This window comes from Cavia porcellus, unplaced genomic scaffold (assembly GCF_034190915.1).
Source record: "Cavia porcellus strain 051 isolate PalLab524CR breed Dunkin Hartley unplaced genomic scaffold, mCavPor4.1 scaffold_11, whole genome shotgun sequence".
NCBI lineage: Eukaryota > Metazoa > Chordata > Mammalia > Rodentia > Caviidae > Cavia > Cavia porcellus.
In genome coordinates, this window is record NW_026947494.1 from 55,132,260 (window position 1) to 56,285,692 (window position 1,153,433).

The window sequence follows — 1,153,433 nt, forward strand, 5'->3', positions numbered from 1 at the left end:
TATCAAATGGGGGGGGGAGGGAAGGGGGGAGGTAATTACTTCCACACTAGTTCATTTCACATGAAGTCACTGACGGAGATCAGAAGGTAATAACTTTTCACTGCTCCATAGCTAAGCAGCTGACGAAGAATTTATCCCCCTCTCTTTTTTTTTTTTTTTTTTTTTTTTTTTTGCTCTCTGTCTTTCTTGTTTTTCTTTCTTCTTGCTTTTCTTTCTCTCTTTAAATGTACATCATTGACACCTTTGCTAAAGGTTCTCTTGGGAATTATTTCAAAAGCATCCAAAATTTTCTCTTGAACTAATTTTGTAACTGAAATTCTTTAGTACATTCAGAGTTTCTTGCTCTTAAAATTGACCTCTAAATTGAACAGTACTTTTTCTAGGAACAAAATATTCTGTTAAAATATTTTTCTCTTAAATTTTAGAAGATGTTCCCTAGTGTTTGTGAGAACATAGTGTCTCTGAGTCATACCATGCTAACTTGATTCTTATTCTTTTTTAAGTAATCTCTTTCTCTCCCCACCCCATTCTCTTTATTCCTTGTGTCTAAAATTTCTTTAATATAAATGTCTATTCTAACCTGCTTAGCATTTTGTTGGTACTTCCAATCAGAAAGCATGCACCATTGTTTAGCTCTGATAATTTTTCTTATATTATTTCTGTGAGTTTTCCCTGCCACTTGTAGTATTCCACAATGCTAGAGTTCTCTTAAGCCATTTTCTGTCTCTGAATTTTTTCAACAGGATTTGAGCTATCATTGTTTTATGCCAGTGTGATCACATCAGCTTAGTTCCTTCAGGGTGTGTTATAAATTTCTAATTTTTTAGTAACAAGGTACTTGTTCTTTTTACAAGTAGATATGAAGGATCTTATTGAGAAAAGCTGGTAGTTAGAAAATAGGATAAGCTGCCACTCTGACCCAACTTTCTAAGAGGTCATTTCTATAAGGCTGGAGCCTGCCTGGGCCATACAACATTATTTTCTGTTTCAGATTTCTTAAGGCCTCTGTCAGACAAACTTTTGGAATAGCTATGATCTGGAGACAGAATATAAAACATTCCTTCACTTGTCTGGTTTCCGATGGACATTCTTCATTTTAATTTCTTCAATTCCTTTCAGAGTTCTATTTTCTGTTAATATTTGTGGATTTTCAAAATATGCGATGCCCATATTCTATTATTTCACAGTTACAATATAAATGTAGGTATCATAAGCAGGATTGGGTCCACATTTTCATTTCAAGTTTTGAAGATTTTGAAAAAATTTATTTGGTTCAGAATTGGAGTTAGGGGGCTGTTCAAACATGCTATTAGGGCTTCTCAGTGTTAACTTCATTTTGGTAACACCTTTGTACACTTTAAACATTTTAAGAGAAAGAGGGATCGCGAAAGAAAGTGGTCATGCTTCTTGACTCTGCAGTCCTGGGAACCAGTCAAAGGAATAATAGTGCTCCAGCCAGAGTAATCAGAGCAGATATGGCTAATAGATTTGAACTTGAGTTGAAATAAATGATTGATAGGGGCTGCCTGGAACAGCTGTGTTGGAAAAGATTTTGAGGCCACATCTGGGTTCACAGGACAAAGTGTGATTAATGATGTCTGCCACGGTTGTGAGAAGAGGTAGTGGTGGTAGCCATGCCGTGTATTTTTACACCCTGAATAAGAATTTTCTGATGAATGGAACTATTCATCCATGAGGTGGCCAGATTGCAGCAGAAAGATTGCGGCATAGTCCAGCAGCATGGAGATAAGATGCTAATGCTATTTGGACTGATTTTATTCAACTTGTAGCCAGAATGATTTTCTGACTTGCCAGAGCCAGATAGTTGGAAAATAAAGTATGTCATATCTGTACTCCCACTGCTTGGTTTAAACTTAAACACAGGACTGTAATACATCCCAAATTAGATATCACACAGAAAATGGAATGTTTGGCTGTTCAAATTTTAATTCTAATAAAAATCTTCTTGTGTCCTAGAAGATAGGGATTTATTTTATGGCTTTATTTTATGCTTTTTAGAGTCAACATGGAAAGCAATAAAGAAGAAATAATACCTCTGTCAGGGTTAAATGCTGCTGATGTTTTGGGATAGACTCTTGTGGAATATTTTCAACGTATTGTCTAAACTTAACGAGATAATATTATAACATCATATATCCTGTTTTTAGCCAAAATGTTTCATTTAACAAAATTTAGCCTTTTTCCTAAGTAAATAAGTATGATCACATTGTAGTATTCTATGAGCCAACAGTATTCTAGTATGTATATGCAGAAGTATTGCCATTTATTTAATCAAGCTTTGAATATTTTGGTATTACAAACAACATTTGGATGAATACCTTTGTATATGCATACTCATGGACTTATTTCGTGGAAATGACTTTCTAAAAAAGCATTAGCTGGGTCATTTTCAATGTTTTGGTATTGCGTTTCAGGAAAATATTAACAGTAGACTTAATAACTCTTGAAGAGTGTGATACAGAAGGTGGATTCCTTCAGTGAAGATTCTGAACCACTTACCATCCCATCCACACAGCCATATCAGCTCTTCCCCTTCATGATATTTTAGATCCAGATCACGGAGAGCATTATCATTCTGTAGAGCAACAGCTAACTAGAAAGAGGCACCACACAGGGAGCCTTATAGAGTGAAACTAAAGATGAGCACAGGGGTTGCTTGATTCTACAGAGTAAGTACTGTTCCAAGCACTTTGTTCAGTGGTTCCTAGGACATGCTGGGATCTTGTCAGCAGATTGTGTGAGGCCCGGCTTACCCTTCTGATGAATCCTTGAGGTTGTTAGGAGCCCTGCAAAGGCAGACTGAAGCATGGGAGGCTGCAGAATTCTCTAAAAACACTAGGCTGCCATGGTGTCTTTGGCTGGGTAAAGGGAAGGCAGAGCACTGCCCCTTTGAGTGAACACTGGAAGGAGCCAGTGGCCACCTTCAGGGACAAGTCAAAGAGCCCATGGCGCAGGATATTGTGATTTTACCTACATGCCTTTTCTCTATCCCCCCCCAGAGATATAGCTCTCTTTACCTCATCTGAGCATTTGCTTTTGGCTTGACTTTTAACCTTCAAAAAGTCCCTTTGTCATTTGTGATACCAGTGTTCAGTGTTGTGTATAAACAGCAAAACAAATGATTTGTAAGTCACAGTGTAGGTTTAAGAAGTAGGAAATTAAACCTCACAGAATGTGTATTTACACGTTTAAAAGGAAATGTTTTTGATTCATTTTCAAATCATAGTGTAATTATTTAATAATTCAACTTCCAAAGATTTCATTCTTTCAATGCATTGTTCTGTTGCTGTCTTATTAAAACAAAACCACAGCAACTGTGGCAACTGGCTCTCCACGGTGGAGTGAAGCAGGAAGGTGGGAAGAGGACTTGTTGGCTCGCAGGATTTGCAGGGGGAGTTTCCAAGCCTACCCAGCGCAAGTCGGGGAAAGGACCAGTCGCTATTGGTGAAAACCATTCAGTGCCATACGTCCAAAATCCTGTCTATACACACACAGACACACACACACACACACATTATAACACCTATACATCTGCCTTGGGAGACTTGAAAAAATGCAGTCTTTTCAAAGACCATTTTTTAGTTTGTTTTTGTTTTTGTTTGTTTTTACAAACACATTAATAGTAGAATTTAAAAGTAGGAGAAAACTCAAATTAGAAAGACACTGGAATTTATTCCTGTAACCCTTTCACCTGCAGCTTTGTATGTGTATGGGTATGGACAGGTGATCTTAGGGATGGCTTGTTCTCCACATGTACCACATTACCTGGATCATTTGTATTTTGTCACCATACCTGGCCATGGACGAGAACAGAAAGCTATTTAATGACACCGTGTGCAGACAGTGCTGCTACAACAGTCAGCAGTCTGGCTAGTCACACTTTAGGCTCTGCTGCTCCTTGCTGGATTAAGGCAGGGAGGCATTCAAGGTAAAGGTAACCCTCGATTTACTGTACACTCCTTTCTTTACTGGTAGCCTGAAAAAGGACTTGACCTCTTGAGAGAACCTCTCATTTATGAATGAATAAATTGTGTGTTAAGCCCCTCAGCTTGGTCTGTGGGTTTCTTCTGTCAGTCCTGGGGACAAAGGCAGGGAATTTGCCTCATCTGGGAGGAACAATTGTGGAGTACATAAAGGAACTGAATATTTAGAGTAGGTTATTAAAATTTTATAAGTCAAGAAGCTTTGGCCTACTACTAAGAGCTCACCCAGGAATATAAAGTGTCATATGGGAATTCTTTTTTTTTTCAAGAGAAAATAAAATAAAAATAACAATAAAACAGTTTCAAAACAGGGTAGTAGGAGAGTAACAATAATTAATACATCGCATGTTGTTATCTTCACAGTAGCTACTCAGAGTACAAGATGTAAGTATGAAATATTGTCCAAAAAATATTAGCTCAAGCCTTTGTTATCAGTGAAGTAAAACAAACTAGTTGTGTAATTATCTTATCTTGTATATATGATATTAAGATCCCCCATCACAGCTTCTCTTTTTGAACAGTTTCTTTCCAATTTATATCTATTTTATATTTTGAATCTTATTTACTCATCAGTTTCTCAAACTAGGGAGACAATACAATGTTTACACGTGAGTTTAATTTACTTCACTCATGTGTATGCTCACGAGTTGCATACATTTGCCTGTAGAAGGCGCAAGTTTATCATTCTTTATGGCCAAGTAGTACTCCATTGCATGAAAAAAAAACCCTCATCTTTTTTGTTCATTGCTTGGTCGATGGGACTTTGAACTGTTTCCAAGATTTATCTATTACAAATTGTGCTGCTTTAAAGATGGATGCACATATTTCACTGTGCTATGATGTTTAATTCTTCTAGGAAGAGGAATAGCTGGGTCAAATGGGTCTCTAATCCTAGTTTTTTAAACAGAATCTCCACACTGATTTCCATAGTGGTTGAAGCAGTCTACAGTCTCACCAACCGTAGAGAAGGGTTCCATTTTCTCCATAGCCGGGCTGGGGATTTAGCTCAGCAGCATAAGCGCCTGCCTTGCAATCAGGCAGTCGTGAGTTCAATCCCCAGTACCGATAAAAAGGAAAAAGATTAAAAAAAAAAAAAAGAACCCATTTTCTCCATAGCCTCTCCAACATTTGTTGTTAGTTCATTTTTTTTTATGTTAGCCACTTTTTCTGGAGTGAGATGGAAACTTAGTATTGTTTTAATTTGCATCTCTTGAATGACCCATGATGCTGAATATTTTTTCATATATTTATTTTTCATTTGTATTTCTTCATCTGAGAAATGTATTTTCACCTCAGATGCCCCTTTTTGGGTTGGGTCTTTGAATTTGGGGGTCTGATTTTTTTCAGTTCTTTACATGTACTAAATATATATATGTCCTTTGTCTGAGGGACAACTGGCTAGAATTTTTTTCTACTCTGTGGGTTGTCTTTTCACTGTGTTGGTGATTTTTTTTGTTGTGCAAAAGCTTTTTAATAAGATCCCATTTGTTGATTCTTTGTAGTATTTTCCAAGTGGTCTGGGTTTGATTCGTGAAATCTCTGCCTACACCTATGTGTTCAAGATTTTGCATATTTTCTTTTCCAGTAAATTTAGTATTTCTGTTTTAATATTTAGATCTTTGGTCCATTTTGACTTTAGTTTAGTGCATGGTGATAGACATGGGTCTAGTTTCAGTCTTTGGCATGTGGAAAGCCCCTATTGGGATTTCTGTATCTGTCATAACTCCCAAGCAGGATTTTGCTATAAAACCTTGTTGGAGAGCCTAATTTGATTGGCCTTCTGTCATTCAGTAAAGAATTTAGAAATTAGTGGGAGTGTTGTAAGTTTGCGTGTGTTACTAACCTGAAGAGAGCTATGGAGTTTGGAATTGCTATATAGTGCCTATACATCATTTGATAAAAATCTTTGTTTGATTAAATATTTTCCAAAAGTGCAGCTTTTAAGGCTCGGTAATGTCCCTTTAATTAAATACATTGCATTAATTGGATCAATTTTAAGCTATTTTATTATAATAAACATTGGTGTTTATTATATACATAAATATTTTCTATAAATTTCTGATTTGGGGGGGAATTAGAATAGGACTAGCCTGGAAAATTTTATTCCAAACATTTATATTTTAATTGATTTTTTAAAAAATCAACATTATATTTTACATATGGTTTGTCAACTGGATTTTTCACTTAGCAAATTGTGAGTATTATATCATGTCATTAAACATTCATTGAAAATACAACAGATTTTTTTTTAGTGACTACATGATAAATTACTTTTTGTCTGTGCTGCCATTATTTATCCTTTTTTAAGCCTTTCTCATCTAGCATTGAATATGTCACTTGTTTCTTTACTTTTTTGGTGTTATAAATATTGTTATTGTGAACCTCACCATATACGTGTTTCACTTAGTTAAGAAAACAAAGTACAGTATGAACGCCCATCTCCATCACAGCTTCCGTGATAATCAGTATGTGGTCAACCTTGTTTTGTGTGTAACCTCCAAATCTCCACTCCCAGTGGGCTGTGATGCAGAAAACAGCCAAGGATGTTTTTGTTTCAGAAGGTACAATTGGAAAGTGATCTGCTTGCAGCAGGTAACATTACAGCCTGGCTTTGTTGGATGGATCTGATGTTTCTAACCCAGTCATTTATTAGAAAGGTTTAGAGGGCTCACAAGAAGCAGCTAACATTGTTGAGACATGTCTTTTGCAAGTAAATAAACACACTATCCTTAACTTCATGTTGGTAAATTTTAGGTTCTAATTATCTCCTGATAAAGAAGTTGTCACTGGGTGCCTGGATAGAATATCTGAAATGGGGAAGTAGGCGCTGCCCATCCTAGATAAGGCAAGGTCAACTTCTGAACCTCCATCCAGAGTAAAAAGCGAAAGTGTCAAAGTTAACTAGAAGACATATTCACTTCGTACATGGCGTAACATTTTCCATGACTTCATTTTTTGCTTTTTGTGTTGGCAGTACAGAGTGATAGGATGGTTTGCACAGGAAATTGTTCAACACGAGCCCCCAGATGTGATGACTGGCTTTTTAGACTGTGATGTGCCTTGTACCCACCCCGTCTGAGCCCTGTGAGGGTGTCAACAACTGTAAACACATCCCAAAGGTGTTTAAGTACGTCATGGATCGTGTATAAGTATAGACACTCCCTTCCACATAATCCAAATTACCTCTGCTCAGAAAATCGTGAGCTCCTCGCACGCAGTCCAGCTTGCTCACAGAAGCTGCAGCCTAGCCTTGGGTTTTTTGCCAGCACTGGGGACTGAGCCCAGGCATCAGGCATGCTAGGCAAGTGCTCTGCCACCAGACTATATCCTCCGCCTTACTTCTGATTTTGAATCCCGTCCTCTGCAGCTGCTTCTCTTATCTCGTTAAGCCCTTTGGCCTCTCTTGGGAGCAATGTGATTCAATCGTCTTTTCTTCTTGTGTTTCATTTTATTTTCCCTGCTATTCTTTTGCTTTCCACAATGATTTTACTGACTTGGCTGTTGTCTTCAGATCGGCACCGACAGTTTGATTGGCTTATTTAACCTTTTTTTTTTCTTATAAAAAGAAAAAGAAAAATACCTTTGTCAGTGCTGTATATTCACCCCTAAAAGGATGCCCTTGTTTTTCTGTTAGTGGAAATCAGCTCAACTAACATGAAATCATATCTCTTGTTTTAAAAACCGGAAACTCTAGCTAGGGAAGGAAGGTAGTTTACAATAAGCTTTGCTTTTTTCACCCCAGCCCACTTGAAGGCAATCTTATGTTTGAGATCACGGTTCAGAATTGACTGCAGAAGACAGAGGAGAATGTTTTCCTCAAAAAAGGAAGGAAGATGGCAAGATAGTGAAAGGGAGAACTCCTCACTAAATGGGAAGAGAGCTTGCTCCAGGGCACATAGGTTGTAATCCAAGAGGCAATGCATGTCTTTGTTTTTCTCATGCTTCCCACTAAGATTTCTGAGGGGGTAAAAAAGGGAATACAGATGAGCTCTAGTAAGAAAAAGGCGATAACTTGTGGAGAGCTGTTTTAGCAGAAGACTGGGAAAATAAGCATGTATAGTCATTTCTCTTAAGGAGAAATAGCCAAAGATATGTCAGGGAAAGAATAGTCTAGAAATTTGAGATTTGATTTCTAGGAAGATAAAGCATAAATTCATTCTGTTTAAATTCAAGATAAACCAAGGATTAAATTAAATAGTGCTTAACAAGATTATGGGAAGCTGGGTATGGTAGCGCATGCCTATAATCCTAGCACTTGAGAAGCTGAGACAGGAGGATTACTGCAAATTTAAGGCCAGCCTGGGCTACAAAGTGAGCTTAGGGGTCAGCCTGAATTGAAAAATAAAACCTGGTCTCAAAAAGGAAAAAAAGTACAAAACAAAACAAACACCTCCCCCCCCAAGATTATGAGAAAGGAGGACATAAATGTATTAAGTCCTCAATGTTTCCATTAGTCATAGCTAATTTATGTCTATTTAAACAGAACAGTTAGAAACATTAATAAATATTTGTGCTTATCTTTGTGTGTGAGGAGCAGTAGGGAATAAACACAAAGAATTCACAGTGAGTTTTAACCCCAGCCTTTTTCTTTTAAATTTTGAAACAGGAACTTTCTAAGTCACTGAGTTTCCCAGGATAAACTCAAACTTTCAGTCCTCTGCCTCAGCTTCCCAAAGTGCTGATATGACAAGCCTATACCAACACACCCAGCTATGTATAATTTTAATGAAGTTTTACTTCCAGGTAAAGAGGCATAATTATAGACAAAACTTTTTTAAAATTTTCTCATTTAATGTCTGTGGGACAATATTTCTGGGTACAGCAAAAGTATAACTACCAATAACAGCAGGACAGTTAATACATCTATAATTTAAATATTTAAGTACTAGTAATGAAACAGAGTTCTTTGGAGGTTAATCTTGGAAACCCAAATTTATAAAGTACTAGCAAATCTCAGGTCAACTAAGATATATCTTAAGTTATCTTTCACCTAACAAGGAATCATCAACAAATATTATAGGTGATATAATGTAATATTTACAATGGGCATAGCACATGTAAGTATATAGATGATTTTTTTCTTTTTTTAAATTTTATTTTAAAGAGGGTAAAATTAAACAGAACAAAACACATCATAAGATAACAATGTAAGAGACACAGATTTCAAAGCAAGACAACCGGAGATCTTTGCTATCATATTGTCTCTTGTTTTCTTCCAAATAGTTCTCCATATCATCACACACAATGAATTCATACAAAACAAAATAGTATAAAACTGATCAGAACAGGATGATGAAGGTATTTTAGGTCTTCACGACCAGACAATAGGGAAGTCAACAATGACTGCCATAATGTCTCTCATTCTCTCCAAAATAGCTGTCCATATCTTCATGTATGTTGAAATTAAACAAAACAAAACAGACTAAAATCACTCTGAACAAAGAATAATAGTATTTCTAGATTTCACAACATGATGCTACAGAATCAGCACTGGGTACCTCAGTGTCTCTTTTTCTTCAAAGTAGCTGTTCATTTCATCATACATTATATAATCAGTTCTCATAAACTGTTTAGAAGTTCTATGCATGCATGAGTCTCTACATGTATACCTATCCTTTCTGTATTAGAAGGGAAAACAAATAAAATGAGACAAAACAAAACAAATTTCTAGAAAAGCACGAAATGAAAAAGACATATAAACAACAATAGCAAAGATCCCAGAACACTGACAATAGAGGCCTTCAAAACAAGGTGGTATGAGCATAATTAGGGTTATTATTTTACATAGTGATCTTCAAGAGTTCCTGGGATCACCATACAATAATATGCACAATTGTTCTTATCCTATGAATGTTAACTATTTTGTCCCAAGAACTTATAGAATTTGCAGCACAACCATCTTAGCTATCCTAAGTATTTGCATAATTTTGGATATTTTTTCTTTTCCCTTCCTTTTTCTTTTTCCTCATTTTCCCTGAGATATTATTTTTCCCCTTTAAGCAGATTCTTATCCTTTCACTTTGTTTATTGAGTTTTTTGTATCTTATGTACTCTTACCAATACTTACAACTAGGGAGACTACATGTATTTACACATGTGAGTTTAATTTATTTCACTTATGAGTATAATCTCGAGTCGTTTCCATTTACTTCTAAATATCTCAATGTGATCATTCTTTATAGCAGAGTAGTACTCCATTGTATAAAAATAACTACATCTTTTTTATGTATTCTTCAGTTGATGGGCATTTAGGTTGTTTCCAAGATCTGGCTATTACGAATTGTGCTGTTATAAACCTGGGTGCACATATACTATGGCATGATGTCTTCAGTTCTTTTGGGAATATGCCTAGAAGTGGAATAGCTGGGTCAAATGGGAACTCCAGTCCCAGCTTTGTGAGGAACCTCCAGACTGATCTCCACAGTGGTTGCACCAGTCTACACTCTCACCAACAGTGCAAGAGAGTTCCTTTTCCCCCGCAGCCTCTCCGGCATTTGTTGTTGGTAGTTTTCTTTATCCTGGTCATTCTCTCTGGAGTGATATGGAACCTCAGTGTTGTTTTAACTTGCATTTCTCCACTGACCAATGATGCTGAACATTTTTTCACGTATTTATTTGCCATTTGTATTTCTTCATCTGAGAACCATGTGTTTGAATTTTTGGGAACTGATTTTTTAAAAATTCTCTGTATGTTTTGGACAGAAGTCCTTTGTCTGAGGGACCATTCACTAAATTTTTCCCAATTTGTGGGTTGTCTTTTCACTATGCAGGAGATTTCCTTTGACATGCAAAAACTCTTTAGTAGGATGTGATCCCAGTTGTTGATTTTGTGAAGTATTTGGCATGAAGTTTGATTCTTCTTCATGAATTCTCTACCTACTCCTATGTGTTCAAGGTTTCTACCTACTTTATCTTCCAACAAATTTAGTGTTTCTGTTTTAATATTTAAATCTTTGATCCATTTAGATTTTAGTTTAATACATGGTGATAGGCATGGGTCTAGTTTTAGTTTTTGGCATATGGAGAGTCAATTTTTCCAGCATCATTGATTACAGAGACTATCATTCTTCCAGTGAACATGTTTGGGCCCCTTAATCAAAAACAACGTGGCTGAGTGTGTTTGTAGTTGTATCTTCTAATCTATTCTATTGATCTTCAGGTCTGTTTTTATTCCAGTACCATGATGATTTTATTATAGTAGCTTTGTAGTATACAACTTCAAGTGCAGGGACTGTGATGCCTCTTGCCTTGCCTTTGTTGCTTAGAATTGCCTTTGCTATTTTAGGTCTTTTCTGGTTCCACATGAATTTTAGGAGTGATTTCTCTAGATCTGTGAAGTATGCTAGTGGCATTTTGATTGGGGTTGCATTAAATCTTTGGAGAATGACCCTTTTCACAATGTTTGTTCTTCATATCCATGAACAAGGGATGTCTTCCCATTTTCTGAGGTCCTCTGTGATTTCTTTTATCAGAGTATTATAATTTTCTCTGAATAGATCTTTTACTTCTTTTGTTAGATTAATTCCTAAGTATTTCATTTTGTTGGATGCTATTGTGAGGGGGGGGACTTCTTCTCTTATTTTTCTCTCAGTGTTTTTGTGGTTAGTGTATAAGAATGCTCATAAATGATATTTTGAAGTATTATCTAATGTATTTTTTTGTTCTTAGAAGTTTTTTGTTGCCCTGTTTCTTTACATTATATCAATGACATTTATTGATCAAGAAATGATGAATACAATCTAGAATAAAGCAATTTTCACATTTAGGCATGTTTTCAAAGCCAGAGTGGATTAAACTATCTGAAAGCCAAAACATTTAATTTTTAAGCACCACGGTCTGGGTCTTGGTAGAGTTCCTGACAACTTCATTTCATGTTTCAAGTTCTGTCTCCTGAATTGATATAAATATAGAGTATTTATACCTCGAAGTCTAAGGAAGGTACTTGTCTGATACAGCTCTGGATGGTAGAGCAGCATGGCTAAGGGAAATGTGAAGCATACCCAAGCTGCAAGGTGGTCAAGCATAAGGCAAGCAACTAAGAGAGATGAACATCACAGAGGACGACAACCAGCAAACACGAAACAAACAAAACCAGAGGAGATTTAGCCTGTATGCGTCAACAACTTGGCCACAGTGGGACCATGGATATTAGCAATGAGTACAGTGCAAACAAAGGCTGACACTCTAGAGAGAGAATTTACATCTCAGAGACCAGTGAGAGCACTGGATCCCGTGGGAAATGTTCCATGCCAGGACTGTATTACAGAGCCCTCAGGGACCCAGGGTGTAGCTACAGAAGGGGAGACAGCAATAAACCTGGGTGAGAACTCATTTCCCAAAACAATGTGTATGATAAATCTTTCTCAAATGGAAGGGGGGGGGGTGTGTCAAGAGATAGAGGAAGTGGGTGGGGAGGGAAAAAAATGGAAAAAGAAATTAGGATGTGTTATGTACGTGCACCAACTCACACAAGGAATGTAAACATTAACCGCAAACATGTACTAAAAAATTAATAAAAAGAATTCAGTTTACCTAAGATAAAGTTGTGGAATTTAATTATATACAAGATCTGTTCTGTTACAGAAATAAGGGCCCGATAATTAACTTCAATTAACAATAGTTTTAGCTTTATACATCTGAGTATTGTAATTATGAGAAATTCAAATTTGCAACATAAACAGTCCCTCGACACAAAGAACTTATAACGTTAGAGAAACTTAAAAACCCAACCCTGAGATAAAATTATGTCAGAAACATGTCTAAATGAAAGTTAAGTCCTTTAGACCTGACCTTATTTGGCCTCCATAGCATCTAGCTTATTCCTCTCTGGTCCGTCCTTGAAACACTGATTTCCTCTGATTCTGGTGACTCAGAGAGTGTAGTTTCATTCCTTTCATCTGAAGGATATTCTTCTTTTACCTTGCATGTTTGTGTGCCTTGGGCTTCTCCGTTAGACCCTGCCTCTTCCACTCGAGTCCCTGGTGAATGTCATGTGTGCTCGCGGCTTTCACTAACATCTATATGCTATTGACTTGAAGTCTAAATCTCTAGCTTATTTCTCTTCAGGAACTCTGGCTCACACACTCAACTGTCTTTAGGATAATTTGATACTCCACAAACTATAAAAAAACCAACATTTTCAAACTCATTTCTCTGTGTCACAGTGCCCAGTGCAAAATAGTTGCTCAGATACATGTTGTAGATGTAATAATGCACTGTAATCACCCATTTTCTTAACAGTCTCCAACAGAGATTTACAAGCAGGCTGCTATGGTTTCAATATAGCTTGCTCCCAGCAGAATTCAGATGGAGGCTCTTGCCCAAGGTGACAGTGTTGGGGGGTGTTTGAAGTGTGGGCTCAGCGTCCTCATGAATGATTAATGTTTTTCTGGTGGAATGAGTTAGCTATTTCAGGCCTTCAGCTTCATTTTCTCTCTTCCACAAGGGCCTGCTTGCCCTTTCTTTCTTTCTTTCTTTCTTTCTTTTTTTTTTTTTAGTACTGGGGATGGAACTCATGACCTCGCACCAAAAGTAAGCACTTACTGTGTTGAGCTAAGTCCCTAGCCCCAGGCCCCTTCACTTTTTTTTTACCATGAGTTGACACAGTGTGTGTCCCTCACCACATGTGGCTACCCAGCTCTGGGCTCTCAAAATTCTAAAACTTTGAACTCAAATGAACCTCTTTTCTTTATAAATTACTCTATTTCAGGTATTGTGTTATAGCAGCAGAAATGGACTAAGACACAGGGTTAATGTGCTTCTCAAAAGCTGTATCTTTCCCAGCATCCTGCACAGAATATGTTTAGGTTTAGGTTTTTTCCCTTTTTCTTTTCTTTTCTTTTCTTTTCTTTTTTTTTTTTTTTTGAATTAATAACTGGAAGAATGAGTGTAGAGAATAATTGCTATGAAATTTAGAAGAATGAGAGATAAGCTTGGATTGGCTGGTCAAGGAGAGAATTTATAGAGTGCCCTAATTACCATCATTGCATAACAGATTACCCCACATTTAATAACTTAAAACAGCCATTTATTATTTTCCTTGTGATTTGGAGTCAGGAATGTGAGGCCGGGTTGACATGGTGGTTCTGGGTGCTGACTGGGGCTGTAGTAATTTAAAGGCTTAACTGGCCTGTGTATCTCTCTTTCTATTCCTCCCCTTCTCTTTCTTCGTTTTCTCCCTGCTTCTGGGTATTAAATCCAGGGTGTTTAAACTGAACTACATCCCAGGAACTTTTTTTAAATTTTGGGATAGGGTTTCACTAAATTGCCCAGATTGGGCTTTAACTTGCAATCCTCAGCCTCCCAGAGTGCTGGAATTACAGGTATGTGCCACTATGCTGGGCTCAGTTTCCATTATGAGGTGCTCAGCTGGACTGTCCACCAGACTGTCTATATGTGTGAGTCTCTCCAGCATGGCAGCTTCCGGGTACTTGGACTTCTATGATGCTTCGCCTCACTAAAGCAATCCTTCCAAGAAAAGCAGATGGAAGCAACAAGGCCACTTCTGGCCAAACCTTGGAACTTACGCAGCAGCCCTTCTGTTGCATTTGTATTGATTAAAAGCAAATCCCAAAGGTCCACCCAGACTATAAGAGGGGATCTGGGGGAAAACAGTGTCACAAAATTACAGGACCTGCTTTAAAACTGCTCTAGGGGAACTGAATTTTGGTTAGGCTCTGTCAGATAGATATACATTGTTTGAATAGATACTGAACTTTAATGGGTAGAAAGATAGATTGGATTCTAGGTACATAAACACTTATGGGGAAAAGGGCTGGGATAGAGTCTGAGTCACAAACAGTGAACAATCCAGTTTGGGAAAAGCGTAAATTTTGTGGAGGTAGGTGTTGGAAGTGATCCTGAAAAGATAGTGCCTTATATGCAATAGTAAGAATTATAGGCCTTTTTTATTGCATTGAGTAGCCCTTGACATGAAAGAGAGTAGCATGTTCAAAGCAATACTTCTGGAAGATTGATCAGGCCCTGAGATTCATAAGAAACTGGAAGGGCTAGACTATAAGCAAAAAGCTATTACAGTAACTTTAGAGGTGACTGGGCCCTGCCTGAGTCAAAAAAGTGAAACTTAACATGGAAAACAGGGTATGAATAGGTAATTATGTGAAGAAAAAAGCAAGACTTGAGGACCAGTAGGTATGAAAGAAATCTTCGGGGCTGAGGGCTTCTGCTTTCTATGGAGGAAATACCATGTAATTCCGGTTTCCTGGGCTGGCGGCAATCTGAAGAATTCTTCAACTCCTAGGGAGGGAACTTGTGTTCCTATGTTAAGTATCTAACTGTATAAATACAATTAATCTTCATTCACACAATATGATTTGAAATGAAGAATCACAGTGGTTGGAAGAAGACAACAAAGAGAAGCCGTTCTCAGAATTTCTCCTCAACTCCCTTTCTGGCCACCTGCTTAAGTAACTATCATATATTGATTCTATATGTTGAGTGCCACTACACTGATAAATTTTTTTATAAAAATCATACAAGAAAACAAAACATAATCATAATGTCAAGAACAATGACTAATAATGGACTTCATACTCTGTGGCATTTTAACACATTCAAGGCACACTTTTGGCTTCCCCTTCTGATAATCTATATTTCCCATGGCGTGAACAGACTGAATGATGGAAATTACTCACTGTTTTTATTTAAGATCCATTTTACAGCTTTAAAATTAAGTTGACATCTGGTGTTAGTAGATATTCATTACCTTTCTAAAATGTCATTTAGAAAATGGATTGCTTAGGGGCTAGCTGGAAAGAAGGGGCAATTTCACACTCAGGGTTCACCCTGCCCATAACATGCTAGTCTTAGAAGTTCTCCTTTTAGGCGTTTATGGTGTGTACTACTAACTTCTACCAGTGGGCTTAGTGGACTCTCCTGGGCTTCTTTGCATCTTTGTATTTGAAAATATTCTGTATCTTGTTTCTATAGTAAAGCTTTTTGTGTTCTGTAAAATATTATGCATGTTGACAGCAAGATATAAATAATGAGCCATCTAAAGCATTCCAGCTAGCTAACACAATTTGAAAGGCATATTTATATTAGGATTTTAAAAAACACAACAAATGAAAAGAAAGGAAGAAAAAACCCGCTAGAAACACACAAAAAATAAGAAATAAGTCTTTCTTCGTAAAGAAATTCATCTCATGTATGGATGCCTGTGAGGCTCAGAAATCACTCTGTCCTAGAAGTTGTGAGCCAAGTCTTTACAGAGGTGCTTTTCTTTTCCCCAAAGAAGTCATAACAGGAATATATATATAGATCTGTAATGCCTTTCTGTTGGGGAAATGAAAGTACTTTCAAAACAATCTCATAACATTGTGATGGAAGGAATGATGGCAGGTTTTATATTTCCCTCATCATACAGGTGATGGAGACCCTGATAGATGGAGCCGGTAACAAACTCACAAATAGGTGCTAGACCTTCTGATGTACAGCTAGGACTTGGGTAGTTAAATGAAAAATATGTTCCTACTTTTCTAGTCTCTTTGTGTCTTTCAGAGAGAACCATTCTCATCAGACTACCCTTGCTCATTCCTGTACTTGTACCTCCCTCTTGCACAAAGTGATAGGGCACCTGGTTCAGATTTTAAATCTGAATTGTGAATTGAAAAATGATACCACAACAAAAAGATAAAAAATTTAGTTGGATAGTCAAACTAATAAAAATAGAAGGTAGAATGTTCATTGCCAGAGGCTTAGGGAAGGAGGAATGGGGAGTTGCTGTTCAGTGTGAATAAAATTTTAGTTATATGAAATGAGAAAGTTCTAGAGAGCAACTATATAGCTTTGTGTTTATAACAATAAGGTGTTGCACACTTAAAATTTGGTAAGATGGTTGATCTCATGTGGGTTTTTTTAAAAAACAGTGAAAACATTTTAGTACCCTAACAACACCTTTGTGCACCCCAACAACAGCTTTATGATCATGTACCGATCTATGACAATTCTGGGGAGTGCCACTATTCATTACTATTTGAAGGGGAGGGGAATATGCCCCTCCTGAAATCTGATAAGAGCTGCTCCTCCCAGAAGTGCACGCCTTCACATTTCCATGGCTCTTGAAGTCAGTACCATATTTAAAGGATCCGTTAGCCCCTGATTAATAACCCAATATTGCAGGAAACACCTGAGTTTGAGACAGATCTTATTAAATTCTAGACCTGGATTAAATTCTAGTCCTACTTTGCAATGTGACTTTGAGAAGGCTACTTAATTCCTCAGCACTGATTTTCTTATCTGTACAATGAAAGTTATACCCTTGAGTTGGGGTTCTTGAGGAGATTAAATGTACAATGCACACACAGCATTTGGCTCAGGGTCTGGTGTATGGAGAGTATTCAGGACATAGTCATTCTATTCTTTTATGAGATTTAGTAGAGTAGCCATCTTGAGGCCAGGGACCAAGCAACATCTACCTTATGGCTGAGGAGTTAATGCCAGGGGCACACTGGCATAATTCGCAGAGGGCTGGAGACTTTTAAAGTCTAAATCATGCTGTTTTTCCCTGTTAGCCAAGTCTTTTGACATTCCTTCTGTATTATGATGGTTCCCCATGGTGTGAATCCCATCTTCCCAAGATAGAATGAGAACTCCCACATTTCTCAGTTTCTTTTGCCTCCAGAGTGCAACCACATGACTTGGTCCCGCTAATCAGATGCACATACAGAGATATAGATACAGAAGTGATTTATGTGAGGAAGCAGGATGGTGCACAGGGCATCCATTTTGCAAGCACAGATGGTGGGAGAGGCAGCAGTGTTCTGGAATCATCAAGAGCAGCAATTTCCTTTCCTGCCAGTTTTGCATGGAAGTTCTCAGAGTGGTCCTTGAAAACTCAATCCAGAGCCTGTTCCTTCAGTGCTTCCAACCACTCAGTGAGTGTTCTAATCCTTTTAATAAATCACTTCCTATTTAAACCAGGTAGAATAGTTTCCATGGTTTGGCAAGGACCCTGACTATTGTAATGCCATAATGTGACACCATTTCACTTCATCTTCCTGTGAGCTACAGCAATGCTCTTGAATTAATTTTGGTACATGGCTAAGTGTAACAAAGGGTCCTAACATTGTTACATATGGGTGTTTACTCAAGAATGGGGCCTTCTATAAATATGGAGCACAGACTATTCCCATCCTGACTAGAGTCTGGTGTGTTATCTTTGGGCTGCTGCCAGGAGGCTCTTGTAGCCTTAAGTCTCAAGAGTCCCTGGAGGGTTCCTTCTACTGTATGTACATCACATATAAGCAGTCCTCACTAGTTTGCCTGTTTAAGGAAGGAAAATAATAGGAAGAAACTTCTGGAGCATAACAAAATAATAGAGATTTGAACTGGAAGTTTCAATGAGATTATTATTTTTGTTAAAAGGAGAGACTCCGGGAATGAGAGTACCTTATACATAAGCAGTTTTTTCTCCTTCTGAAATATTTTCGGTTATTTTTGTCAACGTGTGCATGTCTTAGGATGTTTTAACTTTCTTTAATAGACTTTCCACAAAGCTTATTAGAAGTCACACTGTGGCAATAGGATCATAAATTCATTTGATAAGTATCATTATGCTACTGGTACACATGAGCACAGATTAGATACTAAGTAAATAGGATACAGTATGTTTTCACTTTCAAGATTTTATAACCTAGAAGGAAGACAGATAATGATAACATAGTACAATGTTAGGATCTCTTTCTGCCAGGACTGGAAAATATCTTTTTTCTGTTAGCATACTGTTTTTCTTAAGTATTTCAGCCTCCAGTAAGATGTAGACTATCTCATGCCAGCAAATAATGATTTACTCATGATTTGATGGAACCAAAACTCTTACTAAGATCAGGAACACATCTTTAAGTGTAGTATCACTAATAGCATTTGGATTGCATTAAGGTATCTTATTCCTACCTGGATGTGTGACCAGTGGACTCAGGTCAGCACACCTATATTTCTTAGGATTTCAGGAGTTTCATTAACTGCAAAAAAAAAAAAAGTTGGAGAAAAAGCCTTGAAGCTATAACCACGGAAATTCCAAATGTAGCTGATTGGACCTAACTGATAGTCTTGTTTCGATAATGCTGTTCTTATGTCATACTCAAGATTCAAATTCTAAGATTACTCCACTCCTGGATTAATAAGGCCATGACTATTCGAGACAAAATAGGTGATTTCTTGAGAGTAAATTGGAATGCTCTACCAAAATTAGGTAAAGATGTTATAGGATAGCTCCATTCCAAAGATGTCTACTGTTACCTTGATGCTCCAAGTGTGTGGGCTCCTGGCACTCACCAGTGACATTTTCCTGGATGGATGCAGGATGGGAACATTGATTTTGCTACATAAAGTATTATTCTTGCCCCAAGTTAGGCTATTTGGTGAGGACAAAAGAGGAACACATTATTCTCCCTGAGTGAGGCAAAAGGGAAGAGAAGAGAAGAGAAGAGAAGAGAAGAGAAGAGAAGAGAAGAGAAGAGAAGAGAAGAGGAGAGGAGAGGAGAGGAGAGGAGAGGAGAGGAGAGAGGAGAGGAGAAGAGTGAGCCAGCGAGAACGAGGGAGGTGGTTTTCAACATTTGACTACCATTAGAATGACTCAGAGCTTTTTCTTTTAATTGTATATTTTGAACTAATTTTAGACTTACATAAAAGTTGTAAAAAATAGTTTGCCAATATTCCTCCTCTGGCTTCCCCTAATAATAACATAATGTTAATTGTGATCATTAAGAACATACAATTAATATTAGTACAATATTATTGACTACAAAACTAAAGATTTGACTCAAAGTCTACTAATTTTTTCACTAATCTCCTTCATTCATTTCTTTTTCTTTCCTCTTTTTTTGTTCCAGGATTCTATCCAGTGTCCCACATAGAATTTTATTGTTACTTTTTGGTTTCTGAAATGTTTTCTCACACTTTATTTCCCATGACCTTGATACTTTTGAGGGGTACAGTAATTCTGTATACTTTCCCTCAGTCTGGTTTGACACGATTAAGGAGAGTTTATGCATTTTTATCACAAACACCAGAAAATGATGTTCTCCATCTAGTAAGAGATCCAGGTTATTGCTATATCTTACTAATGATTATGGTGAAGTTCCTCCATTGTAAGGTTACTGCTCTTTGCTGTGTTTTTGTATCTTGGAGAAACACCTTTAGTCTGTGCAGATCCTTTTCTCCTTAAACTTTTGCTTGATCATTGTAGGCATCTTTTTGGATCTTTTCAACCTGAAACAGTCATTGCTATGCTGTTTTGCTAATAATTATTCACTTGTTAATCTTCGTTTTTACTACCTTTATTAGGTGGAATTGTTCCAGCTTTCTCCACTGAGGGGTTCTTTATGTGGACACTTGCATTCTTCTGACAAAGGTCTCCTCTTTCTTTGAGCATTCCTTTAACTTGGGGCCCTTGGAGTTGCTCCAGGCTCATCTTGTATTCTCCCTGCCTAAACCTTAAAACCAACCACTTCCCACATAGGAAATTTGTTAATCTTGGGGTCACATTTCAACATAAACCAAACAAATCAAAAGACATTGGGATGGGGTACAGGAATCAGCTGCCCAGGAGATTCTGATGTATCTCTGAGTTGAGAACATGAGGAGTAGGGCAGTGTTTTTTAACGACCTTGTACCTACAAAGCTCCTGGGAATCTGAAGATTCTGACTTATGAGGTCTGAGGCAAGGGTTCTGTCTTTCTAACAAGCTCCCATGTCAACTTATTGGCAGACCACACGCCCTGAGGGGCAGAAGGCACTATTTCCTGAAGCACAAAAAACCTTGCACATTACCTAGGGTTGCAAAATGACTTGGGACTGGGGAAAGAGTTGTTGTGCTGGGTCACTGTTCAGCATAATTTTATTGTCTAATTAGTTGGGGTTAATGGTGAAAGGAACTACTTGCCATGCAATATAGACAAACTCAAGAAGATTGCTTTAAGAATTGATAATGGAAAATGGAAGTGTTCAATCCTGAAAGCAAAGCTCTACAATGAATAAAAACGAGTCAGTGCATTCACTTGTCTTCTGTTTCTTCAACAGGCAAACAGTACTGGATAAATCTTTTTGAAAAATGGAGAGTGAACATTTCATGTTGAAAGCATGACAAAGAATAACAGGTGTGAGTATCCATCTTGGAAAGACAAATGCAAAGGATTGGAGTCTTCTGTGGAAAGTAGGTCACCATTTTGAACTTTGTTTGAATAGAGTCTGCAGAGGAACATTGTTCTCAGTAATTTTGCATGTATTAACTTAGTTTCCCCAGGTGTTTTTAGAGCACGCACATTCCTGTCCAGCTGCTTACTGTCTTTGTTTCCTCCAAGGTACTTGGTCTCCAGGTGTGTAGGAACTGACCCCAGAAGAATTCAACTGCAGCCAATTCATTCTAGCACTTTTTATATAACCATATATATTTGCCCATTAATGACATAAAGTATGTACATTATATACACAGGCATTTGAGAGCTTGACTGCTTTGAGTTGGCATTACACTGGGATGCTTAAGAAAGAGTATCTTTGAATCATACTGATGGGTTCAAATGACAGCTTTACCATTCACTTGGCAAGTTATTTGACTTTGCAGGTTCTTGATTTCTTCATTTGTAAAGTGGAACTAAAGTGAAATATCTTATAACATTACCAGGATTAAGTGAGACCATTCATAGAAGATACTTAGGGTCCCACAACAAAAAAAAACTATTATCATTCTTTCTGTTATCAATTCAGACCATGTTCTTGCTGTAACCTTCCCCATGTCCTGAAAGGCAATCTCACCTCTTTTTTTTTATGTGAATGGCTGCTTAAATTGTCACTTCAGTTCACTGTGGTGAATCAACCACATAGGGGCTCAGATAAAGACTGCTACTCCTGATGAGGAAAGTCACTGTGAGGCTCTGGGTGGATTCAGAATGTACCATTGTGCTGGCTTCAGCCTCCCTCTCATGACTTAGCTAAGTCACTCAAATTGTCCTTTTGCCTCAGCAGGGCTTCACCTCCCTGTGGATTGTTCTGAAGTGTCACAATACAGGTTTGATAGCCAGAGTCCATTCTTCAGTGCAGCTGTCTATAGTAAGAGGGTCACATCATACTGCTTTTCCCATCATGGGGTGGGGTGGGGTAGAAAACTGATCAGAACAAAGCTTGATGTCTGACGTGATGAAGTGCTTTGTCTGATGTATCACTTGTAAATACTGGGATAGCAAAAAAGGTTTAATTAGCTGAAAGGGCTTTTAACTTGAGTCCTTCATTTCTTAAGGACCTCTGGCAAAGCAGTTCTGACAAACAGAAATCTAAGGTTCTGGAGGACTGGTGAGTTTGAGGATCTGCTAGTTTTTCTGTAATTCTCCCCTGGCACATTGCGTCCTGTAGCACTTATCGCAGCTTGTAAAAATGAGTAATTGAGCCATACTATGCAGTATAAATCTCTGGCTTGACCGTAAGCTCCTCAAGGGCAGGAGATCTGCTTTATTCATCTTTGTATGCCCTGCAAACACCTGGCACACATCTCAGTCAATGGAAAACGTCCATGAGCCCCCAAAATGGTTGCATTTATTCCTCAGGTCACTGAGCTGAAGAGAAGTGAGGAATCATTTTTCTCACTGCTGAACTGAGTGCTATTTGCAAGGAGATTCAGAGTCCCCCCCAAGGCTCTATTCTCTGGCCTCAGGGTGGCTTTGATGAAAGTTGTTTCTTCTAGTTCTCACAGGTATGGAGAATAAACTACCTGATCCTGCATCTTGCTGTTTGGAGTCCAGAGCTAAGACAGAACAAATTGGAAATGTGAGCTCTTTGCATTCTCATTTAGCTGATGAAGGCAGGCAATGGGCAAGGCCCGATTAAATAGTTGGTCATAATGCGTTATTTTCCTCTCTTTCCAAAGGTGCAAGTTTTCGGCTTAACTTTTTAGTTTGTAAACAGAAATCATGACACAAAATAGATTTTGGGAGGCTCCATGTGTCCAAGTCCAGCACTCTGCTGACTGAGCACTGGCTCTAATCCTGCCCATAGCCAGATGAGACTGGTATTAATATCTCCATTTAATGTGGAGGAAACTGAGGCCCAAGGAGTTTAAGTAGAAAACGAGGGTTGGAGATCAGCCACAGTATCTGAGATACACTCACTATACCACCAACTCCCCCGTTTCCCTCAGCAAGGTGGCTGCTGTGTGTGTGAGTGACTTCTCCCTTTCCAGCTCTAAAGCCCTTCTTTCCCTTCTGGTCAGTTTTCTTGATTTCACTTTTTCAAGACAAAGTCCACTTGGTCATCGAGGCCTCGTTAGCTGCTCAGCGAGCTCTTTCTGACAGCCCGGAGGACAGCCAGCCACCCCTCGCGAAGTTTCGGATCCCAGGCGAGGGCTCCAGGCCACCCTCCGGGGCCAGCGTAGCCTCAGAGTACCAGAGCGGGGTGCGCTCGGGCTGGACCCGAAGGCCCTTGTCCCGGCCCCGCCTCCTCTACCTGACAACCGCTCTGCCAAGAGGCGCTGCAGCCTCCGCCCACCGGCGCGCCCGCCCTGCCATTGGCTCCCCGGGCTGCCCGTCTCCTCCCCCGTCCCCGAGGCAGGTTTTGCAGGAGAAGCCGCAGTCCCGGCAGCGGCGGGGCGCAGCCTCGGAGCGGCAGAGCGCGGAGCGCGGCTCGGAGAGGGCATGGCCCCGCGCGCGCGAGTCCCCGGCGGCCGCCGCGCGCGGGCGGCTGTGAACTTGGCGGCGGGCTCTTCCTGCCTCGCCGCAGCCATGTAGTCCTCGGCTGGGCTCCCTGCAGCTCGGGAGCGGAGCAGCTCGCGGCTTCTCCAGGAGGCGCTGAGTGCGCCCCGCCGCCCCCAGCAGCGCTTCGGCCCGGAGAGGCGATGGGCGAGAAAGTTTCAGAGGCGCCGGAGCCGGTGCCCCGCGGCTGCAGTGGCCTCGGCGCCCGGACTCTCGCTGCTGCGGCGCCCCCCGCGTCCTCGCTAGGCGCTTCCTCGGCCGAGTCCTCCTCGGGCTCGGAAACTCTGTCGGAGGAAGGGGAATCTGGTGGTTTCTCCCGCGAGTCGCAGCCGCCGCAGCCGCCGGGCGGCGCCCTGGGTACCCGGCCACCCGCCGCGTGGGCTCCCGCGCGCGTTTTGCTGGAGCTCGGAATCCCCGCGCTGCCGCTGCCGCTGCCGCCCCCGGGAGGAGCCGCGCCGCCCGCGCCCCGGGGCAGCAGCGTGTCCCAGGAGGAGCAGGATGAGGAGGTGCGCCCGCCGTTCCCCAGCTCGCCATCCTGCGCGCGCGGTGGGCAGGGTCGCGCCCCGGCGTGGAGAGGGAGGGAGCCCAGGCGCTGTCCCTGAACCTTCGCCGGTGTCACAGTTAGGGGTCTCCCTGGGGGTCAGGAATTCTCCCTGGCTGTTAGTTCCCGCTGTGTGCGTGCGTGTGTGTTCGCGCGCGCGGTCTAAATGTACTTTTAAAATGTCAAAGCAGCGAAGTCCTTAATGTCTGTTTGCATGGGTCGGTGGTTGAATGGATGCGATCCAGACGACTGGCTTGACCCCCCAACTAAGATCTGATTGTCTCAAGTGGGTTTTGGTCACAACCAAAGCGCTTGAGTAGAGAGAAGAGATGGTGCTTTTCGCTGGTCGTGGGGCGCAGTTGGGAGCAATAGCCGCCGAGTTGCGGGATCTCGGTGGCACCGGCTCTTTGGGATCACCTACGGATGGTCTTGCTAGGTTGCAGCCCATTGGGGTCCTTCGGGAGGAAGGGACTCTTTCCGCACTCAGTGTGCCTGCTGCTCTCTTTTGGCTCTTTTTCTGGAAATTCAAATGAGTGCTATCACCAAAGCAAGTAGGGCTTGTTCTGAGGACTTTGTTACTTACAGTTTCCTGGAAGGATGTTCATCCAGAACTTGTGGGTCGCTTCCTGACACATTGATCTCCTGATTGTTCTGTTTTTCTCTGACACACACTCTCTCTCTCTCTCTCTCTTCTCTCTCTCTCTCTCTCTCTCTCTCTCTCTCTCTCTCTCTCTCTCTCTCAGTTTCTCTGTCTCTGTATCTTTTTCTCTTTCTCTTCCTCCCTTTCCCTTGGGGACAGTGAAGGAAGCCTAAGATTCTTTCTGTCTTCCTGTCTTTTAGCTTGTTTGCTTTGGATGTTTCTTGTGGGGAAGTCATCTTGATCAGACAGGGCCATAAATAAAACATTACCCTAGCAGATCCTGGTTGTAAAATTAACTCCTCCATGCCAGAGTGATATTTTTTTCACCTCTTTGTCACCAGAAGAAGCAAGCTGAGCCCAGTGTCCAGCTGGTAGTCCCTGAGATCTCCAACCTGGAAGCAGACTGGAATCTGGCACAGAGTGATTGGAGTTGAGTTCTAGCCCGGCAGAGAGATGGCCTTAGCTGAGAGTTGGCCAGGCTTCTGGCAGCAACCATGACCGGTTACCCAGTGCCATTCCTTCACTCCCTCAAGGGCTTGCAAGGATCCCAGACAGGTGTCAGGAGCCCTGCTTTCTGGAGCCCTGCCTCTGCTCTTGAGTTGTAAACCTTAGACATGTTTTTTTTCCTCTGAGGTTAGAAGAACCTCAAAGTAAATTTCATTTCCACATTAAAACCCCAGTTTCTGACCAGGAATTTTGGGTGGATCGAAGTGCCAGACTGATACTGCTGGCAGAATGCAAGGAGTCTACTGAGTGCCACACCTACCACAGAGCTATGTCCCTACAGAGAGGACCAGATCTTGTCCTGTGGCAGCGTTCTTCACAGCTTACCTCTCCCTTTGAAGACACCAGGTGTGTGCCATGTGTTCACCCTGTGACTTCCATCTAAACCTCAGGAGATGAGCACCTTGTCGCTGGGAAGCTAGAAGTATGCCCTAATTTAATGATTTACTGTCAGATTATAATTTAGTTCTGCATTGGGTAGAGAAGATCGTAGAGTTAGTTGCGCTGTGTTTTCTGTGGCTAGGAAGGTGTGCCAAGGCCAATGACAGGGCCTGAGATGTGGGGGAGGAGAGCCAGGCACTTCTTTCTTTGGTCCCTGTTGGTAACTGATGTATTGCCTAACCTCAGGGTGACAGTGTTTTACTTTGTCACAAGTGGATCTGATGATAGCTTATTTCCCAGGCAATGCAGCAAGGACTGCTTGATTGAAAACCATTTTGGAAAGGAGAATGACTGAATAACATTAGTCCCTATTTGTGAAATCTCAGAATTGGGTGTAAGCAGAGAGAGTATTGCAATTTATTGTGTAACTTAATCCAAGGTAGGGGATACTGAAAATTGTCTAGGAGTGAAATCTTGACTTGCCCTGAGAACTTTAAAACAAAACCAAAGCTGTGTAGTTGTTCTTTCCCTCTTTAAGCACTAGAAAAGTGACAGTCTTGGTAAGGGGAGTGACAGTCCAGTTCATATTTTCTCTTTTTGCACCAGTGATGATGTGATGCAGTGGGTCCTAAGCTTTTGTGGAATTGGGGCCTCTGAGAATTTAAAGAAAAACTCACTTGCCCTGTCTGTAGAAAGTGCATTCAATTACAGTTGCCATTGTAGAGGATTCAGAAATGCCAGGTTATTAACACTCATTTTTAGTGGAAATACCAGGGTTTGATTTCTAGCTCTTCCACCTTGCCGAAGTATGGCATCCTGGGCCATTTAACTTTTGAAAGCCTTGATTTTCTCACCTCTTAATTGGGAATAAAATCCATGGAAGGGTTAGGCATTTTACACATGCTATTTAATTCTAGTCTAGTCCCTAGCATACTACACTGAAAGGCAAATGAAAGTTTTGAGTTCAATTATAATAAAATGTGAAATTGTGTGAAACTGGAGTACAAGGTTGAGCTGGCCTGTTTTTGTTTTTTGTTTTTTAACATGTAACTTATATGCTATCTTGCAGAGACTCTGAGGCTGTGTCTATTCAGCTGATTACCCTTTTATTAGTATAAACTGGGAAGCAGTTTTTATTTGCCTCAGGTTGCATAGTGGGGAAGCCACTGAGTGGAATATTAGTTAAACTGTGGCAAGGCTCTGAGTGTAAAGTTTTAAAAGGCTTAAGTGCAACTCATAAAATAGAAAGAAGCTCATTTTGATTTTAAAATTGTTATATCTAGCTTAGAAGGTTCATTATTTTCCAAAGTAATTTTTTACAGCAATTTATTGCATCAAGTTTTAAAAAGCAGCACAATTCAAGTTCCCAGTGTATTTTTGCAGTGCCAACTTTTTGACAATCTTATTAAAGCTCTTTTGAATATATCCAGTAATACCATAATATTTGTTCTATTTCGTATTTATCTTATGTCAATATTTGTATAAACTTACAAAGTTTCATATACTTTTGTTAGTCCCATAAGCTTTTGGCATTTTAAAAATGATAGCTTAACGTTGCAGTGATGGTAGCTTTTTATATTTTTATTTTATTGGTGGTGGTAGGACTCGTAACTTAGAACCTCTACCTGGAAAGCACTGCATCACTAAGCTACGTACCCAAGCCCTTTTGGACTCAGTATTAATAGTAAATGCATGAGAGTTAGAGACGTCTGGTGACTTGTTTCTTTTGCCCCTTGCCCTGTGTTACATGGGCTCTGTGTTTGTTTAGTGGCAGTACAGTACATTTCTTATAGTTAAAACTATCTAATTGGATAGTTTCCATTTCCAAGATTTGCATTTAGGCATTTTTTGCCTTGTTCCTTTCCCAAAGCACCTGTGATGACTTACGTAAAGTACTCAGGTGCGGATTGGTAACTGCAGATCAATAACTGAGTGAAAGCAATAATTTTGTCCTTATATTCCTACCACTGTACATGTTAGCTGCTCAATAAAAAGTGATGTCTCTGGATCAGCTGAATGTGCTGATAGGTGACTGTGTGTTCATTTATTTTGTCAAATGTGAATCATGGTGCTCAAACCTCTGGACCTGTCATCAAGAAAAACCAGGCAGCTCACAGCAGAAAATGTCAGGGACATTTTTTTCCTAATTAAATTTTAATAAAGTCAAATCACTGAAGATCTCTCTGGTGTGTTTTGAAGGGACTGCTGTATTAACTGTTATGAAGTCTGCTTTTTATGGTACATGGTAGATGTAAAACTTGCAGCAATTAGTAAAAAGTTGAAAGAGGGCTGAGTAGTTAAGAGGATTTCCAGGTTGGTGTATACAGCCCATTTGTGCCCTACTGGGCTCAGGGATTCTTTTATTGGCATAAGTTGGGAAACAACTCATTGAAAATAAGTCTAGTGATGGGATGTCTTTTAAGTTGTCATATGAAAGGTATGTGAGTAGGGGGATTGCTTTTAATATCATGCTGGATGTTCCTCTTTGGGGTTCCTCACACAGTTGCAGCAGAGTTGATGGGCTTCTGGTTCTTATGAGTTAAGAGAACAGCAAAAAGCCACCATAAATTCAGCCAAGCTTTTCATGGGATTTAAATTTTATTAATCACAGCAGCTACACAATTTAAGGAGAGAAGTGCACAAATCTTAGCATATTTATTATTTAGACTGCTTTTTGATGCACTGCTTCAGCGAGAGCTGTGAGACCTCATAATCAGTGTGTCAGTGTAGACTGAATGTATCTCTGAGGCGTTGTCCTGGACACCAAGATGGACAGGGCTGTATGGAGCTGCCTGTCTTGAGGAGGAGCTTGTCATGAAGCACGAGATTACTGATTAATCAGTTTTGGAGGTGGTTTCCAGGGGAGTGGGCTGAGGGAGTGTGTGACCATCTTGCATTGCTCCATGCGTACTGAAGCTGGAGACGGCCAGCTTCACTGCCGAGTGATGTCTAAGCTGTGACAATGATGAGTGGAGTGAGGTCAGAGGAGGGTGAGGGAGGAGACCCCAAAGCTCAGGAGTGCATGTTGGGTCTGTGGTTCGAGGAGGAATCCAGCTTCTTGGGCATAGAAGAGAGGAGAGCAGGCTTCAGGTGATGTTGGAGAGAGAAACACAGTTGGGTCTCACAACACCCTTTCAGTTTTATTCTGAGAGCGTTGGGAGCCACTGAAGGGCTTGAAGTTAGGAACGACGAGATGACACAGTCAGACTTGAATTTCGGGAGGGCAGGCAGTGTGAAGCCCACCTGCCTTCTCATTGTAAACCACTGGTACAACCTGTTTATATGCTGTAGAGTTGGAACTGATAACCTTAAAAGATTCTATCTTCTTAAACAGCAGGGAGGTGAGACAGGAGATGGGGCATGTCTGCTAGATCTGGTGTTCCAGGTAAATATGTATGATGTATAATAGGAAAAGAATTTAAATCTATCCCTGGAAACATCTTCATGGGAATATTAACACTGCTTTTCATTGTGACATAGTAAGCCTAGAATTTTCTAAAAGGAAAACTATTGACAGGAAAAAGAACAAGGCCTTGCAAATGCTCTGTTATGGATTAAAAACTTAACATCAGCTGAATTAAATCAGCATGGTGCTGCATATAGATGGCCCACCTGACTAAAGTTGCCAGTATAAATAGAGATGTGGAGAGGAAGAGTGAGGTATTGTGGGCTCTCCTAAGTAGTGGGCTCAGTAGTATTGTTTGAGCTGTTGGTTCTCCTGGAGGAGCTCGTCATGGCTAGCTTCCCCAATATGACTTTGGTCAATATCATCAGAGGAGCTCAGGAACTTGTCTCTGAGAGTGGTTGTCTTTCACTTTGGGGGAGCTCTGGTCCTTACTTTGAGCATCTCTTCCTGGCTCCAGAGGGGAAGATGTGTGCTGTTCAGTCTCTAGGAGAAGCTTGTCACACTGGCTTTCTGGCATGTGCTCGATTGTTGTTATCGTTAGAGGAGCTCAGGACATTTGTGTCACTGAGGATGGCTGTGGTAATATTCAGGGCAGCCCTGGTTCTTACTTTGAGTGTGAATTCTCAGCTCCAGCCTAGAACCCTTCACCAGCTCTTTCACCTGCTCCTTCATCCCGCTGGTATAGACTTTTTAGCTTCCACCGCTGACCTTTGGGCCTTCCCAGCACAGATCCATAAAACAGACTGGTGTGATTCCTTCTCATGGACTCTAGACCTCCAGTTGGACTTGTGGGAGGTGTTGTCGTGGGCTCTCAATCTTCATCTGGACTCATTCAGGACATTGCTATAGCATCTAGGCCCTTGGCTGAATATTCTCAGTCTTTGGTATTGTGGATAGATTTTCTGCACTTTCTAGTGTTTAACTCTGGGTGACCATCATAAAATAATATAAATTCTGTGTCCTTATTATAATTGTTCTCCTCACAACCCTGTATGCTTACCTTTGGTGTGAGCAAGGGGATGTGGTCTGAGATGGTGCCTCTGGTTCCACATGTTTGTGTACTGATACACACTACCAGAGACTGGCTGCTTTGCTAGAATTTACCTAGAGAGGGAAGGCTCAGCTTTTATTCTTTCCATCTCTGGCCTGTGTATTCCAGGAAATGCCAAATATTTCTACTTCACCTATGTTTTAGTGCAGGTGACAAAGGTTATCCATCTTTTCAGACTCAGTGGATGCAATGTATCCTTTTTATTTCTCAGTTTGGAGCCTGAAGGGCCTACTTATGAGGCTTAGAGAGGTTAAACTGGAGAAGGATCCCTACAGAGAGTGTCTTCCCAGCAAGAAGCATCCATAACCAGGTGGCCTGGCCTTAGAGAAAGCTGGGTGGAGGTATACACACATTTGCAGGTGAGTCTTAGAGATGATTGCTTTAGATAATGGCACCCTCTGACATTTCCAATCACATTTTTATATTCCACAGTGTTGGTGGGAAAAGGCCGGGTTCCTTTCCTTTGTCCCTTCGGAGCCAGCTGCCACAGCTCCTCTGCTTTGGGGTCAGGGTCTGTAGTGTCTAAGGGTGGTGGAGTTCTGGTTCTGGATCAGCCAATTATAGGCAGGATGACTTGGCTAAATTACTAATACTGAAATGATTTTCTCGTCTGTGAAATGGACATTCTGGTATTTGTTGCAGAGGGTCATTGTGAGAAATGAGAATGGGTGTTTTATGTAGAGTCCCAGCATGATGCCTGGTATATAGTGAGCATTCTTTATGGTGTTTGCTGTTATTACTGTTATTAGAGCTTGTAGAGAAGCTGGTTTCTGCAGAATGTTAGTATCCTCACTAGCATAGCCAGGAATAAGTGGAGGCCCAGAAGTCCCTTCCTAGAGGGACTGTGCTCCCAGCACTCTTTACAGAAAGTCCTGGCCCTTTTGTTGTTGAGTTGGGGTAGATTCATATGGTAGTTATCACTTCTACATTTATAAGCAGAATTTTTTGTGAGGTACCAAAAGCAAAGTTTTATCTTACATGGTTCATTAGTCCTTTGATAAAGATATCATCTCTCTTTTGCTCATAGAATCTGCTCTTAGTGATGATTTATGGATTAATACCCTGAAAGACTATGAACGGTAAATTATTAGAGATTTGATTAGAAGACCCTGTATCAGCCACTTGGTAAGGCAGATGAAGTGACTGTACTTCATTTAAGCTTCCTAGGTAAAGATTTGGGGAGTAAGAAGGAAATCAGGTGATTATCTAGAAGTTAGCTTTGAGTCCAGTGAGCTTTAGGTTAGTCAGGTGAGGCATGTGGTCTAGGAGCCATCCCAGTTTCTCAAAGGGAAATCTGTAGACAGTCAGTGGAACTTTGAGAAAATCAAGAGCTAATATATAGAATTACTCCACACAATTTTTGTCTGTCCCGTTGGGACAGTATAAACATTTCAGTTTTTAATTCTCTCAGAACTCTTTTGATGTAACTCAAATACTGGAGCAGCAACTGCAATTTCGTTCTTCTCGAAATAACTGGGGTTCTGTTCTTGCACTCATTCAGATCAACATATCCACAACATTGCATCATTTTGTTCAAAGGTTCTTGTCTCTTTTATGTGCCCTGTATTTTGTCTGTTTCTTGTTATCTGCTCTTGTTTAGGCTAAAGCATAACATAAAATACAAATAGAAGACTTCTACTTGATCCAGCAACTCTGGGTGCTCATCGATTTGCTTTTCTCGGCTCTCTATCTCACCTGGTTCAGAATTCCTGGAAAGATGCGACCAGTAGCCACCTGTGCTTCCAGGGTTAAGAGAGAGAACCATGCCCTAAAGGCAAAATGCAGGTTTAGTATTGTGCTCTGCAAGATGTTTACATATAGTGAAGTTATAGCTAATCCTATAAACTTGTGTGAAATTTCTGGTGGCTTCTCCAACTTCCCTGCTTATTTAATGATCTGAATTCATAACTAGACACTTGTCTGCAAGAGAGCTTATAAATTTGTATCCTAGCCCTGTTCTCCCTTGCTAGGCCATCAATTCTCCTCTCAGACACAGTCGATATAATTTTGATTAGGGTACTTACTTCCACTGAACCTTCCAGCCCCAATGCTTTGGAATGATATTGGAGGTGGGGAGGCGGTAGGGAAGTGGACTGGAGAAGGAAATACTGACAAATTTGGCTTCTTTTCTTAACTAATTTCATAGACTGTCAGGTGGAAAATGAAATTTTAATTTTCTGAACTTTGTAATTTCTCAGTGTTTTGGATGGAACACAAGTTCCCCTGTACACCCAATGTTTTCTGGGGAGATGAATGGCTATTAAAGTTCTACCAAATGTTGCTTTTGCCTTATGATTTGACCAGCTACTATTCTAATCATTTATGTCACTTCTTCCTGAGCCTTTCTGTTTCTCTAAAAACACCATTGTATTTCAAACTTCCTGCCTTGTACCTTGTCTCTATTAAAGCATTTCTTTATACACAGATAGGTACACTTCCTCTTACACTGAAAAGTGCCCTGTATCTCTTTATTGATGGGGAAAGAAAGGTGCATTGGGTTAGAATTGGGGTTTAAAATCTTGCGTTGTACAGTGTCACTGAAATTCATGTTCACAAAAGGCACAACTTTAAAATTGTATCTCATGGCAATCCTAGCTACTTAAAAATGCACATTAAGGCAGCAATCCTAGTCAGCTGGGCAACACTGAGGTACTGAAATGGAATGCAGTTTTGATGAAATCCTTTCCATGTATAAAGGGTAAATGGTGCATTTTACGACTAGATTCTTTATGAATAAATTGGCCCATAGAAACATGTCTCACCCCTGCACATAAAACAGACTCACAAAATCAGATTTTTCGCTCATGTAGTTTTTTTAGCTGGAATGTCTTCATTGAAATAATCTGAGCCCTTACCCAGGTTTCTTGTGTTAAGAGAACAGCTCTGAGGATAGTCAGAGGTAGTCAAGAAGAGGAAGAAAAAATTGCTCCAGATACAACATCAGCCTCAGGTGCTGGATTCTATATATATATATATATATATATATATATATATATATATATATGCTTTTTTTGTCTTTTTTTTTTTTTTTTTTTTTATCGGTACCAGGGATCAAACTCACGACCACACACCTGTAAGGCAGGCACTTATGCTGTGAGCTATAAACCCCCAGCCCTAGGTGCTGGATTCTTAAGTACAGTACTGAGAGATTTTAATTGTAGGAGAACATAACACACCTCAAATGAGTTGATTCCATAGGAGAACCCAAGGAGAGGCTGACCTTTCTGTCATTGGGCTCTTCTAGACTAGTCAGTTGGATCCCTGTGTTAGGTCAGAGTGAGCTCAGTTTAAGAACTTTGTGAATGAGCCTGAGCAGAATGAGAATGAGAGGAAAATTATTTGTCAGTTAAGAAAAGACTGTTTTCTCTTTGCCCTACACTATGGTCCTTTGAGTTATTTATTGACTTTGAAAAATTATGTTAGTTAACTTTATTTAATGCACCATTTTATATCCTTGGAAATTCCTTATTTGCTCAGTGGTCATTGGCAAATTACCTTAATAAGAGATCTGTTTGTTGATTAGGGAGGAGGACAATCCCAAAAGTTGCCTTTCCGTAGCACCTAAATATGCCCAACCTTATCTTTGAGACCTTTTAGAACTAACTTGGGTGGGTCCTGGCCATGATGATGAAACTTTCTGTATTTAAAGGAGAAGAGATAAAATGGAATTACAGTTTTGAACATCCATGATCTTCATATAAATGTCTGTATCATTTTGTTTTTTTTTAAGATTTCCACTTTTGAAATGTAAAACATTTCTATCGGAAGAGACTTAGTTCACATGTCTGAGGAGCCTGAAGCCAAGTGTTTTAAGAAATTATGAATTTAAGACTAGTTGGAAAGAGTTATACCAGTGGAATGGCAACATGACAACCTTGTAGCCTGCTAAAAATCATACTGTTGTATATTCCTTTAAAATTATTTCTGAATCATTGCTTTCTATGTATTAGATTACCTGTCACTCCTAGTTATAATTCCACCTTATTTGTTTTCTCCACTTTCCTATTTATAGCGTGGTCATCAGAATTTTAAAATAAACACGACTAAAAAATGAAAAGCCACTTTGCTAAAAGATTGTAAACCTTTGTGAAGCAGAATATTTGGGAAAAAAGCCTTTTTTGTTTACTGAGTATTATGATTCATTAAAGATGAACTTGACAGCTCTCTTTGTTCTCCCCTTATTGCCTCCCCATAATGTTATGGTATATTTTCCTTATTCTGTGCTGAATGGACCAATTATTATTGGCCCATTATTGGATGAACATGTGTAATGGTTTAGAACATTCAACCTGCACCTGCACATTAGTCATTTTTGAGAACTATTGAGTATAAACACTGTAGGTGCCATTAATAAAAGCATACATCATGATATGTTAACTTTAAAAGTTGAGAGTAGCAGCATCAGTTCTATTTTCTGACAGTTGTGCTGTCTTATCTTTGTCCTCATGTTATGCCAGGTCTTGTGTTTATTGTTCTTTGTAGAGACCTTACAGTTTGCACAATCCTTTCTCATATTATTTCAATTGTTCCTCCTCTTTATCTTACATACATTTCTTTTTGTAGCACAGGCAAAGGTTTATCTGTTCCCCCTTAAACTGAGAGAATGAGAATAATACCATGTCGGCTCAGACCTCTTTCACCAGGGCGAGTGCATGGTGTGTAATGGATAATGATGACACCTTGTGTGTAATTGTAGTTGAGGCACAGTACGTGTCAAGATACCATTTGAATAGTATACATTCATTTACTCATTTAATTTCCCCAAAGGTCTTCATGCAGTTTAATTGGGAATTAAATTGGTTCACAGCTAAGTGACCTGCTGATTGTTGTACAAGTACAGAGGAGGGAACAAGAGGAAAGAGACTGGGAGAAGAACCATGTGGGGAGATGGCCGAAGAGCCTTGGAGCGCCTAGCGCAGAGCCTTGGCCCGTGTGACACACAGTAAGCCAGTGCTGAGTGAAGGAATGGTTGTTGGGGATGAGGGCTTGCGCGAATGTGACACTGCTTAGCTGTGGGTCCCTGTGCCCTTAGTGGGAGAGTTTAGATTGAATGCTGTCTGAAGAACTTTTGCAAAGGTTGATGCTAAGACTTAACACTGTGTTCTTGGGTTTTAGTCAACTGTTAGTTGGCTTAGTAGGTTTTTGTAGATGAAGGAGTTCAGCTATGAACCAATTCCTATTTTCTTGTTGACTTAAGGAAACTATTCTTTGATAATTTTTGGTAACTCATAAAAGTTGCATTTATGACAGGCATTTTTGGCCACATGTGTAAAGGAATAATTTGAATTTCTAGTAAAATACTGACCATTGGTTTTAAAGTGTGACCAGTAGTCCTGGTCAGTGCTCATTGATTCATAGGATAATACTGAAAGTAGGCAGAAGTGGATTGGCAGTGGACAGGTGTGGCCTGAAATAGAGGGTCTGATCACTTGTTACTAAGCAGGCAGTCAGCCTCTGTGATCTTCATCTATACTGACGTCAGTTTCTTTGAGCTCTAGTTTCAGTGTTTTGCTTATTTCTTAATATAACAATATTAATTTAAAGTTTTCGTCAGGGAATAATTTACTACAGAATTGCTCAGTGATCTTTTTCTTTGGACAGACCTTATCCTAATGGTGTTTTCTGATTTTCAGATAGGCACATATTCTTTCCCCCAGCTTCATTAAGATATAAAATTGACAAAAAGTTGTATATATTGACAGTATAAACAGGATGTTGAACATATGACCTTGCCATATGAGTCAGTCAAATTAATTCAACGTCCATCACCTCACTTATTTTTTTGTGGGAGACAATCAAGATCTATGCACATGTTCTCAGCAGGTTTTCTTGTAAGGACCTTAACTCATAGGTTTTTCATTTCAGGTTATGCTAACTTAAACATACAGAAAAAGTATGGTTTGCTTATATGTTTGATTTGTATTCGCCCTTTAAAATGATTTGGCCTATTTCTGTGGGTCATCCCTAAAATATGAGAGGGTTCCACCTCTCACCTCCCAGGCCCTGCAGAGGGGTTGACTGGAGAGCAAGCTTAGTTCCGTGCTTCTCTCCATGCTGAGGCTCCCTGTTGTTGTGTTGTCACCCATTCATCCATTCAAGTCCTCAGGCTGCTGTGTGCTTTTTGAAACAGTGAGAGTCTTCAAATCATCCCTTTGAGCCTGAAGCTTCAGTTTTTGAATAAGTCTTGTAATAGAGATAGTTTGGCTAGCGGGATGGAGGTGGGGTGGATGGGAAACATGAGCCCCTTTTCAATGCAAGATAACTGTAAGGCCTACCTGTAGGATTTTAACATCTCAGTGAGGACTGTCCTCTAGACAATGCTGTGGCGTGGCTGTAGAGTCATTTTTAAAATTCACTAGAAGATATTGTTCAGGGGGAATTTCAAGGAATAGTTTTTGACAATAGTTCCTAGAGGCTCTGATGGCAAAATTGGATCTTTCTCCCTCAGGATCCTTAGATCAGTGGCAGAATCTGCAAGCTCCAAGCAGAAATACCTCTGCATGGAGTTTGCTTACTGCCTGGAATTCTCTATGGACTGCATGTCACAAGCCACTGACAATTTCTAATTAGTAAAAGTCATTCTTTTATTTAAAAGATTTGTGTGATCTCTACTCTCCCAGGCAGCCAGGGCCCTCCCACTGTTCTGGACCTTAGCTACCCAGCTTTTGAAGTGGACTGAAGTTTGTTTGCAAAGTTAAATCAGAATCTGTCAGATGTTGCTTTTTACCAATGTGCTGACATTTTTTTTTTTAAAAATCAGAGGTTGGCTGGTCTGGCCTAAGCTATCTGTCAGTTGTTTGGATCTTGGAGAGTACACTCTCACTGGAAAATACTTGAAAGAGTGATCCAATTTCCAGCTCAGTCTACAAAGCCCAGTTAACCCCCAGAACAGGATGATAAAAATCCTAGAGATTGGATAGTGGTGCTAGACATAGTAAAGATAGTAGAATTCTGAATCTGCAGTATCAGAGGCTGGTTATATCTGGTTTTCCTCTGAGAGGTCAAGTGAATGACTGGGCCAGTGCAGGGACCTGTTTGGCACGCTTTGCCTTTCATGGTCACATGTTGGCTGCTCTCTAGTGTTGGAGGTCATGCAACAGTGTCTGGAGTTGTGATGATGGCACAGGTAGTTCGCACATCTGTACACCTGGATGAGTGGGCCTTTTCCTTCCCACGTGTTCTGAGTTGGGAAACAGGTGTGGGAGCCCACACATTCAGCCTCTGCACCAACCAGTGGTGGCTCTCAGGAGCCTCCTGGAGACCTGGCCATGACCCTTCCCTGTCATCTCAGCACCCTCATGGATGCCTAGGACTTAGCCCCACATATGGTGGTAAATAATTTCAAACCAAAGCCAAATGTCTCCTGCCTCTTGTCAGATCACTTTTAATTAGCAGAAGGCTAGTGAAGGCTCTGAATTGAAGACAGACGGTGGTCACTTCAGAAAATCGATCGGGAGTGCCTTTTTAAACCAAATACTATTACTAGCAATGATTAAAACTAAAGGTCTTATGTCTCAACATTTTTTCTTTGTGTAATGCACAAAGAAATATACCACATGTGCTTTAATCTGCATGGTCTCCCCGAACCAGCAGACTTGAAGTTTTCCTATGGTATTCCTTTTAGATGAACTCAGATAATGTGATAGCTCCTGTAGATGAGACTTTAAGTAATATCCGTAGGTCTCATTCCAGGCAAGACCTTATCCTAAAAAATGTTTGTTTTTTTGGAAGAGAGGAGGCTCTTTTTGTTTGAAATCCAGAACACAGAGCTTGTGAAGGGTGGCTGTGTTCCTCCAGCCTGAGGGTGTCTATATTTATTCTGCTTTGATCTGTTGTCATTCCTCTGTCCCCCATCTCTATCCTCCTTTTGTTTGAAAGTGAACTGTGGAATTGGTGCAGTTTGTACATTTAAAGTGATGGCAAAGTCGCCATCCGAGTAGTCTGGTAATGGGGGCGTTGGGGGGGGCAGATTCCAGCAGAGCCTTTCTTAGGTCTTTTTAGAGTGTCTCTGTGGTAATTAAGAGGAGAGTGAAGCTTAGATTTTCTTAAATGATAAATACAGGTTTACCAATTGGCTTTGTAATAAGAGATGTAAACCTTGCCGAGAGATGGGAGGGGGTGAGCTCCTTGTGTATTCCTGAAAAAGTTGTACCTCAGATGGGCACCTTGGTGAGTGGCTAAAATGCTATTAACTATTATAACCTTCAGAAATTCGACACTTCGTGTATATTTATTACTACTTCCTTTTTTGTAGTCTTGTATGAAAAGTAGTGAATTTTGTAACAATTGTCACTGAGGTGTTTGTTTCACCCAGTGGTGCTCAGAATTTTCCTTTTAAACTTGTAATATGGGTTAATGATCTTAAAGCATCCCTATGTATCTTGAGTCACTAGGATAATTTGGATTTTAAACTGTTAGCTTTAAGTTTGGTGTAGTTTAAAATGGCTGCTTTTTTTTTTAAGGTTATGCTAATAATGAGGGCTTGGTTCAAGTGATATTTTGCCATGTTTGGTTCTTTTTAATTCACTTACAGGTGGAAGCTATAGCTTTGGTGTTAAGTACTGGGGTGGTCAGTGGCCTGGGGCCAGTTAACTTCTGGGATTCATGGTTCTCTTTTGTAGGGCTCCTTTTTTTTTTTTTTTGCTTCCTGTGGGCTTATATGTTTGTATGGCAGAAAGAAAGGAAATGCTAGAATGTTAGATAGGTTAATAGAGTAAGTACGAAATCACACTTTAACAGATGTCCATAAAGAACTCCTTATGGAGGTGGGATACAGAGCTCCCCCTGGCACCCTAGCAGCAGTGAAGCATTCTTGCTAGGGGAGTAGAGCTGTTGTGAAAACTCAGGTAGTTTTTCTGTGTCAACTCAGGAGGTATTGAAACTTGCTTTTTGTGTTTTTGCAAAGATCTGTCAGAGCTTGTGAGTGGAAAAAAAAAGGAAAATCCAAAGAAATTATAAGATGCCCCCAGTGCCCAGAGGAAGGTCAGGAAACGATGCAGAATAACTTGATCTGAATGTCACACGTACTGTGCTATCAGCATTGAAGTGTGATTTGAGCTGGAGGAGGGCAGGCGAGGACAATCACTGAATGAAGAGCTTGGTGGAGTTTTACGTCTGTGCCGTGTGGTTGTCCATGCTTGAAGATTTTAAGCATTGGAAAGAGGAGGTGATTTAATTTGGCATATTAGGTAATTTATTTGACATATTAGATATGTCTGATAGATTATAAGTGTTAGGAAATTTCTTCTGTTTTTCTCTATAAAAGTAATATTTAGAAATAGTAGCAATTGATAGGTTGGTTTTTCCATATATTTATAGGTAACTCTTCATGACTAATTTAAAAGTATTGCTGCAAAATATACTACGAGGACTAGAATAGTTTCTCTAATACTGTCTTATTTATGGCTTCATAACTTTCTAATCAAGAGTATTACATTGTACATTACCTTAAGATTTATATTTCCCTAGGTAATTAAGCAATGCTTATAACTAATACTTTTTAGTCATCATCCTAAGGATGTTTCTGGTTTTGTTTGTTTTGGGGCCAGAGTTCAGGGAGGAATTATGTTGGTAAAAACTTAGCAAGGAACTCATTTTTTTAAAAAATCTCTCTTTGGAATTGTGTTTTCTCTTTTGCTTTATAAAGATGTTACAGTTATTTAATACTTGGAATTTACCCAGCTTAGAGCAGTGATGCTTTTGACCTAGTTGGAGTTTCAGATACCATCTTAATGATTTTTTTTTTGTTTTGTTTTGTTTCTCCCCCTGCTCCTTAAACTGGAAAAACTTCTAGGAGAAAGTCTCATCTTGTAGGTCATTGGCAGAAGGCACAGCCCTCTTCAGGGTAGAGTCCCCTACATGTGTGAGGTCTTGATGTCCCTGTGACTGTGGCAGCCTGTGACCCTGGAGCCTTCTAGACCTCTGACAATGGGATCTCGGTTGAAATTCCCAGGGGAACAGACTTCCTGTGATTCTATAGGAGTGCTCCTCCAGGCTGCAGACCTGTCAGGTTACCATTTCTCTGTGTGTGTGGTGTGGAGGTAAGTGACCCTTCAGAGGATAAACCTTACAAACTCTCTTGACTTCATTTGTCCCCTTCAGTATTCTACAAGCTTATGAAAAATTCTCTCCTCAAAGAGTGAACAATTACAGTTATGTACTGGCACATGTGACATGGTAGCTGCTTCCCAAAGGCACACAAAGTTAAAGAGCAAGGGGACCAAGGGGCCTTGTGAGGATGAGACTGTAATGTGAAAGGGGACCTGGAGGGGACAGTGCTCTTTGATGTGTGGAAGTCCACATGGGACAATTTGGGTGGTCCTGCTTTTAGAAGACAGCTTAATGTTTGCATTGTCTGTTCTTCCCTGGCTTGCTGCATCTTATCCTAGGGCTTTTTCTCTGGAAAAATCCCCAGAAAGTGAGACTGTGAGGGGTAGGCCAATTCTACTTCTTCACTACTTGAATAGTGTTGAAAGTTGCCATTGTGGTAGAAAAGAAGACCACTGCCCCTCAATTCAGGGGAGCCCCCATTTCCCCATTATTTAGAGATAAGTTCCCTCCTGTCTGACCTGGCAGAGTTGTTCTGTGAGGAATAAGTCAGGGGTGAGTTTGGGGGAACAAGGACTTCATGATACACACCAGGACCCCCTCATGTTATATAAGGGTGGTGAGGTGCCTCTCCTGGAACTAGATTTTGTCTGCATCCTTTCTGATGCTTTGTTTGGGGGACACATATGAGTGGAAGAATGTTTTCAGTACTGTTAAATCTGTGATTTTTTTCCCTTGCTATTTTTCCTCTCTGGTATTTCAAGCAGGAAATGGGACCGTTGTAGTTATTTGCTGTGGGGATGTTTGCCTGGCTGAAAACTGAAGCAGTTTGAAGTTGACGCTCTTCTCAGACTCTTTGCTGAACACCTAAAGTGATAGAGGGGGGGGGGTGCAGGGTGGTCTCTTCTAGAGATCAGGGAGAGACTGAAAGCAGATTTCTCTGATCCAAAGTGGGTGTTGGGATATCAAAGTTGGGGCCCCATGAACTTCTAAGAAGAGAGAGGACACTGGCCACTGGGTGGGCCTGGGAGATTGGACTTTAGACACCTGGATTTTCTGCTGTAGCACATTCTGGTGGCCACATGTGGGCTGTGGAAGCTCTGAGACATGCTGGATTGCAGGGCCTTGTTTGACTGAGGATGTCCACGTAAGCACAATCCCAGCTGGGGTCCTTCCCTGTGTGTGCTGTCACAGGAGCAACTTTGAGAGATCAGTTTTCTGTCATTGGCAGTGGAATCAGAATTTAGTAGAGTGATATTTTGGTACACCTGACTTTGTGACTTGAAGTTTTACCTATAATCAAAAACGGGTTCTTGAGAATGCCCAAGTATGACGCTATAGCCCCATAGACTTTTTAGTCTTATTCCTTGTAATTTTACTAAAAATTTAAGTATTAGAATCCAGATGAACTGAAAAAGACACAGAGAGCTAGCTTGGCTTCTCTGATCTACATGGTCCAGTGTGTATCAGTCCATCCTGCCCCTTTGCCTGCCCTTGGCAAGGTAGTGACTCTTGCACTGCGTGTTACCCACCTACCTACTGAAGCTCTTCCCTTCGGTCAGGCTGTGAGATCTCCTCCCCTTGACAGATTCCGAGTCACACAAGAGCAGAGGCCTTGTCTTTTTCATCTTCATAGGCACAGCAGTTGTCTCTCAGTATGCAATGAATCTTTGTTGAATAAATAAAAGCGCGGGGAAACTTTGCTCTGCAGCCCAGAGGAAGTGGCAGCTCTGAAATGAGTTAGGAGGTCTGAAGTGAGAAGAAGGCCAGGTTGGAGGTCGGCTCACTGTGTGTCATGGACTGTGGGCAGGTACAGTCCACGTTTGCTGTCAAGGTGAGTAATCAGAGCATGATTGAAAGGAGAGTTTTTTTTTTTTTTTTTTTTTTTTTTTTTTTAAATTTTAAGCATTATATGTGAGTTTCTAGAGGTCTGGCCTTTTGGCTGACCAACAGGGTCACGTGGTACAAAGGTGCTTGGAATAAAACCAGTTCAGGTTGGTGGCACATGTGGGACAGACAGGCATCCGCCCATTGTCATCTCGTGTTGCTTTTCAGCAGCCAGCCGGGAGTGCTCTGGACAGTGGAGCCCAGGCACGGCATCTTTGGGAAGAAGGGTTTCTTTCCTAAATTCTGTGAGGACCCTGAAGTTTAGGGTTTCTTTTCTCAGGCTTCCCTCTGTGTAGCTGGCGGGGCTTCTGCATGGAGGGGTAGCTTGGGTGGGAGTGGGCACGGGTGCTGAGTACTCCATCCTCGATATGGACACGTGTTTAAAAATGTTTGCAAAAGCGAAATCTGGACAAGACTAAGATTTCTAGTTGGTAAAATAGTTGGTAAATGTTGCCCTTTTCTTTTCTTCTGCTAATTAATTTCCTTGACAGCATTGCTTGTTGGCAGCTCCTCTCTACAACTCGTTGCTGAATTGTAGTGCTCAGTTAGCTGTGTAATAACACACTATAAAAACATAAAGCCAGGGAAAAAAATGGATCTAACCAAAGTGGCTGAAATTTGAAAATACACACCTCGCACATTCACATCTGGACCGCAAGGGGAACATGAAGTCAGTCATTGATGATTTCATTGACTGTATTTCTTCCCTAAAAGGTAAAAGAAGACATTAAAATTAAACATGAGACATAACTTCAGATGGAAGTAGGAGTATCTGATGAAAATATTGGAATTTCTGATGTTTTTAAATGTAACTCATTCTTTGTGGCTATTTGGCTTTCACACAGTGTTACCATCTTAACACAGGCCTTATTAAAGTTCAACTGTGTGCTGGACACTGAACACATGCTTTTTTGTATACTCTGGCATTTGTGTGTGTACTTGAACTTGAGAGGAAAATGGGGGAATACTGCCACTTTCCAGTTCGGGAAAGCAAAGCTTACAGATGAGACAACTTTCATAGTTTTTATGATTTCTTTACCAGTGCCCATTTCTATGGTGGACCAATAACAGCAGAGCAGGGCTTCTTTTGTTTTCTTTTTTTAAAAAGTTGCTCATGAGCAGATTTACCAATTTATTGATGACTATTTTAACAATAAGGTAAGAAACTATGCGGAGCATAGGTGCTGAGTCTTACCTGGCTCACAGAATTGTGAGGGAGAGGAAGCAGTGACTGCTGTAAGCCTGTGGGGCATCTGACCAGGCCTCAGAGAAGCACCTCAGTGGCTGGGGCTCTGTGAGTCCCTTGCCAGTGCGCTCAACACTGTAGCAGTGCCTACAGGGAGCTCACCTATAGCTCACGTGTGAGACAGCAATGTCTCATTACAGAACTAAAAATTTTCCGTGTCACCTGACACCCATAGAGGTTTAAAAGACCTCAGAATAATGAGATGCAACTTTTCCTGATGTTTACTCTTTAAATTTCGTGTGGCCCCTCAAAGAACAAGGCAGTCCTTAGAAAGTGTCATTCCCATGAGGAATATTGTACTTTTCATTTCTTTTAGTAGTCTGTGAATTGCTAACACACATTTTATAAAAAGAGAGAGATTACCAACCTTGACTTAATTTTGCTGAACTGATGGCTTTTGGGGGATGAGAAGAGAAAGGAAACAGAAAAAGAAGCTCACTTTCCTTCCTTTTAGAATGTCAGTGCCTTGCTATGTTTTTTAAAGATGTTTTCCAATAAAAGTATCATTTATAAATACATTATCTGTTTCATGGCAGTGCTCTAAATGCTAGTGTGTCACCCCCAAGTGAGAGCTGTAACCCTTGTGGAGAATGATAGGGCTAGCAAAAGCCATGGCAGGAAATGAGCAGGTGAAAAGGAGAATAACACTTGTCTAATACATGTTGGTCATCCTGTGTTACTTAAGAGTGACTTTTGCAGGAGTATCTTCAGCAGTTGGTTTTGCATCTGGAGCCTAATGGAGTTCCTATTTCCAAAACACAACAGGGGCTTTCTGGGTGCTGACTTGTGCCTATAGCACCCTCGAAGTGGAGACTTGGTGAGTGGGAGCCCAGGGTGCAGGTATTCCACTTCCCTGAAGCTGTCGGGTCTTATCAGCCTTTGCTTTGGCATGTTTTCTCTTCCTGAAAACTTATAAAAATTCATTTTGCAATATCAGTGCCTGCAGGATCCTGTAGAATTTTGTTGAGCTGCTTATACCCCTTCCTCCTAATAGATAGATCGTTCTCCTCATATACATGGAAACAGGCGTGTGCTTGTGCGTCTATACAGGATGCTCATGTATATGCCAGAGGAGGTTTGCCGAGGGCAATGATGTAAAGTAATTTTCCCCCCAGTGGTTCAGTGAAACTAAGATATTTCTATGCATAGTCTCAGAAGACTCCATTCTGGGGAATATTTTGAATTTCATTAATCTTGTATATGTTTCACTAGATATCTGTTCAGAAAACCTGCTTTTTTTTTTTTAACCACAATGTTTTGCTTACTTGTGTATGTAGAAAGAAAAAAATTCAGTGTATCTAATTTTACATATGTTTAGCAAAGTAACCTTTTGTGTTGCTAGGAACAACAGATTTTTAAATTTTTCACCCACACTTAAAAAAAAGCATGAAGTTAGCCTCTAATGTTATACCAGAATTTTAATGCTTACAATACAGGTCTTAAATTGAGTGAAAGATATAGATTTTTTTTCTTGCTTCTGATAGAGTGACTGTAGTGCAATATTATAAGAATAATGTTATCTTCTAATTATAGTACCATTATAGGGTGGTACAGGTGTAATCCAGCCCCCAGTGAGCGCCCCTGTACTGTTTTGGGCTGCAAGTATCGGGAACAGGAACCCCAGAGTATGGTACAGGGCAAATCATGTTTCATTATGCTTAATTATATAAGACCAAGCTGTAACATGTGCAGAAGGTAGATGCCTGTCCTTTCTAGCATTTTCACAAAAGAAAGCTATTACTGGGTGTATATGTGAATGGAGAAAATACGTGCAGCTTTGTAGTGTATTTTGTCCACAGTAATGCCATATGGAGTTACACTTGTGAGTTCATACATCGTGTTGAATTATGGACAAAGTGACGTGGCACTTTGTTTTTATTAGCACAAATAGAGAAGTTATCATTGTGTGAAATTAGTGCGGGCAGATCATCTGTAACACTTGCTGTTATGGCAATCAAGCCTAGCTGATGGCCTTTTAAAAAACAACACAGCGTGACCTTTAGTAAAACAAACCAGTGTTTAGCACTTCTAATAGTAGAGGAGAATTTACTTCTGTGAGCACTTGTCTCCTGGGTGGGGTGATAATTATCTGTGAATTATGACTTAACCTTTTTGTAAATTTTTTTCAGAAACTATTTGCTTTTTCTTTGTTTCTTACATCAATTATTACTGACCTTTGTCTCTTCTTTTTCTTTTCTCATATATGGGTAGTTCTAGTCTCAGGGGCCCTGTTTTTTTTCCCCCTCTTACATTTCACCAGAAGTGGTAACTCATTTTGTTAGAATGGTAGTGATCTCAGAAGTGGAGGATTATGACTTCAGTTGGGGCTTAATCAGCCTGAGCAGGTGCATTCGGAGTAAGAGAGATACTGTTTTAATACAAATGTCTCCCCTCATTCAGAAGAAGAGAGACATATATAGGAAATGACACAGCAGTTAAGTCAGAATTGTTTCTAAATAGATTGTTTTTCCCCCTCCTTGAATTCTCTGGGCACCTGAGCAATGTCTTGTTAATAAATTGAAAAGAGATATAAAGAAGGAAGAGTTGAGGCAGGCTGGCTGTCTTAATTTTTTACTGTGAAGTTCAGAAATGCATAAGAAAAATGAAGCCAGCGGTTTACAGGGAACCTCTGTACTACCATGTTTATGGGGAATTTGATCCCGGGAACTCCAAATAAGAGCGGATGGTGATGTTAATATGCCCAAGGCTCTCCTTCTCGATACCTAAGTGCCATGTGCCTCAACAAGATGGCTTTCTAGTGAGGGTCCAGAATTGTTCCTGTTTTCCTTTTGTCTTAAGGTATGTTACTGTGTGAGACTGGAGGAACTGACCGCGTGATATGTCTAAGAACCAGGGCACACAGAGGAAGCAGGATTCGTCAGCAGGGTAAAATTTTCCTGCCAGCTGTGCTTCTCCTTGTACTTAAGATAGCTAAAATTTAGAAATGTACAATATGTTGACCAAAAAGGCGTTCCCTATAGTCTACCTATTTAGTTGGATGGTAGTTACTGAGTATTTCTTCTGTAATCACTTGTTTGTACTTCTAATGTTTTAAGCATTTTCTTCTAAATTTTACAGTGCAAATGGTTTAAAAAGTCACTAGTATGTCCTAGTCCTCCTAGTTCAACCATACCAATACATCATTCATTCATTCTTCATCTACCCAACAGATACTTACTAGCACCTACTATGCACCAGGCAGTGGAATACAGTTGTGAACAAAACAAGTGAAAGTCTCAGATCTTGTGGGACTTACATTATCTGGGAAGCAGAAGGTTTCTGTGTTAGACAGAGGGTTTGAGCAGGAGTTGGAAAATTTGTTCCTGAAAGGGCCAGATGGTAAATACTCTAGGCCAGTGATGGCGAACCTTTTAGAGCTTTTGGGGATAATGAATAGCTGGCTGTGGCATGCGTGCTACAGGTTCCCCACTACTGCTATGCTTTCTGGGATAGAAGGTCTCTGATGCAGGTTTCCACTCTGCCTCTGTGGTGTGAAAGGCTCTGCCCAGTACATACAAGAATGGGTTTCACTGTGTTACAACAATTCTCTATTGACAGGATCAGGTGGTGGGTTAGATGTGCAAAGCAGTCTGTATTTTGCAGAGTAAAGAAAATGAAAAGGAATATGCAGTGTTGGGGCTGGGGGGTGAGGGATTTTGAAGTTTTAAGGTGACTTATGCCATATAATTAAAAAATGAACTGTATGAAAGGGAAATTAAAATCCCATTTATGTTGGCAATAAAAAGAATGAATACTTAGGAGTTAATCAAAGAAGTGAAAGAGCCATACAATAAACATAATGAGGGAAATTTAAAATACTCAGATACAAAGGTATCTCTTATTCATGGATTGAGGGAATTTTATATTAAGATACCATGCTACCCAAAGCAATCAACGCATTTAGTGCAGTTCCTATCAAAGTCTTAATGGCATTGTTTACAGAACTAGGAAAAATCCTAAAATTTATGTGCAACCATGAGAGACCGCAAATAGTCAAAGTAGTCTTAAATAAGAACAAAGCTGGAGTTGGACATGGTAGTGCATGCCTGTAATGCCAGCAATCATGAAGCTGAGGTAGGAGGATCTCTGAGTTTGAGACCACCCTGGGCTGCAAAGTACAAGGCCAGCCCAGACTCCATAGAGGAAACCCTGTCTCAGACAAAAGAAAGACAAATAAACAAAGGTATGGTCCTGGCATTAAAAATAAAAACTTACATAGACCAATGGATCAGAATAGAGAAACAAGAAATAAGTTCATTATGGTCAGTCACAGGGGTGCCAACAGCACAACAGGGGAAAGGATGGTCTCTTCAGCAGTGTTAGTCAAATTGCATATCCACATGCAAGAGAACAAAATTGTACTCCTGCCTCGCACCATACACAAGACTTCAGACTTATCAAAGACTTAAACGTAAGACATGAAACTATAAAACTAGTAGAAGAAAATATGTGCAAACATTCTCAACTTTTGTCTACGCACAATTTTTTGGATATCACACCAACAGCACAGTCAGCAAAAGCAGAAATGGACCATGGGATTATGTCAAACTAAAACGTTTCTGTACAGTAAACAGTGAAGAAAATGTGAAAAGAGTTATTAGGAGCTTATTGTGCAGTGGAGACCTACTGAGAACGTGAAGGGCATTAAATAAATCTTCGTATTTTCTTTTCTGTCTCCTAGAGCTCACTGTGCCCTTTGGTCCTGTTGTGACTCCTCTCCTACAAATGTGCATCTGTGCCTTGCCTCCTTAGCAATGTCACATGTTGTAATATGAAATTTAGATAGAAACAAATGAGAAGCCAGCCACATCTCAGAATTGGAAGAAAACCCCATAAGTGTTCTTTATAAAAATGATACTCTTTTCATGGTAACACCCTAAATGCTGTCTGTTACCCAAAGCAGGGCTATAACGTTTGTGGAAGATAATACAGATAGTGAGAATGTTTGCAAGCTGTATATCCACTGAGAGATTCGCATCCAGGGCTGGAGGTGTGCTCGGTGATGGAGTGCTTACCTAGCATAGATTACCCTCTGGGTTCTAGCCTGCTGCCTTTGGGATTAACATTTGAAATATATAAAGCACAGATACACTCGACAACAAATATGTTGATCTCATTGAAAATAAAGAAAAGGAAAAAAAGGACAAATGACCTAAATAGAGACTTCCAAGAGAAGTTCAGGTGGCTAGAAGGTATATGAAGAGGTGGTCAGCATCTTGGTTCACAGGGAGAGTGGAATCACATTGTCAAAAGATAACAAGTGTTGACAAAGATGTGTAGACAGGAATACTTGTACACTGTTGGTGGATATAGGTTAATATGGCCATTATGGAAAATAGTTTGGCTATCAAAAAATAGATCTACCCATATAGGTGAGCAGTCCTGTGTGTGTGTGCATGCATGTGCATGGATGCATGAGCATGCACACACATACATGTATCTCCATAGGGAAACTGAATCAGACTCCAGATATCTGTACTCTCATGCTCACTGGAGCATTATTCTTAAAAGCCAGGATATGGAAACAATGTAAATGCCTTTTAATACATCCATACATGGATATAGAAAGTGTGGTTACATGGCCAGTGAAATAGTGTGTATTCAGGCTTAAAGAAAAAAATCCTGGTCCAGGGATATAGCAGCACAGTGCCTGTCTGGCAAATGCAAGATCGTGAGCTGGATTTATGGTACCCCTCCCCCAACAAAAATCCTGCATGAGTCAACATAGATGGAGCTAGAGGACCTTGCCCTCCCCTCTTTCCCTTCGATCTCTCTTTTTCTTACCCTCCTTTTCCCTTCCTCCCTCCTTTTTCCCTCCTTCCCTCCCCTTCCCTTTCCTTCTTCATCCATTTGTCTGTCCTTCCTTTCTCCTCCTCCTTTCTTTCCTTTTTGTCTCCCTCACCCACTCTCTGAGCAGGTTCGCACTGTATAGTTTAGACTGGCCTTACACTCACCATGTAGCCTCGCCTGGGCTCAAACTTGTGGCAGTCCTACTGCCTCAGCCTCCCAAGTCCTAGGATTACAGGTGTGCATTACCACACCCGACTTTTTTCCTTCCTATTTTTTTTTTCCAAAAGTGGCTTCAGAGCTGTGAAAGGAAGAGGTTTCTTTTTAATAGATCATTGGTAGAGAAAGAAATTTTTGGCCGTTAATTTAGACAAAATCACAGATTGAAATATGTGCAATTCTTTCATCTAAAATGGTCAGATTGAATTTTATTGCCCAGATCCTACAGCAAATTTCTGCTTGCACTAAGAGGATAAAACTAATAGATGTGAGCAGGAAGAAAATTAAAGGCAGAGGAGAAAAATCATGGTGAGGTTAGCACACTGGAGTGCTTGGGAGCAGTTCCTTTCTAATTGCTAGAAGAAGGCCAAAGCTTGATTCCAAATGTCAGAGCCTTCTAGCAGGCTGAGTAAATAAGAAAATCTGATTTTTAGGTGATCTACTTTTCTGAAGGCAGAAGCAAACCAGTTACTCAGGAGAAGCAGAACTGTTTTGTTACCAAGGGCTAAGAAAGTTTCCCACGTTGTGGAGGTGCTGAGCAACGAATACAGAGTACCTCTAACTACAGATGCTCCAGAGCTGCCGCAAAGCACACCTTGCATTGAGGGCTCAGCTCATAGTGCAGCTGTATCAGGGATGCTAACAGTGCTCTCATTTTTGGGGAGAAAACCTGTGCATGCAAGCAGATACTTGACATAGTCTATGTGAGATCATCTCCATGTGTTTTGACAGTTGAGCAAGAGCACATAGAATGAGGCCTCCTTTTGAAAATTAAGCCTTTTGGAGCTGCATGGAGATCATCAACACCACAGAACAGAAGCAAGGAGGGCTGGATCTCTTTATTACCTGAATCCTTTTAGATAAAGGAAGCCATACTTGATAAAAATATATTTTCCCTACTCACAGATTCCTGGTGCAGTCCTGTTATAAACTTGACACTGATGGCTCTACCAAAAACTAAAAGAGGTAAAGTTGGAGTGGACCCATTTCCTGCCTGATCCTGCCTGTCGGCTCTGTACTGACCTGGAAGAGGTCCGACTCGCCTACTAACTTGTGGCCAAGCCTCACCTTTTATAAGCCTTTTTTTGCCGGTGCCAGCTGTCTGTTCTTGTTTTAGCAAATTACTTAGAACATTTCATATGTAACATTGAACCTGTATTTCCATGAAAGAATGTAAAATAAATGTTTTGTGTGGTCTATAGTATGTACAGCAGCTGCTATCTGCCTGTCTTCCATTTCTTTTGGTATAACTTAATATTTAGTGGAATGCTAGGAGGTAGTTTCAGACCACAGAGAACTGTCTGTTCATTGCCTGTGGCTGCTGGAAACTGGTCTGAGAATCACCGGGAAAGTGTAGCCTAATCATACTAAAACACCTTGTTAAAACGTTAGTGCCAGGTGTGGTGGCACACTCCTGTAATCGCAACTCTTGGGAGCCTGAGGTAGGAAGATCCTTGCCAGTTTGAGGCTTGTTTGGACCATATAGTGAATTCAAGGCCACCCTGAACCACACAGCGAGACCCTTTCTCAAGAACAAAACAAAACTGTTAGTGTTTAGTAATTTTAATCAAATCCACAAATTTATATTTGATGAGTAGTTAATTGCATGTTTGAATAGGAATATATCTTTATTTTGAAACTTTGAAATATTTAAGTTAATCATTTGGAAGTAATAAGGATAGAGTGGTGGGTTTTCTGAGTGGGGAAGAAGGTTTAACATCCATCTTTTAAAAATAAAGCAACTTTATTAAACTTAAAATTTGCATGCCACAGAACTTATAAACTTAAATGTAAAGTTTGGTAGGTTTTAGCACACTGACAGAATTGTATAACTGTAACCACAATCAAAGTTCAGTCGTTTTTGTTATCTCCAGTCAGAACACTCTGCTTGCTGTCATCTCCCAGCCCTTCCCCCTAAATCTAGATAATCACTAAGCTACTCTCTACCTTCATGGACTTTCCTATGCTGGGAATTATTTTTTCAAAATAGACAATACTCATAGCAACAGTAAAGACCATAAACAACATTTCCCCCCCTACCAAGAAAAGGTGTAATCTGCAAAGTGAGTTATCATAGAATATTAGAATAAAACCAGAGACCAATAACAGAAACATAGCTAAAATACATTTACTTTTTTCTTTCTCTTTTCTCTCTCCTTTTCTGTTAAATTTTTCATGTAAAGAAAACTATATGATGTATACAAGTTTGTGTATCTGATTCACTTCACTTACCCTTATAGTCTCAAGGTACATCCTTTTTCCTACAAATGCCTAAGTTTATCTTACTTCACTGCAAAGTAGCACTGGACATTTTAAACTTAAGTCTGATCTTAATAACAAAGGATCCTATTAGTCATTCTCAACTCTGGCTGTATATGAAAGTCATTTAGGAATTTTGGTGATAGGGACCCATGTGTTTGCTGTGGATTGGCTAAATCTGTTTTCTGAGGATGGGGGCTGGCTGTTCCCTTGGTTCTATCACGTGGGACTGAGACCCACTCCTCACAGAGGCTGCTGCAGACACAGGCTGGCAGAATACAGCGATACCAACCCGTAACTCTCTGGCTGTGAGGAGCTGATAAAGCTCTACAACTCTGGTCGCTTTTGTTTTCCAGCACTGTCATGCTAAATCTGCATTCTGCCTTCATCACGTATGTGCTTGTGTTGAGGGTAAGGACTTAGAAATGCAGAGGGAATAATGGTGATGTGGGTATTATTAGACGCTGGCTTGAGTACTATTGTGTCTAGACTGAAGTGTGTATAGTTCTAGTTTTGCAGTCACTATTCTCCTGAGCAGTGTGAACAAAATTGTAAGGGGAGTTTAATATAAATGATACATTTACAAGCACTTTAGAGTGCATATTGAAAATTTGTGTGTTAATAATATGTCATTTTCTTCAAAGATTTTGTTGGAGTCTACCTGGAAAACTTCATTAACTAATATTAATTACTTTTGTATAGTTAAACTTGGGCTATCAGAAGCTACTTGAGAAAGTTATGCCAGTAGCTCAGTTTTCTCATATAACTTAGTTTATCCCAGTGGAGATCATCAAGATTAAAAAAAAACCAAAACAACAGATTCCATATAGCAATGTCTTTGAGTTCGTGCTGTGTTATAGATTTCTAGGTAATTAAAGTTTTATACAGGTGTGGGCTGGTATTACAGGTGCAGGCAGCTGGCTATCAAAGTGTTGCATTCAGGAGCAATTGGGAAGGCTGCTGTCTGTCTTTTAGCTGAGGGCTCGTGGGCTGCTGTGCTTTGGAGTCTATATTAATATTTTTATATTTTTTCCTAGTTTTTTCTTTTTGTTGCTTCTGATCGGCCGTTAACCTACACACTAAGTAATCATAGTTAGAATTATGGCTCAAATCAGAATAAATAGGTTGTCAGTGAGGGTCTAAGGACCTTGCTAGGAAAAATTCCTATGAATTGCTATAAATAGTCTATTGTTTGTTTACTTTTGGCTCTTATACTATGTTCTAGAAAGATGAGCTTGATAGTAGTTCTTGAATAGGCAAGATATTGCTTTGTAGAAAGCCATGAGACAGGGTCTTAACTGAAAAACATTCTAGAATTTGGTTCCCATCTTTTATATACACTTTGATATCCAAATCTGCATCTCTGCTAATGTTGAGTCTTGCTGGGGAGATGAGACACATTACCACAGAAGGCAGGAGCCAGCATATGGTGGCTAGGCTTCCATGGTGAGTTATTGGGAAGTGAAGCCAGAGATTTATTTCATGCCCTTTGTGTGCCGGCTGAGTGTCGTAGGCCCTTTTTGTGTACAATAAGCTCCCTAAGAACATACCCCCAGACCGTGTAAGTTTGGAGATAAAGCTTTTGGTGATTTGGGGGCATTGTGGAATCAGGCTAATGGCAAAAGTTTGCCCTGTATATTACTTCAAAACAAGAAGGTTTTTTTTTTTTTTTACATGATTTAAGTTTTGAACCCTTCATTTTGATGTGATGAGATTTTATTGTATTCATTTAATCCTTGAAAAGAACCCTTTGAGGTAGGGATTATTACCTCACTAATTTATAGGTGAGGAAACGGAATCAAAGACAGAGTAAGACATTCCTGGAGAGTCAGGGTTTAAACTGAACCTAGGCAGTCTGATTTACCATCCCAGATTCTTAAGCTGTTGCTGCTGTCTTGGGTAATACTTGAGAATATCCTTTCTGTCACTTGATTCTGAGTTGTCATTGTAGTCAATGATCTACTAAACCTTTCTGTACATGTAGTTTTTTTTTTCTGAAAAAAATTCTTGATATTTTCCTGAAAAAAAAATGAGTGGAAACTAGGCATCATGATTTGGATTGTAATCACCCCAAATCCATATTTTGAAGTTCTGAGCCCCAATATCTCAGAATGTAACCTTATTTGGAGATAGGGCCATTGCTGTCATCATTGTTAAAATGAGGGTATAGCAATGTCAGGTGGAATCAAACATGGTATGACTGGTGTCCTTAAAAAACGGGGGAATTTGCACCCAGGCATGCACATGGCACCAACACGGTGTGAAGATGGGAGCTGTCGCCACCAGCCAAAGAATTACCTGAAGTGATAACAGACCCTGGAACAAGTCTTTCCCTAGTGCCCACAGAGGGAAGGTGGGCCCACCAAGTTCTCTGACTTCCGGCTTCCAGAACTGTGAGGCAGTTCTGTTAAGCTACAGTTTTCGGGACCTTAGTTGTTTCAGCTCATGGGGACTGCTAGCTTTATGGAAAAAAATTCTCTTAGCCAGAAAATTGTTATCTCAGAGCAGTCCTAAACTTACTTCAGTCCATTATCAATCAGAAGCCCTTACTGAGGGACTGCAGCAGAGATGTCTATCATTTTCTCCTTGCAGTCCCTCTCCCCCAGGTAATCAATCCTAATGATCTTGCAAGGGCTTTAGCAGGTGACCTTAACCCACTAGAGGGTGGCCTCAGGAAGCACAGTTTAATCTGCTGTTCAGAATATAGGTGCTTCTCAGCCAAGTGAGAGGGTGCATGCCTGGAATTCCAGATGTAGGGAGGCTGAGGCAGGAGGATTGCCACAATTTTGAGGCCAGCTTTGAATGTAGTGAGTTCACAGCCAGCTTGAACTATATAGCAAGACCCTGTCTCAAAAACAAAAAATATAGCACATTTTTCCATATGTTGAAAATAAAGTAAATTGAAAATGCATTTACTATACCCAGCCTATGAGATATCATGGTTTAGCAACATAGAATATCATAAATAATGGTTGTTTTCCTTAAAATCACATGGTTGGCTGGTTGCTGTGATTCTTGTTACTGGTCAGCATCCGTACATCACTAGCTCAGGAAAAGGTCTACATTCAAAATTTGAAGTCTAGTTTCTATACTTATAAATGTAAAAAATCTTAAAACATCATTTAATTGAGAACTGTCTATATTTGGGGATGAGATACTGTCAGAATTATAGAGGTAAGTTGAGAGGACCTTAGATACAATTACTTGGGGACAGCCTCAGAGAGTCCCTGATAAACAGGTGAATGAGCAGACAAGCTGGAGTTGACAGCAGAGGAAGAACAAACAGAAGTGGGGGAAGACAGAGTGTGCAAGAGACATTTAGAGCTGATGTCTTGATTCTTGATGATTTACAATTGTGGTTTGAGTCTTTCTTAGCACCTAGTTTTTTCTTACTGCATTTGGACGTAGGAAGATACCTCTATTTACTTTTGTTAAATTCCTCCCAAGGAAGCTTACACAAGTCTAAATTTTATAACCAAATGAACCCTGATTACAACAGGGAAATGGTATGTAGAAGCTTGTTCACAGGACAAGTGGCACATGTGTCATCTCATAATCTCTTCAAAGTCTGTATCTGATTTAAGCCCAGCCTCCAGAATACTATATATCTAGATATTCTAGTTGCTGTTCTCTTGTTGCTGAGACAAAATACCTAACACCCAGCATTAAGGATGGAAGGTTTATTTAGCTCATAGTTGGCAGAGATTTCAATTCATAATCAGCTGGTACCAGAGCAGGGAGGCATGGCAGGTAGGCAGCAGTTCATGATGGCAGAAGACAGCAAAAGCATCAAGAGCAAAAAGGGAAGAAACAAGTCTCTTTCCCTTCCTTGTTATCGTGTGCAGCCTACCCACCCTAGGATGGGTATAGCACTCACACTGCCAATCCCAGCACTAGACAATGAACTAGTCACAAACTAGATTCAAATCATCTCCGAAAAGCTCACACCGCCCACCCCCAGCCATGACAGTGTGAGGGTTTGGGGAACATCCAGATGCAAACTGTAACACAGGATCACATAATATTGGTTTGCTAGAACTGTTTCAGTTAACTTCATTTCTTTGGGATCCCTCAGCATTGTGGAATGGTTCTTACTATCTTGCCCCACTGATTTTCTAAAAAGTATGTGTGGATCCATCCTACAGAGCCTTAGCACAACTGTTTCACTGCATCTTGCTGGCAATATATAATGAAAATTTTAAAATTTGTTGATAGTTTCTAATTCATATTAATTTTCTTCATAGCCCACTAACGATTTATCTTATAATTGCTTGGCACTTATTTTTACAGAATTAAGCAATTGACTTAGATCCACAGAATCCTTTAACTCAAAGTAATAATTATCATTTTTTATCCAGAGAACATACATAATTTTTGGTTGTCTTACATGAAAATTTGCATATTTTAAGAGTCTTTGTGCTGAGGTTATAGCTCAGCAGTGCAGCACCTGCCTGGCAAATGCTTGGTCATGAGTTTGGTTTCCAGTACCAAAACAAAACAAAACAAACAAAAAACCCCCTATGGCTTCTCCTGCCATACACATGGAGCTAGAGGTGGACCAGGCCAAAGCTTGCCACAAGTCACGAAGAGAAGAGGAAGGCATGTAGACATTGCTTGGGGTATTCACAAAGGCCTGGCCATGGGAGCAACATGGTAGCTATGACTATCCCAGTGGGAGGATCATTTTTGAATAAGTAATGTGCACCTAGAGAACATTTTCAAAATAAACACTCAGCAGCTGTCTGTGCCCACTCATCCTGCAAAATCAGACTCTGTGGAGAGGGGGGTGGTGGATGGATATTTTTAATTCTTGTCCTACATCCCTTATTCAGATTCAGAGTAGTCAACATGATAGCAGGTGCACCAACTTCCTTCACCCAGGCTGACTTACCTTTCTGTTCCCTACCAGTGAGAATTTTCATACCTTGCCTCTGGATGTGTGCGACAGCTGCCTTTTAAGTCATAAATTTGGACTAGGCTGGCTTGTGGCATTGTTTTGCTCTCAATAATTTTACTTATTAACACCTTCTGAAGAAAGTAAAGTAGAATCATTTCCTTTGTGTGTTCATTTTTTTGTTTGGTTTTGTGAAGTAGCTGTATTGGGGTGGTAGAGATCAAGGGAGTATTTTCAAAATACCAGTCCTAATTTTGAATTAATATTATTAACACAAATACTGGTAATATTACTGCAGGACAGCATAGTGCCTGAGCAGGGGCTTTGCATTATGTATTCTCCTTGGGGTACTGGTACCTTGGTTTGAGAAGCCCAATTCTGTGGCCTTGGTTGTCTGCTTTTCATAACAAAGAAAGACATTTGTTATTTTTTTGAAGAACATTGGGCCATGCCTGAATTTCTGTAGCTGACTTTTCCAAAAGAGATGCCTTCTTTTCAGGAATTATTTCCTCAGAACTGTTAGCAAGCACCAACCTAGGAGTTCATCACCTTTCAATTATCTAACACTGGATTTGGAGCTTAAGAAATATATAGTCCAAGGGTTTTTTTTAAAAATTAGAAATACTTGATTATCATCAGGCCTTATTGCATCACTTGATCCAATTTCTCATATTTGTATTGCAATCTGAGAGTATTCCAAAAATTCCTGTGGCATCCTATTAGATTCTGTTGCTGGGAATGGTAGATTTTTGTTCATTAAAAACTCCTTAACTATAGTTTCATAAAATTTAACAATTTTCCTAAACTATTCACGGGAGCCTCAGTGGGTTGGTTTGTTTTTCAGACAGATTGCTTGACTTTATTTTTAAATTTTTAAAAATGGATATGTATCCTCTTAATTCTTTTAGATATTCTAAATTTAATCGCTGGCTGGCGTTAGTCCGTGAGACTTGGTTTGTCTGGATAGTGCTCGGGCCAGACAGAAACTAGCAGCTCAGTCCAGAGAAAACCCCCTCATTTACCTGAGGATCATGCTACTGGGAGTTATGAGGACGCTGGAGAGCACTCTCACCTCCCGCTGAGTTCTGAGGATCTTGTTGTTCTAGAGTTACCTGTTGTTTCCTAGAAACCTCCTTTTTCATGTCACCAAGCTTGTTTTACACCTGCTGTTCACTGCCCCACTGAAAAAGCCTCATTTGTGGTCTGGTTATGTTGCCTGGAACCTCACATATTGTGGGTTTTTTTTTGGTTTTGATTTTTTAAAAATTAAACTCACTCTTGGCCTCATTGTTTTTTAAAATTTAAAAAGAATTCTTATTCTTTTTCCTAATTTTTTTCCTTGTAATACAAGCCAGAAGATAATGCCCACGTCTTGTGAATTGCCCTTTGCTATATCCAGGATGGAAAAATAATCCTCATTGCCACTCTACACCTGTTGAAGCAGGTGCAGTGTATTCTGAGTCTTAATAACAGGCAGAGGGAGTTGCTATCCCTTTGTTGTGGGGTCCCGAGAGATGAGTCCCTCCAGAGGGCCTTCCCCCAGGGGTCTTGTGCAGCCTGACAGGCCCACAACTGTGAAATCCAGTGTGAATCTCTCTACTTCCTCATCCTAGGATGGTGGTCTTTGAGAGCAAACCCCGGTGTTCCTGCTCAGTTCTCTGCCTGATGTGGCCAGACACACAGAAATTCTGGCCGGCCTCTAGGATGCGATCTTTGTCCCTCTACTGTAAATTGAGCATCCCTAACCCCAGATTCAGAATCCTAAATGCTCCAACATGTGAAGCTTGGAGTGCTGAATGTGAAATTCAAAATCTTTTTCATGTTAAGATATTCATTCCAGATTTTGAATTAGTGATGCTCAACTGGTAAAGTATGCAAATATTCCAAAATTCAACACAAAACTCTGAAATCTGAAACTCTTCTGATTCCAATAATTTCTAATAAGCGGTACTTAACCTGAAATGTCTTTGAAAAGCTACGGATCTGCATTAAGTGGTTGTAGGCTGTAGCTTTTCGTTTCTGTACATCAGATACATTGGTTCAGGAAGGCTGATTAGTCACAAACTCCACTAAGTGCTTGTGGTTAAAGCAGCATTATGGTGCCTGTTGGTCACAGGCTAAGAAAGGAACCAGACTCCCCTCTGTGCCCCCATATGCAACCAGACCAGGGATACAGAAAGCTTTTGGTGTGTTTCCATCAGCAGTTAAATGTGCTGGGCTTGAAAATGACACTTTTGTCTGCTACTCACTTGCTAGAATTTATTGCTTATTCTAGGAAGTTCTGTTGTATGCTTAGAAAGATAGAACCAGTTAGTCAAACCAATAACTTGTCATATTAGGTTTTAGAATTAATACCATATTTTATTATTTATACTTGCCTTTCTACCTTTGTTGCCAAAATTTTCCTTTTTCCAGGGTATGTAAACTTCAATAAAAGAACAAATTAAAAGTTTATGGTGGCAGATGTTAGTACAGGAATGTGTATGGAAACCGGATATGTAAGTATTGCAATATACATATCAAAAGGAACTGTGTATTGCTTGAAAGCAAGCATTAAACTGGAAGCCAACTTTCTAGCAGCTCATGTGAAAAGGAAACATAGGAAGAGGATACTGGACTCATAAGATGGAGAATCTTTAACTGGAGACAGAAGTGATATATCTGAACTAGTATGTGCATATAGAAAGAAGAGAAATACCTTTTGTCAGCTTTTCGGGGAGTTCATGTTTACACACCTACTCAAAGTTTAATATATATATGTGTGTGTGTATATATGTATATATAAATATATATAATTTTTAATTGGAAGAGGTGTCACAGGCTTTTGATGCTAACCTTAAGAAGGAATTCCTTCCAGGTGTAATTTTGAACTAGGTTGAGATGGCAACCTAGTTCTGACACACAGTAGACATAATAATGTGCTTCCTAGGTGCATTTCTTACAGTGTACATGATGTAGTCTGATGGGATTCATGGAAAGGAATTTGATAAAAATGATTCAAGGGGGTCAGCAGTATTTGGGTAGTGGTAGCGGGACAATAACACATGAAACCAGAACTGTTTCTTGCAGATCTAGCCTAATGAAGGAGCAGAATTGAAAAAAAAAAAAAAAAAAAAAAGGTGAATTGGATTTCATGTCCTGCAGGCCATGAACCCAAAGCTCAGCCTTTGATAAATCTTCGGTGGTAATAACATTGGGATTGCTGTTACTAGCACTACCTGAGGTATAGCTTTCCTGTGTGTGTTCCGTATTTAGTGCGGCACAAGTGGTCAGGGTGCACACTAAAGAGAAAGTCATGCCTTCTCTACTTGGAGATGAGCTGAAGGAGGGGCAGGCTTGGGGTTAAGTGCTGAGATTGTTATGAGAAATCATCTTGCTTAAGAGGATAGTCTTTTTCTGTGCCCTAGAAGTGTTCCCTTCCCTTCCCCCTCCTCTGTCCTCCCCCCCCCCCCTCCCTGTCTCTCTTATGCTGTGGATCAAGCCCAGGGACTTATGTGTTCTGGCCTATATCCTGGCCTTGTTCTGGAACATTTTAAATGGAAATTATTTTTCCCAAAAGATAAATGCTTCTTATTATAAGTTAAGATCCTTATTAGTATTCTAAAAAATTTTTAAAATCAGAATCATTTGTATCTATGACCTAGAGGTAACACTACTGTTGACATGTTGGTAGCTTTGTAGGTTTTATGTATATACTTGTACTTTTTATAAAACCAAGATGTGATTCATAAAAGTCATATGATTTAGTAATCTAGTTCCCCAAACACATCATGTATTTTAGCTATTTTTTCTATGTGAGAAAAACTAGACTTTTAAAGAATGATTTCATATTATATGGACATACCAAATTTAATTTCTTACTGGATATAGGTTTATGTCCATTCATTTTTTTCAGGTTGTAGTTGTAAATCATGCTTTCTTTGTACTTCCACACAGTTTTTGTACTTTTACTTAGTTGTTCTTTGAGGATAAATTCCTAGAAGCTGAATTTCTAGGACCAAGTGTCCAGGCAATTTTTACAATGTTGGATATATATTGCCATATTGCTCTTTATAAAAGTAATGTAAGTATATGTTAGTTATTTTCTGATAATTTTGTTTGTATTAACCTGATAGATGACTAAATGATATGAATGAAAGTGTATAATCATTACAGTTAGTATTGAAATATTTCTATTGTTTCAGTTTGCAATTATTTGAGTATTAAAGAAACTGAAAAGTCATTGTTTGTGGGCTGTTCATTTTCTCTAATTTGCTAGTGTCCTTGCACATTTTTGTGATCGACAGTCAGTCTTTCTCATTGATTTGTACGCTCCCATATATTTTGAGTATTGATCCCTTCAAAGTCATAGGGGAAATTTTACATTTTATTGCAGCCTTTTGTTTTTTTTCTTATTTTAAAACGTTTATTTTTGATACAGTATGTTAGGTTAAAATTAATTCCTTTGTTTTATTGATTTAAGTTTTTATGCATTTTGTTTCTGTATCAAAACATTTCCAGTAAAAATTAGCTGCCCGATCACTGTTAGAAATCCTCAAATGCTCTGTGCTCTCCCACTCTGTAGAAGATCCTACTTGGGTTCTGTGTGTCTCATGATCTCTTTTGATATCTGGGACATCTGCCACATTTATAGGAAGGAGTAGGCAAAATGGAGATGCATGGCTGGGAGAGAAGAGAAGGCCAGTGTTGAAACTGACAGCAATAGCACTTGTGGTTGTGCATGTCTGTAATCCCAGGACTTGGGAGGCTGATGCAGGAATATTTCAATTTCAAGTCCTGCCTGGACATTTTAGTGGGACATTATATCAAAATAAGAAAGGGCTGAAGATGCAGCTCAGCAGTAGAGTGCCCCGGTGTTCAATCCCTGGTACCACAAAAAACCCCTGCAACTACCCGAGAATGTCACCATGTACTGACAGTTCTAAACAAGGCCTGATAGAATATATCTCCCTACCATAGACAACTTCTGCCTCTCAAACCCCCACCACCACTTTTTTGTCTTTTTGAGACTATCACTATGCAGTTCAGGATGGCCTTGAACCCACTTTGTAGCCCAGGCTCGCCTCAACTCACGGGAATCCTCTTGCCTCAACCCCCCAAACTCCCAGTGCTGGGTACAGGCATGTACCACTATGCCCAGCCTTCACCCCCTTGTTTTACCACTAGTACACCAACCCAGGCAAAATTGAGAAATACAGAAAAATGGAACCTAAGAATTATAAAAGAAAGCAGTGGTACTGAAACACAATTACACAATTACCTCCATAAAAATGGTGGCCTTGCTGCTGAAAAATTAATAAAGAGAAAATGCTTCCAAACTTACTCTGTGAAGTACAGTTATCAAAATATTGTAAGTTTGTGATACAGAAAATGATTAGCTTCTTTATTAAAGCATTGTCTGACAAGACCTAGCAGCAGGTCTAGTAATTACTGTGATTTCTGAGTAGTAAGGAGGATAAACGATACTTTGAGACACCTAAATTATAATGTGATACAACACATTATAATATTTTTGTTGCCAGCGAAGTCACAGTATTGCCCTTAGAGCCTTTCCTCATAATGAGTGAAAGTACTGTTTGAGGGATTGGTGAGAACAAAGATATAGTTGTTCTCTTGTACCAGGTCAAGGCTTCCTGAATTCTGTCTTTGGATTGCTTGGGAATCCATGTACTACACGGCCCTTTTCAAAATGGAGTAGTCATTTTTAAGTACTTCTTGGCAAATCAAATCAAATCAAATTGGGTTGGGCTGAATGTTTCTAGTTTTTCTATAAGTAGTAGAAGGACTCACAGTGATCAATTATCAAGCAAACCAGTAATCACTAGTGAATATAGTACCCTGGGAGGCTGGAATTAGTTCGTGGATTGTCCATTCATTGAGTTCTTCACTGTGTGCACTGTATTTTACTACTCATTGTAGGAACTAGGACACAAAGTTTCTGTTCAAGAGAAGTGAGTAAGGTGGATGATATGTAATTATTTATAAGTCCAAGTAGTAGAGATGGTTTTCAAAGAGAGGGAACTTCTAGAAGAGATGATGTTAAAGCCAAGGTACACCAGGTGAAGAGCAATATGAAAAGATGAGAGATGAATGTAGTGCAGAGTTGAGAGGGTAAGGGAACTGTGAGTTTGAGGTGGTAGGGAGAGGAAGAGCTTGGCCTCCTGAGGATCAAGGCACTCCCTGTTACTCAGTGGAGAAAAGAGGGAATGTGGAGAATCTAAGGAAAGAGCCAGAGAGGGAAGTGGGCAAATCACTGTGTAAGAGAATTTGGAATTTATTTGGTGTACAAAGGAAAGACACCAGTAGAATTTTAGCTTAGGGTGGTAAGTTCCAATTAGTACTTACCAGGACTGTGGTGGATGCTGGCTGGGAATTGCTTGCCGGGAGGCTGGTGAGCTACCCTAGGGCTTAGGAGGGTCACTAAAGGTGGCATTTAGGGATCTGGAAAGTAGAAGATAAAGGCCTACTGACAACAGAATTGGGTGCAGAGTATCAAGCAGGACTAGAAACCCACAATAATGCTTGGGTTTTGGGGTTGAGTAATTGGGTATCATTTACTGAATTGTAGGAGACAAAGAGTGACACTTTGGGGACAGTAATGTGTTAGGGTTATTTTTGCCCATATTAAGTTGAGATGCTTATTAGATCTCCAAGAACCAAAATTTCTGGATCATTCAGTACCTGAGTCTAGAGTGCATAGTAGCTTTGAGCTGGAGGTATGACTTTGCAGTCACTTGCATATAGGTATTTAGTGATTTAGGAGTAGGTGACTTCCTTAGGGAGACACAGAGAAGAAGCTCCCTAGTTTGAACCCTAGGAGCTCTGATTGGAAGGACTTTGGGAGAAGGAAACAATTAGAAGAGTAGAAGATACAGGCAGAGAGTTTAGGAAAGCTTAGAGGCCATACTATCCTGAGGTCCAAGAGAGGGGAATATTTCAAAGAGGGCAAAGTTAAGTGACAGTTGCTCTGGAAAGGCAGTTTATGTAAAAAATGAAAATACGGTGTTTATACATGTGAGTTTGATTTATTTCACTTATGAGTATGGTCTAAAGTCACGTCCATTTACTTATAAAAGTCTCGATGCAATCTTTCTTTGTAGTTAATTAGTACTCCATTGTATAAAAATACTGTATAAAGTCTAAGAAACTGAAAAAGTAATGTGATCCAAAATCTATAATAAATACTGGATATGGGTAAGAAACTGCTCAAAGAGGAAAAGCAATTGGGATGGGGAAAGGAGGAAAGAAGGAAGCAAAAAGGAAAAGACATAAATTTGTGTGTGTGTGTATGTGTGTGTGTGTGTGTGTGTGTGTTGTATGATAGCCAAAATGGCTATACTAATTGTATTAGCTATTGAAGAACAGTTAATATTCATATGATTAGATCCCTTTTACATGTCTATATCTGTTATTCTAAGCAACCCTTTTGAAGATAACAATATGTAATATTGCAACCATTGTCAAATTCCTATCATCTTGTTTTGTAAGCCTGTATTGTTATTGTGTTGAGTTTGTAGTTTGTCTCTTTTGCTTTTCGTTTTTCTTTTTTGTGTCTTTTTGTCTTAAATAAAAAACAAAACATCCCCCCCCCCAAAAAAAGAAAGAAAATATAGAAACCTGAAAAAGATCAATTGGAGAAGGGAAGGCAGAGAAGACATACACCTTGTTTTATAGACTTGATTTTAGGACTTTTATGTAATTATGAAGGAAAATTAAGATATAAAATTCTTCAAAATTAAGATATCAGGAGTCTTCAAAATTAAAAACAGAGTGAAACAAATGCACAAAACAATCCATGAAATGGCATAACCATATTGATTAGAACTGTACCAAATGACTTTAAGCACATTATTTTCATAATAAATCCCTAAAGACAAAAAATAAATTCCCCAAAACTTTCAAGTGCTGTTGTTAATCATGTTCTTGGTGATAGTGTTGGTTTCCTTATCCTGAGACTATGTGTATATGGGATACAGCAAATGAGGACCTATTTTGGTGCCATTAAAAACCGGGACTTCTGGCATGCTGATAAATGGAGATAAAGATATAAGATTAATGAAAAGCAAGTAAGAATTTTGTCATCTTGCATTTAAATCTGTGTTATCATGAAGACATGATTTTAAAAACATATTGCATATATTTGAGGTGTGCAGCTCCAAACAGATTTCCAGTATGCGCTGTTATTAGTTATAGTCCCTATGCTTTGTTTGCTGTCTACATTTATTCAAACTCTGTAACTGCTACTTTGTATCCTTTGACCAACATCTCTCTATCCTTCCCACTTCTACTCTCTTTTTTCTTGGTAATTCTTTTTGTACAATGGATGGTACATAATCATTTATAAGTCCACATATAAGAGAAATGTATTTTTCATTCTGTGTCTGGCTTATTTTACGCTGTCCTCCTGGCTTTATCCATACTGTCACAAATAACAGGACCTCTAGATAATATTCCACTGCCTCTGTTGAGATGAATATATCACATAGTAGGCATGTATCTATAATCTCCACAATTTATTCAATCATTAATTGGCACGCAAGTTGTTTCCCTATCTTGCCTATTGTGCATAATGCTGCAGGAAAAGTGGGAATGTAAATATCTCTGTGAAGTATTGATTTCATTTCCTTAGATATATACCTAATAGTAACATTACTACTAGTGCTACTATGGTAGCTCTACACCTAGCTTTTGTTTTTCTTTTGATACCACGACTCAAAACCAGGACCTTGCACTTGCCAGGTGGGTACCGTGCCACTGAGCTATATCTCTCGCCCTGGACCTTATTCCTAGTTTTTTGGAGAACTTCTGTGTTGTTTTCCATCATGATGGTACTAATTCACATTACTACCAGGAGTGTACTGGGATCCCCTTTCTCCACACCCAACCACCATGTAGATCTTGTTGTTTGACAGTGGCCATCCTGAGAGGTGTGCGGGGGAAACCTCATTGCGGTTCTGGTTTGCATTTCCCTAATGACTAGAGGTGTTGAGCACTTTTTCTTGTACCTGTTTGCTCTTACTTTCTTCTTTGAGAAGTGTCCTCTTTGCCCATTTTTAAATTATTATTCATTTTTTATTGAGTTATATTTTACTCGTATTTTAGATATAAACATCAGAGATACCATTTCCATATGATCTACTCTTAAGCTTTGTTTGCTTTCCCACTACAGTGTCTGGGAATCATGATAAACATAGTAGTAATGAAGATCCCTCGTGACAAAATTGTAGTTTCCGAATACTGCTTCTCACTGGGAGAAACTAGTCTTCCTGGGAGACACGGCTGATTCCAAGCCTGAGATGGAAATAAAAAGCATGAATGAGAAATAGCTTGTCATACCAGGATCCAGGGAGGCCTTCAGAGACTGGGTGAGGTTGTAATAAAGGTCTCAGGAATCTCACTGTTACAGATGTGACAGTTTGAGGGTCAATAAGAATAACATCCATAGTGATTTAAAATATATTGAATATATTTAAACCTATGCTCTCAAAATTTACAAAAAGCAACTTTGTTAGTAACCTCTGAAAGATAACAAGAAATCACCTTGTGGCTTTGAAAATGATATGCAGGAAAAAAGGAATAATTTATCCTGCCTTTATAATTGGAATGGCACTGCAGTATGATAAAATAATTGAAGGTTTTCTTCATAAGAATGTTCTAACAGATGAAGAATTGATAGATTTAGAATATTATCATTTTATAAAATGAATTCAGACAACAATCATTAATAGCTACTAATACCAAGGAGATAGCTAGACATAATGTATTTCTTGATAAAGAGGTAGACAACACCAATTAGGATTTCTCTAGTTAAACAAAAACAAAAAAATCACCAGACTCTGTTCAGATCTCTAACTGCTATTGTGGGGATTCTGTCAGCAAGATCTGACTGTAGAAAATTGTATAGAGGAAAAGCTTCAGTTTCTTCAGTAAATACATTACAAAGAATGAGAACATATACCTAAAAATGTACAAATCAAAGTTTAAAAAACTTTAAAATGTATCAATCAATTGCAATACATGGACATTATTTTTAATATTGACTCAGATTAAATATATTTTGAAACAACTGCAGAAGTTAAATAGTGACTGGGTATTTGGTATAAAACAATTACTATCCATATTTGCATTGGACAGTGATACTGCTGTTATGTTTAAAAGCAGCAGGTATCTTGTAGATGCATACAGAAACTTACCAATATCATAATTTTTGATAATGTATTCAGGGAGATAAGAATGGTGACAAACTGATAAAGTAGATCACTGTCTTTTCTGCACTGTGTAGATGGGAAATTTTCATTTGTTTTAAAAATGACTTATTGCTCCTATCAAGAATCACTATATGTAATTCTGATGTTATTACCCACTATTACACATCTCTAGAATTCCCAATTCTGGGAATGTTCAAACAAAATCAGTGACTGTGCATTTTGTCAAAAGTACTTCTGAATTGTACTATAGCTGTCCTGTGCTGGGCATTTAAGATGGGCATGGTTTTCATAGCACTTTGGAGTGTTTTTTGTTTATTATGCTTTCTGTGTTGTTATTGCTCATGTAGATGGAAAACTGGGAAGCAGCACCTGCCCCTACTCTAAGCTGACCTCAGAGTTTTTTATAAGACATAAATCATGTAAATGAGAATTTCAGAACATGTACCATTTAACTTATCTTTCAGTGGAATGATTGTTTAAAAATATTCTGTATATGGCTGACATATGTTCAGATCTGTATGCTAGGGTAGAAATGGTTTTTGGTTTAGTCAGTATCTGACATTATAGAATTAAATATACATGGTAGTTGCAGAATAGAAAATATCCCCTTGATATGTCTTTGTTGTTATGTTATATTTTCTCTTAAGAATGGACTGTTGTGGGGGCTGGGGATTTAGCTCAGCGGCATAACCCCCTCCTAGCAAGTTCAAGGTCGTGAGTTTGATCCCCCGGAACCAAATTAAAAAGGAAGAAGAATGGACGGTTGGGACTTCCAGGAATACTACTTTAGCAATCAGTGTGGGACTTCCTTTATTATTGAGGGATTAGCCATTGAAGCTGTTACTGTGTACTTATGGTCTGTGATTGTGCATTAGATAATACCCACAAAGATCTTTTGTTTATTTTTTAAAAAATTGTTTTTTTACTATTATAGTCATGTGTGAAGTTCATAGTAGCAAAAGGAATTTAAAGAAGTGAGAATCTAAAACTGAAACTACAGAAAATACAGGGTGTTTTGATGAGAGGTGGCTTTCAGTAACTCATTTATTATGGCACAGAGTACATTATACCCTGTGTTCTGTCACCTTCACGCCAGGCCTTAGGCAGTACTTTTAAAATTCTCTTTGGCTTCAGCTGCTTGTTCAACGCCAGGTTTTCCTTTTGGCATGACTCTTGGTTTGTTATTCAAAATTAGTTTGTTTTTTTTCTTAAAAAACATAATTCCTCTGGGTTCAAGCTACCTCTGAAAAATTAAGCTGTGTTCCTTCTGCTTAAGTTATGATTAAGTTTAAATGCAAATGGGAAATGTATTTGCATTTCTAAATTATTGCTGATATTTCTGATTCTAAGGGATTAATTTGGAAGGAAAGAAAAGCACAGCTTAATTTTTATCATATTCAAGTGACCCAAATAGCTTTCAGGAGTAAAAAAATGAATTTTTATCAAGAGTTATAATATTGATTGTTGGCACTGAGTTACTGTGTCCTGTGTTCTGGAATCCTTCCTATAAATAAGTGCTCATTTATAAGCATTTTTTAAAAACCATGTCCTTTTATTTCCTTAGTACCTATGGTATTTTAGTATTTGAGGACAAGTTCAGTTTGACTAGTCTTCCTTTTTTTCAGATTTAAAAGGACAGTCTATTGGATAGATACATGAACAATATCAGTCGCTTGTCAAATCATAGATCTTGTAATAGCAAACAGCCTTATGTAATAGTGATTACTGAGCAGATTCTCATTTCTCTAAAGATTATATTTGAAGAAAAGGAGATTATTGGCTTTTTGGCCAGTTTGCATTTAGACAGAGCCAAGAATAAAAATTGTTACAAACTTACTGTGGCAATCAAAGCCTGCATTCTAGGGCAGCTTCAGTCATATATTCCCACTGTTTTATTCTAGCTCATTTGTTTCTTAATTCAAATTATGTTTAACTCACTTTATGGATTGAAACTCCCTGATAGAAGTATCCAAACCTTGTAGAATTATAACCACTCTAGAATCAAGACGTTCCATGTGATGGATCTGATTTTCAAGGACCGTAGTAGGTCTGGTCAAGTCTAAGGAAGTTGGGATCCAGACCTACACCAAACCATTTCCCATAGAATCATCTGGAAAGGGTGACCTCAAGGCACAGTTCTAGAAAGTTATAATTCTTTGTGTCAGAGGGGACATTCAAAGCAGTTCATTTTTTATAAGTTGAAATTGGATGAGAGGTCATGTTTAGAACATTGCTTAGCTCTCTAAAATATACTTATTAATTGTCATAGCCAGGCTCTGTCCAGGGTGGGTACAGGCCCATCCTTTTGTTTTCTGGGGTAATTTGTCAAGAGATAGTATGCTGATGACAGTGTCAGGATATTAGAATTAGGAGGGACCTCCTGTAGAAGTTTTCCGTTACTGAATAGGAAGTGGGGTTGATGAATGAGCTTCAGACAGCTTTGGATGGGCGGTGTGGTGTCTGAATCCCCAGGGTCACACGGAAAGCCTTGTTTTCTGTTTGGCCTGTTTTTGACAGGCTTTGTCAGGGGAGGAGGTAAGTTCTCCATGCAAGTGTCACAGCCCAGGAAAGACTGAAACCGTTATAAATCCAGTGTTTCATTTTATAGATGATGAAATTAAGGCCTAGGGAGATGAAGAACTGTACTTCAAGTCATTTTTCTCTGTTCTTTGCACATAATTTTAATAGATGCTCTGATTTTATGGATACTTATCTAAAATACAGCATCCAAAATGTAATTGTTTCAGAATGTGACATGGAGAAAAAGTTATTCCAGTCAGTTTCTTAAAATGATGAGTAAAAGCCATGTCCAGGCCAATGTTGTTTTAATACTATTATTCAGAACATCTGAGGTCTTGAGGAGGCAGTGGTGGTGCTGACAGTTCAATTATATTTATTTCAGTTGTATTTGCAAGGACATATGTTGACCATTCCTAAGTTGTGGAGCATGAATTGGACAAACTGTTTTTATACCTTAATTAATTTAGCAAATGTCTACATGAAAAGAGAAACTTTAATAGGATTTCTTTTCCTTTCCCAACTAGTTAAATATCTTGAAAATATAGTATTTACTTAGGGATCCTTTTTATCATTAAAAAATCAAGGTAAATGCAGTATAAGGTTATAGGCTTTTATAAAACCATTTTGAATTGCTTTGAATTATGTTGGAACCTTCATTTTTACTTTGAATTTTCACTTTTATTTTATCCTCCAAATTCTACTCCATTTCCTCTCTCTTCTTTCCTCCTCCTCTGGTAGGAAGGTTCTTCTAGATTCAAACAAAGCATTTCCATCTTTGGTCTGAAAACATTTTAGAGAGAAATATATTCTGTATTCTAGAATACTTGAGATGATATTTTTGTTCCATATTGCTAATTTTCTGATTTTTATTTTAATAGCTTAAAATGTTCTGGAACTGAAATTGATAGTATAGGAAATTATAGGGCATTTGCTGACAGTTGAGACAATGTTTCATTGTCATTCTCTATATCCTGTACTGGATAAATGCTGTAAATTCCTTTTGTCATTCAGTCAAAAGATGAAAACCTTTTGACCATTAGTCATTATTAATTGATGTACTGTGAAAATATTTTGTGATAAATTATTTTGATTGGTTTTAGAGAAGAAATGCACACATCAGAAATTGGGACACACATCAGAAATTGAATTGTGACATGCACATATATTTTAAATGCCAACAATAGACTTACTTTAATGCTTTACCTTTTGCTGAAGCCTTGGCTTCTCTAAGTGCTAAAAATTCTTTTGAGTTGCTGGTTTTAAAATGTGGCATTCTGTGGCTACTTGTCATTTTAGCTTCTATAGGAATAATAACAACAAGGTGATATATTATAAATCTAATTTTCCCAGAAAGCTAGTATCATTGTTATAAGGAAACATACAGTACTTATTATCTAAATTCATAGATACCATTTTTTATTAATCTGTTTTAATACCAATCTTAGAAAATCACTGTAACTTTTATTTTCCACTTAACTCTGATTCACGTTTCCCTTATTCCTCAGAGTCAGTGGATGACATGAGATGTGTCTAAGCTCTTTATGAAATCATTTTTCATGATTGTAAGTGTAGGCCTAATAACTCAAGAATGCTAGAGGCCCAAGCAGTTACCCTAGCTGGTAGTTACTTATAGTAATCACAACACATGTCTGGCTTTAGATTGGCATCCTATTTCTTCGTATTGCCTAGGTTTAAAGACTAACTTTTAAAACCTCATTGTTATCGATGTGATTGAATGATCAAATGACTTTTCAACGAGCCTTTAAATAAGCTGTGCTACTTAGCTCTTTGTCTAAGTCATTCCCCTTGACTTCAGATGTGGAGGCTGGTTTTCTACTTTAAAGTGTAATGTAACATTAATTGGATTTCCAAGTGTACTTACCTACCCTAAGACAGCAAGATTCTGTATGTCAGTGTTCTGCATGTCAGTGTTTGGTAAACGAAGTTCTAAGTTACCGCTGCATACTGAAAAGCTGGCTGCCTAAGTTGCGTTTTCATTACCAGTGTCCTGCTCTCTTCTGGAAAACATTGGGATGTTTTACGAAAGTTTGGCTCCATGATCACTGTTTGGGACATCACTTAACTATTTTAAACTTCATAGCAAATCTTCACAAGTTTAAAGAAATGGTAAGTTAGAAGAGCCCTTTCCAAGTAGTTATCCCAGCCGCTGATTCACCTCTCCTCCCATTCCCAAGTGGCTGCCTTGTGTCCCTGAACAAAAAAATCAAAGTAATTGTTTTTAACTTCAAAATATCTAAGAAGTTGCTTTTACCAAATGACACTGTATAGTGACTAAAAAATTAGAGTAAAATCTATGTACTTATTATATGCTAGAGATCAGAATTACATCTGATGTTTTAAAAGTAATTCTTAAAAAATTTTAGCCAGAAACATATTCACTTAAAATAAGGAAAACAAAAATGAGAACTTACAATGTTCTCAGTGCTGTAGCCGTAACAGTGACCCATGTGACTTGCAGTTAGATTGAAGACTTCACATCTGTATAACCAGCCAAAGTCCCTGTGGCGTGGGAGTGGTGGGTTCCAAGCTTCCTGAACGCAGCACAGGAAGCAAAGGCCCAATTACATGTTCCCGTCACCTGGTCAGTGCCTGCCTCCTGTGCCACTCGTGGGCTAGGATTGCTTCTTGAGAATTCACTGCACCATTTCGTTTACCTTTGTTGTCTTCAACATAGAGAACAGCCTGGGTTTTGTAGTTGAACTTAGAAACGTGGAGGGCAAGGTGGGGAATTAGAACTAACTCTAATAATAATCTACACTTTAATTACATCCAATAAGTCATTTACATTATTGATGTTCTACTTACTTGAGGGAAATTACTAACTTCATTTGAGTGGTTAATGTAGTATTGTGTGTGTGTGCGCGTGCGTGCATGTGCGTGCGTGCGTGTGTGTGTGTGTGTGTGTGTGTGTGTGTGTGTGTGTTCGAATTCAGTATTTGTGTGCTATTCTGTGGTTTGCGGGCAATGTGGTAACTTTGGCCATAATATTAAAAAACAGCTTCATTCTGAATCTGCTGCTTTGCCATAGCTACCAGTCATTTTAGGGAGACTTTACTTGGTTATTTTTGCCGGAGTTTGCTGTGCTATGATTAGAACGAGAAGATCTGGGAAAGTTTAACTTGGCATGTCAGGAAAGCAGCTGAGGAGAAAAATATTTGATTAAAAAAATCAAATATAAGGATTCTAGGACTGAAGTGCAGTAGAAACAGGAAAATAAAGCAGGGCACCTGTGTTTTGCTCGTTCATAGCTTATATTTTGGGTTTTATCTTGGAAGTACCTTAAGTGTGTACTTAATGCCAGGAGAGAAAGGCAATAATGACTTGGTAATTTAAATTACTTTTTTTCCCTCTTAAATCAAACTATTCTGTCTTGTCAGTGGCATCTCTACTGCATTTTTTACCCAAGTCTCCAAAGAAAACGGCCTTATTAATTTTAATATTTCATTGCAGGCTAACAATCTCAGAAAAATAGATTGGTGCTTGATTAAACTGTATCCTGAGATGTTTCTAAATGAAAGCCTTGTCAAATATTCTATTTTCCTTCTGTGTTTCAATATTTGAGTTGTCATCCAGTAGAATGGCTTTAGTATGCTTGATTTACCAGTGTGGCTAAAATGAAGGGTTTTTTTCTCTCCATTATTGTATTTGCAGGGTAGTATACTTTTAGAATTCTTGAATCAAAATGTTACTGTAAGACTTACTATTTTGTGACTAGGACACCACCCAGTATGAATTGGAGCTGTTTAAAATTTTAAAGAAATTAAACCTTAGAGTTTCATTTTTTTCTATTTAGAATTACTTGGTTTCGTAGATATACCATTGTAAGTGTAAATAATAGATGTGTGCTTTGGGTTTTAAAAAATATGCTTGAAAAAAATGTGCTGTTCTCCATGTGTCTCCTTCTTCTCCCACAGTTGGGGGCACAGGGCACTTCAGTTTTTGTAATGTAGTGTTTCTGGGAAGCTGTGACCTAAATGCTGAATTAGTTGGCCTGTATATCTTACTACTTACAGACAATACTTACATATGCTGAATAAATCTGCATACTTCAGTTTTGTTGCTAGTACATGTTCTGGGTTGTCAGGCAGGTAAATGGATAAAGTGTCACTAAAGGGAAGACAGTTGCTTTGTTGGGCCAGGTTGTCTCTGAGGTTAGATAGATGAATGTGACTCCTTCTATGCCAGCCTCTACTTCATGCAGGCAGAGTAGAAATGGGCCACCTCTTACCTTGGTAGTAGTCCAAGGCTGTCTGTGATGCATTTGATCTAATCCTGTGTCAAACCCTACCTATCTCCCCTGGACGGTCTCTTTTTCTTTTCATTCCTGCGTCTTTCTTGGTTTTGCTTTGTTTTGTTTTTAGTCTTTACTGATTTCTAATGGGTCTACTGGAGTATTGTTAGTGTAGATCATTTCTACTGGGACGCCTTCCCTAATCCCATGAGCTGGGCTCGATCCTCTCCTGTGGCTTTCTGCCTTTGTGTTTTCATCTACTTATCTGTTTCTTCATTGTATGTTAACGCCTTCACTGTGCCTGTCTCTTTCACAATGAATTCTCAGTGTCTGGTATTTTGCCCTGTGCATGGTAGGGCTAAACCAATTCTTGTTGAATTTCCTTCATAAGTCATCCTGTAGCCTGTCAACTTGTCCTCACTGTTTTCTGATGATTCCTCAATCTGTCCATTTTTAATTGTATCTAAAGCACTGTGCTGGGGCAGGGGAGATAGCTCAGTGGTGCAGTGCTTGCCCATCATACACAGGCCCTGGGCTCCCGCTTCAGCACTGCAAAAAGACACATTTTTAAAAAAGCACTATGCTATTTGGAGCATGGGATTTTTATGACTCTCTCAGTGGTCAGCTGTTTTCCTCTGACTTTCAGGGCCTAAACACACTCACATTTTTTTCTTAAATGACAGTCTGATACCTTTTCAGGTAGACTAGCTCACTAAGCATTAGCTTACTGTGGGTTTTAGTCAGCTAGTTCCACAGCGATGTTTAATGACAAACTCTCATAACTCAATCTATGCAGTCTATGTATTTTTAGATTGTTTTTGTGGTTGGCTTTGGATTGGCTGGCAGAGGCTGTACTTGGTTCTTAGTTCTGCTTCCTTCTATGGTCTGGCTGGGCTTGTCTTCCCACTGTGGGTGGAATTCAAATTTCCTTCACTTGTGGCCCTTCTGGGTTTCTAGACCAAAAGGCAGAGATGTCTAGGAAGAATTTCTCATGCTGATAGAAACCTAACTGGCGTTATAGAAGAAAGCCTTAATTTATAGTATTTGCCCATTTCTGTGGTATAAACACTCCTTCCAGAGTTGATTTGAAGTTACCAATAAGGCTGGTAACAACTGGAAGAACTTCCCAGTAGCACATACTGTGTAGTATTTTTTATCATCCAGATGAATAGACAACCTCAAAGACAATAGTAAAATGTAGTAAAAGTAGTAGCAAGTTAATATTTTTTATTACCTTTGGTTGTACTGTTGTTTACATAATTTAAGTTTTGCTATTAGACATGTTTGACAGCTGCTCCTATAAGTTTTGAGAATTTAACAGTAAGCTTTCATGAAGTGATATAATCTGGCTCCTGTACTTCTTTGGGTTAACTCAAACATATATACTGTGTAATAAAGCCCGGGCTCAGAACATCAGAACCTGCACATTGTTACTTCTGTTGGTCTCATATGGGTTGAAACAAGGTTTCTGGGGTGGAACGCAAGCCCAGCCTGCCTCTGGGGGAATGTCTTCTGGCAGACATTAATTCTGATTCGAAGTAGCTAACTTTGGAGGGGTTTATTAAACAGTGACAGATAATTAATGTAATAATATAAATTGTTTTTTAAAATATATTAGGTTTTAAAAACTATTTGCAACAGTAATGCATAGGGTTTTTAAAAGCAGTTGTTTTAAGTCCTTTCTTGTCTTGACTAAAAGTAATGTTTGCATCCATGTAACAATCACTAGAACTAGAATCAATCATCAAGAAAAGAATTTTGACAAGTTATATGAAGGAATCAGTGGTACCATACAACATAGAGACACAGTGGGAGAGAAGGACTGAGAATTGATATCAGACAAAAGTCTCTAAAGGGAAAAAATTAAGCACAAAAGAGGATTCCAAAGCAATCTACTATAAAATAACAATCTTTCATTTGTACCACATAAAATTGCCTGTCAACATATAGAGCAAAAATTCTGCCTTCCTATTTTACCCCTAAACCTTACTGGATAACATCTATCACACTATGTGACATATACCTTAAAACTTTTTTCTCAATCAAGTATACTAACACACATTCAGAGGTACCCTATGAGGAGTATAATGTACACATTTCTGAGATGGGCCTAGGTTCAGTTAATATAACACAGACACTGGTCCAAAATGTGACTCAGCAAGTGCATACAGGTGTGACAGGCCCAGCCACTGGCCCCTGTTCTTCACCTCCCATGCAGCCAGGTCTGCAGCCTCATCTGAGATCCTCTGGAGGTGAACTCAGTTTCTTGCTCCTATAGAAAGCATTATACTGGGGGTCTCAGGTGTCCCTGGCTGCCAGCTTAAGCCCTTGCTCATTTCCTTGTCACACAGTGCTGTCTTAGGGTGAGAAAAAGGAAAATCACAATTTCTTCATAACCTAATCTGGGAATGGATTGAAGCAAGAGGCTCCCCCTGACCTGTACTTAGAGGGAGGAAGTTCGTGAGGATGTGATACAACAAGAAGGCCATGACGGGCTGTTGTCGTGGTTACCTCCCACAGTTACATTGCTGGGTTCTGGTGTCCTGTAAAGTTAAGCTTTCGCAGATTACAGAATGAAGGAGGAAAGAGATTAAATTGTTTATTTCAAGGCCAGAGTGCTGGCATACAGTATAACCAGTTCTCCAATTTGGAGCCTCTTCCATCCCAGAAGACAATTTAAAGTACTGAGGTCAAAACAAATGCCAGGATGAAGGAGGTGTTCATTGTAATCACATCACTCCGTGTGGCGCTAAGGGTACATGAGGACTGTCATCCCTTCGTAGCTGCAGGTTCACATCAGCAGATTCTAGCAATTGAGAATGGAAAATATTAAAAAGGAAAATTGTGCCAAGCATATGCAGACTTTTTTCCCTGTCATGATTTCCTGAGCAATACAGTGTGACAGCTATTTATGTAGCACTTATACTTTATTAGGTATTATAATTAATCTAGAGATGATTTAAAGTACACAGGAGAATGTATGTAGGTTATATGCAAATATTTTATATTAAGGACTTGAACATCTGTGGAGTTTGGTATCTGAGAGAAATCCTGGAACCAGTCCCCTGCAGATCTATCCCACAGGGATGACTGCATTACATAAAGACTTATCCTGAATGAATGATTGAATTGTTAAATAAACGATAAATGGTAGTATGATTTTCTTGGTTGTTCCTGTATTTTTTAGTTTTCTTTGTGTTTATTTCCTTGACAACAAAGATACACTACAATGTAACAAATAATTTAAATACTAGTCAAGCTTGAAAAAAAGTCTGTCAGCTTGGATAATATTATTCCAACCTGTTTAAAAATGGTTATTCCGCATTGCCTGAATCACAAGTCTAAGGTAATTTTGCTGTGTTGTTCTTATCTCCCAGGGTGTAGTAGTATACATTGATCTAAAGCAAAGAATGCATATTTGAAATCTTTTTCTCTGCCTCTCTGTCTGTGCTTCACTCTCCTCCCAACTGCCCCTCCCTCTTCTTCCTCCCAAATCCCTTGTCCTCTCTTCTTCACTGCCCCCCTCCTTCCCCGTTTCTCTCTCTTATTTTTAAACCAAGAGGTGGAAGTTGTGGGAACTGCAGGCTTTAGCTCTTGTTACTTCTCTGTTCTCACTGTGGTTCCCTTAGTGACCACCATGTCTTCTGCACCAGTTGATCCTGTAAATGTAGGCCCGTTCTCTTCCAGTGCCAATGTGATACTCTCCACTGAACCTGTGGGTAATTTCTTTTGCTTGTGGTGTCAGGTGTAAATTTTTTAGCCTCACTCTCAAGGCTCTTCCTAATCTGAGCCTGCATAATCTGTTTCCAGACTGTCTGGCCAGCTCTGTGGAGCAGCCTGAATCTTGCACACGTCATTTCTGTATGTGCTGGGGTTTGTTACATCTCCAGCCATGACACAGCCTCTGTGAGGTTCCTCTCATTGAAAAAGGCCCTCTGGGCTCTTCGCCAGCCCTAATTTGGTTCCTATATCTCCTTTCTTCCACATATCCTTCATAGATAACTGTAGTTATTCTTTCATGTCTTTTTCTTGGATTTTTGTAAGGTATAGTGTACCTTTTGACACTTGTGCGCTTTTCTATGGTCAGTAAAATTTTTTGTCTGGTAAAATTGTGAATTCCTTAAAGGAAAGACATGTCTATTGCTTTTATTTCCCCCAGTACCAGGTACAGTGTGGAATCAGAGGAACAGCCCAGATTTCATTGGTTTATTCAACAGATAAACACGGAACATCTGCTTATGTTTTTGAAACACTGAGCTTTCTACTGTTGACTAAATGCAAACCTTGACTTCATAGGTTTTACAAACTGATTTAGAATGCAAACACATTAGCCAGGCGTGGTGGTACATGCCTGTAATCCCAGCTGTTTTATAGGAAGCCGAAGCAGAGAGAGCACAGGTTTGAGGCCTCCTCATCTGGGCAACTTAGCAAGACTCTGTTTCAAAAAAGAGAAGAAAAGGGAAAGAAAAGAAGTAGAGATGTAGCTCAGTATTCCTTGGGTTCAATCTTCAGTGACCCTCCCTCCCTACCCCCCTACACAACAGCAGACAAATATTGATTAAATATACCCTGTGGTGAATGTTGTAAAGGAAAATGGTAGGGTGAAAAAAAAGGCTTTAGATATGATGATTGGGAAACCCCTTTGAAAGGTGATGTTTAATAAAATCCTGATGCCAAACTGTTCGTGTCTGAAAGTAGAAGTATTAGAGATGATTGTCCACTAGGAATCGAGAAGGAAGTGGTATCCATCAGACATCTCATATGCTGATCTTTCCTTCAGGCCTAGTAGAGGTGTTTTGGTTCTGAAAGATCTGGGGTGGCCTTGGAGCAGCAGCTTCAGAAAAGGATGGGCCCCCAGATGGTGATGGGATGGTCAGAGACCAGAATGGGAGGGGCCTAGAGACAGGAACAGATTCAGAGGAGAGAAGAGGAGATACAGGGTAAAGGATCTGGTACACACAGCAGATAGGAGAAAATGGAAGTTGTGTTACTGAAATGTTTTGAATTCAAATTAAGGAGCAGAGGTGGAAAGAAAGTTCAGAGGAAAAGATAACCACCACACTGATAAAACCATTTTAGTATGACAAATGTACATTTTCTTTACCTTATTGCTAGGTGGCTTTATTTAGAATTATATTCAGATTACTTTTAAACAAAAAATAAGTTTCAGTTTCATATTTACACAAAATTAAATATGGAAAATTTGGGTTCCTGCAATATACTGTCTATGATTATGTGTTTGGTTAGTGGCCAAAAATTGAATGCAAAGCCAGGCATGGGAGCACGGGCCTGTAATCCCAGCATGTAGGGATACTGATGCAGGAGGACCACAAATTCTAGGCCAGGCTGGGCAGTTTAGTAACTTAGTGAGATCTTGTCTCAAAGAATAGAAAAAGAAATAGGATTGTAGCTAAGTGAAAAGATCCTAGGTGTAACCCTCAGTCCCTCCTCCCAAAATATCATCATGATTTTTTAAAATATATTTTTTTTGTTTTTAGTTGACATATAGTAAATGTATATATTTATAAGGTACAATATGATATTTCAATATTTCTCTATTATGTGTACCAATCAGATCTGGGTAATTGGTATATCCCTTGCCTTATACAATCATCTTTCCTTTGTGTTAGCTGTATTTAAAATTGTCTCTACTGGCTGTAAGGGAATTTCTAAATAGATTCAGTTATGTCAACTTACAGGGAAATTGTGAGTTTTTATGAAAATCTATAAAACAGTTTCTAATTATATTTGTTTTGACATTAATAAGAATAGCTAGTATTTATTGAGTGCCTTGCTAAATGTCAGACATTGAGCTAATGCTGTTCATTACTTGATTAACCCTTCACCACAAGCAGCAGTTACAAGGTAACAACTGATTTTATCCCATTTAATCCGTGTGGGCCTGTTACAGCTTGATTGGAGTCCTAGAATGCTGGTGTTGAATGAATCATCATTGTTTTAGGGTTAAGGTTTTGATACTTTCCTGTTAGAATGTTGCCACGCATTTAAAAAAATTAAAGTTTACAGAGTTGGATAAGCATTTTGTAGCTGAAGGAGCTGAAGGACAGAGAGGTGAGGTGGATTTTCTAAAGTTAGGTAGGTGATGGAGGAGGTGGACCCAGAAGCCAGATACTCAGTTTCCAATCAGCAATCAGAGAAGGGGAGGGCCAACTTGAGAAAGTGGGAATTACTGCTAGAAAGAGCAGTCCTGTAGACGCTAAGAGATTTCAGTTCTGGGAGTGAGTGAATTGTTGAAAGTCCAGTGATCTTGATTCCAGACATTCTTTTGTTTGAAATTTCTTCTGCTAAAACCCAGCCCCTGGGTGGGGCCAGCCTGCTTTGCAGCATATATTGTACTCAAATCTAACAGGCTCTGAAGAGAGGATACAAAGACTGCAGTCTTCCACTCGGCAGGCAGGCTCAGCACAGTTTGTCTCTCAAGGAGTCTACAGTCTCATTTGGGAAACAAGATGCATCACTCCATAATTATTCTACCCTTACTCATGCATTGTAATGCAGTGTGAAGTGCATGTGTGCTAACATTCAGACTGTGCAAATTGGCTCATTAATAAACAGGCCAACTCAGCTCAAGTGTGCTAGGCAGTGCCTATTCTGAGTGTAGAAAGTGGCCTGGTGCAGAGCTTAAGCTGCCAAATGGAAGGGCGGGGGGAGATATATGTATGTATGTATGTATGTATGTATGTATGTATGTATATATGTATGTATGTATATATGTATATATATATATATATATCCACACATCATTAGCAACCAGCCTTCCCTTGATTTTTCTTTTTCTTTTCTATTTTCTTTTAACTTAGGAAATGTGTATTGAAAATTTAAGTCCTTAGAAATTTAATGGCTTTGGAAACTCAACACTGGTGTCTAAAAGTTAAGAATGAGATTTTTGAAGATGAACTGTGAACTCTAATGAAGAGAGTGGAGCGTGTGACTTTGCAGGAGGGAAAGAATTGCATGTGGGTAGAAGACAGTCAGGTAGAGATTCTCCAGGGGGCCATGGAAGAGCTAAGAAAGATCTTTGTTTTATCCTTGTCTTAAAGTGGGCAGACCTCTGCATAGGAAATACTGCTCCAGGTTGGTTTTTTTTTTTTTTTAAATAACAAATAATGTGAGTGCTGTCTCTGGGTAAGTTTTGTTTTTTCTACCATATTTTCTTCAGAAACTGCCTATGTGCAAATGAGATTGGGAATGTTAGATCCTTTCTGGTTAAATTCCACATTGAACCTTTTTCCATTTATTCGGTAGTTGAAATAGCTTCCCTATGTATGTTAGCTCTGCTTAACAGTGGAAAATAAGCTTGTGTGTGTGTTGTCTATCAGTCACAGAGTTATCTGGTCTTTTGTAATTGGGGAAGAGGAAGCATTGAGAATATTGATCAGAAGACAATGTGGGTGGGACTTTAGATTCGATTAAAGAAACTCTGATAACCTCACTTGATTAGGTTCACTGAGTTTTCCATGCAATTGAGAGACAATTCTAAGGTGGCTGGCTTTATTGGCTGAACAATGCTTTTTGCATGGCAAGTGCACTTTCTTTCTGATGTGACTTGACTTTCAAGAAAAGAGTATCTCCCCTTTTTAAACTATTCTAAAGTGTTAAGCCTACATATATTTTATAAATTACTAAATGAAATATTTTCCTTTTCTAGTGTCCTGGAAAGGAAAATGCCTTTGTTTATAACTGTGAGACATAATTCTTGGGTATATAATGCATGTAAGTTCAAATATTGAGTATATTGGTTTCATTTTTCCCAAACAAAATTGTGTTTTGGGAGCCCATATGTCTTACTTTGCCCAGTAGTATCAAATTTCTCTCTCTTTCATCCATTTATTTATTTTTGCTGTTGTAGAGCAGTATTCCTGAGAAGATTTAAGGGAAGTAAGAAAAAAACTTTATGTAAAAACTGTTTATTCCAAATATTTTATAAATTATTTCTACTAAATGGGCTGATTACTGATCAACTAAATATAGGATCTGTCCTTGCCTTCTATTAGGGATAGAATCTATGTATTGTTCATTGTTGTTTGGCTGTTTGAATGTTCAGCCTAAATCAATAACCCATCTAGTTACTGGGTTACAAGTATAGATAAAAATTATCATTGTCTTAACAGAAGACACTGTTTTAGCACCAAGGAGAATATCTTCAGTCTTTAATGTTCAGCAGTATGCCCACAATTGGACAATGCCCAGAGACCCGTTAGCATTCTAATTATATCTTCGTAGAATAAACATAATGCTACCCTAATACTGCTTGGAGAAGAAATTGCATATTCTGTATTAATGTGCTGATGTTTCATTTCCTTCCAAATTGGTAGCAGTATTTTTCTTTAGCATTTTACAACTGAAAGTGGAATCAGTATTTGTAGTATAATTCCATGTATACTTTTCCAGTTAATCGAACTTTGCTTTTGTAAATGTATGGTCCTGAAAGAAAGATGCATGTGCGAGTACCACCAGTAAGGGAAGTTTAATTTCCATTTGGCTTGAATTTTACTTATTTTTCTATGCTGTCCCCTGTCTCTTTACTACCTGCCATTTCCCTTAACTGTGAGGATGACTGGAAAATGAGCTTTGGTTACTGATGGTTGTGTGGATTCTCTAGTTTTAATTCAGTGTGGTGATACATAGAAATGGTTTTAAAAATGGAATCTACTTGCATAGGATTAGAGGTGATAATGCAGTAAAGGTGCTTTTCTAGGAGAGAATATGTTTATGTCAAACTACAAAAAATAATTGTCTGCCAACTCAGTGTCTGTATTTATTCATTTATTTGGTAGATACTAGTGAGCTTTGGATGGTCAGTTTATATTACTTATTTTTCAGTGCTTTGTAGTTTGGCGATGCCACCTGGGTATGAGCAAATGACCTCTGAAGAGAACACTAGCTAGAATGTGCATGCTATAGCTATAGAAGGAGCTGAGGAGCAGGGATAGATGGATACAGATTGCTTATCCCACAGCTTGAAATTTTCACCATAGAACTATATAGCTGACATGTTACATGTGTTTTAGGCCCAATCATGAATATACCCTTGATTCACCAGCTAAAGCGTTTAGATTTGCCTGTCTAGACTATAAAAGAATGCAGTTTCATTGTGAAGAAACAAAAGGTCATAAAGACTGACCTATTGCCAACCAAATTTTATGTAAGCTGAACTGCTAATTGTAGAACTGCTATGAATTTTTTTCTTTCCTTTCCTTTTAAATCAATATCAAATTAAAGTGAAGCAAGTGGAATTGTCAAGGCAACAACTGGCATATAGTCTTTCAGGGAAAACATTGTGCTGAGAAAAGAATAAGTAACCAGTATTGTTAAACTGAATTCATAGAAAAGCAGTACTTTGTAAGATAAGCATTATGAGCTTTCAGGGTGTGGTGGGAAAGCCCTGGTCTTTGAGCCTGAACCCTGGCTTTTCAGCGATTCATTCATTCAGTGACATTTAAATGAACCCCAGGTGCCAGATGCTGTGCTGTGGTTCAGGGATGCAGCAACACAGAAGAAACTCAGCTCTTACAAAGGACTACATGGTATGTGGAAAAACAGTTACTGCTTTCTAGCTGGGCACTATATGGGACTTGAACTGGGACTGAGACCTGAACTTGTGCCATCAAATTTCTAATACTGCATTGCCAAATGGTATGCACCTCATCAGGATGTTGTATCTAACAAGATAGTATGTATCTAAACAAATACTAAAATTTTTTTCTTATGTAAGGTGACCTTGATGTCCAAGATTTCTATATTTCTAGGCTAAAATGCAAGCTAAATGACTTATTTTCCTTTAACTCTTCATTTTCCTTTAAAGATTTTGTTTAGACAAGCCATAATTTAAATTCTGGTACATTTTTTTCCTATGATATTGTCAGTAAGAGAATGTTGTCATATGTTCATTAACAGTTTAATCATTTGGGAAACTTTGATTGATATTTTCCTTCATAGAATCTAGAGATGCAAAGATGAAGAAAGCACAGTCTTCATCAGGAATGTTTGTCCCAAAAAAGAGAGAACTGTATAAACAGATAATTACGATGCTACACAGCACATGCTCCAAAAGGTGTAAGGTGCAGATTGGAAAATCTTTGCAGAGAGGGTAGCAGTTGTTCTGAGTCTTCTGGAAATCATAGAAGTTACCTGACAGATAAGTAATGGAGGGACTTTCTTGGCATGTGATTCACCATAGTGCATAAGTTGTGGTCGGAGATCACTGAGAGACAAGATGCCTTAGATCAGTGGCCTCTGTAACCTCCAAGAGCAGGGAATATATGATTGCAGTTGAAGCCACACGGCATCTTCAGCCTGACCCTGACTAGGATTTAAAGAACATCTGTGAATATGTAGAAAAAGTTCACGACATTGTCTGCTGTCTCTTGAATTTGTGATAAATACAATAAGGCTGCAGTGAATTTCCTAACCATCATCTTAAGAAACATTGTCCTCTTTTATGCAATTCAACGATATTTCAAGCTTTGGGATGGATACTAGTTTTTGAGACCAAATTGTATTTTGGATGATAGCAAACATGTTAGAAATACTATTTTTTATGCAAACGATTATCTTGCTAATTACCAAAGTAAAAGTAATACAATTAAATTCTATAATTCAGACTTTTCATTAATGGTGATTAGATTTCCTAACCCCTGTATGAATTCTTTAGTTAATTTTATTTAATTAAATAATGTGTCTTTTTTAAAGCTTAATTTCTCTTAGCATCAGACAACTACAATTAGACTTTGCTAAAGTGTAAAAAAGCCTACATTTATATGCAATGTATTTTATTTTTATAAATATGTTTAATTAATAAGTTTCAGGAGAACACTACCAAAAGCTATTATTGTGTCTGGTCTTTTAGCCATTACTAAAATCTGTGTTGGGGAGTATCTGATTGGGTAGCAACTTGAACTTCGTGAGGTTCTGCTTTTCCTCACTAAAGGAGGAGGAGTCAGGCAGTTCCTAGGTGATGTGACGCTCTAGTGCTCCTTTTAAGAATCCTAACCTTTAGCTGTGTTTGGCGTGTTTGTCTCTTCTCATGGTCTTCAGCTGGCTGTTGTACTTCTAATATTGCATCTGCATTCCAGGTAGGATTAAAGGTGAAAGGAAGACATACTTCTGCTATTTGCTTGAACTGAAGCTCATTTCTGTGCCTGTTTGAATAGCCAGGGCTATTTTTGTGGTTACTCTGAGAGTACAGAGGAGTCCAGTGACTGTGAGATTTTTGTTCTTTGATTGGATACACTGTTGTTCTGAAACACATCTGGATTCAGCTAATGAGATAAGAGGACAGTGGTATTTGGTGATCAGCTATGGTGTCTGCTAATATACCCAATCTAAGGATTTTCAGAACACCTATGCCAAAACTGGATCTTTCATGCATTTGTAGTGTCATTGTTAGAGATGAAATTAATATTCTATTGAGCATGGAGATGACCAAAACCAGAAAGTTGTAATAAAGTCAAAGTAGATTCAACAAATTGAGAACTAAAGTAGGATACCCCAAAATTTTTCTCAACATTTTTAACTAAAAGGTATATACTCAAATACTTAGAAATAATAGAATTCCAGGATTTGTGGTCAGTTTTAGGTCTATCTTTTATTTTGGAAGAAATAGCAGGATGTAATAATATTGTATTATAATCTTGATACTTTTTTTGTTTTTTTCTTTAAATACTCCTTTTAGTTATGAATCAAACCAAAAAGGAGTCACATATTGTAGGGGTTATTTTTCAGTGGCGATGATAGTCCAAACATTTAGATGTTCTATATTATGCCCAGTATTTAGTGTGCTAGCTAACACTTCTCATTTGTTTGCAAGCCCCTACTATGGATCAGACAATGTTTAGGGTCTGGGTATAAAGCAAGAAAGAAAACAGAAAATTGAGCCCTCATAGAATGTGCAATCTAGAATGTCAACTAAATTCTTCATAATCTGATCATTGGGATTATTTATATAGAAACACACTTTACATTGTTTTTATTGCCCTTCAATTTGCTTTCCTATTTTTGAGAGTTTTGTTGACTGCCTATGAGACATAATGGTTAATTAATTAAGCTCTATCTGTAAATTCAGAGACAAACCATAGGCCATCAAATGTTGTGAGTGGAAAGTCTTCTTTGTCCTTAGTCTGTCAAATCATTTAATTTTAAGCTCTTCATTTCACATTTCCATCATGTAAAGTACCTTAATTACAGAACCTCTTTCTTTTCCTAATTAAATATTATAATACAGCATATTAAGAAAATACTTCTTAATATGCTCAGGAACACTTAATATTTTGAACTTTGGGCATTTGAACACTTTATTTTTCAGTTAAAGGGTTAGTGGTATTTTAAAAGAGCTATAATCTAGTAATTAGAATGCTGAGTATGCTGGATGCCTTTTATTGCTTCCATTTGTTTAAGAACAATGAAAAAATATGGAAACAGATCTTCTAGGAGACTGTAGGTTGTGCTACAGAAAATGCCTTTTATTTTTTTAAAAAAAGTGAATTATTCTTTAGAGGTACAGTTGTGCATCTTTGATAATTTTGGTTTGCCATTGGTGAATCTTTATTATGCACTTGTGCTTTGTTGTATGCTCACACACAAGTACAGATTAATCAGTTAACCTCCCTTTCTTTCTGTCCTTCTATGATTATTTTAGTATCTTCACTCTGACTTCTCAGCCATTAACATAACAAAATCCCTGCCTTCATAGAACTTGATCTAGAAGGGGAAATGTTAATAAAACACCTGATGAATGTTAGCAGAGAATGATAAAGCAGGTTAAGGGATACAGGAAGTGATGGGAAGAGTGGCTGTTATTAGCAGTTATGGAAAGTCTCCTTGAATAAAGACCCAAAGGAAGTGAGGGATGAGTCACAGGGCCTTCATGGAAAGTGTGGTTGAGACAGAAGGAAGAGAAAATTCAAGACCTGAAATGAGAGCATCCCTGCCTTCTGACTTGTTCCAGGAGCACCAAGAAGGCCACCATGGGCAAGAAAGCAGCAAACAAACTCAGACAGACGATGAGGCCAGTTTAAGAACTTTACTTGGTAAATGGACTGAGAAGAAAGGACAGTAGAAGACTAAGTGAAGGAGTAGACTGTGTTTTCTTCTTCTTAAGTCTTAAAACCGAGATTGCTCTGCTGAGGATAGGTTGTAAGAAGTTGTGGGGAAGTGTTGGGTTGTGTGAAAGCACATAGCCACAGGAAAGTGCTTGCAGAAGGAGGGGGACGTGGGGATGCAGAAGTGGTGAAGAGTGGTCATAGTCTGCCTACAGTTTGAAGGTGACTCCAAAGAGGGATAAGACAACTCTAGATGCCATTTACCAAGATGTGGAAGGCTGGTGGAGGAAGGTGATGAAAGTCAGGTCTTTGGTTTGCACATAATTAACTTTGATAATATACTTATGAGGCAGCGAACTCTTGCTATCTGGTAAGCAGTAGGATTTAAGAAGCTGAGGAAAGAAGTGGCTGGAAATATCAGCTTGGGAGGCATCTGCATTGAGGACATAGTTAAATCCACAAGGCCGATGAGATCATGAAGAAAGTGAATGTAAATAGGGGAGAGAAGAATAAGAAGATGAACTTTCCCAAAAACCAAGAGAGGAAAAAAGAAAGAAAAAACTGAGGCTAGCAACTGACTCTGACATCTTAAAGATAATCATCCGTATGTTCAAAAAATTAAAAGATGAGACTGAAAATTGCCAGAACTGGAAACTAAAACAAATGAAAATACTAGGACCAGAATGTAAAATAATAAACATAAAGTACATGATGGATGGGTTCAATGGAAGATTAGATTGACTTGAAAAGAAAGTTAACTGGAAAGTAAGTCATAATGGAAATCTGACAGACATACATGATATGGAACATGAAATGGTACACATACACGATATGGTGTAATATGCAATAAAGAACTAGAGGAGGAGATATATTTGAACCAAGTGAGATTTTTGACAACTCATAAAAGAATTTGATCTATTATATATAGTATTGATAATTCTTTATGAGGACTTTTGTATAAAAAGGAATTGAGAAATGGGATAATAGCTAATAGAACCTGGGTTAAGAAAGCTTTTTTTTTTTTTTTTTTTTTTTTTTTGGAGAGTAGGGGCTGGGGATATAGCTCAGCAGTGTAAATACCTTCCTGGCAAGCACAATGTCCTGAATTTGATTCCCAGTACCAAAAAAAAAGAGGTTTTTTCTTTTTTTAAAAAAAATGTTAGGCAGGCATGATAGTACACGCCTGTAATCCTAGCACTTGGGAAGCTGAGGCAGGAGGATTGTTGCGAGTTCAAGACCAGCATGGGCTACAAAGTGAGCTTATGGTCAGCCTGAACTGCATAGAGAGACCTTGTCTCAAAAGAAAAAAAAAAAGAAAGAAAGAAAAAAATATTGGAGCATGTTTAAATGCTGTTAGAAACGATCCAGGAGAGACTATTGTATAGGAGAGAGAGTGGGGATAGCTGTGTGCAATAGTATGGTAGCTCTTTCTCCTTAACTTCAAATCCTTAGATGTCACTGCATACTAGATATCTAGGGCTCGCTGTCTCATAAGCATATTATCAAAGTTAACGTGTCCTTTAGTAGATAACATTGGCTAGCATCTATTGGCAAGAATCATGCTAACACTTCTGCATAACTCCTCCCAAATGTCTATTTAGCTTAAAATTATATAATTAACAGAAAATTAAACCTGCTATTAAAAATATTATTTCTTGGCAGAAAAGTATTTTAAATTGTATAATTCTCACTGACTTAGATTCACTGTAGCATTAGTAGTATATTTAAGCCGCATTTCTCTTATCCCCTCTCTTTGTGAGCCTCCTAACTCCCAACCCCAGAGACCAATTAGATCTGCAGATAGCTACTTGGTACCTCTGGAGAGGTGTTTAATGACAGTACTTGAACTATAGAGTTAAGAGAGCCAACTTGGGAGGCAGATTGCTGAAATTTGAGTCATGTTTTCTTCACTTACTAGATGTAGGATTTTGGGCCATTTAATCCCTCTGAACCAGTTATTGTTAAAACAGGTTGGGATGTATATTAGTACCTATTTTTATTGGAAACATTTAATGAGCTAACACACATGTGTTCCTAAGACAGTACCTAGCATACAGAAAATAATAAACGTTTCTTTCTACTGTGGCTGGTTCTGGGAAAACCAATTGGAAGGAGAAGAGTGATTCTCACATTGGTTATTCATGAGAGTCCCATTGGGGCTTTAAAAAAATATTAATATCTGCTTTTGGTATTTCCCCTTGAAATTCTCATTTGATTGTTCTAGAATCAGGTTCCTAGACAATTAGTCCTTTAGGGAAAACAAAAACAGACCAGGTATGCTAGTTCGTAATCAAGGTCACGGTGGTCTAAGTTCACTAAGTCTGTGTTTATAAATAAATTTTTATTTGAGCCTTAAAGACTTGGTTGCACTTTTATTCTGGTTGGTTTTGAAATGTACATAATGGTAAGTAACAGCGTTTATCTGTAGAGACCCCAACCAGCTGGAAAAGGTATGTCATTCTTTTTTCCAGTGTCATATCTGATCATCTCTACTTTGCTATGTGAGTCTTTCTTCTGGAATCTTTAGTCTGGGCAATATTGCACAAATCACACCAAATGAATTGTGTAGTATGCCAAAAATGAAATAGAATATTCATTCCTGCACATTTGCTTTTTATGTGACTTAAAATGTATAGCCTTTGGGACAGTTATCACATTGTCTGTACTATGGGAAGGAAAGCTAATTTAGTAGAGAAATTGGCTGGAGTGTCTCATCTAATAGAAATAAACACAAAACCATTTTACTGTCTCTTCTTTTCAAGGACTGCTATTTTTCCATAAAATTTACAAGCCCACAGATTGATACAGAACCCCGATAATTCATATGGCTGTGACTTTGTAATTTTAAATTATATTTATCCATAAATTCATAGCAGTGAGAAATGTGAGTCCATTTTAAAATCACAGCATGCAAATGAAATCTTGGAGTTAACTTTTGGCACAGCTAGTGAAAGGGTACACAGACAGTTATAATGAAGTGCAGTAAAAGGTAGGGCAAGACTCGGCGTTGGCTCATGTGAAAGCATGCAACAAGGCAGCTCGCTACAGCCAGTGGCAGAATCAGCTAGGTGAGAGCGGCAGGGTGAGTGGATGTGTCCAGATGTCCAGATGTGAGTGTGTGGGCGTGTAGAAGAGAGCCCCTTGTTGGGACTTAGAGGAGGAGCATGCACTGAGGGTCATGAAACACTGAGGTCCTGGGAATTCTGACCATGACTGTTTATGCCTATCTTGTGTGAATACTAACAGCACTCCTTTTATTCAAAAGTGAGCTGATTGGGACAATACATTGTGCATCTAGTTCTCTTACTCACGGTTTGGATATCAAGCAAGGAGTGACACAAAGTTAATGAGTGATAGAAGAAGATGTATAGGCCTCTGGCTCATTCCTTTCTTTCAGATCACTTTTCCTTCCTACCTGACTGATTACTTCGTGCAGAAACAGTCAGCCCTCCATAGCTTTGTCTTGGACATGCTTGAATTCAACCCACTACAGATAAAAAATGTTTGGAAAAGTATTATACTGAACATGACCAGACTTGTTCCATATCATTCCCTAAACAATGTGGCGTTACAACTATTTACACAGCATTTACATCGCACTGGGTATTACAGGCAATCTAGAGATGATTTACAGGATACAGAAGGATATGCATAGGGTACACAGCAAGGTGATAGCATTTTATGTTAGGGACTTGAGCATCCTTGGATTTTTGTTTTGTATGGAGGATCTTGGAACCAAACCACCCTGGATAAGTATGGCTTACTATAGTGGTTTATGTTAAATATAATTCTATAAAATAGCGGCTAAAGTCTTATTCTTCTGGAGGAAGCATTCCCTGTCTTATTTTGTTTTTAATTCCTCTTTCATGAACTCCAATCTCTTATTAGAATATATCATGATCTTTGCTTCTTACCACTGTTTGCTGACTCTTACCTTCCTTTTTCTCATCTTCGTTTGTGACCTGGGCTAAATCCCCAAACACTGCCAGCAGCATTACTTAGGAAGGTGACCTCCAGCTAGCAGCCACAGAGCTGTGATTTCTCTCCAGTTGTTTCCTAGTTATTTTGTGTCTTGTTGATGGTGTCTTCCTGCTCTACCACTCACTGCTCATGGCCAGTGCCTTTCACTGTGTTCTTCATTTTACTGCAGACAAACTGAAAGACTGGGAACGCTGAAATATTTAAGTCTGTGGAATGAACCCACTGCTGCAACAAATAATTGGCCCTTTGTTCTCCAGAAAATGGCATTTGGTATTTACATTGTCAAAATATAACTCATTTTTACCTATTTATCACACATTTAAGTTTTAGAGCCACCATGTATCAAGAGTGAGATTAGTTTTTAATAGAATAGCGTTATGGAATTTGCTTTGAAAATTGGTGGCTTGTTTTTATGAATTCAACTTTAGATTTTTAATTTACCAAATCATTTCCTGTTCATGACATGTTACAGTGTATCTTCCACTTGAATCCTGAGGAGGAAGTGATTCCGTGGGATCAGTGAGTTGACCCAAGAGTTCAATGAGAGTTGTGCTAACTTTGAACAATTACATCTTGTAATGATAACAAATTAAAATGCAAACAAAGAGTTAGTGTTATAATGGCATAATAGTCTGTAATTAGGCTAAAATGCCCATGGTAAGGAAGTTTAATGTAGTTAATTCTAATCTTTAGTGGATTTTATACAGAATTTTTTACCCTGAGAAGTTTTATTTGTAACTTTTAATGTTAATATCTCCTTAATTACTTAGACATTTTAGTGTCCTTACTGGAAAAAAAGTATGTGAGAATCTTGGAACCATGTCTCTGAACTTATCCCTGCTTATTTAGAAAAGGTTTGTACTTCTTCATCTAAGAAATGTGTATTCATTTCAGATGTCCTGCTTTAGAATGGGTCTTTAAATTTGAGGGGTATGATTTTTTTTGAGTTCTTTATATATTCTAGGTATTAGTACTTTGTCTGAGGAACAGCTGTCAAAATTTTTTTCCCATTCTGTGGATTGTCTCTTCACTGATAAATAAATGAAAAAAATGTTCAACATCACTGATCATTCAAGAGATGCAAATGAAAACAACACTGAGATTCTATCTCACTCCAGAAAGAGTGGCTGTTGTCAAGCAATCAACCAATAACAAATGCTAGTGAGACTGTGGGGAAAAGGGAACCCTTCTCCATTTTTGGCTGAAGTGTACAGGCTGGTGCAACCACTGTGGAAATTAGGGTTGGAATTCCTCAAAAAGCTATGATTAGAGGTCTGATTTGACCCAGGTATTCCCTTTCTTGGTATCTTCCCCAAAGAATTAAAAGCTATGTGTGCACACTTATGTTTATAACAGCAGTCTGTAGTAGCTAAGTCTTGGAAACTGCCCAAATGCTCATCAGCTGATGAATGGAGAAAGAAGATGTGGAGTTTTATTTTTAATACAATGGCCACAGAAAAAGATACACTTAAGACATTTCCAGGTAAATGGATACACCTTGAGACCATACTCTTAAGAGACATAAATCGGACACACATGTATAAATATCACATTGTTTCTCCGGTGTGAGAAACTGAAAGTGTAAGTAAAGACCAAAATGTGTAATAAATACTGTAAAATAAGGCAAAAATGTTCAGGTAGGAAGGGGAAATGGGGAGAGAGGAAGGAAGCACCCCCCCCCAAAAAAAAGAAAGAAAAAGGAAGAAAAAAGTGAACAAAAAGCTTTTGTGAGTAAGGAGAGGTAGAGGGGTTAAAGGGAGGGAAGGAGAATGGGGAAACATCAAGATGTATCATGTTCAGGTACAAATTTCCTATGATGAATATGGTCATTATGTATATCTAAAATGTACCAACCGACTTAATTAAAAAATGGCTTTGATGCCATTGTAAGAAAAGACTTCTAGGGAAATTATTGTACCAGGAGTGTTTTAGAGAAGCCTAAGAGCTTGGCTCCTATAGCAGTTAGATTCCTCTGCAAAAGGATGGTGCCCTCTGTAGAACAGGGAACACTAACAGTACCAGCCCCTAAGTGGTGTGAGGTCTAAATAGTAATCCATAGAAATGCTTACAACAATGCCTGACACAGCAAAAGCTGAGCTATTACTGATTTGTTGTGATTTTGTCAATAGAATCCTTAGAGTATCAAACTTACTATTTCAGGAAGACTTACTGTGCTTGTAATGATTTGCTTAAAATTCAGAGGAAGTAGAAGAAAGCCTGAGGAGGGAGGAAACCTAGCCTCTTCTGAATCTGATGGGCACCCGCTGGTTGCTCAGAGACCAGGGCAGTGGAACTTCGCAGAGTTGTAGCACTGAGGAATCCAGCATGAGAGGAATCGGAATGCTCCCTTAGGCTTGCTAAAGGAAAACAGATCTCAGGAAGTATTCGGAGCTCTAAGGAGAAGAGGCTTAGTGGATATAATGAGAATGCAGCACTCAAGGGCATGCTACCTTTTCTAAATCTCAGTCTAGTGCTTGTATTAGAATTCAGTTAGGAAACTGTTGGACAAGCCCAAGAGAATCTCCACTCATCTTAGCATCTACTGTGTTTCATCTCAGACTTACTTGCCTGGGAAGCTAATCTTAATGAGATAAAAAGATGGTCTCAGATAATGTCTACCTTGTGCGCCCACGCTGGACTACTGCCCCAAACCTCCCAATCTAGAAATGTTCAGTGATTTCCCCAGAGTGGGTTCCACTGGTGATGACAGGAAGCTATATCAATTTGTGTCAATTTAAAATGAGATCACTTTATGCATGAAAAGTACCAGCTTTCACACAGATGCTTTCCTCTGTAAGGCTTTGCTGTGGTTTGGGTCTTGACTTTCTAAAGCCTATGTGTTAGACTTGGTCCCCAGCATTGTGCTACTGGAACATGATAGAATTTTGAGAGGTAGGTTTTTAGGTCACTGAGCACATGCTCCTGAAAGGGATTGTGAACCCCCCTAGCCTTTTACACTTGCTTTTCTCTTGCTTCCTTCCAGTCCTGGGGTGAGCATGGCTTTGCTCTGCCACATGTTCTCACCATGTAAGCCTAAAGCATCAGAGTCAACAGATCATGGATTATGTGGTAATTAAGCTTAATGGATCAACTCAGTTGGCCTGGGAACTGCCTAGAGCATTAGTAAAGTATCCATCTAGGTGTGTCTGGGTGGGTTATGAAGGCCTAATTTTGGATACTATATGTGACCACTTGCCCCCTAGTGTCTGCCACTGATTCCCACCTCTGCTTCCCAGTCATTATGAGGTAAACATCTTTGCTCTGTCCACCCTCTGCCATGATGTTTCAGCATCAAGGCCAGCTGGACATGGATTTAATACTCTGAAACTATGTGCCACATTAAACTTAAGTTGTGGATGTCAGGTGTTGGTTCTCACTGAGTGGACTAATGTGCACTGAAACTACCAAAGCTGACAAACTGAACCTTTTCTTTTATAAGCTGATTTTCTCAAGGACTTTGGTATAGTACGTCTGGGGCAGTTTGGGGTGAAGCCAGCGCTGGGGATGATGGCTACTATCCACGGTACAGGCAGAGTGGTGGAGTATGGCAGTGTACAGATTCTTTTCCTGGGACTTGGCATAAGACAATGGTAGGAAGCAAAACCTCGGCAAATAGGACAGAGTCCAGGTTGGCTGGTACTGGGTTGGGAAGGTTGAGTATATAGGGTTGAAGTACCTGGCTGGAAAGGGTGGTCAAAGTGCAGATCCCATAACGGAGGAAAGGCAATGATTGGGGTCCTGGAGAGCTCGCCAAGGAGAACTGACTTTGGGCAAAGGGCTACAGAGGAAGAAATTGTGCCTTTGGTCTGGGTCACTGGATGTTGATATTTGAAATGTGATGTTTGATTTGTGCCTTGATTGAGGAACACAGTGTGCCAGGAGAAGAGGGGGCAGAGGCCAAGTCTGAGGGCACATCTCATCTGCTGTGTGAGCATGAATGTGCGTCTAGCATTCAGGGAATAGGAAAAGGTGAGGAGAGATGAACTGAGAAGCCAGGTTGCTGAGGGGACGTGCAGGGATTCCTAATGTCTTGCTCAAGATTTGGTGGCTTACACTGTAGAATTGGGGTGAATCCCAGGGAAGGTGTCACAATTAACCTTCTGCACTATATGATTATAATTTTTGTGAGCCTATTATGGAGAATGACAGTTCTGTGTCCTCATCTTAGTTTAAAGGAAGTTTAAGAACAAATGTTCTAAAGTCTGGGAGTGGCTGTATTTTGGATTAGTCATAGCTCTTGTGGACTTTTCTCCAGTAGTATAAGTAACTACTACTTGATTGGTGTTTTTAAAATATATAATTAAAATACATTAATTTTCATTACAATAATGATAATTTGTAAAAATTGATCAACCTTTGGTTTTGACTTGCTTTCCTCTCGGGTTTATCATTTCCTTCCAGAGTTTGTAATAAATCAGGATTTTAGATGTCATTTAATTATATTACTTGGTGAACATAAACTATTATTATATTTTGAACAAAAAAATGCTAGTTAACAAGGAAGTTTTAGCTGGAGAATCTCTCAAAGCTATTTTTAATTGAAGGCATAGAGATAAATATTGAGCAAGAGATTTTCTTCTCATTGAGGATTCCAGCAGCATCTCACTTAGAATTTTGCATTAACTTCCCTAAAAGGACAAGCCAAGAGTATGTTCCAAAAGAAAGTGAAGGGCTGTGATTAGATGGTCAGCCACAGAAAGTAATCATGAATTTCTGCTCTTTTATAATTGAAAAGGTGAGATAAAGATATTACTTGGAAATTTTTGAACAAACTAAAGGCATTACATATTGGAGCTGGCCTGGAATAGTCTCTTTTCATACCAATCTCAACATAATTATTAACAGCATCCTTCTTTTATTCTAAAGTGACCCAACTTGGAAAGATAAATGTTTTGTCACTTTACCCATACACAGGGCTATATCTGGGTTGATGCACCTGTTTTTACTCTTTTTACTGCTATTTCAACTTTGACTTATTGCATTGGGTATTTTTTCTTTTTTCTTACATAGTATGATGCTATATGTGCCATTTCACTTTTTTTCACTTATTAAGCTTTTTTACATTGCTGTACAGTTTTTTTTTAGTTGCTATTGTACCAGTTAGGAACATGTTTAGCTAAAGCCCAGCTAATCATGACCTCAACAATAAGAAGTTTGTCTATCTCACTTAACAGGAAATCTGGAAATAAATGGCCTAGGACAGGTGTGCCTGCTCTGGGATGTTATCCAGGGGAGAGGGCTTGTCTTCCTATTCCATCATCCTTGAGTAGCTTTGTTTTTTAATCCTTTCCTCCATTTTTAGGTGGTGCTGTGGGAAAATGGAGGAGGGACAGAAGGCCAAAGGGACCCTTGTCACCTAAGTCTGTCCTTTCATAGAAATTTTCCCATCAGACCCATCTAGAAACATCCCTGTTTTATTGGCTAGAACTGGGTCTTGTGTTTATTTCTCACTGTCAGAGTGTCTGGGAAACTTTTATACTGTTTGTTAGAAGATGATAAAGAAATGGAGACGTTGAGTGGCCTTTTAGTAACCAGTCCACAAAATGTGCTACAGCTATAAAATACTGTTTTGTTGATATAGGAATGTGGCTCTTGGCATCAGAAATTTTTTTCAAGGCTTAACCGCTGCCAGATTACTACAAAACTTTGTGACCTCCATGACTGAGCAAAGATTATAAGGGGTTAAATACAGCCCCTTGTAACCATACATAGGTTCTTATATAGTGTCCAAGTCAATTTACCCCCTAAATTATTCTGAAAAAAAGCAACTGATTCACTGTTTCAAGCCTAGATTGTGTGTTTCATTAGCCTAGATTGTGTCAAGCATGACCAATTCTACAAGATATTTAATGTCATTAAAAATTTGGGGAAAAGTCTATTTAATCCTTAAAAGCATCTTGTAATGTCAAAAATCTTACATAGGCAAACCAACTTTAATTCCTTCCACTTTTAGCTGAGATATGAGCTCACCAAAGATGTGCATGAATATTCTAATTCTTTCAAATCATTCTAAGTGCCTTAATTTTGTTTAATTTAAACACATAGTGTATTTTATGTAATGCATGGTACTGCTATGAATCTAAATCATATTCAGTTTTACTTTACTTGAATATATTTTTTTCTTGTTTATATTACTGCATGGCTTTTCAACCTTCATGTTTCATTAGCATGATAAAGAGGTCATCTATGTGAAATTATCCTTTGATTTTTTACAAGTAAACATTTATGCTTTATATAGCATAAAACTCCCAAGATTATAACGTGTGAAAAAGTTATGAGATGGTAGTGTCTTTATTTAATATTTTTCTTCCATAAAAGAACTTAGATATGCAGTGTGAAAGATAAAGCTTGCCAAAGATCATGGCTCTTCATTGAGTCAGAATCTGATATTCCCTAAAAAATAAGAATAAATAGAGTACATGGGAATTTTGTGAATCTAAACTTTTAAAGGATGAATTCTTAGATACTTGTTTATCTGCTGGAGCAAAGCATAATGACTAGGTTTAGGGGTGAGCCAGGAGGGAGTGGGTCTTGAGAGTAACTATATTCCTTTTTTACATGCTCAGTTGGCTGAGAGAGAGTTTCTGGACCCTTGCGGGCAAAGACCACTTAGCTGATTAAAGCAAAGCAAAACAACAAAATACAGACACACCAACTACTGCTTTGAGTACTTGGATGGTTGTAGAGAAGGTAAAACACTACATTTCTGGCTTACTCTTTTACTTTCTTGTTCAAGAGAATGAGAATATGGGCAGAAAGGTAAGAACTTAGGAAAGAGGAATTAGAAACTTAAGAGTTAAAGACATCATATTTCAGTGATACTTACGTACCCATGTTTTTAGCAGCACAAATTAAAATAGCTAAATCGTGGAAGTGGCTCATATATCAATCAACAGATGAATGAATAAAGAAAATGTGGCATTTATACACAATAGAAAACTACTCTGGCATAAAGAAGGATAAATGTAAATCCTTTGTAGGAAAATGGATGTACCTTGAGACCATAATATTAACTGAAATAAAATCACACACACTAGCTTAAATATCTCACAGTTTTTCTTATATGAGGAACCCCAAGTATAAAGAGCAAAATGAAGGATGGATAATAGAGAATAGGGAGATAGATCTGCAAAAGGGAAGGAAACTAAGATATGTAGGGAAGGGGAAGGAGAGGAAAGGAATAGGACAAAAAGAATTAAGATGTGTTATATACATGTACAAACACCCTAAAGTGAATTCAGTCATTATGTACTGGAAACACGTACTAATAAAAAAAAGGAAGGGGGGGGGACAGAAATCTAAGATGAGTGAAAAGATGAAAAAGTACCTTTTGGTCTAAATGGCTCAGGTTATTTTGGATGAATTGTGTTCCGGTGTCCTGAGAAAACCTGTGGATAGAATTGCTCAATTTACAGATAATTTCTGCCTTGGAACACCAGGGGAATGAGGCACATGTGTCTCATGTGTAGTTTTCAAGAGGGTTAAGAGATGAATTCTGCCGTTGATACGGACTCTGGGCAGAATTCTAAACTGAAGAATCAATAAATTATGGGGCTGTAATCAGTTGGAGTTCTTGGTTGCAAACAATAGGAACTGCCTCTGAATAAGTTAAATGGCAGCTGTGTGTTACTAGGATGATGGATATTTTTATGGGAAGACCAGAAAGCCCATTTTTGTAAATAGCAGGTACCTGGGAGAGGCAAGAATGCACAGAACAAGGCAACCTGTGCTGAGGCAAAATGAAATTTTAGGTACTATCCCAGCCTCTAATACTGTGTTGGACATTCACTGCTGTTTATTGCTGTTTTGACTGTATCTCCTGAATGCCTGCGGAGCCGCCCTGACTCATCTGTGCCATTCACTCCAAATCCAGCATCTTAACATGCACAGCTGTTTGCTGGGTGGCTGCATGAGTCACCTGATTTTGTCTGGGAGGCTTGTCATGGTTTGGATTGAGAATGCCCTGCAAAAAGTCCTCATGTACTCATAGCTGGGCCTTTGGAAGGCAGTTGGATCGTAGGGGTGCTACAGCTCACTTGCTGTTAGGAGGCAGAGTCTGGTTGCAAGAGAGAGGTCCCTGGGGCTGTCACCTGGAAGGGTGACACAGTATTAGAGGCTGGGATAGTACCTAAAATTTCATTTTGCCTCAGCACAGGCTGCCTTTCCTGGCTCCTCCCTTCTTGCTCAGTTTCCTGGCTGATGTGGCAAGCAGGTTTCCTCTGCCCAGAGTCTTCCACCATGCTGCCTCGGCCTTGAAACTAGCCAATCATGGACTGAAAAGAGACCATATAAATATTGAGCTTCCTTTGGACCTTCCTTAGTAGAAGGTAAAGATCTCCCCTTGCCACTAATAGGATACTCTGATAGAGGAAGGGTGTTCAGAATCCATACAGCCAAAAAGAGCAGCAGATCTTCACTGCAGAACTCAGGAAGCAGTTGAAGTTTCCACTGGGAGTTAGTGTGGTTTACTGAGCTGTTTATGTCACATAAAACCCATCCTTTTTGATGGGATTCCTCAGTTAGTAAATGCTGCAAAAAGGACTATTGAATTTTAGGAAGGCCTTTGTGCCTCTTCATCTCAGTGTTATGTACAAGTCGTAACTGGTTGACTATCAGAACCCAAGGAGTATTGGGTAATGTTCCTGATACCTTAAGATGTCTCAGGAGGGAGCCTGGCAGCTTAAGGAGTTTGCTAAGAACATCAGGGGGAAGCTCAGCAGTTCTGCTTTAGAAGTTAGTCTAGAAGAGATAGGAAGTGCACTGATGAAGAGAAGTAGGATACAGAAAGATTCTTGAGAGCTGGAAAAAAGAGCTGAATTTAACAGGAAGAAATTTAATAGGGAATATTACGCTTGTTGCAATGTTCAGAAAACCAGCTGCCTACATGTGATGAATAAAGAAGTTATTACTTGATAGCAACACAGGAAAAACACCTTTTACATTTTATTTGATTGGAAGTACTTTTAAGAGTCAACAGTTTGGTATCTTAAAAATAAATTCCTGAGGTGATCATGTGCTGTGTTAGTGTCCCTCACAAGGTAGAAATTTGCTCTATTCAGTTCTGTATGGCTCCAATGAATTATGAAATATTCATTGATTTTGGGTACATGGATGCTTCTTTAAGCAGAATTACCAAAATTCAAGTGAATACAAAAGCCTCAGTTGTGAGGGCAGTTAAATGAATTGTTGCTCTTGAGAAGTGGGAGGCTGTAGCTATCTACAAATCCAGGCAGCTGTTTGGAAGTGGGAGTAGCTGGTGTGGCTGTGGAGTGAGGAGCTGGAAGCAGTGGGTATCAGTTGCAGGGTAGGAAGTTTCCAGTACCAAGAGCGAGCTGCACCTTGAAGGCTGGCAGGAAGCTGCACATCACTTGTGGCTACTGGTTGGGATCAATTAGACCATTTGGGAAAGGGAAGCATTTCATGAGTGTATTTCCCCATATTAATTTCACAGGTCTTCAGCCTCCCTGAATGATGATGTTCCCCAAGGCTTCTTTCCTCACCAGGCTATTGAAAGTTTTACTGCCTGCATAAGGCTAGTGAAAGACTCAGAATGCTTTCAGACCTGGGAATATTAATTCATCATAAAACTGTAAGCGACGGTCTTAATAAAGAGCAACATGAGATGATAAATATTTGATTTGAAGAGATGGGATCATAAACCAATCAGCAAAATACTTGCTGTGAAGGGTTTTTTTTTTTTTTTTTTTTGGTCCTAATTGGCACCAGGCTGCCATAATACAAGTGGTCATGCTCTAGGGGCTTGTCGTTTTCACAGTAAAGGCATTTTATTTTAAATGTATTTTTCTCCTTAAGATGTTAGAATTGGCTGGCTGATCAAGTAAATTATGAAGGTAATTGTTATGGGAGTTTGACTTGCTAGAGACCTAGAGAAGTTTCTTTCATATTTTAAAAAATATAAACAAGTTGTGTGGTAATGGATCTGTAGAGAAAATTACATATTGATTCATCATTCAGTACTGGGAATTGGGATGCATGGTTTGTTCATAAAACATCTCCTTTTTGAAGGCCATTTAGTGGAGGGGCTGGGGTTTTAGGTTTTAAGGTTTTGCAATCTGTGTGGATCACCATCCTCCTCAGTGGACATGTATAGAGTGCTCCTGCAACTGTTATCACAGAGGAGGAGGGTTCTAACATAAATGACCATGGTGGAAATTAAAAGTTTAAAAAATGGTGTTTTCAAGGTTTTGCGCCTTTGTGAGACAAACACGTATATGTGTCTTCTCTAGCAATACTTATTGAGAGATTAACATAAAAGTAGTCAGCTTGAGCATGATGGGGAAATTACAGCCTTGTAAAGATTCCCCAAGTTATAACAGCTGGAAACATGCAGTCACTAGAAACTGCATTTTAAAAGTCCGTACTGGTCTCCGGACTAATTTCAATCCTTTGGCATTTCTCCTCCTCGCTTTCTAGCTAACCTCTCTTTGAGTTTATTGTTCTGGGATAATGAAAGATTGTCTGAGGGATAACACAGCCGACCAGCCATTTTGGATTTGCTCAGAGTTTATGTATTTGTTCATTCATTCAGAATTTTCTCAGCAACATTTACCGAGTGTTTTCTGTGTATAAGGGTAGCAGTGATCACTAAAATATATATATATATAGAGAGAATATGTCACTCTTAAGGTCCTGGGACTGGTAGAAAAGACAGAAAAGGAAATCTGCTTGTCCTACCTGCTATGCAGAGGGAGCTTGGATGCTCAGAGCAAAGGTGCATGTCTGGGGAGATAGTCCCAAGGCGCTGTTTGAGTGCAGTCTGGACAATGAGTAGAAAGTAGCCAGGCATACATGTGGCCAGGGCCTGCAGGGAGATCAGAATAGCAGCTGCAGGGATTTGGCAGAGGAGCAGTAGGCCTGCAGGTAGGGCAAGCCTGCACTCTGAACTTCAGGCAGGATTCTTGTAGTGAAAATCCGCAAGAATCACCTAAAGAACTTGTTGAAAATGCAAAATCCTGGAACCAGTTCCTTGACCTTCTCTCAGAGATGCGTTTCTGGTGCTATTAGTTACCTTCAATTAAAATCACAAGTATACTAAAGACAAGGTATTTTACAAAGGAAAAAGGGTTATTTTGGCTTATGATTCTGAAGGTTTAAGGCACAAACAGCATGTTACTAGTACACTGAGAGCCTCTAGACTGTATTGCATCATGGCAACTGCGAGTGTGCCTTTCTGTGCCTTAGTGGTCCTCTCTTCTTATAAAGCCACTAAGGTTCTGTCTGTGGGATCCAGTGGCCCCTCCTCTAAACATCATAGTGAGATTAAGGTTCTACCTTCTTAATATCATTAATGTAAAACTTTAGGGATTAAGTGCCTGTATGAGTTTGGGAAGACAAACCCTGTTCAGACTAGTGAGGTGCGACTTGATCTATCAGATGGTGAAGTCTAGCAGAGTTTGAGAAACCCTGTCCATGGGAATTGGAAGCATTACAGAATCTAAAGCTAATGTGTATAGTGACCAGATATGACTTTCAAAGGCTGTGCTGATCTGATCTATGACAACATGGAGGACATTATGCTAAGTGAAGTAAGCCAAGCACAGAAAGACAAATACTGTATGATCTCACTTATAAGTGGGATTTAGAAAAGCTTACAGAAGTAAAGAGTAGAATGGTGGTTGCTAGGGGATAGAGCTGGGGAGATGATGATCAAAGACTACAAAAATAGGCTGAGTAAGTTCTCAGGGTCTATTGTACAGCATAGTAACTATAGTTAATAATAGTGTGTGTGTGTGTGTGTGTGTGTGTGTGTATGAAAGTTGCTGAGAAGATTCTAAAATGTTCTCTACACAAAAAAACTGACAAGTATATATGGTGATGGATATGCTCATTAGTTTGATTTAATCATTTTGCATTGTGATGATTGGTCAAAATATCTTCCTTTATATTATAAACATATACAGCTTTCATTTTTCAATTATACCTCAATGAAGTTTGGAGGAGAAAAGAGAGATTATATAAAATGATGTGTGACTGGGGCATATTGTCATAGTTGCGGGGGGGGGGGAGATAATGGCAGGATTGAAAACTGCAGTGGGGGTTGATGAGGAATGGATGTATCTCAAACATGTTTGTTGACCAGCTATGGTGAACAACTGGATATGGCCAAGAGAGGATGCCTCTTTGGTTTCCAGTAGAAATCAAGGGCACATTGTATTTGAAAAGATGCTTCAACAGCACTCTCATGCACAACTGCCCTGATGGCAGGCATGGGCTCGGAGTGGCTTCTGCCTGAGTGTTTTGCCTTCTGTGGTCTCCTGTGCAAGGAGAGAAGAGAGCATGCACAGCCTGGCCCAAATAGAGACCCCAAGGAGGACCAATCAGGTGAGGTTTCTCTGCCTGAACTGCTGTTAACTCCTTACCCCACTTCCAGCACCACTACTTAAAATCAGCACTTTTGGTAACCCTAAAGTGACTGTATGGAAAATGGCTTTGATTGCCCCATTCTTGATCTTTTAAAAGGGTAGAAACTGGGCTGCTTCATGGGATGCAGGCTTTCCAGTGTTAGTGAGGGAATTAGCTCTGTGCTTCTGAGCCTGCACAATTCCCACGTACAGGATCGTCGTCTGTGTCTAACAGTGACAGTGCCGCTGGGCCGATGGAATGCATCATCTTCCGTAGCCCATGTTCAAGTCACTAAGCTCAGTGTAGACTATTTTCTGTGTGTTACAGTTAATATTATTTTAACATTATTTTTCTATTATACATCCATTTACAAACTCTCTGGCCATAAACTGGCTCCTTACATCTCCTTCGAGTACAGACTAATGGATTGTTTGTACCTCAAGGACAGAAAGAGAAACCATATATTCTTAACAGAGAACCCAATTTTAATTGTTTCCATCATGCCTCTGGCGTAAATCTGAAATAGTGCACCCCAACTGGAAGGTAAGCTGTAGCCAGGCTACGAATACTGTTGCTCTGAACCTGGGTGCCTTTCAGCTTATTAGTTCCTGGCTTCTCTCCTGCTTTGAAGAATACACCAACTGAGACAGAATTCTGTTGACTTTTTTTAAAAATAGGATTCAGTGGCCTGTAATCTAATTTATTTGGTTGTCTTAGAAGAAAATAAGAGAAGAGCCGAGTAGCAGTTGCTAAACCTGCACTGTGCTGTCATTCATTGTCTTTCTGCATCTTCCTTTGTCCTCCAGAGTGTCTCCTACCTCATCGGCAGTCCCCTCCACACCTGCTTCCAGTGCCCCCCTCCCCTCGTAATTAAAGAGTGAACGAGAATGTCAATTCAGCTTCTCACTGAGAGTTGGTGCTAACCACAGATCTTATTTTAGGGCAAGGCCTTTTCCCTCTAGCATTTTTTAAATCCCCTATTAATTCAGTTACTTTATTTACTGAACAAACAAGTCTTGATTTCACAGAGAACAGCACTGTACTTGGGGGAGGAGGAGGCAAAAGCTCTTTGTCCTGTTCTCTTGGTGCTAAAGCCTGAAAAATGTTTCCTCCACTCTTGTGGTATCACCTTCCACCCCCAAAAATCAAGCTTGCAGTAGAGAAGAGAACATCCTTTCTGTTCTCACCAATGTCCACTAATGATTTGATGATTTTGATAGAAATTTTTTTACATGAAAGACCTGCCAGGAGCCTTCCATGGAGAGGTCACCTTGGCTGGGAACTGCTGAATCTATGGAGCCCAAGGGTACCTGGGCCTTTCACCATCTGGGTCAGGTGCCCTTCTGGGCAGCAACCAGCATGTCTGACCTCCTGGTAGTGGTGGCACATTCTTTTGGCAGGAGAGAGACCAGGGCAGAGGATGTGTTTGATTCTGTGAGTTATTAACACTGTGGTGTTACTCCTAAATCCAGCTTTATCTCATCTCTCATCCTGAAGCCCATGCCTGTGCATACCAAACCTACTCAATTGGTGAGATTTTGAAGCAAAAGTTTATCACACTGTGAGATTTACTATAAAAGCACTTTTCCACAGTACCAGTATTTCAGAGCTAGGAGGGACCAACTCTTCATGATCATTTCTACTTTCCCTGCTTAATTGAAAGATGAAATGACTTTCTCCAGGCCCTGAAACTTCTAAGCAACTAAGTCTTAATTTGAATCCAGATCTTTCCATGAATAGTGAATCCAGAATTGCTTCCTTGCTTCCTCAGCGGTTTTGACCCAGTATGGCCTGGGGCCATCTGCTTTAGGTACTCTCCAGAATGACCACATTAGCATTCTGAGGGGTTGGTGGGGGATCAGTGCCCTGCACTTGAAGCAAACTTCCCAGGTGACTGTCACTGCTGCTATTTGAAAACTGCTGACGGAAATCCCCAGGATTAACTTGTGTTGTGCCCTTGTTCAGCCACAGGCTTCATCCTGTATGAGCTTCCTTGGCTCTAATTGCTTTGTGTTTGTGCTTCTCATACTAAAAGGTTCAACGTGGCTGACAAGAAGTGCTGGGAAGGTCTGGGTGTTGCGAAACTGAACTGTGATGGTAACAGTGCAGTGGAGTGGTGCTGACCCATCTGCACCTTGGTTATCCTGTGTTGTCCCAAACAGCCTCCTGGTGAAAAGACAGCAACAAACTTATTTTCCATTGTCCCTGCTTCCCAGGTGACTTCCCTCTGGTTGGCATCCCATCTCTCCAAATTGCTTTACCATCCCAAGGTCAGTTTGGAGTTGTTAGGGGAGTTGGGTGGGGTCAGCTGGAGCTGGTAGCTCAGGAGTGGGCAGGAGGCCTGGACAGGTATGTTTGTTCCCCAGCAACACAAGCCTGTCATCCTTCCTTGTGTTGACTCTTCCTCTGGACTAAGGTTATCAGACTGCCTCTTAGTGTATCAAGATGCCTACTGTGATGGATTAATAACTGGTAGTCAACCTGTGGTGTCCATCTGAACTAAATTAGTGTGGTGCTGAGTATAGATGGCCCACCTGAAGGACTGTTGTCAGCATAAAAAGTGACCTGGAGAGGAAGAGGAGTGGTGGTACTGTGTGGTGCTGTTGGTTTTCCTGTCTATGGGTTCTCCTAGAGAAACTTGGTGAGCTTCTTCCTTGATATGAACTTGGCTGTTCTCATCATCAGAGGAGCTCCGGACCTTGCTGTTTCTGAGAATGTGGTTGACTTTGGGGGAACTCTGGTCCTTATTTTGAGCACCGCTTCCTAACTCCAGAGGGGAAGTCTCAGTCTCCAGGAGAAGCTTGTCACACTGGCTTCCTGATATAAACTGTGTTGTTCTTACAGTTGGAGGAGCTTGGGACCTAGTCATTGCTGAGGATGACTGTGTTACTTTTCAAGGTAGCCTTGGTCCTTATTTTGAGATCTCTTCTTGGCTTTTCTTGGTAGAACCCTCAGCCTGCTGGCACACATCATTCACTGGCATAGACTTTCCAGCTTCCACTGCTGATGTTTGGGCCTTTATAGAGCAGATCTGTGAAACAAATTTGCGTGAATCATTGTCATGGTCTCTAGGCCTCCAGTTGAACTCTTGGGAGGCAATGTCATGGGCTGTAGGACTTGACGTGGGAATCCAAGTCCTCAGCTGGATTCTCTAGGTCTTTAGTGTGTGGACAATTTCCTGCACTTTCTTTGTATTTGACTCCTTGGGTGACCATTATAAATAATACTATAAATTTTGTGTCTTGTATGGTCTTGTTCTCCTTGTAACCCTGACTATAACACTTGGCCTTGAACACTTGGGGCCTCAGATGTGGGGGTACTGAGGTTGATTTTTTCAATGTGCTCATGAATTTTAGGTACAGTTTAAGTTTCTTGCCTCTGCATGTGCATGCTTAAAGGACAATGTGAAGAATCATGTAGACATTAAATGTTTTTGTACATGAAAGATGTGAGGAAGCAGAAAGGAAAGAGGACAAATAATTGCATAACTAAGCTTAACCTCAAAGCTCAACCTTTGAAGATTTTGCTCACTATATCCTAGATTTTTCTTTAGCTGCTATCTTGGCTGGTGGAGCAGAGAGGCCTGAATGGAATGGAGGGAAAGGGAGGGGATTGTAGGGCCTTGGAGCAAAGAAAAACCTGCAGAGGAGACCCTGATATCCAGAGCTTACCCTGATCAAGAAACAAGACCCTGAGATTTTTGTGATGGTATTCATTTCCTTCTGACTTATGACTCAGTGGCTCTAAACACAATCTGCTCTTTTACTATGGCCTTATCACAGTCATTTTAGTTTTTATGTAAAAACTAAATCCCTGCTTTTACCCAACTTTTGATATGCAGGTTAGCCCATTGATATTGCTTAAACTGAAGCAAAAACATCAGTATGAACTGACATCTTCAAGCCTCTTTACAGAGATCATTTTTCCACTGGCTTTTGTTGTGAACCTTTGGACTATTAGAGACTTTCAGCTGGCTAATGACCTCTTATTTAAAAGTATATGTAGTGGGTTTTCCCAGATTAACGTGCCATCTATTACCTGAATGGATGCAGGAAACATCTGTCTCCATACTATTGTTTTTACATGTACTGCTCTGAATTGTCCTGGTTGACCAGCCTTCCAGTCTTTTAGCTAGAAAGAAAGCTAATGGTTCAAAATGAAAGAGGAGCATCCCAAAGGTAACTTAGTTGGCATACTGACACCCCTGGGAAAGATTTCTGTGAGCACTGTGCATACATAAAAACCATGTTTCAGAGAGGCATAGTTGGTCTGTTTTATAGTCATTGAAGGTTGTATGTCCCAGATAATTGCCTGCGATTGAAGTTTGGTTTTCTCCAGGGTAAGGAGATGTTGAGAGCACTTCCTACAGCTTCCTTTTCTTGCTCTGAGATAACCAGTACACCAAGACTAAATGTCAGCGTTCCCCTTGACACCAAGGGGTGGGCTGAGATAAGCTGCAGGATGAGATCTTTCATGGACCTGACACCCATGCAGGATGTTTCTGATGAAAGAACTGAAGTCAAGGTAAGAGATTGTGCTGGGACGGCAGGGATTGCACCTCAGGGTATCAGTACCTGGCTCTCACAGGGTTTTCACACTGTTCTCTTGGATGTTTGTTTTCAGTTCATTTTCTATTGCTGTAACAATACTTGAGACTTGGGTAATTTAGGAGTAGAAGTTTATCTGGCTCATGGTTCTGGAGGCTGAAAAGTCCAAGAGTGTGGTGTCAGCACCTGCTTAGTATATAGTAAGTGCCTTCTGTTGATGTCATAACATGGTAGGGTATGTCTCGTTGTGGGAAAAAGCAGGTGGGCTAGTTTGGATCTTTCTTACTGCTTATATAAAGTCACTAATGTGGAGCTGGGATACAACTCAGCTGTAGAGTAGTTTCCTGGAATATTTTAGACCCGAGGTTTGTTTCCTGGCACTGTAAAACAAAAATAAAACAAAATCAAAATCACTGTTATCATGGGGGCTCTACGCTCTTGGTCTTACAGAATCCCAGTTCCCTCCAAACACCATATGAGTTTGAGGATTAGACTTCCAACACATGAGATTTTGAGGGACATATTCAAATTGTATCTGGTTGGAGAAAGTGTCTTTTATACCCTTTAGTACTAATGGGGTAGCTTGTTTTAACATATATAGTAGGAGGAGGGCCTGTTTAAGGAAGGTCGGTGGGTTCTGCACATGCTTCTAACCAAAGCTGGGGCGGTCATTGCTCCGCAGTCTGTATTCACCTCTCTTCACCCAAGGAGGCCTATATCTAAGTGGTCCTCCTTCTCATATGCCCATCCAGGCCAACCAGCCCATAACACATAAAGACTGACAGGGACACAGAAGGGGAAAGGAAAGGTGTCTAGTGTACCGCATCCATGGGGGTAGGGGCATGTATTCACTTGTTATCTCACAGCTATACTAGCAGCTTTCTTCTTTTTTATGTTTTATTCTCAAAGACTCTAGTTAATAATTCATACACAGTTACCAATTAAGTAGAGATTTCACTTGAAGTGACAGTAGATTCAATTAAGTGTGTTTAAAAATCAGGTATATAAGTTGCTCTGGAAGGAATTTGAATATTTATACATGTACTTGTATACACATATTGTGAATGCAATTGTGTATATATATATATATATATATATATATATGTATAATACATATACATTTGCCTAAAAATCAGGGTCAAATAATTGCTTAAAAGAGCTAGTTGCCAGTCACATGCCTAATTCATCATGCATATAAAATGTACCAGTTGCTTTGTCAATTATAAGCAGATGGATTTTCATTTTCATTCCACTGTCCCTGAAGAGTAAGGCTAGTACTATTGGAGAGGTTATAGTGGAAAAGTTGAGCAAAGAGTTAAAAGGACAGGTCACTTTCTTGGTTTAGCAGTGCTACAGTTCAGTGAGCTGAACGTGCACTGGGAGTCCCAGAACTCAGGAAGCTAAAGTGGGAACATTGCTTGAGCTCAGGAGTTCAAGGCCAGGTTGGGCAACATAGCAAGACCTCATCTCAAGACCTAAAACAGTGTTGCAGAGAGCATGCCATGGATGGGGCTTAGTCAAACAGCTAATCTATGCTCTTCCCAGAGATTAAAAGGATATGATGCTGACCTTGAGGGTTCTTTTAGAATAAAAGCAAGAACAATTGGGTGTGGGTTGAGCATTGGTATTTACTGAAAGAATAACTACACAAAGGGTCAGAAGCGTTCTACAAAGATAATCTGGCATATTCTAAAGGATCAGGGAATATGAAACAGACTTGGACAAAGGTCACAGGTTTAAGAAACAAAACATTGGGCCAGTGATTTAGCTCATGGTGTAACCATCTGCCTGGCAAGTGCAAGGTTGAGAGTTTGATCCATTGTACAAAAAAAAAAAAGAAAGAAAGAAAACATTTGCACCATTGTTTTCCAGTGGACAAACCCAGCTCATCAGTTTTTTCTTTCTTTGTAGAGAATTCTCTAAAGATGACTTGATAATAGAAGTGACCAGACAAAGAAAAAAAAATTCCCACAGAATAGTTAGTGGTTGGGTAGATGTTTCATAGAAACAATTAGATTCACCATAATTTTGTCCTTTGATTCATCTCGGGAGCCATACTCAGAAGTATCACTGCGGTCACTGTTGCAGAGAAAGGTGTACTACTTTCTTTCTTTTTTTAATTTTTGGTACCAAGAATTGAGCTCAGGACCTTGCACTTGCCAGGCAGGTACTGTGCCACTGAGCTATATTCCTGACCCATACTTTCTGCCAAAGTTTGCTTCAGAGGAAAGAGTAATGCTTGGTTTCCTTACGTAGCATAGAGGTTAAAACTGTGGGCTCTGGGATCAGAGCATCTAGGTTAAAATCAATTAGTTGTTTGGTTTTATAACTTTCATATTCATAGAAGCTATTGTTTTAAAGGCCAAAGTAGATTTTTTAAAAAGACATTGATCTGAGTTCAACTGATGTTTTATCTGATATGGTGGCTTTCCAGATACATATGTGTGATATTTGCATAAGTATATAAGCAGTGAAAGTTTCCTTATGTCAAAATCTTACAACCATAAGAATTGTGAAAAATGGTCTGTGTGTATAAACCTTTGGCTTGGTTTGGACATGAATGTGGCATGACCCATCAAACATTTACGGTCATGTTGGCTGTTAGATTCTACTTTTTAGCATGCTTTCTAGTGAGTTCAATTGGCTCTACTTTGGAGTAGGTCTATGCCAAGTTGATTGAAGGGAATAATATTCTTCTCAAGCTTGCTCTGCAACATTGGTGATACTGGTGGATCTGATTTGCCCTTTCAGATAGTTATGAAACTTAGGAAGGTTTAGCAGTCATATCACTTGGAGTTCTATTTGGTTTCAATTCTGTTTATAGATTTGGACCAAGTTGGGAAAAGCCAAACCTTACTGGGTAGGCTGATTCCTATACTTGACATTTTGAGGGCTGAATTTTGCCAGGATCGAATCCGTTGAAGTATCTGGGACTTGAGGTGAAAAGAAGGGTTGCCGTCTCTAAAATGATGTGTTATGTTTTATTGGCCAAGAAAAGAACTAGTTTTCCCAGTGACTCACTTAGATGGTTGCCGAGCAGAGTGCTCTCTCTTGGACATACTCCTGGAATAAGAGAGGGAAATATGACTGTTATATTGTATGAGATTAACATATAGAAAAGTGATTTCCATATTCAGTTCAGTGTTTTCAGGAGCTTAGAACTGTGGTGACATCTGACTTTTCTTTGGGAGAGTAAAGAAGGACTTTGTTGAACCAGGACTGGTCACTAAGGCCAAGAGTAGATGTCCAGTGGGAACCTTTCCATGGTGGCCATTACAGTGTGTTGGGACCAGGAAAGTAGTTAACTGAAGAACACTTTGTAATGTTTATTTGGAAATTTCTACATTTAAATTTAAATCCTGAACTTTAGAACCACAAGAGGACTTTTCCCTGCCATTCCAATGTTTATCCTATCCATGTAAAAATGTTTTAAAAGGATCTGAGGGTCTGTTAGTTACTGTCTTTAGTGACGCCTTCTTGTTTACACAGTTCTTTTTCTGTGCAGTCTAAGTTTTAGTGAGAATTAAAACACTTGTTTACTTTGATCTATATAAAAATCCTTCATATCATGAAGCTATTAATTGCTACTAAGCACACTTCCCTTGAGGCTCTTTGATCTTCTTTGCTTTATCATGTGAATTTAAGTCTCCCTTGAAACAGCTGTGAGCTCTTAGAAGAGGTGCTGAGGCCAGGCTCATCCATCCTGGACCCTAGCTAGGATGTCTTCAATTCTAAGAAGAAAGAGGCAGATTGGTCCTTAGAGTCCTCACTTGCACTGAATGTCCCCTGGACAACTTGGTTTCCATCTACTCTTGTGGTTCCAGTGTACTGACTTTTTATCCTTTTCAGGTAAGCTTTCCCCTTTGTGGATACTTAACTTTCTTTTGTTTTGCTTTCCTCCCTAAACCTATCTCTGCTATATCTACTCTGTTACATATCAGCCTGGTGCCTTGTTTATTTGACCTACCTTGATCTTCAAATTGCAGTGATTTTAAAGTCATGTGACATTCTAAGCCTGCCCTTGACCAGGGTATGCTGGTTACCTTCAGGTTTGGTCTGTCCCTGAAGTTGATGAATAACATCTACAGGGACAATATAACCTTAGCTTTGTTTTTTAAAAATTAATTTCCTTTTATCTTAATTGTCATTAAAATGTACAGGGCCTGACAGGGTAGTCTATTTTATGGCAGCATCCAAATGGAAATAAGTGTTGTAAGAGGGTAATAGGTTCTCAAATTATACTTTGTAAAGCTTACTGAGTAGTAACATGGATTTTTCATGCTTTTGTTTTTCATGTGATTTGAGTGTACCTAGAATTGGCCTCCACAACTAGAAAGTTTTAGGTGTATTATAGACATGTGATGTGGAAACTTTAGAGCACAGGGAATCATTTCCATTGCATTAATCAACCTAAGCAGTAATTAATCAGTGGGAGTTGATGGGAAGGCCCTGACTGATAGAGACTCTGATGCTACTCCATGGTCCTCTTGCAGGGCATGTGACCTTGAACCAGTCATTTTCCTTGTGTGTCTACTTACTTGTATTCCTCTCAGTATTACTAATTTGGGAGTCACATAATGACTACAGGAAAATTTGGATACTTAGAAATTTTAGTACTGCTACTTAGGTATTTTTATGTCTCTGCATGTTTATTAATAACGTACAATGAATAATATGCAATTTTATTTTGACTCACCCCAATGGTAGAAATATATATATATATGTGTGTGTGTGTGTGTGTGTGTGTGTGTGTGTGTATGTATGTATATCTTCTAAAATCCAAAGACATATATAGAATACATCTAGTGAAAGTTTTATTTCTTCAATACCTTTATATATATAATGCACCATTAGGTATATGAGAAGCAGTAGTTTTTGATGTTTCTCTTATTGTAGAAAACATATATCCCTTACTGAGGAATTGTATAATGCCATTGTCTAGGACTTGAAACTATTTGCAATATTTGTCTTCTCCTTACATCTTCTCAGCCTTGAGCTACAATTTAATATGCATTAGCTATCAATTTTCAGAAGATTTTCAAGTTGTTTTCTAAACTATTTGGGCGTTCTGCTTTCTCTTCCCTTGCTTATAATTGCTTCATCCAAGAATATCCTTTGTGGTTTTTCTTCATGTGTTTGTTTTGTAATCTTAGAGAAGGAAACAGTTATTTAAAGACCTTCTTATATAGCACTTTGGGAAGGTGACTTTTAAGAGAGACAGAGTGATAGAATCAGAGAACAGAAGTGAAGGTATTGCCTTTAACCACCGTGTTCCTGGGGCTCCGGAGTATGAATGCCTATGCTCGTGGCTCTGGGATGATACTGTTATGTGCATAGCTCTCCTGCTTCACAAGTATGAGGCCTGTAAATCATCTTGAAGTGTAGTATGTATTATAGCTTTTAAATTTTAGACTGGAAAAATTGGGCATTTTTATTGCAATGACTTATGTAACATTGCTCCAATAAACTTTCATTTATCCTCCCAATAACTTCTTTAGATTGGTAGTAGCTTAGAAAATAATTTAGGCTAGCAAATTGCCCTGGATTCCAAAATCAGGAAAATGGTGAACTAAATTGTTAGCATCCTCATTAACACTAGTTAGGTTTCTTCTTATTGCGAATTTTATATGCTAAAAAGTTTGGAATACATGTGAGAAACTTTCTTGGGAAAGAGAATTTCAGATCTCTTTAGAAGTGATTTATAGAGAATTCAATACCTTTTTGTATTATTGATTATGATAACATAATTTTAAATTATTGCTTTTTCAAGTGTTTTAACTCCCTTAAGATTCTTGATAACTCCAAAGAAATATCTCTTGTGATATTAGGGACATTTTAAATATGCAAAGCCTAACAAGTAAAACAAACAAACTTTGGAGCAGATTGGTTACAATAAATATATAAAGAAAAGGGTATGTAAAAATGAGCTTGGTGTCTTAGTATGGTGAGGTTTCTGTAACACCATACCCACAGACTGGGTTAACAGAAATTTCTCTCTATTTTAGATGCTGGGAAATGCAAAACCAATGTGCCAGCAGATGTGATGTCTGGGGAAGGCCCACTTCTTACTGTACCCTCACTTAGCAGAAAAAGAGAGAATATTCTCTGGGTCTTTTTAATAAGGGCATTGTATTTTTCAACCTTCTGTCACTATTACAAGATATCTGCACTAATTAACCTCTAAAGAAAAATGGGTACTTTGCCTCATACTTTGGAGCCTGTGATGAAACAGTTTATCATAGTAGTATGGCAGAGCAAAGGTGCCCTTGGCTAGGCGGAAGCAGAAAAGAGGAAGAGATAGGCACCAGGGTCTCACTATTTCCTTGAAGGTCTTCCCCCACCTAAAGATCTCCCACTAAGGCCTGCTACATCCCAATAGCACCATTCTTGGCACCAAGTCTTTCGGGGACATTCGTGCTCCAAACTAGAAGGCTCTAATCTCATTCATCAGAGCTCTACCCTCCTGACTAATCACTCAGCATAGTTCCTGCCTCTTAGGACAGTCAATCACATGTGGTTATTTTTCATCATATGGATTTTGGAGGATCACAAACATTCAGTCTATTACATATGATAGTGACTGTCTCTTTATTACAGTAATGATTATGAATGTCCCAGACTGCATGTTTATTAATAACGTACAATGAATAATATGCAATTTTATTTTGACTCACCCCAATGGTAGAAATATATATATATGTGTGTGTGTGTGTGTGTGTGTGTGTGTATATGTATGTATATCTTCTAAAATCCAAAGACATATATAGAATACATCTAGTGAAAGTTTTATTTCTTCAATACCTTTATATATATAATGCACCATTAGGTATATTATGGAAAGATGGTTCTTGTCTGTCTCTATCTCTCTGTCTGACTCTGAATGTATCAGGTATATGTCAGTTAAGAGCTCAGTTCCATGATAAGAGAAACAACCAAGAATTATGTGAACATTTAACCTTCACTCTAATTGGAGCTTGACTTGGGCACATGTATTTCTTTCTTTGTTATTTATATGTTTCCTGTCCCCCTATATAAATTCTTCAGTGCTTACAGTTCATTCTTTTTCAAACCCACCCGTTTTTGATGGGTCTATTTTTTGGCTTCCTTTTAGAGCCTTTCTGAGTAAAATGAATAAATCTGTCTTGCAGAATAATTTTGTTTGGCATCTGTTTCTGGTAGGTGTCTCATTGTACAAGGGGTGGTCTAAATATATGGTAAATGTTTAAGTTAAAAAAATTATTACAGTGAAAGGTATATTGTCATTAATGCCCCTCAGAATACTCCTCAGCTTTGCACATATTTATCCCATTGTTCTTTCCAGTTTGTGAATCAGTTTATTATATTTTTTGATCACTCCTCATATTAGAGGGAGTATAATTACTACTAGCAGAATACCTAGGCAGTGGACTCATTAAATCATCTGCTAAGGGTTCAAATATGTAAAATAATTAACTTGCTTGCATTTCACTCATCACCTTTTCTTTCCCCACCATTCTGTAGTATTTCAGTCTCCTTTGAAGTAGGTTGGTGGCAGCTGTCATTCAGCTAGGAAAGAAGAGTAGGGGTGTGGTTAGACAGTTTGTCTATAAACTGAATAATGAAAATCTGCCACCCACATGAATGCAAAAATTTGTATTTGTTTTTGCTTTAAGAAGCTCTCAGATGAACATAGAATTTTTTTCTAGACACTTGCAGGTCTCTTGCTTCACTTAATATACTCTTGGTATTGAAAGAACAAAGATATCTTTTCGAAATATAATAGCTACTTTCACCATCTCCTGCTTGGATTTCCTTACTAATGTTTTCTGGCCTATGTTTTCACCATATGATTAAAAAAGTAGGTTGTGATCATAGGAGTCAGTTTTACAAATGTTGACTGTATATAATTTTACAGTTTTTTAAAATTTTACAGTTTTAAGACATCTAAAAAACATGCAAGAGTAAAATATTTTAAAAGTGTGAAATTTTTGTATATAATGAAAGTTACAAAATACTTTATTTTTTTCAGATTCATCTCATAAATTAAGCCCTTTCAGGAAAGTGCCGATTTAGAAGTGAAATTGTTGAACAAACAAATGTTTCTTATTTTCGTTCCACCACAAGAAAAAGAATGAAATGTGTCTGCTAACAAGAAGGGCAATTTGTGATTCTTGGAAAAATTAGTATAAAGCACAGTATAGTATAAAACAGTCAGTATAAAACACAGCTAGATCGCTTTTTAAGATATGGCTCCAGTTCTCCAGGAGCTTTCAATCCAGATGGGATCACAGACATTTAGAGAAAGCACAGAAATGTTTAGGTGTGCAGCAATGATTAGCACAATAGATTAGCAAGTCCTTCAGATGGAAGGAAGTCTTCATCCATGGTTATTGTAACCACCGAAAAGAAGCTTATCCAAAAGAAGGAATTTGCCCCATCTCTGCTATGTTAGGAGAGTTATGTGTGTACATACCTGAAGGGAGGCTCAAGGCGTATTTAAATTGGCTGGTACGGAATCTACAGAGATGAGACTAAGTTCAAACTGACAATGGCTGGGGGTTTGGCATTTCTGCCACCAGCCAGTGGTTTTCCACACGAACAACAGAGTTATCAGGAAGTGTGAGAGAATGTAGTATTTTGATTTTAAATTTCTTGGAGTGGAATCCTTAGGTTGGATGGTCTCAAAAGCTCCCCAGGTGATTCTAGGGAGTGGATCTGCCCGAGAAACATACCAATACTTGAGGAGCCAGTGAAGTTGTGCTGGTGGCCTTACTCCACCAGCCTCTGGCTCAGGGAACAATCCCTCTCTCCTAATTCAGGTCAGTCAGAACCTGGAAGGTTCTTCCTGCTGTTGTTGCCATTTCCACACTATCAAAGTTTTCTTCCTTCCCCTTTAGAGACAAAAACAAAACAAAACACAAAACACCGGCAGGTCTTTGCAGTCTGGGCTGTAGCACCCCCTACAGCATCAGAGCAACTTCTGAACCACATGCACTCATTCACAACGTTATCATCTCTTGCTTACTTTCCCTTTCTCCTGATAATCCCTGTCCTCCTCAGTCATTTGAGCATCGGTGCGATGATCAGGTTAACACTGTGGCCTCTCATGTTGTTTGCTTCTTTGATTCACCTGTGTTCTCTTTCCATGATCTCAGCCATACCCATATATTGACAGCCATGTCTTAGGCTGGTGGTTGGTTCTCAGTATGGTCTGTGGACCCCTTGAGTCTACAAGTCCTTTCAAGAGTCTGCAAGGTCATAGTTATTTTCATAATAATACAAAAACATTATTTACCCTTTTTCTTGTGTTGATATGTGTGCTTGTGGCAAATACACGGTGGTTTAAAACTGCTAGTAATCCAGTGCCAAACGGCATTGGCAACTGTTTATATTCTTCACTGTCCCTCACTTGTAGTCAGTAGAGCCACTTTCACTTAAGAATGTCCTGGATGAAGGAGAAAAAAAGTATTCGTTTTATTATATCTCAGCCTATGAGTGCACTTCTTTTTAATACTCCGTGGTGAAATGAGAAGTGTATGTATTTCTGCATAGTGACAAATGGTGGCTGTTTCAAGGAAAAGTGCTCTGTGAGTGTGTGAACTGTGAGCTGAACTAGCCATTTTAAATTCATGGAACACTGTTTTTATTTGAAGGAATGACTGGCAGACCAATGATGATTATCAGACTTACACATTTGGCAAACATTTCTTCAGTGTAGTCGGCTTCTCACTTCAAGGAGATCAACTGATTATGTTGGTTGCCAATGGTAAATTTGAGCCTTCAAGTGAAAAATTAAAATTTTAGAAAACTTACATCCACCATTCTGAACTTGAAAGCTTTCTTGCACAGGAAGATTTTTATGATGTGCTAGTTTTTGGAAGATCTATATAATTCAGGGACTGATATTTTCCAAATGACCAGTGTATGATGTTATAGAGTCATGCATGGTAGACTAACGAACTTAGTTGTGCAAAGTACAAAAAAATTTCATAGGATTTCAAATTCCACCTTCAAGTATGCTTTAGGAAACTAGTACTCGTTGAGCTTAGTGTAGTATTTAAAAAGTCTATCTGCAAGTATCTGAAAGGCTGTTGCAATACCTCTACTTTTTCAACTACATATACTTGTGTGATAAGAAATGTTTTTGTAAACTTCAACCAAACAATATATTGCAACAGATTAAATCATAAGCATAGATGAAAATGTAGCTGCTTTCTTTTAAGCCAGATATCAAAGAAATTTGCAAGGAGATAAAGCAATGCCTTTCACTTTTTAAAATGTGGTTTTTGTTCATGAGGATATTATGTTCACATGTCATAGATTTACTGTTTTTAAATAACTAGTGTTTTTAAATGTTTGCTTTAATTCTAGTGTGATAAATATCAACAGGTATAGCCACAACATTTGTGATAAATATGATACTCAAGAAGCTGAAAGAATGTGAAGAGAGTCTGAGACCAAAATGTTTCGGAACTGCTCTTCTAGGCCAAGCTAACACCAATAACTGTATCACCTCCAAAATCTCAATTCCAAACATCCCAGTATCTAAGCACCACTTCCTGTCTTTCTACTCAGTGTGCTCCTCCATTTCTTATTGGGAACCTTCAATCCACTGGGTGTTCCTCTATTTTACTACTCACCATCATCTCATGGCCTGGCTCCCCCTCCTCCCCAACCCAGCTCTGAGTAGGTAGTCTGAACTCCCGCACATCTCTTCTGTTTTTTTGTTGCTCTATCTGCCTATCTCTGTCTCTTTCTTTCTGTCTCTCTCTCTGTCTCTCTTTCTCTCTGTCTCTCAGGGATTGGGCTTTACAGCTTTCTAAATATGAGCATCCACCTCTCAGTACCAGAAACTGAGTAGCCTTGAGATACTAGCACAACTAAACTCACTGCACAAACTTCAGCTCTGCATATCCTCTCATCCCTCGATGATGATGTCTCATCACCCCACTCTGTCATCTCCAGCTACTTTCCACTACCTTGCACACTCCTCATCTACCCTCTTTTTAGGCTACTGTGACCTTGTATGCTCCTGGCTTTTCTTCTTCATGGGCTGTTCTGACTACTTCATAGGAATCCTTCTTCTGCCTCTTCACTTGGATATGTAGTAGGCATCTTATTAACCACAATAGAGTTTTTACTTAGCCATCTCGTATCCTCACTATGTACTCTCAGCTATGAATCTCCATGACCTCCAGCCATGAATCACTCTTCATTTTCCTTGTGCTTGTCACGTCTCCTGGAATCTGGAAGATTCTGTGTCTTGCCTAGAACCCCTCCTTTCTCATTGGAACTCTTGCACTCACTGGTCTTTCCATTTCCACTTTGGCCTCCTCCACATCTGTTCTCCATCCATCAGCTTACATCTGAAACACTTAAACTGTTGAAAGACAGAACTAGATCTAGAACATAGATGAAGGCAAAGACTATGAATAAAACCCCAACTGCACAGGAAATATTACAAAGGAGTGGTATCTCATCTTATTAAAAAGCTTTCACACAGCAAAAGAAACAACCAACAAAGTGAAGAGACAACCACGACAATTTCACATGTCAGTGTTTTGGTGTGGTAAGATAAAAACAGAACAGGATGTGGGCTGGGTGTGTAGCTCAGGGGTAGAGCACTGACCAAGCATGCACAAGGCCACCAACATGACCACCTACTCCCCCAAAAACAATGTAGAGCTGTGGAGAGACATTGTGTGTACATGCAAAGGGGTGGTATTTCAGATAAAGTTGGCCAGACACAGCTTGCAGGTAGATGGACATTTGAGTAGAGACAAAAATGAGGTAAGACAGCCAACTTCTGGGGTGCCCATGGCAGGAGCCCTTAAAAGAAAGGACCTATAGTTACAGACACTGAGGTGGGAAATGCATTGGCAGAGAAAGAAGTTATTGTGGCAGGAGTACAGTGAGCAAGAAAGGAGGGGCGTATTGATAGAGGACATCAAAGTCTCATGGAGAAAACCTTTTGTATTGAGTATGTGAAGTCACTGGAGGGTGTTGGTCAGAAGAGTGATGTAATTTGACACCCCCACCCCATACTAGGGGATTGAGCTCAGGGCCTTCACCTAACTCTTTTATTTTGAGACAATAACTTGCTAAATTGCCCATGTGGGCTCAAACTTGTGATTCATCTTTCTTTGCCTCCCAGATGCCTGGGATTATTGACCTTCCTTGCTACACTGTGGTGTACATTTTGGGGTTCTTATTCTGGCATCCATCTTGAGTGTGGATTACCAGAAAATTCAGAGGAAGCAGAAGATCAGTGAAGAGGCTGTTGCAGAGGTGTAGAGGGAGATGACTGTGGCTTTGACCAGGAAGTGGTGAGATGTTACCAGAATCTGGATATGTGTGAAGGGCAGAACTACCAGGATTCATTACAGGTTGTGTGCGCATCCATGATTCCTTTCTCCCTGGCAAGATGGCTGATGTAACATTTATGAGCTCTTTCTCCTGTCCTTCAGCAGGATCTTCCTCAGAGGCGGAAAGGATGGTAGTGAGGTGGTTCTCAGGCTCTCAAGAATTCTTTTGGTGCTTTGAGGAAGGCTTGGTTCCCAGCAGACAGATTCAGAAAGGCAATAATGTGGACGAGAAAAGAGTTCTGAAGAGTTAAGTTCACTCTGCACACAGCACTCATCATGAAGAATAACCTCTTTAATCAGTCATGGTAATGGTAGATGAGGAGGTATCAGATTCATGACTTCTGAAAGAAGTACAGTGAACCTCACAGAAATCACCCAATGTTTCCAGAAGTAGATGGATGTGGGAACTGGCTCAGTGGTAGGAGTGGGAGTGTGGAGGTGGGGAATGGGAGCAGCAATACCAAGCTTTTTTTCGCCAGTGAGTAGCCCCTCTATTGCTAGTGAACGCTCCAGGTATATAGCTGTGGAGTGTTGTTGGTTTTTTTTTTTTTTAACAGTTTCATTGGGATATAATTTAAATGTCAGAAAGCTTACTCATCCTAAGTGTACAGTTGAATGGTTTTGAGTAAATGTACAGAGTTGTCATCCATGTGCCCCTTTACAACCACTCCCTGTTCCATCCAGCAGAATGATTTCGCTGTTTTTAGAACTGTCCAAGGTTCAGAAATAGCCATGAAGCTTATGTATATACACGAGATCAAACTATGAGGGAACACTATGTTTATCTATGTTCCAATTTGAGCTCTTCAGGCAATGAGAAAATATGAGCTGTTTGGAAACTCACAGATCATAACATTTTGAGTCACAAGCTTTTATAGGAACCAGAAACATTCACATGTGTAGATATCATCAGCTTGTCCATGTCTTATATAAACTGCAGGAATACTGCAGGTAAATGAGGTTGGTCAGTGTGTTTTTAGTGATTACCAGGTTAGAGGAAGGGCAGAGAGATCAACTTTCATTACAATTTTGTTCCCTTGTAATCATTTATATCTCATTTCTTATTGTCTTATTTGGAGAGCCAAATTCATTCTTTAAAAAGAATGATTGGATTGGCTAGTTTGTTTATCAGAAAGAATAATAATATTTAGTACTAAGTACCAACTAAGTACCAAAATTTGTACTGTTTCCTCAGTTCCTCATTTGTGAAATGGGGTTCCTAGTAACTGCTTTATGGGCTGCCTGTGAAACGGTTGTAGTGGTAAATAAATAACTGTTCAGTAGTAGGCGGTCATTATGTATTTAATAACCATTGCTCCTGTCCACAATATTGTGCCGCCGGTTTGAACTCTAGCCTACACCTGGCTAGCCATAGACCTGCTGCCCCGTCCTTCATCTCTCTTGAATTTTCTTCTCTTCTGCATCATCTCTGGTTCTTCAAAACCCTGCCACTGATAAATATGTTTTTACTTCTCCACTTTCTCCTTTTTTCTCTTTTATGTTGTCTTCTCCTACAGAAAAATCTCAAGCTCACTGTCTTGCAGGGAAATAGAGAGAGATTCTGTGTTTTCCAGGATGCTGAGTACCCTGGAGGGAGAGGGAGAATTTGGAATGCTCTGACCTGGGACAAACTGAATGTTTGGTGCCCATCAAACCACAATAGTACTTTGTAGTCAGTCATCCATGGTTCCTTTGGTGGTCAATTTCTTGGATGGGAATTTGTTCCAGAAATGTTCTAGAAACCATCTATGGAGAGTGGAAATTGGAAGGGCAAGTTGTCTGCTTTTTATTTGCATGCAGTAATTTGGAATTCAGCTTGCACAAATTCATTTGAGATCATCTGAAGATTAAACTTACTGTGTACTGCCTGCATTTCCCAGTAGCTTTCCTTTTTTCTGTTTTTAATGGGTGTAGCATGAGCATGTTCAGAATGATAACACCAGAAACCTCACCATAATTAAATACATGTGCTGCTTCAGTTCTATAAAGTCCCAGGTGTGTGTCTAATCTGTGCTTTACTAGTACATTGAGGTTTTTTTTAAAGATAAAAACAAAGGATATAAATGATTAAAAAAACCCATCTGAGCCAAATACATAATTATACAGGCAAGTGCTGTGATGCTATATTGGACAGCAAAGTCAAATCCTGTTTCATATGAATAGTTCCTAGTTTCCTGGAGTCTGCTGTGACACCTCCATTTATGATGCAGTGAAATGAAAATCTCGTTGACTGCAGAACTGTATTTTCAGAGTGTGTTCTTAGCTATTTGCCATTAAATATTAGTTAAAAACAGGGTGCACAAAGTCTGATCATTTATCCACCAGAAGATAAGTTTTGCTGATTTCCTGAGTATTCATTTTGCTATAATAAAGGGGCAAAATTAAGAAAACCAATTTTTTTAGATCATAATAATAGCTAACATTTTTTTAATACTTGCTGTTTCCATGTTTTGCTGAAAATAAACCTGACTATGAAACACTCAACTTGGAAGACTAGAGTTCAAAAAGGCCAACCTCAGTCAGCCTCAGACACTTTTGTCGTTAGCTTGTATTTTGGGGGAAGCAGTGTTGTTAGGTGTTGTACTGAATGCTTTACACAGATTATATTGTCATCTTTCAGTACCAGGTGCTGAAAGAGGTGCTATTATCATCCCTAATTTATAGGTAGGCAATCAAAGCTTATTAAGGTGAAATGATATTTCCCATGGTCACATGTGCAATAAATAGTGTCACATTCCAGAGTTCAAAGCCCTTAGCAGATGTACTCTGCTGTTTTGGGTCTGAAACTGGTTAAATTGATGTAGGGGTTTATCACTGAGAGATACTGTTATGCTGGTCCCAGAATCTTTTTCATCCTCAACAGTACAAAAGATGTTAGGGCAGCAGAGATATGAGATGAGCTAATGTATGCATCTGGTGGTGACTAATCCATGTTTGGGCCACAGAGAGCTCAGTAAGTCTTGCAAGGTGAGTTGAAAGATAGAGCCAAGCTCCAAACGCATCGCATATTCTTAATGCCGTGTAAAATGGGAAGGCAACTCATAATTTGATATATAAACTTGTGAGTAAAATAAGCAGCATTTAAGCTTAATAAAACATACTATATATTCTTATAAAGGACATAATTACTTGTTACAAAGAATGTTGTATATAACTACTTTTTGTTGAATGATATTCCAGGAAAATGTGTGTTCTATGTAAGTGAGGAAGAGAAAAATAGTAATTTTACTATTCTTTAAAAGTGGTCAGACAAAACCCTTAAGCTAATGATTCATAAATACTCTTCATCTTGAACTGGCCAATTTCATTGACAGTATTGAATCATTGTCATTATGCACAGAGAGTTAGCTGAGTTGGCTTAGATTTATAATACAACCATACAAAAATTGCTCACTGTTTATTTGTCCTTAGGCCTTGTATGAATATTTACTGATAATAGTGGTAATCATCATATTTCTTCATGCTCTAATGGAAGTCAGGAGACTAGAAATGCAATGGTGGTCCTGCAAAGTTAGTAGTTCTGCTGTAGTCACTTTGAATGCTTTGTTGTTTCCTTGGACATTTGATGAGAGTCATCTTCTGTGCTTCAACTTGTTTCTCCTGGGCTCCTTCTAGCAAGAGGCCAGAAGTGCTCCTGCTCCCGAATTCCAGATCCTCCTCCAGGAATCCCTTAAACTCACCATGACTGTTCACAGGGCTGGGGACAGTTGGTCCTTCATTGCACTGGGAATACAGGAACAACTGGTACACAAGGAACTTAACTTGCCAGTCATTTGTAGGTGACTCTTAGCCCAGTCAGGTTTCCAGAACCATGTATGGTGACACTGTTTTATACTGTTGTGTAGAAACACTGTGACATTCTTTAATTTTCCCTTTTTCTGTTATGTTGATGAAACTTTCCACATTACCAGAAAAGCACCACAAACATCAAAGACACCACCCATATGTCACTGCTGTTGATATTCTGTATTGTTTCAGATTAAAAAGCAATTCTCAGTTTTCTGAAGCTTAAAATTTTTAGTAGCATCAGAGAAAGTGTATTTTGAGCTTACACTATACTCAGACATTACATTTGGGGGACATGGAAGCATCAGAATGAATTTTTAAGGGCCACTTAACAGTCTTATGACTTAGCTTTTTAAGTCTCTTTACCATAAAGCTTATTTTATATTCAATTATGGAATTTAATTAAATTCAGTAACATATAATATTCATTTTGCACCTGCATTTTGTGTCTGAGCACACTGTGAAGCCGAGGCCTGAAGGTATCTACTGAGACTGATGCTACTGCATCAGAGGCCAAATGTTGAAATCAGCTTTCCCAAACAGTTTGAATCCTCACATTGTGATTCCTTACCTCTCTTGAGTTTGTGGGTTATGCAGGAAGGAAGTTTTAAGCTTTAGAAAATGAAGTGTTTCACCAAAAGTTAAATGCCATTCAAGTGTGTAGATGGCACACAGTTTTAATGATAGCATTTTCTAGTCACCCACCCTGTCGTGTAGTACCCTTGACTCTCGTGATAGCCAGAAGCAGCATTGCTGTCTCCACTTTCCTCAAATCAAGACTTGCCCTCTCTGGGGTTAGTGGGTCCCACCCTGCTTGGACTCTTGCTACTGGTGCATCAAACTGAGTTTCCTCCAGCTCTCTCTAGACTTTGTAATATTTAATTATGGCAGTAGTGACTGCACAGATTCATTCTTATGTGATTTCCAGAGGGAGAAACAGTGGGATTTTTAGAGGGACAATTATTGTATGTTTACTTTATATATGTAATATTTTATACACAGATGTGCATCATGTAAGGTCAAGGTATTGAGACTCTTATTCTCTTACTTGACAAGAAGACTAGAGAGAAAGACCCAGTAACAGCACCTTAACCCTCTCAGATAGGTAAGAGTTTTTCTTACTGAACATTTTCATCCCTTTCATTTTTCTTTCTTTTGAATCCACAGACATATGTCATATTTCTTAACCGAGTCCAGTCACTGGAACTTCTTTACTAAATTTTTACTCTATTTTTGTTGGCATAAAATAATAAGTTGAAGCTTTGGAACATGTGAATTCTAGGTTGCAGTCTTTTTTCTTTGCAGAGCATTATCTTCCTTCTGTTAGAAGCATGAGTTTGTTTTTGTTTGCCAGAGACCTAATTCTGCTTTCTTTTGGCTGTTTCGTAGCCAGTGGTCTTCTAATCTGTGTTTCCTTCTCTTACTGTGTGAGAATAGCCAGACTTGGGAGTGTTCCCAGGCGTTACTTTCCCAAGAGGTACTATGAGTCACTTGGAGCTAATGATTAAAAAAGGAAAACTAACATGTGGCTTTTTTTAGAAAACACATTTTATTGAAGATATATATATATATATATATATATATATATTTATATATTTATACACATATATATGAATATATGTTTATACACATGTGAATATATATTATATATTGAATATATACTTATTTATGTACACATTCCATATGCTTGAGTTGCTGAATTTTCTTGGAATGAATATATTCAGGAACCACCAGTGTTAGATATTCCAGAGGCCCTCTCACCACCTTCAAGTCAGTGAGTTTTCCCAGAGATTATTTCTGTCCCAACCTCCAACACTATGCTGGTGAACTTTATGTGAATGCTGTCATATAGAACGATTATGTCTTGCTTTCTTAGCCAACCATAAATCAATGTGCATTTATTGTGTGGAGGATTTGCTATGTGGAGCAATACCTTATTTTTTCATATATCCCATTGTATTATTAGTTTCCTATTTCCATTGTAATGAATTATCCACAATTTAGTGGCTTAAAATAATGCACATGCATTCTTTTATAATTCTGGAGGTCAAAGGTCCAAAATCAGTTGTCTCAAACATGTAGGGGTTCATAGGACTCCTTTGTAGGCTTTTAGAGGATAATCTATTTCCTGGTCTCATGTCTACCTGTGTTCCTTAGCTTGTGGCCTTTTTCTCTGTCCTTGAGCCATATCACTCTAGTATCTTTTCAGTTTCATATCACCTTCTTTTCATTGGTCACATCTGCAAATTCCTTTTTGTCATGTAAATTAGTATTCACAAATTCAGGAAGTTAGGATATGGATTTTTGTGGTTGGTGGGAACATTTTTAGCCTACTATGGTGGCAATATTGCCATTTATCCTTTCTATTGATGGACTTTTTGTGGTGTTTGCAGTTTGGAGCCGTTATAAATCAGGCTGCCATAGTTATTCTTGTGCATATTTTTGTGATGTGTACACACGTTCTTACATAGGTATTCAGTCATGCACACGCTCCTCTTGAGTGTACAGATGTTTCTCAGTTTGTGATAGAACTATGTCCTATAGACCCACCATAGGTTGAAAATATCGTAAGTAGAAAATGCATTAAGTCACCTACCAAGCATCATAGTTCAGCAACATGGTACATGGCAGAGGATGAGTTGTTTTCTCTTATGATCCCATAGCTGGTTTGGAGCTGTGGTTTGAAGCCACTGCCCAGCGTTGAGACAAGGTCAGAGTGCATACTGTTGGCTCAAGAAAATAACCACATACAAAATACAGTTTCTACTGAATGTGAATCACCTCTGAACTGTCATAAATTCAAAAACCTAAAGTTAAATCATGTTAAGTCAGGACTGTCTGTGCACATAGGAATCAGTTCATGGTTCATGTAAGTTTAACTTTAGAATATAGTATAAAATAATTTTCCAAAATAGTTCTGTCACTTATACCTCCCTCCTGGCAACATATGGAAGGCCAGACAGATGTCATTTATAAGGAAGAGAACATATTTTGTTTCAGAATTAAACATACTGATAGCTCATACTTAAAACCCTTTTTACATGACTGAAGGTTTTCCAAAGTGCATCTGTGTGAACAGAGCCCTGTGAAATACTGTGGGAGAAAAGGCTTCTTTTCTCAAATGAGTTAGGGCAATACTAGACCCGCTGGGAAACTCAGACTGCAAATGGACTCAGGAAAGGTCTGAACCCTGTTTAGCTTTGTTTTTGTTTGCCTTACATCTGCCAAATGGATTTAACTCTGACTCGTGTTCGCCCTTTGACAAGAAATAGAGTTCCAAAGAATGCCTTTTGAAAATTCTGGAATAAACTATAATTCGCAATGGTCTTTGCAAAAGAAGTAACAAAAAATTGTCACTTAAGAAGGAAAAGCAGTAAGTCTTTGAGTGTTTTCTCCCTGATCTTAAGTCCTAATCTGTGGAGAAATAGAAACCATCTCAAAATGGGTTGAATTTGCTTCAATTCAGTTTTCCTTTAATGCGGCCTGTAGTTTGGGAAAAATTGATTTGCATTCCTGTGACCTTAAATTTTGCACCAAAGAGGCCGATATAAAAAATAACTTCCACTAACTAGAAACCATGTTGAACTTGTCCAAAAAAGTTCACCCCAATGAAATTTTTTCTCCTTTTTGGTCTCTTGCACATTACCTCACTCATACCAACCTCACTTCTCTTACCCAGCACTGGCAAAGGGGGCATTCTGCTTGTTTTCTCTTTCTCTGTCCTTGTTTTTTCTTTCTCTTGATCTATTTTTTTAAAACAGTCTGATCTTGTTTTTATCACCAGTGCTGCTGCTTGTACCATCATATCACAAAGGCCAGGATTCCCTCTCTGAGACAAGCAGCATCTCCCAATAAGCGCACACTGCCATGCCCCCAAGGCTCCCAGCTTCCTGCCCCAAAGAGCCCTGTACTCATTCTGGTTACTAATCTGCTGTTGTTGGGATCCACGGCCATGGGATATGGGTTGGAGAAACACCGATAGTAACTAAAATTTAATTTGGACATTAAAATAACCAGTATATGTATACCCTTGAGTATTCTATACATAATTACTTCATCTTCCTGCCTTGATATTGAGTATTAATCTAGACATGATGCAGAATACATTACTCAAATGATATTTTCACAGTGAGGTTTGGGGTTAATTGCTTACCCCTTTCCATTTCTTTTGCATTTATTCTTCAATTAAATCAAGATAGTCCCTAGAACTTAAAATTTTTTTGCAGCTTTTATATTTCTCATTGCAAACTTTCCATAATCCTAGAAAAATGATTTTTTAGGGATATGTTATCATATTTTTATTTATAGGGTCATTGCTAGTATTTATATCTCCCCACAATGGCCAGGGAGGCTAATAGAGAACTACATTGGAGGTTCTGATCTTAGTTTGGTAATCTCAGTTTTAGCAGTTTTAGACCTGAGGATTTAGAATTGGAACTTGGATCAGACAGCTCCTTTAGCTCACTTCTTCCTTGATGGTGTAGTTCTCTTTCAGGGATGATGATAATCATGGAACCTGTGTCTAGTACTTTCCTATGCTTTGCTAGTATTTTCCTGTGCCTGGTACTCTCCTGCATTTAATCCTTAGGATACTCCTGTGAGGAAGGTACTCTTGTATCCCCATTCTAGGACAGAGAAGAGTCCAGATGCAGAGCTTTGTTTGAGATTACCCAGCTGGTAAGTGGAGGAGCCAGCATTCACCCTCAGGTAGTCTGACCCAGAACCATGTTCTTAATTCTAAACTTTGTCTCTGGCTCCACAACAAATTTTTCCAAATTGTTCTTCAACTGTGTTCTCTTTTTCAAAAACTTCTTGTACAAGGGGGAGACCTGGTAACTCAATAATGTGCAAGTCAGGCCCGTGGCAGATGAGTAGATCCCTGGTGGCCTGGAAACACCACAAGCTTATTGGTGGTGCACCCTTTGGGTAGATGATTGAAATTGCGTACCAGGTTTTGGTGTTTTTCACTTAGGAAACAGAACAGTGGAGTTCTCTGGTTTTACGTGTCTGGGAATTTAGGACTATTTTGTAAGAAGATAGCATTAAGCACCTGTCTCTTGGTGTGCTTGACTCAGGTCTGGGTTAATTCTGCAGTGCAGTGATTACAATCATTGTTTTCCTTGACTGTGTCTTGCCTTGCTCTTGTACTTGTCCTTGGAAAATTTGGCATCCATTTCCTTCTGCTGGCAAATGCTATTTCCACACTAATAGTGAATCGTGTGCATTTTCTTAAACCCCACATCTAAAGATAATATCCTAAACTTTCTGCCATTGTTCTCTTTGCCTCATTTTTGTCACCTTTTAGAAGGTATATTCTTGCTTTGTTACACACCGAGCTGGAGCCCTTGTTCATGTCTAGTCTCCAGAAAGTCTGGCTACTGTGCTTTGTGGTTGGGGTATATCTGCATATCTGCTGGGCTTGTATCCCTCTCTGCTGGTAAGTAAATCTGCTTCCACCAGGGACAGGCCTCTGGCACACTGGTCCTTGAAGTCAACAAACCCAGGTGTGTGTTACCCTCCTGTGGTCCATGATGACTTTCTCAGAGAACCTGGGCCCTTAGGAAGTTGGAGGGAAATAACTTCATATCTGCGGCTTTCTATGCATTAGTGCACTAGTACTAATGAGTTGTTTGGCGTTCCTGCTTTCAGATCTTATGGTGCCTGCCATATAGGCACAGGTAGTAACCCTCTTCCCCCGCAGGCTGCCAGCAAAGGGCCAGTCAGAATATCGGCATGGTGTTGGAAAAGGAAAGAATCTAATGATCTGGAAAATAATCCTTTACACATCAAGTGATTATTTAAGTTGAACATGACCCTAAATGGTTATGAAGATATAGTGATTATACATATGATGATGTTTAATCACCTATGATTTGGGGGCCATCAGTCCTAGCAATTGAGAGAATCAAGGAACTCTGCTGTGACAGTACTTCCACTATTCCTGTCAACTTAATGACAGAAACAAACATTTTTAGTTTGTGTTTCCAATATCAAAAAGAAAAAAGTAGAATAGAATTGCTATTGAAACATTTCTTTTAGCAACAAAAATTTTCATTCATGGAACGGTGAACAAATTGGAAAAAATAAACCATCCCTATTTATTTTATTGAGTAATGTAGTTCCAAGAAGTTTTTGCTTTTATGCTGCCATTTTAAATTGTGACAAAATTTGTTTTGTTAAATTACATTCTATTGATGACATTGTAAACAATTAGAACCATTGATCACAAAGTAAAAGATATATTTTCATAACTTTGTTGCAGAAACACGATAATGTGATCAATAGAAACTTACAGCATAAAATTATTATTTTAGCGTAAAATTCTGTGGTGGAAATGGAATGAAAATACAAAAGGAACTTTGAAAATCTAAAAGGAAAGGTCATCCATGTATTTCTATATGGATCATAAGTATTAAATCACTGTATTTAAATAACAATGGATACAGGTAAAGGCTTGAATAAAGGCAGTTTTATTTTAAAATGTCAATATTTGCCAAATGTCAGAAACTGCATTTCACGCTACAATTTAAACCTAGGATCAACAATTTTAAACTTTAAATTTTGCTACAGCATGTGTAATGTTTCATAATTCTCTGGATGAGTTTGAGGCAAAAATGTTTGCAGACCTGGATGAATAGGGTTGATGACACCCCTTGCTCTGGTTTTCTGTCATCCTGTTGACTCTCAAGCAGTACAGTAGAGTCCCATGTCCTGAACTGTTGTCATTCTCATTGGCCCTTGCTTTGCCTTCTCTTTTCACTCAGTTCTAACACATCAACATTTTTTTCAACACACACATGGATCTTGGTACACTAAGCGTGGGTCTCACAGATGAAGAGGACACATTCCCTCTTGGGAAGGTCAGCCTGGGGGACATTGGCCATTCTGGAAGCAAAGAGTTCAGTGACACATGGAACCTGGAAGAGGGATGTTTCCTAAAAGAGCTTGGACTCTGCTGGGTTGAATCCTGGAGGATGGTGACTGGGGCTGGGATTGGACAATTTAGCCAGGTGAGAAAAAAGACCACTCTTGCTCTGGATTTTGAGAATGGAACAGAAGGAATCAGTTCTGTTAAAAATGCTGCCCCACAGATAGAGAGATAATAAAAATTCCTCTACGTTGAGGGTGAGGGATATCTAGTTCTGTGGGGTTTTTTTGAAAACTGTTTCTTTAAATAATTTTGTCATATAGGCTAAAGACAAAGTGGCTATGTTAATGTTATAAAGTAAGAGCTATGTTCATATCCATAAAGAAAGACTCCTTTGGTACTTGGAGTTTTGACTATTTTCTAGCAAATTGTGGGTGAATAGCACATCCAGTGTATTACTTTTGACATATGGTTACACCCACTACAGCCTCAGCCAAGCAGTCTCTTGGGATTACAAAGGCGTAGAGTTAAATTTTCCAAGTTGGAAAGAGGCTTCCAGAAATGAATTTCTCTCTCCACTCTGAGTGACTTTGCTACTATTTCCCTGGGGAGGTTGCTAGGCATTTAATAGATCTCTATGCTAGGAAAATAAATTGTTCCTAGCATTCAGTCTAAGGTGTTTTCTTCTACTTGGTCTCAGTTTTATATAGTGCAGGTGGAATCTGATCTCCTCTGTGTTCATATTAGTACATTTTTAAAAATGATGACCATTTTCCCTTATCATTTGCTAGTCCTACATATTTGTTGTGGTCATTCCTAGTTAGGCATAGTACTGCTAACGACTGAGGAAAGGAAGGAGGTCATGTGACTGGACCCAGGCCTGGTTTCCACCATGTCCCCACAGCAGTGGGCCTTCGTCTGTGCAGGAGCTCACCCTGTGACCTAAGAGATTGCGTTTCAGCTGTGACAATGTTTTGTTGCTCTTGGGAATTGGCACACTGGCTCACATTCTGTGTGCTTTTAAAAAAGATCTCCTCTTAGAAACTCCTCAGTGTCTGGGTTTATGTGGTGTGAAACACACAGACTAACATATGTAACATAATATACATATATAAACTCATCCATGTCATTTTTAAGTCACTGTTTGATTGGCTAGGCAAATAAAAGTCATATTTGAAGGCATCATGTTATTTTGGAAACAGCCTTTATAGCTTGCCTTTGTGTTCAAGTCATGAAGTTATAAGGGCTTCTTGCTCACTGAATTAAACACATGCCCCCTCTGTGTTCGTCATTTTGTTAGTTTTGTAGGACACTGTGCAGGAAGGCTTTTTTGGTATCTGCCGAGCCTGAGAGCCCCATCATGGCCTGAGCCTGTTCAGGTTTCCAGTGGGTGCTGATGAGAGAGCATGAGATTGGATTAATGTAATGGTGCAGGTACCTTGGGGCCACTCACTCTGATCATCTCATGTGGTCCATACGTGGTGCCCCTCCTCCTACAAGACGCTGCTGCATGTTTGAAAGTGGTAACACTGAACCATTTCAAGAAATATCACTGGATTTTTCACTGATTGGACATTTCTGCATGTTTGTGTGATGTGCTCTTTGTTGTGCTGTCACTATAACGCTCTGTTGCCTTTCTTAGGCTTCCTCCTCACTGGTATCCTGCACTTGATGTCTTGGGCCCTCTGGGTTGCTCTCTGTGCTGCTCAGTGACTTGTCTGTGCCTCTTGTTTACCTTCCATTCCCACTGATAGATGCAGCTTTGCATTTTGCAAGAGAGACTTCACATCATTCTTAGTAATGTTATTGCACATTCATGTGCAAAACTGTTCAGATGTCACTCCCCTCTTCTTTTGGTCTGTACCACAGTGGAGTTACATTGTAGCAGAGGAATGTCCAATGTAACTGAGGAATATCCAATGTTACAATGTAACTGAGGAATATCCAGTTTCCTGAATGCTCTAGAGGAGAAGCCACAGACCTTGCAGGATACTTGGGGTGAGTTACAAAAGTGAGCTATGAATCAGAGTGGGTAGCACGAGCTGCCATACGTGGGGACTGAATGCCACCAGGAAGGCACAATCCTCTACGCTGTCCTTGGCTTGGCAACTCTAAAAGCTTTTTGCAAACCTGAATAGTTGTTAGAAAGGGTGTAAAGAATTGTTTGTGGAAGATCAACTCATCTGATTCCTAATGAGCCTTCTTTCCAGTGGGAAAACACTAGAAAATGAAACTAAAAGGAAAAACAAGAGTTTTTAAAGTCTTCATTTCTTCCTTAAACTGAAGAACGTCCAGTTGGTAAACTATCAGCTGAATAAACGTTAAGATAAAATGTTCAGTGACTTACACGTTATCTTAAATTGTTTACAAAATACGATGAAATAAAATATTCTTTCCTCATTGATCTTTTTATAGATTTACTTTACTTAATTCATTGAAATTTGGGCAAACATCAAGATTACTACATTGTTTATATCTACATAATGCAATTTTCAACAGATTTTCCCCCTTGAGATATTTGTGTTTTGTGTTATGTTTTGGAAAAATCTGTAGCCAACTTGCCTGAATTTACAACCAAGAATTTTTCAAGCAGTTGTCATTATCACTGGGCCATTGCCTCCTTTGAGAACAGATAAGAGTTACTTTTATAGCGTAGGTTTTTTTTGTTGTAAAATATGATCTGCTGTTTAGTGGTGGATGTTGTTTAATTTTAGTTTATCAAATTTTGGATTGATAATAGTTTAATTTTTTTGTCAAAAACTATTTTGGCATCTGATATGGTTCCATTAGGTCTGTAGATGATTTGATAGTTGTTTTATGATTTTTCTTTTATAAATATTTTAAAGGAAAATGAATTTATATCTCTTATACTCTGAAGTTCTGCTATCAAATTTATTCTGATTTAGGAAATGAAATGAAAATCTCTTCTGAATTTTTTAATACCTCATAACATTCTAAATAGCATAAAAATTCTGTATTTCTTAAAGGCTTAGTTGTACTCTCCTGTAAAATCATTGTTAACATTATATCTTTCCATGTGGTTACTTACTTATTTACAATGAACTTCTTGAGTCAGTTTTGATAATTTGTATTTTGTGGGAATTGTCTCCATCATTCAGTGTTTCAATAAAAAGTGGTACATATTCCTCCTTTATTTGTTTAACTATCTATGTTCTTCTGGTGTTCTGAAATTGTAATTTTTCTCTGTTCCTTGGTGAGTTAGAAGAATTTCATATATTTTATTGATATTTTCAAGCAGTAGCTGATCTATGGTTTCTATTCTAATCCATTAATTTCTGTTTTTATCTTTTTAATGATATTTTCTTTTGCTTCCCTTCGGTTTATTTGGTAGTGGTTGTTTGTCAGTTTGTTGAATGGAATAGATTATTTTCTTACTTAATTTTCAAGGTGACTTTTAAAGCCTATTTTGTTTTTATTAAGGTAACTTTGTCACATCTCCTTTCTCCTCAGAACTGGAAACATCTCTCCTTCCATCTCCTCTCCTAGCTGATGACCTTGATTCCTATGTGGGTGAGAAAGTTGAAGTAGTCAGAAGACAGCCTTAGACTTCCCCGTCTCATCTGCCCGCTCCCACATTATCTTTCCTGTTCTTCCTCTCCCCATTTGTTGTGAAAGGTGAAATTCACGCTCCTACCTGGAGCGGGACTCTCTGTGTGTGCCCCATCCCGCCTCTGCCTGGACAGTGGAAACCATCTCAGCAGTTCTGTCCCCTTTATGCATGCAGTGCCCAAGCGTGCTCTGATGATTCCATCTTCCATTAACTGTTCCATGCCCCCACCTCCCTACCTCATGGCCAAAGTCTCATTCCTCCACTATGTAATCAGATTCCTCTGAAGAGTTATTTCTGCTCAAGTCCATCTCCCCCTATTTTCCCTCAAACTCTTAAACTCTCATTTAACTCTCAGTTCACAGGGTGCTCATCCCTCACTTCACAGACTCTATTCTTGTCAAGGTTATCAGAGACCTACTTCCATGGTCACTGAACTACAAAGGTCACTGCGTATGAGACATAGTTGGAACTTATTTTTTGTCATACAGTATGTGGTCCTATCTTGACTCTGAGGATACCTCAACCTCTTGGTTGTCTTTCTAACTTACTTCTTGTTCCTTCTTATTCTTTGTTGGTTTCTTCTTTTTTCTCTGACCTCTTAATGTTGAAAAGTCCCACAATATTGTCTTAGGCCTCCTTTATTATACATTTTTATCCAATTCTTTGTCATCTCACCTTGTATGATAGCTACCATCTATGTACTCATGGTCTACAAGTCTGCATCTCTAGGCCGGACCTCCCTCCCAGGCTCTAGACAAGTGTGCCCACTCTCTACTCACTGTGTCTATCTGGATGCCTAAGAGGCGTCTTAGCTTTGTGTATCCTGAATCAGATTCTTTGCCTCCCAGTCCTTTTCTACTAGTCTCTTCCATTCCTGTAAGTGGCTGTTCATCTTTCCCATTACTAGGGCTATAGTGAAATTATCCTTGATTTTTTATTCTATTCTACTGTCCATGCCATGGGAGAATTCTCTTTACACTTAACTATGCCTATTATCTGGTGACTAATATTCTTATCCAAAATACTTTAGACCAGATGCATTGGCTTTTGGGCTTTTTCACATTTTGGAATATTTATGCATACATAATGAGACATGTTGGAGCCAGGACCCAATCTAAACACAAACTTCATTTAACTTTCATATACACTTTGTGCAGAAAGCCTGTAGGTAAATCTGTGTTTAATGTACCTGTGTATTTGTTGTGACCCATCTATCTCAGGTCAAGTGTAGTGTTATATATCTGCTCAAAAGTTAAGGACTTTGGACCATTTGGGATCTTCAGATTAGGGATGCTCAGGCTATACCACCGGAGCCTACTGGGCAGTCTCCCACCTTCATCACTTCTGCACAGTCTGTGCTGAACAGAGTGGCCACAGACATCTTTCCACAACATTAGATGCATTGCTCTTCTGCTCTGAGCTCTACAGGTGCTCTCTCTTGCCCTGGAGATTCAAGCTGAAGTCTCCTTGCACCTGCTTTGGTCCCTGGTACTGCCTGAGCCTTGCCCAACTCCTGCCTCCCTACCCCAACTCTATTCCATACTGTACTTTCCTTGTTCTTCTTTGGATATACTAACAGACTGGTGCCTCATGCTTGTGTCAAACTTCAGTCCAGCAATTCTGTGTGTCCAGGGGACTAATCCCCTCAGCCCTCTGTCTCCTCCACGTGCCATCTTCTCTATGGGCTCACACAGACCACCCATGACACTGCAGCCCTCTTTCAATTCCCAGCCCTATTTTCCTAGGTCCCTGGGGGTTTCTTTACTTTTTTTTTTTTCTCTCTATGAAATCACATTATTCATTATATTTGTTTATTGTCTGCTTTTGTTATTAGAGTGTAAATCTCAGGAGGGCAGAGATTTTTATCTCGGTGTTTTTACTAGTATGGTTCATCATGTCAAACAGTGCCTGACATGTGGAGAGAGCTCAATGAATATTTGTTAAATAAAAGAATGAATTAAGACTATGATTTTGCCATGAGGAATATTGGCTGCAGTTCATAAAACTTGATGTTCGGCATCATCTCTGTACTTAGTTTCTAAGTGGTTTTCTGAGATTAGTGATCTCTTTCTGAGTAGGGAGTGATGGCTGTCAAGGGAAACAATCAGAGCTGCTCTGTGCAGAAGAGATATTGGGGTGTGACCTCCCCACCCTGGGCTTCCTAAAATGGGACCCCTGAGAAATATGTAGTTGAAAAAGCATACAGTATACCTGGGTCAGGGAAGCAGCGGAGTTATTAAGAAATCCCTTAGCACTTTAAAGAACATGGGTTAATGAAGTGAGGCTCTGCCCTTTTGTCACAATGGTACTTTCTAGATTCTGGCCATAATTTATGTTTTCAACAGCCTTGATTTTTGGAGGTAAGATAGATGCACTGTGACTTCTTTCTGTATCCCCTGTGGCATTTTAGTGAGAAATTGGGAAGAGCAGCAGCAGAAATTTAGGCAGGCACCATTTTAAAAATCAGAAATCTGTTCTTCCAACATGTGAGTAGAATGTTAGTTGACTATTTGGAAACCTAAAAGGTTCTTTGTTCTATTGGCCATTCAAATGATCTTTCTTACACACAGTGAAACTGACTTTAGGTTCTTGAGTCTAGCTAGGAGTATCGGGCCCTATCTATTAAGTGTCTTGAGGGACAGCCTAGAATCAAGTTTATTTTGCTGCTGTAGAAATGGCAGTGCTACAAACTAGAATTGCTAAAAGATTTCGCTGTGATTTGTCGAGTTTGTTTTTTCAAAGGGCTTTTTTCTAGAATTCTCATAATGACATGAAACCTTACTGTCTAGGGAAAAAATGCTAATCTTTATTTTTAATATTACATAAAACTGTAAAAACTTTTATATACTAAGCAAAAGCACTTGTTACCCTTCTTAAAACTGAGCTTTCAAGGGCACGCTGTGAGTCTGGGGAAGCAGGAAGCTTTGGAGATGCTCTTACTGAGCTTTTTCTCCCAGAATAATCTCAAGTTGATTGTTTTCTTGTTAGTTCTTATTCAGAGATTATTTCATATTTTTCTCCACAATACAGGTCATTTAAGAATGAACAAATTACTTACAACTAAACCATATTTTTATTAAAACATTATGCTTCTTGAAGCTGACTAGTCTGTCACTTTTTTCTTTTAACATTCTTTTTCCCTTTTTATTTTAAATACTTGAAAAGGAACATTTGGTGAAATTTGCAATCTCTAGAAAACCTCCCTGTACCCCTACCCCTCTTTGCCAAATATATGGCTGGGATATTTCTAGGCATAGTGGGCTGAAGGGAAATAAGAAAGACATTTTGAACATTTGACTCGAAGATTTAAAATATAAAATTGTCACACTTGGTGGAATGATTATTTTATTTCCGAGCAGATGTAGTGATTACACATTGGCCCATCTTACTAAGCAAAGTAAGTTACTTAACTTCCTTCCTGGCAAAGGAAAGAGCTCTGTTCACTGTTATTTCCTTTTATAATAGCTTTGACAATATTTGATTCTTAATATTTCAGTTATAAGTTGTAGATTTTAGGTATAAGATGTGCAGCACAGAAAAGTCTAGGGTAGGTTTTGTGTATCGACCTTTCAAGTCTGATTACCAAGATGTCAGAGCACGTTTTAAATCTAGAATACACAGTGGATTATCCAGGTGGGCTTCTGGCTACTTGTGATGATTTATGGATCTGATGTGGGTTAATCCTATCTTAACTTGGTAACAGGAGAGTATATTTATGTATTATGAAATGTAGAACTCTTTCAAACAGTGTTTAATTTGTTCTGGAATGTGGGGTCATTTATACCAGTGTTTTTTTCTTTGGTGGTGGTAATGGGACCATTTGCTAAGAGAATTTTCTAAGTTGATGTCTGTAGAATTTAGACTCCTGCTGTAGGTAATCTCTATCCATTTATTTATCTTTAAATATTTCATACTTTTCCTTCTGAGAACACTCAAAACTTGTTTGCCCATTTTTTCAGCTCTGTATAGAATATATCATTTAAAGAAATATCAATACAGTACTTTTCTGATCATATAATTTCTTTTAGATTTGTATTTTAAGTTTCTGCCAGTTTTGTGCATGTTAAGGATGAAATAATATGCTTTTTGAAACTAGACCATCTTTATTTTACTTTATCAGAAAAAAACATTAAATATGACTTTGCATTTCTTTCCTAGTTTCAAATATTTTTCACAAATTTGTGTTTAACAGAAGTTACTTAAATGCATGTTTTAATCCTAAAGAACATATGCATGTTTTATCATTTTCCTGAGATTCTTAATTTGATTTTTAAAATGCTTATACATATTGGATTTACTCATGACCTATTGTCAAGTCAAAGCTTCCTTCTTGCTGAGAATGAGAGGCTTGTTTATTTGTTTCAACTGCTTTAGAGTTGTAGGACTTCTGCTATCAAAAGAGATGAGTGCTGCAAATAGGGATATTAAAAGCTTGTGACATTTATACTCTCATGCTGAATAGAAGTTGTCTTTTTAAAATATTATTTACTCCAAAAGATGTCAGATGTGTAAAAATTTCTTAAATGGACTGCCTCATTGTTAGTAGTGTGATATGCTAAGATTTCTGCTTTCCTTTTAGCCTGCTCACTGATATGTCTAGCCTTATATATTTCTGTACTGTGCTTACTGAATGGAGGAGAGTATGAGGCAGAAGGATGGAATGTGTTGTGGTGAGTTTCTGTTTTCACTCCTTAAGATCCAAACATTTATTGCATAGTGACTACTCAGTAGGCACTGTGATTTGTGCTGGAAACACAAAGTTGAATTAGTAGGAATCTCTGTTCTATCTTAATGGTATTTGCTCATTTATTATTATTATTATTATTATTATTATTATTATTATTATTGGTCTTTTTCCTTTTTATCGGTACTGGGGATCGAACTCACAACTGCCTGCTTGCAAGGCAGGCACTTATGCCGCTGAGCTAAATCCCCAGCCCCCATATTTGCTCATTTATTAACTGGTCTCAGTTTTTTAGTTCACCTTATATGCTAGGGACTGGAGTACAACCATAATGAAGCTAGCAAAAATTTAGCTGGCATTCTGGCTATAGAGATATACAATAAGCAATTTTATTATATATATATATATATATATATATATATATACATTGTCTTTATATATTAACATTTATCTTTATATATATAAAGCATTCTGTGAATATACACACTTGTCAGTTAAAAGGTGGCAAATGATAAAGAAAATAAATGAGTGGCAGGAGCTAGAGAAGAGGTAGTAATAGTTTGCAAATGAAGATCAAGTGGTCAGGGAAGGCTAGAAAAGTTTCATTAAGGTGACATTTAAGTAAAGAATGTGAGAATATAGATAAACATTTTCTGGCCTGGTGTAAGAGACAGACATACAGGTAGTCTTGTTTTCATGGGGTAATGATCTGGCAAGGATGGATATAGCGTGTGCTGGGAATCCAAGTAGGTTCAGTTAGCAGCATTCCAGGTGTTTAGGAAGGCTCTTTGGAGGAAGAGGTTCCTGATGAAGAAGGCAGAGGAAGAGAATGAGCAGAGGCGTACAGATAACAAGATAGCTGCCCCGGTGCTAAAGTGAAAGTTCTTCTCAGTGTGTGCTGAAAATTTTAACAGCACAGTATAGACATTAGTGTTGAGCAAGGACTGAGGCTGGAGCTGTAGGAGGCAGGTTTGGTTTGTGGAGCACCTGGCTACCCCAGTGCTAACACAGCTTTGATTGGATGACGTGGGTACTGAAGGATTTTGAAGTTGGGGAGTGACAGGCTCTAATTTGCATTTAGAATCATTCTGGAAAAGGAGTAGAGGCTTTGAAGGAGGACATGTAGTGCTTATTATGGAGACTAATTTGGAGGCTCTTCTGATGATTCTGGTGAGAGATACTGACCTTACCTGGGAAGCAGATGCCCACAGAGTGGAAAAAGAGATCAGGATCTGGGATGCAAACTCAATAGCACTGGTTACATGAGAGATTTGAAGAAGTTACTTTCTAAATGTGCGGTAAGACATGTATTTTATATCAAACCTGGTACACATCCTACCAGTATACATAACTAATGATACAAATATGTTGCTGAAGCAGAATTTCATAAAACAATATTTCACCTTACTTTGTGTTGCACATGCTGATATTTTAAATTTAATTGTATTTCAATTTCTTTAAAATGCTAACATTGACTCACTAAATTGATTTCTCTAAGGAGTCATGGCCCGCAGTGTGGGAATCACCTGATAGGCTTTCTCAGGCTACTTTCTAATTGATAGGGTATTTCTTTGTGGTCCCGTGACATGAGACACTTTTCACTCAGTGGAGAGGAGGGGTTGGGAGGACATTATGCAGCATTGTTCCCAAATTCAGTGCACAGTAGAAACATTTATTGGAGGAAATATGGTCCTGATCACTTGGTGAGTAGTACAGTTAGTGATCTGTACACAAGCTAATCACAGGTTGCCTAGATAACATGTCTGCCCAAAGGGTACTTAGATGTGTGTAACATGTTTATGTGAGATTTTGGTAGGGTGCAGGAACAGGGACATCATCTTTTTCTTACTCTTCCACTTCTAAAATACTAGCCTCAATGGAATACAGAATAGCAAAGTTTTGAGTGCTCTAAGGGTCCCTTATCTAAAATGAGCAACTCTTTGGTGTTTCTTGAGAGGTCATGGACCAGTGTTAAATTCTTGCTGCTCACTTTCACGGCTGTTGACAGAGCTGTCCATGAGATGGTCCCTGTAAAACACTGCCTGTAGCTTTAAAGTTTGCCTGTGGCGCCCTGGCTTGGGACCATGTTTCACTGGTGTTTTTGTCCCAACCAAGTGACTAAAGATTTTCAGCTGTAAGGTGAGATAATCACATCTACTCAGTCTAGTTGTTTCTTGAAGATCAAATGATACAGTATGTCGAAAGTACAGTGTCTAAAGCATAGAAAATATTTATAATAAGTGTCTGCTGTTATTTTCTCTATGTAACTAAATCATGGCTGACTTTGGGCTGCTTTATTCATTTTGTTCAGCAGTTAGAAGGGTTGTGGAAAATTTCCAAGTCTCACATATGGAATGAGCTAAAATTAAAGTTCATTTAAATACTGCATTGTTTCTCTGTGTGAAAAACTGAAAGTGTAAATAAGAACAGAAAGGTATAACACATATTGGAAATGGGAAGAGAATGTTCAAATGAGAAGGGAACAAGGGAGAGAGGTGGGGAAAGGAATGAAAGGAAAATAAAGAGAAAAATGAAAACAAGATTTTTGTAAATAATGAAGGAAAGGGATTGAAGGGAGGGGAGGGGAATAGGAGAAAAGCTGCGAGATACATCCATGTATAGGCACAAATTCTCTATGATGAATGTTATTATGTATTTCTAAAATGTACCAATGAAAAATAAAATTGAGGCTAAAGCAGACAGACCAGCATGAATTCAAGGACATCCTGGGCTACATAGTGAGACCCTATCTAAAAATAATTAATTAATTAATTAATTAATTAAAAGTTCCTCTCTTGGTGTTGCTAAAAATTTTTAAGAGATTACAGAAATTTCCATGAGAAATATAGTAGCATTTGAATTGAAGAAAAAAAAGACAAGTATAGTGCATACAAGTCAAGAGAGTTCTGTAGGTGGCTTCTAAAGGATGGTGGTTCTTCAGAATAACACACCCTGAAACTGCTTAGTGTAAACAAAGCTGGTGTTATGCCTCCTAAATGACATACATATATTTGTTATATGATTAGAATTTTTATATAAAATTTTGAATATTATAACTTATCTTTATGATAGGTTTCCAGTACATTTCAGAATAATCTAACTTTAGATTTTTTTTTTTAATTGGTACCAGGGATCGAACTCACAACCGCATGCTTGCAGGTAATTTTAGCTTTTTAAGCATGAGATTTCTTCAAAAAAATGGAAAAGTTATGACTGTCAGAGGTTAGTTTTTTTCGAATAGTGGAAGTTACAGTTCAGCTCAAGGAAGTCTGGAGGAAGTTTATGGAAATAGGTGACAAAGGCTACCTCTTTCAGAAGAATCTCACTGGGACTAGCATGCACATTCCCTTTGAGTAAAATGTGGAAAACTGGATGAAGGATATTATGGTCTCTGAGGAGTGCTTGGCCAGTGCTCCTTAATACAATCCTGGTGGCTTTCTTTACACTAGTAGGTGGTAAATAGCACTTTCTAGAGAAATAACTCCCAAAGTTGTGTCCCTTCTGTTTGGATCCAGTGGAAGGGATGATGGGTGAAACCAAGACTCAAGGAGGGGAAGATTGTAGGATACTCCTGGATTCCTGAGTTCCTTGGCTACTACTATCAGCTTCTTTGGTAGTGGTTTGTAAGCATGACACTTTTGTACAAGGAAGTTGATTGAAACAAAATTACATAATGTTTAGCTCTTAAAAATGCTATTGGAAAAGGGTAAGAAATAAAACAGTTCTTAATGGACCCATTTAAAAGGAAGGATAATGTGTACTTTATTCCAGTGAGTTCAGCAGTTATGCAGTTTAGGGTGTTTACATATGGAATTTGTGCTGTGGTCTTAGGAAGAATATTTGATTTTTATTGATGCTGTCCTTTGAAGTGGAAGATTCTATTAAACGATAGAGTACATTAGAACTCAGGTGTTGTAGGGGTCTGGGAATATGTTAATGTGGACATTTAAATTACAGAGGAAATATCTGAAGAGGCTTTGTTTAAACGAAATTGAAGAAATAATGGTGCTGATCAGTTCTATTCCTTGAAATTCTATACATTTAAAAAGTTTGGCAAATGTTTTGCTTCTTTTATGCTACATGCCCAGACACTTGGTCTGACTGCAGCGTTCTTTTTCTCATAATGAAATGTACACTAACTATGCAGCCCTTTCATAGAGCAGTGTTTTAATCATTCTGTATTGATTTATACATCACTTCAGTGCTGCATACTGAAGGCCTCTTACTGCTTTACTCACATTCTCGTTTTGTCTACCTGACTTGCATAATGTGCCAGGATTCTCTTAATTTTTCTTCTTTTTTCTAGTGGAAAGCATTCACGATTAGGAATCCACAAAAGGTCAAATATATTGTTGCTGTCTCTCTGCTTTCTGAGGTGCATAAAAAACATTATGGGCTTAGAGAAACAATGTCATTATCCATAACTGATAATGGGTATCAAAATTTAGTTAAAGTTAATGAATGCTGAGTTTCAAGCTTTGGCATGAACTTAAATGATTTATTGCAAGGCAGGGGTGCCAGAAAATATTGTGCATTTACCAAACGATTGGGTAATGATGAGAGGACTGACAGTTGGTGCCTGAATTTTCTTCAAGGGAACATTCCAGGCAGAGCTAGGAGCAGCCGCATGTGCAGTGGTGGTTCTTTGAACCTAGGGTCTTTGCTACAAGCTGGCCGATACGTTTGGGAATATTTCAATTTTTCCTTTGGTCTTAATGTTAATTTGAGAAGAATTGCAGATCTGGTTTATGTGGGTGAAGAAGGCCTACATAGTCCTGAATAAATAAATCCAATCTTTTCCCTTCCTGCTGCAATTTAGAATCTCATTTGAATTGAAAGACTAGAGCTAGATTTTACATATGAAGACAATTCTGCTTACTTCATTATTATTCATGGTCAAATTCCTGAATATCCTCCCTGAAGAGATGTATTCTTCCCAGCAAATTAAAGCCTTTTTTTTTAGAAGCCAAATGATGATGCTGTCAACTATTGATGAAGATAAATACACATTTCTTTCTCAATTTACACATTCCTTCTCCACCCCCACCTCCAGTCACTGTTTGGGGTAAGGTTTGCTCATTTAAACCAAGATCCAATATTTCATTTACCTTCTTCTCTGTAGGTTGTGAGAGTTGTGTAAATCTGCTGGTTAGGTAATGGAGGAAAATGTTTGAAAATGTGATAGCTCATTATAAGGACATTTGACATAAGCATATTTGCTGATGACAGATTGCCGATCAGTGGTAATTTAAAGGATTCTGAGCAGTAGTTAAGGTAGAACATTTTCCTCACATTAATCACATGAGATCAGGATAGCCTACATAACAAATATATTCCACAGTCTGTATGTGAAATGTAGATTTGAGAAGCTAGTCCTTATGTGGATATATATTATACTTTATCCTTACACACTGTATATTTTCTGTTTTTATGCTTTATAAAAAGACATGAACTGACATGTCATTTTATTTATGGACCTGCATATATTCATCAAAAAGGAGAAACAATATTTTTAAATAAAAGGTAGAAAATGAAAAAAAAATTGAGACTACAAGATAATTGTTGGTTTTCAATGTTTTTATGATATTAGTAATAGAAAAATGCATTAAATGCTAATCCAAATAGATGCTGGAACTTTAATCCATGGCAATATTTTGTTAATAATTTGGCCTAATTACACATTTATTATTTAAAGTAAACACTAGCTTTTCATTTATGCAAAACGTCATGGATGGTGTATAGATAAGTAATTGTTTGGAGGCATTTCAGAGCTCCCAAAGAACTGCAAGATTGAATACTAACCTTTCAGCTTCATCATGAAGTGCTTTATGATAAAGTAGCATTGGGTGCAGCTTAGCAATATCTAAAGATCAGAACAGCTGTTATCTGCAGAGTCACCAGGGTATATCTGTCAGATATTTGCATAGAGAACAAGGTGTTTCAGTTAATGTGTCATGATAGTTTAATCACATCACCTTCCCTGGGAGTTTGCATGAGTCCTGGTTGAAGAGCCTGCAATGCAATGGCGCCTATCAGTTTTCTTTCTTTGAGCATTAACTTAGTTGTTGTTTGGTTAGGTTGTATTTGTTTATATCTAAAACATTGTAGAAGAAGAAAAAGAAATGTGTTCCTCATTCTCCTTAGCTTCGCTTTGGCATCTAACCTGGCTCTTTAAAATCACACTGTTTTCGCTTGTAACTTTCCTTTTGAAGCAAGTCAATCTTCCTTTCTGACTTAGAATGTAACTGGTCCCATCTCCAAAAATGAGTGTCCCGTTCTTTGTCTCTTCTCTCATTTCATCTCCCATTCTGTGTTTCTCCTTCCCAAAGACACACTGATTGCTTTCTCTGCTACTCCTTACCTGTTGACCTGGTAAATCTGGTGAGTATTATAGTGGAAACCTCAGTTCTATTCCTTCAAGAACAACTTCCTTAATTGTTCTCCCCCAGCCCAAGTTACCCCTTTTCCCCCACATAAGAATCTCAGGGATCTCTTCTCTGTTCTTCTGTTCATTCAGGCACAGACGTGGCTTTCAGGCACAGACAGTGCCTGCCAGGGGCTCTTCTGCCTTCCTGCGTCTTCTGCCCCAAGCAAGCCTTCTGTTCCCTCGCCATCCTCCAGGTCCTTCCTGGCTTTTCCCTGCTCTCCAGACTTCCTAGACCGCTGCTCTTGTGGGCGGTCTAAGAAATGTGACTAACTTGCTTGTGTTTTCTCTAAAATTGGTGCCTATCTGTGTCTTTTCTTAAAAATGTCTGGTTGCCTAAGGTCTGTAAGAAACAGCTTGTCCTTTGGAGCATTGCGTAGGAGACCCTTTGTAACTAATTCTCCTCGGTCTCCCTTGCTCTTTTGTGGACCCTTTCTCTCTTACCCAAGCCACATTTCCTGTTCTCATTATATCCTCTTCCTTTACTCTATGTGCTTTCAGGCTTCTCTGCTCTGCACATGCTGTGACCTCCTATAGCAAAGCTTCATTATATGGCTTCTTCTTTTCAGAAGCCTTTGCTGACCCAGCAGAGCTCTTCACAGCATCTGAGATCCTGCCACACACTGTACACTTACCTGTCCTAGTAGTCTTGACTGTATACTGTTGGTATTTACTCAGGAGGCTGGCCTTTGCCTGAGGATTTTTAAGGACAGAGTCACAGTTTTCTGGGCTTTATATGCCCACTGAATAATACATGTAGGGAGCCAACATTTGATTTATTGAATGCAAAACCAAGTGGAGGTAAACTTGATCTGCAGATGGGTGTATTGGGGCCTGGGTACCGAGAGTGACCCTTTCCCCAGCCACATTCTATTCTAGCTCTTTAGAGAAAGAGCTAGGTAGCTGGGGCCAGTCTGGTTTGTGGAGTGCCCCATCAGCCTCCGTCCCTTGCCTAGCTATGTTATTTTTTTGGTTGTGCAATGTACTAGCATTTGGTTAATAAACTCCTCTTGGCTTTGAAGATGTGAGAATCCCTTTTTCTGTTCCCATTGGAAAGTCCTACTCTTTCCCACTGTCCCTGCTTGTTCTTTCCTTATAGTCAGGTCCTCAGGTGACTGTGTGTGTGCTGTTCATTCTGCAGCAGCTGTGGACTCACAGGTCCATGTTGGCAGTACTGCCAATCTCCTGCCACGGCCACCTGCTACAGTGTTCCCTCTCAATCTGCCCCTACTATTTTTTTGAAGTGGGTCTTTATTGGCAGGTAAATGTAAAAGTTTATATCTAAGAATTTTCAGTAATACCTTTTCATTAAACACCTCACTCTAGCTGTCCGTCCTGTCTGACTTCTTGCCCTCCTCACCCACTCCATATGTCCATGCACAATATGGTTTTCTGTTTTTATAATTATAGTTTCATAATTTCAGGTAGACCACTTACCACCTCCTACCATGAAAGTACTTAGCCTTATGGCAGTTTTTTTTTCATCCTGTTGGTTAGAATTCATGAATGAGTCATATAATTAGTTTAATGGGTCACTACTTGTATTATTTAAAAAGATGAAATTGCAATGAGAGATAGGAGAAAAAGTACTTTATAAGAAAGCTAAATCCTTCGTGAGATTTTTGCTTCAGTGGTACACCCACTGAATAATTATCTAAAATGTCTAACTTACTTTGGTTTTTAGTTAAGTAAGTTTAAAAGTTATGGAATATAATAAAAAAATCAGTTTCTTTAATTTTCTGCTAAAACTTACCTCTTTCATGAGCCTTTTTGTGACAGTGTAAGATAAACAACCATATTATCCACACACTGCTATCACCTTCCTTTTTACCAGTTTAAAAAAATATGGCTCAAACTTTGATAGACTCATTTTTGTTCCATGGTACCTTTGAATTTTTAAAAAATTGTGTTGGTTCCCTGATGTTTAGACACATATACTTCGTAATTTTCTGTAGTTTCTCTTGAGTCATTTTCAACTCCCCATCTAGACTACAGTCTTTTTCAGCTTTTAAAACACTCTGAACACTGATTTGAACCAGAGACCTCAGAGAAACAAAATGAGAGTAAACTTAGAGGATTCGTCCAATTTCTTAGTTTTATTGGTGAAAAAATGTGAGACTTTTCAGAAAGGTCATATTTTCAAGTAGATCTATTCTTTGGTGATGAATCAAAAGGAATTAGGAAGCATGTAATGAAATGAGTCTGCAAAAAGGTAGTACTTGAATGAAATTAAAATTATATCTTATGGTATTACTGTTAGGCATCTCCCTCAGGCACTTGAGACTAAATGCATCCTGATTCTGATATCTGATTACAGAAAATACATGGCATAAAAACAAGTCATATTTGTATTTCCTTCTTTTCTCTCTTTCTTCCCAACTTCCTTTTTCTTTCCTGACTGAATTCCTGAAAGCTAAAACATGCCTTATTTTAGAACTCTTTCCCTGAAGGGTCATATAAATACTAGGAACTCAGTAAGTATTGTTGGCTGGTGAGGGAGAATAAGCCACAGAGCTTGTGCTGGCTTGGTAGCTTCTGAGCTGCTTGATTTCTTAACAGGGCCCGGGATGTCATGGGCTACACTGTGTAATATGGATCATGTGTCCATTGTACTCAGAATTCTTAATCTGGACTGAGTCCCATCTCCTTTGTCAGTCTGTCTTCATAACTAAAACTTAGCTGAAAAGAATTCATCTTAGAATCTGTAGACTTTCTGTTGAAGACTAAGTACATTCTCAGTGTTTTCTGGATTCTCACTTTCTACAGTAATGCTACAGGCATACCTTTCTGAGATTATTCTGTATCCTGTGCTATCCCATAGGGCAGCTATTAGCCACATATGGCTTTTGAATTGTTAAAATGAGGTTTGTGCAACTGAGAACTGAGTTTTTAATTTAAATTAAATGGCTACTATGTAGGAGAGACAGTCTTAGCAGCTCGAAAACGCATCAGTTCTTGTTTCTTGCATTCCTGTTTTCTGTATGTGTCCGGATTCTCCTCATTTCTTTCTGTGTCATTTCCTTTTGTATTTTTCTGGTTATTCTTCAACCCTTCACTTGACACCTGTTAACAGGCCATGTTCCATCCTTAAGAAAATTCTCTGCACTGTATCTTAGAGCCTGCCACCAAAAGCTGTTGCAGAGCTAAAAGAGAGGGTTTTAAAAAACCCCTAGTACCTATTTCATGTGTCACTCACGTTTTCTTTTTGACAGCATAAATACAGTTTATGTAGAAAAACTGAGCTGTTTTAAAAATGAGAAATTCAAGTGAATTTTTTAACTGATATTATAGCCAAAAATTATTTAAATCACTGAAACTACTAAGAAGTGTTCAGTTAGCTGCCTTGAAAGTACAGAAAATATTTTATATTCATGGTTAAAGTACACCCAAATATAAGGATGAGATGAAAATGCAGGTTTCACAGATTTAGTTTTCATACAAATTTCATTTCAGTTACTTGTTACTTGTAAATATTGATGTCAGAAATATTAGGAAATTAATTTAGGAAAAGTAAAACACATTACTTTCACATGAATGTATGTATTTTGTCTTCTGTAATTTTTGGTATTTGATAAAATTCAAGATGCAGTTTTTAGCTGCCTGGTAGAAAGGCTAGATAAAAATTTAACATCACATATTATATCATACGTTTATTAAATAAAATTCTCCATATTTTTTCCTTATTCTACATTAAGACATACTTACCCTAGGATTCCTGAACCTTGATAATTTGTGGATAACCTGAAAGTGTTAGCAAACTACATTTATCTGTATATATATATATCTGTACATATATCTATATATATACATTTATCTGTATATAGATAGATAGATAGATAGATAGATATATACATTTGGGGAGTAGAGCTACAATTGGTGTCAAATTTACAGTGGACTCAGACTCTCAGATACTTACTAGGTGGAGATACAGCTGATTGCAGGACCTATGTTTACAGTAAGTTTCTGACTTAGAACATTTGAATTGTGAGCTTTCCCAGATAAAAAGAAACCTAACATTAGGAACATTCATCAAATCGCACAAGTAGCTCATGTGCCTGCCGGCCCCGTCACAGCGGTGCTGCTGTGAGCTCACGGTACAGTGCGAGAGAGGACAGCGATGCAGTGCTCAGTCAGAGCCCAGGGTGTCCGGGAGCGAGAGGAGAAGCAGTGGTCATGGGGAGGGCCCTGCAAAGCAAAAACCATGGAAATGAAAGTGAAAATAATTGAGAGATTAGACTGAGATGAAAAGATGAAAGACGTCACACATTCTTATGGCATGAATTGTTCAACCATAGGTAAAATTGTAAAGAACAAGGACAAGCTCATGGAACATGTAACGTTTTTTTATGCATTACATTGTATATTTGTGTCAAAGGTGTATAAGACTTTGTTGGACTTATGAACAAGCCTGATTTGTTAAGCTGGTGGCTTACTGTACTTCCCACTCTATCCTAGCTCCTCATACAGTTTCTTAACTCAGGAAGCAATTTAGGAATGGAGTTGGGAACCATTTATTTCATAGGCAATACACAGTGCTCTTTTTTTCTCTTCTAGACAAAAGAAATCTATGATGAACTTTATTTTTAAATCTTCTGACGTTGGATTTCTGTTATTGTTTTGAGATAGAGTGATAGGGGAACATTTAATTGTACAGCAAGTATCTATGAGATTTGAGAAATCTATAGAAGTTTATTTTCATTCTCTTTGTTTTCAGAAGTCTTGTTTTCTGTTAAAGCTGAGTATAGACCTCAGCACCGTCTTGTTTTAACTCTATGTTATGGCTTGTGCCTAGATGTCCCCCCACAATCTCATACAGTCATACTGGGGGCTTTTTCAGAGGAGGCTGAATGTACAGTGTGTGTTACTGGGATCGATTGAGGGTGTATGAGGACTAAATCAGTACACTGACTGGTTTGGCATAGTTCTGGATAGGATTATGGATATGAGTGCTACAGCCACCCTAGGACGGGCAGCTTCTGTAAAATATAAGACACAGAAACGGGGCTTATTCTCACATGCCTGCTTGCTGTGGACTGTTTCTCCTGGGAAATTTCCCTCTGCCATGCCACACCTTCCTTGGAGCCAGCCAGCTATGGACCAAACCTCTGCAAACTGTGAGCCAAATAAACCTTACCTCCTTTAACTTTGGGTGCTGGGTATTGTGTCTCAGCCTAGAAACGTAAGGCACTGTACTTCCCTTCATGTCATTATGCCTTCGTTGCTGTCTGTATAGGATGGGTTAGTGACTGTTATAGAAGTTAAAGCGTGAACTAATAAATGATCATCTTCCTCCTGTTTTGTACATCCCAATTAGGAAAGAAGCAGAGGCTGCACAGTGCCAGGAGTTGTGTACACTTTGGCAACTATGTACTGTGTATTTGTTGTTTTCATGTACACCTTGCTTTACATGTGCTTCTCAGCCCACTGACACACATTTAGAAATGCAGTTTATGCTGGGTCACTGAATTGTTGTGAAATAAAATAGTAAATTATCCAGAGCCTCAAATGCAGGATTTAAGGAAGGGTGGAAAGCTAGTATTGACCACTTAGGGGGAGAAGAAGAAGAAGGGTCTGCGTGGGAGAAGGTGATTGGCACTACGATTTCTATTAAGTTCTTTGTCTTTTTTTTTATTAGGAAAAAGGTAGAGCATGAAAAATAAAGATAAAACTAGTCAGTCCTTTATTCAGATACTAATAATACTGGCCTGCTCCTTGTTTTGCCAGTGTTTGGTTCTTCAAGAGTTTTTCAAGTCACAGTGAAGTGAAGGGTCCCTCACAGATGGTTTGATAGATATAAAGAAATAAAACTGATTTGGAAGGCTGTTTTCAAAAGATTGAGGTAAAAGGAATAACTGTTACACTTGAACATGATGGATAGGAAATCTGAGAATTAGGAATGAGGCAGTGCTGTACTTGGCTGAACATATTTGCATCCTCCAGTTATATCCAAGACATCTGGTCAGCATGTGGTCTGACCTATGAAGTCACTGCGAGTCACCATGGATACATCACTCATGTGGCATCATGTACACATGGACACATCCGGGTCAGAGGACACTTGATATAAAAGAAACCTTCTGGTTTATAGAAAGTTATCCCTCAAATTAGAAGCTAAACCGACCTAAACCAAGTTATTATCCCAACGTTTTTCAAATTTTGTAACTGAGGAGTGGTTTAGCTTGGCGCCTCTGGCTGTGCATCCCTCATAAGGTTACACCCAGGGCTCCCACCATGTGATCCTTGACTGCGGCTGGAGGATCCTTTTCCAAGATGGCTTCCTCCTCGTGCTGGATGTAGGTGCTGGCATTTGTCAAGAATCTTTGGCTCCTCCCTATATAGCCTCCACAGGCCTGCCAGGTATCCTGATGACATAGTAGTGACTTTTCCAGATAAAATGTGAGGTGGGAGGAGGAGGGGAGGGAGAATACACACATACACATACACATACACATACACGTGCACACACTTGGCATATGTGATGGTATGAGCAAGGAGGGTGCACAGATCCTTTTGCATGGGCCTCAGAAGTTAGTCAGTCTTCATTGTTATGTTGTGCTCTATTCCTCAAAAGTAAGTTACTAAGGAATAGCTTCAAGAAGAAGGTTGTGGATATGTACTCTAAAGTGAAAAGTAATTCAGAATTTGTTGATACATTACAAAGTCAGCACTCATGGGCAGCTGAGCATCTCTTTTCAACCTAATATCCCTTCCTGCACCTCGATCCCTTGATTTTTTACTTCTGGACTCTTTCTTTGTCTAGGGTCCATCCTGCGGTCCTGGGCATTGCTGAAAGGAATCTTAAGCACTTTAGGGACTTCTGAATGAACTATCTTCAAGACCAACTTTTGTTCTTATTGATCACTTCTTGCAGCATGACTTCTAATTTACTCTCTTAACTTTGATCAGTCAGAGAACTCTTCAGGAAATCTTGGGGCCAGAAAGAAGGGAGTGAGCTGGATAAAAACCCTGTCGTGCATACACCCTGTCCTACCACATGCATTCTTTAAGAGCATAGTTTTGGACTTAGTACCAGGAGGGAACGGAGAATAAGCAGTTCCTCGTGGAACTTGCTACAGCATAGGCATCTGTGAGGGAAGCAGACACATTCAGCCATGAATTTCCATTGAGTGCCCACCCTTGATCCTTAGTGCCTCAGTACACTTGTTGTTCAGTTACTTCTTGCTCATGCTTATTGTCTTCTGGTGCTTGGCTAGGGCCCTTCTTGGTGCTGTTCTTATCTGGGACAGACTGAAGGGACAGCCCCTGTGTGGAGCAAGCAGTCCCCAAAGCAGAGATGGAGGAGTGCCCCGCAAGGTCTCTCACTAGAGTTAAGCACTTTAGCCTGGGAAAGAACACATCACTGTTGCTCAAATTCACTGGTCAGACCTTGTCTTCTGGTAATAAGAGGGCTATCATGAGCTCAGGAGGTGGAGCACCCTAAATACTATAGTCATTTTCACTCCACAGGATACTGACTGTATCTCTCTGTGCGAGGTACTCTTCTAGCCTTTGGGGACTTTCACGAAACAACACTGACTCAAGTGTCTACCTTTGTTAAGTTTATATTTGAATGGGGGAGGGAGACAATAAGCAAAAAAGTAAAATTCATGGTGTTTTAGATGTTAGGATCCACGGAGGGGAATAAATCAGGAGGGAGTAAAGCATGGGCTCACATGTGCATGCATGCACGTGTGAGTGTTAATGTGTGTGTGCGCGTGTGTGTGGTGGAGATATACCCTGCTATAGAAGTACTATCTAGGAGCTAGAGTAGGAGCTCGTGGTGTCCTCTTTGGTTTTGAAAATGCCATGTACTTGGGTTTGCCTTTTGACTATTTGTGGCAAATACTTATGCTGGTCCTAGGTTCTGTGCGTCTAACTTATTTGACCTTTTACTTCTAACTTGACTGCCACATTTGCTGATTAGATTCTGGCTCTGAGACATGGTAACTACCTAAGATTTTGAAACATAAGAATCCTTAAAGGTTTTAGGTAGATTACATCTGTCTTTGAAAGCAGTTATTGAACTCTTGAATTATTGATAATGTTCATTGTCACCTTCCTGTAGTTATTTGTCTCTCTTTTTGCTTCAGTTAGCTACAGTGATGAAGAGGGCCTGGTTATCAAATAGAATATGCTGTCACTTAATTGCATTTGTGTGATTAGTGTAATAGTCATTTCTAATTCTCAAGGGTGACTTTCCTGTTTTTTCCGATATTTTTAGAACGGGGGAAATGGCACATATTTACGTATGGTATATTCATTTCACATTCTAGTGAAATATCATTTATGTAACCCAAAATGTAAAATTATCTTGTACTTCCCAAGAGATATTCCTGACTTTCCCACCTCCTTCCTCAGAAGACACCCAGCTGTTCAGCCTCATCTTTTTTCAGCCCTGGGAATAGCATTTTGCTTAGTTTCCTTGACCTCTGGGGTAGGAATTTTTGGGGGAAGAAGAAGAGATGAGCAACACTGGTTTGTCTCAGTCGCAAAAGAATGCCATCAAAAGAATGCTGGTCCCCTTCCTAACCCTTTGCCAAGGAGTTGTTCTGTGTGGTCATCATCCCTCATTCCTGGGGGATGGACAGAGGTACTGTGTTTTGACGTGTGGGTTTTTTTTTTTTTTAAGAGAAAAAAGCAAAACAGAAAAAAGGGTAGAAATAATATAGAACTTCAAAAAAACTAAAAATGACTAGTCAAAAAAAACAGTAAGAAATCACTAGTTGATAAATTATGTATTATATTAGAAATAGTTGTTCAAGTTGCAAAATCAAAGCATAAAAAATAGACAATCAAACAATGACAGTAGAAACTATTCTATCTGATGAACTAACAAAAACTTAGTAGTATGGTTATCAATCTTGCACACTTAAACATACATACAGTTATATCCTTTAGAGCACTTTCTGTCAATATCTATTACAATATCTATTTTACATGTGTGTTTGGTTTTAAATCACTTTCTCATGGCTGGGACAAATACCTGACCTTTGTAACTTAAAGTAGGAGATGCTTATTTTATTTGCTAATTAACTGGTTCCAAGGAAGAATTGGCATAGTGAAAGGGTGTGTGCCCCCTTGAGCTGCCTGTAGCCAGACCCCACCTCCTAATAGCAAGTCAGCTATGACCATGGATGGCCTAATCTACAGTCAAGGATAACACACTGTGATCCAATCACCTTCTAAAAGCCCAACTCTTAAACATGAGGCTTTCGAGGGACATTCTAGATCTCAATCAATTTTACCTCAGTAATGTATTTCTTAACTCCTTAGGGAAATTATAATCTTTTAAATATCTCCAATATAAATATATAAATAGATGTTTATAATAATATATAATAAATAATAAGTATATAAATAGATGTTTATTATATATTCTTAGTATATACTAAGTACAGACTGCATCAACCTTTCTGCTGAGCCTTGGCGGTCACAGATAAGCAAGTAAACTTCAGAGGGGTCAGCAACATATTAACCAAGAATGGGATTATAGTTTTCCTTGGCAAATACTAAAAGAGGAATTAATGCAGCATTTTGCACATTCTTTTCTACTGGGAATCGTATGTTATTTTCCATCACTCTTGCCACTTTCTGTATCCCATTAGTGAAGATGAGATTTAAGAAGTTTTGCTTCTTGCTCTCTGACATATGTTTCTATGGAACTTTATTGTGAATGGTTTTTAGCTTTCTTACTGTTACGATATGGAGGGCTCTGTCGGGAATTAATTCACATGCCTGTCTGGGGAATGTCTGAAGAAATCGTGAAAAGCCACCAACACTCTTCACTGGCTGAAGGTTGCCAGAGCTCTGGGAAGAACTAATGTGTAGGTGGTTGGCTGGTTGCTTCGGGTCTAATTGCTCAGGCCCTGGACGCTTCTGACTGGTTGTGAGGAAGCATTAGAGGCTGTGCAGACTTTTAAAGGAACTGTCTGGAGGGGAGGAGGGTGGAAGGCATCTGAGAGCACATTCTGAGGTAGGTACCATTAGGAAGTTGCTGTGACTTTTGGCTCAGAGAATTGCATGATAAAATTGATCTTGAGAAACATAGTGTATTAGTTGGCACTGTTTCCCAAATTTAACTAGTGCCTGACTCCTCAAGCAGTTCCTGCGTTATGGATGTAGAAATCCAAATGGAAGATGCTGTGTGTTTCCACCTTGATGTCCTCATTCTGTGCCATCTGCTAAAAAATGAAGTTTGCAGTGTGCTTACGTCAGTCAGTGTGTGGCTCATAGGAGGCGTGCCACAAGCATGAGTTCTCATTCCTCTCGCAGGCCATTCATTTCTTTGCATCAGGGATCTTCTGAATCTGCATCATGGTAGGAGACTTAGGAAGCCTATACAATGTTAGGGTGGAGGTGGCAGAAAAGTTCAGAAAAAATTTGGTCAAAAAAATAAAGTGGAAAATGCAGCCTGCCCAGTGGAGCTGCTGCCAGCTGTGGCCCACACCAACTGGGATGGGGACAACAGTGACTTAAAATCGCTGGTGTGTGGCTGGGTGACAACACTGGTCCTGCCTGCATGAACAGAGACTAGAAACAGTACAGAAAGAGCCTGAGTCTTATCGCTAGCTCCGCGTCTCTGTTTATATTGGTAATAGCTGTGGTGCCTTGGCCAAATCACTTTGGCCTTTGAAGCCTCAGTTTTCATTTTCCTGAACTGTGAAATGGGCATGACACGAATGCCACGTTACAGAGTCATTTTAAAGATAAGATGTGACAGGCAATGTACTTAGAATGGTGCCTGGCCTGGTCAGGGGGCAGGTGACAGCTGGAGCTTTGAGACCATGAAGAAAGAGATTTGTAAGCACCTTTACTTGCTTTTACTCAGACATTCTGAACTCACTTCAGGGCTATAAAACTTGTTCCTTTGGGCTGGAAGTCTCTTTCTCCTGTGTAGCTCATTCTTTCCTTCCTTAGGACTATTCAAATGTCCTCCTTTCTGAAAAGCCTTTTCTCATCACTAGTACTGAAGAGCAGCCTTCATTTTCTGTTCTTCCACACTCTCCTTCTAGTTCAGTCTTTTATTACCACCTGAAAAAAAGATTTTGTTTTTGTCACTGTTGTCTCCACAATAGCCAGACTACAGTTGGTGCGTGATAGGTGCTCAGCCAATTTACTGAGTAAATCAGGCACCTGCAAACTCGTTCTGTAGAGGACCAGGTAGTAAATATTTTAGGCTTTGTGGGCTCTCTGATCTCTGTGGCAGATGCTACACTCTGCTGTTAGTCGATATGTGTCCCCAGTATATAAAGGAATGAGTGTGCTTGTGATCCGTGAAGTTGTATTTGGTGCACAGGCTGCAGCTGGCCAATGTCTGGGGTATTAGTGCACAGTTAACATCAGGAATAGACACGAGTGGCTGTTGTGGCTCGAGAGTGGTGGGAGTAGAGCTTCTGGGCAGTGGGTAGGGTAATTGTCATTTAGGGAGAAAAAATATAGAATTGGAGGCCAGAGGAGTCCACAGCCCTGATGAGGGCAGCTGCTGTGCCGGCCCTGACAATATAGGTAGGTGGGGAGCTGTGGACTTCCTAGCCAGACCAGTTGCATGGGCAGGACCTGCTCAGTCAGAGATGTTTCTTCCATGTTGTGAACTGATTTTGCTAATCATAAATACGTGGTTGAGGAAGTAATTGCTTCAAATCTCTGAACAAGAAGAGTAAACCTAATTGATCCAAGTTCTGATTTAAAAAATATGCTTTAAAATTTTTAGTTGATACACAATAATTGTAAATATTTATGGAGCACAGTGTGGGCTTTAATACATGTGTACAGAATATAATGATGAGACCAGGGAAAACTGGTATATCCATCATCTCAGACATTTACCATTTCTTTGACATTGAAAATCCTCTCTACTGTCTACTATATTTTGAAATACACAATTAACCGTCCAGTGTCGGTAATTGTGGTGCCATAGAACACTGGAAGTTATTCCTCCTACCAGTGGCACCTTTGTATGCATTAGCCATCCCCTCTCCATCCTCCCTCCCTCCTCTGTACCTCGCTCAACCTTCTATGTTGAGGATTTTCTGTACCAGAGCCCAGCATTTATGGAGAGGAAGCCCATACTTCCATAGGGCAGTACTCTGCTCTCAGGGAGATTCAGGACTCAAATCTGAACCTTTCCCCTTCGTGTGTTGATTGACTCCAACCTTTAGATCTGCATGTGTCCAGCAGAGTCCTCCAACAGTGTGGTGCAGGCAGAATAGGCAGTACAGACCTGGGGCCCGGAAATGGAGCTGGATCAGAGGCTCACTGCAGTGCAACTTTCTTGGTTCACCTGCCCTATCTATTTTCAGACTCTGCTAGAAGTCATTATATTCATGCTTCCTGAGGTAGGACCTGTTGGTGCTGTGGCCTGTCAGATTATTCCTTATGGTTTGTGTGCATTGGTGGCTATTTGCATTTGTCCTGTAGGGGACAGGAATTAAATCTTTACTCTCATTGGCTAAGACCAGCTGTCATTTTAATAATAGGTCTAGAATTATTGTTTATACATGGTTAAAAAAACAAAGAAAAGGAATCTGATAAAATTCTCAAAGCTCTCCAGGGCTGTTCTGCTGCATTGGTCTTGGTTGTGTAAGACTTGCCAGTCCTTGGAAGCTGCTCTGAGGGGTCCAGGGACTCTTGCCGGTGAATCGCTTTTTCTCTGTTTTCACCACACGTTGCTTCTGGTGAATATTTCTTTTAGCAGAGTTATAAGCTTGTGCCCAGAGGCAAAAACCTTTTCCTGTCCGGATTGCAGGTGGATGTCAGGAACATTTTGATTTACCCCATACTCTTGGAACTTAGAACAGGATTTTCTCCTGGCAGGTGGAGGGATGAGTCCCATTTGGAGCCTGATCTTTTCATGATGAATAAATGTATGTGAGGAAGTTTGCACAATGGTTGGTCAGTGAATCAGGATTTCAGAAGATGTCATTGTTGTCTTCATCTTCAGCCTGATGAAGACATCATCATTCTTGTACACTTGTTTTTTAATATGCTTATAACTTGTGAAGAGGCAGAGATGAAAATAAGTTGAGATGGATTGTTTAGCTATTGATTGTCCTCTTTTCTGCTTTATTCTTTCCTTCGCTTAACTTCTCCCCTCCTCCCTTTTTCTTATACACCTTTCTGTCATATTCTCCTTGTCCCCCAGTTCTCCAGTGCATCTTCCCCTGGGACTTGGCAGTCTAGGCTTAGCCTTGACTCTTGGGACCCGGAAGTCCAGGTGGTGAGGGGTAATGTGATCCAGCTCTGGGATGGTATAAACTGTGCAGAGGAAAGCTGGTTATCAGTGCCATTAACCAAAGATGTAAAAGGAGCTCTAGTTGAGGTGCCCTAGCAGGGACAGGAGGACACCTAGGAGCACATTGGGCAGGGGCTGGAGGCATGAAGGCCAGACACTGTAGTGGAGTCCAGTCCCCAGCAGGCTTGTGTTTCAGGGGCAAATATCAGTGTGGGTGCAAGGCAGCCCCAGGCATTGAGCACAGGAACGGTGGTAGAGGAATTGGGAAGCAAGGGTCTGGCCCAGGGAAGCAAGGTGGAGAGCCGGGTGGGAACTTGGCTGGACAGAAACCAGGACAGATCTGATGCTACACCAGGGAGCGACTCACGCACGACCTGTGACTTTTAAAATTTATGATTGTGGAATATAATTACAGATTTCATAGTAAATGTTATCTATCAATTAAGTCGATATTTTTTCCAAGGGAGAAGTTTGATCTTTGGTTCTCCAATGGCCACAGTAAGAGCCAAAGAGGTGAGAAGGTGACCTTGGGAGACACTGGAGCCTGGGAACAAGCAAGACATTATATTTTACAAACAATTCTTTTTTTCCCCCCAAGTTTTCATGTCAGGACCAAATTTACTTTTTAATATAATTAAGTTTATTGGTAGAATTTAGGTATATGCAGTGATCACATTCTTCATAAGGAATTTGCACCTGTACATGACTTACCTTAATTTGTCTTTTTTTCCCTCCAATCCCCTTCCCCTCTCTTCAACCCTTCTTCCCTTCCTTATTTACAAAGTTTTGTTTCCATTTTGTCCTCCTTTTCTCACCCCCCATTCTCTCTTTTTTTTTGAAAAATTTCTTCTCATTTCACAATATCTACTGTATAATTTAGTTCTTACTGATACTTTCAGTTCCTTACACCAGAGAGACAATGCCTTATCTACACATTTATTCAATTTATTTCACTCGAGAGCATGGTCTCAAGGTCCATTCATTTAGCAGTGTCTCAAGTTGATGGCTGAATGGTACTCCATTATATTAACAACAACAACAAACCACATCATTTTTATCCATTCACTGATTGATGGGCTTTTGGTTTATATATCACTGTAGTATGATGCTTTTAATTCTTTTAGAAAGATACCAAGAAAGGGAATAGCTGGGTTGAATGGGACCTGTAGTCTTAGTTTTTTGAGGAATCTCCACACTGATTTCCACAGTGGTTGTACCAGTCTACACTCCCCCCAACAACGGAGAAGGGTTCCTTTTCCCATACAGTACCTCCAGCATTTGTGATCAGTTGATTTATTGATGATAGCCATTCTTTCTGGAGTGAGATGAAATCTAAGTGTTGTTTTAATTTACATTTCATGAATGACCAGTGATGTTGAAGCAGTCCTTTCTTATGGAGCATTTTCTGCTCTTTTTCTGTTTCGGTCCCTCAGTTCTTTGCTTCTCTTTCTTCTCCATTCCTTTCATGTTTTCTGTTTACCTTCCTCTCCTCAGTTTTTTCCCCCTCCTCACTTTATGGAGAAATAAAGCTGGTAAAAGTGGTTCTGAGGGAATAGCACACCCCATCCCAGCACCATTTCACCATCTGACTAATTTGCCACTTTCTCTGTAGTTGTCTTTCTGTCTTTCCCGCTTGGCTCTATTTTTATCAGGTAAGGCCTCTAAGCCAGGAGAATTTGTGACTCTTGATTGGTGAAAGCATTAGTTTGTGTCTTGGGTCAGAGTTCAGTCTGCAACTGCTGTCCACACCAACTTGCTTTCCCTTCATGTGAAATCATGAAATGAATGTGAATTTATGGTCTCAAGCCAGATACAGCACTTGAACATTATTTTACTTTGGATTTTTTTTCAGACTGTTGTATAAAGTTTATCTTTAGCTCTGATAGAAGTTGCAATAATTGATTTTTTTGTTGTCGTTATATGGTTCTGACGATATGAACAAGGCTAAGAAAGGGTTGGGAGGATGGAAGAGAATAAGCAGTTGAGTGCCTTCTAGGTACCAGATATTATGCTAGGTGCTTTATAGCGACTGTAAATATTCTGTGAGGAGGATATAGTTATTTGGATTTTACAGATGAAATACAGGTTGAATACAGTCCTGGTTGAAAGTGTGCCTCAGACCACAGTGTTTCTGCAGGATACAGGATGCAATGTGCTGCTGGCTCTTTGAGCACATGTCGTGGGTGCAGCTGGTGGCTGCAGAAAGACAGATGTTTGGGACCTTAGAGGCCTTGTGATGTGTGATGCTGATGGGGTGGAAGGGACACTGTCATATCTCTCCTTCCCTGAGAACATGGGAAATGGGATTGAAAAGCCACAAGTCAGAAGCAGGATTAGCTATGTTCATACCCTATTTTCTGTTCCCTGTTCTGGACTGCCTTCTAGATTGTGAAGGGGATCATATTCTCTGTGAGTCAAGGCATTAGTAATACTCGTATTGTTTATGACAGTAAAAAAAAAAAAAAAACAAATTAGCCAGGTGCTGGAATAGGGCTGCTCGAAGCCCCATCATCCTTTGACCCTAATTATAGTCCAGTATCTGGCTGTTCACAAAATCTGATCTTGAATAAAAGTGTCTACAGATCAGTGTCTACAGTGTATCTTTCCTTAGCACACTGTATACTCTGTAAGAGACATATGTTTGGAAAAGTATTTTAGAGCACCTCTAGATTGATAAAGTGTCTATGAATAGAAAACCATTGGGAGTCATCCAAGGTGAAACAGAGTGATTACTATTTGGGGCTGGCAGGAAGCAAAGTGGGTATGTGAACACAGACCAATAGTCAGTGGATAATAGATCCAGAAGTTTGAATTCTTGTCTGGATTTGTCCACCAGTATCATTGCAAACTTGAATAGTTGACTTGTTTGGGTCTAAGATTCCAGTGAAACCAGGAAACTAGACTACAGATGATTTTTAAGTCCTTTCTGGTGCTAATGCTTTGTGATTCTGTATTTCTGACTGAAAGAAATTTAGGTAGGCCACTGATTAGGATTACGTTGGACCATTTGGCTTGGTTGATACCATAATGTAAAAACTCAATCGTCTGCCAGGCATGGTGGTGCATGCCTATAACCTTAGTACTTAAAAAGCTAAAGTAAGAGGATTGCTATGAGTTCAAGGCCAACCTGGGCTACATAGTGAGTTCAGTACCAGCCTGACTTACGTATGGGGACTCAACCTTAAAAATCAAAAAACAACAACAAAAATACCTCAGTCACCTCTTGGAATCTTCCCAGACTTGAGTGGTAAGGGGAAGCTAAGTTTAGCTTTCTGGGCTGCATGTGCTACACTAACTACTGTGAGCTCTTATCTGGGGATGATTTGGAAAATGAAAGGAACACAGACTCTGGAGTTAGTAATCTTGAACTTCATTCTTGAGGTACTGCCTACTGAGCTGAAAGTTTTGAATGATTAACTTTTCTTCATTTGTTTCTTTAAGGTAGAATGGGAATAATACCACTTTCTAGCTGGAAATTTATTCTTTCAGAAGGGCAAGTGGGCACATAATGTCATGATTTTGTGGTAGCATATGGGAATTTTCCACTGTGGCTTTAAACAGAAGGAAGATAACTGCAGAGGAGTGCTTGCTTTTCCTGCTTACTAACTATGGTCAGAATCTTTAGTTATGTTGCCGATGGGGATGGGATGGTATCAGGGGAATTTAATGACTTCAGATAAGTAAACAACTTCAGGCATAGATTAGATCCTTAAATAAAGGTCAGAGAAACATCTAGAATATTAAAGTGACAGGAAAGCAGGTGATAAATATGCAAAGTCAAATTAGTATATTTCCTGTGTTTTCTCTAGTGTCATGGTTCCTAAATCAAACTTTGAGAAATGATTCTTATGAAAACTATACATACAAATACCCTGTTCTTTTAACTATAAAATAATATTAGCTCTGTTTTTTACGACTTTCAGCAATTGAACTTCTTCTTTAATGTACATATTATAGTCAGTTGTAATTAAGTGCCTGCTGCATTTAATTGCTGTGTGATAAGATTATATTTCTGGTAGACTGTGTGTGTGCAAATGTGTGTGTGTGCGCACTTGTATATGTGTGTGTTTTCAGAGCAAAGGAATTGACTTTCTTGAAGCTGACAGACAAAAGTTAGACAGTGATAGCAAAGTTCTAATTTACATATTTCTCTCAGAAGGAAAGAAAGAAAATCAATTCTGGTGATACAGCTCTATTTAGGTGAATGCCATTGTAGTTTAGTTTAATAACATATTTTGGGGATGTGTATGAAACACATTTAATATTGCTAATTGAAGTTTATGATTCCAAGAATTAATTACAGAACCAAAGGTAGAAAATAATATTGGAATCTAGGACAGTTTCAATATATTCTATTAATACATTATTTTTCAAAACATGGTCATTATTGAGAAAGCAAATTATAATAAACAGTTAACATCTTTAGATAAATTAGTGTTGCTCAGGAAAGTGTTGGTTTGCCACCTCTTGTTGACAGGAACAATTTTTGCTAAAATTCGATCCATACTGTTGCTCCATCCACTTTCTTATTCTCAAAAGGTGTTAAGATAACCTGCAAGAGCACATACCTCAGCAAGGGGTATAATTTAAAAATAGGTGGAGACAGAAGGGCAGTTAAGTATAGAGCAAGGCTTCTGTCACTGTTGGTGCTGTTGACGTTTGGGGCTGGGTACTTCCTTTTGTGAGGGGATGCCCTGCACATGGTAGGGCATTTCACAGCATCCCTGGCCTCTAGTGAGTAGATAACAGTATACTTCCTCCAAGGTGTGACCCAAAAATGGCTCCATTGCCAACATCCCTCTGGTTTAGAGGGATGCCACTGGTTTAGAGGATGCAATGAGAGCTAGACTAAAACAGAATAGCAAAGGGGAAATTGAAGTCTGATTGAGATGAGTCATGCCATACTTCCTGGAGAAGGGCTACCTGCTTTGGGGTTCATGGATTTCTAGGGTCTGAGAGAAGTATGACTAGGTATGTGGTCCACAGGCTCCCAGGATCACAAAGCACAGCCCAGCAGTGACACCATTAGTTCTAGTGAAGAGAACTGAAAAGTTCTTCCGCAGGTGCCTCTCTTTCTACTTTGAATGAAGTTCCTGGCAGGAAGGGAATCTTGTCTGTTTATTGCTGTTTTGCCCACTGCTGTGCTCAGAGTAATACCTGGCACAGCTGCCTAATAAATATTCATAAAAGAGATGGGACTTGACAAGTTAGATACAGTGTGTTACAGGCCCTTCCTCACATGTTTATAGAAAAAAGTATCTGGATTTATAGGGCCATTTATTACAGTATAATTAAATGGAAACACACATTCTGGGTGGCATAATCCAAAATGAATGTCAGTGAAATCCATAAATGGGCTCCACATCAGTGTGGTCCAGGATTGTCATTCTTGATGATCTGACTCAAGTCTATAGTTAGATTTTAAGATGCTGGGAAAGGGGCACTACACATTCTTCAGGCAGGGCAGAGAATAACCACTGTTTCTTGTTTTTCTAGAGCACAGAAATGAGTGCCTGAGAGGCACTACTTGGAGGGGCTGATGCATAGACAGGACATCCTTTGCCAGGCAGCAGATTTTAAAAAGGGCAACTCCAGCAAGTCAGGAGGATGGATGGGGATGGTGATCAGCAGTGCTTTGGGTTGTCCAGTCCTTACTATGCCAGCCCTCTCAATGTACCCTCTGATAGGTTCTGCTAGCTTGGGGTTTAGCTACATCCTCCCAACTTGGTACCAGATGCAGAGAAACAACTTACCTCGCCAAGAGTAACTTCTGCTTCCTCCTCCTAGTTCCAGAGATAAACCTTCCGCTCCCTTTTTGCGCATGCGCAGAGCCCTCTCCAATCCCAAGACTCCACAACCACCCAAGCCTCCTCTCCCAGCTCCCAGTAAATCTTTCTGTCTCCTGATTTACACAGGCAGTTGCTTCTTCAAAACAGTGGTTAATATATCACTACCCACCTCCCAAACTCTTTCCCCAGCCAAAACTGATAAAATTAGTGCCACTTCTTTGTTCTGTTTGAGAGCCTTTGTACCCAGCTGCCCCGTGAGCTCTCCCATGCCCGCATTAAAGGCCTCCTCCTCTGTCTTCTTACTGCTCTCATTTTCTCTGCACGGCTTCAGATTGAGTGCCCCAAAATACTCAGTCACCCTCTCGCTCATCCTTACTGCCTCTGAGGGTTGTACTTCAGGCAGAAATATCTTGCCAAAGGCCTGGCATTGGGATTCTGTCCCTGACCATTCGTAGATGGAGTAGGCTTCTCACCACTTATGTTCTGCTTTATGCCAAAATGTGGCTGAGGACACACATGAAGTTGGCTATTCTTCCTTAGGAAGTTTCTGCTCCAGAATGTATTCATTTGGACTGATGTAATTATGTAGCAGGGTTTTTTTTTTCTTTTTTCTTTTTTGCCCTGTTTTGTTTTGTCTTTCTGAGACAGGGTCTCAATATGCAGTTCAGTCTGGCCTTGAACCCATTTTGTAGCCCAAGCTGGCTTCCAGCTCACAGTCCTCCTGCCTTGGCTTCCTGAGTGCTGCGATTACAGGTATACATCGTCATGCCTGGATTATATAGCAGTTTTAAACAAATTCCCACAATAACTATAAAAACAGAAATCAAAGGCGGACATGGTGACATACACCCCTATAATCCCAGCACTCTGGAAGCTGAGACAGGAGGATTGTTGTGAGTTTGAGACCAGTTTGGGCTACAAAGTGAGCTCATAACCAGCCTGAAATTCATAGTGGGGCCCTGTCTGAAAAAGAAAAAGACAAAAACCAAAATAAAACAACAAAACCAGAAACCCAAAACATCAATAAAATTGCAGTCAGTTTCTGTGAGACCACAATATTGTGACGAACACAAAGAGATATGTGCTTGGAAAATGAAAGGCATGACTTTGTACATGGAAATGTTAGTACTGACACAGTGCACTTACCATGTGCCCAGTGCTTTTAGAAGTGTTTTACACATTTGAATGCTATCAGTCCTCACAGTCACCTCAGGAGAGGGATGCTATTGTTAATAACATTTTGGAGATGAGCAAATAGGCACAGGAAGAGTTAAATATCCACCACCATGGAATTAGTATGAATTGGATGACTATCTTAACTACAGAATTCTGTTCTATCAAAATTTAAAATATTGATTGTAGGCTTTGTATTAAAAATAAAGTCCAATCTGAAATACAATAAAGTCACTTCAAGTTGCCAGATTGATTATTGGGTGGCAGAAATGGGAGAAAGCACACACGCTTAATTAAGATGACATATATGGTCATGCAGTTTTATAATTCATATATTTTCATATTTTTGGTTGTTTGGAATATTTAATATCATGACACAGAATAACTGAACAATGTCCTTCCTCATAACCTGTGTTCCTAGTCTCTCTCTCTCTTTAAAGTGTAAAAACATTACCAGCAAGCCCTATTATGTATGCCAGTGACAGTGGTGATCCCTTTGAACTGATGAACTTTGCCCTTAGGGCACGTGCATTCTGGATGGGTCTTTAAAATGCATGTGTCACATCTTGAGAATGAATGCACAATTACAGAAAAGAGGAATGGGGCTAGGGAAGGTTGTATTGATGAACGCAAGTGAATATGCTAGTAGGGATGCAGTTAAAAGATCGGATAATTCATTATTTAGGAATCACCTTCAGGGTAGCCCTGTTCAAAAATTAGCATATTAGTTTAGAATTAAAAAAAGACTCTTTGAAAATATGCCATTGGCCATAACCTAAGGGTCTTTTCCATACATGAGGTGTTGAATTTTGTCACAGTACCAGAGATTCATTTTAGCATTCACCTTGAGTACCATTTAATATAATTTCTAATTTTCAACAGTAAAAGCTGTTTATGGCATGAGTTTTCCTTTTTTTCCAGTTGCCACATTTTAACTAAACACTAGAGATTTGCAATTCATTTGTCCTTTCTACAAATATTACAGGCTGTGTTTTATGTAGTGAGTACTGTTCTAGGATGGAACTTTGGACAAAACAGACTGGTGCATAATTTTTGTAACATATATTTTAGTAAAGGAAGACTAGCAAGAAAAAATACAAAAGGTCCTGTATGTAATATGGCAATAGAGGTCATAAAGAAAAACGAGAGAATAAAGTTACACATTTTATATAGGTAATTGCTGAGAGCTTCCTGCACAGAGTACATTTGGATAGCCTTGGAAGACAGACAGGTATGAGAGCCAGTACCTACAATGTCTTTTGGGAGAGAAAGGAATAAAGGTAAGGACCTGTGTGGAAAGTTGCTTGTACATTTGAGGTCTTGCAAGAGATCAAGGTAAATCAAATAGAATGGTGTATGCTGGGGTCAGAAAATTTGGAATAGAGGTAGACTACTTTTTCTTTTTCTGGGCAGAAAAGCCATGGGAAGACCAGCACAGGAGTTAGAACATCTGGTTTGCATTTTGGAAGGGTCACTAGCTGCTGTCCTGATACCAGCATAAAAACAGTGAGACCTATTGAGAAGCCATAGAGAGATCACAAAGACAGAAACAAGGTGATAACAGTAGTAATGGTGACATTATAGGCTACTTAAATGCACTTTGAAAGGTGAGCTGTGGAATGAGAAAGAGAAGTTAAAAACTATAAGGATAAAAAGGATGTGGTATTTTTATACAACAGAATATTATTCAGCTATACCAAAAGATGATCTTGAGGCTTTTATAGATGAATGAAGGCAACTTGAGACTATCCTCATAAGTGAAATAAGACTCATATTTGTAAATATCACATTGTCTCTCTAGTGTAAAAAATAATAAAAACTGAAGGAGTATTAAGATCCAAAGTGTATAATAGATATTATAAATATGAAAGGGAAGGAACGTGCTCTAAAGGTTATAACTGTATGTATGTTTAAGTGTGTAAGTTAGATGACCATATTACTAAGTTTTTGTTGGATCATTGAACAGAATGGTTTGCACTCTCATTGTTTGATTGTCCACTTTTTAAGCTTTGATTTTGTAACTTGAACAACTATTCCTAAGATGACAATATATAATTTATTAATTATTGATTTCTTAGTGTTAATTTTTTTGATATTCTGTATTCTATCCTTTTTTCTGTTTTGCTTTTTTTCTTTAAATAAAAAAGAATAACTGTAAGATTTTGAACCAGGAGACTTCTATTCATATGATCATTGTTAATGTTTAGAAACTAGGAATTAGAGAAATGCACTTGAGCATGACAGTCTGGAAATTAGTGCCTGAGAAATTAGTTAAGGCTGAAAGTTTGATGTTCAGATGGTGTGGGTGTAGTGTGTGATGGTGCGCCTTTTAGTGGTGGATAAATGGGATTATTTGGGAATGTGTCCATAGAAAAAGAAATGCAACTGGACATAGTGGTGGATGCCTAGACAACTTGATGAGACCCTGTCTCAAAATAAAAAGGGGTGCAAATGTAGCTTGGTACATGGCCCTATAATTCAATCTCTAGTACAAGGAAAGAAATGAAGGAAGGGAAAGAGAGAAAGAGAGACAGATAGGGAGACAGAGTGACTTGTGGTCCATGGAGACAGTGATGATGAAGGTGATGGCAGAGACATCAAAAGATCCAACCTCATCAAAGATTTGCCTTCACTTTGAGTTCATCTTTCTTGATGGCCGCAGTTGTATGTAAGCATGGTGATTTTTTCTGTCTTCCGCACTTGGTAATTTATAACACAAGCAAACAATAGGTAGGAGTGACAAATACAGAAAACATTCTGTTATATGAATTACACAAAATTAGCAGTTCTGGAGAATTTATAATTTAGGAAAGTTTTCTCTAAATCTGCATCAGATTTACCTTTGTTACGCACTTCCTGTCTGGAATGCTCTTGTTACCCGTGATAGGCTGCTAGCACGAGCAGTGCCTGACGCTCACACGTCATGGTGTGCTCACCCCTATTTGCTTCACCCCTATTTGTTACGACAATGGGCAAATGCTCTTTTTCAAAGTGTTCTTGGGCTCAATTTGGAACTAAAGGATTTTTCAAAAATTAATATGAGTTTTCACACAAACCCAGTGGCTAGGAATCAATATTTGCTGTTGATGAATTACACAAGGACATTTTTATGGAGAATCCTTAGTGGCCGGCAGCATGCTAGGGCACAAGAGAATGAGCCCACTGTCACTTTCAGCAGGGATGTTCCAAGTGTTTGAATCAAGTGGAACAAACCCAAGCGTGGATGCCCTAGGCACCAGTGAAAGTTTCAAGGCACCTCTATCTTTAAGCTCTTTGTAGTATGAAGATTGGGTTTAGGGAAGTTAGAAAATATTAAGCTGAAATCACTTAGAGGATAATGACCACCATGACACATTTGATATGTACTGTAAGCTGTTGGGTGTGATGGAGTGTTTTTAAAGGGATCATGAGTGTTGAAATCAGGATAAAAAATGGAAAATAGATTTCAGGGCTGTGATGAACTATTTTGAAAAGCTGTGATGAATTATAAAAAGAATACTAAAGCACTGACAGCACTGCAAATGTGGACAAATGATACATTTAGAGAGAGCCCTATTGGGAGCGTGAATTGATAAGAAGAAGGAAATGGGGTCTTACAGCATGGTACTGTGCTGATAGATTTTTCTACTCATACTGTGTTTGAAACATTTGCTACTCTCGCAGTTTTCTGCCTGAATTTTCCTAGATTTAAAATAATACTTCCCTTTTGAAGTTATGTTTCTGATTAAAAGTCTTGGCTTAGGGATTGATAGTTTGTGGATGGGCATATGTACATATATATATATATATATATATATATATATATATATATGATAGAAAAGTTCTCTCTTATTTTTCCTATTCTTTGTTTTTTAGTTTGTTTCATGTCTTTTATGCTTTGTTGAAATATGTGAGGAAATCACACACTTCTTACTTAGGGGTTATCTCCTTTCTTCTACTTATTTTTTTCCACCGTCTGTTAATTTGTGATATAACACTCTTCCCCAGAGTAATTAATTATAATTCTGCAAGCTGAATGAAAAATAAGTAGCAGAAGCCAGTGAACCTGAAACAATAAATATTTGTATTTTATGCAGCTGCCACTAGTAATTAAGAGAGTACAACTAAGTAGAAGAGACATTAACTTGCTTTATCGCTTGGACGGGAGGTCATCCATCTATTCATGGTGCATTTACTAGAACTAGGAGCTCTTATGGGAGCACTTGGTTGAATGTCTATGGCACATTGCCACCTTGTGGCTGCAACTTTTCTGTGTAATGGAAAAGAGCAACTTACAAAGTCTACATTAATTTTTCCTAGTTTTTGTACTTGACCTTGATCATGACAAATTTGAGACACCTTATACAAATGCTTAGAATACAAGATAGGTGAATTTAAGAGAAAATGCATGTTCTTAGAAGAGGTATACTAATGTGTTTATACTAATGTGTTAAGAATCTATGTCGTCTATAAGTTGTACTCATAATGTGTGTGCTTGTGCATTTGTGTGTGGAGAGAAGGAGAGAAAGCAAAAGCAATGGGGCTAAAAGTTCACAGTTTGTCATTGGAAAACAGAATAGAGGAGCTTGTTGTACAACTTATATCACTTTTCCTCAGTTCTGACTTTTCTTCTGAAAAACTTCAAAGAAAAATAAGTGGCAAGCAAAAATTGGCAGTAAGGACACAAAACAGAGCCAAGGAAGACGAAAGAGAGCATAACCTCTACACTGTGTGGTGGTCTGACTGCAGTTGGACCACGGTTTGGGTTTTGTGTCTTCTGGTAGCTAATGTGGAACTGTTCAGGTTTCCCTGGCTGCAGTTCACTGTCTGTAAGATTTAAGGGCACAATGTATGAGGAGGGACAGAATCCCTCCTTGGAGGCCCAGGAGATGCTGATATAAGCCTCTCCATAGATACCTCCTGGTGAGGTACATCTCCTCATTGGTTCTTCTGATGATCTGGCTTGGATCCTGGAGTGGACAAAAAGCTAGTTTTTCAAGGGCTTCTCACTAAAGCACCAACTGCCACTGAAACACAGCAGAGTCCTGAGTTCCAGGGTTTTGAAATGGCACTTTCTAAAAAAAAGCTTAAAAAAAAATGGGGCTGGGGATTTAGCTCAGTGGTATAAGCGCCTGCCTTGCAAGCGCACAGTCGTGAGTTCAATCCCTGGTACCAATAAAAAAAAAAAAAAAAAAAAGAAATGGCACTTTCTGAGAAGTGCTTGAAATGCAGCTGTTGAGTGTCGCTAATGAATACCAGTGGCTTTAAAGGAAAGCTGACATTTTGAAGCAGCAGAGCTAATGAGGGCTGTTCTATCTCAGTTAACTTGGAAGAGGTTAAAGGCAGGGTCAGATTTCTTTTAAAGCAACAATTTTAACAGTGCTGCAGCTCACAGAGAAATGATGATGACGTACTCCTTGAATTTCTTCTTCCCATAAATATATTTGGTAAGGACTGGGGTCATAGCGCAGTGGCATAGCACCTGCCTAGCAAGTGTGAGGTTCTGAGTTCAATTCTCCATGCCAAAAAAAAAATTATATACATATGTATAACTATATATATAATTATACATATATACATATATTTATATATAATGTAGCTAATATGTTTTAATGTATATTTAATATATATTTTAGTATATATAAATGTTAAATATATATATATATATATATATATATATATATTTGATAGTGTTAATCTGAAAAAAAATTCAGAAGCCAAAATTCAAATAGCCATTTCTTTTCCTGTGACAACAACAAATATCAAATGTCTCCTAAAATGCCAGGCTTTGGGCATTGCTACCTATTTTTGAATTTCTACAAAATTGGTCCTTTTCTGGGACAGCTAAAATTTCCATAAATATCTCTTTATTTGTCCTTAATGATCTGAGCAAATGTATATGCGCGTGAATTTTTTTTGTCCTTAATAATTATCTAGACACGTACATATGTATATATACTTCCTTGGAGGCAAACATTTAGATGGTATGGACCCCTGTAAGAGTGAAAAGGTTTCTAAAAAAAAAAGATTGAATCAATGCTTTCTTATAAAAGCAGAGCAGATCTTGAGATAAGTGTTGTGATACAAGAGATTCTTGTGTAGAAATCTCTCTCTTGAAATGACTTTAGTTTTTCAGATTCTTGTGACAGGTTTTCTTTTTAAAAACCATAAGGTGATGTAGGGATGTATTGATTTGCGTTAAGGACAGTGGTGCCTAGAAGTTTTTCTCTTGCACATATATTGAGAGCAATAAGTGAATTTTAAAAGAAAAGTAAAGAAGTGGTTTCTTGCTTCTCTCTAGAATATATTTTTCCATGGAGGCAGGGAACCATGGTCCACAAAAAGATATTTCATATAGTGACCAGTGACACTTGCATATGTAACTGAGTCAAAACTTTCATGAAACAATACTTTTTATTTCTTCATTGGACCTCAATGATTTCTATTTTCTTGCATTAGAAGATGCAATATCACAACCTGCTAAAATTGATTGCATGACCTGGTGTTGGATTGTAACCTGCATTCAAAATCTTTTTATTGAGATTTTTCAGTAAGCAAGATTGTTGGAAGATTGGAAGATACTGCTGTGAAATCCTAAAATTTTCAAGCTAGCCAAGTTTCAAGCAGGGTTGGGAGAAAGGGATTAGAGAAGGAAAAGGCAGGCTGAGAGCTGAGTGACTGGTGTTTTTTCTGGGTTGCCGTGGGCATCTCAGCAAATGACCACACTATTCTTTTCTCTGCAGCTTGACCACATACTGTCTCCTCCACCTATGCCATTTCGGAAATGCAGCAACCCAGATGTGGCTTCTGGGTCTGGAAAGTCACTGAAGTATAAAAGGCCGCTGAGCGAGGATGGGAAGCAGCTGCGGAGGGGGAGCCTGGGAGGAGCCCTGACAGGTGAGCTGTGGGTATCCCGGGTCTGAGGAAGACTCATGTTTCTCCGACAGGTATATGGATTCTGAAGAGCCTTGGTGTTAACATCGTCCCACAGACCCTTTGCTAAAGTTTCATATTACAAAAAGCAGTTACATTGAAGGTTTTCTTGGTAACCTTTAGTGAAATATAATTTACATACATTACACGGTCCCCATTTTGCATATACATATGTATGAGTGTGAGCATCATGAACAGAATATGAGGAAATGAACTTGTATAGAGAAAAGGTTTGTTTTGGCTCATTACTTTAGAGATTTCAGCCCACGGCCACTTGGCCCTGTTGGTCTGGGCCTCTAATGAGGCAGCACCTCGTGATGTAGGGAGTGGAGGAGCTGAGGTACCACTGTCTCCTTCAAGAGCACTTGCCCAGTGATGAGAAGACCTCCCACTGTGTCCCATCTCTTAAGGGATTCACTGCATCTGATAACACCACAGCGGGTACTAAGCCTTTTAGCCCATGAACCTTTGGTCAACAATTAACATCCAAACTGTGGCAACTAGGTAATGTAGAACATCTTTTCATGTGCTTATTGGACATCAGTATACCTACTTTTGTGATGTATCTGTTCAAATCTTTTTAAAGTTTTCAATTTAGGCACAGAAAGACAAATACTACATGTTATTTATTATGATAAAAACTTGTATGTGTGAAAGCTAATAAAAAAAATGGGTCTTATAAAAGCAGAACATAAAGTAATAGTTACCAGAGCCTGAAAGGGGGTGACAAGAAAATGGTTGATGGGTACCAGGGAACAGTTGGCTAGGAAGAATAACTCCTTATGTCTTACAGCATAGTGGAATAGCTGTAGTTGACAGCTATTAAGTGAATATTTCAAAATAGCTGTCAGAGAAGATTGTGAATTCTCCCAACAAAAAGGAATGATCAATGTCTCAGGTGATGGATGTGCCAGTTGCCCTGATCCAGTCAATGCACATTGTATACCTACATTGAAATTTCATACCGAAGCTCATAAATATTTACAATTATTATCTGTCAATTAAAAACACACATATTTCTCTCTCTCTTTTCTTTCTTTCTTTCTTTCTTTCTTTCGTTCGTTCGTTCGTTCGTTCATTCGTTTTTTGAGGCAGGGTTTTGCTATTTAGTTCAGATTGGCCTGGATTCACTATATAGCCCAGACTGGTTATCTGGCAAAATGGCAGTACTTCACTGAGTGTAAGAACCATCTGTACTTTGCTGAGTATAGGGCACATGTTTTCACTGGGGTCTTGCTGATGTTGCTCAAATGCTAGGACATTGCTTTGCATTCCTTTTGTGGAAGCAGACTGATTGCTTTTTAAATTGAGAGAGGCTTACAAGTAGTCCAGCCATATTTAATTGATAAGGAAATGAAATCTTAAAGGTAAAGGTCCTTTGTTTATTCATTTTCCTTAGTAAATGTACTTTGTTTAAACTTTTTTCACAAACAGTAGGGGCAGTAATTGTTCTCCTCATTTTTGCTAGTGTAGTTTATTGAAAAGTTTAAGGATACAAGAGTATAGCTCTTGATATATGATCTAAAACATAAAATTTGGCCTTTAGCTTTATTTTTAAAATAAGTAGCTAGTCCTGATTCCCGTTTCTTAATTACAGAAGTTTCAGAAGTTCTATCATTATAGGGTTAGATTACTGTCAGTTATTTGTGGTAATTAAGTCTCCAGTCAGATACTTTTCTGAATGTTTAACAGTCCTTAAAAGAGCATTTTAAAAACTCCAATAAATACCAGTTTGTTTTGAAAACAGTTCTTGAGAATTGTATAGGAAAGTGAAAAAACAATTCTAATCAGCTCTCTAGATACTTAAGGTTTAAATGAAGAAGCATATACAAAGCAGTTAGCTCATCAATAGGCAAATGTTAATATTATGTGCACAGGTAATTGTATTTGAGTGATTTGATACTGATGGAGTGGTAGGCTCATGAAAGTCAGGGTGGTGCCCTTATTGAATCTATGTGTTTGTGTCACATAGGGACAAGTATTGGAGCACAGAGAAGAGAGAGCCTCATCCCTGATCTTAAAAAATTAGTTTTCACTAGTTTTAGGTAACTGTCATAAACACATGTGTGCTCACCTTGGAACATTACCTGTTGCTGAATCTAAATTAAGTCAAACTGCCTTTGCTATCGGAGCCTGTGGCTGACTTAATTGTTAAAGACCAACCATTTCTCCAAGCTTAACTGTGCTTAACTTATCATTGGCAGTGGTCTACCTTGCTTTAAACCCAGGTTTAATTCATAGTTTGAAAATTTGGCCATCCAATTATCCTTGATAAGATTCACTAAACTTTGAGAAAGATCTGTGATCTATTTATTTATCCTATTAATAATGCCCACAAGTATTAAAAGCTTATTATGTGGCAGGCACTACTTTTAGGGAATTGTATGTGTATTGAGTTATTTAATTCTTGGTGCCTGGGAGGGAATCACACATTCCCATCTTACACATGAGGCCCCTGAGATATAGCCAGGCTGACCAACCTAAACAAGGCCATGGAGCTTATAAACAACAGAGCCAGGACTGATCCTGAACTGTGACTCAAAGGCCATGCCTACAACTATGATACTCTTAGTGTAGTAGGTACCCAGTAGGTTTTAAATAAACTCTAATTTCAATCAGGTTTAATTAGAATGAATCCTAGGTGGGAAACTCTTTGCTCAGTTGGAATCTAGGGCTGACTATATTTGTAGGGCTCCCAGTCCCTGAATTGTAAAAGTAAATTAAAATGAAGCAATTAATATATGGTAAAAACCTTACAATTTGCACGTTCTTTAAACCAGCAATTCTGCTTCTGAGGATTTATCATAAGGAAATAGTCACAAATATGTGTAGGGCATTATCTCCAGTAATATTTAACACAGTACCATTTATAATAATTAAAATCGCCTACTTAAACATCTGGCAAAAGAATATCAATTAAACATTGAGGAATGCACAGAAAATAGAAAACAATTGTAAACATCAAAATCACAGTAAGGGCCTATATAAGTATTTTTCAATATCAAAAGTGACTCAATATTTATCATGCAATTTCTTTTTCTCTTTCTTTCTTTTTTTCTTTCTTTCTTTCTTTCTTTCTTTTGGGTGGGTACTGGGGATCAAACTCATGACCTTGCACTTGCCAAATTTCATTGTTGGATGGTCTTATAGCTTTGTAAGACTCTCTGTAATTGTAATTAAATAATTGTATATTTGACAAAGAGTAGGAAAACATCTGCTGTCTACTAAAGAATTTTCCCAACCTGGCATGATGGTCGCATAGGTTCCTTTAACATACAGCTATGTGAAGGATGCTATGGCCTTTTACATATCCTACAAGTCATTCCATACGGCAAGTTTTGATGATATTCTCTCTTATATTCTCTTTCTTTATCTCTCTTGCATTTCATGATAGACCAGCCAGTGACAACAATGATATATATCCTCAAAACTGTCAGTGATGGACAGACAGCCTTATCCTTGTTCACCTTGCTAAAGGTCACGTGGGGAATGAGCTCGTCTTGACTCCACTGAGCTTGATCCCATGATGCACTTGGGTCCTGATCTGTGCTGTGTGCCCCTTCCCTGTCTTCCTTCCTTTTCACCCCCAACCCGCTATCCTGGTTGTGGAGATTGAATCCAGAGCCTCATGCATGCTAAGCTAGTGGTCTAGACTGAGTTACATCTCTTTCTTAGACCAGCAGCTAACCAAGGTATCATGTTCTCGTAAGAGGCAGAAGATCACAGGCAAATCCATCTACACAGACACACTTCAGGCCTCTTTAGGTATTATGTCAGCCAGCTCTCTACTGGTGAAAGCAAACCACGTAATCAAGTCCAGATTCTGTGGGTGGGAGCACACTCCATCTCCTGTGACACATTAGCTATGATGCAGCAATATAAGCTACTGGAATGAAGAAAAGAAATGAGATCAATACTTCAGTCAATAATAGTTAGCTTTCCTGTCTTTTAAAAAAGTAATCTTTCACAATAAAAATACTTTTACCTATTTTTAATTATTAAACTATGTGACCAATATAGACACTTTAGAAAATACAGAGCATTATAAAGGAAAAAAGCCAAAATCCATACTTTTACCCAAATTGGAATTGATGATATCTGTGATTGACATTTTCCTAGTTTTAAATCATGAAGAGTATTAGGCTAAGTGGGGAGGGATAGCCCTCTGTTTTGTTTTGTGTTGTTTTTTGCAGGGCTAAACAATAGCGCCAGAGCTTAGTATGCCCATCACTTACTGGAAAAGAAAAAAATTTTTTTGAGGCTAATGGTGTTTTCTGTCTCTATAGCCTGCTGCTTGCTAAATAGGCACCTAGAAGCATCATGTAAACACTGGCTGAGCTTTGGAGCCCCCTGATGAGGAAGAGAAATTGTGGTCTAATCATTATATAGGCCCTTAAGTCTGGGCAGACATATGCAGGAATGTGTCTGAGAGTTCACAGTGAGGAAGCTGCAGGGTGAGGAACACAACCTCAGGATCTTTGAATCCTGGCTTCCTGACATACAAATCCTGCTTTCTAGGCCTGTGGTGAAAGTGATGTATGTCGCAGCCTTAATAGTCGGAGCGAAGGCTTTTTTCCTCCTAAAGAAAGTTCTGTTTTTCCAAAGGACATTCAGTTATTTGAAAAAGAAAAGAAACAGACATCTGTGTATTTCTGTCAATTATATAGGAAGGTAATGTGTTCATAGTACTAATTAATCAAATTTTGTATGAGTATAAATTGGAATTTCTATCATAGGGGAAAACCGAGGGTTTTTCTTTCCTGGATGGTGGAGATCAGTTCAGAACAATGCCTGAATATTTTGAACAAGGCGCTTTTGAGTGATTCTTACTTGAGGGAGAGGAGAAACAATGCATCTTGGAAAACATTATTTTCTTTAAAACGTACCCAGATGCTTTTGCATGTGAGTTCTGCCACATTAGTTAGGGTTTTCTCTACAGGACTAGAATCAATAGAAAATCATTATGGCTGGGAGTTTACTAGGGAGGCTTCCAGGATCCAAGGCAGGAACGTCCACAGTGGCCGTCTGCGTGCTGGGGAGCTGGAAGGTCCAGCCTTTGCTCAACCAGAACAAGAGGGACCCAGCATGGAGCAAGGTGGAAGGCCTGGGCTCACGGGAGGGCTGCTGGGCTGAGTGTGCACTGGAAGGTGAAGAAACTGAAGATGTGGACACTGATGTCCGAAGGCAATTGCAACAAAGGCTGGACACACTCAGGAAGACAAGAGCTCTTCAAAATGAGGCGCTTCCTTCCTCCTCTTTTAATCCTTACAGGTTACAAGCCCAGTGGTCTGTGCCACCCACATCCCAGGTGGGGGCAGGGGAGTTTCCCCCACTCACTTTGCTGACCTACACATTAATCATCCACAGACATGCCCAGAACTGCTTTCCTAATAAGCTAGGGCTTAACCCAGGGAAGTTGCCACCTCCTGATTAACTGTCACAGCTGGGTAGCACGTTATTGGTTTTTCAGATTCTCCTCCTTGACCTAATGGGCAAGTTTGAAAATACTCAGATTAAAGCACATTTACATAAAATATCACTACTTTATGGTTAGCTGTGATACTTCATAAATGTTGTATCTAAATACTACTTGTACTCTCCTGTATTCTACTCTTTCATTTTTGACAAGCAAACCCAAAGTGTCCATGGCTTATTAACCCAGGTAAGTCTGAAGAAGACCCATAGGCCACAGGTATGTAGCCCTGGGAAGCTGGTAATGTGGCTCTAAACTTAATGCATTATGACGTGACTTTCCATGGTATTTTATGACAGCTATGATGTGCGCCAGCACAGACTGTAGGAACAAAGGGATGCTGCATGGGAGAGGAGATGGCGCAGTGTTAACTCTGCCTCCAGTGCCTGTCACTTGCGATCACATCAAAATTCTGGGCGTGTCTGTGGGTGATTGATCTGTAGGCCAGCAAACTGAGGCGGGGACCCCCCACCTGGAATGTGGGTGGCACAGATCAATGGGCTCGTAACCTGTAAGGAATAAAAAGAGGAGGAAGGAAATACTCTGGTTTTAAAGAGCTCCTGCATGAATCATGTGTTGAATGTGCCGTGTGGCTCTGTGACAGTACTGTTTCAACAAACCTACACATGCATGCCTCTGAAGACAGGCTTTTATTATTATTAAGCAGACAAGGAAGCTTTCTTATTTAATTATTAAATTCAAGTATATTTTTTGGTAAAAATTAGTAAGTTAAACTATAGATTAAAGGAAACTTTGTTATATATATAGTACCTTAACTAATTATATATTTATAAAATTTTATTTTATTAGTACATATGTGTAGTACAGAATGTTTACATTCCTATTCCTTGTGTGGGGTTGCTCCATGGCTATAACACCTTAATTCCTTTTTCATCCCCTTTCCTATCCCTCTCCCTTCCCTCCATCTCTGGATTCTCTCCTCTTTGAGAAAATCCTATCTCCGTATTTTCGATGATGTATCTTTTATTTTGCTTTTTATTTACAATTTAAGTAGTATTTAAGCTTGTGTGTTTGATTTACTTCATGTAACCTTATGGCCTTAAGGTGCCTTTGTTTTCCCACGAAGGTCTCAAGTTCATCTTTATGGCAGAGTAAGACACCATTGTGTGTAAACATCACATTCACTTTTTCCAGTTATTGATTGATGAACAGATAGGCTGCTTACAAGATTTCGCTATTATGAATTGTGCTGCTCTAAACATGTTTATGCATGTGTCACTGTAATTTGATGTCTTTAATACTGCTGGAAAGATACCTAAAAGGGGAAGAGCTGAGTCAAATGGAATTTCTAATTTCAGATTTTTGAGGAAGTTGCACAGTAATTTCTGTAGTGGCTGTGTTAATTTACATTCCCATCAACAGTGTAGAAGAGTTTCTTTTTCCCTCATATCCTTCCTAGCACTTATTATTTGATTTCTTCATTGTGACTATTCTTCCTGGGGTGAAACAGAAGCTGTTTTAATTTGAATTTCTCTTGGCTAGTGATACTGAATACTTCTTCATGTATCGACCATTTGTACTTCTTTTATGAAGTATGTATTCATTTCCTTTGCCCATTCTTTGATTGGGTAATTGATTTTTGGGGGAGCCTCATTTTTAAAAAATTTTGTATATATTCTGGATATGAATCACCTGTCTAGGATTTGCTGGCAATTTTTTCCCCATTCTATAGTTTGTTTTTGTACTCTGTTGGTTGTTTCTTTTAATTCAGTATGATTGTTGATTCTTAAACTATTTCCTGAGCAACTGGGGTTATATTATACATCTCTTGTGCAGCCCCAAATGATTACTCTTTACTCAGTTTGAGCAATTCAACCCAAAAGGTTGGACAGCCATGCTTACCACAATATTGTATTTTTTACTCATGTAATAATTCAAGGTAAATATTTTGGGTTGTGCAACTTTCTTTATACTCCTGCTATGTTCTTGGTTGACTATGGCTCTGAGTTACTCTTTTTGCAGCTGGCAGGAGTGGAAAAAGAGAGAAGAAACTTTCTAACTCCTTCAAACTGGAGCCTGGGGGAGGCACACAAATTTTCATTCATATTGGGGATCTAGTCTCTAGGTTGTAGCTGGTGTGGGGGCTGTAAGGAAATCTAACGTGAATTCTGTTTGACATGCATATGAGAAATGCTAAGTACATAAGCCAAATAGGATTGTAAAGTCATAGGAGCAGAACTGTCCTTTGGAGGAGAACAGAGTGGCAAACTATGGCTGCGTTTGAGAGAGTAGGGTGAGGATGGGAGGTGTCATTGGACTGGGCAGTGTTACCACCTTGGGGAGAGTAATGCAGTGTAGGTGGAAGCTGTAGTAGAATGGGTCAAGAGAAAATGGTAACTAAAGAATCAGAGATGGCTTTTGTGTGACAGAGAGCAGACATAGAGAGCTCTTTTGAGAAACTGTGCTGTGATACAGACTAGAAATGAGGTGAGAGTTGGAAAGATCTGAGTGTCTGAGAGCTATCTTAGTGTGTTGTAAGCATGGAGATTTGGAGGATGGGGCAGGTGTCTGGAGCACATGAGAAGGATCTACCTTTTACTGGAGTGATACTTGCGCCATTGTAACAGGAGGAAGGAGGAGAAAAGGGTGAATGCAAAAGCAGTTAGGTACGTCTGTGTGGCATATTGACCAACAATAAATGGAACAAACTATTGATACACGTATCAGCCTGGGTAGATCTCCAGAGATTTATGGCAACTAGGAAAAGAAGTAAATTCCAAGATGTTAGAGACTATATAAATCATTTATATACAACATTCCTGAAGTGAGGCAATTATAGAAATGGAGAACTGATGCATATTGGCCGTAGTGCAAGCAGATGAGGGAGGCAGGACATGGATGTGGTTTTTAAAGGGAAGTGGCCAGAAAAGAAAGTGATGCAAGGAGTGCTTGGGGTGATGGAAATATTCACTCCCTTGACCGTACCAAAGTCAGTACCCTCGTTGTGATATTGTACCTTGAATTTTCAAGATGATACAATGGGAGAGAATGAGTAAAAAGGAGTTCCTGGGATCTCTCTGTAGTATTTCTTAAAACAATGTAAGTTTACAGTTATCTCAAAATATGAGGTTTATTTTTTAAATGTTCCTTTCCATTATCCCTGATGTGAATACATTGCCTTCTCCCTTTATTAAACCTTACAAATTTAAGGAACACCCCATCCAATATCTGATTATTAAACATTTATTATCACATCATTAGATACATTCAAGACTTAGAATTATTGAATCAAAGACTATGTATTTTTAAAAAGTATTGATCTATATGTCAAATATACTTTTCAGAATAGCTGAAACTTTCTTGTTTATTAATGTATAGTTATGTGTAACTATATATAAATCTTTATATGGTTCTTTTCAAGCGTTCAACTCACTGTAAGAAAAAGACACATATTCTAAGATACTGATCTTTCCATGAGGTGATGTTGCTGTTTATTCCATTGTGCTGAAAAGCAGAAATTTCTGAGTGTATCCAAAATATTTAACAAGCACTTTTAGACTAGCATATTCATATGTAAGTCTTTTATAGCAGAAAAAAAGAAATCTTTAAAAAGAAAGATGATATAATCAACCAAGGAGAGAAGAGGAAAAAAGAAATGTGAGACACTCGATTCTTATTTTTTTACTTTTGAGACAGGGTCTTGCTGTGCAGTTTAGGCTGGTCTTCAAGTCAGCCTTCTGAGTTCTGGGATTATATGTGTGCACCACCAAGCCTGGCTGAGAAATTAAATTCTTGTTTCTTTCTTTGGTGCATCTGTTTTAAAGTCATTGTTAATAACCTGTATTTTCACTACTCATAACTCAATCAGTGTGTACCATTTCTGCTTTTCTCATTTAATATGATTTCATGTCCTGTTTCCATAAATGGATGTAATCTTCATTATTTTCATTTTAACTATTTTATAAAGTATTATCTTCTGCCTATTGTTGAATGTTTGAGTTGATTCCAGTTCTCCAGTGTTATAAATAGAATGTCTTCCTGCTAATTCTGTTTTTTTTCCCCTTGTAATTTATCATTTCCTTGGGTTAACTTCCTTTGGGTGCTCTGGTTCCCTGTCCATTACTTGTTAACTTTGATCCCTACACAAACTTCTTTGTAATTTCTCCCTCCCCTACCATGTGCTTGCCAGGATTATATGTTCCTGCTGGGCCTGGTCCCTGTACCCTGTACCCTGCATCTCCCGTTACAACTTGTTGTGCTGTGCTTTTCCTGATAGACTGGCATCCATGAGGGAGGAGCAATACTGATGTTTTTCTCATTGGGTTCCCTTTGCTAACACTCCAAGTGCTCAGTGTGTATTTATTGATATCTATTACCTGTTCCTGTCTTTCTCAGTTCTCACTTGCCATTAATCACCTCTGAAATTAATACATGAACAACCCTTTGTGTCCCCTTCCCAACTTGCTGGCCTCACTGTACTTTGATAATTACTATCCCCAAAGCCTTTGGTTTATTCTCCTATTTATTTATTTATTGGTACTGGGGATCAAACTCACTACCTTGCACTTGCTGCTGAACTAACTCCCCCATCTATTTTCCTTTTTAAAAACATTTTATTAGTACATGTTTCCAGTACATAATGATTACATTCATTGTAGGGAATTGGCACATAAGCATAACATTTTTCCCCCTTTCTTCCACCCTCTTTTGTTTTGCTAGCATCAGATTCAATGATTTGTAAATTCTTATGAAATGATTGTCATACATATAGATTAATAACCAAGACTAATTGGCCAAAAACACATAACAGACATAATATGATTATATGAAGTCCAGGTACATTTTTAGATACATTGTTCATGCTGGATTAGAATAACTTTTTTCCTCTCTTTTTTCCTTTTGTCTGTTTTTGGTTCTTACTCTCTTTATATATTACATTTCTCCTATAAGAGAAATCATGCGATATTTAAGCTTGTGTGTCTGATTCACTTCCCGTCACTTTATGGTCTCAAGGTGCACCCATTTTATTTTTTAAATGCTTCTTTCTGTTTTCCTTGATGTTGATACAATGGCTTCATGTCATGCTAGTTGAACAGATTTTCAGGCTTTTCTTTCCTCAGTGCCCAGGAGAGATGCTGGTGGAGGTTTGAAGGGACCCCTGGGTGTTGAGGAGGGAGGGAGTGTGAAATAGTGGTGAGGAGTGGAAGGAGCTCTGAACGGAGTAGGAGTTGTAAGGTCTGAGGTCTTGAACTGAAAGTGAAGCCTGTCTACTGTTTGAGGAAAAGGTTAGGGCTCCAGGGAAGTGTGTGTACCGGGAATATCAGTTCCATAGAACATCTGTAGAGAGCCCTGGTCAAGGGTTATTCAAGAGAATGGTGGAAGGGTGGGGTGGAACTGAGCTTTTGCAGGAACAGTGTTTGGTGTTTGCTAATCCAGAGGAAGCTTGGGAACTGGTCTGGAAGCTGGAGTTTGGGTATACAGTGGCATTGGAGAGTGAGCAAGGAGGGGATGACTTTCCCTTAGCCAGCCCCTGAAGGAAGCCTGAAACACTAATACTTTGAAATGTGGCACATTTTGAAACTGTTCCAGGACAAAGATCTTCACAATTCTTAGAGGTGGTTCTCTTGTGACAAGCTTGATTTGGATTCTTTGCTAGCAGTGAGTGGAAATAAAAAAACAGCCAGCTCTACAAATAATTCACATTGAAAGTTTTCTTGACTTTAAAAAAAAAAATCTTGCTTGTATTTGTTTTAATGTTTCTTGATGCTTATAAAATCTGACCACTGAAAGCAGAGAATAAAGGGCATAGAAGTTGGTGCCACATTCTGTTAGAAAATGTATGAAATTGTATAGTTCATGAAAAGAGTTCATGAAGCTAGCCATTTTTGTCAGTCACCTGGGAATTCCATTACTGTCATCTTCCTAGTGAAAGGCCTTGGTTTTAAGAAGCCACTGAAACCACTGAGTGTTCACAGCTCTGGTGTCAGTTTATGCACTGGGCATTTTGTTTGTAATCCAGGTATTCTCTATTAGAGCAAATAGTTTGGTGTGTCTGCAGTTTCTCCTTGTCAGAGTATGAAGATCTCTGGAGACCCAGACCTAATGGGACACACAGCTGTCAGCCAGTCCCTTTGGCAGATGCCACCGGAATGGGTCCCTATGAAGGAGCCTTCTGTCATAGCCTGTGTCCCCTGCAGATGGTCTGCCCATGAGTCATTGCCCCTCTAACGTGCTCACACCCTAGTTCCCAGGACCTGGGTCACCTGCTCTGGTGGAACTGCCAAGTGGCCATGTCTTTTTTCACAGTTGAGTTGTAGAATCTTTACAGAAACTAGGGTCTCTCCTGTAAGTCTTTTGTGCCAGCGAAGGCTTCCAAGAGTTGAAGAGTCAAGCATCAATTGGAGAATGAGTTAGGGAAAGAACTTAAATGAAGACTGGAAGAATGCATGACTCCTTACATTAAGAGTCAGATGAGAGATCAGGGTGTGCTTTGTGTATAACTCAGAGACTAGTTCAAAAATGTGCTTCATCAAAAGTCTATTTTATGTTCTGTACTGACAAAGTTTTTAGGGTTTAGAGCTTAATTCTACTGAGTGCTAATTCAGACAATGTTTTGCAAAGAAGTCATGGTTTCTCTGAAGAAGTGGCCTTTTGGAGAGCAATTGGTAGACTGGGCCTTAAATCACTGATGATAGAGACTTTCAAGACTGCCAAGGCACAGACGAACTATTTTCACCTGAAAAAAGAAGTTGGCCTTCTTGACCTTTGGCTGGGTATATTGTATGTGACTAACCAAATCTAGTAACTGATATTCTTCAAAGTATATAAAAGAAGAGACTGTGTAGTGGTCACTTTGGAGTTTTGGGCATGTTGGCAAGACCCTACCTAAATTTTACAAAAAGCAAAGCAAAGAAAAGAACCACCAAAAAAGGTTAAGGACAGAGAGCCAACTGTAGACTTCCCTGGGTTTGATCTTGCAAAAAGAAAAAAATTTAAAAATGATGTACATGTCTATGTTTCTGCAAGGGAGCTGTTTAAACCAGGTAAGCCAATGAAACAACTTAATGAACAACCAAAAGGACACAGAATGCTAAATTCATAAAGCACAAAGCTACGCCCATTTCATTTCCTCGCTCTTTCTTGTGTTCTAATGTGATTCTATAAGTAATGGACTTTAGTCCTTCCTGAGGAATGAAATGAATTTATTGAATCCATACATCAAAAATTCTAGTTGTTTGTTCTTAAAATTCCCTTTATGGTAAGAAACTTATTTTATTACTTTATAGCATTTTATCAAGGCATTGAATTTTTTTGAAGAAGCATAATTTGGTACCTTTTTGTTCTCTCTCTCTGTCTCTTTCTGTCTGTCTGCCTGTCTCTCTCTGTTATTTTGTTTTTTGCCTCCCTGAATCTGTTTTGCTCTGATACAATGGCATAAGCCTGGACACACATGGCCTGGTTTTCCATGTGTATTGTGTACATTTAGGGCCTAGAAAGTCTACTGCTACCCTGAGATGTGTAGCCTATATGAGATGAAGTGGTTTCAGCCCTTTTTTTAGTCTTTACTACAAAATGAGGAAACCATAACAGTTGAATTGTTTAAATTACAATTAAGAGTGTTGAACTCTTAATCAAAATAACACATATTAAAAGTAACTATTAAATCTCACACTCAGTAGTCCTTGCATAATGGCATCTCAGTTTTTGAACTTTTATTTATGACATTTTGGTTTTGCAAACAAAAGTATTTGACATAATTCTGTTTGTAAACTCTACATCAGGTGAAAAACACAGCTCTGGCCATCTTTCCCACACAAACTCAAACAGGGTAATCTAACCCAGGATTGTGGAACAAATAAGTTCATGAACTGAAGTACCATGTGTATTGTGTATTGTGTACCATGTGTATTGTGTATTGTGAATTAGGGGCCAGAAGATAAGTGTGAGGAGGGAGGAATCTTGCAGGTGATGACATTGCCTGCCACACAGAAACCCAAGGACATGGAGAGGACAATGTCTGGCTCCTCTGGTGGCTTTTTCTTTATGCCATCAGACGTCAGTGCCACTGTGCAGTGATCCTACATGCAGGGTGCTAGCTGCTTCTATAATGGAGTCGTTAGGTCAGACCAGATGTAAATCTTCTGAATAAGAGGCATGGTAGTTGGGCATAACATATGGTAACTAGGGAACCAGGTGATCAGAGAGAGATCTAGATGCCTGCATTAGATGGAATGGAGTTTAAAGATTGGAAATAAGGGACATGACTGTCTCCTTGGTTTCTGGTGGGGGCCTTGTGCTGCCACATAACATAACATAAACAAATGTGCAGAAAGGATTAACTCTGTAACAAGTCCTTATCCAGAGAAATTGAGACCCAACTCTCTTGATAGTCGCTGAGATTTAATCAACTCTTAAAGGCTCCACTACTATTTAATACTGTTTCATTGGGATTCAAGGCTCAACAGGGGTTTTGGTGGAGACAAATCTAGCACACCTTCGAGTTTGAACAGTAGATAATTGTAGCCATCAAGGTAAGACAGCAGGAAAGTCTTGCAAAAAATAGTTTTTCTTCATTTCTCTCATTTTCCATACCTATTCCCTGAGCATCCCTTTCATACACACACCTGCTCTATTGCTGTTTGGAGGAGCCACTTTCTCCAGCAGACCTTGCCAGTGTGTGTCCTGTCCCCGTGTCCTCAGTAAAACTGAGCACAGCAGGCCATCCATCTCTTGATTAATGGTCATTTTTAGTGGCCAAAGAACTGAGGATGTGAAAGTTTTTTTTAACTTCCTAGATGGAAACTGAAAATGGTGCTGGCTTCCTGTCAGCTCCACAGGAAAAAGACTACACACACACACACACACACACACACACACACACACACACACTGTAAATGCTGCCAACCAGGAAGTGTAAAGATTTATAAAAATTAGTGTTTCTGATATATTAATGACTCTGGTGGTGATGGCTTGCATTTGTCATTGTCATGTTCCATTGTCATTCAGGTACTTAATCAGGGCATACTGTCAGGGCCAAATTTGTTTTGCTCTGTCTGCCTCGCCAGGTAATTTCTCTGTTCTTTGATGGGGCTGTCTGTGGCACTTGCCTGAAACCTGACTGGAGGATGGGTGGCAGTTAAGTCCCCTCCCTGGTTTTACTCTGTGCTAGCTTGCTAACTTGGGAAAAACTTGCAAAATAGAGAATAATATCATTTAAATGTCTATGTCTTTCTTTCTAAACAAGAACTCAAGTGGCATCATGCCCTGTAAAATCAAGGGTAGCCAGTGTGGTGGCAGCAGGGTGGGGCCTTGAAGAGAAAAGGGGACCACCATGAGGCCCTTTCCCTTATTGGTGGGATTAGGCCTTTTGAAAGGAAGCTTCCCAAGGTGCTGCTGGCTGGCAGTTCTGTCTGATGAGGCAGCAGACCCAGTGCTGGCTCCTTGATCTGTCATTTCCATGCCTCCAAAATTTTAAGAAATAAATATTTTTGGTCTCAGGTACAAACTAATAACTCAAAACTACCATACCAAATTAGGTACTGCAGCCCCCAGCTTCCCAGTCCGTGTGAATGAAAGGGATGTGCACAGGTTCAGTTATATGGATATTTATGCATTTGCACATATGTGTGCACTCATTACGTTTACTCTTGGATTGTATTTATTGTCCTATGGTGTCAGAAGCATCTTTGTTTTTGCCCTAAATTAATCTGAGAGATTGTAATTTTTTTAACATTGCCCTTATATTACAGTCTTAGAAACAATTATCTTTCAGTTTGGGACAAGAAGAAAAGGTTTAGATTGGTCTTATACATTTGAAGTCTTGCATCTGTTAAATAATGAGAGTTGGGTGATGCACTGTATTTCTCTTTTTGTCTTGGTTGCCAGGAATCTCAGTGCAAAGAATTTTGTTTTATTTTTGGTAGCTTTTGGCTGCAGATGGTAGACAGACAGATAGACAGACAGACAGACAGACAGATAGATAGATAGATAGATAGATAGATAGATAGATACACACACAGGGAGGGGATGAGGAGGAGGTAGAGAGTGAGAGAATGAGAGAGAGCGAGAGAGAGAGAATATACATGTAGGATGATGTGCCGTCCAGTTATGTGCCATCTCTGAGGTATATAAAGAGATGTGGTCTTCCTTTTCCTACATTTGCACTCTATCCCAAATAGCTTCACATTGCTTTTGTTGACCCTTCCAGTTCATTCATTCATTCTCTGTCTCTCTCTTCCTCCTCTCTACCCCATACATTCATGTCTTTCTATTGCTCTTTCTTAAGGAAAGATCACCTATACTTTCTGTTCTTTATAACCTGTCATGTCTTTGGCTAGTTTGTACATTCCTTGATGACCTTTTCCATGCAGCCTCAAAGCAGAGCCCCACACATTGCAAAGTGTAAGCCCCCAGTCAATAGAATTATCAGATGACATAGAAGATATCTACTTTAATTTTAATTTGGATAAAGAAACAATATTTTGAGTGTATGCATATCCCAAGTGTTATGGATTAAGAACTGGTAGTCAGCTTAACACCAGCTGGATTACATCAGCATGGCATTGAGCGAAGATGCTCCACCAGAGGAAAGTTACCAGGATAAATAGATGGAGAAGAAGGGAGGTGTTGAGGGTTGAGGTGTTAAGGAGGCTTTGTGGGTTCTCCTACGAGTTGCTGTCTGAGCCATTGGTTCTCCTGGAGAAGCTTTGGTCCTCACATCGAGCATTGCTTCCTGACTCCGGAGGGGAAGATGTGTGCTGCTTGGTCTCCAGGATGAACTTGTCATGCTTCTTCCTGGCATGTACTTGTCATCGGAGGAGCTCAGGGCCTCTGTGTCGCTGAGGACGGCTGTGGTGCCTTTCAGGATAGCCTTGGTCTTTGTTGTGAGTGTGGCTTCTCAGCTCCAGTGTAGAACCCTCATCCCACTAGCACAGCTCCTTCATCCTGCTGGCATAGACTTTCTGGCTTCTACCGCTGACCCTCGGGTCTTCCCGGCATGGATCCGTAAAAGAGATTGGCATGAGTCCTTGTGGGCTCTGGGCCTCCAGTTGGACTCATGGGAGGCATTGTCCTGAGCTCTGGGTTTTTATCTGGACTCATGTGGGGCATGTGTTTTGGGGTTTAGGCTCTTGAGTAAATAATCTATGGTGTTGTGGATAGATTTCCTGCATTTTCCTGTGTTAACTCCCGGTGACCATTATAAAAATATTATAAACTCCATGTTTGAACCTAATTGTTCTCTGTGTACAACCCCTGACTACAACACCAAGCACTACTTGGAGCATATATATTCAAATGTATTTGAATTCAAATTCATCTGGGCATACTCTATGTCTGTTTACTATACAGGACCATCCTATCAGTGCATATGAAATGGTTCTATACTTAGACATTATCAGACATACGCTCTCCTAGGTTTTGGCATGTCATGAACAGCAAGCATGACACATAGACATTAGTACTGTAGCCTTTTGTGTTTGATTTTTCCTTCTGGCTACTTGTTACACTGGAGCAAAGATGACCGCAAGCAGATCCAATATATGACACACTATTTAAATGTGTGAAAGTATATGCATATGGCCTGTTACAATGCCTTCAATAGTGCTAGTGCTTTCTGTGGACTCCAGTAATGGAGATTAAATGCTAAAGGAATGACTAGAATAGAATGATCAGGATTTCAAGCTTGAGAGATCACCATTTGGAGAGTGACTAGAATGGCCAAATGGTTATCTTCCCCCACCTCAGTCCCCTAATTTCCCTCTAAGCATGGCTGAATTCGCTAAACAGGAATGTTAAGGAGCCTGGAGAAACTGTTCTTATAAAATATGAAGCACTGAGCTTTCAGAAGTAGTCAGTGTCTAAGTAATAGATTGCAAGTAGAAAGGCTGAATTCCAGCCCTGTACCAGACATTCATTTCCAGGCAGTGCCGAGGTAACTGATCGTGATCTTGGTTTTGATCTTTTACTCCTTAAAAACAAAGACATTGGTATGTTTTATAAATATTTGGTAGGGTTTAATTTAGGATGTGGAATTACAACGTAGATACAATGTTTCTAGATTTTTCTGCATTTAAACCATATAAGGAGGGCATTAATTGCCTTTCAGAGTAGAGGAAGTGGCTGAGTTGGTTATACAGACTTGAACAACCCCAGAAACAGCGCCAGTGAAATACTCGGCCTGAGGAGATGCGGGAGGAGATTTCCTAGGTTGTATTTCTAAAGGAGTATCTTATGGCTGTATTCTAAATTTCTTGCTTTTTCATTGATTAAAAAGCATTTCTCAAGAAAAAAAAATTACCTTCTTTAGGGATCATACATAGATATTGTTATTGAAGAGACAAAGTTTGAAATATTTTTGGAATAATCCAGCATGGAACTGGAAACTCTTCCAAAGAAATATGCATGGAAACACAGTTATGTGAATTATATAGTCTATAGAAGTTTTCATGTAGAAATAGCAAACCTGTAGGAAATATGGAGTTCTCTGGACATTTCTGCTTAGGTGGTGATGGCGAGATTATTTTATCTACTCTAAGGCTGCTTTTGTTCTTTTTGTTGCTCTTGTAAAGCTCCTGATCTCCAATTCCTCCTTGGCCTCTGCCATGACTGTTCAGATGTAGGGCAGCTGTCAGAACTGCTCAGCATCACAGGGCTGCCAGTGACATTTGGGTGCATCAATCAAAGCATCAGAGTGTGTAAAAGAGTGTTACTGAGTAGGTTTCATAACTTCTCTAAAAAGTAAGTACAGATTGTTCCCTAGTACATGGAGAGTTAATCACCTTACCGTGAAAACATCCATTATGTTGTAGAGGAGGTAGACTGCATTGGAAGTGGTTTTTAGAAGAGAATATCAGTGCCAGAGTGACATGATTTCCTCTGTATCGAATTTAAGGCCTCTAAGTCTTTTTCATTATTGTTATTGTTATGAAACAACCAAAGAAAATTTGAATATTCTTCTGCACAGAGCGGAGCAAACAACAGTGGAAAAATATGATTCCTGATAGAAACAAAAGTGAGAGGCAGAATGGAGACATAAGTATGTGATTCCGTGAAAGTCCACTGGGTTCCAGGTGTAGATAGTATAGGCGGTGTGACATGGAGCTACACACACTGAGGAGATACAGTGCCAGTGGATGCAGAATTTGCAAGGTAGCAGGACATATTTGCCCAAAAATAAGTGGCACTGTACACATGTTCTCAGAGGTAGAAACAGATGGTGTGATGGGAGAAGGCCAGGCTGGTCGCAGCCCCTGGTTGTGACTTTGATGCCAATGGTACCAAAATGGGGGGGGCTTCCTGGAGGGGAACCTCATGGAGCACACAGCACAGATTATGTGTTCAGTGCTGAGCTGAGTACTTCATATGGGTTACCTACTATCATCATCTTCATCGCTAGAAATGAGGAAATGGAAGCGCATCAGAGAGGCCAAGTGATTTATCCAGGGCTGCCTACCTAATGAATGGTGTAGAATGCAACCTCATGATCGGGGCCAAGACTGCATCTGACTGCTTGCCCAGTCTGTGCTCCTGAGTCCATCTGGGGAGTGGAATGTGAATCAGTTTTCCACAAAGTTCCTGATGAGGTGGAGAATTTGATCCACCCTGGGAATGATTACAAGGAGGAGCACCCTTTAACAATAGAAAGTAGAGGGGACAGTAAATTTCTTTCTTTTTAGGTGGCCTTCTCTTTGCTGCAGGCTCTTAATTTACATTCCAAGTTAGTTCTCTGGATCACTCAGTGAGTCTGCCCCCAATTTATAGAATGTTTATGAGAAACTGGGGTTTATGAGATTAAGAAGCCTGACCAAAGTCAAAACTACTGTCTGTTATAGATTGGAAGTTAGGATTTAAACCTTGTGACGGGGGCCAAATGGTGCTGGACTCAGAATCAGCAGTTTGATTTCATGAGTTTAGAAGCTCTTCTGGGATGTGGAGGGGCAGTGAGCCGTCTAGAGCAATGGAATCCTGGAGAGGATGGCATTCACTGGGGTGAGAAATCTGTGTGATAGGGAGGAGGAAGAGATGACTGTCACTCATTGAGGAGGATTTTGAAGAGGGGTAGGTGCTGGTCCATGGGGAGGCCTTACAGAGCTGTGAAGGAAGCAGATATAGAGAGGGAGGAGGAAGAGGAAGAAGGTGGGTGGCTGTCAAGTACTTTAACAGCTGCTCCACATAGCCACAAAATGACTCTGAGAAAAAATGGTTCTATTTATTTGCCTTTTCCTTCCATATATCTTGCCAGCAGCATTCATCAATATCTGTCATTTCCCAGGGGGCTTAGCCATGTCTAGCAATTCATTCTACTGAATTATATTTCAATACACGAATGGAGGGAGGCCATACTGCAGATGTTAACTCTGACCTCTGCCTGGCATCGTTTAGACGCTGCCACCACCCCCCAGCTCCTCAGGTGCCCTCCTTATGGCAGACACTCATTCCAGGCAACCCTGTTCCTGTTACAGATTCCTGTTACCATGTTCTCTCGTTAGAGTAGACTCTGTTATACTTCTTTAAAAATCAATTTTAAGTTGTCACATTCACCTTTGGTCTGTGCAGTTGGAGCTTAGGATCAAGCCATTATTTATTTTTTAAATAAGAATTTTAAATTCAGACAAGCACCACCCGAAGGGAGACTGCCTTGGTGGTCTAGGTGCAGCGGGGAGGGTGGGACCGGGGCTGGATGTCCCTGCAGAATGGGGGAATTGGCTGCATGTTGGTGACCAGAACGCAGTGCTAGAGTTGTAATAACAGTAACACTAGAGCTGATCAAATTCTGTCATATCCATTAACTCATCTGATCCTAATTTCTGCCCATATTACAACCTGACTGAGAAATAATCTAGGTGGGTGAACAGAAATGGTGCTTTATGAACAAGTGGGAGAGCTGCGTGTGGTGGCACATGCCTGTAATCCCAGCTCTTGGGAGGCTGAGGCAGGAAGATCATTGCAAGTTTGAGAGCAGCCTGAGCTACAAAGTGAGTGCAAGGCCAGCCTGAACTGCATAGTGAGATCATATTTCAAAGAGTCCAAAACAAAACAAAACAAAACAAAAACAGATGGGAAAGCAAAAAAAGGAAAAGCCAAATATATTTCTTTGTATGACTTCGAATTGTTTCCTTTTAAAAATATAACCTGTGTTGATATTTTCGCCCTTTTATCATAAAATGGCAAGAGTAACAGGATGGCTGTCAAGGCTGAGGGTAAAAAATAAACCACTAGTTTTGATTCACCTTGCTAAAAGGCGACACTAAAAGTTATTTGTTGATTTAAAACTGCAGTTCTGATTGACAGTAGCAAGGCAGCTTGAGATTCCTCGTATTTTGTCCAAAGGCCTTGAATTCTGTGCTCTAGACATGTGTGTTCTGATATTTGTCAACAGTTCCTAGATCTCTTAAGGCATGGACTTGGGCTTTAGTGGCTTTTAAAGACACTTCTCATATTCCAATCTAACTGGGCTTGCCACAAAGGAGCTGTTCATTTCTGATGCCTGGTTCCCTTGCTACAAGCTCCTCTTAGACCATTCTTCTAACTTTGTCAGCAGGCTTTGTGGTTAGGAATGCCTCCTTGCAACTCTGTGTTAAACATATAATGTTGGTGGTAATATTTTAAAATGTGATATGAGGCATCTCTAGTAGGTGTGAGTCCTTAGCAAAGTAGGAAATTAATTCAATGACGACCTTGAGGTCCCTTGGGCATCACCCTGCTCTGATATCAACCTCCTCCAACGTGAGTGCTTTCTTACTCAGTTTCCAGTTCCTTTGTCACTTAGAGATCACTGGCTAGTAGGCAGCATGGTCAGCACTCATAGTCAAGGCTCTGCTTTGGACTCTTTTGTAATCACACTGCACTTTTTAAAAAGGCTAGAACACTTGCTCAATATAGGAGCCAGTGAACTTCAGCCCTTTCTGGTCACAGGTCTGCTGGTTTCTCAGATTATATTTATTTATGCCATTAAAAAGAATGATTGAATAGCATTGTTGATGCTATGTGGGGACGGTAATTCTTCTGCACTGGGGACAAGAAATTGGAAGGCAGTCACCCGTGTGAGTGGGAATGAAGGGAACCATGTCCCTCTGCTGGAGTAGCACTGCTGAAGAGGAATAAAAGGAGGCAGTAATTGCCTGTGAAGACAGAGTCATGACGACAAGGGAACACATGTTTAGGAGCAGGCAATGGGGCATGGAAGAAAGATCTCTAGGTGCTGATGGCGTACGCTTTGGGGCACTGGCTGCTGAGTCATGAATTCTGCCCACCTTCCATGTCCAGCCAATGACTTATCATGATCTTTCCCCTTCATTTCTAAAGTGTGGAGTATTCTAAAAAAAATTCAATCCTCATAATCAACCTATTGCTAACGGTTCTGCGAAGAACATACACATGGTGTGTTTGAGGTCCTGCTTTCAGTTTTCTGTCTGTAGACCCAGAAGTGAGAGTAAGCAAGGGTGCATTTACTAGTAAGTATGTAAGGTGAAATGGTGCTGGCTACCACCTTTCTAGGAGCTTCTCTGAGAGTTTGAGTAGATGATAAGGTGGACAGCAGACTAATAGCACAAACCTATGAACTTAGATATCCATGAAGACATAGGCTGGAAGAGCAAGGTCTCCCAACACGGTATGTGGCCCCACTTGGACATTCATGGCATCAGTAACGTGTCAGCTCCCCATTAGTTCTCTTTGTTTCTAGCTCCTCAGTCTCTGTAATACTATATCTAGCCTCCCTAAGCCCCTTCTATGGTTCTCTTAACTCCGCCAAACCCTTAAGAGGCATATATTGGCAACCTTAGCTTCCTTCTGATCCTAGCTGGAATCTTAAAGGATAAACAAACTTATTTAGGGCTCTTATATGTAATTGATTACAAAAAGCCATAGCAAAACAGGGTTTTCATATATGGTTATCCAGTTTAATTTTCCTTTAATGTCTTGCTTATAGTCCTAGAGAAATAACCTCAAATATAAGGCTGAAAAATAATTACTAAATCTATGCTGCACTTCAGGTGACACAGAATGTTTTCTAATGGAAATTTAAATCTGGTCAGGTACCATTATTCCCCAGTAGTAAGGCAGACCTGCAGTGGCCACTCTGCTGAAGTTACTACTGGCTTGGTATTTTCCTGTTTTCAAGGATTAGTTCTAACCTTAAGGTGTTTTAAACACACATATCTCACAACTGAAAGCAAAGCCAGTATTTTAAAAAGTACCTGCTCCTAGTTTACTGGAATTCATGATAGAAACAAAGGAAAACACATTCCAAGAAAGATCATATGGAGCATATACAGAACCAACAGACAATTTGTGTGTCTATACTTACTAGTCTATTTCCTTCAATTTATAAGCATACAGATCTGTAGGACTTGTCATTCTCACTCTGTAGTGTCCCTGAGGCCCAAAATAGTCACAACACCAGGGTAAAAGGCCCTATCATCTCATACTTCTATGTTTGGAACCTGACAGTTTCTTGTATCGGTCCAATCCATTAATTCCAGCTTCTGAACAGATCTCTATTTATTGCCTGTAAATTTCTAGTTATGTCAGTAGAAAATATTTAATAAATGTTAATGAGCATTGTGGGATTTTAGAATCATGTTTCCAAAGAGCACAATGCTGATTGAAGTTACAGTTGTAACAACAAGCTCAATTTGGTATTAAAATAGAGCAACCAGATTGCTAGGCAAGCTCACCTCTCATACAACAAATTGGAAATGGTATTATCCATTAATTTCCACCCTGTGCAGCTGAATAATGCCGTTGACAGATGCTAATTTTCTTAAATTGTAGGCAGCAAATGATGCATGAACATAACAGCAACACACTTTTTAGGGGCTCTTGGTAGTCATCAGAAAGTGAATTTATATAAAGTTTGATGTAATCAGTACCAACTATCGCCCTATATTAGTGCCTTCTAATGACTGTCTTAAATCCATCTGTTGTCCTCTTTTCCCTATTAACACTAATGGGGGTCTAGGCAGGAATAAAATATCCCATGTGTTGTGTTAGCAGACCTTCCAGTTTGTAACTTTCACTAGATTTCCTTGGGACAAGACCTATGCAAAAATTTAAAAGCTGACCCATCATAGGATTATAACGTTTCATTTTACATGAGTATGAATGCTTGCTAATTTATTTTTTTCCAGTGACTTTACAAAATTTTATTTCTTGCTTGCTTTCTGATTTGTGATGTGTAGCACTTTGTGTTTCATGTGTTTTTAAAAGCGTACTTAATTGAGGGCTAATTCTATAGTATAGTTTCTATTTTAGATTTTACAACAAACCGTGTTTGTTTGGTCCTGTTTTCCATCTAAGGCAGCTGAGGCTTGAAGAAGTTCATGGCATAGTTGAGGGTTGATTTTCTGGAGTCCAGAACTCCAAACTCACAACTAGAGCAATTAATTTTCACAGTACTAGAGGTCCTTTCTGTCTTCTGGGATTTGAAGAGAGTATAAGCCCAGTATACAGGCTGAGGCAACGAGTTATTGTCTAATGAATAATTCTTTTGAATTAGGCTCTGGTAAGGTAATAAAGAAATTGAAAGTATCCCTTTGGTCTTGTTAACAAGATCAACTTACACATGGAATAGCAGCAATTAATAAAGGGCACATGGTAGTGTTAAAGTGATTTCAGGGAGGTTAAGAAGACATACCAGTGGCTTTACTTATTATAAAGGGTTCTGTCAGATTTAACAAGGTGGACCATTTAGAGTGTGTGATAGAATGTATGAGGGAAAGGACCTCGCTTTGGTTCCCTGCTTTGTGCTCCCTGTGCTGGCTCTAGATTGTGCCCAGAGTCCATCTCACCTGAGCCATGCCTGGTCTTGGAAGTTCAGGACCCCAGTAGATGAATGCCTGTGCTGGGCATTATGCTTGAGCTCTTGCTGACGAAGAGGAGGGTCTTTGTGGTTCTTCTGTGTTCCTGTCCTCCAGTGACTTCTTCCCTGGTTCCTTGCTTTCCCACCTCAGACCCATAGATTCTTCATTACCAGTGGGACCTCAGGAGCTACCATTTTGAGATGTGGAAGGAATGTACACCTGGCCAGTTTGCTACGTGAGAATACAGAACCCACGTTTTATTAGAATCATTAAAAGCAATATAAAAATTATGCACAAATGGCCCCAAAACAAGGCTGGCAGTTTTCTGAAGCTATTGTTTTCAAGCAGGAGCCTAAAGTAGTATCTTTCTATGGTCTGTTAGCCATTTCAGAACTTTAGAAATGGGATTCTGCCACATTGAGAGAAACACTGATGAGCAGCGGCCTTGCACCTCTCCACCATTCCAGGAACCTCCAGTGGAAGGAACCCAGATGCCCAGCCAATCCCCTGCACTGTGGGATGGGCAGTCAGTGCAGGAAGCACCTGGGGCTTAGCAACCAGCTAATCAGAAGAGCACAGGAAAATGTCAAGATGAAGGAGCACCGTGCAATCTCAGCCCTCCAGACCACGGAGAAGTCCAGGAGATACAGACAAAAAAGAAATTAGAAGTCACACACTTGAAATATCTGAAGTGATACCAACTGAAGTAAAGAGACAACTTTGTGCTTATATTGCTTAATGTGCGGTTTGATTGACTTTGCATGCCTGTGTCTAGTGGTCTGAGCATCTATTTAGAGGCTAACAATGTGTATTACAATAACTATGGTTAATTCTCTACTGTCTTGTTTTTGAAATCCAATATCATTACCATTGTTTTATGTAAAATAAAATTTAAAAATACACAGAAATTAATAGAGAATAGTTAAATAAAAAATCACATACCTACAGCTAGTTTTATCAAAGCTTAATATATATATTTTTTCAGGTACATTTTAAAAAATATAGTATTCCCTTGAAGCAACAAATCAAAAACTCAACTCTTCAAAAAAAAACTTTGGGGCTGGGGATTTAGCTCAGAGGCATAAGCACCTGCCTTGCAAGCAGACGGTTGTGAGTTCCATCCCTGGTACTGGTAAAAAAAAAAAAAAAAAAAAAAAAAAAAAAAAAAAAAAACCTTTTAAGTTGAACTAGACCTTATATTCCTTAAAGATAATTTTATATTAACAAATAATGTTATAGGATTGGAGATATAGCTTATTGGTATAGTGCTTACCTAGACGTGTGAAGCCCTAGCACCACAAAATTAAAAGATTAATTGATTAATCAATTAAAAACTTCAAGGGTCATCATATTTCTGTTTGTTCCCATTCTCTTTGTTCTGTCAGAGATTATATTTCTAATATTATTTTCTACTTACGTGAAATGCTATTTATTTTAATATTATTTAATGTTATTCCTTATTTCTTCTGAGACCTTGTCTAGAAACCTATCTACTATACTTTGTTTTTGCTAACAGAAATGGTGAAGAACGCAGCTCTTATGCTATGGATGGTGATCATATGTTGACTGCTTGCCATGTGCTAGATTGAGTAATTGAAGTACAGTACTTTCTTTAATCTTATCTGCTTCATTATACTATTATTTCCATTTTAGGGATGAGAAGACTGAGGCTTAGAAATTAAAGTATGCAGCAACTTGACTATTACAACTAGTAACAATGAGGGTTTAGATGTTTGTCTGAGTTCAAGACTATGGTTTGATTCATTCTTCATTCTATTTGCATCTTTTTAGATGTTTTGTTCTCCAAGTATAATACATATTTATAAATACATAACAATCCTATCTTAGTTTATGATTCACTTTTCACTGAAGAATATGTGGTGGCTATTTTTCCGTGATACAATTTAGCCTTGGAATCAGACTCTTAACCTTGCCAGCGCACTCAGCTAAGAGCCCTTGGCTCATCATGGAACCTCTCTTGCTATAAAGTGGAGTTGATATCTACCCCATGGGGCTGGGAGAGCACTGTAGTGCCTGCCATATACAAAGACCTCAACAGATTTTAGCTGTTATACTATACTTACAAATAAAAATTAGAAAAATAATCTGTTCACTTATTCTTTCTGTGTAGAATTGATCAAGTATTGTTCAAATAGTACAGTTTAGCTGCATTTTAGTTAACATTCGTTGAATACTTACTAAGGTTCGGGCACTAGCTGACAGGTTCCTACTCTGCTAGGAACTTGGGATACAGAAATAAACAAACCTGTTTCTCTTCACATGAAGAAACAGGTATTATGTATTATGAAAACAATCTAATGATTTTTTCTTTAAAGAAAAGAATACTAACCTGTAGAATTTTTCAGTGAATTAAAATGTTTGCCTTTAAAACTTTTCATGATTATTTTACTCCTCAGATGTTTTTCTCTCTACCCCTGCTTTCTTTGAAATGGAGCCCCTGGGGCAGAATGGCGGGCCATAGGGAATGCTCTGCGTCACAAACCCTGACATCTTACAGCTTCTGTGCTGCTCATTTTCCCTCTCAAACATGAACAAAAGAATATATGATATAGGAAAAGACCCAGGAAAGACTTTCCAAAAACCTGTATATTCAGATACTGATGAGATTGCTATATTTTAAACATGTAATGTCTTGCAAATAGTGAGTTCTGTCAAAATACCTACTTATTCACATCATGTTAATGCTACTTTCCTAAATGCAGTCTGTAGTTTTCTTGCTCTTCATTATGTCCTGTCTAAAATGAGCAAGTTTCTCCAGATCCTCTCAATTCAGCTTTTAATTCACATTTCAAAATAAGGCAAGGAAAAAAAAATTCTGGACTTTAAATGTAATATCCCCTCCATAAGAGTATGCCTGGATGTTTCTGAGGCAGTGATTGGAACCACTGAGGGTAATTAATTATATTTGAGACTTTGATGACAGTGTCCAAGTTCCAGTTAATTGACAGTTGCTGTGTTTATCTGCATGGAAAAGGTCATTCATAATCTGTTATGTGGGGTTGGTGGGTAACAGATGATGCAAATCAATGCAATCACATTGTCTCAAGAAATTGTAAGCTGTACAAAGAAAATCTGAAAGATTACAAAAATGTTCAGAATAATTTTCTCTACCATGATCATAGGTCATATATATATATAAGTATATATGGATTTTCTACTTTCGAATGAAAATAAGCCATACTCCCTCTAAAACACACACACACACACACACACACACACACACACATTTCACTTTTTCTACAGTTATGGTTAGATAGCTAACAGATTGAGTACTTTACTCACAAACTTTTCTCAACAACTCTACAAAGAAGATTTTTTTTTTTTAACCTGGGATCAAACTCACAGCCTTACTCTTCCAGGCAGGTGCTTATGCCACTGAACTAAATCCCTGGCTACAAAGAAGATTCTTATATCCATTTTAGAGATAGAAAATATTGAGTCCAAAAGAGGCTGACCTTTCCCTCAGTGTTTTTCAGCCACTGGGCAAGATCTCAAGGTTTTTCTCCAGTCTGTTCTTTTCTGTATAATAAGAGAATGAAAGATAATTTTTCACAAACTAAGAAGCCATTTTTCTCATTAATTTCCAGAAAGTCCTTGGATTAAATAAAGCATTAGATCTCACACCTGGACAGTGTATAGGATATGCCTTCTTCCTCTGCTTTGGTAGTGCTGGTAGTTAGTATGTTCAGTGACAGTAAACTAGTAGATGCAATGGTTATTAATCAGTAGGATGTGTATGTTTAAGGTGCACTTGCAGGAAGGACAAACAGGTTACCTCAGCTGCTGTGCCTTCAGCTATCCATGCTGCAGTCCCCCATGATTCTATAGAGGAACAGAGCTGGAGTTCCCATACACTCGGCCCTCAATGTCTATTTTCTTATTCTCCCTGTTTCCTGGGCAGGAAATGCCTACTCAGCCTCACCTCATTTAATCAGTGTGCCAGTGGTATTGTAGCAAAGCAGATAAAAATCAGATCTGGTCTCTTGTTACTGATTGTCATTATTATGTGAATATTCATGGCCATCCTAACTTTCCCGCTTATCAGAAAACTCATTTCTTGTATGTTGATACTAGCTGAGTGCCTGTACCAAGGAAATCACAGTATGAATTGATTCAGCTGTTTGACTTTTAAGAGCATACGCATATATATTAGAGTTCAAGGTTGATGGAAATTGCTCAGTGAACCTAGACTGACATTGATGTCCTGATTTATGCAAATGGGGGCCATTATGTATGCCTTGGACACGGTTGGCCGCCACATGCGATTCAGGGAGCGAGGCTGGGGAAAGGGGTGCCAGTCCTATTTCACCTTGAGAGAATTCCCCCATTTCCTTTAGTTGGTCACAATCTCCACTTTATAGTTTTTTTCTTGGTTGATTCCTGGATCACTTTGCATTTTAAAGTGTTTTTTTTTCTTTTATTAGTTGTGTATTTAAACTGTTTTTACATGTTCCAACCATATTAGGTGTTCTCCCCCCACCCAGTACATTCATAAATGCCCGTGTTTATTTCTATAATGCTGAGCATGTTTGTTTACATATGTCTTCAACACGTTCCAGGAGACAAGGGAGATAGGAACACCCACTTCATCCTCCCCTGATGAAGCAAGCTCCACCTACAGGAGATGAGAAGGGTTTCCAAGGTCAGAACCCACCAGTGGAGCTCCTGGCTTGAAATAAAAACAGTCCAAAAATAATCTTATGTTTGCCATTCACCAACGTAATTACCGAGTATGGTAGAACTAATAGAGACCAAAGACTGGGAAAAGACCCACTGTTGTTGCAGAACCACTGATGTCCAGCTGCCACTGACACCGTCTTCTCTTCAACCCCAACAGGGAGATACCTCCTTCCAAACCCAGTGGCGGGGCAGGCGTGGTCAGCCTCTGCAGAGACATCCAACCTCGTGCGCATGCGCAGCCAGACCCTGGGGCAGTCAGCGCCCTCCCTCACCGCCAGCCTGGTGAGTGACATCCGCTCGGGGTAGCATAGCATCCCGATGCTGGGAGCTTGCCCCCTCCCTGGGGACTATTTAGGTATACTGTGTTTAACTAGATTGAAACTTAACCACATGTGGCATTGAGCACAGATTGGGCAGTCTGAAATCTCTTGCTTTCCCTTAATTTCTACCTTTGGTCCCCAAACTTGGAATATTTCAGTATTTGATCTGTGTCCACCTTTTCCTCTGATGAAATGAACATGTTGTAGGCTTTTTTTGTTTTTTACACTTTTTATTTAATTTCAGTCTTACTGAACAGGTACCAGTTTATTCAGTATTTTCGACTCAGTTAAGTAGCATCTTGCCTAAGGTGGCTCATAATTTGTATTTTGTGTGCGTGTGGATGGATGGCTGTGCATTCACACATACATGCACATAATGTTTTGATTTATCTGAGTGTACGTTGCGTATATTCCATAGCCTTTTGTCACTACAGTTTACCTGGGTGAATCTGCAGCTGATGCAATCTTATTCCTTACTCTGATCTGTGTTTCATCGTCATCACTGATTCAGGCATGTCTTTTGTAGTGTTTTCTTTCTTCAGTACAGGATTCAACTTGTAGTCATATATTTTCTTTAACTCCCCATTTCTTTGGTCTACGTTAATGTGAAATGTTTCTTTTTTTTTTTTTCTGACATGAGCATTTTTGAAGAAGGTTTTTTTAATGGATTATTTTTAATAGAATATGTCTCATACTATGTTTGTCTGCATGAAATTCAGGGTTTTGTATCCCAGACCAGAATCAGGCCTTGGTGATGTAGCCTCAGGACGTGATGACTTCAGACTCATGGTGTCCACCAGTCCCTCATTATGATGTTAATTCTGATTTTCCACTCAAGATGTTGCACAATTTTTCCACCATAGTTATTTCTCCAGCAATCAGTAAATAGTCGTTGAAGTGCTACTTTCAGGCCATGTAAATATGGTTCTCATGAAAAATTTTGCGTGCATTTAGCATCTGTTGGTGGTTCATACTGGGGCCATTTTTTTTCCAGAATGATTAAAAATGATGGGAATTAGCATTATACATCAGTGGTAAAATGCTTGTCTATCATGCTGCAAGCCAGGTATTTGATCCTGAGCACCAAAAAGAAAAATGGTGACTTTTCGAACACAATCTACTCTCCACATTCATCTGCTGGTACACCACTTAAATATTCAGCTGGTACACCACATAAATATTAGTGTATTTGTTAGCAGCAAGAACTTGTACATCACTGTCCCCCATCATGAAGAAATTTATTTTTAACCATGATGCTTACTAGAATTTTTTAAAAGTGACTAACCTTACTTCTCTACTCTATCCTTTGATTTGGCTTAAAAGTCTGTATGTTACTTTTGCATTGGTGTTGGGGTTGTATGATATGGAAATATATTTTAAGCATCTTTTATAGATGAAGGTATAAGTAATATATAAATCAGTGTATTATGGTATTTCATAATTTTATTCATTGGTAATACATTATGTGGGCTATTTGGGAATCACACAATAATGCAGAGATTTGATTTAGGTCCAGGCTCTAGTTCTGCTTTTATCATTAAGTAGCTGTATATATTTAGAAAAGTCACGTACTTTCTCAGGCTCTGCCATGTCATCTGCAACTATAAGATGAAAAGACATATTAAACAGTCCATCAAGTTCCTTTCAATTCTGGAATTCCCTGATTCTGTTTTCAGAATAATTTGAGGTTTTGAATATATGGAGTAGTTATCTCCAGAGCAGTTTTCTTTAGGGTAGTTTGTACCTTTAAAATTGACTATTATCCTTTAACCAGAATTTATTGTTTTCCACATTAAAATAGAGTTAAAATAATGCTAGATAACATTTTCTTCTACTCCAACCCTCAGTCCAAAGTAACTTTTCCTCCTTGAGGAATTTTGTTAAAAGCTTCTTTTGCTGTAAGCATATGTTTTTTAAAAGGAAAATACCTCACAATTCATGATTTTTTTGACAGAAATGTTTTTCTGCCACTGCTGAATACTATTCTTCACATTTAAATTGTAATCTTGTATATTTACTGTCAAGTAAATCATTGGATTAAAACAATACTGTCACAAAGTTCTGTGTCCTGATCACATTCCCATCACTGGAACAAAATACCTGACACTCATACTTTAAAAGGAAGAGAGGTTTGGCTCCCAGTTTCATTCAGTGGTCAGCTGGCCCAAGGCAGAAATAGTATGGCAGAAGGACAAGGTAGAGAAGTACTGTCCAACCCAGGACAGCCAGGGAGCAGAGACAGAAAGAAGGAGCTGGGGATGAGAATATACACCTTTAGCTCAAGCCTTCAGTGACCACCTCCAACCAGACTCCACCTGCTAAGGGCACATGCAGCTGCTTGACTCACTGGTTAGGGGCTCCACTGATGAGCTTAGTGTCCTTATGATCCACGCACATAAGAATTTGGGGGGACAGTTTAGATCTACACCATAACATACTGTATCTTATTGCCTAACGATACACATTATTAGTCACATACTCAAATACAGAAATTCACCAAAGGTCATAGGAATAGGACACAACAGTAAGGAGAGCTATTAATAGAAAACATGGAAGAACACCTCCAAAAATCTGCCAAATGGCATTCTTATCAAAGAATCTTTTAAATTATTAGGCGATCTTTCAGCAAGATTTATGTTTATAGTGTTTGCTTAAGACCAACTGGAGAATATAGTAAAATACTTTGTGGAGCAAACTGGAAATAATCATGTAGCATTTTAATGTCTCAAATGCTAGCAATAATAGTATGTCTGTCCTTATCATATTTCTAAATTCTTTTTTTAAATTAAGTTGATTGGTACAGTTGAGATATACATAATGATCATTTGTCCCCCGGCTTCTGTGTCACTGAGGGCAGTAGCAGTCACACAAGAACTTCCATGCAGCCTGTCCCCTTGATTTCTTCTGTAGTGATGTGTCTGGATTGCTCTGCCATCATTTCAGTGTGTCCCTCAGGTACATATTTGTGCCTTGTCTTGCTATTAGTACCTTTCATAGAACTGCACAGCCAAAGGGACATTAAAGTTTAATGTTTGGCATTTCTACCATGTTTAGATTGGATTACATTATTTCTATCAATTATAACATTTGATAGAAAATGATGCTAAAGTGGCAGAAACTGACACCTATTAGAACTGTTTCATTTCCTCTTCCTTAGTTTCCTTTGTCTTTTTCTTGCCTTCCAAGAAAGCTGATGCCTACGGGGGTTCATTGTTCAAAAGAACATACCTCTCTGACTGCGCTGTTCTCCTGGCCACCGTCCCAAGCCAGTGATCTCCCTGAGCCATAAGTTATCCTTCGCTGGTTCCCTTTGCAATAATCATGCTGTATGTTTGCTTGTGCCCTTTGTATTTTTGCCTCGTAACACCCTGCTAGATTGCAAGCACCTCAAAAGTAGAATTCTTACCTGGTTTGATTTCCTACTCCCTACTGCTCCTAGTGCAATGCCTTGCAAGTAGCAGGCATTTGAAAAATACCATTGTAGGAACAAATAATTATTTATAACAAATGACAGATTCTTTTGACCTCAAGGTAACAGTGGTAATATGACCCTGTATGCTGTCATGGGTGCCCTATTAAGACCATCCACCTGAAACCTCTCTGGTTTCATTGTTTAGTGTGTATCTTACAATTGCAATTAACCATAAAGTCTGTGTGATAAGCCAAATCCCATCTAATTCTACATCAGCCACTCAAAAATTGTGGCAGCAAAATGATAAAGAGATTGTAGTTGTTCACATTCAAGGAATTCCCTTTTATCTGTTTTTAAGGAGTCATATTGTTGCATTTATTTAAATACATTGTGGATTCGCTGAGCAACTAAACTGAAGTGATATGTGTACCAAAGTGTGGAAGAATTAAAACATTAAGGAATCATAATGGTTATGTCCAAATGTTAGCATCGCTTCCAGTATAACAGAATTCCATGCTAATCCCTACAGCATATGTTTCAAAAAAGTGTGCAGTCTCTGCCTGATAGGTATTAATATGTTAGTAAGATATAAATGAAGGTTTGGTAGGTATGAATTTTAGTAAATGCATGACCTATAGTGATTTAAATGTCATAGGCATTTACTTGAAGGTAATGCTAACTACCTTCTCAAGGAGGAGATTAATTCCTAGCCTGAAGTATCTAGTTTTCCTTGGCGATGCTAAATGTAGTTGTGCTCCCTCTCCCAGACACATTGGGCATTTCAGATAAATGGCCTGTTGCCAATTCATCCTAAGTAGCCTAGTAGCTGGCAGAATACATGCTCAGCCAGTGTTTGCCTGCTGGGACACCAGCCAGGAGTGCTGATGAAGTGTCAGATGTATACTTCATATACATTAATCTGAAGAGGGGAAAACTCATTTTCCCATTTGCTTCCTCCATCTTTCTGTCCCTCCCTGCACACATGGGTAGTTTATCAAGGAAGTCATAGTGGTCAGAAGCAGGGGATTTATACAGATGCTGCTTTCTGGAAAGAACGATGGAAATTTCAGGAAGCAAAAGCAGGACCAGTGGTAACTTACATCTTGGTAGGAAATACAGTTGTAAGCCTTGATAACTGAAGTTTGGAAATATTTCGTGTGAGCATCACAAGAAATAGTCACCATTTTTGTACTTTGGAATAATAGATGGAGGGCGGAAGTACTGTGGAAATTAGTTGCCAGTTTTTTCTCCAATTTTGTTTGATTTGAAAGAGATGCCTCTTCAATTTTATTCTTGCGATGGTCGCATTTGTGTCCCTTCTTGCTTGACTGTGTGTGTGAAGTGGCCCCTTCCTGCTTGCTTCCACTTTCTTCCTTTTTCTCCAAGGCTTCATCTCCCTTGACTGTGCCATATCGTTTGCTTATTTACACTCCTTCTTCAGTGTGCGTGGGCGAGGAGTTTCAGGAACCCCTTGGGTTCCAAATTCTACAGATGCTCCGGTCCCCTGTGTAAAATGGCGTAGGTTACATACATGTAACCTATGTACACTGCCTGTATACTTAAACCACCTCTAGATTCCTTATATCCAATACAGCACAAGTGCTATAGAGACAGTGTTTACAACTGTGTAGCTTGGAAAATAATGACAAGAAAGAAATAATGACAGTAAGGTTATATATGCAGTATGGGATTTTTTTCAAGTATTTTTTATCTGTTAATGGCTCAATCCATGAGGCAGGAGCTATGGATAAGAGAACCAGCTATCGGTCTCTTAATCCCCCAAGGTAAATTTAATCAAGGTTTAGAGTAGTATATGGTAGATAATTGCTGCTCACTGATTTGTTAAATGCATAAACAAATATATTTCCTTTTTGTACATTTTCAGTGCCCCAGAACTGGCTATGATATATTAATTTAGTTTCTAGTCTGCGAAAAAAATTTTTTTAGTTTATATTACATGGGCTAACCAAGAACCTACTCTTCAAGCTACAGTGACACTAACTATGAGAACTGTATTCAGGAATTAAGCTGTAATTGTTCAGCTCTAAAAATGGTAACAAAAGGGGAAACAATTACTGAGGTCATAGCAGCCTCGTATCAGCTCCAGAGGCTTCCATTTGAACCTCAGTTTCTCCCCCTGTACATGGCACTGAGTGTTGTACTAACCATATAAAGTTGTTAGAGTTGAGTAGATTCTTGGGTACTACTCTGTTTCATGTGTGACTCAAGAGACAGAGTTCTGTGTGTTCCTTAGATTAGTAGGAAGAATATTTCTTGGAGGGTGCATGCTAGGCTTAGCTGGGGTGGCATTATCAGAAGGGGGAAAGCATTTGTCCCTCAGGGGGATTGATCTGAGGTGTTGGCTCGACTTTCTGTCCTTCGCTTACATGATGGTAGACTAGTTTGTTTCTTAGATCCTCATCTTTATTTAACATTTACCAACTGAAACAATTGGAAGATATCTTGCTGGAATACTTTACTTTTTAAACAAAGAGCTAAAAATACTGTTTTAACTTTTAAATATTAGGTTAAGCAATAAGTAATTTTCCGATTCTTCAGTAGCTGTCATTTGACATCTATCTATTTCTTATAATGGAAAAATTATATTTCATGATGCACTATAAATATTAAAACCAAACTACTTAAACTGTAATATATTCAAAGAGCCTTGATGAATATTCATCTTTTCCATTTGCAAAAATGCATTATGAGGAATCAGGGAAAATTCGCTAAACATATGCAAAAGTGTATTTTTTCTTTTTTAATTCATTCAGAATGTAGACACATAATGTCAGCATTTATTTAGGGTGCAGATTTTATTTGCAGTCATTTAATATTATATCAATACTTCATTAGCTTTATAGCTCAAAAACAAAAACCTGATCCAAAGTTCAATTAGTTAACTCCAAGAGAGTGTCTGTTAAATATTGATGTAGGAACAATTTGAATGCCCTTGGATAAATTGCTCAACAAAAGTTGCGGAATATATTTATGAATTAGCATTTCTCAATAGCCAGTATGACTCAATTTAAAGACTATCTACTAGTCAATTGCTGGATTTATCACAATTTATTATAATATTTTCCTCTTTATTTCTGAGTTTTTCCTATTGCAAATAATGATGATGGGTACACTTGGTAAGTCTTTGTCCACCTCTGAGTTTTTATTAGGGTGAATTCTATCAGTGAGATTATTAGAAACAAAAATATAGGCATTGCTGTAGTTCTTCATAGATTTTGCTACATTGTTTCTAGGAACACTTGCAATGTATGCCTCTGAATATGAGATCCTTTGTCTTATTCACTCCAGCAACAGTTAACACTGTCTTTCTTTCAGAAAGAAAAAAATTACTTTTCTGGTTTGTTTGGTAAAACTCTTAAATCTGGGCTCCAAGTTGGTATAGTTACTGTTCACATTAAACTCTTAATATTATAGTCAGCAGATAAAGCAAATCTGAAATTAGGGTTGCTTACACTTCTATACCTTCTCTCTCCCATTTCCTAAATCAGCTTACCATTCCAAGTTGGTAACCTGTATTGCTCTTGGGATACTGAACTGCTGACTGTGATTACAGTATGTGTAGCTGAAGGCATTATTCCACAGTTCAGAGTTTTTTTTCATCTGGAAAGTAGTAATCTCAATTGTGAAATAGTGCCTTCAGCTGTGGACATTATAATCAGAGTCTCAGGAGTGCTCGTATTCCAGGAGTAATACATCTCATAGTTATTACCCTCTGAGCTGGGGTTCTGTTTATAGTGAAGGGATGAATTTTCATAACTCAGTGCTGAAATAGCAGTAGGGAGCTGTGAGCAGATTATTATAGGTCAGGCCTAATCCACAAAGATAAATCTCATTATAGGCTCACCTGGGCCCATCCACAGAGTAGCTGGTTTAACATGAGTCTGTAAATCAAAGATTAGCTTAAAAGTGAACTATAAAATCCTCAGTATGATCCAGCTACTGTCTCTAAGAAGAGATTCTCTAAACACACATTCTTGCACTAACTGGCTTCAATGTCTGGAGGATAATTAGCAGATAACATTGGGAGAGGGGGTGTGATGTAGTCTGTGAATGAATGAATGAATGAAGAACTAAACATTTTGGAGAAAAGTACTTTTAAATAAAATTCCATTCAAAATAGTTATTTAAAATTTCCTATCTCTTCATTTTTGCGAAGAGTAAAAAGTACTCAGTACTTTGTGTGCTGAGTATGTTGTCCTTGCTGGGAAGTACTGTGTACTTTTTACTCTTTGCTGCGTGCGTGTGCCTGGACAGACCAGCCTGGTGTGGGCTTCCTGTTACCAAGGGCATGCAAGAAAGTCAGTGGGGATGAATAGTGTCCATGTGTATTCTGCAGGGTTTAATAGAAATGCATTGCATAGTATCACAAAGGAGAGAAAAATTCAATTCAATTGCTTATTGTCACAAAGGGGAGCAAAACAGATTTATGACAGCAATAGTGTATAGTGGTACATCTCTGTCTCTCTGTCTGTGTGTCTGTGTGTGTTAAAACTGTTTCATTGTTACCTCTTTACCCAACTGTGTCCCTCTCTAGGTGCTGACCAACTGGCCTGCCATTCATAAAACGATGACTGATGGGTGGTAAATCACTTGTTTTTCAGCTGTCTTCTCCCTCACTGTATCTTTATCACAATGATTACTGCCCTCTGTGTAGTAGTACTTAGGAAATGATTGTTGATTAGTGAACACTGAGGAAGTCATAATCCTGAATTTTGGTTTTCTGAGGCTCTTACTACGCTGTTTCCCATAAACTTATCTATTTGAGAGCTCTGCCTGTGCAGGATTTTGCTGGGTTCTGTGTGTCAGGAGATGACTGAGAGGAGGCGACAGAGCAGAGAAAGCTGCAGTCATGGAGGAACCTGCTGGTGCAGTGGCAGATGTGTGCTACTCGAAGGTCCTCCTGGGGTGGCACAGCTCGTCCTTTCTGGTGTCCGTTAGCTCACATGGTAATAGATCAGCATCTTTTTGTATGCTCTCTTATTGTCCAAAGGATTCTGCTGTTCAGAAGAAATTAAGAAACCCAGGTAATTAGAGTGGCGTGTGGGAGGAAAGAGATGTAACATTTTTTGTCTTTGGAAAAATGAAAAAAAGTTATTTTACTTCATAGACTTCTCGGGAAGTTCCTGGTTATTATAGCATTTGGAAAGCAACCTTCTCTAATATTTTTCTAGATACACTTTTTTGGCTACTGTAATGTGAAGTATTGGTAATTACATATATTCCTTTTTTGTTGGCTCCTGAAACATCAATCTGGTGTTGGATTCTGAATCAGTGCTCATTTTTCAGTTGACTATGAACAGAGTCCCTATTATACAATTACTATTAAACCCTTTATAGCAAGGATGTAACACATGGTATTGCTTTTGAGGCTCTTATAAACCTGACTGAGAGCATTTCTGAGAAATCAGACCAGGTAGAAGATAACAACATAGTGGGCAGCATACAACTTTGCAGCTGTGAGAATTTATAGAAGCAGAACGATGAATGCAGGTTTCTGAAAAAGCCTTGCACCTTGAACTGAGTTCTAAAAACTGAGTAGATTTGTGATAGGCAAGCTTCAGAGTATAGAGGGCCTGTTCATATAGTAGAATGGGGCAGAGGGGATGGGACAAAAAGGTTAAAGCCACAGGGAAATATTGCTTTGTAAGGAATATTTCTAGAGTGGTGAGGAAGACAAAAGGCTACATGGAAACTCAGAAGGCCCTAGATTGTCAGTGGCAGAATGATTTCAGGCTTAGATTTCTAGGGCACCAATGCCATCTAGGTAAGAAGGATGCCTGTGTGAGGCAGAAGGGAACCTTTGACACTCGAATCAAGCAATTTCTTTTTATTTGGGAAATCTTCATGATGCAGTACTTCTGGTATTTTACTCAAAAGAGAGTGAGTCTCTATTTTTGTTAGATGCAGTCACTAGATGTTAGTGATGGCCTCCTGAATTGAAAGATCTTTTCTTTTGACATTATATTGTGTTAATTTGCTTTTTCACAAAGAATGGAGTGGGGCAGTAGAGGCTGACATAGCTATTTGTGATACACGAAATACACATTTATTAATCACAACACATCAGCTTCCTTTTTGTAAAATTTTAAAACATGAGTGATAAGTAATGAAGGTCAATTTTATAAATACAATGTAAAAGTATCAAACTTGGGCTCCAATTTTGATAATTCTGACCTCATACTAAGAATGATCCTCCTGCCAGTTTTATTCCTCAAAGCCCTGACTTCTTTTCCTTCTGTTTTTCTCTTACCTATTTTTCTTTGTCCCTGTATGGTGCTTTCTAGCCAGGGTGATTTACCGTTAAAACTTTGAGTTTTTGGTTTCTTTCTTTTTGTTTTTTCCTGGCTGGTATACATCTGAAAATGTCCAAGAATCAAAGGTAGTATATTATATTACTGTTTCCATTATAAAATTAGGCATTAATTAAATAATATTTGATGTCATGAATTTTATCTGTATACCCAAGAAAATGAGTATATATTTATCATTCTTTTTGTAAGAATTAGGGCCTCTTCTACAATTAACTATGAAAATCTATTCATTGCATGAAACCAACTTGCTTTTCCTTGATAACAGATCCCATAGCTTTTCCTATATGAATGATTATATGTGTGCATTTTCATTTCTTTGTTGGTTTGTATAAGACATTTTTTTTGCTTCAGAGACACATGCAATAATAAGTATTAGTCCTGATACATATTTGGAAGCAGCAATATTATTACAAATTTCTAGTTTAAAATGATTAAACGATGAAACTTTGGGATTTCCCCCTTTATTTCTGAAAAGCATTCATTCTCTTGATGGATTCAATTGATGGAAGGTCATCTTTAAAAATACCTAAAGTCTGGCACAGTAACTTTGGCCATACTGAACCACTTAAAATTTCCCAAAGGGAATCAGACTCCTCTGCCTCTCCCTTCCTTAATGCTGAAAAGAAAGTAATTCTCTACACAATTTTCTCTTGTGTGGTGGACTAATCCCTGTCTGCACTGTAGCCCACAGAGTGCCTCTTACCTGCCTCCTTCCCTACGCTCACTCCAACATGGGTACACGAATCTCCTTTGAATTGTGTGTACCCAAGTTTTTTTCTAGTGCAGCTACTGAACAGGGCATGCTAAGCAAGAGTTCTGCTATTGAATTATATTGTTACCCCAAAATTTTGCATATCTGACCCCAAGCATTTATTACATGGTTATATTGGACTCCAAAGGTCTCTGCTTGTCTTCCCCTCCTTTCCTGGTTGTTTCTTGATGGCCTGATTGTCCAAAGAGCCAGAAAAATGAGCATAGCTAATCTAGGTGTGGCTCTGAGTTATTCCATGGGGAAGCTCTTAGCTATGACACTACCTGAAATAGCATGGCCTTTTTGGTTGTGCTCACAGCACTTCTCTACATTTTAATTGTGTTTTGAGAGCCTTACTTTTGAAAACGAATCCAGGAACTGGAAAATTTTATAGGTGGAGTAGGTCTTGGGTCAACTTTTCCCCTTGCACAGAGAGACCATGCTTGTGGTGGCTCTTATCTAAATTGTGATTTGTTGTAGAAGCACTTGATTTAGAATTTAATTGCTGTATGCTTTTTAGTGTTCAAGGATATGGTCTTTAGCACTTGGCTTCGTGGCTTGGAATCTTGATTTTACCATGTACTAAATATGTGACTTTAGCCATGGAGTGTAACTGCTCTCAACAGGAATATTATCACTGCCTGTCCTGTATTGTTGCTGGAATCAAGTGAAGCTTTACTTATAAGGATGTCCACTTTGAAGGCAAAAAGAGGGAGCACAATAAATGTTAACTCTTGTCTTGGACAAGATGATCTGATGTATTAATTTATTACATGAGGGATTTAAAAGTTTTATTTAAAAAAAACACATTATCTGAAATTCATGGTTTAAACAATGGCAGAAGCTGGCCTTGTAAAGATTGCCATCTCTATGATTATTTCCAGAAGACTGCAAGTCTATCATGTTTTTTTTTCAGGATTGTTTGTAAGGTATACAGCTTGCTTGAAATCAGAAATTATGGGGAAGGGATAATGTGACATTTTCATAAAGTAAACTTTAAGGGACAAATCTATTAAAATATAAAATGTGACCAAAAAAGAAGAGCCCCAGCTTCATTCTTTGCATTCCTTTCAGTGGATGACACAAAGGGCTTGTGAAGATCCTGGCCTTTATGGATCTTTTTTTACATTAAAAATATGCTTCATAAAGAAGTGCTGCTTTCTTTTGAATTGACACTTAGGTAGGATACCACAGTACCTGTATATTTGAATTTTTAAATTATTAACATTTCCCTTTTTACTAAAAATATTTTTAACATTTCTAGCTGGTTTTGCCCTTGCCAAATTTTGCTATCATTTGCCCAGGTGTAACACACGGGATGCCTCTTAGGCTTCAGACATTTTTGCAGGCTCATCCTTTCAACAAAACATTTTCGAGTATGTACCCCTGATACATGGATGTGTCTAAACATGCTGGTCATGTACTTAGAGGAGGGGTTGAAAGCCTTACACACCTGTAACTCTCCACTAGAAAATCACTGGAGAACACACTTGCTGCAGGATATCACAGGGCCCTGGAGGCAAGCACTCTACTAGGTGGTAACCATTTGGTGGCCACATCATGGAGTCTTGGAGCGGGCAGCGTGGCTGCTTCCCAGTCTCTAAGGATGCTGTGTATTTTAGTCATCAGCTGTAGTGCCTGTTGTCTGAGTTTCAGCTTGAATATCAACTTGGGAAGCCAACAACAAAAGGAGATTGAAAATTGGAGATTTAAAAATGGAAATTAAAGTTCCTTTTTTTCTCTAAACTTCAATTGAGTATATTGTGATTCTTGTACTCCAGTTTGTAGGCCACTGGAATGCACTGTGTGTTTTGTCTTCTAAACTCTCTAGAGAACAGCTTTATTGATTACAAAGAGTTTTGAATATTTGTTGAAGCTGCCTGTCTTTTCTTTTTGGAAAAGTTTCATTTTGTTTTATTATTCAATGGAAAGAACAGAAGATCTTTGTTACACATGCCATTAACTATCAGTAAAGTGACACAAGTGTAGACAGTTATTGTGAGAACCATTGCAAAGCTAATTATGTTAATTAGAATGTAACATGTCCACTAATTGCATGTATTCAAACATCATACCATCACTTTTTGTGTTTTCTTTTCCAGATGTAAGACATTCATTTGTTGCTTGGAAAGCTGCAGAATTATAGCTAAGATAACAAATAATTGCCAGCAAATAAAATTGGTTCTTTAGAAATATATCCTAATTGGTTAGCCATGTACAAGAAAATAATAAATGTTAGCATGTTAAGCATATAAATTAGGACCGTTGCTTATGAAATCCTTAGTTTGTGGGCTTTTCATTTAAATAAGCTTTCTTATTGCAATTAATATTGGTGTTTGGTTTATGACCCTTAAAAATATATTCCCTTTCAGCATTTCTTGGAGTTCTAATTTAGCTGTCTTATACGTTAGACAATTTGCAATTTAGATTTTAATTCGATTTCCATTCTTTAAAATGCCATTTTTCTTGTATTTCATTTTTCTTTAAAGCATGATTCTCTCTGTATTCATGGGAGCTAGGAATAAACAAACTACTAGAAAAATCAAGCTATTAAGTGAACTGAGAACATAAAACATTTTAATAGGAATTCCACATAACTAAACTAAATATTCAAGAGTCCAGCCAGAGAATTATGGCTCTTTGGAAACAAACTTTATGGTACATGGTGTTTCTAATTTACCCTCTGGTGTAGTTCTTTTTTAAAAAATAGCATTTCTGTCATTGACTTTAAATCTTCACAACATCTTGCACATATGAGGTGTTAAATCTGGCTCTGATAATTTGGGGGACATATCTGTAATGAAGATAAGAGTTTCGGTCTTTATAATCTTTTAGAGTTTTACATACTTTTTTTTCTATTGAGAGTGTCAGTGCGTGTTCATCTTGTACTTTGAGTTAGGTGATAGTTTTATTTTATTTGCATTGCGATCTGCCTAAATCAGTTCAACACAGCACCATGAGTTTAATTCTCTAGGACATGCTGTATACCTTTCTCATTTAAGTGGACTCATGGTCAGGCTCGAGAGTGATGCTCAATAGATCAGAGTATTTCTTCTTGACTATTTTATGGTAGTCACTGTATAATTGTACTTGTATATGCTATGTTTTGCCTAGTTTTTTCACTAAGATTTTTTAATTCACTTTTGAGGCTATTAATATTCTTAGTAAGCGGGTCTTTTATCTTGCTTTATTTACTAATCATTCTTGAAAAATACAGGAAATGTTGAAAAATATTGGCATTTTTGATGTTGGAAAATATAGGACTAAATTCTGGTAATGATGAGTCTTGGCTCTGTGATTTGAGACCATTGTCACTTAACCTCATTGGAACCCTGGTATCTCCATTAGTAAATGGGGATGGTTAATCCTGACAATATCTTTGTAACAATTACAGAGCATAATTCATATCAGAGCACAATGCCTGGTGTTCTTTGTGTATTTCTGTTTCAGGGAGGTCTGTTTTGTAATTGGTCTATCTGTCTGTCCCTGATCCCCTATCACACTTTCTTAATTACTATAATTTCATTACAGTGTCGTTGTAGCTCTTTGTTGGCTTTTTTATTTTTTGGCATGTTTATCCTCCCTCTGAATTTGCTCATGAAATTCTGCAAGCTAACTGAGATTTTGATTAAAATTACATCAAATCTGTAGATAAATTTGTGGAAATTGACATTTTTATGATGCTGAGTTTTACTATTCTAGAACATAGTATATTGCTCTATTAACTTAGGATTTCTCTAATGTTTCTCAGTAAGGTTCTATTTTTTACAGAAAGAATCTGTACAGCATTTATTAGATTCACTCTTAGTAACTTCCAATAATATCTTTTAAAAGTAAACAGTTCCAATTGTTTGCTAAATAGGAGGAATTCAGTTGGCTTTTTGAATACTTTAAATTGATCAACCTTGTAGTTTTTTATTTTATCTATCGATTTGAAAGGGGCTTGCCATGATCTGCAAAAATGACAGTTTGCTTCTTTACTTTTTCAATCGTATTCTCTTCCTTCCCTTCCTCCACTCCTCCCTTTTCCTCTCTCCTCCTTTCCTGCCTTTCCCTTCCTTCTTTCCTTCTCTTTCATTCATCTTCACTAATTAGAGCTCCAGGACTAAACTGAATAGGAGAGGTCATATTGTCACATACCTTTGTTTTATTCTTCATTATAAAAAGAATACATTCAACATTTCATAATGTTTTATAAATTCTTGAATTTCCCTTTTTTTTAAGCTTTGCATCCTATGAAAAATGTCTCTTTTCTTAGTCATCTAGTTTTTTTTTTATTATTTTGTTTTTTTGAGACAGGGTCTCACTATGTTGTTCAAGCTGGCCTTGAACTCTCTTTGTAGCCCAGGGTGCCCTTGAACTCCTGGGGATCCTCCTGCCTCAACCTCCCAAGTGTAGGATTACAGGCATATGCCACCATGCAGGACTGTCACCTAGAATTTTTTTTTATCAAATTTTTTATACCTGAATTGATGACCATTAATCTTACATTCTTGAGAAAACACAACATTGTCATAACAAGTTACTTTTTAATTTACCTCTCTGCACTCAAATTTATTAATATTTTTGGAACTTTTCTATCTGTGTTTAAAAGTGGTATTAGCTTCTGATTTTCTTATCTTGTGTGGTCTTGATCTGGTTTTAATATTAAGATATGTTAGCTCAACAATATAAATTAGTAATCTATATCCACAACTAATTATAGCAATGACGTTCCATAGTAAATCACAGTTTCTAAGCAACGCACCTCACCAACAGCTTTTCACTTTGGTTATGTGTACAGCTGGCTTGGGCAGCTGTTTGGGCTGTGGACCCCCGACTGCAGGGGTGCTTCAGTCTGTTCTCTGTTGCACTCAAGGAGCTGGGCTGCAGGGCAACACTTTTCAGGTGTGTTCTTCCGTGCTGGAGGGCATGTTCCCGGAGTGGAGAGTGGAGATGCTGAGCTCTACTCAAAGACTACACATGGAATCCTTCCAGGGTCACTTCTGCCCATAGACCAAAACCAGCTCTGTGATTAGTCCCTGGCAACAGAGAGAGGAAGTCCCTCCCTGCTGTGCAGGGAGAATGGGAGATGAATTTGCTAGACAATAGTTTTATCTCCCATAGGCACAGTTTTTCCGATTCTAATGTCCGGAAGTTGTGTAATAATGCATTAATCTCTCCCTCCACTCTTCTGAATGTTGCCCCTAGAGCAATCCAGACCTGCTGCTTTCTGTGTGGGGGAAACTTTGACCAACCTAAATTTTTAATAATAGGACTATTAATATTTTAAAATTTTTTTCTTGAGTCAGTTGAATATTTGTTGGTTTTGTGGGGACTTAATTATTAATTTTCAAAACTATTCTATGTGATATCTTCCATTTTGAGTTCTCTTTTATTCTCAGCATTGTTTAGTGCTATCTTTTTTATTTCAACTTTTCCCCACTGGAATAGTTTTGCCAGAGGTTTGACTTATTTTATTAATTTTGAATGACTTCTGGATTCTAATACATGCTATGCATAGGAAGTTGGTTTTTCTTCTTAGATTCTAACAGTAACATCTTACTTTTCTAATGTCTTTGTGGGTTAGTTCTTAATATTTAAATCTCTAGGATTTATTTTTGTTAAGAAATAAAAGAGGATTTCTGCTTTTTATTCTTTCTTTAAATAGCTTGCCAGTTATTCCCACACAGACACTGTTTTTTTCCTCCCACTTTATAGTGTTATAACACTTCTTTTCTCCCTACTTTATAACACTACTTTTAGCATGTACTAAATTCCCAGGTGTGTTAAAGGTCTATCTCTGACTCCATTCTGTTCTTTTGATTTGATTGTCTTTCTGTATTTATATCACATAATTTGATTCCTGTAGTTTCTGGTTATATTTACCATGCAGTAGAGCTGGTGGGGAGTCTCATAACTCTTATAGTTAAATGTATTTTCTGTTATATTTAAAAGACTTTTTGTTTTAACATGTTTTTCTATCTCTTAAGTATCATTGTTATTTTCTTTGTAAGCCAGTACGGGGGAAAAAACTTACTGCCTGTGAAATATCAGACAGCAGCTATGTCTGTAAAGCCAGCATCTTTTGGGCCTGTTGGGGTGGAAAGAAACCACTGTTCCTCTTGAGTTTCTGTGTCCCCTCCTGTGTTGCCTGCTGTGCAGCGTCCGGTCCTTGTGTGACTGGTCCCCATGGGGTTTCACAACATACAGCCCAAACCTTGGTCCCTGGAGCAGGCTTCCCTGACACCTACTGCCGCTAGCCTGAGAAACCAAAATGGGAGCAGGTCCCCAACGGGCATGTTTTCAGAGATGGGAACAGGGAGAGTAAGGCTGAGCTGCCCTCTGCATGATGTGGAGATTCACTTCTTTTGTCAATCTCAGGGGCTCCTGCTTTAATTTGATGAATGAATGACAAGAACAGGTTTCCTTGTAGTTTGTGGTTGTAAACTCCTAAATTCTACCAACTACCATGCTGGCCCTAGAGATGGTCTCTGCTATGCACACTTTTGCTGTCAGTGTCATAAAAGCCACAAAAGGGGCAATGAGTGTACCACTTTTAATAACTGTACTACTTTTCAGGGATGAGCTATTTTCCCACAAGGCCTGCATCCTGAGTGATCAGAATGTCCCCTGCCTCCTGTGCTGATTCGAACGATTTGCTGGGTAGAGGTGGGGGCGCGGACGGTACACCAGGAGTAATTTCCCTCATCCATCATGCTGACAACCCTTGGACTCCTCACCCTGTCAGGGCAGGGAGAGACTAGGGCAGGACTGAATGGTCCCCACTTGTGTGGCATTTTAAACAAATTTTCATTCAGTAGGAAATTAACTAGATACGGCTGAAGTTGCTTGTGGCAAGAGTTGTCACTAAAGTGGGAAGCTTATAACCTGTCCCACAGGGCTGACAGATGTCACAGACTTGCATCTGAATTATGACCATCAGTGTTGAAAGCTTATCATGAAGAGGGAAAGACTGGGAATCCATTATCAGAACAAATAAAATCATATCTTTGATCAGGCAGAACTTAATTTAGCTTCCTAGCTCAGGAACTTAGATTCAGTTATCAGTTGGGGGATTCGGGATTAGATAGATTCTGCATCATTTTATATTTTTCAAAAATAAATCCTAATAATTTTATATAATAGGATTATAAAATTCACTTGAAAGTTTTGATAATTTCTTCAACCATAAGGATGGAAATCATGTATAATGTCTAACTATTCTTTACATGTTTTCTCTAAACATAGATTTTCTTTATTTTTTTAGGCACCCTGGTAACTTGTGATTGCAAATATGCCCTTTTTTATTACCTGCATCTCTTGTTTTCCCCAAGATGCCAGTCTTTGACTGAGTTTCATATCTTCCTGATTTTCTTGCCTATCTGATTGAAATTCCTGCCTTTGGCTTTCTAATTTCATTTTCTTTCTCTGTAGTTCATAACTCCAGAGTTCCAGGGCTTTCCAGAGGTGCTAACCCTTTGTCCCTGGTGATGCCTTTCCTTGTGGATACCCATCTTCTTGTCTTTATTTAAAAAGCTGTTTTATTTATTTGATCCTTTTACTTTTACTTTTTAAATTCCTCATTCCTCACTTTCCCCTTACAGGGGACTTTGCAGTCTTAAATGTGAGGAAACTGCAGTACCCTGTGTCTGGGACCTGGCTCCGGGAAAGAATGTGCCCGTCGGGCAGCTGTTTCCCTGAAGTCCTGAAGTCTCCCGCATCTGCCCTGTCATGTTGGCTGCACTAATATCACAGCCGAGAACTCTAGACATCTCTAGATGGCAGCATCTGCCTCTCTCTGCCTGGAGGCTACACTAGAGAGAACAGATAGTTGACTGTCGCCTCAAGGATGATGTGTAGTGTGTCGCTGAGTCTTTACCGCGTCTCCCTTGCCCTTTCTTCTCTTTCCAAGTGAGGTTTAAATCTGGCAGACAGTCACAACGTGGAATACCCAGTGCGCCTTTTCCCTGGCTTCCTGTCACTGTCTTTAATTTGCTAAGTCAGAAATGGGAATCTCATTATTCAGTTGTGTTCAGTCCTATTAATTTTGTTGTAGAGAATGTTACTTTCAAGTACAGTCTTTGGGTCAGTAATCTCCTCAGAAATTATGGGCAGTGCTGCTAGAAGAGCACAGGAGCTGAGATATAAAATGCTAAGACTTGATCGTGTATCCTTATGCCTAAGGCCAGCTGGACAGGCCCTCTGGTATGAGAAGCTCCATTTTGGTTTTTGAGTGAATCCACAGAACACTGATATCCAATATACCACCCCAAGCCAAATATATTATATTGTGTTCTTGTTAAGAAGACTTTAAGCTGAAGAAAACACATAGTTGAGATTTAGTACGAAAGAGTATTTAACTTTTAAACAGATACAGATTATGGTGCAGTGTTTGTCATTATTTTTTTTAACTATCTGTTCATCCAGGAAACTTCAGATTCCTTGAAGCCTGGCAGGGTCATGAGTTGGTGTCTTATGCTGCTGGAAGTGTGGGCTGTGTATTGGAAAGGTTCTTGGGAACCTGTTGCACAGCATCGTCTTTGTCCTACATTTGGTTGTGCTTGATAGCATAGCACAAATGTTTATCTCAGAATATTTAAACACATACTGTCTGGGCCTTAATTTCCGTGTTCTGGCGGAATTGTGTTCAGTTGATTTAAACAAAATCCAGAACAACTATGCGAGTGCCTGCATTATACTGGCTGTGCCTTCCTGTTGGGTCAGCCTTTTCTCCTCTGCTCTGGAATTGAAACCCAAGCAAAAAGAGATGAGCCAGATGCTGAATTCTAAGAAACGTTTTTAGTATGTTATTGGAAACTGCACACTTTGAAGAAGTATTTTGAAAAGGAGATCTAGAATTTCTTTCAGGATTAGGAGATTATTTTTCCCCTAACTGTAGACCCACTGAACTGTACTTCTGTGCCAGCAAATCAGTGTCCCTTTCACCCTCTGAGTTCTGTTCATGGTGCCTTTCTTCGATTTAGAACCCAAGGTTGTTATCCTGTGTGGGCTCCTTTCCCCCCACAGACTCTGAGTGAAAAGTGTGGAATTAATCTGGAAGAGAATTTACGTGGCTCTTAAGGCTTTGGTTTATAGGGATCACTGATCAGAAATGCTCTTGCCAGGGTTACTTTTTCAAAAAGCTATAGAGAGGCTTGGGTTACCTGTGACACCAGTGTGAACACAAACCCGGATAGTTATGATGACCTCACAGTGTCCTCATCTTCACGATAAACTTACCAGGAGAGGACGGAAGCTCAGCCACTTGGTGGACATTATTCTTCCTGAAATGCTGCTGATTTATAGTAATAATTTTTAAAATACAGGGATGTATGAAAAAGACATAATGTTGCTACAGCTGTTGACATTTTTACAAAAAAGTAACATAAATGGAATACTGGAGAGTTTCAACAATACAAAATGGTGTGAAATAAAAGGTGATTTACTTCTCCCCTTCCCTTTCTACAAAGGTAATCATTGCTATTTGTTTCATGTTAGTTGTTCCAGAAAAAAAAAAAAAACCACTACAGATAATTAAAATGCCTACCACTAAAATTTTTTTTATGCACTGTTTGAGCCTTGCTTTGTAACTTAACTTGAAGATCTGCCACAAGAGCACCACCACTCTACTGTGTCCTTTTACATAGTGCCACAGTGTTACCACATGGAATCACCTTCATGTAGATTACCTGATCAGCTCCCAATTTATCATATACATTTCCTGACCAGACCCCTGGTGCCTGCCTGGATTCTCAGACAATACCTGTGACTATGACCTATGTAAAGTCTGGTATGGAAATACATGGGCACTGTAATTTCGTTCTTGGAGAGTGATTTGTAGTTATTGGTGAGATAAGTCTTCTGATAGGGTTTAATAGGGAGATTCAGCATGCATTGTATTCTGTTAAAGAAATGTGGACTGTTGTAACAAGTACTCTCAGAGTTCTCACTGGCCTGACACAATAGAGTTAATTTCTCCCTTACCCACAGGGGTTTTTGGTGGGCTGCGTTCTGTTCCACATCATCTTCATTGGTGACAGGTGATACAGACTCAGGCTGACAGAAGTTCTGCCATCTTTATGTTACTTCATAGTCCCCTGGGTATTGACACCTAAGTGATACAGGGGAAGTGGGAAAGGGTGAGGATCGCACAGGAAGTGTGACTTAGCCAGGTCATCAGAAGTGACTCCTACCTACACATATTCCATGAGCTGGACTCTGTCTTGTGACAGCACCCAGCAGCAGGCAAGTATGGGAAGTACCTTCTAGCTGTGAGCCAGAAGTACCAAGAATTTAGTTTGACAAGGAAATAGCCCATTAATATCACCAAAAACCTGCATCGGAGTGCCACCAAAGAATCATTTGTCACCACAACAGTGCGGTGGGCTGCCTGTCTCCCTCCTCCTTTACTGTTGGCCCCCTGGCTGCTAATTCCAAAAGGGATGCTCCTCCCTCTGTTCTCCAGTTCTTTCTCCTTTTCCTTCTCCATGTGTGTGATTCTTTAATGGCTGCAATAGGTCCTCTGCTATATGCAGAGATCTTATTTCAAATGTGCAGCTAAACTTGAGAAGAAAAGAGAAGGTGGCTAACAGGGGTAGCACAGTTTGCACTGAGCCCCTCGAAGGCACCCCTGTGTGAGCAGAAGTTATGTTAGGGCTGCTTTCCTTGCAGAAGGACCGTGTGTCCCTTTCCTCTGTTCTTCTGTGTGTGACTCTGGGAAAACTCACTCCAGGCTTTCCAAGTGCTGGCTTGTTGGGACAGAGGAGGGCCAGGAGCACACAGGGGTTGGGCAGAGGCCTGGGGTATCTGCCAGGCAGCAGTGCTCCTGTTGGCCTCTCTGTGCTGCCACCTGGGTTTCCTCACAGTTGGTCTCTAAGTGCTGGAGAGAGACATCAGTAATGCTCTACTGCCCTGGCTCTGCTGCAGAGGAATCGCAGCCTGGCTCTGGCAAGAGATAAACAGTGTTCGGCCACATGCAGCTTGGTCGTTTGAGAATTAGTGAAGATTATTTATCATCCTGTATCACCACTCCATGTTTTTAGATGACACGATTTGAGGGAGTGAAAAGCAGCTATATTCTTGGTGCATGACTATGCTTTTAACACAAACACGGAAGAGACAGACTGATGAAATGATCCAGGAAATGTTGCAAAGTGGGTTCTTTGTCCCTCCCTCTCCCTTTTCCCTTTCCCACTTGGCTGTGTGTTTATTCAAGTAAATTGGATGTGTTTCATTGCTTGGGAAAGCCTCAGAGTATTTGTGATGTCTTGATAAAACACATAATACATCCAGGGTAGGTTAACATCTGTTATCTTCAGCATTTTAGTCGTTGGTCATGTCATGAAAGAATAATCTAGTGAACATCTTGATTTACCCATCTGTTGGGTCCTAATGTATTCATATGCAAAGGGGCAAAGGGACACAGGAGAAGAAATTTAAAAGACCTGTGATTTTCAAATGATGAAAGTGTTGTGTACTCTTTAAATAATGGTGCCTGTCAGATTTTTAGACACTCTTCTTAGAAAGGAAGAAAAGATATGAAAAAGATAGCTACAAATGCAACAGGAATGGATGGAGAATCTGGTGACTTTAGAAATCAGTACTGGAATTTTGTACCTTGGCTGTAATTTATCAAAACATCTCAAAGTGTTGTGCAGAGGTGTTCAGGCATGCCTTAATTTTACAAACCAAGCAGTTGATGGCTGGCTGTAAACTGCTTCCTTTGTTTACAGTGGAGAGCTGTGTGTAGGTCAGGAAGCTGAGGCTTGGATAATGCGTGATCTTATACATTCAAACTCCATCAATCAGTATCACTGCAGTGGAGCCGTGGGTACAGAGCTGGCCACTGAGCCAAGCGAGACTAGGAAATATGCCAGGAAAACAATTGATAGGAGATACTTACTGAAAATTAGTCAGTGCTGAATTATCTTACTGATTTAGGGATATTGAGAATGGCCTTAGATAGTTTTGTAAAAAAAAAAAAAAAAAACCTTTGTGTTTCGTGAGCAGGACTGACCTAACAGGAAATCCTGTCTTTTAACACAAAACCTTGGGATACGGCTGGAGAAATATGCAGCCCTTACTGGGTACCCTCAGGAGAGCTCTGCTTGTGTTTTCTTAGGAAGGTGGTTATCTTGCAAAGACACATGCAGTAAAGTCTCATTTGTTGTGGCTGAATATTTGCTGTGATAGAGCCTTGTTGTTCCAAGTGGTCAGATGGAACATTAACAGCATAACCTCTAAAGAGGGAAAACAGAATTGCCCGCAGTGTAGGAAGCGAAGCAGAGCTTCGAATCAGAAGGATGGAAGACAGGAGGTGGAGAAGGGGAATTCTGAGAGCTGGACGTGGAAGACTGTGGTGTGTTCCGAAGGGCAGCTCTGCCTCGGTGTCCTTGGGCTGTGCTGCAGGGAAATGTCAGCAGGTTTGGGGAGCTGCTGCCCTTGTCCATGCTTGGCTGCCACCAACTCCTCCCTCCAGTGCCTGACTTCACTGTTCTCCACTTTTCCTTGGACGTGTCCCCTCCTCTATCCTCTGTGTGTGGAAGTGGGTTATTTATAGTGGATGAAGCATGAGTGCTGGTGAGCCCCACATCACAGGGACCCAGAGTCTGAGATGAAGGTTGGAAGTGCCTTCTGTCCAGCTCTAGGCACCAGCTAAGACCAAATGACTTAGCAAGGTATTCCCCAGTGGATGAACACGAGCTTTGTTACATGCCTAGAGTTTTTAAAAGAATCTCAGTCCTGAGAAAATATTCTTGGGATGATGTCCTTGCTTTATGCTTAGTATATATTTATTGACCTTTTATCACCTTTTTTATTTTTGGTACCAGGAGTTGAAGTCAGGACTTTATGTTTACCAGGCAGGTACCACGCCACCGGACTATATCCCTGACTATGTCCTTCTTCTTATGAGGAGCATTTCTTCTCCAGGATTTTTTTATTACATTAAAAGCATTATTTTTGTCTAGAATATAGTTTCACAAACATGGATAAAAGAAATATTGTAGAGCAGTGTTTATAGTTGATGAGTATCTAGGTGAAAAAGCTTAACAACCTTTCAGTGTATTTGAAAATTTTGAAATTAAAATATTGCAGGTAAAAAAGGCAGATGTAGCTGGGCATGTGGTACATAGCTGTAATTTTAGCAAGAGGCTGAGGCAAGAGGATCACAAGTTTGAGCATAGCCTGCATGACTTAGTGAGACCCTGTGTCAAAAAAAGAAAAGAAAAGAAAAGAAAAAGAAAGAAAGAAGAGAAAAGAAAAGAAAAGGCTGGCAATGTAGCTCAGTGTGAGGGCCTAGGGTTCAGTCCCTAGTACTGAAAAGAAAAAGGCAAATGTATTTTCCCCTTAGGAACATAAGACAAATTAAAGGAAGCAGTTTACTAAACGACTTTCCCGAGGGCATTCACAAGCTAAGTATAAGAACTAGGAATAGATTGCAATTGCTTGGCTACCTTCTTGTCTCTTTCAGGCCATGTCTCCTCCCTAAAACAAAGATAGATACTTCTGAACAAGATGTCTCCAAGCTTGCAGCGTTGCTGTGTATCTCTGCTTATGAATTATCCAAACGGGGGGCTGGGGATTTAGCTCAGCGGCATAAGCACCTGCCTTGCAAGCAGGCGGTCGTGAGTTCCATCCCTGGAAAAAGACAAAAAACAAACAAACAAACAAATGGGAGGTTATTGGTACCTAAGTGTCAGTTTTATAAAACTGCTAACTGGGGCTGAGGGTGTATCTCCATGGAAAAGAGCTTGCCCACTTTAGTTCATTCCCTAACATCTCAAAAACAAAATCCTGCTTAATCAAACAGCAATAGGTAGGTATTTCACCCTCTGAGAAGAAATATTTGGTTCTAGTTCTAAACAGAGAGCTTTCATTTCTGATGGCTAGAAATAGAACTAGCAGAGTCCATGGTAAGCAATCTTTAGTAGTGAAATAAGGAATATTAGATGAGTTCTGATGGCCAATGGAGAGGCAAACAGCCTTGAACGCCATACTTTGGCATTGCTGATCCAGAACTTTAAAAAGGAGCAAAGAAGCCAGGAAGTATACTGATGTAAGTGGTTGTTTTATCCACTAGGTGGCACATCAGGAAACTGCCTTTACAATGGAGAAAGTAAAAATGTTGATTTTTAGGAATAAAACATATGCCCTTTGTACAAGGTGATTCACTAAGTAATGCTGGGAAAAACAATTGGAGAGTTGGGGCTTTAGCTCAGCGGCATAAGCACTTGCCTGGCAAGTGTGAGATAGTGAGTTTGATCCCCAGTATAAAAAAAAAAAAAAAAAAGGCTTTATTTCAGTGTTGTAGATACATAATATCAGAGTGATTTTGGGCCAGGGATTTAGCTCAACAGCACAAATGCTGCCTGGCAAGTGGGAGGCCACAAGTTTGATCCCTGGTACCAAAACCTCAACAACAACAAAACAATTGGAATACATAAAACTAATTTTCTTGTAATAAAACTATTAAAAGAATTTTAAAAAAACCTAATTAGTGATTGGAATTAAAATGCTTTGTAGGTCCTGTAGAGATGTTTTTCTGCAGATCACTGCTACAAGAGAATACTGTTAATCTTGATGGCATTTTGAGTTATAGGGAATAAAATATGTGAAATGTTTTGGTATTTACGTTTATATATTTTGAGTTATGTTCAGAATGATGCACACTTAGGCTGGAGAAATTCCTCCCAGTAATTTAAAAAAATTAATGGAACATTTTGGGTATAACTTCTTTTTGAAGAAATAGGCTTCGTTGTTGCTGGAGTGCATTTTCAATAACTCATTACATGTGCAATTAAACACCACAGCAAAATGAATAACTCTGTGCTAAGAGGATATTAGTTGTAGTTTTTATATAAAGATTGCCAAAGATGCTTCTTTAGAAGCACACACAGGAAGCAGTGTTTTCATTTCTTGAGCAAGGATCTTCTCTGAAAAGTGAGTGGCAAAATTAGCAGCACACTTTTAACCATGCTTTTCAGAAGACAAGGGATCAAAAACTTCCTTTCTAATGAACAGTTAGAATTTTATTTCTCATTACAGACACACAGACATGTTTTTCCTCCAAAGACGTATGTATTTTTCCTGTGTATTGCTTCACAAAGTGGAATCAGATTTAATCTATTAGTTTTGTCTATAGGTAAAATAATCAAGATACATATATTCAGTTGTGTTCAGTTTTCTTTAGAGGACAAAGAATAAAATTAGCAGGCTTCTTGCAGATACCCTTACCTGCTGTCTTGGAGGAGAGCTGTGACAGGTTTTCAAGGTTGTCAGGTGAGGTATGAAATCATCACTGGAGAGCGGGTGGCACTGGAAAAATCCAAAGAAGGAAATGATGAAGAATCCTGTTTGCTTTTAATAATTGAGCCATGTGCTATGTTCAGTAAGGCCAAGACAAGACCAATCCAGTTCATTAAACCCCACTCTTAGCAGACAATTGTGCAAAGAGTGTCTTGTCTTTGTGGGAAAATGCTAGTCTTTGGTAAAAAGAGATTGGAGTCATGTTCTTTTCCTTTCTCCTTCCCTTCACCTCTGTCTTCCTTGCTGAAGGTTTTTTGTTTTGCTTTGCTTTTTTGCACATATTGGAAATATTATATTATAAGCATATTATAAAAATATCATTTCATATGTGTTTTAGATGCTTAAACTAAATATTTGAGTGTAACAGTTAAAGGAAATTGCACTCTGTGATTTGAAAAGTGGCATAATTTGTGAGGTCTGGACTAGTATAGGCATCAGATCCAAGGTGGTATGTGGTGTTTGGTTGGAGAAATGGTATTTTTGGGACCCAGACCAACTGTGCCCTGGCCGCTGTCACACATTAACACTCTCAGTCCATTCTCTGTATTTGCCTTTGTATTGTATGAGTTGCTCACTCTCCCCGAGCTGCTTCCCCACTTCCCTGCCCTTCAATCCACTGAGAATTCCTCCTTCTCCAGACCTTGGCTCCAACTTCTCTGCCTTCTAGAGTCAGAGGTCCCCTGTCCCTGTGTTTTTGGGACTACCCTGGAGATTGCCATGCAGTTGGCCTGGCTGCAGGTTTAGATTTTGGAATTTGTAAAGGGTCCTCCAGTTATTCCAGTGTATAGATGAACGGGAACTGCTGATTTGTTCATCTCCCTTTCCAAATCCTCCTTTACTCTTTGCGCTTCCTGAGTTACACCCTTCCCCTACCTCAGCAGCTCTAGCACCTGGCTTTTACTGTCCTGGGTTGCCACTTCTTTCCTTTATTTATTCATGTGCCTGGGGACTGTGGGACTAAGTCTTTTCCCTCTTCCTATTCTCAGCATCAATCATTGTGTCTGATTCATAGTGGATGTTTAGTGATTGGTTTAAGATTCAAGGGGATAAAAATAAAGTAGTAATATAATGATTTAAACAAATCGATTCATGCACTTCTAACTCAGGACTTTTCATCACCTGGCTAGATATTTCTCCTTTACGTGAAGAGCATAGATCCTCTAACCGCCTGTCTTTTCTTAAAGTAGTGATAAGTATATAAAATTAAAGAGGAATATGTTCTGTTGGGTGGTATTAGCTTTCGTTGCAAAAGCCGGCTTTAGATAAGGAGACCAAGGAGGCACTAAGCTTGAAGTCAATAAAGCTCAAGGAAGTGAGTGGAAAATGTTGTCGATCTTTAACAGAGTAATTCCCCATCGCCTTACTTAGAGAATATTAATTTATCTAATTGGTGATAATCTGGCCAATTTATTGTAGCATTAAAAATGCAAATCAGTCACCGTAGCAAAATATTCACTGGTGTGCTTGAAACTTTTTATATTTTATTTTATTTTATTAGGTGCTAATGGGAGGCATAATTGTTAATGTTTGATTCTGACAAAATACAATTAGTTTCTGTGAAACACATTGTGCATTAATGATATCATTAAGATGAATGAATATAAATGAATGAGCTGGGAATTTCAAACAGAACATAGTGACTTTGTATCAGTGTGAAAAACTTGAAATAGATTTCCTTGATTTTTAGAGATAATATGCTAGAAATCCTACTGAATTCTTATGTACATAAGAGAGAAAATAAATCTAGGAGAATTAATCAGTTACCAGAAGGATCAAAAACATTTTTTTTAGTACTCACTGTCATTTTGGGAGAAGACTTTTGTAAACTGCTTTTGGCTAAAGAAAGACATCCTTGAGTTTTTTAAGAAAAAATTTAAAGACATCCTTTAATAGGACTTTCCAGGGACTCTATGTGTACATTTTGATATGTTTTTTAAAAGATCATAAATCATTGCTTATTAAAATTAGATGTGACTACATGGTGTTCTTGTATTCCAGATGTTCTACAACAGACACATATTACATTAATCATTTTTAAATGTTGTTAAGAAAAGTGTTAAGACAAGTGTTTATTTTTCTTTTGCTAAGGGAGGGAGAAAGGCAAAAAATGGAGAGAGATGCTGTTCATTGAAGTCTCAGGGTGAACTGTACAGAATGACCCCAGAATCATGAGGTATATTTTGATTGTTGATGTATAACTATGTGTTTTGATAATGCAGTGAGAAACTTGGCCACTAACAGTGGTTCAAAAGCCAGCAAAGATGTATTGTGGTCTATCCATTTGTAACTTAAGCGTTGTGTTTTTTTCCTACTCTTGCTTACCTAGTAAGTACCATGTCTTTATGTGGTACTGATATCAATAGGAGAACGAAATTCCCAGCCTTCTAGATGTCCGGTACGAGTTTGTGTTCTCTAAAGTCGAAAAATGAATTTGAGAATCACAGAGGTTAAGAGCAGTATGTATGTATTGATAGAAAGAAAGTTTCTGTCTGAGAGAGAGAGACAGAAGGGGTACAAGTGGGTTGGCAAGGACTCTGTCTTTTCTCAGGAGTTTTATAGAGCAAAACCACAAAGTGAGGCAAGTGGAAGGTGGGAGAAACATGGAAACTCATGAGGTGCGCATAAGGTGGGATGGAACTATGGCCAACCAATAAGATTATAAATTTGATTAAACTGGGGACAAATTGGGAAGCAAGTCAAGTAGCAAGCAGGCATGCTTAAAGAGCAGTGCCTTTTCCTATAAGGGGTTGTGATGGTGACTCCTGGCTTCCTCAGGGGGACAGAGGCCTATTCAGAGTATCAGTTCCTGATGCTTATCCTTAAGAAGTATATAACTGTATTTGATTTATCTTGTGTCTTGAGGTCTTGCCCACAGCAGAGGTGTCTGTCTCCCCCACATAGTTGCAAGGTGTCTCATCTTCTGCACCGGCTCCTTTGAGGGCTCAGCCCGGTCTGACGGCCTATAATATTTCTGTCTAACTCAGCTGCCCGTAATAGTGCTTATTGTTGACTTCTTCCTAGGTACACTGCTCTGGTCCGATCTGTAGGTGCTAGTTTTCCCCTTTGTGTGCATACTTACATGTGGCTATGCAGATGCGTGGTTTTCCTTTTTGCCTGTCTGAAATTTCTGCAGGGCAGCACTTGCCCTTGAGTTGCTGCTGGTGCCCTGGATGGATGAGAACAACGGAAGAGACACCGAGGCTCAGTGGCTGGCTGGCTCCAGGGCCCTGGTGGAGAAACCTGACTTTTCTTGTTAGCTCTGCCTTTTCACTGTTCCATGACCTTGGGCTCTTCTTTTAACCTTATTGTCTCACTTTCCTCATTGGTAAATTGAACCAGTCTCTTCCTTTTCTACTTCACAAGAAACTGATGAGGATTAATGAGGTAAAATCTGGAGCCCATTTTGTGTTCTTGGAAGAGTGCATTTAAGTGATGCTAGAAGACAGAGTTAGTATCAGAAAGCAGTGTGGTGCACACTGCTCGCCATGCTCTTTGAGAGAGTCCCCAGGACTACTTACGTCTCCTTCAGTTGTAACCTGGCTGGCAGGTGGCAGCCCCATTTTCACTCGTGTCTGAAATGGGTGGCATATTAGGGTGGGGTAATAAAGTTAGAGCAAGTAGGGTGGGTCTGATGGGATGACAAACAGGATTTAGGGCTAACTCCTGAACATCTGCAGTTTTGCCTGGGGGAAACCTTGTGATTTTTTTAGAATTATGTGTATTTATATAGAGAGATACATACCTACCTCCTGGATCAATTTGATTACTCAGTATTTATAGAATAGCCACCAAAGTACTTGGCCCTGTGTACATTAATACAAACAATATCAGAATGAGGTTCCTAGTCAGAACTACAGAATTAATTGGATTTCATGTCTCTAAATGGACCTAGCTATCCTGGGTTAAACTTAGGATTTAGAACGCTCAGGTTGCATAAGGCTATTCAAATCTTTGTTGTAGTATATATCAATTATAAAAACACAAGTGTAGAAAAAGAATACATGATTAATTTGTGTGTGGAATCCCATCCTAATTTTATTTAGCCTGTTTATCTTTAGTCAGGTTTTAAAGTTCCAAGGTAACAAGCTTGGTTTTTCTCCTTAAAATATTTTTTCCCATTTTGTGTTTAGTCTTTCAAAAGGTTTAGTTAGATAGCACTACTACATTTAACCATAAACTCAGCATTTTGTTCTCGTAGGATTTAAAAAGTTTAATATGTGTATAACTTGAAAGTGCTTTTATAATTTAATTCAGCTATACTTGAAATATAGGGGATATAGTTCAAAACGGTAAAAAATCATCCCTTAGATCTTATCCGTTATATTTTGCATCTTGTCACTTTGGTAATAATTTTGGGAATTCAGAAGCTCATAAAATAGTTGAGTCCAATAGTATTATTACCAAAATGGGTACATATCAACATACAGATTTCTAAAACTTGTGCAACTGATAGGCATCTTGTAGTAGTAATACACCAATATCACTTCACTCTTTACATATTAATGTGAAATGCAGACTTTTGGTAAACATTAGTTCATGGGCCCAGTGTTAGCTGTGTGTCATTTAGAGATAAAGGAACATAATTGAAAACAACAAATTGGTGCTATTTTCACTTGTCAGATCTTCATAAAATCCTCTCTTATGAAAAAAAATGAAGTTGTATTACTCAGTTTTATTAGAAATGCTATATTTTGTTGAATTCGTGTGTTCACAAAGTACAAAATATTCTCCTGCTGTGATTGATGTTAGGGCATTTATGAGGATAGTCTGCTATATTTCATATGTATATGAGGGTGTCATTGTTAAAATGTTCAAAAGAAAATTATGTATGTGATTTATATTTTATTATTTCCTCCTAGGATGTAATTTTTTCAATACCATGATTCCTGTCATATTGTCAGCAGTGATTTGATGGCTAATATGCCAGAAATAATTAGATTAAAAAAAGGTGATGCGAACGTCAAGACAATAGCTTTCTTGTGAGAAGCCTTAAGCAAAATCATGCATGTTACATAGAGGAAATGGCCAATTGCATACGTCTAAGAAGTCTTCAGCTTGCAGGCGGGATGGGAGTGGAGCTAAATGCAGGAAGTGTGGGTTGTAGCATATTTCCTAGGCATATGCTTGCTTCTGACCCCACCTGTAATTTTTGCGAAATGAGACACATTTTAGAAAATGCTGCTGTCTGGATAAATTCAGACTTTGGTGTGTTGTCAGGGGGAAGATGTTAGGTCTTTTCTTTCCTTTGGAGGGAGAAAGCTTCCATTCCATCCTGGAAGGCAGCCTGCCCTTTCTTTGTTTTACTCTCCTTTCTGACAGGTTTAAAGTCTTTTTCTTTGGGAAGAAAAGAATTATTATTATTATTATTTTTACCTTTGTTAACCTTAGAAGTGAGAATTTCAAAATTTCTACCCACTGTTGTAAAATATAGAAAAAGATAATTCATGGTTTCCTTTTTTATTCCTGAGAATATTCCAGCATTCCTGTGTTTTAGATAGACTGGTCTCCATTTCCAGGTAACTTAACTTTCATGCATTGATGACACTGGTGAATAACAACCAGCTCACTTGTATGTTCCTGTAAGAAGCAGTAAATATTTCTGAATATTTGACAGTAATAACATTAGGTAATAGTATGGTAATATCATGGTATTAATGTTAAGTGCTAATGACAACCATAACCAAGCACTACTTCCCCTGTTCCTGTCTCCAAGTTAACACAAGAGTGTGTTTTAGGTGCACAGGCTTCAGCTCCTCATGGTTTCTCAAGCCATGCTATCCGGCTGAGGAGGGCAGTGCTGGGAAGGAAGGGCTGGCAGGACCCACAGCCTCCTGGTCTGCATGGCCTGTTCCCCAGGACAGAGGATCCTGGAATCCCAGAAGGAGGCTGAGGGTGCAGGAAACACACTCAGGGTCTGGAGGAGGGAGAGTTGGGAGTCATGGCTGTGGGCCAGTGAAGAGTTACTAGGCTTCCACAGCCAGGGCCTTGGGCTGCTCTTGCCTGGAAGGCAGTGGTGCCAAGTCCTCTTTCTCCATGTGTTGCCTACAGCCTCTGCTCTTCCCCCTCTCCCAGTCTCCCAATCCTAAATCCATAATGGTGACTTGATTAACAGGTGAGAAACCACCTTCCTCTGGGAAAAGTAAGGGACTTGCCCCAGTCTCCTGGGCTGCTCACTGGCAAAGCCTGACTGAGCTGGACTGGCTGTGCAGAAGCCTCGGAGGCACAGCTTCCAGAAAATGAAGGGCGAAGTCAAGGCTGGAATTTTCCCCTTTGTTCTTCCCAGCTCTGCTCAGAATAGGGTGAGCAGCCCTGCCCTGAATCATTTCACCTAAATGGAAACAGTGACTTAAGCAGCTGCTCTAGGTGGTAAATTCCAGAAAAGTATTCAGGATAGAAAGTGAAGAGCTGTCCCCAGCCCCCAGGGGCACAGGGATGTGTGTTATGCCTGGCTCTGTGGGATTCAGTTGATTATAAGTAAATACAGGTTGTATTTGGAACTGTGTAATTCAGAAAGAGGTCAGGAGCCTAAAACATGGTTCAAACTCAGGGACAGAGGCCCAGAAACAGTTGAGGAGCAAGCAGAGCCACACTCTCTAGCTTGAAACCCCCTGTCTCCATCCCCTCCTGTCTTGGGGAGCTCTATAGTTCCCCCACCCCCAATGTAGCTGGATCCCTGCTCCTTTCCTTTATTTAGGAGTGCTGGGCCAAGATTTGGGGATTTCAAATGTTTGTTTTTTGGTGTGTTCTGACCACAGACAACTTATGATATAGTGATCCTTCCTTAGTAGCAAAAGAATCAGGTGACTTTTGTGTTTTTGTTTCACTTTGAAGGCATATGTCCTGGCTTCTTTAAACAGGAAGGTGCTAGCTCGTGGTGATGAGGGATGCAAACTCTAGAGCTTGGTGGGCAGGTATCCCAGATCCACCTCTCCTTCCTTCTAGTTACTAAACCTCACTAGGTGTCCATTTCCTCAACTGTAAGTGGGGAAATAATGATACCTAAATTGTAGAGCAGTCATGAGGATTAAATAAGATGACTCAAAATGGTTAGACAGTGGTTGGCACGTAGTGTGTGAATGTGGTTATTGTTACTAATATTTAGAAGTGAGCCATAAGAAAAGTGAAGCACACAAATCAAGAAGGAATTTAAATTTAAACACTGAAACATATGCTGGAACACAGCTCCCAGCTGCATTGGTTATTGCTACCCAAGTTTATCTGTTCACCAATGGAATCGACACAGGAATATGATGGTAATCACAATAATGTATACTTGTGTGCATTCTTAACAATGGTCTGTTTCTCCTCTGTACCTTTTTGCAATCTCACATAAAACTACCCTCCCTCTCTTAAAAAAAAAAAAAAAACACACACACACAACACATTCACTGACCATTGATTGTGTAGTTGATACAGGGAAATGAAAATCCCAAGCTACTATATGTCTGGTATGAGTTCTTGTTCTCTAAAATTGAATAATGAATTTTAGAAACAATGGAAGTCAGGAGTAGAATATATTGATTGAGAGAAAGAAGGCTTCCATCTGAGAGAGGGAGAGAGACAGAAGAGGTCTTGGGTGGGTTGTCAAAGTCCCTGTCTTTTCTAGGGACTTTATAGAGCAAAACCATGAGGTGAGGTGGCTCCAAAATGGGAACTCTCAAGGTGGACATAAGGTGGGCCAGAACTATGGTCAATCAATAAGATTAATTGCTCAGCCCCTCTATCACTCTTGTCCCAGGCTCAAGAAGGACAGTGGAGGAAGAAACTGCCCTGTCTACCAGAAAAGAATCCTCTCCACTCCACTAGAGTTTCAGCCTTGGCTTCTGGATTCAGAGGCAAGGGCTGAGGAGTACTGAAAAGGTGGCCTGTCTGGTGGAGTGGGGGTGCAAAAGTTGTGTCTAGAAATCTCATGAATCTTCCTGCTGTAACAACATGCCTGATCATGCTCCTCACAATGGCTGCCTGGCATTCAGTTCCTGAAGAGTGGGTAAAATTGCAAGGTATCATGACTTAGGGCAACTAACACAGAACTAGGGAAGAGAGGCAACTTGTTTCTATGTGTGTAAAAGAAATCAGAGCATGTAAATAGACAGTCATGTGCTAATACCAGACATTACCACTGTGTCTACTAATCTCCAAAGCCCCAGACATCCCTTTGTAAAAATACATGCAAACAAATGCTGGTTTTCTCCTTGGTTGTTATGTTGGGATTTAGGATTTCTTTTGTTCCTGAGTCATTTAATTAAATAATTATTAAAATCAAAATTTATAATAGGGACCGTGGGTCTTGATTATTCCATTAAGTGAGTTATGCTTATAAGCTGGGCATGGTGGTGCATGCATATAATCACAGTCTAGAGAGGCTGAGGCAGAAGGATTGCCATGAGTTTAAAGCCACCCTAGACTACATAGTGAATTCAAGGCCAGCCTGAACTACACAGTGAAGGCCTGTTTCAAAAAATAAAATTATGCTTGTAATAGATGTGCAAGTGATATAGCCATCCAAATAGTTTTTAAAAGTCAAATATTACAAAGTCCCTGGCTTTAGATTACAATTAATGACAAAGCCCATCCGATTTTATTGTTTGAACATATGTGTAAGCACAATACACACTGAGCTTGGTACTTTGTGAAGTGACTCACAATTTTGTGAATTTATTCTATGCAAGTATGAAATCTAAAGGAAAAATGAGTTTATTAATGGCAATTAGTCTAGATCCCAATTATTACCTGTGAATAGTGTCATCATTTAAAGTTTTTATTGCATTTTAACACATGGCTTATCTTGATGAGAAAATACATAGCTAAGGGTAAATGTAGCAATTTTCCTTTTACTATTCCCTCTGCTAAGCCATTATTGCTTGATGTTATTTTTCAGCAGCCTTTCATTTTTGTCCCAAATGTTTTTGCCTCTGGCTGGTTTTATTTCTTTAAAATGTTTGTGTATCACTTCTCAAAGTGATACATTTTGACAGATAATCGATATTTTTTCATACTACATTTGATGGTGCCATGGTCATAATCCTCATCTTAGACTTAGTTAATGGTAGAATACTAACCCAGATTTTATCTCTGTCTGTTCCTTTGTGAAGAGATATACTTTTCATCCTCGGCCAAATTTGTTTTTTGTCTCTCTTGTGCACCAGGCAGTTCCACATGTGTATGGAGCCTACCCACCTGGGTGCACATCTGCTGACTTTCTGACAGTTTGTCCTTGAAACGTCTTCTGAGAGTACTTCCAACTGGTTTACCCAATTGGTCACAGAAAAGACACTTCTGGGTTCTGTTTTACTTCTTCTTTTTTTCCTCCAGCAACCTGTGATCTTTACTATTTCAAGGGGGGAAAGTGTTTGCTCTTCTCCGTCCAGTGAGGACATGGTGCCCTCTACCAGACATCTTCTGCTTTTTCTAGAATGGGCAGCACAATGAAGATCAGAGCAGAGCTGTATGTAAGAGTTCTTTTAAGGGTTGAGCTTTTGGGGTCAAGATTGTTTTTCAAAAGAGAGGCTTTCCGTCCACCTCTGTGGACAGTGGCCTGCTGCCGTGGCTTTCTTTAAAAAGACTTTGCATTTAGAGAACTTTTATGTGTTTCTCTCTGAGATGGCAATGTGAAGGAGAAGGGGCAACACTTGCCATTTCCTGTTTCATTGTAGAGAAAGGTCTTTCCTTTGCAGAAAAGGATTAAAGTGCAGGGGGTCTAGGGAACGATGGGGATCTATTTGGTTTGCAGATTGCCGAAAGATAGTGAGCTTCTTTGTTCTCTCTCTTAAGCTTTTTATTTCTTTATCTTTTATCTTTCTATGTAAGCAAAATTTATAGTTTAAAAATTGTCTCTTAAAAAGGTTTATGCTAGAATTTATTGGTATGTTTGATTTGGGTGAGAACTTACTTTGTGCTTTTTTTTCTATCATTCTTTTAGATATAGTATTCCTCTTCTACATAGAAATGGGAGCTAAAAACTCTCCAGGCTTTGTGCCTTAAGTGGTATCAAATCAACACACCTAAGTGGAATAGCGCTGTGACGTGCTTCTCTGCTCAAGATGTCATTTCCTGACAAGGTTGCTCTCTGTGTAGCTGGAGATGTATGCAAAGACTGTTGGAAACAAAAGATACAATCAATTTTCCTCAGTGGTTAGATTCATAAATCTCCAAGCTGTTTTTAATGACATAATCTGACCAATTGATAGGAAACCTAATCATGTGTTAACAGTCAAGGGGACAGAAAGCTCCTGGAATAGCAGGTGAATGGATAAGGACCCACTACACATCTCCTGCCTCTTCTTCACAGTTAGAAATCTCTAGATCTCTGGATTAGGTAAAGATTCAGGAACTACTGATTAAAAAACAACGACAAAAGACACTTTATGTCTGCCTTTCTATCTTTCAGGAAAACAGATTTATCTAAGAGACAGAGCAAAGGAAGAAGTTATTCTCAGACACACAGCAGATAGTCTTTGTATATCAATCTCTCATGACCAGATAGTTCTCTCAATTTAAATATCTTTAGAATAGACACCAGGGGAAATAATCTATTATATATTGGTAATATTGCATATTGTTATTTCTGTGCCATGCCAGTAATGAAAACTTAATATTTATCTCTTGTTTGCTTTGAACTGAAATAAAATGAGGATGAGTGGAATAAACAAGATGAAACAGATTGTGAAATTGCACATGATGGGATTTTTTTTCTGCTTATAGATTATCAGTAGGTTAATATGCTAACTAATAAGGGCTCTTAGAATTTCTTTCCCTTCTTACATTTTAGTTAGGTATCAATAGAACCCAGTTATCGTCATGAGGGAAATTAAAATCTAAACCAGTTCTGTTTGGGGGCTAGGGATGGCCAGGCACGGTTTTTATGTAAATGATCGGGCTTCACACAGAGAGGTGTGAGCAGCGTTCCTGGGAGGCAGAGGCGGGCTGGGCAGCAGCAGCCTTGAGCCCTGGGCTTTCAGGGTTTCCGGCAGCCTGTGAGGTCTGCTACGTTTTGTTTTCTTTGATGCCTTCGGAGCAGATGAGCAGGAGGCACAGTGGTGCTGCTTGGCTGGCCAGCTGTGCCCTAGTTTTTCACCATCCCAGTCAGCAGCTGCCTTTTACAGAGGTGTCTGTCACAGCTGATTTACTTAGCCACTTTGACCTGATAGTTGCTTCAGAAGGTGCTTGACCCGAAGCCACTGCCACGAGCCATTTACTGGCTGCCTGGAATGCCACAGCAGATAGCATTTCCAAGAAGAACAAAACGCGGATCTTACAATTTCCCATCTAATAGCAAGAGCCACCTCCGCCTGCCTGGTTAAATGCATTAGGTATCGGAGCCCACTTGCTGCTCTCTCCTTCCCAACTGCAAGCATCCGTGATCTCTGAAGTTGCTGGAGTGAATAACTAAGTGGACCAGCTGACTCCGGGCTCCAATCAGCTAGAGCGTGATGTAAGTGTTTAGCAGCTGCGGGGCTCTGAATTAGCGTGCCCAAGTGGAGATAGTACAGCATGGCTAGACTGTGGTGAGAGGCTCAGAGAAAGCAGAGGGGGAGATGGATGAGTCCAGCATTCTAAGACGGAGAGGGCTGCAGGTAGGAGATCATTCCCTTCTTGACATGTAGCGTTGTCAGTGGCCAGCCATTGAAGATTTCAAAGTTCCCTTGTCATTCCTTTACTGGGCATGCATATGCACTCAGTTATTAGCTTTTACTTAGCAACAAGAGCCACTGGGTCTCTGGGTACAGATAGGACACATCTCAGGGTTCACTGTGGGAGACTCCTTTGTCAGTGACAATAGATAAGAGTTAGTTGGACACTTTGGTGGTGGTTTGTTTTTCTGCTGGTTGTTCAAGAATAGTGAGATTGTGGCTGGCAGTGACAGCTGGTGCACCAATTTGGCATTCTGTCAAGGGAGTCAGGGAAGTCTGTTGAGGGTAACAACTCCGTCCAGTCCTGGGACCACAGGACTCAGTTTTACGTGGGGGTCAGCCTCCACCCTTGGCATTTGTGTGATCTCCTGGCAGTTGTGTGCAACTGCTGGGAGTCCCCCATCAGTAAAATGAAAGTTTCTGCCTGTAGCAGAAATCAAAGTTCACTAAAATTTATTTATGTTGAAATGAGGAAAGAAGTATATCTCACTGCCTGGCTTTTTTTGTGCCCAAGTTTTTCTACTTTAATTATTCTGACTTTAGTGTACAAATGTATTCCAAGCTAAAACTTGGCAAATGAGAAAACTTGAAAAACACATCTGCTTGGCAGTTGGTGAGTTGAAGGAAGCCAAAACATAAGGATGTTCAAAATTAGTATTTTGAAACTCTTGATAACTCTTTTTTCCTATGCACAAGGAATTTTTTTTTCTTTAGGAAAAAAATCCAATCCTTAGTCACTGTTAACTCATTTTTGAAATTAAGAATATATGCATGCCTGAGAATGTGAAATATATGGCATATTTGCAAATGCATCCTTAGTGATTTTTTTCTTAGTGATCTTTTGAATCATGGTTGGTCTAGCTGTCTGCTTTTTGTGCTATCAGTTACTAATACTAATACTAATATTATTTATATCACTGTAATATTACATATTGTAGGCAAATTGCAAAATTCATTGTAGCTTAACAAATGAAGGATTAAAGAAGTTGGGGTTAAATGTCATCTATTGTTCCAAGCCTAAGTAAACAGACTACCTCTTTAATGAATGGTAGGGTGGTCATTGTTTTGAATGTACAGTGTAGTTAGTCAGTGCTGTGGATTTCCTTTTCTTTGTTTTCATCACCTCTGTAAAGTTGTGGTAATGCACAGCTGTTTGTGTGTGTTCCTGTCTTCTCTGGAGTCACTGGTTAAATATGGAAAGGCTCTTTGTTTAAAGGATGTTAAAGTCTATTAAACTCACAATAGTTTATATTGTTCATTAATTGATAACAATTCTGCTGAGTTAACTCTTTCTTTTAATCCATGTTAGATGATTTTAAATGTATTTTTGAAAATCAATTCTTTGTGTAATTTTTCATTTCTGTAATTTATATATTAATAAAACTTTGTAGAAGATGATTGAAAGCTATGGTGCTTTGGAAGGTTATAGATTTCATGGACTTTTCATTGTAGAAATAAATGAATCATTATTTTGGTTACTTAAAATAATGAAGCTATTAGCTATCTAAAAGATTTACAGCAAAGCAAATACTATTTGTTAATATAATATCAGAGTGCTAGATGTTTACTGTTCTTGACATAGTTTTCCCATATCTGCCATCGTCTACTGTATAATGGCTGAAGAGTTTCTGTTTTCTATTATGAATGAGGAATAAGTCTCACTGTGAGAAATAACAACATAAAAGTGCTTAAAAGTTCTGCCACTTCATAGTTCCCACTGTAGTCTGGTTTAAATGAAGTCTGTTTTGCTCTTATTCCCGTGATATCTAACATTTTGTAAGAGACATCACATGTACAAAGCAGCTATTTTAAGAAACTCCAATATAAGAGAACTACAAAGTAAAAAACTTAAATATATGTATTACAACAGATGTCACTGTAGAGCTTTTAAGAGTAACGCCACCTAGTGAATTAAAGAATTCAGCTAATTTACAGCTACGGCTCTGTGGAGCTTTGCAACATGCCAGTGAGGTCTGCTAATAGAGGTAAAGCTGGGCAGAGGACATGGGGGTGTTTCTGGCTCTGACCCTCGTTGCTAGGTAATCTGGGACAAGCCACATCCCCAGCAGGCTCTGTTTAGTCTGTGAAATGCACAGTCTAACATATGACTTTTGAGTTTATTAAATAAAGACATAGGTATAATTGAGTTTTTAAAGTAAGGCCATGTAATAAACACATTAGTTTGTAGTAGGTTCTCAGTAAATATTATATTAAGAAGCAAGGAATGATTTCTATTCTTTATAGCATTCTATATATCATTGCAGATGAAATAAAATTGTATTTTTATTCTATTTATTATCTGGGTATGTCTTTATGCTAGAACAATTATAAGTCATGCTAGTAAACATCTTACAGGGATCATTATGACAGGTGAGTATGTAGGATTTTATATAATAATAGGAATCAAAGTATATGCACTGAATAGATGCATTCTATGTAGAACTAACCAGCTCTTTAAATAACTTAAAGCATAGTGTCAGAAATCTGAAAGACATGGTATTCTGATGCTCTAAAATCTCATTTTATAATAATGCAATATCTGCTTAGTGTATCCTGTAGTGTATATTTAGAGCCTATTTTTAAAATCTCAGTACCCCTACCTCTTCAAAACAGACATCCCGGTGGTATCTTTAAAATTTGCACTTTGAAAAATTGTTTTAGTCAGAACATATAATTTCTCAGTGGGTGACTTACTCACCGAATGGCAGCACAACTAAGTTATTCACCTGATGCAGCTGCACATTTCTGTCCTTCCTGAGAACTATGCTAATGTCTCCAGTCCTAGTGATAACACTTCAGTTACTGCCTTTGCAACCAGAGGCAGAGGAAGAGGCCCCAGTTAGAATCCAGGAAACTTCTCAAATTGCATATCCGAACACTGGAAAATCTGATGGATGGATGGGCTTGGGTAGACTTTGGACTTGGGGCAATTTGACTTTCAAGACAGGTCTAATTCATCAAAGGGTAACTGGCTGCTTTTGGACCAGATATTTCTTATTCATGGATCATACTTTTAAATGTCAGAGAAATTAATTGTTGTGGTGATTTCCATTATGATTCCCTTTCATTTGTTTGTATGAATGTGTCCTTATCCCTAATGTGGTAGATTCGAAGCAGGAGAACAATGAACAACAGGCATCACCATGGCAGGCAGAAGTCCCTAGAAAAGAGAGGAATGCCCCAGAGACACCTCCTTGGATTCCTTATCTTTTCATGCTGGGCTCCCTCCAGATCATCTTCTCCTGATGACTTTCCTCCCCCCAGTAAATATTGCCATTTCAGTCCACTTCCAGATTGTCACATACACCTACAGTGGGGAATTTTTTCCCTGTAAATTTATTTGATAGTGCAATTAAACAGCAACAACAAAATAGCTAAATGCTTATAATTTAATGTTTCTTTAGATTTTGTTTCTCTTTCCTCTATACAGGACTTCACATTCCCATTTAAAGTTTATTTAAAACAATAAGAAACAGTGAGATAGATGTTTGGCATGTGGGAAGAGAATGAAGGGCCTGAATAGGGAGGGGGCGAAGGGGAGTGAGATTTAAAAAGGGCATTATGATGTGTTGTGTACATGTAGCAAGTCCCTACGAGGAGTGTGAGCATTACGTACTGCAAACATGCTTGAAAATAAGCAGATAGGAAAAGAAATCCCAAAAATGGAATGAGGATAAAGGGAGAAGAAAAGAATTGATAAATGCGGTATACCAATTCCTCATGATAAATGTAAGCATTATATACTATAAATATGTATTAATAAAATAAACTAAAAGCAACAAAAACCAGCCAACATTCTTACCCAGGCTCAGCCTCAAATGTTCCACTGGCCTCTGTCTAGACTTCCAGTGTGGAAAGCAAAGATACAGGTGGATCTTTCATGTTCTGCCTGGGTATCAAACTACCCTATTTTATGTTTGAATGGGCACCACCAAATTCGAAACATCTTGATGTCTCCTCTGTGTCACCTTTGATGTAATTATGGGTGGGTTTACAGTTTACCTAAAATTCCATAGCAGGGTTACTATGTGGGAGTAGTGTTCCATTCCTACTAATGTGAAGGCTGAATGGTTGGAGGGAGAAGGCTAGCTGGAGGATTTAATGGACATATTTATGATAATATTAATTCCTTTGGGGGATAAGGTATGTTTGTTCTTCAGTAGCTCCAGAAGAACAGAAGATTCTGTGAGACAGAAGGAATCAAGATATTAGGTGAACTTTTGGTAGATGCAGCAACCTACTTTGTTAGACAAATAGGAGGTATATCTGAGTGGTATTTCTTATCCACTAGAGGAGTGCAGTTTCTAGGTTGGAGGCAGATGTCATCCTGTAGTTTAGCTTTTTGATCTGTGGGGGATGAGGATGGTATGCCCTCAAATATACATTCTGAAAAATTTCATTTCGTTTTCTAAGAATTATTTATCTTAATGGTGTAAAAGAAATAACTTGAGTTCCAACTCCTCTTTTGCCCCTATCTCCTACATAGTGTCTAGGAATCCAGAATACTGACAACTTTGGATTGTGAAACAGTGAAGTGATGGCCCTCCATCCATTCTGACTCCCACGCTTCATTTGTCTGTCTCTTACCCCTGTCACTGAGCATGATCAGCTCTACCTTAAGCATACATCTAGAGTCTAGACTTGCCTGCCCGCTTTCATGCCTGGGACACAGAGCTAATTGGTGTCCTCTGAGCCCAGGTCACTCTCCTCCAATCCATCTGCTTCTCATCTCAACTCCCATTACTGTCCCTGGCTTTAAAATCCCTGTCAGATTTTCCATCATCTACCCCAGGACAGAGTAAAAACTTTGCACACTGCGCCTTCTCATTTACCCATAGTCTACCTTTCTCATCTTTAATATTCTGCCTCGCACACCCCTGTTCTATCTTCCTCTCCCAGTACACCTTGGGACCTCCAAACTTCATATATCCTCTTTTCCTGTAACTACCTTTCTTTATCTCACCTGAAGTTTTTCCTGCTTGTTAGGGAACAAAGTAAACTCTAAATTTTCCATGCATTTTACCCTAAATATTGCATCCCATTCTGAAATTTATAATAATCCATTGTTTGTTTTACGCAAACCTAACCTTACAGCATGATGGATTTTAAAATTACTATTTTATTATTAGTATGAAATTGTTTAGAATTATTTCATTTTTAGTGTTCTAACCTGAAGCTATAAACTCATTGAAGCGTAGTGGTGTTAGAGTCAGATATGTGTTGAATGACATTGAATAGCTCTGGCATATTTTAACCACTCTGAATCTCCATGTCTGTGCATATAAAATGGAGATAACAAATGAAGTATTTAAAGACTGAAAGAGTCTGGAAATCGTTTAGCGCAGTGTGGGCCATGTAGTACTTACTCATTTAATTTTAGTTCCTTCCCTCTGTTGCCATGAAGTGCCAAACAGAGTAATTATAAGTAATTAATTAAATACTGTGTGGGTTTCAGAGGGGGTCGAGGCAATAAAAAAAATGGCATCACTAATTAGATGATTTGAGTACTGTTGCATAAAGGGATAGTTTAAAAGATGTAGGCAGGTGCCAGGAAAGTGTAGGGGTTGGTGCAGTGGCAGAGACTAAAGATCACAAGGGGGCATTAGCATCTCTGTGTGTGAAACCAGTGGGGCTGAGGAGACAGAAGTAAGCAGAACCCAAACATAGAGCAGCCCTTAGACAGCAGCAGCCACCTTAGGGACAGGGACATAGTCAGCCACGGGCTTGTCAGGGATATGTGGGGTATTTACTTCCACTTGTCATTCAGTACTCTTGCAGTCCACCCTTGAAAAAGCCGAGGCAAGGGGTCCTGTGGACTGGGTGGGAGGGGGCAGCAGAGGGTGGAGGTCAGGCTGGGTGGGGAAGCAGAGTGCAGCCAGCATGGTGTATATCAGCACAGGTAGAACTGCCTGGGGCTCTTATTTTGTAAGCCTAAGTCCAAGTTCAGGTTTCATAGTGCGCCTCACTGGGACTTAAATTGTGTTCAAGCTTGTGAACAGATTCAGAGCTGCTTTTTGTGCTCTGTTGTGTCTCCAGTCAGGCCCTTAGTCTTCCTGGATTAGTCGCTTCCTTTCCATATCAGTGCCTGAAGCACCTGGCTTTCCTTGAGTCAGGGCAGGACACCTGGGCTGTGGTCCCGCCGGCAATGTCTTGGGTCGCTCTGCTGTGCAGATGCCAGGCAGCTTGGTGGGAAGTGATGTGTGAGAGGAGTAGTCCAAGAGACCTCTTACCATTCATCCCCCAAATTCCCTGAGGTCTGTACTACAGCAGGTTCACGCACCAGCAGGTGACACACCTACACAGTCCATCTCCACTCCCCTAGAAACCTCTTTGCAGAATTACAACTTCATGTTACGTCCTTGGCTTTTATTGAGAGTCCATAAAAGAAACGACTGAGAAAACATCTTTGTACTCTTTGTAAAACTCCTCCTGAAGCCCCATCCATTATGCTGCGCATGCTCTCTTATATTAGACCTACACAATAGATTAGCTTTAAGTTTAGCGGTATAAAGCTTCTCCCGCTTTAGAGGAGTGAGTTTTTGTCTTGCAGTGCAGTGATAAAAATGTGAGTTCACTGTGTCTTTTTACCTGTGCCTTGGCTGTTAAGGGCTAAGTTTCATACTCAGTAGCAACAGCTTTCTGGGTAAAATTAGGCACCACTTCATTGTTTAGCTCTTGTTCCTTCTTTTAAGAGCTGACTGGTTTTATTTATAATACCTTTTTAAAATCTTCAATTGCCCCCCAAAAAGCTTTGAAGTAGGTGATATATAAAAATTTAGATAAAATTGCATTTAAAACAAATTACTGAAAAGATGACAAAAGACAAAAGATCAACAGATCAGCTAGTCAGTAAACTAGATAAACAAGAAAAATTGAGAATTATGTGAAAGATCAATATGCATGTAGTGATCAATCATTTTATTGTTGGCACCAGGGTCTAATTAAATTAAACAGGGTGTTTCAATTTACTAAAAATTTTTATTTCAAGGAAGTTGTGAAAACACAGCCTTTTAGAAGTATCTTAGAAATGACACATTTTTCTTTGAAGCAACCAAGTGCATAGAGATTAACAGATGACTTAGGAGGCACCTATGCTAAAGGATAACATTTGCATTTGACAGATATTTAATGATATGAGAGAAAGCTGACAAAAATAATGTCAAGTGAAAAGAAAAAGCACAGGTAACTAACCATATATATATGGTTAAATATATGTAACATATATATATGTATATATATGTTTAAATGTATAACATGCATATGTACTTGTGCAAGGCAGAGGTGTGTGTGCGCATGTGTGCCTGTGTGGGCATGTGTAGGCGTGTGTGTGTGTGTGTGCGTGTGTGTGAGTATGCATGCCAATGTGTGTACTCCAGCCTAGTGGGATGAAGGAATGAGCCCACCTGGACTTTGGAGTGTTCAAGACCATCTGTATCACTTATTAGCTGTGTGCTGTTGGCTGCACTGTTTAATTCCTCAACGCTATAGCACTGGCATTTACAGAATTGCTGAGGCTGAATTAAAATGAGGTACAAAAAGTCTTTAAAAACCCCATTCTTGCTAACATTTATTGAGAATCTATTTTCTTTCATCATTGTCATTTAAAATAGTAGTAAAATACTCTAAAATGTTAACTTAACTGTATTTTTGTGGGCTCATAAATTTTTTTTCTTTCAGTTGTTCTACAGTGTTTGCTATATTATAATCAGTCATACAAATGGATTTAGGGAGCTTTTTTTTGCCTTATTATCTAAGAAAAACTTTTAGAAGACGTGTTGCCATCCATGAAAGATTCCTAAAATCATTTTTTGTGTGTGTATGCAAAGTTTTGAACTTGAGAAAAGTAAATCATGCCTAGTGTCATGCATGTCTCCAGACCTTAGGATAGTGCTTTGGCCACAGCTGGCTGCTCTGGAGGGCCTCTGAGGGGCTCTGACCTGGGAAGGATCCATGCCAATTCAGTTAGCAGTTTACAATGGTGTGCAGCCAGGGTTCTGATCCCTGGCTCCTAGGCAGTTGCGTTTCCAAGTAACTCCCAAGCATGGACCTTACAACTTCTGTACCTGCAGAGGTAAGATTGGACAGCCTTTAAAAAGCATATCAGAGCTTGGGCTCCTTTCTTCCAGTGAGACCTCAGATTGTTGCCTTAATGGAGATGTGAGTGGAGGTTGCACATTCCCACTGTCTTTATTTCTTGAGTTCCCAAATGACAGCAAGGACAGTCACATGAGAGCTCACCCTCAAGGTGCAATTATTGTAGTGAGGTGGCTGGAGGCAGCCCTAGCTCATTACCCCACAAAGGACACATGTGTGGTATCCAGGTGTAATTTTACATTTTTAAAATTGCTGCTCTATGCTCCAGGGTTTACATCAGAAAATTCCCTCAAAGGCATGGTAAAACATTATTTTTCCTCTTGAAGCATCCTCTTAATGTTACAGATAACAAGAAATGCTTGTGATTTGTAATGGAACCCTTCTCATAGATACTCTTGAGGAGGATATATGTTTGAATTCTCACAATACTGGTTATTTTACTCGGATTATGAATGTGAGTGCTCTTGACTTAGGTGGTCAAGCTCAGGTCAAGCAAATGTATAATGGTGGCGATGGTGATGACAGTGGCATATATTAAACAGATCTGTATCAAGACTATATATCATGTCTTCAATATACATTTTCATGCCTTTCTCCAAGGCTCTAGTAAGAAAATGAATGGAATACAGACCTGTGAGGTTTTAGAGTGGTCGTGAGAGAGAGAGAGAGAGAGAGAGAGAACAGTTTTCAGAGCAGCACATGCTGCACACATGTCAGTCATGATGCAGGAGTCCCAGGGATAGTGACTGACAGAGGTGTTAGCATGGTGACCTGTGGCTGGTCTGGAAAGGAAAGGTGGAAGAAACTGAAGATGCCCCTACAGTAGTGAAAACAAGAAATAAAAATGATCTGGATGGTGAGAAGATGTTAGCTGGTTCTGTGAATCTTGTCTCTGAGGCGTCTGTGGAAGCTGTCACTAGATGATGCTCAGGAAGCAGTTGGGTATATACTTTCAGGCTCCCAAAGAAAGGTTGAACCTGGGTAGAGAGTCTGAAGCCATCCACAATAATAATTAATGGATCTAGCCTATGAGTAAGGAGCAAACACAATTTCTCACAGAATGATGATTTCTTTTATAATAGTTTTCAAGAATTATACTTTAATGTGTATTTTAACATTTTGCAGGAATGGTTAAAATTATATAGTGAACAAAATAGTTTTATGGTTTAGTGCAAGGCCTTGAAAATAATGTATCCCATTTTGAATATATATATATATATATATATATATATACATATATATATATATATATATATGTATATATAAAATTGCTTGTAACTTTGACAACCTGCCTGCAAGTCTCATTCCATTTCAGTACAATTTTGAAAAAGCAAAATAAAATGTCTCAAAATTAGAGGCTGTAATGGAAAAAGCAATTCATTCTTAAATGAAGATGATAAGGTTTGTACTATATTGCCTGAAACAGAGCGAATTTAAAACCTGAGTGAGATTGCATCAAATTCAGCCAAGATTTTTTTCCCCTTTGAATAGAATATCTGTAACTGAAGATAAGGGGTTCAACTAAGAAAATCACATGAAGAGTGCAATTTTGTGTTTTCTGACACTCTGTTCCCAGTTTCTTTTTACACATATGTGTATGCAGTCATTAAATTATGTTGATAATAACTTTTTTGGGTGGGAACCAATATATAAGAACTAATATAATTTTATTAGCAATGTGTTCTTCCTGAGTTCCTGCCTAGTAGTTTAACATGTCAATAAAATTAAAATCCAGAGCAATGTGGTGAGAGTGTCATGGATGGAATCTACCACAATGAACTCATGATGGTGGTAGAAAATACTGAATATTTTCTAGCAGTTTTTTTTGCTGCCCAAAATTAAAAGCCAGTTTGGATGTATACCATTTATTATGATTTTTATTATATCATGGTTTTCATCAAACTCTTAATGAAGACTCTCACAAAGATGGCGGATCAGTAAGCGGCAGCATACAGAGGCTCCCTGAGAGAGACAACTCAGATGCCAGAATAAAACATCTTGGACAGGTCCAGACAGAGGGAGATGGATCCTCTAGACCCAGGAAGAAACTCAAGGGAAAGAGCTGGTCAAACATGCAATCTCAGGGCTACCATTGGCACAGCTAAGATTAGTGGCCATGGCCCTCTCACTGGAGCCGCCCAAACTCATGCCGCTGCAACTTGCAGGAGCTGCCCAGACTTGTACCACTGTGACTCACCGGATCCACAGTTACACTAAATTTGGGGATCAGTGAGCCCAACAGAGAATGGAGCCAATGAGGGACCTGCATTAACCTGTGGTGAGTGCAGGAAATAGGAACCTCTCACAGGAAATGGGCAACCAACTGGATGACATGTTGGAATTGGACAGGACAGGCAGGAACAAGGAATGGCAGTGACTTCAGTCAGTTGTTCCCTTCCCAGAGCAGATTGGTGGGATCTGCTGGGCCTGGGTCATACCCCTGGCCAGGACCCAATAAATCATTCCAAACCAATTTCTTATGGGTAGCATACACTAACATGGTGAAGGTCTCCGAAGGTTGACTGTCCTGGAAGGGAGCGGTCACCCGTGCTTGCACCTCAATGACCAACAGCAAACTGCAGAGGGTAAAAATCCTTAGCCAGCATGCTTGAGAAGAACCATAACCAACAAGGAAAGGGGCTGGAACCTCCATTATATACACCTGTATTGAAGAAACCAAAAACATGACAAGAGAAAGAAATAAGAAAAAGCTCCTAGCCCCCAACCCTGACAATTTTGATCCAGGAGAGGTAAATACAAAAGAGACTGAGGACAGCAAACATGCAGTATCAGACATGGCATCAGTGGACATAAAGAGATATCTTCGGGACCTTATAGATGAGGTCAAAAGTGAAATATTTAATCAAGTAAAGCAATATATAAGTAGATTAATAAAAAAATGCTAAGCACCTCTCAAGACACAGATGGAAGAATGGAGGAACACAAAACAATGAGAGAAATGTTCGATGAAGAATATAAAGAAAACCTAGAATACATGAAGCAGGTTTAAAGAGAAAACCAGGAAATTAAAAACTCTATGGGAAGCTGGCAAAACTGCTTGAAAGAAATTAAGCATAGACTATCAAAACTTGAAGACAGGTTTGCAATCTGTGATCATGGAAGGAAAGATCTCTGAATAACAAGGAAACAGGCAGTAACAATACAAAGGCTAGAAGATGACAAGAGGACCTATAACTTAAGAATAAAAAATGTGACAGAAGAAGCAGAGGTAAAAACAAAGAAAATACAAAGGCTATTCACAGAAATAATTAAGGAAAACTTCCCAAGCATAGGAAAATGAAATGATATTCAGATGTATGAGGCATACAGAACTGCAGTCACCTACAACCAAACATATAATAATCACCTACACCCAGACATATAATAATCAATATCCCAGAAATTCAATATAAGGACAGAATACTGAAAGCTGTCAGAGTAAAGAAACAGATTTATAAAGGAAAACCCATCAAAATCACAGCAGACTTCTCAACACAGACCATCAAATAAAGAAGAGCTTGGAGCAAATTATTCCAAGCCCTGAAAGAACATAATCTCCAGTCCAGATTTATGTACCCTGCAAAACTGTCTCTAGAAATTAATGGAGAAACAAGATGCTTCCATGACAAAGAGGAACTGGGGGAGTTCATGACCACCAATCCAACCCTACAGAGAATGCTGAAGGACATTCTAGAGAAAGAGAGGAAAAAAATACCAGGATATCAGAAACAGTAGCAGAGAAGCCTCAATGAATAGATCAGACAGTGGAATGAAGGAGAAAAGTAGACAACCAATGGCAGAAAAATAGCATTGCAGAAATGAGGCAGAGAAGTTTGGCTATAATATTTAACATAGATGGTCTTGATACACTAAAAAAAGAAGAAGGAGGAGAAGGAGAAGAAGAAGAAGAAGAAGAAGAAGAAGAAGAAGAAGAAGAAGAAGAAGAAGAAGAAGAAGAAGAAGAAGAAGAAGAAGAAGAAGAAGAAGAAGAAAACAACACAGGGTCCACCGAGATGCTCTGTATAAGAAATATAATTAACCTAAAAAAGGGTTTATGGACCAAAAATCAAATATGAGAAAAACAATGCTCTATGTAACAGGGAACCAGAGAGAAATAGGAGCAACTCGACCAGCATCTGCAGATAGGTTGGAAAGACAGGATACTTATGTTACAAGAGAGAACTACTTAGCTATAACAAAGGAAAACCTTGAGGCTTTCCTAGGTAAAAGAATGCAACTTGAGATCAAGTCCAGGAGTGAGAAGAAGGTTCAGAACCACTCAGGTAAATAGCAGGTTGCCCCCCCCTCCCAATCTAAAAACTGAGCGAGTTGGTGGGACCCAAAATGCGCAGTGTACCCTGTGGGAGTGAAAGGGGAGCAATAGTCTAAAAAAAGAAGGCAGAGGATATTGTTAATCGTGTATCAGGACTTAAAGCCCACATTACTACACTGCTCTGTTTAGATGGATTATATTCTGTTCCAGTTTGTCTACTTGTACTAGATTTGAGGGCACAGACAGCTATCCTGAAAATAGCAGGATATATTATAGTAATCATCCTTAATTTCCTATTAACTTAATCTGAAGCCTCGTATAACTTACACTGTTTTATCATGACTGATCTTAGTTGAATCTGGTTTGTTAGATTGCTGTTTTGGATTGACAGATTTTATTCAAATCTCTTATGATTGATAGTATCAACACTGAGAGTATAGGCAACTACACTGAAGATGACATGATTCACTAGGATACCTGCTCTGGTTTGATTATTACCTGCTTTTGAAGTTTTACACTGTCTACAATGTTTTGTTTTTATTAATATTGCTATGTACTGCTATATTCAATTATACTGTGCCTGATGATATAAACAATTCTATTGAAGATAACAAGAGACAACACAGTAACCATTGTAGATTACTTTGTACTGTAGTTTTATATGACTTTTTGCTTCATGTTTTTATAGGAATTTGTTTTGTTTCATTTTGCTTTGCATTGTTTTCCCCTCTAATACAGAAAGGATAAAAATACATGTAGAGACTCATGCATGCATAGAATCTATAAACAGTTTATGAGAACTGATCATATAACACATGATAAAATGAACAACTACTTTAAAGAAAAAGAGACACTACAGTACCCAGTGCTGATCCTGTAGCATCATGATGTAAAATCCAGCAATACTATTATGCTTTGTTCAGAGTGATTTTAGCCCATTTGGTTTTGTTTAATTTCAACATACATGAAAGTATGGGCAATTATTTTAAAGAGAATGAAAGATACTATAACAGCCATTGTTGACTTTTTATTGTCTGGTTTTGAAGACCTAAAACACCTTCCTCATCTTGTTCAGATCAGTTCTATACTATGTTGTTTCCTGTGAATTCTCTGTATGTGAAGATATGAACAGCTATTTGGAAGAAAATGAGAGACAATATGATAGATAGTGAAGATCTCTGATTGTCTTGCTTTGAAATTTATGTCTCTTACATTGCCTCCATATGTTCTGTTTTGTTGTGTTTCATTTTACCTGCTTTAAAATAAAAAAATCTTGGGGCTGGGGATTTAGCTCAGCGGCATAAGCGCCTGCCTTGCAAGCAGGAAGTCGTGAGTTCGATCCCCAATACTGATAAAAAAAAGGAAAAAGATTTTTAAAAAATCTTCATGAAGAGATAATAGCTTCATATTTCCTAATGATCTGCCTCAACTTTTGCATTATGAAAATAAAGATTGAATAGTACTATTGATTTGATTATTTATACTCTTTTGTTAAAATTTTATTCCAAATATGATTTGTGAAGTTTATAGATTCATTTTCTATGATTTACTTAGCAATCCAGCTGAAAGGCCTTATGGTAAATGAGTCAAGTTTGATGTGATAGATTTAGTTATTGTCTAAATTATCTTCTCCCTGTTAGTAGAAATATGTTCACTCTCTTATCATGGCCTCATGGTGAGCACAGTAAGTTCTCCTCACTTGACTTTGGGCTCAGTCATGGTTCCCAAGTGATTGGGGAATGCGTCATAGAGTCTTTAAATGTGTTTGTGCAGTTTCACAATATCTGATTTTTCATAATCTATCCTGAGAAAAATATATCCCAAGCAGCACAGATAGCCTGGATCCCAGCACAAATTTCTATGGGGCTGATCTTTATAAACTTGATACCGGGGGTCAAGACCAATGGACCCCAATTCTACCTGCAGATGTGAGAACAGTTGCTTGTTGGTGTCAGTCACTGTTTTGTGGGCGGTTACCTGGCATATAATCACAGAAATGACTTGTGATAATGGGGACAATGTTATATTTAAATAAGAGCAGTGGTACTATTTATATATTCTTTCACTCATTTCTTTAAACTCAGTTCTTCCTTAGATCTGTTTGGAATGCCTATGATGATCCAAGCATAGCACCTTGCCCTTTTGGTTTCTGTTTCTAACAATCCCTGTTTTTATTAAGACTATGGTAGGCAGCAAAGGGAGAAACAAAAGTGCTGCAATTGGAAAGGTATGATATATTTATTGATAAGGTTATTCAAATATGTAGTGCTTGTGTGCTAACTGTATTTTGCTCCTGTGGGCATTTAAATGGAAAAGAGAAACTTGAAAAGGGCAAGATGTGGCTAATGTGGAGCCAGTAGGGCTTTTGATCACAGGATTGCAAGGTGCTAATTAGAAACCACTCAGCCTCAAAGTGCCTAGTGTTTGAGATTGAGTGTGAAGTTGTAGGAGGCTCCTATGTACAGCAGATCTGTACGTATTAATCAATGCAATGGGGTTGGCATCTAAAATGTCTTTGTTTTAAATGGACAAAAATTGCCACAATAGGGTGACCTGCCGGAAAAGTGTGTTGATGTACTCTCAGTCTTTTGATTTTTAACTATTCTTCTTCTTTTTATTTTCAAGCACTGTTAGGTCACGTCTGCATGTGAGTTGGGTGACCACATTAGCTGTCTCACTACCGAGTACTTCCTATTCTGAATTTGTTACATAGAAAACCTGCATCCTAAACATACTTGCTTTGAATTTATTTTGATGTGTATCAGCTGGAATAGGTTTTGAGCTCCTGGATATTAACTTTTGTGTGTCACTTTCTCTAGAAGCTAATTGACTGATTTGGGGTAGAGATGAGATGAGACTCTATACATTTGGCCAATTTCACAGAGCTTACCTTGCAAGCTATTGAAATGCAAATCCAGGTTATGCTTTAGAGACTCCAAGAATTCACACACTCATTGCTTTGTTTTCTTCTGAAAACTATGCATTCAAAATTCATGCACATTCTATTATTCATATGCTTTATATTTAGGTTCTGCTTGTATGTCTAGATAAATCTTATCACCATTATTTAAAATTTCATGAATGAAACTTCACATCTCTAATGCCATACTAGCCTAGACAACTTTAACCAACCTAATTTGAAATGTAGTACTTAAATGTGTCTTATCATTTACATAACACCTATGTCATTGTCTTATCAATGCTGTGCATATTTAGATGTTTTCTATTTATAGTGGGTAAAAATTCATAACAACCTTATGTTGTTTTGCTCCAGAAAAACTTTGCTCTTTACTATGTGGTGCTTAAAAGGATTCTGCGAAGTACAGGATGGATGTCAAAGTAGTTTTTCTGTCTAGTAGTTATCATGTTAGTGGTCCTGGAAGAGAATACTCCTTCCTTTGCTATCCATTCACAAAAGTATCCTGATACTTTCAAACCATCTACCACTTTCAGAAAGAATTCTGTGTCTCGGCAAGACACTTCCTTTGCTATTTGACCTGATCTACAAATTAACCATCCTAGAAGAAGAAATGCTTTGAGGATCCTTTTTTCAAAGTTATGGTCACCTCCCTCCAAAGAAAGGAGTGACTTCCTTTGTCAGATCCAGGACTCCCCACTCCAGGGGCCTGCCTAATGCCCATCATTGGTACTCATTTTCTGAGTCAGTCTTCAGCACAAGACAAAGCCTACTCTCCCACATTACAGGTGGAGAAGGACACAGACTTAGGTGAAATTGTTAAGTTTTCTGTCTTCATGGAGGAATAGTTGTGGAGGCTTGAGTTAAAGATTATGCCACTTTCTGGGAGACTTAACAGAAAAGACTGTATCAGTTCTGCAATCTGGAAGTTCTGTGATTTCTGGAAAGGGTGAAAATTGGAGTTGCTCTGAGAAAACAGATATCCATGGGAATTTTGATAGATGGGCCAAAGTGGATTGGTGCCCATGCTTCTGGCACAAAGGTTTTGCACAGGTTATTGTGGGATCACCTTGCATATTCTCATGAGTTATCTCAGGTTTAAGCCCCTCTTTTGGATTTGGTGGTGTTGATATGCTGGGTGGACAGTGGCCCCATCGTTTCCTGCCTCCTCACAGTGGGAGGGTGTCTCTCTTAATAGTCCTTCCTGTCATTGTTAGTGCTTTCCTAAACAGAAACTGGTGTGAAGCCTGGCATTCATCGCTAATAGCTGCACCTGGCCAGTCCTGGCAACGTGAACATGGGTGCATGCATGTTGGAGAGGGCCAGGTGATGGACTTTTACAGAGCCCCTCCCACCTTGAGTACTTTCAGTTAGAGACTCATGTTACCCTTTAAGCTTTCAGACAAAGTCACACATAATATTCTTTTCTATTCATATTGAAAACAGCAATTACAGTATATCATATAATAATTTGATTTAAGGATTTTGTATCTCTTTGCCAGAAAAATTATCAGTTCTGTTCCTCTGAGCACCCCATTTCTTCCATCTCTTCTTGCTATTCTCTTGTGATCTATGGCAATCTTTTTAGTACTATGGGACCATTATTGGACCAGTCTCATGGGAATGTTCATTCACTCAACCAACAGGTGTTTGTTGTGCACTTTTACTTTGTGTTAAGCTGGGGATATGTGAACAAAAAAGATTCAGTTCCTGTTGACCACTAGGAGCCTATGGCCAAAAGTGGGGAAGAAAGATAAGTAACTGGACAACTATATTCAGTTACAATTTAAAGTATCATTTTGTGAAGGACCAAATCCATAAATAAAAAAAGAGACATCTATTTATGAGACAATATATATTCTCTAATGGAATTTCAAAGGTGCTCTTAAATCCTGTGTATAGTCAAACATAACAGTTTATTAGTATCCAATAATGCCAGGCACCATTCTAAGTATTTTATACATATTTCATTTCTGTAGCAATCCCTTGGGGGGATTGCTGTCATCTTTTTTCAAAGGAGAAAATTGGAGCGTTACCTAAACTTTTACTAATTCATAAGCCTAGTAAGTGATACTGATCGTCTGCAAAGTTGGACTCATGTCCATGTGGCTTGGCCACCTTCTGAATGACCTTATTCTTTTTTGCCTCTAAGGTAGGAGAGTCGGATGGCTGTGCTGATAATTATCCTGCCCTGTGAGAAGCTCAAATGAAGCGGTATCTAGGATAATGTGTACTGCCCTTTGGGTGTGGTTTGTCCCCCAGAGGCCCTTGTGTAGGTGCTTGGTCTCTGGGAGCTGATTGGACTTTGAGAGATGGGGGCTGGTGACCTGACCTCAGCATGTCTGTCATGCTCTCCCTCCTTATTGTGTGCTCCTTTCTCCCCCACATGCCATTGTTTGCCATGACATCCTCACCATGATGCTCCTTGACTCTTCAGAACTGTGAGCTAAATAAACCCCTTTTCTTTGTAAGTAGCCTACCTCAGGACATTCAGTATAGTGATGCAAAGGTGACTAATGGAGAAGGGAAGTCCAGAGATGTATATGGAAGGGTATCTATGTGCAGGTGGTAAGCAAGATAGAAAACTGGTGGTAAGTTGCCCTCCCCCAAACTTCCTTAATAGGCTTGAAGATCAATAGCTGTGTCATACTTTTCCATCTCGAGGGGAATATCAATTTCATCCATAAGGAGGATTCAATGATGTCCATTGTATTAAGCCACAATCATAATCATGCAATTGTATTAGAAATTTATAGCCTGGAACGACTTGAGAAACTGGTTGTTATGTGGGCAGTTGTGCTGGTAAATATGGAGAAGTAAATAAGGCAGTAGAGGGAGGATACAAAATTTTAGTTGCTACTTAAATTAATTTTAGTTCTTGAAAGATAGGATCAAGAGACATGTAAGGAACTTATGGAGGTAGAATTCCACCCAGGAACACTCAAATTTCATTAGGGAAAATAACTTGTTAGAGTCATAACTTTGCATGACTTAACCACATTGAACTTTTGAGTTAGAAGATGTGGTCTCCTTGTACTGGATACCTCCTGGTCACCCAATCCCCTTTCCTGGTTTTCACTTAGGAATGGTACCCTTTCTGGTTAGGCATTAATTAGGCACAGTAGCTTGATACAACATAGGGTATACGGAAAGAGCTTGCTTTAGAAAGTTGGCAGTGCTGGGAAAAGTAGGACCAGAAGAGGAAAGAAACTGGGCCCTCACAGATTTCTTAGAGCTGCTTAACTCATGGCTAAAGTAAGCAGGTTTTTGGTTATACCAGTGGGTAAATCTTTTGTAGCATTTAAATCCTTGTGAAGTGAGTATTTTGTTATTTAGAACAAAAACGACTATATTATTTTGAAGCTCTAGTTTAGTTACTGTTTGCTTAAAGTTGAGATTTTTTTCCTTTAAATATTTGGAATTTTCATTTTATTGTCATATATATTGTGTCCAAACCTTCCATCACTGTACTCATTTTTCTTCTACTGAGATTTCTTGTATTTGTTACTTTACAATGCCAATATGTTTTATACATGAATTATTTGTTTCTGAATAGGTTAAAAGAGATGCAAAAAAGACTGAAATCCTTATGGAATGCAAATTTATTTCACAGACATTTGTCATAAAAATAAGACATTATTTTCTTTTTTAAAGAGATTAGTATGTTTGTGCTCTTACTCTGAATCTTTTAAAAGCTGGCAGATTTTTGTTTGTTTAGTAAGAATCACTAGGCTTGACTTCCTCAATGATCTGCTAGCCCAAGTTGTTATAATTTTTAAACTAAATGATTTGACAGTGATAAATAGCTGAAGTGGCAAGTCAGCACAAAGCTTGATTTCATTATTGCCTTTTACCACTTCTCTAACTAATCGTTCTCATCTGGCAGCTATTAGATGCATTTGTGTGAGGATTAGGACGTGTGGAACAGGAAATCCTGCCTGGTATTTTATTTTTTATTCTCCATTTGTTTTCCATCTTTTTTTCCCAGTTTCCCGCTTCTCTCCAGTACATTTATTTTATGTTCTTAGAGTTATGGTTAGAGAAATGTTCTTAGAGTTATGGTTCAGTGATTCACGATTTAAGATCTAATTCTATAGACGCCTTTGCCAAACCACAGGTGTGTTAGCAGTTGGGCATTATATACACACATTTCAGGCACCTGGGATAGCTACTGTGCTCCTTTAAGAAAACTGCCTCAAATATGTAGGGTGAGCCAGGCGTGGTGGCACATGCCTGTAATCCCAGCTATTTGAGAGGCTACGGCAGGAGGATTTCAAGTTTGGGGCCAGCCTAGGAAATTCAGTGAGGTGCTATCTTAAAATAAACGGGGCTGAGCACATAGCTTAGTGGTAGAGTGATTGCCTAGCATGCATGACATCCTACATTCAATCCCATGCACTGAACTATGGAAAAAGGAAAGGTTGAGGGGATTGCCATTCTTGCTGTCCATCCCAGCTTCATCCTCTTGCTGTAGTTGATGCATGTGGTCTCTTGTCAAGGGCCAAAGCCTCTGCAAAACAGGCAACCTGTTGGATTCAGTGAGGTAATCACTTGCACTGTCCTAAAAAGGATCACGGGAAGTGTGCTTATTTTATGTTCTTTGGGACATCTTTTAATTGGGATGAAGGTGTTATCCGTCAAACCGGGATTCCATGGGCTGGAGATGGATGCTGAAGTATTTTTGCAGTTGACTGGGATTTGAGGTTTCTGTGTACTTTTGCCTCTGTGCTTTGCTGGGCTTCACAGCCCAGTGTGCATCTGGGAGCAACCGCAGCCTCCGCTGGGTCTTTGCCCTTCTCCCTGGCCAGCTGCCTGTCCCTCCTGCAGCCTCCCCCAACCTGGCTGCACTCCCTCTGCCTTCTCCTTTCCTTCTTTCTTTTCCGTTCCCTCTCTTGTCACCTGCCCTGCCTCGCTTTTCTATGCTCCTCTCCTTTTCCAGTGCTCTGCTTCCTCCTTTTCCTGAAGTTCCTTTGAGCTCTTTTTCCCCCTTAGAAAAGCAGTTGTCTGCTCCAAACTGCAAGCCAGAGGGAGGCCTTCTTCTGCAGGTCCTGTCTCCTTGCTCCATTCTTGTCAGACCCCATCATAGCCCCTCTTTGGCCCTCTTTCTGTTAGTGTCTAGAGATCCAGAAACTTGGCTTGTCCCCTGTATATGGTCAAAATGATCAGGCAATATTTGCTGTTTGCAAGGGGCAGGGTATGGTTGAAGTTAATTCTCTTTGTGTTTTTAAGCTATTTTATTTTGAATCTGTTTTGTAAATTATTTTTATAATTAGCATTAAAGTTTAAAAAGAAATATAATTTGATAAAAGCTATGCATGGAATAAAGGAGACTCTCCTTAAGGTCTGCTTAGATGTTAATGGGATCCTTGGAAAAAGTACATTACCTCACAGTCATGAGGCAATTATTTATAGTGGTTACATCAGCCAGAATAAAGATGATAAATTCTGGATTCTTGTTGCTATATATCTTGGTTCTCTGAAGAATTCCAGGTGAAGAATTTGCCTTGTCTTTTATTGCTTCTGTTACTCTATTCCCTAACAAAATCACTGCAGACCAAACAAAATGTAACAGAGAGGTTTTTTTCTTTAACGGCAACCATCATACTTTAGACCTACAGAATCATAATGTTTAGGTTCAGGAGTAAAACCTTAATCTAGATTAATTACCTCATCTTTCAGCTAAGAATCCTGGATTTTAGAGAAATAATGTGACAGAGCTAAATGAATGAATTATCAGACTCAAGGTGTTTTCACTTATAATTGTCAGACATTGTTCCATCAGGTAACTGTGTTTCTACACATAGCTGATCTTATTCTCTTTTGTATGGCCACACTTTTGTATTAAGAGATTGCTTCCTGCTGACCAGGATTTATGCCACTTCAAAAAGTTTATCAACATCCTTAAATGTGTCTTCTGATTTAAATTGTAAATTATAAAAGCTTTCCCTGAGTTGTTGCAATGACTCCTTTGTTAGACTTTGCATTTATATATAGTTCCTGTTTAGTTTAGTAGTTTTGGAGAGTGAAAGCAAACCAAAGTGTCCTTAAGACTGGACACATAAGTTACATATGGAAAGCCACTGTGGGGCGGTTGGGAGTGGCAGGGCTGTGGCCAAAGTAGAAAGCATATACGCTGCCTAAAAGCAGTCATTTGGGAAAACGAAGCCCAACAAAACAAATTAAATTTACAGTCTATAACCAAACTTTGAGCCTCACACTTGTGTCTCTTTCAAATCTAGACCCTCAAAAGCATTTTTAAAAACAAACCATTTTAAGTCTTTTTTTTTTTTTTCCCTTAAAGAAAGATTGTATCCATGTGGGAAGTATACTGTTCTGGAATAAAGAGACAGTTTTCCTCCCACTAGATGCTACATAGGCAGTGTTTATACTCTGCCTGCCGAATAGCGTTTCCCCATAGGGGTCATTTTGGACTTTGTAATTTAAAATGACTTCACATCATTCTAAAAACAAGCAGAACTTGAGCACAAGATTCCATCTCGGTTCAGATGGGGTGTGTGTGTGTGTGTGTGTGTGTGTGTGTGTGTGTGTGTGTGTAAGAACCATCATCTAATCCTACTTATCCACCCATTTGGCTGTCTGATACTTATATCCATCTATGCAAAGACCCAGGAAAAGGCCGGCAGGAGAGACAGATTGAGTGCAGCAGCTCTTAACTCAGCTTAATAGCAGGGTGGGCAGAAGCAGCGCGGTCTAATTGATTAGGCTGCCCAGCAATTTGAGTCAACCCGTTAGTTACCTATTTTTGTTACGGGAAATTTAACACTCGCAGCCAGAGCTACGAGAATGTAGCAAGTAGCCACGTAGCCACTGATGCATTCTTTCTGTGCCGGCCGTTGCTCTTAAAGGACAGTTTAATTCGTGTGAGATACTGTTCCAGCTTGCTGTCTCTTTCATTGCTTGGGAAATGACTCTTTGGAGTCACCATTTCCTTAATGTTTTAAAAACCTGTGCTACATATCTTACACCCTTTTTATTTTTATTAGTGCCACATATCAGTGGATAATTATAGTATGTGCACCGCTGCTCTCGGTTGAGTATTTGTATCAGTGCTTCCTCGGTACAGAGTTCCTTCTTTTGTCTTGTGAGAAAAGTTTCTATCTGTACTTTTCTTTAACTGTGTTCAGCTGTGTTCAGTACGCCATTTCATTGTAGTGTTTCAGAGCTAGACAGGTTTTGGAGGTTCCCTTAGTTTGATCTCTCTATTATATAAAAAAAATGTGTTCAATACTAGCTAAAAAACAGTACTTTTTTTTTTTGGTACTGAGGACTGAACTCACGACGTCATGCTTGCCAGGCATGCGCTTATGCCACTGAGCTAAACCCTCCAGCCCTAAAACCAGTACTTTTAATGAATGTAATTTCAATTAAGAGTTCTACTTGTGTTGGGTTCAATGTGATAAAATAGTGAAATATTATATATTGAAAATATGTACATAAGACTTTTCTATATTACCTTGGATATTTGCTAGATACTGGACACTTTGGTATACTATCTGTAATCCTTAAAATGACCCGATTAGGCATTATTATTTTTTTTCAGACCTTAGGTAAGAGTTTATATATTTAATGCAGGAGAGTGTTCAAACAACATCATCAATATGGATTTTTATCTTCTCTTCCTTTAGGATAAAAATTCTTTTCAAGTCTAAGTTAGTGCTTCTTGCTTTAAAATTATATATTATGTGTTAGTTTGTCTCATGTTAGATATTTTTTCTGGTTAGGTATTATTAAGTCCACTTAATAATGGAGTTATTATTAGAAGAGGAAACCAAGGTTCAGAAATACTCAACAAATTGCTTTGATGCGTGTCTGTGTGGATTGGAACCTGTATCTTGATGGCTTTACAACTGATGCTGATTCCTTAAGCTAAGCTCTGCCCCTTTCTTAATCCAAAGTGATTTGGGGAGAGAGGTTGAGCTGAGTGACAGTGATCCAGTTAGATTATAATTTGAACTACAGATCTCCAAAATTAAAAACAAAGTTGAATATTTTCTATAGAAAACATCATTGCAATTCAAATTTGGAAAACTCAAATGTGTGTAATGGGTTTGCAAAATTATAGAGATACATGTCATTAATCTTCAAAAGATGCCCTAATATAGCATCAAGTATCCTCCCTCCCTAAGTAGAATTCCCACTATATTTCTTTTAGAAGTGAGGAAAAGATAAGCAGAAACATGAGGTGCATTACAAGAGTGTACTGTCATCCAGTCTGAGAATGGAAGACCAATACAGATCACAGACTCTTCTCTAAAGTAAAGTGATGGTCAGGACTCCTTGGATGAAGCTCAGAGTGAGACTAAGAGGAAGATGGTTAATCAGTCTAAGCCAAGCCAGATATGCTAGTACACACCTATAATCCCAGCACTCTAGGAGTCTGAGGCAGGGGGATCACAAGTCCGAGCGCAGCCTGGGCAGTTTTACTGATTTAGAACCCATATGAAAAGAGAAAAAATAAAAAGGGCTGGAGATGTAGCTCAGTGAAAAGTCTTAGGGTTCAACAGATAGAACCATATCAATGATGAATGAATCGCCAGGTGTGGTGGATTATTTGTAGTCCTAGCTGCTTTAGAAGGCTGAGGCAGGAGGATTGTTTGATGTCAGCCTGGGCAACAAAGCAAGACTCCATCTCATACATATATACATGAGTCTGAAAGTGTTTTGTGAATCTCACCCTGTATTCTGGTGTCCTTATTCCTTAGTTTGTGGTCCTGTGTTATGACTGAGTCAAGGTGTTGCTTCTAGTTAATATAAACTTCTGCTCCAGTCCTGTTGGTTAGAGTGCATTACTATCAAGAAAATAAAAGCATACTCAAAAAGCTCACACACCCAGTCTGACAGTGGTAGAGTTATTCTGAAAGGTCTGCCTGGGATAAGTTTAACTATTGTAATCATGTGGATTTCATAGGCGTGCATGTGTTTAAATTCGTCACTGAAAAACCATTTCCTCCTTTCCGTCTGTTTTTGTAGTCACTTTTCCTTAACTTGTTCCAGAGCTGCTCGTGATACTTTAGGAAAGCTGATGGTACGTTTTTCAATAAATCATTGGGACCAAAGAAGCATTTTATGAATAAGTGAGAAGAAACTCCTGTTTCAGTGGTTTGTTGTTGCTAGTCAGGATCCTGGGAAAGGGCAGAGTCCCGTCACAAAAGATGAAAGTCCCACATAAGTAGTGTTGTTTAGTAACATGTAAGTGTTTATCCTGAGTTTGGACAGTAGTTACCATGTCTCCTCAGAAAGAGGCAAGTGTAGACTTTCAAGTACTTGATTTGGAAAACATTACAGAATGTTTGGACATAACATTTTTCAAGTCCATGCTCATAGTTTTTCTGCCTGTGGGAACAGTTTGTTGAATGAATGGAAGGAAGAGGCCTGATTCCTGTAAGAATTATTTTGTGGGGAAAAAAAAACCCAGAATTCTTTTCTAAATATGTAACTTACATCTTGAGCAGGTAGAATAAACCTTAAAGTATTCTGCCTTGAACATAAGTATATTAACACAGCAAAAATGTTTTAATTATATTTTTAATAAATCACTTAAAAGGTCAGCAGAAATGAGAAATTTATAACGTCATAATTTAAAATAATATTGTGAAGTCATATACATATGTTTACCTCAGATTTTGCAAATTTGCCTCTGCCAAAAAGGGAGGAGTGGTGTCACCTTTGGAAGTTAACTCTGGTACCTGTGCTGGTTAGCACATTCCACCAGCACGTAACAGGTGCTTTTCAGATGAGCATAGGAAAGCATCAGAATTGACTCAGGCATGCTCGGTCTAGATGATAGTATATGTACTGTATATGGTTGGTGATTTTTGATCATGGTTAAGATGTGTTTAGGTTCCTGTGGCTGTCTAACAAATTATCCCCAAATGTAGCTGCTTTAGACAGCAAACAGTTATTGTGACAGCTTCTGGGGGACAGGAATTCAGGTGCGACTTAGCTTGGTGGTCTGGCTGTAGGACTCTCAAAAGGCTAACGTCCTGGTGTTGGCTGGGGTCACCCTCTCAAGTCTCATGGAGGAGCACCTGCTTCCCAGCACCCCCAAGTGGTTTTTGAACAGACTCCGGCAATTGCTGGAAAAAGGAATTCAGTCGTGCCTGGGTATTGTCTGGCAGCTGCACTGGACTTCCTGTTGTCTGGGTTTCTCCGGAGGGCGGCTCTCAGCTCCTATCAGGGTGAACCAGGGAGAGGAAGCAGAGTGCAGGTCATTTGCTTTTGTAACCTGTTCTCAGTGTGATACCTTGTTACTTCTGTCATTTTCTAGCTATTCGAAGTGAATCACTAAATCCACAGGCAAGGGAAGGAGATTACAACTTGGCGGCAGCACCAGGAGGCAGGGAGGACTGGGAATGGTTGTGCGTGCTGCACATGGTTCCACAGCAGCAGCTTGTGTCCTGGGGCATTTCCACAGGCAGAAGCCATCACCTCTCCCACTCCACATGTCCTGATGTTAATTGGTGTGTGTGTGTGTGTGTGTGTGTGTGTGTGTGTGTGTGTGTGTGTCTGTCTGTGAATCCTCCCTTCCTAGATGGTAAGGTCCTTGACTACCAGGACTTTAAATATTCAGAAAGTCATAGAATCTGTAAGATAAGAGGTATTTAGAGTTAACCTTGGTGGCATTTGTTCTTCTAGAGTTCTCCTCAAAGAGTTGGGAATAAGAATTTTCAAGCCAGGAGTTGGAGAGGGATTCTCAAGAAACAGAATAAAGGAAGGAAGGGAGAGAAAGAAATGAAAGGATGAGAGGGTGAGTGGGAGATGGGAAGGCAGGAAGGAGGAAAGGCAGCTGCTGGGACCTCCTGAGTCACATTGAAAGAAATTCCTTGTCCTGGATCACCCACTCCTAGTCACTCCCCCAACTGCAACAGGCTGACAGTTGTCCTAGGGGAATGAACTCCTTTGCCCTCTGGACCTGGCAGGCTCTAGTGGTTTTGGAGAACGCTGGGGGAAGAAGTGCAGAAATGCATGGTGTGTAATTTTGAGGCGCGATCCCAAGCATCAGGTTAGTCTGAACTAGCACAGAATCTTCCTCACTGCGGCAGAAGCTGACCTTGCAGGGTACCAGGAGGACCCAGAGGGATGGAATGTGGGTCACTCATGGTGTTTGCAGCATGTAGGAGACCAGTGGCCCATCACAAGGAGGAGCTTCTACCTTGATGGGAAAGAGACGAATGTCAAAGACCTGGCTGGCCTTCACTGGAGCTTAACTGGCTAAGTGTAATCATCCAGGATTTACTGGAAGTTGCATGTTATTTTACTCTTTCAACTTGTTTGAAAAGCAAAGTGAGATATTGATCTCAGCTTTGAAGAGTTATTAATTGCCCTCACATGTACTTGTCAATGTCAGTGTTGTCTGGAGGAGGAGATTAGAAATTCCTGCTGCTGTCTTTGAGCAGGAAGACGCGCTGACCAAATGCCTTCCTGATTGCAAATCTGATTTAGTTTTTATCTGATTTTGAGTCAAGCTCTGCACATTTGTGCAAGGACAGGCCTGCACCTGTGTTGTGGTAGGATGATCTTTGTGTTTTTTATTCAATTGCAGTGTCCTCCTGGTTTATTTTTAATTCTCTTTAATTTCTTTTATTTATTTTTGAGACAGGGTCTCACTGTGTAGCTCAGGCTAGCTTTGCACCCACTATGTAGTCCAGGGTGGCCTTGAACTTGGAGTCCATCCTCCTGCATCAGCCTCCCAAGTGCTGTGATCATAGGTGTGTGGCACCATGCCTGGTCTTCCTGATTTAAATGTTGACCTGGACTAGAGTTGTGGTTACATAGTAACATGACCAGCATTAAAATGTGATTCTGTAAAAAATTTGACAAGTTTATGAAATGCTAAACAGTATGAAGCATAATGTAATGAACACCTCTGTAGCTAACAGCCAAATTTAAGAAATGTTTTAATTAATTTATTAGTGAAAGTAATTAGACATTACAAAAGTAAAAAAGAAAACTTAAACAGAATGTAACGTGACTAAAAACTTCCCTTTTTTGGGTTTTGGGCCTTTCTCCAATCTCCTTTTTCAGGAGAAACTGGAATCACATATTCAGTGTGTGAGTTTGTGTTCAGATTCTCTAGTACGCATTTTGCAACTTTTGTCTCCACTTAGAATTGATTGGTCTGTGTCCGTGAACACAGATTTAGTTCATTAACACATTCCCACGGGCTTGAACCACCCTGATACTTGAAAAACTATCCCATTAGGCAGCTTGTACCAAGCAGGGGAATTGTCCCATGCCACCCGAAGGGACAGTTGTGCCCGTGCCTCTGATGGGTCAGAGCCACTCAGCAGCAGGACATACAAATTATGGCCCTGTTGTGACCATGTTAATTTTAAATGCTGACAAATTATGAACATATCACTATTTCTTTTATCCTTGCTCCTAATAATAATATAATTAGCTATTTATAATTTTTTTCTAGTTTGTGTATTTTTATTAGTATGCTTGCAGTACATTATGATTGCATTTATTTATTTGCGGAGTGCTGGTACATGTGCATAACATATGTCTTAATTCTTTCCTATCCCTTACCCCCAATCTATTGGTCTCCTTCCCTTTTAGAAAAAATTTATCTTCATTTTTCCTATTATCTTTTATTTGCTCTTCATTTATATTTTGAGTTTCTCATATAAGAGAAACCATTTGATATTTAAACTTGCCAGATTGATTTATTTAACATTATGATCGCAAAGTACATGCATTTTTCTACAAATGACTCAAATTTATCCTTCTTTATGGCAGATTAGTACACCTTTGTGTATCAATACCACTTTTTGTTTTACTGTTACAAGCAGTGCTTTGGTGGACATGCATGTATGGATTTCTTGCTGTCTGTAGGTAAAGAGTACCCTAGGGCAGTGGTGGTAAAGCTATTGGCACACATGTAACAGCAAACCGAATGTGTCATTGAAAGTTATAGAAGGTTTACCATCACTGTTCTAGTGTTATGTGCCAAGAAGCAGAATTTTTGGGTTCTGTAGTATATGCATTGTTAACCTTAATCAATATTGCAAACTAACTTGTTGGGGTTCTCAAACCAATGTATCCTTCTTTACCAGCAGATTAGTTTTCTCTCATACTCGTTGGTGCCTGGTATTTTGATATTTTTTGATTTTTGTTCTTTTGGGTGTGCAGTGATAATTTGGTTATTTTACTTTGAATTAATCTACAGAAATTCTATATTTTTTATGTATAAAAGTTATTAGGTTATCTTCTTGTTTTTAGTATTGCTTCCTTTTTTAAATATTAGAAATATAAGAAATATTTTTAAATATTAGAAATACTTAAATATTTTGCTCTTTAAAATTTATCCTTCATAACACAGAAGCTTAAATTTTAATATATTTCAATTTATTGGTCCTGTTTCTGGAGTTTTGTGCTCTGTACCTATTTAAGAAGTATTTTCCCATTCATTGGTTATAAAGTATCTCATATTTCATTTTTCCTCCTAGAATTTTTTTTCTTATTTTAGTGTGGTGAATTGATTTGAGCCTCATATGCTAAGCATGTGTTTCACTGCTGAGGTTTATCCTCTGTCTGAAGTTTGACATTAGATCTTTCAGGCATCTGATTTTTTGGAAGGGGATATGATGGGAGTTATAAATCAAGTGAATTTATGTTTCAGGTAGAAAGGGACTTTTTTGCCTAATCATTTACTGGCTAAATATGTCTTTTCTTTATATCACAACTCTACAAAGTGTAAAGGGCTGGTTTGGGGTTTTCTAGTTATCTCAGTCTATTTTTTCTTCTGTGTATACCACCACTGAACTACTGAGGTTTTATAATAAATTTTGCCTTCATAGGGCGTCTCCTATTTTTAGAATTGATTTGGATATTTTTAACCACTTAATCTTCTAAGTGAATTTTTAAAATAATCTGTTAATTCCATCCATACGTTTTTGGAATTTTGGTTGAAATTGCAGTGGTTTTTCACAATAATGTAAGAAGTATTTAATTCTCCCTATCTATACACTGTAGAGGGCATATATTGTATTTATATTCATTAATTTTGATACTCATTTATGCCTGTTAAATGATTCTATAATTTTTGCTACATAGATCTTACTCTTTCTTTGATAAATAAATCTTATTATTTTGGTTGTTATTGTGAGTTGTATCTTTTGTCCTTTAATGTTTTCTAATTGGCTCTTGCTGGTATATAGATATACTGTTTATTTTTATATGTTGATCTTATATCTAATGATCTCTTTTGTGTTCCTTTAACAATTTCAAAAGCATAGCCTGTAAAATCTCATAATATTTTAGTACAGATGTGCTACCGGCTGCAAGTAGGCTAACTTTCCAATTATTTGCTTACTTTTTCTTTTATTATTGCATCAAGGATTACCTTATTAAATCATAGGAATACTGTGATATTCATTTTATTGCCATGCAGCACGAGCTCTAAATATAACCATTTCTTCAGAGTCTTTAATCTTTTTCTATAAGCCCCATTAAACATCTTGTAAATTTTTTATCTTGTCCTACATATTGGTAATTACTCCTAAGTATTTTTGGTATTTTGGCGCTTTATACTGTAGTGTATTAAGTGCCAAATTTCTTGCTACAATACCTTTGTTTAAGAAACAGATGAGTGGTTTCACACACCCTTGGGTCTGTCTCTTCTTCTTTGCCTCCCCATTTCCTCCAATCCAGAACAATCACCATAAATTTCCCTTGTTCCTCCACCAACAGGAGGAGATTGGAGAACAATTTCTTAGCGAAGTCTTCTATTTATTTAGACAGCATAACACTTTTTAAGAGGCACCTTTATCTTGCCACCTATTCTTATCCCACTGAAAGACATTTGGAAAACAAGACACTGAGGAATGAGTTAAATGTAGCCTCTGGTTTGGAGACAGCTGGGTGCAAAATCACATGGAACAAATGCTTTAAATACAAGGAGGAGAATAAATTATTGGTGGCAACATGGCTTCTGAGCATTGTGCAGCCTCCAAAAATGTGACAGTGTTGGCCTCAGTGGAAAGAGAATTTTACAGGCTAAGACTCATCAGCCTAGAAGTCAAGCAGTGGCTGATATTGTACTCACATTGTTTATATCTTAGAATTAATCTTTAAATACAGCAATATGTTTTGGCTTAAGTAGGTATTTATACATCCTTAAAATCACCCTGGTGTTCCCGAGGTCATTAAACTTAAATCAGACTGGCAAACCAGTGCCACTTTGAGTGGTCAGATGTATATTATTGCTCATCAGTTATGTCCAATGAAAGGATTAGGGTAGTGGTTATGAGCACAGACCCTAGATAATCTGCATTTGAATCTTATCTCCCCTTCTCACCAGCTCTATGAATTCAGGCATGTTTTCAATTCTCTACGTACCTTTATTTTCCTCATCTGTAAAGTGACCATAGTCTTCATTTCACTGGGCTGTTAGAAAAGTTAGAGTAGTTGATGTTTTTGTACAACAGAAAAAAAATTGTCAACTATTTAAAAAGTCATGCATCCAATAAAAATATTTATTCTCCTTTAAGGAGAATGCTGTGTGGTTTAGGCAATAAAATATGGTATCCTGATCTTTTATTGTCACAGTAAGAATGAGGTCGCCTTAAGGAAGCAATGCTCAGAGCAGTGAGTCATGGACTAGCCTTTTTCTTTTGGCAATGCTTGGGATTAAGTGTTCCTCCAGGATTATGAATTAAGGAGTTAAAGACAAAAGTCTTACAATGTTTCTTTAAATAGCACTTTCAGCTGCATAAGATTAGCACATTTTCTTGGCAAAGAACACCTTTCAGCAGGAATAGTTTTCGTCAGTAGCCTTTCTTATTTTTCTTCTCAAACACTTCCTGTGCTTCTTTCTGTCATCTGCCTCATTCTACTCCCAATGCGGCAGCACTTCCCTCCCACTGCTTCCCATCCTCTAACTTAACATTAAAAAAAAAAAAAAAAAAAAAAAACCTACAGCACAGCTCCGCTCTCTGATTGTGGTCCTGTTTCCTTCCTGTTTGGCAGGCCGCTGGATGTGTAGGACAATCAGGGTGGAAGTGTGCTGGTATCATGGGAAAGTCACTGTGCAAGGCAGCAGTGGTGCTTTTAGGGTGTTGTCAGGATGCCTGTGGCTGGAGGGAAACAAAAAGCAGTGCCTGCATCTGGTGCTCTAAAGCCTGGTCCTGGTCTTGAGTCACTGCTTAGTTCTTTTCAAAGCATTTAGTCCGACTTTGTCCTAATGGGCAGCTAGAGATACCTGTGGTATCTTGCCGTTCTGTGATTTCTTTAGGTGAAGACAGGATTTTGGGACACTGATACTTCCCACAAAGCCTGGAACTTGAGGGCAGAGGGCTGAAACCCCCAGTCTTGGCTCTGTTGCTGTTTATTGAAAGACATAGAAAAAGATAAAGGCTCAAATTTGTATTTCTGACAATATCCCCGATTAACCAGGCGAGGCTCTTAGCATTTGAGTTAAGACTTGGTGGAAGTGTAGAGCGTAAGGGGTGGCTCAGTGGCACAGTGTACCTGCGGTGTACACAACACCTTGGGCTCGATTTCCTGAACTGAAAGAGAACAAGAAGATTTAAAGAGTAGTACTAGTCCACATATCAGTCCACTAGTCAGACTTCAGCAGTGATTTAAGAAACACTATTAGCAAAAGTGAAGACATCTTTGTAATTATAATTATTATGTAATGCAACCTCATATCAATAAATCACCTTGTTTTTAAAAAATGAAAAATATGTAAAACCTTTATGAAATCAAATATGTGGTATTTATGACTGGAAATGAGTCAGTGAGTGATAAAAATAATTGCAGTGTAATCATTGATACACCATGTCAACTTGAGATGTCTAGGAGCTTAATTAAGTAAGGCAGCAATTCCACAACTTGGGGTGTAGAGGACATGCCCTTATCTCTAGGATGTTGTTCATTGTGTCAACTAGAGAAGTTTAAGTGACTCAGCAGGGCCTGGGCCCTCACTTTGAAAACATCCTGAATCTGCAAGAGGAGGGCAGGAGATGGTATGAGTGCTACACCCACCCAAGGTAGATGGTCTGCATACATTATAAGGGAAGAAAAAGAGACTTGCTCCCTGCTTCTGCTCCTGTTCCTTTTGCTGTCTTCCACACCATGAACTGTTGCCCCTCTGCCACACCATCCTGTATAAAGATGTCTTTAGCTGATGATGGGCTGAAACCTCCACAAACTGTGAGCTAAATAAATCTTTTCGTACTTAATTTTGGGTGTCAGGTGTTTGTCCCAAACAAGAGAAAGGTAACTAACCAATACAGTTATTCTCAGCCGTCTCCATGCCCCTAAGAGTCAGTGTTTGTCAAGAGTTTACTCATTCCAGGCATATGCCAAGTATACTGTGTGTTTATTTCATGGAGGTAGTTCCTACATCTTCATGTTACAGAGGGAAACTGAGGCTTTGCTAGGCATGCAGGGCCAGCATGCAACCATTTGTGGGTATCTCAGACATTTTCTACTATGACAGAGTCCCCTCTACCCATGCTATGTTGCCCTGACAGATGTCCTGAAGTGGAACTTTTTTTTTTTTTTCATTCTGAACATGAAAGTATGAATTTTGTAGTATGAAAGTATGAATTTTATTCTCTATTCAGTAGCTACTGAATAGAGAATAAAATGATAACACTGCGACTTAAATATGAGGGTGATTTATTTATACAGATTTTACGTCAAAGTTCAGATCGTCTGAGCATCAAGTCCTTTGCTTATGAGCAAAAGAGAGTGACAAGATGATCTTGTGTGTACTTACCCACCGAAAAGCTTATGGTGATGGAGCTGCTGGCAGAACATGTGTGTCCTCTGTATCACAGTTGTGGTGTGGTTGGTTACTTTTCTCTCATTGCTGGGACAAAATGCTTGACAACCAAAATGAAGGAAGGAAAGGTTTCTTTAACTCACAGTTTGTAGAGGTTTTGGTCTGTAATCAACTGGCTCCAAGGCAGGGTTGCATGGCACAGGGGTGACACTTCTAGATGGCAAAAGACAGCAAAAAACAACCAGAGCAAAAGGGGGAAGAGCAAGTCCCTTTTTCTCCCTTATCCTGTAAGCAGGTTATACCCCCTCAGGTGGTTGTAGCACTCACATCATCGGTGTTACCTCCTCTTGCACAGGTTCAGGATGTTTACAAAGTGAGGACCCTGGCCCCCTGCTGAGTCACTTAGTTAAACTTCTGACCTTCTCAAATTGACACAGTGAACAACATCCTAGAGCCATAGAGACTCTCCTCTACACCCTAGGATGTAGATAGAGCTACTGAATTGCTTAGTTAACTAATTCTTAGTTAAGACTTCTGAAGTTGACACAATGTTTCTACCATAAAGACATGTAATCTGTTTCACACATTAATATGTGTGGCAAGCACTTGCCAATTGACAAGTGAGGTCAGTTAGGTGGTGTCCTGTCTTGTACTGTGGTGCTGGGTTGCTTCTCCTTTCCTGGGATCCTGACTATTCCTGTTATACTAGGACAGCTGAAACTCATCAAATTCATCAAAGCTGAGAGGAGTCTGTGCCTCCCCTGTTTAATTTAAACCCCAATCAGGTCTAATTATCAGAGCCATATTACTTGCTGGCAATAATTTGCTTTGGGTACAACTCAGTGATGTTGAAAATTTTATTTTGCAATCAGAAAATTGGTTTACCTTTATATATACACCCCCACGTCCAGATTTCCCTGTGGAAGATTGGTTCTCTTAATTTAGGCATCTTGTAACTTTTCTCATTAAAAATGTGTGGCATGTGATATCATTAGTTTTTTTTCTAAATCGAAGTGACTTAAATGGGTTGACATATGTACTACAGTGTAATTGTGCTGTGTTTTTGGAGCTCAAGTCAGTAATTACATCCATAAACTTATTGTCTCTGGTAAAATATGTTAACTGATCTTTGACATAAAATTCATTAATTTGAATCAATATATAATGTTCTGAAATGCTCCAACAAAGGATCATTGACTGATGGATATAATATAGTCTAAAATGCAAGCATTTCTCTATGAATAGCAGTAAACGTAAACATTTTCTAAATAGCTTGTCAATACCACAGGTCCCAAAACACACATATTTTGAAGCCTACAAGAAATTTGAGCTATGACGAGCCGAATAATTGAATTTACTTGTTTAAAAAGTGAGTGTATTCTGAGATTTTTGATCTTTACAATATTGAGCTAGCTTACAGACAGGGTCTTAGAATTTCAGACCTTTAAATCCTCATGCCTTGAATTGGCACCTGCCACCCTGCCCATGTGCCACACCATCCTGAGGTTTTCTCTGATTGTACCTTAGACAATGCCAGGACTCCCTTCTTCCTGATACCTGAGAAATTTCTGGGGAGTCTGGGTTTTCTGCTTTCCTAATATTGACTAACTTTGCAAAGCAAATTGAAATGTAGACCAGAGATGGGAAGTGGATTTAAATTCACCAGTAAGAATTTCATCAGGAATCCAATCCCAGGATTTTCTTTTGACACAAGGCTGCAGACCTTCAAAAATGACATGAATGCAAAGTTTTGACAAAAGAGAAATCTCCATGATTAGATGAATGGATTTCACACTGAATGTCTAGTCTGTCTCCTCAGCAGTTTAAGGAAGTAAGAGTCAAAGAAGAAATGGACTGTGTGAGTTTCCTACGCAAATCGCTCACCTTTCCTCTCATCAGACATGTCCACATCTTTCAAAGCAGAACAGCTTTAAAGGTGTCCACATCACTTTTCTTGTTGCTGAGATATTGTACTCAATACAATTTAGGGGAGGGGAAGTTTATTTTGGCTCAGGTTTACAGTCCATGGTAGCCCTGGCTCAAAGGCAGGACAGCAGCAGGTAGGGGCACAGCAGACAAGAAGGAAAGAGTCAGGGAGGAGAGGAACGGGAAATAGAACCTTCCTGCATCCTTCTCACAATGACCCACTTCCTCAAACTGAGCCCTACCTCGACCACAAGTGGGCCATAACGCCCCTATAATCTATCAGCTTCCTGGCGGTCTCGCCTATGACCACAGGAGGCTTTAGGTAAACCCGACAGGAGGTGAAGCCACTGCCCCTGCTTAGGTCACTGGTGAGGAAGAGAGCTGCTCATGGCCGCTGCTGATTTTGCTCTGCAGTCTCACTCATGCCTTGTGTCTTTTGACCTCCAGGACCCTGTGCCTGTCCCGAGATATCTTCCTCCCTCTTCACCATTTCTTTCTCTTCCCAGCACTTCCTCCCGCTCCATCTTTTCCTCTTTCCTCTTCCCCTCCACGCTTCCTGTACTCTCCGCTTGCAGACCCACTGCAGCGGCTTCCCTGCCCTCTGGTTCCTGAATGAGTTTGGCCAAGTGTGGAGATAGCAGCAGGAGACAGAAGGAAACACGAATAGAGAATATGATAGAACTCATTGCGCCCTGGCTCTTTCCTTGACTGAATGTTGTTAACGTAAGGGTTCCTGTCTGGTGACTCTCCCCACCAGCTCCCTAGTTCAGTTCTGGAAGCAGCTGTTTCCCTTTTCCTCTTCAGGCCCTGGGGGAGTGAGGTCTCTCTACTCCTGCGTGAGTAAGCTATCAAGTTCGACGGGAGCCACCTGTTCTGAGAGGGCCCAACTTCCCGAAAGAGCTTGCACTGAAGCACTGGCTATGGTTGAGCTATGCATTGTGTGGATATAAAGTTACTTAATTTGTTTAATAAGTATTACATATCAATAAATAAGTACCTGAAAGAGAACAACTTAGACAAAGTTCCTGCCCTTGTGGTGTTCACAGGAAGATAGGCAAACACAGACAAGTACTGTGTAATGCTAGGTAGTCATAAGTCATGAAGAAGGATGTTGGGGAAAGAGGGTGACAGGTGGGCTTTGGAGGAGAGGACACATAATCCTTCCCTAATGAAGTGAGCAGCATGCTTCTCAGAGCACTTAAAGGGAGAATATTCTAGTGAAGGGAACCTCAGGGACTCAAGTTGGCAAAATGGCTGGACAGTTCTGAGAACAGCAGATATTAGTGTGGCCAGAGTGAAGAAAGCAGGGCTGGGGCAGGTGGTAAAAGGGATCCAGACAGGTGTCCAGGGAGGGATTTGGGGTGAGTGGAAGTGGAAGGTTCTGGATTCCTGGAGGGAAATAGCGCAATTTATGTTTTATTTGGGTGGCTTTGTCTGCCTTTGGTAGGATGGGCTATGGAGAGCAGAGGCAGTGGAGGAGGTCTAAGACTATCGCTGAAGTCTGGTGACACAAATGGCCTTTCAGGCCGAATTTTGTTCTCCATCCCAGCCCTGAAGAAAGTATGTTGAAGGCTTAACCCCTTAAGTTGACAGTGGGACCTCATTTGGGGAAGAGTTTCTACAGAGACCATCAAGTTAAAAGAAAGTCTGTAGTGTGGGCTGTAATTCAGCCTGGCTGGTTCCTTTATCAAAAGAGGAAAGTCAGATAAAGACAGCAAACTCAAGGAGAATGACAAACTTAAGGGCAAAGTGATGTGAGGAGGTAGAGGAGAACACAGCCATCTACAGGGCAAGGACAAAGCCTGAAATAGATCTTTCCCCAAGGCCTTCAGAGGAAACAACCCGGCTAGCACCTTGATGGTGGACTTCCGCCCTTCACAACTGTGAGACAATGGATTTTCTGTTTAAGCTCCTCAGTCTGTTGTGCTGTTACTGTAGCTCTAGTCCCTGTTGCAGGTGGCTTAGATGAGACTAATAGCAGCAGGAGTAGGAAAGGATTGGATATGAAATAGATCCTGAAGTTGAAACCAGTACCATTTTCTGAGAGCTGAAATAGGGATGAGATGATGTGCTAGCCAGCCTTGCTGACTCTGGGTCACTCACCGACCAGAGCAGGCAGTTGGAGGAGGCAGAGATCTGTCCGGATAGGGGGAACACATGCCCCAACCCCTACTCCCCAAAAACGGCACGTTTCAGGCTGCTCACTTCAGTTGTCCATGCTTTAGGACAGGCTCTGCTGAGTGTATGCAGGATGCCCCCAGTCAGTACACAGATAATTTTAATTTGGTAATTAATATATTTTTTCTTAATATAAACTAGGAAACAAATGAACTAGCACAACAAAGTCATAATTTCAAGATGTCATCACATAGGCCACTGTTAAAATTGAAATATTTAATTTTTTAAAAGAAGGGGTAATTTTTAAATAAAACTTCAAACGTACTAATGAACAATAAAATTGAAACAAAGTAGCCCATAATTTAAAAAATAAAGCTGTGACGAAAATAGTGCATGAAATAGTACATCATTATGTGTACTAGTACACATAATTGTTACATGAATATGGGAAAATGCATAAGTGACTGATATTTGAGACACAACAAAAAGCATTCTTAGTGAGTTTCCTAGGTGATTTCTATACAATCACAGTTGTAAAGCTACTTATTTCCTTAGGGCTCCCTGATATGGGATCATGCTAAGCAAAGGCTATGCCACTGAGCTACATCTCCAGCCCCTTTGCTGTGGATTTTAACTACTGGTCACATCATCAATTTAGTATATATAGACCAGAGTTTGTTTTCAAAGGAACTAAAGCAGATCGTGGAATACAGTGCTGGTATTACTGTAAAACTATTTCAGAATGTAAGATATGAGCATTTCAGTGAAAAAAGCTAGCATGCCTCATTCTAAGGGTCCGATCTCCAAAGCAGAGGTGACCCCTTCCCTCTTCCAGTCTGATGACTTACTGCTTGAGCTATTTTGTAAAGCTCAACTTTGAAAGAAGATGACTAAATTGATCTTCTCTTCTTGTCACAAAGTTATTAATTATGGAGGCTTTCATGAATTATTGTGTGATTGGTTCCATGAGTTTTAGACATGTATGATGTCATAATGGAAAATTATTCTGTCTTCTCAATGGCATGTTTCTTCGGTGTTCATTTTGGTTTCTGATCCCTATATCGATATGCCTGATAATTGTTAAATCCCCCTAGCTTATGCATTCTGTCAGTTCATTTTCATAGAGTGTTTTGACTTTGCAAAGTCCTAGATTTCTTTATCAGTATTTAAGGCCCTCTTTAATAATTCCTATTTATTATGCCTGTGTTGTATTTAAATATAGTGTTCAGTAATTTACCAGGATCCAAGAAAGTCCCCCCTAAGGCTGAAATGGAGACTTCAGCTCACTCGGACAAGTTCAGAGTACACTCTGGAAGAGAGAAAGTTCAGTTCTTGAGAGCTGACATGTGCTATGGTCTGGGACTGAGGGTGTTTATGTGATCTTGAGGTTGCCTTAAGACAGATGATCTGGGATATTCCTCTTTCTAGTTATTTATCATTTATCTAATGTCCAGTAGGTCACCATTAGTGTGCTAAGGCAAAAACTGACTTTGTAAGCTGGGTTAAAGTGCAAACTGTTCACGTATGTTTGAAGTTTATCAATATGGTGCTGTGTCCAGTTACTAGAGACATTTCCTTGAGAGTAAAATTCTATTGAATTTATTGATTTGTAACAGAAGAAAAATGCAGCCCCAATTGATGGACTTGTCACATCTTTCAAACTTTTAGAAATTTTGGACTGAGAAATCTGGAGGTAAGACAAGCCAAAGGGTTAAAAGGCATTGTAACCTTTGGGAAATCTGATTATGTTTAGTAGATTTTTCCATCTTTCTCAAAATTACAACTTCATTGTCTCCTTTATTTTCCCTGTCCTACCGTAGTAACAGCTTTGAGGATGAAATACGTTTATCAGAGACAAAAACTATATCTGACTTGGGATGAAAAGTTTATTTTTTTTCTAAGCATGTGTATGATTCTTTTCTGAATTAAAACTATTTTTAATGGAATTTTGAGAAGTGGCTGAGGAACTCTTGAAACACTTCTTTGAGCCATTGTGTGATTTGTTTTCAATGTTAAGGTCTTTTGTTTAGAAATCTCTAATGATAGATTTTTAAAAAATGAAACCCATGCCAAAATTATATACACTTAGTTTTCAATTTTCCTTTTGGCTCATTTTAAGATAGAGTAACTCATACCTGATTTAAGGAGTTAGGCTTTTATAAATAGTCTGCAGTAAGCAAATAAATTCATTGGGCTCTCATTATTTTATGCCTGATATATTGTTTTCCACAGAGCATTCTTGTAAATGTTTGCACAATGCAAATTAGGCTGAAGTACTAAGCTATCAGATCAGTAATGTTAAGGGAACAATAATTTCTTTAAAAAGTATGATCTGCTGTGGTGAGGGATGTTCGTAATTTCTAAAAGGGCTTACTTAACAGGTGAAGGCTTGGTGAAAGCATTTAGTATAGAGATGAAATATGTCTCATTAAGTTTCTACGTTATGCACATGTCAACTCTTGTCATTCTCTAATAGTTTATTTACATGGCTGAAGACTGCTATTTTATTACTGGAGGTTACAATAGCAAAATGATTTTTGTTGAGCTTACCTAAGGAACAGAAAGAACTTCTGTTTCCACAAAATTAATGGTGAGAATTTCAACTCCGTACTTCGCCTGTCCGCTGTTCTGTACCGTAGAGAGGTCCTACTTGCATATGTAAATAAGCTATTCAGTTCACAGCCACGTGGAGCCCACCAAGGTCCAGTCTGTTATTTTGCTGATGTTGATGTCATTAACGAGGAGGTAAGTGGTACCAGGAGACATCACTCAACCTGGGATGACATACAGCAGCACCTGGAGGCAGTCATTCAGAAGATACAGATTCTTGGAACTTAGAATTTGGTTAATGAAAATTAAGTAACAAATTTTGTTTTCAATTTAATGTGAGTGATAAAATTTAGTATTTTTCTTGAACACAGAAAACTAAGTGGACCCAAAAAAAAAAAACCATATATAGTAATTTATAAATCAGGAAGTTTATTTGGCTAATGGTCAGGGAGCTGAGAAATCTTAAGAGCGTGATCTCTGTGTCTGCTTGGTCTCTGGTGCAGTCCTCCTTGCTGTATCATAATATGGCAGATGTGAAACAGAGCAAGTGTGAGCAAGTGTGCTGAGTTGAATCTCTCTCCCTCTGCTTATGAAGTCACTAATGCTATTATGGGAATCCCATTCCCATGACCTCTCCTATACCTATCAACTCCCAGAAGACTCACTTCCAAATACCACCGACATAGCAATTTTAGAGGATTAAGATTCTAACATAAAATTTCTGAGGACGCATTCAAGCCATAGCATGTAGTGTTGATTTCCTGAGGAACCCTGCAGGGATCCCTGTTTGCTTAAAAAAAAATGTACAGTGTACTGAGCTGTACGAAATTGACTAACCTCAAAACTGTTATTTGCCCCTGGATATATCAGGTGATCTGATGAATTGTAAGACTTGATAAGGAGAGGCAAAAACTGTTCACATGGGGTTGTCTTGAAAGTGTAGCAGCAGGCATGTCTAGCTCTTAATGAATAAGGTTCTTCTCAAAGGTTTCCATGTGATTCTAACTATGCGAATCTGTCCCCAAACTCTCAGTTTGACAAAACTCTGAAATATATTTGAGGCAGTTAATCACCATGAATTGTTTGTAGTAGAATACAACAATTTTATGTTTTATTGAAAATTAATGTTAGTTTAAAATATGAATCATGTGTATGAAAACTTGCCATGAGCTGTTCACAATTCCTTTATTTTCATTCTCTCTATGTAATTCATTAAAATGACATTAATCCCCCAGGCTGTTTCTTAGTTTCTATTAAGATATGCGATGGGAATCTCTGTATAACTCCATTGATTATTTCATAACCTGTTTGTTCATTACAAGCAGACTGTTGTAACAACAACCATTGTGCTATGATAAATGAAAGAAAAGGAGAACAGGTTCCAAATACCTCTCAAGAGTATTACGTGCTTTCTTTTTTTATGCCAGCTTTCTGCCAACCAGGAGTTTAAGATTCAGATCTCAGGTTTAATATCAACATCTGCCTCCTGCCGAGTTCATGGTACAATTAGCTAATTAAAAAAAGATAACATTTTCACCTTGGAGTCAGAAGAAGAGCAATAAACCTCAAGCCCGAATTTAGTTAATTTGAACATTGACTATAATTGTGTATTTAAGGCTGAGATTAATTTTTTCCCTTCATGAGTGGGAGCCTGGAACTATGCATTAGAACTCTTAAATCAGTTATAATCATTCCATAGGGAGGTTAATAAGGGCAGAGAGTCCTCCAGATCTGTTAATAAGGATAAGTACTTATTTACATATGATAACTTCTATTAGAGAGGGAAAAAAGCATTAAGGCCCCCTCCTGATAAACCATTGAGTTTAAAGGATAATTTTCAGACAAACTAAATAAATAGTCTATTTTTTTCCAAAAACTATTTCTGAAATAAAAAAACATTGATTCTATTGAAGTAGGAAGCCATGCTCAGTTTTTTCTTTTCGTTTTGCCAAGTAGTCAGGGTATTAATGAATGCTAGTTCTTCTATTTAAAGCGTTAGTCTATTTTTCTAGGTCAGCTGGATTTCAAGACTATGTCCATGCATTTTGTAAAAGGAAATGGAGAAACAATACATATTGGCAAGAAAGATTGGGGGTGGGGGTGAAAGAAAGAAAAAATATATATTCCTGACTTGCAGTCTGCTGCTTATGACCTTATTTTTTCAAAAAGTACTATATTGTGGACACCCAAGCACTTATTGGCAATTCAAGTGGATGTGATCCACAGATGTCTTAAAAACAATAGAGCTGTTGTTCCTAAAAGAAAGGACAAATTCTGAGTTTTATAATGTAGACACTGCATTTTTACCTAAGTGGGGGTGGCTGGGGGGCCTTCATCCTTCCCTGTTAACAGAATGCTCCAGTGCCATCCTTTACCTGAGGGTCCCTTTGCTGTCTCTGTTGTCTCTGCCTTGTAGCAGGGTGCATAAGCCCAGGGATTTTGTGGGACTATCTCTCTATTGCTTCCATCTTGCCATTTCTGGAAATGATACTCACAGAAGGGCAGCCTTTGCTTCTTAAATTCTGGTTTATTACTAGGCCACTTTGAGAGATGGAGAAATGGAGCTCTACAATTTATGGAGGTTCCTATGCCCCTGCTTCTCCCTTCAAAATATAATCCCTTAGATTGTGTGTTTGTATGTTTGGCATGGAGGAGTCATGGGGAAGAGTTAAGTCTGTCCGTGTGATCCATTTCCTCAATATGTGTAAGCATTAGCAGAGCTGATCTAAGGAGAGACCACTTGCACACAGGCTTAAATAACGAAGATGTTAAATCTATATTTGTGTCAATTAAATATATAGTTAGGGAAAAGGGTTTTTTCTGGATGTCAAAAAATAAAAAATAAAAACAAAGAATTCTACCAAGATGATGGAGGAAGAAGCCTTATATGGTAGACTTGACGTGATTTTGATAAGATTATGATTCTCATGGCATTTTGGTTTTAGCCAACAAGACTAACCCCCAGGATGCTCCATAATGCACCCTGATATTTTAGGAAGATAGACTTGTTCTTTTTTTTTTTTTTTTTTTTTTTCTTTTTCGTTTTTATCGGTACCAGGGATTGAACTCATGACTGCCTGCTTGCAAGGCAGGCGCTTATGCCGCTGAGCTAAATCCCCAGCCCCTGGGAAGATAGACTTGTTCTTTAGGGAAATAATTTTTCTATGGTCCCTTGGATCTCTGAAATATAGAGGAAATGATCAAATAACACAATGAAAATTTGATGGGAAATACTTTAATCCTGGGCTGTATGACTTTCTTATACATGTGCACATTAAAGGCTGCTTTTAAAGAAATGACCAATACATAGCATGTGCTTTTGTGGGGGAATACTTGTCAAATGTTTTCATTATTAGATTTTTAGCTAAAACATATACGGTGCCGTTAAACACTGTCCCTCTCCCTTTTCTGACCATTTCGTCACCATCCCATACTGTCCCACCATGTGCTTCCCACCTCTTGTTCATCCCCCATCTTCCATTCACTGTCAGGAAGGGCAGCCTCCGAAGAGCCATTTCAACTCAGCCCGACATCGCCAGAGACTAGTGGACCCAGCCGCTTCAAAAGTGAGTGTATTTTGTTGCCGTGGGTGGTGGGTATGCATGGCATTGTGATTCCTCTCAAGTACATGGGTTGTGGGGTTTTGTTCATGCAAATGTATTAGGAGGCTTCAGAATGTGGATGCAGGGAAGGGGCAAGTCTTCTCGATTAATTTAAGGATGTACACACCAATGATGTTCTTGTAAACATCTAACCAGCCTTGAAATAAATCAAAACCTTGATTTGTAGCATTTGCTGGATTCCATGGTTTATGAATTCTCACCATGGCCAATTTCAACTATCTGTATGACGTCATTGAATTTAGAGATCTGAAGAGTGCCCTTAAGAAAATTAAGTTATGTTATATTACATATAGACCCTCTACCATTAGGCATAATTGGTGTAAAGCTCTACTATTATGTAGCAGAAGAATTAGATAGTGAAAGTTTTGAGTATCTGTTATCCTTGTCTTTAATATCTGTACACTTTTAAATTTCAATATTTTAAATTGATTTACAGTGATTATTTTTTTGCCATTGGTTTGTAAAATTCCTGAAAGTTTACCGACTCGATGGGGTAAGGCTCTTGTGCACTGGTTTATTACATGTGTGTTGAGAATATGTCAAAGTCCATTTGGTCATGCTGAACTCATTAACAGAGAGTAGTAGCCATAGGAAAGTTATCTACGTATTTGGGCAAGGATCTGCTAAACCCAAACAGCTCAAGTAGTGTCAGACTAATTTTGCTTCATTTGGGGGTTTTGTTAAACACACATTAGTCAGCAGAAGCAACAAGCTTCAGAACAAATTCATGAATTCATGAGCCTTGTGCTAAACTCAGTGAAGTTCCAGTTCTCCGATGTTTTTAAGCACGCCAGCCAAAGTTTTATTTCTACTTCAGGTCAGTGTGATAACTTTGCAGAGGCAGGGCAGTGAGCATCGAGCAATAGAAATCCTCTGGCAGACTCATTAGACATAAAGCAACTGTACCTCAGGTGCCAGGCCTAGGGAACAAGATAGAGAGCCCCCTGGATTCCATGTCCTGTTCATGGAAGAATGTCCCTAAAATGATTTTGTCCATTCTCTTATCTTAAATATCACTAGTTTCAAAGATGGAAACCTGTTTTTAACATGTGCCATGGGACTAACAAGCTACCAGTTGACTTCATCATCATACAAGTGGAATATGTCAATGAACAAAAATCTCTGATGTTGACTAAGATGCAGATACGTCTAATGTAATGCTAGTCACCATCTTGGATGATTTTGGGGGGTGAGTAATTCCTGGTTAGAGTTTGTGACTGTGAAATAAAATACAGTTTTAGGCCATCAATAATTCTACATGACCTATGTTCAAATATTTAAAAATAAACTACAAATGTCATAGCCCTTTGTCGTATTATCAAGTGCCTCAGGTGTCTGTTCCCCTCAAGTCTGAGACACCTTGAGAGCCTTGGGATGAAGTCATGTAAGATATGTTGCTGTGTAAAGGAAGAAAATAAACTGGATTTGAGTAAGTCTGGTGGTTTTCTCCTGTAAGAAGTGATTTTTGGTAAAGTAAAACATAGGTCAGAGGGCTTTCTTGGACCCACCTATGAATTTTAACTAATGAAGCCCCAAACTAATGTATGAATTACACACATCTGCTGTTAGGCACTATGCACCCCTTGGTCCAGTGTGTTTTAAGATGCAACTCAGCATGTGCTTTTGTTTGTTTCCTCCTTGCTTTTGTCCTCTGTTGATTTTATTCTATCTTGGCATTTCAAAAATACTGTACCTCCACATGCAATGTATTATATAAATTAAAGACTATAAATTAGCTAATTTTCTTCTCTTGGTGGTGAGAGAATTTTTTGGCTGTTCCATTTTGTTTTGAGCAACAATCATGTCTGCTTTCTCTGCACAAATTTACAAAGGAGCTCGTTAATCTGCTGAGGGGAAGACATCTGGTGCTTGCGTGAATTGGTACAGCTATGTTACCAAATAGTCTTAAAAGGTCAGATCCTTTCCTTTCCAAAGTACTACAGAAGTAGAAATTTGAGGAGCAGCTGAAAACCTTTTCTAATATTAAGGGTAATGGAAGAAGCCACCCTTTGCTGTGCAGATGCATCACTTGGACAATAAATGGCAAATGGAAATGTGCATCTGTGAAGCCAGTGACCTTTCATTAGAAGCACAGTTGGCATGGAATCTGCACTATATCATTTTCAACTCAATAACCTGAGTTGTAGTAAAGAATTCCTACAAATGAAAGGTTTCCATGTTCTGGGAGTCAGTAATAATTTGTAGTAAGTGAGCTGCCACATCTTTTGAGAACCTCGACTTTATTGTGAGTGCATTGTACACTCGGGGAGAAAGTGTGTGTGGTCAGGTAGAAACATTCAGCTTATGTGTAACAGGCTGTGGTGCAGTCTATTGAATTGGGTATGCATGAGCTTGCCCTGCACCACTCTGTAGCTGTGTGCGCGTAGTCAGCACTGATCCTTCCTTGTTCTAGCTTTTGTCATCGACAAAATACACTCATATAAAAAATGATACATACTCATATAAAAATGTTCTCTTAAGCAAATTTTGGAATCCTTTTACTTTTCCAAGGCTATTTATTTAAAACTAGACACATTACCATTTAATCTAAGACTTCTGAGTGGCATTTCTCAATCCTAAAATCCCTCTACAAATGGCATCATTCTTCATTACCTGCAAAGCCTTGTTTGGTAGTCTTCTACCAGTGTCTTCAGTGCAAGTTAATTTTTAAAAGGGAAACTATAAAGCAATGGAGGGAAATATAGACCAGATATAAGGGGTTCATTTTCTTCTTAAAGAGTTGGCTATTTTTTAGTCGCAATTTTCACTTTGTCTTAAAAAAAACCTTTTCTTAAGTAAACCTGCCTTTCAGTATTGGCAAACAGGCCTTAAAATATTTTATTTGAATAAGAGGGAAAGGTGAGGGGGGCATCAAAGACAACTAATGTGCCTCTGATTGGCTAAGCTTGTCCCCTGGGAATGTCTAAAGTATCTTTCACTTTGAGAATATGCTCACCTGTCTGTCCCCTGTAGGAATGCTGTTAACACAGCAAATGAACAAAGAATGAAGCAAAACGGGCAGTAGAAATAATAGTTCAAAGACCACAGAGCTGTTATTTGTGGAGCTGCTAAAGGCCTCTGTTAAATAAAAATCAATTTAATATGAGCGCATCAGGGACATGATCTGGACATCAGGACAAAACACAAGAGTGCACAGAGGATTAGTTTTCAAATCTCCTGGCGTTTCTGCACAAAAGGATGATGAAGATTTATTCTCCGTGAGCTGTCATTTTATACCGGAAGCTTTGCTGATCCAGAATAAATAGGTTCATAAAAATTGTATTGAAATTTTGAGCATGTGAGAGCAAATAGTGGTAGGCATAGCATCTAATAAATTTTGAAACCAGGAAGTGTTGTAACAGTTTATCCTTCTTTGAAAAAAAAAAAACCCAATACATAGATAATTCAACTATCAAAATGTGCATGTTGTAAGATGCAGTGTTTCAATCTGCTGTAGGACTTCAAAAATCTTTTATTCTTATTTCTGAGCAATTTCCCTTTCTCTAATGAGAATGAGGTGTATAAAACTTGGGCTTCCCTGGTGGGAAAACCAGCACAAAGCTATCTCGGAGCAGATGGTCTTCTGTTCTCACTACTATAAACCTTTTAGGATTGATTTTTTTTTTTTTTTCATTTTTATCTATCTGAAGAGTAAATGTCTTTGAGACCTTAGAAACTTACTGTGCAGAGGGAACAAGAAGCTCCCTGGACAGAGTTTATAGTTGCATAGATGGTATAAAATAAAGGCAATGGAAAACTTATGAAATCATGTTTCTGGCATATTGAAAGAAAATAGATTGATTTTTTTAAAAAGCACTGAAGGAGTAAGCTTTACATTATCTACATTTTTGAGCTTGATTATGCATGGAGTTTCTGGATGGTAATTAACACCTTTTTAGTCCCAGGAATTTCAAGAATGATTTCTTCTTTTTTGGAGGATGCAATACTTGTTACTATATTTAAGGATGTAGAAAGATGGAGAAGGATTGAAAAACTGGTTGCCACAATTATTCTGGAAGTATTTTAGTCACATAAAATGTTGTACTATGTAAACTTACATATATATATATATATATATATATATATATCTTCAGGTATTATAATTTCTAAGAGAAATCCTCAAGGTAGGTTATATTTTTGTTTTGAGATCAACCATGTATAAATTATCATTGGCTGCAACTAAAATGAGCATGAATTTCATTTCGGCAATTTATTAGTTATGCCCTTTAGCCAATTTCTTAGGGTCTTTGATAAAATCTTATTTTCCTTATCTGAAAAATGGAGTCCAAAATATCAATCAAAGTAGGCTGAAAATTCAATGAGATAGCACATGGCAAATTTTTGCTACATTGTCAGTTACTTAAAGAGTACCAAATTAGGGGCAGGGGGTTTATCTTAGTAGCAAAAAGTGCTTGCCTGGAAAGCATGAGGTTATGAGTTCGATCTCAAAATATCAAATTGTAAAACAGACAAAACATTTAAATTATGGTTACTATCATAGTTATTAGGTAGCTATTTATTTGATTTAGCTGAGACTTGCTCCCTGTTTTGTAAAATAAGGAGTTAGGACCAGAAGGTATATTAGGTTTAATGTCTGGTTAAAAGTCTATAGGGAAGAAGAGAAAGGGCAGGGGATTAAAAAAGAGGAGAAGCAAGATGCATTATGCACATAATTGTTGTACAACAACAATTGTAATCATTATGAATTGCAAATATACACTAATAAAAGAGTATGGAAAAAGTCTATAGTTGTACTTATGTTTGAATGCCTGCTCTATACTCACTAGTATGTTAAACATAAAGAATATAAGTTGCAGGATTTTATTCCTTACTATCAACAATGTGATTTAGTTGGCAAAAAAGGCACAGACAGTAATAAATTGAATGGTAAATAGTATCAATATGGTGCTATTTTGAGTAGAAGACAATCTATGAGTAGCAGTCAGAAGAGGATTCCTGGTAGTGATGGTTTTTCATCTGGGCCTCGAAGGAAAATTAAGACTTTTAAACAACATGATGGTGGGCATGAGTATTACACAATGGATGCAGTTATTGGCCAGGTATTGCCATGTAGTAATTATTAGCCAGGCCAGAATGGAGCAGGTGTGAAACAGGTCAAGGTGGAAGATAGACTCTTGTCCTGGTCCTTCAAAGTGGGTTACACACCAGCTCTGAGATCACACAGAGCTAAGTAGTATTTTCAGATTATATGTATTACCTATGAAGTCAAAAGAAGGTCTCTCTTTTCCATTGGTGTAATGGAGAAATAGTATACTGTCTTCATTAGGAGTGTTGTTATAAGTCGATGGTCTGATGTTGCCATTTCACAGAATGATTAGATGATTTGAAGTAGTAAAAAGTCCACATAGTTTGCCTTTGACCCAGATAGTCTAGTTCTAAAGAAGAGGTCTGTGTGTTAGTCAGCTTTCTGTCACTGTGACGAAATACCAGAGTGTAATCAACTTGAAGAAAGGAGGATTTATTGTGGCTCCTGGTTATAAAAGTTTCTGTCCATAGTTACTTGGCTGCATTTTTTCTGTGCCTGTGGTAAGGTAAGAGGGTCTTGGTGGAGAAGGTGTGATGGAGCAAAGTTTATGGGGGTAGGAAGCAGAGATGGTAGTCAGAGTCCAAAGATAATGCTTCAAAGGAAGGCATGCCTCCAGTGACCTAATCTCTCAGGCCTCACCACCTTCCAGTAACATCACCAGCTCAGGAACAAGCCTTCAACACATGAGCCTCTGGGGGATATTCTAGCTCCAAATTGCTGTATGACACTGTATCCCTGAGCCCTGGTCCATCTCACAATGCAAAATGCATTCAGTCTGTCACCAAGAGTCTGTAATCTTAAAAGAGTTCCAGTATTGCTCAAAAGTTCAAGTTCTGAAGTCTTCTCTCAGACTCAGCACAAGCTTAGCTGTGAGCCACTGTGAAAATCAAAACAAATTACATAGTTGCCATATACCACAGTTCAGGGTGAACATTCTCATTCTAAAAGGGAGGAGTAGGAAAATACCAAGGAAGGAAGGATTAACTAAAGCAAGACAGAAAGCCAGTAGGATAAATGTTAAATCCTATATAGTAAACATTAAATCCATTCTGGGATTTGGGGCACGTGGGTACTATGAGAGAAACTCCGAATAACTAGAGCAGCCCCTCCCTGTGACCTTCCTGGCCATTGGCCAGATGGCCACTCTTTTTTTTTTTTTTTTTTTTTTTGTCTTTTTCGTTTTTATCGGTACCAGGGATTGAACTCATGACCGCCTACTTACAAAGCAGGTGCTTATGCCGCTGAGCTAAATCCCCAGCCCCAGATGGCCACTCTTGAGCTGGCCCTTCTACTTGTCTATAGCTCTCTTCAGCAGTATTACATGTTTCTGGCATGCTAAGTTCCTGGAGTCTCCATTGCAACTAGAGCTTCTGTGTCACACATCACTTCCCTGGGGCCACTTGCACAGACTTTAATGCATGATCACCTTGTCCTGATCACCAAGACCTTCATTTGATATTTGAATGGAAGCATTCATGATCCCAAAATACTTACATTTTGAATGCCAGAAAAATCTGCATTATGTGGATGAGGCCAACGTCAGCTTCTAGCTCTAGCAGTAGCCTGTCTGCAGAGGCCTCTGAGTTCCTGGACAGCTAAGCATGGTGACATAAATCCTAGGGAGTTGATTTTGTATGCACTCTTGTGTGAGGAGGTATTCCAAAAGCTTTCTTCTCAAAGAGGTTTACAGTTTTACAGTTCTGAGTCTTTGAGGTGGGATTGCTGATTCCTGAGATGCCCTCATGGCATGTTTTCTGTTGTCCAGGTGCAAAGTGCTTCATTTCTCCTTACTGGCACTAATCTCTTCAGTAACCATACCCTCTTGGGCTGAAACTTTACATATGCTTCTTTTCTGGCCTAATTGCAAGTTTTTCATATCTTTCCACTCTGTTTTTTGCTTCTGATTCTCACTATAAACCTGGCTAAAAGCAGCCAGCAATATTCATGGCACTGCCTAAATGTTGTGTTGGCCCCAAATTTCCTGTCAGAATAATTAGTCCATCACCTTTAAACTCAGCCTCGCACCAACCTTCAGGGTACAGTGTAGATAAAATGCCGACAGAGTTCCTTACCAAAATGACACGTCTGACCTCTAGCCCATTTACCAACAGTCTACTTTCACATCTAAAATTTAATTGGTATGGTCTTTCCTGTCTGTGTGTCTGTCAGCATTTTAGTCTTCTAATCTCCCAACAGAATCACCTTTTAAGCTTCAGTTAAAGAGTTATAAGATTTTTCTAGCCTGAATCTCCAAACTTTGCCAAATTCCTTCTGTAAAGCAGTTTCAAGGCCTGTTGACCCACATAGTGGACAGCCGTGACCCCACTTCTTAGTACTAATTTTTGGTGCTAGTAATATGTTTATTTCTATGAAAGATACCCAAGAGAAATTAGCTTCGAGAAAGGAAGGTTTATTTTGGCTCACAGTTTCAGTTCATGGTCACTTGGTTCCATTTCTTCTAGGTTTACGGTAAGGCAGAGCATTATGTTGGAGAGGCTAATGAGCAAAACTGCTCGTTTCGTGGTGACCAGAAAGCAGAGAGAGGACTGGGGGTTAGGGGCCATGTATATCCTCCAAGGAAATGACCCCTATCGACCTGCTTTCTCTGACCAGGCTGCACTTCCCAAAGTTTCCACCACCTCTCACTAAAGTCATCAATGGACAACTAAGCCTTGAGAACATGATCTTTGAGGAACATTTCAGATCCCAACTATAGCACTTTGTATGAGGATATGCATACAAAGCTGACTTTTGCAGCTTTGTTTTACCAAAAATTTAGGAGTATTGTGATTGTAGACTCCTGAAAGTTGAGAAAATTGGACGCAATGGAATAACAGCAATTAGAAGCAACAGTATTATGGTTTATTTCCCAAACATCTAGACACATGTAGTCATAGGGCTAGGATTAAGGGTGTGAGAGCTATACCCACCCTAAGGTGGACAGCCTGCATACAGTCTAAGGAACAGAAAGAGTCATCTTGTGCCCTTGTTGCTTTTGTTATCTTGTGAGCAACATGAACCATTCTTCTCTGTGACGGCCCTCTGCCAAACCACCCTGCTTTGGAGCAAACTGATTATGGACTGCAACCTCAACAAAGTGTAATCCAGATAAACTTTCCCTCCTTTAATTTTGGGTGTCAGATATTTTGTCTCAGCAGTGAAAAAAGTAACTAAGACAAGCCTGAAGGGCAGGGATGCACAACAATGCAGATACTGCCTACAATGAATTCATCTGTGAAGTGTGTTTAAAAGGCAGTTCTGTAGTATATTACTTTTAATATCAGTTTAAAACACAGATGTACCATTTCACTGTTTCACTGGAGTGCATAAAAGGAATCAAATATGCATGAGACACATTAGAAAATTTACTTGAGGACAGGAGATGAGGCATGAGATGGAATAGTACGCACATATGACAAGAACTGATGGGTCAGTGTTTATCCATTCTCTCCTCTAAGCCTCGATCTCCCCAAAAGAAAATAAGTCTGCACATGACAGAAGGGAAGTCTGTATGCTGCAGTCATTGAAGGGGTCTCCCATGAAAAAAAGTCCTGCTCCTAGGATAGCCTACACTAAAGCAGTGCTGCCCTGTGCCCAGTGTGGCTTCAAGGGCTTTACTCACACGAGCCCCTTTCATTCTGATGTTGGCTTTACAGTGCTTGATAGGCACTGCCATCTTGCAGGTGAGGAAACAGAGATACAGTGAAACTGAATAATCTACAGATGAATGCACAGCTGGTAAATGAGCGCCAGGACCCAAACCCAGGCTGTCTGCCTCTTTAACAGTCGTAGCCATCTTGGGGCTGGGGATTTAGCTCAGTGGCATAAGCACCTGCCTTGCAAGCAGGTGGTCATGAGTTCGATCGCCGGCACCAATAAAAATGAAAAAGACAAAAAAAAAAAAAAAAAAAAAAAGAGTCATAGCCATCTCATCTTGCCACCTCCTGATGGAACCAGCTAATGTGAGGAGGAGAGCTGCTGATGCTTTACACAGATGGCACCACTGGTACACACCTGGCAGTTACAACTGTTTCCTTTCTGTGCAGGCTGACAGGTTCTTTTCTCATAGTGTGTTGTGTGCGTAAAACTCTGTGTTGGAAGATGACATAGTTTCATGAGGACACAGCTAAATGACTTTCCACAAACTGCACAATCCCATGTCTCAGCATCCAATTCAAGAAACAAAACATGATAGCCTCTGCCCCGAGATCCAAGGAAATCCAAAAATTTCTTTTGTTTTTACTGGACACTAAATTATGGTGCTGGCAAACAGTATCATGAGAAGCCTAAGTATTTAAAAGTGAAAATAACAGAAGTGTAAAACATAGTGGAATTGCTGCAGGTATCAGGCATGAGGAAAAACTTTTATCTTTTTATTGATTTTTTCTTTTACCTCTGTTAGTTGCTTCTTTTATGATTGGCCGAGAGGCACAGACAGCTTGTGGAGGAAAGTAGCAAAGGCTCTCAATGAATTTAAAGGCCACCTCCTGTTATCGAAAGATAAAACAGTTTGAGCTGCAAGCATTAGGTATAAACCTACAAATAAATAGCCGCCCATGATTTGGATCATAGGAAAAGTATTTGAATGGGCACATAAATGCTATTTTCATCTCTCCTGTAGTCACTCTTTTAACTGGATGGAATAGTTGTCTTCAATGTTCAATTTCAGTTCCTATGAGCCACATGTTCCAGTTTATAAAACAAAGCTATGACAGTGTACATCACCCCAAAGGAGAATATTTTTCCATATCTCAAGTGATCGATTTGTTTCCTTCATGTCCAGAAAGAGTGTCATGTTGCATTCTGAATTCTATACTCATAGTATCTTCTACATGCCTAGCAAGCCTGCACATCATCCATGGGCTTTGGCAAGACAGAGCAGTGAAGTTCCACGACTCCTTCCTAGACATGTCCCACGTGGGCGGCGGTTTGTAGGGACCAAACAAAAGACCTGAGTCTTCTTTTTACCTCAAGCAATAGTCATGTTCTTTTTACAAGTGCTGGACAAATCCTTGGCCTATAACTGAAAAATATGCAAAGGGCACAAATAGAAAAACAAATACAAATAAATGGCTTTTGTGCACAGGAAATGATTCTCTTTTTCTCTCTCTCTTTTTTTTTTTTTTTTTTTGTCTTTTTCGTTTTTATCGGTACCAGTGATTGAACTCACGACTGCCTGCTTGCAAGGCAGGTGCTTATGCCACTGAGCTAAATCCCCAGCCCCAGGAAATGATTCTCAATCCTAAGAGAAGTGCTTTCTTAAGTGAAGTGCAAATTAAAAACTGCTGAGTTTTTTTTTTTTTTTTTTTTTTTACAGATTGACAAGACTCAAAGAGTTCAGTACTATTTTCTGGTCATACAGCTTTTTAACTATATTTCTGGTAGAAAAGTATATTAGTACAACTTCTACAGAGGAAAATTGGCAGTGTTAGAAAAAAGTACATATACATTGCCTTTGGAAACCAACAATTTCCTTTTGGGGGAGCATAAGAATTAGATATACCAACATATATGAGGGATTAGTTAACCCATAAATTTTCATAGTAAAAGGATCAGAAATAATTCAGACATCTTTTAGTAATTAACTGGCTGAACAGATCATATTTTACTCACTCTGTGGAATACCATGCAGCTGTATCAAAGAATGAGGTCGCTCTTTAATATGAAAGATTCCTGTGAACAAAGGAAAAGTCAGGTGTCTACATAGTGGGCTCAATGTGGTTCTCTTTCTGTAACAGGAGAAAGAGTAAGAGTGTATAGTCATATTTATTTATGTAACAAAGTACTGTGTATGGCTCATAAATTCCAGACATATTTGTATGGAACCAAGAACGTTAGTTCGCTCTAGAAATATGGGAACTGGATTGGTAGGAGAAACAGAGAGAAGAAACTTTGAGAAGAAATAGTGCTTCCTTATACTGTCTGGTGATGTAAATGCGTTACTCGTTTAAAATTTTTTTAAAGTAAATTTTGTATGTACAGTGAAGTTCTCCAGTGTAATGTTATGATATATATAATATATAATATGCACATATGCAGTTTATTGTAACAAAACAAGTGAACATATCTGTCATCTTACATTAAAAAAATTTTTAAACATTTAAGAACTCCTGGACTCTGGCTTTCCTCTTATTTTCGGTTATTTCCTAAGCCTCCATGGTCACTTGGCTACTTTTGACTTGTACTGTATCATCCTGAATTCCTAGGTCCCCTTAACAATGAATGGTGTAAGCACACTGGACATCAAGTTTCTTGAAACAAAAGGCAGGGATATTCCAGGCAAGAAGGAGGAAGAGGCTCGCACTGTTGAGTTGAGCTCACACTGGTTTTTTTTTTTTTTTTTTTCCCAACCTAACAGCTTCCTACTTAGATCCACATAAGTAATTCTAAGGAAAATAGAATGGACTCCTTTCTCATGATGCTACATATAAGGTAGAATATAAACACAGTATTAAAGCACATGCAAGTCACAGTAAAAACTACCTTTGAAATTGAGTTTCACTAATACATATGGGACATTTTTTTGTGGCCAGGCTCTGTAAGTGCTAGGATTTTGATACTTAGATGCAAAGCTGAGGATAGCCAAGATGAGGGGAAGAATCACTTCCTAATCTTTTTTTAATACTTTTTTATATGAAGTGTAACATATACAAAAATACAGATATTTTATTTGATATTATTTATTATGACTTATATCTAGGTATACGCTCTTCCCCAAAGCCTCATGTGGTTATAGGTAGGGCTTTTCCAGGTGTCTGGATTTAGGTTGTGTGATGATGGGATTTAAGGCGCCCTACACTGGGTGTGAGCACTACCTACCCCAAGGGCAAGTAGGCTGGATAGAATATAAGGGACAGAAGGCAGGTGGCCAGTGTTGCTTGCCACTGGTCACTTGCTGTTCTTTGTTACTTCTCTGTTTTGCTGCCTTCTGCTGCCATGAAATATTTCTCCTCTGTGATGTGCCCATGCCACGCCAACTTGCCTTGGAGTCAGCCGACTGCAAACTTAAACTTCTTCAAACTGTGAGCTACAATGAACCTTTCCTCCTTTAATTTTGGGTGTCAGATATTTTGTCTCAGCAGGGGGAAAAGGCATAGATCTTTTTTCCCTCTAGGAGTAACATATATCCAGAAAAATACAATAGCAGTGAGTGTGTACAAACTGACTATACCCTTGTAGCCAGCACCCAGATAAAAACCAGCACTACCAGCATCCTAAAAGATTCTCTTGTGCTACTCTTGCAGCAATTTTCAGAATGCTTTGCATTTCTATTGCTTTTGTTGTCACAGTCTTAAGTCTTTTATGATGTTTCTGGCAGATAATGGATGCTATAATACAATGAAATAGGAGGAATAAATTCTAGTGTTCTATTACACAGTAGGGTGACCATAGTTTACAAGAATGTATTATGTATTTCCTTAAAGAACTCAAGGAAAAGAGCGAGTTCAAGGGCTCCCAATAAAAAAAACTTGAGAATATTTATGGAGCTAGAAATGCTAATTACCTCAGTTTGATAATGATGTACAGTGGTATTTTGGTTCTAAGAAACTCTTGTTTGTGAACAATTTGGTTCACAAACAAAAGCATTTGGCAAAATGTTGTTTCTGTTTGCACACTGTACATCAGTTCACAAACAGAACCATGGCCATCTTTCCTGCACAAACACAAATGTAGCCATCTTTTCCAAAATCATTGAACAAAGTAAGTTTGTGACCTGAGGTACCAAGTATGGGCTTGTGTGCATGTTTCAGCTTATCCCATTGTGCTTCATACATAGATATAATAATTAAACATCAAGAAATAACCCCATCCCAATTTATTTATTTCTCAATAAAATAATAGCATTATGCTTTTTCTTGTAAAGATTGGTCTTCAACATATAGGTGTAATGAAGAAATATAAAATGATTACAATCAGGCTGGTCCGATGGCAGTGGGTTATCAGAACTTACTAACATTAGTGTCACTAAAGTTGGTATACCACCCCCCCTCCACTGCTAAATTTGACTGGCTTTGAAAAAAAAAATGATTACAATCACTGTAGCTTTTATGTTTTCAATTTTGGGGGTTTCTATTTTAAATCCACATGAAATATGATCAGAACCACTAGAGAAGAAAAAGTCCTTAGTTTAGCTTGTTTCTTTATCTTAATATTGTCTGTTTCTATGTCTATCTCTGCGTCTCCCACCTCCACACATGCACACCTGCTTTATTTTTAAAGCTTGACATACCCAGTATTTCCAGGTGGTCTCCTGTCCAAGGGCTAACCAGGCTCTGCACTGCTTAGATTTGGAGATCAGATGGTAATGGGCATGTTCAGGCTGTTATGGCTTTAAGCTGACTTTTTGTTCACCTGGCAAAGATCAAATGTATATAAGTAAATTGTTATAGCCCAACCTCACCTGTCCTTAGGGAACCACACCCCCCATTTAAAAAACCTGACCAATTACATATATTGACTTTTCCCAGTGCTAGTATAGTTGTGCTTGCCAAAGTCTTGCGTAACCGTAAATTTGCAAAGATAGGATTAGCAATTTATTTAGAGAAAGCATGTATAAAATATTTTAAATTTAAAGGTGAAAAGATGACGGAGTAGTGTATCATTTGCCAAATTTGGCTTATAGGTTTCTGAATTGTGGAAATCACCCCATTGCCTTCAAAGACATCTGAATCCTATGTGCCCTGGTGTTCATCTATCCTTTGAGTGAAAAGTAAATCAAAATATGACCTGCAGCTTTAAACTGATAATTTAGTCATTTAAGCCACAGAGTGTGGTCAAGTCTTGTCTTGCTTCTGTGGATTCTGGTAGGGCTCTGTTTCCTAATAGTGCTTGCAAGGATCTGCCTGTACTGCTGAGGCACACTGTTTGATGCTCTTCTTGTAACTGGTTTCAGTGTGTTGACAACTGCATTGCCCTGTTTAACTTTTTTTTCACGTGTGTGGGTGTGTGGGTGTGTGTATGTGTGTTGGTAGATGCTCTCTCTCTTCCCATTACCTTACATACATTTACATGTTTCCTGCCTGAAAAGGAGATTGATTATAACATGCATACATATGGATTTCCTTGCATATATTCTGTTATGGATTTTCAGAACTTGTGGAGTATGGAGACGGATGAATTTCATCAGTTTTTGGAAAATTTCTTAGCCAGCATCTATTTCAGTGTGTCTCGTATCCTGTCTTCTGTCCTTTTTTGCTAGGATTCCCTATAAACCTGAGGTAGCAGTTTAATATCGTCCCACAGATCTTAGGCGCTTGTTTTTGTCTCGGTTTTGCTTTTTATTTTTTTCTCTTGGTGACTTATTTTAGATAATTTCTATTGTTTTGACTCAAACTTAGCTGACCCTCTCTCATTGCTTTGTTTTGCCAGTGAATGAGAACATTCCATTCTGATAAATTTTTCAGTCTAAGATTTTCCTTTTTTGCTTGATTTATACTTCTGTAGCTCTGTCAGAATTTCCATGTCTTCAATCATATTGCAATACATTTGCCATTGTACACTTCTATGCAGTTATTTTTTTATTCTTCATCTGATAGTACCAAGATCTTGACTATGTTTGTATCTACTTATGTTGTCTGTTTCTTTTACTGAACATGAGTTGGAAAAATACCAAGCCAGAGCTCCAGCAGAGAGCAGAATGATTTAGTACCTCTACCCAAATGTTAATACAGGAGAGACACACCTTTTTCTTGAGCTACATATTATTTTACCCAATGTGCTGTCTTCATTGATTCAAATGTATGGTGCTACTGGAAAGTTTTAGAATCAAGAAGCAAAATCCCAACATGCAAGGGTTTCTCTTCTACTTACAATGGATACTTATCACACAGTACCATTTCTCTCGCCTTAAAAATCAAAAGAAAAACTCATAAAAAGTGCCACGGAAATAAGCTTGTAATCCCAGCACTTGGAAGGAGGTGGAGGATCTCAATAAGTTTAAGACCAGCCTGGGCTACCCTAGTGAAACCATGTCTCAGAAAACAAAACAAAATGATAAGAGTATAAGTACACCTAAGAAAATAAATTATGAAACTGCTAAGCTTGTCAAAGGAAAGAGGAGACCCATGGCTGCTCTCAACCCTGGGGGAGCAGCAAGAGAAGAAGGAATCTCTCCCATAGACAAGGCAAGGAGGAATGAGCTGCCCTTACGGAGTATGTTTCATTTCTAGCTTTTCTTCTTTGTTTTATGCTACATTTCTAGCTTTTCTTCTTTGTTTTATGCGGTAAGCAACTGTTTCTTCTGAATGTTTCCATCCCAAATGGAAGTCTCAGAAACAGGAAATTTTCTAGTAGAAAAAAACAAGCAAGAACCCCAAAGGTTTCCCTAGGTCTTTGATAAATATGACAGTTCTACTGTTTTTTCACTGCTATAAACATGATGTGGTGTGGTCTGTAGTTACTGGGTTTATCTTTCACATGAACTGTAGCCTATGGTATGGTAATCATGTGTTTTTATGCTTGTGTTTATTGCTTTAGGGATTCGATCACTGTCATACACCTGGGTTTGTTTCTGTAGCTCTTGTTTTCACTCCTCTGGATTTGTTGCTGTGATCCTGTGAGGTGTACAAGGAAGCACTTTATTGAATTGCAGTGTAGTCACTTACTTCTTTCATCACAGTGCAGTTTAAGACTGTGTAATCCAAAGTTAGTAAGTATAATAAGTGCCATATTGTGTAATGATAATTTCATCTCCTTTTTCCTTGTGGTTATTCTTATATTGTCCTAAAAGTAGGTCTGAACCTGCATTTCTCAATTGATATTCTGTATATGTGCCTGAATTGTGTCCTTCCTTCTCTCACCCATGTTTCACGTCCTGATGAATGTGGGGCACACAGTAGATTATGCCCTTGCTCTTAGCAGATACAGTCTTTGTGTTTCTAGCAGTGTTGGGGAGATCTTACAGTGGGTCAGTCCTCCAAATTATATAAATGGGTGTTTGTTAAACTTACTTGAACAGAGAACCTTTTGCAAAGGAAATTTAATTCTTTGACTCTTTAAAAGACTCAAATACTCTTTGAGACGATGTGTTGAGTGAAACCTGTTACTCTTTATTTTGGGGAATACAAGAATTTATATTGGGTTGTCAGCCGTACATCTGGGAAACATTTGATAGCTTCTAGTAAGGGCCCACGAAGCTTGTACTTTGGGGGAAGAAAGCCTTTCTTTTTTGTCTTTTTCCTTCTTATCGGTACCGGGGATCGAACTCACGACTGCCTGCTTGCAAGGCAGGCCTTATGCCGCTGAGCTAAATCCCCAGCCCCGAAGAAAGCCTTTTTAACCAACATTATTTTTTTTGGTTTCCTACTTGGTAACAGTTAATGATGTAATGCTCTGAATTGTAGAAGTGTACTCAACTCAGCTGCCTAACTTGTCCAAAGACTGCCCTAGATTACTGGTCCAGGGAAATAAGCTGGATCAGCTGTCATATCCCCTAAATGAAAAAAGACAGCCAGCTGCCTAGACTGCAATTGGAAGGAAAGGTCAATCAATATATTACCTCTCTTTCCATGTGTTCTTTGGCTGCCGGCTGAGGTTTGCCTTGTCAGTGGTGGTAGTAATCTTTTCTGCTAAATTTTATTTTAACCTTGCAAATAGGTTAAAGGAAGGTCATGGTTAATAATGTCTTTTCTCCTGTACCTCTGAGCATATAATTGGCCAGAATCTTATTCTATTTCTCCTCCAGCTCTGGTCCTGCACAGTCCTGCTTTGATGATGTATTCTGCAAGTAGCCGGTTGTATTTATTGCAGGAATTTCTCCTAGAGCTCTGTCATGCTCCTGCACAGACAGAATGCAAACATTTTTGTGATTTGACAGTAGCTGGGATCTATGTGGAATTGGGGGTTTTCAAAACATTTCTCAGTCAATATGTTTACTCTACTTCGCCAGCCATTCAGTGTGATACGGTACATCACCAATACTTAAAATAGACTGCAACAGGAGGTCAGAATGGAGCATAGATTTTCTAACACAGCATGTTAGATGAAATGATTTTGTGTACTTTGAAGTGGAAAATTCAATCAGAATTTTCCACACTTTTTAGTTAAAGCAACACTCTTATTTATTGATGAAAGGTAGACTGAGAAAATTACAGAATGCAAACAGTCCAAAGAAACCTAGCATATTGTTCTTGGTCATAGCAAGAAATACTCTTTCTCCTGTAATTTAGTGATAGCTTGTGAGATTAAAAGGGTCTGCTTAAAATGTACAGCTATAGAATGCTTGGAACATATGCCAATATGTTTGGCATGTGTGTGGATAAAAATGGAATCTGGCTCTTTAAGAAGTTTATTTTACATTAGGAGATGGACTTCATGCTTGATAAATAGTCATTACAATTGCCTAGGTTATCCATTTGGGGTTAGTTTTAACGTATCAGAGCTCATTTGGAAAGCACCTGAGTGTATCACTAATATAAGAATGGAATAGATTCTCTAAGCTTTCATTGAAGTGAGCTTAGAGAGTATTTAAATTTATAAGTACTTTTTAAAAAATCTGTCCTTTAGTACTCTAAAGAAACATCAGCATAACTACTTAATATATACTATAGTTGAATATTTTATACTTTCAAATTGCAAGACCTTAGGTGCAGTGTCAGGTTTGTGCATTTATATTTGAGAAGAATAATCTAATATTGGAGTGCTCCAAGTGTGCCAGTTAGTTTTTTAGAGACTTTACATGTATTATTTCGTTTAATCTCCACGACAATACTATAAGTTTCTATGGTCTGCAATTGCTAGGGAGGCAAGAAAGCTACACAGCCCATAGCAAGATGCTCAAGTGAGCCTGCTATTCCCTTTGACTGGAAGACTCCTAAGCCAGGCTCTGAGCCACTGCCTGGACCCCTGTCAGAGGCTTTGCTACCTCACTGTAGTCATCCTAGGATGGATAGGATCGCAACTTCATTAACCAGCATGTAGAATTTAGCATGTAGGACTATGTATTTAGATGCTTAGCATATAGGATTGTGCATCTAGATACTTCCTTTAAAAGATATAATTCTTTAAGTTTAGTCTAGCTGTTTTTATATTCTAATAGATATATCACTCAACTCTGTAATTAAGTTTTCTTTTTTAAAAATAGCATTAAAATAACAACTATTTAAAAGCATCGGTGAAGATTCATCATTTTATCTAGTGTGGCACTGAGTGTCCATCAAGGCTGCCTGAAACTTTGTATTGTTTAGAGTTCCCTGGTCCTGAAGTTGATTTCCCCTCTTTGTTAATATTTTTAATACAGTAGTATCATCAGTTTTTATCATTGTTATATGTTTTTAACTTTTATTCTGTATAAAGTAAACCTGAAATTGACTATCAATTTCAGATTTCCAAGGTAATCCAGGGAAATTCCACATAAAAACATTTCCTTTCTGTGAAATGCAGTGAGCACATAGTATGCTTTATATTTTTTAAAGGAATAAGACAGATAATAAATATAATTGGAACCAAAATAAAAAAACACTTACGCTCATCCCTCCATTGGTACACTTACATGTGAGAAAGGGACAGGCTTCCTGCTTAGAAGTCCCTTTATATTTTGGTTAGTGAAAATGAGAGGCTACCTTACAAAATTTTTCTTACGTCTCACATTTCAATGTCCACCCTAGTTGTCATCCTTGTGATTCACAGAAATCACAAGGGATCATTCTGACTTTGAAGGAAGGATTCTGTCTTTGCAGAAGAACAGAATTCAGTCTTTGGGAAGAACCAATTATAAAACCCTAAAGCCTTTTATTGCTTTTGATGCTTAAAAAAAATCCAAAGCTCCCTACACTGAAATATTTTCTGCTAATTAACTGTCACAAATGTGATGCCATTAAGCTTAGAGACTCTTTGGTTAACTTCAAAGTCATTAACTCACACTCAACCCTCCCAAATATATTTTGGAAAAAGGAAACAAATCGACAGATCTGTAATCGATGTTTCTACTAAGCCCCTTATTTGTCATAGAACCTAGTCTAAATTTAAGGAGCGTTTAGTTGTGGACATTTTCTCTTTTAAATAACATACACGAGTCCTCATGCCAGGGTTATATGTGGTGTGCATTTTGATACACTGTGACAAAAGTGACTTGCAAAGTTTAGTATTAAGGACTTTTGAAAAGTATCAATTAGGAATGTATTTAGTTCCCAGAAACAGAAAACTCAACTAATAGCAGCTTTTAAAAATGGAGATTTTTCTCATATAAAAAACATTTGTTGGCAAAATGTTCTGGGCTGATACACAATAGAAACATCTTTTGTCTTTGCTGTCCTTAATGTAATGCCTCTGACCTTGAGAAAATCATATGTAACTTTTTTTTAAAGGTTCGGTTTCTCCATTTGAGATAAAGGTATAATATTTCCTATACCTTAGGTTTGCATGAAATCCTGCATGAGAAAATGTGTAACACAGTGCCTGGCATTTGAAGAACAAACTTGTTTTTATCATTGCAGTGATGGCCACAGTTTTTATAGGTGTGATAGAGCGGGAGGTAGAATATCTTACCTTAAACTTGTTCTTCACTCTTGAAGCTCCCAATTCCAGAATTCTGCCAACTGATGTTATTTAAAATGCCACATTGGAGAAAATACTTTTAAATATACCAGCTACTCTATCTCTTCACAAATAGGACCTCTTACTTACTAAACGAAATACATCCCTGCAATCCAATTGTTTATTTTATTCTTTGACCTCCTCACAATAAATTTCAGCACCATTAGTGGCTTACGTTCACAATATTGATTATTTGAATATGTGTGTCGTTAATCTTGCATCACTTTCATCCATTTTACATGCACATTTTAAGTGTAGTCTTTTGCATTTAGATAGAGAAGAATGGCCAGAGGAATTTGACTTGTTAGGATTTGCTTCCTACAGCACTTCAAGAGCTCCCTTGAGCTGATTTGCCAGTAAATTTCTAAACTAAAATAGGCTTTCAGAATAGTAACTGCTAGATAAACTGTGAGGTGTCCTTAGTAAATAAAAATGATTCATCTCAACAAGTAAATTCACTGTCACTGGTCAAAGAGTCTCATACAATTCTATTTCCTGATTCTACAAAAGACTTCTGCTTTTTGTATTAAGGTTGTCTTTAATTTTAATGAAACCTTTGAATTATTATCTGATTTTTAAAAATTGGTTCATAAAAGGGTATTGATTCTTTAAATTAGTGACAGTTGGAATGTTGTTTATAGACGTGTGAGTCTCCTTTGATGAGCCCTGGAAACCACTCTCAAAAATCTCATCTTAAATCTGTTTTAAGATAAACCTTTCTAAAAATGATCACAACACTGAATGATTGTTTCTTAGACAATGATTTTACGGTGGGAATGCAGGGGAACCAAAAGGTAAAAGCAAAAATCTGTTAGTGACATTTTTTTCCTATTGCTTAGTTTTTATTACCTGTCATTGATATTCACTTCTTTCCCAGGGCATTTTCCTAGGTAACAAGAAGACTTTAAAATCAAATAAAGCTTTTGAGCACTGAAGATGTTTGCCATCCTCCTCTTGAAGAATCTTATAGATTTCTAGTGGCTCAAAAAAGTATCTCATATCCACTATATTAACTAGCTTTTTAGAAGCTTATGAACATTGTACCTTTTATTGATTCTGGGGAATTGGACCTAACAATAGGCAATAAAAGTCGATGGTAACTTTCTTCCCATATAGGGGTGTGCAGATCAATATTTTGAATTTACTGTAATTTGCTGGTAATAGATGGAAAAACCTGAAAGAATTGTGTGGCCTCATGGGGCACAGCTGTGTGTGTTGCCTTTTTGTCTGTAGACACTGTGGGTCACAGGGGTTCCTCAGTAACAAGAAACACAGTTAAGTGACAGGGTTGATACGCTTATTTATCAAGAGTTTTTGGAAGTCTTTTCTGAGGAAAAATAGAAAAATCATAAAATTAGTTCATGACAATCTTAAATTCATAGAGATCCTAAAGGACCTCCAAATTTGCATTGCCTTAAGGGTAATTGTATTTTAAGTAATTGTATTTTAAATCTCTAGCATCGGTGTTTGATCTCCTGCTGCTAAAGAAGTTTGATTTCATAGAAATGTGCATGTGCATGTGCGTATGTGTGTGTGATTTTAGCGAAGCCCTGTTTACTTTGTATCTTCAAATTGTTTTCACAGGACCATGGCCAGACTCAGTCTTCAGAAGTGGAGGAGGTGTAGGCCGTTCACAAACACTTGTTCACTAATTTAACCTCTATGCTTTCTTTTTCACAGCTCTTGTGCCCTGTGTGTCTTAATTAATTAAAGTACTACAGTTAATGGGAATAGCTAATATCTAAGGTGCTATTTAGAAGATGTGCTCAGTGCAGGGTGTGTGTTATCATTAATCATCCTGGAACCCTGTGAGATAAGCTGTTTTATCCTCATTTCATGATTTAGGGAACTGAGTCTTAGCAGGGAAGGCAAGAAGGCTTCTCAAGGACACTCTGTAGTCCTGTTCTGGATTAGAATATCAGTAGTTTACCATTATGAAATATACAATTGACTTCAATAGGGGTTTCCTTCAGCTTCATATGAAGTTTAGTTGATCTAATATGTGTTTTTTTTTATTTTACCTTCTTACATCGTTAAAGACCAGCTCCTCTAATATGATCAAATTATTTTCCTTATTTTCAAAAAAGAAAGAAAGTTTTGCTTGAAAGACTTTCTTTTGTTGTTTGAGAACAAAGTGAGCATGGAAAATGTATATATTATGACAGTGAACTGAAAGCTTTTAACCTTTAGATATCAAATACAATTCAGTTAATATACATAGTAAGCACGTCATAAACTAGAACTGTTAGTAGCATAACTATTAGTTATGACTCACCAAAACCCTACAGAAAAGCATGTACATTTTGACTTCTGAGGCAAACTTCCCTTTTTATAATACTGACTGAAATTACAAAGTGTGTACAAATGTCTTGATTCCCAGGCTTGACTCTTCTGACATCAAATGTGTAACGTGATAGGAAGCATCAAAAACCATAGTAATTGAATGGAGAGGAACCTTGTGTCATTTGCTCATTTACTTGGGGTTAGCTGATTATTTGGCTTGCTATGCCTTTTCTACTCTAAAACAAACAAAAACTGTGTTAAAAGTAATGTATTTGCAGGATTTAGCTTCAAATAAAATCAGTCTATAAAGACAATTTAGGTGTGAAATTTTCTTAGATCTGTGTTGTAGCTGTCTTTTCTATGAGCAGTGTGTTACGAAGTATGAATGAAACTTGGTAACCTGTAGGAGGAGGTCTGTGGTACAAATATACCAAGTCATTACTTGGTGATGGAAAATAATGAAAATACTCTGGACCCAGGCAGATGTGTATTCAATAACAAGCTAAGTCATTTATCAGCTCTTTGACTTATGAGAGTTACTTGACCTGTCTAGTACCTGCCTTATCTTTCATCTATAAAATGGGAATAACACACATTCATTATTACCAATAACCCTACATCTCGTTATGTTGTAAATGTTAGATATTATTATTATAAACCCATAGGTGAGCATAGTGGAAATAAGTTCCAAATATTTGTGCAAAAACTTTAAAGTGGAAGAGGGGTTTGTCATTGTTGATGTTTACCTCTTCATTCAAGCAAGACCTGGAAGGCCGGTCTGTGCTCCTATCTTACTTTGCAACTTTATCTCATGTTCCTGCTCTTTGAGGACCTTCTGGTTTAACTTAAGGTTCTCTTATTTCCTCTTCCACTTTCAGATTTGCACCACTTAACTGCTGAAAGTTTCTTGGTGCTTTCATATTCAGCCCTATTTCCTCCTCTCTGAGTGGCTCCTGTCCTTAGCACTGCTGTGACATTTTAGTTTTTCCAGAAGTTAATGTGGATCCTGTGCATGCACTACTCTTTAACCTGCCTCTGCTGCCCCTTCACACTGCCTGGTGCTTGGTGCTGACTGTGCCATGCTTCCTGAGTATCTAAATTTGCTCTCTGACACTCCTTGTCCATGCGTACTTTTGTGGGTCATTTGACACTCTCCTCCCTGTGTGATCCTTTGATCATCTGCTCCTACTTAAAGGCTTCATTGCCTGTGAGATAAAAATGAATCCTTCCAAAACTCACACGTGATCTGGCCCTGCCCAGCTCCCTGCTCCTCCCTGTTGTTCTCTTTCTGTTCTCTGTACTGGTCATACTGAAGTCCCTTGGAGCTGTGTGCAGGCTCTTTGCCCCCGCCTGATGTCGTCCATTCTCCCTTCTGCAGAGTCCCTTTCCCACTCCCCTGAGGCTATCTGGCCAACTTCCACAGACTGTGGAAGAAAAGCGCAGGTACAGGTATTGTGTCACTTTGGGCTTTTTGACTCACAAGGAACAGAAAATACAAGTTAAACTGGTTTAAACAGTAAAGAGATTTGATTGGTTCTTGTATCCCAGAAATCTAGGCATATGCAAAGTGAGAGCCATTGTTTCAAGGGAATCACCCAAGACCTTATTTCTTCCTGTCCTTCTTTGCCACATCTGATGCATGTCCTTGTGGGTTCTTTGAGCTCTCTGGGGTTAATACTCCTTCGCTGTATCTCTCTCGGACATGGGTCAAGAAGGTTCTTTCCCAGGATCCCTGAGGAAACATAATTTTGCATACGTTTTGCCAAGATTGATTCAAAAGACATCTCTGAGCCAATTCCATGGGCCTAGAAAATAAGCTTTGTTATTAGCTTACTTTCCTGAGCTTGTCTTGAGCCTGAGGCTGGTGTTGATTCCATCAGCCCTGTCATCATGAACAGCAGGGAATGTTGTGGGGCCAGGGGCAGCTCTGACTTGCCTTAAAGAAAATGGAGCCACTCCCGCTCTGTGTCGCTGCATACTTTGAAAAGACCTCTATTCCAGGCCTTTTCACGCTATATTTTACAGTGAGTAAAGTCCTTTATTCCCAGTGCCTGGCATAGCACCTGCCATGCCGACCTTTACTAAAAAGTGTGTGATTGAATAAAGGAAACCCATTTTGCTTGCTTTAATCCCCAAATATGCCCTTGCCTTCACCCTTGGCACAAGATTTTTGCTTTATGTGTTTCTGAAATTTCAAGAACTCCAAGTAAACTGCGTCAGTTTTACTTTGCTTTTCGTCAAAAGATACCTGTTTTCACCTCTACCTTTCTTCCTCTTCAGGGGAAAGGCTGACCTCTGTCATCGTCATCATCACCAGCTTTCCCTGCTTGTGCTAGCTTTCTGTTAGTCCCTCACGTTACCACTCTGTGGCTTGGTTGTGTTTACTTGTAGCTTGGATGTGATTGTTTAGTGTGTCCCCCAAAGTTTTGTGTGTTGGAAACTTGGACTTGGTGTACAGTGTTGAGAGGTGGTAGGACTTGGAGAGGTAGGACCTAGTGGGAGGTGCCTGGGTCTTTGGAGGTGTCAACCTCAGAAGGGGTGAGTGTAGTTCTTGCAGGACCCTGGAGGCCGCAGGAGTGAGTTATGGTGGCAAGAGCCTGGAGGCTGAGCACTCTGGCTTCTGGTTTCAGCACGTGATCCCACATGTGCTCTTACTGGTGTGGTATCATCTGCCATGAAGTCCTTATTAGAGACTGAACAAATGAGGCTGGCTGACTTGGACTTTCAGCCTCCAAAGCTGTAAGCCAAATAAACCACTTTGCAGTTTCTTGGCTAGAAGTGTGTTGTTATAGCAATGAAAAAGAGACGAACAAACCATCCTCTGATATTTTCACAGTGGAGTGTAGGACAAAGAAGTGGGAGTAGGTGATAAGGGTCAAATTTGGATTCCATCATTCTTTGGCTTTGTGCTAATCTCCTTTGGAAATTTCCCGGAAAGACTTGAGTGTCCTTCCTAGGGAGCCGGTTAATTTTATTATAAAGCTCATTGACCAACTTTATAATAAGTTCTTACAAGACAAAAATGAACATGCATGTTGTGACTCAGAAATTTGTCTATGGGAAGGGCTTTTGAAACCAATGCCAGAGTCTTGAGGATAATAGCTATTTGTCTGAGTTTATTAAAAAAAAAAAAAAAAAGCAACTTGAAAAAAGAAAAGAAAGTAGCTATCTCTTTTTTTCTGTTTATCAAAGGAAGAGGATATGGTTTAGATTAAGTAAAATTTATATAAAAAAGCAAGCAACTTTGTGAGCCTTTTAACATTGATTTTCTTTAACTTTACTAGCTCGTATAGATACTTAAAGCATGTTAGGATTACAAACATAGAAACAGAATGAAACGGAGTCTGAAAAAGGAGAAAGTTTTCTTGCACTCTTCACGTCCTCAAATTTCCACACAGATTTTACTAGTCTGGTACAGATTGAATGGTTTGAATGTTCAAGCATTCTATCAGCACGTACACTGAATTCTCACCTTTGCTCTCTATATTTTATAGCTGCGTAGTGGAATATTTGAAGGTTGTTTGAAAGATCATTTTGCCTTCTCTTCTGCTTCAGGACTAAGCTTTCATGTGTGATCCAGTTCTGTGATGTAAACTTTTCTGTAAGTTATTTCTACCTTCATAAATGACTCAGAAATGAATGGAAACAAGCACCCCAGTCTTTTTTTTAGGGATCTGGCCCCTGGATGAGCTACTTGTGCGCTGGAAGGTCAGGAGAGTTCTGTTTTAGAATTTTGCCCCAGTCACTGGGAGTACCTTCCTTCACCCACAACACTTCCAGCTTGCAATGACTAAAGGCAGTGACTAAAAACTCAATCTTCACTACTGTTATGACAGCCTAGCAGACTCTTATTCCCTAAAGAAAAACATCCAAAGGAAAAAGGCTTTATGCAAACTACTAGTCCTTAAGGGGACCTCAAGTTACTAACCTCTATTAAACAACTTAGGGAAACAATTCTCTCTACCATCCTAGGGATGATATGCAGGCATTGGCACTTTTAAAAGCTCCCCCAGTGGCATTAACATGTTTCCAGGTTTCAGAATCACTGCTTCAGCCAAATTAGCCAGTGTTTAGAACCAGTGGTTGAGGGGTACTGTCTCATCTCCTGTTACGGTCTCTCCCATTAGCATTTCCACATGTAGGTTATGCTGCAAAATTTTGCACCTGGTGATAGTTCTCTTGTTTTATGTGTGTGTTTCCCCAACTGCTCGTTAAATGTATTTTAGTATGTTGTTTTTTTCCCTTATACATCACCAGTAGTGTGTGATATATTACCTTGCACATCTTGGTTCTTTAAACTCTCTCCCCGAATTAACAGTTTGTCAGTGTAGCGTACTTGCAGTAAGCCTTAATGAGAGGAAGAAGCCCCCATTGACTGAGCAGAGAAGATATTGGAGAAAAGCAGGTGAACTTTATTTGATTGACTGTCACACTGAGGATGGAACCCAAAGCCTCATGCATGCTAGGCAAGTGCTCTACCCTTGAGCTCCATCCCAAGCTCAAATATATGAGCTATAAACCTACAGGTGTCTAGAAAGTGATGTGGAAAGATTGTGTGCTACATGTTGCCATTCTGTTTGTTCAGAGAATTGGGGTTGCGGGAAGAAGAAAGGCAAGTCGCTGAGCTTTCAGTTTAACCTTCCTTTGAAGAAGAAACTTTACAATGTGAAGCTTAGTGAATGTGGTCCTTCCCCTGTTGTGCTAGTGAGGGGAGCTAGCCTTCCTTTTGGCTACCCTCCGGCCAGTTGGGCAGGTACCGGGGCTGATCATGCCTACACTCACAGGCACCATCGAGGAGCCACCTAGAGAAGCGGTGGGACAGACAGGTACTTCCTGGAGTGCAAACCCCCCTGAGCAGAGGAGTCCTCGCTGAGCTGTCCTCAAGTGTGATCCTAGTCTCTGGCTTTAATCACCTAGTTCTTGCCCTGTTTCTGACACCGTCAGCTCAGTCACCTGGTGGCCTTAAAGGGCTGTTATCTGCTCTCAGTATAGGTTTCTGTCCTCCTCAGCCTTCTTTACTTTCCATTGTTTTCAAGAACCTCAATGCTTTAGTGTATCCTCTAGCCATGTCCAGCACAAACTCCTTACTCTCCCGGGGTGCAGTGTCCATGCACTGTGTGTACAGGCATCTCCTCGCCTTGGTCCATCTGTTTTCTCCTCTTCATCCAGAGCCTGTCTTATGTGATGAGAATCTCTTTTCAACTCTGACCTGTTTCCTGAAGCCGGGATCATAGGTCTGATTGCCTATTTAGATTCTTCTATTTGACATTCCTATATAACCTGACTTCTTTTTGTGATGTGATTGTGTGTGTGTGTGTTTGGCATTTGTACTTTTGGAAGGCCATGAGATAGCAGAGCTGTGTGGCTGTGACATAAGGGTTGAGAGCAGATTGTCCACTATGTCAAATTTTGTACACTTTGACACCTGTGGATATAGTACTTCCAACATTTTAACTTTAATTTTTATGCTGTACATCATGGTTACATTCATCATGTGGAGTGGGTACTTGGACATAAGAATTCTTAATTCTTTTTGCTTCCGCTCTTGCCCAGTACTTACTCACATAAGCAGTCTTCTCAAACATCCTGTGTCCCAACCCCAATTTTCTTTTTCAGGCTCCATTTACAGAGGCCAAGGCATTTTTGTCTTTTCGATGCTTTTTCTTCTTCCATGTTCCATCTCCATTTCTTTGTAAATTTTATAAAATCAGCTCTCGGACCTGACTACTCACCATCTTCTCTACACTATTTCTATGCTGTTCTTAGCTATAGCTTTCTCTTCCCTACACTATTCCTAGGGAAACACCTGAAGACAGGTGTTATACATTACCTTCCAATAAGCTTAAAATATCTGGTCTCTGTTATCTCATCCATGGTTCATGTTCTCTGCCACACCTTAGTCTTTTTCTTTCCTTCCTTTTTTGTGATATATTTTTTAAAATAATTCTAAAGTAATTGTAAATTTATAGACATATTTTAGGGTAACTCAGAGAATTCCTGCATTTTCCCCCAGTTTCCCTTAACATACATCCTTAATACGTTTGTTAAAACTATTAAATTAACCATGGCATGTCTACTTACACCTAAACTACAGGCTTTTAATCACCAGGTATTCCAGTACAGTCCTCTTTCTGATCTGGAATCCAGTCAAAATCCTGCACTGCATTTGGTTGTCATATCTCCTTAGTGCCCTCTGATCTGTAACGGTTTCTCAATCTGGCCTTATTTTTCACAGCCCTGACAGTTTTAGGGGTCCTGGTTGGATATTTTTGTACACTGTGACTCCATTTAAGTTTGTCTGATGCTTTTTCATGATTAGAGTTATGGATTGGGGAGGTGCTGCAGGGTGGTGTGTCTTTCTCATCTTATGTCCGAGGGTACCTGATGTCAGCGTTTCACGGTATAGTGAAAAAAGCGTAAAAATCATTGGCATTTTTTCTGTTGTCCTCATGAATGAAACAAGTTGTTTTCTCCTGCTGAGGTCAGGGATGGCTGGGGAAAGACATACATTTGCTTGCTATCGCAGCTGTTTCATGAATTCTTTTCCTGCATTAGAGAAACCCTTTGGCAGTTTTTGACTGTGTTGCCTGATCATGTAGCCTTAGGGTATCCTTCTCCCTTAGGGCTCAAGTGACCCTCCTGTTTCAGTCTCCGAGGGGTGGGGGTACAGGCATACACCCTGCTTTTCTCAGTCTTCTCTCAAGGAATCTCAAGAAAACGGCCGAGTTCTAAAACAGATGACTCTCTTATTTTGTTGTTTTTTGGTACCTATATCGAACTCATGACTTTGCACTTGCCCGGCAGGTGCTGGTGCCGCTGAGCTAAACCCCCGGTCCCAAACAGATGAATCTTATTTCACCTTTATTTGTAACTTAAGTATCCGCTAACACTTTTAGAAAGGGGACAAAGCATCTACTATCAAGCAAACCATAATTAAGAGCAATTTCAAAAGTTACTACGTGTCATCAGTTTTTAGAGATTATTTTATATGTTAAGAACTTATTTAATCTGGTGATAATTAATAAACATATTGTTTCGTTCACATGGATGCTTCTGGCTCCTTTTTTGGTTTTTGTTTTCCTGCCTTCAATTCTTACCTGACACTAAAATTTAACACATTGCATCCAAACCAAGTGCAAACTTTTTTTTATGACACAGACTAGTAGGACAGGTATTATCTAATTATCTAGTGTGTGTTAGTGACCTTATCCCGACATTAAGAAAAGAAAATGGGGACCTGTACAGAGTACTGTGGAGGCTTTGGAGCTAAAATGCCTGATGCTGTTCTTTTGTCTGACGGGTGCAGATTTATCAGCATGTGGTCTCCATACATTAGGTCAGTCAGTAGCTGCTCCCAGCTCAGTCCACAGCTGCTTCACCCTCCTGGTATTTGCAGACTTTTGCAGTGACTGTTCACCAGGTCTTGGCCACAGTGCATTCATTTCTCTCACTTTATTACCATCACATCTGATTCCAATTTGCTACCAAATTGAGTTTCCAGTTCCAAGTCTGACATTCCAGCCGTCAGGTGGATTAGCTTCTTCAGCTTGGTTAGTGCAGTGGCTTCAGGTCAGTTGTTGACGGTAGCCAATTAAGTGTCCTGTGCACCTCATCTTTGAAATCTCGGCTGCTACCCCATGAGCAACAGGGCCAGGTTACCACCATAACCTTGCTCCTTGTTTATAATTCATAATTCTAGACGTCCTGGAAATACTTGTGATTAAAAACACAGTGGATTTTTATCCCTTATCTTGCTATTTCAGCAGGTTTTTTGTTTGTTTTTCTCTCAGCAAAGCCATCAGTTATGGTCAGGTCATGTGGTGGGGTATGACTGATTGAACTACGGTATTTGGGTCATTCATTTGAGGCTTTTTCCTTCTTAAACCTCCCTACTGATCTATTTGCATATACAGTTGAAATAACACTTGGTTTAGCACCAGTAACACTTGGTTTACCCCTTTTGCAGTGTTAATAATACTTCAGTTGTCTTCTATGCTGTCATCAAATCAGCTTATTGGACAGAGCAGGGTTACCTCTTTAGGCTCCAAACCTAAAGAAACAATCTGGTCTAGGGAGTGCTGTCATTCACTCATTCTCTGTGTCTCTCCCCCTGTCTCCCTTTTTCCCCCTCCTCACTCCCAAATCTCTACCTCTTCTTTTTAAAAGTGGAATACAAAACTAATTTTTCTATCTGCATTTCAGCTCCTAAGAAAACAGTCTTGGTTAAAGACCATGTTCTTGTCATAGGGCCTTTAGCAAATGAAGATATATTTATGTTTCAGATTCAGGGAGCCAAGTTTGGCAACACTGTAATTTTTTGTGAATAATTAAGACTTCAAGAAAAAAGCAAAACCAGAAAACAATAATACTAAAGAAATAAAGCATTCATCATGCAACCTTCTAAGCCCAGAAAAAAAAAATGTTAGGTATCGGGAAAGAAGACCCCTCCTACTAAGAGTCATTGATTCTTGCTGTGAAACGGTGATTGGATTAATACAGCTCACCACGGATGCCTACCTGCCAGCTAGTGAGGAGGGCAGCCTATGTTTAAAGCCCATGTCACAGAGCTTTCCTGGTCTCTGGTCAGAGCCTCTCCGGGTCATTTTCTGTAGCTGTGCTAGAGTGAATCACACGGTTTGGAAGTGCTGTCTGAAGCTGCTGCTACCACAAACAGTTCAGGATCCACTATCAATAGGGAACAGGTGAGGTGAATTAGAAGCTGAAGGGGAAACACCTTGAAAAGAGCATGCCTGAAATGGAACGCAAAGAGTAAAAGAGAATTCTAGGAAAGAAAAACTAAATTTAGTTGAGTCTTCTGAATTTATACTGCACTGCATCTTGAGATCAACTGATCAGATGACTCATGGCTTCTTATTTTCTTTTTTTTTTTTTTTTTTTTTTTTTTTGTCTTTTTCATTTTTATCGGTACTGGGGATCGAACTCACGACCGCCTGCTTGCAAGGCAGGTGCTTATGCCGCTGAGCTAAATTAGGGACTTCTTATTTTCTAATTATCATCATCAAGTAATCACTTGAGTATCTAGGCTCCTGAAAACTTCGTCAGTAGGTGGAGGTAAATTTGAATCTGTTTTTGTTTGGTTGACTTTTTATTTTGTTTGCTTGGTTTATTACTTAGTCACCCCCCATATCCTCTCTCTGACCAGATAATGATCTTAATTTGAGATAAGAATGAAGGCATCCTTTGAAAACCGTGAAACCCTCGGTAATTGTTGTGGCTGTCTGTTCCCTTCTAGAGATTCATTAAACTGATTTTAAATATCCTAAGTGATAAATCATATTTGTTTTGAGAAATAATACCAGAAGGAAACCTTCCACATCATCCTTCTTAAAATAATAAGGCATAATATTTGGTATGGATAACACTTTGCATGAATTTCCTGTCTTTGAGAGAAGTGTGATTTAATTGCCTTTTTTTGTTTCACTTAATTATAATCTTGCAGAATTTCTCCTACTCCTTATATCAATTTCCTGTTTCGAAAGTCCTTCGGTTCCTCAGACTGTCCTTATGCTCAATTATAGGGCTGTAGAACTCAGTATGTTACTGTAGCTGCTTTGGGAGGATTGCTATTTTTTGGTGCTCCAGAATTCAGATAAACTCTTTCTGTACCTTAAACAAAGTGTGCCAAGAGAACAGTGTAAGCAAGGATCCAGTATAAAATTACGGCATGAAAGTCTTGTTAGCATAGAAAACATCAGACAAGCATAATGAAGAATGGTACTCTGTATGTTATCTACGTGGTATCCTGTAATCTAAGGTTAATGTAGCATCTCCTATATGTGTTTTTTTTCTCTCTGTCTTGCAGAAGGAGCTGAGTCTCCCCCGAAGAGGAAGTCTGTAAGTAGTATTATTTTGTTCCTTTTTTCATTTTTGTGCCATTGGTGATTATGCTCTGCCTCATTAGGCTTCAATGGTAATTGGAAGATTAATGTTAATGGAATTAAGAAAACAAAAAAAAAAAACATTGATTTATAAAAGTCAAATAGTAATGATTTTACTATAATTTCTAAGGCTTATTCTTCATGGACAATCAACATGCATATTTACTCAGGGGAGGCTCTTAATTTTTAAAACTTCCATTATACATCCAAGCAAAAATATTATTTGGTCTGCAGAGAGTATAAGTTGATCTGAATTGGGAATTAGTGCTCGTATATTCTGCAAATCTGTGAATTGTTCTTTATACTATAGATTTTATACAGAGTCCATTATGTACGTTTGCATTTGAATTGATAAAGACTTGGAGCCAACTAACCTTCTACTATTAGATCTAGAGCTTATTGAACTGATTCGTGTAATGCATTTGTATTAACAAATTTATGATACCTGATTTCTTTCTATTCCTTTGCCTAATGTTAGAAGAGTTCAAACTTTGAATTGTTCCCATGATAGTGAAAACTCAGAGATGAGAAAATAAAGATAAAATTACATGAAATATCTTTATAGACAAATATTCTATTTTTATTTACACTTTTACTTGGGGTTGGACTTTGGTTTTAGCCTAATAGATTACACTTAGGTTTCTGGAATATATTCAATAATTATTATAAAGATAATGCTAAGTGGCATATTAAATTCCTTATGTCTACTTAAGAGCTATTTTCCTTTTGTAGTTAAGTCTCAGTTCTATTAATGTTAGCTGGTAGCTCTAAGTTAACGAGACAATGTATGATGAAAAAGAAAATATTTAAATTCCTCTGACAGAATGTAATCTTTAATGAAAAAAGGTAATGAAGTAAGTCTTTTAGAGCCAATGCTTTCAATACATAGTAACACAAAGGATTTTATGAGTCACTTAAAATCTGTTGAATAAAAATGGATTGGTGGTTCAGTTTATAGAACAAGGCCCATTGTGTCAACATAAAGCTACCTTTCTTGGTACATGTTTTAAAATTACTGTTTCCATGTGAAACAACCCCTAAGTAAACATGCTACTTTGTATTTTCTGTTACATACAAATATGCTTCAAAGAATTAATGATGCCTGATCCAGCTGTTCTGGAACCAGTGCCACTCAGCGTTTTCAGTGAACACCACACAGAGCGCCAGTTACAGCTTTTCTCATGAGAGCTTTGTTTATGATGTTGAGAAAAAGAAATACTTTCCAAAATAAATGCTGGAATGATTTTAATACAAATGTGATAAGCATGAGCACCAATACATCTTCATTAGATATTGGTGCTAGCCAACATCATGGTACCTGATTATTAAATCTGGGAACAATTTCTCAGCTTTTTTTTTTTTTTTTGAGACAGGGTCTTTCTGTGTAGTTTAGGCTGGCCTTGAACTCACTATGTGGCCCAGGCATGTCTCCAACTCTTGTTGATCCCCCTGCCTTAGCCCCCGAGAGCTGGGATTATAGGTGTGCGCCACCACATTTGGCTTCTCAGCTTATTTACAGCATAGCTACCACCTACATCAATGCTTTCAAATTGTTGTGTGCCTTCTCCTAGAAAGACTGAAGACTGGGGCCACTTCTTTGCTGATCCTTTCTCTCCCAGGTTAATAGTGAGCACCTGTGTGAAGTCATGTGCCTCGTCCCCATCATCTTTGGTTAGGATGATGTGACTGGGCTTTCAGCAAGACTCTGTGGGCCTTTAGAGAGGCTGTGCTTTGCAAGACAGTACCTTATTTTGATACAGCTGCTGTTTCTATTTCTGTGTCTTGAAGGATATCATTTTAAAATTGTATTTTCATCATTTGGACACATGGGTTTTGTCAGCTTTGTTTAAAATTTTTGAACAAGCTTGAAGATGATTTTGATATCCACAATCACATGTTATATTTAAATTAAAGCTCTTACATATAAAAGAACACAGAAAATACCCTTTTTGAAGTAAAAGCACTGGGCCAGGGATGTAGCTAGGTGGTACAGCGCTTGCCTGGCAAGTGCTAGGCCCTGGGTTCAATTCCCAGTACCAAAAGAGAAAATAGTAAAATAAATAAATAAAGTAAAAGCATTACAAAGCAAACTGTATTCTGTCTAGAAAAAATATAATCCCTACTCCCATATGCAATTTACAGTCATTTTGAAATAAATAGCATGAACACTGCCTCGTTTCCTATATACTTTAAAATGTTGAAAAGCAGTAACTGTTTTTATAGTGGGAGGGGCAGTAGAAAAGACAAGTCAAGGCAGATGCTTTCTGGGCAAGATGTTACTAGATAACCAAGTAACTTCTATCAGTTTTCCCTGGGATTTCTGGCCATTTATCTTCTTTAAGGCCCCAGTTCTTATCTATTCCCTGTACTTAGATTTCAGTTTCTGCTTTTGTCCATTGAAAGAACAACCATTTACCAAAGTTTTTAACTGCAGATTCATTCAGCATTTCCCTTCTCATTCTTCTTGGAACTGCAGTTATCAACTCCATGCACTTTCATTTCCCCAGCTATCTGTTCTAATCATCACACAGCAAAATAAATAAGTACTACACTGTAGGTAAAATGACTAAAGTAGTGTGTATAGTAATCACAATAATTATCAAAAATAGAATGGGCCTCATATTCCAGAAGCAAGACAGCATTTGCATTATAAAATTTTAAAATATGTGAAAGAATATGTTGTATTGTTTCTGAAAAACATTCGTAATAAAAGTGTAAAAGTGTGGATGGGAAGCAAATTTATGATAAAGGTTATATACCAGTGTAGGGAATGTTAGAAATGAGATTTGAGTGGCTCTCAGATTAAAAGCATCCACATGCTGACATTCTTGAAATACTCTTCCTGGAAATCTCAGTGATTGTATATGAAAGTAGAATCCAAACTGTTTTAACCAAGTATGAATGGGGAAAATTATACAAAAATATAAATTATATGAAGGTCTTTTGTGGTATAAGAGAACATAATGTACCAGTATTTTCTTCTGAGAGGAGTCTGTTTGTTTGTGGGCTGTGTGTGCACATGTGTGCACATGGGGCAAGACTGACCCACAGGAGTGTAATTTTTCATAGTTGGAAGATCTGCCCTTGCAAACACCTATTGGTTAATGCTAAACATCATAGAAAAGAAACTGCGGTAAGTTTTCTACTCTTGAAAGGCCCTATTATATACTACAGGAGGGTACAGAAGGATGCACATGACATGACTTCAGATATAATGACACATTATATTATTAAGCTTCCCAACTAGGTTTGTTGCTTTGGAGTTTTAGCTCTTTTTGAAAGATGCTACTCTGCCTGACTAGCCAGCAAAGTGACTCACCCACGGTGGCTTTTTGCAGGAAAAAACAAGGCTGTTGCTCCTGCCAGCCAAGGAGCCCCCAGCAAAGCGCATATGCCCACCTCATTTCTCCAGCTGATTGCTGAAGTCTCTGCATGGGAACACGCAGTGATCCTGTGGCTGAGTGGCGCGTATGGAGTCCTTATTCATGGCAGTGTGAGACTCACAGATTCTTGATATGATTTTGATTTTGGTTTAGTAAAAACTAATCTGAACAGTTGTATGTGTAAAAGTACACTAGTTTTGTGGGTCTCTTATTGAGGCTTCATGGATACTTAGAACTTACATCCTGAAATGACTTTTTTAAGTGGAAAATGTTTTGGGAGGAGTTTGCTTTTTGGCAAATTGAAGAAGTCCAAGACTGAGCTAATTGATGGTTCAGACAAAAACTAAGGTGTTCCTGGCAGCTATTACTTATTTTTAAAGGACCCCTTTGTGTTTTGTTAATTGCTAAATAAACAGCTCTCCAGGACAGAGGCTCTTTCTTCATGGAATTCCCCAGAGTGTCTTGATGGTTTTAATACCCTGGAGAGAGGAGCAGGAAATTGGCTGAAGCAGCTCCCTCACCTCCTCCCATCCTGCTTTTTAATGGTCTTTCAAATTTCTCCACACAGAGAAGAAGGAAATTGTGCTATCTATTCTTAGCAATAGATTTTCCCTGCTACTTAAAATGGCCTTTCCTCTACCTTGTTTAATAATGAGCATTAGAGCCCTGTAGATCTGGGATCTATAAAATTACCAGCAATTATCACTTTCTTTCAGTGGAGGTAATGACTGACACTTGGGCAGTTTCTTAGCTTTATGCTCTTCAGCCACATGTGCTTTCAAGAGGCCTTTAACGAGCATCCAGCAGCAGGATCTGTGGGCAGAGGCAGCTCCTCATGTTCACAGCAGTCCTGGGCAAGTCTATCTCTGCATGCTGAGAAATTGCTGGGAAGATCAGAATTACCCAAGAAGCAATTCAAGAGTTTTAGTTTATTTTAATTTCTTGATCTTGCGATACCAGTATCTTATAACAATATTCTGGTCTATTGTCTATTGTGTTTTTATGGTTCCTTTCCATTCACTCTCTCCTTTCATTGTGAAAGTGCTTAGAGCAGAAGGGCTGGTCACTCAATAAGTGCTATCATATGATAATTCTGCCAGGAAGCCCACCTCCCTATTCACAAGAGGTAACCAGGTACCCTGGTACCAGATACTCATTCATTTGAGTCTTGAAGATGTTTTCTGTTTGGTTTTCCACTGAAAGACACATGCTTTTGTGCACAGTAGATGTCCATTAATAGGATGTTTCTGGTGCTCTGGCCAAAGCCAAAACTAGCAGAGAGCTGAGGAGGTGTTGAGATCCATGGTGCTACGTGGATAAATTAATAAATGTATAAAGAGGATAGTATGTATATTTTACCTCTTTCTAATTTTGCTTTTCTTGGGTAGCAGCAGGAAGGAGTATCCAAGGATGGGTAGATGGATAAGAGTGATCCAGATAGGGAGGGAAGAAGAAAGGGACAGACAGAGACAGACTGACTGAAACTGGTCATAGTGTCCTTTGGACCACAGAGGCAGAGGAACCTGATGGAAACCTGATGGGCACTGGAGATTTTTGGATGAAACTAAGTCTGCTGGATATGAGAAAGATGATATCAACTTTGTCTTACAGTAGATGTATTGAATTGCATGCATTGTATTAGTTTCTAAGGTTAGGATTCCTCACTTTGAGCCAAGATAGGAAGTGACTTTCAATGTAACTGAAAGAATTGCTGGAATGGTGTAATTAATTGGCTTGGGTTGATGTAATTGTCATATTATAGGCCTGTGTCCTTTTCCAAAAGACAAAATCAGATCTGACATGCTGTAGAACATATTGTCTGGCTATTTGGAAAAGTAGTTTGAGTAAAGTGAGATTATTTCTAGAATGAAGGAGAGGAATCACCTTGGTTTTACAACTGATTTGAAATAGATTTATGAGATTTTCAGCAAGGTGAAGGCAAAGTTTCCTGAAAAAAAAATTTAATTCAAGCAAAATAGAGAACAAGTAAGCTATATTTGGAAAAGTTTTAAGAATAAATGTATTTCTCCTTTACATTCTGTACCCTTCTACCCCACAAATATTAAGGCAAGACTTCAAAATATCCATTGTTGAAGCCAAATACAAGTCTAGTATCATTTGAATGCTAGAAACCCAAAAACAAAATGAAGAAAAAATTGAGCGTTGCTTCTGAATTAGCATTTAAAGTGGCATGTTTATATAAAAAGAGAACGGTGTAATATATCCTCAGAGTAAAGAGCGGATTTCAGACTGGGGAAGAATGTCAATTGCATTTATATATTCATCGAACAGTCGGTTTGGTATTTGGCATGTATTTGCAGCAGTCCTTATCATGCATGCATTTGTCATCTATGAACTGGGGAGCAAGGAGACTGGGAAATAGAAACAATGTGAGATTCATACTTTTACCTTTGAAAGTTAAGAGAAAGACTTTAGTTTTGTCCCAGGCGAGAGGGTTAGAGAGTTAGGTTACCTGAAGGAGGCTGAATTTTATCAAAGCGTGTGTGTATATTAGCAAACCCTCTTGAGAATACAGATCAGCTCTGTTGGAGGAGGATGTTTGTGCATTTTCAGCCTGTTCTCAAGGTGAATTTAAGATGGCATTTCTACCTGAGAACTACTGTGGAAGGGTAGGTGTGGAAAGGTGGAGTGGGTTTTTGAACCCTTAAAGGCATGGTCCCATTTCATATTTTCTAGAATAACTTTTTAGCAAATCCGAATCCCTCAGGAATTGGGGTATAAGGTTTCTCTGTGGACAGTCCTGTCAAGAATTGTGTAGAGTGGCCCACCGGGTATCTGTGCTTTCTCACTGAGAGCCTCCTGCCCTAGTCTGTTGATCTATAGGAAATCACAGAGCAGCATTTTAGGCTGAAGCCACACTGTCTGATTTGCAACCCCTTTAAGCTGTGAAGTCACTTGACCTCCCTGTTTTAGTTTCCTCATCTGTAAAATGGAGCTGCAAGTCTATCATGCAATTATTTAAAGAATTAATAGATATTAGTAAAATGTTGGTAACTCTGCTTGGCAGGCAAAACATATTGTATGTGGTTAAATAAACAAACATTAGGAATTATGTCTTTGTGTCTCTACCTCTAGATCATTTATTTTTGTCCTACTGTGTTGGGTGAAAGACTACAAAGAAGACTGAGGAAGTCCCATTAAGGCCAGATCATTTGAGTAGCAGTTGCTGAGGGCTGTTGTTGCCATGAAATGGTGTTGAAGTGGGAAAGAGACCCCATTTCCTTGAGGGACTCTTTGACGGTAGCCTGCAGTGGTCAGCCCTGATGACAGCAGGCTTCTGCAGGAGCCTTGCTTCTCATGGCCATGCGTCATCAGCATATGGGATCTAACCCTGTGCATGGTGGCTCCTTTGCTGAATAATGCATCAGCTCTCAGCATGGCACGCAGGTGACTTCCTGAAGCTATGTTTTGAGACAGGTAAGTGTTTAGAATAATGTGGGCTATTATATTTGTCCACATTGAAAGTTTTATTCCTAGGATTTCAGAGCCAGAAGAAACCTTAAGAGAAATCTGACTCAAATTAGCATTATTTGATCAACTAAGAAAATAACAACTCATAGGATTTGGGACGTATGCTTGCTTGGATCATACACTGATTGTGAACTCTGACCAGAATCAAGGCTCCTAACCAGCAGGGCCTGAGAGGCAGCCTTTGCTTCTGAAAGTCCATGAGCTTAATCAGAAATGAGACATCTGATGCACTTCGTTCTATGGAGATACGAACTTTAGCATCAACTTCCACAGTAGGAGTCAGAGAAAGGGCAGACTTCACCAAGCACCCTTAACTTCACTGTGCTTTTTGAGGGTTATTTGAATGTTTAGAAAACAAAGCAAACTGTCCTTTCAAGCCCCGACTTACTACTGCAGCCACGTGTACCCAGCACTGCCAGGAGCGAAGTGTACCTCACTACAATAAAGAGACTAGTGATGAGAACACTGGGGGGTGTGGGGAGCAACAGCCCAGCTGCAGAAACTGGCACCCCCTAGATAGACCCATTACCCAGTAGGCATGTGAGCCCGCTGAATTCTGTATTGTTTTCTCTGCCCTATGGCATGGCTGAAGTTGGGCCCTATGGGGCCCTTGCAGGACCCACAGAGGGGCGAGTTCCCTCATGACTTCTCCTTAGCATCTCTGCTGACACCTCTGCCATACCAACTCCAGAGACTTCGGCTCTGTTCTGTCTCCCTCTGTAGCAGCAGACTGTCAGGCCTAAGGAACTTAGGCAAAGACTTGTGGGTTTTCAGATTTCTTTCTCTGATTTTCTGCAATGGGGACTTCACTGTGAGATTTAGGTGAGTTGTTTCTTTTGTGTAAATACACATGCATACTTTTTAACATGTTGTTTTATAAAGTTACCTCTCTGAGATCTCTGAGGGTCTAAGACTTTTCTGTACCACACATAGGATTGTCAAGTAGGCCTGTGCAGCATGGCAGTATCCCCCACCCCCTTTTGAAGGTCCTGTGCGCTGCATTTCATCAAGCACATTACCCAGGTGGTTTTGGGCTCTTACTGCTAAGAGATTCTGTGCCCATAATTCATTCCACACAATTGTAGGAGAGGAAAGAATCTTCCTGATGGCTCTGTAGATTTAGTTTGCAAGTGGATGTAAATGGTGATATGAATTTGACGTAGTACAGAAGTATGTATTTTAATTTTTTAAGAATGGAAATTTTAATAAATTCAAACATACATATGATGTATAAATTCAAACATATGTATGGTGTGGGAGGAAAGAATTTTAATCATCCTGTATTAAGATAAAAAACCTTGCAAGAAGTATTTGGCTATTTTTTGGATGCTTGTATGAAGATGTCCTTTATTAGAAAATAGAAGCTATGTTCTTTAGCATGCAGAAAAAATGTTTTTTAACTTTGGGTATGTCATGGATATGCATGGATTGACCTTCCAGTGTCATTGGCACTTACCCTTAACTCTTCCAAAACCTGATTTCCCACAGCAATCTGTGAGTGTTTTCCATGGTGTTGGCATGTGCTTTTGCTTAGACAGGTCAACTTTGAGGCAGAAGTGGTCTTTTGGATTTATTATAATTGTTAAGGAACTAAGGGGGGCATTTTCATGGGGGAGTTGGCACCGTGTAACATCACAGGTAACTGCTGTGACCATGAGATTGTGTTTATTCTGAGGGAACTAGGATGTTCCTAGTGGGATGGTGGGAGGACCAAGAGAGGGAGAGTGGCTCCTTTTCTTTGCATCCTGTGGTCTCTTTTTCATTGTAGTATTTCTAGCACTTGGGGAGTGGGAGTGAGTTCACCAGGAATTTGTATTTCAGGGTATAAAACATGGTGCTTAGTATCTGAACAAATCAAGAGTCAGTTAGCTCCAGGCATAAGCAGAGATTTTTTTATGACTAGAACAAACTAGTTTAAATGCTGAAACCAGTCTTTGTGGATTAAAGAAGCACTTGGAAGCACTGGAGTACGTTTTAAAAATGCACTTGACTTTACATCTGGAAATGAGATTAATAGATCAGTCCACAGATTTCATGTCTTCAGGGGACAATGGTAGTTTTTTCAGGTGGTGTTTGAAGACTTTAATTTGTGTGTAAATGAAGATGATTCTGATAAAATAATAGAAAAAATATTGTCATCCAGCATCTGGATAAAAGCACTTAATTATTTGAAAGTTCAAGCCATTTAATGCTTTGTTGTTGTCATGTTTCCTTTAAAAAGCTGACTCTGCGTATATATCTTTCACACTGTGGAGGGATGGGGGTGGGACTGGTTGCCTTTGCAGGTAATTAAAAGGAGAATTAAAATAAATGTGGTTCATGGGGCACTTCAGGAGGTCTTTCTAGTCTTTTCCATTACAACACACACCACATATGCTGTTTAATATCACTGAAGCAATTTTATTTTAGCATACCAAAGAACTGTGAATTCTGCTTATATTAACCCTTAGCAAAATTTAAAACAAGCAAACTACCACCCTACAAAAATCACTCCTTTCCTGTCATGGAATTCCATTGAGCAGGAACCAATTTTACCTCCCCAAGAGCTCTATAAGCCTACCAGTTAACACTGCATTGTTTCCCCTTTAAAAAGCAAACAAACAAGAAACAAAAACAGCTTTTTTGAGGCATAATTAGCCTATAGCAAGCCAACATGATTTAAAGGGCACGATTTTATAAATCATGATATATGTATATATCTGGAAGCAATCACTAAAAACAAGATAGTGGAAGATGTATCTCCCTCATAAGTTTCTTCTGCCCCTTAGTAATCAGTCCCTATACCCTTAACCAGTCAACTCCCAGTGGTTGGTTGTCATTTTTAAAGATTAAGTTGCACTTTTTTTTGCATTGACTTGTGTTTGCCAAGCAGGCACTTACTCCACTGAGCTAAACCCCCCTTCCCCTGCCCTCCCCCGGCCCCTTAAGTTGCACTTTTAAAATGTAAATTGGAGCAGTGTTGCACATACCTTTGGAAGGTTATTGACTTCTTTCAGTCAGCACAACTATTTTAAAATTCAGCAATGTTACAGCATATGTTAATAAGAATTCATTACTATTTTTATTGCTAAGTAATATCCTACAAATGGTTATGCCACAGTTTGATTATTCATTTATTTACTGGCAGATATTTGGCTTGTTCGTGGGTTTGACCTTTGTTTTTGTTTTGTTTTGTTTTTTGAGACAGGATCTCATTATATAGTTCAGACTGGTCTTGAACTTACTTATGTAGCCCTAGCTGGCTTTAAACTGCTAGTGATCTACCTGCATCAACCTCCTGAGTGCTGAGATTGCAGGAGTGTGCTACCACACCCAGCTTGGGTTTTGGATGGTATAGTTTGATCATCTATAAAACAAAAATTCAAAGCCTCAAATGCTCAGAAGTCTGAAGGTTCAAGTTCTATGTGTTTTAGAATAAGACATGCTTAATCTGTCCATGTGATATGTCAGTGTTTTCTCTCAGCTCAGGATTTATATTTTTATTATTTATATAGCACCTATTAAGAGCAAATGTTTTGATGGCCTGATGTATCAATTTGTTTTTCAAATGTTCTAGTATTGTATCTAAGCTATTTTTACATAATTCAAGGATATAAGGATTTTTCTCGCAGAAGCCTTAAAGTTTTGGATTTTACATTTAAACCTATGACTAACTTCAAGTTAAGTTTTGTATATGGATCCAAGTTCATGTTTTTACATAGAAAGATCAGACTGCACTGGTACCATTTCTTGCAGAACAAAGAACCGCAGTTGAGAGTCTGGGTCTTATATATAGGGGCAGTGAAAGAGGAAGTGTGTGCCTAGAAGAGGTTCAGTCAAAGAGGTCACTGAGGAAGTGACCACAGGGCTGGAAGATGATAGTGTGGAGCACAACAGAGGGTGGCATCAAGTTTTATTGATTGAGTCTTATAGAACAACTGAACTTTGATGTAAAACAGTCTATCCTAGCCAGGGATGAGACCTAATGTGGGTGCCTGCTTTAAACTGTTGTTCTGGGGTTAGGAAACCCTGGTAAGAGAAGGAGGAGCAGAAGAGAAGACAGAATGAGCACTGAGTGCTGATTGGCTCCTCTGAGCTCTTACACCTATGCTGTCTCCAAGGAAACACATGTGTATTTCTCTAGAGACCTTAGAAGGTTACATGGATGATCAGAAATAGGTCATGAGTCTCCTGTTTTCAGATGATTCCTAAAATTCTTTTGATTTTGAGTAATATAAAACCTAATATAAAGTGACTGAACAATTGAAATATGTCAGCACTTATGATGAGGAGACTCAGGCTTCTGGGTAGGAGCTGATTCAGAGAATCCCATATTCTCCTGATTCTCTAGAGAATCTCCAGATTCTCCAGGCTTGCTACTTATCTTGTTTATTGTGCATACCAGCAATCTCAGGTTACTCTTTCTTGTTTACTCTCATCAGGAGAGAATTTCTCATCTCCTGCTAACACGTATTTCTCCTTGATTGGACCATTCTACAGTATGTGTCTAGCCATGAGATAGTAGTTTATAGCATTACTCTCTTTAACACAGACTGTGCTGTCCAGCGCAGTAGCCATTAGTTACATGTGGCCATTGAGTTTTTGTAATGTAGCTAGTTCTAGTGGAAATAGGAAAGAACACTGTAGCACATCTTATTGGTAATTATTTTGTTCCATGTTGATAGTAGTTTTGAATTGATTGACTTATATCTAATATATTGTAAAATTTGCTGTTACTTGTTTATTCTAAAACATTTTTAAATGTGACTACCAGAAAATTTAAAACTATGCAAGTGAATTGGAATTTTGGTTTAGATCATTTAGGAAACCCTAGAAATAGAGTGTAGTCAATCCTACCCAAATCTACCCAAAGCATGTGGCTGATACATACAGAGTAAAATGGGTATTGGCAAACTTGTAAAAAGTGAACACTGTGATAAGACTGGTATCAGCAAAATGGAAATGTTTGCTCATTTGCTACTATTTCACTAACAGTATATGTCTGGAAGCGTTACTGTTAAAGTCTTACAATATTTTGTCTTAGATATAATTTCAACTTTGGAAATTATAAAATTTATAATTGTACTCATAGTGAAACAGGAAAAAATACATAAAGAGAAAGCAAATGATTCCCACCCCTTCCAATCCTTGTCTCCATTCATAGCCTTGGGTGGTCATTGTCCTCCTCATCAATACCCTTCCATTTCCTCAAAGTCACATGAATGTTGATTTGTTACCTGTCATGATGACAATGTTGAACACTGTCTTAGTTATTTGTCTTGTTGCTGGTACAACATACCCAACACTTGCAAGTTAAAGAAGAGGGATTTATGTTAGCTCACAGTTTAGAGGTTTCAGTCCATAGTTGGGTTAGCTCCATGGTAGGGCAGCCAGGCAAAGGAAAAACAGCTCAGGACTTGACTGCAGGAAGCAGAGAGCAATCAAGGGAGAAGTAGACTCTTCCAGGCCTTCCCACAGTAACCGCTCTTCTCCCATCTAGGCTTACTTCCTACATCACACTTAGTTATAAACTTATCTACAGACTAATGCATGGGTGAGTAGCACAGCCTCCATGACCCAGTCACCTTCCAACCCACCCCCACAAGAGCATGAGGCTTTGCGGGGACATCCAGATATAAACTTTAACACGCACCCTTCAATTTGCTTTTCTTATCAGTCTTCTAAGTCTGTTAGATTTATCCATTACTTTTAACCATTAGATAATATTGTATATGGTAGAAGTATTATGTTTTACTTCATCATTTGTCTATTAATGGACATTTATATTGTTTCCAGAATCCCCCTCAGCTACCACCCCCCATCCTGTCCTCACCACAGACAACATGGAATAAACATCTTGGTACTTTATCCTTATGTACTGGTCCTTTTTTGTTTCTATAGGATAGATTCCCAGAAGTGGAATTGCTTGGTCAAACGGTATGTGTATTTTAAATTTTAATAGACATTGCTACATTTCCTCACCCAAAGAATTAGAGTCACTTTCACACATAAAAGTGTCCATTTCTAACATTCTCACCAGCACGAAATGCCAATGCCCTTTTTTTAATTCTTGCCAGTCTTATCTCTGAAAATTCCTCAAATTTCCATCTTCTTTATCACCACTGACAGTGCGTGTATTTTCAATGTCTCTTTCAATGTCCATGAAATTCTTTTCTTCATTGCATGTTCATTTTCCATAGGCCATTTTTCCATTTTTAATTTCTAGGAGTTCTTATTGTTTTACAAATAATATTCCTTTGTTATATGTGTGTAAATGGATCTTTACTGTTTTTATTTCTGTTTATGGTTTTTTGCTAAATGAAAACTGTTAATTGTTGTTTAATCAACTTATGTCTGTTTTTTCCTCTATTGCTTCTGAGTTATATATTATGAGGTTATATAGGGATTCTCTTTATTTTCCTAATTTTTAAAAATATTCAATCTTACTCTAGTCTTAAGTTTTGTATATGATATATGATAGGATTTTATTTGTTCTTTTAGTTTCCTGTTTAAGGTATGTAAGTCCTAATTGTTACAAGAATCTTTATTTTCATGTGATTGTAATATTACCCTTGTCACATGTAAAGATGCCATATACATTTGGATCATTTCTGGATTTTCTGTTCTGATTCCTATGTATTTCTATGCCAACACCATTCTGTTTTGAATGCAGTGGCTTTCTAGTGAATAAGTAATGCCTGGTAAGTTCTCTTTTGCTAGCCTTCTTTACAGACTTTTCATGATTGTTATTAGCTGTTTGTTTTTTCATGTTCAGGTTAAATTCTTAACTTAAAATTTGAGTTTTATTTTGCATGTTTTAAATTATAAGCAATATAACACTATACAGTAAATAAAACAAAAATAGTTTTTAGTAAGGGGATCACTTTATGCTACTAGTTGCAAAAATGTTTACTGATAAACTAAGAGTTATTTCTTCTGTTTAGTTCTTTATGATTTTACATGATCACTATGGTGACTCTACAATTACTCCAAGTTGCAAAAAATGAGGATCCAGTTTAAGAATCAGATCCTTTCATTAAAATTTAAGTACATCAAGCTTTTGATCACTGTAACATTATAATTATATATTTCTGTTCATGTACCAAACTGTGAGATATATCTCTATCTACATTGGCTGAGGAGGTTAATGTAATGATATGAACAAAGAATTATCAGCTAAATATGTAAAAAACATATTTTTGGAATCTTATTATTAGATTCTTTTAAAACTTAATACTGACTATTTTATGGACTTAGAAAATTCTCACATCTGGCATTTTAGGCAGAACTGCTTAATGCTTGACAATTCTTAACTTTTAATTTCTGTTAACATGCTATTCACTTAATTATTCTCACATTTTTAATAGCTTTTGGAAAACTTTAGTTGTAATATTAAAGTAGTAAATATCTTTGTATTTTTCTAAAAGTATTTGAAATATGGGAACCAAACCTAAAACTTCCTATGATAAAAATAATGGTAATATTAGGTTGCAAATCTACATATATGCAACTAAAGGTGAGATCTATATTATTTTTTTTTCCCCTTGTGGTTCTGGGAATCAAACCCATGCCCTTGCTCAAGCTAAACAGGAGCTTTACCCAGTGGCTGTACAAAAAGCCCAAGGCTGTTAATTGTGTGTGTGTGTGTGTGTTTTTTTCAGTATTGAGGATTAAACCTAGGGCCTTGTACATGCTAAATGGTTGCTCTACTGTCAAGCTCTATCTACAGCTCCAAGTCTGTATGTTGTGCATGGAGGCTTAAGGACAGCCTTATATAGATGTGTTTACTTGGTTAAACAGAAAAGAATCATTAGTTTTCCTGTAGCCAAAGATGAAACAGTGTAATATGATAGCTATTGAATGATATACTTGGATAAAATAGGATTATGTTGTAAGAATTGGAATTCTCACTGATTTTAATGATGTTACAATGCAAATAAATGGACTTTCGGGATCCTTTTTTATGTATGCAAGAATTAAAGATGATAACTTAGAAAAGAGAGCAATTATATCACATCAAAAATAAAACAAAAAAACCCGATAGAGTTCAGTTCCAGTATTGAACTTAGGAGCTTTATTCATCAAGATCCAATACTGTTTTTCTACTTTGTTCTAAAGAAGGTGATGAACAGTGGCTTCCTGGCTTTCCTCTGTGCTTAGGTTAAACCATCCAGAAGGCACTTCAGGTCCCTCAGATTTGGTCTCTACTCTCCAATAAAGTGCATCAAGACTTTTTTTGGAATATTCCTGGATGTTGTGGTTAAATAAGCAAATTTGTTGGTTTTGGAACCAATTTTTTTTAAAAGGATGCTTTGAACAATGTGTTATTTGGGTTTGAAGGGACAAATGAAAGAAACTTTAGGAGTTTGCCCTGTCCAGCAGTGAGAACACACACCGCAGTGAGGAAATGGTAATCATAAGCCACTGAAACAAGTGGAGCCTGTCACAAGCCAGAAACCAGTTACGAAACGTGCAAAGAGACTGTGCTGACGACTTACCATTTTTCCAGCATTTCCACATAAGCTGTGTTTTCATCAATTCAGAATGTGTTTAGTCATCATCACTATTGGCAGTTGACAAACATGGGTATAAAAAGATAAAGTGTGTACCTCAGAGATTATTATGTGTATGTATCTTTGTAAATTCGACGTTGTTAATGTTAAAATTGTTTTAAAAGTGTAGGTAGAGGGGCTGGTTGGGTAGCTTGGACGAGTTTGCCTGGCATATGAAGACCTAGGTTCAGTCCCTAGCACTGGTAAAAAACAAAGGTAGAATCCTAGATATTTATGAATTTAAAATTGCACTAAAAACAAAATAAAATAGATGTCAAAAAAGTAAAAAACAATAAAGGAATGTTTTCATTATACCATCAAATATTTAAGGCTTTAATTTATTCCAAGGTTGCCCAATCCCTAAAAACCTTGAAAGATAAAACTGTTTAAATGAGGATAGAGAGTCCGTCTGTTTTTGTAAAACAGACATAAACAATCACCTGTGACCAGGAATTGGAGAGATTACAGCAATCTACAGGCGATACTGTAGCCATGGAGCCTAGTATTCCTGAAACCAGAAAACAATATTTGTGGCAATGGACCAAGATGTTCAAAAAGCCATTTATGTTTGGTACGGTATACACTCTAGAATAATAAAAGTAATGCTCACGGGACATACAGAATGGGGAGAAGAGGATGCCCTAAAACCGCAACATTGGGTTTATTTTATTTTTATTTTTATTTATTTATTTTTGTAGTGGGAATTGAACTCAGAACTTCACACTAGCCAGACAGGTGCTGTGCTGCTGAGCTATATCCCTGGTCCCTCAATATTGGGTTTTTAAAAAGTCCTATTTATTGATTTAAATCAGTCAGCTAAGTTTGTGGTAGAGACCGAGTCTTGTTCTTGTTTAGATGTTACTCATACTAAACATTATCTTTTTGAGTTTACCATCATCTTAAATTATCTCTAACTGAAATGCTACCAGCTTCCCTCCTTACTTTTGCCTCCACTAGTAGAATATGTTAAGCCTGTCTGCACATGGGAAGGAGCAAGGTATTGATGCAGCAGATCCAGTGCAGGACTAACTTCCGTACTGCTTACATTTCAAGCAGCTCCATCAGGGCTTCAATGTCAAATCTCCAGGACTGATGTAGTTTTTTCAGAGTAAGGACATAGTCTGCCTCTTGCTTGCTGCACACACTGAAAATCAGCCATAATTGTGGCCTGAGTGCTTGTCTTTCTGCTGGCAGGTCTTCTCACCATATAGAATTGAGTTGACATCGCTCTATTTATTTGGATGAAACCACTGGGTCAGCCATCAGTGACCTTTATTCTCTGTGCCTTAAAGAGGAATCTTTATCTTTCGGGAAACCTATTGTGAGCTGGCGACATATACCGCCAGCTGCAGTGAACGTCCAGGTTGAGCCATGTCAAAGGAATACCTTTCAAAATGGCACATTAAATTTGATTCCTTACTATTAATCCCCACAATATTTTTGTATATCTGAATGTTTAAATGTCAGTCTCCTGTTTTCCACTGTCATGTCTGCTTGCATTCAAATTCTAATGAGTGATAAAACTATTTGCAAAACAGAAAGAAAGAAAGAAAAGAAAGAAAAAGGAAAGAAAAGATGAAAGAAAATACCATTGGTCTATCTCTTCCTATTACATTTGTTAAAGGCCAGCATACTATCACTGAGAGAGGGATAGGACTATTGAAGTGTATGAATAGAAATTTTCAAAAGGGAATCTGTCAAAGAAATAGTAGTAAAGGTATTTTAAATATAATTGCAGTTGTATTCAGTAGGGAAAGAAAAAGTCAAAGCATTTCTACTTAATGACATTCCTAAGGTGTGGAAAATTTTGTAAGAAAGGGTAGAATATTCCCAGGAAAGAGGGCATCACAGCGTTCTCCAATTGAGGGCGGCACATATCCCCCAACCTCCAATTTATCTGATCAGGTCTCTGCCATGTCTGTTAAGGCCCCTTCATTTTCATCTTCTCAGGCTTCCAGCATGGAGCATAAGATCGTTTTGTAGGAACACTGGGACTGAACAAATATTTTCTTTTACATGGGGTTTTCAGTGGAATCCTTTTATCTTCTAGATGGCCAGGCTCCTTGGAGGCCTGAACAATGAAAAGTTTGAGCAAAGCTATTTCAGCACCAGAGCCCCAGGAGCTTAACACACTTTGAAGTGGATTGCTCTTCATTGTGGGGCCACAATAAAAAGTGGGGTTTTCATAGTTTTTGCATTGATGTCTGTAAAGACAGATGGCTTTGTAAGATGGGCCCCAAAGCAGTATAACTGATTAAAAGAAATGCCAGGTAGTTGAAGGCTTCCACACTCAATGTCAGACTGGCAGAAAGAAATGTTCCCTTGGGGTACCTTAATACTGGGGAATCTCACTCTTGCATCTTCAGAGGTCAGCCCAAGATACTAGAGATAGTTAGTTACTGGGAGCAAGAGCTTTCAAAATGAAGGTTGAAACAGTATCTCCAGCCCACCAGTGGGAGAAGTGTTTTGAGAAGAAACTGGCCAGTTCAGGAAGTGCTTTAGGGTTGTAGGTAATTTCTGCGGTTGTAGCTCATATCAAATTGTCATTTTTTTCTCGCTTTTTTGCATTATGGTCCAAGATCTGCATTGCCTTGAAGCCCGCAGCTTCCATTGTTTCATGCCGAAAGGTGACTGCATCTCCCCCTTCTCTGAATAGTGTAAATGAAGTTGATGCTGGAGCTCTTGTTTTTGCTGCTGCAGTAGAAATCATTCTGCCTGTGTGTGTAACCCGGCACACTGACCTTAACCTAAGAACACAGTCATATATTTCACATTGTTTAGTGGGAGGTTGATGAAACTTGGCCTTGTAGGTAAAGGAATTCGTAGATGTGACAAATTGTTCTCTGGCTTCATAACCTACCTCTGATTATTGGGAAATGGGGTTTGCAGCCAAGGGAAGCAAAAGCTCATCTTAAAATAAGCTTTAAAAACCTATCATAAAAGAGTTAACTGGCTCTGAATTTAGTTGTTTTTCCACCAATAAGAAATGCATTAATCCTGTAACAAACAGCAAGTAATAGGGGTTTAAAAACTAACCCACCTTGCTTGCTGCTCCATTTATTTTTTGCTCCCCCCCCCCGTCCTTCACCAAATGTGGTGCTGGTAGGGGTGCAGAGTAGAGGTGAATGAAGACCCAGCACCTGGCCGTGCTTTGGAATAGCTAATTTCAGAAAGGTTTGTACATTTGACCCCTCTGAACTTCCATGCATCATTTCAAAGAGTGAAGTAATTCAAACATGGAGGCATTTCTAAGAATCATACTAGAAAATAGACTGGCTTGTGTCATTCCCCACACTGTGATCTATCTTTTGAATAGAAATGTAAAATTTTTAATGTTGTAATAAGTTAGGTCTAATTTATCTTTGTGGAAAATAATAGCTAAATAATCCTTCTATAAATCATGCAAGTGATTATTGTAGAAAACTAAAAACCCAACTAGGAAGAAGTGCATTCAGAATTACCCCTAGAGCTTGTCACTTGGGGGAAAAGACACTTTTAAAGACAGAGAATTTAGCTTTCACTACTGTCTTTTGATGCATTACCTTTTTCATTAGGCACTTCCACTGTTACAGCCTCAGAATTTAAAAAATCAGATAGCATTTTATTTAACTATGAAAATCTTCAGGTCAAAGGTATTCATTTTTTTGTCTGATTATTTCCACTGTAGAAAGAGTGAAAGAACAAAGAATTTTTACTTAAATCTAACCAAGTAGAGATAGTCACACATTTTATTATATTTGGTACAGTTTTTTGTAAATCCCTGTTATTCGATGATTATTGATTCTTGGTGTGCACGTAGATGAGTTGAGCACCTTGCTTGTTTACAAATTTTCTTTTAGCAGAAGCAGGACAAAAAGTAAAGAGGCTGAACTATTTCAAGTGGTCATGTGTAATTGCTGAGGACATTGAAGCAGTTTTTTATTTTCAGACATTCATTTTATGAAATTCCAAGTGCTAACATTTTTCTTTCAGCTCTTATATTTGTTTAAGTGTGAGAAAGCTTTTGTGCTTTATGTGCAGGAAATTATTCTGAACAACACATTTTAATAGGTTTCAGAAGTTAACAGAGATGCTATATTCATTCAGAGAATAGAACAGATTTTCTTTGTTTTGTTTTAACACTTGGGGCTTTATGTGATTTTTTTGAGCCATTCTTAGCCAAGTTATGATTTGTAGAGTGATTTGTTGATTGTGGGTTTCCCCTCGTTCCTAAGGGCACATGATTTGTATCATTCTGTACACTGTATCCTGAGAGAGCAGAGGATCGTTAAACTTATGGGGGATTTTTGCTATGTCCTCTGTGCCTAGAACTGTGTCTGACATGTAAAGGTATTCCACATAAGCCTACAGTGTATTCTTTCGTGTATTTGAAATTGTTTATTTCTCCTACTGTTTAGTAGTCTCATAGACTAACACATTAGTAATTTTTATGTAATCAGTTAATAATTATGGAATTCCTACACTAATTTGTTCCAACTTTTAATGAGAATATGCTCTTGTCCAGATATAATGAGGGAGATTGATTGTATCTTCCACTTAATAAATTTATAGTCTGTGTACAAGTTTATATTTTGCACTCAGATATGAAAACAGAGTAAGAGTTGTGGGTCCTTTACTGATTGGTTTTTCCAGTTCTGTATATAAAAGAATGAAATTTAATTGTTCTGTTAAATTCTAATTTAATCTGGAGGGATGGAGGAGAATTTTCAGCATAGTTGATGCAGCCTTCCATTTGATGCTCCAAGTTGAGAAGTAGGTATGTAGACAAAGTATGTTTCCCATTCGTCTGGCTTGAGTTCTTTATATTATAATTTTATTCATGGTGAAGAGTAGAGGATAATACAGGTGAAAATAGTTGTTGAAAATAGTAGAATTAACCCACTTCAGAAATTACTCTGGCCCAAGTACATGGATCTGACTATTTACTATATCTACTATATATTTACTATTTTATATTTATATGCTATTTTATATTTATATTATATATTTACTATTTACTATATCTACTCTAGTAGATGAATAAAAGAGAAAAATGAAACCACTGGAAGTGTGGCCAGAAGTACTGCTTAATTTGGGGTAGATTGCCTTTGTAATAGAAGTGTGAAAACATGCTTAAAAATAGTAAATATCAAATTCCACTTGTCACCTTCAGTGTGAAGAGAGGGCAAAGTGAGGTCAGTTAGGACCACCCTGGGAGTTCTGCCATGTCTGTTTGGTTGTTAAGATGGGTACTTGATGTAGACGTAGATGTTCATTATGTTCTTTCCTTTATAAATTCTTTTTTCTCATTAAGAAAACAATACAAGATGCAGAACGAACTTTCGTGGAAGTGAGCCTTCTCCAGTCCACAAAAGGGTTTTGTCTTTCTGCCCCAACTCTTTCAGCCACCATCAGACAGATTCTGTTGGCAGAATGGGCAGCAGTAGGAATGAAAGAGCAGAGAGGTGTTACTGGGATGGAGAACTACAGTCAAAAGATACTGTAGAGTAGAGAGATGTTTGAACTTGTTGCCTCTTCAAAAGTGAGACATTCTAATTCTTTCTGCTGCATAATCGCTTACTTTCTTCCCTCAGATAATTTCTGATTCTACATAAGCCATTAACAGCTGGGTGTCCATGTGGTTACATCATGGGCAGAGAGAGAATTCAAAACAGATACCCAAGTCAGTGACATCTGATTTCTCTTTGACCTTGGTCATAGTAGTGGAGGGTCCTTGTCCGAGAGAAAGGCCCCGTGGCTGTTCTTTACTCATGACCTGACTTTTAGTGACTGTTCTGCAACCCCTGGAAGCTGCATGACTAGAGCCCCAAGTGTGTAAGAGATACTGGCTACAATGAAACAGAGACAGAGATGGAGAGAGGAACACAAAAGAATATGACCTTTTACCTGAAGAGTGCGGGATGCAGAAGGGCAGATGAAGATGCCCCTTCATGCCTTGGATTAGTTTGCCGAAACTGCTAGAATAAAATGCCACACATTTGATGGCTTGAGCAACAGGAATTGATTGTCTTACATTCCAGACAATGGGAGTCTGAGGTCATGGTGTCAGCATGGTTGTTTCCTTCTAAGGACAGTGAGGGAGCCTCTGGTCCATGCCTCTCTTGCTATCTGGGAGCCCGTTCCAAAGAAGAAAGTAAGAGAATCAGAGAACATTCCATGGACCACTCTTAGTTTTTAGTGGTTTGCTGGCTGTCTTTGGCCTTCTTGGGCTTGTAGAAGCATCACGCCTATCTCTGCCTTCATCTTTACCACTTTTACATGGTATTTCTGTGTATATGTTCATCTCTATGTCCAGATTCTCCTTTTTTGTATGAGCATGCTCATATTGCACTAGGGCTCACTTAATGATTCCATCTTAACTTCATCTACAAATATCCTGTTTCCAAATGAGGTCCTAATCAAAGTTCCTGAAGTTAGAACTTCACCAGTTTTTAGAGGACACAATTCAACCCATAACAGTCTCCATTCCCATGTCCACTGCTCATGTCTGTGAGGAGGTATTGTCCAACTCCAGCTTGTGTGGTCTGCAGAATGTTCCCCCTATTTCTTACTAAATGCTTTGCAGTGGACTCCAAGGTCCCACTGACAGCAAGTGTAAGGTCTGTGATGAACACAGCAATAAAACAAGATCCTTTCTGAAGAGAGAATAGTTGAAAGTTCATTTTCCAGACAACAAAGCAAGGAAAATTTATGAGCTGCTCTTCACTACCACTCCTTTTTCCTTCTATCCATACTCTTCTCCACACCTCATTAGAACAAAGACTAATCTATTGAAAGCCGATCAATTCCACTTTAGATGATGGCAAATGAATTATTTCTACTGCATTACTTGTTCAATAGGCCTTTGTGGATAAACGTGGAAAGCCCTCAACAATGTATAACATTGCCTCTCTGAGAATGTAGCAGGTTGTCTTAAACTTATAGATGCACCTTTGGAGTACAGCCTGGTCTGTCACTGAGGTGAACTGCAGACCATGGAGTTGCCCAGGATTGGAGGTCACAAGAATTTCAGTTCTCCTGCCATGGCAAGTTACTTTGGGAAAGCTACAGAGGCACACTGTAAGTGACTGTGTCTTCCTAAGGGGACAGTATTGCCCTCTAATTAGTGGTATCACCATAGTGTGTCTAAGGCTGGATTCCATGAGGTGAAGGAGAATGCTCATGCCAGAAACTAAAACCAGCTGAGCAACTGGCAGAGACATCCAGTTACATACTGAGGATCCATCCGTCTGTCTCAATGATAAAATTCTGAGCTTTGCAAAGTGGTGATGCATTCAATTAAAAGAGTGTACCCATCAGGCTGCCTCCCTCACAACATGATATATTTATGGTGCTGTGTTGTGGCCATTGGCATGTTAGTGGAAGTTATTTAAGGGATAATCAGCTGTTTGAGATCCTTTTTCTTCTACTTCTTCCTTCCTATCAGGAATGCATTGGTGCTTGCTAGAGCTCCAGCAGCCATATGGACCAGTGGTGTAAGTGTGAGGGGTAAAGTGGACCCACGGTGGACTGGGAAACTGAGAGACAGAACTCCCTTGAATCTGATGGATTGGCAGCCACCAAAGCAGCCTGGACTTGCTGCTTTTGAATCTCTTTTACCTAAGAGCCATATTTTGTGTAGGTCATTTATTAGGGTTAGATCCTCTCCACAGGAACGCCATTCACCACCCTATAGAGCATACTGTACAGTATTTTGGGGAGAAAAGACTGATCCTGAGTTAATACAGAAAAGATACATTTCATCCTGAGACTTCTGAACTGGATGGCGCTGACGTGTTCTCAAGGCATCTTTTAAGTGAGCAGAAGGAAAAGACTGAATGTGTGTCCTCTTTAGCTGCTCCCTTATTAAGACACTGCCTCTACATCACAGACAGTGTTGGCCATTACTATTTTCTGCCAGTTATTGTTATAGTGTAGCAGCAGCAACAACAACAGCCACAGCTGTTGATGCCACCACCACCATCTCTTAGCAGTAATACACTATTTTGAGTCCTTCCTTGCTTTTCACCAATGTTTCAGAAAAGTGAATTGAAGCAATATAAGACATGCTGGTACCCGTAAAGAGGAGCAGTTTTCTTATGAAGTTAATATAGCTGACATCACAGCACATTTCTTTGGCTTTTCAAAAAGGACTCATCTTCACCTTCACAAAGACTTTCCTTGTGCAGTAATATATATATGATTGAGAGTGAAAATACACAATTGAAGGATGTGAATAGATGAGAAGTTTATCAATGAAAAGCATAGGAGGAATAATCAAGACGTTTGAATTGTTTTTGTCTCTCAAGGAATAAAAATTTTCTTGACAATATATTTCCCTCTTTGGCATGTTTTCCAGAATGTATGAAGCAAGGAAGTGGAGAACCACCTGTGGACAGCTCTAGGTCTGTGGGATGATTCTCTGGTAGGCTGTGGTGCATAGGGAGAAAGCGAGGAGGGGTCAGGTTGTGGTTGGACAGAGCCCTGGGAGCCCAAGGGAAAGGAAGAACAGGCGGTATAAAGCTGCTCTGGTGGAACTGAGGCTATATACTGGGTCCTGTGGCATGAGCCCACTCCATACAGCTGTCGAGGGTAAATAAAGGTTACTCTAAAGCTGCCTTATCTGCCTTGAATTATTCATGCTTTGCAGCATCTTCGGATTCATAGCGAGCCCCCAGAGATGAACATTTTCATGCAGGACAAGATTTAGGGGAAACATAGTGCTTAGAACTTATTTTATCTATAACAAGGCAAAGTCCTTTCCTAAGTGTGTCATTTAGAGCCACAATGATGTGAGACTCTTAAAAAGTATCTCCTGCCTAGGGAACTGATACAGCAGTTAATATCATCCATTTGTACCTGCTTCAAGTGTATAAAGTGTCACGTTTTCTCACTATATCCTTTTAAAATGCACTTTCAAATATTTACAAGGACTTTTCAAGGTTTATCCTAACCTCAGCTCCTGTTCCCCTGCATGCCCCTGAGCTATTCATTTTGTCAATATGAATTCACCTTTCTTGGTGCTTATTAGGAACCTACATAACCCACTTCTTTGTGGAAGGAGCAGAATTTTGGTATCGGTTTTGGATAAATGACATATTTTGTATATCTATAGTAACGTACTGTGAGGTTGGTAGGGGTTGTCCAGCCAACACAGATTCAAATCGTTTTCTGGCAACGTTGTCACAGTTGTCACCAAAAAATGCAATTGAGCTTGACATTAGTTGGACTTCATTTATTAATTTCTAGTTGTTCTACAGTGGTCTAGAGCATCTGAAGATCATTTGACTTTACTGTCCCATGACCTCCAAAATATTCAGATCATCAAAAATATTCAGATCATATTAAATATTATGTTGCAACCAGGAAAGTATGTGTGTATTAAAGATGATGTGAAAAAGTGACCATGGTCCTCAATTATGGGACTGTAACCATTGCCACTGAAATAGCCACTAGAATGGGGATACTGACACCTGGAGATCTATGGATGGTATCACCTAAGTCTGAAAAGTGCTTGGGGGCGAGTCAAGAAGATTTGCTGTCTTCAGGGAATTATGAAAATACTATAAAATAGCATTAGGATCCCTGTGTTTTTGGGGATGAGGAGGGTATATCAAACAGTAGCCTAATTGGTAAAAAAAGGAAATTTGAGTGTTCTTTCATAAATCTCTCTTTCTGTTCGCTTGCCATGAGCTGTTATGGTGCGAGGGCCTATGTAGGTAACTGTTTGTCAAAATGCAATTGAATTGTTAGAGAGGTTTCTGGAGATGAGAAGGTAAGAAGTCTTTATCAAGGAAAGCTATCACATTGATCAAATAGATATTGAAGTTTCATCACCTTATGTGATGTTGGCCATTTCATGGATGAATTCATGAGCATAGAGAGAGGAGTTCCTCTGGTTTGCTTACTTTGGCAGTAATTTTATCTGATAGCTTTTCCATAGAAGACTTTAGTTTCATTGTTTTATGTAATTCTGGAAATGGAAGTGACTGATAACTTGCCCCCCATCCAGGTTGTACATTTCAGGAATAAAAATTTGTTTTCTCATGAAAATAAAGGAGAGATAGAAAAGAAAAAAGGAGATTAAATAAACTTGTGTTGAAATTCTGCTTGTACTTCAAGTTGAATTCCCTGCATGACTGGTTCTTATTTAAGACCAGAAATGATCAAACATTGATTTGCAAGCTTCAGGATAAACTGAAGGTTTTCTCCATACTGGGGTTAGTAATTAGCTTTGCATGGGTCATAGGTTGGTGATTAGTTCTGTTCCTCAGAACGTGTCTGCAATCTTTGATATCTACTTAAATGTAAGTAATTTGTACCATTTTTATTTTGATTTTTCTATTAATCTTTGATGGGGTGAAATTTGATATTTTCTCTATGATACACGATGAAATTTAGCAATTAAATTATTTCATTTATTCAGCATTTGCACTTGGTTGAATAAATCTCAATGAAATGTTGTGTTGGGATTTCAGAATGTTACTTAGTGGTTCTTTGGCAATGAGTAAACATTATTCTAAACAATTATTTCTAAGCATCTGATTTTTAGATTCCTTACTTTTAGCAAAACAAGAATCTTACTTGAAAATTTGTAGACACTGGGAAGTCAGAATGTTTCAGGCCCTTTCAAAAATAATATGACTGTCCTTTTGTACGTCTCATTCTTCATTTATTATTGCATTTCACCATGCCTGAGCTACACCCCTGAGCCCTTTCAATTTTTTAAACTTTGAAACATGATCTCCGTAAGTTTTCTAGGCCACACTTGAACTTATCATACTCTTGCCTCCTTGAGGTAGGATTCCAGGTATGCACCACTGCACCCAGCCCTGTATCTCTTTATTTAGAATAAACTAAGTACTCGTATTTCTGACAGTTGCCTATGTCTGCATTATACTTCTAGCCTGTTTTAAGAAGAAAAATTCAGTGAAGATGGAATATTTGTGTAATCTGACTTATTGCAAGTGAGTTGATGAGATTTGGAATTCCGTGTATATATATTTAAACTTTCCTAAGCCAAACCTATTAACAGTTATTCCTCATCTACTGATCCTGCAAGTTATTTTTCAAGTTTCTGGCATCAACTTAAGTTTTTCTTTGCTTGGATGGTATCATCTTATTTTTACTTATTCATTAAATAAAATTATTCATCTCTGTAAACTATTTTCATTCTCTCATTATTTAGATATTTTCATACTGGGCTTCTTCTTGTATCATGTACCACTTTCTCTAGTCTATGAATTTTTTTTCTATAGTTTTCATCTCAAAAGTCTTATTGGCTACAGAAAGTTAGGAAAAATTATTTTGTTCTCTTTCGTGGACTTTCTCTACCCTGGTTTTAATTTTTTTTTTATTAGTACATGTTTGTAGTACCTAATGACTACATTCATTGTGGGGAGTCAATATATGTGCATATTCTATCTTAATTCTGTCCCCCATCATTGTAAGTATTTTGTGGTACAGAACTTGATTTCAGATCTGTCCTTCATGGAGAGAGGAGAGCACATCACCAGGGCAGCCAGTGGCAACCACCAGCTGGGTTCAGCACCTCCAAACCAAGTGCCAGTCATTTGTGGTCTCAGTCCATACCTTAAAGGTCTCCCTTAAATTCCAATGACATAGGAACGTCTTTGTTTTTGTATTTTTTGGTATTGGAAATTAAACTCACAAACGTGCTTGCCAGGCAAGCACTTATGTCACTGAGATAAATCCCCAGCCCATATGAACTTCTTTAAAAATAGAATTTTTTTATATTCATAATGTTGACTTACATAAGTTATATTTTAATTGTTTTTTGTACAAAGAAAATTTCAAGTATATACTGTGTTTAACTGCTTACTACTAAAACTAAAAAAATTCAAAGAAGTACAACACAATTGTAAAAAGAGTAGAATTTATAGTAATAGTACCAATTATAGTATGTAAATAATACCTTAATTAAAGATAGGCTATTTTTTTTTTTGTACCAAGAATCAAACTCAGGACCTCATGGTTGCTAGGCAAGCACTGTGCCACTGAGCTATATCCCCAGTCCAACAGTATCAATTTAATATTCCATAGGAATGATGACACTTCACTAAAACTGAGTCACCATTAACAAGATAGGTACGCTATTGATGACTGTGGTCCAGAATTCTTTATTTCTCTGAGTTGGCTTATTTGTCATAGTCAATGTGAAGCTGAATTCTACAACATCCCTGGTAAAGAGCCTTTGGTGATGATTCCACAATGCTCTATGGGATCATTTACTTCTTGTAGCATGGTCCTCTTCTGATCTTTTCTTATTAGCACAGGGTAATAGAACTAATAATATTTGGGACACTTGACTGCTAAAAGATATAGATGCTGAGTACTGAGGTTACAGGACAGCCTGAAATGAAAGAGCAATCACTGTAATGTTTCTGGTTTTCAGAACTATGATAACATGGCAATAAATTTTTCAAAATGTACGAAACATTCATGTTTTCCTGAAAATTCTTTTCAGGCTCCAGTTGAGGCAAACTGAGATAGAATCTACTAAAGGCCAAAGCTGGTGTCAGTCACTGGCAGTGAGTGAGTTAACTGAATGTGACTTGACTTCCAAGCAGGTCAATTTAATGTGTATGCTTAAAATAGTTGAGCCTGGGCCTAATTAATACCTCTTGTTCCTTACTGCAATAATTATTTGAACTTAAATAGCTGTGTGTGTGTGTGTGTGTGTGTGTGTGTGTGTGTGTGTGTGTGTGGTTTTTTATTTCAAAGTCAGCCTGGGTTTTAGCTGTCTCATCTCTGGAGGTAAGCTTGTGTGGCAGCAAAGAAGGGACCAAAGGGCTGAGTGGGAGAGAATGGTGAGAACATATGCTGATGAAGTGTTGAGGGAGATCTCTGCCTCGGGGAAACATGGCACTCTTAACTTGCTAATTCCATTTTTTCTGTAAAGATTTCTCCCAAAGCCATCCACATCTGCACAGGATTACTGCTGTAGTCAAGATCATGTCCTGTTTTTCAAAAGCTAGACTGTCTTCCTGTCTTCCTGCCTCTTAGTAGCTTATGGGACTTCATTTCTGCTACAATGAGGATGATAGAAATCATTCCCAGCATTGGTGAAGTAGTGCTTAGAAAGCGGTTTGCGTGGTCCTTAGCATATGCCGGGCTCTTTGTCATAGCACTGTCAGTATGACAAAAAAAGTATTAAAAGGAATATACCTTTGAATTTATGTTGTACACTAAAGGGACAAATAAAGGTATGACACAGGTATCCACGTTTCTCAATTTGTGTTAGTCCTTAGATTTTGATACTATGTGATATGATCTTTTAACATTTCAAGCGGTTTATTATGATTACTATTAGCTCTTTTATGAAAGGAATTACCATCTTGCAAGGGACCAGTGGAAGACAATTGTGTTATAACCTTGGAACCTCATTGCTCCCCGGTGAATCTCCCCTTTGCCTTTTTCCAACCTGGTTATCTGTTAACTCCTTAAAATTCTCCTAGTTCTGTGTTTTGTTCCCTGAATCATGCAAGGGGGATCCCTATGCAAGTTTTGCTAATTTGATACTTAGTCTGCTGCCATCATTTTAACTCTGTGTTTGCAGTTACCAGATGCTTCTCCACAGACATCTGCTTCTCTCTTTCATTCTGAGGCAGGGTTATGGTATTTTTATTTAACTGATGTGAAAGATTATTTAACATGCCCATGATCTTACAGATAGTAATTGTTAGAGGAATCAGACTCCAGGCTTTATCCCTCCTTTGACTAATCCCTTATTTTCTGATTCTGTTATTCTGACTTCAAATGTACAAAGGGTGATTTTGGGGAGAGGAAGAATCATGAGTTTGGGATGAACTGATCAGTGAGAACTCATTTATAGTAATGTGGCTTTACATTTAGTGGTGACATTAACAAGTTATTTAACATGTCAGGACCTTGATTTCCTTATCTATATTATAGAGACCATCATAATGACACTTGGATCTTAGGTCATCATAAAGATTAAATTAGATGATACTGGTAAAAAGCCCTTGGTATATGTTAAGGATAATGTAGGTATATTAAACAGGTACAGTACAATTACTGTAAATTGTAAGAAATGAAAAATCTATTTTTCCCCTGCAGTGTCATTTTCTTGGGCATTCTTCAGCTTGGAGCTGCCTGTGCTGCCTACACTGGTGTTTAGAAAGTCATAAGGCTGAGGTACTCAGGCCCTTAGTTTTATGCTACTCAGAGGAGCTCTTTCAGACATTTCTTAGAGATTGTCCTTTTTAGCTTTGATATCTTTTCCTTTTTTCACTGCCATACTTCTCTGATGAAATCCACCACTGTCTTGTTTCCCTATAATCATTCTGGACATAACAGGTTACAACAGACTTTCATCACTGGAGGCAGAAGCCCAAGAACCCAGCCTTTTCTATGGAAATGCATGCAGATAGAAACATAACCACCATATTATTTTTAAACACTTGTAATTTATTATGCCACCTAAATTTGAGCCCCTACTGTGTATCTTTTAAAAAATGGACTCTGACTCTTTTAAATTCATATGTGGGACAGAGTATTTGCCCCTGGAAAGGACTAGATGCCTCGCTGTACTTCCTTATGTTCTGCTGATGTGTTCCACCCCTAGCCTACCGCCTCGTCTTTGGATCTCTGGTACTTCACAGAATATGACACTCAGCAGGCACAAAATAAATATCTGTGGCCTAATGGGCTTGTAATTTGCATTGACGCATGAAAGGAGAACATTTTTTCTTCCCATTTTGGTAACCAGTTGCTCTCTTCTCTCACTGCTGAATAATCCTTTACTCCCCACTGACTTATTATGTCTCACCTTATTTAATGTATGTCGTAGTTTCCTAGTCTCTTTAACCAGCACTATATTGTTTTTCCCAAGTACAGATATCTGTTTTTAGGTTCTGTTACATTTCGTGGTTTTCAACCCTTTTTTTCCTACAAAAATGTGAAAACCATCCTTCTAAGTTAACACATTAAGTGACAAAAATTTGAAAACCATTCTCCTAACTCATTACTCTAAATGACATTAAAAGTGCAGGGCTCAGAGTGTAGTTCAGTAGTAGAGTACTTGCCTATCATGTGAAAGACCCTGGGTTGAGTCCAGAGAACTGCGAAACACACAAAAGTATATATTTTTGTTAAAAGTATCATCCTGTGATATCTAGTTTTTCCTTCTAGGAACATTCCTTATATTTATTTTAATGACACTAGTATTAATTTTCCTTTCTAACATATAGTTTGTTGGGTAAAAGTCACACACACTCATTAATATTATGCCATTCTATATTTCTGTTAATATCATGTTTTCTTTCTGTTGCTGGTGGCAAAGCTGATGAAGTTTTTGTGTTTATAAGGAGTCTGTGCAAGCTAATTAACTCATTTATTTCAACAATCCTTAAAGTAACTCTAGATTTCTAGAAAATTATATCAGCTATAAATAATAACACTGTTCTTTCATAATATTTTTGCCTGTTATTGAGCTATTAGATTGTATTGAGTGCCATTCTCAAATCACAATTTAGAATGATAAGGTAGATGATTTGTTCTTGGAATGCTTCTAGGATCCATTAAATAAATATAAGCTGTTTGTGTAAAATGTATTGTCTAGCATAGGAAATATTTTAAAGGGTTGGATAACTGAACAATTTTTATCTTTATTTTTGCTTTATTCATTCATTTAAATAGGGTCTCCTATTTAAATATATGTAGCCCATGCTGGCCTTGAACCTGCAATCCTTCTTCCAAAGTTTCCCAAATTCTGGGATTACAGGAGCACAGCACCACACCTACTTGAGCAATTTTTTCAGAGTTATGTAGTATTTTACTGTATGCCTTGCTGACACTTAATTGGAAGCCTCTTGTTATCCAGAAAAAAAAGAATATGATCTAAAAATATTTAAATAAATTGCCTGAATTCAATGGTCCTGTCCCTTTAAATTAAAAGAACATTTCCATAGTTGGTTCTCAGTGAGAAAGCTAGTGGCCTTACCCAAGGCATGATCTTGAAAGAAGTCCACTGTGCAGCCCACTGTGAACCTGAAAGAACCTGGTGTCTGGCATGGGGCAGCCAGAGATGTTCCATCATGAGAGGGTATCCGCCTAGAAGTGGAAGAATATGTCTCTCATGGGGCAAGGCCACACCCGAGGAGGTTAGGATTGTTTCTTGGAGTTAAATAAATGTTACACATTACAATGGTTTATGATACTCCAAAAGCCCAACATGTACAAACAGATTTGATCTGGTACGATGCAGGAATTAGTAGGGAAAACATAGTAAAGCTTCTTGTGGGGAAGATAATGAGAAACAGAAGGAAAGGTTGAAAGACACTGATTTAGAACCTCTTCGGTTTCTTATGCACAATATCTTATGAACAAAAATTATGGTATGCTGAGAAGCAGGACCACATGGCCAAAAAAAAAAAAACCCTAGGGAAAAATACAGCTTATGTAATTTATAGTGGCAATTTTGCTCCAGAGATTGGAGTTAGAACATAGAGACTTAAAATAACATAATTAATATATTAAAGAAACACAATATAGACAAAGAGCAAAATTAAAGAGATATAAATAGGAAGTAGGGGAAAATTTCAAATACTTTTCCAAATTAAATGTTCCATTGTTTAAAAAATATTGCAATATATATGCTAATTTGTTTCATTTATACTAATAGTTTATCTTACTCTACTGAAAAGGAAGTTTGTTTTTTATCAGTTTTGTTTTTGTAAGAATTTTTTTGGTTTATGCCTTGCACTGAATAATTAATTTTAAGATAACAATACTCAGTGTAATAGCTACTATTATTCTCTAGTTGACTATGAAAATTTGTTTTTTTTCATAAAATAGAAAAACCTTTCTGTATAAACATAAAAATGAAAAATGGATGAAAATTTGGAAAATTTCACTAGAGAACTGGAATTTGTAAAAAAAAGGAAACAAATACACAATTTGACTCCTGAAAAGTATGATACCTGAAATAAGAGTTCATTGAGAGGTTTAGATTAGGTACAGCAGAAGACAGGATTAGTGAACTGGAAGACAAGTTCACAGATTATACCCAAACTAGACCAGAGAGAAAAATGGTATATAAATATATTCTACTAGCAAACTCTTTTGAGAAGTTGGTAATACTTTTTCCCGTATCTCGGCCAGCAGTATTTTTAGCCACATTTATGATTTGCCAACTTTCTGTGTAAAAAGACATCTCATTGTTCATTTGCATTTCACTTACTAACAAAACATCTAACAATCTCTTCATTTGCTATTTAGGTGTACTATTCTGAGACTTAGCTATTCATGTATTTTTCCTTATACCCCTGGGGTTTTTTTTTTTCAGTTTTCAGGTTATTAAATTTTTGTATTATGAGATAATAACATTTTGTCCTCTATAGGACAAATATAATTTCTAGATCTGTAAACAGAACATTTATGATTAATATACTATTTTATTTTACAACAATACAGTCTGAATTTATTTGTATACTAAAAATTATACCAGAATACTATATAATAAAAGGTTAGCTTTCACAGCATATTCTAAAGAATGTTAATAAGAAGGTAGTCATTACTCCTGTATTTCGAACTATTGCACATACATGTTTGTATGAGCATATATGTTATATTTACCCTTGGTAATTTAGCTTGAATGGAAAAAGCTGTTGGAAATTTGCTGTTACTCTTTCTCCTGACTTCTTTCTTGATCTTGGATTAATTAGGATAGGTTACTTTATGCTGAGCAATGGCTGTAATTAACATAACCATTGTCCAATTTATACATCATATTGTTATTTAGGAGTAAAGAGTAGAGTAGTTTATGGGTTTCATGAAATTTGAGATTGTTGATATGAATATAATAATATGTCTCTGTATGAGAATAAGGGAGACTGAGTATGCTGTCACCTTTCAGATCTAAAATTGTTCGATTATTGACATGCATGCATATAAAATTTTTCTGTTGAGTTCTCCTTGACATGGTAAAGTAAGTAAGCCAGATGTCAAGCTGCCGCTGTTGTACTGAGGAAACCTTTGTCATGAGAAGTAGTGAAACGTAAGGATGTCTTACTTCTGGTTTTAAGAGACTGTCTTAATCTGTTTTGATTGTTACAACAAACATAAGTAAGTTAGATAGTTTATAAATAACTGAAACATTTCTTAGAAGTTTGGGCACTATGGAATTGTAAGATCACAGTGCTGGCAGATTTAATGTCAGGTGAGGGTCCTGGTTCAAAAATGGCCCTGTGCTTATTTTTTTTCTAAACTGGTTGTAGAAAGGGTAAGGTAGCACTCTAGGGCCTCTTTTATAAGTACATTAACCTCATTCATGAGGGCTGTAATCACCTTCTGTCTGCCTCACAGAATGAAATGTGGCAATGTGATAATGCTAGCCAGAACGAATGGAAACTCTAGTTAGTATTTCTAATAAAATGTGCCTGTTGGGTTTGGGGTCAGAGTACAAAGTGTTGAGCAAATACCAACCAAATATGAAAATCCAGAGGTCAAACTCTGAGATTAAGAAATATTTAAAGATCATTTGCCATTTCATGAAGTTGTTACTGATTTTAAAAATCCGCCGTGACTACAAGGACATTTCAATGCCTAAATAACTCTTGTGCTCCTTTGCAGTACATCTCAACTGCACTGCAAGTGTGTGTGTGTGTGTGTGTGTGTATGTGTACATGTGTATACTCACATAGCTATGATAGCACATTCTAAGGGGCTCATTTGTTTAATGGAATCCCATGGCAAATGTAGTTCCTCAAGTTTCATTTTAAACAAACTTCTTATTAATAATACTTAAAACTTTTTAGTACTTATTTGAGTATTTTAATTGTATTTCTCAGAACACTGAGCTGTCTGTTACAGTGCTTAAAAACGTGTGCTGATAGGGAGAAAAAAAAGAGGACTGGCAGGATTCTGAAGTGTTTGGAGACTAGATCCAATGCCCTTGTATTTTCTGTTTTTATTGTTATTGTTGTTGATTTGTTTTTAAGAATCAAAGTTAGAGCATGATAAACGGTGGTAGAAATAACAAACTAATTCTAGAGTAGCAAATATGTGTGTTATCTTCACTGCTCCTCTCTATTAAGTTGACATCAGTTTTTAAGAAATCCCTTACAAGCTAGTGTTGTATTTGGGGGAATAGTTCTCATCTTGTTAATTTAAAAGCATGTATAATTCCTACATTCTTCTAGATGTCAGTGGTGTAGCTCATTGCTTTCTGTACTGACATATCGATTTAGCTGCATGTATATCTTTTTACAGTAATCTGTGCATTTTCCCATTAATGTGTCCAGGATGGCCTTTGTGATTAACAAATAAATTTGTCTAGTTCCTTCAAAGGTCACAGTTTCCTCCCCTTTGGTTTAGTTTTTTTTTTTTTTTTTTTGAACTAGTGTTTTTAAAATAAAAATTTTCAAGGATGTCTTTGAATGATATTCTTGTGCTAGAATAGCACATATTTTTTTAAATACTAGTGTTTTTAAAATAAAAATTTTAAAGGAAAGAAAAATTTTAAGGAAAGGGTGGGATGTCTTTGAATGATATTCTTGTGCTAGAATGATATTCTTGTGCTTAGAATGTTTTTATCATGATAAGGAAATTAAAGCTTCAGTTAAATTGGTAGTAAATTTATAGATTGGTAGCTTTAAATAGAAACTCTAAAATAGAGAAATAGATACTAGAACTTCTTTCCAGATGAAACTTTTCAAGAGATAATGTTTGTAATGCATCTACCAGAATCTGTGGCACAAGAAACCTCAAATCTCTCCTTCTCCTCCTTTATCTTTCTAGCATTGTATCTCTGTTAATTTCGGCATCTCTTTCCTGAGTTCATGGAAGCACATAAATTTATAGCCATGTTCTGTATTACTTTTCCTTTGGAATATAGCAGATTATCATAAACTTAATAGGTAAAACAATGCCATTTATTATCTCCGTAGGTCTGCAGTTTGGATGGGCTCAGCAGGGTCCTCCTCCTATCTCTCGTAGTTACTGGCAGAATTCAGTTTCTTCTCTGTGTAGAACTCACAGAAACTTCTATTCCCTTTAAGACCAGCAGTAAAAGTTGTTCTCTGCTGATTCAGTCTTTATAGAAGACTTACTTGATCAGGTCAAGGGTGTCCAGGATAATCTTTTCTAAGTTCAAGTTGATCGCTTGGTGACCTCATTATGGGAGTGACAGCCAATCATTTTCCCAGGTTTCATCGTCCACAGGACTAGGGACAATATCAAGGCACGGGTTATTGAGGATCTTGAAATTCTGTCTAATGTGTCGGGCTTTCAGATGGAAATAAATGGATACCTGTTGTTTAGGATGTTGGATGTGATGCTACGACTCCTGCCTTACAGATGAATAAAACTTAGACACTCTCAATGACCCAAAGGGTGGGAGAAAAAAATTTGGAGGCAGAAATCTTCAATGGAGAGAAATGAACAGTCATGGGTTTCAAAGGAGTTCTTAAAAAGCAATTTGCATTCAGATTGATTGGTTATACCCCAGGAACACATTTTCCCAGGGAAGCTATATTCTAAATGGTGGGTTCCCAGTCTGTTCCCCTACATCCAGCTTAACACATAGACTCAGGAAATCTGTGTCCCAGTAATGCAAAACCTCATGGGCTCTATGCCTTGAGCCTGATAGAGGTCATACATGCTAGATGCCTGCCTTGTTTAGGACAGCTCCTTGGAGGTGGAAACCACAGAGGCTCAAGAGCTGATACCAGGATGTGGGCAGGGCAGGAACAGGGGCTGTGCCTTTCCCTAGCTGGAAGTACGTGGGGAGCTGGCAGGATCCACTCATGCTTTGGTAGGAACAGCTTCCAGCCGTTGAGTATTGGAGTCATATTTAATTTATTCACGAGCTAGTTCAATTATACTGTATATACAATCTCATTACCTACATTATCTTTTATAGACAAGCAGTTACCCAGTGACAGAAAAATTTTAGGTGGAGTCTGCTAAACTTGCATAGTAGGTTATATGCTAAACAGTTGGACCACAACTTTTATCCCTATGTTCCTCCCTTTACGTTCTGTACATATGTATGAAGCAATAGCATATAAGGGTTATGTCAAACCAATGTGTTAGGTAAAATAGCCTCAAAAGAATAAAGTTAATATTTTTCTCTGCTTCCCATCTTGAGTCTGTCATATTCTCCTACTCTTTAAAGTATGCCCAGGAAAAGGGGGAAAAAAAACCTGAGGACCCACTCTCAAATCAAAATTGTTGAACAGAAAAGTAGTGATGTTCCTGGCTGGAATGTGGATGCTCCTGTGTCTGAGAAAGGTCAGACAGAAGGTGACTGTGAAGGAAGACACTGAATGGAAACAACATCTGCTTTCATTTATCTTTAACACTTTGGGGGAGGGGGTTGGTATTGATTTTGTATTTCGTGTTCTACTCTGTGACTTAGCTGAAACTATTGGACCTCTGTGAATTTTAGGAATAAGATATTGATGTTTGTCTAAATTTAGAATTCTTTTTTTTTACATTCCAAATTTTCCTTTCTTCTCATTCACTGCCTCAGGTGAAATAAATAAATAAATGAATCCTATTCCCTTTTGATCTTCATTTCAGGTTATTCAAAATGGATGGCTGACAGTCTTCAAAGGAACGATGCGGGCACTGGATGTTTTATTCAGGATATTGCTGTCCTTTTGTGCAGCTGCTCAAATTACTATGGAAGGGCCTGAAAGGTTGGCATGGATTTTGCCAGCAGTAAATGATGGGTGATAATGTGTGTGGTGAATGTTCCGGGTGTCCTGGAAATGCTTTTGCAGCCTCTCTCTCTCCTGGAAGTTTGTTTTCCCTGTAATTCTAATAGTTCAGTCTAAAAGCTTTAGCCATGGAGAGTCGGGTCTTATGGATAATGTGTAAAGTTAAAATAATTTAGAATGCAATTATGAATTGAGAATGCATTTTTAAAAAGAGCACACAGTAACTTTTAAAACGAATAGTTTTAAATAATTCTGTACCTTTGGGACACAGGGCATTCCTTTTTTATGCCCACCTCTTTCAGGAGGTCCACTTCCCTTTTCATTGGCTGCAGTGAAATCTTTTGAAGATCATTACCTTAGTGTCCCCTAATGAAATGTAAATAAAATGAATGATTACAGCTTGATTATGGGTCTAGTATTTATGGGGCTCCCGGTAACTTGCTGCATAAATTTCAGCATGTGAGTAAATTCTCTTAGGGACGGTCAATGTGAGAGTATTTTATATTTCTTTGCTATTTTTTATGATGTACTAATTCTTCTCACCTCTGGATTCTTTATAGTTGTTTTTGCCCTAGAAGAAGTAGGACCCTAGTAAATAAGTGTATTTTTTTCTGGATGACTTTTATGGTCCCTGTAGGGCTTGGACCAGACCTGAGTTGCTGCCTGATGCTGACCTGTCAGAGAAACACTGAATCAAAGCAATGCGGCTTTTTTTCTTTTCTTTCTTTTTTTTCTTTCTCTTCTATGTCATATCCATTTCTCCCCAAAGGAAAATGTGTCAGCATTTCTCTCTGCTGCCTTTTTTTATAAAGTATGTCAGATTTCTTAAGTCTGAACTTGGTTAGCAATCACAAAGTAACGGGTTAATGGTATCAGATTGCTCAGAGATTTCAAGTATTTTAAGTTTTCTCCTTCGTCATCAAGACAAGGGAAGTTAGCCTCCCACTCAGTTTACTACTCAATCCTCCTTATCCCTGCTGGCTCTTCTTTACAGAATTGTTATGAACGTGAAGAGTCCATAGAACACTCCCTGCTTCGCTGTAATCCTTGCCCATCCTGCAAAGCATTTCCTGTGGTGGGACACAGAGTCACCCTTGAAGCTGTACATTTTAACAAAGCCTGGTTGGGCAGGACAGCTTAGACGCCACAGGCAAAGGAAGTTGAATTCACTTAGATTGGAGATGACAGGTGCATTTCGATGCTTAATTTTGAGTCTCAAGAACTCCTCTCTTTTAGACCCAGCAGTTTGAGATGTGAGGGGGATGTATGGGAGTACTATTGGGTAAAGATGTGTTCTTGTGGCCTGGAGGCTTTTTAAAATCTAATTTCCCTTCCCTGTAGAATACAAAGAAAAATAGAGTATCTTCATATAAATTGGACATGAGCCAGCCGTCATAGGTCTTATTTCATCCCGAGTACCCTGTTAGTGAGAAAGGCGGTAGCTGGTGAAGCAATCAGTAGATGCTAAGACCTCAAGCTGAGTGTGCTTGGGGACCGAGCGCCCAGTCTGGTGGAGCAGATGGAAAAGGAAAGGTGGGGATGAGAATCCCTGCTCTGCTCTGAACTGGATCACCTGTTATGGAAGCAAAGCCTGAGTTCTGCTGGAACATGGTGGGACAAGTGCACAACCTCACTCCACTTCAGGAGATGTGGGAAAGGATGCTTAATTAGCATATGGCATTTGACATTACGGTAAGCTGAGCTATGAAGGAAAGACTGCAGAATGTTGTAGGAAAGCGAAGGTGTGGGCTTCTAAAACAAGTCAAGGAAGACCTTTTTCAGAGTGTTGAAGTTGAGGTAATTTAATTTGATAAAGTAGAGGAAAAGTTTTTTTTTCTAAGATAAAATTTAGAATGCTTTGTTTCATTGTAGAGTCTTCCAGTTAATTAAAAATCACACAAATATATGATTTGTGTGTGTGTATATATATATATATATATATCTCGATACACACACACACACACACACACACACACACACACACACACATATTCCTCTGGCCAAACCATAAACAATTAAAATAGAATTAGATTAAAAATTAATATAGATCTGAGATATACATGCACTTCTTAGATGAAGAAATACAACTGGAAAATACATGAAGAAATGTTCACCATCACCGGTCATTTGAGAAATGCAAATTAAAACAACATTGAAATTCCATCTCACTCCAGAAAGAATGGCTGCCATCAAGAAATCAATTGATAACAAATGTTGGTGGTGCTGTGGGGAAAAAGGAACATTTCTGCACTGTTGATGGGAGTGTAGACTGGTATGGCCTCTGTGGAAATCAGTATGGAGATTCCTCGGGAAACTAGGATTGGAAGTCCCATTCAATCCAGCTATTCCCATTTTGGGTATTTTCCCAAAAAATTGATAATGTCACGCCACAGTGATGTATGCACCCATGTTTATAGCAGCACAATTTTTAATAGCTAAATCTTAGAAACAACTCAAATGCCTATGAACCACAGAATGAATAAAAAAGATGTAGTATTTTTATACTGTGGAGTATGACTCAGCTATAAAAAGATAGTCTTGAGGCTTTTATAGGTAAATGGAGGCAACTGAAGACCATACTCACAAGTGAAATAAGTCAGACTCGCATGTAAATGTATTGTCTCCCTAGTGTAAAAAATAATAAAATCATAAACTGAAAGAGTAATAGGATCTAAAATGTACAATAGGTATTGTAGTAATGAAAGGGAAATAAAGTGCTCAGAAGGAAAGAACCACTGGCATAGGGGAAAGGAGAAATGAAAGAAAAAGATTATATATATATATTTGTAGGCATACATATATTACTGTCTGTATGTATATGTATGCAAGATAACTATTCTACTTCTTTGGTTCATCAAAAAGAACAGTTTGTGCTGTCATTGTTTGATTGTTTATCATTTTTTATGCCTACATCTTGTAACCTGAACAACTACTTCTAAGATAACAATATGCAATATATTAACTAGTGTTGATTTACTTTTTTAAAAAAATTCTGTATTATTTCTATCCTTTTTTTCTGTTTTGCTTTTTTAAATATTAAAAAAATATAGAGTAATTTAAGGAGTGTAAAATGTTTGGCCAGGATATAGGTCAGTTATACAGCACCTGCCTGGTAAGCACGAGGTCGTAAGTTCAATCCCCAGTATCCCCCCCTAAAAAAGGCTACTTAAAAAATGTGTTGTACATCATAACCCATATTATAGGGAATAGTATGAGTAGTAGGGACAGGCAATAAATCTCATAGTAATCTCCAAATTTAGGGTCAGATCAATAAACAGTGAGTAAGTCCTGTATAAAAGCGAGAATGCTGAAAGTGAGTAAGGTGAGCTGTCAGACCTCTAAAACTGCACAGTGTATTTCTGACGAGGAAATATTATCTTTCAGCAATGCTAAAACATACACATTCTACTTCAACAATCTTAAAACATACACCTTGTAAAATGCACTTGAACTTACTTTCTCTCTGCTCTTGTCTCTCATCTCCTTCCTCCTCCCTCCCTTCTGAATCTCTCCCTGTCTCTATCTCACTCTCTGTCTCTGTCTCTTTCCCCTTTCTTCCTTGCTGGGGGAAGACAAGATATTTTAGCAGTTTTTTCAGTATCATGTATATAAAAATAAAGTTAATGGATTTAAATGGATTTATGTAGAATGTTTATGTTGATTGATTCCACCTCACCTTCAGTACTTCAGACAAGTTTCACTAATTGATCCTCTCTTAGACTGCATAAAGCAATCTCAGTAAATTATCTGAAGCTCACTTTTTTTCCACATTTGCTGGGTACTATCTTTGAAAAATTATAAAGGATGTAGATGTGGACATGCATAAAAGGGATATATGAATTTCTGTGCCTCTCGAGGTGCACCATTGTCTAGGAATCTCCACATCAAAGCATCATTTTAAGGATTCTCCTGTCTTCCTAGTTGGGTGACCTTGGACCAGTTAATTCATACTTCTGCATCTCTATCCTCATTTGTAAAATGGGAATAATACTGTTAGTGGATTAAAGTATCAGAAATCGAGACATAAGTGCTATTAGGCATCACTTCTTCTGCAATACTAGGAATTAACAATGATAAAAATATTTTCAAAAACTTAGCATACACAATTTAGCAAGACTCTATCTCAAAATAAAAATGAAAAAAGTGCTGGGGACATAGCTCTGTGCAAAGGTCTTGGGTTCAATTTCCAGTCCTGAAAAGAAACAAAAAGTGCATTTGACAAAGACTTGAAATTATCACATTTAAAGCAGTAAACAGTTTTCTTTATATTGCTTGCTTGGCTGTTGGAAGTAGACAGGACTATTTCTTTTCTCACTTGCTGTACAAAAAATGCCTAAAGTCCAAGTAGGTATGGCAACCACAAAGTTAATATTAGCATTTTTTTTAATTTTACCTGTTTTTTTTTTTATCGGTACCAGGGATCAAACTCACAACTGCCTGCTTGCAAGGCAGGAGCTTATGCCGCTGAGCTAAATCCTGAGCCCTATTTTTTAAGGCTAATAAATTTGAGCCACCTTATTCATCATTCTTTTCCTCTCTCTGTCCCTCTCTTTCTTCTTGCAGAATATACCCAATAAAATCTTTTAGACAAAATTCTATTTTTTGGACAATTTTATGATAAAATTGGGGAATACTGATTTTTATTATTTCCAGCATTTGACATATAGTAGATGATTAATAAATGTTTGTTGAAAAAACGATGCTTACCCAACATGAAATACAACGAAATGACATCCCCCTGCCATGGTTCTACTGCTCTCCAATCATCAAAGAAATACAGGTAGCCAGGTCATTTCTCATAGGTGTTCAGTTCATCGTCACATTCTGTAACTAAAGATTTGAGCTTGATTTGGAATTATGCAAGATAGCATGGGGCAGGAAGTTTCACAAAGGTGAACTGTTTTGAAAGAGTGTAGCTCTTCATTGATGCTACAAACATTTGTGTCCCTTCTTTACACATTGTCTTCCCCTAGTTCAAAATCAAGTGTCTGCCAACATTGTTGAGAACATTTCCATAAGGGTTGGCCTGTGACACATGGCCTTTCCTTCTCACTCCTCACCTACCACACAGGTGACCTGGTTGTGGAGCGTTCAGAGCTGCCCATGAAGGACACAGTTGTCTGTGCATGGACAGTGAGGGTTGAAAGATGGCACTCTGCCTTCAGCAGTCAACCCAAGTCCTGCAGTAGAGCAGCCTTGCACTTATTATTGGTAAAAGTCTTGGAGAGCATCAGCCATGAAAAATGCTTTCCTTGAATAAGTCACAACTTGGTAATTTAAGAATTTTAAAATGGCTTATAAGCCAAGTGTGATGATATACACCCATAATTCCAGTACTTGGGAGGCTGAATCAGGAGCATAACTGTGAGTTGGAAGCCACCTTGGAGGACTATATAGCAAGACCCTGTCTCCAGATGTTCAGTGGCTTATAATGGACTGGGCCACAGGTAGCAAATTTTACAAAAGATAGGAAATGCATTCCATGCCCCAGTACACTGTCAGAGCAAGAGGACCCATAGTGTTGCTGCATATAGAAATAGAGGAGCTTTTTTATAAGCTCTAGGGCCAGAGAGGCAGAAGCTTTTACAGCTTTCAGTAGTAACAAAGAGCCCACTGTGACACATGTGCCGTGGGTTTGCCACCACTGCTGTAGAGGGTGCTCAGTAGTTTGTGAAGCCTTTGAGAAGCTCTGTGTCATTCTATTTAATCTACTTCTGTGTTTGCCATTGCTGGCATTCAGACTTCCTCAGCACGTACAGTACGGTGGCTCCTCTGTTCATGAACTTAATTCTTTCCATGATTCTGGTTGCAGAACTGGTTCCACAATTCTGGTGCAACCAAATTATAACCAGAATTGTGGAATGGATTCTGCAACCAGGGGTACCACTGTTCTTATAGCTAACTTTCTGGCTATGTATATGATATATGTCTGGATTTATGCAATGTTTTAAAAATGCTATTAAGAATAAATTTTAGGTGTATATTTAATAAGTTAGATGCAGTACTTAGGAAAGTGCTACTGAATCATTTTGTGAAACTCATTTTCTATACTATAATCTGGAAAAGTAGAAAAAATGCAACAGTTAGAGTACTAAAATCTAATTAAAGTCCTAGCTCAATTACTAACTGTATGATATAGAACAAGGAATTAATCACTTTGGTTACAGATACCTCATGAAATCATCTCACTTACTTTAGCATTCTATATTTTCTGTATATCTAGGCCCTATATGTTCCATGGATTTTTTAATTCTAGTTTCTCTAATACTGGTTTAATTTACTTTTCTATTTGGTTTCATTTGTTGGCTTAACAAATAGTTATTGAGTAGTGTATATGTGTATTCTTATGGATTGCTTCAAATTCTAGGTAAAATGATACTGCATATACATAACTCTTTATAAAGAGTGAGTAGGTTTGAGGAGTGTCTGAAAGCTATTAAAACCTCTTAAGTAGATTCTTTAATTTTATGGGAGTTGTGGCTTGTGACTGGACTCCTCAAATTCAGAAGCTTGGAGGATTTTTTTACAACCTGGGCACATCCGAGTAACCAGCACTTAGCTCAAGAAAATAAGATGCTGTGTGTCCATTAGATGCCCCTGTAGTGCTTTCTGTCACCATCTCAGTGCCCTCCCTCCTCCTCTGCCTTCCCACAGCTCTGACTTAGGTTGGCTAGGTTTGAATTTGAAGAGAGTCATAGGACAGGTGACCCTTTCCCTTTTAACTTTGTGGTAAAATATACATAGCATAAAATTTCCATAGTAACCATTTTTTAGTTTTTGTGTATTATCAACTAAAAATAGATTTACTGAATACATGACTTGAGTCTCTGGTACATGTGTGTGTCAATAATGTTTTGCTTCATAACAAATCACTCTGATATATAGTGGGTCCAATCAACAGCTGTCCACTTTTTAAAGCTTTATTTTTTTCATGTTTGTTTATATTTTGGTGATGTTATTTACATTCACATTGCTGTACAAACATCATCACTATGCATCTCCAGAACTTTTCATCCTCTTCAATTGAGACTCTGTACCATGAAATGCTAGCTTTTTAGTCCTTTCCCCAGTCATAGCAATAGTCTTTCATTTTATTTTCTGCGCCTATGAATCTGGTAACTCCAGATACTTCAGATAGGTGGAATCATGTGGTATTTTTTCATTTTAGCATAATGTCTTCATGATTCATCTATGTGTAGCATATGTCAGAATTTCCTTCCATTTTAAGCTTGCTTATCATCCCATTCTTTGGAAGACACCACATTTGTTAATCTATTTACTCATTGAGGTATACCTGCTTTGCCTCTGTCCTTAGCTATTGTGAATAATGCTGCTGTGAATATGTGTACATGTGTCTGTTCAAGTCTCAACTTCCATTTCTGGTGGGTATATGACCAGAAGTGGGATTGCTGAATGATAAAGTCATTCTGTGTTCAAGTTGGACGACTCACCATGCTCTTTCCAAGGTGGCTGCATAATATCACATCCCACGGGAATTTGCCCTTTCTTTTGCTTGTCATTGTGTTGGTAGGACTTGTTCACAATGCTGCATATAGTCATAGCTCATGCAATCTCACTGCTCTGTGGCAATATATTGCATGAATGTTCCAAGGTCATCTGGGCATTTTACTGTAGACAGTCACTGAGTAATTTCTGCTTTGAGGCTATTCAAATCATGCTAATTTTGTAAGACATTTAAAAATTAGTTTTTGTAGGCTTCTTTGTCTTTTACTGTTTTCTTTCATTAGGGAAAAAAAATTGGTAACCTGAAGATATTATTTGTACATCTCACAGAACTTTCTAATTGTATCACTTGCTAACCTTAGTGTCACAAGTAACAATATAACCCACCCACGTAAGCCCAGGAGAAAGAACTCAATGGTCATATAATTGGAAAGTTGAAGCATCCAGTTTCAGAAGGCTTAATGCATGACTCAGACAGTTTAATTGACACCCACTCTGCTTTTGTCTGTTTTGGCTCTTCTCTTTTAGTTATTCCAGGTACCATTGATAATCACAAGTCAACCAAAGATACTAACTTCTCAGCTTCAAATCGGAAAAGACTGCTTTTGTCAAGATCTTGCCTCTAGCCTGGCATGTTGTGTATGCCTGTGATCTCAGCACTTAGGATGCTGAGGCAGAAGGATTACTCTGTGTTGAAAGCCAGCCTGGACTATATGGTGAATTCAAGGCCAGCCTCAACTGCATAGTAAGGTATTGTCTTAAAATCTTGCCTCTGGCTACCAAAAAGTAGCCTTGTACTGGTTAGGACCTTGGGATAAGAGCAGCCTGGGTGCTCTCTCAATGAGCAGTGTTGTGATTCCCCAAACCTTCCATCTCATGCTGGAGACTGTATTGCATAAAGAGGAACCAGTTTACTTAATTCACCTTTCATGTTCAGCTACGGCTCTGCATACCCACTTCACATTTTGTTTGCTTCTTTTTCTATTTTCTTTCTGTTTATAAAGTTTTCTATTCATATTGATCATGAGAAAAATACTGTTACAAGGGGGAAAAAACCATATCACCAAATCTTAGGGAGAGATGAAATTGGTTCATTTCTTGCCCATTTTAAAAAATGCTACTGTGCCTAGCTGAATATGGTAGATCAAAAGCCCAGGGAAATGAGATGATGTTTCAATAAAGTGAATACACTAGCGTTCAGAGATACAGTGAGGAATTACTAATATCTCTGGCAGCTAATCTTCTTTCTTTTCCACATTAATTTTTATTCTTATCAAAATACAATGCACATATAGAGCTTTAAAATTCAATAATGCTGCCAGGCTTATGAAATACTGCAGTCCTGCCCCCACCCCTGCTTCCCTTGGAGATCTTTATTAATGTTCTCCACATCTCATTACATTCTTATTTCCTGTTTCTTACTTTATATAATGGTTTGATTTTGTTACATGATGACTTAATTCTTAGCTTCTTTATCCCCTATCACCTTATTTTTCCATTCTTCAATGATTTAAAGTAGTGATGATGCTATCATAGTATGTTCTTTTTGTTCAACCAATTTTCAATGTTTATATTATTCCAGCTATGTAAGTCTTGGTATTTTTTATTTCTTTGTAACAAATTACCATAAAGATAGTGTCTTAGAGTAACATAATTTTTTTCTTAAGATTCTGGGGATCAGAAGGCTGAAGTAGATCTTAAGGGGCGAGCATTAAAGGTTATGTCCTCTCCGAAAGCCCTGAGGAAGAATCCATAGTGGTGCTTTAGGGCTTCCAGATGTGCTTTGTCCTTGGTCCTGGCCATATCATCCTAACATGTGCCTCTGCCGCGTCTCTGTCTCTGACTCTCCTCCCCTGCCTCTTCTTTATGACTCTTGTGATTACACTGAGTCCTCTTGGGGAATGTAAGGTAATCTCATTTTAGCACCCTTATCTTATCAGCAAACTCCCATTGGCCATGGAAGATAATATAGTCATAGGCCTGGAGATTGCAGCATCTTTAAAGGGCCCATTGTTCTGCTATTCATAGTGTGTGTGTGTGTGTGTGTGTGTGTGTGTGTATGCATATGTGTCTGTGTGTGTTATTTTTTTCTCACTGATCATATTTCCTTTTATAACTTCATGTTTTTCCTGGAGTTCATAATTGTTGTTTTTCTCTTCATTGAGTTTATGTAGCTATCATGAATTCTTTCCATATTCTCTAATTGAGCCAGGAAGCCCCTGTCTGTACTTTTCATGACATCAAACATAACAGATAACTTCTAACTGTGTGTTCTTGAAGCCTCCTCCCCGGCCCTCCACTCTCTGGCCCAGCCACACTGTGAGCTCCTGAGGTTGCTGGCTGGCAGCAAATTTCTCAGGATTCCCTTTTCCCATCATTTGCACCAGCCTGGTGACTCCCTTTGCCTTGATGAATGTGCTGCCCTCTCCGAAGTCTCACATACTTCTGATCAGTGGATCTCATTATTCGGATGGAGGTGTCCTCCAGAAGTTTCTTGAAAACAACTTTGTCAGTGCATATATGACACCTCAGTTATCTTAAAATATCTTGAGCAAGATGTGGAGATGGCACCAGAAAGAAAAACCTCTGACTGCTGAGGAAAGCACCTTAGAGAAGAAAGAGGAGCAGGAGAAGGTAGGAAAGATGGGGATAGAAGATCTTTCATCCTCCTGCTCTGCTACACAGAGTTGTGTCCAGTCATCCTGTTTTGCATTTAATATTTGTCCCGGGGTGAATGAACACATGCAGACAGCCTTGTGTTCCCTGCCTGTGAAGTGACAACCATTGACATGCTTGAAAAGTTTAATGCAGTTATTAAAAGATGCCCCCGTCAGACCTGTTTCTTACTTCCAGGATATTTAGGACATGAATCTGATTCCCCCATAACTTTGTACCCCTTCTTCCCTTTACCACCTGATGTGATCTTTAAGACAAGCTTATGTCCATTTATCTCTGCACCTCCTTATCATGCTATGCGTTGTTTCCTTGCTCAGTGAATATCTGCCATGACTGTCTATCTCACACACGCTTCTTGATGTCTGTCACATGAGTGAGCCATGGCCCAGCATGCTGGGAAAGGCAGCTGCCGCCTCTCTCTACAGCATGCTTTTCCTGACTCTTCATGAGCTGCACCTTCCACCTGCAAGGACACATGTGCGTCGTTGAGTTCCCCACACCCCCCAGATCTAAAGACGTTGTCTGTTTCCTGACTCAGTCATCCTGTGGTAGCTCTCCCTGTGTCAGAAATGTGTGCTTACTTGTGTGCTTATTTATAATTCCCCAATTAAAAGATACGATAGATGTATCTTTTGGTCTTACCTACTTTCACTTGGAGCATGGAGAGATGAATAGAAGTTTATTAAATGAATGATACTGCCTACTGAGAGAATAACAATGCTAATGACACATTTGTGTCACTCTTACGGGATTATGCAAGTGATAAAAGAAGACAACACACATGTCCACCTTCCCTGAAAGATTTAACTGTGCTCCCCTTTGAGGAATATATAGATAACTGAATATTCAAGCAGAGTGAGGTTTGCTTTCACTCTTGGCTTCCTGTTTGTGTATTTCTGTAGAAGCCCAAATCTGGGGAAGAAAAGAGAAATACTGAATTGGGAGATCTGTCTGTTACATTTCATTTGAAAGGTGAAATCCCTTAAGTTCAAATCCCATCTGCTCCTCTGCCACAGGCGCAGGGACCTGATGTCACTTTTGAAGCAGCCTCTCTTGACTCTGGCCTCAGAGCAGCTGTGGAGCACATTTTGCACGTACATTGGGGTCATCTTGCTTTACAGCACTTTGTATCTAGGTTTCTGTTCGTGTGTGGCATGGAGACCTTGGTAATTAGGTTTCTGTGACTTAAAGATGCTTCTGGGGCTCTAGCTATAAAAAGCCATTCCCCCTGAAACAGGAAAAAAAATATATATATATATCATTCCTTTTTTTCCCTCTAATCTGAGTATAATGAAATCAGAATCAGATTGCTTTATGTTTAAAACTGGCCATTGTTGCTCAGTGCCCCGCAGAAATTGATCCTTATCTCCAGAGCAGGGTTTCCTATTAACACTATAGTTTGGGGCGGCTCTGAGATGGAGGGGTATCTCCTGTATTGAAGAATGAGTAGCACTGAGCTGGTCTCTACCTACTAGCTGCCGGTATCATCAGTCCCCCTGCCCTGCCACAGGTATAGAACCAGAAATCTCCCAGTAGTGCACAGCCTGGATTGGGAACCCAGGGAATACATGGAAAGACCCAGCCTCAAGCCTTGGCTCTTCTTCGGCATCATCAGCAAAGCAGTTGGTGCACCTTTTTTGTAAAAGTAGGAGGCTCCGGAACTTCAGCCTTGGGGGTGGGGGGGTGTCCTCTCAGTCATCGCGGATAGTTTCAGTCCATGACCTCTCCACCTGTGCCCACCGAAAATACACAATACTCCTCTAGTGTGAACTTCAGCTGCTCTTCAGTGTACGTGTACCTTCATGGAGCCTACACTTTTATAGGGTAAGATGAATAATGAATGTAAGATACATCAAGCAATGAAAATTGCTAAGGAGAAACGACAGTACGGTGAGGAGAAACAAACACTTAACTGTGGGAATCTTACATTTCCAAATAGAGTGGTCAGGAAACGGAGCTCGAGAGCAGGACCTTTGGACATCTCAGCAGAGATGAGCTCCAAGTAGTGAGAGTATGTGTTTGCTGGCTTTGTGTCTCTGTGACAAAACTTCTGAGAAATTCAGTAGAAGAAAGGTTTATTCAGGTTCATAGTTCCAAAGATTTCACTACATGGCTAGCTGGATTTATTGTTTTGGGGCCACTACTTGGAAGCTAGGAAACAAGGAGAGGGAGACAAGGGGTGAGGATCCCAATATCTCACTTTAGGGTCTGTGCCTGGTGACCTAACTTTCTTCCACTGGGCCCCAACTGTTACAGTGTCTACCACTTTCCAGCAGCCCTTCCCTGGGCTGGCAAGCTGCTAACACACTAACCTTTGGGAATTGGGATACATTTAAGGACCAAACCAAAACAGCAGTAATGTAAAAACGTCTGAGCCAGGATTGTGTTTGGCATATTGTGAAGAAAATGAGGGTGTTGGGGGAGGGAGACAGTCAGAGGTGAATGTGTGACAGTCATGTGAAGACTTGGAAGCTTGGCAGGACTGTTTAATTTTTGTTAGATAAAATTTCCAACATATCCTAAAGTAGAATAAATAGTATAGTAACACCTTATCTGCTCATCATCAAGGCTTAATAAATAGTAACCCTCAGTCACTTTTATTTTATGTATCTTTTCTTCCTAGATTTTTAAGCAAAATACACATATTATTTCATCATTGGATATTTTTGCCTGTATTTCTGAAAGATAAAGGTGTTCATTATTTAACATTAGACAAGATAGCTCATGAATTTCATCAGATATCCATATGCATCTATTTAATATCTCTAGAATATATGTAACACAACAACTTTAGACTGATTATTTTTAAATGTCATTGTTTATAGTTTATTTGATATCATGACCCTCAGAAGGTTCCTGTGGTGTGGTTAATTTTTATCTTTCTTGAGTCAACTGTATTTTAATCGTTAGGTTTGTCGTTCATTTCTTTTTTTTTTTCCCCCTAATGAAAGTTTTTAGGAAATCATTCATCTGTTCTGACTTTCACATCTCAGTTTTGCCAGTTACTTTTCTGTGATATTGTTTAATGTGTTCTTGGGCCCTTTGTTTTCCATAAATTGATATTTTGATGTAGAACTTTAGTATATCAGGGATGATGTGACATTTTGGAAAAACTAATTCATGCGTCACCTTCTGGGGCACAATGTCCTGTGCCATTTTCTTTGTGGTGACAGCAGTCATGGATGATCATGACTTAGACTTGCTAATGTATTAGGTGTGAAAAGTGGTGAACTGCTGTATCTACCATCCCTTCTATTTACCATTTGGAATACTCGATGAGGAACATCATGTCTCAATGTAGGAGATGGAGAACATCGTGGTAAATGCTTGATTCTGTATCAGTTTGTAATGAAATAGCTCTCTGACATCCTCCAAATATGACCACTGCTGGCTTCCTTACTTCTATTCTTAAACTCATGATTTCAAATATTTGATATATTTTAGTACATTTTTATTATCCCAATTGATACTCGGTTATCCAGTTTGGGGCCAAGTGTGCTAAATTTTTGTTTCCTAGCTGTGAGCAAGAAAAAGGGAAGTGTTTGGCAGGTTTTGACCAAAAGGATGACATATTCCAGATGAGATCACTCTGAAGTTTATATGACCCACAAAGTGAAGAGTGTCATTGAGAGGAAGTGGGTCAGTCAATTAGGAGGAAATTAATCTAGCTGAAAGACAACATATGTATTTGGGTCAGGGGTTTGGTAGGATGGTGAATTTGCTTTTGGGTATGTTAAATTAGGGGTATTAAAAGAAAGTCCAAGTGAAGATGATCCATTGGCGGTATGGAGCTGCAGTTCCCATTCTAAAGATGTGTGCATTGCAGTCTGCTGAATTATATGCTAATGTCTTTCTTAAGATGGAGAGTGCCCTTGCAGGATTAACGAATTTGAGATTTTTAGCTTTACTTTTGGTGTGGATAACTGACTTTTTTTTCTTTTTCTTTTTTATCATAACCTGGCTTCTAATACTTTTGCTTTCAAATCTTCCCTGACTTAAGTTGACCCATCATACTTTATGTTCCATAATATCTTTATTCTGTCTTTTTATTGTGCTTTTCATCTTGAATCACAATTATTTTTTACATTTCTGTCTGCCTCCCTATGAAGGCAATGACTAGCCAGTGACAGTATTTCCAGTAGGGCTGTTGCCACTGAAGGGATAGGAGGGTTGATCAGTTCTGTGAGCCCACACATATGGAGATATCATAGAGCAAATTAGTAGACAAGGGTTTAGGAAAGGCTTCTGGGAATGTCACATAAACCTGCAATGTCCCCAGGGACCTCTTTTTGAGTTAGCAACAGCTCGCTGGAAGGTCACAGAACTGAGGGAGACTCTACATCAAGGAGAAAAATAGGATGGAAGCCGCCAGAGCCAGGTGCAGCTTTGGAAAGGTGAGAAGGTGTCTGGGTTGCAGCCTGCCTTTCCTTCTTTCAGAGCCCCATCGCCTGGTGTTCTTGCCCACAAGGCCTCTGGGCGAGGAGCTAGCACACCAGGATCTAACCCTGGCCCTGCCATTAACTGTGTGTCCTCCATCCCTTTATCTGTGTATGATAGGGTTTGACTTCAGTACCTTTAAATTTTAACTGTGTAAACAATACCTCTTCACCTAGTTTGATACTGTGTGTGTGTGTCTCCTTATAATACTTGAAAATTAGGATCCTTAATAAAGTTCTAATTTGTTCTAGTGTTTCTTCTTGACAAATTGATGGCTGCCAAATTTTGAAATGTTTTAAAATGCATCAGAGGAAGTGAGTCAGATACGTTCTTCTTAGACGACAATGGAAGTACTCTTAGTTCCAAGTTATGAATGCTGTGAAAAAGTGTGTCCTTTGAATAAATACAGGATGGAACTTTCAGGCTCTCAAAGCATATGTTGTCTCTTTCCTCTCTAATTCATATTAGATTGCTTTTATAAAGGACGGAGCACCAAGATGTTCTTAAAAGTCAGCTTTTCAAAAACAGAAATACAAGCTCCTGTCTCTTATGTTTCTAGTTGGTATTTGCTGTTATAAGGTTTTGCCTGTTCAACACATCTTTGCCTCAAAACAGAGTTCAACTTCCCCCAAATTTCCATAGTTAGTTTAGTCCCCTTCTGATGATTGCCATATATAGAAAAAAAATCTAATTATTTTCACTAGGCACCATTTCTCTTCTCCTGTGGAACACGAGTGATTTTGTTAACTCCATGGGGGAAAATAAAATGCAGCTTCTTGGAGTGGCCAAATGCTGTTCTGTGGTGTCACAGAAGGGGAGGGGGTGGTTGATGTTTGCGGAAATAAACTCTTTTAAGTATGATACTTATGCTTTGTTTTGCTTCTCACCCCCGAAAAGAACTTACCATTTCACTGAGATGAAAAGTGGGTCTGTGAGTAGAACGACTTTCTTAAAAAAAAATTGAGAAACCAATTACTTGATATGCAGAGCTGCAAGCCTCGTTCCCTTAACGAAATCAGTGCAGTGTGCACTGCCGTTAACCTGAGAAGAGCCGCTGACAGCTCTTGATTACGCTGGAGGTGGAAGGACCCAAACTTGCAGGATCCCCCTCCCCCTCGAGAGGTTAGTAGTCCAGTCCTTTAGAGAGGTTCCTTTTGGCTCTCTGTCATCACCGGGACGCTGGCAGGGACGTGTGGCATGGTTACAATAGAGTGTGCTAACATATAACAACCATGAAAGCCCAGCGGGAAAGGCTACAGATTCCGGGGCTGACCTTGGAGTAAGTATTGTCTGTCTTTAATATTTTAATGCTTTCTGCATGGCACTCGTTTTCCTGCGACCAATAGCTATTTAGCATTTGTTTGTACTGACAGCCTTAGAGCGCTGCAGTGTGAGGTGGCGAAACATGTCTTAAATGCATGGCATTTGGTTTCAGCTGATGTGGAAACCCAGACCAAGCATTTTACATTGCAGGCAGAGGAAACGCGCTGCTGCATATTTAAAGTTACTAAACCTCAGTTCTGGAAACATCTTAACAGCTCATTGTGAAAGAATGTATCAGTAGGCCATGGTGTATGTCTTTTTTTCCTTCTCTCTGTTTGTTTATCCTTATGCTGCCTGTTTCTAAAGAAAGGCCTCTGTCTGCATTGAATAATAGAAAACATTACAATGGATTAGAGTACAAGAGAAGGGTTATTTGTGACAGTCATTAGATGCGATCCATGTTTTATCAGTGCAACAGAATATTAATGAACTGGAGTCTGTTTAGAATCCTCTCTGCAGTCTCCAGCCACTGCATGCAATGTGTTTACCTAGTTGAGCTCTGTATTTGCTTAGCTGTTTTTTTTTAACCCATTAACTCATGTCACTGCCTTCTGATTTGATGTAGCTACGTGAAAATGTCCACAGCTAATCTGTGGCGCAGAAGTTAGACATCTGTGAGGCAGGAAGTGTCAGCAAATTTTTATTTTAAATCTGTTAGTCAAAGATGCAGAAGCTGTGAGTTGGTCTGTGCTGGCACTTCAAATAATAAACAATAAAATATAAATCTGTTAGAAAAATAGAAATACCCCTTTTTCTCACTGACAGCACAGATGAAAAAAAAATTGTATTTTCATGAAATCTTTATACTGTAGTTCCAAAAATCTCATACTGGACTATCTCCAGGAAGAGGCTGCGGGAGAACTGTGCCCAGTTCTAAGCATTAATTCTTCCTCTTGAATTCTATAGCTATGCCATACAAGATAATTTATTCCTCAATTAATGAAATAAGAAATGTACCACATTCTGAAGTGGATACCTTTTAAGTCAATCCTTGCTCTAAAATTGTACACTGATTTTATACAGATGAGGGACTCCCGTATACAAAGTTAGAGGGATCTTCCAAGCTTCTCGCTAAATGTGCCAGCTGCCAGAGACACAGACAGTATTTTCCCATTGCGTTAACTGTTGTTCCCATTTCACCCACCCTGACACTCCACCTCACCTACGTGGAATGTTTCAGTGGTTCGTGTTCCTTCTCTCGCTTCCCTTCTGCTCTCTAGCACTCTGGAGAGGTACAAAGCTATCCAGAGTTCTGGCTTTAACTACAGCCAGATTCACCACTAGGATTTAGCTGTGCTGCTTGCAGTGTTATTCTTTTAGGTTTTAGTAGATATCATTTCATATTTAAGCCTTTCTGCTTTTCTTTCATTTTTAGCATCTTGCCCACTTTAACAGGTCACACTTCAAAGTAACTTCTAGAATATAAACTCAGTTGTGTCAAATGTTCCATTTTATAATTTTCAAGACTGAGGCATGCTGTGAGTTTTACAACTTTGGTGACAGTAGACATAGGAGATGGCTGAACAGAGGGGGTTCTCTGGAGTTTGATTTGGTATCTCACCACCCCTGCCCACCTAGCCTTTACCTTGGTAAATGTTACTATGGCTTAAAATAGATTATTCTTTTCACCTGAGGAGCTTAAGTATAAGATACGATTACTCTTAAATGTCATTGAGTAATAGCATGTAATTTCCTTTGAACATTTGTTTACTGTGAAACATAAAATTACTCAAGTAGACATAGCTAACTTTATATTCATTCATGGAAATAGGTAGTCTTTGAGTAATTTCAGTCTGTAACCACTGCAGAGAAATGTTACAATGAAAACTCTGATCACTGATTTTTATGAGAAGCAGATTTATTATATATAATTTTGCTTATTAAGGGTCCTAACTTACAGATCAGATGTCTAGAATTCTGAGACATTACTGTTTTTCAGGAAGTTTATTATATACATACTATACCTATCAAGTATCACATGAACATATTTTATGTGACAACAGTAAGCAATTTCCAATTCTTATTTCAGAAACAGAAAACTTAGATGTGAGATACCAAATAAATATTTCAGAAATTAGTGAGTGATTAACATGTACAAAAATTCCTGACCTCTGGATAGCCTGTACCTGGCTTTGCAGTTCCTGAGAAAGAAGATAGATGTTTTTCTTTCTTAATATAGTGTAAATATAGACTCTGCTTCTTAGATACGTCACAGTACACATCGTATGATTACTTCTGGAGACAAGGAGTTAATGGTACCTATACTTATCTATTTTAGGACTGGAAGGGATAAAGCTGTCTAGGTTGTAGATAAAATGACAGATGTGTCAGTGGACATTCCTGAGGGCTTTCCAATGAGCTGCTAAGTTCCAGTACATGATGGTTAAGAGCAGCAGCTTTTTAATGTGATTCAAATGCATACAGAGACTTGTGCCTTAGTTTACCAAAGGCTGGGACCAAACAAAACAATGACTTTAGGAGTTATCAAGTCGTATCAAATGTTTGATGACTTTGAACAATAGTATTATATTTCAGTTTCAGACAGAGCCAACTCTCAATTATCTATAACAGGAAATAAGGTTATCACTAAGACTTTGTGAAAGATTGTGAACCCATGTTTGTGAAAGATTGTGAACCCATGTTTTGTTCTGACCACTGTTGCTAATAAAAGGTTGAAGCAGACGCTGTGCACCGCCATCCCAAGACCCCCTTTCTAAGATAGGAAAACATGATATGATGTAAAGCATTCTCTGTGGAAAGACAGGATGTTGTTTAAAAGGCAGTAATGTCTATTACTTCAGCCTAAGAAATGGGGGCATAATACCTAATTTTTAGTTTAATTTTGTCATAAAAATATCTGAGAATTGTCAAGTAGTACCTTTGTATTTTGATGGATCTATTGCTAGACTTCTTATATATAATTTGTGTTACTTCCCTATCAGAGGAAAGGCCTGGAATCAAAAGAAAAAATGATGAATAGACTATCCAGCTACCTGTAATGAATATTTGAGAGTTGGCTGAATATACTTGGTGAATTGGATGCATTGGTGTGGGATGGGAAGCTGTTATAATGATCCACAGATAGTTGTATTTTAAAAAAAAAAAAAAACCCTCTGGAAAGTAGAGTAATACAGATAGCTACATGAAAGAATTTCTCAAGTTATTTGTTATGGATATAAGCATAAGAAGCCTGTTTTAAGTCGTTGCTCCTGAGGATTAGAGAAAAGAAGGTTATTGAGTTTTTATTGTAAGGAAGACTTATTTTTCCTGAAAAGTACTTAAGAAACATATCTATCTTACGTGAAAGTGTTAGTTGCTTTACTTTTTAAAAACTACAGTATTTAAACTGAATTTTTACTTGCATGGTCTGCTAACTACTTCCATTTAGTTCTGCTAGAGATTTGCCAACAATTCTTAATCTGGAAGAGAGTTGACTCAATTTAAAATGGCACTGGGTTTTCTTTGATGTAAAAATCACATGTTGAAGATACCTGTCAAATGGCTTTGTACAGAGAAAAATCCTCACAAAAAAATGGTAGCTGTAGTTTTTAAAAGGTAAATTTCAGCAGGAAGCCTTTGACTTATTCTGCATTTTAGAGCCAAAAGGGATGCAAGTGATTAGATGATTACCTGGTGATACTGATAATCCTGCCATAGTGATTCTGGCCTTAAGGGAATGCAGCCTCGTAAGTGAGAGATGCTATTTTTTCCTGCAATCATTTCTCCCACTTGGAATGACATTATTTTAACTTGCAGTCTCACTCCAAGGAGCCTGAGTCCAACCCCATCCAGCCCAGGCAGTCCTTGTAGCCCTCTCATCGCATTTCACTTCTGGAGGTAAGCGCGCTCCAGGGCCTGCCAGGGCTGTGCTGTCTTTCAGTTACCCCAGGGCGCCTACCAGGATCTGAGTCCTCTGAACTCTACAGTCTACACTATGCTGCCTTTAAATGCTACTCTAGCTTGAATGTACAGAATGAGGAAATTGGTGGAATTATTTATTGGAAGACTTTGATGCTTATTGAGAAAATGTTCTTATTTCATGTATTACATCTTATGAATATTTGGCTTGGTGTTGGGTGATTAGTTTGACTTCTGTGTGTCCATTGCAGTTTTTTATGTTGCTTTCTTAAACGATTTGCAATGAATTCTGTAAATTTGGATCTATCTCTTATAATGATGCAACTTATTAAAGTTTCTATAAAAAATTTCCTGATTCATGTTTAGAGTTTCATAGTATTTGTTGCCAGAAATTATTTTATATGCTATTATTTATAAGATAAGTTATCAAAAAAGATTCACAATTTTAATTTTTTTTTAAATTCCCACTTGCATCCTCCACCTCACACTGAGAGGTTGATTTCATTTCATTTTTCTCTGTTTAGTAGAGAAAATTTCCTAAGGAACTCTTCTTGTGTTTTAGCACAGTTTGTTTTTAAGGATTCATGACAGAAAACACTACTAAGAATTGAATTACAGTGCATATATTCTAATAGACTTCATGAATTCACTATTTGTGGATATAGTGCATCTTCCTTTATCTAATTAGAAGATATACCAAGTACTTAGCATCACTCTCCAGTTTTGTTTAGGTTTTTGTAATCTTGAGGAAGAAAATAGAACTAATCTTTGGTTGATAAGAAGGGCATCTGAAATAATTTTTTATTAATACATACTCATCATTTTTTATATATAAACAAATGAAAAGTTTCTTACTTATGGCCATTTCCTTAAAAATACTAACCTACAAGCTTTGGATGGTATCAGTGAGGTAGTTATGCATATTTGTTTCTCTCAGGTTTCTAAAGTAAGTCTATTCTGAAATCCGTAAAGAGAAAAAGACTAGGGAAATGAATTAATGATTTTTAACTTTGTTTCTACCCTTTTGTTGATAGGATTATATTTATTATTACAAATATATCATATATTTAATATTATAAAAGTGACTTTCAATGTGAAAGTTTTACATAATGGCTTTTATACAGCATCATCTGAATATAACAGATCTTAAAGTATATAAATATTTTTTCCTCTAGCTGGAGTATTCTACTGCTCTTGTAGTTAGTCTGTTTTTGCTAATCCAATCACAAGAAATTGAACTGTCTTCTGAATGTTTTTCATCCTCTGTCACATATGTTCACAAAATACTCATATTTCTCTCCCAAAGATAGTTGACTATCCAAAATAAAGATGCTATTCCAATAAAGTCCCCAGTGGAGAAGAAAAGAGAACCCAGTGAAATGTTATCATGCTGCAGAGGAGGGTGACATTCTGAAATGTGTTTTAGAGAAAAGTTTTTAAGAACTGAGAAAGACTTTGAAAAATCTTGGGAGTTCAGTCTTGGAGGGATGGGAATGAAGGACAAAAATCAGAGACAGAAAATAACAAAATCAAGGTGGTAAGAAAGTATGGTATGTTATAAAATAATGTGTGTTGATAAAACATGAGGTGGATGGAATAGAAGAAAACTATGGAGATGCAGAAAGATTAATATGGGCTTAAAATTAATTGGGGACCATATGATGGAGTGCCTTGTCTACTAAGCTAAGAATTGACTTTCATTATTTAAGCATTTAGGAGTCATAGATGTTTTTGAGAAAGGAATGACCAATCTAAATTCAGTGTGTGGAAATGTATCCTTATTGGCATGGAGAATACATTAGATTCTAAGCATAACTACAGGGAGGATGCTGGTCTTGGATTAGAACAATTACAATGAATGTAATTAAAAATTACAAAGTACTCTATGGTTGGCCAAGTAGTTTATATATATGATTTCATTCAACTTAATCTGTGAGACAGGATAGAATATTATTTCTGCTTATAAAGGAATATGCTAACACACACAGAGGTTAAGTAGCTTAGTTGTAGGCTTGGACTCCAAATGAAATCCCACATCTTTCTATTGTGACTAATTTAAGCCATTCACACTGCTATGAGATCATTCATAGTGAATTTTTATTATCTGGTTTATGTAGACCTTATGACCTTCTTTCATCACTTTTATTTCCCCAGTGCCTCCCTCAATACATGGAAAGGTTTATTAAAGAATAAGTGGGTGAGAAGTAGAAGAGAGATAAGTTACAGTGTTGCTAACAAATCAACTGCCAAATGCATGTTTGAATACAGCAGCATTGCATTTATCACTCATAGATCAAGAGTTTGGAGAGAGGATCTGCTTGATGGAGTCCTTCAGGGATCCAGGGAAATCTTTCACATATGACCTTCAAGGTTGTCCTAGGTGCCAACATGTAGAGGAAGGGAAGAGTAGGGATCTGCACTGTGGACCTGGAAGAGGCTCACGTCCACCCTTTCCTGGGAATGCAGTATTCTGACCATCCTTAATTAAATATGGTTTACTTGGATCTAAGAAAAGAGGAAATAAATTTTATAAATAGCAATTTTTGTGACAAAAGTTTTCACCAGATGTCCATAGTAGGCATTCAGTAGCTAATTCTTGACGGACAATTGCCATTGAGACTTCTAGCACTAATGTCTTGACTGGGACCCAAGAGAGGAGAGGGAAGAGAAATGTAGAAGTGATGAGTCTGGCCATGAACATATTGAGCCACTTCTAGATCAGGTAATCTGGTTGATACTCTAGCATTAGCTGTCTCTGGTAGTGTACCCCCAAATGATGGTTTAATATTATAAATGATAGCAATCCAAATATGTTTTGCTGTTCTGATAAGGCCTGTATTGTATCCCTGCACATTTTGTTCTCCCATTGGCTGTGTGGGTCAGATTTCTTCTTTGTTCCTTTATTCCTGACTGGGGTTTGAGAGTCTGGGGAGAGTGACAGGAGTGCTGTCTTTGAGTGCTGACACAGGGTTTCTAAATACGGTGGTGAAAGATTCTGTTCCTTTCATAGTCAAGCCCTGGGGGCAGGCTATGTAGCGACCTGAGTCAGCTCTTCATCTCCAGCAGGGCTCAGGTCAGGCTTCATGAATGCTGGCCAGGAAGGAGAGGTCTGTCGCGTCCAGCAGAGCTCACTTGCTGGATAGAATTTATGTTTGGGGAAGGAGATCTGGCATTGCTGTGTGGCAGTTGTGGCAAGGCAGATTTTGGCTCAGTGTGAGGGGAAGGACTTTTGTAGGACACTCTCTGAGCTTGCAGTGGGCTCCCTCATCAGACCATCAGTTCAGGGTGGCCAGGCGCCCACTTGGCTGGAGAGATGCAGATGGCACTCCTGCAGTGACCAGAGCATTAGCCTACAGTTTGACCAAAGGCCTTTCCATCTTGAAATCCTGCCACTCTTTTTTGTTTGTTTTGTTCTGTTTTATTCTTATAGTAAATCTGGAGAAAGACTTAAAATACATACTCATTCACAAACAAAAATAGCCCCTATCACTTTTATCAGCTACCAGTGAGACAGAGGGAGCTTTAAGGCCTTATATGGAAATGAAGTACACCTGTATATCCCACTTTGAAGGCAGCACAGTCACTCAGGACTTCCCACAATCCCTAGTTCTCAACTGACTACCACTTAGGGGCTATTTATGTAATGATGACATCCATGCCTTCTGAGCGATGTGGGTGTGAACTATGCTGGCTCAGAAGCTGGACTGTGCCTAGATAGTACGAATCCAAAGGAAGCTGCCTCATGGTACCCTTTTATGATTTTTTTGTAGCACCCAGCATCTCTCATCCCCAGTAAATAGCTGGAGGCTGGTGACAGTATTTCTGTTGTGGAACTGCAATGGTCTCGTGTTTCTGTTCCGTCTCCTAACACTGGGGTGGATGAAAACCACCAAGCACTTGCCACCCTGCCTGTGTTCCTCCTTTCTCTTTTACATCTCCTATCCTTTTCTTTGCTCCTCTATTTGATTCCTGGAGCCTTGAGGTGGTAAATACACAGTCTGCTATGCCAAGGTTGGCAAAGAAAAGGTGGATTTACCCTCCCTGTGTCTCCCTTTGTTTCAGCACTGCCTGAAAACACACATGCCACTTTACCAGTGGGATGTAGTACTAGTTTCAGAAGAGTATTGTCATTGTGCTATAAACTCCAAGAGGACAACAAGCTTAATTTTTTTTCCTTACATATATTCACAAAGCTAAAGTGGTGCCTGATACACAAAGCTAATGTAGTGCCATAAATATATATTGATTAAATGAATGATGTGATTGCTTGGAACTCAAACCTGTTCTTATGTCCTCACCTGTGCTCAAAATGTGACAGATAGTTACATCCCAGGTATGTTTGGAAAATGCTCCATACACCTTGAAAGGTAAGGCTTGCAGTTTGATTCTTCCATAAACTGTAAGTTACAGCTGTCAAAATGTAAAAACTGACCAGGTAGCAACTATAAATAAAGCAAGGATGAAGGACAAAGTAGAAAGCATGACTGATAACAGGTAGATCCCAGAGCATATTGAAGACTATGCATGGCTAGGGTGAGATACACAGCAGATAATCTAGGAGATGGGGCAATCACAGAGTGAAGAAGAAAGAACTGAGAGCCACGGAGCAGAGGCCTGTCCATCTGGCTTATTGCTGTCTCCCTAGCATCTTGGTGGTAGGTGGGACAATCCCTGACACGCAATGTTCAACTTAACAATTTATCAACTTTTCCATTGTACAAAGGCAATATACATTCAATAGAAAATATACTTTGAATTTTGAGTTTGGCTCTTTTCCTGGGCTAGTGCTGTGTGGTAGGATGTTCTCTTGTGATTCTAGGTGCCTCCAGTCTGCCCTGTGATCATGAGGAGGAACAGCTGAATGTGACAATGTGCTGTGTTGCTGAGCTAGTATGTTCAGTAGCTTAGGTATGCTGAGTATATGTTAACCGGGACATAACGCCATTGTGCACTGAGGAGCATCAACACTAGATACTAAATAACTTAAGCAGTCATTGTATGCATTTTGAAGCAAGAAGAAAATTTTGATTTGGGGTTTAGGGGTTACATCTGAAATACTGAATGCCTTCAATGAGTCCATATTCACTCATGGTGACATTCTGTCTCCACTTGGGTTGCTGTTGCCCTTTATTTATGGGTTCTTGTTCTCTAGAATGGACCCCAGCTACCTGCATCCATGTCACATGGCTGAGCCTGGAGGAACTGGACTCTGGTATCCAACACAGTAGGAGTCATAGCACCTGAGTCTTGGTTAGTGTGCCCACACGTACGAGCTCTGTGACCCTGAGCAAGTCGAGAACTTCTTGGACCCTTGTTGTCTTAATCTGTGAATCTCCTACTTCAGTGATAACGTAAGAATCATAGCTTAATCGTGTCTAGTGCAGTGACTTCAGATTAGTAAGAGTGGGGTGTATGGTAGTCTTGGAAGTGCTGGAAGGAAAGGCAGACAGTAGCTTAACAGAGGAGGCCATGGAGGACAGTTCTCACTTCATCCAGTTCCGTCAGAGCTGGTGCATTTGTCCTGCTGCTGCTGGAAAGGTTAGTGGGGACCCACAGCTGGTTGTTCCCTGTCACTTGCCTTGTTGCCATGGTGAGCTGCAGCCTTAGTGTTTACCAAACACATGGCAGTATGTTCTGATTTCCTGTCTCCATCTCTCTAGAAATGTGTATGATTGGGAAAGTCACCTGACTGCTAAACCACTATATCCTTTTAGTTTCATTTACTTTACAGGATGAGTAGGACTGTTTGGCTCTTTTATTCTATCGCTCCTCCCTCTCACTTTGTAGGAAACCTTGAAAAAAATCTGGAGGAGCTGCTCCAGATGGTAAATTCTCTGTACACTACAGACACCAGTTCCTGTGCTTTTGTGAATGTGATGGTTTAATGAATTGCCTTGTGCATCCTGAGTTTTATTTCTGAATTGTTAACTAGTGCCAAATCTGTGCAGCGCAGACCCTGTGAGGAATGGCTTTACCATAGAAGCATAAGTGAGCTGGGTAGCACATACACTGCTGGCTCTGTGGCTGTGTGGGGAGCAGAGAGGGGGAGATTTGTGGTCTGAGATCTCACTGGAGCGGCTGCAGGGGACGTGTGCACAGGTCAGTTAGCACTGTTCCATGCTTCACCTGGCTTTTGCAGGTGCCACCACCAAGAGACTGCTGTTGATTGTAAGAATATAAAGGAGGAATGAGGTTATGTAATTGTGATACTCCAGCGGGAGAGATGGGAGAGCTGAGAGGTGGACCTCATGGGGTAAGCAGTAATGGGGAAGGATGCGTATCATGCTTTTGCTGCAGAAACACACTTAGATGGTTTCCTTTGGTTTTTTCACATGTGTTACTTTTTCAGTGTACATTATAAGCTCATCTGCTGTAAAGTTGGCAAGCCTGGTTGGGGACAAAATCTCACAAGGTCAGGTGGCAAGCAGAGCTGTCAAGACCTGTGGAATACATTCGTCCTCACAGAGCCTTAGTGGACATGCATAGCTGCAAACAGGTCACAGGCCCCAAGAGCAGCCCTCGGCCCTGTTGGTCATGATGACTCGCAATTTTTCTCTCATGTGCCCCCTATTATTGCACATTCGCTGTTCTGTTTGGTCTGCTGACTGGAATTAAAGGCCAAGATTATCAACCCAGATATTGGCCTGCATAGCAGCTTAAATTTCTCATGTTGGTAGAGAGCTTGCAATGTGCCTTGTGGTGTTGATGCTTTACATTTATCAACTCATGTAGTTCCCACCCTGCACCTGAGAGGCAAATATGTGTTCATTTTATAGATTTGAAAACTGAGGCATAGAAAATTGAGGCATAGAAACTCATCTATGGTGACCAGTTTGCCCAGGTTTGGATTGATATAGGCATTTGTCCCAGTGAGATTATTAAAAGTACCCCCCCTTTTACTTTCTTTTTTCCCCCCTTTTACTTTCAAGTCCTCCGATTTTGAACAACTAATTATATCCACCTTCCTCTGTGTGTGTGTGTGTGTGTGTGTGTGTGTGTGTGTGTGTGTGTGTGTGTGTCTCAGGCTTCGTGTCACTTAGACAGCCAGCTGAAGAACCTGTGTCCCTGTCCTGTGTCCACGCTATCATCTAGCTTCAGCTTATGGTCATTATAAGTTGGATTTTGGAGAATAGTACCCCATTTGCAACAGGGAAGAGATTTTATTGTTCAGTCTGGAGCTCCTCTGCTGAGCTTCCAACATATTTTTCAGTCCTGACCAAAGTGTATCTATGGGAGTGGGAGGTAAGGCTGTGTTTTGCCACACAGAGCCCTGTGTATCTTTCCATTTAAAAAAAAAATCTTATTTTAAACAGAACTTAGGTGATGTAATTAGGGTTAAATTGGATTCTTTTGGAAACCAGGCCAGGGGCCCCTGGGACTGTGATATCCATGTTGCTTGAGTCTTAGCAGACTTTGCCTATTTCTTCAGCTGGTACTGGCTTGTTGCCAATCCGAGAATGGCAATGTTCTTAACATGACTGCATGTGATGTTCTGTGGGTCTTTTGAGCGCATTAGGGGAGCAGACTCCGCAGGCCTGAAGAAGCCTCACATTTGCAAAGAGCCAGAACACTTCCTTTACCACCCCTCTATAAACATTGCTTTGGCCCCCGAACTCAGAATAGTCATTACTGTATGTATGTGTTGCATTCTTGTGGCTGAGATGCAGTTCCCAACCCTCACAGTTGAAAAGAGGATAGGCGTATTTCGGCTCATGGTTTGTAGAGGTTTCAGACTGTAGTTGGCTGACTCTCAGGCAGGTGGGCTTGGCAGAGGGGTGGCACACAGGAGAAAGAGCTCAGGACATAGTAGGAAGCAGAGCTTCAGAAGCAAAGAGAAGATAAAAGGACAAGAGAGGGAAATGGACTTTTCTAGGCCATGCCCCCATGACCCAGCTTGGCTTTACCTGCATCATATTTAGCTACAAATTCACGAATAGACTAATTCGCTGATAAGCATCATACCTCATAATCCAATCACCTCCCAAGTCCCACCTATGAGCACATGAGGTTTTGTGGCAGACATCCAGATATAAACCATGATACTGATTTATATTCTTTATTTTTTCAGGGACAAATATTATGACTACTTCACTTAACCAACTTTTAAAATTTTGATTTTAGAATATATTAAAGTGACTATACTCTATAGAACTTTAACAGTTATCTCTTACTGGATTTTCTTGAGGCAAATAATAAAATTACTTGGGGGTGTCTGTGTGCGTGTGTGTGTGTGTGTGTGTGTGTGTGTGTGTTGTGGGAAATCTCTGTCCTCTGTTCCATTTTTGTGACTAGATTAAAGACCTTGTACATCATTTTTAAAAAAGTTGTTTCCCCTTTGTTAAAAAAATGTGGATACAGCCATTAACACCTACCCTGTTAGTAAGAGAATTAAGTTGTGATTCTCCTTGAAAGCATAAGCTGGTGCTGATGATGATATGCAGAGCAGAGTCGTCTCAGTGAGAGGAGTAATAAAATGCAGAATTTTAAAAACAATGTACTTGAGTTTCTCCAGCAGTAACATGGATAATAATACCTTCTGGAGGTGTCATGAGAATTAATTAGATAAGATTTGTAAAGTGTTCCAAGATGAGCGTTCTGTGTTACTTTTATCACCTTCCTATTGTTCTTAGAAACACAGCATTCAAAATGAACTACAAAACTCGACCTTGCTATCGAGGATGTTGCATATTCTAATTGCATGTGACACTGACTGAGGAGATATGATGAAGTTGGAAGAGCCATGCTGATAGTCCCTAGTGAAAAGAAAATGAGCTAAATTTCATGGATTCTTATACTTTTCTTCTTCTTTTTCCGTGACAGTTTATTTGACTGAATGGTGCCAGTTAATAAAACATCAAGGAAATACTCCAAAGTTGGAGGACATTTATTTCCTTGCGTGCTCTTAGAATTCTTTTTCCTCTTCTCTTTATTTAAAACAATACAGGTCTTGCTTCACCTACATGAGTCAAATTATGAGCCCAAAAGTCATCTTTAATTCTTTTCTTTTTCTGCAGTTTTTATTATGCACATGCAGATGTGTGATTGGGCAGTTCTGATGATCCTGCCTTCTCCATGGCTTTGCTTATTAACTCTACAGTACCACCTGCATCTGAGCTACCATTACTCATCCTTAGATTTTTAAAAAACATCGTTAACCAATCCACTTATTTGTATTCTCTATGCACTGATGTTTCTTTTTAAATTGATGTATGCAATACATAATAATTATATTCATCTTGGAGAGTTGGTACACATGCATAGGTACAAACATACATACCTACTCACATAAACCCCTAGATTTTTAGAATAGCCTTCTGGCCAATCCTCCTGCTTCAGTCCACCCTTCCCTTCTACATTGCGTCTCCACCCAGCTCTGAAGTCATCTTTGTGACTTCTAAGTCCCTGCTGCCTTTCAAACTTTTCAGTGGCTTCTTGCCCTCTCCCATGACCTGGCTTCATGCGGGCCCACACTCTTTACCTCTGGCCACATTGGACGCTGCATTTCCTTGACCACTCCAAGCATACTCCTGTGTCAGAGCTTTTGTCCCTTATTTCCTAGGACATTTTCTTCCTATTCCTTTAAAAAAAAAATTCCAAACCTTCAAAAAAATTGAAAGAAGTGTACAATCAACAGCATGTTCACCAATTAACACTTGGAACATTTGTTTTCTCACTCCCCTTTCTTCCTCTCAGCCCCTATATGTATTTTTTAACATTTTTTAATTTAAGGTTTTTTTTCTGAGCATTTTGCATACATTCATGTGCTTAACTCCTAAATACGTAAACGTGTTTCACTTAAGAACAAGTACATTCTCCTTCAGGACCAGGCCATCATTATTCTACCCTTGAAATTGTCCATTATTATATGATCAGCTGATGTTGAGCATCTTCAGGAATTCATAAAAAGTAGAAAGTTTTGCTTTGTTTACAGTGCTGAGAGTAAAACCCAGGGCCTTGTCAATGCTAAACAAGTGATCCACCACTGAGCTACACCCCCAGCCCCAGTAGTCCTTTTCTTTTCTCTTTTGTTTTTCCTTTTCTTTCCCTCTGTCTCTGTCTCTTTCTTCCATACAAGATCCATTTAAAATTAAATATTACCTTTGAATTCACAATCTCATCAGTCTGCTTTACCTTGGAAAGTTCTCTTTTGTCTTTTCAGAACAGTGACATTTTGGAAGCATGGTTATTGTGTCTGCATGCAGATTAAGCATTTTTAGCAAGAAATGGGGAGGAAGGAGATGTCCTGCCTCACATCCAGAATCCCAAAGCCTGGTGTCGGCGAGATTTTTCCATTTACTGATATCCGTTTGCTTTATTATGTAATCTTGTGTATCCTTTTCCTACAAGATTTCATCCAGTACATTTTGCATTCATTGATGGCCTCACTTTAATTAGTTATTACATTGCAGATTATCATACTTTTCTAGTTGTTATTTTCTTTTATTCTTCAGTTAAGGAATTTCTCCCACCTTATTTTTAGGAATAGTACTATTGACTTCTACCTTTTTCAAAGAAGAAAAAAAATATAACCCTCATACTTCTTTTTGGTGGCCATGTTATCTTAAATTCATCAGCAAACAGCCTCGAAAAGCTGACTCTTGGGTCCTTTTGACATGACTCTATTAGTCTTTGAGGTCATCGTCATTTTGTAGTACAACAAGATGTTCTAGCTGTCCAGAACAGTTAGAGGAACACACACATGGTACCCAAGTAGTTCACTCCTTCAGTTCCTTTTGGTCTGTACTAAATGTTCCTGGGACAGAGCAGCCACTTCAGCCACTGTGTGAGTACCCACCACTGTCCCTTCCCCTGCTTCGTGAGATTTGCTTTAGTAGGAAAGTGGATGTGCAAAGAATTAAGTTGTGTTATGCACATGTACCTTCTCCCCATAATGAATGTAGTCATTATGTAGTGCACACATGTACTAATAAAAATAAAAATCAAGCATGTTTGTTCGTTTGTTTGTTTGCTGACTGTCAAACCCAGCTAGAATGAGATTTTCAAGCTGTCAGGGACTTGCCTATTTTGTTTGCTAGCTGGGCGCTACCATCTGATATATAGTACAATCTCAACAAATGCTTCTTAAAGAGGTGGATGGTTTTGCCTATGTAGGGGCCCCATCAGTCCTTCTAGATTAGCTGTGGTTGTCTTTCTATTTTTTTTAACACTGAGATGTATCGGACTGACTGCAAGGGGTTCACAGGCTTCCATCTGGAGTTCATTGGAATTTTGCTCTGAGTTGCTCTGCTGCCGTTGGATTCTGGAAGTATTCGAACTGTTGCTAACAATGCTTTACAAATGGCACTCACTGCAGGCACTTGGCAGTTGATAGTGGAAGCGTTTAGGATGCAGATCCTCCTTCTCTGAACAGAAGGTCTGGCTATTTTAGAAATTTAGAAAATGAAACACTTGACTATGTTATAATTTTTGCATGGAATCTAATGCTGGGAACTAAAAACTGCGTAAAAGAAGGGATGAATTTTCTAAATGCAAACAAATCTATTTGTTCCATACATGATACCTTGAAAGCCTTCACAAGACTTACAAAGAATGAACTGGCTCTTGTCTTTAAAGAATTTCTGTTCTAGCTGAGAGGATCAGATTTCAGAAAACAATATGGAACGAAAGTCATAAATACTTCAATGTGATTGATTCGTGTGGTGGGCCAAGTTGTGGCCCCAGGATACCAGATCCTAGATGTCGAAACCAGTAAATGTTTCCTTTCTTACAAAGAGTCTCTGCTCTCTGAAGATATGGTTAAGAATTTAGAAATGGGGAGATTATCCTGGATTATATGATGGGCCCTAAATCCCATCACAGTGTTTTATAAGAGAGAGGGCAGAGGGAGTCTTGACACACAGAGCAGCTGGGAGGGACCAGGAACAGATTCTCTCCTGGAGCTTCCAGAGGGAGCATGGCAGGCTCATCCCTTGATTTTTGGCCTTTTGGTATTAATGTCAGACTTCTGGCCTCCAGGCTGCGAGAGTAAATGTCTGTTGTTTTAAGCTGCTGAGTTGATGGTAATTTGTTATAATACCCCGGTAAACAAATGCGGCAATAAACTGCATTTTCTTCTTTGTATTGTGACCACCAAATGACCCTGTGAAGGGACGTCTCCATCTACTTCAAAGACAAAGGATCAAGGCCTGGGAAAAATCCAATGGTTCAGATCAGTTGTCTCCATTCTTAGTCCAGGTAGCTTTCAGAGCAGCGCCTTCCTGTTAGCACCCCCAACCACCAGTCAGCAGACACTGCTGCTGATGTAGGTCCTGGAAGTTGCTCAGACTTCTGTGGCCAGAGAAATTAGGGACACATGTGGGCCAGGTGGCACCCTAAGACATCCTTAAAGGTTAAAGATGTTTGAGAACTCAAAGAATAACCAGCTGTTTCCAACCATCACAGCTGTTTGAAGCTTGAGCTTTTTTAACCTTCCAGATTTTGAATGCTTTTGAGCACCTATGTCCCTGCGTCCCTGTGGAGGAGAGCCCATCATGCTATCTTGTTTGCAGTCCACTGTAGTCCCTCTCATGGGGTCATCCTTTCCATATGCAGGGCAGATTCCTGATATAGTACATGCAGAAATGTATGAGAACACCTCAAGCAGGGCTCCATGAGAACATCATGGATCGACTGCAGTTTCTGCCCTTTGAGACATTAACCAGGAATGTACTTGGACTGACTCATTTTTTTCTCCCTGGCAGAGGTGTTAACAGTGGCAGGCCCTTGTTCTGGTTGTTATTTTAAAAGGCTCACTGTATTTAAGGTGTAGTTGGTAGTTGATGGGCTGTGGGGAGTGACTGGATCATGATTGATTTCATTCCATCACATGGATTCACCCACTGGTAAGTTTATAGCTCTATGGGAGGTGGCCCCAAACTGCATGAAACAGGCACGGGGGACATGGCTTTGAAGTGCCCCTTCCTCGCTGGCTCTTTCCTTCTCACTGTGCTTCCTGGCTGCCATGAGGTGAGCAGCTTTCCTCAACAGAGCCCTTCTGCCAGGATATTTCTGCCTCACTACAGGCTTGAAAATAGTGGAGCCAGCTGACCATGGATGGGAACCTCTGAAACTACCGCCAAAATGCATCTTTTTTCTTAAGTTATGTTTGTCAAGCATTTTGTTCCAACAATGGGAAGCTGACCAATACAGGCCTTCTGCAGGCCCATGCTGTAGGCATCGTGGTCCTCATGGTCTCCTCTGCTATTAATCCCTTCTTACTCCAGAGTCTGGACTTTGCTAACTTACTCAGCAGTCAGTTTGCTTGTGTGAGCTAGGTACTGGGAAGATGAAGATGAGGCGGATCACAGCCCTTCCCCAGGGAGCAACTGGACTTCTGTGGGAAACAGCCAGGGAACCCGTGTGAACATAGCGTGATAGCCCAAGTACAGAGATGACAATCTCATGCCATGCCCTCTGCCAACAGAGAAAAGAGCCAGGTGCTTGTGCACAGTACTCTGCAGGTTCACCCCAGAAGGGGACAGAGGAAAGAATCCCTAGACTGTGGCATCCGACAAGAAGATCAGAACAGTTAGTGTGTGGGCAGTGAAGATCTGAATATTTGGGGTGTTGGGATTATAAAGTGGTTCAGGCTTAGCCATGCTTTGCCAGCACTGTGTGGGTTCCTTGATCATGTGGGCTTCCAGATTAGCTTAGTGGACCTGAAATAGAGTATGGGTGGCTCCTCTGAGCATTTTTAGTAGCCACTGACCACCAGTCTCAACACCTTTGGGTCTATTCTCTTTTGTCAGTGGCAATGGGAGCTATAAGTGGAACTAAATTTTATAGATGCTGAGCAGAGACCAGAGGACTGAGAGCATCAGTTAGTCCAGAACTCTGTGGCAGCACCCTTTGTGGAAATTCAGGGAGAGACCATCTCCCTTTTGTGGAAATGGGAAACTTTGTTAATGTCAGGCATTTCTAGAACACCTCTAGTGATCCCTTGATTGAATTTTTCTTGATTTGTGAAAATATAGAAGGGAGAAATTACTGTGAACAAAGTTTACGAAGTCACATTTTATTCATTACTGCAGATGTTTGGGGGGGAAATACCGCTGCCTCTATGCGAGACTTTTTTCACTCAGTCTGTTGGCACTGTTGGGTTCAGACCCTCATAACAGCTGCATGGGCATAGTCCCTGCTCCACCTCAATGTCCCCATAAGATTATGCTTGAGTTTACTTTGCCTTCTGTTTCTTCCTGAAGAGAAAAATGAATAAACTACAGTGATGGAAGCAAATGAAATTCCATTTGACACTATTGTTTTGTGAAAATACAGCTTTGGGTGAGAATGTGTTTTGTTGGATTATCAATTCTGGGTATCCTGCATCCTAGAGGCATGTTGAGAAAGTAGTAGTGACTGTAAAGGATTTGAATTCAGAATTTGGGACTTCTGTTATTCTAGTAAGTATTTTCCAATTCTATTATGTGCTGCTTTGTAACTTGAAAATATATTTTATTTTCTCAGTATTGAATAAGTTGCCCAATGTAGTAGTATTGTAAAATCACATATATTAATTTTCATATGGCTTATTTTGAGGCATTATTTAGTTATATGCACACATTCCTGAGTTTCACCATCAATGAACATGAGGGAAGATATACTCTGAAAGTACTGTTATCATTTTAACATAACACTAAAATCAAAAATAATTTTCCAGTTAGGAATTCTCTTCTTCCCTCTCAATGTCATACTGTCTGTTTAGCATCTCCAAAATTGAGTAGCCCTTGAATGGGTTGTAGCGCTGAGAATCAGATCTAGAAAAGACGTAAATGCCTGAATACACCATTCCAGTTATTCTGTGGCTTAAAATCATTACTTTTGGAAGTGTTCTTAAAAGTAGTTTAAGTTACAGCGTGTGAACCAGTCAGCAAATATAGTGGACTCTTATTAGGTTGCTTGAAGAGAGGAACCAAGAAGGGAAGGGGATATCACTTTATTGTGAGTTTATTTTGGCTTTGAGTGACCATTGGAAAAATAAAATATACAGTTTTGTATATGAATGGTATGGCCAGAGCATATGGGCATTTAGGAGCCGGATTTGAACTTGACTATAGAGGTCATTTAGGGAGCAAGCAGGAGGGGGAGAGAAAGTCGCTGGGCATGAACAGAGGAGTGAAAATCAGAGAAATGGTGGAAATATGTTCAAGGATGGAAATAAGCCAGCTTGTTCTATGCTGGAGAGTTTACACAAAATAGAGTGGGTAGAAAGGGTTTTAGAGGGGAAGGAAGGTTGGGAATGGACTATATAAGTGTTTCACGTGCCAGTTTGAGTTTCATTTCTTCATTTTAAGGTGGGTCTGAAGATTTTTCATCTTCAGTGGAAAGTGGACTGATGAACATGGTCGTGGAGTGGGATTTCTGCACTGGAGAAGCCTGGCATGGATAAAGTGGAGGAAGTAAAGGAGCTGTAAAATAACTGTAAAAGAAAAAGAGAAAAGAATGCTATAGAACCAAACTAGAAAGGTATCACTGAGATGAGGTAGGAGGAACACCAAGTATGTGATGAAATTAAAGTTAGCAGGAGCCACTGAAGGGTGGGAGGCATTGGATAGCACTTGTAAGCTGCAAAGGAGCGTGGAGACTTTGCAACTTGAAGAGGCCTCTGAGTCTCTGTTAATAGCTCTGTACCTCCACCCACACGAGCCATGGAGCGCTGAACACATGCCCCAGCTCTGGACCCATTTTTAGCAGCAGGCTGGACCTTTCTCCCTGACCATTAGGCCAGCATTCCAAGAGTTAGACAGAGAGACATGTGTGAAAACTGTGACAGCCCAGAGAGAAGTAGGGACAAACATCAGTTTTTTAAAGAGCACTTTTGCCTCCTTTCGATGTGTATGGTGCTATCAACTCTGAGAACACTGGCCTTACAGCTCAGGAGTAAGTTCCAGCCTGCTGCTGAAGATGCGTCCAGAGCTAGGGCATGTGTTTAGAGCTCCATGGCTCATGTGGGTGGAGGTACAGAGCTATCAACAGAGACCCAGAGCCTCTTTCACATCGCAAGTTAGGAGGCAGATGCTCTTCAGAATCTGTTTTGCTCCACGGTCCTGTGGTTTGAGCCTGGACTTAGGAAAAGAAGTGTGGTTCCAGCAACAGAGACTGGCCAGATTTCCGTTCCACTGGGACATCTGCAAAATTATGTTCAGCTTTGACCTGCAGTGAGACCACTGAGTTCAGTTAGCTAGGATGTCAGTCTGGGTTTCATGTCTAGCAAAACACTTGCATAGTCTGAAATTCCAAAGTTGATCTCTGTTCTCTGGGTCCCCAAGAGATACCCCAGAAGCTGGTGAAGGATCCCTACCATGGGGACAGGGACACATTTGTCTGCTCTTTCTACTACTAGAATTGGGCTGCTGAGCTAACCCAGGCTGTGTGGGATTGAAGCTTGTTAACATATCAAGTTGACTGTCAGGAAACCAAATGAGTTACTTTTGAGAACACTTTGACACCTGTAATGCTGAACTTTCTGGCGATAATTTAATTATCTCATAGGCAATGCAGACATTGTCATTAAGCTTTGTGATAAACAGTAGTTGTCAAAGCTCTGCTAGGCCTGTAGCTTACAAATCCATTAAGAGTATGTGAGTGTGTACATGTGGATTCATCCAGCTTGGAGGAGTATGCAGATTGTGAGTACAAACAGTTATGCATCGGCCTGCGTGGCGCACAGTCATTCTGAATGTTGTCGTATTTAATTTGTCAAGAGACAATCGTTGTCATGTACGATTGTAATGTAACGTTGTAGATGTCATCTGGGGAGGAATACATACCTTCCTAAATTCAAAGTGCTGGCTGGACATAAAATTCTATTTGGACGTAAAAAATTGTTTCATCACTTTTGACTTACATCTGGGTGGCCAGGGGGAAATAACTGTCTATCTGACAGTGGCTCCGATGTGCGTATCTGGCAGAGCTAACTGCTCTAAATGTCAGGGCTAACTTCCTTGGAACAGCCAGCCAGAGTCATGACGCTAGATGTGTAATATCACTTTTGCTTGGCTGTTTGTTATGATTTATACCCATGTCCTTTCAAAAAGATTTGAGGTGGTTTACAATTCAAACATATGTATCAAATTAAAGATAAACAAAACTCAAATATCCATAATTCTTTTATGTGTAATACTTGAGTAAGATTACTAGTGCAATTGAAGTGTAAATTAAACTGAGAATCTCTTGGTAGTCAAAACAAACAGTAAGGCATGTTTGATCCCTCTGTCTAACTAAAGAAAGGGTTTTTTTGTTTTGTTTTGAAGCTGTGTCTTCATTTGGATCTTTATAGGAAACCTTTATGATAATGACTGATGGACTTAAGGACTCATCAGATAGGGTGAAAGTATCTTACAAGGGCGTCCTTATTGTGGTCTAGTACAGAGTGTACCTTCTGCATATTTTGCGAGAACATTGCTTTCCAGCAGTGATTTAATTAAGGTAGAGCTGGATCCCAGAGAAATGTATACTTTGTATATTCTCTTTGCTTTTCAAATATCACTCTTCGCAACATTCTATTGCTTAGCTCCAAGTTACCTACAGTTATAGAACAAATACTTTGGCTTGCCATAAAGCACATGTACTCTGGGTGAGTCAAGAACAGATCCATCTGCTTTAGATACTGGAAAATCTGAGAAATTATAACAGACATAAAAATTTCTCCCTCTCACATAAAGAGGTAGATTACAAGGCAGTCTGCTGCTCAAACCTTTCTTTTTTATTTTCTTTTCCTTTTCCATCCATTCCTCCCTTCCCTTTTCTCCCCTCCCTTCAACTTTCCTTTCCTTTTCCTTCCCTCCAGAAAAAACCAGGAGGATGCTCAAGTGCTAGACTAAGATCCCAAATATACAGTTGAGCTTGGGAGAGATCACTTGGGCACAGAAGTTTTTAAGCCAAAATTTTGTAACCTGCTGTCTTTTCTATGTACCTTAAAATATAGTAGATTGTGTGAGAGAAGCACTGCTTATTTTTAAGCCTCCTAGTGTGAATAAATGCAAAATATAACCTAGAATACTTGGATATTTTAGTTTAGGGAATGCAATTTTTTAATATTGGTGTTTGATTTATTGGAAATTATCGGCCCAAAAGAGAAATTTTTGTTTTGTAAAAATACTTGATTGTAGATAAAGATCTCATTATTCTAGTATTTCCTGATACTAAGTAGTGATAATATTGATGATTACTTTGTAAGATCTGTTCTTAGCCTGTGTTGAGGAGGATTCTGAGTCTCCACCTGGGACTTAGCAGCTAACCACAAGATTAATAAGCAATCAACAGTACTTCCTGTGGTAGTGAGAGGAGTAGGGACAGCAGCTGGACCATAGATTTACCAGTGTAAAATGTGTCCTCTAACTGGCACTGAAATGCCAGTAAGGAGCTTGAGGAGTCCTAGCAATTTTAACATCCCTGAATTCATTTCCACACACATTGCCCAGGGGCTTTGGATTTGTAGAGAAACCCTTTTTCCCTTACTGATCTCGACAGCTTAGTTCCATTACCCTATGAATTGATCTGGGGTAGCCAGAGAACACAGGCTAGGGCCAGGCTTAGTTTTGTACCACTGAAATTTGGGATTTCGTTTTTCAAGAGCCTCTCTGACCCACTTTGATTCTGAGGGCTGTGTAGTGGCATCACTCCTGGGGAACCATGAGAAACTCTGCCTCTCTGCCAAGGTCAATTTGGCTCAGTTATTGTGAAGGGCTCTCCAATTCAGGAACTCTTCTCATGTACCAGCTCTTAATCCTTGTGAAAGCCCAATGAAGTCATGCTTACTGATTGTGTATTTGAACTTTATCTTATTATTTGTTTATAGCGTTTGAGGCAGTCCTAATAGTTGAGATTCTGACTCTGAGGGAATATATAGATTAGGTAAAGTTATTCTGGAGTGTTCTCTCTGTTTTAAAAATGAGGAATTCAGGATATACAGAGATTAAGTAGCTTGTCAAACAGACTCACAAACTAGAAAATATCAAAGCCAAAATCTGGTTTCTTGTTCCATAATTGCCTCATATACCTTAACTTTCAGAAGAAGAAATGTTTTTTCCTATAACATCATCAGCTTTGAGCATCACTGTATGTGAAAGAATGCTCACTTTTAACATCTCCATTTTTCTTTCCATCAGGAGACTGAAGTTGATTCTGCTAAGGATTTGGCCAAGTGCCTCCCTGGTGTGGAGGGGCGCTTGGAGATGTGTGCAAGTGGCAGGTGTGTGTCTGGAAATGGTTACCTGTATTAAGTAGTCACAAAAGAGTATTTAAAGATGACAGGCAATTTATATTGTTTATCAAGGTATGGATGTCTGAAACCAGCAAGACATTCTGTTGGAATCTCCTGTTGATCGTCAGGAAGAACAAGTGTGTCCTTAAAAAAATGACATCAATAAAAATCACTTAAAGAGCTGACATTAGAAAGAAAATTCATGCTCCCCTTGAGTATGTCATATTACAGCTAAGCCAAACCTTAGGCCATCTCAGCTTAGTGGCAGCATCTTGCTTTGACAGCCTGCTGTTCTCCCTGGCTGATATTTTGGGAGGATATCAGCACATCAGTTAATGCACTCTCCCTCCTGCAGGAACTGATTTGACTCCAGCTATACCAGCTCATATTTTCTCCTTCATTAAAGTGCCTATCTGCAATTTGTTCAGAGGAGGTTGCCAGCCTGCAAACAACTGTTGGAGTGTTGTACCCTTTTACTAGTGATTAATTTACCCAATTGCACAGGGTTCATTAACTAACTAAACTAGTTAGGTTTAGTTTTAATGTGCACTAAAATATGTATTGAGGAACGCTATCCCATTCATCATAGAATGATAGCTTTTATTTAGCACATAACACTTGCATAGCATTTTCATTTAGGGAGCTCAGTGGAGAGTATTGCTGTGATCATTGAGCTGACTTTATTGTCTGGGGTCAACAGACAGCCTGCAGTTCAGCCCTGTGCTTCCTGTGAGTCTGTTTTGTGCCCTTCATACTTACATGGAGCTTTTACTTTAAGAGAATATGAAGTGCCATAGGTGGAGCGTTTCTGTTCCATACAACATGTGTGGGTGACCCAATGCATGGATTTTGCTTTGGAGACATTAGTCATATTGAAGGTCTTTTTCCCCACTATCTCAGGTGGCCACAAGTCAGCTTTGTTTCAGAAATTTGAATGCATGACTTTGGAACTTATCCTCATGACTTTGACTGAAGCTGTTATCTGGGCTGCTGCTTTACAATTGAACAGAAGATTATTCGATTCAACATACCTAGACCTCTCTCTGAGACTTTTTAACTAACCTACCCTTTGTAAGACACATGAGATTTTGTGACTTGCTGTTTCATCATTGGCAGTCTTAGAGCTTTTTACAGAGTATCACTGAGCTCCAAATTGCACATCTTTATAATAGGGAAGTAAGAATCAAGTTAGTAGCTAGTAAATAAATAGTTCTTATTAACTGATGATGGATAGGGAAGGTTTAAAATAATTATGTAATATTGTAATATGGTTATTTCAAATCACTGACAGGGTTGGTTGTAGTGACTTTCCTTCTACAGAGGCATTATAAGAAATCCTGGGGAAGTAAAAGGAAGTAACCTGTGACATCAGTTAACTGAGGCCACAAGTATCATGAAATGTAGATGAAAGAGAATAGAGAGCAAAATAGAACATATCTCGAAGTCTTTCAGCTGAGTATGTTTAGAACTGATACAGGGGAGCTAAGGCATTGAGCCTGACTTCCTTTACAGAACTTTTATTTCAGCAAGCGATTTTAAACATCTCCTACGAGCCAGACTTTCAGTACCGTTACAGACAGTGTAGAGAGGGTCTCTGTGCTTGTGGTGTTTCTACCCTACCGGGACGCAGTGGTTGGGAGAGAAAGATGTGGAAGAAACAAATGAGGAAAACATGAAGACTGACAGTGATCTGCAGAAAAATGATACGGGCTTAGTTAGGAGACCTCTTTTACTCTGAGTGGCTTGGGAACTCTGACCAGGAGCTGACAACCAGGGGATTACGACAGCAAAAGCATTCCACATAGAGAGCCATATGGCCAAAAGCCACGTAGAGAAAAGTGCTATGGGCCCTGGGAGGGAAAGGAAATGACAGGGCCATGTTCTGTGTCAGCATGATCAGGTGTGTTTTCCTTTAAGCACTATGAGAATCACTTAAGATTCTTATACAGGGGTATAGCACACTCTGACATGCATTCTCAAAGTTCCCTCTGCTTAATGTACAGAGTGTGCCCTGAGCTCAGAGAGTAGTCTAGATGAACAGTCATGCTGGCTTCACCTGAAGTAGGAAGTAGGGAGACGTGTGTGGCTGCAGGCTGTGTTCAGAAAGGAGGATGCCTAGGACTTTCCAGGGCCTGAGTCAGGGAAAGAGGGTGAGAGTAAGAGACAAATCAGGGATGATTCCTAGATTATCTGCTAGAGTAAGAGTGGGTGGTGGATCTGCTTACAGAGGTGTGGAAACTTGGGAAAGAACACAGTAGGAGAAGGAAGGAAATAAGAGCATGTTTTTTCTATGGTAAAACTGAGATGTAAAGTATGGATTTTCAAAGAAGGGTTAGATCTGGAAAAGCAGAGTTTAGACTTATGTGCAAGCAGATAGTTTACAGGGCCTGAATGGATGACTGAATGGAGTCAGCTTGCTAGAAGAAGCTCCAGGACAGACATCCTGAGACTCAGCACACTTAAATGTCACATGAAGAATTACAGGACACATGGCCAGGGATTAGAGGAAAGAGCAGGGGCATGGCTTCACAGAAGCAAAATGAAGAGAAACTGTCCAACAAGAGAGTGATCTTCTGGACAGATGACACTGAAAAATTACGCCAATCTCCACGGCCATGGAGTTAAGGGACTTTTATAGGGGTTGAGGGGAGACAGGTAGGTGATAGCAGGTAGAATACAGATGGCAGGAAAAAAGGCTTCTTATAAAGACAGTGACTGCTACAACAGCAGTAATTGGAGGGGTCCTAGAATTTCCTCCTGAGCACATTGAGGCTCTTGGTCATTGAAAGATACCTAAGTACCATCCTTTGAGATACCTTTCCTTTCCCTGTTGCCAAATCATGTTTGTCTTTAGTGCCAGCCTTATGTGAGCAGTAGACCTGGAATAATTTCTGCAGTATAGTTGTGTGTTCCCCTTCAATTTGTAACCTGTCTATGTATGCTTGTGTAGCTGGAAAATGCCTTTGGAGTAGGTAAGGTAGGAGACACAGCTTGAAGGAAGGATAAGATTTGAGTAGGTGAAATAAAGGATGGGGATGACAGAAAGATGGAGGTGAAGATGAAATTGGGTTCCATATGTGGGGCCACAATCCCTATGTCATTGTCTCAGGAAGAAAATGACTGTGTTCAGCAGAGTCATAAAGACTCCTATAAGGAGTTTCATTTATTTCTTGCCTCCCACCTACTTCTGAAAAAGACTTGAAATCACCTGTTTGTAGACACACATTGAAGAACTGCTCATTCATCCTCCCATCATTTATTGATCGCTGAAAATGACCACACAGGAGAGGCTGGGCTGCCTCTGACCTTCCCTGGGGAAGAAAGGAGCAAAAGCAGTTAGCTCTAATATAATAACTGACCAATGGAGAGATTAATTCTGATTCAGTTGCTGCAGGATTTAGGGGGATGGGCCTAGCAGGACAGTCATGCGAGGCAGGGGGTACAGTGAGGACACATGTGAACCCAAGTGTGGCGCAACCTAGGGGCCTGGTTCCTGGGGAGGATCAGGAAGTGTTGAATACCCAGCTGGGAAGAGAGACTGAGCCCAAGCTGGGCTTGATTTCTGCGGGCAATAGGGATCATTAGGTTTTAAACACACAAATAATTGATCTTTATTACGACAATTTTGCAAGGGTATATGTTAGGCTGCCTTTCCTCCTGTTTATTTCTAGCCCTTTGTGCCCAAATGCTGTGAGAATGTCATCCCATAGGTGAATGGCTACGACATCAGATGACACATCTAAATCTCTTATGCTTCCCTCTCCAAAAATGTGTATATTTTTTTCACGAAAATATGTCTATGTATGTCAGTGCTCTGGTGCACTTCCCAATATTTTAAACAACTATGAAATTATGTAGACTTCTGAGATTTCTGAGGCCCCATGTTGCCAGAGTAAATATATATATATATATATTTTGTCTTTTTCCTTTTTATCAGTACCGGGGATTGAACTCAGGACCGCCTGCTTGCAAGGCAGTTGCTTATGCCACTGAGCTAAATCCCCAGGCCCCTAAAGTATATTCTTTAATGGTTATGTCATAACTCAGAAGTTTCTGGGCTTTTGAAAGTTAGGTGTGTGTGTGTGTGTGTGTGTGTGTGTGTGTGTACACATGCATGTATGCATAGTTGATACAAAAAAAAACAAGAGAGCCTTCTGTTAGGAAGATCTTCTAGGTCTAAAAAGTAGCCCTTTGTACCCTTCTTCAGTGATTGTCTAAGTGAAAAATGAGTCTGACCTGCACAGTTTGTTGTAGGCTGCCTTCATCAGTATATAGGGTTCCGTGTATGCTGATGAATCAAGAGAAATGTGGTTTTAATATCAAAACCTTTTGAAAATCCAGGGTCTTTCCAAAACGCTGGATGCTTATGTGGTTGAAATGGCTTAGAACATAAACTGCTAAAAATAATTTCAGTGCTGTTAAATAAAATCCAGTTCTTTTTGTAATATATTCCCGTGTAACACAGCTGTAATGAAAAATGTGATTTTTTTTTTTCCTTTTTGCCACTTCATGCTTCTGAGAAGTTAATGGTTTTAGGAAAACACTCCAAACCCAACAGATCACGTCAAATATTTGGTTTGGTAGGATTAATATTTTACTGCAGAGTGACAGTGTGAGTGCTGTCCTATTTTTAAGGATGATTATGTAAAACTAATGAGCCCCATCCATTCAAAAACTTAAGGAAACAAAAATCCATTTATCATGTGAATTGTATCTGCTATACTTAGAGGACACTGAAGTAAGTATTAAATACTTACAATGAGGTTCTATTTAATTAAGGTTGTTCTTTTTGTCGTTCTAAAGTTAATCATTTGTGACACTGTGGAAATGTTTAAGATTGTTTTATTTTTTTAAAAATTCACTGGTTTGTTATTCGGTTTGTTATTGACTTAAAATTGAATTTTTACCCACTTGTTTTTACCTCCAAATTACTTCCATTGCAACAACCCTGATGAATCATCTTTGGTTGGGGCAGGTCTAATTTTATATTTCAGCCACTAGGGGGAAGTGACTTGTATTTATTCTGGGGAAACAAAAGGTGCTTTAATGTCTCTGGCCTTGTGTCTTTTCACTGACTTTTAACCTAGGAAAGATTAGCTTTAATGTTAGAAGTATGCCTACTTCTATCCTGGAGAAGAATCTCTGGGAAGAAAACAGGAGAATTGAAGATACTGTTCCAGGACTTAGTGTTTGGCTATGTCCACCTGGAATTTGAAGTCTGTCCAGTTTCTTCTCCCAGTAGTGAGTAGCCTTTTAGGAAGAAAGTGAGTAATTCATCCAGAATCATATTATCCATTAGGTATGAAATACCAGTGACATGGGCACTAAGTCTAGAATATCAGGCACTGTTTTAAATGCTTGAAAATATTAATATAACCTTAGAAAAAGTCTTGTGAGTTTAATACTATTATTCTCACTTTATAGAATAGGAAACAATGATTTAACCATTTAGAGATTAAATCACTTACCCAACACCACTGAGCTAATGAGTATGGTTGCTGGCATTATAAACCTAGAGAGTGGCTCTGTGGTCCGTCTTCTCTATGAGATGATACTGCTTGTCCACACACACCCAGGTTTTCAAGCATAAAGAGACAACATTCACGAAAATATTTTATTTGCATACAACTACTATTTTAGATCTTTGCAGTTCCTGAGAACTCCCAAGTGTGTGTGAGGGTTGCTGAGATATGAAGCAAAAATATACAACTTGTTTTTTACAGGAAGAAAATGTTTGGTGTAGGATGATAGTGTACTGTATTTGTTTGATAGTATGTTAGACAGCATTTCCAAAGGCGAGAATTTAAGTATTTCAATGCTTTTTAAAGACACTAGACTTTTTGTCTGGTCTTAGATTCTCAGATGCACTTTCATCCTGCATCTGCCTCTCCCTTGCCTCCTGGCTCTCCTAATCTGGTATAGGCACCTTCTTTTCACTTTAAGAAGTCAGTTCTCATCAAGCCTACAAAAACAGCATTAGGTTGAACATCTGAGGGAGCTGTTTGTTGCTGATCCTTTTCAGATCTCAGTGTCTCACTAAAGTACACAGTCGCCCCTTTATGTGAGCAAAGTGGGAAGAGCCTGTGGTATTTGACAATGGAGGATAACAGCAGTACAGGTGGGGATTTGATAAAAGCTCTTACTGGTAAACAAATATAGTCCTTGGAATTTTCTCCTTTACTGACATTTGGAAATCACTTCCATTGGAGAAAGAAATACAGTTTCAGAAAAATTTTTATAAGAGTTTCCAAGAGTACAATAAAAAAACATGGTCACATTAGGTCAACACTTTTTTTAAACCAATGAGGAGTAAAAAACTTTTTTCTAAGGTAAATGAATATGATAGATTTTTAAGTTAAAATAAATTTCTAGATGAGCTTAAATTGGTTTAAATAATTTTTTTAAATTCTATATCTTATTTTTGTTCATTTTAATGTGTAAATCCATGCCAGAATACTCAGAGTAGATATATAAAAAGCAGCTGAGAAATTTGTCTCTATAGTTTTATTCTTGCTGAATACCTGAGGGCATCTTTGTATTCCCAGCAAGTCCTCACAGGTTTCACAGGGAAACACAAAGGAAGTAAAATTGAGACTTAGAATTTGCCAACTGTTAAGAGATCTCTGGGAGGTTCAGGGTGGCAAGAAGTTATACTGGTTTCATAAAGTGGAATTTATATTATCCATAGATTTTTATTATTCATGCTTTACATGTTTTGTTTGATCAAAGAAATAAAAACTTGACCTCTTTTAAGAGACTTTGTTGTACAACTTTACAAACTGTACCAGACTTTTTAAAAGAAAAAAAATAACAATGAAAACAATGGTGCAAAATTTCAAAACAAGATTGTAGGAGAGTAACAATGGTTTTTACAATTGTATATTGTTATCTTCAAAGCAGCTGCTCATATTACAAGATATAGACATAAAAACTGATCAAACAATGTAGACATACCTTTCTTTTAAATGAACTAATAATAATTAGTAATATAATGATTCCAGATTTGTTTTGAAATTGATGATAAACATTAATGTGAAGTATATTTATGAAGTCAATTTGTTTTCATATTTCAAGAGCAGTCTGTTCTTTACTTTGTCTCTCTGTTGATGGTAAGTTTACCTGACTGTGTTTCTCTATGAGGTTTTTTATTTTTTAAGCATTTAAATAGACTTGTAAATTTTCAGGTATGAGTCAACTCCAGAATTTCTTAGAATCTGACAGATTTAATGTGATTTCATCAGTGAAACAAATATTGTCATTTTATTTACTGGACTATTTCTTAGAAAAGAACATGTTATGAATTCAGTTATTACCTCCAGAAGCACTGATTCTTTGGATAAAAATAAAACTAAGCAGATTCAGAATTGTCTTAAAGCTTCCCAGGAAATCATGATTCTGAAATACAGAACTTTAATCACATCATCCTTCAAAAAAGCAATTGCTTCTTAACTTGCCCCAAAGTATCGATGGGTTGGGAGCAAGGATGATACTGAGACTCTAAGAGTGAAACTGTCTTCTGATACCTACTGTCTGGTTGGAAAACCATCTGGGTTGCATTCACTATCTGTTCATCTGGTTATTGTTTCCCACTTGTACTTTGATTTGCCTTCCGTGGACTGTACCACATTGAGAAAATCACGAGGTTATGGCATATCTGAAATTGATGAGATCTCTCAAAAATTTCTTTTCTCCTTTTCGAAAATTGTCCTTATTTAGATACTTATCTATTAACTTACAAGCACATCCACTGGTCACATGCTGGATGGTGATGTGACCCATCTTCCCTTACCTGTCTGTCTTTAAAGCACATCAGAAACAGCCTGTCTGATTTGGGGGACTAGGTGAGAGCTCTTGGTTCCATGTAGCTGGGTTCACTTTCCTGTAAAGCTGAAAACAGCAAACAATCGTTCAGATTCAAGGAACTTGTTAGAGTTTGAATATGGTTTGAGCTTGTCACCACACACACCCATGAATTAGAAACTTGGTCCTCAGTGTGGCAGTTTTAAGAGGTGGTAGAACCTTTGGGAGATACAAGGTGGTTTGGTCTTTGGAGGTTCTGACCTTGGAAAGGATCAGTGTGGTTTTCATGGGACCCTGATTAGTTCCCATGAAAGCTGGTTGTTGTACAAAGGCAGGTTTTTTTTTTTTTTTTGGCTTGACTTAAGCATTCTGTCTTTGAATGTAATTTTTTCCTCTTACACACACTCCAGCCCTGAGGCCAGCAGCTATGTTGTGATGTAACCAGATGGTCCTTACTAGAGCTAAGCAGAAGCCTGTGCCATGCTCTTGAACCTCCACAGCTGTAAGCTAAATAGGCCTCTTTATGAAATGTTTAGCCTTAAGTATTTTGTCATAATACAAAAAATGGACAGGTACCTGTTAGCTCACTAAATATATTCTACCACATCTCTGGACAGAATTACTGGATAGATCCTTCTAAGCTAGGAATTTTCAAAGATGTTTTGAAAGCTGTAGTACTAGACACCTAGGAAGTATGATTAGGAGAGAATTCTTTTGAGAGGAGAGAAAGGCCTTTGACAGTGGCATCTGGTATCATGCAAAATGTTAATGATGATTATTTTTTTAGTTTCGAGGAACTTACAGTTTAGTGTTCCTGAACACTGACGGTTGTCTCTGCCTAAAAGTTCACCTGCAGACAGCCTGGACTCTCATGCATTTTCTGTTTTTGTTTCTAACAGTGTGATTTAAAAGTAACTAGTGTTGCTTCAGGGGGAAGAATTGGCAAGTTACTAAAGACCAGGAGGCAACTGTTAAAATATGGTTATGTTTTAGGATATATTAAACAATAACAGAAATAAAGTAATTTCAAACATGTATTAGATGAATTGTTTTTGTTTTTCCACAAAGCCTATAGATCTTTTTCTGTTGCATGTGATTGAAATCAAAACGCATTAATACTTTTTTCCATTATTTTTTATGGAACATATCATAATGCTTTATAATTGTCATTTTTGGTGCCTGCATACTTAATAAATCGGTCATTTACCCCTGGTCACTTTGTGGAAAACAAGAGATAGCAGTGTCTGTATCAGGGACCAGCAGCCTTTTCAGTGTCCTGGATCTGAACGCTGATGATGATCACCACTCTTTGGAAGGCCTGCCACCAGAATCTGATTTGTAGCATTTTTTATTTGCCCAACTCAGACTTTAGTGGTGGGGCAGTCTCCCCAATCACCTAGATATGGTAATTTTCCTTAAAATTTTCAGTTCTCTCTACAATGTAAACAGAATTGGGTGGTTACATCTCCAACATAATCAACTAAGACATGAATTGGTTGAAACCTTAGGCAGAATTAGGTGACTGTGGAATAAGAATGAGAACAAGTATGGGAATGGGTATTCACTAAACAGGAAAAGCATACTGGGAGAGGAGATGGACGGAGGCAGCTGGTTGTCCAATGTTACTCAGGTTGGCTGGGCTAAAGTCTGGTCATCCTCACCACTCTCCTTAAAAGCGATGGAAGATTTTTACCTTGGAAGCTGATGTATCTGGGTCAGGAGGCTAGGGCTGTGAGTGGTTAGCCAGGAGATTGCAAACCTTGTGGAGAAATGAAACAGCTTCTTAATTCTCACTTATTTTCTGCTTTGGGTTTTGTGTGTTGATCATCTTCCCAGCAATATTTAGTTTCAAGCCTTTAAGTAAAAATCTCCTAGTGATTTTTTAAAAATATCACTTTGTAAAGAACCACTATAATCTGCCCACCTATCATGGGCTTAACTTTTTATTTTTCTTTTTATTACTCACTATATAAGAATGTTCATAATGAGGGCTGAGGATTTAGCTCAGTGGCATAAGCACCTGCCTTGCAAGCAGACAGTCATGAGTTCAATCCCTGGTATCGATAAAAAGGAAAAAGACAAAAAAAAAAAGAATGTTCATAATGGCAATCTTTAAAAAAAAAAATCCAACAATGCAAACATGGCTTTGGAAGTATAAAGTGTACTCATGGTTTGTGTGTAAATGTTAGGGAAATTAAAAATTAACGGTTTTGGGGCTGGAGATTTAGTTCAGCAGCGTAAGCGCCAGCCTTGCAAGCAGGCAGTCGTGAGTTCAATCCCTGGTACCAATAAAAAGGAAAAAGACAAAAAAAAAAAAAAAAAAAAAAAAAAAAAACAATTAACAGTTTTTAAAGTAACCTTAGAAAATAACATGTTTACATGTAACATGTTACAATCATTCTTTCTGCTGAGTATCTACTTTGTATTTTGAAGCCAACACAGAAAATACAATCTGTCCTTGTACTTGGAGCACTTTGAAGCTTAGTGGGGAACTGGACCTGTAAACATGTCATAGAATGAGTGCTGTAAAGAAGGCATTCGATGCATAAAATTCACTAGGGAGCCAGAAAAAATGAAACAACCTCACTTGCGCGTCAGGCAAACTTTGCTGTAGCGGTGACCTTCTTGCTCACACTTGAAGATGAGCAGAAGTTTTCATGCAGAGGAATGGAAACTCTAAGAACACGGAACAGAATGTGCAAAGGCAATGAGGTACGGAGAGTTTCCTGGGTCTGGGAAGTTTAAAGTAATTCAACATTTCTGACAAGTACATATTTTATTATTATTGGAGCATAAACCACAAAGGGACACATGTCAAGGGATGAGGCTGGAAAGATAACAAGGGACTATATCATGAAGTATTCCACTGGAAGAAGATTTAACTTTGCAGTGAATGCATCCCAAACTCTGATGTGCAGGGGACTCACCTAGACATTTTGGTGGAATGCAGATTCCTGAGCTTCACCTCGAAATTTCCTAAATTAATGGTTTTAGAGAACACACCCGATCTCTGCATTTCTAATACGTATTCTAGACGATTCAATGGTAGTTGGATGCAAACCATATATTGCTGTGGAACAATGGAGACCCTTTGACCTATGTTTCATGGGGCAGTAATATGATTGTCTGCATATGTTAGAACTGAGTGAGTTTGGAAGAAAAGTTCCACCGTGATAGAGCACTGAGAAGCAGGAATGGAACCAGATTAACCCAAGTAAGAAAGGACAGAAGCTGTGGCCGGGTATGCACAGTAGGGAAAACATGAATTTTTTAAAAATCATTTTACGTACAGTGAAAACTTTTACCTGATTTTCTTTTCTTTATTCCTATTTTCCAAACTAGCACATTTTTTCTTCCACTTTAAATGGGATTTTCTGTGTTCACTTTAGTTTTGTTTCTGCTGTGTATGTGTTATCTGTTCTTGATTTTTTTGTTCTTCTACACGTAATGTATTAGCTTTCCTTCTGGTTTTATATGTACTTTCTTACGTAAGGACCACTAATAGAGATACTTCTGATTTCACATTGATAGATATTTATCCATTACCCAAGTCATTATAGTGATTAACTTGAGTCTATTGTTATAGTTCTCATTAACTGCAATAACTTGTTATTAGTTTTTGATCACCATGAACCTTAAATTGAGTTTCTTTCATAAAACCAAGAAAATTTACTGTCCTCTCTTCAATCCTTACCATCTACCTAAGGAAAGAATAAAACCTCAATTTTCTTTCTTTTTTTATTAAATCTCAACTTTCTAGCCTCATGGAAAATTACAAATTTGTGCGTGCTCAGTTATGGCTATAGCTTGCAATGAAGAACATCATTTTTCTTGTATACACATCTGGATAGTATTAAAAGTAAGTTTGCTTTTCAAGAGTTATTAGTTTTTCTGAGCAATAAAATAAAGCTTGCCACACAAGTTAGGGAAGCAAGTTTGGAATTCACAACTGTTCACACAAATGCATAGCCTCACCAATCTGGAAATAATAATGTATATATTCAGTGAAAACCTTTTTAATGGATTTATTGCCCAGTTGGTTTTAAAAATACCTATTTTCCCCTTTTCCCAGTTGCCTTAGACAGGTAAAGATTTATGTCTAGCAAATAGAGATTTTTTTTTTCTTTTTATATTATTAAATTCCTGGGAATAGGAAAGGTTTCTTTTTAAAAATGATGTTAGTGTTTATTTTCAGGGCTCATAGAGCTTATATGCCTGCATTTTATTTCATGTGTCAGAAAACCATTACAATTTGTGATAATGTCAGGGTAAAAGATTTTTTCTGAATTTTGTAAATTTTTGAAGTTTTCTAACACTCTCAGAAACTTGAACTTTTAGGTCATTATAACAAGAAAGTCCAGTATGTGGGCTTCTGATGACTGAAATTGTTGAATAACGAAAAATTTATACTTACAAAAATATAAAAACAAGTCTGGCATGGTTGTGTGTGCTTGTAAGCCCAGAGTTTAGGAAGCTGAGGCACGAGCATTGTGGCAAGTTTGAAAGCAGCCTGGGCTACATAGCCTGTTTCCAAATATATCTGTATCTATATCTATATCTACATCTATATCTATATCTATATCGAGAGAGATATAATATATTGTCAACCATAATCTCACACAGATGTTCATTAAAACATTTTATTTCCGTTTTTATTCTTATATAATCATATATGTAACATTTAAAGATGTGGATTGTGCAGCTCCATTTTTATATCATTTCAGGAGCATTTCCTATTTATTACATAGTCTTAGAAAACGTTATTGCTTTTGTTTCTTCTAGCTACTGTAATAAGTTGATATGCTTAGTGGCATAAAACCACTTACATTTCTTCTCTTAGTGTTTTAGAGGTCAGAATCTGACATCAAGGTGCCCACGAGGTCGAGCGCCTTCTAAAGCACTGACATGAAATCTGTTTCCAGGCCTTGCCCACCTTCCTGGCTGCAGTCTATGCATTCCTTGGCTCTTGGCCCTTGTTTTCCATCTTCAAAACCCATAGCATAGTATCTTTCTTCAGCAGCGTCACAATGCTGCCTTCTTCAAATGTCCCTCCGGCCTGCTGTCACAGAGCCTCCTTCACTTATTCACATCTACACAAGTCATCCTGCCATATAAAGTAACAGGTTTCTAGGACTAGAACCTGGATATCTTTGGAATTAGTTATTCAACCTATAATGGTTGAATTATGGTTACCATAATAGTGTAAGATTCATTTTATGGTTGATTTAGGCTTTATGAACAGTTGGCCTTGTCTTGTTGTCTTTTGGCTATTTCCCCTGGTATTATTGCAGTTATAAGGAATTATAATATTAATTTCCAAACTCATACATCTTTAGGTTCATGTTTGGTTATATTTTTATTTGATTATATTTTTATTTAAATATTGTTGAATTATAGTTCAGACATACATATGTAATTGTATATTATATGTGTATATACACATGCATATACTTACATGTCTTTATGTATATATAGGTAGGTATTCATATATATGTATCTAAATATTCATCTGCATTTTTATACATAGTATGCTTTTATTCTCCAGATTGCTTTCTAGACTATTAGTAGAAAGTACTTACCTCTCCATGCCCTCATCAACGTTAAGTATTATCATTTTATAATGTTTGCATTTGGGTAAAAGTATCAGGTCGATATTTTAATAGTATTTCTTGGATAGCTAATAATCTCTTCGTGGCTAACATTATATTTATTCCTCTATGGGTTAATATTTCTTTAAAATCATTTTTGGTATATAAGATGACATAAATATATGTAAATTTATATATAAATAAAAATAAGTACTTACTTAAAACTCCTTGGCTCAAACGTTCATGTTCTTAATGACATTGCAATTTGTGACAGTTTGAATCTGCCTTAACAGTGGTCTAAAATTCCAAATGTTGCAAAAGCATGAGGTTTCTACTTCTGTCTGGGTGTTTTCCTTTATGGTACCTTCCTGACCACACTTACCTCTCATGTTAATGGGATCATTTTCTATAATCATAGTTATCTCACCTGAAAAAATACTCAAGAAAAGAAGAACTGATAAATTAACCTTAATCTTATTGCACAAACTCTTTGGTTTAGCTACTAAAGGCCTAAATATAACCACACTGACCCACTTAAACCTAACTGACAGATCTTGTAATTACACTATAATTCATGCTCAGAAGCTGTATGAGATGATATACCTTGGACGGAAGCTTCTCGATCCAGAAGCACTGTGTCCTTGAAGTTAACTCCAGACTAAGAGTATAAAACACTGATTAATGACTAGTGTGCACTGTTACCATCCAGGAGCATCGAGCATTTCTCGTATAACTATATGCATAGTTACATGTGTACTACACATATATGTATACACACCCCTCTACTTAGTTGTATGTACATGGTCCCTGATCTCTGGCATTTTTTAGTGTGAGACAGTAAACCTCCCTAAATAGGTAGAGTATAAATAATAAAATGGACTCACAAAACCATGAAGTTCAAAGAGTAATAGATAAAACTTTTTAAAATAGTCACAGGGTCATTCTTCAAAATACCAGGCTTCTAGCCTGAACTTTGCTGTCAGTCATCTTCCTAATTGAGGATGGATTCCTCCTCATTTTCTTCCTTGCCCTGCCTACCCCCTTTCCCTCTCTCCCTCATTTCTCTCTCTCCTTCCTTTTCTCCTTTGTCTTAACATTCATCCTAATGGTGTTATGAAGGACTTAACCATGAAGGAGATGCAGTCCCTAGGCTCAAGGAGCTTTTACTCTAAAAGGGACTGATGCACAAACCAATTTTGACTCTGGTACAGTCACTGAACCTTTTCTTGCAGAAGTATTCAGAGGCAGAGCCCAGAAGAGAGCTCACATGAAAGCTTCCTAGAGCAAATGGCAACAAAGTTCAATTTGTTTTTTCCCAATTTTTATTAGTACACGTTTGTAGTACATGGTGATTGCATTCCGCAAGGGGAGTTAGTACACATACACGATACATCTTAATTTTTTTCATCCTCTTTCCTTCTCCTCTTCACCTCCTTTTCTCTGTCTCTTCTTCCCTCCTTCTCTCTGCCTTGTTTTGGTTTTTGAGACAGGGTCTCCCTATGGAGTTCAGACTGGCCTTGAACTCACTGTGTAACCCAAGTTGGTCTCAAACTCTGAGATCCTCTTGCCTCAGCCTCCTGAATGCTGGAATTACAGGGCGGTACCATCACAGCCTGGCTCCTTCATCTCTTCATCCCCTTTCCATTTGCAGAAGATCTGTAGCTTTATATTTTATTGTCTTTTACTTTGCTATGTAGGGTTAGCCTTCCCATTTGTGAGATGATAGCATCTATCTCTGAATGTTGCTTTCAGCCCCATCGTTGGTTTGTAAGCGAATGCTCCATGTGGTTTATTGATAGATCTTCCAGACAGCTGTTTTACAAGACAGACACAGTTATCTCTGGATCTCTACTAGTAGCTTCCTTCATGGAGAACAACCTCTGTAGCCCTACAAGAATGAGGCATCTTTTCTCTCCTAGGAGGTGCAGTGGGACTCAGCCTTGGATAGCCCTCTTCTAGGACCATCCCTGCGTGCAGTACGGAGGAGAGACTATAAGGGTGCTGTTGCAGAATCCTGCAGCGATTCTCAGTCCTTACCCCACTAGACGCTGTGGGCTTCATATCATGTTCACATTCTTCTTTACTTATCTATTACATCCATCAGGGAATCGCTCTTGTAGAAGAGCCTTTCGTTTCTCCTACCTGCTCATTTTCTCCTCTTAGAGCCTGTAAAGTTATCTGATACCTTTCTAAACCTGTGCTTCTTCTGGCATCCAGAGAATGCCTGAGGACAGCCTTGCATTCTCTTCCCATCCTGGCCTGTCTTCAGCTTTTGTGGGCTTTTTGTTTGTTTATTTATTTTTTGTTTTTTGTTTTTTTTTCTTTTCTTGGATCTTATCCTTTACCTTACTATTGTGGATGATGTAGTTCTCTATCAAGAAAGAAAACTACTACATTATTTTGTTTTCTTTGTTTTGCTCATTCCCTGTAGAACTATGACTCTTATGATATTATGTTTTTAAATTTGAGTAATATTCCCAGGATGATACAACTCTGCTTATTATCTGTTTCTCGGTTTTAGCATTCAGATATAACTCAGCAAGTTCATTTTTATTTACTTTATTATCTTCTTCCATGTTTTAGTATTGTAAGAATGAATTAGTTTAATAACACTCGAACAGTTTTCTTTCAACCTGTTGCTCATTGATGAAACTTTCTTCACATTTCTGTCCCAGACTTTTAGTGTTATTTCCTGAAGACTGATAATTTGGGATAGTCTGTTCTCATTTCTACTCTCAAACTCTCAAGACAGCATTTAGAAGGTGACCAAAATGGACCCGTAGGTGCAGACAGCCTTAGGAAGCAGTGATTTCTAGGTAAGTAGGCTGAAGGTGGTCTACAAAAAAGTCAAAGTTAGCTTTTAGCAGAATTCCTAGACTGGCCATGATTGGGTGTTTCCATAATGTCAGTATGGATCCTACTTTCCCTCGTGTCTTGACGCTGAACATGGCCCCATGCCAGACTCTCCTAGAAGTTTACAGCTTTCCAAACCCCACAGTGTCCAAGTTCAAGGTGAGCCGTAGTGGGTCTTCTAACAGTTGGGGGCTAGGGAGAACTTTTCTCAATGGGCATGGAGCACAGGTGAGAAAGAAGACAGACAGGTTCAAAACAATAAAAAGGACCTGCTGCTGGTGTATGATTTTGTTTGTTGTTTTATTCTGTCTTGGTTTGGTTTTTTGGTATATGAGGGGAGTAAATAAGTGAAAGATTTTGTTCCTTTCTTATATACTCACTGTTTCCTAAGCTACCATTTCAGTAGGGGACAAGCTTATTCAACTTCATTTACTCTTATCAGAAAAACAGTAAAACAGTTCATCTTGATAGATGAATAAGCACTCGGGATCACTAACCTTATCCATTGTATAGCCTAAGTTGTGCAATAACTAGAAAATCTTGTTAAGTATCTATACGTTGGCCTAGACCAGCTATATTCTTAATAATTTCTGATAATTTCTACTTAGTTCTACAATGTTTACTGCAGTTGCAATGAAAGATTGCAACTTTAAGATTCTGCCTGTATAATTATTTTGTCTGTAGGAAAATGTTAGTAGTTCTAGCAATTTTAATTCTTGTGTTTACTGACTACTTTACTTTCTGAATCATAGGTTCCCGAATCAAGTCAAACAGGTTAGAAGACAAGTTATACTTTAATGTCACACCTACTCTTATCTTAAATGCGTGTGGGAATGTATCAGGTATTTTACTATTTTAAGTCATTTGTTTCTGGCTCCTTGTGTACTTTCTTAGATTCAGTAAAACTCGAATTCACCCAAACCCTTTAAATGTAAAAAACATATGAAAGTATGTGTAGTTAAAACTATTTATGTCTTTACTCATCCCTTTGAGAATTTGCTTAGATTCCTCCAAATGCAAACTGCTAAGTAGTGACGTCTGATGCTTGGAGGCCACATTGTTCAGTCAAGAGAAGGAATAAATGTTTTATGCCATTGATTTATCCATTGTAGTTTCTGTCAATCATATAACATTTGCCAACTACCTTTTACATAAAGACCACCATGACTACATGTGTAGGGAGTTACGGAAGTCATGAAGTCTTAAAACCATTCGGAGCTTGAGTCCCACTTGCTCCCTCTCTGGCAGGACAGTTGTCCTTGGTGCAGGCTTTTCACCTTTGGATCAAAACCTCTTCCACATAGTTCTTTTAATATTAACAAACAGCTATTGCTCATGTACTAAATTTTCTCTTCTGTAATTTCGACAGAAGACAGAGCCTTCAACCCATAGTTTATAGAGCACTGTTTTAAGCCCTCTCCCACCATCTTGATGGCTCTTCTCTGGGTAGCCTATAATATGTAATTAGTCCTCAATCTAAAAAGTGAGCAGACACAGCTCAGAGAGAAGCTCAGTGATAGAGAACTTCCCTAGCATCTGAGTCCCCGGTTTCAATCCCTAGCACCCTCCACCCCAAAGAACCAAATCCAGAAAGTTCTTTCTTGGATTTGTGTGTGGAATAAGGAGGCAGGACTTGGATTTGGATTTGGCCATGACATTTCTGAGAGCCATGTTGAGATCTAAGGTCTGTTAGCACTACAGTCCTCAGTTATAAATACAAATAGAAATGAATCCATAAGTGAAAGTCTGTAGAATTTAATAACACCCTCTTGGGATGTTAAAAATTCAGTTCTTTGAAAACAGTTTATCTGTTAATGCTGATCATTTCAGTGCATCTTAAGAGAATTAGTAGATACCTGAGCATTCGAAGTGTCCATTCAAGAAGGCATTTTTTAAATGCCTATATAAACCACAGGCTGTCAGGTGCTAGAAAACAGATCAATGAAATGTGGCTTTAGCCTTGAGGAACTCACAGACTAATATGAAGTCAGCAGTAAACAATTACAATACAGTGTGATCAGCACGTGGGTTGAGTCATGTTCAAGGCCTGAGAGAGTGGAGAGTACACTGTGAGGTCACCTCTGCTGCAGGCTCTCGTCTGCAGGGTCGTATCTTTTATCATCTCTGTATTGCCAACATTTGCATGCAGTGTATGCTAGACATGGGATTGAGACGTTTGTGTATATTGTTTTATTTCCATTTATTATGTCAGCCTCTTAAGATTTAGTCCCTGTATGTACCCCATATTACACTTGGGGAAAATGGGCAGAGATGAAGTGACTTGCCTAAGGTCACACATAGTATGTACTGGATCCAAAATTCAAATCCAGTACAGCACCTATCCTTTATCCAGGAGAGTGGTTACCAACCAGGGCTGATTTTTCCCCCCAAGTGATGTTTGACAGTATCTATGGATATTTTGATTGTCACTACGCTTGCAGTGGGTAGAGATCAGGCAAGCTGCTAAACATCATTGAGAGGACAAGAAAACTCCCCAAACAAAGAATTACTCAGGCTAAAATGTCAGAATTGAAAAGCTCTGTTCTAGAGCAGAGGGACTATTTTTGTGTCAGTCTCTAAAAAAATCATTTTTCATAGTTCCCAGGTATCTCTGGTAATTGGTTTCAGGAACACTTGAGAATACGAAAGTGCTCAGGTGCTAAAGTCTGTTATGTAAAATGGTGTAGTATTTGCATATAACCCATGTACATACTCCTGTATACTTAAAATCATCTCTAGATTACTTACGGTATCTAAAGTAAGGGCTTTATAAATAGTTGATAAGCTATCTTGTTTAGGGAATAAGGACTGTAAATGTCTAGTATTGACACCATTTCATTTTCAGATATTTCCAGGCCAAGTGTGGCTGAATTCACGCAGGCAGAGGTGGTTAGAGGAAGGCTGACTGTGCTTATACCACTGGGAACACTTTTTTTAAAACAAGAGATGACTTAGTATAGGGAAAAAATACTACCCTAAAGCTCCAATTATTTGGGAAAGTGTGTTTTGTCTCTGAATGTACCTGAGTCTCGGTTTCTCCAATATCAGTTTGATAAAATACTGTACTTTGTGTACCTCTGGGGTACACAAAGGGATCTGGGTAGGCTAAGATCAGGGATCTGGGGAGGTTAAGGATGCATGGAGATATACTAAAAAAGCTCTGTGGAGAAGAATTATCCTCTGAAACTCTTACAGTCCTTGGTGTCAAAATGTTACTATGGGTCATAAGAATTGAAAGACCCCACAGAGAACTTCTCTTTACCCCTTTTTTTTGTCAATCGATAGTCTTCCTTTTTTTCTTTATCTTCCTACTTTTCTGAGTTGTTTTCCTTATTTACTGGATAAGCTAAGTCAATTTTTAAGAGGTTTTATTTAATTTTGCTTAAATTTTAAGCATTCATTATTTCAACTATATTATATCAGATTTTAAAACAATAACTTCTAATTTTTTCTTTTATACATGTATTTATGGTGTGGGGGGGTATTTAAATACCATAGCTTTCTTCAAAAGGCATAGCAATGACTGACTCAGCCCAGCTCTCCACTCCTTCCTTTCAAGCTCCATCATCCTTAGTGGGAAAAATAGTTCTAGCATTTGTTAAATCAGTGTCAGATACTGTATTTAGATACAGTGGTTGACCATTACCTAAATCTCTAGTAACCATCCGTGAAGCCAAATAGGTATGCATGTAGCAATCCATCAAATGGATGTAAACTCATAAATTTAGTTGAACCGAGGTTCTCTGGGAGGGTGGCTTCGTGCTTGCTTGCTTTTCCTGAGTAACACACGGCGTCACTGCTGCGAGTCATGGGGAGTTCCCTGGGAGCCTGGGAAGGTGCTCAGCCCTGCAGTGAATCACTGGTTTGCCTTCAGGTGTGCTCTGCACACACTCTGCCGTGTTCCGGCGCAGCGGCAGGATTTATTTATTTATTTTAGGGGACGGATCCATTTCGGGCTTTGGGATGGGGGGAGCGGCAGCGGAGGAGGATGCTTGGTGTCCCGCGCTTGCTCCGAGCTGCACACCCAGCCCTGTTCCCTTTCCTGGGAGCCCTCCCCAGTGCTGGGGAAGCATCCGGTAGGGAGGGGTCCTGCCAGCTGGACCCCGGGAGAGCACACCACGGAGGTGTCAGGTTCAAGTCCTCCCATAGGCCAGTTTTCTAAAAGTGCTTTTAAGTTTTCCTTTTCATTCCTCCAGGAGGGGGGAGGGCAAGGAGATCCTTTTCTACTCAAATTCTTTTCCTTGTATGTAGATGCCAACAAGCAGCTCTGCACTGGGCATGTTCAGATGTGAGTGATTTCGCTGATAAGCAACAGCCCGCAGGAACCAGACTTAAAATAGTCGTGCTCCCCCCGCCCGGAGCTGCAAGTGGTATCTGCCAAACAGATGACAAAGTACCTTGGACTGAATCACACACCGACAGCGTTTCGAGCAGAATGCACGGCTAAACTCTCGTAATTACTGTTTATAGCTGGCCAAAGCTCTCTAGGAGAGGGCAAACCCGAGAGGAAATAAGTTTCCTGAACCTTTGAGAGATGGCTGTGTATTAATTACAGGCTGGGACGGGACGAGTGATTCTCAGACGTGCTCCAAGTTGCTCTTCACAGCTAGTTCCCATCACGTTTTCTTGAGAAGGAGTTAATACTCAGGCGTCTTTTTTTTTTTTTTTCCCTTGGTTTTAAAAATTGTTTTTATTTATATTTTTACTTTTAATTTTTCCTTTCCCCATTTTGGTCTCATGGCCTTGAACTCGCTGTGAATTGACGAGAACAAGAAATGGATATGTCTGACCCCAATTTTTGGACTGTGCTCTCAAACTTTACTTTGCCTCATTTGAGGAGTGGGAACAGGCTCCGGCGAACACAAAGGTAAAAACGCGGGATCCCTCGCTGGGGGAGGGAGTGCTTTCTCTTCCAGGAGGCCTTGACAACCAGGATTTTGTTTATTGGGTGACAGTTTGAAAAGTTCATGCCTCGGCAGGGGGCCACCGTTTCAGGTGTTCCGAGGCCTGTGGCTTCCGGGTGATCTTGAGGAGTGCACCGCTCAGAGTTCCCCTTCTCAAGTGTGATTGCTCAGAGGGTTCCTTTTGAGTGGTGGGCAGTGCAGAAGGAGTTGGGGGTTGACTTTGTCTTAATCTGGCCATTTGGTCTGCTTATGTTTCTCCACTGCACTGATCCATGCACGAGGCCTTCTGGTACTCTTTGGACAGCTTTCAGGAGTTCCCCTCCAGTATGTCTTTATAAGAATGGGATGCACAGATAGCCCAAGTTAAGACTGTTTCACCTTGGCTGCCTACAGAGGCAGATCTGCGTAACTTTGCCATTTTGATTTTTACTGGTTTGTTGGCATTTATTACTAATACAAGACTGCTCTTTTCATTTTGTCAACATGTTTGACAGACTAAATCAAAATGAAGCTCATGCATGTGAAAGGCAGTTTGGAGTTAGTTTGCTGCCACTTGGAGTGAGAGAATATGGCCTTAAAGGAGCATTTTTCCACCACATTCTATCCAGCACGGGAGAGCAGCACAGCCATGGTTTTAGTGGAGTGAATCTTGTATGATGTGTTAGGTACTGATTCTTGGTTTTTCATAGAAACTCGCCTTGCACGTGCACATGAACATGCCTGAGATGCTACAGTCACATAAACAGGATATAGGCTATCAGATTTGGAACTTCATAATCTCTGTGCTCCACTGTTTGAAGAACACAAGAAAATGGTTCTTTCCGTTTGTTTATACCTGTAGCTATTCTTAGTGTAAATGCAAATGTGGAATACTTTGAAAAACTTTCTTTTTGAAGTTTCCCATGGTCTGTGTTACATTTCACAGTACTCTCAGACATACTATTTGTTCACCCTCACAAATAACATATGTGTGTATGCATGTGTGTGAAATCTAACAGGTTTTTAAATTATACTTTTAATGCGACTTGAACAGGGTTGATACCATTAAACTATGTTGTATGCTGAAGTTGTGCTCTTCAGATACTGTGCTTTTCTTGTTCTGGGATATACTACATTAAGAAACTTTTTTAATATTGGTCACTTTGTTCAAGCTGTGTCATCTGTGTACCATGTCTCCAAAACAATACAGTTGGAGGGCGAGGTATGAACAGGCGATTGCTCCTCGTGGTAGTAAATCCTGTAACTTCTCAATTGTTGAGTGTGGCAGGAGCTTTTTCTATTTCCAGGTGGCACAGTCCTGGCTCCCAGGGCAGCTTCTACTCTTATCTGGAGCTAGTTCCTTGGGAATTAGGACTGCCCTGGTGCCATATTCCTATGTCTAATCCTGGAGAGCAGTTGGAGTCTTTCTTTTCCCTGCCCACTTGTGGATACTACTATTGTGAGAGTCCTAGCAAAAGGAATTCTCAGGCTGGTCCAACCCTGGCTTCAGGGCAATATCTGTCTATTCTGAACCCTCCAATTCAGAAAATTACTCTAGTGGAGAACCTAGCTCCTAAACACGCCTATATTCTTCCCAACAAAATGGGAGTACATAGAAAGGTCATTTCAGATCCCAAAGACCTGGACCTATGTCTTCAGTTCATCAAAACAAATAGGGAGATGGATTTTCTTACTTTCTGCCCAGGAGTAGAGGTTGTCACAGCCTGTTACTGGGCATTCCCAGAATTCTTGAAAGAGTGTGGAAACAAGTTTTCTGATAATCGTCTCTGCATCCATCCAATTGCTATCTGCTGCAAAAGAATCAGCCCTCCTTTATATTTACAGGCCAAATATCTTTTCTCAAAAGGTTTGGGACAGGAAGTATCCCTGATTTTGGAGGTTTTCTAAATTTGGAATAAACTTTATTAGTTGAATATTCCTAATGTAAAGTAATCCAAAAATCGGAAACGTTTTGAGCATACTTTTTAAAATTTTCGGATTAGGGATGCTTAACCCAAAATACATAGGTTGGGAAAGAGGAAGGGCAAATGCTGTCTCTAGAGTAATGTGTGAGACAGTGGTCAGTTCTGGCTCGTTCCTTTCATGAGGATGTGAAACATATTCTTACATGTGACTCTTGCCTTTCTGGAATATCTCTTAACTGCTCAACAATCCCATCTCTAAGTCACTCAGGTCCTTGTCTGACTGATCAGCTTCGTTAAAGATCTCACTAAGTTCTCCTGTCCCTTTGCCAGTCTCAAAAAGGGTGTCCTCAGTGTCCAGGCGTGGACACCTTGTCCTCCCCCTCTGTCAGATGACCTTTGCCCTCTGAACCTCTTTTCTGCATAAGCCCACCTTCTTTCTTGTTTGCTTGCTGACTTGTCAGGCAGATTGTTTGTATTCAGTGTTTTATCCCTCCTAACCGGTTCTGATTCACATTGTAATCCAGGGGCTTCATCCAATCCTGTTCTTTGATACCAACATCTTCAATCCAAAAGTAAAATTCAATCTATGAATACGTATTGTACAACTCACAACTGTATGGCCTCAGATTGCTGCTTTAAACCGCAATTGTATAATCAGTCCCAAGCAAGCCCTTTGTTCCCTCACACCTGCCTGTCAGTCCACCATGACACTGGTTTGTTAGTTTCTTCTCTCACAGGAAAGTTTTTAAGGTTTATCTGCCTGCTCAGAGGCTTGATTGATCCCAGACTTGCAGAGTTCTTGGGAGAGAGCCTCCAGATTTACTTTCAGGCCTCAATCTTTTGGATTGCAGATGACTGATGACCTAAAACCTTCTGTCTTTCAGTCTGTGTTCCAAATGTGGCATGGTATGTCTATTCTTTTCTGTCTTGGACAGAGCAGACATTGGATGTCTTGATGCACAGACTGTCTGAAGCTTTGCTATAAAGCTGAGCTATACCACTAGAAATGGTTCTTTATTGTGACTCCTTCACTCTTTCCCCTTCCTTAATTTCATTCCCTAATTCACTCTTTTTTCCGCTTCCCTAATTTCCTTTATGCTGCCTCAATGCAGTTGCTTGCTTGCTGCTTTAAGGGACAGAGATATGGCTTTATAAATTCTAATTGACCCGAATTTTTTGTTTTATACTGAGGTCAAAGTACCATGTTTTGAAAACTTTAAACTTCACAGACCAATAGATGTTGTGTTAATTGAAAATCTACTAATAGCTGTAAAAGTGAACCTACATTCACTACAGACACAGCATATGTCCCTTTCCCCCCACTGGATTAAGAACATTTGGGGGATAAGACCAAGCTTTTCCTTCAGTGTGTCAGTGTCACACCGATGTAAAGGCTACAGTGGATTTCTGAAAGATGTTAGGAAGTTTTGAGGTGAACTTAGTTGTCCTAAAATGCGGAAAATTGAGAAAGTGTTTGAGTTTTCATTTTAAATGTTCAGAAACCCATCATGTTTTCATTTGGCTTAAGTGATAATCCCTGAGCCAGGGTGACATCTAACTCAGTAAAACTCTTAGCCGTATCAGTTTGCGACTCAGTTGGCCACTGTAAGCCAGTTTGCAGATACATTTCCTGAGAACCATGGGCTAAAATAAGTTTTCTTGTTCTTAATTTTGTTTTGTTGAATTGGTATTACTCAGCAGTTGCTGTGAACAGCAGGTACATTCAGAGATCTTGCTATAGTTGTTGGAATATATTGAATTTTTAAGCACATTGTATTTTCCCTTCAGCATCTGTGGTGCTTGGTTAGTTTTTCTGTTTGTTTTGCTCATGAATATATAAGAAGGATATAGAATAGACTTGTCATTTGTCCTGACATTCTGGATATGAATGAACCTATGCTCACCCCTTTCTGTCCTGGCATTCTGGATATGAATGAACCTATGCTCACCCCTTTTTCTCAAAGCTCAGTTAAATATACATTTATTAAATACTTACTGTGGGGGGCTGGGGATTTAGCTCAGCGGCATAAGTGCCTGCCTTGCAAGCAGGTGGTCGTGAGTTCGATCTCCGGTACCGATAAAAAAAAAATATACCTACTGTGTACCTGGGCACTGATTCAAGGTGAAGGCCATAAGATTGCCTCCCCAAGACAAGTATGGAGGGCAGCAGAGAAGCAGGGCAATGGAGAAGTGTTTGCAAAACATATTTGTAAGTAAGACGTAGGAGTAGCCAGTGTGTAAGAGAGACAGAAAAGACATCAGTTCAGAAAGTTTTAAAAAAACAGATTAGTATGTATCAGATAGGACAGGGCCTTCTCAAGGAACAGGAGAAATTATACATATAAAGGCATGCTGGCCATGACAACACTGAGGTCAAGAGATTATACATGGCTGGCTATTGCTGGGAGAGAAGGAAGCAGGGCAGAGTTCAGTATTGTTGAAGATGAAAGAACCAGAACATAACTCAGTATTTCTGGACCAGAGAGCTTGAAGAGGCAGTCATGCCCAATGGATAAAGGGATCAGTCTGCAAATGGTTCACCTATGTCCACATCTTGACTCAGTGCTATTGGGTAAGTTAGTTTCTTTGGATTTAAATTGCTCCATCGATGGAAGAGGGGTAAATAAATTACTTACAGGATTATTGTGAAGATTAAAATGTATCTTATATGTGTAAATTGCTTAATGCAATGACTGGCACATAAAAACTCTGAATAAACCTTAGCTCTTAGAATTATCCCTGTCATTACAACTCAGCAATGACGCAGAGTGATGAGGCTGGGGAGGGGAGCCACGCAGTTTGTTCTTTATCCTGTGGGTGAGAGAGATATCTGGTGGCACAGAAGAGTTCAGATCTGGGAGTAGGGGTGAGAAAGTAAGTCTTTGCAGCAGCCCAGCTAAAAGATTTTGCAGGCCTAAATAAAGAACATGGTAACTTGGAGAGATATTAAGGATTCAAAATTGATAGCAGTAGATGAGCCATTAGCTCTGCAAGACAAAGATTCCACAGTAGCCCTGGGTTTTTGACTTGGGGAACCAGGGAAGTGGAGGATCATCTGTAGGTATAAGACTGCGGGGTGGGGAAGACAAGAACCTCCACTTGTGCTCACCCCTTTTACCCTCCAACACAGTTAAATCTGTATTTGTTTAGTATTTCTTGTATGCTGGGTATCTTGGGGTGTTCATTTCTTTACTTAGTCCAGGCTGGGCAAGGGATACTGTAGTGAACAGGACACCAAAGTGTTTGGGCCTCCCCTATATCTAAATATGTCCATTGACAGATTGTGAACAATGTTCCAAAACGCTAAGCAAGAGCTGAGAAGAGGAAGTAATTACATGAGGGTGAGGAGGGGGTACTGCTTTAGATAATGTGGTTGGGGAAGGCCTTTCAAGGGGACCCAAAGGATCAGGAAGAGGCATCTGGGGGAAGAATAAGGATAGCAATCTGGAAACATCGAAGGCTCTGAGGCAGGAAAGACAGAATGAAATATGGCCATGTAGACAGCTGAATGTGTAAGTGCAGGGCACACAGCAGGCTGGACCAGAAAGTATAGGCCCAGGCTCATCATTTGGACCCTCAGAGAAATAAGCGAGCTCTCCAGCTAGAGCTGAAGGGGCTTCACTGAAGACAGGGCAGAGATAAAGTTGGGTATGGGAACAGTAGCCTGGCAGGAGTGGGGAGAGCTCTCTAACTAGCAGGAGAGCCTGTAAACAGTGTCATCACAAGGCCCAGGCAGTGAATGGTCAATGCCCCTGCTCCACAGAGTTGAAGGGAAGGTTGTGTTATCATTGGCAGCTGGGAAGTCATTCATGACTTCAGCCCAAAACAGTTGCTCTGGAGTGATAGGCTGCGGTGGGTGTGTCACAGGAAACAGGAGTAAAGGGAGAAACTGGAGACCAAGAGTGGTGACCACTCCTTGTGGGTAACTAAATCCAGCGGCCGTGCATCATGGTGTCCTAGCCTCTGTACATTCAGCCCTCACCCCTGAATCATATCCCCTTACTCACTGTTACTCACTTTCTTGTCTACTTCATCACCCAAATTGGTAATGACAGTTTTCTTTTCACCTCCTTTCCAGTAGCTGAAGGCTCACCGCAGCCGGTGAGTATGTATGTCCTTTCCTGGATGTTTGTTCACTGTTGAGTTTTCCTTGCTGTAAAGCCCTAGAATCCTACCACACCGCCACCCGTAGCTCTCTGGCCTGGGCCCAGTGCCTGGGCTTTCCCCTGTGACTGTTTCACAGGTGACTGGAAGCTGGCCCACTTGTTGCAGCTTCTTGCCTCCCCTCGCCTAGCCTGATCTGACCTGTGGGCTCAGCCCCTCCCTGAGTGCCTGTGCCCATTTCCTCCCACTCCCTGCCTGCCGTGCCCGGGCTTGTTTCATAACTGTTTCCTTTCATCCTCTTTTCTTCATGCTCTCTACTGTAGCCTGGGACTCACTACAGAGGCCTCGCCCTTCTACCCCCTCTCATCTCTACTTAGCTTCCAGTGGCTGATGTTCCCTCTAGCTGGGCTGCAGCCCCAGGGCAGCCCTCCCTCCCGGGTGCCATCCCTCATCTGGTCACAGCCTTGGAGAAAAGCCCCGACCCCAGGGCTGAGCTGAGCCTGGCCTGAGCCTGGCCACTTCGCACCACAGCAGGAATTTTATCACTGACTCTGCCTGTGGCCTGCTAAGGCTTGCCAGGTAGAGAGGCTGCAAGCAGGAATATGCACATTTCCAAAGTGGTGCTTTTAGCCTTTACTGGGAAGTTTAGGATGGGAGTTTACAGACTGTTTTGCCACTGGAATAACGCAGATATTTTGAGAAGAGACAAGTAAGGAAGGGAGGAATGACGGGAAGAAGGGAATAAGAGAAGAGGGGCTGGGGATTTAGCTCAGCGACATAAGTGCCTGCCTTGAAAGCAGGCAGTCGTGAGTTCGATCCCTGGTACCGATAAAAAGGATAAAGACAAAAAAAAAAAAAAAAAAAAAAAAAAGGAATAAGAGAACAAGGCCAAGGTGGACATAGAGACCTGCAAAAGTGTAAAAAAGTAGACTTTAAAAGAAGCTAATTAAAAACAAGCCAATGGAATATGGAACATGCTGTCCATGGGCAGGGGTGGACTGTAATTGGATAGCACTGAGAGAGGACTATGTGGTTGTGTGTTGTGTTTCTAATTTCTCAAGGCATGGGGATAAAGGGTAGTATCTTGGATAAATTCACAATATGGGAAAGAATCTTTTATTCTTCTATGGCTTTGCTTGCCTTTCTTTATAAACACATCCTGTTATCAGGAACCTAAATAATGTCTTTAAAAGAGGCAGTCATAAGGTTCAGGATAGAGGCCATCTGTTTTCTGTTTTTAATTGACAGATTCTGGGATCAAGAAATCATTTGAGTCCCTATATGAACATGCTCATAAAGGAGAACACTTGGTATAGCTCAAGCTATATATAAGTTAGGAAATGGTTGAATAGGAAGTGTTGGTCTCTCAGGGAGATTAGGACCAGAGGCCCTGGACCCCATCTTCCCCCTACACACCCATCTCTACAGTGAGAGAGCAGACGCAAAGCTATTTAATCTGAGCTGCCTTTGCTGCTAGTAACCTAGTCATTTGAGAGTGACATCATAGAAACTGAGTAATTGTTTTGAAAGTTAGGTGCTAGAGCCAAAATATTAAGATGGTCCTGGGGCTACCTGGAAGAAAGTAGATACAGAGCGTGCATAAAACCACGTATTAAAAACAATCTCTGTCAATAGAAGCTTATGTGGTATGGTTTTTGGGTACTGCAGTACATTTTGTAACTAGAGAGGTTTTAAATGAATGGTTCTCATGATTACTAATACTCATAGTTCTGGAATTTTATCCTTTTTTTCTTTTATCTGCCTGGAAGTTAGGAAGTTTAGCATGAACTTGGTTATGAATTCTGGAATACTGAAATGTAAATTCTTAACCCTTGTTAATAGAAAAAGGAGTTTTGGGAGTTTTAGCCACATAGATAGATATTAGATATGCTTATTAGAGAAGGTGATACACTTCAGACTGAGCTGCCATGTTGATTTGGCTTAAAGGAAAAAAAGACCCGAGCACAGAATTGAGTGGTCAGCACTTCAAGGTGAATAGATAGTTAAGAATATGCAGTTATTATATTTCTACGTTTTACTGACTTTGTGTGTTCTTTCATTTATCAGTGACTCTGATTTTGTTACAATTTAGAGTCTCTTAGTCGCTGTAATTGCAGGCAAAAGTAGAGGCAGTATGCTGATCTTGACATGTAGTAGGCCAAGCACCATTTGTATTCTGAAGTTCTCTAATACGGTTTTAGCTCTTTCCTGTGTCCCTGGAAGTTTCTAACCAGACGTAGAAGTTCAAACTGCAGGTCTTGGGAAATAAAATATTAGATTGAGAACAACTACCCTGGGTGGACAGCATGAGTATCTTTTTTTTTTTTTTTTTTGTCTTTTTCTTTTTTGTCGGTACCAGGGATCGAACTCACGATCACACATTTGCAAGGCAGGCGCTTATGCCACTGAGCTAAATCCCCAGCCCCAGGCTTCTTTTTTTTTTTTTTTTTTTTTTTTTTTTGTCTTTTTCTTTTTTATCGCAGAATGAGTATCTGAGAGGTCACATTTGTGTAACTTGTTGAAGTCTCTTATGGTCATGGGACAAGAGAGGGAAGAAAAGCTTTGCATTTACCAGCCCCACTTTGCTGTATAAGCACTTGTAGAAGCTGTCTTTACTTGCCTTCTTTCTGTCGAGTTGAACATACTATGTTGATTTCTCAAGCTTGACTGCGTCTCTTCCTTAATAGTCACTATTAGAATATTACTCCACTACTGCTGAATTTCTTGGCTATTAAATCCAAAGGAAATTTTAGGACCTGTAACTTACATAAAAATCACTTTTGCCACTTTCACATTTTTGTCTTTTAAAATGCAGTATGATGAGTACCTTTAAATTGACTATTACAATCATTAAACGTTTTACTTTAAAGATGTGGGGAGGGCTGGAATGGGGAGAAGTATGTTTGTCGTGGGAAAAATTGTCAACTGAATAAAGTGTTCTAGGAAATAAGGCAATTGAATCCTTTGTTGCTGTAAAACAATAGCCATTAAGTGGCTATTATGTAATGTTATTTCTTAGCTCTGAGTTGGATGGCTTGTTGATGTTGGAACTTGAGACAGAATTTCTAATCTCAAAACTTTTGACACAAAAAATCAAAGAAATTTCCAAATAGATTACCTAGAGCAGATACTGAGTATTAGAGATACTGAAGCTACGTTGGATATATTTTATTTTTCTCTCTGAGGACTAAGGTTATGTACTTGATAGCTTTCATCCTAGAACTCCAAATAAGCACAGATAATTTACCAATCTAAAAACGGGTTCATTGAAAATTAGCCTGAGCTTCCCCAAAGGCAGGTTAGTAACAAAACAACCAACAGGCACATCATTTTCCCAGGCTGTCTGAACTCCTGTGAATTTGCATTTTCCATACATGATAAGTCTCTAAGCAGGAGAATGTTTCACCTTTGATCTCAGGTGGTCATACTGGGCCATGCTGGAAGATGGAATATGTCCGAGGTACTTTGAGTATTAGTTGCTATTACAGACTTTGTGAAAGAAGCGTATGTGCTTATGAGTCATAATTTCCTGAATGTTTTAGTACTTGATGTCTGGGGTTAGACTTATTTTATAAAAGTTGCCATAGTTTTAATCTGTAACCTATATAATTTGCATATATCATTCTTTCTTAGCATGTATCTTCTTTCCTATCAAGAGAAGGGAAATCAAAGATTAATAACCTGGGAAATCAATCCAGTAGTGGATTTCCTTGTTAAGAATAGAGACCTGTTCGCTTCAATTCATTCCTTAGATCTTGGTGGTTTGGATAAAATTTTATCAACATAGCTAAGGCCAAGATGTTTGGCAAGTAAACTCCGTTTGTTTCTTTGACAATGTGAAAATCATTTGCTACTGCTAACTTCTTAAGGGAAGTTGTTTAAATGAGAACACGTGGAGTTTTTCTTTCTTTATCTAACTTCTCATATCAGCTTTCAGGGGATTAAAGAGTATAGATACTGCACTGTTTATTACAGTGTTTGAGTGGGCTTGCACATTTACTATGGTGCAGCTTTTTGGTGCCATTCCTAGGGTATACAAACATTCAATGGAATGGGTCCCAGGTTAAAAATCCATGAGGGAAAAAAAGAGTTCTGATTCTTGGCACAGAAGCACATATTCAGAAGTATTGTATTCAAGCCAGTGTAAATATATATGCCCTTTACCCTTTCTTTCAGTTAGCAGAAATCAACTCTAAACACTAACTTTGGCATTAAGGAAGCTCGTCATGACCTATTGTTCCAGTAGGATTGTAGCCCTGTTTAAGCCAGTGCTTTTAGTTCCCATGTGAGTGAGTGACATGCCCAGTCTGAGCTGAAGAAACAAACTTCACTTTTTAAACCTTCTATTCTTCTAAGTGTGCCCAGCAGGCAGTGGCTTGTAGCTGTTCCTCCTGCCACTTAACAGGTTTGCTTTCAAATCTATTTCATAGAGAAACTAACATGGTTGGAGGGTGTTCATGGCCCAACATTTATGGATTTTGTTGGGAAGTTCCAGGTGTGTATATCTTAAACTCAATGTTAGAGACCTATTCGGCAAAGTGATTCGAATTTTGCTTTTGCTTTGCTTTGTTCTGTTTTTGCCTTGTACTCATAGACTGAATTTGTTAAGATGTCTTAGGGATTGCTTTGGGAAACTGACCTCTAATCTCGAGGCTATTTTTCTTTCTGTTCCTTTTCTTTGGCTGTCTTAGAAGCACTAAAGAAAAGTCAAGTGTTTATATCCTGGGCCAGAAGACAGGAAAGCTTATAGCTACGGAGTAGGCTCTGAAACATGGGGAGTTAATTATAGTTAAAAATGTTTAAAGGGGCTTACTTCTGAGTCATGCATCTCTCTGTGACCCTTTTGCTGCTCTGCAAGCTTGTAGATGAGCTTGAATCACCTCTGAAACTTGATAACTTACGTAATAATCCAGTTTGGCTATGTTTGACTTGTGTCCACAAGGTCTGGAGATCTGTCACATCACCTCATTTTTTTATTTGTGTACTAAATATTTGTTGAGTGCCTTTTACATGACAGGGGCAATGGTTATCATCTGAGAAACAAAGATAATGGGTGGCATGATCCTCTGAATCCTCTAAGTAGCTCAGTCTAATGGGGTTAAAAAGTAATGTAGACAAACAATTATAGTAACATACAATAGCCAGTTGAAAATCCAAGATATCAGCTGAGGAGAAAGAGGAGAAGGAGAAGAAGGAGGAGAACCAGGAGGGGGAGGAGGAGGAGGGGAGGGGAAGGAGGAGGAGGGGGAGGAGGGACAGGAGAATGTATGTTAAGGAAATTTGATGTGTGTCTTTTCATTGAATCTTTACAACAATTTTCGAAGGTTATGTTATTGTATTTATCAGACAGATAAAAAAAATTGAGACTGAGAAAGTATGTAATTATCCCCCAAAGTAACTACTAGTAAGTGGTGAATCTCTTGTCTCCGAAAGAACTAAAGCTCCAACAATATTCTAATTGTTGAAATGATATTTGTAAAGTAAGATTTACTGTCTTAAATTTATAAAACAGCGGTCTGTTTGTTACAGGTACTTGTGGAATACAGAGTTCTGAAATTTTTGATCTTTGTTATAGAAATGCCACCTGCTGTCTGAGAAAAGAGAGTGAAAAATAGAAGGTCGTTACTTTGTTTTAAAATTACCACCTGGTGCTTCTCTTTTTCATTAATGGAAATTGTATACATATTCTCTTGTAATTTCCTCATCTTAAAGCATCCTAGTTTTAATGGTGATTGAGTGGGCTTGCACATTTAAATTGAATCTTTACTTATGGTGTCGTCCTCCACACCTGCTGTTTTATGAGTCTTCTGAATGAATAACACACCACTGCATGTAGGCTTGTCTTTCTGAGATTGTCCTCTACGTATTATAAAATCTTGTGCATGCACATGTATGTGTCTATTAAGCATACATTTTAAGTGGCAGCATAATGGGAATGTCTGTAAAGGTCTGTTGGAAGATTTTAGAGATGAATTACTTATATGGCTTGCATTTTTTTTAGTAGAAAAAAATGTACTCCTCATGAATATGCTAAACTAACTTTATATGAAGGAGATGATTTGGTGGCACTCCCATAAATACATCTTTTCCTTTGGGAAAATGATTGTTTATTAAAGAACTAGTAACTGTTTTGTAATGCATAAAATAGTTATATCGGGGCAAAGCATAAATAGTCTGCAACATGCAGAAGACATAAATACTGTGTACAAAATCTTCTAAACTACAAAACTAAACAAAACCCTTCACTGGCCGTCTGTTAGCTTTCTGTGCTCCAGTGAGAACTGTTTGTAAAGAATGACTGAGCCTTTCTAAAGACTGAATGAAGAAAGGATGTCATCCATTCAGTTACTTATTTTTATTTTAAAGAGGAAAAAAACACAGAAAAGAAAAACAAGAAACAAACAAATAACAACCACCACAACAAAAATCCAAAACAATAATATAGGCTTTCAAAACAAGATGATAGGAATTTAACAATGATTGTTGTGTTGCATATTGTTATCTTCAAAAGAGTTGCTATATCGGGTACTCCAGATATAGACATGCAAAACTGATTAAACGGTATGAGTATTAACTGTTCTTTTCCATGAATGAATAGAATTAGTAGTATGATCATTTAGCTATCTTGTGTGCATATATACAAATATATATCTTTTTCCTTTTCCTTTCCTTCTTTTCTCCTCTCCCCTATCCCAGTTGTTCTTTTCCTTTGAGTAGCTTTTACCCTTTCACAAAATCTAGTGTAGATGTTAGATTTTACTCTTACAGGTTCTTACACTAGAGATACAATATGACATTTATACTGTGAGTCTGATTTCTTTCACTTATGAGTATGCTCTGAAGTTGCATTCATTTACTTATAAAAACCTCAAGTTGATTCTTCTTTATAGCTGAGTTGTATTCCAATGTATAAAAATACCACATCTTTTTTATCCATTCCTCAGTTGATAGGTATTTGGGTTGCTTCCAAGGTTTCGCTATTACAAATTGTGCTGCTCTAAACATGGGTGCACATATCACTATAGTATGATGTTTCCAATTCTTCTGGGAAAATACCCACAAGGGGAATATCTAGGTCAAATAGGACCTCTAATCCTAGCTTTTTGAGGAATTTACACACAGATTTCCACAGTGACTACACCAGTCTACACTTCCACCAACAATACTGAAGGGTTCCATTTTCCCAACAGCCTTGCCAGCATTTGTTATTGGTTGATTTCTTGATCTTGGCCATTCTTTCTGGAGTGAGATGGAATCTCAGCATTGTTTTAATTTGCATTTCTCAAATAACCAATGATGTTGAACTTTTTTTTATATATTTATTTGCCATTTGTATTTCTTCATCTGATAAGTGTGTATTCATCTCAGATGCCAATATTTGAATTGGGTCTTTGAATTGGGGGGGGGCCTGATTTTTTTTCAGTTCTTCATATGTTCTAGATAGAAGTCTTTGTCTGAGGGACTGCTGACAAAAATTTTTTCCCAGTCTCTGGGGTTTTCTTTCACTCTGGTGATTTCTTTTGATGTGTATAAACTTTTTTTTTTAAAGTAAAATGAAATCAACTACTTTTTATATTGACTTCTTCAAGTTACTACTGACACGGAACTTAGCAGTCTTATTTACTTATTGTAGAAAAGAAAGTCTAGGCAATTAGGTGGTTTTTGTTTTGTTTGATTTACACGGACTTTAGTGAGGTACAGTTTATGTACCATAATGTCATGCTTGTTAGCTATGCAGTTCAAAGTGCTTAAATCTAAGTAGTCACATAGCTAAACTCACGAGGAATATATATAATGTTTATATTACCTCAAGAAATTTTAAAAATTTCTAACAATTTGATAATACTAATATGGAGTAAGGATAAAATGTTTTGTTTTGCTTTCTATACCTTCCATTGTTTTTCAGTCAACTCTGCATGTATTAAAATTTCAGTTTCTTCCTCTAATGTCTTTTATTTTTATCCCAGGATCCCATGTGATACAATGTAGAACACTGTGTGGTTTTCTTCAAGCATGGTTTTTGTGAGGAAATGATTAACATATAATTTGATTACATGGTCAAGGCCAGGAAAATGCATCAGAATGAGATAGTGGACAGAAAAATTGTATGGCTCACTATTAATATTTAGGAATCCTTTGGTGCTACATAGATGAAGAAGATGTTAGAAAACAAAATTGACTAGCAGGAAATAGTTAAAAATAATTTGGAATTTTTTATTGGGGAAGGAAATAGGGCCATGAAGTGGCCGATTTTACTTAGGGTGGTAGAGTATGTAAGTATATATAAGACATGTGGTTTAAAATATGCATTCTGATATTTGATACATAAGTATGGAGAATGAGGAGGAATCTTGGAGTTATTGTTTGCTGAGGCAGATTGAACAACATATACATTTTACAAAACAAAATTCAAAGTACTTCCTTTGCTTTGGAAAATATTGATTCTTCCATTATTTTATTTTAATTCCAGTGGACCTTACATAGCCTTTAAAATAAATTTTAAACCAACACATACACAAGATAAAGAATCAGGGAAATATAAACAACCATAAAGAAAAACTTCTCCCGAAAACCTAGTGTTCAAATATAACCACAATAAAAAATTTGTACTTTTTGTTGTATGGTCTGTACGCCCCCGCCCCACCCGCCCAGTGAAGCTCTTTTAAATGTCTAAGTTTACGATGGACAGACTTTAGAAATTTTTAAAAATATCTGCTGTATACAAGAAACAAAGAGAGAGGTGATGACCTTCAAAATTTCCCTGGCCAGGCCGCTGTCGTGCTAACGCACAGCCTGACTGTAGCCACCACTCGTACATGATGCTGGGGCTGAACTCTGGTACTTTCGATGTCACCCTGGAAAGTCACTTGTTTCAGGTCCTGTTTTTTCCCACCTGTATGTAGATCTTTCTTAAAATACATCCTTTAAAAATACTAATGCTAACTCAGATTCCAATTATCATAGGCTTAAATGTTAAACCTCAGGATCCAAACTTTAGCCCTTCTGGATGTGAGCAGGTTTGCCAGATGGCAGGCCAATTAATATATTTTTTGCAAGGTGCAGAAATGTTTTTTTTCTCCAGAGGGGAACAATGAATCCATCTGCTCCACATCTTCCTTTTCCCTGTGTTCTTTGGGGAAAATCATTTAATTTTCAGAAATAAAATGCACAACTTTTGAAATGCTGCTTTCTGCCTTGTTTGTTTGTTTTTGAGAAATAGTCTTAATTGTGGAAAAATTTTTTTTTCAACACCAGAAAACCTGTGTCATGGATTAAAATATATACAGACATCTGAGTTCATCTGGAGAAGTACTCTCTTCTTTTCTTTCTTTTTGTTTTTTGTTTTTTTTGTTCTGAGACAGTATCTTGCTATGTAGTTCAGGCTGGCCTTGAACTTGCAGTGATCCTCCTGTCTCCTCTCACATGCTAGAATTATAGGCATGCATTACCACGTCTCCCTTAGACTCGCACTGTTTTCAAAAGCTGGGGAGGTATGAAAAATGAGACTATCAGAACCATCTAGTCTCATCCCCCACCCCAGTTATAAGATGAAACATTAATGTTTAGGTACCAAAGTTTCAAGCTGGGAGGCAACAGACATGAACTTGGAACCTTATCTTCAGGTTCCAAATTTGAATATTTAATCTCTCAAGGAGGGAAAAAAGGAACAAGAACCTAGGTTAAGGTTCATCTAGAAGTGTACTTAGACTATTACTTCTTCCCCAAGTTTTAGACACTGAGCTATGAGTATCTCCTGTATAGTTTCTTTTTGTCCACAAGTGGCAATTCAGATCAGTGGCTAACTGCTTCTAGGTTCTATGCCTTGCCTCCCAAGTTCTTAACAAATGCCACCGCCTTTTAAAAACACAGTTCATGCAATTCACTGTCTGGGTGTGGAACAAATGAGTTACTGAGTATGTGAATAGCAGGGGGTTATTTTACAAAATGCTCTTAGACAATATTGAAATTCCAGCAAGATGACTGCATTTTGGCTTTGTCCTACTCTGCCATGTTACGGCATAGTATTAGCTTCTTCTCCCCTGTGGTGTAAAAGAGTTGAGAACTGTAGTGAGTAGTCTAAAAGCTTCTCTTGAGAGGAGTGTTTGACCTGCAACCATACTTACCAACATTTTCTATATCATTGGTATCTTGCCATAGTTTGGCTGAAAGCAGTTGATGTTAACCAAGAAGGATTTAGACTTGACTCACGCTGATTTCTCTTTGTTACCTGTCCTCAACCTAAAAGGCCCGCCTCATAGAGCAGAAAGACTTTAAGACTTTGGATTTAAACAGGTCTTTGCTGGGATGCTGATTTTGCATCAGCCTGGACATGTGACCTTGGCTGGTCCCCTGACCTTCCACACTTGTCATTTTCACCTTTAAGTGGGAAAACCAGCAAACCTTTGTGTCTAAATAAAATAGATTGTGAAGCACTTAGGATACAAGTAGTCTTTCAGGGCCAAGCTGTTTTTGTATTTTGGACTTTATTAGAATGTACCCATAGTGGTTTCAACTTAGGAATTATCTGGTGCTTGTAGTACAAAGAAGACAGAATGGAGTAGTTGCAATGGAGACTGGCTTGCAGAACAAAGGATATTTATAATCTGCCCTTTTATGGGAAAACTTCATCTGTCGTTCATGTAGGGTAATACGTAACAAATGTAGGCCTTCAATAAATGTTAATTTTACTTTTTCCCATAGATAATTGAAAGTTCAATCTTTCTTCTTAGTCTTTATTTTTCCCTAAAAGACAGTTGAGGGTTGGCCTATTTGAAGGACCCTTCTAGAACTGTACCTCTGTTCTGGACCCTGTCCAAATCCTTGAGCCAAGGCACAGGATAGAACATGTTGAAGGAGGCATCTCCCCACTTCTCTGTCCTGATAATGTAGCATGTCCTGGCTTGAACTGGATGCCATACACACTAAGGAATAGAATTTTCTCTAATTCAAGTGTAAATACAGGTGTGTTATAGCAACATGTCCTGATTTAGTTGAAACTGTTTCTCACTCTGCATTATCAGGTATGTCTAATCTGCATTTCTGCAAAAGCTTCCCATCTTATATAACCATTAAACCTGGAATTTTTTCCCTTTATCAGTACATTAAAGAACCACTACAAATTAAAAATACTATATTTATTAAAGAACCTTCTGAAATCTTACAGCAGGAGTTCCTTACCAACTCAGGGCTGTTAGAAAGGAAAAGTTCTCAAAGCAGCGATAAGGGGTTTTTGTGTGTGTATGTTTATATTTGGTTTTATTTTTAAAGCAAAATGAACTCAGAGTTCCTTAGCAACTTTGATTAGAGACACCTTGGTGTCTTTAGAAAACTAGACCTGGGAATAGATTGTGGTGGAATGTGGCGGATAAGGAATTGTGGTTGATCATTCTGTTTGCTCACATGGGAGACAGAGATGAAGGACCTCAGAGAACTACTAAGGGCAATTATGTTTACTTAATATTTTTTATTTTAAAAAATATGTTGAAGGACAAGCCTTCAGAAATGGATTTGTTCACTATTTGAACCTCAACTTATGCTCTTAAAAATGCTATGAAGAAGTTATAGGTGAATTCCTCCAAATTTTATAAAGTCCTCCCAACCTTCTTTCACTTCTGCTCTTTTCTACCATATTGTTTCTTTTGCTTCAATGCAGTCCCCTGTTAGCATTTATCCCAAAATGTTGGAGTTCTGTGTATGCTTATTTGGATTTCCAGCTGATTATGAGTGCCTTGAGCAGACTGTATGCAGGCAGCATGCCTAGCACATAATAGACACTTAATAAAGCTTTATTGACTGAAAGTACTCCACATGGAGCATATTCATGCTTATAGCTTTTTCTGTCTTTTGGACTATTTCCTTAGGATAAATTCCCAGAATAGAGATTTCTAGGCCAAAGTGACGTGAACATGTTTATGAATCTTAACACATGGTGCCAAGTGGCTTTTAAGTCTACTTGAGATGCCTTCCAAGTTTTTGATTCTCGTATTGCATGGTACATTATTGCTAGGTTGGCAGTCTGGTGTTCCATATTTTCAGTAGCAAAAGAATGACAGTAGGATACATCATCGCCAAATTCAAGTCTGGGATGAATATTGCATTTGCTTTAGGATGAACTATTTCTGAAAAAAAAAAATTAAATCCTTCATGTGAAACTTGAGAAACAGAGGGAGGCAAGTAGCTGAGGAAAGGTATCAGACAAAAGATATTGTATTAGGGGCAGATAACTCTTGGAGTTTCATTACTACTCTGAACTTTCACTGAACTGCCATCAGTATTTCAAGAAAGCAATTGGATATTTTTTTATTTGCTTCCCCCAACACATTTAATGTTCAAATACGAAACATTACTAAATGCAAATTGTTGTTAATACACATTCCAAGGTCTGCTTTTATCAAGGTTTGAAACTGTTTGTCTAATGTATAATGCATTTCCATCTTCAATTGATCTGATTTGTGTGTGTGAAATAAGGTTGAGCTTCCATGCTGTGACCTTGGGCAACAGTAGCTTTTTTTTTTCTTTTTTTCCAGTTTGATGTTTTTCCCCTCCCTCCTCTTACTGTTTGACAGGCTCATAAATTACCAATGATAAATAGCCATATCTACTTTTTGGCACAAGTATGTTATTGAGGAACACATAGAGCTGCACAGATAACACCTTATAAAGTGGCACGTAAAGTTTGTGGAATCTGAGCTCAGCGAAGGAAGAACAGTGTTGCATTAAAAATATCGTGTGAAGACTGAGAATTGTGAATAGGAAAGTTCAATAGATACTCTAAAAAAATTACACTTTATGATAGCTGTAAGTTTCACACACAAGCACACACACACACACTTTTCCAGTTTAGCGTCAATCCAAACATAACACTATGACTTCATTCTCTAGAGAGGTAGCCAGATAAAGGAGTAAAAAAAAAGTCGTCTACATGTAAATCTGGCTTTCAGTACTCTCCTTCCTTTTTAACAGCAAATCAGAGTCCATGTTTTACACACAGATGAGCCATTAAATCCATGTTTTCAGACTTCAGTCCTTCAGGGCCTTTCTGATGTTGGCTTGTGGAGAATCAAAGTAAGGGAGCCTTTCCATGAGTCCTACATCCTGGTATTTAAACACAGCCACATACACCTGGGTTGTGTGGATTGAAGTGAAGATGCTGGAATACTGAAAACCAAACCTCCTAATCCAAGTAGCTTTAGCACATTTGTGATGTTCTGGGTTATTTACAAAGTTAAGATTGGGAGGCTGGATGATGAAGGTAATTATGATGAGTGGTGTTTTGGGTAAGACTGGGAAATGTGCAATGAATATGTGTCTTTAATTTATTCATATTCTATACTCATCCTTTTTTATTTTTAGCTAATGTTAGTTCATCTTAATGTTAAGTACATTTGCACTGTTGCACACCTAGTATTTAGCGTTCTTTTTATCTTGCAAAACTGAAACCCTTTAACTATTAAAACATCACCTCCCTGTCTCCTTTATCCTTGGAAATGACCATTCTGCTTCCTGTGTCTATGAATTTGACTCCTTCTAAACCTTCATATAAGTGGGACCATACAGCATTTGGATTTCTGCTTGCTTTTTTTTTTTTCTTTAGTGTCATGACCTCAAGGTTCAACGACAGTGTCACGTATATCAGAATTTCCTTTGTAAAGACCAAATAGTATTCCACTGTATTTATATACCACATTTTGTTTATTTTTTGTCCCTCTATAGACAGTTGTGTTTGTTCTGCTTTTTGACTGTTACAAATAATGCTGCCGAGAACATTACCACTATAAACACAAATAGTGCTTTAGAGGGTTAGACACTATAGCAGGAGAGAAACTGATGGAGATGACCTCTGGATTTTTGTCATGGCACTGACTCTGGGAGTGACATAATTATTAACAAGATGTTGTGCCAGAAAGTGATCTATAATTCAGCTGGCTGGGAAGTAAGCAGTCAGAAATGTGCTGGATTGTCATTAGTTACCTGGCTTGTACCTAGGGAAGCCTAGTAGTTTAATGAAACAAGTACAAATGATGTATGCATAGTGAAGGCAATTGTCACCCTAAATATTTGCCTTTAAGGAACCCAAAGCCCAGGGCTTGTGGGAATGTGATTATTTCTTGCTGTATGTGTTAAAGTTCTACCGTTTACTTACTTAAAGAAACCTCTGTCTCTGAGCATCTCCTTATCCCTCTGTCAAGACCACATGACCAAACAATTTATAGATATTGTGCATTGCACCTACCTACTTTCCAGGCTTGAATTGTTTTGCCCAACCAGAAACAAAAATCTTTGAAATAAGTAAAAGTTAAGAAATGATATTCACAGAGTATTATCTGTTAATAAAAATAGATCAGCAAGAAAGTAGCTTTCTTCCCTAGAGTCTATAATTGTTTTAATGATCAAAGTCTTAGGATGCTCTAAGAGTGGTAGCACCTAACCATGTTTTCTCATTACTCAATTATAACCTTCAACTTTGTACTTTGGAGGGAAAAAATTGTTTTTTGCAGAAGAAGAGCCACAAATTCTTTTAAATATCACACCACTTGCCTATTACAACAGTATCTCACAGTAATTTTTAATGGTGAGGGGCATTTGCTTTCGCTTTGCAGTGGGTTGTTTCAATGCTCCTGAGTTAATTTGGGTCCAGACTCATAGCCTGATAGACTGGGAGCAATGTCCTGAAATTCGATTTGTCCATCTGCTTGTGAAAGCTAATTCATGTGCAACAAGAAAAATGCCTTGTAAACATGGAATTATTTTCAGGTGAAAAGGTTCCCTACCAAATTAGATAAAAAAAAAACTTGAGGCAAAGATTATAAGTGATTTTTTCTTCCTTTACTTGCTGCTGTGGATCAATACCTTATATTGACTTTTCTGAGGCTTGCATACAGTTTTCTATCATGGTCATTTATGCTAATCAGTGTAAAAAGAATAATTGCAAATCATAGGCCCTTAGGCACATTATTCCCTGTAATACTTGAGGCCACTGAATTCTGTTCAAAAGAGATGGAAAAAATAATCCATCTTGTTTTAGTGACTAAGGAGGCTGACACAGATGTGGCTGGCAGCCATTCCTTCCTTCTTCATTTTTAAGCTTCACCTTGTATCTTAACCCTGAAGACAAATGCAAATAAATGCTTCTAAAAAGAACTGAGATTTAAATTAGCCAGTTATCTTTATTTATGAAAATCTAAATATAGTATGCTAAATTTGAAAATGGGATAACTATATATATATATATATATATATATCCTATTTTAATGTTTTTATGGAAGATTATTAAAAATTATCTTGATAAGAAAAATATATTTATGTAATTATTGTAAACTGTCAGTTGTTGCTGGAAGATGTTTAAGAGAACTTGTTATCTATACTTTCAATGATACAGTTCAGATAATTAGTGTAAAAGACACCAGGTTTTTTTTCCTTTCATGTTGTACCAAGATAGGTAGTTTGACCACTGTTACATTTATTTGTAGTACTGAACTCAAGCAAAAATATGGTTATTATAAAAGCAAACTAAAATGTAAGTCTGTTTTGACTGGCAGCTTATACAAATTTTTAAAAATTCTTGCCAGAGTCTGAGTTGTGCTGTGGAATACAGATTAACTCTAGCTGTATCCATATCCTTGCATATTCCCACAGATAAAAAAGTAAATGTGTGCAATGTACATATGGGTCTGAAGGGTTAATTCACAGAGCAAATGCAGAAAAACACCACTTAGCAGTGTGGACTTTGATATGCTTTCTGTAAGCCCTAGAACAATGATGCCAAACCTTTTAGAACTTTCAGTGATACCACACAGCCTGCTAGGGCGTATATGCCATAGGTTCACTACCACTGGCCCAGAACTATGTCAAAGATGGAGAACCTTGCTTCTGTTTTTCTTTTAGTACTTCTAAATAAAAGCTACATCACAGAATGAGAAGTAGAAGCTCTGCATTCTTTAAGAATGGTAAGTCTTTTTTGCTAGGAGAGTTTGAGTCTAAAAACAGTCTAGTAGATTGTCAGTGAATGGAGTGTTGGATGAATAAGAAGTTGTTTAGCTTCTCCTGCGTTTCAAGCAATTCAGAGTCAAACAACGTGACTTCCTGGATCTGTTGCTGGGATCACTTCTAAGTTTAAGTAGATAGGGAGAGTTCATGTGAGCAGTGAGTCTTGGAATGCAGGGCTGTGTGTGTTCTGTTCTCTATCTTCTGATTTACTTGTCATCAATTCAGCAATTTTAGTTGACCGCCTTCTTTTTGTTACACGTTATTCTGAGGAGAGAATAGGAAGGAAACAGGTAGTTACTACCTTCTTGAAAGCTCGTAGTTTTATGAGGGGTGACATAGGGTGCTGTGGAGACAGACACAAAGGAGTGACAGAAGTGCTAATAGTATTGTGTGTGCCTGTGCGTGTGTGTGTGTGCATGCACATGCACACTGCCATAGCAGGCTGAACACAGCCTTTGACGGAGTCCAAAGAACACATAATTGAAAAGTGGGCTTTACAGAAGTAAACTACAGGGAAGAACAAGTGATTTCAATGAAAGGCAAGAGAGGATATTCCAGGTAAAAAGAACAGATAGCTGTACAAAGAGACTTGTGTGGGAAGAGTAGAGCGATACCTGGGAATTCCAATTTACCCTAAAGGCAGAAGGAGAAACTCTGGAAAGTTTTTATACCAGATCTTGATAAGATCACAAGGTTCCCAGCAATGATAAGATCACATGGAAAAGTTCCTGGCAGTGAAGGGTGGTTAGAGTTGGATAATGATGGGTCCAGGCTCATTGTGCATCATAGGTCTCATCACAGAGATGCTGGTGAGGCCAAACTAGATTGGTGGCTGGGAGAGCCCAGGGAAACACTCGCAAAGTACAGCCCCTAAGACCAGGAGACTAATTAGATGACTAAAGGGAGGAGGAGCAAAAGTGAAGAAGATCTGTGCCCTTGCTGCTGCTTCAGGCTGTTAAATGATGGTCCCAGTAACTAAACTGGGGACACAGGAAGCAGGGCAGGTTGAGTAAAGATGACTAGTTCAGCTTGGGACTCATTGTTGACACTGAGTGGAAACTTCAGATTCATGAGTCTGGGTGGAAAAGCAGGTAAGAGATCTAGGTGAGAGTTACATCATCCACATAAAGATTCATGAGGAGTGCTTAAGGCAATTAGTGTTGAACACTTTTCTTCCAAGAGTCTCAAGTATTTAGGGCTGCCAGGCCCTGGACAGAGCTGAATCTCCCTGGCCACCTATGTTCCCAAGTGAAAAGGAGGTGACAATGGGGAGATAATTTGCACACTGTATAGAAGTAGTGTTTTTGAGGAAGGAAAGCCACAGAGCCATGTGCACAGCTTTTTCATGGCATATGTGTTCTGTTTTTCATTGCACCAGCACTGGGATTTCAAGAGCTTTGATCAGAGAACATGTCATTGTACTGCTAGCATTTCCCTTGTAGTTAAAAGTATACTGGGGGAACCTTATCATTCCATAGATCCAGTCTCTAAGAAGCGAGACACAAAGAGAAAGTGTGATAGAAATTGGGGTTACTGTTTTGATTGCTTCATTTTACTTTTTATTATTTTTATTTATTGCTCTGTTTTTCTTGACGAAAAACAAAAAGGCATTTTTCCTCTTGGAAAACCTTTGTTGGCAGCATGATTTTTGTGTCCATGTAGAGGAAACTGAAGTGAACAGGATGGCAGGAAGTACGGGGAAAAGGCTAGGAGGGAGGAAAATGTAAGCTTCCTCCTGCTGCATTTCTAGTTTCCTGTGAACCATGGCTTTCTATGGCTAAAAAAGTTTGTGCTGTGTACAAGCTAATACAAAGTTAATCTTAATCTGAAAATAAGACGCATGCAGTATTCTTATACATTTTAAACTTTTCTGCAAAATTTTATTAAAGGAAATATTTTTACTTATGGAAAGCACAGACATGTTTAAAGCTGAAATTTAACCAAGATTTAACATGATTTAAAGTTTAATGTTATATGTAGTTAGTAAAATATGGGGAATCATAAAACAAATTATCAAACATATATTTTAATTATCCAGGTATTTTTCATACCTGTGGACAATGACCTTCACATCATTATAGATCTTTAGTTAGCAACTAGTTTCCCAGATCTACACAGTGTAAAAGCTACATAGTTAATTTAGTAATAGACTGTATACCATAACCTCTATACCATATACTATAACCTCTATTGATCTAAAATTTTCTTTCTGAACTCTGGCTTGAAACAGTTTAGCACTGGGCAAAAGTTTTAAGATGACCGTCTAATGGTTATTGGATAGCTGTCATAAAATGACATAATCTTCATTTTTGTTTTTGAAGAAGTAACCATAGCAGTGATGATAAAAATAGATCATCCAAGTGACATTTTGACTAAGAAAATAAATACCTTTTCCTTTCTATAAAATATTATACCAGTGCAGTCCCGAGGCAAATTAGTCTGAGTTCCAGGGATTTTCCAAGACCTGTTTTGTGGTGATGAGGTTGTGGTGTAGACCCTTCCATTCAATCTCTTTTATAATTTCGAGACTTTGGTTGAACCATTAACACTGTGTGAACACAGAGTACTTGGCACACTTACTGTCTGCTAAATGTTCTGTATCCTAGTACTTCCCTATCTTGGGATTTTGTGTCACTTCCTTAACAATATGTTATTTTTTAAAGCCTTGGGCATCTCAAAAGCTGTATTTTTATGTAGTATCTTAGTTCAATAGAACATTATGCTAAAGAGGCCAAGGTCATGGATATTGATTCCATGACGACAAACTATGGTGAAAAGTCCCCCCATAGCTTCAAACACTGTTTCAGAATTTGCTGATAATATGTAATTTATTTTGTTGAATGATGCTACCTAACTAATTGTGTGGGAGAAGTAAAACTGACTTCTGTCAGGCTGAATCCTTCCAGGTAGAGATAGTATTTCCTCCTATTTAAAAGAAAGCTTTTGCTTTCATTTATGACTGTCTTCACTGCATTAAAATGTAGGCATTTATTCAACAGACTTCCTGCAGTGTAACTTCCTGGTGGGTGGAGACCATCAGCCCGCATGTTCCAGCCCCTTTCCTCTGCCCAGGCAGAAATGCTATCTCCATTTGTACAGTCTTCTGCAGTAGCAGCCAGAATGCTCACAGAGGATGGTTATCTCTTGTCACCTCTTTACCATGACTTAATAAGGACATATTTTAGTTCCATCTGGAAATTCAGGGCTCTGATCATTCATACAATGAACTTTGAATAAGTTGGAAAGGATGGCTGGGGCCTATTTTCATAATGGATGGTGACTATTTGATATTTACAGTGGTATGCTCCATTTGTCCTGAAATAAATGAATTTGTATTTAGAAATAATGTCTCAGGTTTTGTCTCCTGTCAAACTTAAAATAGAGGCTTTCTCTTTTTTTGGATTCAAAGTTAAATGCTGAACAACTGCCTGTTCAGATTTGTCAAATTATATGTTAATTGGCGCAGCCCTGTTCAACTAATTGTGCTGATCTGTCAGCTGGGAAAAAAGCACGCTGGGATCATCTTACTTCCTGTCTAAACAGTCCATGTTGTCAGTTTCCAAAGCAGGGAGTATTTCTCTGAAGTGGCTGGCTGTTCCTGTCTGGCCTGTTGACCTTGCTCCCTGAGGGTGGGTGTGCAGATCAGGAGGGTGGTCCTTTGCAGGGAACTCATCTGTGTAGCTAGCTCTTCAGGTGGGGAACCAGATCACTGCTGTCCTCTGCCCCTGTACGTGTGGAAATGAGTCAGTGGAAAATTCACTTACTCATTGTGACCTACTTCTGTCACTTGCATTCTATGTATGCTTATTTGTCAGAGGCAATCTGTCTTCTTTCCAAAAACTCATGCTCTGTAGCTGCTTTAACCCCACATCCTGTAGATTCTTTCAGAACATGTAAGGCTCCTAAATTGTCCTGTAAATTACCCTGTCATACCTGTATACTCCATTTTAGAACAAGCCCCCAGAGGCCAGAGATAGCAGCTTACTCTGGGTGACAGTAAATAGAGCCTAACCCATAGTCACTGCTCTCTAAAGAGTCCAGGATTGTTAGCAGAAACTGTAGACTGGTAACTTTTATCAGTTTTAGAAAGGAATGCTAAAGAAAGACCAAACTCCCAATTCCCATTTTTAGGAATTGTTTTTTATTAGCTTATTGCTTTCAAGTTACTCATCTATTCAACACTGTTTAATCGAGTGTACCTTTGCGCCAGGTGTCATTCTAGGGTTACACGAAGCACAGGATAGGGGTTAACCTGTGAAGAGCTGTGATCTCTAGTAGGAGAGCCACAGGAGGCATTTTGGAGTAAGACTAGTTTTCAACATGATTTTTAATTTGAGGGAGCACAAAATATTACACATCAAGACCAAAATAAACTGGGTTACTTCTTACCTAACTTTGTTTACTCTTAGCATCAAAGTCTTGTCTGTTGTGATCAAAGAGTTTAACTTTTCCATTACAGTCATATATGTCAGTGTGGGGAATAGTTATTTATCATAGAACTTTATTTAAACTATTTTTTAAAAGAAAAACAGAATTCAAAACTTCTGAAAAAGAATACGTCTTACATATTTTAACCAAAAATATATAACTATATACTATATATAAACTACATGTAACATGCAGTAGCTCTAATTAATAGTTGTTTTATTTCATGTCCAATATTGTATAGACAACTAAGCATTAGAAATGATACACCATACTTTCATGTATACAAAATGGATTTCAGTCCAGCATTACTTAAGATAATTACTGTCTTTGTCTTACAGTGATAAATATTTTTAGCCTACATTGAGGATGCTTACAAAGACTTTCAGGCTAAGAATGAATAGTTTTACTTAAAGTATATGTGTGAAAGTAGATGGAAATCAGTGTTTGATAAATACAATAATATTCCTTTGAAATTCCTCACATTTCTGGCAGCTAATTAGTTCTTACTGTGAATAACTCACCCAAAAAAGTAAGTGCCAACTCACTTGATAGCACTTTTTAAAAAGTGGTAGCTATTAACATTATAGAAACAACGTAGAATTTTGTTCTTTGCTGATAGAATTGTAAGCATTACTTTGAGTCCTAATTTCGTTGTGTTTTTTTTTCCCTTAGGTTGTTGTAGATGCTTCTTTTTAAGGAGACTATATAAAGAAAAAATCAGGGTCATGTGGAGATAGTTCTAGTTCAGGGTAGTACATTGCCACATAGGCATGGCTCAGATTCTAGAATATGTTCTGTGCTTTCTGGCCAAGCAACAGAACCTGCAAATCTGTCATAAGCAATCAATTCTGAAGTAACCGGAGCTAGTTTGTATTAGGTAAGCAAGGTTATAGTGCCAAAACTGTAATGTGTGGTGCCTTATGTATTTTGTTAGGAGGATCTTAACCTTGCAACATGATCAACTGATTAAATTTGACTTTACTGCAGGAAGGCGATTTATACACTTGTCAATTTTAAATTTCAATAGAAAGTATCTGTTTATTGTCAAATAATAGTGTATTGTGAATCCACCTCTACACGTTTTGTATACATGAAAGTATGGTGTATCATTTCTAATGCTTACTTGTCTATACAATATTAGACATGAAATAAAACAACTATTAATTAGAGCTACTGCATGTTACATGTAGTTTATATATAGTATATAGTTATATATTTTTGGTTAAAATATGTAAGACATATTCTTTTTCAGAAGTTTTGAATTCTGTTTTTAAAAAATAGTTTAAATAAAGTTCTATGATAAATAACTCTCCACCTGGAGACACAATGAAGTATGAGATTAGTTTTGTAAACTATATTACATTTCACTCTAAGTATACAACTTACCTAGCTCATCTTGAAAGACTCCTATGCTGCCCTGTAGCCTGTTCTTCCTAGCAGATCTCATTTCAAGCATGAGGTTAGAGCATAAGCCAGTTGGCCTGTGACGTAAATATAATATGTCTTATCTGGCTTTGTACAATCTCTTCATTTAAAACAACTCTCCTAAAAGAATTATCTCTTTTGTTATGGTGTCATCATAAGCCACGCCTAGCGGATTTAGACTATTCCTTAGAGCTTATTCAGATATGCCTGCTATGCTGCTTTTGCATAACATGCCGAAAGCCAGCAACTCCTTTCTGGGCCTGAATTCCACACATCGTTGAAATACTCTGTCATCACAGGAGCATCGCGTTTCTGCAACCTCTGGAAAGAGCTTAGGAGGGAAATGGATGAGGTCCGTGCCAAAGAATGCTATGGGATGGGTGGGGTGGCAGAACAAAGATTATAAAACCATGAGTTTCTACCACTCTCTCTGGAGCTGGATTCCTCGTTTACCATTTTTACCCATTAGCTCTATAGTCACATGTTCTATAGTGAGAACCGCACGACCTTCCTGAAATACTGCGCAATGGCAACAGCAGGTAAAGATCATTTTGCTCAGGACTAGGAATTTTTTGCTTTCTGACCACGTGATGGCATGATTCTAGTTAGATTCCCTATTGCAGCTTTGATTTTAATTCTGCAAGTTGAATTTGACATGTTATATTCCAATGCAATGTAGTAATCACTGCCCAACAGTAATTAAAGCTCCAAAAGGATTGAATATATTCAACAATAAAGTTGGCAAAAGATGATGTCTGTTGAGTTATTATTTTAGAGCAGCGGGTTATATCTAGTGCTGTAAAAGTCATGTGTTCTGTGAATATTCAATAAAGAGTTTTCATTTATAAGTGCACTCATATAACTTTGGAAGTTAATTTATAAATGGAAAAAAAAAATGTTCCCCTGAAAGACTTGACTGTTGGTCTAGAGTGAGACACAGGGATGTTCCTATTGCTTTCCATCCTTCACAACCCTGGAGTGGGGTTATTTTTGCTCTGAAGTAGTTTTTGTTGTTGTTGTTTATTTGTTTTCTTTGGTTTTAGGTTTTGTTGTGCTTTTTATGTTTGGTTGATTCTTTGTGTTTGCTTGTTTGTTTGTTTGGGGGAATTTTCATTTTAAGTAAAGCAGACCTTTTTCCTTTTGCTATTTCTGAAATCTATGGAACTTGCAAAAGTCTGGTTGTGTCTGCCCCACATCATTAATTAATATTGAAATGGGCTTGGCCCAGCTTGGATGTACACTTCTGTGACTATGCAACCAACAGCCAGGGATTATAATTAAAAGGATAAAAACAATTATGTCTAGTAGCATACTATGTGGTCAACCTTCTGTGCTTTGTCTCTGTTTTCATGTATTGGTTAGGTTCTGAGAAGGGATGGGTGCTGGTTAAAAATATAAAGTGATGCATATTGACAGTTTCCTGAGGAAGACAGTCTTCTGGTATCCCAGGCAACTATTAAGTTATGGCTGGCTAGTGCTTCTTTACCAAAGGCCTTGTGGTCTGGCAGCTGCTGTACTGCACCTGCTTTATGTAGTGTTTATGACATAGTCAGGGATGTTACACCAGGAGCTGCTTCCTATACAGCAATATAAGCCTACGTGAAAAGATGTAATCTGCTTGAACCCTGGCTCTGGTACTCTTGGGTGCCTGTGGTGGGCAGGAACATCGTTAGCTGGCACTTGCCAGGCTAGCATGGCACCTACTCTTAACTGAGCTCATCTCCCCTCCCAGAAACATGCATGTCACTCTCAGAGCTCTGCACTGGAAAGGAGTGACCACAGTGTTGGCCACTCACACAGCCACACAGCAGAACATCACTGCCTCTCCTAGTTCGCAGCCTGTCTCTGGAAAGCTGATCCCTATTTGGCAGAATTGGGAATCTGGCATTCCTTTCCCTGAGAGAACATCCTCTGTAGGTCTTTCCCCCTCAGGGAAGGGCCAAGGGATTCCCTTCCGGCAGCCTCCAATCTCTGCTTCCATTCCTGAACTAAAGCCCATTAATACTGTCCAAGGCACAGGAGCCCAGAACACAGAGATGTCTTGGAATGAGAAAAGGAAAAAAATACTTTTAATCTCCTCTAGTACAAAGAATACTATAAATGAATAGCTCAACAAATCAGCCTGATACGCAGTGAATGGCCAACCCTCTCTGCCTCCCTCCTCTGTTCTTAGGAATTGTGGCTACAAAATTAGCAAAGACACCAGTTTCCTTTATAAGATATACTTTTTTTTTCCAAAATAAGAAATTTATCAAAGTACAAGCATTCTTTCATACTCCTATAGTGCTACACCTGAGAAATAATCACTGTTGATAAATATCTCCTTCCGACTCATTTTCTTTTCATCTTTTATATTTTAAATTTGTTTGATTAATGGCTTTGTGCTCCCTTCTCACCTATGTGTTTGTAAAGCATTTTTGGAATTATGTCCAGTCTTGTGATTGTAACATAGCTTAACTACTATTATCAGGGCTTTTTGATTATTTTTTTCAAGAATAAGACTTATCATGTGTTCTACATCATTCTTTTTTCTCTGTCATCTCAGAAAAATTTCCAAAAATGAATGTGTAGAAGGCAGTCCATGGTAAGTTTGCTTGACTGGAACCCAAAACAGTTTCAGGCAGAGAAGGCAGTTAACTCTCGGCTAGGAGCTGAGTGGTCTGCAGAGGACAGTGAGTGGCCAGCAAGCGGGCAGTGTGTGTTGCAGGTTCCCACCTCATTCTCCAAGGCCAGCCAGGCACTGTGCTTCCAGAAGCAGCCGTTTCTTCTGATTCCAAACATTTTCATCCTTTGATTTTCAGCTAGTGTGACTCAGACAGAAGTAGGTCTTTGCAGTCTTTGCTGCGAGGTTTTTATAAATAAATATTTCATTTTATATATAAAAAGCATTTTGAGGACAGCATAACCCAAAAATGAGCCATCTGAAGAAAAGTTGCCAGCTCTGTTTCTATTCCTAGATCTTATCAATTAAAAAATTTTTGAAAAAGATTAGAGAAGCGGTTTTCTTCATTTCTGTACAAATTGACTAACTCTTGGATGAGTTAGACATTAATCTTTTTAAGGTATCTTTGAAAAGTAGAAAAATAATCAGAGTTCTTTCTTTAAAGAGGAACATTTAAGAGTTGAAAATGACTAACCGCTGAAGCAAGGTTGTGCCAGTGAGAGCCAGGAGAACTGGGGTTAGGGTTAGGGTTAGCATTTATAAATTAATATACCAGTAATTTTTTCTAACTGTGGTGCTGAACTCACTGTTGGTATACGTTCACTCATTGATTGATTCATTCATGCATTCGTACATATTTTCTTTCATTCGTATTCTTTTGTTCTCTCATTACCAAATATTAATGATTACTCCTCCCAGTGTTAACTGCAATATAAGATTTTTAAAAATTGTTTTATAAATGAAAATACATATTTTGTTCAAAATATATTATTAAATTGTTAAATAATTTTCCTGGGAACTTCTGTCCCCTTACTGCTGTTTTCTATTTCTCAATAATAAATTACTTCTTTGTTAACTAACTTTCCTTTTTGCATTATATATTGTAAAAAATAGCCTTAAACTAAGGAACATTTTACCTACCTTCATGTGGCCCTTTCTCTGTTGCATTCCTAGTTTACATGATTTTATAAATGGCTTTATTTTTGTGTGTTTGTTCAGTCATATATTTTAGCATGACTGCCTAGTTTCTGTCAAAATTTATATAGATTATTTATTTTTTGTCCTCCCAGTTACAATGTTGCCTAACTGAACAATGAAGTCATTTAAAAATGCAGGGAAATCTCTCTCTTCCCAGATTTCCTGATTATAAATTTAGGAGCAAATCTTTTAGGTCTTATAACTTGACAGTTCTCTGGGTGGGCAAAATAGGACTGTTGGTGGAATTTTGGTGGAGTAAAATAATGCTACGTATTTATCAGAAAAACAAGTTGAGTTAAAAGAAGAAAACCAAGTTATTGTTGTATTGGTGGAAGAGTGGGGAGTTAACTTTGTCTTACAAAACTGTTTGCCACCAGGTTATAGAAAGTCAGTATAACTTGTTGCTTATCACATATCTGTTTAATTTCATGGTATTTTAAGATTTGTTGTTGTTGTTGTTGTTGTAGTGCTGGGGGATGAACCCAGTGCCTCTTGCTTGGGAGGCAAACACTGAGCTAGCCCTCGTTCCTAAATATAAATCTTTCAGGTAAAAATGACATACTTAAGGTTTGTGTAATCTGTTTAAAGTACAATGAGAAACGCTTTCCTGTTACTTGATACATGTAACATCACATTTTGTTGAACTGTCCATGAGGTCAACTAATAGTATAAGAATTTGTGCTCCATATCATGTAATATGGCAAGTTCACAAACGTTGGGGCCTGTTGTAATAAGCAATTGCTGTGACCAGTTTGTGAAAACACAGACCTCTGAAGAGCCAGCTTTAATTTAATGAAGTAGAAAACTCTTTGTTTTATAAATGAGCCCTACAATTTTGTTTATACTATGAATATAAATATGTTATGGCCATAAAGCCAAAGGAATGATTCATTTATTATCTCCTGTTGGATTTTATTTTCAACATGAGCTTAGTTGTGTTGTTATTTTCCTTTGTATTTTGCCCTTTCAGTAGAATTTAAACTCTAAAAAAAAAAAAAAAAAAAAAAAAAAAACAGAGCACAGATAGCCAATAAAAAACTTCCCATTCACTTCTTTCATAGTATAAATGACTTGTTTTCATTACATGGAGGTATCCTACTTCTGGCATGGCATGGAGTTTAATTTCATGTGAGTACATTAGTCAGGATCCCTTTCAGTATGGGGAATTTACACAGTAGGGTGCTATCTCTCTATAGCATTGAATTTCTGCTTAAAACGTTTCCATGGGAAGGTTGGGGATTCCATAGCTTTAATAAACAGGAATCCAGGGACACAATGAACAGGAACTCTCTGAGTCATAGTAGCAAATGCAGAATGGTTGGGTGTCTGGTAAATACAGTGTAGAGGCGGAATTGGTGTGTTTTTCTGTAGCTCAGGGTACTTACTAATAAGGGCCAAATCCCAAGCTAGGGACAAATGAAGTCATCTCATTTAACAGAAGACTAGACTAAGAAACAAGTGACCGTGCCCATAAGAGGAAGGCCAGAGATCTGCAGTGGCTGCATCAGAGCTAAAGTTTTCCTTTGTAACCAAAGAAAATGTGAATTCTTGTGTAAAATCTGGCCTGCTTTTAATCAAGCTCATACAATTTAGCAAGGCCTCTTCTACACAGACGTTTTTTACATGTTCATGAAGTTTAGGAGACAAGATAGGTGGAAGGATACAAGACAAAGGGAACAACATCTTGCAAAAGTAAGTGAAATGGAAAAATCCAAGATTTGGGGGTCACAATGGTAAAGGACTTGAAATACATAGGTTTTATACTGTCTGCTTCATTTTGAGATATATTATTTGTAAGTAATTTTAAAAATCCTCCTCTTAGTAATATAGTCAGTGGGCTGTGCCCGGTGTATCCTTTAGTCTTCTGCTGGCCAAATTGACATCTTAATATGGGCAGTTAGTCATTTTCTCCAAAACCAGTACATTCACATTGTAAACCTGAGTTTTGTGTTTTTGGAATACTTTTGAGTTAGTTACCAGAAGAAAAGAAATGAACCACTTAGAAAGGGCGTGATCCAGAAATCTGAAATTGATTTTGTAACTAATCAAGAAACACTGGAACACACATCCGATGCACAAGTATAAACACAATTCTTTCCCCATTTGTTTCTGGCTAGACAAGCTGTTCTGGGAAGGGTCAAGGAAGAAATGCCTGCTTGCCATGGATTATCCATGTGTTGAGTCATCCACCTGTGGATCTTTAAGCATAGGTTATGGGATAGGAAATATCCAATCCTATGTACATCTCACGTGTATCTACCAGGGGTTTAACAAATATGTACACAAATGTATCCTTGGATAGAAAGCGTCTCTGGTTACTGACTGTGGGGTGGCTCTGCACAAAGGTTGGGCTTACTGCCTCAAGAAAAATCTAATCTAGCATGAAGGTTGATAACCTGACCTACTATTGCACCTGACTTTAAAGCTTTAGCTGAAAAAATCTCATTTATAAGCTGCTCCCAGAGCAGCTCCATCTCAAAGGCATAGATTTCTAGTTACTAAACTTCTCTGATGCACGTATGAGCAGGATCCTGTGATACTGATACATAAATGTAATCATCATTGGGCTTAGGCCCATCACAGGCCTCGTTCTTTGCAAAACCATTAAGAGCAAAGGTTCTTAAACAAACTGGGCCAGTTCTCCCACTTAGGAGATGTATCGATGGACAGGTTACTCAAGTGCTGAGTTCTTCAACTTTCATAACTGGTACATTCTTTGTGTAAGTAGGTTAATATTTATATTTATGATCAAGTCTTGCTGCCCAGGAGTCAGCCTCTTTGGTCTTGCTTAATTCTTTGATTTGATTTGAGAAGTTAATTTCATGGGCATTGTTATAGTTCTTGTTCCAAGTATGAAAGCACATATACATGGATGATGGTACACAAGAGAAAAAGGACAAAAGCTTTATTCTTGATACTTAATATTTACTGGGTGCTTGCCATTTACCAAATGCTGTGTTATTTCTTTACATACATTATCTCATTTAATCAGCATGTGTATCCCCCCCCCCGTGGTAGATGATGGTCTTACTTTCCTCTACAGATCAGTACATTGAAGTATGGGAGGGGGATTGGATTCGAAACCAAGTCTACTAATGTCAGTTCTTGTATTTTATGACTACTTTGTCCTAAGCTAAATCTTAAATCCAGGAATTATCTCTCTCTTTGCAGAAGAGAATTATTATGCATTCATGTGTGCAATAGTTAAGTGTATGTGTCCTGTGCCCATTCCTATGTCTGACTGTAAGAGATACATGATCCTCCTTCACCTACCACTAATTGGTGGTATCACCTTGGCAAGTTAGTGCATCTTCTATGAGACTTTAAATCCTGTTACTCAGCCCACAAATGATAACAGCAAGAAATATTAATTACACAGACTGAATGCTGAGTCAATTCTAGGCTACCATCTCCTGGTCTTTACTAACAGAATGGGTTTCCTGTGACCTGTTTCATCTTGGCAAGATGAGAATATGACTAAGGAAACACTAGTGGATGCAAATGAGGGAAAGAAAAGACATCTGTCGACTTGGGAAAACATTCTTTTGACCTCTTGCTTTTTCCTGTGCTCTTCCCACATTGAGCTGTTTCCTCTTTTTACAGTGTAACTCCCTTCTTCATGTTAGAAACAAGTAAGAGGGGACTAAGTGTTAAAGTATGGGATAAACATGCAACTTATTTAATATCCCTTTTGCGGTTTTCTTGTTGCTTCTTCATTTAGGAAACATTTTCTTCTACTTCTGCCCATTATCACAGCTTCAACATTCATGTCATTAACTGAATGTCATTTTGCAAGATACCGAATTAGGAGCAACTAGCAACAAAACATACTGAATGGAAAAAGACTGGCATGTTGCCACATGATTTTGTCTCCCAGAAAAGAACAAAATGGAACCCAAATGTCGCCTTGCATGTTTGTGTGTTTCTGTTCTAGTTGCAGAGGCACATGGAGTCAAGACAGTTCACTTGTGGGCAGAACCGTATGTCAAACTGCTCTGTAAGATAGAAATCCTTTGAGGTGGAAGGCATTAAATAGTCATGCTGTTCATTCTGGGCTAGAATAGATTTCTGTTGCGTGTCATGCAAAGGAGATTCTGTGGTCTTGGAAGCAAACTCCCCTTTGGTGGGTTAGTAAGGAATGATCTTAAAGTCCCTGAACCAGACAGCTAGAGTAGAGCCTCTTATTTTTATAAACAATGTTTAGCGGTGTAGCAAAAGTATACTAATGGACTACAGTGTGCTCACAAAACTTAATCTTTCTGGGTGTGGCACCTTAAACTGAAGTTTAATTTCTGTTCAGAGAAGACTGGAATGGGTAAAACAATACCATTCTATTTTAGTGGTTATATATATCCAAATAAGGTTTGAACATAAGACACTTCCTAATCCAGCTCTCTAAAGTTAATAACTACTTCTTGAAGCCAGTATAAAACTGATGAAGAAATTAATAATAAAATTTTATTATGATATATTTAGGAAAGGAAGGTTGGAACATGGATATAAACTTTTAGATTTGTTCTGGTTTGGTGTGACCTCACAATTTAAGAACTTAAAAAGATTTGTTTCCTTTTTACTGACCAATTAGAATAGTCCAGTGTGAACACATTAATTAGTTATTTTTACAGTAGGATTCTGAACTCACTTTTCTGCTACTGAGGGAAAAGTGTATCAAGTTGTGATTTTGATCAACTCACACTGAGTACAAAATTTGAGAGTTAAAAAAACAACTTGTGTATGTCATATATATTCCCTCCCCCGCACATGAGTGCACCCCTGCTCACACATGTGTAAAGGAGATTTTTTAGGAGGCTATTGATTAATGTCTTGTTTACTTTTTTTTTCTAATTTCCCTGTGTTTCTGTAAGCTTCTCTTTGGTCTCTGCTTATAATTGCTCTAATGTACAACCAAAGTCATGGTATCAGTCTCATAGCTATTTAACCCTGACCTTTCTCCCAGTTATAAAGCTGGCTCTACTTTGTCCGTCCCTTCCCCAACTTTTATTCTCTGTCATTTTTATAGCCCTGCCACATGTGGCTCTGGCTGGGTGATAGCAGCTCTTTATCCCTGTATAATAGATTACACCACAGGAGTCAGGAATGAGTCCCTGCAACCTTTTGGCAGGCATCAGCATTTAAATGGTTTCTCAAGGTACAGCGCATGCCCTTTAGCACCCTGGTCTTTCAGTATTCTCCACCCTCATCCCATGTAGGAGTGCTCTTTATTATGTCTGATCCCACAACTAAATCCAAACATTGTCTCAATCTCTGACTCTCCTAGCCTTTTAAGGGCCTTCATGTTAACAGATGGTCTGCTCTAATGACTTGATTCCTGAGATAAGCATTCAGGCTGGGAATCTCATGATTTCTGTTGCAGATGAATTGCACTAAGAACTCAACAGACAATGACTCTTCGGCCCTTCTCACTTTCAGTATTTTTTACTTCTACCAAGGTTCAAGCTACCTTGGGTCTATAAATCTCATCATATTACCAGTTCCTTGACTTTGATATTGTGCTGTACCCCTCTTTCAGTTTATCCAATGACCTCACTGTAACTTCATTGAGAATGCAGTATAGCAAGGAAGATGGTTTATCCATGCATCCAGCACCACAGACTTCTTCAGCTATCTGATATCTTATATACATTGTCTTGTTCCATCTAATAGAAGTAAAGTATAATACAATATCACTTAGAGCGTTTAATCTTATAAACTTGACTATGTGTGTCCTTCATGTCAAATTATAAATTTCTCAAGGCAAGATCCATATTTAACTAGTCCTTAAAAAAATATTTAATATCTTGGGACTGGAGGTGTAGCTCAGTGATAGAGCATGTGGTTAGCATGCATGAGGCCCAAGCTTCACCCTCCAGCAATGCCAGAAACTATTTTTTAATGTATCTCTAGTCAATTTATTTGATATGTTTTTCTGTGTATCCAAGGAGATTTATATAAAATGTCTTAGGCTCTTAGATTATAAACTCCGTGTTGAATATCAGATTATGATGTGGAATGAATGTTGTTCTAGTAGTTGTGATTACTGAGCCACCAGTCATATGTTACTAAGGTGACATCAGTGTTCACTATGATATGTCTAACACGTCTAAATAATTTATTGATAGACTGCAAAATAGCTGTACAATGTGGGATATTTAGAAGACATAAATTCTAAAAAAATATATTTGCATTGGGCCCACCCCAGAGATTAAGGGATTATTTAAGGACATTCCATGAGACCACTAGGTAATAAGCAATGTACTATAAAATTCTATCATTTGCTATTTGTGAAAAATACTGGCTGGGAATTTATCTCACTCAAATTTCTATTTGGATATCTTCTGGGAATTCTGCCTGGGAATATAGTTTCTGCCTGGGAATATAGTTGTCATTAGTCTTCAGTACACTTCGAGACTCTTCCTTTTCTCATCTCCCATAGTACTCTGTACATGGGAAAGACACTGTAAATACTCACTGTAGTGGGCAGTGTCTTTCTCATATCTCTATGTTCAGTTGTCTCTCTTTTTCTCTGTGAATACAGAAGACTGGACCAGACTTCACTATGGGCTTATCTTAATTTATTAGTATTTCCAAGAGGAGGCTTGGTTACAAGGATGTATATTTGCCTATTGATTTTGCTCAGGACTTTTGAAAGCTTGAAGGCCTGTACTTTCCTCTAACTATTGTAATTAGGGTACACTTTTGACCAGAGGTGAAAACAGTATGAAAAACTATTTATTCTTATTATAATGAATGCCTTTAAAAAGTTTTTCCACTAATGGAAAAGTTTAGCTCAAGTATCAATCATATCAATACTTACAACCTCCTGATTACTGTGAACTGGGTCATTACATTGATACAAATACTATATACAAAGGCTGAAAGTACTGGGGCTTGGTGTTCATCGCGGTATCAGCAATTGCTATTCCTCCAATGCTTTGGAGGCTAAAATAAAGGGCATTGACCAATACATGATATCAGCATTGAATTGTGGGACCATTTTTGCTTAAATGTTTAAAATAAAATGCCACATTTGAAAGCAGCCTCACAGAAGATAAGAGTGCATTTGGGATGCATCAGCTTCCCTTCCTAAGGAATGGTACTCCTGCTGCCTCCTGTGGCTATTTCAATTTAGCAGGCATGATGATTCTCTTAAAACAAAATCAGATTATGTTTTTTAAAAAAAAGCTTCCCTTTTCTCTCAAACTAAAAATAAGACTCTTTCCTATAGCCTGCAGTGTGCCACAGACCCCCCTCCATCATCTTTCTCTGACACTGTACCCTGCCGCCTCCCCTGCTCACTCAGTGGTCTGCCCCCTCCTTCTGGGAACTGCATGGTTCAGGGTCTTTGTGCTGTGTTCTTTCCTTTACTTCTTGGGCTTACCAAATACCACCTTCGCAGTGAGCCCTGTCCTAAATACCTATTTAAAATCTTGACTTCCACACCTACCTCCCATGGTCCTACCTTCTACATTACATTTTTCCACTATCATCTCACATATTATCAATTTTATTAATTGGGTTTATTATAACCCCCCCCCCGCAGAATAAGGCTGGGGATTTTGTTTATTCAGAATAATACCTACCATATTTTAGAGACTCAAAAGTAATTCGTTGAATGATTTAATGATTTCATGATAGGGAAGTACTCTAACTGCAAGTAAGTAGCAAACAAAACATGTGACAGCAGCAGAAATAATAAAGTTTTGTTCTCTGCTGCCTTTAAGAAGAAATATTGCTTATCTAGCCAGCTAGTACGTGTGACCTTCTGCTGTTCAGCAAAAAGTGGTAGAGATATAGACTCTAGGATGCTCAGAGAAAGAACTGATTGATTTGCTTGAGAAAGACAGTGATTCCTGAAAAAGGCAATAGAGTGAAGGCCGAGAAAGAGATCCGGGAAGGCAGCATTGGCAGTAGTTGGGATGTGTTCAAAGAAGGCATCAAGGAAGATTTTCTTTATGTTACATGATATGATTTTCCTTTCAAGTGCAGCTCTTACGAAAGGCATTTTTCAAGGCTTTTGGAGTCATATTTATAAATCTGTAGAATCCTAGATACTTAATGTTACAGAGAGGAAAAAGAAATATCCATAATATGTAATGTTAGTGCGTTTAAGAGTGTTAAAGTTTGCTGTAAATAAGTGATCTAAAAAAGAAATGAATTAGACCCATATTTATGTTGCCATGGTTAAATCTCAAAAATATAATGTCAAGTGGAAAAAAAAAGTTACAGAATGTCTGTAATGTATAGTGTGCTAAGGCAGCAGTAATATATTAAAACAGATTCAAAAGAGATTTTAAAAAGACATATATACATACAACCAGGAATTATGAAATGAATTTGCTTTTAAAGGCAAAACTCGTTAACATCTTATAGCACAGTGAGAGTAAATGTTTATGGGTCATCTTTCTGTGATGGAGGCTATCAGCTGTAACTCCACCAGACAAAATCCTTTACACTATCCTCCATAAAGATCATTTGGGTCACTATCACCAAACTTCTAACTTAAAAGGAATCCCAACAGAGCATTACCATTGGCTAGTCAATAAAAGAAATCGAAATGTGTAAGGCCTTAAAGGGAAACCCATAATTTTTTTTGCAGAATTCCAAGTCATTATCTGTTTGTCCTGATATATGATATCACCCATAAAAAATGTAAAATCACACACATTCTGTTTAGAACACATACAGGTATGCTATAGTACAAGAATGGGTGGGAAGGCTATAAACCACAATTGTTTTAGTACTTGTCTATTTGAGAATTGGAAAATGTTATTGATTTGAATGACATCAAATAGTTTCTTAAAATCTCTACATAATGTTTTTAAAGATTCAAAACAAATAAGACAGATGTTCATTCCCAAGTGGTCTAAATTATTGGATTTTTTTTTTAATCTTTAAAAAATTTTATGGGTCAGAAATAACCAGTTTCTGTTTCCCTTATTGAAGGGATCCAAACTCTTCATTGGAAAGATATGGAAACCAAAGCCTACCTAGTTTATAACATTTTCAGCAGTGCACTTACTTGCTGAGTTTGGCCTTCTGTTCATGTGCAGGTTCCTTCAGCCGTACTCTGTTTAAAGCATATTAAATGTTCAGATTTGATTGCGGTATTAGGAAATAGCAGATGTTCACTTACAGTAAAGTTTTGGTCTATAATGGGTCCCCTGTGCACATTTATCAAAATTTTCATCGAGATGAAATAATAAATTGTGACCTGGCTCCTGAGACCTGCAGGGGCTCTTACTCCATTCACAATTGCTGCCACCCCTCAGTGGCAACTTCTCACATGTTGCACTGAGCATCAACTTTTCAAGTCGGCTGTGAACATCAAAATGGCAGTCTAGTAGGATTTCCTTCTCTCACTTGGCTTGCTATGATCAGATGTCCTCAGAATTCATGTCTCAAGATAAATGTAATTTAAAATTAAATAAAAAGCTACTGCAAAAGAACAGTTGCAGAAGATTACAGCCTACTGTGCCTCATGGTATTTCGGGATGTGGTAGGGATTGGCTTCCAAGTTTTGTGCCAGGTGACATGTGACAAATCCAAGTGTCAAACATTTGCAGTGCCCCAAGCATTTTTATGGAGCCTTGAGCCTGAAGACATTTCAGGCAGAAATGGAATATGGGTGCTTGGGACCAAAAATATAACCCTACCCCAACATAGCATAGTGTAGCCCACCTTCTCCTTTGTTTGCCATTTGGGTAAGGCCTGACCTCGATGATGAACCCCATTGACCATGTCTTCATCTATTAAGCAGATAGAAGGCACTGTCATCAGTGATTAAGACTGAGAAGCTTCTTGGGAAACTGCTTTGGTGATGGTGAGAATGCACTTGTTAGGCAGGGTGGTGCACCGTTCAATCTTTCTCCACCTGCTTCAGCATGAACCATACAGACAAACACAACACTTGCAATGCCCTCAAAGCACTGCAGGAAACATTGCCATTGTGTGGCAGCTCAACTATGACAGACACCCTTACATACAGTGCTCACCACGGGCCAGCCGGTTCTTATGTAACAGTGATGTCGTCATCTTCCTACCCTGCCATTCATCCCAGATCCCCAGGCCACAGTGGGCAGGGTGCTGTTCTTATGCACTGTATATGTAAGAGCCTGCTTTCTGTGCTTCATAGTTGTCCCTGGGTGGGAGCAAATGAATGAGCTCATGAGAAATGATTACTTGTTATTATCAGCCCCTATCCTAATCCATTGTGTAACTTTGCCTGTCTGGTTGTATATGGCTGGCTTCTCAAGCCAAGTTCTGATTTTGCAAGTAAAGGATCTTTCTGTGCCACTGTGTTAACAGAACTATGATATTAACCTTCCATATTGAGAGATTAAACTGAGCATGTTACTACAGGTAAAGTAACTTCTACCAAGTTGCTTCAGCTGGCAGAGGGACTTCCTGTGCAGTGGATATTAGTTTGACTTATTAGAATAAACTCTGGGCAGAGTAAAGGGGTTCAGTGTCTTGAAGGGTGAGGATAAAAGTATGCTTTTGAGGGTAGAAGAGCTGAAAGTTGGGCTCATAACTTTTCTTCAGTTTTGCTTTTGAAGTCATGTACTTAACGTCCCTAAAAATGAAAGCTAGATGTTCTATACGGTCAAGCACTGGGTGAGAATAAATGATGAGAGATTTCTGCTACAGAAGTAGTGTTGCTAACTATTGGGACATCCCTGTTTTTCCCTTAGTGACTCTGCCTGATAAAAACAAACCAGAAATGACCAAGTCACCCTTATGAAGACAAGGACGCATTATTTTGCCCAAGTGATTTTATCACTCTGTGGATTGAATGAGTAGGCGTCATCATGAACACTTGGGGAGCCATCTTCACTCTTGGAGACCATAAGCTTCTCTTGTCATGGACAAAAAAATGTGGGATACCTGGTGTAATAAATAATGATGACAGAGGCCAGAACAGCATTTTATGTTAGTGCCATTGTTACTAAGCTGGGCAGTACAGTTCTGCTGACTTGGAAGTTCCTTCCTGTGGGGTTCAGTGCAGATTTAATTCATTTATTGGGAAGACGCCACCAAGAGCAATAAGATTTGGTGACTGTCAGAGGTCCTGGAAGCAGGTGGTGTTGAGAGAGGTGGCCATCCACTCTCTCACCTTGGAAAAGTTATCCACAAACATCTCAGGAGGATCCCAGGATTTAAAAAGTAGCAGTTATGTGTCAAGATCTACAGATTTCAGGATTAAATGTAGTAGTATAAAATATATTCTTGAGAATGTTAGTCACAAATTCATTTGTGAAGCTGACACTGTGCTTGTTAAGTATGAAGATTTGTTTTGTGTACATATGGAAATCTGCCTTGACGTGTGCTTTCTAAACTCTGGTTTTGTCATGTTGGGTATTTCATGTTTCAAAGCTTTCCTTGTTGATTCCACAAAGTTCCAAGTCTTTTATAATACCTTTTGTAGCTTCATTTAGAAGATTGATAAAGAGGTTATGAAATAGATTCTCAGTTATGTAGTGTGCTTTGATTGTTCATGACAGTAGTCAATGAACTATGCCTCTTATTGTTTACAAATTCATTTCAGTTTTTATTTTATTTTACTTTATATTACTGGAAATGAACTCAGTCCCAGACATGCTAGGTAAGCACTGTACCACTGAGCTACATCCTCAGATCCTACTTCCGCGTTTTATTAACAGACTTTGCCTTGAGAATTTTTGGAAACTTTTTTTGAATATATTTTAATTGATATAGTTGTGGGGGGTTGCTTGTGGTTTTCTTCATTTTAAATCTGAATTTTTTACTGTTATGCTTGTTATATAGTAGGATACTAGTCATTTCATTTGGTACTCAGGAAAATTTAATTTTTTCTAAGATTTTAAGAAAAATTTCCCAATTTTAAATAAGGATATATCATCAGCATCAGTGGATATTGATTATATTGTATTGATACACATTTCTCATTTTTTGTATACATAGTAATAATAGATTTTTTCAAAATATTTAAATTGTATGGATCAAACACTAATATAAAAATACAAGTAGTCATTTTTGTAATAACTAAACTAAATTTCAGTTAACTTGTACAAATGAGTTTGCCGAAATTCCCTGGATATAAATCTGCCATTGATAATTTCTTTTATTAACATCAGCAAGTTAATGTATTTACTATTCTTCTACTCGGAAGAAAAGAGACATTAACTTGTATTAAAACTAAGTACATGATGCAGTATCTTTTCAAAACAATCAGACTCTGACAATTAAGAATTTAGTAGGTCAAATACAGTTCGTGATGGATGAGTTGGTAAAATCACAATGCACCTTCATAATTAAATATCAGGAGTCTATTCTCATTCGACATCTTTTTAAAGGATGAGTAAACCTGTTCTTAATGAAATGCACAGATAACACTAGAAGATGTTGATTGCTGCCCTAAGGACAATAAAAACATGCAGCATGACCCTAAACAATTGTAACTATTGGAATGTTGACAAATGATAATTTAAGAACCAAGTACTAAAAGGTAGTTTTTGAATATTTAGAAATTCCTTCTTGCAAATATTTTATACAGACTCTGAAATTTGTGAAGTCCTACACCGAATTTAGGATCAAGTGACCATACCTTTCTCATCTGCATGCTAATTTGCTCTGGATGAAGGAGGCATGGTGATGAACTGTTAGTGACATAGAGAAGGGTAGGGACCCGGATCCCGGACCACTGTTGGCTGAAGTAAAGGCAGTAACTTGCTGGGTTTGGTTACATTCTTCTAACTACTGCACTGATGACAGAGAATAAAATGCCCCTCTGTACTGGAGGAAAACAAGTGAACATGAGATAATACCTACTTTATCATCAGTGAGTTTTGCATTCTTATCTTTTGAAGCTTGTGAAAGTTACTCTGAACTCAAGTTAACTATTTTATAACTTCCTACTAGCAGAAACAGGGAAAAGTAATTGACTTTTGATATATAATTTATTTCTATTTACTGATTACAGGAGACAATCAGTAGCAAGCTTGTTAGAAAGGCCCATCACTGTTATTTTAATACACTGAAAACTGCTTTTATGATTTCAAAACATGTACCTTATTAAGAAGTTTGGATGCTTATATACAAGATGAAAAATGAGTGGTGAAGTATATTTTTATTAGGCATTGACTGTTCGATTGACAAAAGATACAAATATGAAATTTGTCTAAATAATTTGATTTTTAATTAGTGCATCACTGTAAGATTAATGTCTGTGTGCTTCATTGCATGTAATTTTCTACTAGAAATTTCATGTCAACAAAGATGCTACCTGTGGTTTGCTGATTTGAGTCCCTAATTTATCACTTGTATGTACAGTATGTCACATATTTGCAGACACAAGCTGAAAGAAGGTATTTGATTGTAGCATCTCTGGTGGTGAGGAATATTGATGGTGTTCTGCTATATGAATACATTATAGCAGTGATGGCAAACCTTTTAGGGCTAAAGGTCCAAACTGTAAGCCAAAACACACTTGCTTATTACAAAGTGCCGACACTGCAGTTAAACCTGAATACTGATGTTTGTCTAGAAAAATCAAGCTATACGTTAACATCTTTTGTCCTTATAGAAAAGACAATATGCATACGATAGGTTTACCACTACTAATTATAGTTTCTAATATTCAAAACATAGCTACCCCTCAAATATTAGCCTGTGTAATAATTTGCAGTAACAGCAGTAGCCTGAGCAAATCCTGTAGCTTAAGTCTAGACTATGCTGTATTGGATATACTTGAATATCATTGATACTGTAGTCTCCTTTTTCCTTTGACATTGATTTTCTTTTAACATTGATTTTCGTTCCTTTTAACAGTTGCCGAACAAGCAACCGGAAAAGCTTGATTGGCAATGGACAATCCCCAGCACTGCCCAGACCACACTCGCCTCTCTCTGCTCATGCAGGTAACTGACCAGTCTTTCTTGTCTTATTTATTTTTGTTTAGTTTTTTAAATAAGTTAAACTTTGAGACTCAGGAGGTTGTTTAGTCTGTTTTCCTTCTTTTTTTTTTTAATCACTAAGGTGTTTCTTTCTGATATACAGTTTCCTTTTATAGGGGATCCTTTTTCAATTACTGTTTTCTCTATTTCTAAATTTCTCAGTGATGTAATTCATGTTTCTGTGTTAGGAATATGTTTGGAAAATGCAGATTACTTGTTCATGTGATAAGTGTTCAGAATTATTTAATGTATGTCTCCCTAAAATTGGACTTGTCCATTGTATTGAAATAGAGTAATTATTGTGAGGAAAATGAGTCAAGAGAGAAGACCAGTGGTCTCAAGTCTTCTATTGAATTATATGGAAGGTAGAGGCATATTATAAAACTGTGTTAGGAAAAGTGCTATGTATACCTTTAACATTCTACTCAAAATGATGAAGAGAAAGGTTAATTGCAGTCAGGAAACTCTAGGAGAGTTTGAAGGAGCCACTTGCCCAAGATTTTGAAAGCTGGTAAGATTTTTGGTAGGTAGAAATGGGGTGAAAGAAAGAATTCCTAGGATATGGCTAATGTTTGGGAGGTGTACACTTGGTTGTATTAAGAAAGAGAAATATAGAAAGGCAGGTGAATGTCTGTGAGTGGAAGGAGTTTTGACTTTGAATGCCTTTTAGGGGCGTGGCAGAAGGTCCAGGTTTTAGGAAGTTGTCTTCAGGATGGTGAGGGATGGCAGGTTGAAAGAAGGAGCAAGTAGACCTAGTTGTGGAACTCCAGTTTGCTTGTGATGGGCTTTCAGGTGACCTTGGTTTCATGTGAATGGTGGGCTGTCACTGGCTCTTAGAAGGCAGTCCTTGAGCTCCAGGATTCTCTCCAGTGATGGGTAGCAGTTGTCTGTGACTGTTAAGAGGAGAAGGGAGAGAAAGGCAGTCATTTCTCAGAAACCACATTTTATTTTTGTCATAGTAATAAAAAGTGGAACAACAAAAAAAAGATAAATTTATAAAATTATACTATAAAATGATTACCAACATTCAGAAATGTTTTTCCCAGTAGAATGTTAGAGAAGCTGTACCCATATGAGGACATGCTCCAACAAAATGGTACCATGTCCATAATAGCTGAACACATGAAAACACTCAAACTCAATTGGTTGTAGCAATAAATAACCCATGACAGAGCTGTATATACAAAACGAATGAGTGAGCCCTGCACATACATGAGTGCAATTCAAATGTAGTTTTAGGCTACAAAAGCCATTCACAAAAGAATGTTGCTTAAACTATTCATATAAAGTTCATATCGTGGTACATAGACTATTTTGTTCAGAGATATCTGTCTCTCTATCTCATATTATATGTAATACTTATATTCTGCATGCCATTTATGTATGAGTTGTGGGCAGAATATATGGTAAGTATTTAAGTTTTGAAAATTTATTAAAGTAAAGCACATTTACATTAATCTCCCTCAAAATAGTTTTCCTTGCTTTGAACACATTCCATCATTTTTGCCACTTTTCAAAGCAGCTCTGAATGCCTTTTTTTGCTTGTTTGTTTTTGTTTTTTTGGAGCAGCTTTAGCAGTACTGTCATGGCTGCTTCAGTGTTCTGAATCAGTTCAAAACATTTAAAGCTATTTTTTATCAATTAAAAACATCACATTGTGTCCTCATCTACCTTATTTACTGTCTAACACTGTGAGTCTTCTGGCTGTTCCCCAAAGTCAACATGACCATACAAGGTAAATGTTTTAAACTGATTCAGGACGTAGAAACATCCATGATGAGTAACTAAAGGCAAGAAGAGAACACTCAGAACTACTTCCGAAAGTGGCAAAAATGATGGCTTCAGTGTGTTTGACGTGAGGGGGAGATTTTGGTGGAGACTGATGGCAATGTGTCTTTTATTATAAATTTTTAAAAAGGTTAACATTCTCTGTAGTCTTTGATTATTATTCTTCATATGTTTATAATGAATTTAATAGGAAAACGTGGTATTTTTAACGACCAGTTTTATGATAGTTACTTCTGGGAAGTTTGGGAGATATTAATTTCCAAAGTTGTATGATGAGTACATATTATATTACAAACATTCATAATTGTGAGATTGATATTACATGACTGTCATAATTCTAAGGCCTATGGAGGGCCAATTAAGACTAAATACCTGACTTGAGGACTGGAATTATTTGTTATTAAATCTTTGCATTTCTCCTCCCCAAGCACAGTGCCTGGCAGTCTTACTAGGTGTTAAGTGAATGATAAACTCTGTTTCTTACACATAGTTCGATAGTGATTTAAGATATGTTTGCTTACTCTTCTTTGTAGTAATTTCATCATCCTTTTGCACCCATTGATTAGTCTTTTACTGCTGTGATTTTCTTTAGTTCTAATATTGAGTAAGGAGATCATGTGGTTAAGGAGATGCTGTGTAATGATCCTTTTAATTATTTTTCCCTTGCTTGTACAATTTTAGTTTGAATTCTTTTCCCTTCTGAATTGTTTTTGAAAATGTAGTCACTACAGTAGTCAGAGGAGCCTGTTGTTCAGGCCCCTGGGTGTTTTTCTTCAATCTACAGAGCTACCAGGTTCTTATTCACTCAGAAGCAGGGGAAATCTGTCAGGCTTTTCGTAAGAAGAGGCATTTTATCAGTCTAGTAGATTCCTGTTTCTGAGTAAGAGAGAATATGTGAGAAGAAATATCAGCCCTTGTGTCTTGATAATATGCAGTATGTCCTCCCCATCCTGGTGCCTTGGGCCTCCTCATTTATCCCCACTTTCTCTTTCCTGTGTTTAATACACAGACTGCCAGGTTAGGATTCTTTGATGTCCATGCAAAGTGAGAGAAAGAAATGCTACGATTGCCAGTACTTATTTGCCTAAAAGGTAGAGCTCCACTTTTGTTTCTTCTTAAGGTGGGAGTATGTGAGCCAAGCCAGCCTCACTGATCCCCGAATCCTTGCTGGCCAAATGTCACTAGAGAGACCTGCACCTTAGCAATGGTAGGGTGTCAGGAGTGCTGAGCAAGAGCAGATGTTGCCGAGGGTCCTGCAGCATGCTTTCCTATACAAAACTGTTTGAGGAATCAGCGATTCCTGGAAGAACAATGAACAGGATAGGCCTATTTTTTTTAAATATTTTATTTAAAAGGAAAAAGAGAAAAAAAAAGCAGAACAAAACAAAACAGTGTAAGGGTACAAGTCAAACATATCAAGACTGTGTAACACCATTCAAGTGGATGAAAGCATTGTAGAGTATTTAGAACCAGCTAACAGAAAAAATGATCAATGGTTTCTGTATTATCTCTTTGCCTATAACAATTTTTGTTTATACTACCACATACGATAAAATCCAGCAAGTTACAACATGATAAAATCAATGGAGACAGAAGAGCCATAGTTTGGTGCGTCTTTAAGACAAGATGGTATTAAATCAGTACTAGCTATTATTATGTCTTATTTTCTTCAGAGTAGCTGTTCATTGCATCATAGGCCATAATATCAAACAGCCCAGAATAAAAGCCATTCCAATTAATGAGTGAAAATTTTATAAGGCTTCAAGGCCACATAATGGGGAATCATGGTTATCACGTACTTTTATATATTTGAATCATTTCCTACACTAGGGAAACTATTCGGTGTTCACAGATGCGAGTTTGATTTAGTTCACTTATGAGTATGGTTTCAAGCTGCGCCCATTTATTGATAAATACCTCAATGTGATCCTTCTTTATAGCTGAGTAGTACTCCATTGTATAGAAATACCACAGCTTTTTTATCCATTTCTCAGTTGATGGACATTTGGGTTGTTTCCAAGATCTGGCAATTACAAATTGTGCTGCTATAAACATAGGTGCGCATATATCACTATGGTATGATGCTTTCAGTTCTTCTGGGAAGATGCCTAGAAGTGGAATAGCTGGAACAAATGGGACTTCCAATCCCAGCTTTTTGAGAAATCTCCAGACTGACCTCCACAAAGGTTGTACCAGTCTACACTCCCACCAACAGTGTAGGAGAGTTCCTTTTTCCCCACAGCCTCTCCAGCACTTGTTGTTGTTGGTTTTCTTGATCCTGGCCGGGATAGGCCTATTAAAGGAAAAAAAGAAGAAGAGAAAGCATAAACTTCTAGTTCGTGAAAGAGTCTAACCATAAAATATGATGCAGAAACCCTAAAGGAAGAGACTGATATCTCTCTCCTTAAGTGAAATTCCTGTGTTGAAAGCAAAATTGAAGGAAGTGTGGAAAACGTCTGTGTGCCCATAACTGATTGCCTTAGTGTACAAAGAACGTGTCTAAATTGATACAAAGTACTGAATGGGCTGGAGGTGTGAGTTGTGTGTCATAGAAAATATTGGCCAACGAAAACATGGAACAGCATTTCCCTGCAATTGTAAGATAAATGTGAACCAAGATAATGGGACACTATAGTGTTATTTACTTAGTATATACTCTTTTTTTAAGTTGAGGAAATCCTGTATTAGCAAAGATGTAGGGAAGCAGTCCCTTTCACATAATATAAATCAGTTGAACCGTTTTGGTTGTAGTTGGCAATGTTGTTTAAAACTTCTAATGTTTTTACCTTTTGGCTTAGGAAATTCTTACAAAAGAATTTGTCGAGGTGATAATACTTGGATAATAAATGAAAAGCCTAAGTGTAGGAGTTGCTTGTAACCAGCAAATGGAAGGGTAGAATGTTACCAGTGTTCTACTTAACCTGTTAACACTGCAGGACTAGTTAAGTAAAAAAAGGTTCAGAGGTATAACTATGGAACAATATTTCCCTGCAATTTGTAAGATAAATGTGACTCAGAGGTATAACACCTGGTTATTATAATGAATGTGGTGGTATTGGAAAGATACCCAAAGTAAGTCATTCAGTGAAAAAAAAAAACATATTGTAAGTTCGTGTGTGTGTGTGTGTGTGTGTGTGTGTGCGCGCGTATACACAAATGTATAAATGAAAATGTATTCATGCATATTCATGCATATTCATTGTAGAAAAACCAGGACAAATCATTAATGGTGTTTATTTAGAGGGAATGGGAAGTTAGAGGAATTACCATATTAGTGCTTTTTCCAAAAAGTGGGGACTCTAAGAAAAATAAATCCAAAATACCTGAAGTAGTTTTCTGTTGCTATGTAACAAATTACTAAAATTGTGACTCAACACAAAATACATTTATTAGTTTGCTAGTCTTGTGAAGTAGAAGCCTGGACAGGCCTGCCTGGGTTCTTTGCTCAAGGTATCTAATGGCCAAATAAAGGTGTTAGTCAGCAGGGCTCATATCTAGAGGCTGGGGAAGATTCTGCTTCCTAGTTCATGCAGGCTGTAGGTAGATTGAGATCGTTACCTTGTAGGGCTGAGGTCCTGATGTCATCCAGCCAGCCCAGGGCCCTTCCTCCTCCCACTAATGGTACAGCCATTGCTTCTCGTGCCTCCGTCAGACTTTCTCCAGCAGCCAGAGAAAGAGCTTTCTATTTGAAGGGACAACTTCTGTGTTTTAAAGTTCACTGATTTAAGACTTGTAATACATCTACAAAATCTCTCCATAGTGGTACCTAGGTTAATATTTGATTAGATGATTAGGGAATAGGAATCTTGAGATCATAGTTGACATCCGGTGTACCACAGTGTCATTTCCATGCTATATTTTGATTCAAATGGGTAAAGGTCTGAGCTCTAAGAATGGCACCTGGCCACTAGACTAGGTGGAGAGAAGAAATGGAGACCACAAAACCCACGGCTTTTAAAGTCCCAATGTAGCAAATATAGCCGTCTTGCCCAAAATACCTGTTTCTTTAATTTTTCAACTTTGCTTTACTGGGAATCTGCAGGTGACTGATTTATAAGAGAATTTCTGGCAAGAAAGAAAAGAGTAATATTAGGACAAGTCTGAGAATTCTTAAAGACAAAAAATATCTCGGTTCAAGTGTGTTGAGTGTATATGTGTGTATAAATTTTGGTTATGAAAGGACTTCATTTTATACATGGGTATTGGGCAACAAAACATCCCAAATCCTATTCAAAATGAATCCCTGGTAATGTTTTGATGTTCATCCTTCAGTGGCTTTTCATGTTTAAATTGAGATAGTTCTGTAAGGAGTTACCGTATCATGTATATTTTTAAACAATAAAATTTTCATTATTCAGAAAATTGAAACAAGTCCAGAGGCAGGCCTTCATAAAGTCTCTCTCTTTTTTTGGGTACCAGGTATCGAACTCACGACTGTGTGCTGGCAAGACAGGCGCTTATGCTAGATCCGCAGCCCCTATAAAGTCTCTTTTTGAGGTACACATAAAAGAGGTCAGACTAGTGTACAACCTGTTTAACCTGCATTTGGTCTATATCCATTCTATTTGCTTTAATTGTATAACTCCATCATATCTGACCTTATATTGGACAGGGTAATGGCAATGATTTGCAGACAGCTATCCCTGAGAGCATCATTGTATTGTAGCCCAGTGTCAATCTAGATGTTTACAAGAAATCTTATTTTTTAAATTTTTTTATTTTTAAAGAGATTAAGATAAAAGAGGACATAACAAAGCAGATCAAAACAATTTAAGCAACACAGTGTTTAACCACAAGACAACCTAATATAACAGTAGTTACTATAATGTCTCTTTCTTTGAAATAGCTGAGCATACCTTCATACACAATAGTATCAAACATAACCAAATAGTATAAAACCGTTAAAGAGAATGAAAGCATTACAGGGCATTCAGAACCAAATAAAAGGAAAAAGAGGTATGGTTACTATATTATGTCATTGTCCATAAAAATTTGGTTTATACTACCACACATAATAAAATCCAATAAGATACAACATGATAGAACCAATATAAACTAAAGAACAAAAGTATGGTAGGACTTTAAAACAAGATGATATTAAATCAGCACTGGCTATTATAATGTCTTGTTTTCTTCAAAATAGCTGTTCATACCATCACAGATAATAAAATCAAACAATCCAGGATAAAACCATTCCAACTCATGAATGGAAACATTATAAGACTTCAAAGCAATGTAATGGGGAATCATGATTACCATAAACTTTTATGTACTCTTACCATTTCTTACACTAGGGAGACTATACGGTGTTTATACATGTGAGTTTGATTTATTTCGGTTATGCGTATGGTCTCAAGTTGTGTCCATTTATTTATAAATATCTCAATGTGATCATTCTTTATAGCTGAGTAGTACTCCATTGTATAAAAAAACCACAACTTTTTTATCAGTTGTTGGATACTTAGGTCATTTCCAAGATCTGGCTATTACAAATTGTGCTGCTATAAACATGGGTGCACATATATCACTGTGGTATATGATGCTTTCAGTTCTTCTGGGACTATGCCTAGAAGCAGAATAGCTGGATCATATGGGAGTTCCAATCCCAGCTTTTTGAGGAATCCCCAGACTGATCTCCACAATGGTTGCACTGGTCTACATTCCCACCAACAGTGCAAGAGAGTTCCGTTTTCCCTACAGCCTCTCCAGCATTTGTTTTTGGTAGTTTTACAAGAAATTTTATAATAAAAGAATATCACGCATAACTTTGGAAGATAAATAGTTGAGCAATAAAGAACTTGGTAAAATCTGAAGCTTTGGGCCTCTATGCTAAATTTGAGACATATACAACAATGTGTCATTTTTAAAGATACAGTAATATTTCATAAGAAATTTTGCAGGTTGTATTCCTCTAAGTCTAATACTCAAGGCTAGTCTGATTAAAAAACAAAAGGTGACTTTCTGATTATAATCGTTACTTTTTCTTGTTGCTGAGACGGAATACTCAACACCTGAAATTAAAAGAGGGGAGGTTTATTTAGCTCACAATTTGTACAGGTTTCAGTCCACAGTCATCTGGCTCTGAGACAGGTATGACAGAGGGGCATTGCAGATGAGAAACACTCACACCCTGAATCCTAGCATGACACCATGAGTCAATCATGAGTGTCACACACTCTAGATTCAGCCAACTCTGAAAAGCTGCACCTATGACTGCGTAAGGCTTTGAGATGACATCTAGATGTAAGCTATAACAATAGTAAAGCTGTTATTTTGTGGCCAGTATGAGAAATTACAAAGAAAGCATAAATCTCCTATAAGTGCATGACTCAGAATCCCTATTAACACTTGTATCTCTTTGTTTGTCTTGTATGTAGTTTGTGCTGATGCTTGTGGTTGTCTATGCATACATGTAACAAATATCAATGCTAAAACTTTGTTACTCCTCCCTTTGCCAAAACTGCATATACTTTTGAGGATGCCATTAGCTAAGCAGAGTAGTATTTGCAAGGTGCATGTTTTATTATGATATGATTTTAAATGTTTCCATATTCATTGACCTCTTATATCTCCTTGTATTCATCTATAATTTCACCCATGGTCTTTTAGGGTTTTTTTTTTCTTAATAATTTGTAATCAAGGAGATAGCAATATTGATCCTTTTAATCTTACTGGTATTCATTTCCAATTTACCATTTTCTTTCTTAATAGTGTTTTTTACCTAATAGAAGTTATTCCTTTTTTTTTTCTTGTGTTCTATTAGTCTTTCTGTTTCTGACTTCTTTCTTTGTAGTTAAACATAGCTGTGGCTATAAGAAAACATCAGATGAGACTTGCTAAACTTATCAAACATAGAGAACTGTAAAGCATCAATGGCATGGTCCTTTATTTCCTCATCCTTCTAGTCAGTGAAAGGTGATGGTTTCCCCAAGCCATAAGAAAGTTTTTGAGCAACAGTTTTTCTGACTCTTTCCAGAACTTCATAGGCTAACCCACAGAGGTGGTAAGGCTTTCACCTAAGCAGGAATTAAAGCAGTTTTTGGACTCTGCAGGCTCTGGGGGCAATGATACCTTTTCTCTCTGCTCACCATATGTGTGCACATCCTCTTTTCTTTTTTCCTTTCCTTTCCTTTTTTTTTTTTTTTTTTTTTTTTTTTTGTACTGGGAATCAAACTCAGGACCTTCCTCTTGCCAAGTAGGCACTATGCCACTGAGCTAAATTCTCAGCTGTACATCCAGTTTTCTTTCACTCGTTGTGCTTTGTGTGGGTCGGATAGTGCTTGTGGAGTTTAGTTTCCCAGTGAGGGCAGCTTAGTAGAGAGATGGATGATCAGTACCACTGGAGGATTTTTCTTAGACTAGAGCAATAGCCCTGAGTGTCATAATACCTTTGTTTCATTTATTTTGTGACTTTAAGTTAAAAACTTGCAGGAGCCTTTATGCTTGAAATATGATTTGCCAAACTATGTGAACCAGCTTTCTAGTCCTGTATAAAAATGTGCTTTCAGCAAAACAGTGACCTCCTTTGGCTACATACATGTGATTGCACAAGAGAAGCACTGTGGTTCCTATGCTGCTTTACTTTTGGGGAATAGAACAAAGCGAGATTATGAGCTCACAGAGTCATAGCCTTAGTAGAAATTATATTTCACATTTAAGAAAATGATATAAACTTAATTATTATTTTATTTTCTCTAGGACAGTGGTGGTGAACTATAGCATGCATGCTGCAGCCAGCTGTTTGTCATCACTAGAAGCTCTAAAAGATTCACCAGCAGTGCTCTAGGGATCTTATACACGATTGTCCACTGTTCTTTTTTTCTATTTACAAGCCTACCCCAAAAAAAGTTAATTTAAACTTGTAAAAACTCTGTCTTCAGTGCAGAGCACCTTGAGGTCCTCCTCATAGTTTCATCTTATATGAATTAAAATAAGCCAGTAAACTTTACAAAGTTGATTTTCTTAATCAAGATCACGTAGAGCATCTCCTTGTACTTATCTAATATTATTAAAATTTTTAATTGGCCCCAAGACTAAATTTCTTAATTTAGTACATGTGTTAAAGGTATAGCACAATTCAACTGCAATTTCAAGAATTTCATAAGTCAATTTCTTTGAATTATAGAGAACGCCGTCCTTTGATTTCACAATGTAATCATTTTTAAAAATCTTTAGCCTTTCTGTAATGGCCAGAAATCAGATATTGACGTCAGCCAGTGTTTTCCTAGTTTTTGGTACTGCTTTGTATTGAGTCACCAATTGGATGCATAGACCAACATCATTATTCTTTAATTCCTTTATTCAGACCCATTGCCCTGTGACCTGCATTTGTCATTTTAGTTCTTTGAAAAGACTGGGATGCTTACATGTAATCTACTCCTAATAATAATTTAATGACTGACCTCGTTCACATTCCTCTATTCTGAGTATAGGAGGATTTAACTGGCTTGTCCTTTGTTTCTTCATTTTATTCTCTTAATTACAAATTAAGGCTATTGGCAGCCAATTCTTTAATTTTTAAGCCCCTGTGTTAACAAAAGTGACTCTGCCTTCATTCATTCATTCAGGACCTGGGCCCCTTGAGCAAACCACTCAAGAAGATTTTATTTCTGCATTCTTTGGGAAGGCGCTTTTTAATTTTCAAACAAAATTTGCTCTGTTTGTGTGTGTGTGTGTGTGTGTGTGTGTGTGTGCGCGCGTGTGTGTGTGTGTGTGTGTGTGTGTGTGTGTGTGTGTGTGTGGTCTGTGGCTTTTCTTCAAGTTTGAATACTAAACATCAGTTAATTATGCATACCTCTAGTTAGAATTCCTGGTACTTGGTAAAAGACTGATGTGGAATGAGAGTGTGCTCATGAAAAGTGACTTCCTATTGTCTTGCTGAGAATATGGAACAATGGAGGAGACCCGCAAAACAGCTCAGAGGATGCTTCAGAGTTCACTTTGCTGCTTACTGGGTTTAAACATTCTTGAGAACTCTAAGCTGTTAACAAGCTGTTGTGATACAGACTTGAATCTCAGAAGCTGACTGTGTGTTGCTCTTAGTTTGGAAGCTTTTATGGATGCTACTTATAAGCTTGGGAATCCAGAGTCCTCGAAGGAAGGAAGTTTGGAGTGAAAAGACAGAACTTGGAACTGAGCCTATGGTGCCAGCATTCTGATGTCCTAAGAGGACAAATGGCCAGCAGGAGACTGAGAAGCAGCAAACTGACAGAGGCAGGAGGGAAAGAGGAAAAGGTATTGTTACAGAAGGCAGCATTCCCAGATGGAGAGAGAGAAAAATGGCATTATCAAGTGAGCAAGCCTTATCAAGTACTTTACAAACATTTGTTGAAAAACTAAAAAAGTGTTCAGATAGAGATGTCTCTGGTTTCATTTAATTTTTAGGTTCAAAAACACAGCATATGCCCTAAGGTTATAAGGCAAGGTTTCATTTTTTTTCCCCACTCAAATACTGAACTACTTAAAAAGCCCCCACATCATACCCAATCTTAATAACTTCATGTGGAAAGTAGTTTTAGCAAAACTTGCCAATAATTCATTTTGCTTATTATATAATCAGTCTTGACCATTGCTGAAGTGGAGAAGAATATCGCCTTTTAAATACTTCAATAATTTAGTCACCCGGAGAATCCTGATCCACAAAATGCTAAATCCAAACAGCAAACAGGGCAGTGCTTTGCCCAGTTAAGGAATTTGAAATTGTCTCTTGATAGAAAGTGGACATTGGGAGTTCTTGAGGTTACTTTTACTAACACAAAAGAGATTCTTACATATTTTAGAGGGGAAAGAATTTTTGAGAAACTGGAGTCTCAAAATGGCAAATTTTCTCAGAGGTTGAGATCAGAGAATCTTTTTAGTTTTAAATCTTGTACAATACAATTGGAAATTAAAACAATTGGTTTATCAACTTTGGCTAAGCATTTTAAGATTTAAATCTTTACAATATATAATTATATATTTCACCATCATTCATGTTTAATATGCCAATACATTAAATATCATAACTGACATATATTGTTATATGAGTTAAGTCCCTAAAAGTTTATATAATCAAATTAAACTTTTTTGAAATTCTAGTTGAAAAACAGGAAATTTTGTCACATATTGTGTTACTTTTGTTCTGAGGTAATAAATGCTTATCCAGAGATGAAAGATGTATTTAAAATCCTTGCTAAATCACCTCTATACTCTGCTTATGGCCTTTAGTCATGATAGCCTTTGGCTGGACAGCTTTGAGTGACTACTTCTGGCTTTTATTGTCCAATAGTGGTTCTAGCTCTTTCCTCCCCAAGCACTTTATCCCCAAGTTATCTTGGAAATCCTCAGTTTTCTGTAAATTTTCTGTAAATTCTTCATGCCATTAACTGCTATATATTTGTATCACGCTTACTATTGAAGTACTGTTGAAGGGATTTGAGCCAGGGTCCTTTTTTTTTTTTTTTTTTTTTTTTTAATCCGTACCAGGGATTGAACTCACGACCACCTGCTTGCAAGGCAGGCGCTTATGCTGCCGAGCTAAATCCCCAGCCCCGAGCCAGGGTCCTTTTAGCACGTGGCTTGGCCAGTACCCGGTGCTATTGCTTGGAGACTGGATGCTCAACACCACCAAAGTGGTCCACATCTACTTGGCAACACGGACAGCAAGTTTAGAAGAGTGTATTTTAAATTCAAGTACACATGCTAAAGAGTATTTTCCTTTTCTGGCACATTGAAATATCGTGTACTGTAATGCCATCTCTGACTTTGAACTCAGTCTGGTATAATTACAATTGCAACTTTAATGATGCTTTAATGCAGATTTTTTAATTTAGTGCAGCAGCATGTAAGTACTTCTCTACAAAAGCCATGTAAATTGCAAGCTTTTCAAGGTCTGAGCTTTTATGTTAGGCGTAACAGTGGGTAATTACAGAGCTGGTTGTGAAATGCTAAGGTGTGTGTCCGCAGTGCTAACCATTTCATGTGCAGAGTTCAAGCATAGAGAGGAGCTACACATCACACTGTTGTGCTGGAGTTGGAAACAGGTTTTGGTTCCCCAGCCTAGGGAGGAGAATTGTAGAGACAATTTAGGAGTGTAAGTACAAGAAAAGTTGGTTAATGTAGGAGGAAGAGATGATCTTGAAAAAAAAATACTTGAAGTTGAAACAGGTTTAATTTTTTTTTTTCTGTTCACAAAAGCTGTACATGTTTGTTGTAGAAAATTTACAGAATGAAAGTATAAGCTGTCATCATGACACACATTTGTAATCCAAGCACTCTGGAAGGCTGATCAGGTATATTGCAAGTTTGAACCCAGCCTGGGAAACTTAGTGACTTAGAAAGACCATGTTTTTTGTTTTTTTAAAAAAAAGAGGGCTTGGGATGCAGCTAAATGCAAAGGTCCTGGGATCAATCTCTAAAACTGCTTCCCAAAAAAGGTAGGTTATAAGTAAAAATCATCTACTAAATCACTCCACTACTTGGAATTAGTTTGTATACGTGTAGGTCATTTTCACGTTATCTTTTGAGTGTTTTTAAATAACATTAATATTTTTGCTAGTATTTGGATTTAACAGATACAAAATATTCCATTTTATGAATGTACTGTAAGTTTTTCCCTCTCATGAGTATTTTGACTATTTCCAGGTTTTCCTCTTGTTCTCCTAAGTAGTGATGTGGTCAGTGGCATAATTTATTAGTTTTTTTGCTCAACTCTAGTTAATTTCTCAGCTTAATCTGGAAACTGATCTTTAAAGTACGGGCCTTTATTGTCTCGTGTTTGTGTTGTTACGCTGTCCATTGTTTGAGGTTTTTTGAGACTGCAGCAATCATAGATTGTGTCTGCAGGAAATGCTCTTTAATGCTTACTGCAAATGATGTTTAATAAGCATCAAGCATGTGTCATGTAAGCATCAAAATAACTTGACCCATCTGAGGACATCTCCAGTGTTTTCTCTCCTGCTGAAACAGTATCTGGTTCTATTAAACTTTCAGGAACTTTGTGCCCCATGACATCATGGTGACCCGGTGGTGCTGGTGAGATAAGTAAGGAACTGTTGCAGAAGGCTGCAGAGCTCTTCATACAGTGTCCCTTCCGGACACTGAGAACATGACTCTAGGCTGGAAACCTTGAGCCACTTTGAAATGCAGGACTCCTGCCATCTGAAACCCTCTCACTGTGAAGTGGCTGATTACTGATAATGTTCTAAAAGCTATATGTAACACACCCCGGTCCTCAGGGTACAGGATCTGAGTCCACCCAGCTCTCCCCACATCCACTGTATTGCTTTGGACAAGTCACTGTCAGGTCTGTCAGTGGAGCCTTCCCAAAGCTTCAGATCATCCAGCAAGTGAATAAAGCTAGCTCTTACAACTGCATATAACTATTTAACTTTGAAAGTATGCACAGTGTTACAAGGGTGTGAGGTTTTAAGAATCTTCTGAAGGATCATTATATCTGATTTAAATTCATGACAGTTAAAAAATGATAAGACACTCTAGTGTATAAAAAGGGAAATTAGAATACAGGCTTCTTGGCATCCAGAGTAGGTGCTGGACAATGGAATGTGGGTCCCACATAACAGGTGGTGCCAGGACACACACACACACGTACACAAGTCTGTGATATTTTCATTGTGTCATACTAGCCTTTGGTGGTCCCTTGATTCATTCACTTTCTCTGGTTTAGAGCTTATTTTGGAAATTATTTTTTAAAAATCCAACTCTGGTGCACCTGAACCCTCAGTTCCAGAGGGGTTGCCTCAGTGACAGGGTCTGACCTGAAAGTGTGGTTCACATCCTCCCATGCGTGTTTGCTTCAGCCAGAGAAGCTAACCTGTTACATTTTTGGCTTGGACTAAAGATTTGATGTACAGAGACACACACGGGCGCTCACGCTCATGTAGGAACTCTGAGAGCCACTCTGGAAACTAAGACCCAGCATAGTGTTGCTGTATTTATCACTTTCAGTACTCTTTAAGGATAGAAAAATACCTACTCCGTTTCCGGAATGAACTAATTGCATGTCTCCCATCCAGTCTTGAAACTGGCACAGTAGATTAGTAGTAGGCCAACAGGCCTCACATGACACATCAGATCAGGGTGGTCAACAAAACATAGTGCCTGCCTGGAAAGCCCTGGGCTGAGGGCTGTAGATGCCTCACCATCTTGAAGAACACTGCAGTCCCTCTGTTTCTTGGTTGACATTCAGGCCAGCCCCTGCATTGATGGAGAATGCCTCATACCAGTGCATCTAAGCATTTTCCTAAACCTTAGCTGTATCAATTAAGGTATCAGATCTTGGTGAACAAGACCCAAAAGCCTCGTGCATAATCACACGGACTGTGCTACTCTTTTAATCACTGGATATAGAGAAGTTACATTTGGTTAATTTTCTTAAAGTTTTGACATGATCTGCTAACAATCAAAGATGATTTTGAATAATTATCTATTCAAAGATTTTTCTAATATTTAAAATATATCTTCTAAGGCTGCAATAGCATATTTGAACATTTTTTCTGTGTGTTCTCAATATTTATTTATATGAGGCTTATGTTTTTTATTGGAAATATACATTTAGGATTTCAAGGTCTGATGATAGATGACCATCTTAGCATCTAAAATAGTAAGGGAGAAAGGGTAAAACAGCAGGCTGAATATTCTCGATATGGTTATTTTTCTCATTTCATCACAGGGTGGATGTCTCATTTGGAAAATCTTTTTTTGTTTTCTTTTTCTTGTTGGTACTGGGAATCAAACTCACAACCTCACCCTTGCCAGGTAGCGCTGTGCCTCTGAGCTATATCCTTGGCCCCCTGGGAGATCTTTTCATAGAAAAACATGTTGTCCTGTTACCTGGCCCTCCCAGATACTGTAAAAGCCATCTATTTTCTTGTTTATCTGGAACAGCAATACAAAGGATAGTCAGAATATCCAGTGAATGTTTAAATTTCAAAAAATGTATTACAATAAAAAATATATTGCTAAAATACTCCATCTTGCTCTGAGCACAATGATCCCATTGTTCTTGCCACTTTCTGAAGCAGTTCTGGAAATCCTGTCTCTTGAGTCTTTATGAAGTATGAGTTAAAAAAAAAAAAAAAGGTTAATGCTGCTGCTTAGCACCATCCAATGGAAAGGCAGGCTCATAAAAACATTATGATTGGGACTGGGGATTTAGCTCAGTGGCATAAGCGCCTGCCTTGCAAGCAGGCGGTCCTGAGTTCGATCCCCGGTACCAAAAAAAAAAAAAAAAAAATTTATGATTGTCCTAAGCTGGTACCATGTGACTTCACGTTCTTGTCCAAAGTCAGAATGATTATGAAAGGTAAAAATTTGGAATTGATAAAGATATCAAAGCAGTCACAACACAGCAACGAAGAGGCACAAAGAGGATTTCCAGAACTGCTTAAGAAAGTGTAAGAACAATGGGAAAAGCATGCTCGAAGTGAGAGGGGAGGGCATTTTGAGGAGAATTAATGGTAATGTGCCTTTTATTGTATTACATTTAAAAATGTAAACATCACATTTCTCAACCATTTCTTGTACATCTTAGTTCATAGTCTTTACATCTATATGCTCTAATAACTGGGCCTAAAAGCTTATTTTTGCCATGTGAGAATGTTCTGGAACTCTACAATAATTAGGAGTGACCAGCCAGTTATTGAATGAGTGGTGGAGAAGAACATGCCTTGCTTCATTGGAGATACAAATCATCTGAAATTTGCCAAATACAGGTATAAATAAAATTCCTTAATTCATAAAAAGCCTATTTCCTCTTAAAATCAGTAATTTGGCTTAAGAATGGACACATTTTGGCATCCTTAAAGTTGAAAAAAATAAGTGTTGGTTCACATGTGGCACTTTTGTGCCACTGTTTCATAGGAAATGTAAATTTTTAGCATATTACTAGTGATTTCATTTGGCAGTCTTGATTTTCAGAAGAGAAGGGTCAAATGCAAATTCTTCTGCCTCCCTGGGACATGCTTTATGCATGCCTCCTCTGACAACAGATCCCACAGAACCTCTGAGTCTGCTTTGCCAGGGGCTCTATGGAATTGCTATTTCATTCCTTCGGTTCTTTTTGTTGACATAAATGATGGCTGTTCATTTCTTCTAGTAATAAATGGCCTTGACCATTTCTGTCCTATGTGGCTATCTAACTGGAATCTTACTTACCCTTTTACTTCCTGAAGTTGTCTTTCTCAGCAGGGCAAGAAGTTATAATATCTACATTTAAATTGCTAGCATGAACATATTTCGGGGTAAGCAGTTGACTCCTGGGCCGTGCTTTTCATTAAAATATCTGTTCACAGCTTGCAATTGACCCCAATTTGTAAAACTACAGTAGTACTGGAGAGTAAGAATATGCTAATGGATGGTCATGTCTTTGGTAGGAATTACCCTTAATTCCTGTCACATAATCTTGTGTTAGTAGCTCAGGGCTAGACATCAGGAACAGTACAGTAGCCATGCAGACAGTAGGCAGAAGGTGGATTTCACCCTGCTGTACTGCACCCTCACCTTCTGAGACATAATAGCTGTGCCAATGACCAAAATGCCTGGCAGTCATTTCTTACCATGAGAAGACTGCTTTTGAACTGTCAGAGACATCCATTGCCCATCCAACAGCATTCTTTCTCTCCTAGATTTCAGAAACTTTATGTTCTGTTTGTTGTTTAACATCCCAAATCAGAAAATTGAGCATTCACTTATTTTTAGTAACATACTTATTTTTAGCAATATATCCTTTTGGCAGGTAAACAGAACAAAGCAATATTCAAAAATACTATAAACCAGCTTGTCCTGGTGGCACAGGCCTGTACTTCCAGTTATTGAGGAACCAGAGGCAGGATAACTACAAGTTCCTGGCCTTGCTGGGAAACTTAGATGCTGCTCAAGAGTAAAAAGAAAAAAATAATAATTCTAAAGAGCTAGGTCTGTAGCTCAGTGACAGTATTTACCTAAAATGCAAGAGGTATTGGGTTCAGTCCCAGCACCAAACGAAACAAACTGTGAAAAGGCGCTATTACTGCAGACTTTCACAAGATAGAAAACAGCAGGGAAAGTGGGCAAAAATAGCTAAAACAAACAAAACTCTGCTCTAAATTCAATCTTTAAAATTTTTAAGCAGTGGAATAAAATACCAGTAAGCATTCAAAACTGTGAGCAGAAAAAGCAAAAACTAGTTACAAAAGCATAACATTTATTCCTTCTCGCTCTTCCCTTCCCCTGCTAGGTAATGATGTTATGGTCAAAGAATTTTGTATATTTTGTAGATGCAGGAAAATATATTTGCCGTGTATGTTTTCTGAAAAACTCAAAAGACATATAAAAGATGACTGAGAGGTAAATTATACTGAGAAATTCAAAGACAGGGCATAAAAGTACTATGGTAAACATTGATAGAAAAGTAGAAGTTTGAAAGAATTATTTAAGATTGTTAGGTAGTAATTTACTAATAACACAGATCTAGAAGTGTTACATTGACTAAGATCCTAGCTGGAGGTGTAACAGCTGTGCTTGTGGCAAATTCCTTCACTTGTCTTCCTTCATGCATTCAGGTGTTTTAAAAACCTTATCAGCGCAAAAAGCAATGATTTTTTTCTGTGTATAGAAGAAAATAAAAATACATAGACTAGAGTAAGAAAATTACTAACCTTTTGTACTCTGAAATTTAAATGTTAAAATTTAGTAGACTAGTACAAGATTTGTTCTAAACTACTGAATGCTAGAATGTTTTATTAACAGTCATCACAATACTAAACCAAACACCATAACAATGGGTTTTGAATACTCATCCCAATAAAACCATTTGATAAAATTAAGCATCAATTTCCACTTTAAAAATCTTTAGAATGGAGAATTTCATAATGTAGAAAACCATCTAGTTTAGACTAAATGGTCATTATCTTTAGTGAAATACCAGAAGGATTGTATTAAAATCTTTCGTCATTAGAATCTTAACTTTATTTTGAAAGCTCTTTGCAGTCAAGTAGCACATAAAACTGAAATGAAATGTGTAATTCAAATATATTAAAATCTATTGGGTCCCTTTGATACAAATGACCAAGAAAAAATCAGTAAGTAAGTCTTAATAAAGTAAACTGTATACAAAATGGTTATAGGATACTGCTAATACTGTTACATATCAGTAAGCATGACCAGTTAGAAATGATCCTGGAAGAAAGAGATTGATGGACTCATGACAGTATTTCATGTTCTTTTCCTGTTATCCTCATTCCACTACACCTGCAAAGGAGAAAAATATGCTCTGAAATAACCAAGAGACTGGAAAGGGGTTGCTGTGAGAAAACAACAATATTTTAGGATGGATAGGGGAAGAAGCAAAATTAAAATGTGGTATGTGTACCAACTGGCCACATGATTGTAATCATTAAGTACTGCAAACATGTCTTAATAATTTTTTTAAAAAATTACATTAAAAATCTTGGTTATTGAAAACAAAGCTAAATTTTGTTAACGTTTCTAAACAGATTTTTTTTTGTGTGTGTGTTATTCGATTGTTTTCTTCATTGATAATATCAAATGCATTCTGTGTGGTTTAAGCGTAAGTGGAGGCAAAGGCGGCACATAGAATTTTCAGAAGTACCAGTGAGTGACACTGGAGGCCTGGACAGATACCCAGATGGTGACATGACACTGTCCAGGGAAGTTCTGGTTGCTACTCTGGTTCCTGATTCCAGAAACTCTGACATGTCCTAAGAGAGATGCCTCTGCTGCCAAAATGGATTCCTTTGACCAGTCTGATACTGATTTATTTCTGAATAAGTCAGTCAAAATTTAATTTAGATGTCACTAGACAGAACTAAACCTTTCTTCATACTGCAAGGAAAACCGGCAGAGTGGGTAAGTGGCATCAGCCACAAGGAGGCAGGACTCATGATCTGGGAAACTCTGTGGTAGGCAAGGCTGCTCAGAACATACGGTTAGGGAGATACATTCAGTGAGTCGGAGCTGACCTGCCTTCCTGAGCTCCAACACAGATTATAGTCATCCATGCAGTCATTCATTTAAAAAAAAAAAGTGATGGGGATTGATGATATAATGAAAACATCAAAACAGAAAGAAATAGCCAGCATCCCTGAGTATCATTGGTTGGTTAAACTACCTATATGAAAAATACTTGAAATAAGCTCCCTATATATATGAAAATAATTTTCATATGATTTATCTGTACAAGTTAAACCCTAAAATTAAATTAGTGTACATTTGGACATTTAATAGATTTAGGTTGGAGAAATAATTTTTGAGGATGAAAAAGTGGAAAAAAATCACTAAAAGGAAACTGTTAATATGAATATAGTAAGAAATGAAAAAGCCCAAATTAAGTAACACCATAAACAAGAATTAAAATACACGTAACAGAAAATATGTGCGACATATATAATGAGCAGAAGATGGAGCTCTTTTTAATGGATATATGAAAAAACTCCAATGCCCCACTAAATAAACAGGCAAAGGACATGGACACCTCAATGTAGAAATGACAAGTAAACAAATGAAAAGTTCAGCCTCTTACTAATCAAATACATGCAAATGAGATTTCAGTTTTCACCTGATCTGCAAATATTAAAAAGCAATTTTTTGTACACCACTGTAAATTTGCAGTCATTTCAGAGAGTACTTTGATAGTTTATGGCAAGAACCTTATAATACTTTATATCACTTGAACTATCTGTACTTCCTGAATATAATTTAAGGAAATAATCATAAAAGTACTCAAAAACACCTATATCACAAGGTTAATTGCTACACTGTTATAACAGTACAATATTGGAAATAACCTAAACATTAAATAGAAGAGCAGTAGATAAATTGTAATCCATCTGTACAATGGGAATAATTTGTAGCCATTAAAAGTCATCATATTTGGGGCTATAGGTGTAGTGCAGTGATGGAGCATATATTTAGCATGTCTGAAGCTCTGGTCTCACTCTCTGGCACCAAAAAGTAAAACAAAGCCAAGAAAAATTTTTGAATAATACCTAATAGTGTAGGAAAATCATAAAAACCTAATTATAAAAAGCTACACAAAAAAACTTAATACCGTTTGTGACCTATTTTGAATATATGTATATATAATGTCAAAAATAGTGGAAAGAAAGATACTACAGTAGTATATAAATAGGATTATTTTATTTTTACAATTTATTTTCCACCTCTTTAGTCTGGTTATGTTATCTTTGAAATCAGGTTTTTTAACAACTGCTTTAAAAGGAGCAGAGTTTCTTTTCCATGGTTTTAAACATTTCCATAGAAAAGCCCCTTGTGTCTATTGCTTCTACCCTCACCATCTGCCTACAGTTTAAAGCAGTTAAACAGTTTTATGTGTAGCATTTTCCAATCCTAGTAGCGATAGTAAAGTTATCCCTTTGGCTTAATTTAGCCTTAGTCATCCCCATGGTGGCCGTGGGCATATGCCACTGTCTTCCACCTAATGTCCACCTAATGTGTGCATCTGCTGGAGGGAAGCGAGAGATTGCAGTGGAGATGAAATGGATTTTTTAAAATGACATTTGCCAAAGAAGAGTATCTGTCTGTCTGTCTGTCTTTTGATCTGAGTCAGTTGCTCTTAGAAAACAGAATTGTTTTAACAGAACTTCTTCCTTCCTATTTCAGTAGAAAAAGTAAATTAAAATGTCCTTCAGTATATGTTGTATGTGTGTGTTGAAATATCCCAATGATCCCTATTAATACATACAATTAATATCCTAATAAAAATATTTTTAAATGTCCCAAACAAAATTATTCTGTATTAAAACTCCAAACCTGTAAGTCCTCTAACCTGTGAGAAAATGTCAGATTTTGTTTTGCAATAGCTATACATCATAAAATGAAACAGCTGCCCACTCAGGAATTATCTCTCCCATTTCCACTGATAGCACATTTTAAATAATGGGTCTTTAAATTATACTATATGAAATTATTAATTTAAAATTTCTTATTTTCAAAATTGTAGCTTAGTTAATAATCAAATGCAGATGCTGCTAGTTATTATCTTTATTATATGTCTTGGTAAAGCAGAGCCAGCAAATCCTGCTCTCCTGCCTTGGGAAACTAATTCAGGTCTTAACATTGCAAAAGATTAATTGATGATGCACTTGGGCTTGACACCACTGTGTCCTGCTGCACTGTGGGAAGCCCACCATCCTCTCTTACTGGCCACATTTGATGACTTCTTTGTCAAAGTACTATTCAGCCCAAGCGCTCTTCAGGATTTACCATAGAACTGTGCCTTGTTTCTTAACTATTTCTCTACCCTTACTTCTGTAGTATTTGCTTCTGCATTCCTGCTCATGGTGGTGCATTCTTATTTCCTTGTCACTTTTAATTATTGAGATCCCTGGAGTTCCATACTGTCGTCCTTTTACTTGTGACATACATTCTCAGACCCAGATGATGTGTGCTTATCTTTCCCAAACTTCATTTTTGGGCCCTGACATTTCTCCTGAGTTCTTATATATTTTTTCTATTAGTAGCACTCTTTGCATATGTGTCCCGCCAGCACCTCAAATCCAAATGTTCTCCAGTAACAAATTTCTCATCAACTGTTCTGTGTAGTCTCTGAAATTAGCAACACCATCCACATGGTGACACAACCAGCATCCTCAACATTAAATTTTTATACACCTCTCTCACTTTCCCTCTGAAATGTACTTTATGCCTGGCTCCACACCCTAGAGCCATTGGTTCAAGCACTGCAAGAAATGGAAAACTGGGATTGCTTTTTCTTCCTGGTCTAACTTCCTGTGCCTCACCTCTATCTATCTCTCTTCTATATTAGAGCAAATATTTTTGAAAAATATGAACATTATTATATTTTTAAAGTAAACTAAAATGTCTCATGGTTCATGATAAACACAAGCACGGTGTCCCTAAAAGTGGTTTCCCGAATAACAGCAGCGGGAGCAGGCTAACATATACAAGCTCTCAGGATCCAGCCCAGATGTACAAATGATGTCCAGCAATGCAAGTGGCAAATGCTTGGAGTGCTGCTGCCACACTGACCGTGGGAGGAGTTTCTGCTGTAGGTGCTAAGGCCTGGCTGTACACTGGCATCACTTGTGGACCTTTAAAACATACCAAAGGTGCAGGCCAATTAAATAAGAAACTTCAGGTATTAGGCCTAGTGGCAGTGTCTTGTCGTTTTATAAGTTACCCAGGGATGCTGATACATAGTAGTAAGGTTACAGCAAAACTTCAACTGTGAAAGTTACTTTTAAAAAAGTTGTGTTTCTGAAACTTGAACATACCTGTATCCTCAAATCATCTGGGAAGCCTTAACAATGATTGATGACTGTCCCCATCTCCTGCCTGTCTGGCTTAATTGGTTTGCAGTGTGCCTTGTACTTTGGGGTTTTCTGGGTTCCCTAAGCTATTTTAATGTGAGACCAAGGTTAAGATCACCATTCAGAAGCTAAGATTCTAAAGCTCTAGTGTCACAAGAAACTCCCGAAATACTTCATAAAAAAAGAGCTGCCTCCTGAGAAGAATCAGGGAATGCTGCCTGAGGAGATGTTTCCTGCTGGCCTCAGACTGCTGTAATGTGATCTTCCCTTCTCCTCTGTGCTGCTCACTGCCATGCACTGCCTCACGCGCAGGGCAGCCAGTTACCTCACATCCCTTAAAGGTGTCTTGTGTAAACCCCAGGGCAACTAAAGATAACTGAAGCCAATAGATAAGTTTAAATTGGTGGATTAAGCATTTGGATTAAACTAAACTGGGCTGTTACCTGACACTAAAACCTCCTGTAAATTAAGAAAAAAAAATTTTTTTAAGCCATACAAGTCCTTGAAGACAATGTAGATGCATTTAAAAAATAAATCACCAGTAAGGAAGGTCTTTCCAAAGTACACAGTCTAATGGTCATGAAAGAAAATGGTTGATAAGTTTTAAAAAATGTTTTTCACAGAAAAGTTACAGTAAACACTGAGAGATAAAAAGAAAACATCTGCAGTGTATTGACAGAACAACGTCAATGTGCCAAAAAAGAAAAAAAAAAAAAAGGTAAAAAAGACAAAAACTAAAGAAATGCTACAAGGGGTGATAGATGTTTTAATTAACTCATTTGTGGTAGACATTCATAAACTATGTAACAAAATATATCTTAAATATGTACAATTTTTGCTAATTATAGAGCTGGAAAAATACATAAATGTATGATGCTATGTAGAAAATAATCAAAATCTGGAAAAATTATGCATTTAAAGGATCTTCCTATGAGCTGAAGTGAGAGTATAAATGAATGCAGTGTTGTTGAAGAGCAGTTTAGCTGGAAAGGCCAAAATGAAAAACGTCACAATGCATCCTCAAATGTTACAGTTCTGTTTCAAAGAACTTAGCTCTTGAATATGATCGTATAAATACTCAGAAGCTATTCACTGACTCATCAAAACATTAAAAATCAATATAAGTATCCAATGATGTGTGATTAAATATTAGAGTATTATTTGGTGCTGAGAATATGATGAGATGATGAGAATTTAGATGGCCAATACAGGAAACTGTTGATAGATGATTAAGAAAAAACATCAAGTACATAACTTTGTATAAATAGCATAAATTATATGTGGCATAGTAATATTTGGGGAGAACTTTTTGTATACGTAATGCTGGTTTGCGTGCATACACGCCTGTGTGCTTGCATGCCTTTGTGTGTGTGTGTGTTTCTGGATAAGTACATACAAAAGATGTATCTGAATAGGGAGGAGCAGATGGGTACCCAAAGTCTAACACAGAAGAGTCTAAATGCATACGTAAGCCCCTGGGTTTAATCTCCAGCACCACCAAGACAAAAAACAAAAATAACAAAACGAAAAAACAAGTAATGAAGCAAAGTTGGGAATTTTTCATCTTTACCATTATCCAGCGGTACCTTGGTTCACAAACTTGATTCTTTCCACAATTCTGGTCACCACAGTTGGGTGAGAACTGAATCCAATTCAGTGGTTAGATTCAATGTTGACTTTATGGGGAAATTTGATTAGATTCTCATCCAGTCTAGTTCAGTGTGCAACCGGAATTATAGCGAGAATTGAGTTCCAGAAGATACAGCGGTACCTGCTTGAGTTGTTTGATTTTCCTGTTTACATACAATTGCTTTGTAGTAATATTAAATAGGTAAACATATGCTGTTCGCTTTTAAGGCTGTGTCTCTGCCTGTTCTGTTTCCTCTTCACTTTTCTCTCCACTGTTGTCCTTTAGGACTTAGACTGAAGGTTTTCCTGTAAGCCCATCATGAGTCTCCCTTCTAAATTCAGGATTTCTGCAATCTACATTTAGTGCTATGAGCGGAGTTCTAGTGAGTGAGCCCCTAGGGCTCAGGGAACAGTCTGATTCATCCTTCTTACACCACATGCTGCCAACAGTCTGCCACATTTTAGCAAAAAAGCAGAAGGCTGTGGCCACATTTGCCTTGTTGCACCTGCGACTGTGGCTTCATAGTCACAGCTGACCTGACACCCACAATTAATAATCCCTTGAGTCTTCTCAGGAAACAAACTGGTTTAAACACAGTCACCAGAATTGTCATTCCATTTCAGCCACTGTCCCTGCCAGCATGACTTGAAAGAAGCCCCAGGTCATCCATCTGACTTTGGGAGTAGCAATTTTTCCACCATAAATTGACTCTGGATAAGTGCTGTCATGGGATTTAGAGTCCCAAAGTATGCACCTTGTGTGGATTTAGTTTTTCATTCAGAGAGGGGCTTCTGATAATCACTGGTTGAATTCAGACCAGATGCTTTGATTTTAACTGTCTTACTAAATTAAAGTATTCTAAAATCACACAGACCAACTAAGAGGCATTGTACCTGTAAAAAAAAAAAAAAAAAAAAAATGGAAGGCTGCAAATGCACAAAATTTAAGTCAAATAATTCATTGATGTATTACTGGTTACTGATTATTGGGTATTGATGTATTTTTGGGTACTGAAAACTGGCTTGAAAAAAATGGTTACAATGGAAGTAAAAAGTATAAACAGCATTATGGTTAATGAATGTTCTCCTTTTAAAGAGATTCTTCATCTTAACCCAGAAACAAAGGAATGATACACAGTTGAGGTGGATTTCAATTTATAGGAAGACAAATCTGTGGCTATGACTAGGTGAATCTAGAAGAAAATAGCAATGGGACTTGTGTGGTGAGAGCTATTCACAGTAGTTCATCCTTATCCTGTCTTACTTTCTGTGGTTTCAGTTACCCATGATGAACTACAGTAGAAAGTGTTAAATGGAAATTCCAGAGGTAAACAGTTTATAAGTTTTAAATAGATTGTCCGAGTGTTGTGATGAAATTTCCCACTGTCTGCTCCATCCTGCCTAGGACATGAGTCATCCTGCTGCTGGCTGTAGTCATATGGATGTCTGCCCACCCAGTATCTCTCCAGTTTTCAAGTTGACCATCCCCAGAATCCAGTGCTTGTGTTCCAGGAGCATTTACTTTACTTAAATCAGCCTCAAAGCACAATCGGCACTGACACTGGCAGTTCACATAAGCTCAGGAAAAGCCACATACGTTGAGAAAAGCCACATACATTGTTTCCTTTAGATGAAAAGGCAAAAGTCCTCTGTTCATAAGAGAAAGAAAACAACTGCATGCAGCCTAAAACACAAATTTGAATAAGTGTAAGATCTGCACAGATAGGAAAAGAAACATTCAATGCTTTTTGTGGCTTCAGCATCTACTGGGGGTTTTGGAACAAAGTTCCTATGAATATAGGAGGACTGTTATATGTACCTTAGAATAACCCAATGGGACAGCTGTGGGCAGGTGGGATTCCAGAGTGTTGACACTGTGTGATAGTATTTGTCTGGGTTAATGGGGAAAGGATTTTATGTCCGACTGCTGTTTGAGACTACTTCAAGGTCAGAGAGAGGTGAAGTTATAAAAAGGACAGTGATCTAGTACATCTGAGACAAGGAAGGTGGGAAGTTGTTTCAGAAAGCAGTGAGGAAGTAAGAGAAAATTTCAAGATGATTTGGTTAACAGCACTAAACAGAACATTAAAGGACAAGTCCACATTTAGGATATGGTTAATAGTACATGAGGAAATTCTAAGGCTAAGGTTCTCAACTGTGGCTGTTAGAATCACTTAATTTGAAAGGGGATGAATAGGGCATTTTAAAAATTTCCTGGTTGGTTATGATACTTTATTGATCTAAGGATATGTAAGAGAAGAATACGAAAAAGTTGTTACATTTTAAAACTCAGTCTTCTCCAGATTTAGACTAATTAATTAGCCACAATGAAATTTCATGTAATGACATAAAATTTAGGAATATCTGTTACAGTGGCTATGTTTCTATCTCCCCTTCCTTGACCTTATAGATGCTACTTAGTAACATTAAAGGATAAAAGTAATAATTTCCTGTATTGTTGGGAAGATGCATTACTGTACATGGAAGGGAAATACAATTAGAAATCAACTTTCCTCATCACTCCTGACATTCACCAGTCTTTCTTGGGGATCACCTTGAGATGTAACATCAATTCAGAGTAATAAGGAAGGGTCAATGAAAAGCTACAACATTCTCAAGAACCCATTATACACATCTCCAAGGAATTCATGTCAGAGCCATGGTATTTCAAATATAGTACACAAATGCTAGAGAAATGGCTTCATGGCACAGTGACAACAGACATCTGTAATTCTCATGACATAGAAATTGACCTTCTAGTGGGTCTCCCTTCTATTCCCTGCATGTTTTACCTGTGATCCCATCAGTCATTTCTTGGAAAATATTACAGGCACACTTGTCAACCTATTGTGAAAGAGTATATATCCAGTGCTATCAGTACTAGAGGACATTTTTTAAAGTATATACATTTCAGTTTTTTGATTTAGGAAAATCTCCTTTTTATGTGTGTAAGAACCCAGAATTGGTTTTGCAAGATGGGTCTAGAGATAGTGATATGCATATCTGCTTCTCTCAGTAGATTTTTAGTTCTTGCCTCTAGTCTACTATTTAAACTGTTCTGTTCTAGCAGGTAGCTCAAATCTCTGTGCATAAAAAGAACTCAATACATAATTGAAAGGAATCAAATGTGCGTCTAGTTTATTATATAACAGGAACTAGGTGAGGCACTGAGAATTCAAAATACAGTCTGAGTACAACCAGAGTTTAATTCTTCATCAGGATTTAGAATTATAAATTAGTGAAAGGAAGAGAGAAATGGGATATACCATGTATATTATCATATTCCATTAACTTTACTTAAGTCAATGACAGCCAAAACAAAATTATTACCCAAACTTTATTGTGAAACTTCCTGGCACTATTGACTTATTTGAGGGTTTGAAACAAATCAGGGTCAGTATAGTCCCTGGGCACTAAATAATGTGAGGTGGGAAATCTATTCACTCTAAAGTACAGTAAGAAAACTAACAGAATTGTTACATGTTTAGGTAATGTAATGTTGCATATGAGAACTACAATTAAATGTAACAAAGTTACATACAGTTGTATAAAATATGAAATAACTACACTTTAATATATTTTAAAGTATTTGAAGAGGGTCACTGCCGTAAGCCTACAGCCTATGTAGATATCCATGTTTTGCTGTTAATTCTGTTGCATTCCCAAACATATCCTCCCTCAGTCTTCTCCATCTCTGTTAATGCTACCATTTACTCCTTTATGTAGCCCTAAACTTCAAAGCCATCCTTATACTTTTTTTTCCCTCTTCATTTCATATGTCCTGTTTTTCTGCAAGTCCTGTTGGCTCTGCTTCCAAAGTCCCTGAGATCTGCAATCGCCCTGTATGAACCATTAGCTTCTCTCCTGTCTTCAGCGGTAGATTCCTAACTGATCTCCCTGCTTTCACGCTTGCGTTTTTATAACCTGTTGGCCACAGAACAGCTACAAGGAAGATTTAGTGACACTTTTGGAAAAACATCACTGTTTGGTGCAAACATCACAACTCATTTAAGGACATTATCAAATAATGACAAGGATTCAGATGGGGCTTACTCTTTTGATCCACCTGGAGTTTCAAATGCCAATTATCATGTCATCTCATTCTATTTAGTAAAAGATTCATAAATACTACTTGACTGAATGAATCATTGAAGCAGTGAGTAGTGGTGATAGAACAGAAGGACAGGGATAGGGACCTCCAAGAGAGAGTCAGACAACCCAGATTATCCAAAGCCTTCGATTCACTGTATATAATTTTCATTTTACTTAAAAACCTAAGCATATTAGTCTACTTTTGCTCATTGGTCAGCTGTGAATGCTTCAAGGTTTACCTAAAGACACTTCCACAGACAGTCAATCAAGGATTATGCTTGGCTACTTAGAGCCTAACCAGCTGCCGTGGTTTAATTAATATCCTCCAATTATATCTGGAAGAGAACCAGTTTCTGAAACAGGTGTCTAAATGAGAAAACGATCTCCAACTCTCTTCACAGGTCACCTGTCAGGTTTAGTAAGACAGACTCAAAATTCCCTGATGACTTTGTGATACTTCCTTAATCATTCAGTCCACGGGTCCGGCATCAGTGATCCAATGGCCACTTGGCTTGCTGGCATTCATCTTCCAAGGTGATCCTAGGCTTGACTCCATAAAGGTTGGCTTTCAAGGTTCTTAGCATTGCCCATGTGTTGCCAAGCATGCCCCACATAGCAGCAAGAAAACCTTACTGTTTGGTGCAAACATCACAACTCATTTAAGGACATCATCAAATAATGACAAGGATTCAGATGGGGCTTACTCTTTTGATCCACCTGGAGTTTCAAATGCCAGTTATCATTAGCTCTTGGATTCTCTCAGTCTTGATAGCAAAGCAGGGCATCAGAAATGATAATTTTGTGAACAGGCAGCTATTAAAAGCACATTAATAATCTGTAGTGGATACAGCATATGCCTTTTAAAAAGGATTTGCAGCTTGCTTCTCTGTGGTAAAGACACAGGATTTCTTCAACCTAATTACAAAGCAATCAAACAATTTAATTAATCTGGAAATCACTTTCTTAACAATAACTGCTTCTAAAATGAGGCACCCTGTGTAGTGCTGTTAGGTAAAAGATAGTTTTGCTGCACTGCCTGTGTATGAGCCCGCTGCTGCCCCAAGGGGATCAAGAAGTTAATTACCTACCTGCTGCCTGATAATGACTGGGGTTTCTGTACCAGGTCAGGGACAGCAACCCCAATACCAGTGGCCCACAAAATGTCCAAGCATTCAAACATCGAGGAGCCAGCAAATCCCCAAAGTGGCAGGATTTGAGTTAGAAGCAAGTGCTGCGCATATGGGCAGAGAATTAACTGGCAGCAGTTTTCATTTGAGAGTCTCTCAGGTATCGCTTTGCAGATGGGTGGATGGATTCGGAGAGCAGCGCTGTGAGGAGTGAAGGTCATGTATAGGACTTTGGTTTCAGTCCATCACAGTCTCTCATCCTGAGAAGCACCGTGCATGGCTGCAGCAGTCAGGTTCTCATCTAGTTCAAAATAGAGACAGTGTGCTTTATCACTTGATCTGCTCAAAATTAGCAGCATTTTGATCACTATATAACCAAACAGTGTCACTAAATCTTCAGATTCCAAGTAGAAATCAATTTTTATTCCAAGTAAGAACAAAGACTTAAAAGATTGACTTCTATGTATCTAATCTGGTCATTTTGCAATTTCTCCCTAGGGAAAACTGAATGCTCTGTATTACATGACCTTAAAATCTGCACCATACTCACCTACCCTTTCCTTCTGTTACCACCAGAATACACTTCTCTCCCATTTCCCGGAATGGATTAGGTACCCTGTTGTCTCAGATCAGTCACTTTTAGTCCAAATATTTCCATCACTTGTTTCTAACCTGTCAGCAGTTAAGCTTGGTTTGCCCACAGAGTGTTTTTCTGGTTGGCTTTGCTCATCTGGATCTTGCTTAGCTCTTCCTCCTCTGACACTTAGGCGTGTACCCTTACGAGATGCACTCAGACCATATTCAAACCTGGATAGGCTCTCCCATAGTTAGCACCAACAGACATAGTTGAAGCTCACTGGCTTCCCCAGTCTGAGTTCTCTCCAGCTGAGAGACTCTCTGTGTTCCCCTACTGTGTGACTTGTTTCCAGGCCTCCTTCAAATCCCCTTCTATTTCTCCTTTAAAGTGTCCTGACCTGTCCTCAGGTTGAGCTGTAGTCCCTTGTCTTTGGGTAATTATCAGGTAGTCTGGTCTACTTCTCTCACTCATTTTCTCTAATATCTCATGACATTTAGGAGTTCCAGTGATAATACATATAATAACACACCACATAGCAACATCTCCCCTTCATTCTTTTAACCCCATTTTTCAGCACTGCCAAAACACCAATGGACCACATACACAGTCGTGGTCCCATGAAATTATATCACTTCATGATATGGCTGCCATCTTAGTTTTTGAAAGTGTATTGTGTGATGTTTGCACTGTTATAACAGCTAGAAACTCATCTCAGAACACATCTAGTCCTTAAGCAACTAGTGATTGTGTGTGTGTGTTTGTATACAAGAGGTGACCAAAAACAGTACATGTTTAAATGAAAAGTTTTTTACAGTAAAACACTTTGTCATTATTCCTTCTCAGAATATTCCTACTTACTTTGAATATACTTATTCATTCATTCTTGTCACTTTCTGAAGCAGTGCTGAAATTCTCTTTTGTAAACGTCATTAATTAGGTGTGATAAAAATTATGGTGAATGCTTCTGCTGAGTGCAGTATCTAATGGAGTAACGGGTTCACAAAAGCATTATGGTATATCCTGATTCACTTTATTCACTGAATCAAGTACTATGTGACTTCTGCCTTTTCCCTAAAGTCAGAATGAAAGGTAAGTATTTTGAATTGATTCAGGACATCGAAGCAACTGTGACAGTGCACCTAATGACATTCGGCCTTTCAATCCTATGTTAAAAAGGAAAGATTATTAAGATAATGCCAACAGTTCTATAGTCTTAAAGTTGAAGATGTGGGAACTTGCATTTGGTTTTACAGCAGTATAGGACAGATGAGATGAAATTAAAGAAAATATTCAATGGATATACCTAAAAAGGACAGGGAAGATATAAAGGCAAAACCTAAAGATGAAAGATGATAGCCTTGATCTTTTTAAGAGCAGTTAGACCAACCTGCCTCTGTGTCTCTGCCCATCAAGTGAGCCTCAAGGTGATGGGTATAATGTCTTATAAAATGTTATGTGGCCTCCTAGGAGCCACTTACTAACATCACCAAAAGTGAAAGAGATTCTAACTTAATGCCCCTATATAGCTGCCCTATATTTTTAAAAAATATTTACTGCACTCTTTAAAATTTCTAATAGGTGCCATTTGAATTTCTATATACAGTATTTTCTTTACAAAAAAACCCCACAAACTTAAGAATTTGGGGCAGGTTTCCTTGGTTTTATTATTTCATTCTAAATGAATGAGGTAGAAGGGATATTTTCCCTCAAAATTTGGCTTCAAATTAACATCTGTTTTGTTATTCTAAATAATTTAATGGTAATTTATGCTATGTGGTTTTTGAGAAAAGTGATTATTTTTTCCAAATAAAAAGACATAAAATATATGCAAAGAGTTCTGGTATTATGCTCTTTAAAAGCAGATTTTTTAGCCTTCTTAAAAATACCAAGAGTTTTAAAGCAATATGGAATGTCAGTCAGGGTAGTGGAAAATATTGCCATGAATTTCCCTCAAAATAATCCTGCATGCTTCAGACACACAACAATCTTACTTTTCCTGTCATGATCTGAAGTAGCTCTGAAAGTCCTCTTTCTTGTCTTCAGTTACATTGTTGTCCACTTAAATGTCCTGAATCAATTCAAAATGCTTTTCATATTCATTTCGACTTTGGGGAAGAGCCAGCAGTTGCTTGGTGCCAGATCTATGAATGAGGTGAATGAGGGCATGCTGTAATGCTTTCAACAAGCCTGCCCTTCCGTCGGATGGCACTTGGCAGCAGCATTCGCTGCACTTTTATTATTTCTCAGTGAATACGTTCTCCAAAGAGAACTTTCTGAAGTGCTTCAGAAAACGGAATGACAGGAACAGTGCATTTGAAGTCAGGGGGAGAATTTTGAGAAGTAATGGCAATGTATCTTTTACTATAGTATGTTTTAAAGAAAATGTAACATTCACCATAGATTTTGATCACTCTGGTGTACATGGAGAATGAAGGTTGTTGAGAGCAGTAGAAATAACAGAAGTTAAAGTAGTGTAGATAGACAAAATGGCTCCTTGTTTACTGGAAGAAAAAGCAAAATCCTTTTCTCCAGGGGCCAGGGAAGACCAGATGCAAAGGCATGATAAATTTCATTGCAGTAGAGGGAAGAATGTTTGTTGATTCTTTCTCCATAGAGAATCTAGGCTTCTCAGCACTTCCTCATTGAAGTGCTTTGACTGTTCTGTCATAAAGTTAATGGCATCTGTTGAAGACATCACTATAAAATTTGCAACCTTCACTGAAAAATTTCAGTGGAGATGTAGCCAGTCCAGAAGTTCTCAAGGCAACGCTAAACTTCTCCTCAATGTATTAGCCAGTTCTTTTTCACACAATGATAATCAACTGTTTACATTATAGCCAGATACCGACTGTAACATGAAATCTTGTATCTCTTGTAGCTGATTGCAGTTGTCCCTTTCCCTGAGAACCAATAATGTGCCAGCTGGCTTGCTGTTAAGGATGAAACATATCTTCCTGGTTTATTTTCCACTTTCCAAGAATGTGCAGCTTTTTCTTACTGAAACAAGCTACAGACCCACACACAGTCCTTAGACAATTCCACCCATCTAATTAAACATGCAGAGGGAAGCGGATGGTCCAGAGTGTCTTGAACTTGCCCTCGCCAGCTGCCTGCCAGGCTTTCTCGATGATCAGCAGCAGGTTGAGTGGGCTAATGGAGGAAGTAACAAGCCCCGGAGGAGCTGCCCTCCTTCCTTGAGCAGTCCGCACTGCACTCTGCCTCCGAAGGACTTGAGGAACACACGCTGCCAGTGTTTGTGTTACTGTGGCTTTTAGAGGACATGTGGCCAGGCAGACCATCACTTAGGAGCAGAAGGACTGTTGAGGAAAATATTGACAAGGACTAATCCTGTGGGGCTGCTCCAGAGATGCTAGGGCAGAGCTGGGTCATTGTAGAAATAGGTCCAGATGGCTGGTTTCTTCCTTGTACTTTATAACTATTTCTGACATATCTACTTGTATGTGAGAGACAGAGACAGAGAGAGAGAGAGAGAGAGAGACAGACAGACACTCATAGACACTTAGGATTGAACCCATGAAGTACTGAATTGTATCACCGGACATTTTTGAGATAGTGTTACGATATAGAACAGACTGGCCTCATACTTGTGTCTTACCTCAGCCTCTCAAGTAACTAGGATTACAGTTGTATACTGCCACACCTGAGCCATACCTGCCTTTTAAAGGTGTACTTTGTAATATAAGCATTTATTTTTGAGAACTCAGAATTTTCATTAAGCCTGTTTCTCCCAAACAGAAAGTGCCTCCAATTAACAGAATAAGTTTAACCATCCATCCTAATCCTTGAATTATCATATGTGAAGGATCATACCCAAGACATTTATCTGTTTGTTATTCTATATTGCTGAAACACTTAAGCTATTAAAGACCCAGTGCACTGTGGATTGGTGATGGGGCACATGTGTATATTCATGTGTCTTGCACACATGGAAAACTGTGGTGGAGCCACACTCCTCCCATCGCTACTCCAAGTAAAACTAAAACCCTGGTAAGGGGAAGAGAATTTTGTAGAAATGTAAAGAAACATATTACTAAGGAGAAAATTCTGGTTGTGGTTCATGCTACAAAAACAAAATCATGTTGTAATTATTTTCTCCTTTTTCTCTCTATAGGAAATAGCCCTCAAGATAGTCCAAGAAATTTCTCGCCCAGTGCCTCAGCCCACTTTTCATTTGCACGAAGGTAAGGATTTGTGGGTGGGATGATGATATGATACAGTGTGTCCCATTTCCTTGCCCCCACCCTGCACCTGCCCCTTTTCCTGCCGCACGCCTTGGGAGGTCCTGCTCATCCTGTCATAAGGCCTTCTCGGAAGCTCCTCTGGCCAGAGGACTTAGCTGTATCATATCTGCTTTAACTGTGTAATAATGACCTCTGCATTATCTTAGATTTATAAGTCCTCCTCTTGGTCCTTCCATAGGCAGGCAGGTCAAAATGAGGGCAAAAAGCTGCCTTTCTGTTTTTTCTTTCATCCCCAGTGCATCCTCTGTATGCTACAGTGCACGCATGGGTGGTTCTCAGCAGATTTTTTAAATAAACTTCTGAGCTGCTGAGATAGAGGCTCATCTGTGACTGTAGTGCAGTTTGTTGTTGAAACACTTTTTACAGAAATTACCTTATAGGGTCACAAGGTAAAAAGCTCTGAGATATGACTGTATTTGGAGACATCCATTCAGTGATTTATCCTCAGAAAAAAAGCCATACTTGGATGATAGTAGAACGTTTTATGTTTTCTCTTTATCATATTTAGAATTAGGCACCAAAGAGTAAAGAGCTAGCTATGTGTTCTCTCTTGGACACTGAGTGAAAGGCCGGGGAGGTGCTCAGAATGATTGTATATCTATCTATCTTTTTAAGGAAGGGCCTTCTGCTATGGTATATCTGAGGCAAAAGATGTACTCAGTCATTTCTCCGTGTTTTGTACATGGAATCAGTGTACTTCACCCTGTCAGATTCAGACATTCACCTTCAAGTCACCCCTCTCATCTTCATGCATACTTTGGCATCTTCTACCCAGGAAAAATAGAAAAACCAAAATACCCCTTCAGCCAGACCTCTGCTGAGGATAAATTTGCTTTATGGTCTGAATGTCCTAGATCTTCACTAAACTTTCATCAGAGGCCTAACTTTGTCATGAAATGGATTAATATACCACTTAGCAAAGCACAGAAGTACATTTTTTAAAAAATTTTTTTTGTCTTTTTCTTTTTTATCAGTACTGGAGATTGAACTCACGACCACACACTTGGAAGGCAGGCACTTATGCCGCTGAGCTAAATCTCCAGCCCCCTCAGAAGTACATTTTTTAAAAAATATGTTCTTGCACATGATATCTAGTTACTTTTCTCACATTATTGAAACATAATACCTGATGCTCAAAATTAAGGAAGGAAAAGTTTATTTACCTCACAGTTTATGAGCATTGCAGTTCATAATCAGCTAGGTCCAAGGCAGGGTGGCATAGCAGAGGGACATGGCATCAGAAGACAGCAAAAGCAACAAGAGCAAAAAGGAGAGAAGCAAGCCTCTTTTGCTCTCTTCTGTTGTATGGAGGGCAGGTACCATTCATACCAGCTGGTGCCTTTCTCTTGCTAGGATTTAGGATGTTTACAAAGAGGACCCTAGCCTCCTGCTGAGTGACTTAAACTTCTAAACTTCTCAAATTGACATAAAGAATCAACCATTACAACATCTGGAGCCCTAAACAGCCACCCTAGGGGATGTTATCTGCAGGCCAGAGTGTAGAACTACTGAGTTACTTAGTTAAGCTTCTAAATTTCTCAAACTGACACTGTGTATCAACCATTACACATGGTATTAATCAGCAAAACCTGAAGTATTCTCACTGCTATTTGTCAGCACACAATATATTTTATGTTACCAAATCCAGAAAGAAGGATATGCTTACAGCATTTTTCAGAATTCTATATAAGATTCCAGTGTAAGCCTCAAGCCCAAAAGGAATGTTCTTTCATTAGTTTCATCATTTCTTATCATTTGCTAAATGCCTATGAGTAGCTCTGCTGTGGGGAAGATACTAGAGAGATTAGGATCCCATCTCCACAGAGCTTAGCAAGGTCCATACCACTGACCCTCCTGAAATTTCAACGTTGAGTCTTTTAGATTCTCATGCTGAGCACTATAAAGAAAATATGAAAGCTGGTCTGAGAAAGTCTGCTTTCCCAGTGAATGTGGATACATAATAGTGCTACTATCCCAAGTGGAGAGAGAACCTATAAAAATCAATAAACAAATACTCACTGTAGCCTTTAAAATATGTTTCTTTTTAAAGATGAATGCATATAATTACCTTGGGTAATAAGAAAAATGCAAATCTTATTACAGCGCGCATTTAAAACATGACAGAAATCGTAGTCTCTTAATCTTGCCAGATTTATGAAAATGAAGAGAATCTAATAATTAAGTGAGTGAATGAAGGACACATGAATCTGGTTTCTCTATGCTATGAAAAATATACAAACCCTCAAGCATGTTAATTTTTCACAAATAAACCATAAAGTGTGACACGAGATTATCACAGGAGACCCTTGGTTCATTTTGCGTGAACTCCAGCTGGAATTCCCCTCCACACTCTTCAGAAAGTATTAATTTAGATTAGGATATGAGTGATCATCTTTTTAAACTTGTAGTCAAGTAAACAGAACCCTGTGTTTATTATAAAAAATCAAATTGGCATTTTATATTTAACATCTAGGAGTCTTTCTCGTCTATTTTAGAGCTGATTTTCATTTAGCAACCATGGAAAGTCTATCAGGGCTCTCCATTTCCTTTTCAATTTGCTGTGAATTTCTGCACCTTTAAGCAGAAATGCTGTTTTGAGACCCTCACAGTTTATTGTTTTGTAAATTTAGTCCAAGAGAGGAAATACTGGTCTATCTTTGATGTTATTCTTGGATGAAGAGATAAAGGTCAGGCTTATGAATCTATTCTAACATTGTTTGTGACAATACTCTCCTGGTAGACACTCCCTGTAATGTAGTAATCAAATTACAGGCTATAAAGTATGATGATATACTTGCTTTTCATAGTTCCTACTAAAGATTCAAGAGTAAAAGTTTCAAGTTAATTTTTAAGATGGACTTTTAAAAGGATAAAAATGAGCATCATATTATCATAGATTTTGTCTGAAGGAAACATTTTCATGATGCTCATTATAATACAGACTGAGCATCCCTAGTCAAAAAACTCAAAATCTAAAATGTTTTGAGCACTATTAAAACTTTTTATGAAAACAACATGAAGCTCAAAAAATTTCAGGTTCTAGATTTATACAGTAGGCATTTTCAACCAGTAAGATCTATACAAATACTCCAAAAGAAGAAAAATACCCAAACTGGAAGCACTTGTAGTCCCAAGAATGACGGATGCTCAGCCTGATTTACAGTCCATCTGATCATGGAATTACTAGTGTCTTCCCCTGCTGGTAAGATGGAGGTGGTAATGTTCTACCTGTCCCAGAGGTTTCCAAGGTTTACACATTTCAACTTGCTTTCACTTTTACTGAGAACCTAGTGCCCTTGAATAAATGCCAGGGTCTCTCTTAGATGCCTAGTTGTTATTTGCCAAGTTAAATTTCAGAATGTATTTCCATAAGCAAATTAGTAGACCACATCTGCCTGCCGGGTTGCGGTCATCATAAGCTTGTTGAGCACTGCTGACTAGGGCATCCTACTTACAGGGGTACTGCAGTTTATGAACTTAATTTTTTCTACAATTCTGGTTGCGTGGAAAGAATTAAGTTCATGAACTGAGATACCACAATACTCTTTCAGAATTCTTTCTGGAATACAGTTTAGTTGGTTACATTCTATCTGCATAATTAGTTCTATCCTTTCCTAGCTTAAACAATGTATCACCCCTGGTGACTATAACAAACCAGGAATCTGCTTCCTCTTCATATAGTTAAAATAGCCAAGTTGATATCAAGAGGGTTTCATTTTCATGCAACATATTAATCTAAATATTTGTGAGTAGTTTGAAATGATATTTTTTAACCAATCTCTTTGTATCCTGTGTTCTCATCAGATGTTTTCCCCTTCTTATTTTTCATTTAATATAACATTGAGATTTCTACCCACAAGGAAAAGACTTTAAAAAAAAAAAACCTTGTTGCTTTGGTAATGGTAAGGATGTAGTTCTGTCTTTGGATAACATTTTATTGATAACTAGTGCAAAGAAAAAACATTGTAGGCTTCAAAATGCACTTATCTGATAGCTTTCACAAAAAAGTATGTGCTCTCATAAGTTCTGCATATAGCCTAGGTAGTAGCTCCTCATGTGCAGTTGTCCTAGTAATGAAAATACAGTGGTCTTTTTGCTACGTTTGAGTAAACAGATGTGGACAACTTAGGAACCTTTATGAGATATATGTTATTTCTGGTCAATACTGGTACAGAGCATAGTCTTGTTTAAATATCCTTCTAGTTATGTGTTTTCTGGGCTAAATAAATGTAATGTATGCTTCAGAACTAATAAGAATGTGCCTCCTCTTGGAATTGTTCATCCTATCTGAAATATGTTCATTGATACCGGAGGGAAAGGAGAGTTAATGAATCACAAAAGAAAATCATGGTAGGGGAAATTGTGTCCCTCACGCTTTTCAGAGACTAGTTTCTGATAATTGCTATTAAATGGACTGAATAATTCTTTTAAAATCATATTCTTTTCTAAATTGAAAGTACTTAAAGTATACTTTTTCTAATTGGAAGTGCTTTGAAGTGACTTTAAAAGACATGGGTTTTAAAGACTTTAATAAGTAGCCAAATAAAATAAGATTAACCTATATCAATAATTGATAGTTGGATACCTTTATAAATATATTAGAGTTTTCTTTAATATTTTAAGTTGTTTAAAAATGCTTTCAAACAACATATAGCTTAGCTTTCCCAGTTCCTTTTATCTGACATTTGTAAACATCTTATTTTGCTTCTTTTTTTAACTACTTGGTTCAATTGTACTCCAATCATGGTCCCAGAAATGACAGGTAAATTTTATGGAAATCTTAACATTGTAGTTGTTCTGTGATTTGTCCACTTGATTTTCTTTGTTGTGTCTTTGTGGACCATTTGCATTTATTGAAGGTAACATCCATGATAGCTGATGATAATATAGTTTCCTTTGAATTTCGGGATAGACAGTTTTTTACATGAACATCTTATCGTGGTTTCTCAAAGTCGAGTCTAGTGCTGTTGAATTCCCTGACTTCAATGTATTATGAATGTATCTCTGGTAAATTCTGTCTCTTTTTGTTTCTCCTTGGTCAACTAATGTAATCACAAGTTATAAAGAGTCTTTATGTGATGTTACATGCAAGAATACAGTGTTGCTCTGTATAATGTACGTTTTCCCCCTTGGCAAATTTGCATGTTTTTGTTTGTATCATGTTTTATGATTTTAAGACATTCAAAATTTTCAATAAAGCATTAGCTCTAGAATGTCAGAGAGCCTAGAAAATGTGTGGTGTCCCCTTGCCCTACCAGCAGTACTGTCTCTGTTACTCATTAACTCATCATAGATCCCTGTAGTGATCCAAATTTATGACTAGAGTCCAACTCAGAGCTGCCATTTTCTCACCATTTGACCATAAAAAATCACTCTCTCCTAGCTCTGCTTCTAAAACTGGAGAAGATGACTGTGTTCATTGCCTTAAATTCTATTATGCATAAGGAATTTCTCCTCCCACCCTATGCTGTCAGTGGCCAGAGCTGGGCTGTGTGCGCAGAGTCTGCAGGGGACCTTTGCTCCAACACTTTATGAAACCAGGTCATTCAGACCTCAGTAACTCTTCAGAGATTCTCAGAAGTCACTTTCATAGTGCTAAAATAATTTGCCACTTAAGGTTTGCACTGACCCTGCTTCGTCTCTTCCTAAATGTGTTGAACAGAACCGTTCCTTTGGGAACCCTAAGTGGAATGTATTAAAGAGGCTCTGAACCTGCCAGTAGGCATATGTGCCAAGCTGGAATTCGGGCCCTTACAAAGATTATGGGCCCTGGTTATCAGTTCCCACATGTGAGTGCCCACACCCTATTTGTATTCATTTGAATCTGCTGAGTCTGACCATTGTAATTATCCCTGGTATTCATTTTGTCACACTGTATTAGTGAGAGATCAATACTATGGATCAACCCATTCACTCTCTACTTGTTTGGGTGTATTGATTCATTTTAAATAAAAGTTAACCTGCTGTATAATGTTTGTTTACCCTGACCCTGGCTGAACATTTCCACATTCTCACAGACTATGTTTGTGTCATTCATTTGAATAAAAATACTTGTTTCCCTGAGGTTCCCATGTAACAATATTCCAGTGTTGGCCTTACCTAAACTCCCTTTCTCATTAGGACTGATGGTCGTCGCTGGTCACTGGCTTCCCTCCCTTCTTCTGGCTATGGGACAAACACACCCAGCTCCACCGTCTCTGTAAGTGCCTAATTTTTTTTTTTTTTTTTTTTTTTCTCTCCCTCTAAACTGCAGAGCTAGTATGTGGGCAGTGTTTTCCCTGGGAGTTTGCTGGTAGGAAGGAGAAGATAAATTCCACATGCCTGCCACTCTGAATAGCTTACACATCGAATGGTGGCCTAACAGACATAAAAAGGACATAATTTTTCTGCAGGCTTCTGAACTATAGCGCATAAATTGTCTAAGGCCCAGGATTCCAAGTTCGCAGGCACCTAGAAGCTTTCATTTTAATACCATTTGGTGTAGTTTGGGGAGAAAAACACAGTCTGGTTTTATTGCTTTGGTTCCATGCCAGTGATATTAGTGCTGAAAATGCCATTAAACTTTGATGGACTTGGTCTTTTTCCTGTGTGGCTTAGAGGTTTACTTTGTTTTGTTTTCTCTCTCCTTCAAAGAATAACAACAAAAAGGCAAGCCTTAAATGTGTGCCTTCTAGGTAAGAACTTTCAAAGAGAGGTGAAAAGAACTTAGAAGTGAAGATAAAGAGACAAGATGGAACCATGGCTCTTGCCTCAAACTAACATTTCAGCAAGAAGCCTAGCAATTACAGCATGCAGGTCAATAGGTTAGATATATGCCTTCCCAGCCGAAGTTGGTGCCTGTGGGTGTCAGTGTCAAGGGGCTTAGGAAGCCACACGGTTATTTAGAAAGGCCAGGAAGTTGGAGTGTTCAATAGATAATACCTGGAGAGGAAGCCTGGGTGCTCCTGTGCCAGCTAGGAGTATGAACCTATGGCTGTGGACCCCCTAATTCATCCTTATTTTGTCAAAATCCATAGTTTGTTGCATAGCAATATCTATCTAGTGTGTTTTTTTACAGCTCACAACACTGTGCTAAGCACATACCTTAAGCCATTTTGGAATACTTGAATTGACCGGAAATTACCAATTAAGTCAAGAAATTAACTGATACCACTTCTGTCTTCTATGATGAACCCTGCATGTAATAAAATGTGGACTTTCTGCAGCACCATTAACATCAAATTGTCAAAATCCACTGGGTTATTTTTGCCATTTCTTCACAGTATTTTGTAAAAGAGAGGCCATTTACTTTTTCTGTGCATTATTCCATTTCGTTGTGGTATCTACTGTACATTTAGATCATTTTGGACAAACATCCTGACAGGCTTGAGCAGTTTCAGTGGCACATTAGCTTCACATTAGTAAAAATCCTGACTAGCACCACTGGGTAAAATTGCCAATAAACAACATAAGTTGTCGTTGGCTATTATGCAGTAACCATCACTGCTTATTGTCCCACATCTCAGAGGGCGAACATCTGGAAACCTCAGCATAAGAATGAATGCTGAAATTCATTGACCAACAAAAAAGGAAAGAAAAAGTAATTTTTAAAATTTTAGATGTTGCCCTTCCTCAGACATTTGGGCAGTTTTAATTGTCAAGGAGCAAATATTTCATACACACTCTCATTTAATACTCCTAGTCCTTGAAATTTAAATTCATATCTTGAGATCGCAAATGCTTTTACTTCAACCTAGTGTTGACTTCCATCAGATTTTATTCAAGTTGAAATTGTGAAATCTCTTTAGCAAGAAAAACAGAGTGTATGATCTTTCTTTTTTCCACCTCTAATAAATTGAATACTACTTTAAAAAGTCAATCTACAAAGAATGAGCTACATACAGTGAGACTTCATTGGATATGAGTAATTTTTAAAATACTTTTGCAATAGTTATTCCAAAGTAGACATTAGTCTGACTTTTTAAAATGTACCAACCCACTTAATCCTGGGAATAAATCCTAGGATGAATTTGCTGGGGTTTTTTCCCAGATTTTGTGAATCAGAGACTTGATTCACAGAGAATTAACTGAGCAGCTGTTTACCACCCTCTCTATAATAGGAATACAACAAATTACCTGGACCATGATCTCTCAGCTCTTTTGAGGAAATTTACATAATGTTTTTTAAACCTTGTAATTAATAAACCTGACTCATCCATCACTCATAGTGGAATCATTGCTGTCTCTAACCTCGGCATACACCTAACAAATAAGGCCCCTAAAACTGGTTGTAACCAGACACACGTAGTGTACTTCTGACATTTTTTCTGACATATTTATTTATCAAAGAAGATATTATGCAACTGACTGTTAATCATGGTGTTCCTGTTTCTTTCTGTCCAAATGAATTTTTATGCTTCTAAAATTACTGCTTTTGCAGAAGACATAGGAGCCGTTTAGTCCTTGGACTGGAGGTGCTGTTGCACAGACACTGCACTCTCTCATCCTCCTAGTGGTTGTTAGTAAAAGCAAGGAGCAAACATGAGAGAAGCTGCATCTTGTGTTCCTCAGTTTCTCTGTTCCTGTCCTTTCAGTGTCAGGGCAAATTCATGCAAAACTCCTTAGCAGTTGCAATTTTGTCTTTCCACAGTCTAATCTGAACCACTCCTGGATTTCTCATTAACTATTTAGTCATTTAGCATAAATGCACATTAGTTATTTTAAATGAAAAAATAGGATATCTACAGATAAAATTGAAGCACTCTGAAAATATAGTTCAAATTTCACAGATAATCGTGATATTAGCTGAGAACTCCAAAACTGCTTACCCTGAAATGTCAACATTATTATATTTTTATCCTTTGGATATTATGGAAACTACTAAATTGTTAAATGTTAAAAATGCTTTATTCTGAAATTGGAAAGATTTGGCCATACGACATTAATCAGTCCTCCCAGGGAATATTTAGGATTGCAGCTTCTTTTAGCATAGCATTTTGCAGTTAAATTAATTTGTGGCACTTTTCCAAGATAATATTCAAATCATAATTTTCAATTTTCAAATAAGTAATATGGAATTGCAATAGTAGGAAGACATCCCTCCATATATTTCTCATCAGATAAATTATTTCCTACTGAGGGAAAGAAAGGAAATAAAAATATAAATAACCTATAAATATGAGCTATGACTCTAGGCCATGTGTACTAATAACAGGTGGAAACTTTTACATGCATATGAATACTAACCTTTGCAAAGTGGTTATTTTGAGAGACTAAATGCTTATTTAAATGATATTTTTACTCAGAATATTTATTTGGAACTTTGATTGCCTTGAAAATGAGTAGCACAATTTTGGGGGGTAAATTTTCATTATTTTGAAGTGAATTTGATTTGTGGTGTAGTCTAAAATCATATGCAAACTAGTAGTAGTGAGACTCACTGGCATTGCACTTACATAAATATGAAGTAAAAAGACTTATTTTATTGGAAAACTGTCAAACTAAATTCTAGTCTAAAAGAGGGATTCCTCAAGGATGGTTTGCGAAATGGTGGGACTATTTCAGTAAGAATAGGAGAGCCAGACATGGTGGTGCATGCCCATAATCCCAGTTATTCAGGAGGCTGGAGCAGGAGGATCCTGTGAGCTCATGAGTTTAATACTAGCCTAGTCAACACAGCAAGATCCCATATTCAAAAATCAAAACTACATGAGATCTTGGGGGCTGCACATGCATGCCTATCATCCTGGCAGCTCTGTCAATTGGCTTTACAATTTGAATCCCTTAGCTCTCCCAAAACTAAATTTGTACTTCTTTGTTGTCCAATGACTCATTTTGTGGGCTCCCTTTAGTATCTTTTGAATCCCTCCAGGCCATTTTGCTGGCCTGTGATTTTCCCTATTGCCCTATGCTCTCCTTGGCCTCCTTGAGTTTGACTGTATCGCCATTTATACCTTGCTTTTTTATTTATTTTTTTTTTTTTTACCTACAATGAAAGGAAGATAGATCTTTTGCAAATGAGAAGGGAATCAAGGGATGGAACGGGAAGGGGACATAAAACGATTTAAGGTATATGCTATGTACATGCACCAACTACCTGCAGTGAATGTAGTGATTACATGTTACAAACGTGAACTTAAAAAAAAGAAAAGAACATGGGCAAAGGTAATCTAAAGATGGAGGGAAAAGAGGAAGGGGAAGAGTATTAAAAACATATACCTGCTCCCTGTGATAAATGTATATATTATGTATTGCAAATGTGTACTAATAAAATATTTTACTAAAAAAAGAGGAGCTCTCCCTAGAGAAGCCCTAGGCCTCCCTCTTTCCTCTAATACTGTCCACCCACAGCACTCCATCAATCAGTCACACAGATTCTCTATTGCTAAACTTGCCCACTTTCTTATAGTTATCCATTAATAATAATGATACATCACAAAGTCTTCCTTAGATTTAATAGATGTTAACATCTCCTTACATTTGCCACAGGTATTTTGAGAAACACATTTCTTATTATATGTTTGATGAAGCATTAAAGACAGCACTGAGACCCCACCCCCCAATCCTGCCTTGCTCAGCCTGCCCTCCTAGCTGAAGTACGTTGGTTTTATCCCCCACAACAGCTTCTGTGCAATTCTTGGATCTGATATGTTTTGGAATTCATTTTCCAGGGTATCATGATGTCTGTACTGTACATAATAGCCCAGTAATAATTGGGTCAGCAGCTCTTAATATTAATAGTTAATATTAATAATATTAATATTAAACATTTCTATGGCAACTGGAAATAAATAACTGCCCATCTACTTGGTTGGTGCTTTGCCATCAAATTAACTAGAAGAAACTTCTGTAAGTTGCATCCCAAGTCCTGTGTGTAGACTCTTACCACTTCACTGTGTCCTCGAGTGTCCCTCAGGCACTACTCTTGTTTACGCACTGTCCCAAGCACTGCCATTTGGGCAGATGTCCTTCCACCCAGTCACCTCTTTTATTGAAAACATTTGACAAAATTGATGTATTAATGTGTTATCTTATGAAAACTGATGAAAAAATACAATATTTGGTCATCCTGTACTTACGTAATTAGACTGGTAAGTAGTTAATTCTACTTTTCTGCTTGACAGTTTTCTTGTCTTTACTGTTATCAGTTCTCTTCTCTCCTGCTTTAATTGATTTATTATTTTGCTGTTCCTTGAACTGGTTTAGTTCACAGGTTTTATTATTTTCATAGTGAAAGTCTTTAAGGCTGTGCCTCTTTGTTCTGAATAAAGCTTCGGTTTATTTTATCTTTCTAGCAATGTCCTCATTTTATGGCTTATAAAATAATCTCATTACATTATAAAAATCCCTCTGTTTCAGGATATACTGTCTCGGTATGTAGGCAGTAAGGCATTTTATAATTTCAAGGTTTCTGAATGTTTCTAAGCCACAGCCATTAATTTCAAGTGTTGCTGCACTGAAATGCCTCAGTATTTATAGGCTACTCTTAATGTAATCACAGACTTTTTAAGCCAGCCACATGGTAGTGCATGCTAGTGAGCTGAGGCAGGAAGATCACAAGTTCAAGTCTGGCTTGAGTAACTTAGCAATACCCTATGTCAAAATTAAGTAAATGGGCTGAGAATGTAGCTCAATGCCAATGTCCTGGGTTCAGTCCTCTACTTAAAAGTTTCTTCATCTCTTTTCTTAGACTCGCTTACAGAGTATACCTCTCCCTAAAACCAAAACCACAAATACTGTAGTTTCCTTGCCTTATAGTTATAGACCTCAAGTTGATTAAAGCAATGTTATTTAACTGTTCAGTGAAGATTTTTACAAGCAAATCTACAGGCAAGGATTTTTTAAAAAATCATCATCACTGAAACTGTGAGGAAAATGATGGTCTCAGCCACAAGTGAGGGCGGGGAGAAAAGGCAGTCCCCGTGAGAAAAGCAGCTTTTTAAAAAGTCTTGTCCCTTTTTCCTGTGGCACATCCTTATGGCAGTTGAATCAAAGGACAACCTGCATTGTTATGAGAAGTTCCATCACATAGTCTGTCATCTCACATATCATTGATGTTGCTCACCTAAAAGGCAGTGTTTGTGAGGCAGATGTGATGTGACTGTGTGCAGCGAAGAGCTGCTTTGTAATGAAGTGTGCACCCACATTTCCTTCTGTGGTCACTGCCTTGATTTAGCTTGACTGGGCCTACGCTTTATCTGGAAAGGAGACTCTTTTTTTGAGAAATTGTGCATGTAGCCAAATGAGGTAAGATACAAAGGGCATGTTGACCACTCAGAAAGAGCAACAAAGTTTATACATTTAGGCTACAGTTAGTGGAATTTTTTTTTTTTAACTTGGTATTGGGGATTGAACCTAGAAACTTTACAGTAAGCCATATTCCTAGCCCCACCCCACTGCTTTTTTTATTTTCAGACATATTTTTGCTAAATCACTAAATTGCTCAGGCAATTTGTAATCCTCCTACCACAGCCTCCTAGAGTGCTGAGATTATACTACTATAATCTACTACTACCCCTAGCTAGCTAGTGTAATTTTAACATGGAAAGAAAACTATAGAATAGTGGTGTCTTCCACATGGAGCATGTCGTTTGACCTTCTACAAGAATTTTTCTTGGAGGTCAGTCTTGTAACTCGTCTTTGGTTTGTTTCAGTCATCCTGTTCCTCCCAGGAGAAGCTGCACCAGTTACCATACCAACCAACACCAGATGAACTGCACTTCTTATCAAAACATTTTTGTACCACCGAAAGCATCGCCACTGAGAACAGGTGCAGGAATACACCCATGCGCCCCCGTTCCCGAAGCCTCAGGTATGTGGACCTAGCCCAAACTTGGTCATGTGGATTGATTTTCTGTTTTTCACTACATTGAGTGAAGACCTTTTATCCTTTAATTTGTATGTGAGTCAGTTTATTTTTGAAGTACCATAAGTATAATAGGATTTTTCTATTGACAAGTGACATTGTTAATTACCATGAAATGTTTTGTGTTAGTTGTTTTAAATTTTTGCAATTTGCTAATTACTGCATTAACAGTAACCATGATGGCCTTAGGAGATAACCAGTACAACTTCTAGCCATTGAAAATTTCAAGATAATTTAATTATAGTACAAAAACACTTACATGAAGAGGGAAACTATAGTTGAAAAGGAAATACAGCAAAAGGGAGTATATTTTTTCCAGATTCTGTCTTAAAGGACACCTCTATCTTTTTATCCTTTCTTCTCACAATAAGCCCTACATTCTCCAGGATTGTGAATAAAATTTCAGGAGCTTTCGTCTCCAGAATTTTGTAGTCGTCAGATGTAATTGACCTAACACTGAGTAGGACCAATTTTATTTTGACTTTGTTTCAAATAATATGTGTCACAGTCTCCTCCTCCAAAAAAAGAAGACTGGAATAGGGACTCCTGTTCAGGAGGATTTTTAGGGAGTGCTTCAGGGATCGGCCCCTGTGGGAGAGAAGAAGCAAGACTGGTTAGATGGAGAAGCTGAGCTGCAGCTCAGGCCCAGCAGCTCCGGCCAGCCCACAGGGAGTGGTCCGTCCTTTTATGTCTCTCCTTCAGTGCCTCAGTCATTGGACCTGTTGTTGGAAACCTAGAAAGGCCATGGCACCCTAGGACACCTATGGCCTAAAGCAAAGTGACTTTCTGCAGTGGGTCTTGGAAGAGATGAAGACAGCGCAAGGCTTCTCCTGACAGCAGTCCCAGAACCTGGGCAACAGGTCATTTTTACAAGACAGGACACAGGGCGGGAACAGAGGAAACCTCGATGCTATAGAACTGGTATAGATCGATGATATACTATCAAGGTTTTAGTATTTAAAAATAGCTTATTTGTTAAGTGTTCAGTAAAACATCAGAGTTTCTCAGAAGCGGTTCCCTTTGTAATCTTTCTTCTTCATTTAGCATCACAAACTAAATACTAAAATATAGCCATATTGGATAGTTGTGGTGCATGTTAGTTTTCAAGATATAGAATAGAAGACAGGTTCTACCACTTCTTTTAGAAATACTGCATATATGGGCACCATTTTTATTTTATTAAAGAAGTTTCTGAGATATCTAGTATAAGCAGTATCTACCCAGGAATAAAATACTCTAATAGTATATACTTGGAAGGAAACACATTGACTACTAGAAAAACACACAACACTTGTGTTGCTCTGTTTCTTATTGTACATAATGCCTACCTCAGCATCCCAAATACATATTTGCTGGACTAGAAAATGGATTTCACTTACGACACCTGTGCCGGGCAAGCCTCTCAGCCCTCTCCAGCGGTACATGGCAGAGCGCAGGTGTACAATAAAAGTGTGAAATTACACTGCTAAACTTGTCCTAGATGTTGCTGTTTGTAACTACCCTGTTTTGTTTTATACTGAAATTCATTAATTGATTTCCATATCTAGGTAAACTTATGCTATATGTTAAATATAATTTCAATTGAAGAATATTTCCTAACTTGAACTGTAACAATTATTTGGTTGCATTTAACTTGAGTTTGCTTTTTGAATCTTATTTGTGTCTCTGTTTGCAGGTATGTATGTGTACACATGTACTAATGACTAGTTTTGTAATACAGTATTCTTTTCGCACGAAGGTTGCATAGTACTTTTGATGCAACTGACTGTTTACAAATAAAAAGCTTATTTTCATTTCATGCTGTGGCAAGTTTAAAAGGGTAATTTGCTTTGCTTGCAGCCCTGGACGTTCCCCCGCCTGCTGTGACCATGAAATAATTATGATGAACCATGTCTACAAAGAAAGGTTCCCAAAGGTAATGAATTGAATTGAAGATGCCCAGAATCTAAATGAACAGGCAACAGAGGTTTAGCATCTGTAAGGTGGTTTTGTTATAGGAAGTAAGGGTCCAATCCAGTTATGACTTGTATGAAAAATCATGGAAGCCTTCCTAAGAGAAAATAACTTAAAAATATGAATCTAACAACTGCTGAGAACTCATCGCTCTGTGTTTGCCAAAAGGCTTTATTTACACTGAGAGCTGTACATCATGCCCTGGGTGTCTAGGGGGTGCTACACGGAGGATCTGCCATCAGAGGCCTCCATCCCCTTTGGAATCTGTTTCTGTTTTCTGGACCTGCTGTATTATCAAGCAGAAACCAGTTTTATTTCACAGAAGCCATAGATTGGTGTTTTATGAACATTATTTTTCTTTTAGTTCATTTTCTATGAATTCTCTTTAGTGGTTACATGTCTGACCCTACTGCTATGACTAGGAAGGTACCATGGCAGAGTTCCCCAGCTAGAATGGGAAAGGAATTTGATTTGAGCTAATGAACAGTTTGTGAAGGGTTTTGGTCAGACCTCCTGGCTGCGGGAGCTGCCCTCCTGGTCACCACTGCCTCGCCTCACCTCAGATCTGCGTTTTTCCCATTAACATTATCTCTGCATATTTGGGAAAAGGCAACCCTTTTAAGTCTTTTCTGATCCCCACCCACCACCTTTGTTGCCATAGGCATGTGAACAAAGGAAAATCCTGGGTTTCATAAATCAGGAGTAAAGTATTATTATTTGTAATGAACCTGACACTGAGATCATTGATTAAAGCTGTTTTAGCTATTTATCACATCTCACATCCTCACCAGGAAAGCAAATACTGACTATAGTTACTTAATGCAGGTTCAGATTTGAGAGGGACTCTCCTTGAATATATAATTCACATAAGCCAGCAATATTGATTACGCAGTATGTGATCACAGAGAAGTAAATTAAAGTTGGAAAATGTAGATTCATTTTACCAAGGGAACCCTGTTGACCTTTTGCACATGGCACCATATTCTGAGGAAAGGGTAGAGATGCTGGAGGATGCCTGTTCCTGGTATGTTGAAACCTAGGTAAGAAAACTTATTCTTGGCTCACTCTACAGGCTATGAAATTCTTGCAGAAGTCCTAAATTTTGAGTCAATAGCAACTAAAGATATTCTTGGTTTTTTTCAATCTGTTGCAAGGGACCAAAGTCTAGCATGAATGCAAATGACTCACAGGTAATGCTTACGTGGACCGTTTTATACTTGATAAATCATAAGAAATGGTGCTAGTATCCTGAAATGTTCATTTTTGCTCAAATACAATAAGTCCCTGACTTACCAACATTCAAGTTACAAACTTTCACAGGTGTGCTTATAAGAGTCAAAGGTATACTAAGACTCACTGTTAGATTACTGACTAAGAAATATTCTCCTGGAAACAGAACTAGTTCATATGTCAGGGACTTCTTGTACTTCAAATCTTTATTATCTTTATTCCACATGATGTGGCAATAGTATCCTCTTCCTTCTTTTCCCTTTCCTTTTCTTCTGCTTATTTTTTAGGGCAGTTTTAGCTTTATAGAAAAATACAGACATTTTCCACACAAACTGCCTCACACATGCACAGCCTTTCCTGTCAATACTGTCCCCCACAAGAGTGGCACATTCCTTGTAATCGATGAACCTTCATGGAAACATTGTCCTCACCCGTAGACTCCATTCACATTAGGATTCACTGTCAGTGTTGTAAATCATTCGGGTTAGACAAATGTATCATGACATGTGTGCACCACTGTTGGCTCATGCAGATGAGAGTTTTTTTTTTTTTTTCGTTTGTGATTCTAGAAATTGAAACCAAGACTCCACATATGATAAGCAAATGCTCTACAACTGAGCTACACCCCAAGCCCAAAAGTGAGATTTCTTTTAAATTTAGTTTTCAGAATTTAACAGTATTTTGGGATTCTATGAAAATGCTAGGGAGGTGTAATAGTTGAAATGCTCCTGTGTACCTCTCTTATATTATACCTGTGTGTGTATATGTGTGTGTGCTTTTTTAAAAACAGGCGACAGCTCAGATGGAAGAGCGTCTAAAGGAAATTATCACCAGCTACTCCCCTGACAATGTACTTCCTCTAGCAGATGGAGTGCTTAGTTTCACTCACCATCAAATTATTGAACTGGCTCGAGATTGTTTGGATAAATCCCACCAGGGGCTCATCACCTCACGATACTTCCTTGAATTGCAGCACAAGTTAGATAAGTTACTACAGGAGGTAAGAACCAGGCAGCATGCATATAAAGTTTTCTGATTTGTTTTACATTTTCCCTGGAAAAAGAAATATTTTATGAGGCCTTTTGCATATAAGTGGTAAGTGAGATACAGTTCACATTTCATGGAAGCAAGCAAGAGAGAGAAGAAGAAAAACCACAAACTGATTGCTATTTCCTCTAAGTCGATTCTGGGCATTATGTTTAGTAATAGAAAGTTAATGTAATAACCTTTACAGGAACCTTGAGACCCAACAATCTATGGTGCTAGTTTAAGTGGATTGTAAAGGATTTTGAAGCAGTGGTTTTTTTTCTCCCCTTACCCATAAAGCAATAAATTGACTGAGCATATGTGCATTATTTGATGGTGCTATCTAATTCTAATATCTGAAAAATCTAAATGGAAAATTGCTGGCTTTTCCCAAGCTGTGTGTCCTATTAATTAACCTGCATGTGGTGTTGGATAGTAAATGGCAACTTGTATTTTCATCAGTGTCAGTCTTCTTCTAACAAAATATCCAATTTCCAAAATGACAGATAAACAGAGAATCGGTCTCTGCCTTACACTCCTTTCGGGAGCATGCCTAGCTCTTGATAACACCCGGGACAGGCAATGTGGGTGGTGGAATGGAGTTAGTTCACAAGATTGCTCTTCTGGCTGAAATTGATCAGCTTCAGTTTATAAGTGAAAACCATTTAGCTTATACATTTAGATTTCTAATGTTTCTGTATCTCACTGGGCATAAGTTATGCCCATGTAAATGTAATCAGCAGTGGTTTTTCTCTAAGTGTGAATATATAAATACTTGCATAGAACTGAAGGGAAAGTACTAGTATCCTAATTTTTGAGGAAACCATTTGTCCTTGTCTCTACAGAATTTATTCTGGTAAGATAAGATTCCCCTCTGACTAACAGTCACTGTTTTTCTTCTCTTTCCTATCCAAACATTCCAGCAATTTTCTCTGCTGTGTTCCCATTTCTCATATTTCAAGCTCCTCCAGTCTACTAAAGCAGTGCCTCTTAGATTATCTTTGGGGATAAACACATTATTTTGTGGTATTTATGTTAGTTAATTTCCCACTTGGCAAAAACCAGTTCTTCCATCACCTAAAATGAAAGTGAATTTACAGGGAAATGATCATGCACTTGATCATGCATCCTGGCCATGTGAGACCTGCTTGATGCTTATTCTTAATGGTTGCGCTTAGCTCATCACACACTGATAGTTCCGGACAGGCTGCTTGGCTTAGAGCCTGATGCTCACGGGTTCCTTCCCTCCAGTCCTAACCTTTAAAATTCTTCTTTCTATGCAGCTCCAAGAATATTAATCTGATGTTCCTCGGTGTCCCATTCTTCCTCAGCCAAAACCTAGTCCATGGTGCCTGCAGGCTGCCCCTCTTAGAACACTTAGCCACAATGTATAAAACAGTCTTCTCTCGAGTCTCACTTTCCCAGCAGACAATGGGCTCTCTGAGGAAGAGGGTCATCCCCAACTCCCTGATATTTATCTTTTCCTCATTAAAAACAGAAGGGAAAGAGAGAGAAAAAAAGAAAATACCTATGGAAGCAGACCAAAATATTTGAACTCTTGTAGCATCAGGTAATCTAATTTTCCTGTACTTTTTAATCAAATCCTGGAAATACCATATGTTTATTACTATTTATGAGAATACCTTGAAAGTTAGCTTTGTGAAATTTTACTTGTGAACAGAAGAAGCAGACCTGCGAAGCACTCAGCAGCCAGCCTTGAGGATATCTTCTTTCCTGAATACCAAAATTCTTTCAATGAATATCATCCTTACCAGCTTAGCTCGGCATTTTTCATTCCTTTCTGGAGATTCCCTGCTAAGGGGAGAATTGATATCCAAAGTAATTTATATTGAAGGCCTCCACTTTTGTTTTTGTATGACAGGCATGGCAGATTGCTTCATGGCAATTAAAAATAAATCTCAGAGCTTCAAAGATCACATGAATGGGCGAAGTAGTGATAAAAGTCACTCCTTTTTAGAGAAATTTCTCTTTTGGCCAGAGCATATATTTGTGGCATCAAGGTCATGGCTGGGTATGAATAAGAATGTTTTCTTGTTGATCATCACAGATGCATGGCTTCCTTCTGTCCTTTTGTGTAAATTAAACCTATCTTCAGAGTCATGTTTACAGTGTCCTTGCAGAGTCTGGCGCCAAGCCTCTTGCAGAAGAACTTGTCCCTTTTAGATAAGCTGAATTGGGGGAATTTGCTTTGGTTTCCAAGGATGCAGTTGTCAGTCCCTGGGTGACTTTGCACCCAGAAAGGCTATTATCCCCGCCACACACACAACACACCACACTTTTCCCACTGTCAAGTTTTTGCATAACGCATATTGAGTTCGCCATAAGGTTTGAACAGCTTTACTTTACTGATGCCATTTAAAGTCCGGAAGTATAGGTCAGTTCCAGTGTAGATAAATGCTTTTATGTCTGTGGTCTGTTTTTCACTGAGGTGTGTTTAGCCAAAGAAAATAAATACACAGAACATTCAAACCTACTCCTAGTACTTTTCATAGTGGCCAGCACTTAAAATGTAGACACAGGTATCTGTGAGTATTGCCCCTTTTGAACCTGCTGTTGCTAACCAGGAAATAATTCTCTTCTCAGGTTAATCCTGTCATTTTAACAAGCTGTCCCTTCCCTCTTAATATTAGTAGATAAAATATTACTTGTGCTAATGTAATCATATGTTCTGGCATTGGATGTGGCTGATAATTTTTAGAAGTTAAAATGAAATAATTATATGATTTTTGAAATGGAACTTATGCAGTCAGAATTAACTATTTTTTATATTTTTTCCATTTGAAATTATTTCCCTTTTAAAAATCACCAAAATGTGCTCAGGCTTTTCAGACAGTCTTTATATTCCTGAATTTAGAAAACAATTATTTTAGTAAGAAGAAACTTAAGCATCTAGCCCAAATTATTGCTAATATGTGAGATACTTTTTTTTTAAAGTTTTCTGTTTAGTTAAGGATGTAGAGCTGTTTCTTAGCATTCACTGTATCTTCCAAAACCTATTTTTGTTGCAAAAGAAACATTGGGATAAAGCAGATTCAATATTTGAGATGTGCGTGTAAGTGTGCAGAACACATTCCAGTCTATAATTACTCACTAATTATCTTTTTCTTTATTTCAAAAATTGGCTATTTTGCTTTTACCTGTCCGTTTCCTATACTTGTGTTTTGGAACACCGCTTTTGATTTGATGGCTTAAATTAAATAGATACCTTACTATCATTTTCCATGTATCTTTCCTACTAGCTCATTTTATGGGGGCAATGGAGTTTTACACTGAGGAACCTTCAAGAATCACTGCTCATTACTGTGTCTGTGATATTATATTCTATTAGTATCACTTTGATAACTTTTTAAATATCTTTAGCAGATAGTAAATGATAAAACTTAAAATTTAAGGAAGTCTAATTTACACTGTCTAATGTAGGTTGCCTAGAAATTTACATTAAAAATTCTAAAACTTTTGTCCTGTGCCAGCCTTGCTATAAATTTATCAGATTTCTTTAAGAAAATACCATTAAATATTTTCAATGACTGTTAACAAACTTAGCTTTGCTCGCAGAATATTTATTGTATTTAGGCAACACAAATAATGAAATATTAAAATATTTTAAGTCAGTTCAGTTTCACTAAATTGAATGCCTAGGTACAAAATTGTAATTCCCATGTATATGCAAATACAAACATTTTTAGTCAGTGTTTGAAATAACTATTACACACTTGTCACATGTGACAAAATAGCTAATTTATAGGCTAATATTGAATATGGGAACTGCTTTTCATGAAGATGTTACATGACTAGTTAGTAAAAGCAGCCCATCACTGTGTTAGCTGCTTGACACATTTCAGATATTAATTATTATATTCTAGATATATCTGGAAAAATCCAAGTTCTTGATCAGCTGCCTCCTGCCTCTATTTTGATGTCTCCTTTGCTCATGGTTCACATCAAGAGTCCTCACATTTGATTTTTAACAGATAGTAAATAAAACTTTTGCAAATAAAGTTTAGCTAATAGAGCTATTTTGTAGATATTTAATAGTGTCTATGAAGAAATAATGCCGCTTATCAATCTTTTAAGAGTATTTTCTAAATCATTTAATTTTTAATATTTGCAATTATCTAATTACCATGCTTTGCTGATTTTCTTTTCCATTTAGTGGAGCGACTCTGTATCATTATTCTTTTCATTGCTTTTTCATAGGCTCATGATCGTTCAGAAAGTAGAGAACTGGCATTTATTAAACAGCTAGTCCGAAAGATCCTAATTGTCATTGCCCGCCCTGCTCGGCTATTAGAGTGCTTGGTGAGTTGCCTTGAGATGTGACTACATTATTTATTATTAACTGTGGGAAAGCAGCAACAATCAGCATGCTCCCGTTTCATTTAACTTCAACCACCAGTGCTAAATGGAAAGAGTCAGGAGGATCTACGACTAGTGAATGTTTATGATGACACCCATATGTGACTTGTCTTTTCTGATTTTAAGAAAGGATTTTAGGACTGGTACTGTACTAAGTGATAGTCATATCACATTGTGGTCAAACTCAAAAGATGATCATAAAACAATGCACTTGACCTTATCTCAGTATAATTTTTTATGTCACAGCTAATTTAAAACACTTACTGTTTTTACCATTTTCAGAATTGCTGAGATTCAGAGAGAGGAAAGTCAGTGATATAATAAATAGTGATCTGTAGATATTATGCATTTTTAAAATGGGGCATCTTAGAAATAAGTACTAGTTGTCAGCCTTTTTCAACCAGACCTGAAAGAATGAAACTTTTAAAGATGTTTGCACTGATATACTTTTGGCCAGTGGCCATTTCCAATTGCAATATTTTTGTTTTATGAAATTTTGACTTAGTTTTAAACCTATACTGTAAACAGATGTGAAGCCTTGAACATAATTATTTTAAGGAACTGTTAATGTGGCATTGAAGTTCACTTTTACGTTCTAGCCAGCCATTAAAATAATTACAACTCCATGTACAATATAGTTTTTGGCATTACGCACACATACACACACCTACATAAATATAGTTGTTGTGTTTCAATTGTCTTATTTTAATTAACATTTATGATGTTCTATAATATTTAAATATTCATAGTTTCATAAATATATACCAATACCTGATGAGACACAATCTGGAGGATCTTGAGGGATTAGGTGGGGAGTGAGATTTCCATCAATGGCAGGACTCCTAGAATCACAAAATCAAATGCACCATTTGACCTGAAGTTTCTCTGGAAGGATAAAGTGGATGCCTTTACCCTTGTGGCTGCATTTGGGGAGAACTGGGTGACTGGCAAGACAACTAGTTGGGAGACATTTTTTGTTGCTTCTTTTGCCATGTAGCTTTTGAATTATGCAAGAGTTTCATTTGGGAGAGAATACCAGTTATCAGTAAAACTTGTTTTTCTGAACAACAGTGATAGGCTAAGAGAAAATCTTGCCTTAAAAGAGGAAATGGGTTTTTAATAATAATCACTGATAACCAGAGCAAAAAAAGTAAAAACACAGCTCCTTGAAGACATAAACGAGTGGACTTAAAAGTGTGTTTGTAAACATTGCTTTCAGTGTAGAAACGAGTTTCAGAGTATAAGAGGAAACTTCCTTAAACTTAGCCCTGTTCTCATAGGTGTCTCTCCTATAAAGAAGCATAAATTCTAGGCTTTTATAGGCAAAAGGATGCAACTAGAGACTATGCTCATAAGTGAAATAAATCAGACTTGCATGTGTAGTGTAAGAAACTGAAAAAGAAAGATGGATCTAAAATCTATAATAGATGCTGTGAAAAGGAAAGGAACTGAAGAATGGAACAAACGGATGGGTGAAAGGAGAAAGAAAGGGGAAAATGTACACACAAAAGATAGCTAAGATAGTTGTACTACAGATTTAGTTCATTTAAAAAATGGTTTGTGCTTATATTGTTGATAAATTATGCATGCCTATATCTTGTAACCTGAGCAACTACTTTGAAGATAACAACATGCAGTATATTACATAATAACATGCATTATTTATTTCCTGTTTTGAAATTCTATATCTTTTTTTCACCTTAAAAAATGGGAAAGCTTATACAAAAAAATTCAAGGAATTAATTATTTACAAGATGTCAATCTATAGCACACATTTTAGAGAGACACAAACCCTTGATTTGATCCCTAGTACCACAAATAAAGGAAATAATAAAAATCCTATCTAGTTGGGAGGGGTGGCACAAGCATATAGTCAGGAGTTCACTGCCAGCCTGGGCAAAATAGCCAGACCGCAGCTCACAAAACAAACAGATACAAATCAAATCAGACCTTCATTGGTTGTGTGGGGTACTGGGATTGAATCCATGGCCTTGTATAGGCAAGTATTCTACCACTGAGCTTACACCCCAGACTTGTTTCTTCTCAATGAGATCGAGATCCTTAGTGAACCTAGTACCTGAAGAGTTATATTAGAAGGACCTTGGAAGTGATCATTATATTTGAAGTAGCAGTTACATATGGTATTGATTGGTTTAAAATATGAATAGGCTTCAAAGTGAGAATTATGTATACATTTTAAAGCGTTACCAGCCTTCTTTCTGCACAACCTACAATCATGTATATACAGCAACTATACTGTAAGTGGAATCTATGTAATAAAACCTCAGGCCATTTTGGCTTAGAGAACTATATCTGTGTTTGTCTTTGGTAGGAATTTGATCCTGAAGAATTTTATTACCTATTGGAAGCAGCAGAAGGCCATGCAAAAGAAGGACAGGGTATCAAAACTGACATACCGAGATACATCATCAGCCAACTGGGGCTCAACAAGGACCCTCTAGAAGGTGAGTACGTGGTTGGGTTGACTATTGATTTGTCTCTGCACCGGGGCCTCCTGGAAGGACTTAGTGGCCAGTCTGCCCCCCCCCCCCAATTCTGGCTATCTCCATTGAAAAGTTTCTTTTTGGGAACTACTTGTGATTAGAAGGAAACAACCATAAGTTGAGTTCTGAGAAAGAAAAGAACATGCCCCAGTTTGAGAATGGGGACAGGGCTTGGGTCTAGCAGTGTCAGCTGAGAATTCCAGCTGTCCCAGAAGGGTTTGGATTTCAGTTTCCTCGGAGTACTCTTTCTCTTGCAGAAGTTCAGCTGGGCTCTTCCTGAGAGTACTTTTAATTTTGAAAGCATCACTAAAAACCTATTATTCATTTAAAATTGATACTTTAATTTAGGAATAATACAATAGATGAAGGTTGTTTTAAACAGTATAATGTTGGTATGTGTATTTTTGATATGTCTTTGAAATACAAAAAATAGTGGTAGAGGAGCAGTGATAAAAGGGAATGATTTTAAAAAACATATAGAAAGATTTATAGTTGATTCAAATAAGACAATGTGTAATTCTATTAACTATACAGACTAGGAAGCATCTTCTTAGTGATTTTCCAAAAATCTAATATTGCTAACCCCTACCCCATCTTTTCCTGTTCATTATTGTTTGGGATTAAATAATAATCCCAAACTTAGGTTATAAATCACTTAAAAACACTCATACACAAACACTGGTTCCTTAATGGAAAATTGTCTTCCTGGTTCATTAAATTGATTTTGCAAACAGCATTTATCCTACCCAGTTGTTTGTGATGGAGGTAAACTTGACACTGGGATTTTTCCTGTTGAAAGCCAGAGAGCCTGCTGTGCTCTCTCTGCTCTCTCCTGTTCTTCCTGCTTTGTTTGCTCTTACGGCCATCCTATCTTTGCTTCCAGTGAAATGATGCATGCATTACTGGGAGATAATGCCAGATAAATTTATACTGTACTGAAAGCAATACCACAACAGATTCATCACTTATCAGAGACTGGTGGCTGCTTTTCTGAAAAGTTCCCTGGGGAGAGATTTTCCCCTATGGCTTTTAAATTACCATCTTTACCTTTTGGAGTCATGAGTCTTCAGAAATGGTTTAAATCAATGAAATAAAAAGGGCAGACGTTTAATGGTATTTAGATGAGTTTTAAAAATCTCTTCAGGCATTACAAAATGATGCTTTAGCTTCCTGCTTCAAAAGCTGACTCTTGGTTCCATCCCATTACTACCCACTGCTTACAAATAATATGTATTTCTCAGATAATAGTTATTTAGCAGAAATTCTATTTAAAACAGAACCATCTTTTAATTTGTTTTTTTATGAAAATAATTGGAGTGGGGGAGGCTGTCAAAGCCTATTATAGTGACTCTTCACGCCCCTATGGTTAAGGCTGTGTCAGCCCTTGAATTGTAGAGAAGCTAGTTCTTCACAGTTTTCTTACCTGGCAGTAAATATCACAGTGGGCTGAACTGTGGTAGAAGAATAATGAGAGGCCTATCTGTGTGCCTTGATAAAGAGTTTAAAGTAATTCTGATCTTTGACACTTCAGTAATGTAAACTTTTTAGTGAGAGGTTTTTCTTTTTTCTTTTAACTCTTCCATAATTTTTGTGATTCATCCTGAGCTTTAATCTATTTGTTTGCATTTACAATGACTTCTCCCGGAAATTTTAATAAACAAGGACACATTTTGACCTTATTTGCTTCGCTCTCCTGTAGATACCTAGATGAATGTATCTAAGGTCTGTCCTTTGAGGGTTACTCCAGAGCTTGACCTTGACTGTACAAGTCATAAGCCTTGCTGTGTCTCAGTTCCTTGAATCAAACAACAACAGAATCATAACAGTACTTTTTATGTGGTCATTTTGAGAATTACAAGAGTTCATCTCTGTAATGGTTTCATATAGCAATTACTTAATAAGTGAAGCTGTGACTGCTGTTTTATTTCAACAAATTAAATTTGTCTTTTCCTTGAGGATGCCTTCAACTTGAGTGTTTTAATTTATCTCAAAGCCTGCATATCTGAGGTACTAGGCACACTGGATATTGACATCATTTGAATGGTACCAACAAAATATATCATTTGCACTGTTCATTTTTATTCTACAATTTCTCCTGTAGGTAAGCTGGGAAAGTTAGATAGTATCAATGTCCAGTTTTTCAGAATCTGGAGTTTGTAAATCTTTTCTTAAAAGTAACACTCCAAGGGCCTGGGATTTAGCTTGGTGGCACAAGCACCTACCTAGCAAGCTCAAGGTCATGAGTTAGAGCCCTGGTACCAAAATAAATAAATAAAAAGTAACACTCCAGTACTGTTTTGCCTCAATATTTCTTTAGTATTTATAAAACCATGAACATATGAAATAAGAATCTAAGAAATAATTTCAGAGACATACAAATATGTAGCTAAAAACTTACTTTTTAGCATACATGTTTGACTTTGAAACATTTGAATGCTATTGAAAATATTGAACTTTTAACTAAAACCATTTTTAAAAAGCAGTATGAAAATAAACAGTAAATGAATTAGGTTTTCTTATTTATTTACATAAACTGAAGGATGCATTCCAATGTGGTAGGCAATTAGACCCTTTGTTTCTGTTAAGTAGACCACCAAGATAGTACTTAAGCTACTGTCAAGCATGTGGCATCCAGCCCAGAACTGACTACTTTATACAATGTAATTAATAATAAATAACAATCAACATTTAATGAGCACTTGATTTTTTCTTAATCAACATGCTGAAAGCTTTACATGTATTATTGTGTATAATATTCATAAAAACCTTTACTCTAAGTACTTTTCCCATCCTACAGGGAAAAAGCCCAAAGTTAAAAAGTTACCCAGCTAGTAAGTGCCAATGGTGGTGGTATTCCAAGTTTTCTTATCTACACACTCATCCTGACCACCCTGACTGCCTCTGATAGACTGCAGGTTCTGAGTTCAGCTCTCTCAGTGGACGTGAAGGAATGAAACAAGGACTTCTTGGGTCAGATTGAGAATCATTTCTAAGTCACTGCCAAGGACCTCTTATGCCTTTCAGTGCTTGGAAGCCTTGCATCTCTTGGATATCTGACCGTAACCAGAATTAACACACTAAATCCTTTGCAAGCAATAGTAATTGTGTCAGCCGTGAAATGCTGCAGAGGTTCCTTCTCCAAAGTTCCTGTGTCTCAGTATTCCTAAGAAATGGAGTTCCAGGGAAAGGTCTGCAGTGAACAAGCTCAGAATTGGAGTTGCTAGTTCTTGTCATCCTGGATGTAAGCTTTTCCCTTGGGCACATTGGATTACAGAGTAAATTTCTTTTCCTTTCATTTTCTTTTGTAATGGAGGAAATATTTTTTCCTTATTTTAGCTCAGTACTTTTGTCTAATTGCAATATTTTTCTTAAGTTTTGTTTTTAAAATTTTTAAATTTAGAAATGGCTCAGTTGGGGAACTATGACAGTGGGACAGCAGAAACACCAGAAACAGATGAGTCAGTGAGTGTAAGTATCTTCTTTTGTTAAAAACCCAATGCTAAATAAACAAATAAATAAATAAAGATAGGGGGAAAAAATCCCCAGTGTTGGTTCTTCTGCTTATTAGCTTTACGAGTTTTTGCCACATTAATTACTTTATCTAGAAATATTTATTGTGCTTCTGTGTTCAAAAAACTTCCAGACTCCAGGCATACAATTTTAGTGCTTCCCTCAAAGAGAAACAGAAATTTACAAAAAAGAATTCATGACAAAGCATAGTAACAAAGAAAATGAAAGATATCTGAAGAAAACAAGACCATGTGCTGCTAACACATATCATAAAGAGATTTGTGTTAGTCCGGTAGTCCCCAAAGATTTTGCAAGGATGTGGCACTTGAGCATACATGTGAGAAATCACTGGGATGAAAAGGGGGAAATATTCCAGATGCAAGGTGCTTCTAACTGCTAAGAGGAAGGGAGACCATTGAGACTGGTGAGCTTGAGTCGAAACTGAATTCTTAGGTCTCTGCTGCTCACATGTGCCAGGTTTTGTTTTTCTTTTTTCTTTCTTTCTTTTTTTTTTAAAGTACATGTGTAGATGGGATTCAAGGAAGTAAACAAGCGGATGACCCAGGCAGAGTCATGGCTTAAAGAAAAGCAGATGAGTGCAGGGAACAGACAGGAGTCCCTGGGGAAGGCAGCTGTAGTAGCACCCTGCCTGGGGCTGTACACCTAAATAGTAAGCCCCAGAAGAGAAGCCAAGAAGGGGTATGGTGAGGGTGACAAAGCAGGCACAGGCTGTTTAGCCTATTGGCTGGGAGTCTAGACTGTGGATTCAGATTGCCTAGATTTGAAAACTGGCTGTACGTCTGTCTTACTAGATCCAGGGGGCAGGGGAGATACTCTACACTTTAGTTTTCCCCCCTCTATAAAATACTGTCATAATTTTGACTGTTGAGACCGAAGTTCCTGTGAAACATCCAAGAGTCGTCATCATACTGGCAATTGTATATTTGTTGTCTTCTGACACCTGGGGAGTTCTGGTGAAGATCAGCCTGATAGAGAAATCATCAGTGAATATAAAGGAAACCATTAGATAGAGAAGAGTTCATGGGCCTTGCAGTCCAAGCCACGGAACAACAGTCCTACTGAGAGTGGCTGCATGTGTAAGTGGTCCCAGTACTGAACTGTTACCTGTGATGAAGCCAGATGATGACCGAATCTAGGTCTTATGGTTAGAGGACAAGGGGAAGAGAGGAGAGACGGGACTGCTAGAGTTCAGAAAGTCAGGTAGCCCTGAGGCCAGAGTTGGTTCTGTTACCTTTGCAGACATTGCAGTCCCTCAAGATAGCAAGGGAGCTCAAGCAAAGAGGTGGTAGGAAGATGGGTGTCAGGTCTTCACAGGACAAGTGGGTTGACAGCCTCCAAGACTAAGTGGAGTCCTGTGATTCTTCCAAAGCCTGGGGCTAGGAACACTGGACTCTGCCGAGGGCAACAGAGAGGCTGTTGACCCCTGTCACTGTTAATGTAAATGAGGCATGAGGTGAATTTTATTAAGAGCACTGTGTTTATTCTTGTTCTTTGAGCTGAACGTTTTAGATACTGTCATTTAAAATATTGATATTTTAAGCATATTGATTTTTTAATGACTTCTGGTATGGAAGTAAAGAAAGGCAGGCATTCCACATCCAAGTGTTCCCTTTTGGCCCACTCCTTCTTCCTAACAAACCTGACCGCAGGCATGAAATAGACATACGCTAATCAGAGGTAGGGAGACCACATCCTCCACCAGCCCCAGGAGCAGCCATGCATTGTCTTCTGCTGATTAAACCAGGGGAGAGTTTGGCATTTTGGACTTAAATCACAGATTGTTATGAGACTAGGATGAGAGGGAACCAGAGTGATTTACAGAGGAAAAATAAAATGAGGAAATGTCAAAGATCCGAGTGCATTTAACCCTTGGTTAGATGCAGAAGCTCAGCACTGCTGTGGCCATTGATCTTTGAGACTGTCCCAGTTTCCTTGCGCTAGAGTACTCCACAAGTATGGTCTATTTGGCCATTAATATAATTTTCTCAAATTCTGAACTTTTGAACTTTTATGTTTTGTTCCCAAGAGCTCTAATGCTTCCCTGAAACTTCGAAGGAAACCTCGAGAAAGTGATTTTGAAACGATTAAATTGATTAGCAATGGAGCCTACGGGTGAGTAATTCAGGAAAAGCTCTCTTCTATTTTAACATGTTGAGTAATAGATTTATTCTTTCTGTTTATTTTATGCCAAGTAGACATCATGTAAGAACTTTGTAGATCACTGCTCTTTCTTTGATGGGTGTAATATGCTGCCAAAATATTTCTTCTTGAATAAAATGGTAGAAAACCCAGCAAGGAACCTAGGGGTTGTTTTAGAAGATTGGAGAGAAAGATTGTATAAAGTAAAAAGAATTATGTATTCCTATTTTTATTCCTTTGTTCTATCCTATTGGGTTCACAAGTACCTGACTCCTGAGGTGTGTTTGTATGTGTAATTTTATACCGCATGTACACACACAAATGCACACATACTATTAACCTGTACTTCCTATCTGACCATTAAGCAACTTTGTAAGAAAATAAGACATAAGACTATTTAAAAATTCAGAGCTACATTTTTATTTTTTGTTAGTCTTTATGTTAAAATAAGATTTTAATAATTGAACCCTATCCTGAAATGTAGTGCCTTTTATCCATTTTGTTTTTCTGTAAGCTAGAAATTTATTTTCTTTTTTTTAGAAATTTATTTTCTAGATTTGCATACATGCACTACAGAATTTTCTTTCAAATACCACCTTAATTTAGGCTCAGAGAAAGTACTAAATTGTCATTTTCTTTTTCCTTAATTATTTTACCTTTTAATATATAATATACAAAATATTTGTTTCAAGAAAAATTGACATTTTACATATTTATGTAAAATTTATGTTACATATTTTATTGACATAATTTTACATATTTATGAGGTACATTGTTATACTTCAGTACATTCATAATAAATAAAATCAGAGAAATGAAATTTCTATCTCCTTAAACATTATTAGTGTTGGGAATCTTTGAATTCCTGTCATCTTGTTCCATTTTGATAGATACACAATACCCTTTCTCAGTGATCAGGGTCAGTATCAACGAGATCCTAAGTTATTCATAAATAGTTCAGAAGGGTAATTAATGCAAAAAAATATGACTTGATCAAATTTAGGCAGCCCAAGTATTTCAGTTTAATTAAGTATTAATCCCAATTCCATCTGTAAATGGAGAGTAATAAATAACTCCAGAGACATTTATGGCCATTTATCACACATAGGAACAGAGGAGATAAAAGTAATTTTTGTTATGCCACAAGGGATATTTCTGTTTTTTCAGCCCTAGTGTTTTCCATACCATTAACATAGTGAAGAATTTAAGTATTTGTGAGTCCTTCTTGGGCTTCACTGTTTTGTTTTCAGAATTATGTCAAAAGGCATATTTCTTACTGTAGCCTATAAATGCTTTCTGATACTACAGTTTTATATTTTAGTTCCTTCAAGGACCTCACTGAAACCTTTGTATCTAGTAATATTGTTCAAGCATGCTATTGTCTATGGTTTCTGTTTGCTTATTACTATTTGTTTTTTTTTAGTTCCTTGTATAGTTGGAGATGACCTAAGACTAATTAGGGAAAAAAATCTGTGCATTTATTTAATAAGTACATGGATTTAACACTGGTAAATTCTGTCTGCAGTGGGATTCTGGGAAAAAAAACTATCTAGGAAGTATCACTTTTGTAAATCTTGGGCATATATCTTAGCAGTATTTGGAGTTCTAATTGGTTGAGTAAACTCATTTGTAGTGCAATTAAACCACTGTATAGTAGACGAGGTATATCACACTTTGGGGAATGGTTGGGAATATACAAGAAGTTAAACAAGCTGTGAATCTGTAAACACCCAGGATGCAGGCCAAGTCATTAATGGGCTCACAAACTGCCTGTTGGGAGGCTCTGCTGATCAGCCAAAAATTTTTTTTTCCATTTGTTCTTCTCAGATTTAATCTCTCATTACATTTCTGATAGATTTTCTCTATGTTGTAATTATTTTTAATTTGCAATTTGAATGGAGCTTCCTCTGTCACATCACCTAGGTTGATATGAACTGGCTGAACAAATGGATACCAGGAAAGGCAGATGAACAACGGGGCTCCTAGCGGCTGTCTTGGGTATCTGCGTAACACGGTTTCACCCTTCAGGTGGTGGCTGAAAGAGGCACCAAGTCCACAGCTGTTCTAGAATTATTGTTTCCAGAACTGACCCTCTCTTTAGGAAGGGCTTCCTGTCTTGCTCAAATACAAGGAATCATTTTTCTCGTCGGACTTGTTGATCGTTCATGCATAATGCCACTATGATAAACATGAGATTTCCTTCTCTGTGCCCATGTTTCAGATCCCTGGCTGGAAGTTAAGCATCACTTCATGCCAAGCAAGCCTTTCAGAAGGCATTTGTATACCAGGCACTCTGCTGGTTTATCTGTGTGGTCTTCTCACAAAAGCCCTGAATGGTAGTGGAATCTTCTACTCTGCGTGCAGGGAAGGAGATGTTCAGAGCCAGTGTCACAAAACCTCTGATTCCCTACTCTCTGTATTGTCCTTTGGTTAAAACTTAGCCATCTTAGCTGAGGCGTAACAATCCTACTCCTTCTATTGGGCATATCCCGAGTTTTAAAATTACAACTTCAAATATTTTCAAAAGAGAAAGAATAAAACTCTCAAAAGTAAAAACACTAAACGCAAAGATACAACATTTCTCTCCTACTTTGATTTTCTTTTGTACCTCCATCCACATGATTCTCTTACTGGTGAAGGGCCAGGGAGTTGTCAGAGAGGCCAGTATTGAAGTTGAGGAATGCCCCTCTTCACATGCACCCCACTGCCTTTCTCCTCTGCTTCCCTCTCACACATACTCCTCCCTGGCCCCCAGGTGCTCTTTGCTGCTCCAGATTCATGCATTGAGTTCTCAGTGCTGGCATAATTTTATACGCACTAAACATTACTGCTCCCAGGAGATGTGATTCATTGACTCCTAGGTGCGGTCAGTTTGTGATTTATTTCTCCCAGCTCCCCACACCTCAGCTTGCATGAGTGGCTCTCAGAGAATAAGGGCCCCTAGTGGCATTCTGTCATGTTGCTTTGCACCTTTGGGTTTCCTGTTTTCCAAGGAGATTAATGAAAGAAGAGTCAGAAGCAACTCTTTCCAAGCAATGCTTGGGGACCAGAAAGCAAAGAAATATGAGGCCATATTATTATGAGTCCATATGAGAAATATGAGTGCAGTGGTAGGACACCAACAAGTTTATAACCTGTCAACTACTGCCCATTTGTCTCTTTTTGTCTCTCGTTCTCTTTCCTTGTTTCTCAAAATCTCATTCTTAAGGAGATCTAGAACACTGACTTATGGAAAAGGAGGAAAGGTCTATTTGAAATACAATAATTATTACTAAGTAAACAAATTCTAGAATGAAGAATAGTACTCCTAAAGCAGTATAGAAATATGAGAAACCACTGACATACACCAAAAAAAAAATAAAAAATAAAAAAAATCAAGCTATAGAAAATTTGCTTTGGGGAGGCCAGTTGCCTTTTGCAACTTGATCAAGATAATGTGCACATGTCCTGAGGCAGGAATTTCTCAAGCCGCATATAGAGTTAACTTAAATTTGTTCAGGTCAGTTTCCCTAAAATTAACTGATTATTTTAAGCACATAATAGCAAGAGAGAGCAGGAAATCAGATCAGATTCTGTAAGTAGAAAAGTGAGACTGCAGATGGAAGCCATGTTTCATACATACCACAGAGAGACCTAATCAACATGGTGGCTAAATTGAGCCTCTTACATCTTTCTCTTTTACTTCTTCATAAAATCCTGTACAGTTTTGTTCTTCCTTCAGCTCCTATTGTTCTTGCCAAATACTGTAGAGCAATTTATATGAGAAATGGGGAGGCTTGATTAAAAATCAAAATGGCAGCTTCATGATAGTCTAAGCATGAAACTCAAGATGTATCTAAAGGTCTTCAGTACTACACTTAAAATTAGATATTGATAGAAGAGTTAGAAAGCAAGCTGCAGTGTGGTTAACTCTTAGGAACAGGCAAGTGATTGTAGAAAGATGTTGCCATTTTCTTTTTAACATCTTGAATTCTTAATTAAAAATAGATTACCCTTTCAGATGTCCTTTCTAATGAGAATTGTGTGTTGATCAATGTGTGCCTTGTATTTAAGAGATGCAAAGTTACTTTCTGTGTCCCTTTGTGATCTGTGTTGACATCCTGCTGCCTTATGTGATCAGAAGTAATTTATCTGTGGACTTCTGATTTTATCCAATCAGTATTTAGAAAAAGGGAAAAGTAGTAAGAGTCTTTAATCTGATACAGAAAGAACTACTAGTTGGTTAGTTAACTTAAAAGATAGTTAAATGCATTTAATAACACATACTTAACATTTTAATTTAACCTAAATAGAAACATGTAAATTTATGAGCTTGGGGATATAAGAACATTCATGACAGCCAGTGTAAGCATTATTTCCAGTTTCAGCTTCTTTAAAGATGAAGTAGGAAAGGACCTTAACCATTTTGAATGTAGTAATTTAGAATAGGAATTTTATTTAGTAATTTTCATCTATCAAAACTTTCTAACACATTCCTTTAGGGGATTTTTTTAATAGCCAGTGGAGCTTATCATTTCACACTCATATTTCATTAATTTCAATATTTATTTAAATTGGTTAGTTATCTTTTATCAAATTCAATCAGCAGAAGAGGTGTGAGAACAAATCCAGCCTATGGGAGTCCCAGCATCCAGGTGCCTGCAAAGAGCTACTGGCCCCTGCTGAAATGCTGGGTGCCAACTTGCTGGCTCCCATGTTATTGGGTTTTGCAGTGGAAATGACATCAGTAGAGCATCCAGTGAGTTGGTCTTGTGGACTGTGATTAAGGGAGCTCTTTACTATTTACCGAATGAAGAACTAGAAAGCCAAAGAAATGGGATGATGGGGGAAACAGAGCCAAAATTTTAAAAAAAAAGTTTCAACAGAGATAAAAATAAGTGTGTCTTTTTGTGAGCAAAAGCAAAAGATGAATGCAATAAAAGATTTTATATATATATATATATATATATATATATATATATATATATATATATAAAATACCTAGTGGAGTAATTAAAGAAAAATAATGCTAACACTGATTAAACCAGGATTGGCCATACTTGGGATGCATGGCAATGGGTCACCCTGACACGGTGGTGTCTCATCCTCACTATGACTGCCGAGGGACAATGAAATAACTGGCAGAAACTCATCTCGGATCACATACGCCCTTGCTTTACAAGGCAGGTCCCTAGATAGTTTTTACTGTGACTGATGGCTTTTTATGGAAATTGTTACTTAATCATTTATTGTCTTTGGCTGACGTATGGTGACTCGAGGTAAACTATTTATTGGATCATTTCCTTCCTAGAGAGTTCAGATCCTCCCTCCCATGATAAATAAAGACAAGTGAGGAGCAACTTGTAAAAAAGAAGTCCCTCCCAACACAGTTTCTTGTTACTCATTATTTCCCTTTGTTGTCTAAGACTACTCTGAATTCTTTCTCATCCTATACCTCAGGGAGGCCAGTGTCTTGCTCTAGAGAGGATCTGGGAAAGGCTGTGGCACAGAAGTGGTCCAGCCCGTTCTGGTCATTTTACACAATCCAGTTGCCTGACACTGTGGCCATGGGTGGAAGGAGCTGTAGTACAGCTCTGTGGCAGGTCCTCTTTTTGTAGCAAATAGGCATTTCCCTTTGTAACAGGCATGGGAGTAACACATGCTGAAATATGCTACTCTTTGTTACAGAAATCATCTCTTTTCATTTATCTGGATATTTCATGGGAAGTAAATTACTTTCAACTGGAAACCCGATACTTTAAAAAGCTCTGGTCCTTTTTGCAGATTCCAAGGGTATCATTTAGAAAATTATTGCTTTAGTCAGTCAAGGAAAAGTGCCTAACATATGTCTAATGCTAGCAAGGACCTTGACTGTGATCTGTATGTAATTTGGTTAATTCTTCCCAGTTCTGATTTATATATTGGACTTGGTTTTTGTTGGTGGAAAAACTGAAAGCATCAGCTAGATCTTGGAAAATAGGTTACTCTGGGGAATACCCATCTCTTTTCTTCAGCAATGAAGATGAGTTTGATGCTGTGGATAAGACTTTTCTAAAAAAATAAACAAATCAGTGTAGCCAACACTTTGGCCTTAGAAGCAGTTGTTTCTAGTTGCCTGCATAGCTTGTGTGAGCTGAATTCCTGCTGCCTCACAAACTTTAGAAAAGCAGATGAGCACATGATTTGGTGTATCCCCCAAACATCCTCCTGTGAACCCCAATACTTGTGCTATTTTCAGGGCAGTCTATTTTGTTCGGCATAAGGAATCGAGGCAGAGATTTGCCATGAAGAAAATTAATAAACAGAACCTCATCCTTCGAAACCAGATCCAGCAGGCTTTTGTGGAGCGGGATATCCTGACTTTTGCAGAAAACCCCTTTGTCGTCAGCATGTATTGCTCCTTTGAAACAAGGCGCCATTTGTGCATGGTCATGGAATACGTGGAGGGTGAGTAGCTGCTGACTGAGAACAGAACACCTGTACGCAGCCACTCCCTGCTCATTTGTGTTCTTGGAGCTGTGTTTATGCCACACAAATGGCTGTATCCACATAAGACCTGGAGCCAGGCAATAAGATGGCTGTAATCCCAGTTATTATCTTCTGATAATTGCTCATAAAGTGCCTACTCTACTATAACAAAGGGAAATCAGTGCTATTTGGAAAAAATGTTGTTTTTCTTTTTTAAGTAGCTTTTAATCCTAACTACCTCCTTTCAGTTGGTCATGAAAGCTGGAATATAGGTGATGCAGTATTTCCTTCTTATTTTATCATATATCATAAAGGCATTCATTGCTCTGGGTCTTCTTGAATTAAAAATGTATTCTTTTTAGTCTAGACTATGAATTTAAAAATGTGTTAGGGACAGGAAAGACATTAAAAAGAAAAACTATAGCCAAGACTGCTTGATTTTGAGGGAGTTTTATTTTTCCTTGTAAAAAATGGTTTTTGTGATCTTTTTTAAATGTACCAAGTAATCTTGTTTCTCTTTTCCTTTAAATTTTTGAGACTTTTGAGTGGCCATGACTTGTTGACATGAAGTTAATAAAATGAATACATCAGCAGAGGCCAAAACAATTTTTGGAGCATCTAGTTTAAGCTCTTGTCATTGTTTGAACAGAATCCCAAAACAATAAACTCATACACACAGTAGATTTAGTTAAACCTGTATTCTGAAGATAACATTTAGCATGCATTGGTACATGTTGGGTGGTATCCTAGCTTGTTAATATAGATTATCTCACAATTCTGTAAAGGATGAATCTATTGCTACCCTGATAATACAGGTGAAGCAACCAAGACAAGCCAGATCACTATTTTACCTAAAGTGCTAAGCCTAAAGAAAGACAGGATTTAATTCCAGGTAGCCTAACTGAACAATCCATCTGTTATACTGATACAATTTTAGTCGTTAATTTTTTAGCTCAATTCCTTTATAAATTTTTAACACTGTATATACTAAAATTAGTAGTTCTTCAAAATAGAGTTCTGCTGTTATGAATACTGCATTTTGAGTCAGTTGTTTCCACTCCATGTCTTAATTAGAAACATCATTACCTTAACCCTCATTGATGTGATAGCTACTAAATCTGTTTCTTCTGTTTCACAGGAGGAGACTGTGCTACCTTAATGAAGAACATGGGTCCTCTCCCTGTTGATATGGCCCGAATGTATTTTGCTGAGACGGTCTTGGCCTTGGAATATCTGCATAATTATGGAATTGTACATAGGGATTTGAAACCAGACAAGTATGTACAGTGATGAAACATATGTCTCCTTCTACATCGATAACTAAGCTTTCTTATGTCTCTAGAAAATGTATTCTTTCAATGCTACTTGCATGTTTTAAAATTCTTCCACCACTGTATGTGTATGTATGCTAGATAGATAACTGTACTACTAATCTCTGTTAGTTTGTGCTGTCATTGTTTGATCACTTTTGTGCCTGGATTTTGTAACCTGAACAACTACTTCTAATAATATGCAATGTATTAACTAGTGTCAATCCCTCCCATTTTTTTGAAATTCTGTATCATTTCTATCCTTTTATTCTGTTTCACTTTTTAAAAGAAAAAAATTCTCCTGTCATGTCTAACGTAAGTTATTTTAACAGTATATGGTGGCAATTTTAATGTAATTCTGTAAAGGTTATAATGCTTATAATAACAATTTATGAGAATAAGCTGACTCTAAAGCCAGAATTAAGTTAATTTTAACTGCTTTAGGTTATAAACTTTTGAATAGCAGCATAGAATCCCACAGGTTATTTTCTGCATAGTTTCTGCCTTTGATGTTATACTCAGATAATCCTGCCCTCTTCCAAAATAATACACTTGACATTATATTCTATTTTACTTGCACTGTTTATTAATTTTTAATTTATGTGAAGTTCATTTTAGTGTCTGATCTGAGATACAGATGGAATCTTTTTTCCCCAAATGACTACCCATTCATCTTGACACCATTTATTAAATATTTCATGTCTTCTCCACTAATGGGAGCTGTCTTTAAAAACATTACATGTTAATATGTAAAGAGTTTAAGTATGTTGAAATTTTTATGATAAAGTTCACTCATGCTCATTCCTGAAAATTTGGAAAGCACAAGAGAAGCAAGATGAAAAAATTTCATCAATAATATTACCAAAGACAGCTATTAGACATTTAGCATATTTCCTTCCTGTTGCTTTTAAAGTCCCTTTATTCAGTTTTTTAGTTTTTTCATATGATACTGTATATACTGTTTAAATTGTTTTTGCTTAAAATGAAACATTCTGAATATTCACATGCAAATTATTTGCATGTATAAGCAATATAGATTATGGGTTTGAGTAGAAATGTATATTAGAGCTGGAAGTTGAAATCTGAAACAATACATTTTTCTGTGCAACGTTTTTTATCTGTGTCTCATTTAAATCACAGATGGTTGCTTATCTTAATCCTTAACTCCCTTTATATGACATGGGAATATCAGGGTGTCCCTTTCTCTTCTATCTTCTTATTTTTAAATGGAAAGGAGTTAGAGTTCTCTCCTTGAATTTCTCTTGGAGTGTCAGAGTGCTGTAAGAAATGATACCTGAGTGGTTGTCCTGACAGAGTTAGCTGCCCCTTGTAGCTGGCCCTCTATTGTGAATTATACTCGGCCACCAGAGTGACATCTCTGTATGACTTCATCACTTTCCAGGCTGGGTTTTGTAAAACAAAAAAGTAGACACATTTAATAGGTTTACAAATTGATGAGGGGATGGGGAAATCTTAAGAGAAAAACAAGAAACATCATTGCACTCTATGTCCTTTTGCTCCATAGCTTGTTGGTCACCTCCATGGGGCACATAAAACTGACAGATTTTGGATTATCTAAGGTGGGACTAATGAGCATGACCACCAATCTTTATGAGGGGCATATTGAGAAGGATGCTCGAGAGTTCCTAGATAAGCAGGTAAGCTGGGCTGCTGTACCGCTCTATGGAGAAATACAAACTACAGTATTGGCGATGGAACTCAAAATCCACTTGCGTCAGCCGTCTTCACATTAGTGCTGGTGGTTTAGATGTCTGTATAAGCCTTACATTTAATAAAGTGCAAATTGCTCCCATTTGTCTCCGTGGGCCTCTTTGAACTGTCCGCTCCCTCCACATTCCTCCCCTAGCTAATGGTCTATTAGCAAGACGAACGATCTAATTGCACACAAGTGAGAGTGTGAGAGAGACAAATGGAAAACTGTTTTTGTAAGGAATTCAGGAGTCTCAGTAGAGTACTCGTGAAACTCATGATGCATTGTACAATCACGGATGCTAAAATCCGAGCCATGGCCCATTTCCCTTTAAGCATGCCTCATTACCATGTGCCCGCAATCTGTTCATTGTAAAGTTACTTAAGGTAAACACATCTCAACTGTCATCCTTTTATGAAATAACCAGGGTGTGAATCCATTTGGTCATATTAATAATAAAACTGTCTCTGATAGTGATAGATTAAAAGTATGTTTTTATTTTAAATATGAGGATTATACATGTTTTAGTATTTAAAATAAGCAGAACTACCAAACGGGGTTAGATTTTCAACTTGAAACTAAACATTACCATAATTTAACACTCAAGCAGAATTTGACTTCCCTTGTTTAGTATAAAGTGCTAATTTGCCTTGGACTTATAGAAATATTATAATAGCTGTCCTTAAAGTCTTTGTATGAGTCTGTGTAGTTGAGCAGGTACAGGTGAGGCCAAGATAATTGTTTAGTCGTCTTGCTCATTGTAATTCACGTCTAATATTTCAGTTATTCTAATATCGCAATCATCTTTCAGGTCTGTGGCACACCTGAATACATTGCCCCAGAAGTGATTCTGAGACAGGGCTATGGGAAGCCCGTGGACTGGTGGGCCATGGGGATTATCCTCTATGAATTTCTGGTTGGATGTGTGCCATTCTTTGGGGACACTCCAGAAGAGCTATTTGGACAAGTCATCAGTGGTAAATATCATCAGGAGTTATTGTGAAGCTACTCCTGGGAAACGGCTATTTAATGTCAATCTGTTGAGTGTCACAGTTTTCACTACTAAAATGTTAACCTTTATCAAACCACTGAGCCAATATTTTAAAAGAACTCACTATCATGGCACATAACTGACTTTCACAATCTCAAGAGAGCAATGTATGTTGAAAATTGATCTGAGAAAGTTTTGTTAACATGGAATTTGGAAATGTGCTGGCAATGTTACCCAACTTTTATTGTTTTGTTTTTTTTCGAAAGAAATTGGTGTGAGATTTTCAAGTGATTTAATTGTCGTCCAGTCTTTCTTTTCCATAATAGTAAACTTGCACCAGGGAAGAAAAGGTTAATGTAACATTTACAAAAATGGGAAAAAATGGCTAATGACACAATGAAGAAATTAACAAAAATGTAATAAACTCTAAAACAAATGTCTACCAAATAATAAATAATGAGAATGGGAAGGCAGCAAAATTGAATCCACAGATTGTTAATGATTTCATTGGTAGTTGTTATGGTGTAATGTTATTTCTGTAACAGCTGTTCATCTTTCATTTAAAATTCAATAACCTTTAGATCTTACCCTGCAAGCTGACCCTGACTGTTGTTATGTGGCTTGTGGCAAAGCTAAATGATAATTAAGTAGGCTCTACCATTACCCTACCTGCTGATTTTGTAAATTTCCATAAAGCATAGATCAAAGAGGCCTCTCTTCCTAAAAGTTTGTCAGGCACCAATGATAGCTCCATCAACTACTTCTGGTCTATGTTAGCACAGGCCAGCAATGGAAATATGGAAAAATTCATTTTGCGTATGAGGAGCCACTTAATCACAGCATTATTTTCTAACATTGACTTTGCATGCCAGGCATATTTGTAAACTTGAACAAAGTAGATTTGTGAATTGCCTGCAGTGTATAACCCCTTTATACAATATCTGAGCTCTTTATGGATTTATAACTAGACTACTTTCTGACATACCAAGGCCTAAATGGCAAGGGGAATCAACTGTTTAATTAACACAAGCAGCAAATGCTGGCTTTGTTCTCAATGCCTTACGGCTCAGTTGCATATTCATGTTTTATTTTCCAAATCAGATTTAAACGGCAGCTGAGGAAGCTAGAGGCAGCCACATACAGAAATAACTCATGTTTTTATTGCATTTCCATACACGCAAGCACACACACCTATCTTCAGGCAAACTCCTTTAGAGTGAGAACATATTCTGATATTTATGACAGATTTTAAGTACTCCCATTATTATAATCACTTGGGGTATTTCTCTTCTTATTCTTTAGTCTTAGCATTTTGGGTTATCCTTTGTTTCTCAGAATTTCTTTTAAAATAACTTCTTACTTCTTGGAGCTGAAGATTTCCATGGTCATGACCAAATTCTCAGTTAAGGATAGTAAGAAAAAATCTTACCATGACACGATCATCGTGAGTGGGCCTGAAAAGCAGGTTATTTGGAGTTCCTGACATATTACGTCCTCTTAATAACCAGAAGGGACGACTTGTTGGGAGCCGATTCTTGCAAAGAAATATGAATCCAAAATGCAGATGAGTGATACTGCTTTTTGAAATGTTATGCCCCAACCTGCAGGAACCTGTGCTATTCATTTCTTATAAAATAGGACTGCTGAAACTTGACTGGGCATAGGACTCAGCTGGAGATCTGAAAATACAGATTGTGGTTCAATAGATTTTAGGAGCCTTAAATTCTGCATTTGTATCTATTGCTTAGGTGATGTCGATGTTCTGGACCTGGATGAACTCTTTCAGAAAGTTGTAAACAATTTTTGTTCTTTCTAGATGAAATCAACTGGCCTGAAAAGGATGAGGCCCCACCACCGGATGCCCAGGATCTGATTACCTTGCTCCTCAGGCAGAATCCCCTGGAGAGGCTGGGAACAGGTTAGAGCACATGTGTTTTGATTTTGCCAGGATGCAAGAAATAGTGTGTTTTTATGGAACAATCTGAGGCTTTTGTGTTTTCCTTTTGTATAGGCAACATCTGTTAGTTGATTTAGGACATGGCTACAGCATATTATAGCAATATTATTTGGGATTTTCCCTTTTCAGAGCAGTGTAAACACTTCCAAGGGTTATTGTCTTTATTTTTGTGTTTTGCAGAGCACAAATTCTTAATTTGTTTCAATCAGTAAACCCCAAAGGCGGCACATGCAACTTTTCTGTCCTGAAAAACATGCATGTTAAATAATTTGAAACAGAATTAGATATGTGGAGCTTGTTTTGATTTTGTTTTTAGTATGTTTCCATGAGGATTTGACCCAGCAGGCTACTATCCTTAGGCTTTGAAATGGATTATCAGTACTTGAATTAATTACTGGAAATGAGTGCCTGGAGTTGAACCATGCTGTCCTGTTGTGGCTATCAGCACCAAGACACAAAAGAGAATTAAAAACCATTGCTTTTCAAGAAAAAGGAGATAGTAGATTTGTTTCTTGCTGATTATTTTTCCTGACTATTCTGCTAGCAGTTTTAGGTTTCCTTTTCTTCCCTGTAGTCTAAGTAGACAGACTTGAGAGATTCCAGTACACAGGCCCAGTCTGCCTGAATATATACATTTGTTCTCATGAGTCTAAAATATTAAAATGAAGGCACATAATCTAGTTAATATCTGTAATTCTCATCAGTGAAAATTGTTGGCTTGGTGAGTTGTTTTATTCTACTCTATTTTAATAGAACTATATAAAAAAAAGCTGATGAAATAATTCCCTTTTCTTTCAGGAAAAAAATCATTTGCAATAGTTTCAAGTATTTATATTACAACCCACCTTATCCCACGGATTCCTGTTAGAGGGACTTATTCTTGCTTGCTTACAGCATGCTGTATTACTGGAGTTTTTGATAATGCAGTGGTGCCGTATCTATGACACATGAGCCACAACGAGCTGTTTGTTGTAATTGAAAGTTCTAAAACATTCATCATCACTGTTGTGTTAAAGCAGAGTCAGTAAATTGTAGCAGCCGGTAGGTCAAAGCTAGCCCTTTGCCTGTTTTTGTAAGTAAAAGTTTATTAAAACACAATAATATCCTTTCATTTAACATGTTATCCATAGCTGCTTTCATAGCAGCAGTGTTGGGTAGTCATGATAAATTTTATGATCTATAAAGACTAAAATATTTGCTGCTTGGTCCTTCACACATAAATTTTGTAGACTCTGGACTAAAGAACCCAAGAAGGTTTAAAATAAAAAAAAAAACATTTATGAGCTGAGCCTTTTATTAGATTCTGTGCATTTTTCAGTGCTGTGACTTCAGAAACCAATGTAAATCAAAGCCAAATTCATAAACTCTGGAGTCAGATTCCCAAGTGCAAATCTGGACACTGTGGACAGGACAGGTCACTCTCCTACCCATTCCTCATTTCTTCATCTGTGTAGTAACAACACCTCCGATCATTGTGAGGATACAAAGAGGTCATCCAGGTACAGCTCCTAGAACCAGGTGTGCTACCGCTGGTACCACTATGAATTTTCTGCATGTCAAATCCCATGCTTTCCTTTTGGACATATGGGATATAACATGGTGATGGTATCTCTATCTTCAAGCCAGCCAAACTCCTTCAGCCAAGTATTTTGTTTCCTCCCACTCCCCACCCCATTAGCTTTTCCACTTGTCTGAGGTGATGAGCAAACTTGTTATTTTCCATTTTCTGTGGCCTGCAGTCAGATTTGCTTTGTGGTTCAAGAGAGATGAGCAGCTGTCAGAGAATTTGTGGCAGAGTTTTGCAGTGATTTTTATTCACTTGAGCCACATATGGAGAAGGATTGACATTTTAAGATTTCCCTGTGATCAGACAAATACCTATTTGATGTCCTGTTCAGTGGACCCAGAGATCTGATTATAAATAAACTGGAATGGGCACATCTTTTCTAAGGGAGAACCAAAAGTCCTGAGCCCTTCAGTGTCTAAGTGTCAGTTCAGAGTGATTTTTTTCCCTTGAAATTCTGCCCCTTTCCCTCCTCCAAGAATGCTTGGATCGTTGAGTGGGTTTCACTTAACAGGTGATGGCCATGATGATGGTCAGAACGTGTCGTATGCTGTAAGTTATTTCTCAGCACATTTTCCCATTGACTGCTACATTCAGTCTTTTTAGAATTTGACAGTTTAAGGAACATGCTAGCAGAAGTCCAAAAAGAGACATTTAAAAGACCCTTCCCGAGCTCTCAGTGTTGTGAAGAAGTGATTGCCAAACAGGTCCTAGGAAGGCCTTGAGAGGGAGAATGAAGATCCTGCAGCCCTGCCATGCTGCTTCCCATGACAGCATTTTGTGTTTAATGCATATTTAACAGGCAAAATAATGCACCATGAAAATGTGCAAATGCACATTTGCCCAAGAGACAAGAGAGGCTGAGAAAAAGGGTGTGAAGAACATAATGGATGTTTAAGAAATTTCCATGAAAGCAGAGAAAACTCAAGGGAGAATATTCATGCCAAAACATAACTTGCAGTTTGGGACCTTTACTCTACTTGAACAATACTGTCAAGCTTGTAGACAGTTGAGCAGCGGTGTGGAATGCTGGGTTTCGGAGGTGCACAGATGTGGATCCTACCTGTGTGCCAGGTACAAGGTCTCTAGCCTTGGTCTCAGTTTCCTAGTCTGTGAAAATGGGCATGGATTATTGGGAGGAGTAAATGCAGAAGTGGTCATGAAGATATCTAGTACATTGATTGACCTAGTGCATAATAGCAACTCAAGCAATAATCAGTTTCTGTTTTCTTCCCTTCCTGGTGAATTCTTACAAAGAGATATCATTACATGAGTGATCTACATTTAACTCATAATGCTGTTACTTGTACCTTTAGCAACAGTTTGATCCAGAGATCATTTCCCCCCAATTTATCCCTTTAATTCTTTTCCCCTCTTGTTTCCTTAAGTATATATGAAACAGAATGCACTCATAGCCAACTTTTTCTCAGTGGGCATAAAGGCCAAAGGACAAGAAATGTGAGCTATATCCTCAGCAGACTGACTCCTAGAGGGGAACCCATTTGTCACTGATCACAGAGGAAGCAGAAGCTGCCATCAGACTGGGTCCCTGAAGGGGACAAGAGCAGTGGATATGGTCTGCAGGGGCTGTGTGGGCCCTCAGCACTAAAGAAACTGCTTCTGTGGGCAAAGTTGAGTGGCCCAAAATGTCAGAGCTGTGTCACTACTGACAAGACCCCATGAGCAGCACCTAAAGTGTGCTGTTCCTTGTGGGGCAGTGGCACTATGGCCAGTCTAGAAGTCCACAGGTCCATGTCATGTCATGGGCCACTCAACCAGTCCTAGTTCTGTGGACTCCACTGTCATCAGCATGGTCAGGGTAAGGGAAAGTGAATCATGTAAGCTCACTTAGGCTTTATATCCTGTTTCTCAGAGCAAAAACACTACAGGAAAATGACACTGCCATCTGACATTGATTTGGGCCAGATGAGAACCAGGAGACAAGGTAGCCTGGAGGAGGAGATGCAGAGGCGTGACATATTCATGTGAACTGGCTTATCTCCCTGGCTGGCAGTTGTGACTCCATTCTAAACTGATGCAGGAGAGATGATGGAATAGGAAGAAACCAAAGCATGCTCCTCCTCCTGTGGGAGTGGGACCATAGCAATGAGGTGTTTTGGGGCAGACCTGGGTTTAGCCCCTCTCACCCTCATCCCCTGGAGGATCTTGGGCCAGTATACTTATTACTTTTCCTTAACCTCCTCCATTTGCTAAAAATGGAATTGGTAATGCCTACTTTGTGGGATTATTTTTAATAATTTCATTAAAAGAAGGACGATATATAGAGCATCTATTGCAGTACGTAACCTCAAGTTGGCCTAGAAATCAACTGCTCTTCCTGTGTTCTCAGTGTTTTATAAGAAATATGAAAAACTCCTGCAGAGAGTCCTAGACAAGGATTCTAATCCAAGGCTTTTGAAAGAAACTCTTCTCCCCTCTTTTGAGCGATTTCCCTTAATTTGTTCCTCTCCCTGAATTCCACTGTTTTCAGAACACCGATTTCCCTGAATGAGTTTATCACTAGAGGTGAAACGGAGCCACAATTTTGAACCACAACGAGCGGAGCCATCCTTCCCACTACCAATACCCACAACCCATTTCCCACCTAGCTTGCATTTCCATTCTATTCCTTTCGTGTCCCACAGAGGCCAAGATGATGGGGATGGGTGACAATTGCAAGAAAGAATCATTTACATTACAAGTGGAGGAGATCTGGTAGAGAGGTTGATTAGACCTGAATATTTTTGAGAAATGTTTCTTCCTGTTTTTTCAGGATCAATTCTTTATTATTTGTCTATCAGCAGTGTGTGTGCTTGTGGCAGGCCAGGAACTCAATTCTCCTGCTGATTTTATGATATGTACCTTTTTTTCCTCATGTGGAGTACAGTGTTAATATTTCTGATGAAGCCTCTGCTTCAAAAATTACTCTTTAAAACTCATGAACTGAATTTAAAATATCTTGTGTAAGTCTGCTACCATGCTGACTTGGCAAAAAGAAGCCCAAAACTCAAGAATTGTGATTGATTGTTATTGGATGCCTTATAAATCTATCCAATAGGTTTGTCAGTTTGTTCCTCAAAAATGTAATCCACAGAATCAGATTCCTACATATGTTAGTGAGCAATCAAATAAAATTGAATGGTAACCATTATTTAGTATTTAGGAAAAATTCATCATTATTAACCTGACCTCCAGAGGAAATATTGCTGTGAACACATTTTGCACCTTGTTAGAACTTTTCTGGATTTGTAATGAGTGAGTCTGCTTTGGGCCTACGTGCGCCTATGTCCTCAGGTTCAGCATAATGTGATTTTAAGCGGCCACATCATTAACCTTTGAAAAATGGAGGAAGTCGTGAAAAAATTAGCAACGAAAAACTGTGCCATAGCAACTGCCGCTAGCAAAATCAGATCTCCTGCTGATAAATTAGGGGAATTTTTTTTCCAGTTTTGGTTGTAGAATGAAAATGTATGGCTCCCACGATGATGATGTCTTTATTTCTCTGCTGATGAGTTTTTCGGTTGTCCTTAAACCCTGGTGCTTACTACGCTTGGAGGATGGTTCACCGCACTGCTCTCTGTCTGCCTCTCCCCCTGCAGGTGGTGCATTTGAAGTCAAACAGCATCGCTTCTTCCGTTCACTAGACTGGAACAGTTTGCTGAGACAGAAGGCAGAATTTATTCCCCAACTGGAATCCGAGGATGACACAAGTTATTTTGATAGTATGTGCATTATCTGACATTGTTTGGCCTTTACTTTGTAAAATATCATCTCAAATTCTGAAACTTCTTCCAGTCTCCTACCGTACAAGTTTTTAAACAAAACCTGTAGTAAAAAAATACCTAAATATTCTGAGTAATTGTGACCCTTCTGAAACATTTTTCTGCAGCTCGGTCAGAGAAGTATCACCACATGGAAACTGAGGAAGAAGATGACACAAATGATGAAGACTTCAATGTGGAAATAAGGCAGTTTTCCTCATGTTCACATAGGTTTTCCAAAGTAAGTGGAGTGTGGCATGGATATACCCTGTGCTTGGAACAGTCTCCCTCTGGCCAGTCACCAGGATCTTCCACAGCTGGACTGAGTTGTAAAACGACTTCCTTTTGTATGACTTGAGTTTTCTTGTGCTTCCCGTTTCTTTTTTGTGTAGGAAATATGACCCTATCATCTTGATTGTTTTTTGAGGTCTAGGTACATGCATAGCCATCTGTTTGTGATGCTGTTCACATGAGGAGCTTGCCTACACGTCTCGCTGTCTAGCTGAGAGCCAGCCTTCAAGCCCTCTCCCCATTCTCGAATCTTACAGTGAAGAATGTGAGCTTCCTGTGTGCAAACCCCTCTCCCAGGCATCACATAAAGTACAAGCCAATGGAAAGGCTCTTTCCTTGACATAATCCAAGCTGACTGTGGGGACAGCTGACTGTGCAAACAGAAACTCTTGTGACCAGTAGTAGAAATTATAACTTAAATTGTAAAAGCAGTAACAGGCAAACTAGAACTTTGAAAATGGTGGAAGATAATAAAATTGATACATAAGATTTGTTTTACTGGCAATGGTAAGATTAAACAAACAACAACCCTCACCAAAAAGAGAAAATAGATAGTTTGAGACAAGGTAGGGCCCTAGGAAAATGCAGAAAGAAACCTAGAGGGCACCCACCTCCCGTTTCCTGCTTTTCGTTGCTATATATTTTCTGTTGCCATGGCATTTTGCACAACTATTGTTTAGATTTTCTATAACACTCTGTGATGCTAAAGTGCTCTGTAGCTTTTTTGTAAGCTGTTACCTAGAATGTATTTGGAAATTGGCCAGTACTACCTTCTCCGTTTAGAGGAGCAACACAGAACAGAGATTTCCCTGCAGAGGGTGGTAGCAATTCTTTCCAAAGCTGTGCTAACACTAAATGGGTGCTACTGTTTCCTTCTTCCATTTTTCCTGGCTCCTGTTCTTTTATCTGATCGTTCCTTCTGAATCCCAGTAGATTATAGGATCTGGACGAGGTCAGGGGGTTCCTATCATAGCAGCAAACAGCTGAGTAAAGCAGGGGGCTTGCTTCTCACATTGGGTTCTCAGCACCCTGTTTTATTTCCTGTCTTTGCTCTGAGATGACAGAGATTCAGAATTGGCTAAGACTTTGGGTTTACATGAGCTCTGAACCTCTTCAGGAATCTCAGGGCCAACACAAGAGTTGCCTGACTGTGGATAATTTGTATGCGAAACAAGTGTGTCTGGTTCCTAAAACCACGTATGCGCTGCAGTCCTGCCTTCTCCCTGTGGACTTGCCTTCCTCTGCTTAATTTTAGAAGCATAATTTATTCTCCTCTTTGCACTCAATTTCAATTCATTTTTCTTCTTCTCCCCCCCCCCACTAGTAGCCGTTACACCTTTTTTTCTGTTAGTTTCTTTCACTGATTGACTTTATGGTTAAAAAGTAATCTAAGATGTGCATTGATCTCAAGGCCTAAAAACCCGATGCTTGCATGGATTTCTGTTTGCAGATACAAAGTCCCTGAGATATGGGGAGAGAGCTCTCCACTTCACACACACACACACACACACACACACACACACACACACACACACACAATGAGCTTTTAAGTATGGATATAAGTAAATACCATTGCAAGTATTTTCTGAATATGTAGTCCCAGTTCCAGTTTTAGTCTCACTGTCATTTTTGCTCCCAAGACTTAGGTTTTGTTTTGTTTTTTCCCCGACAGGCTATTCCTAGAAGATATTAATAAGCATGTATTATTTGCCTTGCAGGTTTTCAGCAGTATAGATCGAATAACTCATAATTCAGAAGAGAAAGACGACTCTGGAAACAAAACCAAAAACACAACTTTACCATCCACAGAAACATTAAGCTGGAGTTCGGAATATTCTGAAGTGTACGTGCAATGTTATTTCAGTACTGTCACGAACAGCAGCTATGAGGGCAGTGGTTCTTAAGCTGTAGGGAGCAGCAGAATCCTGGAGGGGTAGGGAGGAGGGCCACTGGGAGCACCCCCGGGATCTGATCCTGTGACTCTGAGTCCTGAGGATGTACCTTTGGAATAAATCTCTCCATCACACTGATGCTGCCAATCTGGGTACCACCTTAAGAATCATCGCACTAGATGTGTTTTGGTTAGGTTTATCCAAGTCCTGTTTTTACCTGGTTTCTTCCAAAATTTTCTGTTGACACAAGTTCCTAGTGTGTATTTATAACTTTGTTTTTATTTTCAATTAAGGCAACAATTATCAACATCCAACTCTTCAGATACTGAAAGCAACAGGCATAAACTTGGTTCTGGGCTCCTTCCCAAGCTGGCTGTCTCAGCAGAGGAAGAACACAATGAAGCGGCTCCCTGTCCTGGTAATCTCCATGAGGAGCCAGAAAAGCAGTCTCTTCCTCCTGATGAGTGTGCACAGGAAGAGCCCGAGGTCACCACCCCAGCAAGCACAATCAGCAGCTCCACCCTGTCAGGTAAGGCCCTGAGAGTCACCAGCCATCCTCAGCTGCCATGCTGATAAGTGACTCTGAATCCCTGAACCCAGAGCTAGCCTGGCCAGCCAGTGAGGAAAGGTGTTTTATGCTCCATGTCCCCGAGGCTCAGCTGTTTTAGACCTCCTCCATCAGTGCTAGGGCATACAGCTAACTCATACCTTGTAGCAGACTTCTCATCCCCAGCCAGCTTCAGTGGGGCCTTCAGTCGTACCCAGAAGCTGCCAAGGGGACTTCTGTTGATGCATTGCCTATCTTGGGGTGCTGCATGTGACTCAGAGTTCAGAATATCAAAAAGTTATCAAAATGATCCTTATACATGTTTCAACTCATATATAAGGGACAGGAGAAAGGCAGCTTCCCCTGTAGCACTAAACTGAACAGTGATTTTATTTGAAGGAGGTTATAGAGTCATAGCTATACAAATAACTCTCTGTAGGCTGGACTCACACTGAGCAGAGTGAGTTGCCTGTTCTTCGGGGCTCACAGACATCTCTGTTCCATGCACCAAGGATGAAGGAGGACAAGGGAATCAGAAATACCAGCACAGTTTTAGCTGGGGTCTCATGAGCATGTGAAGGAACTTCTATAGACTGTGGGTTACTGGACTACGGATCCCGGAGCATCTCCACCTATGGGAGAGGCAGGCCAGCAGTCGGGCCTCTTCTGACAGCACTTTTGTCATGCTACCTTTGTGTGAAGTAACCTTCCTGATAAAAGGAATAGTGTCTTCACAGTGTTTAAAGTGCTTCCTGTTTCATCTCTACCTTCCTGGTCTTAAAGGAGATAGCCAGGAATGGTGGCACAAGTCTACAGTCCCAGCATTTGGGAAGATCACTGTGAGTTTGAGGCCAGCCTGGGCCACATAGTGAGTTCAAGGCCAACTGGAACTACCTAAGACCCTGTCTAAAAAAAAACCAAAAACCTGAAGTGTCTAGTTTAGATTTTCTAACTGGCACTTCTTTGGAATAAGCCTATGAGTTGCATTAAAATATTATTTGGTTTATAAAATACCTTCTATGGAGCAGTGTACATTTATGCTACTTCAAATAATAAAACACATATGTGGCATAGGATTGCTGTAACAAATGCTTTCATTGAGTCATGTTCCCTGTGCTGTATTGATAACCCTAATGATTCCAAGATTTTTCAGCAGTATTTTTTTAACTAACTGAATTGTGTGGTTTTTAAACATCGTGAAAAAATTAAACTTTACCAGCTGGATTTCAGCTTCACTGAAATGTTTAGATCTGTGCAGCACTGGATATAATTATGGTTGATTATGGTGAAAAATAATGCTACATTTTCTTTTCTCCGTTTTTACCTCCGTTCTGTTTCCACGTTGGATAGGAAATGTCATTCATTTTATATAGCAAAAGAACAGCAATGTAGTGGTAGAGTAGAAGCAATGTCTTAATTTAAGGTTCCTTCCAGTGTCACTCAAATCAATATGCATCTTGGTGTTCTGTATTCCTGGTTACAATCTCTGCCCGGTCCTTAGTTATCTTGCCCTGAATAGAATATAATTCTACTGAAAAATGTACTCTTAATATCTTCTGTCTACTTAGTATCAGAAAGGTAGGAGGTAAAATGCCTAAACATCTGATGGATGTCTTTCATAATTAAAAAAAAAAAATCTGCCTGGGTCCTGCCATACATTTTGATTAATGGACACAGACCATCTCCGTCTGTCTCTCTGTCTTTCTGTCTGTCTGTCTCTCCCCTCTCTTTCTTCACCCCTCCCCCCATACACACACTAAAAATAATCAGAGATCTTGTGGGCTGTACAGAATAGAGATGAGCTGATTTGCTTATAGCCAAGGGTAATTAGGGAACCTGGAAAGCGTGACTGTAGTAAAATTAAATTTGTTGATTTTTATATTGCTCCACCATCAAAAAGAAGGGACCCTTGACATTTAGAAAACATTAAGGTGACATTATCCATCATTGGCAGAAAAGCAACACACGCTTGTATGCAATGCTGTCAATGAGATGACAGAGGCAAGACAGAGGGTTTGAGAGAAGACCGCTGATCCAAACTGCACTTAGAAAAGTGTGGCTTTATCCCTGGTTCTCTTTTTTTCTTAAATTAATTGCACTCAAATCCCTGAAAATTCTTGCAGTAGTACATGTGATGCTCAGATGCACCCAGCAAGCACTCACTGTAAAGAGACTGAGCATTTCATTTTACATTTGTCAGTAAACCCATCTAAATCCAGTGAGAAAGAGCAAGTGTGTATCTCACCCAAAGACACGCTGAAGTTTTGTGAGATGACATTTTTGACTTGTTAAGCAGTTTTGACCAAGGCCTGATTCTTTTAAGGAAATAGGCTAGGTAGGATACATTGCTAAATGAGAATGTGCTTAGCATATGGGGGTAAAAAGATTATTATTTGCCATAAGATTGTCTCTGTCCCTTGGCCAGATGAGTATCACAGTATTTGGAAGCCTGTGAACCTTTTCGTGCATAGGTAGCACAATAAATGACCCTGACATAAGCCTCCCAAGTCACAGAGTTCTCTCAGCTTTAAGCAGAGCTGTGAGCTTTGCGCTACCACCATCAGCCAGGGCCACGGGAGATCTGGCTAGTGGAATAGTGTGTACCACTGAATCAAAATGTTAGTTATATTAACCACTGAACCAAAACCAATTAGGCTAACTCCTCCCTGGGCCAAGAATGCAGTTAGCACTTTCAAATATGCTGGCTGGTCTTTCAAAGGATCCTTTATAATAGTGTTACATGCTATGTGTGGATTGTGGGTCTTAAGATAATAACAGTATTAATAATTTTTAAGCACAGGAGATTTATGAGATAAAATTTAGAAATTATTTCTGTCTTATAAATATAGAACCTGTGAGATGAGAATGGTTTCTTCTGATAGAAAAAAAATCTGTTATCAATAATTTAAAAAGCAAAAGAAAACAGAAAACTGATAACCTGGGGAGTAAAGAGAAGAAACCCAAACTGGCAGCCACTCAGCTTGTCTGTCAGGAACTGAACATGGCGTCTGCCCGACAGCTTTGTCCCCAGGCCTCTGCCATTGCCATTGTTGTGCCCTCCTATAGGTTTTGAGTCTCTTGACTTAAAGATAAGTCCAGTTTATATTAAGGGTTAATAAAATAAAAAATAAAGAAAGTGTGTCTCAGGGAATGGATGACCTGGGAAGGCCAGCTTTTGACACACTGTCTAGATTTAAATCCAAGAAGATGAAATGAACTGAGAGATACATGATGTCTTGTCCTTTGAAATTTGTAGGGGCTTAGAGCAAAGGAGACATCATCCACAGTGACAGAAGTCAGGGGAGACGCTCTTGGTGCTTGGCGCACTTGTGTGAGTTACACACCTGGACCTAGATGAAGCATACCTGAGCATAAGCATGTGGTAGGAGGTGACAGCCATAAGCCTTCATGGCGATGAAATAATGGCCCTGTGTCTAAGTAACTGGCAGCACTGATGATCTCTGGAGCAGTGAGGGTGAACCTGTTCGAGCACTCAGTGATAGACAGCCGGCTGCAGTGCACATGCCACAGGTTACCCACCCTGCCTGCAAGTCTCTTGTGAGGAGTGTGGTCATGGTGTTCTTAAGGCAGGGCTGGCTTCACAGCAAGGCCTTCCACGGTGCAGGGGCAGGGAAGAGGGTTGGCTCCATGGGTTCTCAAGTGCAGATTGTAGAAACTAATTTATTTCACTCAGTGGGCTGATCGGTTAAAAATTTAGCAGCCTAGGGGTACAAGGAGGATGAAGCCTCAGTGGACACCTGTCCCATCTCTTCCTCCTCTGCATGCCTTCTCTCAAACCAGTCGTGTGTTTTCCATGTTGACCTAACACCATATGGATATGAGTCACGTGGGAGAACCTTTGCCAGCATTTGACTTTCCTTCTCTCTTCCTGTATCCACGTCTGCTCTCCTAGATGTTCCTCAATGTGTTTATCCCTTCTTCTTTGTCCAGTTGGCAGTTTTTCAGAGCACTTGGATCAGATAAATGGACGAAGCGAGTGTGTGGACAGTACAGATAATTCCTCCAAGCCATCCAGTGAACCCGCTTCTCACATGGCTCGGCAGCGATTAGAAAGCACAGAAAAAAAGAAAATCTCGGGGAAAGTCACAAAGTCCCTTTCTGCCAGTGCTCTGTCCCTCATGATCCCAGGAGGTAGAGAGACATCCACTCGCATGGCCTTGTGTGATTTGTGCATGCAATCCCCACGGCCCTCCCCATGTGGAATGCTGACTGCAATGCAGATTTCCTGAAGTGGTCAGGTGTCCCGGACACACTCTGGAGCACCTGCCTGCAGTCCTTGGAACCTTCCGAAGCGCATGGGTGCTCTAGTTCATCTCTCTTTCTCAGCAGGGAAGGAGAGAAGCTCCCTGCCCACAAACTTACTTCTTTTGTTGTCTTTGCTTTTCTCCCCGCCTGTTAAATGATAAATTTCCTTCCCTAGAATAATTTTTCTTCTCTAGATGATATATCATTTATGTACTTTACAGAGCTTTTTATAGCATCTGTGTTGAAAAGGCATGTATAGTTTTTCTTGTCTAATTAATGAGGAAGTAGACACTCAGAACATAAGCTTTTCATTTTTGAAGGTTGAGAAAAATCACAGATGCCCTTTAAATGATGTTTTGTGAACCCTGACAGTGGAGCTGAGCTTCTCTGCCACTGATAGTCAAATCATTCTCTGTCCTGTTTTGGCAAATTGGGCTTATGGTTTTGTTGGATTGCCATATTCTTCCACAACCTGGTTTTTCCTGTGCAGTCCACTGGCAGAGATGAAAAATCTCCATGCTGGTGGTTGTGACATCATTCAAATGACAGCAAGAGAGTGGAAGTGGCAACTGAATTATGTTGCAGATGGTTTGTATTTAGAAGAATACAGACCATGTATAAAAGAGATTGTTTACATTTTTAAATTTCTTGTGTAGAAAGAAATTTGATATAAACAGATACTCATTTTGGTCCAGGGCTCACTCTAGCAGCTTGTATTTTGGGAGGCATTCCTGTGGGTACGAGAGCACACACTCTAGCCTGCATGACCACTATAGCACCCAGAGTTGTAGCCCCAGCATAGCTGCACAACAGCAAAAGCAAGTGTGGTGTGGTCCTGTCCCCTTTTGAAAACAGGAGAGACAGCCCACACTTTGGTGAAGTAGAGAAGCTATGAACTGGGGAGATTGGGAAAACTATCATGATGCAGAGGACTGGGCTCCTGGCTTTTTCAGTTTGATGTGTTTCTGCTCTGTCCTCCTCCCCGGCATGCTGTGAAGTTCCCTGCCCTCCAGCATGCCTCTCTTTACCTGGCCTTTTGATTAGAGTATAGCAAGGTGCCCCATGAAGTCACAGAGAGGAGCGTGAGTAAAATGACATGCTTAGCTTTGCTCCTCTTTGCCCAGAATAAGACTCAGAGCTTGGGTAGTGTGGCTGCTGTCAGCTTTCCATGGCCACAGTGGGGCTCACCATACCATAGGGAGCCTCCCATAACTCCAAGTACCATGTGGCCTACCAAGCTCACAATTAAAACTCACCATCCTCTGTAGATTATTTTTCATTTTCTCAAACACTCACACACACTCAGACAATGCCACAGGACCAGTTAAGATTCACATAGATAGAACAGTCACATGAACTACAAACTAAAACTGTGTTTGTGTCTCCATCTGCTTGAGCTGCTGCAACAAAATACCTAAGACTATGTAATTTATAAATGATGGAATTTATTCTTCACAGCTCTGGAGGCTAGGTGCCCAAAATGAAAACACCCACAGAGTTGGCGTCTAATGAGGGCTGGTTTCTCACAGATGGAACTCCTATCTGTTCTCACAGATTGGGGATAAACAGGTTTCTTTGGGCCTCATTCATAAGGGCCCTCACCTCATTTATGAGAGGCTAACCAACTCCCAAGGGTTCTACCTTTCAATACCTAGAGGGCTAGGTTTCAGCATAACATATTGAGGTAGACACAGATATTGAGAACATTGCAATAAAGTCAGTCTCTTGGAATATGAACTGAGTTGCTCTTAAATTTTCTCAATCTTACCTGCTTTATCCTAGACACATTAGATCTGTAAGTCTTAGTGTATAAAGACTGTCATTTATATCCCTGATAATGAGTCATTCTTTTATGGAGATGCTACCACCTTTGTGTTGTCTGTATTAAAATTTGTTCATACATGTTCAACAATATTGCAAAAACCACCCAGTAAATTCACCATTGTTTTCTTGGTCGCATGTTCAGAAAAGATTGCGCTAAATTGATTTTGTGTAAGATTTGGAGTCCAGAATCTTTCACAGTAGTACATATCATCTTCTACACATCAAGAGATGCTTTACACACATGCACTTATACAAGTAATTTCTTTATTTAACTAGATAAAAATATCAGGGCCATAAAGGAGCTAATCTATTTGTCTTTTAATTAGTGTAGTGAGTTTTATAATATTCATTGACAAATTAGTTCAGTGGAAGCACTTCTAGCATTTTCTTAACTGGCTTCAGTTTTAAAATCTATACTTTTTTTGCATAATTTTTTCTATTTTGCACTGGAAACAAATGGGTTTGCCCTGTGGCTGTGCTCCCAGTCCTGGCAGGGCTCCTGTGGTGAGGGCTGGCTGCATGGACATTTGTGGGGCTAGGACTGGCTTTGACCACTGGCTTCTCTGTTACAGATATGTTTGCTGTTTCCCCCTTGGGAAGCCCAATGTCTCCCCACTCCCTGTCCTCGGACCCTTCTTCTTCAAGAGATTCTTCTCCCAGCCGAGATTCCTCTGCAGCCTCTGCCAGTCCCCATCAGCCCATTGTGATCCACAGTTCAGGGAAGAACTACGGCTTCACCATCCGTGCCATCCGGGTGTATGTGGGTGACAGTGACATCTACACCGTGCACCACATTGTTTGGGTAAGACCAACATCTCATGCTTAGTCAGACTTCTTTTCAGCCAGATTGGCTGAGTTAGCTGAAACATAGTTAATAGCAAACTTCTTTTATGTGAAGCTGGCATTTGGGACCACTTTCATTTTCCTTTTAGTACTCCGTCCCTTCATCTTTGCTCAGAAATTGGCCTGAGCAAAAAACCAATCATTTCTCCGGTTCTGTCTTACCTTCTCTATCTGATTATCTGCTCTTACAAACCAAGATGGTAGACAAATAGTCAAAGACTATCCTATTTCCATACTTTATTCTCTTTCATTTTCTTTTCTGGCTTTGTATTAAAAATTTTATTCTCATTTCACAGCTGGGTCATTTCAAAATTGGCTCAGAATGTTTCAGTAGTTTTTTTCCTAAGAGGAAATTGTATGAGTTAAGAGTTGTTACTTGTTTACAAATGTATACTCCTCCCTTGGACTTTAGAATGTAGAGGAAGGAAGTCCAGCGCACCAAGCAGGACTGAAGGCTGGGGATCTGATCACACACATCAATGGAGAGCCAGTGCACGGACTCGTCCACACAGAAGTCATAGAGCTCCTGCTAAAGGTATTTTCTTACGAATGTCATAGCCACAGCCCAAAAGAACTAGCACCAAGAGACTAGTTTCTCTGTGGCCTGCCTATGTTATGGAATCAGTCTCATCCCTGATAAGGTATTCAGTAACCTGAAGTCTAATGTCAAAACAAAACTGCTATGAATTCTCTGGTTTTATTTTGTGAAAGAATGTCCATTTATCTCCCCACTCAGTCCCTAATTTCGGTTTTCATTCTAAACTGTATATAGTAATACATTTTTTAAAATCTACCTCACATGGTAGGATCTGTTTAGAAATTGCCTGTCCGAAATTGCCTGATTTTCTTCAGGATGGATTTATTCTACTATAGTAGGAGACAACTTTGCATTTTGAAGTCAAAGCTAAAGATTTAGTCTGAGAGTTGGCATACCTTTGAAAGACAGAACTACAAATATGTACATACAACTTCTATAAATGATAAAAAAGATAGTGGATAAAAAAGTTCTGGCAATTATTAATGTTCCCGCTCTTAATACAAATATATAAATTAGTTTACATGGGGGTAAACTTTGGTGTGAATGGTAAACAGTGTGGAGATATGGAGTGGGGTCACAGGAAGCATGACGCATGAGTGAAGACAAAGCATGTACACTCACCTTGTAGGCAGTTTGGTGGTGCTATTTTCTTTGATATGCACTGACTATAAAATATAGTCATAGATCTAAATAGATGAATTCTAGTTTGAGGTTAAATTTGCTCAGGAAAAGGTGGCTTATTTTGATGAAAAATGTAATCTTTATTTTTAGGATCAATTTATAAATCGTCAGATTTACAAATAATCTCTTGCTTCTCGAACCCTGTGTTCAGACTCTGTCAAGGGTGACCACCCAAAAAGGTGTGAGCATCGGCCCATAGTCTATTTCAGGATATGGCCTATAGGTACATAGAAGTATAAATGAATATGCATGCTTTCATTAATGTCATTCAGGCTGATTTCAGAGTCATTGTAGACATTGTAACATGGCAGTAAAGGGATGGTGTCTCAGTTACTTTTCTTATTGCTGAGACAAAATACACAACACTCACAAGTTAAGGGGGAAAGGTTTATTTAGTTTACGGTTTGTAGAGGTTTCAGTCCATAATTGACTGGCTCCAAGGCAGGGTGGCTGTGGCAGAGGGGCAACAGTTAAGGCAGCAGGAGAGGACAGAAGCAGGCCTCTTTCTGCCCCTTTTGTTTTATCCAGACTATTGGGATTAGAGCAGTGCCAGTTTAGTCAGGGGATTCATCTAGCAATCACCTACCCTTCATCCCAGCATTGAACCATGAATCCATCACAAATTCTATATTCAGCCCACCCCACCATGACATGATAGTTTGGGGGACACAGACACAAACTGTAACAGATGGTCTCTAACTTCGAGAAGTATGAGAGATGTACATGAGAAAAGAAATCATAGCTTCACTAGCTGGGCTCTAACAGAGGAAGGAATGTACTACTCTTGAAGAGAACATTCTGTGAGTGAAGAACACAGGCCTTACAAGGAAGTGGGTGCTCAAGTTTTTCAAAACCAAATGGAATTAAATGACTCTTCACTTCCCCTATCTGTCATTCTCCCAGCTCACATAAGTGTGTTTCTCAAACCATTTGGAGCCTGTGTTAGGTCCACTACTAGTGGTAGTATGTATATCCTATCATCTAGTGTGAAGCAATAGATAGGAAGTAATTGCTGTTGATTAACTCACACCATTAATGAGACTTTGATGTTAGGCTCAGAGCCCAGGGAGACTTATGGCTTAATAAGTTTGTAGAATTTAAATGAACTATAGTGTTCTTTGATTGCTGTCTAAAAGTTAACTATGGAAGGACAAGGACTACATGAGAACTTTTACTGGGTTCTTATTCATGTCTTGTAGCAGAGACCACTCGGTTTGGTAGCAGAAGGCTGAAAGTGAACCTGCACTTCTGCTATAGGCTACTGAGTAGAAACAAAGGCTACTTCTGCCTCTGCCTCTGTAATAACTGAGGTTTTTGTTTGATTCAGTATCTGCCTGCAATAATGTTCTTTACCCAACTAGGATAAAGCATTGCTTGGTTAAGTGTCTATGAAATGTGAGGCAGGACAGAATTGCTGACTTTGAGATCCCTTTGCTTTGAAAGTCACCTGAAACACAATGATTCCATCACTAGCTGCTTCACCCATCCATAATACTTGTCCCTGTGGTTCCTGTCACCCAATCACTGGCTCACCAAGCCACCCTAGGTAGATAAGAGATCAGAGAAGCTGATGATTTCTTCCAATGTCTCTTAGAGAAGCCTTTATGGTTGGTAGGGACCACCCAGAGAGGCAGACAGAGGAGCTCACTGTTTCTAGGATGCCCTGTAGCCTAATCTAGGGGCCCACCTTGACCCTTGACTTTGAAGAGTGAGTCTGTGTTTTGTATGTGAGTTTCTCGTGTCATTCATCCTACTGGAGCTTTTCTGGAAGCTTTCCATCACTGATTTTAAGAAGATTAAGAGATTTTAAATGGTAATAGATGTGTTGCCTTCTACATTCTTCATAATAGTATTGAGTTATATGCAAAGTCACTCTTACTACAGTATATCTTTATGTCACACATCTCTTCATAAAATCAAAAGAAAAAGTAAGCTGAATTATATGTGTTTATACATAGAAGCATGCACATTTATTTTGCTGATACATAATGGATCACTTGCGTGATTTGTTTTGTATCTAATACAATTCCATATTTTAAAACCCCTTCAGCTTTTCTGAAATTCGAATGTACATTTCCCCTACAGGTTTCTGGCAGGGTCTCTTATCAGAATCAGATGGTCCTGTGTATAACCACCTTCCACAGCTGGAATTCTTCAGGCCTGGACCCCATCACTCACTCTGTAGCACTAGCACTGCTTAAGCATAATGGACTGGCGCACACTGGCACCCTGTGAAGGCCATAACATGCTCTGTCACACATCCAGGCAGGGGCTCCTGCCTCTGGTTCATAATGAAAGCACTCGAGAGCAGAAACTAGTGTAATGAAACAAAGAGGATACAAGGGATTTAATTATCTTCTCAGTGAACTGTGTAATCATGCAGTTTTCTTCCAAATTTAGTGATTCTGTAGCACAGAGTATAAAATGACTCACTAGTACCAACAGTGGACTTCTAGGTCTTGTTGCTAGTTGAACATGAGTGTGCAGCTCTATTTTAGTATTCTTGAGAGCACGTTCCAATGTCTCATGGCATCCTTAGGGAAAAGTAGAAGAGTCATTACATAGGGCCGTGTGTGGGGGGTGTTTTGAAATACACGTGTGTTTATCTTTTAGATTATGAGCACAGTAAGGATTTCTGTGTCATAGCTTCACACATTTGATCTCATTTTCTCTCGCAACTTTAAAGTGGACCTGCTATGGAAGCTCCAACTTCCATGTATAGGGAAATCTGCCCAAAGTCACTTAGCATCTCAACCCATCAAATTAGTAAAGTGGCTTCTACTCCTGTTCCCCAGTGGCAATGGGAGCCCTGCTACGAGCAGTTAACCAGTGAGGTAAATAGACTGAAATCGTCCTTTACCTCCCACGGTCACCACACTGACCCAGCCCTATCCCACGATCAAAGGATAACCTGCCAGACTGAACTTTTGTAATCTACGAAACTTTCAAATCAGAGAGATTGCTTTCTTTGTATGGCATTATTCTAAATCCCCAGTGCATAAGCAAGCAAAGCCCTTAAAACAGCTCCAGCAGTTGCTTCAGAAATTTCCTTTCCGTGATCTCTGGGGAGCTTCTAGAATCTGATATAGAGAGTGCCAGTAGCATCTTTCCCATCCTCATAGATTTGTTCAACCTCTAATAGATGCAGAGATTTCTGTGAAGTGCTAGAAGGGACACAATAAAATGACACGAGAACAATAGCTAATGGAGAGAGGACACATGGCACCTGCCAAGCTCTGTTGTGTTTTACACACATAATATCACACAAGCCTCACAGTGTAACTGTGAGGGAGATGTTATAAGTATAAATATCCCTATTTCACAGAAGAAAAAAACAGAGCAGAGAGAAGCTAATAGAGCAGCCAAGTTTGCTTGCTAGGAAGGCACAAGATGAAGATTTGTAGCCAGGCACGGTAGCCTATACTTTTCAGTACTACAGTGTACTGCTCCACACCTGAAGTCTCCATTGAGACTTCATATAGTATCCATGGGGAAAATGATGGCAATACCAGGCCATAATATAAGTACTAAATAAGACACAGACTATAGACATGGCACAAGTTCTGGAGAGATGACTTTTCACTGGGACGCCTAGAAAAGCGCCAGACAATCTGAAGTTATGGTTCAAGGATTTGGGAGATGGATAGAGGACCTCAGGGTATGGAAAGGGGGCCATAGTGTAGTCTAGGAAACATGGAGAAGTGTGCAAAGACCAGGGCAAGAGACGGCAAAGTGGGGTATACAGTGACCCAGCAGGTTGGAACTCTGGCTCATGGAAAGATAAGGTGTCACATAGACTGAGGTGAAGGATGTGAGTCAGGACAAAAAGCAGGGATGCCAAGAGCCCATCCCCATCTGTGCTTTGCAGGAAAAGGAAGATGCGTACAGCCAACCAATAAGCTAACACAGCTGACTGACAGAAGAAATGGGCAGCCTGACTTCTGCTGTGGTATTCAGTTCAGCCAGCTTAATTTCCCTCCCGCTGTGTTCTAATCCTAAAAAGAGTTTAAAGTAAAAGTGACTTAATCGAACATTTAAATGTCTGCTAGCTGTGTTTCTGTTGCATTTTTTAAAAAAATGCCACAGAATTCTCTAAGAGGTCACTCATTCTTGAAGAGAAATTAGTTGAGGATGAGCCGACTTGGTAAACTACACTGAGCAAATTCACATAGCACTTGCTGTGGCCGAATGGATCCACCAGGTGGCAGGCTTCACAAATGGCACCTATTGACTTTTCAATCATTTAGCATTTTTCAATGAATGCTTCCAATTTAACATGGGCATTCTGCATCTTTTGTGTATTATCACTTGGAGAAGTAGTCTTGGTGTGTGTGTGCATAAGATAAATGAGTTGTCCTCTGAAAGAGACATGCAGAAACCAAGAGAAAAGTCTGGTTTTTATTGGGAAGGGGACATTGTTACAGAGCCTAGTGATATGCTCTCTTTTAGCAAGCCCTACTCCTCACTGTTTTCTAATGGGAAATGCTTGGGATTTGCACTATATTTATTATATATAGTTGTGTGTTTATATGTCCTTTGACCATGACTTACACATCAATCAATTGCCTGGTTTGCTCACAGGTACTGACATTGAATCCAAGCATGCACCATGTGAGGCACAAGAGAGCTACAGACGCCCAGGGCACACACTGCATACACAGAGTGCCTCTGGGAAAGAGGAGCCCTGGGAGTGAGGGATGAAAGATCAGGCAGGCTCTTCCCGTGGGGCTTTGTGCCTTAGGAAAGAAGAATCCCAAGGTCCTGCAGTCTCTTTCCACCTCCCGGGGCTGAGAAACAACTCTCTCGTGATTTAGTCGTGAAAATAAAGAGAAAATATATGAAAATGTTTTGAAAATCAAATTTTGCTTTTAAAAATGTCAGGTGGAATGTTTCACCTCTTAGAGATCTATGCTGAATTCCACAGAAATGAGAAGTGGGATCCAGCTCAGGCCACCCCAGAACTTGAACAGCTTCAATGATGACCCTGTGGCTCTGTGTGGCCACCCTCTGCAGCAACGTGGGGAAGTGAACTGCAGCCATGTCTGTGGCCCTTTTCCATCACTGGGGTCAATTATAATTCCATCATAAAACTTGCTCAGTTTGTAGAGGGAAGATCCAGTCTAAAAATCCTTCTCTGTGGACCTCACTGTTAAGACTTTCCATTTAAAGAATATACAATGCCAATGTCTGTTATCACATAAAACCTTACTTTTCAAGTTTGACATTTGTGTAAAGAATACATAATTTATCCTTTCAGAATGAAGAAGAAAAAGATATCTTATTGATGTCCAAATCTCAGGTCCCTAAAATATATTCTACAAATAAGACATTAGATATAAAATTGTGCAATTAAATGTATAAAGAACTGTAAAGCTATTAATAAAATCCTAAAACTCCTTAGTTCTAAACTGGAAGTAAGGCATAAGCAAGTGATCCTCCAAAGAAATACAAACATTTAAAACAAGAGAACATCAACTCTTAAGAATTGAAACATAGAAAACAGCAGTAAGAAATAGTTAAATGAATTTTGATTCACCCAAGTGATAAAATGTATTATGCAGTCAGTAAAAACTGTGTTCATAAAAGGTAATGATGACTTGAAGGTTTTTAGAATTACATAATATAAAATGGAAAACAGAAGACTATATAGTAAGGTTAAAGTTTTGATAGAGTATATTTATAGGCTGTGTATTTATGGAAGCTCAAAGGGAGCAGCAGGGGCTGGGAATGCAGTCAGTGTTAGAGCACTTGCCTAGCATGTTTGAGGCCCTGAGTTCTAGTACCAGCATAGATGAGGGAAGAGTCAGCCTTCTTACATTAAAATACTACCAGTAGTACTTGGGGGAATGATTTTATTTATTCTTCACACATTTTTTTGTTACAGTAGCATGGAATACTTTGCAAGTGGGGGCGGGTCTTTAAAACAGTCATTCCCTGTTTTTTCAATGCCTTATTCCTAACACACTTCACTTCTCATCACTTGATACCACTTAGAACTGAGCAGCTGGATGTCTTCCAGACACAGCTCTTTGAAAAGGCCCTTTTGCTTATTGCTGTATTTTCAAGGTAATCAGAACCATCTCTGGCTTTGAGAGGACGTATTTCTTCCCTGGCTATTAGGAACTCAGGAAAAGGTCATGGATGCCCACCTGCCTCTGCAGCCCTCAGCCTGCCTGCTACCTCCAAGCCAACTCTACCCCCAGGCCTTACTCAGCAAGCCCCTGTCCCAAGATTCAGTGGCAGGACACAGAAATGTAACAGGAATGACCTCACTGTGCATGACCTGGCTAAAGAGAGAGTTCCCGGTGGTTGACACGTATTTTCTAACTCTGCATGCTAACAGTTTATGGCAATAGAACACAAACCTTTTAAAATAACTTAAAAGTTTCATTCAGTTCTGTTGTTCTCTGATTTCTAGGTCAAAGGAAAATATGAAAAGAAGGGGGGAAAAAAGAAAAATGTATCAACCAAGAGCAGACGGGCACATTTATACTTAATACATATGGATGAAGATATCTTATTTATAGAGCCTTTCCATGTGTCATGGTCAGAACTGAAGGCTTTATAAATTCTTTCTCCTTTACTCCTTGGATAAGCCCAAGGAGTGATGGTGAACCTTGTAGAGCTTTCAAAGATAATAGCCAGCCAGCTGTGGCCCATGTGCCATAGGTTGGCCACCACTGTGGAAATAGGCAGTATTCTGTCATTAGCTAGTGCAGCATCTGTGACTCAGCTGAGGCCTTGGGCAGGCCAGTAGCCCGCTGAGGTCACAGAGGGTTTGAACTAGCGTACAGAGCTGGATTTGGGCGCTTACCCTCTAAAAGACTTCCTACTTCGCCTTCCACCCATGTGAATTGTCAGGACCTCACTTATGGGTTATTTAGAAACAGGAATCCCATTCTGTGACTGCCCTGATCTATTTTGTCTTTGAATATCTTATCTCTGATCTTGCTTTATCACAGAATTTCACTTTAATATCACTTCATGTTTTTTATAGAGTGGAAATAAGGTGTCAATCACCACCACCCCATTTGAAAACACATCAATCAAAACAGGACCAGCCAGGAGAAACAGCTATAAGAGCCGCATGGTGAGACGGAGCAAGAAGTCTAAGAAAAAGGAGAGTCTAGAAAGGTCAGTCGGTCGGTCTTCTCTTTGTTATACACCCACACTGGCAAGAAATTAGTCAGATGTTTACTTAAATATGAGAAAGATCTATTACTCCACGAGGAGTTTTATCCCACAGTTCACATTATACAGAAAGTCGTAGTCATTGTAGCATTATTTTTCACAGTGAAAGGAGATGCGTATTCCCACTATGGCAGGGCTCTGAGTGTGCTGCCATGTGTGAACACCACAAGAACTCCTTTGCTGTTTTCTGAGTCTCTAGACTTTATTTTATTGAGCAACTGGACCATCAGGCAATGTGTGACATTAAATCTACATTTACAGTGTCCTCTACCTTATCTAAAACCCAGTTTTTTAAAATGCCAGATATTCCAAATTAACTGCATCTTTAAAGCTTCCAAAATAACCCTGGATATAAAAGGGCTTTGTCTTACAGACTGAAACACAATGAGGGGACACACGCTGGCAGCCAGGAAGCGATGATGAGTGTCCCTTTGTGCTGACCAAGCCAGGGGTGTGCACATGCGCCCAGATGCTGCCTCCCCCCACTCAGGGGGACCTCACAGCTCACTTCAGTGAAAGGGCTTCTGACAGAAGGGTAGAAAAACAAGCAAATGAAAAACAAATGCGTTTTTTGAACTCCAGGAAAAACAAAGTTACACGGGAGGAAAGCAGCACGATACTTCACAAAGCTCATTTTTGTAACCAAAGTTTTTTTAGTTGTTATAGTGGAAGGAATAGAAATGGGACAGTATATTTGGCCTTCAGTAGATGGGGACTGTGCGGGAGCTTCATTCTCCTTCTGCATAGTAGAACATCAATAGATAATTTCTACAACCAGAAAAATTTAAGATAGTGGCGTTGCCACATTATTGAACAATGTACAGACAAAAGGATGAAGAAGCAGGAATATAAAAAACAAAAAAAAGTAGGTGTCTAGTCACTGTTCCAGTCTAAGTTTATGGAACTATTTGACTTTTATTCCACATGCATTTATTACCTTCATTCAGATCATACACACTAATCCTATTCTTTCTGGTCTTGCCTTAGTATACACAGAATCTCAGCTTTCCATTGAAGCTCGCCAGCAGTGGGTTGGGCCTTTGTGATGTGCTGATAAGCCTTGGGCACCCGTCCCCTCTCCTTAGGACATGCTTTTCGAGCACTCAATGCACGTTTGTCTGCTGCCTGCTGATAGGAAGTCTCTGCTTCCCTTTGCTCAGTGTTTTCTGTGTAAATATCCTGCCTACATGCAGAAGCCCACAGTGGAATAAGCATCGCACACAGCCCTTCATACATAAAGCCTTATCCAGGGTCTCACCATCAATGAGTTCTACAGCCAAGATAACGTTTTTTCTCCAGAGATTCATTTTGTTTTATCTCAATTTAATCAGGTTAACATCTACAGGGTATGTCTTTGTATATGCCTTTTTTCACACAAAGAAGCTCCCCTTATAAATCATATTAATTATGTATGAGTGAATATATTTGTCTTATTTTCCCACCTCTTCCTGAGTGTTGAAATTGAGACCCTTCTGAGATACCATCAAAGAGTGTTCTTTTATAAGTCATGAGAAAGGTTTTGAAAGGGTATCTTACTCTTCAAGGTCTGCTGTAGGTCACTAAAGCCATAGGTAAACAGTGTGTTGGTACAGTGAGGAGACAGGAATGGCTGGAAAAGTGGGTGCTGATCAATTTTTTCCTGTTCCTACTGTAGGAGGAGATCTCTCTTCAAAAAGCTAGCCAAGCAGCCATCTCCTTTGCTGCACACCAGCAGGAGTTTCTCTTGCTTGAATCGATCGCTGTCATCAGGAGAGAGCCTTCCGGGCTCCCCCACTCACAGCCTGTCTCCCCGATCTCCCACACCCAGCTACCGCTCCACCCCTGACTTCCCATCTGGTGAGTCTCCTGATGTGGTTTAGACAGCAAGAGAACTGAGAGGAGGTAGAGTTGGCCTCTCTCCTGAAAAGCAAGGAGCCTGGATCAGCCTGAGCAAAGTGGGTAGAGGTCGAAAATGACAGGATTAAGAGGGAAGACAGAGACAGGGCTATTCTGACAACTAAATAAGACAGGTGGCAGGACCTAACTCTGGTTTGGTGAAGCTTATCTGTGAAGGGTTCCATTTGTCAGTGCAATGCTAAGATATGGTGCTACCTTTTCCTGGACTTAACCTCCAACAATCTGGGTCAGAACTGTTAGAAGAAAAAGGAAGATGACGCTGGATGCTTACAGCCTTCTGTTTTCCTCCCACAGGTACTAATTCCTCCCAGAGCAGCTCCCCAAGCTCTAGTGCTCCCAACTCCCCAGCAGGGTCAGGACACATCCGGCCCAGCACACTCCATGGCTTGGCCCCCAAGCTCAGTGGGCAGCGATACCGCTCTGGAAGGCGCAAGTCGGCTGGCAGCATCCCGCTGTCCCCACTGGCCCGAACACCTTCTCCAACTCCCCAGCCCACCTCCCCGCAGCGCTCACCATCCCCACTTTTGGGACACTCACTGGGCAATGCCAAGATCTCGCAAGCCTTTCCCAGCAAGATGCACTCCCCTCCCACCATTGTCAGACACATTGTAAGGCCCAAGAGTGCTGAGCCCCCTCGATCACCATTGCTCAAGCGGGTACAATCTGAGGAAAAGCTGTCACCTTCCTACGGCAGTGACAAGAAGCACCTGTGCTCCCGCAAGCACAGCCTGGAAGTGACCCAGGAGGAGGTACAGCGGGACCAGTCCCAGCGGGAGGCAACATTGCAGAGCCTGGAGGAAACTGTGTGTGACGCACCATCCCTCAGCCGGGCCAGGCCCGTGGAGCAAGGCTGCCTGAAACGCCCAGTCTCCCGGAAGCTGGGGCGGCAGGAGTCTGTGGAGGACTTGGATCGGGACAAGCTGAAGGCCAAGGTGGTGGTGGTGAAGAAACCAGATGGCCTCCCAGAGAAACAGGAGTCCCACCAGAAACCCCACAGCCATGGGGGTGAGTCTGAAACCCACAGTCTCTTTAGACTAGAAGAGAGGGAGAAGAAAGTATACCCCAAGGCTCTGGAAAGGTCAAGTCACTTTGAGAGCAAGGCAGCAGAGACTCTGTCTCTGGGAAGTCTGCTCAAAGATGCCCTCCACAAGCAGGCCAGCGTGCGGGCTAATGAGGGGGGAACCCCTGACGGGGCAGTGGCAGGCTTTGGCCCAGCACCTGGGGAGTACAGCCCAGGCACAGGTGACTTCAAACGAACCTCTGCCCCTGGCACCCTCCAGGACAGTCTGTGTCACTCCCCAGAGAGGTCCACCTCTGGGAAGGGAGAGAACTCAGAGAAGGCCTCCCAGACCAAGGACTTGCTCCGAACTGAGAAGCTGGACAGCAAGCTGGCCAATATTGATTACCTCCGAAAGAAAATGTCACTTGAAGACAAAGATGTGAAGCCCAAAATGACATCCAGCCCCCATGAATGCCTGTCAGGGAATGTACTCCGGCCTGTGAGTGGGCAGCAGGAGCCCCCACCAGCCTCTGAGAGCCGCCTGTACATCAGCAGCACACATGCAGCACAGATGAGTGCGGTCTCCTTTGTTCCCCTCAAGGCCTTAGCAGGCCGAGTGGACAGTGGAGCAGAGAAGCCAGGCTTGACTGCTCCTGAATCCCCTGTCAGAAAGAGCCCCTCTGAGTATAAGCTGGAGGGCAGGTCAGTTTCCTGCCTGAAGCCCATTGAGGGCACGTTGGACATTGCTCTCCTATCTGGACCTCATGCCTGTAAGACAGAGCTGCTTTCACCAGACACTGCTCAGAGCCCCAGCCCTGCTGGGGACATGGTGCCCTCTGTGCCTCCAACACTCCCTGGCGGTGGTAGCAAAAAGGGCGAAACTGCCAGCCTCAGAGAGCCTTCCCCTGCCAGCCTAAAGATGAGTAAATCTTACTTGCTTGAACCTCGATTCTTGCCCCCCAGTCGAGGTCTCCAGAACTCATCAGCAGCTTCCCTGCCTGACCCAGAGTTAAAGAGGGAGAAGAAAGTTTTCCAGCCTGCTGGCAGGGCACCAGGGACAGTCATGGAGAATGACCTCCAGCAGAGAGAGGACAGCGCCACCAAACACAAAGACTGTTCCAAAGACTCCAAGGTCCTCCCCAGCCCTGGGAAGACCCTGCACAGTACTGACCCCACTGGCCCACAGAACCTACTTCCATCTGACAGGGGGCCCTCAAGAGAGAAACAAAGCCTGAAGGAACTGATGGGAAAGGGCCCTTCCACAACCATAGGCGAGTGGCCTGCCACAAAGGCTGACATGTCCCGAGACCGCAATGTGGAGCTCTGTGCCCAAGAGACTGCTAAAGTCAATGACAGTCCCCAAAGCCTCTCTTCCATGGGAAGGACTCACTCAGATTTGTGCATGTGGAACCAAGCTGTGGAAAAAGCAAGGACACCTTGTGGGAAAACAAACCACAAAGATGGCCGAGAGGAGGCGAGGCCCCTAGCCAGGGACAGCAAGGCCCTGTGCACATCTGGGCATGTTGGTGAGAAAGAGGTGGACACAGTAAAAAACTGCATGGAAGCCAAACCCGAAGCTGCTCCTGCCAGGCATCCTCTACAGCCACTCAGAACCGAGAGTGGGAAGAGTGAAAAGCTCTCTGGCTTCCCCTCTTTGCAGAAAGAGGGTCCCATGGAGCCTCTTGAGAGGAAAGAACAGCCTCTGCAAAGGCAGGTCAGCAGCGGCCCTCAGCCCCCACCAACCACTAAAGAGCTGCCTAGAGTGGCTGTCCGGCAGCCGTGCACTTCCCCCAGCCACACTTCCAGCAGGGAGCTGGAGACCACACCAGGTGTTACAGAACCCAGCCTGGGCCCCCAGCACCCTCTTGGGTCCACTGCTGCTACATACTGTGAGAGCAGCACCCCCAATCCCCACCCTGGCCCTGACATCAGCCCTCCAAAGTCCAAACACCCAGACAGGGCCCTCTCGTCACAGAAACCAAGTGTTGGGGCTGCAAAGAGCAAAGAGCCTACTACTCAGCCACTTGGAAGCTCCAGCCGAGATGGGAAGGGCAACATCAAGGTCATGTTGGACGTGTTTCCTGCCATCCCTGGCTCCCAGAGCAAAGTTGGCAGTGTGGTTGGCTGTGAAGAGAGCGGGCCCTCTGTCCTGCTGCACACTGAAGAGGGTCTTGTAGATGCCAAACCAAAACCCGCCAGTGGCAGGCATCCCTCAGAGATGCAGGACCAACCTGTACATTTGCCGAGGCCAGGGCACCCAGGGTCCAGCGAGTTGGTGGACCAGAAACCTCCTACTGCCAGTGAGAAGCAAGGCCTGTCTCCAAAGCATCCCAAACCATCCACTGTGAAAGACAGACAGACAGATAAAAGCCCCACTCAGCAGGCCACTGCCTGGGACAGGAAGGCCGAAGGGAAGAAATGCACAGAAGCACTTTACGCTGCAGCCACAGACAGCGGGAAGGAGGCCAGCCTCTGCCTCACACATGGAGAAAGCCGGTCAAAAGGAACAGAGAGGCCAACATCAGGGGTAGGGAAGGGCTTCTCAGAACCCAAGGGCAAAGGGCCTGGGCCCCAGAAGCCCCTGGCTGAAGTGGGCAAGCTCAGCAGCATGAAAAGGTCACCCTCAGCCACTGGGCAGAGTTCTCTGCGCTCTGCTGCCCTCCCAGAGAAGTCTCTGAGCTACTCCTCTAGCTTCCCCGAGGCCCGGCTAGGGCCAGGAGTCCGAGAGGCCACCCTGCCCAGTGTTGACCCCTCTTCTTCCAAGGCCAATGGGGGCACACTTGAGCCTCTAGCCACCAGCCACAGGGACCACAGGAAGCCTCAGTCTGGTGGGGATGGCAGAACACTAATGACAAAGAGCGACTCCTTGCCATCCTTCCGCCTTTCCACCACTGCCCTGGAGTCCCACCAGCCTGACTTACAGGTGTCAGATGGCACTGGCCACCGAGACAGGGCGCTCTCAGTAACTGCTACCACGGGCGAAACCAAAGGAAGAGACCTCACCCTTGCCCAGCCTCCCCAATCCAGGAAACAGAACCCAGGCAGGGACGTGACCAAGACACCTCTGATCCCAAACACAGACCGCCCCATCACCCTTTCTTCAGAGAAGGACTTCGTGGTGCGGCAGAGGCGGGGCAAAGAGAGTTTACGTAGCAGCCCTCACAAAAAGGCTTCCTAAGGGGCCGGGTTCCTGGGCAGGACCGTGGAGACCTGGCCTGAGAATGGGACTGTCAAGACCACCCTCAAAACCAGCATTGTGGGAATGAATGTCCATCAGGCAAAGCTTCAGTGAGGAGAGGGAGAGAAACACGGAGGGAGCCTTCTTCCAGATGCCTTCCCAGTTGTCACCGGTAAAACTGTTACCAGATAGTGTTTGTACACACACACACATGCACACACACACACACAGACACACAGACACACACACAAATTCCTAACAAGGTTGAGGGTTGTTAAGGAAAGAAAATTTTCTCTGTAAATATCTAGCGATGTGTTGGTTTGGGATGTAGAGTCTATACCTTGCTGCTGATTGCATCATTCACTACAGCTTTTGAAAAGTAAGATCTTTGCTTTACCACTTATCATACATAGTAATGATGCAAAAAGGGTCAAAACTGGGTGTATGTAAAAATATAGATACATCCATCTTTGTGTCTGTATACATCCACCTACATGTTTTGGTCTGTGGTTTGGAAATATTTCAAGACTCCATTTTTATAAGTAGAGTCAAAGATGCAAGAAAGTCCTAAATATGGTAGATTGTGAGTTTTTATGTGTATTTTTAACCAGAGTTTCTGATAATACTGTATCTGGCTACCGGTATTTCCAGATCTAAAAAAACAATCCTGCTCCAATCACTGATTTGGAATCCTCCACTAGGATGGCAGGATGAATGGAGGCAGTCAGGTTCATTTCAGAGTCATCCCTGTGCACATTTTGATGCTGAGAGTCCAGCTAGCCCAAAGGCCAGCTGTCTTTTTCTGTAGGTTCTATATCCGGTCTTCACCCAAAGCAGAGCAGGGACTATAAACACATTGACTTTATTTCTGTTTTTTCTTTCCTTCTTTTGAAGCTCTTACATTTAGGCCTTTTCGCTGTGAGCAAGTAGTCTAAAAAGCACAGGTTTTGTGGTTGTCCTTGCACCAGCCCTGCTCTGGAATAAAAAGGAAAATTCCTGGCTGCACACAAATCTACTAGTACTTAGGTCAAGTTGTAAGCATTGGGCATTGGAAGAGGTTTTAAGTTTGCTTTTTTGAGGAACAGAAAGGGGGGTGGATTTTGGCATCATAACATATATATATTAAGGAATAATCAGGACATCAGATACATTTTAACACATAGCTGGGGCCTTATGTTGTAGATGAAGCTTGCTGTTTTTAGCAAGTTCCTGGTTTCACATTCATTTTTGATGCATCAAGTAGCTCCAAGCACTTCAAAACATGATCTCTTTATTTGTATGCAAAAAATACTGTATTAATAAAGAGCAACATTTTTGTAACAAAGAGACTTGTGTGGAGCTATTTGGTGTTTGAATGTGAGCATCCTTTTTACTTTTGCTAAGCCTTATTTAAATTTTGTATACCATGAAATATGTAGACTTTGTCAAATCATTTTAGTGCGAAGGGTTTTTGATTTCTTTTTGTTTTTCTCTTTTTTGGTGGTGGCTTGTTTTGAATTGTAAGATGGCACTCGCTGACATAAGTACTGAGGCACTAAGAGACAGCAGATAAGTATTTATAAGATGCTTGGGATCCATAGCAGGATTTTTGTTTTGTTTTGTTTAAATAAAAATTACCAATAAATAATCAAGCACCAAACTCCCTGGAGGAATGTCTTAGTATCTTCAGTCTATGAAACTGTTTATGGAAGCACAGCATCATCTTACTACAGCCCTGTGGATTGTAAATCATCTAGCAAGGCTGTAAACACTCCAAGAACAAAGGCATAAATTAACCAACCGCTTAGTTCTCCTTCATTGTAAAGTAAGTTGGCAATGGCCAGAAAAGGAAAGATGTCTGCTCCTTGCCCCTATTTTTTTTCCCATGCAATTTTGGCCTTTCTCCACTACTTTATTGTGAAACTGCAAAAGAAACAAAATATTTTTTACAAGAACTTAAATGGGTTTCCAAAGTGGTCTCAAGCCTTGTAATACGTATCTGTTTGGCAGTTGTCATAATCTGTCCTTCTACACTGAACATTGAGACAGGTCCGTTTGGGAGGTAGTTCATGGTTTACAGCCTTTGCTTGTTAATGTCCAGTTTTCTTTGAAGCACAACTAGCTGCTTGTTTACAAAGGATATTTTAATGTATATTTTGTATAGTGTATTATCATTTTGGCCAAATGTTTTTGCATTTTGGATGAGTAAAGAGTACTTAAGGTTGCATTCATGTAATACCTGTTTGTTGTGAACTGCCCAAGTCAGCTGGTAGAAATTCTCCTGTGTTCTAGTTGGTCAGTCTCTGTGTGATTGTTAGACGTGCTCCTTGGTAGTACTCCCAGCTGTAGACTTGCCAGCTTAAAAAGTTTGTTAGAATCTGTGCAATAAAGTGTTTGCAGTCTTATTTTCTCTAAGAAATCCCCCTCTGGATGTCATAATTGTTGTATATTGAACAAATATTTATACTTATGCAGTTGCATAACATTGAATAAAAATTTAGCATGAAAGATAATGACTAATATTTTTTCAAATCTGTATATATACACCACACTCCAGGTATTGTTATTGTGGGTTTTTATAAATTGCTTTTGGTGCACAGCATGATTTGCCTTTTTTCTTTCAACCTATACCAACAGTCCACCCTCAGTCAGGTCTTCTGACTCCTGCTGTCTTCTCCTTCCAGCCTTCTTCATGGCCTGCAGAACTTACTGACTTCCATGCCTGCACTCACCAGCAGTTTCCAAGAAGTATGCCTTCTCCTACACCAGTGGCGGCAGGCATGGCGCAGTAGGCTGTGCATGCCATTAAAAGATTCACCATCATTGCTTTAGATCTTTCAAGGATACAGACAGTCTGTGGTAGGTTTGCTATCACTGCTCTAAAAGGTTTGCCATCACTGTCCATCAGTAAATCCTCATATTCTCCAAAGACCTTGCTCCATCCATTACCATTATCTCCCGTCACCATCGTTTCAGTGAATTTTGCAGCATTTATTATATTCTGGGTTTTGTTTTTTTTCCTGGTTCTGGGAATTGAACTCAGGACCTTCTGAGCTATATCCCCAGCCCTTACCAACCGTTCATTTTCTTCCCCTCAGATGCTTTCTTTTCCCCCTACTTCCCTTCTCAGCTGACCTCTTAAAGAGTCTGCACTTCCTACTTCCTCTGGCTTCTGTCCACATGAGCTGCACTGCTCTCCACGGAGACAGCTGAGTGAATGTAGAGCCCAGACATCACCGATGGAGCCCGCTTCCTCACCAAACCCCAGTCTCTGCTTATACTCCTCTTTACTGGTTCTCTTCTAGCTCTTCTTTCTGTTCCTTTTTTAGTTAGTTGCTCCTTCCTCCTCTGAGCGCCTATGCCTTTGGTGCCAGTGTTCCTGGGTTCTTTCCTCACTGTACATTTCTTTACACTCACCTTTGTCTTTTCTACTTGGTGCCTCATTCTCAAAATGTCCAAAGTTGTACCTATTCTATTCTCTGTGCCTCACTCAAAGCACACTGTGCTTATCTTTCCTTCAGGTGGAATCCTAGGTAGTCACCTAAACTACTCCCTTTACATAACTAAAAGTCGCGAAGCCCCACTAATTACATGACACTGTCACCTAACCCACCCCAAACACACTTCCCTGCCACCAGCCTTCATCTGTCACAGTCTCTTCCCTACATGACCACACCAGCTTCTGGACTGGTTTTCTTGCCTCTACTCTTACCCTTTCTAAACGTTTTTCAAAATATCCCTGGAGAGACTTTCTTAAGTACAGAGACACCATAGTGATACCTGTTTTAAACCTTTAGAGAGGACCCATAGTCTCTGGGATAAAGACTAGCTTTTTTTTTTTTTTTTTTTTTTTTAAAGAAAACTCAATTTTGTTAAATCTGTAGGAACTATACTAACCGAAACTAACTGAACAAAAAAGAGTGTCCATCACAAATATTAGAAATATCTACCACTCACGTACAGTTTTGGTAGAGAGTCTCCATTTAGGTAGAGAGCTTCTATGAGTTGAAATAAGCGGAAGGACAAAAATGCAAAATAAGAACAAGGAAAATAAAATGTGTTAAATACCTAAGCAACACATCAACTGCAAAGACCATATAAATATGAAGTGTTACTATTCATCATTCAAGCTGTCCATCAGTGGAAAGTCCTGCTTATAAAATACTGTATGACCATCATCAGGTGAGTGTGGTGGTCAGGGTGGAATGCTGACGGGCTTTGAAATCCACTCCAAGGATTGATGGGACATTCTTCTGAGTGTCTGGATGCGTCATGGAGGCATGCCGTGGGTAGTACTATAAAGGCCAGCTTCTTAAATGTGCTCTTAGCCTATCTGTTAGGCCACTTTTGGTTGTTATAATTTGTGATGCTGAGTACTTTAACAAAGCAAAGATGAATTCAGTTTGCAGATTGGGAGAATGCAAATTGAATGATGCCATCCTTTCCAGCTCTGGCAAGGGCTTCCTGAAAACATCATCATAATGGTAGGGGCACGCACAGAGGAAACTGCAGCATGGTATAGGAAGCCAGAGGTATTCAAGCAAGAGCCAGGCCTGTTCTTTTATAACTCACTCATGCAGAGCACTACCTTAATCCCTTCCAAGGGTGCCCCTCTGATGACACAACCACCTATTTCCTGGCCTCCCTTCAACATCAACCCCAGTCACCAAGCTTCCAGCACATCCTTTGGGATACATACCATATCCACACCAGAGCAACCTGGGTAACTCAGCTATCTAACAGTAAGTATGCAGGGCTTTGGCCTCTGGGAGAAGCTCTTCACATACCCTTTATGGACTCACTGCATTATTCGGGAGCTGTTTCTATGTATTACTGGACTTCGAGCTCCTTGAGTATCTGTCTCCTTGTATTGGCCAAGCACATCAAAAATATCAGAAAATAGCTGTCAAACCAAATTGAACCAAAAAGATTTATTAATGACTAGCTGTCTTTTGTGGCATTCTTACCTCCAAATACAACATTATAGATTTCGTGTGCACCTTCTCTTTCTCTGAGCTGTGCTGTTTCATTTTATCCAGACCCAGAAAGTGAAATTTAGTGACTGATCCTAGTAATTGGCAGAAACAGGTTTTGAACTTCTACAACCAGACTGGACCACCCACATCCTAACCTCTATGGGAGCCAAGATTCACTACCCCTTTCTCTTCTACAAAATAAGTCACAAGAGAAAAAGAGACAGAATCATGACAATGATTTTCACTCCCTGAATAATACAGTTCTCTCTGCCTAGAGGAACTTGCTCTGCTGAGATTCACATTTTAAAAAATTATGAAAATGATCATCTTAATGGCACTTTATATCATGTTATGAAGAAAAGTCATCCTTCATCATGATGGAAAAACCTTCAAAGGATATTAAGTACACGTATCTCAGAGCCAATGGTAGCCACAATCACTGTGATAACTATTACACAACTAGCTTAGGATGAATACACAAATTAAGTTGAATGGAAAAAAAGATAGGTGTTTCAAATGTACCTATTTTGTCCTAGGTACAACTAAAAAGAGGTCATTAGGCTAAGTGTGGTACATATACCATAACAGAGCTACCTAGCAGGCAAAGGCAGATCTCAAATTCAAGACCAGCTTGGGCCATTTAGGCAGATCCTGTATCAAAAATTGTAAAAAGGGCTGGAGTGTAGCTCACTGTAGATCTCTTACCTAATTGCACATGAGCTTCCGAATTCATTCCCCAATAATAAGGGCAATGAGAAGAAGAAACCAGTAAAGGGCCAATAACTGGACGGTCATACTCTTGTGCATCTGGCCACTGAGACAATTTGATATGTGACATCTCCAACATCACTATTTGGGATTTTAAAATACAAGTATAGTTTAATATGTATTTAGTACTTCCTTAACCAAAGAAGTTGAGGGCTACATGCATAAGGTGTTGTTTTAGACGAGGTAACCAGTTTTTCACAATGTAAACAGACAATGTACAATGTAAGTAGAATGATGTGCAGCCTGTTAGAATAGGTTTTTGGAATAGGAATGAGAATTGAGAAAGGGATGGGATACAAGACCACTAGAAGAACTGGAGAATTCACAAACTGGACATAGGTAATAAGGTAGAGAAAAATTACTTTAACAAAAAGACACTATCCCACCCATGTGGGGCAGTTACATTGGGCCCTCAACAGCTAAGCACTTAGATGACAGAAACAGGCAATTTGAAGACCTGAGATGAGGCAGCACATCTCAGATCTCTGCCATGCACCCAAATCGCAAAGAATTCCTGCCATCTTGGTTTAGAAGGCCTAAGTGGGCTGAAAATTCTGAGGCTCTTAACTAGCCATTAAGTGACTCAGATGTTCTCTCTTTGACTGCCCCAGGGAAATAGACTCTGAAGCTTGGACTTAGGCATCTATAATTATAATCTCAGGTGGTTTCAAAGTGCAGCAAATGGCAAAAAGAAAACAAATTCCTGATATACAGGTTGATGTGGTAATTGATTCCCCTACTGCCAGATGGTGAAATCACAGAGCTTTAAGATATTTCCTGTATGCAGTAACTACTACCCAGCCGTAAAGATTCTTCCTAAAGTATGATACTCAGAACGGCAACAAGTACAACCCCTAATAGCATTCTAGAAACACAACGCAGGTCCCACTCCAGGACCACTGATTTTCTGCACTTTAACATGATAGCCAAGTTATCTGCCCATTAAAGATTAAGAAGGCATTATGGGGGCTGGGGATTTAGCTCAGCAGTGTAAGTGCCTTTCTGGTAAGCACAAAGTCATGCATTCGATCGCTAGTACCAGAAAAAAAAAAGGCATTATCACTAGTTTCCAAACTTCCTGAAAGACAAGTTACTTGGGATATTTAACCTACATATTTCAACACACCATCCTGGATATATTCATTCAAAAAGTTCTAGAAAAAAGCCTGGGGATCTGGGTTTATGATCAGAGCTGGGGCAGTAGGGTGGGGGGAATAAGGTGACTTGTAAGAGACGTATGGGTAGTACTGGTCTAAGGATACATCAATCATTCATGCTTAGATTTGGCTATGGCTGAGGTCAGGAATAATCACAGCTTCTTTAAGCCCTTGACCATAGAAAACCCATCATGAAAACCATTGAAACTACTCTGTCAGGAAAGAAACAATCTATACTTAACACTGGGAAAAATGCTTTTCATATGCTATCTTATTCAAGCCTCAACATATTTCTTAGACCATGTAATGGTACCCTATCTTACAGAGAAAGTACAGGGCGCAGTGGTGGTGAACATATGGTACACATGTTAACTGTCTTTCAACTCATTTGAACTCATATATATCTTTATATATGAGTTGCTTTTTGTAAACTACAATCTCGGTATTCACATTTAATAGCACTTTTGGCATTTTGTGATAAGTGGGTTTTGGGTTGCAGCTTGGGCCTTCAGCTCAAAGGTTTTCCATCACTGATACAGGCCCAGAAAGGCTCCATTGTTTGCTCAGTGAATACCCTGTAAAGAGAGCCTGAATTAGAATCCAGACTTTTGTTGTTCTAAAATTTTTGACATTTGTAAACAGTAGGAAACATCATGTAACAGTGCAAATCTGGGATCCTCTATGGATTTTCAGCTGTCTTACTTTCTCTTTCCTTAACATGGATAAATCAGTACTAAGTCACAAGTTTGATGATTGGTGAGAAAACATAAGGAAAGGAAGCTAATCATTCTCTGTAATAGGGCCCCTTTATTAGTTCTAGTTAATCAGCAGGCAATTTTCCATCTAGCATTTTCAGTTCACAACACAAACGCAACATGAAAAAGTATAGCTGTATTAACTATGCAAATTTGTCTCCTGCGGTATAGGCCAATCATTAAGAATAGGATGGTTCAATAGTGCTGTAAATTTAATTTCTTTCCCACTAGTCAATTTAATCAACGTGATCATTTTGTCATTCCCTTCTACCTTCTATTCTGGTTAATACTGTATAAACATACCTAGAAAAGCTCGAAGTGACCAAGACTTTGGTAAACCTAAGTTTCATTACTTTTGCATATTAAAAGACAATTACCCTGGGCTAGGTTCAGTTTTCTGATAGTTCAGACACCTCAGACCCTGGACCAGGGTCCCCAGAGTAAAACACAACAGATCTCCCTAAATACTAGGATGCTACACCCCAAGAGACAAAGTCATCATCTCACATAGGATCATTGGCTAATGGTGGGCTATCAGTCATGTTAGAAGGAAATTCCTTAGACCAATTAATTTAAATTTTTTTTTGCAGTTCAACTTTTTATTTTAATAAAATCAGAATATGCACAGCACATGCAGTGCTAGCAACTAAACTAATACAATAAGCAATTACTAAAGCTACAGTGACTTGAGGTTCAATCTCTACATTCAGGAAGTTTAACTCCATTCTTACAATTTTGGAAACTTTAACTGAAAATATTGCTTGCTGATAAAACTTGCTCAAATGCTATTGCTGAATGTACAAGTCACTGATTATGCCAATACAACAAAGATAACCACATGTTTGAGGATTGCAATGTGCCAGACATTCACTGAAAAAAAAATATACACAACTAAACAAAACTCGCACAACAAACATCTGAGAATCTGGACACTTCAGTGTTTTGAAGTGTTTCATTAATATCTTAAGACAAGTGTATCAAAACCTTGGCATGATTTAATTTCAAGTTGCCAATTTTGTTTTTACTAACATCAGAAAGTTATGGCTACACTGCCAATGAAGTCTTCAAACCATCTTCTGAACAGGGCTGCTGATTGTTCCTTTTGTTTCTTCTTGTGACCTTGAGCTCCATTAAAAAATTTTTTTCAGTGGAGAATCACAGCTGGTAATGTACTGCGAGTTCTTGAAGCTACACAAGTCTGCTTAATTTGACTTAAGAGTTTAATATGACTTAACATTAAAAGCTCACACTACCCCGAAATATATAATTTCACGCATACGGTGACATTCAATATTCAAGTACCAGTGTTTTTGTACTGTCTTTTGGTCATTTCTTTAAACTTTCAAATAACCACTTTTAGGCTACAAAAATAAATATTTGTCAAAATGTTCAATAAATATTACATAAAACTAGCAGCAAAAAGTATCTAGAAATTTGTTGTGTGCAAATAATTTTCTTCCCAACTATCATTCCCATGGTCCCAAATAAATTTTAGAATCTAGTCCCATACCCTTCCTAGACAAGGTGCATTCAACAATTTCCAAGAGACAAAATAAGATTGGAAGTTTTAAGGACACGCACACAAGACATATATATAAAATATGTACATATGTACATATATCTGAATGTGCAAATAAAAGAAGTACTTTGTAAAAACTTATGGGCAAAATGTACAAGGGCCTAAACCTAGACTAATTGAAATAGCACCATAACAAATGACCTCAATACTGTCAAGTGCACCTACTTAATAAAAGTTTTAGAAGAGGGCACAATACACTTGAAAATCTATTGCACTTTAGGAAATTTTTACCATCTTCCTATGCCACTGTAAAAAGATCGAGCATTTTGATCACCACATTCTGGCCACAAAATTAGCCCAGAATTCAAAGTGGCAGAGGCATTTTAGTGGTAGACAGTGCTCATCTTCAGCCTGATTTAGCATAAACAGACTATAAATACAATGGAAACCTATGCAACTAAAACTGACTAAACTGCACTGTAGAGCAGAATTGACACCTGGTGCAGTTATGTACATATTTCCAACCTGTGTGATCTCAAAGATTTCTTTTTTGTTACTCTTCTGGAGCCATTTTTACAAAGTCTATAATAAGCCAGTTTAACATCTCAACGCAGCTTGAACAGAGTAATGTGAATCGGCATTTAAAATAAAGCCTGTTGCATTGATTCTTCTTGTTCATACCCTCTTGACCAAAAAACATCAACACTAGCATGCGTTATTAGACCAGAAATTATCCAGGACCCTAATGAGGGCTGGTCATTGCTGTGGTCAGCCATTCTACCACTTCAGTTTCATTTATGGCAGGCATTTAAAAAGTCTAAGTAGATGAATTCTCCTAAAAACCTATTTCAAGTTATCAGACCTTTAAACTTTCCCTGTAATAACACGCCCACATTTGGCTAGCTCATAATTAATGATCTGCCTAAACATTGAAAGAGAAATTGCTGTATTTTCTTGCATTAACTTTGAAAACAGTGCTTTGAATGTATGCATGTATTCATACATCACCTCATCATGACTGGAATGGCTTGTTTAAAGACTATCAGATTCTAAACACCTATCCAGGATAGAGTGAGCAAATCAGAACTTTAACTTAATACAGTTTGCCACATTAGAAACTAATTCCATTTATATGCTTCAAGACGTTTGTTGTTTGTTTTCCCCCAATCTGCAAGTATCAAAAGGCCTTAATGCAGGCTATCGTGTATGTTTTTCCCTTATATTTATGGATGAATCGATGATTCCTGTTAACTTGTATCACACCTGTGTGCCAAGGTTTGATTTTAGCCCAAGTTCAGTAAATTTATTTTGTCAAAACAATTGATATCTTGAGCATTACTGAGCCAACAGGACATCAAAATAAAAAGTTGTCTAAAGTTAAAGGCACAGTACATTAACAAACAAATGATCCTCAGTCACAAAATTATAAATGCAGTTTGGGATAGAGGTAGTTGGGAGGGGAGTTAATCCAAACTACAGCAATGAAACCTTCAAACCATCTTCTGAACAGGGCTGCTGATTGTTCCTTTTGTTTCTTCTTGTGACCTTGAGTTCCCTTAAAAAATTTTTTTCAGTGGAGAATCACAGCTGGTAATGTACTGTGAGTTCTTGAAGCTACACAAGGTATAGTCTGGCTAAGTTACATGTGGTTTCCATATTAGCTGGTTTGGCAGGGTGACCGGCTGCAGAGCAGGCTCAGTTACCCCACCAGTCAGCCCCCTGGGAGTTGTAATTTCCTCCATACCCATTGCTGTTGTAAAAGCCTCCATAGCCACCTCCACCAAATCCTCTGCTGCCGCCATAGCCACCTCCACCACTGTGACTGCTGCTTGCGCGGCTGCTGCTAGAACTGCCAGCACTACTTTGTCCATAGTCTCTGGCACCAGACCCTCCACTAAATCTACTGCTCTTAGAACGGCCACGACTGCCACCCCTGTAGTGGTGTTCAAAAGCCATGTTTTCCAGCCAAGATGGCACTTCCTGCTTTGCTTCAACAAGAAGATCCAACAAATTCTTAGTAATATTTATGTCCCTTTCATTGAAGAATGAGGTGGCAAGGCCAAGGCTTCCTACACATCCTGTATGGCCAATGCGATGGACATACTCTTCAGTATCACTTGGTAGGTCAAAATTGATAACATGTTTCACATTTGAAATATCCAGTCCTTTTGCTGCTACTGCAGTAGCCACTAGAATTGGGCTATTACCTGAGTGCAACTGATGAAGGGCTTCTTCTCTATCTCTTTGAGAGCGGTCTCCATGGATACTGGTACAAGCATATCCTTCATGGTATAAGAAATCCTCCAGAGAATCTGCACCCTTTTTGGTCTCCACAAACACTAAGGTCAGTGCATCCTTGCCTGTTGCATTTAGGAGGTCAAGAAGAAATGACCGTTTATCTAGTTCTTCCACTCTGCTCATGATTTCTTAGATGAATATATCTTTCTGGCTGTGTGAAGAGCTGGCTCTACTTCTGAGAACATCACACAGAAAGTAGTCATGAGCCAGCATCTGTATTTCCTTAGGAAAAGTAGCACTAAACACCATAGTGTGATGGACACCTTGGGAGGCATAGTATCTTGCTCCACAGTTCTATGTATCTGAGGTTCAAGCCCCATATCCAACATCCGATCAGCCTCATCCAACACCAAGTACTTGCAGAAGTCTAATCCAATCTTTCCTCTTTCCATCATATCCACAAGATGTCCTGGAGTAGCTACTAACAAGTGGCAACCACGTTCTAAGTCTCAAATCTGCTGACCAGTATCAGCACCACCATAAACCACACAAGGACGGATTCTAGATCGGTATGAGAATTTTCTGGCTTCTTTATAGGTCTGTACTGCCAACTCTCTGGTTGGTACCAACATCAAGGAGATTGGGTATTGTTTGCAGCGCCCATACCTTCCATTTTCCTTCATGGCCCTCAAAGCTTCACCAGGACCATCTGAATAAATCTGACTCGAGATGGGCAACAGAAATGCTGCAGTTTTTCCAGACCCTGTTTGGGCACAAGCCATCAAGTCTCTTTTCTCTTTGATAATAGTAATAGCATGCTTCTGCCCTGGAGTTGGGCGAGTATAACAAGTAAGCTCAATGTTTCCCATAACAATTTCTCCCATCTCGACATCACTGAAACTTTCACTATGTGGAGGACAGTTTGTTGCCTGTTGCCTCAACTGGAATGTCGTCATATTTCTCAAAGTTAATCCCAGTGTTGCCTCAAGAGAAGAGTTCCTGCTCCAAGCGTTCACTTGGTGGGAGTGGTTTTGACTGGTCACCTTCATCTGATTTGTCACACCAGCACCTGTTTCCACCACGTTCAAATTTGCTGAAGCCACCCCTGTCTCCACGGCTGCCAATGCCATCATAGTCACCCCGTCCACGATCATCAAATCTTCCCCTTGATCCACTCCCACAATCACTGAAGAAACTAGACTTCCCTCTTGAATCACTACGGGATCCAAAACTGCTGTATGCATCCTTATCTTACTAGAACTCCACTCTGAACTGTCTTTGTCGTAGTATCCTTTAGTAGCTTCTCTGTTCCTTAAATGTGGAGGAATGTAACGTCCCTTACTGGCCGTACTCCCTCCAGTCTGATTATCTGAAGAGTTCAGGTCTAGGCCAGCAAACTGCTGGTCCAGCCCGAGCGCATTTTCCACTGCCACATGACTCATCCCTGAAGAATACCGAGAACTCGGAGTCTTCTACTGCGGAGCGAGTGTGCCTGATTCACCGCAAGGACCCTCTCACGGGAGAACTGCGGCGGCTCTTAATTTAAATGTTTTAGAAAAGCAAAACAAATGATTCACAAGTTGGGCAGCTCCCAAAACCTGAGCAGTTTCTCAGAACTCCCAACAATATGTTCAGATAGCACTTATAGGAACACTGACGTGAGGCATAGAAAATTTAATTGCCTGAAGCCTAATCAACCAATCAATTAGTTGTAGTGTAACTAGTTGTATACAGCCAAATCGGCTGGCTAGAGGGCCACCCTCCACCAGCCAAAGTTCAGTTAGTGTAATTAAACTCTGCATTGCTCTGCCTTCCTGGGCCCAGTGTAGGGTAAGCAGGCCAAATCTATGGCCTCCTGCAAACCTTATTTAACAATTCCTCCCTCTGGCCCACGCTTCTACCAAGTAACATTATGACCAAAATGTAGGGCATCCTCCATGGACTACTGTGTCCTCAGACCAAACATCTGAGCTGTTATTTCAGCCAAGAGAGACAAATTATCATCCAGCAGATGGCCACACAGAAACATCTTTGAGAGAACACAGCACACCTGGGAGACTGATATATCCCTAGAAGAATATCAAGAATACAGAGCATGCCTCTGAGCTCGGGCCTTCAGAAATCAAGATTTTATGATTAAATAACATTAATTCATCTATTAATGCAGATACAAGAAAGTGTAATCAGCTTCAGACTCTTCCCTGTCAATCTAGTAACTCATGTATCACCCCATATCACTGAGAAAAACTACAGTAAGTAGGTAACAAGTCTATAGGAGTTTACTTACTAGTTTACTCATGTCAGGGGAAAAGGGAACCATAAGGAAAAGTTAAAAGTTTCATTATTTCACTACTGTTTAAGTATCTTGTGAAAAGCTGTCCATATCTTCAGCTATCACCTGATTCTCAGGACGCTTTTCTTTAGTCAGTTTTACTTTGCAGACAAAGCTTCGACAGGAATAGAGGCTATCCTTAAATTATAAGATATAGATTCAAGTTTAGGCCCTGAAGTTGTACTACAGGGTAGATGATGAGAAGCGTGCGGAACCATTCACCATATAGATATTTTTTTCCAAAATATATATGATTCTATGGTTTCTATGGTAAGTTGTGGTGCAGGTACATTAGTAATGGATGAAACTTTAAAAGCTTAGGAAATACCAGGCAGGTGTATAGGCCTTTCATGACTCCATGCTTATCTTCATTTTCTTTCAGTTTTGTTTTACGAAGATATGCATATATAGTAGTGTCATTAAACAGTCACCACAGCAATCTGATTTGGGTCAGCCTTGAGGAATTCACTTAAGTTGCATACCTCAGAAACCCCAGCACTTGCTGGCCCATTATAAAATGATCAGAGACGTTCCCTGGTTTTCACTTAATTTCTGTTCTACCTGATATCACATTAGCAGTCATAGGAATGGTCCATCTCTACATTTCAGTTCTAGGAACTCTTACCTAGCCCAGTGGTAAGATCTCAAAGGTATCAAGAGCTTACTTGGCAGAGTCTTTTCAGTGAGCCTCCACGAAGATGAAAGCACTTGAGCCCCAAGAAAACAATTCACCACTGTGAAGTGAGACTTGAAATGGCCATGATGATCACATGAGATCTGATGACATTCACCACAACAATGATGCAATTGACAACGAAATTGTTTCTGTTGCACATATCTTACGATTACTAAAATCATGACATATGTGGGAAGCCGCCTATGAATGGCGCCCATTTCCTGCTTCCGGGTTCTTCCCGGCCTGAACAAGCCCGCCAAATTGTCATATCTGCCCAGTTACCCGTGACGCTAGCCTATCAGCTTGTTAGGCGCGCTTCTCTGTGATTGGATACTGCTTCCCCTTATAAGAGGTTGTTCCTGCCCCCAACGGCGGAAGAGGAAGCAACACTGAGGGTGGCAGACCTTGTTAGGTCCGGTTCGCTGTACGTAATAAAGTTTGAGAGCTGATCCTGCTCGAGTTTGGCCTCCTGTCTTCCGCGGCTCCGGTCATCTGGTGGCCCCCGTACGGGGAATAAAAGACTCAGCGACGTGCCTCTTCGGCCGGGAGGTGCGATTGCTGTCGCCTGCGGTACGACGGAGGACCTGGCCCAATAACAACGGAAGGCCGCGAGCACCTCTTCTCTTCACCCTGATCAGCTACGTGAGATACAGCGGTTCCCGGGACAGGTGAGTACTGGGTCACCTGGGTTGGGTGGACGCACCTAACAGATTTTGAGCGCCACACGAGTGGACGCTGGGTTTTTTTTTTTCTTTTCTTTTCCCTTTGCATCTGTTTTGCTTTCGCTTCGCTAATACAGCCCGACAGGCTTTTGATAGAGCTCGACCGGAATGCTCAGAGGAGCCCGGAGCCACTGCCGATTGTGGGTCTCCGGAGGACCCTCAGGGCTCTAATTCTGATTCGGATTCGGAAGGCTCAGAAGAGGAGGTCGTCTTTGCTAAGCATGACCCTCCTACACCGTTAAAAGAGGAACTTAGGGCTCGGGAAGATAAAAAGGGGAACCAAACACCACCCTGCCCGAGCTACTCCGCCTTACGGGAGGAGCTTAAGCCCTTCCGCCCTTTGGCAAGTTCGCGACCCACGATCGCCCCTTTCAGGGCGCCAGGCCCCACTGCACCGCCGTGGCCGGAAGAGGAGTTGCTCCCTGGGCTGCCACCACAACCTATGGCACCGCCCTGGTTAGAGGGAGAGCTACTTCCTGGGTTGCCTTCTGCGCCCTCATCTGGGGAGGGAGGAGGACGTTCCTTCCACCAGAGGGTATGGTCGCGGCTTCCCTTTGAGTGTTCCGGTCTCCATGCATTCCCGGTACAAGTAGGAGGCAGGGGAGGAGGAGGATATTATGAGCCCTTAGAAATTAAACAACTTAAAGCTATCAAGGACGCAGTTTCAGCTTATGGGCCCAATGCGCCATTTATCTCCCGAGCCTATCACCTCCTCTCAGGTATCACCATTAAAATTGGTCATCAGGCGCGATACTATCCTAAGTTTAAATGACAAGCTCATGCCGGAGGCCGAGACGGCACTACAAGCTGTGGAACGGGCCCTGACCACGGCTGCACTAAGGCGTATCAATCCAGAAAAGATCTTCGCCTTGTGCGTTCTCAAGACAGCTAGACAACCCACGGCTGTCATTTGGCAACAGGGACCTTTGCTTTGGGTCCATCCAAAAATGTCACCCGCTAAAGCTATTGATCATTATCCAGACTCGGTTGCTTCCCTGTCTTTAGAGGGCATCTCACGAGCCATACAACACTTTGGGGTGCCTCCTTCCTCCCTACATGTACCATACACAAGAGAACAAATTGAGACCTTAACAACGTGTCTAGATTCCTGGGCGATTCTCCGGTGTACGTTTCAAGGGACCATAGATAATCAATTCCCAAAAGACCCACTATTTCAGTTTATTACAGTACACCCTGTGATTTTTCCCAAGGTTACATCCGCATACCCCATAACTGGAGCTCCAATAATCTTCACGGATGGCTCCAAGTCAGGCATAGGCGCGTATGTGGTTATGGGTCAAGAGCCAAAAACTATCCAATTTACTCCAGACCAACCCCAGGTGGTCGAGCTCCAGATAATACAGGAGGTCTTACGTCACTTTCCAGGCGATGTTAACCTCCTGTCAGACTCCAAGTATGGAATAGAACCTCAAAAGTGTTCATCTCACATATCAGAGTCCATACTAATTTACCTGGGCCCTTGGCGGAGGGCAATGCCTTGGCAGACTCGGCCACGCGCCCGATATGGGTCTTCACCTTTCCCAACCCTCTGGAAGCAGCCCAAAAATTCCATTCTCAGTTCCATGTTAATGCCTGCACCCTCATGGCGCGCTTCAACATCACGAGAGCACAAGCACGAGAGATTGTACGGTATTGCCCAGCTTGTGTGATCTCTTCACCCCAACATAACCCTCAAGGACAAGGCATCATTGAACGGGCATATCGGACACTCAAGGGTGTCTTACAAAAGCAAAAAGAGGGGATAGGCCACGGCCTAACGCCCAAAGGAAGAATATCATTGGCACTCTTTACCATAAATTTTCTCAATTTAAACCACAATAATCATTCCCCTGCCATGGAACATAGCAATCCGTCCCCAACCGATAAAGGGCTGGTTAGATGGAAAGATGTCCTTATGGATGGGCCCGGATCCAGTGATTAGCTGGACCCGAGGTGCGGTTTGTGTCTTCCCACAGGAACCAGGTCGCGAGCCGCTGTGGGTCCCGGAAAGATTGACGCGAGCAGTAAACTCCCCACCAGTTCCTGATAAAGCACAGGAGGATAAGCCCGCGGACACAAGTCAACTCGACCCTTCTGGGACTGACGCTCAGCGCCCGAGACCATCTACAAACTAAAATGTCTGGTTTGGAGCTTTTTCTATTCTGTGGGTTCCTATTAATCACCCCTGTTCGCACAAATTTAACCAACACTGTTAAAAATATGACAGCTTGGCTGCAAGACACCTACCTACCTAAGTTTCACAATTTGTCCCTCATAGTCGGTCAGGATGGACGGTATCCAACTAGGTCCAGTCAGGTTCGATTTATCAACTTTAGGCAGTGTTATAGCCAGTTTGTGGGAACACGTCACCTCCTGGTTCTCCTGGCCCAACCTGACTACTTGGATCCTGATTGCCGTGGCCTTCCTAGTGGGGCTTGTGGTTATTAAATGCTTGTTAGACCGCCTTATGCAAACCCACAGTTAAGATCACAGCTATGGCAGCCATGCAAATGGCAGCAGGTGGCCCATCAGGCCAGCAGGCCGCCGCATATCTCCTTCATGTCGCAGAACATCAGTTATAAAAAGCTGAGTGGGCAAGCCAATGACGGGTAAGACGGGAAAAGCCCTCCCGGTCAACCTAAGACAGGCTCCACTCAGATATACATGGCCTATAAGGCCAGGGGTCCCTTCTGGAGTCAAATTATTGGCATTGAGATGCGAGACCAAGGGTACTGCAGTGCCATCCGCCCCAAAGGTTGGGGGGAAGGCAGGAATGAATGTCTATATGCATCCAGGTTCGGTTCACAAAAGCCTGGCCCTGCGAAAAAATGAACCACTCACCTTGAGCATGGTCCTGGCGCAAGGATATGCACAAAACAGGGTGATGCACAGCAGGGTATAGACCTCTACATTCTCTCATGCCTCGGCCTACAAGGTAGGCCCACTCCTAGGTGTCTAACAGCAACAAGGTCATAGACACCTTGGAGGGACCCACAGACCATCCTATTTTAATAAATAAAAAAGGGGGAGATGTGGGAAGCCGCCTATGAATGGCGCCCATTTCCTGCTTCCGGGTTCTTCCCGGCCTGAACAAGCCCGCCAAATTGTCATATCTGCCCAGTTACCCGTGACGCTAGCCTATCAGCTTGTTAGGCGCGCTTCTCTGTGATTGGATACTGCTTCCCCTTATAAGAGGTTGTTCCTGCCCCCAACGGCGGAAGAGGAAGCAACACTGAGGGTGGAGGACCTTGTTAGGTCCGGTTCGCTGTACGTAATAAAGTTTGAGAGCTGATCCTGCTCGAGTTTGGCCTCCTGTCTTCCGCGGCTCCGGTCAGACATACACCATAACATCAGGACTATTGGATTTCTATGAAATGCACATAGTTTTTGAAACACATTAACATTCATATAAATGCAAATCAAAGAAGACCCAGCACCACTTATTTGACAATGATTTCTACATAATTTAACATACCAGGTGGGTCTAATGATCACTTGCCTTTCATACAGTCTAGGATTCCTCTAGAACATTCCATAGTTTCTAAAAAATTCATGTAGAATTTGCTTTGGGGAAATTCTGAAATAAAATGTTCTTGATCAGAATAATGGAATACTCCAAATCATAGTTTTCCAATTAGATCTTTGTTGTTAATGCTCATTTCTCAGAAAAACATATAAACCCCTTTGAATTTTAACTAGCTTGAATACAAAAATTTCTTTCACATGATTCATCATCCACAAACTTACAGCATCTTTCCATTAGTTATTTGCCATACTTTTATCCTCTCGTTTTGGCACAACTAAGTCAATCTATTTAGAGCAATAAAGTTATTTATCAAAAAATAGCACAACTTTTTCATCTATTAACTTTAACCATCAGAAACCTGCCTTACCTTTTTTGTACAAGGAGTTATTTCTAGTTTCAGTGACCAGGCATTACAATTGTTACCGCACAGGCACCTTAAATTCTAGTGAATTTATTAACAGGTTTAATACTGGTTGCTTCCCATTAGCTTTTTGGGGATAAACACCATTCCATAGTTTGTAGAAGTAGTTTTCTCAAAATACAACTTTTGCATATATGCAAACAGTCTCAAATACAAATTGCTTCTCTGTATTGCAAGAAATCAAGATATTCCACCAGAAGACTTATAAATTACCAAACATTGAACTGTGAGGCCAGAGCCATGTTGTATTAAATACATCCCTAAGATTTCAAGCCACTGAGAAAAATTACTGAAATTTTGCCAAGTTGATCTGCAAACTTCAATCCCATTGGCATGCCCACTGAACAAAGCCATGGAAGGTGTTCAGGAAACACTACCCTGAGTCACATCACTTTAGTAGACTGATTACTTTTAAACTGAAAATACTTGGACAGCTAAACATAAGGCTTTACTTAAAGACAGACCCCCCAATGTAACTCAGCTCTTATCAATCCTCTGAAGATTAATTCTCAGAGCAGAATATCTCACTTAACCCAGTCAGAACTTGTTACAAACCATCATTTCTGCTTCTAAGGATATTTTCTTTGCTCGTTGACCATTTTACTCATTTGAGCGAAGAGATTGGGTCAAAAAAGTTTGACTTTTGATTGACATGTCCTGTTACCACTCACTGCCCTAAATGACTATTAGCTGCTGCTGATTGTACTTGACGACAGACTTACCACCCAGCGTCTGCTCTGACATAAAGTACATACATGGGAAGCCCACTTAGGACACACAACAGAAAATGAGGCATGTCACACATGTGCCAGTCTTTACCTTTCTTCAGTGAAAAAGCAGCCAGTGTGAATCTCTAATTTAAGTCTTCTCTGTCCTCCAGGTGCAGAGGGTGACACCCTTACAAACATAGACTCTTCCTACACCTGTAGATTTCCTTTGCTAATGATAAGTCTCCAAAGTAAGCAGCTTCCCATCTTGTATTCAACTACTGAGTTCAAAGCAGAGCCCAGGACAGTCAAGGTACAATACAGAAAGCATCTCCCCTCCAGCTAAGATACTTCACATTATTGATCTGAGTGCTAGCTTTTAACAAAGGCTCAAAGATGTTTAAAGACAGACCTTAGTGATGTAAGGGCTCAACTTTAGCTTCTTTCTCCCCTTGGTTTAGTCTTTTAAAACATTTTACATGTTGATTTTAAATTGCTCTTATTGTATCTCTGGGATTTTGATCACCAGAAATAAACAAATGAAAACTCTTATTATGACCTCTGTAATTCTCAATTATTGCTAGTAAGGTTCAGCCATGTCTTTAAAAAACAACAAAATCTACACACTAAAAACAAATGAAGAACTACAGAATTCCTGCATAAGAAGTTGACCAGAATTCTAGATGCTAGACCCAGTTCAGCTTCTGTCTAAAACAGGCAGCTACCGCAAACCCCATAGCAGCTACACAGCTTCACATAGCACAACATGACCCCTGGTACTCACCATGAAGTTCTGTCCTCGTTCATCCCACACACTAACCCTGGATGAAGCTCTAGATGATGGGGTTATAGATTCCCTGGATCCAGACGAACTGTAATTCCTTCTCCTAGACACCTTATTTACCTCCTACGCCGGGTGCCATATTTTTGCCCGACCCAATGGGACTGCCAAGACCTCTCCACAGAATCTTTTGTTCCTACTGAACCCAGTTCAGTTTCTGCCTCACTCACTGAGATACCTGACACCTCCATGCAAGACACAGACACAATTTTGAAACACAGTTTGGATTTTAAAAAATTCAGATAGCTCAAAGCACATAACCTATGGGGCTTCACGCCCCCAATGACAGCCCTTACTATGACCACACATAGGCAAGGAGACAGTTACTACAACAGGGGACAGGAACCTGTGTATCCCTGGTGGCCTGCTGTCCCTGGGCCTCCAAACCCCAGCTTCAGACCGTGCTGACTCTGTCAAAAACATTAAAAGAAAAATTCCTAATACTCATTAAATTCAGTAGAGTGTATTTGAGCAGAACAAAATGGAAGCAGGCAACTCCTAGAGCAAGAACAAGCTGTAAGAATCCCACCAGCAAGATAGCACTTAGGAAGAAAACGGAGTCAAGGCATAGAACACCGGATTGGCTACAGCCTAGCCAATCAAGCAGTCGATTGGTTTACAGCTTAACTTGTGAACACTTCACGGGTTCATCAGTGTATTAGCTTTTCTGAGGGTGGACAGAATACTCGACACCCATAATTTAAAGGAGAAGCTTAATTTGACTCACCTTTGATGGGGATTTAGTCTGTGGTCAGCTGGCTTCTAGGCAGAAACCTCATGGCAGAAGCCCATAGTGGCCAAGAGACAGCAGAGCAGGGGAACAGCACCAGCCAGGCAGGGGCTAAGGCCAGACTCAGACGCCGAGGCCACACCTCCTGGGGTCAACTCCACGGTAGAAAGGCGATGCACCAATCCCATGGCCAGATCTCAAAGCCAATCAGGCTGACTCTCTGCCTTAAGTGTCTCCTTTAATTAAGTGGTTACAGGGGCTCTGCACCAGCCAAAGCTCAGTTACTCTGATTAAACTCCATATTGTTTTGGTCAACTGGGCCCAGGAGAGGTACTCAGCCCAAACACATGGCTTCCTACAAAATTTTATTTAACAACTCCAATACTTGTATATAGGCAAGAGCTTCACAAAGGAAATCTGTCTCCAGACCACAGTTCCCTGCACATTCTGTGACAAGCCAGTCCATTGTGCTCAGATGCAGGAAGAACAAAGACCTGTTGCATATGGTTATAATTTAGCACCCCAAAGAACTTTACAAAAAAGTCTATTAATATGGTAAAGCTGAAAGCCTCTTAAAAATATCCTCCTGTCTTCCACGAAGCACTGCCAGAGATGGCTGGCAGCCGCTGGGATGTGAAGAATGAAGATGTTTGTGAGCCCTGCAGCAAGCATGTTGCGGCTACAGAGTCTTCATATGTCACGCTGGCAGCGCCATGTCCTCAAGCACGAAACTATCTACATAAAAATCTCTGCCCAAAAGCTCAGTTCTTCTGCAATACATATGCTGTAGTAAATGATGCCGAGCTGTAATAATTTTCTGAGTTGAAAATGTATCTATCCCTATTGAGACTGGAGGCAGCGTCTGTGAAAAATCTCTTAACTCCTGGCAAGACCTGCCCCACTCCCCTGGGGATGCTTGGAGCAGCTATGGCGCGCTCTGCCTTCTGAAAGAAAAGGAAGCGCGCCCCCTAAAGGTTGGCTTGACCATTAGCAAACACAAACTTAAAATACTACCTCCTTTTGCAGTAATTGCCTGTTTTTCGAAATCACGACCTTTTTATTCTTTAACTTTGCAAAAACAAAAGTCTTCCTTAAAAAAAATCAATCAACATTTTTTCCTTGTTGGCCTTACACGGAAAATTCATCAAAAAGAAATTCGAAATATAAATAAGAAGTCGTTGAATCATGCAAACCCACCAACTCCTGTTGTTCTTTAATTTATAGGTATTATTTTACTGAAAAATAAAAAATGGCGAGCATGCTGTTTAATATCTGGCTCTTTTGCTTGTTCATTAAGATACAAATATAAAATCTATAAATATATTCTGCAATATTAATTACAATAATTGCATGCGTTTTGTCACATGTGTGCCATATTTTTTCTTCTCTCTGTGTTAGAGAACTTCAGGTATGGATGATGAAGGTCATCTTACTCTTCACATCTTGGTACATGGAACCTGCTGAGTTCATTTACTTTAAACTAATACTCTTTTCCACCCTCCTGCAGCACCTAAACAACTACAGATGTCAGTGGTTTGTCTTTTGAGCTGTCTTCTTGCAATATATACAATATAGGCAACATATAAAATATATATTATATATAGGTATATATACAAACCAATACTTATATGATTTATGTATATGTAATTTTTAACTTTTTAATTTATGTAGATTATGTTAATAAATCATGTTTTTCCCTATGAAGCTCTGTATGTGTTAAATGTGGCCTGAAGTTGTCTCTATACTTAAATGAGCTGCAACCTAATTTAGTATATAAAAAATTATAATCTTATTTAAGTGTATATTCATGTAACAGCTCAGTTCCAGTCAATTATAGCAGCAACCAATCACAGGCAGCCAATTGATCAGACAATGTCCATATGAGGCAAATGACTCAACATACTGCACCCAAATACGGAATATACAGAGCTATAACACAGCAAGAGTCTTCTGTATGTTCTTTCCTTTTTCTACTTATAAATCCTGCTGCCCATATTGCTGGGTGCAGCTTTCTGAACCTCCACTGCTTCAGAGTATGACCAATTCACAAATCTTTCTTTGCTTAATGTTGGGAGCCGCCGACACCGGTCGCCTTACTTGGCGGACGTAGGGCCTGTGGGTGGGAGCGGAGCCTGAGCTAGATTGCCCCTCCCATCGAGTGAGTCAAGTTGGCGCCTGCTTCCTGCCCCCTGATTGCGCTGGCGACTTAAACAACCCGCTCTGTAAGATAGTCTGCCTAGCAACAACTGATGTTAGCCAATCAGCCCGCATCGCGCGCTTTGAACTGATTGGCCACTGTCACCCTATAAAAGTGAATGCCTCTCCCGCCACGAGACAGGAAGCACAGAGAGAGATAGAGAAAGTCCACCGGCGAGAAAGGGCTGGTGGCAGAGAGGAGGCCTCGCGGGGCCCACGCGGAGACAAATAAAGGCAAGGTTGCACACCGCCAGACTTTGTCGTGTGTCTTTCCTGCCGGCCGGGAGCGACCCCGACAGCTTAAATTTTGCTAAATTTAAACAGTCTAAAGATTTTCTTTTAACAATGTTTAAGATTCAACTATAGACGCACTTAGTCCATTACTTCTAACTACATTATAATGCCCAGTATTCGGTATGTTCTCATTTTACCTACATTTTTCTTTTTTTTTTTTTTTAATTTTATTTAAGGAGAAAAGAAAAAAAAAGCAGGGAAAGGGTACAAGTTATACAGATTTACAGAAAAAAAATGAACAGTAGGAAATCACTAGTTAATGGATTACATATTGCCATCTTAGAAATAATTGTTCAAGTCACAAAATTAAAGCTTGTAAAGTGGACATTCCATCAATGATACTGCAAACAGTTCTGTTCATTGATCCAATAAAACTCTGTGATATCATTTTCTATCTTATACACTTAAATATACATGCAGTTATATAGTTTGGATCACTTTCTTTTCCTCTCTTTTGTACCATGACTATTACACATTTTGGGTTTCATTGCTCCCACGGTTCTTATTACTTTTTTGGAAGAGAATAAAACCAAATGTGACATAACAGAACAGAATCGGTCAAGTCAAAAGGGTGGACATAATAGAAAATGTAAAAACATAATACAAGGTAATCAACAATGGTTACCATAATGCCTCCCGCTATCTCTAATAGAATTGCCTATATCGTTAGTTATAATACAATTGAACAAAACAGTAAAGAATAAAACCGACAAAACCAAAACATTGGAGACATTGTAGGTCTTCAAAAGTAGATAAAAGTCAACAAGAATGGGCGTCATAATGAATCTCATTATCTTCACAGCTGATGCCTAAACTTTCGAACCTGATACTATCCAGCAAAACAGAATAGGGGAACATCAGTTAAAAACCAGATGGTGAGAGTAATACAGGGCTTTAAATCAAGGTAATGAAAAGTCAAAGTGGGTTACTATAATATATCCTGCTATTTTTTTCCTTTAATTAAAAGGATAAAGATAAAAAAATAAATAATGGAGTGGAGATTGAGATAAAAGAGGGCATAACAACGAAACAGCGCAGATCAAAATTTTTCTTAAGGATGACCCCTGAAACTGCTGTGGACTTTCGCACCTACAAATAATGTTGCAATGAAATTTTTGCAGACATGTGAAACTTTCTTTCCATATCACTCCAGAGCCAAATTTGTAAGCCACACATTTGACTAGTGATAGCCAGCTATGGAGGGGCTATAGCAGTCTACACTTCCATAAGCAGATCACACGATTTCCTTAACCCTACATCCCACCTAGCTATTATCCAGCTGTTTCTTTATCAGTATAATAAAGTTCTTCTCATTTTACTATATATTTTTCTGATCATTAAACTGACATGCTTATAGTATTAATGTTTTCCACCTAAAAGCATCCCCTAATTTATTTAAGCTCTTACATATTTCTGCATAATTAGGCTCGGTCTAAGGCAGAAAGAGGAAAGGAGAGCTCCAAGCTATTTATTAGAAAGCCCATGAACCAACATGAACAGAGATAGAGGTGGATAGGCACCATGGTGGTCATTTGTCTTCTGCTTACCTTTGCAGGCTGAAGTACCACATCTTGAACAGCCAAGAACTCATGGGACAGTACCTCAATGTGAGGAGGAAGGGAGAGGGTGTTCAATAAATGTCACTGCTTAAACTTTCATGAGAAATGACAGTTTTAAAATATAAACCATGGATTCTTCCCTCTTAACATCCCCTAGTAATCACTGAATAACTTAAGCTGCAAAGAGCTAGTATATGGTGCGTGTAAGCAGGGCATTGAGCAGGGTAGGTGGGAATGAGGGTTCTGAGAGTGGCCCTGTAGCCTGGCGGCTGACCAGGAGACTTCCAGTCTGCTTGGCATGTGTCATCCCTGGATTTGAAGACTCCTCAACACTTTTGTCCTGTTTTTGTTAAGACGTTTCCTCTGTGGAGTATGGAGAAGATACTGAGCTCATTGGATTCACAGAACTCCTCATTCTTTTTTTTTTTTTTTTTTTTTTTTTTTTTTCCGGTCTTTTTTTCATTTTTATCGGTACCAGGGATCGAACTCACGACTGCCTGCTTGCAAGGCAGGTGCTTATGCCGCTGAGCTAAATCCCCAGCCCCGAACTCCTCATTCTTCTGCTACAAAATTAAGGTTAGGGAAGGAGTTTATAGGAGATCAACTGGCTGGGAGACCAGGGCCAACCCCAGTCTACTAGAATTCCCATCTCTAGGGGTGGGACACAGGTACCTGCTTTGTCAGGAATTCTCCAGATTATTATGGTGTTCAGCTGAGTTTGGGACACACACTGAGCTACCCCACTCCTCCAAGACCTTCAGGCAAACTCTTGCTACGTGAGACTTTCACACTTGAAAAACATTTGTGCCCATATCCATTTGCTTTCATTTTTTATACTTCTATTACATATCCCTTAGTTACTGATAAAAACCCGAACAAACAATGCATATGTTCATAGCAAAATGTCAGGAAGCTATAAGGTGAACAATCAAAGATTGAAGTTAAGTAATTTACTAAGAAAACAAACAAACAAAAAAAAACTAGCAAACTCAATGTATCAGACAGCTGACTCCCAGTCCTGGCTTGCTTGGAGTTTCTCACATCCTCTCTTCCTGGAATTGGCAGTATGTATCTCTTCAGTATTAGGAGCACATAGAAAAAAATATCAGTTTTTCCTCTTATGTCCTATACTAGTATGAGAAAGCATTAAAAAGTCAGTTATTCCATAATCAATACTCATCAAAGAGTTGGACAAGTATGAATAATGTGAGTGTTCTGTATTGGCATTTTTCAGGTAATGCCTGTGTTTGGGATTCCGCTGCATTTGGCTGGCCAGAGAAAGGTATAATTCTTTCTGACTAAGAGTTGCAGTCCACATACAAAGTCCTTTGTGATGGAGGTCCGTCAGCTTTTATGGACTTCAAAGCTATTTGCCTCAGTACACTTTGAAATGCAGGGTCAGCTCACTGAGCTACATCATGCAATAATAACACATTTTTATAGGAGTAGCTTGTCAGAGCAGCAAAAACATGCGATACATAAAACTAATAAACACACCATGTCTACAGAGTCTATCCTAGTAACCAGATAAGGCAATAAAATTGACAGCAGCCATCAAAAAGCTCCCTTTCTGACTTTGGGGGGGGGGTAAATTTACTGTTGCTTAAAACAGAGGAGCTGTCACAAAGCCTTAGATCAGCGTGCAGTTACAAAGCAGCAAGTTGCTTCCTATGGAAAGAGCACGTCTGATAGACAAAAGCTAGATGAGCATGCTGTATGTCTTGCTAAGGTTTGGGCCCTGGTAGTCTTTAGTGTAAACCAGTCTGCTTCAGATATTTTCTACAGAATGCTTTTGAATTTTCAAGTTACATATTAAACATTATGAAGGACAGTGGGGCTATAGAGTGGTGGGTTAGCAATCAGTATTTCCCATCTGAAGCCTACAAATGAAATTCAGAAGGCATGAAATGGGCTGGTGTTGGATAAGACTGGGGTTGTACAGTGTGGACTTCTACATTCTGAAATGAGAAACGTAGAAGCAATAAATTTACCATTAAGAGTAATATGGGGTTTTTACATCAAATCAATCCGTAGACTAAGAATCAGAGCCAACTTTCATCCAACACAATCCCAGCATAAGAATTCACTTTTGGTGAAATGTCCTGATAATTCTGATAAGAAATGTGTGAGAAGTCCGGAGACACTGGCAATGTGGATTGAAGCTAGGGCTAGGAGGGGCAGAAGGAGGTGCTGATAAGGGCTCAGGGATCAGAGGCAAGGCAAAATGCCAGCACAGCAACCAACCATTAAAGACTTACCAAGTCCTTACTTTATTGTAGGCATGTTCTAGGACACCCCTGGGCCAAGACCTGGTCACAAAGCTTACATTTGGGAAAGACGGGGCAAGACAAATTGAAGCAAAGGAGGAAGATAATTCCACACACTGATAAGCACATAAAGACAATGAAGGTGCTAGAAAGCATGCTAAGTATAGCATAATTTGGTTTGGGCTGGCTAGGTGACGGAAGAGCTCTCCTCAGGGAGGGAACATGAGTGCTGGACTCTCCTTTGGAGAGTGACTGCAGAGCCTTCCAGCCAAGCAGAAAGCAAGTGCAAAGGACTGAAATCCAAAGCAAACAAGAGTCTCACCATGGCTGATGCTCAGACTGTACTGATTTTCCTAAGAGTGCAAAAACAGACTAAGAGGGTTGGTTTGCACATTTCCACTCTGTTATACTGTTCCCACCTAAGGACTAATAAATGCTGACTTGTAGTAAATCTGATCAATTTTTACATTGATATCAAATCAGAATTTCAGAACTACAAATTAGCATCTCTAACCTAAAATTAGTTGTAGCATTTAATCCAGGCCTATGCAATCATCCCTTGGTTTCCAGAGGGGAGTTACTTCCACAATTCTTTATGGATACCAAAGTCTTTAAAAGCTCAAGTCCCTTATATAAAATGACATAATATTTTCATGTAACCTGTACATCTTTATGTATACTTTAAATCATCCACAGATTTCCTATAATGCCCAAAATAATACAAATGCTCTGTACTGTTTAAGAAATGATGTGAAAAGAGTCCATATATATTCAATACATATGGAATTTTTTCTGAATATTGTCTATCCACAGTAGCTTGAATCCATGGACACAGAGGAGGAGGGTGACTGTTCACATGGCAATTAAGTACAGGAATTCCCAGCAATCATGCTTCACTCCAGACTTGAGAAGATCCAGTCCTGCAGGAGAGAGCTCCTTGGGCCTTGGGAAGGGCTACATTATAACATTACCCGTTTCCCTGTCCTGATGTCTATTAGCATCCACTGCTGTTGTCTCCTGTCTACCACTGGCACAACCATTGCTGACATCTTCAGCATCAACCAAAAGCAACTTCTCAGTAAACTGGCATTCTTTGTTCCCAACAATGTCTATGCAGAGATGGCTTCTTCCACTGGTTTCCATTGTGAATATGCTCTCTCCAACACCCTCCAAGTTAAACAGGTTTTGAGGGCCACCCTGGGAACCAAACCACCATGGATGTCCTAGGTCCTGTGGGAAAGCAGCTTGTAAGGACCAGATACGAGCATTTTGGAGCACAGACAAGTTATACATTGGATCTTCAACCTAACAGCCAGCCCCATAGGGAGCTGGGAGCCTCCCAGGCTGTGGAGTGAGGCCAATGAAATCCTAAACCTTGATGACGTCTAGGTGGTCTTTTTTGTAGTTATTTACATGCTAGAGGCATTACAGAGACCTTAGAAACCCCCCCTTCGTTAACTCTGTTAACGAAGTTAACAGAGTTTATTTGACAGCAGTATTCATTTCTGTCTTTTTTTCAAATTCATTGTGTTTTCCTGTTTCCATTTAGAATACGCATGGAGACTTTGTCCTGCACTGCTTTTTCAGAATGGATAGATTGGTGAGAACTGAGACTAAAGCACAGTGTGGAAACTGCTGGTGAGATAAGGCTGACCCTAACACTGCCAAGTGGGAAGCCCTGGAGATCTTCTTCCAGGGACAGGGTGGAAGTGTTAGGAGGGATGTTAGAGAGAGGAGGGCAGATGGCCTCCTGGTGGGTAACTTCTCCCTCATCTCCCCCCTACCTTCTACACAAGGAAATAACTCTGTCTCTCACAACAGCATCTTAGTTTTGGTCTGAGTCAGTTTACCTTCCATGGGAGGTTTGCAAGGGGAAGAAGATCACAAAAGCACACTTAGTCCCAGCCCAGCAGCAGACACCAATCTGAAAAGTCTGGTCACCAACAGATGACTGCAACTCCACTAAGAATAACTTTGCTAAACACATTCATTTGTCTCCCCTGAAGCCTTCAGCACTAAATGTGTTGATATTTCCACCTGAGAAAGAATTTAACTGCATAGATGAGAAGAGCGGCTGATAAGAACAAAAATATGATCAGAAAGAAGATTCCCACAGCTGTAATGCCACAGGACAGTGTGACATCAGATAGCTGAACTCCCTGTAGTGATGGAGGAGTTGCACACCTGATCTCCACAAAGTCCTTGAGTTTCTGCACATTTTCTTTGTACCATGTTAAAAAATGAATATTTGAGCAAGTGCAATCCAGGGGGTTGTGACTTAAATTAATGACTTTCTGCTGAGATAAGATGGGGAGGACCTGGGGTGGGATAATGCGAATGCTATTGGCAGCCAAGTTGAGGTAGGTGCCCTTAAATTGGTTTAGAGCATTGATGCTACTGGATGTCAGGTTGTTGTGGCTTAAGTCTATATAAGTCATATTTCCAAGGCTGTGGAAGGCTTCCGGGTCTATGGAAGAAAGATCACAGGAGGATAAAACCAGAATCTCCAAACTGCCCACCATCTGAAAAAGGTTGATCTTCGGGATATTCCCATCCTTAAAGTGATTCCCCTGTAAATTCAGATGCCGGAGATTAGGCAGGCCTGCTAGAAGATGCTCGTTGCTGGCATCAAGCAAGCAGTGAGAGAGATTCAGAACCTGCAAGAGATCAAGGTTTTGGAAAGGACTTTGCTCCGCAATAACGTGTAAGCGAGTGAATGCCAAATCCAGGAGTTCCAGCCGAGGACATACTTTGAATGCTTCATTCTGGAGACCAAGGGGCTGATTGTAGCTCAGGTTTAGGCTTTGCAATTGGGGCAGAGTTTTGAGTTGCAGATTGCAGCAATCAGAAGCATCAATGCCATTATGGCTTAAGTCGAGTTTCTGCAGATTTTCTAATTTTTCTAAACAGCCAGCACCAAGTTCAAGTTTGTTTGTGTTACCTTTGATGTAGAGGTGTGTAAGGGAGGGGAAACTAGCAGCATTGATCTGACATAATTGGGTAAATTTATTTACACTGAGAATTAATTTCTTCAGTGAAGTCATACCTTTAATCCCAGATGGTAATTCTTTCAGGTGGCAAGCTGTCAGGTCCAGTTCCTGGAGGTGAGTGAAACACCGAAATGTGGTCGAGGAGAGGTTAGAGAAATAATGCAACTGCAGGTTCATGCTCTCCACCGACATTTCACAAAGCTCCGTAAACATGGCTGAATTCAAATGGTGGCTCTCAATGTCCTCATAGGTCCCCAGCCAGAGAGACTGAATAGTAGAATTATGCAGACCACCGAATATAACAGACAAGTCAACAGTTCCTCCAAAATTCAAACTTTGGAAGGCCATTGACTTGAAAGCCCCAGGCTCGATGCCTTTTATGTCATTGCCATTGAAGTTAAGGTTTAGGTAAGTAGCTGGTCTCAGAGAGTCCATATCTTCTCTAGAAAGGTAGTGTATGGCATTATTCTGAAAATCCAAGACTTTTAGATTCCCTGTTGGGAAGTCTTTGGGGAATTTAACTGAGGAAATATAGTTGCTTCCAAGATGCAAACTTTCCAGGTTTTTCAGATTGTATGCTGGGATAAACTCCAGACTGGATATTCCTGTTTGGATTAAGAACAGGTGCTTCAGGGACTCGGGCCCATTAAGTGCTGTTTCTGCCACAAATATGAGAGGGTTTCCAGTTAACACAAGTGTGCTCAACTGAGGATGGCTCTGAAAAGCATTTTCATGGATCCAGTTAATTTGGCACCTTGAAAGACAGTAGTAACAATCAATCATTAGGAAAAGAAAAAAGAAAATTACCAATGTAAAAGCAATGTGTGTTAAAAAAACATTTTTTGTATAAAATAAAACAGAACATATTATTCAAACATAAAAAGCTTTCTTGCATACCTACAGACTGTTGAATTAATTAATTAAAGAATAGCCTCAGTTCTAAACATTCTGATTTAGAATTTATACCAGGTATCTTGTCTCTTTAGATTGAATACTCAGAGGTCTGTGTAAGTGAATGTAAGGAACAATTAATGATGATTTGATGGAATACAGGCAAAATCAAACTATGATTCACTATTTAAAGTACTAAGTAAAAAGTCACATATGCCAAACAAATAGTCTATGATATGTAATATATAATTGTGTGAACCTGTGCTCTCCTAGGAAACTTACAACCTTCTTTCAATTATTTGAGGGAGGAGTTGTGCGAGAGATATAGTTGTGCCAGGGTACTGTGAATGCTATGAACACACTCAGCTACTGAAACTCAGCCCTCTGCTTTCATGTATGAGGCATTAAAGTGGTATATTAATAACTCTACAAGAGTAGAACTATTGTGTGTCAATAAACTAAAAAAACACACACACTCACACACTTTCCACACTGGTGATTTCCTTATCTGTCCATAAGAGGTGGTACTATTCACCATGGGCACGTCACAGTGGTGTCATAAGCATGAACCATTACTATGGATGCGTGTGTTCTTCCAGCTTGAGGAACTGTAACTGGAAGGACGGAGGTGGAGGCCACCAGACATCAGGGACGTGCCAGGCTCCTTCCTTCTTCCCACTCCCCAAACACAATAAGCTGCATAGCCCTTTTGTTTACTTTATTTTTCTAGTACTTCTGCCTGTTGGTCCTCAAATACTAGTTCAGCATTTGAAATCCTGATTCTGCTACTAAAACCAAATAATGGAACTTTTTCCAATTTGTAAAAATGAAAAAAAATTAGTGGGTGTATTTCTCCTGGAATTTTTTCCTATATGCCATGACCTGGAAATATATCATTCTGTCAAAATATAGTATAATATGGCACTTGATATAGGATAGGATTTATTTTTTGTTTTGTTATCAGTGTTCCTGAGAGCTTCTTAAACAGTATTGCTGATACAGCTAATTTGAGAACAATCAAATTTTCTCTCCATTGATTGGAGTTTATTTGAATCACATTTCACTGGCACAAATACTTCATGAGAAAGGGCAAATGAACATGCATGATAAGCAGATTGTCCCTGCATCCAAAAGATTCAGGAATAAATTTAAATCCAGTGTGTGTGTGTGTGTGTGTGTGTGTGTGTGTGTGTGTGTTTTAACCAAAGTAAAAAATCCAGAACCCATAAGGAACTCACACACATACCTGGTTAAATCCAAAAAGGTAAGATTTATGAGTCTGCTGAAGGTTATATCTTGAATTGTAGGTAAGAAATTAAAGCCGAATTCCAAAAATTCTGTTGTGTTTGGTAGAGTGTCAGGAATTTCACTGAGACCTAAATTTTCACAGTTATATGTTTTGTTGGCTTCTTTCTAATGAGAGAAACAATACAAATTAATATTGGATTCAGTGATGGATTGACTAAATAGCAATATGAGATATGTTTAACTCTTTGAGTGTAATTACACTCTTAGTAATCTTGACCAAAAATACACTTATAAAAACATAAAATGACATGTACAATCTTACTCAGTGTAGTATTTTTTGTAATAGCAAAAGACTGACATCAACCTTTGATATATAAGGCTAGTTGACCAAAATATAGCTCATTAGGGCTAAGGATTTAGCTCAGTAGTGTAAGTGTCTACCTGACAAGCACAAGGTCATGAGTTCGATCCCCAGTACTGCCAAAAAAAAAAAAAAAAAAAAAAAAAAAAGACAAAATATAGTTCATTCACAAAATGGAACTCTCGGAAGCTGCAAAAGGAATGAGGAAGGTCTGCCCACACTGATACAGAGTGATGCTCAGGACACACCACAAGGTGCAAACAGCGAAGTGTACCACAGTAGATAGAACATGTATAGTACATAGTGTGCTTTCTATTGGTATGCTTGTATTTTTTCTTCTTTTATTACAATATATTTGCTATACATAAAATACTTTCATTGTGGGGAGGTGATCATATTGCATTTGATCATTTTTACATTCCCTCTTTCTTCCAGTTCTTCCCATGCTCAAATCCCTTCCTCGTTTCCACATAGTCTAACTCCCTTTTCCTTTCATCTAAATGAAACCAAGGTAAAGAAAATGACTTTTATGGTGAGAGAGGGGACGAGATATGAAAATCAAGATGAAAGTAAAACTTCTCTGAATATACTTTGGTTTATGATTTTCCTTCCGGATTCATGGAAATGTCCCTTAAGAAAGCAAACAAATAACCCTAGATTAGCATTACCAAAATAAGACAATCAGATATGTACTTTCTGATGTGGTTAAAGAAATTAAACTTAAATCCAATCAAGACTTGGCAGTCTAACGTCATGTTTACAAGTGATATGGCAGGTTTAAGCTAACCATTGCCCAAAGGCACAAGGTAGCAGCCAACCAAATGTAGAAAGTGGGACATTATATAAAACAAGTGACTATTTTACCAGCGGGGCGGGGGGGGGGGGGTGTGTGGGGTGGGGATGGGGGGTGGGGAGAGCTTTTTCAAAAGAAACAAAACTTCAAAGCTATTTAAGAGACATAACCAACACAAAACAGACCAGCCTTTGTTTATTTTGATTCAAATAAAGCAGTCAGGAAAAGACACCTTAAGGAATGTCACAGAACATTGAGATTGAGGTTAGTTGATATTAAGAAATTATGATGTGATCCCAGAACTGGTAGGAGGATCAAAATTTGGAACTGACCCAACAGTTTAATGATTTAGCAAGGCCTTGTCTCAAAAGAAAAAAGTACATATATATATATATATGGCTGGGGAAGTAGCTGAGTGCAAAGGCCCTGGGCACGGTGCCCAGTACTGCAGTGAGCTAGTGCAGAGAAAGAAAAAGTAAGAGAAATTTTGATTTTTGTAACGTTAGTGGCCTTGCAGTTACATAGAAGAAATGTTCTTATTGCTTTGAGATGTATATTATTTAGAGGTAAAATGACAGGTTGTTTGAGAATTGCTTTAAAGTACTTTGGCAGGAAAAGAGGGGAAGAATAGGCAGATGGAGTAAACGGACAAAGGCTGATGGCTGCTGAATACTCAGTATGAGTGGTGTACTGAACACTGAGTGTTGCATGAGGGACGCGTTCACAGAAGATCTTAATTAACTTATTTTGTATACATTACAAATTTTAAAAAAATAACAAGATGGCACAAACTTGTGGCCTTACAATATTTTTGGTACAGACATTTCTATTATTAAACTTATTGGCACAGTGTAGGTCTACATAAGGATCACATTCATCATAGGGACTTGGTATTTATACTGATATATCTTAATTCTTATTTTTTTCCCATTCTCCTTTCTCTTTCCTCCCTTCAATCCCTTTTCTCCTACTTATTTAGAAAGCCTTGTTTCTATTTTATCCTTCTTTTCTCTTTTTTTTGTTTTCCTTTCTTTCCTCTCCTCCCCCACCCTAGTCCCCCTTGCATTTTGAACAATTGCTTCCTGTTTCACAATATCTATTATATGTTTTGGTTCTTACACTTTAATTTCTCACACCAGAGAGACAATGCAATATTTATATGTTTGTCCAGTTTATTTCACTTAAGAGCATGGTCTCAAGGTCTGCCCATTTAACTATAAATGTCTCAAGTTTATCCTTCTTTATGGATAGATAGTACTCCATCATATAACAGAAACATCTTTTTTATCCATTTATCAGCTGATGGGCATTTATATTGCTTCTAATATTTAGCTATTACAAACTGTACTGCTGTAACATAGGTGCACATATATCATTGTGATATGATGCTTCTTATTCTTTTGGGGAGATATCAGACAAGTCAACAGTCAAATGGGACCACTGGTCTTAGTTTTCTGATGAATCTCCAGATTGACTGCACCAGTCTACATTCCCACCAACAGTGGAGATGAGTTCCTTTTTTCCTGCATCCCTGCTAGCATTTGTTATTGATTTCTTGATAATAACCATTCTTTCTGGAAATGGAATTTCTGGATTGTTTTAATTTGTATATCTCAAATGGCCAGTGATTAAACATTTTTTTTTCATATTACTTATTTGCATTTCTACTTTTTCATCTAAGAAGTCTGCATTAATCTCACATGCCCATTTTTGGATTAGGTCTCCTCCTCCTCCTCCTCCTCCTCCTCCTCCTCCTCCTCCTCTTCTTCCTCTTCCTCCTCCTCCTCCTCCTCTTCTTCCTCTTCCTCCTCCTCCTCCTCCTCTTCTTCCTCTTCCTCCTCCTCCTCCTCCTCCTCCTTCTCTTCTTCCTCTTCCTCCTCCTCCCTTTCCTCCTCCTTTTCTTTCTTCTCCTTCTCTTCCCCCTCCTCCTTCTTCCTTTGTGGAATAGCATGTTGTTTTTATCACAGTAGCTTTGTAGTACAATTTCAAGTCAGGGATTGTGATGTCTCCAACCTTGCTTTTGTTGTCTAGAATTGTTTTTGTTATTCTCGATCTCTTCTGGTTCCAAATGAATTTTAGTAATATTTTCTCTAGTTTTTTTGACATATGCTAATGGTATTTTGATTAGGATTGTATTAAATCTGTATAAGTATATTAGAAGTATGGCCATTTTTACTACATTGGTTCTTCTAAGAGCAAGGAATATCTTTCCATTTTCTAATATCCTCTTCAACCTCCTTTTTCAGAGTACTGCAGTTTTCACTGTAAAGCTGTTTTACTTCATTAGACTGATTCCTAAATATTTCATTTTTTGATGCTATTGTGAAAGGAATAATCTTAATATATTAATTAGTTTTGGATGGCTGGTACTATAGGCTGTGGCTATCAGATGCTAGGCTTTGGCCACAGCTTTGTACAGGAGAATTATTCACCCTGTGACTAACCTGTGTAGTGAAAGATTCAGGTCTGACCATTATTGCTTGGTAGGTGCTCTAATCCAGGTTACAGATTTTATACTAACTACATAAAAATGGGAAGTGGCTGGCTGAAGCCTTAACACTAAGGTCATATTTATCTGGATGAAGAAAAGGCACAAAGGAATATATCTCACCTAGATAGGCTCCTCCTCAGAAAGAATGGAGGCACAAGAATGTGGGGGCTCAGGACAATGGGCCAGCTCGCAGGTCATTTCTGACCCATGTGAGTTCATTTGAACCTTTCAAGTGCTGCTTGTCCCTAATCACTCTTTGCATGGCCTCACTGGAACCCCTCTGAAACTGCCCTGCCTGTCAAACCTCTATCCAGCAAACCCATATCAGCAGCTTTCCTTGTGCTGAGTTGCAAAACACACCTACTAGGCTGGACACAGAACTGCACCTGTCCCCCTCCTCTCTGAAGTGTGAGGCTGCAGAGATGTCGCCATTGTCATTGCTTTTGCCTCACTCCAATTTCTGCTTAGAGGTGCACTTTTCTGTAGCTCCTTCGAGTATGCGCATAACAGGATATCACGAGTTTTCTTAAATATTGTGACAATGTTATAACTGTCACTGATGAAATGTCATGTTTATATTTCCTGTAATTCATTCTTTACTTTTATAGACCCAAAGTGCTCTAGACACTGTGGCAAATCCACATAATGTCCTTGAAATGCAACTTGGCATTTAAAACTTAGATTTAGTAGACTAGTGGGACATGCTGCTGGTCCTGTCCCTGGTGCTCCTGAACTTGGACCACCCAGAGGGGAAGTGCATGCGTAGCTGCTGCCCCCACTTTTGCGAGGTGTCAGTTTGCTTAGAGAAGACAGCTTTCTTTTCCCAGTCTCCACTGACATAACTGATTTCACACATACTTGGAAAAAGAAGGCTTCCCTCAATTTGTCTTGCTCTATTCTGGCCCTACAGCAAAAGACTCAGTGCTGGCAATTCCCCGCTTCTGAAAGTATGAATTCCTGTGGCACCTAAATTATTCCCCGTTTCAGCCTCTTGTGTGCTTAAGTAAGCACATTACAGTGCTAATGTGATTCTGAAAGTTGAGAATCCAGGAGGAGCTCTTCTGAGCCTGTGGCCTGAGGGAGTTTCTCAAAAAAGGAAATGCAAGTAAGTGAATAGGTCAGCTTCAACCTAGCAGTAACAGAGCCCGCCGTTGACTCCAGGAGCTTTCTCAAGAAGCACACTGGAGTCTGAGCACAACATTAAACAACCTCGACTTAGGTGGAAATGGTAATGAATCCTTTGCCCTGGACACCTAGCAGAAAGAGGCAATGCCACAAATGCAATTAAGAGAATTTCACCAAACACATTTCCCAGAATGTCTTGGGTTTAGCGCACATGTGGCCCCTTCCTTGAAGCTTCTACAATCACTACTACAATCAAAATTGCTGTGATGATGGGGATGCCCAAGCAACATGCATTCCTGAATCATCTAAGTACTGTTAAACTGTTTTTGTTTTATGTGTTTTTTAAGGCTTGAAGCATTACAGGCATGTGATTATTATCTCTTTTGGTAAAAAGTAAATTGTAGACCTCATGACTACTCACTCCTAAATACCTAAGTACAATGATAGACAATCACAGTGCCATTGTCAAATTCACAGTACTTAACCTTGATTTGATGCTATCCACCCTATGGTCTATATTTAGTTTTGCCAATCGTCCCAATAATGCCTGTGGTGGATTAACTAATGGATGAATCTGCATGGTGCTGGGTGTGGAAGGCCCATTTGAGAATTGTTGCCAACAGCATATAAAAAGAGAACTGGAGAGGAAATGGTGCTGCTGCTGATTCTCTTCGATTTGCTTATCACGCTGGGTTTCCTAATATGATCTGAGCGGTTCTCACCATCCAAGGAACTTGGGTTCTCACTGTCACTGAAGATGGCTGTGGCTCTTTTTAGGGGAGCTCTGGTCCTTACTTCGAGTGTTACTTCCTGGCTCCAGTGCAGATCTTGCAGCCTACTGGCACAGATGCTTCGTCCTGCTGGTGCAGACTTTCTAGTTTCCACTGCTGACCTTTGGGCCTTCCCAGGGCGGAGCCTTTGATACAGATATTCATGGGACATTGTGGTGGGCTCTAGGTCTTCAGCTGAACTTGTGCAGGACATTGCAGTGGGTTTCAAGCCCTCAGCTGTATCATTTCAGTCTCTAACATGTGAACAGATTTCTACCACTCCTCTGCACGTGACTCTTTGGTTGGATATGATAAAATAATCTTATAAATTATGTGTCCTGTATTAAATCTTTTCCCTTGTATGTCCTGACCACAATATTATCCTTTATAGTAACTTTTGTTTTTCTAATGGAGAATCACATGCTGCATTTAGTTGCTATAGATTCTTAGACTCCTTTAATCTGAGACAATTTCTCAGTCTTTTAAGACATTGATATCTTTTGAAGAATACAAGTTTGTGGTTAGCAGAATGTTTCTCATTTGAGGGTTGTGTTTTTTTTCTCATATTTGATCCAGGTTTTATGTTTTTTGTTTGTTGTTTGCAGTAGTGGGGATTGCCTTGTGCACGGTAACCAAGTGCTGTACCATTGAGCTACACCCCCAGCCACAGGTTATAGATTTTTGTCAGAAATGCTACAGTGGTAAGGTTGTACCTTTCTCTGTGTCAAGAGCCAGATGAAAACTTTTGGACAGCAAATTCTGATAGCAGAGCACAGGGCTGCAGGAACCCAGAGAGATAATGTTGCAAAGAGTAAAAAGAACAGCAGGCAGAAAGGAACAGACAGCATGGCTGCTGCTGGGCCACTATGCTATGGTTTTCTCTGCGGGCAGAAAGCCAGTGTTGCAGTTTCCCTGATCTCCACACAAACACTTCCTCTAAGCCTAGCGTTGTCTTTCTACAGTTCATGTGTGGTCAGTTTCAAATACAACTTTGCATGTCTCTACTTCAGTGGGTGCACCATAGACAGGATTGTTCTTGATTGGAGCTCCTGAGCCTACCAGAGCTGTGGCAATGCCATGTGGCAGTCATGGCAACCCCTGCTCCGGGTACTTGCCTCCGACCCACTGTGTACTGACTACTGTGCAGACACTGTGTCTCCAGCTGGGTCTTGCAGTAGGGCCTTTTCCCTAGAACAGGCTCCTGAGTGTTGCGTCTTTATTGGCAGTCCCTTCTCCCTTCAGGCACTCATTTGCATTTTTTCAATCAAGATCTTATTTTCTTCTCTCTGCTGTGTGTATTTTCCCTCCCATTGTATTTCCTATCCCATTGTATTTTCCCTCTGTGTAGATGTTGAAACGTTTTCTAATCTGGAAACATTTGAATTTCACTTGGACTGCTGATTCCCACCTTGGCTGATGGGCCATCCGCACTTGACACTTGTATGCCTGAGGGAGGAGTCAGGGACAAAGGACACCAGCCATCCTTCTTTGATCACGCCTCATCTAGGGGATAGCAATTTCACTAGCAGTCTGAACCCCAGAGCAACCATAGCTCTTTGAAAGCAAAGCAAACACTCTGAAGAAGGCACATCCTTAGAACATTGTTGTCAGTCTGACTTTCCCAGGCCAAAGGCATTTGTATCCTATTTGTTTTTCAAATCAGCTTGCGTAGGTTCAAGTTCAAGTTCAAGATAAAGCTAGGACCTCTGAGCTAGCCTCTTTTTCCCCCATGGTAGACTAGGGAAAAAATTTATTCTGAAGTCCTACTGTGAGGCTTAATGAAATAGTGTATCTATACTACCCAGGAGGAGCTAGTACGTAATGGGATCATCACATTGTTATCTAAAGCTATTGGGGAGACCTTCAGGCATGAACTTTGAAGTTCTCCTGGAAAAAGTTCTGCTAAGTAGCTCCACCTTATACCTAATGACTGAAGCACTTTCTCCAATCATAATTTTCAGCAACAGGGTGGCTGGGATGGGTTGCTTTGAAATGGAGGCTATCCAGATTCCCAAGAAATTATGCAAGAGTTCACCTAAAATATTACCACAGTCCAAACCACAGAGCCTTGGACTCCGCTCTCGGGACATTTGCCAGTCTCTGAAGACTTGGTCATGGCTCTGTAATTTCACTACTTATCACACACACACACACAAAATGAAAGAGAGAGAGACAGAGAGAGGCAGAGACAGAGAGAGAGACAGAGACAGAGACAGACAGAGATAGATAGAGACAAAACAGAGAGACAGAGAGAGGACATGTAGCATTAGCAGTGGGAGAATCCATGAGCAATATTTGAGTGCTCACTGTAATAACTTATGACTTATGGATACATTTAAAAGTTTTATTAATAAATAAATTTTGATTCCTAGTTAATAGAGGTTTAAAAAAAACCAGCTCTTGATAGATTATAGAACTAAGTTGGAAGAATATAAATAGAAATAAATATGAAACAACAAAATTTCTAGATAAAATTGTGTGGTAGTATCATAATAGTACTGGGATAGTCTTCTTAAATAGCACTGAAATGCACAAAAAGTAAAGGAAAAATGGTACACTGTGCTGTTATAAAATTCAGGACTTCTGTTCATCAAAACAAATGCCTTTGGGAGACTGAAAATATAAGTCATAGAGTGGGAGAAAATATTTGTAATCTGGTAAGGGAATTTCATCCCTAATAAATAAAGGATTCCTATAAATTAAGACAATTGCAAAAGAAAATGGGCAAGAGACTTGAACAGAAGCTTTACAGGCATAAAAATGGTACTAAAGGAGCGGAGATGTAGCTCGGTGGCACAGTGCTTGCCTAGCACGCTGTAAGTCGTGATTCGATACATATTATTGCAAAAAACCAAAAAGAAAAAGAACAAACATAGCAACAAAAAGATCGGTGTGTAAACAACAGACAAAAGTATGCATATGTACTTAACTTATTATTCATCAAGAAAATAAAAGTTCTACTACTTACCAATTGGAAAGGCTAACACTTATAAAAAATCAATAACAAATGTTGATGAAAGTATGGAATAATCAGAACTCATATACATTTCTGATGAGTATAAATTGGTACCAACACTTTGGAAAATTCATGTAAACATACGGATAGCCTAGGACCAAATAAATTCCTTCTTAGGAATATATCTAATAAAGATTTGTCCATTTGTTTACCACAGAATGCAGGTAAAAATTCCAAAATTCATCATTTATGACAGCCAAAAACTGTAAAAATGTAAATGTCCATTAATAGTGAAATTGATAAATGGTGGCTTACAAGGACAAGAGAGCTTTTCAATGACAAGAATGAACAATATACCATTATATACCATATACCATCAGTAAGCCTCACAAATTTAATGCTGAGCAAAGGAAGCCAGCCACCAAAAAGTACACCGTGTATGATCCCATATGGATAAAGTTTAAAACCAGGGAAAAGTAATCATGTTTTAAAGTCAAAGGATTAGATGCCTCTTGGGACTGGTGACAAAGAGGAGGCCTGTGGAGGACTCCTGAAGTGCCGGGCATGTTCTATGTCCTGGTTTGTCTTCTGGTTAGTTGAATGTTCACTGGCTGCAAACACAAGCAATTGCACACTTTCAGACCATGAAATTTCCACGTGCATGTTTCACTAAACTAAAAGTTTATAACTCAAAGCAAAGAAAAGCAGTAAAGCCCTTGATTTCTGGTCAGGATAGATAAGCTCATGGCAGTCTCACATGAACATACAGAGTATGCTTGAACAGGAGGGGAAGAATGGAAAGGATAAGAAAAATCAAGGGGAAGGGTGGGTACAGTGGGGCAAGGTGAATCTGGAGAACGGCCAGACCTCTTCGATCAAAGGCACTAGGCCTGGTCCCATATGACGGGTGTTCCTACAGGGAGAAGAGCATGGTCACAGTCGCTCACCACGAGAATACCATGCAAAGATACAAGGGAAACATAGCTATTTACAAGCCAGAGAGAGAAGCCCTCAGAAGAAACCAACTCCACTGACAGTTTGATCTCAGATAAACTACTGTTATTTATACCTCTCAGTCCTGGCACTTTGATGTGGAGGCCTGAGACAGTGAATAGATCCTCCCAGCCTTAATTCCCCTTGGGCATTTAATGTCTTTTTGGTCTGAGGACATCCTGACTTCATCCCAACACCAGACTAACAAGGTCTGCTCATTTCCATTCTAGGCCTTCTTCCAGTCTTGGCTTTGATTGTGCCTTGTCTGGCAGGTCCTCTGCCCTCCTCTGGATCATGCTCCTGATTTCTGCCCAGCTTCTGTCCTAGGTCATTCTACACTTTCCTACCCCTAGTTCTGTTTCATATTTCAGCTCTAAGCCAGGAAAAATGCTCACCAAGTCACCAGTACCAATGGGTCTTCCTGCCTGGAGCTCTTATCTGGTAGGTTGTATGGTGCTTGGCACTCATTAAAAGTCGGCACACAGTGGGAGTAAGGCTAAAGCACTTTAGAAGGTGACAAGAGAGGTCCTACTCCCTTTTCTTCTACTATCCACTCCATAGACTTCCCATAGGTTGATAAATACCATTATAACCCAAATCAGAAGGAATGATTTGGTTCTCTGGTGGGTCAGTCAAAAAGACAAATGTTGTCCAAGGGGAAGAGAAAGCCAGACTCAATGTGATCTGCACTCAGAACCATGGCATGTCCTGTCTTTACTAATCTTCACAGAGAGTCAGGGAGTCAAAGAACTATTTAAGGGAGCAGCCCCCCCCCCCCCGAGATAGTAGACAAACAAAGCCCCTAGGCTTAGGAGGGTGGCTGGGGGTCTCTGTTGATATGGCATGTCTCACCTGAAGTTGCTTTGGGGGAACTGTTTTGAGTAAGATGCTACCAGGCCATTCCATAGCTGAGCTCTTTGGCTCCCTTCTCACAATAATAAAAATGCGTATATCCTGTTATCATTTTAAAAGAAAGTGGATATTGAAAAGCCAAAGCTCACATGGTATAGCATACTGAACTTCAGGTTTTTCAAAAGGTTGAATCTGGATGAAGACAAACAGTTCGGACTCACCTCGATGCACATCTGATCTGCAGAGGTGATAACTTCACAGCTGGCTGAAAGCAGCACCGCCAAAAAGATGCAGCTGACATCTGGAGCCATCCCAGGTCTAGGTACCCACAGCGCGTTGGGATCATCTAATGCTTGCCTTGCGGTTTAGTAATTCAGTCAGGCTCTGATGGCCCCAGCAACTTTCAAGTCAGAGACTACTCTAATAGGCGATCTTGGAACAAGGAATTCACTGACTGTTCAGCATTCAGTGGCTCTGTGCTACACTAAAAGGGAAGTTCCTTTTGCATACCAACCATCTGTCCAAAAATAACTGTGCACCCAGCCCCGGCGTGGCCCAGTGCACTTCCTGGCGAGCATGAATCAGTGGTGCACTCCTCTCGGCCTCCCAGGGTGATGCTACTGACAGGCTCCATGGCAGCCTCAGGGGGTGGGTCTTCTCCAGCAGCAGCCAGGCATCCTCCTGCAGCTCACTCTCACTCTCACAGGAGGTCCCTTCCTTAGTTTCCCTGGTGAATGATTAGAAGGTGTGGCAGGGCATGGTGACAGGACAGGGCCTTCTGTGGGAATCGGTAGAAGGGCTGTGGAGCCGAAACTGGAGCTGGAGCCAACCAGTGTGCTGTGTAACGGGACTCAGCCGCTGCCTGGGTTATCTCTGCTGTCCCCGTGTCTGATCTCTGTGCAGGAGGAAGATTCATCCTTCTCCCCACCTGGCAATTCCAGCCTGTTAAACAGGGTGGGTGAGATCCCCTCTTGTTCCCTCCCTTGTTTGATTAGCCCTTCAGGTAAAATAAAGCAGCCTGCCAAGGAAGCCTCCTTCAACTCTACTTCTTCTCAAAGATATCTCTGCAGCACGATTGTCTTTGCTTTCCTATGGTACAAGATGTGGAAATGATTAAAGAAAGTCAAAGTTGAAACATTTCCTCCATGGGCTGACTTTCGCTACCTCAGATCTTGTCTGTTCTGTTCTCCAACCATCTGGCATATGCGAGATAGTTGCTGTTACTATTCTCCGGCTTCATTTCCAAGTAATGTGTTCTTAGTTTGAGATCTGCCAGTGCCTTCAGATACTATAGGCACATAGCGTTACTACCAGCAGTACAGTGCTTAAAATAGTTACCACTGATTGAGTGGTTACTATATATCATACACCAAAATAGGCCAGGCTCTGCTTTGTTTTCCATACATTCCCCCATCCCAGAATACTTCCTCATATGCTATAAGAGAGGTGCTAATAGTTCCTTCATTTTATATTTATAGTAACAGATGTTTAGAGAAATTAAATGACCTCCCCAAGGCCATAAGCACAGAAAGTGGTGGATTAGGGCTTCAGACTCAGACAGCCTCTCTGCAGAGACTGTGCTTCTACTCTCTCCATGGAAGTTGATCTCCCGAGCAGCCAAAGAACAGATGGACTGAAGAATGCTCTTCTTCTGGAGACTCTAGAGCAGATGCTAAAAAGCAAAGGGACTTGGGGAAATTACATACTTGACCCTATATTAGGGCTTTCGTAAATATTTAGGCTTTTGTGGTCACCCTGAAGATATCATACTCATCAATAAAGTCACCTCTGAAGATGCTGTTGGCAAAACATAGTTTAAGCAAATGCAGGCCAGTGACAGGCTGCCTGCCATGAGAAGGCCTCAGGAAAGAGCTGAGGACAGAAGGGCTCTGATTCGAAGCCTCGGGTCCATTGCTCACCTACAGGGTGATCCCTGGCAAGTCATTTCACTTCCCATTTCCCATCTGAAAAGCAGAGCTATGATCCCTGTTCTACTTACATCACAAGGTAATTGTGAGGATCAAATGGGATCATACATGAAGAAATGCTTTCTTAACTTTCAAGCACTACTTAAATATGAAGAACATGAAGCCAAGACTCCTCTGTGTCACCAATTTCAATGTCATGTAAATATCACTCTCAGGAAATCATCCCCTGCCCTAGAAACATTGAAAAAGCATATTACTTTCCTACTTAAAGAAAGGCTTGATGGCTTGGTTAAGGCCATAAGATTTTGTCATTTTCTGAAGCCACATCATTTGCATATGATTTGCATGTGTTTGCATAATGGATTCAAAAGACTCACTGCAAGTGTATAAGAGTAAAAGAAAATAAATGAATATGAGTGACCTTCTGCCATAGCATTCAAATCAAATATTCAGGGCATAATACCCTGAAAAATGAAATAGATTAAAATTTAAACTATTGCAAACAGATAGGAAGATAGGTTTTAGAGTTCAGAGGCAAGGATGAAACCCTTATTTGGTCTCAGGTTGTAAAGACTCACATCTTCCTAAAGGTCACCCTATCCAAATTATTTTCATGCCTGAATTCTTGCCTCCATACACCTTACCCTACTCCTCTCTGCATTACATTATTTTTCAGTCTATTCTGAAATGCCTCAGTGACAGAAAACTTAACTATCCTCCAACAGAATTGTTCTAGCCCATTTTGACTGTTTAAATGGTTTTATCTAATGTTAAACTGTTAAAATATTTCCTCCAAGGTCTCTACAACCTTCTTTGTTTCCTCCAGCCAACAGAGTAAATTCAAACTTTTTCCTATCTGCCAATCATTTGGGAATTTGAGAATATTTATGTTCCTAACTATTTCCCTTTCTGGGTTTAAAAATCTCTAGTTTCTCTAGCTGTGTTACACATTCATGCATTGCAATCCATACCAGTTTATCTAAACATTTTCATGAGGGATGTACTGATTTGAGTGCTAATCCTGTCTTGGCTATTATCTGATTGTCTTTGAGACCCACACTGTCTTAACTTGCTCATCTGTAAAGTGACAGAATTAGACTCATTTATTTCCAAAATACTCCTTCATTTAAAACTCCATTACGCTATTTCAAAACTAGATTTTCAACTTATTTATGTAACAGAGTTGTTAGCCTGAGCCAATGAAATGAAGTTACACTTGCTTTTGTTGACAATCTGCTCTGTCTTTCTCCCTCCAGATGGTCTTGCCCCTTCTTGGCAAAGAAAAATAGAGAAGTTTAGCTGGAGCAGTGGGTACCATGATTGTTGTGATCCCAGTTCAGTGTCATTAAGGGATGGAGCGGCCATCACCCATGCTAAGTGCTATGTCTTTCAGATTCTGAAGAGAAAAGGGATGAGATGAGACAAGGCACTGGAAGCTCATTTATTTCTACTAACTAATTGCCACATCTATGGAGAAATAGTAGATTTGTGGGCTGCAGAAGCTTTTGTAAAGGTCAAACATCCTTACAATTGCTACTAACATAGAATTACAAGCAAATTTCCAGTCACTTTTTGTTGCTCTATGTTCTATCAGGTTTCTCTGTGGTTTATCTTCTGTGCTCAGCTGTTCTTCCACGAGTGGCCACAGAGAACTGGCTGATGTCATGAGACCTGCGTGAGTCCCACATAGTCACCTTCTTGTGTTGCCATGTAATTATAGTCTGGGAGTGATTTGAGGGTTCTTGTTTGGTCCTTCAAATGCTTTTCTGGTGATTACTCAAAGCCTTATTTATTTTCTTCCAAGGATGCGCAAACTAAAATATGCTTTTTGTGATTCAAAAGTAACAAAGAACTAGATGTATGGTTTCTATCCCAGTGAGCCCCACTTAATGTTAAGCAGACTCACTATTTTCCCCTCGGTCTATTGAGTTTTGGTTCTGCTTTTGACTCACATCTGCTTTCTCTGCCTTCTACTTCCACCTCCTCATGGTTAAACCACTAGTAACTAAAATTCCACTTGAAAATTTTAATACATTCTATGGTTGATCTTACTCTGCATCGTTATATTTAGTAATACTTGTCCAATTTTTTTACCAAATTATTATGACAAGGCACAGAACCATAGAAGTCTAGAGTAAAGTCCCCTTTGAAGTGATCGGCCACCTCTATCTGAGTCACTTTCCTCATTGCTGGAACAAAAATACCTAACATCTGAAATTTAAAGAAGGAAAGGTTTATTTTCAGTTCACCTTTTAGAAGTTTCAATACTTGCATGGTTGCCTCTAAGTATAGTGGAAGGGTCTGGGTGAAGGAAAGTCCCTCTCCTCATGGCAGACAGAAAGGAGAGAGGGAAGAGAAGATAGAGGGGGAGGTCATGGCCTCAGTGACCCACATCTTCCAGCCAAATGACACCCCACTTCCTAACAGCAAGTCAGCTCTAAACCAGTAATCCAGTCACATTCCTAAATCCCCACCGCTGAGTTCATAAGGGTTTGGGGGCACATCTAGATATAGCTGGAGAGCTCCTCATGGGCACACTGGACCAGTACGCTGGGTTACTCTGATGCTGTCTCTGTCATGCTGCAGAGATGCTGCCTTGGCAAATGACAGCATGGATGTGGTCACCAGACAGACAGAGCAGATTATGCCGATGTCTTCCTCATCACTTGAGAGGGATATGACTCTCTTCGCATCCTGCTCGATTTTGTTCAGAAGAAGACTCCCCCTCCACCCTCCTTCAATTCAAACTGATGAAAGGTAGATTAACAGGCAAAAATGCATACAAATTTAATTTTCTGTTGGTATTTTTTTTATGTGGCACAGGGTGCTCTGTAGGGAATAAAAAAGACTTCAAAGAAACATTTAGACCCAGGGTTATATATCATTTTAACAATAACTTGTAAGGATGCAAGGAGACAAAGAAATAAAGGGCTGGAGCTAGGAGGACTATGCATTGGAAAGTGACTAGAAAATACATGGGGACTAATGGAAGATACGGGGTGGCTCAGAAAGTCTGTTTTGATGTCTATCTTCTAGTAGAGGGAAGGCACATCTCTCAAGGGAATTCTGTGCCCTGTTTTAAGGAAGAAATGAGGAGGACTGAGTACCTGTATGGCCTCTGTTCTGTCTCAGTTAACTTCATCTCAAAATCATCGGGTGGCATATTTGGGGCAATGTGTTCTGTCTGCTACTAGAGGCGATGCTGTCAACAGTAACCACAACAGAGCAGGCCCAGTGTTTTCAGACAGCTCACTTTGGTCACAGAGAATACTTAAGGTCTTTCCACACCTCAAAAACAAAGCTTTTTTGGCTTCTATACACAGGGGAAGGGAAAAATGTTTCCTTTTCAGATCCAGGGACAATTTATATTTCCTGCCCCAGGATTTACCTTTTGCCAAGATGACTGATACTGGATATTCATTCTCCGGGGTCCTTGTTACAGATAATACTAATTAAAAAAAACTGTCTGATGTTGGAACATTTTACCAAATCTGAGTTTCTCTTTCTTTCTTTCTTATTTTTTTTTTAGTGGTTATCTAGCTATCTGTATGAGTAGCATATTAGATTATTTTTCAAGCTTTAACTTTCAATTAGCCATACCATCACCATTATTTGCTAACTTCTACTTTATTTATTTATTTATTTATTTGGTCATTTTCATTTTTATCGGTACCAGGGATCGAACTCAGGACTGCCTGCTTGCAAGGCAGGCGCTTATGCTGCTGAGCTAAATCTCCAGCCCCATAACTTCTATTTCATTTGATGTGTTTCATAAAGACTGAAATGTTAAAGGTTTCCTTGGGGTTTCCTCTCAAGCTATAATGAATATAATATTAACAGAGATAGACAGGGACTAGAGTATAGGACTGGGAATTGGATTTTTCAGGTAAACTTTCAGCTGCAAAATGAAGTTGTCTAAAAACAGTGCAATAACCTCAGAGATTTTAAAGCTAAAACAATTTAAACATATTCTAATCTGTCAATTTTCTCATTAAGAATGTAAATGAACAACCTATGAGTCTAATGAACCCAAGAATAGAGATTATTTATATTATTATACAGATATTTTTTTTCTGAGATATTTTCCACATCCTGTTTGTTGTCAGTCTCCAGCTCTTCCCATAAGACTTAGAAGGAATGGATTTCCTGAACTAGCAAAGATTTAGGCAGCAACTTGCCCAAATAGTAACATGGGTTTCTTTCTTTTTTCTACCAATCTCATCAACAGTCCACTGGCATGATGGGAAGCATTTATAGTGTGCAATGCTGGTGGTGTAAAGTGAGCTTTTACTTATTCCTCTGCTCTGTGGGCAACACTGCCTTCCTATCTGGAGTAGGATTATCAAAAGACAAGTGCAGTGTTTATGGGCTGCCATCTTCAGACACAGGCATCCATGTGACCTTGGCAAAGTCATTAGCCTCTAAGTGTTTCAGCTTTCCTATAGAAGAGAACTTACTCTCTTTCCTGTTTGTTTCTCAAGGGCTTGTTAAAAGAGGCACAATACATAAAGGCCAATGAAGAGTTCTATACAGTAGTACAAAGCATATTGTCCTCATTTGGGTTAGTATTTTTAAGGAGCTGTTCCTTTAAAGGTATGTGGCAAAAATACAATATACTCTACCTAAGAGACCATTATTAGATATCAGATATTTTTATATCACCTGATATACATTGCCATGTATAATTTCAGAACTTGTTGACATAGGTTTTAGAAAGGTCAACAAGGCCTCTGTCTCTTAGAGATATGCCCAAGGTGACAGAAAGTGAAAAACCCACAAGACCCAAATGGCTCTGTGTACCCTTGAATCACACTTTGTCCCCACCATGCTGCCTCTGGAGAAATCCTTTTGCTCATCCTGGGAAGTCCCAGGCCGTCAGTGACATAGCAGACCATGTGTGTGGCATGGATGTCCCAAGCTCTCAGGTCACATCCCAGCTCTCCCAGATTTCTGTCATCTACAGGGAATACTCCTGGCACTCATTTGACAAATATATTTTCAGAGGATAGAGAGAGTATTTAGAAGGGATGTCAACCTTAGAAATTTAATCAGCTGGGCCAAAAGCAATCAAGATTCCATCTGGATAGGGTCTGACTTCCTGCCCAGAAGATAAGGACATCTGGACTTAGTAAATGCCAAGGATGTGCTGACTTGGTTCCCAGGCCTGTAGGCCACTTCTCGTAATTGCACAGAATTTACAGCTCTGAGCTATGATTGGAGGCACCCAGTGCTTGATGCTGTTACCCCAATGCCTTTGCTGCTCACAACCAGTGAACACCATGAGCTGAGTGACTTGCTAGCTGTGCAGAAGGATTAACATCGAGGTATGCACTAATAGGCCTCTGAGATGATGTGTCAGAAAGTGGCTTCCCCAGGCCAACTTAATGTTGATGCAGCTGATCATAGTGACTGCTGATGCTTAAATAGGGCTGAGAGGAACTGAGTGTACATACAAAGAAGCCAATTAAGGTGACCTGCCAGCTTTGCATAGCCAAGCTCTCTTAGCCAGGTATCTCCCTCCCATGACAGAAGCTCTATCCAGTCCCACAAGACCGTAGAGCCAGCCTATGTGTGAAGGACCTGCCTGCAAAACAAGTCTAGGGACGATCTGGGAATCTAAACGTGGAAGGGAAAATTCTATTTGTGAGACATTTTTTGTGGCTCCATCTGAATCTCTGCAGGTGTTTCCTAAACACCACCCTCGCTTGGCACTTGAATCTCAGGCACCACTTCTGACTATTTTAAAGTTGAGTTAGTGTCCAATCCTAAGTGCTCAAATCAACCACCTTTGGCAGAACTGAAACCAGAACTCTACCCATCCTGGTAATTCCCCAGAGACAAGAATTATTTGCTCCCAGTAGACTCAGAAATCTCCCTTTCCACAAAAGGTGCTGATAAAGCCTAACATTTCTTTTCAGTTCCTATGTAGTTGGAACATATCAAACATTTTCAGTTTTATGAAGCAAATCTGCTACTTTGAGGTGATTTACAATTGATAGTTTTGAGCTGAAAATAATGAAGTAATCATGCATGGTGGCACACATCTAGAATCCCAACACTCTGGGCAGCTGAGGCAAAAGGATTAGTTTGAGCCTAACATCCTGTTTTAAATAATAAATATTTTTTTAAAAAAGCTGGATAAGGAGCTCAGTGCAAAGGCCCTGGGTTCAGTCCCCAGTATTAGGAGTGAGGGGAGATACATATATCATGTCTGTAAATGTTTATGAAATTTCAATTTTCACACAAAATCTTGAATCATCTATCACATCTGACTTAAAAATCAAGCCAAATCAACCTTAATAGCATGAATGTGACCATTAGATTGATGAGGGAGATCAGTCAGATCCTTGCCGTTCATATGGTCACTGCTTATCTATCTTTTTATTTTTTATTGTTTTGAAGTTAAGGGCTGTTTTAGTTACTTTTGTTTTGTTGCTAAGACAAAATACTTGATGTCCAAAGTTAGGGAAGGAAAAGTTTATTTCTTGGAGATTTCAGTCCATACTCAGTGGACTCCAAGACAGGGTGGTGTGGCGGGGCCACGATTCATGGCTGGCTACAAAGCAAGGCACAAAACACCAAGAGAGAGACACACCTTCTTTGCGCCATTACATCACATGCTGGCTCCGCCCCCAGGTGGGTGTGGTACTCACACCACCAATCCAAGCAATAGACAATGAACCACTCACAAATGCTAGATTTTGTTGAGTCCATAATTCATGAGACTTGGGGGCCACTGACATAAACAATGACAGGGGCTTTTTCCACCTGGATGAGAGGTAAGTATATAGAGCCTTATGGAAATTAGAAGCTGGGAAAAATCCACCTTAAACTTCTGAATAAGAATACTTTTTTTTTTTTTTTTTGTCTTTTTGCTTTTTATCGGTACCAGGGATCGAACTCACGACTGCCTGCTTGCAAGGCAGGTGCTTATGCCACTGAGCTAAATCCCCAGCCCCTAAGAATACTTTTTGATAAAACCAGCTGTAACTATATACCAAACTAGGGAAAAGTGCTTACATGGATATAAGATCAGCATAAATTCTAAGTATGAGAAAACTGTAAAATTCTAGCTTCAAATTCTAGCATGGTCTTCCTCTTTGGAACACAATTAGTTCCTGTTGTAGCCTATTATTAACAAATAAAAACAAAAAGTAGAAAAAAATTTAAAACTCTTTTTTCGCTTCCTTTTTTTTTTTTTTTTTTTTTTTTTTGCAGTACTGGGCACTGAACCCAAAGCCTTCACATTGATTTATGTCCCAAGTCCTTCTTTAAAATTTTAAGACAGGATCTCATTAAATCACTAAACAGCTTGGGCTAATCTCAAACTTTCCATCTTTCTGCCTCAGCCTCCAAGAATGCTGGGATTACAGGTATGTGCCACCATACCAAGCTTGTTTTTTGTTTTGTGAGTATAGTTGAATGCATTTCCAACAACTAACTCTACTGCCATAAAATTTTAAATTTGTAAAGGAGATAAAACTTATTCTACTAAAGATTCAAATTATTACTCCGTTGCACCATAGACTTCCTTGAAACAGTCACCAAATCTGGTGCACTCTTGGATAACTGACTTTTCAGAATTTTACCACATATAATCCTGCCAAGTATAGTGAGGCTGACTTCTAGCTTTGACGCACGCATCTCGAGTAGTCAAGAGCCAACAAATATCGAGGAGCAAAAAAAAAAAGAAATGTTTGCTTCCTAGGAGTCACTGATGTCGGAACTGCTCTCAGAATTGACTGCTTGGCTGAAGATTTTGGAGGTAAATGTTCAGCGTTGGAAGTGGTGGCAGGCACTGCAGTTTTGTGGTGTCTGGAGAGGTCACATAGTGTCAGAAAGCCATGCTGCCATGGAACTGATTTACATGGCTACAAGCAAGGCATGGGACAGGAGGGTAACCACTGCCCATGCAGGCCTTACTCTGTACTTTACAAGATGTGCAGCGTGCAGCTCAAACTTCCAGGGCTGGCTGCCCCCTATCGGGAGGTGGCCCATTTGCAGCCCAGAATTCCACCTGGCGAACAGCCTGGTTGTCGGCCATTCCCAAATAGATATGACTTCACTAGCACCCTACTCTTATACTTTCATCTCCAAAACTGCAATTGGAAACTTTTGCGTTATTTTTTAGATTATGACTTAGAATTCGAAGCATTTCCTGTCTTCATAAAGAAGTTTGTAAAAAAAAAAAAAAAAAAAAAGAAGTTCCCTCCTACCCCCAAGAAAATCCTGATATTTAGCACATTCATGCTCATAACTGCTGGCAGTGTAAAATCTTTATAGATATTAGCTCACTGGTTCCTTATGATCAGACTCTGAGTTGTCACTCTGGGCAGAAAGCACAAGGAAGCTGAGTACATTGTTCAAGGTCATCTCCCTGTGTGGGGTGGAGTGAGGTGGTGGTGGTGGGTGAGTTGTGTGGGAGCCATTCAATCAAGGAAGGTGACAGAGAAGTTTGAAAAGGGAAACAGTAGAACAAACAGCTTTGCTCAGTGCCTTCAAGAAAACCTTGAGCCCTATTCCCCTCCCTACCCGTGAGAAGTGCCCCTTAGATCTCCAGGTCAAGAGCAAGCATACAAGCAATCTTCACACTGCGGCAGAAGGATTGCGGACTTGAGTCCAGCCTGAGTAACAGTAATTTAAGGAGACCTTGCCTCAAAATAGAACATAAAAAGGGGCTGGAGATAAATCTCAGGGAAGATTTTGGCTTCAATCCCAGTATGAGCGGGCAGCTTCCTGTTTCTGCCCCTCCTTAGGCTCATGGCCTGGACTTTTTTGTACTACACTGGCCCACTCTCTCGCTGTCTCAGTCGAGTCCCTGTCTGTGCCAATCCTAAATCCCTCGGGAGCAGCATGCTGTGGAAACCTATGGGGGCCACAGCTGTCCCTGGGAGTTTTCGGGTAACCCACATTCAACATGTTCAAGGAGGCAGCGTGATCAGGAAAGAGTAAGTTCTGCATTTCTCCTTTTAAGCTTGTGTTTTAGAGGTTTTCCCCCTCCTTTTCCTCTTTCCTTTTTTTTTTTTTTCCTCAAAAGTAGAGAAACAGCTTCGGGAAGAATTTACCATTAGAGGTGTCAGTGAAGGTGAAGCTGGGGGCCTATAGGCCGAGGAGGTGACAGGGCAGTGTCCCTGTGGGACACTGTATGACCAAGTTCTAGGGAGGGACTCGGGTCTAGGAGGCAGAGGGGAGAGGACAGTAAGGGAGGGGAAAGGTAGACGATGGGGAAGTGTCATGGTTTATGTCAGTGGCCCCCAAGCTTCATGCAATTATGGATTCGACCAAATTAGCGTTTGTGGTTGGATTGTTGTCTAGCGCTCGGATTGGTGGTGTGAGTGTTACACCAGCCCAGGGGTGGAGCCAGGGTATGATGTAATGGCGGGAAGAAGGTTTGTTTCTCTCTCTCTCTTGCTGTTTGGGCCTTGCTCTTTTTTAGCCAGCCATAAATGATGACCCAGCCTTGTGATGCTGCCTCGGAGCCAACTGAGTATGGACTGAAACCTCAGAGAGCTGTAAGAAATGAATCTTTCCTTCCCTAACTTTGGGTGTCAGGTATTTTGTCTCAACAAGGAGTAAAAAGTAAGACAAGAAGAGACAGAAAATAGAAGGTCATAGCTGAATGCAGAAAGGAAGGCCGGGCTGTGTGGAAGGAAGCCGGCAGAGGTTGGGCTGAAAGCTGAGGTGGGTGCTTTACACTTACCCCGTGTTCCCAGAGCAGTGCACAGTTTGTTTTGTTTTCTTTCAGTAAATTGCATAGCATCCAAAATTTTTTAAAATTTAAAATATGTTTTATTTAACCCAATCTCCCAAAAATATTATTTAAGTTAATATAAAAATCAGTATAATCAATGTAAAATATTAATGAGATCTTTACCTTCGGACTTTCAGATTTTGTCTTCAAAACTCAACGTGTATTTAATTTCACCGTTTTCATTGGAAATACTTGATCTGTAGAGATACCATGCAATTCAGAGTGGCAAAAAAATTGGTTGAATGTACCCAAATTATTTCAGGAATATTGGAAACTTTTCTGTAACAGAATTGAGTATCAATTTTTATATTTAAACGGATTAAAATGGAGTGAAACTCCACATTTGGTTTCTCTGCAATAGCTGATTTCCAACTGCTTACGAGACACGCGTGACTCTGGGTGCCTAGGTCTACAGGATAGAAACAGAAACAGAGTAGTGAGCACTTGAGAGCTCAGATGAGATAGCACCTAAAATCACCCTGCGCCTCCAGCTCTCCGGCGCAGCAAGTTTGGGATTTTGGCGTCGCGCAGAGCAGCCTTGAGTTTATACCTACCTACTGCCTGTGCAGCTGCGTGCAGTTATTTTGCAAATGCTAATGCTGCCACCTCGTGGCTATTTTCCGAGCGTCACATGGAGATGAGCCTGTGAAAATCGGCCTTAGTTTAAGCATTGCTACCTGTCTTCTAGAGGTTTCAGAAATTTCGACCTCCCGCTGGGGACCTTTCCATACCGGGATGGAGGCTCTCTCTGGTGGGGACCCCATGTGGCTCTGCACCCCTGAGGTGGCATTGCTGTTTTAGGATTGCTTTAGCCGTCATTTTCCTGCTGCCCCAAGTTGCTTGGAGAACGATGTATCTCAGAAGCGCCCTAAGTGCCAGGAGAAGACTTACGTCCCCACAAGGGCTACCTTTCCGCTCTCCCTTGATCGGATGCATTGCAGCTCCTGAGGCTTCTGCTTGCTTTTCTGTCTCCTTGCCCCAGTGAGGATTCAGTCCCTGGTCAGCTAGCAACTTCATTGCAGAAAGGGATGGTGGAGCAAAAATGCTGTTAATAGCAGCTGCTGGTGGGAAGTGGAAGAGGAAAACAGGGCTAGAGAGGAAGGGGGAGAGACCAGACAGAGACCCCACTCAGATACACCAAACACTATGCTCCACCAACCCCTGGGGGTGAATCTCAAAGTTGATACTCCACCCCATCTGCCACAGAAGTGAATTTGTTCCTTTTTCTGCTTTCTAGCATTTCTTGATATATTAACTTGTTTTTCTGAGAAACAAAGCCATAAAGAGCCATATCAGTATTGATCATCTATGTACACAGAATTGGCTCATGCTCATAGGTGCAGAGAAGTCACTAAATGTGATGTCAGCCAGGTGCAGACCTTAGAGAGGTGGATTTAAGTTCCACTGAGACCAGCAAGCCAGTGCTCCAGCCCCAGCAGTGGGAGAAGAGAAACTGCCTCATCCTCAGCCTTTTCGCTCAATTCAGTTTTTCAGTTAATTGTATGAGGCTCAGTCTCAGCAGCGAAGGCAATCTTTTATACTTGGTTTATTGATTCAAATGTTAATCTTATCCAGAAACACCTTCATAAATACATTCAGAATAATATTTGGCAAAACATCTGGGAATCCCATGACCTAGTCAAGTTGACAAATTAAATTAACCTTTGAACTTGGCCTATGGCTAGCTCAGTCTTTAGACCAGTGTTTTTAATTATCTCTCTGATCTCTCTTTGCATCACCTTTGACTCTCTCTCTCTCTCTCTCTCTCTCTCTCTCTCTCTCTCTCTCTGTGTGTGTGTGTGTGTGTGTGTGTTTTGATTGTCCTCTGTCTTCATTTTACAAGGAGACAAGTAATTGCACGCAGGCTTAACTTGGTAATCCAGAGTAATTTCCCATTTTAAGATCTTCAATTTAATCACTCTGCAAAGACTATTTTTCCAAATAAGGTAAAACTTACAGGTTTCAGGGGTTAGGATACAAATATGTTTTGGAAGGCCATTATTAAACCAATAGCAACTATCCATCAAGTTCCTTAAATCAAATATTTGACATTTATCTTTGTTATAAGATTCTCCTCAGTCTTGTTTAATCTATCCTGACTCTTGTTTTTCTGTTTTCTAAATAATTCTTCAAGCTCCATAGCAATTTCCACCTACTCTGCCACTAACCTAGCCAAAAACATGTTTTCCTTGGACTATATTAACAATTTACTTATATCAGTGGTACTAAAGCAGTGTCTGTCTCTAGTCACTAGACATAAATTCCACAAAGGCAGACTGTTTTGTTCATCTTTGTATTTTAGGTCCCAACATAGTGTATAGTACAGATATAGTACTTAAAAAACACAGCTATGAGTGTGTAGCTGGTGCATCTAGGGAAGAGCTGCAAGACTGGTAAAGAGGCCATTCAGGGATTTTTTTTATCGTAAATTACTTCATTTGTTTATTTCAACTATTCATATGGAAACTAGCAACTATCTCTTTGCCACATGTTCTATCAATCAACAAATCCTGTAAAACTCCTAAGTTTTACATCTTAGCAAACAGGAGAGAGACAACAAACACAGTGAATACATAGGAAGGGAATTATATATACCGTAGTCATGTGCTGCATTAAGGTACTTCTGCCAACAATCACAGTGAGAGATGATGGAGGCTTGGCCCAGGGTAATCACAGTGGAGGGGCTGAGAGGTGAACAGATTTAGAATGCATTTGGAAAACAGGACCAGTAGGCCATCCTAGTAGTTTGGATATGGAGAAAAAGATCGGGAGAGACACAGAGAGACAGAGACAAAGATAGAGCAGGGGATGGAGAGAGGTGTCAAAGATATTGCTGAGGTTTTTGGTCTGAGCAACTGGCAGGCAGACTAAATTAAGAGTTTTATCTGAATTCCTACCCAAACATCTTAATTCCCTAAAATCACTGGAACGGCACAGCAGTCTTGAGGTTTTCAGACAGCTGCCTGGAGTTGTCATCCATCCTTCCCTGGGGAGTGTCTAATCCCTTCCCCAAACCTATACCCTGATCATTCCCTGCTTGCATCTGTGCGAAGGGACTTAGTCCAGCTCTGCGCAGAGCAGTGCACGGTAGCAGCCTGCTTGCCACCCCGCCTGCAGCTATAGCCTGTTCTCCAATCTCTTGTGACTAGGGTTTTGCCAGCCTAGGGTGTCTTTTTTGGCCCTCACCTTGGAGCCCACACCCAGGGCTCTGAGAGGCTGGCCTGATTGTTGTCCTGGCACAGTTGAGATCATCAGCAGCCCCCTGCAGCTCTGTTGGCCCAAATGGCCTGACCAGTCACCTGAGTATCAGTGTCCTGTTTACTCAACTTCTCACTGGAGTTTTAATATCCTTGACGGGGCCTTTGGGATGGTCCACACAGCAGGTTTGGTGAAGAGGCCATGCTGTGGAGATGCTGCAGCTGTCAGGGAATGAGGCTTCTTTGCTCTGTGTCTGCACAGTTATTCGAGCATGCGTTTCAGATGCCACAGGGCTTTGAGAAACAGTTTGGAGGTCAGGAGCAAGAACAGTTGTTTGTGCTAGTAGGGCTTTGTTTTGAGCCAGTCCCTTCTCCACGGAAGCCTCTGCAAAAGGGAGACAAAAGGGTCAGGCGTCTCATGTTTCTTCCCCTGGCTTGCTGAGAAGGCCTGGGCTCAGTGTCCCTCCCAGTGTCCAGCTGGGCGGCGGCGCGGGGGAGGGTGTGGTGGTGCCCATGTGCACGAGCCACAGATGGTTTGGAATGAAAAGCTCTGGGGAAGGTGGGCATGAATGTAAATCTACTTTCCACTATTTGTTCTGGAATGATCTATGTTTATTTAAGTCACCAGCCACCCTCCTAAGTGCAGTCACAAGCTCTCCCAGATTCCTCAGATACCCAAATAGCTACATATTTAAAGAGCGCGTGCTGTTCTTCGAATCCTGCCCCAGGGCCCCAGAGTCTGACAGATGCATGCTGGGTAGCATGGCCCCTAGAAGGTGACAGGACTCAACCATGCTCAACAGCAGGAAATGGGGCAGGCTCTCAGTGGGGAGTGGAAGATGGCCTGAACAGGACACATGGAAAAGGCCCTGAGACAAAGTCATCTGAACAGCACACTGTTTGTGTGGGTGAAGGGAAATTCTCTGGGCTCGTCCCAGAGCATTGCCCTTGCCCTGCTTAGTTTTCCCAATTTGCATTTCTTGTGAGTTCTGCTCTAATTACAGACTAGCATGGGGAGGTATGGCATAGGAGCCAAGTACAAGAGACTGTCCCAATTACTTTTCAGAAACACTTGTGTGATCTGGTCCCAAGACCAGCCAGCTTTGGGGTGCTGACTCGGCATAGTTTTTTCTGTTTGGGTGAATTGAGTTTTGGTACTATGGAGCCAAATCAAAGTGCAAGAGAGTGTTTATCTCAGTTTTTTTGAAAGTAGGTGTAGTAAAATCCGCTAAGAAGCCCTTATTTTTCCATGCATTGTTTAGCTTTGGCAGAATCAGAGGGCAGAGGTATGATTTCATTTACGGGACCTTGAATGGCCTCTGTGGGCAGCACTTTTTCCAACTGTCACACAAGAACCAGGAAAGATGACAGCACAGCCTGTCTTGCAGGGGACCAGGAAAGGTGGGGACTTATCCTGCAGGGAGTCTGTCTCTGGGAAAGAGACTTCTCTGGGCTCTTGTCCAGCAAGATCACATTGTTTTCCTGTGTGTTCCTAAGGTCCAGTTGGTTTAGACTCTGGAATGCCAGGATGTGTTCTCTGATAGCCTCCATATGAGGGGATGTTGATTTGGCATTTACTATGGGAAAAGCACCATTCTAAGGACTTTACATGTGTTAATTGAGATTTTAAAATTCTTGAATGCTATTAATAAAAAGACCTGTGAATGGCTGGGATGTAGCTCAGTGGTAAAGTGCTTGTCTAAGCATGCACAAATGCCTGGTTCAATCCCCAGTGCTGGTGAATAAAAAAGACCCAAAGAACACAAAAGTGTGCATTGTGTTCCTTCATTCCTATTGTGAATTATAAGTGATAAATAAACAACAACATAGGTCTGTATGTGTCAGTCAGATTTGGAAAGATAATTCTATGAAGGATATTCTCTGGGCTATTTCATTGCATTTGTTAACAGAGAATATAGTTTAGAAACCATTGCACTATATTTTAGTGGATTGCTTTATTGATCATAGATGTGGCTATTACGATGGACCATAATTGTGCTTTATTTCTAAACACACAACAGTCTTAGTCATTTTCCTCATGGCTGAGACACAATACCTGGCAATTTAAATGGTGAGAGGTATATCTGTGCTCGCAGTTTCACAAGATTTAGTCCATGATAGGCAGGATTAAACATAGAAACGGTTCCAGAGAAGGGCCAGGAGGAGGAAAGCTGCTCACGTCCTGGGAACTGGACGCAGAGAGAAGAGAGGGCCGGCAATGGGAGACATGCCCTTCCAGGTCATGCCCCCAGCCGCCTGTCTCTTCTGACCGTACTGCAGCTCTTAACACCAAGCCAGCTATATCACCTGCATGATTCAGTCACCTTGCAAAACCTACCTGTGAGCATGTGAGGCTTTTGAGAGACAGTCTTGATTTATGCCAATACAGTTTGAATCTGGAGAGAGACATACTGTTCCACGCAGAGTCTCTCTGATAACTGCCTCACTATAAGCAGGAAAGGAAGATGATTATCCTTATCCTCATACCAGCAGAATGGTGGAAACCCTGCTGCTAGATTTCTACAGTATGTACTTTAATTATTTTATTACGTATACATGGAGTAGTAAATATTTTTCATTTTCTATTGTGAGAGAATGTTAATCTGTTTCACGCTGATGTAACAGTACCACAGGCTCAATCATTTGCAGTGAACAGAAATGAATTTGCTTACAATTCTGGGGGACAAGAAATCCAAGAGCACAGCGCTGGTATTTGGTGAGTGCTGCCTTCTTCTCCTTCTCTTCCTCTCCCTCTTCCTCCTCCTTCGTTGATGCAAGTTTTTGCTATGCAGTTTAGATTGGCCTTAAACTCACTGGTAGCCCAGGCTGGCCTCAAACACATGGCAATCCTCCTGCCTCAGTCTCCCAAGCAGTAGGATTACAGGCATGCGCTTCCATGCCTGGCTTGGTGAGGACCTTATTATTGCATTTTAAGGTGGCAGAGGGCATTGTAAGGGTGAAAGAGCAGAGTTCTCCAGACCTAAAGTTTCTGCTTCCTCATACTGTTGCATTGGGAATTAAGTTTATAGCACACAAGTTCTGGGGGACATAATCAAATCACAGCACGGAGTTCTCATCATTCTATTCAGATCTGACTCCTTTATTTAAATATAATAGCTTTTAAAAAATCTATTCTGGGAAACTGAGGAGCTGGAAGATCAATATGGCCCAAGCAAGTCTCATAGTTGACCTTTTGTCCCTTGGCACTGATGGCCTGGGCTTGATGAGATTCTTTGCCTCTCTGGTTCTCAGTTATGTGTCTGCGCACTTGGAGAACTTAAACCAGCCTTGTAGAAATCTCACTACAAGAGAATTTCAAGTAGGAATATCTTCAGGAGGTTCCTTTTACATAAGGAGACTTGTAAATATAGCTATTGTTATGTCTGCCTGCCCTAGCCCAGTTTGCCAGCTGAATTTAGGTCTTTCAGTTCCTGTAAGTATGGATTGGCTGGCAGACAGGACACGACATGATGTTGCTCTTGAGTACAAGGATTGTAGGTTCTTGGAGAACAACATTTATCAGAGTGGTAACAGTGAACATTCTTACCTTGTTCCTGATCATAGAGCGGTGGGTCTGGGTGGGTGAGTGTTAAGCAACATTCAACACTAAGTATGAAAGCCAGAGGTTTTTCAAAGGTTCTTTTTAGCAGAATGAAGACGCTCCTTTCTCTGTCTATTTCAGTGACAGTTATTGCAGTGAATGAATGAAGAATCTTGCCAAAAGTTAGGCAGGCTTGATGGAGAAGATTCTATTATTTAATCCTTTATTCTGTTCATATTGCAGATTGTATTGAATGCCCTTTGAAAGTTGAATTTGTCTTTCATTTCTGGGATAGTATCCATTTGGTTCTGAGATATTATCTACTTTTTTATGTTGCTGGCTTTTATTTACTAATATTTCAGACTTTTGTATCTATGTTCATAAATGATGGCAAACTACATATTTCTTTTCATATTGCATATGTCAGATTTTCATATAGGGGTCAGATTGCATTAGATTTTCTGGGTTTGTGAAAGATTGATGTCATTTTTTCCTTAAATGTTTGATGGAACTCATTGAAAAAGTTATGTGGGCCTCTTAACTTTCTTTATAGAAAGACTTTTAATGGCAAATTAAATTTTTTATATAAATAGACACAAGATAATTTTATTAAATTCAGTCAACTAGTTTATCCAATAAATACATTTAGATTTTGTGTTTACTATTGTGCCTTAATAAATTGTATTTTTCAGGGATTTGCCAAATTTGTTCATATGAGTTTTTAGTGATATATCATTATTAACTTCTTAATAATGACAAAAAACTATACTCTTTCTATTTTAAGCTATTAATGGCAATTTGTGTCTTCCTTGAAATTTTAAATTGTATTAATATTTGAAAACACCGCATTGTTTATTTTTTGCTCTTATTTTGGCTGAATATTTAGCTGTTTTCAGTTATGCTAGAAATCCGCTTCCCAATTGTGTGAAAGTGTTGTGATAGGTAAGGATCAGGTCTAATGATAAACTACCATTAAACAAGGTGCAGTGTCATCATTGGTTTGTAACAGGTTGCCTCTAATCTTCCATGCTAGAATTCTATTATTTTACCAATTTTTCTGACATAAATTGAAGGTTTGGAAAGGTCAAGTGATTTGTCTGGGGTCACATGGTTACCAGTGGCAGACCAGGAATTTGACCCTGAGATTAGCAGACCTGGTAGCTTTCCACTACATGCAAATGTCTCTCTGTAGGGCCTCCAGAGTTTTCAGTGGAGCTAATAGATTTGGTTTCTCAAGTCTCCAGGCTGTACTTAGCCTTCCAGGCTCACTCATGAGCTCCTCAAATAGAATTTCCTACCACATCCTCTGTAAGTATATGTACCTATAAAGTTAAATGTCTGCTAAGCAATTATGAATTAAACCTCACCTGACTGATTAAGTGGTTCTAGTGCAGGTGTTGTGCCTGTCTTGGTCTTCACATGATCTAAGAGCATGTTTTCTACCTTAAAGATAATGGCACCCACTAGGAAATATTTATTAATATGCAAAGCAAAAAGTTATATTTTTAATAACTTACACTGTACCTGTCTAGTTCCCAAAAGCTCAGGTAGCTAGAAACAGCACGTGTGGCACTGTGCTTGATACCTCATGTACCACCGTGCTTTTCCATAAAAACCTCCATGACATACAGCTTATCTTTACCCAAGTCCAAGTAATGAGAAGGGTACAGGTTCAAGTTCATGCCTCCTTTTTCCAATGTCTAACTCTTTTTCTTATAAGCAAAGATAATAATTAGAGATATAAATCATACAAAAGTTATTAATACATCAAACGATAATTACCAAATACCCTTATTATGTCAAAGTTTAGAGATCAGCATTAAAGTTTGCTCTAAGTTTTCTGGTAGAAAGAAAAAAACAAAAAAAGTATGTGTGTGGGGAGAGAGAGAGAGAAGAAGAGTGAGAGAGAAGGAGTGGCAGAGAGAGAGAGAGAATGTTATGTTCTTAAATGTTTAAATATAAATTTATAATGATAAATTTGATGAGGAATTCCTCCCTAATTAAAAAGTCAGACTGTGGGTCAGTAAAACATATATGAAGTCACTTTTATTCAGTTTCAAAATGTCTTAAAAGTAGGTTGTTTAAAGCATTGAATCAAATCCCGCTCTATTCCCACCCCTTTAATACCCTAAATGTCGATTTGCAGACCATCTCATCTGTTTGTAGGAGTATCTATTGCTCATATATAGTACATATACAATACGATAATCACACACTTCTGTTCTGCTTTGAATACTGCATGTTTGGTCTCCACCTTGAGGTTATAAAATTCTTGAAGGTGGAAATCCCTGTTCTGATTCTCTTGAGTTCTTCTTGGGAATGTGTTGGGCTCCAGCCCATTAAATGTTCCCTAAATTGTGGTAGCTGGTCAAAAGTGCTTTGAGGCCACCAGAGGAGACTTCTAGAGTAAATAATAGGAAAAAATGAAGTTGACATGGACGCCTGGTGTCACAACCTGCTTGAGCGAGAGGGAAGCGGGCTGGGCAGCGCTGCCATTTGTGTGCGGGGCTTCTAACTAAGGCGCCAGCAAGCTCAGATGGAGAGATTACCGTGAATGCCAGTTGCCTTCATCCACCCTGCATGGGACACCGGGCAGGGTCAGCAGGCATCAGTGATCTGCATGACTCCAGGTTGGGGTGGATACTCATGCAGATATTTGTTTTTTAAACAAGCAGCCAGACTGTCTCCTGAGATCTGACCCAAACTGGAACTTGGAGGACAGTCAGCTGGACTCAGTTCAAACCAGACAAACAGAAACAATGCTAACAGCTGAGGGAGGAGCCTCAGGATCCAGGAGAAATGCTCACTCACCTTCGTCTGTGCTGTAGAAACTCTTAGCAGGGGTACACAACCAGCCCAAGAAGGCTTCTGGACCCTGGGTCCCTGAACTCTGCAGAACTGTGAAGATAGGAATTTTAAAAATGAGGACAAAGAATAGGTAAAATTTTATAAATGATAATATTAAGTGGATTTGCAAACATCTGGACAGATCATAGGTCACAAGTGGACAGGACAGAAAGCATGTTCACACTGAGGAAGATTCTTATCCTATAGATACTTAGATCACCTCCTTAGCAAATCCTGATGATGTCCACTGTGTGTTTTGACCTTGAATAGACTGTCAGGCATATCCAGTTGTCTGGACTCAGGTGAATATAAAAGAGAATGTGTCCTAAAATAAAAATAAAGTAGATGAGAGAGTTGGCAAAGATTTTTTTGCCTGCTTTTGCTAAAGAGGGTCTAGTAAATCTCCCAATGTCACCAAGGCTCTTTGGGCCTGGTGCCAATCCCTGGGCATTATTCAATCCTCTCTTGGATAGGGGTGACATGAGCTGGGTGGGAACACAGTGATCAGGCTAATTGTATGGCTTCTCTGCCTCTGTCTGGTTATCCTTCTTTCTCTGTCTCTGTCTCTCGTACACACACATTTGTATGAGGGAGAGCACGCTGGAGCAGAGAATGTGGTTTAAGTTTCAGTGCCTTCAGTGAGAGCTTCTTTGTTAGTGAAAAGCAAACAAAACAATCTGGATACGGGGTCAGCATGCTCTGGAATGCAGAATTGTTCGTGGGCACTGAAACAGCCGCCTGATGTTGGGTTTGCACGATGTTTCAGCAAACCAAAACAATGAGGACATTTACCATTAACTCTAGGCTCGAGCCATAAAATCAGAACAGAGAGGATCAGGGTCACTAAGTCCGATCCAGAGGGCCCGGGACAAATAGCTCTGCCCAGGGCAAAATTGCTATTTAGAACAAGTCATCCAAATTTGTTAAACACCTGGCATTTTGCCAAGACCTCTGTGGCTACAAAGATGAAAAGCACCAAGGCTCTCCGTGCATTCAAGGCCCGGGATGAGATCTAATGATGGGGAAGGGCTTCTTGTTAAACTGTTTTTATTTTCAACCAAGGGCCCCATGTGATTAGAGGAGAAGGGCACTAAGAGCTTTTTCAAGGGAAGGTGGCATTTGACTGGAACCTTGAAGGAGGAGCAGAAGTTTGACCGGACTGCTGAGTGGGGATGCTGGGGTACAGTGGGGTCCATGCTAGACAGGAGTAAGTGCAAGGTGTGGGGAGCAGGGTAGGCAGTTTAGTATTGGCAAGCTTGAGATGAGGAGTACCAGGGGATGGGGACTTGGAAAATGGAAGCCAGCTCAAAGTCTTGTGCACACATCATACTCAGGACTTACTGAGTGTTTTTCCTGCGGTGGAAAAGGTGTCAAGGGATTTTGAGCAGAAGGACTGGCATGGCTATGTTTTATTCTTAGAAAGATCAGCCCCAGGGCATGGCCTCAGGCGTATAGGTGACTGAGAGAGTAACTAAAGAGGCGGAAATTGTCCTGCGGGGAGGGAGAAGAAAAGCTGTCAGGGACACTGAGGCATTTTTAAGCCCAGGTGATTTGTCAGAGATCTGCAGAGGCAGCTGTGGGGACTGTGAGGACGAAGACAGGAGAGCAATAGTGAGATGGTGGTCAGTTCAACCCTGTGCAGATCTGGAGCTGGGGAATGGCTCTGGGCAGCCCCAGGGCCTCACCCTGCTTCTGAGAGTCATTTTTCATGCTAGGCAGTGACTTCACCATACACCTGGGGTAGCAGAGGCTGAACAGCCATGTCACATCAGCTCTGAGGGGTACACCTTAAACCTGCTTTTCTGCAGGGCCAGGAGCTCAGTAATGGGTTTAAATGAATGTGTAAATTGAATGGAATCAGGAAGTAGGAGCAGGAGGCATAGGACTGGGAGGTAGAGCAAGGAAAAAAACCACATGGGCGCACGCCTTCCCAGGGGAAAAGGAACCATCAGAAGAAAGAAGATATAATACAGTATATGGAAAGCTAGGAGGCGAATACGCCTTGAAATAAAAATAAGGCAGGGATGGTGGTTTGCACTTTTCCACGTGGTGGTCAAGGAAAGACCTGCGAGAGGAGAGGGGGGACATGGTAATACACAGAAAAGAAAAACATTCCAAGAGAGGTGTGGGGAGATGATACAAGATCTCAGGACGAGCCTATGTTCAGCATGTAGGGAGCGCAAGAAGGCTGGAGTGGCTGTGGGCAGTTGCTGGGGTGGAGAGTAGGGTGATACAGTGTGTAGGGATGAGGAGACGGTCTTCACTCTGAGTGAGATAGGAAGTCCCGTTTGCTCTCTCTCATTTCCCACACGGGGCACTGCTCTCCTCTCCGGCCCCCTGCCATCACAGCTGGCGGTGGGACATTTATGAATAAGACAGCTGGCCTGGATGCATGTGAAGGTCAGTGACTGTCATTGGCCGGGGATGTGGCTCAGTGGTAAAATGCTTATGTCACATGTGTGAGGCCCTGGGTTCTATTGCCAGCACTGCCAAAAAGAAAACAAAATCCCAAGCAAACAAACAAAAAAAAAAATCTAAAAATAAATAGAAATGTCATTGACATAAAAGGTCTTTACTGAAAGGGCATAAAGAGTTATGATAATTAAACAACACTTGAATTCTTAGAGATTGTAATATGGAGTAACATTAGGTGGTATTATAGAAGTATTCTTTTTTTTCCCTTTGTACTAGGAATTAAGCCCCAGACCTCCACACTGAGGTTCATCCCCAGCCCTTTTAAAATTTATATTTTGAATCAGGGTCTCACTGAGTCACTAAATTTCTCAGAATAGTCCTGAATTTGTGAGCCTCATGTCTTATTTTTAGAGGCTGGGATTGTTGCCTTTGTTACCATGCCTGGCTATGGAATTATTTTTAATTCGTTGGGAGGTGATAATGGTATTGAGGTTATATGGGTGAATATTCTTATTCTACGAAGACAGATACTAGAATATTTAGGGGTGAAATAGGATATCACAGACACATGCAAATGAAAATGTAGGTTGATGAAGCAAAATGCCAAAATATGAATGATTTTTGAGTCTAAGTGGTGGGTTTAGACATGTTTCTTGTACTAGTGTACCAAATTTCATTTTGAGAACATTTTCACATTAAAAAACTGGGGAAATCATCCATGGTGTGGTTTGTTCCTTTGGGGTCCACTTTCGATTGCTGTTATTTTATTCTCGAGATTCTGTCTTGAGATCCAGGGCAGGCCGGGGATTACTCTGGATCAGATGTGCTGCCTCAGCATGCTCCAAGGACACTCTGAGTGCAGGGATTTGCTGGGGTGCCAGCATGGGGGGCATTCCAAGCTGTGGGACCCAGCGGGACTGGTTGGTGAGTGTAAACATAGATGAAAGGTTATAATCTTTTTTTTTTTTTTTTTTTTGTCTTTTTCCTTTTTATCGGTACCGGGGATTGAACTCACGACTGGCTGCTTGCAAGGCAGGCGCTTATGCCGCTGAGCTAAACCTCCAGCCCCGAAAGGTTATAATCTTAAAAGACACCTCTAGGGTAAGGGGAAGACAAAGAAAAGACACGGACAAAAAAAACACACGCGGCTTTGGAGACACTGACTTCTTTCCAGAGCTCGCATGCTTTCCCCTGATGTTGAGATTCTAAATTATTCCACTGCTTACCTGCTGCGTGACTTGACAAAAGGATAATGTGATTTAGAAACTCAGCGGTCATCCAGAAAGTCTATTTTCAGCCAGATGGTTACCAGGCAATGGCAGGGGATTGGGCTCTGGTGGATCAAGCCCCAAATTTAATCCAGGAGGCCAGGTGCCTGCGAATGTGAGAAAAGGCCAGCATCTTTTGTGTGAACTGCATCAATTCCATGCAGTATTTTCCATGTGGAAGCAAGAACGAAAGCATCTAAAAAGCTGGTCTTAGCATCTTTGCATCTCCTAATGCACACTTCAGCATATGGGGAGGATTTGCATAGATACAACCCCTCTCTGCCAGCTACCCGAGACAGAAAAATAAAATATTACTCTGGAAAATGCCTTGGATTTCAGGGAAAAGATGAATATAGGTAGTAACATGTAAAGGATTCCCTAGAGATACAGTTGTTTGCAGGCTTTTATTGTTTAAAAAAAGTGTTTTGTTTTCCTGCAGGAATAGCAATAAAAGATAGAAATCATTGAGGGGAAGGGAAGAAGCAGGAAATTGGTGTTTATTTGCTAATCTGTGTATTTTTGGGTCAGTAGGAATAATAGCAACTTGATGACCACTGACATTTACTGAGTGCTTACTGTGTTCCAGGCATAGGAAGCACTTTATACCTGTAACTAATTTGACCCTCATGGCAACTCATGGAAGATGCTATTATTATTGTCCTCATTGATTGGGGAATTGGGGTTCAGGAAAGATAAGTGACTTGTGTCAGGTCACATGGCCAGTAATTAACAGAGATGGCATCCAAGATAAGCCTCTTGAGATAAGCCAAACCAAATGTTACCCTATTTTTCTAGAACTATGTTTTGATTCTCTCCTCTTGAAGGTTTAGTGAGTTGCAAATGCTGGTCCCGCATATTCCTATCGAGGAAGATCTCTAAGGAGCATTGTTAGAGGAATAGTCCCCTCTGTGACTCCAACCTTGGGTGCCAGTGATGCTATCATTACTCAGAGTAGCTTGCCACGTACCATGCTTTTTGTTATATACTTCACATGTTCCACTTCAGTATTTAAAACAATTTTTATGACTTAGCCTAGAAAATTCATTCTGTTAATCAGGACTATATTACTTATATATCTGCAGTAAAAGTTGCAGAAAATAGTATTTGTGTTAACCATGTACTTTGATATTTCCTATTTTATTCTAATTTTCATTAAAAAATTTCTGGCATGAAACATGAATGGAATTTATGTCCTCTAAATGGTTTGTGACCTACAGTTTAGGAAAACACTTCTTGAGCTCATTCTCCTTGTCTCAATAATGTTATTATGTCAATATCTTTAAATACCCATTTTACAGATGAGAAAACTAAGTTAACTTGTTCAGAATTATGTGGAGGAACTATAGCTCATTACTTGTACTCTGCATTGTATTCATTTTCCAAAGCAGTTATGTTAAAAACAGCTTCCCTAATTAATTAATTAATTAATTTTTGTCTTTTTGAGATGGATGCACTATACAGTTAAGGCTAGCATTAAACTCACTTTGTAGCCCAGGCTGGCCTTGAACTCACAGCAATCCTCCTGCCTTGGCTTCCTGAGTGCTGAGTTACAGGCATTCACTACCACACCCAGCTATTAGCTTCCCAAAGTTTTATGTACATAGTCTGTAGCCTGAACAAAGACAAAGTTCTACATTAATGGGTGGAAAGACAATGTTTTAGGTTAAATACATGAAGAAGCTATTGTGACTTATGAAAATAAAATATTCATTGTAATTTCCATTATTTTGCATGTTTTCAGTCAAATGATTTAAAAATAACAGCTTGTATATTATGGGAGGGATTTTTAAAAATTAGCTTTTCTCTCATTCCCCTTCTCCAGGAAATGGAGACACAGAAGCTGAACCTTCGGAAGTGTGTCTGGAAGGCTTAACTGGTAATTCATAATTTACATCTTTAGTCCTACTCACTGAAATTAGCATATGATCAGTGATTGACTGATTGATTTTTGTGTTGGTAGGGATTGAACGTGAGGCTTTATGCATGCTAAGCAAGTACTTTACTAGTAAACCGTATCCCTGGGCTCTATATGCCTCCATTACTAGCTAACAATAAACTATAAGAATATTAGCAGAACACTGAATTTGTTACCACTAGTGTAAATGATTAATACTTTTATATTATCTCACAGTGTTGCAGGTATTCCAAAATATAATCTGTATTCATCACTAGGTATATTAAATTATGCTAGTTATCATACCCACTATTAATTTGGATATGTAGTACATTGATAAAAAGCACATATATTAGTATGCCACAAAACTTCTGGAATATTTGGATTGATATAATGATTATAGTTCAATAAAGTTTTTATGCATTCAAATCCATTACTGTTTGGAAAACAGTTATAGTAAAGGGATCCTGGCAAATGACACAGACAGTTCTCAAAAGAGAATGTACCAGTGGCCAAAATACATGTGAAAAATGCTCAGCATTACTAATCATCAGAGAAATAAAAATAAAAATCACAAAGAATTATTATCTCACTCCAATTATGTTGGCCATTACCAGAGAACAAAACAATAGTGAATACCAGTGAGGACTGGAGGAAGGGAAACTGGGCTGTAGTGGAGGCGCAGATTAGCAGAGCCATTATGGAGTCCTCCAAAACCTAGAGTAGAACTATCAGAGGCCCTAGCAATCTCACTACTGAGCATATACTCCAAGTGATTGAAATTTCTATGTCAAAAAGACATTTGTACTAGCGTATTTATTAATACCCTTCACGATACCCAGTTGTGGGGTGGGATTAATACCCACCCCTTATTAGTGCCCTTCACGATAGCCAAGATATAGTCAGCCTAGGTGTCCACAGTGAATGTACAGATAAAGGAAACATGGTATAGCTTGAATACACAATGCAATATTATTTAGCCATAAAAGGAACAAAACTTTGTCACGTGTAGCAACATGGACAGAAGTGGAGGACATTATGTTTAGTGAAATAAGTCAGGCATGAAAAGATAAATATTGTTTGTTCTCTTACAGCCAGAAGCCAAAAATTGATCTCATATAAACAGAGAATAGAATACAGTACTGGTAATTAAAGCCTGGTAAGGATCTAGGGAAAGAAAGAATGGAGGCAACATGGTTACTGGGTACATGGATTCAGTTGGTTAGATGAATAATCTCTAATGTTCTGTAGCAGAGTAATTGAGTACAATTAATTAAACATGCCAAAAATAGCTAATTTAGAAGATTTAAAATGTTCCCAGCACAAAAAAAAAATGACAAATGTCTGAGGTGGTAGATTTTTCAGTTTCCTTAATCTGATCAATACACATTGTATACGTGTGTTGAAATGTGACATTGTATTCCATAAGTATGTGTACGGATTATGTGTCAAAAATAAAACATACTTAAAAAAGTAAAGGAGGCCCAGGATGCCCCAGACTACCCAAGTGGATCTTTCCAGAACAGATGGAAGGTTTGTCGAGAGCAGAGGGACGCATCTGAGCAAAGATTATGGTTCTATATGGCCCTGTAGAGATGGGTCATTGTCCTCGCTGGCCAACATCAACACCAGTCATTGTAGGCAGTCTGGAGAAAGGGGATTTGGGACATTTTGTTTCTAGGAAATGAGGAAACTGAGTTCTTTGGTCCTTTAAGTCTTTCTGTTGCCTCTGCCCTCACTTGTACCAGGGTGTCATTTCTACTTATGCTCCCATTGGTATGCCTCTGCCACTTATATTGGGTACATAAATTCATATGAGCATTGTAGAATGAATTATGACTTTCTTTTAGTGAATTTAAGCTGGGAAAGTCAACTTTGCTTATGGGATGCTCATTATTCACATTTTCAACCGGAACCTCAAATGACTGATTTTCTTTGCAAGAGAATGAGAGAGCCCGTTTCAGGGCTGAGTCCTGGCATCCATCTTCCTGAGTTATCATGTTGCCGCACAGAAATGAAAATCTGGGAAGTGACCAGTGGTTTAAATTATTTCTAGGCTTGCATTGAAAAGCACTGTGAACACTAAATAATAAATAACAGACCTACACCCTCCCCGAAGTCTCTGCTTTGATGGAGGTTTGTTATGGTTTTCATTTAGTCCTGTGTTAAATTTAGCTACATTGTCCTGTACATTTACAAGAAAAGCAGGTTATTGTATCTTCTATGGTTTGAAATGTTTGACAGAGCTGAATTATTTTAATCTTGGGATCATCAAGCTCTACAAACTTTAATTTGCCTCTGAAATTCCTTTCAGATGCTCTGAAATTTATGATGTTATCAGAGATGTCTTTCTGAAAAGCAAACTGGGTAACTTTGTGTCTGACTTTCAGCCCCCCTCTTCTTGTTAATGGAGGATGGGGTCCCACATGCTTAGGAGGGGATCCAAGGTTTCATGGTTGAGGACCTGCTTCCTGCTCACCCTCGTGGTTGCCCATGTCCCCACACATATACGGTACTCTCAAAGAATACGGTGAATGTTTCAATCAAAACATTATTACAGTAAGAGACACATCACCGTTATTCCCTCTTCAAAATACTTTGCATCACTTCAAACATACTTGTCCATCACTTTTGCAACTTTCTGAAGCAGTTCTGGAGGTCCTTTTTCGTGAATATTAATTAGTTGTGCTGTAATGGCCGCCTTGATATCCTGGATTGATTCAAAACTTTTAGTTTTTTGGACATGTTGATTTTAGAGAAGAGTCAGAAGTCCCAGAGCACCAGATTTGATGAGCCAGGTGGGTGAGCACACATCATCCTGCTTTTATGAGTTTGCCCTGTTATTGAATAGCATTCGGCCACAGGTTATTTTTTTATCATTCCTCATAAAGGGGACTCCCAGAGCTGCTTCAGGAAGTGGCAGGAACAGTAGGTATGTTCAACCTAAGAGGGCGTGCGGGGAGGTGTGGTTCACAGCCGTGTGTCTTTTATTGCAGTAAGTTTTTAAAAATGAAATCTGCATTGTATAGCTTTATCGCACTGCATAATTATTTCAACCTTTTGAAAGTCTTTGCATTTTGCTGCATATATTCAGACCTCTTCAACTCACGGTGACTGTTCATAGGCCACTCATTGTTTCTTGCATTCTTTCCTTGAGAACGCCTATTGGCCCTTTGAAACCCCTCTGGGGAATAATCTTCTTGCTGAAGACTTCTCTTTTGTGGTCCTGCATTCATTACCCTCTGGCCAATAGTTAGGAGAAAAGGCCTGTGTTCTCTTGTTCACTGAGAAATGCACTAAAGTGGCTGAACAGTCATTGAACAGATAGAACTTACTATCATGGACAGAGCACATCTGATGTTGGAAGAATACTCCAGTCTACATTATGCTGCATTGGGTAGATGGATGAGGAAAACGTGTCATTTGCTGTGAGGACCACTTCTTGTGTTCTTCGTTAATTCCTCAGCCTGCCTTTTGTCTGCAGCCATTCTGTAAACCTGGTGTACTCATGACCCATCATCCCCGTCCTTTAGCTTGCCTAGAAATACTGTGTCCTGACAGGTGGGCTCCTTGAGCTTGTTGCTGACCTCCCAGCACCCAGGTCAGGCACTCCGGCTCCTGCACATACTGGAGGGCAAGATCAGGAGCCCAGAGAGCAAACACTTTCCTCCTGTACTCTTTGGGAAGATACACCATAGCTCAGTCCACAAGGCAGCTCTCTTCCCATGGTAGAGCCCAGCTCCATCCAGGGACCTTTCAACTGGCTCCCCCATCCCCTTCCGGTTTCATTCTACCTATCTACTCCCATTCCTTCCAATAGGCTCCCAAAATAAACGGTCTCATCTCAGGCTCCCATTTTGAGAAAAACCCAGACAAAGATAGCTAATTTAAATCAGTTTAATCAGTTAAAATTTTCTTAAATTTATAGCTGTTTGAAAACTATCTGCTAGTCTTAGAAAGTAAACACCAAATAAAGATAGTCTGAAAAACAAGAAAAGAAGCTAGCATCCCATATTGAATGTAGATGTGCTGCGAAGTATGAATTGTTTTGTGAATTAGTCGTTTTTCTTTGATGGGAGACGGACTTAAATAAGTGCTTAGTTTTGTAAAACCACAACTTCCTAATTCTGCAGCTGTGTCTTGGTTGGTAACTGAATAGTAATAGTTTGATCACTGCTTAATGGATGATGAGTCTTTTACTTGGAGTAAGCACTGAGATCCCCAAAGACACATGTCCTTTCCAGAGATGCCAGCATGTGGAGCTTGTGTGTGACACTGCTTACACAAGCAGATCGCATGGCTTGCTCCACTGTGTGTGTATGGGTGTGTGTGCATATGTTTGTTTCTCTATAAGTACAGTAGATACATTCCAAAGTAATTATTTTAAACAGCAAAATCCTTGGACTACAACTAGGAAAAAAAAACATGTTTTGGTGGTAGAAAGTACTGGGCAATAAAGCTGACATCTGAAACCCTGGGCATTACCCTGTACTGTATCCGTTACAGCTAAAAGAGAGTCAAAGTTTCTCAGGATCTGGAAACACAGATGGCTTCTAACAGAAACACCAGAATCTAGGCCTTGGGAGCCTCTTCTTATGGTCCTTCAAGTCCCCATACTGCCTTCCCTTGACCTTGCTGTTAAAGGTCAGAGGTCAGCATGATTTTTATGTAAAGGGCCAGTTAGAAAAATATTTGGTCTTTGCAGGCATGTGGTCTATAACTACTCATCTCTGCCACTGTGTGAAAGAAGCCATATGGATATTAAATGAACATGCAGGCTTTGGTCCAATAAAGGTTTATTCACATAGGCAAGCATAGCCCCTTTGATCTCCGGGCTGCAGTGTGCCGATCCCAGTCTTATACACTAATATTGTGGCCATTTCTGCTCGGTACTCCCAGAAAGCATCTGGGTCACAGAGAGTTAAAGTCTCCGCCCAGAGCAGTGGTGAGATGAGTTGCATCACAGTCCTCACATGACTGGGCTTCCTTCCAGGCCTGTGTGTGCTCAGACTCTGAGCCAGCGGCCAGGAGAGTGGGCCTGGTGCTCACAGCGCTTGGTTTCCAGAAGGAATCGCAAATTCCCTTCCTGTGCAGATAAAGAAACAATTGTACCAGGGGAGAACTTACTGGAAAGTAACGTAGGGTCACCAGGAAGGAAGAAAAATTCACTTCTCAGTCACAGTCTCCAGCGTCTGGCCAGGAGTCAGTGCTGAAGCCCTGAAGCAGTATGTCTAGAATGCATACCGGATGTTGGTGGGCCTCAGGGACCTATACTCAGAGGACTCCATGTTGGGTTTGAGCTATTTCTGTGGCCTGCTCAGAGCTGCCCATGGCTGTTCCAGTCCTCTTATCCTTCTCAAGGTCAAACATACTATTCCCCATCTGATTTTACTCTCAATTATTATCTGTCATTGCAAAGTCATCGTTTCCTTGAACCAAAATTATCAACAGATGAAGATTATTTTCTCTCAATTTCATCTTTCTCAGAACTTGACTTTCGAGTCCTGGGCTGATAATCTAGAAAACAAGCATCTTTTTTGTAGAAGGTTAATGTGAGGAGTTGGGTGAAGCCCTGCAATTACACCAATAGGCTAGACAATTGTCCTGATACCTATGTAGGGTGTTTGTATATATGTTTGTGTATTTCAGCTCAGCCTCTCAATTAGGAGGTCTCTGTGTCTGTGGGCCTCCATTTGAGGAGGCTCCTTCAGCAGTATTGTCTATGGAGAAATGATCAAATATTCTTTTTGGTGACATACATGAGAATAGTCTCTGACCCCATTCTCAGATCTTTTTCTCTCCATTTCCTCTTTCTCATTTTTTACCATTTAAGTTCACATCATGATGTATTTCAAAGTTCAGAGAGACAAGGGCTTTCTAAGGCTGGACAGGCTTGGTGATCTCAAAAACATACACGATTGCCCCACCTGATGATCAACCAACCTGTCAGTCCCATTACCAGACACAAATTTCTAATGAATGTCTAAGTCCTTGGAGTGATTTGGAGGAAGAATTCACATGCCATTATTCTCTTCCCCAAGTAGTACTCTGGCCCCGGGGGAGAGGGACACTGGTATCTGTATAAGGCAGAAAAAATGAGGAGGAAGGAAGGAAGAAATACTGGATAATTTCTTCATAAACAACCCGTCCCTTTAGCACCGGGCTGTGGTCCCCGCTGCTGTGAGAAGAATATCAATGGCTCCTGTATTCCATTGTTTGTGGCTGGGAAGCAATTGCCTGTTGCCCTGGGCTGTCTGGCTCTTAGGCTGCTGCAGGGCAGAAAATGGGACAGAAACAAAAGGGACATTTTAGCCAAAACACTTTTAAGTCAGGTTAGCTCTCCCTGAGAGGTCCACTTTGGAGTTTCCACCTATCCCTTTTGTTGGGCTGTACTCTCTCCCCTGAACAGGGGCCTCTCCTTAGGGATACAGGTTCAGCTACTCTGCTCACACTAAAGCTTTTTTTGGTTATCTTAAAAAAGGCCTACTTTGTGTTAATGAAATTTGTATTTTCTTCAAGAACACTACTGCCAAGAAATGATTAACGAATAGTTAAGGGAAAAACAAAACAGAAAAGACAAAAACCCAGCTCACAAAACAGTAAACAGCAGCTAAAAATTTTTGGTTTTGAGTTTGAAATGTCCCACTGCCACAAGGTGGCGCTGTGAAAACACCTCATTTTAAAGTCCTGAAAAAAGGGACAGATTGTAAAGCACAAAATTAAACACCTTTGCACAGAAAATTCTTTGTATCAGAAGAGTGCAGTGTGCGTATGTATGTGTGTGGTGGCTGTTTGTGTGTCTCTGTGTGTGTCTCCACGTGTGTATTGTTAATATAACAATTTAAAAAAGTAAATGTTATGGGGAAGGATGATAGAATTTATTTTTAAGAAGAGACTCATGGCTGATACTTGTGTAATTCCAACAAGCATTTTAACATTAATTAAAGATTTGTATTGAATTTTAAATGTATTTACTCCTAACCAGGCATCTTTCCTGGCATCTTCTGGGGTGTGACATTATAGAGTTTAGAATGACCAGTTACATTTACTGATTCTCAACACACTTTGATTACACAAAGAGAGCTTGCACACACCAGGGGCATTTATTTGAAAACAATTAGTACCCCATTAGGGGAAACATGAAGCTGTCGGGTCACAGATGGTCTTGACTGCTTTAGGAACCTGGTGAGGAGAAAGTTGGTAAGTTAATACTGTACAGAAAAGAATTCTTTCCTTTAAAACATGAAGTCTATTGTGTGAGTCCTTAATGTAGGTACCATTGTTATTTAAAACGACCATTTTCATGTTTGTGCATTCGGTATGTGAAGAGGATATCCATTTACTAGCAAAGAGATGAAAAGCAGGTATTTCACAAGTTTGTACATTGAAATGGGTGTTGATACAATGGCTCAGATAATCTTGTTCTTGAAGAAAGGCCAAAAGTGGAAAGCGATCCGGTGCAAAAGAATTGGAAATGTCCAAAGCTTTATTTATATGAATGCTCATTTATCCCACCTCCGGGGCAGCTCTGAATCAGATGATGTTAGCATCTCTGTGTGCAAAGTGAGGTTCCAATACAGTAAGTAACCTACCACCTGTTAGGAGACCCTGTGCGACAGCTAGAGGATTAAGCCTGGAAATTATTCCAGGGAGAGAAATGCAGGGAATTGAAAGAAAAAAGCTCTAGGTGTTATGTACTTTATAAAATGTGTGTCTCTTCTAAAGAATAATGAAGAGATATAATCTAATGCTTCCACAATCAGATGTGGGCCCTATGTATGTATGTATGTAATATATATACTGACCTATATACATATGTATGTCTACATATACACATACAAACACATTCATTCACACAAACATATAAATACAATACACATATACACAAGTAAACCTATATATGAACAGACATATATGTGTATATATAAAACTGAAAATTGAACCCAGGGCCTATGCAACTTACCTGCTTAACCGCTGGGTTTTACCTTCACCCATATAAGTATCTTTTACTTCAGTTACATAATTTTTATCACCTTCAGTTTTGACATAGCTAAAATATTACCCATCATTCACAGAGCAGGAGCCTGGGAAAACTCCTGGCTTTTCTTCATACGTGGGGAAGGCAGTACAAGTTACTCATGAAAGTTGCAGCTGTGATAGTTTCCAAATGATTCGTACTACACAGGCATTGAACCAGCTGCAAATCCAATTCAGGATACAGAAATCAATCAGTCCTTACTTGGGAAAAATTATGCTAATGAAAATATGTAATTTCAAGGAGTCTGCCTCATCTACATTATGTGATTAATATGCCAGCAGTATCTGAGCCTAGAGCAATATAGACAATTTTGTATTGTTTTGAAGTTTCCAAAGGAGCCAAATACTTATCATTAGACTTTCAATTGAATCATATTCAGCATAGCGATGCCCTTGCAAAGGTGTCCTGTGTCCAGTAAGGAAAGACTGAAGGATGACAGTATGTATGGTGTGATTGCAGAGTGGAATGGATATTTAAATTAAAAGTTAGAAAATTATCACAGTAAAAGACATATTTCCATTAATCCCCCTCAAAAATTTCCCCTTCACTTTGAAAACTTCCTTCATGTTTATTCATGGCCACCTAGATGCACTGAACAGATTCAAAACATTTACGGCAATTTCTGTCAAATAAAAACATTGTGTCCTCATCTACCTTATTCAACATATCTGGCACTGTGTGACATCTGGCTCTCCCCCAAAGTGAAATTGACCGCAGAAAGTAAATATTTTGAACTGATACAGGACACGGAGGCAGCCATGACAGTGCAACTAATGACAGTTATGAAAGAGGAGTCCAGAACTTATAGAGAAGGTGGTGAGAACAATGAGATACATGTGTTGGAAGCAAGGGGCAGTGTTTTGAGAGGGGTTAAGGACAAGGTATATTTTACTAATATAGATTTTTAAAAATTTAAACATTCATTGTATTTTATGATCACACTGTGTATGTGGAGTGGGTGGGCTCTGCCAACCACTGTCTTACACTGGAACTAGTGGGCTATTTCTGATGCATGCAGTTCTTTTGTATATTCATGCTTGGTTTTGATGCCATATCTCATGGTGCATCAGGGATGTAAGTGTTTGGGACAGTTTATCATGTTATACTTAAACTATCCTGGCACTTTGATGATTTTAAAAATAGGAAAATATCCCATGTCCTATGGCTATGAGAATTAAAGGTAACACAGTTTTTGAGGAAAGATCTATTATAAGTTCCAGAGAGAGGCATTATAAGAAAACTGTATTTCTGATTTGATTAAAAATGCAAAAAATCCTATTCTCTGCTGACACATCTTGACTCAGCTGGAAATTAGAGCAACTGAGAAGCTTTTTGACACATGCAGGAGACCTAGGGTTTACATAGAAATTTCCAATTGTGTCTTCTAATGGTTCTGAAATATCAACAGGGATGCCATTGATTTATTTGTTCTCTGATTCATTTATGCAATCATTTGAGTTCTGAAGTGGTCTTAATTACTAACTGTAGACACGGGAATTGAAGACTTTGGGTGGCAAGACTTTTTTGCTTTCAGTGATAAAGTTGAGCTGTTTACATCCTAGCCTGCTGGTTGTGTTTTCAGTATCCTGGGGGTTGAAAAAACGCCACCTCTCTGGGCCAACAGCACCCCCTGTCAATGCTTGTTTTGCTAATGATTTGCTGCAGTTGAGACATGGGTTAACTTGGTCTAGTTCCCAGATCCTGGAGACCACAGGAAGCAGACAGGTACCTGCTTGACTTTCCAAGGCTTTAGACATTCTTTGGGTGGGTGGAGCAGCACATGTTCACTGTACTTCCTGTGTAGTCCATATCCTGCTCTCAGGCCCTCCCCTGGTTGGACGTGGGGGATACACCAGAGAATTTTCTTGATTTGGGCTCAGAGTCAAGCAAGTTCTTTTAGAAATGTTAGAAAATGCAGTTTAAGGAATATTAAAAGGTCTCATAAAAGGGGTTTGTAGAGTTGGCTAAGCAGTCAGCTTGTTAATAAGACCGGAGTCATATCTTATCTTGCCATTTAATCAATTCATAAATTATTTCAATATGGGATATCTTTTTCCTTTCCTTTTTTTTCAAATTTTCCCCAGACAATAGAAAGTTGCCAAAATTTCTCAGTCTTTGAGACTCTCGTGGGTTATGTCTTTTGAATTTCTTTTTATGAGATTCAGTCCTTCTCTGATATGGAGAACTAACAGAAGAAATTGAGCAATTTAGCAAAACTCATCAACGCAGAAAAGCAGTCAACTGAGATTTGGTTGCTTTGAATCCAGTGCCTCATTTTGGCATTCTAAATAACCAACTATGTATCAAAGCAAGAATGTGGGATTGTGGTTCCATGTTTGAAATTCAACTGCCCTCGAAACCAACTATTAGGGAGAGAAACCCAAATAATCACTAATTTCATTTATCCTAAACTTTTCATTCCAAAAAGAAAATCAGATGCTCTGCACCAAGAGCATATTAATAAGGTCAGGGTAAAATATAAAACTGAAGAACCAGGACACATATATCAGTATAACAGGTTGACATGAACTTAATCCAGGTAAGTTATAAAGGTTCACATAACTATCACAGTTCAGCCTCATACAAGAAGAAGTCAAATTGAATCCAAGTGTAAAAATGACCATAAGAAAAACAGCAAGAAATGTGCAAGTTTTTTGTCATAAAAATATCTGAGAATTTTTAATAATCCTTAAATCCTTCATTTCATCACCTAGTAGATAGTAAAAAAGTTTAATAGACTTACATTTGTCTGTGTAGCAAGTCACCATTTATTGTTTGAGAACAAAGATTGAAACAAGTAAATTTTGCAGGACAAAGAAGATCCAGTTGGAAGCTTAGTGCTCCAAAATTAGATGTGGGTGAGTAAACCAAGAACCTTGGAACCTGAGCAGGGAGATAAAAGGATGACACCCAGGAGTTCCACCAACAAATGGGATCATCACGACAGTCTGGGTCAACACCACCTAATGCTAGTTAAGACCTAACATTGGTCCTAATGTAATAAATCACACAAATAAAGAAAAATAAGGGATTTGTGGTTGCTTTGTAGAGAGCTATGTACACTTACTTCTAAGAATGGAGTATTTTATTTGATGTTAGCTGTAACAGGATCATTCTAACAAGGCCAGTTTAAAACCCAGGAAAGTAGACAAGTCAGGTTAGCATGACTTTATTTCTTAGACTTTCACAAATTTACCTGCTGCATATTATGATGCAAGGGGCTGGTATGTGAAGATGATCTTAGGTGTGTCCTCTGGGTTGCCTTGACCATGATTCAGCCTGTGCTAAAAGCTGTCTCAGAGGGAGCCGCTGACATGCAGGAGTCTGATCTCCCTGCAACAAGGCAGATTCCTCAGGCATACTCATGAAAAGGTACAGAGACAGAGCTGGTGCCTTCATGGTATGTAAACTGCACTCTATGTTGAACAGAGTGCTTTCACCTATCTCTCCATAGTGATGGTGGTGACCTTTATTAAGGAAATTTCCTTAATAAAATCCTTTCCTTAACCCATCCTTTGAAACTGGGATTTACACTAAGATCCACAACTATCAGTCCATGAGGCCCACCTTTGAAAGTTTCTCTTAAGGTAAGGGAGCTGGTAATTGCTTAGAGCCCAGGTTTAAATTGTGATGCAAAGGCCCCTCAAATAATCTATAGCCTTGTCTTTATCATTACTAGCAATTCTCTTGTGTTCAGCATTTACTTTCATCCTGAAACTGATGGACTCTTCTTTGGCAGCAGTAGGGGCTCACAGGTTAAAATGCTTCTTCATCTTCAAGTTTCGTCTCATTGTTAATTGTGTTGTTCTCTGTAGGTAAATACTAAGTAAGCCATAAAAAGACGGGTTCATGGTCAAACTTCATCTTAAACTCAAGCGAATGACGCAGAACACAGTGAAAGCCTTGTCAACACAGTCATTGTCACTAATGGGTATTTATCCAGTGTGGATGAGGCGCTCTGCTCCACTAGCTGCGCGCTGAGTCCCAGCATCAGTAATGAATGTGTTCTAACGCTGTGAAAACAGTACGGCCTTATGCAAGTAAATCATCACTTGGTCATTATTCTTTTTATTGTTGCTGGAACATTGGTTAATTCAATTCTGTCCTTTGAATTGAACTTTAACCAGTATTAGTTTTCATGACAGCTAGGGACATTGCTCATAAAAGAGGAAAAATAAGAATTGTGCTGTTTTTCACAGATCTTTCTTTTCGCTTTTGAGTCAGAGTATAGTGGACCCTTGTGGGTTTTCTTGTTCTTTTAATAGTTTTCTACATAAGATTCCAACAGGTCAAGAGTCCACAATGTTCCTTAAAGGAGAATACATGCTTTTCATCCAAATCTTAGATTGAATACTGAGGTTACTTATGGATACTGAATTCTATATTTTTACCACTTTTAACGTTAACAGGTGATTTCATTGAATTTTAGATAAAAATCTGAATCATTAAGCAAAATAGGAAGCAGTGCTTTCAAGTTGAAGTGGTATATAAATGCATGTGTTATAGATTGAGGATTATACATTGCAAGAAGGTATTTTCTTTAACTTTTACCTCTGGATACACAGAATGTCATGTATCATTGACCATATTCTTTGTTTCACAATAAATGTGGTTCAGTTGGGCATAATGGCATATACCTGTTACTCTAGCATTCTGGGAGGCTGAGGAAGGAGCATGGCAAGATTGAGCACCACCCAAGCAAGGCCCTGTTTCAGAAACAAAGCAAAACAAAACCGTGCCAAACCAAACCAAACCAAACAGCCTGGCCATGTATGGCAGGGCAAAGGACCTGGGTTCAATTCCCAGTATTGAAAAAAAAAGTGATTCACTTTTTTAAATAATAGAATTGATACCCATAGACCTATTGTTCAATGTCAGAATAAGGATGTCCCTAATAGTAAAATCACCTGTTCCTATCACTGTTTGTGGTCAGTTAATGTATGTTGGCTACTGGTTGTTTGAATCATCATCATTGTCATCATTTCCTTGAGGCCAAGCAATACTTGAGGACACAGTTAGATCAGCTATTAAATTTTACCTCCACAGATCTGCTTAAGGTGTTAGATTAAACAAATGCAATCAATACCAAAAACTTTTGGTTAGTGAAATAGTGTGGTGGATTGACAACTGGTGGTCACTTTGTAACACCCACCTGAACTAAATCAGCATGGTGCTGGACAGTGTGAGGGGTCCACCTGAGGATTGTTGCCAACAGCACAAAAAAGAACTGGAAGGGAAGAGCTGCAGATGGTTCTCTGGAAGAAGCTGCTATGCTGTCTTCCCTAATATGAACGAGGCTGTTCCTGTCAGAGGAGCTTGGGACTTTGTTGTTGCTGAGAATGACAGAAGTTCACGTTGGGGCTGCTCTGGTCCTTACTTTGAGCATCTCTTCCTGGCTCCAGAGTGGAAAATGGTGTGCTGTTCAGTCTCCTGGAGAAGAGAGTTGCAGTGGGTTTCTTGATATGAACTCAGTGGTTCTCATAGTCATAGGAACTTGGGACCTCATTGTCATTGAGGATGGGTGGGGTTCTTTTCAGGAGTGCTCTGGTTCTTACTTTGAGCGTTGGTTCCTGGCTCCTGGACAGATCCCTCAGCCTGCTGGTACAGATCCTTTATCCCACTGGCATAGACTTTCTAGCTTCCATTGCTGACCTTTAGGCCTTCCCAGAACAGATCCCTGAAACAGACATGCATGAGACACTGCCATGGACTCCAGGTCTTCAGCTGGACTCATGCAAGACGCTGCTGTGGAATCCAGGCTCTTAGCCGGATTCTTTGGGTCTCTAGTGTGTGGACAGATTTCCTGTACTTTTTTTGCGTTTGACTCTTTGGGTGACTATTATAAAGTAATCCTATAAATTATGTGTCTTGTATTAAATTATTTCCCTTGTAAACCCTGACTACAACAAATAGTATTCTGTTTCTTAGGGAGTGCTCTATTTGCCATGGAGTTTAAATCATACAACTGTGCGAGAGAATCACTTTCCTAGTAGGTATCAGACTCCTCTATTCCTGAGGCTTCCTGACTGTTTAATTGCAATCTGTGTTTCATTCATCCTTTTGTTTATTGAGAAAAAATTTCCTGAGCACCACGTATTGAAGTAAAGCACTAGGGTTTTATGTCAAAATCGATGAGGTTGGGTTAGAGATTATTTCAGTGTTGCAGTTATGAGTGAGAGAGAAACTTTGAACAGAGGAGGCAGTTTGAGTGGGAGAAAGCATACTTATTTCTGTTGGAGCAGTTAGGGAAAGCCAGTAGAGGAGGTGGCATTTGACAGAGGGATTTTCTTCACGAAGGAAAGGTGGACATTGAACGTAACATGGAACAAAGGTACTTTAGTAGAGCATAGGGAGACTTGAGAACATTTCTTCACCTCCTCTTCTTTCTTTGAAAGTCCTCTGGCTCTGTCATGTTGTTAGTTATTTAATATCTGCCACTAGTCAGAGAATGACAGGGTCCCTATAGCAAGATATTGTCCTGGACTGAAGTTTTTTCTGTGAAGACATACCAGCGCTCAGCTTTTTGAACAAGTGAAAAGACATATTTGTGCTATCTCAGAGTGCACAGTGTCTAGATACAACGAGCAGCAACTGCATAATTATGAGAAGTGACAGTGATTCCAACATCTTCGCTAACTCCAACAATGAAACAATGTTCCGCTATCAGCGATACTGCAGTGTTATTCTGGATGAACTGCCTGTCCTGTCCATTTATGCAGGCTCTCAGGTTTGTCTTTTGTGCAGTGGAAATACAAATCCTCTTAGAATCCAAAACAGTAACACATCACATAAGATTTCTGTCTCAGTTGTTTTCCTGAGATAATGAAAAAGTAAAGAAAGACGAGAAAACATTTTGAGGGTGTACAGTCTATAGAATGATGCTGTAGCAACAATTCTTTGTTGCTTACAGTAATTGAGTCAAGGGCTTATAATAATATGATTGTGCAGCCAGAGCAGAGAGCAGATCTGTAGGCCTCATTCTCTCAATTAGATTTCTGTGGCTAAGCCACAGGAAGCCATCAGAAGTTAAAGACTTAATTTTTCTCAATAGTGTGTCTTGAAGGAAAATTATCAGTGTGCAGTTTTCTAGCTGTCTGGCTGCCTTGTAAAATTTTATTCTTTCTGCTCTCTCCTGCCATTGTTACCATGGCTATTCATCTTTGTAGTTGCGATGCATAGGCTAGCGGTGTCTTTGTTCTCACTTGCTGGAGTTATACTGTAGGTAGGAGAATTGCCCTGGGCAGTGAGGGAGCCACCTTTCATCTGGATGGTCCAAGTCCTGTGTAGCGGTTAGCTTTGCACACTGTCTTTTCTTGTCCATCTCCTCAAACTGTGTTTTAAAATCACTCCAGTCTCATCATAGAGGAAGACATTCAGGAGGTTGATTTACATTTATCTTGGCAGAGGGGCTGTTTTCCTGGGTTGTACTGAATGCTATTTTCAGGTTTCAAAAGGGCTCCCCAGGGTCCAGCAATTCTGCAGGCTGCGGGTGAGGAGGTGTGGGCACCAGCAGAGTGCCACTCTGAGGCGTTTGGAGGATGTCTTCAGGCTAAGGCTTTGTGGTCTTGGGAGCATCAGACTGATGTTGCCTTCATTTGCTCTTTTTGTCCTGTGAGGATCTCCTAAGGGAGTGGTGGCTTTTGATGATAACTTACAGCACACCCTGGCATGTGAGTCATGGTTTGCCACCACTGCCCTAAAGTGAAGGGTTAGGTCTTTTGTGGTTTGTCTGGTAAGGAAATTTACCCTTGAGATCTGTGCACTGAGAACAGGTCATGGCTTGTACTGACAGTTTTAGAAGGTGGCAGGAAGGCCTGGAATTTGCACAATAGGGCTCAATGGTTGCGTGCTGTATTGATTTTAAAGGGAAATTGAACCAATACTTTTATTCATTTTACTTATTGCAATGGCTAATTTTTCCTCCCTTAGAAGTGAGGCGGAAGGAACCAAGGATCTTTACATTTAGCTATATCCTCTGTGTTTTAAAAAAGTTTAGTTTTTAATTTTGAGAAAAGGCCTCATTAACTTGCCCAGGCTGAGTTTGAACCCACCATTCTCTTGCCTCATCCTCAAGGTGTAGGGATTATAGGCATGTACCACCAAGCCTGACTTGTGTTAGATAATTTTGCATCAGTTTGCCTGGGGTTGGGAATATTCACATAGCTAGTAAAACCTTCTTTTGGGTCTGTGAGAGTGTTTCTGGAAGAGATTAGCGTTTGAATTTAAGGAAAGCTGTCCTGACTGGTGTAGACAGAAATAACCCAGTCCACTGAGACCCCCAGTTGACCCACGGCAGAGTTTGCTCTACTCCTCTCCGCTGGGGCATCATTCTTCCCTGGCCTCAGACAGGAGAGCTCCTATTTCAGGCCTTCAGAGTCAGAGATCCTCAGGCCTTTGTCTCAGAGCGGGAGTTACACCTTTAAGTCCGGAGTTCTGTGGACTGTAGGCTCAGACAGACTTATACTACTGTAACTCATTGCTGGCTTTTTGTTTTGCAGATGGCAGGCAGTGGGGGTGAGACTCACTGTACCTGCAGTGACCCTAGAAATTGACCCAGGACTGTCTGAGGATAGGAAAATCTATTGCAGTCCCAGTCCTTTATATACAATGGCGTAGTATATACCTATATTCTATGTAGTATTTCTGTATATTTTGTGTCATGTCTCGGTTATTCAGAACTCCAATACAGTGTAAATGCTATTTAAATAATTGTAATACTGAAGTATTTAGGGAATGAGGGCATAAAAGTCAGTACATGCTCAATGCAACTATTTCCTGAATATTTCTGATCAGCACTGGGTTGAATCCACGGTGTTGAACCCATGGGTGAGAAGGGTCAACTGTATACATTTCTCTAGTTCTCTTGTTGGTTCTGTTTCTCTGGGGGATTCTAACTAATATGCTTGTAACCATGTTTTCATTTGTAAATGTGAGTGTATAACTCAGGTTACCTCCTACTTCATGAGACAAAGTGAAGAAACTCCCTGTCCATCACTTGCACAGTCCCACTTAGGATACAAGTTCATAGAACAAAAATGTTAACACTCACTCTTGAGTCATCTTTGAGATACCTAAAGGTTTTAATACACTTTTCTGAGTTTCTTTGAAATCCTAACACATTGGATCCTCATTACAACTGGATGTAGGGGTTATTAATATCATCCTCGTCTTATAGATAATTTTTTGAGGCACAGAAAGGTAAAAGCAACTTACTCAAGTTCATGCAGCTAATAAAATAGAAAGCAGAGTTCAAACTAAAGAGCCTGCTCTTGACATTCACTCTTAAGCTGCTCTTAGCTGATCCTGCCTCTGCCTGTGCTAGCTGCTTTCTGGTGTCCAGTACTTCTTAGGAAGATACATGCTGCGCGTTGGTTTAGAAAACTGACAAACTGACTGACTGACCAAGTGACCCCTTTAATAATTCCAATGTACTACATGAAATCTGAGCAATGAATATTTCCATCTAATGCAATATTAAGATTACCGACCCACATCGTGTTGATTTGTAGCAGTTATTTGTTGACTTGTTAAACTGTCCTTGTCTTGGACTTTGTGTTCCACTTTAGGGTAGAGAGTAGAAATGTCTACTCCTTCTGAATTTCTGAAACCATACTGCACCCAAGACTCACCCCAGAAGGTAGCACTTCTTGTTTGGCTCATAACTTGGAAGTTTAATTTGTTTTAACAATAGGACTTTCTGGTCACTGAGTTCCAAGCTCCTCTGTTATAAAAGGCAACATAATTAAAGCACTGCTTAGTGAATGAAGAGCTCAGGAATAGGTGGAGGGCTAATGTGTCTTGAATACTTTGCTGTATGCCAGGATTTGTACTATTGCATTATATATGTTTCCTCATTTAATTTTTGAGCCAGTCCCATGAAGCACTGATTAACTACCCCTTAATACAACTAAAGAAATTAATCTTTAAGTCTTTGAGGATTTTTCCTTAGACCTCACATGACAACCAGGTATGAGATGCCAACATGATCCTACCTAGTTGTGAAATGTGTGCTGCTTCCACCAAACAGTGCTCATTATGGATTAGAAGGCCTAGAATTGTTGGCTTATTCATTTATTTCACCTTCTGTGATGTTTGTTGAGCACTCACTATAGTATCAGTTACTCTTTTAGTCCCTGATAGTTCAATAATGTTCAAGAATGAAATTATGACTTCTCTGAAACCTCACTTTTACGGAGAGACACGGATAGACAAATGGGAGAGAGGTGATACCTAAGGAACAAATAAATCAATAGATAAATAAATTGGTTAATCAAGTATCTTAAAAAAATAAAACAGAAGTTTATGATAAAACAGTAACGGGGTCTACTAAGGACTGGATGGTCAGAGAGGACTTTGATCATGCTTCAAGTGAGTGAGGATTGATCAAGTAAAGCTGCTACCTGAGAATAAAACTTCTAGGTGGAGGGCACAGCTGGTGCAACTTGAATTGTTAGAAATAAACACACTTATGTCAACAAATGTTACATAAATGAAGCATTTAAATGTAAAACAGTTTTGAGATACAAGAAAAAATTTACAGTGTGTTTTGATAACATGGTATTTATTAATAACACTATTTAGGATCCATAATGCCGAAGGATTGCTTACCTACATTATGGGGTAGCAATAACCATGGAAACTAGTTATAAAATATAGCATGCAGAAGAAGAGACAATTCATGTAATAGCAGGCATTATTACCTATATAAAAAGTGAGTGCATTATTGAGAGAAACAAAAGAAAACTTGAATAAACACCTTACTTTTCTTGGAAAGAATCATTTACTCAAATTGTAAGACTACCAATTCTAGGTTATGCTAATAGTTTAACAATGTTTTAAACATAATATCTTGTCTGGGGGAAGGGAATAGAGTAATTTGTAAAAGCATTTGCATCATCAAACAATTGGTGTTAACACAGGAAATTTCGCCCTCTGAGATGTTAATATGGCCTATAAAGCTATAATAATTAAAATTAAAAGCTATAATAATTAAAATAATATAAATAATTAAAATATAATAAATTAAAACAGCTCAGGAAAAAAGTCTATGAAATAGAGCAATAATTCTAGAAATAAACATTTATAAAGTTTTGGTAGAAAATAAATTATTTAGAATGAGTTACAAATTGATAGATTATCTTATAAACATGAAATTTGGCCTATTAAATTGTAAGAAATAGAGTGACTTATGCTAACAGATGTAACATATACTAAGCATTTAAATGTAATAAATGTTTGGAGATACAATAAAAAATTTACATTGTGCTTTTATAAACTTGAAGTGAAGATTATTTAAAGATGTATGAATACCAGAAATTAATAAAGATGAGAAAACAGTTAAATTCTCTGAAACTAAAAATATTTAAAAATTAGAAACAAATGAAGAAAAACAGGGTAATCTATATGATCCATTACTTTGAAAAAGAATTACTATGTAATAAGATCTTAAAGAAAAACTATGGATTTCAAAAGAGAAATAATATCCAGGACAAAAAGTATATGAAAAATGTTCTGTACTAATAATAATTAAGGAAAAGCAAGTAATACATTAATAGGATCTTGTATTTTCTCTTCCTAATTGACAAAGATGGTAAAATGCTAACATTCAATGTCATAGGAACACATTAGATATCATGTGGTAGAGATGTATTAATTGATGTGAAAGAGACCTCTACAATGCATTTCAAGTGAAAACAGAAAGTTTATGCATTAAACAGATAATTAAGCACAATCTCCAGTTTCTTTTTTGTTGTTAAATTGTGGATATATATAGAATGTATGCTTATGCAAGAAGTTTTGTTAAGTTTTCTCTGAATGAGTGAGATTATAGTTGTTTGTATTCTTTTTATGCATATAATTAAAGAACTTATTTGATAGCATGGCCTTCAGATTTAGGTGGATCTGCTAGGTACTCTGTGACACTGGGAAAATTAAATAATATATCAGCAGGATTAGAAAAGTAACTACCATTTTCTCTTTGTGGGGCATCAAACCCACTAGATTCTGTTTTTTTTTTTTTTTCTTGCCGGTATCAGATGATGTCTCTGGATTGCATAATGTAATGTGGCTACAGACAGGGCAAGACAGTTACCACCTTGGCGAGATTACAAATCCACTCTGACAGGACTCTTTGGAATGTGTGCTCTTAGAGAGCCTCATGTGCCCTACTGTTCCAATTGGTCAGATGTGAAATAGCTTGGTTTATTTTTAGGCCAGGAGGAGCAGGTGAGAATACTTCTAAGAAGCCAAATGTTTCCCTACATTTTGCAAAAGCAAAATATAACATATTAAAGTAATACTGAGAACTACTTGAAGGTTGTTGTTTCTCAAAAGATTTGTGATACAAACACAGGGCATGTGATTCTTTCTGAAATGTGCCTGGAAAGGGGTGGAAACCAGTCTGTGGATTATTTATCCCAAAGGTGCCTTTGTCCAGACTCATAATCACACATGCATGTTTCAAGAAATAATATTTTCCAAAGTGGCACCTTGTGATCTTTTCAGTTGCATGTCCAGTTATCTAGGACCAAAGGCAAGACTAGAGGATTAAATAAATATGCATCAGATGAATGTCTCGTTATTCTCCTCAGGTTTTTGAAATTTCACACTCCTTCTCTTGCTCAGTTTCTTCATCATCCTTATATACAAACCTTTTCATCAGCTGTTCTTACTTTGCCACCCAGGCAAGGGTAGACCGAGCAGTCATAGAGAAAGCTTCATCTGCATATTTTCCATATTTTTGATGTAGTTAGCTTTATTCTTCCATTTGATTTTTGTAGGGAGTGGGTGAGGAGGGCAGTGAGTTACAGAACTCTTTGTCTAGTTAACCAATGCCTCCAGAATTTTAACAAGGGACATTCCTGTTAGTCTTGAGGCTACACTTAGAAAGTGGATGAGTCCCTGGAACTGGCCTGGAGAGTTTTATTTCCATCAGGCCTTCATTTGAGTCACAATAGGAGAGCTAGAGCCAATAAGATAAATGCAGGTTAGCAAGTGACTTCTTTGATTTAATATGGAAAAATACAAAATAATGGGAACTAGGTCAAAACTGGCACAGAGGATTAGGGCTTAAATCGAGTCAGACTTCCCTCTCCCGAGGGAAGGGAAGAGGCTCTGGTTGTAACTATCTACAAACCCCAACCTTTCGGCTTCATGCCTGGTGTTAATTAGGAGGCCAAAAAAACTGTGATGAATGTGCAGAGGACAAGAAGGAGAAGCGAAGAGGGCCAAAAAGGCTCTGGGAAGCTGAGAATCTTGGAGGACAGAGAGGTTTGCAGAAGCAGGTCCTCAGGTTGGAGAAAAAAATGGAGCCTGTTTCCTAGTCTCTGTGGATGGCCAGGAAGTTGACAAGCAGGAGGAGAGAAAGAAAAAGGGCAACAAGCTGAAGGATCCAGGAGAAGATAGGCACAGACATCCTATCGTGCAGATCTGCTGGGGTTTGGGTGCCATGCCCAGGATTTCCTCAGGTACACTCCACTTTGCCCCCTGTGGGCTTCATGCTCCTCTTACCCCTGCTAATTCTTACTATCATTTTGAAACCAGACTCTAGGAAGGGGTCAGCTATTTAGGACTGTCCTTCTTTAGGTAGGACCCCTCCATTCTCCTTTATATCCTGCTAACCTCTCAGAGAGACCACGCACACTCAGACATGACAGCCTCTTGGACTTCAGCACTGAATCTCTCAGGCTTGCCAGTCCTTTTCATTATTTAAGCAGGGTGCACAGCATCTGGGTTTAAGAGTACAGCTGGATGCAGTGCTCATCCTAACTTCAGCTGCAGCGTATTTCTGTGTGTGGTTGTCTGCATTAGGGATGCCTGTTCATGCTGGGAAGCTGAGTGGGAATTCTTTCAGTTCCATTGGCCTGGCAGGAATCATGTGCAAAGAGGTTCCAGTTCCACTCTGTGGTAGTTAGGATTGCTATGGGAATGAAGGAGCAGGTACACAGAATGCTCCAGTAGGCATGCTGAGCTCTGGAATTTGAATTTAAATGTAACTCTTCTTTGGTATTTGAAACCTATGATCCCAGGAGGCCAGGATAGCACAGTCCATGGGGTGCCTTTGTCAAGTCAGTCTTCAGCAGGGTTGGGTCAAAACTCTGAAGCCTTTAGGTAGAAGAGCAATATCAGACAGTTATCTGAGAAACTAAGCATGTTGTCTGCCAGGAAGGACATAAGTATCATACAGCGTGATTATTAGAGCACTCAAAGTTGTTCACATGGACAGTGTCTCTGAGTTTTCATGATGCTTAGTTGCATGACATTCTGAGATTTCTTCCACAGTTGTCTTTTCGGGACACTTCCTGCTACTGAAAACTATCTGTGCTCAGACATCCCTTTGAAAACTAAAGTTGGTCCATCCAATCAGACACAAGCACTGTTTGGGGGCATGGAAGGATAGACCTGTGAGAACAACGGGCGCAAATTCTTGCAGTCAAGACAGATACATTTTTGTGAGTGATCAGGGGAAACACAAAATTATTAAGTTACCACATATATGGGAAAATAGAGGATAGTAAGTGCTGAGTAAAAGAAAGGGAAGAGGGGCTTAGGAAGTGTTGCAGAATGACTGAATTTGTTTGAAAATATAAAGGTATTTGGCAGAACACAGATAATTTTGAAAGGATGGGTAATTATTTTCAGAAATACTGTAGACAGAGTTTGTGCGAGTAATAATATTCTTGGATTTGCATAGCATGTTGTACCTTTGAAGCACTTTTATATCTGTTTTTTCCACAAACTGTGCCTCCACCATACTCACACACGTAAACAATTTGCCTCATTCGGCTATGCATTTGAAGCATATTAAGTTTAAACTTTATAGTGCACTGAGATGAGTGATTGAAAAAGTGCTTTGCTCTATTTTATGAATGTTGAATAGTGACCTGCATCAAGCGTTCTCTCAGGAAGCTGAGGAGGAGGAGGCTCTCTCCCCAGTGGCCTGCCGGATCCTTGAGAGCTCTGGAATGAGGAGCTGTCTTGGAATCTGTTAACGCAGCTGTGTCCTGCTAGGTTTTGGGGTGTTTGTGAGGACAGAGAGCTTGTGAATGACAGAGAGCTAATGGGTAGGGAGCACATGAATGACAGAGAGTTCTTGCGGAAGATCACGGTCACATGTCTCAATCACTGTTGTGTCCAGGCACTTGTGTCCTACCTTGAATGCTGTTATGTGTTGCTTCCTGGTGTTCCTACCTTCATCTCAAATTTGACCTGTCTCCTTGGAGCTTATCCTCCTCCATTTGCTCTGTTCAATCAGCTTTCTCCTCTCAGATCTTAAGGTTTTGATGATTTGTTAATCAGCACCCTTCCCCATGCACTCTTAGAATCCATCCTATCTTCTGGACTTGCTCTGGACCAGCTCAAGACTTCTGAACTCTGAATACATGTCTGAAAAACTGTATTCATCTCCTCTCTAGTCACCTCAATTTCAATTTTGATGTTCTCTTTCTGTTTGGCTGTTCATCTGTTGTGGGCATAAACTTTGTGCTGTAAGCAGACTATTGTAAAGATGCCTGGCAGGTTTTCATGTCCTGTGCACTTTGCTTACCACTCCCTGGTTAGGATAGGGTTTCTGGGTAAAATATAGAACACTTAGAAAATATGAATTTCAGATAAATGAATACTTTTTGTCAGTGTTTTTTTTTTTTTTTTTTTTTTTGTCTTTTTTCCTTTTTATCGGTACTGGGGATCAAACTCAGGACTGCCTGCTTGCAAGGCAAGCGCTTATGCCACTGAGCTAAACCTTCAGCCCCATCAGTGTTTTTTAAAATTAAAAATATTACTAATATATGTTTGTAGTACGTAATGTTTACGTTCCTTGTGTGAGGTTGGTACATGGACATAACATCCCTCAATTCCTTTTTCATCCCCTTTCCCTTCCCTCCAACTCTTGATTCCCTTTATTTATAAATTAAGTGTCTCATGTAAGAGAGACTACTGGACATTTAAACTTGTGTGACTGATTTATTTCACTTAACATTGTGGTCTCAAGGTGCATTCATTTTCCTACAAATTAATACATTTTTTTTTTACCATCAGTATTTCTTAACATTGCATGGAACATCCCTATACTAAAAAAACATTAGTTGTTTATCTATAGTTTAAATTCAAAATGTATCCTGTATGATAATTGGATAAGTATGGTAATTCTTCTCAAATGAAGTTCTTGCTAACTTCTCTGTCCTTCCCAGAGTTTGGTCTGCATCTCAGTGGAAGGTCTATAGCATTTGTCACATTAGAACACTTACTCACAAACTCGAATCTGTTTTGTAAGAACATAGAATGTAACTAGTAAAACCTAGTCCTGTTTGTATTGTATATTTTGATTGTTGCTGAAAACCAGGGAGAATGTAAGGCAGTGTGAACACATAAATAGAACATTGTTTTTATTCCCTTGAAGTACCTAGAGTGACAGCTCTCATCCATTCTCAGAACACAGTGACATTTGTAATTGTTAATTATGATGTATCCACTTCATTTGAATAAGAACCACCCAAAGGATTGGTAGAGTACAGTAATGGATGTGTATGTGAATGGTTGACATGTAAGCCAACAAACAGAAGCACCAGAGAGGCAGGAGGAATTGCTCTGGGGAGAGAGAGAGAGAGAGAGAGAGAGAGAGAGAGAGAGAGAGACAGACAGAGACAGACAGAGACAGACAGAGACAGAGAGAGAATGCAAAGGACCATATGAATGAGAAATTGCCAGGACATTGCGAGTTCACTGTTGTTGTAGGAGGAGTATGAGTTGTTTGACACCACGGTAGTCTGTTTGAGACGTGGTTGTTAAACATTTGCCAGCACATCACTGAAAAAGAAGTTTGGCAAGTGAACAAAAACTGCAATATAAAGATTTTATATGTCATGTTCAGGAGACTGAGCTCTGTCTTAAAATCTATGGAGAGCTATTGGCTCCTTTAGAGCAGTGACATGCTCAAATCTACATCCTGAAAGACAACTCCAGAAAGAGACTGAGTGGGGCATGTATGGCAGCATGGTGATCACTTGGAGAGGTGCTGTGATACAGGCTGAGGGTGGTGGGGTAGGATAGGAGCAGCCCATTCAAGATGTGCTAAAAGGCATAAAGTGGACAGGATCTGGTCACTAAATTGGCTAAGTAGGATGATGAGGGAGATGTAGGTATTTCTGGATTGGGCATTTGTGGGGATGACTTCACCAAGTAGAGAAAGAATGCAAGCTTCAGAGGTGAAGATTTTGAGAGCTCCATCTGAACTTATTTTCGTTCACATTTCGTATGTACTATGTTTTTTGTTGATTTTTTTTTTTCAATATTGGGCATGAGACTCAGTGGCTTACTCATGTTATGCAAATGCTCCACCACTGAGCTACAATCACAGCCCTTGTTAAAATACTTATTTTGAAGTAGGGTCTCACTAAATTGCTCAGATTGTCCTCGAACTTGTAATCCTCCTGTTTCACCTTCCTAAGTAAGTGGGATGACAGGCATGCACCACCCATGCTAGGGTATTGCTAGAGTGTGGCTCCTCTTTTCATAAGCTATGTTCTCTCCCCAGTTGGACTCTGATCCAATATGATTGCTAGATCATATTAAGCAATATGCAGAGTCTTTAACTCATTACCATAGAAGGTAATCCCTCCAAACATGGTGTCATGAGGCCCCAAGCTCAGCTTGAGAATAGCTGCAAGCCATATTGTCTGTGTAGTTGAGCCTTGCAGGGTCTTTGAGCTGGGACCCAATCTCATCTGAAGATATGTTCTCCTTTGAGGGAAGCTAAGCACCAGAAGTGACCTGGTCTCCTGGTCAGCAGAACCACATGTCATATTTGGCAGGAGGAGTGTGCAAAGCAGTGGGTGATGACCTGGCTCTCTCTCTTTTTCTTTGTCTCTCTCTCTCTCTTTCTTTGTCTCTCTCTTTCTCTTTCTCTCTCTCTCTCTCTCTCTCTCTCTCTCTCTCTCTCTCTGTCTCTCTCTCTTTCTGTCTGTCTCTTTCCCCTTCTCTCCCTCCCTCTCTTTCTTTCCCCCTCCTTCCCTCCTTCTCTCCTTCTCTCCCTCTCTCTGTCTCTCTCTTTCTCTGCACAACCCTGTAAATCCTTTGATAAGGGAGTAAGCAGTTCCCACATGATCAAGAAAGCCCACTGAATTCCTGAAATAAATGAAGGCACAATGTACAGGGATTTCTGAGAAAAGCTAGTGTGGTGTGAGCACGAACCCTGGGTGTTACTGTGCAGGGAGAGGATTTTCCCCTCCTTTGAATGGTGTTCTTTGCTCTCAACTTAACTCATGCACTGGATTCAGTCCAAGTACATTTTGTTTCTTGATTTCCAGCCAGGCTGCTCTCAGTTGTAGCGCATTCTCTTCACTACTGTCCTTCCTGTAGCCCCTTCTGTCTTTTTAGAATCAATTCAACTATTGCATGTGACCAAAACTGAGGAAAACCCACCTGCCCAGGCGGGGCTGGTACCAGAGTGAGGCCACTGCCATGGGGCTCCTCAGGGAAGGGGTAGCCCCTTGCTGAATCAGCCTGCACCACTGCCTGGTCTGAAGGCAGCTGAAGCAGGACACATTTGAACTCTGGCCCCTGTCAAATGCTTTCCAGATGTGTAAACTGTAGCCTCCCACTGCACTGTGACTGTAGCTCTGCCAGCATCCATCTGCAGATTCCTAGTGCACAGGAAACTTGAAAGAGTATCTTTTACAACATCTGCCTTCTTTTCTCAGCTCTCCCTCCCTGCTTTCCCAGACTTGTCCTATATTTCATCTCATCTCTTACACAAATACATTTACGAATTGCTGTGCAGCTCCTCTAGGCTCCATGAGGCCAGCTTGCCTGTCTCACCCCAGAGCGTGTTCTTGGCTCTCAAGGCAGCTGAACAAAGCTCTATTAGAATCGCTGAAGAAGTATAAGGACTCCCTAGAGGAGCAAGAGTCGGCCTTCTCTGCTGGGTGGGTGCCAGTCCCAAAGCTGCAGAGGAGAGGGAGGTTTTGCTGTAAGGAGGCCAGGCTGAGCCCTAAAGATAACAGCAGGCATCTTTCTGAGGAGTGCCTGATGACCCCACTGAGAGAAGAGGAGGCCTGCTGGTGTGCTGCTCGTGGCGAGAATCTTCCTCCATGGTTGTTTAAGCAGAAACAAGTGGTCTTCAGGAAGACTGCCAGTATTCATATGCATGATGAGTTCCTTGCCTCTTCCCAGCCCCTCAGGGGATGGCATCCATCAGTTTAAGAGGCCAGAAGAGGACTTTTCCTGAATATAACTCAAAAGGAGAAAAGAGCTGGGGGTCCTGGAGTAGAACACAGCAGAAGATTGTCACCAAGGTGTTCACTCTCACAGGAAAGGATTCTGCCCTTCATCTGTCTTGACCATAGACTCTGTCCAGCTCCATTCCAGTGGACATGGAATGGAGCCAGCAGACAAACTATGAGAGGAAAAGAGAGTGTGATGCCAAGAGAGCAGAGAGGGGAATGGACCTCTGGCCTCTGTGGCTCGAGAGAGAGACAGTTCTAGGTGAGAAGTACTCACCTACCTGGGGACATGCAGGCCCACTTGAGAGACAGTGGAGTAACCAGGTTAAGAACTACTATTGATTGCCGTCCTCAGGGGTGGCTCTTTATACCCCACATCAGAAGATCTCATTCTTTCACCACTAGTGCATGATAATTGGATGACTTCAGTTGTCACAAGCACTTCAGCCTCTGGCTTTCCAATGAAGATCTAAGACTTAGCTGGGTTACTGTTAAAGTAGCCTCCATGTTTTTTTTTTTTTTTTAAAGTGAAAGTACATCAATCTCATACTTTAAGGTTTGGAAAAGCAAGGGGAGGAGACAGAGCAAGTCTTGAAATTCTTCTCCTTCATGGATATCTTGTCTTACAGATCCTGAAAGGCATTGGGCCTTTCTTGTGGCCATGATGGTTGCATTTCAAAGACTCTATACTCTTTCATATAAAAAGGGACAGGTGCAGGGGAAACAAATTTTCCTTCTATTTGGAAATTCAACTGTTGGTTTTCTGTGCAGCTCTGCTACCCTGTCAACCCCTTAAGGACAAAATGCAAGGCACATTTCCAGGCAGTTTGACTGATGATAAAAATGGCCCAGATAGTTAAGTTGCATGTGGACTGTGAAGAACACTGAATGAACCAACTTTGATTTCCGGATTGTTGTGACTTTTACTGTAGTGTCCTCTGGGGCAGTGAAGCTATGTATAGAAAGTTGTCACAGGAGAGTGTCATGGGGAGTGACCATGGTAGCCAGATTGGTTCCCACCTGCCCAATAAGAAATGCATCTCTTGTTCCTGTGATGCTCCCAGGGAAAAGATAGTGCTGGCTGGCTGGGAGTGGAGAGGATCTGAAATGGAAAACATGATGTATTTCATCCACTTGGGTGAGACCTGCAGTGAGACTCTAAGCTGGTATGAGCTCTACCTGTGGTACTGAATGATATCTGCTCTTGAGTGACATGTTTCTCTCACCGATGAAATATGACAGTATTGAAGGTATGTCATTTCTGTGATCAGCTTACCAAATATTGTGATTATTATCTCACCAGTAAATCCTGTCTTTTACTGGCTTTGTTGAATCAAGTTGCCTTGTTGGAGAGATCCATGAGGCCAGAAACAAAGGATGTTTTTACCAGCAAATAACTGAAGCCTTCATCTCCACAGCTTGTCTTGTATCGGGGCTGTCCCGTAGCACCTTAAGTGAGCTGGAAGGCAGGTCACCTCATTGACCCTTCGGGTGAGATCCTGGCTGTGCCTGACACTTTGTCTCCAGCCTTGGGAGAGGCTGAGAAGTTCACATCTAGCTAAGCATAGTCCAGATTCTTGACTCCGGAGACACCATAAGACAGAAAAAATATATTGTTTAAAGTTGATGGATTTTAAGTTTTGCTGGTCCTGATTTTCTTGTGCTCTATCAATTTAGCACTGAAAATTCTGCATTCCAGTAAAATCAGTCTTAGATGAACTGAAATAGTTGTCCCCCTTTTGGTGATATAGCAGTTGAAAACAATCATGTATGCACATGATGTTTCTCACTTAGCCTGATGTATCTTTAAGATATTTTTCTAGAAGTGGGCACTTGAGGTCTAAATGGTACATTTACCTAGAATCCTATTAGGGATTTCCAATTTCCCCTTCACAGGGTTAGGACCATTTTATTCCCCTGTTTGCAACATAAGAATCTCAACCATTAGTTTTCTTATTTGGTAATTGGAACAATCAAATCTGATTGTATGTGTAAATCCCAGCTGGCTCAGATTCTGCTAGAATAAAGAAATGGGCTTAATCATTAACGCTGGTAGATTTTAACATTATTTATTCTTTGCTTGTCTCCATGAACTCACTTTACTAAATACATATGGAGAAGGAAATGAATGTAATAAAGTAGCCAGACTCTCCTGGTGTCTGTGTCCATGTGGGCACGTGTCCTCTTGCTTCCTGCCTCCTGCCTTGCTTCACATAGCTGATTGACTGAAGTTTCAATTTTATATTCAATCTAGTATTTCATCACGAGTAGGATTAGGCCAGTAGTTCAGTACTAGATGACAGTACTAGAAGCATGTGATGTGGTAGAAGGAAAAAAAAAAGATTCTGGTTTGGGTGGCCCCTTTTAACCACTAGCAGAGTTGTCAAATTCGGATCACTGTATTATCAGGCCAATAATGTAGGGAAATGAGCATGGCTGGGAGGGAATACACATGAGCCCGACAGCAGACGCCCAATTTTGTGGTCAGAGAGAGGTGTAGATCAGTGTTGCCTCTTGCGCTTACTCAAGATAAACTGAAAATTTAAGTCAGGATTTAAGAAACCTTTGACTGAGGCCCTTAAAGGTATCCAAAATACAATATATGGAAGAAAGCATGTCCATTGGCCCTGCTTGGCTTCTAAGAGGAGGGAGAAAAGCATCGCCTTTGCAGCATACCTGTTTTTCTCCTCCTCCTGGGAGACACACACTGCACACATTGTCCCAGTGAGGAAATAATCTCAGGGAAGTTAAATAACTGGTCAAGATCTGAAGCAAAAACAGTGGCAGGTCCAGAGCCAAGTCTGCAGACACCAAAATTCTGGTCTTTTACACAGCGGTGCTCAGTGCTCTCAGGTGTAATTCAGCTCAGTTTTTTTTTTTTTTAGAGAATGTTCCAGAGAAGGGAAAAAAAAGGGAGCAGTATTGTTCTTATCTTTGTCACTCAGTGGCATAAACTGAATGACACATTCTCATTTATAAGAATTTTGGAAGCATGCTTGGTGGTTCCCTGTATGGGATTCCTGGTACCTCAACCTCTGTGAGCAAGTGGCATTTTCTCAACTGCAGAGGCAAAAAGCTGGAACTGTTCATCTCTGGTTTCCCCCATACCCTTTTAAACCTCTCTTTTTAAGAATCACTGTGGGGATGAAGGGGCTCAAAGGAGAGTAAAGTTAAATTTTGAACCATTCTGCCCTGGTCCTGCACCTGGCAGGGCATGAGGCCATGTTTGTTCCATCTCCAGTTTATAGTCCCTGCAGTCCCGCCACTGGGGCCCCAGGACAGCCTGTGAAGTGGCATTAATCGGGCATTTGTAAGGGGCCTGAATGGGGCTATTGTAAACAGAAATGAGCCCTGGGAAGTTCAGGCCCAGTAGTCATCAGTTAAGCTGAGTGCTGAAATCCTTACATTTTATAACCTGAAAGGCTGTTCTAGTATTTTTTATTTTTATCATTTCTCCAAGTTATTCTTGCATAAATCTACTTTAGAGCTGTGTAATCAGTACTTCTCTCTATTCAATCTCTTCATCTGGGGTTTCACTATTCTTTTAAAGTTTTCAAACTTTCATCAGTTTTACAGATTTAATTATGTTCTAGGTGATCAGGAGAAAATTGCCCACAGTCTTTACAACTCAAAAAGTCAGCCACTGTACAATGCCAAATTGCATGGCTGAGAGTAAGGACAGGTTTTGATGTTATTTGAGCACAATGCTTATTAATACATGAGGATGGCAGAAGTTAGCATTTTGACTATTAAGTTTTCTTGATTTGGAGCAAGCAGTAGACATCAGGTGGTTTTTTTTTTTTTTCTATACATTTCTGGAGACAGAGGGAAAAGTGACTTGTAAGTTATATGATTCTATTCATTTTCAGCTTAGCCAGAAAAGCAAAGACAGATTAGTGAATTAAAATCAAAGAAATCTCTTATGACATCAGCAAATTTGTTCTGTGAAAAACTAAGCCAGAGGAGAAATTATGCGATCAACAACTTTTCATTGTTAATTTTTCTTCTCCAGTTTTCAGTAATATTTGATAAAGTCAGTGAGGTCTTGGAATAAGCCAGGAATTGCTTTTGACTGATACTAATAGAAACTCAGTGTAACAGTGACATTAACAAAATAAGGCCTGTTTTTCCTTTCATATAAAACAAGCAAAGAGCCCAGGGCTAAGCGAGCAACGCCGTGGCCAGCAGAAGCCAGGCTGCCCCTACTTTTTCTCCTCTAGTTATTGCATGGCTGCTTCTAGTTTAAGATCATCTCACTGTCAAAGGAGGAATGCTGGTGCCTGATTCAGCACTTCTGCCTTGCAGACATCAGGAAAAGGAAAGGGAAATGGGTATAAACAGCTGCATGCCCCTTGAGTCAGCTTCAAACACTTGTGCCTGGAACATTCATCAGTGACTTCTGCTCTAGTCTCCTTTGCTTCCTGTGTCTATGAGGGAGGTCTGGGAGTATGGTTATTCAGCAGAGCACACTGTGGGTCGAACAGTGTTGGGGTCTGTTACTAAGGAAGAAGGAATAAGCTCCTGAGTGGACAGATGAGTGCCTGTGTTTCAGGTTCTGTGCTGGTTACTGATCTCTTTGTCCTGAGCCCAGGACTCTGTGGTGTGATTTTTAAAAAATTTTATTTAAAGAAAGAATAAAGAGAAAATTAAATAAAGCAAATAGAAAAAAGCAAGAAAAAAGTAGAATACAGAATTCAAAAACAAAATTAACATCATAAAATCACTAGTTGATGCATGTCACCTTAACAATAGTTGTTAAAGTTGTAAAATCGAAGCACAAAAAATGGCTAGGCACTCAAACATTGACAGTGCAATCTCTTCTGTTCAATGATCTAATATAAATTTAGTAATATGGTCATCTATGTTACACACTATACATACTGTTATATCCTTTAGAGCACTTCCCTTTCACTTTTACAATATCTATTATACTTTTTGGATCCCATTATTCCATCAGTTATTGTCTTTTATACTAGAGAGACGATGTAATACTTACTAATGTGAGTCTTGTTTATTTTACTAATGAGGATATTCTCAAGTTGCCTCCATTTACCTATAAAGGCCTCAAGATCATCCTTTTTATAGCTGAATAGTATTCCATTGTATAAAAATACCACACTTTTTTCATCTGCTCTGCAGTTGATGGGCATTATGGTTCTTTTCTTTTTTTTTTTTAAGTTTTTTTGTCTTTTTCTTTTTTATTGGTACCAGGGATCGAACTCACGACTGCCTGCTTGCAAGGCAGGTGCTTATGCCGCTGAGCTAAATCACCAGCCCTATGGGTGTTTTCAAGATTTAGCTATTACAAATTGTGCTACTATGAACATGGGTGCACATATATCACTGTGACATGACCTTTTCAATTTTCTGGGAAAATACCCAAGAGGGGAATAGCTGGATTGAATGGAACTTCTAATGATAGTTTTATGAAGAATCTCCATACTGATTTCCACAGTGGTTGCACCAGTGTGCACTCCCACCAACAGTGGAGAGGTGTTGCTTTTTCTCTGCAACCTCACCAGCATTTGTTAACAGTTGTTTTCCTGATGGCAGCCATTCTTTCCTGGGTGAGATGAAATCTCAATGCTGTTGTAATTTGCATTTCTCGAATGACCAGTGATAGTGAACATTTATTCATATATTTATTTGCCATTTGTTCATCTGAGATACCCATTTTTGCAGGGGATCTTTGAATTTGGGGGGTTTGATGTTTTTCAGTTGTTTATATGTTCTGGATGTAAGTTCTTTGTCTGAGGGGTTGTTAGCTAAAATTCTTTCCCATTCTGTGGGTTTTCTTTTCACTTTGTTGGTGATTTCTTTTGAAGTGAAAAAGCTTTTTAGTAATGTGAGATCTCAGTTGTTGATTCTTTGAAGCATTTCCCATGTTGTTTGTGTTTTATTCATGAATTCTCTGCCTACCCCTGGGTCTCCAAGATTTTTACATACCTTGTCCTCCAGTAGAATTAGTGTTTCTGTTCTAATATTTAGATACTTGATCCATTTTGACTTTAGTGTATGGTGATAGGCATCATCTATTTTCAGTCTTCAGCATGTGGAGAGCCAGTTTTTCCAACATCATTCATTGAAAAGGTTATTCTTCTTCCAGTGAACATGTTTAACCCCTCTGTCAAATATATGGTGGCTGATTGTCTTTGTAGTAGTGTTTGCATCTTCTGATCTGTTCCATTGATCCTCGGGTCTATTTATTTGCCAGTACCATGATGATTTTATTACTGTGGCTTTGTAGTATTGTTTAAAGTCAGGAATTGAGATGCTTCATGTCTTGCCTTTGTTGCCCAGAATTGCCTTTGCTATTCTAGGTTTCTTCTGTTTCCAGATGAATTTTAGGAATATTTTCTATAGATCTGGAAGGTATGTTGATGATATTTTGATTGGGATTGCATTGAATATGTATAACAGTTTTGGAGTATGATCATTTTCACAATATTGGTTCTTCCTAGCCAAGAGCAAGGAATACCTTGCATTTTCTAATGTCCTCTTCAATCTCTTTTTTTAAATAATAGTATAATTTTCAGCATATAAGTCTTTTACATTCTTGATTAGGGTGATTTTTAAGTATCTCATTGCTTTAGATGCTATTATGAAAGGTGATATTTCCATAATTTCTCTCTCAGGGAATTTTTTGTTTGTGTACAGAAATGCTATTGATTTTTTACTGTTAACTTTGTATCCAGCTATGCTGTTGTATTTATTACCTCTGGTAGTGTTTTAATGGAGTTTTTTGGGTGTTCTATGTAGAGTATCATGTCATCTGCAAATAATGATAATTTAACTTCCTCTTTTCCTATTTTTATTCCATTTATTTCTGCCTCTTGTCTGATTTCTCTGACTAATATTTCTAGAACTATGTTGAATAGGAGTGATAATAGTGGACATTCCTTATGTTGTTCCTATTTTAGAGTGAAGGCTCTCATTTTTTTTCCATTTAGTATAATGTTGGCTGTTGGTTTGTTAGAGATGGCCTTTATGAGACTGAGGTACATGCTGTCTATTCTGAGTTTCTGTAGAGTTTTTATGATGCACAAATGTTGGACTTTATCAAAAGCTTTTTCTGTGTCTATTGAGATGATTATATGATTTTTATTTTTGACTCTGTTGATGTGGTGTATTACATTTATTGATTTGTATATGTTGAACCATCCCTGCATTCCTGGAATAAATCCTTTGTAGTCATGGTGTATAATCTTGATGATTTGCTGCATTCTATTTACCATTATCTTATTGAGAATCTTTGCATCAGTGTGCATTAGTGATATTGGCCTACAGTTCTCCTTTTTGATTTGGTCTTTCTTTGATTTTGGTGTCAGAATGATACTTGCCTCCAAGAATGAGTTAGGGAGGACTGCTTCTTTTGCAATTTCACTGAATAGTTTAAGGAGTATTGGTTTCAAATTTCTTAGATTCTCCTCTAAATTTCTTAGATTTCAGCCATGAATCCATCAGGACCTGGGCTTTTCTTTGTTGATAAGTTTTTAATCACATTTTTTTATTGCAATAGCTGATATTGGGTTATTCAAAATTATTATATCTTCTTGATTGAGCTTTGGTAGTTCATATGTTTCTAGAAATCTGTCCATTTCCTCCGTGTTTTCCACTCTATGTGAGTAGAGATTTTCAAAGTAGGGGTTCATGATCTTTTAAGTTTCCATGGATCTGTAGTAATTTCCCTCTTTTCAGTGCTTATTGCATGGATTTGAGTTTTTTCTTAATAAGTTGGTTAGAGGTTTATCAATTTTGTTTATTCCCTCAAAAAAAAAACAGCTCTGATTCATTAATTTTTTTTTTTAGTTTCAATTGAATTAATTTTGGCTCTAATCTTTACAATTTTCTCTCTACTTGGAGCTTTGGGTTTGACTTGTGCTTCCTTTTCTAGAAGCTTGAAATGTAGTATTAAGTTATTTATTTGTGCTCGTTCCATTTTCTTGATGTGACTATATATTGCTATATATTTCCCTCTTTGGACTGCTTTCATTACATCCCATAGGTTACAGTATGCTGTATCTGCATTTTCATTGTACTGTAGGTATTGTTTTACTTCTTCTTTAATTTCATCTGTAACCCACTGGTTGTTTAGAAGGCTGTTATTTAATTTCCATGTATTTATGCAGGTTTTGCAGTTTCTTTTGCCATGGATTTCCAATTTTAGTGCACTATGGTCAAATATTATGTATGGGATAACTTCACTCCTTTTGCATTTACTTAAGAATATTTTATGAGTTAATATATAGTCTATTTCAGAGAATGTCCCATGTGCAGCTGAGAAGAATGTATATTCTGATGTGATTGGGTGGAACATTCTGTAAACATCTGCTAAGCCCATTCACAGGTATAATTCAGTTCTGTTATTTCTTTGCTGACTTTTTGTCTAGTTGATCTATCTCTTTGTGACAGTGGGGTGTTAAGGTCTCCTATTACAACTGGGTTCTTGGGTATTTGGTTTTTCATGTCCATTAGTATTTGTCTTATATAATTGGGTGTTCCTGTATTTTGGTGCGTATATATTTATAATTGTTATTTTTTCCTCTTGTAGTTTTCCACGTACACGTATATATGGCCTTCTTTATTTCTTTTACTCCTTTTAGGTTTGAAGTTCATTTTGTCAGCAGACAGAATAGCTACCCTGATTTTTTTCTGGGTTTGTGTTGCATGGAATGCTGTTTTCCACCCTTTGACTTTTAATCTATGAGTTTCTTTTTTAGTCAGATGTGTTTCTTGTACACAGCATATTGTGGGATCTTGTTTCTTGATCCATTCTGTCAACCTGTTTCTTTTGATAGGTGGGTGAATTGAGTCCATTTACATGGCTTGACTTTGCTATGTTGCATTTCTATTGTTGGTTTCCTGCTTTTCTCCCTTGTTTATTTTCTTGACCAGCCTGGTGGTCTCTTTCTGTTGTTGTTCTGGGGATTGTGGTCATTTTTATCTCTGTCTACTATGTCTTTCAATACTCTTTCTAGGGTTGGTTTGGTGGATGTGAATTTCTTCAGTTGTTCTTTGTCATGGAAGTATCTTTTTCTCTATTAAATTTGAAAGACAGTTTTTCTGGGTACATCAGTCTGGGTTGAAAGTCGTTTTCTTTTAGGGCTTGAAATACTTCACTCCAAGCTCATCTTAACTTGAAGGTTTGTGCTGAAAAGTCTGCCATGATTCTAATAGGCTTTCCTTGATAGGTGAGCTGTGTCTTTTCTCTAATAGCTTTTAGTATTATGTTTTTATGCTGTATGTCTGCAGTCTTAATTATTGTATGTCTAGGTATAGATCTATGTTGGTTGTGACTGTTTGACATTTTGTATGCCTCACTTATTTGTATATCAGACTTTTTGTCTATGTGTGGGAAATTTTCTGCTATTATTTCTGTGAATACTTTAGTTATGTCATTTTCACTGACCCCTGTCTCTTCACTGATGCCTATTAATCTTAAATTGTTTCTTTTGGCATCATATTGAAGCTTCTGGATTGTCATTTCATGCTGCTTTGTTGTTTTTATGAGTTCTACCCTTTCATGATTGCTATCTGTGATTCTGTCTTCAAAGTCTGAAATTCTATCCTCAGCTTCATTTAAATGGTTTTGCCAGCTTTCAGTAGAGTTTTTTGTTTCTTGGATATCTCTTTGAATTTGTTTCATGGATTCTGCTTGTTTTCTGCATTGTTCAAAGTTCAATCAATTTCCCATGCTCCTCTATTTTTTAAAATCTATTTCTTCTCTAGCTATGTTGAGCAACTTATTTACTAAGGTTATTAAATTTCTGTCTTTACATGACATTATTTCTAATTTGATTTCCTCTATAGCCTTATGGATTTGTTTCTTTACTTTATTTGCTATCTTTTCAGAGATTCCTGGTATATGACTTTTAAAGTCCTCTATTTCAATGTTGCCTGTACTTGCTCCTGATGGATTAGATGTTAGAGATTGCATTTTGCCTTTTTGTTTTGCAATTTTCACCTTTTGGATAAATATTTGTTCTTTTAATCCCAACAGTCTCAACTGTCTGTAGTGTGAATTTTAGGGTCCTACTGTGTGGTTGATGTTTGTCCAATTTCTGGGTACCACAATGTAGAGGAGAGCCAGTCACCTGAATTACTCCTACAGGCCTTTTGGGTAAGTTCTATGTTCTGTCTGGGCTAAAACTAAAACTGGTCTAGAAGTATTGATGTAGGTCAACTCTTAGTTCCTGCTGTTGCTATGTCTGCAGGTTGTTGCAGGTCACCAGATCTCCCTGTCTGTAGTGTTTGTGTCAGTGGAGGCCCTACTGTCACTGGGGGTCATATCAGCTCTTTTAATTCTCTCCAAGTTGGTGGAGGCCTTACTGGTGCACTCCTCAACCTGTCTGATGTTCTCTGTATGGAGAAGGGGACTACCCACTCTTTTGCCAGGTTCCTCAAGGTATTACAGTTGGAGGGAGTTTTACTTCTCCTATTTACCCCTTGCAGATCTCTATTTTAGGGGCAAACTCACTACACTGGCTGGAGTCTCCTGAGGGGTTCCTGAGTCTCCCATCTAGCCAGCATGGTAATTCACTGTAGTCCAAGGTTCTAAGAGAAGGGGTTGGATCCAAAGATCAGCTGCAGTACTAGGTCCAGGAGGTGGGTGGGTTCCCCAAGGGACAGCCCATGGTTGTAGTCTGAGGCAGCTAGGTCATGCTGTGGGTGTCCCAGGTGTTTCCACGGAGAGGCAGGCCCAGTGGCGGCAGTTCCAGGTGACCCAGTCCTGCTGGGGTGGGCCAGGTGTTCTGTGTGGTATGATTTTGAGGGTGGGGAGAACAATCTAAGCAACAGGTTACCTGGGTTCATCTGGTGAAGGATCACCCCCACAGTGCTTGCATCTGTGGTCAGATTGATTAGGCATGTGCACTTGTATCTATCTATAGTCATGTCATTATGATGGGGCACATTAGTTTCTCATGATTGCTGCACAAGGAAATTCATTCTTTTATAATTCTAGACTGGGTCAGTTTCACTCAATTGAATGCAAGATACTGACAAGTACTGGACTTCCTCTGGAGGACAGGAGAGGATCAATCCTTGATTCTTCCATATCTGGTGGTTGCCAGAAGACTTGGTCTTGAGGCTATATTACCCTAATCTCTGTCTTTACGTTACTTCCTGCTTTGTGTGCCCCCAAATTCCCTCCCTTGTGTCTGTAATTATGTTTAGGATAGACCTCAACTGTCCAGAATAAGATCTTCCTCTCAAGATCCTTAATTACATGTTTTGTCAGATAAGGTGACAGTTACGCTTTTGCTACCTAAAGTAAACAGCCATAGGTACCAATAATGATCACACAAACATGAGTGTTTGGGTGTCACCATTAGCACACTACATATGGGGAATAATTTGTATCTTGAATTACCTTGTCTAACATTATGTAAATATTTCCTTGTTGACAACTTCAAGGGTAATTAGTTTTCTTGCAAGTATAGGAAGATATTTAGGTCTGATTAAAATCATGTAAAGAACCACATACTCACCTCCTTTTATATGTTATAGACTACACTGACGTCAAATATTTGGGCTCTATTTTTTTCTCATTTTTTAAAAAGACATACTGAAGTATTATTTACAGAAAATAAAATTCATTCATTTTAAGTGTGAAACTGTATGTAAGGGCTTTGACAAAACTGTTCCCTCTTACCCTTTATAAATAATCCTTTCGCTCTACTGTCTTCCACAGAGACCACCGATTTGATTCTACTCTCTGTAGTTTTTGCCTTTTCAATGTTATAAAAATGGACTCATACCACATACTTCTTTCATTTAAATAATGATCTTGAGATTCATTTTTGTGTTGTAGGTACACCAGTCCGTTTCCACTGCTGTTGGTAGTTTAATGTCCACATGGATTCATTTTCAAGTTGATATTTACAGGGTGGTGAATTTGACAATTATGAATGAGACTTCTATAAACATTTGTATACAGTTTCTTTGTGCAAATATATATTTTCATTTCTTTTTGATCAGTACCTAGTAATGAGATATTGCTGGGTTATATAGGAAATGCATGTTTAATGTTTTTAGAAACTTCCAAAGAAATTTCTAAAAACAGGTCTACCATTGTGCATTGGCAATGTGTAAGAATTCTGAATCTTAGCCCTTGGTGATGCTAGCTTTTGTTTGTTTGAATGCTAATAGGTATGTTGTATTATTTTGACATGTCTTTAACATACATTTGCTTAATGACCAATGAATTTACACATCTTTTTATGTGCATAAATAACACGTAGGGCCATTCTCAGTGACCTCCAAGTGGCTAACAGGGGCCTACATTCAGTCCCGGGAGCTGAACATATGCAGGTCGATTCCCAGTGCACAGGGGAAGCTTCAAACCATTGCTCCCAGCCAGTAAGACCACACCCAGTACCCCAAATCACCAAAGGATACATAGGAGGTCCCCTCAGGCCTAACTGGGACATGCCCAGTGACCTGAAGGTGGCTAGCAGGGGCCTGCATTCAGTCTCAGGAGCCAAATGTGCATGAGTTGATTTCCAGTGTGTGGGGAAAACTTTGGAACATTGCTCTCAGCTGGTAAGACCACACTCAGCATCCCAAATCACCGGAGGACGCACCAGAGGTTCCTGTGGGCCTAATTGGGCCATATCGACAGCCTTCAAATGGCTAGCAGTTGCTTACAATCTGACCTGGAAGCCAAAAGTGGGCCAGGTGATGCCCAGTGTATGGGGGAAGCTGTGGAATATTGCTCAAAACCCAGAAATGTAGGAAAATGACAAAATGAAAGAGCAAGATGCAGTCTCAAACTTCCATTCCAATCTAAGAAGCTGAGGAGACATGAATACAAAAAAAATGTAAGTCATACAACTGAAATTCCTGAAACGATAAGTAAAGAAACAACTCCGGGAAGCTATAAAATAACTCATATCAGAAATAATCTCCCAGGTAAAAGAAGAAATGATAAATATAATGAAAGAAATGCTGAACACATATAAGGAAGACATAGTTAAAAAGATTAGAGGAACAATACAAAAGATGGAAACCCTGAATGAACAATATAAGAAACAAAGAATGCATGCAGCAGATTCAAAAAGATATACAGGAAATAAAAAGTTCCATTGAAAGTTGGCAAAACCGCCTCAATGAAAGTGAAGATAGAATTTCAGACCTCGAAGACAAAATTGCAGCTAGTGAACAAAAAAGGAAAGATCTTTTACAAATAACAAGGAATCAGGAAATAACAATTCAACATCTGCAAAATGATGCAAAGAAAAACAACATCAGATTGATAGGTATAAACAAAAAAGAAGGTGACAACACAAATGATATCAGAGACTATTTACAGACGTAATAGCTGAAAATTTCCCAAACATGAGAATGGAAACTGACATAGAGATCAGTGAAGCATATGGAACTCCAAATAATCTTAACCAAAATAAAACTACTCAGACATAAAAAATCACCATCCCAGAAATCCAACATAAGAACAGAATATTAAAAGCTGCTAGAGAGGAGACAGGTCATTTATAAAGGAAGCCTATCAGAATCACAGCAGACTTCTCAATACAGTGAAGTCAAGAAAAGCATGGAGTGAAGTATTTCAGATCCTAAAGGAAAACGACTTCCAACCTAGACTGATGTACCCTGAAAAACTGTCCTTCAAAATAGTAGGAGAAATAAGACACTTCCATGACAAAGAACAGCTGAAGAACTTCACGATCACCAAACCAACCCTGCAAAGAATAAAGAAAGACACTCTAGATAGATACAGGAAAAAAACAAAACAAAACAAAACAAAAAAACAAACCACTAAGCAAGGAAAACAATTAAACAGAGTGGAAGAGTAAGGAATCAACAACAGAAAGATAACCTATCAAAAGTAAACCAATATATTTCAGTTATAATCATTAATGTAAATGGCCTCAATTCACCAATTAAAAGAAACAGATTGGCAGAATGGATCAATTAACAACATCCAACCATATGCTGTCTACAAGAAACCCATCTAACCCAAAGGGAAACTCACAGACTGAAAGTCAAAGGATGGAAAACAATACTTCATGCAATAGGAACTCCCCTCCTAAAAAAGCAGGAGTAGCTATTCTGTTTGTAGACAATGTGAACTTCAAACCAAGAATGATTCTGAGAGATAAAGAAGGTCACTACACACTAGTTAGGGGAAAACTTCAAGAGGAAGAGATAACTATCTTAAATACATATGTACCAAATTCAGGAGCACCCAGCTATACAAAACAAATATTAACAGAAATGAAAAATCAAATAAGCAATAACAAAATTATAGCAGGAGACCTTAACATGCCATTGACACAAAGGAACAGATCAACTACACAGAAAATCAGCAAAGAAATAACAGAACTGAATTACACCTGTGAACAAATGCACTTGGTGGATGTATACAGAGTGTTCCACCCAACAACATCGGAGCATACGTTGTTTTTTTTTTTTTTTTGGTCTTTTTTTTTTTCGTTTTCGTTTTTATCGGTACCAGGGATCGAACTCACGACTGCCTGCTTGCAAGGCAGGCGCTTATGCCGCTGAGCTAAATCCCCAGCCCCTGGAGCATACATTGTTATCAGTACATTGAATGTTCTTTAAAATAGACCATATATAGGACCACAGAACATGCTTAAATAAACGCAAAAGAATTGAAATTATGCCATGCATATTATTGGATTATAGTGTCATGACACTATAAATTAATGACAAAAGAAACTGCAAAACTCCACATATACATGGAAATTAAATAATATTTTTGAGCAATCATTGAGTCACAGAGGAAATTAAAGAACAAATTAAACAATATCTACAATCAAACAAATATACAAATACATCTTATCGGAACCTATGGGACACAATAAAAGCATTCCTCAGAGGGGAATTTATTGCAGTGATTTTCCATATCAGGAAAACAGAATGAACAAAAATAAACAACTTGAGGCTACACCTCAAACATCTAGAAAAAGAAGAGCAAGTCAAGTCCAAAGCCAAAAGAAGGGAGGAAATTATAAAGATCAGAACAGAAATCAATACAATCAAGACAAAGAAAACAATACAAAGAATCAATGAATCAGAGTTGGTTCTTTGAAAGAATAAATAAAATTGATAAGCCCCTAGCTAATCTTATTAAAAAAAGAGAAGAAAAACTCAAATTCATGGAATAAGGAATGAAAAGGGTGAAATAAACAGCATTCAGATCTCCTTGCCAAAGTGTTACTTCAAATCTTTTGCCTTTTAATAAATTGTTTTATTATTATTATGTCATAAGGATTCCATATGTATTCTGGATACCAGTTCCCTATCAGATCTTGGATTGCAAATAGTTTCTTGAGCCTGAATTCCTATTTTTATTATTTCAACTATCTTTTATACAGCAGAAACTAAATTTTGATAAAATTCAGTGTAGCAGTTTTGTCTTTTCAGATTCATACTGTTTGTGTCCTAGCAGAGATTTTTTGCCTGAGCAAATGTCTCAAAGACTTTCTCCAGTGTTTTCTTCTGGAGATTTTGTAGTTTTCGGATTTTTCCTTAGATCTATGACTTATTTAGAATCAATTTTATATGTTAAGGAATATTTTTTTTTTTGCCTGAAGATGTCCATTCTTCCAGCACCATTTGTTGAAGGACTACCCTTTCTTCTTGGCTTGACACGTGTGTTACAAATCATTTGTGTACATATGTGGGTCTGTTTCTGGACTGATTTATGTTTCCTTTTGTGTGTTTATCCTTTTGCCAAAACCACATACTTGATTATCTCAGCTTTATAGGATACGTCAATATCAAGGAGCTTTATAAGATATCTCAATACCAATTTTTTTCAAGAGCATTTTGGTTATTTTAAGTCTGTGTTTTTCCAGGTAAATTTAGAACCAATTTATCAATTTATTTAACAAAACCTTCTGGGACTTTCATCTCCATACTGATTTCTGTAGCCATTGTATGGGTTTATATTCTCACCATCAATATAGAAGAGTTATTTGCCCCTACATCCTTCCAATATTTGTTATTAGTTTTTTTTATTGTAGCCATTATTTCTGGGGTAAGTTGGTATAGTGGTACTTGGTTCATGAGCTTAAGTTTTTCCATGATTCTGGTTGCAAACTGAATTGGATGAGAATCACATAAAATTCAGTGGATAGGTTCAATATTGACTTTATGGGGAAATTTGATTTGGTTCTTGTCCAATTTGGTTTGTGACCAGAACTGTGGAAATAATTAACTTTGTGAACCAAGGCACCACTGTATCTTAAAAATCTTTAGTTTGCACTCCTCTAATGGTCAGTGATGTTGAACATTTTTTCTTATATTTATTGGCCATTTGTACTTCTGAGAAGTGTCTGTTCATTTCACATGCCCATTTTTGATTGGGTCTTTTATTTTAGGAACCTAATTTTTTGAACTCTATATATTCTGGAATATACAGATAGTTTGATATATCTATATATTCTGGAATATATAAATATCTGAGGAATAGCTGGCAAAATTTTTTTTCTTGTTTGGCAAGTTGTCTCTTCACTCTGCTGGTTTTCTTTGCTGTGTAAAAGCTTTCTAATTTGATTTGATCCTCTGTCAATTTTCAGCATTATTTTTTTGTGCCAGTGGGTTTTTCTATTTAAAAAGTCTTTGCCTATGTCTTCAAGAGTTATACCTATTAGTATCCAACAGAATAAGTGTTTATCTTTTTACATTTAGATGTTTAATCCATTTTGATTTTAGCATCAATCTAGACTCAGTTTTCTGCATGTGGATGTTAAATTTTCCCAGCACTATTTATTAAAAAGGCTCTTTCCTCCAGTATACATTTCTGTCCCTTTTGTCAAAGATCAAATAGCTGTATGTACCTAGACTTGTTTCTGCTCCTTCTATTCTGTTCTACTGGCCTACATACATGTTTTTGTGCAATATCATGCTGTTTTAATCACCACAGCTTTGTAGTATACGAAGTCTGGCATTGTGATGCCTCCTGCCTGCTTTTGTTACCCAGGATAACTTATCTGATTAGTTGTGTCTTCTTCAAATTCATAAAACAGCTTATTGAACAGCTTTATCTCCATTGCCACCCTCTCAAAACGTTTGGCTCTGTAGTTTGTGATTTCCTTTTTCTGAATGCCCCTTGTACTAGGTTTTGGGAAGTTGGGAGATTTTGGCAGCAGTTCATTGTCTTGTCTTTCCATGTTTGCTTTTTTTGTTTGATTTTTGTGCTGAGGCATGTAGCTTCTTTGACTTAGTTCTTTGTTCTTCAGGAGTGAGTGGCAGTATTGTTTACAACCCCCAGGAAATCCAGATATTGGTTTATGGAAAGAATTAATTGACAAGGACAACTGTGTCACCTTGGATATAATAGAAAAGTCAATGACAATGTTGGCATCAAATATCAACTGGATACTGACAAACCCCAAATATCACTCATGAACTTCCCTTAACCAGAGCAAAGAGGTCTATGATTTTAGTGATGATACTTAAACTACCCAGATATTGTCCTATAGAAATTCATCTCACAAATTTCTGCTGAATGCAGGCTTAAGAATTCAATCATACCACTGGTCTAAATGCCACATCCTTCATTCAGGTCTATGCCCTCTGAAGATTATATCCAGGAAACTGGGACTCCCATCACAGAATATAGGCCAGGTGATCCTCCTGCCCCATGCCTGAGCCTTCTAGGTGATCCCAGGAGATCCCCATTTAGCTCTTGCCCTTCCACAAGCCTGTCTCCCAAGGTTGTCTCTTAGCCTCTGTGGTTGGGTAACACTTTAATCCTAGCGCGACACTCTCCTCCTGGTGTTGGTTTATGTCCTCAATCAGGTCAGTCTTTTAGTGTCACTTCTGCCACCCTGTGCAGTAGAGAACCCAGAAACCCGGGAACAGAGCTGGCTAGGATTTGGTAGTTTGGTTGCTACCCTGTTGTCTTCAGTGCAGACTACATGGGACTGGGGTTGGCAGCAGGGTGGGGCATAGCACCCCAAAGGGACAAATATTGCAAGAAATTAGTTTAGTGATTGTTGAAGCTGGCTAAGCAAGACTAAAATCCATGGGCAGGCCATCTGGGAAGGAAGGTCAAGAACAAACTGATGTCACACAGCCACCGCTGATGCTATTAAAGGTAGTTAAGAGAAAACTTGGTAAAGAGAGAACAATTGCAGATGCTGATGCTATTTGGAGTAAAGTTCATAGAATGCACAAACTTTTGAAAGAATTGCTGAGTTAAGTCAGTTCTACTAAGATAATCTCAACACCAGGGAACTGGAGACTTTAATTAGAGCTGCATCATCCCCTCACAGCAATGCCTACATTAATGTTCAATTGAATAATTGGGAAAAAGTGTGTGCATGCTATAAAATGGCTAAAGAATGTGACCTCCTTTCTGTTTTTCTAGGTTAGTCAAGTTGAACCATCAAAAAGTCCTTCCTTCGTCTCTCCCTCCACCCCTTTCTTCCTCTTTTCCTATTTCTTCCTTTCTTCTTTCCTTCTATCCAAAAGATTCAAAACATTTTACTATGAGGCCAGGAACTCAATCATGTCCAAGGTATAGATCAGGCTGTAGAATGCATATGTTGGAAAGTGCCTTGCTATAAAGCGGCACGAAGTCAGCATAGGCTCTTTTCTGTGTGTGCATTTTCCTTTGATTTGTTCCTCTACCTCAAAATGCTTCTACATCCTCAGAACATTGGCATTAGCTGCTCTTTGTGCTGCCCTCACTCCCTAATCATTCCTGGCTGGGCTGCCAAGTGGAGGAGTACAACATGCAGAGTTAAATAACCAGAGACCCAACCACCAAGTGCCCAGAAGAATGACTTTAATATGGAAAGATCTGTCACACGGGGCAGCCACAACAAACAGCTACAAACAATGCCAATTGTGCTTACTTCTCAGCACACAGAGGCAGCGCTTTTCAGATTCCTCTCAACAAAGGACTGAATCAAACTTGTTGGCAAACAACCCCCCATTGTCTTTCCTCTGTCCCATAACATCTTCTGAGCTCTGCAAAGCACAGAATGTGGGGGTAGAAAGTCCTGCCTGACAGTAGATCAGTAGCAACTATCCTAAGATCCAGCTTGCTTGATACTTGGTCTGAGCATTACTAAAACAGGGCAGTGTTCAAACCTTCCATTTAAGTAATTTTTATCTAAGGTAGATCATTTTACCAAGAAGATAAGTCCAAAGATCTGCCTTAGGTGTATATGAAATGTTTGACAGATTACTCAGCACAACACCACAAACAAGGGGACAAGTTTGGTCTTTTATGTCTCCTCAGTATTTAGCTGATAGAGTTACACATTGTGTCATCTTGTGTACCATAAGATGACAGGGTAGCTCCAGCAGTGAGACTGCAAATGTTGAAAATGCAGGGATCATTTATTTCAATGGTCGCATGACCTTAGAAAATGCAGGGATCATTTATTTCAATGGTCGCATGACCTTAGAAATTATCCAAGGGTTTGGAATTGTGTGGCAGAGTACTTGTCTCAGGTTTCAGTAGCCAAGAGTAACATAGTCACTGCATTATATAATGGACAAACAAGCCTCTTCCTTTGTCGTCCTTGGAAAAGGCACCCAGAATACACTGCATGCTTCATTCTTCTCCTGTGATCTTAAGAGTGATGGGCAACTTTTCTGACACTAGCCAGATTGGTGGCATTTTAGGCTTTGTGATCTATACAGTCTCTATTGTAACCATTCATGTTTTCCTGAGTATCACCAAGTTAGCCCTAGACCGTACACATAAACGTGTGGGCTTTGTTCCAATACAGTTTTATTTACTGAAATAGAAATACTTGAATTTTATGTAATTTGTAAGTGTGGTAAAAATTCTTCTTTTGGTTTTTCAGTTATTGAAAAAAATGTCACAAACATTTTTAGCTGTAGACCACTGCAGAGTATAGCAGGCTGGATTTGGTCCTTGGGATATGTTTGCTGATAGGAGCCTGAGAGCATCACAGGATGCTCCCCGAATCTAGAGGAGAAAGTACCTCCAAGGGTCCTTCGCTCCATGAGGGTCTGACTTTCAGTCACAGGCCTTACACCTGATCTGTGAACCTCAGCCTGAATTTTTCTTCTTCTCTCTGCGTCCACCCTTATTCCCTTAGCAACCCTTAGTAGGGATGAGCCAATGATTTCCAAGTCCTCAAAGAAAGGTGAATTTAAGTTTGGAAATCTCTTATATTTTGACTTCTAGTTACTCTGTATTTACTATGGCTTTGAAAGATTTTATTCCTTCTTAGTCACCTGTTGTGACAGTCTCGTTGGCTTTGGGGATTTCAGTTGCTTCAGTGAGATGAATTTGTCACTTAGAGTTAGAAGTCACAGAGGATATGAAATGTCACTGCATGTCCTCATGAGATGGGACATTTTAACTTCTGCTGAGCACTCAGTTATAAGCTTTGTCTTGTACATTTCTCTGCCTTGGGTATGCACAGAAGAAAACCTTTAGGTTTTGATTGTGGTATTTTTCTTTTGTGAATCTTTCAATGAAAAAAGTATGTTTGAGCATCTATGTCAGGCATGGCTCTATACTTGAAAATATGATGCAATTTGGATAAGACTCCTTTTGGAGAAATTTAGCCCTAAGTTATTTTTCTTCTTTGTTTTTTTTGTTTTGTTTTGTTTTTTTTTTTTTTTTTTTTTATAGGGAAGAACAATCTTGAATAAGCTTTTAGTTTTGTTACCTTTTCTCTGAGGATTTCAGGCCCCCTGATCACAAATAAGAGACCATTATGTAGGAATAAGAAAACATGAGAGTGGGTCACAAAAGCCCCCTGGGGCCTTTACAGCTTTACAGCTTACAGGGGAGCTGTGAGCCCAGCCTGTACCATACTACTATCCTTTTGGTAACAATACCCAGGGCTCCTCTCTCATTTTCTTTGGCAAAGGAAGACAGAAGACAATAATTGTGTCCTTTCTAATGCACTGAGGTTTGGAAAGGATCTTAAAGCAGAGTTTATAGCATGATTAGATTAACAAGTATAGTGTTGCTCTTCATGAAAATGACACATAGTCTTTGTGAAAATGCTTCATAGGTTTATCTATCATATACTGCATGTTAGCAGGCAACACTTTAACCTCAGTTGCCAGCTCAAAGCATAGCACGGCTCAGGACCATACCCTAGATAGAGTCTAGGCCTGAGCTACCCCTGTTGTGTATGGTGGCTTCCTGTCTCAGGCTTATTCCCATCTGAAGGGAAGGAGTTTCTGTGTGGCATGCTTATGGGGAGCTGAGGCAGCCTCAAGGGCAGCACCATTGTTCCCGGCATCCAGGGTGCCAGTGTGAAGCTCAGGGTTTCTAAAAGTGAGTAAGAATGGGCTCTTCTTCACTGCATTTTCACCTGTCAGTTTGACATGATCCCAGTTGTCGTAGAGGGACCTGGTAATGCAGGAACTGCAGCCTTAGACAAACACTCTTGCTTTTTCTGAGCATCTACTGTTCTGCCACTGCCCTCATATCTCCCTCTCCACCCCACATGTTCAAACACACATTCACAAATAGCCAAATACTCACACGGGCATGTGTGTAATTTCCCGTGCAAACCTAAAAGGTAAGCGTGGTGCTCATGCACAAACTTCCCAAAGTATAACTACACAAGACATGCAGGTGATGGAAGGATAAACCTTGACAACTCAGAGAGCAAGTATACTATCAGAACCTTTAGCCTTGGGTGTCTGGGCTTTCATTCACTGTCTTTATCAATACTTGTAGAAGTGGTTTATATTTTTATGTTCTGGTACTACTTTTTTTTTTTGGTACCGGGGGTTGAACTCATGACCACGTGCTTGCCAGGCAGGTGCTTATGCTGCTTATGCCACTGAGCTTAATCCCCAACCCTGTTTCTACTTCTTATCCAGAAAAAGAATGATTAGTTCTATGTAAGGTATGAGTAGTATTCATTATAGCAAATACTGACTGATTTGTTCTTACAGGTCTAGCACTGAGCTAGAGATGGTGGAGTGAATGATGGGAGAATAAAAAGATAAGATTCATTACTATTGTGACAGTAATTAGGTACATGGTCTGGACATATCACTGAATTTCTCTGTGGCTGGACTGAATCTCTAATATTGTCTCATGCTCCAGGTCTAAGAATTCAGTAGAAATGGGTGAGAAGGAAGGAAGGTGGCTTTGATGCCAATAGCAGAAATGATTCTTGAAGGAATAATCTGTCTGTGACAATGTTGTCCAGAGGAAAGAGTGAAAAAACAGGAAACAGAAAGACATCCCCGGGATATGAGAAGCAGAGACCATCATCAAGGGAATTAACTAGGAGAAATCCTTCAGAAATGGATTCCACTGCCTAGTCTGTTTACAGAATGAAGCAAAAGAAAGCATTTCTTTGAATAGACTATGAAGTCCAAGTAACCTGCAGCAATGGGGTGCCCCTGGAAGTTGGAGGATTTGGTATGAAAGTGGAGTATAGGAAGAAAAGTGCAAATCTCTGAGCCACTAAGAACAGCTTTGAGTCTCTCTTTAATGACTTTCTGGTCTACTATGTGCGTATGTTTGAATTTCTGCATTCTGTTTCCTCATTTTCCCTAGCAGACTATTTGAGATTCTTCATGTTTGGATAATAACTTGTCATTTTCAGAGTCATGTGCTTTGCACGCTTATTTAACTCTGTGTGGGGAGTAGATAGAAAGGAAGGCAATATCAGTTTGCATATACCCTGTGATAATGGATATCAGTGGACAGCCATCACTTGAGAAGATTTAGAATCATGGCTCCCTGGAGCAGCCTTTGATGGTGTAGGAAGCCTCTAACCTTAAGTGTCTCAGACAGTGAATAAAATAGCAGTTATTCTGCACTTCCTTGTACACACACAACACAAAATTCCACCTATGTGTATGAGACAAGCAGGACTCATCTCTGAGAAACCCGCCACTGTATTTCTTATAATTCATATAGTACACTCTTAGAAGCATTAACCAGGACTGAGGGAGGAATAGGGGATTTTGAATGCATTAAACTTGTACTTTTCATGTGGTTGGCTTTGGAGATGAAGCAACTACCCTGGCATAAGTTGCTGGTTCTTCCATTTAGTTTGTCTCTAACCCTGCCACATGAACTTAAAAATGAAACAACAATTTCTTTATTCTCTGACTGAATAGAATTTTGCAGAATTCTTGATGCATTGTGCATTGAAAGCCCTTGTTAGCAATGCAAGCACTTTAGAAGCAATGCGTGACTCAGGTCCAGAAATAGCACTGAGTAAAATTGCTTTTATGTAATTTTTCTCAGAATGTCATGCTGTGAATACTTATCATCCGAGCAGAAACACATGGAAAGATCACATCTTGTGGGGCCTACAGGGACACTCTGTCTCTTAGAGCCTTATCACTGCCTCATGGGCCTCTAGAAACCACAGAAACTTGAGGGCAGTTGTGTAGGGACAGCAAAGGAATAGACAAATGAAGAGGACATCTGAGAAACAACGGTCATCTTGTTTTTATTTATTTACTTATTTTTGATCTTCTTGTATTTTTGAAACAGGGTCTCACTCTACAGTTCAGGCTGGACTTGAACTCACATTGTAGCCCAGACTAGCCTTGAACTTGCAATGATCCTCCTGCCTCATCCTCCCCCCACCCCCTGCCCAAGTGCAGGGATTACAGATATGTGCCACTATGCCTGACTGACAGTCATCTTTAATTTCAGTGATATTATGCTTAATTCATTGGCCCCAATCAGACCATATTTTGGTTTAATTTTTGTTAATTTAGGTTTTTCTCTTCAAAATAAAAATATGTAAAAATTGTATACGTAACAACAAGATTTTTCATTTTAATCATTTTCAAGTGTACAGTTCAGTAACATTAAGTACATACACAGTGTTGTGCCACCGTCATTATCATCCATCTCCAGAGCTTTTTCATCTTCCAAACTGAAATTCTACAGTGTTAATGAAACAATAACTCCTCCTTCTGGTAACCACCATTCTACTTTTTGTTTCTATAAATTTGATGTTTCTATGAATTCTACACATTGTGTCAATGAGAAGATTAGAAGTTTAACTAAGCAATGCGAGACAGCCAGGGTCCTTACTTTGTAGACATCCTTATCCTTGCCAGGGGAGGGCAGGGAGATGGTTTCAGTGCTACACCCGCCTGGAAGGAACATGAGGTAGCCTGCTAACAACATAAGGGAATAAAAGGCTTGTTCTCCTCTCATTTTGCTCTTGCTTCTTTTGGGGTCTTCTGTCACCTTGAGTGTAGCCCCTGTGCCATGCCACTCTTACTTTGGAGCCAGCTGATTATGAACTGAAACTTCTATAAACCATGAGCTAAATAAACCCTTTCTTCCTGGGTGTGGGGTATTTTGTCTCAGCAACAAAAGAAAAGTAACCAAGACATCTGATATTCCAGAGACCTCATCTAAGTAAAACAATATGTCTTTTGGGTCTAGCTTACTTCACTTAGCATAATGTCCCCAAGTTTCATCTTTGTTGTCACACATGTCACTATTACATTGTTTTGAAGGCTGAACAGTGTTTTGTTGAGAATATGTATCATATTTTATTTATCCATTTACCTATCAGTGGACATTTGAGTTGTTCCACCTTTTGGCTATTGTGAATAATACTGCTCTGAATATGGGTCTCTTACTGACAACCTCATTGCTGAGACAAAATTTTGTTTCAGATTTTCAGTCCATTGTTGACTGGCACCAAGGCAAAAATGACATGATGGAAGGGCATGGGAGAGAAAAGCTACTCATATCACAGTGACCAGGGAGCAGAGAGAGAAATGAACTCGGGAGGGAGATATATCCTTCCAAGTCATACCCCAGGGACCTTGCCTTCAGCCAAGCCCGATCCCCTACTAGCAAGTCCTCCTTAGCACTCCCAGAGTCTAGTTACCTTCCTAAAGCTCCCCTTTGAACACATGAGTCTTCTGGGGGACATTCCTAATCCAGACCATAACATAAATATGCAAATTTATATTTCAATTATATTCAGTTGTTTTAGGTATACACCCAGTGAAACTGCCAAAAATTAAAAGGGAAGATCTTGAAGTAAGTGGACCATATAATTCATACTAGCTCTACAAATTGGAAAGAGAAAGATAAGCAACAGACAATGAGACTCTGAATCTAATAAGACTGATGGAGGCGGTCACCTGGGGAATTTGGGAAGGTCAGTGAGAAGGGCTTCATCTTAAAGAGGAGAAGATTATTGACCAGTTGAAAATAGACATGTAGACCCATCTCAAAGAGATCAAAGCCAGCTTGCAAGAAGCTCTCAAAAGCTGAGCCACAGTCAGTACCTCCGGGAGCCATTAAAACAGACACTACACAGTTCTCATTCTAGGAGTCCCTCCTGATATGGGGTGAGGCCTACCCTGGCCACTTCTGCCCTTGCCTGGTGCTTGTCACATGCAAGTCTTCCCCGTGGGATAAATGGTATGCCCTCAAAAATTCCTGCTTTTAAAACCACTCAGAGGTGGGAAGGATGGATATATTTCTATTAGCTTTTTAGATTCCAGTGGCTCTTGAGAGCCAAATCAAAATAAGGAGTTTGAGACATGGCTCTTATGGATCCCGAAGGTGACTCTGCTGTGTGCAACCTCCTGGCTGCAAAGAACCTGTGGGTGAAAGGGAGCAAGCTTGGGAGTCATGGCAATGGCTTAGGATGGTTACTTTTGTTAGCCTGGAGTTATCTAACCTGGTACAAGGACCTGTCCTCCTTGGGACAGGCCCAGATAGTGGCCTGAGGACCTGCATCATGTTCCAGTCTGCCCTTTGTATGGGGCAATGACCTTAACATCCCAAATAATGATCATGCTAGAGAGATTAGCATTCTACATACTTGGTTTTTTACAAAATTATGTAACTGATGTTCTACTTTTTCCTAGAATCTTTGCCTCTCTAAGGACTACCTCTTACAAAGTGAAGAAAGAAGATCCAAAAATATTGGTACATAGTAATTTTCGATTAGCATTCATAGCCAAGTGATACAGATACGTTACATGCTCTGCATTCATATGAGAACCCACCCATATCCTCCCCTCATTGCTTAATGGGGCCCTTTGCAACACAATTGCTTTCACTTTGGGCCTGGACTTCAAAAGGACACTTTAGTCAGTGGTGGAGGGTGGTGAAAGCAAGGGGGTTTGGCCCTCTGACAACTTGGAAGGCTTGCTGTTGATTTGGAAAGAACAGCAGCCCATGTTCTGGATAGGGAAAGGGAAAAGGGTACAGAGTTCTCAGCTGAACACCAATGAGAATAAAATGACACTGCTTCAAAAAGATGTCCAGCCAGCAGTAGAGAGGCACAGGCATGCACATGACTGAGGGCTGGCGCGTAGGCACAGCCACTGTCATATCCAGAGCCAGCCTTCCGGGCGGGGATCAGTGTGGGGGTCATTCCAAGGATCCCTAGAATATGCCTTTCCCAGAGTTAAAAAAAAAATCCATCTGTATATAAAAGCAAAAATGTTCTTAATTGTCTGTTTTTTTGACATTTTGACCTATGTCCTTTTTAGACTTGGGTGACAGCACAGGATGATTATTTTTATGCATGTTGGATATAAGATACAAATAATAAAAGTAGAAAGTTCTTTTAATGATTCACAAAACAGTGAAAAGAATTTGGGTTGAGGAATCAGGAGTAACAGGGCTACCCTCTGCTCTGCTGCAGTTCTGGGTATGTGAAATGCTGGTGGAGTATTTTACCTGTCAGGTCCTATTTCCTGATGAGTTAGGGAGTTGATGGGAGGTAATGAGGCTGTTTGACCTTTGCTCATGATCAAGAGAGCTTTGCAAGTCTTGCACAGCCTCTGAAGTAGTTTGCATTATGTTATATCATACATTTATTTCCTCAAGACGACGATGACAACAACAACAACAGCAAACTAGAAAAGGAAAGGCTCATAACACCTTTCTTAAACTGGTTCATGGATGCCCAAATGTCAAGAACTCCTAGACTAGATCCCTAAACTTCACTTCTAATAGATGTGAGTCATTGGTAGGAAAATGGATACAACTTGAGACCATAATGGTAAGTGAAATGTATCAGACACACAAGCTTCAATATTGAATAGTCTCTTTTACATGAGAAACTCAAAGCATAAATGAAGAGGAAAATAAAAAATAGATAATAAAAAACAGTGTGGTAGGTCTTTTGCAAATGGGAAGGGAGCCAAATGATGGGGAAGAGGAGGAAGATGTTAAAATAATTAAAATGTGTTATGTATATGCACCAACTCCTTATGAATTATCATGTTCTGTAGCATGTACAAATAACAAAAATTTGGAAAAAAGAATATGCTGCTATACATCTGTGACTTGGAGGTTATTCTGGTTTGTTCTGAGAGGCAGTCGTGGTCATTTTTGCCTGCATTTGCTCTGTTTTCATTGTAATGTGAGAACCATTTCAAGCATGTGAACTTCTCTGGTTCACTCTCACTGTCTAGTCTCAGCTGAACTCTCAGGAAAAATAGTTAGGAAATAGAAAATGCGAATCTTTTCTCTCATTAGTCTTTGCAGTTCCTGATCACGTCTGTTTATTCACTCCTTGCAGGGTCACAGTTCTTTGTGAAGCCCAGTAGTGTCTGTTCCTAGGCAGCTCTTTCCTCCTGGATACCTGTTCCCACATTCCCTTTACTGTAGCCTTCCAGCCAAATATGCTCATTGTGAGTCCCTTTCTGTAATATTTATCTATAAGTGAAAAGACAACTAGGGAGTGGTTTGGGGCAGATGAACCTCTTAAGACAGCCAAGATCCTCACTTCCCCTGAAAGGACCATCTATCACTGCATTATTCATCTCTGAATATTCTAAAGGAGGTGGAAATGGCAGGGTATGGATTCTTTTTGGAGGAAAGAGTTCTTGGTGCAGATCTGCCACTGGCTGAACTTGTTAAGGACATCCATGGAAGTGGCACATTGGTCCACTCTGCCCACACGCATTTTAAAACAACATGAAGTCAAATGATTCACTGTTCAACATACATACATTCTACTGTTTTCAAAACATTTTTAACAAGATTTTTGTTCCCTGGAGTTTTGTGTCCCTAGAATTTTACCCCTACCCAGCAGGAGGTGTTACTGTGTGTCCTGAAAAGTGTCTTCTCCCTGGAAAGCCACACTCTCAGTGTGATGCTGTGCTTTGGGGGCAGCCACTGACAGACGGGGACCACTTTATAGACTTAAGAGTGCGTGTGTTTGGGGCAGGGAGAGAGTTCTGTCCTCTATTCTGTAGATTTTATGGGAAGCTTTGTTTTCCTTAGGCTGGGTGAAAATGGTTTTTATGAAATGGCACTGGGACTGACCAGTTCTAAGGCACAGGATGAAACAAGCTGATTGAGAAGTGGACAGGGCATTGCCGTCAAATCTTGGCTTGTATCTACTTTAAAAATGTTGCCAAAGCCCAAGCTGGGTGGTGCAATAGTGAGTCCTTATGTTTGCTCATAGGCACTCTGATATTTTTGGGGGATAAAAATTCAATTTAAACTGTTTGGAATTCAGAATACCGTAAAATTTCTTTCTTTTCTTTTTAATGAAAGTTCTTTTCTATGCAAGATCTAGTAAATATACATTTGAAAAAGAATTATCTTGTGGCTACAAATTCATGCATCCAGTGTTATACTGCTTATCCCTAGAATTGCTGGACCCCCTCTACATGAATATGCATGTGATTCTGCAGTTCAGTGCATTATCCATGCAACATGCATTTCAATGATTTTTGAAAGCTGAGACAGTTAACCTTTTTCCTTCCACTTAGTGATTGTCTTTTATGAGCCTGTGTTATTTTCTCTAGAAATGTTAAGAAAGAAAATGTACTGAAACATTTCTATTCACATCACATGTTATCAAAGCCCTCTTGTGGGATGAGGTTTAACTCCTTAACACTGGCTCTTTAAGAGCTAAAAATTTGGTGTTCAGCAATTACTGCTTTTTGAGAACTCCAAGTATACCCAGTCTTGCAGTTTTTAAACAATCAGCTCTTTTCTCTGAGTCAGTTTCTCATCTCACTTGGTTCCCCATAGAGATATGAGATAGGCCCTCTGTTTCTGTTGAAATAAGACAGCTGACATTTATGGCCCAGCTGGAAGGGGAGAGTGGTTTGACTGATTCAAGCTTTCAGTTTTTTTTCAACTAAAAATGCGATATGGGTTTGTTATATGTTTGTTTAATCTTATTTCAGGCTCCCCTATACAAATCCTGCAGGGAGAAAGAAAGCAAAGCCTCAACATATGTGTTGAACTTGAAATAAGAAACTTTAATCCTTGGAAAAACGGTATTGTGTAAATTCCAGACTGCAACTAATCACAGTATATTCAGACAGTGGCAGGAACATTTTATTCTCCATTTTAATATTCATTTCACCCAATCATGCAGTAAACTGACCTTTTGAATGCATATTTTCCCTGAATTTTTGTGAGGCTTATATTTATTTTATTTGTCAAAATCCTAGTGGCTTATACAAAGGAACCAGATGTTTTCCATTTGCAGATGTTGCACCTGACAGTGAGAGGCTGAGCAGATTGCGGGAGGCCAGCTGTCTGCTTGTGCCCTCTGCATCAGTACATAATTTACCTGCAGAGAACATATAAAGGGCTCCATTTATTGGACACTTACGTGCTGGGTCCTGTCCTACAGGCTTTAGGTTCATTTGCAATTTATGACTTACGTAGTTCTATGAGGTTAGTATCCCTATGAGCCTGTTACTTTATTGATGAGAGAACTGAGGATCAGGGAAGATAAATAGCTTTCCCAAGGCCACGTGGATAGAAGCCAGAACAGAAACCTAGGGTGTCTGGGTGTAAATCACTGACGGTCTTAAATCACTTTGACCCAGGTGTCAGTTACCGTCATCTTATCCCCTTCTCTGCCCACCACTTCAAAAACAAGTCTGTCTTCAATTTCAACCCCATCCCATGCAAAATCTGAGGAAAAGTCCCATAGCAGAGCTTGTGCTCCAGGCATGCATTGTATCTTCGGAACAGGAGACTCAACTGACTTCAAGAGCACAGCCTTTGTTCCATAATCATCTGTGCCTCACCTTGTCCAGCTGTTACATGGAGATAAGACTAGTTCCTACCTCCAAGACCTGTCACAAGGACAAAACTAGTTTGCCTAATCTGTGGACACCTTGCCTCAGGGCAGTCCTTAACTCATGGCAACGTTCTGTTATCAGCCCAAGTGGTTATAGTGGACATTACTTCTGCATCAGCCCTCCTGATTCTATGAAAACAATTCCAGTGAGGATCCTCTCATCCTTGGGCATCGGGTTCAAACTGTGTCAGTGCCAATGAAAAAACTCAGCCTTTTTGATCTCCATAAAACTATCAAACTATTCCTATTTCTCCAGCCTGCTTTCCCCAGTGCATATGCACATATGCTTGTGCTTAGTAAGTTATATTAAGGGCTTAAGGGAATAAAAGGGGAATCTACATTTAATATATCAGAAAAGTAAGTTGCCTCAATTGAAAATGAGGAGGACCTTTCTTAGATCTGTTGTTCTTGTCATATTTGTTATTGCTCTGTCAACCCCTATTCTCATAGTGTCACATTCTACTTTCTTAAAATGTTTGCATAAAGGAACCATTTCCTAAAGAGAATTCCAGAGGTGACTGTTAAGCAGTTTGTCTTTAAATGCTAACACTGACTTCAAGGGAGGGGAGACTTTTTTGTTGTTGTTACTCCCCCTCCCCTTTTCCTTCTCTTCCCTCCCCTCTTCCCTCTCCTTTCTTCCCCCACTTTCCTCCCTCCCTGTCCTTCCAAAACATAATGAAAGTGAAAAGTGCTGCATTAACTATTTTCCAGTATCAAGAAAAGTGTGTCAATTGAACTTTCAAAGACTCCTTTCTTCTCCTCTTGACCTGTTGGAATAATTCATTTACCTCTTGGGAGTCCTTGGAGAGGACATAATTTTGAAGACAGAAGTTCACTAGCTGCAAGATTCGAGAGCAAATGGATGTACAGTCTTTGCATGGTACTTTCCCAAGGTACTTCCCATACAGGAAGTACCTTCCTACAGCCTGACATGGAGGGTGAAGTGGTGCAATGCCAGTGTCATGGTTTGAATCTCAATGTCCCCCCAGAGCCTCATGCAGTCATGGAGGTGGGCTTCTAGAGTTTATAAATGACTGATGGTCTAATGCTGATGGTCTATGGGTGTGAGTGCCACCCCCAAGTAAATGTGGAGAAAGAATCTTCTCTTTGTGCTCCTCTCCTTTTTGCATTTGTTGCTTTTAGTATCTGCCACTGCCATGAACTGTTTCCCCTCTGCCACACTATCCTGCTTTGGAGCCAGCTGAGTAGGAAATGAAACCTCCACAAACCATGAGCTAAATAAACCTTTCCTTCCTTCATTTTGAGTTTTGGGTATTTTGTCCTAGAAATGAGAGAAAAGCAACCAAGACAGCCACCATATCAATAGTTATTTGAGCAGTTTCTACATTTTAAGCACATTGCAAGGGCTTCAATCTTATAAATAGAATACTGCCACTTTATCAGTTAAGATATCTGAAATCTCTAAAGGAAGTTGGCATAAGTAGTAAGGAAATTTGTTTCCTCTCATATTAGAAAGTCCAAAATTAGATCAGTCTGCCGAGCTGGTTGATCTGGTGATTCAACATGTCAAGTGCTAGCCTGATTCTGTCTACCATCTCATTCACTGGCTTTACTCTAAGGTTAGAAGCAAGATGGCAGCTACATTTCCAGACATTACAGCCATATGGACCTGAGTCCAGAGTGAGACTATCTTTTCTTGTAGCTCCCTTTTAGGAGTGAGGAAATTTTCCTCAAATGTCTACAGCAGATTTTCCCTTTAAAAATGATTTTTCAGAATTTTGCTTATTTCTAGAAAATCATTAGAAAGTCACATAAAATCACTCTGATGGCTTAGATGTACTCTTGGAATTCAGCAGGGTGTGGCTTCCCTGATGCTCAGTATTGTACAAGAGGAGGTGGATATTTGGATAAACTAAGATCCTGCTAAGAAGGAAGCAGTATTGGCAACCCATGACATCCAATCAGTGGGTCATTCCCAATTATCTCAGATGAGAAAACTAGCATTCAAATAGTTTAAGCAAAGCAACTGATGACCTATGCATAAAGAGGGGCAGAGACAAAAGTCTAATCCATGGTTCATCTGACTCCAGTGATGCCACATCTCTAACACAGGTGAAAATATAGCTGTCCTTTGTCTTTTGCATGTTCTCAGGCCATGAGAGTATACTTGAAGAGATTGTAAAAGTATTTGTACTGACTGACGCCTCACACCTTGCAATGTGGAATGCTGTGCATACCACATGGAGTGATCTGGCACAGAGACAGAAGATGGTGTTGCTAGAGAAGCAGTGGTGAAAAGGCTGAACCTTCAACAGCAACAGGTTGTACAAGAACATAAAGTCTTGTGCCAGAGATCAAAGTGTTAAAAGGATGGTAAGACAAGAGGTGCTGCCCTGGCATAGGTCAGTGAAGTTTCCAATACCATTGTCCATGTTCTTTATTCTTCATAGGTGCTAACTCAGCTGTTTAACTTGAGATCAAATATGCTTCTCAATATGTGGTCAAGGAGAATCTGGGAGATTCAGATTGTTGCCTTGGTCCCAGAAGTTGAACCAGAGTTCCCTGACTACATATTCTGACCACATGCCTTTCTCTCTGAGAGCTCTGTCAGCTGCCATTCCCTTTTCCTTCTTCTTGATCTATGGGCTCTGCCTGACCATCTCTTAAAAGATAATCTGAATGCCATTGATGTGTGGAAAAATATTGTAGACATCTACGTTTCGCTGAAGGCCCTAGACTTGGTCTCCACCACATAGTGACACCTTCACTAGATTGCCTCTCCAGTTTCTCAAGCCCAGGATGTTCACGTATATAGATATCTTCCTCCCACATGAGTCTGTGTTTCTATTCTGCTCTTTTGAATTAGGTATCACCATGCATCCCGAAATGGATTCCTTGGATCCATTTTGGCTTGTAACTCCTAACTGACACCAAAGCTATTGCCATATGTCAGCTATTGCCCCTTCTCCAACCCAGTCATCTCCAACTCCTCAGCCCTATTGACTCATCCTAGTTCAGATTTTCATCCCTATGTATATGGGCTATTTCTGTAGTCTTTCACCTTCTTTTCAAACTTTTATTTCCAATCAAATTTACCCTTCACATTGTCACTGCAGATATCTTTCAAAACACACATACTGTCATACTCTTTCTCTGAGTAAACTCCTCAATGTCTAGAGAGGAATTTTCATCCTCTTTGGAATGCCAAATAAGGTCATGCCCAGGTTCTAATCACTTAAAGAAGTAATACATAATATTACATAATAAGTAATACTTAATACTTACGTAATAAGTAATCAAGAGAGCATCCCTCTCTTGGATTCCTTAGGTGGAGTTCTTAAACAGTGAGGATCATTTATTTTCTTTGTCTTTGTATCTCCCATGTAGCTAGTCATGTCTGAAACCTAAGTACTCTTGGAAAACAAATAACTTCTCTCAGTTGTGAGTGGTGAGACATTCATGGATGAGTGCTCCACTAGCTAGTGCCTGTGCTTCAGTTGCTTTTTTATTCATTGTTTAAAAACCTTCACATCCTTCCTGTAGGCAAGACACACCTTTTGTAACAACTCATTTTTGGTACTGATCTTCACTGTTACACAACAGGGTGCACAATGGTGCTCTCTTGCCTTCTTCATCCCTAGAAAAATCATCGCTCTCTACTATTATTCAGAATCATGAGATTTATCCATTTTAAATTCATGCCATGTGCCAGAAAGTGTTCCTCATTATTGTCTGTGTACTAGCCCATTATTTAAATTATTCCAAAAACTCCAAGAACTTGCTTTATTCCTTCTGAGAGAAGTAAATCACAGACAGATTAAGTAACTTGCTGAAAGTTATGCCACTCAATATGTGATGGAGCAAGGAAGGAAACCCAGGCTGACCTATCCCAGAGCTAATGATCTTGACCACAAATGGCCCCTGGAACTATTTGTGATGGGCCTTGTTTTCATCGTATAGTCATAGTTAATCATTTGCTTTTACAAAAGATGTTGCACCTCAATTAAAATCATTAGTGATCAGGAGCAAATATGAATATGCTTGAATTTCTCCTTTTGGCATCTTTTATCTGTGATTATTCTAGTCAACACATTCTTCTGCTGGTACTTGGAATTAAGACATTTCATCTCAAATTCACTTAAGCTAACACATGATTACACCTCATAAAAATGGCTAACAAGAGACCAGAGCCACTAATTTGCTAAACTGTTTTCCCTATTGTGTACTTTGAGACTTTTTCTTTTTTGCTCTCATAATGACACAAACATTTTTGTCCTAACTACTCTGATAAATCATGGAATTTTGTACAGACTAGAAATTTTCAGACTTGGACCTTGAAGAGGAAAGTAAATAGAAGCCTTCCATCAGAACCATCAAAAGAAGCAAGTTCTAATTATCATGCTAGAATTGGAACTCATGGTTCCAGGGAGTCTGAGCATTTCAATCCCTCAGGGTGAAAGTCTCTGAACTTTCTGCTGTGTGTGTGTGTGTGTGTGTGTGTGTGTGTGTGTGTGTGTCTGTGTGTGTGCGTGCTTGTTGAAGGATGGGATTATGCAAAAGGAAAGGAGTAAGATCAGATGCATTTTGAAATTCAGGGTTTGCCAACATTGTGTTTACACTTTGGAGAGAAGAAAAAGGATTTTGTCACTTCAAATATAGCACAGGCTATCCCAGAGCTCTTTTGTCCATATTTTCTCTCTTTTCCCACTCTTCTGGCTTTCTTTTTCCTTCTTTATATTTCTCCTTTTCTTTGTATGTCACTGAATCATCTCCTTATGTATAAGTCCCACCCTTCATCTTGGGCTCTGCTTGTTTTATTTCAAGCACTAAAGATACAGTTTTCTATATGAAATATGTACTGAACAGTGGTTGTGGGCAGGATCCCTATGTGGAAGAACAAAGTCCTGTCTTCCTGGGCCAAAGCTCCATGGCACACACTGCACTTGGGTTATCACACCCTTCCTTGTGTTATGGGTCTGAATTTTTGCCTCTGATCAACATCAGCTTAAAATCAGCAGTGCTATGTGGGGCTGCTCCTGGGGATTAGAAGACACTGGAATGGAATAGGTCAGTTATTTGCATGGCTGTGCCAGCCCTAGACCTGATTTCTTCAAATGAAGTGAAATAACCCCCATGGAACACTTAGGAGAGAGTTTGGCATATTCAGACACTAGCCAATATTCTTTCTTTCCTTGTGATTGCCCTTAAGATATTTTTCCTCATTCACCACATGTCTAAGACCTGCTCAGACTCTGAAGTAGAGAAGTGCTTTGGATGGGGAGTAGATATGGAGGAGAGATAGATTATAAAATGATTAGACACAGGCTCCGTAGAACCCACTTTAGTGCTACACTCTAAGATGATAAGTTCTCATTTTTCTACTGTGCATCACAGCTAATCTTGGGCTATTTGTGACTCATTCTTTCTGTATATGGGAGGTTGGAGAAACAGGGAACAAGCAACACACACGTGCAAGATCTCTGATGGTCTGCTGTTCTATGGAGCTGGAAGGGGAAAGGGACATTACAGTTTTAAATTACTAGCCTGGTTGACAGGTGGTCCTCACTTGCTGAGTTGAACCCACCTTCTACATATGGATGAGGCCTGAGCTGATATTTTGATACTGGGAGAAGTGACAGTGCCCCTGAGGACAAGGATTTCTGCAGCAGGCTAACTCCCCAAGTCTGGAAAAAGGACTTGAATGATCAACTGAAGCAGGGAATTATTCACTTCCTGTCATTAGCTGAGTGAAAATATTTTTTGCAAACTTTAAGATGGGAAAACACACTACGCTTAAATCCTATTTCCTGTCTATGGCATCAGCTCTTCTAATTGTGTTTCAGTGACTCCTGGAAGGCTCCAGCTTCTGCTAAGTGACTAAAAGCTCAGTGTGTGTTGCACCTGCCCAATCCTGGGTAGTGACTTCTGCTTATTCCTGAAAGGCTCATTCATATTACTCCTCAAATAGGTACAGCAATTTCTGAATGTTTAGGGATTACATCTCAGGATATAACATTAATGTTCAGGTATACCTGGGAGTAACTCTGTGAAAAAGAAAAACCACAAATGCCCAAACCAGAACCCAACCTCTTATTTAAAACTATGGGGAGTATTACTGGCAAAGAATTCATTCTTAGGAGAAAAATTTTCCTCCTAAGTTTTCAACCAATCATCTATTTAGTTCACTTTCTGATATTATATATTTTACATGTAAGCAGAAAATCCCTATTTATTCTATTTCTGTTTTCCAACCTGCCCCATATAATATGGCCTCCTCTCTTGTTGTTCAATGATGCTTGCAATTCACTTCCTGGTTCTTTATCCATGACAACATCTTGGGCACTATAAGTTTCCATTTCCCATTTGACCCACCAGTTCCCCAAAGTCACTGGACCTGCCCTGCCCTATCAAAAATCAATGCATTATGCTTCTGTACTTTCTGCCTGTAAAAGTCTATAAAAACCCCAGACCACCAGAGGTCAGGATCTGTCTCTTTTGGGAATGATCCCAGCTAGGTCCACCAGTATTAACCAAACAACATACTGCCTCCAGATCTTCCTGGGTATCATTCTTTCACTGTCCTATTTTGTTGTAGCATTCTAACCATAGATTTGAATATATAGAATATTCCTTTACAAGAAACTTAAAAAATTTAATCCTCTTCCCTATTTATTTGCAGAATATTCATAGAAGAAACGAGACAGTAAATACGTCTTTTCCCTTACAGTTGGCAAATGGCTTGGAGTTACAGAAAAGGTCAAGTAATTTGCTTAGGGTTACACAGCTGCAGTTGGAATCTGGCATAGAAAATATGTGTTTATCTTAGAGTTTAATGCTACCAGCACTAATTCTATCACGAGTGACTGGTAATCCCTGTTTATGGGGTATCTGAGAAATACATTCCAGACTAAAGATTGCCATTCAGCTTTGTCTAAGCCTGGGGTTCCACTTGATTCATTTGTATTTCATCACTAGGGTCTTATGAGAGGAGAATTGCTATCACAACAGCACAGATGGATAAACTGAGATCCAGGGTCCCATTACTGGCAGAGTAGTGACAGGATTTGAACTCAGAGCTGCCTATGTCAGCTGCCTCTGAATATATAGAAGCCAAGAAATGGGGATCAGAAGTAGATGGAGCAGGCAGGGATGCATTGACATCTGGGAAATAAGTATTGTTGGACCAATGGAAGAGTAAACATTTCAGATAACATTTGATTTTTTAGTTTCTGATTACAATAAAGTTGTGAGCATGTGTCTCTTCCTAGGCAACATTAATACTCTACAAGGAAGCAAGGATTATTTTGAATAGGGTTCAGAATAAGAAGGGAAAAAAAAGGAAGGACAGTGAAGATTATCTTCATAAACATGGCCTTGGTCATCCTGTGTGTCTTTGGAGAGAGCTGATTTGCAGTGAGGATATGGGGTGAAGAGAGGAGAGGACACGAGAGACTCACAGTAGCTGTTAGGAAAGTGTAATCAAGCTCTGAAAAGCCCCAGTGCCGCCTTCACCCCTGTTAAATAACTGACAATACTTCCTCAAGGCCAAAATCCTGGAGGGACAATATTCAAACCATGAGACCAGAGTGGAGAAGGGTTTGGGAAATGGCAAAGAGGGGAAAAGACCAAGTTTATCCTGGCGCAAGCCCTCTCTAACAATCTAGGAAAAGTCGCTTGCAAATCAGCATGGGTGTGGTGTGATCCTGGTAGCAGTATCTTCTGGCATCTCTTAGAAATCAATGCCCAGGTTTCACCTGGACCTATAGGATCAGCATGGTTGGGGTGGGGCCTGGTCCTTCCAGCTCTCCAGGCCTTGGATGCTCTGGGACATGCAGAGGTGACCTATGACACCAGAGAGAGAAGCTTGTCACAGGGTTGAAATTTACATTTAATAATGTGATTAATTAATAAAAATGTCATACTTGGTTATACTGTCGCATCATGGATCAGAGATGGTTAGATTTTTACTAATCATGTTATTCTCAGGGACTTTTCTAGGCCCCTTGCAGTTAGGCTGAAGCCATGTGACTGGGATCTGGCCAATGGAACATCAGGGAATTGAAGTCATCCATAACAAACCTTGGTCTTGGCAGGACTTGGAGAAATAAACATTCTTTATATTAAGCAACTTGCAATTTGAGCTTGTGTCTCATAGTGGCAGCTGTTAATTTCTCCAATTAATATTGACTATAAGGAAAATGAAGGCAAAGGTCAGTGTACTTTTTGTTAATGATTATATTCAGGAGTGTTAATTACAATGTTATCTGATGTGGGGCCTTGGAACCTATCAATCTGAAGAGTCACTGACCACTGTGCTAAATTTGTTCCTTCAGGCCATCTGTATTTCCAGGCACTGACTCTTTGGATGAGGCATCTAGGGAAGTCCTAGTGGACTGGGGGAGTGGACAATGGCTTTGTCAATATGGAAGACTTTAATATTTTAACAACACACACAGCTATACTGGTACATGAGAATTTATTAGTAGTGTTTACATAGTCTTGGTCTATGTAGGTATCCAATCAATATTTTTTGAATTGAAACCAGATAACTCAAACTAAATAAACTGATTGAACACTGAGAACACAAATTGCAGACATCTGGTGGGTGTTCCCTTTGGTATAAATAATCTGCATGATCTAGAGTCATCTATGTGGGCTCTATTTGATTAATTTTGTCACCCTAAAAGGGGAAAGATGGATGAAGATCTTCTGTTAGTATGGCAAGCCCTTAACTTCCTCTGGGTCTCTAAATCATTTTGGTGTTTAATGACATTTGAGCTCTTTTTCTAAACAAATGTACATATGCACATAAATACAAGGAAATGGATTCTTTTTCAGAATTCATGTGTCTTTTGAGCTCTACCTGTAGGACTGAAGAAGGTAAGAAATAAAATAATTCTTGAAAGTGGCTAAGTGTAAACCAAGATCTATTTGCCTTTGAGCAGAGAATAAGGGTAACTTCACAAAATGACTTATGCCATTCCTGTAGGAGCTTCCATGATGTCTATCTTTTTGTTAGCAGTTAATAGCAGTATAAGCACTTAAAAGGGCAGAAATGAGCTTTGTGGATCTGTGTAAAAATGAGTATTAGCTTTTGTGTGATATTTGTAGATTAAGTTTGACTTTCATTCAGGACAGCATGTGAACACACAGCGTGTCATGGCTGGGCACTTCCTTCCATGCACTTCCTTCTTGGTCTTCTTCATCTTAAAGCACAAGGAGGTCTTCAGGCTTCCAGAGCCTGTTAATTGTAACACCCACCATAGGAGGATCCACCTTCCTGTTCTCTTGCTGGATTTAAATGCTGTCAGACAAGGAATCCTGCAGATTTGAAGGGAGGAATTTCTGGCCAGCGAGACATTGAATGACTCACTTCCTGTTGTTAGTGCAGTGAGAAAAATCTCATTCATAAATATTCTCTTACTTGTAGCAACTTTAGATCTTGTGGAGTTTCATTACTGTATCATTTTGGACCCTGATGAATCTTTGGCATAGTCTTGAAGGAAGAACGGACACTTATGCAATGGTGTCTGATACATGAATCAGCCACTTTAGGTATCAAAGGTACATAGTCATCCTGAAGAAGAGGTTGAAATGATGCTGGGGGAGGGGTGTGTGTGTGTGTGTGTGTGTGTGTGTATGTGTGTGTGTGTGTGTGTGTGTGTGTGTGTGTATATATATATATATATATATAGCATCTAAATCTTCTACCATCCAGGTATAACCCTAGCAAAAATAAAAATTTTAAAGCTCATGTGCACTCAAAATCACCTTCTGCCAAGATTTAAAAATGTTCTGGCTGTCTAGCCCTGTTGCTGTCAAATTAGCTTCAATTTTCTCAATTTTGAGAATGGTATATTTTAGGGACTGCACTTTGGAGATCTGCTGCAATTTGTAGTTGAACACCAAGTCCTGAGGCCAGTGGCTACACAGGGGATAATGATACTTTTGCTTGACTGGGGCCAGACTCTGGGGAGAGGCGTAGTGAGAACATAACAAGGCTTTGCCAAAGGAAAGGATGGGGGTGGGTTTGGAAAGCATCAGAGAGAACTTTTGCTTAATCTGTGGCCATGAAACATTACTCAAGGTCTCTTAAGTATGAGAGTGAGAGACCCAGTGCCAGGATTCATCCAGGGGATACGCCGCCAGGAGTGGGACAGATTGGGCACATGTGGCGGGTGTGTGGAAACAAATCACCTACTTAGTAAGTTTATTTTGGCTCAGCCATGAGCTTGAAGCTCACTCAAGGAAGTCCTCACCCTCATACCCTGGGGGGTTGCCACCCATATGGCATGGACTAGAGAGGCTTCGCCAAGGACAGAGGTGATTAGGGAAAGAGGCTGAGGCCAGGAGGGAAAGAGGTGAGGAAGAGGTCAGGGGTGAGGAAATACACAAAATGAACCAGGAAGGATGTGGAAGCTCCTAGAATTGTGACCAGTCAGGAACTGAAGAGTCTGTGGGATCTGGAAATCCATACAGTACAGTTCACTAAAGCTGGGGCATGAGGACAAACTACCAGTTTCCAGGGAAAGAATTAGCACGTATGTGGTAGCCTGTGGGGTCAGGAGCCAACACTTATGCCCATCAAACACTATGTGTAGACTGGAGCTCTGTCGCCACACAAATGAGTCTCAGAGAGGGGTTTTTAATTCACATTTAATCACATATTTTAACTCTGCAAATGGTATTGCCAGGATTTGATTCTGGATCAAGTCCATGACCTTCTTAGCACTGAGGTGGAACTGGCCTTAGAGAAGGAACTTTGATCTCCACACTTGAATAACAAGAGATGGTGACTGAGTCTTTCCTTCAGGTTGCAAATCTCCCAGGAACTAATTATAGACCTCAATTGGTTCTGAACAATTCAGTACCATGAAGCAGGGGTTGTGTCTGCCTCCTTTTCACATGGCAGGCAGGCAAGCAGGCAGGCAGTATTGACCTTGAGGGTGGGCAACACGTTCTCTCGTTGATGTCCCTACTGTTCCATATGATAGGTGATTTTTTTGTCCCACAAGAGGAAAGACAGAGCAGAGAATCGGTAGGTCATTGGTCAAGGCAGCATCCTTATCTGGCAGTTCCAAAGGCCATTTAGAAAGGTTATTATTAGGAGAAAGCATCTAGCCAGGGATTTAGCTCAGTGGCACAAACACTAGCCTGGCAAATGTGAGGTTGTAAATTCAATCCCCGATGCCAGTGAGTGAGAGAATGCATCTAGAGTCAGAATAAGATTTTATCCAGCCTCTATCACTAACTGGCTACATCACATTGAACAAATTATTGTTTCTCCTTGAACCTCAGTGTCTTTATCTTTGAAATAGGGAAAATAGGATTTGCCTGCTCAGGGGATTGTGTTTTAGGACTGAATGACTTCCTTCCAGGGGAAGAGCAACAGATGAATACCTGAAGTAGAGTCCACTCATGAATATGTTAGTTGTGGTCCTCAAGGTGATAATGATGAAGTGGCCAACACTAGCAACACAAAACTACCCTTTTTATCACTTTGGTAAATAGTCCCTTCTCACATTATTGGGGGGGCATGTTTCACTGACTAGAGATGTTTTGGTAGAGGTTGATCCAACAAAGAGAGAATATTGACTGGCTACCTGGAGAAGGGCACAACTCCTGAAAAATTACTCTCAAGGCTTAGGAGTGAATGTTCCAGATACTTCCATGGAGGAAGTGAGCTATGCAGCAGATGGCCAAAGGGAACTTCCTTCACAGCTGCAGTGTGGTGCAACTGGACCAAATGTCTACAGGGAACGTGGGGAGCTGTAGGCAGAGAAAGGAAGACAGGTAACTGCTGATTCCAAGTAGAACCTGAACCTCTATCCCACACAGGAGACTTTCATGAATCAACACTCAAATTTCCACTGAAGGCTGCATACAAGGCCCCATGACAAAGTTTTGTCACCCAGATATGACTCCTTAATAGGATTAAATAGGTCTTGACCAAGTGGGCCCAGATAAGGGTGGTGGGGGGGGGATCAGAACAGCCTGTGAACTCTGACCCCTTTGTGAGGTGAAGAAAATGTATATGAATTCTAAAGTCTCCATGGACCAGTAACTACAGATCGTGTGGAGAAATAATGAGAAAGCATTTCACTTTGGCAAATGTGGTGCAATGTCTCCAAAGCCCAGCAGTAGTTGACTGCTTAGCTTTTGAACTCTGTGAAGGGGCACAGCAATCCCCAGTAATCACAGGAGATTTCAGATCACCAATGGGCTTATACAAGAAACATCTTAGCACATGGCTTAAAAAAACTTCACACTCTAATTATGTGCTGAAAAAGGTCACTGGGTGGAATTTCCTTAAGAAGGATTCCAGTGTTTCCAACAGAGGCCAGCAGGCTGAGGCCATTTTGACATCCTGCTGTAAGGCTAAGGTTTTTTTTTTTTTTTTTTTTTTTTTTTGGTGTGTGTGTGTTTGTGTGCAATTTCCATGGAAAAGTGGTGAAGAATTCTGTAGCCATTAAGTGCATGTCAGTTTGGAATGCTTCTCCTCACAGGCAAGCTTGGGTAAAGGAATGATGTATATGGAAAAACTGGACAGAGTATAAAGATATTCTTGGGGTTTGTGTGACTAGAGCTATACTGTGTGGCTTCTTTGATGTGCTTGGTCCTTGGACTGAATCTGTAAACTCATCTCGCTGTGGCCTTTAGAAACAGAGTACCAAACCTCTATCATGTGTTTATGCAATATAAAAGACACTTTGTCTCCTTATGTTCATACCAGTTTTGGACTGGAGAGGGTGAACTCTCCTTGGCATAAGTGTGTGTTCATGTCACTTTTCTGGATCTCACCCAGGATGCAGCATTGGAATGCTAACCCCAAGTTATATAAGATTATGAAGGACAGGAAAGGCTGTAGATGAACAGTTTCAGTTGGCTCCTAAGTGCTGGAGGTATTGGCATACAGCAATTCATTCTCTCTCTCTGTCTGTCTGTCTGTCTCTCTCTGCCCCACCCCCACCAGAGTCTTGCTATATAGTACAAGCTGGTCTTGAACTCATTAGGCACCCCAGGCTGGTTTCAAACTCATGGTGATCCTCTTTCCTCCATTTCCTGCAGGTTAGGATTATAGGCGAGCACCAGCATGCCAAGCAAGTCTGACTATTTCCAAGGCAAAGTCTAAGTTGGTACATGCAAGTGAGTGAGTGGGCAGGTCTTATTTTACAACATTTTGTCCTATGGAATGTTTAGGGCTGAACTTGCCAGTTTAGATACTTTTACCTGGCAGAGAAATGGCTTTAGAAGATTCCAGGTAAGCAGTTTCTGTGTCAGAGCTAAGATCTTTGCTGGACTCAGTCACCACTGAAACTGTCTTCCAAAATAACATTAAGCTTCCTACTTAATTGTATATTGAGATACCTCTGAACATCCTGTTCCTATAATGGTAAAACTTTGATTCAGTATCTAAATTTCTGAGTGTCCTGGGAACTGACTTCTACCTTTCAGCATGGCATTCTCCCTCCTCTGTCAATCATACTTCTATCTTTCCTGCTGCTGACAGAACAATTCTAGATCAGCTAGTTGGCACTTCTTTCCTTTTATGCTTTTTGTTGAATAATTGCTGGTTATGCCTCAACTTTTCTAGGATGATAAGGAAAAGATTGTTGGTTGGTCCTTTGGAGGGTTTTTTTGCTTGCTGACACAGGCTGTAGAGAAAGAACATTGTGTGCAGTCTGAAGTGCTGGTTACTAAATATTTCTAGTTTGCCTCTCTCTTGGCTAATGCACGACCAGTATAACCTAGTCCTTTGGTGGTTGGAATGGGTCATTGAAATACATCTGGCTAGCAAGATGTGAACAAAGTGACTTGGATCACCTCTGAATTGGAATATTCCATAGCCAGTTGTGCCCTTCTGAAGTCTCCCTGCCCTCTGAGAAACTTGACACAACTTTCTGCTGATCCATGATAAGAAACCTGAATTGCCTAAGTTTTGAAGTTGTTTCTTACTGCAGAAAAACCTGGCCAAACCTGGCTAGTTGAAGCAGTATGTTTTATGAGAATTTAGTCTTCTTTCCTTGTTGTGGTGCAGCCTGCTATGACTTAGAGGTTTCAGAATAGCTAATCTACCTTCTCCTCATTCTATCAACCCTGCCACTAGCTTGTTATACCTAATGGAAACTGTGTGAGTTAGGGCAAAAAGCTCTGTCCTTCTGAGCCTCTGAAGTCTAACCTTAAAATGATGCATTCAATGAAGTGGCCTGCCAGGCCACAATTGGCTTTTCATTATGTGTATCCAAAGGTAAGTTGTTTCTCTAGGCATCTATTGTAAGATAACAGCCTGAGATAGGAATTACAGTTTTGGGCTCTTTCTCTAAGGCCATTGTCATGGTTTATGTCTGTGTCCTCCAGGTCTCATGAGTTTGAATTGTGCATTTGTTATTCATCCATTGTCTAGTGCTTGATGGTGTCAGTGCTCCACCCACAAAGGGGTGGAGCCAGGATGTGATGTAATGGCAGGAAGAAGGTGTGTCTTGCTCTTTGCTGGTTCTTGCTTGCTGTTTGCAGCTGACATGAACTGTGGCCCAGCCATGCCCGCCTGCCTTGGAGCCAAGTGAGTGTGGACTGAAACCTCCAAAAACTGTAAGAAATAAACCTTTCCTTTCCCAACTTTGGGCTTCAGGTATTTTGTCTCAGCGATGAGTAAAAAGTACCTAAGACAGCCATTAATGATTCCCCTCTACCTTGTCTGACTTTAAGGTCTTTGCAGACCTTACCTTGTCTGACTTTAAGGTTTTGTTTCTCTCATTTTCATGACTCAGTCTCAACTGCAATCTTCTCAGAGACATACTCCTTGACCTCCAGTGCCACAAAAGTCGTCCACTCTCATGTCAGCTGGCTGCATTTTCACCAAAGTTCTTAACATTACTTCCAATGGCCACACCTATAGATTTTAAAATGTGTTTATTGTCAATTTTCTCTTGTATAGCATAAAGTTCACCAGAGCAAGGAGCTTGTCTTTCCCATTCATGGTTATCTCCCAGTACATACACATGAGCCTACTGTACATTGGCCTGCAGTTAATATGAGTTAATACCTCCTGTGCTAGTGAATAGCTAAACTGAAGGAAGAAGCAGCCAGAGCCATGTGTACCAAGATTAGGTGGACATAGTTAGGAGGCTGCCAACCATGTGATTGGCTCTCTGAGTGGACTGTGCATGTAAGACCTGGTTTGTTGGGAGCCTAACAAAAATGAAAGCATTTCCCCTGGTGGTTCTTATGCCTGGAGAATCAAACTCCTAGAACATGCTCCTTCCAATAGAAAATGCACAGTGTATCAGCCTATAAGGACCAGGATAGAAAATGGGAGACAAGAATTGCTCTTGGGCCCCAGGAGCACTAGGTTGCTCCTTAGTTCTCAGTTAGGAGTGAATGCTACTCTATTTGCTTGGAATGATTATGAAGGAAGGATATTTAAAGAGATAACTCCATTACCAAGATTTCCACTGTATATACTTTACAATAAATTTCTTTTTCTTTTTCTTTTTTTTTTTTTTTTTTTTTTGTCTTTTTCCTTTTTACCGGTACCGGGGATCGAACTCACGACTGCCTGCTTTCAAGGCAGACACTTATGCCGCTGAGCTAAACCCCCAGCCCCTACAATAAATTTCTAAGTGAGCACTTAAATATTGCTGTTGTAAGTTATGATCTTCTTTTCATTATCCATTATCCCTTTTTCATCTGGTATCTATTTGGTAATAACTAGGAAATGAAATAAAATTCTGACAGGAGAATTTTTACAGAAGGTAGACTGGCTCTTTTAAGTAGCTTTCAGTTTGTTCCTCAGTTACTCAAAAAAGGTCAATTTGGAAATAGGGAGATCTGTTTTATTCTCTTACTTTAAACTGATGTGATAGTTCACAGAGTCCCTATCTTTTAAAGAAAACATCCTTTCATTGTCAGACATCCAATCTTTTGGGTACCAATAATGCAGTATTACACTCTGCATGGATGTCAGGCAAGAAGATAAATAAGTAACTCAGTGGTCAAGTAAATTAACAAAGTGTGTTGCTGTTGTCTAAGGCTCTGGAACATCAATGAATCCAAATGAGGGAGTAAGAAATTAGGATTCTTTTCCATAACGATTTTTGGATGTCACTTTCTCATCGCTGAGACAAAATGCCTGACACTTGCAGGTTAAAGGAAGAGAGAGTCCTGCTTTTGATTTCCAGAAGATTAGGTCCATGATTGGTTGGTTTCAAGGCAGAAATAGCATGACAAAAAAGCATAGCAGAGAAAACCTCCTTAACCCATGGTAACTAGGAACTAGGGAAAATGGAGAAGAGCCGGGGACACGAATACACACTTTATGTTCATTTTCAGTGACCTGCTTCTTCCAACCAGGCCTCTCCTCTATAACATGTGACTTTTAGAAGCTATTTTAAATCTAAACCAAAACATTCTGCCTCAGCCCCTAAAAAGTACATAACAATTTTATTATGCAAAATGTGTTTAGCCCATCTTTAAGGGTTGCCAGAAGTTTTAGAGTTCCAGCATTATTCAAAAGGCCAAGTCCAAAGTCTCCTTTGAGACGCAAGAAAAACTCTTAGCTGTGAGCCTCTTTACAAATCTGGAAGAAAGCTAAATACTTTTAATATACAATGACATGGCAAATATTCTCATTTCAAAAGGGAAGAAAAGGTAGATACAAATGAAACCAAAGCTCAGTAGAGCAAATACTAAATCTTGTAAGAGCTCCACTTTCAGTGAATATGCTGCAGTGAGATGTGTACTTTAGAGGGCTTGGGCAGCTCTTTCTCTATGGCCTTTGCTGGTTACAGCCCATATGCATTCTCTCTTGGACTATGTCCAATCAGTCCCTATGACTTTCCTCGAAAGATGATCCACATTTCTTGCATCTCCAACTTCCTGAGTTCTCCATTGCACCTTTGACTTCACTCTCACAACTTCACTCATCGCCCTCTTAAGGGTCTTGCCCTTCTAGGTCTTCCTTTGAAGTCTGAAAGGAAGCCTCCATGGTCACACAACTTTTGTATTCTGCATGCCTGAAAAACCAGTACCATATGGATGACACCAAGTTTCTGCCAGGAGTTTGAACAGTACTCTAGTCGCCTTACACATTAGCTGTGGTGGCCTCTGACTACCTAGATCTCTAATACTTCTCTAGATATCCACAAATTTGGAGGGTCCCCTGGGGCTATTTTCTTAAAGCAAAACTTTTCAAAGGAATTTACTGTTTTATACCATTGAGACTATGATGGGTCAGTTCTGGACAATTCTTGAGATGCCTTTAAATCATTTTTTTGGGAGTTTTGATGCTAAGTATTTGGCTTCTTTTTAATGCCTATCTTTTTAGAACCAGGTTTCCCTTGCACATGCTTCTTTTTTTTTGCCCACAAGCAAAGTACTTCACATTTTTTGGCTCTACTTTCTACTCTTGATTCTTACTGTAAATCTGGCTAAAGTCAGCCAGCAGTGCCCGTTTAACAGACTGAATGTTGATCTGCTTTAAAAATTTGTTCACCAGATTAATTAGTTAACAACCTTTAAATTCCACCTCATACAAAGTCACAAGAGATGGAGAAAATGAAGACAATTTCATTACCAGTATGAGACATGTGTGGATTCTAGTCCAGTTCCCAATAGACTGTTCATTTTCAGCTGATATCTCATAAGCCTGGCCTTTATTGTTCATATCCCTATCAGCATTCTGGTCTGAATTTACTCCTACAAACCAGTTTCAAAGGCTTCTAAACCACATGATCAGGTTGCATCACAGAAATGTACTACTCTTTGCACCAGTTTTTGGTATTAGTAACTTTCCCATCATTAGGACAAAATACCAAACACTCAGATAAAAGAATTCACTTTATTCCATGATTTGAGAAAGATTTTGGCTGTCATTGGTTGACTTCAAGGCAGAAACAGCACAGTAGAAAGGCATGGCAGCGGAAAGCTACTCAATCTACAATAGCCAGGAAACAGGGAGGGGAACAGTCAGGGACAACAGGAGTACACTCTACTAAGTCACATACTCTGTGATCTGCCTCTTCCAACTAGACTGAATCTCTGCGAACATGATATTTTGTGGGGACTTTTAAAATATAAACTGCAACAACGTGAAACACATTTTAAAATTTTCTTTTTCTAGAATATAAAGGAAATGACCAACACACCAACTTCGTCCTCCGTACATAAGCTGTATCCAGCTGCATTAGAGGACTCCCCAACCACCCAAAGATTTGGTTTGCATGCGGTGTGAGCATCCAGATTATACAGACTGCTCTCAGTGTGGTGAAGAGTATTGGGTTCAGCATCCTCACAGCAAAAGGGTGAGTATATTCAGGTCTCACTGTTGGCAAAGCTACAAATTGCGCTTTTGTGGGAGTTGGAGAAGTCACAATTGGTTGTCTGTTTCTTGATGAACACAGTAAAGAGGCAGGGTGGCCTCTTTTTCCTGCGCCCAGTACAAGAATTTGGGAGCATTGCCTCCTACTTGCCCACTAACAGGCTTTCCCCGAGTCTCACTGCCAAACACTCTGTGACTCAGCTCCTTCCTTTGCAAACTGAGGATGGTCAGATTAATTCAGAAGCTGTGAGGCAAGCTTGAAAAGGTCTTTGAAAATGCCAGCTCATGTAGAATAACTGGCTATCTTCTATGGCTTGGGAACTGGCAAAAAGATTTTTCCTTTCTTGGGGGTAGTCGTCTGTGGCTTTCTATGTAGAAGTTTGGGGTGGCCTGGCATAGAATTTCCTTGATCTCTTCCAAGTGCTTTTCGGACCTGTGGCCCATTGTAGGAGCTTTCCTCCTTGCTTTCAGGATGCTGTAAGCTCTGCTGTGTCCTAGGCTTCATTGTGTCATTTTCTAATTCTCACAAAAGTCACTTTTAGCTGGACATGATAGCACACACTTGTAATTTCAACACTTGGGAACCCTGAGGCACAAGGATCACAAATTTGAGCCTACCTTGGGCAACCTAGCAACTTAGTGAGACCCTGTCTCAAAATAACAAGAAAAAAAAAAAGGTAGGGGTATAGCTCAATGTAAAGGCCCTGGCCCCAATCATTAGTACCACAAAAAAAGTCGTTTTTAACAGTAAAGGATTTGAGCAGATGGTTAACACAGAATGAAATTAAGTGAAATGTCACATAGAAGAAATACTTGGTCTTTAAAAACAATTCAGGTTAGCAGAAATCACTATAAGAGCTAAAAGGACACCTATCTATTAATTGCATGGTTAGTGGTTTTCAATTATTCTAGTTCTTCTAGGTAGTAATCTGCCAGTGTGGAATGAAAGATATAACTTGCTCAGAAGAAAAGGTTCCCAAAAGAATAAAAGAGCAAATTATTAGAAAATATCCATAAGAGTAATTTAAAACAATGAATACAAAAAAGGGGAAAATCACCCAAATAACAACCAGGAGAGGAATGTTTAAGTAAAATCTGGTGCCTTATTGCTCTGGGATATCATATATTAGAAGTCTTGGCAGAGTGGTAGGCTAACAAGCCATGATCAGTAGTCAAAGTTTATGATCTTCCTAAGGTATATTGAAATAAAAATAGCAGATAAAATTACTGTCATACCAAGGTACAACATAAATATGTATCAATCCCTCAAAATTAATGTAATTATCATATATTGAAAACATATAAACTGATAAAAATTCCCATATAGATGTGGAAATGTTGCATTTAAGTTCATGGAAGGATATATATATATATATACATATATATATATATATATATGTATTATGTAGCATTTATTGAAAAATATTTTATATACAGTGATTGTAACTGTAAAAAAAGCATTTGTGTGTCCTCATGGCTCACTCAAATACATTCAAATGTATGTATAATAATATGAATGTTTTGGTAGTTAAAAAATGAAATTTTACAATAAAATTGATAATACTATAACCAAGCAAATGCACACACCCTAATCATTTCCAGATGCTTGTTTCCAGATAAGGTATTAATTTGTTCCTTTTCCTCTAGAATTTGGCATAATATCCTACACATAGTAAATATTCAGTGTACATTGACTGAAAGTCGTAATATCATATTCAATTACTTTAGGTGGAAGCTTTTAGCCACTGAATTGATGCAGGTGTATCATCTAGGTGACATAGAACCATTTCTGCCCCTGTCTTTCTCTCCTAATGGTTTTATGAAAGCTACATTTACACATATCCAGAGCGTTCTTAAATTAAGTCACTGCCAAGAATTAAAAATAGGACATCAGGAAGGAAGGAAGGGATTGAATGATTTTGGGGGACAAGATCATTTATTTGCCATTCAAATTATGCTATGTAGATAGCTAAGTGTAGGCATCTCCCAGTAGGCCTTGTCCTGGAAAACAGACATCGTGTCTCTAGCATGATCTGTCTTGGGATGCCATGCACTATGGTGTCCCATGGCGGAGCAGAGAGCCATACAGAAGTTTAATTGAAACACGCTCTAGGATAGTTATTATGTTTTCATATCTTCATCTAATAAGTGGGGTTTCCCTGAACAAAGTGTCTGTCCTTCTTAAGGAAAGAAATGAAATGCTTCTGAGAATGGATTTCTCTTCTAAGAGGAAGATACTTTCTCTTTCTCTACTACTCACCAGTGTTGGGGATTTCTAGATAATATATGCTTAAGGATTAAAGCTCCTTCACTTCAGTTTTTGTGGTGTAGTTTTTTCCTAGAGGTAATGTGATTGTATGCATGTGCAAGCATGCATCATGTGTGTGTACTATTAAGTGCAGAGTAACTGTAGTGGCATTCAAAGCCCGGGATATAATGGTTAGAGGTACACAGGGTTCTTATAACAGGGTTTGAGAGGGAATAGATTTAATAGTTTTATATGAGACATAAGATATATAGGATTATTTTATAATATTCATCCAAAAATTCAAATGCAGAGGAGCACAAGAGATCTGTTCGTGAGCTATATATCCAAAGAATCCAGCTGCAGGTCTAGATCCCACAGCAATATCCTGCATAAGTCCAATTGAAGACCTAGAGCCCATGGCAATGTCCTCCATTAGTCTAGCTAGAGCCTAGAGCCCATGGTAATGCCTCATGTAGTTCTGTAGGAAGGATCTGTACTCAGAAGGCCCTGAGGCCAGTGGTGGAAGCTAGAAAGTCTGCCCCTTCTAGAAAGCTAGAAGGATGAAGTATCTGTGCCACAAGGCTGAGGGATCTGCACTGTAGCCAGGAAGTGATGCTCAAGGTAAAGACCAGAACTCCCCTGAAGAGAACAGCAGTCATCCTCAGTGACAGAGAGTACCTGAGCTTCTTGGATGAATGATGAGAACAGCTGAGTCCATATCAGGAGAATCAACTGCACATCATCTTCCCCTCCAGTTAGTTCTCCTTCTATGCTATTGGCAACAGTCCTGTGCTGATTCAGTTCAGCTGGGTGTTGCAACTTGACTATTAGTTAAACTGCAAGGGTACCATGTAATATACAGGCATGAAGACTGACTCAATTCTAAAGGGAAATTTGAGGCCTTTGCTTTACATTAGCAGAGATGAAATCTTAGCCTGCTGTGTCAGTTTGCATATGTCATGACATTTAGGTGACAAAGTAATTGACTGTGGGAAATATGAACATTAAAATATATTACATCAATGAAAATTTTATTGTCAATCACCAATAAATACTTACTAAGTGCTAAATTGAGTTTTTAAAAAAATGGCCTTTGGTTTAGGTGCAGACTAAGGTTTTTATATTGTATTTTTAAGCTTTGAGGTCAGAGTCAATCAATGAAATTTCCATTCGAAGAATCTGGCAATTTTCCCATAAAGACTGTCAATTAAATATAAGATGGAAGGATTAAATTCTTATACTGTCAAACAGTTTCTGTCTTATGGAGCTATTTATCTTCTGGGTTTGTGATGCTACCAGAGTATTTCATTCATAATCTGTTTAACAGGTTTAGTTACCTTGGTGAATTTATTATAGCAGTAGCTACTTGAGAGAATGATAACACTAAATCACAAAATGTTATTTGTTAGGATTGAATCATTGAAGAATAAGACAGTATGTTTTTGTGTATAAAGACCTTAATATTACTCAAAAGTAGAATAACAACGCTGAGCTTTGATTTCTTGTTTGCTCATGCATGGACAAGACTGACCCTTATTTTTTATAGTATCCTATGATATTTAGCACATCTTGCTTTTTATTGAGGCTATTTCCTTTATATCACCTACTTTTTCACCTAGGTTTTAATCTGCTTGTGATCAGTGACTATTTATATATCATAGGTTGTGGAATTTAGTAATTTGTGCTTTTTGATTGCATAAGAACTGAAATCTATTAAACTATCTAGGGTTAGCAAAGAGGGTATTTTACTCACTTCAGAATGCTAAAGCTTTTTAGAAACAAACTGACACCCTGCTTGCATTACAAGAAAGACTTTTAGAAATTCTTCCTAAATAGGTGAACTTGTCTGAACATCATGTGTGAGGAATCGTGTGGGAGCAGTGACCTCTCATTGACTCCAGTGCACTTGATAATGTTTATTGACTTTGCCTGCAAATTTCTGAATTCTGTATGGGAACTATAATTATTTTCATAGGCAGTTTCCCTAAGGAGACTCTTTTATGTGCTTGGCAAACACTGGTTCATATGCTACCCTGAAAACAAGAGATCTCAGAGAACTAATAAGGAAGGATTCAGAGATCATTCTGGAAAGTATAATAGGCATGCATGTTTTCATGGAGTCTGTTTTAGATTGAGAAATCCCACCCTTTACCTGCAAGTTCAGCACCTAAGTTTCTTTTGGAGGATCGGACTGCTAGGAGTTGTTAGTGATTTTCCAGAGTCATGGTTGCAAAACTGACAGTAGACAAACACGATGTGAAATTCAGACTCTGGGTGGTTAGAGCATATTTTCAAGAGGCATTTTAGTTGGTTGCATTTTTGATGGTTGTGAGAATCCAAGAATCTCAAGATATTCAGCTGGTCTTGATAATGGTGTTTGAATCAGTATCAAGTGGATTCAGTGCTCACTGCTATCAGACTCTTGAATATAAACCAGGAAGATGGCTATGATTGCTAACACACACAACTTTCAGGTCTGTGTAATCCCTAGGAAGTAATTTTTTTTCCTTTTCATTTCCAAATACTGGGATCAATTGGCGTGTGTCTGTTTTCAAGCCTCCTGCACTGGTGGTCTATGGATATGTGTGCCACATGGTGTAGCTTTACTTCTTTGAATCTTGAACCTACAACCCTTTTCTGGATTATCCCTGTGAGTCTCTACTACCCAGTTCTACTTCCCTAGTACTTCTGCATGGTTTTGAGAAAGGGAAATGTACAGTCCCACCATGACTAAGTGGAGGACAGAGAAATGTAGCTTCTAGCCCTGTCAGGGCTTGTAGTGAGTGTTAGAGGAGCAGCCTTTTCCCTAGACTTGTGTCCTCTTTAGGGTACCCTGCCCATATGGCAGGCTCTTATGTCTATAAGGATCCTCTCCCCTCCTCCCTCATAAAAACTAGATATGAATATGCATGAATTAGACTATAATTAGGTCATAGAACAGATGCTATTAATCATATCTTTACCAGGGGGGAAATGATATATGGTGCTACTTAGCACAGAAACGATGTTTTGTGCACATTTGGAGCTTCTTGCTTTCATTTACCAAGAGACTGTAAAGGCAAGTCTAGCAGAAGGCTGAAATACCTGCCTTCTGTTGAAACCTGGACTCTCTTGGGGTATATGTTATCCGGCACGGGAGGTCTTGCTTTCTCATGCCCATGATGATTGCACCACAGCAACTAGAAACTAGCCTTGGTGTGTACTGCCCATTGCCATTTCTCATTACTGTCAGAATGTCTTAAATTGCCCAGGGGTGTTTTTTCTCATTGTTATTGGTTTAATTATGGCAATGCCATCCTATGGGAGAGAACTAATTAACCTTCTGTCAAGAAATCAACTCTACTATATTGCATATGACAGTAATGGCTCTGAGTGTTTCAAGGCAAGTTTTAAAAGGTACTTCTCTACTTTATTATTATTGTTGACATCTTGAGAAGAGTGTTTTTTTTTAAACTGTGGTTGTACCCAAGTCCTTGCGGTTGGTGTGGGAATCATATTAATATTAATACTCATTATAAATGAGATGATGGTAAGTAGTGGTTTGTTAGTGGACTACAAAAGAATTTCTCATAGAAGTGTTTACAACTTGAAATTAGTAGAAAGGACATATAAAAATGAGGAAGAGAGAGAGAGGGGAAAAGATAGAAAAGGAAGATAACATTTCCTGAATGCTAGCTACTGATCAGGTACTGCGTATTTCCAAATTCCTTAAAAACAGGATTTATGCTCTGTATTGTGTCCATGAGATAGATTTTGAGGTTCGGAGAAGTAATAGTCACTGGAGCAGAGGTCGTACTTAAATTGGCATGGTTTCAAAGCCAAGTCTTTCCACAAAGACAATCCATAATTGTGTAGTTGTTGATGCTTTATAGACACTCTTCTTTCCATTATGTAATTTATGGTGGAAAAGTATCTTATTTGTGGCTTTTGGTAGCAAACATTTAGATTTGTGGCAAACATTTAGATATGTTAACTTTATTTCATATTCTATTTTGTATTTCAAATCTTGTTTCTTCTTCTGTTTAGCTCTTTTTCTTATATATATTCATGTCAGCTGTCTTTTTTTCTGAAATATAATAGGTATGCAAAATAAAAGTACTTTTCACAATGATTCTGCAAGGTTAAATGTAATCTTATTTTATATTTAATTGTAGAAATTTTATATTTAAATAAGCCCTTATTTTACAGTAGAGAAATCACTGACCTCAGTTATATATCTACATAGTCAGAGCACTGAGTGTCTGGTCCTATGCTTGCTTCTTCACACCATGTGGCTGTACTACTAGTGGAGGAAAGTACTAGAACCAGGGATGTACTGATTACATGGAGGCAGAAGAGCAGTATCTTCTTTAGAATAGGAATAAATAAGCAAAAGGAGCAGTGTCGACTAAGTGATAAGCAAAAAGCTAAGCTGGTTCTAGAGTATTAGAATATTAGCATATTTATTTAGACTTAAAGATACTAAATTTTGCAATGTTTTTGTGATTTAAGTCTGTTAATTATTACAAGTGTAGGATAGTTTTTGTACTTGATTTGGTGGTTAAGTCTTTCTTCACTGTTACTAGAATCAGAATGATGTCTTCCTCATTAGCACTCTTAGTAAACATTTAATCAGTATCTTCTGAAGGTGACATATGTCATTTGAAGGCACAGTCTCTTCCCTGTTGAGCTTAAAAACAATAGAATCTTTCAAATATAAAAGCACACAGAATTCACATATATATTTTAATACCCTTTCAAAATTTGAGATTTGGAAAACTTTAGAATCCATCCAACCTCATATTCCCCAATGTGTAGCTGATACAATGGAGGCAAAGCAAAACAGTAGTTTGTTAAAAGTTGAGGAAATGGGTAAAGTCCTCTAAAATCTGAGTAATAAAAATATGAAGATAAGGGCTACTTTGAAGATATTTTTCATTGAGTTTCTGTACCACAAATCCAGAAGAATTTGTGAGTTATTTTCCTGGAGAAAAACCACACAGAATTTGTTTGTTGCTTAAGGTCATGTTTTCTCAGAATGGTACTGCAAAGCAGTGTCCCCGGACAGTCCCAGTACGTGTCCTGTTTTAGCACTATTGTACAAAGGATCCCTCTTCCCACCTCAGGAGTTAGAAAGTTTCTCCCAGGAAGAAGGAACATTCTAGCCTTGGTGACCATGTCTCAACCCTACCATTAATAATCAGAAGGAATCATATTTAAATGACTTGGCAACTTCAGAACAGTGAGGGATCCATATTTTCCAATGAGAGCTTCATACTGAAGGATATGACTCTCTTTGACTTTTCCTCTATCTCAGCAATGATTAATAAAAGAATTTGACCCTGGATCTGTTTTCTGCTTTCCCTCCCTTTTCTAGATAGCATGGTAGCCTCTCTCTCATCTTCTCACATATATATTTATGTATTTTGTGTGATCTCGTCACATTAATTTGGTGGTTGGAAGGGCAATTCCAAGCCTGTGGTAACAAATGTTATCTCATTTACAAAACAGCTCTTCTTTGTTGTAGAAGACCATGTGGACATGTCTCCTTAAATACATGTCTCCTTAAATACAGAACGATTACCTCCAATTTAGCCAAATCTGGCCCCGTCTCTATGTATGGACATGTACAGAGCTGGCTAAGCTATTTCCCTTTCCCTTGAATTGGCTCTAACCCATGTATGTAACTGTGGTACTGATGTATAAACTCTGAAACCAAGCGATAGATAGCCCTGATTCCCTGTTTCATTGTCACCCTCTAAATGGTTGAGCCCAATGGAATGGCAGAGCTAACAGCTTCAAGATTGTCAACTGGGTTCAAGCCAAGAGATAAGAGGTTATGATTTCCCAGGGTACACAACTTTGCACATCAGAAACCAAAGCTTCCTAAACATTAAATGTTACCTCAGTTGTGTTATGCAGATTCTTTCTGCATATCCCTTTCTCTGCATCTTGTGGAGGTGCTTTCTGGCCTCCTAGCTAGCTCAGCTCACATTGCTCAGGTAAGTCCTGCCATTCTCACTGTCACTCATCTTTAGCCACACGCTTCTTCATGAATTAATAAAATCTGGGTTAGGTCCTAGGTTGTGGCCTTTGTTCCATGAACCCTTATCTGGACCAGAGTCAGGACCCCTTGACTGCCTGTACCCGTAAATATATCTTGTCTTTATTCTCGCTATGGGTTGCACTGGAGGTGGTAGATTGGAATTAATTCACTGGAATTCTGATAATATTTCCATGAGATTGCAAATATAAACTTCCCAGACCGTGATGAAGATGGGAAAAGGTCTTCAATATTTTGTGTATTGAATCCCTGAGAAAGGTGAAATAGTCTTATTAACTGACCCTCATTATCCTATGCTATGTACCCCAAAGAAAACCACACAATTTGCGAGGAGGAGAGAGGTAGTGGTGAGGATGGGAAGTCATGTTTCCTGGATCGAGACAGAATTTGGGTCTTTCTTCATTATCCTGGCATATGGCCACCTTACTATCTCGTCTCTATTTTTTTCTTTTTAAAGATATATGAGGGACAGCAGTTCTATCTATGTTTGTTTATTTTTCAAGTAAACAATAATAATTGCTTCAGAAAGTGACAAAAAAGATAGCACAGTTGTGTTTGAAGAGATAGGAAGTCGTTCCAAAAGGATTGATGGCAGTGCATCTTTTACTGTAATGCATTATTTTTTTAAATTTAAAAATTCACTATATTGTTTGATCAAATGGTACTCTATTTGTTTTTCTGTGCCTGAATTTTTTTATGTAGCATAATGTTATCCAGGTTTATCCATATTGTTACAAATGTCAGATTTTCCTTCTGTTTTGGGCTGAGTAGTATTACAGTGTATAGGTCAAACATTTAAAAATTTATTTATTTGATGATAGGCACTATAGATGTTTTATCTTGGCTGTCATGAATAATATTGCAGTTAACATTGGGAGCAGATATCTCTTGGACATACTGGTTTGATTCCTTTGAATACTGCTAGGGCTTAACTGTGGTTCCCCTTTCCCTCCCCTCCATGAGTTCATGTGTTGGAAGCTTGGTTCTTAGTGTGGCCATGTGACAGGTGGGCAAACATTAAGGCACCAATGGAGGGTGACTAAGTCACTGGGATGCTGCCACTGAAAGGTGGTTCTTATTGAAAATATCCCTCATTCCGATATAGTCACCCTAGGTAGGTCCTCCAGGACTATGTTGAACAGAAGTGTGGATACATATCTTTGTCTTCTGGGTCTCAGAGGAGCCTTCAGCTTTTCACCACTGAGTATGACATAAGCTATGGACTTGCATGAGGGGTATGATCAGAAAATATAGTCTATTTTTAAAGAAAAGATTTATTTAAAAGACATTACTATGAACCCCTTTTAGGATAGTCTCCCCGCTATACCAACTTCAAACACCTTTTCCCCTCTGTTCTTGCTATTTTCTGAAGCAGTTCTGGAAATCTTTCTGGTGTGTCTTTAATTATGTTGTTGTGGGGCTGGGGATTTAGCTCAGTGGCAGAAGCGCCTGCCTTACAAGTGTGTGGTTGTGAGTTTGATCCCTGGTACCGATTAAAAAAAAAATAATTATGTTGTTGTGGCTTCCCTGAACTGATTCAAAGCTTCTACCTTTAATGATCATTTTGGAAAAGTCAGAAATTGCACTTGGCTAGATCTGGTGAATAAGGAGGAGGAAGACACAGCATCACATTTTTACGAACCTGTCTTTCCACTTTACAGAACTCAGCATCAACATTCACTGTATTTTCATCATACCTAGGAACAAAAGTCACAAAAAAGGACTTCCAGAACTGCTTCAGTAAACAGAAAGAAGGATGGGATAAGTGCGTTTGAAGTGAAGGGGGGTATTTTGAGAGAGATTAATGGTAATGCTTCTTATTGTACTGAATTTTTTCTTTTTAAAAAATTATAGATTTGTGTATACTTTGATCGCCCTTGTCTATTTCCTTTGTTATGTTAAAGGACATTCATTTTGTATGTAATCTTTTGAGAGCTTTTAATCATTAAAAGATGTTGAGTTTTCTTAAATTCTTTTTCTATGCTCAGTGATGTGGTCATATGATTTCTGGCCTTTATTCTGTTAATATGATGAGTCACAAAATTGATTCACCTATGTTGAGCCATCCTTGCATCCAGGGAAAAACTTCATTTGATCATAGAGAATGGGCCTTTGTGCTGCTGAACTCAATTTGCTAGTGTTTTGTTGAGGATTTTTGCATCTATATTAAACAGGGGTACTTGGCCTGTGCTTCATTTGTGTGTCTTTTCTTTTTTATTCTTGTAGTAACTCAATGTAACTTTGGTATGAGGATAATATTGTATTCATTAAGTATATTTAAAAATGTATCTTCCTTTCCTGCTTTTTGGAAGAGTTTGAGAAGGATTTGTTGTAGTTCTTCCTTACATGTTTGATAAAATTCAGTTGTGATTGTGAAGTCATCTAGCCTGTGCTTTTCTTTGATTTACTAATTCAATCACCTTACTCATTACTGGTCTCTCCAGATTTCCCATTCCTCTATGATTCAGGCCTGGTAGGTTATATTTTCTAGGAATTTATCCATTTTTAGGTTATCCATTTCGCTGTCATATAGTTGTTCATATTAGTCTCTTATGATCTTTTCTATTACTATATTTTTGCTTTCATTTCTAATTTTTTTATGAGAATCTCTTGTCTTTTTCTTAGTCTAAGATTTATGATATTAGTTACCAACTTAAGAGATTGGTCATTCTTTTAAAGTTTCTAGTTTTTCTGTTTCCTTTACTTCATGTCTAGTCTTTGTTATTTCCTCCCACCTGAGAACTTTTGGCTTAATTTATTCTCTGGGGTATAAAGTTAGGTTGGCTTTTTTTTTTTTTTTTTTAGAATTTTTCTTTTATTTTTTGAGGCAGATATTTATTACTATAAACTTCCCTCTTAAAACTGCTTTTGTTACTGTAAGTTTTGGGATACTGTATTTTCATTTGTACAAACGCATTGTAAAATTTCTTTAAAAACTTTTTTGACCCAGTAGCTATTTAGAAGCATACTGTTTAATTTGCACGTATTTGTTAGATTTCAATGATTTATTATTGATTTCAAGTTTTTTACTACTGTAGTTGGAAAAAAATTCTTGATATTATTTTGATATTCTTAAATATAAGAATTATTTTGTGGCCTGATAGGTGTATATTCTGGAACATGTTCTATTTGCTTTCCAGAAGAATGTGGGTGGGGTGGGGCACTCTGTGTTAAGTTTGCTAAGCACATTTGGTCTAAAGTATAGTTCAAGCCCAGCATTTCCTTGTTGATTTTGCGTCTGGATTCCTGTCTGTTGGTAAAACGGGGTGTTGAAATCCCCTACTGTTATTAGGTTGTTGTCTGTGTCTTCTTTAAATCGCTTGGTGTTTGCTATATTTACTCATTCTGATTTCTGATATGCTTCTTTTTGGCAGAGAAATAACCTGTTATGAGAGAAATATGCCAGGCTTAGCACAAATTTTTAAAGTGTGGTCTAGGTAGGACTGTTAAATAACTGGAGAAAGGCTGGCCCTTAACCCTTCTGTATCTGGAGTGAACTCCCCGAACTGACCATCTCTTGTTTTTCCCCTAAACTTCATCTGCCCTCACTTTCTCCTTCAGTAGTCTTGTTCCATCACAAATTGATGATGAGAGTAGTGTGTATTAGAAACATAGTGACCGTTTTGGCAACTTAACCATAGTATTCTGGTGTGACAAAATGCTGAACAAATTCTGGCTCTGAAGCATAAAAGATTGAGAGAAAAGTATCAAATCTCTGAGATTACCTTGCTGATCTGTGCTTTATTCCCACAAAGCTGACCTGTGCTTTCTTTTCTCTCCTTCACTTCTCTTTCCTTCCCTTCTTTTCCCCTCTTTTTCCTTCCGTTCCTCCTCTCTTTTTTCTTCTTACTTTCTTTTATTATTTTTAGTATGTGTTTGAAATTGTATATTTGTGCTCTTGATTCTGGCTTTTTCACAATAGTTAAAACTTTGTTGGGTAGAGATCATTTGTCTTGCATACCATTCCAGTCTTTAAAACTGTATCTGGCTCATAGCATGTGCTCATGAATATTTGCCAAATAATTACATAAATTCACGTAAACTTTTATGTTTATCATTACTTTTTACATTTATCATTAATGATTTGGGAGAGAGAGAAATCTCTAATTCATTGGATGTCAATTGGGAAGATTAATCCCTAGGAGCTGCATCAGGACAGGCTTAGAATAGAGAGCATACTAAGAATTTAGGGAAAAAAATTAGACACAAAATAGTTCTTGGTCACATTGTTTGGGTCCAAGACAGAAATTGGCTTGAACTCTGCTATACTTCTATGTTTTCTGATAATTGTAAGAAATTTCCTCTATTACACTTTGGGATTTTTTTTTTTTGTTGTTGATTGTGGTCTAAGTAGATATAAATCTTCAGGAATGTGGTCCATGAAAAGAAAAACTGGCTTTAGAAAGGAAAAAAGAAGTGTAAATCAAGAGTGTAGGGCAGGGATGGGTAAATAGAAGCCTGATCTCCAATTTACTTCAAAGATTGGTCTATAACAGACCTCAGTCTCCTCTTCTCATCTCCCCTCTGTCTCTCTTCCTCCACCAAGGGTATTCTTGGGGTCAGGATGAACTTCAATAGGAAGTGGTGCTGAGTTTAAATATTTTCTCCCAGGAATGCCTCTTAATCTAGGGGTTAAACTTCTGTGGGTGCAAAAGGAGGATGTGACTCATACACGTACTCCGCACTCAATAGGTAGAATATTCTCCCTTCCCTTGTTTTAGTGATCTACAAAAGGAAGGCTTATTTACAGCTGGATTTTGATACATTTATTCAAAAGTAGTTAATTCTATGTAAATGGTGTTTCTAAATTGCTGCCAAATTTTATAAGGAATAGAATTACATAAAATCAATCGATGACTCACAGAACAACTTCTTAATAGTAACAATGTCAATATAAAAGCATAAACGGGCTTTGGAAGAGATGCTTGTAAATTTCTGTTTACTTTTTACTTAGCATGCTTTGTTAACTAAATGAACAATATTAACTCTCCAGGGAAAGTCAGATTGATACTGTGCACCCCAATAACACAATACGTTAATGAGGACAGCATTTTTCCTCCTTGACATATCCATACTCCATTCCTAGCAGAAATTGGGCCTCAGGCCTCAGATTCTATCAGTGGCTCAGTTTATCAGCTTCAGTACAGACCTGGAGAAGAGGACCAAGGCATTTCTTGGAGACAGGCTTAGGAGCATTTGGGCAGACAATTCCAAAGTGCTGTGTACCTAGATAGGGTCTAGCAGGAATAGTATGGGTTGTTGGTGGACACAACGGAGAAAGGTGCCTCTGGACAGAGCCTAAAGAGGATGTAAATCATGGAGCAGGGCATGTTTCATTTTGTTTCAGTGATGCAGAAATAATTGTTCCTGAAATTCTCACATGCCCTTATGTGTCCAAGGAAGCAGATGGGACAGTAAAAATTTATACTTCTTCCAAACAACTAACACTTGACTTCTTACTGATTCAGATGATTTATGTTCCATCAATATTTCAAAAAAACCACACATAAGAGAATGAATAACTATCCTTCAAAAGAATTTCAAATATTGTAAGTGGATAGTCTTCCGTTCGGGAAGTGGAGTTTAACATCTTGAACATATAGGCTGAACCTAGTGATTTATGGCCAAATAATAGAGAAAGGAAAGGGAAAAATACTGTTTTTGTAATGGTTCTGGAAAACACAGCCTTAAACATGACCAAGATTAACCTTATGGGTAGTAAGTCCTGGTGACCCCATGTCCTCCTGATGGAGGAAAACTTCCCTTACCATATCTAAGTCCCATAGCCAAGTCTAACAAGGAGGAAAACATCAGAATATCTGAAATTAGGACCATCTGAGAAATCCCTGACCAGCTCTCCTTAAGATTATCAGGGTCATAAACACCAAGAAGAGAGAGAGAAACTGGCATTCATCAAAGATTAAAAAGATTAAGAAACAAAATACAACATGGCAACCTGGTGTTAATCCTGACATAGAAGAATTATGTGGAAAATTGTGAAATACACCTAATATTTGGAGTTTAGTTAATAGTATTGTAATGATGTTTGTTAGTTATGATGTTTGTTCCATTATCGTGGTAAGATGTTAATGGTAAAGACTTGTTGAGCAAAGCATGAGAATTCTCTGCATTTTCTTTGCAAATTTTCTGCACTCTAACATTTTTCCAAAATAAAAATATATTTTATAATGTTTTACCACGGCATTAAAAAGTCACAGTATGCAGTGTCTATCATTTTGCCTCAGCCTAGCCAGTATTCACTGCAGGAAACAATGGGATGGCATTGACCAGGTCTGGGACACTGGTGTTCCATAAGACCCCAAAGGTGCCAGTTCTCACGGGCAAAACCATTGTGATTCCTGAGGAGCTGACAAGTGACAACTCCTTGGGACATCAAGATGTATCTGTATGTATTCCAAAGAAAATAAGGCACAGAAGAAGTGAAGGGAAAATTACTCGTGACATGTTCACTAGTTGAAATTGCATAAGATAGAAAACAAATGACATAAACAATACTCTTATCTTGAAGAGGAGTTCTAAACCAACCATGGAGACTATAATGCTCTGGATAGAAAATTCAGCTGTAGAACGTCCTAGCAAGCACACAGTAGGGACTATGCAAAATTGGACCGAAATTAAATGAATTATAAATGTGTATCATCATATTAACCTATTCTTAAGAGGGGATATTTGGAGCTTGCATTTAAGTCAATAGATGAACAATTTTTAAGAAAAGTATTTAGTTTATGATGGGAACATAGCATAACACATAAATCTCCCATATGCCAGGTTTTATTCATGCAAAGGTCCAGATTTTAAAACTGTTAAGTCTTGTACACATAAACTTATAGATCTCAGGAAAGCAGTGGGTAGAAAGGGAGAGGGAGAAAGGAAAGATAAAAGGGACCATGATGAAGTGTTTATATACCAATTCTCTTTGATGAATGTTTTTGTTATATGTCACAAAGATATACTAATAAGGAAATAAAGTAAATGAAGAAAGAATAAACTTGTAGATCTTGATAGAGAATAAAGCATATATAACTTCAAGTATTTTCTATAGTTACATACTTGTTTCATGCAAAAATAACCAGTTCTTTCATAACTAATATATGAATCCTTAAAATAACCCCACTAAGTTTTAGGGAAGCAAAATCATATAAAATGGCTGTATTATTCCTGTTCTAATTTAAAAACAAGCATCAGGAAATTTACCAGTGTCTGTTTCAAAAGCCAGTCTTGCTTTCTCATTAGGATTCTTAGTATTGAAAAGTTGTTTTTAAAGTAATTGATTAAAAGGAATTCCAGGCTTACAACATTTGACAGTGATTTGTTTATTTATTTATCTATTTTACTTTAAAGAGGGTAAAACAAAACAGAACAAAGCAGATCAGAAGAAAACAATGTAAGTGACACAGGATTTCAAAGCAAGACAACAGAAGATCAACAGTGGCTACCATAATGTCTCTTGTTTTCTTCTAAATAGTTGTCTACATCTTCACACACAATGAATTCATACAAAAATAGTATAAAACTGGTCAAAACAGAATAATGAAGGCATTTCAGGTCTTCAAAACCAGACAATAGGAAAATCAATAGCTGCCATAATGTATCTTGTTTTTTTCAAAATAGCTGTCAATACCTTTGTGTATGCTGAAATTAAATAATACAAAAGAGACTAAAACTAATTAAAACAAAGAATAAAAGCATTAGTGAATTTCACAGCATGACCATAGGAAATCAGCAATGGATACCATAATGTCTCTTTTTCTTCAAAGTAGCTGTTTACAATCAATTCTCATAAACTTTTTAGGAGAAGTTTTAGGCATTTATAAACTTCTACATGTATATCCTTTCTGCATTGGAGGGAAAAACAAAGCAAAACAAATTACTAGAAAAACAAGAAACGAAAAAGACAAATAAAAAAGAATAGCAGAGAGCCCCCAAAGAATGACAATATAGGCCTTCAAAACAATGTGGTAAGAACATAACTAAGGTTGTTATTTTACATAATGATCTTCAAAAGAGTTCATCAGATCACCAGACACAAACACGCAAAATTAATCCAATCCTATGAATGTTAACTATTTTGTTTCAAGAACTAATAGAATTTGTAACAGAATCATCTTCTCTATCTTAAGTGTATTTATACAAATTTACATACTTTTTTTCTTTTCCCTTCCTTTTTTTCTCTTTTTCCCTGAGTTATTATTTTTTTCCCTTTGGACAGATTCTTACCCTTTCACAGTATTTATTGAGGATTTTGTATCTTTTGTACTCTTACCATTTCTTACACTATGGAGACAATGTAGTATTTACACATGTGAGTTTGAATTATTTCACTTATGAGTATGGTCTCAACTTGTATCCATTTACCTACAAAAGTCTCAATGTGATCATTCTTTATAACTGAGTAGTACTCCATTGTATAAAAGCACCACATCTTTTTTATCCATTCCTCACTTGATGGACACTTAGGTTGTTTCCAAGATGTGGCTATTACAAATTGTGCTGCTATAAACTCAGGTACACATGTATCACTGTGGCATGATGTTTTCAGTTCTTCTAGGAATATGCCCAGTAGTGCAATAGCTGGGTCAAATGGAACTTCCAAGCCCAGATTTCTGAGGAATCTCCAGACTGACCACCATAGTGGTTGCACCAGTCTACACTCCCACAAACAGTGCAGAAGAATTCCTTTTTCTCCACAGCCTCTCCAGCATTTGTTGTTGGTAGTTTTCTTGATCCTGGCCATTCTTTCTGGAATGAGATGGAACCTTAGTGTTGCTTTAAGTTTCATTTATCTAATGACCAATGATGTTGAAAACTTTTTCATGTATTTATTTGCCATTTGTATTTCTTCATCTGAGAACTATGTATTCATCTCAGATGCCTTTTTTTGGAATGGGTCTTTAAATTTCAGGGATCTGATTTTTTAAAATTCTTTATATGTTCTGGACAGAAGTCCTTTGTCTGTGTTGTACCCCAAAACAAGGCCCCAAGACATTAATCACAATGGCGGGGGCAAGACGTCTGTAAAAGAGTGCTTTATTTAAGCTGGTACCCAGTGGCACAGTGCAGATGGAGTTTGCAAAGCTGTGCAACTGAGTTAGAATTTTGATAGATTTTTATAGTTCATTTACGATTAGCTCATTGATCATGAAGTACATACCGATGAGAAACAGAAACAACATGGGCCTTTGTTCCCCTTTGCTTGAGGTCAGAGGCATTTCACAGTGGGTGGTTAGCCAATTCATAGCCCTTGATCTGCCAATTCCAGGAACATTTGTCTCTCACAAAGGGAACACTGGTTGATACAGCATCATTTGTCTCTTACAAAGGGAACAAAGGTTGATACAGCAAACAGGTTACTCGAGGAACAATTCATACAGAACAGCATGATGACGCGATCAGTTAATCTATAACTATGTGGTTGGTGCGTGGTTACTTGGGTAAGGAGTCCAGCACAGAATGACAATACTGCTAATAACTATCCTTTTAACTAACTATTTTTGCTAATAACTATCTTTTAACTAACTATATTAGTTTTTTAGCATTTTAGTACAGCAGTCTGAGGGACTGTTCACTAAGATTTTTTCCCAATTTGTTGGTTTCCTTTTCACTATGCTGGAGATTTCTTTTGACATGCAGAAACTCTTTAATAGAATGTGATCCCAGGTATTGATTCTGCGAAGTAATTCATGTGAGGTTTGATTCTTGTTCATGAATTCTCTACCTACCCCTATGTCTTCAGGATTTCTATCCTCTTTGTCTTTCAAGAAATTTAGTATTTATGTTTTAATATTTAGATCTTTGATCCATTTAGACTTTAGTACATGGTGATAGAATGGGTCTAGTTTTAGTTTTTGGCATATGGAGAGCAGATTTTTTTTCAGCACCAATTGTTAAAGAGACTATCTTTCTTCCAGTGAATGTGTTTGGCCTCTCTGTCAAAGATAAGGTGGCTGAGTGTGTTTGTAGTTGTAGTTATATCTTCTACTCTATTTCATTGATCCTCAAGTCTGTCTTTATTCCAGTACTATACTGATTTTATTACAGTAGATTTGTAGTAGAACTTCAAGTCAGAGTTTGTGATGCCTCCTGCCTTGCCTTTGTTGCCCAGAGCTGCCTTTGCAATTCTGGGTCTTTTCTGGTTCCAGATGAATTTTAGAAATGATTTCTCTAGATCTAAGAAGTATGTTAATAGTACTTAGATTGGAATTGCATTAAATAAAAAAAATGGGGGCTGGGGATTTAGCTCAGCGGCATAAGTGCTTGCCTTGCAAGCAGGCAGTCATGAGTTCGATCCCCAGTACTGATTAAAAAAAAAAAGAAATTGCATTAAATCTGTATAAGATCTTGGGAGAGTGGCCATTTTCACAGTGTTTGTTCTTCCTATCCATGAATAAGGAATGTATTTCCAATATCTGAGATCTTCTTCAATTTCTTTTTTCAGGATATTATAATTTTCACTGAATAGATCTTTTACTCCTTTTGTTGGATTGATTCCTAAGTATTTCATTTTGTTGTATGCTATTGTGAAGGGTGTGGCTTCTCTTATTTCTCTCTCAGTGATTTTGTTGTTAGTGTATAGAAATTCTATGGATTTTTGAGTGTTGACTTTGTATCCGGCTACATTACTGAATTTAGTTATTATACCTAGAAGTCTTTCAATGGAGTTCTGGGGGTTTCTGTGTAGAGTATCATGTCATCTGCAAATAATAATAATTTAATTTCTTCTTTTCCTGTCCTAACTCCTTTTATTTCTCTCTCTTATCTAATTGCTCTGGCTAGTATTTCGAGCACTATATTGATTAGGAGTGTTGATAATGGTTATCTGTGTCTTGTTCCTGATTTTAGAGTAAAAGCTTTCAGTTTTTGACCATTTAAAATGATGCTGGCTGTTGGTTTATCATAGATGGATTTTATCATATGGTGGGGAAGTCCATCTATTCTGATTTTCTGTAGGGTTCTTATCATGAATGAGTGTTGCACCTTATCAAAAGCTTTGATAGTGATTTAGAAACACTATTTATAGTCTAAAGGTATAGAATAGAGCTGGACGTGGAAGGAAAAAGGCACAGTCCACAGGCCATGGGCTGAGCTTGCTGTAAATGCCATCTGCTAGTGCACAGTTGAATTTGGAATATAGATCTCCAGATTATTGAGAGTTATATTTGTTACAGTGGAGAAGAGAACACATTTTATTTAATAATTTGCTTCCTTGATTTTTAATTTACACATATGGTATGTGGGCTTTCATTTGTACTCTTGCCCTAGACTTTGAAACTATTCAAACCGGCTCATTTCCATGCAAGTTAAATGGAGAAAATGTCTGGGCTGTTGGCCACCATCTGTGCCCCAACCCCAGCACTCTAGAATATCCTGCCCTTGGATCAGCAGCTATCACTTTGCCTCTGGAGACATCTGTGCCCATGGTGTCCTTAAAGTCCTGGAGGGCCTGAGTGGGGGTCACTCCACAATCATGGTAGCAGGGTCATTCTTGCTTTTGTCTACTGAGAGTTCCCATTATCCCCCTAGAATTCTTTTCTCTCTCTTTTCCACCTATGCAACCCTTCACTGTCTGGAGCTCTGCTCCGTCCATGAAGCTCCCATGATTCTACAGTCTTCTCTAGAAATGAGCTATGTATTGGTAGTTGTGGTTTTCCACAGATGACTGCTTCTTTCTTTTAGTCTCTTTGACTGTAGTTTGATGTGAAGACACAAGGAAAGAATGGCTCCTGAAATAGGGAATGACCATCACCTCTAGGTTCTCCTCAAGTACACATGCATCATCTTACATTCAAGTGGTTTACTATAGATGTCCTATATTAAAACATTTTAAGATTTAGGTAAAGTAAGGCTGAGGGACCTGGTTAAGAATAGGTGTATATGGGTACTTATTCACTAGTTCTTGTTGAGACGTTAATCAAAGCATACTTTTCTCCATAGGTTTGTTAGAATTTTTACTGTAACTTATCTGCAATCATTTGATTGAGTCAAAAGCTCTTCAAAGGGAAGATGTAGAGCTCTGTTATTTTCAGAAATTCCAGAAGGTGCTAAAGCCCTGTGCTCATATTCTAACTGAAGAGACACATGAACTCTCAAGAGTACTTTTTCTTTTCTAGCCATGGGTCAGACTTATCTCTCCTCTTTCTCATAGTTTCTTCCAGTTATTGTTTTTCAAAAGCTATAAGGGAATTATCTTTTTATTTTGAGGACTGAGCCAAAATCTGTGGACAATTATGTCCAAGTTCAAAGAATTCTTTTCTTGTTCTTTCCAATACTGTTCTTCATTCAGTAAAGTACTAATTATGTTGTTTTTACTAATTTTCACACCTTTGTCTCTATAAAGACAATAGTGGACCTTATTTTTTTTGTACCAGTAATCAGACTCACAACCTCATACTTGCCAGGCAGGCACTTTGCTGCTAAGCTAAATTCTTAGCCTCTATTAAGAATGTAACTCTAATTTTCTTTTGACTTTGAAAGATGTGATTTTTATTTTTTATTCTATTTTAGGAAAAATAAAGTCTCATAATAAGAAAAATGTTTAATACACCATGTATCATTATCTTTGAAGTAGTTATGCAGAATACAAGACACAAAGTAGTCTCTCTTACAATGAAGACACAGATAATAGCATAAAATGTTGAATTAAGAGAAACTAATAGTATAAATGAAACTAATAGTATAAATGAAACTAATAGTATAAATGAAACAAATTTTAATATATATTAAAATATTTTTGAAATAATGGAATAGGTAATTTGGAGAATTACTTCAATATCTTTCTACGACTTCTGTTTTATTCTTTATTTGCACATACATACTTTGAAAGAACCATGAAATATTTAAACTTGTGTGTCTGACTTGTTTTACTTAACATTATGGTCTCAGGTTGCATCCATTTACCTACAAATGCCTTAAGTTTGTCTTATGCAGAGTAGTACGTGTATAAATACCACATTTCCTATATCCATTCATCTGTGAATGGACATATGCATTGTTTCCAATATGTAGCTATTAAAAATTGTACTGCTATAAATATGGGTAGTCGTGTATTTCTATAATACGGTTATTTTAACTGTTGGTACCATACTTAGAAGGCGGATAGTTGGGTCAAACGGAATTCACATTTTTAACTGATTATCCTAGTTTACATTTCCACTGACAATGACGAAGAATTTCTTTTCCCCCATGTTCTTACCAGCATTTGTTATTATTAGATATTCTGATGATAGCTATTCTTTCTGCGGTAAGATGGGATCTCAATGTAGTTTTAATTTGCATTACTCTAATGGCCAGTGATGTTGAACATTTTTCCATGTTTTCACTGGTCATTTGTACTTCTCCTGAGATATGTATGTTCATTTCATTGGCCCATTTTAGTTGAGGGGTTAATTATTTTGAGTTCTTTATATATTCTACATATTAGTCTTCTGTTCGAGGAATAGCTGTAAAAATTTCTTCCCATCCCATAGGTTTTCTCTTCACTCTCTTGGTGGTTTCCTCTGCTGTGCAGAAGATTTTACATTTGACATGATCCCATTTATTCTCAGTATTGTTTCTTGTACCACTGGAGTTCTGTTCAAAAGTCTTGCCTACACTTATGCCTTCAAAGTATTGTACCTATTTTATCTTTTAGGAGATTGTATTTATATTTTACTACTTACTGTAGATCTTTGATCCATTTTGATTATAGGTTAGTATATGGTAAGATATATTGGTTTAGACTCAATCTTCTGCATGTGACTATTCAGTTTTCCCAGTACCATTTATTGAAAAGGTTATCTTTTCTCTTAACATTTTTGACCTCTTTGTCAAAGATCAAATAGATGTATATACCTGGAGTTGTTTCTCCTTCCTCGGTTCTGTTCCATTGATCTACTTGTCTGTTTTTCTGCCCATAATTAATAAAACAAAATTAAAGAACCCCTCCAAGTTTTACTAGGTGTAGTTGATAAAGAATTATACATGTTTATATTGAGTTTGAACATATATAAAGACTTGTGAAACCATCATATATAAAGACCTGTGAAACATCTCTCTTAATTGGAGTACCCCATGTGTGCGTGTGTGCATGTATGTGTGTGCCTATGAGAGGGAGAAAGAGAATGAGATAGAGGCTCTTAGAATCTTAATATAAAAGCTTCCCTCTTAAATTTAATATCACATTAGCTCTACATAGTATGTTGTATAGTGAATTCCAAGGATTTATTCATAATGTAACTGAAATAAACTCACTGAACAACCTGATTGTTCAATATATTCTTTGGTGCTCACTCATCTTTGGTTTGAAAAATAAAGTAAATGTGATTATAAGAGAACCTACTTCTAGTGTACAGAAGCTTATCAAGGTTTTTAAGTTTTTTAATTTAAAAAAGCAAAACAAAAAAGGATAGAAATGATAACAGAATTTCAAAAAAATAGTAGGGCATTAACACTAATATATTGCATATTGTTATATTAGAAGTAGTTGTTCATATTACAAGATTCAGGCATGAAAAAAATGATCAAGCAAACAATCAAAGCACAAACTGTTCTTTTGGATGAGATTAGTAGTATAGTTATCTATCATGTATAAATGCACACATGCGCACACACACATATATGTATACCTGTATATATACAATATTTTCCCTTTTTCGTTTTCACCTTTCCCCATCCCAGTTGTTCTTTCCTTTTGAGCACTTTCTTTCCCTTTTACTATCAAAATATGTATTGTACATTTTGGATCTTATTACTCTTTCAGGTTTTTTTTACACTAAGTAGACAATACAATATTTACAAATGTGAGATTGATTTATTTCACTTGTAAGTATGGTCCCATTTACCTATAAAAGCCTCAAGACTGTCCGTCTTTAGAGCTGAATAATATTCCATTGTATAAAAATTAAGGTTTTGAAACAGAAATTTGAAATGCATTTCTTATAAAACTGTCAAAACTTGTATTTTTGATTTCATGCATTTAACATTTAACTGTATTCCACTTTGTGCTTTCCCTTACTTGACTCATGCATTCAACAAATACATTGTACAGGCCTCCTATTTTAGGCTGTGTTGTAGGTCCTAAGGGTTTGCCTGTAAGGTACAGACAATTACCGCTCTTAAAATAGCACATGTGTAATTCCAGCACTGTAGAGATTGAGGCAGGAGGACTGAAAATTCAATCCTGGCCTGGGAATTTCATGACACTCTCTCTCAAAATGGGAAATAAAAAACTGTCGAGGGATGTCACTCAGTATGAAGGCCTTAAGTTCATCCCCAATATTCTCATGAAAGTTCAATTTTAGTGAAGTCAGATAATATAAAGAAATAAGTGAGAATACAACTTCTGTTAGGTGGCGGTCAGTTATGAAGAAAGAGGAAACAGAAAACATGACTAGGAGGTAGGGGCTTGAGAGGTTGCAGTTTAGGGTGATCAAGGAAGTTCTTAGAGTAAAGGTGAGCAAACTCTGCTAGAGATGAGGATGTGAGGTTAGATTGGAGAGGAAGGACTAAGAAACTGCAAGTGTAAAGCCCATAGGCAGCTGGCCTGGTGTGTTTGAGAAGCCAGCAGGAAGCTCCTGGAGGCCAGAGTGCTGTGTGTCTGGGACAGCATGGGGAGGGCAGTTTCTGCGGGGCTTGTAGGATTTTTAGCACCATTTTGTCTCCTACCTACTGGATTCCAATAGGACTTCCCTGAAAACTGTGAAAACCAAAGTTGTCTGCTGTGGGCAGACTCTTGTTGTTGAGAAACCCTGTGCCAGGAGAACAGAGGCTGGCCCTGAGCCCCATCCCTTTCAGCAGTGTGCCCTTCCTTGCATCTGCTTGAGTCATTGACTCATGCGCTCGCCTTGAAACCTTTAAATCCCGTCGACTACTCCAGGCTCACTTAGATTTGTGATCACTTTCATCTTCTTTTTTCTGTTTAATGTTTCCTTTCTATTTTCTTCCTCTTATTTACCTAGGAAAACTTCCAAAGTGCTTCACGAAGTGTCAAGAACAGTGGCTTAAGTGTGTTTGAAGCAAGAGAGAATATTTTAAAGGAGACAAATGGCAATGTCTTTTATTGTAATAAAATTTTAAAAATAATTTTAGATATTCATAGCACTTTTCAGTCTTCTCTCATACATGTTTTGCAAGATAAAAAATCAGAAGTTTTAATGAGAATATATCTCCATTAAAAATTAATACTATCTCTGAAGCTCTTACAGATGTACAAAATTTAGAATCTGCAATATCATCTATTCCTACTGCCTAGTTCTTTGATTCAAATTCCCTCCCTAAGGAACAGTATCAGGTGGAATAAAAACTCATTTGGAATTACTTTAACATGGTCATAATTAATTAGTATTCTTGTAAAAATATGGCTTCCCCCTCTTGGGGTCTTGCCTTGGAACACAGCCACCAGTGAGGGAATCATTTTGAGCTAAAACAGTCTAAATTCAAATAAATGACTTTGAAATGAACTCTGGGGAAGTGACTTTTCATGGTGACAGCATCTGCTTTTTTACGATGGACTCATGGCACTCAGGCCACACGCAGAGGCAGGCAGTGAGTCATGTGCAATTGAAGGTCTGTCTATGTGCACCTAAAATAATCTTGTTTTCAACTCAGGAGGTGCAGAATTCAGATGAAGAGTGCTTAGGATGGTTCCTGGCACCAACAGTCGCTATCCATCCCATTCTTGTGTATTAGGTTTTGTGAGGTGTTAAGTAATATTCTGTCGATAGAGTAGGCAAAAAGAGGAAGGTATTCAGAATATGCAAATATGCACAGTGACACCTGCATTTCTATCATTCTGAGAGCTAAGTAATTGTTGCTGGTGGGAACAGAATGAATAATGAAGGCCAAACAGAATCAGTCAATAACCACCCAGAATAAATTGTTAATTAGAAGCAGAGCTAGCTCAGGCTGATAAGTAACAAGGTTACTCTATCTAAAGAAAGAACCTGCTTTCTCTCATGCTGGTAATTACATCAATACAGGGAGAGAGAGACAAGTAGTTTTCCCTGGGTTACAGCCAGAATATGTTGTGAGTCAACGGCATATTCTCTTACAGTCGCCTGGCTGGTGTCTAAGTAGCCACTTATCTGGGTTTATGTCACCCAAGAAGCATGGTGGTGACCTTGCTGGCTAGTGTGTGTTTTTCTGGAAAACTTGGGCTCATGTTCACCTAGACTATATTGTGTGCACTGATTACCTGGGGATCTTGTTAAAATATAAATCCTCTTCAATAGATTGGGAAGGTTTGAGATTCTGAGTTTCTAATAAGCTCCCTGGTGCTACCAAAGCTTCTGACCCATGGAACACATTTGATGAGAAAAATATTGAGTAGAAGGAGAATCTGTGGTGGGGGAGTGGAATTTGAAAGGAGTGGAAATAGAGGCAAGAAATATGTGGATTAGAATGATGGCAGCAAAATGGCCAGCTGGAGATGAGTATGTGAGTAGAAAAGGACTAAAACAACAAATGAACAATACATTTTTACTACAGGGGCTAAAAAGACACCAAAACCTCTAGCAGCACAGAAACTCAGAATGACCATGTACAGAAGGGCGGAAACACCTAAATTCATGCCCCAGTTGGGATCAGTTTAATCCAAGAGGACCTCTTCCCTGCAGAGTCAAGATATAGTCTAAGAGGTCCTAGAGTCTTCTAGCACTGCTCCGGGCACTTTCAATCACCAGGACTGGAGAATCCTGCAGGCTGGAATTCACAGTGCCACACTACTTTAGAAGCAGGGAACATACTGTACTCTACTCTCTTTGGTTCAAACTGCTATCACATTGTATGATCGTAATACATGAGCTTCTCTGGAGTGTGCCCTGCTCTGGGGGCTCATAGCCCGCGCACTGCCCACTACTAAACCTCTGTGTCCCAGCCACACCTCCCCAGGGAACAAATGACCGAGGAGGCTCAGCTCTTTTTTTGTTTTTGTCTTTTTCATTTTTATCGGCACCAGGGATCGAACTCACGACCGCCTGCTTGCAAGGCAGGTGCTTATGCCGCTGAGCTAAATCCCCAGCCCCGAGGCTCAGCTCTTCCATCTCTTTTACTGCTGTACCTTGGCTGCTCAGAGCCTGGCTTCAGTGGCATAGTCACATCACTGGGTGCCTGAACCTACCTGAAGCTCTGCGGCTGGGAGCCAGAGCTTCAGTCCTGAAGGATAGCTCTGACATCTGACACATATGCAGCAGCCCATCCCTTGGGAACAGGCACAGTGATTTAGTGAAGAAGCTATGCCCCAGTAGGTAGAGCAGCTGTACTCTCTTTTAACTTTCAGTGTCTAAACCAGCCTCCCAGGATCTGGAGCAATGGCTGGGGTGGACATAGGGACAGTGGAACCTGGAACTCAGTACTCTGGATACTGGAAGTGCTTCTTCAATGAAGAAGCTACCCATAGGCACCTGAGATAATGTGGCAGCCCTTGAGTATAGAGGAACAGATATTGGCTGCTTTCTGGGCAGGCATAGTGCCCCTCTTTCCTGGGTCTGCATGAATATTTCAGAGTCTGAGCCACTGAGGTACGCTGCTTTCTTGGGCAGTGGAGCTATTGTTGCACTGATCTCTGTGCCCTAAATCACAACCTATACTGTCATCTCAGCATCCTTACTGCTCACAACACTTGTCTTCCCAGAGCCTAGACATTGGTGTTGCTTCACTATTCCAAGTTTCTGAGATACTACTCTGTAGCATCCCCTCTCTTCACAACTGAGTTGTCACTGTGCCTTATTGGCTCTGGGGCCTGCCCTCTGGGGCCCAACCCCCCTGAAATACCCCTTCTTGCTTAGAGCTTGCTACTGTTGTACCCTGGTTCCTAGGTTTGGTGTTGTAGATATATCTTTGCATTCTAGCCCTGAAGCTATGGGAGAGTACCTCAGAGTCACCGTTCTTGGCTTAATAGGATAGCTGTGCATGTACTTATGCTTCCTTGTGCCTGTACAGAGGTGTCACAGCAATTCAACAAGACACTGAACCCGGGACCCCAGTTCTATAACTACTGATCACCTGTGCCTTGGAATACATATTCCTGTGATTGCTTATCAACTACCAGACCTGACACCAACCGAGGACCCTTAGTCAAAGTCTTTCCTCATGAAATTTGCTCTTTGAATTTGGAAGAAGTAGCTGTTCTAACGGAAGTGCTGATGTCAGTGCAGTGCGTACACACACACACTCACACACACACACACACACACACACACACACACACATAAATAAAAAGAAACATAACACTGTCAAAGAAACACAAAGATCTCCAGTAGTAACCTCAAAGAAACAAAAATTTATGAATTGGCTGAAAATTAATTCAAAATACTGATATTAAGGAAATTCATTGAGACACAAGAGAATACAGGTAGACAATTAGTGAAATCAAGAAAATAATTCATGATCTGAATGAGAAATTCAACAAAGATAGGTATAAGAAGAACTAAAATTGAACGAATGAAGTGTTACAAATAAGAGGCTAGGGATGTAGCTCAGTGGTAAAGTTCTTGCCTAAAAAGTACAGGCCATGGGTTCAAAATCCAGAGATATTAAAAAATGATGGAAAATCTAGAGAGAGTAAATAACTTAAGCAGTAGACAAGATCAAGGAGAACAATCCCTGTACTTGAAGAAATTCTTTTAGTATAACTCAGGAAAAAGAAAAAAGAAAAAAGGATAGAAGCTAACATGTCTAATGAGATACCACTAAGCAAACATAAAGTTTTTTATTTTGTAAGTTTCAAGGGAAAAACAAATGAAGGAAGTCATGGAAAGATTATGTAATGAAATAATTGACAAATAAAAACAAAACAAAAACTTACTGAGACTGCAATAGTAGAAAATCTGTCTTTCAGAAATGAATAAAAAGTCTTATTTAAACAAGCAAAATTGAGGGAATCTATCACCACTAGGCCTCCTTTTAAAGATAGTTCTTTAACCAGATATAAAAAGGTAGTAATTAATATCATGAAAACATATTAAGGAATATCTATCACATGGGTAGGGATAAATTCACAATGCTCATTATTGTATGGGTAATGTGTAAATCATTATCTCTAGTGTGAAAGTTAAAAACTAAAATTATCAAAAGCAAATGTAGTTACAATAAGATGTTATATACTATAAAAGGATATTAAATGTGACAACAAAAGCGTAAACTGGGAAGAAAAGTTTAGACTATGTATGTATTACTGAAATTTGCTCAAAATAAACCATTATGACTACAAAAACTTTATGTAAGTGGTATGACAACCACAAAACATAAAACTATACCAGATACACAGACAAGAAAGATTCAGAAATCAAACCTTAGCACTATACAGATTTATCAATGTGCAAAGATAGAAAAAAATAAGAATGGAATGAAGTGTCCACTAAACATTTAGATGACAAGTAACAAAATAATGAGTAGCTACTTACCTATCAAAAACAACATTGAGTATAAGTGAATTAAATTCTCCAATAAAAGGACAGAATGGATAAATGGATTTAAAAAAGATCCAACTGTCTGCTGCCTACAAGAGACTCTTTTTAGCTTTAAAGACATATACTGAAAGTTAATGAGTAGAAGATGTTCCATGCAAATAATAATCAAAAAACAAACAAAAAACCAAAGAGCAGAGGTGGCTATGCTTCCATCTAATAAAATTTCAGGTCAGAAGCTCTTACAGAGACAAAGGTCATTATTTAATGACAAAGGAGTCAAGAGGACATGATTGTAAATCTGTATGTACCTAATAACACTGTATGTAAAATATAAAGCAAGCATTAATGGGCATGAAGAAATAGATATGACTAGAATAATAGCAGAGGTCATCAATACTTCCACTTCAACAATGGCCAGATCCACAGGTCTGCAGAGGAGGAGCTGGGCAGATCTGGGGTGCCCTCACTGGCCTCTCTGCGTGTCTGGAGGACTCTGGATTTCTGCGCCCAGACTGCTGGAGTTCCCTCAGGCTTCCAGGTGCAGTGAAGGAGAGAGGTGGGTTTAAGGCTTCCACATCAGCCTCCCCATTCCCGGCTTCATTTGGAGACCTGCTGAGCTCCCAATAGGTGGGCTGGCCCACACTACCAGCCTAGCCCAGCCTATTTAGCTGCCGCGCCTGGCCACAGGTCTGCAGAGGAGGAGCTGGGCAGATCTGGGGTGCCCTCACTGGCCTCTCTGCGTGTCTGGAGGACTCTGGATTTCTGCGCCCAGACTGCTGGAGTTCCCTCAGGCTTCCAGGTGCAGTGAAGGAGAGAGGTGGGTTTAAGGCTTCCACATCAGCCTCCCCATTCCCGGCTTCATTTGGAGACCTGCTGAGCTCCCGATAGGTGGGCTGGCCCACACAACCAGCCTAGCCCAGCCTGTTTAGCTGCCCCGCCTGACCACAGGTCTGCAGAGGAGGAGCTGGGCAGATCTGGGGTGCCCTCACTGGCCTCTCTGCGTGTCTGGAGGACTCTGGATTTCTGCGCCCAGACTGCTGGAGTTCCCTCAGGCTTCCAGGTGCAGTGAAGGAGAGAGGTGGGTTTAAGGCTTCCACATCAGCCTCCCCATTCCCGGCTTCATTTGGAGACCTGCTGAGCTCCCGATAGGTGGGCTGGCCCACACTACCAGCCTAGCCCAGCCTGTTTAGCTGCCCCGCCTGGCCACAGGTCTGCAGAGGAGGAGCTGGGCAGATCTGGGGTGCCCTCACTGGCCTCTCTGCGTTTCTGGAGGACTGTGGATATCTCTGCAACCAGGGAGGGTCCATAGGTTCCTGAAGCACTGCGGCCTGTGGTGAGTACCCTAACCCGGCTGCGATTGAAGAACTGTGGAGCTTCCAAGGGGCAGGTGGGCGCACAGTGTCCCTGAGGCCCAGCTTGTCTGGAACTGCGGAGTTCTGAGCAGGCAGAGGAGGGCCACTGGTTCTGTAGCCCTAATGGCTTGGAGTAGCGCGGCGCCAGAGTCCCAGTAGCTCCAAACATAGAAGGGGATTTTCAACAGATCCTGAGGAAGCTTTCAAGTAACACTTGAAACACAGAAATATAGGAAAATGACAAAACGAAAGACCAAATTACAACCTCAAACCTCCAGCCCATCTCAAGAAACCCTAGGAGCGATGTATATAGAAGAAAATATATCCCATCCACCTCATATATCGGACACAATAGCCACTGAAATTGACAAGCAACTCCAGGAAGCTTTAAAGAAATTCAAACTCGAAATAATCTCCCAGATAAAAGAAGAAATGATAAAAGAAATGAAAGAGATTCTAAATATATCTAAAGAAAACACAGATAAAAAATTGGAGGAACTAAACAAAAAGATAGAATCCCTAGACGAGCAATATAAGAAACAAACAGAATACATAATGCAGATGCACAGAGATATACAGGAAATAAAAAACTCCACTGAAAGTTGTAAAAACCGCCTTAATGAAAGTGAAGATAGAATTTCAGACCTTGAAGACAGGATTGCAGCTAGTGAACAGGAAAGGAAAGATCTTTTGAAAATAACAAGGAACCAGGAAACAACAATTCAACAACTGCAAGACGATGCAAAGAAGAATAACATAAGAATGATAGGGATTAATGAAAGAGAGGGAGACAACATGAAGGATGTCAGGAGGATATTTAGAAAAGTAATAGCTGAAAATTTCCCAAGCATGAGATCAGAAACTGACATCAGGATCAGTGAAGCATATAGAACTCCAAACAGTCATAACCAAAATAAAACTACACCCAGACATATAATAGTCACCATCCCAGAAATCCAACACAAGAATAGATTATTAAAAGCTGTCAGAGAGAAAAGACAAATCACTTATAAAGGAAAACCTATCAGAATCACAGCAGACTTCTCAGCACAAACGATAAAGTCAAGAAGAGCATGGAGTGAAGTATTCCAGATCCTAAAGCAAAATGATTTCCAACCAAGACTGATATATCCTGCAAAACTATCATTCAAAATAGATGGTGCAATACGATACTTCCATGACAAAGAACAGCTGAAGAACTTCATGAACACCAAACCAACCCTGCAAAAAATATTGAAAGACAGTTTAGATACACAAAGGAAAAAACCACTAAGCAAAGCAAATAATTAAACAGAACCGAAAGATAAAGATGCAACAGCAGAGAGATAATATTCCTACAATTAACCAGCATTTAACAGTAATAACCATTAATGTAAATGGTCTCAATGCACCAATCAAAAGAAACAGACTAGCAGAATGGATCAAGAAACAAAATCCAACCATATGCTGTTTACAGGAAACCCATCTAACCCAGAAAGATACTCAAAGACTGAAAGTCAAAGGATGGAAAACAATTCTTCATGCAGCAGGAATCCAAAAAAAGGCAGGAGTAGCCATTCTGTTTGCAGACAACGTGAACTTTAAACCAACAATGACCATAAAGGACAAAGAAGGTCACTACATACTCGTAAGGGGAAAACTCCAAGAGGAAGAGATAACTATCTTAAATATATACGCACCAAACTCCAGAGCACCCAGTTATATAAAACAATTATTAACAGAAATGAAAACTCAAATTATCAGTAACACAATTGTAACAGGAGACCTTAATACACCACTGACACCAAGGGACAGATCAACCAGACAGAAAATGAGCAAAGAAATAACAGAACTGAATCACACCTGTGAACAAATGGGTTTGATAGACATATACAGAATGTTCCACCCAACAACATCAGAATACACATTCTTCTCAGCAGTACATGGATCATTTTCTAAAATAGACCATATATTAGCTCACAGAACATATTTAAGCAAATGCAAAAGAGTTGAAATCATCCCTTGTATATTATCGGATCATAGCGCTCTGAAATTAGAAATTAATGACAAAGGATACTGCAAAAATTCCGCAAATACATGGAAACTAAATAGCACACTCTTGAGTAATCAGTGGGTCACAGAAGAAATTAAAGAAGAAATTAAACAATACCTAAAAGAAAATGAAAATGCAGATACAACTTACCGGAATCTGTGGGATGCAATGAAAGCCGTTCTGAGAGGAAAATTTATTGCACTGAGTTCCCACATCAGGAAAACAGAACGAATACAAGTAAATAACTTGATGCTACACCTCAAACAGCTAGAAAAAGAAAAGCAAGTCAAGCCCAAAGCCAAAAGAAGAGAGGAAATTATAAGAATCAGAGCAGAAATCAATGCAATAGAGACTAAGAAAACAATCCAAAGAATCAACGAATCAAAGAGTTGGTTCTTTGAAAGAATAAATAAAATCGATAAGCCCCTAGCCAACCTTATTAAAAAAAGGAAAGAAAAAGCTCAAATTCATGCAATAAGAAATGAAAAAGGAGAAATCACTACAGACCCAATAGAAATACAGAGGATCATCAACACCTATTTCGAAAACCTCTACTCTCAAAAGTTTGATAACACAGAAGAAATAGACAGATTCTTAGAAGCATATGAAGTACCAAAGCTAGATCAAGAGGATATAAAACTGTTGAATAACCCAATCTCTGCTAATGAAATTGAGAATGTAATTGGGTCCTTGCCCACCAAGAAGAGCCCAGGCCCAGATGGATTCACTGCAGAATTCTACAAGAAATATAAAGAAGACCTAATGCCGACACTCCTCAAACTATTCAATGAAATTGAAAGGGAAGCAATCCTTCCTAAGTCATTCCTGGAAGCAAATATTACCCTAGTACCAAAACCTGAGAAAGACCCAACTATAAAAGAGAACTATAGACCGATCTCCCTAATGAACACAGATGCAAAAATCCTCAATAAAATATTGGCAAATAGGATCCAGCAAATCATCAAGAAGATTATACACCATGACCAGGTGGGATTCATCCCAGGAATGCAAGGATGGTTCAACATACGCAAATCAATAAATGTAATCCACCATATCAATAAAGCCAAAAATAAGAATCACATGATCATCTCTATAGATGCAGAAAAAGCCTTCGATAAGGTCCAACACTTATTCATGATAAGAACTTTACAGAAAATTGGAATAAATGGTCTTTACCTCAATATAATAAAGGCCATTTATGATAAACCAACAGCCAGCATCATACTAAATGGCCAAAAATTGAAAGCCTTTACTTTAAAATCGGGTACAAGACAAGGATGTCCTTTATCACCACTCCTATTTAATATAGTACTGGAAGTACTAGCCAGAGCAATTAGGCAAGAAAGAGAAATAAAAGGGGTAAAGATAGGAAAAGAAGAAGTTAAATTATCATTGTTTGCAGATGACATGATACTCTACATAGAAGACCCCCTAAACTCCATTGAAATACTCTTAGATACAATAAATAAATTCAGTAATGTGGCTGGATACAAAATCAATACTCAGAAATCAATAGCATTCCTATACACGAACAACAAAATTACAGAGAGGGAAATAAGAGAAACTGGACTATTCACATTAGCAAGCAAAAAAATGAAATATTTAGAAATTACTCTTACGAAAGAAGTGAAAGACTTATACAGTGAAAATTATAATACACTGAAAAAGGAAATTGAAGATGATCTCAGAAAATGGAAAGACATCCCTTGCTCATGGATAGGAAGAACAAACATTGTGAAAATGGCCATTCTCCCAAAACTGTTATACAGATTCAATGCAATCCCAATAGAAATACCATCAACATACCTTATAGATCTAGAGAAATCACTCCTAAATTTCATCTGGAACCAGAAGAGACCTAGAATCGCAAAGGCAATTCTAAGCAGCAAAGACAAAGCAGGAGGCATCACAATCCCTGACTTGAAGTTATACTACAAAGCAACAGTAGTAAAATCAACATGTTATTGGAATCAAAACAGAGCTGAAGATCAGTGGAATAGATTAGAAGATACAACCACAACTACGAACACACTCAACCACCTTATTTTTGATAAAGGAGCCAAGCAGGTTCACTGGAAGAACGACAGTCTCTTTAATAAATGGTGCTGGAAAAACTGGCTCTCCATTTGCCGAAAACTAAAGCTAGACCCATGTCTATCACCATGTACTAAATTAAAATCTAAATGGGTCAAAGATCTGAATATTAAAACAGAAACACTAAATCTATTGGAAGACAAAATAGGTAGAAACCTTGGAGACATAGGAGTAGGTAAAGAATTCATGAACAGGACTCAAACCGCACGGGAAATACTTCCCAGAATCAATAACTGGGACCACTTCTTATTAAAAAGTTTCTGCATGTCAAAAGAAATCTCCAGCATAGTGAAAAGAAAACCCACAAACTGGGAAAAGATTTTAGTGAACTCTCTCTCAGACAAGGGCCTCTTGTCTAAAACATACAAAGAATTAAAGAAACTCAGACCTCCGAAATTCAAAGATCCAATCCAAAAATGGGCATCTGAGATGAATATGCAATTCTCAGATGAAGAAATGCAAATGGCAAATAAATACATGAAAAAATGCTCATCATCATTGGTCATTAGAGAAATGCAAATTAAAACCACACTGAGATACCATCTCACTCCTGAAAGAATGGCCAGGATCAAGAAAACCGACAACAAATGCTGGAGAGGCTGTGGGGAAAAAGGAACTCTCCTGCACTGCTGGTGGGAGTGTAGACTGGTACAGCCTTTGTGGAGATCTGTCTGGAGATTTCTCAAAAAGTTGGGACTGGAAATCCCATTTATTCCAGCTATTCCACTTCTAGGCATATTCCCAGAAGAACTGAAAGCATCATACCACAGTGATATATGTGCACCTATGTTTATAGCAGCACAATTTGTAATCGCCAGATCTTGGAAACAACCCAAGTGCCCATCAACTGAGGAATGGATAAAAAAGTTGTGGTATTTCTATACAGTGGAGTATTATTCAGCTATAAAGAAGGATCACATTGAGATATTTATCAATAAATGGGCACAGCTTGAGACCATACTCATAAGTGAAATAAATCAATCTCGCATGTGTGAATACCGAATAGTTTCCCTAATGTAAGTAATGATTCAAATATATAAAATATGTGGTAATCATGATTCCCCATTAGGTGGCCTTGAAGCCTTATAAAGTTTTCACTCATTAATTAGAAAGGCTTTATTCTGGGCTTCTTGATATGAAAATATTTGAAGCTAGAGTATATGAAGTTTTACCCAAATATTTCAAGGAAAAAGACACTATGGTAACTACTATTAAGTCAGGTTATAAGGTGGTGAAGTACTAGGTTATTGAAACAGTCATGCTGTGACCTCTATTGTTATATTGTTATGTCCTGTTTTATCTCAATCTCCCCCTTATTGTTTCAAAAAAAAATTATTTAGTCATTTCTTATGTTTGTCTTAATTAAAGAAAAAATTCAAAAAAATTAGGATATATAAATAGTAACTCTTTTCGATTTCCTATTAACTTGTTTTGAAGTCCTGTAGTACTCCCACGATCTTGTTTTGACTGATTAGACTCTGTTCCATTCTATATGATAGTATCAAGTTTGAAGACATAGGCAACTACTTTGAAGACAATAAGATTCACTAAGATACCCATTCTGGTTTGACTATTGTCTTCTTTGGAAGTCCTGTAATGTTTACAATGCCTAAGTTTTATTGGTCTTGTTCTCTACTGTTTTGTCCAACTTTATAATATCTAATAAGATAGACAATTCTTTTTAAGGAAACATGGGACAACGTTGATAACCATTGTTGTGTGTGTGTGTTTTTTTTTTTTTTTGTCTTTTTCATTTTTATCGGTACCAGGGATCGAACTCATGACCGCCTGCTTGCAAGGCAGGTGCTTATGCCACTGAACTAAATCCCCAGCCCCCCATTGTTGATAAACTTGTACTCTGTTCTACACCATGTGCTACGTCTATCCTTGGTATTGACTGACAGCTTTGTTTTGCCATATTTGACTGTATTCTTCCCCCCCCCAAAGAAAGTAATAAGCACTAAGGAGTAATAAAATCCAAGATGTGTAAATTTTGTTGTAAAAAAGAGAGGGAAAAAAAAAAAAAAAGAAAAGGAGCTCTAACGGATATAACAGCAAGTGTGTTTGGGGGTGTTAAATAGCTGACTTTATCAATGTTTTTGGAACATTGAACACAGCTGTTTGCAGTCTCCCTGTTTGAATGTCCACCTTGTGTTCTTTGATACTGTGACTTGAGGAACTATTTTCAAGAAAATAGTGTGTAATCTACTAGCAGGTAATTTCTTACTGTTATGGTTTTTTGTTTTGTTTTGTTTTGTTTTGTTTTGTAGTTCTGTATTGCGTGTACCCTTACGCCGCTTTGGTTTGTTTTGTGTTTTTCTCTTTTTCCTCTTAAATAAAAAAAAAAAAAAAAAACAATGGCCAGATCAACTAAACAGAGGATTGATTAGAAAATAGTGGACGGGAACTTCATTGTAGACACAAGGGGACCTAAGAGGCATATGTAAACTTTTCAGCCAATAGCAATAGAATATGCATTCTCCTGCACTCCTAGGGCTTTCTCCAGGATAGAACATCCACTAGGGCATAAAAAATTTTTAGTAAATTTGAAAAAGATTGATATCATATCTAGAATCATTTCTAACCAAAATGGTATGGAAGTAGAAATTATTAACAGGAGGAATCTTGGAAAACTCACAAATACGTAGAAATTAAACTACATGCTCCTGAAAATTCAAAATTAAATTTAAAAAATTAAAAAAACTTGTAAATACAATACTTCAAAAATCTATGAGAAGCAGCAAAAAATTCTAATAGGCAATTTTATAATAATAAATGCCTAAATTAAAAAAGAAAAATTCTGATTAAGTAGTCTAACATTAACTTGAAGGAACTAGGAAAAGAAGAACAAATTAAATACAAAATTAGCAGAAGGAAAAAAATAAATGTGAGAATATAGAGAAAAGAAAAAGCATATAATAAATAAAGCTGAGCTGATTTTATTTGAAAAAAAGGAACAAATCTCTAGTTATACTAAGAAAAAAGACTCATTTAAATAAAATTAGAAATGAATGTGGAGACATTAAAACAGATGCCTCAGAACTAAAAATTAGGATCATAAAGGAATATTATGAATAATTATATGCCAACAAATTGAATAACCTAGAGGAAATGGATAAATTCCCAGAAAATATAACCAACCAAGATTGAATCAGGAAGAAATAGAAAGCTTGACATAACAGTAACAAATAAGGAGACTGAAGAAATAATTAAAACCTCCCAAGAATGAAAAGCATATGGTAATATGGCTGAATTCTATCAAACATTCACAAAGTAACAATTATAAATACTTCTGAATTCTTCCCCCAAAAAACAGACTTAGAGGGAATATATTCAGATGCATTTTTACAAGGCCAGTATGAGCTTGGATATCCAAGCCAGACTAAGAAAGGAAGAAAAGGAAACTACAGGCAGAATCATTAGTAAACTTTGATGTAAAAATCAGCAAATCAAATTCAACAGTACATCAAAAAGATAATATAGCATGACCTACTGAGATTTATCTCTGGCAGACAAAATTAGTTTAACATATGTAAATCAACATATTGTTGGCTTGAAATATGTAAAAACCCACAAGTAACATCATATACAATAAAACAACTAAAACCATTTCCACCAATATCCAATACATGGCACAGACTCCCACTCAGCCCCCTTGTATTCCACATAGTACTGGAAGTACTAGCAACAGCAGTCAGACAAGAGGAATAATGAAAGGCATCCAACTAAGAATGGGAGGTTTTAAAATTTTGCGTATGACACTGTATAGAGAAACAAATTTTCCACCAAATACCTGTTAGAGCTAACAAATGAATTTAGTAAAGCTGCATAACACAAAATTAATATACAAAAATCAGTAGCATTTTATGCAAAAATAATGGCCTATATGAATAGTAATCAAAACAATAAAACTTTACAATAGCCTTAAAATCAAAATATTTATCAGTAATCTTAATCAAGGAGGAAAAATATATATACACAAAACTAAAACATTGCTGAAAGGAACCGAACATGAACAGATGGAGAGATATCCTGCACTCATAGAACAGCACAATTAATATTATTAAAGTGCCCATATTATTGAAAGATATACACAGACTTAAAATCTCTACCAAAATTTTAATGCATTCTTCACAGATATAGAAAAAGTAATCTTAAAAAAAGAAAAAAGTAATCTTAAAATTTATATGGAATCTCAAAGAAACCTGAATAGCCAAAGCATTACTGAGAATATGAAACAAAGTTGGAGGCATATTTCCTGATTTAAAGATTTATTATAAAGTGATAGTAATCAAAATAGTATTTTCGTACTGGCATAAGAGCAGAAGCACAAACCAATGAAACAAAATACATATCCCAGAAATAAATACAAATATATATGATTGACTTAATTTTGACAAAGCCACCAAGAAGATACAATGGAGAAATGATGATTTCTTCAACAAATGATTGAGAAAATTAGATTTATACATGAAATATAATGAAACTGAACGCTTATCTACACCATATACAGTAATCAATTGTAAATGGGTATTACACACAAATGTAAGACATGAAAACCTATAACTCTTAGAAAAGAACATAGTGGAAAATTTTATAACATATGCCTAGACAATAATTTTTTGCGTATCATACTAAGTGGCCAGGCTACAGAATAAATAAATACATACATACATGAGACTATATCAAACAAAAAACCTTCTGCCATAGCAGAGGAAACAACAGAATGAAAAGGCAACATTCAGATTGAGAAGAAAAACTTGCAATCTGCATAACTGATGTACAAAAATTTATAAAGAACCCATAACTCAATAGCAGAAAACCAAATAGGCTGATATATCTGAGAAAAGATTCAAACAGATAATTCTCTGAGAAAGACATAAAAATGGCCCATAGATATATAAGAAGACTAATTAAAAGGAAAATGGAAATGTTATGATTTTGATCTAAAATTTCCCCCGAAAATCTCATTTGCATAAAGGGTGACTGGACAGTGGGGTCCTGTACTCATCCTTGGAGCCATCTGTTGATGAGTTCCATAGCTAAATGTGCTGTTAAGAATCAGGGCTGGCATGGAGTGAGTCATCGAAGGTATGACCTGCCAGGGTGTCCTCTAGTTGCCAGCTCTTCTCTGTTTGCTTCCTGGCTGCTAGGGGTTTCAGTTATCCTTCACCTTGACTTTACACAGAGCCATTTCTGCCTTGGACCCAGCTGACTATGGGCTGAAACCGTGAGCCAAAATAAATCTCCCCTCTTTCAAGTTGTGGGTGTTGGGTATCTTGTCCTGGTGTTGTGACAGTAAGTGATATGGCAAGTTAAAACCATTTTGAGAATGCTCCTCACACTTGTTAGGATGAGTACTATCAAAAGACAAGACAAAAAGACCAAAGACCTCATGTGAAGCAGATGGGTAGAGCCACTGGGGAAAAACAGTACAAAGGTTCCTACTGAAATTTAGCTAGAACTACCACATACCCCAACAACAACTCTTCTGGGTTATACTGCCAAAAGGAGAGAAAAATATCTGTCCTATCATGTTTACTGTGGTATTATTTGGAAAAGTCAAGATATGGAAACGACCTAAGTATCTGTTAACAGATGATCAGATAAAGTAAATGTGGTATGTATACACAGTGGAGCATTATTCAACCTGTCATTTGCCGCAACCTGGGTAGACCTGGAGGACATTGTGCTAAGTGAAATAAGTCAGATATAGAAAGAAATATCTGTATGATATCACTTGAATGTAGTATTGTCTCCCTTAAAAGGTCAAATTAGAGAAATAGAGAACAAAACAGTAGTTATATGGAGGGAGAAGAAATGGGAGTTGTAGGAGGAGAGGTACAAAGCATCAGATGTGTAGGAAGAAGTCTAGAGATTTAATGTACAACATGGTGACTACAGATAATAAAACTTCTTCCATAAGAAATTTATGTTAAACAAGATTTTACCAGATGTTTTCACTGTAAAGTAACTACATGAGATGATAGCTAATTTTTTTCACCATAGTAACAATTTTACTACCTATACATATCCTACAACATCACATTGTAAACCCATACACAATACAATACTTTAAAAATAAAGACACAAATTTTATTGTTTTTTAGAGTCTTTCTTTCTTGGAGTTTTTCTTCTCTCTCTTTAGGGAAATTCATTTCTGCCCAGACTTCTGACACCCACCATGCCCATTGGAATTATAATTTAACTGTTCTCAGCCTAGGCTTTGGGATTTTGTATTTTGAACTGCTCTCTGAATGATTGTGACACAGATGCATTTGAGATACACTGATTAATCATCTTAAAAATGCTTATATTTATCTTTAAAAGAGTCTTAATATATAGATAACTGTATGTAATTAAGTTCTCCATAATGATTTTTATTGATGACAGTAAATCCAATACATAACATAAATGCAGCCCAACTTCAGATACTAGAGGAGAAGAAGAGTGGTGAAGTACAGCACTGACCATGCTGACTTGTCCTGGGCCCTGACAGTATCTCCTACCTGGACTCCTGCCTCCAGAGTCCGGGGTACTCTACAACTGCTTCTTAAGGTTCAAGAGCAGTGGTTCCTAAGCTTTTTGGCACCAGCGACTGACTTAGTGGAAGGCAATTTTTTCCTGGATGGGGGTGGAGACAAGAGTAGGGACAGGGTAGTGGCTTCAGGATGATTCACAGGAGCTTACAACCTAGCTCCCTCGCATGTGCAGCTCAGGTAGATCACGTTCCTCTGTGATTCTAATACCTGGCTGATCTCACCCAAGGCAGAGTGCAGTTAGTAATATGAGGGATAGGGAGCTGCTGTGAATAGCTCTTCACCTCCTGTCACGCACACTGGTTCCTAATGGTCCGCAGGAGCCAGTATGTGGCCTAGGAATTTGAGGACCCCTGTTCTAGCGCCTACACAATGGCATCACTGGGAGATTCTTCATGGTGGAATTCCAGGGTCTACCCCAGAATACTGACCCAGAAGCTGCACTCCCACAAGGTTCACACCTTCACAGTTGAGGATCAAGTTTCCCTGTCATGCTTTGTATATACCTCTGCTATTTTACAGGTAGCTCAAGGCCAGCCTATCTCAGCTAATGAGGTTGCAGGGGACTGGCCCGCTGTGCTTTGCTCTGGTGGCCAGGGTGTCAGCCTTTATTTTATGAAACTATGTGATTTTGCGCAGAAAGTTTTCTCTTAGGATGTTCCATTAAATCAGTTTGCTTTTGGTTCTGCAAGAATCCATGAATGCTGGCTGAATGGGGAAGGCAGAACAGTCTGAGATGCTCATTAGACAGGCTGGACCAGTCTGGCTGTGATGGTCCCCATGGAGCATCCTGCATTATGGTTGAGTTCTGTGCTTAACATATACCTTGTAACAGCAGGCATGCACCTTTCCAGAACCCCCCCTCACATAAACATCCTCATCAATGAATGGAAAGATCTGTATTCACCATACTGTATGCCACCCTGACTATCCCCCATACCCAGCTTCCTGTCATTTGTGGTGGTGTTTTCGCAAACCCGCAGGATTGAGCAGCAAGGAGCGGCTGTTTATGGAGCTCCAGTTGTAATTAAGTCAAATTGGATCTGCTTTCTGCAGTATGGTGACAAGATATATTCCTATCCATTATGTACATGCTGGACGAGGGAATAAAAGTATTCTTGTGAGTTTTTATGAATATTTGAACTGGGGAGTGTGGGTCAAAATGCTTTGTGGATAAAAATAGTATGGTGAGGAGCAGAAATTCAGAGGCATGGAGAGAGGACAGAGGTGCAGAAAGGCCTGACCTCTGGGATGCAGATAAGGATGGGACTCCATGGAGCCACATAGCAGAGCTGGAGAGAGTTAGTAGGCAGGAGCAACTCTCTCTGTGTTAATGTTTCTGAAGTGACCCACTCCGAAAGGTGACATTGCCCTATCTCCTCCTTTGGTCACCCTTGATCACAGAAGTTTGTTCCTTTTTCACTGAATTGATCGCATTCTGAAGTGGTCATATTTGCTTATTTGGTTAATGTCATTATTTGCTTAGCTGCACTGGGGCAGGTACCTTCCTTCTCTGGCTCAGCACTGTACTTATGGTACTTGGTACTGTGATTAGAACATATTAGGAATCCTATTAGTTTCCTGGGTTACCATAACAAATTACCCAGAACTAAGTGCCTTAAAACGATAGGAATTTACTCTCACACAATTGAGGAAGCCAGGTGTCCTAAAATCAGGATCATGATTTCTTATAACAATATCTGTCCTTGAATTTAGGATCCACCCTACTCTAGTATGGTACTCATCTCAGCTGAGTACCTCTGGAAATATTCTGTTCATAAGTAAGGCCATATACATAGATTTCAAGAAGATATGCATTTTTAGGAGGACCCATTGTATCCTCTATAGATGTTCGACAAACATTATGGACTAAATCTTATAAAATTTCCTTTGATCTTTATATTTAAGCATAGTGGAGACAAAAGACAAAAAGAAGAAAAGGGCTACTTTAGATTCTAAGGTGGAACTTGATCTTATTTGCTGAGTACAAACATGTCATTGTTCTCAGGAATATTCCAAAAGGACACTGAGGAATGGACATTGTTCCTTACTCTAAGAAGCTTGGCAGCTGCAATGTTACAAGGTCATAAGGTGGACTACTTGTGAGCCACTAAGGTACTGGCCCTGGCTTCTGTGCTGAGCTTTTCCATAAGCTTAGTTGCTCTTGATATGTGCAGAAAAGGATACCCAAGAAAGGATGAACATCTTGAGAAAGTTATTAGAATTAAACATTTGCAAAACCTTTGAATTAAAAATTTGTTTGAAAAATCACCCAAATCATTATCAAGTCATTATCAATAAAAAATCCTGAGAATTTTGTTGGATATATTTATATTTACATCAGACTTTAGAGTTACTATAATTTTGAATTACAGTAGGCTAGAAGGTACCATCATTAACGTTCTCAGGCATCTTCAGTTTGTTTAATCACCAGCCTCATTGAGTCCAAACATTTCTTTTTTTTTTTTTTTTTTTTTTTTTTTGTCTTTTTCATTTTTACCGGTACCAGGGATCGAACTCACGACCGCCTGCTTGCAAGGCAGGTGCTTATGCCGCTGAGCTAAATCCCCAGCCCCGAGTCCAAACATTTCTGAAACCACAATCAGAATAAACCAGGGACAGGGGAGGTAGCTGATATTTCTGAGCACTAGCAGTTCCTGTTTTAGTTGGAAACTTAAGCTGATCACTCAAGTCTGCGAACTGGTGTATGCAAAATGAAAACCATCTTTGACAGCATGAAGCGTCAAGCAGTTCTGCTTGATCCTATGACAGTCACCTGGTTTGAGGTCAAGCTTGCATCTTTGAGAGATGTGACCCAGACTGCATTCTTAAACTTCTGGGTGTCAAGGACATGTGCAAATTAGTATGATAATTCAAAGGGAAATTTGGATTACACACTCGAGTTCATATTCCTCTTAAGTTGCTAGCTTTCTACTTTTAATGTATCCTCATTTGAATTTTCTTCTTTTTTGCCTTTTTTCCCCTCACTGATCACGGGCAATTTGCTTCCTAATTGGACTGTGTGGTTCTTGTAAAGTGCCACATCAACCATCACTGTCCTGGCACCGCGTGGCTTCGCCATGGAGGTCTGACAGCCAGTTTACACAGCGCTGTGTGTGGGACTCACATGGGGCTGGGGCCGAGCCAAGTCCTGAAAGGCACGCGGTGATGTTTACTCACAGAAGTGCAGGCTGCGGTAAGGGAATGCATGAAACAGTAATTAGCATATGATCTTTAAAGGCTTTCTTGATTCAGAGTAGCTGTATTTGCTTTTATGTAAATAATGGGCAATGTATCATTCAGCGGACTCTGGCAATAAATGCTACGAAGTGTGTGTCTTCTCAGAAAGTAACTGGAAATCAGCACATGTTTGCATCGTACGGTCATCATACTTGGAAATGTAAGCGTGGAAGCGGAAGTGACGGAGGGCGGTCCTCTCTGAACCTGAGTTTTGCCTTGTGAGTTTCTTGCACAGACATTGGTCTCCATGGACACCCAGTTAACCTAAAAGCCCCTCTGTTTCTATGTCACTGACATTTTGGGCTTCATTGCAGAAGGCTGAGTTTGAACTTTTTAATGGGCGCTGATAACAGCTGGGGATTCGTCTCCCGTTTTCCAGCTACCCACAGCTTCCCAAGAGGCAGGATAAAAGAGAACGGCCTTGCTTTTCCTTTATTCTCTGGCTTTGATTTCCTCCACTTCCTTGAGTATCTAAACAGTTTAAAATAAGCAAACACATGAAACATAGCTGGGCCTTGCTCTGTTCTCTGTGCCCCTCCCCCTTTACTGTCCTACACTATTTTCCTAACTTTCTTCCTAGTTTCTGAATTCTCTTCTCTCCCTTTGGGTTTTGCTGCTTCAAAGTAGAACAAGTAACAGTGGCTCACATTATAGATGAAAGTTTAGTTCATTCTCGTGTAACAGTATGTGCTGGTAGCTCTGTATAGGGTGTTGAGGAATTTGGGGTCCTCTTGTCCCTTAATGGTGATGTCTTTGCAACTTTGGTCAATGCCAGTATTTCAAGACTCTCATATCTGAAGATTCTCCTCAAGGAAGCAAGAAAGAGGACGTGGAGGTGAAGCACAGCCTGATAGGTCCTGGGAATTATGCTCAGCACTTCTGCTTGTATCCTTTAGGCCACATACAGGGGCGAGGAAGAGTGTGGGAAGAAGTTTCAAGCTCGTGGTCGTGTGGCAGGCTCAGCTAAACTGTAGGTAGCTCTGCTCCCAAAGGGAGGATGTGGAGAATGTACGGGGACAAGCACGCATCTCTGCTATACTACTCATGCTATTAAACTATGTATTGAAAATGAGAGAGCTTTAGGGTGAGTACACTAGACTGTTAGTTGCTAGTTGGAAAAAGCAATACATTTGTCCAGTAAGTACAGCTCTGCATGCCCTATAACCTTATATGAATCCTAGAACTTTTACTTAGGAGGTTTTATGAGGTTCATAAAAAAAGAAATTTCATGAGCTTTTTGCCAAACTGATACAGGATGAACCCCAAGTTCTACTTACCTGTTTGATTTTGACACATAATTGAACTTCTCTGAACTTGGATTCTTATGTCTGTTAAGTGGAAATAATAGACACTTATTTCCTAGTTATGAATTCATTCATAGGAAGGTGAGGTCTCAAAAAATGATGACTGGTACTATTTTTCACAGGACAAAAATTGTTTTGGAATCTGTACTTCATGTCCATAAATAGGGAATATCAAATGGAAACAGTGTCTGTTACAACACCCAGGATGGGGTGTGACTGGGGTGGGATCTTTGTGTGATGAAGAGCTGAGATAACTCCTTGTGGGAACCAAAGGAAAGACCTCTTGGGAGTGTGTCTCTAGAAGGAGACTCTCTTAGGAGGTGATCCCAGAAATGCTGACAGGAAAATGGAGAAGTGAGAGAAAAAAGAGAAGGCAGCTGACGGGGGCCTGATGGAGCAGGTGACTGCTGTGGGCAGCTGAGCTGCAGTGCCGCAGGGCAGTGTAGAAATGTCACCAGGAGAGGAGCACGTGAGCTTCAGCTTCTACCAGGGACTGCTTGAGAGCTGCTCCAGGTCATTCTTTCTGGCTTTTCTGCCTGATCTCCCTTTCTGCTCCTAGCCCCCAGATGATGAGCTGCAGGTGCATGTGCTTGGAGACCACCCTGGACTGATTACGCTGGGGCCATGGGTGAGGTATTAATGAGGTGGCCTGTGCTATACTGGGTGACCTCTCTCAGCATCCATGTCTTCCGCCTGTGGCCTGAGAGCTATGCCTGCGCAAGTGGTGGACAGTATCTTCTTGCTTGCTTTCACAGGTGTACTGCAAGCCTATTTGAGAGCAATTCAGTCATTTGCCATGTTTGATAAAAACCAAAGAGCTATGGGAGAACTCCTGCTTTCTAAATTTTTCCCAGAATAGAAATCGACATGGCAATCAGTGTTGTACCTTTGGGTAAAGAAACTTTAACAGTTTATCTTGTAGTTTAAAGGTCTTACTCTGGCCGATCATAAGAATGGTCAAATGGATTCCAAGCCAGGATTCTGCTCTGCATACATTACTAAGTGTTCTTCTTTAATCCTCATGACTCCTCCATGATGGTTGAACAATTCCCATTGTGCAGATGAAGAAGTGATGGCCTAAAGCTTTTGACAAAGTATCAGTTGGCCTTTTCTTCAGTTTTATATGATGAATGCTTATGCCACAAATCTGCTAGGAAATTTAGCTGAATTTGTGTAATTGTTGTCTTAAACTTCCCAGAAGAAAGATCTCACACCCCACACAGAGACTTCCATTTCATTCTTCTTACCTTCTAATTCTGCATAATCATGTCATTTTTTTTCCTACTTGTTTCTCTTCTGAGCAACAAAAAGAAAATTGCTAGAGGTAGCTTGTCAAAGTTCTAGTTTCTGTGGTGGGGATGAAGATGGAAAGAGATAAAATGGTTTTCATAGGGGGTAAAACAACCCAGTTATAGCGTGTGGCTCTTGTTGGGAAAACATAAGACTTTTGAGAGGTCTTCCCTTTGAGTAAAACTGGATAGGCAGATTGATAGTGACTTTCTGTCAATTCCTCTTAACCCTATCAAAGCTAGGTCTATCTAGGAACAAAGGTGCCTGGATATGAGATGCTTAAAATTCTTGGCCCCTTTTCTAGGCTGCTAGTGAGAAAACTGAGTCATGTAATGTGGACACATTTCCAATCTTTGAGCTCAAAATCTAATTCCTTTTATATAGATTGGTAAATAGTCCTTGGATAGTAATGAATTGTAATTGTGGCCAAGAAGGAAAAAAGAATTGTGGAGCCAGTTATTTAGATGTATCTTCCATCTCCAAAGAGCAGTTTGATCCTCTGGAAAATGCAAGATCCAGGATGCATAATTTCTAAACTTAAGGTGAGACTGAACTTGAGCCTGGCAGCTCTGATGAGTGAATATACTCGTAAAACTTTTCTGCTATTTCAGGAATCTTTGTTAGCAACTGGTTTCTCTGAGTTTTTCAGCTGTCATTGTACACAGCAAGCTGATGTGAAGAGCTTTTGAGGTACAAAAATGCACTATTGTGTGCTATTATTTCAGAGTCTGGCTAACAGAGTGAGCAGTGTGGACTAAATACACCCAGGTGAGTGTTTACTTTTAAGAGCTCTTGTAACCTCTTTTTTCTCTACTTGCAGGTGCTTCTATTTAGGTTTTAAAGAAAAAACTTTGTACTGCAATTTACACATACACCTATTTAAAATTTTGGTGGTAATGTGTGTTAGAATAAAGCATTGACTTTTAAAAGAAATTACATTATTTATTATGCATTTATCAAGCTGTGACTCTTTACTGAGCCCTGTGCACACATACATAAACAAGACATAAAACCCTATGTTTAAGAAATTCATAGGATTATCAGTGTGATTAAATGTACATATTGCATGGCTTCTTAGATGTAAAAAAGTAGGAAGAGACCATTTAAAATTCATAAAACTTAGCCAGATATAAATGATAGCCCCTTCAAAAGCACTAACTTCAGTAAGGTCTTTTATTGTTACATGTGCTTGCTTGGAAGAAGGATGATATTAAAGGGAGATTATTATTATTATTATTATTATTATTATTATTATTATTATAGGCATCAATATCTAAACTCTGCTGTGCAACAGGCCTACTAAGTAGAATTTTCTTGGATTTTCCCTGCACCTGAGGAAATTTCAGAACCCTGTCACCACTGCTGCCAACTGTGTAGACTGCCTTTATCAGCACTACTCTTTCTCACTTCTTTTGAAGTGAGAAAAGTATTTCTCTGCCTGACCAAGATGAATTCCTGTTCTGTTCAAGCCATCTCACTGTGGTCTCCCACAATATCTACTTTGAGTCTTTGTCCTGAGGCCCTGGCCTTTTTTCTCTTTCTACCAAGGTTCTCTTTATAATGGGATACATTACAAGAAGTCAATGTGCTGCATAACTTCTATAATAAAATATCCTTTCCCTCAACTTCATGTATGTTTCTTCCCTAGTAACTGCCCCATGTTTTCCCTTCTTTTCTATAATGGAATACCTAGGTGAATTTTTCTCCTGTTCTATTGCATTGGAACCCACTGCAGATTCAGCCTCCAGCACTACACTGAGATGAATGACCTCCTTGTTGCAAAGGTGCTGGATATTTTTCACTTGGATTTTACTTCATTCTTATATTGCTGACACTATTGACCACTCCATACCTTTGCACTTAACTTAAAAGTGTACAAATATAATACATACTCATGGTAAAATGATGCAGCCATACTGGAAGGATATTAAGTGGCACTTTACTGTCCCCTTCTCTCTAGGATTCTACAGTCTTTCAGTCTTCATGATATCTTCTTGACAATCTCTTGTGTATCTTTTCAGAAATATTTCAATTAGATTCAATGTTAAGAAAATACTATGAGGTCTTACCACATGTATTTTTGTTCAACCTGCTCTTTTCATGTATTATATTTTGAACATATTTACATAGTTATATATAGATTCCACTTTTGATAACTGTAGTGTACCATTGTAAACATCTCCTTTGGAACACATCTTGCTTTCCAGATGATAGCAAGACCTCCTTATCCCTGTAGGCATCTTGTGAGTCCCCTGCTAGGTATAGAACTTACGCTAAGTCTCAGCTCTTTTTCCTCCTACTTTCTCTATATCATCAGCTTCCAAGGTCACTATTATATTCCCTTCAGTCAAATATTTACCTGCTGTCCAGATCTCTTTTTAAATTCTACACTGAATTGCCTAATGCATATTTCCCTTGGATATATTGTAAAAAATTGTAATTTAGCACATCAGGAACTCAATACATTGTTCTTCTCTGTTCCCGTTTCCCAAATGTGCTTCTCTCTGGTTATTTAGAAGACTCAAGTAGGAACTCCTAAGAACTAGGAAGCACCAGCTTTTTCCTTACTGATATGCACATCTCGCTGTGATGGTATCCTCCCAGGGTGCTGAGAGCCCAAGGCTATGTCTAGCATTGAAACTTCTGCATGTGCAATTTGTCATAGTCATGTGGCTGAAGGCTCATTCTAACTCTCAGTGGACTCCTTTATTATAGCAAACAGACCATGAACCCATTGGCCTAGAAAAGCCATAAATTCTCTAATTCTAATGAATTAATCACAAGAGAAACTGAGAGGGTGATTAGAAGATAAAATTTCAAGAGACGTGAAAATTGCCCAGCACTTTATTATAAGGGAAAAAATTAATTGCTGGACAAAAAAAATATGTGTGATCAGAAGGATGTTGGGTATTTAGGGATATTGTTGCAGAATATCACCATACAGTCTATGTAAACTGAACTTAATCCCAGGGATGGCTTGGGGGCCACATCGGGGGAGCTAAAGGAATCCTTCTGCTTTGAGTTAGCACTGCAGGAGGATGATGGACCCCCAAAAATATTTCAAATGTAAAATTTATGATATTTATAATTACATTTTGGAAATGTGTGGAAGAAGTTGAGAATAGATTATTAGTATGGAGAATTAAGTGGTGGCTTCACAAAAAGTGTAGGATCAAGAGTGAGAAGCTGTTTGAATGTAGAAGATAAATAACATGACTTTAGAAATTTTGAGCTTGAGTTCTTTGTGGTCAGTTTGTCTAAGTAGAAATGATCATTAAAATAAAGGTTGTAAAACTCATGAGAAATATTGTATTTGAGGTATAGATTTGAGAATTAAATAGTAACTAAAGTTAGAGCACTGGAAAAATTAGTTGTGAACTTTATAACTAGTAGTTCAGGTACAGGTCCCCCGTCCATCTGCTCCCCTTTTGCTATCACACTGTGACTTGAGTTTTTCCTTTCCTGGGCCCAGAACCATCTTATGAAACTCTAGCACCTTTCACCTGTTGGTCGTAGACCTGCATGACTTGGGGTAGAGAATCTGGGAGGCAGCCTGTGTAGTGTAAGAAAAGCCTGTAGTCACCTTCCAGAGGTAGGTGAAGGCAGAAGGACTTTCTGAGGAAACAGAGAAGAGTCTGTCAGACAGCAGGAGGGACTCCAGGAAACCAAGGCAGAAGAACAGTAAGAAAGAAGAAACTGTCCAAAAACAACTCTGTTGAATTCTTTCAGGGCTGGTAACATCTTGATTCCCTTGGATGCTGATTGAGTATTTTGGGGCACTCAATCTGAAGCGGTGCAGTGAAAATGAGACACAAGGAGACAAAGTGGGAGGCCTTTAATGCGGGCACGGGAGAGCTTCATGGGGCAGTGGGTACAGAACCTCTCAGTGAGAACAAAGAAGTGGAACTACTTTTATCAGTTTTGGTTGGGGCAGGAGTTTGGAAGGTGGGAAAAATGACATATTAACCACTAATTTGAAGGAGCATCTGCTTTTTCAAAATAGGAAACAAAAAGTTTACTGGGGGCTGGAGATAGAGGCTTAGGTGGTTGTGGAGTCTTGAGATTGGAAAGGGCTCAGGCACATGTGCAAAAAGGGAGTGGGAGGTTTATTCCTGGAATGAAAAGGAGAAGATAGAAGTTACTCTTGGAGAGATAAGTTGTTTCTGTGGATCTGGTACTAAGTTGGGAGGGTGTAGCTAAACCCCAGGCTAGCAGAACCTATCAGATGCATTCTCCTAGATGACAGTGACAATAATTGCCCTATTGCTTGTTGTTGGCTATGATATTTTTCATTTTTAATGAAGTTTCTAGAAGGAGCCAGAGTGAAGTAAGATGTAGGGCATCCCTTGGGGAAGTCTAATACCTGCGGGAACTCTGTGCTTTGGAAACTGCAGTGGTTCACATACTAAGTCATAGTCATGGAAGGAGGCGCACCTGGCTGTCTTTGAGCTCCCATCTAGGGGGAGGCATGACATTCAATTGATTATCATCTGAAGGCTTATCAAGCTTGACTGCATGCTGAAGAGTGCATGTCTTAGTTGTCTTTGGGCTTCCCTATCAACCATAATGGTGGTTGAGTGCATGGAATTTCAAGATGACCTTTGACTCATATGTTCTAACGAGTTTACAAAAGCCAGCAGTAAACTTTTAGTTTAGAAAAAATTTTAAAGTAATGTGGAAAATAGACAACTTCAGTTTGTCTCTTGAGGAAGAGGTTCAGGGTAGAGGTGAAGGTCATAGAAGGAATGGAAAGTTGGTGATGTCTGCCCAGCACATAGCTATCATCTTTGAAAGCCATTTTTCATTTTGTTCGCAGCTGTTTTGATGAGATTATGTCCTAATATTCTCTACAAATAAACAACCAAGTCAAGAAAATACTTGGCCAGAAAATATCCTGAGTACATGTTGTATTGCTTTGCAGAGGGGGAGGGATTGGAGGGAAGGAGGTCAGGAGCTACTGGGGCCATGTTCATTATAAGGGCAATAGAAAAGGAGTGACTAGATATCAGGTATTATGTTGGATTCTTCCCACACACATATTATTGTGTAGGTATAATTGTCTCCATTTTGCCGAAGAGGGAACTAACCATCAGAGAGATAAATGTCCAAGGCCACACTGTGTAGGTTACAAACATTTGTGACTCATGAAGTCTCCAATGCAGGAAGATTTCTTAAGAAAAAAGATGAGGTATACACTTGCTTTGAGGAACACAATGCTTTTATCATAGTGTTATTTTTGTTTTGGTGCCAACAACTACAATATTTTTATAGTGGGATATTGATGTTTTGTCTTTTTTCCTTACTTGCTCGAATGAGTCACAGACTTTTAAAAGCTTAAAAAAGGTAATTGAATAAATTGTCCTTGTTAAAGCACTGGGCTGAAGGAGGCTTGACTGTTCCAGCTTATGTTAAAGATGGAGAAATTATTTTAAAGATAATGACATGTTCTTTTTGACAGAACAAAAACACTTAGAAATACAGGTATTGTTTTGGACTAGCCTTCCCAGCTGGTGGGTAACTGATTAGCTTGGGGTAGTGACTCTCCCACTCCCTGGGTGAAAAAAAGTCTTTCAGGTTCATATTCAGCCAGCAAAGAGTAGATTAGCTCAGTGGGTCACTCTATATGAAATACAATACTGCCTTCAAAATCCAATGCCTAGACTTAGAAGGTCAGGGGAGAATACAATAAGATACAACTAAGTTATATGGAGGCTTGTGATTTGCTGTTATAATCCTGAATTCTTTCAATGTATGCATTGAACTAATGCAATATTTAGTGGCCATTTGTTGATTTTTCTACATCTTTCAGGTATCTATGCTTTGTTGGACCAGGATTTGCTTCTCTCCATCTCCTTTCCCTTACTGAGTTATCATATCTTGATTCACAGAGTATCAACTAGAAAATGGTGACTTTAATTTTTTGCTCACCTCTCACTCAAGTTCCAGATTCATATCTTATGACATTTCTTCCTTTTTTCTAGTAGACTTCTTAAGCACAGCATTCCATAATGAATTGATCTATTTGCCAATCTTACAGTTCCATCATCTATTCTTTCTGTATTTTAATAAAAATCTGTCTTTTCAGTTTCTCAGGCTAAGGCACTTTGGAGTTATCCTTGGCTTTTCTTTTTCTCCTGTTCTTCACATCTGAGCTGGTAACAATTCTTACTTATTTCATCTCCAAAACATAGCTGGGATCTTATCATCCTAGTCCAACTGAACTGAAGCGTCTTATCACGCTTTTCCTCCTGTGTATTCCCCTCACACCAGTTCTAACCATTCGTTTGCTACATGAGATTTAAATGACATTATGGTTTCCTTATAAACTAGAATATAAATCAAACTTATGAAAGTATTCTGTGATCAGCTCGTCACCTCTACCTGTCTCTCTTTTGACTGTATCTCTTACCACTGCTTCTGTTTACTCCAGCACACTCGTATCCCTGCTTGTCATTGAGCATGACTGGCCCACTCTAACTGAGGGAGTTTGTTAAAATTCAGATTTGGGGTTCTTGCTTCCAGAGTTTCTGATTCAGCAGGTATTAGTTGTGACTGATTAATTTACATTTCTCAAAGGTTCCAGGTGTGTTACTGACATTTCAAAGATCATAACTTCAGAATTACTGGGTGGTATGCTGGTGTATGGAAGGCCTGGTTTACCGTGCTTGTTAGTAGCAGTGATGGAATTCTCTCAACAGTGATAAATCGAAGCCGCAAATATGACAACAGCTGCTTCATACGATTCCTGAAAATTTAACAGTAGATTCTCAGGAGTGTACCATTATAACCTCTGATGTGGAACACCCTCTGGGTTTGCAAGGGGCAGAGGGCTGAGGAAGAGAACAAGCACTTATTGTAAAACTACTGTTTGCTGGTAACTATTCTGATCTATGATATATAATATTTCATCTGGTCCTGATAACAATGCTACAGCATTACGTCTTGGATGGAATTGCATCTCTGAATTACTCAAGCAAAATTTGAAACAGGGACTGCTTGAATCCAATGTTCTACAACAATGGTAACATCAAAAATAATCCCTGGATGGCACACTATCACTGGACCACCACTTCAGGTTGGGAAATGAAAGATGTGAGGAGCTGGAGGTAACCTATGATGTAGAAAATCTGACATTTTAAGTGACTACATTTTGTCCAACTGAGCTTTTGGGAGAGAGTTCTGACATGTAAACCTATATGCAAAGGAGGTAATTGTGTGGGGGCTGCAACCTGTGGAGCTGATCACAGCCTGTGAGCCAAATGCAGCTAGAGAACGTGTTTCTTCCCCTGGTTACTGCCTGATAATCCAGGAACTAGTAACTGCAGATCAAAGGAAACGGCAAAGCTCATATATTGAGGATTCTGGTGCCAGGTGCTGAAATAACTTTCCTTTGAGAATAAGTAAATTCCCTCAATTGATGGAACAGAAGTTGCTCGAGGCAAAGGCCCCACTTGTTCTCCTGCTTAATTGCCTTACTACCCTCCTTCTGGATGAAGCTTCAATCACTGTACTTTCCAAGCCTGGAACCTCTGGGACAGGTTTCCACTGGCAAGCTTTGCAAGCAACGGGGGTGATTATCCAGGCATCAAAATTGCTTTCCTCAGGCCTTTTTAGAGCCAACCTCAGGTCTGTTCCTCTGAATTGCCTGGAATGTTGCCCTCTATCTCACCATCCTGTGCTGGTGGACTCTTAAGGTTCAGGCTGGGCAGTGGAACTACCTGGCCTGAATGAAATAACTGAGCCCTGAAGTGTTATGGACTTTGCGCTGATGCTAACGTCCAAGGCAATACAAAGCAAAGTCCAAGGCAATACAAAGCAAAGTCCAAGGCAATGAAAGTCAAGCTGAACATTCTGAGTTGATGTTTTCTTTGAAATTTTTATTATGCTATTTGATAGAGTGCTCGGGGACTCTTGCTGCCCCTGAGGCAGAAAATGGCAGAGGAAAAGTCACCCTGAAGAGGAGCAGACGAAGATTCATTTCTCTTCCACAAATGAGCAAGCAAGCAGTAGTCTTGTGCTTTTTCCATGGTACATTCATTCATCCTTTCATTGCAATACTCTGCAAGCAAGTACAGTGAAAAATTAGAGGAGGAGGAGACCACTCTAGAGATGAGAGAAGGCTTCTTAGAAAACTTTAGGAAGGAATTTTGCTGATATCCTTATGAGGACATACTAGATTGGAGGAAGAATTTTAAGACAGCTCTACACTCAGGACTCAGTTATATACTCACCCAGATGCCAGAATATCTTTTTTTTCTTATCCAAAAGGTCAAGAATCAAGTTAAAGCCATCAAAACATAGAGCTCTTGTAACTTATTGTGCTCCATCTCAAGCCCTTTTTAATAGCCCTTAAGATGGATTGACAAATGACATCATTTTCCTTTTCCTGGTGAGGCCTCCAATACTTCAAAATCAGAGAAAAGAAAAGAATAATATGTTTTTTATTTGCAAAAAAATTTTCTGAAAGGAAGAAAAAAGAAAAAGAAAGAAACAAAGAAGTTTTTTAGAGTTTAAATCAGTACTTCTTACCTGCAGGGAGAATCTTTGAGAGCAAAGTGTTTCCATTCCTATGATAAAACTGTAGTTTAGAGGATGGCTGTGTAAATACAAATAAAATGACTTCCCAGTGCTAAACCCAGAATAATCAAGGTCAGCTCTAGTACTGACAAAAGGAACAGTGGAGACTTGGCTCCCGCTGTAGTTTGGATAAGTGTCCCACAAAGGCCCATGTGTGAAAGGATTTGTCACACCTATAGCCCTGGTGGGAAGTGGTTGAACCTTGAAGAGCTGAGGCACAAAAGAGAAACTTAGGAGAAACTTAGGCACTGGCAGTCGGTTCTCAAAGGGGATATGAGAATCCCACCCCATCTCTCTCTTTACTTCCTGGCTACCAGGAGGTGAATAGGCTTCTACTTTATACACTCTGTGCTGTGATACAGAATGCAGTCCCAAAAGAACAAAACCAAGCAACCATCGACTAAACCCTGTGAAACCATGAGTCAGAGTAAGCCTTTTCTCCTTTTAAAGGGTTCATCTCAGGTAATTTGTTAGGCAGTAAAAAGCTGACTACTATAGGCTTACTGTGAAAGGAAAAGCACCCTCAGTTTCTTCCTCCCATGGCCCCTTCATTCTTGAGGCAGAATGAGAAAGGGACCAGGGGGCAGGGGCAGAGTAGGATTGGTACCCTAGTGAAGTCCCCTCCAGTTGGGCCTCAAGTCTGAGGAAAGAGCATCCTGCTGCATTATGTATAGGCCAGAGAAAGAGAAAATAGTGATCTACAAGTTATGATGTGGGAAGGACCTCAAAAGGGCAAGGGCAACTTCTTCCACAATGCAGGACTATCAGGAAACTACTGTACCAGGGCATTTCTTTTTTTCCTCTTCTATGAGATTTAGGGGAGGGAAAAACTTACCGCACAGACACTTTAGTTGTGAGTAGGCAGACCCTGAGTTGGTTCCACTGACATTCATTTCTGGCATCAGGAATAACAGTGAGAAAAGGCCTGGCTCAGCAAGAAACATCCCCGGAGCCTTTGAGGCTTGAGGAATAAAGTAGATTTAACTTGACTCCATCTCTCCAGGATCTTATTAAAAGAAGAAAGGATAATGAGGATTTTGTAGGGCAAGAGTAGAATACGGCTGCGTCTGTGTTCTCCTGTGCATTCAAAAGAGAGAAAAGAAAAGAAGGACCAAATATGGAATAGGACTTTATTTCTAAGCATGAACCTTCATCACTTTCATCAGTAGCCATCTGGCATGAAGTGCTCTGTGGCATTTCTCTAAAATGACTGGTAACTTCCAACAGTTTCCTTGGCACTGCCGCTAAGAAGCCTCCATCCTTAGCAATGTGCTAGAAAGTCAAAGCTCAACGCAGGCAAATAATGGTACTTATGTAATCATCACCTTATTCAGTCTCAAGACAGGGAAGCCCTCGTTTCTGTATGGTAGCTCCAGATGCAAATTCAGAATTTCTTTGTTTTGCTTTCTTTTCATGAAGCTTTTTGAAAGAAATACCAGTAATAGGAAGAATAACAACACACGTATTCACATAAAAATTCTCTCCTCCTTAAATTTCCACATCACTGTGTTCACATATCTTTATAGCACTTCTTACATGGTACTATAATTATCTGTTTATGTGTCTGTTGCTTCCCGTAGATTTTAGCACTTAGAGGTGAGAAAGCATATCCACTTCATCTGTATCTTCAACACTGAGCCCAGATGCTCAAGGAAGTTTTGGATGGTCAAAGTTTTCAGGTTTATGCTTTGTACCCTTTGTACAATTGGCTCACAACAGGTGAACCTTAGTTTCCAATCATAAGTAATTTCAAGTGTTTTTTCAGAAATAGATGATTTGAAGAGGATTTATTTTTCTTAACAAGTGTGGGCCTTTATTAAGATGCTATGAATGGAACCAAACCAACACCCAAAGTAAGTCTGAGCAATAACCCCAGGGTACTTTTTACAAGCACAAAAGTGTTTGTTCTGATATTCTAGCCAACATTTGAAACTGGCAATTGATTTGAATCACTTAATTCAAGAATTTATTCAGGCTTTTAAAACATCAAATCAAATCTTTTAACATTTTGAAAAGAAAAAAATGTACACCTGAGAAAAATGACACACATACAAAGATTTGAGAAGCTGATAAAAATTTACTGAATGCTGGAGACTAAAAGGAAAGCATAGAATCAAGATTTGAAAAGAACTAAGTCAGGTGAAGAATGAAGCCCCTAGATTGGCAAATCCCTGAACATTTTATGAAAAAAAAATCTAATAGAATAGCTTCCACTGATTCAGTGTGTTTATGTTCAAGTAAAGCAGAGTATTTGTTATGTGCTGCAGCTGATTTATAAACTTGTCTCTCTGTGTGCATTTCTGTAGGTTCACATGCATGTAATGTACTCGAGTACCAATGGCCAAAGATGCCTGCTAATCAAAATTGTTGCATCTCTGAATTCAGCTAATAGCTAAATTATATGAAACAGTGTTGGATACAGCAAAATACCTGGGAAACTAAAGGATTTCAGCTATGTATTGGAGATCATCGTCATAGTTTTTGACTTTGAGTCAAATTTTCTTATAAGTTTTCTTCGATAATGTCCTAAAGTAGACTCTTTTGTCTAGTAGGCAGATTTATTTTCCCCCTAAAACACTAGACTCTGATGATATTTGTTTATCATGGCATTTGGATATCTTCCTCTGGGATATTTATTGCAGAACTGTTATTACTAACATGCATACGTACCAACAAAATTCAAAATATATGTACAGAGGATGCTTTTCTATTTTTTAATTGTTTCCAAAATAATAAGGCCAATTGGTTTGTAAAACTCACTAGATATCACCTGTGGAAAGTAATGTTATTTAAGTTGGAAAACTCATAGGTTCCTTTTATTTATCTTTTAAAAGAGTAGAATATTTATTGAGAGAAAAAAAAATTTCTGTCCAAGAGAGAAACAGAAGCGGTTGCCCAGGTTCCTTTCAAAAACAAAAGAAAATTCAAGATTTGCTGGGGGTTTCTAGGAGTCCAGTATGGTTGACTTTAATTTATGAAAACATCTTTTAAAAGAGAGTATAAAAGACTCATGCTGCCTCTGATAATCATTTGATAAATTTTACAGTTATCTTGAAAGCTGAAAAAAAAGTATACCTATAAAGGAGTCCTGGAGAAAATTATCATCCAAAAGTCTAGGTACTTTGAATCTCACCTAAGTAAATGATGGAAGGGAGCAAATGTTTTTTCCACTTTGAAAGGTCTGAAGTTTAAAGAGAAATGTTTGAGCTTTTAATCATGTATGGATATGTTAGACCTCTCTTTAGAAATATTTTACAATGAGTTGCACAGTCACTTGTCATAAAGCTTGTTTTCAGAACACAACTTACTAAACTTCAAATCAAGTACAGTGTCAAGGAAACAAATTGAATGAACTAGAGCAATTGCTTAGACATACTTGGAATCTGTCACTGGCACTGTTTAAAAACTGATGATAACTTAATGCCAGCGGAATTAAATCACCATGGTCCTGAGTGTAGATGTTCCACCTGAGGAAAGTTGCCAGCATAAATAGAATGGAGAAGGAGAGGCTAGGCATTGAGGCATTGTGGGTTTTGCTCTGTGTTGCTGTTTGAGCCGTTGGGTCTCCTGGAGAAGCTCTGGTCCTCACATCAAGCATTGCTTCCTTGGCTCTGGAGGGGGACACGTTTGCCACTTGGTCTCCAGGATGAACTCTTCACGCTGGCTTCCCGGCATGTACCCAACTGTCGGAGGAGCTCAAGGCCTCCAAGTTGCTGAGGACAGCCCTGGGCTTTATTATGAGCGTGACTTCTTGGCTCCAGTGTAGAACTCTCAACCTACAAGCACAGCTCCTTCACCCTGCTGGCATAGACTTCCCAGCTTCCACCACTGACCTTTGGGCCTTCCCAGCATGGATCTGTAAAAGAGACTGGCATGAGTCCTTCTTGTGGGCTCTGGACCTCCAGTTGGACTTGTGGGAGGCATTGTCGTGAGCTCTGAGTCTTCATTTAGACTCATGTGGGAAATTGCTGTGGGATTCAGGCCCTTGGCTAAATATTCTGTGTCTTTAGTGTTGTGGGTAGATTTCCTGCACTTTGTGTTAACTCTGGGTGACCATCATAAAATAATATTATAAATTGCATGTCACGATTCTAATTGTTCTCCTCACAACCCCTGACTACAACAGGCACTCTACAAGTAAATCAAAGCTCTGCAAAGTTCCAGTGCTTGCCTGTGAAGATAGTCTTTGTCTTTCACTGTGCTTAGTGGTGGTTGTGATGGTGTCACCAGCAACACCTCGGAGAGCCTAGATTGGGAAATTAACACTCATCGGAGAGTGTGGCCTGAAGGGCTGACGAGAAAGCATTTATCTTCTGTTTAACCAACTTATTTTTAGCTTGCAATGATAAAATATACTTGTATAAGTAAAAGTGCTTCATTATTGAAAAATCCTCAAGGAAAACTATTTTATTATTTAAATATGAAATTCTCTTGCTTTTTAGCTTGTTTTCTTCCATGGATATAACGATTATTTTTAATATTTTATAGTTTGGTATGTTTTAGGGTACAGCTATCATGCTATAATGAATAGGTTGATTGTTGTGTATATTTTAAGAGTACTCTTTTGTAATTGCTGATTGAATACAAAAGGTTAGAAACTTAACTAATTACACCTATGGCTGAAATGTAGCGGTGTATATAGTATGGAACATCCCATACCTATAGTAAAAACTCTGTGTTAAAGATGTTCTGTATCCTACACATCTTCCCACAATTCTTTATGTTTCTACATTCTGTTACAGCAGTCACCCTCTAGATACTTAAAAATGGCCACCTTCATTTACCATTAACTTCTTTTTGGCTGTGTTAACATTAAGTCATCCAGGGCTATGTGCATGAAAGGCAAGCATTCTACCACTGAGAGCCCTACCATAGAGCTACCATTTCTTTTAAGTTATCATGTTTCCTTAGAGTACTGTACATTTCTTATCCTCTCCTCCTGGCAAAATCTTGCTCCTTTGGGATGACTTAACTGTCATGTTCTCCATGACATTTTCCTTATGACAAATCTAACATCCTCGCCTTCTTTCTTCATGCCTTGTTGAGTGTGGTGCCACTGGTAGGCATGCGTTGTTCATAGTCCTGCAGTAGGATGACAGTATGAATTAGAAGTCAGACATACATAGGAGAAGAGTCCCAGACCCAGCTCTTCTGCCTACAAAATCTTAGGCAAATTCTTTAACCACTCAGTCTCACTTTTTTAAAGTAAAATGACATTAACCACCCTTTGAGAAGTTTGTAATTCTTAAAAAATAATATACAGCAGTTTTCCTATCATATAAATGACACCATAAATTGTTATTGTTATTCTTCAGCATACATTATTTTCCATATACTTTGACTTACTTGAGGTCAAATGTCCAAACGTTGAAACCTAAAGCAGAATAGGACTTTAACAAAGGTAAGTGATTGATTGAATGAATTAATGACAGTGTATTATAGAGAAAGTAAAACTATCCCTGAGTACTCAGCTTTTAAAATTAGATGACTATCCATTTTCAAAACTTTTAATCGTTTTTAAAATAAATCTGTTAATCTTTTTTTAAAAATAAATAGGTTATTCCATTAGAACCTGATACTAAAGAACTTGGAGCCATTGATTCCTAAATGAAAAAGAGATGAACTGCATTTTCATACTCCTGGGCATTGTAGTGAGCTTAACTACAGAATCATTTAGAAATAGATATAACTCTTCTTATGACTTGGAAAAAAAGACAAGGACATATATTCAATTCAACAATGCTTATAAATAGTCAGCAAACAATATGCCACTAAGAATGGTAAACTTATTTTAGAAGTTCTAGCCTACAAATGGCAGTAAAGTTAGAAAAACAGTGAATCAGATAATCAGAGGGTTATGGAATTATAATGCATGATGGATACCATTTTATTAAGTACACTGGCTTTGAATGTTTAATTTTATGCATTGGCTTGACTGGACCTTGGTGCCAAGATATTTGATCAAACATTATTCTAGATGCTTCTGTGAGGGCACTTGAGCATGAGATTTATAGCAGAGTGTCTTCCATAATGTACATGAGTGAACCTCGTCCAATCAAATAAAGGCTGCGATAGAGCCTAAGGGTGACCACCCTTGGGCAAGAGGCACAGCCTTTTGACTTCACATCTGCACTTCCTGGTTCCACACCTGACTGCCTTTGCTTTTGAACTGCAGCTCTTTCCTGGGTTTCCTGCTTGGTATTCTTCATTAGACTTTGTACTCAATAAGCTTTCTGATCACATGACACAACCTCTTAAAATAAATCTCTTTTGGTCAGTTTTGTTTTTCTGGCGAGGCCTGATTAATACACTAATCTATAAAATCTATAATTTTACAAATTAATGTTATTCTGTTGCTTTTCTTCTGAGTTTTAGGAAAACTCAGCCCGTCTTTTGCCCATTGATTTTCAGTGTTTCTCAACGAAACCTAACCCGTTGGATGGTGAATCTGCCCCAACGACTGCCTGAATCAGAGTCACAGGGGAAGCCTGCTAGGATTCATATTATTAGAATCCATTTCGGATACACTGAATCAGAATTTTTGAAGGCAGGACTTGGTGACCTGTATTTTTGAGAAGTTCTGCTTCTTATGCACACAAAAATTCAGTAGCTTCTGGATTCTATGGTATGTATTTATGATTTTTCCTGGACAATGATGTTACTGGAAAAGGGACTATTATAATTAAGACAAAAACTAGTAGCCAGAGAAGGTTTCTTCAGTGGAAATAATAAACATTCAGATGATAGATTCTATGTAGATTATACATGTCCTTCCATACATGGGTTATAGGTGGGTTATTCACTGATTTTAAATATAGGATAGTATTGTCATTGGATAGGATTATATGCTAGTTTTGAAGTTTAAACATCACAGAAATTTCCTAGAGTGTAATTATGTTGTTTAAAGAGAGATAAGGAAAAAACTAAGGGATTGCATAAAGATGCAAAGAGAGTGACACTGAGACCCTCAAAGAACAAACAGGTGGTTGTGTAGAATAGCAGAAAAAAAAAAACTGTGACTATCTGAGGCCTTGTTTAGAAATGCACCCACAGGAATTGATGGATCACACATAGAATCTAGCTTCTGGCTACAGCCAATCTTTCATTCTCCAAAAGAAGGTGGAGGAAGGAGCAGAAGGAAGAACCCTGTCTCCATTGTGTGGGTGCCAACTGTATAATGCACAACATATGGGGTATGGTTTTCATCAACATTATAGTAAAAAAGATTTTGACCCACCTGGTAGTAGAAATGAGTGGGTTTACCGAAACAATTAGCATATGGAATACATTGTGAAAAAGGTCATATTAGCATCTGGCTTACTAACACTCCACATTTCCTATAACTCTAGGACATAAGGATAGTAATTCTCATAACAGAAAAGGCCAATAACATATGAAGAATGATTTATTTTCACCCAGGGTGCTCCGGCATTTATTAACATGGTATGATTTCCTGTTTGCTTTTTCTGAGTTAACATAGAAAATGGTCTTTAACCCCTAAAAATATCATGAAGACCAAATGGTCAAACAAGAGAATGTTGATGAAAGAATCTAATTCTTTACATTCACTTTGACTTTTCATAAGTTGTTCATGGTGGCCACATAATTTTTCAGAGAAAGACCCACCAGTTAAATTCAAAGTGATGAGAAGTAATAAAGTTCAGCTTTAAAAAGATCAGAAGTCCCATTTTCTCCTCCTTTTATATTGAGCAATTTTTGAAAGGAAGAACCTTGCAAAATGCTTAGAAGTTTAGATTACATAGACATTTTTATATTAAAAGAATTAGACCAACATGTTTTTTCTTCATAGAAATACTGTAAAGTTAATTAAATATTTTAGGAAGATATTTTAGTTATGAACTTCTAATTCTAAATTTATTTTCTAAAGATTTGGGAAGAGAACTGCCTATTAAAAAACCCTAATATCTTGTAGATACTATTGGAATACAAACACTACCCACTACAAACAAATGAAAAGTTGTAAAATCTGAAGGCAATTTAAATTTTGCCTGGTTCATGGGACAGAGTAAAAGCTGAAATTCAATGAATAGATCAGCAAAATTGGTCTAGTATAAAAGTTGATAAACTGTGAACTCTAGGACAGATCAGCTCATCATCTGTTATTGTGAGACAAGAATTATTTTGAAATTCTTAAAAGGCTCATGAAAATGTAGTACAGTTAGATATGCAAAGGAACCTAAATATGGCCCTTGAAGCCTAAAATAATATTTACTACCTTTCCCTTTCAGAAATAGTCTGCTATCCTCAATTTAGTCTAAATAAAAACTATTTTGTCATTTATCGAGATCCCTGGAAAACTGCGTGTGTGCTCAGAGCCTGCACTCTTCTCTGTAACCTTGGGATGATTAATCCCAGCCAGACATATGAATTCAGTAGTCCTCATTTATACAAGATTTTACTTTTTGCAGTTTTAGTTACTTGCAATTAATCATGGATCAAAAAATACTAAGTAGAAAATTCTAGAAATACATTCATAGATTTTTTTTATTTATTATGGTATATTACTACAATTATTCTACAGTTACTTTCATCACTTTATTATATTTCTAACTTATGAATTAAACTTTATTATAGCCATTTTTGTTTAGCAAGACCACATTATATCATGTCTGATCCTATGTGAGGTCTCAGGCAACCTTGGAATGTCATGGAACATATCCCTTAGGATAATAGGTGACTACTGTAAAGTAAATAGGGGTTTGGTAATTTTGAAACCATTTTCTACAACTAAATATGGTAAATAATATCTTCCAAAACTTTCAGCCTTTTTATTTCATTGAAAAATAATAATTCTGATGGGTTTGTGTAGCAACTTTATTTTAGGGACAATTTTTATTAGACAAAGATGCTTTGAGCACATATTGGACACTGACAAAAAAATCAATCAAACTCTGGTACTGTTGGACCAAGACTGAGCTTGTCTTTTTGAGGGAAAGTCATCCTTCATCAACTATTCCAGTTATACCAAGGAAATTGTCTGTGTATCTGAGTATAGGATGGGTAAAAGAACACTGAATATACTTGCCATCAGAATTATTTTAAACACCCTGTCTTTGGAATTGGGAAGATGACACAAGGTCCTGGGATTGAGAAATTACTGAGGCAGAGTCAAATGTGAAATGCCACTCTGCAACAGGACAATAGCAGACCACTGACTTCATGCCAAAAACTGAGGAAGAATAGAGAACTAAAACATATGCAAATGGATCCAAGTCTTCGAATTGATGTGGGGTGAGCAGAGCCAGGCAACTAAATAATGAACACATCTAAACTATGAAAATGATCTATGTTCACTTACCACACTGCAGAAACAAGGCTAGCTATCCACTTTAGGTACATCACCTCATTTAAACTTGGCAACCACATGGTGGGGCAGGCATAAGTATCCTTATTTTAGAGGTGAAGAGATGGAGAGAAGTCAAAGAGAAGTTAACATACTTGAATGAGGGCAAACTATATAAGGTAACCAGGAAGCCACAGAAAGGGAAGGAAAGAAAATAAACAGTGACCAGAGCAGGCAGAAAAAAAGAAAACTGTCCAACACCCTGCGACTGCATTCCTGATACTGCATATTGTTCTTACTAACTTGGTTTTGTCTACCTCCCTAGTGATGCCTGATCCTAGCGCATTTCACCTAAGCACTCTGTTGGTGGTAATTGCAAGTGAGCAGTGAATTTGAAGCAGGAGTAGGAGAGGGTTTATTTTTAAATTGCTTTCTGTTTTTTAAACAAACTACTGATATGAAAACTAGAGATAAGAAAAAGTAAACGTTTTTTTTCTCTTGACTGAAGTAGGTTCTTCATTAGCCTGATTTGTTAAATTTGTTAACCTAGTTTGAGTAACAGTTTTACTGGTCATCTTTCTGTTGCTGAGACAAAATACTTGATATGCACAATTAAAAGGCAAAAAGGTTTGGTATGTGGTGTTGGCTCAGGATTTCAGAGTTATCAGCCCATCGTCATCTGTTCCAAGGTAGAAACATCATGGTGGCAAAGGTACAGTGGAGGGATGTTGTTCACCTCATGGCAGTCAGGAAACAGAGCAGGGGGGAAGAGTGAAAGAGGGACAGGCCAGAGACCAGATATAATTTCCAAGGTTAGGCATCTTTCAAACCCATCAGGTTAATAATCAGTATGACCTACTGAACAACTGTTTTATGAAAGTAACAAAACTTCTTTTTTAGTAGTTTATAATTCAGGTTATTGTTAAATTTCTGCTAATTCAATACTCTAGAAAATATAAAATATAATTTAATACAAGTGAGGACTGGCTGTGTGGGGTCTCAGGATTAGAGGAACACCTCACCTTTCTTTAGTAATAACTCAAATGTTTGAATCATAGTATGTCATGATGTTGGAAATGGAAGAAATTTCAGGAATCACTTCACCCAACTTCCCTTATTAATCAAAACAGGAAACCAAGGTGTAGAAAGGCCATGTGATTTGCCCAAGGTCACAGAGTAGATATAGGCAGTGTGGATGGAGTGGTAGATGTGAGATTTGCATCCGGATGGAGCCCCTCTGCCTCTGAGTGTCTTACCAGTCTGCTACAGAGACAAATCTGAGCCCCTGACTAGCATATTCTTAGAGGACTCCAACTGGCCAGTGTGCAAAGTGCCTGCATTAGGCCCATCCTAACAAGCCAGTGGTTGCAGGGATATCTACTCTGCTTATGTGTTTGGCTTTCCTGTTTGCAGAATTTCAGCCAGCATCACTGTTCAAGAACTCATAATATCTCAGTAGACCCCAGTATTCTGCCTGACCCACTGATGTCAGTCCAAGTTCATAGGGAAGAAGAAAAAAGATTAAGCTGATAACCACAGGACTTACTGTCTACCATCCAGAAGCAGTTGCCCTCAAAACATCTAGCTAAAATAACCACCTGAAGGTATTACTGAAGAACAAGCTTACAGGAACTCTCTGAAAATGTGGGTGCCATGCAAAGTACACATTAAGTGTCCCCAGAAGGCAGAACATATGGGTCTGAGAACTAAGGGGTAGAATAAAAATTGCACTGTACACTGTTAGTGACCCTCTGAAGATTTTGTGTTTCTTGTTCCTGAAACTCTGGCCTCTTAGAAAGATACCTGGATCCCAAAGAAGATAATCTTCAGGGAACACAGTCAAGTATTGTTGAAGGACAGACTATTCTTTATCCTTGAGCAGGCAAGAAGGGAAGGAAAGAAGGGAAATCACCATTCTGGCACCAGTGATTCATCCTACTCATGAGTGGAGTGGGGCTGCAGTGACACTATGGGATAGGGAGCAATGTGCGTGGAAGCTCAGGGAGCTCTTTGGCATCTGTTGCCATTCTTTTGCCTCTTAGAACTCTAAATGGCTACATGCAGCAATTCTGAAATCAGAAGATATGATTGTCAAGGGCTCAGACCCTTTAGAAGTGAGAGTAGGGTCTTGGGAAACTGAGGCAGGAAGCTGAAAGTTCAAGGACAGCCTTGGAAATGTAGCAAGAACCCATTTCAAAGTTTAAAAAAATATGAAAAGGATGGAGGATGTAGCTCAGTGTGAAGACCCTGTATTCAATCTTCGTAAGTGTTGTTATGGTTTAGATTTAGAATGCACCCCAAAAGGCTCACATGTTCGGGGGGGGGGCTTTTGGAAACTGACTGAATCACAAGGATGCTATACTCATCAGGGAATTCATCCACAAAGGTTGAGAGCTGAATGCACTATTAGGAGGTGAGCCTAGTTGAAAAGGCAGAAGAGATTGGGGTGTGACTTGGAAAGCTCTCTTTCTCTTTCTCTCTCTCTCTCTCTCTGAAGATCCTTTTATTCCTCCATGTTTCATATCACCACCAGTTCAGACTGCTGCATCCAGTTAGAGTCCATTTTCAATTGTTTACATGGTAATATTAGTCTCTTCACTTACAGATCTATCTAAAATTGTGCTTCACAGTCAATCTCTCATCAGTGAGGACATTCTAAAATGTAGTGACCTTTCCCATGCAGAAGCCATACACATGGCCATTCATCTTCAGTAGCCCTCTCTAGTTGAGTACTCATTACAGGTGGTCAGTTAATCCTCACAATCATTTCACGAGGAGTGTAGTATAATTGCTCCCTTTTTGTAGAGGAAAGAAAAAGGACAGAGAAATATATAAATACCTAGCTCATATATCTGTAGTTAGTGAGTCCTCTAGAAGTGGGATTTGAACCAAGGAAATAAGGGAAAGAGAGGAAGGACATGATAATTAGAAGAAATTGGGTCAAGGAAGACCTTTCTTTATAATTGTAGAGACTAGAGTTCTTCCTTCAACACTGAATTTACTTTTATTAATTAATTATTTCATTTATTTGTATTTTTGTTCAGCAAGGTGCATGTGTTGGAAAAATGATTTCCTATTTGTTTGCTTGTGTGCTTGTTTGATTGTTCAATACCAGCAAAAGACCCAGTAAGCTGCAGAGTTCTTTGTGGTTATTGGTCTTTCGTGCCTTGTTTATTCTTAGCTCTTCTTGCAGTAATGTCTGAAGCACCACAGCTCCTGGACATTCTCATTTTGCACATGTATTAGCTACAACTGTTAGCCCCTGACACCACAAGCCTGTACATGCACACACACAAATCTGAGACAAATGGACAGTGTTCTTATGTGAATTGCTGGACACCATGTGAGAGCCTTCTGGCAGTGTCACCTATGCAGTGCAGAGATGGTGGTGGGGACATTGGGACATTCATAGTAAAGCCCTCCACTTCACCAGCCTGGGGCCCTCCTGAGGTCCAGCACAAAAGAATAAAGTTATATGGAGTCTTAAAGATTTGTGCAGGTGGAGAAGAACAAAAGGACAGAAACAGCTGATCAGCTTTAAATGTCTAGGTGGCTAAATCAGGATTAACCTTTCTGGGTTTTGTGCTGATGGGATTTAAAGAGCCCTGCACATTGGTTGTCCAGCTTAGAGGTAGACTTTTTACTAAACAAGATTGGTACTGTTTCATAAAGATTAGCCTAGATTTATACCACTAGTTAAAAAATAATGCCTCCGAGTTGAAATCTGTATGTTAATTTTATGTTGTTTGAATTAACTAGATTGAAGTTAGGACAAGAATTTTTTGTCAATTTATTTATAAATGTACATTACTGGGAAAGTTAAAACAACATAGACCTTTTTCTACCTCATGTTTTAATTTATCTGTAGGTGATGTCATCTTTTTTCCATCAAGATAATTAAAGATTTGATGACCTTTGTTGGCTCATTGTCTGAAATGCAGTAAGTGCTTATATATATATATATATTTGAGTGATGAGTTTCTACAATTCTCAGAGAACAAGACTGAAGATCATGTCAGGGAAAGTAACATTTATAAAGTATTACTGTATGTTGGACATAGCATTTTTAAAGTAACCAATATTACTAATGTTTAATTCTTGAATCCTATGTTAAAGTGAAAACTAGAGGTTCAAAGATTTTAAGAAACTTGCCTACAGTAGATGACAAAGGCTGCCTTAGAATCGTATACTGTGATTTCAGATCTAGTGCTTTATTTCCTTCATGTATTAGTATCTTTATTCAAGAGGCTCCATGGAGAAGTGTAAAAGGCTGCAAGTTCTAAAGGCAAATCCATGACCAACAGATGTATCTGCTACTACTGTAATTGTGTGATCCTTAGAAATAATTTAATCTACTTCCTGTTGTGTAGCATAGAAAGAATGTTTCTCTGGCACTTAGTTAATGTTTAAATATTTTTCCATGTTAAAAATATTAATGCACTTTGCTATGAATAGAAGACATCTTGGTGCCCTGCTGGGAAATTAGCCTTTCATGGATCCATCGGGAGGTTCTGAGTTACAGATGTGTTCTCTATAACTTACACATGCTTTGAGTGTGTTGCTGACTTTGAAACAGGACTACTTCATCTAAAATCCCAATTTCTATATTATCTTAAATTACTAAAAGATCAGGCAACATCAAGTTTGTAATCTCATGATGACAGACAGACAGACAGAATTGAGCAGTTATTGTCCTTTGGTAAACAGTGGCAGCATAGGTTCATCTGAGGCTGCTCTTTACCCAGCCCACTTTGCCTTTGTTTCTTACCTGATTTCTGTAGGCATTTGAATTGGTCACTTGTGTCAAGAAGTTCTGAAATGCATATTGCTATCCACCTAGCCCTTCCTTCTGTAATTAACTCACAATGGAGATAATGTTCAATGCCCAAAATTGTTTTAACAGTTCCATGACACAGAGAACATCCAGCATGCTGCCTGCTCTGTTAGCTTTTGAGTAACAGCTTTTTGTTTCAGTCAGTCCATTGGATGTCCATAGTATAGGAATATATTTAGCAGCTCATAGGAAATAATCTTTCATACATTTTAAAATAATACTCTGATGAAATATGTTTCAGATTGTTCATATTTTGTTTTACCACATCTTCTCTTGTAATAGAGTTGTATATATTATTACATACAACTTTTCACAAAAAAGGAGAAATACCATTTATATTGGGCTGATTGGATCTTGATTGATACCCACAAACTGTAGTACCCTGGGATTTGGTTAATAGCTTCATGTATGGTAATCATTTGGGGTCACTAACAAGTGTACATTTATTTAAGTTTTCATTTCAATGTTTCTGCTGGCCAAGGTAGAAGGCCTGAGTCAAATACTGCAATCAAACACTGCAGTATTAGAATTTAGACATCTAGAGAGCTAAGTTATGGGATTAAATTTCAACTATAATTTTAAAAATGAAGTAAATTGTGGTAACAGATTCTGCACCATGTTGGGAGACTGTACTGTCAGAGAGAACTTCTTCATCAGGAAAGTCTTTAGACTGTTAACTAACCTACACTTTGGAAGGGTCCATCTTGGACACTTCAGATACTTCTCTGTAAGATGAAATGGCACAGATAGAGTTCAAATCATTTGCAAATACTTCATATTTGAGTGTTTAATGTAACAATTGTGCATATTTTAGTAATTCCAGAATTAGTAGCATCCTACAATAAGAAAACTATAAGAAGAGCTGGTGAGTTCATAATTTGGTGTATACACTTTTATTACTACTAACAATATTCTTTATTTTCTGAACTTTACTACTGATGATTCTAGCTACCTCTTTTTAATTTTTTTTATTTTAAAGAGATTAAGACAAAAGAGGACATAACAAAGCAGACCAGATCAGAACACAGCATTTTACCACAAGACAACCCATAACTAACAGTAACTACCATAATGTCTGTTGCTTTGAAATAGTTGAGTATAGCTTCATATATGATAGTGTCAAACATAACAAAACAGTATAAAACCATTCAAGAGAATGAAAGCATTACAGGGCTTTCAGAATCAAATTGCAGAGAATGACCAATGGCTACTATATTATCTCATTTTCCATAGAAAATTTGTTTATACTATCACACATAATAATATCCCATAAGATTTAACAGGATAGAACTAAAGAAAACAGAAAAACAAAAGCATAGTAGGACATCAGATAAGATGATACTAAATCATCGCTGGCTATTCTAATGTCTTCTTTTCTTTAAAATAGCTGTTTATACCATCACAGATAATAAAATCATACAAACTAGGATAAAACCATTCCACCTAATGAATGCAGACATTATAAGACTTCAGAGCAATGTAATGGGGAATCATGATTACTATAAAGTCTTATATACTCTTAACATTTCTTATACTAGGGAGACTGTACGGTATTTATACATGTGAGTTTGATTTATTTCACTTATGAGTATGGTCTCAAGTTGTATCCATTTATTTATAAATATATCAATGTGATCATTCTTTATAGGTGAGTAGTACTCCATTGTATTAAAATACCACAGCTATTTTATCCATTCCTCTGCTGATGGACACTTAGGTTGTTTCCAAGATCTGGCTATTATAAATTGTGCTGCTATAAACAGGGGTGCACATATATCACTGTGGTATGATGTTTTCAGTTCTTCTGGGAATATGCCTAGAAGTGAAATAGCTGGAACAAATGGGACTTCTAACTCCAGCTTTTTGAGAAATCTCCAGCCTGACCTCCACAATGGCTGCACCAGTCTACACTCCCACCAACAGTGCAGGAGAGTTCCCTTTTTCCCACAGCCTCTCCAGCATTTGTTGTTGGTAGTTTTCTTTTTCTTTTTTTTTTTTTTTGTCTTTTTTGTTTTTATCGGTACCAGGGATCGAACTCACGACTGCCTGCTTGCAAGGCAGGCGCTTATGCCACTGAGCTAAATCCCCAGCCCTGTTGGTAGTTTTCTTGATCCTGGCCATTCTTTCAGGAGTGAGATGGAATCGCAGTGTGGTTTTAATTTGCATTTCTCTAATGAGTAATGATGATGAACATTTTTTCATGTATTTACTTGCCATTTGTATTTCTTCATCTGAGAACTGTGTGTATTCATCTCAGATGCCTATTTTTAGATTGGGTCTTTGAATTTCAGGAGTCTGATTTTTTAAAATTCTTTATATGTTTTAGATAGAAATCCTTTGTCTGAAGGACAGTTCACTAAGATTTTTTCCCAGTTTCTGGGTTTTCTTTTCACTATGCTGGAATTTCTTTTGACATGCAGAAACTTTTTAATAAGATGTGATCCCAGCTATTGATTCTGGGAAGTATTTCCCGTCTGGTTTGATTCCTGTTCATGAATTTTCTACCTACGCCTATCTTCAAGATTTTTACCCAATTTGTCTTCCAACAGATTTAGTGTTTCTGTTTTAATATTCAGATCTTTGATCCATTTAGATTTTAGTTTAGTGTATGGTGATAGGCATGGGTCTAGTTTTAGTTTTCGGCATGTGGAGAGCCAGTTTTTCAGAGACTGTCATTTATTAAAGAGACTGTCATTCTTCCAGTGAACATGTTTGGCCATGTTATCAAAGATAAGGCAGTTGAGTGTGTTTGTAGTTGTGGTTGTATGTTCTAATCTATTCCATTGATCTTCAGATCTGTTTTTATCTCAGTGCCATGTTGATTTTATTACAGTTGCTTTGTAGTATAACTTCTTCAAGTCAGGGATTTTGATGCCTCCCTTGCCTTTGCTGCTTAGAATTGTCTTTGCTATTCTGGGTCTCTTCTGATTCCAGATGAATTGTAAGAGTGATTTGTCTAGATCTATGAGGTATGTTGATGGTATTTTTATTGGGATTGCATTAAATCTGTATAACAGTTTTGGGAGAATGGCCATTTTCACAGTACTTATTTTTCCTATTCAAGAGCAAGGGATGTCTTTCCATTTTCTGAGATCATCTTCAATTTCTTTTTTTCAGTGTATTATAATTTTCCCTGTACAGATCTTTCACTTCTTTCATGAGATTAATTCGTAAGTATTTCATATTTTTGGATGTTAGTATGAAGGGTGTGGCTCCTTTTATTTCTCTCAGTTATTTTGTTGTTAGTGTATAGAAATGCTATTGATTTTTGAGTATTGATTTTGTATCCAGCTACATTGCTGAATTTATTTCTTATATCTAAGAATCTTTCAATGGAGTTTTGGGGGTCTTCTATGTAAAGTATCATGTCGTCCACAAATAATGATAATTTAACTTCCTCTTTTCCTATCTTTACCCCTTTTATTTCTCTCTTTTGTCTAATTGCTCTGGCTAGTATTTCCAGTAGTAAGTTAAATAGGAGTGGTGATAAGGGACATTCTTGTCTTGTGCCTGATTTTAAGGTAAAGGCCTTCAGTTTTTGGCCATTTAATACAATGCTGGCTGTTGGTTTGTCATAGATGACCTTTATCGTATTGAGGTAAAAACTATCTATTCCAATTTTCTGTAAAGTTCTTAGCATGAAAGAGTGTTGGACCTTATCAAAAGCTTTTTCTGCATCTATAGAGATGAACATGTGATTCTTACTTTTGGCTTTATTGATATGGTGCATTACATTTATTGACTTACGTATCTTGAACCATCCCTGTATGCCTAGGATGAATCACCACTTGGTCGTGGTGTATAATCTTCTTGATGACTTGGTGCATCTTGTTTGCCAATATTTTATTGAGGATTTTTGCATCATTAGGGAGATTGGCCTGTAGTTCTATTTTTTAGTTGGGTCTTTCTCAGGTTTTGGTACTAGAGTAATATTTGCTTCCAGGAATGACTTAGGAAGAATTGCTTCCCTGTCAGTTTCATTACAGAGTTTGAGAAGTGTTGGCATTAGGTCTTTTTGTATGTCTTGTAAAATTCCACAGTGAATATGTCTGGGTCTGGGCTCTTCTTTGTAGGTAAGGACTTAATTACATTTTCAATTTCATTAATAGAAATTGAGTTATTCAGCAGTTTTACATCTTCTTGACCCAGCTTTGGTACTTCATGTTTCTAGGAATCTGTCCATTTCTTCTGCGCTATCGAACCTATGAGAGTAGAGGTTTTTGAAATAGGTGTTCATGATCTTCTGTATTTCCACAAAGTCTGTAGTGATTTCACCTTTTTCATTTCTTATTACATGAATTTGAGCTATTTCTTCCCTTTTTAAAATAAGGTTGCCTAGGGGCTTATCAATTTTAGCTACTCTTTCAAAGAACCAAATCTTTGATTCATTGATTTTTCTGGATTATTTTTTTAGTCTCTATTGTATTAATTTCTGCTCTGATTTTTATTTTGGCTTTGGGCTTGACTTGCTCTTCTTTTTCTAGATGTTTGAGGTGTAGCATCAGGTTGTTTATTTGAATTCATTCTGTTTTCCTGATGTAGGAACTCAGTGCAATAAATTTTCCTCTGCAATAAATTTTCCTCCACTTTTGTTGCATCCCACAGATTCCAGTAAGTTGTATTTGTATTTTCATTTGCCAGTGGGTATTGTGACCCACTGATTGCTCAAGAGTGTGTTATTCAATTTCCATGTGTTTTTCGGGTTTTTGCAGTTTCTTTTGTCATTAATTTCTAGTTTCATGGCACTAGGATCTGATAACATGCATGGGATAATTTCAATTCTTCTGCATTTATTTAAATATGTTCTGTGAGCTAGTACGTGGTCTTTTTTAGGAATGTGCCATGTACTGCTGAGAAGAATGTGTATTATGATGTTGGTAGATGGAATACTGTATGTGTCTACCAAGTCCATTTATTCACAGGTATGATTCAGTTTTATTATTTCTTTACTGATTTTCTGTCTGGTTGATCTGTCCCTTGGTGTCAGTGGTGTGTTAAAGTTTCCTGTTATAATTGAATTATTGTTAAGTTGATTTTTCATTTCTGTTAATACTTGCTTTGTATAACTGGGTGCTCTGGAATTTGGTGCATATATATTTAATATAGTTATCTCTTCCTCTTTAAGTTTTCCCCTAACAGTATGTAGTGACCTTCTTTATCTCTTAGGATCATTCTTGGGGGTAGCTCTTAGGATCATTCTTGAGGGTAGCTGTTCTGCAAACAGCTACCCTCATTTGTTTTTAGGTTCCTGTTGCATCAAGTATTGTTTTCCATCCTTTGAATTTTAATCTGTGAGTTACCTTTAGGGTTAGATGGGTTTCTTGCAGACTGCATATGGTTGGATGATGTTTCTTGATCTATTCTGCCAGTCTGTTTCTTTTAATTGGTGAATTGAGACCATTCACATTAATCGTAATAACTGTTATACATTGGCTTATTGTTGACATGTTATCTTTCTACTGTAGCATCTTTATCTTTCCATTTTGTTGTCTACCTTGCTTAGTGGTTTTTTCCTGTGTGTATCTAGACTGTCTTTCAGTATTTAAAGGGTTGGTTTGGTGTACATGAAGTTCTTCAACTGTTCTTTGTCATGGAAGTGTCTTATTTCTCCATCCATTTTGAAGGACAGTTTTGCAGGGCACATCAGTCTAGGTTGAAAATCATGTTCCTTTAGGATCTGAAATACTTCATTCCATGCTCTTCTTGACTTCAGTGTTTGTGTTGAGAAGTCTGCTTTGATTCTGATAGGTTTTCTTTTATAGGTGATCTGTCTTTTCTCTCTTGACAGTTTTTAGTATTCTATTCTTATGTTGGATTTCTAGGATGGTGATTATTATATGTTTTGGTATAGTTTTATTTTGATTATGGCTATTTGGAGTTCTATATGCTTCACTAATCCTAATATCAGTTTCCATTCTCATGTTTGGGAAATTTTCAGCTATTACTTCTGTGAATCGCCTCTTGATATCATTTGTGTTGTTCCCTTCTTTTTCATTTATTTCTATCAGTCTTATGTTTTTTTTTTTTGCATCATCTTGCAGCTGTTGAATTGTTATTTACTGATTCCTTGTTATTTTTAAAAGATCTTTCCTTTCCTGTTCCCTAGCTGCAATCTTGTCTTCAAGGTCTGAAATTCTATCTTCACATTCATTGAGGTGGTTTTTACAACTTTCGATGGAGTTTTTGATTTCCTGTATATCTCTTTGAATCTGCTTCATGTATTGTTTGTTTCTTAAATTGTTCATCTAGGGATTCTATCTTTTTGTTTTGTTCCTCTAATTTTTTTAACTGTGTCTTCTTTAGATGTGTTCAGCATCTCTTTCATGACCTTTATCATTTCTTCTTTTACCTGGAAGATTATTTGTAGTTTGAATTCCTTTAAAGCTTCCTGGAGTTGCTTCTTTATTTCAGTTGTTATTATTACAGGTATATTCAGGTGTATGGTATATATTTTCTTCTGTGTACAAGGCTCCTAGGCTTTCTTGGGATGGGCTGGGGTTTTGAGATTGCATTTTGGTCTTTCATTTTGTAATTTTCCTATATTTCCGTGTTTCAAGTGTTGTTCCAAGGCTTCCCCTGAATGTGTTGGAAATCATCTCCTATGCCCTAGGCTCCTGGGACTGAATGGAGGTTGCTGGGCATGGTCCTGTCAGGCCCTCAGGCCCTTCCATGCCACCTTCAGTGTTCCAGGTACCTGGGCAGGCATATAACCACTGTGGATGATGGGCTAAAGCTCTCCTGGGCAAAGACCAATGCCCTGGAACTCACTTCACCTGCTCTCAACTCCTGTAATTGAAGAAGGTCACTGGGCGTAATCTGCTAAGGCTGCAAAACTCCCAAGGCTAGTCTAATGTGGCTGGGAGCTGGGCGGGTCCTTGAGCACTGGGAGTGATGATCTTAAAGTCTCCTGGGGCTCGGGATGGCATGCGGACTCACCCCAGCCACCAGCTGAGTTTCCCAGTTTGAAAGAAGGTCACTGGGCACGGCCCGCAGGCCTGAAGCAGGCCTGCCGAGCATAGCCCAGTGTAGCTGGGAGCTGGGTGGGTCCTTGGGCACTGGGAGCAATGATCTAAAGTCTCCTGGGGCTCAGGATGGCATGGGGACTCACCCCAGCCGCCAGCTGAGTTTTCTGATTTGGGAGGTCACTGGGTGTGTCCTGGGCAGGCCTGAAACTTGCAGAGCACAGCCTAGTGTGGCTGGGCTCTGGGCTGGTCACTGAGCTCTGGGAGTGATGATCTTAAAAGTCTCCCGGGGCTTGGGATGGGGTGCGAAGTCACCCCAGCTGCCAGCTGAGTTTCTCGGTTTTTGTGCTACCGCTTGAGCTTGTATAGTTCATAACTTTTCATTTCCTGATATGGTTATTATTCTTATCATATTCCTTATAGATGCCTAAGTAATATGTGTCATTTGCTTCAAGAGAATTTGTGAATGTACAACAAAGCCATTTCCTGAATTTTTAACATTGTCACTTGATCTTAGGGGCAACTTATGCTTATGATGTACTCTGAATCAAGTGATATAATTTCCATCACTGTCAATACTGCCAAACATGGAGAAAGAATATCATGGTGTGATAATTTGGGGTAATAAACAGTTGTATGTACTCAAATCACATGCATCTTGTGAAATATATTACATACAAAGTCTGCTGGCCTTGTAACCTGAAGATCTATTCTGCTTTTTTCTTCCTCTTTATCTTTCTGCTCTGAGGTTGGCATTTGTATACAGATTACTGTGAAAATGTCCATTAACACCTTGGGAATAGGACAAGTGGCTTGGGCATAAGAAGGCAGATGATACTAATTTAGGTTAACAGCCTCTATGTCAATGTCAACATTCTGGAGAAGATTAAAAATAATATTGTTTCATCATTCAAAACTTATCAGATATGTGAATATGTATTTTTGCAACAGCACCTTAAAAAGATGTTGACAGATACTCAATTTTCAACATTAATCCCAAGTGACTAGGATAGTGGTGATTATTAAGCTTTTACATATACAATTTTATGTTGTTTGATTTGTTTTATCAAAAACTTAGTAGTATTAAATGCATATTTTATTTTCATATGAAACCTAGCAATTACACATTTATAGGGTACAGTGTGACATTTCTTTTTTTTTTTTTTTTTTTTTTTTTTTGTCTTTTTGTCTTTTTGAGACAGGGTCTTGCTATGCGGTTCAGGTTGATCTTAGACTCACTTTGTAACCCAGGCTGGTCTCAGACTAGCAATGATCTGCCTGCATCAGCTTCCCAAGTGCTGGGATTACAGGAGTGTGCCACCATGCCCAGCCAGTGTGACATTTTAATGCATGTATATAATGTGTAACAATTGAGTAAGGGAAATAGACATACCTGTCACCTCAGAAGTTTATTATTTCTTTATGTTGGAAACACACAAAATCCTTTCTGCTAGCTATTTTGAAATACTCAATTAATTGTTTTCAGTCAAGTTAGTTCTATTATGCTGTGTGGAGTATTAGACGTTATTCTTCCTATCCAATTGCACCCCTATATTTACTGATAATATTCACCTCTAAATTTTCTGCAACTTTTTCAAGCTCTGGAGACCACTGTTCTATTTTCTAGTTCTATGAAGTCAATTTTTTTAGTTTCCATATAAAAGTGAAAACTCAACTTTCTAACTTACTTCATTTAATATCTAGTTTTATCTATTTGTACCAATGTACAAATGAGAGAAATTCATTGTTTTTATAACTAAATATATTCCATGGTACATTTATTAAACATTTCTTCATTCATTCATTCATCAGTAGATATCTAGGGTGATTCATTACCATGATTCTTACGAATAGTGCTGCAATAAAAATGTGTGAACTGCTCAGACTGAGTCAAAGCTTGGGACAGGTAAGGACTCTACTGGACAGCTTGGAGAACATGAGGACATGATCCTGCTGTCAGCGCAGGGGACAGTAGGGCACAATGTACAACCATGACTCAGCACTGGACAACTACGCATGCACCAGTAAAGTTAGCATGTAAGAATGTAAATAGGTGATAACAACATGAATAAGAATTATATAGGCAGTTTTTGTGCTCTTTTCTGCTCCATGCTGCCTGCTGTTATTGCTTATCTCTTGCACATGTGTGTTCTTTAACCTGTGGACCTCACCTACAAAATTCTCCTGTAGCCCCCCTGAGCAGGCCGACATGTGTGAATGCACTTCAGTTTTTTTTTTTTTTTTTTTTTTTTTTGTGGATACACAACCAGTAGTGGAATTTCTGGATCATATGGCATTTCTATTTCTAGATTTTCTACTTAATATATCTACTGATATAATTTCTACCAGTAGTGTATTAGGGTTCCCTTTTCTCTGCATTGTCACAATTAGTGAGACATATAATACTTTAAAAAAAAAAACCAATGAAATGAGTTGAAAGGCAAAAACGTAATGCTATAAAGAAAAGAAATCAATGTCTTCAAGATTTAATATGCATACAGTTGACTTGTGGATCCTGTTTAGCTACTTGTTCTGACTCAGCAGGCCTGAGTTCAGATAATCTCTCAGACTTCCATGTGTCATTTTCTCAGGAACAAGGAATTAAACCTGAAAGTAGGTAACAGTACTTGGTCCTCATAATTAAAAGTAAGACATAATGTTATTTTTAAAAAATCTGTGTTAGTTCCTCCTTTAAAAAAATTCTAGCTTTTTTTTTTTTTTGTACCAGGGCTTAAACTCATGACCTCACACTTGCCAGGCAGACACTTAAGCCACTCAGCTACATTGCCAACCCAGGTTCTAGTAATTTTCTCAAATGTTGCTTAAATGTAAAATACTTCATCAAACCAGATGAGAGAAATGGTTTTCTGGGCAGTTGATTCCAGCAGCACAGCTCTAGCACAGTAAGTATCCCATAGAAACAATTACATTTAAATCAATCAAATGTGCATTTGCCATAAAAACATTTGCTTTACAAGAATTGGGTTCAGACTGTGTTCGCTAGCAATGTGTCTTCTTGTCCTAAAAATGAGACTTAAAAGTCACCCTTGCCTGTTTGAAAGTAGTACTATGTTTAGGAAAACATGAGCCAGGACAGCTGGAAGCCAACAGGGACGCTGTCCAAGGGGCATGCAAAGAAGTCTGGGATTGCCCAGGTGGCAAAATAGGGGCTCAATTTACAGCCCCGGTAGGGCTGGACAGTTGAAGGGCACAGGCTTCCTCTTTAGATGAAGTCATTGTTTCTAGAAGGTGACTCCTATGTGCTTGAGAGAGTCTTAGTGTTTTTTTCTAGCTTGAGGCTTCATGCAGCTGAAGCGGGATTAACTGCTGATTAGCCAAGACTTGCTGACTAGGATCAGCTCTGTTCAGCAAAATCTTATTCTTCCCATCACATCCTCATATTCAGTTACTCCAGCTAAACAGTATTTGGGTTGTGTCTGCCAGATGGCCAGCCTTCTTTTCTCCAGAAGAACTGTTCATTAAAGTAGATTAGGGAGAAAAATACTTGGTAGGAAATGTATAAATAAATGAATATCTTATTATATCTACATGCTATTCTTTGAAGATCTCTTACAGGAAATGGAAAAGTACACAAATACTATTCAGCACGAATTCTTGCTGTCTTCAAAGCAGAATAGGCAGACAGTATGCCAGACTGCCAGCATCTTTTGATACCACACCACAAACACAGCAAGTGGCATAGGAAATTCTTGATTTAGTTGCAGTTTGAACTTGATGACACTTGATGATCTTGTCCATTGTCATAGTTCAAATGGTTTGCCTTAAAAAAGTATTATTCTCATTTGATTTGTTAATGTATATTTTGTTTTCACATGGCTTCATTTAAGGGCCTCTGTTTCCCCCCAGTACAGGATGAAATGTAATTTGTATGAAATCCAATGAGAGAAGAACTAGGACAGAGGCTAGATTTAAATTTGTTTTTCAGAAATTTGTTTATGGTACATATTACATTGAAGCTTCTCATCTTGTTATTTGATGGGTTATGGACGAGCAGTGTTTTCCAGGTTATTTGTCCCAATCAATGGCTTAATCACAACAATTGGAGGACATGAGAGATTGTCATTTATTTGAGAGCAGAAATAAGAAAAATAAAAGAAAAACAAAATGAAGTGCTCAGGGAGAAAAGATGCTTTGAAGGAAAAAGATGATATTGCCCTGCAAGAACCAGAGGACAGTGGCTTCACAGTCAATTAGTATTGTCCTTTTCTGTCTGCTTCGTGGTTTACTCAGGTGGGCCCACTTTACCTCACGCTGGAAGACTGGCATCAGGTGCCATGCTCATCATGGTGTTCTCATATCAGAAGATGGGTACCTGGTGTGGGGCTTGGCTTGCTCTCGGGTCAGGATCAGGTGTTGCTGTTCTGCACTGCAGTTGGTAAGTTTCCGTGGTTGGTAAGTGTACGCAGTGGTTCTGGTCCTGTTGCACATTACCATGCTCTGGCCTCATGCTACAGTCTTACCATATACAATTAAAATATATTGCATTTCTGATTAGAGGGGATAGATTTTTACATTTTCAATTAGCGACAGTGAAATCCTGACGTTAGGTCTGTGCACAGTTATGGTGAGTACATCCATGCTTGACCACCTGCAAATTAATTCTCACTGCAAAAAAATGAGCGAATTTAGTGGTGTTTGAATTTTCTTTGAGTAAAGAATTCTGACTGATCATATTTACTGATTCCATCCTCTGATTTACACTTTTAAATTACGTCCAAGTAGGGTTGTAGAATATTCAGGAATCAGACTAGAGATACAGGTACAAGCCCCAAAGGAAACAAAACTTCTCACAGCCAATAAAATTGGCTCTGGAGGCAAAAAGGCTTGGATATAAATCTCATTCTACAACTCATTATCTCTGTGATCTTGAGTGAACTGTTTAACTGAATTTTATCACCTATAAAATGATGATTTAAGTAATATCTAACATCATGGAGAATTAATTAGGTGGAGATACAGTTCTAAATATTTACATGGATCTCAATTATTACCAATAATTTAAGAGTGTTGCTGGGGATGCATATCAAATAACCTATGGATGTTAGCAGCTGCCAATTTCTGTGATTGTGTTTGTTGCTTTTATCATCACCACTGCTTAGATGAGGCAGCTTTGGAGGTCAAGGACTCCTGGGTCCTCATTGAATGAGTCTCTCACTACTGTACTTTTTTCTACTCCAGAAGGCCAAGAATATGTAAGGCCTTTTTGTTTTGTATTTTTAAAATGTGGTAAGGAGAGAAATAGTTTGTAAACTCTATTTGGCATTGTGAGCATGTATTTACCAATTTGAGAAAGTATCCCAAGGTTGCCAGTTTTATGAACATTATACAATTATACATTATACATTAACCTCTTTCTACTGTTGTTTACTTTAAAGAGAAAATATAAACAATAAAAACTAATGATACAGAATTTTAAAACAAGATAATAGGAAATTAACAATGGTTAATATATTACATATAATTAACTTTGAAGTAGTTGAGTTTATAAGACTTAGGTATGCATAATTTATCAAATAATATAAGCACAAACGGTTTTTTCAATGAACTAAAAGAAATCCATAGTATAACTATCTTAGCGATTTTTTTGTATATATATATATATATATATATATATATATATATTTTAATCTTTCCCCTTCCTTTTCTCCTTTCACTCATCCCAGTTATCTCCCCGTACTACACATTTTACCTTTGTTTTGCTATATTGCATCTTTAGTTCTCTAAAACTAAAGTAGAAAATATTAATACATGGATGTTCTGTCTTCCTTTTGTAGGAAGAAAAAGGACTCATGGGGGCTGGGGGTTTAGCTCAGCGGCATAAGCGCCTACGTTGTGAGTTCGATCCCCAGTACCAACAAAAAAGAAAAAGAAAAAACAAAATCAACAAAGGACTCATCACTCTTGAAAATGTATGTGTACAATTTAAAAAAATTTTTAAAACAAGTGTATTAGTACATGTTTCCAGTACAACATAATGTCTCCATTCATTGTGGGGAGGAAGTACAGGGATATAGTGTCTCAGTTCTTTTTATTTCTGCTTCCCCTTTAGTTCTCTTCCATGTAGGTCAAGGGGATAAGCTAAATGTAATTTAGGATATGAAAAGAAGGGCTTGTGGCTTCCTCCTTTCCTTACCATTTTCTCGTGTAGTAAGGTGCCTTGAAAATTATCCATTAGAGACCGTCCTTCTTTCTTGCTGACCTGACTGACTACGGGTCAAGAGGACTTCATATATGCACACGTGTATGCATGTACACACACACACACACACACACACACACACACACACTCACGACTCACACCACTTAGGTTTATTTTGTTTTTTTGTTTTGTACGGGGGATCAAACTCAAGACCTCGTATGCTGCTGAGCTAAATCCCTGGCTCATCACTTAGTTTTTTAAAATAACAAATTATTGTTGGAATATTTTAAACATTACTTTAAATGGAAACCCTGCATGATAGAAAGGGAAAATGATCAACAAGGCCTTTCATATTCAGGTTCAAGTTATTGTACTCTGGGTAGCAAAAATAAATAAATAAAAATAAAAGTGAGAAACTTTTATTAAAAGACTCCTTTTTAATTATTTATTTTAATTTTTTTTTTACTATTTTTTAAAAACAATATAATCATACTAGAAGTGTTTCCAGGTTTCATTTTGTCATTAGTTACTCTAATGTTTAATTTATTATCAATTTGTCATCCTCATTTAAAAAGTTCTATTAATAGTATCTGTTTGCATATTCTTCAATATGGAGTTATGGAATTCAAAGCCCTTTTTTTTTTAAACTCGGGATCAAACTCACGACCTCCTGCTTGCTGGGCAGGAGCTTATGCCGCTGAGCTAAATCCCCAACAAAGTCCTTTTATCTTGATTGAAGCAATAATAAATTAACCTATACTTCTTTGGCAAGGAGTTTCTTGTGTCCAACTGAATTCCATTTGCAACCCAAAATGGTTTTCTTCAGGTGCTTCTAGAGGGACCCTTTGCTCATCTGTCTTCTATTCCTGCTTTCATTCCTGCTCATCCATTTTTTTTTTTTTTTTTGATGTGAACATCATTTTTAGATGGATGACTTCTCTGGATGTATTTTTCTTCTGAGTTTCAGTGTCATGTCTCCCTTTTCTGGATAATTTGGTTGTCCTCCCTTCAACTTGGTACATTTAAAATTAAGCTCATGTTCTACCTTGGGTTTCCATATTTCTTTTCAACATGCTTTCAATCTTGCTGTAATTTATGCTTTCAGTTGCTTTCCTTTCCATCCCTAATATACATCACTCAGGGATTAATCCTACTGACACTTCTGCTCCACATCTTTCTCCTCTTCTTATTTGTCAATTTCCATATGCCCCAGACCTTGACCCTACTCTTCTCGTGCCTGGGTGATAGCAAAGATTGCTTAAATGGTCTTCCATTTACCCTCACTGACTATTTTCCATTTGGCTAATCTGTACCTTAAGTATGGAACTGTGCCTTACAACCTTTGTATTCCCAGAAGAGATGCTTCTGCAACATAGCATTCAAATCTCATTTTTGTAAAGGACAGAAGGTCATTTTTGACATTTACCATATGGCTCTAGTTAGAAATTTGAAACTAAATATTGCATGGACTTCATAATGAAATGACAATTAGACCGGTTAAAGTCTCTGATTACGGATTATTCTGTTGACTAGGAAGATCTCTTTTGTTTCAGTTTCTAAATTTCTTAGCTCTAAACTTCCATGATTATGGTAGAACGAGCAGAGTCTATGCGTATAGCACAGTATGGAAAAGATGTATTGTTTAGGCTAATGCACAGTCTTTTTGTTTGAGGAATTCAGTATTAAAAATGAGCAAGGGCATCTTTTGTCCTAGTTTTTTCTTACTTAAAAGATTTTAATATGCAGTTGTAAACCCAACTGTGAAAAGAAGATATAAACTTATGAAATTTAATTTTAAGTATTTAAACAAAAAAATTCATTCTACCAAATGGACTTTTAAAGAAATTGGAGCAGAAATGTCTGAAGTTGACCAACAGTGGCTCTTAGTCCTGTTAGGATGCAAATAGTTTATTCTGAGGAAACACCTACACGCCTCTTAACCAATTTTTCTTCAGTGACAAAACTTGGGAAAAGATACATGTTTAATCTTGAAAAATATTTTTCCAGAAACATGACATCTATGCTCTGGATGGAAAATACTATAGTTCTGCTATGCCACTTATAGATGAACTTATTATAAGATTTTCATTTTTTTATTATCAAAGAAAAACAACAAACTCCAACATCACCACATCAAAATCAAAAAGAAACCCAATGTTTTTCTTATACTGGTTTGGTTCCATGTTTTCTTGAGTTGCTTGGACTGATAAAATGAGTGCTCTTATTTTTTAGCTTACTGTTCTACACCTCATCAGTAATTTTAAGGGTACAAAGTGAATTTATTTATTTTTGTTGAATATAATGGACAAATAAAATTATACATTCAAGGTATACAACATCGTGTTGTGAAATGATTACTACAATCAAGCTAATTTACATATTCATTACCTTCCATGCTTAGAGCAGATCTTAATTTGCTCGGCTTAGAATCATCTTAAAATAGCACAAGTCAAAAAAAAAAAAAACTCTTCAACAAAAAGAAAAATATGCTTGATATCTTCCAAAGACAGATTATCACAGTTTGGTGATAGGCAATTTATTGTTATCTTTATACATTATGATATCTTGAATATAAAATTTGGCAGTACCATAATTACTGTTTTATAACCTATTTCACAATTCAGAGTGTTTGCACGTATTTTTCATTGTGAAAGGAACCTTGCGAATGTTACTGAATATAAATCTTCAGTGATCATTCTTAGTTTATTTTTACACTGTATGGAAGTTTTAATTGCATCTTATCTTGAAGCTAAGAGAATCAATGGGAGTAGCTCACTCCAAAAAGGTAAATTTCTATGCTATATGGCAAATATCACCTGAGTAAATTCTTAAGAAATCCAGGCCATCTTAGTGATCTGAAACTACATTCAAGAGTAGTACGTGTATTTATTTTCTATCCAAGTCATTGTATTTTTGGTTTGTTCCCCAATTCTACACCAGACACAATTTTCACTCATGTTACCAATAACTTTCTAAATTGTTAAATGCAGTGGACATGTTATGTGATTAACTATTGGTGGTAACTGTTCCTTCTTTTTGAAGTTTACTTTGTAGTTTCATGTTCTTGTTCTCCTGCGACTCTTTCCATCCCCTCCAAGTGCTCTTTCCCAGCCCGGTTTGATGGTTTCTACTCTTTCTAGGCAGCATTTTTTGTAACTATTTGCTCAATCTGGGCACCTTCCTGGTCTTACTCTACATTCCTCCTCTAGACATACTTATTATTTATAGATGGAGTTTGAGTGTATAGAAAATATAACCGAGATATTAATTTTGTTTTGCATGCTTTAATTAAACATGTTGGGGGGAAAGCAATCAGCCCTGAGCAAATTTTAAAGTCTAAGTAATCTGGATACTGGAAATTAACTCTGATTCAAATCCAATTGAGGAGCAAGGTTGAGCAAATTTCTGTTTTCTTCATTAGCAAGAAATGCTAAGGCATTGCAGGGCATATTGTGGAAAGCAACTGATATGATGTCTTCTTTTATCCATTTTTGATTAATTATGCTAATGGCTGGGGCTCCAGGAAGTAAGTTACTGCTCTTCAGCATGGCTTAAAAATGTTACTCTAAGAACTAGTTTTGAATTGCTAGGCAGAGGCAAACTATGGATAATGATGTCTATTTCTGTGTGTAGAAAAGTTATCCATGCAAATTGAGAAGAAAAATTCATTGAGTGGTCATGGGAATTGACTCTTAAGTGTAAGAGAGATGGCTTCTAATTAAAGACTTTAGAAATAGAATTTAAACCAATGTAATTCAACTGTTCATAGCTGATACATTTTAGTGGGTATACCAGCATTTTGAAATACTGTCCTCTAGTATTTTGATACATTGTAAAGTGTTCCTCCTATTGTTTTTTCTCCCATTGGAACTATAGAATGTATGTTTATTTTTTTCTTTATTTTTAAAAGAGCAAATTAAAACAACATTGAGATTACATCTAACTCCAGAAAGAAGAATTGTCATCAAGAAATCTACTGATAAGAAATGTTGGCAGGGCTGTGGGGAAAAAGGAACACTTCACTGTTGGTGGGAGTGTAGACTGGGGGAGTCACTATGGAGAATTCTCAGAAGACTAGGGTTGGAGGTTCATTCAATCTCAGCTATTTCCCTCTTCGGTATTTTCCCAGAAAAACTGAAAAGGTCATGTCACAGTGATATATGCACCTATGTTTATAGCAGGACAATTTGTAATAGCTAAACCTTGGAGACAACCAAAATGGTCACCAACCGCAGAATGGATGAAAAAGCTGTGGTATTTTTACATAATGGAATATTACTCAGCTATAAAAAGGATGATCTTGAGGCTTTTATAGGTAAACGGAAGCAACTTGAGTCTATACTCATAAGTGAAATAAATCAGACTCACATTTATAAATATTGTATTGTCTCTCTAGTGTAAAAAATAATAATAATAAAAAACTGGAAGAGTAATAAGATCCAAAATGCGCAGTACATATTGAAATAATGAAACGGAAAGAAAGTGTTCAAAAGGGCAGAACTACTGGGATGGGGGAAAGGAAAAGAGGAAGAAAGGAAAAGATTATATGTATGTTGGAAAACATAAATGTATGCATTGACATATATGTTAGGTGAATAACTACTAATCTCTCTTAGTTCATCAAAAAGAACAGTTTGTACTGTCATTGTTTGATTGATCACTTTGTATATAGATTTTGTAACCTGAACAACTAGTTCTGAGATAACCATGTGCACTATATTAACCAGTGTTAATTCTCTACTTCTTTGAAATTCTGTATTATTTCTATTCCCAAAAAGCAAAACATAAAAAAAAAGGATAGAAATGATAGAGAATTTTAAAAAGTAGTAAGAAAGCAATACTAGCTAATATATTGCATATTGTTATCTTAGAAGTAGTTGTTCAGGTTACAAGATCTAGTATAAAAATGATCAAACACTCACACAATGACAGCAGAGTTTCTCCTCCCTTCCTATATTTCCCTTTCTCCAGTGCAACTGGCATGTGAAATTTTTGGCAAGTTAGTCAAAGTGGAAATATTAATGTGTGAAAAATAGTACCATTATTCTTGTTTTATTTTAAAGAGAATAAGACAAAACAGGGCATAACAGAGCAGATCAGAACAGAACAATGGAAGCAAAACAGTATTTCACCAGCAAACAACCCATAATTAATAGTAACTATCATGATGTCTCTTTCTTTGAAATAGTTGAGTATAATTTCATATACAATATGAATGTTATGTTATGTATCAAACATAACAAAATAGTATAAAAACATTCAAGAGAATGAGAGTATTACAGGGTTTCAGAACCAAATAACAGAAAACAATGGCTACTATATTATCTCATTTTCCATAGGAAATTTGTTTATACTTTCACATGTAATATAATCCAATAAGGTACAACATGATAGAGCCAATGGAAACAGAAGAGCAATAGCATGGTAGGACTTTGGAGTCAGATGATATTATATCAGTACTGGCTATTATAATGACTTGTTTCCCTCAAATTAGCTGTTCATACCATCACAGATAATAAAATCAAAAAACCAGGACAAACACATTACAACTGCGATCATTATAAGGCTTCAAAACAATGTAATGGAGAAATCATGATCACCCTAAACTCTTATGTACTCTTACTATTTCTTACACTAGGGAGACTATACAGTGTTTATACATGTGAATTTGATTTATTTCACTTATGAGTATGGTCTCAAGTTGCGCCCATTTATGAGTAAATATCTGAATGTGATCATTCTTTATAGCTGAGTAGTACTCCATTGTATAAAAATACGACATCTTTTTTATCCATTCCTCAGTTTTTGGACACTTAGGTTGTTTCCAAAATCTGGCTGTTACAAATTGTGCTGTTATAAACATGGGTGCACATATGTCACTGTGGTATGAAGTAACATTATTCTTTAGATGAAAACTTTTGGTGTGTTTATGTTGATAACACACAATAAACCAGGAGATGTATGTACATTGTCCCCCATGATTTTTGTTGTTGGAGTTGTTTTGTTTTTTGTTGTGGAGACTCTCCTCCCATGGTGACTCGTGAATGCTGTTACTCAAGAGCTCTCATTGTGGTTTGAAATCATGAACTTATATAAAGCTTTGGAACTTTCTGTTAGTATACTTTTTTATTATTTATCCTTTAAAAGGCAAACTAGGATTCTTTTATAGGCTACCCTGGTGATCTAGATACAATAACTAACATTGTTTTAAAGAGAAAATTTTGCTTAACTTTTAAATTTAAGTTTATGAATTAAATTTTAAAATATAAATCCTTAGAAACCTGTGGATTGTAAAAGACATAGAAGTCTGTATTCAGTTTGTATGGAAAACTCATTACAGGCAAAGTGTATCAGGAGGAAACAAAGTATCTACCCTGCGGAAACATGTACTCTTTATCAAGGAACCTAAAACTTTCTGAAAACCTTAATAAGATAACAATGTATGTCCGAGTACTAAATGGGTGGTATCAACTACACATGTTATTTAAGGTCAAAAACCCTTAAAGTTATTCAATTTAAAATAACATACCTCTCTTTGTCCAGACTTTCCTGTATGTAAACTATTTGCTGTGTCCTCTCATGTAACAGGGATAAGGTACACATTGAAAATGCTTAAAGATAATTTTCCTATATTGACGTTCTGAAAAAGCCTAGGGAGGTGAAAGCATGAGCCACTAATCTCAACTGTTGAGGCTGTTATTTTATATATTAACATATGGCATGTAACGAGTGTTGATCAGTGGTAGTAGGAAAGGATACCTCATGCACCATTTTTGAACAAGAGATTTTAGAAGCATTAGATATATCTGGAGAGATTTTTCTTAAGAGAAATGAATTTCTTGGTACTTTTTAAATAATGGGAAAGTTACATTTTTAGAGTAGTTTCATGTAACAGTTGGGCAGGCATTCGTTATTTTGAATTCTGTAGAGGCTGGCGGGAGAAAACCTTGCAATTGTTAGCACTGATTCCCACAACAGTTCCCCTTTGGAGTCCTCTTCATGCTTTTCAATAAAGACCTTTCTTTTTAGTGTCTTCCCTTGTGAATACAAGGAGAAGGACCTAGTATCCAAGTCAAGTTCAGCTCTCCCATCTTTCCTGAAAGTCATCCCTCTAGTAGCAGTCAACATTCAGAAAAACTATCTTTGCCTCCTCCCTGCCCCCGCAGAAAGTCTGTATTTGGTTTAGACATCTACTCTCTTCCTGAAAGGCATATGCTTTGGGAAAGGTTGTTCCACCTCCAGTCTTAGAAAGTAGATTCTGGGTAGTTTACTCAGTGGTGGCAAATCCAATTTGCTAACTAGTGACCGATTTATGCATTGGTTTGTGATACATATTTGGGCCAAAGCTATGTCAATAAAATTATTCTCTATGTATTAGGAAAGGTTTCCTTGTTCTTACAGAAAGACAAGAGAAAAATATTTCTTTCCCGCTATGAATATTGTCATCTTTTGAGTGATCCTTTTGATTAGGGATGGGCCAACGTGTGGACGAAGAGCAGAGCTTAGAGAATTCCAGAAAGACTAGGGTTCAGACTCTTTTTCTTGGGGGGGGGGAGGTAAAGATCCAGATAATAAATGTTTTAAGTTTGTGAGTCAAATGATCATGTCACAACTACTCATTTCTCCTTTTGCAGCACAAAAACAGTCATAGGTAATACCCGAATGGCATTATCTGTGCTCCAGTAAAATTTTATTCACAAAAAGATGGCAGATTGTGTTTAAACTGTGGGCTGTTCTTTGCTGAGTCCTGAAGTAGAACTCAGCTTGGTATGTGTTTAGAGTGCCCATATGTTTTTATTTCTTTATATGCAACCACATACCATTTCTAATTTTTTAAGGCAGGTGCATCTGTGGGTTTTGTTCCTTGAAGCCGGAACATCTTCCAAATCCTGGACATTAAGATCCATCACCTGTACTGTGAATACTGCTTGTGTTGCAAAAGAAAGCTCTGGGAAGTGTGTCATTGTCTTTCTTATTTAATTTACCTAAGCTTCTAATGACTCAAGTCTTAGAACTGATCAGCTACAAGCAGAACTCTAGGTTGGCAGGAGATTAGTTATTTTGGAGCAAAGGAAGCCTTGCGGAATCCCTAAATGTCACTGCGTTTGAAGAAGCTCATCTCTCTCATTCAGCTGGGCAGAGTGTGCTTTGCTGGTGTATCTTTTGGTTGGTATTTTGAAGATTGCTACCATCCTGGATGTATATGTTCTTCACCCTGCTTATAAATAACCTAGATATGATGGTATCATCACCTCGTATCAGTGTTTCTTCTGCACAGGAGATCTGAAAAAGTGAATGCAAATGAGAGAAATGGAGAAAATGCTTTTATGTGCAATCCCTTGGAAGACACATCGTTAAGATGCTGATTTAGTTCTTTGCTCTGGCTATTCAGTTTTCGTGGACATAGTGTATTCCAAAAAGTTATGAGTAAGTAGAGTTAGTGTCCGCTTGAATCATGCCTTTATATGTAAGTTTTCAGGTTTTATCATGCCCTTAATGGTAATGTGACCTATAAAGTTATAGCCAGCAGGTTCTGTGAGGACAGGATAATCAGAAAAAAATTCTTTGAAAATTGCTAGTATATTTTGTCACAGCTGTCTATGAGGCCCAATAAAAGTACACACACATTGCAGCATATGTACTTGTGCAGTGAAATTCAGAATTAATTTCTATTTCATCTAAAACCTTACTGTTGATTTCTTTGCTTGTTCCTTCTAGAAACTTTTACAGTTCTGAATTGACCAAATAGCACCAATAATATTAGTCTAGTGTGTGACTCAGAAATACAGAAACAAAAACCAATCAGGTGCTAGCCAATACTTGCTACCATATTTAAATTTGTCTTGAAATCTATTTGATGAATATAACTTAATAAATCTGAGTTTGTCCTGTATATTACTCTGTTTTTAGAATCGTTGATAGTGCCTGTGCTTATCTAGTGTAGTTTGTTTTTACCTAAGCCTTTCTTTCTGTCTCTAGCAGTTCAATATAGCTGCTTAAAAATATCTTTTATATCTATATGTCATGCTTAAATATTCCTCTAATTCATCAACATCTGAACATTTGGAAGACAGTTACAACTTTTAGTGCATTTCTCTAATATTTTTGTAATCATTTGCCATTTCTGGGTCTGTTTGTATTAATTAGGTTTTTTTCTTCACTATGAGTTATATTTTCCTCTTCTTATGCTGAAGCCTAAAACTTTTCTCCACCCCCGACTCTGGGCAATCATTGGCCTCAGTCACTTTTATTTTTCACTCTCAGAAACCATATCTGGTGCTGCCTCTGTAAGTGTGGGAAAATCTTACTTCATACATTTTATATAGGGTTTTCTGTGAAGTTATTTTAAGTGAAAGGTTACATTTGCATCCTATTATTTTATTTAGGCTCAAAGCCAATGTTTATTTTTTATAACACTATTTGAATTGTTCTAAATCACTGGTCTGATTTTTTTCATGTTTTCAATTGAAAATCTTTAGTGATAATTTCCTACCTTCAATTCAAAGTTCTGATCTTTAGTAGAGCAGCTGAAGCCCTTTATATTATGTTTCATTCAATCTTGATTTGGGACCATTAATTTTTTCCTTCCCTGTCCCACCCTGCCCCACCTCCTACCTGTATGTGCACCTTTCCATTAAATGCAATTCCTGGAATACACCACCCCTATTGTTTGATCATGTTTTTGTTTGTTTTTCCTGTGTGCATACCGCTTTCTCTTCTCAGGCTGATGAAATCTTAACCTACTCCACAAGTCCTAGTTCAAACATGAGCTCCTCTCCAAGGGTTTTCCAACCACTGCCTTGGCAAGATTTTCCTCACCAGGGTATTTCTGATCCTTACAGAGTTAACACTTAGAAATTGTATTTTGCAAATAACACACAGTAAATATGTGACTTTTAAGAACTTAAAGATTTGCACAAAATTAGACTAGATTATTACCATTGTTTCATGGATATGGCAATAGTAAGGAGATAGGACTTGCCAAATCATGCAGTAGATTCTCTAATTATTTAAGAAAAGGTCAGACTGGGACAAAGGCAGTGTCATGTGTTTTTCCTCTGTTGGAGCAGGGTCCCAAAGAGGACAGGATGACTCTGAGGTTGATACACACAGCATCTCTGTTTCTGATGGGAAACAAATGTAGATCACACATACCTATAGTCCTTGACCTAACATTGGGTAACTTTCGAGAATCAGTAACCACATCTGGTAACTTTTATGTTTGTCATATAATTTTGGAGAAAAGGACAAACTAGATTTCTAAGAGGATAAGGTTTTTTTTTTTCTAGAACGTGACAATTCTTGGATGTATCACTGTTGACATTTTTGTCTTTTAAAGAAGTGTTCCATTTTAAATATAATCATATACTTCAAACAAAACACTTGGTCTAAATTAGTTTTCTTCAGAGCATATCTGGTTTTGCGTAAGAAGCTGAGGAAATGTATTATTTGAAGTCACACACAAATATTTGGCTTTAATTTTAATTTTTTGGACCCAAAAGGAAAAGACAACAGTCTTTGTGTTTTCTAAAAAGAATACTTCATGGCTCACAGTTTGTGACAGGGTGAACTAAAGTGAGTCAATATGAAAACTCTGGTAATGCCTTTTGGAAATCCCAACAGATTAGACTCCTCAGTATAGTGCGATAAAAATTCCGATAATCAATCAAACCATCATCATGCATGAAAATGCACACAAGGAAGCTGTCATTGACAATTAAGTGATAATGATCTCATAGAAAAATACAGTGATCTTATAAATGATCTTATAAAAAAACAGTGGCATAAAAAGAACCTGTTGTCAAAATGAGCTTTTCAAAAAGCAGAAGCTGTTTCATCATCACAATTTTAAGCAGTTATTATTAGGCCAATTTAAAGCAAGTTAATAAGTGTTTGGAATTAAATATATGATATATTTGTATCCAGAGCAGTATTGTGAAGACAGGTAATTTTCCCTACTGGGAATTGAATGCGTTCTATCAGATGACAATGATACACTTCCTACATTGCATCTGCCAACTGGGACACAGATGTGAGAACTCTAGGAGCCGGACATTACTTGAAGCCGTCCCTAAGAGCAAGGCATGTGCTTGAAGGTGGGCCCTAGAAGCAGGGCATTCGCTTGAGGGTGGCCTGTTGCCAAGCCTAAGGCCCATCCTTTGAAACTGTATAGCTGTCATTTACTTCAGTTTCTAGAGGTACTTGCAACTTCACAGTGACATTCTCCTTCTCTCCAGCCTTTCCTGTATTCCTAGACTACTGTATTGTTATTGACCCTTAAAAAACACAAAACAAACAAACAAACAAACAAACACAAAACCCCCTATAAAAACTCCAGAAAAAAATACAATAAAGGGTAAAAAATGACACCGAAGAAGCAAATACATGGACTAAAGGTCAGTCTTTCTAGCATTGTTTATAACTGTAAACACCAGACTTTGCTCTAAGAATTAGGGAGAATTAGAAGTATAATTCCATATTTTCAAAATAAGCTCCTGCAATGTATCCTCTTCTGGGGACACATTTTTTGTCACTGGTTCAGCTTAATCATTTATGCCAAAAATCACAATTTGAGCATTCCTAAAATGGAGCACTAGGCATTAAAAAGTTGAGTTGGTTTTGTGGCTGAAAGCTGGTGATGACTGTGTCTGTGTCAATTTGATATGTCCACAGAAACTCAGAAGGGTTTGCTACTGAGCCCCAATCTTTGGCCCCACAGTGTCCCATACAAAACACAATTAACCATCACAGAATGGGGATGGGTTTGGTAACTCTTCTTATTAAATTCTCCTTAAAGAAGTATCTGATTTACTGTATGGAGGTACAATGGAAGGGGGAGAAGAGTGAAATTACCATCTGGTCAGTGGAGCTGGCCATTTACTAATGCATTTCTATAGAGGTAAGCAGATGTTACAGGTAAGATGGAGCTATTGACTATTACTCATTTACCCACTTGATCTTTTCTTTATTACAGATACGAGTAGTGGCTCCCTGAAAGGATCATCAACCCATGGCCATGTTATATGCAGGGAAATCGTATTCCCAAAGAGGCAAAATGTGGAACTCCACAAGGAAAGGACGAATCTAAGTCAGTGACCTTGGGCATTGTTTTTTAAACCTTTCTGTGCCTCAGTTTCTGCATCTGCCAAACTGAAATCATAGAATTTCTCCGATAGGATGTTTTGAGAACTATGTCCAATCACCTTTTCTTGAACCAGTGCAGTGTGTAGGAAACACATATAGTAAATGATAAATAATGTAGTAAACAATAAGTGCAAACTCTCGTTGTGATTGTCAGTTTTTGCATCTGCTGCTTTTCTCCATCAGTTGTTAATTCTTGGTTGGTCTTTGAAGCAGTCTTTGAAATTCCTACACCCAGGATTTTAGCCAGTTTACCTTTCATTCCGTTTCCAGGTCAATGGAACACATGTCTAAGACTTATTCTCTTGTTCTAAAAGATTGGATTTTAAAAAAATTATTATTATTTTGAAGGTAGTAAAATAACAACAGAACAAGACAGAACAAAGCCAACTGAGACACTGTAGTGAAATTGGTATAGAACTCCACAGTAGGTTACCAGGGTAACAGTAGTATGTACCATAGTATATCTCATTATCTTCACAATAGTCACAATAGTTATTCTTTCAATTAGGTATAGCAAAATCAAATGAAATACAGATCATTATAGAACTTATCAAAACAGAATATTGAATAGAGCAATACAATTACTCAGAACAAAGCAAAACAGTGGTAACAATATTTGCCTTCAAAGAGATGGTAGAAGGAAATCCTTCCTATTTGCTATATTGCATGTGGTCAGTCTCCCAAAAGATGCTCAGACCTCTGGCTCCCATTTGCTAACAGTGGGGGTGGGGGTGGGGATGGGATGTTTAATTCTCAGGTGCTTACCAGGGAAGCAAGCTGATTGCTTTGTTTTCCAGCATCTCAAGTTCCAACATGGTGTGAATCTCATCTTGGGAGATGCTGGCTGGTTCTCTCCCTGCCGCGGCCACAGCTTGCCCAAGCCATAGCTGCTTACCAGGGAGGCATGCCAGTTGCTTGGTTTCCCAGCACCCTAAGTTCCAACATGGCATGGATTTTGGGATAAAAGATTGAATTTGGAAAATAAAGAATTTAACATCTTTGTTTGGTGCTGAAAATAGCACTATTTTTTCATTTGTAATTTACTACTACTGCCCTGTGGGCCCTTTCAGCCTAGCACAAACACACTTTTTACTCAATTCACCAAATTCTGCACTTCTCCATCTTCTTACTTTGCTCAGAGTGAACTGTCTGCCTATGTCACCTTCATTCTGCTCACTCTTGTTTTGCCAGATTTACTTTTTTGAAGATTAGTTCTCAAAGTGTGGTCCTTGGAGACTTCTTTAACCACTTCCATGGCTCCATAGGCGATAATATGCCTTCTTTTTACCTTCCACAGGTAAGATGCATTATCTGAACAACTCTTTACTTTTTGTTTTTTATTTTAGTTATTTAAACACCTTTATTATTCAGTAATTCAGAGTGAATTTTTACTTAATAGAAGTTTAAACTCCTTTCACATCCACAGAGATGTGTCTAAAATTAGTGATTCAGACACACACACACACACACACACACACACACACACACACTGAGTGAATGAATAACTCCTCTTGAACATATGGGCTCATTAAGGAGTTTTCATGTGGTAGATAAATAATCTAAAAGTGCTTAACATAACTTGATAAAAGGAATAATGCAGAGAATTATTCTATTTTCAATTAGCATTATTAATAGGTAACATAGTAAAGCATTTCTGACTTGTTCTATAAAGAGCTAATTTTGGACTTGTAGATATCATAGCATTTTTGAGTTTGCTTAGAGGCACCCATCTGATTCTCTGTGGCAAGGGAAAGGGGCTAATCCAAAATGCAGATCAAGGTATTCACAGCACTGACAGCGAGCTCTGTACTCTTGGGCTTGTATTATTTTGCTTTCAGTTGTTCTAAAGTAATCTCTTTGTGGTTTAAGAGGAGTAATCAGAGACTTTGATTAAAATCTCTTTGAAATTTTAACATAATTTCCAAAGGGAAAAAATATTTCCCATTATAAGCAGGTTATAATTAGCATAATGGCACATCTTGAAGAATGAGACAATTTAGGCTGCAGAATATTCGTGAAACCTAAAATAAGAACCATCGGGAACATGGGAAGCAGTGGGATTGGAAGGCATTCACCCACTCACATACCACTGCACACACTGCCACTCACTGTGTACTCCAGTGCAGTCTTTTTGTCTGATACAAGAGTAAACTTCCTGTTGTTAGGTAGGCTTTCATGGAAATAATTCCTGAGTAGTGCTCAGTGGGCGCTGGGTAAAGATTTAAGTGACATAGAACTTAGCAGTAATTTATCCCAGTGTATTTTGAATATAAAAAAAGAAGAAAACAATTATGCAAATTTCTACTTGGGAAATAGCATCTTATTTCAAGCTTCTGGAAAAATGCACGACCTTTGACAATAATCTCAAACTTAAGCAACAAAAAAAAGTTGCTTACTAAGCAGGTTTGCTGGATTCACGAGAGATGTAATACAGCTCTTCTACATTTTTTCAGCTACTCTACATTTAAATCCCTTTTCCCTTCTTTTTAATAAAATAATCACTTTCAAGTTTCCTGCAGGAAGCTAGCATTACATTCTGAAAAATAGTCTTGACTCTTAACGTGGGTAAATAATGGAACTGATTGCAAACGTTTCAGTCAATCTACCACCAGGCATATGCTTTAAATTCATTATGTCTCAGTGGAAGAATAGTCTGCCTCACAGTGGTAGTGTTTTAATAGAATGAGAAGTGGAATTGCAGATTTTTTTCTTTATAATCCTACAGTATTCTTTTCCATAGTGAATTTTTAAAGGTCATTAAATTTTAATATGAATCATTTTTAGTTATGATCCTTTATAAAATTATCCTGCCACCAAAGTTTGTAGTCTGTAACTTTTTTTTTTTACTAGCAATCAAACTCACAACCTTATACTTGCCAGGCAGGCACTGTGCTGCTAAGCTATATCTCTGACTGTGACTTATTTTCTACAAGATTTTATTCTATTTTCCTCCCTCCTTACTGCTATTTTTATATGTTTATTGCAAAAAAAAGAATGTGAGAAATTCATATAGTCTTAAACACAAAAATTTTCAAACAACATACATTTTTCTCCTTTAAAAACATTTATTATTCAACAAAGTTTAAAGCAATAAGGTCAGACATAAAAATCCTGTTGGTTGAATTTCTATTACACATACCAAGAAGAAGGCAGGCATTTGAACTGAGGAAAACTTTCTGGCTTCATAAAATCTGATCATTTAGAAGTTAGGAGCAGCCTTTTCTTCCTTGTGCATAAGCATAGACTGTTATGAACCATATGTAGGATGATGCTGATGGTCATACAGCAGCATATATAAACCCCACACACCATTATGAAAAATTTAGATTTTTTTTTTGTTATTTTTTTGAGATAGGATCTTGCTCTATAATTTGCATTGGCTTGAGCTCACTGGGTAGCCCAGGCTGGCCTTGAACCTGTGACAGTCCTCCTGTTTCAGCCTCCCAAATGCTGGGATTACAGGCCTGTAGCACCATGCCCCACATTGACCTGGCAGTTAAAAGCCTAAATTGCCAACAGCTGCTATAGTAATTGTCACTTGCACCAAATCTCAGCAGGTGAAAAGTTGCAGTAGAAGGGACTAAACAAATTAACTCCAGTTTGATTGTCTTTCTCATCTCCTGTTTCTGTGAATTCTTTTCAGTTTCTGAATAAAAAAAGTAAGTGAAGAAAATACCACTCTTAACTGAAAACCAGAGAATCTTCATAAGTGACTAAATTGTAATAATTTATCTTCTTGTTGGATAGAGTGCACTATCCATTCTATCTAGCTTGGAACTAGAAGCAAAGGAGATGCAGATCTCTAATATCCACAGTCAGGTGATGTCTACAGCGGAACACTTGGCCTTCAGCACTGCCTGTTCCCACCACTGCGTGTATCAGACCACAGTATTAAATTCATCCTTTGACCCCAACTGTATTGGTGGTCTTTCCAATTAAATGTTTCTTGCCCACTTATGTCAAGATGACAACAAAACAATCAAGCAACTGTGAGAAATTATGGGTCACTGTCTGTTTCTTATCCATCCTGTTAAGAAGACAGAATTAGAAAAGCCATTTGTACATTTCTCCTTTAAAAATGTTTCCTGTCTGACAAAAAGTTTTATTTTATTAAAGACAGTTTTTTCAAGAATACTAATTGTGTTTTTTTTTTTCCTTGCTATTTCAGTGACAGAAGAATATTTTGTGGTCGTATTTTCTGTCAAGACAGAGAAATCAATGGAAACTGCAGACTGGCTGTAAAATGCTCTGGAACAACTGTTACAAAGAACCAAGAGATCAAGGGAAGAAAACTGAGGATACCATATATTGCAAACCTTTTTTTTTTAAAGATACGGATGAAATCTTTTTCAAGGACTAGAATAAACCTGTCCCCTTAACAGTCAATTTATTTTAATTAGTCCTCAAATGGTCTTTCCTTCCCTTTCTTTTTCAGCTATTAGTATTAATACTATTCAGAATGAAATAAAGGCCTTTAATAATGACAGTATTTCTTACTTTGATACATTGCACAATCACCCTTAATGAATGATTACACCATAGCAAGTGATGTGATTGGTTTAAACAGTATTTGAACAGCATGACTACAACTTTTCTAGGGAAAGAACGAAATCAGCTTACTGTGTCTCCCAAGAAAATGGGAAAACATTTATCTTTCTCATTCTCTCTTCCTTGTCCTTGTCTTTGTCCTTATCCTCCAAAATATATGCATGGTAGTAGTTGCTGTATAGAGTGAAGCAGTCTTTCAAAACATGAGAGGAAAGCAAAGTGACAGCTGACCACCTGAAACTGGTGGGTCTCGAAACATCCTCAGCTACCTATTCCTTCAGAGAGAAGTCAGTGACAGTGAGTATAAGTAGTTCAAAGATGTCCCACAATCACCTTTCTTACCTTTGCAGCTCTAGGCAAGAGACCGTTTTGTGGCGATTTCTGCCTCAACATAGTTAAATATCAGTAAGTGCCACTTATGTGCATGACTACTTTCCAAAAGCACTAAAACTGTGGAAATTTTTCAGACTTTATGTAAGTTACATGATCACTCTCACCTTAAGACATTCTGATCTTCAAGTGAGTTGTCCTCTGAGCCAGTGAATAGGCTAAATGTAACTTTAGAGACTGTCCGAGACTTACATATGTAGAGATGATAATCAAGCACAGAAACAAATTTTGACTCATGCAGCAATCTAGTTGTGACTCTAGTCTTGATAGAGAGAGCTAGAGCGAGCAGATTAGAGAACACACATTTGTGTGCTTCCTGCCTTTTGCCAAGTGATGTTCTGTGCTGCCTAGGACTCCGCCAGCAGGAAGGCCATCACTAGATGTGGCTTTTCATTTTGGAACAGAACCATAAATCAAAATAAATCAGTTTTCCTTATAACTTAGTCTGTGTATTGTGTTACCAGCAACAGAAAACAGAAAGAAGACTAATATAGTACATTTATACTAAAGGTATATATATATAGTCAATGGTCATGCTCAAATAGAGTACACAAGAGTAATACAAGGTTGATTGTTAGTGGAAAATCTATGTAATTCATCACTAACAGACAAAAATATAATTATTGCAATACATTAAAACCAATTGACACGTTCAACATCTGTTCATGATAAAGGGTGTCAGAAAACTGTTAGTGAAAGAAAACTTTCTCAACCTATAAATCTCAGCATGAAAAACCTATAAAATATCACACATAATGAAAAAGGTTGTTTTTTTTCCCTCAGATCAGAAGCAAGGCAAAGCTGTCATTACTGCTTTAATTCAGCATTATCCTGGAGAACACTACAACTGGGGAAGAAAAATATATAAAAAGTGAGAAGGAAATAAAATCTGTATTAATGAATTGATTTTGTCTATAAAATCTTTGAGGTAACTAATTGGTAAGTTTAGCAAAACTGCATGCTACAATTACTCATATTATAAAAATGTCCATTTGCCTTAAATCAGTGTATGCATTCAACCTGGCTCTTTGTGATGATGTTGAAATTAACAACATAATTCTAACATTTACATGGAAGGTTAAGGATCCAGTAAAGGACAAAGTTGGAAAATTCACATTATCTGATTTCAAAATCTATTATAAGTATATAGTAAATAAGACTGATATAGATTAAGGTCAGAGAAATGGATGGAACCAAACAAAGTCCATAAATAAACCCAAATTTCTACAATTAATTGAAATTTTACAAATATTCTAACCTGTTCAATCAGGTAAAATGTTTTCAACAAATATGTAGAAAAACTAGCTATTTGAATGGAAAATAAATAATACTCCCTTTTCATATCATAAGCAGATTTCAGTTAAAAATAAGGAAGACACTGGTTGATAGATGCTATTCACAAAATGTATGCCTGAAAAAGATCTTATTCAGACTGTATAAAGAATTCCTTTGACTCAATAATAAAAAAGACAACACAATTTAAAATTGAGTAAAAGGTTGGAAAGGACACTTTAGAAAGGAAACTAAATGCAGTGCCTAACAGGAACAAGTCATCAGTGCAATTAGTTGTCAGGGAAATGGAGAGCAAAGCCACAGTGAGATATTACTGCATGTACCAGATTGGTTGAAATTAAATCAAATGAAGTACAGCAAATCTTATTGATAATATTAAACCACTGAAGTGCACATACATTTCTGGTAGGAGGGTGAAATGCTGTAACTTGTAAAGAAAAAAAACATGTTGCCCTTTTAAAAAATGTTTACAAATTTAAACATCTACTTACTCTATGATGTTTTTCTAGTATGGACCACAGAGAAATGAAAACAATTATTCATAAAAATAATTGTCCAGATATTTTTATTCCTACTATCCTACAACTAAAAATAATTCAAATGCTCATTAACAGGGTAGTGGATAATCAATTGTGGCTTATAATCATACAGTATAATACTACTCAACAGTAAAAAGCAGCGAAGTATTGATCCTCCAATAATGAGGATGAATCTCAAAGGAATGTTGAAGGAAACAAGACAGAAACAAACCAAAAAGTGTACATACTATAAGACTGAACTTGTATGAAGTTCATTCTACAGACAGAAATCAGAGCTGTTGCTACTGCTGTTGGAGTGGGCAGAAATTGACAAGGACCTGGCATTAGAGGCAGTTGTCAGATGGGGAACATGGACATTATATATTTGTCAAACTCACTGACATGCACAATGAAGAATAAAAATAAAGTGAATGAGCTAATGATAGGAAAAAATAATGGCCACAAAAGAAGAGATTTCTGTCTCCCCAGAGGATAGTGGAAGGAATGACTTACACTATCAATCATGAAAACAGTGGGAAGGTGACTTCCTGGCAGTTCCAAATAGAAAGTTTAGCATGTGATACCAGGACTTTATGAGATTTCTTGGCTATTGGTCACTCTAAGTTGGGAGGAGTGGCAGCACCGACTTGGGAGTTTAGATTAGTAACTAGATGATGCACAATTTATTTCCTCTCTGATTTATATTTATTTAGGAAAATGTTGTTCAGAAACAGTTTGAAAGCCAAATGGTAAGTTGAACACTAATGTTAAATCAAGCATCATCTCCTCTCTCCTCAGTTAGTATATTTGTGTCATATACATATCCCCTCCAAGTAGAATAATTCAAATTCCAGCAGATGGTTCCTGTCAAAGATATGGGTACCTAGGAAGAAAAAAGTGACGAGGAAAATATTAGTAAATATTTCATGATTATGAATTCAAGCTTCATTTCTCTCTCTCTCTCTCTCTCTCTGTCTCTGTCTCTGTCTCTCTCTTTCTCTCTCTGTCTGTCTTTCTCTCAATAAAACAAAGTTCTTATTTATATTGTGTCCAAAATTAGTTCTTATTTATATTGTGTCTTCATTGGCGATTCTAGGTGGGTTTGGTAAAGAGACTATAACTGTAAAGCCCTCATTACTGGGTCTTTCTCCATGTCTGTTGTGAGAATTTAAAGCCTACCTTCCCTCCTAATGGAGACATACATTTCATAAACAATGCTTTCATCAACCTTGTGACAGACTGGAGAAAAGTCCTCTAGGAGTTTTTTATTTTGAGAGCCCACTGAGGGCCTCTTCTTCCTCAAACCCATTAAGATTTTCTCCAGATAAAAATATTGTTAAATTAACATGAAATTAAACTAAGCCCTAAGCATGAATGTTTCTTAGTTGCTCTTCCAGTAAGCCTCTGGGCTCTCTTCCTTTAGCTGTTGTCTTGGCTTGGCATACCCATAGCTACTTTTTAGGGTGAGTACAGTGGCTCCTGATAAGCCTCACCTCTGCAGGGGGCACGTGGCCAAGCCCTGTGTGGCCGTTGCTCTAGGGGACTAGAGCTGTGCTCTATTCACTGTTCTCACTGCAAGTGCAGAGTTCAGTATGCTATAGCACATGTGCGCTGAATGAATGAACAAATAGATAATAAATCAAGGAGTAAGTGAAATAAGCACACTCATCTTTTGAAATTCATTTAGGTTTTCAGAAAAAGAGTTTTAAAAAAATCACCACTGACTAATTGTAGATATTCATGTAATGAAGAGTTTTCTTTTTAAGGAAAGTATTACAATCATTTTATTGACAAAAACCTATAGAGATTTAGTTTATAATCATTTATAATAATTAATGAACTTTATTTTTTATTGGGATGAATGAATTACCAAGTATGCAGTGAATACTTTTGCTTTTGGGACACCACAGGAGTCATCTTTTGTTTTGGGCCTGGGTTCAGCTGAGTTGTCTCTCAGCTACTGGACATAAGGGCATTTTCAACGACAAACTAAGGGGCTTAGTATGAACACATAATATGTTTATCTGGCTTTTGTAAAGAGGATTATTATGTCTAACAGTGACACATTGCCCGATATTTAGTTTGAGGCCATACTCACGATCAGCTGAATGGTCAACATATGTCTGGCTACCCTAATTTTTTTCCTCAGTAGAAATGGGGTTGTTGGTAGATAATACAATACAGTCTGTGGTTCATAATGGGACTTTTTTTATATCATAGGTGGGTAGTTTCAACTCCAAAGCCACATTTTAAGACTTCTGGCCAACAAAGAGGATGTCTTTCAGGACACGGGGCAAAAGCCAGGCTGCTTCACTGTACCAGGTTACAATATCCAGTGTGTTATTCAGTCACTTATATGTGATTTCTTGATGAGACTCAGCTATCTAGGGTCTCAGTTAGCTGTAAGTTTTATCACTATAGTATCCTTACGTCTTCGAATTTGTGAGCAAATAATACAGTCAAATGAAGGAATAAATAAGTAAAATAGGATAAATAACACACGCCAGTGGTATTTCCTTAAGCTCTCCCTTTTTCCGCTGATTCCTACTCCATGGCACTAAAAATAATTTCTCTATTCTGATATTTAAGAAGTTAAGCATGTGGTGTCATATCTGGAAGTTCTTACATTATTTGCATTCCACTTATTATATACTTAAGTATATAATCATGTTCATAGACTGTCAACTTCTTTGTGCAAAGGAAGTATTCCTAACTTCCCTTTACATTTTCTACAGGCCAATGCACGGTCACAAATTAGGTACCTTGCGAAATGAAAGAATCAGAAGGGACCATGTAAAATTTAACTGATATTTACCAAGACCAATCTATAAACATTTGATGCATATTTTGTTGAGAAAATAAGGAATTTTACTCCCATTTGTATCAAATCAAGCATCTAGTCAATAACCATTTCTTTCCTTCCCAATCATGTAACATGTAGGGGCATTGGAGGATGCCTTATTTAAGTAGGATACACAGTAGGAAAGCACATCTCTTGTTATTTAGAATTTCACTAAATATACTTCCTTTGTATTAAACAAACATGCTGATTCTCACGGAGTGCTAGCTGGCAAAAGGTACTTCTGATTATATATTAATTTAGGTTTTTGACTGATCTGCAATAAGGTTCTGGTTGTTGGAAAATTAAATAACCACGTAGTCCTAGGGATCTTGAGTTTTTGGCATCTCACCTATTAGTGATGAAAGTAAGAAGCTTTAGTATTTGTTCTCACTTTGGGAAAAACTCTGACAGAGAGTTCTATGAGCTTTTACAGGCTCCTTAACCTCACTGAGCATGAAATTTTGTAATCCACTACCCAAGGAAGATTCATGGTGACACATGCCCTCCTCCAGAGACTTTTCTGGCTACCCCCCAAACACCTCACATTTGCAAGCAGCAGCAAGTGGCTTATCTCTCAGATGGGGTCGGGATTGCGAAGATTGGGTTTTGTATCTATTTTGTTATTATTGTGGGAGTATGAATACAAAAAGACCAAAACAGAATAAGTGCATAGATTAGCAGTATTCCCTTAAGAAGAAACGGAGAAAAAAAGAAAAGATACAAGTGAAAAAAACAAGGAAAAACAGGGACCTTGACGTGTCTGAAAGACTAAAGGCTAGAATTTCAGAAGAAGTTAGTAAGAGAAAGGAGAAATGTCTTAGCCCATTTGGATTTTTATAACAAAAATCTGAATGGAGTAGCTTATAAATAAAAGACAGTTATTTTTCACGTTTCAAAGTCTGGGAACATTTGGGGTCTGGTAAAGGCCTAAATTTGGTTTGTAATAATCTCAATATAATGCTCCAGATCTCTTTGACTAGGAAACTAACCCCATTTATGAAGGCTTTGTCCTCACGGTTTAATCACCTTCCAAAGTCTATATCATCTAAAGCCAGCAGCTTGGGGTAAGGATTTAAGCATATGAATATAGGGCAGACAAATGCTCAGACCATAGCAGCAACCTAGAGAATAGTAAGTAGAAAAACAGAGAATAGAAGCCATTGATTTCTCTAAAAGGCACTACTACCTCACCAGTAGAGTGGTGGGAGGAAAGTTGGTTGGGAAAGGAATAAAGAAACGAATGAGAAAGATGTAGAAGAATTTATTAAAACCCATTCATTCTAGAAATATGGCCATGTTCTTTGGTAATAATTTTTCATGTTTGTTACATTTCCTTTTCCATTCTTCTGGTCCCAGTTTGAGTTTTAAAAGCTTTTTGTCTGAGTCAGGGAAAGGAAATGACTTCCTGCAGGATGAGGATTTGGGCAGAGTTGGCAAAGGCACCTCTTTGGTCATTTTCACATTTTACTTTTTTATTTTAATAGCATTGGAAGATTGTAAGTGGCTCTGTTTTGACATTAGAGCTACTTTCATGGTTTCTACATGCTGTGAAATGTGATCTAAAAGAGAAATTTTTAAAAGATACCAAAGTAACTATAAAGAGGAGATAGAGGGGTCGGCTTGTGGAAGTCAGTTGAGAGAACCAGGTTTTAGGGATTGTGATGATGAAAACGGAGGCGGCACACTTATTTTACAGTTGAAGAGTTAAGAGCTTCAGTGTTAGTGTTGGCCTTCAATTAAATAGATGGTTTATCTGCTGATGCTCTCTCTCATGATACAAGTCCAGAGAAAAGATTATGATGCTAGTACTTTTTAAGGTTCCCATTAGTGTGTGCCACAGTGATTTAGCCAAGATGGGGCTCAGTGTGGTTCTTCTTATAATCTGGGCTTTTTTGTTTTTGTTATTGAGGAAAGATTGTTTACCTTTTGTCTTTTACACTGCTTCTCTTTTACAGAAGCTTACTAAGGGAAAGATCCGACAGCCCTGGGACCTGAGAACCTTTCTGTGTTATTTGCCTTCCAACCTTCATCAAGCCACTAGCGTTTTAAAATCTTAGTTTGGTTGTTTGTAAAATGGTTTCTGCAAAAAATAATCTGATCGTCTAGATAGGTTGCAAGACAAGATGATACGGTATTTTAAAAAGTACCTTGTCATTGCTGAGACTAAATATCTTTTCAAATTAAGGAAGTTTATTTGGCTCATGGTCTCAGGCCATCCGTGGCGCCAAGGCATTATCAATGGCACAGTGCAAGGGCATGCTGCTTGCTCTGTAGTAGCTGGGAAACTGAAGAAGGAAGGGTACAGGGACCACAATATGCCTGTTCAGGTTACATCCTCAGTGACTTACTTCATCTGAGCTGGATCCATTTCTGCCCATATGAGGTTTTGGGGGACATTTTAGACCTAACCATAATAGTGCTTTAATAGCAAAGAGTGCTTGCAAACCAAATCCAATTTTATCAAGCCACCAAGAAAAGGAGGGACAAGACAATGAGGAATTGAGGTGTGGCCAGCATCCCTTCCTTTTGTTACTGTCTTTATCTGTTCTGGTAATTGTGAACCAGCTTCTTCTGTGAGCCCCATACTTCGGTAGAACTGACTTCATCCTGAGCCAAAATGGAGAGTGCATGGTTCTGTGTTGGAAATTGAAAGTCTGGGGTTCTGTTTTGTTTCATAAAATACCTTTCATTGGGCCTAGCATGTTTAGTATTTAGTAAATGCTTATATCATTACCATTTCTGATCTTTTTCCCTTTCAGTCATATAAGAATGTACTTAATGTTAATCCTCACAGATAGATTTCAGTTTGTGGGGAAAAAAGGAAGCTCAACATTGGAGAATCTTTCAGATACAGAAGCTTAATTATCAAATGGTTTCTTTTATATAAAAATGAACTTTAAAAAGCAAATTAGAAACACAAAATAGGAAATGTTAAAATAGATCTTTACCATATGGGAAAGCAACCAAGCAATGGATAGAGGGGAGAGGGATTGTAAGGAAATGTGATTAAACAAGGGAACTGTGATGTGTTGTGTGCATGTACTAAGTCTCTATGAGGAATGTGATCATCATGTACTACAAATGTACAAAAAGTAGATGGGGTCCAAGAGAGAAAGGGAGAGGGAAAGGGAAGAGAAGGATATAAGAAACAATTTAGATGTGCTATGTATGTATACCTACTCTCTGTGATAAATGTAATTACATCTACAAATATACTAATAATAAAAAAATACACTGTGAAAACTCAAAAAATGGCAAGAATTGTGGGTTAAGTATTTTCAAAGAAAGGGGCAATATTTTGAGAGGGTTTAATGTCAATGCAGTTTCACTGTAATATATTTTAAAACTTAAAAAATAGAAAAATATAAAAATATCTTAAGTTTTATTAAAACTTAACAGTTAAATAGAGCGCTGTTCTAGGAACTGCTCAAGGTCCTGGAAAGGGTCTGTGCTGGTAAAGTTTCTTGAAGCTTAAATGTTAGCTGTTTCAAGCAGTACTGCTTGTCTTAGATAATGAAATGTCCCATATGCATATCTTGCCCATTGCAGTGTTCAGTAACACCTGCTCTCTCTCTCTCTCTCTCTCTCTCTCTCTCTGTCTCTCTCTCTCTCTATTTCTCTGTCTCTGTGGCTCTCTGTCTTTTTCTCTCTCTGTATACGTGTATGAGTACACATTTGAACTGACACTGTCTGTTCACACAATTGCCTAAAAGAAATGCATGATGTATATGTCATTTGAAAAAATTTAAAGTGATTTAAAAATATTTCTGGTTTGAGAGTTGATGTCATCTATTGAAATTACTCAAGATCCATTAGTTTCTGGAATGTCAGATCTGAGGATCTCTGTCTCAGGTCACCTTCTACTTAGAACTGTCCATAAAATTTGTTGTTTAGATTACAGGGTATTTTTTTATGTTTCGGGTCTATAGTGATGGGTCAGGAAACAACTTGAGATATTTAGTCCAGCCTAGTGCTTTCCTGCGATAGACCACATCAAAATCATTCCTGACAAAGATGGAACCCAAACTTTGTTAAAAGTTCTGCAGAGAAGAAATATCTTCACCTGGCCTTGAAAACTGCCATATTTATTAGAACTTTCCACCTCTGATCACTCTGAAACTCTAAGATGTAACATTGGCATGCAAACTGCCATTGTTAGGATGCATCAGTACTTTAAGGTCAAAAAGGTGTGCAGTCAGTGTTTGTTCTTTTCACTGTGAAGGAAAACCCTTCTTTGAATCTCTAGTTTGCTTTCTAATTTCTTTTTTTTTAAATTTTGAAGTGAATAAAACCAAATGAAGTAAAACAGGATAGAGTCAATCAAAACAAAACAATGAAGATGGCACATGACTTTGACACAAAATACAAGGAAACCAATAATGGCTACCATAATGCCTCTTATTATCTTCAAAATAACTGCCCATACTATCAAGCATAATAAAATCAAACAAAATAGTTCAGAATAAAACCAATAAAGACAAAACAATGTAAGCAGTACAGGACTTCAAAACAAGACAACAGTAAAACAACAGTGCCTATCATAATGTTTCTTGTTATCTTCAGAATAGTTGCCTATACCATCAGATGTACAATCAAACAAAACAAAATAGAATAAAATCAATCAAAACAAAACAGTGAAAGCAATACAGGGCTTCAAAATAAGATAATAGGAAATCAATAATGGCTACCATAATATATTTTGTTATCTTTGAAATAGCTGTTCATGCTATCAAATATAGTAAAATTAAACAAACCAAAACAATAAAACCAAACTAAACAGAACAATGAAAACAATATGGATTTCAGACCACAATAGTAGATTAACAATGGCCACTGCCTTCCCATTTTAGAAACTTCCTCCCCTTTCACTTTCACAGGATATTTTGTGCATTTTGAGTCCCGCTAACTCCTTTAGTTTTTATACTAGGGAGACAACACGATGTTCACCTAAGTTATTTCACTCGTGAGCACCATCTCAAATTGTATCCATTTGCCTACAAGATCCTCAAGGTTATCTTTTTTTTTTTTTAATAGCGGAGTGGCTTTCCATTGTATAAAAATGCCTTGTCTTTCTTATCCACTCTGCAGCTGATGGGCAAGCTACCCCCACTTCTTTCTGGTTCTCTGACACATAGAGCATTGTTCTTTTACCTTTGACTTTCAGCCTATGAACCCTGCTTTCAGGTTAAATACATTTCTTGAATAAAGCATATTGATAGATCCTGTCTCCTGATTCACTCTGCCTGTGTTTCTTTTGGTTTCCAATTTCTTAATTTTCACTTTGCTTTTAATAAAACTGACAGCTTTCTAGTCAGGACCCAAACACTACCAATTAGTAGAATTGTGTTTCTTTTACTACACACATTTATGTAAAATATTCCCAACAGAAAGGCCAGTTTCGTGGAAACTGAGGAGAATATACTGTGCACTGGATATGAGAATTCAATCCTAGTTTGATTTTAAAATACTTTTACCTATGTTAAAAAATGTATAGAAATTTTGCAAAGTGAATAAATACACGAACAAAATAGAAATCACTAATATTTTATAACATATGTAACTTAATATTTTGATTTGTTTTCTTCTATTTTTCTATTTGTGAGCACATGGATATTCATAGGACTTGAACATTTTTATTTCTTTTTCTCTGGGTTTAGTTATAGTGAATATTTTCCTTAGCATTAAGATTTATTCATAAACATTAATCTTAATAGGTAGATGACACTTTCGCTTATGGATTACATTTGTTCATTACTATTTCTCTTAAATCTACTTCTATATGTAAGGTGTCTAGGACATTAATAATAGTTTTATATGTATATTTAAGATTAAATAAGGTAACATACCAATGTATCCTCTCTTTTTTTAAAATTTTATTTAAAGAAAGACTAAACAAAACAGAAAATAGGTAGAAATAATACATACATTCAGAGAAAAAAAAATAAACAGTAAGAAATCACTAGTTGGTAATTACATATTGTTGTTTTACAAATAGTTGTTCAAGATACAAAAATGGAACATATAAAGTGGAAATTCAAACAGCAAGACTGCAAACAGTTCTGTTCAACTGTCCAACAGAAACTTAGTAACATGGTTGTCAATCCTATACACTTAAACATACATGCAGTTATCCATATCTTCATTTATGTTTAGATTAAACAAACTAAAGCAGGTTAAATTCATAACAAAGAATAATAGTATTGCTGGATTTCACATCATGACACTCCATGATCAGCATTGGGTACTTTAGTGTCTTTTTTTAAAAATTTAATTTAAAGAAAGACTAAACAAATCAGAAAATGGATAGAAATAATACATAATTTCAAAGAAAAAATCCTAATGTAAGAAATCACTAGTTGATGATTACAGATTGTCCTCTTACAAATAGTTATTCAAGATACTAAAGTGGAGCATATAAAGTGGGGATTCAAACAGTGAGATTGCAACCAGTTCTGTTCAACTATCCAACAAAAACTTAGAAATATGGTTATCAATCCTATACACTTAAACATACATGTGGTTATCCATATCTTCAATTATGTTGAGATTGAATAAACCTAAACAGGTTAATATCACTCTGAACAAAGAATAATACTATTGCTTTCCACATGATGACACTCCAGGATCAGCACTGGCTATTTTAGTGTCTCTTTTTCTTCAAAGTATCTGTTAATTTCATCGTGTGTCATAAGATCAGTTCTCATAAACTGCTTATAGATTCTACACATGCATGAGTCTTAACATGTATTTTTATCCTTTCTATATTAGAGGAAGAAACAAAACAAAGCAAGACAAAATAAAACATATTCCTATAAACACATGAAATGAAATAAACATATAAGACCATGGTACAAAGAGTTCTACCATGGTTCCTGTGTTGTCTCTTGTTATCTCCAACAGAATTGGCTATAACATCAGACATAGTATAATTGAATATATCAGTACATAACGGTATTAATAAAAACACAACTTTGTATATAGTATAGAACTTCAAAAACCGGCAATTATCAAATCAGAATGTGTAGTGTAGAGTCTTGTCATCTTCAGTATAGTTGCCTATACTGTCAGACTTGATACTATCAATCATATCAGTTTTGAATAAAATCTTCTCTGCCTCATTTCTGTTATGCTCTTTTTTGCCATCAGTTGTCTGCTTATCTTCTTCATTCTGTTTTTGGCTCCATTCATTGAGGCTTCTCTGCCACTGTTCCTGGAATCCTAGTACATTTCTCTCTCTCTAGAATGCCCTGCAGTATTCTCTGTAGAGTTGGATTGGTGGTTGCGAATTTCCGAAGTTCTTCTTTGTCTTGGAAGCATCTTGTTTCTCCATTAATTTCTAGAGACAGTTTAGTAGGGTATATCAACCTGGGATGGGGGTTATTTTCTTTCAGGGCTTACAATATTTTGCTCCAGGCTCTTCTTGATTTGCTGGTTTGTGTCAAGAAGTCTGCCGTGATTCTGATGGGCCTTCCTTTATAGATTATCTGTTTCTTATCTACAACAGGTTTTAATATTCTGTTCTTATATTGAATTTCTGGGATCTTGATTATTATATGCCTGAGTGCAGCTCTTTTTTTGGTTGTATGTGGCTGGAGTTCTGTATGCATCATATATCAGAATATCATTTCCTTTTCCTATGTTTGGGAAGTTTTCCTTAATTATTTCTGTGAATAACCTTTGTAGTTCCTTTGTTTGTACTCTTGCTTCTTCATTCACACTCTTTATTATCAAGTTATAGATCCTCTTGTTGTCTTCTAGCCTTTGTATTGTTACTGCTTGTTTCCTTGTTATTTTTAAAAAGTTTTCCCTTTCATAATGCCACATTGCAAAATTGTCTCCAGTTTGGATAATCTACCCTTAGTTTCTTTCAAGCTGACTTGCCTTCTTTCCATAGAGTTTTTAATTTCCTGGTAATCTCTTTGAATCTACTTCATGTATTCTATATTTTTTTATATTCTTCATCAAATGGTTCTCTCCTTTGTTTGAGTTCCTCCCTTCTTCCATCTGTGTCTGCATGAGGGGTGCTTAGTATCTCTTTTATTGATCATCTTATATCTTGCTTTACTTGGCTAAATATTTCCCTTTTAAACTCATCTATGAGGTCCCAAATATATCTCTTTTTGTCCACTGGCACCGTGTCTGATATTGCATGTTTGCTGTTCTAATTCTCCTTTGTATTTACCTGTCCTGGATCAATGTTCTCAGGGTTGGGACTTGGGGACTTTTGTTGTTGCTTCCTCTTCCCATCTTTTGCTTCTTCCAGGAGGCCCCAGTTTCTTTCTTTGTTGGTTACAATTCTTCTGAAGTGCGCTGGCTAGATGACACTTCCCACTCTTGGGCCTTCATTATATGTCATTGCACAGCTTGTGGGGCTCCTAGGGTCTTTCCTATACAGGCTGCTTCTTGTAGAAGTCACAGAAGGCATCCCATAAAGCTAGGGTCCTCTCCATAATGTCATACCCGTGTATTCTCACTTCAAAGTCTCAACTAATTAAATATTCTCTAGTATTTTCATACTCAGAAGCAGCTGTTATCAACTTTGCATGTATGTTTCAGTTACACTTACATGTGTGAGCACTTGGAAAATATGTTTTATAGTTTATGTTTTTTGTAACATTTAATAATTTATTAGTGATTATGCAGGTTAACAACTGATTTGTCACTTGAATGTTTGGTGCCTTTCTGATCATTTACCTGGGATAAATTTAAAAGATAAATTGGTTAAAGGACATGGCTGTGTGAAAACTCTTTAAAAAGAGTGTATATACTAGTACTAATTTTCATCAGAGTAGATCTGGAAGGTTGAATGATGACTGAATATATTCATGTGTCTAGTAGATAAGAAAATGAAAATGTAAGTAGTTGTTAATTTGGGAAGGAAGATATAGAAACAAACATGGGTGAAGCCACAATACAGAACTAAACTGAGTTGTCAGGAACATCTAAGAAGAAGTACTTGATGACACCACTAAGCCAGATCTTCAAAGATAGGAAATTTGGGAAGAAGAAACTAAGAATCACAAGCTACAGATAATTTCTTTGTATTTAAAGTTATAATTACTCAGCTTTGGGCATTCATGGATGGTTTGTTTCACTTTTGTTATTTTGCTTTGATCAGAGCATTGCATTACTACTTTTATTCCTTGAAAATTCATTCTATCAGTGAGCTTGAATTTGTTTTGTAAACTTCAAAATCAAGTTAGGATATTTTTTGTTGGATATGAGTTTGCTTAGACTCTTGCTTTTTACTGCAGAATTGATTTTTACCGATTAAATTTGAAATATATGTCAATCAATAATCACATATTACAAATACACAGAGAAACAGAATAATCCAGGTTCATGATATTTCACTTTTATCTTTCTAATTTGGAAAATTTTCCAAAAATAACATTGCTTGCTGCAGAGAAACATTTGTCTAGTATTTGGCAATTTCTTCAAGAGCAAGATAATTGTTTTTCTTTCAAAAATTTCCAGTAAATGAATTAAATAGTTCTCTTTTAAAATCATGTATAATGTGATTCATTTTTAAAATTATTTTTATCTGTCTAGCTGGCTATTTGCATAGAAAGTAGTCTGCAATGTTTGCCAAATGTTAATCGTTATGTAGAGGTGATAGAATTTTAGATGACTTTGTTCACTCTTCAACTGTTTTTTATTTCTTGAATTTTTAATACTAAGTACACATAACTAAAAAAAAGATTAAATTACTTTTTAAAAGTTTGCATCAGTTTATAATCTGAGTATCCCTCATCAGATGAGAACATAGACCTCATAATTTCCCATCACTGTCACAGCTTTTAAATTTTTAATGTTAACATACAATGGGTAAGAAAAGCTATTTATATTTTCCAGTTAGCCACACTGTATATTTTTGCCATTTTTATTAACTATTCCTTTCTAATAAATACATTATATTTCTATTTTTTTGGCATTTTCCTTGTCATCGTCTGTCACATGGAGAAAATTTACAGCTTCATTGTCTCCTCAGTAATCACAATTTCCATGGACTCTTTTATTCAAATATTGAGAGTTCACATAAAGATACAATAAAAATGTAGCATAGTCTTTTCCTTATATACTTTACCCAGTTTTCACATACAGCAATGTTTAGTGAAACTAGAGTATATTGTAACTAGACTATGAACATTGATACTCCCTGAGATCTTAATTTAGATTTCTTCAGCTTTACTTGAATTATTTGTGAGGGTGCCTTAAGTTCTGCACAATTTTCTTCACCAGCTCAGTCAAGATATAAACAATTCCAACACCATAGGGATCTTGGCACTGTCCTGTGACTGTCACAGTTTTCTCCCTTCTACTGTACCTCCACAGATTACTGCAGTCATCAACTAGCCTATTATTACTAAAATTTATCCTTTAAAAATTCTATGTAAATGACATCTTATAGTATGTGATCAGAACACTTTAAGAAGTAAAAGGAAACTTGAATTTCATGCACAAGGATTATTTTTTCTTTCCCTTCTAAAATCAGCTACCTTCCTCTCCTGTCTTCACTTTTCTCTTCTAAAGTTTTAACTTCTAGAAATTCTCTGATTTGTCAAGACTTCATTCCCATTTTAGTGATTCTATAGATTGAGAAGTGTACTAGAGTAGTGGTCCCCAACATTTTGGCACCCAGGATTGATTTTGAGGAAAAGAATTTTTCCACATATGGTTGCGGGGGGGTTGGGATTTACACTTTATTTCTACTATTTTTACGTTGTGCATTTTATTTCTATTATTACTACATTAGGTTCTCATAAGGAGTATGCAACTAGATGTCATGCATGTGCAGTTTACAGTAAGGTTCCTGCTCCTATGAGAAGCTAATGTTTTCTGATCTGACAGGAAGCAGAGCTTAGGTAGTGATGGGAGCCACGGTGAGCAGCTGTAAATACAGACAGAACTTTGCTTACTCATTGGCTGCTAGGCTCCTGCTGTGCCTGACGCTCAAGGGTTGTAGACCCTTATACCACAGCATGAAAGGGCTGTGGCCCACATTAAGAAAGAAATGAAATGAAACCTCATGGTAAGTTAATGGGAGTGAGACATTCCCACAGCAGTCTGTGTAAAAAGAGTATTCCAGCCTGTTACAATTCCTGTTCAGAGTGCATACCCAAAGACAAAGTGCGGCAGGACTGTAGAACTGTAGCACTCTGCCTGGGCTCTTCATGCCAGATGCTGGATGTTCCTTGGTCTCCATAATCCTCCTGTGTTGTGAAAGCGGCTGCTTGCCTGTCACGCTCACATTTTTCAAGGTCCTACAAATTTATTCAGTATGAATGTCAAATATTGATGAATTGCCATTTTATCATGTTGGTGTTGGAGCTTTTGAAATATAATCCAGTCTAAATAAATTCATTGAATATACTTGCAAAATTCAATTCAAATATGTGTTTAGAGGAGAAAATAGATGATTTTTACTATTAGAGTACTGTTACAATTTCGCAAAATTGGGCTATGGATGAAATACAACTTCTTTTTTCCAGTGACATTATTTTTCATTTAGCTCTGTTTGTCTGAAAAATCCGAATGAATTTTAGTCCTCCAGTCCCTCATTTTGTCCTGAGCTTCATCTGTGTTCTAGCTTTTACCTATTGCCACAGTTGTGGTGATGTAGGTATTTACAGAAGGGCAGAGTTAAACAGTGATGCGATCCTACAGCAATTTTAAAAAAAGACTCTCTTTCTTTTCTCTTTTTTTATCGGCACCGGGGATCGAACTCATGACCACCTGCTTGCAAGGCAGGTGCTTATGCTGCTGAGCTAAATCCCCAGCCCCCCCCCATAATTTAAGATAATTTTTATTTATTTATTTATTTAGTCTTTTTAAGGCAGAGTTTCACTATACAATTCAGACTGGCCTTGAACTCATTTTGTAGGCTCAGGCTGCCTTTGAATTCATGGTGATCCTCCTGCTTCTGCATCCCAAGTGCTGGGATTATAGGTATGTGCCACTATGCCCAGCCTGATACTTGTAATTTAAAACAAAAATTTTCTCTCCTCTTGTGAGATCTATGAGTCAAATTTTAGGTGGTAGAGTGAAGTCAGTAAAGGCTCCCTTAGAAGTCAGATTCACTTACAGCAAAAGCTCTTTCTATTCCACCTCCACTCCCCCAGGAAACAATGTATGTGTTGGGGGATGGTGTGTTTCTTCTAATCAGCATATAAAGACTTCTCGCCTGCAGAAATTGCTGCCATTTCTGTGGCACAAACCGCAGAGCAGTCATACATGCCTGCTGCCCACAAATTGCGTGGGACCTGGCAGAAGTAGTTCTAAGAGAGAAGTTATAGCAATAAATACCTGCATGAAGAAAAAAGAAGCTCTCATGCAGGCAACTCAATTTATACTTCAAGGAAAAGGGAGCAAAGCAAGCCTAGCCTAAGGTAAAAAAATGGAATAAAGATTAGAGTGATGATAAAAGAAACAGACACTAAGACAAGAAATCCAAATGGTTAATGAAACTAAGAGTTGGTTTTTTGCTAATGTAAATTTGGAAAGACTTTAGACAAACTAAGACAAAAAGTAAAAGATTCAAATTAATAAAATAATTGAAAGAGACTTACAGTTTATTCTATAGAATACATAGGTTCATAGGAGAATACTTTGAGAATTGCATGCCCAAAAATTAGATAACCTGGAAGAAATGGATAAATTCTAGCAACAACTTACCAAAAATGAATCTTGAAGACACAGAAAGTCTGAATAGATCAGTAACAAGGAAGGAAGAAAAATCAGTAATCGAAAACCTTTCAACAACCTGATGGCTTCACTGATGAATTCTACTATACATTTTAAAAAAATCATTCTCAAATGCTTTCAAAATACATTGAATATTTAAATGTAAGGCTCCTGTCTTGGTTACTTTTCTCTCATTGCTGGGACAAAATACCTGACCCTCAAAATTAAGGAAGGAGAGTTTTATTTAGCTTACAGTTTGTGGAGGTTTCAGTCCATACTCAGTTGTTCCAAGGTAGGGTGCATGACTGAGGGAAAACATGGCAGCTGTGGAAGATGCCAGAAATGACCAGAGGAAAAAAGAGCAAAAAAGGGGAAAGCATGCCTTCTTCCCTCTCTTACGTAGTATGCCGGCTACCCAGTCCTGGGCAGGTGCAGCACTCACACTGCCTGTCCCAGCACTAGACAACAAACCAATCACAAACTCTATACTCAGCTACCTCCAAGACTGCCTGCAGCTTTGGGGGACATTTAAACAAATCATTACAGCCCCAGACTATAAAACTGCTAGAAGAAAATTAAAGGGCAAAGCTTCTTGATGTTGGTCCACACAATAAATTTTTTGATGTAATCCCAACAGCACAGGGAACAAAAGCAAAAATACATATGGGTTTTCAACAAACTGCAAATCTGAGGAGACAATTAACAGAACAAAAAGACAACCTAGAGAAGGAAAATATATTTGCAAAGCATATAATATATAAGGAATTAATATCTAAAAATGTAAGTAACTCATAGCTCAGTAGCAAGAAAACAAATAAGTCGATTGAGACATAGACAAGAGACATAGGTAGTTTTTCAAAAGATTTTGTATAAATGGTTAAGCAGGAATATGAAAATATTTCGATAGCACTAATCATGGCAGAAATGTAAATTACAATCACAATGAGGTATCATTTCTTACCTTTTGAAATTGCTGTTATGAAAAAGACAAAAGAGAACAAGTTTTGGTAAATATATGTAGAGCAAAGGAAGCCCATACAAACTGTTGATAGGTTGGTAGGAATGTATAACTATTTTTATTTATTTATTTTTGGTGCTGAGAATAAAACTCAGGACCTCACACTTGCCAGACAGGCACTGCACTGCAGAGCTAAATCCCCAGCTGTTGGTGGGAATGTGAATTAGTAGACATTATGAAAACAATATGTAGGTTCTTCAAAACATTAAAATAGAACTACCTACTAATAATCTAGCAATACTACCACTATATATGTATCTAAAGCAAAATCAAAATGTTAAAGAGATACCTGTACTCTGTGTTCATTTTTCCCAACAGCCAAAACATGGAATCAGTGAAAGAATTCTTCAATGGACCAATGAGTAAATAAAATGTGGAATATATTATAATGTATTGCTACTCTTTAAAAATAAGAAAATCCTATCATTTGCCAAAACATGGAAAAATCTACAGGGTATTATGTTAAGCAAGTATGCCAGACACATAAAGACAGATACAGCATGATCTCATGTACATGTATAATATAAAGATGTGGAACTCGTGGAAGATGAGAGTAGCATGGTGGCTGTGACAGGCTCTCGGCAGGATGGAGATAGGTAACAATAGCTAATAATAATGTACACTCAAAGATTGCTAAGGGAAGTGGACTTTTCTCTTAATTTTTTCAACTCTATTAAGTTATAATTGACAAAAATTGGTACATTTACCATGTGTTAGGTAATATGTATTTACAAATATATATATCACAAACCAGCTAATTAACTGAGCTATTATCTGTTGGAGTTTTTGTTTGTGAAGACATTTAGTATCTACACTCTTAACACATTTCACATACTGTGTGTAACACTGTGTTGCAGACTATGTCCCCATGTTGCACCTTAGAGTCCCAGAACTTCCATGTCTTAGACTGATAGTTCGTACCCTTTGAGGATCATCTGCCCATTTCTCTTTCTCTGGCCACTGATAATTACCATTCTAATTCTGACTTTAAATTTTAATTGTTCTCAACACGCATAGAAAGTGATTACCTTATAAGGTGATATAAATGCAAATTAACTTAATTATAGGAAACATGGTGCATTGGGTACATAGGTGAAAACAGCATGTCATATACTGTAAATGTATACAATTATTATTTTTCAGCTATATCTCAATAAAAAGAAAAAAAAGAAAAAGAAAAAAGAAAAAGCACCCTAAGCTCCAAAAGACACCCACCAAAGACCTCATGCTGCCCAACAGGCAAGGAATCAGGGAAGCCTTTGCCCTCACGTCCATGATCTGCTCTCCAATAGCTTTTGTTCTTCCCATCCTTCCAAATCCTTTCTTTCCCCAATATTTTAACTTCACATATCCACAAAGACAAAAAAAGTAAAAGGAAACTCATGTCTCAAGTGTCTGCTGTACCAGACTGAAGGCTTTTCTTTACCTGGTCTTTTTCCTCTAACCCAACAGCAAACCTTGCCCTTCAACCTTTCCAGTGTCTCTGGAATTCAGCCACCCTCCTGAGCCAGGACAACACCACCTCCTTCCTCCTTTACTTCTGCCCTTGCCCGTTTGGTTCAATCACAGTGTGGTGCTGGTGATTCTTTTACAACCAGAGTTAGGCCATGCACTGCCTCCTGCTTAGGGCCTCAAGAGGCTCTTGTTATCAGGTGAACCTGAGTTCTGTTCATAGCCTTCCCAGCCCTGCAAGGTCTGCAGCGCTCCTGTTTCTCTCACTTCACCCTCCCACTCAGGGACTCACTTCCTGGTCCACTCTGCTTCACCCTGTTGTGAAAACTGCAGACATCTCAGAACTGCAAAACAATCAGAGCCCTTGCCCTTGCTGTTCCTTCTAACGGAAAGATTTTTTTTCCAGCAAGTATGTTCAAGACCACTTATTACCATATTGGAGACTATGGATTAGGACCATATGGAAAAATGGAGCGCTGTCGCGGTCTTAACACTGGTGTATTTATTTATTTATTTATGTATTTATTGTCTAGGTCTTCAACTCTTGCTGTCCAGGAGAGTGAGGATATTGCATGGTTTTTTCACTGTGCTCCCAGCTATTGGAGGAGTATCAGGCCCAAAGTAGGCTACAATAAATGTTTGTGTAGAATGAATGAATGAATCAGTACAACAATCTAGGAAAGGTAAGTATTTTCTCTTAGTTTTACAGATGAGATCAATATTACCCAGAAAGATATAAAGCCTTGTGAATACTCACACAGCAACTAAGAGATACAAGCAAAAACAGACCCCAAGGGGTCTTTCCTGTGATGATAGAAAGGAGCAAGGACAATAGTTAGAAAGTATAAATCACATATTATTACCCTATCTTTCCTAACATTTGGATTAACTTAAAAAGAGGTTATTTAAGAACAGACAGTGTCTTACTCTGAAGAAATGTGTTTTTAATGGATTTTCAGACATACTGGCAGGTTCTACTGGGTGGGGTCTTGGGCAGGAATCAGCTGTGCTGCTTGTTCTAGGGTTAGGCCTCCTGCTGGTTTCTGCCCAGGAACTTGGGAAGAACAGATTATTGGCCAAGATCACTTGAATATAAAATCTGCTTATGTGGCATTCTAGCCCTGGCTCAGAGAACTTTCTTTCATTCAACTTCATAAAAGCAGATTTAGAGTGAGTGTCGATGGACACCCTGTTCTCAGTGTCTGATCTGCTACTAAGGTGAAGGGATAAATGCTTACAAATATAAAGGGTCTTGTCCTTTTTGATCTAAATCTAAAAGAGAATATGAAATCAAAGTTTAAAAAATTTGTATTTCTAAACACATTTATTTATTAGAAAAGTATACTTCTACTTTTTCATATATATTGTCATCTTTTCAAGGAACAAATACATTCTGTGCCTTTTCTTTCAGGCATTGCTCTTGGTTGATAATCTCATGATGCTTTGCGCTTTCCCATAGTTTCCACCTAAGTAAATCCATCCTGGTGCATGGCCAGTTTGACCTGCATTCTGGTGCTTGAAGAACTCCAGGTCATGAAGACCTAATATGTTTGGCTATGGTTGATCACATTACTCAATTAATTTCTTTTGTTCATTTTCAAGGAAGTCTCTTAGAGATAATTTTTTTTTTTTGGTATAAAGAATTGAACTCAAAACCTCGTACTTGCCAGGCAGATGCTGTGTCATTGAGCTATATCCACAGTCTGTTTTTTTTTTGTTTTGTTTTGTTTTGTTTTGTTTTTTGTTTTGCCCTTGTTGTCTCAGAGATAAATGAATACAGAGTTGCAGTCACTTGATGAATAGAAAATATGGTATCAGTGACATGCATGTGCATGAGATAGTCTTCCAAAGACAGGACACTGACAATCAAATGCACAAGGCTTAAGAAAACAAGTCAGGACACCTCAAAAGGAAATTTTATTTATTCTTAACCTTCAAGCTGCATTATGAATAAACTGGTAAGGATTCAAAAATGGTTGAACTCAAACTTAGGTAGGAATCCTACAGAAGTCCCCTGGCAACTTGGGTTAGAGTCATCCATGCTTTGCAGACTAGTTCATGATGCTAGGGATAGGTTTGCCTTTGAGAATCTCCATAAGTGGCCAAATCCTGGATATAGTAGAAGACAGATGGCCTTACCTCTGTTTCTCAAAATATCTTATGGTCATAGCTTATTTGTAAATAAAGAAAGACATACCAGAACATTTAGGCTAAACAGTGGGGAAAATTTTATATAAATTATCTATTTATAAATGTTCCCGTGAATCTTTTAAGTTCACCCTAGAAAACACAATTGAGGAACATACAGTTGCTTTTTTTCATTTTTTACTTTTCTTTGTACCTGTTTGTAGTACATAGTGATTAAATTCCTTGTGGGGAGTTAGTCCTTGTACATAACAGATCCCAAATCATTTTCATCTCCTTTCCCTCCCTTGCTTCCCCTTCCCTCCCTCTATGATCCCTACCTTCCCATTATCTATCCTTTATTTTGCTCTTTATTTATATTCTGTGTTTCTTATATAAGAGAATCCATGCTATTTAAGCTTATATGCCTGATTTATTTTACAGTAACTCTTTTCTTCTGGTATCTTTCCTCACCTAAAGAGGTATTGTCTATATAACTCTAAACTCAGTAAGTGTGTCCAAAGGCACCCATTGGAAAGCCGAACAGATTTTTTTATTACATTTCAGGAAAGATAAAGAACAACAGGCAAGTCTTCACTGAATAGATTCTACTATAGGCTATCAGTTGAAATTATAATTAATATTTCCTAAAATTTAAATTCATTTTGTGGAAGAAGATAAAAACAATGCTATTAAGACCGGGGAAAATGAAACTATAGAATTTCCTCTTAGGTATATTCACAAACATTATTGTTTATATAATAACATCCTATTATTGTTCAACCACTGACTTTCTTAAGTTTTTATTCCAGTTTCCAGAAGTGAATAAATGAAGAATGTTAGATATCTGAGTGCCTTACCATTTGAGGGAGTAGTAGACAGAAGGCGAAGTCCTAAGTCAGAATGAAAATAACATAGATCATAAATGAATGTCAGTTTGAGGGACAAAGTTTAACATAAACTTCATCACTATGCTTTGGTAAGTTGCTATTACTCAGTTGTCTTAGAGTTTTCCAGAGAAACAGAACCAGCAGGACATTGACTCATACAGTTGAGAAAGCTGAGAAGTATGATCACCTGCTGGTCATGAGCCAGACCCCTGGGAAAGTCAGTGGTGTCCTCTCAAGGTCTAAGAGTCAGAAGGCCAATGGTGTGGACATCAGTGTGGGCCTGGAGGCCTGAGAACAAGATGATCAAAGTCCCAGTTCAAGAGCTCAGGCAGATAGAGAAGGCAGATCTAGCTTTTCTGATGTTTATCCCACTCATGCCCTCAGCAGATTGAGTAGGACCCACCCACCTTGGGAAGGGCTTTGTACTTAGCCCATCAATTCAGGTGCTGATCTTTCCCAAAAACACCCTCATGGAGGCATCAGAAATGTTTAACCAATATCTGGGCATCCTGTGGCCCAGTAAATTTGGCACATAAAATTAGTCATCTTGTCAATCTAGGTCGCAAAAAATGTAGGCAGAAAAAAAGGGAAGGGGCCAAGGATATAGCTCAGTGGCACAGAGCCTACCTGGTAAATTTGAGGTCATGAGTTTGATTCTTTGTACAAAAAGAGAGAGAGAGAGAGAGAGAGAGAGAGAGAGAGAGAGAGAGAGAGAGAGAGAAAAGAAAGGAAGATGAGTACCAGTATTCTTTCTCATTTTCCATGATCCTCCTTTTGCTGTATTTCTTAACCTCCCTCCAACTTCTTCCAATTATTTCATCCTCTAACCTTAAATTTCGCCCACTTGACCATGAATTGTTTGGGAGGCTCTTTCTTTGAGATCTATTGTGTGACCCTTTGTGGTAAAAACCTCGCCTTGAACTGTTTCTCTCCTCAGGATTATTCCGTTTCCTCTTTGTGATATGCTTAAATGCTCAGGTTCAGCTGGAGATTTTGTAAAGAAAGAATCAGAGGAAAATTTAGGCCCCATTGGGTTTTGAACAGGAGCTAAAGGGGTAGTAGCGGGGTAGAACACACTGGTTGATTCCTCTTCTCCTTTCTGCTCACTCATCATCCTCTGTGGCTTAAAAACACTTGATGGACTTGTCATGAGGTAGAGTGAATACTCACCAGGGAATATGTAAGCAACGTGAAATAGTACTGACCAAGAGTAGGAGAAAATGTACATGAGTGACATGAGTTGTATGTGATACGAACTTTACAATTTTAACTAACACTAACCATAATTAAGTTTAAGTGACTTTGTTTATGATGCTTTTGATCTTTCTGTTTTCCATTTCTCATAGCATCTACTTCTAGAACAAGGGAAAAAAGTTTATTACAATGCTAAGTGAAAATGAAAAGTTCAACATTGTTTATATAATGACTACAACTATATTAAAATTATGACAGAAAAAGAAAATTGAAAGGTAGTATACAAAACTGTTAAAAGTTATTGTGATCAGGCTAGAGATTTAGCTCAGTGGCCCAAGTGTCTGCCTTGCAAGCGAACAGTCATGAATTAGATCCCCAGTATAAAGAAAAGTGTTACTGCGACCCAGATACGCTGTTGTATTCCTGTAATCCTAGCACTTTGCACGGCTGAGGGAGGAGGATCACAAGTTTGAGCCTACCCTTACCGTATCTCAAATTAAAAAATGGCTGCAGATGTATTCAGAGACTCAGAGATCAGTCTCCAGTACCTTAGAAAACAGGAGGGAAAGCAGGAGGGGGAGAGAAGAGAGAGAGAGAGAGAGAGAGAGAGAGAGAGAGAGAGAGAGTGTAAGACAGTGAGGTACTATGATGGAATTGTGGGCCTAAGACTTGTTTATACATTGTTGGTGTTCTTCTAATCTTACATTGTCTAATTTTGCATACATATATTTACAGAAAACAAAACATGGTCTTGCTTATATCTACATGCTCAACAAATTTCCATGAGTGTGGAAAGTGATTGAGTCATAGGGGTGCTACACTCATTGAGTTCAGTGGCACCCTAATGAGTGTAGTAGCTAAACGTGCCATGAGGAGGTATGGTCTGATTGAAGGGGGGGAGAGTTAGTGGTTGTGTGACCTAAAAGGTTGTGTGACCTTCTCTTGTCTGTCATCCTGACTCTTCTCTTCTATCTCTGCTTGTTTGCCATGGGATGAATGGATTTTCTCTGTCATGCCCTTCTTTTATACTATTCCTGCATTGGAATCAGATAACCATGCACTGAAGCAATAATCCAAAATAAATCTCTTTCCTTTAAGTTGTGGCTATTGAGTACTTTGCTAAGACAGATTTTTAATACCAGAAAAGTGGAGTCATTGCTGTCACTGCACCTAACTATGTAGGTTGGAAGTCTTTGGAACTGTTTTGTGAGAGTGGAAAGGTTTGGAGATGACAGTTGTAGAAATCTTGGAATGCTGTAAAATGAGTGTGCTGGGAGGTTCTTTTGGAGCTCAAGTGACCACAATGTTAACAAAATGGAGATAATAAAGGCCCGACTCAGGATGCTTCAGTTGGGAGCAAGGACTCTACTGACAGTTGGGTGAGGCCATGTATGTTACACGCTGGCAGAAAATTTGGCCCATATCCTAAAACTTTGCATGAGCCTTAAATTAAGGGTAGTGGACTCAATTTCTGAGAGGAAATTTCAAAGCTGCCCAGTATCCTGGCTTGTGCACTGATACTATTGGATGCTTTGGGCCAGATCTACAGTGAAATTTAGGAATAAAAGATACAGTCAGAGACATAAAAGTTTCTATGTTTGCCAGAAAGAAAGGGCTTGCAAAGCTGGGTCAAAGGAGAGTGTGATTTCTGGAAAGATTAACATTAACAAGAAGCAAGTACTTTATATCAGGGCAATAGAAAAGATGGCTTGAGGCATCTCAGGGATCAGCCAGACTCTACCCATCACAAGCTCAAAGATGAAGAAATGAAAATCTTCCATTTGAGAAGAGAGCTCCAGACTTCCCTGCTCATTCAGGATCATAGAAGAAAATGTTTCCTCAGATTCAGTCATTTAAGTACTCAGGGATCACTATAGCTATGTTCTAAGGGAGCTGGCTACTGTTTAAATTGGGGGCATCATTCACATAGTGCTGGTTATACAGCTCTGCAGAATGCAAGAGTTATGGGGTCATAGAAGCTTCTAACCAAATTTCAAAGCATTTCTGGGAGGCTAGCAGTGTGCCTCTATGAGGACAATGCATGAAGCTTTGATAATGAAGCTGAAAGTGCAGTGGAGGCCCCAGGAAGTTGGAGAAGCCAGAAATGTGAAGCATTTTCTAAGGAGAGCCATATACAGTGAGTGGAGTCACCTCCAGAAAGAAGCCATGTGGGCTGAAATTCACAATGCCACATGAATAGAGCCATCAAAACTCCTATACCTGCACATGATATAACTTGATTCTTTTTCTCCCATTCCCCTACCCTCCATTTGACCTCTCCCCCATTTCCAAAAGTTTTGTTTCCATTTTTACTTTCTTTTTCAATTTTTAAAAAAATTTCCCCTTCTTTCCTTTCCTTTCTCCCTACCTGTAGTGTTTTCACTTCCTATCTCTCTATTTCCCAGTTATAGAATAGGATATTTGACCATTGCCATTGGATGTTGGAAATATTTAGCTTTAAAAAAATTTGCATGGGCTCAGGGATGAGAATTTCCTTGATTCTCAGAGGAAACTTTGAAGTCAGACTTTTCCACAGTGATGAAACTGTTAAAACTTCGGTGACTCTTAGATACGGACAACATTCATTTCTCATAATGAGACTAACATGAATCTATTGGGATTCAGAGATGGAATGCTATGATTTAGATCCAAAATGCCTCCCAGAATTCTCATGTGTTTGAAAGGTGATTGAATCACAAAGTGGGTTATACTCATCAGTGGGCTCAACTATTGATGGGTTCAGTAGCTGAATGTGCTGTTAGAAGGTGGACCTGTTGGAGAGGAGTAGGTAGGGTGTGGCCTGAAAGAGTATATTCTTGTCCCCAGCTCTGCCATTCTCTGTTTGCTTTTTGGCTGACATAGGATGAACAGCTATCCTCTGCCTAGACTCTTCCGTGCCATCTTGAAGTCAGCCAACCATGGACTGAAAATGTGAGCCAACATAAACCTTTTCTCCTTTGAATTGTGTCAGGAAACTTGCTATCTCCAGGAAACCCAGGGCTCATTTGTAGTTCAGCACAGATCCCTGGGCTCAGGGGAGGAGATCGGATTTTGCTAAGTTAGAGATGAAATCATGTAAATTAACATCTGTTTTTTAAAATTTCACTAAATTGTGATACTCATCTCAGGTTTAGGAATCCCTAAACAGAACATGGCATAAGCAAGTTGTTCTAGGTAAAGGAAAGAGATACATCATTGCATATTTCCATTAAAGAAAGTGATGGAGCACTAGCCTGTACTAGCCTAATCCTGGAACATGAGAGGATACAACCAGGCTTTAGAATTCCCTCTTGATCAGGTATTTAATAAAGATTTCCTGAATAATTCCCCAATAGCACAAGATCGACATCTCCAAACATCCTATAATATAATAGTTTATGCTGTTCCTTACCTATGAGGACAGAAGGGATACAGTTAACTCTACCTAGGAGTCCTCTCAGATAAGAGACAGAAGATGCACTGGGTCCTTATCTAGATCCAAACCTTGGAGTGTTTTAGAGGCCGAGTATAAAGGGGTTCACTTTGAAATGATGTCAAAAACTTAGCACATCAAGTTCTTTTATTTCATCTGACCAGAATTCCATTTCATGGACAATAAGACAAATTCTTCCTTCACTTTATGCTGTTGCAACTTACTCTGGTCACCTGACTGCTCCCCTTCTATAACCAGATCCTTCAGATGAAAATTTATAACTAGAAACTCAACAGGAATTGTAAGAGACACAGTGGTGTGTTGCTATTCATGTTGACTCTGTGTTAGCTTCCTCCCATTCTGGACTTCTTAATTGTTAGCTTCCTCCCATTCTGAATTTCTTAATTGTTGATTAATTATGAGATATTTACAATATAAAGAAAATTTTGGAAATAAAATGATACCTATGTCCTCATCTTCTATTTTAAGAAATGTTCAGTCTTTTACCCTATTTACAAAGATCATTTTCTTTGTGAAGAAATAAAATGTAGACTGTCAGTTCTGACCTCCATCCTGCTTCTAGAATCTTGATGTTTGGGGAAAATACATGAGGAATGTTGATGTTTATCCTGCCAGAAGAAGAATCACAGCAAGAGCAGCAGGGAAACTTCAGCATTTCATACTCTAACTTTTTTGGCCATCTCACTGTTGGAGATTCTAGAAAGGAGGTGGCATTCTGGGAATATGGCAGAGTGGGCCACCTATCAGTGTTGGTTTTCTCCTTATGAACTGTTACACCAGGAGTGTTTGTGTGAGTTGCACAAAGGGGATTACATTCCTATTTGACCCTTAGAGTATGTTCATGTTCCCTGGCCTTATCTACCCGTTTTCATTTCTACAGCAGATGGGCTCCTGGAAGCGCCTGTTGACCCTGAGGGCAGGCAGCAGCAGTTTGGCAGGATGTCTGCATTCTTACTTCCTCAGCTTTTATGCACTGTGCACAACCTCTCTTTTGGGGTCATCGCAGGAGGTCCCTGAGGTATCCAACTCCATGTGAGTTTTGGTAAGGACGCAAGAGGAGAAGATGTTCTGGTGTCGGATGTTATAATCATGACAACAATCATAGTCTTTAATATTTACTGAAGGCTTACCATCTGTTAGTATTTGTTCTATGAAGTTTGCATGAATCAGTTTATTAAATTCTGTAGTATTGCTATGACTTGGGTATTGTAATCATCCTTATTTTAGAGATTAAGTTCAGGCAACAGAATAGGGGACTTGCTCATGTTTTCCCAGAAGTTATGTGGCAGAGGTCAGGTTATCTGCCTCTAAAGCTTGTTCTGTTCATCATGGCACCATTCTGCCCTTCAGTGCAGCTTGTGATGGCAAAAAATGGAAGTGAACTTGTCGGACGCAGGCGCTCAACACACCCCGCCTGGGACTAAGGACCACGTCAGCTTCCGCAATGTGCTACGTCCCTCTCCAAATTAGCCACCCTGTGTGCACCTCGTTCTCACTCCGTATTCGCCCCGTGCTGACTCTGTGGCAACCCCTGATTGACCACAGCTGTGTATATTGGCCAGAGCCCGAGTTCCATCCCAACCCTGCCTCCTTGTGGCAGCCTGTGATTGGTCACGGCTGAATATATAAGCCAGAGCCCGCAACAATAAAGCGGCAGTTACCTGTTACCCACAAGAGCGTCCTCTGTCTCATTGGGGGGCTGCGCCGGTCATGAACTCATTTGGGGGGATCCATATTTGTTTTAGATCTCAATATGTAGTATAAGTATACTCTGTCACATTCTTTGAATAATATTTTACACCTTTTCTATGAGTTCTGTTTGGAAATACTTTTCAAATTTGATTTTCTTTAACACCAATATATTTGTACCTAGGAAAGATTTTATAGAAAGAAATTAAATTTCCAGACAAATCCATACTTGATTTAAGCCATCATTATAAGTACTCTCATTTGTAAATATAGTGCAAGAAAAAGAACAAAGCTGTGACAATGTTAGGTAAAAAACAAAACAGAATCTCCCAAAATGTTACATTTTGATCTGAAATGATTATTCTTGAAGGAAAATGGGATGACTAAGTAGTAGAAAGGAGTTTTTGGGGGAGATTTTTGATATGTCAATACTTGCAATGAATCTTTATTTCATCTAACTGCATTTTATATTTAAAATATTTCCTTTCTTTGGATGTAGTTGCATGAATAATAATGTTTTTATCCCTCTACCTCTATTATAATAATGTTTCTACCCCTCTATCCGAAACAGGACCCAGTCACTAACATTAAGCAATGGCTTCCCTTCTGCCAGTCAACAGTACCACTATGGACTCAAACCAACATGGTGGATGAAAAAGAAGGAAGGAAGTGTAAAACCAGCTAGGAGAAGTGCATGCTCCCCAGGAGGCATTTGTAATTTAACAAGCACTTTGTCTTTCTTTGATGTGAAGTATACTTTTTTAGGTTGGAAATAGATTAGGTATCCTTTTGAGAAAATGATACGAAAATCCTTTCATAGAATACAAAAGTGAACACTGGATAATTATTTTTTTCACTGTAGAGTTATATTTTCTCTTTCCTTTAATGTCCATGCCACTGCTGAGGTGTCTCTGCGGGGCCTATTCTTTTAAGCCTAGCTATTCCTGAGCTCTTATTGTGGGGGATGTAAGGAGAGGTACAAGAGTAGCTTCAGATAATCTACTGTATATTGCATATAGTGCACCTGGAATGAGCTAACCCAGGTGGTTAAATTCTGTCCTGTCACTGTTCCATTTGCTGTATTTTTTCTTTGTTCCATAACACAGTTACTGGGATGGAAATATATTTTTAAACTCCCATAAACAGAAAGCTTGCTTCCTTAGTATTAAATTGAGCTGGAGTTTAAACTCAAGTTTGGCTGGAGTGAGGAGGAAGTCCTGGATTTGATATTGCTAAGAAAGTCTAAAACATTGCTATTTTCAAAACATGTCACAGGGTCATTAATTAAACACTAAAGCAAGTAATTTGAACAGAGTCAATTCAAGAGAACTATTCCCTTCCCTCCCAGAGCCTGCATTTTAGCCCTTATTAAATACACTTGATTCCAATCTTACTGAAAAGATCTAAGTAGTATTTTTCAGTTTGTGAAAAAAGAAATAATGAATCTGAAAAGACAGGATAATAATATCTGCATAATTGATTTAAGGTACATCCTGATATGAAGTATTTGCAGTATAATACTTTATAAGCTCTGCTTATGTGATTCCTTTTGAAGTTAGTCCCAGAATTACTTTGTTCTCTAGAGATGCTAGACTAAAGGGACATCGATTCCCCAGAGGTTATAAACTCTGACTTGTCTAAAGTTTTCAGAGAAGTGATAAATGCCATGACATCTTATTTATTTGATTTTTACTTTCTCCCCAGAATTACAGCTTTGAAATATTCCAGTGAAATTGTTCTGTTGCTTCACCCAAATTTAAATCAGTGGAGGCATAGTTTATTTCCTAATGATTTCTAGATTTATGAGTTCCAAGCGAACTAAAGTGATTTCTTTCTGCTGAATAGCATTTCAGAGGAAGTACGTTCAAAGTTTTGTAAAGCAACATTTCAGAGAAGTTTCCTCTGCTCTTTGTCCTAATAGATGTTAGGCAGCTGGGGAAAACATGACTAAGGTTTACAAACCTTGTACTTAATAAGAATCACATACCCCAATTTCACAATAATGTACCTTAAAGTTTTTATTTAAGAGCCTTGAAAAATACTAGCTATAAGTACATCTTCTCTCTCTTGTTTCAGTGTGACCATATATTGAACAAAAACATATTTCTAAATGCTCATTAGTAAAGTATATTTCATTAGTAAAATAAAATTAGTTAAGGACATTTTGTGTTTCCTTTGTTACATATAACTCCCCTGCTGGCTATTGATAAGAGAATTCAACTTTTAAATATAGTAAAAGAGTTTAATTTCAAAACTTTTTTAGTAAGATTTATTTGGTCAGACTTTACTACTTTCAGTGGAGTGTTCCATTGTTGCTGGATGGAGAACAAGCCATGTTATAGAGGAAACTTCATCCAACAGTGAAAGTTCTGGTTGGTTGAGGATGGGAAGATGAATCCTGTTCACGCAGCGTCTATCTGGTGGTAGGGATAATAGCGTGTATTTTGGTGACTAGGCTTAGTAGAGGCACATCTAGAATCTGGCATCACATTAATTTTCCCAGAGTAAAATAGAAACACCACAGAAGGCAAATACACATTAGCAAGCTAAAGTCTACGTATCTATATTCAGAGTCTAGGCCACCATGTGGCCTAGAAATTCTAGCATGGCCCTGCAACTCTGAACCTGTTGCTCCAGCTGTAAAATACCAACAGTGGCCATCTGATATTTAAATCAAGTGAGACCCTCAAAATGAAAATGTTTGGTAGTATCTAAAATCCCATACTTTTGCAGTATTGCTTGTGACTTTGTGAATCCTTATGCTTTGATCAAACTGATATCAATTTCTTTAGTGAGCTTCACTTTTTAAAAAGAAAATTAAATTTTAAATTAATAATGCTTGGTTTGCAGAATCGAGGCCAGAGATGTAAGTGGGTTTTTGTAAAGATGAAACAACAGCAGAGCCTTGAACTGGACCTATCACTCTCTCTAGACAGAAACATTGAGAAAACTAGATCCAGACTGATGAGGGCTGAAGCTGGACTGTGCTATTAGCTATGTGATTTGAAGGAAATTACTGGACTTCTCTGAAACTGTTACTTTTTTTTCTTGAAAATGTAACAATAACTCTTTCAATATGTTTTAAAAATTGACTAAAACACCATGTAGCTAATACACAATGCTCAGCAGATAAAAATTACTCATGGACACAAGACGTATTATGTATCAACACAGTTCCAACCCCCTTACAAATATCAACTCAGTTAATTCTTACAATATCCCAACAGTTTGAATGAAAATACTTGGGCACTGGGGTTGAGTAACTTGCTAGCATTAGATATTTAGGGTCTGTGAGAATATCTTCATACCAACTCTCTCTTTCAACAAGGAAGGTCTTTTCAAGAATCCAAGGTTTTGATTTTGATTTATGAAATACATATGCCTTTGTTTTATATATACATTACCTTGAATCCCGAAGAGACCTCTTACATAAACTTTCTTTAAAAATGGATTGAAATAGCATTTTTGTGTAATAATAAAAAATATACAGTAAGTTCATAGTATATATAGATTTCTAAGTACTTACCCCTGGGTCATTATATACACAAACAATAGCAATCATTCTATCAGATTGCAAACGCATGCTTATATTGACACACTCAATTTATCCATTTTCTCAGAAATTTCTTTAGAGGTATATAATTTAAGGATTTGGGGTAAGAGTAAATTTGTACATTTGCAGAAGTGATTTGGAGTTAGAAGACTGGTGGATTGGGAACTGCTGATCAGCTTGTAACATCAGCTGAACTGTATCAGCATGGCACTGGGTGTGGAGGGCCCACCTGAGGATTGTTGCCAACAACATAAAAAGGGGAACTGAGAGGAACAAGAGTGTTTTGGTTCTATTGTTGTTGGTTGTCAAGATTCTTTCCTTATATGAATGAACTTGGCTGATCTCATTGTCAGAGGAGCTCAGGACCTTGTCACTGAAAATGGCTGTGGTTTACTTTGGGGGAGCTCTGGTTCTTACTTTGAGTATCACTTCCTTGCTCCAGGGTGTGCTGTTAAATCTCCTGGAGAAGCTAGCTGTGCTGACTTCCTGATATGAACTCAGATGTTATCATCAAAACTCGGGACCGCATCACAATAGGATGGCTCTGGTATTTTTGGAGGGAACTCTGGTCCTTGCTTTGAGCATAGCTTCCTGGTTCCACTGCAGACACCTCAGCCTATTGGCACAGATCCTTCATTCAGCTGGCACAGACTTTCTAGCTTCCACCACTGATGTTTGGGTCTTCTTAGAGCAGATATCTGAAAGAGACTTGCCTGAGACATTATCATGGGCTCTAGATCTTTAGCTGGACTCATGCAGGACATGGGATCTAGGCCCTCAACTGGATTCTCTAGGTCTTCAGGGTGTGAACATATTTCATGCACTTTTTTGTTTGACTTTTTGGGTGAATATTGTAAAATATTTCTATAAATTATGTGTGCAGAAGTGATTTGGAGGTCAATTTGTATTAAATTGTTTTCCTTGCAAACCCTGACTACAACGAAGGCCTTACCAAGTATGTAACTTTAAGGAAGTCCCATACATTCTCTGAGCATGGCTAGTATTTTAATTTGCAAAATAGGAAATTTAATACTATCTGTGTCTACATTGAGAATGGTGTGAGAACACTGATGCAGGCATCTCTGATCCATTTTCAAGTGCTACCTAGTTATTGATCATTATTAGTGTCAAGGGAATTCTCAGATTTCATGCAATTGTTTATTAGGCTGGGATGTGAAATCTACATTTCTCCATCACAGATGTTGGCAAGTTATCTACAATATCACCTCACTAGGAATACATGGGGTGTAGGTCTTGTTGCATATCTAATTCTCAGGAAAGGTTTTGGATCTGCAAGGAAGGTGATTTTTATGAATCAGATAAGGTCAAGCTTAGTTCACCTCTAGGACCCCCAACTCTCAGAATTTAGAACTCTAAAATTACAACCGAGGAGGCTCTTCTGGAATTGTACTGAGACTGCAAATGAAACTTCAATGTTACTTAATGAGTATTTTATAGCAAAGCATTTGCAATGAAAGCCAAACACAATCACCACCAGTGTTTTGAGTAAGTTCCAATTTTCACAGGAAGTGGGGAAATTCTTTTCAGTTTAGCCATATGAACTGGTGTAATTTATTTCCTCATCCATATGTTGTGTATCTGGAAATGTCCCAAGATCCTCAAGAGGTCATCCTGTCCTCTTTTGTTTGTATCATTGAAGTCCACTCTCCTCCTCCTCTTCTTACTCTGATACAAATTCCCAACTATTCTCCTCTTTCCTCCATGTTCCTTCTCACATTCTCCTCATTCCCATTTCCCAACCTTCCTTTTCTCTTTTTTTTTTTTGGTCTTTTTCGTTTTTTTTTTTTTTTATCGGTACCAGGGATTGAACTCACGACTGCCTTCTTGCAAGGCAGGCGCTTATGCCGCTGAGCTAAATCCCCAGCCCTCAACCTTCCTTTTCTCATTTGCTGAGTTTTAATTATGCACAACCCAAAGCACTCTGAATTAAAGTTAACAATACATATTCTATCTTTTCCTGTAGTATCAAATAATGTTTACATGGAGAAGTGGAAAGAGAAGGGGTGAACTATTACCAGAGACCAACCACTGTGGATAGAACAGATAACTTTCTCTTTCCAACAAAAGGGCAGGCTATCTGCTCTTGCCTTTATTGGGAGAGCCCTTTCCCATCATGCTTTGTGGTTTTCTCTGGACAGGACTGGTGTCTGCTTTTCCCCACCCTTGCTGGTTGTCCTATGACTGTCTTTCTGTCCTTTCTGCTCTCTCCTTCAGGTTTCCAAGCTGGTTTCACAGTTCCCCTTGATCATCTCTAAACTCTTCATACTTATGCTGCTGGTTTGGGGATGATTTATGGTTTCTGGGATCTCCCTGGTTTCCTGATCACATTTGGCCAAGATGTCCTAAGCCAGAGAATAAGGACAGAGAAAACTTAATATTGTTACAAGACTTTGCCCTGGTTTACTGGTGGGTTCTTTTGCTGAGGTTTCCAAGTGTGATATGAGAGTTATAGTTTAAAACATAATTGTTCCCTCTTGTTTATTCTGTTTATGTCACATTCAAAATAAAGCAAATGTGTAGTATTAGTCTTCAGTAAACTTTCACTCAATTTAAAATTGCATTAGTGATGCTCAAGAAATCCCAGTGTCTCATTTGGCCTCATTAGATTTTGCATCATTAATACCTTTCACTTGAACCATATTAGTTCTTGGAGTACTTAGAAGAGTTGCTTTTTATTTTCAGATTAAAGTCTACTTTTCTTCCTTTTTGATATATCATCTCTAATTATATCTCCTTCTCCCTTACCAAGACCACACAGAATAATTTCTTCTCTTCAGTGTTTGTAACCTTCAAAATCTTGCACATCATAAATGAAAATTGGCTGCATATTTGAACTTTGCAAGTGCAAGTCATACATGAAGACTCACAGTGTATGGCTTAGATGAGGAAAGCTATGTTTTTGACATGGCTATTCTTAAAGATTTAAGTGATTCTTGACCCATTAATGCTGTCACTTGAACTATTAGAAAACCCCTAGATAGTTTAATACTACCACCTGTTGCTTTCCATCACAATCTCTGCTGACTTTCATAATATCTGCAATAGTAACATGTTATATTTTTATTCAAATGAATGAATTTATTCTCTGTTCACATTTTAACAAATGGAAATGTGCTTGGACTGATAATATGCAGGTTAAATAGTAGGAATTGAAACTTCTCATTTAAAATGATACATCTTTTTTGGTGGGATGGGTGGTGGGTGGGTGGATACTTGAAATTGAATTCAGGACCTTACACTTGCCAGGCAGATACATATTTAGCTACATCCCCAACCCCTAAAATGCTACATATTTTATTCAAATTCATGAGTTTATTCTCTGCTCAAATTCTAACAAATGACAAAGGATTTTAGTGACAATATTTAGGTTAAGTAGTAGGATTTGAAATTATCCATTTAAGCAGAGACATTAACAAATATATTTCATTGATTATCATAATTTGTTCAGATGTAATAGGAACGACATATAATCTTAAAATAAGGAAGAAAGTTAATGAAAACACAGAACCAGAGAAGATGAGGCAGATAGAGAGTAAAACTCTATATTTATACAAGCTGTAAATATGTGTGAAGACATCAGTATAGCCTTACCACCCTTCTGTCAATAAACATCCCAAATTTACTTCTTAGAAATAGATCTTCATATGAATAAAAAATCATGTTTTTATAAATAATACTTCATGCCAGTCATTGTATTAGACACAGGATGGCAGCCATGTTTAGTTTACAAGAGTGAACAGACAGGATTATTATGATCATCCTTGTTTGGAGCCAAAGTGACTGTGATCAGGTAACTTGCGTCACCTACACAGCAGGTGCAGTCAGGCTATGAGCACGACTCTACAAACACTTGGTGAGTTTTGTGACCAAGCCGTAGAGAAGCTCGCTGCCTCCTGTAGCAGGCACCATGTTGGCTGTGGGAAGGGAACTTCTTCACTTTGTTGCCTGTCCCTCTTACTCCCCATGAATCTGACTCTTTTGGGAAGCATGGATAGTCCCTTACAAATCTTCCTTTTTAAAAAATTTTGTATAAAAATTGATTTAAAGGAAAAAAAGCAAAACAGAAAAAAGGGTAGAAATAATACAGAATTTCAAAAAAATATTAAGGCTAAGAAAATACTAACTGATAAATTACATATTGTCATCTTAGAAATAGTTGTTCAAATCACGAAATTAAAGCATAGAAAGTGGACAAACCATGAGAGTGCAAATGGTTCTGTTCAATGATCTGACAAAAATTAGTAATATGGTTATCTATCTTACACTTAAACATACATACAGTTGTATCCTTTAGAGCACATTCCCTCGCTTCATTTTTTACAATAACTACTATACATTTTGGATCATATTACTCCTACAGTTTTTATTAACTTTTACATCAGAGAGACAATGTAATATTTATAAATATGATTCTTATTTATTTCACTTACAAGGATAGTCTCCAGTAGCCTCCATTTATAAGGTCCTCGAGATCATCCGTTTTATAGCTGAGTAATATTCCATTGCATAACAATACCACATCTTTTTCACCCACTCTGCAGTTGATGGGCATTTTGGTTGTTTCCAACATTTAGCTATTACAAATTGTGCTGCTATAAACATGGTGCACATATATCACTGTGACATGACCTTTTCAGTTTTTCTGGGAAAATACCAGGAGAAGCAGTAGCTGGATTGAATAGAACTTCCAATCCTAGGCTACTGAGAATTCTCCATACTGATTTCCATAGTGGCTTCACCAGTCTACACTCCCAACAGTGGAGCAGTGTTCCTTTTTTCCCACAGCCTTGCCAACATTTTTTAGCAGTTGATTTCTTGGTGGCAGCCATTCTTTCTGGAGTGGGATGAAATCTCAATGCTGTTTTAAATTGCATTTCTCGAATGACCAGTGAAGGTGAACATTTCTTAATGTATTTATTTGCCATTTATATGTCTTCATCTGAGAAATGTATATTCAACTCACATGCCCATTTTGGGAGATGATCTTTGAATTTGGGGAGCTTGATATTTTTAAATTCTTTATATGTTTTGGATATAAGTCCCTTGTATGACAGATTGCTGGTTAAAATTTTTCTCATTCTGTGGGTTATGTTTTCACTCTGTTCATGATTTCTTTTGAAGTGAAAAATTTTTCAATAATATGAGATTCCAGCTGTTGATTCCTTGAAATGTTTCACGTGCAGTTTGCATTTTGTTCCTGAATTCTCTGCCTAGCCGTATGTCTCCAAGACTTCTACCTCCCTTGTCTTCCGGTAGATTTAGTGTTTCTGTTTTAGATCTTTGATCCATTCTGACTTTAGTTTAGTGCATAGTGAAAGACATGTGTCTAATTTCAGTCTTTGGTATGAGGAGAGCTAATTTTTCCAACACCTTTTATTAAAGAGGCTATCTTTTTTCCAGTGAACATGGTTAGGCTCTGTCAAATATCAGATGGCTGAGTATCTTTGTAGTTGTGCTTGCATCTTCTAATCTGTTCCATTGATCCTCAGGTCTGTTTCTTTACCAGTACCATGCTGATTTTATCACTGTGGCTTTGTAGTATAATTTCAGTCAGGAATTGAGATGCTTCCTGCTTTACCTTTGTTGCCCAGAAACGCCTTTGCTATTCTAGGCTTCTTCTGCTTCCAAATGAATTTTAGGAGTGTTTTCTCTGTAAGATATGTTAATGGAATTTTGATGATATTTTCTCTAGATCTGTAACATATGTTAATGATATTTTGATTGGTATTGCATTAAATCTTTGTAACAGTTTTGGGAGTATGGCCATTTTCACAATGTTGTTTTTCCTTGCCAAGAACAAGCAATATCCTCCCATTTTCTAATATAGGTCTTTTACATTCTTGGTTATGTTGATTCCTAAGTATCTCATTTTTTAGATGCTATTGTGAAAGGTGATATTTCCATAATTTCTAAGTAAGTTTTTTGTTTGTGTACAAGAACACTACTAATTTTTGAGCATTGACTTTGTATCCAGCTACACTACTGAATTTGTTTACTACCTCCAGTAGTCTTTTAATGGAGTTTTGGGTTCTTAATATAGGTATCATGTCATCTGCAAATAGTGATAATTTAACTTCTTCCTTTCCTATCTCTATTCCTTTTATTTCTCACTTGTCTGATTGCTCTGGCTAGTATTACCAGAACTATATTGAATAGGAGTGGTGATCATGGACATCCTTGTCCTGTTCCTGATTTTAGAATGAAACTTTCATTTTTGTCCATTTAGTATAATGTTGGCTGTTGGTTTCTCATAGATGGCCTTTATGAGATTGAGGTAGATACATGCATTTCAAATTTCTGAAGGGTTTTTATCATGAACAAGTATTTGACTTTATTGAAAGCTTTTTCTGCATCTGTTGAGATGCCATGTGGTTTTTGTTTTTGGCTCTGTTGATGTGGTATATTACATTTATTGATTTGTGTATGTTAAACCATCCCTGCATTCCTGGAATGAATCCCACTTGGTCATGATGTATAATCTTCTTGATGATTAGTTGCATTCTACCTTTTTCATTTCTTATTGCATGAATTTGAGCTTTTTCTTCCCTTTTTTAAAATAAGGTTGGCTAGGGGCTTATCGATTTTATTTATTCTGTCAAAGAACCAACTCTTTGATTTGTTGATTCTTTGGATTGTTTTCGTAGTCTCTATTGCATTGATTTCTGCTCTGATTTTTATAATTTCCTCTCTTCTTTTGGCTTTGGGCTTCACTTGCTCTTCTTTTTCTAGCTATTTGAGGTGTAGCATCAAGTTATTTATTTGTATTCGTTCTGTTTTCCTGATGTGGGAACTCAGTGCAATAAATTTTCCTCTCAGGACGGCTTTCCTTGCATCCCACAGATTCCGGTAAGTTGTATCTGTATTTTCATTTTCTTTTAGGTATTGTTTAATTTCTTCTTTAATTTATCTGTGACCCAGTGATTACTCAAGAGTGTGTTATTCAGTTTCCATGTGTTTGTGGGATTTTTGCATTATCTTTTATCATTAATTTCTAATTTCAGAGCGCTATGATCCGATAACATGCAAGGGATGATTTCAAATCTTCTGCATTTGTTTAAATATGTTCTGTGAGCTAATATATGGTCTATTTTAGAGAATGATCCATGTACTGCTGAGAAGAATGTGTATTCTGATGTTGTTGGGTGGAACATTCTGTATATGTCTATCAAACCCATTTGTTCACAGGTGTGATTCAGTTCTGTTATTTCTTTGCTCATTTTCTGTCTGGTTGATCTGTCCCTTGGTGTCAGTGGCGTATTACGATCTCCTCTTACAAATGTGTTACTGATAATTTGAGTTTTCATTTCTTTTAATAATTGTTTTATATAACTGGGTGCTCTGGAGTTTGGTGCGTATATATTTAAGATAGTTATCTCTTCCTCTTGGAGTTTTCCCCTTACGAGTATGTAGTGACCTTCTTTGTCCTTTATGGTGATTGTTGGTTTAAAGTTCACGTTGTCTGCAAACAGAATGACTACTCCTGCCTTTTTTTGGATTCCTGCTGCATGAAGTATTGTTTTCCATCCTTTGACTTTCAGTCTGTGAGTATCCTTCTGGGTTAGATGGGTTTCCTGTAAACAGCATATGGTTGGATTTTGTTTCTTGATCCATTCTGCTAGTCTGTTTCTTTTGATTGGTGCATTGAGACCATTTACATTAATGGTTATTACTGTTAAATGCTGGTTTATTGTTGGAATGTTATCTGTCTGCTGTTGCATCTTTATCTTTCTGTTCTGTTTAATTATTTACTTTGCTTAGTGGTTTTTTCCTTTGTGTATCTAAACTTTCAATATTTTTTGCAGGGCTGGTTTGGTGTTCATGAATTTCTTCAGCTGTTCTTTGTCATGGAAGTATCATATTTCACCATCTATTTTGAATGATAGTTTTGCAGGATATATCAGTCTAGGTTGGAAATCATTTTGCTTTAGAATCTGGAATACTTCACTCCATGCTCTTCTTGACTTTATGGTTTGTGCTGAGAAGTCTGCTGTGATTCTGATAGGTTTTCCTTTATAAGTGATCTGTCTTTTCTCTCTGACAGCTTTTAATAATCTATTCTTGTGTTGGATTTCTGGGATGGTGATTATTATATGTCTGGGTGTATTTTATTTTGGTTATGACTATTTGGAGTTCTATATGCTTCATTGATCCTGATGTCAGTTTCTGATCTCATGCTTGGGAAATTTTCAGCTATTACTTCTCTAAATATCCTCTTGACATCCTTTATGTTGTCTCCTTCTTCTTCATTAATCCCTATCATTCTTATGTTATTCTTCTTTGCATTGTCTTGCAGTTGTTGAATTGTTGTTTCCTGATTCCTTGTTATTTTTAAAAGATCTTTCCTTTCCTGTTCACTAGCTGCAATCCTGTCTTCAAGGTCTGAAATTCTATCTTCACTTTCATTAAGGCGGTTTTTAGAACTTTCATTGTAGTTTTTTATTTCCTGTATATCTCTGTGCATCTGCTTTATGTATTCTTCTTTTTGTTTCTTATATTGCTCATCTAGGGATTCTATCTTTTTGTTTAGTTCCTCCAATTTTTTAACTGTGTTTTCTTTAGATATATTCAGAATCTCTTTCATTTCTTTTATCATTTCTTCTTTTACCTGGGAGATTATTTTGATTTCAAACTCCTTTAAAGCTTCCTGGAGCTGCTTTTTTATTTCAGTAGATATTATGTCCAATGTTTGAGGTGTATGGCATATATTTTCTTCTCTATATGTTGCTCTTAGGGTTTCTTGAGATGGGCTGGAGGTTTGAGGTTGTAATTTGGTCTTTTGTTTTGTCATTTTCCTATATTTCTGTGTTTCAAGTGTTATTTGAAAGCTTCCTCAGGATCTGTTGAAAATCCCCTTCTATGTTTGCAGCTACTGAGACTCTGGCACCACGCTACCCCAAGCCACTGGGCCTGCAGAACCAATGACTCTCCTCTGCCTCCTCAGAACTCTGCAGTTCCAGACAAGCTGGGCCTCAGGGACACTGTGCGCCCACCTGCCCCTTGGAAGCACCACAGCTCTCCAATCGCAGCCTATGTGGATACGGATGTAGACGCCTCAAACCCACCTCTCCACTTCACTGCATCTGGAAGCCTGGAGGGACCCAAACAGTCTGGGCTCTGGGCAGAGTGTGCTGAGCACTCACCACAGGCTGCAGGGCCTCCGGAACCTGTGATGCTCCACCGCCCGCAGAGACATCCACAGTCCCCCAGACACACAGGGAGGCCGATGCAGGAGCCCCAGATCCACCCAGCCCCTCCTCTGCACACCGATGGCTATGTGCAGCAGTCCGAAACAGGCTCACACCCTTGATTTTTGCATTTAGGTCTCTAATCCCTCAGGGATTGGATTTTTGTGTCTGGTGTAAAGATCCAATTTCTTTTTTCCCTCTGTTTCTGAATGGATAATCAGTTACCACCACACTGTTTATTAAAGAGTCCATCTTTTCCTGCTGATTTATACATCACATCTCTCATATATCAAGGTTTCATATGTGCACAGATCAGTTTTTGGCCTGAATTCCATTTCAGCAGTCTATTTTTCTTTCCCTGTGTCAGTATCACACTGTGTTAATTACTGTGGCTGTATACTGACTGCTGGAGGTAGGCTGATCTCACTAGACTTGTTCTGCTCCCTTAGAAGTCTCTGGCATGCTATGGGCCTGGCTCTTCTCCACTTGTTTCAGAATCGTCTTCTGCTGGAAAATGGGTGATGAGCCTGTGTCCCTGGATGAGTTGTCCTCCATGAGCAGCATTTCAGGCACCTGGGCCTTCAGCCACGCCTGTGCTAACTGCTGCCACCAATGCCAGTTGGTGCTGAAGCTGCTCAGAGAGAACTTTCTAACTGATTTGCAGAGCAAAGTCCTGAGAATGTGTATGGGACCGAATTCCAACTTCCCCTTGACCAGGGGCTCCTTTGGTTTCCTCCAGTGGCTCGATTACCCTCATTTTACACAGGATGCCTGCAGTCCCTTCCAGAAAACCGCTTGTTCTCCTTTCCCTGCCTGGAAGGCCATAGCACTGGGCAGATAAGGACGTCCCTCTACTGACAATGCCAAGGTCTCAAAACACTGCCCACTCCAGAGGTTGGGAAGCACAACCAGACTCTTTGGCTTAAGTGTCTGCAAGAGTATTCTTAATGGAAAATAGGCTTGGGAGGAAGAGACGTGCACTCATGCTTATGGTTCAGTCTTTGGACTTTGGCTTGCCCACCTGTAACATGGGAATTTGGGTGATCTCCCAGATTTCCATTGACACTTGTTCCTGTGATTCCATCCTGTGGCATGAGAGCATAGAAACTGGGAAGTGTTCTGTCCATCTTGCTGCCAAGAAGATTCTTTCTTCTGAATTGCTTTGGTTACTGAAGTCTCCCTCCCTGCCTGGAGGAAGATGGTGGCTCTGGCTGACTAGGACTGGACCAGGTGCTCTGCAGACCAAAAGCAAGGCAAGTTGGACTTCCTGTGAAGCTGATGTAGACTTCTGCCTCTCTTTACCTGGGGAGCATTGTCAATTTTAGAAATCGTCTATGTCTGAATCTGTACTTCCAACAGGGATTCATGACCCACTGTGGGCTTCAACACAGGCTTGGATTAGACCAGTACACGGTGCTGCTTTTGATTGTGGTGTTTCAGACTATTGGTCTGAGATGTTTCTGTCTCCTCTTTCAGAGCACTGAATGCTCAGCCACAGCCTCATTGACTGGAGGGTTGGATAACATGAAGGCCAACCTGACCAGCCCCACACCTGCTGACATTGGGAGCAGTGTACCAGGCCCACAGTCCTACCCCATTTTGACAAGTGAGGGGACCTGGATTATAAGGGATTGAGTGGAAGAGGGAGAGGGAGAATGAATACATGGTGGGAGGAAGGCTTTTTGGTATTTTTGGATGAGACTGGCCATTTTTACTTTAACGAGGTGATGAGGTCTTGGAACAGACCAGGCAGGAAACTGCTTGGGTCACAGTTTTAGCTGTGCTTAAGACATGGCTGTACATGATTCCAAGAAAGCCAGAGGAAAACAAATGCCAAAGGAACTGTGGCTGAGAGGAGTGACAGGGAATCCTCTGGAGAGATGGCTCCTGTAGATGGGGATTTATTCATTTCATGAGCAAAGCAGCCCTGGTTGGCAACAGCTTCAAGGAGTGGGATTCTTTGCAGCTTGTGATTGGCATTTCAAAATTTCAGCAGAGGCTAGGTCCTGACCTAGGAGGCTCAGGCTGGGTATGTACCAAACAGCTGCCTTCCTAGAGGCCAGGGCCAGCATCCATTTCACTGTGAGGGTAAAGCCCTGGCTCTCAGCAGTAGAGCACTTGGTCAGTGTACACCAAGTCCTGGCTTTCACCCCTAGCACTGTGCCAGGTAATACAACAGTGACAAACAGCATGGGCTCCCCACTCACAGTTAGGGTTGGACCTGTCATTTGCTAGCTGTGCAGCTATCTTGGAGGAGCCACCCAACCTCACACAAATGCCTGCTGTTGTTTTCTGAGCTGTATAATGGTAGCACCTACCGCACAAGGTAGTTACAAGGATGAACGGGCTCACTCTAAAGTACTTAGATGCTTGCATAGCACACAGTTAGCACCCAATGTATGTGGCTGTTGTTGAAGAGACCTGTCACATGGATTGTCAAAGTTGTGCATGTTGCTACAGCTGCTCTCTACCCACCATACTCCCTCTTCCAGCAGCACTGGTTACTGGGGAGCACCAGAAACTGTCTGAACTGCCAGCCCCTGGAGAAGGCCACCATGACAGACAGGGGGCCCTTAGACAGTGGGGTACTGAGGCCCACACTTGGGCCAGAGCCTGTGGGTACAGCCTAAGCTGGAAGGGTGCCTTGAGGGAAGAACACAGTACACAGTGGCAGAGACAATGTTTCTTAGACACACAGTTAGGTTGCTGGTACATCAGGGAGGCTGACGATTGTCCTTGGCTTAGAAAACCATAGGGGAAGAAACAGAGGAAACAGGATCTCAGTTCCAAAGCCCTTTAAATTGGAACAGCAAGGCAGTGAGGCCAACTCTGCGACCTGAGCTGACAGGTCAGCACCAAGGCTCAGACTGAAGCAGCTGGGCCCCACTTGCAGGTCTGGGAGCCCCATGAGAGTAAGAAGGCCACAGTGACCTGATCTGCATGCACATGTAATGAGGAGGAGCCTGCAAGCTAGGAGAATGAAGGGAGGCTGGAGCCAGAGAGCTTCACTCAGTCTCCCGAAATTTTACTGCCATCACGGATGTTCTGTGATGTCTTCTCCTCTGATGTCACCTGCAACCATGACAGTACTTTTGATGATATGTCATTGTGCAGGTACAGAAGCTAGGCTCAGTGAGGCAGTGCCTTCCCCAATGTAAGGAGAACCGTGAAGAGTCTTCTAGATCCCCAGACATTACAGTTTTCAAAGTACTACAAGCAATTGCAAAGGGTAGAGCAGAAAGAAATGTGGACCAGGTCATAATAATAGTCATTGTCATTTCATGGAGTGCTTAGGCACCAAGCACTTCCTTTTATTTTTTATTTTTATTTCTATAGGTACCAGGGATCAAACTCACAACTCTGCATTTGAAAGGCACTTATGCCACTGAGGTAAATCCACGGCCCAAGCACCCTTTTGGAGTGAGCCCGTTTTTTACCCTTAGAAGAACACTGGGAGGTGATGCAATGAATATCATACGTAAAGAAACTGGGACCTAGGGCAGGCAGGTATTTTTCCTGACATCACAGCCAGTGTTCAAGGGTGCTGTGATTGAACACAGCGGTGGGGGGGGGGGGCTGTGCTGCTGGCCATTCTGCTGCATGGATAAGCTGGGGGCCACCCCCAGTGCTGTCACTTCATTCTGTCTAACTTTGGACACAGCTATGAGTCTCACTTTTTTCATCTATGCAATGAACCTGGTCTCTCAGCACCCGTATGTTGATCTAATAAAATCCCTGAGGAGAGTGTATGACACAGAGGGCAGTTTGTGATTGGAGGTGGAGCATGGAAACTCAAGTTGAGGCAGCTCACAAGGAGACTATATTCCTTCATGTGTATGCGTATTTGGATGTGGATAGTGACTCTGGGAGTGTGGAGACGGAAGTCAACTTCCTGAGGTTCCACTCAACAGGAGTGGAATGCAGGTTGCCAGCTATCAGGGCTCACCTAGGCCACAGATAAGTGTAGTTTGGCCCATACAGGATATTTAGACATTTTAATTCAACACGTTAAAGGTAAAAGGCTGAATTACTGACTCCCCTTGAAAAATCATAACAGTCAGCCTCTGTGGGGCTTATTCACACATGGCCATGCTAGGTTGGGACTCAGTAGCAGCAGCCCCTCAAGGTAGATCCCCGTACTTCCCAGCCAGTGGCTCTGTCATATATCTTGAAAGTCTAGCCTGAGAAGGACTGTGCATTAACATCCTTGGAGCAGGAGCTTGGGCTAAGGGCCAGGGAGGTGGGCTCACTCTCCTGCAGTCTACAGAGGGTTTCAGCAGGCCTGGGTACCAAATCTAGTAGTGAACTGGGTTTCAGTTAAACCTTCAACCAAAAATCTGTTTGTGTTTTAATTCCCCCTCTTTAAATCACATGGATCCAGAAGAGATTCAAAGACTAAAGCAGAATTATGCTTAATTTTGAAATATTAGAGATACTATAATTATCAATATATTTATTAGCTTTCTTATAAGTAAACAATAGCACAATGGAAGGAAGGAGCCCATGAACAACAAAAATATTTTAACTACCTAGGAATAAACTTAACTTTAAAAAGTAAAAGAATAAATGTAGAAATGTTGTTTATTCTTAGGCTGCACATCATAAAAATGCCAGTTCTCCCTAAGAAATCTATTAATTCAAAGCAATTCCAAGCCAACTGCCAAGGAATTTTAAAAGTATGTCAAAATGATACAAATACTAGGTAAATAAACATTCTAGGACAGCTAGGAAAATTCTGAATTAAATGAGATGCTAGAGCACATTTAAAAATGTACTGTGAAACTACATAACTAAAACTGTTATTGAAACTGAAATTTCAGCATAGAATACAGAAACAAACCTAAACACTGTATGTGTGAGTGTTTATGAATGCAGACTGTTGGATCCTTACCTGTCTCTTTATATTAAAATACACTTTTTGAGGCTGCTAATATAATAATTGTCCTGATTTAATAATTGTACATTATATACATGTATCAAAATATTCCAACATATCCGAAACATGTATAATTATGTGTCATTTAAAAATAAATGCCATGTAGGTGGGCATGGTGGAATACTTGGGAGGCTGATGCAAGAGGGTCACTGAATTCAAGGCCAGCCTGGGCTACACAGTGAGACCCTGTCTCAAAAACCAAGGATAAAAAATAAATAAATTCCAGGTTGATTGAAACTTTGAATGAAAACTAAAGCCTAGGGGGAAATCTTTTATAGAGGAGGCCTTTTAAAAATATGTCTTGAGAGCAGTGTGTGTGTGCATGCATGAGTTAGTCTCTTGTATGTGTGTAAAAATACCCAAAAGACAAAATATGTAAAAGAAATAAAAATTAAAAATGTGAAAGGAAGAAAAAAAAGCATGACACAGATAACAAAATTTAGTTATTAAAAATTTATTTAGTGTATGAAGAGCTTTTAAAATTTGTCTGTATGTGTGTATGTGTGTATGTGAGACAGGGTCTTGCCATGCAGCTTAGGCTGGCCTTGAACTCATTACATAGTCCAGACCAACCTCAACTTACAGCAATCTGCTTGCCTCAGTCTCCCAAGTGCTGAGATTGCAGGTGTGCACTACAACACCTGGCCAGAAAGCTTTTAAAATAAATAAGAAATAAAGCAGTAGACAAACTCAGCAAAGAATATGAATAGGTATTTCACTGGGAAATATATCAGCACCCCAAAATATTTGATGAATCAACAAGTTAAAATAATCAAGTGATACTTAAGATATGATACCATTAATTTATCAAATATTAAGTTTCAGAGTTGGGAAGGGTGTGAGAAGTAGACATCTTTCATATACAGTTAAGGAAGTATAAATTGGTGTAATTTCTTTTTGAAGGAAACTTGGCAATATTTATCAAATATTTAAATATTCATGCCAACACTGTGACTCAAAGCTTTTATGTATGTTTTAAGGAAATTATCTCACAAATATATTCATGCAGTACAATATAATGGTAAACAAATAGAACATTGTGGCCTCAACAAGTAAGAGGTGAAATATATTATGACTCTTTCTTACAATAAGTAGTACTGATATAAAACTCACAAAGGAGTAAACCTTATCTTTATTGACATGAATACATGTCTAAGTTATAAATCTGAGTAAAAAGAAACAAGCTGTATAGTAATTTAAGTATGATCACATTTGTACAAAAATATAATACAAAACAGTGGAATTCTACAAGAAATACAAAGAAGACAATGATCACACTCCTCAAACTCTTCAATGAAATCAAAAGGGAATCAATCCTTCCTAAGTCATTCCTGGAAGCAAATATTACTCTAGTACCAAAACCTGAGAAATACCTAACTAAAAAAAACCAAAATTACAAGCCAATCTCCCTAAAGAACACAGATGCAAAAATCTTCAATAAAATATTGGCAAACAGGATAAAGCAAATCATCAAGAAGATTATATACCACAACCAAATGGGATTCATCCCAGGCATGCTGGGATGGTTCAGCATATGCAAATCAATAAATGTAATCCACCATTTAAATAAAGCCAAAAGTAAGAATCACATGATCATTTCTATACATGCAGAAAAAGCTTTTGATAAGGTCCAGCATTCATTGATGATAAGAACCTTACAGAAAAGTGTAATAGATGGTCTTTACCTCAATATGACAAAGGCATTCTATCACAAACCAACAGCCAGCATCATATTAAATGGCCAAAAACTGAGGCCTTTACCTTAAAATCATGCACAAGACAAGGATGTCCCTTATCACTGTGCCTATTCAACATAGTACTGGAAATACTAGCCACAGCAACTAGACAAGAGAGAGAAATTAAAGGGGGAAAAGAAGAAGATAGGAAAAGAAGAACTTAAATTATCATTATTTGCAGATGGCCTGGTACTCTACAGAGAAGACCCGCAAAACTCCATTGAAAGACTCTTAGATATAATAAATAAATTCAGCAATGTAGCTGGATACAAAAACAACACTCAAAAATCAATAGCATTTGTAAACACTAACAAAAAAATCACTAAGAGAGAAATAAGAGAAGCTACACCCTTCACACTAGCATCCCCAAAAATGAAATAATTAGGAATTAAGCTTATGAGAGAAGTAAAAGATCTGTGCAGGGAAAATTATAATACCCTGAAAAATAAATTGAAAAGGATCTCAGAAAATGGAAAGACATCCCTTGTTCATGTATAGGAAGAATAAATATTGTGAAAATGGCCATTCTCCCAAAACTGTTATACAGATTCAATACAATCACAATAAAAATACCATCAACATACTTCATAGATCTAGGTAAATCACTCCTAAAATTTATCTGGAATCAGAAGAGACCTAGAATAGCAAAGACAATTCTAGCAGCAAAGGCAATGCAGGAGTCATCACAATCCATGACTTGAAGTTATACTACAAAGCAACAGTAGTAAAATCAACATGGTACTCGAATAAAAACAGATCTGAGTATCAATGGAATAGATTAGAAGATACAACCACAACTGCAAACACACTCAACCACCTTATCTTTGGTAACAGGGCCAAAAGTGTTCACTGGAAGAATGACACTCTCTTTAATAAATGGTATTGGTAAAACTGTCTCTCTATATGCTGAAAACTAAAACTAGGTCCATGCCTATCACCATGTACTAAAATAAAATCTAAATGGATCAAAGATTTGAATATTAAAACAGAAACACTAATTCTGTTGGAAGACAGAGAAGGTAAAAATCTTGAAGACATAGGGGTAGGTAGAGAATTCATGAACAGGACTCAAACCACACAGGAAGTACTTCCCAGCATCAATAACTAGGATCACCTCTTATTAAAAAGTTTCTGCATGTCAAAAAAATATCCAGCATAGTGAAAAGAAAACCCACAAACTGGGAAAGAATCTTAGGGAACTCTCCCTCAAACAAACTTCTATCTAAAACATATAAAGGATTCTTTTTAAAAATCAGACCCCGGAATTCAAAGACCCAATCCAAAAGTCGGCGTCAGATATGAACACACAATTCTCAGATGAAACAATACAAATGGCAAATAAATACATGAAAAAATTCTCATCATTAGTCATTAGAAAAATGCAAATTAAAACCACACTGAGATTCCATCTCACTCCAGAAACAATGGCCACGATCAAGAAAACTACCAACAACAAATGTTGGAGAGGCTGTGGGGATACAGGAACTCTACAGCGCTGCACAGTGTAAACTGGTGCAATCATTGTGGGGGTCAGTCTGGAGTCTCTCAAAAAGCTGGGATTGTTTGTTACAGCTATTCCACTTCTAGGCATATTCCCAGAAGAACTGAGAGCATCCTACCATAGTGATATATGTGCACCCATGGTTATAGCAGCACAATTTATAATGGCCAGATCTTGTGTCCAGCAACCTAAGTGTCCATCTACTGAGGAATGGAAAAAAAAAAGATGTGGTATTTTTAATACAATGGAGTACTCCTTAGCTATAAAGAATGATCACATTGAGATATTAATAAATAAATGGATGCAACTTGAGGCCATACTCATAAATGAAATAAATGAAACTCACATGTATAAGTACCATATAGTCTCCCTAGTATAAGAAATGGTGATAGTACATAAGAGTTTATGGTAATCATGATTCCCCATTAAATTGCTTTGAAGCCTTCATTAGTTGGAATGATTTTGCCCTGATTTGTTTGATTTTATTATGTGTGATGGTATGAACAGCTATTTTGAACAAAACATTATAATAGCCCGTGCTGATTTAATATCATCTTGCTTTGAAATCCTACCATCCTTTTGCTCTTCTGTTTCCATTGATTCTATCATGTTGTATCTTATTGGATATTATTATGTGTGATAATATAAACAAACATTTTATGGACAGTGAGATAATATAGTAATCATCATTCATTTTCTGTTATTTGGTTCTGAATGCCCTGTAATGTTTCATTCTCTTGAATTGTTTTATACTATTTTGTTATGTTTGATACTATTGTATACGAAGGTATGCTCAACTATTTCAAAGAAAGAGATATTATGTTAGCTACTGTTAATAATTGGGTTGTCTTATGGTGAAATACAGTGTTGCTTACACTCTTCTGTTCTGAACTGCTCTGTTATGTCCTCTTTTGTCTTAATCTCTTTAAAATAAAAAAAATTAAAAGTAATAAGAATTGTGGGAGTAATAAAACCCAAAACATGTAATTGTCATTGTAAAAAAGAGAGGAAAAGAAAGTGCGCTAAAGGATATAACTCCATGTATATTTAAGTGTGTAAGATAGATAACCATATTATTAAGTTTTTGTTGGATCACTGAACAGAACTGTTTTCAGTTTCACTGTTTGAATGTCCACTTTGTATGCTTTAATTTTGTAACATGAACAACTATTTCTAAGATGACAATATGTAATCTATTAACTAGTGATTTCCTACTGTTTATCTTTTTGAAATTCTGTATTACTTGTACCCTTTTTCTGTTTTTTTTTCTCAAGTAAAATTTTGAAAAAAGAAAAAATAGTAATACAACACAAAATTTACATCGGGATTAATGGAGCCTTTGAATTAACACTCACCATCACATGTACTGTATCTCAGAATGTACTGTGTGAAGATTTAGCAGACCTTTCCTCTGTTCCTTCCTCTCCACTGGCTGGAGGACCTGACCTCATTGGGATCCTGCTTGTGAGTACATCAAAGTGGAGCTCTTACCCAGCCCCACCCAGTATCACTTTGGGCTAGCACATATTTACAGTGTCCCTTCACTATCCTGAAATTAAGGTTAGAAAGCATGTAGGCTATCTTCACATCTAATTTCAAATAAAATCAAATCTGTGCCTCATGAGGTAAAGGAGAAGTGAAAACAGAATTGTTGGTAATTAAATAACTATTTGATATATTCATGTTCTGAATATCTAAACTGAAATGTAGCACACTGGCCCAGGACTTGCCCAGTACACCAAAGCCCCATAGCTGCAGGAGCCCTGAATGCAGACTTCTGCAGGGTTACAGACCAGGGACTCCACTGGCTCAGATCACCAATGTGACTTTCCACACAGGAAAGCCACTCTTGGCAAGTTCCAAGTAAAACAAAGTATGAGCTTTGCTAGCTTTACACAGTAGCTGCATTCATAGAAAATTTGGAGTGTGTGAAGACCATGGAAATGAAAAGTTCACATTTATATATAAATGAAGCTCAATTCTAGATACAAGTAATTGTAAACAGGTTTTTCAGCTACCTGAATGTTTGGCAGGACACGAGAACAGTGTGAGATGAAAGAATTCTTCATTGTGTGGGAGCCATAAAGCCCCTCCAACATGGAAGAGCCCCCCCCCAACCCCCAGAATTTCAGAGCACTCTATGAAGTAGTCACTGGCTCCACTGAGAACTGGGAGAATGCTTTAAAGGAATCCACAAGAGCTTTTGGGGGCTTCATGTGACTGTGAGACATTCATTTAAGTGCCCTCATGATAGTGGCTGTGCTGTCACAGTCCTAAACTCCTCAAGGGGTGTCAGAGTCTCCCAGTCCACTCTGCATTTCACTTCTCCTCACAAAACCTAGAGCATACAGTCTAGGGGACCCTGGGGGACAGGTGGTTGCTAAGCTGCTTCATGTCAGCCCTCTCCAGGCTGCTCAAAGATTTCATTAGAAAGTGAGCTGATTTCTCTCCATCATTTATATGCCACATTAAACATGAAGCTAAACCCCTGCTCTGCCAGCCAGGGCCACAGTTTAGAAGCTGCTCACCATTTGCAAACCGATAACATGGCCAATCAGTTCCTGCACTGTCAGCAGTTTGGCTGTGTCTTGATTGAAACTAATGATCTGTGTCCTTGGCCATCGGCCTGCTGATGGGGCAGCATTGTGCCTACCTGGCAGAGAGGACAGCGGCTTTTTCTTATGGAAAAGAATCTTAGGAACACAAGAAATACAATACCTTGTTCATAAAAACAAGGTAAAGATTAGTGTACAGTGGACGACATTTTGTGTAAAACATGGATTCAAACAAGTGACTGTGTATTTATATTGGTGCAAGTCAGAGAAACTCTTAAGATTCTGAGGAATTTCATCACCTTGTTTAGGCAGAGAGTGTAGGAAGAGTTATTTTTATTGAAATTTATTTACACTTTTGAAACCATGTCAATATATAAACCACTGAGAAGCAAAACGTTCCTTTCCTTAAAAATGAGAAGACTTCATATAGAGATTTAGATGTCTAGCCTCTCTTCAAAACTTGCCCAGCACTCAGGAGGCTGAGAAAAGAGGATTACTGTGAGTTTGAACCCAGTCTGGGCTACAAAGTGAGTTCAAGGCCAGCCTGAACTGTATAGTGAGACCCTGTCTCACTAAGACAATCAATCAATCAATAAACAAAAGAAAAGAAAAACTTGAAGGATGTGTCCACATTGGGTCTCCATGTCTATGTGGACACTCAATGAGTGTGAGAAGTGGATACCCCATTCACATACCCCAGAAATACCTGGCCAGCCTCTCTTACCTCACTTGCTGGCACCTATCCGTATGTGACTTGTGACCTGACCCTGAACCATCCTCTATGCCCATGCTTCCTGCCTTTTTTACTTGACTGCCCAACAAAGAGCCTGTATCAAGCCAGGTGAGGCTGCTCAGGTACTTCGCAGTGGCCTTTGTGTCTCTGACTTCAGCTTTAGGCTGAAGGTTCTCTGCACTGCCTGGATGGGCCTGTTCAGGATGAAGTCCAAAGCCACAAGCAAGATTCTCAGGAACTTGGGGCAGTGTGGCATTTCACCCCACTAAGAGGCATCATGCTGTCTCCAGGTTAAATGTCACAGGACTTTTGCTGCACTAGTGGTGCCACCACCCACACAGAGCCACTCATTGGTCAGTCACAAGGAGTCATGATTGCTAAGATTGGAACTGTTCCTGAGGTGCAGAATTGTTTTCATCCCAGAATGATGCAGGGTGAATTCATTTGGTGTCTAAAATATTTGTTTTTGGTTTTTCAGTAGACCCACAGTGATAGATTCTTAGATCCTTACAAAACTGGATTCTGGGATCTTAGTGTTGGAAGGATACCCAAAGCCACAGAAATGTCAGAGTTCAATCATTTGAAAGCCAAGATGAAATTCAAGCATTTTCACAATTAAAATGCACATCAATGAAAACTGATTTGCTTTCAATTTAGCACAGTGCTCCCAAGAACTGTTTGTTGAATAAATGAATTAATGTTTGTATAAAGTATAATGTCAATTTAAAATAATAGTTTTAGCACAAGGTAGTCTTCTTGTTTCTGACCTTGTAGTTTTCAGGATAAAAGTAAACAAAGTTGGAGTCCCTTGTGGTAATGTATGCATAGATTTTCACCCTTGTGGGGAGCTTGGAGACTGACCATTCCAAATAGCCTTCGAGAAGAACTTTGGGTGCCCAGCTTGCCAACTCATCCTGCTACCATCCATCTTCCTAAAATAGTGATTTTGCTAGGTTGTCTCCTGGTCAGACATATCCAACGCCGGGTCACTGTCTGGAGGAGAAAAGATGCTAAAGGACAGTACCTGGGCAATTGGCAGAGCCGCTGACATTGGTTAGTGACTCATTCTTCACTCAGCTTCCATGAAAACTAAACACCTCCATCAGGTAGCTCTGCTGGGTCCTGAGGGGTGCAGAGTTCCTGCCTTCAGAAAATTCCATCTGCCTAGGGAGGCAAACATGAATACATGTACAAGGCAAAACTAAGGCACAAAGGAAAACCATTAATACCCTGGAAGATCCAGTTGTTTTTGAGAGAGGGTCCAGGCAGGCACTATGACTTTTTCAAATGTGAGGTGCAAAAACTTTGTGCAGGAGATTGTGTTGAAGTTCTAGGGAAACTGTCCTCTTGACTGTCTGCTCTGAAGTTTGGTTTAGTCTCTCGCCAGTTCTTAAAAATAGTTACTTTTTGAGAGGAAAGAAAGGTGATCTAAGGGACATAACTGCATTTATGTTTGAGTGTGTAGGATGGAAAACCATATTACTGAGCTTTTGTTGGATCATTGAACAGAAATGTCTGCAATCTCACTGTATGAATGTCCACTTCATATGCTTTAATTTTATAATTTGGACAACTGTTTCTAAGATGGCAGTGTGTAACCTATTAACTAGTGATTTCTTACTGTATATTTTTTTTTGAAATTCTGTATTATTTGTACCGTGTTACTGCTTTTTTAATTTCCTTTCTTTTTTCTCTTTAAATAAAAAAAGTTACTTCTTTATCAAAAAAGTAATGCATGGTCATTATGTAATAAGTTCTAGTGATGACAAAGTATACACAGTGACATGTGACCATGCCCATCTAATCCTTGGAAGGCATGTGGCCTCCCATGGCCTTTTCCATGAATATACATCAGGCTAAACACATGTAGCTTGTTTCCTGTGAAGAGTTTTGTACCCTGCATACTGTTGTTGAATTTTAATAGATTTTTTTACTTCACGTTTCATGGACACCTTTAGCTGCCAAGTAAGAGAAGAATGTCTGTCCTATCTCACGATGTAGATAAATCATCATGGACCTTTCTCTAACTATGTGCTGGGCTCAGTCAGCCCATAAAACTTCAGGACTACAGGGTGAATTCTTCTCGGTGTGTGATCCACAGGTTGCTCACAGAGGAGGACAGGCCAGGGGAGGGGAAAGAAAACCTTCTCATCCCAGGGAGGCCTCCCAGTGCCCAGGCCTGTGGGGAGCAGTTGAGGCTGTTGGCAGTGCACAGGGGAAGCCATGGACAGAGCAGCTTTCCTGGGACACAAAGGAGAACTTCACAGTCTGAGCTGTCTGAAAGCTTAATAGGCTGGCCTGGAGATGACAATGATCGGCAATTTCTATTGAGCATTTGCTACTGCTTTGGGCCATTCAGTCCTTCACTCTTTGAAACACACATACTGTTTTTGTCCACTTTACAGTTCATCTGCTTGGGTTCCCTCAGCTGGCAGGTACGAGATGATTTTGTCCTAACCTCAGTACTGTCCTGCTGCTGTTAGGAGTGGGCTCTGCATCTCTGCCGAATCCAAGCACAGCTCTCTCATGTTCTTCTGCAGCACAGTGAGATTGCTGTCTGGGTTCCACAGAAGCTGATCGAGCTGCTTATTCTCTGGGACATACTCTGGGCCAGACCAGCTCGCTTTGGATCCCAGCTCTACCATTTGGGAATTGATGACGTTGCTTCTCAACTCTGCATGAGCCTAAGTTTCCTTGTCTATAAAACAGGACCTGAAACTTGTTATGTGGGCAAAATGAGTGGACACTCCAAAAGTGTAGAGTGTCTTCTTGGGCTATTTAAACCTTGCTTTGAAAATCTAGACCTGGGAAAGGACTCTGAGGTCCTCAGGCTTTGGGACCCTGCCAGTGAGGGATGGAGAAAGAGCTGCAGGGTGAGGTTGGCCTGGCACGGAGAGATTTCTCGCTCCATGTTCTAGCTGCTGCACTGCTACACTGCTAGAACACCTAGCACGGGTGTTAGTTACTGCTGTAACAATTTACCACAGTCTCAGAGGGTAATAAACCACAAATTTATCATCTTACAGTCCTGCACACCGGAAGTCCCCAAATCAAGTGCCCAAAGGGCTGGTTGCTCTGGAGGTTCTGGCTTAGAGCCCATCTCTTGGCTTTCTTTGCTTCTTGAGGCTTCCCACATTCCTTGGGTTGTGGCCCCCTCTGTCTGTCTTCAAGGCCTGCAGAGCAGCCACTTCTCTCCACTGTTAACCTCTGCTTCTGCTGTCACATCTCTCTGTGATGCAGCCCCCATACACCCTCTTATAAAGACCCATTTCATTGGTCCTACCTTAGATAAGTGAAACGATCTGCATATCTCTAAAGCCTTAATTTAATTATACCTACAAAATGTCATTGGCCAAGTAGGGTAACATATTTACAGGTTCTGGAAATTAGGATGTAGCTATCTTTGGGGGACCATTATTTTTGTCTACCACACTCTCTTTTTATATAGTTTCCCCTGAGAGAAGTCACATCAGTGAGGAGATGGGGAACTCCTTGTATTCTGGTCCCGACTATCTCTGCAAGCATTGGCTGGCCCTTACCCTGTTTTTTCTATCTATATGACAAGTTGTGGCCTCTCTAGTACCCAGAGAAGGATATTGCTACCATATGGGCCCTTAAGTTTCACCTTATGCAACTCTGTCATTGAACATACGGTGACACTGAGAACGGGGAAGTCAGCTTCTCCCAAAGTGAGGCAGCTCTAAAGTCCCCATCTCCTGACCCCTATTTCTAGGTTCTTTCCCCTGTGCCACAGTCAGCCTGCATCCTTTCTCCTGGCCCTCATTCCTCAGCCTAGCTGCCCCACCACTACCTGTCTACCTCCTGTGAAGCTACTGGGTGGAAGCCTCCATTCCGCCTGACTTTTTATCAATTTCCAACTTAGGTCCTGCCTCCGGTCCTTCACTGCTGCTGTGTTCTCGCTGTCTCTGTTCTGCCATTTGCACAGAGGTAGTGGGATCTGCTGTGAGAGTGTTTGAGCTGAACTGGAGTTGAGATCCCAGACCTTCCTTCCAGTTGTACAATAACTCCTGGGAACTTGGGGAACACCCTGGCCTTCTCTGAGCCTCAGTTTGCACATTGGTCCATTGGGAATTAAGAAATCCAGCTCATCCTCTCCCTGCAGGACTGCAGGGTGCACACATGAGAGAAGGGATATTAAAGTGCTGTGTAAGTTATGAGGAGCTGAGCTCTTCCCTGTGAGCTCATCTTGACTGTGCCTAGGGCTCAGGACCTGTCTACCCAGAAAGAATGCAAACATGAGCCAGTGCAAGGCTTTGCCAGTAAAAGGTTCTCCAGATATGTGCTAAGGGACTTAAGGACTGGCAGACCTGCCAGTCTCCATGATTCCTGGGAGTAGTCCCCAGACACTGCCTCTTCTAGGAAGCTCTCTGCAGTTACCCCAGTCAGATGTGGGCCCTGGATCAGCCCCCAATATGCCTGTTATCCCATCATGTCTTAATTTATGATTCTTTATGTCCTAACTCTGGGCTTACACTTAGGAGACTGAATCGTTCCTGCGTCCTCCAGCACAGCTTAGTATAGAGATGGACTACAGTAGAAACATAGGAGGTGCTGGCTGACTGGCTGGATAGATGAGCTATTATGATTCGTTATTATTAATCACTCCATACTCCACTCTTCTAGATCACTGTCAAGGTTGTTGACATAATCACATCAGCATGCATATCGTCATGGAGCAAAAAGTCACATTTTATTTCAAGATATCATCATAATTATTATTTCTCCTCAAATGTATTAGCTTCCACTGTCTATTGCTTTTTCTTTTTTCCCCAATGTCCACAGCCCAGGATGGAAACCTCTCTATAATCTGTCTCAATTAGCTTTTATTTTTATTACCTAAGGGACTATAGCAGTTCTACTCCCAACCTGAGATGGTCTATAAATGTTTGGTGAGGCCACTTCCAGTCTGAATCCTTGGGCACTTACTGCCTCTCTGGATGAGCAGGTCCAGATAATTGTTTGCCTTTCCAGAGTCCTTGGTCCCTTTTACATGCTTCTCTTGTCCCAGGCCCAGGATGGTGTCATTTGCCCAGCACAGGGGTTAGTCGATGAGGGATTGGACCTGGTCTTAATCCTGAACAGCCAGAGGCAGGCCTCAACTAGTTTCAATTAAGCCAAAAGTCACTTGCAGAAGTGATAACTAGTTCTAGCAGCCCACTTGCTTGGCACCCGGCATTGTTCCAAGCACTTTATGTTAACTTGTCTACCTGTGTAACAACCATAGGCAGGAGTAAGTCTTAAGGTCTGCATTTTATTGGTCTGATTACTGAGGTACAGAGCAACACAGAAACTTGCTGTAGGTTGTACAGCTTGTAAGTGATGAAGCCAACTTCAGTTGCAGGCAATCAGACTTCAGAGGCCACACATTTGACTATGAAACCACACTACTATTACCAAGCCTGGTGTGACAGAGACAGACAAGAAGTCTGACAAGGGTTGTAAACTGGGAAGACTCTGATCTGGGGAAAAGAACACAAACAAAGCCGATGGGTGGGTCAAAGCCATGTGCAGCAGCTGCTTCTCATCTGGCATGCCTTTATCTTGGGTGGTATCTGGCTGCAGGGCTCTGTGTCCATTCACCTTTCAAAATCCAGCACCTTGTAAGTCAGCCTACCACTCTGAGAGGGTGAGCAACCTGGCTAAGCTCCTCCAACTGAACCCCTCAGGGAAGGCTCCTGTTTTCATGGGCAGACAGAAGCAGGCAGAAAACCTTTATTTCTTGGGAAATGTAGGCCATATCCAAGATGGGCCAGGCCATTTGGAGATGTCCCAGCCACCCCAGCATTCTTGACTATGCAGTTCCCCCAGGCTTCTTGTTGCCTGGTGGGGGAACCCAATATGGCAAGCAACTTCCCACCTGGACTCAAGCAAGCTTTTCTTCTGTTTTATTTCCAGGGGGAAAAAGCTAGAGGAAAAGAATTGTTGTTGCTTGTCTACAGTGGGTTTTTTTCTCCTTCCCTGGTTTGGGAAGGGAGGGCCAAGCCTGGTGCATGAGTCATGCCTCTGTCCAGTGCCCTTCAGAAATGAGCCAGTGAAAGTGAAGCCCCTAGCTCCTCACACCTATGCCCAGTAGGCTTACTGCTACCTGTCCCTTTTTGCCATTATCTACCTGAGACAAGGATACCAAACACTAGTCCAGGTTGCAATGGGTGGGGAGCCTGGGTTGGGCACCCAGGAAGACATGGGAAAGGCAGGATAATGAAGTGACATGCTCAGGCTCTGCAAGCTGTCTGCCCTCATGCTGAGATTCTGCTTGACTGACAGCTAACCTCACAGACTGGGGCTTCTCTTTTGAGTTTGTCTCCTCCTCTCCCAGATCCCCAGCCTCTATGTATGATTAAGGTGGCTGGATATGGGGCAGGGCTACAGAGGCCCTAAGGGAGGGGTAGGGGCAGCTGAGGGTGCACTTAGGTTTCTGTGCAGTGACTCTTCCAGCTGGATGGACCAGAAGTATTGGGCTATCCTAAGCAGTAATGTCAACCCTGGAGAGTTGCTAAAATGTGTTACTCTGGTAGGACTATAACCAGTGTGGATATCCCTCTGTTTATATGGGAGTGGGTTGTGAAAAGACACATAGGGTGGCATTATTTTAAACTCTCTTTTATGTTAGCGTAGCTGATGGAGTAAGAGGCTCCCCTAGATCTGAACCTAGGGCCCCAGTGTGCCTGATAAGCATTTCCTCTTCTGGTTCACCGGAGTTTTTTTTTTTTTTTTCCTTACCAGGGATTGAACTCATGACTGCCTGCTTCCAGGGCAGGCGCTTATGCCACTGAGCTAAATTCCTAGCCCCAAGGAGAATCCCCCCTGCCCGGCCTATTTTGACTGGTCCTACCCCAGAACCAGGCCTCTGGGCTGCCCAGTGTGGTTCCACCAAGGGCCCAGCTTGTCTGCAGTCTCCACACCTCCAGTGGAGGCCAGTTCTCCCCATGGCACCCTCCCAGATGAATCCCTTCTTTGACCTTTGTAACTATTCCTGTTCAATCTCTCTTTTTGTATTTCCCTTCCCCCTTTTGAGGTGCTGCATTCCTGCATTCTCTCCAGTGTATTAAGAATGTGAATGAAATTGATGACTGGGATGTCTCAGGTTTTTTAAAATTGTATTTAAAAGGAAAAAGAAACAAAACAAAACAAAACAAAGCAAAGCAGTGTAAGGGTACAAGTAATATAGAACTACAAAAAAAAAAAGTAAGAAATCACCCATTAATAGATTACACATTATCATCTTAGAGATAGTTGCTCAAGTCACAGTATCAAAGCATACAAAGTGGACATTCAAACAGTGAGACTGCAAACAGTTGTGTTCAATGATCCAACCAAAAACATTAATATGGTCAGCTATTTAACACCCCTAAACACACTTGCAGTTGTATCCTTTAGAGCACTTTTTTCCCTCTCTTTTTTATAACAAAATTTACACATTTTGGGTTTTATTAATCCTTAGTTCTTATTACTTTTTTTTGGTAAGAGAATAAAGTCAAACATGGCAAAATAAAGCTGTCAGTCAAAACCAAGGATAGACTTAGTATATGATGTAAAAACAGAGTACAAGGTTATCAACAATGGTTACCATAATGCCTCTTGCTTCATTAAAAATAATTGTCTATCTCATTAGGTATTATAAAGTTGAACAAAACAGTAGAGAACAAGACCAATAAAACTTAAACATTGTAAACATTACAGGACTTCCAAAGGAGATAATAGTCAACCAGAATGGGCATCTTAGTGAATCTTATTGCCTTCAAAGTAGTTGCCTATACCCTCAAACTTGATACTATCATACAGAACGGAAAAGAGTCTAATCAGTCAAAACAAGATAGTGGGAGTATTACAGGACTTCAAATCAAGTTAATAGGAAATAAAAAAAAAGTTACTATAATATATCCTGCTAATTTTTTAAATTTTCCACTAATTAAACAAAACATAAAAAAATAACTAAATAAATTTTAATGAATAAGGGAGAGATTGAGATAAAAGAGGACATAACAACATAACAATACAGGTCAAAGCATGACTGTTTCAGCAACCTAGTGCTTCACCACCAAATAACCCGACTTAATAGTAGTTACCATAGTGTCTGTCTTTTTCCTTGAAATATTTGAATATAACTTCATATACTATAGCTTCAAATATTTCCATATCAAGAAGCCCAGAATAAAGCCATTCCAATTAATAAGTGAAAACTTTATAAGGCTTCAAGGCCACATAATGGGGAATCATGATTACCACATACTTTTATATTTGAATCATTACTTACATTAGGGAAACTATTCGGTATTCACACATGTGAGATTGATTTATTTCACTTATGAGTATGTTCTCAAGCTGCGCCCATTTATTGATAAATATCTCAATGTGATCCTTCATTATAGCTGAGTAATACTCCATTGTATAGAAATACCACACTTTGTATCCATTCTTCAGTTGATGGACACTTAGGTTGTTTCCAAGATTTGGTGATTACAAATTGTGCTGCTATAAACATAGGTGCAGGTATATCACTGTGGTATGATGCTTTCAGTTCTTCTGGGAATATGCCTAGAAGAGGAATAGCTGGAACAAATGGGACTTCCAATCCCAGCTTTTTGAGAAATCTCCAGACTGACCTCCAAAAAGGCTGTACCAGTCTACACTCCCACCAACAGTGCAGGAGAGTTCCTTTTTCCCCACAGCCTCTCCAGCACTTGTTGTTGTTGGTTTTCTTGATACTGGCCATTCTTTCAGGAGTGAGATGGAATCTCAGTGTGGTTTTAATTTGCATTTCTCTAATGACCAATGATGATGAACATTTTTTCATGTATTTATTTGCCATTTGTATTTCTTCATCTGAGAATTGTGTATTCATCTCAGATGCCCATTTTTGGATTGGATCTTTGAATTTTGGGGGTCTGAGTTTTTTTTAATTCTTTGTAAGTTTTAGACAGAAGTCCTTTGTCTGAGGGGCAGTTCACTAAGATTTTTTTCCCAGTTTGTGGGTTTTCTTTTCACTATGCTGGAGATTTCTTTTGACATGCAGAAACTTTTTAATAAGAAGTGGTCCCAGTTATTGATTCTGGGAAGTATTTCCTGTGTGGTTTGAGTCCTGTTCATGAATTCTGTACCTACCCCTATGTCTTCAAGGTTTCTACCTAATTTGTCTTCCAATAGATTTAGTGTTTTTGTTTTAATATTCAGATCTTTGACCCATTTAGATTTTAATTTAGTACATGGTGATAGGCTTGGGTCTAGCTTTAGTTTTCGGTAAATGGAGAGCCAGTTTTTCCAGCACCATTTATTAAAGAGACTGTCGTTCTTCCAGTGAACCTGCTTGGATCCTTTATCAAAGATAAGGTGGTTGAGTGTGTTTGTAGTTGTGGTTGTATCTTCTAATCTATTCCATTGATCTTCATCTCTGTTTTGATTCCAGTACCATGTTGATTTTACTACTGTTGTTTTGTAGTATAACTTCAAGTCAGGGATTTTGATGCCTCCTGCCTTGCCTTTGCTGCTTAGAATTGCCTTTGCTATTCTAGGTTTCTTTTGGTTCCAGATGAATTTTAGGAGTGATTTCTCTAGATTTATAAGGTATGTTGATGGTATTATTATTGGGATTGCATGGAATCTGTATAACAGTTTTGGGAGAATGGCCATTTTCACAATGTTTGTTCTTCCTATCCATGAGCAAGGGATGTCTTTCCATTTTCTGAGATTAACTTCAATTTCTTTTTTCAGTGTATTACAATTTTCCCTGTATAGGTCTTTCACTTATTTCGTAAGAGTAATTCCTAAATATTTCATTTTTTTGCTTGCTAGTGTGAAGAGTGTGATTCCCTCTCTGTGATTTTGTTGTTAGTGTATAGGAATGCTATTGATTTCTGAGTATTGATTTTGTATCCATCTACATTACTGAATTTATTTATTATATCTAAGAGTTTTTCAATGGAGTTTGGGGGTCTTCTATGTAGAGTATAATGTCATCTGCAAACAATGATAATTTAAATTCTTCTTTTCCTATCTTTACCCCTTTTATTTCTCTCTCTTGTCTAATTGTTCTGGCTAGTACTTCCAGTACTATATTAAAAAGGAGTGGTGATAAAGGACATCCTTGTCTTGTGCTTGATTTTAAAGTAAAGGCTTTCAATTTTTGGCCATTTAGTATGATGCTGGCTGTTGGTTTGTCATAAATGGCCTTTATTATATTGAGGTAAAAACCATCTATTCCAATTTCCTGTAAAGTTCTTATCATGAATGAATGTTGGACCTTATCGAAGGCTTTTTCTGCATCTATAGAAATGATCATGTGATTCTTACTTTTGGCTTTATTGATACGGTGGATTACATTTATTGATTTATGTATATTGAACCACCCCTGCATTCTTGGGATGAATCCCACTTGGTCATGGTGTATAATCTTCTTGACAATTTGCTGCATCCTATTTGCCAATATTTTATAGAGGATTTTTGCATCTGTGTTCATTAGGGAGACTGGTCTAAAGTTCTCTTTTTTAGTTGGGTCTTTCTCAGGTTTTGGTACTAGAGTGATATTTGCTTCCAGGAATGACTTAGGAAGGATTGCTTCCCTTTCAATTTCATTGAATAGTTTGAGGAGTGTTGGCATTAGTTCTTCTTTGTATTTCTTGTAGAATTCTGCAGTGACTCCATCTGGGCCTGGGCTCTTCTTTGTAGGTAAGGACTTAATTACATTCTCAATTTCATTAACAGAGATTGGGTTATTAGGCAGTTTTACATCCACTTGATCTAGCTTTGGTACTTCATATGTTTCTAAGAATCCATCTATTTCTTCTGTGTTATCAAACTTTTGAGAGTAGAGTTTTTCCAAATCGGTGTTGATGATCTTCTGTATTTCTGTAGAGTCTGTAGTGATTTCACCTTTTTCATTTCTTATTGCATGAATTTGAGCTTTTTCTTCCCTTTTTTAAATAAGCTTGGCTAGGGGCTTATCGATTTTATTTATTCTTTCAAAGAACCAACTCTTTGATTCGTTGATTCTTTGGATTGTTTTCTTAGTCTTTATTGCATTGATTTCTGCTCTGACTTTTATAATTTCCTCCCTTCTTTTGGCGTTGGGCTTGACTTGCTCTTTTTTTTTTCTAGCTTTTTGAGGTGTAGCATCAGGTTATTTATTTGTATTCGTTCTGTTTTCCTGATGGGGGAACTCAGTGCAATAAATTTTCCTCTGAGGACGGCTTTCATTGCATCCCACAGATTCTGGTAAGTTGTATCTGCATTTTCATTTTCTTGTAGGTATTGTTTAATTTCTTCTGTGACCCACTGATTACTCAAGAGTGTGTTATTCAGTTTCCATGTGTTTGTGGGATTTTTGCAGTATCTTTTATCATTAATTTCTAATTTCAGAGTGCTATGATCTGATAACATGCAAGGGATGATTTCAACTCTTTTGCATTTGTTTAAATATGTTGTGTGAGCTAACATATGGTCTATTTTAGAGAATGATCCATGTACTGCTGAGAAGAATGTGTATTCTGATGTTGTTGGGTGGAACATTATGTATATGTCTATCAAATCCATTTATTCGCAGGTGTGATTCAGTTCTGTTATTTCTTTGCTCATTTTCTGTCTGGTTGATCTGTCCCTTGGTGTCAATGGCGTATTAAGGTCTCCTGTTACAATTGTGTTACTGATAATTTGATTTTTCATTTCTGTTAGTAGTTGTTTTATATAAGTGGGTGCTCTGGAGTTTGGTGCATATATATTTAAGATAGTTATCTCTTCCTCTTGGAGTTTTTCCCTAAGGAATATGTAGTGACCTTCTTTGTCCTTTATGGTCATTGTTGGTTTAAAGTTCACTTTGTCTGCAAACAGAATGGCTACTCCTGCTTTTTTTTGGATTCCTGCTGCATGAAGTATTGTTTTCCATCCTTTGACTTTCAGTCTGTGAGTATTCTTCTGGGTTAGATGGGTTTCCTGTAAACAGCATATGGTTGGATTTTGTTTCTTGATCCATTCTGCTAGTCTGTTTCTTTTGATTGGTGCATTGAGACCATTTACATTAATGGTTATAACTGTTAAATGCTGGTCTATTGTTGACATGTTATCTCTGCTGTTGCATCTTTATCTTTCTGTTCTGTTTAATTATCTGCTTTGCTTAGTGGTTTTTTCCTTTGTGTATCTAAACTGTCTTTCAATATTTTTTGCAGGATTGGCTTGGTGTTCATGAAGTTCTTCAGCTGTTCTTTGTCATGGAAGTATCATATTTCACCATCAATTTTGAATGATAGTTTTGCAGGGTACATCAGTCTAGGTTGGAAATCATTTTGCTTTAGGATCTGGAATACTTCACTCCATGCTCTTCTTGACTTTATTCTTTGTGCTGAGAAGTCTGCTGTGATTCTGATAGGTTTTCCTTTATAAGTGATCTGTCTTTTCTCTCTGACAGCTTTTAATAATCTATTCTTGTGTTGGATTTCTGGGATGGTGATTATTATATGTCTGGGTGTAGTTTTATTTTGGTTATGACTATTTGGAGTTCTATATGCTTCACTGATCCTGATGTCGGTTTCTGATCTCATGCTTGAGAAATTTTCAGCTACTACTTCTCTAAATATCCTCTTGACATCCTTTAGGTTGTCCCCTTCTTTTTCATTAATCCCTATCAATCTTATGTTATTTTTCTTTGCATCATCTTGTAGTTGTTGAATTGTTATTTCCTGATTCCTTGTTATTTTTAAAATATCTTTCCTTTCCTGTTTACTAGCTGCAATCCCGTCTTCAAGGTCTGAAATTCTATCTTCACTTTCATTGAGGTGGTTTTTACAACTTTCAGTGGAGTTTTTTTATTTCCTGTATATCTCTGTGCATCTACATTATGTATTCTGTTTGTTTCATTGCTCATCTAGGGATTCTATCTTTTTGTTTAGTTCTTCCAATTTTTTAACTGTGTTTTCTTTAGATATATTCAGAATCTCTTTCATTTCTTTTATCATTTCTTCTTTTACCTGGGAGATTATTTCGAGTTTGAATTCCTTTAAAGCTTCCTGGAGTTGCTTGTTAATTTCAGTAGCTATTATGTCTGATATTTGAGTTAAATGGCATATGTTTTCTTCTACATATATTGCTCCTAGGGTTTCTTGAGATGGGCTGGAGGTTTGAGGTTGTAATTTGGTCTTTCTTTTTGTCATTTTCCTATATTTCTGTGTTTCAAGTGTTATTTGAAAGCTTCCTCAGGGTCTGTTGGAAATCTACTTCTATGTTTGCAGCTCCTGGGACTCTGGCACCCAGTTCCCCCAAGCCACTGGGCCTCTAGAACCAATGGCCCTCTTCTGCCTGTTTAGAACTCCGTAGTTCCAGATAAGCTGGGCTCCAGGGACACTGTGCACCCACCTGCTTGCTGGAAGCTCCACAGTTCTCCAAGCACCGCCAGAATGGGGAGGCGGATGTAGGTGCCTCAAACCCACTTATGCACTTCATAGCACCCGGAAGCCTGGAGAGTCCCGAACAGTCTGGGCCTGGGGCAGAGTGCACTGAGCAATTACCGCAGGGCCCGGGGCCTCTGGAACTAGTGGTGCTTGCCTGCTTGCTGAGATATCCACAGTCTCCAGACACTCCCTCATGTGGAATTTTACAGGACTGTTACAATAAAGTCTGGTTGTCCTGGAGAAGAATAGTAAGATTTTTCACTGAGAAAAAAAAAAAAAAACAAAACCTAGATTTATTAAGAACAGATCAAAAAAAAATTTCAGATTGATGCAGAGCAGAGCAATCATTATCTACTTCCTATTACAGAAAAATGATTCACATTAGTATTTTTTGGTTAATGTTTCATTCTCTCATTGGTTAATCTACTTTGAGATTACTCACACATTGACAAAGAAAAGATTTGTTGCTTGAATAAATTTTGAAGGCTTAGATATTTTCTGAGTAGTAAATGATTTGTAAAACCATAGGAGAATAAACTGATGTCTTGTTGTTTTATTTACAATATATAGCAAAAATTGTCCTGTTTCATCTTCTTTTAATGAACAAAATTATTTTCTAATGTGGTATCAACTAAAATCTATTTTATTTCTTTAAAAACATACCATAGAATGGAGGATATGGGCAAACCCACAAGCAATGAACTGAAACTGAGGAACAAAATATCTTGCTAAAAAGTATGTTAAATTTTTGAGTTCTTAAAATCAAACGTGTTGATTAAGTATATTTGGAAAGATAGAAAGAAGTTGAAAAGATTTAATTGAGCTGCTGTGTGACTAATCTATTTTAAAGTGCCATAAGAATAAAAAATTGTGTTTAATTCTTTTGGAAATTTCATTCATAAATTTAGAAAGTTTAAACTTGGGAAGGGTAGGTTGGGGAGTCTGATTTCAAAGTGTAGCTTTGGGGCTAATTAATTTTGCATCTTTTAAGTAAATTCTGTCATACAACCATAAATAAGCTGCATTTAGTTTATGGTCCATGTTGGCCCATTGTAGATACTGATCCCTTGTTTCTTTCTTTTTTTTTTTGTAATTTTTTATAAGGGTACAAGTAATACAGAATTACAAAAAAATGGTAAGAAATCACTAGTTAATAGATTATGTATTGTCATCTTAGAAATAGTTGTTCAAGTTACAGGATTAAAGCATACAAAGTAGACATTCAAATAGTGAGATTGCAAACAGTTGTGTTCAATGATCCAACAAAAACTCAGTAATATGGTCATCTATCTTAACACACCTAAACCACTTGCAGTTGTAACCTTTATAGCACATTTTTTCCCTCTCTTGATCCCTTGTTTCTTGAGTGAATGAAACTTTCATAGTATACTTGTTTTATTTATCTCACTTACTTCTCCATTTATTAGAAACTGGTAATTTGCCTTCTATATTTTCTTGGACAAAATAGAATTTGTCACAGCAGGTCTCTTTCAGTGTTCACATCTCTCCTTTGTTCTGACTCAGTGAATGAGACATTTATTTGTCTGTTCTGGGATAATCTCTTCAGTTATGTTCTCAAATCGTTTGCTGGTTACACTGTCAACCACACTGACTCTGAGTTCTACTTTCAAAGTGGTTGATCCTGTCTTCTAGATCCTCAGCCTCATCATTTACATGATCCATACTCTCAGTACTTGAATTTGTCCAGAGCGCTCATAAATCCATTTGTCAACTGCTTTTGGGGGGGTCTTCTTTTCTTGCCAAAATTGTCATTTTAGTAGAAAGTCTTCCACTGTATTGCTCCTATATTTCTGCTAATTGTTACCTCCTGTATTTCTGCTAATTGTTACCTCCTTCTCAGTATTCTCCTGTCTTGTTTATGCAATGTCTTGCTTGCTTGCTCTTAATTTTTTTTTTTTTTGCTGCCACTCCATTTATCCACACTTCCAATGGATGAACTTCCCAGAGTTAAATTCTCTTTGGTCTATTTCCTCATGTGTGAGCGGTGGCTTCAACAGCTTCATCCAGTGACACTGATTATCATGAAGCTATATCTCCATTCTACACAGATGGCTCTCCCCTGGTCTCCCTGATTGCTACAAATTACTCTGTTTTAAACACTGTGTGCAGTAAACCTGTCTGAAACCAAACTCATCACTCTTCAAATCCTTCTCAAGTTCACTATTTGTGAGCAATGCCACTGTCCACATGCTCACTAAATCTGAGTTTAGCTCCTGCATCTAGTCCCCTGTATCCCATCCAACTCCAAGTCCTGCCAATTCTGCCTCCTCTTTGTCAGTGTCATGCTCTTCTTCCATTTTTATGGCCCTCATTTTTTCTGACCTGAGTCCTTATAACTGTTTCTTCCTCTTTGAAGTCATCCATCAGAGCGCCAGCAAAGTGATTTTTTTAAAGGCATAAATAAAAACACAGTACTTTTTTGCTTATAACACTATGCTTCCTGTATGTTTCAGAATAGAGTTCAAAATTCTTAATAGACTGCAAAAGACCAGTGTTGATGCTACCATTACCCAGTTTCTGGCACCATCACCCAACAAGAGCAAAGCTGCATATTTGCTTTTGCCATCAATGTAACACATGATCTTCCTATTTTTTGATTTGACATAAGATAATCCTTCTGATCAACCTATTTGTTCCCATTTCTCTTCTAGATGAGATCATCTAATCCCTCAGAAAGTTTTCTTAAAAATTCTAGATAGAACCTGCCAGACAGGATGCAGCTAGCTTTTCTACTTTTCTTTTTTATTCCATCTAGGCTAAAAAAATATTGGGGTACTTTACCCTCACCTGGGGTGGGGGTGGGGTCTTTGCTTTTCAAAACATCCATCATTCACACCCAGAACTATGCTAAATCGACCAGCAACTAATCCAGTATCACACATTCATGATTTGGCCACTCCCCAAAGCTCTACTTATGAGCACACAGCACTTTGGGGGGACATCTAGATACAAGCCATAGCAGTGTGTCAAATAAGACTTGTTTCTCCCAGTTCTCTCTTCTACTTGTCATAATATTCAAAATCTGAATTTTTAATCTGATAAATCATTTCTGGACACCAACTAATTAAATAAAAACATAGTCTTTTGGCAATAGCTTGTCATGCACATATGTACTATAGACTGTCATATCAACATATACATATGTGTACTGGAAGACTGTATTGAAAGGGTCACATCTTTATCATTTTTTCCATTATTGCACTATTAAGATACCATGAGATCTATAAGCTCTTGATGTATCTATTCAACTCATAACTGCAGCAGCAAAAATAAAATACATGTCTGAGGATAGTCAAAACGTATAACTAAGTTTTTTTCAATTTTGCATTATAGATAGAGAAAGAAAACATTACAAATAGAGGCAGATGTGTCATACTTAATCACAAGTTTTCATTGTTTTCAAAATTATTGTATTCAAAAGCTTAGCAGATGCACCACTAGTATACAATTTCTGGCAATATTGCCACTTACTGTATAATTAAATTCTAAGTTCTCAATTCTTAAATGCATTTTGGCTTATCCAGATGATGATTTCACTTCCACAACACTTTAGGATTTACAGGGCCTACCTTTCATAAGAGGATGTGACCCAGGCAGATTGAAATCTTATTTCTAACATCTACAGTAGACTATTCCTACCCCATCGAACTTTGGACTTATGAACTTCCGGTCTGGGACTCTGAGAAACCTGAGGTACATCAACTATATAAAATTTCAAGTGCTTTGGAAGTTCAGAATCGCAAAAACTTGAGAGAAGGAAATTTAACAGCATGCTAATTTTCTTTGTGCGTTGTACCTTTAGTGCTTGGCTTGTTCCAGTTTTCTTTCTCCTCTTCTTTTTTACTTGGAATCATGTTTCCTGTTTATATGAACTGAGATGATCCAGAGGCCTCCACAGGCAATAAATCTTGTGGGGCAAAGACAGATCAAGATAGGAAAACATTCTTTCCAGCAGTGTAACTGACAAGGCAGCTCAGGAGCCTCCACTACAGTTTTGTTTTTTAAAAATTTCCAGTGTAGGTTGAGCATAAGGAAAGAGCAAGAGCTCCAAACTATTCTCTACATCCCTGTTCTCACTCAGAAAAAGCTTTGGAAGCAAATGGGCCAGGAATAGAATTATAGTGGTTTGAAGAGTGCCCTTTAATTATGAATATAATCAGGGATACAGTGATTTCTGAAGGCTCTCTTTGTTCCTTGTGTTTGAATTCTCCAAGAAAAAATAGGGGAAAAAAGAACCTATTTGATGTACCATATAAATTTCAGTTAGATAATTTTCTTTGCTTCTTGGATTATTTAAGTTACTAAAGGATCCCAAATAATAGACTGTTAGAGTTGTATAGTGCTTTTCAGGCAATGTCCTTTTTTAAAACACGAAACACCCGAGGCTTTTTTTCTTGATGCACAGGCTTCTCTTTTTTTTACTGACCTCTGCTTCCCTTTAACACAGTTCACATGCACTACCTGCTCCTGTCCTCACCCCCAAACACACCTGAAACCTAGGATTTGTCCAAGGTTTATTTGCAACAGCTGAGTATAAAGCGGGGGCTTCTGACGTGGCCTCAAATAATAACTGGACATTCAAATTCATTCTTGGCAATCATATCAGAAGAGGATGAGTAGGGCAGGAACGTGTTCCTCCAGCTCTTCTTAACATAGAAGGAGATATTTACAAGAAAGCACATTTCAAGTCCCCAGACATAGCCATGGTGTGTGGTGAAAGTGAATTCAATTTCTGGAGAAAAAAATCCAAGAATTTCCAAGAAGAAAACTTTTTATCAAGTAAAAGGGTTAGTGGGAGATAAAAAGAAGGTAGGGAAGAAATAGCAAGTGTGTACAGGGAAGAGTTAAAAAAGATAATTCCCTCAAGTGACCAAATGGCTGAGGGGTGAGTCATAAATCTCTTGACAGCCTTTAAAAGTCTGAGGAATCTGTGTAGGAGTCAGCTAAAACACCTGCTCAAGTTTCACTTTGGGGGAACTTATAGTCTGTAGAATTTAGCTTGAATTTTAAAGGGTGATGAATGATTAGAAAAGATAACTCTGAACTCTAAAGAAGTGAATTGAGTTTTGTATGGGTAACATGGATTGTAGTTAAATCATTGACGCTTCTCTGAAGGGACGTCAACGATGAGTTGAACTCAGTCTTTCTGTACTTCATTGTTTCTAGTTATAGGCTCGTATGAAGTTGCAAAAGTGATGCAGTAATGTGTACTCTTCACTTAGCTACCTGATCCCCAGTCTTCATGGTAATAATCTTAGATAACTAGAGTGCATTATCAGAACTAGGAAATTGATATTGGCATAATACGATTAACCAGACTGCAGATCTTATTCAAATTTTACCAGGTTTTTATAAGTATTTATTTTTAAATGGTCAGTTTCTAAGAAAATTTATTGCATAGATAGATTCATGCATTCATCACCACAATCAAGATAAAGAACTATTCCCTCAAGGTAAAGAAATGTCTTATGCCACACACCTGTAATCACTTTCTACTAAGCATAAGTACATCATGTACTCCTTCTTTATTGCTCTTCATGAGATGGAAAACTTTTTAGTCAAGAGGAAGTGACAAAAATTCTTTTATCTTTAAAGAACGTTACAAACATGAAATGAAATTTCTGTTAAGAGTAGGTGGCTTAGGTTATATATATCAGAATACAGGACATGATATAGTTTAAATTACTAACATTATTCTTGCATCATGTCAGAAAAACTCTTCAACAGGTTATAAAGTGTTATTGTTTATAAGTATGGATGACAGAATTGTAAAGAATACTGTGTCAAAAGTAGTAAAAGCTATTCTCTGTCATCCTATTGAGCAAGCATTTTGACCAAACCATGCAGTTACCTTCTTGCTTGTCGACTTAAAGTTGATGTTCTAAAATTTCTATTTCTTTCTCTTTATTCTGTATAGACTATAAAAGAATCCTTTAAAGGTGAACCATTCTTGGAGGATATAAAGACAATGTTATTAGTACACATTTGCAGTACATGAAATTTGCATTCATTTTATTGAGTAGGCACATGTACACTTCAGAATTTGATTCTTTTTAAATCCCATCCGCCTTCCAATCCAGCTTTCTTTCTTCATCTGTAAGTCTGTTTTCTGCATCTCCATTTTATTATTATTATGAGCTCATGTTTATGGCATATGGTTACATTCATTGTGGTTATTTGGTACATGTAACTGACACATATTAAATTTTTAATATTATTTAAAATTTAATATTAAATTTTAATTCCTTACCCCCCCACTTTCCCTCCCCTTGATTCTCCTGCACCTCTTTGCATCTATTTCATTTCCTTTAATCAATGCTTTGTTTTGCTCTTTATTTATACTTAGATTTCCTACAATTTTTTGGTCCTGGGATTTGAACTCAGGACCTCACACTTGCCAGGCAGGCGCTGAGCCACTGAACTAAATCCCTGAACCCTTACACTTTGCTTTACTCAAGTGAGAGGTACTATGTGGTATTACAATTTGTGTGTCTGACTTATTTTACTTAGTGCCTAATTTACCCATTTTACTATAAAAAAGTGTCAGAAAAAAATACATTTTTCGAAAGTTCTTTATGTAAAGGTTAAAAGAAGCTAAGAATCAGATATTTTTACCACAGAAATTTTGTATGTATATGCTCTTCTAAGGAGACAGTGCACAAATATTAAAAGGCAGAATACATAGACCATTGACTCAAAAACTCAATTGTTCACAAGGGCTGGTTGTAAATCAAGTTACTTGTAAATCAAGACTATTTTTCCCATAAGAAATAATGGATTTAGTCATAATACATATCAAAGTCCCAAAGCATTCTTAGCTAACCTTTTCATAATAAAAAGTGTTGTGTAATGTGCGTAATTTATCAGAAACATCAATAGTTTTCCTAGTGTATTCACCTAAAAGTTATATAATATGCCTACTTTACCAGAAATAACAATTTTATACTGTATTCATCATTCAAGTTGAAATCTTTGGCTTGCAGGAAGGGAGGATGAACTGGAAGGTAACTACTATTTGGAAGGAGAATCCCCATGAGAACATCAGGAATCTGGCTCTCTGGTGCCCTTTCTCTCCTTGGGAGGGACTGTGGCCCACTAGGACCTGCTTCTGGCTCACTTGGTCTCATTTTAGAACTAAGAACTGGTCTAAGGTAATCTGTTCCTGTCTTTTCATTAACACTCATCTGTAGTATGATGTGATGTGACATTGCCATTAAGTAAGTGAATGCAATGATTGACTTATTCTCGGTCTGAGAGTCTTCTCTACAAATGTTTGTAGCTTGGTCCATTTTTTCAGGATTTCTTTAACTTAATATGAAGAACTTTGCTGCACTGATTGTTGATACTCCACCTCCTTCTTCACAAAGCTCCTCAGCTGCCATTCTCTGTTGCTCAGCCAGAAGTTGCTGAAGTTCTAGTGGAGACAGTTCTGCTGAAGGTTCCTCCACCACTTCCCCTCTACATGCAACCTATGGACTCTGCTGTGGTGACAAAGTCATTGACCACAGGCTCAATTGAAGGCTCAGGCTCATTTTCACAGTCTTAAAAGTCTCTCTCCTATATAACTGTAGACCACAGTTTCTTCCAGGAAGATAGTGTTGTTAGAGAGACATTGGCCCAGAATTTCCCAGTTAACCCCACATGAGGAAAATGTTGTAATGTTCCAGAACTCTTTAAGGATTAAATATGTACCTGAGAGCATCTGAAAGAATTTTGGGAACATTCTTTATTGTATGGCTTCATGTAGTTAGTTATAGCCTGCTTGTCCATAGGCTGTTGTAAAGGAGTTGTTTTTGGTGAGAGAAACTCAACTGAGAGCGAAGAGAATTGTTCAGCCAATTTTCCCTCCAAATCTCACGGATGAGCAGAAGCATTTCTGTAATGAAAAGAGCCTTGAGTGGTAAACCTTTATTCTCTAGCTATTTCTTAACAGTAGGACAGAAAATCTTCCTGATCCACTCAAGAAAATGTACTTCTTTTCCAGACTTTTGTGTTAGATCTTGGCTGATTGTAACTTGAAGGTCTATTGTACAAATAATAGAACCTTTTAATAAACAAGTCATTATCTAATAATGCTCAAATGGTTAAACCCCTTGAGAGAGCTATTTCAACTGTAGACCCTGAGTTTACAGGTTTGGTCTCATAGTAAGTGTTGAAAATTTGAAGTTGCTCTTTGAAATATTCCAACAGGAGTACTTCCTATAACCATTAAATCTGTCTTCTGTCTCCTGTTGCTGAACTGAGCTGATCTGAGCTTATGTGGTATTGCAATGACATAAACTAAGACAAAAGATTTCTTTTAGTTGTTAGGGGATGATGTGTCTCTCTCTCGCTGCTTTCTGCTGAACAGGGGGATTGTAATAGGGGCCATGTTTAGTCTCAGGATGATGGGGTAATACCTGTGCAGAAACTGGTGTGGTTGTTGGTGAAGACTCGTGTACTAGATTGGAGAAATCTTGAAAAAAATTTAAACATGCAAAGTACGGTGAGAAGGCAGGTCAGCACCATGATTAGAGGACCTAATAGAGGTAGAAGAAAGGAACCTAAGACCTGAACATATCACTCCATCAGGATCATGATGAAGAATATCCATTGCTTAACTGTTAACACTTTTTAATCTAGGTAGTTGTAGAGACTTTTTACCTTGCTAATGACAATTCCTGATTCATTCACAAGTGGATCTATAGGGTGCTTTTGATGTCTCAGGACCTCCACAGCATTGTAGTCTTGAGAGGCTTATATAGGACAAAAGGTAGAGTTGGATTAGTAAGAGTGAGGGCTGAAGCCCTTAGGAAAGCCTCCTTTAGTTTATGGAAGGAGGAGTGTATGGATGTTGTTGGATCTAGGGGCTCTGACAAGGAGATTTTGGAAACTTTGTAGAGAGGTGAGCTGGAGCTCAAAGTTTGGAATCTAGAGTTATAAAAAGTTAGCTAAATCCAGAAAAGATAGGACCTGTTGTTTGGTCATGGGCACCTGGTGATCCCAGAAGACTACTTTGTGATCTCTGGTAATGGAATGTGTGGTGAGTGTGAGAATGAGTCCTAAATATTTGACATTTGGGGAAAGGTATCTGAGCTTTAGTAGGAGAGACTGTACCTGCAGTTAGAGAGAAAATTGAGAATAGCTGTAAATGTTATGGCTAGTACACAAGGAGAGCACAGAAAGTCATCAACATATTGGAGGTGGGTGCTGGGCTTGAAATTGAGGGTTATAAGGTCAGAAGAAAGAGCTTGCCTAGAGAAATCAGGACTATCCATGAGCCCCTGAGGGAACACTGTACAGGTAAGTTGTTGAGACCTATGAATGTCAAGGTCAGTACACATGAATGCAAAGAGATCCTGACAATCAGAGTGCAGAGGGGTGGTTAAAAAGGTATTTTTGAGGTCTAGGACTGTAAAGTGTATAGAGGAGGGAAGAATATGAGAAAGTATAGAATATGGATTTGGCATCACTGGGTGAATGGGCATTACTTCATTGTTTATGGCTCTGATGTCTTGGACTAAGCCATAGGGTCTGTTGGCTTTTAGAATGGGGAGAATAGGGAGTTGTAAGGGAGTGTGTAACTCTGAGAAACCCATTAGTTAGCAGATGACATATTATAGGCTTAATCCCTCATTGGTGGTTTGGAGCTATAGGGTATTATTGGATGCAAAGAAAAACAGAAGGGTTTTTTAGACAAATCAGTACCAGGGTGGTGTGGTTAACATGAGTAGGGTTGGAAGTATCCCATAGTGGTATCAGCTAGGAAAGAGAGAAGAGGAAGTGCTATTGTCATCAGCAATGGTGATTTGATCTGGAGTATTAGAGCCATGGGAAGAGAGAAAGTGTAGGAAAAATTGAGCTTTTGGAGGAGAACTCTACCTAGAAGAGGCATAGGACAGGTTGGTATAACTAAAAACTTGCGTGTAAAGAAAAGGGCTTGAAACCTGCAGGGAAGAGGCCCCATTTGGAGAGGTCATTGTGGTTAGTCATCAACTCCCACAATGGAGACAAATGACTGAAAACATTGGTCCAAAATTCAGGTAAAGCACTGTAAGTAGCCCCTGTGTCTATAATATCCAGTGAGACTCGGGGCTCAGAGAGAGTTGCCATGATGGGTGCCATAGACTCCAAGCACCATCAATTGTCAATGGCAAGTCCAAGCAAGTCAGTCAGCAGTGAATCTGGAGGCAGCAGTGGTGCAGTTTCTTGTGAGAGAAAGGAATTTGATGATTTACCTGCTGTCTGGTGGACAGAACAATCATACTTCCAGTGCCCTAGAGTTTGCAGACAGGACAAGGCCTTGGGGTGGCTGCAGATTAGGGAAGGCTTGTGCCCAGTATCCTTTGTTTCACTTGAAGCATGATCCAAGAGGAGCTTGGTCTTAGGCTATTCTTGGGTTTGTGACTTCGTTTGTCTTCAGTACTGCAGCCAAATATTGCCCTAAAGCTTAGCTTTGAGTTTGAGTTTTGTGAGATCCTCTTTTTTTGTTGTTGCCCTCTATTATTAAAGACATAGAATGCCACATCTAAAATCTCACTCTGAGGGGTTTGAACAGACCTTTGAAATTTAGTCTGAATAACTGGGGCTGCCAGAGAGATAAAGTGGGAGTTAGGAAGAATGACACCTTCAGGTGCATCAAGTTTGACCTCAGTGAATTTGATAAAAACCTCTGGAAGGTGGATCATAAATTCTACAGGAATTTTGTTGTCTCTTTGGTTAGTCTGTGACTCTTATGGTAATTAAGTTGATTATGGGGAATCTTGCAAAGGCCTATCAAAATGCAATCTAGCATGTGTACTATATGTTAATGGGGCTTTCTACATCGTGTTCGTAATCCCAGTGAGGGTCTGTGGTTATTCCAATGGGATGGTCCTGGTCTAATTCATGTCATCGGTCAATTGTTGCCTGAGCTCCTGCCAAAGTTTGGTCTTTTGGGCAGGGGCAAGGGTATAAGTGAGAATAATGTGAATATTCTTATAGGTTACATCCTAAGATAGGAAGACAAATTTAAATTGTTTAAGAAAAGTGAAAGGATCAGCATCAAAGGAGCATGCATGGGCAGAAATGTGAGACTGGTCAGCAATTGAGAAGGGGACATGTACCTGGATGAATCCTTCAGTGCTTGCCACCTCATGGACAGGAAGGATATGAGCAGGTAGAGGTGAGTCAGAAAGAGGAGGATGGGTGGGTGTAGGTGGGGAAAGAGGGGTGGAGGCAGTAGGGGATGCACATGGGCAGAGTAGGATCAAGTGTGTTGAGCAGCAGGGAGAAAATGGTGTCTGGGTAATGGGTGAGTCAGGAAGGGAAGGGAAGCAGAGAAAGGCAGTTAGAGATAGTGAAGATGGGGAGGAAGTAGGGAGAGAGGTTGGCAGCAAGGAAGGAGGGAGGCAGGGAGATGGCTCCTGTGAGTAAGGAAGAGGAGCGAGAATAGATGGGACATCATTGATGGGGTCTGTGGAATTGCTGGGTAGGGGCTTATGCAATGTAGAGTGAGCAAGAAGTATTTGAGTTGGCTTACATGCTGTATAAGGTCAGGACATGCCCTAAAGGCAAGAAATGCCTGAACATCAGGGATCTCTTACATTTGCCATTACAGTAACAAAAATTGTCTAAATTCTGAGATTGAAATATCCTTCATCAGTCAATGATGGCCATTATCTAAAGGGTCATGTGGTCATGATGTCTAGCAGTAGAAAAAGAGGTGTTGGGCTTTAAGTGTTCCCAGAGGCCAAGCTCATTTAAATGTCTCAGGTGGCAGTGGAGAGGAGTGTCTTTTACCTGGTGGGACGGTGTGTTGCCCATTGTGACCAAACTGGAGGTGAGCCAGTGGGTTAAAACCCAGGTCACAATCCCTCAAACAATCATCACCCTTATAAAGGAGTGTGAGAAGAGAGAGAGATTTTCAGGTCTCTGCATCCAGCAGTCATTATTGGTGGGACAAAGGAAGGAAAAGCCCCAGAAGAAGAGGTCCTGGGGAATGAGACAGGTGGGTGTCCCAACATGGGCCTATCGTTTAAGAGACAGGAACCCCAAAGTGAGAAGTGGCTCACCTGTTTGGACCTGTGAGAGTTACACTGGGTTGGTGGAGGATAGAGGCTAATAAGGGCAATGGTGGAGGCAGAAAGGAATAAATAAAAGGATCAGAGATGAGGATGGGCTCAAACTGGGGGTAGCCCCCTAGGAGCTTCACTCCCCACCAATCTGAGTCATGTCACCAAGTGATAGGATTTGTTGGTGCAAGTAAGAGATACAGAGAGAAAAAAAGGCCTTTTTTTTTTTTTTTTGCAGGAGTAGGAGGGCTGCAGAAGAGAAGCAAGAACCCTCTGAGAGAACAAAGGGATGAGCAGGCTTTCATCAGCTTACATTTGGGGACGGATTTGGGGCTGGAAGAGGGGGTCACATTGATCCTGGGTTGGAGGTCTCAGTATGTGCAGAATTGGGGACAGGAAGTCTCTTTTGGGTTGAGAGAAAAAGAAGGGGGAAGTCAGATAAGTTGCACTTTTTGGCTCTTATGACATCTTGGATCATCACTATGATGACTCAATGAATTTCATATATGCAGGAACTCATCAGTTACAAATTATAATATCTTCAATTAGCATGTTTCAAACATTAAACAGTAAAAAGCTGCTAACATGGAAAGAATGCACAGGCAACATCACTGAGACAAATCCAAGGGCAAGGTCTCAGCATACAAATGACAAACTGCATTTATACTGTTTCCCAGGAAGTCAAAAGATTTGGTAGACACACTTTCTTTATTGCAAGTAATTCCTCCACTGAACTCATTATTACTGAGTATATCTCGCTGCTATCAGTACAAAAACTCAAAAGGAAGTACCTGGGCGTTGGAGACTGCAATGTACAAATCTCAGGGACTGGGGAGGTGCCCCAATGTCTCTTAGAATAGAAGGTGACCCATGAGCCTACTCATTTACTCATGTCTGTACTTGTCATCAGAGAACAACTCATCGATATTATCTGAGAATAACAGCATGAAAGTACAGATTTGAGATAATGTAGATATACTGTTTTAAGGTCTTATAGCCCACATCTATTTATAGCTAACTACAGATAGGTAAAACCACACAAATATCCAAGAAAACCAGAGATAGCCTAAAATAACCATTCTCAGGGATGGCAGGAATAAAAGCAGAACAGCAAAGGAGAGGTACGTTAATTCACATACTGACTTGGTCCAGTGCAATAGTGTATGAAGCACAAAATGGTGTAGTGATTATCTGTTGGAACATAGGAGAATGGTCTGGAAACTGTCTTCTATATGAATTGTCTCCTGAATTTATAGATCCATTCTTACTACCAGAGTACAAGTCTTACTTTTTACTCTAATTTTTGACATTTGTGAAAAAAAATTACTGTATAAGATACAAACAATATATTGTAGTACTTAAAAATAATTTAAAATAAATTGTTTTTCCTAGTGTGTGTTATATATTTCTGAGATTTATTTTTTACTGTTTATAACTTATTAGAAATCCCTACTACTTATTTATTCAATCACTATTCAGCATTGATCATATGCCACTACCATGCTAGGGATTTAGGGAAACAATGGTACTAATCCTCAAAGTGATAACAAGCTGTTACATAATGTGCCTACTTTTTATTTATATCTAATCAAGAATAGCTTTGCCTGATGGCAAATGGGGAGATGCAATTATTAGGAAGATTGGCTAAACCACTGAAGTAAAAGTAATAGTTGTTTAGTGAACTAAAAATGTGAATGATATTAGTCCAAATATATTCCTGATCTAAGAAATAAGTATTTTCTACTTTGTAATAAATATTTTGTTTTAGTCATGTGTTTTTAAAGTCTTGATCTTTAGTGATAAATTCAATTATGTGACTAAGTGGAACTTCTCTGAATAATTTTACTGCTATCTTATAAGTCAGAGTTTTTATTTGCGAGAAGAAAGGATAAAAATGAGACTAATTGGTGATTCTGTTTTTCTTAAAATTATAAAGAATTTAGTACTATGTTAATTTTTGTTTTAAATTTTAATGTTTTATTCTACTATCCATGGGCAAAATTTATATGAAAATAATTCCATGCCCTATATTATAAATTCATGTTGAATATTTGCCTCCCCAGAATAACCTTCTTTTCTTCCTTCTGTTCACCATCTCAGTTGGTGGTTTGGTAATATACTCATATTAGATATGGAGAAGCTCAGGTCTAGAGATATAGTACATCATTTTCTCAAGCTAGTACACGCAGCTTGTGACCCAGTTATAAGCACGATAGGTGGTAATTTGTTTTCCATATTCTGTAATGCTCTAATAGGTGTAGAATAGTCAAAATGTCAAAATGTTTTCTCAATTACACAGTAATATATAAAATTTAAGGTCTTTTCAAGTCATGCCATGTGGGAGTGCTATTCCTAGAAAGCTATGAATACTGCACAGTATTTGTATGTATCTATGAGTTGAAAAATGTTAGTTGTAATTACATTGGAATGTGTGGAGCACATTTTCTTCATGTTATTTTCAAAGTTTGTGCAGATTTATCACTTGAGCATATTTACTTAGTCGTCGCGACACGTGCTAAACCTGTTGCTGTCTTATTAAAATAGAAAATCTAAGTATAAAGCAGTATCATTGGATATCACTTGGACTGCTCAGGAAAGTTTAGTAGGGCAAAGGTTATATTTGAAACATATAATATCACTCTCTTTATAGGTTAGACTCTAGTCTTCTCCATTACATAGCTATTCTGGCAACTGCTATTGATAATGTGAGTCAAAAATCTACCTGACCTCCATTCCACAGTAGATGGCTTAATAATGATACTGATAACTACTTGTAAAGGACGTTATTGTTTTCAAGAAACTTTAGTAGATATTATCACATAGAGTAGACATATAATAATGCTAATGGCAACATATAACAAGTATCCATACAGGGTTTAACTAATTGACTTGAGCAAATTCAAGGTGATGATTTGCATTTAAGCGCTGATGATTTTCCTTGCTGGAGGTAGCAGGAAGACTTGGAACTTCCTTCATGAGCCCCTTCTCTCATTTTCAGTTTATCTCAATCCTATCCCTTTTTCAAGGTTCAGTGCTCTAAATATCATTGGCTTTTTCAGTCCATTTATCTCTCTCATTTCTGATCTCCTAAAGTGTTTCATTATTTTTATATTTGAATAAGTACTGTCACTTATTATGTAATGCTTATATAAAGTCATGATCAGTTCTTGAGAGATGTCATGGGCAATACCTGAAAAAAATCCTTTCTTTGAAGGGAACAATGTGTCTACCAAGTCATCTTCAAATTCTTCATTTTCATGTACACACTTCCCTCATTCAACATGATATAATTTTATTTATTTTGTTACCACTATAATGGTCTTATGGTTACTCAGTTCATCCATTAGACAAAGCTTCTTTTTAAATGATCCTACAGTCTTATTAAGGGAGAATCATCATATCACCATAACAGAAATGCAGAGTTATGTGATTTCACATGGTTTTCCAAAGAAGTTTTGACCCTCCATTTTTTCAGTGTCAGCCTTCTTTTTTAAATTAAGTGTTAAAGGAGAAGGCAGGAATACACTTCCATATAAATGTTAAGTACATAATGCAATATTAAAATGTAGATGAAGCTAAATAAAATTGTTATAATTGCTTGATTAAATTTTTTATTTAAAGAAGAAAAAATCAAAACAGAAAAAAGGGTAGAAATAATACAGAATTTTAAAACAAATTATTAACATTAAGAAATCACTAGTTGATAAATTACATATTGTCCTCTTAGAAATAGATCTTTAACATTGGGCTTGGCAGAATACCCTAAACAGAAAACCTAAATATCTAAATCATCAAGAGACACATTTTTTCTTCTTTATATGCATTCTAGAGATGGGAAGTTGAAGGCTGGCTAGTTGGTGCTACAATCAAGAACCAGAGCTTAATTTTGTTATGTCTCCCTTGGCACTCTCATTCACTTTCAGAATAGTCTAAGATAACTTCTGGGGCACTGCCTTCTGTGTTCTTGTCCTAGTCAGAGAGGAGAGGTTTGCCAGTGGTAGGAGAGGGCTACAGGTTAACACCCTCCTGGGGAATCAGCTCTTTACAGTGTTTTCCCAGGGTTAGGGATTTAGCTCAGTGGCATAACAGCCTGCCTGGCAAGCACAAGGTTGTGAGTTTGATCCCCAATGCCACACACACACACACAAAAATGCTTTCCCCAATCTCTACCCAATCACTTCTACATCAGTCTTATTAGTTGTTACTAGTTGCAGAAAGACTAGAAAATATAATTTTTTAGCTAGGGATCTTGTTTCCTGGGTAAAAATCAAATTTTATAAATCAAGAAGAGGGGAAAGAGAGACAAATACGTAGTTAACTATCAATCCTTGGTTCCATCCAGTTTTCCATTTTCAGGTGGTGAAGGCTAACGTGACTATTGTCAAACTCATTGGGTGACTAGGGTTTTCCTTTTCGCTAACCTGGTGGGAGAAATTAATTCATTCATTAACTCTCCCAAACTAGCCACAAAGAAGGGTGGCCAAAAAAAGCTGCCCAGTGAATAATTCTATTTTCCTTAAAGAAAAACAAAACAGAAAAAGGGTAGCAATAATACATAATTTCAAAAAAACAGACAGTAAAAAATCACTAGTTGATAATTACATATTGTCCTCTTACAAATAGTAGTTCAAGTTATGAAAGTGAAGCATACAAAGTGAACATTCAAACAGCGAGACTGCAAACAGTTCTGTTCAACTATCCAACAAAAACTTAGTAATATGGCTATGAATCCTATACACTTAAACATACATGCAGTTATACCTGTTAGAGTACTTTCTTTTCCTCTCTTTTTTACAATAGCAATTACACATTTTGGGTTTTATTACTCCTACATTTCTTATTACTTTTACAATAGAGACACAATGTGACATAATAGTTATATTTTCTAAGTATGTGTTTTTAGAAGGTTCTAAAGAGTTTGAAAATCCTCTAATTGCCTTTTGAGTTGTTATCAAATTATCTTCCATAGGATAGATAATTCTACTCATAGTGACCAATAGCATTCTTGAGGTCTCATGTGTATTTCTTTTCTTTAGTGTGGAATTTATTTCCTGGCCTGTGGGAGAAACAGTTACATTGGAATGCAAGTTTTAATGGGATGCAAATATTCATGTGCATGTATGCATAATTATTGCAAAAATTTAATGAATGATTAAATAAAAATTATTACAGTAAAACACATGTTACCATTAATCCTCCTTAAAATATTTTCCCTTCCTTTCAACACACTTCTCCCATCATTCTTGCCACTTGGAGAAGCTCCTGAAGTCCTCTTTCATGATTACCTTTATGAAATGTGATCAAAATTATAGTGAAGACTGCTAAATGCCATTTGATGGAAAAGTAGAACTGTAAAAAAAAAAAATCACAATGATCTGTCTTAATTCAGCAAATGTGACACTGCAAAATGATCATGAAAAATAAATGTTTTGAATCAGTTCTGGACAGCAAGGCAGCCACAACAGTGCTACGAAAGACCCTGAGGAATCAGAACTGCCCAGACTTCAGAACTGCTTCTGAGAGTGGCAAGAACAAAGGGTTTTGTAGTTCAAAACAAGAATTCTTTGTAGGAGTATTAATGGTAATGTGTTCCGTACTATAGCAAATATTTTTAAATAAGCCCTCACTATAATCTGTATTTTTCACTCATACCTCATTGTCTAATTACAGGCCAACCTCCAGGATCTTTATCAAAGGGAAAAGTTAGTGATGCTTTGAAATGTCAGAGAGAAGTGGCTGAGTCATAAGGAGTCAGGCTAGCCCAGCTTTCCGAAAGTTGGACTGGGCTAATTCTTCTGCAAAACAAACTAGACAAATGAGCTTCATTGTGGCTTAGAAGCATTGATTCCTCTGGTGCTCAATGACTAGAGATAATAATTAATATTAGCTGCAAAGATCCCAGCAACACTGAAAAAATTGAATTATTACTTTATTGATCTCTCAAATAGGATGATAGAACATTTTTCTAAGTGCTCTGATCTGCAGCAGGAAAAATGTTGTTCCATTTGTGAAAGCACTGTCATTACCGACAATAGCGGAAAGGACAGTAAATGGCACCCAGACCCAGGGCAGCTCATCATGATACAATTTTTCACTACATCACCTCTGTGGCAGGTGCTATGCTGAATGAAGTTTAAGTATGGTTTCTGCCCTGTGTCCCAGACCCATTTTGCAGCCATTATTCTGTTTTTCAGGACTAAATGGCCAATTGCGCAGTTAGGTTCTTGCCAGTGCATTTGTCTACAGCAGCAGCATCCATTCTTGTGACAAGTGGTCCACACAAAATTGAACAGGAAGAGGAAAAAATAAATGAATCACAGAGCCTGTTAGAGGCCCTTGAAAGTTCAGCCCAAGAGGTAGTAAATGCTAAGTGGGGACATATTTATGGTAGTAGAGAGAGATTAAATGGATTAAATTGATAGATAATTGGGAGAGGTATGTGGGAAAATTGAATGAGTGTAATGGGAAAATAGCATAGTACAAATAGAACAAGTTTCTGATGTCTAAATTGAATACAGCCAAGGCCAGGGCTTACATCACCTAGATGAAGAAACTGCAGTTTTCTGGGCCAGAATGTTTCACCTTGTCACAAACATCTACTTCGAGGCCTTTTAAATTTAGTGATGCATTTCAGAAGAAATGCTGCAATTAGTCATGGGAATGGGATACAGTGTAAGTTAATGTCTGCCAGAAAGCCCCGTGACCATGGCCTTATCTCTCCTTTCAAGGGAGGGGTATGCCCTGCATTATGGCCAGCTGTCTTTGGTTAGCATCTGTGCTAGCTTTCCATCAGCATATCAAGATATAATGGATAAACAATAGGGAGGAAAGACTGATTTGGGCTTACAGTTTCAGAGGTTTCAGTCCATGTTTGTTTGCTTTCATTGTTTTGGGCTTGTGCTGAGGCAGAATATCACAGCAGAAGCACATAGTGGAGGACGTGCTTGCCACATGGCAATTAGGAAGCAGAGAAAGAGAAACAGAAAGGGGCTGGACCTTAATACCTTCTTCGAAAGCACAGCCCCAGGGACCCAACTCCTGCTACTAGGCCCACCCTTACAGCTACCAGTGCCTCCCAGAACCTCCATGCACTGGGAACTAGCCTTCAGTACTAGAGGATATCTCCAAACCTTAGCAGTATCAGCAGCAGCATAACTAGCACAATTGTTTTTTACATAGCACTTTGTTCTCAAAGTCTTTTCTTCATTCATTTAATAATGTTTTAAGTGAGTGCTACCTATATATGAAAACTTTAAAAGTTAAAGTCATAGTCATTACTGGGAGGGTCAAGTCGACATTTATTTATACTTGTGAACATAAAATGAAGAAGGGTTTATTGTATGGAAAACGGCACAATAAATGGCAGCTAAATCATGCAGACTACTAAATGATTGAGTCCTTTATTTCTGGGAGGTGTGTTAAAATATTCTTTGAGAAGTGAAACTAAGTGCAGGACCTTAGAGTTAATAATTATAGCTACCAGTTTTCCTTCTTTTGCAATTCATAAATACATATTATATACTTTCCCAATTATGTGACTGACAAAGAAATGATGACTTTGTTGCATTGTTCATATCGTTTAGCAGAAGTGGGCTTTTCCCATTTTGAAAAGGTTATCTCCGGAAAAATGACTTTTAATTGAATGAATATGCTGATGAAGCATTTTGATACATGAATTTGGATTTAATATGATATGCTTGACAATGAAACTACCACAGAATCATTTGATCAGATTTGAATCTGTGAAAAGATCAGAAATTTACATAATAAAGCACAAGAACAAGTTACTAAAATCTGTTGTCATTATTATGCAGGGTTATATATAAATGGAAGCCCTGAGTTTCCATTTATATATAATCCATTTATATAATATATAAAAGTGAAGTTTTACCTCTACTAAACCTAGAGTACATTCCTTGAAATTGTTTTAAAATAAATCCCTGATATTACCTTGTGATTTAACTCTTCTTAATAAAAGTATAATGAAGAATATAGGTAGAAAAAAAGGATACAGGAAACAAAATGAAGTAAAAGAATAATTGTGATGCTGAGGTATTGGCAACACCTAGCAGAACTGGATGGTGAGGATATTACGTTTACAAAGACTAGAGAATGTAGGAACTTCCTATTTCTTCTTTCTTACACTATTTATAACCATGGCAACCCTCCATCAAACTCTTGCCTTGAGCAATATTGCCATGGCCCACTAACTGACATCTTCTCGTGTGTTTTGATAATTTCAGGATAACAGTCCTGTCTTTTTTCATCTCCAGACAGTGTGGCTGATGGTCCAAGAATCAATGAAGAAAGGGAGGGAGGACTATGAGAAAAATTCTTTTTGCATAGTAGTTTAAGGTATGGTAAGGAACAGTAAGGGACATAGTATTTAACAAGCTCATTTCATTTGGGATAGATGTGGGTAGAATCTTAAAAATCTGCAGTGCTAAATGTAGTGCTGCATTTTTATTTCTGAAATGATCACAGTAAAGTCAACATTTTTGCTGTGTAATATTATGAATTTTGTATAAGCCTTACTTATAGTCAGGACACAGCAGTTGTATGAAAACCCTAAAATGCCCATATATTACCTTTTTATTATCATGCTGTCTCCCAATCCAGGACCACTGGTAACCACTAACCTCTATTACTATCGTTTTTTCTTTTAAAGAATGTTATAGAAATAAAATCAAACTGTGTAGACTTTTGAAACTGATTTCTTATACTCTACATCATGTTTTTGAGCTCCATGCACAGTTCATCCTCTGTCACTGTAGGTAGGATTCCATCATAAACATGTGCTATTCCATACAATCCATTCCCTATTGAAGATATTTGAATTGTTCACAAATACTGTTACTTGGAGCAGATTTTGGCCCCTGCATATCAATTGTATTGTACCATGAAAAGTCATACGTAAGATTCTGTGTGAAATGATGTTTACTTTTTAAAGGTAAATATGCAGGAGTGGGATTCCTGTATTCCAGGGTGAGTATACTAACATTTGTGAAAATGTAAAAAGTTCCAGTTGTCTCACATCTTTGCTAGCAGTTACTTTGAACAATATCTTTCATTTTAGCCATTCCACTAGATACATACTGGTATCTGTTGGGGATTTCAATTTGCAGTGATATTATTCTTTTCAAGTGTAATTGCCATTTTAAATCTTTTTTGGTCCATTGCTCATTTAAAGATGAGTTTTATTTACTTATTTTTAAACTGAAAAATAATAATTGTGTACCTTATGGGGTACTATTTGATGGTGTTGTATGTGTATATATGATAGAATGACATAATCACACCCATCACCTGAGATAGTTACCCCTTTTGTGGTGAGAACATTTAAAATCAGCTCTTTTTGAAGTTTTGAAATTTTTAATTACATAATTAGTAATTAGAGTCACCATGCTGTGTGTTAGATCAATAGAATTTATCCTAACTGAAACTTTTGACTCTCCCCTGTCTAATATTCACAGCAAGTCTCTAGTAACTGCTATTCTACTGTCTACAACTATGAATTTGAATGTTTTAGTTTCCACAAATAAGGATGCTCATATGGTGTTTGTTAAATTTTTAGATATCTTTGTATTTTGAATACTTGGTTTAAGGATTTGAAAATATTTTCTCTTAGTCTGTAGTTTATCTTCTGACTTTCTCAATGATGTCTTCGATTTTATATTTTATTAATTCATGTTTATAGTACATAGTGAATACATTCATAATTGGTAATTGGTACCTGTATATAATGTTTTCTCTTTTTTAATTCCCTTCTCCTCCCCCTTTTCCCTTTCCCCTGTAGTCCTTGGTCCCTTCTCTTTTTTCTGATGCTGTCTTTGACAGAAAAACAACTTTTAATTTTCCTGAAGCTCAACTTATTATATTTTTATGGATTGTGCTTTGCATGTGACTTCTAAGAACTGTTCGCTTGTTAAAAGCACATACAGACATTTTCCTGTGTTTCCATTTACAAATATTATGATTTTACTTTTACTTGTTTGTCCATGTTGAGCTAATCTGTGTGTAAAATACGAAGTTTAGGTCTGTCTGTCCATCCATCTTTCCTTCCTTCTTCCCTTTCTTGGAATTACAGGAGCTTGTACTCAGGGCCTTTGCACTGAGCAACATCCATTCATTAAGGCTAATTTGTTAAACTGACCAGGCTGGGCCTGAACTTGGCAATACTCCTGCTCCAGTTACTGGGAATGTTGGAATGAAAGGCCTCATTTAGGTTTTTGTTGGTCTGCTTGTGGGAGGAGCAGAGGGACCCAACAGAGATTTTTGACTGTGAGGTCCCAAGGTTAAAGAATGCATGTGTGCAAGACATTAACAACAGCAGGTAGTATGGAGCAGAGCAGAACATAAGAGCCACTGCATCGCTACAGTATATTTTTATATGCGTCATTATCACCTATTCACATTCTATATGTTGATCTCATTGGGGCATATGTAGTTGCCTACTGTTAAGTCATGGTTATATAATTATGCCCTGACATAAATGTCCTTACCTGCCCTGAGCTTTGACTGAACAGTTCCCCACAGTCTTTTTCTCATATATCAATAACTATTCAAATATATAGAAGCTATTATAATTGAGCTGCTTTTATATTTTTGTCAGTCAGATAGTCATTTGTGTCGCTCTATTCCTGAATTTTTTACTAATGTGTGTGTTGATCTATATGTTTGCTTCTTCACCAATACCACATTATCTTGTAGCTTTTGAGTAAGTCTTACTACTGGATATCTAATTTCTGAAATTTTGTTCTTTTTCTAAACTGTTTTAGCTGTTTTGGTTCATTTACACTTCCACATAACTTTTAAAATCATCTTTTCTATACTTACATAAAATACTGCTGGGATTTCGGTAGGAACTGCATCAAATTTATAAATCAATTTGGTGACAACTGACATTTTCACTGTAGTAAGATTTCCAATCCAAAAACATGGTATACTTTAACATTTCTTTTGGTCTTTAATTTCTTTCATGAACAATTTTTGATTATATATATGTATATGTATATGTATATGTATATGTATATGTATATATGTATTACGTTTAAAGTGACAAAAAAGATAGTGAAACAGCTTCAAAACAGATTAGTATGACAGGTATAATAGTTGATACACTGTGTATTGGTGTCTTTGTAGTAGTTATTTGGTGTATAGGATATAGCTATCATGCTTGTGTGAACAATATTAGCACAAAACATTTTTTCAAGGAACAAATAGAAGCTAGCTTTATAATTATTTAACTGTTATATATATATATATATATATATATATATATATATATATTACGTTGTTTTTTCTTTTTCCCTTTCTTCTTTTCCTATCATAGTTAGTCTTTTATTTTGAGCAATTGCTTCTCAATTCACAATATCAATTGTATATTTCGGATCCTATTTACTTGTTCAGTTTCTAATGAAACAAGTGAGATAATATGATTTTTACACGTATATGAGTCTGGTTAATTTTACATATGAGTATGATATTAAGTTGTATCCATAAACATGTATTTTTAAAAGATTATACTTATTTCATAGTTTGATACTATTATAAATGGTAATGCATACAAATTTTGATTTTCAGTTACTCAATATTTGTATATAGAAATGCAACTACTTTCCATGTACTGACCTTGTAAACTTCAATCTTGCTAAATGTACTTATTGGAAGTACATGAGGAACTTTTAAAGGGGTATCATGAACCAATGTGGAAAGATAGCCCAGAGAAGAAGAAAAAGAGGAATTTCTTCGATGGGGTCCATCCCTTTAGTGAAAGAATGACATTGTGTTCCTTAGAAACAAAAGATTGGAAATACAATAGGGAATAGGGTTCTCACAACAGTGGGCAGCCTTTCCCTTATTTCCAGGTTTCTCCTCCCATTGTCCCCTGTTAAATGGCACTTAATTATCTAAATTGCCAGTTAGTTCTACATGCAAGCATTAGAATTATAGAAAGATTAATTTTCTCTTTTTCACCCAGGAATATATCATAAGGACTTAGACATGATTTATGCTATTAATGGAAGGAGTATATTTCAAACAGAGTCAGGTCTTTATAATTTACTGATTGTTCAGACTTCATGATTTTATTCAGAAAAGTATTTAAAATAGTAACACAAATACTTTTGAATTGTGTATGCAGTTTCTAGTTTATATAAGTTTAGAAGAAATGCCCTTGAGAGGGCATAGACAGGTTGTTAAAGCACTCTGGGTCTCCAAGGGGCCCAGACTGAGTGAAACTCATTGTAATATGGTAGACACCTAGATACTTCTCATTTGTACAACAAAAAGATTTATTAGAAATGGATTGACTAGGGGCATCTGGGTGCAGTAACTTTTTACGAAAGAATTTATTTATAAATTTCTTGGAAACAGGTAGATGGCAATATTCTTCCTCACATATAAGTGTATTATTTAAATCTTGGGGGAATTTTATAAATGTAAGAATGCTTTTCTGAGAGATGTCTTATTGTTATGAACAGCTGAAACCCCAATGATCACACAGCTTCCAAGCTAGTGATGCATCTATTCCCTCTCTCTCTTCCTCAAAAGCTGCCCTCCAATCCTAGGCATTGTTTCAAGTTTTTCATTTCTATGCACAATAAACAAGCCATACACTACAACAAGGAATCCTGACTTACTCTACTCTCTAGCAGAAAGAAACAGCAACTAAGAAAAAAATATGTGGGTTGTTTGTAAGAAATAAAATGGACCTACAGAGGAAGTACTAGTCATTGATAATTAACTTTAAAATTCTCACATAGAGTAGATACACAGCTGCACTGGTTTAATGATACAGTGAACAGGTTTTTCTTGTTCTTCATGACACTGGTTTAGTAGAGGGTCCTGTGAGTAGAATGAGGTTTGCCTAAACATTTAAGGGATTGATTGGTAAACTATGACTGACAGAATACTGACTATAGCCAGTAAATATTTTTCTCTAATAACTATGAAGAAACCCAGTAACCTTGAAGGACAACCTCTAATAATTTGTCCCATAAAAAAGTATTTTTTCAAAACATTAAGAATAACATAAACTAGAAACAAACACATAATTAGCTTATTAAGTAAAAAAAAATGGATCAATAGAAAAAGCAAATGGATTATAACCGGGGGTAACTGATCTCATAGAATCTGAGATTACTTTAAAGAACTGTGCTTTGCTCAGGAAGGACTGAAAGTAAGTCTTAATGGTCTCTATAAAAATTCTGTTTATAATGGTTGGTATCATATTGAGATATAACTTCTAATGTTTGCATGAATAGAAGCTGTCCATCCCTGATAATCATGTTTCTTTGACCTGGCTTTTAATACTTAGAAGTGTCTTCTTTCTCATTATGCCTTCCTGGCTTGATTGCTGCAAGAATGCAGAAGTAAATCATTAGTCATGATAATGCAATCCCATCGCATGCGGAAGCAAAATTCTCTTGTGAAGAACACAGTGTTCTCTTCTGCCTCAGGTGCAAGCAGCGTGTGAGTAATGGGACAACTGGTGATGAGCTGCAAGTTTATTTATTAAAGATGAGCCTCACTTTGACTATGGAAATGGAGCTAGGAGTTTTAGATTTCCAATATTAATATCTTGTGGACATAATTGCATAAGAGTATTTCTGGGTCAAATCAGCACATGCAGGGTAATGTAGATGTTTTGTTTGTGATGTTTTAAAAGACTAGGGTAAATGTCAGTAAACAAAATAGCAGAAAAGACAAAGCATAACTCTGTAGTGATTCTAAACTGTCCAGATTGGCTGATGTTTGCTTCTAATTCTGATTGTTTTTGAAAATTTCCAAGGCAATTTAGCGACCTACTCATAGCAATGGCTTCCTAAATATGTGCTCTTTTCCTAGCCAAAGAGCCTATCACTTCAGCCTAAACTAGTTAGTCTTAATATGCTTTATGTTTAGGTACATAATAAATTAGCAAACTTTTATAATTCTAAACGATTTTCTTATGTGTATATTCAGATTGCATACTTCTTAGATTTAAGGTATTAAAATATTGAAAAATAACAAGAGGAGGATAGTCATTGGGAAATTTTTAATATGTTTGCATAGCCTGAAAACCAATAATCTACATAGTTCCTCTGATTAGCTTTTCTAACTTTAAAGGATTGTGAAATTTAAAATCATTAATTCAAGTTATTCTTTGGGAGTAAAATTAGTAAATGGCATTTTTAAAGACTAGAAAGATTATAATCCCAAACTTCCTAATATTATCTGTTAAAGTGCACTAGATTTGAATATGTTGAAAGCATTTCTTAGTCATTCTTTGATCTTCCCACCAGTTATATTTAAAAAATGAAAATAAATAGGTAAGTGAGCCTAAAAGGAATGCAGGCTGAAGTAAGCCCCTTACATTTCAACAAAGATTTGAGACTATCTCATTTCCAAGGTTGTAAAAATGGAAAACTTTCCATTTCTTACAGTATGAGTAATCTCTCCAAGGTGAAAAATCTGAAATACTTGTCCAAATACTTGTCCAAATTTCACTCTCTTGGGAAAAATCAAGTAGTAAAGCTCTTAAGCTAACATGGGCAGAAACACACAGAGTTTTTTTTAAATGTTAGCATACGTACATAGACACATTATACACGTGTATCATCTTCTAACCTAGAATACTTTTCACAAGTCAGCAAAATCATCAGCTCATCAGTGCCAAGAAACAATATTTCATCCTTGGTGCTGGCCCAGGTTGGATCATCCTGCATCTCCCTGGGCTTCACTGTATAGGTTTTCTTAGAATAATAGTGTCTATATAAAAGTTTCAGGTGACTAGAGATTTTTAAATTCATGTTTTTAACCTTAGATACTACCCTGGCTGCTCTAATCATGATTATCTTTCATTATTCATCTCCTTTATATATCTCATATGTTTTCATCTTGAATATGTGACACGAAATATGGATAGTTTAAAAAAGTATGCGTTTGCATGTGGTAACTAGTGCTGGAGGCACCTTGTTGTGCTTTGCTAAGGTTGTTCTCTTCTCAAGTTGTAGTAGGTATCTGTTTTCCTGGACCATGCTTTCTTCTTGAGATTCTTGGGTGCCACATCAAGAAGGTATCTGGTTTCCCAGTCTTTTCAGACATGATGTCCCTACTGTCAACATTCTTTTTAGAGGGACTTTCCTGACTACTCATGATCTCTTCATTAACACCAGCCACATTTGTTGATAGACTACGTGACATCATTAAATATTATCTTGCATTCTAACTCCAACATCTTTATTTTCCCTTTAGGAACTGTATATATTTTGTCACAGATTTGTGTTGCAGTGACAATATATCTGCGAAAAATAGCTAAAAGGAGGAAGATTTTATTTTGATTGTTCCAGAAATTTCAGTCCATAGCCACTTGGCTCTGTTGCTTCTAGGCCTGAAATGAGGCAGGACATGATAGCAGAGAGGACATGGTGCAGCCTACTGTCAGGTCATGGCAGCCAGGAAGGGGCTGGAGACCAGACATAGTCCCCAAGGTCACACCCCCGATACACTTACTTTAACTCTCACTCTCTGTTACCGTCACCTCCCAACAATGCTATCAAACTATGATCAAATTAGTCATACGATGAAGTTAGAACACTCATGATCTAATCACTTCCTCAAAGCCCATCAGTAGCCAAGGTTTCAATACAATAAATCTTTGAGGAGGACATTTTGGATGCCATCAATAATGACACTACAAAGTGAGAAAGGATGGAGCATGGAAAAATGATTTGACAGGACTGTTCTCCAGGAAGCAACTGGTCTCACCGGCACCAGGTTATGCAACTTCTTCTGTGGTAGCACCAGTGCTTTATCCCACACAGCTGCCGGGCAACAGCTATAGCTTGGTTTCAGTCTGCTATCTTGGGAGAGAAATCTTTTTCTATAATTTTAACTTTTTACTAATATACTAAGAATGACAAGATTTGCAGGGTTTTTTTTTTTGAGGGGATCTAAAATACTGAAAATGTTTATAACTACGAATACCTAAAGAACTTCTGGGATTATTATAAATAGACTTAAGGAACTGGTTTTATGACATTAGGATGACCTTGACACATGTTTACATAACACAGACTACAGTACTTTATTATTTTAATTTTTTTGTACCTTTGCATTGATGCTACATTAACTTCTCAGGTGAAAATAGTGAATTAGGCAAGATCTCTTCTTCAAAGGAAGCTAAGTATAGAAATACAACTCTTTGGGAAATAAATCACTGCTTAAACATAGGGCATAGATATATTTAAGCATTGGCAGTTATTATCTCATTGATGAGAGTCATAGAAGGGTTCTTCAACATGTCTTGTTTCCCTACATGAATAGCTGTTTTGATAATTATAAAATTGTTACACAGAAATTATGAAAAAAAGATGTTTAATTACCATTTTGTTATTTTATTTCAAAGCAACCTAAGCTTGAATTCTTTGAGATTTCCCGTGGAGATACATGGAGAAGATCTGTGCACCATGCACTTGAGGAAATTCATACCACTGTTCAAATGCCCTGACCTGACTGTTTGGTGCCCTGCCTTGAACTAGGAGGAACCACAGTGCCAGAAAGGAATCCTGGCTCCTATCACGGCTCCTATCAACCTGCATGCAAGGAGACGTTGATTTGAATCCACCCAGCAGAGAGCATGGAGGGGACCAAGAAAACAAAAAGTCAGGAACATCAGCCATAGTAGGCTTCCTGATTGCCTGCTCCAAACATTTTTACACAGTTCAGTTTTTGAGCTTCTATTTTGGTCACCTACACAGATGTTCCAAATTTGCATCTGTTTTGCTTAATGCAGGAACTAGGTAATGAAAAAGAGGTCAGTTTTGGCAAATGATCATCCATGCCATGTCCTTTCTATTTGGGAAAGTAGATGAAAATGCCTGCATGGCTTCCTTTCTACTAATTCTCAAGGTCAGCATTCTTAGTTGAAAGCATGACAAATATAATAGCAACTGGCAAAGGTCTGCTTCAAAGGAATATGACTCTTTTTATTTTAAAAGTTCTGTCTTTAGGGCTGGGGATTTAGCTCAGCAGCATAAACTCCTGATTGGCAAGGGCGAGGTCATGAATTCAATCCCAAAGTCCTGTGTTTGTGAAAAAAAATGGTGGGCTTGCTTATGAATGCATATAATGGTTTGCTTTTGTTTACAAAATATTGGGAGAAGATCTTATTATATTGTCAGATGTGTATGTACTTACATATGCACAGAGTTCACCATATATGTTTATGAGCAACTCAAAGAAGCCTATTTTATAAACTAGGATTTGCCATGTGTCCAAGTTTATGGACACTATTAAAGTGTAAGTCATTCCTAAATGAGAAACATTTAATAATTGGTGGCTTTGGAGTTCTGAGACAAACACTAACCTTCTGATTCTTTGGGCACACACAGTTAACAGGGAAATCAAATTTTTACCTGTCATTTTATATTCTAGTTATAGTACAGCACTGGGGAGCTCCATCCTTCCCTATGTCAAAGTATAATCTTTTGCAGGTTCATGATCAAGACTGGCTTCATTTAAAAGCAGCATGTCTCAGTCAAATTATTATGTAGTATTTCAGATTTTCTACTTTTCTTCATTATAAACTGAGGTATTTTAGTGTTTTTTTATTATTTTGAAGGTAGTAGAATAGAGTGGAAAAAGATGGAACAAAGCCAATTTAAACAGTGTAGTGAAATTGGTACAGAACTTCACATCAGGTTACCGGGATAACAGTAATAGGTATCACAATATATCTCATTATCTTCACAATAGTTGTTCTTTCAATCAGGTATTGCAAAATCAAATGAAATACAGAACATTGTAGAACTTATCAAAACAGCATAGTGAATAGAGCAATATCATTGATCAGAATAAAGCAAAATAGTGGTAAAAATATTTGTCTTCAAAGATATGGTTGAAGGAAATCCTCATTTGCTATGTTGCATATGGTCACCCTCCCAAGAGATGCTCAGATCTCTGTCTCCCATTTGCTAATGGGATTGGGAGGTGGGATGTTTGATTCTCAGCTCTTGTGCCAGTAGACTCACTACTGCTTAGCAGGGAAGCAGGCTGGTTGCTTGGTTTCTCAGTGCCCTAAGTTCCAACGTGGCATGGATCTCAGGAGTTGCTGGTGGTGGCTTTGGAGTGGCTGTAGGGTGGCTGTAGCCTGCCACACTTCAGCCACTTACCAGGGAGGTGAGCTGGTTGCCTGGTTTCCCAGCACCCTAATTTCCAACATGGTGCAGATCACAGGAGAAGCTGATGATTCTCCCCCTGGGGCAGCCACAGTCAGATATTTTAAATCTGAGAAAAAAGTTTAATAAGTGATATTAAAATGTCAAGTCTGATGATTTGTCAGAACTCATGTTTTTGTTAAAAAACTACACAACATACTGGTTACTGGTAAGACCTGATAGACACTCAGGTAAGGTGATTCAATGGAAGCACTGCAGTTTGATCCTTTTACAATGCAAATAGGCTTAATGGAAAGCAAAACTACTCAATCAACAGAAACTTGGCAAAGATGTTTTCTTCCTATAGCTTGCTCACTTACTGCAATGAAGGGAATGTGGAAGTGAGCATGCAACTTAGAGAGCACTTTTGCAGAGCACTTAGAAAATGAACTTGAAGTGCCAACTGAAGCTACCAGAAAACTATGCTGAGTGCTTTCAGTGAAAATTCTACTTATTTTCCAGTTGTAGCCAACAAATATGACTGAGTTACACTGTTAAGAAAGGATACTAATCATGATGAATACAAGGTGAACATCATTCCTACATTTTGGTTCAGATCAGAATTATCCATTGGGATATAAAGTACATTATCCATGCTTTTGTCTTAAAAATCATTCCACAGATTTTTAAGAATGCTTAAAAATCTGTGGAATGATTTTTAAGACTATATACTCCATTTAACTTTGAACATTTTACTTGTTAATATTATCACCCAACTAATTATTCAACATTTGTCTTAGAAGAATGTGAAATCTCATGGATTTTTGAGTCTCTAATCAGGTACAATCAGGAGCATGACCACTGTGTCTCTGAAGAATTTGCACAATGGATGAGGTGTTTGGTGATGGGAAAGTCACAGCCAGCTCCTTCACCTACTCTCTAGATGAGGAGGAAAAGTTATTATTGATCATGACTCCATTTCTCATTCCTTTTACAAATGTTTCTGTCTAGCCAATGGCAAGCTATACAGTTGAATCTTCTTGAAATAACCAAGCTCATTTATTAACTTTGGAGTCATTTGTTAAATTCTTTTGAATCAATTTATGCCTTTAAGAGTGGCAATGGCTTTCACTTTACATTTACTGGAGGATGATTAGGTGTGCGATGTGTCACAAGTAATAGGCAAGTATCAAAATCTGTAATGTATTATTTTTGTAATCATTCAGATGAATTCATGGTTATTACAATATAATAAGAGTCTCGGTTAATTGGATTTCAGACTATGTTTTGGAAAACAAAGTGGGTTAAATCTTCAGAATGAGCCTTAAATTAAAAAATCTGTTTACTTGATGACTCATATCAGTGTGTCATTTGTTTGTGTTTAGCCAAAGAAAAAAGTTAAGAGTCCATGATCCTTTGTTCTATTGTTGCATAACAAAACACATTTTTCTATTGCTGCATAAAACAATCATAAAATGATGTAAAATATGACATTTATTTTACTCATGAATATGCAGTCTAGTCTTTTATTTTACTCTTCTTGAACAAGCTGGATCATCTCTACAAATAGGGCCTGAGATTTTAGCAATGCTTGCTCACTCTCATGTCTAGGGAAGAAATATGAATTATTATTGCCAGAGGATGGATTATGGTGTCAACACATTTTCCAGAAACCTGACACTTGTGCATTGAAAAATGGAGTGTATGATTCCTCCCCCTGATGCTGGAAGGATGTCGAATTCTCTGACCAAGAGTATGTGGCAGGAGTCTTGCCAAGTCTTGATTCCAGGCAAGGCTGTAGAAATGTGGATTCCACTTGGGCTTGCTCTCAGGACACTCTACTTAAGAGACCCAGGACAGGAGTGAAGAACATGAGGGAGGGTTTTCTTGAGAAAGCTACTTAAATTCACCATTAATAACTTGGTTGAACCATCAGATATGTGTGAGTCCTGGTTTACTTTAGCCCCTAGACCACTGGTGGCAAAACTATGGTTCATGTGCTGCCGCAAGCAGACAGAGCCCTCTCTGTCAACTGAACATCAAATAACAGGTTTTTTTTTTCTAAACTGAAACCTCAGTATTCAGGTTTGATTGCAGTGTTGTGCTAAATAAGTAGGCTTGGGGTGGAAGGTTGGGCACTGAATCTTGAAAAGATTCACCGTCACTGTCCTAGACTAAGGCTTCCCATTGATGTTGTATGGAGTCAGGATGAATTATTTACCATAGTCTTGTCCAAACTGTTGAAGTATGAATAAAATAGAGGGAATTGTAATTGGTGACTGGGACATTTTGATTTAAAGATTAAAGACAGGATGTGCTCAAAATTTTCTGAAGATTTGGAGAAAAGTTGTTTATTCATCAAAACAGTTAGGAAGTGCCAGAATTATTATCTTTCATAGATAATGAGAGAAAAAGTTCTTCCATATTCCCACAAATTTACCAGGGAAAGAGTTTCTTATATAGACATCAGCTATTGCTTTGTTTTGTCTTCTAAGAAGGATGTACTTCTAAGGATGTACATCTAATCCCACCTGGAGTACCACTCCTCAAAATTCAGCACTCACTGGAACTCTCCAGAGGAAGTAAGTCACTGATTACTAGGCTCCAGGCCCTGAGTTTCGGTTTTCATAGTAGACTGAAACTCATGAATTTGTATTTTAACAGTGTCGCTGGTCTGAGGACCACACTTTGAGAACTACCAGTCTAGTAGAAGAAGATAAAGGTCTATTGCATATGTAGAACTTTTCCTAATCACTACTCTCTGAAATATACTCTAAATTTAAAACAGCTTTCAAGTCACTGCATGACAAAATGGTACCCATTCATCTAGTAGTTAGATAAGCCATTTCTCTTAGCCATATTTCACCGCACATTGGGGCAAAGTGCAAGAAGAAACAAATTGGCTCTTTCAGTCAGGATGTCATCAGGTTCTAAATGGCTTCTGAAACTAGTTATGAGAGAGTTACTGCAAGTATTTTTTACCAGTGAACAACCAGAGAATTTGGTTAGTTTTGCTGGTTTGGTTAAAATAGTCAGAAACCTGCCCCAAATATTTCATCAATAAAAGATACTACAGGAAAAATTTGATAATTCTTGGCACCTCAAAGACCAAATTTGTTCTGGTATAGACACCTGGGGAATGCCAATCTCAAGAAAGCCTCAGAGTTTTCAGGAAAATCATAAGAAGGCTTCTATCCCTGACTCCCTGAGTGACAGACATCCTACATGAAGATTTTCTTAATATTCTAAATATTTGCAACTCACAAAAACCAATTGAGTCACATCAATCTAGTTAGTGTTGCTCAAGGTCTGTTCTGGATCATCAAGGTCTTTCCTTTTCACACATTTCCAAAGATATTTTGCCTTTCTCTAATCCAACTTTAGCTATTTTCTTTTGTTTAAATTTATTTTAAAAAGGATAAGATTAAACATAACAAAACAGATCATAAGGAAACAATTTTAAGAAACACGGATTCAAAGCAAGTCCACTGGAGATCTTCACTGTCTATCTTACTGTCTCCAGTTTTCTTCCAAATAGTTGTCCCCATCTTCACACACATTGAATACATACTGAACGTTATAATACTAATCAAATCATTACAGGATGATGAAGGCTTTTTAGGTCTTAAAGGCCTGACACTGGGGAAGTCAATAATGACTACCATAATGTCTCTCATTCTCTTTGTAGTAGCTGTCCTTATTTTTATGTATGCTGAAACTGAACATGAGACTAGACTAATATCACTCTTAACAGTGAATAGTAGTATTGCTAGATTTCATATCATAATGCTACAGAATTAGCACTGGGTTTCTTAGTGTCTCTTCTTCAGAGTATCTGTTCATTACATCTTGCATTATATAATCTGTTCCCTTAAACTGTTTGCATTATATAATCTGTTCCCTTAAACTGTTTAGAAATTCTCCCCATGTGTGAATCTCTATGTGTATATCTATCCTTTCTGTATTATAGGGAAAAAAAGATCATAATAAGACAACAAAACAAATTCCTAGGGAAACATGAAATGAAAAGACATATAAAACCACAATATTAAGTGATCTACAGTAGTTACTATGCTTTCTTTTGTTATTTTCAATAGAATTGTCCACATCATCAGGCATAATAATTGAACATAACATTATATAGCTATTTTAATAAACACACAACTTTGGAGACATTGTGGGGCTTCAAAAGCAGTTAATAATAAAACCAGAATAGGTATATTATTACATCTTGTCATCTTCAGAGTAGTTGCCTCTACTCTTAGACTTGATACTATCAAGCATACCAAATTCGAATAAAATCAGTCAAGACAAAACAGCGATCTAACAAACCATCTTCAAATAAGATCAGTCATAGTAAGACAATGTAAGCAATACAGGACTTCAATTTAAATTAATAGGAGATTAAGGATAGTTACCATGGTATAGCCTGCTTTTTTGGGATAGCTGTTTGTGCCCTAACATCCAGTATGAGTAGACAGACTGGAATAATATAAAATCAAACTAAACAGAGCGATGACTACGGTGGCTTTTAAATCCTGATACACTATTAACAATGTCCTCTGTCTTCCTTTTTTAGGCAATTCCTCACCTTTCCCCTTTTCAGGATACTTTGTATATTTTGGGTCCCACTAGCTCCTTTAGTTTTTAGATTAGGGGGTAAACCCAATTATCTATCTGAGTGTTGCTGAGCCTTTTTACCCCTGAGCTTGATCTTGAGCTGTACTCCTTTACTTACTAAAGCCACACGGTTTTATTTCCTTCCAGCTGTGTAGTTCTACACTGCACACAAGTGTCATGACTTTCCAATCTATCTGAAGCTGCTGGACAAGTTGTCCCTATTTTTCTCTGGTTCCCTGTTTCACAGAGCATCATTTTCCCATCTTTGACTTTCAGTTTATTAACCCACTTTCAGGTTGAGTATATTTCCTATTCAGAGCATCTCGATGGCTCCTGCCTCCTAATCTACTCTGCCTGTGTTTCTTTTCATTAGTGTATCAAGGCTATCTATATTAAAGATTATAGCCTACCTTCTCTGCCTCATCTCTGCTATTCTGTTTTTCTGCTATCATTTGTCCACTTTTATCCTTCATTCTACTATTTGCCCTGTTCACTGAGGCCTCTCTGCCACTGTTGCTGGAATCCTAGTACTTTTTTTTCTCTCTCTCTAGAATGTCCTTTAGTATTTTTTGTAGAGTTGGATTGGTGGCCATGAACTCCCACAGTTCCTCCTTGTCTTGGAAACATCTTATTTCACAGTTAATTTTGAGAGAGAGTTTTTCAGGGTACATCAATCTGGGTTGGAGATTATTTTCTTTCAGGGCTTGGACTATTTCCCCCAGGCTCTTTTCAATTTGTGTTGATAAGTCTATCATTAATTTGATGATTTTTCCTTTGTAGGTGATCTGCTTCTTTTCTCTGGCCACTTTTAATATTCTGTTCTTGTGGTGGATTTCTAGGCTCTTGATTATTATATTTCTGCTTGTAGATCTCTTTTGGTTGTAGTTCTGTATGTGAGATTTATCTGGATATCATTTCTTTTCCCTATGCTTGGGAAGTTTTCCTTAATTATTTCTGTGAATAGTTTTTGTAATTCATTTGTGGTTACTCCTGCTTCTTCACTCACATTTTTTATTCTTAAGTTATAGAACTTCTTGTCGTCTTCTAGACTTTGAATTGTTTCTTCCTGGTTCCTTGCTATTTTTAAGAGATCTTTTCTTTCATAATTACACATTATAAATCTCTCTTCAAGTTTCAAAAGGCTAACTTTAGTTTCTGTCAAGGCATTTTGCCAGCTTTCAATGGAGTTTTTAGTTTCCTGGTAATCTCTTTGAATCTGTTTCATGTAGTCTAGATTTTGTTTATATTCTTCACCAAAGGTTTCTCTTCCTTTTCTGGGTTCTTCCATTCTTATATCTGTGTCTCCTTGAGAGGGGTTTAGCATTTCTTTTAGTAATCTTTTTATATCTTGCCTCACTTGGATTAGAATTTCAGTTTTAAGTTTGTCTATGAGGTCACAAAGGTATTTCTTTATGTCTGCTGATATTGTGGCTAATATTGCATGATTGGTGCACTGATTCTCTTCTGTATTTACCTCTCCTGAGTTTATTTTCCCAGGGTCAGTGGCTGGAGGCTTTTTAAAAAAATTTCTATCTCTTGTCATGTTTCTGGTTTCTTTCAGACAGGTGTGTAGTGGAGGTCTCTGGCTCTCTCCGTATTGCTTATGGTGTCCTAAAGCATGCTGACTGGAGTCTTGCTGCCCTCTCCAACTTGCTGTTATCTGAGGTGCACACAGGGACAATGTGGGCTAGCCTCTGAGCCAGTCAACTGGCAAGTGCCTTCAGCAACTTAGATTGTGCTGTGGCAGACGTCACAGGGTTGGGACAGTTTTGTCCTGGCTATTGGGTTCCAACCAGGGGCATGCCTCAGCCCATGCAGGTCCCACCAGTCCTCTTTGGGCCAGGGGTTGCTGACTGATGCCACTGCAGTGCCAGGCTCTGCCCCACTCCAAGATATCTTCTAGCTAGCGGCACCCATGGTGGGACCCAATTTCCAGCATTCATCAAAAACTATTACAGTTCTCCACCTTGGCTCCACTCCACGCTGCACCGCATTCTCCCACCAAGGGCCCAGGACTCACCAACTCTGGTTATCGGTGACCATGGCTTCAGCGTGACCTTGAATTGCCTGACTCCTTGGTGCTCCCAGCATGGTGTGGACAGGTCTCAGTGAGCACATCAGGCGCCAGCCCTCCACTTGCATTTTTCCTTCCTCTTCCTATTTTTCTTTTTCCTTCAGTTTCCTCTTGGATTTGTGAGAGTCCCTCTCCACTTGTCTGGCCCTCTCCATGTTGTCAAATTCTAGCGTCTGAGCTGTCTTTCCCAGAGAGGCTACCTATCAAGCTGCCATCTTCTCTAATCTCCTGTTTTCTTTGTAACAGCTTCATAATTGAACAATTTCAGTTTCCATCTTCCACTGCATCTTCCATCTGACTTACTGAATTGCATGTTTATAAACATACACTTTCCATTAATACTTCACTAAATGGTTCATTGCTTTTTTACAAGGTAGGTAAATAGATTTGTAGTATAGTTATCAAAAAGAACATTTTTTTGCTTTCACTGTTCAATTGTTGGGTTATTTTTTCATGCCTATATCTCACAGTCTGAACAACTATTTTGAAGACAATATATGTAATATATTAAGCAGAGTTAATCTACTATATTGTTTTAAAATTCTGTGTCATTGTTTTTATTCTTCTATCATTTTAAAATAAAGAGATTAGCAAACCAGAACTGCTCCCCCACAAAAAAGAAATAAAGTCATTTAATTATTTTGGGAAAAAATATATGAAAGAAAAAATTGATATCCTAAATCATGATAGATACTCATTAAATGCTGATAGATACTCATTAAACATTGCTATAATTTTCTTTATAGTGATTTTTGATATGTCTACAATAAATATGTTTCAAATGTCATATAAAATAAAGATATCTTTACAATTCATGATTTTTTAAGTTAGCACATGTTAACAGAAAAATGTGAAAATTATAGCTTGTCCATAATACTATCCACATTCCAGATTTTAGTGTGATCTCTACAAATATTTTCATATGCATAGAAGTACATTTTTTCTGACAACAGAATATTCTGTATATATTGTTTTGCTATTCTTTTTACTTAGTGATTTTACTACAATAATATTTCTGCCAAGGGGTAAATTCTTCTTATAAGGATTCATGTGATAAAATGAGCACATTTTAAAAAATATTTGCAGGTTATTCTGCCAATTTATTCCCTTGCCAACAATGTGTGAGAGTGCTTTACTTTTACTCTTAAACATAGGAAGTACTATCTTTAAAAAAGTCTTTATAGCTTTTTGCAGTAGTAGTATCATAGGCAATAAGGTTTGTCAGGTAGGATTATTGCTAATTGAAAACTATTCCCAGTGTCTCACCATGATGACTTGAAAAAATTCTTTAGTATTTTTATAAATTCAAACTGGTGATTTACTATGATTTGTATTGTATTCCTTTGTTTATAAATAAATTTTCATAGATTGGGTTGAATGTATTTAGTTTTATTTTTGAAATTGTCAGAACACAGCTGATGTTTATTTTCCAGTTATTGTGCTCATTGTTTGCTTCAATTATAAGGAAATCATGTGTTAAGAATACATTGTAATTTTGTAAACCATCTTATTATCTGTTGGTTTTCCTTATTTTTGATGCATATTTATATGCATTTCTGTTGGTTTCAAAAGTTCCAAAAAGACTGAGTAAATATTTCTATTATCTAGATGTCTACAAAATAGCTAGTTATTTAAACAAAAAAAGCAAAAACACAAAAGACTTATAAGACCACTTAAGTAATACCCATGTTTCCTTGAAAATAAGACCTACCTGAGAGAAAGTTTTAGCACAATTTTAGAAGCAATATCCCCTAATGTGTCTTTTGGCTAAAGATGTATGAGGCTAATACTAATCAAAAAGGATCAAGAATGGCTCTATTAACATTAGATACAAAACTCAGAGAAAAGATTATTATCAGGAATAAGAAATCATTTTTATACTGATTAAAAGTTTAATGAATCAAAAAGACATAAAAACCTGCAACATTTAATGATCTTTGCTGGGCATTTTCAAAATACTAAACAAAAGCAGACAGAATTGCAAGGATAAACAAATTCATGAATAAATTAAAGTATTTCAATATTCTCTCCTCAGTAAGTGATAGAATGAGAAGACAGAAAATAAATAAGATATAGAAGACAACACTATCGAGCTAATAAACAGCAAACAATACACTTGACATCACTAAGATAGTCTTTTCTGTTGCACACATATCTAATATATACTGTATTTTGTGCCATAAAGCAAATCTAAATAAATTTAAATATATTCAAATTGTACAAAATAATGTTCTCACCATAAAATAATCAGAAATTAGTATCAAAAAGATGTGCAAAATACCCAAATATTTTTTATTTAAAAAACACATTTGTAAGTAATCCGTGAGTTGAAATAGAAACTGAGAGAAATGAAGTATTTTTAACTCAAAAAAAGGGAGTATGTTAACCACAATGTGGAGGAAGGGAAATAATACAGGTCAGTGCAGGAGCCGAGCGAGATGAGAAAATCAGTAAGGGTGTCAAGCTTTGCTCTGCCCACTGCCCAGGAGAAAGGATGCCCCCTGATTTTGCTCACCTGGGACTGCCTTATACACCTCTGTGGAACTTAATTTCTTTACAAGTCTCTGAGCCTATGCTTCTGTAATGTCATGTGCATACACACTATAAAGCCACCTGGAAAAATGGAAGGAACTGATATACAAAGCACACCTGATCTCAGAAATGCTAAGTGACAGAAGACAAACAAAAAGCTTATATGTGTTTCCATTTGTATAAAATTTTAGAAAACAAATTAATCTTGGTGACAAATCAGATCAGCTGTTTGCTAGAAAAAAGCTAGGAGTAGAGAGGACAGGGGATCAATTACAATAAAGGAGTATAAGAACATTTCTGGGATGTGCACAACTCATTAATTTGTGGACTCTAAATAGTTGAAGTATTTTGATGTTGATTTTTCCTTAACAAAGGATAAACTTGAGTCATTTATAGGACAAAGCATGCACCTTGAGATCATAATGTTAAATAAATCAGACACACAAACTTAACTATTGCATGGTTTCTTGTATATGAAAAACCAAAAATATAAATGAAGAGCAAATAAAAGACATATAATAGAAAGTAAGGGAATAGCTCTTTCTTAAATGGGGAGGGGAATCAAGAGATGGAGGGAGAGGCAGGGAAGGGAATGAAAAACGAATGGAAGATATGTTCTGCGCATGTACAAACTTCCCACATGGAATGTAATCATTAGGTTCTGCAAATGTGTATAAATAAAAATAAAAACTGAAAAAATAAACCTTAGGTTTTGTTTAGGTTTTATCATTTGGTTGGTTTTCATTTTGCTTTGTTTTTGTTTTGATGATATTGGGAATTTGGGGTGGTACTAGGAATTGAACCCAGGGCCTTCACTGAGCTACACTTCTAGTCTTTTATGTTTTATTTTGAGACAGGGACTCACAGGGATTAAGCACAGGGACTCAGTTGCCCAGGCTAGGCTTGAATTTGTTATTCTCCTGCTCTAGTTTTTCAAAGTATTGGGATTACAGGTGTATACTTCCATGCCTGGCCTGGCTACAGTTTTGTTTTTTTCTTTTTATTGAGACAGGCTCTGCAGTATAGTTCAGGCTGCTCTTGAACTAAGTAGCCCAGTCTGGTTTTGAGCTTGTGATGAATCTCCTGTCCCAGCCTTAAAGTACAGGATTACAGGTGCAGAACACTATGCCCACAAATAGGATGAAGAAAGTTATTATGACAAATTTCATAAGTAATTTCTCTTTGGGTCTCATGTTTCTAATAGACCCTACTCTCAACTCTTGTCAGTCCCTTTTAACATGGAATATAGAGATCCCTGTTCTGTCCTCGTCTTGGTTCAAGAAGTTTATATTATAATCCCATGGAAATGTTATTGGAATTCTAGTGAGTTAATTCCAATCTACCAATTTCATTGCAACCCATGGGGAGAATAAACATGCAAAACATATTTCTAATTGCTTAATGTTTAAGTGGTAGTGCTTCAGTTCTGATGTGCAAACTTTTTGTGCCCTCGGAAGTCACAGCCTCTTATCTCAAGGCTTGAACCCAGCTGACAGTGCTGGAGCATTGGCTCTGTATCCTACTTGGTTCAACCATGTTTACGGAGACACTGGGGTGGGGAAACAGTGACTGTCACCTAGCTTCAAAGATTACACATCAGCACCTCAGCCAGCCCTATTACATTGTTTAGAGGCAATGGAAGGGAAAAGTAAATGGCTTAGCCCCCTCTGTACATATCCATACATGGGGAGAGGGTCAGGGTTAGCCAAAGTGGAGGTGGTTGCTCTTTATTTAAGGAGAGTTGTCTTGGTGATTCCCTAAGATGCACCACTCTCTAGATTGTTCCTTTTTATTTTTCTACCTGTTATACTTTCAAATGTCCACCTTTCTTTAATAAGCAAAAAATTAGCCTCTGCTGGGTCAGGAAAGACAGCAAAATACTTTCAATATAGCAGGGCCACAAATTTCCTCAATTCTGGCGTTTTTCTAGCCACTCATTGAGAATGCTGCATGCTAAATTCCAGGTCACGTGACCCACACTTGTTTGGCTCCTGAGGGAGCAGTAACTTCTCAACTACAGAGATGTGTAAGCCAGCAGTAGAAGAAAGCTTTGAATTTGAAATTCCAATGAAAATTACAGCCTCTTAACAGTACAAAGCCACATATGTAAGGGACAGGATTAAAAGCAGCTGATTAAAAAATGATACTTTTTCAGTATTAGGGCCTTAGGTGAGGTTTATTAAAAAAATAGTTAACATTTCTATGGAAGAATATTATTTACCTCAGATTGTCATTCTAGATTGGTCTTACAACAGAGAAGCACACTGTAGAGTTTTAAAATAATCCTTACAATGGAATTGACTGCATAAATTTTGTCTACAGAATGTCAGTCACTAAGTAGTAGGGCCAAAAAGAATCAGCATTTTCTAATGCAGCTACAACTATGTGCCTCTCACAAATATGTGAATTCAACCCAAAGCTGTTAGACTGGGGAATGGCAAATGCATGGTGTATTCTCCTGTCGCTCATTCTACATTTGGCTAGTGTAGTAAGCACACCTTTTCCTTCAGCCCCTTCAGCCCCTTCATGATATATTTCACCTGGGCTCTGCCAGCCACCATGCTGGTGTGGTATGTGTGATGTAATTCCTGTGGGTGGACCAGTCATCTTCCTCACTCTAGCAATGCCTCGAGTTCTCAGAATAATGTTAGTGATTTATTGCAATTTTTAGGAAAGATTTAAATGCACCGAGTAAAATACAAAGGGGTTTTCAACATGAAGTTACCAAAATATTTTTTAATTCATAGTGTAGTAGTAAATTTGCTTCTCTGTACATACATTGAGAAAACCAGTGAGTTTTTATATGAATCACTGGTTTTCAATATAGTGACGAACATATATAATGTTTATATGTATAGTATAAAATAATGTATATTTCATACTGTTGCAAAAATCACAAGTATCATGTTATGGATTAAAAACTGGTGGTCAACTTAACACCAGCTGGATTATATCACCTGGCACTGAGCGTAGATGCTTCACCTAAGGAAAGTTGCCAGCATAAATGGAGGCGTGGAGAAGGAGGTGCGTTGAGGCATTGAGGCATTGTGGTTTTCCTACGAGTTGCTGTTTGAGCCACATTGAGCATTGCTTCCTGGCTCTGGGGGGGGGGGGGGACACGTGTGCCGCTTGGTCTCCAGGATGAACTCGTCACGCTGGCTTCCTGGCATGTATCTGACTGTGCTTGTCATTGAAGGAGCTCAAGGCCTCCATATTGCTGAGGATGGCTGTGGGGCTTTTCAGGACAGCCCTGGGCTTTGTTTTGAGTGTGACTTCTTGGCTCCCGCACAGAATCCTCAATTTACCAGCACATCTCCTTCACCCTGCTGGCACAGACTTACTAGCTTCTGCCACTGACCTTTGGGCCTTTCCAGCCTGGATCCATAAAAGATACTGGTGTGAGCCCACCTTGTGGGCTGTAGACCTCCAGTTGGACTTGTAGGAGGCACTGTCATGAGCTTTGGGTCTTCATCTGGACTTACATGGGATGTTGCTGTGGATTCAGGCCTTTGGCTAAATATTTTATGTCTTTGGTGTTGTGGATAGATTTCTGAATTTTCTTGTTAATCTGGGTGATCAATATAAAACAGTATTATAAACTCCATGTCCTGATTCTAATTGTTCTCACAACCCCTGACTACAGCATATCATTAAAACTGTAATTTCTCCCTCTCTGCCTTTATTCATTATTAAAAGAAATGCTTTTTGTTAAATGTTAATAAATAAAAGGTGTAAATTTTTTCCCTGTCCAAGTAGACCCCAGGTAAAGAACTTTGGAAGTTGTAAAACAATTAAAGGGTCGTGAAAATTTGTTACACACTGATTTCTAACAAAAGAAATTAAAACAAATAGAAGCAAAAAATGTTAAATTGTTCTTTTCCCTGTACTACAAGGAAGTGTTACAATAAGAAATGGGTTAAAAAATGAAGTTCTATATTAAAGATTAGTATCAGATACTAACATGATCATTATATTAATTTATTAAGGTAAAATTTTGGTCTCTATTGGTTTTTATCATTCCTCACCTTGTTTTTTGCCCCTATTTTTATAAATGAGAAAGTTTTCCATTCCAAAGTTGTGGTCTTAATAATAGTCAAAATCACTGTGGAGATTCCCATATTTGCAGTGTACTGTGGGATTTGCAGGTGACAGATATGCCTGTAATAAAATGACATACATAGGACACTATGGCTATATCATCTTATATTTTAAAGAAAATCTCTCCTGTCCTGGAGAGAATCCTTAAGGATTCTGTCCATGAATTTCTGTAAACCAATAAGGCATTGGATATAGGAGGCCCCAGACGGTGAAGTTCTTTGCCTTCAGGAAGTAAGTGTCAACTATAAGGTCTGGGGGAGTTTTCAGGCTTTGTACCTGATCTGGGCTTTAAAAAAAGAGAGAAAGAAATCAAAGGAATGGGAAGCTCCAGATCAAAACAATTTAGGTTAGATCTGCTCTAATGTCTTTCCTTGTTTAGTAAACTGATGAAAGAAACATATTCCAACTGCAAAACTGGCCTTCCCTGTCCATCCTGCAGGTGTTAAAATTAGTAAGTGGGGCTGAAGAGGATGGTAAGTGCTTAACATCTGACTGATAAATTCTGTGCAGCAGGGATGGTATCCCTTTAAGGGAAGAAAAACCTTTCCAAAGGAAGAAATTCAGAAGAGGATGTAATTCAGTAACCAAACAAGTCTTGTCAAGTTTTAAAAAGTACAATTTAGAAAATTAGTGGTTAGAAATTCAGTGGGGCATGTTCATCAGCAAAATGCTCTAACGTTTGAAACAGTATCTGCCATTGGAGCAAAGGCCTATCATTACAGGTCTAGGAGGGCATGGTTTCTTAGCTACACTAATTCTTTTACAGGAATCTTTTAAAAGAATCTTAAAATTCATGCCTTTTCTACTTTACTTTTCCAACTGAGAATGCAAAGATATTAATTAGAAGAGGAGTGGATTAATTTTCCTAATCTGGGGAAAATTTTGTTAGATGCTATAATTTATTAGATGCTTATAGCCTAATAAGTAGCACATGTGATATGGAAAATTTGATGTGATGCTTGGTGTATCTCAGAGCTGCCTTTCAGGCTCACATCTTGAAATGAAAAATATGTTTTATTAATGAATCATATGGGAAATGCTGCAGGAAGACTTTGTTGAACTGACTGATACTTTGTGGTATTTAGTTGGCCTTTCCATATAAGCCACATTTCACCTTGTCACACAAGCTTGCAAGAGCTTATTCCCTGTTTGTCAACCCAGTTCATCCCCAAAGAGAACCATTTGTTGATAGCAGATCCCTAATCTCACAGATCCCAGGCATACCTTACAAAGTGTGTTCAAAATATATGGTGAATGTTTAAAGAAAAATTATTTTGGTAAAAGACAATGTTATTAATCCCTCTCAAAGTCCTCCTCCTTGCTTTGGATATACTGACCCCATTGTTTCTGCCCCTTTCTGCTGCATTTCTAGAAGTCTTTGTGAGATGTGATTAAAAAAATATGGCAAATGCTGCTTCTGACTGCCAATCAACAGAAATGCAAGATTGTAAGAATGCTGCAGTGTGCCTTCATCCACCTGATTTACTGGCTCTGGACTGTACAACTTCTGGCTCTTCTCCCAAGTCAAAATGACCATGAGAGGCAAATTTGAATTGATTCAGGACATTCAAGCAGCCAGCCATGGCAGGGCAAGTAAAGATGCTTATGAAAAGTAAAGATGCTTATGAAAAAGGACTTATAGAGCTGCTTCAGAACATGGCAAAAATGGCGGGATAAGTGTGTTCTAAGTAAAAGAAATATTTTGAGGAAATCAATGGCCGTGTTTCTTTTACTGTCACAAAATTTAAAAGAAATGGTTGATACCACATTTTTCAATCACACTGTGTTGGCCCACAGAGTCTGGAGTTCATATTGCTTGCCTCCCTGCAGACAGCAGCTGGAGACCCTGTGTGTACTGATGTGCACATCTCTTGTCAGCAGCCCTAGGAAGGCAGGGAAAGGAAAAGCCACCGTGTGCTCAGCCTCACTGGACAACAGGTGTGTCCCCGATGTGAGCTAAACCTGTCACTCCTGGCCAAGCTTGTGGCCAGGTGCTCTATCCCCTTGCACCTACTTCCAATCATCCAGGGGGTACTGTCTGATTTTCTACAAAGAATCTTTAAGTCTTCTAGGGTTTGCGCTATTCTGGCTCAGCTTATGCCTCTGGTGACATCCAACAAATAGGGCGGAGGCCCCTGATTGGGAACTCTTTCTATTACTTTGCTTGTCCTGTCATCAGCAGTGTGTGCCAGCTCTAGATTATTCACAGGCAGGGCAGGCACCTTGGCCTTGAATCTGATTATCTGACAAGGTATCCTAGGAGTAAAGTTTGGCATCCTTAGCTATACTCTTGCATGCAGTATGAGATGCCACGCATGTATGTACAATGTCCTTAATGAATCATCCTTTTGTATCGTGCTGGTTGGGCCTTGTCTTGATAAGTACCACTTAGATCTTTGTTGCTGGGGCCTGTTGTCTTCAATTGAACCACATGATGTGCTTAAGGATCACTTATGCAAGCAACATGGCCTGTCCTCACTGAGGCAACTGAGCCTCTTAGATTTCAATACCTCTCCCACTGGTGAAAAACAAGCTCTTAAGCAGGGCCAGTGTGCTTAGAGCTCAGAACCACAGTGCCCTGCAGACGCTGCAGCCTTTGTTGAGTCCATTGAGGGAATGAATAGGAGCCTGGCGGCATTGTTCTGGCCTTGGCACAGGACCTTCCCGTAATGCGATAATCCCAGCAGGCTGGTCCTGAGGTGGAGGCTGCCAGCACAATGTCCTCAGGCTTTCTGACCTGGCTTTTCCTCCCTTCCCTAAAACTATTTTGTTTAAATGCTAACTGCTGTGTCATAAATTATTCTTTAGTTAAGGGGTTTGGCTCCTGCTTGAGTTACTGTGGTTCGAAAAGAAAAAGAAAAATCTCAGTTTAGCCAAGACACAAAGCTTAACCAAGGTAAAGTAGAAACAGGCTGGGAAAATCAGGAGAGGCAAGGAGAGGTGCTTTTACTCCCATGCTGGTTAAGCTATACGGCCTGCTAAGAAAATTCCTTTTTTGTATCTATACTTCTCTGGGAAGTGGATGAAAACGCATGTGCATTATGCAAGCATTTAGCATTGTATTCTTTGGATTCTCAAGTGGCCAGAAGGATTCCTGTGAGTCCTGTAGCTGGTTTTTGAACCCCCCGCCAAGTTCTAAAACAGGCCAGGGCCAGAGCCCACAAGCAGAGGTTTTCTTGAGGTCCAGAGCTCATATCCATGAACAGAACAAGCAGTATGGGTCGCCCATCGTGTGCCACAGGGAGCACTGACACCCTGGCTCTTCCCCTGGGCTGTGCAGAAAATCCTTTGGTGGCTTTGCTGCTGCTTCTTTCACTATCATCAGGCATTTAGCAGGAATGCAAAAATTAACTCAATGTGCAATCAAGCTTAATGTTTACTTTTAGCCCATATACTCGCAACTCCTTTTAAGTAGAATAAAATTTATTTTGAACTAAAAAAGTCTTTTTCAAGTCTCTCTCCCAATTTCTCTCCTTCGTGCAACCTCTGTTTGTAGTGACCAGCAGAGCTCTCTATGCTCTTCTTGCTCCATTCAATGAACCGGGCAGAATAATTGGTGAAAGTTTAACACATATTTTAGGACAAAAGAGAAGCAAAAGTGCTCCAGCAGATGACTTCTGAAGACAAAGATAGGTCCTACACAGAGACCAAGCCATGACAATAACAAGAGGGCAGACACAATGACTGTCATCCTTTACATCTTTTTTTTCTAACATTAGGTCCAGGCCATCCCATCAATAACCCACTTGATCTTGTGCTAGAAGATTGGTGTCAGGTGTCAGGCTCTTGCCAATGGTTAACAAGTCTCCACAAATGGCAGATCATGCCCGATTGCCCCAGACACCATTGTCTCCTGCCTCAGGGCTGGAGGGAAAGGGCTCCAGCCCCTGGCTCACCTGGAGTATGGTGGTTGCTGCAGTTGGTCTTCTAGGCCCCATGACTTGCCCTGGGGAATTCTGACCCAGACCCTGCAGTGAGTGAACATATGGCATTTTCTTTTGGCTTAGCGTGTTCCCACAGGGCCTCAGCTACCTTCTTCTGCCTTGTCAGTAGTACCCTCTTAGCTGGAACTGGGAAGGTTCCTGATGGGCTCATTTTCTCCTAACTTAGCAGGAGAGCCATATGGCGACTGAGAGGAGCTTGGGAGCGAAGCTCAGGTTCTCTCTCACCTGACTGTGAGGGCTTCTCTTGTGGGTGCCGGGTGGTCTGACAGAACTTTCTCAGAGACCCGAGTAAGAAGCCAGGTAAGCGCCTGCCAGCTTCTCTCTTCTGTCTCATGCCTTCCACTCAAGAGGACAAACCCTAGAGAGGAGGAGTTGGGAGACACACATCCCTCTGCCACCCTTGCCCACCAGGTTTCCCTATATATTTCTCAGGAAAGAAATGAAGGAATGAGATTTTTCTTTTTCTACTTCTGCTTAAGTGTTAAACGAGAGTGCTTAGGATGTCACCCACATGACAGAACACAACAGGAGTGGGCCCACTCACACTGCTTTCTATGTGCTGTAGGTACCGGACAGAATTCAATAAGACTTCCTTTTCCTAAAATCCTAACAGTTTTCTTACCTTGGGTTGAGTGGTGACAGAAGTGCAAAAATAAAAGTTTATAACAATTTGAATAGAGAACACCTCAGATTAATCACATCTGAAACTGAGAATAAGACTAAGAGGTTTTGCAATTTTGTACACTTAACCTTAGTTATTGCTGACCTCAGTCTATTTATACTTGACAATTTAAAAGCCCAGTAAAAGTAGTTTCATATTTGTAAAGGGTTGGGTATCAGATTTATATCATTTGTAAGACTTTTCTATAACTCTTTTACAATATACCAACATTCTGTAATTATTCAAATTGTAAATAGTGAAAAGTGATGTTTTTAGGTAATGTTTCACTTATGCATAATTGACAGTACTTAAAAAAGAAGAAGAAGAATGAGAAGAAGAGGTGGAAGAGGGAGAAAAAGAAGAAGAAGAAGAAGAAGAAGAAGAAGAAGAAGAAGAAGAAGAAGAAGAAGAAGAAGAAGAAGAAGAAGAAGAAGAGAAGAAGAAGAAATAGTGACATGCCAGCCCTCTTCTGCCATGGGATTGTATTTCTCAAAGCTTGATCCTTAGGATGAGAAATGACAATAAAACAGCCATTAAAGAGGAAAGTAAAAACACCAGCTTAGTATTTGTTGAAGTATTTTCAATACTTAAACCTCTGGAGACCAGACCTGCCCTGCTGCACAACCCCAGAGGAGGGCAGTAGTGCCCCTGGGGCTGCCCCTGTGTCACTGCAGCCTGGCCTTGTGTCCCCCTGAGTTGAGCTTTACAAGAAAGGGTGTGTGTGTGTGGGGGGGGATGCCAGAAAGGCAAAGAACCTGTTTAGATGAGGCAGTGATCAAATTCTTAGCCATGGTCATGTTTTCTTAAAGTGTTGCTTCTGTGATTGGCGGGTTGTCAGGAAAAAGAAGTTTAATTCAAGTTAAGCAGCCGGAAGTTCCTGGTCAAATATGTTTGACTCGTGTTCTTTGAGCTCCTCCTTGGAGAATGCCTCTACTTGGCAGGCAGTAAGCTCGGGACTCTAGTGTTTGTATCTCATTAGGGCTTATGTTCCTAGGGTGCAGTCTTGATGTCCCTATGTCTCCTCCCTTAGCAGGGATGGCCAGTCTTTCAGTGCCTTGGGCACCCTCTGGTACTTTCTCATGAAAGGAGAAAGGTGAATCTTGAAATACATGGCATGCTGAATCGTGCACTTTGAACGGGTGAATTATATCATTAAAACTTAAAAACAAAACAAAACAAAACAAAAGTCATATAGGGCCAGGGGTTTAGCTCAGTGGCATAAATGCTTGCCTGGCAAATACAAGGTCGTGAGTTTGATCCCTGGTACAAATACAAAACAAAACATGTAACCATCTGCACGCAGTATTACTCTTCTTTTCTCATTAAAGGAATGGGGGTGTGGAACATCTTGTGAGATTCTCTAGACCTTGACTTTTTACTGAACTACACACTGGAGAAATCCCTCCCAATTGACTCTCATCAGCTAGCACATTCTTTTAAGTTTTGTGGGTGCAGTAATATAGCCCAAAAAGTCCTCCTTTAATAATTACTTGATGGCTAATTTTTCTATTGGAAGATTTCTTCACCTAAACACTTTGTGATACCCTTTTGTTTATTGGTGCTATTATTTCTATAGAATAAGTGCATAAGAGTGAAATTGTGTGGTCTGTGGTATATATTTTCAAGTACATAGATATTGTCAGATTGTTTTTCAAAAGAGATTCTAAGAATTCACCTTTCCACAAGCAATGTAGAGAAATTTTCCCTGCTAAAAATAGATATTATATCTCTTTACTTTTGACAGTCTAATGGATATAAATTACCTCATTGTTGCTTCAACAGAATTTAATACTTTTTTGATAGTCTGTTTTCAATTGACTGTATCTACAACCCCAACATTTATTGGGTTGTTTTCCTTTTTGTCATTTATTTATAGAAGCTTTGTTGTGTAATAAAGATATGAACCATTTTTCTGTCATATGTTGTAAATATTTCTGCCAATTTGCTATTTTTTTCAATATCTAAAAAATTTTAAACCCTTAAATACGGCTCTATTCTTCTTTCTGTGTGTAACTGCATTCCTAGAATTGGTAAAAAAACAGTCTTCTCTGTCTGTATGGTTGTACATGTAGCATTTATGAAAGATTTTTATTGTTTTAATTTTTATATGTATGTCTTTAATCCATCTGGAATTTATTTTTGCATTTGGTGTGAATTAAAGATCCAACTTAATTTTCTCCCAGATGCATAACCAGTTGTTCAGATTCCATTTATGAAATAAACCACATCTTCCCACTGTTTGAAATATCACCATAGTACTATATTAAACTCCAGTTTGTACTATGATTTATTTCTCTTTGCTCTATTCCACTAATTTGTCTGTTCCTGTGCCAAGACCATGCTTTTGTTTGCAGTAGCTTTATAGAACGTTTTCAGATCTAGCATGGCAAATTCACCCTTTAATATTCTCAGCAACTAGGGGAAAAGGCAGAAAAGAATATCTACCTTTGTTTACTTTAGATGTTGTGTGACAAAATGAGGTATTGGAGAAGTCAAACAGCTAAAAGTAGAAAAGACAAGGAGAAGACAAGTGGGAAAATGCAGAATAAAACTGTTCATAAGAAAAAATAATGTAAGATAAAATCCTAGTCACCTCTCGGCCTCCCCCAGTTCCACAACAGTGGTGGTGTGAATGGCAGCTGTGGTGTACCTTGGCCTATCATGTCGATTTCCAGAGTCGCTTCGTTTTGTTAGCATCCCATTGTGGAGGGTGGGTGGTAAGACCCATGAAAAAGAGCTGGGTTACTGCCACTGGCACTGAGTCTGATGTCTGAATACAGAAATAAATGCCTTTGGTAAAAATCAGGCCTTCTGAAAAGGGAACCATCTTTTTCTCCAAATGGATAACCATACTAAATTATTACCAGCAGAGCTGGACAGTGTTTGGAAGTTAAATATCCTGATGGGCCCAATTCATTAGTACATACTTGTATTGCACTCCTTATGAAAATAGCTAAGTGCACAAAGAGAAAATTGTTTCGGGGAAAAGCTTGGATTTTTCTCTTTGTGAAAGGATCCTTTCTGCTTCAGGAGTTTTTATTTACAGCAGCCCTCCCAAGGGTCTTTCCATCTGCTCCTTCTTTCTCATGGCCTCGGCATGCTAAGTTAAGAGTACAGATTTACATAATTGGCTATTTCTGATTGAAATGAATGTATTTTAACCTACTTTGGGAAACACGAAGTAAAATACCCACCATTGTAAATTTCGGAAGCTTCATTGTTTACTTTCTTCTTTCAAACTTTTCACTATCCCCTATTCCTGATGCTTCTTTAGTCTGTTTTTCTTTTTTTTTTTTTACATTTGTGTGGTAAATTTGATTATATTCTCTATGAAACCATTATAGATATACCCTTTATCCTATTGCAGAAGAATGTATAATTAGAGATGTTCACTTAATGTATAGACTTTGTATTCAAGGAATGGTATAGAAAATTTAATGAAGTTGTTTTGGTGGAGCAGTTAGCAATTATTTTGTATGCAAACCTTAATTGTATTATTGAGAGTGGTTTGTGGAAATAAGATGATGTAGAAAAACCTAAATGCCCACTTTCTTTTTTTCTGTTCAAGTCGCCTATTAGGATAGGATATTTACATTCCTCCTATTTGGTAGTTTATGTAGAGCTTTCTTTAACAAAATTAGGTATCATAGATTATATATCTTTGTGATTACTTTCTGAATGTTTAGATGAGAATAAGACGGAATTCTAGTTTTTTAATGTAAAAAGCAAACGTCAAGACAGCTAAATAGAATGAAGGTTTCAAATGATAAGTGTCAGATTGTAAGTAGAATCTCCTCTGTCTTCTAAAACAATATCAAAAGATTTATATCAAATCCCCTTGGCCAGTTTTTCAGAGGAAATTTTACAAAAAAACTTTTTAATTGATTGTTCATGTGCAACGTCTAGGGTTTTTTCTACCCATAAAATATGGGGGAAAGCCATAAATTCAATATTATAATATTGGAAATGATTTTGTAGACACAACTTTGACTCCACATCTGCAGACTTGTTACTCAAGGAAAACCTTCTCCCCTTCCTTTCACCATTATTTTAAAGCTGGTTTCTATTCAAGATAAAAGGAAAGTTCTAAAATTTAAGATTATCTTAATATCAAAGGAAGATAATGAGAAACATATTTTTATCAAGATTATAAGCTTATGTTTTATTTTCATATTAAACAAGCTTAAAAAGCCAATTTCCAAAATTTTAGCATAGAAGCTTCTTGCAAAGGATTTTTAAAAAAAATTTAACTGAGGGATTGGCTCATAATTGTGGTGTTAATCTGGACTTTTAGCATTTTAATGCCCAAAATATTTTAAATTGAAAGGAGAGTGGTGTTTCTTCGAAAAGTCTTAAAAATCAAAAGATTAAAATAATGAATCATCTTTTGAACCTGGTTCTGGAGATTCTGAGATAAGTAAAAATGAGTAAGAGAACTGCATGATGGAAACATAGTTTTAAAATTTTATTCAGAGATTTTTTTGTCTTTAAATAATTCTCATTTTCTCTCCTATCTTTCTGTTTGGCTATGACTTATTATTACATACATACATATATATACATATATGTATATGTCTTAATTAAATGTATTGGTACAATTTAGCATACACAATGATCACATTCATCATAAAGAATTTGTATCTACACATATTTTTTATTTCAAATCACAGAAGCTTAAATTTTGAGCAAAACATACATCATGGATCTTTCCATGATAAAGGATGGGGGACTTTCTCTGAAAAAAAAAAAAAAGATTTCCTTGAGCTGAGGAGGAGAGAGACTCTGTCTCCTAGAGAGAGGGGCCTTGCATGCTGCATTCCACTCAGTCCCATGGTGGTCATGGATCCTGAGATGGATCTGGGACACCTAGAGCGGGATGGAGATCCACTATGGATATATTCCAGTCGAGCCCAGACTGCCACTTCTGCACAGAAGCAGAGGAATAGATCCCATTCCCTGGAGTAGAGATTCTTGAAAGGCCAACAGACAGCAAATAGAACTGTCTACAGTTGGACAAGGGCCAAACTGGGTGCAAAGAGGCTAATAAATAGCGCGTGCATGGCCACGTAGAAGTGAGGCCTTGAGAAGTTGATATTTTGCCCCGCTTGCATTCTCAGCCAGCCCTGTAGATCTAACTCATGATTAAAGAGGAGAAAGGGAGAGAGTCCAGCAAACTGATGGAAATTAGCTTTCTGTCACCTGACTTAGTGGGAATTCAAAGAATACATTTAGTTGATTTATAAAGTTACAATATTTAATTTACCTAAGAGTGTAGATTGAGAGTTATTCTATCTGTGAAGGAGGGGCATGAGATCACAATGTTTGCCTTTAACTGAAGACTAAGGAGGTAATTCCTTTTTTTTTTTAACTTTTTGAGACAGGGTCTCAATGTAGGTAGCTGAGGGTGGACTTGAACTCCTGGCAATATTCCTGCCTCAGCCTCCCAAGTGCTGGGATTATAGGTGTGTGCAACCACCACATTCCTTTCTGTAACAAGAACATGACTCACTCTCTCTCTCTCTCTGATGACCACTTGAAAGTCTGCATCAGCAGAATGGCGTGAACTGTCAAAGGTTCCTTCAGTCTTTGTCTTCAGAGTCCATGGGAGACCCTCTCTTGCAGACAGCCTGTTTTCAGGCGGGCGGAGGGTGGGCATCATTCCTTCTCTTGATCAATTTGCTTATTTATCAACCTTGTCTTCTGTTTGACCACTCAAAAATTAGTAACATTTTAATATGTACCTTTACTATAGGCTTTCTAATGTTTTTAAATGTCCCTTTTTATGTACTTCTCCAAATTTTGCTTTTTTTAATCTCTTAATGTATTTTAGTTGCATGACTATATTGTTATTCAAGTGGTCCCTTTACCTTTTCTGCTCTTAAATGTTTTTCCTTTCATGCTCTCTTAACTTCTGTTGTAATTATTATCTCTTCTATAGTTTTGCATTTTGAATATATTGCTAGTTTTTAATCTTTATCTTTGTTTGTTTAAAAGAATCTCACTACATAGTCCAGGCTGAATAGGTTGGTATTTACTCTGTATCCCAAGCAGACTTGAACATGTGATCCTGCTGTCTCAGTGTCCCAAATACTAGAATTGTAGGCATGTGCCACCATGCCTAGCCATTATCCTTCATTTTAAATTTTATTAATGCTCTTTATATAATTTTGCCTCTAAAATGTTTTCATCTCATACCTTTTCATGATGTTAAGGTTTATCCTCTTACTATTTGAACTTTTATTATTTTGATATAAGTTTTTTTTTCTTTTCTCTTGAAGATAAGAGTTTTCTCCTAAATGACAACATAAAAAGCAGGATTCAGAGTGTGGCAGGAATAGAGAGTACCCACACACTGGTAGAGGAAGTTGAATGAAGGTGATGCTAGTATGTGGACAAGTCTGTATTTGCTAATGCTAATTTTTTCAGGTTATAATGATTGTGGTGTTAACTTATTATTTAGGATTTTAGAAGTAACCTGTGTGTGTGTTCAGTAACTGGAGGAGGCCCTCAGAATGATTTTTAGTAAAATTCTGGACCTATTCATGGATTGACCTTTGCTTTACTCTTATCCTACAGCCAGGAGCAGGTCTTACTTGTTTAGCTTTCTAGCTTTCAGAAAAGAAGAGGTGTTTGTGGCGCAAATAGAGGAAGCTTTCTTATACAAAATTCTTTTGGATGAACAATTTGAAAATTTATACCAAGTTTGAAACATGCACAGAGCAATTTCATGTTAAAGAATGAAGAAAAAATTCTAGGAAAATATTCTCAAAAGCACTCAAGTACAGTCTCTGTTGGGAGTTGATCCACGGTTAAGCCAGAGGTCAGCAAATTCCTTAAGCTTAGAGCAAAGCCAGTCTTAAAGGCATGGAATGGAGAGGCAGATTGTGTAAATGAGTTGACCTCCAAGTGTCTAGTCTTGGGGTCTAGTCTTGGTGTTCTTCCTTGTTAACTATAGTACAGATAGTTTTGAGAACGTTTTGCAGGTGTTCTCAGCAAATGTTGAGACCTTGCCCTCTGTATCCCCTTGTGTGCTTTTTCTTTTTTAACTTTGTATAAATAAAGATACTGGGGTCTCTTCAACAGAGAAGTCAAGTCCCACCCAGTCTCAGCTTTTCTTTATATGTTGTGTTTCTTCTAAATCTCTGATCACCCCCTCTCAGGACCCCACTGACAATGCAGGTAGCAGCAAGTCTCTGCCACTTAATGATGTGTATACATATATTCTGAGATGATCTTCTTATTGTGTGATATTATAACATCTACTTACAGAACTTAGATAGTATAGCCTACTATACACAGAGGCCATGTAGTAGAACTTATTAGCCCTACACCACTAACCTGTACAGAATATTATAGTTTTGAATTTGTTAGGCAATTTTAACACAATGCTAAGCATTTGTATACATAAATATGTTCAAAAATGTTTATGTCATAAACACCTGCATAATACATTATTCTCTAACATGGTGGCTGCCCCATCACTAGGTGATAGGAAGTTATCAGTTGCATTATAATTTTATAAGACTACTATTGTATATATAGTCCATTTTTGCTGAAATATCCTTATATACCACAAGGCTGTATATTATTTAGTAAGCCACTTAAATTTTCTTTGTTAAAGATAAATTGTGCATATGTTGAAAAAGAATAAAGAGGTTCTTTAGCACCAGAAATATGAAATATTGAACCTCTGGTCTCACTGCTCCTTTGAAATAGAGAAAAATAAATATAAAATGCACATTTGAAAACAAAATTATTTTAAAATACATTTGTGGAATAAAAATTCTGAGGAACTAATAGTAAAGAAAAAAAATAAAACCGTAATAGTAAATCTTGGAGGTAATACCATGGTGCCCTTAGTAGAATTTTAGTCCAAGATACAGGATCAAGCATTTAGTAATAACAATTTAAAAATACATTAGAGACATAAGTTTTATTGACCTATTTCTATAGAGGACTCTGGGTAAGTGTTGGACAAGTATTTGGACAAGTATTTGGATAGGGAGGGAAAAGGGAACCAAAATGAATCAAGATGTGTTATGTACATGTATCTACTCCTTAAGATGTATGTAAATTTCATGTATGGCAAACTTGTGATGATAAAATAAAATGTTTAAAAAGGTAAATAAGAATTCAGTGCTGATTGAAAATTTATATTTAACAGAAAAAATAAATGGCTAAGGAAGGGGTAGTACAAAATTTCATGATTGTAAGAATCTTTATAAACAAACCTTTTAAAGGTCACTATCAAAAGTTAGATAAGGATTTTGTGATGATAATAAAGTGGTATAATTTCAGAATCTTCTTGAAGCCCTCTATAAACACTAATTAGCAAATAGGCGACTTTAGGTTTAAAATTTTTTTAAAAAATTAGGAGAATTCCAAAACATTCTAAAACTCATATATTAAAGGGAGTAAGGAAGAAACATGACAAAATAAAGTCAGTGACAAAAAACGTGACATAAAAACATGACAAAATAAAGCAGGCAAGCAGAAAGAAACAAAAAACAATAATATTTCAAAAATAGTTAATAGATTCTTATTGGAGAGTACCACCAAGCAACCTGAGAAGAGTAACTGAAAATGGAAGGGATTTTATACACAGCAGCTTGTCAATGAGTATGAGAGGATTTAAACAGGCAGAGTAAACCCATGAATTTGAAAATTTAAACACAAACTTAAGCAAAACAGCAGAAATATAATAAAAAATTGACAGGACAATGACAATAAGAGCAGAAAGTGAAAGTTTATATAAATGTGGAGCAGATGAGAAAAACAAGACTATCAGAAAAAGGCTACAGCTACTAAATGCTTCATTGTAAGTTCAAGGCAGAGCATAATGCTAAAAATCCTATCATTTGAAGAAAACCAATATGGCAAGAGGAGAGAAGAGAAGACACACACACACACACACACACACACACACACACACACACAGAGAGAGAGAGAGAGAGAGAGAGAGAGAGAGAGACAGCAAAATAGAGAGAAAATATATGCAACTTGTTAAAGTCTTTATGCAGAGTTGAAAGCCGAAAGACATACTTATAAAACATAAAAAGTGTAACTTACAAACTTAATATTTCAAAAGGAGCCAAAAAATCATATAGAGATTGATGGTATGAAAAAGTAACATACATAACAATGAAACAACCCAGACATGATATCATAAAAGTCAGGAAAGAGCAATCAGAAAATAAAGTCATTTCAGAAATTTGAACAAATACAAGAATAGATAAATAACAAAAAACCTGGAGATAAATGATAAAAAAAATGCAGGAAGAGAATTCAAGAAAAATTAAATAGAAAATAAATAGACAAAGAAGGTCCAACATGAATATAATAGGAAGCGCTAGTGAAGAAAATCAAAAGAAAAGCAATAAACACTGAAAAAATAATTTAACAAATGTTTTTGAAATTAAAAACAAAATACTTATTGAAAGAACTTGCTGTTTGTATGTGAAATTTGGCACAGAATTATGCCAAATATTTTAAATATGCACTGAATATGTCAAATTTTAGAAAAATTTCTGAACTTTAAAGAAAAATTGAAATAAACTCATGGCCAGAAAGAGAGTCAAGACATTTGTATTTAAAGTGAAACAAATCAGATGTACTACCTTATGTATCAAATGATTTCTCTTACATGAGAAACCTAAGTTGTAATAAAAGAACAAAATAAAAAATAGATAATAGGAAGTAGGGAGATAGGTCTTTCTCAAATGAGGAGATCAAGAAGGGGGAGAGAAAAAGAAATTAAAAAAGGAATCACTATGTATTATGTTCATGTACCAATTCCACACAAGGAATGCAAACATTATGTATTGAAAACATGTACTAAGAAAAAATAGGTTTAAAAAATTGTATGAGGCCAGGGAGTTAGCTCAGTGGTGTAAGGGCCTGTCTAGCAATTGTAAGATAGTGAGTTCAATCCTGGGACAAAACAAACAAACAAATAAGATAAAAATTGTATGAAACTTTTTGACAATAATGTTATGAATGCCAGAAGATAATGGAGTAGCCTATTGAAAGATTGTTAAACAGATAAAATGTGCAGTAATTATTTTATACCCAGCCAAAATGACTCGGTTAAAAACTGCACACAGTCTGTTTGGACCATGCAACAATTCAGGAAATACTTTTTTCTCTGAGGAATCTACTAAATAATATGTTTCAGGAAATAATAAAAATGGAGTAAAATTGACTTAAACTAGTAATGAGTCATAAATATAGTATATACTTACACAGAGTGACAAATGATTGGACGATAGTATATGATATAGCTATACAAGCTGAAAATGAACATATCCTACAACTGTGAAAATATTGGGAGAGAATAGGTAAAACATGAAAAGTAGAAAAAAATACTGAAAAATACATAATTATTACTTGGGGCTAAATGAATATTATTTCATGATAGATACTGGGAAATGCAGGGGAATACATTATTATCTTTAATTCTGCTAATAGTAAGAGCCAAATAGAAAATAACCAAAAAGGGAGGAAAGTGATTATGTAATATGTTATATATGGTATAGCATGTAGTTATCACACATATTAAAACAATATGATAGAGTTAAAGCCAAATTATTGATTATATAAAAAAGAGTTAAAATTTTCTCCAATTTGTGAAGTAATATCTGCCACCACATAGCTTTCTATATAGTCAGGTATACATAGTTGCCTTCGAAATATATATGTATGAAATTTTAGAAGCTCAGGAACTTTCACAAACACTGACCTTCACTTAAATCTTAGAAAAATCTATAAATTTCAAAGATTAGATATAAAATTTGAAAAACTGATAAAAAAATTTCCAAAAATTCTAACACTGGAGATGTATTGCTTTAGATGATACATTTCTAAACCTAAAATAAAATGGAAAACAAAGACTTTAAAAGCCAGTTTGAAAAGTTAGAAATTGAAACCCAAGACATACAAAAAAGCATTAATAAAATTAAGGCATAAATTAATATTATAAATCAGATACAATAAAACCAAAAATTATGTGTTTGAAAACAAGATAATAAAATAGTGATATAGTTTAGTAAAGTGTTCTCTAAAGGCCCACATGTTGGAGATTTGGTTATCTGTTTGTGATACTATTAGCTTAATATTAGGAAAACATATTAAACATCCATTATATTAATAAAAGTGAATTACAAAATCATTACATTTTCACAGATACAGAAAAGACCAAATACAAAATTTAACAACACAGATGTGGGGGAAACTCAGTATAATGGAATCAATGAGTACTTCTTTAACCAATAAAATGTCTATAACATAACTCTTGATCCAGAAATTGTTCTCTAAGAAAAGTCTTGCACACAGGCTGAAATAAGTAGCATAACACTGTTTATATCAGTAAAAACCTGGAAAGAAGCTAAATAATGAAATATTGCAATGTATCATTCATTAGACCTCTGTACGGTAGGAAATGTGAATTAAATGGTCCTATGTAGACTACCTGCTATGTAGGCTATGCATCTCTCTGCTAAATTACTTCTGTATGACCTTAGTAAATCATAGTTTCCCTGAGCTTTGGGTGTTTATATCTTTAAGGGGGAGATAACAATATCTACCCTGAAGTTTTGCAATAAGAATTGGAGTAGATCTATGTGAAAGGCTCTTTGCACAGGGTAAGACATGGCAGGAACTCAGATGATTATTATCACAGAAGTATATTAATGTTGCCAAGATTACTTAGCTGGGTTATAGCAAGCAGACTAAACAAACCTTTAATGCTAAAGTAGAAGAGACCAGATCTTTTCCATTACATTTCCTTAACTGAGCTTCATATCTTGTACTGCTCGAATTACTATAATAATGTCCTATCAAATCATCTGGATTCCAGTCTATTTCTTATCAGGCTTTTTCAAACCGTGGGTCACATCCCGTGTAGTGGGTTGTGAAATCAATTTAGAAGGCAAAGATCAGAATTTTAAACAGTGAAATAGATTATAAAATATCAACTGAGTATTGCTTGCATAGGGTTGTAATGTAAGAGCATTTTCTCTGCGTGTTAAGGTTTAATAATCTCCATATAAGGCCCACTCTCTATAGACCATCAGCACTAACAGATTGAGATGTAAATCTGACTAAAACACTTCATGATGTTTTTCTTTAGTGGTTCTCAGCAGCTTTCATGAAGAAGGTTGCTTTCCTTAGTACACAGGCTGTTCATGATCTTAAGCTGTTCTCCAAGCCTGTCTCCCCTCTATAACCTCCACATTACCATAGAGGGTAATGCAATGCTCTGTCACTCACTATACACATCTTACTGTCGGCATCCTCATCTTTGCACGTGAGTTCTTGCCTTGATTGCCAGTTTCATCCTTCAGGGAGTGGAGTGAAGCCTCTAGTTTATGTTCTAAAAGTCAGCTTATGTTACTACTTTCAGGAAGCCTTCCTTGATACTCTGACCTTTCTGACTTCATAAATGCCATATCTTAACTGTATACTATACTTTCTGCTGACTGACAATTTAAATTTATTTGTCTTCCTTATCCACTAGAACATACATTTTCTGGACAAAAGATTGTGATTCACTGAAGATTCTTCAACTAGTAACAGAAAATCTGGCACTTTCCAGGAACTCAGTATATATTTGGTGAGGGATGGATTGGCTCTGTCTACTTGGGTAGTAAATCCAAGTATAAACACTGAAAATCAAGAATGAATTTCTTTTGCCATATTCTAAATTTGTTCTTTAATGGATATAGATGCTATTATTCTTTATGATAAGTCAAAAAAGGACCATTTCAGTATACAGATTAAAAAATGATATAAATGTAGCTGCTTTTTTAATATATTGAATTCTTACCTATTAATTTTAATTATAGTAATAGTTAGAAAGCCAGTAGTTTAACATCATTGAGATCTATCTCTATATAAATATATGAAAGAAAGTTTGCTAGTGGCTGAAAGCACCTAGTGAAGTAAAGTTCATCACCAGAGCTGTTTTTGGGGCAGGCTATCCTTAGGTATCATTTATTAGAGTGATAAGTTTGTAGGATGATAATTATTTTGTGCTACGCAGTATGTCAAACCATTCATTTTCAAACAAGTGACATTTTGTGGGTAATAAAGATTCCTTTGGATAGGTTGTATGTTGACTTGGTGTAAATAAAATATATTATTACTCTTCCAAGGCATATTTTCTTGGGGACAAGGCCATTTTTATTTCAAAAATTCCCTCAAATTTCTGCCTTATGATCATGTCTTTGTATGAGGGAGGACATAAGCTTAAAAGGGAAAATGAAATGTAATGTTAAATTTCTAAAATACATAAAAATGACAGTTAAATACTATTTGATTCTTACTATGTGTTAAGCATTGTAATAAATACTGCTATATGCATTGTGCATTATCTCATTAAATCCTCACACCCAACCCTACAAACATAAGTTGGGAGAAGTACAATTTGGCAAAGTAAAATAAGCTGTCATAGTAATGTAATTGTGGTTGATTTCTTTTTTCTCATATTCAAAAAAGATGGCAAAAATACAGTCAGAGTGAAGGTAGAAACAAGAAGCCAGATTGAAAATTGAGTTTGTCTTAGCAATTGATTTCTCCACCTTTCCCCAGATCTTTCTGCTCATAAGTTACAGACAACTTACTTAACAACTGATATCATACTTCACAAGACATTATACTTGTACCTTTTGCTGTACCATGGAGAAATTAAAATTAAATAATTAACATCATTCATTTATTCATACCTTAGGAACAATTAAAGATATGCTGAACATAAATAGAAAAATTAAAATCATATTCATTGCTGGAGTTAGACATGTAAATTAAAGTTATACCCTCATAATCAGAGATACAATTGATAAGGACATAAATAAGCAAAAAACAGATAGACCATCTAAACAAGTAACTTGTAGAGAAATCAAGAAAGAACTGGACACTAAAGAATGCAGATGAATATGTCAGGTGAATTTTTAAAGGCACCATAAAAATTTTTGGAGCCCATGACATCAGTGGCCCTAGAAAAAGGCTGCACAAACAAATATCTAGAAAGCTGATAAAAATAGTAACTAGATGATCACAGTTACAGATCACACCGCAACTCCTGAATTTTCCCTCTAGTCTTAGTAATCTGCTGCCATGACAAGAAATTAACTTGTTTATGTATATTTGATGGAAGTTTGAAGATGGGGAATTAAGGAAGCATAGAAAATAAAGCAGTTAGACAACTAATACATTCTGAGGTAGTGTGTGCCTCATCATTACCATTTGTTCAGGTCCTGTTTCTTTCCTTGTTGAATGAAGCACGAGTCATAACAATTCCATTTCTCCGCACATTTACAATTCATTCTCCAGTAACCTAACAAGGATTATCATTCTACTCTTTATTCACTCCTCAATTGCCTTTCAATTCTTGATAATTGTACTAATCAGAAGAACAAAGAAATATTATTAATTACCCTGGAACGTCTGGGAAGCACTAATTTGAGGTAAGTCTAAAGGATCTTTCAGCAATTGCTGTGATACACAGAATATTGGGAAAGAGTAAAATTAAGAGTAGGGTGTGTTTTACTTTTCCAGATCCACTTGGCATAAGTGGAAAAGAAACCACAGATGGGAGCTCACAGATGGAAGCCTGCTGATCATACAGCTGTTTCTTTGTTGGTACAGAAAAGCAATTATGGGTGGGAACAACAGAGGAAGAGACAATATTAGAATGCAATGGCATTTTAATTATACCTACCATAATTCTAATGTTCTGTTCTGTGGTGAATTGTTTGGGGAGTTGTCTTGAAATTAGGATCCAATCCTATAAACTTGAATCAATTAAGTCAGTACTTGGAAATACGCAGAGAAGCAAGTTTGAAAAAGATTTTTCAGCAATCTTTGAAATATTTAGACTTTCTCTGGTAACTATTGGGCTGGAGAGAAGGAAGACAGAAGGTCAAGACATTAAAAGCACCCTATTTCTGTTCAGTATGGATGTTCATTGGTGAACATTCTTAATTCTTTGAACAATTTAAACTGTTTCTGAATATTCTCAGAGAAGCCAATCTAGCTAAGCATGAACCTATCTGCCTAAAAGAGGTCACATGGCTCTAGGATAATACTAGCATCTCTATTTTCCAGAAATGGAAACTTGAAAGCCAACTAAATAGGTTACTTACCAAGAACCATACTGAATTTCATTTACTAAGTATTTATGAAGCTGTTACATTCTAGGCACAGAAGTGAGTAAAAGAAGCATAGTCTTGTCCTCCTGGAGCTTGTTGTCTAGTCAAAAAAATTTATTCTAATGAATTATGCAATGGTAAAAGTAAAGAAAAATATAAACAGTGATATAAGACCATGTAAGAGGACTAAAAATATTAGGAGTCAACAAAGACTTTCCTAAGCCACTTAGTGCTTATATCCTGAACAAAGTCAGGTAGGATAAGAGGGAAAATAAAAAAGCTCTTAGTAGAACAGGTTTGTGCAGGGCAAATGATTGACAGAAATGAGATTTGTTTAACGTGCTGGGAGAATACCAGTGTGACAGCAGTATGGAGAGCAGCACCTGATTCCAGGGAAATGAACAAGGACTGCAACAACATCCCCATAAACTCTGAAAACTTTATTTCACATTATAATCAGAGCAATGGAAAACCAGGGATTTTAAAGAGAAAAGAGGAGGTTCCAGACCTCCACCTCAGAGGATGGCTGCTTCCACACCTACCCTCCCACCCTTCAGACCCTGGACCACCACCTCAGAGGGTGGCCTCTCTGCACCTATCCTCCCACCCTTTGGACTCCCACTTCTCACCTCATAGACCTAGTATTGCTGTTGATCTTTGGCTGTACTTCCTCCTCCCAGAACATTGAATTGCAGTGAATTAACATGCTGGGTTCATGAGAGACTCAGTAACCTCTCATGCAAACAGAAGACCTCAGCAGGCTTCCATTGATGTGGTGAGTTTGCTCCTAAAATAGAGGTCTTTAGTGGGTAAACAAGAGCAGTAGCGAAGTCCTCTCCAGCTGTAGGACCATGGCAAGCCTGACAAAACTGTTGGTGAGTCCTTTCTCCATATAGAGAACATCAGAGCTGAAGAGTGTGCCAATAAGGCCTCCCCTAACCTGGAGAAAATTAAAAGGACTTATGAGAACCCTGTGACACAGTAGGGTTCCAGCTGAGACAAGCACTATAGACAGGGAGACCTGGTGACCTGAAACAACCTGAAATCATAGTAACAGCAGGAACTAAAGGTTGACTTACATCAATAATCTTAGGCTAGTCAGCCAAGGAACAATATAGGACTCAACAAATAGGCCCTGCAGAAGGAATTGAGGTAACTGGCCCTCTCTTCATTGTGGTAAGCAGCAACAGGAATATGTCAACTACACAGGATACTAATATACACACTACCAACAATTGAGACTAGTCGGGTTGAAGGACCAAATATTATCCTGAAAGGTGAAAATTTCAAAATGAGAAAGCAGAATGTAATCTCAAATATCTAGTCCATCAGGAGCAAGTACGAGACATTGAAATAGAGGACTTTATTTTATTTATTTATTTATTTTTGTCTTTTTCCTTTTTATTGGTACCAGGGATTGAACCCACGACTGCCTGCTTCCAAGGCAGGTACTTATGCCACTGAGCTAAATCCCCAGCCCCCGAAATAGAGGACTTTAAAAGTCATACACTTAGGGGCTGGGGATTTAGCTCAGCGGCATAAGCGCCTGCCTTGCAAGCAGGCAGTCGTGAGTTCGATCCCTGGTACCGATAAAAAGGAAAAAGACAAAAAAAAAAAAAAAAAAAAAAAAAGTCATACACTTGAAATCTCTGAAAAGATATCAAATGAAATAAAGAAACAAATCCACAAGGCTATAGAGGAAATCAAATTAGAAATAGTTTCTCATGTAAAGAGAGAGATAACAACCTTAGTATAGGAGTTGCTCAGCATAGCTAGAGAAGCAATAGATAAAAACATATAAGAGCATGGGAAACTGATTGAAACCTTGAATGAGCAATACAGAAAACAAGTAGAATGTATGAAACAAATTCAAAGAGATATCCAAGAAATAACAAATTCTATTGAAAGCTTATGAAACCATTTAAATGAAACTGAGGATAGAATTTTGGATCTTGAGGACAGGATCACAGCTAGTGAACATGAAAGGAGAGAACTTTTAAAAAACAAAGCAGCATGAAATGACAAGTCAGCAGCTTCAAAATGAAGCCAAGAGAAACAATATAAGACTAATAGGCATCAACAAAGATGCAGGAGTCAACATGAATGATGTTGCTAAACTATTTATAGAAGTAATAGCAGAAAATTTCCCAAACATGGGAAAAAAATCTGATATACAGATAAGTGAGGCATACAGAATGCCAATCACAACCAACATAAATCTACATCCAAACATATAATAATTATGATCCAAGACATACAGCATAAAAATAGAATACTGAAAGCTGTTGGAGAAAAGACAGAACTCACTTATCAAGGAAAGCCCATTAAATCATGGCAGACTTTTCAGCACAAACCCTTAAGTTAAGGTGAGTTTGGAGTGAAGTATTGCAAGCCCTGAAAGGAAACAACTTTGAACCCAGATTAATGTGGCCTGCAAAACTTTCCTTCAAATTTAATGGAGAAACAAAATACTTCCATGACAAAGAACAACTGAAGAAATTTATGTTCACCAAACCAACTCTAGAAAGAGTACTGAAAGACATACTAGATAGAGATAAAAATGACTACAATTTCCAGAACAGCAGTGGAAAGAAACCTCAAGGCAGGGCAAACAATTAAACAAGGGGGAAAAGCAGAAAACCAACAGCAGGAAAATAACTTGACAAAGTTGAGCCAGTACATATCATTTATATTCATCAATGTAAAAGGCCTCAATTCACTCATGAAAAGAAATAGATTGACAGAACTGATCAAGAAGCAGGATCCCACAATATGCTGTATACAAGAAATACATATGACTCAAAAAGAAACATAGATTAAAAGTCAAAGGATGGAAAATAATATTCCGTGTAACAGGAACCCATAAAAATAAATAGGGTAGCTATTCTATTTGCAGACAATGTGAACTTCAAACCAAAAAAGATTAAAAGAGATAAAGAAGGTCACCACACACTTGTCAAGGGAATAATTCAAGAAGAGCTAACAATCATAAACATATATGCATGAAATACAGGAGCATCCAACTATATAAGACAAATACTAATCAATATGAAAAACCAAATATGGAAGAGCACAATTGTAGTAGGGGACCGAAATACTCTATTGTCACAAAGATATAAATCAACTAGACAAAAAGTCAGCAAAGAAATTATAGAAGTGAATGAAGCAAATGTGAGCAAATGAACTTATATGTTTACAGAGTGTTCCACCCAACTACATGAGAACACATATTCTCCTCAGCTGTGCAGGGGACATTCTCCAAAGTACACCATATATTAGCCCATAATACATTTTTTTTAAAAATCTTTTTCCTTTTTATCAGTACTGGGGATCAAACTCACGACTGCCTGCTTGTAAGTCAGGCGCTTATGCCGCTGAGCTAAATCCCCAGCCCCTAATACATTCTTCAGTAAATATAAAGGGAGTGAAATTATCCCATGCATATTATCAGACCATAGTGTACTTAAATTGGAAATTAATGGCAAAAGAAATCACAAAACCCGCATAAATACATGGAAATTAAACAACAATCTCCTGAACAATCAATGGGTTTCAAGTCAAATTAAAGAAGAAATTAAACAATACCTACAATTCAGTGAAAATACAACATATTAAAACCTGTGAGACACAATGAAAGTGGTCCTAAGAGGCATATGACAGCAATAAACTGTCAAATCAAAAAAATAATGAGCACAAATAAATAACCTAATGCTACATCTCAAGCTTTTAGAAAAAGAAGAGCAAGTCAAACCAAAAGCTCATAGTCTTCTATGGAAATTATAAAGACCAGAGCAGAAATTAATGCAATTGAGACTTACAATTACAAAGAATTAATGAATCACAGAGCTGGTTTTTGGAGAGAATAAACAACATTGGTAAATGTCTAGCCAACCTTATCAAGAAAAAGAAAGAAAAAACTCAAATCCATGCAATGAGGACTGAAAAGAGAGAAATTACTACAGATCCCATGGAAATTTAAAAGATCATGAATACCTACTTTGAAAATCTTTATTCACATAGAATGGAAAACACAGAAGTAATGGACAGATTTCTAGAAATGTATGAACTACCAAAGCTCAGCCAAGAAGATATAACAATTTGGAATAACCCAATATCAGCTATTGAAACTGACAGCATGATTAAAAACTTAACACACACACACACACACACACACACACACACACACACAAGCCCAGATTCACTGCTGGATTCACTGCTGAATTGTATAACTATTTTAGAAAAGATCGAACACCAAAACTCCTCAAAATTTTCAATGAAATTGAAAGAGAAGCAATCCTTCCTAACTCATTCCTGGAAGCAAGTATTACTCTGATACCAAAACCAGAGAAAGAACTAAAAAGGAAAACTTTAGACCCATCTCACTAGTGTACATCGATGCAAAGGTCCTCAATAAAATACTGGCAAGTATAATGCAGCAAATCATCATGAAGATTATACATCATGACCAAGTGGAATTTATCTCAGGAATACAGGGATGGTTTAATATACGCAAATCAATAAATGTAATACACCATATAAACAGAGCCAAAGTCAAAAATCACACGATCATCTCAAAAGATGCTGAAAAAGCTTTTGCTAAAGCCCAACACATGCTCATGATAAAAACCCTACAGAAACTCAGGATAGATGGTATCTACGCCCATCTGTCAAAGGCCATCTATGAAAAAACAACAGCCAACTTTACACTAAATGGACAAAAACTGAAAGCTTTCACTCTAAAATCAGGAACAAGACAAGGATGTCCACTATCACCATTCCTAGTTCTGAAAACGTTAGGCAGAGCAATTAGATAAGAGAGAGAAATAAAAGGAATAAGGATAGGAAATGAAGAAGTTAAAGTATCACTATTTGCAGATGACATGATACTTTACATAAAAGACCCCAAAATATCCATCAGAAGACTATTAGAGTTAACAAGCAGATTCAGAAGGGTAGCTGGATACAAAGTCAGCACTCAAAAATCACTTGCATTCCTGTACACAAACAATAAACTCACTGACAGAAATTATGGAAATGACACCTTTCACAATAACACCACAAAAAATGAAATACTTAGGAATCAACCTAACAAAGGGTGTAAAAGACCTATACGTTGAAGACTATAGTACTCTAAAAAAAAACAGATATTGAAGAGGATGTCAGAAAATGGAAAGCTTGGATAGGAAGAGTCAATAGAGTAAACATGGCTATACTCCCAAAACTGTTATACATATTTAATGCAATCCTGATCAAAATACCAGTAGTGTACCTTACACAACTAGAGAAAACATTCCTAAAATTCATTTGGAAACAGAAGAGACCTAGAATAGTAATAGTAAAAATAATCCTGGGCAGCAAAGGCAAGGCAGGAGTTATCTCAATTCCTGACTGGAAATTATACTATAAAGTTATAGTGATAAAATCAGCATGGTACTGGCAAAAAATAGATGAGGACCAATTGAACAGATTAGAAGATGCAAACACAACTGCAAAGATATTCAGCCACCTTATCTTTGACAAAGGGACTAAACATGCTCACTGGAAGAAGGATAGCCTCTTTAAAAAATGGTGTTGGAAAAATTGGCTCTCCACATGCTGAAGCCTGAAACTAGTCCCACGCCTATCACCATACACTAAACTAAAGTCAAACTGGATCAAAGATCTAAATATTAAAATGGAAATATTAAATCAACAGAAGACAAAGTATGCAGAAACCTTGAAGACATAGGAGTAGGCAAATAATGCATGAACAAAATACAAATCACATGAGATGTACTTCAAAGAATCAACAACTGGGATCTCATCTTATTAAAAAGTTTTTGTACCTCACAAGAAATCACCAACAAAGTGAAAAGAAAACCCACAGAATGGGAAAGAATTTTAGCCAGCTGTCCCCCAGACAAAGGACTTATATCCAGAACATACAAAGAACTGAAAAACATCAAGCCCCCTAAATTCAAAGACCCTCTCCAAAAATAGGCATCTGAGATGAACATAAAGTTCTCAGATGAAGATATACAAATGGCAAATAAATACATGAAGAAATGTTCACCATCACTGGTCATTTGAGAAATGAAAATTAAAACAGCATTGAGATTTCATCTCCGGAAAGAACGGTTGCCATCAAGAAATCAACTGATAACAGATGTTGGCAAGGCTGTGGGGGAAAATGAACCGTTTTCCACTATGGGTAGGAGTGTAGACTGGTTCAGCCACTGTGGAAATAGGCATGGAGATTCCTCAAAAAACTAGAATTGGAAGTCCCATTCAATCCAGCTATTCCCCTCCTGAGTATTTTCCCAGAAAAATGGAAAAGGTCATATTACAGAGATGCATGTGCACCCATGTTCATGGCAGTGTAATTTGTAATAGTTAAATCTTGGAAACAACCAAAATGCTATTAACTTCAGAGTGGATGAAAAAGATGTGGTATTTTTATACAATGGAATATTACTCAGCTATAAAAATGATGATCTTGAGGCTTTTACTGGTAAATGGAGGCAACTTGAGACTATCCTCATAAGTGAAATAAATCAGACTCACATTTGTAAATATCATATTGTCTCTCTAGTATAAAAATAATAATAAAACTGAAAGAATAAAAAGATCCACAATGTATAATAGCTATTGTAATAATGAAAGGGAAAGTGCTCTATAGGATGTAACTGTATGTATGTTTAACTGTGCAAGATAGATAACCATACACTGTTTTTGTTTATTAAACAGAATAGTTTGTATGGGTCATTGTTTGATTTTGTAACTTGAACAACTACTTCTAAGATAACAATATGTAATTTATCAACTAGTGATTTCTTACTGTTTTTTAAAGAAAGCTATAATATTTCTAACCTTTTTTCTGGTTTGCTTTTTTTTCTAAATAAAAAGAGAGAAAAGTGGAATGCTCTGATACAAACATTTTTTTAAAGGTCCACTTGGCATTACTGAGTGTATGGGTTGATTTTCAAGGTGACAAGTGTGGCAGCAGATTTAACCAAGGGGGCCTGTGGCTCTGGTAATAAGGGGAATTGTGTAGACCCCAGAGAAATCATGTCAGCAAGGTTTGATGACTTAGTAGTTATGATATATGGATGAGGAAGTGATACCCATGGTGACTCAGAGTTTTGTCAATGAGCAAATGGATATTTAGTTGTCCTTTTCCCAGAAGATCCAAGAGAAGGTTCATGCTTGGTGAGTGATATCAGCACAAGAAAGCTGTGAGCTTAAGTTCAGACTGTTGAACATGGGGTGCCTCAGAGAGACTCCCATGTGGTATGATAAAAAAGGGAATATTGGGGGACTGAAGACAAATGAAGTTGGAATCCCTGATCTGTTACTTCTTTTCAATGACATCTTCAGCAAGTTTTAAAATATTGTTTACCTGTTTTCCTATATGTAAAAAGGAGAAAGAAATAATAGTACTGCCACTGTGCTGATATGAATAATATTGGGGAAACAACAGAATTTGGGGGCAGGATGGCATGAGGTGGTGTAGGAAGGGAACGATAGGTAAGCTAAGATTACTCTTCAGCATTCTTTTATTCTTTAAAGTTTTATAAGAATGTATGTGTTGTTACTTGCTTACTTAGGAGAAAATAAAAATTAAAAACAAAAATCCATAATAGATTAACAGGTGTTCACATACCACCCTCGACTTAGCACAAAGATTGGTCAGGAAGTGTCAGCTATTTAGACACAGAGACTTAGAGCTTGCATAGAGATCTGTTCTGTGTGGGGCCAATCTGGTGACTTCCATAGTAACAAAAACTGGAAAGTTGGTGAAATCATCTGGAGGGACAAGGTTAGGGAACAAGGGTCAAGGTTAAACTTTGAAGAAGCTCACTGTTGAAGATCAAGCAAAGATTGAACCATAAAAGAAGTCTTAGAAGGAATAAAAAAAAGGCCAAAGTGAATTTAAAGATACAAATTATAGAACTTTAATAATGTACTCAACTGCACCCCCAATGTACAGAACTGACATAGAGTAGGGAGCCGTAAAGCATCTTAACTATCACTCCCCCAGTCACCTTGGCTCAGTATTTAGGCAAAATCTGGGGCTCTGACTCTAAGGCTGGAGGAAAGCTCTGGCCGTGTGGTCAAGGTAAAGTGTATTTAGAAGATGCCACCAATATGACATGTTGTAAACTCTACTAAGAAGCAAGCTACAAAGTAAGTTTTGGAAATGTGGAATCTTGAGCACATTCTTTAGCAAACCAAGCAGCAAACTTTGTCCTCAACTGTTTGGTTCTTTGTTTTAAATTAGATGGTGGCTTCTCTTTTGAAAACCGAACTAATCAGTTGACCATCTGGAGGTTGAATCCATACTTCTTATGGATTAACCATCTATAGGAAAGTACTATGTAAAACTGGGCTGGCTTATACAAAATAAAAAGATACCACTGATATCATAGAGAAAAGCAAGCAGCTACCAAGAAAGCTAATTTGATTTTTTTCTTTCTTCTGTCAGAGCTGACAAATTTATAGTGTTTGTTTTTCACCAAAAATTATTTTCCTGAATTGCATCTTATAGTCAATTTCATCATAACTTTATTTTTCATAAAAACTGACACTATCTCCCTTATACTTGAAAATAAATGATGGTTGTTCAGTCCTTGTAAAAAAGAGATGAGTCTTGTTTATTGTATTATAATAAAAATTTGAAGAAAACCACTTCATTTCATGTAAGAGGAAAACTTCAAAAAGGAATGAGATTTAACTCTGTGCTCTGTTTTTTACTAGATGGCATTTTACCTTAAGAAATTTTTAAAATGGTAATTTTTATTTGGAAATAAGACAATCTTAAGCATACCATGAGGAGATGAGGAGTTGAAAGGAGTCAATAACTTGCCATGAACTTGTAATTTCGTATGACATTCTGAAGGGAAGAGTCAGCACCCCACATTATACCCCTATTCTATGCCAGGGGAACAAAAGAAAAGGGGTAATAGATACTTTATCTTATTGAACTTCAGTTCTTTATTTTCAAGTATAAGGTTAAATCCTATATTTTGTACCTTTATCCTCACAGTACCCCTGTTTTGGATTCCAGGTCAGTTAATTGCTTCTATGAATATTGTTTTCCTAATCTGTGAATGAGTGATAACAGTCCTACCATCTCTGCAAATGTTTAGGAGAAGTGGGTAAGTTCATGCAGGTAAAACTCGTGGCATACAGAGAACTCATGTAGTGTAGCCAAGAATTAAGATGGAAATTTTTCCAGAAGAATTGTAAATCTGTTCATTTTCATCTGTCTATGTGCACATAGGAAATGCCCTTCTGTTCTCCTTGATCTCTTCCCAAGCTTCAATATTGGCTTTGCAAACATTACAGGTATGACTCTCAATCAACAAACACAGTTATGCCAAATAAATTTTTACTTGCCTCAGACTCAATTTGATTTGTATTTTGAAAACTTATTTGTTCAGGGAGGCTAGAAACCTGACTGCCATCAGTCTGAGGATCTCTCTTCACCTTTCCATCTCCTTTCTATGGGGTTATAAGTTAGTGTGTAAAGAATACATAATACCCAAGTTTAGAACGAGGGCCATTTAGAGCTGTGTGTGTTGCTCAACTGTAGAGCACTTGCGTGGCATGTGAGTTCTTTTCCAAGATCCCCATTCCTGAAAAAGGAGGGAAATTCATTCTTACATATATAACGAGTTGATCATTTATCATCACTGGTGCCAGTCCAAAGCCATACTTCCTCTCTGCCCGGTTCCATCATGTGTAATGTGTCACGTGTCAGAACACAGGACTCCTCTTGATTAGAGAAGCTATGCTTTCTCCTCAGCTTCCCCAGTTATTTGGTCTATACTCCAAGCCAAAAAACCTTCTTATGATCTTAGATTTTTGAAATATAAAAATCAGAGACTCCCAACTGACTTCTCCTCTTTTACCTGTCACATCCCTCATTAGTAGCAATGAATGCAAAGTCATAGACTACTGGTGAGCGAAAGGAGAGAGACTACCAGTTAGGGAAAAACCAAAGGTCAGGATCTCAAATGACTGTCCTGCCTCTTGATTTTATATATACATTACAGGAGCTAATGCTGTCAACTATGGAGCACAGTGAGGTCATGTTTAGTAAATGAAATGTCATGCAGCATTTCTCATGTAGGTGCAACTCCACAGAAAGACATAAATGCAAATTTTGTTTTTCTTGGAATGGAGCAGGGCTGTGTATACTGACTTCATGAATTTTAAAATCTCCCTTAAGTAATGAAAGAGGGCTCATTGCACAACCTAGCTATAACAAGGCTCAAATATTATATATGCTTTAGAAAAATTAATGCTCTGATATTTAAACTTGGACTAAAGGCCCAACTCCATGATTTTCAACATTATAAGATTTTTTCCTTTACTTTTTCTGGACCAAGTGTATAGAATTTATCAGGAAGGAAACAGTGTTTATGTTTATTCCGATGGTCCACTCCTATAACTATGACTTTTTTGTTTACTTTCTGCATTGACAGTAATTGGGAGGAAAATAATTCAAAATTTGGTTTGCAGAGGGGACAAAAGGGATTGGTGGTATTATTTACCTACTCAACTGAAGCAGACCTTGGTGGCCATCTGGTATAACATGTTTTTGAGTAATTAACATGCATTCACTTTTCTATTTAGTTTCCTTTTTGAAGTGAATCTGAAAATGTGCGCTAACAGACTGCCTGTATCACAAAGGAGCCAATGTTAAAAAAATGATTACACTCATTTCCTTTAAAAAAACAATGAAAAATAAAAACCCAAACTTTGTTTTGCCACCAAAGACAGAAGCTGCCCTGATAGAAGCCAAAGACTCTGGGTCCCAGACGAAATTGCTTGTTGTCTTTAGTCACCACATTTGGTGAGCAATGTTGTAAGCCCATAGCCCCCTCTTCTCCCATCAGCCTTGTCATGCAGAGCCTTGGGGAGAAAATTTACATGATCACAGATTCACAGCAATAGTGGCCCAGCCCCATTCATGGATTGAACTGAATCTAGGATTAGCTGTCACAGTTTTAACAGCTTGAGTTTGTTTTTCCAAATGACTTTATCATAACTATAAATTCCAGTGAATCAACCTATTGGATTGTTGCTGTGAGTGCCCGTGTGTTGGCAATACATATGTGATTTAATCTATAGGGAAAAGAAATTATTCTTCCTGGCATAAAGCCTTCCAGCAAAAATCAGCAAATAGGTCACATACACAAGTCTCAACCGTTTCTTGCTGGGATATTTTACTTTACAATATGTCAGTACCATTGCTTCATCCACAAAATATCTGGATGTATTTTAAGTCAACCTGAACAAATAGATCAGAAAACTCAGGCTGTCATGATGAATTTAAGTGAAAATATTTGTTGCATAAATACAGATTTGCAGATAAAAAAATCCTTGTGCTTTAGTGTTGGAATTAAATGAAAATTAATATGAACACAGCATGGATCTTGAGAACTAAATCTGTGGCTTCTAACCTGTATTGATAATTAAATGTTTTACTCTTTAAAAATATAGAAAGATTTTCTTGTTTTGGGCTGAACACAGATTATTTTTTGACTTAAAAGCAATTGTCAGTTTAGATTTTATTTAAAATTATATAAAATGGAAAAGAAGTTTTACAAGACATTGTACTGCTTTTTTACAGATGTTTACTTTTGGTCTCCATGTTTATTCATTCAGTTGGACCTTAAAGTGAAATGAAACCTATATGCATTTATTTCTTCTTACTTCTCTTCTTTTTAAATTATTTTGTACGTGCCAAAATTCTACTATTAAGATTAATGTGTTAATATAAAGATGCATAATATAATAAGAACAAAATAGGATTACCCTCCATCTGGAAAAGAGACAAACTATGTAAAAACAAGACAGGTTTTAAGTGTGGGTATGCATATTGTAAAGTAAAATCTTCCATCAATAAATTGTTTAGACTTGTATATGTGATCTATTTGCTGATTTTTCTTGGAGTGCTGAAGTGTGTGTGCATGTGTGTGTGTGTGTGTGTGTGTGTGTGTGTGTGTGTGTACATGCATATGTAGCATGGTTGAGAGGATGGGTCTGGGAATATCCAAAGATGGGGGATGGAGATTCTCAAAGGAAAGTAAAGTTATTCTGTTGTCTTTCTCTAGGACTCCCTTTATCCATTCACTCAAGTGTAGTGGCACCAGAGAGAAAGTCACAATTGGGGCTGAGATTTGAAATAACATTTCTTTAATGATATCCTATTCAACTCTTCAACTAAGAAGGAGATTCTGAGTTCAAGTTCAAAATGTCTGTGCTACACACCCAGGAGCAATCTGAATCTTACTATTTTGTGTAAAATGCCAAAAATGTGTTTCAGTCAAGTGCTTTAGACATCCATTATCTTTTTATAAATGATTAGAGGAAAGAATGTTAGAGCCTTTTCCTTAGAAGAGGTCATATGTTATACTGCTACAGTTAGAAATCATAGGAGGAAATTCTGTGAAAAAAATAGTTTTACTATCTTATTTTGATCTGTTCAACCAATTTAAACTTTACTTGACTTAGTGGAGAAGAAATAAAGCTAATTTTGCCTCATCTTGAAATAAATGCTTGATATTCTCTTTTGGCTAAAGTAGCTTGACTGCTTTTAATCATACTTGTTAGTATGTCAAATGTAATATTTGTAGTATAGTATGGAATAGAAATTATATACAACAGTATAGTATAGTATAGTATAGTACAGTATAGATAGAAACTACAGACAAGAGATTCTTGTACTACATTCATTGGAAAGTTTATCTGTGAAAATAAAAACACTGGGTTTTAAATTATCTGGGTTTTAAATGAGCTCTTTCATTAACCAGCAGGATGTAAAAATAAGGAGTTTAGTTTAGATGAATTCTAAGTTTCTTTTCCTCCTCCACTTGTCTTATGCTCTGCTCTAGAATTCATGGAGATGCACCACATTGAGAGAAGAACGGTCTAAGGAAGAGACACCGTGAATCACAAGCCAGGCTTCCTTTGCAGCCCCATCCACACAAATCAATTATACTTTTATCTGTTTTCCATGTTGAGTTTTAGTGTAAGAGTCCCATTTTCAAACCTTAAATCTTTGCAAACATCTGTCTCTGATGAAAGACAGTATTAATGAACTCTTAGGTGTAATCTAATTAGGCAAAAGAAACATGTATTTTCTGCTATTTTTTTATTGTAAAATGTGAAACACAGAAACTTGCATAAGATTTTAGGTAATTATAACCTTTATCTATAAAGCAAATATGAGTATAACACAATCAAATCAAGAAATAAAACATTGCTTGAATATGGAATTGCCCTCATGTGTTTTACAACTTTCTTTACTATCCACTCATCAAAAGGTTTTTTGGTGCTCTTTTTTTATCCTTTACAGTTTTTATTACCTCTGTATATGACCTTAAAATGTATTAGTTCTGCTGTTCTTGAATGCTACATAAATATAATAATACTGTTATCACTACTTTATGATTTGCTTTCTTCTGTCCACATATTTGTAAATTTATTTATGTATTTGTCATTTGTTCAAATCCATTTCAATATAGTATTTCATTATGGCAACATAAAACATTGCATGTGTCCAATTCTACTAATGGTCAATATGTGCGTTCTTACCCAAAGTTGGTATTTATATGCAATATTGCTAGGATTGTTACTAAAAAAGAACCTTGAATATAGACTCAAACATATCTTCAAGGTACATATATAAGAATGGAATACTAGATCATAATTTAGTTTTATCTAATTATTGGATCATATTCAGCATGCATGCATTTTTACCAGATACTGCTGTAACAAGTTGCTCTAAGAATACACACTCATGGTAGTGCAAGAATTTCTGTTTAATGTATGTTCTCTCCTACATTAAGCTTGTCATATTTTTAGAACATCTCAATTTGATGGATATAGTGGTATCTCACCATAATTTATAGTACATTTTCGTAATGATTAATTGTGCTGTCTGTCTTCTTATTCTGTTACTATTTAGATTTTTGCTTCTGTGAAGTGCTTGCTAAAGGCATTTGCTCATTTTTCTTTTGAATTGTCTATGTTTTTCAAATTAGTTATTCTGAAAAAATTTTTGGTTAATATATTTCAAATATCTTGAGATAACCCCATGATTTTCCTTTTTATCCTTTTCATGTGATATCTTTTAATAAGCAGAAATTTTAATTCTAATGTTCTCACACTGACCATTTCTGCTCTACTAAAACTTATCTATTCCTTAAGAATTCTTTTGTAGATTTTAAGCAAATCAGAAATAAAGGGAAAACTCCTCAACTTGATCATGGGCATCTACAAAAATTTCCATCTAGCACCATATTTACTGATGAAAGATCAAATGCTTTCTGCCTAACACTAGAACAATACAATACATTTATTCTTGCCACTTCCATTCAACAATGGAATGGAAGTTCTCACCAGGAAAATTAGGCAAGGAACTTTTAAAACATTCCAAATTGGAAAGGAAGAAATATGATTATCTCTATTCAGGAACAATATAAACTGATACATAGAAAATCTTAAGAAATACACTAAAATTTAATAAACTGGATAAACTAATTTAGCAAGGTTTCAGGAAACAAGATAAACGCATAAAATAGCTCTTTTTCTATACTGTCAACCTGAAAATTAAATTAAGAAAATAATATCATTTATAACTGCCCCTCAAAATAAAACTCAAGAATTGATTTAAAGAAGAAACATAAAGTACAACTGTAAACCTTAATTAAAAGGAAAAATTTAAAGATATATATGAATAGAAAAATATTTCATATTTTTGAGTTGAAAGAGTTAATATTGTTACTATTGCTACATTTCCACAAATAATTTATAGAACTTCAATAGAAGTTCTATAAAAATTGAAATGGCCTTTTAGCAAATTTTAGTAATTGACAGACTGAAACTGAAATTTACATAGAGTTTCGAACGAGACAGAATAGCCAACATAATCTTAAAACAGAAGAATATATTTGGAGACCTTATAATTTTCTGTTTCAAAACAAGGCAAAGATATAGTAATTACATGTTACTGTATCATACTATCATATGAGTGTCATATAGATCAATGAAATAGAATTGAGAGTACAAAAATAAATTTTTACAATTATGTTCCCTTGAGTTTCAACAAAAGTACCAGGATTATTAAGGAGAAATAACAGACTTTTCAACAAATTGTTCTGGGAAACTGAATATTCATATTCAAAATAAAGAATTTGAATTCCTGTCTTACTCAAAATAAGGCATTTTTCTAAGCTGAAGAGCTAAATCTACCAAGCTCTTATAACTAAACACACATAAAAAAATATTTATGACCTTCGGTTAGATAATGTTACTTAACTAAAAACACAAGGGACCAGACAAAAGTGGATAATTTGAGCTGCATTAAAATTAAACTTTTTTGTGTTTCAAAAAACACCATCATGAGAACAGGTGGACAAAACACAGAATGGTAGAAAATATTTGCAAGTTACATAGATGATAAGGGGCTTATATACTTAATATAAAAAACATGCTTACAACTTGACAATAAAAAAGACAACCCAAATGAAAAATATAGGCAAATGATTTGAGTAGGCATTTCTTTAAAGACATAACAATAGCTAAAAAGCACACAAAAAGGTTTTCAGTATCATTGGTCATTAGAAAAATTGCAATGGGATATCACTTCACAATTGTTAAGATGGCTAGAATTTCAAAAATAAAAGGTTTATATTCTTTTCTAAAAAATGTTACAGACTTACTTTTATGCTTAGCTCTTTAGTCCAACTAAATTTGATTTCTGCATGGTATGAAGTATTTATTCAATTTAAACATTTTGTCTTCTACTTTCTTCTTGGTTCTTTGAATGAGATCTTCTATATTCTATTCTTTGAGCCACTAAGCATTCAGAATCTGTCCCTCCCTTAACAGGACGGACTCTTTTTCCCATTGACCACTTAGTACGGATAGCAGAAAAACTGTTCCACTAGCCACACATTCCTTCTGTGAACCCATTACAATTTTCTCAGCTAACTTTGAATATGCAATAAAGGGAAATTGAAAGGTTTATGTACACTGCTACTTATCATTAGTCTTTTTTAAATTGAGTTTGCTGGCAATGTTGATAGTGAAACAAACATAGTTCATTGCTGGGCCAAACAAAACAAAACAAACAAACACCACTGTTTAAGACAAAATATTGAAAATACTGAATTGGTACAGATTCAGCCTGTCTGAGAATGGCATTTCATTTTTGAATCTAGCCAGGTAATCACCTGTAGGGCTGTCATCATCTTTTTCGAATAGAGATTTTTATTTTCAACCACTACTTGTCCTCCTAGATGCATGGTTTAGCTTCTTAGTCCTCGTTATTTGAATTTCTTGCTCCAGTAATGGACTTCTATATGCTTTCTCCTTCTACTTGCAAGAAGATTTTCTAATGTCTCTATGATATTTTGGGGTATGTGTTCTAACAAATTAAACTAGTTTAATAAGCAGAGCTACTAATACTTTTCCAGAGACTTGGGAATTATCCTTCTCTTCCCACTCCCTTACCATGTCAGCAGCCACCTCCAAATAATGATGATGATGACGAATGATATGGCAGTGCCTTACAGGGCCTATCCATCACACACAAATGCAGTTCAGTGTTGTTCGCTTGCGCTAAATGTGGCCTCTGAGACTGTGTTTGGCTGTGCTCCAAGGCCTCTCTCTGGCTTCTGTCCTGGCATTTTTATATATGATCTGCAGGTGTTACTGATTCATTTTGTCCAGAAATTACATCTGATATCATACTCACTAACCTAAATTTTGCTGTGGTCAGTATAGTATAAACATGAACCCTAAAAATGGAATCACTGATGATTACATAATAAAATAACATCCTACAAATAGCTCTGTGTGTCTGTTGTTGAGAGGAGGACATATGGTTATCACTAAGTTAGATTTGCTGCTGAGATTTGATTTAATTTGGAATAAGAAATCCAGGCCACTATTTAGCATCAAACATATGATTATAATTTTAGAATTATGAAGAGAGATGATTCAATCTCTTTGCTGTGTTTTAGAGATGAGGTGTTTTAAAGGAGGTGAAGAAAGGTCTTGATTCAAATGATCTGCAACATGCAATAAGAGTGGGTTTTGGTCACACTGAGCAAGGTGTGTTGCCATGGCTATTGTGTTGATTTGTACAATTTACTCCATGCCCTAAGCACATTTGCTCTTTCTACCTTTTTCTATTAAAGCAATATAGATGGCTGATGAAATACACCAAGCTTCATTTCAGTAAAGAAGAGAGCCTTCTGGGAATAGAATATAATTTCATGGCCAATTTCTCAAAGGCAAATGGCTTCATGTTACAATGACTTTGTTTGGGAATTTCAACATATAGGTTTAGAATAAGGAAAATGTCAAAAGGTGCAAAAATAACAGTGTACATTTTAAGTCAATATGTTTTTGTGATTTGCGTCTAACCAGATAACACAGGTGGAAGAAGGATTTTGAGTATTCTTGAATGAAGTTTGTGACAACTCCTGTCCTTGTTTCGTGAGATGTTTGTCTCTTCTCCAAGGTCAGGAGTCTGGTAAAATATTTAGGAAAGCTGTATTAAATGAAATGTTCTAGAAAATGAGCCAGGACATTAAGCTGAATATGAAAGTTTTCTGGCCTTAAAATATCTCATCTTCGTTTTCACTCCTCTCATCCTCCAGCTAGCCTGTAAATGAAAAAATATTTTCTTATAAAGATTTTTTCTCATTATAAAAGTTAGGATGTTTCCAGTTATAGTAATAATAATGCAGCTGGCAATACACCATATTTTTAGCATATTCTATTAGGCATTGTTAAATATTTTATAACTAATTTTTTAAATCCTTGCCAAACACTTAGGTTAGCTCATTTCAGTTTTTTGTTTAGTTTTGTTTTACAGGTTGGAGAAAACTGAGGTTCAGTGAGGTTGTTTTGCTCAGATTCACGCAGCTAGTCGGCAGCAAAACAGGGATTTAAATAGAGATCTGATTCGTTCTATCTGATGTGTTTGCTATACAGTGCTGCATCCCTTACAATGTAATGTTTTCTTATCTGTATCTGATTTTTCTTTCTTTTTTTTTTTTTTTTGTCTTTTTCCTTTTTATCAGTACTGGGGATCGAACTCACGACTGCCTGCTTGAAAGGCAGGCACTTATGCCGCTGAGCTAAATCCCCAGCCCAATGCTTTCTTATCTTTTAACATATACAAGCCCACCACACTAAATTGATTTTAAAAAAATCCTGCAGATGCTATTTGTGTTTTAGAGTTGAGAAATTAAGAAACCAAGGTCCAGGCAACTGAGGAATGTACTCAGGTTTGCGCACCTAGAAAAAAAGTACACTTTGGACCTAAACTTAAAGCATCTGGATATTTTTCCATGTTGCTTTCATTATACAATCTTGGTCTGAACACCAGATTGTAGAGTAGCAGGGAACTTTAGATTTTAACGTGATTTCCAACTAATAAGATTTGTTGTTCCTTCAAAAGCAATCAAAACAGCTACAAGGAGGAATCAGTTAGCAAATAAGTACTGCTGACCTGTTTATTTTCCAGTCAGTTGAATTTAAGTTTGATCTTGTATTTGGCTCCAGTCTATCTTTAAGGAAAGTCTCCCTCAAAGGCTACTAGCAGAGGTAGTGAGAATTAGTAAAGAAGGAAACAGGAACATAGAAGAATTCATGGTGCTAAAAAAATAAAAGTTTCAGGATGCAGAATATAAAATCTGGATTAAATATAGCTGCTTTTGGCAAATCTGCTCCTGAGAGTAGGTGGCACAACTTCACAAGCCCGTAACTGCAGGGATCAGTATTCACTGCGTGAATGACAGTGGTGTGTGCATGGAAAGCTCTCCAGGGGATTAGCCCTGATGCTCAGCACAGCCATTAAAGTTTTACTGAGAATGAATCTTTGATGTTCAGTTAAATTCCTTTTCATGCAACCACCAGTAATTGAGTGTGTGTAGAAAAAAGAAAGAAAATAAACAGACCGCATTATGTACACTGGTTTTTACTTCTCATTCTTTCCGCAGCCTCCTGATAATGTACGGCTGCTGTTGGCTTGTGAGTTTTCAAAGATAATCATCACTTTATTTGACTTATTTGTGGCTTTCTCAGCTTATTGATTATACCTTTCATCTTTTGATCAAATACTTTTCCCTTGGTTCCTTCCTATCCAATTTCTGCATTTGTAATGTTTCAAGGTTTTATTTTAATCTGTATATTCCTTAAATATCCTCATTGCTCCCAAAATATATTGGCAATGTAAAATATAAATATTATTACATAAATCCAGCTATAAATTGTACAAGCAAATGTGGATGACACTTTCCTGTAAGACACAGACTCAAAATAAATTACAATAAAACATTAAGAACAGAAAAAAGGTAGACTTGAAATAGGAGAATGGTAGGAAAAAATAGGAATTGCTATGCTAATACAAAAATAGATTTAAGGTAAAAATTATTTTAAAAGGTAAGAGTTGTATTTTTACTTGGCAAAAGTAAGAGTTATATTTTATATTGATTGAGCCCAAAATTTATAATGAAAATATAGCACTTTGTACCAAGAAATACATTCGTTTATTTGTGGTTATGTGTGTTACTGCCTGATTAAGGTAAAACTGTCAAAAGCAGTGGAACAAAATTGCAGTGAAAGATTTTTGCAGAAAGATTATGGTGAGCATAAACATTCTTTAAAGCAAAATGAACAAACTCCATGTACATGAATTCAAAAGTAAAGACAGGTGGAAAATGCAGGTGAAGGTATCCACTTCAAAAGCCCCTGTGTAGTGTGTTTCTCAACAGTGGTTCTCTAAATTTAACAGTCACAGCAATTATGCAAACATTTTGTTAAAATGTAAATTAGAAGCCTAGTGTAGTGTACACGTCTGTAATCCCAGTACTTGGGAGACTGAGGTAAGAGGATCACTCTTGAGTTTGAGGTCAGCCTGTACTACAAAGTGCAACCTCTCACCCCCCACCAAAAATAAGTAGATTAGAATTCAATAGGTCAGTCTGTATCGTGTGGATCTGCATTAATATCCAGCTCCCAGCTGGACTTCAACTTTGAGGAGCAAAATCCCAGGTGACTGCCAGATTTGAGAATCACTGGACTGGAAGGATTAACAGTCTTCCTGGCTTTCTTCTCTTTCTTCTTTTCCTGTCTTGCTGTCCATTTCTCTTCTCTGAGTCTCAGCTCACAGAAGCCTTCCAGGTCTGTCACTGCTAGAGTTTCTTCAGTGGCATTCCTCCCATGTGTTCAATAGCAGGCAGAGGTTTTCAAACTAGTACAGAAAAGAATATTCTGAGGTCACCACCAGATGATCTACAGCCTTCTGAACACCATTCCAGAGAAAGAAATCAGCTTGGTCTAGGATGGTCTGCAGAAGTCTATCATTGTCAGATACATATGAATTTCTAGGGAGATTCTGGAAATTCATTTATTTATGTTTACTGAAAATTCAAGTAATTCTTTTATTTTAACTTTAGTTTTTATTACTCCATATTTGTAGTACACAATGATTACATTCATCATGGGGAGTTGGTGTCTGCACATAATGCACATCCATCCTTTTTATATCTCCTTCCCTTCCCCTCTCTCCTGAGACTTAGAAATGTTCTCTGTCTCCTTCATTCCCAAGCCTGGCATTCTGGTTGGTATGTATGTGAGTAAAGAAGTGCTCATTCCTTTCTTTTCTTGTATGATTATGAAGGCTGTACATAGTTTATCTAGAAAATATGGAAATATTAAAAAAGTACAGAACAGCAGAATAAAGTTCCTGGCAATTCTACAACTAAAAAGAATTTTAGAAAATCCTTTAATATGTTTGTTTCTAGTCCTTTCTTCTATAAGTTTGGTTTCACTTGACTTAGACCATATTGTATATATACCAACCCAAATGCTTCTTGAAACAGCCAGTGACAATGTTTCAAGCATTGTAATGTTTTCAATGCTGGAGTGCAAAATATTTTAAACTTCTACATTTCTGTTACTGATTCATTATATAATAAGCAATGAATTTACTAAAAAGATCATATAAAATCCTATTGAGAGTATTTCATATTCTCAATTTATATCTTATCTCTTAAAAGACCATTCCATATGAAAACAATTTCTGATTTCCCTGAAATTGGACTGATTTATTTTTCATGTTCTCTCCTCTATAGTTAAAACAGTGACTTGTACATGTTGGAGGATGAAGTTGTTGCATTGCCTTCTTGCCAAACTACTCTGTGAAGACGTTGAGATTTGCACAGCTGTACTGTGAGAAGGGTACTTGCTGATTGAGCACCTGGTATTATTACATCTTTTGTTCTAAAAAAGAAAAAAAAATCCAAGCAAAGGCATCATCTGACTTTTTGCTGTTAAAGTCAAGTTATCTTGTGTTACTTAACAAAGCACAGAGTACAGATAAGCTATGACCCTTTGTGCTGGCCGGGCCTCATTTCATTCTTGTTGATAGTATTCTGAATAGGATACTAAATAATGGTATTCTTCCTTTTTCTTACAAATAAGCATAATTTACACATTATTCTCCCTATTATATGCAGAGAGAGATTTAAAACTCATTTGCATTTATTTTGAATTTATGAACAAATGCTGTTGATTAATAGAAAAAGTTTCCTAAAAAACAGAATTACCACTTAACAATATTCAAGCCCGAAGTAGTCCAGAGGAGTTAAATCAATTTTCCACTGATGAGTTTACTTCTATGAAGTAACTTAGCCCCTGAGGGAAAAAAATGACTCACTGATAGGTCAGCTTAAGAAAATATAAAATATTTGTTGAACCTTCTGATCATCAGTGTTAATTAAGCGTTGATAAATATGGGTGAAAATGCATTCTTCTCCACAGGACATTGTGTAGGAAAGAATAAAATACTGTATGCTTCTGGGTGTAATAGCAACCAGTAGAATTCTGGGTGTTCTGAAAGGCTATCATCTAACATGATCATCCACATAGTCCTATTTTTACACAATAATTTCACAATTATATGGACTAATTGTTAAGTAAAACCAGAACTATGTACTTGGTCATGCTAGATGATTCATTTCCAACTAGAGTGGAGGGAAGGAAGATGATCAGTGTCTTCGGCACTGTCCTACCTAGGCCACGCTGGTCAGAACACCTGACATGACTCCTGCACTGCCCTGAGCTCTCCTCGCCACATACATCTGACCTGCTCAGAATCTTAGTTTTCTTAGTTTTATGTATCCAAATAATGAGGAATGGCATAAGATACTTGAAATTAGTTAAGGGCCAAGGAATGTAACATTCTCAAATGTTTTCTATTGATCTTCTCATGCAGATGGCTTTGTTTGGGATTCTCAGTTATGATCTATTGGTCTGAGTATCCATCCCCCAAAATCCAAATAAATCCTTTCTAGATAGGCAGGATGGTAGATAGATAGACAGGTAGAAAAGATGTCTAAGTATTTATAGCAACTCTCTAGATTTAAAAAATATGTAATTTTTAGAGTAAAACTTTTTATTTTGAAAGATTACACTTCAAACTTAAAACATTCACTCTCTGTAAGAGTTCAAAGCTCATAAACATGTTCAATTTTGTAGCAGGCACCATGTATTTCTTTAGGTTATACATTGTATAGGAATTATTTTCCAAAATCTAAATGTGCTCATCAATCTTCTTATGTTTGAGAAATGCTGGTCGGGAAAATGTGTTTTTACTTTTGTAAATGCTCCCAGGAGGCTAAGGCCCTTTGACTTTTCATTTTCAATTCCTTGGAAAGAGAAATCGGAGTCAATCCTTTCCAGGAATCAGGGACCTCTATTTTTAGCCTCTGCTGATTATGAACACATTATCTAAATAGGAATGAATTTGAACCAAGTGTACATTTTGCTCCTGAGCAATACTTAAGACATTTCCATGAAATGGACAGGTTATGTTCTTGGATATACGTTTACATAGTAAATTGCTCCTATTTGAATTCAGAGAAGAAAACTACTGAATCAAGTTGGAATAACTTGTCTTTCAATTGTGATGTTTTGTGTGTGCTTTTTAAGGAAAATTCATTTCAAGTTAAATATTGCTTGTTATAGTTTTTATTTCCATCCTGGGGATCTCTAAACTTTGTTCAACAAGGAAAGAACAAGAGTGAGAAGAAAATTAGTTAAGACTAAGAGAAAACCAGAAAATAATAACCTGCATAAGCATGGGACAAATCGGCGATGTGACAGAGCCAGATGGGATGCTGGGGTGAGAAGCAGGAAGTACACCGGGTAGATGCTGAAGCACAAGGTGCGAGGTAAGGACTGGAACTCACACCTGGAAATGGGAAGTGAAAGGCAGGAATGAGAGGAGGATTCCTTAGAGAGAGGTGATCCAAGGCAAAAGGATAAATGTACCAGAAATGAGAAGCAGAGAGAAAATACCATGGGTAAAATGGAGATGTTCCCAGAATTTGCTAAGAGAGACTTAGGAGAATAAAAATTATTAGGCTTTAAATTTAGAATGTCATCTGTGCCCATGACATTAGGAGAAATAGAAAGGAAAAACAGTTTTTGTATCGATTTTGATGCAAAGAGAGAATTAATCCAGACTCACAAGACCCCAGCAAAGAAGATGACACTTCTCCAATAAAGGCAGGGGATGCTGGAAGGAAAGGGCCCCTGGGGAGAGTGGAGCTGAGTCTGCAGAGAAAGGCAAGGAGCAGCTAATATGCTTAGAGAGGACAACACTGAATTTTCCACATCTGTTGGCTACCTTCAATCTTATTTCTTCCATTTCTGCTGCGATCCAAAATTTTGTGTCCCTTCTCTGCAGGTTCTTTAAACAATGACAACTTTAAAAGACTCCAGATGCCTCTGAGAAAATCTGGAAGTCATCCAGGGTGCACTGTAGGCCTTTATAGACACCTTGTGTGGAGCTACTCTGAAAACTCCATAGTTTTTCTGTTCAGATTATGTCCTAGAAGATGAGCTGCAGGGCCAATACAAAAATTAAATAAAAATAGAAATGAGTCAGGCTTAACCTACATGTGCTCTGAAAAAAAGAAGCAAGCTCTTTTAGCTGTGAGTTCTTGCGGCCCAATTGGCCTTGGTGCTTATGCTTACCACTGTACCATCTGTCTGACCTGGCTATGCAGTGGAAATAGAGGACAAAAAGATCAGCTGAATTACTCATTTTTTGCTCCTCAGATGTCAGTTTAGGACCCACTCCTTCAATGGACTTCCTGATTTTGAATAAGAAAAATAACCTAGTATCATTTCACTGGGAATACATTAGAAAGATTCACAGACTTAGCCAATGTTTTGAGCTTTTTTCCCTAGGCCTGTTAAACACATCATTATCAATTGCTTATTGAAAGACAATTTCTAGAGGGAAATAAGTTGAAATGACTTTGAAAACATCCAACAGGTATAAGCGGGTATTGTAGAAGCTGAACAGATTGCATCAAACTTAATTTTAAATTGTTTTCTATGAAACCAAGTGATGAACAATTAAAGAAGAATGTAAGGGTTATTTGGAGTCACTGAGTTCTTTGAAAGTAACCATCCCTTGATTTAAAATAATATGAAAACGCAAGAACTTTGAAAGATAAGATAAATTCTCATGTGAATTCACATTCTAGAAAAAAATGCCATATATCATGAGAGAGAGAGTGAGAGAGACAGAAGGACAAACAGATTTTTTTAGGCTATCCAACATGTATCTCAGCAGATAGTTCTATGTCGTATAGACATGGACTGACTCTGGAAGAAGAAAATGTGGATAGAAAGATTGAGTGTTCCTTAATTATTACTTTCAACCATGCTTAAACATATGGGGCAATATTTGTTAATGCCATCTCAACATCAGTACATCTTGTTTTCTATCTGTGGATGTGAGAAATGACGGATATACGAATATTTATGGAGATACTTTATTTTTAACACCATTTCAATGTCAGCCCATCTTGTATTCCATCTGTGGACACAAGGAATGAGGAATGGTCTGGTTTGGCTGATGAAGTGGACCCATTTCAAAGATTTTTGCCTTGAGATAAGTTTTCAACTCCTTCCAGGCTAATCATGATACATTTTCAGGATTCTTATTAGAATTCTAGACATCTATTCAAATAAAATAGTGCAATAACATCTCCTGGTCTCTGAATACTCAAATTGTAAAGATCACCCAAAATCCTTGAAACAGACATCAGGAGAAGTCAGTGTACTCATGGTTGTTGATTATTTTTTTGCACTCTCACAGGCAGAGAAATTTTTATGTAAGGGAAGCTTGTAGATTCATAGAGGGCTGAAATCACATATTGGTTGTTGATAGGCTAACATTATCATCAGGAAAGTATTTACACATCAGGAATTTGGAATTTCCATATAAAATACAGAGTTAAAAATCACCAGAAACTTGTTTTTTGGGCAACCCATTATCTACTAGAACTAGAGAAATAAAGTCTGCCATCAGCTTTGATGGGGTGAGGACAGTGTTCTCTAGCTTTAGCAATTCAGGTTCCACATACACAATTTTTTGCAACATCTAAAATCACTTATAACCTTATTTACTAAATATTCTTTGTTGATTAAATTTATTTTAAGTAAAATTAATACAATAAACAGAGAACATTATCACGGAGTTGTGACTAGAATTTAAGTTCTGACTGCACTATGTTTAAGATCCCAGTTCTGCTCCCTTCCTTTCAGAATGTGAAATGCAGCAGGTGTCAGAGGACTGTTAGAAACTGTCACGGAAGGGTAATTTCTTTTGGAAAGACACCGAAAGGATAATACCAGTGGTATTTAAGGCAGAATTCCTGAGTCCCTTGCAATCATTGGTGTATCATCAGGATCACCCCCAGACTTACAGGGAAGGTCCTCCACAGCCTGGGAAACCCTGGCACAAGCCAGAGGTTGCAGTGTTGTCAAAGTGATCCCTGGGCACACAGTCGGTGGAGCTCCCACTGCAGCGACACACGAAGCCACCGTAACTGCTCAACCTGGACCTACTTAGTGTAGATGTTACCAAGATGCACACCTGACCAGACAATAGACACAGGCTTTTTCTGAGCAAGCCTGAGACCTGAGGAAACATAAGAAACAGGTCCAAGAGGCAGGCTGCAGTCTTTCTCTTAACCTCATGCCTAAGCCTACACTTGAACTTTCCTTTCCTAAACAAACCTAGGAAACCATACTTAGCATGAGACAGTCTGAAGAGTTTCTTTGTTGCTTTATAAATATGTAAATGAAGTCTTCCCAAACTATTTAATTAAAGTATCCTTTCCCAACTTTTTCCCTGTCACTTTGTACTTGGTACTTTATTCAATGGTACTTGTCCCCAGCACTGTGTACATTTTACTACTTATATGCACAAAATAATTTTATGTGTATGTAATTTGTTCACCTGCCTGCTGTTTGGTAAATTGTTTCCACCAATAGAATGTGAGCCTAGTGTATAGTTATTTTTGTTGGCTGCTTTTCAATCATCTGTAGCCCTTAGAACAACATCCTGCATGCAGCAGGTGCTAAATAAATATGTTTAATCCATATGAGTGGGGAAAAGAACTGCCTTGGAAAGGAAGCCAGGTAGTGAAGAGGGACCTTAGTTCATCTACAAACATGGGTTACTTGAAATTGTTTATATATACATGATCCAATTTAATAAACTGTATGTGTTTGTTGCTTAAAAACACAAAAATACTGGCTCAGTTTCTTTTTTAAATTTTAATTTATTGGTATAGGTTCGAGTGCATAATGATTATATTCTTCATGGGGAGCTGGTCTCATTTTGGATTTCAACACCTTCCTCTCCTCTCCTTTCCTCTCCGCTCTAGTTCTTGGTCCATTTTTCAAAAGTTCTTCCTATTTCCCATTATCTATCTTTTATTTTCATCTTTATTTATATTTCAGGTTTCTCATATAAGAGATATTTAAGCTGGATGTCTGGTTTATTTTACTTATAGTTGTGGTTTCAAGGTGAATATATTAAATGATTCACAATATCTTTTGTTATGACAGAGTTTGGGATAGTTTTCCTTTCTTTTGGGATGGAAATGAGGATTGAATATTTTCATGTCTGTTGTTTGGAAGGAACTTAGCAGCAAAGCTTCTATTACATATTTCTTGAGTGCTTACTATGTATCACTGATTTATCATCCTTCATGCACCTGATTTTCTTGCTATCTATAGTGATTAATGCAGCTGCTAACAATGATGCTCGTACATGTGAGCCTAAGCAGAGCACAGTCCATTTTGGAAAGCTGGAAGGAGGCCGCCTAACGGGTAGAAGTCCTCTAATGCATGAGTTACAAGGCGGGTTCCATGAAACGTAAATCTGTAGTTAATAATGGGAATATTTAAAGAAATGGACTAAACTGTGGTAAAATAAGTTTGAGATAACCTGGGTGTAAAACGTCAGGCAGCTTATTATGGGATGCTGAGAGGCTAATTTGCTAGTCTTGCCCAAGTACATTTGATGATAGATTTAACAACTTCACTTCTTCTACCCCGGGAGTCACAGGGACTGATGATTTACAAGGCTCACTTTGGAAACCTGGTTGTATCTCTGTGGACTGCTGGGGACTCTTGCAGATTTAAAAAAAAAGGGGGGGGGGTCCTGCAGTGGCATGGTATCCTGGGCATTTTTGAGAAAAATCATAGAATCACAGAGAAAAGTTGAGAACCATAGATGTGCTCACTGAAGGACTCATGGAGATGCTCGTAGACAGCCTGATTTCCACGCAAGGCTGGGTGTGGACAAAATGCAATCTATACCAGTGGTTGAGAAAAGGGCAGATTTTAGTAAAAATAATGAACCACTCGTGTTAAGCTCCACAAATACTTTCCTGGGGTTTGTTTTCCTTATGTGAAAACAGAATAAGTTAAAAGAATCAGTCTTTAAAGTCCCATCCCACTCTCACATGCACTAAGTTTTTGACCTTGGGATGTCTCTTTTAGCACCATTGTTGCTTTATTTCAAAGGATAGATAAGACACAGATGAGGCAAGAAGAGCTAAACACCAGAAGCTCAGAGCTGACTGGATAGTGATTTTCGTGCTTAGGCTGTGAAGCCTTTAGAAGCCACCACCATGGCTGAGAGTTTGTAAATAGATCTCCACAGGAAAGCTTGAAGCACATGCGGGGTTTGTGGCCATCATGCACTAGCAGAGTCCATTGTAGTTGCTTATGGTCCTTTCATTTTGTAGTAATCTTTGGTTCTTTAGAAAGACAAGAGATAAGTTTTAATTTTTCTTATTTTAGTGTTCCTTGCAAAGGAATCTTTGATGTAGGGTAAGTAGAACTTAGGAATTTTAAACTAAAGCTCCCAGTGACTCAGATTTGTACTAGGACACTCCTCTTGGCTCATGCTATTGATAATTAGACCATTAAATATTAAAGGAGAATGTATCCCCAAGCCCTCAAAATAAATATTACAGAAGTAGCAGAGAAGATGTAATTTATTAGATTAATTCTCCAAGGGTTACACAAATATAGAAATAACAGTTACAGTGCTTCTTTCTCTAGCATTCCCTTGCCCTCTCCCTCTGATCCCAAGTCCTGAATTCCAAGGGAATGATAGTGGCATAAAGGGGATAATGATAGCACCAGGGTTTTCTGACTCAAACTAGAATCATAACTCAACTGCAAATCAAATCAACAGTGGGATTTCATTTTACTCCAGAGAGAACATTTATAGCATCACAAATTTAAGAAGGCAACATAGCCTGGTGAGAGTGTGGTGAAAAAGGAACCCTACTTTGTTGGTGTGAATATAAACTATAAAAATAAGTACAGAAGGCTGTGATATAGCTCAGCAGCACAATGCCTGCCTTGTGTGAGGTCATGAATTTGATTCTTGGTACAGAAAGAAGAAAGAAAGAAGAAAGAAAGAAAAGAAAGAAAGAAAGAAAGAAAGAAAGAAAGAAAGAAAGAGAAAGAAAGAGAGAGAGAGAAAGGAAGAAAGAAAGAAAGAAAGAAATAGAAAGAAAGAAAGAAAGAAAGAAAGAAAGAAAGAAAGAAAGAAAGAAAGAAAGAAGAAAGGAGATTCTTTAAAATCTAAATTCTATTTGACCCAGCTATATCTCTTCTAGGTGTTTTTGCAGGAGAACAATATACAATTTATTAACTAGCGACTTCTTACTGTTTTTTAAAAAAATTCTATATTATTTCTACCTTTTTTTTCTCTGAATAAAAAAACAAAACGGTGACATTTTACAATGATACACACATATATACATGTTTATAATAGTACAACCCACTATAGTTAAATCTTGAAAACAGCCTATTTCCATCAATAGGTGAATGGATAAAATATATACACAACTTTTATTACTTGTATCTAGAAGTCCTCCCAAGGATTCATGTGCTCATAGATGAGGCTTTTCAGAGCTAGCTAAACTTAGGACATATGACATTGGGATTAAGGATATAGCGCATTGAATTAGTCCATTGATTGGAATTAGCATTGTTCTGGGTGGTACCACCAATACTGATCTCCTGGATGGTATAGAAGGGAAAAGGAAGGGTGGCTTCTTACTATTTGCTACCTTCTGCCCGTGCCATGAAGTGTTTCTCCTCTGTGATGCCCCTCTGCTATGCTGTCCTCTCAGATCCAGCCAAATATGGACTGGAACCCCTACAAACTGTAAGCTGAAATTGATCTACTATCTTTTGAATTAGTATATCAGGCATTGTATCTCAGAAAGGAGAAAAGTAACTCAGACAACAATGAAACACTACTCAGCCATAAAGAAAGATAAATTTGATTTATTTATAAGAAAGTGTGTGTACCTTGAGATCTAAATGCTAAATGAAATAAAGCAGATATAGATGCCTAAATATCACATGGTTTCTCTTATTTGAGAAATTCAAAGCATGAATAATTTAAAGAGCAAAATGTGTGATAGATTTTGGGATATGAGACAATTTTGGAGGTGAGAACAGGATCTATGAATGAAGAGGGAAGAGAGGGGAAGGAAATGTAAAAAAAGATAAAGATGGAATATGTATATGTATCAAATCAAATGGAATATGTATATGTATCACAATGAATATATCTCAAACCTGTTCTAATAAAAACACTAAAATTATGTTAGAAGACAGAATCCAAAAAGCTGAGAGCACTAGGTACTGGTTTTAAATTTGCGACTGATTCACATCAGTGTTAGCAATTCATTCAGTTTGCCCTTGCCTCAAGTTTTCTGGTGTAAAACAAAGGTGTTTAGAAAAGACAATATCTAATCTTTCTTCCTGTTTTACAAATAAAAAAGCACTTATTTTGATGTTGGAAGAAAAGTCAGTTAAATATCCATAGGGAGGCAGGGGGTGGAGACAAGGTAGGCTTGGAAATCAAGTGAATGCATTCTGATCCTGGACTCAGGTTTTTGGTGGTTATTTCTGAACAGGAGGGCAAGAAGTTAGATTTGGGAGGCGCATTAATGATAATGGTGACATTCCTTAAACCAAGTAAGTGAGTGCCATTCATAATGCGATTATTTTTGCCTTGTATATATTTTACATGTGCAGATTCACTTCATTTAGTTATTATGCAGTACTATCCTAAAGCAAAAGTAGATACACATGAATAATAAATAGAATCTTTAAGAAGAAAAATAATGAAGCATGCCTTCCATTTATGAGCAAACTGATGTTTGTTTTTCTATAGCATATTCTACCATATTGCTTTTTCTTTCTGACTCTGCAGGAATTAGCCTCTGATCACCTGTCTTCTTCACCTCCCAACATTCTGTCCTCCAGCCCATGTCCAGTGTGTTCCAGGGGTAAAACATCATGGCAGAAGAGTGTGGAGGAGCAAAGCTGGTTAGTTCATGGTGGCCCAGGAAGCCAAACAGGGAAACAATACCAGACAGGAAAGAGCCAAGTCACATCTCCCCAGCCCACCTAGAAGTATGTTCCTTCCCCAGAGTGGATCCCAAAGCCAATCAAGTTAAAACACCACCTGAACTCTCACAGCTGAGCTATGCTGTTATTGGGGGATGACAGAGATGCAGAAAGTATCAACAAGTGTGAAATGCTTTGGCTACTTGAGCTTTGGCTCTAACTCTCTATTTCTTATTACTGTTATACAGATAATTCATAAAGCAAACATTTAAATTGAGATTTTGTGGCACTACTGTTTAATATATAATACAATTTTATCTTGCAAGTTTTAGGGAAAATACCACACATACATACACAGATACCTGCATGTGCAAACACACACACACACACACACACACACACACACACACACACACAGAGCAAACTTTTTGTTTGTTTTTTTTCTACAGGAGTTTATTTCTATTTTCTTCCCAAGCATTCGTCCATGTTTATTTTTCATGAGTCCATTTTTGTCAAGTCCCTTGATCCTAAAACAAGCTTGTCCTATATGTCAGGTTTTATTCGTATTTATCTGTTTTCTTGGAATGTCTTACCAGTTCCTATGCTAATTCTTTTTCTCCATCAAGTACTGGTTCCAATTCACTTCATCTATCTGGTTTTCACTGGCCACTGTGCCAGCACATACATCCTGACTGTACTCTCTTCCCTTTCATCTGAATCAATGCATCCTGGATTACTTATGTTGGTTTTGACTGGTCAGTTGCAGAGCAAATACTCTAAAGTCAAGGACCATGTCTTATAACACAATTTCTACATAATTTCAGCCCAATATATTGTGAATCACATAGCTGCCATCTCACTAGAGATCATCAGTGAAGACCCACAAGCAGTATTGTAACCAAGCTCTGATTAAGTTTAATACATGAAGTACCTAATTGTTTGACTTCTGTAATTCATGCTATGAGGAATATTCAATTTTAGAAGCAAGAACAAGGTAAAGGATGATCTCTAAGGTAAGCTAGATGTTTACTTTATATATATAATAAATATATATAAACAAATATATAAAATCATATATATATATATATATATATATATATATATATATATATCATGGGTTAAGTGAACACTGAGATATATCCCCAGGACTTTCTATTTTGAGACAGGATTTCATTAAGTTACTTAGGTTGGCCTGGAACTTGTCATCAACCTACTTCTGACTCCAGAGTGGCTGAGGTCATGGGTATGCACAGCTTACACAGTTACTTGCAGACTAAGGATTAGAATGATTTCAACACATTGCACAGTGCATTCCTTTAAGAATTAGAACTAGGTCAGTGGTTTCCTAGGATTGGGTCTGTACTGATCACAGTTTTGCATTTCTCAGTGCAGGGATCATTTTCAGATTTTATACACCATTCCCTTTTCAATTTGGAGGAAAAAAATCCTAATTTTATTTCTTATTAATGTTTATACTTTTTAAATGTTTCTATGGCCCTAATATTATTGACTCCACAATTCTTACCTTTTGATCAAAAATCTTCAATATTCCTTTGGTAATTTCCTCAGACGAGATTCTTATAAGAGACATTTCAGAGTTGCAGTGTCTAAATTCTTGGAGTACAAATCTTTATCTTACTATGTTTTGGAAAAAATTATCTTCTGACATGTGATAGTGGGGAAGAGAAAATTTTTTAAAATTGTATTTTAAAGAGAAAAAACAAAAACAATGATACAGAATTTTAAAACAATAAGAAATTAATTATTGTTAATTAATAAAATCATATGTTGATGTATTGTGCATTGTTATCTTCAGAGTAGTTGCTCAGATTACAAAACATAGGTATGAAAAATTGATCAAACAGTATAAGCACACACTGTTCTTTTCAACCAACCTAAAAGAAATTAGCAGTATAATTATCTTAGCTATCTGTGTATGTATATGTACAAGCTTATATATATTTTTTTATCTTATTCTTTTTCCTTTCCCCCATCCCAATTGTTCTTTTTTTTTTTTTGAGCAGTTTCTTACCCTTTCACAATGTCTATTGTACATTTTGGATATTATTAACTTTGAGTTTCTTGCACTGTAGAGACAATATGATGTTTACACATGAAAGTCTGATTTGTTTTGCTCTAGTTACATCCATTTGCCTATAAAAGGCTCAGGTTTATCCTCCTTTATAGCTAAGAAGTACACTGTTGTATAAAAAATACCATATCTTTGGCCAGGGGTTTAACTCAGTGGCAAAAGCACCTGCCTGGTAAGCATGAGGTTGTTAGTTTGGTCCCTGGTACCAACAAACAAACAAACAAACAAACAAAAAACACATCTTTTTTTTATCCACTCCTCAGTTGGTGGGCATTTGCATTTGAGTTGTTTCCAAGATTTAACTGTTATAAATTGTGCTGCTATAAACGTGGTGCGCATATATCACTGTGGTATGATACTTTTAATTCTTCTGGGAAAGAAACTCAGAAGGGAAATAGCTGGGTCTCCACACTGATTTTCACAGTGGTTGTTCCAGTATACACTCCCACCAACAGTGGAGAAGGGTTCCTTTACCCCCACAGCTCCACTGGCATTTGTTATTGGTTAAATAACCATTAATGTTTGCCATTCATTATGGAGTGAGAAGGAATCTCAGCATTGTTTTAACTTTGCCTTTCTTAAATGACCAATGATGTTGCAACCTTTTTTCATATATTTGTTTGCTATTTGTATTTCTTCATCTGAGAATTGTGTGTTCATCTCAGATGCCCATTTTTGGACTGGGTCCTTCAAATTGAGGTGCCTGATTTTTTTCAACTCTTTATACATTCTAGATAGAAATTCTTTGTCTGAGGGTCAGTTGACTAAAATGTTTCTCAGTCTATGGGTTGTCTTTTCACTCTTAGTGATTTATTTTGATGCACAAAAGCTTTTTAATAGGATGAATTCCCAGTTGGTGATTCTTTGGAATACTTCCCATGCAGTTTAATTTTCTTCATAAACTCTCTGCCTAAACCTATGTCTTCAAGATTTCTATATACTTTTTCTTCCAGTAGATTTAGTGTTTCTATTTAATATTTAAATCTTTGATCTGTTTTAACTTTAGTATAGCACCTGATGATAGACATGGGTTTAGTTTTAGTCTTCTGCATATGGTAAGCCAATTTTTCCAGATCCATTTATTAAAGAGACTATTTTCTTCCAGACAACATATTTGGCCCCTTTGTCAAAGATAAGGTGGGTGAGTGTGTCTGTAGTTGTATCAGCATCTTCTAATATGTTCCATCAATGTTCAGGTCTGTTTTTTTGCTGGTACCATGATGATTTTACCATAATAGCTTTGCAGTATAATTTCAAGTCAGGGATTGTGATGTCTCCTGCCTTGCCTCTGATGCCTTTGCTATTCTCTCTTCTGTTTCCAAATAAATTTTAGGCATGTTTTCTCTAGATCTAGATCTATGAGGCACATAATGGTGTTTTCATTGAGAGTCTATTAAATCTGTATACAAATTTCACAATGTTGATTCTTTCTATCCATGAGCAGGGGATACTTTTCCATTTTCTGATATCTTATTCAATCTCCTGTTAGAGTATTATACTTTTCAATGTATACAACTTTTTAAACCTTTTTTAGATTCATTACTAAGTATTTCATCTTTTTGTATGTTAATTGTGAAGGTTGTTGTCGCCCTGGCTTCTCTTTCAGTGAGTTTGTTGTTTGTGTACTGGAATGCTAGTGATTTTGCAGTACTGACTTTGTACCCAGATACATTGATGAATTTGCTTGTTAAGTCTAAAAGTCTGCTTTTGGAGTTTTGGAACCTTCCACATAGAGTATCTTGTCATCTGTGAATAATGATAATTTAACTTCATCCTTTCTTATCTATATTCCTTTTGTTTCACTCTCTTGTCTAATTATTCTAGCTAATGTTTCCGCAACTATATTGAATAGGAGTTGTGATAATGGACAGCCATGTCTTGTCCCTGATTTTAGAGTGAAAACTTTCTGTTTTTGACCAGTCAGTATGATGCTGGCTGTTGGTTTGTCAATAGATGACGTTTTTCACATTGAGGCAAAGATCATCTATTTTGATTTTCTATAGGATTTTTATCATGAATGAGTGTTGGACTTTATCCAAAGCTTTTCTGCATCTATTGAGATGATCAGGTGACTTTTGTCTTTGACTCCAATGATATGATGTATTATGTTTTTTAATTTGCATATGTTAAACCATCCCTGAATTCCTGGGATGAATCTCAATTAGTCATAATATATAATCTTCCTGATGATTTGCTGCATTCTGTTTGCTAGTATTTTATTGAGGATATTTGCATCTATGCTCATTATGGGAGCTTGTCATTTAGTTCTTTTTGGTTGGGTCTTTCTCTGGTTTTGGTATCAAGGTAATACTTGCCTCCAGGAATGATTTAGGAAGTATTCAATTTCATTAAAGAATTTGAGGCGTATTGGTGCTAAATCTTCTCTAAATGTCTTATAGAATTCAGCCATGAATCCTTCCGGATCTGGATTTTCTTTGTTGTTAAGTTTTTATTACACTTTCAATTGGATTAACTGATATTGTATTATTCAGAATGCTTATATCTTCTTGATTCCGTTTGGTAATTCTTGCATTTCTATAAATCTGTTCATTTCTTCTATATTTTCCAGCCTATGCGAGTAAAGATTTTCAAAGTAGGTGAATTTCTATAGGATCTGTAGTGATTTCACCCTTTTCATTTGTCATTTCATAAATTTGAATTTTTTCTTTCTTTTTCTTCCTGAGGTTGGCTGGGGGTTTTTCAATTTTGTTTATTCTTTCAAAGAACCAACTCTTTGATTCATTAATTCTTTGTATTGTTTTCTTAGTCTCAATTGTGTTAATTTCTGCTCCGTCTTTAGAATTTCCACCATTGTATGGGCTTTTGGCTTGACTTGCTCTTCTTTATATACTGCAGCATTAGATTGTTTATTTGTCCTTGTTCTGTTTTCCTGATGTGAAAATTCACTGTTATATATTTCCTTCTTAGAACTTCTTTCATTGCATCCCACAGATTTGTATGCATTGTGTTTTCATTTTCATTTGATTGTACATGTTATTTAATTCGTTCTTTAATTTCACCTGTGACCCAGTGGTTTTTCAGGAGGATGTCATTTAATGTCCTGGTTTCTTTTGTCATTAATATCCAATTTTTATTACACTATTCTCAGATAATATGCATTGCATAATTTCAATTCTTTTGCATTTACTTAAACATGTTTTATGGGCTAATGTATGGCCTATTTTAGATAACATTCCATGTGCATTTGAAAAGAATGTGTTCCTGATGTTGTTGGGTGGAACATCCTGTAAACATCTAAGTCCATTTGTTCACAGGTTTGGTTAATTTCTGTTATTTCATTGCTGATTTTTTGTCTAGTTGGTCTATCACTTTGTGGTAATAGGGCATAAAATCCCCTCGTTACATTCTGTATTTATTTATTCGATTGTTCATGTCTATTAATATTTGTCTTATGAAATTGGTTGCTCTTGTATTTGATTGTTATCGCAGGATGAGAAATATCATGACTTGATATTTACAAAGTTTACCCTCAAATCCTTTCTCTTCCATTTCAAAGCTGATCTCTTAGTTGTGTCTTTTTCCTTTAATCATCATTTCAGAAGTATGCAGTGCAGCAGGCAGACAGTCCTGGAAATGTGCCACTTTGTATAGAATGTGGTTTACCTCAAGTCAGCCACCCTGGGTAATATTTAGGTCAATTCAACCCAAACCGCCTCTAACAGTTCCTGGAAAGTTTCTTCAGTTCAGGACATTATGAAGACAATAGTATGATTAGTTAATGATGAATAAGTCCACAATATAATGAGAACTCTAGACTTGACTATAAATTTAAAAATAACTATACAAAACTATTACATGCATAAAGACATTATTATATATTTCTCCTCATATATCTGTAAATTATTATTAATATATATATCTCCTCAATAAATGACTCACAAAAATCCTTAGATATTGTCGTGAAAAAAGGTGAACCTTTGTATAATCAGTTTGGGTGCCTCTCATTTTGGGTAGTCCAAGAGTTGCTGGTTTTCCTGTCTGAATCCGAGTTTTCTCCCTCTGAGTTTCCTGAAGCTAAGGAAAATGTGCCTTTGCTACTCTAATTGCTCAAAATTCACTTTAAACAAATGCAGGCATCATCAATTACATTACTATGGAAATACTGCTGCTTTCAATGAACTGTGAGAAAAACTTGACTCAACTTGCTTAGCAGTAAGGAAGGATCTCTTGTGTCTGCTGTCCTGCCCTTCCCTAACTCTTTTGTGTTTTTTGGCTGACTTCTCCTGGATTCTGGCCTTATATATACTGGGGAGAACAGAGCAGTTACTTTTTTTTTTTCTTCTGGATAATCAAGAGCATAACTTTCCATTGGGGGTAGGAGTTGTACATGGGGTTTCTGTATTAAGTGTAAACTTGGACATCATGACATTTACCTCTTCTTCACACCATGTTTGTTGGCATATAATTATTCATAATAGTCTCTTATGATCTTTTTAACTTCTGTGGAATCATTTACAAGTATTTTCTTTCATTAGCATATGTATTTGAAGCTTTTCTCTTTTTTTTTTTCTTGGTTTATTTAAGGGTTTATCTTTTGCAAAAGCCAGCCATTAGTTTCACTGATTGTTTCACTGATTTTTTTCAATTTTTTTCTTATTTCTTCCTGCTAACTTTGGTCTTAGTTTAATCTTCTTTTTCTAGGTTCTTGAAGTGTAAAGTTAGGTTCTTCGAGATCTTTCTGTTTTAAATGTAGACATTTATGCTATAAGTTCATTAGTATTGCTTTCCTTTGTCCCTTGAATTTGGTAGATTATGAATTCATTTTCATTTGTCTATCTATTTTTGCAATTCCTTTCTGATTTCTTCTTTGACTCAGCACTTTTCAAATATCTTTACTTTTGTATTTGCAATTTTTTTTCATTTTTCTTAAAATTAAAAACTAATAATTGGTAGCAGATATGGCAGCACACACCTGCCATTACAGCAAACTAGGAGAATGCAGCAGGAGAACAGCAAGTTTGAGCTCAACATGAGCAATTTAGGGAAACCCAGACTCAAAAAACAGCAAAGCTAATTGAATAAATGAGTGTGAATTCTTCTTGCCATTTGTATCTGCTGCTGTAGTTCTCCATTGAACTTTTCAGTTTAGTTACTGCATTTTTCAGACATTCTGTTGGTTGTTTTATGTGACTTCTGGCACTTTGCTGAATCCACATTTTGTTCATGCATTGTTTCTGTAATTCCTTCTACATGAATATATTCTCTTATGGTTCCCTGAAGTTTGTTTTGATGGTTGTTTTAGACTTAAAATAACTCATTGTTCTCCATTACATTACAGCATTACAGTTGGTTACTGGAGCATTATTTTATTCCATCAGTGGTGTCAGATTTTCTTGATTCTTTTTTATCCTTGTGCCTTCCACAAGGCATATGCGCCATTGAAGAAACCATCACCTGGTCTTCTGGTAATGAGTTCTTTTACATTGTACAACTTCAGCTGTTAATAGTTAGCCTTCATTTTTGGAAATATTTTTACTGGGGGTAGAATTATAGAATTGTAGGCCAATGGGTTTGTTGCTCTCTTTCCAGCATTTAAATGTACTGCTCTATTATTTTCTGGTCTAGATGTTACTGACTGGAGTCTCATGTTAATCCTATTTTTGCTCCTCTGTAATGTGCTTTACTTTATTTTAGCTGTTTTTAAGATTTTTCCTTTTTAAACAAGTAATTATGATGTGCTTATCCAAATGTTTTTCCAGTTTTTCTCTTTTCAGATCTTCAAGGCTATGGAGTATATTAACCTTGGAAAATCATCAGCCATTATTTTTTTCATATTATTTTTCTATTTCTCCCCTCCTCTCTTCTCTTTATAGTGAGTTCACCTAATGCCTTGATGTTCTTTCTTGTTCTATTAACTTTTATCATTCTTTTTTTCCTCTCTCCATTATATTTTGGGTAATTCTATTAGTATGTCTTCAAATTATAATGTTTCTTCAGCAAGACTTAATCTGATAGTCTGATATTAATCTCCAATGAATTTTTTATCTCAGTATATTGAATTTATATTGGATTCTTCTTATTTATGTGTTTTGTTTTGAGACAGGGTTTTACTATGGAGTTCAGGCTGGTCGTGAACTTACTTTATAGCCCAGGCTGGCCTTGAACTTACAGCCATCCTCACACCTCACCCTTTTAAGTCCTTGGAATACAGGGATGTGCTGCCATACCTGGCTGGAGTCTTCTTTATCCAACACTTCTGTCTTTATCATATTCATGCTCTTACCCTACAAAATATGATATAATTATAATAATAATTATTTTAATGTTTTTGTCTACTAATTTTGTCCTGTGCATTGTATTTGTACCTGTTTATATGGACTTGGTATTTCATATAGTTTGTATTTCATTATGCCTGTAATCTTTGTTTAGATGAAAGACACAATTGATACTATATGCTTTCTCTATTTGGATTTTGTAATTTGTTACATGTTCTGAGATTTTTGTTTAGACATGATGCTAAGTTACTTAGAATGAGTTTATTTCTTGCTCTTGAGATTTAGTTACATGAGTTCATATAAACTTTCATTCTAGGGAAAATTATGTCCCACTACCAAGATAATACTTTTCTGAAGGCTGTATTCAATATCCAGTGTATTAGATGGTCTTAGCCTCTGGGATGAAAAAAACTTTTTGGGGATTATCCCACCTATTTCTTTCTAGTGATCTCCCTCTAGTGCTTAAGGTTTTCTTACGTTCATGTACAAGAGCTGCTATAGGCAAAGACAGGAAGTTTATTCTCTCTGCATCTGTCTTGCACTGTCTCTGCAGTTAGCACCTCTCTGGTATGTTGCCCTGAAAACTGTAGACAACTATCTGAGTTCAAAAGTCTATCTTCTTGCCAAGTGTGTTGGTGCATGCCTGTAATTCCAGCACTCAGGAGGCTGAAGCAGGAGGATTTTTCCAGAACTCGGGAAGCCGAGGCAGGAGGATTGTTGGGAATTTGAGACCAGCCTGTGCTACAAAGTGTGTTCAAGTCCAGCCTGAACTGCATAGCAATACCTTGTCTCAAAAAAACCCCCAAAACAACAACAACAAAAAAACACGCCAACTCAGGGAAACGATAAGGTTTTGTGTCCCTCCATCCTGTTTTGCAGACTGAAAAGTTTCTCAAGTTTCTACGATGTGGCATTCATGAGACTCTCTTTCTTATCCTTTTCCTGGGTGTCATTACTGTGCGCTGCTTATTTTCCAGTGTTTGAAAAGGACTCCAATTTTCTAGTTATTTCGTGAATAAAGATAAGCCTATTGGTACACCACTGCTATAATCAGACGTACTCATATCTATGCTTTGCATGGAATACACTTAACCTCTCTCAAGGGCAGTAACTTTAAAATGCCATGCAATTAATGCACTCATACCAAAGTTACTATCTCTAAGTAATGAACAATTCTCCATCAAGTCTTGATGTAGCTTCTTATGACTAATAACTAGAAGTTAAAATTAAAAGTTTTCCTTTTTTCTGGTTTTTTTTTTTTGTGTGTGGAATGGAGGTATGGTAACAGAATTTGGTCTCAAAAAATTAAGTTTAGACTAGCTACCATGGGAAGTGCACTAGAGAATGAGTAGAAAATTAATAATGTCCCAGGAGTTACTACACAACTGTCCAAGCCAGCACTATAAGTCTTCGACTGTTAGCCGAAAGAAAAGAACTTACTTATTTACAGTTTTTTTTGTTAACATAGGCATTTCTCCAAATTGGTTTTGTATTTACAGTTCCAACCAAAATAGTAGAACTTTAATTTCCAAATTAGCTTTTCAATGGCATAGAATATTAGCTTGATTCTTAAAGGACATTTTTTAAAAATTCAAGCTGTTCCAACGCTGTACTTTACTACAAATACTATTCAAGAGTCAAAATGCAGGCCATCTTTGCTTTTTGAGGGATGGAAATTGGAAATGGCACACAGTTGGCTCTTAATAAATGTTCTTGGCTGATGGCCTTGATCACCATCAGTAGATATAAATGAGTTTTATATCCTTGAATCTATTATTCACTGAAATGACTCAGAGTTTGATCCAATGTGCAAGTGCATTGAAATGGTTGGCTAATGAGTGAAGTAAGTCTAAAATATGCAACTATTGTGGATTAGGGATGAGTCATATGGGTACATTTTTTAAAATGTACTTTTTATTCCTGCTCATTTTCAATCAGTTCTATAAAGTATAGTAGCGCCTTTCATCACTTCATGATTTTTAAGCCAACATATTTTTAAGTAAGTCACTCTTGCTCTCAGAGTAAATTCATTTGAAATTTTAAAAGAGAAAGGTTAGGGGGCTATATCTTCAGAGTATGCTCTCCATGCTAATCTAGCAAAGTTTCAAAAGCATGAAGAGATCTTAAGAAAATCTCAAACCTTGTGAAACCGAATTGAAAGAAAATTTATTAGGTCAACACATTTGTATAACATGATCACTGTTCACATTTATTTGCTTAATACTAAAACTAAACTAACATTGTTAGATTGCAGCTGTTTAGGTTTTGATAAATGACAAACAATATTTTCTCCTTCTAAACAGTACAAGACATCAGATCCACAGTGTAGAGAGGAAAAAGAGAATTGAGAGAAACTAACAGGAAGTGGGTTTGTTCTCTGTGGAACTGTATTTATAAACAGCCCAAATCAGAAGGACCTTGAGCCAGAGGATGGCTACATCTTGTTCCCATAAACACACATTTCAATCACCTTTCGACAACATCTTTTTGGCCTTTGGCTTCGTGCATAGTAAAGTGTTTTGGCTATTTATACTCCTGCCAGTTGGAAATGATAGATCAGGTTTGTGGGGGTTTATTTTTAACAAGATTTTCCAATCGATTTATCTCTCCCGGATCCTGTTGTAAAATGGCTGTAACTACTGGGAACGCTAAGTGTACAAGGAGGCACTGCCTGTCAGTGAGCCAGTGGGTGTGCTGCCTAAAAATATAAAAAGAAAGCATTTTAATTCCTTATTAAAAGCAGTTTATAGAAACATTTTGTAAAGAAGAGAAGATAGACTAATGCAGCCTTCAAAGGGATCTCTCTTTTTATGTTTGAACTATTTGATTGTGTTTAGATAAATTAATACGATTATTTTCTCCTTTTCAATTTCACTAGAGGTGATGGATATATGTTTTCAGGCATCTCAGGATTATCCATTGGTCTGGGAAGGCCTTTATTTATTTGTTTGTTTGTACTTTAGCTAGTGGTCCAGGAGAAGCCTACGGTTTTAGTGTGATTCTATCCCCAGACTCCAGAGCCTGCGACTTGAGAGGTTAAAATGAATCAGAGACTTTATCAGGATTTCTCAAATTTGAGAGCAAGCATGGGTCATCTTTTTTCAGGTGGTAGAGACTATAAATAATACAATTTGGGTGTTGCTAGTGTTTGAGTATGAGTTGCTTATTGTGAAACTCATGTTGAAATTTGATCACCACTGTACTGGCGTTGGGAGATGGGCCTTAAAGTGGGGAATGGGTCATTAAGAGAGATTAATATCTTTCCCAAGAGTGAACTCTCAGCTGGTGGTGGTGGCACTCACCTGGAATCACAGTCCTTTGGAGGATTCCAGGATTTGGCTCATGCCTTTTGTCAGAGAGTAAGTTCTGGTAAGAGAGATTAAAGTCAGCAGATAGAGACAGGCTAACGCAACTGTGTTTGGAACAGTCCATGCTCAGATAACATTATTTCCAAATTTGGAGGTGACCTTAGCCATTTTCTGTTGAGATAACAGCATGCCTCTGAGTAATTTATAAAGAAAAGAAATTTATTTTAATTCATGGTACCAGAGGCTGGAAATCCCTGCCTGGTATCAACATGGCATCACACTGCCTCAAGTCGTGGCTGGATGTAGCAGGGCATGTTGGAGTGTGTGGAACAGACAAGCACAGTGAGCATCTTTGCTTTGTCACCTATTTTCTTAGTAACTAAAATGGTTCCACAAGAAAAAAAATCACTCTTTGTTTTGGAGGTGGGTATGAGACAGAGTCTCACTATGAAGTTCAGGCTGGCCTTGAACTTACTATGTAGCCCAGGCTGGCCTAAGACTTGTAGTGATCCTCCTGCTTCAGTCTCCAAAGGACTGTTATTCCAGGTGTGTGCCACCACCATCAGCTGAGAGTTCACTCTTGTGAAAGGTATTAATCTCTCTTAATGACCCATTCCCTGCTAAGGCCTATCTCCCAACACCAGTACAGTGATGATCAAATTTCAACATGAGTTTCCACAATGGACAACTCATACTCAAACAGTAGCAGGGGCTAAAACCTTGCAGTTAAGGAGTGTCAGATCCAGTATGTGTATTCTAAAATCACTTGCACTTACAATTACTGGGAAATTATTGTGAATCAGTTATAGAGGTGTAAATATACTATAGGAAATGGTTAAAAGCTGTTGCTAATTTAGCTACTATGTATTGACCAATTATCAGTAGGCAGGCTTTGTGTGAATATCAAAGATGAACATACAGGACAGTCTTTTATTTAGGGAACTTATAATCTAATAGAGGATATAAGTAAAAAAAACCCCTCATGCCAACCAGATATGTCTTTATAAATAGTACCAACTTCTAGATGAATAAAAGGATTAATTATAATATTAATGGGATAGTATCTCAAGAGAGCATTATGAGTTAGTAGTATAAAAGTCTTTCTTTCCAAAACAGGATGATGATTGCAGGTGTCCAATTGGACCCAGTAACTCTAAGGAGGGAGAAAAAGTTAAGAAATTTTAAGTGGTTAATCCCCAAAGTCTGTCTTATGGCAGGCCTTCTGAATCTGTAAACTCACATGACAATTACTTCTTGAGTTTCTAAGTTCATTATCAGGATGGAAATACTTATTCATGCTTATTGTTTGACCTTTGGAAAATGTAGAAAAGACCAACGTTTTACCTGAAAACAGCTATATGCTCCTTCCCTGCCCAGCCTGCAACGAATAAAAATAAACAATAAGTGGACACCATCCGTAGGAGGACAGAGAACACTGCAACTTTCAATTAAAAGATATAGGGCTGCTGGTTCTTATTACATTGCCAGAGTTAACCTAACAAAAACACACAATACACAGCAAACTCAATCCACAGGTACAAATAATAGCACTGTAGCAAATACGGTGTATTTGTCAGAAGAGGTATGTGGTTTATCACAGCTGAGTTAGTGAATGTTTGCATCTCAAAACCCATCAGGATGCAACAAGAATGTAAAATTGTAGATGGAGACTCTAGGGAAGTGACATGTGATCAGATTTATAATAGTGGGTCCTCAAATGTTAAAATTCTTTGGATATTAAGTTAATAATTGTTAAACAAAGTCTTCTTAAAAGAAGTACTAAACAAGAATGACTGGTGCGCTGAATTGTACTAGCATGTAAACGCCATTACAGAGCAAATATCATGGAACAGTGGAAGAAACAGCTGTGGTAAAGAAATGGAAGTTACACAAGCATTCAAATGTATAGACATCACTGAACTAAACATGACCTAAATGAAGATGTTGCTGACCTTCCAAATTGGTGACAGATAAGAGTAATTATAAGCCCCTTATATGGCTGCATGCTTCAGTAAGAACAACCAGCCATTCCGTGACAACATGATAAAATCCTATCTATGTTAGGAAATGGTTGTACCTAGTGAGTACTTGATTTCTAGCTATGAAATAGCCTTTGCTGTCCATGGTGTCCAAGCCATCGCCACGATCCATGGGTACACAGAATATCTGATTTACTGGTACTGCCCCAACTCAAGAGAGTTGTTTTAGGTAACAGAGATATGACAAAGGAAGATGACTTGTGATCCACTTTCTTACCATATATTACATACCTGAGAAGTTACCAGCCTGAGAGACAGTTGGGATTGCCTTCCTGAAACCACACTGGAAGTGTTAAATGAGAGATAAAATTCTTTGAGATTCATGAACTATCTGTCTAATCAGTGTCCATTATGTAACATTGTGTCTCCAACTGTTGAATATATCATTGCAGAGCAATATTTTCCAAGAAAATTGCTGTAATAATGGAAATACTCCTCTGTATTTTCCAATATGGTAAACACTGACTATGTATGGCTATTAGAACACCTGAAATGTGGCTAGCATGAATGATAGATAAAATTTTGAATTTAATTTAAAATTAAATAACCAGACATGACTAATGGCTTCCATATTAGAGCATAGGCCTAGAGATTTTGTTTCCCCAAGGGTCAATGTTTCTGCCATGGGCCACAATGAGACCCTCCATTAAGCATAAAACCATAAATACAAGTTTGTGAACCCTTATTCAATTAACAAGTGATTGTAGTAAGGTTGTAAGAGAGTAGATTATATACAAAGCCAACTGTCTTTTCATATATCAAAATGAAGATCAGATATTTGAAATAAAAAGTAAAATTCAATTTACATTAGCAAAAGTAATTTATATACATAGCTATAAATCTAACAAATTATGAACAAGACCTACAGATGGAGAACTACAAAAAAATCTGACAAAAGAAAGAAAAAATCTAAATGGAGATACTCCATGTATGTGAGTAGAAAAACTCATTATAGATGTTACTTTTTTCCAACTTGATCTATATATTTAACAAAGTCTTTAGAATGTTACCTTGGGAATATCATTGAACTTATTTTGTTTGTATGGAAAGCCATGTCTTCCTTACTATAGCTTTCTAGCAAATCTTAAAGTCTGATAATGTCAGTCTTTAGATTTTGTTTTTCTTTTTCAACATTAAGTTAGCTGTGCTAAGTCCTTTGGCTTTCCATACAAACAGAGTAAGTTCAATGATATTCTCAAAGTAACATTCTGTTTTAAAATTTAGGTCTTTGATCCATTTAGACTTTAGTTTAGTGCATGGTGATATGCATGGGTCTAGTTTCAGTTTTTGGCATGTGGAGAGCCAATTTTTCCAACACTATTCATTGAAGAGGTTATCGTTCTTCCAGTGAACGTGTTGAGCCTCTTTGTCAAATATGAGGTAGCTGCGTGTCTTTGTAGTTGTGCTTGCATCTTCTAATCTGTTCCATTAACCCTCAGGTCTGTTTATTTGCCAATACCATGCTGATTTTATCACCAAGGCTTTGTAGTATAGTTTCAAGTCAGGAATTGAGATGCTTCCTGTCTTGCCTTTGTTGTCTAGAATTGCCTTTGCTATTCTATGTTTCTTCTGTTTCCAAATGAATTTTAGCAGTGTTTTCTCTAGATCCGTAAGGTATGTTAATAGTATTTTGATTGGGATTGCATTAAATATGTATAACAGTTTTGGTAGTATGGCCATTTTCACAATGTTGGTTCTTCCTAGCCAAGAGCAAAGAATATCTTTCCATTTTATAATATCCTCTTCAATCTCTTTTTTTAGTGTAGCATAATTTTCAGATTATAGGTCTTTTACATTCTTAGGTTGATTCCTAAGTATTTCATTTTTTTAAGATGCTATGGTGAAGGATGATATTTCCATAATTTCTCTCTCAGTGAGTTTTTGTTTGTGTACAGGAATGCTATTGATTTTTGAGTGTTGACTTTGTATCCAGCTAGACTGCTGAATTTGTTTATTACCACTAGTAGTCTTTGAATGGAGTTTTTTGGGTCTTCTATATGGAATATCATGTCATCTGCAAATAGTGATAATTTAACTTCTTCCTTTCCTATCTTTATTCCTTTTATTTCTCTCTCTTTTCTGATTTCCCTGGCAGTATTTCCAGAACTATATTGAATAGGAAATTTAAAACATCGAAAATACCAAATGACGGCAAGGATGTGGAGAAACAAAAACTACTGTTTATTGTTGATGGAAATACAAAATAGTCTGACCATTTTAGAGGGCATTTTTGTATTTTCTTATGAAATATGCTGTTACTATATGATCCAACAATTATGCTCCTATTTACTCAGACAAGTTGAGACATTTATTGCAGCTTTATTTATAATTGTTATAAATATAAATTACTATAACTCCTATAAGTTTAGAAGTGCACAAGCAATCTCTTAATATATAAATGGATAAACAAACTGTGATACATCTATACAGCAGAATACTATTGAGTTATATAAACAAATGAACTATCAATTCACAAAACTACATAGAGAAATCTTAAATGCATATGCCTTAGTAAAATAAGCCCAGCTGAAAAGCTATATGTTACAAAATTCCAACTGTTGACATCCTGGTTAAAACAAATCTATGGAGTAACTAAAATAAACTGATTGTCAGAGTATCAGGGAGAGAGAAAGATCAATAAATAAAGCATTGCCAATGTTTAGGGCAGAGAAACTATTTTACGTTATATTGAATGTTAGATATATCCTCATACATTTGTAAAAACACAGTAAGTATTCAGTACAAAGAATGAATTTTCATGTGAAATCTTGACTTTAGTTAAAAACAATGTATCAATACTATCAGTTGGACCACATGCTCATAAATGTTAATAAAGAGAAGCTGAGGTGGTGGAGGTGTTAATGAGATAGATGCAAAATCATTTTAATTTGTATACAAATCTTTGCTAATGTAAAACTTCTCTTAAAAACCCTTTTAAATAAACAAACCTCTCCCAATTGAAACAAATGAATAAAAAGGAAATGTCAATATCATTAAGAGTTCCAAAGATGGTGGCTTGATAAGTAGCAGAGTAGATAGCCTCTCTGAGAAAAACAACTTAGACGCTAGAATTTAACAACATAGAGAAGACCAGATGAAAGGAGAGGGATTATCATGACCCAGGAAACTGAGGGGAAAAAAAGAAAGGAAGGAAGGAAAAATGCTGATGAAATTCTGGAACCAGACACGCTCCTTGGGACAGGTCCTGTGCTGTGCTGGATGTGCTGTGGAGTCGAACGATTCACAGTTGCACTGAAGCTGTGGCCACTGAAAACAGGATTGATGAGTCTGGGGCCCTTGGCAGGAGGATGCAGAGCAGTGTAGAGTGTAGACAAGGTGGAGTGCTACATTAATTCAGAGTGAGTGCTGGAAATTGGGTCCTGCTGCAGGTGTGGCCAGCTGGAGGACATATTGGAGTTGGGAGGAAGAAAACCTGATCCTGGAACCACAGTGGCATCAGTCAGCCGCCACTGGCCCAGAGAGGACTAGTAGAATCTGCTTGGGCTGGGTCGCTCCCCTGGTCGGGACTCAGTAGCCAGGGATGAAACTGTCCCGAACCAGTGATGTATGCATAGCATAGACCAATGTGCTGAAGGCACTGGACAGTTGATTGGCTCAGAAGAGAGGGGCCAGCCCACAGTACTTTGTGCACCTCAGATAATAGCAAACTGGAGAAGGCAGCAAGCCCCCAGCCAGCACGCTTTAGAAAAACCATAAGCAATATGGAGAGGGCCTTGAGACCTTCACCATACACTTGTCTGAATGAAATCAGAAACATAACAAGAGAAATAAATAAGAAAAAGCCTCCAGCCACTGACCCTGGGAAAATAAGTCCAGGAGAGGTAAATACAGAAGAGAACCAGTGCAGCAAACATGCAATATCAGCCACAGCATCAGTGGACATAAAGAAATACCTTCATGACCTCATAGACCAACTTAAAACTGAAATCCTAATCCAAGTGAGGCAAGATATAAAAAGATTAATAAAAGAAATGCTAAGCCCCTCTCAAGGAGACACAGATGGAAGAATGGAGGAACCCAGAAAAGGAAGAGAAACCTTTGATGAAGAATATCAACAAAATCTAGAATATGTGAAACAAATCCAAAGAGATTACCAAGAAATTAAAAACTCCATTGAAAGCTGGCAAAATGCCTTGACAGAAACTAAAATTAGCCTTTCAAATTTTGAAGATAACTTTGTAATGTGTGATCATTTGAGAAAAGACCTCTTAAAAATAACAAGGAACCAGGAAGTAACAATACAAAGGCTAAAAGATGACGAGAATCTATAATTTAAGAATAAAAAACATGAACCAAGAAGCAGGAGAAAGCACAAATGAATTACAAAAGCTATTCACAGAAATAATTAAGGAAAACTCCCCAAGCATAGAAAAAAGAAATGATATCCAGATAAGTGAGGTATATAGAACTCCAACCAACTACAACCGTAACAGATTTATACCCAGACATTTCATAATCAGGATGCCAGAAATTCACCACAAGAACAGAATATCAAAAGTGATCAGAGAAAAGAAACAGATTACCTATAAAGGAAGACCCATCAAAAAAATGACAGACTTCTCAACAAAAACTATGAAATCAAGAAGAGCTCAGAGTGAAGCAGTCCAAGCCCTGAAAGAAAATAACCTCCAACCCAGATTGATGCACCCTGAAAAACTGTTTCTCAAAATTAAAGGAGAAACAAGATGTATCCATGACAAGGAGGAACTGTGGGAGTTTGTGACTACCAATCCAACCCTACAAAAAATACTGAAGGAAATTAAAGAGAAATGTAGAAAAAAATACCAGGATTCCAGCAACAGTGGCAGAGAGACCTCAATGAATGGGACAGACAGTGGAATGAAGGAGAAAAGTGGACAAATAATAGCAGAAAAATAGCATAGCAGAGATGAGGCAGAGAAAGTTGGCTATAATCTCTAACATAGATAGCCTTGATGCACTAACAAAAAGAAACACAGGCAGAGCATATCAGGAGATATGGTCCATCGAGATTCTCTGTATAGGAAATATAATTTACCTGAAAGAAGGTTCATGGACAGAAAGTCAAATATGAGAAAACAATCCTCTATGTGACAGGGAACCAGAGAGAAATAGGGACAACTCATTCAGCAGCTGCAGATAGGTTGGAAAGTCATGACACTTTTGTGCAGTGGAGAACTACTCAGCTAGAAGGAAGGGAAAACCTTGAGACTTTAGTAGGTAAAAGAATATAGCTCAAGATCAAGCTCAGGGATAAAAAGGTTCAGCACCACTTACGTAAATAACAGGTTGTCCCCTAATCTAAAAACTAAAGGAGTTAATGGGATCCAAAATATAAAAAGCACGCTGAGAAAGGGAAAGGGGAGGAATTGTCTAAAAAAGGAAGGCAGAGGACATTGTTAATAGTGCATCAAGATTTAAAAGCCACATTGGTCTTATCACTCTGTTTAGTTTGGTTTTATTTTGTTCCAGTCTGTCTACTCATACTAGATTTGAGGGCACAGACAGCTATCCCCAAAATAGCAGGATATACTATGGTAACTATCCTTAATTTCCTATTAATTTAAACTGAAGCCCTGTATTACTTACATTGTCTTATTATGACTGGTCTTATTTGAAGCTGGTTTGTTAGACCATTGTTTGCCTTGACTGATTTTATTTGAATTTGGTATGCTTGATAGTATCAAGTCTAAGAGTAGAGGCAACTACTCTGAAGATGACAAGATGCAGTAAGATACCCATTCCAGTTTGATTAACTGCTTTTGAAGTCCTACAATGTCTCCAATGTTGTGTTTTTATTAAAATAGCTATGCAATGCTGTGTTCAATTATATTATGACTGATGATGTAGACAATTCTATTGAAAATAACAAGAGACAGCATAGTAACTACTGTAGATCACCTAGTATTGTGGTTTTATATGTCTTTTTCATTTCATGTTTTTCTAGGAATTTGTTTTGTTGTATTGTTTTGATCTGCTTTTCCCTATAATACAGAAAGGATAGGTACACATGTAGACATTAACACATGTGTAGAATTTCTAAACAATTTACGGGAACAGATTGTATAATCCATGATGTAATGAACACCTACTCTGAAGAAGAAGAGACACTAAAATACCCAGTGCTAATTCTGTAGGATTATGATATAAAATATAGTAACACTATTATTTACTGTCCAGAGTGATATTAGTCTAGTCTCTTATGTTTAATTTCAACATACATAAAGAAATGGACAACTATTTCAAAGAGAATGAGAGATATTAAGGCAGCCATTGTTGACTTCCCTATAGTCTGGTCTTGAAGACCTAAAAATCCTTTATCATCTTGAATATGATTAGATTAGTTCTATAATGTTCAGTATGTATTCACTGTGTGTGAAGATGTGGACAACTATTTGGAAGAAAACAAGAGACAATACGATAGACAGTGAAGCTCTCCAGTGGTCTTGCTTTGAAATTCGTGTTTCTTAAAATTGTTTCCTTATAATCTGTTTTGTTCTGTTTAATTTTACCCTCTTTACAATAAAAAAATCATTAAACATGGGTGATATGCAAAAAAAATGAAATTTCACTATACTTGTACCAAAATGGTTAAAATGTAAATGCCTGAGAATAGCGAGTCCTGCTAAGGCTCTTTGAAGAAATGAATTATCTGTTACAGTCATAAATTATCTCTTACAGTCACAATGGTCTCTTATATTCATAAATTCTTGGTGGGAATGGTACAGCTAACTTTGAAAATCAGTTTGTTTCTGATAAAGGCCAACATGTACTTATCATATGACTCAATTATCCCACTAATTTATTTATCTAAGATAAATGAAAACATATGAACAAGCAAAACCTTGTGGAAATGAGGCTTTGTACATTGTTGCCATCAAACTGGAAACACCTTGTCTTAGTTACTTGTTACTTGAGACAAAATACCTAATGCTGAAAGTTGGGAAAGAAAAGGTTTATTTCTTACAGTTTTTGGAGGTTTCAGTCCATACTCAGCTCTAAGGCAGGGTGGCATGGCGGGGCCCCAGTTCAAAAAACCAGCAAGAGAGAGACACACCTTCTTCCTGCCATTACATTGTATGCTGGCTCTACCCCTGGGTAGGTGTAGCACTGACACCATCAATTCAAGTGCTAGACATGAATCAATCACAAATGCACAATGCAAATGCATGAGGCCTGGGGGCCACCGACACATCTTAAATGACCATCAAATGCTAAAGAGGTTAAAAAAATAGTTTGTTCATTTAATTGCGTATGCTAATAACCTTAGTTCACAATCATTTCTGTTTATGAACAATTTGGTTCATGAACAGAAGCATTCAGGAAAATTTCAAGTCCATTCTTGAACTTTGTGTAGAGTGATGAAAACAATCACAGCCATCTTCCCCCATGAACATGAATGCTGCCATCCTCCCCAGAGTCATGGAATGAATTAAACTCATGAAGTAAAGTGAAATAACAATAAACAGAAATGCAACAGTATGAAAAGCATTATACTGTGCAAAAGAAATCAGATAAAAAGCTATAGAAGAAACAGTCCAATTTACAAAACAAGCAAAATATTTGTATATTTCTCCAAAGAAGGTCAACAAACATCTATTAAAGCCATAAAATGAAATAAATATCATCAATCCCTGGAAAAATACAAATCAGATTCATAATATAGCATTTTGCTCCTACCAGAATGCCTACACTCAAGAGAATGGACAACAACTACTTAGAAAAAAAATCATAAACTTCCAAAATTGCTGATGGAATATAAAATGATAAAGCACTTTGAGAAGTTTGGATGTTCCTCAACAAGGTAAACACAGACTTATCATATGAGCCAGCAATTCCACTCCTAGATATAGGGCTCAAAGTTTTAAAACTTACCTTTATATAAAACAAGGTATATAAATTTTCAGAGAAACATTATTTAAGGCAAAAGGTACAAACAAACAACACAAATGTTTGCCATCTTATGAATGGATAGACAAAGCATGGTATATCCATACAGGGAAATACTATTCAGACATAGAAAAGAGTTGAAGTACTGCCTCATCCTACAACATGGATGATTCTTAAAAACATGAAAAAGGCCACTGTGAAAGGCTGCATAGAGATTCTGTTTATATGAAATTTCTAGAAAATGGCAAATCTATAGTGATAGAAAGAAATTAGTGGTCTCTAGAGGTTAAGATGATAGGATAAAAGGAGAGTGGTTATTCATGGGAGTCAGATTTCTTTCTGGACTGACATAAGTGTTCCACAGTTAGGTAGCTGTAAAAGTTGCACAACCTTATGTATGTGTTGAGCATTATTAAACTGTACTCTTAAAATGTTTTAAATGTTTAAGAAATATGAATTATGTCTCAATTTTAAAAAAGCTGTATATTATATGATTGCATGTGTATGAAATTCTCAAAGATACAATCTATAGGGAATCAATCTCAGGGGCTGTGGCTTGGGAAAAGGGATTAAAATCATAAAGAATGAAAGAGGCTCTGGAGTAATGAGGAACTCTATATTTTGCTTGTAGCAATGGTTATTCAACCATTTTTTCCAACCCCCTAAGACTGTAGACATAATATAACTTCATTTTACTATATGTAAAAATAACTCAAAGACCCTATCTAAAACAAGGAGGGAAAGAGGGAGAGGGGGAGGAAAAGACAGGGTTAGAGGAAAGAGGAGACATAGCTTTACAGAAAGAGAGAGAATGGAAGAAAATATAAGTCAGAAAGAATGTGAAAGACTATGAGTGACAGATTAACTGAACACACAAACACATACCCATTAGTGCTGGGGTTGGAACCCAAAGACTTGCACATGCTAGGCAAGCACTGTACTACTGAGCTATGCCTAATTCCTTGATTATATTTTTGGAAGCATTTTTGTCCAGAATGAATAATCCTGTAGGTCATGTTCCTTTGTCCAAGCCAATGGTGGTGAACCCATGGCATGTGCGCCATAGCAGGCATGCATAGCCCTCTCTATCAGTGTGTAAACCATCTCCCAGCAGTTGAGTATCAGATATTCGGGTATAATTGCACTGTTGACATGTCACAATAAATAAGTGGGTTTTGGGTTGCAGTTTGGCACTTGGCCTCTAACTTTTCCATCACTGCTCTAGACCAATAGTTCTTTTAGATCTACGTCTTTGATAAGATGTTTAACATCTATGAACTTGTTTCTTCAACTATAAATTGTTGGAAGAAAGATAAGGAGAACCTGAGTGATAAATGGTGCCTGGGCACCTATCATAACACACACAAAGACATATACAGTATATTGCTAAGTGGAAAACTTTCATAAAATTTTAAGTTTAGAATGCAGTATATTGTTAATAATTCAGGGTTTGAAAGTGTCCTACAAAAACTACTATCTCAAAAGAGCCTGGTTAGAGATGACAAAAGTGTGGCTCCCAGAGAAACATTTTTTTTTAATGGAAAGATGTCAAATGACAGGTTGTATGAGGCTATGAATAGTAAAGTACCCTGATAGCTGTATATTTGCTGCTTTGATTTTTGTAAAATAAAGGTAGTGTTAGGTAAAGTTAATAGCACTTAATACCAAATATCTAGTCAGTTAATGCAGACTAGGTTGGAATTAGCAGCTGGCCAAGGGAGCTCACAGTGCTGGCTGATGCTTTGTTTTGTGGGAGGTCACTGAGGACAGTGGGGTCAGCTCCTACATAAGCTCACAGTCTATACAGGAACCCTGTGCTTCATGCAGTAGATGAGAAAAAGATCAGGGTTCCTTTTCAAGCAGAAATACAAGAGAGTAAGTACTGGATTCAAGAGTCATTGGTTGAAATTTGGTCTGAAAAGCTGTCGCTTTCTTCCCCCATTATAGAAACCATAGTGAGGCCCAAAGGCCCATTTAAGTTCCCTTTCCTTCCTGAAGTCATAACTGTTCCTTTGTAGCACTTACTGTCTGCCATGCAGTGTTGTGCTTCATGAGTATACAGTCCTGAACCTGCTGTATCAGTCTCTCTTCTCCAGATCAACATTGCCTGGTAGGTAAAAGGTGTGCTAAGTTACTGTATCATTATTTGTGGATGGCATGATACTTTACTTTGAAGACGCCCCAAAATTCCACCAAAAGACATCTAGATTTAATGATCAAACTCAGTCATATAGTTGGATACAAAGTCAACACTCAGAAATAAATAGCATTCCTGTACACAAGCAACAAACTCACTGAGAGAGAAATTAGGGAAACAACTCCTTTCACAATAGCATCCAGACAAATGAAATACCTAGGACTCAATCTAAGAAAGAAAGTAAAAGACCTTTATATTGAAAACTATAGTGCTCTGAGAAAGGAGATTGAGGAGGGAGATATGGAGATATCCTTTCCTCTTGGTAGGAAGAATAAACATAGTAAATATAGCTATATTCCCAAAATTGTTATACAGATCAAATACAATCCCAGTCAAAATAACATTGCTGCACCACAACGAAGTAGAGATTCCTATAATTCATTTGGAACCAGAAGAGACCTAGAATATCAAAAACAATTCTGGACAACAAGAGCAAGGCAGGGGACATAATAATCCTTGACTTTAAATTATAATATAGAGCTACTATGAGAAACTCAGCATGGTACTGGCAAAACAAAAATTCTGAGGGTCAATGGAACAGAATAGAAGAGGCAGACTACAAACAAACTCAGCCACTTTATCTTTGACAAAGGGGCCAACGTATTCACTGGAAGCAAGATAGTCTCTTTAATAAATGGTGCTGTAAAAGCTGACTTTCCATATCTTGAAGAATAAAACTAGACATATCTTCTACCATGCACTAAACTAAAATCAAAATGAATCAAAGATCAAAATATTAAGATAGAAATACTAAATCTTCTTGAAGATAAAAGAGGTATAACTCTTGAAAACATAAGTATAGGCAAAGACTTCATGAATAAAACTTTGATTTTATGGGAAACACTACAAAGAATTGACAACTGGGATCTCATCTTATTAAAAAGCTTGTACACAGCAAAAGAAATCACCAACAGAGTGAAAAGATACCCCACAGAGTGTAAAAAATTTTAGCCAGCCATTCCACAAAGGACTAATACCTAGAACATACAAAGAATTGAAAAAAAACTAGACCCCCAAACTTAAAGACCTCGTCCAATAATGGACATTTGAGACGAAAGCACATTTCTCAGATAAAGAACAAATGGCAAATAAATCTATCAAAAAATGTTCAACATCACTGGTCATTCAAGAGATATAAATTTTAAAAAACATCGAGACTCTTTTCACTCCAGAAAGAATTGCTATCATCAAAAAATCCACCAATAACAAATGCCAGAGGTGCTGTGGAGAAAAAGGAACACTTCTGTGCAGTTGGTGGGAGTGTAGACTGGTGCAACCACTGTGAAAATCAGTCTGAAGATTCCTCAAAAATTAGGATTAGAGGTCCCATTTGACCCAGCCATTCTCCTTCTTAGTATCTTCCCAAAACGATTAAAAGCATCAGATCATGGGTAATAAATACACATCCAAGTTTATAGAAACACAGTTTTAATAGCTGTATCTTAGAAACAACCCCAATGCCCAACAACTGATGAATGAATAAAAAGGATTTGATTTTTATACAATTGAGTACCACTCACCTACAAAGCAGGGTAAGTTTGAGACATTTAAAGCTAAATGGATGGACCTTGAGAACATACTCAAGTGAAATAAATTAGACACACTGTCTCTCTGATATGAGAAACTGAAAGTGTAAAGAAGAATCAAACTATATAGTAGACATTGTGCGACAGGAAGAAATTGTTCAAAAGTAAAGGAGGAAGGGCCAGGGATTTAGCTCAGTGGCTTAAGCACCTGCGTAGCAAGCACCAGGTCATGAGCGTGGTCCAGGGTGCCAAAAAAAAAGGAAAGAGGAAAGAGAAACTAGGGAGGAGAGGAGAAAGGAAGGAGGAGAAAAGAAAAAAGAGAAGAGGGGTTGAAAGGAGGGGAGAGGAATGGGGAAAAAAAAGAGGAATCAAGACATATCATGTGCAGGCGAAATTCCCTACGATGAATTCGTGATCATTATGTATGTCTAAATTGTACCAAACTGTTTATTGCACCTGGTACACTGATGTTTAAACTTACTTTTGATGATCAAGCAGATTTGCTTGATCTCTGGAAATGAATGAGCTGGTCTCTTCTCTCAGATAGATATTATTTTCTATAGAACTCCTGGAAGAGCCCGATATGACCTTTTTACCATTTTTGTGAAGAGAAAGCTTTCCAGAAGAAGAGATAGGTGGTCTTTGTCCAATCTCTCTGAACCTCAATTCTCCACAATGTGGCATAAGCATCCTTTTTTCTAGATTGTAGAAAATCACTGATAATGTCGAACAGCAGACACACCACGTGCTCAATAGAGGGTAGCAGTTACCACCTCATCTACTGCTTGCAGAGATGTACACTGAGAGGCACCCCGGGGAGCCAGCATCCACACAGCTTTTCTCTTCTGTGGAAACACTGCCATGTGGACCACACAGAATGCTGGCGGCACAGCCTAAAAGGGACACCATGGAGACTCCATCACAACATTACCTGACAAGAGGGCCTACTCAGTCAGAATGGCATCCACTCAAGTGATGTTCAACAAATCAGCAATGAGGTATAAGGAGGGGAGAAATTCTCTTATAAGCATCAACCTTATTTGTACGTGGCATTTCTCTATAAGGAAATGAAGCGTTTCTTTCAAATAAATTACAGCACTGAAGGAAATGGTGATTAAAGTCTTCTGCTTTCAGAATTCTCTTTCCCTCATGTAGTACTTAATTTTCTAGTTTCAAGTTGGTGCAGCTTCTCAAAGCAAAAACAGGTGCTTTTGAGAGGTGACGCGAATTCAGAATTAATGGCATGCAGAGATCTATTCTGTGTCTGAAAACAGGCTATGAATCTAAACCCTTTTTCTGTAGCTGTGCCACTTAGACACTGGAATCATAAAACACAGGGTGAGGCAGAACAATTGTGTGATTGTTTTTAACATCCTCAAAGAGGATTTCAGAGTACCATAAGCTGCTAATGAATTTCAGGAGGCAGGTGCAAGACACGCAATTACTTTTCTATTTCCATCCCTTTTTATCATTTGAGAGCACTTTCAGATTATTCACTGATTTTTGCAGCAGAGGCTTTTTGTGAGAAATATTCCATCCAAATACAGCTATTACACATTGTTCAAGATGTCTCTAACTGGAAAGAAAATAATAAGAACAGCAAAAAAAAAATGACAATTTCTCAATTTAAAAAAATTCAAATAGGTCTCATGAAAGAATTTAAATAGTCACTCTTACTTCATTTTACTTATATGTCTGGTTACCAGGACTCACATTTCAGACTCCATATACTCTTTCTCCAAGGAAATCAGATCTGTATTTCTCCCCAGGCCTGTTTTGGCGAGCTTAGCTGTCACCGGATCGCTCACACCTGCCCTCTATTATTGGTCCTTCCTCCCCACGGTCTTTCTGAGTTTTACCTGCCTGGTGCATCCAGTTCAGGCCTTCATGGACAAAATAAGGTTAGTTGGGGATTCAATCCTGGGCTGACCTTACCATTCTAAAGAGGAATCTTGGATTTGAGTAGCTGCAGTAGAGGGCGTCTTTATGAAGGTGTACATGATGGTTTCTTCTGGGGTCACCTCACCCTCTACCACCTTCTTCTCTACCATCAGTAGCTTCTTTACTTTGCACATTGTTTGAATGATAACAAATTTATGGAACTGCATTTTCTTGTGCTTCCAGAATTATGTGTAATGCTAAAGTAAAGACTCAAATCACCATGAATCTGACTTATAAAGTCTAGAAGTCTGCCTGGATGTAGAATGGTACTTTTGCCCCCATAAGTCTTTTCAGGAAGACCCAGAATCTGCTCCAGTAATCAATCATTCCTACTCATCACCAGTCATGATAACAAGAGGACTGGGCAGCAAGAACATGTCAGAATCAAGCAGCACAGTGGACTTGCAGGGATGCTCTGTTTTGTCTTCATGTGGAGACAGTCTTCATGTGGGCTTTGGTTTCCCTGAAGCCACTGCAGAATGGTCTCAAGAGTCTCCTTAATGAGGGTGCCTGCTCTGTCATTGCCTAATCAGGATCACCATACTGTCTCAGGACACCTACTATGGAGAAAGAGAATTGGAAAGTAGTTGTAGAGGTGAGGGAAGAGTTAAAGTCCCCAAAACCTGTACTCCTCCACTTAGCAGGGAAAGAAGGTGTGCATATCTTTAGATCAAGTAGAGCCAAACAAGTCTAGTAGGGCTTGGTGATGTTCCTCTCAAAGAGAGCAATCTAAGGGAGAGGAGTAGATCATCAATGGATGGAGGACTCTATGATGTGCTCTGGTAGGCAGTCAGTGAGAGAGGCTGCCACTGAAGATTCTTCTCACTAAAAACCATGCATAAAGAAGACCCCAGCTGTTTTCTCCTCAAAACATGTGTATTTAGCTTAGGAGACAAGAAACTCATGGGAACCTGTCATTCAGAGACCCTGGTGACAGCTCAGAGCTGACATGAGAAGAAGTGCATTTACCTAGGAGAAAATGCAGCCTTTCCACAGTGGTTCCTGAAAGAATACTGGTGTTTTGATTTCTCCTCCTAAGCCTGCACTGGAGGGAAGAAGCGTGGCAGAGGAAGGAAAGGTGGGGAGGAGCTTGTCTTGTCCCTGTCCCTTCTACCAGGCCTTGACAGAGCTGGCGGAGAGGAAGAGTGTACTTCTGCCTGGAATTTGATGCATTAAATTTAAAATGGAGAGGGATGAATATTTAATATTGAAAGCTATTTATTCTTTTTGGGAGTGTTTTTTTTTTTCTTTCCTTGCTTTAGATAGTTAGAAAAACAAGCCCTGTCATTGCTTTTTACTAAGGCTCTCTTCACTTTGTTTTTCAGTCTCACTGCTACCATTGTAGTTCATGCCCTGTTACTAGATGTTCCACAGAGACCTTCTATATGGAATTGTCCCCTGTTGCCACGTGCCCTCTAGAACATTCCCTACCAGAACAATGTGACCTTATTTTTTTAAATTTTATTTAAAGAAAGACTAAACAAAACAGAAAATGGGTAGAAATAATACATACATTCAGGGAAAAAATAAACAGTAAGAAATCACTAGTTGATGTTTACATACTGTCCTCTTACAAATAGTTGTCCAAGATACAAAAATGGAACATACAAAGTGGGAATTAAAACAGCGAGACTGCAAACAGTTCTGTTCAACTATCTAACAAATACTTAGTAATATGGTTGTCAATCCTATACAGGTAAACATACATGCAGTTATCCATATCTTCATTTATGTTGAGATTAAGCAAACTAAACCAAGCTAAAATCATTCTGAACAAAGAATAATAGTATTGCTGGATTCCACATGATGACACTCCAGGATCAGCCCCGGGTACTGAGGTGTCTTTTTAAAAAAATTTCATTTAAAGAAAGACTAAACAAAACATAAAATGGGTAGAATTAATACATACTTTCAAAGAAAAAGAAACAGTAAGAAATCACTAGTTGATGATTACAGATTGGACTCTTACAAATAGTTATTCAAGATACTAAAGTGGAGCACTAAAATAAAGGGGACTCAAATAGTGAGACTGCAACCAGTTCTGTTCAACTATCTAACAAAAACTTAGAAATATGGTTATCAATCCTCTACACTTAAACATACATACAGTTATCCATATCTTCAATTATTTTGAGATTGAACAAACCCAAGAAGGCTTATGTTACTCTGAACAAAGGATAATACTGTTGCTGGGTTTCACATTATGACACTCCAGGATTAGCACTGGGTACTTTAGTGTCTCTTCTTTTTCAAAGTATTTGTTCATTGCATCATGTGCCATAAGATCTGTTCTCATAAACTGTTTACAGATTCTACACATGCATGAGTCCTAACATGTATTTCTATCCTTTCTATTTTAGAGGGAGAAACAAAATAAAACAAGACAAAACAAAACATATTCCTATAAACACAGGAAACAAGAAAGACATATAAGACCATTGTACAAGGAGTTCTACCATAGTTCCTGTGTTGTCTCTTGTTATCTTCAATAGAATTTGCTATATCATCAGACATGGTATAATTGAATATATCAGTACATGACAGTATTAATAAAAACACAACTTTGTATATAGTATAGAACTTCAAAAACCGGCAGTTATCAAAGCAGAATGTGTATCGCAGAGTCTTGTCATCTTCAGTGTAGTTGCCTATACTCTCAGACTTGATACTATCAATCATATAAGTTTTGAATAAAATCTCTGCCTAATTTCTGGTATGCTCTTGTTTGCCATCATTTGTTTGCTTATCTTATTCATTTTGTTTTCTGCTCCATTCATTGAGGCCTCTGTGCCACTGTTCCTGGAATCCTAGTACATTTCTCTCTCTCTAGAATGCCCTGCAGTATTCTCTGTAAATTCGGATTGTTGGTTGCAAATTTCCCAAGTTCCTCTTTGTCTTGGAAGCATCTTGCTTCTCCATTAATTTCTAGAGACAGTTTATCAGGGTATATCAATCTGGGCTGGAGGTTATTTTCTATCAGGGCTTGAAATATTTTGCTCCAGGCTCTTCTTGACTTGATGGTTTGTGTTGAGGAGTCTGTCGTTATTCTGATGGGAATTCCTCCATAGGTTATCTGTTTCTTGTCTCTAACAGCTTTTAATATTCTGTTCTTATATTGGATTTCTGGGATCTTGATTATTATATTCCTGCGTGTAGCTCTGTTTTGGTTGTAGGTGGCTGGAGTTCTGTATGCCTCATATATCAGAATATCATTTTCTTTTCCTATGTTTGGGAGGTTTTCCTTAATTATTTATGTGAATAACCTTTGTAGTTCCTTTGTTTGTACCCCAGCTTCTTCATTCATATTCTTTATTCTCAAGTTATAGATCCTTTTGTCATCTTCTAGCCTTTGTGTTGTTACTGCTTGTTTCCTTGTTATTTTTAAAAAGTTTTCTCTTTCATACTACCATATTGCAAAATTGTCCTCCAGTTTGGATAATCTATCCTTAGTTTCTTTCAAGCTGATTTGCCATCTTTCCAAGGAGTTCTTAATTTCCTGGTAATCTCTTTGAATCTGCTTCATGTATTCTATATTTTTTTATATTCTTCATCAAATAGTTCTCTCCTTTGTTTGAGTTCCTCCCTTCTTCCATCTGTGTCTGCTTCAGGGGTGCTTAGTATCTCTTTAATTAATTTTCTTATATCTTGCTTTATTTGGCTGAATATTTCACTTTTGAACTCGTCTATAATATCTTGAATATATCTCTTTATGTCCACTGGCACTGTGTCTGATATTGCATGTTGCTATTCTCATTCTCCTTTGTATTTACCTGACCTAGGTCAATGTTTTCAGGGTTGGGACCTGAGGACTTTTTGTTGTTGCTTCCTCTTCCCATCTTTTTTGTTTCTTCCAGGAGGCCCCAGTTTCTTTCTTTGTTGGTTACAATTTTTCTGAAGTGTGCTGGCTAGATGACCCTTCCCATTGCAGTGTGCTAGTGAGTTGCAGACAGGGACAGCCTATGCCAGCCCCTCCCCTCCGGGTCAGTCAAGTGCTGTGGCCTGCACTATATTATTTTGCATCACCTCCCCTCAGGGTGGCAGCGGCTGGAGCACTGTGGTGGCGGTTGTGGTGGCAGCAGTGGCGGTTGTGGTGGTAGTGGTGGCAGTGGACTTTGTGCCGCCTTCTCTCTGGGTCAGCTGCCATGGCAGGTTCAGGGTTGGGGGCAGCTGGTGGGCACCCAGTCACTCCCAGGCCCATGGCCACAGGTCTCACTGGTGGCCTGGAGGTGCCACAGCTGGTGGCTGGAGTGTGGTGGCATGGGGATCAGTCAAGTTGCTGTGGCATGCACTGCATTTCTTTGTACCACCTCCCCTCTGGGTCAGTCAAGCTGCTGTGGCCTGCACAGACAGTCAAACTTCTGAGATTTCACTGGGTTGGTGTGATTAGTGTGTGCCACCACTGTGGGGACTTAATTTCGGATAATCCATTGGGTCTCAGCCAGGTCATGTGACCCAGGCGTAGCTCACTCCACCAATCCCATTCAGGAAGGGAACAACTGACTGAAGTCGCTGCTACCCCTTGTACTTGCCAGTCCTGCCCAGTCCCAGAATGTCGTCCGCCAGAGCCCCTGCTATTTATGGAATGGCTCCACTCCTGTCACTCACCACAGGTTGATTAGGCACTCTGCCAACTCACCTCTCCCTTTGGCTCACAGGCCCCCGAATTCAATGTCGAAGCAATGGGATCTCGGACAGTTTGGCAAGTTGCAGAAGGGCCTCAGCAAGCTGTGGCGGGACTGCGTCAGGACCCCAGATGGTCTGCAAGTCACCTTAATTTCTTCTTGGGATGAGAGAATATCTCTCCCTCTGTTTGGGACTCTGTATTATTTTGAATTCTAAGTTGACTATCTCAGAGAACCTCTGTAGCCAGTTGTTACCTATCCGCCATCTTGCTCCTCCTTCTCCTTTACCTATTAAAGTCTGTCTTTCCAACCTACCCAAAATACTGGTCTAGTTGCCCCTATTACTCTCTAGTTCTCTCTCATATAGAGCAATGTTTTCTCATATTTGATTTTCAGTCCATGTATTCTTTTTCATGTTAATTATATTTCCTAAAAATAGCATCTTGGTGGACCCTGCCTCCTGATCTACTCTATGTGTGGTTCTTTTTTTTTAATTTAGTATATCAAGGCCATCTATATTAGAGATTATAATCAACCTTCTCTGCATCATTTCTGTTATGCTCTTTTTTTGCCATGAGTTGTCTGCTTGTCCTCTTCATTGTGTTTTCTGCTCCATTCATTGAGGCCTCTCTGCCACTGTTCCTGGAATCCTAGTAATTTTCTCTCTCTCTCTCTAGAATGACCTGCAGTATTCTTTGTAGAGTTGGATTGGTGGAAGCATCTTGTTTCTCCATTAATTTCTAGAGATAGATTTTCAGAGTAAATCAATCTGGGCTGGAGGTTATTTTCTTTCAGGGCTTGGAATATTTCACTCCAGGCTCTTCTTGACTTGATGGTTTACAATCTGACCTTATAAATGCAGATCTGATTAGTTCAATCTCTAGTTCACAGTACTTGTTTCCACTTGTTTTTAGCATAAAGCACACATATGTATGATGGTCCACAAGGTGCTAAGTGCCTGTTCCTCTGCACTGCCTTTGGAGAACACCACTCCTTGTATAAACCCCATCACGCTGCTTTCCTGTCATCTAACTAAGGTATTGTTCTTTCTTTGGAAGCCAGATTTGACAGACAGATGCAAATGCTCTTTTTCTTCCCACTTTCCTTGACTTCTTTCTATCTTTCAAGACTCAACTTAGACAGTCTTTCCTCAAGGAAGTAATAACTCCTTGTGGGTTGAGCTAAGTGGGCTCACAGTTTATGCCATGGCAACTATGCTGCTGCTATAATATCTTAATCAAAGTAAAATCACTTTTATTATATTTATGGATGCCCATCTAAAATCCATGCTCTTTGGAGAGAGAAATTGTATGTCATGGACCATATCATATCCCCATCATGTAGAATTAATACTACTAGGTCATTGATGAGTAGTATTAATATTTGCTGAATTTTACTCTTTCTTTTCTATTTTTTATCTCTGTTTTTTCCCCAGTACTCTTGAAAATTGCAAAAGCACCAGCAGTTTTTCATGCACTATTTAGTGCCCTTCTATGGTAACAGCTCTGATTTTGTTCAAGTTTCTGCCTACAAAAGTGGACAGGGATGATGGAACCGCTTTTTAGAGATTATGTGAGGAGAAAGTTATTTTTTCTCAAATATGTTTGCAGGATCTAAAATAATAAAGTCAGAGTTACAGATAGAGAGACAAAGAGACAGAGAGACAGAGGAAGAGAGAGAGAGAGAAAGGGAGAGGAAGAGGGAGGAAGCGAGAAATAGGGTGAGAGAGAGAGGCAAAGAGAGAGGGAAGGATGGGGAAAAAGAACAAAAAAAAGCTAAAACAAAAATTCTAAAATCAATTATTGAGTCTCTGTATGAAAAAAAAGTCCTTTCATCTATCCACTCATTAGACAAATATTGCCATATGCAAATTATTGTACTAGGTATTGAAAAAATGCTGAGTAAAATAAGTATGATCCTTTCTCTAATGGAACAAATAAGAATTGCCCAGATGTGTGCATGTGTGTGTGTGTGTGTGTGTGTGTGTGTGTGTGTGAGATGCATTTGTTATGTTAATATGCTGCATGTGTTTAGCGGGTGGGAAGTGGTGTTCTGAAGGGAGTATCAAGTGTTGAAACTTAGAATTGAGTGTATGCATGAGTCGTAGGAGGAAATGAGAAGAGCTTACCTTAGTCAGAGCAGAGAATGAATTGAAGAACAGTGAATTATGGAGTTTGAAATGTACAAGAGGCAGATTGTGAAGAGCTTTACTCACAATAAGCAATTTATCTCAGACAATGGGCAGTTTGGAAAGGATTTGAACAAGCCCAGGTATTTAGCTGGATCTCTCTAGGTATTGTGTAAAGATTAAACTGGAGGAGTAGGAGAAGAAGGTAAACTGTGAAAGGTCATACAACCTAGTTTCTAATATTTGTTCATCGTGTACCATGTTTTCTGCGTATCTCTTAAATCAATACTTAGGCATTTGCTACATTGTAAGTCATTTTCTGCATCCCTGTTGGAAAGTTCCAATCTAATTCTATCTCTGGTGCTCACAGTCCCTCTTTTAAGACCTCAGGGTAAATGAAAATAATGTGAATGATAATGAGGACCTTTGGCAAAATTGCCACTAAGCCTTCTGCATCTTTCTACCTAACCTCATCTTACCTCTTTCTCTGCCTGACTTTTATACTGTGGTTTCTAAATAACTCAAGGCTTCTGGATAGGTGTGACTTCTGGGTAACTTTCCCTCTCTCCTTCACACTCTGAACTTGTATGTTCCACTGGAGCTCTGCTCCAAAAAGATGGTAGTAGATAAACAATGTTAAAGCCAGTTCATTAATGTTTATATCAAAGCAGTGTTATCCAGCAGGATAACAGCATACAGGCGTCAAGGAGGTCATTAATGTGAGATCATACTAGAGGGATTTTCTGATAAGAACACACTGAAACAACTGAGGCAAGGAAAATAGAGAAGAATTGGGAGCTAGGAAAGGGACACCTGTGGAGCCCCTGAATAATCTTGCCGCCATCACAGGTGGCTAAAAATACATTTAATTTGCATAAAAAGGAAATGGAGCTATCTGGAGTCACATTTAACTACATTTTGTAGTTAGAGAGTTTGTTTCATCAAAAGACTGTGAAGTCAGGCATCTCTTGTTTTAAAATGAGTCTTAATGTGTTGGGCTGTCATTACAAATCTCCATAGATGAGAGGAATTCACCAAGAAACTTACTTCTCACCACTGTGAAACTAGAAATTGAAAACCAGGGTGTAGGTAAGGATGGTTCTTTCTGAAAACCAACACTGGCTTACAGATGGCCATCCACTCCCTCTCTTCACATCTTCTGCCCTCTGTACTTAATCTGTGTTCAAATTTTCTCTGCTTGTGAGAACACCAGTCATGCTGAAATAGGGCCCATCCTAATGATCTGATTTTTAATTTAATCATTCACATTTTGACATCTCCATGAACTTTTTTGGGGGGATGACCCAATTGACCTACTGCCATAGATTGATCCACAAACTGCTGTGTATTGGTGATAGAATAAACCTTAAACTGAAGTCCTTACCCTGTAATTTATGAATAGTAGCCCATAACAGACCAATAGCTTTTGCTAGCAGAATGAAATTAATACCATGGCTTCCCATAACAATCCAGAAGGGCAGGACATTCCAGGTCTTACTACTTGTCCTGGGTGTTCAGTCTTTACAGATTAAACAGTTCTGTGTGTTCAATCCATACAGATTAAAAGAAAGAATGTACCAGTAATCCTAGATGACCTTTTTTGTGTTATCAGAAGAGATTACTTTCAGGTTGGAAGAGCAATCATGTAATGAAGATTCAGAAAAATAAATTTTCTTCCTGAGTGGCAAGTTGGATATACTTCATCAGGGGAGAGGATCATTCTCAGGACCTCTATTTCATTTCTGTGGAGATCTTTTCTTTCATGAAGCAGACAGGAAAACTCCCCTTTTCTGGAATCACTCGAAGAGGAAGCTTCATACACCTGTGATAACATATCTAACTATACAACAACATATATAGATTTGTCCAGAATAGGGAAAAGTTCTGAGTTCTATTTTGCTTATTACTAAGGTGATAAAGTTGTGGCTTTGCTCCTATAAGTGCTTAATATGTGAAGAAATGAGTGCCTGGTGATATTTGCTACCAATACAAAATTGGGGCAGCTAGGGAGAGAAATGAGGAGAGATTTTGGATGGAAGATACGGAAGAAATGATCATTCTTGGCCTCATAGGGCCTTCTATCACTTCTCTATACCTACAAGTGGTAAACTGATTCCTCATCCCAGTTGAATTTAGAAATGAGGGGTTCTGCAGTTTATTTAAGTCTTCCTACCTTCATCCATGGAGCGTCCCTGAATACACAGAGACCACTCATGCTTTCCCAGAGAGGCCTGTTTTGATCAGTGACCACATTCTCCATTCCAAGACATGTGACAGGTGGCTTTGGGGTTTCACACAGGTCATGAGAACCCACTTTGTGGGAGCCTACACCCTCCTCCAGGGCTTTTATGTACGATTTTAAATGTCACTTACTGTAAACATCTCGCAAAGATTTTGAACTTGAGAAATAGACTCCATAATTTCATAAAAGCTGGGATGTGTTAACTATAAATCTCTGTATCAGCGTCTATGCAGTAGTGGCAAGAATTCTGCCACATTTGTCTCTGCCTTCCCGAGAAGAAAAGATATTGTTCTAACCAGGTTCAGTGACCTGCTGCACTGAGAGGCCACTGAAGGGGGATAGTTTTCCTAGAGGTTTCAAGATTTTAAGCCCCTTATTTCCCACCAATCTGCACACATTCCTCCTTTTCCCATGTGAGCTACCCTCTCTAAGTTTGGAGGCTCTGGCATATGGAAGCAGTCTCATCCTTTTTGTCTCCAATCCAGTAGTTCTTAATCAAAGACACTTGATGCCTCCCAGCTCTGGAAGACTTTTGAAATGTCAGCAGACGTCTTGATAAGCACAACTGGAGGCTTGGTACTGGCACTGAAACTTTACGGTTCAAAGATGCTGTTAACACACACAGGATAGCTCTCCCTGCAAAGAAAGAATCTAGCCCAACATGCTAAGAATTTTAAGGCTAAGCAATGGCCATCTCTCTCTCTCTCTCTCTCTCTCTCTCTCTCTCTATGGCTTGTAGTGTTAAATTCTATCATGCTCTCACCTCCTTCCATTTTTTAATTTTCTCCCCACCTCCCCAGACCCCTGATTTTTGCCCCACAGTGGCACTCCTTTCAATGCACCCCATTTTTCTCATGTGCATGATTATTCCTCTACAAGTCCTAGATGGGCACCAGGTTTTCCTGACTTAAGAGGAATCACTGAAATAAATACTAAATTGAAAATGACTCAAGAGCTTTCCCTAAACTTTTTGAAATGAACATTCTTTCTTTACAGCAAAATTTCTCATCTGAGCAGAAGTGACTTTTCTACCCTCTCATTTTTTGTTTTGATTCCTTCTCACCTTATCTCTAAAGTAGCCTGAAGCTCACTTCACTTTGTCTTGAAAGCTGCCTTCGTTGGCTGCTCTGTATGCACACGTCGGCCTCTTACACTGCTCTCTTGTCCTCTTTAAACCTCATCAAGCAAAGACACATTGCTAAAACTCCAAAGTGTTTTTTTTAAACTAAGTTTTCTTGCCACAATGTGTTGATAACAACTAACCAGCATCTGATGTGTGAAGAATGAATTGCCAATAGGGTTTTGGGTATTCACAAAGAACCACTTTCAACATCTTTGTAGTGTCGAGGGGAGGGCTTCCTGTGGACGTCTCCCTGTCTATGACAGTCACACTCCTTCCCACAGGAGTGCCTCGTCTGACACTGCCCTTAGGTGGCCATTCACCGGTGAAGCTTTAGCTCTTACTTTTATATGAATCAACATCTTATCCATGTGACTCTTTTAGAATTACACTGTTTCCTCTGAATCTACATACTCAGTGTGACATCTGGGTTTCTGCTGGCCAGCATGGGCTGTTATGTAACTGCTTCCTGCTGAGGCCTGGTTTCTGGAAAGTTCTTCAGTCACTCCAGGTCATGCCTCAAAGGTGTCCTCAATCCCTTCTTGAGCCTGTGCTGAGTACAGGGGGTAGAGTAGAAGAAATAATGACAGAATAGAAGCAAAGAGAATTGTGATTTTAAAATTAATTGTACTTTTAAGAAAACAGTAGCTTCAGGGTACAAAGTTACCTAGGATTGTCCATATCTGTACTCACTAGACTTTTCTATGCTTCTTTTCTTCTAGGTTCTAAACTCCCTTAAAGCTATTTTAAATCCATAAATTGGCTTAGTTGATAAGGTAAAAGACAGAAATACAATAACTGATGCCCTGGCTTCTCTTGTCAAACCGGCTATCTTTTCCCTTATGAATTCAATCATTTTCCTTATTCCTGAGGATGGCTTGTTGGTTTTCTCATCTACAGCAAAACAAAACTTACTACAGATTTTCAAATTCCACAGATTTTTCACTCTGCAAAATATTCACCTCTCTCTTGAGTTCTCACACTCTATCTCCTTCAGTGTATACTTTTGAAACATTCCCTAAAAAATACCTTTATGCCTCTTACTGGCTCGTCCTCAAAATTATTCTTCTGTAAGGAAGTCAGTGAACCTGACAAGTGGATGGGGCGAGTAATGGTTCTCCTTCTGGGATTTGGGGGAGCCTCCAGTGACAGTAGTTATTTGGTAGCTTTTTCTAAAAGTGGCTTATCAATTAAAAATTACTGGGTTTGCAGTTGCTGGCCTCTCCTGAAGTTTCTCTCATCTGGAACAAAGAATTGAAAGAAATGAGCAAAAAGCAGAAGCAGAGCATATTTGAAAAAGTGAAAGTGAAGAATGAGAGAGAAACTGGCTCTGCAGAGCAAGCTTGGACTGAGTAATAAAGAAAAGGTAGCATAAAGGGATACCCTGGAGATGGTGGGGTGGGCTGTTGTGAGGAAAGCTGAATCTGTCCAAAACTCAAGGCCAACTGCAAGAACTTACAGGTCCCAAGATCCGGCGCTGGGATCGCACTGCTCAAGCTGAGGTCAGTCTAGGTCTGCTATTTAAAACCTGCTTGAGGTCTCATGAGAAGTCCGTGTGCAAGACTTTGGGAACTGTTTTTGTGCTTGTGTCAGGGATCTGTAATTAACAGGTCAGGCTCACTTCCCCGGCTGGTTGTGCTATGCCCTAATCCATGTCAGTTCCATGTTTAGGTTGTGACCCCTCACAGACAATGCAAGCCCTTTCTGGACTCCTTTCACCTCTCATAAGAGATGTAATCTTCTGAAATGCTCTTTCCCCATCTTTGCTCTCCAACACTGGCACCTTCGTGTTATGCTTATAATGGTACCAAGCCATAGACAGGGCCTAGGCTCCTCTGCACTCTGACTAGGGAGGTAAGGTCAGCACTTCTCACTGTTGTTCACCCGTTGTTCCTAAACCCTAAATCTCTTTCCTTTACCCTGTCATGTTTACCTCCTGCCAAGTTTGGGGTGCAGTCTGAAAAGGGGGAGGTTAAATCTGAGCATGTGATTTAATTGCTAGTTTTGTCACCATCCTTTTTCACCACCATCCCTCATGTCAGAAGTGGGCTTCCAGGGACTGGGGATTTAGCTCAGCGGCATAAGCGCCTGCCTTGCAAGCAGGCAGTCGTGAGTTCGATTCCCGGTACCGATAAAATGGAAAAAGACCAAAAAAAAAAAAAAAAAAAGAAGGGGGCTTCCTTTGCATTTTTGCCTGGCCTTGCACCAAGTGCAATAATTACACCGTAAGTTTGGTTTGATCCAACCCTGGTGACGTATGAGTTTCTTTTCTGAATGCATATCATATTTTGGGCCTATGTTACTTGAAGATCACGCATTATCTTGCTTTTAATTATATTATTATGTCCACATCTTGCCTTTAAAATGTGATTTCAAGTACTGCATGGCCTGCAGAGCCCGTCTGTGGTATCATAGCGTCTACATACCACAAGATACTTATTTTTCCCCAGTTTCTGTCCCTGAAGTCCTATAACATTTTGGAATTTTTAGGTGACACAATTATCTTTTGTTCTAACAAAATGGGACAACTATTGGTAGACCTCTAGTTTCAGGATGAGGGCTGGTTGCCAGAAACCTTTCAGCTCATCCCACCCTCCAAGGAGGTGAGATGAGCTGGGGAACAAGTTAAGTACGCACAGCCAGGTATTTAATCAGTTACACCTGGATGTTGACTACACACCTTGGCAAAAATTAAAAAAAAAATCCAACTTCGAATTGAATCAGATATTGCTACTCAAACTTTCTTCTACATAGAATTCTTTCATCCTTTATTATTGGAGGAGATTACTTTTTAAGTCCAAGTACATGGGATATAACACATAGACAGGTCACAGCGCTTCAAATCATAAGCATATGTTTAAATTCATTTAGTTTATGCAGTACCATAGGGAGTAATTGGCCTTCATCTCGGGGGTCCTGTGCCTGTGAATATGTTGGAGAAAACAGGGAAGTGAGATGGTAGGTATCTAACAATGCAAGGAATGATTTCAAATTGTGATTATGAATAAACTTTCTGACATAGAAATTAATGCTGAAAAGTATTATTTGATGATTATTACTGTTCAGTTTGAAAACCTGTTCATTGTTAATGCATTTTGAATTTTCCCTCCAAAGTGCACCGCAGTGAAAATACTGCCCAACATCTGATGAGTGTCCAATGAATTAGCCGTCAGCTGCAGCACTCACAATGCCCTCCCTCGGGAATCACTCTGCCATGGGTTACCTGTGCCATTCATCTCCCATCCAGAACTTCCTGTGATTTTCCAGAATGTGAAGGAAACCAGTTCTGCTGGTTTACTGAGATATAGAATACTGATGTTCTCTTTCTTTTTCTTTGCTTTTACCATTCTGTTACATCTTCCTGAGGTGTCCTCAGCTTGATCACCAGAAATTGATGGGGAAAATTAAGATAGATAAAGGCATTTGCTTTGTTGTAATTTCACTGCATTCTCTTATGAGTTGAATCCAAATATCATTAAACTCATTACTAATGCCACTTGGTAGCCACTTGTTGCAGAAATTGGCACACTCACTTCCATTTCAATGCCCCGGCAGCAGGCTTTGCCTTTGTGGTGTAGTTGCTAAAAGAGCAGCTTTAACATCACATAAAACTTGTGAGAAATTCAAATTCTGGGGATCCACCCTGGGTGTACTGAATCAGAAATTCCTGGTAGATTTTAGCAAGCTGTGTTTTAACAAACTCTCAGTGGTGGTGAACCTATGGCACGTGTGCTGCGGCAGGCTTTTGTGTCACTGAGAGCTCTGAAAGGATCATCATCACTGTTTTAGGTGATTCTGAAGATAGAGAATTAATACTGTCTCTCTGTGTTGTTCACAGTATACTCAACAGCAACATCAATGTCCCCGAACTCTTCTCAGAAATGCAGAATGTCTGGTTCTAACGCAAACCAACCGAATGAGATGCTGCATTTACAAAACGCCCAGCTTGTCCATGTGTATAATCAATTTTGAGAAGCCATGTTTTGCATCTCTTGTTCAGCACTGACAGCACTAATGAGATTCACCTCCTGTGCTTAAAGACAGAAACAAAGCATCCTGAATCCCCAGAGGCTTCAATTTACATATCGTGCCTGGTTTATGATAATTTGACTTGGGATTTTTTAAATTTTACATTTGTACAAAGCAATGTGCACAGTAAAAATCATATTTCAAGTTTTGAACTTGTATCTTTCCCTAGGCTAGCAATATGTGGTGTGATTCCCTCTTGAGACGCTGGGCATTAAGCCACAGCTCTCCACCAGTAGTCTCAAAGGGAAACAACCGATCCCCTGTGGTGGGCCATGCTGCTAGGGTATGATATTTGGAAGGTTAAGTGAATTAAACACATTTTCAACCTAGGATATTGTCAATTTATAACTGAATTATAAACTCCTCATAAACCAAGAACATCTGTACTTGTTATAAGGTATTGCTTGAGTGTTTGAATGCTAGAAGCTGTGCAAATATTCTGATATGCAGCAAAGTCTTACACCCACTCTCTTATGTCATGCTAGAGACTGGGCACACAATAACATTTTCCAGCTAATTGATGTCCTCAGATGACCTAACTTTTCCCAATTACATACATTGAAATATGACTATAAAGGCATATGTAAAGAAGAGTGTGACCCTGGTTGGTATGTGGTTGTGTTTTCTCTGTAGCAGCGGCTCAAGAGTCAGGTGTTCATCTCTAACTGCTTCATAGGCATCAAGAGGTGGGATGTCCATGGCCCTGGAGAATCTCAGCCCAAGTGCAATGGAAGTAGAGCCTGCAGTTAGGATGGAAACTCTCTCATCCTGGGTGCCTGAGACATGCTGATGAAGAGAAAAGTCTCTTTCACAGGCAGATACTACTGTGTGGTTCAAGTCTGCCCTCAACCTTCCTACCCATGCTGTGAACATTCACAGTAATTCCCTTTAAAGCAGCTAGACTAGTTTTATTATCTGCTTCTGAACTCTGATCTGTATATTTAAGGCAGAAATTCATGCATCTGTCAAATTATTGGCTGTTCATGAATTAAGGCGACTGATCTATGTTTTACATAGTCTTGGTCCTTTGTCTTCCATTTAAGAATTGGATTTTTATCATCAGAAATAAATATTAGTCAAAAGCAAACCACTTATGATTCTGGTTATGATTCCAAACTTATGACTCTAGTTAAGAGAAGCTGCCTAAATGTTCTTCCCACCCTTCTCATCAATACATATCCCTACTGGGCTTCAGTGATCAACTCATATTTTGATAATCATAAGATACTGTGTATGAAAACTTAACCTATCCAAGTCTTAAAAATCCTTCACATTTACAAAGTCAACGATGATTCCTTCACTGCCTGGTTAAAACATCATAAAATGATTTCTTTTCCCATTCATTTAGGGGCCCAAATCCAAAAGTTACACATCAGCATTGTATACACCAAGTAACGAGATCCAAATGTACTCTAAAATACGATTTTATTTTCCAGTGATGATTTTTGATAACAAAAGCCTTTTATGTTAGACATTTCTGATCTTTAGAAAGTATTTTCTACACACAGAGGTTAACAACAGCTTTTGGTGCCAGCAGCTAATGTTGCAGCGAGGGGGCAGACAGGAAGACAGAAGGCAGGGAAAGGTTGATAGTGAGAGGGAGGAAAGCAAGGTCAACCTTCAGCCACAGAGTCCCTTCACGTGTGAGATAGATGTCTCCCACAGGCATTCTACTCTGCGTTGCAAATACAATTTTTAATTTTCTGTATTTTTAGATGTTCCCTTTCCTTGTTGGTGTTTGGAAGTTACTGAAGTATTTTGCAAAAGCTGATTAGATGGAATTTTCTACATAGGCACTAGTGATCCTACCATATAGAATTCTAGTAAAATAAGGACAATTATTTTAAAGAAGCAGAGTAACCAAAGTCAAAGGACCACCCTTAACCAAACTGTCCCAAGTGTTTTTAAAAGAGATGATCTCATTGTCTCTACAAAATGTGGCCCCATTTACCAGCAAATGAGGTAGAAAGGGTGATTGAAGATGGCTTCTGACTTGGCTCTCCCAAGTAAGGAAGCTTCCTTCCCAATTACCTTTGCTTTCCTAGAAAATTCTCTTAGAGCTGTCCCATTATAGAGCAGCTCTATTCCTGGAGATGAGGTTAACATACAATGAGTTTTGCCCTTTTGAGGGCAGCACAAGAACAGACTTAGTAGCCTAAATGGGTTTTGAAATCAATATTCTTCTTGGATGTAGCAGCATTAAAGATTATCTTCAGGTACAATGACTTGGAACTAAGTGCTTGTGGAGTTGACATACACTTAGAAAAATAAGATGACTTCCCCTCTGTTTTAGTGGAGGTGTTTAACATATTTAATTTGTTGTTGGTTTTATGCATTTTTTCCTTCACTGGTGGTGGAGGTTTGTGGCTTTTCTTTCAACTTTGCAAATCTGTGGTACAAAGGAAATTTTAGAATACCAAAACATTTTCCAAATAATTTCAAAATGAACTCTATCCTCAACTAATTTGATTTTTAGGAAATAAAGAACAAAGGCTTTGTTAGCAGCAAGCTTTAAAATACAATGTAATTACTCACACGTGTAAACATGTTAAAGCGTGGGTTCTCAGTGCAGGCACATCATGCAATACTTTCATGCTCTAACTGTTGCCCATTAAAAGTAAATTCTGCACCATATGCAGGTGTGATTATACAAGCAACTGCCAATTCTGACTGGCTCAAAGATCCTTTTAAAACTGTCCAGATGGATATGAATGCTGGATTTGGCAGTTAAATTATAGAGTTCAATCTATTCCTTTCAAGTATGAAGGCACTGAAGAAGAATATTGATATTTTACCAACACTTCCAAAAAGATTTCAAAAGCATATTTGGGTTTTTCAACTGCGATTATATTTCCTCATTTCCTTTGACTATCAGAATAAAGTTCTATCATTTTTCTTTGGTCAACATACCTTCCAAACAATATAAAAAGAAATTTTGGTGAGTAACCAGAAATGAGTAAGAAATTAGGTTTCTGAGGAGGCCTGGTGTCTTTAAATGCACACAGTGAACACAAAATGAAGCAATGGCGTTGCAGGCACCATGAGTAGCTCTTCGGGTCCCACATCTGTCTTCCAGAGGCAGGGTTTATAGAAGAAGGATGTTTGAGCACAACAGAGGGACAGAAAAGCACATCCTTGATTCCTGATGTTTTAAATCAACAAACACACATCTGCCACTGCCAAGAGGAAAAAGGGCGGCAGCATCTTGCCATCCATGCTGTGTGGGGAAGCACCGTAGAGGCCACAGTCGTTATTCCTTCCTGCCTCATGGAAAGCCCTCAGTGATATTTACTATTGATCAGGCTACTGATCATTTTTCATAACTCATGTGCCAGATAAAGTACACGTTTGCCTTTTCTAACGTTGTGCAGGACTTCCCTATGGAAAACAAGAGAATCCTCCACAGATCTCCAGAGCATCACCCAAGACAGGTCTCCCAATAAGACTGCTTCATGGTCAGAGGGAAATGATTTGTCCTGCTTCCGGTTAGGCCCAACATGGCATCACATGGGAGCTTCTGGCATAATGAGGAGATAAAGGAGAGAGATTGTGCTGCAGGAATGTGATCAAGACACCAAGACTATCTGCTCTCGACATTTCTATTCAGCATGGTACTGGAGGGCACCAAACAGGGTAACAATACTGCCCCCTACACACGTAATGCTAAAAAATACAAAAAGCATATAGATTAAAAAGGAAAAACTGAAACTGTCCTTATTAGCAGGCAACAAGATACAATGCAGAAAATCTGATAGAGTGCATGCTCACACACACAAATTTACAGAAACTAAGAAATGAATCCCTATAATAGAACAATCAGAAATTTAAAATATTCTCATTGAAAACAGTATCAAAATATGAAATACTGAGAGATAAATCTGACAAAAGGTGTGACATCTCTTTTTTTGGCGGAGGGGGGGGGATTTATCTCAGCAGCATAAGCGCCTGCCTTGTAAGCAGGCAGTTGTGAGTTCAATCCCCGGTACTGATAAAAAAATGAAAAAGGTGTGACATCTCTGTACACCAAAAATTTTAAAAACAACTAAGTAACTGGAGATATATATCATATTTGTGACAATATTTGATTCTCTGGAGATATCAGTTTTTTCAAAATGGATCTATAGATTCAATTGAATCTCAATGAAGACTTCTGTAACTAAAAAAAACCAAGCCTAAAATTCATATATACATGCAGAAGACAGAACAATTTTTACATAAAGAACAAAGTTGTAGAATTAATGTGACCCAAGTTTAAAGCATTATACAACTATAGCTACAATAGCATCACTATAGCTTGTGATATTTTTATAGTATAGAATAGTAGTTTATTAAGTTTATTGGTATAACATAGATATACATAACGATCATATACATCATGCAGTGTTTATACTTCTAGATATGTTGATTACTCTTTTTTCTCAATCTCCTCTCAACCTCTCTTTTCCTCCTACAATCATAGTATTTCGCTCATGTTTATAGCAACATAGTTCATAATAGCTAAATCTTGCAAACATCAACTGAGGGATGGATAAAAAAGATGTGGATTTTTTATATAATGGAATACTACTCAGATGTAAAGAAGGATAAGCTCAAGACATTTATAGCTAAATGGATACATCTTGAGATCAGAGTTTTCAGTGAAATAAATTACACACATGTAAATATCATATTATCTTCCTGGTGTGAAAAACTGAAAGTAAATACGAATCAAATTGTACAATAATATGGTGAAACAGGAAGAACTTATTCAAAAGGAAAAAGAAAATGGGGGAGAGGGAAAGAAAGGAAGGGAAAAGAAAAAATGATAAAAAAAAGATAAAATGGAAACAGGGCCTTGTGATATTGGTACAAAGACTAACATACAGACGAATGGAATGGAAACACAGTCACACATACATGGACAACCACTTTTTCTGACAAAGTATAATGACAAATTAATGTAAAAATGATAATCTTCAACAAAAGTATACTAGTGTGTTTTTAATAATTGGATATTCATATACAAACACAAACTTTACATCTCATGCAATAACTCAAATTGTTCATAAATATAAAGCCTCAAGCTGCAAATTTTCTAAAAGAAAATATAGCTGAAAAATCTCTGTGATTTTGATTTTGACAAAGATTCTTTAGCTAAGACACCAAAACACAATCCATAAAAGAATAAACTGTTAAAATGAATTTCATTAAAGTAAAAACTCATGCTCTTGGAAAATGTTGCCAAAAGTTAAAAAAACAAAAGCCAAAATCTGAGGCAAAATATGTTTAATTTATATACCTGAAGAAAGACTTATGTGAAAAACGTTTAAAGAACTCACAAGACTCAATAATAAGAAAACAAACAGTCCAGTTAAATGATGGGTAAGATATCCAAAGAGATATTTTGCAAGGGTAAGATGCAAAGGGAAAATAAGCATATGTAAAGATCACTTTTCACGACTGAAATGCAAGTTACAAACACAAAAACTGACCAAGATGTAAAAGACTATTCATCCCAGGGGCTGGTGAGGGTGTAAAGCAACTAGAATTCTTGTGTATACTTTTGATGTGACTGTGAAATGGTACAATTATAAAACAGTTTAACAGTTTTTTTTCTAAATTTAAGTATGCATGTATCATATGATATAGTCACTCAACTTCTGGGTGATTACTGAGGGGAAGTGAATCCAAATTTTAATAAGCTGTATTGTATGATCAAATTGACTTTTATCAACAATTCATAAATAGGATGGCATCTCACCTATGAGATGGAAAAGCACTCCACTGGGCTGAGCAAAATAGATGAGCCTCTTGTAAGTGGCCTGTGTGTCCATCGACAGATAAATGGATAAAAAAATGTAGTATTTATACACAATAAAGTATTACTCTTCCATAAGCAAGGATAACCTTTAGTCATTTGCAGGAAATTGGATGCACCTTGAGGCTTTAATATTAGGTCAAATAAAATCAGACACACATGCTTAAATAAGGCATTTTTCTTTCATATGAAACACCCAATAAATAAATAGTATGGTATTTAACTGTCATGTCATCTTGAGTAAGAAATATCCAACTGATCAGATTTGCAGAGTTCTAGGTGTGGCTGGAAGGATTTACTAAAGACAGAAAACCCACCCTGGGTGTGAGTGACACCAACCAATAGGCTTGTAGCTAAAAGGAATCAAAAAGGAAAGGAAGTCTCACTGCTGCTACTTTTTTTCTGCCTGCCCTACCATGAACTGTTTCTTCTCCATTATGCCCCTCTGCCATGCCACCCTGCCTTTAGCCTCTGACTATGGATTTAAACCTTTATAAACTCTGAGCCAAAATAAATCCTTTCTCCTTGAACTTGTGACTGCCAAGGATTGTGTTTCAGCAATGGGAAAAAGTAACAAGGCAAAAAGCAAAATACAAGATAATAGCAAGTAAGAATTTAAATATTGTTCAGATGTCAACATAATAAAGAGATAGATGGAGGATTGGAGGAAGGTGAGGGGAAAGGAATGAATAAAAAAGTTCAGATGTTTCATATACGCATACCAACACCCTACAAGGAATGCAGTTACTGTGTGCTGCAAGCATGCACTGATAAAAGGTAAAAGTACAATATGTCATTCCAATGCCAAAAGCAATTTTAAAATCCAAAAAGTAAAGAAAATGACTGAAAAAGCAGAATGAAGGAGCAAAACGTGAGATGGTTACTTCAAAATTATTTTCCACACAGAGTTAAAGTAGAGGAAACTTTTTTATCATGCTAGCTCAGGTAGTCTGGGCACTTTTTTATTTGTTAGTGGTTGTCAATCTTTTGTGGATTTTGTTTTAATTTTTGTAAAATGGTCCCTTTTGAAGTTCAGTGTGAATACTGTGTGGCATCAAGTATGAGTGATTCTAGTTTGTTTTGATTTGGTTGGTTGAGCCTTATTAGGATCTCAGGCCAAAACATATAACCTTCAGTAAATTTTATTTGACAAACAAATATGATCAATTTAATGTCAGCCAGAACTAAATGTGGCCCAAATATTCATTCACAGATGAATTGATATATAGACTATGATCTATTCAGACAATAGAATATTTCTTGCAATAAAAATGAATTAAAGTATACTATAATCTACAAAATGGATAAACGTCCAAATGAAAGAATCATTTAAAAGTTATATGATTCCATTTATATAAAATTCTAACAAAGGCAAACTAGCTCAGTCATTGTCTGAGCATAGGAATGGCTGTAATGAGAGGGAAGAATTACAAAATAGTATAACTAAAGTTTTAGCAGTGGTGGATATACGTTGATTGTGATGATGGTTTTATCATAGCTGCCTATGTCTGAACTTACCAAATTATCTGACTTAAATATGTAAAACATATTTCATGTCAGGTATGCTTCAGTAAAACAAATTTTAAAGCATTGGAGTATTTTCAGTATGTGTATACCTATTTTTAATATATGATTAGAGAAGGAAAGAAATCTATTACTGCCATTTCGTGATTTTAACATCCTCTGTGAACTCATATAAGATTTTTAGTTTTCAAAATACAGTACTTTATCTTTCCCACTTTTACTATATTATTTTAAGCGCCCTCCACTGTGTTTTCAGAGTTAAGGACATCACTTTGCCCTCTGTCTATTCATTCTGTCCCTGATAGCTCCTTTCCAAAGACAGATGATTTGCTTGGCCTTTTCGTAAACATTAAAGTGTGCTTGTCAAATTGTAAAATTGCCTTTTAATGACATTTTCCATGGGGGATTCTCTGGAAGAAACAAGATGAACTAGAGCTTCCTCACCAGGGAACTAGCCAAGGACATATCTTTTATTCAGCGGGCCCTGGGCCTCCAGGGCCTTTGGGTACTTGTCCTTGGTCAATCACTTTGTCTAACACTCAGGAGACACTGATTTGGCTGAGGATTCTCAATTTGAGTGGGAACGTTCTCACTTGTGATTGGTCTATCTGATACTGATTGAAGGGAAATTTTTCTCATATTCACATTGAGTAGCTTCTATTTATTTTCCTCTTAGTTTGGCTATGATTAAACGAGGCATGAAGTTTAGCAAAATTACTTCAAAACCATTTCAATTGGCTTGTTCTTTTCTCATTTATTAAAATATGAAACATATTGGAGTTTCAAATTTTCCTTTGACATGATTGTCCTTAAAGGTTTCATCAACATTAATTCACTGGAGCCTTGATTTTTCAGTATGTCACATGGGGAAAGCAGTGGATCTTCTGGTTGGAAACTGTCTCTAAAGTATTTTAACAACTTGGGAAGCCATAATCTTTCATTTTGCTCAATTCCTTAAGAAAATGACCAAGGATAGATTCATCTTGAGAGGAAAAAAAATCACTTAGTACAAAAAGATTCCAAATTCGAGCCATTTTAAAATACTCTTTAAGCAATGAAAACTTTACTCTGACTTTTTTCCCCTAAGCAAAAAACAGCATAAGTGATTGCTATTGGCTAGACAACAAGGGAAATGAAAAGTGACTTTTGGGTGTTGCTAATCGGCAAATTACTTGATTCGCCTCCCCACCCATGCCATGTTATTTTCATCTTTAAATTGGGGATGAATGTTCTCTTGAAAATTGTTGCATGTTGAAGAACTTGTTTCTATATCAACATCTCTGTATTCTGCTCAGTATAATGAATTGGAAAGTTTCTCTACATAATTTCAAAGCAAAATGGATTCTAGTAACAAAATACTACATCGATTTAAGGTCAGATAATACTTGATTCATATTTATCCTCCTTTATGCTCCTTAGGAAAAACATGTTCAAATGGGAAAGGGAATAGGGAGGGGAATAAGGAATGGAAAAGGGAAAAAGAGAATGGAAGGAAAAAATGGAAACAATGCTTATATAAATGGAGAGAGGGTTGAAGGAGGGAGGAGAATAGGAAAAAAAAGAATTAAGATATATGATGTACAGATACAAATTCCCTATGTTGATTATGATCAATATGCATTTTTACTAATTCAAAATTAAAGGTTAAACATTTTAAAAAGTTAGCTCCCCTCCCAACATTTGTTTCACGAAGTAGAAAACATACAACATATATTAAAGTCATATCATGAAAAAATGGGTACCTGTGAACATACTACTGACTGTAGAATTTCTGTGTGTGTTTCAGAATCTCATTTCCTCACACATCTTACTTTTTCTCTTGCTCTGTTTTCAATAATTTTACCACACATGTATGTGTTGTTCGGTAACAATTCATTTGGCTGCATATATGGGGTAGTAAAAAAAATTGATCATGCTAAGCATTGTTTTCTGCAACTTTCATTTTGCTCATTTTCTGCTCATTTCATTTTGTTCCTGTAATTTCCCTTATAATCTTGCTTTCATCTATGTAATATATTTATCCTAATTATTACTTGACACTTATTATATTTATGATCAGTAGTTTGGTTATTCATTCTCCAGTTGATTGAGATCTCTTTCTCCCCCCCGCTCTCTGTCGCTCTCTGTCTCTCTGTCTCTCTCTCTCTTTCTCCAATTACAAACAGTACCACCGTGGAGTGTCTTGTACATACATGATTCCTGTTATGCCTTACAAGAATTTCTGTCTTTGTTTCTGGGTCGTAGAATATCATAGAGTTTAAGGAAACATAATTTTAAATGGTGATGCTGAATTATTTTAAAAAGAGTTTGTACAAAAAATTCTTTATAAAACATGTGTTGCATAGGTTGTACTATATCAAAGCAGTATTTGTGTTGTTTTGGGAAACTGAACACATGGAAAATATTGCCTTTTTGATAGAAACTTCTCTGGATCCAGCTTCTATTTTTCTACCTGCTGTTGAATCCAAACATTCAGGGTCGAACTTAAGGAGACACACTGATTCAGCAGGAGTCCATTTCTTTAGCTTAGTGTCCCTGAACTATGCTTCAGCTCTGCCCTTCATTTCCTGGGGTCTTCTTTAGTTCCTCCGGACTTGAAAGCGATTATTTACTTTATTGTGAATAGCGCCCTGTCTATATTTTCCCTCCTACATGTGAGCAGAGAAAGATCATGTGTTCCATCTACCTGGCTTCTATAACAAGCTGCTAATTACACACATAACTTATTCCACCTGTACTTCACCCCTTTATTTTTTTTTTGGAGGTTTGGCACCAGAGATCAAACTCATTCTTTATTGATTAAACTTATCCTTTTTTCTAATAAATGTGGAAGTATGTTATGTTTTCTGTTTCAAAGTTATAGAAATTCATATTTAATTTTAATTAATTTAAATTAACATTTAAATTTTATTTTTCTAAAATATTCCATAATCCTTGAGGCTGGGGATTTAGCTCAGCGGCATAAGCGCCTGCCTTACAAGCAGGCAGTCATGAGTTCGATCCCCGGTACTGATAAAAAGACAAAGAAAAAAAAACAAAAACAAAAACAAAAAAATAAAATATTCCATAATCTTATGATTTGATTTGATAAAGACCTTCTGCGCGTTTATTTCACCTTTTCTCATGTACTACATTGGCTGTCATGTCTACAAAGCTAAGGGTAGCAATGAGTGGACACATCATAGGTGGCTCCTGATAGCCAAGTCCTACATGTACTTTACAGAGGTATAGGATGTGAAACAGTAACACAATGTGATTGGGAAATTTATTTTTAAAAAGCCTTGGGAGTGGTAGCGTCTCACGTGAACCTCAACAGGTGAGTTTGCTCTGTAAAAAATGGAAGAGAAACAGGAGGAGGGAACAAATTGACAATCTGAGAATCTCTGGAAGGACTTGGTGAGAATGTCACAGGCAGCCGGAATTCCTTCTGGAACCGCCTAGTGGGCTCTGCAGTGGCACGATGGGATTGAGAACAAATGGAACCAATGGGCCTCACACTTCCACTGTTCTTTGCAGAAAGCAGGACATTCTGCCAGGATGGCTAAAAGCTGACTTAGCAGAAGTTGTTAATGCTGAGGGTTATCCTGACCTTGAGTCACACAGTGTGACCTGACACATTAGAGTGTGTCCTGCTAGAATCCAGGCACTTGGCTCTCACATCTCCAATGAGTCATGAGCAGGATCAGATGCTGTTCTCACAGGGTCCTTTAGAGAGTGTACAAATGCCAACTCCATTCTTTATGCCAATGAACGAATAGTATGTGTAGGAATTAGAAATCCCCATGCTGCAGGCTGATCTGTACTCTCACTGCCACCTTACTAAACAATCAAACTTTTCTGCCCAGTTGTTTCAACTGCTTAAAGTTTTATTTGTGGTTCCTCTCCTGTAAGGGCAGAGTGGGTGGGGATTAGCAAGCATGCTGGAGATGCTTCAGGTCCCAAAATTAGATTTTTGGAGTAAAGACTTTTTGTCTCTCATGCATTTGCCTGGAGAGATTGCTGCTTTAGTTTACTGGTTATTTCTTTGAGTGACTAAGTGACTACGACCCACAAACCTTTACTTTGAAAACATAAATTCTGACCTGTGTTAAAAATGAACCCAAGTGGGTAGTCATCATGTTATCCCCCTTCCACTAGCCTTTCTAGGACTGATGCCAAACTACACTCCATCTCAGAAAGAGTGGATGGCCTGGGATATAGCTCAGCAGCACAGCACAGCACCTGGCAAGTATGACTTCGTGAGTTTGACTTCTGGTACAAAAAAAAAAAAAAAAAAAAATCTAAAAATGAAAGACTGGAGATGGAGGTCTTGTACCCTTCCCTAGTGTAAATTAAGCCAGTTCACCTCCTTTTTCTGGTCTGTTTTTAAAGCCTTGTGCCTTGATGTTGCCAACATACTGGGAGGAGATGTAATGGATGCCAGTAAAATCCACTAAGCCCAAGTGCTCAAGTGAGATCATGTGAGCCTGTTAGCACTAGCAGTTTCTTCCACAGCAGTTTTTCCTACAAGATACCATAGAAATATCTCTGCAAAATGCCGTGTTTCAGATAACTGTGTGGTTATGGAATTCAGCAAAAACATCTTGAAAGAGAAACTGACATTTAAAACAAAAATGAGCAGGAGATTAGGCTTTTCTTTCAAACATGCTTTTTCTACCCCTCCCTCAACATCCTTGGGTGGAGCTAACAAGTTCTTGCAGGTAGTACCTGATAGCACCAAAGAAATACATTGAATGTTTTAGGGCCTGTTTTACTGTGAAAGGTACACTTGAAATCTAGTGCTAAAAGTTGCCAGTAAGAGTCCAGCAGGTTTTTTAAATAGTTTATTTCATAATTTCTGCCACAGAGCTAAATGAAAAATTGATGAGTAAAGTTATTTTACAATGTAGCGTCCTTTGCACAGCTTAAGGCTGACCGAAGTTATTATGTCACCTGGGTGTCTGTTTTGAAAAGCACAGTTATTCATGATGCTGATGAGCTATGCTGATTTTATACTATACTTTGATAGAAGTAGGACCTTAGCATAAGTTTTGATTTGGATAAGCAAACAATTTCTATTAAGGGACAAATTACAAATATTTTTGGTTTTGCAGGAAAAGGTAAAGGCCTCTGCTGCAGCTACTCACTTTTGCCACCACAGAACAAATATAAGCCATAGACAATCTATGATCAAATCGGCATGGATGCATTACAGTAAAACTATTTACAAAAGCAAGCCACAGGCTGTGTTGACCCTCGCTACAGATAATGACATCTCCGGACTTTGTGCTATTACACATAAGTGATGATGGCAGTCATTGGCATGAAGTCAGGTGTGAGGCCTGCCTGCTTCCCCTATCTGGAGTCTCTGTGATCCCCACCTGTGATGTGAGGAAGGAGATGTGTTTGGTGTCTGTCAGTAGGACATCAGAGTACTCTGGAAAGTTTCTCTTTACAACCTTCTTACCATGTGCGCAAGTGCTTTTAAAGCTCTGAGCACAGTATAAATGCCAGTTGTTACTATTTTCCTTCCTGATATCAGGGCAAAGAGGAAAAGGAAAAGCTTTCCTGAAGGAAGTGATCCTTTACCCAGGCCACCTTTAAGTAAGTCTTTTGGTAGAACTTTGGGAACGGGAGAATCTGTTGAGTAGTATCTTTTCTCCTTTATGGTTAAGAGTTTTGTGGTTCTGTTTAAATACAAGATTTGAATTTGAGAAAAATGTAGCATGGCTGAACAATTTCTAAGTCTCAATTCAACATGCAGATTTGCAGGGAAAGTGGGTTTTGAACTGCTAATGAACCATAGAAGCTACTATATCACTGCTTTTGAGAATAATCCTAAAATAACATCTATTGGAAATAAAATTTTTAGGAAGTAATGTATTTCTATAAAATTTGTACAATGTAAAAAAAAGGTGGAAATAATAAAAAAGAACAAAAAACTTTTCTCTGTCCATCAAATGTAGACATTAAAACTTAATTTTTATAAAATTATAAAAAATGGACATTTTCTAACCTCTTAGAAACAAAATTGGAACTGCTCCTTATATTCACTATATTTACAATATTTCATTAGTAATCAAAGTGATAGCATGATGTGAACACATTATTATGTTTTAAAAAATCTTTTACAACTACATTTTTAAAGACTGCAGAGGGTTCCAGGGAGTGAGATAAAGTATTTGGATATTGATCTTTCAAGAATGTGTTTGAGAACTTTCACTCCACCCCAGAACTTTTGTCACAATTAGGAAAAACAAAACAAAACAAAACAAAACAAAAAACTAAGAAGAGATTGAGACTCTGATCTTTCATAAGACGGTGAAAGGTTTGGTGCAGAAGAATCATAGACAAGAGAATCCTGTCCAGCTGGGTCAGAGCTGAAGTGAGACAACTGAGCAGGAGGTTGGGTGGCAACTACAGACTAGATTCTCACATCCGTGGCCAACCTGTTCCTAGGGGGCACTGGCTCAGTCCCAAGGCTGCATGGTGACAGCTCAGAAGTTGACAGCATCTGCTGGTATGATGTACTCCTCACATGCATGTCCTATCTTGATTAATTGGGTTCTTTCATGGTCAACATTCTCCTGTCACAGAACATTCTGTGCTTGCACCAGTGATAATGAGTTACCCCAGGGATAACCTCTTCCAAACTAATAAATCTGTAACTCTTCCAGTCCTGAACCCTTCCAAAAACAAAGCAATGCAGCAGTGCATAAATAACATTTAATATTACAACATTTGTATCTGGACAGATAAGACAGTTCTATTCCAGCAATTAACCATTTGGTTTGTGGCCTTAATGAATGGGATTAAAGTTGGATTTGAGGAGCTGATAAATGACAAAGTCCAGTGACCTTAATTACTCTAATTCCCTTCCTAATCTTATCTGAACTATGTGAATGAAATGAATTTCCAGGACACAAAATAGGAAAGATTGTTATCTTATAATGTGTAAACTATTAGATCTCTCATCTGAAAAACAAAACAAAACAAAACAAAAAAGAATTAGAAATAATGGAATATACTATATAGAGTATTATAAATTCCCCAAAACAAAATTAAAGGAACCTCAAGTCTGAACTAAATATTTCCTTTCTATCTTTTAATAATTTTTAAGTATGGATTATCTTCATGTGCCCCTATTAAAAAAGTTTTACGCACCCCTTATATAAACAGCAGAGGATATAGAAATTTACAATGAGAATAAGAAAAACCACCCATAAATCTGACCACCCAGAGGTAATGAATGCACCTTTTAATTGTATCCTTCTGGAAATGTTTTAATACACCTATACATAAAAATGTGTATGTACTTTCTCACTATATATAGAAGTGGTATCATGTTTTATATATTCTTGTTTGGGGTAAAATACAACATAGGATCTACCATTTTAAGTGTACAGTTCAATGGCATTAAGTACATTTGCACTATGATGCAGCCATCTACCTCCTGAGCTTTTCATCTATATTTTAAACTGAAACTCTGTACCCATCAAATGCTAATTTTCCATCCCCTTTTCTGCTAAATCTTGGTACTACCACATTCTGATTTCTAACTCTATGAATTTGACTGATCTAGGTATTTCATATACATGAATTCATATAATATTTCTCCTTTTGTGATTAACATTTCACTTAGTATAATGTCCACAAAGTTGGTCCGTGTTGCAATGTGTGTTCGAATTATATTCCTTTTAAAGACTGAATAATACTATATTCACATTTGCTCATCCATCATCTACTGATGGAACATAGGGTTTTTTCCCACTACTATTACTATTGTGGATAATAATGTTTCACTGAATATCTGTCTACCATTGCTTCTTGGCCTTTTGGCTAAGATCAAGTGTAGTATCTGTTCTTATCAGGGAATATTTGTCTACCAGTATCTGCCTAACACACTAATTACAGTTCTCTTAGGAGCATAGCCAGGTAGAGTTGCTGGATTGTATGGTAATTCTATTTCTCATTTTTGGAAGGAACCATCATATTATTTTCCACAGTGGCTGCATCTGTTCACATCCTTGCCAAAACTTATTTTCTAGCTGTTGTAGTTGTTTGGTTTTTATAATAGCTATCATAATGGCTGAGAAGCAGTATCTAAATGTGGTTTTGATTTTTATTTCTCTAATGATTTGTGATGGCACTTTCTCATGCATTATTAACCATTTGTATACATTTCTATTCAAATCTTTTACTTGTTTTAATTGATTTGTTTGGTTTTCATTATAGCTTTTGTTTTTTAACTATTTTCCATGGAAGACTGACACTTGTATAAAATATAATACAATTATTACCCAGTGAATTACTAGGTACCAAATATAGAATTTCAAAATGAGATTCCAGAATGTCTGCTTCTAGTCATAATGAAGTAGAAGGGACTGATTCATTCTCCTACTTTACATAATTAGGAACAAGAAAAATACAAAATAATGCTTTTCAGATACTAGGCAAAAAGTCCTGCAGAAGTATGATTCCTTCAGAAATGATGCTATGGCTTCCATGTATGGGTCCCTCTAATATGATCAATCTAAATGTTGGAACTTACACTTCTATGTATGAACAAGTGAAATGGTGCCTTCCTGAATGAAATTAGGGACCTTGTTTTGCCTCCGTTTCTTCTGCCTTGGATATATGTATATCTTTATATTTATATATTCCTCTCTCTCTCTCTCTCTATATATATATATATATACACACATATTCTTTTTACTCCCTCTGCCATGTGAGATTGTGGCAAGAAGGCTCTCAACAGACAACAAATTCTGGCACACTGATATTATATTTTTTGGCTCCTAGAACTGTAAGAAATAAATTTTTGTTCTTATCAATCCCCCAGTCTGTAGTATTTTTTTTGAAGTACCAGCAAAGTATACTAAGAATAAACAAAGTGAGTCCTACCATTATCTCAGCTTCCTGCTCAGAGGCAGCCTCAAAGCGTAGCTCTCTGATAATGCAAGAAAATGTCAGAATAAAGCCACCACTGTGGAAAGAAACATGGCAAAGTCCAGTGCCCACCCGTGAAAACTCACACTCTTCAGAATCCAATTAAAAATTACCACATGTGCATAGAAATAGAAAATATAATCCAAATGACGGGGAGAAAAACTGTTAGATGATAACTTATTATAAAATGAAATGGAAAGGAAGACACAAATTTCAAATCTCCAATTATTAAATTTAATGAACATTAAAATTTACTACATCAAGTTCCTCTAAGAGTTTCTAAATGCATTATTTCCAAGATGTTTATGTGCAATTCCAAAGACTGGTAACGATTTGTATGGCCATGCCCTGGTCCCTGGACTGTATATTATGTAACTCTACTTAGACCTATTCCACCACCTCCAACCCCAGCCCAGCAGACTGACTTGACTTACGTGGTTAGGGAGAATCATCATGTTTGAACTTATGACCTCTACAGAGTTGCATTCTTAAGTGACTTATTGTCTCTCTATAATTCCAGACTGAGTGACTTTTGTCTTAGTGGGTTTCTAAAACCATTCAAGTTTCTACAGGAGCACAAGAGGTAAGGACTTGAATCTTTGAATGAAGAATGGCTGGGAAACTTATGAGAGACCTGATTAGCATAGTCATTTCAGATAAAGAGAAGCAAAATTTTGTGCAAAACTCTTTTGAGCCTATTTACTTCTGTTTTCAGCATAGACTTTAGAGAAGACATACTAACTCTTTATGGAAATAGATTCATAAGATGCTAAGAACTGATTATTTAGTGCATTGAATCTTGTAAATATTTTTACTGCAAGACATGAAGACATGAGTAGAAGAGCCACCATGGAAATATTTTCCAGCACTGCATCCCGCCAAGCATATATCCAAGGGCCCTTCATTCTTAAGAAGTTGAAGAAACTTTCTGTGCTAAAGTTCAAGTGGCAGAGAATTTGGTAAGACATTTTTTGAGGCTTCCTAACTTTCTTCTTTTTAAAAATAGATTACATATTGTTATCTTCAAAGTAGTTGCTCAGATTACAAGATACAGGCATAAAAAAATGATTAACAAGGCCATGCCCAGCCACTTCCAAGCAACAAGCAGGGCCCATAATCCAGTCCTGGGCCCTAACCGTACATATGGGTTGAATTTCAGTACACAGGGAAAACTTGGAACTTTGCTCCCAGGTGGTAAGAGACCATGCCCTGTGTCTGAAATCACCTTAAGACCCATGGCATGATTCCAGTCAGCACTGAGGAATGCCACACTGCCTTGCGACCTTGGCTCATGCCCAGCAGATGCCTGGACCCAGGACATCTCCTGGCCCTGGGGGACCTTCCCTATCTCCTGGACCTAATACTGCTGTTGATCTTCAGCTCCCATCTTTTCTCACAAAACCTTGGAATACAGAAGATTAACTGTGCTAGCTTAAAGGGAGATTCAGTAACTGTCTCACTCAAACAGAAGTCTCAGCATGTTTCAGTCAGTATGGTGAATATGCCCCTAAAATAGAGGTGTACAGTGGGTAAATAGGGCCAGTAGTAAAGCTCCCTCCAACTAACTGTAAGGCCTTGGTGAGTCTGACAAGAGTGTGGGTGACCACTTCCTACACACAGAAAACATCAGGCAGGGTGAGGAGTGTGCCAATTAGGACTCCACCAACTTGGAGAAAATCAAAAAGGCTCATGAAGCACACAGGCATACAATAGGAACACAGTAGGGCCTCAGCAGACATAAACGCTATAGACAATGAGATTTGGTGACGTGGAATAATCTGAATATAAAGTAATAGCAGGAACTAAAAGTTGACCTACATCAATACTATTAAGCTTCTCAGCCCAGGAAGAATATAGGACTCACCCAACAGGCCTGCAGTGGGAAGTCAGGTGACTGGCCCATCTCTTCATTGAGGGATCCAGCAATTGGACAAACATCAACCTCACATTAGGACCCCAAGATACACACTACCAACAGTTGACACTAGTGGGATTGAAGGACCAAATATTAACTCAAAAGGGGAAAATGGCAAAACAAAAAAACAAAATGCAATCTCAAACATCTAGTCCATTAGGAGCAAGCACAGGAAACATTGAAACTGAGGAAGTCAAAAGTAGCACACTGGAAATCTCTGAAACGATAGTGAGTGAAATTAAAAAAACAACTCCATGAGGCTATAGAGGAAATCAAATTAGAAGTACTCTACCAGTAAACATAGAAATAACAACCTTAGTAAAGGAGTTATTCAGAGCAGCTAAAGAAGAAATAGAGAAAAAAGTGCAGGAGCATTGGAAACTGATTAAAACTTCAAATGAACAATATAGAAAGCAAGCAGAATTCATGAAACAAACTCAAAGAGACATACAAGAAGCAAAAAATTCTATTCAGAGTTAGCAGAAATATTTAGATGAAGCTGAGGATAGGATTTAGGACCTTGAGGAGGATTGCAATTAGCGATCATGAAAAGACAGAACTTTAAAAAATAACAAAGCAGCATGAAATGACAATCCAGCAGCTTCAAGGTGATTCCAAGAGCAACAATGTAAGATTAATAGGCATCAGTGAAGATGCAGAAGTCAATGCAAATGACATAACTAAAATATTCACAGAAGTAATACCAGAAAATTTCCCAACATGGGGAAAAATCTGATATGCACATAAGTGAGGCATATAGAATGCCAAGCAGTCACAACCAACATAAATCTATACCTAGATATAATAATTAAGATCTCAGACATACAGCATAGAAACAGACTAAAAGCTGTTAGAAAAAAGACACAACTCACCTATCAAGGAAAGCTCATTAGAATCAAAGCATACTTTTCAGTACAAACCCTCAAGTGAAGATGAGCTTGGAGTGAGGTATTTCAAGCCCTAAAAGAAAACAACTTTCAACCCAGACTGATGTACCTAGAAAAACTTTCATTCCAATTTAGTGGAGAAACAAGATACTTCCATGACAAAGAACAACTGAAGAAACTCACATCCACCAAACCAACCCTAAAAAGAGTAAGACAAACTGGATAGAGATAAAAATGACCGCAATCCCAGAACAACAACAGAAAGAAACCACCAAATAGAACAAGCAATTAAACAATGTGGAAAAACAGAAAGCAAACAAGTGGAATATAACATGACAAAGTCAAGCCAGTACATATCAGTGATATCCATAAATGTAAATGGCCTCAATTCACGTAGCAAAAGAAATAGGTTGAGAGAATGGATCAAAAAACAAGATCCCACAATATGCTGTATACAAGAAACACATCTGACCCAAAAGGAAACTCATAGATTAAAAGTCAAAGGATGGAAAACAGTATTTCATGAGCAGGAACCCAGAAAAAAGCAGAGGTAAGTATTCTGTTTGCAGACAACATAAACTTCAAACCTAAAGTGATTAAATGAGATAAAGAAGGTCACTACATACTTGTTAGTGGAAAAATTCAAGAGGAAGAACTAACAATTATAAATATATATGCACCAAATAAAAGAGCACCCAACTATATAATTCAGATTCTAATGACCATGAAAAACCAAATACACAAGAACACAGTTATAACAGGGGACCATAGCCCATTGTCACAAATGGATAGATCACCTTGACAAAAAGTCAGCAAAGAAATAATAGAACTGAATCATACCTGTGAGGAATTGGACTTAGTAGATGTTTACAGTGTTCCAACCAACCATATCAGAATACACATTCTTTTCAACTGCGCATGGAACATTCTCCAAAATAGATCATATATTATCATATAAAACATTCTTAAGTAACTGCAAAGGTATTGAAATTATCCCAGGTGTAAAATCTGCCCATAGTGCATTGAAACTGGAAATTAATGGCAAAACAAACTGCAAAACCTACATAAATACATGGAAATTAAATAACAACCTTTTGAAAAACCAGTGGGCTATTGGTGAAATTAAAGAAGAAATAAAGCAATACCTACAGTTCAATGAAAATGCTAAAACAACATACTGCAATCTGTGGGATGCAATGATAGTGGTTTTAAAAGGGAAATATATAGCAATAAATTGTCATATCAAAAAAATCAGAATGAGCACAAATAAACAACCTAATGCTTCATCTCAAGCTTCTAGGAAAAAGAAGAGCATGTTAATCCCAAAGCGCATCGAAGAGAGGAAATTGTAAAGATTAGAGCAGAAATCAATGCAATTGAATCTAAAAAACCACAAAGAATTGATGAACCAAAAAGCTGGGTTTTTTTTTTGAGAGAATAAACAAAATTGACAAACCTCTAGCTAACCTTATAAAGAAAAAGAAAGAAAAAAACCAAATTAATGCAATATGGACTGAAAACGGGGAAATTATGACAGATTTCATGGAAATTCAAAAGATCATAAATACCTACTTTGAAAATCTCTACTCACATAGAATGGAAAACACAGAGGAAATGGACAGATTTCTATAAACATATGAAATACTAAAGCTCAACCAACAAGATAAAGCAATTTTGAATAACCCAATATCACATATTGAAATTGAAAACATAATTAAAAATTTACCAACAAAGAAAAGCCCATATCCTGATGGATTCACAGCTGAATTTACAAGAAATTTAGAGATCTGATGCCAATACTCCTTAAACTCTTTAATGAAATGGGAAAAGGAAGCAATCCTTCCTAAATCATTCCTGGAGGCAAATATTACTCTCATACCAAAATCAGAGCAAGACCCAACCAAAAAGGAGAACTCTAGGCCAATCTGACTAATGAACATTGATGCAAAGATTCTCAATAAAATACTGACAAATAGAATGCAGCAAATCATCAAGATTATACATCATGATTAAGTGGGATTCATCTTAGGAATGCAGGGATGGTCTAACACACACATATCAATAAATGTAATACACAACATCAACAGAGCCAAAAACAAAAAACACATGGTCATCTCAATAGATGCAGAAAAAGCTTTTGATAAAGTCCAACACATGTCCTTGATAAAAACTCTTTAGAAACTCAGAATACTCGGTGTCTATCTCAATCTTATAAAGGCCATCTATGACAAGCCAACAGCCAACATTATACTAAATGGGCAAAAAATGAAATCTTTCTCTTTAAAATCTGGAAAAAGACAAGGATGTCCATTATCACCACTGTTATTCAATATAGTTCTGGAAACACTAATCAGAGCAATTAGACAAGAGAGAGAAATAAAAGGAATAAAGATAGGAAAGGAAGACGTTAAATTATCACTATTTGCAGATGACAGGATACTTTATATAGATGATCCAAAAAACTCCATTAGAAAACTAATAGAAGTAATAAATAAATTCAGCAGTGTTAAAGTCAGTGCTCAAAAATAAATAGCATTTCTGTACACAAACAAAAACTCACCAAGAGAGAAATTATGGAAATATATTGCCCTTCACAATAGCATCTAAAAAATGAAATACTTAGGAATCAACCTAACTAAGAATGTAAAAGACCTATATGCTGAAAATTAATGCTATGCTAAAAAAGAAGATTGAAGAGGATATTATAAAATGGAAGCGTATTCCTCGCTCTTGACTAGGAAGAGCCAACATTGTGAAAATGGCCATACTCCCAAAACTGTTATCAGATTTAATGCAATCCCAATCAAAATATCATTAACATACTTCATAGTTCTAGAGAAAATACTCCTAAAATTCATTTGGAAACAGAAGAAACTTAGAGTAGCAAAGGCAGTTCTGGGCAACAAAAACAAAGCAGGAAATGACATCTCAATTACTGACTTGAAACTATACTACAAAGCCACAGTGATAAAACCAGTATGGTAGTGACAAATAAATAGACCTGAGGATCAATGTAACAGATTAGAAGATGCAAGCACAACTACAAAGACACTCAGCCACATGATATTTGACAAAGGGGCTAAACATGTTCACTAGAAGAAGGATAGCCTCTTCAATAAATGGTGTTGGAAAAATTGGCTTTCCACATGCTGAAGACAGAAACTAAATCCATGCCTATCATCATGACCAAAACTAAAGTCTAAATGGATCAGAGATCTAAATATTAAAACAGAAACACTAAATCTACTGGAAGACAAGGTAGGTAAAAGTCTTAGAGACATAGAGATAGCTAGAGAATTTGTGAACAAAACACAAACTTCATGGGAAACACTTCAAAGAATCAACAACTGCGATCTCATATTAATGAAAAGTTTCTGCACTTCAAAAGAAATCATCAACAGAGTGAAAATATAACCCACAGAATTGGAAAGAATTATAGCCAGCAACCCCTCAGACAAATGATTTATATCTAGAACATTTAAAGAACTGAAAAACATCAAGTCCCCCAAATTCAAAGACCCTCTCCAAAAATGGGCATCTGAGATGAACACACAGTTCTCAGATGAAGATATACAAATGACAAATAAATACATGAAGAAATGTTCACCATCACTGGTCATTCAAGAAATGCAAATTAAAACAGCATTGAGATTTCATCTCACTCTGGAAAGAATGGCAGCCTTCAAGAAATCAGCTGATAACAAAAGTTGATGAGGCTGCAGGGAAAAAGGAACACTGCTCACTGTTGGTGTGGGGGGTGTAGATTGGTGCACCACTATGAAAATCAGTATGGAAAATTCTCAGCAGACTAGGATTGGAAGTTCCATTCAACCCAGCTATTTGCCTCATGGGTATTTCCCCAGAAAAACTGAAGATGTCATATCACAGTGATATATGTGCACCCATGTTCATAGCAGCACAATTTGTAATAGCTAAATCTTGGAAACAACCAAGATGCCCATCACCTGCAGAGTGGATGAAAAAGATGTGGTATTTTTATACAATGGAATATTACTCAGCTATAAAAAGGATGATCTTGAGGCCTTCCTAGATAAATGGAGACAACGTGAGGCTATCATAATAAGCAAAATAAACAAGAATCATATTTATAAATATCACATTGTGTCTCTAGTGTAAAAAGTAATAAGAAATGTAGGAGTAATCAAACCCAAAATGTATAATTGCTATTATAAAAATGAGAGGAAAAGAAAGTGCTCCAAAGGATATAACTGTATGTATGTTTAAGTGTGCAGGATTGATAAAGATATTACTAAGTTTTTGTTGGAATGTTGAACAGAACTGTTTGCAGTGTCACTGCTTAAATGTCCACTTTGTATGCTTCACTTTTGTAAACTGAACAACTACTTTTAAGAGGACAATATGTAATTATCACGAGTGATTTCTTACTGTTTATTTTTTTAAAATTATGTATGATTTCTACCCGTTTTCTGTTTTGTTTTTTTCTTTAAATAAAAAATGACCAAGCAAGAAAAGCACAAAATATTCTTTTTGATAAACTAACAGAGATTAGTAGTATTCTTATCTACTTTGTACTTCTATAAACATATATTTACATATGTAATATTTTCCTTTCCTTGTTTTATCCTTTCCCTAATTCCAGTTATCCTTTACTTTTCAGCAGTTTCTTCTCTTTTCATTTTCATAACATCTATTATACATTTTTGGTCACGTTTACTTTTTCTGCTTTTCATACTAGAGAGATTCCTTAGAGAGACAATATGATGTTTAGATTGTGAGCCTGCTTTATTTCATTTATGAATATGATCTCAAGTTGCATCCACTTAGCCTATAAGCCTTGGGTTTATCCTTCATTATAGCCAAGTAATATTATTGTATAAAAATACCGCATTGTTTTTATCCATTCCTCAGGTGATAAGCATTTGGCAGTTTCCAGGCTATTAAAAATAGTGTTGCTATAAACATGGATGCACATATATCACTGTGGCATAGTGTTTTCAGTTCTTCTGGAAAAGTACTCAGGAGGGGGATAGTTTCAATGAAGGAGATTTTCAAACTTGCTTTTTTGAAGGATCTCCACACTGATTTCCACACTGTTTGTACCAGTACACAATCCCACCAACAGTGGTGAAGTGCTCCTTTTCCTCCACAGCCCGATCAGCGTTTGCTATTGGTTGATTTCTTGATGATAGCCATTCTTTAGGGGATGGGATGGAATCTCATTGTTGTTTTAATTTGGATTCCTCAAATGACAAGTAGTGTTGAATATTTTTTCATTTATTTATTTGCCTTTTTTATTTCTGCATATGAGAAATGTGTCTTTCTCTCTGATGCCCATGTTTTATTTTAAGGAGGAAAAAACAGAAAAATCAAGATGCAAAAAATCTAAAAAAACAGCAAAAAATAAAAACAACAACAATAACAAAATCAATAGTGATACAGGATTTCAAAACAAGATGATAGCAGTTTAACAGTACTTGTTATTTTGCATATTGTTATCGTCAAAATAATTACTCAGGTTATTAGATACAAGAATGTAAGATTTATTAAATAATAAAATTTGACATTGAGCAATTTCTTCCCCTTTTACTATATATACTGTAAATGTCAGATCTTATTTATTCTTTCAGTTTCTTATACTAGTGAGACAATATGGTGTTCACTCATGCAAGTCTGATTTATTTCACTTATGAATATGATTTCTAGTTGCATCCATCTACCTATAAAATTTCAACTTTATTATTCTTCAAAGCTGAGTAGCACTCCATTGTATAAAAATACTACATCTTTTTTATCTCTTTCCTCAGTTGATGGGAATTTGGGTTGTTTACAAGATCTGACTATTACAAATTGTGCTGCTATAAACATGGGTGCATATATATCACTGTGGGATGATGTTTTCAATTCTTCTGGGAAAATACCCAGAAGAGGAAGAGCTGGGTTGAATGGAACTTCCAGTCCTCATTTTTTTGAGAAATCTCAACACTGATTTCCAGAGTTGTACCAGTCTACATTCCTACCAACAGTGAAGAACTGTTTCCTTTTCCCCACAGCCCCACTGGCATTTTTATTGGTAAATTTCTAGCCATTCTTTCTGAAGTGAAAGGAATCTCAGCATTGTTTTAATTTGCATTTATCAAGTAACCAGTGATGTTGAACATTTTTTCATATATTTATTTGCCACTTGTATTTCTCCATATGAGAATTGTGTGTTTATCTCAGCTCCCCATTTTTGTATTGGGCCTTTAAATATGGGGCCTGATATTTTTCAATTCTTTATACGTTGTAGGTAAAAGTCCTTTGTCTGAGGGACACTTGGCAAAAATCTTTTCCTAAAATGTGGAAAATCACTCTATTGGTGATTTTCTTTCAATGTGTAAAAACTTTTTAGTAAGAGAGATCCCAGCTGTTGATTCTTTGAAGCACATCCCTTTGCAATTTGATTTTTGTCATGAGCTCTTTGCCTACCCTCGTGTCCTCAAGATTTGTACTTACTTTTTCTTCCAGTAGTTTTAGTGTTTCTGTCTTAATATTTAGATCTTTGACCCATGTTGACTTTAGCGTATGGTGATAGGTATAAGTCCAGTCTATGTCTTCAGCTTGTAGAAAGCCAGTTTTTGAAGTGCTGCATATTAAAGAGGCTGTCTTTCTTCCAGTGAACACATTTGGTCCCTTTGTCAAAGATAACGTGGCTTAGTTTATTCATAGTTGTGTCTGTATCTTCTGTTCTGCTCCACTGATTCTTAGCTCTGTTTTTTTTTCTGCCAGTACTATGCTAGTTTTATTATAGCAACTTTGTAGTATAATTTCAAATCTGGCATGGTGATACCTCCTGCCTTGCCTATTTTGTCCAGTACTGTCTTTACTATTCTAGGTCTCTTACGGGTCCATGTGAATTTCAGGATCATTTTCCCTAGATCTGTAAGTTATGCTCATGGCATTTTGATTGGAATTGCATACAATCTGTATAACAGTTTTCACAAAGTTAGTTCGTCCTACCCATGAGCAAGGGATAGCTTTCCAATTTCTGAATTTCTCTTCAATTTCTTTTTTCGTAGTACTATAATCTTCAATGTAATATCTTTTACTTTCTTTGTTAGACTGATTCCTAAGTATTTCACTTTTGGGGGTGTTATTGTGAAGGTGCTTTTCCTAAATTCTCTCCCAGTGAGTTTGTTTGTGTATAGGATGCTACTGACTTTTGAGTATTGACTTCATAACCAGCTACACTGCTGAGTTTTTTATTGGGTCTACAATTTTGTTGGAGTTTTTGAGGCCTTTCATGTAGAATAAAATGTCATCTGTGAATAATAACAATTTAACTTCTTCCTTTCCTATCTTTATCCCTTTGTTTCTCTCTCTTGTCTAAGTGTTCTGGCTAAGGTTTCCACAACCATATTGAATAGAGGTGTTGATGATGGACAACCTTGTCTTATTTCTGATTTTAGAGTGAAAGCTTTAAGTTTTGACCATTTAGTATGATGTTGGCTGTTGGTTTGTCATAGACGACTTTTATTAAATTGAGATAAAGACCATCTGTTCTGATTTTTCTAAGGTCTTTTTTATCATGAATGAGTGTCGTACTTTATCAAGAGCTTTATCTACATCTATTGAGATGATCATGTGATTTTTGTTTTTGACTCTGTTGATGTCATGTATTACATTTATTGATTTGCATATATTGAACCATCTCTGCATTCCTGGGATGAATGCCACTTGGTCATGGTATATAATCTTTTTGATCTTTTGCTGCATTCTGTTTGCTATTATTTTATTGAGGATTTTTGTATCTATATTGATTAGAGAGTTTAGCCTGTAAATTTCTTTTTTAGTTAGGTCTTTCTCGGGTTTTGGTATCAGTGTATTATTTTCCTCTAAGAATGAATTAGGGAGAATTACTTCCCTTTGAATTTTATTAAAGAGTTTGAGGAGTATTAGTATTAAACCATCTCTAAATTTCTTATAGAATTCAGCTGTGGATCCATCAGGACCTGGAAATTTTGTTGTTGTTCGTATGATTTTAATTATGTTTTCAATTGCATCAACTAATATTGGGTTACTCAGAAGTTTTATATCTTCTTGATAATTCATATGTTTCTAGGAATCTATCCATTTTTTTCTGTGTTTTTGATCCAATGAGAATAGAGATTTCCAAAGTAGGTATTGATGATTTTCTCTTTTTCCACAGAATCTGTGGTGATTTCACCCTTTTCATTCCTTATTGCATGAATTTCAGTTTTTTTATTTCCTTTTCTTCATAAGGTTGGCTAGGAGTTATCAATTTTATTCTTTCAGAGAACCAACTTTTCAATTCATTAATTCTTTGTATTGTTTTCTTAGTCTCAACTAAAAAAATTAAACTATTAATTTCTGCCCTGATTTTTATAATTTCTTTCCTTCTTTGTGCTTAATTGTTCTTCTTTATTCTAGAAGTTTGAGGTATAGCATTAAGTTGTTTGTGCTCATTCTGTTTTCTTGATGTGATAAATTACCCTCTGAAGGCTGTTTTCACTATATCCCACAGGTTCCAGTAATTTTTTTTTTGTATTTTCATTTGATTGTATGTATTGCTTAATTTCTTCTTTAATTTTCTCTGTGACCCATTGGTTATTCAGTAGGATGCTATTTAATTTCTATGTGTCTATGCAGTTTCTTTTACCATTAATGTTGAATTTCATTGCACTAGAAATTATGGTCATTTTTATCTCTTTCTAGTAATCCTTGTAGGGTTGAGGGGTGATCATATAGTTCTTCAGGTATTCTTTGCTGTGGAAGTGTCTTATTTCTCCATTGATTTTGCAAGATAGTTTTTCAGGATACATGAATCTGGGTTTTCTTTCAGTACTTGAAATATTTTACTCCATGCTCTTCTTGACTTGATAGCTTGTGTTGAGACTCATTCTGCCATGATTCTGATAAGCTTTTCTTTATAGGTGATTCATTTCTTTTCTCTAGTGGATTTTAATATTCTCTTATGCTGAATTTCTGGGATCTTGATTATTATATTCTGAGGTGTAGATTTATTTTGACTGTAACTAATTTATTTTGACTGTAACTAATTTATTTTGACTGTAACTAAGTTCTATATGCCTCACTGATCTCTATGTCAGGTTCTTTTCCCATGTTTGGGTAACTTTCTGCTATTACGTATGCAAATATTCTTTTTTGTCCTTTGTATTGTCTCCTTTTTCATTGACACATTAGTTTTATATTATTTCTCTTTGCATCATCTTGCAGTTGTTGAATTATTATTTCCTGATTCCTTGTTACTTAAAGAGATTTTTCCTTTCGTGATCAATAACTGCAATCTTGTGTTCAAGGACTTAGAGTTTAACTTCAATTTCATTCATGTAGTTTTGCAAGCTTTAAATGGAATTTTTTATTTCCTGGATATCTCCTTGGATGTGTTTCATGTATTCTAATTGTTTTCTTTATTGTTCATTCAAGATTTCCATCACTTTCCTATGCTCTTCTATTTTTTTCAATCTATGTCTTCTTTAGATATACTCATCAATTATTCCATTATATTTATCATTTCTGTTTTTAACTGAGATTATTTCTGAACTGATTTTCTCTACAGTGTTCTGGACTTGTTTCTTTAGTTCCATTGCTGTCATTTCAGAAATTTCAGGTGTGTAAATTCCAAGTTCATCCATGTTATGTCTCCTAGACTTGATCTTGATGGGATGGAAGTTTGAAATTGCATTTTGTTCTTTCATTTTGGCATTTTCCTGTGTTCTTCCATATCAATGGGATGCCAAGTCCTAGTTTTTTCCTGAACTGGTGGCCCATCCAGCAGTGGACCTCACTGAGGGTTGCCAATGGCTGCAGGTTTCTGGGACCAGATTCCCAGTTGCTGTAGACGTCAGAAGATTCCTGGTCTGGGCTGGTTGCTGAGTGAAGCTTCCCAGGTGCCACAGGCCTCACTGAGGATTTCCAGATATTACAGGTTGCTGGGTGCAGACTCCCAGTCCATGTGAGTCTCAGAGATGGTTCCTAGGTGTGGGCAGGTTACTGGGAGTTCTCCCAGTACCCACAGGCCTAACTGAGGGTCCCTGAATGACTGTGAATTACTGTACATGGACTCCCAGACCCCATGGTCCTCACTAAGGGTTCTGTATGACAGCACTTCACTGGACACAGCTTTCCACTTCTCATGTGTCTCATTGAGGTTTCCTGGATGACTTTGGGTCAGTGGATACAGACTCCCAACCCGTATGGGCCTCAGAGATGGTTCCCAAGTATGTACAGGTCACTGGGGACAGACTCCCAGCCCTCATGAGCCTAACCAAGGGTTAGCAGAAGGTCACTGAGCACAGGCTTCTAATCCCTGTGGGCCTCACTTATGATTCCTGGAATCAGATGCCCATTTTTGGATTGGGGCTTTGAATTTGGTGGGGCTGATTATTCAGTTCTTTATAGGTTCTACATAGAAGTCTTTGGTCTGTGAGATAGTTGATTAAAGTTTTTTTTCCCATTCTGTGGATTGTGTTTATACTCTGTTGTGCTTTCTTTTGATGTGCAAAGCATTTCATCGGATGAGATTCCAGTTGTTGATTATTTGAAGTACCTCCTGTGCAATTTGGTTTCTGTTCATGAAATTTCTGCCTACCCCTATGTCTTCAAGATTTATACATATCTTATCTTCCAGTAGTTTTAGTGTTTCTGTTTTCATATTTAAACATTTTAATCTTTCTGACTTTAGTTTAGTACATGGTGATAAATGTGTCAAGTTTTAGTCTTTGGTATGTGGAAAGCCAACTTTTCCAGCAACACTTATCAAAGAGGCTCTCTTTCTTCCAGTGAACATGTTGGCACATTTCTCAAAGATAAGGTGACTAAGTGTCATTGTACTTGTGTCTACATCTTCTAATCTGTTTTACTTATCCTCAAGTCTGATTTTTGCCAGTACCATGATGATTTTATCACAGTAACTTGGTACTATAATTTCAAGTTAGAGATTGTGATGCTTCCTGTATTGCCTTTGTTGCCTATGATTGCTTTTGCCATTCTAGGTCTCTTCTGTTTGCCAATGAATTTTAGAAGCGTTTATTCTAGATCTGTGAGGTGTGCTAACAGTATTTTGATCAAGATTGCATAAAACCTGTATAATGGTTTTGGAAGTATGACCATTTTCACAATGTTAGTGCTTCCCATCCATGAGTGAGGAATAGCTTTTCATTTTCTCATATCTTCTTCAATTTTCTTTTGCAGATTTCCCTAATTTTAATTAGATAGCACTTTTTATCCTTTGTTAGATTCATTCCTAAATATTTCTTTTTTTATGTTATTGTGAAAGCTGTTGTACTTTAATTTTTCTCTCAGTGAGTTTGTTGTTTGTGTACAGGAATGCTAGTGATTTTTGAGTGTTGGCTTTGTATCCAGCTATACTGCTGAATTTGCTTATTAACTCTAGTAGTTTTGGGTGGAGTTTTAGAGGTCTTCCATATAGAGTATCATGTCATCAGCAAATAATGAAAATTTAACTTCTTCCTTCCCTACACTTATTCCTTTTATTTCCCTGTCTTGTCTGATTGCTCTAATGTTTCCAGAACTATATTGAATAGTACAGAACTACACTGAATAGGAGTGTTGATAGTGAACATTTTTGTCTTGTAACTAGAATGAAAACTTTCAGTTTTTGTCCACTTAGTATGATCTTGGCTGTTGGTTTGTCATAGATTGAGGCTTATATCAGATTAAGGTAGAGACCATGTATTAGAATTATCTGTAGGATTTTTTTTTTATCATGCATGAGTGTTATACTTTATCAAACGCTTTTTCTCCATCTATTCAGATGATCCTGTGGTTTTGTCTTTGCTTCTGTTGATATGGCACTGTACATTTATTGATTTATATCTTTAGAACCATTCCTGCATTTCTGGGATGAATACCACTTGGTCATGTTGTATAATCTTCTTGATAATTTGATACATTCCGTTTGATGCATTTCACTGAAGATTTTTGCATCTGTGTTAATTAGGGAGATTGTCCTGTATTTATCTTTCTTTCTTAGGTCTTTCTCTGTTATTGGTGTTAGAGTAATAATTATATCCAGGAATGAGTTTGGGAGAATAGATTCCCTTTCAATTTCATTAAAGTTTGAGGAGCACTGATGTTAAATTTTCTCTAAATTTCTTGTAGAATTCAGTGAAGAATCCTTGAGAACTTGGAGTTTCCTTTTTGGTACTTTTTTTTAAATTACATTTTCAATTTCATTAACTGATATTGGGTTATTCAGAACTTTTGTGTCTTCTTTATTCAGCTTTGGTAATTCATATATTTCTAGGAATTTGTCCATTTCTTCTGTATTTTCTAGCTCATGCAAATACAGATTTCCAAAGTAGATATCCATGATCTTCTGAATTTCCACAGGATTTGTAATAATTTCACCCTTTTCATTCCTCGTTGAATGAATATGAGTATTTACTTTTCTTGATAAGATTTTCTAGGAGTTTGTCAATTTTGCTTATTCTTTCAAAGAAACAGCTCTTCAATTAATTAATTTTTTGTATTGTTTTCTAAGTTTCAGTTGTGTTAATTTCTCCTCTGATCTTCATGATTTCCTTTCTGTATGACTTTGAACTTGACTTGCTCTTCTTTTGGTGGAAGCCTAAAGTGCAGCATTAGGTTATTTGTGTTCATTCTATTTTCCTGATGTAAGAATTCACTCTTATATATTTACCTCTTAGAACTGTTTTCACTACATCACACAGATTCCAGTATGTTGCATCTGCATTTTATTTGATTGTAGATAATTAACTTATTTTTTTAATTTCATCTGTGACACCCACTGGTTGTTTATGAACACATTAATTTTCATGTGTTTATGCAATTTTTGCAGTTTCTTTTGCCATTCACTTCCACTTACAGTGCAGCATGATCAGATAATATACATAGGATAATTTCAACTTCTCTGCATTTACTTAAGCATATTTTGTGGGCTAGTACATAGTCTATTGTAAAGAACTCCCATGTGTAGTTGAGGAGAATATGTACTCTGATATTGGTTGGAACACTCTGTAAACATCTATTAAGTCCATTTGCTCATATGTTTAAATCAGTTCTGTTATTTCTTAGCTGACTTCTTGTCTAAGGCAGTGGAGTATTAAGGTCCTCCATTACAATTGTGTAGTTGCTTATATCTATTTATATTTGTCTAATGTAATTAGATGCTCCCATATTTGGTGCATATATGTTTATGATTTGTATCTTTTCCTCTTCAACTTTTCCCTAAGTATGCAGTGACATTCTTTATCTTTTTTGATCACTTTTTATTTGAAATTCACATTTTCTGCAAACATAATAGACATCCTTGCTTTTCCTGGATTTCTGTTGTACAGAGGATTATTTTCCATCCTTTGACTTTCAGTCTATGAGTTTCTTTTTGGGGGTAAATGCATTTATTGTATATAGCATATCATTGGATCTTATTACTTGATCCATTTTTCCAATCCATTTCTTTTAATTGTTGAGGCCATTTACATTGATGGTTATAATTGATGTGTATTGACTTATCTTTGTTATATTATTTTCCTGTTGTTAGTTCCCTGCTTTTCTCCTCTGTTTAATTGATTGCCTCCACCTGGTGGTTTCTGTTACTATGAGAATTGTGATCCCTTTTATGTCTATCTAGAATATCTGTCAGAACTCTTTCTAGGATTGTTTTAGTGGTAATGAATTTCTTCAGTTGTCATGGAAGTATCTTATTTTTGCATTAATTTTGAAAGAAAGTTTTCACAACATAGATTAATCTGGATTAAAATTGTTTTCATTTAGGGATTTAAATATTTCACTATTAGCTTATCTTCACTTAAGAGTTTTTTTGTGGAGAAGTCAGCCATGATTTTAATAGACTTTTCTTGATATATGAGGTATTTTTTCCTCTTAATAGCTTTTAGTATTCTGTTTTTGTGCTGAATTTCTGTGATCTGGTTTATTATATGTCTGAGTATAGATTTTATTTGATTATGGCTGTTCTGGATTCTGTATCCCACACTTATCTGTATGTCAGATTGTTTTCCCAAGCTTGGAAATTTTCTGCTATTGTTCTACAGATAGGTTTTTATGCCATTTGTGTTGAGTCCTGTTTTTAATTGACACCTTTCAATCTTGTATTGTTTTTCTTTGCATCAAGTTGGAGCTATTGAATTGCTATTTCCTGGTTCCATTTTAAAAAGACCTTTCCTTTCATAATTGCTAGCCGTGATACTGTTCTCAAGGTCTGAAAGTATATTTGCAGTTTCTATTAAGTGGTTTTGCCAGTTTTGAGTGGAATTTTTAAATTTCCTGGGTAGCTTTTTGAATCCATTGAATGCATTCTATTTCTTTCCTATATTCTTCATTCAAGGTTTTCATCATTTTGCTATGCTCCTTTATAATTTTTAATCTATGTCTTCTCTTGCTATGCTGATCAATTCTTTCATTAAAGTGTTATTTCTTGTTCTCTGAGTGATGATTTCTGATCTAATTTCCTCTATAGTTTCATGGATTTGTTTCTTTACTTCACTTGCTATCTCTTCAGAAATTGTGAGCATGCCAGTGTCTTCTATGTCAGTATCTCCTGTGCTTGTTCAGGATGGGCTTGAGGTCCGAGATTGTACTTTGATTCTTTTGTCTTCTCAATTTAAGTTTTGGTTCATATTTCAATCTTTTCAATATCCCTAGTCTCACCTATCCATTGCGTGCATCTTAGTCATTATTCTATTGTGTGGCTAATGTCCACTCAGTTGCCACATCCAACATTGTAAGGAAAGGTCCAGTCACCTAAATTCCTCTTCCAGGGCCAGTTGTGTGAGTCCTGGATTTCTCCTGGGCTACCTAGCCTAGGAGTACTGATGTTAACCAATCTTATCTCACATTATTACTGCTGTTTCAGAGTTTTCAAGAGCTGCAGACCTAGCTGTCCGTGGTGTTCACCCCACCTGGAGCCCTACTATGTCACTAGGGGTTTTGCCAGCCCATCCTGGTTCCTCTAGGTTGATGGAGGGCTCACCTGCACTCTCACTGGACCACCCAACATCCTCTAGGTGCATGGAAGGGTCTGCAGTGCTCCTGTTGTCCTGTCAAAGATCTCAACTTTCCTCTGTAATGCTCTTTCAATTACTATTTTGGGTGAATTTTACACATGTTCCAATTCAGACTAAGAAAACAATACAAAGTTTTAATGAATTGAAGTGTTGATTCTTTGAAACAATAAATAAAATTGATAATCCCCTAGCCAGCTGTATAAAGAATTGAAGCAATAAATAAAATTGATAAGTCCCTAGCCAACCTTATAAAGAAAAATTCATATTCATGTAATAAGGAATTAAAAGCATGAAATTAATACATATCCCATGGAAATTCAGAAGATCCTGAATACCTACTTTGAAAATATTTACTCACATAGGGTGGAAAACAAGGAGGAAATGGACAAATTCCTAGAAATGTATAAACTACCAAAACTGAATCAAGAAGATATAACATTTTGAATAACTTAATATCAGCTACTGAATTTGAAAACATGATTAAAAACTTACCACCAACAACAAAAATAGACCAGGTCCTGATGGATTCACTGCTGAATTCTACAAGAAAGTTAGTGAAGATTTAATGCTAATATTCCTTAGACTCTTTAATAAAATTCAAAGAGAAGTAATCCTCCCAAATTCATTCCTGGAGGCAAGAATTGCTCTTACACCAAAACCAGAGAAAGATCCAACCATATAGAACTATAGACCAATCTCACTAATGAACATCGATGCAAAAATTCTCAATAAAATATTACAAATAGAATGCACCAAATCATAAAGAAAATTATATATCATGACCAAGTGGGATTTATCCCAGTAATGCATGGATGGTTTACCATATACAAATAAATAAATGTTTAACATATACAAATCAATATACATCAACAGAGCCAAAGATAAAAATCACATGACCATCTGAAAAGATGCAGAAAAAGCTTTTGATAAGGTCCAACACTTATTCATGATAAAGTCCCTACAGAAACTCAGAATTCATGGTATCTACCTTAATCTGATACAAGTCTAAATCTATGACAAACCAAGAGCCAACATTATACTAAATGGACAAAAACTGAAACTTTCATTCTAAAATCAATAACAAGTCAAGGATGCCCACTATCACCACTCTTATTCAAAATAGTTCTGGAAACATTACCCAGAGCTATTAGACAAGAGAGAGAAATAAGAGGAATAAGGATAAGAAATGAAGAAGTTAAATTATCACTGTTTGCAGATGGCATGATATTCTATATAGAAGACCCTAAAAACTCCATCAGAAGACTACTAGTTAGCAAGCAGATTCAGCAGTGTAGCTGGAATACAAAGTCAACACTCAAAAATCACTAGTATTCCTGTACACAAACAATAAACTCACTGAGAGAGAAATTATGGAAATGACACCTTTCACAATGGCATAAAAAAGAAATACTTCGAAATCAACTGAACAAAGTAGAAGACCTACACATTGAAAATTATAGTAAAAAAGAGTAAAAAAAGAGATTGAAGACCATGTCAGAAAATGGAAAAATAGCCCTCGCTTTTGGATAGAAAGAACCAATATAGTAAAAATGGCTATACTCCCAAAAGTGTTATACAGATTTCATACAATTCCTAATCAAAATGCCATTAACATACCTTACATATCTATAGAAAACATTCCTAAAATTCATTTGAAAACAGAAGGAACCTAGAATAGCAAAGGCAATCCTAGACAACAAAGGCAAGGCAGGAGGCATCTCAATCCCTGAGTTGAAATTATACTACAAAGTTACTGTGATAAAATCAGCATGGTACCGGCAAAAAAAAAAAAAAAAAAAAAAAAAAGACGAGGATCAATGGAACAGATAAGAAGATGAAAACACATCTACAAAGATAGTCAGCCACCTTATATTTGACAAAGGGGCTAAACATGTTCACTGGAAAAAAAAGAGAGTCTAATAAATAGTGCTGGAAAAACTGAAGTAGTGCTGAAGCCTGAAACTAGACCAAATCTATCACTATGCACTAAACTAAAGTCAAAATGGATCAAAGATCTAAATGTTAAAGTAGAAACACTAAATCCTCTGGAAGACAAGGTAGGCAGAAATCTTGAAGGCATGGGGGTAGGCAAAGAATTCATGAACAAAATGCAAACCACATGGGAAGTACTTCAAAGAGTCAACAAATGGGATCTCATCTTATTAAAAAGGTTTTGTACTTTTAAAAAAATCACCAACAGAGTGAAAAGAAAACCCACAGAATGGGAAAGAATTTTAGCCAGCTGTCCCTCAGGCAAATGACTTATATCTAGAACATATGAAGAATTGAAAAACATCAGGCCTCCCAAATTCAAAGACCCACTCCAGAAATGGGCATCTGAGATGAACTTACATTTCTGAGATAAAAATATACAAATGGCAAATAAATACATGAAGAAATATTCATCATCACTGTTCATTTGAGAAATGCAAATTAAAACAACCTTGAGATTCCATCTCACTAAAGAAAGAATGGCTGCCATCAAGAAATCAACTGATAACAAATGTTGGCAGGGCTGTGGAATAAAAGGAACACTTCTCCACTGTTGGTGGGAGTGTAGACTGGTGCAGCCACTGTGGAAATCAGTATGGAGATTCCTCAAAAAACTAGGATTGGAAGTCCCATCCAATATAGCTATTCCCATTCTGAGTATTTTCCCAGAAAACTGAAAAGATCATGTAACAGTGATATACGTACACCCATGTTTATAGTAGCACAATTTGTGATGGCTAAATCTTGGAAATAGTCCAAATGACCATCATCTGAGGAATGGATAAAAAGTTGTGGTATTTTTATACAATCGAATATTACTCAGCTTTTAAAAAGATAATCTTTAGGCTTTTATAGGTAAATGGAGGCAACTTGAGACAATAGTCATAAGTGAAACTAATGTTACATTTGTAAATAGCATATTGTCTTCCTAATGTAAAAATAAACAATAATAATAAAAAACTTAAACAGTAATAAGATCCAAAATGTACAATAGATATTGTAATAATTTGTTGGGAGCCGCGGCCGACACTGGTCGCCTTACTTGGCGGACGTAGGGCCTGTGGGTGGGAGCGGAGCCTGAGCTAGATTGCCCCTCCCATCGAGTGAGCCAAGTTGGCGCCTGCTTCCTGCCCCCTGATTGCGCTGGCGACTTAAACAACCCGCTCTGTAAGATAGTCTGCCTAGCAACAACTGATGTTAGCCCATCAGCCCGCATCGCGCGCTTTGAACTGATTGGCCACTGTTACCCTATAAAAGTGAATGCCTCTCCCGCCACGAGGGAGGAAGCACAGAGAGAGATAGAGAAAGTCCACCGGCGAGAAAGGGCTGGTGGCAGAGAGGAGGCCTCGCAGGGCCCACGCGGAGACAAAGGCAAGGTTGCACACCGCCAGACTTTGTCGTGTGTCTTTCCTGCCGGCCGGGAGCGACCCCGACATTAATTAAAGGAAAAGAAAGTGATCAAAAGGAAAGAAAAACTGGGAGAGGGGGAAGGAGAAATGGAAAAAAGGAAAAGTTTATATGTATGTAGGTATACACATATTACTGTTTGTATGTATATGCATGCAAGATAGACAACTATGCTACTAATTCTCTGATAGTTCATCAAAAAGAAGAGTTTGTGCTGTCATTGTTTGGTTGATCATTTTTTATGCCTAGATCGTGTAACCTGAACAACTATTTCTAAGATAAAAATATGCAATATATTAACTAGTATCAATTTCTTTCTGATTTTAAAAAATTCTGTATTATTTTTTTCTGTTTTTTTTCAAATAAAGAATTTTAAATACACATGTTCTCTCAATGCATTCAGCTAATTTGAGTTTGTTTAGAAAAATGAAATCTCTCTAACTCTATCATCTAAAGTATCTTGGTTCAGTATCTATTTCTTGCATTGGAAAATATCTTGAGTTTTTCCAATTAAATCAATCAATGGAAGAGCTACTCTTTCCAAAGCCAAGTCACAATTATATCACTCATATTCTCAGACATCTTTAGTAATTCCGCACTCTATCCCCCGCAAAATTTCCAACTTCAAATCTAAAGTAGACTTCCCTAAAATTTGCCCACACAGCTCAGCAGTTGGCTATTATTCAACCACAATCTCCTACCCCTTCTTCCCCACCTGTCCCTACCCTGCTTCCAAGGATTGAATCCAACTGGTGTATGCTGGATGTTGACCTAGATGGTTCTATTTGGAAAGCATAGAACATATTTGGAAAGTTCTTCCATGTCCCACTGTAGAAAAATGAGGTAACTGAACATCCTGAAAGATGAGTGTTGTCTTAGAGTATGTTATTCCTGGGTTCCTCAGCTCCAGGGGAATATTTCAGTAGGGGGGTTCATGGTATTGTGCATCCTAGAGATCAAAGGGTTTTCTTGCTGAAGGAGGCAACCCTGAAGAAAACAGGAGTTCTGAGACTAATTTCCAGGGCAGAAATAAAGCAGAAAGAAGGAATGCAGGTGACCACAGTAGAGGCATGCATCCAGCAAGCAGTGGTCCACTGGCATAGCCTCAGCAGCCGTCTCTGCTGTTCCTCTGTGATATAAGCTGAAGACTTTAACCCAGGCATTCTGATTATGTTAAAATGAGGGGCTATCCATCAAGAAGCACCATATCCCTTCTACAAAAGGCTCCAGTTTCAGTTAACCAGGCCACATGTACCTCCTTGGAGTTGAAGGATTGGTAATATGGCAAATCCTGAAATAGAAGGTCCAGATGCCTAGTCCAGGAGTCAGCCAGAAATATGTCTCAAAACCCATAGACTGAAACTTCTTTCCTGATAAAGGGATCATCAGTGATCTCAGGAAGCCCTGCGCAAATCCATACAAGGTTATCTGCAAAGATATTTAACTATGGAAGATAAATTGTGAGATTTTCCCCACGCATTATGGATGCAGATATCAGGCCCAGATGGAGATGACTAGAATGATTCCAAGCTGTTGCATTCATTAACTTGTGCTGTACTGAGAAGCACAAATTGAGAAAGGCAAACTGTACTAGAGAGAGGACTTCTGAAGATTATATGATGTTTACTGCCTTGAATGTCTGACTTTGCAATGTCAAATTATCTGATTATACCTTCAACTTTGTTAACTCAGTTCTCCAGCTTTACCCAATTGGTCATCAATGAATAGAGCTATATATCTATATAAATAGATATATCCAAAGGAAATGAAATCAGGAGGTTAGCGTCAACCACACTCTCACACTTATTGCAGCACTATTTACAAGAGTCAACATATGAAATCAAACTAACTGCCCAACAACAGATGAAGTGAAAAAGAAAAAGTGATATATACATATATATATATATATATAGAGAGAGAGAGAGAGAGAGATAGATATATAGATATTTCAATCTTTAAAAAGGAGGAATTTCTGGCACTTGTGGCAACATAAATGAACCTAGAGGATGTTATGCTAAGGGAAAAGAGCTGAGCACAGAAAGACAAATACTGCCTGATTGCACCTATATATGGTACCTGCAGAAGTCAAATTAACAGAATTGGAGAGTAGAATGCTGATTATCAGGAATAGGAAGTGAGCAGCAAACGGGTAAATGAAGATGTTAGTCAAAGAGCATACATTCCAGCTGGGCAGGAGAAATAAGTTCCTCATAGCATGGTGAGTTAATAATAATCTATCATTATTATATTTCAAGAATGTTAAATCGATAAATTTTATAAGTTCTTACTGCAAAGCAATGGGAAGTATGTGAGGTGATTGATACCCTAACTAGCTTAATTTAATCAATAAAAACTTATACAGCTATAACATCATGTTGTACTCCATAGTTGTATACAATTATTTGTCAATTGAAAATAAAATAAAAACTTAGTTCTATTAAACGTGCTTAGTAGCCGCAATGAAAACACTCTGGATATAGCCATAGATAAATAGATATGATTAACATGTGCTTTTAAGATAGCAATACCATTCATGGGATTCCTAGCTGCTAACCTCAGTGCTCATGACACTGCTGTGGTAGGCATAAAACACAGGGCATAGATGCTTTACCAGGAATTTTGCTGCTCTTTTCAGATTAATGGTCTCTGTGTTCTCATAGGCATACTTTGCTTTAAATGAATTCAATTTGGGAAAACATAGACTTGCTTACTAGAAAAGCTAGCAGAATATCTGCTAATCAGAAAGATTCTTTGCTATGTCAGTACTTTAAATAACAGTTGATTTAGTACATTTTAGTTTGAAAAGCATTTATTTCTTAGGAACATCAGATTTTCTGGAAATACAATACACCAGTATTCTCTGCAATGGCCCAGCAACCTGGGCAATAATTGAGGCCCATTAGAAGTACATAGGGCAGATAGCTGATAGACATGATATAATATGTGGCTCTTAACTCTAGAATAAGAGGGCAGAGAAGGAAATAACTGAATCCTTGTACCACTGATGTGCTATGATTTTTATATGGAACTTCAAAAAATGTTCACTTTTTCCACAAGGAAATCATATTAAATGGCCTAACTCATATAAGGTAGCTTGTATTTGTGTAAGGAAATAAAATATGATTGGGCTTGGTGGATTGTACATGGAGAACACCAGATCCTTGGAGAATACTGAAGCTTAAATGGTCCTTAGCATTCTTTTTGTTCAAATCCTTCATATTGCAGATGCAGTCTACCATGGATCTCTTGGTTGTTTTTGTCAAGCATTTCTTTATCTGTTCCTCCATGACCCTTAAAAAATGAATCTATTTCCAAAAAAGAGAATAAAAAAGTGAGAGGCTTTTTGAGGCAACTCCTCTGAAGGATCCTACTTTATGTTGACCCAAGTATGAGCAAATTTTGTGTGTATGGTGAGTAGAAACAGGGCAAACCCAGTTTTTATACAAATTAAAAGAATGCTTTGTGTTTATTATTTTTTATTTTCATTAAAAAATGTTTGAGAGTTCTTTCTTTGTTTTTTTTCTTGGGCCCAGAATAGAGTAGAAGAGAAAATGTGATCATAAATGATGTAGCATAATTATGGATTGACAGGCTTATCAATTTAAGCATAGCATTGAGTTAGAATTCATCTGCATAAAACCTAAGCCATGCAGTTCTTTCCTTAGTACAAATTACAAATGAAACCTAGGCAGGCTCTGCATTGCAATCTTGTAACTCTGTCTTACACTCGATATGTGATGATTTAGAATTTGCTTCAGTAGCATATCATGGTGACATGTTCTGTCTTGAAAATAGATAAGATATTTCTGTTAAAAATAGATACAGAGATTAGTGGTGGATAAATCACATTACATTTGGAATCTGAGTTGGCTTCATATGATGGCTGCAGGAGTTCTAAGGCTTAAAAACAAATCCCAGAAATATCTGAGGATTAATAAACTCATTAAATCTAGGAAAAATGTGTGACCTTTAAGGACTTTTTCAAAACCAATTTGTGTGTGTGTGTGTGTGTGTGTGTGTGTGTGTGTGTGTGTGCTTATGTGTATGTTTACTATTTTTAATTCAGGAGATGAATGAATGATGGAAGCTGTAAATCATCAGAGGTTTCCATGGTTTCTACTTCATGGGAGGAAAAGATGTCTCCTGACTCCTGCCTCTCCAGAGCACGCTCCAAGCAGGAGGACGACGCACGGCGGAGTCTCAGTGGCTGTATTTTAGGTACGAAATGGGCTTCCTCATGAGTCAAACAAGAGACAGTCCAACCAGAATTCAAAATCTGTTTCTCTAGAGTTAGTAGCAGGGTACTCTCTTTGGGTTCTGCTACCTCAGACGACCTCCATGCCTTTCGCTTAAAGAGGAGAGCGAATAGGGTGAGAACATAGTTTCTAGCACAAACCAATTTAAACTATGTTAAATTTTAAAAGTATCTTTAAAAAACAAATGAATAGAAGCAAAAATGAACCTCTGCTTTCATACTGTCAGAGAAGAGCCTTTCTCTTCCCAAAGGTCCTGGTTTCCCACACCTCAGAAGCAGTGACTTTTTCCTCCATGTGCCAGCTGCGGTCAGCAGTTACCCCTGTATTCTAACACGGAGAGGGGTGGCCCCCACCACAGAAGGCTGGAATTGTGGAAAGAACTGAGCCTAAGTGCTGGCTTCTTCAGTATTTCTGGTCTTGAGTAAATCATTAAAATTTCTCTATTGATTTCTCATGTGCAAAATGGCATGAAGGACTAAATACCTGTGTCTCCAAAAAAATCTATATATTGAAGCCTTCATTGCCAATGAGATGGCACTCGGTGATGGGGCTTTTATGAAAGTATTGGGGTAAAATGAAATTGGGAAGGCAGGATACTCACAATGTACTCAATTCCCTTATCAAAACAGAAAGTGAGACCAGGACTTTCACTCCTCTGCCTCTCTGCCAGGAAGTCATCCTCACCAGGAATGACTTGCATGGCATCTTGATCTCTGGAACCATAGAAATAAATGTCTGTGATTGAAGCCACACAGTATACACAGTTGTTTTAATAGTCCAAGCTGACTATGTCAGAAAGGAATAAAAATATGTTTGTATTTTATGGTGTTGCTAGGTCACACAACAATGAGGTATTGGGTATAAAATCTCGGTAAAATTTTGATCACCAAATAAATTTTGAGTACTATATTAGGACACAAAAATGTCCTTGACAGACATAAAAATGAATCAAAAATTTCATAGGTAAAACTCATATACAACCCACTGTGATACAGAGGATAAATGGACACATTAAGTCATTTAACAAATATATACTAAGCACCTACTATATGCCAGATGCTACTCTAGCTGTTGGGAAGGTAGCAATAAACAAAAGAAATTCTCTGTTCTTTTGAGAGATTCTATCTGTAGCAGAGAAGCTGTCAGTAAGCAACAACAACAAAAAAAATGAGGATAAAAGTATGGATCAGTGGTAGAGTGTTGCCTAGCATATGTGAAACTTTAGGTTTCATTTGAAGCCTTTAAAAAAGCAAAAATAAACACAAAAACCCAAATACATGAGTACTTCAACATGTCTGGTGGTAATAAGTACTTTGAAGAAAATAAAAACAATAGATAAAAAGTGACCAGAGGCACATGGCTGTTTTGTACAGCCTGACGAGGGAAGGTCTAGTCAGGTCTGTGTGAAGAGGAGCATTTGAGAAGACATTTCCATAAAATGGGCAGGTGAGCCAAGCAGGTTTGTGTGAGATTAGTGTTCTGGGCAAAGTCCTGAAGCAGGAGTGTTGACTGCACAAAGGAGTTTCTAAAAATCTCTGGGAATTCAGAGTTAAGATTCCTTCCAGGATTCCTTGCTCAGGATATTAGGTCCTGCTAAGAAGGGGCGGTGAAAGGCACCACATACTAATATAGTATTTTATATTTTCACTGAGTTTTTTGCATGATATCCCATAAATTTCTAGTCACAGATATGTACCATAGATCATTTTTGTGGTACCCTCCAAAAAGAGCTATAAATTATCACATTTCTTTTCCTGTAAAAAAATAACAAGCGGGCATAGCTGTTAGCCTTTGTAATATCAGACTATTAACATTATAATTTTCAGATAAAGCAGAATAGAAGTCAAGATGCCATCACACAGAATATGTCATATCCCAAATTCAATTGCCTGCTAGATTTCTGAGTTTGAGCTGGGAAGACAGTTCAGCAGCAAAAGGTCTTGAGTTTCATTCCCGGGATGAAAATTTCTCAAATTTCTGAATTTGAGAGCACTGCATACATGGTTAGAAGTATCAGTTCATTCATTTTAAAAGACATATGGCTGCCTAAGTATTGGCAATGAAATATTTCTTACTGGTGTCATTCTTTTCCACCCCCTCTTTACTGAGACACTCATAAACATCAAATTATGACAAGATATTTAAAATCTAAAAGTTATACTGTATTAAAATTCTCAGAAGTGAATGGAAGGGATGTATGAAGAGAAGTAACATGAATCAATATTTAGCCTTTCCTGCACAAAAAAGGCCTTCATAGGCATTAATACCTTCTTACTTTGATGACAAACCAATAGTCTGAATATTACTCTTCACCATTTTTCAGATAAAAGAATGTGACTCAGAGAAGCTGAGCTATTTTCTCTAAGATCACACCACTTGTAAGTAGCAAAGCCAACACTTGTGTTCATCTCTTCTGAATGCAGTTCCCTGGGGAGAGTTACTGATTCAACTAGTTCCCGAGAAATTCTTGCAAGACTGGAAAACGTCCAAGTGGTTAACCAAGTTGGTTACATTATGAACCTCTTTCCTACTTGTGGATTTTGCTTTCTTACTGAAGGTGATTAAAGAAAGTTCCCTAAGCCTCCTCTCAAAGTTTAAAAATTTCCTGGTTCTGTGATAATTAGTGGTGGATACAAGGCTTCCTGCTCACTGGGTTCCAGAAGATCTAAAATTAAACAGCCTCTGCAGAGGACAAGGCCTCTGCATTGTATGTGCTCGTGCAATTACTTGCCTGGAAGCTTGGAAGGCACAGTAACCACAGTGCACTCATGTTTGCATCCCAGGCCCCGTGCACAGCTGCGCACGAGGGAGACAACTTGGTGGACTTGGAGGACCAGGCTGGTGGGCACTTTGGTGTGTGACATGTATTACCAATCACCAGTTAAGCTTTACTTTGCTGCAGTAAATAGAGCAGAACTCAGCTGTCATGGAAAAAATACATCACACAGCAACTCTGCACTGTTTCATTTTGAATCCAAGCCACTGACCTGCAGAACAAAAAGACAGAACCCCATAACTCCTGCATCCCCCATGGAGTCTTCTCTCTTCTCCCTGTTCCTTTCCAAAGACAACTTCTTTTGCAGAAGCCAGAGTCTAAGCCTGGGCCACAGGCCTTGTTTGTTTCAATAAGGAAAATGCAAAGACAGGATGTGAAACTGTTCTCTCTTGTGTGTCTCCTGAATGTCAGCATTGGATTCAGTCTCCCTGTAGAGAAGGATGGCGTTGACCTCAGAGAAGTGACTTAGTATCAGCATCCACTGAGCAAGGAACCACATTAAATTTTAGTCTCTGCTACCATGAATTTAGCAGCTCATTACTGTACTGATCACTTTACACACACAGTTCTTTCTAACCCTCTGGGGCACAGAAGTGAAGTGACTTGCCCTAGGTCACAGAGAGTAAGTGGCAGATCTGAGATGAAACAGAGCTGTTGGACTTTGCAGCTCTGTTCTTCTGTGACCTTGGGTAAGTGAATGGTTCTCTCAGCACTCAGTTTTTTGGCAGTAAAATGAGGGAGAAACAATCATTTCAGCAGATTTTTCAGAAAAGAAGTCAAAATAGAGCATGAAAACACCTGAGCTGAAGTAGTCATTGAAGATCCACCAGGCTCTTTCTTGTTCCTATCACCTGGGATAGAAGACCGTCACCTCCCGCCTCTTGAGCAATGCTTTTGAAATACAGTGCTGAAATTAATATAAACCATGCCAGAGCCAATGATAATAAAGCTGATTTCTGCAACCTTATTATTTTGTTTTAATGACAGACCCCTCTCCTGTTTCCTCAGCAGTCTTCCAGAGCCAACTCAAGCTGGAAGCATGCACAGCAACTGCAAACTCATTGTTGAAACATGACAGACACTTGAAGAACCAGGAAATTCCTTCTTAAAATGACTTGGTCTTAGCCAAAGCAGACATGGGTTAAGCAAGACAATGGTGTAGCTGTGGCCTTCAAAACACACAGTGGGTTTCATGCTCCTGGAGTGGGTGGAAATATGGGGCTATGCCTGCCAGCTGGCGCTGAAACTCCATGGACAAGATACGAGTGGCCTGGCCTTCCAAGTTGGAGCAATTGCTGGCAGAACACTGTGAGCATGTCAAGTTAAGGGAATACAGTGCTTTTTTCTTTTTTAAAGGCCCAATACTGTTCTTTAAATGGTAGCCACTGAAAAGTTATGCAAACCCTGCAGCTGTGGAATATTTAATCTGACATTTGGTATGGCTTCCTTGTTTATCCAGGACATGGAGAGTGCAGTGCACACTAGCAATTGTTTCTTCATTACTTACTCAAAAAAAAAAAAAAAAAAAAAAAGATAAACGAGATATGACCATTGAAGTTTCCTTCTCTTGACCTTTATATAACTTGGTCTCTTTTTGGCTGCATTCTTGATTCCCAGAGTCATGGAATGACAATTACACACCACAGGGCATAAGATGAATAGCTCATTAACCAGGTAATTGTGCTTAATACTTTTTGTGGAGAGATGATAAAAACTTTAAGAGTCCTCACAGGTGTGGTTTTCTCAAGGGTTTGGCAGTTTTTCTCTTTGGGGCTGGTGTTAGAGGGCTTCACTGGCTCTCATGGAAACATTACCAGAACTGCCTCTCATCTCTTGCCTCTGGATTTCAGTGAGGAAGAAAGCCTCATGTTGGAGTCCGCCAGCCGTTCCCCTTGAGCATGCATGCTGGCTGTGTTGGCTCTTCCACTCTGTCAAAAGCTGACATAGCCTATTCCTTCTGCTGGTCCCATCTCACCAAAAGATCTGTTTCCCTAAAAATAAATCTCTTGTGAATTTTTTTGATTATCAGTCAGTTGGTTTCTGACCCACAGGTAAGGAGAGAATTACTCACTGCTTACAAGACATAGAGTCCTAAAAAGGCCAGAGTCAGTGGCCAGTTGTCACTTCTCCAAGGAAGGATGCAGAACTGCCCAACATTCCAAAGAGAAAGGAGAACTGTCTCGAATGCTCTTTCACTGAAGGGTGAGAGTAGTTACTTAACATAAGCAAATACCACCCTGAGGTCCTATCTTTTTGTACATGGCCAGTAACAGTAAACAGCACTGACAGTCATACACTGATGAAATCCATTCATTCTCCTCCACTTCAGTGCTCCCTTGGCAAAAACACCAATCTAAATATAAGATCGCATCCCTTGGCTCCAGGTAATCCTCATTCTGTGCAAAAGGATGGGGTTGGAGGGAGGAAAAAGAATCAAATGGAAAATGTTAAAAAGCAGTGAAACACACATTCAAAGCCCTAAAACTGTTAAATCAACAGGAGACTGACAAATTTGAACATTTACTTATTTCTGATTCAAGCTTTCTGGGTTTATTCCAGATAAAAACTTATCTTTATTTTTATGGAAAATTCAAAGAACACAAGAGTTAGCTTTAAAAGTACTGTCTTATTTTATTCTTTTGTGATTTTTAGAGCTTGAGGAATTCCATCTGGTGAGAAACAAACTTTCCAATCTCAAAAACTTTAGTCAATGGATAAAAATGGTCAGCAAGGCAGGAGAATGTTATCACTTGGGCTATTCTAGCAGGTATAGAACAGAATAATATATATTCTGATTATCAATATCTATTAACAGATCTCTATGTAACTGTTATTAATAATAGTTTTCAACAATAGAATAACAGTTTTTTTCCTTTTCTGTGATCTTTCTCTCTTACAATTTTTAGCATTGAATATTTGTTTCATTATATAAATGAGAAGTAGTGGTTAAAATATAATTTCCCAAACTCCACAGACATAAAAGAAATTAGTGCAAGTAATTTTTTTTTTTTTTTTTTTTTGGTACCCGGGATCGAACTCACAACTCACGCTTGCCAGGCAAGCGCTTATGCTGCTGAGCTAAACCCCTGGCTAGTGTAAGTATTCTAAAACACAATAGGGTAAAATCTGTAATTTGTTACATATTTCAAAATAAGTAAGAAAGAACAATTAAAGTTTCCTGAAACATAGAAATAATAAATGTTTGAGAAGACAGAAATGCTGGTTACACTGATTTAGTATTAGACATTCTATACGTGCATCAAATTATTATACTGTACACCTACCAGTATAAACAAATGTGTCAATTAAAGATAAAAATTAATGCATTTTTCTCTTGAAAGCTTTTATAATGTTTTTTTGGTTGAGAATGTAGTAATAAGTCCTGAAATGAAGTAATTCGGAATGTCCTCACTGTGAATGTTGCTCTAAATCAGGAAACTTCTGTGGAGACTTTCCAGTAGTCTTTCCCAAAGTGCTTAAATAAACTTCTTGCCTAATTTTTCAAGTGTTCCTCATGTATGAAGGTCTTAATATCATGTTATTATAAGGAATCAATATAATTACAATTAAAATAATAGTAAACTAAATTCTACAGGCCAAGAATACACTATAAAATTTTCTTCCTAAGGTTTCTCAAAGTGATTTCAGCTCTCTAACATCTTCAAAGAAGATAGCAGGATATTTCTCTGTAACTAACAGCGAATCATTATAGGGTCTAGAAACCCCCTTAATTTTCTTTAAAATGTAAGCTACTGTGGAGATTGAATAACTTTTAAAATCACAGGATAACAGAGTAGTTACAGCTCATATGCTGACACTAACTGACAGGAGGAGGAAAGTTCTGGAATGTTCTTTTGAGGTGCAGCAGTAGACTCAAACAGCCTAGCAATGTCTGCCAACTGTCTCATATGTAAAGAAATGATACTGGTGGCATGGTTGGTTTCAAATTGCCAAATTCTTGTTCCAGAACTTGCCTAAAGGAATTTCTAGTGCCTGTGTAGTAAGCAAACTATCATTCCTGCAATTTGATTTGGAGAATGTCTAAGCATATCCTAGAGACACCTGAAACTATTTTCTTCCTTCCCACTGGACTATCTTTGTATGTCTAGGAACTTGGGCCACTGGCTATGGCATGGTGAAGACCACGAGCTATGCTGCCCACTACCTAGTAAGTTCTGGTGAATACTGTCACCCCTCCCTTAAAAAGTTAGCAGGGAGAGCCACATTTGATCTTTAAAATGGTGAAGGAGTAGATATAATAATATTTTATTGGCTTATCTTTACATTGATATTTCCTTCAGCGTCACACCACTCCACCATGAAGAGGAAACTTTAAAGCAAGATGCTGCCATAAATTCAATGTTATAGTAACTCTCAGCATATAATATGTGTGTGTATTCAATATATGCAATGGAAATCTTAGAGAAATGAACTAAAGATGAGTTCCTATGAGAAAAAAGGCGTAAATTATTTGCTGCCATATTGCTGAAACAGAAATTTTATTGGCAAAGTAAATTTCAATAGTACTCTTAGCAAAAGATTTCTGCATAGGTAAAAAATAGAGTATAAAGAAAGGAAAAGAAGAAAAGTGAGCAAGTTAGAAAGGTTCTTGCCACAACCATAGTCAAGCTATATATTTATTAATTTAACCTATGAAAAGTCACACTGACTCAGTCTATAAAGAAAGTAGTTAACTATCCAGTGATTTTATACCCTATAAAGCTTAAGTCCATACAGTATTCATTTATTTTTATTTTAAACAGAAAAAAAAGTAAGAAATAATACTAAAACAGAGTTTCAAAACAGGCTAGTAGGAGAATAACAATAATCAACATAATGTGTAATGTTATATTCATAGTATAAAAATGACAAATGACTAAGAACTTCTAATATCAAAAGTACAAGGATTTAGTAGGTGAAAGTGAAATCAATTCTAACAACCTCTCTCTGTTAACCATCAAAAGCAGCTAATGACTCCAGAGAAGTAAAACTAAGAAAATTATTCCAGCACTAAGTCTTCACAGTAGCATTGATCTGGTACTATATATCTTCTCATACTTCTTCATTTAATTTTATTTTCAAAGGAATAAAAGCAAACAAAATAAAACAGAATAAATCAAGTTAAAAAAAAAAACAGTGAAAGTGATTCAGGACTTCAAGGCAAGATCCCTTAACATATCTTGTTATCTTTAAAATAGCTGCCCATGCCATCAGTCATAATAAAATCAAGCAGAATAAAACCAAACCAAAAAAAATGAAAATAATACAGGACTTTAAAACAAGATAACAGGGAATTAACAATGGCTACCACCTTCAGAAGGAGATCCCCCATAGTTGCTATATTGCATATTATTATCCTCCAAAAAGATGCTCAAACTACCACTTAGATCTGCAAAGTAAATCAAATACTGAACACTATAAGCAATTAAGCTGTTTTTTGCTACCTCAGTAGCTACCATCCCAGCCTGTTTCTCTAGAACAGCTGGTTGCTTACTGGGGTGGGGAGAGGGGAAGGGCTCAGCTTTTCTTATCTCCCAGTCTGCACACCAGCCAGTTCACAGGAGGGGACTGGACTCTTGTTTCTTCTCCCCATGGCCTGTGACTGCTGCTGGCTCACAGGAAGGGGTTGGCTTCTTCTTTCTCCTCCCCATGGCCTGCAACTGCCACTGTTCTCTTATTTCTAAGACAAAAAAAATACTTTTGAAAGAAAGCAAAGAAATAACCAGTGAATCACCATCAAACAGAAAGAATAATGATATAGTAAAAATTATGGGAAGAGGAAATTCTGGAATACTCCTCTAAATATTCCTTAGTTTGAAAGGACAAAAGCTAAAAAAGGTGAGGAGAAACAAAGCAGCTTGGTGTGACTTAGACGAGGAAATCCTTGGCCTCTGCCTCCCCAACATTCTCTGATTTGGAGGGCTCCTGACAATGACAGTGTGGAGAAGTGATGCCTAAACATGGATCATTGAAGAAATGGGACTCAACTCACTTAAGCTTTTTTTTTTTCTTTTGCTGCTGTATATTTCAGCCCCACATACATTATATTGCATGAATGGAAGAAGTTGGCAATGAAAAAAATACATCTTACCAAATACAGAGGGTATAATAAAGGAAATTTCTCGATACTGACTTTGTCCCAGTATCACTGTGCCTTAAATATAATATGCTATCTACCCAGTGGATTACAATACCTCATTGTCCCAACTATCTCTTTAACCAAAGTCTGTTGAATAGCTTGACTGGCAGAACATATACGCAGGCTTTCTATCTACATTTGACAGGGAGAGAGGAAATCACTTGGAATAAAAAGGGAGAAAATTTAAGAAGAAACCTTCTATACTATTTTTTGTTTCTTTGTTAGAATATAGACTTTATAGGTAAATTTATCACATTCTCTTGAACTCAAGTAAAGGGGAAATGAGATTTCTGGAAAAATTCATTCTAATAAAAATATCAGTTATATATTACATTGCTAAAATGATCACAGTTTTGAAAGTATTCTTGTAAAATAAAAAAATAAATGTTTTTATATTAAAAGGCTAATAGAAAAATAAAAAAAACATGAATTCTAATAAGAAAAGACATAAAATAAGACAAATATTTTATGTTTTCACTTATAGGCAGAATCTAAAAAAACTGATCTTATATGAACAGAGGGCAGAATAGAGACTATCAGAGACAAGACTGGGGGAAAGGGTAAATAAATGCTTTAGGGGAACAAGTTTTCAGTTAGACAACTTCGAAGTAAGGTACTTAATTACTTAAGGTAATGGGGATGTTATGAAGTCGATTTAGTCATTCAGCGCTGTATACATACGCAGTAACATCATTTTATGCTTCATAATTAGGCACGGCTATCATCTATCAAAATACTCTTAAAAAGATAGCAAGTAAATGGACTGAAATTTTGAAAGTGCCAGTTTAGCTATAGAAACAAAGTTATTTCACAATTTAAGATGATATTGTAAGTTGAAAGACAAAGGGAAAAATTTACTGAAAAAAAAAAAAAAACCCCAAATCTTTCTGCACACAGAAGACAAGGAAGAGGAACCTAAAAACTGTAGGAAAAGGATAGAGTTAGCAAAAGAATGTAAGAAAATAATACAGATAAAATGCAAAAAGAGTGCTGGCATGAGTAATGAATATAAATGAAGTACTGAGAAAGACCAAAAAAAACAAAAGAAAAAACTGTAATTAAATTACAAGAAGCTTTGTGCATAATAAACATAACTACTTCCCTAGAGAAAATTATTGGAAACTAAACAATTCTTTATGACATTCTGAATTGAAAAGGAAACAGGTCTATAAATACTGAGTGAGAAAAAAAACATAACCTCAGATGGTAAAAAGACCACTCTGGCTTCAAATATATATATATATGTTCATTTAAAGATGTGGCAAAAATATGACTGAATTGAAAACTGTGAGTAACTTTTTATTTGCTCAGTAAAACTGTATGCAGCAATGAAAATAAATTTTATCTAGTGTATGTGAAAATCTAGATTAGAGAATCCCATAAATGTAATAGAAATTGAAAAGCCTTCCAGGAAGAGGAATTAGTGGAAAATTCTATCAGTGCTGATAATACTCGTGCATTTCATACAGGGTCTTTATTCATTTTGTAAAACTGGACTACACTGTATACTTAAATACTGAATAACAAGCTTTAAAATGTTGACTACAATTAGAACAATCCTTGAAAATAAAAGGAATCAATAGCTTTGTTTAGGAGATACTAGAAATAATCAACATTGGAATTCCTAGCAGAAAAAAATGACTTCTTCTTTTACAAGTTAAATGTATTAACTTTATTTGGATAAAACTAACAGCAAAAAGAAAGAAGAAAGAAAGAAAGAAAGAAAGAAAGAAAGAGAGAAAGAAAGAGAAAAAAGATGGAAAGAAGAAAGGAAGAAAACAATGCAACATTTGAAACTTTAAAGTTGACCAGATATATTATGATAAGACTATTCATCTTTACAATTTTTGCTTGTTTTTATTTTTTATTAGTACTGCACATGTTTGTAGTACATAATGATTACATTTCTTGTGGGGAGTTTGACATATACATAACATGGAAAAACTGCTAAACAGGTTTTTATCATATAGTAGACATTTGTTGGTAATAATTAAGGACTATTATACTCCACAGCTTCAAAGTCAGCAGCAGAAAAAAAAAAAAGAATAGAAAATACTAAGTTAAAAGAAGTTAGAAAAGATGAAAGGAAAGAATAGAAAACAAATTAAAGCCGCTGAAATTACTCAAACTATGAGTCTCCACAAGAAAAAAAAGTGGGCTAAAGTTATTCATTTAAAACATAGAGATTATAGACTGTAATATTGAAACACCACAGATCTTGTTTCCAAATACTTCTTGAAAAGAATCCGTACTTTTTAGAGAAGTGGTTGGCTTCTGAGCTACAGGAAGGTAAATAAATATTTATAATATGATAATGATATAAATAAATAATAGTCAACATATTATAAAACAATTTTAAAATAGGAAAAGATAGTAAACTCCATAGTAAGGGTTGTAGTCACCCTGCTACCAGCATAAGATGAGAAAATCCTAAAAAGCATCACTCATCTCATTATGAGATTAAAACAGCCAATTAAATCTTCTTTAAGCACATGGGTATGGGAGCCCACATTTTTGCCACCAAATTGATAAAAATGAGAAAGACTGAACCAAGCAGTAATGCTGCACTCACGGGATATGTGTATATATTATACTATTCTTAGATTAATTTTGCAAAAGTGATTGCAATTTGCATGTTCATAGTTATCTAAGATACTCCTAAGAATATTTTAAATAATTGGGCAAAGGGCACAAATATCATCTGCAAAAATGTATACTTTTGAGCTAGAATTTAACATTAAGGAGATACTGATTTTTACTTCTTGTCACTCAACTCTGAATGTTAGGTAAGTTAAGATACAAACTGAATTTAGGGTGGTGTTTGACATCACTCCACAGGGTAAGAGATAGTTCATAATGACTATGTGGTTATAATGACTGTATGTGTGTACATTTAAACTAGCAACACTAATTTAACGCCCTCCCAACTATTATGAACTCTTAGCCATTGACAGATGGAGTAGCTATAAAGGTGGCCTCAGGCAATGGTTCTCAGACTGAAGTGTATATCGGATCAGTTGGTCTGTCCCAGCGTTTCTAATTAAAAGACCTGAAAATTTGCACATCTGACAAATTACCAGGTGTTCCTAATGTTGCCTGAGGACCACATTATGTGTAACAGTGTTCAAAGAGACATCTGATTCTTTTCATAGTGTATTCTTAGAGTAAATAACCAGAGAGAAAATAGAAAAGGAGTCTGGGCATAAGCCATTCTTATCTCCCCCTCTCCTACAGTCTCCCTTTATTTTATTTTCAGGGGAACAATTATAGTTCTTAATTCAATCTATATCCTGAAATCTGATAATAGTATCTTCCTCATTCTACACAAAAACAAAGAATCCAAAATAAAAGGCCCTGGGCTTGATGCAGGTTCTTCCTGCAACTCCCAATCAGATTAAGTTCCTAAGGTATCAGCATTATTCTGAAGCAAAGAACATACTTAAGACTTTCTATAACCCTGAGATTAAAGGCCCCTTCTGTGCAATGCTGTGTCTTCAAAATCCCAGGCTAAGCTTTCTCAGCAGTTTCTATTCAAAAGTTCTGTTATGGTTTGGGTGTGGTCCTAAGGTTTCCCAAGGTCTCTATTGTGATTAATGGCTTGGTCATCAAGGTAGGGTTGTTGGGATTTGATGGACCCTTTGAGAGGTTGGGGTTAGTGGGAGGTCCTTAAATTACTGGTGACACAAATCTCTCACCCATCTTTTCTGCTTGGTAATAAGATCTTTTCCAAATATAGGTATCTCCTCCATGCTCTGCCTCTACCAGCTGCTCTCACCTAAGGCCAACCCAATAGAGCTCACCTAATCTTGGACTTTGAACCTCTAATAGTGTGGATTAAATAAACCTTTTCTCATTGTAAATTAGTTGCCTGAGGTGTTTCATTGTAGTTACATGAACCTGCTAATACTGTACCAAGCTCCTTCTCAAAGGAAAAAAAAAAAAAAAAAAGAAAAGTGATTTTAAAAATACAGACATAATTTGTGGATTTTTAACTTCCAATAGCTTTGAGAAAAGGTATAGGAAAGGGGGCATTTGCCTCATTGGCCAAAATAAGGCTGAACATAATCTGGTTACCACTATCTGTATGTGAATATCAGGAGCTGAGTCCACCCACTTGACTGTACCAGAGAGCACATCAGTGCTTTGAGCTGATGACAGCATTGTGCTGTCTAACTTCACATATATTAAATTAGAAAATGTAATTTGATATGACTGAGGTAATGAGGCTTAATGTATTGGCTTCACACACACATTAAAAGAGGCAAACCATTGGTGACCTCAATTCAGCTATGTGATGTTTAATCCACCACCTTAGTCAGACCCTCCCTGACTTTAAAATCTTTTTGTTCTCTTTTAAATTCTCAGACAATTAGTTACCTTCATTGCTTTAGGAATGCCAGAAAAAGTCTGCGATTTGCTGGCATAATTTATAATCAGAAAAAATCAACTTTTGTTTCTTATTTACCCTTTTATTTTTCTTTTGTCTTCAACTGCAGAAATTTTCTCACTGGGTAAAAATAATTAATGTATGTAAAATTACTTAGACCAACATCTGGAATTGGGAATATGCTTAATAAATGTATGTGCTTACTACATTCTCTTTCATTTCTTTGATATTGGGGTAGCAGTCTCTTGGATATTCTTATATAGAGGTCTGGTCCTTCCTAAATGAGTGCAACCCTATTTCCTAAACAAAATGGAATGTGTGGGCCTCAATAGAAGCTGGTTGACACGTGTTGATTGCAATACTAGAGGTTAAATTAGGGTTCCAAAGTTATTTTTGTTAGCATGTAGAAATGAAAATTCTTCTATCATTATTTTTAAGTGGTTTATCAGTTACTTATGCCCTAACAGCTTGCCCTTAGCCAGCTAATCTGAACAGGGCTAATCCACTGTGCACACTGAGACCTGCCTATCTTGGCGTTGCTGCTACTTCTTCTGGTTGAAGATCTGTCATGTAAAGAAAAGAGGAAACCAGTGCTTTATTACATTGATAAATCCAGATACCGATTCATTCAGATCACAGTAGCTGTTCCATTGCCAACCTCTGTGTTGGATTTTAAGCAATAATAGGTAGGAGGAAATGGATTTTCATCTATACATATGAGAAAATCCCTAATTAAAAAGCACTCTACATTTGGGAAAGTAAGAGGTTTCCATAGTTTACTCCCATTCTTTATCTTCATACAAAAGCTCTTATTTTCAGAACATTTATGGTTAACCAAGATATAAAATTTTATAGCATGTACTACATTATATTATATGTTATACTTTTATTATAAACTATCTTAATTTTATTTCTAAAGAAAAACAAGATCTCTTCTGTGTTTATTATCTAATGAGGTTCAATGTGTATTGTCTGTTTGTAGGCTTTCTTTTGTCAATTTCATATTTGTGTTCATCACCCCCTCATTTTTCAGCCTGATAAATAATTATCCCTGGAGCATTTATTTCATAGGCTTCTTGGCTCCCTCTATGCATGACATTTTTAAATTTTATTTTAAAGGGAAAAAGAATAAAAATGATGTTACAGAATTTCAAAACAAAATAATAGAAGGTTAACACTGGTTAATATATTACATATTGTTATCTTCAAAGTAGTTGTTCAGATTACAAGATATAGGCACAAAAATGATCAGCTGAACAATGAAAGCACAAACTGTTATTTGAGTGAAATAACAGAGATTAGCAGTATAGTTATCTATCATATTATATATGTATATTATATATACATCATATATATATATATATGTATATAATCTTTTCCCTTCTTTCTTTTCTCCTTTCCTCTAATCCAGTTGTTTTTCCCTTTTGAGCAGTTGCTTTCCTTTTCCCTTGCACAATATTTATTGTACATTTTGGATCTTATTTACTCTTTCAGTTTTTTATACTAGGGAGACAATATTTACACATGCAAGTCTGATTTATTTCACTCATGAATATGGTCTAAGGTTGTATCCATTGACTTGTAAAAGTCTCAAGTTTAGCCTTTTTATAGTTGAATAATACTTCATTATATAAAAATGCTGCATCGTTTTATCCATTCTGTGGTTGATGGGCATTTGGGTTGTTTCCAAGATTTAGCTATTATAAATCGTGCTGCTATAAACATAGGTGCATATATATCCCTGTGGTATGATGTTTTAAATTCCTCTGGGAAAATACCCAGAAGGGGAATTGCTGGATTGAATGGAACCTCTAGTCCTTTTTGAGGACTCTTCATACTGATTTCCACAGTGGTTGTACCAGTCTACACTCCTACCAACAGTGGTGATGAGTTCCTTCTTCTCTATAGACCCACTGGCTTTTGTTATTGATTACATTCTTGATGAAACCCATACTTCCCTGGGGTGATATGAAATTTCAGAGTTGTTTTAATTTTCATCTCTTGAAGGATTAATGATGTTGAACTTTTCTGTATATTTATTTGTCATTTGTATTTCTTCATCTGAAAATTGTGTATTCATTGAAGCTGCCAATTTTTGGATTAGGTCTTTGAATTTGGGAGTGGCCTGATTTTATTATATTCTTTAAATGTTATAGGCATACATAACAGTTGACTAAAACTTTTCCTCATTCTGTGAGTTTTCTTTTCATTCTGTTGATAATTTCTTTTGATGTGTGCATTATATTTTGTATTCTGAGTCTTTTATCTTTCTTGTCACATTTTGTAGAGTTTTCTTTGTGAGACTGTTCACATATCATGAAAACCACTTATGAACAGTTACTTTTTATTGTGTAGTCACTGTGAAACCATCCAGAATCCATCTAAGAATATTTTCATCATAATTTCATCAATTCCTCATTTCCTTTCACCTCTGACTCCAATCCTAAACAACCACTAATTGACTTTCTGGAAGTATAGATTTGTCTAGTAAATATCTTTTATTTATATGGAATCATGTAACATAAGGCTGCCTCTCTTATTAAACTTATTAATACTTAGGATGTTCATCCATGTTGTAGCACATATCACTACTGCGTTCTTATTGCTAAATAATATTCCATCACATGGATACGCTGTATCTTGAAGAAGTCATTCACCAACTGATGAATATTTGGTTGTTTCTACTTTTTTAGCTATTTTGATTAATGCTACTATAAAGTTTAATGTAAAGGTTTTATGGGGACATATATTTTAAATTTCTTTTAAGTATATGTCTAAAACTGGAATCACCATAGATAGCTAAGTCTAGATGTTGACAAGGTGACCGCATGATTTTTAAATCTCACCAGTAGTTTAGAAGGTTTCGAAGGGTACTTACCAACACCTGTTACAATAATTTTTTTATTATAACCATTCTGGTGAGTCTAAAGTTTTGTTATCATATTGGTTTGTATTTATCTGATGGCTAATCTATTTATTCTTTATTTTGCTAAAGTATATTCTACAGTGGTCTTTTCTTCCTAGAAAAACATAGTAATGTAAATTGCCTTTTGGGGCTGAGTTTATATGTTACTGGTTTTTTCTCATCCAATTTATGCATGTAAAGTACTTTAGATATGTCTTCTTAATTACTTAACACACCCTCTTAAATCACTATTTTTTAATTAACTTGCTATTTGCTCTTATTTTGCTACAGCACTGTAGTCAACAAAGAAATATTGGATGGGTTTAGAGGAAAAGCTTGTATTGCATAAAAGTGGCATTAAAATATTATAAATTTCCTTTAAAATCTTAATTATTTTAATTTTTAGCCAAGATGAAGACACATGTACCAAAGGGTGACAGGCAATAGCAAAATGAAGTGTAGGTCCTGGAGTATTCTAGAAGCACAAAGAAAGAAATAAAAGAGGAGATAGAGCTTAGAGATTATCTTTTATGTATCAGTTGGTATTGTTAAAAGCTGTATTAAAATGATACAATTTGCCAGATATGCTGGCATATGCCTACAGTCCTAGCACTTAGGAGGCTGAGGAAGGAGGATAGCTATGAGTTCAAGTCCAGGCTGAACTGCATAGCAAGACCCTGTCAAAAAAATGAGACAGAGAGAGAGAGAGAGAGAGAGAATCAACTTTGCAGTTGAAAGAGAGCTTATATGCCTGTTGACAAAGTTTTCGCTTAGTGGTTGAGATCCAGGAGTTGGGATTTCTAGAATGGCCAATTTATCAGTGCTGCTGCACAACTCTCAAACTTTGGACACAAAAGTGGGAGCTTCAAGTGTGTTCCTGTTAGAGGTAGAAAACTGTGAATAGCACCTGATCTGTTCTGAGCCCTTATTTTAAGGTGAGAAAATCAAGGTCTGGAGGGAAGCTTGGTAGGGCCAAGATGAAGCTTAAAGACTGATCTCATACATCTTCATCCAGTGCTCTTTAATTGTCCTGGATGCTATTACTGATGCCTGTGTCCCTTCAAAATTCATATGCTGAAATCTTAATCCCCAGTGTGATGGCAGGATGAAGTGCAGCCTTTTGGAGGTAATTAGGTCATAAAAGCTATGAATAGGATTAGTGTTCTTGTGAAAGGAACCCCAAGAAGTTCTTTTCCCCCTTTCTACCATACAGGACACAGTAAGAAGATACAGCAGCTATCCATGAGCTAGGTAGAGGCCCTTCACAAAACACTGACTTTCCTGGTGTTGTTGTTTTTTTCTGGAACTTTCTAGCCTGTTGCACTCTGAGAAGTAAATATGTGTTGTTTGTAAGGCACCCTATTGGTAGCATTCTTTTATAGCAGCAAGAAAGGGACTGAGACCCAACACTTCTTGAGCTAGTGAAGCACTTACCCCGATTCTGAAAGGAGTTTCTGAATGTTTCATGGCAGCATCTACCAGAGAGTCATTCCTATTATAAAGAGCCCAGTGAGTGGTACAGTAATTCCATGTTCTATTGAGTTTTCAAATGAGACAATTTATTAAAAAAGAGTCTGAAAACAAAGAACCTGAAATTTGAAATAAGAAAATATTCTGCTGGGATAAAATAAACAAAATCTCTGTTCAGTAATAGATCATATTTATTCTGGTCTATCTATGAACTAGCACTCACTGTTCAAAAGAGAGGTGAGCTTTTACACATAAATAAGTGACCTGTAGGCTCCTGGATAAGGCAATTAGAAAGGCCCAAGGCTTTCTGAGGTAAGCACACACTCTCTCAAACATTTGAGAGCAGAAATTCCAATTGTATTTGTCACAGATGTCATAAACTTTTGTGAAGAATTACATTTTCTTTTTTCCTACACTTCTGTTCCCATCTTCACCTCTCCTTCTTTGTATGCATTCATCTTGTGTGAGATTATTCACACGCTCCTGGGTGCTCTGGGAAAGTCTTCTCACTAGAGATCGGGGCTAGCCCATAATGATCATAATTTTTATTTTATTTCTAGAGTGGACACATCAATTACAAGAGCCTATCAAGAAACTAATTAGACAGATGATGAGGGACACAGAAAGTTTATATTCTAGCATCATTTTAATACTCTATGAAGGTCCAGGGAACATGCTGTGCTAACAGTGGAGAGAAAGCTCTGCTGAGTACTCAGTAACTAACTGGTGCTTCTTCCAATCAAAATGCTTGCCAAGATTTTGAAGACTAATGAGACAAATCTGAATGACATATAAACACCATAGCATTCACAACTATGGGAGAAAACCTGTAGGACATCTCTGTGAATATAGAAATACTCCAAGTCCTACAAATGCATACATGTTATACTAATAAGAAAGTGCCCAAACACAGACCCAAGAACTGAGGGCAGCCATTTTTCACCCATACATACACACATGCACAAAATAACATTCTCCGGAGCAATTTAAAGACCTGTAGATAAATAAATGATACTCTCAAAATTCTAAAATATGTCTGAAGTCATTAAATAAAATGATTGCCATTCTTTGCATGATGAAATGTACTCAGTTTCTGATACTGTAGCTCTTAATATCAGAATACCTTGGCTTTTATTAATAAAAAATATTCATGAAAACTAAAACCTTAATCCTGCAAAACTGGATTCCTGTGAAGTAAGTCTGACTGATATTTTTTCTGCCTCAAATATTTATTTGATTAATACATGAAAAATGAAAGCCTTTCACATAGCCTTGACGCTATGTGAAGCAGCACGGAGACATCATTTCTTTTCACACTTCTTTGTGCTGAGCCCTTTCCGTTCTACTTCAGAATTTGAATTTGCAACCCTAGAGGATAAATTAGCCAATGAGACAATAAACAAGTGAAGGGTATAAGAAGTTAAAAATGAATGGTGTTGCTGATTAGGTTTAGTTAATCCTAAAAATGTAAACAAGAAAAATAAGCTAAATAAAAACCCTGCTTCACAAAGTATCTTAAGTAAAGTAAATAACTTGACCAATCACCCATACTTATATCTAATAAAGAGATAATATACTCAGCTAGAGAAAAGACAATGCCTACTACACATCCATGTAGTAAAGGCTGTCAATCACCTAAGCATGCTATAATTCCAGTAAAAATACTAGTATTTTTCTAAGTAAAAATATAAGAACTATATCCTCATAAATGATTAAAGACAAATCCTTTCAAGATGTGAGACAATTAGCTGGGCTTATTAACCACACATAATAAAAGAACTATCCACATGGTAATTATACTAGTAATACATTTGTTAGGACAAATTGCAAAAGTTAGCAGTGAAAACCAACACAATCATCATAAAACTACAGAACTAAACCTGGAAGGATGAATTTTAGGAAACTTATGCTGTGTTGGACCTTAGAGATGAGTGTATCCTTGGCGTCACACCATTCAAAGCCTTTGCTTTTGAGGCCTGAGTACAGTTAAACCATTGGTGTCGCATGTTATGAAGGTAGCATTAGGTTTCTGGCAACTGGCCTGGAATGGAGGAAGCAATTACCTCGTGACATTTGCCATGCCATATGGTAAGTGCAGCTCTCTCAGAATGCCACCCAGCATCACCTCAGAACAGGAACTCTAGTGATAGTCACTTGAAACATGAAGCTTGTATAGGAGTTCAAATTCTAGTGGATGATTATATTATCCAGAGCAAAAGACAAAACCACAACTTGAGAACTCAGCAAGGGCAAGCCAAGAAAGAAACTTTGTATGTAGATAGACCAGAGCAGAAATTAAAGTCTCAGCAAATGCTGTAGATGCAATAAGTCAATGAATCAGTATTTACTGAGCTCAGAATAAAGCAGCTCAGGAAATGGGATCCAGCTCAGACTGGTATTCTTCTGATATTACTTCAGTCTCTGCTATTATTTTCACCAAAAACAAATATCATTATCATCTATTAGACACTTCTTATGTGCCAGGCACTGTGCTTTTTTTTTTTTTTTTTACTTTAGAAATCTTGATAAACATTTACTGAACAAAGGGAAAAGTTAGTTCTTCAACCATTTTGCATGGGTTATGGATGAAAATTTAGGCATTTAGCTCAAATGATCACTGCTAACAAGAAGAAGAGGTAAAGTCATAATCCAAGTCTGCCTTACTTTGAATCCAAAATGTGCACCCTCTGCTGCTTTGGGTACAAAACTAATATAAGAGTGAAGCTGTTAGTCATCAACAAGCAGAGCAGGGTTGAAAGGAAATGAGAGACTGGCTGAGAGAGGCTCCATAAAGGGAGTCTGGACAATGTCTGTGAACATGGAAGTGTCACATGGGGCAGTGACTCTGACAGCTGGAAACTCACTAAGCCAGGCAAGCTGGGTTTGGATTGGGTATTTGTCCTTTGACCTTGAGTGTTAAGAATCTTGTCAACTGTTTGCACACCTGTAATCCTAGCACTTGGGAGGCCGAGGAAGGAAGATCACAAGTTCTAGGATAAATAGCAAGTTCGAGGTCAGCCTATGATACATAGGGGGACTCAGTCTCAGAAAAATATCTGTCTATCAAGAGACATGATCTTCTGTAGGATGCTAGCTTGACATCTCTGGCTTCTACTTTCTATAAAATGTTATATTCCTTCAGCTAAGAATAACAAAGGAGTTGAACAAGAAGTTTATGGAATATGGTTGTGGTCCTAGGGATGGATCTCCCCAGCAACACTGAAGGCCCACATGTTTGTAGATTCCTAAGCCTGAGTCTGTGTAAAATGCTCTCACTTTATGTATAAAATGAAGAAGGAGTGGTCCAACAGCTAGCACTTCCATCTGTCCCTATGTCCCTATGGATGCTTATCTGTTACCAACTTTGGAAATTATGAGCTGAGGTGACAGGGACACATTTATCATTTTGCTTGCAATCCATTGTCCCTTCCTATTCCTTATTTGAATAATTCTCAAACATCCCTTCCAGTAACAATCCATATTAGATACTGCAGAGGCCATAGTACGTCAAACAATTAAGCTATTGGGTGCAAGAGTTGATCTGCCAACGATGCCATTTTTAGGACAAATACAAGACAAATTTGAAACTCAGCCAGTGAATTTGCTTTACAAATCTAGCTGATTCTCAATTATTCTGACTAATGAGGCACAGACACTGCCTGAGGACAATGATAACTAAGTCTCAAGCTGTTTTCAGCATATCAGAGTCACAGAAAGTATATATCCCTGAATGCAGAGAGGGGACAAATAGACTGCATGCTGAACTTACATTTCTAAGTTAGCCTGATGTTAAACATTGAATTGCAGCTAAATCAGATGGACTTAACTTCAGGAAGCCAAGGAGATTGCCAAAGAGCCCACGCTTAACAGATTGCTGTAGTCACACAAATGGGTCAAGTAAGACCTCATGCATGCTTCAGAGGAAACTCTGAGATAGGCAGGTAGGTTTTTTAGATCAATCTGACATATGGATATATAAAAATACGGATATATCTTACAATATGAGCTCTAGAAAAGTATAGATCCTTAGAAATAGACATAGATAGATAGATAGATAGATAGATAGACAGATAGATAGATGACAGACAAACATATACACATCTAAGCAGGTCTTGTTCCTCAGAAACCATTTTTCGATACAGGCTGTTTTACTATCATCTAGGCAAGACTGTGTACACTGGGGCTGGGGATTTATCTCAGCGGCATATGTGCCTTCCTTGCAAGTGTGCGGACCTGAGTTCGATCCCTGGTACCGATAAAAATGAAAAAGATAAAAAAAAAAAAAAAAAAAAAGACTGTGTATACCAAGATCTTTCTAACACAGTACCTGAATCCCTGAACCCTGAACCTGAATCCCTTCAGTACCTGAAGAAACCTGAACAGGTCTTAACAATACTGATCTCCAAACAACTGTTTCTGGTGTTACAGAATAACTGTAATTTTGAGTCCATAATATCAGACAAACAAAAGGCAACATGTTAAAACAATTTTGAAAAAAATTCCAAGGATGGGGGCATTTCATCTACTTCATCATGGAAATGTATTGTAATTATAACTAACAAAATCAAGTGTCTTCTATTAGTAAAGTCTGCTCCTAAGGACATACATTGTTTCCAAATTGTTATGGCTTCCTCCATTCTTGTAAGCAACAGTGATTTTTTCCACAAGGGTTATTAGTAAGCTTATTTGTCTAAAGCGCCCCGAAATTGTCCCTTCCAAATAGTATTCTTTTAAACTTGCATTCGGGATAGGACACATTTAATGATGCTGCATTGTTAGCCCAGCTTTATTAATCTAATGCAATACAGCATCAATCAGGGGTTAGTCGAGACTGGGGGCAGTTGTATGAAAAAGATTTTCAGATATTCACAGTGGGTGGAAGTGAATCATTTTGGTCTTTCCCAGATGCTGCATGTTGTCTCAGCATCACCCAAAATAACACTTCATGGACATCTCTGCTGCCCATCCCAAGCTGTATCCATTACTTTTCTCCAGCTCCCTGGGGAAGGTAGGCTGATTCCAGACCCATTTCAGAGCTTTAACACTTCACCTCTTAGATGTAGTTGAAAGAACTCTTCTACTAAGAAACACTGGCTTGGCTTGCAGTAAAGCTTCACCAAATCTCTCATTCTGATTTTCTCTTTCTTCTTGTCCTCCATTTTCCTTACCTCCTTGTAAACATGAATTCACAATATGGAAGAGAAAATGCTGAAAATCAGTGAGCAGAACTGCTGGAACACTATGTGCTACTGTGCGGAATACTGTGTCCAACGGTTGTTTATCATTTCTTGCTCTCCAGCTTTCTAAAGGTCACAGTAGTTAAGCATATAGAGTTGTTCACATGGATAAGATTTGTGATATTATCTTGTCCTCAGAGTTTGGGAGGTGAGGTGGAAAGAAAGGCATCTCATTGTTTATGAAATGAGTTTTCTTTATTTAATGCACAATAAAACATTGGACATTTACCTTATTTTCCCTGAATTCTCAAATTGTAAGTTTATGTGTTTGTTAAATGTAAGTGATAACACTGCCTTGTTAAATAAATTTATTGAACTTTAACCAGTATTTTAAAAATGAAGTATATCAGAAGTGAGGACATGTTCTTTCTCACACATATACCAAATATATATATGGGCCAAAGATGGGTAATGCCTGTTTTTACTATGGGTTAAGAGTAAAAATACAAAAATAAAAAATAAGAACCAAGGTTTACATGAAGGCTCACATATTTAGAGACTCAAGACCTGAAGCAGGTGACATAAATTTAGACTCAGGCTGGGTGCCAGTTCAAACAAGCTTATGGGTGCCATGAACAACTAGAGAGTACAGGCTCCGCCTAAGGCATGAATGATTTGATAAAATACAAAACCTGCTCTGCAGGCCTAGGAAGACACGTCTGCACAGCATCCCCTGTCTCCCCTCCAAGTTCTGCTGGGCTGTGTCTTCCCCACAAGGACCCTACGGCCTATTTGAGGACCCTGTGCTGCTACTATTCTTGCACCAAATACTTCCCATTGAACCATGTGTCCTAACAATCTGCGTGACTATTTACAGTCACACTGGCCACAAAATCAGGGCTTGCTCTTGGCAAAGTCTCTTCTGTAGCCCCAGTTCCTTCCATTGTGTGACATAGAACAGGCATGTCATGAATATATGAGACATACATGAATGGGTCCCTTAGGAGAGGTATTAAAGTGCAAAAGCCAAGCAGTACATAGGAAGATAATATTTTCAGAAATCATTTTATCTATAAACATGTCTTGAGGGTCCAACATGTTTTAAGATCTATATGACATATTGGAAATCAAAAGCAGATTACGTGGTAGTCACTGTCTCCATGGATTTCACAATTTAATGATTCCATGCTTTTATATTTTCCTTTCAGCATTTAAATATTATGAAGACAGAGTTTTATTTAAAATGGAAAACTAGTTTTGAAAGAATTTATAAAAGTATGGCAACTACTTTATTCTGATTTTGGTTATCATCTTGGAACATACCATTCTCATTATGATTTCATTTTTCTTTGACATAATCTGATGGAATCTTGGAGAAAATAAAAGCAGCACAATTAGAACCAGGCTTATGCATTACCTGCCAAATTCAAAAGAAAATACACTGCTGACTTAGAATTGTGAAAACATCAATGCACTCGTGCTAGGTGTAGCAGGTTCTGAACCACTTTTACCTGTTGGAAATTCATTTGGGAAGGAGCCAATAAGTATGCTGTCCAATTAGGAGATGCATTTGGCTTCTGCAATAGGAAAAAGGTAAAAGTAGAAATGGAAATTGGTAGTTCACAGATGCCAAGACTACTCTGAATGTGATACTTGGTGAATCCTAAGGCTATAAGTGAAGCAAGTGAAATAAATAAGTGAAGCAAGGAGACATGAAGGAAGGCAATAGGCTCAGATCATTTTTCCTTGGCGGTAGGAAGGATATGATGTTTGAAATAGGTGTGGGCTATTACTTTAACTTTATTTCCCACACGATATAGCACAAGTTAATGAAATCATTTGACCGCCACTTTTTGCACTTGCAAAACCTGCATTGCCTATTTTAGAGTGAGGATTAAAGAGCATATTTTAAATATCCAGCACATTATATAACTTGCAATACTAAATAAGTGACAGCACAAATTATGATTTTATGATTTTGATAAAATTATGATTTCACTTAATTGTAAATGTTAACCAAACACATTTAAATACAAACTTTAAAGAACATTTTATTGTTACCTTACATTTCTGCAACAACTGTCTAATAGGAAGATTTGTAGGAGTTTAGGGGCATTATTTCACAATATTTATCAAGGAATTCTTTAAAAAAATAAATAATGCTTCAACATTTTTAAAAGATTAAAATTATACATGTATGTTTCCAAACAGTAATAGAAAACAATTCAAAATTTAAAAAGGAATTCATAAATATATGGAAATTAAAAACATTATTTTTTGGTTTGAGCCAAGGTCTTGCTACATCCCAGGCTAAGGGCAGACTCATCATCCTCCTGTATGTTTTCCAAGTGCTAGGACCACAGGAAAAAAATGTGCTTTTAAAAAATTAATAGGTCAATGAAAAAAATCACAAACATTAATGAGTAATATAATTACTGTGTGAATGAAAACAAAAATGCAAAACACCAAAACGTACAGCATGCAACCAATAAAATTAGTTACAGAAACATTTACAGCTGTAAATTCATATTAAGAAGAAATATTATAAATGAATAACTTAGTTATTCACTTTAATACACTAGAAAAGAAGACCAAAAAAAGTTTAAGTGGAAAAAATTAAATGTCAGGGATTACAATGGAAATTAGTGAAATAAAGAATATACAAATAATATTAAAAAATCAATAAAATGAAATGTTGATTCTTTGAAAGAGTAACAAAATTGTCAACCTTTAGTTGACCAAGAAAATCACAGTGACTATTCAAATTATTAAAGCCAGGAATGAAATTACTACAAATAATTATATTCAATAAATTTGGTAAATGAGATGGAAAAATTTTTAGAAAGCCACAATTGTAGAAACTGGCTAAAGAAGGAATAAATAATATAAATAACTATAAAAAAGAGAAAAATTGAAAACTATTCACAAAGAAAATTTATGCCCACATGGCCTCACAGGTAGATTCCATAAAATATTTGAAAAATGATTAATGATTTTTAACAAATTCCTCTAAGAAACAGGAGAGACCACATCCAAAATCAGCCTATAAGGCCATATCACACGGCTACCAAAAACCAGAAAATTTAGAGAAAGAAAGAAAAAAAGAAAGAAAGGAAGGAAGAAAGAAGGAAAGAAAAAAAGAGGAGGGAATAATGGGAAGGAAGGAAAAAATGAAAGAAATCTGTAGGCCTACATCTTTTATAAATATAGGCTTAATCATTTTCAAGAAACACTATCAAACTGAACCCAACAATACATTAAAACATCCTCCCATGGCCAAGTGGGATTTGTTCAAGGCATGCAGGTCAGTTTAGCATCAGAAAATCAGTTAAGGTGATAAACCACATCAATAAAAGTTAGGGCAAAAATGTACAGTGACTTCAATGAAGACAGAAAAGATGCTGCATAAAATCCCACACTGCCTCATGGTAAAAATAGTAGGACCAAGAGGATACTTCCTTGCACTGATAAAGATCCCTTATGAAAACCCCCAGAAAATGTTATACTTCTTTGCAGATGACACAATCTTATATAGAAGAAACACCAAAGAATTTCAAAAAGCTCTTAGTGATAATAAATGAGGTCAACAAGGATGAAAATATAAGATTACAATGTAAAACTTCCATTATATTTATACACATTTACCACTCACAATAAAATCAAGTAGACTATTATACTAAAAATCACATAAAATATATTAGAAATAAAGTAAGCAAAAATGCAAGATGTATATTCAACATTTTAAATCATTGTTGGAATGATAGTTTAAAATATCTGTTATAATATATCCTATGACTATGGATTAGAAGATAACATTATTAAGATGATAGCAAATGACAAAAAATACTTCTAAATCTATTCCTGACAAGAGAGCTTTATCTAGAATATGTAAAGAATTTTCACTACTTGAGTAGATTCTGTACATTAAATGTAAATGAAATCATATATAAAGATTAATCATACAAACACTAAATTATGTGAATTATCCTAATAGACATTTCTTCAAAGAATGTATATAAATGAACAAAAAAACTTTAGAAAAGACACTCTACATCATTGCTCATGAAAATATAAAACCAGACTATAATCTAGTGACATTTAATGCCTGGGTAATAAGAAAAATAGATGGTAACATGTACTTTCAAGGATACAGAGAAACTGTTACCTTCATACACTGCTGGTGGGATTTTAAAATGGTACAACCACTTTGGAAAACAGTCTGAAAACTTCTTAAACAAAAAGATGTAATAGACTCCAACACCCTACTCTTACACATAAACCCAGAAGAAAAAGCAATGGCATATCATTACAATGGACTATTACAAACACTAAAAAGAAATGAAGTACTGATATACACTACAGAGTGAATGAATCCTGGCAATATTATGGTGATAAATGAAAGATACAAAAGGCCATAAACTATATGATTTCATTTACATTGAATGTACAGAATCTACAGAGACAGACATAGATTAGTGATTCTCTAGGTCTGGAAGGGATGAGAGGATTGAAGAGTGATGGTTTAAAGAGTATGAGGGATTTTGGCGTAGGTATCCTGTAATGACTGTAGCTGTGACTGTACCTGACTCTGAATATATTAAAAACATTAAGTTGTATATCATGGGAAAATTATGTGGTGCATGGACTATATCTCAATAAAGCTGTTCAAAAATTAAACTCACATGTCCTACTAATCACAATTATGGATGTTTATCATAGAGAATCACTATCTTCATCATTAAATTAATGATTATATTCATGCAGGACTCACATATTGTCTATTTTTGTTAGAACAGAGGATTAGGAGTTTGCTAATCAAGAAAAATAAAATGGGCTTGCACAGATGCAGTGTTGGACTTTCTGTTGGTCATAATGGAGCAGAAGGTTTATAAACTGGATAGAGAACAGCAGCAGCAGGGTGGCTTCTCCAGAGAGGTTTCAGAGAGGAGTCAGCAACATGGCCTACAAGTTCATCTGAGATAGGCGTGCATCTGAAGCCTGCTGCAGCCAAAGCAGGTGGCCGTAGGGTGCCTACAGACTAGTCACAAATTAATTGGTGTAGCTACAAAAGAAAAGTAAAATGTATTTCTTGGTGAACATAGGACACTCCTGTCTCAAGATTTCCAAATTTCTTTCAGTTGCCCAGGAACATTAGTCCTAACTCATCTGTCATTCATTACATAAGTACAAAGAGGAGAAAGAGGATAGAAATTCTGTTTCTCTTTCTCCCTGCTCATCAAGCAAATGAATCACAAATAAATCTGGAATTCAATTGGAAATGTAAGAGTTTAGGGATTTTGAAGCTTCGTTCTAAGCTCACTAGAGCATTGTATCTCCCATCTGAGTTTAGACTTGAGTTTCACATAACTTTACCTCTATACTAAGCTGATTTCCCCACCCATCAATGTTTCCTTCTTAGGAATTGAGCCTTTACTTAAATACACATCTCTCTCACTATTTATATGTAGGGCTAAACACATAATGTTATTTTCAATTTTTAACTCTAACAAGCAAAAATGAAGGACAGCAATTCCTGGCTCTTTTTTTCCATATGAGTGATCTAAGCTTGAAGATAGTAGGTGTGAAGCTGTTTCGGAACTGTGCTGTCTTTTTTAAATTTTATTTTACTCTTCTTTATGACAAAAAATTGTGTATTTGGAATTACTCAGCTAGACTCCATTGAGATGATCCCAATTTTATTGGCCACATCCACAGCATCATAATAAGGACCCGGTTGAGCATTCACCTTCTTCTCCCAGCAGGACTGATGAAGATGTGGACTACGGCTACATTGGGGTCACAGAGCTTTTTCACAGCCTGTTTGATACAGTGCTTGTTGCTCTTGACATCCACAAGAAACAGACAGCTATTGTTGTTTGCTGTCTTCTTCATGACTGATTCAGTGTTTGGGGTTACTTCTCAGTGCTGGAGTCTTTACTTTAACTCCCTTTCGTGACTCCTTTGGGAATGACAGGGATCTCTTTCTTCATTTTTGAGATCATAATGGTGAAATTTGTACTTTTTATATTTTAGTCTTTTGTCCCTGAGAGACTATCTGAATACAACCTGCAGAACCAGTTTTGGAATATCAAACAGAGAGAAGGGAAAGGAGATTAAGGAGGACTGACAGCACCAGAGAGAGAGAGAAAGAGAGAGAGAGAGAGAGAGAGAGAGAGAGAGAGAGACAGACAGACAGAGAGAGCAAGAGAGACAGAGAGAGAGACAGAGAGAGAGAGACAGAGAGACAGAGACAGAAACAGAGACAGAGAGAGAAATCTGACAGAAGGGCACCCCAGGTTGGCATGGGAACTACTCATTAAGAGCTGGAAGAATAACTTCTCCAAGCATCTTCAAGGACAGAAAAAAGTATAAACTCTTAAAACCATGAGACATCATTACAGTCTGTGTTTCTTCTTCATCTTTTATGGTGCACGATTTAAGTACTCCAAAATGGGCTAAGTTTTACTTTTTCACTGTTTAAAATCCCACAAAGAGATTCTGAATTCAGGAAACAAATCACTCTTCCTAACTGAGAACCCTAAGCTCTTTAAATTCAGGAAAACAAATCACTCTTTCTAATTGAGAACCCTAAGCTCTTCACATGTCACCTATTATGTCTCATTTCAATGCCAATTTGATGCCTGTCCAATAACAGTCAATTTGAAGACAGTGACATTGTTGGGAAAGAAGTTTCTCACTTCCAAGTCATGTCCTGGTGGACTGGAGGATGGCTGCACACAGTGTGCTTTCTGCTGTCCTGCAAAACACGTATTTCAAAAGCTCTTCTAAGAACTATTATAAAGTATAAAGTCTCCCCTGCCAACCAGACCTAGGTGAGCTGAACACCGCTCACCCCTGCATAACATGGTAACACTGCCCGCAGGTCTTGTTATTAAATCAACAAAGCACTGTTCCTAAACAGGTTGGTGGATGAGCAAGAGCCCCATGACTCACCCTTGAATTAGTTTGACTGATAACTTTTGGCAGTGAGACTGATTAGGCTCTGGCTGGATAGATAACATATGCTTCTGTGTCCTTCACTGTGTGTCCGGGAGGCGGGTGACGGGGAAGCTCAAGAATCAGAACAGAAGCACTGATTCCCATGCTCCTTGGTCAGTTGTGTGGAATCTAATGTGAGTGCAACTCTCATATAAAGCCAAACAACCAGGTCAAATTTAGAGACTGTTTTTGAGTCTGTTTTATCCATGGGGGTTTTTACAAATTTGAAAACAACAAACAGGATATTGATGATTTTATTTCGTGTCTATTTTAATCCCTTATTCTAGGTCATTATATTCTACTGTATCAGCTAAATGATGTATACTATCCATGACCTGTATTTTCATAAGCACATATTCTTACATTCCAAGTAGTAATGATTTCAGTAAAATACTGAAATATTAATAAAGAAGAAATAATGAGACCAACAGTATCACTGACAATATAAAGGTTATTATTTCTAATGCTGAAGTGATTTTTTTTACTCCTTTTCCAAAGCTTTAGAGATAATTAAAATTCATTGGCTGCACAAATGTCTGATGAAATGTGTTAATGAGATTGTTTTCTGATATGCAAAAATGTCCTGATATGATTTTTAAATGCATGTTACACACCCCAAACTAATTATACAAAATGCAACTGTCTCTCTTTGTCTATCACTAGAGGCTGAGCAGACTGCATTAGACTGAACTGCATAATTCTGGCTTAATTTTTGTGTCTGATACTATTGTAATGTTGTGAGGCACTGACTTAGCAACAGGAGTAAATGTTTGTTTTAAACGTGATTTCCTTTCTTCAGCCTCTTTGGAAACATGCCTGCATGAAGAAACACTCTTTCAGTTTCTTCAGAGAAGTGAGCATGTGTTTGCATACACACACTCCTCTGCTTGTTTTCTCTTTCTGCTGGTGATTTTGACGGGGTGAGAGTTTGTGCTGGAAACATTCCAAAGCATGGACAAATTATGCTGTACTTTTATTAGTGCAACACTGAAAATATTATTAAAATATTGTGGAAAATATTTGTGTGTGCTTAAACTTCGTGTTAGTTTTCTAGAGCTACTGTCATAAAGTACCATAAAGTGGGTGACTTGAACAATACACAGTTCTTCTTTCACAGTTCTGGAGACTAGAAGTTCAAGATCCAGTTAGATTTTCAGAGGGATGTGAGAGAGAATCTGTTCCATCCCTCTCCTAGCTAATGGTGATTTGCTGAAAATTGTCAGTATTCTTCTCATGTAGAGTCTGCCTTTGTCTTTACATGGTGTTTTCCTGTGTATGTCTGTGTCCAAATTTTCCCTTTTCAAAGACACAAGTCATATTAGATTAGGGTTCATCCTATCCAGAATGACCTCATCTTAATTACATCTACAACAACTATTTCCAAGTAAGAGCCCACTCTAACCCAAAGATACTTTGGGCTAGAAATTCAACCTATAAATTTTGAGGGGACATAATTTCTTCCATAATAAGTTTTAAATAAGTAATAGATTCTATAATTTGATAAATGTACATTAATTGGTAGGCCCAAAAATAACAAAGTTGGATTTCAAAGTTAGTGTGCTATTTGCTTTTTGACTCCTACAAACTCCCTCCATGGAACTTTTGTCTCTTGCTTTGCCGAGCACTAGGCAGAGGAGCTTTATCTAATGAATGATCCTCACTGACTACAAAACTTTGGTCCAGCATTTCCTAGCAGAAGATATGAAGAATACTCTATCACTGTGTTCTCATGATTCCAGCCACTGCTTCCTTAACTGCTTCCATAAATTCTGGAAAACATACGAAAGCATGGGCTTAATTATAGGGGCACAACATTTACTGAGGCCTGGTTTGGCTCAATCACAAGGTATGTAATAAACCAAGTCTGGAGCCATTTCAAGGTTAGTTCTTATGGGGAACTGTTTGGATTTAAAACTGTGCTTCTAAGCTATCTTCTAGAACTTCCAGAATATTGTTATAGAATAAGGAGGTAGATAGTACCATGTGGAAGGCATGCTTGATCAGAACTTTATTCTTTATTACAAGATACAAAAACCAGAGAAGAGGTGACTTAGTTACTTTTCTCATGGCTGAGACACTCAAATTTCAAGGAGGAAAGGTCTATTTAATTCATGGTTTGTAGAGTTTTAGCCCATACCTGCTGGCTCCAAAGCAGGGCGGATGGAAGACAGTCATGGCAGAGGAGAAACAGTTCATGGCACCCACAAGGTAGTAAAGCAAACAAGGTCTGACCACAGCTCTTTCATCCTTTTTATCTTATCAGGCTACTTAGGGTAAGAAGCACTCACACCTTTAATCCCAGCGTCCTTGATCCCAGCATTGCACCAAGAATCCATTCCAGCATCACACACCCTAGATCCAGCCACCTCTGAAAAAGCTCCACCTATGACCTCATGAGGCTTTGTGGGGGGGCATCTAGACACAAGAGCTGTGACAAGAGAAAATTAAAACAACTTCACAAGAGGTAGTAGGAAAAGAGAGCTAATTTGTGTGAGATACGGAAGTGAGATTTAGTCTAGCAGGCTGAAAGTAGGTCTGAAAGTCCTGGTAATAGCTAGCAGATGGCATGCCAGGCTAGGAGAAGACCAACTTGAGATCATGGGGACTTTCAGCAGACCATAGCCTTGAAGATATCAGGAATTACAATAATAAGAAACATAGACAAATGGTTGGAATGTGCAGTCAGACTCAGTTATCTGAAATTTTGCTGTGAGATACAGTGCAAAAACTTTTGACACTTTACATTTTCACCTTTATGATGTTGGAGACTTAGTCTGTTGAAGTCCTATCACTTTGGCATTGCTGCTCTTCTCAGCTCTCCTGGCTCTTACCCTTCCTTTACTAGAGCCATTGACTTTGTGCTTCAAGGGAGAAATGGTGATCAGAACAGGTGCAGGGTCAATAGAGTGGTAGGAATGGGCATCAGATTGGAGAGAGTGGAGGACAGAATGGGGATAATAATAAGTCTTGCCATGATTAGAGGCAGATAAATGAATGATCACTTGATGCAGCAAGGAAGTCTTCTAGGTCCCTGATTCCCACACTCACTCTGAAAGTCATTTCACTTGGCTCGTTCTCTCCCAATATCATCCATACTCTGATAACTGTAATTTGCATTTTCAAGCCTGGTTTTTATCCTGAGCTCAATGTTTATAGTTTCAACTGCCTTTTTAAGCTATCCACTGCTGTTTTGCCACAAATTAGACCCCTGCAAAGTAACCAGAGAGATTCTCTAAACATGTAAATTTGATCATGGCATGTCCTTATTTATAGCCCTCTAATGATTTTCTAAGATACTTAAGAATAAAAATCAAAATTCCTTATAATGGCCTCCAAGATTCAATATTCCTTGAATGTACCAGGAATGTTCAGGTTTCAGAAATTTTGCATTTCCCACTAGTGTATTTTATTCAAGTCTTAACTAAAATATTACTTTATAAGAATGAACTTCACAGGCCACCATTACAAAAACATTCAATGTGTTCCCTGATATTAAACAAGAGAAGAAATTCATCTGGTTCAACTTAATCTTCATCAAGATTTCTAATATAACTTATTCATAATTAATGTGTATGCCAGTTCAGTCTTCAAGTGATAAGTTTAGTTTATTGAAGATATTGACTTTGTTATAAAATGTGCCCCATGGTGGGAGGGCCCCTCAGAACCAACATCTTGGTCTTTATTGTTAGTCATTTGATGAACAGAGGTTTATTTAGCTCTCACTTTTATAGACTGAATAATCAAGACCAGACAGTTCTATGTGTTTGGTCTCTGGTGAGGGCCTCACTCAGAATACCATCATGGCAGGAGCATGAGCAAGAGAGAGATCATATCAGGGGTCAGACTTTCATTTTAGGACAACCCTCTGGCAATCAGAGTGGTTCAACATCAATTCTTTTTGTGAGCAGCACCTCCAATGACCCATCTACCTCTCTTCCAGCTCAGTAACATCACAGTGGGGATTGTGTTGGTTACTTTTGACACTTTACATTTTCACCTTTACACTGATTATGTACATTTCATTGCTGGGACCACATATCTGACACCCAAAATGAAGGAAAGGAAAGGTTTATTTAGCTCACAGTTTGTGGAGGTTTCAGTCCATAATAAGTTGGCTCCGAGGCAGGGTGGCACGACACAAGGACAACACTTTAAGACAGCAGAAGGCAGCAAAGCAACAAGAGAAAAGAGAGGGGTGGTGGTGAGAGTAAGCCTCTTTTCCTCCCTTATATTGTACACAGGCCATCACCGTCCCAGGGCAGGCGTAGCACTCACAAAATCCCCTTGCCCTACTCTTGCACAGGATGAGGGTATTTACAAAGTAAGGATCCTGCATCCCTGCTAAGTTGCTTAGTAAATTTCTAAAACTTGTCAAGTTAACACAATGTATCAACCATAACAGGGACCAAATTTTTAGCCCTTGACCTATAAGGAACACACCCCCACCCTACCCAAACCACAACACTCACATCCCCTGGACAAAAAAAGCAACAAATTTAAATCACCTTGTGATACAGGAAGTAAACAAAATATGCATAATCAGTGTATTCCACATCTTAATTGAATCCCATATTGAAGTGTGATTTCTGTATGTTAATGGGAACTTTTCAAATGAGTGTTGTGAAGTCATTTAAATCATTAGATTGTCAAATGCAGGAAAATGCTTCCTATTTGACATACACTAAGGAAAAGGAATCCTGTTTTATAATTATGACAACTGACCTTGTGCCACTTATCTTTGTATGTCCCAAATAAGGAAGTAACTTCAGACTTGGTATACAATTGTCATCAAACTTCACAAAATTTAAAACACTTAACAAATTCGGAGCTCCATGTTCCTTAATCAATGTGAATTCAGTTACCTGAACCCCACCTTTGCTTGTAAGCACATAAAATGTAACTATCATTTAAAATGCAGAGTTTTTGGTAGCAGGCAAAGTAAGAAAATTTCCCAGGTGTCAGGTTATGTGAAAGGCAGAGCAGAATCTCCTGAGATATAGCTAAGGATTGGATGCTCGGTTAATGCAGTATGTAAATGTGTACATGCATGTGGTAGGGGGCTTAACAGAATAAATGCCCCGAGACATTTTATTTAAAAATTCTCAGGGCAGCAGAGTTGATCTGGTATGCCCATATGGAAGAATTGGAAACCATGAAAAACAACTTCAGTAAAACACAGGACTGAAAGATCTATGTTCCTGATTCAGAAAGGTAGCAGGAAAGCTCACCCACTTATCCTGAGTTTCTGAAGAATGTGTGCTCTGGGTCTGTCCCATGCAGCAGCATAGCATTCAAGTTTACACTACCTCAAGGTCTCAGAGGTTCATGATTTTCCAAACTGAAAATTAACATAAATGTATTCCAGTGCCAATGATAATCCTGAGGCTCCTACACAATGACAGCCCCACTTACCAGCATATGCACCCATGACTTCCATAGATAAGTACAGTATCACCAATACTGAGCTTTCTCAAGTAAATCATGCAAAATAGATGAAAAATAAAAAAAGCCATAATGAGTAGCAGCATTAAAAGATCAATATTTTCATACTATAGCACACTATAATAAATCATATAAATTACATTCAAATAATTAAAATGTTTAGAGGAATGAAGACTATAAGAAATATACAAGAAATAAGTAAGGCTCAAGTAAATTGAAACAAGTCAGATAAAAATTTTAAAGTCAAGCAGTAAGTAAATGGAATATGGATCACCTTGAAAATAGCTCAAGCAAAAACTGTGAATTAGTGTACAAGACAGATCTGAGGAAATTAAGTAAAATGCAACAAAAGAAGATAAAGAAATTAAAAGTAAGAGATAGCAACATCGAGGAATGAGATATAAAGTATCTATACTATAACTTTAAGAGGAAAAGGAAAATCATGAAGAGTTTAACAGAAACAAGATGACAGCTGAGAATTTTACAGAATTAATTCAAGACATGAATACTTAAATCCAAGAATTAAAGGTTTTAAATAAGATAAATAAAGGAAGAACTATTGACAATAGACTTTTTTTGGTAACAATATAGACCAGGGTACAAGTGAACAGTGTCTTCACAATGCTGAGAAAAAATAACTGTCAACCTAGAATTATACTCTAAACAAACCATCAATCAAGAGTAAAATCACAAAAGGGACAATTTTCCACAAAAAAAGGAGACTTTACCACCCACATACTCCTGCTAAAGCAAGTATGGGAAGATTTACCTCAGAAAGAAGAAAATTAAACACAGCAAAAGAGGATTTCCAAAAGGAAAAATGGACAAAATAATGATTGACAAAAAGAAGACAAAACTAAACACAAATTAAGGTGAAAAATGAAAATAATTACAAACAATATTGGGTTCATAGAAGGAAATCTGAAATAAAAAATCCTAGAAAATTGGCATATAGGAGGCGATAATCATATTTAAAGATTTTAAAGTCTTTGTAATGTTAGAAAACATAGTGAAACTATCTATTTGTTTTTTATTTTGTTCAGCCAGTCTTGCATTTTTAGAATGCAGGAATAAACAATAAAAGCATAAATATTAAATGTCTTATTTCTAAACAAAGGGAAGGAAAAATAGAATTGAAGAAAATCAGTCAGTTCAATACTTATTTTGAGGGGAAGAAGAACAAATTCCCCCCAAAAAATATGACACAAAAAGTATAAAAAAATTAGAACTAAAACCAGAATAGGATAAATTTGAGTGAATTCATTGCAGTCAAAAGACAAAGATTGGCAGGTTTGATTAAAAAAAAATCTAGCTATTTGATATTTTCAGAAGTTCTACTTTGCCTTATTCTTGTAGTATTAGTTTTCTTGGGTTACCATAACAACATACCACAGACTTGATTGCTTAAGCAAATCTATATTTTCACAGTTCTGGAGGCTAAAAACCCAATATTCAGGCACTCTCAGGGTTGGTTTCTAGTGAGTCTTCTCTCCCCAAACTATATCCAGTCACCTTTTTACTAAGTCTTCATGTCCTCATGTGTTCTTTCAGAGTGACAAAAAGAGAGCAAGAGAGGCAGAAAGCTAGACAGAGATAAAGTGACAGAGACACACAGATTCAGAGACAGAGTGCACTCTGATGTGTCTTCTTATAAACTCACTAATCCTATATTTTGTAGTAAGGGCTTAAAAGAGAATACATTTAATATAGGACACATAATTTACAGGACTATTTTATAATATTTACCCAAAGAGTCAAATGTAAAAGAGTGCGAGCTCTGTCTACACACTAGAGACCCAAAGAGTTCAGTTGAGAGCCTGGATCACTCAGCAGTGTCCTGCACAAGTCCAGCTGAAGACCTAGAGTCCACACAACGTCTCATGCAAATCTGTATCAAGGATCTGCACTGGGAAGGCCCAAAGTCTAGTGACAGAAGCTAGAAAGTCTGTGTCACCGGGATGAAGGATCTGTGCCAGCAGGCTGAGGGATCTGCACTGGAACCCAGGAAGCAATGCTCAAGGTGAGGACCAGAGATCCTCCAAAGAAATCCACACCCATCCTCAGTGACAGCAATGACCCAAGCTCCTTGGACAATGAGAACAACTGAATTCATATCAGGAAAATCAGCAAAACAAGCTTCTCCAGGAGTCACAGCAGCATATTATCTTCCTAATTTTCTTTTTATCTTGTTGGCAGCAATCCCCAGGTGGGCCTTCCACACCCAGCACTACACTGATTCAGTTCAGCTGGGTGTTACAAGTTGGCAATTAGTTAATCTGCCACAATCCACACCTGGTTAGCTTGATGATTAGACACATTTCCTTAAACCATAGTCTTCAGGGCAGATTTGTGAAAAGTTAGTATGTCTTGATCTATTCAGATTTATAGTAAAATAATAATTACATATGTACAATTCATATTGCACTCATTTCCACATCAAAAGCAAAATATTCAAAGAGTGCTCAAAATTCAAGGTTAAAACTACAATACTTTGACTAATTAGTCTGATTACAAACATGTATCTAAAAACAACATTAAAAATCATAGTAAGAGAGCTGTTACAATCACAGTCCTTGCTTCCCACTAACTTTTAACAATAGGGCAGTGCAACACTAAGAAATGCTCCAAGGAGTCTCCTGCATTTCAGTTACAGTCTTCCCTTCTGGTTAAAGGTCTGAGATAACTTTTCTCTTGTCCTGTTCCTTCTCAACAACCACATTCTCCTCTGTTTCATTCTTACAGTTCACAGCTCCAATGAAGCCTCTTCTCTGGCCAAATGCTTCAAATCACCCTACTGGCTCTTCACTCTTAATTTTGAACATAGATCTGGCAATAAGCTCTCAACAGTAACCGTGCCACTGTCCCAACAGTAGACTGCATTGAATTTTTCTGCCACCCAGGCAATCTCTCTAAACAAGCAAGATGCAGACCAACTTCCTGCAAAAGCACAATATATATCACCTGGGTTTTAGCAGCTGATGCAGTCCTCAGTAGAAGCCTCCTAAGTCTCATTTTAACCAGCAGTATTTCCATCGGTACACTGACTTTCCAGGCTCTGACAAGTCTCTCACATAGTTTACAGTATACGGGGCCTGCTTCTTTGGCCAGTCTCTCAAAATTTTCCAAATTAATTCCCAAGGCTTAAACCAAATGGTCAGGCAACGTCAAAATAATGATCCTACTCTCGATAACAAATTCTTCCTTAGTTATTTTGTCATTGCTGAGACAAAATACCTAACACCCAATTTTAAAGGAGGAAAGGTTTATTTAGCTCATAGTTTATAAAGGCGTTAGTCTATAGTCAGCTGACTCCAAGGCAGAGTGGCACATGATAGAGAAACAACTGTTCACGGTGGCAAAAGATGCCAAAAGCAACAAGAGCAAAAGAGGGAAACAAGCATTTTTATGTCCCTTTTATTTTATTCAGTCTACTCAGATTAGGACTATATCAATCCAGTCAGTAGAATGATCCAACAGTCACCCACCTTTAATCTCAGCACCTTTAATCCCAGCATTGCACTACAAATCAGTCACATACTAAAGACTCAGCCACCTCATAATTGCCTGCCCACCATGACCATATGAGGCTTTGACCACATCCAGACACAAAGCATAACACTACGAATCAAGAACCCAACCTTTTCATTTTACCTTATTTTCTTAAAGATCACATTCTGAATTATGCCAGTTAGGACTTCAGCATATGAATTTTGAAGGGGCACAAACATTCAGTCCAAAACACTGAATGTCTACAAAGCAGAAGATAAGTATTGCAAACCTAATACTGTTTTTTGGCAAATACATTCATGGAGCAGAAATGGGTTGCAAAACCATAAAAGAAAAAAGATACTGAATAAAGAACAAACTTGAAAGATCCATCCTACCTGATGTCAAAATTTATGATAAAGTGACAGTAGTCAAGATAGCATGATATTAGTGAAAGAACTGATAAATGTATCAATGAGATAGAATGGAAAGGCCAGAAAGAGACATCCACGAACACAGAAAGAAGGAATGTAAGTCAGTAGAAAAGTCAGTCTTTTCAGTAGAAGGTATAATGGAAATCTCTATGTACCAAAAACAAGACAGATTCAGATTTTATATTTTGAATTGATATGTAAAATGAAAAAATTATAAACTATCTGGAAGAAACATGGGAAGAAATATCTGTCAATTTGAGTTTAATGATGAGCTTTTAGCTATAATATTAAAAGTGTGCCTCATGAAAAAAAATCAAATTTTATTAAAACGAAAAATTTCTTCCAGGCATGGTAGTGCATGATTACAATTTCAGCTAGTTAGGAGAGTGAGCCAGGAGGATGCAAGTTCAAGGCCAACCTAGAGAACTTACCCAAACTCTGTCTCAAAATGAGAAAAAAAAAAAAAAAAAGCTGAGCATGTAGCTTAGTACTCCCTACGTTCAACCCTTAGTGCCACAAACAAATAAAACAAATAAATAAAAAAGTAGACTTTCTGCTATCAGCTGTGAAAAGACATGGACTCTTAGAAGCAGATAGCTAAATGAGAGAGAATCCAGTTTTCAAAAGATACATACTAGGTGATTCCAAAACTACAGCATTCTAGAAAATGTAAAACTATTAAGATCAATGTTTGACAGAATGTCAGTGGGTAAGATGGACTAATTAATATGTAAAGCACATGCATATTTTTGAGTCGTCAAAGTAGTCTCCATGATACTTAATGGTACAGACATGTATTATGCATTTGTCTAAACTCATAGAACTGTACACAGAAATAGTATATTTGAATGTATGCATTCTTAAAAAGTCATTTAAGAGGTTGGGAAGTTCTAGGCTAGAATTTGGACAGTGACCAGCAATCTAACTACATTATAAATGTGTATAATTTCACTGATGAGTATGAATGAATAAAGGTACAAATATAACTACTTTGAAAGTGACTGGAAATTATGAAAATGAAAGCACTGTATACAAACACTGTATACTAGCTGATAAAGTTGTTTCCTGTGATCATATGGACTAACAATTCTATTATATATAAATATGATCTTATTTACTTTTCTTGTTTTTGAAGTAAAATATCTGACACCTCTAAGTCAAAAGAGAAAAGGTTTATTTGGTTCCTAGTTTGTAGAAGTTTTAGTCAAATTGACTGGCTCTGAGGTAGGGTGTCATGGCAGAGTGGCATCACAGAGGAGAAACAGTCCATGACAGGGCAGGCAGCAGGTAGCACATAGGTATCCTCCTTCTTTCAACCCATTTATATCCCATTCAGGCTACATGCCTATTGGTGGTTCCACCCCCACCCAGTGTGGGACTTCCAGTAGCCACACCCAGAACTGTGCTAAACCAATTTAGTAATCACACATCTTAATCCCAGTATCACAAACTCTAGATCTAGTTACCTCTGAAAATCCTCTTCTATGTGTGCATGAGGCTTTGGAGGGACATCTAGGTACTAGCTACAAAATATAGTAAATGGCAGATAGTGGTCTGCTAGGGTTTTCATTGTCATTCTAGGAGGTCCTAGAAAAGCAAGAGGATAAACCTAGAGTGATACATGGCACAGTGGAGTTTAATTTCATAAGATAAAAATGACTACTTATGGAAATATTATGTGTATACTTGTATATTAATCTTTTTATGATGTTCCACCTACATATACATGAGATGGTATTTTTCTATATGATGTGCCCTAGTATTCTGGAACTATCTTATTTCCTATTCTAACTGAATTTTTTGTCACAGAATTGAATAATTAAAGTGGTTATATTGAAGGATTTTTGTATTATTTGTATATATCTGCAAGAAATTCAAAAGGCCCTAAAAATAAGAAAAAGTAAAAAATCTTAAAGATATTTAGAATGGATAAACAACAGAAATACATCAAAACATTTGCGGGGCTGTGACTGTGTCTCTATATAAAAATGCATGTTTAGAATATGCAAGGCCTATCTTCAGTCCCCAATGCTAAGGAAATAAATGTCTTTTGGGATCGAATAACAGTAGAACTTTGAGGTAAATTCATAGTCCTAAATGAACATGTTAGAAAATAACAGCATATTGAAAACTAGTGAGCCAAGCAAAAAACTCAAAAGATTTTTAAAAACTCAATAATTTCATATTAGTATAGAAAGATAAACATCCTTAATTTGATTGCCTGGGAAAAAAGGAGGGATATTATGAGTTACAATACTGGGAATAAAAAACAAAGCAAGAACTGAGTTTTAATAGAGATTTAAACCTTGATACATGGAAGCCTCTAGTTTCAACTCTAGTGAAGCACTGAGATCACACATGTCTTGTGCTGCAAACACCTAAAAAAACAAAATACGTGAAGAAGCTGTTTTCAAGGGTCCTCTAGACTCTTGGATTACTAAACTGTGAATGCTCAAAGCAAAACTGAAAGAGGCCTGGCAAAGAACAGCTAGTGTGAACAGTGAGCAGAATGGAGACTCCAGGAAAAACACGGAACTGAGAAACCAGTTAAAACAAAGACGCTTCACAGACTTCCCTTGGTGCTCAGTTGAACCCCTAGGAAGAGCACACCTGAGGAGCAGTGACAGAGCTTATTCTAAAATGCTTAAAAGCAGTCTCAAGTAGAAAGAAATATAAAACCCAACACTCATTACAAGAAGATCGAACAAACTCTTAACAATGTAATACCCATAAAGTTGAATATACAAAAAAAAAATTACTAAACATATAAAGAAGCAAGGAAGCATGGTCCAAATGAGGAGGAAAAAACAACTGGTGTAAGTGGCCAGAGAACTGACAGATGTCGACTTGTCTCAAAAGTTCCCAAAAGACTTTAAAGCAGATATTAAATATTTATTCAAGAACTTAAAGGGAAAGCTGGACATAACAAGAAGAAAAACAGGAATTACAAAAATGAATCATGCAGAAATTCTAAAACCAAAATAATATAATATCTGAAGTCATTGAAATCACAAGAGGAATTTTAAGCTAATCCAGAAAATACAGAAAATATGAATTGAATATGAAAATAGATGAAAAGCTACTATCCAAACTTAGACATATAATGGGAGAAAAAATAAAATCAATAGAGTTTTATAAGACAAGAGGCAAACATACATATCATTGGAAGCCCAGATGGAAAAAAGAGACATTGGAACCCATAAAAACATTTGAAGAAATAATGACTATTTTCCAAATTTGATGAAAATTATAAGCCCAAATTTTAAAAAGGCTTAATAAAACCTCAAGCAGAATAAACTCACAGAGAACCACCCCACATAGGCACATCATTATCAAGTAGCTGTAAAGTAAAGTTAAATTTAAAAAATTCTTAAAGGAAACCAGAGGAAAAAATAAAGGTAAAATGATTTTAAAAGAAATCGGCTGGCATAGCCAAGAGAAAATGGAACATTTTAGAGTCCTGAAAGAAAGAAACAATAACTGTCAATCTAGACTTCTATACACAGTGAGTTTCATTCAAAAACAAAAGTAAACAAAGACATTTGTGTATTGTAAAGTGGAGAGAATTTATCACTAACACAGTTTTACCACAAGAAATATTAAAGGAATTTTTCAGACTACTGAGAAATGGTACCAGATGAAAACTCAGACCTTCCCGTGGAGAACATGGTGTACATATGAATGTACAGTGTATAAAGGAGAGTGCTTCTGTTGCAGGAACGGTGTTATATGTAGGATGCCAAATTATATGTGTTCCCTGCATCATGTTTGTTACATAGAAAAGTTAACTCCAGATTTGGATTTTAAAAAGCAAAACATTAAAATTATTGGAAGCAAAAGTAATGTCATTGGAATAAAGAATTATTTAGTTAAGATTAAAAAAACTAAAAAAGTGATAAATTTGGTATTATTGCTAATAAGTAAAAATTTCTTTGAATAATACTAAGAACTTCTTCAAAACTTGTCATCTGTTGGTAGAAGGTATGTATGTGTCACTTGTCAGACAAAGACTAAAGTTTTTTAGAACATGTTTTTAAAGCTCTAAAAATCAGTGAGAAAAATATAATCAACCTAGAAGAAAATAGTCAATTTTGATCATATAAATTTGCAAGGGGGCTAAAAAGGCAAGTCAATCATGTCTAAACTCATGAGTAATTAGGAAATATAAAGTAACATTGAGATACCATTTCGAATTTACCTAAAAGATAGTAATAACCTGAACATACTAAGTCATGGAAAGAATGTGGGAAAAGGCATACTTTCCTACATTGCCTTGAAGAAATTTAATTCTTATCCTAGTCTGGGAAATAATTTGCTAAAATTTCAGCCAGGTGAAGGTTGTATACACTCCAGTGTGCTGTCTTTCTTTCTGGATATCTATTACAGGCAGTTCTCAAACAAGTGAACAGAAGAATATGTACGGTAATGTTCTCTGCGGTAATATGTTTAATATCAAAAGTGTAGAGATTATATGACTGTCTTTCAGTAGGGGAATGTATATGAGATTTTTTCATACCTTAAACTTATGTATAGGAGTTTAAGTAATCTATGTAAATAGATCTCCAAAACAGTACAGACCTTTTGGTGAGAAAACATGAAGATATTGCCACCCTTTAGGGTAGTAGGAAAAACAAGATATAAACTAGCATCCCTGGTTAGTGAGCGGAAGATGAGAGTAGAAGATGGCAGAGCAAAAGGTAGGATTCTAGGTACTGGGTACCAGGCCGACTATATTCAAACCACTGCAAGAGAGAAATTAAGTTCTAGCCTGTTTAAGTCACTGTTGTTATGAGATCTTTGTTACAAGAGTCAGCCCCGTAAACTAATTTATGTACTATCCAAGTTGCCGTGCACTTTTATTTTCTGACAAAGAAATAAGTGAAAGTCAGTGGGAAAATATGGAGGAGGACACAATCACTAAATATCTTAGGGACATGATTCAATACCCATTAGCCTATCCCTGAATTTTCTGTCCTTCCACACTGGAGCTCTGAGGCTCTGGTCCCTGTGGTCCAGTAAAAGAGAGCTTATTTTTGTTGCTGGTATATATTTATCTTCTAATGACAAGGACCTCAGATAACTGATTTTACCTTTCCTTTTCCCCAGACCATGTAACATTTTTTTAGCCCAGCCCATGACAAATAATGAAACTAGAATGTATTTCTTTCCAAGGCATCATTTCTGCAGCACAGCAGTTAATGACTTTTAGTGCAATTGGGAGTCTAAGTGGGGGTTTAATACCAGTGTGAAAAGTTAATCATCATCATTGGCTCTTGGTTTTCATTTTTCACTTCGCTCAAATTAATCAAAAGATGATGCCGTTTTGCTAATGGTCCTGGATCATCTCTGCCAGTTGGCTGATGAACATGTGGAAAATACTATCTAATTAGAACCTGGATGGAGTCCCAAACATGTCAAAGCTTCAAAAGGTCAGTCCCAGTGTAAAGAGAACATAGTGGCACGGTGATGCTGAACACTCAGTATAATGTTACTCTTTCCTATGGTCAGCTTCTCTGAAACATAGTAGACGCAAAACACTTGCCAAATTTACTTGGGTTGAGGTGACAAGTTCACCAACTTGTTTGAACCTTCTCAGACTAGAATATTCCTACAAAATTACTCTTCCCTCAAAACTACTTTCATGCCAAGAACTATATTCTTCCTACAAACAAATTAAAAGAATTTCTCTGAAATTGAGAAAATCGTCATGCCTAACATTACTGCCCTTCACCTATTTGTGATCCCTTTTTAAAACCTTTGTCAAAGTGCACAAGTATGCAACCTGGATTAGAATAGAGAGAGCTCTACTCTAATCATTGTGTTATTGTAGAAAAATCCTCGATAATATACACAATGTTTTTTCACTGGAAAAGAACTCTTGAGATCAAGCATGTAAAACTCTGAGCTGAAGGATTTGTGGTGAAAGGAGAATGTGCTTCTTAGGGTGCAGATTATATAAGCCTTCGTCATTTCATTTCCAACGAGCACTGCCAGATTTCAAGCAAAGAATCAAAGCCTTGTTCTCTCCCTAGGACAGGCTTCACTGATTGTTCAGTGACATTCTTTGTTCCTTCATTATCTTTTGCTTCTTGTCATAAAAGATGCTATAGTTTATTGGGGTCTAACATGATATGAAGTCCCTTTAATATTGTCTCATTCTTCAATATTAAAGATTGCTCTGTAAGAAACGCACATCCTCAGATTTGAATTGTGCTGCCAGCATCGTTTGAATATTTATGTTTTCGTTGCTGAAAAAAAAGACAAGTAGTGTGGTTAAAAACATTCTCTTGCCTTCAGTGGCTAGCAAAAATTTGCCAATGCAGCTATGAGCTGAGAGTTTTGAAAAGGAATAGAACACTCAAGAGCCCAAGCATTCTTGAATTTTAATTCACTCTCAGTCAAAAGCAAAAATTCTGAATGAAGAGAAACACTTGTTTAAGGATTAAGCATTTTCATGAACTTTAATTGTCATTTATATCCTGAGGAAAGACAGGACAGCACATGTGTTTGCTGTTGTCACGTTTTCTGTCACTGTCCACAAAATATTGAAGTTGCAATATGAGATAAAGAGAGCCTACTTGTGAGTTAGGAAGGGCATATTTGTAATACAGTTAACTGTTCACGTAAAAATGTTGCAGTCACCAAAGCAACCTAACATCTTTAAAATGAATCAAGTAATTAATGAAAATTTACTACGTGCCTCCAGCCACACTCATGTCTGTAGAGGAAAACAGACAATCCTTTGTACATGAAGGAAGTGAGGAGGAAATATGACATATATTATAAATAAGAGAATAATTATAAGTCAAAGAGTCAAAGACCTATACACCCAGAGAGCATTGTTTTGACCCAATTTACTTTTCTTGAATCAGATCTTGGATTGACGCCATCAGTCTGCTTCAAGGGATATTTAAGAAACAACTTGAATGAAATTCACTATAGTAGGTATTGTAAAGAGTTGAAAATAGCAGCCGCCTTCAATAGATAACTAATTCAGAAATCACAGAAAGAACAAACAAGGAGCTATTGTGAGATACAGATACAGATACAGATACAGATACAGATACAGATACAGATACAGATACAGATACAGATACAGATACGGATACTAAAAAAGTTAGATGAAAGTATTAAAGAAAGGATACTCAAGGAAACCTTCAGGAAGAGGCCAGACTTGTAAGTTGTAAATATAGGTAAATTATAAACATAAAAGGGCATAAGGAAAGTCACGTCAATATCTTTAGCCTTAAGAGAAATTCAAATTACATCCACAATGAGTTACAATCTCTCTCTGGTTAGAATAACTATTGTCAAGGGGAAAAAAATGCTAGTGAGGATGTGGAGAAAAATGGAACTCTTACACACTCATGGTGGAAGTATAAATTACTGCAGCTATTAAGGAGAGTCCCCCCAAAACTACAAATGGATCTACCGTATGATCTAGTTATCCCACTCCTGCATATATATCCAAAGGAAATGAAATCAGCATACCAGAGAGAAATGCTCATGCCCACGTTTATTGTGATGTTTTTCATAAGAGTAAGATTTGAAATCAGCCTTGATGCTTGTTAACTGGTGAATGAATAAGAAAAACTATACATGCACAGTAGAAGATATCTATATGTGTCATATATATGCATAGTGAAATTATATATATATATATATATATATGTATGTATGTATGTCTATACATGTGTATGTGTACAATGGAATTGCATTAAGCTATAAAGAAGAATGAAATCTTGTCCTTTTCAGCAAATGATTGAAAATGGAGAATACTGTTAAGCGAAATAAGATAGAGAAAAACAAGTACCACATCTTCTTTTTCATATGCGGATGCTAAAAAAAGAAAACCTACCTGCATGTGGAATAGTGATTGAGAAATGCTGGGGGGAAGGAACAGTGTGGAGGAGGTATAAGAGGAGATAGGATTTGATCAGTGCATGCTGCATGCTTGCGTGTAGGATTTGATCAGTGCATGCTGCATGCTTGCGTGGAAGTATCACACTGAACACCATTAACATGTACAATCAATACATGTAAATCTGAAAAACACTGAAAATATTGACATTTATACACTAATAAATCTTATTTACACTTACCATGCTACATATTTTATTTACACTTACCACACCATACATTGAAAATACCTAAGCAGTTAAAAACAGGCCACATTTCTCTCCTCAGGGCGCTGCCATTCTCGTGATGTGATAGGTAGCAAGGTAAAACCATGTAGGGTTTGACTTTGAGCATTGCTTTTTTCCTACACTTCCTGCTCTTGTTGTCAGGCAGCACCAGAGATATTCATGCTGCTAAGGGAAAAGGACTGTTATTGTAGAAGAAACAAAAACCCATTCATTGTCAGTGTTGTTTTCCTTTTTTATTTCCTCCAAGCTAGGAAAATCAGCAGAGAAGCCCCTGGAGAAGTGAAGTGTGGGAACACACACACACCAGAAAGAGCACAGAAAACAGAAGATGAGGTCTCGCCGTGAAAAGGAAGATTTATTTGGAGCTGTTAGGATACTCTACAGGAAGGCAGCCACGGAATTAGAGGAGTCAGGCAGGGGAAGAGGAGGCTGTGAGCAGAAGGAGAGCACTTGAAGTGGCAGAGGCCACACCCAGAGACCACATGCACGCAGTCCTGCACTGGAACTATAGACCTCTGGCCTTGGACTGAGAATGCCCATGTCTCTACAGAGGAGGAAGATTCTAATCACAGTGACTGACGCTCAACCCGCTGGCAGCTACTTCCTCTCATATGACTGTGGATTGAAGAAAATACGGGACAGCACAGCTCTGACAAAGATAAAAATGATTTCCTAATAAGGGAAGTCAGAGCAAATAGGGAAAGGACTCCAGCTGGAGCAGCTGAAGGGAGCCCACTGTGATGCAGGGGTTCACACTGGCCTAGCCACAAAAGCGAGAGTCCAGCTTTTTAGGATCAGCTGAGTTGGGCCAGGGTCTGGTCAATTATTACCTCAATCCTGTTTTCATAATTTAGGTTGAATCTTCATGAATTGAAGGCCAGTCAGTTCCCCTTGGAGAAATCCTCATGACATCGGGCAGTCTCAGTCCTGTGAGGCTCTGCTGGAATCTAAGGAGACCATAGGTCTAAGGCAGTGGAGACCTGTGGCCATAGGTGTTCACTCTTAAAGGTGATGCTATAGACTAAGCAAATTTAAACCTTGTGAAATAAACCTTGCTCTGATAACTTTTACACAAACACCTCCTAAATGACTAATGTGCAGATATACAAAGTAGAATTTGGCAGAGTTTTACAAAGTGAAGGTCAAACTTTGTTTCACTTTTAGTAACTCATTGGGCATTTGTTAGCTGAAGTGAAGAGGCGCAGTTTTTAGCAAAAACTGTTTCTGAATCACTGATTGCCTCTGCAGAAAATACAAATCATGATTTTGATGAGTAACAAGTTAAAGGCCCCGCAGTTTGTTTATCCTTTGTCCTGGTGATGGTCTCTATGTCATGATTATGTTACTCCAGCCACTCGCTGTGCACATACCTTGATGAAAATGCTGGAACTAATAGAGTCCAAGACACAGCTTGTTTGAGGCTGCACAGAAATCCACAGCACGCTTGACTACAACCTGTCATGCTTTAAATCTCTTCCAATGACAGTTTTCATGTGAACAGTGCAGCTTTACTTCTAAAAACACGGTTATGACTCAGTTTTGGACTTCTATAGAGTTGCATTCCAATCTCACTGAAATGCCTTGCATCTCTACAACCTTGAGCATCTCTGTCTTTCTCTCTTTGTCTCTCTGTCTCTCTGTCTCTCTCTCTGTCTCTCTCTCTCTCTCTCTCTCTCTCCTCTTCCTATTTTCCTACCTTCAAAGCAAGAATAGAGATAACATCTTGTTCACGATTTATCTGAATTTAGCCAGTTAAATGAATGCAGAGTGCTTTGACTTGTCCTGGTGATAGCAGGTCAAATCATCTCAACATGTGGAACATTCTATCACTACTCCTAGTCAAGAAATTATCCTTCCATGCTATCAAAGTGGGCCAGGCTGCTTGTATTATATTGTGATACAATACTTTTCTACATGTTTATGCTATAATATATGCCCTAGTTTGCCCAATCCAAATATATTCCCATTATCGCCATTCAGTGATATAAATAGTTACAGGCTTTTCACAGGGACTTTTCCTGACTTTGGAAATTTTGTTGAGACACCTATGGTACTAATGATATGGCAATGTGACTGGGCACTTGAGCATGACCTGCCAACTGCAGAAACTTATTAACCACAGGTACAGACCAGCAGCCTCTGAGCCTGGCACCTGATACCAGTGTAGCATGAGCTCAAGTAGGATAGCCTGGACCTTTATCAGAAAGAAAATATAAAAAGATGGCAATCACTGAATTTGCTGTCTCTGTCTTTGGTTCTTGCATTGACCCATTCTGTACATAGGATATATTTTCTCTCTTTTTTTGTTTTTCAGAGAAGTTTTTCTCCTGAAGCACTTTTTTTTTGCCCTAAACCAAATGTTAAATCTTTTCCATTCACTAATTGTTCCAACTAATTCATTGAATAGGACAATGAGAGCCTAGAAAACACCACTGGTCCCACAATACCTGGTAACACTAGTGTGCAAAATATGCTTTATCTAGCAAAACACTAATAACTACATAATGAACTTTCCTACTAGGTCCAGAAAACTAAACTGTTATATGGTGATTCACTTTCCTGGAAAAGAACTTAAACTGAAGAGCGAAATCAGGTTCCTCAATTAAATGGTCTGATAACTTTATCATCGCATTTCAGTTTATAATGTTCCATTCTTTGGTATGATTATTGGCTTAAGAGCGAATTGTTCTTTTCAGTTCTATTTAAAACACAACTGTAGTGGTCAGTGAGTCTCCTTGGAGGGCTTAGTGCTTACTGAATATCTGAGGGCCACAGACACTGTAAATTCTTTAGGCAGGCCACCTGGAATCCTTTCAGTATCTCTGTGTCCCTCCCCGACTTCTGTGTGCTTTTACTTTTAATGACCTGCACCTTGACTTGTTTTGTGGCAGGACAACTAGAGCCCAGCACTCAGATATTCAGAGAGTTGAAGTGGGGGGATTTTTATATCTTCCCAAACCATCCTTAGTGAACAGCTTCTGTGAGCATATAAAAATCCAGCTCCCAGACCTCAAGGAAGGAAAAGTTTGAGTAATAAGCAATACAACCTTGTTTCCCTAAAGGATCAGACTAGAGCCAGCTGTCCCCTGATTTTGCCAAGCATCACACCCTTTTCTGGGCCTTCTTGTATCCATTTCTGTTCCCTCCCATTCCTTGCAAATTTCTCTTGCATATATTCAATAAATCACTTGCATACAAACCCTCAAATCAACTTCTGAGCCCCAAAACTTAACAAAAAATACGAGTACAGGGTGCGGATTGCATTTCACATGTTCTGCCAGACACTAGATCTGAGCCAGGTGTTCATCAACAGAATTGAGACAACAGAGTAACCTTCTGTTAGTAGCAAATGACCATGTGTAATAAGGGTAGAGGAAAATGGGAGGATAATAGGAGCTTTGTGAGATAGAAAAGTGAATCTCTATGAAGAAGATATTCAATTTACTGATCCACATCACACTTGAGAGCACTGAGTTATTCTTAAATGGAGATTTAAACAGCTTTGGCTGTTAGCCAAGTAATGAAAAGAAATGCATATTTTTCGTAGGTGTGTCTAAGCCATTCTTTAAAATCTTTTGAAAAGCTGAGTTATATAAACATGGGAGGAAATGGCCAAAGAAATTTCAGCTTTGTAGCTGTGAAGGCTGCCTGCAAAGGAGATGAGGGATATTTGCAAGCTGTCAGGAAAGACCTGGGTGTGCATGAGTAAGATTATAAGTGTGAAAGTTTACAGGGGATTATGTCCAAGTTAAAGCAGTTTATTTTTAACCACAAAAAAAAAAAAAGGATAGAATTTCTTTAATGTGAAGACATTTCAAATAAAATCCCAGAGGATTTCATCAGGATTATACATGAATTAAATCATAATAGTGTTTATTCTCATTACCAGGACAATACGAAATAAGATCCTTATATATTTATTTATATATGGATAAGTATAATTAATTTACATGACAATTCCAGATGTAAGTGTCTCCTTCAAGACTACTGGAGATTGTCTTACAGTTAACTGACATTCTTTGCTTTTTTGGATTATTTTTTATTTCTGTGTGTTTAATTTTGAATAATATTTTCTATTACTATGTTCTTAAGATCACTGTTCTTTTCTTCTGACATGTCTAATTTGATGTTTATGCCAGCCAGTTTCTTTATATTAGATATTGCAGTTTTCATTTTAACAATTTTGATTTATTTTTCTGTCTCAATATGTGTACATATGGATATATATTACTTAACTTTTGAATGTATTGAAAACATACCAACTGAAAGTCCTTGTCTATCTCTTCTAACTTCTATGTTAGTTATGGGTCTGTTTTGATTGACTAATTTTTTTCTCATTATGAGTTCTATTTTCTTATTTTTTTCCACCAGAGATTGTAAATTTTGCCTTTCTTGTGTTGTGCTGTGACACAGCTCTTCAGAAACCATTTGAACCTTCTAAGTTCTCTATTTAAGATTTCTTATGCAAGGGTAAAGCCATGTTTAGTTCAGGGATAATTTGTTTTCTACTGCTGAAGTGAAACATTGTCTCAGTGCTTTAATCTACTGCAGACAACTTATAATGTTTTCCACACTAACTGATGAGAACAGACCCATGAGACTGTGAGTGGGCGTGCGTTTCTTCCTGCCACCACTCCTTTCTGATCAGCACACTCTTCAGCTCCAGCGAGGATTCCCCACAGTACTCGAAAATTCACTACCTGACGCTTTTTCCTCAATACTCATCTTTCAGACTTCAGTTGCTTTGGTTTCCCTGGCACACAGCTTCGTCTCCTCAGGTCAGAGGCTCTATTGGATTACACCTGGGCTCTCTTTGGCCCATGACTGCTGAACCATCTGGGTAATAGTCCAGGCGCTCAAGGTCTCATTTCGTTCACTTGCATTCTGGGGAGCTCACTGTCCTTCATTGTCTAATATACAGTGTCTTAAAAATTAATGATCTATTTCACACAGTTTTTCACTTGTGTCAGCAAGAGAGCAGATTCAGCTGGGGATTTAGCTCAGTGGCACAGGAGCCTGCTTGGCAAGTGCGAGGTTGTGAGTCCGATCCCTGAAAATTCAGTGCATTTGACCAGAAGTGACAATCAGCATGATTTCTAATCCGTGTTTGTCTCCATGTTCAAAATAAGCGAACTAAGTCTTGGAGAGGTTGGGTAATTGAAACAACACCACACACCTAGTAGGAGTTGTGGTCAAGATTTGAAATCAGGTTATCTGATAGAGTGTTTGTGTTTCTTTACCACCTTACCTTGATTCCTGACATTTCAAATCTAGGTATGAAACAGAGTCACAGTGGCAACTGAACGGCAGCATATTATTACACAGTGGATCTTGTTTTCTATGTTTCTTTTAAAACACCATATTCTGTAAGTCCTTGGATGATTTTTGAATTCTGACACCCTCTGCAGGAGCTCATGACTTTAACTGATTTTTATATGTACTATTCTGCAGTGCAATGAGATAGACCCTTTCCTAACGGACCTTTCAGAAATAAATAGGACACTGTGCTTGTGTAGAAAGCATTATTCTATCACATTTTTGCATATTTCTCCTTGCCTTCCCAGCGCACAATGAGTGAATGTGACCAGAGGATATTTACCATTTGCAACATAACACATGGCTCCTTTTTCTACAGTGACTGGGAGACTACAGCTTTTTCTCTAGATTTCAGAGAAAACAATGCTTTTCTGCAGACATCCAGAATCATGTGCACAACACACACTGCTTGCAAAATAATCTGGTCCCTTAGCATCTGACACCAAAGGCAAAAAAGTAAAGTTTCAGCAAATAGTCTCACTTCTTGTTTCTAACCCTATAGTTTTATTGTCTTATTGAAATCTATGAAATTTACATTTTTCCTCAGAATCCTAGCATTGTCTTTAATCTATCTTTATTGAAAAGTGTGGCTCCCTTATGGGCCTTTCTGTTACAGTCTTTATATATAAATTATCTGTGAATTACATGAAGTAGGGTGCCTGGGGGTTTTCTGCAGTTGCTACTCCATTTTGTCATTTCTGTGAAAAATGAGGAAGATTTATAAGAAGTTCCACTGGAGAGCAGAGGAAGGTGGGGGCTGCAGACAACTTACAGAGTTGGAAACTGTCCACTTATTTATGAGATCACTGTAGATGTGACCTCTTTTTAAAGGCAGCATTTCTTATTCTTAGGAAAAGAATTAAATATATGCTGCGCACTACTTTGAAGAGGAACTGAAATATGGTTTGCAAAGGAACTGAATTAGTTCCCTTCTGCTTTGTGACTTCCCAACTATCTTGATCTTTATCTGCAAGGAACTGGGGGGCCGTGTTTATTGGGGTACTGACTGTGAAGCAGTTTCATCTCATTGACAGACTAAGAAATTTCTTCTTGGTTTGGCTTGAGCGTGTGTGTAGCAGGGAGGCTGTTACCATTCTGATAGACTTTGAACTTATCCTGGATGCACTGATCAAAAGGATTCACTTAAGTAATATGCTAAAAGACAGAGAATATGCCAGCTAGATTTTGGGTGCAGAAAAGGAGAATAACTTGATTTGGAATTCACTGGAAGAGAGCCAGTGGCTCTCTTCATCTTTAGGAGTCATCTTTTAGATGACTGCCTATGACTTGCGCTGAATTAATTCCAGAGATTTGAATATACAGGCCAGCAAGCACATTGAAATTCTTTTGCTTCTAAAAATATACATTGTATCTTTTATTTGCATATGGTGTAATAATTTTAAAACATAAGGCTATGGTCTTAAAGGAGTTTAGAATCTTGGGAAACAAAGCAAAAGTATATAGAACAATTAGATGTGGAACTACAGCCCAAAGAGTTTTTGCTCATTACATAGATAAAAGGAAAAGAAAGAAAAATGAATGTATATTAGAGTAGTTGACAGAAGCTTTATGTAAGAGAAAACAATTGCTAGTTATATAGAAGTGAGGAGAGACATTTCCTGAAAGATGAAAAACAGCTGGGCAAAGGCAAGAGTTAGGAAATAAAGGCAGAGCACACAAAAGAAAGTAAAATATGAAGGGATTCTATTAGAAGGTTCTAAGAAATGGGTTAATAATAATAACAAATAACCTGATTAAAAGGTGGCAATGGACATGAGTAGACGTTTCTCTAAACATGATAACCAACCAGTCTATGAAAAAATATTTGACATCATTAATTATTGGGAAAATGTAAATCAAATCTATTATGAATTACCAACACCCACACTCACTAGACTAGATATTATGAAAACAAGAACAAGCTAAACCCAGAAAATAACAAGTGTTGGTGGGGATGTGGAATATTTGATAGCCTTATGAAATGAAAATGGTAGGCCATTTGTCAAGGAGTAAAAATAGAATTGCCTGACAATTCTGTGCTCAACACACTTGAAACCAGAGTCAGGCAGAGAAATTTGCACACCCCTGTTTATAATGGCATGTCTCATGATGCTCAAGAGGTAGAAGGGACTCAGTATGCACTGATAAATGGATAACCAAATAGAACCTGGTACACACACACACACACACACACACACACACACACACGAATATTATTTAGACTTACAAAAGAGGGAATTCTGACACATGGCCAATAATCTTGAGGACATTATTCTAAGTGAAATTAACTAGTTATAGAAAGACAATTATCGTACACAGCACTCATATGAGTATCTAGATTGGGCAAATTCATAGAAAAAGACGGTAGATGGTGGTAGTTATTCAGGACCTGGGCAGGAGCAAATAGAAAATTGTTCTTTAATAAATATGGCTTTGGTTTTGGAAGATGAAATGGTTCTGGAGATTGGTCACAAAGATAACCCACAATTGGTATGAATAGACTTAAGGGTAAATTGCACCTAGAAATCGTCAAAATAGTAAATATCTTACATGATTTTTTATTACTGCAATTAAAATAAAAAATATATACAATAGAAAATTATACTACCAATCTCTGCAAGTTCATCAAAATGAACAGTTTGTACTTTCATTGTTTGTTTGATAATTTTTTTATGCCTAAATCTTGTAATCTGAATAACTACTTCTAGGGTAACAATATGCAATATAATAACTACTGTTAATTTCCTACTATTTTTTAAAAATTCTTCACTGTTTCTAGCCTTTTTTGTCTTGTTTTGTTTTTAAAATAAAATTATTCAATGTCATCATCTATTCATTTTTTTAACTTTCTTTCCAAAATATTTATGAAATAATATACTTAAGAAAATTAACACATTTCTTTATATATTGACCCATTCAAGAGTAGACAAACATCGGGCTAATTTGTATGACGTAAATCTCATTTTTATGTTACATTTCAAATTAGATTTTTAATTAAAATATTTAAATTGGTTTTGAAGAAGCTTAAACACATATGTAGAAGTAATAGGATCTCACTACGAATAACTTGTGTATAATTTTATTTAAATATCTTAAACATTGAAGAGCTTTAAGAATAGAAATATTTTGCAAAGAAATAAACTGAAAGATTTAAATAGGATTATTTATAATCAAGAAAATTTATTAGACAGGTGAAGCAATTTTCTAGATAATTAGATTTAAAATTACTGTTATCTATAAGAATTCTTTGGATTGAATAGTTCATATTGATCCTCTACATTGATTAAGTCCACTAGATAACTATTTAACTTCCCTTAATTCTATAGCCAAGAAAGGCGATAAACTTTTCATATCAAACAGATACATTTGTGAAATCTGATTTTTATTATCCTTTATTTTAATGAGCTACATCTGACCATAAACAGATGATTTATCTCTTTATGCCTTCATGCCCTTCCTGGTGAACAAGAATTCTACCACAAAATAAGACCAAGGTTACTTTTTTTAGAGATGCTAGGGCATTCTTCTTAAGTTGTTAAGCTTGCCATCAATGTGCGAATGGTACAGACACTGCACCATATTATTCCTTGTATATTCTGACCTCAATCCATAAGCAGCATCCCTTATCATCAGGATATGAAGCAATAAAGAGAACTTTAATGGTCTCAGAAAGGTCACTGAGGGCTTTGTCTAACATTCTGTGCCAGCCTATCATTTCCATGTGCAAAGCAAAGAACCTGAGTTCATTTGATCATAATGAAGAAGGCACTTGGCCAGAGCCAAGGCATTACAGATAGAAAAGGTTCCCATTTTCAGAGAACTGACAAGCTAGATAGATATGATCAGCCATAACTATCTTAGCATATCTAAGAATAAGACGAGGATTATATAAGATATAGTACTATAGAAATAAAGCCCTAGAGGAAAACAATATAGAAATTTATGTTAATAGCCATATATATAAAACTAATTTATATGGCTGATTTTAAATGAAAGAATTACATATTCTTTCATATAGGAATTTATAATTACATATTTATATAAGAATTTATAGGAAATAATTATTTATATGACTAACATTAAATTTATATAAATTATAGATTACAGGTATATATAATCTAATATATTTATATATTTCCCATTAACTAGGCAATCCACACATATACATATATATTTTCACAAACCCTTATTTTAATGTAGATAATTATAATCAGTCAACTTTCTTTAAAATTTAACAGGGTTTTCTTTTCAAAATTTGATAAAATTATTTCTTTATTTTAATTAACAAATTATATTTATTCAGTACAAAGTAATCCTATGATTTTTAATACAATAGAGAATGACCAAATAAACCTGATAACATTATCCTAAATTCACTGGGAATCTTTAAAAAAAAAGAAATCAAAGAACTTAAAAAACATTTTTAAAAGGATTGAAATTTAAGTAGGCCAATATGTGTTTTATTAAGTACTTCAAAATAAGACTTCCTTATTTTAAAATTTTCTTTTTATCTCATTGTGCCAAACACACAATAAGTGCTCAGGGATCTTTGTTATATTACAAACCTTCACAGAACTAAAATCCTTAAACTGATATGGAAGAAACTGTCTCATGATTCACCTGGAAAACTTTCTCTAACTTTTAAATTGGCAGACATGTAAAATTACACATTGCACCACTGTTTCTGATAAAGAAAATAATCTTTGCATGAATAGAGGATTAATTAATTAGGGCATTTCACTGACTCAAGTAATATACATCTTTAACAAAGAAGGGGAGGGTCTTTATTTACTGTAGGAAAGGTCTCTAAGATTTGCTGTTAAACATCAAAGTGAAGAACAATTATTACATTATATTAGCCCTTATATAAAGAAGGTTATTTACTTGGTTATTTTATTTGTTTATATTGTATGTATATCCAGACTTATATGTAAAAAACTAGTAATAGTCTTCACTATAGTGAAATTGTGTGAGGAAGAATGAGAGGGAATATTTCAATGTTTTGATTTTTAGAAACATGTGAATGTGTTTCTTAATGAAAAAATAAAAATGAGAAACAAAAAGCACTAGAATATTCTGTAATTTACATAGAAAAAAATAAAGCAAACACAGACGTTAGCATATGTCATATATGATTAGGAATGCATCAAAAGTCAGCAACAGGCTTCTGATTTGCAATCTGGCATGAAAGGAGCCTGGAAAACATTGCTCTATCCTAACAAGTGAAGAACTGAACACATTTTTAAAAAAAGGAACAGCTCTTAGGTTTCTCTGAAAAGCAAAGGTTACAGGACAAACCACTGCTACAAAAGTGGAGAACAGACAGGCAGAGGCAGAAAATCACAACCTACCAGCTCTGAAACCTCCATGGGAAGCAGGGCTGGTTAGGAAAATATGAACTGTAGTGGATGAATTTCTAGAGGCTCAGTGTGGGCAAGTCAGAGTTACAGGAAACCCCCACATATTTGTGAGTTTTACCTCAAAGAACTCTACCAGGCCCCTGCAGCAAATATCAAGGAAATAGGATATGAACATGAGGCCATGCTCCTGGCAGGGTGAGAGAAAATGTGGCCATTTTGAAATAGCCAAGAACATTCTGTTCTTAAACAGGTCCGCCCTCAGGAGAAGCTATTTCACCAACATCTAACCTACTGGGCTTTAATCAGAGCCTATTCAGTTTTAGAGAAGGAAATCAGCTCCAGCCACCTGAAGCTAGCCTGGCCCACTTAACGGAGGGGAACCAAGAAGTGTTTGCCAAGTTCACAGTCCAGGGCACAGGCTCACTGAAAGACCAAGACCTATTTACAGGATTCTAGAATTCTTTCCTTCCTCCCACAGCCTACCATACATTACTAAAGGCTCATTCACAGGAGTTCCTTTCATCCAACACTTCATGTTTTATTTTTAGCAAGAAATTTAAGGGCATACTAAGAGGCAAAAAACACAATCGGGATAGACTAAGCAGCATCTCACCAAAACTCAGATGGCATAGGTGTTAGAATTAGCCGGCCAGAAATGTAAAATAGTTATGAGAGCTCTAAAAGGCAACATGCAAGAGCAAATAGGTAAGATAAAGAGAGAGATGGAAATTCTGAGAACAAGTAAAAAAGAAATGCTAAAAATCAAAAACACCATACCAGAATGAAGTTCATTCATGGCTCATTCATGGACAGGCTGAGGAAAGAATCTCTGTGCTTGAGGAATATCAGTAGAAACCTTTGAACTGAAAAGCAAAGAGGAAAAAAGACTAACAAAAAAAGGAATGTGCTAAGAACTGTGAGATAACCAAAAAATGTATAGTACTCCTGCTGTGGCTTTACGAGAAGTGGAAGACAAAAAGCAATAGAAGAAATATTTGACACAATATTGACTGAGAATTTCCTTGAAACACTAAACTACAGAGACGTCCAGAAAGTTAGAGAACACCAAACAGGATGAATACCAAAAACCACACACGTAAGAACATCACTTTCAAACTGCAGAAAAATCAAAGAAAAGAAAACATCTAGAAGAACGTTGGTAACTACTCAGGCATTCTTAGAAAAGCTCCTCTGGAAGGAAGAGCAAGCCACTGTCACCCATTTGACTAAGGGGCTCAAACATGGGAAATGAAATGTGAAATTAAGGCAGAGGAGGCACAGGATGTGGCTGACTTGTTTAGAGTTGTATAGAAACAACACACACAGAGTCTTTGACATAGCAAGTGGTGGCACTCTCTAACAGAAAGTCCCTTATACAGAGCTAAGCTGTTGTTTGGGGAATGAAATACTAACTGCTCTAAGCAGAGCAGCCTGTGTTGATAGTCGGTGAGCACCATTTGGTCCTTGTCTTTCAAGCTGTGCCGTCCCTTCACTCCCTCCTTTAAGTGTAACACTGCTTGGTCTTCCTACCTTCTGCCAACATCATTTAACAGCCATGAACACTTCAGTGGACAATCAGACAAGGTATTCATTCATTCACAACAAAAACTGAGTGCTTGTCCAAAGAGTGTTTATGGATTGCAGGATAGCAACATGCTTGAAGGTGGGGAATTTGGGTGAGGGTAGATGTCTTTCCCCTGGGCACTTGCAATCATACCATGGTCCAGTCCGACTGGCAAAGCTTAGGTGTCCATAAAGCAACTGTAGCTCTTTTTGTGGAGTGAATTTCTCTAAATAATTTCTGTGTTTCTGAAAAAGATCTGTTCTGTGGCCCTCAGACACTGTTTGTTTTTGTAGAACTGAATCCATCCATAACAGAGTCTCCAAGCTGGACAGAGTGACAGCACCCTGGATCACCTGATTCCTGCATATAAAGAATTTCAAGTTGAAATGAAGAAAAAAATCCCATAAGAAAGAAAGGAATGAGAAGCAAAAAGTGAAGATGGTGATGTTTCCCTTATCTAGACTTCCCAGTGCATCAGACTCTGCTCTCTGAGTTTTATGTGTCATAGGTCCATTTCTTTCAACAAGCTTAAGGGGTAGATGACACTGTTATTTTTAACTTAAAACCAGGGCTGGGGATTTAGCTCAGCAGCATAAGCACCTGCCTTGCAATCAGGCGGTCGTGAGTTTGATCCCTGGTACCAATAAAAAAAAAAAAAAAAGAAAAAAAAAACTTAAAGCCAAGTTGAAGAGAAATTAAGTTCATAGGACAGAGCCCACAGTAAATAGCTAACAAGTTATATATTTAAAAATTAATTTCTTGCCCATAACATGTTTCAAAATAAATTCTAATTAAGCAGGTAAATGTATAAAATAAAAATAGAAAAAATCAATACAGGAGAGTCTTTCTGAACATGTATATGATGTCTGATGGGATGAATTGCTTGCTATGCATAAATACAGTAAAAAAATCATGAAGGAAAAGGTTGATTTATCTAAACACTTATCTTTAACTTCTATGTGCTTAAAAGCTTACAAAATTAAGAAGCAAAGTATGCAGATAACCTTTCTAACACTCAATACCTTCAATATGCAAAATGCTCATTAAAATCACTAAGAAAAACAGCAATACACTGAAATATAAAAGTAAAGGATAAGAATAATTTACAAAACAAAAAGAACATAAATAAATGATACTAGTAAATATGGAAAACTAGCAGCTATCACTAAACTTTTATTCCAGATCTGTAAGTATGTTAGTTTACTCATCCTAATGAAATGTCAGAATGCTCTTGTACAATATATATGCCCAAGCTCACAGAATTAATAAGTAATAGGACAGGGAGCCCAAGTCTGGCCAACTTTAAACTCCTTTTTAGTCATAATGCTGTGGCGAAGGCTACTGCTTCAGCTTGTAAGGGTTCACCGAATGCACCTCTCCCAATTCTGTGTTTAGGGATGTCCTTTCAGTCTCTTGAAATGGGCATATCGAGAGTTTTTAATACAACAGAAATTAGTAGAATGAGCCACTATCCCTTTCCTAGGAAAAAAAGCATTAAATATTTGCCAGTATACCATTTACTGTCGTCTTAAAACTACGTATAATCAAGTCCCGAATAGGGAAACTTTGCAAAAGCACGAGTGAGGCTGCTGACCTGCTTTTCCAGCTGTTAACCTATTACTCCAAGAAATGTGAACTAAAATTAGAGTCAGATATGATGTTTGCCCATAAATTAGCAATGATTAAAAGAGAACACTGGTTGTTAGTCAGCTCTCCGACCTAATATAATCAACTTGAAAAAAAGGTTGCTTTTGGCTCATAGCATTGGAAATTCTGTCTCTAATTAGGCAGACACACTACTGTTAGGCCTCCAGTGGGAGAGTCAGGGCATCATGGCAGGCGTGAGTTGGGGAGAAAACTACAACTCTCACAGTCAGGAAGTAAAGGACAGAAAGAGGGAGAAATCCGGGTCCCATAATCCCTTTCCACGGCATGATTTCAATGACATAAGGGCTTCTGCTAGGCCCCGTTCACCACCTCCCAGTAGCGTCTTGGGCTTAGGTCCCAGTCCTTAACACTTAGGGATTTGGGGCACATTTCAAATCCAAGCTATAGAAAATGGCAAACTAAACTGAGAGGACAGAAGTGTGTAACTATTATTTAAATCAAAACCTTGAAAATCCTAAAGAACTAGTAGTGAGATAATAGTTAAATAATGTATGCAATAATTTTATGGTGGAGTACAATAGAGCTTAAAATTTGATTCAAGTTCAAAAGCATTGTAAAGCTACGTATGTGAAAGAATATTTATATAATATATATTTCCATACATGTAAAATATATCATTTTCAGTATATATATTTTTTATATAATCCAGTAAAAGTTTGTATTTTCTTTTTGTAATGCTCCTGTGAATTTAATGTGTGACTATGTAAATGCACATATACAGAATATATGTATATATACATATACATACTGAGAAACAATAACAAAATTTGAAACATATTTATCTGAAGACTGAATATTACAACACGCTAATTCTTCACATATTGGTTTATAAATTTAATGAAATGTACAGTGTAATTCCAGCATAATTTTGCCTTTTTGAAATTGGATCATTTGTATAATCATGTGAGACTATGAATGATTTTTTTCTCTGTTTTATAGTTCAAATTTTATACAATGAACATATTGTGTTTCCATTTGAAAAATACTTAATATGTTTAATAATTAGTAGGATTTTGAAACTATGCTTAATCATATAGATATGTAGATTTTGTCAATCAAGTGCATAGATCTCAAAATGGAGACATTTCTTTGTCTGCAGGGAACATACGGGAGTCAGAAAAATCACTCTGGTCCATGTGTACAGTGACAAATGGAGCGCCACAGTCACAACAGGATTATAATGTGCTCACTTGAAATGACGATGTGAGCTTCTGCCTTCCAGGAGGCCTGCTAGTACTCGTTATGTGGAGCTGTTGGGACACCCAGGTTCACGGGGGCTTTACAGCTCCCACGCATCCAGAAGCTGTTGTCTTGAGTCTTCAGCTTTGTATTTTTTTAGGACAACTACTGCTTTCAACTTTAGGAAATTTGAAAATAAAATGTCCCATAGCATGTGAGCTCTAGTTCATGAGAACTGTGACAGTGGCCTCAGACTCCCTGCCTGAGTTTATTTTCCCCTGGTATAAACATTAAAACCAAACATAAGTTTTGCAATAAAGGCAACCTTGTGTACAAGAAAAAGCATGGAATTTGAAATCCAAAGGTCTAGTTGAGTCATTTCTTTCTCTCTGCCTGAGTAAGCTGGATCAAGCCAATTAATGAAACATTATTTTTCACAATGCTCATTCACTCAGTTAACAAATATTTGTTACCACTATCATTCATCAAGCACTGTCTCCACAGAAAAAGCCTATGTCCATCTGAATGCTATGTCTTGGCTGCAGACACAGACAGTAGCATCATACATTAATCAAAAAGGACTAATATTTTTTAATGGATAAAAGTCAGTGTAGAATGAAAGAAGATGTAGGGGTGGAAAGATATGGATGGGCGCAGTGGGTTGAGACAGTAACCACAAAGGCTTTCCTGGAGTTGTGATGTCTAAGCAGAACCAAAAGCTGAGTGTTCTCCCCACAAAGACTGGGGGAGAACTTCTAGGTTGGGACTACAATTGCAAAAGCCCAGGGTCAAGGGGCAAAGGAGACCAAATCAGCCAGCATGAGTGAACCAAGATGGGAGGAGATGAGTTTGAGGTGGAAACACATCCAACTCACCCCAGAGCTGCCTGAGAAAAGAGATGTGAGGATAGCCAAAATGCAACCAGCCACCCACTCTACAACAAATGTTAGAGTAGAGCAGAGCACAGAAGCGGACCTCTGCTGTTTTTGTCATTATCCATAACTTGACCAAACACTAGGAGTTCTCTATTTGGACAGAGGTAACTTGGTTGCTGATATTTTCGTTCGGAGGTCTTTCCAACTCCAGTCCTTTTGGAGCTTACTAGAGGCTAGGTCATGACTGAGAGAAAGTGTTCATTTGGGGTTAGCAGCAGGGTGGCTCCAGGAGATGGGCCCTGCATGGGGCAGACATTTGGCACACAGATGCACACTTCTGTCATTCACATTTGCAATGTCATTGTAATACACATGTCTGGTAACATAAGGCACTGTTAGGAAAGATTTCTTCATGCATGGCACAGTATCAGAGAATGCCTTTCAGGAAAGTTCCATTTCTAAATGTATGCAGTTGTGAGACAGGAGAGTAGGGTGTGGCCGATTGGTTGGGGAAGTGGGTGTGACCCGTTTGTTGCAAAGTTCCAGGACACATGGGCAGAGTGGTTCCCAACGCCCTGTGTGTAGAGCCAATCAGAGAGTCCAAATTGGCTGGAGCTATAAGGTATTTCATTGTCTCCAATCCTTCTCCTTACAACTCGAGCAGTTTTAGGGAGGATGGCCTGGACCTGATGTCAGCATGAGATATGGGAGATACAAAAAAAAAAAAAAAAAAAAAACAGTCACCACTGAGCTCTGGGCTCCTGTACTTTCATAGTTGCCCAATCTCACGCTGCACACGATATATTTTTCCTATTTTTACTTGGCTTGAACTCACTCTTCAGAGCATATTTCTTCTCTTATCTTTAGTAATTATAAAATCTCACTATTTTTGCACTAGTTTTGGCCAATTCTTTGTTCAAGACATGAAGAACCTAAAAACAACTAGGAGAGTCCGGCATCCCAAAACACTGAATCCTTATCAGGCCTTTTTTCTATCTGGCATCCACTGCATGTCTTGCAAACAAAATAATATGCTTCACAGTTGGAGAGGTCTGATGACCAGAGAATGACATGGGAAACCAGACCCAGCCCGTCATCCTTTTGCACAGGCTAGAAGGGAGTGAGAGGCCCTTAGGTTAGCATTTGACAGCATAATGCAGGGCTGTCAGATTTGCCTCTCATCTCAAATCTCCACCTTCCTTCTGCTACTCCACTATTAGTCTTGACCTCGTTGCTCTTTTTCCTGTCTCTGCCACTCTGCCTTTCTTGCCCTGCTGTGCTGGTTCATTCTATATTTTCCTGGGGAAATTTTTCTGCCCAGAAGTGTGGGAAAAGGAGGAGAAACCGCTGTGCTCATTGGCTGGAGCTATAAGGTATTTCATTGTCTTGGTGTGGAAATACCTGCCTGTTGACAGGTCCACGGCCCTCTGGGAACCACAGTTCCAAATTGTTTTCTTAGCCCTAGGTTCACTGAGAACATTTGAAGTCAATGTAAATCCAAATAGACTTGAAAGTTTTTCAAATATGTCTTCCCCTGCTAATCTACATATTCATCTGCATATCTTGTTTGGAAAACTTCAAGTCACAAGGTCAGTTCCCCTTATGGCATCTGCTTTGTAGCTATCACAAAGCCAGGTGCCAGCATGAGGTCTAAGAAGCAGCTCCCTTTTCTACTGACTCACCTCTGAACTGAATGATGGGAATTTGCTAAGTTTAATTGTTTACATAACATTTAAAGGGATAGCTCAAAGAGGGAGATTGAGTGACAGTCATTTCAAATCCCTACTGCCTGGTATGTGGACCTAATCATAAAAGAAAGACAATCTTGCTATCCACCAAAAACCAGCTAGGCAAACCTTTATCTGAGCCAGATATTAAGTGTGTCAACTCAGTCTCCCAGGTCCCACTGACTCCTAAATAGGAAACAGAGACTAGCTCATTGTGCCACTGAGCCTGGTTTGCTACTTGGGAAAGTATAAGACCATATTCTTTTTTAAATTTAATTTTATTTTTTATTAGTACACATTTGGAATACATGGTGTTTACATTCTTTGTTTGGAGTTGATGCATGTACATAACACATCTTAATTCCTTTATTTATCCCCTTCCCCTCATCTTCCTTCCCTTTCCTTCCATCTCTTGTTATCCCTTCCCTACTTCCTACTATCTTAGATCTATCATTTAAGTTCTGCTTTCCACTCTTTCTTTTTCCTTATAATGACAGTTGTTGGGTTGTTTTTCTAAGGGCTGGCCTTTAAATCCACTGAAGCTTGTTGTCATCATAAGCAGAATAAGATTTGTTTAGAAAATTACACTCCCTGAACTTAACTGTTTTGCACGGGTGCACACTGATAACACAAGTTTGAAGGGTCGTACTCTAAGTCCAGCAATGAGCACTATTCAACCAGACCATATCTTCTTGGGGTTTATGGGTGTGAGAAGCAGACACCAACTTTGAAGCTGCCAGTGTAGGCCACCTGTGTGACTATCAGTGATAAGAGTCCCTCTTCCTCTTTGGCAACTTTCTTCTCTCACTCTCATTCTGTCACCCATGATAATGCTTCTTGTGTCCGCAGCTCCTTGATGTGCAATAAGATAACCAACAGTCTAAACTGTGTCTTTACAAATATAAAGTCCTTCAACCCCATCAGTCCAGATATTTTCCCTTGTTTGGTTCATGTCAACAAACATCTACAAAAAGTAAGCGAACATTAGCAGCAAACCTCAAGGATGAATACACTTTGGTGACTGTATTAGTAAGTCCTGCAGTCTTGTGGAAGAAACAAGCACTGACCAGAAAATTCTGATAATTTCAGCACATTTCTTAAGTGCTGAATGAGAAGTCTTCCCCCATGTGCTATAGAAGTACAGAGTAGAAGGATCATAGAGTTTGGAGGTTTGGGGAAAACTTTCTGTGATAGAGTAACTAAATTGGGTATTGAAGGGTAACCATATTAAAATAAATGGGAAAAACGTTCCAGGTGGAAGGATCAATATAAACAAACACAACAAATCATAAACTAGGACAATTTAATGCAGTAAATCCTATAGAGTCGGCACTACTTAAACATAAAAGTGTAAGTAAAGAAATAACAAGTAAAAAGTCACTCGGGTTGGTGGCTGAGTATCAGGTACCAGGAGCCCTCAGGTTCAGCAAAAGAGGTTGACTTCTATAGCCAATATGTGGTTTTTGAATATATTTAAATGGAGGATGTGGACAAATAAATTTCAGGTGGCTGATTTTTGAAGAATGTTAAAGCATAGATTCCAGTGGAGTAACACTAGAAACATGGAGATGTGTTGCATGCATACTGGGTACAGTGCAGAGCAAATGGATGGGAACTGAGAGAGAAACTGGGGGTTTCTAGAAATAGGTATCTGTGATTGATTGATGGGACATGGAGGAATCAAGAAAAATAATGAATTTAAAGAATCTGGGGTGTCTAGATTGTGATGTCAGTTGCATTAGGCATTGTAGAGGAATGAGCGTCATTCGAAGATGAGATTGCCATATGAGAGGCAGAGGATCACAGAGCACCCAAGGTGTAGAAAGGGCCCATTGGTAGTTTGTAGTTTGTAGTAAGTGTCCATTGGTAGTTTGTAGTTTGTAGAAAGGGTCCATTGGTAGTTTGCAGGGCTGCCCTTAGAGATTTCAAGGGTAGAATTTTAAAGTACAAAAAAATTTCATTCTGGAGCTGAGTTAAGCCTTCAGAAAAGAAAAGAAGTGAAAATACGCAAAGAAAAATTACAGTTTAGAAGTGGTGTTGTGTTTTTCCCCACCCCTGCACACCTATCCTCTTCTGATTTGTTTCCTGTGATTTCAAAATCCCTTCTATAAAGCCATGAAAATGTACTTTTAAAGCATCCCTAGAGCTCCTAGGCTAGCACATCAAATTTTTCCCCAGCCCATCATGGAAATTGTTCAGAAAACATTTTCCTTTTCTATCTTGTAACTTTCACTTTTCTAATTCTCTCTGTGACTTTGTCAGTGAACTAACATGTATTTTATTCAAGAATTAGAATTTAACATTAACTTTAAGACTCCCAGAAAAGCAGTTGCATATGCTTATTCCTGGGGGAAACTCATAAAATGCTTCATCTCTTTTGAACTCTCTTGTCAACCTCGGTTTCCTTCTAAGGCAGTTCCAACAGGCGATTCTATTAGGAAAAAAAAAGCATGCTTGTATGAACAATATTAGATTTACTGCCAGAGATATAATTAACTAGGCAGGTGAATGAACTACAGTGGTGTAAGTCAAAACTGCCCTTTGGAACTGCAATATCAAATAAAAATACAATATGAACTATACAAATATGTAATTTAGGATTTTCTAGTAGTCATATTTTAAAAATGAATAGAAGAAAAATCAGTTTTAACAATGTATTTTAAAATGTATTTTGTTCAACTCACCATATCCAAAGTACTACCATTTCTACAATTTTTAAAAGTATGTATTATTAATAAGCATTTTTATATAAAGTGTTCAGAATCTGGTGTTTATTTTACATTTGCAGTGCCTTGTATTTCAATACTAAATTTCAGAATGATTGAGCCATACTTAGATTTTTGTGAAGTTCAAGTTGAAAAAGCACATTCATATACCCAAGTTGTTACAAAGACTTGACATTTTTCTCAGTGATACTTCTAAATTTTAAATGCCAGGTGGCTACTGTGTTGAACAAAGTAGCCGTAAACCTTTCCCTCTTCTTTAGACTTCAGTCTTCCCAAATGAACCGGAGAACACTGAATATCTCAGGAAGGCAATCAGGAAAGTTTTGCAAATCACTTTAGCTTTTGAGGTCTCACCTACAAGCTCTAGTAAATGCAGCTATCCAACTAGCTCAGTCTGGCTTTGGAGAATCTTCAAGAGAAAGCATTAATGTCATGTGATGCTAAGATAAGGAAGAACAACAGCAGCAACAGCAGCAACAACAAAAACCAGAAGCTTTTGTTCAAAGCGAGCAGAAGCATCTGGAAGGTGTTAAAGGAGGCTGGAAGGTGAGTTTTGAACATTAAGATAGATTTTTTTTTGTCACTTCTGTTTGTTTATTTCACCTTGTATCAGTAATATGATTTTAGAAAATTCATCTATTTCCATTCATAGTGAGAAAAGAAACTGCTTAAAGTTAAGGATTATTTCTCTCTCTCTCTCTCTCTCTCTCTCTCTCTCTCTCTCTCTCTCTCTGTCATACACACACCACACACACACACGCACATGCACACATGCGCACACACACATACATGCATGCTCATGCACACACACACATGCACACACACACACACACACACACACACACACACACAGACACACACACACACAGTTTCTGTGGCCTTAGAGTAAAAGACTTTTCTATAACGTAGGTCTGCAGCAGAACTATTTAGACAGTGTTGCAGTGTCAAAGGCTACCAGTCAAAGAGAACATTTTGTGTCATTAGGGGTTTTGAATTTCTGAGAAGGGTTATGGAGCATGATGCGTAGAAAGGCCGGCACAAATCATCCTTTTTGTTTTCTTGCTCAGTGGACTGTGGTGGGCTGAGCCTGGTGAAAGAGTTCAGCCTTCCGCACCCTAAGCAGGACCCCAGGTCCAGGCTGCAGACGGGAAGGGCCAATCCAGCCTGTTTCTTGCTGCAGGCCCTTCTGTCCACCCCTCCACCTCCTCCATGTCTGTGCCAATGCTCACTTCCTTTCAGAGACTGTGAGCAGAACCCTTGTCTTCCAAGTCTATGACACAAGCCAGGCAGCATGGCCTTTTGTTTCTTTCATTTCTTGAAATGCTTAGGACTAGCTCTGAGTCTGATGCCTGATGTTCTTACTTCTCCTCTAGCTCATCATTTCCTACTTTGTTTTATGCTCTTTAAAGCTACAGTTCACATTGTGTTTAACATTAATATTTAGACAAAGAACATTTTGACCTCTTGACTAAGTTATTCTGGCCTTGAACACCAGTTAGCTCAGTTCAATGACCATTTATGGAACACCTGCTCTGGGCTGCAAGCTTTGTTAGGTGCTCTGGGGTCAGATGTATTATATAACCCTCAAGTGGAGAGAAAAACAAACTGAACAATGCTAGCCCTTTTTCCATGCACAAACTGGGGGCATGAATATTTCAATGTCCAGACATTACTAAAAGACAAATTGATAACAGTATATATAATCTTTTGTTTTCAAAACTTTCAGTTGTGATCTAGTTGTGTTACGATTTTATTACACACCAAGGGAAGATTTTATGAAAATAAAATGAAAACTACATAGAAATCACAAAAAAAATCTTGCCAGTCCTTTGCCTCAGGTCTCTGGCTGTTTATCTTCCTAGACTTTATTTTTAGACATTTTATTGGTGTTTTCACCTATCAGAAACACAGCTCATAAGATTTAATATGTATTACTTCTAGAGCATATTTTTTTCTACCAAACATTTAAAAATGACCTATATAGGGAGCAATAAGACCTACTAAAAATATTCCATGAGCAAAATTTCTCATTAAATCAGAGACTTTTTCTAGTGGATTGATTAAGAAGTGAGGAAAGGCAGGAGCTAAAAGAAGAAAAGGAGAAAAAGAAACAAGAAGATCCTCCTGATTGGAAAAGACAGTCTCGGCAAGGAACAGGCACAGGAGAACCACACATCCATCTCTATCCAGCCTCTGCCTGTGTCATCTCTAACGTGCATTTCTAAATTCTCCTGAGTATTCACACCTATTTTTGGTGTGAGACTTCTGTAAGAATTTTTACCTTCTTAATTTACCATCTGTGATCAGGTTATTTTACCTTGTGTGTCTCACACAATTGTCAGTGCTTTGTAAGAGGCAGGCGGTTTCCATGCCAATATATGTGTCTACCTCTGGTCATCTAATCAGACAAGGAAATCTTTTCTGACAAAAACCATCTCAGGGAACTAGCAAGGTAGTTAGGGTAGGAGGCCAATGAAAATTAGAAAGAATTGGAAACGTTTGGGAGATTGAACTGACTTTTGAGTTAAAAATTTGGGAAGTGGTGGAATCTTTTATGAGAAAGAATAGAGACATAAAATAAATTTAACTAGGATAGGTTTTACTAGAGAGAAACATGAAGCTAGAAAGCAATTATAAATAATTTTCTAGAGAACTAGGATAGTGGAAATCAGTCCTAAGAGACAGCACTGAAAGAAGGAAAGGATTTGTACAAGCACACGGGGGAAAAATTGGATTACGAAATAGGTTCAGATAAAGCTCTTGAGTTCTAACTCGATTCCTTCACCAACTGTATGACCCTTGGTGAGTCACTCAACCTCACTGAACATCAATATCTTTATCTATAAAATAAGAATACTGAGGTGATCTCTTAAATTCCTTGAACTCTGAAATTGTTTTTACCTTTCATGTTTCCATAACCTTGGAAGGAAGAGTTGAGACAGTATTCCCTGAAATCTAAAACTACAAAGCCAGGAGTTTGACTTATTAAACATTATAGTGAGGACAAACTGGAAGGCAGTGTATGCTGAAAAGTTTTGCCAATACAATAAACACTGGGAATAAAGTGAATCTTGCTTGGACAATCTTTAACAATAACAACGGTACTTTATATATGTATTTCATGATATCTTTTATGAAAACTTGCAAATCCATTTTCTCTTTTGATATTTACAACAAATAGGAGAAGCAGGTAAATTACTGATTTTAAACTTGGAGTCTGACGGACTTTCTAAGAATCCTAGACCTGGTGAGTGATGGATCAGGGACTAGGTCTCAGGTCTTTGCCACCCTGGGCTGAGCCCTGGCCTTTCTGGCCTGTCTCATAAATCCTTCCTGGCAGTCACAGAGAATGGAAAGCCATCTAATTGTCATATCCCCAAATGATATCCAAAAGAGGATGCAGCTCCTCAGATTTGACTATGCATTTCTTTAATCAATTCACTACTATTTTTTTTTTGTCGTGAGCTTCTAAAATAGGGTGAAGATACTCCTGAAGTACAGAGGGTGATGTAATAAGGTCCAAGGGGAATCATAGGAAAAATCCTCTTCATACTTACTGTGTGCTTCTCTCTTGTAATATATATTCTTGTGTGTTTTATGAGATAAGTAACATGGAATTTCAAAATAAAGAGTATGTAAATATAATTTATAAATAAGTAGATCCACTGTGTTGATTTTATCCATGACCAGAAATATTTGGAGACAGTATTAGGAAAAGCCTAAGGAAGAAACATGTGGCTGTTGATAGAATTGATTCTCTTCTCTTTTTCCTAAGGATGGTTGGGGGAAAGTGGGAAGGGGTGTGGAAAAGACCGAGTTTAATAGAATCTCAAAGAAAACCCAGAAAAATGGACTAACAAATGGAACTAGTCTGGCCAAATTGGGGCAGCTGGTCACATGCTTCCCCCCAAACAAAGATCTCTTTGTCTCTCTGCACACACACTGTTGGCCTTTGTCAATCATAATCAACAGTCTTTTCAGCTGCTTGTGCCACCTCTTCTCGCGTGTTTCTAGTCTGTTAGGCAATGAATATAAGGCAAACTTCACAAGACCCTTGGCGGATAAAGTGATAAGGCATAAAAATATATCCTAATCAATGAATGTATAAGTCCCTTTTAGTGAGGAAAAGAAATCTAAGCCATCCAGAGAAAATAATTGGAGAAGCTGGTTATTATTCAAAACTTAAGATTTAGTTGCTGATTTTTAGTGTTCAGCAAAGATCTTTTCCCTATCTCAGGAAAGTTTATAAAATAAATAGGGAATAATAGTGAGAAGGAGAAAAAGTGAAAAGATGAAATATTTCCTTTATATAGAGAAATATCATGGCTGCAAAAGGCAACACTATAAGGAGTATGTTTGCAGCATCCCTGCATCATCGAATTGCTTTTTCCACTTAGAACTGTTGGCAGATGTTAAAGTCACTGGGTCTTTGGTATAGTATTTTAGGACTAGCCCAGACCATAGACATCATTTCATTCAAGTCTGGTGGGCAAAACCCAGGCTTTCCAGGAAGGAATCTGAAGGCCGCTGAACGCAGCATTTTGGATTTCGAGGGTAGCTATGGAAGTAGCAGTAAACTTGTGAGACAGAACAGAGCAAGGCTTGGGTTTCTCGCTCTGCTTCTGTCACTAAGTTCCCTGGGTAGACTTCTTCTTCTTGTTTTATAGAGAAAACTAATTGCTTCTCATCTGTAGAATTTATTTATTCAGCAGATATTAATGACTTTATAATGTGCCAACACTACATTAAGTGATAGAAACACTAAGGTCATTAAAGTACCTTAAAAAGTGTCTTGCTTGATTGAAAAGAGAGAACACATAAAGTTAATTTGAATTAAAAGCCACACTGAACCAAGACAAATAAATGATGATTTCAGTAAATGCTTTTATACTTTTTGAGAAACAAGACAAAATTTGCTTCTCTTGAAAAGCAATAAGCAAGAATATGGCTTCTCTCTAGGATCTTTCTTTCCTCTGCCCAAGCAGCCCCTTTTCCTGGATTCCCTTGCATGAAAATGAGTCCCGAGGGTACAGCACACTGCTGCAAAGCAGAATCTAAACTTCTTGTCTCTTTCTGAATCTTGAGCTGTCCATATACTCACACTCCATCCTGGAGAATACCATAGACGGGTTCCAGGTGCAGAGCACAATGGGAACCACTGGCAAAAGGCGCTGGCACACTAAACCAAATGCCACCTGTTCAAGTGGCAGCTACTTAGTTTATGGATTTTTTTAATAAAATAACATTATTTAGCCAGTCCTTGTGGCAAAGTCCTATAATCCTAGCACTCTGGGAGTCTGAGGAAGAAAGATCACAAGTTCAAACTCAGCCTGGGAAATTTAGGAGTTAGTGAGGCCCTATCTCAAAATAAAAAATAAGAGTTGGGTACATAGCACAGTGTAAAGGCCTTGGGCTCAATCTCCAGTAACAAAAGAGGTTGTAATTATAAACCACTGAGCCTATGTGAGTCAGTTATTTTATTAAGTCTGATTTAGACAACTGCTTAAGCATAATCCTCTACCATTTTTTCCAAGTAGAGAGATTTAGAAAGCTAATTTTAACAACCACTGTAGTGACACTATTTTCTGTTTAAAATATGTAACTATCTAACTTTATAAAGTCATCATGACACGAGGCTTAATGAAAATCATTTTTCTTTCATCTTTGACTCTGTCTTTAATATTTTAAAGGTATAAACTTTAAAACATAACTAATAAATCACATATCTGAAAAAAATGCAATTTAGACTAAGTTAAAATCTGAGATGTGTCTACCACTCATTATATTTTTAACTTCTTATAGCTGAAATTGGTGATAGTGAACCTTTTTGAACTTTAAATGAGACCAGCAGTCCTCTGAAGCATGCCTGCCATAGGCTCACCACCGCTAACTCGACTACAACTCTGAGAACATGAAAAGAAATATGAATAGTCAATTGATGGCTATTATGTTGCTCGGCTCTGATTACATACATTTGTGAACTTTTCGTGATTGTCTTTCTCCCTTTTTTGTTTTCTTCATTGGATTGGATTGGTAGAATTTCTGTTGTTTCTAATGGTTTTTTCCAAAGGTTAGTATATAAGCTTAACTGTAAAAAATTACCAAGACCTAAATTTATTGAAAATCTTTAGCTTTCCCCCAAATTAAACAACAAATTTCACCACTAAATGACTTCTATTTCCTACCTTCCGTGTTCTTTGTTTCATCATTATTATAGTTATCAAACAGTCAACAGTGAAATATACCAAGTGCTTCTGTAAATGTAGCTCTGAAAAAAAAAAATAACTCCAAACTTTTTTGGTATAAAGCATTAGTAGAATGTTCATGATGTCTGTGGGTCAGGAACTCAAGCAGGGAAAACCAGGGACAGCTTTGCTCTGCTCTACACTGTAGAGGGCCTCTGCTGGAATTTGGCAATTGCTGACGGGTCTCAGTTTCTCTGTGTTTCCGTATGTTTTTCTATGTGGGCTATTTTGGGCTACAGGGTGTGGCAACCGGGTTCTCAGGGCAGCAGCCCAAGAACGGAGAGCCAAACACAAGTCAGGTTGCCATAACCTTGCCAGTCACACAGTGTCCCTCTCTGCCATATCTTAGCCTTGATGGCAGCCACAGAATCTTCCAAAGTTTGGGGACAGGAAAGACAGACTCGATTTCTTGAATGGTACGTGGCAGCATTCTACAACAGGATGAACTGGAAACGTTTCTGAGAAAATTCAGTCTGTCCTGCTAACGGACTTAACAACGTCCTCTGCACTGGCGTTCTTCAGATCACAAACTTTCCTCAGGGTTGTCTTGGCTGCATGAAACTTGTCACTGAGTAGTTTATTAGCTGTGGTCATGAATGATACATTGTTGCAGACTTTATATTTTATTATTGCATAACAAGTTAGCTGATTATAGAATTTATAATGGAAGTTACTTTTTTACCAGCATGGAAAATATTGTTTCATTCTTTTTTGAATATCTACTCTTGATAGGAATCTGCTTTTATTCTATTTGTAGTTTAGCTAATTTATGTAATAGCTTATATATTTTTTATACTCATAAAAATATCAATTTATTTTCTAGGTCTGGATTTGTTTATTCAGTGCATTTTAAATCTGAAAATTTATGTGTGCATTTTAAATCTGAAAAATTATGTATTTATGGGCCACTTTTTATTCATGCCTCTTGGATAATTATTCCTTCCCTTTTTGTCCCCAAAGATTCTTATTGTATGTTATCATATCTTCTCAATTTATTCTACACATAACTCTATGGTTCTTTTATATTTCCATTTCTGTTTTTCTCTCTGTACTGCCTAGTACTAGATCAGTTCCTCCTGTTTACTAACTTGCCAACTCATCACTTGACTGTTTTTATTTAGTATTTTGGTGAGGAGGTATTCTCCCTTTATGACTTTAAGCATTCTCTGTATCTTGACACTAAACTAATTTTCATACTGTTGTACTACTTTTGTCTTTATATACATTTATCTCCCCATGGTATTTTTTTGTTGGTATTTATATCTCTATTTGTGACATATTAGTTTAAATTCTCATCTGGTCTGGCAGTGTTTGTTTTGTTTTTCTCCCTACTTCTCTTTTGCAAGACACCTTGTCTCTACCCTCTTCCTCTGAACCCAGAATTGAGGCCTTCAATTAGATAATGAAGACATCTGTGCTGCAAAATACTGAAAATATTACCTGTTCAATTCCACAAATGGTAAAAGTGTGGCTCAGCTCCTGGCACTGAGTCCTTATTTTCCCTTCTGTCTCTTTATGTATGTAGCTTTACAGACTATGTAGTCCAAGTCAGCAGACATAGACATATTTCAGCTTCCTGCCTACTTGAAGCCAAGTGTTTGAGTCCTCCAACTTGAAGTAAGTCAGGCTCCAGTGTTCTAACCCTCAGCCTTCCCATCAGGCCATTTCAATTTCCACTACCATGCAGGTATCAAAACTCTGAGTCCTTTGCTTTCTCCAAACTCAGAGCCCCAAGTGTCCCCAGATCAGCTCAGCTCAGATATTCTACTTTTGGTTTATGAAAATAGCTAATATTTTTATGATTATGCTTTTATATATTTTCTGTTTTTTATTTTGAATAGAATAAAACCAAATGAGAAAAAAACAGAATGGATCACTCAAAACAAAACACTGGGTATAGCGCATGATTTAAAATCATAATACAAGGTGATCTACAATGCTTATCATGATGTCTCTTGTTATCTGCAATACATATCAACAAGTACAATAAAATTGAACATAGCAGTATGGAACAAAGTCAATAAAAACAAAACATTGGAGACATTATAGAGCTTCAAAAGAGGGTAATAGTCAAACCAGAATGGGTATCATAGTGAATCTTATTTTCTTCAGAGTAGTTGCTTATACTCTCAGACTTGATACCATCAAAGATAACAGATTTGAATAAAATCAGTCAGGACAAGACAGTGATTGAACAAAACAGATTCAAATAAAATCAGTTAAAACAAGGCAGTGAAAGCAATACAGGGTTTCAAGTTAACAGAAAATTAAAAATGGTTGCCATAGTATATCCTGTTATCCTTGGAATAGCAGTCTATGCCCTCAAATCTAGCACAAGTAGACAAACAGGAACAGAATATAACCAAACTAAATAGAGCCATGAAAACTGTATGGGTTTCAAATCATGATACAAGATTACCAATGTCCTCTGTCTTTCTTATTTAGACAATTCCTCCCCTTTCACATTCCCAAGCTACCCTATACATTTTGTATCCCACTAACTCCTTTAGTTTTTAGATTAGGGAGGCAACCTGCTATTTATCTAAGTGGTTCTGAACATTTTTACCACTGAGCTTGGTCTCAAGTTGTATCCATTTATCTACAAGAGCTTCAAGGTTTTCCTTCCTTATAAATGAGTAGTTCTCCATTGTATAAAAGTGTTATATCTTTCCAGCCAATCTGCAGCTGAAGGAAGAGCTACACCCTCTTTTTTTCTGGTTCCTTGTTACACAGGGAATTATTTTCTCATCTTTGACTTTCAGTCCATAAACCCTCTTTCAGGTTAGTTATATTTCTTATATAGAGCATCTTGATGGACTATATCTCCTGATCCACTCGCCTGTGTTTCTTTTTATTAGTGTATCCAGGCCATCCATGTTAGCAATTTTGGCCCTTTTCTGCCTCATCTCTGCCATGCAATTTTTCTGTTATTGTCTACTTTTCCTCTTCATTCCAGTGTCTACCCCATTCAGTGAGCTCCCTCTTCCCCTGTTCCTGAAGCTATGGTCTTTTTTTCTCTCTCTCTAGAATGTCCCTCAATATCTTTTGTAGGATTGAATTTGTGTTCATGAACTCCCCTAGTTCCTCTTTGTCATGGAAGCATCATGTTTCTCCATTAATTTTGAGAGATAGTTTTGCAGGGCACATCAATCTGGGTTGGAAGTTATTTTCTTTCAGGGATTAGTATACTTTGCTCCATGCTCTTCTTGATTTGATGGCTTGTGTTAAGAAGTCTGTCATGATTTTGATGGTTTTTGCTTTATAGGTGATCTGTTTCTTTTCTCTGACAGCTTTTAATATTCTGTTCTTGTATTGAATTTCTGGATCTTGATTATTATATGTCTGAGTATAGATCTATTTTGGTTATAGCTGGTAGAGTTCTGTATGCCTGATATATCTGAATATCATTTCCTTTTCCTATCCTTGGGAAGTTTTCTTTAATTATTTCTATAAGTAGCCTTTGTATTTCATTTGTATTTACCCCTGCTTTTTCACTCACATTTTTTATTCTTAAGTTATAGATCCTCTTGTCATCTTATAGCCTTTGTGTTGTTTCTTCATGGTTCCTTGTTATTTTTAAGAGGTCTTTCCTTTTGTGATCACGAGCTGCAAACCTGTCTTCCAGGTTTATAGTCTATCTTTAGTTTCTTTCAAGCAGATTTGCCAGTTTTCAATGGAGTTTTTAATTTCCTGATAATCTCTTTGAATCTGTTTCATGTATTCTAGATTTTTAAAATATTCTTCATAGAAGGTTTCTCTTCTTTTTCTACGCTCCTCCATTCTTCCATCTGTGTCTTCTTGAAAGGTACTTAAGCATTTCTTTTATTATTTTTCTTATATCTTCCTTTACTTGTATTATTATTTCTGTTTTTAGTTCTTTTATAATGTCACGAATGTGTTTCTTTATGTCAGATTCCACTTCTTCAGAAACTGCATGTGTGCAACCCCTAATCTCTTTTGTGTTTACCTCTCTTGGGCCAGTACTGCTGGGTTGGAGGCTGGAGACTTCTATTTGTTTCTCCCTCTTGTCATGTTTCTGGATTCTTACAGACAAGTGGATAGTGGGAGTCCCTGGCACTTCCTATATTGATTATGATTACTCTGCAGTGTGCTGGCTAAGGATTGCTGCCCTCCCAGACTGCTGGTGACCTCTGAAGTACAATCAGGGGCAGAGCAGACTGGCCCCTCCCTTCTGAGCTGGTCAACTGATGGGAGTCTTCATCACATTAGTGTGTGCTGCACAGACAGGGCCAGTTAGGGATAGCTTCAGGGAAACCTCGTCCTTGGCTACTGGATTGTGCACAGGGGTGGGATTCAGACAAGCAGTTCTTGCCATCTGCTCTGCTCTAGGAATGGCTGACTACAGTGCTGGTTCTGGACTTATCCTGCCCAACTCCAAAATATCACCCAGGCAATAGCCCACTCCTGTTGGGAGCACTGAGTTCCCCACACTCACCACGAGTTGGTGCAGATCTACAAGTGTATCTCTGGTCCATCACCCCTCTCTGCCGACTGCACCTACCACCAAGGCTCTTGGGCTTGCCAACCCCCAACTTCATTGTGACTGTGGGTCTTCAGATTCCAGTGGTGTTTCATACACAGTGCGACTGGCTCCAGTGCGTGCATGTCTGGCAGCAGCCTCTGTCCATGTTTTTCTTTTCTTTTTTTTCTTTTTTCACTTTAGTTTTTTACTGGGTTGAGAGGGTCCATTTCCCTCCATCTGGTCTTTGCCAGGATGCTATACTCCAGCATCTGAACTATTTCTCTCAGAGAGGCTTTTTACTTTTCTGCTTTTTGATCTGCCATCTTCCAAGCTTCCCTCTATTTTCTAAGTCTATATTTCTATATATTTGTAGTCAAGATAATTTATAAATTTATAATTCTATCCTGATTGAAAATATGAAGCTAATCATAACCACCAAAGATGATATATGAATATTAATTAAAGCCAAAGAGAAAAGATGAGGGTCTTGTGTAAAGCATAAGTCTAGCACATTGTTTATTTTTATTCTACCTCCACTCTGTCGTAATAGCCAAAGTAGGAAAGAACTGCAGAGCATTCTTCACACTAATTGTGGAAATATATAATTTATGTGTCATGCCTTGGAGGGGCCAGTAACAACATGAGAACTCATGTCTAATTAGTTCTCACTCAGAGGAACATTCACTTGGGTACTAAGTACTTTTTTATATTGCAAATGTTTATAATACTTATAATGTATTTAGGGATTTTTAAATTTCCAAATCCTTCCTTTTGCAAATTATATAAACAAAGTAGGTAAAAAGGCAGATACTAAATTCTCTAAGTATAGATAAATTTGATTTTCTCAAGGTTAAGAGACACTAAAAACTCAGATTTCTTTATTTCTCCTAAACTCAAAGGAAAGCTATTACATATAATTTTTGCCTTGTATGAAAATTAAGTTCCACTTTTCTTACTTTTCAGCAATATCTGAATGTGATTTTTAAAAAAAAATTATACAGTAAAATAGTTACATATTAAAATTAAATTTCTTTATTGTCCTCTCATAGACAGCCAGGTCTTCTCTGTACAAGAAGAATTTTTTTCACATAAGTAAAACTACATGGCATTTATATTCCTATATCTTGCCCATAATAATATTTTGGAGGGTAAATTCTTGCATCAACATACATAGGTAGAAGGTCTTGTCGATAGTTGTAGAACATTCTCTTTTATATTTTTAGCATTCTCTTTTAATGATGTACTGTAATTTATTTAATCTGCCCTTTACTTTGTTTTGGAATTGGGTTATTTTTGGACTTTTGCTGCTTCAAACCATAAGGCAATGAATATCATTGTAAAAGTTTTTCTCACTATACAAATTCTTCAATAAGTATTGAGCCAAACTGCATTGTCCTGCATTGAGTTTGTAGTGAGTAAATATTTTTAAAAAAATAAACCATTCTCCTAAACTTCAGATGATTCAAAATCTATTTTCCTCTAGTTTTCAACTACCCACACTTAGCCAGTGGCCTCAGGTTTGCATACAGATTTATAAACAATATTTAAAAGGCTTAAAAGATAGTCTATAGTTAAGTACTTAGCAAAAAATTTATTTTATTAACCAAAAATGAAATGTTCTCCAAATAGACAAAGTTTGATTGTATCTTTTCCGAAAGTAATCAGTATTGAGACTTAGTCTCTGAATATATTTGCTACATAGTTTTGATGCTTGGCCTCTCCACCTATGTTTGTTTATAAGAAGATCCAAGATATGCTTCATACCACTGAGTTACTTGATAAGAATACTTTTCCTTTATAAGGAGCTCAGAGTTACTGCATTGCACACAACTGTCTTTGAAGGCTTCTTTCTTGAAGGATCTTTGGCATCCTGACTTCAACATTTGCATGAGGCTGAGCATCACCCTCCAGTGTGGGTGAGACAAGGCCAGCCACACCTGAGAGGCCTCTTGATTCAGCAGCTCTGCAGCAGCATGACCCAACAGAGCCTCCCCACAGGCAGCAAGAAGCAGGACTGTCAAGCAGGGAGGAAGCAGGAGTGGCAGGGTCTCTGGAAACCAAGATATGGGGAGTCCCAAGTTCTGGAGGAGCAAACAGTAGGTGCTCTTGGAGTTGTCGAGTCTATGACATCTTATTATAACTTATTACAACAAGGATTTTTCTGGTCCTTGTGACTGAGCTGGGAAGCTCCTGAAGCTGTGTCCTATTCTTCTTTAATGCCCTTAATAAACAAAAAAGCTGAAGTATAACTTGAGTACCTTGCAAATTGAAAGTAACTAACTCTATGTCTTTAGCAAACAATGAGACAGTTAAGTATTTAGTCACTCAACAAATAGCAATGGAATACTTGGGAAGTACAAGGTGCTAGGGACCCATCAGCAATCCAGATAGACATCGCTGTTATCTTGGAACTAACACTCATATGAAAGGGGGAGAATAAAAACAAAAACAAAATTAAGAAACATATCAGAAAATGCTGTGTGCTATGCAGAGAAATCAAACGTGGAAATGAGACAGTAACTGGGTGAAGATTTTGAAATTAGATAAATCTCTTAAGAGAGGTAATGTTGAAGCAGACCCTCAAATGACAAGGGAATCCACTTGAGAATGAAGTAGAATCTAGAAAGACAGAGCAGCATGAGAGAAGCCAAGGTAGGAATGTGCATATTGCAGAAACAGAGGGTGATAATAGAGGCCTTTGCATGACAGGAGCTGGAGTAGAATAGCTTTCATGGCAGGAGCTGGAGCAACAGGCTGGGGCTGTACTTTAGAAGGCTGTGCATACACCACTGAGGTGTACTGCACGGCAAGGAACCATGTCAGCTCATAAACAGCAGCCAATATGATATAATTCATGTTTTCAAAAACTCAAAAGTTCATGAGCACAGAGCTATAAGGAAACTAGAGAGATCAGTTATGAAATAGTCAAGAGACAAAAATGAGAGATTTCTTTAAGTAAGAGTGGTTACAGTGTAAGAGAAAAATATTAAGAGTTCTCATATTCTTGTAGGGCAAATTCTTAGAATTTAATTGATGGTTTGGGTGAAAGGGAATGAGTCAAGAATTTTCTAAAGAAATCAAAGGAAAAATATACACTAAGTTCTAAATTTTTCTGGACACTTTAAATCAAAAAACGTCACTTTCCTTTTGAATGAATCACTGAGTCCCTTTGAGAAACATGTGACAAACAGACTGAAGCCACTGCGAAGTGTTGGGTTTCTGAGTCACTGGAGAAATATTAGATTGTTATGTTTTGACTTTGTCTTTTGGTTGAGAACACACTTTATCATTTGTCAGGTAACTGAAAATACCTAGTCCATGATCCTTAGATCCTATTAACTCCAAGATGGTACAAGGGGCAACAGGGAAGGCACAATGTTGGTTCCTGATGCTCAAAGAGGTCTCTGAGGGGCATTTCTAAGATAGTGGGAGTTCCTGTAATTGCCCATACCTACCTACTGCGTGCTATGCTGTCTTACTTGTCTATGCCCTCCTCTCCTGTGTTCCATAAGACAAATCCCAGGAACACTTCATGCACCACATGTAGGTATTTGGTGGTGGATGAGTGAATGAGTGCATGAATGAATGAATCCGGAGAACCTCATCTTTGAGTGGTTCTTTCTGAATAATACAGGTTCTTTAAACTCAACTTGTCTTTGTAGTCCTAAGATTGGCTCTTTGCCCCCAGTAAGTTTTCAGGCTGCTGGCTCTAGATCTGAGTTTCTGTTTCATTCCACATTTATTTCCTTTGTGATTTAATTATTGTACTTTTTCTATCTTTCTATCACATAGAATGGCCACCCATAAGGGAGGTTTGTGAAACTCCTATGTTAAGATGGGAGAACATTTGGTTTCAGACATTTTGCGGGTAGATGACCTAAATTCTAGCACCACTAACAGAGTGGGGCAGAGAAAGGTACCACCCTCGTGAGGGTACTGTGGAAGGCGCTATGAAATCTCTTTTCACCTTCAAAGCTGCTCTGAAACCATTGCATTGTATCTGTTGGTGGATTCAAATATCATGTTTAAAAATGCTTCCCACAGATCAGTTCAGAGATGAGTATAATGTATCCTATGAGTATTAAGTATTGACTATGTCCATAATAAAAAAGTACGGAGAGTTCCATTTATGTTTATCCTTTTATTGCAAATTGCAACAACCTGGTCAAAAAATTCTTCCTGTGGTAGTGGGACAGCTGCCAGCAAATGAGTCTGTTGAAAGGGCCACACCAAATCCAGCAAGGATCCAGGGCCAAACTTGACCACAGCTGAGTGGAATGAAGAGGGCTGACAGCGGTATGGTCGCCACCCAGGCCGGAGAGGAAGGCCGCAAGAGGAGGTGTTGGTGGAAAAACCCAGCCTCCCTCTCTTCCAAAGATGATGAGCAAAACCAAGGTGGAGCTTGTGCTAGTGAGTTTGAAAGGATGACTTTCATTTTGGGGGACAGAAATATTTACAAGGCTTTAGCCTCTTTGTATTTTTCACATACCCTCTCCCCCTCTAAGCTCCTGTTTTCTTGGTCTTAATTTGCTTTTAGAGTTTCGTGTAAGGACTTTAAATTCATACTATATTTGCTTCCTAGAACTACCATGACCGTGCACCACAAACTGAGTGGCATAAACAATGGAAATGCATTGTCTTACAGGTCTGGAGACACAAATCTGTGACCAAGAAATCACCAGGCTTGGCAGCGCAGGGAGAAGGATCTGTCCTGTGCTCCTTATCTCAATTCTGATGTTTTACTGGCAATATTTGCATACACTCATGGAAGCATCATTCTGATCTCTTTCATCCTTTAGTGGCATTTTACCTCTGTAGCTTATCTCTGTCCAAATTTCCCCTACTTATGTGTAAGGACACTGTTAGGTTAGTGGCTGATCCTACTGACTGCATCTCAACTAATGACATGTGCAATAATCCTAATTCCAAACTATGTCATATTTGGGGAGTTTGAGGTTAGCATTTTGACATGTCAATTTTGAGGTGATACAATTCATTTTATAATCATCATTAATAGTATAGTGGACTCTCTTAGAGGGACAGGTCTTACCTTCTGACCTTCAGGAGTATGGACTTAATGAATTATGGTAAAGTGCCTTTGAATTATAGTACATCATCCCCACTGCTTCCCTATGACATAGAGCCAAAAAGTATTATGAAGAACAGGATTTTCTATTTTAAAAAACCTTCATTTGGAAGACATGACCTGTATCTGCCTAGCTCTTGGTTGACTCTAAAGTTCTTGGATGCCAAATAAGTCTTAGTTTTCTAATAGAAAAAAATCAGAAGTAATAGACTTCAAATAAGAATATAAGGGAAAAAAGGAAAGAAAAAGAGAAAACACAAAGAAGGTCACAATTAATTGGGGAAACCTTTTGGAAATTATGTGGACCCACTACATGGCTACTCCCTCCTAGCTTTAATTTTGACAGAAAACAGAAGAATTTGATAGGTGGAGATAAAAAAATTGAAACAAACAGTCAAATATTCAGTGCAGTTCTGTTAAAGGCCCGTCAATGACCATTAGTGATGTCTAGAAAGAGCTGAGTAGCATTACACCTGGGGTTGAAATCAAGGTGGTTCCTGCATAGACTGGTGTGTGCTAATTAGCAGGCTCTATCCAGATGGGAATGGCAGATTGGCTTATGCCGGTCAACTAGCGAAGAGTAAGAGCCCAGACACTGGGTTACACCGTGATCTTGATGGGCCCTAGAGATTGGGCTTTTCAGAGTCTTTTTCTTCACAAACAGTAAATTTAGTTTATGACAGTGTTGGTATTAAGGACAATGTGTCAATAGTATCTATTAAAGCATTATTTTTACCTGAAAGTCCATGTTTTCCTTCTAATTTTAAAAGCAGCTCAAACATGTGTGTGGTGCTCCAAGAGGACTCTGAATTGTAGGTACTGTACCTACCCTGCTCAATGGATAAATCAGCTCTACTTGGCCAGGCCATTCCTGCCTTAGAAGATCAGCCCCAGTCCTTGTGCTCAGCAGCATTCTCCAGAGAGACAGAACCAACAGGAAACAGGTGAGTATACAGGGAAATAGATTAGAGGAGCTGGCCCACACAGCTGTGGAGGCTTCCCCACAAAAGACAACAGATGTCTGCAAGCTGGGAACTCAGGGAGATGAGTAGCATAGCTCAGTCTTACTCTGAAAGCCTCAGACCAGGGAAGCAGATGGGGACCCGAGGATCACAAGTAGGTGATTTAAATACTGAAAACCACAGGTCAGGAACCTGAAGCCCAGGCATCCAGAGATGGGAGGTAATTGTTCATCTAGTTCTAGAGGATAGATGGACTAAGTCACCCTTCCACTGCTTTTGTTCTCTTTGAGCTCCTGTCTTCCACTGGGTGGCCGAAAATCACAGATTCCTGTACACTCACCCACAGCGAGGCAGTGCAGACACCAGTGGAACAAACTTCCCATCTGAGGCCAAGTAACCTCTCCCATAGGAAGTGGAGTTCCATGCTAGCCCTGCAGTTGATCGAAGCACTTCAGGACAGGAGAGAGACTCCTTCCAAGATCCTGCAGTGTGTATCATCCTCTCCACTCTTTCATCCTTGTTTATACTTGTGCCACTGTCATCACTCTTATCACCTAAACAAGCAGTCCTAGGATCTCAAAGTGCATCTATTGTCCTGAAAATAATTCCAAGTTTAGCCTCCTTTATGGCAGAGTGGTACTCCGCTATGTAGAAATTCCCCATATTTTTTAGCCATGGGCTTCTTCTAAGATTTACATATTATGTTGGTTTTCTATAAACATGAGTACATATGTATCACTCTTATATGATGTCTGTAATTCTTTCAAGAAGATCCCTAGTAGGAGACTAACTGGGTCAAATGAAATTGCTAATTTTTGTTTTTTTGAGGAATCTGTAAGTGTAATCAATCAGACAAGCTTAAATACCACATGATTTCTCTTGTATAAGAAATCCAAAATACAAATAAAAATCAAAATAAAAAATAGATAATAGAAAGTAGGGAGATAGATTTTGTTCAAGTAGGAAGAAGATTAAAAGTTGGGAGAGGGAAAAGAGATGAAAAAATCATTAAAAGCATTATGTATATGTACCAGCCACACACAAGGACTGTAGTCACATAATGTAATCATGCCTTAGTATCAATTAAAAGCTGAAAAAAGAACCCAAACTATGCAGCAGAGGTATCCAGGCAGTCATGATGGAGTCCAGCAGCAGGGGAAGACCAGGGGAACTGGGGGAGCAAGGAATGAGAGACAGACTTCTCTTTTGAAACTTCCCCAGGAAGGAAAGGCAGATAGTGAAAGGGGTGAATCACACCTGCAAAGGCCAAAGCCCTGTTATACATTTGACATTCACCATCATGTTTGCTTCTAAGAGCAACACTGCTCTGAAGCTGTCATATCCCTCTGTTACAGATGAAGAAAAGGATGCTATGTGTCAGGGTCTGGATGTCGTGTTAGACCTTTCTAGCTATATCTAAGTCTAGGTTTCTTCTTATTTCAGTTCAGCTCAAGAAAATTTATAATGAGGACCAGAGACTCATAAGCAGGAAGAGAAATCTAAAATCTTTCTCTTAGATTTACCACTCTGTGTATTTCTTCAGGCTCCTTTGACCCACCGTCCATGTTTTGACATGGCTTTTTGACCACTAGAAGCTTGGCACTGTTTGCAGGCCAGTGATTATCACAACCTTTCCTGAACTAATAGCTGGATTAAGAAAAAAATCTTTGATTTTTACACCACTGGCCCATAATCTTCCTTAAATTCTATTTTTTGAACATCTTTTAACTGAATATCTTTTATTCAAAAATTTGCTCTGATACTTAACATAGCTTTCCAGTGACAAACACTTAAACACATTGCTGGCTTTATGAATTCAATTAGAGGCTTCTGAGTGCATTTCTGCCTTCATTTTAAAAAAAGAAAAAAAAAAAGCAGAGAAAAACACCTGACAAACTCTCCTTTTCGAGGTTTCGATTTGCCTGTTATTTAGACCTCAGAAACCAAGTGCTAGACAGACTCCCCTGGATACCAAGAGTAATTCATTCTTAACCACAGTTACTGTTCATAATGTGATAGATTTTTCTTCTCTCTCTCTTCTTCCTTTTGCTAAATGGTTCTATAACTTTTAAACAATTTCTTTGAAGCTCTTTTTCTCCCTTTTATAAATATAAATCTAGTAGTTCACCTCGTGCAAGTGTGATGTCCTGTCTTTACCATGAAACACAGTGTACTGCTTCTACTTTAGGAGTAAAGCACCCTTGAGATTTGTGAGATATTTTCATTTTCATTAAGAGTGAAATGCTATACTTTGTCTTGTGCAGATACTTGCAAACATAGATCTCAACAGAAGAGAAACACTTAATAGCCTGGGAAATAATTCCAGTATGTGGGAAATACCACAGAGAAGAGATGATCATCCCAGCCTTGTGTCAGTATATTCTCTTCATTGCGGACCGTCCTGTCATGCTTACTCCCCCAACCCTTCCTTTTCTAACCCATCTTTGTACTGTTTCTCAATATGAACTTCCTGCCTAAATCAGGTAAAATAGGTTTCAGCCTAGAGTAGGACACTCCGATCCCTTCCCAGAGAGGGTTTGCTGTCTGTGTTACCGTCCACTATTGTAATCGCAAATACTGCATAGTTATGCAAGTATGGTAATTCCTTTCCAGTTTCCTTCACCATCCAAAAAGTTATATTTGTAATCCCATTGAGACATTATTGGAATTCCAGCAAGTTAATTCCTATCTACCACCTCCAATACAACCCATGGCAAGAGTAACCAAGACACATTCCAAGTGAAGGGCAGCCAAGGGGTCCTAAAGTCCAATCCTTTTGAGGATGTGCGGACAAAGGCCCTGATCCTAGGCTTCTTCCAGAATTTATTATCTTGTGAAGAAGTGGGGTGACTGAGGGATGAGTGACAGTGAGGATGGAGGGAACTAGTGAGTAACTGGAGCTGGCTAGCCAGGTGGGGAGAAAAGTATCTCTGCAAAATGCAGAGATAAAGATATGCAGAAGGATCAATTTACATAATTCAATTAAGGTGGCAGCTGAATTGTTTTTGGAGGCTGTTGCTCTGGTTTCTGATGTGTAAACTTTTGTGCCCTGGAGAGTTATAGCCTCTTTACCTTGAGGCTCATACCTAGTTGACATTCCTGAAGCTGTTGGCTTTACCATCCCGATGTGATCGCTGATCACGTCTTTTACAGGAAACAGGAGACTGTCAGCTTTAGAGATTACATACCAGTACCTTGGCTAGCTTTATTTGCAGTGCTTAGAGTCAAATGAAGAGAGAAGAAAATACCACAGCCAGCTCTGTACATATCAGTATAAGGAAATAAGTCTCCCAATAATCAAAGTTGCAGCAATTGTTCTGCATTCAAGGGGAGCCCCTGGAGTTTGTTTCCCACAGTCCACACTCAACCCTCTCAGCGTACTGCAAAGTAAGTATGGTTTGGGTTCAGAAATCACCTGTCCCATCTTCCCTTCAACTCTCAATCCCTTCAAATTCCTCATTTTGTTCCTTTTTCTTTTAGAAATAAGTAACATTATTGAAGGTATGTAGATGTTTTAAGTGCTTCAAGTGCTTTGAGATGGACATTATGGAAAACACCTGTTTTTTAATGAAACAAACCTGCTTGATCAGAAGGGAACCACCTGTGTTATCCGAATCCCAGTTTGAGAACTTTAAGAAAAAGAGACTTATTTACCTGAAGCAAGGAAAAGATTGAACTTTTTCAATGACAATAATTTTCAGACAAATTTCGTGACAGATTTCATGAAAAATCATGGAAAGTATGGACACTTTTACAATGGCTCCTGATTTCCATTTAGACATACTTTTTTCCTTTAAACTTGGACATGTAAACCTACGATTACTTTATAACAATATTAATATATTTTTAGACATTTAAATTAATTCCCCAGTGATTATTTATTCTAAAATTAGACTGTTCATATGTGCTAAATCATTATTTCCTTGTGTTTTGTGTTCTTAGATTCAGTAACTTTTTGACTTTCTGTTTTATTTATTTATTAGACTAAAGTTTTTTTTTTTTTTCAATAAAGCATTTTAAAATGCTTGAGCCTCTTTCCAAAAGGCCACGTCTGTCCATGAGAGCTCTGTTTGCCAGGCTGCAGGTGCTGGCGTAAGGATAAATGCTGGGTTCTCTGTAGGTGTCAGCGCTTGAGAACCTCGTTGCTACCTGGGTCCCTGACTACATAGCACCCTATTTATTATCTCCTTGACCCAGAGAAGAATGAAGGAAGCATAGCTGACAAGAATCAAACTCATGAAAAACAGGATCCTGATGCTGTTGCAATATGCAACAAAAGGTGGAGCCTGAAAAAATATTTCTCCCTCCAAGACAGCGTGGAGGAAACTCGTTATTTTCCATCTGCTTTCTTCACACTTACTCTCAGTGTGAAGTGAAAGCAAAGTTTTAAAACTTTTTCCCCACTGCGAAGAAAATATAGTTTAGAAAACTGCAACCTAGAAAACGAAGCAATTAAGAACTGTCTAGCTGTGTGGATCTGGCCCCAGCTCAACTTAAAGCAATCACTTCATTTCTATGCATTGAGACCCACATGAGAACCAAACTCTGCAATGTGTTAAGTGACTTGACATTTTAATAAACAAACAAACAAGCTGCCATGGAATATCCTTTAAAATTATAAACACAGGGAACTTTATGAGATGCAAATGGGCATGAGATGGTTCTGCAAAGCAAGCACCCTCTGTGTTTTGAAATGAGGTACCATGGGAAAATTGAGTCTACCAACAGATCATCACCATTTCTGTCAAAAGCTTAAACTTTCTTAAAGTTTCTTCAGACCCCTACTTGGGAACTACAAACGTATAAATTCATTTTTGTACAAGTACATTGTAAAGGCTATTGTTTAATATGTTGGTAATGTTAGAGATTAAAGGTTTTTTGAGCAAAAACAACAGTTTAGAAAGTTTCATCTTTATTTAAAAAAGATATATGAAAGTTCTTTAAAGTGAATGAAATTATTATGTATCAAAAACATACACTAATACAAAAGAAACTAAAAAAGAAAAAACAACCACAAAATCAACAACAACAAAAGATATGTGAAAATTGTTACACATATATGGTACATGGGAAATTACCAGTTAATTCAATTTAATTAATTAATTAGATATTACACTCACTTTCACAGCACATAGAATAATTAGACATTAACTTAGTGGCTATAATGTGCCTAATTCTAGATTATGTTCTATTAGAAAAGCTAACATTGTATTAATTGTCATATGTATGCTCCCTAGGAAGCAAGATTTTGAAAAGAAATGTGACATGAAAATGCTCTTTTAATCTACTAAATAACACATGCGGAAGATACAAACTGATTCTGATCAGATACTTAAGTGTAAAGAGGTCAAACAATAAAGATACCTGGGAAGGGAAATTTTACTATTCCCAGAAAAAATAAAGATAGGTAACATGGATAATTTATGATTACTCGCACCCCAGGAAATTGATCACATTTTGGCAGGTGAAGATTATGAAGGCAAAGCAGCACAGACAGTTCAAAGCAGAGATGAGATATCAATAGATTCATGAATTATATGTGATTATTCTTTTTCAAAGCGTATATGAATCATGCATTTGCCATTAGGAAGGGTGATAAATCAGTTACACCTTTCAGTGATTTATAACTAGTAGACAGTTCCTTTCTTGTGTGTATTATGCTAGTTGTTGTCTTGCCTTGGTCAATAAGCACCTGTTTTCACATGAGGCTATCAGCATTTTTTCCCGCAATTTCAGGATGATGACAGAAGAATACTAAACCAAACATAGGACCATTCTAGACAAGAGGCCTTGTGTAACTCTGTAAATCTCACATCCATGAGGCTAGTCCTGCCTGTGAGGATGATCATGCTAGTGTAAATGAACTATATTTAAGACCAAACCTTTAAATCTGTGCACACGTTACTAATGTGACTATCATAGATGAACAACGATTTAATAGTCATGGATCATGACACATAGAGACATGTGTGCATTCATACAAGATTTATTAGTATTACATTTGCACAGAACACATAAAGGATTAAAATATAAAAAATAAAATTTTGAAAACCTCTGTGTGATAGTCTTTGACAAATTAACTAGGAAAAAGGTCAATTTCCAAGAATATGTAACTTATGTAGCCTATATTCAACAAGTATTCTCTGAATATTAGTTCGTGCTCATTGATACTGTGTAAGTAGGAAGGGAAAACAGAGAACAAAATCAACACATAATCTGCTCTCTGAGAAATATCACACACACTAAATTTCTAAAATTTGACTAATCTCATTTATATTTTTGCTTTCATGTTGCAACTCCTAGTTTCCTGGCTTTACTAAGATCAGAAGCAAAAGTTTCAAACCTCAGCTATTCTTGCAACTATTTAGAACTGAGGAAAATCAGGCCTCTCTGGAAAAAATGCGCTACAGTCTGTCCTTGAGAGTCTCTGAGCTGATGGCCCTCCCAGGAGCACTAAAAAGGCCCACCAGCTAACAGTGAAGTGTGCAGAAGGTAGCCTCCCCATCTGCATGACACAGGACTGCTCTAGAGGTCAGCAGCACCCACCTTACAGAAATCAGCAGCTTTTGCTTTTCAACCTTTCCAAAGAATTTACTGATCTGGTTTGGCCATTCTGGGCAACATTCCGTCCCAGAACCCCAGCTTAAATGTTCTCCGGAGCTGACCAGAGACTCCTCCTCTTTTCTCCGGGCTGGTACAACTTGACCGCTACTTGACATCAAGGTCAACTGGAGACTGGAACAGTTATGTAACTGCGTTGTAAATTGAATTAGATTTGTACATGAGCCCAGACCAAAGAACCAGGGCAGCTCCAGGCAAGAGCAGCAACATGTCCTCCAGAGACAGCACTAGAGGAACTGCCCATTGGTGGAAGGAAATAATGTGTCACAGGAAAAAAAAAAAACTCACCTCCTCCCAGCTCTTCCACAGCCAGGGCAGACTGCAGCCCTGGTGAATGGCGAGTGAGAAGGAGGCAGGAAGCACAGAGGGAGATGGTGTCATGTGGCAGATGGGCATTGAAGAAACAGTGTCATATCGCGCACAGAATGAGAAAACAGGATTTGTAAAGTCTGCGTAGATACTGCTCACAGACGAAAAGATTCTCTCATGGAGAGAAGCAAAGCCTGTGGCTGTAGTTTGTGGACTGAGGGTAAGCTAGAGGCACAGCCATCTTCCTCCTGCCTGTGATCATGTATTTATTCTAAAGAGTCCATCTGTGCAGGTCTCAAAGGGCTGGGCTGGAAATCTTTTGAATTTCTAATGACTCAGCACATTCTGCCTCACAGTCAGAGGATGGCAAGATAGAAGGGAAAACAGTAGCAAAAAGATTAGATGGGTTTTCTGCATAGGTGAATGAATACAACTTGAATAGGAAAAAAAAAAAAAAAAAATCCAGACCAGGCTGCCATCTTGGTCTTTGCTAACACAACCATTTTAAAAATAGATTAGAGAGGCAGAATAAGTGTGTAGTTATACTGCAGACACAGATTCTTAGCCTCAGCCAAATTCCAATTTCCTTCTCTGAAGGGGGGTGGTGGTGATAAAACAGAATAAATATAGAATCTACCATTATGACTTTGTGAAATTCACTGAAGTTAAGATACTCTTTGAAAATTAGCAGTCATGACTTGTCAAAACTCAAAGTAATATTAATACTTACTGAATGTTCTAATGGTTGACTTATATTTGTCCATCTATTTTTCACGATAATTCCATGAAAAACAAGAAGTAGTTCAATAATTTCCCAAGGTTGTTTACCTGGGAAGTGATAAGGTCGGGGTTTGAAGTCAGGCAGTAGGTCAAGCCATCCTTGCTCTGTATAGGATTGTGTTAATGAAAGAAGTGATGTTGGTGAACGGAAACAACAGGGAAGGTACAAACAGAATAAGAACAGTTACGAAGGGAAATTTATTGCCTGCTATCCACCATAGGGATGAATAATCAATTCAAATGACCACTGAAATGCGTGAGTACTATATGAACTAGACTTCTATCCTGATTATTTTTCTGTGGGTCCATGAAATGTTCATAACCTTCATGATCTATACTTACCCCTTCTTTATCTGTATGCTTTGGCCAGGTGAGTTCATAAATACCCAGAGTCTCAAATACACCCTTTCTGGCAGTGAGTAGTACATTTATGGATATCTAGCTTTTCATCTTTTCTTCTCAAATTTACCATTATCTTGTTTGCACTGATTTCTCTAACGGTAGTCCTTATGACATCGAGATCACATGGCAGGGTTTAATGTTATTTCTTTTTCCATTTTTTTTTTTTTTTTTGTCTTTTTCCTTTTTATCGGTACCGGGGATCGAACTCACGAGTGCCTGCTTACAAGGCAGGCGCTTATGCCACTGAGCTAAATCCCCAGCCCGTAATGTTATTTCTTACCATAAGTAGGTCAGCATTGCCATCTTTAAGACTCACACCTGCCTTGAAATATTTTTTACATGTAGTGCGTGGGAAATGGTATTTCATTTCTGTAATTTTCAAGTTCACTTACAAATGTCAAAACAGCTTTGTCTGTTATTTGGAACCTCCGGTGATTACATCTATTGAACTTTTTTCTTCCTTTATAATTAGGAGGTCCTTCCTGTGGGTTAGGAAATTAGGGATATTATTATACAAATACTTTCATATATAAGACACTTTGGGATACTTGTATAATACATTTTTAATATATTTTGATTCTTTATGTCTCTTCCTATATCATCTTTAAAATTTTCCTGTATTCAAATGTTTCCCTTAATGAATTCAGCATTCTTATATCTTCAAAAATTATCTTGCTGGGCATGGTGACACATACTGTAATCCCAGCACTTGAGAGACTGAGGAAGGAAGATTGCTGCAAATCTGAAGCCAACCTGGGCTACAGAGTGAGCTCAAGTTCAGCCTGAACTACATAGTGAAACTGTCTCAAAAAGACAAGAAAAAAAAGTTGTCTCCAATGCATGACTCTCTAGCACAATCTCCCAAATATCCTGTAATGTTATCATTTCCTTTGAAAGTCTAAGTATATAATCCATCTGATTTTTGTGTATGTTATATTGTAGCTATCCATTTTTTTTTCCTGGAAAACTCAAATTTATTAAATAAATTTCATTTTGATATAAATTAAAATGTCATTTTTGCCACATATTGAATTACATCGCACTTGGAGCTATTTAGTCTCCCCTATTCAGTTCCACTGCTGTATACTGTTTTGGGTGCTCTTATCATTTTTACAGTAAGCTTTAATGTCTGGTAAATCAAGTGGTCCATAGGTATTTAGTTGGCATATATATTTTCCTCTAGATTCAGTGTTCTAGATATCCCCCATCATGTGTGCCAAATGGGCTTGTTCTCCTTTGTGGGCCTGAGCACAGGATGTAGTCCCTTTGCCTTGGCCCTGAAATACAAAAATGACTTAGCAATATATGATGTTCTTGAAGGCCACCTGTCACAGTAGTTCAGTGCACGAGCCCTGGAGTCACGGTGCCCAGGTTGGCACCCTAGCAGCTCAGTGCCCTTGAACAAATCACCTCACTCATCTCGTCCTAGTTTTCCTTACTAGAGAAGGGAGAATATCGTGGTATTACCAGGCATTAGGCTCATATGCACACATTCACTTGCCTTTGGGTGCCAAGGAAAAAGGATTTATTCAAAGCTAGCTCTGAGGAGATGGAGGGGCCTATTTGCCTCAAGTTTCCATTTCCCCATATATAGGTGGGGGGACTTTTATAGCAAGGAGCAGAGGGGAGGGAGCACAGAGAGACAAGGCCATCTCCACCCTTGCTTTATTACCTCCGGCTGTTTCAGCCTATCCTCCTCTTTCTTGTAGAAAAGAAACCATGCTCCTGGGGCTGGCTTCTCCATATTCCGTCCCTTCTTTTGGGCTGAGGAGAGGAGTGTTGGCTATGTGCTCAGTAGGAAGAAGTTTAGAGAAGTTACTTATCTCTAAAATAAAAACTCTAACTTTTAAAGTTTCACTTTGCAGTGAAACTATGTTAGTACTCCCTACTAAACTTATAGTTAAGGTTACATAAGTTAATATATATGCAAGAATTTAGCACAGTACCTGCCAATAGTTAATGCTCAATAGGTATTAATTATATCACATTATATTGCATGGTATGGAATGGCATAGTATGGTAGGCCCTGGGCTATAGTTGTGACATGCAAGGTTTTTTAGAAATAGGGAAATAAACAAGATAAATACAGAGTGTCTAAAGGCACAAATGAGGAAAACTAAAACAGAGTAGTATAATCCAGACAAACTGAGAAGATGCCTCTTGCAGAGATGACAGTTAAGTTGAAATTGAGCAAATGAGTGGTCAGTGGGGAAGATGGTGTCCTGAAGAAGAAATACTAGTTTCTAAAAGCTAAAACAGAGGGTGAAGGGTCGGAGAATAAGAATGGGGGCCTTGGCTAGGCTGGAGTTCAGGCTCATCTGGTCCTGGGGAGTAGAGAAAGGCAGTGCCCCATCTCCTGCAAATCTGTCTTCGTCCATTGATGTTCACGAAGCATGGAGGTTCATGGGACCGAGGCCTGATCACTCACTGGGCAGGAGTCATCAAGTGTGTTAGGTACACTGAGATGGTTCTAACATGGGTAGCAAAGTCTTTAAGAGGGTATTCAAAGCAGAAGCAAGCATGAGCACGTGGGAGAGGAAAGTCCTGATTTCATGTGGTAGAAGACCGATTGTCATCCATACCCAGGCATCCTTGTATTGTATCAGCTGGAAGAAGGGTGGTCACATTTCTGGAAAAAGTTATAGTGCTAAATAAAATGCTGTCACACAAAACTCTAACTTCCTTACTGGGGACTCTTCCTTGGAACAAGAGTCTTAACAGCAAGCTCCCAGTCCCAAGGCACAGTCCGGTTTCCAGGCACAGCACAGCTCCAGTTGCATCAGGCTGGAGCTGAGAAGCTCAGATTTGTAACTTGAGAGGTTTGCTGTCAATAAAAATACAGTTTTAAGAATAAGGCTTTAATTTCGGAGACTCTAAGACATAGTTTAATTGGCCAGTATTGCTAAGAAATGGCAAAGACTAGTCATTAACGTGTGTGGATATTCACATGAATTCGTGAAACTACTGAGAAAGGGATCGGAAGACTGGTCTTCTCATACCTAAGCAGGTGAAAGTTTAAAATCACTACACATGTGGTCCATTAGGGGTTAAGGCTGGTCACATTTGAGACAGTTTTCACAATCTATATGCTCATACAGGAATGGAAAACCACTGGATGGATACACACTACCAGGCCTTCTAGTTCCTCTGTGAGGACAAGTGATTTTCTAATCCCCTTCCAGCTTTCTTATCGATCTTCTCAAAAGTGATAACACAGGAGAGAATGATATTTAGGGAACTGACCAGAAGAAGCACAGGAGCAGAATGTTCAAAGTTATGTCTGAGATGTAGAGGGAAAGACACAATGGGTACTGCTTTACCTCGATAGAAACTCTCCCTACCCTTCCCCCAACTCCTAGACACTTCCTGGAAACCAAATCTAAGGTGAACTTGTATAAGTGCTGGATATTTCTATTGCTCTTGCTTTAAATATTACCCTTGGTCTCCAGTTAGCTATGGGTTTGCTACCTCATAAACCAGAACATATAGGCAATTATTAGATGAGATTATTAGATTTTTGATAATTGAAGTCTACTTAATCCATCCTGGGATTAATAAATGTTTACTGAATGTATGGATTTATTTCACACTCCACATTGTATTATAATCCCTTTCAATATCTTTTTTAACTTTCTCAAATGCCAGATAAAATAGAAAATCAAACAAGTATCACTATACTCTTCTAACAGGTGAATAAAATTGCTTGAAAGGATATCCAGGGGACTTGTCAAACCCATTGCAGGCTAAATAAGATTTTTTTAAAAAGGCTAAAGCATAATCTCTCTCTCTCTCTCTCTCTCTCTCTCTCTCTCTCTCTCTCTCTCTCTCTCTCTCTCTCCCTCTCTCTCCAGTGTATGCCACAACCTCTTATATTTCTCAGACCTCCAGATTCGTACCGGATCTATACCATTGGCTCTCCTGAGTCTCCAGTTTGTGGGCCACAGATCTTAGGGGTTCTCAGCCTCTATGAGTATGAGCCATGTTCATCTATCTTGTTCTCTCTAGTCTTTGGACCCTTCCCAACTCCAGACAGATGGCCTCCCATTAACTCCAGCATATCTCACCAGACCTGCATCTAGACCTCCCAGACTCAACCCCAAAGAAAAATAGGGAATGCCCTGGAGATGGGTTCAAAGTTGCTCTGCCACTCAGGCCTTTACGACTTTGAGATTTTCAACAGAGGTTGAATATATACTTAAGGGTTTAACTGGACAGCAGCTTTTCTCCTTTTCGGTGGGATCCCACCAGTGCTCTAAGCAAAGAGAAGGTAGGTCATTGACAATTTTGTGCAATTTATTTGAAGGTAAAGGGAAGAAAAGAAAGAAAGAAAGGCTGAGTCTTATAAGGTGTGATTTAATGTTAAAAATGCTTATGCTGCTTTTTATAGGGAACATTCACTTGACTGGATTCCTGTCCAGCTGACCAAAAAGGCAACTTTTGCACCTAAAATGGATCTGATCAAAATTCTCCCCGTGTTTCTGTCAAGGTAGAGGACACACACCCCAGGAAAAGAGCATGCTTGGATTCCTAGGATATGTAAATGATTGTTTATGTGACTTTTGGTGCCAAGATCCACAGAAAGCTTGAGTATTGACATGTAAAAATAAAGGAAAAGGGAAGCTTTTCCTTAGACATAAAAAGTTTTATTTCTTATTCTTATTTACAGTGGTAACTATTACTTTCTAATTTCCCCAGCATTTTGTTGGCAGCCAAAGACAAAGAAATAATATCCCTTGCTTACAGAGCACTATTCTGATTCATTTTGTTGAGCCCAAGTCACCTCATATAATAAAGGCAGCAGCTGCTAGACCTACAGAGGCCTAGCAAGGCCCTTTAAGCAAACTCATAATTGGAAAGGCAGAACAATTTCAAACCTTTCCATGCCTTTATCCTCATAGGATGTTTGGAATGAAGCAAATGACAAAAGGTGAATGCATGCGTAACGCTGGCAAGCAATGCCCTTGTCTATCACATTGGTGCCCGCAGAAAGGGGATAGCACTTTCAGCTACAAAGAATAAAAAACACTAGGTTGTCACATTGACATAATTCTAGCCCCCACACAACGCGCGTGCGCGCACACACACAGATTTCTAGGGGACACCCTAGTGTTCCTTTAGCATCTGTGTCAGGGACAGACATTGACCTTCTCTCTAAAGGCTTCAGGGTTGTCAGTGAAGGCTTTATTCTTACTGTTTTGTACAGTAGCAGGAGGTCAAGATGGCCAGTGGTATTTCTTATGCACCTCTCATCTTGTGAATCTGGACCTTTTCAAAGATAACCTGATGCCAGCACAGAGACTGGCCACAGGGACCTGGAGACTTGTATTCAAATTGTGTTCATTAACTGGTCATCTGTGTTCAAGACAGTTTGGGCTTCACATGTCACAGGGACTGTTTGTTCTATGTAGCTGTCTGGGCAGCAGGTAGAAAGAGCAGATAAAAATCTCTTAATTAGGTTCAGTGATTGTGATTTTGCATGATAGGAGATTATAAGCAGCTATGAGATCTAGAGGTGTTTTATGGGTGATGCTGAGTGATGAAATGATAAGGAAGATGATGGCAAAAGTAGCAACAAAAACTGCAATCTCAGTGTCCTGCGTACTGTCTGGCCTTTCGGAGATGAGTAGTTAATCATTATAGAACTGAATGAACGGAATTAATGGCCTTGGCCCATAACCCGTAAACATGGTCTCTGACAGTGACGGGGATGCTGTGAGATGGGTGTGAATTTTGTCTTCCTGAGTGGGGCTCAGCACAGACTTGAGGTAAACCACAGCTTGGCATACCTGCTCTCGTGTTTTGTTCATTTTTCTAAGGCAGGCAGTTTTTGCCTCATTGATTTCTACCGTTCATCAGACACCATTAATCTACTCACTGGTGATGGCTTCATGCTCTGTCTCCTGAGTGATACTTCTCTGTTAGTGCTGTGCTTAGCATTGGCCGCGATTGTCAGGTGTCTGTGGAAAATGGCATGACTGGTGAGGCCTGATGCTGGCAGGTAGTGCCCTTCTGTCACCTTAGTACCCGCAGGAAGGAGACAGCACTTCTGATTACAAAGAACAAAGAACACTGAGTTGTCGTGCTAACATAGTGCTACCCCCCACTCAGTGCACAGACACATTCAATTTCAAACTCACTTGTGTAGAGATGCACATACTATCCCAGCCCCAAACCTGTTTTGTTCCTGAATTCATTTTCCCACTGGAACCACACTGCACTCATTAGCTAAACTAGACACTGATTTAAAAAATTAACATTTACATTTGCCTTGGCTAATTTTCACAAAAACTGAAAGGTAAGAGACTTGAGCAAAAAAGATTTTAAGTAATGCGTAATTTAGTATAAGAGGACGTGTCACAATTCACAATAGCTAAACTATGTAAACAGTCTAGATGCTCACCACCAGATGAAGGGATAAAGACAATCTGGGATATGTACGCACATTGCAATATTATTTAGCCATTAAGAAGAATGATATGTCGTTTGCAGGAAAATGGTTAGAACTAGAAAGCAGAATGTTGAATAAAATTAGCCACATTCAGAAAATTAAATAATGCATGTTTATATGAGAAACATAAAATATATACATACATACAAACATATATACAAACATGCATACATAAAACAAAAGAGAGAAGGCAGGAAACCAGGAGGTAGCCTTCTGGCGATGGAGAAGGGAACAATGGAAAGGAAGAGGAGAGCAATAAGATTGAAACTGATTAACAGATATTATATGTAGGTACCAGCTTCCCAAAGTAAACCACATCATATGGAATATTATCAGGCACTACTAAAATATATAAAGGAGGACACAACAGAACTAGGACTCAAACCCAGGTTTATGTGACTCACAGGCCGATGTAATTTTCATCACCCATTTTCCTTTCTAGATGCACGAGGCTAGGGGTGAGTGCATTAAAACTTGAAGATTTGTTCCTGGGCTGAGACCCCAGAATTTCAATTTGGTAGATCTGGGAGGAGGCCTGTGCAGGTTCAACAAGCTCCCATGTATCCAATGCAGTGGACCAGGGACGCATCTGGAGAACTACTGCTCCAGGCAGCATTCAGGTGGGACCCTTTCTTCCTAGGCACGGTGCCAGTCACGCAAACCTTTCTCTGATTTAAATGTCAAAGCGGTTTGAATCTCAGTCAAACCCACTAGTTGGAGCCTGGTTGTGCCACTCACTGGCTTTGTCTGTGGCTTCTGACACAGAAGCACACTAATCCTTAGACTCCTCATTCAAACATGGGGATGGAATCCACCTGGCAGCGATATTTGAAGACTGGAATCGTGTATAAAATTGAACAAAGTGACCAGAGTAGAACGCAATAAATATTAGCTGTTTTAAATGTGTGTCTGAAATTCATTTTTATTTCTTGTTTTTTTGTTTGTTTGTTTGTTTGCTTGTACCCTCTTCCTGTCCTTCTTATTGCTTTGGAAATCCTGCACCTGATATCTCTCACATTTGGAATTTTGTTCTCCAGCCCAGTGTACTCTCTGCTTCTCTCCACACTGGTTTCAGCTGGAATGTTCCAGCTTGGAGCTCCTACAAGCCCAGGAAGGGAGCACGGCCTCCTATCCCAAGCATTTCCTCATTGCTTATTGGGTGGGTAGGTTTTAAAATACTGATCCAATTTTTGAAACAGTTTTAGAGCTTTTCAAGCTTTCTATTTCTTCTATCGTCAGTTTTAAATTATAATTTTAAGGAAAATTATCCTATTTACTTCAATTTTCACATTTATTGGCATAAACATGAACTGACATTAATATCATCTTCATATTTACCCTGTCAATTTGTATACGCCTCATTTTCTAACATTTTTTGTACTTTCTTTACTTTGCTGTTAATCATTTTTTCTGTTTTTCTATCCGATTAGATCTTAAAAGAACCTGCTTTCTAGTAGGCTCGAAACTCTGTCATATAATTCTCTTCATTAATTTCTGTGGTTTCTTTCATTTCTGCTATCTTTTTTCTATCCTCTCTAATTTCTTAAATTAGATATTTGGATCTTTAATTATCAAAATTTCTCATTTCTCCATAAACATTTAGAGCCCTACGTGTCCCTTGAATAGCACTAATGGTGCCAATTTCTTATATTTCTTTCAGTATGCTTGAGCAGTTTCAGCAGCTTAAACCTGTAGGAATTCAGAAGGCTTCAGTCAGACTCTAAAGCAGATTTTCTTTGGCTTTGGCCAGGTTCCAGGCCACTGCCAAGGAGAGGCAGTTCTGTACTAATGTCCATGGGTTAGAATTTCCCAGCTCACGCAGGTGCTATAATTTTAAGCCTCAAACCCACACAGGGGTAGGGCTGTGGTTCTGAATTCTCTAGAGACTTTGGCTTTTTTCTTCCTCCTGGATTTAAAAAACCAAGCAGCAGTGTTTACACACCATATCCTTTATGCAGTGGATGGAATTTTCTAGCCCGAGTTTTCATGGAGAGAGCCCGAAATTTATATTTAGATTTTTTATTTAGATTTTATATTTAGATTTTATATTTAGATTTTTCTGATCTTATGGTTCTATCTTTGCCTTCTATCCCTTGCATTAAAACTCCACATAGGAGTGCTTTTTCCTTTCTTTCTTGCTAATTTGAATATACATTAAAAAAACAAAACAAACAAAGCAAAACAAATTGGCCTGATGGTACTCCTATGATTCCAGCTCTCTGGGAGGTTGAGGTAGGAGGAAATCAGGTTTGAGTGCAGCCTGGGCAATGTAATGACTTAGTGATCTTATAGCAAAATAAAAAATAAATTAAATGAAAAGTATTGGTGATGTAGGCTCAGTGTGAAAGTCCTAGTTCAACTCCCAGTACTGGAAAGAAAAACAAACTCTCTATTATACCCAAACTGTTTTTGAAAGTGTAAAAGAAATCATTTGAAGATTATTTGGTCTGCCAAATTACCAGAAATCAAAGTGACTCTCTTCACTCTGTAGAACATTATTATTTGTAATCCTCTCTATGACACTCACTATTACCTGAAAACATTTATATATGCATTCCATTCCTCATCTCCCAATTACTGGAACTCAATTTTGTTCCCTGGTATACTGTGAATT

At 38.3% G+C, this 1,153,433-nt stretch overlaps 2 protein-coding genes, 3 long non-coding RNA genes, 1 other non-coding gene and 2 pseudogenes across 27 annotated transcripts; 5 read left to right on the forward strand and 3 right to left on the reverse strand.

Moving 5' to 3' along the window:
• The first annotated feature begins 23,691 nt into the window (after positions 1-23,691).
• On the forward strand, positions 23,692-565,329 carry Mast4 (microtubule associated serine/threonine kinase family member 4). 14 transcript variants are annotated; one of them, XM_063258271.1, is made up of 31 exons: positions 23,692-24,207; positions 172,088-172,241; positions 201,373-201,497; positions 282,076-282,150; positions 313,893-313,924; positions 326,724-326,759; positions 456,459-456,547; positions 491,216-491,285; positions 497,466-497,544; positions 503,978-504,135; positions 506,029-506,104; positions 508,163-508,372; positions 512,617-512,718; positions 515,108-515,240; positions 518,680-518,747; positions 520,837-520,922; positions 527,167-527,375; positions 528,535-528,673; positions 530,232-530,364; positions 531,229-531,394; positions 533,225-533,326; positions 538,529-538,651; positions 538,819-538,931; positions 540,700-540,824; positions 541,167-541,402; positions 545,372-545,572; positions 548,083-548,312; positions 548,766-548,888; positions 556,570-556,706; positions 558,418-558,599; positions 558,954-565,329. In XM_063258271.1, the coding sequence occupies exons 1-31, from the start codon at positions 23,845-23,847 to the stop codon at positions 562,835-562,837; spliced, it is 7,959 nt and encodes a 2,652-aa protein (XP_063114341.1). In that variant the 5' UTR covers positions 23,692-23,844; the 3' UTR covers positions 562,838-565,329. The 14 variants fall into 14 exon arrangements, with proteins under 14 accessions (XP_063114341.1, XP_063114346.1, XP_063114343.1 ...); XM_063258276.1 differs by lacking the exon at positions 545,372-545,572; XM_063258273.1 differs by lacking the exon at positions 326,724-326,759.
• On the forward strand, positions 196,812-196,946 carry LOC111754798 (small nucleolar RNA SNORA2/SNORA34 family). The gene has a single exon (XR_002789467.1). It is a non-coding gene; the product is annotated as a small nucleolar RNA SNORA2/SNORA34 family (small nucleolar RNA).
• Positions 290,095-295,607, reverse strand: LOC134478109 (uncharacterized). Its single transcript, XR_010050524.1, has 3 exons — positions 295,485-295,607; positions 292,868-292,927; positions 290,095-292,277 (listed from the first exon to the last, which is right to left on the reverse strand). It is a non-coding gene; the product is annotated as an uncharacterized LOC134478109 (long non-coding RNA).
• Positions 565,330-571,049: 5,720 nt separating the features above from the next.
• Positions 571,050-575,818, reverse strand: LOC100729967 (ATP-dependent RNA helicase DDX3X-like; annotated as a pseudogene).
• An 11,243-nt stretch (positions 575,819-587,061) lies between these two features.
• On the reverse strand, positions 587,062-606,467 carry Cd180 (CD180 molecule). Its single transcript, XM_063258283.1, has 3 exons — positions 606,192-606,467; positions 595,628-595,794; positions 587,062-594,244 (listed from the first exon to the last, which is right to left on the reverse strand). The coding sequence occupies exons 1-3, from the start codon at positions 606,279-606,281 to the stop codon at positions 592,516-592,518; spliced, it is 1,986 nt and encodes a 661-aa protein (XP_063114353.1). The 5' UTR covers positions 606,282-606,467; the 3' UTR covers positions 587,062-592,515.
• A 10,227-nt stretch (positions 606,468-616,694) lies between these two features.
• On the forward strand, positions 616,695-807,380 carry LOC111754793 (uncharacterized). 5 transcript variants are annotated; one of them, XR_010050526.1, is made up of 7 exons: positions 617,276-617,410; positions 632,740-632,793; positions 708,172-708,352; positions 788,842-788,986; positions 802,725-802,838; positions 804,086-804,191; positions 807,063-807,380. It is a non-coding gene; the product is annotated as an uncharacterized LOC111754793 (long non-coding RNA). The 5 variants fall into 5 exon arrangements; XR_010050525.1 differs by lacking the exon at positions 788,842-788,986; XR_010050528.1 differs by lacking the exons at positions 617,276-617,410; positions 632,740-632,793; positions 788,842-788,986 and adding an exon at positions 616,695-616,846.
• Positions 807,381-1,025,111: 217,731 nt separating this feature from the next.
• On the forward strand, positions 1,025,112-1,025,288 carry LOC111754794 (U2 spliceosomal RNA; annotated as a pseudogene).
• A 94,606-nt stretch (positions 1,025,289-1,119,894) lies between these two features.
• LOC134478110 (uncharacterized) lies at positions 1,119,895-1,141,151 on the forward strand. 5 transcript variants are annotated; one of them, XR_010050533.1, is made up of 3 exons: positions 1,119,923-1,120,029; positions 1,136,068-1,139,646; positions 1,139,740-1,141,151. It is a non-coding gene; the product is annotated as an uncharacterized LOC134478110 (long non-coding RNA). The 5 variants fall into 5 exon arrangements; XR_010050532.1 differs by having other exon boundaries at positions 1,136,068-1,136,746; positions 1,138,524-1,141,151; XR_010050531.1 differs by having other exon boundaries at positions 1,136,068-1,136,241; positions 1,136,550-1,141,151.
• Positions 1,141,152-1,153,433: the final 12,282 nt, after the last annotated feature.

Coding starts and splice junctions, on each gene's coding strand:
- Cd180 (XM_063258283.1), bottom strand. CDS start 606,281: ATGGCTCCAGATGTCAGCTGCATCTTTTTGGCGGTGCTGCTTTCAGCC. Junction 595,795..606,191: donor CAGATCAGATGTGCATCGAG/GTGAGTCCGAAC, acceptor TTCTCTCATTAG/AAAGAAGCCAACAAAACATA. Junction 594,245..595,627: donor ACCTTTTTGGATTTAACCAG/GTATGTGTGTGA, acceptor CTGTCTTTCAAG/GTGCCAAATTAACTGGATCC.
- Mast4 (XM_063258271.1), top strand. CDS start 23,845: ATGGGCGAGAAAGTTTCAGAGGCGCCGGAGCCGGTGCCCCGCGGCTGC. Junction 24,208..172,087: donor AGGAGGAGCAGGATGAGGAG/GTGCGCCCGCCG, acceptor TTTTCTCTGCAG/CTTGACCACATACTGTCTCC. Junction 326,760..456,458: donor TGGAATTGCTTGGTCAAACG/GTATGTGTATTT, acceptor TCCTTTTAACAG/TTGCCGAACAAGCAACCGGA.